The sequence below is a fragment of the Podarcis pityusensis genome (genome assembly GCF_964106645.2).
Source record: "Podarcis pityusensis genome assembly, chromosome: 15".
NCBI lineage: Eukaryota > Metazoa > Chordata > Lepidosauria > Squamata > Lacertidae > Podarcis > Podarcis pityusensis.
Window position 1 is genome coordinate 10319689 of NC_138040.1, and position 1064334 is coordinate 11384022.

The following is a 1064334-nucleotide window of genomic DNA, read 5'->3' on the forward strand; positions in this document are numbered from 1 at the left end:
GGTGGTAGGGCTGGGCTAACATGCAATGGGCTCCTTTCACCTTCTGCCCTGCACACACACACACACCCCACACACAGGTGAGCCCCGGGCACCATTAAAGCATGCTCTGCCACTCCATGGGAGTTGGATGCTCACCAGTGGTAGGTACTGCCAAGGCACAAAGAGGTTGGAGCAAAAACCAAAGTTGAGTGGAGCCATAAGAAGATCCTGCTGGCCAGTGGCCCATTTAGTCCACCATCTTCTCACAGTGCCCACAAGTGGGACAGGAGGGTAGCCATGTCCTCCCCACTTACGTTCCTCAGCAACTTATATTGTAGGCATCTTGACTCCGATCTTGGGGGTAATTTACAGAAGAAGAGCCTGCTGGATCAGGCCAATGTGGTGTAGTGGTTAAGAGTGGTAGACCCATAATCTGGGGAACCGGGATCACATCTCCGCTCCTCCACATGCAGCTGCTGGGTGACCTTGGGCCAGTCACACTTCTCTGAAGTCTCTCAGCCCCACTCACCTCACAGAGTGTTTGTTGTGGGGGAGGAAGGGAAAGGAGATTGTTAGCTGCTTTGAGACTCCTTAGGGCAGTGATAAAGTGGGATATCAAATCCAAACTCTTCTTCTTCATCATCATCTAGTCCAGCATCCTGTTATCACAGTGGTCAACCAGATCTAGGAAACCCGTAAGCAGGACCTGAGCACAACAGCTCTCTCTGCTCCCACAGTAACTGGAATGTAGAAGCGGGCTGCCTCCAACAGTGAAGACAGAGCATAGCTGGCAGGGATAGTAGACCTTGATAGTCATATCCACTGTGATAAACACTCATTCAGACATATTTACACATATTCACCCACACAAGCGCCACAAGTGAGCAGAGTAATGGGAGAAGAGAGACCTCTGCCATCATATTTAATCTTTTTCATGAAAAAAGAAAAAAAGTTTCTTTTTTTAAAAAAAGTTAAAACTACTTACATTATATATATTGCATATTACACACACACACTTCCCAAGTGGTGCAGAAATCCATATAATATATGGATATAACATTATAATTATTATATTATATTATATTATATTATATTATATTATATTATATTATAATTTGCCTTTGGTGGTGCTCTTTGCTGATTATATTCTAATACATTGTACACTATGTTGATACATTTTTATGACACTGTAGATATGCATAATAAAATAAAGACATGGCTGAAATACAAACCCATTTAAAAGTGGCCTTTCCCTAAAGTAGACAGTTTCCTCTAAAAAAAAAAGGCTGAATTCCAGAAGTGGGTGGGGCAGAAGAGCTGCTTTCCCTTCTGTTCTGAAAGCCTAAGTGGTATGAATTGGTTAACTAGCAGGGAGTCTAGGGACAGAGTTTATGGATTTAGTTTACGGCCTCTGCAAACTTTCTTCCAACAATCTGAGCACTGATGAACAACACATGTTTTAATGGGCTTCACCCAAGTCGGCATAATCGTCATGATTATTGGAGCACAATCAATGTTCACTAGCCTTTACACATTCGCTAGAAGAAAACAGTGCCTTTCACTGAACTTTCTGTTCACTTACCAAATTTGATGGTGGGGGAACCTCCAAGAGCTACATCTCCCCCATTGCTCAGCATTTGGGGGGGGGGGGTTGAAACTCCTGGCTCCTATAATCTGCTCCCCCTCCTGTCTCTCCTTGAACCAATCAGCAATGAATGGCAAGTCTGAATCTACATTCACTGTGCTTGTGCCCTTGAGTGCTCACCAAGGCAGCCAACCTGACCCATCCACTGACATGCCCATAATGGAGTCAGCATAAACTCAGTTAGGATGCATACCATACATTTGAACCAACCATCTCCCCCCTCCAAGAGAATCCTGGGAACTGTAGTCCCCCCCCCCAACAGAGCTAAAATCCCCAGCACACTCAACAACAAAAATTCCCAGGATTCTCTCCTGTGTGTGACTCTGCTCACCTGCTGACTACCAGATCAAAAAGCCCTTAGATTGTTAATAAAGAGATCACACCTTCCCCTAAAAAGACAAACAATTGTCACCTGTGGGAAGGAGGAATAGACAGTCAAATTCTATAATGTGCAAAATAAGATCCACTATTCGCTGTGGTGAGCCTTGGGCTTGCCGACTGAAAGGTTGGAGGCTCGAATCCCCACAACGAGGGGAGCTTCCATTGCTCAGTCCCTGCTCCTGCCAACCTAACAGTTCAAAAGCACATCAAAGTGCAAGTAGATAAATAGGTACCACTCTGGCGGGAAGGTAAACGGTGTTTCTGAGCACTGCTCTGGTTTCACCAGAAGCGGCTTAGTCATACTGGCCACATGACCCGGAAAAACTGTCTGAGGACAAATGTTGGTTCCCTCAGCCAGTAAAGCAAGATGAGTGCAGCAACCCCAGAGTCGTTTGCGACTAGACTTAGCTGTCAGGGGTCCTTTACTTTTACCCATGGGTAGACAAACTAGACCCAGGGGCCGGATCAGGCCCAATCACCTTTAAATCTGGCCTGTGGACAGTCCAGGAATCAGCATGTTTTTACATGAGTAGAATGTGTCCTTTTATTTAAAATGCATCTCTGGGTTATTTGTGGGGCATAGGAATTCATTCATTCACCCCCCAAAAAATATAGTCTAGCCCCTCACAAGGTCTGAGGGACAGTGGACTGGCACCCTGCTGAAAAAGTTTGCTGACCCTGCCTTTACTTTTAAGATCCACTACCAACCAACAACAAGCCCTTTCCAGAGCCCCATCTGTCATATCTCAGATCAGACAATTAAAAACTCTTGGCACCCAGGAAGATAGCTGCTCCAATGCCTTCTGAACTTTATGAGGCCCATCCCTTTGACCAAATCATTCTCATGAAAGTGGATCAATAACCCATTCAGGATAGCACCTCTGGCCAAAAGTTGACATGAAATCAAAAGCCACACACACACACACACACACACACACACCGTCATCCCTGAACATGCTGGCTGCAGCTGATGGAAACTGGAGTCCAACATTTGGAGAGTTACAGATTCTCCATCACTGCCCAACAGGGTTAAAAGAAAGGTAAGTGACCAAGAATCAAGTGAATTCTTTGGGATCTGAGCACTGATGCTTTTTTGGGGGGGGGGGCAGGGCGGTTAATGTTGGAGGAAGAATACCAAAGCTACTTTTAGAACAAAAATGCTTGAAATGTGGATATAAAAAAGACTTCGGCTTCCAGAACTGTCAGCCCCAACTCAATTCTGCTGCAGTAAAATGAGCTTAAAACTGTTCTAATCACATCCAGACTTGTTTATCTCACAAGAGCAGCCACGTGGCAGTCAAAGCACTGGGGACAATGCGAGTCTCTAACATATTTTTAACTGCATGGAATTTCTGGGGTGGGGAGAGGGGAGAACAGAAAAGAGCAAGCCTCTGAAACTTCCATATGGAAAGGGGAAAAAAAAACAACTGTTGAAGTTGGATGGCTTTGCCATATATGGCTCCAGCATTTCTGTTGCCACCTTTTTGATGGCGAAGTCGGACGGGGTGGTTCTCTCCACCTTGTGCACACATACTTTTCACGGTGAGTCTCCTCAAATATATCCTTTTAGCTGTACCAAAGTGACACAACACATTCTATAAATGGAATAAGTAATAACAAAAATTCTCATTCTTCCAGATGGCGTCCGCACTGGCCTAGATTTGCCAACTCCACACACACAAACCACAGCCAAGACTCCTGGCCTGTTTAGCAGATTGTGACACATAGAATCCACCAGGTAAAGCTCTACTTGCTAAATCTCGAGCTTCCTCAAGCAGTCATGCAGTCCGGTCTAATCAATATTGACTGCCTGTAGGCACGGGCCATTGCAAACGCAGTAAAATGCCTATTGGCACACACATAAAACACAGATAAATATACACACTGTTTTAAATGCAATCAGTTAAAAATTAAGCTTAAGACTTCTTGGAGCTACTCATAGATTTGGTTTGCTCAGCTTAGTGAGTCACTTATACAAACTGTGGACATTTGGTTCAAGATTCTCACCCATATTTTCTGTGTTGCAATTGCAAACAGTGCAGCTTGATAGAATTGACTCTCATATTCACTGGCGGGCAAGTAAACTAATATGGGTTGTATCCAGTGCAATTCTTACTCAGATTAGACTCAATGAAGATAATGGTCATGGCTAACTTGGGTACATTAATTTCAGTGGGTCTACTCTGAGTAACACTTATTTGATGAACCTCTGTTCTGTTTTGGCCATTGTGGCACAATTTCTTTCTAGGAAAGATATGCACCGGGCAATGTACAAAGTCCTCTATAAAACCTGCTTCTTTCAGGGATACAATGATACCTGTCACCCAAATACCTGTCACACAGTGGTACCTCGGTTTAAGAACTTAATTCGTTCTGGAGGTCCGTTCTTAACCTGAAACTGTTCTTAACCTGAGGTACCACTTTAGCTAATTGGGCCTCCCACTGCTGCTGCAACTGCCACCACCGCACAATTTCTGTTCTCATCCTGAAGCAAAGGTACTATTTCTGGGTTAGCGGAGTCTGTAACCTGAAGCACCTATAACCCGAGGAACCACTGTAGAGGAACCTTGCCAGGAGAAAGTTTGCCAGCTCCTTCTCTTCCCTAGAACCAAATCCCTCTCTGAATCCTAGAATGTTAAGAGTCGGCACAGAACTTGGAGGTCATCCAATCTGAGCTCCTGCTCAATGCAGGAGCTACAGTGCAGGATGCAACCACAGCAAGTTTCACCAACAGTGGGCACATTTAGAATATTGGGGGGGGGGAGAGAATACCATGGACGCCAACCACAAAAGAGCTGCTATCATTGTGCAACGTAACAGAATGGCTGCCACATCTGAAAGAGAGAAAGGCAAACGACCATCAATACCCCCTGACATAAATGAGAAATAAACCACACATAACAATCAGTTGGATATAGGTATATTCCACCCCAGTGGAGGATTGCATAACTTCCTCTCAAAGATGAAGAATTGGGTGACGGAGTTCGTCCAGGCTACTTTGACCTTTGTTTACTGCCCATTTCCCCTTCATGGATCACTGCCTTGTCGTGGCAAAGGGGCTTGAATAACTCAAATAAGCTATGAGCTATGCCATGCAGAGCCACCCAAGACAGACAGGTAATAGCCGAGAGTTTAGTCTAAATGTGATCCACCTAGAGAAGGAACTGGCAATCCACTCCAGTATTTCCATGGACATAAAAAAGGAGAAGCTTTGAGAAGAAAGTGAGAGCTTCCAAGGCATGCTATGGTTCATGGGGTCATGGAGAGTCGAAATGGACTAAGATGACTAAACAACAGCAATTGCCCATTTAGGATGCCTGCCAACATCTGTGTTTTGAGATGAGTGCAAGTTTTCCTTCTTACATTTTAATAAATACCAATCTTTTGACCAATACCTGTTGTTGAGCCTTCATTCTGGGTGGGTGTGGGGCAAAAGCCATAGCCATATTTGTTCCTGGAGAGAAGCTCTCAGAGAAGATGGCCAGTCCTGGCATCCAGTTTAATATGGCATGTTTCAGAGGACGTGTTCAACGGAGGAGGGACTGAACCAATAGGAGCTGAGCAGGAAGACAAAAACAGTCTCTCTTGCATGGTAGATTTTTGAGGAAGTATTTAGTAAGATCTTTTGTGGATGCCATCGGCACCTCACAAGTCTGTTTGCTCCACCGCTGAAAAGCTCTTACCAGCAGGAAGCTACCATCAGGACCTAATGATTAGCTGAAATCTTGCTTCCACAGTTTCAACCCATTGGTTCTAATCCTGCCCTCTAGTGTGTGTGTTTGGGAGGACAATAGACCTCAGGCCCATGGGAGAATCCTGTGCTGCCAAGCCATCCTAAGGCCATTTTCACCAAATGATGCCCACCTGCCCATCTGCTAACATCTCTCATTATGTCATCTAATGGGTGGGAGAGCGGGGTTAAACCCTGCATGGGATTGCACAATTTTGTTCTGAGCAGGAACTTGGACACACAGCCAAAGCAGCAGGATTTAACCCCCGCTTGCTAGATGACGAGACAGTGGGGGTTTAAGTCCTTCTCAGTTCAGCCAGATCCCATGCAAAGCCCTCTCTGATTCAGGAAGGGATTTGCATTGCAATCCCCTGCTAAAATGAAGGTTGTTCCTCCTGTCTTTAGCAAAGCTTCTGAGACAAACCCCATTGGATTCACATTGAAAGCCCTGCTAAAATAGAGGGGGGGGGGTACCTTTCGTTTTAGCAGCCCCTTTCGAGATGCTTTGAAATCCTTGCATTTGATGTTATTGTGATACCAGGAGATTGACAGGTGGGTGTCCCCTCCCACCTGTCGAATTTGGCCTGCAAGGCCGAAGGAGCCAAAGAGACAGAGAACAAGCCTTTGAATGACAGCTCTTCAGATATTTGAAGGCCGTTATCCTGCCTTCCCTCAACCTTCTGTTCTCTCAGCTAAACATAGCCAGCTCTTTCAACCATTCCTCATAGGACTTGATATTCAGAGGCACTTCAAAATCCTGGTTGTCTTCTACGCTCTTCCAAAGGTAGCTGTATTTTGCTTAATACTGAAGGCTCATATTTTGTCTGATTCGTTTTTGACTTTCCAAGGCACCCGTGCCTCCTAAAAATATCAGAGCTGACAAAAAGCAGACATCCCTTGGGCTTTAAAACCGTGCAGGGCCTTTGTAACAAATATCCCCTTAGCAAATCCCAACTGCTTGCAGATGTTCCCAGTCTCCTGTTTCTCTTTAAATCCTCCATTTCTTTGTTAGGAAGAGCAATGGCTGTGGAGAATCACAGCCCTTGCACAGTTAAGAGTCCACAGGAGAGAGATAGAGCTTATTGTTTTGTACCTGTCTCTCTGGTTATTGCTCTGATAAGTTTCTACATTTCCCTTAAATTTGGAATGGGGTGAGGAGGAGAAATGGCTTCCCATAGATATTATTGTTTCTATCCCACAGTGAACAGAATCAAAGAACTCACAAATAGGGGTGGGCAAATATCTCAATTTCACTTTCTCTTAGGGTTGCCATATTTTGAGGAGGAAAAAAAAAAGAGAACACTATGACTGTCATTCAAAGCAAATAAATGCAATTTGTCTCAATTTTTTACCCCTGAGAAAGAGGACACATGGCAACCCCAGTTTTATATTATTCCAATGTTTTTTTTTAAAAAAATGCTGGAACTGAATTTAAGTCATCATGAAATTTCATCAGCATTTCAGTGAGAATTTTTCCTAATTTGCACATATTTGCAAAGCAATTTCCTTTAAAATGATGTGGTTTTTTTGTTGGTTATTTTTCATTAATGTGTATAATTCTATGGAAACTTTACCCAAGTTGGCTTTCCAGTATTCTGCACTACCAGTTCTGCAAGAGGGGAGGGAGATCCTTTCTTTCCAGTAGGCCGGATTCTTCTCTCCCCAGTCTTGGAGGGCCAAATTTGACAGGTGAGCAAAGCCCCCAACCTGTCTATCACCTAACATCATAGAGACAACATGTCATGCTGCATTTTGAAGCCCTGGCTGTTGAAACTGCAAAGCACAGCACAGGGCTGTTTGAAAGCCTTTTTGCAAAGAGCTCCACACTGCTCTTTAAAACTCCAGTTTATTTAGGTTTAAAGATCAGTGCAGGGCTATTTGCAAAGGGGCTTTCAAAGAGCCCCACACTGCAGTTTGGCTCCACATGCCCATTCCCAGCAGGTGCACACAGCCAAACTAAGCAGGATTGAACCCTCTCCTCAGCAGAAGGCCAGGGGTTTCAATCCTGTTGTCTGCAGAGGTCTCTTTTGCCATTTCTTCCCTATAGGAAACACACTAGAAAAACGGAGTCCACTCAGCGGCATCAGGGGAAATGGTATTGTGGGCAAAAATTGACCAATAGGCTCGATGTTCCTCACCAGCCCTCACTGCTCCCACTCACTTTAACATTCTACACTCCAAGCAGTCGCCTCCCACTCCCCTCCAAACACAAGCCCCAAACGTGGTTCATTACACAAGAGAAGACAGGGGGAAAGTCAGCTGTTCATTACAGCATTTTACACACTGCCCATAAAATTAACCAGGGTGTGTGTGTCAATACCATTAAACCCAGATACAAGGTCATCACCCATGTTCTAAATTGCTCACCCTCATAGATGTTGGCATCAAAGAAAACAAAAGCAGGTGTTCTATAACTCTTCCATGCAGAATAAACACATTTCCTCCTGTTTCTTGACCTACTTATCTCTCTTCAAAATCTGCCTTGTTTTTTTTTCTTTGTTTGTTTTTTGCTGTGTTGCTGGCTTCTTTAATTTTTTATAACCATCTTTAAACCCTCTCTCTGAAATTTATTTGCAATTTCTTCGCAGACAAAAACAAACAGTATGCTGCTTGTAGTTAATATGCCGGCATCAGACAACCAGTTAGAATCATCAAATTGGAAGAGGCACAAGGATTATCTAGTTCAGCCCCCTGCAACAGGTGCGCCGACTTGGGCCCCAGCTTATGGGTGCCCAGCACATGCACCACGATGTCACATGTCATGTGACCTTGGAACCTGACTTCTGGTGGCACTGGAAGGCAGGTTCTGAGGTCTTGCAAGGCCTCAGACAGCATCTCCAAGGTCTCATGAGGCCTCGGACCTCCATTGCTTTGCAGATTTTTTTTCTGTTTGCAGCAATATTAAAAGCATGGGAATTAGACTATAAAACTTTGCTTTGAGCAAGTCCTGCTATCGAAGGAGGCTGGCTTCCCCCTGCTTCCCTCACTTAAGAAATAATCAAGCAACAACTTGTAAAGTAAGTTTAACAAGAATATTTACTTACTTTATAATCATGCATTGGTTCACTGAAATGGCAGCAGTAAAAGCTATGAAGGCAAAATACTTATATTTACAGTATAACCAGCTTCAGGCATGTACCTAAAGCTGGAGCAGGCAGAGGCATGTTTGCATCCAACACTGGTCAAAGTAAGAGAGAGAGGAACAGGAGAGGAGGGGAAATGACATCACACAGAGCCCTCTCTACCAATTGTATTTTCTATGCTTTGAGAACCTACCTATCAGCAATACAGTACATCTCTGTGGACTTAGCCCCTTCTCATGCTAACTAGCAAGAACATGCACTTTAAAGGTTTGGCTGCTAATCTTCCACAGAGCCCTGGCTTCAGAGTTCCAAAGGCTTCCTGTCAACCTCCGTATCCATTTATTCCTGACCCTCCATCCCTTGCTGAGGACCAAAAAAAACCTCCACAACCCCGCATGGTTTTATAATACATGCTGTTGCCTTGTGGTTTTTAAAATTACTATCACTGCTGCTATCAGAGCTTGTGTTAAATGCTGCTCTGTGCTGTGGAGATCATTTTCCTATAAGCTGACATGGAGTTCAATGAGATTCCTGTACTGTTTTACTGAGTTTTGTAACTGTAGTGGAATTAATTGTTAGATTCGTTTTTGACCTGCATCCTGCTGCAGCAAGTTCCTCTCTTGAGCACTAAATGGAGCCTTTGAATTATGACCGTAGGCTGTTCGCACATAACCCTTTTAAAAACACAGGGTTCACTTTTGGCAGACCCATGAAATACATTGAAAGCACACCCACTGCACATTTAAAGCAGATGGCTTCCTCAAAGAATCCAGGGACCTCACAGAGCTACAATTTCCAGACCCCTTTACAACCTACAGTACCCAGGATTCTTGGGGGAATCTTATTTTTCAGTGGCCCTGTTTTATCTCCACTTCTCCTGGCACTCACCACCTGTATTTGATCTTTTTTTAAAAAAAAATGGCGAATTTTATGTCCCACTTGGTTGTAATCAAACCTCAAAGTGGTTACAGGGAACATGCTGGCAAAGCAGCCCCAAATAAATAGGTATGACATCATCATGTAGCATAGCTCCCGGGGGCTGCCGGGAATGGGAACCAGCAGTAAACATGACACATTCTGGCTGCTGTTGGTGAGTTTTGTAGCCCATGCTGCAAACTTAGGGCTCGTCCAGACTTCTGCTTGTCTCCTGCCTAGAAAGCATGGGTCTGAGTGTTTTTGCCTTTGCCACTTTCCCCCATCCTTTAGCGCTAAATCAGAATAAACAGCAATCCATGGGAAACTCTTTTGCCATTTGTTCCAGTTCAGCACTAAAGATTGGGTTTCCCAGGGGAGAAGCGGCAGGGCAAATGGAGGTGTGGATCAAACCATAGACAACTCCCTCCCACACAAATTGAGAATCTACCCTGCTTTCATTGTCAAGGTAAAAACAGAACTGCAAATGAATGGTAAGTTGTGGTGAACTGCAGACACAGCATTTGCAGAATTAAACTTTAGAACAGGGTAGGGAACGTTTTTCAGCCCAAGGCCACATTCCTTTCTAGGCAACCTTCCAAGGGCTACATGCTGGCTGTAGTTAGGGGCAAAAAAGGGTGGTGCAAAAAAAGTGAATGTTGCCTTGCTACAGTAGCCTAATCGGTTCACACCCGCACTTCCTTCTCTGTTCTCCACCCAGGCAAGCGAGAAGAATCATCAGGATTCAAGGACAAATTTCAGCAAGCCAAAATCATTCAAGAAACTTACAAAGCGGGGCAAGTGAGGGTGTGTGGCTCAAAAGGATGCACGGACAGGGTAAGAGGCAGACAGAGATGGGTGGAGGGGTCTGAGCCTCCCCATGCCTGCTTTAGAAGTTCACCTTTGTGCCAACCTGACTGGAAGAGTCCGCGACCAGAAGGAGGAGGAGTACCAGGAAGAATGGAAGAAATTTAAAGACTATTTAGCTAAGTATGTTAAAATAACTTAATTGGAAAAGCTTGCAAATATTAGATAGGCTTAGGATTTAAGTATGTAAGGATAGGATTTAAGATGTTTAAACCTAAATTAGAAAGAATGAAAGATGTTAAGTGATCAAGTTAATTTTTTTTTTTTGAGAAAATTGATTTTGGAAAACTGTTAAAATGATATATAATGAAATTCAACCAAAGGGATTTGAGGAAGTCACTTAATAATGTTACCAAGATCTATTCAGGATGTATGTATGTATGTTTGTTTGTTTGTCTGTTTGTTTTAAATTTTTGGAAAATTAATTTTTAAAAATTGAAAAAAAAGGAGTTCACCTTTGTGAAACTCAAAAGGTGTGGAACACAAAGCAGAGGAAAACCAAGGAACAATCAGAGCAGTCCTTTGAGAACAGAAGATCCTGTCTGGTTGGATCGTGCCCCTGACCTATCTAGTCAAGCAACCTGTTCTCACGGTAGCCAACCAGATCTCAATAGGAAGCATGCATGCAGGACCCAAGTGCATTAAAAACATAGTTCTCCTGTCGAAGAGAACTGCTGTGTTGGAAATGAATTAAGAATTTTGTTTGCAAGGCAGCATTCTCTGGACCTGCTGTGAGATAAGTCTTCTGACTAGCCCTGGGACATAACAGAATGCTGGTGAACATGTACCTGTAAGCCCACAGACAACAGGTGCTTCTAATCCAACTCCTGGTCTTTGCTTCATCAGTTGCTAAGAGTACCTCAGTTGAAACAACTTAGCAACATCAGATGAAAAGATTGTGGAGCTGCATTCTGTCTAACTGCCTCCCCCAACAGCAACCCAAGGAAGAAAATGCTTAAGAAAGCTTGTAAAACTCCTCATAAATTTTATTGCACCACAGGACTGCAAAATGCTTGCTGCAGTGGTGGGTGAAAAACTAATACTGGACCAATCACCTTCAGAGAAGCTATTCTTGCTGAAATCAAAAGCAGCACAGAATTTGATTAGTGGTGGTAGAGTGTTTGAAAGCTCTAAAATGTTTGGAATTTATTTGCAAACCCACGTTAAGTGGGTGGAAAGATGTTGGAATGAGATTTGACATGTTTTTGTATTGGTATTTTGGTCTGCACTGCTTTCCTCTCACTTTCATTTATCCCTGAAATATGCACATAAAACTGTAACGGGCCTTGAACAGTAAATAAACCAGGGCCTTGTCACATGTTACATTGGCAGAGCCAAACTGGATGTGATGCTGGAAGAGCCATATTTTTAAACCAGGATCACATCAAATCAGATAAAAAAACTAAAGTTGGAGTATGTTTGTCCAACAGCAATTGGGAAGAAATTAAATTAGTAGTAGTAGTAGTAGTAGTAGTAGTAAAATTTCTATACTGTCATTCATCTGAAGATCACAGGATGGATTTGCAATATAAAAACACAAAAATACATACCATAATATGAAACAAAAACAATACCCTCACCTTCTGCAATCATAGGCCCAGAAATGCCCTCCTTGAGCCCTGTCTAAGAACTAGTGCTCCAATTGGTGATCCTACCTCAAGGGATGTTGTTGGGCCCTGTAAAGAAAGAAATAGGCTGAGCAGAGCAGATTCAAGTGGGATTAATTCTGGTCCAGTTAAGCAGATGTGGTAAAAGTTAGCCAAGCTTCAGTAAGTCTAGGTATAGGTAAGTCTAGGCATTACAAAGCTAAGTCAGTTCACTATTGCCTTAGTCTTGGCAGCAATCAGAACCACGGATAGCTCCAGCTGCAATCTTCTAGCTGAGCTGTGTAAAGATGTTGCTTCAGCAGAGGACCAGAATCATAAGAAGTCCTTAAAAGGTTTGCAGGTTCCAATCATCAGTGGTTCCACCCCCTGGAAGGTCCTTTAATGGGCCTATAACTGATTCTGTAATTACAAGTTTCTGCGTAGCTATGGAGGAGGAAAGACTACCAGGGAGTCACCCCCAGACTTGCAGGATGATGGGAGAACCACATTCTCAGGCTTGGGAGAATGTAAAATGGAGTGTCAAGGCTTTTCCCATGAGCGGAATGATCTTTAATTTGTCCAACTATGGATCCACCTCAGGGGCATTCTGGGATCCAGATGCAGGAGAAATGACAGTAGAAAATACTGAAAGGTAACCATTTTATCCTGCTGCCACCTGTCATCAAGGAGCCCACTAGAGTGGGGGCTTCCGGAGCGTACTTGACCAATTTGAATCTTTAACAAGAACACACAAACTGATGGTTTTTACAATCAGTGGAAGACTGGCAACCAAATTCATCCGTTCCTTTATTTATTTCAACTATAGGTCACTGTTCAAAATATATTATCTTCCCATGGCAACTTACACAACAAATAAGAAGTTTAAAACTGTATAAAAGCAACACACTGGTAATAATAGCAGCAACAAAACACTTCACTTCTTCTAATCCAATTCCACCAGCCAGCTGTCCTAATCAAAATAGAGAGGCTTACCTTTTAAACGCCCCCACTAAAAGCAATTGGGAAGGGAAACATTTAGAGCCCAGATGAATGCTAGCAAGGAAAGGAGTGAACAGCCACAAGTCAATCATGGAAAAGTTCCTAACCCTTGTGCCCACCATGCAGCAATGCGGAAAAATGGTGCTTACTGTAGCTTTCAACAACAAACAATAGCATGTTGAGAAAGTGTAATCATTGTGCAATTATCCAGTGGTGAAAACCAGGGGTTGGGAATCTTCTTCAGCTTAAGGGCCACATTTCTTTCTGGTCAAGCTTCTGAGGGCCAAATGCCAATCCAAATGCCCAGATTGGAATGATTGGAAGGGTGCATGCCTGTTGCGTCCTCCTGATGCCCTGCTAGCCCCACGTTGCTTTGCGAGGCTGGGGTGTGGGGATCACACAGGGTCCCTGGATGTTTGACGGTCTATTGATCCCTGTGCCACCACTGATTGCTTTCCCGCTGCCACCAACCCATTTCTCTCGGGTACACATGGAATCCAGACAGTTGTTAACATTAACAAATAATCAAGTTTATTTTATAGGCATGAACAAGCTTACGGTTTCAGTTAATTTTTCTTGGCAGTTTCTTAATCATAGTTCCTTTACTGACCTATACGTTCCTAACAACTTCAAACGGATTATCCCAGCTATATATCTGACTCCACCTAACAGTTCCTCTCACTCTCTCACAACTCGACCAACCCACAGACTTATCCTCCCTCTTCCTTCTCCAACTCCCAACCCTCAACTGACTTCCACACAACTCCAACTCTAACTCTAACTCCACCCCTTTGGTTCCCACTGGCCAATCACATCACACTCATTTAACCCTTTCCTTATGACCCACCTAGGAGGCAAACACCACAGTGGGATCAGACTCACAAAGCAGCACGGGGTTGGCAGGGACAGTGTGAGGAGGAAAATGTACCCTAAAAAAAAATATGCCTGGGGCAACTGCCCCTCTCGCCCCACCCATGCCATGCCTGTGTGGCCAAGTGGTGATTTCTTGTTTCCCAGTTCCTAGGTTTACCACTCTAACCACAGCATTACACTTGCTCTCACAAGCACGTCCCGTTTTCATTTTGGAAATGTCCCTTGAATAAGCAAAATGCTAATGATGTCATATCAGCTTCTGCTTCATAAGGCCTAGGGCGGGAAGCCATATTCTGAATTATTTCTTTACCCTAATTGAATGCAGAGAATGCTGGTATACGAAAACAGATCCACCAAACATTGCAAGGAAAACCTACTTTTTCAACAACAACAACAAAAATAGCTTGTAATCACACCAGGGGAGAAAACAAGCTGCTTACACCCTTGGCATTCCTTCTGTTCAGCAGGCACAAGAGGAACACAGAGCTGACTCACTCCAACACAGCTCTCACTGACTCGATAAATATTTAACGCCAAGGAGCTATCAGAGATCGGAGGGAGGCCGTTTCTGGGAAATGTGAGCATGATCCACATGTGCCAGGTAAACAAAGCCCTGGGAGGATGGCTCACTGCTGTGAGAAACTGAACAGAGGCTAGTCCTATCACTGTGTAAACTCATCAGTTGAGTATTGGTCCTATCCATCTGGCCAATTGTCAAGCGGAAAGTGAAGCTTCAGAAAGTAGCGAGTTTCTTACAGCTTGCACAAGTACATAAACATTAGCCGATAGGACGTGAGCATGGATCATTTGCCATGCAGATTGTGGGCGAAGCTCATTCCTACAAGGCACTGGGGTGGAGTTAGGAGGTTTCTGTATACACAATTTGCATCAGAGCCAATTAGCAGATTTCAGGGAGAAATCCAACACAGTCCACTTAGGGTACTGCAAATGTTGAGGTTCCTCCAAGCCTGTGAATACCTAAGAACATAAGAAGAGCCCTTTTGGATCAAGTCAAATGCCCATTTAGTCCAGCATTCTATTTTCAGATATCTGCTAGGAAGCCTCCAAGCAAGAAATGAGCCCCACTTGGGATTCCTAGCAACTGGTATTCTGAGCCATACTGTCTCCAGGAGTGGACCAAAGTTGGCCATGCTCATTAATTTCAGAGCATCTCTTTTGTGTTTGGATGGAGTTGTTCAGGCTGTATTTACCACCACTTGCATTTTGTATTCCATAGGAACGTACAAAGTTGCTTCATACTGAATCAGACCATTGGTCTATCTGCCACAATGGCTGGAAGAGGCTCTCTAGGGTTTCAGGCAGAGGTCCCCCCACCTCTGCCTGAGATCCTATGTTCAATCCCCCACCCAGGGATTGAACCCAAGACCTTCTGCATGCAAGGCAGATGCTCTGCTTCTGAGCTACTGGCCCTTCCAGTCTGCTTTGGGGTGATTTTATTCACTCAGTGCTGCTGCTGGCTTATTTTATTGTTTTAATGAGTTGCGATCTTGGGTTTCATTGGGTTGTGGCCAATGAGATTTTAATCAGGGCAGACCCACTGAAATTACTAGAAAGGAATTAATCATGCCAATTAACCAATAGGTATACTCTGAGTGTGGCAAACATTGGATCAAAACCCCATTGTTTGCTTTGTAAGCTATTTTGGGAAAGTACATTCCCCGAAATGGTGAGATTTATTTTATTTATTTTTTTGAAAAAAATCTGTTAAGTGGAAAAACAAACATATTTGCAGCTTTTACCGTCCCTGATGCCTTTCCATTAACATATTGTAGGGGAGCTGAGCAGAATCTGGGATCTCAGCAGCCCAGCAGTAAGTAGCGTACCATTTCCAGTTTCCTATTTTCGCTGTAACACTCTTCGTGGTTTTGTTTGCAGATTTTCAGCCTGGAAACAACAACAACCTATCATATTATGACAGCCTCTTTTGCACCATCACTCTCTGCTGTTTTTGTATCATCTGCACACTAGATTGGAATAATGAGAGTGTCTAAGCAGTCTCAGCCCACAGAGCTACGCACACATGCACACACAGCTACCTGCATGTATGTGACTGGGTGAGGTGTGGGGTTTTGGCGGTGCATTTGTCCTAGAGAGTTGCAAAATCCAGTCATGTTGCTTTGATTCCCCACGCCTTGTGTGGGCAAGTTTTAATAACAGGAGAGCACCGACAAAGGCTTTTGTGAAATGTTTCAAAAACTGGAGGAGGAGAGAGAGAGGAAAAGTCTCCACTTGAGCACTCCATTCAAGTTGTCTGACAGGGTCTTTTTGTGGTAGATAATACAGTCAGAGGAGAGCCTAATACCATCTACTTCCGCATCCTAAACACAAAGCAGGGACCTTCAATAAACTGACCCCTTGATCCCATCTCCCCCGCCCACCCCACAAAACATCACAGACCAACCTAAAGTATACGGCTCACTTAAGTATCATTGATTCAACAGGACACAAGTGCAACTTTTTTCAGGTTGGAATCAAATCTGTTGGATCTTCAAACCAATGGACCATGGGTAGCCATATTGGCCAAGCTATGCCCAACTGTCCCATACTTGAGGTCTTATATGGTGTCACCCAAACGGGTTGATGGATGGCCATCTGTCATGGATGCTTTAGCTGAGATTCCTGCGTTGCAGGGAGTTGGACTACATGAGCCTTGGGTCCCTTCCAACTCTATGATTGTCAGGTCTTTCAAAGCCCCTTGCAAAGTGTTCTGCAAGACCTGGCAATCAGCTGCCTATCAAGTCCTTCTGTATGTTCTGAAGGCTCAACAGCTGTGCGTTTGCCTGCACTGTTTGATTTCAACATGTGCAAGCAAATAAAAAGTGTCAGCTGACATTGTTGTGCTGTCAGGTGATTGAGAGGCATGTAACCCCACCACCGCCACCTGTCAAACTTGCCCCCACCCCTTGAAATAGATGTACTCAATTGTTCAGTTATGGCAACACTGTGATCCAAACTACCTGCCTGCTCTTATGGTCTTTAATTGTATTAGGGAGGAAAACTGTTCATCTCTCTGCCTCACCTAAAATTAAAGACATTCATCTACTTCATGTTTTTATCTTGAACTGGCTGACTATTTTTATGCTGTCTAAACTTTTCCTCTAAGCCAAGGATGGGGAACTTGTGCCCTACAAATGCTATGAGACTTCAATGCCCATCTGCTCTGACTGATTTAAAAATCATATAAAGGTTAAATCAGTTTCTAGGTTCAGATGAGAATATTAACTCTAATACTACATTAGTGTTAGGGAACCTCTGGACCAGGGGCTAATCTTGACCCACCAAACCACTCCAACCTGCCCATCAGCTGTTGTCACCAGCAATGTCAGTTGGTTGATGGATGGAAGGACATTGGCTGTGCACCCTATTCCCAGCATGAGTCAGGCATCCCAGGCAGCAGGATTTAATCCCTGCTCATCAACTGATGAGTGTAAAGAAAAACCGCTTGCACTTCTCCTTTATGATGGTGGCAGATGAGCAGGGTACTCCCTCACCCCACTCCTACCGCCTGCATAAAGGAGAAGCAGAGCTGCTTCAAAGAGTGCTTTTGCAAAGGGCTTTGAGACAACCTCCCTCCCCGCTCCCATTTCAGTCTGTTCCAGAGCCTTAGATGGGAGTGCGGGGGCTGCCTTAAAGTCTTTGCAAGTCTCCCCACAATCCCCTTTTAAATCTCAAAGATTGACAGTTCACAGGATAGGGGAGACTTGCCAAGATGTGCAAGGGATTTTCTTCCCCAGCCCTGCACTACATCATAGGAAGCTGCCTTATACTAGGTCAAACTATTTCCTCATTTAGTTCATTACTATCAACTCAGACTGTAATTGGCTGTCCAGACTCTCCAGCAGAGGTTCTTTAACATCACCTGCTTCCAGATCCATTTAACTGAAAATGCTTAAGATTGAAGCAAAACATGTGTTCTACACGTTGAGCTATGGCCCCACTCCTAAAATGTACAATGATCTTAGTCTGCAACAGGGCTTGTCAGGAATATGAAACCAAGGCTTCTCATATTCTAAGTGAGAATCATATGCCTAACCCAGCTTTCTCCTACCTGATGTCTTCCATTCATGTTGGACTCCAGCTCCCATCAGCCTCAGCCAGCATGGCCAATGGTCAGGTGTGATGGAAGTCATCATCCAAAAAGTTTAAAGCGCACCAGGTTGGGAAAAGCTGGATTAGGCCAATAGCCTACTAGACCATTATATGCTCTGTGGTCTTCATGTTTTTACACAGGAGATTAAAATATGAGGCGGTGAGAGATATTAGGGCTGGTTCAGAAGATAGTCACCCCAACTGACCCAACATGTGAGCACAAAGCTTATCTCCTCCCATTTCTGCTTGTGCGTGTGGGGGAAAATAATCCAAATGGCATCTCTGTGCAAGCACAACTGTGTGGTTGATTTAATCAGGGAATCAGCCCTACAATTTTGTGTTTTTTTAAAATCATTTTTATTAAATTTTGTTTTGCAATTTCAAATACTCATTTTACATCCTTAAGATATCAATGACTTCCCTTCTCTTTCCATGGTTCATTTTAAATATCTTAAATCCGTGCATATTTTACAAAAGCTATACCAATCAGTTTTCCATTATTGCATCCATCAAAACTTTTTTACACTGTTGAATTTATCTTAATGCTGTCAGTGTTTTCAGATGTACACAATTCTTTCCCATATATTCAACAAGCGTTTTCCAATCTTCTTTAAATGTACGTTCTACTTGTTCTCTTGTTCTATGTGTTAAGTCTGCAAGTTGTCCATATTCACCTTAAGTTGCCATTCTTCTTTCGTTGGGACCTTGCTCATTCTCCATTTGGGGGCTAACAAAACATGGGCTGCAGTTGTTGCATACAGAAATATGCCCCGCAATTTATACACTTGTAAACTCTAATTGGATAATCTACCCCTTCATGTACAGGTGGAGACAGCACACCGGGGAGATGTTGAGTTGTAAGAATGTTGTCTTCTTCTTTTTTATAATAATATTTATTGTGTTTTCCATTTTAACAATCCAATAAAAACCACATTAATAACATTCCAAATTATAAAAGAATCAAACGATCCAAATTTTATGCCAAATTATAAGTCTTTGGTTGGCTTCCCATGCTCTGAGGTTCAGGGGGTGGTGATGATCTCACATTTATGCTGCTTCTCTTAATTAGTCCAGGTAGTTCCAATAAAACAATCCGATTTAATCCTTCGTTTATTTTTACCAGCCTCTGAGTTCCTCTGGCAAGCAGGTTAGACCAATAAATAATGTTGTCTTCTCAGGACATCTTCATAGCTCCAGTTATGAGCTATGCCTTGGTCATGCATCCTGGATCAGCTTACAGCTGAGCCTATGCTGTTATGAGCCTAAATCATAGAATCATAGAGTTGGAAGAGACCACAAGGGCCATCGAGTCCAACCCCCTGCCAAGCAGGAAACACCATCAGAGCACTCCTGACATATGGTTGTCAAGCCTCTGCTTAAAGACCTCCAAAGAAGGAGACTCCACCACACTCCTTGGCAGCAAATTCCACTGTCGAACAGCTCTTACTGTCAGGAAGTTCTTCCTAATGTTTAGGTGGAATCTTCTTTCTTGTAGTTTAGATCCATTGCTCCGTGTCCGCTTCTCTGGAGCAGCAGAAAACAACCTTTCTCCCTCCTCTATGTGACATCCTTTTATATATTTGAAATCTTGTCCATACTCTCAAGTGAGAACCACTGTTGTTGTGTTTAGGGACAGAAACCTGATATTCAGTTCAAGTTATTTGAAGGACCATCTCAATCTATTCTGTCCATACGCCGAGATCTACTTCAGGGATCCTTCTGGGATCCGCACACCTTTATCCATTGGGTTGGTATGCCCAGGAGCCAGAGCCATCACAGTGGGCGGCTCCAGAACTACAAATTCCTCTCCAATAAAGTTACACTTCGCCCCTTCATCTCTGGCATGATTTAAGCAGGCCTTAGAGGCCTTCCTCTTCCCAGCTGCTTTTAATACCAAAATACTTGGTGTCTCCAAAGCAGCCTCTCAATTTAATCTGTACAATGTGTTCTGCTGTGTCTGATTTTTCTCATAAGGACACAGGAAAGTGCCTTATACTGTATCACCCGCTAGGTCTATGTAGCTCAGTATTTCCTACACTGACTGGCAGTGGCTCTCTAGGGTTCCAGGCAAAGAGGATGTAGATGCCATTGGGGATTGAACCTGGGGACCTTCTGCATCCAAGGCAGACACTCTGCCTCTGAGCTTCAGTCCTTCATTTTAATATAAAACCCTTCTCTCTCATGGTATACCACTTTGTGAAGTCATAGCTCTACAGGGTCGCTTAAAATACTAAACACAAATGCATACAGTGGTACCTCAGGTTAAATACTTAATTCGTTCTGGAGGTCCGTTCTTAACCTGAAACTGTTCTTAACCTGAAGCGCCACTTTAGCTAATGGGGCCTCCTGCTGCCACCGCGCGATTTCTGTTCTCATCCTGGTTTCTCTTCTCTGGTTTCTCTTCAGATCGTATAAATCTTTCGCCTTTTACTGAAGCAAAGTTTTTAACCCGAGGTACTATTTCTGGGTTAGCGGAGTCTGTAACCTGAAGCGTCTGTAACCTGAAGCGTCTGTAACCTGAAGCGTATGTAACCCAAGGTACCACTGTGTGTGTGTGTGTGTGTGTGTGTGTGTGTAATATATATATATATATATATATATATATATATATATATATATGAATGAAATAAGGAAGCCAATTTAAGGGATGAGACAAGAGGTAAAGAAAAAGGGCAACCATCTGATCCGGATCGTTATTTGTCTTTCCTCACACAACGCAGAACACATTTGCATGTAATAAAAGAAAATTACTTTCTTACAGCCTTCCGTGAATACCAGTTTGATTTATTATCTTTTACGTTGTGTGTGTGTGTGTGTGTGTGTGTGTGTGGAGGGGGGGGTCGAGAAACAGCTACATCCAAAGGCGCCTCTATCCTCATTCCATGATAAGGATCGAACTATTCAATATGCCTGCCCCAAGATTTATTTCACTGTTTATTTCAGCAACAAGTAGTAAGGAGCTCTGTCAACCCAATTACCTCAAGTAGTTAAGCACTTTGAGGCACCTGGAAGGAAGAAATGTGGGGTGGTTGCCTAGAGACGCCACAGAGCAAAAGTGTAAATAGGATTTCATCCTGGGGAGGGAGGAAGAAATAATAAGTTTGCATTAGAAGAGTGGACTCTGAAACCAATATGAGTGGGTGGGGAGCATAACTATGATGAATAGCATACCCATGAAAGCAAACAGGTACTAAATATGAACTCAGAAGGATGGCTGGGGAGAAATTCAATTCAGCTGGAATTTTAAGACAAACTGACCCCATTCACACTTCCTCAAGCAATCCTTGAGCTGACACAAAGCCATCCTTCAGTATTCACACATCTCTGAATTTCTCCAGTCAAGTAGTGTGTATAAAAATGCATATAATAGAATCAAATCTGAACTGAAACACATACAGTCATACCTCATGTTACGTCTGCTTCATGTTATGTTCTTTCAGGTTACGTCCCGCGGTGACCCGGAAGTACCAGAAAGGGTTACTTCCAGGTTTTGCCGCTCACGCATGCGCAGACGCGCAAAATGATGTCATGCTCATGCGCAGAAGAGGCAAATCACAACTCGTGCATGCGCAGACGCGCCACTGGGGGTTGCATTCTTTATATGTTGCGAACAGGCCTCCGGAACAGATTCCGTTTGCTACCAGAGGTACCACTTACATTAGTGGAAAGGAGCACACAAAAAGTTAAGGAAACCGCTTTCCAAAAACATGTTACATAAAGAAGAACTGCTTACTGAGGACCAGGATTTTTGAGAACTACACATTGACAAAAAAGAGGGTGGTGATCAGTTCCTCCTTGTTGGTGATAAGGTTGAAGATAGCTGACCTTGTTGCTTCTTCCACCTTCTGCAAAACAAAACTGTCGGTGAGGCAATTGAGGAATCTGTTGGATGTCACATTCCTGGCAGAGATTAAGTCCCAACAGGTATCAGGGTAGTTGAAGCCTCCCATGATTATTATATCTCTCCTTATTGTACGTTGGGGAATGTGCTCTAGAAAGGCATGGTCCAAGTCTTCATTCCAGCTCGGAAGTCCATAGCCAACTCCCACAGTAAGGTCACTGTTGTTTCCCTCTCCTACAATTTTTACCCATATACTCTCAATAAGGATTACTTGTTTCACCAACCAGTGTTCAGCATTAACCACAGTTTAATGCACGGAGGGAGGCACACTGGCCTTGTCATGAAGCATCGGGGTGAAGCCAAACTGCCGCCGCTATTGGTGCAAGCAGGAAGGAGGCAGCCGGAAAACGAAAGGTAATGCTGACTGGTTCAAAATTGGGAAAGGAGTACGGCAAGGCTGTATATTGTCTCCCTGCTTATTTAACTTATATGCAGAATTCATCATGTGAAAGGCTGGGCTGGATGAATCCCAAGCCAGAATTAAGATCGCTGGAAGAAATATCAACAACCTCAGATATGCAGATGACACAACCTTGATGGCAGAAAGTGAGGAGGAATTAAAGAACCTTTTATTGAGGGTGAAAGAGGAGAGCGCAAAATATGGTCTGAAGCTCAATATCAAAAAAACAAAGATCATGGCCACTGGTCCCATCACCTCCTGGCAAATAGAAGGGGAAGAAATGGAGGCAGTTGGAGATTTTACTTTCTTGGGCTCCATGATCACTGCAGATGGTGACAGCAGTCACAAAATTAAAAGACGCCTGCTCCTCGGGAGAAAGGCGATGGCAAACCTAGACAGCATCTTAAAAAGCAGAGACATCACCTTGCCAACAAAGGTCCGTATAGTTAAAGCCATGGTTTTCCCGGTAAGATGTATGGAAGTGAGAGCTGGACCATAAAGAAGGCTGATCGCCAAAGAATTGATGCTTTTGAATTATGGTGCTGGAGGAGACTCTTGAGAGTCCCATGGACTGCAAGAAGATCAAGCCTATCCATTCTTAAGGAAATCAGCCCTGAGTGCTCACTGGAAGGACAGATCCTGAAGCTGAGGCTCCAATACTTTGGCCACCTCATGAGAAGAGAAGACTCCCTGGAAAAGACCCTGATGTTGGGAAAGATGGAGGGCACAAGGAGAAGGGGACGACAGAGGACGAGATGGTTGGACAGTGTTCTCGAAGCTACAAACATGAGTCTGACCAAACTGCGGGAGGCAGTGGAAGACAGGAGTGCCTGGCGTGCTCTGGTCCATGGGGTCACGAAGAGTCGGACACGACTAAACGACTAAACAACAACAATGCTCCATTTGTGATATACCACCAGGTGAAGGCGCCATCATACACTGGCCCTCATACATCGCCCAGGCCTAACACACATGACAGCAGCCATTTTGTGACTGGAGACCACAGCACTTCCTCAATGTTCTGAATGAGCCCACCAGCTCACAAATAGGTCAATGAGCCTGCCTTAAATCCATTGAAGGAGAAAATTGGGTGGGGAGAGTCTCTGAAGCATCCCCTACTCTGGAGAACGCTTTCACAAATTCTGTCCAAAAATGCCTCAGATTTGTGGTTCAAACACTGATCAAAAAGCATTTTGGCACTACAGTTCTGTATCCATTAAATATGAAAGCTGGGATGGAGGCAGCATTGAATCCCAGCAGAGGCAACCTCAGAATGAGGTGTGTTTGCATAGCACTTGAAAGCTAAAGCATCAATCTTCAATACAAATTACATTAACTTGAAGCAGGGGTTTTGCCAACAATAGCAAATAGGGTCCCACCCCTTTCCCCCCTAAAAAAAGAAGCCTTAGGACAAATCCTCAAAGTATTTTAAATAAGAGATTTGATTATATGCCTGCTAATGTGTGTTAGAAGACAGGAGTGCCTGGCATGCTCTGGTCCATGGGGCCACAAAGATTCAGACACGACTGTCAGGGAACTCACATCAGAGCTAGAGGCGGAGGGGAGGCTCTCAAATAATGCTGGAGAAGGGCCCAGCAGGGAGAGAGGCAGCTCAGCAGATGGGGAAGCAAATCAGCGCAACACCAGAGATAAAGGGGGGCAGATGGGGGAATCGGTGAGAGGGCTCCAGGACTCTTCACCGGACACCAGCGGGGAGAGCACGGGTCCTCTGCTACCCACGCCCTCCCTGCGCAGAAGGCTTCCGCGCAGGGAGAGTAGGAGGAGACTTGGCGTCAAACAACTTTTATGTTGGAAAAGGTTTAAGAAACGCCCACTGACGGATTCTGCTAGCGATTGAGGCAGTCACGAAGTGAAGGGCTGTCCAGACAGAAAGGTTTAAACAAGGCAACATAGCCAGGAGAGACGGCAACTTACGCACGAGCAACCCATACTCATTACAACGACTAAACAACAAAATGGGTGTTCTAGCTAGGCAACCTTTTCTCCGTTCTCATACAAACCCAGAAATCTACCCAGTGTGTATAGTGCTTAGAGTGTTGGACTAGGACCCAGGAGCCAAAGGCTCAAAACTTTGCTTATTGGGTAGCCATGGGCGAGTCACAGTCTCTGAGTCTAACTTACTATTATTGTATTTTTATTTTTTTATTAAATTGGAATACCACCCTATACCCGCATGTCTCAGGGCAGTTCACAACATAAAATCATAATATAAAAACACAAAATACATAATAAAAAAACAAGAACAACTCAATAATCCATTAAAATTTGGCTATTTCTCAACCAAAACAGCAACACGAACAGTCAAGACGAGGAAGAGGAGTTACAGGGATCCAGCCAAGTTACAGGGAACCAGGCAGAGGGCCTTCTCGGTAGTGGCGCCCACCCTGTGGAACGCCCTCCCACCAGATGTCAAAGAGAACAACAACTACCAAACTTTTAGAAGACATCTGAAGGCAGCCCTGTTTAGGGAAGCTTTTAATGTTTGATGTATTACTGTATTTTAATATTTGGTTGGAAGCTGCCCAGAGTGGCTGGGGAAGCCAGTCAGATGGGTGGGTTATAAATAATAATAATAATAATAATAATAATAATAATAATAATTAACATATCAACCACCCCAGCTGCAGAGGACCTGAAGGCTGTGATACTACCCACGGGATTGTCGCAAGGATAAAATGCTTAGATGGTCTTTGACAACCTTTGCTTTCTATGCAGACTGGCCACTGTCATCTGTCTGCTTTTGTTGTGGTGCAATCCTAGGCCAGCCTACCCAGAAATGCACCTATCTGAGTTCAATGGGACTTACAGGGACGTGTGCATGGCAGGGACCTCTGGGCCATGAAAGTTCTCAATATCCATGATCCACCAGAGAATAGTGGTTGCTCTGCCTGCTCAGTGCCTGTTTGCACTGGCCAGTTTCTCCTACACTGAGCAATATAACGAATATATTCTGTAGACTGGTGGGCATCCATCCTGGCTGTCTTGCTTCCTGCCATAAGTAGTACAGGACAAATGCCTCCCATCCAGAAAAGGAGCATCATTTCCCCATTTTTAAGAAGGGGGACAGGAATGACCCTCATAACTATTAGCCGATTAGCTTCCTAGGTATTTCCTCCAAGCTTTAAGCTCAGAATCTTCTACAAAAATTATGAGACTGGTTGCAAACAAAGAACAGGCAAAAATTAGGAGAGGATATAACACCATGGATCAATGCTTTACTCTGAACCACATAAAAAAACCGACACTTAAGAATTTTAAGAATAATCTCTGTGCAGCCTTTCTTGATCTTTCTGCTGCTTTTGACTCTACAAATCGAAACAGTGGGAGAAATTATCAAGTTCCAACACAGACCACAGACTTTTGCTATCGATTCAAGAATTATATAGCAATAAGGAAATGGGGGCCAGAGTTGTTCTAAATGGAGGTATGACTGAAGGCTTTAAAACTTCAAGACTTCAAGAGGAGTGAAACAATGATATATATTGGCTCCCACCCTTTTAAACATTTATATTAATGAATCGGTACCACAGCTGGCTTCTGCAAACTCTCCTTTCCCTGTGATTAAGGATATTCATTTTCTTGTAGGTGGATGATCTGGTGCTTCTTTCCTTCTCCTGTCCGAGTCTCAAAAATTTCTTTAGTATGTCTTGCAAATAGGATAGTTTATCCATAAAACACTCTAAAACTCAGACTGTGGTTTCCCTAGGCATAAATGGTTTTCAGACCAGCAAGTTATAGAACAAACCCACTCATTTAGATATCTGGGTGTTCACTTTAGTGAAACCTTTTCGTGAAAATGGCATATGGAGGCATTGAAATCTAAAGTACAGAAAACAATAGGAGCTTTGATGAAATTTTATCATAATAAGGGAGGTCAACTGACCGAACCTGCCCTAAATATTTTTGATAGTAAGGTGATAACCCAAATGCTTTACGGTGTGGAAATTTGGGGCTCAGATTCTAATTCCATCAAAGCCTTAGAAATAGTGCAGAATACATTTCTTTAGAAACTTTATTCCCTTTGTTCAGGTATCTCTGGAGCTCTCTTACATACAGAATTGGGGTGGCCAAGAACTAAGGCAATGGCTGGCTGTGCCCAGCAAAATTATATCAAAATGAATTGCAAACTCAGCCAACTGAATGTTTTCTTGCTTTGTGTTATATGGAATGGGGTAATAACCAACAATGGAAGCCTATACGCCAAGACCTCATAAATAGTTATTACTCCTCAGAATTGAATTCTGCTCTGACCATGAATGAAAGAACTTCAGGATTGGCTCTTCTGGATAGAATCTAGAAGGGATTTCTGAAAATGGAGCATTTTAGAGCAAGTGTCAATCACTTCTTCTACCTAGGCAGCTATCTTTCCACAAGGGCCAACATTTATGCCGAAATCCAGCACCACTTGAGCTCTGTGAGTGCGGCTTTCTCCTGATTGAAGTGCAGAATGTTTGAGGACCGGGACATTCGCAGGGAAACCGAAATGCTTGTTTACAAAGCTATTGTACTACCAACCTTACTATATGCTTGTGAAACATGGACCACTTATAAATGCCATCTCCAACTCCTCAAAAGATTCCATCAGCGGTGTCTCCAAAAATTTTTACACATCATTTAGGAAGACAGGCAAACTAATATCAGTGTACTGGAAGAAGCAAAGATCACCAGTGTTGAAGCAATGATTCTTCAACATCAACTTCGTTGGACTGGTCGTGTTGAGCAGATGCCTGATTATTGTCTTCCAAAGCAACTACTCTATTCCAAACTTAAAAATGGAAAGCATAATGCTGATGGCCAACAAAAGAGGTTTAAAGACTGTCTCAAGGCAAATATAAAAAAAGTAGTATAAACACTGACAAGTGGGAAACACTTGCCTGCGAGTGCTCCAGTTGGAGAACAGCCTTTACCAAAGGTGTCATGGGCTTTGAAGACACTCGAACTCAGGACGCAAGGGAGAAAAGTGCTAAGAGGAAGGCAAGCTTTGCATATCCACACCGTGATCAGCTCCCACCTGGAAACCTATATCCCCATTGTGGAAGGACATGTGGATCCAGAATTGGCCTCCACAGTCACTTACAGACTCATTGTTAAAACCGTGTTTATGAAAGACAATCTTACACGGCTACGAGTGATTGCCAAAGATGACGATAAACTCTTTGAATGATTTCTGAACTGTTATAAAACTTTGCACACTATCTACCGGATATCTTTTCGCTATGTATGCAGAAGCAGATTGTGCCAACTGCACCCTCGATGTGGACCTCATATCAATTAGACCAGCCTTGAGCCAACAAAGCTTATAAGGCAAATAATTGCAAATGGTTCTTCCTGGTAGATATGCTGTGGGCAATAACCACCTTGAATAAAGACTTAGAGCCTGAAAGGAGGCTTCAAGATGACAGTAATGAAGGCCAAAAACACAGAAAATGATTGACGTCACTTTAAAATTCCTTTGGCCCTGCAGCAATGTTTTCTTTTGAAGCATCAGATTCTACCTTAGCCTTCTTTTGTTAAGCATTTCAGTCTCATTATATTGAACTTAAAGCAGTCATGGGCAGGTTTCCAAGACTAAACACCAAACGGATTTATTCTCTGAAGAAGTCACAGGGATAGGCGTGCCACCCACCTTGGTTTCTAACTCCCATAGTGAGGTTGAGCCCTATGGCGAGAGGCTGGGCTGGGCTGGGCTGAGGTCAGCACTGAGGTCCCCATCCTTCCACAATGACCAACTTAAAGCATTTGGTTTCAAAGCATTATTTGAAAGAGCCCCACTCTTTCATGGCTGCTGAGACCATATAACACCGGTCCTGAAAGAAATACATTGACTCCCAGTATGTTTACGAGCCCACTTCAAAATGTTGGTGCTGACCTTTAAAGCCCTAAGCGGCCTTGGCCCAGTATACCTGAAGGAGCATCTCCATCCCCATCGTTCAGACCGGACACTGAGGTCCAGTTCTGAGGGTCTTCTGGTGGTTCCCTCAGTGCAAGAAGTGAGGTTACAGGGAACCATGCAGAGGGCCTTCTCAGCAGTGGTGTCTGCCCTGTGGAACGCCCTCCCATCAGATGTCAAGGAAGTAAACAACTATCTGACTTTTAGAAGACATATGAAGGCAGCGCTGTTTAGGGAAGTTTTTAATTTTTGATGTTTTGTCATGTTTTTATTATTCTGTTGGGAGCCACCCAGAGTGGCTAGAGAAACCCAGCCAGATGGGTGGGGTATAAATAATAATAAATATATTATTATTATTATTATTATTATTATTATTATTATTATTATTATCCATCCCTACCAGAGAGGAATGACAAGCCAAGCTGATGGTCTATGCTGAAATGACAAAGCTGACTGGAAAACTCAGGAACCAAGAGGACTATAAAAAAGAATGTGAAAAATTTATAACTTATCTAGGAGACCACTGCAAGCAGATGGAAACATTAGCAGGGTTTTAATCCCACTTGTAATATAACAGATACCATGAATAACTTGGATTGATATAAAACATAGAGTAAGGAATAATATGCAGTTGTAAATGTTGATGTTAGGACCCGTGGAGGGGTTGGGGGGTAGTCGTGAGATTCAGAGTAATCTCTACATATGGATATGCATTTGGATTATTATAATTTTGTATCTGTAAAATCCAACAAAAATGATTTCAAAAAAAAAAAGAAAGAGCCCCACTCCAACTCTAAATGAGGGTCTGCTTCTTTGCAAAGCTGCATTTGGGATTTTGACAGGTGGGCAACACTGCTTGCCTGCCAGCCATGTGACATCACAATGATGCTGTGTGATTGACCCATGGGTTCCCATCTGCTGATAAAATTTGGCCTACAAGGCAGACCCTGAGAAGAATCTGGCCTGTGGAACCAAAAGGGTTCCTCACCCCTCAAATAATCAAATGCATAAGTGGTATGACTCATTTCAAGGCAGCTTCCATATGTTCTTGTGATATAGCAATGGTTTATTAACGGCATGGAAATAAAGGAAATCATTGTGGGATAACTAGCCTCATGTAAACAACATGCTTAAATCTATCCAATGCATAAAGGGATTCAAACCACAGAGTAAAGCTGTCCTGCCAGGCTTACTTCACCTTAGATGAACTAGGTAATCAGGTCTGTTGTCTATTGGAAGAGATACTTTCGTTCAAGATATCATGCAGTTGGAGGGGAAGAGAGGGGAGAGAGTTAGGAGGGTAACATTCTTTCATTCTTTTGCATAGCATTCGTGTACGGTACTGCATTAGCATCACATATGTAGGTCTTTTATTTGTATCTTAATTTAATTTTTATTGGTATAGTGAGACATTAGAAGGCCCAGTTGTTATGACCTCTGGTTGATACAATAAACTATCAATGATATCTGAACTGATATAAAACTTTGCACCCTATCTACCAGATATCTTTTCGCTATGTATGCAGAAGCAGATTGTGGCAACTGCACCCTCGAAGGGCACCTCATATCAATCAGATCAGCCTTGAGCCAACAAAGCTTATAAGGCAAATAATGGCAAATGGTTCTTCCTGGTAGATATGCCGTTGGCAATAACCACCTTGAGTAAAGACTTAGAGCCTGAAAGGAGGCTTCAAGATGACAGTAATGAAGGCCAAAAACACAGAAAATGATTGACGTCACTTTAAAATTCCTTTGGCCCTGCAGCAATGTTTTCTTTTGAAGCATCAGATTCTGCCTTAGCCTTCTTTTGTAAGCATGTCAGTCTCATTACATTTAACTTAAAGCAGTCATGGGCAGGTTTCCAAGACTAAACACCAAAGGGATTTATCCCTTGAAGTAGTCACAGCAATGAGGATACTCCCTACCTTCGTTTCTGACTCCCAGATCATCCTGTTCTCACAGTGGCCAAAGAGATGCCTATGAGAAGCCCACAAGCAAGACCTGAGCATAATGGCAGTCTCCCCTTCTGTAGTTTCCAGCAACTGGAATTCAGCCTCCAACTGTGGAGACAGAACCTATCCATCATGGCTGGTAAGCTTGGGTAGTCTTCTCCTCCATGAATATGTCCAATCCTCTTTTAAAACCATTCAAGTTGGTGACCATCCCTGCCTCCTGGGGAAGCAAATCCCATAGTTAAGCTATGCACTGTGTGGAAAAGTTGTTTCCTTTGTCCTGAATCTTCCAACATTTAACTTCATTGCAAGTTCTAATACAGAAAAGGAGGAAAGTCTTTTCCCTAACCACTTACTTGACACAACGCATGATTTTATACAGGTCTCTTGCTAGCTTTTTCTCTAAATTAAACAGCCCCAGATACTGTAACCTCTTCTCCTAGGCAAGTTGCTCCATCCATGCTGGGGAATAACTTGGTGATGGGTTCACCTCTGTTACAGAGGAGGAACTTCACAGCAACGTAGTTCACAGAATTAAGCTCACTGAGTGCTGATGGTAAGATTCTTAGGCTCTGCACACATTTCCATGCCTCTAGCACCACCTGGCGACCATTTCACTGTGCAAACCTTACAGTCAATAAAATAGATGTAAAAATCCATTTTAAAAAAGAAGTCGGAAAAAGCAGAGTTTGGGTTTCTTTCACAACTGGTTGTAGGCTGAGGTTGATAGGTCAATCTCCCATTCACCCTAATGGCTCATTCTCCACTAAGTCTGACCTGCATTGACTTGCAGCAACTCTTTTGGGACTCAGGCAGAGGTTGTTCCCAACACTACCTGACCTGAAGATGCCAGAGATTGAACCTGGGATCTTTGGGATGTCAATATTCTTGGAGCATCATGCAGCATAAAAAAAACTATATAAAAAAACAACATTGAAAACAATCAATATAAAACAGAGAAACATAAAACCACACCAACATCAGATCAATTGTGGCTCAAAACAGAAAATGGAAGAAAGCCTCTCATCGTTCAGTGGGCCTTAAGGACCGTATTTTTCGCTCTATAGGATGCACCCGACCATAGGATACACCTTGTTTTAGAGGGGGAGAACAAGAGGAAAAAAAATCTCCCCCTCTCTGCAAAGTGCCCCTTCAGCGAAGCGACAGGAGAAATGGAGCCCCTTCCATTTCTCCTCCCGCTTAGCTGAAGGGGCGCTGCGCCTTAGCTGAAGGGGCACCTACCCTTCAGCAAAAGGAACCTGAAGCCTCTGGAGCGCAGCAGGAGCTCCCGCTGCACTCCGGAGGCTTCAGGCGGCTATCTTTGAAGCCTGGAGAGCGAGAGGGGTCGGTGTGCACCGACCCCTCTTGCTCTCCAGGCTTCAGCAGAAGGCAACCCGAAGCCTCCAGAGCACGGCGGGAGTTCCCACTGTGCTCCGGAGGCTTCAGGCAGCTATCTGGAGAGTGAGTGGGTTCCTTTCACCTTCGGGTTCCTTTCGTAAGACTCTCCTGGCTTCAGCAAAAGGAACCCGAAGCCTCTGGAGCACGGCGGGAGCGCTCCTACTGTGCTTCGGAGGCTTCGTGTTGCTATCGCTGAAGCCAAGGAGCCTGCATTCGCTCCATAAGACGCACACACATTTCCCCTTAATTTTTGGAGGGGAAAATGTGTGTCTTATAGAGCGGAAAATACGGTAAGTACACATAGGATTTCAGTGATAATCCCAATACCACTGGAATTATAATGTAACGGTGGCATAGTGTAGGTCGCTGGCACCCGGGGTAGGACAAATGTTATGCCCCCCAGTGGATTGTGAAGCTGGAGTGGGGGCATGCATGGGGGGAGGGCACAGACCCCACATTGAGGGTGAATGGAGCCCGCCTCCAATAGGCTCCTTGCCAGCTGCCTCCATCCACCTGCCCATTAGACCAATATACCCACTGCCGTGTCTCAGCCACCAGGGCTGCATACCTGTCATGGGGGTGCCAGATTGTGCCCCTCAAAAATGTGTGCCTGGGGCCATGGCGCCCTGTCCCCCCCCCAACTATGCCTCTGTAAAGCAATATCCCTCCAAGCAAGAGTTCTCCTCTATTCCCCACCCCATCACCTCCCATCAAGGCTCAATTCCCCTTGTAAGGTAATCAGAAAGAAAGCACAAGGCCCCTGAACTTATACAGAGATCCTTAGAGTGGCCACAGAGCACTTCAGGCACTGAAAACAGCTCTCTGAACATGCATTGAAATCACCTTTTTTTATTGTCTGCATGGATACTGCAGTAGTTCAACAATTTTAGAATAAAATTAACAACATATTAACACAATACAAACAACTATGCCAACACATAAATCAGCATAAAAACCATCATGAAACGCCACTCCTTCCCCACTTAAGACACTCCCTCCCCATTTAAGACTCCCACACACAATGCTGACAGAGAGAGGAGGTGAAATATTGACATAAGTATTAAATCCTGCTCAGCTCTAATATCCAAAGTTCCCTGGAGAGACAGATTGGTTCATAAACAACTCTGAGAATTGTAACTCACTGAGAGGAAAAGGGGTCACCTAACAATTCTCGGCACCCTCAGCGAACGACAGTTCCCTGGATTCTTGGGAGGAAGCCATGACTATGACTGCCCTTCAAGCTTGCTCTGTGGGCATAGGGACAATAAATGTGTTTAAGATGCTGCCCCGGGATATTAAAAGTACAGTGGTACCTCGGCTGAAGAACAGTCCGGTTTAGGAACTATTCAGTTTACAAACTCCACAAAACTGGAAATAGTGTCTTGGTTTGAGAACTTTACCTCGGTCTACGAATGGAAGCCAAAAGGTGGAAGGGCACCAGTGGTGAGAGGCCTTGTTAGGGAAAGCGCGCCTTGGTTTAAGAATGGTTTCTGTTTAAGAACTGACTTCCGGAACAGATTAAGTTTGTAAACCGAGGTACCACTGTATACCACATTGAGTGTACATCAAAATGTTTCTATGTGCACCAGAATAACTGGACTGATGTCAATGCAATGAACCCCTTTTGAATTAATGAGATGGTGGAATGCACTTCGCCCACAAAGCACAGATCAACAGGAGAGAGAGCGCCTTTGCCTCAAAATCTGTACCATTAAAAGCACTGGAGAGAATTATTCCCTAAAGAGGAGATGCAGATATTTGTCCTTGCTCTTTTGCACCCATTAAAATAGAAAGGGTAGCAATTCTAGAATCCTCACCCCCCAACCGGGGTTTCCCTAACTGTTCCAATTAACTATCAGACTTGTATTGCAATTTAGCTTAAGTGAGCACTGCACTTGAACCCACTGCGGATAACTCCACTCTTTTCCCTTTCTCAAATTAAACACCTTGCATGCTAGGATTTGAAATCTTTGCACCACCACCATCTAGCGGCTTCACTAAAGCATAGCAGCTCATATCTGTAAAGAGAAATAAAACAGTTTGTGGCACTGGGTGCTTCCCCTTACCTTAGAAATTGTGGCTGAAAGAGACGTGTATTGTATTGCCATTAGCAACAGAGGCTGCTTCTTTAAGGCAATTGCCCCACCAACTGCAGCTTGCCCCCAAGCCAGCCCTGACCTGCCCACCTTCACCTTTGCAACTGGTCCAGACTGCCAACTTTCTCCTCCTTCGTCTGCCATGTTGCCCTTGCAGAACTCAACCATGGAGACGATGGGGACAAAACTAGAATTAACTGGCACAGATTCCACCTACCATTGGACTCCCTGCAGTCCGCTGTACAAGTCCTAACGGTCATGAGCCACCACTGGTTATGAAGGAATGGATGATGGGAAATGTTGCAGACATTCATCCTGGGGAGCTGCTGGAAGTGAGTGTAGCTTATGCTAAACCCAATGGACAAATAGTCTGAGATGATAGAAAGCAACTTTTTATTGAAACAGGAGGGTGCAGATGAGCAAGGGAGAGCTTAATGTTTGACTCACCTGAAACTCTTGTCCCTTAAGTGGTTGTCCCACCTTCAGGTGGTCTGTGGCTCGTGATGAATTAAGAGTCACCTGGCAATCTTTGGTGGGATATTAGAAGCCAACAGGCTGCACTCTTTTTTAATATTCTCCTCAGAAATCAGCTTGAGGTCATTATTCTTTAACACACCTATTTTATTTTAGGCATTTCTTTATGAACAGTTTAATTGTGTGTGTGTTTGCCTATGAGATGCTTTTCAATGCATAAGTATGTCAGAGGAAGCTGGGTTTTAATTTGATTTCATGGGTCCTAGTGCAGTTGTACACATTTAGACTGTTTTAAACAATTCGTTTAAATATAGGTAGTTAAGAGTTTATTGGTTATTGAGGGGATTTCTCTCTCACTCTCTCACACACGTCCCACCCTGGAATATTAAGGTTAAGGGTAGGTAATTAATAAACAGTAATAATGGTGGTGATAATTAATAATAAATCTGCATGCTGCACCTTTGGGGAAGGAGCTTGGAGTTCATAAAGGGACATTTAACCCCTTGCAATGGGTATTAAGGAGTGTTGCAAGGTGATCTCTCTATGTGCCTTCTCTCAGTCTAAACAAAGGAGGAGAGGAGAGGAGGGAGGCCAAGAGAAAGGGATGGGTCAGGCTTGTGAAGAGGCATAGGAGTCTAATCTATGAGGACATGACCTCCTGGGGGTGAGTTCCTGAGCTCATTAGGCCTAACACTCTGCCAAGTCTGTGCAGATCCTGTTCTTGCAAATACAGAGTTACCTTCGTCATGCATTGTGTGATTTACTGCTGGCTCGCTCCTGTCAATTGGACACAAACATAATGGTTTAGTCCAGGGATCACCAACATTTTGGGGCCTGTGGGCACATTATGAATTTGAGAAGGTGTCATAGGCTGCACTCACAAAATACATTGTTGTTCAACAGAACCAGTTGTTGTACAAGAAGTTTCTGCTAGCATAACGGTTGCATTATACTCTTTGTTGCACATCCTTTAAACCCTGCCATTTTCTAGTACAAGGGCTCTTGCACTAGTGAACAGAGAACATTGAATATGCCTGCTATTCTGCTAAGTGATTAGTCCAAGGTCACTAAGAGACCTTCATGACTGAGTTGAGATTTGAACTTCAGGAGTTACTGGGCTGTCCTTTGTTAAGCCAACCACCAGGTATTCCAGAGCAACGATGGGCTACCTGTATTGGACCTTTGAGGTCTCTTCCCATGCTAAATTTCTTTGATGCTGGGTCTCCCCAGTCCTTGTTCAACACTCTAACCACTGCACCACATTGTTTCTCTTTCAACCCACATATCGATGGGACTCTGTGAAAGCAGAATGTGGACAGAAGAATACTGAAGAAACACAAGAGAGATGGTACATTATCTGAACCCAATATGTCAAATCTGCATTCAAATGTACAGCTGCAGTAGCTTTTGGAAGTATGAAGCTCAATGCTGACAATTATGACAGTGGTTAGTAATACAGTCGTACCTCGGGTTAAGAACTTAATTTGTTCTGGAGGTCTGTTCTTAACCTGAAACTGTTCTTAACCTGAAGTACCACTTTAGCTAATGGGGCCTCCCGCTGCTGCTGCATCACCGCCATGCAATTTCTGTTCTCATCCTGAAGCAAAGTTCTTAATCCAAGGTACTATTTCTGGGTTAGTGGAGTCTGTAACCTGAAGCGTCTGTAACCTGAAGCGCCTGTAACTTGAGGTACCATTGTATCATGGATGTATCTCTGAGCACCAGCAATGGAGATTTCACTGTCCTCCCAAGCCATTTATTTATTTGCTTATTTTAGAAAAAGACCACTCCCTTTCAGAAAATGTCTTTAATTTATAAAGTCTGTTCCCTGGTGGCTACAGCATAGTTCACCATTTCTCCCTCTTCCTTCTCTTGCTCCCACAACAATTAAACCATCAGCATGAACTTCCCTGTCAATGGAGCTGTCTCCCCACTCCGAGCCAAATAACATCAACTTCTTTCCACATGACGATAGGCAATTTTAAGCACTACTAAGAGCACATGATTGTTTTATCTTTGGAGCGATAGCGGAATAAGTTAGCATTATTATCCTTGTAAAAGCAAAGATCTAAAAACCAAGGGAACAATCTGCTTGCAACCTGTGTTTGAGTCAGACGCCGTCCTTCCATTGTCTTGCAGTCCTCTTTCTAAATTCTTGCTTCTTTATTTCTCTTGAATAGCCAGCAGTTGAAGGAAAAAACCAGGCTGGCCAAAGCTCAGAATGAGCTCAGGCTTGAGTGAGAGAAAGATCATTCTTAAAGGTTTCTTCAGCTATGTTTGAAGCAAGAGGAAGAACAAATAGCAGGTTCTCTGCATGGAGAAGTTGCAGAAACTGTCCTAACAGCATCCACATTATAGAAGAAGAAGAAGAAGAAGAAGAAGAAGAAGAAGAAGAAGAAGAAGAAGAAGAAGAAGAGTTTGGATTTGATATCCCACTTTATCGCTACCTGAAGGAGTCTCAAGGCGGCTAACATTCTCCTTTCCCTTCCTCCCCCACAACAAACACTCTGTGAGGTGAATGAGGCTGAGAGACTTCAGAGAAGTGTGACTAGCCCAAGGTCACCCAGCAGCTGCATGTGGAGGAGCGGAGACGCAAACCCGGTTCACCAGATTATGAGACTACCGCTCTTAACCACTACACCACACTGGCTTTCTTCCCACTTTGATCAGTCTTGGCTTTCCTCAAAGAACCCTGTGAGCTGCAGTTCATTTACTATTTATTCATTAATTTAATTAAATTAATGAAATTTATATCCTGTCCTTCCTGCTGAGTGTTGTTAGGAGACCACTGTCTTCCCCTCACATGGCTCCAATTCCTCAGAGTGGTTTAACAAGCATTCCCTCTTCCCATGGAACTCTGTGAATTGGAGCTTTCTGAGGCGGCAGAGGGGGCTGCTAACAAGACAGCACCTTTCACATACTACAATTCTGAAGATTATTTGGAGGAAAGCCAGGGCTAGAGGCGCCACCTTCTCCAGAGGATTGAGGGAGCCCACTCAACATCCTGACATGGCATAGGGGGGCCCTATGAACACTGAGGAGCCGGCAACCTTGGTTAGGTCTGTTTAAAGTGGCTCAACACTGCTTAAAATGTCGGAGATCAAAGAGAGACAGCAGGGATGCATGAAGCAATCACTTACCAAACTGGCAGGTACTCTGATGAATGTGACGTTTCCTCAGCATCACCAAAGCTTGAGATGAAAACGGAGAACTGATTAAAAACCACTCATCCAGAATATAAGCAAGTACCGTATTTTCTGCTATGAAAACAAGAGTACAGCAGCCGTTTGTTCCATTTCCCTATTCTTCCACAGTGTGATGGCCTGGGATTCGGACTCAGAGGCTGAACCTGAGGAATCCCAGCCTGCACAGGAGTCCCCGCCTCCAGAACCAGCTGAGCTGGGGCTGGGGCCTGAGCCTGAAGGATTCTCATCTGTGCTGGGTCCTCAGGTGCAGGCACCAGCTGAGTCTGCTCTGGCCCCTGAGGTGATGGAGGACCCATTGCCTGCAGGTGCTCCATGCTCAGCCCCGTCAGGGGAAGAGGAGATTGCCTCTGGGTTTGGTAACCCTCCAGCCTCTCCTGAGCTGCAGAGGCTCAGGGCAGAGAGGCGGAGGGAACTAAGTTCCTGCAAGAGGAGTGCTCGCCTCCAGGGCCAGGAGAGGCGAGTCACCTGTGGACCGGGGCCGCCCTATGCCTCGGGGCAGATAAAAGCCAGTCAGCCCCAGTCCCAAGTTGCGGGAGCAACATTGTTGGTAGCCTGTTCCTGCCTGCACCCTGCCCTGCTCTTCTGCCAGAGTTCCTGACCTTACCCGACTCCCTGCCTTGGACCCCACCTCGCCTTTGACAGCCAGCCTCTATACCTGACCCTTGACCTCGGACTGGACTTGGACCTCGCCTCTTGGTTAGCGCCCGGGACCAGCACACACGGTTGGCTTTCACATTATATTTGGGGTGTCGCACCGTGTAGAAGCTACTTCCGGAAATCTAGCACGATATATTGGAAGTTTGGCGCTCGCTTCCGCATCAAGTTGATTCTGGAAAGAATTCGTTTGCAGCCCCATTCACTTGGGAAATCGTGGGAGTGGAGAGGAGTGCTCTGCCAGCATACAGTTCTTCCCTAACATTTTCATGGCTGAGTTATTGGGGAATGCCTGTGAGGAAGTGATGGGCAAGTAGCAAACGGTCTACTGAGGACTTTGTCATGCCACACTCACTGAAGTGAAAGACACTGAACTATGACATGCCAGATCTGAAATTCACTGCATGCTATGATTTTAAAAAGAATTTCATGAAAATGCTCTACAGGTGGTACCTAACAGCTGCAAAACTGGTCAAAATGTATAAATCTAGGGGAAACATTTGTTGGAGATACAGGGAGGCGGGAGGTACTATGATCCACATGTGGCAGAACTGCAAAAAAAATCAGGGAATTTTGGGAAACAATATATAATGAACCTAAATAATAATGTTTAAATGTTCTTTTCCTAAGAAGTCTTAAACCTTCTTGCTAGGCATACCAAGCAATGAAATTCCAGAGAAATATAGGGAAAAAATTATGTATACAATAGCAGCAGCTAGAATTCAAATCGCAAAGGGATGGAGACTCCACCCCATCCAAATTAGACTGGCAGAACAAAATGTGAGAATACGTAGAATTAGCAAGACTACCAGCAAGACTCTGAGATGACACTGACCAAATATTTAACAGAGAGTGGGACGTACACAGAGTTTATCTAAAAGAACATTGTAAAAATATAAATTCTCTGACAGGCCTGGATTGACTTTCTGCATGAAATAAGAGAACTTTATAAAATTATTATAACTGAAACAACTTAGGAGAGATAAAGATAAGTGTGTAGTTAATAAATGTAACTTATGAACCACAATGAGGGGACTGGCAGTCATGTGGAAATTAATCATAATTTTGTTACCTATAACAAGTATCAATTTTGGATTGATTTTCCCCTCTGTTGATTGTTTTGTGTGGTTTTGTTTTTAAAATCAATAAAGCATTTTTTAAAAAAGAAGACAGACATTGAAGCATGACATGTCAATATATTAGTCAAGAAGCCCGTTCCATAACACAACAGGTACTGCAGAGTGAAAGGAATGCTAGCAAACAACTATTCCCCATGTCTGAATACACCACTCTAGCAGAAGTGGGAGACTTCAGTTCTGTTGATGGTCACATTCTGGCAGGAGCTGCCTACTGGGAGTGGGCGGAGCCACAGCTGGGAATGGGCGGAGTCACTAGATCCTATGGGCTCCCACCAACCTTCCTAGGCCTCCTCTTGAGGGTCACTCCAAACAAAGAAGCGCCTACCAGTTTAGTTCACATTTTTTAATAACATGGCACAGATTTACATTACACAAGTCTTCGCTCATGAGGGAACATGCTGTGGATTGAATGTCGCTTTAGGGTTTTTTGTATTTTTTGTTTCCTTTTCACATAGGATCTAGAAAGGACTTTATTACATACAGGAGAAACAGCAAAAAGATTTGTATATAACAATTTCTTTACAATACTGAAAGCTATCACTACAGTGCCAGTGTACATCCCCCCCCATCCCAGGATTTTCTTACGTCTTTTTTTTTTGTCCGTTTTGTCTTGTTCTTTATAAAACACTGCACAACATCTGGAGTTCACAAAATCTGAAGTTTACAACTAAAACTTTTTTAGTTGACTACTAAAATAGAATTCTGATCATTAGAAACAGCTGTCTGTAATTAGACTTCTCTTTTTCTTTTTTGTCAAACAGGAAAACAACTTGAGATACCACTTTAATACACTAGAAGACCAATGGAACTATTTTTTTTTATTCCATACATATATATTTTTTTTACAGTCCAGTAGTAGACAAGATATTGTAAGCTTCCTGATAAAGTCATATTCTCTCCAAATTATTTCGAAACAGAACACAACGTAAAAAATAAAACTTATGAAAACAGAGGTTTTCAAAAAGGCTAAAACAATTTCCATTCTTTAAAATTAATATATATTTATCTTTTATCTTGTGATTCCATTGCCACTGTGGTTAGAACATGCTGAGCTAATAGCAGAAATTACAACCAAAAACAAAAAACAAAAAAATGAAATGAATAAACTAATCCAATAATTGATTGTGCAAGAAAGAAGTATCAACATACAGTGCAATTGTTTCTGAAAAGCCAGTGCAATCCATACAGGCCTACTCAGAAGTGAGTCCCATTGAATTCAATGGGGTGGACTCCCAGGTAAGCATATATACCATTGCAGCCTAAATGTCTTGTTTAATGAAGCAGATTTCTGCTGACCAGGGGAAATGGGAAGAGAGGAAATATGCATCCAACCCAAAACAAGAGGCATGAATGGCTGCCCCCCCCTCAGTCACCACAACACCAATGAAATCCAGAATAACCAGACATTTCCAAGAGGAGCTGTGTTAAAAATTATACTGTGCATATCCCTAGAAGTGCCGGGTTCATAACACCCTGCATTTAGAAATAAATTGGATCAATGTTACTGTGGTGCCTATTTATGGCCTGCCACTCTGCAGAATAAGCCCACAAGCTTCCAGAAGTAACAATATATAACAAAAGGAAACAAGAACACATTAGTTCCATTGTTTATTTTCTTTATAGCCTGTTCCTGGGACACTGTTAAAACCAGGGCTTTTTTTGGGGGGGGGGACTCACAGGAACTCAGTTCCGGCACCTCTCAAGTGGGTGCCATTGCCATTCTAAGAGAATGAGGGAGGTGTTCATGGTGAGTTACGGCACCTCTTTTTCTAGAAAAATAGCACTGGTTAAAACCATCACATTTTGGGGAGCAAGGTCCGATGTGGGTGTGCTTTGTCATCACTATAGTCTAGGTGCAGCTAATTTCAGAAAATGGATGGAGTCACCAGGACAAGGCCCAATATCTTGGGGCATCTGAGACATTTCTTTCCTATTCCCTCCATCTCAACGCTCCTTCAGTGCTTTGTCATCACTATAGTCTAGGTGCAGCTAATCTCAGAAAATTGATGGAGTCACCAGGACAAGGCCCAATATCTTGGGGCATCTGAGACATTTCTTTCCTATTCCCTCCATCTCAACGCTCCTTCAGTGCTTTGTCATCACTATAGTCTAGGTGCAGCTAATCTCAGAAAATTGATGGAGTCACCAGGACAAGGCCCAATATCTTGGGGCATCTGAGACATTTCTTTCCTATTCCCTCCATCTCAACGCTCCTTCAAGTTCAACTGGTGGTGGTGAAGAAGTACACCCCTCCCTTTTTCCAGCAACTCATGAGTTGCTTGGCAATTTAGCACCTTTGGGAAATGGCTTCATCCATCTGGGAGAGGCAGTGGCAGGCAGGGAAGATCAGGAGGTGATTAGAAACCAGCCAGTGGGATATACAGGTAGTGACTGCTCAGCGCCACTCTATGAAGTCAAATGCCTCATTTGCTGAATGGAGTTATGTTAGTCCAAGAGTTCTGGCAACCCTATAGTTGGACCAGAAATTTGAAGGTGACATCAGGGACTGAAGGAGTTGCCCACTGGCCTCAATTAAGAGATCAGCTGAGCCATGATGTAGCACCCTTACACAAGCAGGCACCATCATTTTTGAGACTTCCCGGGCAAGATACGGAGCTTTAGCAAAAGAAAGAAAATGTACAACCATGGACAGAAATTTGGTTTTGGCTCTTGGAGACACGAGTTCAGGCCTGGCCTGGCTAAGGATTCATTAAGTTGCTTTGAGCAAGTCCTTGCCTCAGACTCAAGTTCCTGATTTGCAAAATGTGAATCCTAGTAACCCCGGTAGGGCTACAACAAGGAGGACGGACATGATCAAATACTGTACAACACTTTGCAACTGAAAAGCACAAGACAAAAGTGGTAATAAGCAGCAGCAGCAGCTGATACTAAAGTTCTGTTTGCTGAAGTTTGGATGGCTTACTTTTTTCATCAAAAAAGGTGGCAAGCAGGTGAGAAAAGTATGTTCAGGGAAAGTATGACTTCTAAGTGGGTGGTTGAGTTTGTTGACAAGGCTCCTTTGAGTTTAAAAGAGGCTTTTGTGAAAAGCCCTAGAATTCATTGCATAGCTGAAGGGATTTAGCTGTCATATAACAAGAGAAATGCTGCAGGCAACTCAGCAGTGGCCTTGCACGCCATTAAAAGTCTGCAAAGAGCACAGTTTAAGAAGTATTAATGTATTATGTTACTTAGCTTTCTTTCTATTTACATATTTACAAAGTAAAGCTTTCATCTTACCCATTTTGCATAAATGACCCATTAACCCATGAAGTAATATGGGGGGCGGGGGGGGGGGAAGGAAACACCTTGCGGGGAAAAGAAAGATCTACAGTTTCCATCATTTTAGCATGGGGGGAGGGGGAGAAAAAAGAGGGAGAACTTTTTTTAGAGCCAAGATACTGACTTGCAGCATCTTACTCCTGCTGGGGGGTGGGGTGGGGGTTCAAAACAATTAGGGGGGCATAAAGAAAATGCATCAACTTTTTTGTCTAAAGTTTCTGAAAACATATAATATACAACCCAACATCATATCATCATCATTATTTTTTTTAAAAAAAACCAACAAATATATTTGCACAATTGAGTCTATACATTTTTTATACAGTTGGGTCATAACCAAAGTCTAAATTTGTTGAGTAAGAAGATCTGCACTGACATTCCATTTAACAAAATGTCCTCTCCTGGTCTGATTCTGTTTGCCTTATCGTGCTTCTATGTCCTTGAGTGTGTGTGAGGGTGGTCTGTCCCGCATTTCTGATGACAAAGGGGTAGTCCTGCGCGGGGAGCTAGGTCTAGGTCCCAGAGTCGAAATGAGAGGGGGAGGGGCACTTAGAGCCGCCGTCGGGGGGCTTTTATTGAGGATCCCATTCTGAAGTCCTGAGGAAGGGCTGACCCTGGGATAGTGCATGCTTGGAAGTCCTGGGGTGATTAAGCTAGGGTGAGGCAAATGGCCGTCCAGAGCTGCAGGGTGAACAGAGTGAAGCCGTACGTGCTCATAGTCCTCTCTGAGCATGTGCAACCTCTCTCTCTCGTCCAGGTGGGCCCCCCTCTCATGCTCACGGCGAGGGTCGACCGAAAGTGGGTGGTGATGGTGACTGTAGTCATGTGGCTCTCTGTCCCTGAACGACCTCTCTGCATCATATAACCTCGGTGCAGAAAGACGGTGCAATGGGTCATTCCTCAGGAGAAACTCTCTGCCCAAAGGGTCTCTCCGGTGGATATCCAAGTCTCGGTAAGGATCTCTCAACGGATCCCTCATTGGGTCCCAATGGAAGGAAGGATAAGGGAATCGTTCGCTGCCTGGAATTGGGCTGATCCCCATAAAAGGTGTCATCATGCGAGTCCTGTCTAGACCGCTGATATTGTTCATGGGATGGATGCCGGTGACACCCACAGACATGGGCATTGACACCAAAGGGCCTGGATGAACATTGGAGGTGGGCATTGGTGGTGGTGGTGGTTCAGACGGCCTGTGTGTCTGTGGAGCTTCAGGTGGGATGTCATGATCCTCCTTCCTTTCCTCCTTCACTTTAACTTCGCTGGATTTCTTCAGACTCTCATACGCAGGCTCATTCTTTTTCTCGGTATCTCGGCTAGAGGTGCTGTTAGGTCTGGTGTTCTCCACAACAGCAGGCCTGGTATAGGGTGACGGTACCCGAGATGATTGCTTAGACTCTTCCAGTGGCCTGTTCTCATGGGTTAGACCTTCTTTGTCTGAAATATAGTTGTCCTTTGCCTTGTGCTCATCAACGTTAACATCTTTCCGAGGTTCGGACTGATCCCTCTCGCGCTCTTTGGGTTTCTCTTTTTCCCGTATCTCTGGGTTCAGGTGGCTCCTTATCTGCTCAGCTGAGCTACGGCCATGTCCAAGGGAGCTCACAGAATGGACAGGTGCAGGAGAAGGATGGCTGGAGTGTCTTTTCTCTATACTCTCCCTAGATGAAGGAAAGCACAACAGTTATCTGTTGCAGGACACTACAGAAAGTAGAGGTCTATACCCAAAGCTTGCAACTCATTTCTCAATAGCATACACCAGGTGTGGAGAACCTTTGGCCCTCCAGGTACTGCTGAACTACAACTCCCATCATCATGGCCATCGGTCATGCTTGCTAGGGCTGATGGGAGCTGTAGTTCAGCAACATCTGAAGGATCAATTGTCATCACACCTACCATACACTGAAGTCTCTTTAATTTCAGTAGAGTTGACAACTCAGAAGTCCAAATGAGTTACAGTGAGTTAGGATGGCAACACACACTTTGTTGTGTCCCGGGACGACAACAATATTTTCTATAAGAAGAGTCCTACTGTGTAAGATAAAATTTCTATCTAGTCCAAGATCCTGTTTCCAAAAGTATCCAGCCAGATACTTTCTCACAAGTTCAACTGGCAGGTGTCAACCATCTGGCATGTCTCCCAGTAACTAGTTTTCAGTGGGACACTAACTGTGAACATAGAAAGCTGCCTTTCAACTGAGTCATATGGTGGGTCCATTTAGCCCAGAATTGTCTACACAGTGACTGCAAAAAGCTCTCCAGGCTTTCAGATAGGGTGTCTTTCTCAGTGGAGATGCTATCTATCATCTATCTATCTATCATCTATCTATCATCTATCATCTCCTACCTCTTCCCACCACCCCAGGAGATAATAGATAAAAGTAATTAAACTATAATGGAATTAAAACAATGCCAAAACAAATCTATTAAAAGCGGATAGTATAATTAAAAAAAGCAGTTGGTTCCCTAAAGCCTGAAGGAACAGTCTTCACCTACAACATAGGAGCATGCCTCTAGTAAGCCTAGCAGCAGCCACTGAGAAGGCCCTCTTCTGCATCCCTATCAAACATGCCCATGTGAGAGGTGATCATGAGAGAATGGCAGTATCACCACCTGGGCTGGTTATAAGTAGATGGGCAGGCAGGTTGGAGCTGGCTCAGAGCAGACTGAGCTTGTTGGGACAGTGCCTTATTTGCCCTCCTGGACCTGCCTCCACTGATCCAGAGTTTTCTCGCAGAGCCTGCCAATCAAGGGGGGGGGGGTACTATGGCTGCAGTTCCATTCTATGTCTGAAGAGGGCTCTGCAGCCAGTCAGCGTGACCGATGATTAGGGAACTTCTGGGAAGACCCGGTAGTTGCATAAGTAGGAATGACAAGCCTGTCGGCTCCTTGCCCCGGCGTTGCGGTCAACGATGCTCAGAAAAGTGTTCTTTCATACCTGTCTTTGTCATCTTTACTAAGAGAAGAGTCTCCTTTATCTACATCTCTATCTCGCTCATGAGCTGCAGCAGACGAACTGCGTTCCAGCTCACCTGGCTTGAGCCAGGGTGGAGGGGTCGGGAACGAAGGAGGAGTTCGGTGCAGGCGGTTCCAGGGCTCGTGTGGGTTGCTAAAGCTCTGCATACTGGGGCAATCCTTGTGGCCGAACATAGTGTTGGGCGCTGAAATGGTGAAGGGAGGAAAGAAAAAAAGAAGAAGCAATTTGCTCAGTCGATGGTACTTACCAATCAAACCCAACTTTTTTTTTTATTTTTACAGCACTCAGAGTTTAAAATGAATACATATATTGGGGAGCTGGAAAAAGGAAAGGAGATTAACAGATAAGCATTAGAATTGGGTAATCCTCACATTCGGAAGGCAACTTGCCATTCAATCTTATTTGTGCATTATGCATCTGTGAAAGAGACGGCCTTTTTGAGGGTGGCACATCAGCTTTGGAATACCCTAACCCGAAAGCAGGTAAGATGAGTACTGGCCCTGTATCCATTCTGGGTGCCTTATTTGCCCAGTATTTGAAATGATACTCCATCATTTTGGCTGGTTGGGTCATTTCAGTCTTCAGATTTCATATTGGGTTGTACCTAATCAGGTTCTACTCAGACCCACAGGACTTAATGGACTTGAAGCTAGTCATGTCCATTAATTCCACTGGGACTGGGCAAGTGAATACCAGAAATTTTTGCTTTTCTTGGAATTCTCTGATATCTTCACTTTCTAGTGGCACAAACACTGGAAACCAAAGATGGCCTCTGATAATTTGGTGCAGTTGGAATATTTGGGGTGTATTCAGAATCACAGAATTGAAGAGTTGGAAGGGACCATGAGGATCATATAGCCCAACCTCCTAAAGTGCAGGAATCTTTCATCCAACATGGGGCTTGAACCCATGGCCCTGAGTTTAAGAGTCTGATGCTCTACCAGCTGAGCTATCTCAACTAACTTCTGCTCCACTGAAATGAATGGAGCTAGGTTAGTCATTAATTTCAACGGTTCTGACTTGCAGTGGATACAGCCAAGTCAACTAAGCTTCATTCAGAGTAGATCCAAGTTCGCAATACCCAATATTTTCAATGGGTCTACTCTGAGTTGGATTAACATTGGCTAGAACCCTGCTTTATTTTCAACCACTTATACTGTGGCTTTTCTGTTCACAGCAAGCAGCTGACACAACTAGAGAAAACCAAAGGAATAGATACATTAAGAAATAAGCAAGTATAATGGTCATTCATCACAAAAACCTCTGCAGTGGCAGAAAAAGGGACACAAACACAGTAATACAAGGCAGAGGCTCACCAGGACAAAAACAAGAAGAAGAAGGAGATGACAGTGGAAAACTAGGAACAAGATTGGACCAGCCATGACTTCCCCCAAGGAAAACTGAGAATTGTAGTCTATTGCGGGTGCTGATAGTTGTTAGGAGACCTCTACCTCTACTCCCTTCATAGAGCTACAATTTTCAGAATGGTTGAAAATCAATCCCTTTTCCTAGGGAACTCTGGGAAACACAGCTCTGTGGGGGGAATAGGAGTCTCCTAACAACTCTCAGCATGCTTAACAGACTAAAGTTCCCATGATTTTTTTGTGGGGGGGGGGACTATGGTTGATTCAAGTGGTATGATGTATAGTGCAGATGGGGCCTTGTATAAACCCAAATCCAGAGTCTCTTCAGAGTCGAAGGTGAGCCAATTTAACAGCTGTTCCATGATTTTGGGTTCTCTCAGCTAGACCACACTGTATCCAAGACCAATGTAGTCAACCACTTGCTAGAATTTGTTTTCCAGCTCAAGGGAGTAGGCCCTGTCGATGGCCTATACTGGAAACAACCCTCTAGGCTCCACCTCATAATTTTCAGAAACATGAAAGCCCATTTTTCAAAAGTTGTGGATTTCTCTGTTGGTTAGCATGATTTGCAAGCAAATCCCATTGTATAAAAGCACTTTTAAATATGACCACTTTTTACTTTAGTAGCTTGAGAATGTACCAGAACTTTCCACAATTTACAAAACATTCATAAAAGCAGGAGTGCTATATATGCTATATTACTCGAACCTTTATATTTTGGGGACTGGGGATGTAGGTGAAATTAGACTGGATCAGGCCTGAAAACAAGATATAGCAGCTCACCAGAAATAATGCAAGAGCACCCAAAGTAGACAAATTCTTCTCCAGAATGGGATTACCCCTTCTTTGAAAAAATCACCCTTTGGTAGACTGCAGTTAACAGGCAAAACTGTGTGAGGTGTATATCCTAGATCAGAATAGCTTGGCTTCAGTTGTTTTCCTGGGCTACTTCAACACACTCTACTTGGGGCTGTCCTTGAAGTCAGTGAGTCTACTCTGAGTAGGCCTTGGTTGGACTCAACTGTGCATTTCAATGTCTGAAAAGAGCCTACACTGGGTAACGTCTTTTCTGAAAATTCTCTTTATGGTGAGTTTTCTTTAAATAAATAAACCCAGCCGACCCCTGTTAACATTTAGTACAACTCACCACGTGAATTGGAGACCACTGCTTGCCAGAACTATTGATGAAGGGATTTCATGGTGTGATGGCTCCCCCAATGCACATGGTGAGTTCTTTTACATTTTATGACTCTCATGTGTATACCCAGTTTCAGTTATTATTATTATTTTTATATAAGCGATACTACTTGAAATTTCACTACTTCAGACTGCAGGCAAGGCATCACGTCAATGAATGCTCCATGCATACAGAAGGCTAGTATATCAAGTGAAAGGACAACATGCTGCTTTTCTATGTGCAGCAGACTACTTGTGTATGTGTAGAGGAGCATGCATGCATGTTGAGCCCTCCACATATAGTCTGAAGTGCTGCAAAAGTGAGGAACCTGTGTCTATAACTCTATAACTTCTTGGACTCCCAACTCCTACCAGCTCACCCAGCATGGTCAAGAGGGTGGTCAAGGATGCTGGGAGTCCAGTGCTGCCTGCAGGGCCATTAAGATCCTCATACCTGCCCTAGACTCAGGTTCTCCATACCTGTGAGAACTAGGCCACAGAAGAGGGTTTCAGGAGGCCCAAGGGTTTGGGAAACAGAGGCAGTCCTTTCCTTTTGGGGGGACACCAATTAGCCATGGTTTAGCATCCTTGATGATAATGCAAACCAAACACAGCCACAGCTGGGAGAATTTACTCACTAACGGCAGGGTTCCCGAGTCCCCCGAAGGCATTGCCGCTCACGGCTGCAAGGCTGGTGAACGTCGTGGGCCGATTAAATGTCTCTGAAACCAAATGGAAAGAGACTAATGGGAAGGGCGTTACCTATGATGGAGCATTTATGGCTAGATGTGTGTTACAAAGAAAACACAATGATCTATCCCAGGCTTCCTCAACCTTGGCCCTCCAGATGTTTTGAGACTACAATTCCCATCATCCCTGACCACTGGTCCTGCTAGCTAGGGATCATGGGAGTTGTAGGCCAAAAACATCCGGAGGGCCAAGGTTGAGGAAGCCTGATCTATCCAATGCAAGCTCGACTCTAGACCCATTGACATTGATGGACATGGCTAATATAGGTCAATGGGTCTATTCCAAGTAAAATTTAGGTGGATACAGCATTCTTCCCAGGGTCACCCATGGAAAATTTGGGTAGGTGATTCCTTTAGGGTGGATGCCCTATTTTCATCCCAGTGTCCTGCCTCATAACCCCCAATATAAGAAAGAAGTGGCCTCTCCCCAGTTCTACCCAATATTGTCTCATAACGCTTATATCCCTTGAGTTCCACTCTGCTTGTTTTCCTAGGAGGAACAGCAGATTTTGAAATGTCAGAAGTGGAATATGTGTGTGCACTCCCACTAAATAGCAAAGGCCTCGTTCTCACATAACGATAAGCTGCAGTCAGGAATAAACCCTGGGCAGTTTCCAGTACACTCATTCCAGTAGCACAAGGATTTACTCTTGCACAACAGAACCTTCTTCCCTCTCCGCCTCCACATATATGCTCCCCAAAATCTCTTTCAGCCCTTATTACAGAACAGGGGGAGGAAGGGGGGAATTCCAGGGATCTTTTAAACCAGGCAAAGGTTCTCCTATTGATTCTACTGGCAAAACTCATAATTTTTTTCTTTCCCAAAGAGGGCAATTGTAATCCTACAGCAGCTGCACGCAACCTTTGGCCTTTCAGATATATATAATCCTCACACCTGCCTCTTTTCCCCTGCTGGGTATTTTTTCCTCTTTTGGCTCTTTTTTAAAAAGTGTATTTTGTTTCACTCCCTTCTTTAAGGTGCTGCCCAAATGACTGTGAATTGAAGAACGACGTGAAAATAATATAAATTTAATAGCACTCCTGAATATGTGAATGTCACGAGATGCCCCCGCCCCCATGAAGTGTATCTGCAGGGCTGAAATGCAAAAGATGAAGCAGAATTTCCAGGACTAGGATTGCAGGGAAATAGCTGGACACTCAGACAAATTTCCTAATTATAAGAGCTATTTGATGAGAACTGATGGCCTCTGGAGATGGTGCGATCTCCTTCACTGTCGGCATTTAAATGGGGCGGGGGGAGTGTCAGATTGATAAACCACTTTGGGAGTTGTAGCTCTGTGAAGGGAATAGGGGTCTCCTAATGACTCTCAGCACCCTTAAACTACAGTTCCTGGGGTTCTTTGGGGGGAAGGCATGCCTGTTTAAAGTGGTATGATACTGCTTAAAATATACAGTGGTACTTCAGGTTAATAACTTAATTCGTTCTGGAGGTCCGTTCTTAACCTGAAACTGTTCTTAACCTGAAGCACTACTTTAGCTAATGGGGCCTCCTGCCACCGCCGCTCCACCGCCGTGCAATTTCTGTTCTCATCCTGAAGCAAAGTTCTTAATCCAAGGTACTATTTCTGGGTTAGCAGAGTCTGTAACTGAAGCGTCTGTAACCTGAAGCGTCTGTAATCCGAGGTACCACTGTATGGTTTAGATGGGGTCTTAGAGGGAGCCCATGTTGTGGCGTCCTGATGCACTCTGGCTCCCTTCGGTCCCAGTCAGCATAGCTAATGTACAGCAACATCTGGAGGGCATTGTGTTGGCTCCTTCTGCACTAAATCATGTAAAAAATGCTCTCAAGGGTGATGTGCCCATTGCCACAGTTGCTTGGCAGCTTATTACAAGTTGGTAATGCCTACTTACCTAAATGAGCAGCAGGGTTGAGGAAGTTGCTGTGATGGGGGTGAGGGCCAAAAGGGGGTGCGGCTGGGTGGGCAGCACCTATCAGGACAAATTCAAAAGCAAAAATAAAACAACACTTGAATAGCAGGTTCAGAGAAGATACACAGTGCCAACATATCACAATGCTGAAAGCAGGTCCTGTCTTCTAGAACTGAGGGGTATACTGTATATCAAGACCTTCCCTTGTAGCCCAGTAAACAGTTTGATGAAAAATGGCTGACAAACGTGTTTATAGTCACTGGACGTCGTACACAGGTGTTTCTGGCAAAACTGGGATTGCATTCCAAATTTGGTTCACCTAGATGCTGTGTTGGTCTTGTCACCTGATCTCATGCAGATGTATCATTAGGACACTTCCAGCATGTCTCTCTACAGGAGGCTTTCGAGAGACTCCTTTGCTGGAAGTATTTAAGCAGAGGCCGGACTGCCCTCTGCCAGGGATGCTACACTCGCATTGCACATTGTAGATCCTGGGACAACCAGCTTTAAAGCCATGGTTATGCACGGTTCTGAAATTGCATGTGGAGTCTGCACAAGTTTGGAAGGCTCCTTGCGGCAGACATTCAGCTCCCCACACATAGAGGGTGGTGAGGCTTTGCAGAACGGGTGTGACTAAGGGTGTGGGCGCACTCTCACCCACACTTGATTCCAATTGGAAGTGGAGGGGAGCAGTGAATCATTGGAAAGATTTGCCTGTTCAGAGCTATCCAGGGTCCTGAAATTCCAGCCTGACCCTTCCTGGCTAAGACAGCTTCAGGCATCCCCAGGGACTCGTAGTCAGGACAGATTATTCCTATGCATGTTTTCGGTTTTCCTTCAGAATTGCTCTGAGAAGACTGGCCACATTCCTTACTTGCTTTTTCCACCTTTTATTTAGTCACACAGCACACATGGAGTTTGCTCCTGAAGGAGGCAGTGACAACTACCAACTTGGATGGCTTTAAAATAGGATTAGACAAATTTGTGGAGGACAAGACTAACAAAGGCTACTAGCCATGATAGCTATGTTCTGCCTCCACTGTTAGAGGCAGCAATGCTTCTGAATACCAGTTGCTGGAAACTGCATGAGGGCAGAGGGCTCTTGTGACTGGGTCCTGCTTGTGAGTTTCCTCACAGGCATCGGCTTGGCCACCACAAGATGCAGAACTAGGTGGGTCTTTGGCCTGATCCAGCAGGCTTGTACTATGTTCTTCAATAATGGATCAGTGATATGCATACTCACTGGCTGCAGAGAAGAGAGTGGAGGGCCGAGCTAAGTCATGGGGATGGTGGATGGCCCCAAAGAGACTAGGACCTGGTGGCCGACTCAGAAATTCAGGTTTCAGGCCAAAATCCAGTTTATGAGGATCTGATTGCATCTGTTTCTGTAATAGGAAAAATAAACAGGAAACAAACCACAATCATGAACAAGACATTGGCCCAGCCCAGTGGAATGCTCTGCCAACAGAGATTAAGCAGATAGCTTTGGTTTTAGTTTTGAAACATCTGCTGAAAAATTTTCTATGCCACCAAGTTTATGCGTGGAATTAAGAAAATATCTATGGGTAAGAGTTGATCTTTGATTTTAATTTTTTACATGGCTTTTATTGTATGTATGTTTGAGGTAAACTGCTTTGATTATTTTTTTTTAATAGTAGCATACAAATGTTTTTTATAAATAAATCAATAATGAGCAAAATACAGGGGAACATAATGAGCTACCTTAGACTAGGTCAGACTACCTAGCTCTGCTCTAACTAGCAGTGGCTGTTGGGAAGCAAAGGGTCTTCTCCATCATCTGCTATGTGATCTTTCTAAACTAAGATGCCAAGGACTGGACATTGCACCTTACTATACAAAACACATGCTCTGGCTGTGTAGCTTTGGCCCCTCCCCCTAAACATGCTCCTTTGTATTCCCTTAGGAAGGTTTCACTTGCCCAAAGGGACTCACCTTCACTTTCTGTTGATGATGGTATATTTGCCAAGCAATATGGACATGCATAGCGCACCATTTTCCTGGTTTCTGTAAAAGAAGCAAAAACACAAGAGGCTATGAAAATGACACCGCTTAGCCATAACAGTAAGATCTGAGCCTCTTCTCATTTAACAGCCATTACTTTTTACATTAAATGCCCTGCCTTTCTTCCATTATGAATCTTAAAATGGTAAAAATCTCGTGGTTGTAAAATCTCTCATGGTTGTAAAATCTCTCATTTCACTCTCATGGTTGTCATCCAATCCAAGCCCTGGCCAGACCATGACCTGCTTTGCTTCAGTTGCACTATGTCAAGCACTTTCAAAGCCATGCACTAAGAAAATAATGAAACAGACTGAGCTGGTGAAGGAGACAATTCAGACATTAGAAGTGAGCATAGAGTGGTACTCTGCAAACCAGGAATAAGAAATCTGTAGCCTCCAGCTGTTGTGGGATTCCAGCTCTCATTAGGTCCAGCTAGTAATGGTCAATGACGATGAGGATCAAAGTTCAACCACATCTGAAGTGCCACTGGTCTACAGTAGATCCCTGTTGTAAAGCTCTTACTGATTTATTGGTAAGTGGGAAAGTGGAATCTGGCTACTTAGTGAGGTTAATTATATTATGCCCCTACATGACACAGTAAATTCACTTTCCCATGGGTCCGAATGCTGCATATGATTGGTGCTTCTATGGCTGCATTCATCTCATGTTTGCTTTATAAGAGGGAACCCTATCCTAAATGGCGTTCCACATACACTCAAGTCAAAGTCCCAGTGACTTTACTGTATCAATGTGGCAAATGTTTGAATGCACACATCACGCTCCAATAATAATAATATTATTATTATTTGCCACTCTGGGCAGCTGCCACAGAGACCAAAAATACACAAAAATCCAAGTCTTCAGTAGTTAAACATTTTGTTGTGGGGATGCAATAAGCACACTTTTATAAGGACTTGGCAAATATGTGAATTTTGTGAATGGGGTGCATCTGCACATTTCTGCCTTTTCCAGAAAGGTGATACATTCATGTTCCATATCCTGACATTGCAATTCTACTCAGTGTACCCTTGAGAAAGGCAAGCTCAAGTTCTCCTAATCTTAGCTATGAGTCCTGGAAGACCTGCTCCCTGCCTTGCAGGCCTTTTCCCACCTGGGAGGGCAGGTTCCTGACTGACTCCATCTACAAAAGCTGAGGCTGCTGAACAGACCCTTAGGTTGGGGTATTGTTCGAAGGGGGTTGTTGCTGATATTGATATTAATTTTTTGCATCTTTAATCTTTAGATCTTACTGTGATTTATGTGGAAATGGTTCAATTTGATTGTGTATTTTTGGATGCTTTATTTATTATTTATTTATTACACTTGTTACGTTGTAACTATGCATTTTTTTCATGTTGTAAGCCACCTTGAGCATGGTTTTAACAATGGAAAGGTGGCGTACAGATAAAATTACGTATGCATATTTGTATGTATGTATGTCATCAGTTCTTTCCAACTGGATATACAACCTTCAAAATGGCCTAATAACCAAGCAGCTCTCCTTATTCCAAGTTTCACTCTCATCTTCCACATGCAACCTCTGTCCTTATGAGGCTGTTATAAGCTGGACATAATACGAGTCCTACCAGATTTGACCAAAAGCCTATCTAGCCCTACATATTGCTTTTCACAGTGGCCAACGGGATGCCTCTTGGAAGCCAAGAAGCAAGATATGAACAGTCACTCCCCAGCACCTAGGGCAGGGTTTTGGACTACAACTCCCATCACCCCAAGCTAGCAGGACCAGTGGTCAGGAATGATGAGAAAGACAGACAGACAGAGGTCAACCAAGACTTAGTGGCCTTCTTACCCTCAGCATAGGTCTGAAGGGATCTGTCAACTGCAAAGAGAAAGAAAGAGGCATAGTCAATAAAGGAAACCTTGCCACTCAAACAGTTGCTCATCTAATCTGCACTGCTTCACTTGGGAGAGTGGAAATTAAAACATTAGCATTTTCATTTCACTTGTAGTCTCTTTCAAAGTCTTAGCAGGCATGTTGCTTCATCTTGACCAGGTGTGGGGAGGTTTTTTTACTCTCCAGATGTTGCAGAATTGCCGCTCCCATCATCCCTGGTCATTGGGGTTGATGGGAGTTGTAGTTCTGCAACATCAGGAGGGCTGCAGGTCCCTACACCTGATCTTAAGGGTAAATTACTCCCACGTTCACTCTTTTCCATCTCTGCACCTCCCTGTTGTAAACAACAACTCCCACCACCCATGACCAGTGGTTCTCAACCTGTGGGTCCCCTGATGTTGTTGGACTACAACTCCAATCATCCCTGAGCTCTGGCCTTGCTAGCTAGGGAGTTGTAGTCCAACAACATCTGGGGACCCACAGGTTGAGAACTGCTGATCCATGACCATTAGGCCATGCTGGCTGGTACTGATGGGAGTTAGGAGTCTAACAAGATCTGGAAGGACACAGATTCCCCCTCTCTGCTCTGCAGGATTTATGCTTCCAAGTGTTGACAACCTACCAAACATGCCCCGCAAGAGGCATTCTGACCTGGAGTTTGCCTGCTAATTCACTCAATTTAGCACTGTAAAATGGGAAACAGTGCAGTAATTTTTTTTAAAGTGACCTTTTGATGGACCTTTTGAAGATACAGAGGAGGGCAGTATTTTGGAAGAGGCTTACTTTTCCATACACAATTGCTAACAGAAAAAATTCAGTAACTATTACAACAGGAGGAGCAACCCTCTCCCCCCCCCCCATTTTGTTGGACCATAACTTCCATCATTACTGAACATTATGAGGGGTGTGATAGGAATTTGAGTGAACCACAATTTTGTTGGACCTCAACTTCCATCATCTTTGAACATTATAGGAACCTTCACTCAGCAACACCTGGAGGACTCCACTTTGGTTAATGCTGGACTGCACATACCCCTCCTCTTTTAAAACCAGCTCCGAGTCACCCAATTATAAAAAAGCAAGTCAAATGATACAGACTGGTATAGACTGGTTGCTCTGTGGTGCAGATTTTCACACTGGAACAAATGTGGATAAAAAGGATTCATACAAAAATACTTTTTGACTCCCTTCCCACCCCCTCAAATCCATTCAAACCCATGCTGAATGGGAGGGCTCATCTTGGGTCACAAGAAGAGGCCTTTTCTAACCCTGCTACCTGAAACGTCATTTAATTAGAGGTGTCAATGAGTCTTCCCAAGACCATACATGATCAGGTGCTCCACATCGCAGATGGCTAACATCATCATCCTGACCCTGACTTGAAGACATCTGGAGGACAAAAAGTGTCATCTGTGGAAGTGCTGAACCTAAACCCAGACCTCAACACTGAACCTGAGCTGAAGTGTGTCAACCTTGACCCTCTCCCTAAAGCAGAAACCCCTGGAGGCAGAAACCCATAAGACAGAGTCTCCCAAGAGCATTATGCTGTTCAAAGCCTGCAAACCTTTGAAAGAAACGCAGAAGGCTGAGATGTAAGAACCTCTAGGTCACCTTTAAGCCTTTCTGCTATTCTCAATGTGGGTGGAGTCTTGGAGGTGAAGACTGATCCAAGAGCAATGAAACACCTCGGCTGATCTCTAGATGTAATCACAACACCCTGTCTGCTTGGAGCTATCTGTAGTCCTGATACAGTGGTACCTCGAGTTAAGTACTTAATTTGTTCCGGAGGTCCATTCTTAACCTGAAACTGTTCTTAACCTGAAGCACCACTTTAGCTAATGGGGCCTCCTGCTGCTGCCACACTGCCGGAGCACGATTTCTGTTCTCATCCTGAAGCAAAGTTCTTAACCTGAAGCACTATTTCTGGGTTAGCGCAGTCTGTAACCTGAAGCGTATGTAACCCGAGGTACCACTGTACTATAGTCTTATGCTCTCTGGCACCCTCAGGTTATCTATCACACCCTGTGCACTCCCACTCACAGCTAGCCCACTTAAGGTCCATGAAAGTTAGACCCTGTGCTTTATGTTTTCCAAATTCCACACTTTCTCAATTTAAGCTCAGATCAAATAGCAATAAAGGGCAGAGTTAGGATATCCACCTCAGCTTCATTCATCATTCAATGGTTGAATGGCCCTTGGTTTGAAGGGGCTGTAACATTTTAGAACTTACCCTGGGATCTTTCTGCAGTAGGGTGTGTGGAACAGCTCCAGGTCTCGCTGCAACATCAATAGGATTCGAAGTCTACAAATGTCACACACACAGAAACAATGGCAGTGTAAATTTATGTGCAAACTTTTAAACTTTTAGAAGACCCCAAAAGAATTAGTTAGGCAGTAAATGAGGGTCTCCATAAAAAAAAGAAAGGAACTGAAGATTATGTATCCATCTATTCATTCAGTTACAGAAGATGGAAACCTGGTGCCCTCCAGATTTAAGGACTGCAACTCCCATCAGCCTCTGCCAGTATGGACAATGGTCAGGAATGATGGGAATTGGAGTCCTGAAATATCTGGAGGGTCAAAGCTCCAAACCTTTGGACTACAGTTTCACATACTCTGAAATGTCATTTCCAGGGTGCCTTGCCTTGGTGCACACAGTCATAATTTCTGCCCTAGGTTAAAGACTGTCCTAGGTTAAAGACCTCTTAAAATGAGTCATAGATCTGTTTAGCTTTAGAAAATGAGATCTTGGCTTTTTACGTTTCATCATGTTTTCCTGTTATATTTGTAAGTATTCAAATCTGTTCTTTTTGTGTGTTACAAGATGCCATTGAACAGCCTTAACTGGTGAAAAACCCATCACTCTCTCACTGTTGCACAAAGCAAGCTAGTAAGATGCACACATGTCTTCTATCAGTTTCTTCTTTTCTAAACCGACAAACAAACTATGTTGTCTACACAGGTTTTCAATTCTCAGGTGTTGCTTCTGCAAAGGGCTCACAGTTGTTGTTGGAGACAAGCCTCCTCCCTCTGTTGAGGTGATAATGCATGCTGCGGAGTACCCACTCTAACACACACACACCTCAACACTATTCACACTGTGCCTTGCTTATTTATTTTCCAGGTCCGAAAGCAAATATACCCTTGAACCACTAGGAGTCCCCTGGAAGCACTTTGAGTGTATCTTCTGACAGCACCTCCTGGATCACAACTTCCAGCATTACCTACCACAGTACCGCCCATGCTAGGGTTTTTTGGCCAAAGTTGTGGAGCTTTCTTTTGCAAAATTGCAAAGAAATTGAACATTTCTTAGCTATTTCTGAGGAAAATTGGCAAAAAAAATGAAACAGCCAACATGGGCTGCCATACGTATGGATTTTCCTGGACATTTCACCAAATTCTGCTCTGACACTGCTTGCGGATGCAGTGTTCAGGGTATCCCATACAAATTTCCCAGACGTATGGCAGCCCTATAGCCATCCAGCAGGGTGGGAAGTGGATTCCAACCAGAGCTGATGGCCTTCCATTCACACAGAAGCAAGGAGCATAATAAAAAATACAGGCTCATTGATAGTGCAGGTGAGAAGGGAGGGAATGCCAAGCTGGAGGTGGGGGTTGGGAAAGGGGAGTCAAATGGAATATTGCTAGGATAAAAATCCAAGCTAGAGAGGGACAGTGTGAGGGACAGGAGCTGAACAGTGAACAATTTGGGTTTGCACCAATAAAGGGGGTCAGAGAGAAGGGGAAGCAGCTCGTATCCAGACAGCTGGATGTAGTTGTGGGTACTGAAATAATTTCAAGTGTTGGGAAACAGCAGAACATTGGGGCATATAGAGAGCCAATGAAAGGGGAACATAAGACCATGAGCCCTGCTGGATCAGACCAAAGGTCCATCTAGCCTGGCATCCTGTTATCACAGTGGCCAACAAGATGCCAACTGTCCTCTCCCAGAAAATGGCTGAAGGTCTTGGCAATCTGACTGAGAATGTGGATAAGGGTTTGAAACAGATGGAACACATAATCCATCAATCCCAAACTGTTGATTTTGACATCAGTAGAGGCAGATGTCTCCATTCACAAAGTAAGAATCACCAAAACCGTCTTTCCAGAACAGAGCTTTATAATGTAGTCATGAGAATGTTAAAACCTGACTTGCGAAGAACCCCACACAACATTTAAAAAACAACAGCCATACACGCAGCCAAATACTAGTAGATGGTTAAGCTCAAATGGATTCTTAATAGCCTAATTATCATACATATGAGGACCTTTACTAATGAAACACAATCTACATATTTAAGAAGCTTGAGTGGTGGAGTGGGGATAGTTTTCAGATTGGACAAACACAGCTCAACATCTAGCCTCAAAAGATTAAATTTAAAATACACTGGTGAACAATGAGGACTGCAGTTCTTTAAGCAGAATGCATAAGACTGACGTCAGTCTACCCCTAGGCTGAGAAATACAATACCTGGTATAAAAGAGCAGAAACAAATAGTTTAGAACATCCCTGAATACCTTGAGTTCCATGATAGAAGAAAGGGAAGATATAAAATGAAAGAATGGAAGATTGTATCACATGTTCATAAGTGAACATTTTCAGATGAAAAGATGCTTTTTCAGGGCTCCTAAAATGCCCCCAGTGAAGTTTTACTGCCTAATTTTGTTTGCTGCTAATTCTAGGCCGCTGCTTCAGCCCAAAGTATGCCCCCACTCAACCAGATTTTGGTTCTTCTGTGCAAACCTAGCTAGTCAATCAGCAATCACATTGAAAATGTAATGACAAAACAGCCCAAAAGTTTTTCTAACTGGGCCAGCATCACCAAGAAGTGTAGATTTTCCAAGGTATGTTTTGTTGAGACTTTGCCAATCGGTGGGGAACCTGTGATTATCCCGATGTTCTTGGAAACCAAGTCCCATCATCCCCAGCCAACATAGCTAATGGCTAGGGATTATGGTGACTGCAGTCCAGTAAAGCCCCAAGGTACTACACCACACCTCTGATATAGGCCTTTAAAAGCAAGAACCAGCACCTGGAAGCCTACCAGAAAGCAAGTATCAACATACCTCTCCACCCCGCTTCTGCCTCCCCTGCCGCCTCAGTAAATGAGAGTGAATCAAGGGAACACATGATGAAGGTTCATGCAGAGCTCTTTTCAACTGATTTGCCTATCATCCCCAAGAGAGTTTGAGTCCCAATCAAGCTCAAAGGAAACTCTGGTATTTTGTGCCCCACATTGACCTAGGGAGGAAATGCCTTCCTGTAGACTCATTCATCTCTCCCAGCAGAGCCATCTCCAAAACCAAAGATGGGGAACATTTGGACCTCCAGGCTACAGCTGGACTACAGCTCCCAGCAGCCTCAGCCTGCATAGCCAACAGTGAGGGGTAATGAGAGTTGAAGTCCAGAAGCATCTAGAGCAGCCTTTCTCAACCTGTGGGTCCCAGATGTTGTTGAACTACAACTCCCATCACCCCTAGCTAGCAAGGCCAGAGCTCAGGGATGATGGGAGTTGTAGTCCAACAACATCTGGGGACCCACAGGTTGAGAACCGCTGATTTAGAGGGTCACAGGTTCCCCATGCAGGCCCAACACAAATAAAAGTGCTGCTCCTCACGAATACACCTGGGACTGCAAGAGACCACAAAGCCACATGTCCAAAATAGGAAAGAGTCTACACAACACACACAAAACATATTTACAATTTACCTTGGGTTGAAACGCCCCTTGTAGTGAGCCAAAAGGACCAGTTGGAGGAATCATTGGAGGGATCCCTGATACAGCAGGAGGGTACGAGTGGAATAACTGTGACAAAGGGAGGATAACATCAGCAAAGGACCCCACACACATTTTCTAATTGCACATCATGCAATTTCAACTCAGAAGAAAGCAAAAGAGACACGGAGGCAGTTTATGAATTATGCAGTTCACATGATTGCTGCTGTTAATCAGTCAGTGATCCAACTGCATAAAAATCAATGCTGGACCACTGATGTTGGGTACTTGGTAAAAGAGGTGGCGATAAGCCTAGGAAAAAGACAAAGGCATCTGACAACAGCAATGAATAAGGGATATAAAGGACATTCACAAAATGTTAGACGACAAGATGAACAGATTTGTGTGGAAAGAACAGATTATTTGAAAGCGTAAGGGGTAGAGAGCTGTCTCAGAATGGATTTTTATAATGAGGGTTATTATTATACTGTATTATAATACTGCATTACAGAAAAAAGAGGATGCAATGGGAAGGTACTGGAGCAGAAACGTGATCTCATTGTCAATTGCATTAGTTGTAGCAGTTAAACAACAGGAACAAAGGAAGCTGCCTTAATATTGAGCCATGAGACTATAAGAAGAGCCTGCAGGATCAGGCCATTTCTCACAGTGGCTAATAAAATGCCTCTGGGATAAGCAAGAATGACCTGAGTGCAACAGCACTTTCCCCGTCTGTGGTTTCCAGCACTGGAATTCAGCCTTCAACAGTGGAGGTAGAACAGAGCCACAGATAGCATGGGCCTCCATGAATTGGTCTAATCCTCTTTCAAAACCATCAAAGTTGGGGGCCACCCCCGACTCTTGTGGGAGTAGATTCCACAGCTCAACTGTGTGAAGAAGTAATTTGTTATCTGGTTTGAGTCTTCCAACTTTATTTCATGGTCCATGAGTTCTAGGGTTCTGAGAGAGCATAATTTTATAAACTCCTATCATGTCTCCTCTTACTCCTCTTAGTACTTTCTGTAAATTCAGATGACCCTAATGTTGTAACCTTTCCTCAGAGGGCAGTTGCTCCATCCCCTTGATCATTTAGATTGCCCTTTTCTGGTCAAACCCTTGGCTCTATCGAGCTCCAGGGTCTCGCCCTGAAGTCTTTCCTAGTTCTGTCTGGAGATGCTAGAGATTCAGCCTGGGACCTTCTGCATGCACTGAGTGGTGGCCCTACCCAACATTCACCACAAGGCATGGGTAGGACGTTAACAGAATCCAATATGGGATGCATGCCAATAGTGGTGTGGTCAAAAGTGGGTGCAACCAGAGGGCACAACCTCCCGCCCACCCATACAAACATCACACACACAAAAAAAAATGACATACACACAGGTAGTTTGCATCTTATGCTTATTTTGCTTACCCAATTGCAGCTTTGCATGGGGGTGGGGTGGGATAAATAAATAAATAAATGGAAAGCAGAGCAAACTCATTTTCCATTTACTTATTCCCCCTCCCCTGAACTGTGCAAAGCTGCAGTCATGAGCTTACCCAGCTGTGAGAAGGCAGTGTGCGGGCTCTGGCAGCATCCCAGAGCCCTTGCACCCCTTCGTCAATTTACCTGAATTGCCCTAAAGCAGTTCGGCTTGGGAAAAGCCTTTGGCCAACAGATGAGGCCTTTTTCTACAAAATCTCAGTGCAATTCCTTTGCAAATGTACGTATTCCACTGGCTCATGATGCCTGCCTGAGCCAAAGATCTAAAAAAGCACAATAGTCTGTTTCATTGTATTGTTCCATGAGGTGCACCTAAGCACACTGAAGCATCTCTCTCTCTCTCTCTCTCTTTGCAATTAACATCATTAAGAAAATGCAATAATTTTAAGGCTTTCACTGGACCACCTGGCCCAGTTCCTCTCCCCACTCCTTTCATAGATCATTGCCGTCTTTTAATTCTATTTCGCTTCAAAGTGAGCTTCCAATGGTGCAGAAAACGTTTCCAAGATTAGATGATATTGAATAGCGGAGCTCTCAAGAACCCATTAGGCAGGCAAGCGTCTTGGGTTGCAATCACTTTTTAATACTGAAAACGAGCATGTTAAAGACTCTAGCATCCATAACGCTTACTGTTCTGTATTAACATGCCAGTTCACAAAAGCGAAGGGAAGTTAGAAATTTCATTGTATGCTGGTTGTTAAAATATAGACGGTGGGAAAGGATGGAGACCTTTCAGAGTGTCTTGGAACTGCCACTGCTGCTTGAAGGCTTGGATTCCCATCTTGTCAACAAAAGTAGAGAGCTATCAATGTCCCATCTTAGCTGGGCCCCAAGTTGCAGGACAACTTTTTAGTAACACAGCTTCTGTAGGTTCAGGAAGCACCAACAGCCAAAGCCAGACCAAGATCCCATCCCAGGCAAACTGGGGCTCAAGTGAGGGCTCAGACAAGAGAAAAGTTGAATGGCAGCCCAAGGTCCACTTGCAGGCACGCAGGCAGGCAGGAAGTTTGATGCAAGGGACATACAAATACATCCCAACAGCTTTTCCAGCCTGGTGCTGAGGCTCTTGAACTGGAGCTGCCAGAAGCACACCCAGGGTGCAGCTGAACTCCATCTTCTGTTGTCAAAAGAGAGGTGTCATCATGAAGAGGACCTTATTTGTGAGGAGACCTTGACTCCTGAGGAGTCTTCTCCTGAAAACTGGATGTCTCCTCATGGGAACATGTTTCCACCTGCTATTTAAGGTACTGATTCTTCTGGGCTGGTGGCCAGTTCAAGTCTCAGTTTCTGAGTCTGAATTGCTTCTCCTTGGCATTCTAGTAAAAAGGCTTCACCCTGTGATCTGGTGGATCAAGGATAGCAAGATCTGTCCCTCTGCAGCCTGCCTGAGTAGAACTCCTGATAGCAATTAGTTGAGTTGTTACCTGCAGAACTGCTTTACCTGTCAATAGCTAGATTAATCCTTTAAAATCCTCATCACCGCTCTCTCTCTCTCTCTCTCTGAAGGAATGGAGAAACTGTGGCCCTCCAGTTGTGGCCAGATTCCTTGCCCTGTGAAGCTTGGTCCCACCACTACAATTGCCTTCCACTGGCTGACAAAGGCTTTAATGGTTTAGCAGGTTTTTAGTTTTCCCGGTAGACGACCTTTTATTTGAGATTTGCTTTTAATTATTTATTAAAGTATTTTAAGCCACATTTCAGGGTACATTAGTAATACTTGAAAGAGCGTCTCCACCCCCAGCATTCAGCCTGGACAGGTCCAGCTCTGAGGCCCTTCTGGCATTTCCCTCACTGCAAGAAGTGAGGTTACAGGGAATGCCCTCCCATCAGATGTCAAGGAAATAAACAACTATCTGACTTTTAGAAGACATCTGAAGGCAGCCCTGTTTAGGAAAGTTTTAAATGTTTGATGTGCTTTTAATTCTGTTGGGAGCCGCCCAGAGTGGCCGGGGAAACCCAGCCAGATGGGCGTGATGATGATGATGATGATGATGATGATGATAATAATAATAACTGTTATTATTATTAACCAACCACATTTTTAAATGGCCTTGTTTTTGTAGATTGTTCCTAACTTTAAAAAAAAATGTTTTTAATTGTTCTCAACATGGTTTTTTAATATTGTTTAAATATTTTTACATTTGCCACCCTGGGCTCCTTTGGGAGGAAGGGCGGGCTGTAAATTTAATAAATTTAAATTATGCAGTTAAAGAGGGGGAATAGCATTCTTTAAATGAAATAACATAATAACCATAGTTAAAAATACAGATGCCGTATGGTTCCCTGAATCACACTTTCAGCATCTTGTGTTAAGAAAGCACATTCCAAACCGAAGGTAAAAACCCCGACAAATGTTTTAAGAAAGGAAGAAAAAGGAGCAATTCTACTTTGCCAACAAATTTAGAACATTATACCTTTTGATCTGGCCCATTAAGTGAAATCCACTGGTTAATGCATTTTTAATAATATGCCAGTTAAAAGTTTCAAGTGCTTTAATCTTGTAGCTTTTAACCTCTGTTAACCGTTGAAATGGAACAAGCCATCAGGTTAGATACATCTGAGGCAATGAAAGAGAAACACAAATGACCTAAAACTCATTTGGATTCTTTCTGTGATTTCTCACCTATTGGAGAAAGGGAGGGTGTATAACCATTTAGATCAACCATAAAGCTTGGCTTTCAGGGTGCTGTTAATTCCTTAAGGTTCATTTGGCACAAAGTCCCCAAGGTAGATATCTGTGCCTCTTCAGGCCTGCACAAGGATCTTGCATGTGCCTGGAGGTGCTCTACTCCTCTGAGTGAAGGGAGATCATATGGGCTGAATGAATCAATTCATTTGGGGCTTGGTGGTGTTGTGGTCTAAAGGGTGGCGGTTCAAATCCCCACAACAGGGTGAGCTCCCGTTGCTCTGTCCCAGCTCCTGCCAACCTAGCAGTTCAAAAGCACGTCAGCGCAAGTAGATAAATAGGTACCACTGTGGTGGGAAGGTTTCCGTGTGCTCTAGTGTCTGTCACAGTGGTCTGTTGCGCCAGAAGCAGTTTAGTCATGCTGGCCACATGACCCGGAAAGCTGTCTGTGGAAAAATGGTGGCTCCCTCAGGCTAAAAGCAAGATGAGTGCCACAACCTCATAGTCGCCTTTGACTGGACTTAACCATCCAGGGGTCCTTTACCTTTTTACCTTCATATCAGGGCAAAGACATTCCTACAGAAAATCAACCCTAGGTCTTTGCTGTTTTACTGTGGTGTTAAGGTAAGCTGCAAATATTTTTATGTGGTCTTTGTTAGAAGGAAAGTTTTGCTGTTGTTAACTTTATTTGGTTAGTTTTCATTATTGCATTTTGTATTTTTCTTTATGAGGTTTTGCATGATGCCCAGATAATTTTTCTAATGGGAGGCCATATAAATTTAACAAATCTTTCAAAGCACTTCACATTTTTTTAAAATACCAAAAATGCCATTTAAAACCAATATTTTAGTGTGTTTTTCTCCTAAGAAACATTTTTTTTGCATGCAGTTTTGACATTTTTACATGCAACTTACCCCAATAAAATGCATTTTGTATGCTATTTTCAGTAATACAGACCTTTTTATAATACTTTCCCCCATAGCTGTCAAGTGTCCCTTATTTGAAGGGACAGTCCCTTATTTCAGCGCCATGTCCCGCTGCTGTCCCTTATTGATAGATGTCCCTTAAATGTCCCTTAAATGATGTCCCTTAAATTTCAAAGGAAGCAGCTCCTCTCCCTCCCTCCCTGCTGGCCAGGGAGGAGGGAGGCTCCAATTGTGTTGCTTGGCTGTGTTGCTCACCCAATAAGAAGTCTAAGAATGACTGGGGGGGTGGAGCTTGCATGTCTTGTGTGTGGCTAGTTAATGCAAGCTGAGGGGGGTTTTGAATGCTGGATGCCATTTTGTTGCACGTGCTGCTGCAAACTTTGCAGTGCAAAGGCAGGCCAGGGAGCCATCTTAAGTTGAGGCTGCATAGGCCTTGTGGTGCATGTGATTCAGATTCTATTCAGTTGAACCTCTGGTTACAAAGTTGGTTGGACAGTGTTCTCAAAGCTACCAGCATGAGTTTGACCAGACTGCAGGAGGACAGGAAGACTGGAGTGCCTGGAACAGGTGAGGCTGCAGGTCCCTTATTTTGGCTGCTGGTTCCTTATTTTCAAATCTGTAAGTTGACAGCTATGCTTTCCCCATATTATATACATTCTTGTACATGTTGCTTTGTTGGAAAACTGCATTACAAAATTCAGAGAACTGCGAATTTCAAAGGTAAGATTGTTTCGGTTTGCATATAAGTTGAAGAAGTGTGAATTAGGTAGTTTCTCATTCAAATGCAAACAAATCCCTCATCAACCCAGGACTTCATATATCTTCATTACCACATTGGAAGCTAGAGAAATGGTCACAAAGATCTGCTTGTGCCATTGAAATGAGTAGAGAAGACAGCAATAGCAGAAAGAATTTGGGGACCTTTGTAGTCTCCAGTCCCTGATTAAAGAGCTAGATTTAGGCATAGCTTCAGAGTTTGCTTTTTCTTTTTAAGAGATATCACATCTTTCACAAGACGAAAAGCTAAAGCAAATGACAATATTGATGATGGACATTTTAGAGTGATGGACAGAAAGGGAGAGGGAGAGAAACAGAAAATGGGATGTTCTGCCACTGATCTGAGTGGTGATCTCAGCCCAGCAATGGGAAAAGAAGCAATTAATACATTTTAAGGCAGTAAGAAGAACTCACACTGTGTCGGTAGAAAGGGTCAACTTTTGTAGGGTATTTGTCAAACTGCAAAAAGGATCAAAACACAAACTCATTATGCTGTCTTTCTAATGGGGCATACATTTCTTTGATTCAGTCAATGGTTGGGAACTGGTGAAAAAACTGGAAATCGATGGAGATGTGGGGAAAGGGGAGGATATACTTAAAAATGGCAGGTGTTCAGAGTTGAAAGTATGGACAGCAGTGAGAGCAGGAAGAGATCAGGAGCAATTTGGATAACAAAAATTCCAGGTGCAAATTAAGTAGAATGTTGTTGGGACCAACAACATAATACTACAATATATTCCCTACATAACAGGACTGCTTCTGATCAGTGTTCCAGCCAGCCATTCTCTGCAAGGAGGACATTTTCCCTGGTCCCTCTCCCCACCCTGTTCCATTTTCCCATTTAATGTTTTTCTTTCCAATCTGTCACTCATTTGCCTGCATCTTTTTTTTTTTATGTGTGTGTATCTGCCTGTTCCCAAACTCTGCAGTTCCCTGAGCATACTGACAGCTCCTTCATGTTTCTCAGTGAGTCCATTTGTACTCCATGTCCTCCAACACTCACCACTTGAGCTTGCTATCAGAGGGGAAAGGCCATGGGTTCCTGAGGCCCATATACCTCTTTTCCACCTCTTTACTTAGGCAAACAAAGCAGTGATACCAGCAGACTGAGGTTCATTCCACACTAGTCCCTCCACCCTGTGAAATATCATCATTTCCTCACTCACCCTTTAGGAAGAATGCACCTGCCATTACCGAATGGCTGTATATCAGTCTTTTCTTCTCATCCTCCCCCTCCCCCAAGCCTGATTTCCGACCATTTATTTTGGCAGTAAAATGCAATCGCAATGTCCAGTGTGGAACAGCAGTGTGAAATAATCAAGACATGGCAGAGTTACTGTGCTTTTAACTGAAAGCTTCCTGTTCTGCAAGTTTGCTGCTTACTTTTTCACTGCAGCTAGAGCATGGCGTCTCCAACATGGTGTGGAGCTTGGCATGGTGGGAAGATGCCAAAGGAGTGGGGAACTGGAAGATGCCAGGGATTGAACCTGTGAAGTTTATTATGTTCTACCTCTGTTCCATGGCCCTTCCTCAAGAGTTTAAGCTTGGTCCAGAACGAAGGGATCTGTGTTCTGAAACATCTTCACAGCTCTAATAAATTCTATTAGTAGGCACCAACCAGTAAATGCGGGGGGGAGGGGGGCAGCCTGAGTTGCACCCACTAAGTGTTTCTGTTGCCTTTGAGTTTAGTGGAGGACACTGCCCCACTGCCAGTTTGAAGTAAGACTCGGATGCCAGTCAACCAGATGGCCATCAACCCTCTGGGCCGATGTCGCTCACACATTGTGCCACATTGTCAGTACTGCCTTCCATGCCAAAACATAGAAAGCAATTATATTAGAAAGGAGGGTTCAAGTTTAGCTTTAGGCCCTCACTTTCAATCTGCACCACATTTTTTGCAAACAAGGGGCGGGGGTGGGGAGCCACATGCATGGGAGCCTCTAGATTCTGACACAGAACTTTCCAGAAATATCAAACGTTTCTCACTTTCCGAATTCCCCAAGTCACAAGGCGGGAGGAGCATGCTTCCTTCCTCCCAGAATCTCTTCCTTCACCCGAACATCTTCCCCCATTGACACAATTTTATCACCCTTTTGCAATAGGAAAGAAAAAGATCCAAAGAGAGTTGTGCTCTACTTATCCTCACATTTCTGCCTGGGGTACGCACCATGGGAGGTGCCGGCGTTGGCATGATGGCGGTGGGTGGGATGGCGTGGGGGAAAGGCGTGAAAGTGTGCTGGTGCGTATGTTGGTGGGTGTGCTGGTGCTGGTGCTGATGCTGGTGGAACTCCGTCCTCAGGTAAGGCGGTGGGCCCAGCGAGGCGCCGCGGTCGGCACTCTGCGAAGCCAGAAATCGGGTGTTCAGCTCCTGGCGGAGAAGATCTTGCTCTGAAAACCAAGACAATGGAAACATGAGGTTTTATCCTTCTGGTTTAAATACCGCCCAGTCTTTCCTTTTTCCTTTTTTTTTTGGGGGGGGGAATCACACTTCCACAATGTGCAATTGATCTTTGTTAATAGATGGATGTTTCCCTTCATCTCTGTTCCTCCATTAGTGCCAGCATGAGGATGGGGAACCTATGGCCCTCTATGTACTGATAGACTCCCACATGAAACAGCAGCCACCGGCATGGACAATGGTCATGGAGTTTGTTGGACAGCAACATCCGGAGGGCCACAGATGCCTCAGCCTTGTGCCAGAGTAGAGTTTCCCAAACTTGCGTCTCCAGCTGTTTTTGGGCTACAACTCCCACCATCCCTAGCTAGCAGGACCAGTGGTCAGGGATGATGGGAACTGTAGTCCCCAAACAGCCTGAGACCCAAGTTTGGGAAACCCCGTGCTAGAGGAAGAACAGAATAGCTTGCTTTTCTGTTTTAAATTCTCCTACTGGAATTTGATACAACCTGCTTGCATTAAACATGTCCAAACCCAAATTTAAGAAGGATACGTATTGTGGGTGTGGACAGACTTCTGGCTTGTCAGATCGATTCTTGGTTTTTTTGCCCCTGTAGAACCCTAAGATCTCCCAGCCAGAATAAGCAGTGGTGGCTGGTGCCCATCTGGGCTGGTAGGATCATCAGTAACTGTAGCTGAAGCCAATGGCAGGCAGAACCAACTAATTCCAGGTTTCTCTCCATCTTCATCCTCTCTGCTGAGTTCTCCAAGGACAACACTGAGACTTAGGAGAAGGATGCAGACAGCCAGGACCACACACTGGGTTGTTTGTAAGTAAGAAAGCGGGCAGGTGGCAGCAGGCTGTGGGGAGACTAGTGATTTGGTCATGGAACTGCATTCATCCTTATGAATCAGCTCCCATTGATGAGATGGGTTCCTCCTTCCTTCCCCTCTTACTCCCCCCTCCCAACTCATCTCTCTAATTCCCTTCCACCCCCCCTCTCCATCCCTCTCTCCCAGAATGCACTATCCCTGTGTGTATTTATGTGTATGTATGTGTGTGTGTGTGTATGTGTGGGATGCGGGTGGCGCTGTGGGTTAAACCACAGAGCCTAGGACTTGCTGATCAGAAGGTCGCGGTTCGAATCCCTGCAATGGGGTGAGCTCCCATTGCTCGGTCCCAGCTCCTGCCAACCTAGCAGTTCGAAAGCACGTCAAAGTGCAAGTAGATAAATAGGTACCGCTCCAGTGGGAAGGTAAACGGCGTTTCCGTGCGCTGCTCTGGTTCGCCAGAAGTGGCTTAGTCATGCTGGCCACATGACCCGGAAGCTGTATGCCGGCTCCCTCGGCCAATAAAGCGAGATGAGCGCCGCAACCCCAGAGTTGGTCAGACTGGACCTAATGGTCAGGGGTCTCTTTACGTTTACCTTTTATGTATGTATGTATGTATGTATGTATGTATAGAATCGTAGAACTGCAGAGTTGGAAGACACCACAAATGCCATCTAGACCAAACCCTGCAATGAAGGAATATTTTGCCCAACCTGGGGCTCAAACTCACGACACTGAGATTTAAGAGTCTCATTCTTTACCAACTGAGCTATGTAGCCCCATTGCATAAAGTATCTAAGTATATGCACACTCTTACCTGAGTAAGCACTTCCAGCAGGATGACCTGGAACTTGCAATGTCCCTGACGTCAGAGGAGGAGGAGGGGGCAATGCCGTGGGAGGGGCAAACATATTGGGGTGATGGGCGTGTGCAGGAGGTTGTAGGGTGGGGTTAAAGGTATTGAGCGGGCTGTGGTTTGGCAAAGAAAGGGGGAAAGGGGATGCTGAGGGGTGGTGGCCTATATGCGGAGGGGGTTGAGTCTTGGCAGGAGTGCTGCTTCTGCTGCTGCTGTTGGTGGAAATAAAAAAGAGGTGGAGAGGAAATGTTAGGAAACAGAGCTCCCGGAAGGTGCGAGAATCACCAAGCAAGAAGAAAACAGAGAACCATCTAACCCAACATGGTACCATGAAATGCAACCAAGTCTTCCTCTTCCTTGTCCCACCTGCCCCTGGCCTGATCTTTTTCTCCGGGAATGGTGATGCAATGTGGCTCTATTATCTGGTCAGCTGCACCAGGATGGAGGAGTCTGAAAAAGATGCAGATCTTCCTTCTACCAGGCCAGCAGCCTATCTAACCTTGCATAGTCCACTCTGACTCACAGACTATTTCCAGGATCACAGATAGAAAAGAAGGTTTCTGGGCCTGAGCTAGGCTTTCTTCATTCACACATTTATATCCAGTGTTTCTTCTGACATGGAGCCCAAGCCAATGTGTGTGGGCCTCTTCCAGCAGAGAGCTGCCCAACCTCTGCTTGAAGTCCTCCAGTGTTGCAGTGCTCCCCTCGTGCCTCACCCCAGTAGCTGGCTCCACTGTCAGACTACTCTGGCTGTCAATCGATTCCTCCCAAATCTACTCTCCTGTAACTTGAACCCATTGGATCTCGTCCTCTCCTCTAGACCAGCAGGAGAGAACAAGGCTTTGCCCTCTCTGTGTGACAGTCCCTGAACAGTGCTATCACCCGCTCCACACCCTCAACCTTCTCCTCTCTAATAATGCCCAGCTCCTTCAGTATTCCTGACTGAATCTATTTCATTTTGTCTATATTCTTCTTAAAGCAAACCACACAAATCTGGACATCGTACTCCAGATCAATGGTAGTGGGTGTCAATTCAGTGTTAGAAGCTCAGGTGTATAAGCTAATCACCAAATGCCACCTTAAACCTGGTCACCACAATGGAATGTCTAGGCACACCCATCTCCAGTTAAATTTGTTGTTGCTGCTTTCATTACCATACCACTTTATAGTTTAAAGAAGACATCTCAAAGCTCATTGAAACATTTTTAAAAACCCAGAATAAAACAAATGCAACCTTCAAGGAGAATATGTCGAAGTGACATTTTGTTTTCCCCATATTAATTTACCTACTTAATTTATAGAACTGCCCCTGAGCAGAAGGGCTCTAGGAAGCCAGAGTGGTGCAGTGGTTAGAGTGTTGGACTAGGACCTGGGAGATCCGGGTTCAAATCTCCTTGAAGTCATGAGGCTCCCTTGGGTTGGTGGGGCAGTGCCCCATTTGCCCTAATGGACCACGCTCTGCTGCTCTAGGTAGCACCTTCAACAACAGCAGATGCTTGGAAAATGCACCCCAAGAGGACTCACCTCAGACTGTTGAGGCTTAAGCTGCTGCTGTTATATGCCGACAACTGCTGGGCGAGGCTGCGGGAGGGAGGGCGGAGCTGGGCAGATGGCAGGTTTTGACGGGCAGGCTGCCCGGGAGAGGGCGGCCTTGGCAGGCGCTGTGTGGGAGTCGGGGGGCCGGTGGAGTGCTGAACCTCTCCCGAGGCCTGCAGTCTCTGGGGGGCTTCAGGTTGTGATGGGTGGTGAGGCTCCTTTGGCTGGATGGCAGCAGGACTAGGTGAATGTGCCTCTGAAGCAGGTTCCAAATGAGGCAGGGTCCAAGCCTGAGAAACCTGAGGAGAAAGCTCTTTAGCTGCGACAGGGTCAAGCAGCGGATCTCTCCCGCCCTCCTGGCTCTTCTCTTGACTCCGTTCTAATCCCGATATTTTGGGGACTGCCAACGCCCTGGCATCTTGGTCCTCATTTTCCGTTAGTATGCCAGCTCCTATATCAGTATCTGGAAACAGGAAGAGATGACACAAAAAAGGGTTAAGGTTACACCATGCCAAATTACGTGATGAAAGAAATCATAAACTGAAGCCAGGGTTTCCAGCACATCTTGAATCCAGTCTTCCACTACCTGCATTCAACTAGTGGCACTGAGGTTATGTTCTCTCCCCCAAGGAAAATGAAGTTGGTAGCAATAGAACACTCACAAACAGTCCAATTCTGGTGTGAAAGAGAAGTGGAAGGAAAGAGAAGGGAAATGAAGGACTGTAAAGCTGAGTGGAAAGAGATCTGCTGTAGGGATGGGGAGAAAATTGATTTGGTTTGGATTTGAAAGCAAAGCTCCCTGATGTGCACTTCCTGAAGCAACACACTTCTCCGAGTTTTCCAAGGCAATTCTCAAACCAAGCAATGTGTACAAAATGTGCAAACTGTGGATAAGAATGCCTGTATTTGTGAAAATAACATACAAAATTCTTGTTATGTTAGGGAAAACTGCTTGCAAAAATGAACATATTAAGCAAAATCTGCACTAAAATGCTGATGGGTTTTCAGTAGGACTTCTCTAAATAAAGTAATTCTCAAAATGGTATGGAAATCTGTGAAACTGAACTGGGAAAACGAGTAACAGAGAGAAACCAAAATGGCCAGATTTGCCTAGTAACACTGTCTTCACCAAAGGGGGTTAGTGCAATTTGGTCTGTCCAGGTCACTTAGAGCCAAAAGGAAGGAGATGTCCACAATTGGCTCTCTGGATGTTTTGAGGATGATGTGGCCAGATCTGAATTTAATCAAAGAACTGGAGCTGAGAGGGGGCTGGCAACCACTTCCTCCCTCAGTGCAATTTCCGATTTACCATATTTTTTGCTCTAGAAGACTCACTTTTTCCCTCCTAAAAAGTAAGGGGAAATGTGCATGCATCTTATGGAGCGAATGCAGGCTGTGTGGCTATCCCAGAAGCCAGAACAGCAAGAGGGATTGCTGCTTTCACTGCGCAGCGATCCCTCTTGCTGTTCTGGCTTCTGAGATTCAGAATATTTTTTTTCTTGTTTTCCTCCTCCAAAAACTAGGTGCGTCTTGTGGTCTGGTGCGTCTTATAGAGCGAAAAATATGGTAATTCCCCCACCATCACCACCAAAAAAACAACACCTACTCTTAGACCCACGATGGAAAGCATGCAGCTAAAAATGAAAATGTCAGGATTCCTGGACTTCCCTGTTTATCTGTTTGCTTACTTTTGCCAATGTGAGTTTACTCAGAAATAAATTTGACTGTGTGTCCAATGAGCTTCATTCCCACGGAGGTGTGTAGGATTGCAGAGAAAGAAAAGAATAGGGGTCTGAGAGACAGAAGAAGGGGATGCTGCAGAGAAAGGTAGTTGGAGGGGAAAGAGAATGCAAGAAATATCTGATGGATCAGGCCAGTGTCCCATCTAGTCTCAGCATCTTGTTATCATAGTGGTCCACTGTGGGAAGCCCAGAAGCAGTGTTAGAAACTTGGATATATAAGCTAGGAGCCAAATGGCTCCTTAAACCAGGGTTACAGTCGCCAAAACAGAATGTCTCATTGCCATTTGGGGGTCAGTGGTATTTTTCAATTAAACTTTTGGGTTTCTGAAATTCGTCCTGATTGTGCAGATAAAATATCATGGATAGAATTCTAAAGGATGTTAGTGTGTGAAAACAGACAAGATCCATAAATCTCCTGGCATGCACCTCCAGATGGTGGAGATGTTAGGCACCATCCTGGTGCCCAGGAATCTTCTCTTGGCTGCATGTGGCCAACAGCCAGGTGCAAAATTCACCTAAAGGTAAAGGGTACAGGGACCCCTGACCATTAGGTCCAGTCATGACCGACTCTGGGGTTGCGGCACTCATCTCGCTTTATTGGCCGAGGGAGCCGGCGTACAGCTTCCGGGTAATGTGGCCAGCATGACTAAGCCGCTTCTGACAAACCAGAGCAGCGCACGGAAACGCCGTTTACCTTCCCGCCAAAGTGGTACCTACTTATCTACTTGCACTTTGACGTGCTTTCGAACAGCTAGGTGGGCAGGAGCTGGGACCGAACAACGGGAGCTCAACCCGTTGCAGAGATTCGAACCACTGACCTTCTGATCAGCAAGTCCTAGGCTCTGTGGTTTAACCCACAGCGCCACCCATGTCCCTTTAAAAATTCACCTGGCACCTGACTAATTTTGAATGCTGCCCAGAAGCAGGACCCAAACACAAGAGCACTCTTCCCTCCTGCAGTTTCCAGCAATCGTCATTCAGAAGCACCACTGCCTCCATCAGAGCAGGTAGAGCATTTTGATTTTGGCTAGCAGCCATGGATAACCATGACTTTGTCTTCATAACTTTGTCTAATCCTTTTTTACAGCCATCCACGTCGGTGGCCATTACTGACTCTTGTGGGACTGATTTCCATAGGTTATGTGCTGTGGGAAGAAGGACTTTATTTTGTCTGTCCTGAATCTTCCAACATTCCACTTCCCTGGATGCCATGCCAAGCACAGAGGGCAACAACCAGAACATAGTGCCATCAAGAACCACCTTTCCAGAAATAAAAATTGTAATGTTGAAAGAAAGGGAGGGGGAGAGATCACAATAATTAGAGAGCTATGCCTTCCTGTTAGAAATTCCCTGTGAAGAAACTTTCTCCCTCCACCCCCACAAAAAAAGGGATAAAGCATTTTCCAGTGGAACTCCCTGACACACAGAGTGTTCCACTATCACCTGGGTGTTAAGATGCCTGTTCTCTCTCAAATGCCAGATATTTGTCTGTTTCTTGAATGTGAAGCATAGACTCCAATCTTTCAAACATTTTCTTTAAAAAAAGTTTTCCTTCTTCGAGGTAATGATAAAACAACTTATAATTTAATATAAATCTATTTGCTCCAATAGGGCCTGGTGCAGGGGGATCTGTTAGAAGACACTGTTTTTCATTCTGCTCATCTTCGTTGCAAGCAGCACTGCTTCCATTCCACTGCACTTCACCTCCCAACAAAAACCACATTCTTCATTGCACGGTCTGCTGCAGCAAAATTACATAACTTACGCTGTTATGTACAAAAACCACATTGTCCTTGTGTTATTCCATCCCAATCATTTCAATGCAGAGCAAACACAATGCAAATAGCGAGCGAGGAGACATAATCTTTTTTTCCCCTTTGCAAACTGAAAGCAACAACTGCCGGAAAAGCCAGCTATATTTGCAGAATTGATTTCTGGTATGAATAAGTGAACATTGGCAATTTCCACTCCCGCTGTCATCAGAATTCTCAACTGCAGCCCCAAACTGCAACATTAAGGAGCAACTTAAGAGCATCACAGCATCAAACAGGACTTGACTGGGGGTGAGAATAGCAGCATTGGTTCTTTTTACCAGATTATATGGGTACTGAATGCTGGAGACAGGCTATTTCTCTGCCCATTTATTAAAGTTCTTTTAACAAAGGTTTTGCTTGTGTAGGCTTCCAAGCTCCTTTCCCAGAGGGCAAACTTGGAGCGTGGCCTTCCACCTGTCACCTTACCAGAGGCTCGTGACTTATCTTGGCTGCTGAAATTGGTGAAGACATGTTGAGGGAAAGCTCCGTATTGGTTTTGCTCAAATTAGCTCTGTAAAAATGGGGAGGTGTAGCAATGAGAAGGGGGTTGGCAGCCCGTACAAAGATTCCATTTTACGCTTGTCGTTTTGGGTAAACATTCATTACGGATCAGGAAAGTCTGCATTGACCTCAGCCCCTATCCGCACCCCCTTTCACCAGGCCTCAGCAGGATCGGAGGCCTTGTATTACGGAAAACCCTGGTAATTGGGAGCCTGGCTGGCAGCGCCAGGCATTGCTCAACGAGCAAATCAGACTTTATTAAAAACAGCTGAATTTTCTTCGGCCGCAGTCTCTAAATAATGGAAGAAAACCATGCAACGGAACATGGTAAATAAAACCCCATTGACTGCTCTCACGGGGAACACATTTTTCTGTTTCTAGAGACAGATAGCTGTGCCCATTGTTAGTCCTACTCAGAGTAGACCCACTGAAATGAAAGAGCACAACTAAATGCGATCCACTCACTTCAATGGGCCTAGTGTGAGTGGGGTTTAGTTGGCTTCATCCCCCACCTCAATATAAAGAGCACTGTTGGATCAGGCCCATCTGGTCCAGCTTCCTGTTTCAACAGAGATCAAGCAGATTACTACAGAAAGCCCACAGGTGGGATATGGGGGCAATAACTCTCTTCTACAGTGGTTCCCCCTCAACTGGTGTTCAGAGGCGTAATGGCTCTGGTCCTGGAAGCCAGCACATCTCGTCGTCATTGGTACGAATCTGCCTAATCTTCTTTTAAAGGCATTTAATTTGGGGGCCAAGACTACATCTTGTGGAAGCAAATTTGATAGATTAACAATGCACTGTGTATAGAAGTACTTTCTCTTGCCTGTGTTGACTCCTTCGACATTGAGCATACTGCCACAGACAGGGGAGGGAGAATGGAGCCGTTGTGGGCACAAGGTGCATTTCTCTCCCCGCCCCCTAAAATGCAGAATGATGCTCAAACCAGAAAGAATACACCTATGAATGAACCCACATGAAAATTGCATGGAGATTTTCTGCTTTGCTATGTTTTAAAGCCAATAAAGCATTTAAAAAAGAAAAAGAAAGAAAAAGTAAATTACATGGAGTAGAAAAAGACTGATCTATTCATCCCAACTTGTGTCTATTAGATAATGATGTTATTCTTTTGTATAAAGTAGCCCAAACTGAACTGTTTACTGCTCTCACAGAAAATTCAATTTGGCTCAAAAATCATCATCATCCTCATCATCATCACACCCTTTCCCCACAGCGGGACTCGAGGCAGCTTACCAGGGGTGCCCAAACTTTTTTCAAAGAGGGCCAGATTTGATGAAGTTAACATGCATGAGGGCCAACCTTTTTTTTACAATTTTACCCCCTAAGTTGTTGACCTTATTTCAGTATTGAACTTCTTGAGCTTTTTATAGGATTTGACCCCAATAAATAAACTGCCACAGGGGTCAGATAAAACTGGCTGGGGGGGGGGGCGGATTAGGCCCCAAAACGGACTTTGGACATGCCTGGCTTACACAAATTAAAAGACAGATAAAATACGAAAAGCAAAAACCATATAAAGGATAGCCAATAGGCCTAGGCAATATATCATCCAGGACTGGTATGAGGAGCAGAATGTAATGTCGGCTTCACTCAGCGGTATATCGCTGGTGAAACTGCCACTGCTCCTGAGTCCCTTTGCTAGTGACTTCCTCCAGCAAATGTTGCTAGCAGCTGTGGCAATTTCACCCAGCACCTCACAGGCATAGCCAACATAGCTTGTTTTTTTCAGCATCATAGCTGTTTGGCTGGCGATATACGGCAATGTTGAAAAACTGGTATCGCCCAGCCCTAGTAATCACGCAGAATTAATTAAACTCTAATAGAATTAAAACAATATAATAAACAGATCTATTAAAATATAGGTAGTAAAAGCAGCACAGCACTATTAAAAGCCTTTTCCTTTAAAAACAAAAAACAGTTCTGAAACAACTCTTGGAATAAACGATTGTAAGGGCAACAAGGAGGGAGCCAGTCTAATTTCTCTAGGGGGGAAGTTCCAAATTCTGGGAGCAGCCACTGAAAAGGCGCTCTCCTGCGTCCCCACCAGGTGTGCCCAGGGCTGGATTTAGGTTTGATAAGGCCCTAAGCTACTGAAGGTAATGGGGCCCTTTATATGTCCAGCTGTCCTTTGTCAACAACAAATTGCCGCTGTTTTTTGTGTTGAATATATGCTATATGGTAATTTATGGACCTAATAGGTATCTAAAGCCATATGCACGTAACAAAATATGTATTTTATCAAAGTAATTGTTGAACTGAAATACAATTAAGAAGAAGCATATTAATATTTTGGAAATGTACATCCAGATTTTTTTTCTTTAATTTTTTTTTGGGGGGGGGGGCAAGAGAGTGGGACCCTCAGTTATAGCTTGTTTAGCTTATACGTAAATCCGGCACTGAGTGTGCCTTTGAGGGTGGTGGAACTACAATCACTATACAAATTACAGTATAGAAGAACAGGATCAGCAGATTTTGTTGTTGTAACTGCACACAAATATAATCATTCATTACAAGAACTACCAACAGTGGAAGATTGGCAGATGAAGATGATGGACTTTTCGGAGCTAGCTGACCTGACTGGAAGAATCCGCAACCAGAAAGAAGAGGAGTTTCAAGAGGACTGGAGGAAATTTAAGGACTATTTGAATAAATATTGTAATATAAAAAAATAGAAATTACTTGAAAGAAACAAATAGGCCTAGGATTAAACTAAGTTATAATTAAATAAATGGGATTTAGAATGTTAAGAAAAGTGAATAAGATGGACTATAATTGAAAATTGTTTTAGTTTAATAATGATATTGGAAAGCTGTTACTTTTAATTACAAGGAAACTCAGAAGGGAGGGATTTGAGGAAGTCAACCAAGATGTTTAAAAGGTTGGATTTGTGAAGAATTAAGTTTGTTGTTATTGTTTATCTGTTTATTGTTCCCTTTTTGTTCCCTTTTTCTGTTTTTGTGTATCATTTTGCTTTGTGGTTTGTGTTATCATTGTGGAAAATCTAATAAAAAAATATTTTTTAAAAAATATATACTCATTCATTGTTTGGAACCTTCTTGAATTGTCCACTTAACAGTGCAAAAGGTGGTATTTGGGATTGTAGTTTAGAGGGGGGGCAAACAACAGCTCACGGTATTCTTGGGGGGACGATATGTGCTTTAAATGTGTGGTTTGGACGTGACTCAAGTCAGAGGACTGGTCCCACTAGCTCAGCATTGTCTACCCTGCCATATGGTTAGTCTTTCCCAACTACACTGGCTGAAATCCTTAAACGGCAAAAGCCTGAGGTCGATCTTGAGCCCCTTTTGCATGCAGAACATGTCGTCTACTGTTGAGCTTCCCAGACATCCCATTTTGCCATCTCTGGGAACTGCAATTTTTAAAAGGAGATTAATACCAAGTTATAATAAGCACCTCCAGCACAGCACTCAAAGACGCTTTGCTCCCCCAGCATGGGAAATGAGATTACAGGCTCCAAGTGTGCTGGAAATGCCACATGAAGGCAAAATCTACGAGCTTTGCTTGCCGACATTGCAGGAGCCTCTGCTGAAATGCAAACACGCAACCGCCTCCATCAATTATGGTAATAAAACAATGTGTTTTTCATCCTTCAGCCAAGTTCTGCTCTAAAAACTGGCTCCCTAGAGTGCAAATCCTTCCAAGAACATAATACCCCTCTGTTGTTTCCTTCTTGAATTTGTTCAGCTGTCATTTGGGATAGACAGTAAATGGGCAGTATGGGTTTAGCTTCCTAACTCTTTGTGACACTCTGTGGAGGGAGAAGATGGAAAGAGGGACATAAACCATCTCAGCCCTGGACAAATCTATATTTTAAACAGCTGGTTTCCTAACCACAAGGGGGCCATTTCTCCACATGCAGATAAACAGAGCACATTATTAAATCAAAAAGTGGTACTTTAAAAACAAAACAAAGCCCTAATTCTAGGAGCTACTAACTCAGGGCGGGAAAGCCACACATTAAAAGCAGAAAGTATTAAAGCAAGCATCCAATATTGGATATTGGTGTTTTCTGAAATAACCTCCTCTGAAAAGAAAGCTAAATGAAAACTTTTTTTATGGGGGAGAGTCTGCTATGGTTGAAAAGCTCAAAGTCAAGCTTGCCTTACAGATCTTTAGTGTGCAAAATCCTATATAGCACAGGTAGTCCACGGGGTCTCCTTCAAGGTTTTTGAAGTACAACTCCCATTGATATCCCCCCAATAGCTAGATAAAACCAAACATAGCCTCCCATCTCCAGACATGGGCTTCAGCTTCCATCAGCCCCCAATTCTCAGCCTGACCAGAGGTCAGGAATGGTGGGAGTTGTAGCCCACAACATTTGGCTATCATCGCATCAACTGTCCCTGATGCATAGCAAGTATTCATGATCATCCAAAAGGGAGAAAGGAAGGTGGACAACTTCACAGGCTAACAAGCAACTCTCAAAATATCTCATATTCAAAGTAAGAGACAGCATATGTCAAAGCGGAGATAGCCTGGCTGCAGTAACCTATGCTGTGATAACTTCTACAGTGTTTTGTATGTAGGTTTGCTTTAGAAGGCGGGACGTGGGTGGCGCTGTGGGTTAAACCATAGAGCCTAGGACTTGCCTATCAGAAGGTCGGCGGTTCGAATCCCTGCAACAGGGTGAGCTCCCGTTGCTCGGTCCCTGCTCCTGCCAACCTAGCAGTTCGAAAGCACGTCAAAGTGCAAGTAGATAAATAGGTACCGCTCTGGCAGGAAGGTAAACGGCATTTCCGTGCACTGCTCTGGTTCACCAGAAGCAGCTTAGTCATGCTGGCCACATGACCTGGAAGCTGTACGCCGGCTCCCTCAGCCAGTAAAGCGAGATGAGCGGCACAACCCCAGAGTCAGTCATGGCTGGACCTAATGGTCAGGGGTCCCTTTACCTTGCTTTAGAAGATCATTTGGAAACTGCAGGTGATCTAGAATGCAGCCTCAGATGCTGGAGGCACCCAGTTTTGCCTATCCTTACTCACAACAGGTCTCTGCAAGATCTTAGGTAAATGAGTTCTTTGCCCATTTCAGACGCTTTTAGCAGGAGGTACCAAGGACTGAATCAGAAACATTTGGGAAGCAAAGACTGTGTTTTGCTCCTGAGCTTTAGCCTAGGGGTACAGAGTCTTTGGCAGGGGGGATGAGAGTTGTAGTTCATCTGGAGAGCCCAAGGGTCTCCACACCAGTGGCATGCAGTGTAATTCTTTGTAGGGGAACATTTAGGGCCAGAGGTGCCAGCTTGTGAGGGCAATGGGGGGCCAACATTGCACATACAATGTTGTACATGTGAGCATTGTGCCACCCTCCCTAAGCAGTGCAGAAGCTTTCTGGGCTTTGGGGAAGGAGGTAACAGGCTTCTGATTGAATGCTGGAGCCCTGCTGCTTCCTTCCCAATTCTGCTTTGGGAAAGTGGCAGGAGGGCTCTTGGACCCCCGTCGGAGCATCACGCCTTCCTCCCTAAACCAGGCAGAAGCTTCCTGGGTTTTGGGAAGGTGGCACCAGACTTTAATGCTTTAATGCTCTAAATTACCGGGAACATTTAGGGGACTAGCCTAGTTGCCCTACCGACTACAGTGGTACCTCGGGTTACATACGCTTCAGGTTACATACGCTTCAGGTTACAGACTCCGCTAACCCAGAAATAGTGCATAAGGTTAAGAACTTTGCTACAGGATGAGAACAGAAATCGTGCTCCAGCGGCGCAGCAGCAGCAGGAGGCCCCATTAGCTAAAGTGGTGCCTCAGGTTAAGAATAGTTTCAGGTTAAGAACGGACCTCCGGAACGAATTAAGTACTTAACCCGAGGGACCACTGTACACGCCATTGCTTCACACCTGTGCTAGCCTGTTCACTAGCAGCAATTTGATGATTACACTCATGGTCTTTTCCCAGGTTTCCCTTCATACACACCCTTTACTCCTGTAATGATCAACACAGATATCCCATCTGATGTTGGAAGGCTGTTAACAACATCTACATGAAGTTCTACAGCTGCCACTAGCAACAATATTGTCTGAACAACTTATAGAACGAAAAGCAAAAGGTTATGCTAGAGGAAGCTTGCTGCACACCTGCTGATTCCTGTTGTGCAATCTGTTGCACTACAATCTTGCTCAACAACATTTCATCAGTGCAAGAGGCATACCATCAAGTGACTTTAACTTAATGTTTAATGGAACCCAATGGTCTTTTTAAAAACAACACCTAAAACAGTGAGAACCCAAGGTTTATTTGGAACACAAGGTTGTTTAAAAGTTTGCTTGATAGCAAGGCAGGCAGATAGAGACACCATCAGGGTCTGCATTAGTCAGATGGTTCCCCGCCCCCCTGCCATGGGTCAATGGATGCGATTCTGCCCCAGGAGAAGGAAGGAAGAAGGCTGGTAGTGGGGTTGCTTGTGTTTTATTTTTAACTGCTGGTGAGTGAGGTAGGAGAAGTGCAAAACTGTAAATTGTAAAAAATGCAAACTATTTAGTGCCTTGGCAAAAAGATGGGATATAAGTCCAAAAAACAAACCAGCAAACAAATTAATAAATAGCAAAAGGTCTGGAGGAATAAAAATCTATTCACCTGTTGTGAAAAATGACACAGAAAAAGTGCCAGGTGAGCCTCCCTGGGGTGACAATTCCATAAGTGAAGTGTCACCACAAAGAAGTTCTCTCCTTCATAGACAGCTGACTCGCATCATTTGGTAGTTGTCACCCAACAAGACCTCAAAAGAAGATCTTTAGACCTGGAAAGGTGTTTCTCGGAAGAGTCTTGCCGCATCCATTCACGACATCAATTTCTTCTTCATTGTAACTGAAGGCAAGAGTTTACTTGCTTCGGGGAAGCTAGATCAGCACGTCTGATGCCTTGACAGCAAACAAAACAATCAATGCCTTCACATTCATACTATTGACTCTCCTCCAGCAGCCCAAAGGCATGAAGTTTAAAATTTCATCTGAAGGAGCTTCAAACTGCACAATTTTCCAGAGTCTGCACATTTTACCCAGGCTTATATGGAAGTCCCCCTCCCCCAGACATCTAGAGAGAAGTCAAAGACAATAGGAATGCAATGGCTGATGGGGTAGAAGGCAGGGGCCATAGAACTGTAGAGTTGGAAGGGACCCGAAGGATCATCTAGTCCAACACCCTGCAATGCCACATGGAGGGAAGTGGGTAACCACTAGGGAGAGGTCCTTTTCAGTAGCGCCACCCTGGTTATAGGGCATCCTTCTCAGGGAGATTCAGCTGGCACCATCTTTGAAATAGTTTTGGTACTAGGTTGATAGGGATGGGGGAGAAATCTGATTCGGTTTGCATTTAAAAGGTGAACCTACCAAATTCACCCTTTCCTAAACAAGATGAGAACCAAGACACAGTCGCCCTTTGTAATCTGCACTTCTCCAAATTTTGCAATGCTGCTGTATGGCCACGTAAGGGGCACAAGAATGCATACAGTAGGGTGAAAGGTGCATATAAATGAATATATTAGTGAAAATAAAACAGAAAAAATGCACATTAGGGGAAAGTGCCTTGCAAAGATGTGTGTTAGGCAAACTTGCATCCAAACACGTGTATATTAGGAGAACTTCACACTAAAACGCTGATGAATTTCCATGAGTTTTATAAACTTTTAAAATAAATCAGACTGGTGTAGAAATGCAGAGAGATGAACTTACAACTGGAAAAATGGGTGAAATGGCTGGATTCTTCCATCCCTACCAAGCGAAAACCTTTTTGTTTACCCAGACCTTTAAATAAAATCTTGGTATGGACCTCTGTCTTGTTGGTTTTTAAAAAATAAAAATAAAAATCTGTTTTTAAACTGAGGGCATATTCTTTTTCCTTATATTTATGTAGCATTCATTTTTCTTTTTAAAAAATCTTACTTTGCATTTTAGCGCTCGCTCTCTCTGTGTGTGTGCTTACATATTTATTGTAGGCCACCTACAGAACACTATGCTAGTGGGTGGCATAAATAAATTAAATAAAGTGCATCTGAAACACTCAGGACTAGAAGCTTGGTCTCCACCATCAAAGCTTGCATGGCAACTACAGTGGTACCTCGGGTTACATACGCTCCAGGTTACAGACTCCGCTAACCCAGAAATAGTACCTCAGGTTAAGAACTTTGCTTCAGGGTGAGAACAGAAATTGTGCTCCGGCGGCGTGGCGGCAGCAGAAGGCCCCATTAGCTAAAGTGGTCCTTCAGGTTAAGAACAGTTTCAGGTTAAGAACGGACCTCCAGAAGGAATTAAGTACTTAACCCGAGGTACCACTGCACCTACTATAGTTGAGGCATTAATACAGCTAAGTTATGGCAAATGTATGTTTAAGGCATCCACCACATAGGTGCACACAGGCACACACACCCCAAATAGGATTAATGATTCGAAAACCACACGCTGCTAGAAGCCATGGGGAGCTACAGATAGCAAATACCTAATTATTCCCTCCTGGCTGTTCAGGTGTCAATCGACCTCCCGCTCATATTTCTCAGCTGCACATTTCGTTCGGCAAAAAGATCTCCTTGGCTTTGTATAAACTTACCAGCCTAATCCTCCTGCTTCATAAAGGCCACATTAGCTTTGCGTTTAGAATACATGCACACCTCCACACTTCCCTCCTTGTCAGGCTGGCAAGAGAAAGCTTTTAATCTTCTTGAAGAGACTGAGGGTGCGTAGGATGGCTCCGAGAAGATGTCAAGCCCCACACATGGAGATATGGCAAGGTGGCATTAAGTGCCACTGTTGATCTTGGCAGCTGCCACCAAGCTTAAACTTCATATCATCATCAAACATCTGCAACCTCAGCAGGGAGATTTTCTTAGTCCCCCACCGCTCCTTATTAATTTTATTTATTAGATTTATATCCCACCTTTGCTCCTAGAGGAGCCCAGAGTGCCAACTGCACAAGTGATAAAACAATCATAACATTAAAACTATTCCAACACCCATCAAACCCTCGTATTGAAGAAATGTAAACAGGGAGCAAATAATCCCAAAGTAGGATTGAGGGCAGAGGGAGAGAGAGCGAGGAGCTGCAAAAATAAATAATGGTTTTACATCCTCTCGATAAAGTTCTGTAGTGCCCATAAGAGAAGAGATGTAGTCCATGTATTTACATTATATGAGGAGATTTTTGCCTCCTCGCACATTTACCTAACGAAACACTCATATCATGATCTAAGTCCATCCTCTCTAAGTGCCCTTTGCCTGGAGAAGTACAGAAGGAGGATGATATGCATAAAAGTGCATTTTTGGCAATGTCCCCTCCCTGGTGCCTACGTTAATAACTTTTTCAGAGCCGGGATGGCGGGGAGATGAGGGAACTGTAAAAATAGGTTGCAGTCCTTTCAAATTATGTTATATAGTTTTAATTCGGTTTAGATTTCTAGATTTTCTTCCCCTCCGCTATTTTAAAGCTGTGGTTTTGTAACAGTGATGTGTTAATTGAATTTGGGTTCTTTCTTGTTTTGGTTTTGGGTTGTTTGCCTTTGTATCTGTAAGCTGCATGAAGAACTTCAGCTACACAGTGACCTATAAATTGCTATTTATCAGCCAGACACCATCTCCCTATAACAATAACAATAATAAATTTTTATTTATACCCTGCCCTCCCCGGCCAAGACCAGCCTCAGGGCAGCTAACACTGAATATAAATACAGTAAAAACATTAAAAAGAAGAAGAAGAAGAAGAAGAAGAGTTTGGATTTGATATCCCGCCTTTCACTCCCTTTAAGGAGTCTCAAAGCGGCTAACATTCTCCTTTCCCTTCCTCCCCCACAACAAAGACTCTGTGAGGTGAGTGGGGCTGAGAGACTTCAAAGAAGTGTGACTGGCCCAAGGTCACCCAGCAGCTGCATGTGGAGGAGCGGAGACGTGAACCCGGTTCCCCAGATTATGAGTCTACCGCTCTTAACCACTACACCACACTGGCTCTCCAAAAAACAAAAAAACACAGTTGATTAAAATATGTTAGAATCTAGTTTAAAATGCAGCTTAAAATGCATTTAAAATGCATTTAAAATATTGTCTTTTTGGCATCTTTTAAAGACATTCTACAAGCGCAGGGTTTGTTTGTTTTTAATCTCAGTTGGTACAGCTGTTGGATATGTTCCTACTGTATTATGAAGTCATTTTCAAATGTTCCATAGGAAGTGACCTGAAAGATCACCTCATCCTTTATATACCCAGTTGACTGCTGTGCTCTGCAAGTGAAGGCATCTTGCAGATCCAACAGTTAGGCACCTAAATTGTAACTCCATCCAGTTACACATCAGACAGCTCCATCTCTGTGCCTACTGAATAGCTTGGTTGGTAGAGCATGAGACTCTTAATCTCAGGGTTGTGGGTTCGAGCCCAAACTGGGCATAAGAGTCCTGCACTGCAGAGGGTTGAACTAGATGGCGATCGTGGTCCCTTCCAACTGATTCTATGAAGACCCAAGAAGTCCTTTAAGACGAGATCTTCCCCAGTATTGGAATTGTATTGGAATTGTTTTAAGATATTTTCATAGTTTTATGGAAGATGGAAACTTGTTTTCTCCTGCTCCGGAGGGTACAACCCAAACCAATGAATTCAAGTTACAAGAAATGAGATTACGACTAAACACCAGGAAGCACTTTCTGACTGCAAGAGCTGTTCAGCAATGGAATGGACTCCCACAAGAGGTGGTGGACCTTCCTCCTTGGAGGTTTTTCAGCAAAGGTTGGAAGGTCACCTGTCATGTATGATCTACTTAAGATCCCTGCATGGCAGCGGGGAGGGGGGGAGCAGTTGGACTAGATGACTCCTTGGTTCGTTCCAGCTCTACAATTCAATGATTCTATGTGTTTGCTTCCTTGGGTTCCACTGGAGGGAAGGATGGGTTATAAATCGTAAGCAACAACAGCAGCAGCAACAGCAACCTGTTTCCCTTGTCTTTTCCTTAAAGAAACAACAACCCAGGGAAATGAGAAGCTTTATGTTCTTAGCCTAACACATTTGTAAAAAGGAACAACTGCTCCCACTCTCCCAGCTCAACATCTGTTCTAGGAAATCAGCTGCACAGCTAGATGTCACCAGAGACACCTGCCTCTGCATGTACCGTAATGAGGATCCTGTTTTCTTGGGCTGTCATTCTGGGATGTCAGCACCAGCGACTCTTCAAACAATTCACCCTGATATGCACCAGGAGTGAGCTGACGGTTGCGATCGGCAAGCCCACAATCCTTGTCAGAAACTCCTCTGAGCCGAAGGTGTGATGCACCCAATTATTTGTTTGTCAAAGATCTAGAGGCTGAAGAGGGTTCAGCACACTTTGTCAAATGCTATTTTTGGCCCACACTGCGACAGCAATGTATAATGAGGTCCCCAGGTGGCTGCTGATCATGCCAGGTTGTGATGGGGATGAGCAAAGGGGTTGAAAAAATCCAGATGGCAAATTAGTGGGCTCGAGTCAGATAAGAGGAGTCAAAGTTGCTGGCAAGGAGAAGCCACCATGACAACTATGGTGCGTAGGAAGGATATTAATATATATTTTTTAAAGACAGTAAGAGGGGGGAGCAAAGACAAAGACTGTAATCCTTCCAATCCCATATCCACACGGTATAAAATAAAGGCTAATTTCGAAATAAACAGATAAACCAGATAGTGGGACAACATTTGTGGGGTTTGACAAACCAATTTGCAAATTCCTGAGTTATGCAGAACCCTTAGCAGGTGACAAATGTGTTCTTTGCTTACAACGAATGGACTCAAAGCCAAACTACCCAAGTTTCAGAAGATCTATATTCAGATCTGTTTTCACCAAAAAAAATGGCTCCAGTTTGGATGGGACCGTTAGGGTCCTTGGCCTTCTCCATCCTTACCCAGTGAAGTTTCTCTTATATGGAGGAGGCAACATAGCTGGGGCTTGAAGGAGTCTGAATACCTCCATTGAAGCTCAGAGGGAGAGAAAGGTCACATGGCAGCAACTATTGCTGACAAGGGTACTTCACCACTCCCCAGTGTCTCTAACCCCCCACATTTCAGTTGGAGGGTTGGTAGAGAGAGGGAAGAGGTGCCAAGTCACATGAATGCCTGGAATGGGATTAGTAGTAGAGCATCTGCTATTCATGCAGAGGGTCCCAGATTCAAGTGTTAGTGTCTCAGCATAGGACTGAGAAACCCTGGGGAGACAACAGTGAGCAAGATGGACCAATGGTTTGACCCAGTGTAAGGCAACTTGCAATGCTCCTATTGGGGTGAAAAATCTCACAGGCATTTTAATGATGCAATCCATACTTGACATTTTCAGTCACTCTGAATTGTCACCTTGCCAGGGTATGCATATGTGAGCCTGTTTGAGTAGTTTCATAGAATCATAGAATTGTAGAGGGAACATGGGATCAGCTAGTCCAAACCCCTTGCAATGCAGGAATATTTTGCCCAACGTGGGGCTTGAACCCACAACCCTGATATTAAGAGTGTCATGCTCTACCAGCTAAGCTATCCTAGAGCTGGCTTTGTCAGGTGGATGGTCACAGCTTAAGAAAAAGATTGTGACTGTCAAAGCTATTTTCAGTTTCTCTCATAAACGCAGGGAGCTTTTCCTGTCTGGGTGGGAGGTCATGCATTTCTTTTCCCCATGGAAATATATTTTCTGTACGGGTAGCACAGAGGTATGTTTATTTAACTAGGTCTTGGGTTTGTTTTGGAGTTGCTTTTCTAAAAACTTCTCCTCAATCTGGATTGCATTCAGTCAGCTATCACTCCAATTAACTAACAATTATTTAACATTAACAGTAATTACAGACACCAGTCAAGCGCCTGCAGATGTCAACTGTTAGCTTTTTGTACCTAATCACTCAATGAAATGGAGAAAGTTCAACAAACATCAATTAGGAAACCAATTAGTTTGAGTTAGAAGAGTGCACACTATCATGAGTGAGCTGATTCGATTTATTTTCTTTTGGCAGGAAAAGGCGCATTGGCCAACAAGCCTCTATACACTACCGAGATAAGGTAAAGCTGCATTACACAATGACAACCTTTTTTAAAAAAAAAAAAACCCAAAACATTTTCACTATAATGTAGGAATGACATGATCCATCATAGGTATTCTGGTACAAATCTCTATTCCAACCTAGTATAGCAACAACCTTCCTAACACACACAGTCCATTGTCCAGCCCATGCTCTGATAATATTAGATCTATTTTCCATATTATTATTATTATACCGCCTTATACCCGCAGGTCACATGCCATTAGGTTTGCAAACAGCCTCTCTTGCACTGCCTTCAGGGCCGAAAGTTAAACTAAATAGAATTAGTTTTAAAAAACACAAAAATATTATGTTTATCTTCTATTTCCATTTCTTTTCAAGATTTTCAATTAATGGATGCTGCCTGATGGAGGCAGATGGGCTGAAAGTGCAATGAACAAATTGATACTGAACTTGTCCATCCACAAAACATGAGGGCTTCCCCATGTCCGTGCTTGGAAAACACAGCCTTTTATGCTAGTTCAGGCTTGCAAATAGCCACTTGCCCAGTCAGCAGATTGCCTCCAAGCTAGTTGAAGAAGGCTTTGCAAAATGGAAGAATAGCTTCTGTTATTCTTGTAAAGGCCCACAAATGACGGACAGTGCGGTCTATTTACTCCCAAGGGGCTTACTCCTGGAGAAGTGGGCCACAATCCTATAAACACACCGACCTGGGAGTTAAGTGCCACTGAAAGCACACACTATTTACAGTGATACAGTTGATGTCTGATCTTTGTAACTGATACCCTGGACATTTCATCACCTGTCACTGTTATTAGAGAGCAAGGGTGGGGTTTTCCACACTAATAGTAGGTTGTGCCTACTATCTATGGGGAAAGATTCTGTGGATATGGTGTCACCCCTTACATACCCTTGTGTTCCTCCAGCCAGTAAATGTCAGAGTTATGAACATGCATAAGATAGCCTTTTTCCTGCATTTTTGAGGGGTGTATTTAATGCCTAGGGTTCCAGAATTCTACTCTGGAGATTAGAGGAGGAACTCAGTGTCTACCTGAGCCATGGTGAAACAGGTTGTTGTGATGGAATTTTGTCTGCAGCTCATGTTCGCTGCCATGGGCAGTGCTTTGACTCAGTATTATTGTCTCTACCAGCCACTTTTCTCCTCTTAACTGAGGTTGCCAACTGATAGCTCTCACCAATCCAGAGGATTTGGGGACAAAAGCAGGTGTCTTCCAAGCCACACCCGTCAGCCACCAATGCCTCCACACAGAAACCAAGAGGATGTTTGTACACATGTGTCACAAATGAAGATATTGAGGATCCATTCCTGATCTTTTGCAACAGTCCTTTCTTTCTTGCAGTAGAGCGGGGGGGGGGGGGAGCATGTCGCTCTCTAAATACATTATTCTGGAAGACTAGCTGAATGTTGTGCGACAGAATGTAAAAAAAAATCTCCCCAAACCCTGTCAACTGCTTTAAATGGTAAGGGCAGAAAGACCCTCTACAGTATGTACAGTGGTACCTCAGGTTAAGTACTTAATTCATTCCAGAGGTCCGTTCTTAACCTGAAACTGTTCTTAACCTGAAGCACCACTTTAGCTAATGGGGCCTCCTGCTGTCGCCATGCCGCCAGAGCACAATTTCTGTTCTCATCCTGAAGCAAAGTTCTTAACCCGAGGTACTATTGCTAGGTTAGTGGAGTCTGTAACCTGAAGCATATGTAACCTGAAGCGTATGTAACCTGAGGTACCACTGTACATATGCAAAGGATTGCAGTTAGATAACGAAAAAAAACAAAAAACAAAAAAAAGGCTAATGACTAAGAACATTTTTTTACTGGCAAGTAACAAATCAACACATTTCCAGCTGGTTAAATGTATCCCGCAAAATCAACATTTCAAAAAGTAAAAACAGATAACCTTAAAAGAAATGAATCCTGAAATTCTGCCAGGATTTCATGGCAGTTGTGCCGCTTTAAGTGCAAGTGATGTGTGTGTGCTTATGAACATAACAACCTCTGTGTTGAATGATACCAAATGTGCAGTGTTAGAAACTCAGATATATATCAGCTAATTACCAAATGGCACCTTAAACTTAGGTTACGGTCACCACAGCAGAATGTCTAGACATCCATTCCCCCCACCCCTAATGCGATTTGTTGCTGTTGTTAATTTCATTATTATACTGCTTTATATTTTAATGAAAAAGATCTCCAAGCAGTTTGCAACACATTAAAACAGGCATCCCCAAACTCGGCCCTCCAGCTATTTTGGGGACTACAACTCCCATCATCCCTGACCACTGGTCCTGTTAGCTAGGGATGATGGGAGTTGTAGTCCCAAAACAGCTGGAGGGCTGAGTTGGGGGATGCCTGCATTAAAACATCAAATAAAATAATCCAAAATGAAACAAATTCAGCTTTCAAGGAAAATATTTCAGATCCTTCTCTAAGTGAGATTTTGCTTTCCCCATATTTATTTACCTACTTAATTTATATAGCTGTCCCATGTTGTTGTTTAGGTTTAGATTTACATTTAAAAAAGTAAAAGGTAAAGGACCCCTGGATGGTTAAGTCCAGTCAAAGGCGACTATGGGGTTGCGGCGCTCATCTCACTCTCAGGCCGAGGGAGCCGGCGTTCGTCCACAGACAGCTTTCTGGATCATGTGGCCACCATGACTAAATCACTTCTAGTGCAACAAAACACTGTGATGGAAACTAGAGCACATAGAAATGCCATTTACCTTCCCGCCACAGTGGTACCTATTTATCTACTTGCACTGGCGTGCTTTTGAACTGCTAAGTTGGCAGAACCTGGGACAGAGCAACGGGAGCTCACCCCTTCACAGGGATTCGAACCACCGACCTTCCAACCAGCAAGCCCAAGAGGCTCAGTGGTTTAGCCACAGCGCCACCAGCATCCTTCATCACAACATCACGGGGCAGTTGACAGTTGCTTTTAAACAGCAGCCAGCCAGGAATTTCACTAGCAGGAAGGCAAATTAGGAGTCCATGAGGGCACGGCAACCTTTAGCCTGCTTTGCTCCATCCTGTCTCATAGGCTCTTCACTGGGACCTGGACAGGAAATCCTTGTGGGTTTATGAAGGGGAGGAGGTCTACTAGGCCCAAGAGCAAGATGTCCTCCGCTCTCCAAGATAATTCTCATCCTGTCAGTGCTACAGCTCTGAATTAGCCACTTGGGGAATTGCCATCTGGATGCACCCTGATAAATCAATCATGTTTCGAGCTAGGCTTTCAGAATGTTTATACTTTGTACAGACAGACACAAAATCTGGTGTTGATAAGTCTTTCCTGAGAAAGTTAAATAAAAGCTTAATCTCTTAAATAAACACTGCCGTCAGGACAGATAAAAAATTATGCATTAGTAAATATTACCAATTTTTTTTGAGCTGGCAGTAGATTAGACCGACTTGGCTAAAATCAACAGGCTCAAATTCTTAAGAAATCAGAACAGATATCACAACATCCATTTCTCACAAGATCTTCATGGTAGTATAGATACATAAACACACACACACACACACACACACACACACACACACAACTAAATGTTGTACTACTACCAAGGCAGAGAAGACCCAAATATCTTATTATTTTGACAGCAATTCACAGATAAGAGTTTTCTTACTTCTCTATCAAGGTCACAATTCTGTACAGCAGGGATGAGCAACCTGTAGCCTTCTTGGTGATGTTCAACTACAACTACCATCATCCCCGAACAGTGGCTATCATAGCAAGAATGGCCTATCAGGTATCCATCTACATCAGCCCTGATTGAATCAGTGTTTATTAGGGCCCAGGTAGCATCTCAAATCCCACGTCAGCTTAAGATGATTTACAATTGTGCAGGAAGTCTACTCGCAGAGAGCAGGTTCCTAGATACAGATGCTCAGGCACCCCAATACTCCCCTTGCTCCATGCTTGCCAAACTGTAAGGTCCATCCCTTGTTGATACTTCACAGTACGATCCCTCCACCAGTGGTGGATGCTGCCCATTGGAGTGATGGGGCAGAAAGCAGAAAGTCCACCCAATAGTGGAGCCAGAGCTGACATCAGGAAGAGCTGGCTAATTCTAGTTTTGTCCCCATCCTTCTCCCTGCTGACTTATACATTGAAACTGAAAGGGCAGCTGACATGTTCAGTTACCTCCTGAGTGGGTTTGCAAGTAAGATGGGAGACAAGTGAGGGCTGGTTGAGGGCAGGCCGAGGTTGGTAGAGAAGGACCCGCAATGGACTAGCCTCCACTGCCCGCTCCCCAGGAAGTAACTCTTTTTAGCAGTGCTGAGAAATTAAAGTCAAAACAAAATGATCTGTAATACAAGGAGCCCCTACAAGCGCATAATTCAGCACTGAGCACTAGGAATGGGAGGAGAAGTTCCATTTGGTTAGCATTTTAATGAGAATCAACCGAATTCTCGTTTCTTGTACCAATATGCAAAATGAAACACATCTCTCCTTTGAAATGTGCACTGATATGAATTGTATGCACAGCCAAACATTATTGGCAAAAATGAATATATTGGGCAGGGGGGAGAAGGCACAACAATGGATATATTGCTAGAAAAACCAAAACATAAAGAATTCATTGTATTAGGGGAAATTGATTGCAAGAAAGTGTATATTATTATTAGCCAAAATTTCATACTAAAACATGTGATCATTCGGGGGGGGGAGGGAAATCACACTAAAATCCTATTGAATTTTCACGAGGATTAAAAAAAAATCACAAATTGTTGCAGGGAACTGAACTGAACCTTAGAAAATTGAGAATCAGAGAGCTGAAAATGACAGATTTCCCCCTCCCTACTAAGCATAGAATCTAGCATTTGGAATCATTTGTTTTGAAGAAATGAAGTTTTTGGTTCTCGTAGCACAAATTTCAGGAACCAGGGAAAGCGGGGGGCAGCAGAGCAGAATTTTCAGTGGTCAGAACTTCTAGCACAAAAATAGTCCTCTTCTCCCAGGCCTTGGCTAATTAAACAACCTACAACCTTTTAAACTGGGGGGGGGGGTGTTTTCATTTGTTATTATGTTATGTATTTTTGTGTTTTTATATTGTAAACTGCCCTGTGGTCCTCGGACGAAGGGTGGTATAGAAATTTAATAAATAAAAAACCAAACTATCATCAATACAAAATTCCCATGATTTTCCAAGTTAAGGAAGTTGCAACCTTTTCTCTCACAATTAACCTAGAAATGAGCCCTAAACTTCCACTAGATTCCCAGAAGTGGCTTTAACACAGTGTTCAAAACTGGGACAGGAATGCTAGGGGCCGAATGGTGCCTGGAACCTGGGTTCAGGGCGCCAAAACAGAATATCCAATCGCATTTGTGCCCCATGGATCTCCTAGCTCACGCAGCAGCCAAAGGGGCATGTCCTGATGTATATTTTGCTCTAGGAGGCTTAGTTTGGTCAGAATCGAGTACAAGCTTCCAGAGTTAGCACTAAATGCTAAATGGTTTCTGGTAGCACCATAGCTGCTAGAGGACTGTGAAAAATTGTGTCCTGGGCTTTTAAGACTCATCTATCCATATATTATCTGAAACCCAAGGTCCATTGGTTGCCAGATGTGATTTTTTTTTTTTAAGCTCTCCTACCCCACTATATTGCCTTCTCTAACTTTTCCCAACTTGGTGCTCTTCAGATGTTGTTTGACTCCCATTGTCCCAGAGCACTGGCAGTGGTGCCTGGGGCTGATGAAAGCAATAGACACCAGTTTGGAGAAGGCTACCCTAACCTGATTGACAGTGAATGTATGAATACAGAAAGCTGCTTTATACAGAGTCAGACCATTGGTCCATCTAGCTTAGTAATGTCTGCACTGGCAGAGGCTCTCCAGGATTTTAGGCTTGGGTCTCTCCCAGCCATAGCTGAGGATGCTGGGGATTGAATCTGGGATCACCTGCATCCTAGGTAGATGTTCTACCACTGGGCCATGGCCCTTTCCCCATGACTCTCCAAGTCCTGGGACAGAGGTCTTTCATATCACCTGCTCCCTTTAACTGGCAACGTCGCTGGCGCTACTTCCATGCAAAGTCATTTGCCCTGCCACCGAAGGGCCAGTCATCTGTGTGACACAATTAAAGCCTCTCTGACCTTCGTTCATTCACAACCCTCAAGGCACAGAAGCAAATCAAAGGAAAAGCTTCTTAAGTTACATTGAGGAAATAATCGCACTCCACCTGAGCATTGCTAACCACCGGTTATCCTTGCAAGTCCTAACTAGCAATTTGTTTGGCTAAGGTCTTCTGGCTTTCCAGTTGACCTCTTTTTCCGACAGTGCCGTTGCCAAGGCATTTTGGACTTCAGCTACCATTCCAAGAGAATTTGGCGTTTGTGAAGCTGAGCCACAGAGCTCTCGAGTTTCTCTGGCTTCCAGGCCGCACAGTTCTCAAAAGCGCAACAATCCAGGATGGTCTCTTTGATGGCAAAAAGAAGATGTCAACAAGCAAGAAGGTGGGGGGGGGGAGTTTGCAACAAAAACCTGTTTGAGTCCATCTGGCAATTCCTGAGTGTGTTTGGCCAAGTGGCTAGCTTCCAAAGTTGAGGAATTCAGCATGGGAAGAGGACACAGTTTAAAACACAAAGAGAGAGAATGAGAGAGCTCACAATGGATGCCCAGTCATGAAACTAGATGAAATAAAACCTTTGTGAAATGGATAGAGAGGACAGCAATTTGCTAGGTTGAGAGATCCACTGCAGTCTTTTCAGGAGAAGGTCATGAATAAGGATTGTGGGTGCAGGGAGAGGTTCAATTAAGTTTGTAGTTAAAGGAAGTTTACCCTATTCACACATTCCAGGGTTGGAATACAGCCACCCGTCAAAATCCATACTTCTCCAAACAAGTAACGTGATGTTGTTGTTGTTGTTTACTCATTTAGTCATGTCCAACTCTTTGTGACCCCCATGGACCAGAGCACACCAGGCACTCCTGTCTTCCACTGCCTCCCACAGTTTGCTCAAACTCATGTTAGTAGCTTCAAGTAACATGTACAAAATTGCTAATACTAAAGTATGCATATATGAATATTCTATGTATCTATTTATAAAAACATATTTATAGACCATTGAAAACACATATCAATTAACCACTGTGGCATTTTAAATCTGAAACAGAAGGTGACTGTTGAATCTCTGTTGGCAGAGCATTTCACAATATTGGGTTAATGCCACTAAAGGCTCAGTTTTTTTATATATCAAATGAACCTTACTAGCTTGGAAAGTGATCAACAATCCTCCTGCAGATGATCTTGGTGATCCCTGGCATATCCTGACCCAAAATTGTTGAGGGTATTGTAAATCAATACAACAAGCTACTGTAGTATGAAAAGAATGTCAGAAACCAGGGCTGAAGCACTAGCACACTGAAACCCATGTGCGAATGCAGCCATAGTTGGAAGTAACATGGAAGCCAAGGCTTCCATCCCATAATGCCTGCCCTTTGCCATTAAGGCTACTCTGTTCCATCAGACTCTCTTCCTATTTGCCAGTACTTTGAAACCAGCGTTAGAAATTCAGATACTGTATATATCAGCTAAGCGCAACATGGCACCTTAAACCTGGGTTATGGTCGCCGCAATGGAATGTCTAGGCACCCTTTTCTAACAATGAAATTTATTGTTATTCGTTTCTATTATCACTTTATATTTTACAGAAAAAATCTCAAAGCTGTTTACAACACATTAAAACATCAAATAAAACAATCCAGAATCAAACAAGTTCAAAGGAATTCAAAAGAAAATATTTCACATCCTTGACATTTGGCTTTCCCATATTTATCTACCAATTTAATTTATAGAGTTGGCCAAAAGCAGAACTCTTGGAAGCCAGTATGGTATAATGGCTGGAGTGCCAGACTAGGACCTGGGAGATCAGGGTTCAAATCCCCCCTCAGTCATGAAGTTCACTGGGTGACCTTGGAGTGAGTCACAGCCTCTTAACCTCCCTGACAGGGTCATTCCAGGGGTCAACTGTGGCGGGGGTGTACCATACACTTCTTGGAGAAAAAGGTGTAATAGAAAGGCAACAAATAAGCTCTTCTGCTTGCCAGCTTAAGAAAGCTGGAGGAGTCAGCAAAACGAAGATGTCAGTCGTCAACCTGGCATCCAGAGATCTCTACATGGTCCCAACTGGATTCATGCAAAATGCACCTGGCGCCTGGCTAATTTCTAACACTGTTTGAAACCATAGCCAAAAGAGCTAGACTGTTCCCACAAGTTTGGCCTCAGCCCAAATAAGAGCCCTGCTGGATCAAACCAAACGTCCATCTAGCCCAGCATCCAATAGCGGTGAGACAGAGGTTTCTAGCAGGCCCCCAGTAGAACATGATGGCAACAATCCTCTTCTCCTATAGTCACCCCCTCCAGCAAGAAGTATTCAAACACATCCACACCCTACAAGATCCCCCCCTTTCAGCACAATGCTCTCTGTCTTTCAGCTGGGATATGCATCTTGCTAACAGATGGCTGATGTACCAGGGCAGAAGGATTCATAAAGTTTACATGAACCTCCTGTAAACATAAGCCGAACATTTAGAAAGCCCTAGCGCAACCAAAACACGCTCTCAATCAAAGGGAAACTGCACCCCAGCACACAGACCGAAAACCTCACCCAGTTGAGAGCAGAGCTGTCAGTTTAAGAGACTGCTCTCCAGTTATTTATTTAAAATGCATGAGCTTTGCACTTTAACTGTCTGAAACATCGAAGGGTGTTTATTTCAGCTTCGGAGACACTGCACTTGAACTCAATTACGCCAAAGAAAGTGACACCACATGATTTGGATCAAAACCTTGAAGGATGCCCCAAGTGTCACATTTCCATGCAAAGTCTCTGGTTCAGACTAGAGGAACAAGCTACATTTTACATATTGAATTGCAGGCCCCTGATGACAGACTTCCCAGTTGGCACCATAGCCGCTAAATGTACTGAGGATAATGTTATCTACGTATTACTATTACAATATACTATATATAATATTATTACAAGGTGACCCTTAATCCAGAAGAATAACAGCTTCAGCAAATCATATTAACAACAATATAACTAGGCAAGCCGTATAAAAGGCTGCAGACAATGTACAGAGATTATACACTGTAGGTGGGGATAAAAGGAAGAACTTCCCTTAAAAACAAAATCAGTGAACACACAGATCTCAAACACTTGATAGAAGACCTCTCTAGATTCTCACATGCATCTGGTTGGCCACTGTGAAGAAAAGGTTGGGTTTGTTTTCAACTTAGGAAGGGGGGACACCTTGGTAAGCAAAACCCCACACCTGATGAAATTCTAAAGACATTCTGAAGTGTACTGCAGTTTAGGCTGAACAAGGTAAGAAAACTTGCAGGTATTGGAAGGTATGTTTCAGCACAGCACAGAGACCCTTCTGCAATGTTGGAGAGATACTGCCAGTGAGTAGAGCTGGGCAACATCTGGTTTTCAACATCACAATGTACCACCAGCTAAACATCACAATACATCAAAGTATCACGATGTCTGAAATAAGGATGGAACTATATAGAGGCAAACACAGTGAGCAACCACCAGGAATGGCTAACTCATGGCTCCCCAGATGTTGCTGGATAGCTCTGACGCGCCCTAGTCAGCTTGGCCACTGGTCAGGGATGATGGGAGGTGATTTATGTTGACAATTTATATACCACTTAATTACGATGGTATTTAAGTGGCATACAAGAAACTTGGTACGATGCAAACAAAAACCAGCTAAAATTGTAAGATCAGACTTCAGTTAAAATGTCTGCTGGGATAATAATTTTGAAAAGGCATTCAGTAGGTGCTAGCAGTTCATCTGGAAGGAGATTCATAAAACTGGATGTACAATACTGAATGTAGCACTGCTCCTGGTGGAAATGAGCCATGGGGGACCACTAACAGTGACTCCCTCAAAGACCAAGCAGGGATATAAGCTTGTTCCCAAAGTATCCTGGAGCTAAGTTGCTAAGGGCCCTATAAATTAATATGAGAACCTTGAAGCTGGCCAGAAAGCATAGGGATAGCCAATTTAAGCTTTTGAGCACTGGACATATGTGATAGATTAGGTATGTTTCAGTCCAACACCACCTGAAAGTTAGCCACCACTCCTGGTGTAGGCAGTTCTGAGTTAGACGGACCACTGCATTTCTTATGTTACTATGATCTAAAGCAGAAAGAGACGCATACTTAAGCCATCAGTCAAGAAAAGAAGAAGAACAAAGACTTGTACTCTCATTAAACACCCATAGCAAATGTGATCTCTCCTGTGGCTGTTTTACTTACCTCTGGACATAAAAGCTAACTCAAAGAGGCCTTGAATTTCAAACACAAACTGCAAGCTTCTCCGTGCAATAGGGGATAGGAGAAGAGAGAGAAAGAGAGCTGAAAACTGCAAGACAAATATCTACCCCATTCCAAGCCCCTACACCTACCTGGAAGCAATTACCCATGGAAGGCAAGAAGAAGCACATCTCTCCCTGGGTTTGCTTCCTGACAGCTGGAATTCTAATCCTTTACAACAAAACTGTTCCCTTATGCTTTGAAAAAAAGGGGGGAGCCCCTCTCTCCCCTCTTAATCTCACTTGGTAGTAAAAATGGAGTCAGCCTGGTTTTGAAGCACCTGGATTTTCATGGATTCTTTCCTGGTCATTCATGTACCCAACAGGAATTAGCTAATGGCACAAAGATGGAAATTCTGGCGGCCGAGAAGAAAAGTCGCCATTTCGATGGAAATCAGGAGCAAAATCGTAATCTGCCATTGGCAAAGAAAGAGAGAAAGAAAGAAAGAAAGAAAGAAAGAAAGAAAGAAAGAAAGAAAGAAAGAAAGAAGAAGCTTATTTGTGTACAGCTTCCCAAGCAAAAGGCAAAGAAAGACCTCGTGTTGACTTTAGGCTGACACAAAGGAATCCTTAATCCTTTCATGGGAACTAAATCACCCCAGCACAAACCCCCAAAAGACCCAGGAGAAGCAAGTCTCCCCTGTCAATGTGAGGTTCATTCACAAACAAAGAGATGGCATGAATCAAACTAAGTAAGTAAACAAAATAAGAACCTGAGGTGGGGTGGGGGAGAGAATAAGGAGAAAGGGGGAAGAAAGGAGAAAGGGGGAAATGTGCCCCCTCTCTATCCATCACTGCCTGTTCCTCATCTGAAGGAGAGTAGCGCCTTCTTCCTAGTCACTGTCTCTTCCTCCGAAATGTGGCTTCCATTTCTGTTTGACTCCTTTCTCAAGATCAGGCATCCTTGCATTCCACACTCAAAAGAAGGCATTAGCAAAATAGAGATGCACTCACCATGTTTACTGGGGGGCATAGAGTGGGGAGATTTGACCTGTTTGAACAAATACAGCCTTCCCACCCACCCCACTTGCCATCCCCGATTTTGACCTCTTCTCAATGTAAGAAGAAGCTCATCTGTGTATGCCAAGACAAATAAATCTATTTAGCTTCCCCCCCCTCTATCTCCCCCATCCCTCTAAAAAGGGGTAGGGAGGGGAAAATCCCTTAGTTCAGAACTTCAAAGGGATGCTAATACATGAAACAGGACCAGTGCTCCATTATGCAATTAAAAATAGATATAATTCAATATACATCAAAGTCATTTCAGAAGGAGCAGCGTAATTGCCAAGAGGATCACAGACCTAATGAGTGGGCTTGAGCATTAAGCCTTGCATCTATTCCTAAGGCTAGAGAGAGACACTGGCCGGGGCGGGGGGCGGCGGGAGTGCACACAGAATAATCCATCACAAAACACAAGCTACACATTAAAAATAAGCCAGTAAGCAGTATGAATCACGTACGAGAACAAAAAATAAAATAAAATAAATCCATCACAACTTAGTCACTCTTTAAAAATATGCCGGTAAGAAATATGGATCACATATAATAGCACCAGAAGACCAGTATCTAAATAGTAGAAGGTGACAGTGTTAAAATAAAAAGCTTTCCCCCTTGCATACTCCTAACAACTAACTGATCTGTTTGCTAACCCACATTTCTTTTAGACGGGAAGCAAGACCCATCCATTCCATTGGAGTTTTACAGAGGTATGCATAGGGTTGCGATTGGAGACTTGAGAGGGATAATGACTTAAATCAAGAAATAATTAGGTTTCCGTGTCAATGAAGCATTCATCTTGCCACGCCCACATCCCGAAAGGTAAACTCAAAGGAACTTACGAAAACAAGATTAGGAAGAACTGTAAGGCTCTCAAAAATATGTATAAGAAAGAAGATCCAACACAACTCGACCCCACTAAAACATAAGGAGAAAATGAAGACCCAAAGGCCTGTGTAAATAAAAGTGTTGTTGCCTGGTGTCTAAAAACAGGTAGTGATGGCGCCAGGTGTGTCTTGCTGGGGAGAGCATTCCAAAAACAGGGAGCCCCCCATGGAGAAGGTGTCACACACACCTCCCTTGGAGAGGGAATATTTAGAAAGATCTCAGCCAAGCATCCATCCATGGTTCTCAAGCTATTCTGGAAACCAAAAGCCCTTTTTGTTTCTGTTCTGACCAAGCTTCCCCAACCAAGTCATCATGACCATCAGCAGTGCCAACCTACTCTTGTAGCACAATCCTGCATTCCTACACCATTTGTAGAGGCAGAGGACATTTCAAGTCCAAACTGGAGATGCCAGAGCTTGAACCATCCATGCGAGAGGGGTATCGTTCCTATTTATTATTATGGTATGTATGGGGGGGGAAGGTTATATCGTAAACCGCCCTCTGTGATCTTTGGATGAAGGGCAATATAGAAATTTAATAAATAATACTAATAGTGCCAGGCTGATGCTCTACCACTGAGCTTTGCCTCTTTCCCCAATCAGAGCATCGGCAAGAACATTAGGGCTAATAAGCTGAGCTAAATTTTGCAGACCCCTCTCCTATCTCCAAGTACCTATGACTGAATAGAGGGTTTGGCCTTTTGACTTGGGGGGGGGCATGTGAAAGCGGGAGGGAGAGAAAGGAACCGTAGTGCTGAAAAGGCTGACATATGAGCCATGAGATAAGAGCGACTGCAATTAAGACCATGTGCTCTGTTGCACAGAAATATTTACAAATCACCTCAGAAGCAAGTGGTGTATGTGTTGAAAAAGCCCAAATAGCTCATGGTCACAAATTACAGAATGTTATATATATATATATATATATATATATATATATATATATATATATGCAGTAAGACAATAAGACTCTACACCAGTCTGCACATGAACACCAGGATGTTTTTAACTGCAATCCCCATCACCCCCAATCCCCATCACCCCCAAATATAAAGATAAGAAATATCTGTGGTTGTGTTATGGTTTTCAAGGTCTGTGATAGCTGAAGGGTTATAATTACATTTTTCAACACTCACACACACCAATAACCCAAAGTACATTTTTGTACCATTTTGCAAAGAAACGACATTTTGCTTAAAATTTATGGACAAAGTCCTTCAACACAAGAGCAATGAAAGCCCAGTGTTTTGTTCAAGCAGATCTTGCAACTGCGCAAATTCCCCATCAGACACCCCACTAATAATAATAATAATAATAATAATAATAATAATAATAATGTCAAATGAGCACAACACATGCATTGCTCCTTGTTTACATCCTGTATCGGTGGCAGTTTCTCTGTAGGAGTGACTAGTTCTTATCTACTATACAATGATCATTCATTTATGCTTCTGCCCTAGTTCAGTAACTAACAGGTTCAAATCCAAGAGCAGTTTAGGGCTATCTGAGAGGATGATATGATGAAGCATGACCTGCCCAAAGTTAAAGGTGAAGAAGAGGAACTTCTGGCCAAAAAGAATAAGGTGTTTCCGCATGGCTTCGGCAGTTTTAAGTATATAAACTAAGCTTATTCTGCCCTTAAATAAATTGTGCATTTGCTGTTCCTGGCATTGCCTGTATAGGCATCTCAAGGTATGAATCCACTTTCTACTGAGACAGGTCACTGGTTCACCTAGAGTAGATTATGGGCATCTTGTCTGCTTCGACTGCCCACAGCTCTCCTGTGTTTTGTTTCATGTGGAAGGGCCCTTCCCATCACCTGAACCTTTTAAACTGGAGCTACTAGGGATCAAGCAAAGCATTCCACCATTAAGATGCAGCCCCACCTCTACAAAGGCTGCCAGACTTTTCCAGGATACAATACTCTGCGAAAGAATGCCCTCTCTACGCTACTTCGTTGGCTCAACAAAATCCACGAGAGATGAGAAAACCAGAGGTTAAAAGGCGTCTCACCACATGAATTAACCAACTTACCAGCCTCCATACTATCATAATCAAAAATCAGAACACTGCATGCAAAATTCCGACCCCACAAAGCACCACTGCAATGCTTGCTATGATCTCCATTATAAACACAAACATTTGGAAGGAATTAATGGAATTTGTTAAAACTATGTTTCTGTCTGCCTCTTATTGACTGATCCCACCAGACAAAGATGCAGGTAACAACTGCTGCCACGCACATTCCAGGTATCATGTAACAGTAACTGCCTGCCCTACAAACTGGCTATTCATAATTCTCTATCCATCACACAAGCTGATCAAGAGGCAAAGCATATTTAAACATTCCCCGAATCGACACGTTATTGAAATGAGCTCAAAACTGAAGCCTTTTTAATGCTGTTTTTGAATATATTATGAATTCATGCCTGGCCATCCAGATATAATTTATGAAAGGTTTTAAGCACACCATACATTAAAAGCACTATGATACCCACTTTAACAGTCACAGCTGGGAACTGTAGTTTCTTAAGGGTGCTGAGTTTCTAGGAGACCCCCAATTTCTCTCACAGAACTGCAATTCCCAGAGTGGTTTAGCAATCCCTCTTCCCAGGAAACTCTGGGAATTGCAGCTCTATGAGGGGAATTAGGTGCCTCCTAATAACACTACAGCTCCCATGATGCCTTTTTTTGGGCGGGAGCCATGACTGTTATAGTGGTACCATCATGTTTAAAATATATGTGTGGTGCTGGTGTGTTGTGTAGATTTCTAACATTTTTTAAAAAAATACTTTTTCGGCAGAATAGCTCAAAAATATCAAACAGCTGGGAGAGTCTCAGGAAATACTGGAGATTCTGAGCACAAAACCTTTGGTTTAATTTGTGACTGCACATACAAAGATGTGATGCAGCAGGCAGGCAGGCAGGCCTGGAGTCAGATCTGGGAAGATTATACTCTTACCTTTGTTTGCAACAGTGTTGAACAACTTTTCAGAACTGGAGTCGGAGACCTAAAAAACAATGGAAAAGAAATACACATTAGATCGTTAAGTCAAGTATATACCAACATGAAGGTAGTGTAGGGGGGAGATATTTATTGTTTTACACTTCAAGGGCACAAAAAGGAGATTTTAAGTCACAGACAGAAACATAGCTTTCAACGTTTCCCTTTTTTTAATGGAAATTCCCTTATTCCGAATAGGATTCCTCGCAAGAAAAGGGGGAAATTAACAGCTATGGACAGAAATAAATTTTGGTGGAGGAGAGTGAAATATGGATCTCAAACCCTAAATGCCCAGAAGATGGTGCTATTTGGCCATGTCTTAATTCCTACAGTAGATCTGGCAGTGTTTTCTGGGGTTTAGGGAGAGAACGCTGAATATTTCTGCAGGTCTGTTTTTAATTGTTGCATATTCAAATCAGCAGCAACATGCACGCACACACAAACATATATATTGTGTGTGTGTGTGTGTTTTCTCAATACAATACGAACTCTAAGCAATTACAAACCACATTGCAATCCGAGAGAGATATGGCAATAATCATTTGTATCCCGTTCCCTCCAAGCAGACCTGAGAAGGCATACAGGAAGCTATCCATCTGAAGGCACACCCTCTGAAGTAGGTTAGACAGAGGCATGTTTAGCCTGCTCACAACTGAGCGCAGATTTAAATTTCCACGCCGATGATAATCTGATCTCACAAACAACCACAACGGGTTCTCCATACAAACTCCTTGACTTCCTTTAAGACATCTTAGGCCAAGGATAGGAAAGCAATGGCTTTCCCATCTCTGCCTTAGTACCTGTTCATTAACCAAACTTGGAACATTTCAGAACGTCTGCACATCACATCACTGCCGTGGGATGTTTTATCAGACCAAACCGCAAACAGTTGCCACCATCTCAATGATGCATTAATCTTGGTCAAAATAAGCAGGATGAAAACCCACTTTTCTCAGTTGAATTGATAACTACTATTATAACAATAAAAATGCTATTGCGTGTGTTTCTTAGTCATGATGCCAAATTTGAAATAAAATACAAATGGTTTTAATCAGCCATTCCAGAGCTTTGTTTACAAGAGAGCTCATTTGCTGTTCGACATTATACAAGCAGACTAGAAGCCACCTGAACACTAATCTCACCTCTTAAATCTCTCTAAAGACTTCCTGAAAAGCAACCCCCCCCCCAATAATAAAAAGAGAAAAGCAGTCTCCATTGAGCAAATCTATGCAAATTGATAAGCAAACGCACACGTTTTAGGATATTTTGCCAAACAACAGGTATCCAGCTAATTTGTTAGCACAGTCTTCCCCAACCTGGTGCTCAGTAAATGTTTTGACTATAATTCCCAGCAGCTTCAGCCACAACCAGCATCGCTGACCATTAGCCATGTTGCTTGGGACTGGTGAGAGTTGGAATCCAGACAGCACATTGACTAGCCCTGTCATAGTGCAATCCTATGCATGTTTTCTGAAAGTGAGTCCCGCTCTCTTCAGTAGAATAAGCGTACACACCAAACGGCAGGCTCCCACTGTTGTAGCCACAGGAATATAGTCTCTCTTTCTAACCAGTCTTGTAATTCACAATTGCCTTCTCATTTGAACCCTCTTCTTTCACTCATGGAACACTTTTACTAATGCAAAATATGTCAGGTAGTAGTATATTGTGGGGCTCAGATTTAACGGCTTCTGTGGCCGCCAGATTACGTTCCAAAGCCTAAGAGATTCACAAGCATAGCTGCAGTCAAGATCCACCATCTATATGCTCACAGGAAATTGCTTTCATGAGTGGGAAAAGATGCCATTCCAGCCATTAAGATTTCCTGCTAGCAATTAGTGTGAGAGAAAGAGAAAGCTTTGTGCATGTGAAAAACAAATTAAGAACTCGACAAAAGCCAGCTATTTGTGCTCTATGCGTCTGCAAACAATGGATAAATGGTAAGTTAAATTGAACGTTAATATGTAGCGTATGAAGAAATTAAAGCCACACTCATACATTTGTGAACATCAGGGATACTAGCTACTTGCTTCTACAGCTGACCCTACACATGTTAACTTATAGGTAAGTTCTAACAGGGATTACACTGAAATAAATTTACACAAAACTGCATCCTTTATCATTGAAAAGCCGACCGAAAAGACCAAAAATGTTTTTATTTACTGGTAATTCTTGGTGTCTTGTTGTTTTTAAGGCTTTAGTCTCAGTATTCTGAAGTGATTTCAGCAGATTAAAACTCCTTGTGTTTAGGACACAGCAATACAAAATACATTCCAACCCCCATTACAAATGTTGGGTGTATTACCTGCAGACAGATTCATCCTGCAGAACAGCCAAGCAAATCAACCCGAGAGAAGTTTGCCTTCAAGAGCAGAGGAGTCACCCAGTTTCACCCAATTTGAGAGGTTCCTCATTGCTTTCCTAACCTTGCCATTCAACCGGATCTGCAACGCAGAAGAATAGCTTTCCACACTGGCTTCACCTGCTGCCATGCGTTCGAATCCAGCTCTCCCCCAGAGATCCAAAGCAATGCTTTGAGTGCATGTTGTGTGCTCATTCCTCCCCTATTTAATTTGCAACTTTCAATAGTTTAAAGGAAGGTTTATTATCATAACCGCTATGTTACAGTATTTTGATCCTTTGGATGCAGAAGGTAACTTGTCTTTAACACATCCACCCTACTTCGGCAGGTGGGGGGGGTAAAGAGTTCCCTCATGTTTGCGATGACAGCAAATAATTAAGAAAAACACCATTTATCTATGGAAGACTCCCGCAGTCTCTGGCAGAAACCCTTTCTCAATACCACTGCTGAGGTTGCTCGGGATGTTTGCAAATCACAACACAACACAAAACAGATATTCCGTCCAACATTGCGCTCAGAGTCATATTGACTTTTAGTAGCATGCTCCCCAACACCATTTAAGAAATAAATTATTGAGGGGAAAGAACACCTGAGAGGAAAGAGGACACATGCTATGAACTTTTGTTTGGACTATTTAGGGGGTGGGGGACAGGAGGCATTTGGGAACTCCTTTACAAAACCGATTTCCTCCTTTAGTCAAATTGCAGAGTGCAAACCTCTGTCCTTTTATTCTGAATGATTTCCTATTTTCTTCAGCAAAGAGAAGCTGGAGAAGCCAAGATAAGAAGGTGTCAAATGGGTCCCACTCTCAAATGAACTCAAGTTTTTTATATACAAAAATAAATAAATAAGTAAATAGGGAGAGGCATGGGGGATGATGGGCAGGAAATCAATTTATTAGCAGCAGGAGGAGGAAATTTACTCTCTCCGGGAGAGGAACAGGCAATGGGATCTGCAAAGTTCCATTTATCAAAGGCCATTTTTTTCCAGATGGGAAATTATAATTCTGACACGGGTAGGATTTCATGACCAATAAACGGGGCCTCTTTTGCAAGGTGGCAGGAGGGGGACGGGACCCTTTCATTTAATTTCTTCTCAAGGCCTTCTTTCAAAAGGCGATGGAAAACGCGTGCCCTGCTTGTTTGCCATTGGGGAGCCAAGTGTGTTCGGATGCGCTAACGCCAAGTTCAAGGTATATTTTGACAAGCAAGTCTCTCGACAGATAGAGATAAGGAACGTAAGACTCTGCCTCATCCTAAGTCAGAGCATTGGCTCCATCTGGCTCAGTGCTGCTTACACAGACTGGCAGCAGCTCTCCAGGATTTCAGAGAGGGAGTCTCTCTCCCAATCCTACCTGGGGATTGAACTGGGACCTCCTTCATGTGGGGCAGATGCTCTACCCCCAAGCTATGGCCCTTGCTCCCCCAGCAGTGCCTTCAATCCAATCCTGCTTTTGACAAAAGCCTCATCAGCTCTTCTGGCTACAGACACTGTGCGGACAAAGATGAGTTTGGGGAGGGAGCCACCATCTCCCTCCCTCCCTCCCTCTTTCATTTTCTCCTTGCCTTTAAGGTTAAACCTTTTAGCTCCCAAGCACCCCCCTCCTTCATTCCCCTTGGACTCCAAACGTTAAAAGTCAGCAAACCTCCAGGCTAAGGAAAATCAGTTCCTCCTCTCTTCCATCAAGGAATTTATTGCCATACAGGGGGATGTATTACTCAAAAAATATTTCCTGTCCAGACAGAAAAGGGGTTGGCGCTTTGCTTTCTTGGCATGAGCCAAGGCCAGGCACTTGCAAAAACATCAGCTCTGACATGAAAGGCTTTTTGAAAGCGGGATCCAGCCACCGCAAGCCACCTCCCGCCTAAAGGGGTGGGGGAGAAAGAGAGAATCCTCCAAGCCATAATTAGGGGCTGAGAGACTGCTTTGCATCAAGGAAAGCCTGCCCTCGCAGAACAGAGACTCTGCACGCTGCAACCTATTAGCTGAGTGCGCAGAGATCCTCTTCCCCTGCTCTCGGCCCATGAGCACAAAACTGGGAGGGGGGGGAGCAACACCCAGATGCTTTTCCATTCATCCTCCCAACCCAGGGATCTATTTTTTCACAATCCTAACCATCATCCCAGAGAGCAAGAAAGCAGCCTCTCCGTTCCTCAGACACCCCATTCTTCCGACACCACACAGATGGAGGCAAAGAAGACAATGGAAGTTCTGGTTGTTTTTAGAGACCTGAAAGCAGGCATACGACATGTTCTGTGGACATATATCTGGTCCAAGAGACCCACAGCAGGTCAGAAGATATATGTATATATATATCTCACTGCAAGACCGCTGCAAGGACACATATTGAGGGTGATGGTACTTTACCATACCATAATCCAGTCTCTGGCGAGAGAAAATGACCCATCCACACAGCCCAAGTGAATGTCAAAAAAGAAGGCCATTGTGGTGTATGGAAGAGAACTCTACATTTTGACCTTGGTTCAAATCACTGCTCAGTCACAAAGCCTACTGGGAGACCTTGGGTCAGCCGGTACCTCTTTTTCAACCTAACCTACCTCACAGGGGTATTGTGAGGACTAGGAAGGGAGCAACAGTAAGTGTGTGTTTTGTGTCTCCCCCTGGATTTCTTGGAGGTAAAGCAAGATAAAAGGAGTAAGTAGCAGCAGCAGCAGCAGCAGCAAGAAGAAGAACCCCTTTTTCGCTGTGCCAGAGGATAGCCGCTGTGTTTATCTACATCGGAAGACCCAGACAGCAGGGGGCTTGACCAGGCATGGTCTGAAAAACAGACAATAAGGCAACTTGGCTGAAATCAAAGCAGGTCTGAAGAATGGCAAGATAGAAAAGCCATGAACTAAATTTTGAAAAGAGGTGCCCACACCAGGCAGGAAAGCCTGCAGTGAGATCACCCCATAACAAAGTAGTGTGCGTGACAGGCTACGTGGAGATGCAAGAGAAATACTATTTTGGGTGGGAGTGCAACAGCACTTTATTTATTTATTGCTATGTACCTTCCATAGGCAAGCACCAGTGAAAAGGGGGACCACTTTGGAGTTAATTCCTTATGCACAACACCAGCCTAGCCTCAATCAGGATGTAACAGCAGCAATATGGTATCATAATGAGGATATGCATGCCATATACACTGAGGGTGGGGACAGTTCACCCAAAGGAAACCGCCACCAAGCCCATCAGGTAGAGAGAGAGAGATTTGCGGATGTCAAACTCATTCGGTCTCCGAAACCTTCCCAATCCAGGTTCCACGCTCATGCACAACAGGACAGAGAAAGAAATTAAGTTTCTCCCTTCAATTATTTTAAAAGCCAGTAAGCCAGGACATGGAAACTGTTCGCTCATCTATTCAACAAGAGCCCTCCAGATACTGGAACACTGTTCCCAAACAGACTTTGGGACGTTGTTGTTTTCCCAACGAAAGAGGACACCCTCTTCTGCACTGATGGATTGGATTGGCTTTGTTTTCTTTTAGATGAGGAAGGGACAGAGGTGATATGACAGGCTTGTGGCTGTGGGACAAACCTGCCCAGCCCTCCCCACCACCACGAATATTTTTCTTGAGGGTGGTGGGCAAAAAGGCACATCCCCCATCCTTTCAACTTGCGCCATTTCAGCGTGGACTGCAAGCTTGCCACAAGGAATTCTGATTCCAAGAAGAAAACAAGGGAGAGAAGCACAGCAACCACAGCCTCCGCAAGACCATGGTTTGTGGCAGGTCTGGGGGGCAACTTTCAATGCACGAAGCCGCTGCCCCCATACATACACACACACACACATTGTACTAAACCAAGTAAGCCTCCCTCTCACCAGACACAAACGGTGCGCTAAAGAAAGCAAAGGTACAATCCACACAGATACACAGAAACGCACCACACCTAGCGGGTCGTTCAAATTTTGCCCCGAGCGCAATTGCATGAGGCCATTTACCTGATCGCGCAAAGGGTTAACCCCAATTGACAGCCCCCAAGTTCATGGTGTTTTGTTTTGTTTTTTAGAGGGGCGTGGTGGAGATTGATTCTCCGACAAACTCGGATCCGTCTGCTCTGAAGAAACGCTTATTCCCAAAAGAAAAACCAAACTATTCCATCCAAGAGCGAGCCTTTCCTTGTTGTAGGTCTTCCAGAGTGCACGGCCATTCCGGGAGGAAGAGTTGTTGCGACGGAGTGGCTTTGCGGGGTGGGTGGGGGGCGTAATCGCCGGTCCTTCGGTGGTTAGGGAGGAAGAAGAAGCCGCCGAAGGGCTAAAGCGGCTAAGGAAGAGGAGGGGCTGGGGTGGAAATCAGGGGCCGTGCTGGGAGATTCCAGCCGGCAGGAGAAAGGGAAGCATGTGCGCCCAGGGCGCAAAGAACCCCTTTTGGCACCGCGCGCTTTGGAGAAGCTCCGGGCGCCCAAAGACGGCGGCGTCGGCGGCGTCGACTGTTCCCGTGTGGTTGCCTCTCCTCCTCCAGAAGGGAAGAGAAAAGGAGCTCGCAGATCCACCGCCTCTTGTTGGCGCACACAAAGCGCCTCTCCAAGCTGCCCCCCTCCCCGCTTCAAGTGAATTCCATGGGCACCGAGGCGCGCCGGCAGCGGAGCGATCCCATAATCCAGAAAGGCCAAAAGCGTGGCCCAAAGTGAAGGCGCCCCCCTCCCCGGACGGCCTGGGGCTCCGGAGCAGAAGCCGCCGAGGAAAAAGCAGCGCCTGTCCGCCGGCTGCCGCGCTCCCGCTCCCTCCGACGGCTCCGCAATCTGGCACGGCTGCTTTCCCACCGCCAGCCAGCAGCGCCGCCTCGCCCGCCCGCTCCGCTCCGCTCCGCCCCGGCGCAGGCTCCGCCTCCCGCTTCCCCGCCTCCGCCGCTTGGCTGCGCCGCGCGCCTCCCCAGTCCGGCTGCAGCCCGGAGTTTCGTTGGAAACAGCTCCCGGCGGGATAATTGTAAGGCAGCTGGCGCCCGCGTGGCAGAAAATCTCCCCGCGCGCGACGAATCCCTGAAAATAATTCAGCAGAAGGGCCCCCCAAGCCGGAGAAGTGGGTTGAGGAAGTGAAGTAATACACCCAAAGTGTCTTTGAGTCAAAAAGCACCTAAGGCCACGTAGATCATAGAACTGGAAGGGATCCTGAGGGTCATCTAGTCCAGCCCACTGCAAAGCAGGAAGATGCAGCTGTCACAAACGGGGGTCAAACCAGCATCCATGGCATTATCAGCACCATGCTCTGCCCAACTGAGCACTCCAGGCTGTCAGATATACACTTTACATTTAAAGCACTACAATACCATGTGAACACTCTGGGTTTCTCCGCCACCCAACACACCAATGAATCCTGGGAACTAGAGTTTTCTATGGGTGCCATAGGAGCCAATTCCTAGGGGCTGAGGTCCCTTTGCCCCCCCCCCCCATAAAATAGTTGAGGGGCTGCCCTCCCCCAAGTTGATGGGCATTGTCATTCAAATAGTGTGGGTATGCCCCAACATGTGATCAGTTATGTGGCGCATGGTTTACCTCTCCCCACTCCATATTTTATTCAAGTTGACGCTAACACTATTTTAGGATGCATCACCAGAAGTACGTATAGTGTCCAGATCAAAGGAAGTAATAGGATCACTCTATTCTGCCTTGGGCAGACCACACTTGGAATACTGTGTCCAATTCTGGGCACCACAATTTAAGAAGGATATTGACAAGCTGGAACATGTACAGAGGAGAGCGACCAAGATGATCAAGGGCCTAGAAGCCAAGCCTTGAAGGAGCTGGGCATGTTTAGCCTGGAAAAGGGGACTGAGAGGAGATACGATAGCCATCTTCAAATATCTTAAGGGCTGTCACATGGAAGAGGGAGCATGCTTGTTTTCTCCTGCTCTGGAGGGTAGGACTTCAACCAATGGCTTCAAGTTACAAGAAAGGAGATTCCAACTAAACATACGGAAAAACTTTTTGACAGTAAAAACTGTTTGACAGTGGAACAGACTCCCACGAGAGGTGTTGGACTCTCCTCCTTGGGAGATTTTTAAGCAGAGGTTGGATGCCCATCTGTCATGGATGCTTTGGCTGAGGTTCCTGCATTGCAGGGGGTTGGACTAGATGACCCTTGGGGTACCTTCCAGCTCTAAGATTCTATGATTCAATGGCACCCCTGATGGGTGCTGAGAGCCCTTAAAGGTAAAGGGACCCCTGCCCGTTAGGTCCAGTCGTGGACAACTCTGGGGTTGCGGTGCTCATCTCGCTTTACTGGCCAAGGGAGCCAGCATACAGGTAATGTGGCCAGCATGACTAAGCTGCTTCTGGCATACCAGAGCAGTGCACAGGAGTGCTGTTTACGTTCCCACTGGAGTGGTACCTATTTATCTACTTGCACTTTGTTCTTTTGAACTGCTAGGTTGGCAGGAGCAGGGACTGAGCAACGGGGCCGTCGTGGGGATTCGAACCGCCAACCTTCTGATCTGCAAGCCCTAGGCTCTGTGGTTTAACCCACAGCGCCACCCGCATCCCTTAGGAGAGAGAGCCCTATTCCCTTCACAGAGCTGCAATTCCCTGAGTTCCCTGGGAAGAGGGTTTTGTCATTAAACCACTCTGACAACTGTCACTCTGTGAGGCAAATGGAATCTCCTAAGAACTCTCAGTACCCTTAGCAAACTACAGTTCCCAAGATTCTTTGAGGGAAGCCATGACATGACTCTTTAGTGGTATGATACTGCTTTAAATGTATAGTGCAGTTATTTATTTAACACAATTTTTATACTGCTTGAGTGTAGTAAAACCTGGTTTACAATAAAAAATAACCAATAAAAATAGTTTAAAGCAATTAAATATATTTAAAGTTAAATTAAATTGCCAGTAAAATAACCAATAAAAATAGTTTAAAGCAATTAAACATATTTAAAGTTAAATTAAATTGCCGGTAAAAATGAATAAATAAATGCAGCCACATATACATCTGCGGATAGGCTTGCCTAAGCAAGTATGCTTCAAGCAGGCACTGAAAAGAATGCAGGGGAAGTGTTTGCCTGGTGTCAATAGGCAGGGAGTTCCAAAGTGTAAGGTAAAGGTAAAGGGGCCCCTGACCATTAGGTCCAGTCGTGGCTGACTCTGGGGTTGCGCCACTCATCTTGCTTTACTGGCCGAGGGAGCCAGCGTACAGCTTCCGGGTCATGTGGCCGGCATGGCTAAGCCGCTTTCTGGCGAACCAGAGCAGCGCACGGAAACGCCATTTACCTTCCCGCCGGAGCGGTACCTATTTATCTACTTGCACTTTGAAGTGCTTTCGAACTGCTAGGTTGGCAGGAGCAGGGACCGAGCAACGGGAGCTCACCCCGTTGCAGGGATTCAAACTGCCGACCTTCCAATCAGCAAGCCCTAGGCTCAGTGGTTTAACCCACTGCGCCACCCGCGTCCCTCCAAAGTGTAGGTGCTGCCAAAAAGAAATTCATTTCTTACAACTGAAATAGTCGAGTGGGCACATACAGGGTAAGGCAAACCTGTGAGTAAACGTTAATAAATTCTAAATTACTTTATTAAATTTCAGAGTCGTGGGCTCGCCTTGCTGGAGATCTGCCCCAGAATTCGGACAACCACATTCTACCACCACTGCTGGAGGCAATATGCCTCTGAGTACCAATTGCCGGCAACTTCAGGTGGGGAGGGTGCTGTTGCACCCATGTTCTGCTTGTGGTTTTCCCATTGACTTCTGGTTGGCCTCTGTGAAAACAGGGTGCTGCATTGGCAAGGCTTATCTGGCGCTCTTATAGGTTGGGGATGTTTTTGCTCTCAATATCCTGCCTTGAGCCCCCAACCTCCAACCACCAATGTCTCACAAGACTTGTTCCAATTGTACATTTAAAACTGTTTTAGTTTGGCTGGGGCGTGCGCCCTGCAAAGAATCAGATTGTTTTGACTCCTTAAGAAAACCGAACCCCGAACCCCCTAACAGGGTCTACATTATGTGGCCATGCAAACTTTAATTGTTCCCATCTTTCTCATGAAAGCATTGTTTTAGGAAATGTATCAGAGTGCAGATGGGAGACCTACTTTGTGTTTCACCACCGAACAAGAGCTTAATGTTTGCATTACAAGGGAAATGGAACTGCTTTGCAGCGGATAATAGATCCTCTTTGTGCTTCACATCTACACCACATATTTGAAACAGGTTTAAGAAACATGGCTTCCCCCAAACAATCATGGGAAATGTTATGTGCTGGGAATTTAAAATTGGTGAGGGATGATGAACTACAGCTCCCAGGGGGAGAGATCCTGTGTTTCCTGACAATGACAGGAAAAGGTATTCTAAGGTGTGGGGTGACCTAGGGCTGTACAACTGCTTCACCTGATTCCCAGGGTGAGGGGGGCATATTTGGAAAGAAGCAGAGGCCCTTTTGAGGAGAGGCAAAGTGAGGTGAAGCAATCTGAAGCTCTTCAAAGATTTTTTTTAAAAAAACCCAATTTCCATATGGATATCCATATCCCCAATCACAGCTTGCCACATAAATGTTGAGAACTGAATTTAAACCAATGACCCTTCAGTGAAACCCCCTGTAATGCAGAATATGCAGCTGTCCTACACAGGGATTGAACTTGCAACCTTGGCATTATCAGCACCTCGCTCTAACCAACTGAGCTATGTATTGAGGGCCCTCCTGCTTATTCTGCTAAATGGGACCCTGGGATATGGCTCCAGAAGCCTTCCTGCAGGTCACCACTGCCTAAACTAATGTAGTCCTGTACACAGCCTCCTCCCCAACAGGACCCAGGAAACACCCAACCCGTCCAGAATCTAGCCTGGATCTGGTCCCAAATCAGTTTTAGGGATAGGGCTTATGTTTAATTAGTTTTAAATCCAAGTTCAACAATTGGCCAGGAGGGGAAGGGGGACAGGCAATGTTGCAAACTCAAGCCCAACACAGAAGGGTTCAGGCCGGCTTCACACGCTTGCAAAGTGGCAGCCCTCTGGATTGAGTGCTCCGCTTAGCAGTTAGTGAGCAGCTGGCAAGACAACTTTCCCATGCAACACTCATTGCCTCATAGCCCTAGATTGCTCCAGGCAGCCCAACCTAGAGGTGTCTCAACCCAAATGGGCCCGATTGACCCAACTGGAAGTAATTGTTACTACCTGAAAGAGTGTTATGTGGCAAAGCAGAGAGTTTATTCATGTCTGGGGACCCCCAAACTCCAGTTCTATCATAAACCAGTGCTCTGAATGTCTGGAAGGAAAACTTATGGTCCTCAAGACCAGTAACTCCCTTATGGAATACCCATAAATGATGGCCGTCTTTGGTCCAGGATTTGATGTTTTGAATCTGTGTGCAGAATACACAGAGATCTGTCTATACTGGAGCTGGCTGTCTCCTTTTTGTGTGTGTGTGTGTCTCTCATTTTGACAAATACTCCTCTCTCTTTTTCTTTCTATCTCTCTCCCCCCCTCCCGCCTCCCCTACCCCCGTCTTTCCTAGGGGGCTGTGACTGACAGATTAATATATGTCTAGCTACGTGTCTTCAAAATCAAAAGGAAGGTGCTGTCAGAATTGCTTGTCAGAAAACGAGATTAGGTGCACTCGTCATTTCAGAGATAAGGTTGCATTTAATGAGCACAAAAAGGCTGCTTGTGGGGGGAAGAAAAGGCAGTGGGTAGGGGGTGGGGTGGGAAGAAGAGTGAGGCCCCCCCCCATGTCAGCTGAGTGCTTTTTTGTATGTGGCTTGATACTACAGCACCCTGTCAAGGCCGTGATAATGGCTTTGGGGCCTCTTGCACCTCTTCAGCATCAAAAGGGGCGGTGGAGTGGTACCCTGGCTTTTAAACTCTTCTCGGGTGTCTCCTTAAGGGGAGAAGGAAAGGTGAGGCGTGAGAAAGGGAGGCAAAACAGATGTATATATTTTAAAGGAAGGAGCCTGAAAACATCAACAACCGCGTGGTTAAATGGATCGCTGCTTTTCCCCACATAGATATATATCACAGTGGGGTTTCTGTGAAATATGGAACTTGTCTAACAAGTGAAGGGTAACTAATGAGAAACAGAGCACGATCCCATTGAAACCAATTGTGTTTTGTTGTGGAAAATATTTATCAAGTGCTCATTTCCTTCAAGCCCCCATGCTGCGATTTGCTGGTTATCTAACAGAGCCGTAATCAGAGCTCCATTTGATGTGGTGTTCTGCATCCCTTCCCTTGCCCAGCTCTGTTGCTGTTTTGCTGTTGGGATGTTACTCTTAAAACCCCTCCCCTGAATAGTTCCTCACCCTCACCCTCCCACCTTCCACAAGGTGAGGGTTCCTATTTAAAGAATGAGCATGTTTCTCCTGTCTGTTCCTTTGTAGGTCTGTGGGCTCACTCTGCTCCAAGTTGCACACCTTCCGAAAATGTTGTTTAGCTCAAGAGGATTTCTAAAATCCATTTAGGGATTTCTGGAGCATTTTTCAGCAGCTGACAGCTAAATTTATATATTTCATAAAATGTATATTCCGCTTGAGATTGTTAGAATGGAAAGCCTCAAAATGGTATACAAAACCAGCTTTCTGTTCTTTCTGTTTATTTCCATGGCAAATACACTTCTGCATATTGTTGAAATGCTGCAAAGTGGAATTTTATATGGCTCTGCACCCCCACCCCTAAATCTGATCCAGGGCCTGATCTGGTGGTAAGCAGAGGGTTCAGCCCTGCTGGGATCTGCTTCATCTGTGTACTCCCTCAGGGTCCCAAGACTGCACCCTCTGCTCAACACCTGATGAGTGAGATGCTAAATCCTGCTCAGTTTGGCTGTGTGCTCCTGTTCTCCTGCCAGGAACAGGTGCCCATAGTCAAAGTGTGGGGCTTTTTGAAATCCCCTTTGCAACCAGCCCCAGGCTGCCCTTTGAGAAGGCTGCCATGTGCCTCTTCTTGGTATGAAAACCAGGCCTTGGCTTCAGCGGGGCTTAGTTAGAAGTGAGGGTGTATAGGACTGTAGCCTGAACTCCAGGAAGGATAAATCTCTCCCTTTCTTTCTTTCTTTCTTTCTTTCTTTGTTATTTAATTCATTTTATTTATATTCTGCCCTTTCCCCAAACTGGGACTCAAGGCAGCTTCCAAAATTCAAACAACATGGATAAAATACAAAAAGCTAAAAATATATAAATGGTGGTGGTTAAGAAGTAGTTAAACTATTATAGAATTAAAGCTATATAAAAGCAAAAGCTATATAAAAGCAAATCTATGAACATACAGATAGTTAAAAACAGCACAACCATTTTAAAATGGTTTTTTTTGGGGGGGGTTATTGGGTTGTTGTTTTTATTTTGATGATGTATTTTGCGGTTTTATATTTTGATTTTATTCTGTGAACCACTCTGAGACCTCCGGGTATAGGGCGGTATATAAATTCAATGAATGAATGCATGAATGAATGAATGGTTGAGGGAGTTAAGTATGTTTAGCCTGGAAAAGAGGAGACCGAGAGGAGATATGATGACCATCTTCAAATATCTTAAGGCCTGTCACATGGAAGATGGAACAAGCTTGTTTCCTCCTGCTCCAGAGAGTAGGACCCAAACCAATGGCTTCAAGTTACAAGAAAGGAGATTCTGACTCAGGAAGAACTTTATGGCCGTAAGAGCTGTTCAACAGTGGAACAGACTCCCTTAGGAGGTTGTGGACTCTCCTCCCTGGGAGGTTTTTAAGCAGAGGTTGGATGCCCATCTATCATGGATGCGTTAGCTGAGATTCCTGCATTGCAGGGGGTTGGACTAGATCACCTTCAGAGTCCATTCCAACTCTACATTTTTATTATTCTATTTTCCTACTTGCTGCCTGAGGCCCTGCCTTCTAACAGCCCTGGGTCACTCTGGTGCATGGGTAGGCAAGCTAAGGCCTGGGGGCCGCATCCAGCCCAATCACCTTCTCAATCCGGCCTGCGGACAGTCCAGGAATCAGCGTGTTTTTACATGAGTAGAATGTGTCCTTTTATTTAAAACACATCTCTGGGTTATTTGTGGGGCATAGGAATTCGTTCATTTCCCCCCCAAAATATAGTCCGGCCCCCCCCCACAAGTTCTGAGGGGCGGTGGACCAATGTGACCCAGGGCTGTCTCAACCCAATCTGTCCAAATCTCAGATCCCCCTGAATCTGCCCAATTCACTTTGGGATCCTGGCCTCAGCCAGATCAGGGGCACAACCCTAGTGTGTGTGTGTGTGTGTGTGTGTGTGTGTGTGTGTTGTGTGTGTGTGGAGAGAGAGAGAGAGAGAGAGAGAGAGAGAGAGAGGATTCTACATGTGCAGGAGCACGTGTGCATCAAAACATGCTTGATTCAGTAATCAGCCACAGAAAGATGGTTGCCAGGTTCTTTGGGAATGGGGGTTGCAATTTTTATTTATGTGTGTAATAATGCTTTCCTGCATTATTACACACATAATAATGTTAAATTCTGTCCCCCAGCAAGTCCTTCCTCTGATCCTGGGGGGGGGGGGGGGCAGCACATAGTCTTCACAACTAGCAGTCCTTATTGTTGCCTTATGCTCTCCATGAATTTGTCTAATGCTCTTTTTAAAAGCCACCCAAGCCAGTGGCCACAAGAGCTTCTTGCAATAGCACAACCATTATTATCATTATTTTTATTCATCGACCAGCACCCACACATATCTCAAGGTGATGCGAAGTTTGGATTAATTAGCTAAACCACATCTGAAAGCCATGCACAATGTGAAGAAGCCCTTTCTTTTGCCTGTGCTGAATTTCCCACCATCCAGCATCACTGGAAGTTCCTAGGTTCTAATCGCATGAAATAACATGGGGAGCCTTTTCCCATACCATGCATGCTTTTATAAATTTTTGTTACATCTCCTCACTCCGGTAAGTATAGAAGCACCAAACATTGCAACCTTTTTTCACACAGGAGTTGCCCAGCACCTGGATCACATCGGGTGCCGTTTACTACACATTTTCTGACTCTGCAATGCCCCATACCCTCCAACATTTCTTTGATGAAAATAGGGATGTCCTGTTCCACAATAGTAGTAGTAATAATACTAATACTAATACTAACAACAACAACAACAACAACAATAATGTTATTATTTATACCCCACCCACCTGGCTGGGTTGTCCCAGTCACTCTGGGTGGCTTCCAACATATATAAAAAATATAATAAAATATTAAGCATTTTAAAACTTCCCAGTACAGGGCTGCCTTCAGGTGTCTTTTAAAGGTTGTAGAGTTACTTATCTCCTTGGCTTGGGGGTCGCATAACTCCATACCCTCTGATGAAAATAGGGACATCCTACCATACTCTCCCACATTTCTCCAATGGAAATAGGAACGTCCTAAAGAAGGCTGATCACTGAAGAATTGATGCTTTTGAATTATGGTGCTAGAGGAGACTTTTGAGATTCCCATGGACTGCAAGAAGATCAAACCTATCCATTCTTAAAGAAATCAGCCCTGAGTGCTCACTGGAAGGACAGATCCTGAAGCTGAGGCTCCAATACTTTGGCCACCTCATGAGAAGAGAAGACTCCCTGGAAAAGACCCTGATGTTGGGAAAGATGGAGGGCACAAGGAGAAGGGGACGACAGAGGCCGAGATGGTTGGACGCTGTTCTCGAGGCTACCAGCATGAGTTTGACCAAGCTGTGGGAGGCAGTGGAGGACAGGGGTGCCTGGCGTGCTCTGGTCCATGGGGTCACGAAGAGTCGGACACGACTAAATGACAACAAAAGGAAAAGTGGGACAATCTGGGATCAAATCAGAAACTGGGACGGCTTCTGTAAATCCGTGACTGTCCCTGGAAAATAGGGACACTTGGAGGGTCTGATGTCCTGAGAGGGTGTTTTACACAACCATCTGCACTTTTGTCTGATCGGGCTGCAGTGGAAGGGGCTTGAGCCTGAAAGTATAAGCCACACTGAGCTATCTAAGGATTCCCTAGTGGGAAACCGGGAAGCGGGGCATGATTGCTCAACTCTTTTCATCTTTGTTTCCATTTGAAAACTCCCCCACCCCTCAACCCAAAGAACCCTCATAAAATTGCTGGCAGAGCAACTGCCTTGCTGTTTGGCTAAATGAGAATTCCAGCGTTTTATGCTAATTCACTTTAGTTTTCTTTGAACCTGCAGTTTATGGCCCTCTGCTTAAAACTGCAATCTGTTCTGGATAAAAGGGAGGGATTACAAAGTGTTTTTTAGTTTTGCAAAGGCTGCAGAAAAAAAAATATAACCAATGTAATGTGGTAGGGGGGGCGGGAATCTAGGGTTGCCATTAATACTATGAAACAAAGGGTACTGTTTTTGCCAAGTTGCAAAGAAGAAGCAGGAGCCTTTTACCAAAGCGCCTATTGTTCTTGGTTATCGGTGCTTGCTGAAAACTGACTTCTAGTCCCAGGCTTTTGCTGGTTGTTAATGAGGTTAACCTGACTGGCCACATTCACACCATACATTTGAAGCACTAGATGCCACTTTGAACAGCCATGGCTTCCTTCACCCAAAGAATACAGGGAACTGCAGTTTGTAAGGAGGGTGACAGTTAGGAGAAGTTTATTGCCCTCACAGAGCAACAATTCCCAGTGTTCCAGTGACTGACTGCTGAAGCACTTCAGAACTGTAGCTTTGTGAGGGGAGTAGCATCTTAAGGAGACCCACCACCACCACCACATTCTCCTCCCAGAGCTACACTTCCAAGAGCGGTTCAACCATCAATCCCTCATCACAGGTATCTCAGGAGGGGAATAGGGGTCTCCTCTCAGCACCCATAGCAAACTACAGTTCCCAGAATTCTCTATTTTTCGGGGGGTGGCAGCCATGACTGTTTTCAGTGGTACCAAAGTGCTTTAAATCTATGGTGTGAATGGGGCCTCAGCTGCAGTTGAATTTATTGGGGTTCCTTGTTTTTATTAAAGATTTTTGTGGGTTACAAAAGCATTGTCTCTATTTTCAAGTCACAGAGTCTTTTCCCACATTGAATGCAACTGATCTGAATTTATTGTTCCTACTGAATTTTTTGTAGTGTTTCATTGTGAACCCCCTCAAGGTAATTGCAGGAAATACGGTAAAATGTATTTTTTAAAAAAATAGGACTTGCAAATTTGTATGCTTTTTCTTTTATCCTCTGCTCTCATCCCGTAACATGCTGAGCAGAAGCATCAACTGACAGGGATGAGTACAGTGGTACCTCGGGTTAAGAACTTAATTCGTTCCGGAGGTCTGTTCTTAACCTGAAACTGTTCTTAACCTGAAGCACCACTTTAGCTAATGGGGCCTCCTGCTGCTGCTGTGCCGCCAAAGCATGATTTCTGTTCTCATCCTGAAGCAAAGTTCTTAACCTGAGGTAATATTTCTGGGTTAGCGGAGTCTGTAACCTGAAGCATATATAACCTGAAGTGTATGTAACCTGAGGTACCCCTGTATATAGGGGTCAGATGCCTGATCGTGAGGGGCAAGGCAGGCCAGGAGCTACAGCACTATGGACAGCTCCAAGTGGCAAAGGTTGAGAGCAAACAGAGCCCTTGTGAGCCTCTTCCCCCAGACTACCTCTCCCAGGCCCAACCCTTTGTGGCTAACTTTCAGTTCCTAAAGAGTCAACTCTCTGCCCTGAAGACGGACACTACTCTTGTGTTCCCTAGCTTCCTGTCTGGTGCCTTCTCTGCCCTGCTGGACCAGTGAGGTCCTGTGGGAGGCATTTGGTTCCTCTGACTCAGGGGAAGCCACCAATGAGGGACTAGGCTCCGACTTTGCAGGCCACGGTAGTCCTGGCAGTTCTTATAGGGTCTCCCACCCACCAGCCTCAGGCTCAGTGGTCTTCTGATCTCTATCAGCAGGCTGAGAACCCTGAATGTGGTCTCGCTTCTTAGCTGGAGACCATGCAGCCTCTGACACAGAGTCTTGACTGATTGCTGGACTCTGGGGTCATATTGAGGCAAGGATGCCTTTCCAGTGGTGCAGGGACCTAGTTCCATTCATGGAGAGGTAAACTGCCTGCTATCTGCATCAATGCTCATCCACACCACCAGTGCCCAGGGTAAGTCTTGGGCCAAATTCCACCCCAAACCAGGATCATCTTTGCTACTATGTATCCACTCAATTGTTCAGCTTTTGAATACTCTGTTCTTTTTATTGCAATTGTACCCCATTTCATGACTTTTGCATCACTTTGATGCATGATTCACCCTTGTCAGGTAAGATCAAAATGATAATAATTGCAGCACAGGTCTGTTCACAAAGCTTTCTCTCACACATAGACACACCATTCATCAAATAGGCACCAATGTTGTATTTTTGCCTTTGAATCATAATTCTAGAGACAAATGGAAACCCTCCACTGGCCATATAGCAGTAGCACCATCTTGACCTGTCTCTCCTATGGTTGAACCTCAACAGCAGACTCCATTTGCCCCCAACCCAAAGTTCCAGTTGGCCTATTAGGGTGGTAAGTGTGGTTATTTTCAGAGGGGTGAAGTGGGGACCTCTGTTATTTCATCAATGGAGCACCAAAATCAATGGTCTAGGAACATAGGAAGCTCTCATATTCCAAGGCAGACTATTAGTTCAGCCCGGACACTGAGATCCAGCGCCGAGGGCCTTCTGGCGGTTCCCTCATTGCGAGAAGTGAGGTTACAGGGAACCAGACAGAGGGCCTTCTCGGTAGTAGCGCCCACCCTGTGGAACACCCTCCCTTCAGATGTGAAGGAAATAAGCAGCTATCCTATCTTTAAAAGACATCTGAAGGCAGCCCTGATCAGGGAAGTTTTTAATATTTAACGCTGTACTGTTTTTAACACTTGATTGGGAGCCGCCCAGAGTGGCTGGGGAAACTCAGCCAGATGGGTGGGGTATAAATAATAAATTATTATTATTATTATTATTATTATTATTCATAAAGCCAGGGCCGGCCCATTCATGAGGCAACCTGAGGAACTGCCTCAGGTGGCAGAATCCGCAGGGGCAGCAGATTCCAGTGTTTATCATGATTACCCCCTTGTTCCTGATTTAGATCTTCACTCACCACTTCTTCCTGGATAGGGAAGTGGGGTACTATTTTGGGGTCAGCCCTGCACATGTAGCTCAGTATTGTCTTTACTAGCAGGGAGCAGCTCTCCAGGATTTCAGGTACAGCAAATTCCAAGCCCTACGTGGAGACACCAGGGATTGAACATGGGACCTACTGCATGAAAATTAGAGGCCCTGCCACTGAGATGTGGCTAGCAGGGGAAGAGAGAAGAAGAAAAAGAGAAAAGAGGGGAAAGTGGAAGGGGTTTTGGAGAAACAATAGAATATACTGCACAGGAACACAGAAAACAGCATTAGACAGAGTCAGGCCCTTGCGCCTCATGTGGGAGTTCCAGGTGGTGCTAAATTCTGCAGCTAGACAGCTTGCTGGGAACAGTCTTACCACCAGTGACACTAATCCAAGCCCTCTTCCCTGATCTGAGAGTGAGGGAATCACTTGATATAGCTATCACTAGCAGAGGGTAAAAAGAGAGCTATATCCTCCCCCCCTCCTCAATGGAAGGGGTGGCTCTTGATGTGCTAGAGAACATTTGACCCATGGCTTAATGTTTAATTTGGTTGTGTCCCCTTCACGGAACACAGAACTACAGCAAATGCTGCAGGACCTTTTGCAAGCCTGAAGCACAGAGATTAGAACCCTGTAAGAAGCAAGCTGTCTTGACATTTTTCTCTCCCCCCAGAGCATTTAAGATGAAAGGCCTCATCTCTCACTTGAAATGGCGGGGAGGGGGCGAGTTGCCCAGAAGTCACACATGTCCAAAACCATTATATGTATATGTCCTCCATACTGAAAATCATCTTTTCCCCTTCTCTGTTTCCCCCCTCCTCCCTCCCTCCCTCTCTCTCCTTCTCTCTCTTGTCTCTCTGTCACACTCTCTCTGTCTCCTTGCTTTGCCCCATCCTTTACAGCTGAAACAATTGACTCAGCACCACACAAAAAGATGCAAAGTTGCAGAGGGCTGGCGGGAATCGCCAGCAAAAGGTTTTGTGTGCTTGTCCTTTGGGAATGCAGCGGCGGCACCTGTCCCAGGATTTCTTCCACTCCCCAATCCTTTGGGGAGAGTGGGGAAAGCAGAGATCTTGATAAAAAATCTCTTTAAATAGAAGGAAGGTGGGGTGGGGGGGTGGGAGGAAAAGAAGAGGTCTCCGGACTTCAAAGTCAAGCCAGATTGTTGGGCAGCTTGATTCCAGCTCTCCAGTGTCTTGATTCTATTTGCCTCGGTCAGAAAATATACATGGTTGGGCGTTTTGTGCAGAACAGTTGCGCCTTGGCCTATCGCTTTTCACAGGCCATCTGCATGATGTCATCATCAGCAACAACAAAACCTCTCACGTTTTCCCTGTTCAGCATTTTTTTTTTTAAGAGCTCAAAATGTGCAAGTTATTTGAACTCAGTGGTGTTTTCCTGGGTGCTAGATAGCCTGTTGCACTGCTAGGTTCCCTCTGCTATGGCACCTCTCTCCTTTCTAGTAATCATCTCTATTCCTTTAACCCTTCCATTCTCTTGGGTGAAGTGCAATTCTAGTGCAACGAGAGAGGCAGGGAACGGGTTGGAATCACATTACCCACACCAGGAGACCCACCCTCTATTCCCCTCAGAGAGCTACAGTTCCCATAATTCTCTGGGGGATTTTGATTTATTGTTAAACCACCCTGGGAATTGCCAAAATGGGAACTCAGTGCAATGAGAGGGACATGTTGCCATACTTGGAGGAACCACAAGAAATCAAACGACAACAGCAGCAGCAGCAGCAGCAGCAACAACAACAACAACAACAACAAGGCACCTAACCACCACTACCCCAAAAAGAAAATGCCCAACCCAATAAGAACTGAGCATGCTGAGTCATCGTGGAATATTTACAGAAAATAAAAATGGTGGTTGTGGTGGGGGAGTAGAATGCTCCTCTTGAGCTTCTTTCCACTCATAGTAACTTGGAGGACAGCAGTAACTCCGAACAAGAGCACTTCTGCTTGGAGAGCCAGATACATTGCAACATTTAGTCTCCCCCCACCTTTTTTGTTCATTGTAAACTAAAAATCTCCCAGCACTCAAGCCTTTCCTCATAAGGAAGGTGCTCCAACACTGATATTACATGTTCTTATAGCCAAGCTAATTTTTGCTTTCACTGCTCCACCCCATCAATTAGCCTTTAGCAGTTGAAGATTCATTTTGCTATTGTTTTCTTCACCCCCCCCCACTAAGAAAAAGACCTTCATCTCAATTTCTTTGTGTATCGCAAAGAGGCCCCTGCTCCAAATGCAAGTCTATTTTTCATTTGCTGATGCCTCCTCTTTGCATTCCCATTTTAATAAATGCATTATAAATGAGCAAGTAGGAAACAGTAAGGAAACGATGTTTTACTTTTAAATGCTAATTACAAGGCACGGCACAGTTAATGTGTGGGGTGTTCTGTCAATTTTTAATGTTTATGCCAAGTGTAGTCTTCAATTTAACATGAGCTTTTAATCCTTTGAGTACTGAATTGCCTTTTAATGCTTCCAGCACGACATTGTGTTTGCAGAAAGTCAGGCTGGAAAAATCGTATTTGGTGCGGCTGGTGTACGTGTGCGCGCATGAGTCTGTGTGATGGAGGGGAGGCGCATCAGCACAAATGCCTCTGTTTGGAACAACAACTGGGGCTGGTGATGCACTCCAGTCACGCTGGCTCAGAATTTGCCAAGCTCTTCCTCAGAATTCAGCAATAAGGGGTAGACTGCTGGTGGAAACAGGGGCTCTGTTTAACTGCTATAATCACAGAATTGTAGAGTTGGGAGGAACCCCAAGTCCAACCCCCTGCATTACAGGACACAGCTAAAGAAACCTTGACAGATGGCCATCTAACCTGTATTTCAAAATCTTCAACATCTACTTCATTCGACTGGTCATGTTGTGCAGATGCCCGATTATCGTCTTCCAAAGCAACTACTCTATTCCGAACTTAGAAATAGAAAGTGTAATGCTGGTGGTCAACAAAAGAGGTTTAAAGATGGTCTCAAGGCAAATCTAAACACCAACAACTGGGAAACACTGGCCTGTGAGAGCTCCAGTTGGAGAACAGCCTTTACCAAAGGTGTCATGGGCTTTGAAGACACTTGAACCCAGGACGCAAGGAAGAAATGTGCTAAGAGGAAGGCATGCTTGGCAAATCCACACCGTGATCAACTCCAGCCCGGAAACCAATGTCCCCACTATGGAAGGACATGTGGATCCAGAATTGGCCTCCACAGTCACTTACGGACTCATTGTTTAAACTATGTTTATGGGAGACAAGAAGACAATCTTACTCGGCTATGAAGAAGAAGAAGAAGAAGAAGAAGAAGAGCTCGCATCCATCCAATTCCACCACTGTCAAACAGCTCTTATCATCAGAAAGTTCTTCCCAATAGTTAGTCGGAATTGCCTGTGATTTGAACCCGTTCTGGTCCTCCCCTCTGGAGCAGCAGGAAAAAAATATTGCTCCATCTTCCATGTGACAGCCCTTCAGATATTTGAAGAGGGCTATCATACCACCCCCCAGTCTTCTCTTCTAACAGTACACAACTTCCTCAACTGTTGTTATGTTCCAGTGAGTGGCCCTCGGAGCAGGCGTCCCAGTTGCAGAAGGTCTAAACTCATGGTTGGAGTTTGTGGGTAAAACAAGCTGGGGTGAAACATAGAGCATCAGTTCAGATCTAATATGTGATCCAGAGACCAGGCCAAGCTACAGACCAAGATCAACAATACTGTAGGGAGTCTCGGCAAAGGGCAGCTCAGCAAAGCTGGGTATTGGAATCAGGATTAAGGAAACCAGCACATCTGCTGCTCCCAGCAAGTGGAAGTCTCCAATGGGAGTCTCAGGCCTCCTACACCACACCTGAACCACAACTTGGGATAGTGAAGGAGTTCCAGTGATTACTTGCACACAGGGAGACCCCTGACCCCTGGAGCTTTGCGTTCCAGCATTCTTGAGGACGGGAGGGGTGACTCCTCTTCTGCTGAAGACAATGTGAATGCAACAACTCTGGAAGCTTACAAGTTCCCCACCTCTGTTGTGCTACATTCACAGGTTTACAAGTTTATTAGGGCATCAGCTTTTGTGGACCCAAGTCCAGAACGCGTTAGCCTTTAATTTGGTACAAAACACTTTGTGGTTTTTTTACAATGGGGAGTGTGTGTAATCTCACTGCTGACAACATGTAATAAGTATTTGGGTCCATTACACAGTCCCAGTACTTAATATAATGATTCTTAGTAATTAGGAGCTGGAACAACAACTAGTTTTCAATCAGAGTGTTGTCAGGGAGTCAGGTTCCACCCAGCCCGTTGCCCATTATCCAGGATTTATCTCTAAATTACCACCCCAATGTTTCCTTTAAAGAAATGTTTCCAAATGCACAATCACTGCAGGCAGTTTTGCTGTTGTCATTGTTAAGGTTTCCAATTAATGTCAAGACAAGTACAGTCGTACCTTGGTTTTCGAACAGCTTAGTTCTTGAATATTTTGGTTCCCGAACGCTGCAAACCCAGAAGTGACTGTTCTGGTTTGCGAACTATTTTTGGAAGCTGAACGTCCAACAGGGCTTCCGTGGCTTCTGATTGGTTGCAGGAGTTTCCTGCAGCCAATCAAAAGCCGAGCTTTGGTTTCTGAACGTTTTGGAAGTTGAATGGACTTTGGAACAGATTGTATTCAACTTCTGAGGTACAACTGTACCAGAAGGCTACAAGGAAGGCAGGACAAGGTGAGGAAGGGATCCTAAATGCTTGACCAGTGACCATATCTCATGATCCATGGGTAGCAGCCTATTCATAACTGCCCCTAGATTTTAAAAATAATGATGCCCAAGCTCCATATTTTGCCATCAGATAAAGAGGGGTCAAAGCACTATAAAACACCAAGGTTCACATAATTCCCCTTTTAAATGAGCAGCAAAATAAGACAGCATGAAATTATAGGACTGTGGTGGTTTCTCGTGGAAGGAAAATGACCATCACATGCCAGAAAGTCAGGCAGGCTGAGGTTTTGCAAAATTACAGCAGTTGACTTCCTCATGGTGACAAGCGACACAAGAACTGGCAAGACCAGGTTGTTGTGTGGTTTGGGATGTTGGAAACAACGTCAGCACATTTTGAAACTGCAAGATCAGAACTTATCAAATCTGGATCGTTCCAGTGCAATTCAAGATGATTTGGAGGCGTATTTAACCACAAAATAGAATGTCCCACAACATGTTCCCCAGTTAGCTTGAAAAAGTTGCGGACATCTGGTCAGCTGAGTGGAATCCTCCTATCTTAAATGAATCTGAAATGTATTTATTTATAATCAAAAGTATTTATACGTCTCCTTTTATCAAAGCATCTCAAGGCAGTTTACAATAAAATCCATGAAAAATTAAGGGCTGTATCCAATACTGCTGTTCCACTATTGCAACAGACTTCTGCATCTGCAACAGAACTTTCCACTCTTCTCCCTTCCCCTCAAAATCTTCTCAAGAGAACTGAATGACCCTCTGGATCAGGAATCTGTTCCTGCAGTACTTTGAAACTATGCTTAAACTTAGTCTTCCTCTACTCTGAAGTAAGCCTCACTGGGTTTGCTGGATTGTTTATTAAAATATTTGTACACCTCCATTAGATTTTTTAAAAATTATCAAAGTGGCTTACAGCAACCACATAATGAAAACCATATCAAATTTTAAAGTCAGAGACTGTCAATTAACTATTATAGAAAGATATTTTCTTAATTGCTTGCACATGGTTGGCAGGATGGAAAATTTTTCAGCAGCCATTGAGGGGGCTACTTTCAAATAAATGTAGAGAGGATTTCCCCACCTCTACCCCAATACCACGGACCATTATAGCTACTATTCTGGAAAGCAAGTGAAATAAGTTCCTTTCTGACTTGAATGTTGCTGCTGTGTTTTGTGCAATGGCTTCAGTAGTTCAGAGGCAAAGATTCAATACTCTCCCTGTCTGCTCCATGCATGGCTCAGGCTGGAGACTCCAGGAATGTACAGAGGCAAGCAAGACTCCACTACTACCATGGACAGCTCCATGAGAGCAGGCGTGTTGCTCCAGCAGCAGTTGTGCTCAGGCTGAGCCATAAATAGGATCTGCAGCTCTGGTTTAGTTGCAAGATCCATATTCACTTAAAGTGGCCCTAACCACTTTATCAGCTGTCAGCTCAGATGGAGTGGGGAAGACTGTGGTTTAGCTGGGGTCCCTGAAATGGAGTCCTCTGAGAGAAGTACAATGTTCATAGGTGGCAGAACAGGCTCTGCTTGACCAAGCACCAGGGGTGCCAACTTGAATAAAATACTGGGGGACCCAGGTAAGCCCTGCCCATATAATCAATATCATGATACGGTGTGCACACACCATTTGAATTGCAATGCACATCAACTTTGGGGGCCCCGGCCCCCTCAAATATTTTATTAGGTGGGGGTTGAAGGGACCTCAGCCTCTAAGAGCTGCTCCTATATCATTCATATCACATCCATATCATTCCTAACTGAATCCAGCCCCAGACCAGGTTGGAGAGGACCTGGCACAGCCCTAGTGTTCAGAAGAAGAAAGCCTCTGGATATCACCTGCTAGGGAGGAGCTGGGACAAGTAAAAAATAATAAGTGTTTTGCCCCATTCTGTGTCCAGATTGTGTGCTTCTCAAAGATATGCCAGATGGCCACTGAGGGAATCAAGGCACTGTACTCAAGAAGATCTTTAGTCTGTCCCAACAGAGCTCTTGTTACATTATTCTCATATCACAAGAGTGGCCGACAGTGTCAAAGACAGGGCAAGTCATTTGGTTTCCCTTTGTCTGTCAAGGGCAGCAATGAAAGCCTTTGTCATCTCGCCCCAGTTTGGGGAAACCATTGGTTTTTACCCTCGTGAGACTAATTATACCAAGTCATCTCACACTGCACCCTGGGCAATGTTTTGTGAAGTTGGCTTTATGCTATTCAACATCCATCCCCACCACTGGTATCTTACTGTCATGACAGCTGAAGATGAATGATTCCCTGTTATAACTGCTGCAGGAACGAACCGGTCCACCTGCCAAACAATTATTAGCCTCCAGCCCCTTCCTCATCAAAGCAGAAAAGCAAAGGGCTGGGGTTTTTTTTCTGCTGGAAGGAGCCATCAAGGCATAACATAAAAGAGTCCTGCTGTATCAGACCAATTGTCCATCTTCTCCAGCTTCCATCAGTAGCCAACAAGATGCCCATTATAGAAAACATACAAGCACAACCTGAACACACCACTCTCCCCTCTTACAGTTTCCAGAAAACTGGAAACTGGGCGACTGAAGACAGTCCTCTATTTGGAGTACTGCCCTCAGTTTGGGGGTAATCATGAATACAACATTGTCACTTGAGGCCTCAGTGGCAAGGACTGCCTATTTTCAACTCCAGCTGGTTCTCTAGCTGCATCTCCTTTGGGACAGAGATGACTTGACCATGATATTTGATGCTCTCATAGAATTGGAGACTTGGGAGGGACTCCAGCAGTCATCTAGCACAGATAACTTCCAGACTGGATAACCACAATGCAATTTAGGTGGGGTTGCCCTTGAAGACTTGGAAATTGCAGCTGGTTCAGAAGGCGGCAGCCAGATTACTGGCTGGGGTTGCCTTTAGAACTCATATAAACCCTGTTCTGAAATAGCCACATTGGCTGCCAGTTAATTTATGGACCCAATCCAAGGTGCTTGTGCTTGTATTTAAAGCCCTAAACAGCTTAGGCCCCAAATACCTCAGACTTCCTCCTTCCCAATAGGCCCTCTTAGGTGTTCAGATCAGCTGAAGAAGTCCTTTTGATAGTTCTGTTCCCCTCAGAAGTTCAAGGTGGGGGTGGCCTGGCAGAGGGCATTCTCTGTAGCAGCCTCTAAGTTGTGGAAATCCTTCCTCAAACAGATGGAGCTGGAAAATGCTGAAGATGTACATAATGAGGCCCACTGGCTTAATGAAAGGTTAGACAAACTCATGGAGGCTTTGTCACAACTGAACATCCAGGTACAGGACAAGTGAACCACTGAATGAATACCAGCTGCTGATGGGCAAGCGATGAAGGAGGGTTCTTGTCTTGGTCTAAAAAGCCTTTAAGGCTTCTTAGAAGCATCTAGCTGGCAACTGAACTGAATCCTATGGGACTAGGGGTGGTTGAATCTGTCAAATTTGATTTCCCTGTTTCTCATTTTTCACATATTAAGTTCTCCACATTTCAACTGTGCCTAATATACACATTTGTGCAAAACAATTTTCCCTATTTTAATGCATTTTTGTATGTTATTTTCACTAATATGGACATTTTTTAAATGCACACATTATACTAGCATATGCATTTCTGTACACATTATTTGGCCGGATAACTGTATTGCAAAATTCAGAGAAGTGCAAATTCTGAAGAATGAATGTGTTTTGGTTCGTGCAATCTTTGAGAAAAAGGTAGGTTTGCCTTTAAATGGGAAGTGAGTCAGAATTCTCCTCCATCTCTATATTGGCCGCTTGGGCTGATCCTGGAGAGATCTTCTTAGGGATCTACTTCCTTCCAATTGGCCTTCTCATTGCCTGCCCTGCCATAGCTGCCTATGTTTATGTCTATGTTTCAGGGTTGGCCCATTAGCACACATATCTCCATTGGCCCTTTATGTCTTAGCCTCCCTGCAGAACTAGGTTGCAGAGGCATAGGGTGTCATCAGCTTGCAATCTTTCCCTGGGAGGTAATTAGTTTCCATTTAGAGGGATGACAAATTGATCAGGCAGGGATCTTGCCGAGCCTAAGAGTGAAGCTAAATGGGGCTGGCGGAAGCCCCTGGCAAGTCAGACTTGTAAGCCTGTCAATGCATTTTACAGTTTCAGAATTTAATCACCCAACAGCAGGAGAGGGGAGACATTGCTACTAGGTGGAAAGTGTGGCGGGGGGGGGGGGGTCAGAAAGAAATATGGGGAAGGAGGAGGAAAAGGAGGAGGAGGAGGAGGAGAGGAGCAGGAGGAACCAACACTTCTTCCTGCAAGTTCATTATCGCCTCTCTAAAGCATGACGACTTGTGAAATGGGTTAGATGCACGGATGCCTCCGTTAACGGCCAAAGGAGGAGGAGGAGGGATGGGGAGAGTGTGTGCGGGGCTGGGGCTGGGGGGGTTGCACATCATTAGGAACGGAATAAACGATACCAAGGCACAGAGCAGAAATGATTTGATTAGCAATTTCCAGTTTTGAAAAGACCTGGATGCAGACCAAATGACTATACAGAAGGTGCGACGGAGTTCTTAATTGCTGTAGCTGCACAGGGAGACGCAATGATTTGTGACACATAATACAGCACAGTACGCCGACGCTAATAACTGTTAATTAACTGTGGCAGTGATATACTCTCAAAATGCACATATGAGTTACCATAATTTCTCGATTAAAAGCTACACTGTTAGGAGCCAAGAGAAGGAGGCTTGATGGGTGTATGGGGGTTGTTTGTGGGGAGGGGGGAGAGAGAGATGGGAGTAGCGTCATCATTTTTTATTTTTTTTTAATGTAACCTTCCTTTGGAGCATGGTTCATCTCCTGTTTCGGAGCCAAAGCAGCTAGGAAACGCCAGGCATGAAAAGATCCTCCTGCCAAAATGCAAAACAGTTCCTGAATGAACCTTTCCCTCCAGAGAAGCAGTTATTAATTCCAAAAGGCTGTTCCTGCACCACGCCATCTGGCAGGCAGCAAAAGAGTTCAGGGGAGGCTGTTCCGCAAAAGGTTCCGCCTGGATCCCGCTCGCCCCAGTGACATCACTCACGTGCAAAGGCTAGCCAGAGGCCCAGCCCCACCTCCCCTTCATTTTCAAGTTTTGAAATGTTTTGAGTCATGGCATGGCAGTGAATGCACATAAGTGGATGGGCCCACGGAGCCTGTTAAAAGAAACGTACAACTTCCAGATGCAACAAGGAGAATAATGGTGGAGGCTGGTTCATTACGGAGAGTGGAGCATTGCTCCACCAACTTCTTCCAGCCCCCACCTGCTTGACTTCTTACATACAATCAGACCAGGAGGGCATAGGAGACAACTCCTAAGGGTCAAGGTCTCTTCAGCCCACACCCCCAATAAAATATTTGAGGGAGCCAGCGCCCCCCAAGTTGATGGCTATTGCCATTCAAATGGTTTGTGTGCACCACATCATATGATCAATTATGCAGGACAGGCCTTACCTGCCCCCCATATTTTATTCAAGTTGGCATCCCTGCAGGGGGGTAGCCCTAGATGCCAGCTTCCTCCTTGACCGCCTTAATCTCAGTTGTTGCCCCTGAGAATAGGGACAAACTAGAATTAATGGGTTCTGCCATAGACTCCACAGGAATTCCAGCTCTTTCTGAGAGTATCTAAACCCAGGAGAGCCCCATAGCTCAGTGGTCCACCATGAAGAAGGAATGATAAGAAGTAGCATGACTGGAAAAGACCTCCATCTAGGAACAGATGGTGAGCAAAACCTTTGCAGGACATCCTGGAGAGCTGCTGCCAGACAAAGGAGTATTGAGGTTGATGGACCCATTGGAGGCTGGTTCCCTGGGGCAAATGGGGCTCTGCCCCACCAGCTATGTCTGTCTTCTGCAAGCCCCCACCTGCCTGCCTTCTTACTTATATCAAGTCCAGCAGTTAACCACATAGCCAATCAGTTTCCACCTGCTCCTTTGTCTTAGTGTTGCCCTTGTAGAACTCAGCAGGGGGAGGCTGGGGACAAAACTAGAATTAATTGGCTCTGCCTGCCATTCGCTCTGGCGCCACCTACTGTTGGGCTCCCTGTCTTCCACCCAACCACCATTGGGAGGACTCGCATGCCATTCTCACAAATGCTTTACATGCATGCAGAAAGTCCAAGGTTTATTCTCTAGTGTCTCCAGATAAACGAACTTCAAGAAGTGCTCCCCTTGGGAAGGGCTTTTGCTACTTACAGCAGAAAAAAACCTTATTTATTATGGATCACTGTATCATAAGAATATATCAAAGTGGTTTAGTAATACTATATAGATAATAATTAATTAAAAAAAACAAGCACTTGACAGTTTAAAATCAGAGACCGTCAACTAAGCATTGTGGAAAGATGCGTTCCTACTTGCCCACCTAAGCCTGGAGAGTTTTCAAACAGGCATTTAAAGGTTGAAACAAAAGGCGTCTGCTGAATCTCTGTTGGCAGAGTATTCTACAGGACTGGACCGATGACATTAAAGTCTCTGTTTTGTGTTGATGTCAGATGAGCCTCGCCAACTCGGGGGACAACCAGTGACACTCCTGCAGATGATCTCAGTGATCAAGCTGTGACCTAAGGGCTCAGGCAGTCCCTAAGGTACCCTCGAGTTAATTGTCCAGGGCCTTGTAATTCATACAAGAGTCTCAAACTTGGCTCAGTAGTAGATGGGCAGCCAGTGCAGATGTTTTAACAGTGATGTCACAAGTTGTTGGCCATGTGCCCCATCAGAGCTCTGGCAGCCACCTTCAGGGATATAAGGCAACTGTCAGAGAAGCACCCATGCTAATTGCAGTGTGTTTATGGCACTTATATGCTGCTCAACCAGTAGCATTTGTAAGTGGTACACATCAAAATAAACCATACAGGGAATGAAACAGCACACATTCATTTATAACAAACTAGCGCAAACCTGAACGCTACTTCAAAATGCCTCCTGGAACAAGGAAGTCCCTGTCAGGCACCTGATGTTCAGCAGGGAGGGTTTCATTCATTCAAGCTCGGGCATGGAGCACTGAATTCGTGGAGGTGCATCTGAGTTGGGGGGGGGACCACCAACAGGACTGCCCCAAAGATCTCAGTGACCTGGAAGGGCTAAAAGGGACCAAGCAGTCCTTAAGATACCCTGGACCCAATTTGTTAAGGGCCTTGTAAATTATTACAAGAAATTTGAACGTGATCTAGTACCATTTATGAGTAGACTGTCCAAACATTTAAGGACCAGAGTTAAGTGCTGACCCCGTTAATAGTCTAGTGGCAGAATTTTGTACCAGCTGGAGCTTCTGCACCATGCACAAGGGATTCCCCGCATAGAGTGCATTGAAGCAATCTAGTCTTGAAGGTACTGGTGCATGATTCACAATGGCCAGGCTACCTTTGCCCAAGAATGGTTGTAATTGGCACATCAGCCATAGATGGCAAAAAAAAAACACTCCTAGCCACTGGGGTTACCTGACGCTCAAAGATGGACCGAGGAGCAGCTCCAAATGATGAACTTGTTCTTTCAGAGGGATAGTAACCCCAATCGGGACTGGGAAATGCCCAAAAGCAACTATTGCACTAGGACTCGTTTGGTGGACTGTTTTACTGGTGTACACATTCCCTTGAGTGCATTGATAAAACTCTGCAAAAAGGCATTGATTGCACCAGGGGTGCTTCAGTTGAGATTCCTGCATGTACCAGATGACCCTCAAGGTCCCTTCCAACTCTCCAACTCTATGGTTATATGATTCTAGGACTGTCTATGCAAGTAATTTATGTGATAGTGGGGATAGGGGAAGCAACCCAAATACTGCACTGAGGATCTTTCTGTGTGATGTTTAACAACACATTTGCACCATATACTGGAGTCAATGTGAGTATCGGAAGAACACTATTTACACATCACCAAAAAAGAGGACCAACAGATTTGCATAAAATATCCACATTCTAATTTATATGTATGACTATAATTTAAATAAGAAGATTGTATATCTTGCCAGAGGTGGATTTAGTGCAGCTACACTAGGCGCACAGCCAAGGGGGGTGCCCAGCAAGGCATTGGGAAGGAGGTGTGAGGGCTCTGACAGGGTCCAAGAGTCCTCCTTCCTCCTTCGCAAAACTGAACAAGTGCCTACTGGGCTTTGGGAAGAAGAAGAAGAAGAAGAAGAAGAAGAAGAAGAAGAAGAAGAAGAAGAGGAGGAGTTTGGATTTGATATCCCGCTTTATCACTACCCAAAGGAGTCTCGAAGCGGCTAACAATCTCCTTTCCCTTCCTCCCCCACAACCAACACTCTGTGAGGTGAGTGGGGCTGAGAGACTTCAGAGAAGTGTGACTGGCCCAAGGTCACCCAGCAGCTGCATGTGGAGGAGCGGGGAAGCGAACCTGGTTCACCAGATTACGAGTCCACTACTCTTAACCACTACACCACGAAAGGGACCCTGCCAGAGCCTCACACCTCCTTCCCAAAGCTCGGCTTAAGCCAGCACCACGAGGGCTGGAGGGAGGGTGTTAAATGTTGGCTTTGCACAGGGTGGCATATTACCAAGGTCTGCCCCAGATCTTGCCATTGTGCAGAAGACTGTGACTAGGTGACCTATGTGTGCCTGGCTAGTCTACTGTCCTGGTGCTATGTGTTGACGGGCAACTTCAAGGCCCCACTCTTCCCTTCTTAGGGTTTGTTATCTCTAGATTGGACTTGGACCTTCCTACCAACAGAGGACTCTAATTCTAATCAGACTGGAATATAGGAAGAAGAAGAAGAAGAGTTTGGATTTGATATCCCGCCTTTCACTCCCTTTAAGGAGTCTCAAAGCGGCTAACATTCTCCTTTCCCTTCCTCCCCCACAACAAACACTCTGTGAGGTGAGTGGGGCTGAGAGACTTCAAAGAAGTGTGACTGGCCCAAGGTCACCCAGCAGCTGCATGTGGAGGAGCGGAGACTCAAACCCGGTTCCCCAGATTACGAGACTATCGCTCTTAACCACTACACCACACTGGCTCTCCACACTTAACCACTACACCACACTGGAGGACCAGAATGCAGGGCAGAGTGAACAACAGGAATAATAATGGGGTGGAAATGCGACTATCCCCCCCCCCCCATTTTCATTACCTGTGAAATACCTCCATTTATTTATTGAAATATTGAAGCTCCCGAGATACCAAGGCTGTGGACACACACAGCACATTTAATTTTTGGCGGCAACTCTCTCTCTTTAATGATATTTCCAAGAGTTATGGGTTTTTAAAAAGTCACATCTAAGATTGCTTAATGAGCATTGGCCACAGAGCAGAGGAAGCCAGGCCTGGTATGGTTTAGTCAGCTGTTAGCTTTATCGCCTCTCCTCTGTAGTAAAAGTGACAAGTTGAACACATTACAGGGAGCTCAGATGTGTTATGTAGATGAAGCCTGCAGCAATAGCCGCCTCCTCTCGATTATTTATGACGTCTATATAATACAATGGACCGAGATTTAAACCATTGTGGTGCCGTTTGTTTTCCAGGCTTCCAAAAGTACGGCAGATTTTGTGCCGAGAATTGCGTCTCTGTTACATATTAATCAAAAGCCCCGTGCGCGCGGCTCTTACTCGGCAAACGAAAGGGAGAGAAAGATTAAAGTGCTTGGCTTTTTCCTCAGCTGTCAAGGACAGGCCATAAAATCATAATAAAGGCTTCTAAATAATGCGCAATCTGACAGGCCTCGGTTCAGCCGCACACTCCTTTATGGGGGTTAACTACAAAATAACTCCCAGTGAGTGATTGGGAACAGGCATGCGGGTAATACTGTAATGCCAATGGCTACATAACTCTTTGCAAAGTTCATTTGGCATCGCTTCTACCCAACTTGGCGGAGGCAGATGGTTCTTCACACCCAAGACAGCACGCACAAAAACAGGGTTTCTCAAAGAAATTATGAGCTGGAACAGGCCAGGCTTCCCTAATAGCCTCTGGCTGCAACTCCAGACACAGTCACCTGGTTGTAAATCCCACTGAACTCAATACGATTTACTTAAGCAGCGGTAGCTCTGAGCATTATGCCTCTGAACACCAGTTACTGGGAATCATAGTGGGCTCTTGTGCTCATGTCCAGTTTGTAGGCTTACCACCACAGGCGTCTGGTCAGCCATTGTGGGAACAGGTATGTGGGACTAGATGGGTCCAGTGGTGTAGTGACCATAGGGGCAGTTGCCTCGGGTGCAAAATTGTTAGGGGCGCAAACTTTCAACACCCAGAGCTCAATACAGCTCTGCACTTCAGTTTCTGGACTCCATTGAAAACAGCTTCTCCATGCAAACCAGGAAGTGACCTCTCCAGACAATGGAATGACTCTTCTTTTCTTAGCTCTGCAGCTGCGATCTCCTGGGTGATGCGGACACCGTTAGGCAGCTGACTGTGCATGTGTACTCCATCCATTCCCTCTGTGATTGGAATAAACGTCTCCTAACATCTCATAGCCCCCTTAAGAAACCACAGTTCCCAGGATTCTTTGGGGGAAGCCATGGTTGTTTAAAGTGGTACGACACTGCTTTCAATGTACAGTGCAGATGGGGTTCTTGTTTAAAGGGAGCTAGAATATCAAGATGTGGATTTCCCCCTCTGAACCATTAGTTTCTTAAAAAAATAATAGCGATGAGATGAATTGTGGAAGTTATTGGACTCATGGATTTTCATTTTTATTTCCCCCTTGAAGTAGAACTGGGCCTGCCAGGCAGAGTTTCAAAATTTCATAAGCCTGCCTTTGCTTTATTATCTTTGCAGCTGCTGGAACCAAAACGCAGCAGGACTGTGGGTGGTCTGCCTGCTTCTCATAGTGATATTTAGACATTATTCTGAAGGTATCGGGCACATGCCAGAGAAACACCCAATGTTGTCCATTTTCGTTGACAGAACAGCACAAACGTCTCACTGTTACCTTGAGCATTGGGGAGTTGTGGAGCCATAGGTGTCAGCTCCCAGGAGCTGAGGTCCCTTTGCCCCCCTCATGCCCCGCCCCAAGTTGATGGGCATTGCCATTCAAATGGGGGGGTGCCGCATCATGTGATCAGGGTGGGGCTTACCTCCAATATTTTATTCAAGTTGGCACCCCTGTGTGGAGCACAATCTTTTGAAGCTCACAGCACAATCCTTTACAAGCATACTCTGATGTAAGTCCCTCTGGAGCATACTCGCAGGAAGTGTTTCTGGAATTACAACCTTGGTAGCTTTAAAATAAGAAGATAAAGAGAGCCCTGCTGGATCAGGTACGTGGTCCATCTAGTCCAGCATCCTGTTCCTACAGTGGCCAACCAGATGAAGCCCAAAAGCAAGATCTGAATGCAGTAGCACTCCCCTCCTGTAATCTCCAGCAACTGGTATTCAGAAATATAGCGCCTCCAATGTTGGAGGTTAGAACATAACCATCAGGGTTAGTAGAAGCCATTGATAGCTCTTTCCTCCAAGAACTTGTCCAATCCTTGCCATCTAAGTTGCCAGCAAATTCCTTTAACTTTACACTGTGAGGAAAAGTACTTTCAATACTGGATGTAAACAACTGGCTGCACAGATGGTGTCACTGGGAGATACAGCTTCTAGGATCAGAGTCTCTGCTTCCTTGAGAAGATGGGTTCTGGAGTGGATTTAGGACTGCTTGACCAGTTCTGCCACACTAGGTGCCAAGCCTAGGGGGCATCACAGGGTGGCACAACTATGAAATAGTGAATTGAGCAGAATGGAAGGTGAGAGGCGGGGTGCTGAATTTTGGTCTCGCACAGGGTGCTGCTAAACCTTGATAGACCAAAGTCTACCCCGATGGGTTGTACCTCACAGCAGTTGCCTTGGGTTTGCTTATTTCCTCTCTTCCCCTCCATGTCATGTCTACTTACATTGTAGCATCTGAAGGGAAGGGATGGTGCTGTTTCATTGATAGGTAAACTGATCTAGGAGCCTTTCTGGCTGAAGCATAAGGTATAGATACTTTGAATAAATGCGTAAGTTATTGCCAGGACAGTTACAACAATCCTATAAGGTCACATGCACACCATGCTTTGATAACACTTTAATGGTCATGGCTCTGTAGTTTGTTAAGGATGCTGAGAGTTATTAGAAGACCCCTACTCCCCTCACAGAGCTACAATTCACAGGGTTCCTTGGGAAGAGGGATTGATTGTAAAACCACTCTGAGTATTCGAAGTCATCCATGGCTGGGCTTAGCCATCAATCCATCCATATTTTCATTAAACCATTAGGTTGCTTTTAGTGAATAGGTTATTTAAATGCCCCTTTTGAAGTTTCAGAGCACACACACACACACACACACACACACACACACACTATAGTTCTGTGCACAGTAACTCGAATTTAAATTCAAAGCATTCGGCATTTAAGTGTGTATAATGGTATGTAGGAGTGTGGCCAAAATACCCAGTTAAAATCAGACAAATGGGTAAATTATTCATGTTAAAATCCACAATCTCTTCTGGAGGGAAGCCCATTTTTTAAAAAAGTCTTTGAAAGATTACTGGAATAAGCATTAATGCCTCCCAATTCTAGCATGGCAAAGTTCTCTCTGGATTTTGGAGTTTTGAATTAATCTAGCCTCATTTCCAAGCACAACCACGGACCTCAGGGCTCTCTGTTTCTAAATTATGTACAAACTACTGGGCATGTGTACAGTGGTACCTCGGGTTGCATACGCTTGAGGTTACATACACTTCAGGTTACAGACTCCGCTAACCCAGAAATATTACCTTGGGTTAAGAACTTTGCTTCAGGATGAGAACAGAAATCGTGCTCTGGTGGCACAGCAGCAGCAGGAGGCCCCATTAGCTAAAGTGGTGCTTCAGGTTAAGAACAGTTTCAGGTTAAAAACGGACCTCCGGAACAAATTAAGTACTTAACCCGAGGTACCACTGTAGTTTGCTAAAGTTTGAGGAAGCCTGGATTATAGTTTTATGCATTTGTTAACTTGGAAAAGCACAATAAAAGTAACAACAACAACAAACTTTGTGAAGCTCTTCCCATTTCACACCACAATCCTTGGCTTTGAACTGCAGTTGGGCTTTAAAGCAAAGAGCTGTAAGTATTCAAAGCTATGTGCCCTTTTCTCCAGAGGGTTGCGTTGCCACATGCGCTGCCATGCCTCCTGCAAACCACTGACAGGCTCATGCTGATTATTCAGATCATCACCGAATGATTCTGATTGCCTTTCATTTCAAGGAGATAATATATAACATTGAAATTCAGATAAGCCTCTTCTCCCCCCCTCCCAACACCCTCGCTTTCTTCTGCCTGATAGCTGCAAAGTCTTAAAAGATCATCGAAAAAGGAGCAGGTCACATTCTGAGATGTAAGTGCCAACTGTATAATTTCCTGCTCTCTGAGGAGCTTTAAATCCTGGCACTGCTGACCTGCCAGCAGAAGATGGGACCTTACATTTGCCCTTCTTATCATTGGCTAATAACCATTAGGGACAATAGTGAGAGCTCACACCTGCTGCCCAATAGGAGCACAGTTGGAGCTCAACAGGCAGCTCTGAGATGAAATCTTGCCCCCCTTTCACTACAAAGGCTGCTCTCTGTCTCTTGGACACAGGTACACTTCCCTTCACCCAAGAGGGATCAAGGGGAGGGATGGGTGAATCTGTCCATTTCAGCTCGTCTCAGTTTCTTCAATTTAGCCACCCACATTTCCACATCAGTTTGCACTAAAAAAGAGAGAGGAAAAGTCCTCATGAACATTCATCAACACTTTAGTGCAAATTTCTCTAATATACATATTTCCTGTAACATATTGATATTTTTGTATGGAAGCAATTGAGATATTTGTGAAACTGGGGGACTTCAGGAGAGCCCTGTTGGCTCAGGCCAGTCCCATCTAGTCCAGTACCCTGTCCCCACACCATGACCAACCATATGCCTATGGAAAGCACCCAAGTAGGACATGAGTACAACACCCCTCTCCCCTCCTGAAGTTTCCAGCAATTAGTATTCAGAAGCACAGTGCCTCCAAATCATGGTGGTAGAACAGCCATCAAGGTTAGAAGCAACTTACAGCTTTTTTCCTCCATGCATTTGTTTAATTCTCTTTTAAAGTTGTCCAAGTTGGTGGCCATTGCTGCCATAGTTTACACAGTAAACTTGGTAAGACAATGCTCTGGACCCGCTACTTTTGAAAATGTGGATAGCCCTATGGTAGTTTTTGTTATGTGCTTGATGACACAGCCCACCAATTGGGAACCACTGTCCTAGAACATTCAGGAATCCATTGAATTTAATAAGTTTCTGAGGGCAGACCAACCTCAGGATGGATAACTTTGTGGCCCTCATGATGTTGCTAAACTAAAACTATCTTCATTCTTGACCACATTTACTGTTGTTGCATTTTACAGTGTTTATTCTTCTTCTTTTATTGCAATTCTGTGTTTTTTTAAAAAGTTATCGTAGCTTTTATTCTGAAGCTGCCCATAGATATGTTGCCATGAAACAAGCAAACGAATGAATACATATATGCACTTGACTGCTATGCAGTTATTTGACACCATATTTCTGCTTTGATTTATTATCTTATTATGCTTGTAAGTTGCCTTGAGGTTGTTTGACATGCCAGGAAATAGATTCCATAAATGCATTTGATCCCTCTGCAAATTCTAGCCCACCCAAAAACCTAACCCTTCCTCAGGAGATTTTGCTGTTGCCCCTAGAATTGGCTGATGTCAGGGACTGGGCTGAGGAGGGCTGCACTGAGGAGGAATGGTGGGAGCCACCCCCTCCCCCTGCTCCTGGTCATGAATCTTCCCAGTGGTTTGCAGAAGGGCATAGTTCGGAAGGCAGAAGCTGGGAAATACTGGATGGGGAATAGCTAGCATAACACTAGAAAAGAGAGAGCTAACAGATTCAGTCTCTGGACAGCATCCATCTCCCTTCTCCAAGGACACGGAGAGCTCAGAAAGTGTTAGAACAGAAAGCACAGAGGATACAAACTCAGATTACAAGATGTAGAAGTGACATAGATTAATAGGGATAGAGGGGAGGAGTAAACCTTAATTGGGAGCACCGCCATTTGTAGGAGATGTGTTCTTTGTTCTCGCACTGTGATTATTAAAGATTCTAACTGGTAAGAAGTTCCTTTCATTTGATCTTTTGTTTACTGCCACAGAGGAGGAAGCCGATTCTCCAAAGCTTGACAGCTAGTGCTAATGATGGCTGTCACCCCACCTTTCCTTGATGGAGCTCAAGATGGCTTACATAGGTTCTCAATTTTATCATCACAATAACCTTGTGAAGTAGATTCGGCTGAGCAACAGTGACTGGCTCAAAGTCTCCCAGGGAGCTTCACGGCTGAGTAGTGATTTGAACACTGGTCTCCCAGGTCCCAGTCCAACACACTAACCACTACACCACACTGGTTTTCCATTGGTAGCAGCCAGTAGCTATAGCCCCACACCTCCCATGACAAGATGATTTTGTGTGAAAGTTTTGAAAGGGGAAATAATATTCAGTGCCTGGAATCAGGGTTGCCACAAAATTCTGACAAAAACAGAAATGGGAGCAGAAATGGCGGGTGTTGCTTATCCATTCCGTGTCCAGAATGAAATCAATCCAGCTAATACAATAAATGCTGTATATTGCTGTTGCATTCAGGCTGCAAAAGATACATAATTGATTACTTCCCTCCCTCATTTTGCAATGTGCTTCTTTTGCATTGAAATAAATGGGGTCGAATAGCAAAATGGCAGTGCAATTTATGTAATTCATAATGTAGCTTACGTAAGGAAGCACAGCAAGATGAATAACATCATTTTTGGTAGAAGATGAACTGCAGCAGAATAGAAGCAGTGCTGCATGCAACAAGTATGATGTGAACCACCCAGAGATCTTTGGATGAAGTGTGGTATACAAATATAATATCTTAGGGCCTCATATTGTATGACAAAGCTGTACTAATTTTAAAATGTTATGTAACTGGTTTTAAAATAAAGGCAACAGGGGAAATAGAGTCTTAAAAAGACATTAGCTTTCTGATATGAAAAGATATACTTAATGGTGACACATCATTCTTCATAAATCTATGCAGAAGTAATGGTAATATAGCTTTCACATATGCTACATAAGAAATCATAAGGCATTTTCATTTAAAAGCATTTCATATGCAAATAGGTTTATTGCAAGATGTGTTTTAGTTAGATTGCTAGTTTTAAGTTGCATCCTTGCCTATGCACAGGTATATATGCAAATATAAATGTTTATTATTTCTATATTCATTGGATATCATCCAATTCAAGTCTTACTGAGAGTAGAACCATTGAAAATAATGGACACATAAAACGTATTTTGCTACTAGCATGAGTTTGACCAAACTGCGAGAGGCAGTGGAAGACAGGAGTGCCTGGCGTGCTCTGGTCCATGGGGTCACGAAGAATTGGACACAACTAAACAACTAAACAACAACATTACTATGATACAACTTTAAATTGCCATGGCTTCTCCTAGAGAATTCTGGGGATAGTCTGTTAAAGGAGCCAAGAGGTGCTAAGAACCACAGAATCATAGAACTGTGGAGTTGGAAGGGAATATGCAGTGTCCCATACGAGGATTGAACCTGCAACCTTAGTGTTATCAGTGCCACACTCTAACCAGCTGAGCTATCCAGGCCCCCAGTCCACCTCACAGAGCTCTTATTTCCTATTGTGGCTTAACAAGCAACCTGTCTCCCGAGGGAACTTTGAGAAAACGTAGCTCTGAGAGGGGAACAAGGGTCTCCTAACGACAGCCCATCATTTCCCATGACGGAGACTGCATTGCTGTCGGGAGACCTGGAAAGCCCTTGTGGATCAGCCAAGCCGTACACAGCTTTTACACCAACGAGCCTCCGTGCCCCCAGCTCCCCATATCCTTTTTTAAAAACAAGCTTATTTGTCCCTACTTTCTGTGCCTGCAAAGCAGCAGGAGTGGCCCAGCCCCAACGCCGCAGTGAAGTATTAACTCATACTGAACACAGTTTGTCTCCAAGGACCTTCCTGGCCCCTTCGTCATCCTATGCTGACATTTTAATCGTGCTTTTGTGGAAGCCGGCTGGCAGTATGTCATCAGGAATGGCGCGGCAAGGGGCCAGGGAGGGCTGCTCACTGTGGCGGCTGCCGAGGGACGCAGCCTATTCTGACAGACTGAGCAATAATCTGAACTTACTGCACTGAGCCAGTGGGACACCAGCAGGGCCGCTTTATCTTCTTCATTAAAGTGTGCTCAGGAAAAAAAAAATCCATTTTCCTTTAAAGTCTCAGGAACAGATGGAGTAAAATTAATTGCGCCATTAAGTCCCGATAGACAATACCAGAGTGGTTTTCTTTCAACGGTGCATGTGTGTTACAAAGTGCTCTTCGTAAAAGGCAATTACTGCAACATTTGCCATAAAATAAAGGTTGCTTTAATGGGCAATAAACACAGGCTTCAAATTTTGTATGAAATGGGTCTCCAAAGGGCGCTGTTATACGCTGCTCAAAGGCACAACTGACTTTAGCATTGCAGCTCTGGCTCCAGCTCAACTAACAGAGAACAATGATTTCTAAGACCCTTGGATGGATGGATGGTTATATATATATATACATGCGCGCGTGCACACACACACACACACACACACACACACACTGAAAGAATTATGCATGCAACGGTACCTCATTGCAAGCCCTTTCAATCTACTCCCACCCCCATCTCTTTTTATCCTGCTCAGGAAACTATGAAGAGGAGAGACTCTGGCAGCTGGTCTGCTGGCTTCATCGACTGCTTTAGAAAGAGTGTACAAGGTAGCAGAGGCATATGGAGAACAGACAGGAAGAACCGGTAGATTGGGGGGGAGCAGCCCACTGGAGAATCGGTTGGCTTCCAGATGGAGGAAATAACAAGGCTTGATTTCCTCACATCATTGTCCTGACAGCTAGACAGAGGACTCAATATTACGATTCCATTTGGGATGGTGGGGAGAAAAGAAATCCAGAGGCAACCCACGCCAGCCTCAATAGATTCCTCATAGCTGTAATCTAGTGCAGAGGCTCAGAGTTTTTTTGGTGTGTGCGAAAGCAAAACAGCAAATGAAAGCAACAATCCTGATCATTTGACAGGACAGTCAGGGTTGGAGGGCCATCAGCATGGCATTATTAACATGCAAGGTGATTGATGTAAACAGTATAGGGCTTGAAATTATAATTTAACAACTGGAACCTGTGACACATTGTTTGATTATTCATTCATTCAAAACATTAATATATAGCACTATTTCATAAAGAAAATAGCACAACTTTAAATAAAACAGATACAATGAAAACCATATAAAATGAGTTAAAATCAGAAATCAGCTAACTATTGTGGAAAGACATATCCTGAACTGCCTGCATACACCTGATGGAATGGAAAAGTTTTCGTCAGGAGTTTAAGAGTTGGAACAGAAAGTGCCTGCTGAATCTCTATTGGCAAAGCATTCCACCTTACTGTACTGGTGACAGTAAAAGGGTTGATTCCTTGTTGATGTTAAACAAGCCTCATTAACTTGAGGAATGACCAGAGATGCTCCAGCAGATGATTGTTGCAGGGGTGCTCCTTCTTTAGGGGTCAGGGTTGCACCAAGCAGGGCATTCCACCCTCTCCCACCTTCTTCCAGCTGTCTAGTTTTCAACTGGCACTTGACATTCCATGGCTACTGAGCATGCTCAGTCATCATTAGGCTGTTGGGTACTTCTGCAAACTCCTGGTGCCCTAGAGCAGGATGATAACACACTCCTGTCTCCCAGTGTCCCAATTTTGCTTCCACTCAGTTTCCTTTGACTGAGGGATTTATATATGGGGTAGGTGTGCATGCAGAAATTACATGCATGAGGACAGGGTCTACCTGAGATCCTGTAGATGTTGCTGCTCAGATCAGCCAAGATTGAGGCAGGTCATAGAACTATAGCATCCAGGAGAACATTCAACACGACTTGAAGCAGCTCAGGCAGGGAATCCTTGGTGCAGCAGAGAGGTCACTACACCAATAGGAGTCCTGTACTGCTCCTATTGCTCATCTTCCAGAACATGCTAACAGGACAACCTGGTGGAAACTAATGACTTTCTAAAAATCACTGCAACCCGCCCCCCTGCCCACAGAACCTGGGTTGCTGTGTGGAAGAGAAACCTGTTGGACAAGCAGCAGCAGCAAGAACAGGCCCATCTGCCATGTCCAACCAGGTCTCTGTTACGCATGTCAGGTCAATTCCTCCATCAGCGATCAAGTCATGAAGCCCGTACTGCCACTTCCCACTTAAGCAAAAATGCAGAGCTGCTTCAAAGAGCACTTTTGCAAAGAGCTTCCATACAGCCCTTGTGCTCCCATTTCAGTCTCCCGTCTCAATTATGTTGAGAGATTCAGGATAGACAAAAGAAAGTACTCCTTCATACAGCACATAATTAAACTATGGGATTAGCTCCTGCAAGAGACAGTGAAGGCCACCAACTTGGAGGGCTTTAAAAGAGGATTAGACAAATTCATGGAGGATAAAGCTCTCAGTGGCTGCTAGATGTAATGGTTATGTTCTACCTCCACTGTTGGAGCCAGCATGTCTTTGAATATCAGCTTTTGGGAACCATAGGGGAGAGAGTGCTATTGCTTTTGTGCTCCCTGCTGGCATTTGGTTGTTCACTGTGAAACTACATGGGCCAGTAGTCCGATCCAGCATGGCACTTTTTGTGTTCTTAAGATTCAGGTGTTCAGTTAGGGCCACAATTTTGTCAAGCTAAAGAATTTGCAACATGAGAGGCAATTGGGAAAGAAGTGCAAATTCCCCTCAGCATGAATTGTAACTCAGTTGACAATTGTGAGCATTGCATGCTTGGCGAGGGGGCATATTGCTGTCCCCCCCCCGTAAGTCTTGTAAATTGGCTTGCAATCTTTTGTCCATACACCTCTTGGGAATTTTGTCGTGGCGCTGCCGAGGCTGACCCCTCAAGTCAACACTGATTCAAGAGGCTGTTTCACAGCTTGGGATGGGGATAAATTAGATTCAGTTCACATTTAAAGGTGAACTTTAAGTTGAACTTCCTGAACTCTAGGTGAAATCTATGTGAATTGAAAAGAGCCATCCTTTGAAATTTGCACTTCTCCGAATTTTGCAATCCAGTTTGCCAGCCAAGTAGTATGTACACAAATACCCAGAATATGGTAAAGTATGTATAAAATACATAAATTAATGAAAGTAACAAACACAAACGCATTATATTTTGCAAAATTTGCTTGCAAAAATGTGTATACTGAGAAAAATGTGGAGAATGCTGATGAATTTCCATGAGGATTTTTTTAAAGTGCAAACTGATGTGGAAATGTGGAGATCTGAACTCAAGATTGGGGGGAAAATGAGTGACTAAAAGAAACTGAAATTGACAGATTCACTATTTCCCGGAAATAGCCAGGATTCGGCAGTCTAAAACTGTGCCTGGGCAGAAATTGCCACGATGTCTGGAAAACCCCGGATGTATGGCAACGCATGTAGATTTTGGCTAATTTCCTTAAAAAAAAAAAAAAAAAGCTCTCTTTTTTTGAGATTTTGCAAAAAAGAAAAAAAAAAAGCTCAATAACTTTGCTCAAAAAGGTTCAGCAACTTTTGTGCCTGGATATTCACCTTTTGAAATATGGCAACCCTAAGTTACACTCCATTAACCCGGTGGTCTTATGGAGGGTAGGGAAGAGGGAGGGAGCAGCAAGATATTTGCTTACTTCAAAATTTGGAACACCAACCCTACTGTTTTAAGGGACCCTCCTCCTGATTCTGCTGAGAAGCATCCCAGAATTCTGCCCCAAATTCCCATGCTGACAGTGCCATGTTACCCACATGCTGCCCTCTGATGCACACACAAACCAAGCAGACCAAGGAAAATGAGAATCTTCCCATAACTTCTAGCAAAACCTCCCAGTAGTAGATGGAGCAAATGACAACACAGATCCATCTGCCCTCAGCAAAATACAGCCAGTACATGCAATCCTTAAGCAACTGAGTTGCATTTCTCATTTTGAAGATTTCAAGCAAATTTCAGCCAACTATAAGGTTTAGGAGTTGAAGTAATCAACATCTTGAATGTTTCCTGTTAGTGGACACCAACTTAGGGTGCAGACCACGTAGGCACGATATTGGCATATATGTTCATAATCCAGCCTGGTTTTGCAGTGTACAAATTTAAGGGCAAGGGAGCTCGACTTGCAATACAACAGAGCATTGTTAGTTGTTAAAATGCATATTTCAAACCCTTTCTGCTCAGACCTTGGCAGCATCACTAGCATTCAATCCTTAGGGATGTCAATGTTTGGTCAAGCTTCCCAATCCCTTCCTAGTGCCAGGATACACTAAAAGATCTAGGGTAGGGTGATAATAGACATATCCTCTTCCTAGAGATTTATTCCAAGTGGCCCAATAATAGTTTGCTTAAAAATCACAAGAAATTAGATATGGGAAGGACCTGGAGTCAACAGAGCCCACACAGATTGGTTCTCAAATTTCAGCATTCATAGATTTTTCCTTCCCTCAAAAAAGGAACACCCATCTAAAGGTCAAATTACATTTGGCACCCATGAAAAAGGCAATTTGCTGCTGCTCCTCCTCCAGTGCCTTCATCATAATATCTTAATGTAGAGGCTTTCTTGCTCAAGAAAGAAACCCAAGCTTACCATCCAAGATGATAAGAGCACATAATTTTATGATTATGAATATGTACTAAAGGTGAAAAGATCTATGCAGAATGAAAGGTCAGAAGGATTCAAATCAGAACCTTCCACCACAGCAAAAGGGCATTTCTTAAGGGAGATTACACCATCGGGAAGAGATTGTGTGAGTCAGTGGCGAGGAAGCAACCAAAGGGTTAAGCGTTCATAGCCATTAAGGGCATCCTTCAGTTTGGTGTTTATTTTCCTTACAGAACATTAAGCTCAGTGGGACAGTCAGAGACCCCCACAGTGGGCTATTAAAAGAATCAAGCTGCAACACGCCAACATCACAGCTCCCTCCGTTCTGCAAGAGCTTTTGGTGGCAGTTTAACACTATCAGCACTGACCACTGAAAAGTCAGGAGAAGGGTAGACCTTCTAACATTTCACAGATGGGGGGGGGGACCACCAGGCTCCATGTTTGAGAAGTCATTTGACAACATTTTCTACTTTATCTAGCCACAGTATGCTAGAGTGAGTCGCCACTTTAATTTACCACCCTCCAGGGTGATGCTAAATCACTAACCAATCAGAAATCAGGTAGGGCAGGCATCTTCAACCTTTTCAGATCCACAGGATCCACTTTTAACCCAAGTATGCTCCTGTTACAACCACCCTGGTCCAGCCAACAATACACCAGTAGGTTCCAATCCACCAGTTGAAGACCAGTGATGTAGGGAACACAACAGTGTCCAACCCCAACTAGAGATGGGGGAGAAATTAGATTCAGTTCACATTTAAGGTCAAACCTAACCTAATTCACACCTTGCAAAACAATTTGCGATCCAAAACACAGCCGCCCTTTGAAATTCACAGTTCTGCTGCCAAGTAATGTATACGATAATGCAAATAATATGGTAAATTGTGTAGATAAAGGCATATATTGATGAAAATAACATACCAAAATGCCTTATATAGTAGGGACAACTGCTTTGTAAGTATGTATACATTAGGAAAAAATTCCATGAAAAGATGTACATATTGTAGGAGAAATTCATACTAAAATTCATAGTAAAACATTTCTTTTCATTAGGACTTTTAAAAAAATAAAAAAATTGTAAATTGATGTGGAAATGTGGAGAACTGAATTTAAGATTGGGGAAATGAAAAACTGAGAGAAAGCAAAATTTGAGATATTCACCAATTCATACCACCACATAATGATGTCGCACGGTCATGGGCTTCTTGGACAGGAAGCGCTGGATAAAAACTCAATAAACAAACAAACATAGGGCTCTCCTAACATTTCTCAGCACCCTCAGAAAACTACGTTTCCCAGTGATTGTCCCTGTTTTCGGGGAAGAAATGCATTATACCAAGGAGAATCACTTTAGGAAAATGTGTATATTAGAAGAAATGTGTACTATTATGCTGAAGAATTTTCACAAGGACTTCATTAATTCCCACTCCCCAATTGACATGGGGACTTGAGATTGGAAGACCTGAGAAATGGAAAGAAACTGAAAGCGACAGTGAAAGTCTGTGACTAAAACTGGTGCCACGAGAGAAGATCTCACCGCCACCACCAGGCCCCAGCCAGAACCATCAAACAAATATGGCAGATGAAGAAAGAGAAAACTTCCATTTCACTGTGGGGAGAAGTGTGTTGCACTCGAGGGAACACTCCCTTCCCATTTAACTGAACATTTTAATTCCTTTCAAAGCATCCTCAGCTTCAGTTGTTGCAGCGGATAGATTTACTGTTGGTCCCAAGTGGGAAGTCAAACCTTTTAAATGGAGATATTTCGCTAACGTTAACTGTCGATGCTGAGGTGTATGTGGGGGGAAATCAATCTGACTTTGTGGGAGGGTGAGGGCTCCCGCCTTCACTTCTTGAAGGAGAAATAATGCTTTTTAAGAAGAACATTACACCTGAAAGAACCTAGATTAGAAGAGTCTAAAAAGATCATGCGCAGCCCCCAAAACAAGGAAGGCAGAGTTAACTGGAGTCAAGGTGCTACAAAACCCTCCAAGAGCAATATTCAGTAGGTGGGGACTGGCTCAGGGCAGACTCAAGTTGGTGGAGCCCAAATGAACAAGTCTCCACTGGGTCACACCACCGATGGACATCTGCTGCAGCTTGCTACGGCCTATTCGGATTAGCAACCGCTCTTCAAGGGCTCAGGCAGCGATCTTTCCCATCCCCACTACTAGGAGTCCTTTGAATGAGAGATGCCAGGGACTGACTACCTCCATTGCTGGATCAGAGGAAATCCCTTGAGAAAACCTTTCCAAACATTTGTTTTGAAGGAGGAACTGATGGAGCTTAAGAACTGCTGCCTGATCCCACTAATTAGATTTCCACACAGCGGGAACCTTTGTCATCTGCTTCTTCCTCTAAGCTTCAGCTCATCAGGAGGATGGTCTGCTGACTGTTCATCCGACTCTGACAACCTGAGGGCCTTGCCTCCATCAATGGGAGCTTTGTCATGCTTTTCAGTGAAAACAAGGAAGGGCTCTTATGTAAGTAGCACACACATCTCTTTCTTTTCTTTCTTTTTTAAAAAATGCAACCTTATTTAAATGTAAACACAACAGCTTGATTCAAAATGTAAATGCAGTAAGCTGCAGAGGAGGGGGGGCAAGTTGCAGCCCTACATATTTTGTGGGACTCCATCAACCCCTGCCCAGCATGGCCAATGGTAAGGGAAGGTTGGTGTCATAGGGATTTAATCACTGCACATGTTCCATTAGCATAAGGATTTATACTTGTATATTGGAATTTACTGCCTCTCCTCCCCCTTGTGTGCATTCTGCATCATCTAACAATCTTCTCAAGAGAACTGGAAAAACACCTACAACAAATTTTCAGGGTGAACATGGAGAGGAGGGGAGAGTTCTGTTGCACAAGCGTAATGCCTTGCTCTAACATAATGAGTTACTTTGTACTACACTGGATTCAAGCCAAAAACCAGCCAACCCAGAGGGCCACAGGTCCCATCATCCTGCAACCCAGGTAGTGACTTGAGGTGAGCTACTGGATCCATGGGAAGAGCAGGAGTCAGAACCAAGGTGCAAGCCATACCCTGGAGCTGCAGGATGAGGCCAGAGGTCCATACAAGAATGTGCTTGACCTCATGAAGGCTTTGCCTCTCAGGCAATGGCAAAGCTCAGACAGGAAATTTAGGTAGTCCTTCCTGTCCAGGATGGTCCAACACCCATCTTGAGTAGCTGGGGTCAATCCAGAGCTTTGACTCACAAGTCCGATGTGCTCAAGCCTGCAGTCTTGTGGCTCACCACACAATTTTAGCCACATGGAGATCCAAAGATTCCCTAGCAACTGTAGATTTGCTGTAAGATGCTGTAGAAAGGGGCAATGTATTGGTGGCCAAAGACTGCCTTCTCTAGCCTGGAGGCCTCCAGATGTTTTGGGCTTCAATTCCCACCAGCCCCAGTTGCCCCAGCTGTGCTGGCTGGGTTAATGGGAGTCATAGTCCAAAATATCAAGAGAGCACCAGGTAGGTAAAAGTAGCCTAAGCCTTAATGTGATGAAGTAAGAGGAGGTAACAGGTGATGAGGGACTACCTTGGCACAAGAAAGGCCTCACAGGGCTCTCCTAAACTAAAAATGGTGCAGGGAACATCATTTCCTGATGGATATTGAGAGTCTAGCATTGGTCTTGCTGTGTGGGAATAAGCCTTCCCCACTGCCTGGCACTCTCCCATTCTCAAAGCCATACTTTTGAGAGTTGATATTTCATTCCCTTCCCAGCTGAAATCTTAAGTCATCCTCTGGGTACATATCAGCAACGTGTTCCAGACATGGGGAAAATAAGTCAACATTAGCAATTCCCATTCCATTTCCATCAGAATTCTCCAAAAGCCCTAGAAAGAACATCTATCATTGATGACCAAATACTAAGGCGTGATCCAACTGTTACTTTAGGGGGTGGGGACAGCCTACATAGTCATTATCTTGAGGGGTGGGGCTCAGAATTCAATGTTTTGCTTGTGTTAATAGAAAACAATAGTGGCCTAAGAGGGGGCACTTTCCATGGCAGCCCTCAAGCTGTGGAATTGCCACCCCACAGAGATGCCTCCACCATCCACATTATATTGTTTTTGTCATATGCTGAAGATAAGCCTCTTTACCCTGGCCTTTGACACCACACACACACACACACAAACACACTGAACTGTAATTTGTTTTACACTGGTTTTAATATTGTATTTTTAAATAGCTGCAACCTGCCCTGGGTCCTAACGGTAAGAAATCTAAGAAGAAGAAGAAATACTACTATTATCAACAACACTTTACCACTGGGCAACAACAACTCTTCTTCATAGTATGAACAATTGTGGTGAAGATCTTGAATTTTTAGAATGTATCATTCCAACTTCTTTAAATTGTCCCCCTCATTCAATGACAACATCACCGGCAATGTTTACCCACATCCTCAGTGTGGGGCAGTCATGGACCCCAGAGCTGGATTCTCCTTCCTCAGGGCATGGAGGTCAAGCATTCTGAACCAGAAGGGAAAGAGTACACAGGGCCTCCTCCCACCATCTCTGGGGATAGTGTTTCTCCAGCATGAGGATGTGGCACTGCTGTCCCCAGTCTGAGTACTCCATTGCAGAAGGTGAAGTGGGACCCCAAACTTTCCAACTCTATTGCAGTAGGAAAGTACTGGAGCATGATTGATGATGGCTGGTGCCTACTGGGATGTGGAAGTAAGGCCAAAGGTTGGAGGCAGCGACAGGCAGAGCCAACTAATTTCAATTTTGTCCCCCTCTTCTTCCCTGTTGAGTTGCACAAAGGCAAACTAAGATTAAGGAGGAGGATGCTGAAAAGCAGTGCCACACCCTGGGCTAGATGTGAATAAGAAGACGAGGAGGAGGAGGAGGATTCTCAAAGTGGCTAACAACAATCTCCTTTCCCTTCCTCCCCCACAAAGGTGAGCAGTGTGGGGGCACTGAAGTTGGTTAGGCAGTGCCCCACTTGCTCTAATGGACCAGTCTCCCTGGTCACTATCTCCACTGAAAACTGAGTGAAAAGTAAACAGAAACATGAGAAACTGCTTTATCCAGAAACTCCCAGGTTCAACCCCTAGCATCTGCTGCCTGAAACCCTGCAAACCAATTCCAGTCAGTGTGGACAAAACTTAGCTAGAGGAAACAAATAGAAGGCGACTTCCTATGCCCCCCACTGCACCTGACACTGATGCCAATGTGCTAAGGCAGTAGTTTTCAACCTGTGGGTCCCCAGATGTTGTTGGACTACAACTCCCATCATCCCTGAGCTCTGGCCTTGCTAGCTAGGGGTGATGGGAGTTGTATTCCAACAACACCTGGGGACCCCCAGGTTGAGAACCGCTGTGCTAAGGGAAGGTGCAGACCAGAGCCAGTGTACTGTTGTCTGTTTGTCCCACTCCAGTGCGAGTCGTTCCCTGCTCTGACTGACCGGCTGCTATTCTCCAGGATGTCAGGCTAAGAACCATCCTTTTCATCATTTACTTCCTGATCCATGGTACCTGATACCTGATACACGGGTGGCGCTGTGGGTTAAACCACAGAGCCTAGGACTTGCTGATCAGAAGATTGGCGGTTCGAATCCCCGCGACAGGGTGAGCTCCCGTTGCTCGGTCCCTGTTCCTGCCCAACCTAGCAGTTTGAAAGCACGTCAGAGTGCAAGTAGATAAATAGGTACCACTCCGGTGGGAAGGTAAACGGTGTTTCCATGCGCTGCTCTGGTTCGCCAGAAGTGGCTTAGTCATGCTGGCCACATGACCCGGAAGCTGTACGCCGGCTCCCTCGGCCAATAAAGTGAGATGAGCGCCGCAATCCCAGAGTCGGTCACGACTGGACCTAATGGTCAGGGGTCCCTTTACCTTTACTTTACCTGATCCTTTGAACTTGGGGGAACGTTCTGCATCCCAATCACCTGCTCTTTGGGGCTCCTGAAATGGAATTTGAGTGCTATTTGGAATGTACTTGTCCATCTCAATGATGCCAGTGCTGCCAATGGAAGATTAAACAGTTCCCTCCTTTCTGGTGGCATCATGCCAAAGAGACATAGAAAACTGGAATCTGGATTGTACTCTTTTTTTTTTTTTTGGTCTTCAAGGAAGGAAAGAAGGAAGGAAGGAAGGAGGGGATGATTCTCCAGCCCCCGCCTCCTCCCTCCCTGCTACCCCTGGCGCGCTACTCAGGCGCTTCTCTTTAACGAGCAGCTCCAAATGACAGCTTTAATCACTGCCTCTGGCCACTGAAAGAGGACGCTAATGATAGGAAAGAACAGAGAGCCATTTGCATCAATCAGCTAGGGTCTAAATCACTTTTTATGATAATGCGCCGAAGCGGAGAAGAGTGTCTCTGATGTCTCCTGCATGATGATGTACTGCAGGGCTGTCTCCTCTTCTCAGACCTCCACATAAATCTCTGAAAGATGCCCCCCACAGCCCCGCCCTGCGCCAGGCAAAGATGGGCCTATTTTCTACACCATTAATGATCTACCACAAGGGTAGAGTCAGAAGAGGTTAAGCAATCAGTTCGCTCGGCTCCTGCTTTCCGTGGGCAAAGCCCCACCTCTAAGAAAGCCCGATGGTGTGTGGCAGGGCAGGAGGGGGGTGCAGGGAGAGAGAGAGAGAGAGAGAGAGAGAGAGAGAAATCCCTTGAACTGAGCAGCAAGAAAAGCCAAATCTTGCAAGCCAGAAAATCCAAGGCAAATGTTGCAATTCTATTTCTGTGGTTTGGGGACTAATAGATGGGCAACAAAAGCAAGCTCTGCAAGCCCTTGTGGTCACAAAGAGACCTAAACTGCAAGCATAAAATACCCATCATCAGTGGTCTGATGCTTGCTTCTGTGCTTGAACACAGTATGTAGAACCGTCAGCCTCATTTAGAGATCTCTCTGGACATATGGACAGCTTACATTAATTTAAACATTTAAGTTAAGGTGGAGAGAATAGTTTCCTTGTTGATGTCAGCTGGCAAGATTGAGAATTTTTCTGTTATATTTGCAAAAGTTGCACACACACACACACACATGTTTATGAGTTATGCACAATCAAACTAAAATTCCTAGCTTGTATTACAGGCACAGACTGGCATGGCGGGCACAAATAAAACCACCACCATCACATAGAATTGTAGAGATGGAAGGGACCACAGAGATCCTCTAGTCCAACCCCCAGCAATGCAGGAATCCTTTTCCCAATGTGGGGCTCAAACCTATGGCCTGAGATTAAGAGTCTTATGCTCTAGTTATTGAGCTCCCCCCCCCCCAAGAGCATTCAGGGTTTTGTTACAGTGAGTTTCATGGCCCGAGTGGGCATTTGACCCTGGTCTCCAACATCCTCCTGGTTCATCACTCTAGCCACTACTCCATGCTGCCTCTCTTATTCTATATGGGGGGGGGTAGCAAGATCTATAGCTGATGCAAAAGTAATGGAACACAGAGAGTCAGAGTGGAGCAGTGGTTAGAGTACCAGCCTAGGACCTGGAACCCAGGGCTGAAATCCCCACACAACCATGGAGATAACCGGGTGGCCTTGGACCAGTCGCTGCCTATCAGCATAACCTACCTCACAGGGTTGTTGTGAGGATGAATGAAGGGGGGGGGATAAATGTGAATACAGTGGTACCTCAGATTACAGATGCTTCAGGTTACAGACTCCGCTAACCCAGAAATAGTACCTCGGGTTGAGAACTTTGCTTCAGGATGAGAACAGAAATTGTGCTCCGGTGGTACAGCAGCAGCAGGAGGCCCCATTAGCTAAAGTGGTGCTTCAGGTTAAGAACAGACCTCTGGAATGAATTAAGTACTTAACCTGAGGTACCACTGTACCACCTCGAGCTCCTCGGATAAAATGTGGGATATAAATGCAGTGATAAATAAATAAATTGCCTTACTAATACAACCACAGAGTTGAAAGAGACGCCAGGATTCATCTGATCCAACCTATGCCAATCAATGCAGGAAATCCATTACCACATCATCCCTGATTGGCCGCACTAACCACCTGCTGCTCAAAAACATCTAGCAAAGGAGATCCCAACATCATTTGGGACTGTCTGTTCCACTGTCAAACAACCACCAGAACATTCTTTTTAATGTTCAGTCTAAATCCATTTTCCTTTTCTTGGGGGGGGGGGGTAAACTTGAAGCTAAATCTCTTTTCTTGTGTTTTGAGTCCATACATAGAAACGCAGAGTTAGAAGGGTCCTCAATGGTCATCTAGTCCAATGCAATGCAGGAATCACAGCTAAATAATCCCCGGCAGACTAGATGACCCCCAGGTCCAAAGCTACAATTCTGTGATTCTAGGGGGATGGAGATACCAATGGCATCTAGGCCATCCAGAGCCCCAGCATGCTAGTTTTACAAATTAAGCCTTCGTCACAGGATCAAGCCGTTAATGCACTAGTCAAAGAAGAAAGATGATTTTGCCAGCTGTAGCCCTGGTAAGTTTTCTTTTTAATGACTCTCTCTTAACAGCTTCCCCCCTCCATTACATTGCTTTTTATTACCAAAAGGAGTTGGGGAGGGGAATAAAATCTTCAAAAGTCCATTTGATCCGCCAGCATGATGTTCTCTGTCCACCAGGAGTTCATTTAAAGCACTGCCGTGAAGACAACAGTGTCTGCGTGGCTCATTTTCATGTCAGCCGCATACGATTCCTTAATGTTGCTTTGCTTTGCTTAAGCGGAATGCCTGGCGCATAAAAGCTGGAAATATACAAGCAGATCAAATGCACCCTTTGAAGTGTATTACAATGAAATATCTCTTAAAATGCACACACGCTACAAACACACAAAAGAGGGGGGGCTGCCTATTAAACAGCTAACAATATCTACATTGCATTTCGTTTTATTCCTCTCCCCCTCTGGTGAGCCAAAAAGAATAAGCAGGGAGGTTGATCCCTTACAGCTCTAACCTGTGTGATAAATCCTATTTCAGCAATAACAACAAAAACAGCACTCCTTTTTGTGTGTGTGTGTGGGGAGATGCATCTAGCCTTCAACAATGCACTGGTGAAGAATGGAAACTGTGCCGACAGATCAAATGAAGTCTTTGAGGTTTATATCTTAAAGTAAGGGAACCAATACATCAAGATCGATCCCAACACTGAACTTGGTGGGGTATTGTGTGGGGAGCTGCAACACATTTTTAAAGGAAAACCTGATTTCCGTCCTTGGGTCTTATTATTCAAGCACCATGAGATCTTATTATTCAAGTTTCTTCTTGGGGAGCAAAGGTCCCAATCAAATAGAACGTTAAGACCAGTTTCTCATTTCCCCACTCCTAAGCTCCATTCTTCACATCAGTTTGCAATAATAACAGAAGAGGTTTGCATGGAAATTCATAGGTATTTTAGTGTGACTCTTTCCAAATATCCAGTTTACCATGCAATTTTTTGCTTCATTTGCACATTTCTGCAAACTAGTTTTCCCCCAACGTAATGCATGTTTTATGCACACTTTATGCACATTTTTGCACCCAATACTTGGCTGGGGAACTGCATTACAAAATTCAAAGCAGCGTGATGTCTGAAGGATGGTTGTGTTTTGGTTTGTGTATTGTTTTGGAAAGTGGAAATTGGGCAGGTTCACTTTTAAATGCAAATTGAATTATTTTTTCCTCCATTCTTCATTATGGTTGTCGCTTAATTAAAAGAAAACCTAGTTGGTTGAGGGACTCATCGTAGGCTTCCTGGGAGAGCTAAGGCCAGGCTATGGAGTGAGGTGGGAATGACCTGGCTATCAGGTTAAGTTCAAGGTGCTGGTTTTGGTGCATAAAGCCTTATACAGCTTGGGAGCCAAAATGGTTAATCATATAGAAGTTGTCATTGGAAAATAAAATCCCTAAATACTGGACCACCTTCTTCTTTAACCTGAAATGTAGTTTGTTTTCTTCCAAACTTTTGCATTGTTCTCCTGACAAACAAAGAGCCAGTAAGTCTGTTTCGCATACATTGCAGGGTTGTATTTTTTTCACTGTTTTATCTTTTTGTAAACCACGTTGAGGTTTGGTTTGGTTTTTAACAATCAAATGGTGTACAAAATTCATGAAATGCATACATACACTTCACAGCCTGCCACTTTGCCAAAGTTTCTGGCAAGATTCATAAACTCAGACAATGGATTACCTGGATCTAGGTCACCAACATCATTTTAATGGCACTCTTATTTTCTGAATTCTTAACTGGATTATAACATTACCTGCTCTGAGATCACCTATCGTGAAATGTGGAATATAAATATAGAATAAAACAAACAATGCCCTGTACTGGATAGTCCCTCCCCACATTTAGTAGCTGACCATTGTGTACTTAGTGTCTGAATGTGGCTTCTATCTGTGTTCAACTGAGTGAGCATAGGAACATGCAAAGAACAGGGGATGGACGGGGCATGCTGAAAAAACAGGGGGCGTAGGGGGCAGGGTGTGCATGTGCATCGCTAACCCCTCCTACAGATATTGAGCCCCTGTGTGATCAGGCAAAATGCTGAAATAGGGCTCAGGTGGAATCTTGAAACCTACCCAAGCCACCCACCTATCTTCAGAAACACATACAGTGGTACCTTGGTACAGTGGTACCTCTGGATGCGAATGAGATCCATTCCAGAGCCCTGTTTGCATCCTGAGAAGAACGCACCCCGCGTTTGCGCTTCTGCACATGACGTCATTTTGAGTGTCTGCGCATGCGCGAGTGGTGAAACCCAGAATCAACCCGTTCCGTTACTTGTGGGTTGCCGTGGAAGGCAACCTGAAAACGTTCAACCTGAAGCATCTTTAACCCAAGGTATGACTGTACTCAAACGGCTTGGCTCCCAAACAAATCAGTTCCCAAATGCCGCATACCCGGAAGTAAGTGTTCCGGTTTGCAAAAGTTTTTTGGAAGCTGAACGTCCGACATGGCTTCCACCTGAGTGCAGGAAGCTCCTACAGCCAATCAGAAGTTGTGCCTTGGTTTTTGAACGGTTTCGGGATTCGAACCAACTCCCGGAACGGATTAAGTTCGTGAACCAAGGTACCACTGTATTACAATTTTTTTTGGTGGAGTACCTCTTTGGGTGCAATCATTATTAGTTGTGTACAGCATGCAAACATTGACTCCCATTTGAGAGGGGAAGATACTATTCCCCGCTGACTCCATCGTGCCCCTCCTGCTACCCCATAGATTGCTTTGATCGCAATATTGCTGGTTTTCCGATGAATAGCACAGATCAAATCAACATACACTTGAACGCTTCTCACTCATCCATTTAATTTGCCACTAGTCACCTACGGTGAAGCTAATTGTACAGAAAAGTCAGAGTATTGAGAAAACATTACTCATGGCAAGCAACTACCCAAAGGGATTCTGGTGCAAGCCTACTTCTTAATGTAATCTGTAAAACTCAACAGCCCCAGAAATGTTATACATTTATTAAGCATTGCACTTTGTGAAGAAATATCTGAAAATGGGGAGGGGCCATGGATTGATGGTGAGATTCACGCTTGGGTCAATGGTCTGACTCAATGCGAGGAGCCTATATAGGCTCAAGCCACCCAGTTGTATGAAGCTGCCTGTATTCATACAGCAGTTCATTCAATTTCCCTGTTTGCCTAACTGTTAATTTCCATATTATAGTTTAGCTTTTATGTAATGTAAAAGCCACTTCCAGAAAGTGAATGGAATATAGAGCATGTTTTACACCTATTTCCATGTTATTTGATTCCATTTTTAAAAAATCCATTTGCAACCCCCTTAAGCCTTTACACTTGTGGGAGTAAAGTGACAAAATTTGGCGTGGTTTACTGGCATACAGTTCTTTCCTATTTTTTCCATAGTGGATGCGGAGGAATGGTGAGAGGAACCAGCTGGGGAACCCCTAAGGGAAGAAGGCAGTGGGACGACGGTGTGTGGTCAGAGAGAGGAGAGGGAGAAAATTGGGTGGAGGAGGTGCTGGAAGCTGAAGAGGTAACAGGGTTTTGTGAACAGGGAGAGTCTGTGGCAGACAGAAGTCTAGAAGCAGAAGCAGAAGCGGGGGAGGAGGGAGGCCAAGAGACAGAGATGAGTCGAGCTGGTGAAAAAGCCAAGATATATTCCCCTCCTGCTGTGACAATCTTCCCCCTGCCTCGGACTCCCAAGACCAGGAGAGGTATGAAGTGTGCGGAACAAAGACAGGCATGCTGGTGTGTAGTCTCAGATTGCTTGGGAAAGACCTGAGGGAGGAGGAGACTTATACAACTGTGGGAAGGTGGGGACCATGCATGCTATTTTGTGTAAACAATTCCCCCCCCCAAAAAAAATAATGTACATTTGCATGTATTTTCACCAATATTTGCATTTATATGCACACTTTATTTCCCTATATGCATTTTTTTGTTCACAATGTTTGCCTAGAGAATCACATTGCAAAATTCAGAGAAATGTAAATTTTGAAGACTTTCTGTGTTTCAGTTTGTGCATTGTTTTCGGAAATGCAATTTAAATAGTTTTGCCTTTAAATGGGAACTGAATCCAAGTCTCTCCCCCGCCTTCCCATTATTATACTGGGATGGCGGTTATACCAACCATTGGAGTCTGGTCCATTGGAGTGAAATTGGGCCAAACATTTTCCTCTCCTTGATTAAAATTTAGTCAGGAGCTGAGTAGTCAAATAAAAATACTTAGTGTGCTTCCCCATAAACAGCAGATTTTAGCCAAGAATGTATATTTTGGTCTGCCTCCTCCCTTTCTCAAATTATCCATCTGCACTATACATTTAAAATGGTATCATGCCACTTTAACCATCATGGCTCTTCCCCCCCCCAGACAATCATGGGAACTGTCATTTGTCAAGACTCTTCCCCTCACAGAACTCCAATTCCCAGAGTTCCCTGGGAGGAGGGATTGGTTGTTACACCACTCTGGAAATTGTAGCTCTGTGAGGGAAATATGGTTCTCCTCACAACTCTCAACACCCTTAACAAACTATGGCTTCAAGAATTATTTGGGGGAAGCCATGAGGGTTTGAGTGACATCATAGTGCTTTAAATATATGGTGTGGATATGTCCTTAAATAGGAATACTATCCATCCCACAATTAAGGCTTTTTCCAGCTAGAACTCACCAGAATTCAGTTCTGGCATCTCTCAGGTAGGTGCCATTGCCATTCTAAGAGAACAAGGGAGGCATTCATGGTGAGCTCCAACACCTATTTTTTCTAGAAAAATAGCACTTCCCACCATAGTGGAGAAGACTATGGCTATAACAAGCTGCAGCTCCCAAGATTCTTTGGGGGAACCATAATTGCTGAAAGTGTTATGGTGCTCCTTTGAATATACCATATTTTTTGCTTTATAAGACTCACTTTTTCCCTCCTAAAAAGTAAGGGGAAATGTGTGTGCGTCTTATGGAGCGAATGCAGGCTGCGCAGCTATCCCAGAAGCCAGAACAGCAAGAGGGATTGCTGCTTTCACTGCGCAGCGATCCCTCTTGCTGTTCTGGCTTCTGAGATTCAGAATTATTTTTTTCTTGTTTTCCTCCTCCAAAAACTAGGTCCGTCTTATAGAGCAAAAAATACGGTATATAGTGCAGATAAGGCCAGAGAGGAGAGTTCAATCTGCTTCTCGCACCTCTGAGAAGCCAACTGGTAGGAACCGGAGAAAAACCAGATAAGAGCTAATCTTGTTTGAACAAATTAAAAAGAGCCTTTAGAGGAAATGCCACCCCACTGGTTCAGCCATATATTACCTGTTGCTAAATCACTTGAAAGCAGATGGAGGCGACCCAGGTGACAACAATGGAACATGTAACCGCAGCGGGACACCCACCGCTCAGAAACAAAACACACATTGCATTGGAGAGTGTCTTGAGACTTGGACACCACAGGGGAATGGAAAGCAATTTTAGACTCCTAACCAAAACATTCCATGTTTGATCCCTAACAAAGCAGTTAAGATCAACACCTCCACCTCCCCCAGAGAGAAAAGCGAGAACCGGCGACAGGAGATTACTCTAGAGGAACAGAGTCTAAATTGAGGCACACTGGTGTTGCTTCTCCTGTCTACTGATTTTCCATATTACAGGGCAATTAACCCCTTGGGCTCCTCTTACTGGCTGCCAGCCAGCCACAGGCGCCTGTGTGCACGATCAGGGCCTCTCGCATCACCAGCAAAGGGAGAGGAAGCGCCCGTGTTGAGCGCCGGTCTCTCAGTTAAACAGTTGCTGCTTGTGTAGCATGCCACAATGCAGGCTTGATATAGTGCAGAGCTAAACCAAAACTGGATCCTATTAGAAAAAAGTGAGACTGAGAGAGCATTTTGACAATAAAATAAATTTGAGGGATGGGATAACTTTGTTGATTTCAGTTTCTCGTTTTTCCAGTTCTCCACATTTCCTCATCAATTTGCATTGTATATATATATATGAAAACTGATTAGCATTTCAATACAAATCAATTGTTTCAGTTCATGTATCATTTATGAAAGTGTGGATCTTTTAGCTTCACCTTTCATGGAAACTCAATCAAATTCCTGCCCCCACATCCTTAGATGGGAGACATAATTCTAGACCTGTGTGTGGGTTACTTATTGGAATGAGTGATGGAAGCACTTACAGTACTAAATTACAGTCGTACCTTGGTTTTTGAAGAGCTTAGTTCTCGAATGTTTTGGCTCCCAAACACCGCAAACCAGAAGTGAGTGTTCCAGTTTGTGAACTATTTGGGGAAGCTGAACATCCAACGTGGCTTCCATGGCTTCCGATTGGCTGGAGAAGCTTCCTGCAGCCAATCAGAAGCTGCATTTTGGTTTCCAAAAATTTTGGAAGTCGAACGGACTTCTGGAACGGATTCCATTTCACTTCTAAGGTACGACTGTATGGAAATTTAAACTTTTTTTAAAAAAGCCCTTCCTAGAGTCTAGGAGAAAGGGAAGAGTTGAAGGAAAAGCACCATCCCATGGCTCCTGCTAAATTGCCAGCAGGCAAAGTAAGCTGACTGGGGGAGGGTGGCACTGCCTCAGCTGCCATGTTAATAAAGAGGAGAGGAGACAGAAAAAAGGAGGTGTGGAGGCACTGTGGGGGTAGCCTGGGTGATATGATTCTTTTTTGTGCCAGCCCTGTTGTTATTTTTATATAGAGGTTTTATATAGAGCCTGTAGGGACGCGGGTGGCGCTGTGCGTTAAACCACAGAGCCTAGGACTTGCCAATCAGAAGGTCGGCGGTTCGAATCCCCGCGATGGGGTGAGCTCCCATTGCTCGGTCCCTGCTCCTGCCAACCTAGCAGTTCGAAAGCACATCAAAGTGCAAGTAGATAAATAGGTACTGCTCCGGCGGGAAACTAAACAGTGTTTCCGTGCACTGCTCTGGTTCTCCAGAAGTGGCTTAGTCATGCTGGCCACATGACCCGGAAGCTGTACACCGGCTCCCGCAGCCAATAAAGCGAGATGAGCACCGCAATCTCAGAGTCGGCCACGACTGGACCTAATGGTCAGGGGTCCCTTTACCTTTTCCTATAGAGCCTGTGGGTCAGTCTTGGCCTGCCAGTGTGTTCAGATTGGCCCGTGAGGTGACTTTCTCCCCAGACCACTCCCTCTTGCTCATCAGCTGCTATCCACAGGTGACATCATCAGCTGGCGAGCAGAGAACTTCAGTCATGCTGGGTGCTGCTTTGCCAGCATGATCTCCATAGTGAATCTTTCACAGTGTCAACCAGGGATAGCCAATGTGGTGCCACACAGGTGTTTTGGACTATATAACCCATCAGCCACAGCCCATGTGGGTAATGGTGAGGGACAGATGAGAGCTCTAGTCTAAAACAGCTCAAGTTTGCCCACATAGGCTACGCTTGATGTAAAAGGATGATTTATTGGGGGCGGGGAGTAAATTTTGGTATCGTGGGAGCAATTCATACTGAGCTTTTGTTCTTCCTTGTATAAGAGGGCCAGGAAGCAAAACAGCACAGCTTTTAGACTTATCACTGCAGATTGCATCCTTCATCCTAGAGCAATTCCACGCCCACCAGTTCTTTGTGACTCCAAAGCTTCTCCCTTGAAATTACTCATCTCGCTCAGTCATTAACAGAGATGGTTTAAGCACTCAAGAGAAATGTGTGTTTGTGTTTGAGGGGGGAGGGGTTGTGTATTTTCTTCCACAACATGCCCAAACGAAGATGGGGGGGGGGGAATCCCACCACTTTCGCCAAGCTTCATTCTATTTTCTGAGTCGAATGGTATATCCATCCACAGGGGAACAAAGGAGAAATTTTGTGATAAGAGTTCTTTGCTTAAGACACAAAGTGCTCAGCAACTGAATTATCCCTTGGGTTAACTTAAAATGTTCCATTCCATTCTATCCATTACTCAAAAGTAGGGATGGGTGAATATGCCAAGTTTGGTTTCTCTCAGTTTCTCATTGTTCCAGTCTGAAGTTCAGTTTTCCATACTGGCACATAAGTTTGCAATTTCTTAAATTAAAAAGAAGCCCTCATGAAACTTCCTCAGTGTTCCTGAGCTAATTTCTCCTGATGTACTCAGTTGTATGCAATTCTGCCAAAGGCATACATTTTTTGCAAAGCAATTTCCCTAATATAATGCATTTTTAAAAAATGTCGTTGTCACCAAAATGCACATTTCTATGCAGACTTTACCATGGCATTTGCACCTTTCGGACATGTTATGTAGCTGGAGAACTGCACTGCAAAATTCAGAAGAGTGAATTTTGCAGGGTGGCTGTCCTTAAGTGTTTGCATTGTTTCAAAAGGTGTGCATTTCTTCATTTCACCTTTTGGGGCAAACTGAATCAAATTTGTCTCCCATCCTTAAAGGTATATCACAAAAACCCTCCTGTCTGCCTTTGAAATTAATGCAGGTTAGACCCATGAGACAGAGTGAGGTAAGGCATTCTTTGCAACTAAGTGCACACTTTGAATTCGATACAGGTCTCCTCCATAAAATGGGTGTCCATCTCCACTTTGCAACACTGGCCCAGACTCCTCTAGATTGCTTTGTAGAGCCCTGCCTTAGATGCTGAAGCTTCATTTCAGACACTGCAGAGGGAAAAGGCCATTTGATACGTTGCTGCGCCAAGTGACAGTTTCTTACAAATGGCAAAAGAGGAACAGATGTCCAGCAACCTTTCCAACAGACCCTGCATGGTTCTGCCAAAGTTATCAACGGTTTGCCTTAAGGGGAGACACTTTGATGAAGATTTTCCCTCCATTAAGTGAACAATCTTACACCTGGGTAAATGGCCAACATTGTGCTCTCAAGCTTGACCTTGCTCCAAGGGCTAAACTGAATCCAAGTTGTGCCAATGGAGCTGCTTCACTGGAACTGGATGTTGGCTTGCGTTGAATTCCAGCTGCAAGCGACTTTGCTCAGATAATAGACCTAACATAACACTTCTCCCTGCTTTGCCGTAAAGCCCCATGAAACAAACACCATGCTCTTAATTAAAAGTGAAAAACTTAATGCATCTCCGATGTTTCTAGTGCCACCGCTAATTCCACTCAATTAGGACAATAGACTTCCCATTATTACTGAACTCTTAATTGCTGGAAAGTTATCCTGCCTCGTAATTGCTCACTACTAAGCATGGTCGTGCTTACGGATGTACAAAGCTATCATATGAGACTCAACTCCGCCCCCCCCACCTTGCCCCAACAAAGGCATGCACGATAATAGCAATAATAAATTTATTCTGACAGTGTATCACCTTTACCTTCTCCTCATCCACGCTTAGAGAGCAGATCTATTTTGTACAGTATCGACATCTTGGGATCAGTGCCACAGTTATTTGTACATGTCGTGTAATGGACTCGCCGCAACCAAAGTAATCACTGTAGCTGTCATGTCAGTTGAGGGAAGGAAATGCCAAAAAAAAGAAGATGATGATGAAACAAATAGGATCACATAAGAACACACTGGATCCACTGTTCTAAAGCCATCCGAAATGCCACATCAAGAGGCTAAGATTGAGCTGGAGCCACAGAAGTGAGCTCTATGAAACATGGGATTAAAAAAAAGCCCCACAAGCAAACCAAAACTCATTTCCCCTTGGACAAAGGACTCTTGTATGCCTCTTCTTTGCAGCAGATGGAGAGAGAGAATTCTTTCCAGCGGTGCCCCTCCGACACCCAGAGTGCAGATGTTTTGCTGGGAGTTTACAGGAATCAGGCAGTCCTCCCTCCGTCAATAATCCCCTGCCACTAAAGGTGGCAAGCAAAGATCTTGCCTTGTGAGCTGATCACGCTGATCACCGCCCCAAGTCATCAAAAGGACATCAAGCATTATTCTCACTCTCCACAAGGCAAGAGATGTCTAAATCCCCATGATAAGGCAGCATGAAACTTGAACTGCCTTGTCCCTTCTTTGCCAGCTGAGATCTGCTTCGCTCTAAGCCCCAACTAAGTCAGCTTTGTGCTAATTTGCTGAGGCGTGCACACACACACACACACGCTAAAGGATTATCTCCAGCGCCAGACCTAAGCAATCTACTCAAGCCCCACTGATTTGTCTCCCTTTACAAAGCATAAAAGGATGCACAAATCAGAACCTGCTATTTCAAAAAATTGTTAGAGAATCCTGTGAGGTCAACAGTCCCGCCACTGAAGGCAGCTGAAAAATTAGCTACCATGAAAGATCAAGTAGCACTGAGCTCTCTGCACATGTTCAGTTGCTGTGCTTTTGCCAACCTAGATTTAGAACAGGCATATGCCTACTTAACAGAGGATCATCCTCTATTTGAATGGGTGTCCATTACAAGGATCTCTCAAGAAAGTCACCATTTTGCAGGAGAGATTCAAGCGCATGCCTGAGTTTTTGTGCATTTAAAGTGAAATAAAGCACGTTGTCTCCCAAGTGCAACAAATCCACTTTAAAACAAACCTTTTGCAGTATGGAAACTGACGAAGAAAAGCACTGAAAAATGTGGGATGAGGAAATGATTAGCAAGATGACCTATAAACACCCCACAAGCATATCAGAATGAATGCTCACTGTCACATATATGCCCCATAAACAAATTAGAACAAATGCTCAGTGGATATGATGATGATGATGATGATGATTTATATACCGCCCTTAATCCGAAGATCTCAGGGCGGTTCACAAGATAAAAATACAGGTTAAAGCACAAATAAATATGCCTCCATATAAGCTTTGCCTGCATCCAAAGGCATTTCCTGCTTATTTTTGTATTATATTCATGTTTTCACATGAGATCAAAGCCACTTCTGGAAACACAGTGGTACCTCAGTTTTTGAACGTGATCCATTCTGGAAGACCGTTTGACTTCCGAAACGTTCGAAAACTGAAGCATGCATTTCCGAAAGCATTTACATCCGGAAAACTCAATATGGAAGCCACGAGGCACATTAGGCTTCTGAAAAGTGTTCAAAAACCGAAGCAGTTACTTCTGGGTTTTCGGCGTTTGAAAGCGAAATGTTCGACTTCCGAGACGTTCAAAAACCAAGGTAGCACTGCATTGTGGAATATAGTGCAAATTTAGTGACTTGATCAACATCACTGATTTTTTCCTATGGGATTCCCATTTGGGGTTTATGATATACCTATCGGCCAGCCATCTTCATAACGCAACATACTTGCACCAGCCATTTGAGTGACAGTAGATTCATTTGATGTATCTTTACTCTATTGTTAGAAAAGGTCGCACCTGGATCAGCAAAACTGACCATCTTCACCAAGCACATTGGGGGGAACTGAATTGGGGGAGGGACACAATAATCTTCCTGAGAACAACAGAAGATCATCACATACCATACTGGCCTGAATATAAGCCACACTTTTTTTTCCAAATTCTGGCTGTGAAAAGTTAAAGAGCAGTTTATATTCATGACCTTATGGTATCGCTATTGAAAGAGCTGCCCACGAGGGCTGTCGGGGGTGTGGGACAATGGTGCCCGTCCCGACTGCAGCTCCCAAGCCTCCCCCAAACCACCAGAAAGAAGGGGGAACGGGGGAAGGCTGCCAGCAAAGAGGAGCAGCTCCCCCCTGGAAGCAGCCCAGGAGTGTGAGGGAATGGTACCCGTAGGATTTTCTTCTACACTTGCCATTTACGGGTGTGAGTGCCTGCGGAATTTTAAGGGAACAGCTTATATTGTCTTTTCTCTCCCCCCCCCCCCGAATTTTAAAGGTGCTGCTTATTTGTGGGTGCAACTTATATTCATGCCAATACGGTAATGTTGTTCTCAAACAGACGGGTGGTGATGGCAGCCATTGGACAGAGCTCTACTTGCTGCCACTTAATTTCCCCTACATTTTGCCTTGCATCCAATACGTTACAAAAATCTCACCCACCCTGATTTCACGGTTCATGAATGGGAGTTGGGGTCAGACTATGGGCAGCAATCTGAGATGAGTCAAGAGCCAGAAGCCAGGAGCTTAAGACAAGCCAGAAGCTAATTGCAAAGAACAAGACAGGTTAGCAGAACAACCTAGAAGTCAGGACCAAAGGATGGACCAGTAGACTAGATTGAGAAGCAAGCCAGAAATTGGGGCTGACAGCCAGCCATGGATAAAAGAACACACAGATGTTCAGAGACCTTGTTCCTTGAGCTGGAAGCCCTTTTATACTCCATCCAGCTTAGGAGGTTCATTAAGCCAAGCTGAGTGGACAGAGGCTATGCAAAGCCAGAAGATTCTTCACTGAGACGGCTACCACCTGCAGTTCAGTGGTTTACCACATGGGGTAGTCACAGTCAGGTTCCAGATATTCCTGGCAATGGGGCAACAAAACCGATAGTGGGATTTTGGCTCAACCTTTATGGAAGTCTGTGGCTGAACCTCTGCATCTCATCACTGTCTGAGCTCTGGAACAGTATGAGCCATTGCTCATCAGAGTTTCTGTGGGTGCCAGTGTCTGGTCTATGGTGCCAGGTGTTCCCTTCATTTGCCAGCAGAGCTTCTGCTCTCTCAGATGTCAAAGCCCTCATAAGCTATATTGACAAACGTCTTTATCCTGCAGCTTTGGGTGACATCTGGGACCTTCGGCGTTGGCCTTCTCACCATCCTTTGGCCTGTGTCCCTCTTGTATGCTGTACTCTTGCCCAAGTGGATAGTGAAGAAGCTATCTCTTTGAGAAGAGCTAGGATGCTTGGCTGGTTGACCCAGACATGGACCTCAATGAGCTCTATCTTGTCAGGAAATAGATATTAACAACAAGTTTTATTACTTCTCTATGGGATTCTCTATCAATATGGTCAGAAGTAGTCACCTGAAACATAAAATTGAGCACCTTTGACCAAAGTGATAGATGAGGTGATAATCAGGTTAACAGAAGTGCACTGCCAGTATGACACACCTACCCACTTGTGTCTTGTGGGAGGACTCAATTCACACACAGTGCACTGAGCCCAGAAAATCCTTTGGGCCCCTCATAGACCAAAGTAAGCTCTAGCAGGAAGCTCCAGTGTTTTTCCTGTTGCATTTGAAAGTTGGCCTAAATTTGCACCCATACATATAAATCAGAACATGCAAATTTGTACTCCAAATCTTTTAAGCACCAGCAATAACCCTTGCCTCTTTCTCTCCTCTGGATTCCACCTCTAGATACCTTTGAAGTCTCAGGTAGCCTTACTCCTCTGATTGTGAATGAGGGTGGGAGATTCGTAGAAGTTTCTCAACCTCAGTTTCCCATGTGAAAAAATGGGAATGATGCAGAGGCACATCAACATGGAGCGAGGAAGTGCCCTCCTTGACTGGCTATGAGTGAGGAATAGCTGACCACTGTTCCATGTAGAGAAGCACACAACTGCTGCACCACAGTGAAGAACTTTCCATGCTCTGCACTGGCTCCATCCACTGGCCATTGGGTCATCTTCTTGAATAGATTGTTGTAATGCAATATATGTGGGGCTGCCCTGGAAGGCCATCCACAACTGCAGCATGCACAAAGTTAGGCCACCTGTTTGTTGATCCAATCAGCTTATCAGGACAACATAATACCAGTTCTGAAGGAGATGCACTGCCTGGCAGTATGCCACCCAGTCAAATTTAAGGTGCGAGGGATGACCTATTGAGCCCTTAGGGGACACAGGTGGGCTGTGGTCTAAACCACTGAGCCTCTTGGGCTTGCCAATCAGAAGGTCGGCAGTTTGAATCCCTGCGATGGGGTGAGCTCCTGTTGCTCTGTCCCTGCTCCTGCCAACCTAGCAGTTCGAAAGCACTTCAAAGTGCAAGTAGATAAATAGGTACCGCTGTGCCGGGAAGGTAAGCAGTGTTTCTATGCACTCTGGTTTCCATGCCAGAAGCAGTTTAGTCATGCTGGCCACATGCCTGGAAAGCTGTCTGCGGGCAAACACCGGCTCACTCAGCCTGAAAGCTAGATGAGTGCCACAACCCCATAGTTGCCTCTGACTGGACTTAACTGTCTAGGGGTCCATTACCTTTACCTTTTTACCTACTGAGACCTTAACAGTTTGTGACCTAAATACTTAAAGAACCACCACCTCCCATACCAAACTGCATGTGAGTCAACTGTAGCTGATGAGTATATAAATCGTTTTAAAGAATAAAATACCGTAAACAAGTGTAACCTTTCCATAGCATGAAAAGACTTCTAAACTACTTCTACACCCCCAAACTCTGTGTTCACATTGCACTGTCTTCCTTACCTCTTTCTCTTTGACTTCACATGTCTCTGTAGGAACTGCTACAAAATGTTCCGGAGACAACAGAAGCTGCCTGACAAATATTTCAAAGAGGTTCCATCCTTTCCCGTGAATACAAACTTCTCTCCCTGATAATACAAGGAAGGAGTCAAGGCGAAATAAACTCAGATCTCCAGACTGAAGGTTCTTTCCTCCCCTTTAAAGAAAAAAAACATACTCTAGAAATCTCTGCACGGAGAAGGAGGCTGAAGGTAGGTGGGTGTCGATGGAGGAGAACAAAAGCACACAAAGTGCTGGAAGGAAGTGACCTTTCATATCGAGCCATTTCTCCCACTGGACAAAGTCCTTGCCCATGTGTTACCTTTTGATGCAAATGCCTATCAGAAAAGGAACTGGTGGTAACAGATTAAAAAAAAAAAATAGTGATGTCAGAGGAAGGGGGGAATGAAAGCTTCAGAAAGGCTACGTCTTCCATTAATCTCCAACATGGAAGCCTCAATTTCTGAACACCCCCAACACACACACACACGAGAGAGAGAGAGAGAGAGAGAGAGAGAGAGAGAGATTTATTCAAACAGGATTGTTCAAGCTATAGTTGTGGCTAGTGATGTTGCTGAAAGGTTATAAGTTGAATGTCCCAGGATTTGTTCTTTTCTCTTTAATGGGTTCCTGTAGTTTCTTACCACTGTGTTACACTTCTATTCTGCTCTTCGAGGCAGTGAACGTATTTGCATATGTAACATTTCTAACCCTGGCTTGAAGACTGCAATAAGCAATCAGATTTACCATATGTGGAACACACATTTGCCCAGTGTGCAGTGCTCAGATCTAGGTTCGAACCAAAGCGCTGTTTCCTGACAAAGTTATTCTCATTCTCAGAACATTATAACTAGGGATGTAAGAAGATAGAGATTTCCCTTGTCTTCGTCAGCGTCAGCATGGCTTGGTTTCCACCAAACAATACAATATTCATCTCGCTGTCTACTAACATAGTTTAAATAATGTATTTTTCTGTGTATAAGACTATATTTTTTCCTAAATTTTTGAAGTTTAAAATAAGGGGTCATCTTATACATGGATAGTGCATAGTGCATTTTCTTAATTTTGGGTTAAAAAAAATAGGGGCCGTCTTATACATGGGGGCATCTTATACACGGAAAAATACGGTAATTATTTCTGTAGGTTATGAATAATAGCTACTGGGAATCACAGGTAGGGGGCAGGGTCTGGCCTGGAAGGGCTACTGGCCTGATCCATCAGGATCTTCTTATGTTCTTATAATTATGGGTCGAATTACACACCTAGCCTGCTGGTAATTCTTGGGCATATAAGGACAAGTTTTTGTGGACTGTGAAATAGAAGTTCAATAAATCAATGGGCAGGCAAATAACGAAATGAACAGAGAGCCCTCACTTGGATGTCCTGTTGGGTCCTGGCAGTGCTCATTTTCTTTTCACCACACCCCTTTGGGTTGAGAGGAAGGGAGACAGAGAGACAGAGAGACAGACAGACAGACAGACAGATGGACGGATGGAGGGAGGAGGCAATCTTCAGCCACTGAGAGGAGAATTGAATTTGGGTTTTCATTCTGCTAATTTGACACTCTAACTCAGCCCATGTGGAAATGGGGCCTTCCAGATGTTTTGGGCTACAACTCCCATCAGCTCCACCCCGCTGATGGGAGCTGAAATGCAGAATATTTCCAGGGTGACAGCAGCATTGGCCCACCCACGAGGAAAGGTGAAGCGACTGCCTCAAGTGGCAGTATTCACAGGGGCAGCAGATCCCGAGGCCAATCTTTCTTCCTGCCTTGTTCCTAGCACACCAATGTATGAGACTTTGTACATTGGGTTACATTCCAGCTACGCATCTGCATTATATGTTTAAAGAAGCATTGTACCACTTTAAACAGTCAGGACATCCCCCAAGGTATCCTGGGCTCTGTAGTCTGCTACGGGTGCTGAGAGTTGTTGGGAGACCCTGTCTCTCCTTACAGAACTACAGTTCCCAGAATGCTCTACCTCTCAATCCCTCTTCCCAGGGAATTGTAGCTCTGTGAGGGGAGTCGGGCTCTCCTAGCAACTCTATGACTATAATCACCACATTTTTGGAGGAAAGGCCTGTTTGAAGAGGTATCCGAGTGCTTTAAATGCAGTGTGAATGTGGCCTTAGTCAAAACAGACTATGTTCCTTAATCTTACATTTTTAGCTTTCTCTTGTTTTATATTCTGTCCTAAACTGTATATGTTTTGTCAGTTGTTTTCACCTTCTGATGAAGACGGTTAAGAAATATTTCAAATTAAATAGACTCAAAATGCATTGGGCTGAGAAACTGTCTTCTGCGCATTCTTTGGTTTTCTCGAATGTGTACCAACCGTGAGATGGGGACTCAAAAGCAGCTTTAAGTGATGTGTGAATTACATGCGAAATCTATCTGTATTTTTGATTTTTTTATATATATTATTTTTTCTAAGCGAAATGAAGGGCCTTTTGTCTGACACCAAGATACAGTGCTGTGGTTTTTATTCTGTCAGTCTGTGGTTTGAGTTTCAATGTTCAGCCGGGAGAGAAATGATAGCTTTGTATACCAGGAGATATTTGCTGGAAACATGAGGTTTATTGAGGGTTCTGTTTTATTTATTATTAATCCTTAACCAGCCTTATTAACTCTTAACTGTTTGTGAATTAGTCTGACAGGCTTTTTCCCCCTGACCTGCCTAAACAGAGATCCATTCTTCTCAATTGGGAGACGTTTTGACCCTTTGAGATAGTCTGATACGCCACCATGTATTTTTAAATGGGGCATTGTGTGGACAACCGAAGTAATTTCCTTGTGAAGTTAGTTTAAAACGATTCCCCCGTGAGTTTAAGAAAATGCTTGTCTAGACTTTTCCTCCCCTTTCCTCCCGCTCCTTACCACATTTCATTAATGCAAAGTATAGCGGGGGGGGGGGTTGTTATACTTCAGCTTTCTACGTCTCGACCGCTGAAGGGTGTGCTGGGGAGATGCTATGTCATCTGTAAGCATGATTGTGCTTAAGCAGCGCTAACACAACTGGGTGTGTGTGTGTCATTTTTTTTATATAAAAAAAACCAAACATAGCTGACCCACAAGGGGGAGAAAAATCCCCATTTATTAGGCCATCGGAAAAGTCACAAAATAGGGGGCAAGTTTTTGAGTTCTCCACAACTCTTCATCAGGCTGGGCTGAGGGAGGGAGAAAAAGTTGGTTTACTGCTAAAGCCACAAAGCCTGCATTGGTTTCAAGATGGAGTGTAGGTAGACGCAGCAGGCTTCAGAGCCAGTGTGGTGTAGTGGTTAGAGTGTTGGACAAGGGCATGGGGGACCAGGGTTTAAATCCCCACCCAGCTGTGGAGCTTGCTGGGTAACCTTGAGAGGGAGGAGAACCATATACGGTGGTACCTCGGGTTAAGAACTTAATTCGTTCTGGAGGTCCATTCTTAACCTGAAACTGTTCTTAACCTGAGGTACCACTTTAGCTAATGGGGCCTCCCACTGCCACCACACCACCAAAGCATGATTTCTGTTCTTATCCTGAAGCAAAGTTCTTAACCCAAGGTATTATTTCTGGGTTAGCAGAGTCTGTAACCTGAAGCATCTGTAACCTGTAGCGTCTGTAACCCAAGGTACCACTGTATTCATATTGAGCTCTTTAGAGAAGAGGTAGTATGTAAATATACACGTAATAATGAATAAATAGCAAAATAAAATAAAATCATAGAATTGTAGAGTTGGATGGGACCCTGAGGATAATCTAGTCCAACCTCCTGCAATGCAGGAATATGTAGCTGTCCCCTACGGGGATCGAACCTGAAACCTTGGCATTATCAGCAAATAAAACAGATTGTGCATATTTTAGTTTATAGCTATTTTAGCTCACAGCTAAGTAGGAATGAAGAAAATGCTATGCTTTCCATATGTTATCCTTTACAGAGGACAGTCCTCTATTTGGAAGGGCTGCCCAGTACAATGATGAAGAACCGTAAGGGCACAAGAATATCCCCTGCTTTTGGTTAGTTCAAAGGCCCATCTAGTCCAGCATCATCTTCTCATAGTGGCCAGTCAGATTCCACAAAGGGAAGCCAGAAATCACGAAGAGCTCACTTGTGGTTCCCAGCAAATGAGAAACACTGGCCTGCGAGTGCTCCAACTGGAGAACAGCCTTGACCAAAGGTGTCATGGGCTCTGAAGATGCTCAAACTCAGGACGGAATTGGAGAAACCTGCTAAGACGAAGGCACACTTGGCAAACCCTCACCACAATCAATTCCTGCCTGGAAACCTATGTCTCCACTGTGGAAGGGTGTGTGGAGCCAGAATTGGCCTCCAAAGTCACTTACAGACTCACTGTTACGATCGTGTTCATGGGAGACAATCTTATTCGGCTACGAGTGATCGCCAAAGAAGAAATCTGCCTTTGACGGAGGAGGTAGAACAGAGCCGTATATATACAGCTTTTAAACAACTATAATAATATATAAGTTGAATCCATTTTTTATATTCTTTTTCTTCCTCTCCCTGCCCCCTGTTTCATTGCAGCCACCATAGATGTAGCCATTGATAGTCTTATCCACCCTGATTTTCTCTCATCATCTTTTAAAGCCATCCAAATTGGTGACCATTCCTGAGTCTTGTGGGAGTGGATTTCTCAGTTTAACTGTGTGAAGAAGTGCTTCCTTTTATCTGACCTGAATCTCCTGCCCTTCAGCTGAGGATGACCTCAGTTTTTTCCAGTATAGTATTCCAGAATCATGAGGCAGGATGAGAAAGTTGCTACTCTCTATCTGCTTTCAACACATGATACCTAATCTTAATGGGATGAGATGTTCTGTATAAGATTGTGTAGGTCTTTAGTGCTGAACAAAAAACCCTGCACTTTAAATAACACAAGAAGAGCCTGCTGGATCAGCTCAGTGGCCCATCTGATCCACCATCCTTTTCTCACACTAGCCAAACAGATGCCTACGAGAAGTCCACAAGCAGGACCAGAGCATAACAGCACCATCCCCTCCTGTGGTTTCCAGCAACTAGTATTTACAAACCTACTGCCTCAAACTGTGACTGCAGAGTAAAGCCATCATGGCTAATAGCCTACTCCATGAACGTGCCTACTGTATTTTTTGCTCTATAAGACTCACTTTTTCCCTCCTAAAAAGTAAGGGGAAATGTGTGTGTGTCTTAGGGAGCGAATGCAGGCTGCACAGCTAACTCAGAAGCCAGAACAGCAAGAGGGATCGCTGCTTTCGCTGTGCAGCGATCCCTCTTGTTGTTCTGGCTTCTGAGATTCAGAATAGTTTTTTCTTGTTTTCCTCCTCCAAAAACTAGGTGCGTCTTATGGTCTGGTGCATTTTATAGAGCGAAAAATACGGTGTTTCTCTTCTAAAGCCATCCAGATTGGTGGCCATCGTGAACTTGTGTGGGAGCACATTATGAATCTTCATGGCTCATGATATACAAATTTTGAACTGCATCTTAAGAGTCTGTACTCTGAAGCCCTACCGGTCACATCTGGACACCATTCCTCCAGAGGAGGTGCAGACACACATTTGATTCCCTCCCCCAACTTTGCTGAAGAAATGAGAAGATATAGAAGGAAAAGGCCCCGGCAGAACATCAGCCGGGCAGAGGCTTCACATAGACTTTTCCGCATTAACATTCTACAAGCCTTTTCAAGTCTTTTTTGGCCTTGGCTAATTTGCATAGTGTAGGGTCAGGAAGGCTCCCTGATTTCACCACCATTCTACTGTTTCGATGGGGTCACAGCAGTGACATATGAAAATAACCCAACTTTAATTGATACCCGAGCTGCCAAGCGGCTGAATTTAAAACTCCCTTCAGCCCCCTTCCTTGTAAGTCTAATGTTAATGTATGGCCCCATTTGCTGAAAGGTGCCAGAGACCATAACGTTCTTTTTTGCAGTTGTAGCAATTGAGGCTTTGAAAAATTCATGCCATGCTCTCCGAGCCTGACAGTTTCTCTCCAGCACTGGTGCTAAATTTCTAAAATGAGAAGGACCAGGCCTCAGTCTCTGACCTGGATCCTACCCTCTAATCCCTGACGTGTGGGAGAGCTGACTGGAGTGGCTTAGCGAGGAAGGAAGCAGACTTTTGTTCTGGGGAGGGGGTTGCAGCAAAGTAGGAGAGGAGCTGCTTTGCATACACACCAAGCCAAAGTTCCATATTCTGCCACCTCCTTTTAAAGGTTAAACTATATCTGGTGACAGCTGCTACCAACCATTACGGGTCTAGATGGGCCAACGGTTTGACTTGCTTCCTATTTCTCCATGCAGATGACACTGACAAAAATAATAATAACAGAAAATAAAGTAGGAAAGTAAATGAATGTGGACTTTAGGTTCGCTATAGGAACACCAGCGGAGCCATGCTAGATCAGCCCAAAGATTTCCCTAATCTAGCACTGACCAGACTTATTGATAATATTTGTTACCCTCCTTTCATAATAAAGTCACAGGGTGGGTTGCAATAATGCAATCATACAGTTAAAAGACATGTAGAGCAGTTAAATAAGGTGTCAGTGACTGGACAGAGGAGGAATGGTGGAGACCGCCTCCCCCTCCTGAACATTCCAGAGAAGAGGAAGACAGTATAGATTTACAATAGTGGTTTGAGGAAGGTCACGGCTCAGAGGTAGATGAAGAGCAAAGTTGAGAAATAATGGGAGAAGAAGGGAGGGAAGCACAGCAGGAGCAGTTGGCTGACATATTATCACTAGAAAGCATTCCAGACCCTCCTTCTCCCAGAACCTGGTGAGCATTGGAAGTAGGAGAGCAAAGGGCTCGTAGGCAAATGGCCCTAAGCAGCCACCGTAAGGTGAGTGGTGCTGTTGATGATTGAGGAGAGAAGGGGGGTGGCATTTACTCAGAGCAACACCATTACTCCAAGAGGCTGCATTTCTAAGCCTCTCTCTGTGAATATTAAATAAAAGAACTTGGTAAGAGCTTTCCTTGTCTATCTGTTCCTAGCAGCCTACCATGCGGGGGTGGGGATCAGATTCCCTGACACCTGACGCAAGGAGATCATTCCAACCCAAGCAGAACAGTATGGAGTCAACCAAGGGGAGAGGGGGTCTCTCAAAACCTTAGCTGTCAAAAGGTGCATCTCCAGTGTATGGTGGAAGCTGTACAACAAAGGTACTAGGCCCACCTTTCTGGAAGGAAGTTCCACAATTTAGGTGTTCATTGCCACAGAGGAAGTCCTGTCCTGGGTCACCACTCCCCACACTCCAGAGGATGGCAGAACTACCCTCTGCCTTCTGGAAGCTGCTCTGTTAGATAAATTGGCCACAGTCCCACCAATTTCAGTCTGCCCTCAGCCAGCCCAGACCTGCCTGCCTTCTTACCTGCAACCAGTTCAGAGGGTGACCCTGGATGTCGGTTTTGCTCTCAAAGAACACAGCAAGGAAGAGGATGGGGAGAAAACCATAATTAGTTGGCTCCACCTTTCAGTGGCTCTGACTCCACCTCTTGTTGGGCTTCCAGCCATCCACCCTGCCAGTGTGAACCTGAACTTAACTATGGTTCAGAAGCTGTCACCACCAGAAAGCTACTGAAATGTGAGCAAAGAGTAGGAAAAGATGTCAATCTACTCTCGAGGCTTAGCTGCTTTTGCTGGTGCTTAAAAAAAATGTAATAAACCAAAGTTTAAGTTACTGACTGTCAGACACCTCAACTTTAATGGTGGTTTATTAACTCTAGATAACACCAGCTATGGTTAACATAGCATGATCTGGTGTTAACAGCAAGCCAGCTCTCTGCTTATTTGATTTCCGGACTTCTCTCAACATTAGGAGCAAGCAGTTAGTCTACACACCTCAACAATGGGTTTGCTCTTTTTTCACCTGATATGACACTGTTGGTTTCTGCTTTCCTTCACTGTGCAGCGAAAGGGTTAGGGCGCAGGGGAAGCGTGCTGGGCCCATAACCACGTGTTGATTTAAAGCAGAGTTTCTCACGGGAAAGGGAGACTGGATGTGACGTACACTGGTTTCCTGTTTTTCACTGTGTGATTCTCTCCGAGCTGTCGAGGAGAGAGGATGCATTTCTGCTCCGGCAGAGGCAAGATGTCTTTCTGTAATATACCAGCTTTGAACTGTAAATAAAGCAATATAGAGTATGCAGCACGTACTCCTCATCCTTCCGCTGGGCACGAGACTCTGCTTTAAATCAACACGTGGTTATGGGCTCCAGAAGTCGAATCGGAGTGCCGGCAAAGCATCGGAATGCAGAGGGACAGATCGGAACGGAATCTGCTCTGCGCGTAAAAGTGATTGATGAGGTATGTGCTACTGCTCCGGGCAGCCTGCCAGCTTCTAGTTAATGGCTTTATGGCTGGACTTTGAACTTTCAAAGCCGTTTTGCCGGGAATAGGCAAAAGGCTCCCAGGCACAAGTCACTATGCTGGGGAAATCGAAAGTAACTTTTAAGTGCGCTTTTGGAATAAAGCAGCTGCAGCAGTGACGCAGCAAGATTTAAAGCAGCATATATGACGCTGAAGGCTAATGCCAGAGTCATGATGGCCCTTCAGGATGCTTGTGGGATTCCTAAGCTCAACAAGAAAAATTACGCGGACTGGGTTCTGTATGCAGAGGCAATTCTGCGGAAAGAGGGTTTGTTTGAGGTGATTACAGAAACCCCCCCAGTTCCAGTTACAGATGCATGGGAAGCTAAGGATTCCAAAGCAAGGGGAACTCTTACATTGATAGTATCCCCAGAAGAGCTCTGTCTATTGCGTGATAAGACCTCAGCCAGAGAAATTTGGGACGCTTTGAGAGAAGCTCACTTAAGGACAGAAGCTGGGTCCACTATGTTTTACTTTAACAAGCTGCATAATATGGCTCTTGCTGAAGGTGGAGATGTGCGTTTACATCTGATGGAGATGCAAAATCTGAGACATGAGCTGCAACAGAGAGGACTCAACTTTCCAGAGGCTGTGTATTCTTTCATGATACTACAATCTTTGGGTTCAGGTTGGGAGTCTGTTGCAACCCAGATTGCTGTGCAACCAACCGCTCAGCTGACAGTGGACTTTGTAACTGCTGTGATTCAAAATGAAGCAGATCGCCGGGGTGCTAGCTGCATGGGCAAGGGGGAGTCTTCACAGACGTCATCCCATAGTGCAGTGGAACCACCAGATGGCGCCAAAGCTTTGAAGGCAGTGAAATGCTACTCGTGTGGACGTCTAGGCCATATGAAGAGGGAATGCAGATATCCCAGGGCCAAGACAGAGCAGCGCAGCGATAGCTCATCGCGCGGAAAAGGCCGAGGCAAAGGCAAAGGTCCGGTGTCTAGGACAACGCAGCACAAGGCTATGGTTTCACGCTTCACTCCAAAGGTTGCAGAGGTCCAGAAGACGTCTAGATCTTTCTTCGTTGTTGATTCAGCGGCGACCCACCACATGTGCAACGATAAGAGACTGTTTGTGTCTTTTACACCGCAGGAAGGTGCGATTCACCAGGCGGATGACCACACTATTCCCAGTAAAGGCTACGGAACTGTTGTTCTTCACAGTTTGGACTTATCGATACAGAATGTGCTTTACGTGCCAGACGCCAAACATAATCTGCTCAGCGTTGGACAGCTGAATGAGCGGAACATTGACGTATCCTTCAAGAACAAGAAGTGCATCATCACAAAGAAAAATGATTATGTATTGCATGCTGAATATGTTGATCGTTTGTTTGTTTTGTATTATGATGATGTTGAAAAGGATGACACTTGTTGCATTGCAGGTTCTAACAAAAGTTTGCATGCAGAATGTATTCACGATTTTCATAGAAAATTTGGTCATTTGCATTTTGAGGCAGTATCTAAAATGCCTGCCTTGGTTGAAGGTATGACTATTAAACCCTGCAGGTACCACATGAAGTGCAAAGCATGCGCAGCAAACAAGGTGAAAATGGCTGCGAAAGGTAAGGTGTCTAGTAGGCAAGCTACAGAACCATACCAGGTTGTTCATGCTGATTTGGTTGGACCACTAGCGCCCTCTTTGGGTGGAAATAGGTACTTCATGGTTCTCATTGATGCATTTTCTAGATATATTTTTGTGTACAATCTCAAGCAGAAATCAGAGGCTTTTCCTAGGTTCAAGGAATTCTGTGCTTGGTTGGAAAATGTGCATGGTAAGAAGATAAAGACTCTTTTCAGTGATCGCGGGGGAGAATTCACTTCTCAGCAGTTTGAAGCTTTTCTGACTGAGAAAGGAATTCAACACGATTTGTCTAGTCCTCGCTCGCCATGGCAGAATGGACTTGCGGAAAGGGCAAATCAGACATTGCTTCAAGGGTTAAAAACCTTGCTGCATGATGCCAATCTTCCAGAGAGTTATTGGGCCGAATCTCTCTCGTGTTTTGTTTACAGTTACAATCGCAGGTTATCTTCAGCGATTGGTTGTACCCCCTATGAGAAGATGTTTGGCAAGAAGCCATACATCAAACACATGAAGATTTTTGGTTCTGACATGTGGGTTCGCTCACCACAAAACTCCAAGTTAGACAAGCGTGGATTGCATGGTATCTTTCTAGGTTATCAGAAAGGGTCTTACAGAATAATGATGACTGACTCTAAGACAATTAAGCTCACGAGAAGTGTTGAGTACAATGCAAAGTGGGGGGAGAATGTGGGAATTTTCCAATGTTATCCTGATGACGGTGATGAGACTGAGGATAGTCAAAAGCAACCACAACAACCCACACCCACTGATGAAGGTTCTGAGTCTGAATCTGAAACTGAATCGGATGATTCAGAGGATTTCAAGAGTGCGAAAGCCTCTATGCGACCCTCTGAAAGCTCTGATCAAGAATTGGAGGAACCATTGTTCACAGTAGGTCGTTTTTCTCCTAAGAAGGAAGAGGAGAGTGTTGAAGACTTAAGGCTAATTCGCAGGTCACAAAGAGCCACAAAAGGCAGACCTCCAAAGAGATTTGCTGATGAGTTTGCTACGATAGCAGTAACAGCTGTTAAAAGCTCCAAGAAGGTATTTGAACCTTCAAGTTTCCAAGACATCCAGGGTTTGGATTCAAAGGAAGCTGAGCCATGGTTAAATGCCATGAAGGCTGAGCTTGATTCCTTAGAAAGGAACAAAACATGGGAGCTAGTTCCAGTAGTTCCAGGAATGAAACTGCTTGGAAGCAAATGGGTCTTCAAAGCGAAGACAGATCAAAATGGCAAGATAGTCAGACACAAAGCCAGATTGGTAGCCAGAGGTTTTGCACAGGTACCAGGTGAAGACTATCACGAGACCTACTCACCGACAGTGAGATATGAAAGCATTAGGCTTATGCTCAAGCTAGCTGCAGAGGAAAATCTACACATTAGTCACCATGATATTAACACAGCTTTTCTGTACGGATCTCTGGATGAATCACTTTATATGCTTCCACCTGATGGCGTACAGGTAAAACAGGGATTTGTTTGTGCTCTGAAGAAATCCCTTTATGGTCTCAAACAAAGTGCACGGTGTTGGCACACAAAACTCACTGAAGTATTGTTTTCTCTAGGTTTTCAGCAAGGGAAAGCTGATCCATGTGTATTTGTCAAAGAGGAGGGGCAAAAGAAACTGTACTGTTTGTTTTATGTTGATGATTTATTATTCTTTTGGAAAGATGTCGCAATGTACAATAATGCCCTAGCTCAACTGAAAGAGCACTTTGACATGAAAGATCTTGGTGAGGTAAACAACTACCTATCTCTGGAAATAGAGAGAGATCAAGATGGTAACATTCTAGTACACCAGTCACGGAAAATTGCTGATGTGTTAAGCAAACTAAATCTGATGGATGCTAACCCTGTAGACACACCGATGACAACAGGTTATCAGGTAGATGACACTGAAGAAGCATTTTCTGACACTACACTGTACAGAAGTGTGCTAGGCAAGCTAAACTTCATTGCCAGATGTTCAAGACCAGACATTGCTGTTAGCTGTAATTTGCTAAGCAGACAAGTCAACAATCCTAGTGTCAAGGATTGGAAAGCTCTGAAACGCATAGCGCGGTATTTGAAAGGCACTATGCATTACAGACTGAGATTTAACAATCAGAAGTCTGGTGGTCTTGAGATATTTGCAGATGCAAGTTTTGGAAGTGACACTACAGACAGGAAAAGTACGTCTGGAGTTTGCTACATGTACAATCAGGGTCTGTTTGATTGGTCATGCAAGAAGCAAACAACAGTTAGCTTAAGTACTTGTGAAGCCGAACTGAATGCACTGTCTTATTCACTTAAGGATTGTGAATGGTTAGTACAATTGTGCAAAGATATGAAAATTCCTGTCAAATGTCCAATCCAGGTTTACCAGGACAACAAAGCATGTTTGGCTTTGCTGAAGTCTGAAGGTTGTAAGCAAAGCACGAAGCACTTGCAATTAAAGTTGCAGCATGCTAGGGAATGTATTCAGAAGGGACTCGTAACGGTGTCCTATATGCCAGGTAATGAAATTCCTGCTGATGTATTGTCCAAGATTGTATCAAGGGATCAACACTGTACCTATGTGCAGAAGTTGGGTTTGTACTGATATTGTACGAACACGCTGCCCAGTGATGTTCACAGAAAGGGGGAGGATGTTGGTTTCTGCTTTCCTTCACTGTGCAGCGAAAGGGCTTGTCACGAGACAGGTGTTTACATTCCACAGTCTGTACTGTTGGAGTTTCTCACGGGAAAGGGAGACTGGATGTGACGTACACTGGTTTCCTGTTTTTCACTGTGTGATTCTCTCCGAGCTGTCGAGGAGAGAGGATGCATTTCTGCTCCGGCAGAGGCAAGATGTCTTTCTGTAATATACCAGCTTTGAACTGTAAATAAAGCAATATAGAGTATGCAGCACGTACTCCTCATCCTTCCGCTGGGCACGAGACTCTGCTTTAAATCAACAGACACACACATGGAGATGAGTCAAAACTCAGTGCTCGAACATGGCTTTGCATGATGAAGGTTCCAGGTTCAATTCCAGTTGACTCTTGAAATAAATTATATTCTTAAATATAATTTTAAAACTCCATTCCTATGATGAGGGAGCCAACACTGAAAGTGAATCCTGCAAGCTTTTAAGGCAGCAAAGAGACTTCTGCTTCAAGGTTGGGAGGATAAATAACATTCCATTTTCTACTCGGTGGTTTAAAAGAACTTACTGCCCATTCTATGCCTGAATGTACATTTTCTCATCAATCACATTTGGATATAAAATTTAGACATATAGGTTGGAAGTGCAGCAGTAGGGATCATTCAGTTTGCAATGTAAGGGTTAACTCTTTTATCAGTAAATCAACTAACCAAGATGCTAGGGGTGGAGGTGTTGCTTAGCAACCAGTGAAGGTGGCATAGACTTTGGCCAGGCAGGAGGTTCTCTGATTGGCTGTGAAGATGTTTCTGGTGAATGACAGTTTATATCTAATTCTGCTCTTAATGAGGTCTGCCCTAAAAGAAAAGGGGGAAAAAAGAAAAAAACACCTCTTTGTTTCTTTCTCCACAAGTTATATATTATTTTGTTCAGTTTTCTCAGTAAAGTGCTATTGTGATTTTCTCTCTCTCACTGAACTCCATCTGCATTATTTAAATGACTTTGCTAACAATATGGACTGCCTATATTAATAAATATGTTTGAATTAGAATTGTTGGGTTATTCTTATCCTTAATGTGAGCTGGCATTATTTCATTTTTCTTTCTGTTATGCAAGCAACTCCTTGTTTATGCTTGTTCAAGTGTACTGCTGCAAACTCGGAAGTGGCATGAAAAGGGGCAAAAACGGCCCCAAAAGAGCATGAAAATGGCAAAAAAAAGGTGCGAAAACAGCATCTGGCAATCCTACAAGTCTTTGCAAGTGCAATCCCAGGAGCCCTTGAACTGACCTTTGAGGCCTGTGAAGAGTTGGAAGTTTAAGCAAGGAGGTTTGGAGAGAGGGATTGTAGTAGAATTTGGTGGATCTGGTAAGTGCTGTTGTTTTTTTTTTAAAAAAAGGTTTTCAAGGGTTTCCAGAGGTTTAGAGGGTGTTGCAGGCTTTTGCTATGGTGTTTCCAATACAGTGGTACCTTGCTTCTCAAACACCTTGGTACTCAAACAACTTGGAACCCAAACCCGGCAAACCCGGAAGTGTTCCGGTTTGCGAACTTTCTTCAGAGGCTTAAACGTGCTCCGTTTTGAGTGTTACGCTTCCGATTTGAGTTACACACTTCCGATTTGAGCGTTACGCTGAGATCTGTCTGTTTTTGCTATTTAATTAGCATTTTTGTTTTTGCGGCTCTTTTTGTTTTGTTTTTGTGACTGTGCAAACCCAGTCCAGCTACTGATTGATTGATTGATTGTGTGACTGCAGTACATTGTTCATTGCTTTCATTTTATGCATCAATGGTCTCGTTAGATAGTAAAATTCATGTTAAATTGCTGTTTTAGGGGCTATTTTTAAAAGTCAGGAACAGATTAATCCAGTTTTCATTACTTTCAATGGGAAAGTGCACCTTGGTTTTGGAACGCTTTGGTTTTGGAACGGACCTCCAAAACGGATTAAGTTTGAAAACCAAGATACCGCTACATATACGTTTTCACTTCAACACACGGTGCCTTGGAACATAACCCTCACGAAAATGGGGGAACTGCCTTTATTTGCAATAATTGTGCAAATACGCAGAAACACATCCATTTAGAACACTGTGGAGCCACTTCCCTGTTCTCTTAGTCTAATGTCTTATAAGGCAGACCAATATGTTTGGACAGAGATAAACAGAGTTGTTTAGAGCCATTTAATAAATAATAATCAGATGCTACATCCATTTAGTCGAGGGGCTTTTGAGGACAGCTATCTCCCATCAGCCCGCAGGAAAGCCCTTGAGCACAAAGCGAGCGCAGGCCAAAGCCACATGAGAAAGGACATCCTTTCAGATGCTATCTTTGGATGTGAAAACAGACTCTGGGAAGAGTACATTATAGCTGGTTATTTGTGAAGTCGCAGCTAATGGATACGAGGATGTGCTGACATCTGACTCAAGACTGACAGGCCCGCAGTTAACTGTCACCCCTTACCAGACTTAATAGCATCGCCAGACACCCTCCGAGCAAATGAAGAGAAGAAAGATGCCTGTGTGTGACAGCATTCAGAAAGAATGCTCACGAATGCCACTGCAGTATTGGAAATGTCAGGTGCCAGCAAAAGAGCCCTGATCAGATAGACAAGCATCACGCCACACGCTTTTAAGGTTATTTGAAACCTGTCATTTCTGTTAACAAGCTAACTGCAAGTGGAATCAGTCTCGAGTTTGTTTTTGCATGCTACAGATGCGCAGAGAGGGGGGGGGATGATGATGAAGAACAAGGCCTGGACCACTTTGCTCTCCTGCTTATTATCAGCTGATGTTGGCTCAAGAGCAGAGTGGGCATTTAATTCCCCTTTGCGCCTGCTCATTAACGGCTGGCAATGCAGAGCCGAGCTGAGTGGACATTGGCACACACCGTCTGGCTTTCCAATTTCTCAGAGCAGACCAAAAAGCAAAGCGGGTGGGGAGGGGGACGACCCACATCTCAGTAGATTTAATTAAAACCACAGTGAGCAGATGGGGAAGAGAGAAAGCAAATGCAACCAGAGAGCTCTCATCTGTCTGGGTCTTGCCACTGTAATGAAGCCAGGGCAGCTGGAGCTTCTCTTCCTAACTCACATGGCCCCTATTTGTGAAGATTGACTTCTGGTTACGCAACACAGCAAAGTTATGTTCTTATATACATAGGAAGGACTGCATCCAAGCTTGCATAGCTTGGATAGCTCAGTTGGTTAGAGCGTGGTGCTGATAATGCCAAGGTTGCAGGTTTGATCCCCATATGGGACAGCTGCATATTCCTGCATTGCAGAAGGTTGAACTAGATGATCCTCAGGATCTTTTCCAACTCCACAATTCTATGATTCAATGATTCCATCTCAGTGGCAGAACATCTGTTTCACATTCAGGAGGTCCCAGAGTCAATCCCTGGCCTCTCTGGTTCAAGCTCAGAAAGTCTTGTGCTTGAAATCTTGGAGAACCATTGCCAATCAGTGTTGACCCAACTGAGTTCATGGACCAATGGGTTGACTTGATAAATGGCAGCTTCCTATGTTCCTATGAGGCAGCTTCCTTAAAGCAAGACCCCTGAAAAGGGGTCCAAAGTAGAAATAACATTTTCTACATCACATACTTCTCCATTGTGTCCCAAGACAGACGGATACCCACCGGCCTTCATGGGTCTTCTGCTTTTGCACCCTTTTAAAATTCATTTAAAAAAACAACAACAACTGGGAGATTTCCCAAAGTGAATTCCAGAAGTGCAGAATACGCAAGTGGTTGTAACTTTCATTCCTTTGTTTTCATCGTTAGTCTGGGCCTTGCTGGACACAAGTAAATGCCATCTTTGGCAAACACCTAAGCAGCCATGATTAATTAAAGTGGCGGACTGTTCAAGTGTCTCTATTTTCCAGGGACAGTCCTGGATTTACAGAAGCCATCCAGGCTTCTGATTTGATTTCAGATGTCCCTATTTTCATCGGAGAAATGTTGGAATGTATGGAGTTATGTGAACCTCTGAGCCAAGGAGATAAGTAACTATACAATATTTAGAAGACATCTGAAGGCAGCCCTGTATAGGGAAGTTTTTTAATGTTTAATGTTTTAATATATGTTGGAAGGCACCCAGAGTGGCTGGGGCAACCCAGCCAGATGGGCAGGGTATAAATAATAAAATTTGTTGTTGTTGTTGTTGTTGAATAGGGCATTCCTATTTTCATTGGAGAAATGTTGGAGGGTATGAAATGGATGGCAATTATGGAAACACTGAACTTGTTTCAAGTTTCAGACAAAAAAAAATTCTTCACATTGTGTACAGTTAAACTACAGAACTCGCTCCCACAGGAGGCAGTGATCACCAGGGCCAGATTTAGGTTTGATGAGGCCCTAAGCTACTGAAGGCAATGGGGCCCTTTATATGTCCAGCTGTCCTTTGTCAACAACAAATTGTTGCTATTTTTTGTGTTGAATATATGCGATATGGTAATTTATGGACCTAATAGGTATCTAAAGCCATTTGCACATAACAAATAGGAGCCTACATAACACAAAACACTGTTGCTGTATGTAGGTTTTATTTTATTGGTTTTTTATCTTATATTTTGGAAATGACATCCAGGTTCTTTTTCCTTTAAATTTTTTCGGGGCTCCGAAGAGAGTGGGGCCCTAAGCTATAGCTTGTTTAGCTTGTATGTAAATCCAGCACTGGTGATCACCACCAACTGGGATACCTTTTTTTTTAAAAAAAAAAAAGGATTCATGGAGGATAAGGATATCAATGGCTACTTTTCCCTTTCCATTTTCTCCGTGTCATGCAAAATTTTATAAGCTTCTATTATGTCACATCTTACTCACCTTTTAAACTCAAAAGCATCAAACACTGCAAACTTTTCTCATGGGAGGAGCTGCTTCATCCCCTTGAGGATTCTGGTTGCCCTCTTCTGAACTTTCCCCATCTCTACCATATCCTGACACCTGCCATCAGGTGCAGGGCCAGTGTGCCTGGCTTGGTGGAAACTGCCTCACGGGTCAAATGAGGAGGCTCTGTGGGCCGGAGAGTTCCCTCACCACTTGTTTATCTGAAAGCAGATGCTGCAAACCTCCTCCTCTGCTCTGTGAAAGAGGAAGATGGGGAGGCAGTAGGAAATAAGTCATGTGGCAGAAAACTATAGTTTTCTATTACGTGTGGACCAGGTCTAAAAATTCCTATATTAAAAATATAATCTGCTGTTTGAAAATTGGTAGTTAATAAAAAAGAAGAAGTTTAAACTGATTAAACTAGCAAATGAAGTTTACAGAACAGTAAACTTCCTAACTGCATAACACTCAGAAGTAAATGCCATTGTTGTCAGTGAAGCTTACTCCCAACTAAATGTATATCACGGGGATAACCAATATTGTGCTTTCCATATGTTGTTGGACTGCAGCTCCTTTCATCCCTGACCATTAGCCACACCAGTTATGATTGGCTGGTGTTGGAGTTCAACAAATCTGGATACCTTACCTTGTGGGGCAGGATTTGAGCCTATTTTATTTTATTTTTATTTAACAGATTTATAGCCCACTATTCAAGGAAATAAAAATCTCCCTAAAGTAGCTAAACATTGCATATCTCATTTATATCCATGTATTATGCTGTGTGTTAACCAGCCTTTAAAAACAATACATTTTTGTGTTGCTATCCATCAAAAAGGGAAGCGGGTGGCGCTGTGGTGTAAACCACTGAGCCTTGGGCTTCCCGATCGAAGGTCGGCGGTTCGAATCCCCACGACGGGGTGAGCTCCTGTTGTTCAGTCCCAGCTCCTGCCAACCTAGCAGTTCGAAAGCACATCAAAGTGCAAGTAGATAAATAGGTACCGCTCTGGCGGGAAGGTAAACGGCATTTCCATGTGCTGCTCTGGTTTTGCCAGAAGTGGCTTAGTCATGCTGGCCACATGACCTGGAAAAACTGTCTGTGGACAAACGTCGGCTTCCTCGGCCAGTAAAGCGAGATGAGCGCCGCAACCCCAGAGTCGTTCACAACTGGACTTAACTGTCAGGGGTCCTTTACCTTTTACCCATCAAAAGTTGGGGGGGACACCTTAAAGTAAAATGAAATAGCTCCTCTCTTTCCATGGGGGGGGGGGAGAGAGAAGAGGAATGATAGAGTTGCTCAGAAAGAATGAAATATATGCTAATTTTAACAATATTTTCTTGCAAGTCTAAAGAAAGCATTGGACTGAGGCTCCTTGTTTATGAAAAGAATTAAGTCAAGGAGCTTGCTGGCCTCAAGATGTAATGCACGGATCCTGAGTGGGGCTACCCACAACCCTCCGACCCTGCAAACACCATTGAATCAAGTTATGGACTGGTGTTAGTGGTTGGGGGCGGGAGAGAGAGAGAGAGAGAGAGAGAGAGAGAGAGAGAGAGAGGAGGGTATTTTGCTCAGCTAAGTTCCCTACTATATTAATCTCATTATTCTTTGAACCGTTTAACTGGCAATGCCAAATGCAATTTGTATTCTGCAGCAAAGCAAATGCTCTAAACTGATTATCGCAATATGAACCATGGCAATCCCCGATATTGAGGGCCCTGAAAAGCTGCCTTTTCTCCTGAATAGGGTTCCCATATGCCTTCCTGAGTTTCATGATACAATGTTGCGTCTCCTTTTGCGAGGGATAAATTAAGCGTGTGAAAGTCTTAGCAAAGCCCTCATTTTCCAGTTAATCAAATCTCCCCCTAATCAAATTAGCACACATAATTCCTCTGCATGCATGTCACAAGGGTGGGGGGGGGGAGAAGCATTATCCCCCACCTTTGGAGTTGAAAGAGAGGAAAGAGTGGGGTGCTATTCTCCTTTGCTTGAGTGGACCTAAATAGGGGGACTTCTCCAGAAAGAAAGGCCGGGACAAACTTTGGCAGCATTTGCGATTCCCAGCTCATTAAATCGGCTGCCTCTAAGGCCACCTCCAGGGACCGCTGAAGCGTTCTGTAATGAGATACTTGTTTAATTTCCTTTCAAAGGCTGGACATCTGCGACAAACCGCCCCGTTTCCAACCCCACACAGACAAACCTATCAATAGACTTTAGGCCTCTCTCCGTTTTGATGGAGTGTTTTCCATTGAATAAACCAGATAATAAATTTTGAAGAGAAAGGAACAATTGCCATTAACTCGGCACTCTCCGAAGAGTCGAAGTCCATCATGAAAATTCAATAGCAGCTGAGCTAAATGGATAAATGTTCACAGTCAACCTTTTTTAATTGATTTCCCTTCATGAAATGATCTAGTCTCTCTGAAGCTAGCCGTTCCCGGAGACCCTCTTTTAACCTCTCTTTTCATTCCGAATGCGTTTAGGAGCCCTGAACAAAACGGAATAGCTGAAATATTAATCTCCCTCAAGAGCAGAAGAAGGGGGGAGAGAGAGAGAGAGGGAGAAGAAGGAAAAGGAAAAGGAGAAGCCTAGAACTTCTCAGAAGCAGAATGGCCCAAGTACAACTGCTGCACAAATCCCAGCCAATTCAAAGGGAGCCCTTCAGCCCTGGTAGGCCTGCTTCCCCCCTCCCATACCCACGTCGAGGTTTTCAGATCAATTCCCAAGAGTGTCAGCAGGCCATAAAAGAAGGAGCAACACTTTTCAATGCCTTCAGCGCGGTGCCGATTCTGACCTTCGGTTGAAACCAGCCACCATGTCCTGACACTGTCAGAAAACTTCAAGGCCTTTCACAGCATAATAGAAATTCAGCGCTTATATAGTTATGTCTCTTTTGCTCAGTCACTTTTATTTAAGCCATTATGAGCCCTGAAACAAGCATAATGAAAGCTGTCTCAACAATATTTTCACTTTAATGCTTTATTATGTCTTTGAATATGTTTTAAGGGGTAATATTTCAGCACTTGGGTTTTTTTCTCCACCGCTCCCCCCCTCTTTCCTTTGCACTTGGGAGTTTGTGTGTGTGTGTTGTGCATGCACACACACACATAGATAATCAACTGTCTGCTAAGATCCTAACCATTTCAGCAACATGCAAGGGAATACATACAATGACATAATTTTTCTTTCGAACCAAGACCACAGAATATTTGAAGCAGTGCTTTGACAAAATGCTCCCTAGCAGGGGTACCAACTTGAATAAAATATTGGGGGAGGCAGGTAAGCCCTGCCCCTCATAATTGAACACAGGACACACAGAGAGACAGCATTCGAATGGCAATGCCCACCAGTTTTGGGAGCCCCCAGACCCCTGAAATATTTTATTGGTGGACTGAAGGGACCTCGGCCCCTAGGAATTTGGTCCTATGTCCCCTAGCTCTTCTATCCCCCTCTTCACAAGTTACAACATTTTTGGGGGCATTTCAATGATTTTGTGGTGATGAACGTGCTCTCAAGTGTTACAAGGTGCCATTTCCTTCCCTTGTTAGTCTCCCGGGTGAGGGCAGGAAGCACTCTCCCCATTCCTACTTCACTTAATACTGACATCATATTATGACATCATGAAGCCAAATCTTGCCAGTAGTTAGGACTCCTTGGAGTACAATTTCTACTGCCAGCTAGACCATGAACGGGCAAAGAGATAGAGAAAAGAGTAAGGAAGTATGTGAGGAGAAAGGACTTCCCCAGCAATAAACAAGGGCAGTTTGGAGAACACATCTCTTCTCCTGGCATACAGAAATAAAGCAGAAACAATGAGATGGAGGCATAGGCTTGATGAGGAATCAGAAAGCTGAGAGAATCAGGGGAGAAGGGGAGGAAATGTCAGGATGTGTTCCATCTTGTTTGCAGATTGTGCTATTTAGGGGAACAGAGATAAGAGGGTGGCGCCTTCTAAAGCAGCATCAAAAGAAAAATGAAAGAAGTAAATGGGATTTGGAGTCGGGAGCCCTCACATTTTGGGGGGGGGGAATGTAAGGGAAGAAAAACTAGGAGATTGTTTGAACATAAGGAAAGTAAGGACAGGAGGACAAGCTCAGAGGAGGTGTCCAGTGACGAAAAGGATATCTTAGCTCTTGTAGCAATGGCCTCACCCAGAATCCTCTGATGTAAAAGTATATTGGCACTCTCAGGACCAACTGGGAGGATAAGCACAGAAGGACTTGGACCAGGTAATAGCATAAATACAGACTCACAATATCTCATTCGAAGTCATCAGCCTGTTAGACATTTTTGTCTTCTGCTGGACTGCTTGACCATTGCCTACTTGTGACAGATTTGGATCTCAGAAGTTGTCTTAACCTGAGTCAGATGATTGATCCATCTAAATCAGGATTGCTTATGCCAACCTTTGGCAGCCTGGTGCTCTTGGATAAAAACTCCCACGATCCTTGACTGGTGGAACTTATGGAACTCGTGGTCCAAAACATTTGGAGAGAACAAGGTTGGGGAAGGCTGCTGGCTCCTTAAGGTTTTGGACAGTAGTCTTTTAGAGCCTTACCTATAGATGCTGGGGATGGAACTATGGCATGCTTGGATCTATGGCATGCCAATGATGTACTGTACCACTGAGCTATGGTCCCTCCCAAGCCTTATATTTGCCGTATGTATAAATAAAGGCAGAGGTGTGCCTTCAATATCAAACAAAACAAAAACCACTATCCAGGCTGACACCAACTTATTCTCCATTCTACTCAGAGAACAAGCAGAATTGTTATTCTACTTGGTAATCTGTATGGATGGACTCATCTAGTTATCAGAGTTCAAAGTTGTTCAGAGAAAGATTTACATTTCCAGGGATCTCAGTGTAGAGAATTTTGAACTCTGTTCAGCACAGGCCAAGCAAGACTGTCTAGTGGTGGTGGTGGGGGAGGGGGGTAGGGGATCAAAATGCCTGTGAGCTGAGCCATTGATTTTCATGAAAATGTAGAAACAATGTAGAAAGCTAGACGACCTTAAAAGCCAAGTAGCATGACATCAGTTTCCTAGGGAGATTTTCCCACCCCATTGTGGAGAAATCAAACACCCTATTTTACAGAGTCTTAAAACTGGAAGAGAATTGAATTGTCATGCCCAACATCCTCCTGGACATTCTAGACCATAGTAGAACATCAGTAACATGTGTGTGCATGGTGTAAATGTGCTTGATGGAGACAATCTGTGGGCAACATGCAGTCTGAAAGTTGCACAGGCAAATCAGTCTATTTCTGATCTAGACTAACCTTCACCTTTGTCTGCCCATAAGTCCTGTCTCCCATATCTGAATAAGTCAGTTATGTAAAGAAAAGCACACAGATTCACATTTGAATACTTTTTTTTACTTAATTATTTCCAACAATTTGTACACCAGCTTAAACATAATCATCTCCAAGTGGTGTGCAAGAGACCCAATGCAGTAAGATGATAACATTAGAGTTCAATTAAAAAAAAAAAAAAACTACTGGAAGAAAAAGGAGGAGGAGGAGGAGAAGAAGGAAAAGGAGAAGTCATTTTCAGCAAGCACTGGAAGTTCAACATGGAGAAGGCCTGTCTGACCTCAATTGGAAGGGAGTTTTGTAAAATTAGGCCCACAATACTAAATGCAGCATGACTCCAAGTGGATACGAGGAACAGGCAAACCACAGGGGACCTGCCAGTCCTACAAATACCTCAGTGATCTGGCAGGGACATAAGGATAAGGCAGTCCTTCAGGTATCCTGGAGCCAAGTTGTTCAAGACCTTGTATATTAATACACAAACCTTGAACTTGGCAAAGTAGAACTGGGAAGCCAGTGTGAGCTTTTGAGAACTACAGTTATGAGCTGGCAATAGCCTGTCCCCATGAGCAGTCTAGCCACAGTGTAAGAACATTTTATCCTTAAAAAATGCTTATATCTAAAGATGTTTTTCATGTATTTTTGAGCTGGGAACAGTATGAGAACAAAAGCCAGTGAATAAATAAGTTCCAGGAATCTGCACATTAGCTGAAGTGGGCAGTTAGGTCAATTCATATTGGAATTCATAAAGATTGTATTCCTCAAGTTTCCATAGCTCTCAACCTTCTAAAAGTCCTGATCAAATAGCTCAATTCCTGCAATCCATTGGAGCATAGGTGTGCCCTAAGTGCTGGTGCTCCAGGTGTTGCTGAACTGCAACGACCATCATTTCAGGCTGTTGGCCATTTTTGCTGGAGCTGCTGGGAGTTGTAGTTCAGCAGCATCTGAAAGGCCAAACGTTCCTCACTCCTGCGTTGAGAGTGCAACCACTTGCCATTTGACATAGTTCTCAAAAAGTACCTGTAATATCAGGGTTAGATTCCAATTATGTGATGTGGAAAGCTGGCCATGTGTATTAAATCCAACAGTGGCCAACAGGAACATAGGAAGCTGCCTTATATTGAGCCAGACCATTGGTCCATCCAGCTCAGTATTGTCTACACTGACTGGCAGAAGCTCTCAAGGATTTCAGAAGGGGACATGACCAGTACTAGCTGGAGATACCAAGGACTGAACCTGCGACCTTCTGCATGGAGAGCAAATGCTCCACACCACTGAGCTACAACCCTTCCTCCATCTTCAACTTTTTTCTTTGTGCCAAAGCAGAAACACCAGCACCTTCTACTGTAGCATACATCCTTTTAAAAGAAGAACCCATTTTCTTCCATGCAATGACACAGAGATATTATAACAGCTCCTGGGAAAGGGGGAGGAGAGAGGCAAGGAGAAGCAACATCCAAAGAAGCAGTTATTCCACAAGGCTATCTGATTTTTAAAAAATAAAAATAGTTGAGATGGATGAAGGCTTTAGCCTTTATCTCAGTGGCTGACCTTGCTAATACAGTATGTAGATCCTTTGGCAGCTAATCGGCAGTCTGTAAAAGCAAGGCTTCCAGCTGTGGGCAATGATCTGTGGCAGGAATGAATGAGTGGGTTTTAGCAGCCAGGATCTGTAGGCTACTATCTGTAGCTGACAGCTGTCACCCTCTCAACAGAGGCCAAAGCAGAGCCCTCCATTTAGAAAGCAGCATGGCTGATCAGATTACTCGGGCTGTAAGTTAGGACTGATTGCACAGCACTGGCGTGAGCGAGTGAGGACTGCGGCAGGGGAGAACAGGGGCTGGAAAGCAAATTCTACAAACAAATTCTGCATCGCCTCTGGAAGTTATTGAAGGGCAACTGATGTTCACAGATCAAAAGACTATCTGGTTTGACACCCGACGTCTGCCTATCCAACTACCGCTAGTGGATCAGCCCATGAAATTCCGTGTTGGGGGCATGCGTCTGTTTGGGGACAAATGAAAGATGGAACCAAATAGGGGTTTTCCATTTGGTTCAATTTCCACTCATTCCAAAATGAGTCAGAAATGGGTATACTAAGAATAGATTTGCTTCTCACAACTCACATTTGTCCTCACTTCCCAGTCCTTTTGGGTACAAAAGAGCACTGACTTTCTTTGGCAGCAGAGGCTATTCCGTTGCCGGCTCTTGATGGTTGCTATTTTATTTTCCCAGAATGCCCTGGAAAGTTGTGTTGTTCCAGGACATTCAGATACATTTTCTGCCACAAATGGGGGCTCCCATCTTTTTATGTGGCTGCTCTTTACCCAGCCCCCTAAGCAACCTAAAAGCCTTGGGAATGTACACCAAAACATTAAGGGGCAGTTTATCCCTATGCACTCATTGATTATTTACTTGTATTAATTCAGGTTATGTTTATGATGCTAATGATAATAATGATATTACTGCTCTATACTTGCCAAGTGTCCCACAAAAAAACCCAGAAACACACATACAACAGTTTTAAGTATAAAAGCGACAGTAAAGGTATCTGAACCAGCCATTGTGGGATTCTATTACTCTGAAGTTTAAAAGCAATTTTTAAAATGAATAAATGTGTATGTTTACAAAATACAATGCTGTTGTAATACTGTGGTTGTTGTTCTTAGTGTTGATGAACTTATTTTATATATAACAGGACGCGGGTGGCTCCTGCCAACCTAGCAGTTCAAAAGCATGCCAGTGCAAGTTGATAAATAGGTACCGCTGTGGTGGGAAGGTAAACGGCATTTCCATGCGCTCTGGTTTCTGTCACGGTGTTCTGTTGCACCAGAAGCGGTTTAATCATGCTGGCCACAGGACCCAGAAAGCTGTCTGTGGACAAAGGCCGGCTTCCTCAGCCCGAAAGTGAGATGAGCGCCGCAACCCCATAGCCACCTTTGACTGGACTTAACCGTCGAGGGGTTCTTTACCTTTTACCTTTATATATAACACCATCAATGTGTGCGGCCCTCTTAATATGACAAGAGAATGCATCTCTGCCCCCAAAGAACTAACAAATAATAATGATGATGATGATAAACCAAACCAACAATGACAGGAAAAGGAGCCATGGGTAAATAAGGGAAATTTTTCCATTCATTTGCTTAAGATAGTTAATCTTAGTTGGGTTTAGGAGAAGGACTAGAGAGCTGAGACTGGTAATCCCAGTAGGGCCTAAGACAATGCTTCCTCCAGCAGAATTAAATTTACATCCCATTTCAAAATAAATTAGGGGTGGGAAGCTCCTTTGAATGAATTTAAAGCATGGAATCAAAGCACTTGAAGGATGTCAAATGTTTACGAGGAGAATCCAGAGAGCATCACACAAGTCTTTCATGGGAACTAAGGTGCTCTAAAGAAAGCATCCCATTGGCTGGTGGGCACAAGTTTGAAACCTGCCAATATTTCGCTCCTGGCAATTGCACAGAAAACTCTGTGTGTGTGTGTGTGTGTGTGTGTGTGTGTGTGTGTGTGCGCGCGCACACACACACACACACACACACAGCCCCTCCTGTTAGGCAGGTGTTGCACCGGACCAGCCTTGGAAAGAAAGCTGCAGTGCTTTTTTAATACACAATCGACAGACGCGTCTGCGAGGATTTGAGGAAATCTGCGAGGAGCTGAGCGCTTTCCCCACCTATTGACATTTACAAAGCACATTAAATCATGCATGAGGAGCCTCAGGCGGATGCAGTTCACACAGCAAGGCTCTGCATTCCCAGGGAGTTTAAGCTGACCAGCACGCTTTATTAGAACTGACAGTGAAAGACAGTGGTTGCGAAATCAGGAGGAGGGATGTAATGCGGAGACGACAGCCAACATGTCAATGGGGGTATTATGCAAACCAGCCTTAGACCCACCAGATGCCTTGGCAGGGGAGGCTGGTCCATTTGGACAAATGGGGCACTGCCCCAGCAACCTCTGCCCACCCCCAGCCAGCCTCTGCTTACCTGCCTTCTTATTTGCAATCAGTTTATCCTTTCAGCTTTCATCTCAGAGCTCATCCACACTTCCTTTCCCCCCTGCTGCTCTCCCCCAGGGAAAACCACTCTTTAGCAATCAATTGGAGCAAATGGCAATTCAGCTATTCTCCAGATTGATGTTTGCTCCGATTTGGCACTAAAGAGCGTGTTTTCCCTGGGAAAGGAGAGGGGCAATGCTTAGGAAACCTAGATTGAGAGGGAAGCCACTCAGACCAGTGCTTTCTAGGCACAGGACAAGTGGAAGGGTGGATGAGCCATTGGTGTTGCCCTTGTAAAACACAGCAGGGGGGGGTGGATAAGGAGGACAAAACAGCTCTGGCCAGGGGCACCATCTCGCCCTCAGGATTGTGGGTGCCCATCGCCGTAACGCAGGCGTGCAATCCAGGTCCACGTTGCAGCACTCGCTGCCGCACTCCTCCTCCTCTCCACCGTCAACAAGGCACCCTTTTCTGCAGGGAGGGGCTTAGACTCCGCATCCGAGCTCTACCTCCCTCCAAAAAAAAAGGGTGCCTCGCTGGCTGGCTGGCTGGCTGTGGAAGGCAGAGCTGAACTGCTTTTCTCTCGGAGGCAGCACTGCAGAGGCTGGCTGCCTCTCTCCGGAGTTGCTCACTGACTTTGTTGGGTGCCTGCCCCCCACAATTATATTATTGTGGGTGCTGAAGCACCCACAGCCCCCTGGAGTTGGCTCCTATGGCTCTGGCTGTCTTTGGCTCTGGTGCCACCTACATTTGGGCTCCCCGCTTTCTGCCTTACCTCAAAGGACACCACCCACCAATGTTCTTTGGACTACAACTCCCATCAGTCCCAGCTGATCATGCTGGCCGGGGCTGATGGAAGCTGCAGCCCAAGAAATCTGGAAGGCACCAGGTAGGAGGAGACTGATGCAGATCATCCAAATTCTTATTAAATATGCTTTCCAATTCCTCTTCCTTATATCACAAGGGAGATTTTCCCTTGCTTTTTTTTTTCTTCCAGGGGAGCTGCTCCTCCAAATTCCTTCCACTATCATCTTCTGTTGTTGGTTTTTCTGGGGTGGTAGATATGCTGAGCTAGCTTCTGAAGATAAGGCAGAAAGGATTAAACACCAATGCAGCTCAACCTTCACCCCAGCAGGGCCATATGCTTAAGAGATAAATGCTTTCAAAACATTTTTCAAAAGGTTACTTTCCCCTGATAGCAGCACAAAAGTTTTTTTTTCTTTTTTCTTTTAAAAAGGTGATCGTTATCTACAGCTGGCCTGTTGGAAAGCCATCCAACTAGGAGTTGTAAGATTCGAGGCACGGGAAACAAAGTGGCGCCCACAATTCCCTATTTGTCTTTGCAAACACGTCTTAATGGCAGGGGAAAGTGGATTTCCCTGGCTCTGTCCCGCTGTTGTTTAACAGGTTCACTCAGCCTGCACTTTCAACTCTGCCAAGGTTCTGATTTAACATGGAAAACTTCTGAAACCACATCTGGAACTGGTTCCCCTGGAGTTGGCCTCAGCTATCCTAGATTCATAATATCCAAAGGGACATCAGAAAACCAAATGGAGGCATATCCACTCTGGTGGCCATCCAGAACCTGCTTAAAAACCACTATTGAAGGAGAGTCTACCACCTTCCAAGGCAGTGCAACCTGTTATGTCCATTGCCAAACAGCTTGTAAGATCAATGCATTCTTCCTAACATTCAGACAAAATTCCCTTTCTCATCATTTGAACTTGTTGTTTCCATTCATTCTGTCTGTCAGGCTTCGGGGGAAATCAGCTCCCTCCCACGGGGCAGCCCAGAATCAAGAGAAATTGTAAGAGTTCTTCCCAAGCTATTTATTCAATGATTCACAGAGAACGACGAAGGAATGCAGCCTTCCTAAAAATGGAGTTGCTCCAACTGAGCTCCTCCCCGCTCCCTTCCTAGCAACAGCACTTCCCCTTATGGTGGCCACCAAGGGCTAATTGTCTCTGTGTCCTTCGCTCTTCAACTTTCAATGCATGTTGAGTTCTGGGAGAAGTGGGGTCAGAAATGCTCTCCAGTGATAACATGTCAGCCGGCTGCTTTGTCTCTGTCTTTCCCTTCTCTCCTCCCAACACCTCCCAACTCTTCTGTTCACGTGTCTCTGAGCTGTGACCTTCCTCAAACCACCGCTGTAATTCAATACAGTCGTACCTTGGAAGTCAAATGGAATCCGTTCCGGAAGTCCATTTGACTTCCAAAACATTCAGGAACCAAAGCACGGCTTCTGATTGGCAGCAGAAAGTGCCTGCAGCCAATTGGAAGCTGCAGAAGCTGCGCCGGATGTTCGGCTTTCAAAAAGCGTTAAAAAACCAGAACACTCACTTCTAGTTTTTGATTGTTTGGGAGCCAAAACATACAAGTTACAAGGCGTTCGGCAACCAATGTATGACTGTACTGCCTTCCTCTTCTCTAGGAAGTTCAGGAGGAGGAGGGGCGGTCTCCACTATTCCTCCTCAGTCATCCCCCTCAGTCTAGTCCCTGGCACTGTCTGAGGTGGCAGAGGTGAGGGAGAGGGAATACTTCATCTTCTATATGTCAGGCTTTCATATATTTGGATATCACATTGCTGTTAAATATCTCTTCTCCATGTTCACCACATGCACCTCCTTCAAGGACTTGGTCTCCAGGTCCATCACCATCTTTGACACCCTGCTGTGGGCATGTTCCAGTTTGCCTACGCCCTTCTTAAACTGCTATGCCCTTGTCTCTCCTCATACCACCATCGCCATCCTACAAATGCTCAGAATTGATCACTTGGCAGGCCCAATAGTCAAGTAGGTGCTAAGACCTCAGTGCCTCCCACGGGAGCTGATAACTGCTCTGCCTCCCCATGTGGTTGCATGACTGATAGTGGGCAGCTATTTTAATTTCTTGCAATGCCCCAGAATCATACCACATCAGGGACTCTGGGGAATGCAAATGGCTATCCTTCAATGCCATATACATCCATGGTTAGAAGTCCTGTGATGTAGGAAGGGGCCCACCAGGGGGAGGAGCTTAAAACAATAGGTTTGATTATCCAGTTCCTCCCAAGTGACAGGAAGTGGACACAGCTAAACCTGGCAGGACAGCTTATTCTATGGTATTAACCCCTTCATGTATTAATCAGACTTAGGAATGTTGGTTATATAATAGTAATAATAATAATAATAATAATAATAATAATAATAATAATTTCATTTATATCCCGCCCTCCCTGGTCAGAACCAGGCTCAGGGCAGTGAACATCAAAATATATAACACATTATATGATTTCCTGAGTCTGGTTATCCCACAAAATCAAGAATTTTAAAGCCCCATCAACTGGTATTCAGAAGCATTGCTGCCTCCAACTATGGCGAAAGGGCATAGCCATCTTGGCTAGCAGCCATCATTAACCATCCCTTCCTGCACAGCCCCGGTTCGCTCCAGAATCAGCTCAGTTTGGTTTGAGACTCAGTCTTTGGATGAATCCTGTGCACAGATAGGGTTGGCATGCGTCCTCTTTTTCCAGGGTGCACCCACTTTTTCAGAAGTAAAATTTGAGACCAGTTGTGTTTATTTGTTTGAATGGCCGTCATAGCACCCTCTTTTTTGCTCTTCAAAACATGGCAACCCTACTACTGGACAGCCCATCAAACAGAGATCCCCACAACTCATTTAGCTATGTATTTATGCAAATACATAAATATTCATTGCGCGCAATTATACAACTAAATATTTAAATCTTCAGTCAAAAAGCAGGAAGAGAGGGGCTTACAAATAAGTAAAAAGGAGGCATCCCCTGCCCTCAGGCTTACAATGAAAGAAGACACAACACAGAAAGGGAAACTATAAAGGCAGCAAAATTCTTTTTGAAACTAGTGAAGTGTGATCTCTTCCCCTTCATTTGAACAGCGACTGGATCGCTAGGAACAAAGTGATCCCCTTTCCGTCAGTGTTCCAAACCGGCTCCTGGTTTTTCTTGCAAGGTGTGCATTCACAGCAGTGCCTTTGAGAAAAATGTCATGCAAGGGTTAGGGGAAAGGCAGCTTGTTTTTCTCTTTCTACATTCAGTCCTTGTGGGTGGCAATGGCCTCAAAAGCGGCCTTCTTTCCACCTGGCTTGGGAGGGTGGAGCCCTGACTGACTCCAGCTAAAAAAAAGCTGAGGCTGCTGAAGAGGCCAGAGATCATCTTGGCTGTGAGTCCTGGGAAGAGCTGCTTCCTGCCTTGCAGGCCTTTCCCCACTTGACCTGTGAGTGCAGGGTCTGGACTGACTCCAGCTACAAAAACTGAGGCTGCTGAACAGACTCTTGGGCTGGGGTATTTTTTTAGTGGGTTCTGTTGGGAGGGGTTGTTGCTGTTACCAATATTATTTCTTTGCATCTTTGTTTTAGACCTTCTTATTTATGAGGAAATTTTTCAGTGTGTACTTTTTGAAGTTTTATTAAAAGTTTATGACTACTTTTGTTATGTTTGGAAGTATTTAATATTTTGCATGTTGCAAACCACCTTGAGCATGGTTTTAACCAGGGGTAGGCAACTTAAGGCCCAGAGGCCAGATGCGGCCCAATCGCCTTCTCAATCCGGCCTGCAGACAGTCCCAGAATCAGCATGTTTTTACATGAGTAAAATGTGTCCTTTTATTTAAAATGCATCTCTGGGTTATTTGTGGGGCATAGGAATTCGTTCATATTTTTTTTCAAAATATAGTCCGGCCCACCACATGGTCTGAGGGACGGTGGACCGGCCTACGGCTGAAAAAGTTTGCTGACCCCTGGTTTTAACTTTGGAAAGCCAATGCACAAATATAATGGTTGATTGATTCATTGTTTTGTAGGCCAAAAGCTGCAAATGGTCCAGCAGGTTTTCAAACTCAGTCCCTCCTAACCAACATGCAGACATGACATCATTTGTGTGCGCTGGATGCAAGACATTACACATGCATGACACGTGTCACAAACATGATGTCACGTGCATACTCTGTGCCAACTCCCAATCTTGGGTGGAAGAGTTGTTGAGCACTTTATTTTATTTTTTAAGCTTTTTAAAAAACAAATAAATAAAATAAAAATAAAATAAAATAAATCACCCTACTTGTTATATGTCTGATTTTTTGCCAATTTCAACAAAAATCTGCCCAGATGCCATTTTGACCGGCTGATTTGACAGCCTGGGAAAACCTAGACGTGTGGCAGCCCTAGGTAAAGTGTGTATAAAAATCCATGAACTGGTGAAACCAACATTAAAAAATGTGCTTATTAGGCAAAACTGTTTGCAATCATATGTGTATCAGAATAATTTTGCACTAAAATGCTGATCTTTTTTAAAAAAGAGAGAAAAGAATTATCAGTGTGGAAATGTGGAGGCCTGAACTTAGGATTGGAAAAACAGGAAATGGAGATAAACCGAAATGGACAAATTTGCCCATTCCTACAAATCACACAGTCCACACAGATGGCGCTGTGGGTTAAACCGCAGAGGCTAGGGCTTGCTGATCAGAAGGTCGGTGGTTCGAATCCCCGTGATGGGGTGAGCTCCCATTGCTCGGTCCCTGCTCCTGCCAACCTAGCAGTTCGAAAGCACGTCAAAGTGCAAGTAGATAAATAGGTACCACTCCAGCGGGAAGGTAAACGGTGTTTCCGTGCGCTGCTCTGGTTCGCCAGAAGCGGCGTAGTCATGCTGGCCACATGACCCGGAAGCTGTACACCGGCTCCCTCTGCCAGTAAAGTGAGATGAGCACCGCAACCCCAGAGTCATCCGTGACTGGACCTAACAGTCAGGGGTCCCTTTACATTTACCTTTACAAATCACACCTGACATTCCCAAGCGGCCTTCCCAGAAGCCAAGGTAGTCCACTGCAAATGCGTCCTCATGTTAATATGTTGAGTCAATTCCATCCATCAAGGACAGTTTCATTTGAGAGAATTAAAAGCAATCAAGTAACCTAGTCCACATTTGTCTACTCTGAATAGCAGCCTGAAACTCCAAGAGGTCTTTTCCAGTCAAGTTACTGCAGAGTTGTTTTACATGAAGTTCTGGAAGCTGAACCTCTGACCTTCTGCCTGCCTCTTACTGTGGCTGAGCAGTAAGCCTCATATTGTCTATTCTAATTTGGATACTCAGCACCTGACTTGAAGCTGGGCAGACCCTGTGATCTTCTGCACACAAAGAATATGCTCACCCACTAAGCTGTTGCCTCTTCCCACCTGTGGAAAGGTAGATGTATCCCTGAGGAAGTGGCATAAAATTATGGATGAGCCTAAGAGGATGGAATCCCCGAAGAGGACATAAATTATCTGGGACAATTTATTATCCATAAATTATCATGCATAAAGGCAGGCTTGTGACATCTCTGTTATCTTTTGCATAAAGCAAAATCCAAACCAAATCCATAGTTTAGAACATAAGAAGAGCCTGCTGGATCAGGCCAATGACCCATTTATTGTCCAGCATCCTGTTTTCCCAATGGCCAACCAGAGGCATAGGTGTAGCCCACAAGCAGGAACTACTGTAACTGCAATAACACTCTCCCACTTGCCTGATGGATTGATAGAGTTTACTTATATGCCACTTTCCCACAATGAGCAAACATCCAAAACACAAACACAGTGGTACCTCGGGTTACACACGCTTCAGGTTACAGACGCTTCAGGTTACAGACTCTGCTAACCAAGAAATAATACCTTGGGTTAAGAACTTTGCTTCGGGATGAGAACAGAAATTGCGCAGCAGCCGCGTGGCGGCAGCGGGAGGCCCCATTAGCTAAAGTGGTACCTCAGGTTAAGAACAGTTTCAGGTTAAGAATGGACCTCCAGAACGAATTAAGTTCTTAACCCGAGGTACCACTGTACACAAAATACAGAGCAATTGGTCAGCCATTTGAAAAATGTCAAAAATCAAGAGTTTAACAAACACAGGATAAATTCAATTTTAAAAACCGCACCAACAGGGTTTAAGCATATAAATACAAAGCAAAACTAGAGCTAATTAACAATAAAGTTTTTGGTACTGGTCTTCCTGTACTCCAAGGAACCTGCCTTAAGGAGAGAAGTTGTTCTCACCAGGTTGGGGGACATGCAGCTGGCTCCCATATCGTTACTCCAGAAGAGGTTGACGGCAGCAAAAGACAAATCTTGGGGAGGGCACTGATGGTCAGTCTGTTCCTCAACTTCTTGGAAGCACCAGCTGCTGGCACAGGTCTTGCTGTGATTCCCAGCAGCTGGCATTGCTTACAACAAGATATGCATTGAAGGCCACTCTCCAGGATTTTAGAAATGGGGCATGCCCAGTCTTGCTTGGAGAACCTAGGGGTTGAACCAAGGACCTTCTGCATGCAAAGTAGATGCTATCCCACTCCATCCTTCCCTGCCTTAAAACAGTCGGGCCACTGCTTTATCTCAGAGCTTCTAGCAATTCAACATGTTCCCGGGTTGCATCCTCTCCGTATTACGCAGTCATCATTTCTCCTTTGGCTGGTACGTCTGGCAAAAGCAAAGGATAAAGATGCCCCCCTCCCCAGCACACACAAATGTTGATCGCTACCGTCAACATCAAATCTGACTGTTCCCGACAACTCCTGTGATACGGCAACCTCGGGGACTGGAAGCCACATCTGTGAGTCGATGTAGTAGCAGCCATCTGTATGAACTGCATTATTTAACGGCGTTGGCACAGATTAACATTTGCTGTAACCTATGGTAATGGGCTCAAGGGGCCTCCCATGTCTGCTGCGAGATGGCAGCTGATGTCTCCTGTTCTGTCCTCAAAACAGGATGCTTTAATTTTTAATGGAGCACATGTTCAATTGGCTGTACAAACAGGCTAATCTGCAAAGCATGTGCTCGGGAACAAGCCAAAATATGCAGCCAGAATAACAACGCCGCTTCGCCGCGGCGGGGAGGGAGGTGAGGAAGCGTCCCTGCGTTGTGGGCGCCTCCGGTGACTGAGGCCGGCAACCAAGAGGAGCAGGCGGCGTGTGTCGCCAGCAGAGGTCCTGCCAGCTAGGGAGGAAATCTTCGTAGCGGCATGAGCTTGCGGGGTAGAGTTGACAGGCTTCAGGTGCCGAGTGTGGCGGCATCTTTGTGGAAAGATGCAGCCAAAGCGCAACTGGAAATGGTGTGGGATGTTTAAAAACACAATCAAACCAACAATTCATGTTTCGCTAGATAGGCACATGACAGGAGCTGAAGCTCATAAAGTTGTCCTGTAAACTTGCTAGAGAGAACTTTGTGAGAGACACTCCCACTGTGCCCTGACAGCAGGAGGGCAGAGCTATATATTCTCCAACCTGCCTGAGTACACCCTCTTTTTTCATCACTTTATCGCCAAGACAACTACGTGAGAACATCTGCTCAGACACAATTTTAAGCTAAACTTACGTATGTCTTTGTAACCAAATTACCATTTTAAGCCCGTCTGAACAAAGCTGCTGTATCTGTTACTCTTCAGCAAGTATTCTGCATAAGTAAATGTTATTTTTTGCCATTTACAAGACTGTTGGTGTGATTGTTGTTTTATGGGGAGAAGGGGGAAATACCAGAAGAACCCAGTCTACTTTAATGTATCTTGGATTACTTGGTTTAAAAGGACTGAAACTAGCATATCTAGGCTTCCCTTTATGCTGCAAAGCTGTGGCACTCTGCTGAACTCACAAACTTGAGGAAGGATGGATAATATCTAATAAATATATCCTCTCCTACCATCTATTTGCATCCAGTTCAGGACTGTAATATTTGCAGGACTGACTCTCCCCATATAAACCATCCCAGATTCTGATAATCATCTGAGGTCCTTCTTTATGTGCCTCCTTCACATGAGGTCTAAAGGGTGGCAACATGAGAACTGGGCCTTTCCTATAGTGGCCCCCCATTTGTGGAACGCTCTCCCCAGGGAGGTTGGCCTGGCGCCACACACACACACACACACACACACACAGCACCAGGCAAAAACATTCCCCTTCAACCAGGCCTTGGGCTGATTAATATTCCACAGCCTTTTAAGTGTGTCTGTGGGAAGGGGGGTTACTCTTTTGCTGTTTTGTTTTGTTTTGTTTATTTTCATGTTTTACGCTGTATTCAGTCAACTGCCCTGAGATCTTATGATGAAGTCTATAAATCTAATAAATAAAACAAACAAATAAATCCCAACAAACGGAACTGAGCACACTAAGACTCCATCTGCACTGTACCTTTAAAACACTACCATGCCACTTTAACTAGGCATGGCTTCCCCCAAAGGATCCTGGGAGCTGTCACTTGTTAAGGGTGCTGATGGTTGCTAGGAGAACTCGATACCCTTCACAGAGCTACCATTCTCCAAGTTCCCTGGGAAGAGGGACTGACTGTTGAACCAATCTGCGAACTGTAGCTCTGTGAGGGGAATAGGGGGTCTCGCAATGACTCTCAGAATCTGTAACAAACTGCACTTCTCATGATTATATTGAGGGGGGGAGAGCCAAGACAGATTAAAGTGGTGTGATCCTGCTTTAAATGTATGGTGCCATCCACATAAACAGCTGGAGGGAGCTGGAAGCAGCCTAGTTAGTATCTTCTGGGTTCAATCAGGCAGAGGGGGGGGGGGAGAGAGAGAGAGAGAGAGAGAGAGAGAGAGAGAGAGAGAGAGAGAGAATAGAGAGAGATTTCACTTCATACAGTCTCCTGACAAACTCCCCAATCTTCAACAGTTGTGCATGCACAGCACTCTAGAAAACATTTGGAAAGAAGAAGAAGGAGAAGGAGAAGGAGAAGGAGAAGGAGAAGGAGAAGGAGAAGGAGAAGAAGAAGAAGAAGAAGAAGAAGAAGAAGAAGAAGAAGAAGAAGAAGAAACTGAGATTTCCTAACCCTTTGGTTCCATCCTGGAAACCAGACTGCATTTTAATGCAGAAGCTCCAAAATCCAGAATTTTGGAAGCCTCCCTCCCCTAGTAATCCTGCTGAGTTCAGTTGCAAACACATAAGGGGGCTTTTGCCTGCTTTTTCATTCTTTAATTAGCTTATCACAAGAGAAAAGAAGGGGGGGGGGAGGACTGATGACTAAACCCGCGCTGATCAAATCAAATATTAATCGCACATAAACTGCAGATCAAAATCAGCTGGGGGTTTCGACGCATGAAACAGGCAGATAAATCAGTGTGGCTCTTTTCCCCTCAGCATGCGGCTCCCCTTTTCTCCATCTACTGCCAAATTAGAAACTTCCTACGGAAAGCATAGCCTGTTTCTCCCCCCACACCATTATTCTACACTCCCCAAGTACAACATTAACAAGACACTAGAAGTCTTCCCTCCTCACTCCCACGACACGCACTTGCTCTTAAATACTGAAAGTGGGGGGCAGAAAAGAAGCTGGTCCTTTAAATCTTCCTAAATCCTCGTCTCCGATTGGGTTCATTAATAAACATTCTGGTTTTGTTACAGAGAGTGACATATGGCATAATCCTCTAACAGGAAGAAGTATTTTGCATTTTATTGTAGAAAACAAACATGCAGACAGGTTCCAACAGATGGCTTTTTTAGCTTCTGGGAGAAAGGAGGGGTGTGGGAGCTTAATAAGGCTTGAAAACAAGATTCTCTCCCCCTTTCGCTCTTCCTCAAGAATAAATTTTAAAGAATCTGGAGTTGTTCTGCTCCAAGCATTTTGGGCAAATAGGAACATAGGAACGACTGTTCCAACTAGCTCAGAATTTTCTACACTGGCAGGCTGAGGATCTCCAGGATTTCAGACAAGGAGTCTCTCTTAGTGCCACCTTGACGTGCCAGGGATTGAACCCAGCACCTTTTGTATGCAAGGCAGATGCTCTCCCCACTGAGCTACGGACCTTCAAATCAGTTTACATTGTCTAGAAATGGTAAATACCAACTTGCCTAGCTCCTCTTCTCCTCCATACACACATGTGGTGTTTCCCTCAGCTAGTGCTCAAACAATAGGACTTAACCAAGTTAAGGGGACTCAATGAAATCCAAATGTTTTACCCCAGCCCCAATTTTAGCCAAACCATGCCCTCTCTTGTACCTTAAAGGTAAAAGGTAAAGGGTAAAGGACCCTTGGACAGTTAAGTCCAGTCAAAGGTGACTATGGGGTTGTGGCGCTCATCTCCGTTTTCAGGCTGAGGGAGTTGGCGTTTGTCCGCAGACAGTTTTTCCGGGTCATGTGGCCAGCATGACTAAACTGCATCTGACACAACGAAACACCATGACGGAAAACAGAGCACACGGAAATGCCGTTTACCTTCCCGCCGCAGCGGTACCTATTTATCTACTTGCACTGGCGTGTTTTCGAACTGCTAGGTTGGCAGGAGCAGGGACAGAGCAATGGGAGCTCACCTCATCGCAGGGAATAGAACCGCAGACCTTCTGATGGGCAAGCCCAAGAGGCTCAGTGGTTTAGATGCGGGTGGCGCTGTACCTTAAAAACAGTGGCTAAGGCACCATTGTAAAATGTCAGCAGCACTCTGCCGTATTCCTGCACCCATTGCTCCTGCTAGAATTTTTCTGTCTCAAATCATGCCACCCTGCCTAGAAAGAGATGTTTTTCATGAGTCTTATACTGCATTGAGCCCTTGGGCCACCTCATTGCACCGATTCTCCAGGTTTATCTGACGTTGTTGTTGTTGTTAACATTTGTATACCACCCTTAATCCAAAGATTTGAGGGTGGTTCACAAGAGAAAAATACAAAATGACACAATGCTTAATAAACCAAAACAAACTTATAACTTCCTTCCCAACAAACATTTTAAAAGCCATAGAATGTTAATCAGCTGGTTGAAAATGAACATTTTCACCTGATGCCTAAAGATATGTCATGAAGGCACCAGGCGAGGCTCCCTGGGGAGAGCATTCCACAAATGGGGAGCCACTGCAGAAAAGGCCCATTCTCGTATTGCCACACTCTAGACCTCTTGTGGAGGAGCCACACAAAGAAGGGGCTCAGATGATGATCACAGCGTCTGGGTCAGTTTGTATGGGGAGAGGTGGTCCTAGAGGTATTGCAGTCCTGAGACATATAGGTAAAAACCAGCACTTTGATTTGGACTTGGAAACTAATTGGCAACCCATGCCATTGGGCTAGGGGTGGTATTCTACACTCAAGCTGTGTTGCCCCACTGAGAAACCTGGCCACCAAATTCTGCACCAGCCCAGTCCTGCCCAGTCACTGAGGCCAACTGCATAAATGGAGAACAGTTGCATCAGCCTCTCTTGACATATGGCTTGAGTTCAAGATGTGCTGCATGGGGGGAGGGGAGGGGTCACCTGATATTATGGTGTTGTCAGCCCCTGCCCACCTGCCAAAGTGGGCTGCTACGAGTTGATGACCTCAGGATCCAGCTGGCTGCATGGAATAGATTGTAATTTCAGTACAATTTTATATGTCGACTTAGAAGCAAGCTCTCCTGACTTCATTGGGACTTACTCATAGATGTGTAGGTAAAACCCACAGGAAAAGGACCAAGGCTGGTCAAATCTTGCTGGACCATGGACAGCTCCAGGTGAGAGACTTATCCTGACAAAGGTTGGGAGACAGAGGCCTTTTATACCTCTGCCTCCAGGCCACCTCCTCCAGGCTTGAAAGAACTTTGGAGCTGTAAAGTGTGGTGTAGTGGTTAAGAGCAGTGGACTCATAATCTGGTGAACCGGGTTTGTGCCTCCGCTCCTCCACATGCAGCTGCTGGGTGACCTTGGGCTAGTCACACTTCTCTGAAGTCTCTCAGCCTCACTCACCTCACAGAGTGTTTGTTGTGGGGGAGGAAGGGAAAGGAGATTGTTAGCCGCTTTGAGACTCAATTAGGGTAGTGATAAAGCAGGATATCAAATCCAAACTCTTCTTCTTCTTCTTCTTCTTGGACCAACCCTCTGGTCTGAAGACAAGCACTCCTCCTCCATTCTATAGCCATCCTCCTAGTGTGCTCCCTGTACTGCTGGACTGTTGATGTGTAGTGGGAGGCACCAGGTACTTCAGAATCAGTGGAAGCTGTCCATGAGACTCCAGCCCTACAGGTCTTGATGGTCTAGGACAGTGTTTCTCAACCTGTGGGTCCCCAGATGTTGTTGAACTACAACTCCCATCATTCCTAGCCAGCATGACCAGTGGTCAGGGATGATGGGAGTTGTAGTCCAACAACATCTGGGGACCCACAGGTTGAGAACCACTGGTCTAGGAGGTTCATCTGGGGGCTTCTGTCCAACCGCCTCAGGTGCAATAGTCTCCCTATCTTCTGCCGTCAGCTCTGAGCCCTGACTCACCTGGTTCCCCCGCACATCTGACCCTGTGACCAGATCACAGAGGTCATGACAGTAAGTAGATATTGTATTCCAGCCTTGGCATTCTGCAAGCGTAAACCAATTCCCACAATTGTGACACGTTGGAATGTATGCAATCTTGGCTTTGGTCCAACGTAAACCTTGTCCACTTCCTCAGTGTTGTATTTTTGTTGTTGTGTACCTCCCTCCCCCCCATGTTTCCTTCCTCCTCCTTGGGTGTTCCATTCATGCACAGTATGCACCTAAAGTGTAAGCTAATAAGTCCAGCTGTACTTTGAGAAAAATACACGGCCACTCTCATCCAAAAAAAAGTCCATTAAGTCTCAAAAGCCTGACGTTTTGAAGCATAAAAGCCTAATCAAAAGAAACCATGCCTCAGCTCAGCCAGAAATGGGGAAAATAATATTCCATTCAACTTTATGTGAAAAAAGAAAATAATTGGAGCAACATTTGTTTGAAATGGGAGCAGGGAAATGGCTGTTTGCCATCCACTTCCAAAGGAAATCATGATTTTTTTTTCAAGGAGGGGAACCAATTTTTAATATTTGAAGAGTGTTTTTATTTTGGAACATGTTTTTCTGTATTTTCACAAGCTGCAGGCTGAAAAGGGAGACGCAGGGAGAGTGGGTAATGGCGTACAATCATGGCTCAGGCAAGCCGCGGTTCTAATTGGCTCTGGGAAATAATGAGGTTTCAACATTTTTCTCTGATAGTTTTGCATTCGTTTGGCACCCCACAGGACTAAAAAGAACGAGGGTTGCCTTCAGAAGTTATAGGAAGCAGAAACAACATTCCATCCCCTACATTTTTACAGCAACGATTGCAACAAAATATTGTAAGCTGTGGGGATGCTTCAAAATGTCTCATCCTTCACAAGACTCTGGGTTTTGGAGCTCCACACAACAGGATCATGTTTTTAAAGGGAAATGATACATTAGCAACCCTCTATGGTTCAGCTATGGGACGTCGGTGGCGCTGTGGGTTAAACCACTGAGCCTTGGGCTTGTCGATCAGAAGGTCGGCGGTTCGAATCCCTGCAATGGGGTGAGCTCCCATTGCTCGGTCCCTGCTCCTGCCAACCTAGAAGTTCCAAAGCACGTAGAAGTGCAAGTAGATAAATAGGTACCGCCCCGGCGGGAAGGTAAACAGAGTTTCCGTGTGCTACTCTGGTTCGCCAGCTTAGTCATGCTGGCCACATGACCTGTACGCCGGCTCCCTCGGCCAAAAAAGTGAGATGAGCGCCGCAACCCCAGAGTCAGCCATGACTGGACCTCATGGTCAGGGGTGCCTTTACCCTTTACCTTTATGGTTCAGCTGGTAGCCCCCATCCCCAATTTTGGACAGAATGTTGAGCATGCCCCAAGCCGCATCCTTTAGAGCACAATCCTGTGAACATTTACTCAGAGTCCTACAGAGTTTAAGCGTGATGTGTTTGCTAAAAGAGCTAAAGTAATCTTATGCTGCATGAACCAGACTCTCCAAGTGTCCCTATTTTCTAGGGACAGCCCCGGATTTACAGAAGCCTCCCCAGTTTCTGATTTCATCCCACTTTTCCTTAGGATGACCCTATTTTCATTGGGGAAATGTTGGAGGGTATGGAGTTATGTGACCCCTGAGCCAAGGAGATACAGTGGTACCTCAGGTTAAGAACTTAATTCGTTCTGAAGGTCTGTTCTTAACCTGAAACTGTTCTTAACCTGAGATATCGCTTTAGCTAATAGGTGCCTCCCGCTGCCGCTGCGCTGCCGCCGCACGATTTCTGTTCTCATCCTGAAGCAAAGTTCTTAACCTGAGGTACTATTTCTGGGTTAGCGGAGTCTGTAACCTGAAGTGTCTGTAACCTGAAGCGTCTGTAACCCGAGGGACCACTGTACAACCTTTAGAAGGCATCTGAAGGCAGCCCTGTATAGGGAAGTTTTTTAAAATGTTTAATGTTTTAGTATATGTTGGCTGGGGCAACCCAGATAGAAGTGTGGGGTATAAATAATAAAATGGCTGTTGTTGTCATTGTTATCATCATTATCGCCATCGTCATCATGGAATAAGGATGTCCCTGTTTTTATTGGAGAAGTGTTGGAGGACGCAGTATCAAGATCACAAGACCTAGTTCCTGTCTATTCCATGCAGGCCAGAGTGAATCTGGGGAGCTGTGCCCAGTTCTGGTCACCACATTTTAAGAAGGATACTGACAAACTAGATCACATCCAGAAAAGAGCCTTTGTGGTAGGAGGAAGCGCAGCTAGGTGAGGACAGAGCAACTCAGAAGGCCCTCTGGCCGGTCCAACTCAGCTGTGCCAACTTAACATCCCTTTCATCAGGCTCCTGTGCAAAATTCCATAGACCTATGGACCACGGCACGGCATTTTACATAAGTAAAAATGGCCGGTGGCCACTGTACTGCCATTCACCCACTGCTAAAATGTAACCAGGGAGGTGCAAAGTGGTGGTGTTGGTGGAATGAGGTGAAATGGTGCAGTCACTTTGGGTCAGATGTTCTTTGTATGTTGGGGCACATTGGGGTCACCACTGAAGTCTGGTGCCATTGCTGGTTAGAAGTCCCCAATTTTCCCTCTCTAGGCTTCAGCGCTGTTTGCTTTTCATACTTCCATGTCAGAAAGGTGAAGCCCATACTGTGGCTCAGCAGCTTTTTCCACTTCCTTTCTTGCATTAATTCCTTCTTGATATTTAACCTTTAGATTTTTCAGAGCCAGGGAATGCATAATGGCTCCTTGGAAGCATATCATTCTAAGGCAACTCACAAGAGAAAGGTCTTTATGTGACTTTTCTCAGAAAATGTGCATGATTTATGGGCCTTTTCTCACTTAACGGGTTAAGTACGCTAACTTCTCTTCCAAATATCCTTTATTAGTAATGGGGCCGATTACAGCTGCCTGCATCAGTTCTTGAGACCCTTAAATTGTAAGCGGAGGAAAGGAGAAGTACTAGCTGGAAAACCTCATTTCATTGAAAAGCTTGGTTTAACTTTAATAGGGTTTGCATATATATCATAAATCAACTAAGCTGAGGGCACAAGGGAGGAGGAGGAAGAACTTCTGTCTTCCACTCCTTCTATTTTAGATGGTGTATCGTCTTTAGTTCACACTGTTATGCTGAGTATAAAAGCATGGCTGTGAGTTTGTTTTCTTGTTTTATACTCCTAGAATCAAAAATAAGGTAAGAGCCTTTCTGGGCTTTGATGGCATACCTGAAGGTGCATCTCCACCCCCATGTTTTAACCCGGACACTGAAATCCAGCTCCGAGGGCCTTCTGGCGGTTCCCACGCTGCGAGAAGTGAGGTTACATGAATACAGACAGGGGGCCTTCTTGGTGGTGGCGCCCACCCTGTGGAACACCCTCCCATCAGATGTAAAGGAAATAAATAACTGTTTCTTGTTTCGCAAACTAGGGTCTCCAGCTGTTTTCGGACTGCAGTTCCCATCATCCCTGAGCACTGATCCTGCTAGCTAGAGATGATGGGAGTGATAGTCCAAAAACAGATGGAACCCCAAATTTAGGAAACACTGGGCTAGATGATCAAGTACAAATAATAATAATATAATAGCATAAATTGCATCTATAAAGGCATATATTAGTGAGCATGGTGTGCAGAAACACATAATATTAGGGGAAATTGCTTTGTGAATATTGGGCAAAATTGCATCAAGAATGTATAAAAATGCTACAGAATTTTCATTGGCATTTTTCTTCTTTTTAAAAACTCCAACTGTTGTAGAAATGTGGAAAGCTTCACTTACGATTGAAAGAGAGAGAGAACCCAAGAGAACCTCACCCATCCCTACCCTCACTGGGAACCCAGTAAAATTCAAGAAAACTCCTAGCCTAAATTCAAATATATGGGCATGAAAGATTTACACTCAAAATGCAGTGTTCTTATCCATCCAGTAATGGAGATTACACTAATTTACTGACTGTTTCCTGTGGGTTGTTTCATATATTTCAGCAGTGCACAGAATACTTAGCCTGCTGCCATTAAGTTTAAACAAAAGGTATTGCATCCAAAAGTCTATGGCAGTGACCAGGCACAAAAGGAAACCAGCGGAGTCATTTGGGAGCAGATACTAGTCCCCTCAGATCACCTTAGCATTTTTTGCAAGGTTAAGGCTACATTCTCTTTTAGAAAAAGAATCTGGGGTGGTGGAATGCTGAATATTAGCAAACCTTAAATCCTATAATACGTCCTCATATGCTTTTCAATATTTTTTTGAAAGGTGTTAGGGATACAGTGTTGATGGTTCATCATCTATGTGGATCTAATGTGATTATACTCTCCTGTAACTCACTGTGTCTGGAATGATTCGAGTCTTCTGGGCCATTGTTAATAATTTTCTCTAGACATTAAGACTGAGCAGAAAGTTCTCAGGGGAAAAGAGAAAACCTGACAATATTTTTTGAAGATTTCCTTTTTAAAGCTCTGACTGAATTGTTGGGGGATTTCAGTCCTTGCTTGGGGGATATCCAGCAAAATGGTCTCTGTTGTCCAGTTTTAATATTGTCTCCTACTTAACAGTGAATGAAGCAATAGGTTTGGCCTCTCTTCTTTCCTCTTCTCTCAGCAGAGAGTTTTTGAGAGGCAAAAAAATGTTATCAAATGTCACTCCTCATGCCAAAGCACATTCAGGAAAGACATACAGTAATTATGAGGTTTTTTTGCTGGATTTTACTCAGAGCAGACCCATTGGAATGAATGGCATCTGGTTGGCCACCATAAAAAACAGGATGCTGTACTAAATGAGCCATTGCCCTGATCCAGTAGGCCAGATATAGGCAAACTTGGCCCTCCAGATGTTTTGGGACTACAATTCCCATCATCCCTGACCACTAGTCCTGTTAGCAATGGGTCATGGGAGTTGTAGTCCCAAAACATCTGGAGGGCCAAGTTTGCCTATGCCAGCAGTAGGCTCTTCTTACATCCTTAATAGACCCAAGTTACCCATGCCCAGTTTTGTTGTGGGGCAAGGCTAACACTCCCCACATGTGTTATCCCTTCCACACTCAGGGAGGCTTTCATGTGGTACGAGATAAACTCAGCTCCATTATCGCTGACCAAGTTTGTGGGTTTCCCTGAAACTTGTTGCTCACCATGGCAATGTACTTCCTGAATATATTTACTGTTTCATTTTTCTCCTTTAGAAAGTACACAACACAATACCTTCAGAAATCATCCGTCTTCAAAGGACAGGTTCATGTGTTTTTCTATACATCGGTCCGAAAAATTGCACAGGCAGCAGAATAGGTGAGCTAAGCCTAGCAGGACAGCTTGCTCTATGGTCTTAACCCCTTCATGCATTAATTAGACTTAAGTATGTTGCTTATATGAGGCTGGTTATCCCACACAATGTTCGTTTTGGTGGGAGCTAAGGGTGGAAATCTCTGCCTCCTTAAATCCCCATGAGTCAGAACCATAAATGGGCCACACCCTCATTTAAGGTTAGTTCCCTTACTGGCAGGAGGGGAGAGTGCTGTTTGGCTCAGGTCCTGTCTTTGTGCTTCTCACAGGCATCTGTTAAGCCACGGTTAGAAGAGGATGTTGGACTAGATGAGCCCACTGACCTGATACATCTCGTTCTTCTTATGTTTGATGCCTCCTTGTGCTACAGAAACACCCCTGGTTGCAATTTCCCATTACAGATTGCCAGTGCTTATTCACAAAGGGTGGGCGTTAGGAGGCACGGAAAGTAGCGCACATCTTTATTTCTGAGGGTGTTGAAAAGTGGCAGATGATGGGAAGGAGCAATGCAGCGGGGGCCAAATCTCCAAACTGGAATGGAAGAGGTACATCCTCACACTTTGTCCGCCCACAACCACCTCCAATTCTTCCACATCTAAAGAGTAAGCCGGCCTCCCACGCAAGGGGGGGGGAACCAAGGTGGGAGCATACGGTTTCTGTCTGCGTGGTGCAGAAACTGATTAAAAATGCTAACAGCCATGATCGTCCAACGACGAGACTCCCTGGAGACTCATCCAAACAGATGGTGATTAGTTTGGGATGGCCGGAACAATCACGCGTACCATGTTGCAGTAACACCCACAGACTATCTGTCATCGTCCCAGGAGTCCGTTAAAGCCTGTTTACTTCATACAGTTAACTTGAACCATAAGCTTTACAAGGCTCTTTGATACATTTTTAATCACTCTCCTCATAAACCTATAACATTTTTTTTCCCTCCTGCAAGGCTGCACATTTTGTTTCTCTTTTTTCGTGTGCATGTATATATCACAGATGCCATGCAGGAGACTGGGAGAAGGCAGAAAGAGATGCCCTTTGGCATGGCCAACCTGCTCTAAGAAACTACCAGGAGCTTGGCCAACTGGCTGAAACCCACCTGGGTAAGGGCCTTGGCCTGGCAGCCCAGATGGACCTAAGGGAATCATTTTGGCATCTGTTCGGGGAAAGCGCAAGGAAATGACTGCAAATGGCTGTGTAGGCCAGTGCTGGATTTAGAAATCCAAGGGAAGCAATTTGCTGCAGAGGGAAATAAAGAAGCCAGAGAGACTGGGAACCTCGAGTAGAAGATTCACATCCACTATATCCATGCAGGCCCAAGTGAGAAAGCAATAGGCTTGTTAGAAACACTATTACTATTACTATTACTATTACTATTACTATTACTATTACTATTACTATTACTATTACTATTACTATTATTATTACAGTGGTACCTCGGGTTACATACGCTTCAGGTTACAGATGCTTCAGGTTACAGACGCTTCAGGTTACAGACTCCGCTAACCCAGAAATAGTACCTCAGGTTAAGAACTCTGCTTCAGGATGAGAAAAGAAATCGTGCTCCAGCGGCACGGTGGCAGCAGGAGGCCCCATTAGCTAAAGTGGTGCTTCAGGTTAAGAACAGTTTCAGGTTAAGAACGGACCTCCGGAACGAATTAAGTACTTAACCCGAGGTACCACTGTACTATTATTACTTACACCCCATACTTCTTCAAAAAGGAACCAGGACAACAAAGAAACACACGATCAATAAATTAAAACATCTAAACATCGGTAGGTAGTGGACTCTCCTTCCTTGGAGATTTTTAAGCAGAGGTCGGATAGCCATCTGTCATAGATGCTTTAGCTGAGATTCCTACATTGCAGCGGGTTGGGCTATCTGACCATCAGGGTCCCTTCCCGCTCTATGATTCTATGATGCTGTGATTCTCAATATATTCCATTTTAAATGCACAATGCTACATTTGTTGAGCTAAGAACTGCACCGCAATGTTTCAGAAAGTTTACAATCTGATGGATAGTTATGTATATGCCGATCTGCACTTTCTCCTGGGAGATGTGCATTAGGCCTCACCGTTTCATAGTGTGCAAAGGCAGAATTCCTCGAGCATGCTGACCACTTAGCTGAGGCATCATGCTCTAGTCTAACACCAGCTCTCATGGGGCTGGGCATGCCAGCAGCTGCAGGACCATGGATAGCTCTGAGTGGGCAACATGCATCAAAAGAAGTTGAGAGCAGATCGAGACTTTGTAAGACAGACATATCTTTTCCAAAGCTCTACTGCTTGTGGCTTCAGCTTCGTAAAGGATCATCCCCCTGTCCTGAAGTCGGGCAATTCCTCTGTTTCAGAGCCTCTCAACAAGTGTGCTCCCTGATTCCCTGGACCAGCGAGATACCATGGGAGGCATTTTGTTCCTCAGAGAAAGACATTCATGAGGGCCCTGGCTCTGGCCCAGTGGCATGGGAGACTCTCCTGTCTGTCAGGCTCAGTGGTCTCCAACAACTGCCATGCTCTGTGATGCAGCAAAGCAAGGCCCAACCGGGATGTAAGACAAGGTTCAGGTGGGACACAAAGCAAGCCAGGCTATGCTCTGGCGGAACACAGAGCTCTGAGGTTGCTCCAGCAAGGAGCAAGCTGAAACTGAGGCCTTACTCAGTAGTAGTAGTAGCAGCAGCCTCATTGTGAGCACCACACATGCTGCAAGATGCTGTTCTACTTCAAGGGTCCTGCCTTCTCCACTAACCTACTGTGAAGGAGTGAGGAAGCCTCGGGTCTTCTTGGCTTTTTTTGCAGTGGAGTCATTTGAATCAGAAGGTGGCAGTGCCATGTCTTCAGGTGTGGGGACACACACACACACACACTGGCCCTGCAGGGTCACCAGAGATTGCTTCTGCATGTCCTTCCTCTTCTGTTTCAGAGTCCTCACCCTCATCCCTTGAAGCTGAGGAATCAGACTCCAGAGTCATGACACTACCAGGCTCAGAGTTTGGTCTGTTTTTTGGTCTGGCTCCTTACCCAGAGGCCCTGCAGCTATGACATGTGGTTTCTGTACATGGAAGGCACCCCTCAAAATGTGGCCCATGGTTAACCATAAAAACCACAATACCAGAGGTGCTGCTCCCCAAACTTTATGGGTAGAAATCAGCCACTCCACCCGCTTAGCTACTGCACTTGCGCAGTCATTAATTTTTCAGAGCCTTTGTTGGAGCGGATAGGAACCTTCTGGTCAAAGGTTTCCTTGCATTAGCAAACACTCTATCAAGCTCTACCACTATAGATGCTCATCAATCATTCATCCAAAAAGAAAAGGAAGCAATATATATATATATATATATATATATATATATATATATATATATACATATGGTGGCTGGGGGAGGGGGGCTGCAGGGAATTAATCTCCTCATATTGACAAACTATTAAACATTAAAGAGGTGGAATGGCCCCAAAGACAGCCCAACCACCAAACAAAAGACTTTAGGGAAGCTTTTAAAAGCAGGGGTGGCATTTCAAAATAATGCAAGCTGTATTGTCAGGTGCTCAGGTGAGGATAGGGGCAAGTATCTTGGGAAGGAGGAAGGCAAGCAGGAACAAGCAGCCAAGCTGGATCTCTATATTAGGAGGACTGGGCTGGGGTGACCCTGAGACCCAGGTTGCCTAGACGGCAGGAAGGTGGCAGCTCTTGGAAGTTCTGAATTACTGACCTTCCAAGTGTCCCTATTTTCCAGGGACATCCCTGATTTAGAAAAGTCATCCCGGTTTCTGATTTGATCCCAGAATGTCCCACTCTTCCTTAGGATGTCTCTGTTTTCATCGGGAAAATGTTGGAGGGTATAGAGTTATCCAACCCCGAAGGTGTCTGAAGACAATCCTGTATAGGAAAGTTTTTTTAAATGTTTAATGTTTTATTATGTTTTTATATATGTTGGAAGCTGCCCAGAGTGGCTGGGGCAACCCAGTAAGATGTGTGGGGTATAAAAATTACCATTATGGAACAAGATGTCCCTATTTTCATTGGAGGAATGTTGGAGGGTATGGAATCAGTTACTACACTTAAAGCATAGGGGTATGGTTATGTCTTGAGTAGGATTACAGTGGTACCTCGGTTTAAGAACAGTCCTGTTTAAGAATGATTTGGTTTACGAACTCTGCAAAACCAGAAATAGTGTGCCGGTTTGAGAACTTTACCTCGGTCTAAGAACGGAATCCAAACAGTGGAAGGGCACCGGTGGCGGGAGGCCTTGTTAGAGAAAGCGTGCCTCAATTTAAGAATGGTTTTGGTTTAAGAACAGACTTCCGGAAGGGATTAAGTTCGTAAACCAAGGTACCACTGTATAAACTTTTTTCCAAATGTCCCTTGTGGCAGTCTTTCTAGCCAGCAGATTTACTGAGCAACTGGTAGGCAATAGCTGTAATAAACCAGATTTGTACAGGACGCTTCAGCTTGTTATTTTCTTGGTCTTGTGTTTTATTTAAAAGGTGTAATGGGTAATGAACAGGTGGTGTAGAAGTAAATTCTTAGCACGCAACACAGTTTCTATTCCACTGAAGTTTGTCTTCTACCCAAAACTATGTTACAGGTATTCATCTCACTGTCCACTGTAGCAAAAATAACTTACATAATTTACATGATTAATTACATAAATTATGTTGTCGCTGTGTTATTCCTCCCTATTAATTTTGGTGCAAAGCAAACATAATGCAAATGGGGGGGGGAGCATAATCAATCACAGATTGCTTGCAAACTGAAAGTGATGACAACAGTGAATACCACTCATATTAGCTGTATTGATTTCCATTCCAGACATGAGACAAATAAGTAAGCATTGGCAATTTCTGCTCCCATTTTTATCAGAATTCCCTGACATCCCTAGCGCTGAGCTGGAGTTCCCAGTGGTCAAGGCTGAAGCATCTTACCTCTTATTCCACCAGAGTGCCATTCTGACCATAACTCTGGTTGAATGAGATCAGGACTTTAGAGCCCCTCTACCAGAGCACTGGGAAGGGGCCATGGCTAAATGACAAAGCTCATGCTTTCCATGCAGAAGGGTCTAGGTTCAAGCCCAGACACCTCAAGTTACAGGGCTGGCCCTAACATTAGACAGAGTGAGGCATACTCCTTTGGCAGCAGATTGTACTGGTGGAGCACAAAGGTGAGTTGCTGGAAGGCAGAACTTGACTGTACCTGCAAGAGGCCATCTTCACTGTGAGCTCTGCAAGGTCTTCTCCCTGATTTGCTGCTTAATCCTGCTGGGTCCAGGAGACTGGAGCCCTGGCTGATTCCAGCCTCAAAAACTGTGGATGTTGAAGGTAACAAGAGACCATCTTGCTGCTAGTCTGGAGAAAACATGCTGCTTTGGATGGTTAGAGACCATAGCAGCCAACTCCTAGGAGCCTGTCCCCCATAAAATATATGAGGTTTTTTAAAGAAGAGATCGGATGGCAATCTGTCATGGATGCTTTAGCTGAGATTCCTGCATTGCAAGGGGGTTGGACTAGATGGAAGTCCGTTCCCACTCTACGATTCTATGATTCTATGCAGTGGACTGTAGGTTCACTCTCCAACATCTCTACTGTAGGTAGGGTTGGGATATAACCATAGAGAGTGCCTCTCATTCAGTGTAGCCAAAAAGGAGGGTGAAATTCCTCATCTTTGATGTAGAAGAGTGAATTTTGGAATGTGCAAATTCTCATACCCCTGGCAACTCTCAAATTTCTACCTGTGATACAGCTATTATAGGTACAAGAGTTCTGTCCTAAAGGGAACATGGGCAAAAATACATACAGAAATGATAGGGAGATAATAGCAATACGTGATCTCCCTCTAAAGCTGCCTTGTAATTAATTCACCCCTCTCCATTCAATAATTCTTGGGGGGGGTGGGGGAAAGTTTTTTTAAACTTGGCAATCTGCTACCATTCAGTGTGGACAGTGTTGAGCCAGTGGTCTCGTAAGTCAGAAAGCAGGATCCTATGATCCTAGAGACATTGTCTTACATCCATAATATGAGAGAGGGAGGGAGGGAGAGGGAGCCCATTTTGTAGGTAAAAATTGTGTTGCTTAGCTAGGAGCTAACCCCTACGACATACATTACCGTCTTTCTGTTCAATCAGCGCTCTAGTACAAGAATCAGTTACATTCAATCATCTGAAAGAGCTATTAAAATGCTGATAAAAAATTCATAAAGTAACACACTGTAATGAATCAGGAGAATTCAGCAAAGTGAGACCTACCCTTAGAGCAGGGCAAGAATGAAGGTGAACGATCATTCGGGCCTAGCGGGCATGAAATACCCTTTTGGAAGATGAATAATTCTGTTTGGGGCTGATAAGTCGAACTAATTTATAATGCTGTTTTAGGTCCACTGCTGAAATATTTCAAATCCCTCAACTTTAAAATGCATTGCCTGTCAGAAGCTGGTCTCTTAACAGTTCCCTCTTAACATTTTTCAAAATGTAACCTAGACCAATTTGCATGATTTACTGCTTATTGTATTATAGCATGCATGATTTAAAATGGGAAATAAAATTAAAAAGAGGAGAGGAGAGCAGAGGCAGGTATGTGTGGAGAGGCAGAGAAGTGTGTGTGTGGAGGGGAACGGACTAGGAATTGCTGCATTGGGGGCGAGGGCCTACTAAAAAGCTCTTCCTTGGGTCCAAATTAAACACAAGGCAAAAAAAAATGTTTTTGTTTCCTTAATAATAATAGCAGCCAAAGGGGAAAGTGGGTCTGTATCTCAGTGGGACCATGGAGATGGAAGAGCAAAGGTTCATCAGTTTCACCTGCAGCATTTTCCCAATTAAAAAGATGCTCCTTTCAAAACAGCTTCCCTTTGAGAAAGAGAGCCTTCCCTATGGCTCAGAGGCATGGCTAGCATCTACCAAGAGCCAGGCTGCATTCTGTATTGTGGGTCCAGTTTTATGCATATCTCCCCCTCTGCCAGACTGCCACCTTTTTTCACAGCCCCAGATCACTCCAGGTGGACCCAATCCAACCTTGGGGGAGCCAGGGCTGCCTCAGTTTGAGCCAACTAAATCCCAGTGAACCCAATTCAGTTTGGGATCTGGGATTCAGACAAATCCAGGGCAGACCCCCTATTTCAAAGCAAACAGAAAGCACTGCTCTGTTTGATCTGCTCACATCTCCAGTGGTCCATGCAAGACCAGCCAGTTATGTTACTTTCAGCTTCTTTCAAATCATACTTCAGGAGACTCAAACTTTTTCTGTCTTGATTTAGTGGGGATGGCAAAAAAATATTGCCAATCTCTCAGTTTCCACCAATGCAAGGGAATTTTTTGAGGAAAAGGGAAGCCAAGCTCAGTCCCGCAGCCTGCCATCATGCAACAATCAAACACAATAACAGAACTATGATTATAAAGGTCTTTGTTTTTAGGTATTTTTTCACCTGTTTCCTATTAGGCAGATTACTTACACACACACACACACACACACACACACCCCACTTCATCTGTCAGCACTTGAGAGCTTAAAGCAGAGTGTGCCTCTTTTATAATTGCTGGCACTACTGGAAGCCAAGTTTTGAAACCTTGTTTAGAATGGGAAGGAGGCCAGTGAGCTGAAACGAAAATCCTGACAAGATGGAGGTTCTGTGGGCTGGTGGTCCCTGTTTCTAGGAATCAGGTTCTAGATGGGGTTGCACGCCTGTTGAACCTGCAGATACACAGTCTGGGGCTGCTCCTGGATCTAGCACTGTCACAGTTCCTTTATAGTGAGGAATGCCTTTTGCCAGGTCCATCCGGTTCACCTGTTACAGCCATTTCTGGACAGGGATAGTCTTACTAAATTGACCCAAGCTCTGGTAACCTCTCACTGGGATCCCTGTACTAGGCTCTAGGATGGTTTTGCTCTTGGGGATGTTTTGGAAATGACAGCTAGTGCAGAACGCGGCAGATAAGCTGGTAATTGTGTCAGCCTATTGGGTTCGTAATGGACTACTGACCATGCCAATTTGCCGCTGAGGCCAAATCAAAGTTCTCTTAATGACCTAAGCAAGATAGGACATAAATATTTGAAGGACTGTTGCTTCTTCTATCAGTCCACCCATGTGCTAAGATCAATTTTGCACACTGTGGTAAACAGGATGCAGGACTCGAAAGGACTTTGGTCTAATCCAGATGCCAGGCTCTTTTATGTTCTCAGAACCTCATTGACCTTCTGACTGAATGGGAATTGATTTGAAGCTCCTCAGTCCTGCAGGAACACTCCAACCACTGCATACTGCTGGCTCCTCATTAGGCATGAGAGTGAAATCCAGTTCACCTTGCATTTAAAGGCAAATCTACCTAATTTGGACTTTTGCAACATTATTGGAATCAAAACACAGCCATCCTTTGAAATTCACACTTCTCTGCTTTTTACAGTGCTGGTGATGTGTAAAAAAATGCAAACACTAGGCAAATTGTACCTGAAGATATATATGGGGTGCAGAATGTATTATTATTATTATTATTATTATTATTATTATTATTATTATTATTATTTTAGTGGCAATTGCTTAGCTAAAATGTGTGTATTCGGGAAAATTGCATAAATATGTGTATTTTACAAGGAAGTTGCACTATAATGCTGACAAATTTGCATGAGGCCCATTTTTTTAAACACAAATTGATATTCAAATGTGGAGAACTGAATTTAAGATTAGAAAAAATGAGAAACTACAACTCACAGTGTGAGGCCCATAACAAATCAATCATAAAATGCAAACTATACTGAATACGAAAAGGGGAGACTATTTGTTCTAAGTAAGGTCTCAGTGTTTTCAACCAAGATTTGTAATTCTTGCTTCCTTCATATCTTCACACATAAGAGGTTCGGTTTACCTCCTCATACAAATCTTACACCAACCTAATCAATAATAGCAACAGCAACATTACCAACAAGAATTTTGTGTTGGTGTGTGATGGTTCTCACTGGACTGGAATACCACTGTCTCTTTTTGCTGCCCATGGCAGCCATTTTGTGCTGTCACACACGGCACTTTTGTCAAGATATGAGTACTGCCACCTCATTCTCAACCCCCCCGAAACACTGACGGTACTAACAATGCCAGAAAGTGAGACCCATCTTAACTGAAGAATCAGAGCATTAGGGTCTGAATGGCCTAAAGCTGACATTACATTTATGTTTCATCAGCACAATGGGGAAACAGTTTCCCTGCAAGTCTTTGTGTGAATTTAAGCAAGTGGCAAGGTTGTTCACACCAGATAAAACCTGCTGATCCAAGAGAATGAATGAATGAATGAATGAATGAATGAATATGCCTCACACAGAAGTTTATGTGAGCAAGGGGGGGGGGAGAGAAACTTTGATGAAACTGCGCAAAATGTAGGTTGTGAAAAGTCACAGTTTAGGACTGAAATCACCAAACAGCTCCATGAAACTGAAGACTGGGTTTTGTAATAGATTTTTAGAAGCAGTGTGTGAGTGTGTATTTGTAGTGTATTCTTCCTCTTTACGAGGGTGCTGGTGTTCAGGGATCCAGCCAGTCACTCCCTCCAAGAGGGAGGCATCCCACACTTCTCCCTCTCCCTGATTCTCCCTGATTTTTTCTAGGGAGATCTCTTGGGTTCCAGGAAGATCCCCCTTCAATTTTTTCTCCATCAACCAAGCAGTATATAAATTTTGTAAATAAATCAATCTCACCGAGATCTCTCTTGTGAGATCTTGTGATATTTTAGTGAGAACTTGTGAGGTGTTGCCGCAAGAAGCTGCCACTGATGCTTCTCCGCTGGTGGAGGAAGGAGTAGGGCAGGCAGGGCACTGCCTCTTGGAGTACTGCCACCTAAGGCAGCTGCCTCAGCTTGCCTCATGAGTGAGCCAGCCAACCCTGGAAGGGGGCAAGGAGAAGTGTACAAGGAAGGGGAAGAATCTGCTTTTAAAAATGCTAAAACACCAGCAGATATGGTCATCGCCAACTACTGGAAATACCTTAAAGGGCCTACTTTGTAAAATCTTGGTATAGAGGCATGTGGTTTATAGCCTTGCAAGTCACAACTGACAAGAGGAAAACATTTTAATGACACTTTATTGCCTTTATTGTCTTTTTCAAGAAAATGGAAGACCAGTCCCAACAGTTTATACTTTATACTAATACAGGCATGTCCAAAGTCCATTCCAGGGGCCTAATTTGGCCCACTGGTCAGTTTAATCCATCTCCTGTGGCAAGCTATCTTTAAAAAAGCTCTACAACTTTTGGGTAAAATCGTAAAAAAAAAAAAAGGTCAACAATTTCAATCCTAAAAAACCCCCACAACTTTGGCCGGCCCTCACACATGTTAAAATCTGGCCCTCTGTGAAAAAGGTTTCGGCACCCCTGTAGTAATAGATGGATTTTATGATCACACACACAGAGAGAGAGACATATAATAAGTATCTATTTGTAGAAATGTCTGCCATTATCATGTGGAAATTGTTATTGTTAAAAGGGTGAAGATATCTCCAGAGTGGGAAGTTGTAGTTCTTTGGCTTTATTTAACCTTGGTTATGTAACACAGCTGAAAAATGACAATATTTTTGAAGAGCTAAAACAAGCACATATTGGTATAGGCAGACACTAGCATACCCACCACTTCATAAGGTGAAGCAATTTCACCAATATAGTGGGGTCTTCATACTTTTCAAACTGCCATAGGCGCAGGAGGGCAGCTGTAATTGACACCTGGGACCTCAACAGAAAACAAAGGCAGATTAATGAGACAAGCTGAAATCCGAAAGGATTTTCCACAGAAATCTCTGTGCCTTGGCCTGAAGATGTGGCTTTGGCATGAAACTCCTCATAGAGTTTTGTTCATCCCTAAGTAAAACTGGTCCCATCACCTCCTGGCAAATAGAAGGGGAATAAATGGAGGCAGTGAGAGATTTTACTTTCTTGGGATCCATGATTACTGCAGATGGTGACAGCAGTCATGAAATGAAAAGACACCTGCTTCTTGGGAGAAAAGCAATGACAAACCTAGACAGCATCTTAAAAAGCAGAGACTTCACCTTGCCAACGAAGGTCCGTATAGTTAAAGCGAGGTTTTTCCCAGTAGTGATGTATGGAAGTGAGAGCTGGACCATCAAGAAGGCTGATTGCCGAAGAATGGATGCTTTTGAATTATGGTGCTGGAGGAGACTCTTGAGAGTCCCCTGGACTGCAAGAAGATCAAACCTCTCCATTCTGAAGGAAATCAGCCCTGAGTGCTCACTGGAAGGACAGATCCTGAAGCCGCGGCTCCAATACTTTGGCCCCGTCCTGAGAAGAGAAGACTCCCTGGAAAAGACCCTGATGTTGGGAAAGATGGAGGGCACAAGGAAAAGGGGACGACAGAGGACGAGATGGTTGGACGCTGTTCTCGAGGCTACCAGCATGAGTTTGACCAAGCTGCGGGAGGCAGTGGAAGACAGGAGTGCCTGGCGTGCTCTGGTCCATGGGGTCACGAAGAGTCGGACACGACTAAACGACTAAACAACAACAACAAGTAAAACTCATCTTAAAGTAAGAGCACACATTCGTTTTTAAAATGTCTGAAGGAGTGTGTGTGTGTGTGTGTGTGTGTGTACCCCACTTTGTTTCACATTTGTCATAAAGTGAAGTAGGGAGGACAATGGGAACAACAACAACAACAACAACAACAACAACAACAACAATTCAGCCTTTGTTTTTGTTTACTTGCCTCTAAAATGGATGGAACTTTGTCCAATCCATCTGAAATTTGGCCTGTCTATTCTTTGGGGGTAAGGAGAGTCAGGAGAAGTTTGGTTCCTCTCCATTTCTCATTTTTCTAATCATAAATTAAGTTCCCCAGATTTCACATCAGTTTGTGAACCCTTAAAAAAATAGACCTTATGAAGATTCACCAACGTTTTCTCATGAATTTCTTCTCATGTATATAATTTCGTTTACAATTTTGTATATGGTACATTCTATTGTTTTGTGATTGATTTAGCTTGGTAAGTCTATGTTTGATGAAGAAGCACCTAAACTGCTTTTAAGAAACCCCAAATAATTTTAATTTTACCCTCTGAACATGTCAGGTAATGCTTAATAATAATAATAATAATAATAATAATAAATAACTCCAAGTACTTGGCAATCATTTTTAAAGATTTCTATGCAATTTTGGACACACTTTACCTACTAAGCAAAACTAAATCATATTAATGTAACCATTCTGAATCTCCAAGTCACATTACAACTTTTTAGCACTCCTCATTTTTGGAATTAGAAAGTTGAAAAATTCAATGTGCGCCCCCCATTCCAGGCTACAGCAGGTCCGGTGTGTTTCTCAAAAGGGTCTCAAAAATGGCAAAATTTTGATACCCCTATACTCACTGTTATTTCTCTGCCCTCTGTACACACCTCTTCTCTTCCAGCTGGCAGAACTGCTGGCAGAGACACCCAGTTTGCATTCTCCTTGCACACCATCGCAGCAGCCTTGCCTGCCTGCGTTGACCCTGCCCAATTAATCGTAAGGCCTTCTTCGTCAAAACAACCAGCAAAAGGCAGCTCCCACCCTCACCTAGAGCTTTACAGTTTAAAGACTAGAGAAGCAACTGATGTAAATAGGAATGACAACTAGATTGGAAGTCTAGCTATCACACATGTTTGTAAAGGAAGACAGGGGTGGGGTGGGGGAACCCAGAAGAACTCCTCCTTGCCATGCCATTCTCCTGGAATTGCTAGTTAAAAGATGACTTTTGCTGCTGAGAGTGTGGGAGAGGATGGATGAAAACAAAATTTAGGTAATTGAAAGAGTATTCAATTCAGGCAAGCATGCTGGCTGGTAAGCACTTAGATCATTAAAGCTGCCAGCTAACGAACATCAAATGCAGGCCAATATTAATGAAGCAGATGTATTAATTTCCAATTTCTAAGGAAGCGAAGCAACTGGATGGCTAGCCTTCTTTCCCTCCCTCTCCCTCTCTCTTCCTGACAGCAGTATTAATGAGCTTTAATGCCCCACAGGCACTAATAGGATGCTTTGGGAATCTAGAAATACTGCAATTTGTACTGAGGATTTAGACATAGCCCCACTCTACCAAAGGAAAAAAAGGAAAAGAAAAGTCCCTCTCTGCTCCAGGGAGCAAGCATTTGATCAGTCATTTCCCCTGGTGGAATAGCATAACAGAATAATAAATGGCAAGCCTGCGATTAAATCAAGCTGCCGGCTTGGAGTGTCAGGAAGTGTGTGATTGTCACTAACAATCTAGTGCTTGTTAACACCACCAGAGTATAAGCAAACAGCAGTCAACACCGCCCCCCCCCAAAAAAAATCTCCCGCACCCATCCAGCCTATCTTCTCGTTAATAAATACACATGCATACATGCAGAGAAAACAAATCCTGGCAGTATTTGGGTTGTTGTTGTTCTTGAATCATATTTTTGTCTGCTTTATTTCTTCTTTTTTTAGAGGGGAAAAAACGCACAGAAGAAAACCAAAAGGCGAAGAAACAAAACAATGAACCATCTGCCATTGCATGAAGCCAGCCAATTACACCCGAGAACATCTGATTGGAAAACGTGTTTGTGTTCAAATGCAATTTGATTTGATGCAACGGGAGCGGCAGAATCGGTTTGAGTCCCTTGCGGTTGCACACACAACTTTGCTTGAACCACTAGATGTGGCATTAATTAGAACGAGGTTCGATCCAGTAGAGAATTGTATGGAGTGGAATGATGGGGGAACAGAACTGCCAACATTGTGTAGGTCCCAAAGCTTGACTAGGGAACTTGTGTCAGAGGTATTTCACCTCTGCTTGGGAACTGGGCCAGAGAGGGGGAAATCCCCTGGAAGATACCATATTTTCCTGTGTATAGCACCCCCCCCAACAAAAATATTTGAGGGGGAAATTGCCCAAAGTTGATAATTTCATGGAGGTTATTTTTACACCAAATGCCTTCAGACTTTCCTGGGATTATTGGATGGGAAGATATCAATCAAGCAATTGAACATGTCCATTCTCTTTAAGTGAACGATGGATCTTTCTTTTCCAGCCTGTCTTAAGCTTCTTTGCTATGTAAGTCACATCTCCCAGCTGCCTATTCATACTTCATTCACCCTCTTCCTTACCTATAATCCCTGTTATTTTTGCTGTCGACTCCTCATGCCTCATTAGATATGTTTGACACCTGCGCTCAGAATACCTTTTCGCCAGCAATTGCTGGACAGGTTTTGACAAGAGCTAACGATAACTTTCCAAGAGGTCTTCAAAGCTCACATTGTGTTTTTGGTGGTTTAATACAATTTTCCCTTATCTGCTCAATATAATTCAGATGTTATCCCATCTCTCTTGTTAGCGGCGACCAAATTCCCTTTGTCTTACCTAAGCCCAGGTGGGTATGAAGAGGGGGTGGGAATCCCTACATAGCTTATCCAAAATATATGAATCAACAATGACACTTTTGTAAAGCTCAAAAGAGTTGCACATGTGCCGCCTACATGAACAAGCATAATTTGAGTTGACAGTTGCAGTTCTGAAGGGCTACTTCTGTCCTGCCTCCCACCTCCCAAACACTCCAACAGATGCCCTTACTTGTAAGCAAGGAAGTGGTTTTTCTTAAAGCAGAGTAAATGCAGAAACTCAGTAGCAGGACAGGATCCAATCCAGCCCCACAGCTTTGACAAGGCAAAAGGTTGGTGGGCTTGGACCAGCTCTAGAAGCAAGCGCCAAGATTCAGGAGTCCAGGATTAGTGACAATAAGTTCCAAGACTCATGGAAGCTGAGAAGCTTTCCCAACAAGTTTGCACACCCAACCGCCAAGCCTTAAAGCTGTGGTGGGGCACAGCCCTTATTTATGAGAATTATTATTCCAGAGTAAATGTCTAGCCTGCAGGTGGGCACTATGTCTAGGTGGGTGTGCCTCCTCCATTCTCTGGGAGTGTAGATTTGTCCTAGAAGACAAAGTCGGACCAGACTCCCTTTCTAAATGTTTTAGCCCTCACTGGTAAACACAGTACTCAGACTCCTGACTCTGTTTTTGCCAAAGGTTTGAATGCATTGATCAGTGTGATACATAAACTAGGTTAGAAGGCATTCAGGTTAACAGTGTCAGAGTAACCTAACTGCATGGCTAGGTATAAATGAAGGCATTGTCTCAATACTTGACACACACACCCGAGCTCTCCTCGCTTTCTGTTTTCTCCCTGAGTGGCAAAGTGCCACTGGGAGATGCCACCAAGGTCACATCAGTCTGCTGTGGCATGTCACTCAGGGTGTCTGGTGGCATCAATGCTGGCTTAGCCTGACAGTCTGCTCCATGACTCAGTTCCTCCATTTCTATAAGCTCATCCCATTCATCTGGCTAATCCTACAGAGATTATTTCAGTGGGGTTTATAAAACTGAATCATAAATCATGCTAGGGTGTGGCTCAGAGCCCTCTCCAGAGACTGACACTGCTCTCTCCTGCACAGGAGGTGAAAGACTCCTTTCTTAACATTGCGGCCTGACACATTCAGAGGGTGTCCATGTTTTCCAGCCTTGCCCTCTTATTTCTCCTTGTCTTCCTCCAGAGTGTGCAATCCCAGGTCTGAGCCTGAAGATGCTGAGGAGGTCATGACAACTTCCCACCCCATGGGTCAGGTTCACATTTGGTTGAAGTCACATAAATAGCACCCAAATTTGAATGGAAGGTTGAGCAGGGTGGAGTGAATATATACTTTATTCATTAGCAGATCCTGCCGATGTTGGGTATGCAATGGAAGGGGAACATTTTGCAACATGAGGGAGCTGAAAGGCAAACCTCATCCATTGCATGAGTTGCCACTTACGAGGCACAGCCTGGCAGCTTAAAATGGAATGAGCAAGATGTGAAAAGACAAAAGACGGCCTCTCAAAGATGAAGTCTCTTTCTGGTGACCTTTAACTGGCTTAACACTATATTATGCGTGCCTGCTTCCTTGACAACCACAGCAAAGGCCAATCCATGCCGAAGGTGTCCTCTGGTTGCTCCTCACCAAATGTTAATGTCCTGTGAGCGATGCATGGAGACATCAGAAGCACTTCAGCTTTCCACAAGCATCTCCTTCACACCTCCACCGAATCGTGAAGGTGGCAGGCTGTGGCATTAAAGGAACCCATCCAAGTTTCTCTCAGCTTACCTCAAAGGAGCTTGACACTTTGCAGAAAGTTGACCACGCGTCATCATGGTCTTTGCTATCACTCGTGGTCACCCTCTGCTGCAGAGGAGGGGAACCTGTGGCCCTCCAGATGTTGCTAGACTACAAGTTCCACCATCCCCGATCATTGCAAAGCCCCAGGCTAAACAGGAAACCTTTCTAGCCCTTCCAAATCAGGAGGTGCCAATGGCCAGTATTGAGGTGGGTAGACATGGTTAGGTAGGAGCCCTTTTCAGGACAGGGAACCAGGGTTGTCACCTTTGGTTGGCCAAAATATGGGACAGGTTTGGGGTGGAGATTTGGGGCCACACACACACTCATGACACCCAATCCTCAGCTCTTTGTGGAGGGAGGTTCCCCACATCCAGCCTCCTGCCTCCCACACCACCTTGGCTCCACTCTTCCCCTCAACTCACGTAGATGGGCAAGGGCCAGGGTTAGATGGCTGTCTCCCATGGGCCATTTGAGGCAAAGCTCCAGCTTCTTGTCCATACTGGTGTTGGAAGAGACTCGAGCATGGAGGAGGTGGAAGGAGGAAGGAGGAAGAGAGGTCAGGTCTGGGTGGTAGAGGGGGCCAAGCAGTGGCAGACCTGTACCATGCTAGACCAGTGGGCGGGGACTGAGGTGGAGCTCCAGAGAGAGGGAAGGAAGGAGGGGGTGAGGGAAGGAGAGGAGGTTGCTTCTTCCCCCTTTTCTCTATTGTCAGCCTCCTCATCAGCCACACCAACAGCGACAGAACCGCCATTTTGGGCCAGCTGAGCTCAAATACGTAAAAAAAAGGTGTCCTGCTGGAAGTCCAAACAAGACAGAGGACACTTTTGTCCCAAAAAGGGGGGCAATCCTGTTTTTCTAGGGACAGGTGGCAACCCAATAAGGAACACTCAAACCTCCTGTCACCAAGGTTTACCACACAGATCACAGATCTGCTGGGTCTCGCTTCATGCCCTTGCAGCCCCCAACACAAATGTGGAGTACTTTTAGTGGATCGCACTGGAGTCAATGTTCGCATTTATTGTTAGAAATGCAGCAGCAGAGAACATTCTGTGCACAACTAAAGGGTTAACATCAACTACCCAAGAGAGGGGTTAGTAGATGCTTGGCAACCAAGCATAGTGGCATAATGTTTGCTGAGGAACATGTGCTCTGATTGGCTATGTAGTTCTCAGGGAGTGTGTCCTCTGTATGTTTGGTTGCATGTCTCCCTGCTGGGTACAAGGCCTGAACTAGGAAAAATAAAACGTCTCTGTTCCTTTCTCCTCAAACTATACACTGTTTGTGTTGAGTTTACCTCTGTGAAATGTTATCTGGATTTATTTTCTCTCTCCAGACCCTGTCTGCATTATTTAAGAGAGCTTGCTAAAGTCTTTGAGCAGTTGCAGCCCTGGTGATCCAACATTCAGGATCCACCTTCAATTCAGCCATGGTAGGGTCACAAAAACGTCTACCTTCTTAGACAGTCCAGTTATGATTCCTATTGGAGCTTGTTGCCTTGACCTTGGAGGACAAAGCAGGAAATAAATTAAGCCCTCCATCCATCAGGCCATTCGGAAGATAAACACTGTCAGGCACATTCTAACACTTCTTTTAAAAAGTGTTATAGTTTGTTTTCAAGCACCTTATTCGTAAGAGAAAAGCCTCCTTCATACCAACTCCCTGTGCCTTGAGTTACGGCCTCCCAAGTACCTGAGGTAACTGTGATCCTTTTGTTCCTCAAATAGGCAGCCCACCAATCCAAACAAGGTTCCGATGGTGTCTATGTATACCGATCCGTCCCTCTGCTTATGAGGCTTTCTGTTTGTGGGTTAAATAGACCCTGCCAAATGGTGGGGTGGGGGGGTTTCCTGGTCTGTGGAATAAGGCAGTCGAGGTCAGCTTCTCAAAAGGGCTTTTCTTAGCTCTCAATGTGGATTCAGGCCAACTCAATTTCCATATTTCTAACTCCAGTGGGAACACTGGTCATTATGGTAAAAAAAGAGGGGGGGAAACAGAGAGGTAAATAAGAAGAGGGGGAAAGTTACCAGGTTTTAAAATGCTCAACTCTGCATTAACAGAAACCAGATGTTTCGGTGCAAAATTACACATCCAAAATTACAGAGACAGCTTCTGGTTTGAGCTGGAGATGAACGGAAGTCCACCATGTTCTCCTATTTCCTTATCGATCCTCTGCTTCACTTTGCTCCATGGACTCCAGAATTGGAGCATGACTTCTAGACCCCCGAAATTTGTGCCATGTTTGACTGACATGCATGTAGGCACCAGTGAAACACCGGCAAAAGTAAGATTCTCTGTACCGCTGTACATGCAAGCAGAACATCACTGATGCAATGTCACAGAAAGCCACTGATGCAATGTCACAGAAAGCCAATTCCCATCATCCCTGACCACTGGTCCTGTTAGCTAGGGATGATGGGAACTGTAGTCCCAAACATCTGGAAGGCTGGAGTTTGCCTATGCCTGCTTTATTACCTCCCGCAGCAGAGACAACACACCTGTGAGGACTGGTTGCTGAGATCATGAATGGGAGAGGGCTATTGGCTTCATACCCTGCTAGAGGGCTCCCCAGAGGCATCCAATTTGCCACTCAGATGAAGAGCAATCAACACTAAATGGACCTCTGCTTTGACCAACAGGGCCCTTCTGTTGTTTCCAAGCAAGCAGCCCTCTCAGGTCTTTCCCTGAGTCAGAGGGCGGCCTCTTCAGGAAGAATGCCTATGTATTTTTGTATTTTTTAATCCCCTCCTTCCTCCCAAAGGAGCCTACAGTAGCAAACACTAGAGTGATAAAAGGCTACAATTAAAACTGAATTAAAAACCAATTAAAAACTTTAAAATGAATAAAATAGAAGAATCTAAAACAACTGTAAAACTCGCATATCCGCACAACTAATAATTTCAAGGTTCTCAGGAGCAGTCTCTTCTGACTATCAAATGCCTGGGTAAACATGAATGTTTTCAAGTTCCTCTTGGTATTTAATAATCAAAAAGTGCCTCACCAAAGAGGACATTGCACGAAGATGAGCCACTACCAAGAAGGCCCTGCTACAGGTCTTTTTTTTTTTTTTATGTCTTTGAGTACTTTAGGTCCTTTGGCCCCAAGCAATTTAGATGGGTTCTACCAGAACTGGAATGGAATCAAATGATGAGCTTAACATAAAAAATGCGGCAGAAAGACCTGTAAACTGATCCCTGGGGAAAAGTCAACAGCCACAAAATTTCACAGGTTCCTTTCTACCTGAATGTTTGCATTGAAATCTGAACTGAATTTCCTCCCCGTGCCTAGTTATAGGACCTGGCTTCCAGACCCCTCACCATCCTGGTTGCCCTGTTCCAGATGTACTGTAGTTTGTCATTATGGTTCTTAAAACATCGTGTTCCAAATTGAATCAGAAATAAAATAAATCCCAGTGGCCAATTCTGCAGAAAATAACAACGAGCAACTTCCTTACATCTATACAAATTCATTTCTTTTGACCAGCCTTTGCAACCTGGTGCCCTCCAGACATTTTGGACTACAACTTCCATCAACTCCTGCTAGCACAGCCATTCTGGGCACACACACCCTCCACTCTCCTTTGCTTCTCTAGACTTTTTGGCATGCCTCCAGTTCCCCAGGAGAGATTGAGGGCCTTGTAAAACCCACTGCGCAAACAACCAATTCCTGTTCATTTATCACATTTAGCATGCACACTTCTTCCACACACTCGCGCACATCTCTCTCTCTCTCTCTCTCTCTCTCTCTCTCTCTCTCTCTCTCTCCCCCCCCCCGGTCTCTCCCCTTACGCCAGAGCCTGCTAAGCCATTTCCCTTCTCCCAATTACAAATTAGTCCATTAGTCTGTCTGCAGTAGGCCCTCTGTTGCCACTTGGTAATAGCTCCGGAGACTTCCATCATAATCGGAATGGCTCCCCATGCATTCGTGAGGGCAGATGGAGGCCGCTCGTGGGTAATGAGGTATCATGCTACCAAAGGGCACTGCTTGGGGGTTCATTAGTTAGCCACAGCTGAATCGTGTGTGTGCGTATGGGAGAGAGAAACAACAAGGTTTTTAAAAAACCCCGCCCGTGGATCCCTTCAGCATATTAAATTAATACTTCACAAAATCTCCATAACCACATTTTCTTTCTTCTTCCCTTGCCTTTGTAAACTTTATTTTTATTCTCTCTGCACAAATTGCGGAAAACAGAATGACAGCACAAAAACAGAACAGCAGGAACAGCAAAAGTGTTTCGCTGCATGATACATTTACTGTACCACAGCTTCCACCAAAGAATTCTGGGAACTGAAGTTCGTTAAGGGTGCTGCGAGACTTCTTTTCGCCACACAGAACTGCAACTCCCAGCATTCCATGGGAAGAGGAGAGGATAGTTGAACCACTCTGGAAATGGTAGCTCTCTGAGGGGAATAAGGGTTTCCCACCGGTGAAGCATGTCTTCATGGTGCCCGGCCCAGAGGTGCGGGGATGTGCTGGGGGGTGGGGCTTGCCAGCCCAGCCCTCGCTGCCACCATGATACCAGCCCCGATCCGCTTTGCAAGGCTGGGGTGACCCCACTAGGGTGAGAAGCATTGCCTTTCTGTGCAAATTGGACTTGTTATTTCGAAATATGCTTTCATACATAAAAGCCAGCATATGCAATTCTTATGCAAATCTGGGTCCTCTTTTTGACTTATTTCCAACGATCTGTCCCCCTCCCTCTTTTCTCTCTCTTTTTTTAAGCAGTTCACACAAAACTGCCTAACACAAAATTGACAGGCGCATCTACGGAGGTGATTGGAGTTCTTGAACCATGTTCTCCCACGCACGAAAATATGCATTTATGAGCTTTGATTCCTACACAGTGCTCCTGGTGAAATTTTGATATGGATTTTTTGAAGATGTAAAGGATGGATAAGACATTTAATCAATGTCATAAAAAATGTAAAATCCATTGGTCTTCTAAAATGAAATTAATAATCTGTGCAATAAGTATCATTAGGAGATAAGTGACGTTTTTTAGGCTTTGATTTGCACCGCGTAGCAAATCTTGCTTCCATGCATTTCAAACACCTTGAGCTCCATCCATCTTGATTAAAACATACCCAAACCTTGGTGACCCCATTGGAGTGGTCCATCAAATTCCATCCCCCCCCCCACTTATAATATCCTTAGGGATGGGGGTGGGATACATCATTGCCTGCATCCTTTGCTCATAATGAAGGGGAGAAAGGAGGCATGGCTCCATATCATATTCAAATTAAATCTGGGATTTCAATACTCCCTGATTATCAGGAAGCCTTGTCATTCACTAATAAATTTCTCCTTCATCTCACGCTGAATAGGCCAGACATCTCACTTAAATACCGAAAGGGGGAAAATGAAGAGGAGAAGATGATCTTGCTAAATGCAAAATGCAAAATATAAAGCCATCTCCTTGCAAACCAAGCCAGAATCCTCTTTCCTTTGTGAAGAATGGGAACACCTCAATGGCGTGCAGAGCACCTGCTTTGAACACCAAAAAGGTGCCCAGATATACCTCATCTCCAGGGAAAAACATCCTCAAGAAGCGGGGTGGGAAGGCTTCTTGCTTCAAGTTAACTAATTAGTTATATTTTACATATTTCTGGGCTGCTTTGAGGACTGAACCTTTCTGAAGGTGTCTCCCAAGCAAATAAATGCAATGCAGTGTGGTCAACATCAAAGCACAATTAATGAACACCAGCTAAACTTTACATTTATGTATTATTAAATTTATATTCCGCTTTTCCTCCCAAAGTAGCCTAGGGTGGGAAAGACTCCTGTCATTTATTTTATTTTATGGGGGGGGGGAATAAAATGAAATAATTCCCTATTCAAAAATGAAATAATTCCCTATTCAAAACATTTAAAAACTGTTTCAAAACACATGAAAACACCACACTTCATAAAACACCTAAAACAAATTTAAGAACAGCCCAGTGCAGTACATCTCCAATGGCTGATTCCTTCTCCTCTTCCTCCTACTGTGAAAAGGTAAGGTAAAAAAGGTAAAGGACCCCTGGGCAGTTAGGTCCAGTCAAATGCGACTATGGGGTTGTGGCACTCATCTCGCTTTCAGGCTGAGGGAGCTGGCGTTTGTCCACAGACAGCTTTCCGGGTCATGTGGCCAGCATGACTAAGATGCTTCTGGAGCATCAGGACACATTGCTGGAAGCCAGAGTGCACGGCAATGCCGTTTACCTTCCCACTGTAGCGGTACCTATTTATCAACTTGCACTGGCTTGCTTTCGAATTGCTAGGTTGGCAGGAGCTGGGACAGAGCAATGGGAGCTCACTCCGTCGTGGGGATTTGAACTGCCAACTTTCCGATCGGCAAGCCCAAGAAGCGCAGTAGTTTTTAGCACAGCGCCACCAGCATCCCTGAAGAGGAAGGAGGGTCAAAGCAGCCTCCTGCTGGGGCCAGCACCCACAACAGGAGGAGCAGGAGCCGTCAACCATTGAAGGTGGCTCCTCCCAATGTTCTGACATCACTTGCTAAATGTGAGGACATCACACGCATGTGATGTAACACCATGAGGTAGTCCCCTTCCCCAAATCACCCTCTCAAGTTGGCACCTCTGCATATGAATCAGCGTACGCAGTTTTAATACAAATTCCCACTGTACTTTTTTGGGACATTTCCTCTGTTTTTGGCCAACGTGTCCACACATAGGTTTGTTTTAACTGGCAGAAACATGCCAGCTTTCCAAATGTAACAAGTAACTCCATGTCTGGTTAGAAAAGTATATGAAGGACTGCTAGCTCCCATTTCCCTTCATTTAACAAATTAATTCCCTAATTTCTCCATTAAAATTGTTAAGTTGTGGGTGAACATATCAGACGATACAGCGATTCTTCAAACAGCTCTTCTTTATTCAGATGCCAGAACAGAACTGAACTGAAGGACTCAGTCAGCCTGCTTATATAGAGCTCCTGTACCTTGTTACTGTAACAACTTTCTAAAACTATCCAATCACTGAACGTCACTTTTGATCCTTCATTTGCATAACTATCTACAGTATCCCCCTGCTGGCCCAGGGTGAGAACTTCAGTACATAACAAAAATGCTGTTTTAATTAGCAACGATTTAAAGAAGAAAGGTGGAATAGAAAAGAGAGCAGGAAAAGAGAGAGCGAATGAAACAAAGCAAAGCCATTAAGAACACAAGAAAAAGCCAATGGCCCACTGAGCTCAGCATCCTGCTCTCACAGCGGCCAACAAATTGCCAATGGAAAACTGGAAGTAGGAGCTAAATGTAGCAGTGCTCTCCACACTCAAGTGTCCTAACAAATGGGGAACTGCCATGGAATCAATTTGGTGAAGGGTTCTACATCAATACTCCAAACAAATAAATACATTTGTGATGCAATCATTCTGTTACCATAAAATAATGTCCAAATTTTGCTCAATGAAGGAATGAAGGAATGGGCAAATAGAAGACCCTTGCTATATATAGGTTGGATCTATGCTTGAGTGCCCATAAGACTATAACTACATAAAAAATTTCCTGGCCATAAGATCTTATTAAGAAGGTACATCTCCCAAGAGCACAAAGCCATCATGCTGTAAATTTTATTTAATTTCCCATAGGGTTTTCCACCTTCATACATATAATTAGAGTGCAGCACAGAATTCGGTGTGTGTGTGTGTGTGTGTGTGTGTGTGTGTGTTTTCTCAATAAACCACACCAGGGAATGGTCAACATTTAAGATGACAAGCTTTAACAATTGTTTTCAGGCAACTCCCCCCACCCCCAAGCAATCCTAGTGAGCGCTCCAGGAAGCTAGTCTTTAACTTCCTCTAACTAGAATTCAGGACAATGAATGAATTGAATTTCTTACGGTCCCAGACCAGACTCACATACCGTACTAAACAAACCAGGAACACAATAAAATTAGGTTTAAATTAACAATCAATATCACGATAAACAACTCAGTTATGGCAGCAGTTAAAATATGGTTTAAGTCTTAATCTCTACAATATTATCTATAATTTGCTTCTAGGGCCTTAATCTTTATAACAGCACAGCTAGTTCCCTAAGTTTTGTGGCAACTGCGCAAAATTTGATCACCTTTAACATGATCTCTGGATCCTTGTCCTCTAATATCCAGCAAGGCACTGAAGACTTTCCTCTAGCATATTCCTGCATCTGTGGTGGACTTGATATCTGCCTTCAGGGATGTCTTTGATTTGACTGCAGGAAGTCGATATGAACTACTGTAGAACCAAGTAGGGTCAGGTGTCCACAAATTATCTAAAAATTTCAAAGGTTCCCATGATGGGTGTCACTCAGTTCTGTGCAGAGATGTGTTTAAATTCATCATTCACTGGAAGGCAACTCTTTTATAGGACGTAATTACATGCTACAACTTCTGTCTACTAACGCCATTCCTGATGTGCTGCCCCAGAACAACTACCTCCCACTTGCACCTGAATTCCTGCATATATATTGCCAGGAGACCCAAAGTGAATGAAGTACTTTCTGGAGGAGCTCACCTGTGGCTCCCAAAAGCTGACAGTGTGCCACAGCAGCTACATCCCAGGAATGCCTTTGATTGGCCAGCTAAACCAGGTGAGGGTAGTCAATGGGTCTCAAACCTTCAGTGAGTTAGGGACTTCCCCTGCATGGTCTCGAGGTCTGACCTGAAGTTTCTGGTATTTAGCACCCTTCTCAAGCCTTCTGGGAAAGGATTAAAATTTCAACCCAAAGGGACGGATTATGGGACAACAGGCTTTCCATATGAACCTGCTCATTTTCTGGTAGCATTACTGGAGCACTGAAGAGCCTAGGACAAGGGTACCCAAATGGAGTGCCTTCTCCCATGTTGCCTGTCAGAGAATATCTGGGGAAAATTCCAATAAATTGGGGTCCTATTCTGTTTCAAGAAGTGGAATTTTGTTAGCAAGACTTGAATCCTGACATATATAGGAACATAGGAAGCTGACTTACACCGAGTGAGACCCTTGGTCCACCTACTTCAATATTGTCTACACTGATTGGCAGTGGCTCTCCAGGGTTTCAGATGGGGGACACTCCCAGCCCTATGTGGAAAGTTCATGAATTTAAGCTGGGACCTTCTGCATACAAAGCAGATGCTCTAACCATTGGGCAATGGACCTTGCCTCTCCCAAGCGCACACTTCAATCTACAATTCATCAATATACCTTTCAAAATGTTGCACTAGAAGTGCAGACTGGAAGGACAGTCTGAAGCACTTCAGCACCTTGCCTTAATCTGAAAAGAGCCGGCCCTATCGTTGGGCACAGGGAGGTGGCCCCAGTGAGCAGCTGATTTGGGGTGTTGCAAAAGGGCAGGGAACGGCGAGTTAACTTGCTACTGTCACCAGGAAGGGGGACAAAATAACTTGGATCAGTCTTTGATTCCATGCATCTTTGACATCAGGGTGGGCTGGCCCTGATTCCAACTTACGCTTCAAAGAGGTTTTGCCCAGAGCACAGCAGGGAATATGGCAGAAAAAGAATTTATGATCCGATTCTGTGACTCAGTGCAAAAGACTGGTGAGCTGTTATGTGGCTGCTGCCCCAGCTAGCTGTGAACTTATGAAATGCATTTGGGGAATAATTAAACCGAGAAGGGGGGGGGGGATTGTTTTCAGCTAACTCTTGAAAACACCACATCGCCCTCACTTTCCCCCAAAATAAAGCTATCACCTTATTATCAGCATCCTCCTCTATATTGTTCCTGACCTTTAAGAATGGAGCTGAAATCTTTAAGTGTGCCCATGAAAGAAACATGTGGGAAAGTACTTTAGCGAACGAACGGTTCGAAAACAAAACAAAACCCACCTTGCAACCATTAAGCAGAAGAAGGGATTTGCTAACCAGGCAGCTTTGAGGTCCAAGTCATTACAGCTCATTCAAAGGAGCTGAATACCTTCTCCAGTTACTTGCTGGAATTCATAAAACATCTGAAGGTGTTTTATGGGCCCTGTAAATGTGGAATGTTTGTGCGTGCTCACCAAGAGTGTAAGATCCTAAATTCTCTTACTATATATTTTTTTGGCATCAGCGTTTATTCTTGCATGATGAAAAGCAGAGATGTGTGCGTCTAACAAAGTAACGTTGCAAGTTGACAGATGTCTGCTCGGAAGGCCCCATCTGCACGATGCTTTTGAAGCAGTATCAGACCATGTTAACAGTCATGGCTTCCACTCAAAGAATGCTGGGAAGTGTTGCTTGTTAAGAGGCCTCAGAGTTGTTAGGAGACCCCTATTTCCCTCCCAGAGCTACAATTTCTGAAGTGTTTTAACAATCAATCCTTAGGCCCAGGGAACTCTCACAACTGCAGTAGAAACAGACCCAGATTGCTGTGGGTTGTGTTGCGTGCACCAGAGCAATCAGTGAGGGGGGTGGGTCCAAGCAGGAGGGAGAGGCAGGCGTTGTGGGAGGGGACTACCACAAAACAGCAGAGAGTGACCTACCAGAATGGCCTTGCCTTCCAAACCCTCCAAGTGTCCCTGTTTTCCAGGGACAGTCCCAGTTTTAAAGACACCATCCCAGTTTCTGATTTGATCCCAGAATGTCCTGTTTTTTTCTTAGGATGTCCCTATTTTCATCAGAGAAATGTTGGAGGGTATGGAGTTATGCGACCCCAGAGCCAAGGAGACAAGTAACTTTACAACCTTTAGAAGACATCTGAAGGCAGCCCTGCATAGGGGGGCTTTTTGATCTTTAACGTTTCATTATGTTTTTATATATGTTGCAAGCTGCCCAGAGTGGCTGAGGAACCCAGTCAGATGGGTGGGGTATAAATAATAAAATTGCTGCTGCTGCTGTTGAATAGGACATCCCTCTTTTCATCATATAGGGACACGGGTGGCACTGTGGTCTAAATCACAGAGCCTAGGGCTTGCCGATCAGAAGGTCGGCAGTTCGAATCCTTGCGATGGGGTGAGCTTCCGTTGCTCGGTCCCTGCTCCTCCCAACCTAGCAGTTTGAAAGCACATCAAAGTGCAAGTAGATAAATAGGTACCGCTCTGGTGGGAAGGTAAACGGCATTTCTATGCACTGCTCTGGTTTGCCAGAAGCATCTTAGTCATGCTGGCCACATGACCCGGAAAGTGTACACTGACTCCCTCGGCCCATAAAGCGAGATGAGCGCCGCAACCCCAGAGTTGTCCGCGACTGGACCTAATGGTCTGGAGTCCCTTTATCTTTTACCTTTTCATCAGAGAAATGTTGGATGGCATGGTCTTCCTAGAGAAGGTAGGAGTTCCTACCTGAAGCTCCTTCTTTTCACTTGATGCCCTGCCTGCTGAAGCATCACCACCAAGGATAGAATCCATCCTATGGGATTCAATCCTGTGAGGTGCAGGATGTTGCTCCTTCATGTGGGTCCTCCCTATTGAGAAAGTGCTCATGACCAAGCAGCACCCTGCAGGATCGAACCCTCCAGCTCTCACAAGGGAGTAGGGAAGGAGATGCAGTATCTCCACGTCCCTTTCTCCTGTATGTTGTATTAGGATTTAAACACACTTAAATAAACATGAGCTCCACCTCCAAATTGATCAGGGGCTGCATATAGGGAAGGCGACCCATAGCCCTCGTTGCTGAGCCTGCAAGGAAGCATGAAATATAGGAAGAGTGTTTTTGTGGATGGGGAATTGAAGGAACCCAGTTGATTGTCATCTGTTTGGAAGCTGCAGCTGGAGACTGAAGCGGGGCTCAGACAGAAGAGCTCCTCCAGCCTCTTGAAGATTTTTACGAGGGTTGCTTTTTGCCAATTAACTGCCACTTTGAGGCTTATCAGTCATCAAGGTCTGAGCGTTGTTCTGGTTTATTGCAGCTCAGCAAAAAGTCTTTGATAAGATTCTGCAAATGTGACAGCAAGGTCGTTTCAATAAAAAGGCTGGAAGGAGCCCATTTGTAAGCGCATAATAACATCCCGTACAATAGCTGCAGTGAAATGCACAAGGTTGTGTGTGTTTTTTCTACATTAAAAAAAAAAATCACCTAAGCGTTTGGTAGAACTAATATATACAAAGCATGAACTTATAAGAGTTTTCTGTGGTGGTTTATGAATAGAGCTGTCATAGAATGACTATAAAAACACACACACACCAATTTTAAAAGACCTATTCAGTAGCAATAGAACATATTGGGTACAAAAGCTGGCGTTTTCATGGCTGCTCTATCAGCTGGGAGGTACAGAGGGTAGAAGGCTTACACTGAGGGTGGATTCAGATGTGGGGGTTATTGTGTTCGCTTTCCCGGTTTTAATACTGGCCCGGTTTTTAACGTTCATTCTGCAATGCATTACCTGTTGCATTATGGAACTCTGGCTGTTTGATTGATTAAATCGTAGGAAGGAACTGCATGGCTGTACATTGTAACCATCATCTGCCCTGGAAAGAAATGGGACATCTTCTCTTTCAAAAGAACAGCGTCCAAAATGGTCGTAGCGATTTTCCATGATTTTGGGCTGAATATTTGGGGGGGGGGGCATGGCACTGAAAAACATGTGTTTTGGGGCACCATGCAAGATCACTGCCCCTCCAAAAAAAGCATTTTTTTCAGGGTATTGATCTTGTGTGGCACCCCAAGACACACATTTTGGGGCACCATGCCTAGAAAAAGCGGGTTTTTTGGGGGGGGCACAATATCGCACAGGTGTGGACCCAGAAAATGGCATCCTGGATTTGGGCCATGTCGTGTTGGAAGGTATGGTATACCACCCTAAAGTTCATCCATTCCCACGAGTTTCTGAGTTAATGGGGTTGCCAATAGATTTGTTTTTTTCCTGAATACAATTAACATGGAACTGCACACAAAAATTCTGCAAGATTCCCTTGATTTCCAGAAGTGGTTTTGTATTGTGTGAAATTAAAAAAAAAAAAGGTCCTTCTAGTTCAATATCTTGTTCTCACAGTGGCCAACCAGATGCCTGTGGAAAACCAGGGAGGAGAACATGAGCTCAAGAGGCCTCTCCCCTCCCATGGCTTCCAGCAACTGGAATTCAGAACATTGTTGCCTCCAACTGTGGAAGTAAACCATAGTCATCATGGCTGGTAGCCATTGATAGCCCTATTCTCCATGAATTTGTCCAATCCTCCTCTAAAGCCATCCAAGTTGGTGGCTGTGGTGTTCGTACGGAGCCCCCAGTCGTCTCGTGGACTATTGACACGTACACCACTAATCCGCTGCCACCAACCAGGTCCCCCCGGTAAATCACTTAGTCTTAGTCAGGTTCTTAAGTTAACAAAGAAGAGTGTGCAATGGTACCTCGGGTTACATACGCTTCAGGTTACAGACTCCACTAACCCAGAAATAGTACCTCGGGTTAAGAACTTTGCTTCAGGTTGAAGACAGAAATCGTGCTCCGGCGGCATGGCGGCAGCTGGAGGCCCCATAAGCTAAAGTGGTGCTTCAGGTTAAGAACAGTTTCAGGTTAAGAACGGACCTCCGGAACGAATTAAGTACTTAACCCGAGGTACCACTGTAGTTTATTGCAAACACAAATAAACTTTAACTGCATTCAAACGTTGTTACTCTTCTTGGTCTTACTTTATTCTGTCTCTAACTCTTCTACCTCCCCTCACACAAGAACCAACTGCACTAACTGTCTCTCTATTTCCAACTGCCTGCCAACTGCTTTCCCAACTGCCTTTCCCAACCAACCAACCAACCAACTAAAACCAACCAAACCTTGGGCTAAGCCGTTTTATGAACAGGTAGGCTCCGCCTCTGGCTTTTCTATTGGTCTACCTATTAACTCTTTCTCTCCCTCTGTACAGACATTTTCAAAAGAATGGGCAAACGTCACAGTGGCCATCACTGCCTCCCTTTTTTTCTGCCCTGAATCTTCCAACGTTCAGCTTCATTGGTTGCCCACAAGTTGCAGTGTTATGACAGAGGGAGAAAAACCTGTCTCTATCCACTTTCTCTATGCCACACATAAATTTATGCACTTACATCACCTTGCCTCTTATGACATGTTGTGGTGCAATGTAACAGTGAATGTCATATGTGCTGTTCCCCCATGAAAACAGCAGGAAATATTTGTATGTCTGTCCCAAATTTCGTCTCATGATTTTCTGGGCTAACAGAGTTGCAAACGGATTTTTTCCTGAAAGCAATTAACACAGAGATGAGTGCAAAACTTCCATCAGATTCTGCTAGATTTCCAGAAATAGTTTTTGTGCCTTGTGAAAGATCACCTAAGATTACCAGGTAAGGAGACACTGGGAAATGAAATAAAGTCCTGTCTGAATTCAGCCCAAGGCAGGGCTTCTCAAATATTTTGAAACTTAAGCAATGTCCTGATAATCTTAAATTTGCAGAGGAAAATATCCTTTTGAATCATATATGCAATGTATTGAATCCAACAAAGGGACATTATGAATGGACTCTCTGCGCCTTTACTACAGGAAAAAGACTGGTATTGATGAACTGGAAAAAGCTGCCTTCCATGATTGGATTGAAAATATGTACAAACTTACTACATGTGAACAAGTTGCATACAAACATAGACTTGCAACAATATTTGGAATTCATTTTCTTTCTTTTTTTAATACCATATTAGGTTAAGGCCTGGTTAACTACAATAACAACTTTTTGTAATGTATACAAGTTGTGGTTGTTGTTCTGTTTTGTTATCTACATGGGTGCTATTTCTTTTTCTTCTTTTTTCACTTTTTCTTACTCTGTGCACTTGTAATTATGTACTTTTTATCTTTTAATAAAGAATATAAAATAATAATAATAGAAACCACTACAGGAGTAGGCAAGTAGTGAAGGCAAGACACAGTGATATTGACCTAATAGAATTGGACAGCAGGGTCAAAGCAACTGCTTATATACATTTCTGAAGGCCTGGGCTACTCCCACCATGATTGGCTGTCTAAACTTCCAAGCTGCGAATCATGACTTAGAGTTCAAGGGCCAATGGCAGAGGCCCAAATCCTGAAATGTTCTGTGATTGGATATCATATATTGAATCAGAACACAGGGGCTCAGAATCCTTAGTCCAGACTCAAGCTCAGGCAAACACAGACCACTGAATACATAGGAAGATGTTTTTTGAGATCCAAGTCCCCAGGTACTTCTAGTGTTGCCAGGAGAGGTATTCTTTTTTTACCCCTTCCTATTTGATCCTTTCACTCATAGCTGCTAGAAGAACCTTAGGCTCTGCAGTTTGTTAAGGGTGCTGAGAATTGTTAGGAGACCCCTATCCCTCTCACAGAGTTACAGCCACCACAGTGGTTTAACAGTCTATCCCAGGGAACTCTGGGAATTGTAGTTCTCAGAGAGGAATAACAACTCTCAGCACCCTTAACAAATTACAGTCCCCACGATTCTTTTGGGTAAGCCATGACAGTTTAAAGTGGTTTCATAATCCTTTAAGTCTATGGTGTGGACATGGCCTGACATAAAATAAGCAAACTTCCATGTCCTCCCTTTCACGTCAAGCAAACGAATTGTATATTTCCTGCTCCAATTTCATTTGAGGACATTTTTATCTTCCTCCTTCCTCACAAGCAAGCAACCCTGAGCCATCTCCAGCAGCAGAAAAAATCAAAATTTGCAGGGTTTCTTTTTCTCACACAGAAGTAGTTCAACTTAAATTCTTTTCCCCCCCCTTTTTTTTGGAAGAGCATCATTTTTGTGCTATAGAAGATGGAGTGACAGACACAGAGAGAACGGTAGGCCCCTCTCCCCAATACAAAGCCATACTTCCAGCTCTGCTCAGTTTGGCAGCAGGCTAGAAAGCCTTAATGAGAAACTTTGATTCCTGAAAGCATAATAGGCATGGGGACTCAGAGCACACAGAGAAAAGATTGTATTTCTCAGCTAACGAGAGACCGGGGTCATGAGTTAAGGTGTTTTTGGTTTGAGTTTGGGTTTCTTTCTCTTTTTTTAGAATTGAAGCTTGGAAGAGACCATCGTTTCTTTCTTCTTCTTTTTTAAAAAAGAAAAAGTCCTCAAAAACATACAATGAAGAATCTCTTCTTAGCACACTGCTTGGATTGACTCAATGATGAAGTTTCAAGAAGGTATATATTACATTACATTACATTACATGGTAATGTAGATCCTTTAGCAACACTGCTCTTAAAATTATTCTTGGGGTGCTAAGTGAAGGCAGAACCTGTTGCTAGGGGAAGGTCACACTCCACAGGGTGTCTTCCTAGCTTAGATCACATCTGTCCCTTATTTTTAAAGCAGTCATGGGTCTCCTTTAATAACTCCAGCATACTGTCCAACTTTTTCATTTCAAGAACCAGGACATTCTTGGGCAAGCGCTTTTTGCAGGGTGAGAGGGCAGTGAGTGTGTGTGTGTGTGTGTGAGAGAGAGAGAGAGAGAGAGAGAGAGAGAGAGAGAGAGAGATTGTGGCACCCAGAATGACTGCCATGATCTTGCAAGAAAAGAAAAAAACCAAGATGTCCCGTTTTTCTGGGGCACTTGGCAAAAATGCTCTGGGAGCTGCAGTTTGTTACAGGAGCTGAGAGTTGTTGGAAGACTCCTCTTCCCTCGCAGGGCTACAATTCCCAGAGTTCCCAGAAACTGATTGTTAAACCGCTCTTGAGAATGGTAGCTCCGTGAGGGGAATAGACGGTCTTCCTAATAAACTGTCCTTTTTCAGGAGTCTTCGAGGGAAGCCACAGCTATTTGAAGTAGCATAATATCGCTTTAAATGTGTAGTGCATGGAGCCATTTAAATGAATCAACACAATTAACACAGGTGCAGTGATTTCAGCGGGACTGCCTAGATTAGAACCTCGTTGGATACAGCCCCTGGTAGTTCAAGGCCAATCTAAACGGGATGTTAACTGATTGAAGGCAAATAACATGCACACTTTTGTCTGTGGTGGAAATAGTGGTAAAAGAGACCAGCCTTGGAACCCATGCAGGTGATGGGAGCAGGGCTGGGTTTAGGTTTGATGAGCCCCTAAGCTACTGAAGGTAATGGGGCCCTTTATATGTGCAGCTGTCCTTTGTCAACAACCAATTGTCACTGTTTTTTGTGTTGAATATATGTTATATGGTAATTTATGGACCTAATAGTTATCTAAAGCCATTTGCACATTTTCCATGCAGAATGTAGACACCCTATATATAGAAATGAGCAAACCAATGATATTTTAGGGAGCAGGCTAGCAGGCAGGGCCCATTACTTACATCTTAGAAGCCTACACAACACAAAACACTGTTGCTGTATGTAGGTTTTATTTTATTTGTTTTTTATCTTACATTTTGGAAATGGACATCCAGGTTTTTTTCCCTTTAAATTTTTTGGGGGCTCCCAAGAGAGTGGGGCCCTAATTTATAGCTTGTTTAGCTTATACCTTGGCCACCTCATGAGAAGACAAGACTCCCTGGAAAAGACCCTGATGTTGGGAAAGATGGAGGGCACAAGGAGAAGGGGAGGACAGATTATGAGATGGTTGGACAGTGTTGTCGAAGCTACCAGCATGAGTTTGACCAAGCTGTGGGAGGCAGTGGAAGACAGGAGTGCCTGGTGTGCTCTGGTCCATGGGGTCATGAAGAGCCGGTCATGACTAAATGACTAAACAACAACAAAGCTTATACGTAAATCCAGCACTGGATAGGAGACAGGAGTGCTCCCTTTTCTCCTGACACAGTCCTGACAATCTCCTTTCAGAGACTGCCCTTTGCATTCCAAAGGAAATTCCCAGTGCTGCCGGCAGAGATTGTCCTAACTGGAGGCTAATGTTCCTAATTGCCATCTGGAAGTGGGGAATTTTTGTTGGTACCGTAGCAGGGAGAGTAAGAACTAAAGTCTCTCCCCCCCCCCAATGTGAGAGTTGCAAGCTTGATCAAGTAAAGGTAAAGGTAAAGGTACCCCTGCCCGTACGGGCCAGTCGTGACCGACTCTAGGGTTGTGCGCTCATCTCACTTAAGAGGCCGGGGGCCAGCGCTGTCCGGAGACACTTCCGGGTCACGTGGCCAGCGTGACTAAGCGGCATCTGGCGAGCCAGCACCAGTGCCGCACACGGAAACGCCATTTACCTTCCCGCTATAAAGCAGTACCTATTTATCTACTTGCACTTAGGGGTGCTTTCAAACTGCTAGGTGGGCTGGATCTGGGACCGAACGATGGGAGCTCAGTCCGCCGCGGGGATTCGAACCGCCGACCTTACGATCAGCAAGTCCTAGGCACTGAGGTTTTACCCACAGCGCCACCCGCGTCCCATGATCAAGTATGCTATGGTAAATAGCAACCTCGTGCAAATGAACAATGAAAAATAAATAAATCAAGAATCATACAGCTGGAGTCATCTAGCCCAAATTGCTTCAATGCAGGAATCCTGCCCACAGATGTCTCTGGGTGGGTTCAAACCACCAACCTTCTGATTTACAGCCAGATGTGCTGACCCATTGCGCCAAGAAGGATAAGGCTTTAATGGCTACTAGTCGTGATGGCTATATTTCCTCCAGTATCAGAGGTAGTAAGCTTCTGAACACCAGTGCCTTCGTGTCTTGAGTGGCACAGGGTTGATGCACCCAGGTCCTGCTTGCAGACTTCCAGCTGTGAGAACAGGGGGCTGGTCTAAATGGCCAGCACACACACACACACACACACACACACACACACACACAGCAGGCATCATAACAAAGCTACTACTTCTGTGAATTTGTGGCTTTGAGTTCTTTTTCTCCATTAAAAAAATAAAACAGACTTTAGGGGGAGTCATTCTTATTTCCATTTGCTTTAAGAAAAGTGGCTGCTTGGTGCCATTTACAATAAGTGGACGTTAATTAATGCTAAATTACAATGGAATTTCTGTTGAATTGGATATGACATCTACATTAATAGCCAGCCAGTTCATTCTGATTAATGTTATCACAGCCGTTAAGTGCTGGGATTTATAATCATTTGCCAAAGCTGCTAACTGAAAGCTCTTTAGTCAGTTTTTCCTTGAACAGAAACACGCATAAAATGTAATGAAAGTCTACCATTAATTTAAATAAGCATTTTGTTACATATAAATTGTGTGCATGAACACACACAAACCCAGAGAGTTTTCTTTTAAAAAAAAGTCTAGGCTGACGTATTCCTGGAATGAAAATGGTGAATGGAAAGCTAAATAGGCCTGTGCTTGGGTTGCATATTGGAAAAGAGGTCGTTTGAAATATTAATGTTAAAAAGAAAGAAAGAAAACATTAGAAGGAATACAAGGCATTTTTTTCTACGCAGTTTTCACAAATGTGCGCATTTTCACACCCACTTTACCCTGGCATGAAAATTTTTGTACGCATTACTTGACTGGAGGACTGCATTGACAAAATTTCAGAGTAGTGCGGATTTTGAAGAATGGCCGCATTTCTGTTCCTTTTGAGAAGTATGAAATAGGTAGTATCAATGTGAACTTAACTGAGTTTCTTTCCTAGCCCTAGACACAAATGAAAGTTGAGGGCAATTTGTGTATGCTCTGTACAATATTTGGAATTGCAGGAAGGGAGACAGATACTATAGGGAACTCTTAATGTACTCCTATCCAAATCAGAAACAGGACTGGCTGATTTAGAGATCCAAACCGAGGACAGAGATTCAGATTTGCCCGTTGATGTGACCTGGCATTGACACCTCCTATTCCATCTGCCCTTCCCTTGGATTCTCTCTTCTATATGTTCCCATTATTCTGTTTTCTGGGACCTAGCTTCTCAGAAATCCCCTTTTGAAAAGGCCTCAAATTCTAGCTGGCAAGGTTAAGTGGTACCTACCGTGATGCTGCCCCAAATCCCCAGCTGATGATCGAACTGCTACATATGTCACGGATACACGATACCCTCCCAGCACCTGAAACTGGTTTGCAGCTACGAAACAGGGTCACAACTATGCATTAACCACAGAGCTATCCAGCTTCCCTGCCTGCAGGAGAACTGACAGAATGGATAAGTCGTGGGATAAAATCACTTATCAGTGAATCTAATGCAACTAGATTTTAAAAATGATACCTTAGAAAAAGAACACCATCTCTAGGTGGCCCAATTGCTCCAACTACTGTAATAAGCCAACCCAATTAGGCTGCTGCTGTTATGGAAGAGCAACTTCCTTGAATGTGGTCCATGAGGCCTAATTCACAAAGCCTCCTTGTTTTACGTGTATCCTCGTCAGCATCAAAAGATACAGGCCACAGCAGACATTGAGGCCTGGAAACCATGCACCTGGAACCATATAAACTAAGAAAAGATGTCATCAAAATCCATACCCTCCAAGTGTCTCTATTTTCCAGTGACGTCCCTAATTTAGAGAAGCCGTCCCAGTTTCTGATTTGATCCCAAAATGTCCCGCTTTTCTTACGTTGTCCCTATTTTCATTTGAGAAATGTTGGAAGGTTTGGAGTTATCTGATCTCCTGAGCCGCCTGAAGGCAATCCTGTATAGGGAAGTTTTTTCAATGGGTAATGTTTTATTATGTGTTTTATATATGTTGGAAGCTGCCCAGAGTGGCTGGGGCAACCCAGCAAGATGTGTGGGGTATAAATAGCAAAATTATCATTATGGAATGGGACGTCCCTCTTTTCATTGGAGAAAGGTTGAAGGGTATATAAATCTAGGGATGCAGCAAACCTTCTGTGATCTCCAGTTTCAAGAAATGGAATTGCAGTTGTAAATTGCAAGTATGGTGAAAGGTTTTTGGACAGGTAGCACGGCTCCAAAATAATGGAGAAAGATTGATGACTGGTCAGCCATGGCAGAGATACCATAGCTACATCCTGTCAGGGACTAGCAGGAGTTGGAGGATGAAGGGGTTGAGGAGAGACGGGATGAGGCAGAGAGTGCAGCTGGAGATCTGCTGGAATGGGAGGGTGAGGAGAATGACTCAGGGGAAAGGACCAGTGACTTGTGGGGTTCAGTACCACCAATGGAAGGAAACCTTCATCTGTCTGCAATTCCTTCACTGACACCAGCTGTATCTGAGAGGTTGCTCTCAGCAGAGACAGAAGTAGGGGATCAGGAGCTGGGTGCAGGTCACCAGGTTATTGTATTTTAGTGTTCTGTTGGAAGCCGCCCAGAGTGGCTGGGGAAACCCAGCCAGATGGGCGGGGAATGAATGAATGAATGAATGAATATAGCAAGAGCTAGGGGAAAGGGTGCAGGTTCAGGAGTTGAGGGAAGAGCCTGTATGGCTGCGGCAAGTTGAATTTTTCAACTTTCAACTTCCAAAAACGAGGGGCACTAAAAAACACATTGTAGCATGACCTGGGAATTCAAAAGGTATTTTGGTTAGAAATTATATTAAATTTAGTTTTGCTTGGTAAGTAAAATGTGTGTAAAATTGCTCAGAAATCATTAAAAATGATTGCCAAGTACTTGCAGTTATATATATTATCATTACTTAGCATTACCTGACATTTTCAGAAGGTAACATTAAAATTCATTGGTTTTCTAAAAGCAATTCATGTGCTTCTTCATCAAACATAGACCTACCAAGCTAAATGTTGCCCAGTCACAAAACATAATAGCAGGTTTGAATTCCTCACACCCCAAAACATATTTTTAAGACATTTCACTGAAGAAATGTGGAAGAATTAAGTCTCCCCCCCTAAAATGATGCACCCTACTCCAGGGGTCCCTGGATTCTTGGAACCTGTAGAGCTCTTGGAGTAGACTCTGCCTGAGACCTTGCCTCCTAGAGCCCCCTGAACTCTCCACAAACTATCTCCATGCTCGATGAGGAATTTGAGGAGGTACAGTTACAGCAGCCTCCTTTGAGGAGTCAACATCTACTTTAATGTGTCAGCAAAGTGGTTGGTTAGAGGGAATTCTCTGGTGCTCCAACTTTCCCTGCATGGCACAGATTATCAGCAGTGATAATCTTAGCAGTGATTTGCTTAGACAGCTAATTGGAGATGTGATTTGCCATTTATCACTTGTGCCGATTAATTCATCAATAAAGAACAATAAAAATCCTGCCATATGTCTTTCTATGTCTTGGTGCTAGCTGAGACATCCTACATTGAAGATCATGCACTGATCAGAGCGCTGGACCATGTGGCCTCCAATGTCTTCTCCAATTTTTCCAACCATTAGCTGCTTCTGATGTCTTGCAACTTTCTGCCCAGGTTTTCCCTGAGCCATAAGATTAGATTCTGCTTTTATTTGTTTGAATTCTTGTTTTCATGTGATTCCACACTACAGTTCTAGGGGTTTTATGCTGTATTTTTGTTTTCATCATTTAATCGTGTTTATGTTGCATACTGCTGAGAGACTTTCAAAATATTGAGTTGTTTATGAATGCTGTTGAACAAGAGCAAAGAATCTCAATAACCCGAACATTTGGGCCAGCTTCTTAAGACAATCTCTGCAGTCTCCCCAAACCCTCAATTCTTTCCCATGCTAAGAAAAACAAAGTCAAATTTCTGATAATCTTCAACCTTTTCTTCCTTCTGAATTGTTCTAAGTGCAAAGAACCGTGCTTAATCACAGAGTCAAATATTTCTGATCAGTAGTGAGGGAGAGAAAGCTTACTATGTTCCTCTGGTGACAATCCAGATAGTCACTGAAACTGTAGGAATCCTTATTTAACCAGGGCTAAGGATGTCCTTTTCAGCCTGAGCTTATAGAGGCAGCTGGAGGGTGGGATGGAAGCCATGGAATGACTTAAGCATGGTGAATAAATATGCCTGGGGACAGTGGCATAGCAGGAGTTGCCAGTGCCCAGGGCCACATGGAGGGGTGGGGTGGGTAGGGAAGGGAAATGGACAGAATACATATGCACATTTAACTGCCTAACAGTGCCCGCGTCACCCAGGAGATCACAGCTGCATAGATAAGAACAGAAAAGTCATTCCACTGTCTGTAGAGGTCACTTCCTGGTTCACACTCGTGAAGCCAATTTCAATGGAGCCCAGTGACAGAAGTGGCTGGGTGCTCTCTGCACTATGCCACTGCCTGGGAGAAATGTGTGCACATTCAGTAGAATATTTGCAGGGGGGGCTGTCATATATAGGACCCCTTAAGACTTTTAAGGATTAGTCACTCCAACTGTATAAGAAGGACAGGGAGGATGTCTTGAGGATAGCGTTGAAGAGAAGTAAAACAAGTTAGAAAACCAAAAGGGATCAGATTTCTGTACTGAAACAGAATCATTACTGGTAGTTGAAACAGGCCCCAAAATTAATTCAGTCCTGGAGATGTACTTTCACTGCCCATGCCCCAAAGGTCCAATATGACGTACCTCGGAAGTCGAATGGAATCCGTTCTGGAAATCCATTCGACTTCCGAAAAATTCGGAAACCAAGGCGCACCTTCCCGATTGCGCAGGCACACCGTAAACAATGGCAGAAGTCATGCCGGACATTCGGCTCCCCCCCAAAAAGTTCAAAAACCAGAACACTCACTTCTGGTTTTTGATCATTTGGGAGCTGGAACGTCCAACTCCCAAGGTGTTCTGGAGCCGAGGTAACTCTGTTGTCGTACATTTCGGTTCTCAAAAGTCGAAAACCTGGAAGTAACTGCTTCTGTTTTCAAACATTTTTTGGAACCCAAACATGGATTACATTCGAGAACTGAGGTACCACTGTACTGAGATGGAGAATGAAATGAAGGAGGTATCTAAAGCAGTATGTGTCTAGTGATTTGTGACTTCATTTACCATCAAGCGGACTGGATACATGTATGTTCCAGTCAATGTAAATGGAGGAAGTGTAGAACTAGGCAGTAGCAGTGCCTAGGATAACAATTCAGGATAACAATTCAGAGAGACCAGAGAACTGCATGCTGAAACAGAAGCAGAGGTTGGTGGCCATCTGTCAGCTATTATTTAGCAGGGGTTCCTGCATTGCAGGGGGTTGGACTAGGTGACCCTTCCAGTACCTTCGAACTCTACCATCCCATGACTGCCTGCGGAGGTGAATGGAGTGTGCATTCATTGCTTGCCATGATCAGCACCTTAAAAGAGAGACTTGAAAGCCGACAGGTGGAGAGATAGTCTGCCCATGCAATACTGGATGCCCCTTCTACCACATGCTACTCTCATAGCAAGGACTTGCTTCGATTTGCCTTGCCTTGTATTCAGTCTCTGCCCAATAACTTGCCTTTCCTCACTTGGGAAGAGATCAGTGCTTGCATCCGAATGGATACGAGACGCTCCTGCCACGGCCTGCCTTCCATAACAGTTTAGCCTAACATCAGAGGAGGGCCTTGCCACCGAAGGGGTAAAAATGACAAGGAGAGGGGGGAAAGGAGCAGAGCCTGTTTTTCCCACTGACATTGAGTCTCCTTGGTGTGGGCAGTTAGGCCCTCGGAGGTATCCGTCAGCATGCCTGCCTGAAGCGCCAGCAGGAGTCAGGGAACTTGCTGGAGAAGCTAGTAAAATTTTAATGCACTCTGTAGTGCGGTCATGTCACACTCACTCATGGCAAATAATCCCCGATGCCTGCAGAGGTAAAATGGAGCTGTAATGTGCTTTCCTCCTAACCCGAGCTGACAGCAATGATGTACGACTACCATTAGCGGAAAATATCACTTCAACTAACCCATGATCCAGCGCCGCTAAGGGTCATATTATCCATGAGGAACAAATTACATTCCCAAAGTAAATACAAATTTTCAACACAAAATGGGCACCAAAAAAGAAAGAAAGAAAGAAAGAAAGAAAGGGAGAGAAAAGGGGGGAGGGAGGGAACAGTGTGTGCCTGCATTGTGGGGAGGGAGGGGAGAGTGGGGCTCGTGTTACCGATACCTATGACAATGAGTTGCTAAGGGGAAAATATGTCAGGAAACGGAATGTACCACCACCTCTGGAGAGAATGTGATGCGTATAAAAGCTACTGAGCAGGCGTTCAAGCCCGTGAGCCCCACATATCCCCTCTGTCTCTTTACCCCACCTGGTATCAAGAGCGGAACCTTCTTAACACTGCTATGCTGGCCTTGAATTTTATCCCCATCCTTGCACCAGTAGTCCTCTCCATACAGTTCTCCCAAATAAAGGCAAGAAACACCAGACAAGAGGCTGGACCACAGGGAGCCCTGGTGATGACTACTCGGGAGATGAGGGACCAACAGCAGAAAGTAGCCACAACACTTTGGCAGAGCTGATGTTTTGCACGCAGGAGGTCCCAGGCTCCATCCCCAACATCCCCAGGTAGGGCTACGACAGACCCCCTCACCATAATCCTGGAGAGAGGCACTGCTAGTCAGTGTAGGCAAGGCTGAGCTAGATGAATCAATATAGTGTACGGTAACTTCCTGTGTGCCCCCCTCCCACCTGTCCTCACATTATTTCTCAACATGGTTGGACATTGCATCTTGGGCAATGACATGGCAATAGTTCCGTGCAGATAGCAAGTGGTACTCATGCCTGGGTGAGGAGTGAGAGGCAGTGAGCAACTGGTGGCAAAGAAGCCAGCCACAATGGCCAGGCTGGGCAGCATCTCTGATGGCAACACAGGTGGTCAGTATAGAGGTCAGGGGCCCAGGTGTACTGTTGGAAGGCTTGGCAATGCACCTTTCTGATCCCCTGGTCCCTCAGCCACAGTCTGCTCAGGCCAGCCTCTGGTACCTGCCCACGTCCTGTTTTGAAGGACCCCCCCATTGTTATTGCTAACAACTCCTGTCATTTTCTGATGCTACCCCAAACCCCCCACCCCGAAGAAGGAAGATCTGAGAGATCGCCGCCCGTCTGAATGAAAGGAAACTCCGACTTGTCAGTTAAACAAAGGAATAACACACAGCCTCTCTTTATGGCGTGTACTTTACCTGTCATCCAACAGACCATTATCATGTCACGCCAGAGTGCTCTTTTCTCCAGGTCACTTTGTTTAAAATGACATGGATAATGCACATGTCAGCGAGCTGACAGTCTCGACCGTCCTTCAGAGATTCTTTAAAAAAAGAAAGAAAGACAAATGCCTGTTCTTATCTGCAGGCCTTGCCTCGGTCTATCGTCTAAGTCAGGGAGAACATGATTTCTCCAGGGAGCACTTTTTTCATTTCCGATTTAAAGAAATCAAATAAGCGCCATTCGTCTTCATCTGAATATGCTTGACCCATTCAAATGATGATGTGTCACTTTGCTCTCGCTCTCAAAGGCAACGTACGCTGAATTCACAATGAATATACCAAGTCCTCATATCCCTGCAACGGGCAACCACAACAGACTATATCTGCCTATATACAACACTTCTGCACCCACAACCTCATTGGATAAGGGAGCTTGTTTTTTAAAAGACGTAGAACGACTTTGCAACCATTGAGTCAAAACCAGTATGCAGAACAAAATGAAATTATTTCCCCCCCACAAACATCTCATTGTCTTACCGTGAAAAATGTGTCAGCGATGTGGCTGTGTTCTAGATTGGGGAGGGTGCATTCGGAAAAATTAAGCCCCAATCCTGTTCAGAAACAACAAGCATTTTCTTATGGTCTGAGCCAAAACCCCTCTGAATTCTCTCTCGGCTTTAGAAATTATTTTTATTCATCGGATTTGTTAGTCGCTGTTTACCATTGAAACAAACCAACATTTTCATACAAACACCGGCAATTCATAAGCACGCCCTTTAAAAAAGGGGGAAAGCAGCAGAAAGCTTTGGCAACACACTAGCAACAGAACAAAATCAGTTCAGTCCAACGAAAGCCTAGGAGAAAAGGTAAATCTCAACAAATAATGAAATGACAACCAAAAATAGAAATCAATGAAGGTGCAAGGTGGGACTCACTGGAGAGAGCATTCCACAGACCCACACCTGAAAAAGTTCTTGTCATCAGGGACAGCAATCTCAAATGAACCAGGGGGCAAAAGTCAAACCGAAAGTCAGTCTGAAAGAGCAAGTCAGTCTAAAGACCAAGCTCGGGTGCTGAGACAAGGTCATAGCTTAGAACTAGTAAGCCTTGTACCTTTGTGTTCTGATATAATTCCTGATCTATGTCAGTGGCAGACCTTGAGGTCTCAAATTTTAGCTGTGCCCTGTGTGACACTAAAATTCAGCACACCTCCACCTCTCGCCTTCCATTCTACATCATAGTTGTGCTGCCCCCTGCAACACTCCCCAGGCTCCATGCCCAGTGCGACACAGTGCATGTGAAGACAGGCTCCAACAGTCTGAGTGGTTGAGACCAATAATGGGCCCAACGGTCAAGAAGGTGGTTTCAGCATGTGCTGTAGAGGGAAGTGGGGGCAGATGGGGCTCATCAACCTGGGAAGGGAGCTCATCTAGGAGAAGGAAAACTCTGATCCTAAACTTCTGCTGCCCTGCAGGATATCAACCCTACACAAATCCATAGTGGAGTCCCTAAGACGGTTGGATGATGCCTTGAATGCCTTCTTCAAGCAAGACCTGCAACCAAGCTGGTATCAAACATATTGCTCTGCTTTCCTTTGGACCACACCAATGAGACCAAGAGTGGGATTATTTCGTCTGGGCAGTCCAGGACCTTCATACACATTACCCAGGCTTGCACCCTGAAGGAGGTCACTTTGGTGCTAACACGGCAACTTGACTTCACCCCCAGGCACACAATCCATTGTTTCTTGAGACAAGATAGATGCCAAAAATACTGTATTTTTTAATCCCTGCAAGGTCCTTAGAGACCTCGATGGTGAAAAGTGGGAGATTTACATAATACTTTGTATTTTTCTCCACTATCTTCCCTCCCCAAATCCAATTGTCTTAAATTATTGCAGCTGGGATAATAGTCTACATGCAAGATCAGATCACCATGGTGGTTATAATAATGTTGCAATCTGGAAGGTCCTTAAAACAGACACAAAAACAAACAGTTTGGAGCAGTTATTAAACAAAAGCCATTGTGGTATAATTTGATCATGAGTAACTTAAAAGTTCAACGAACCAACAGCAGAATCCTGATGAGTAAAAAGTGGAATAACAAGAATTTATTGGTAAGAACGGTGGATACAAACCATAGATAACCTACCAAAAATGCATCACTTTCCATCCCAAGCTGATCAGATACAGTTGCTTTCATTGAAGAAATCATTGTACCAACAAATATTGCCATGGAAGTTATCATATGTGTGTCTTGTTAACTGACATTTCAATAATGCAACAGGTTTGAGAGAACATCTTCCATTCTTTACGACCGTTTACACCACCCCAAAACCAATAGGACTGGTAGAGGAGGTTGTTGTTGTACTCATATTTCACCTACCTAAATAGTTCATAGGTAGTCATTGATCAGCCCCTGATGACCAATGGTTTCACAAATGACATCTGATTATGAAATGTCCTCACACAGTGTATCATTCCTATTGCATGCAATCAATATATCTCAAGATGCAATATATTCCCATGTATTTTTAAAATTAAATATGCTAGTAGGAAGACTTCTTGTCCTTTTGTCCAGACATCAAAATTCAATAACTAGCTACAAAATGTTGTCGAAAGGACAGATGTCAATCTTTCAAACAACAGTAATAAAAATTAGTACAGTTGGAACTGTGGAGCACATTCAGTAGCTGACTATAGCTACTTTTTTCTTAGATGTTATTTTAGGATTAGGTAAAACAAAAAATATATGTCAGGATGGCATGAGTGTAAAGTGGAATTAAATTCATCTACTAGGAAATTATCTTAATTTCTCTTATGATATGATCATTTAAAGACAGACGGACAGACAGACATCTTCCGAATCATTGTAGAGATTAAAAGTTACAGCTTTTGCAAGAACAGCTATTATACTTGGATCTGAACTTGAATGATCTCCCCCCCCCCCAAAAAAAAAAAAACCACAACAAAACAAACCCACACATAATATTTTGCCATTAGTCCATAACTGCATGCACTTAGTGCCTTGGAATGAACTGGTTTGGTTCAACAAAGTTAACTGAATTAGTTCAAAAATTCCTGAATTACCCCTGAAAGTAGTTCCTGTCATGTAAACTAAAAGAAGTTCATTTTGGGGGCAGAATCTTGAATAATTTCTAGTTCACCTTGAAGTTCACTCTCTTACATGTGCCTTTTCCTCTTCAGACACTTTGGGAATTAAATTCAGCAATTTATTGTCCACTTGTGTGTGTGTGTGTGTGTGTGTGTGTGTGTGTGTGTCTTGCTGTTTTCTGAGTCTTCTTAAGTATATTTTATACTTCAGAACAGCAACAGGAATTTCAAATGCTGCAAGAATTTTCTGAGGATCATTTTGATGAACTTGGATTGAACTGTGAAGAACTAGTTTATTTTGTAAAGGGATGAACATGACCTGGAATTAGTTCCCTTTTGGACAGGCTGAACTTAAAGCAGAACTAGTTCCCTTTTAAAATGAACTTGTCAGGCTCTGTTATCATCACCTCCTAAGATGCACACAGGGATCTTTCTCAAATAATGGTTGAGAAATCTGTACAGACTCAGCAACGAAGAAAAGATGTCTGACTCCAAAATTGTCAGAGGCCCTCATAGGAAGAAGATTAAGGGTCCAGTAGGGTATGGCAGATGAGTGAATAATCTGCCTCTGTGCCTTGACCAACCACAGGACATGATCCTTGCGTGGAACATTTTTAAAAAGGCATGATGGAATCGAGCACATCAAATATAGGCTGCATTCAAACAATAATAATAATGTGGGGACAAGGGATTGATTGCATTTGTTTTCCTGCTTTTAATGTCAATGCTTCTGCCCTGGCTTTCTCAACACTATGCCACCACAGTGGGAAAGAACTGTATGCCAGGATACTGCCCCAATTTTTTGCCCTCTGAGTCATGGTGGTGTGATCCATGGGAGCCATAGGGAAAGTACAGAGCAAAACTCCAAGGACTGTCTGGGTTTTCTGGGTTCCAAATATTGTGTTTTCTGGAAATAATCAACATGGAAAATGAGTAAGGAAACACTGGGAAGGCAGGATGAAGGGACATCTGAATGCAGCCATAATGTGTAGACCACATCAAAATGTGCTTCCTCATTAGCTAGAGAGAATCATAGAATCATAGAATCATAGAAGATGGAAACAGATCCTGAAACACATCAGAAACAACACATCAGGAGCATGCACTGGAAGTCTGTCTTTACCTTTTCTTCTTGATCACTATCGCTGTCACACTGTAATAGAAAGGAAAAGGAAAACATTAGGGTTGTGGGCTTTTTTATAAAAAGAAGAAGAAGAATGCACAAAGAATTGTATGTTAATTCCAGGGTCTAGAGAGTTCCGAAAATACATATGAAGCTTTTCCACAGGGCTGAAAAAAGTATCTGGACCCACGCATTGTACAGACCATGAAAAGTGGGCTAGAAAATAACAACAATTCTAGGAAGTGGCTGCCATATTGCGGCAAGTATTAGACTCCAGCCATGTGGGTTCTTCAGGAAAGCAGGCTATAAATAATAGAGCATCTCCTTTGCATGTAAAAAGTATTTACATGGTGTTTTACCTCTTTGTTCCCAGCCTCCTAATGCAACATATGAAGGAGACTCCAATCTTTGCAAAAATATAACATATGTTGACTAGAACAACTTTAACACATTCATGGGAAAGGAACAAGAATGGTTCAAAGGAACTTTTCATGTAATATATATTAACAAACGCTCATCAGGGCTGCATCTACAGCCCACTGTGACTTCCGCCCACCATGCAGTGATATTCCCCCAATGGCTCAGCTCTCTCACTCTGTTTCCTAAAGCAAGCCTAGTCCTTGTACTTGTGGAGCTATAAAGAGAAATGTGGCGATTGCATGCTCCCCAACTGCTTGCGAATAGTAATTTGCTCCAGCTAAATGATAACTTGCTCTGTCCACTGCATCTGCAACAACAACCACTGCAAAGGCCAACACAGTCACACACACATTAAAGGGTGGCTAACTACGACCATCCAAACTTATTGGGACTTCAGCTCACATCTTCCCTGATTATTGACCATGCTGGCTGGGGCTGATAGCAGCTGGAATCCAACTGCATCTGGAGAGTGACAGTTCCCCCAGCCCTGTTTTAAAAGTGAAGGCTTCATTACCTGGCATAGTGCAATTACATGACATATAAGTCTAATTATTTGGTGGCTTTCTGGTTGATTCACTGTTCTCTTAGGCTCTCTGCACCACACAATTGCTGGTTACTGGCCTGATACTGCTAGACCAATGTGCAGTGTGATCCTCACATGTCCCACTGTGCTGAATGGGGCTTACTCCACATGAAATGTGTTTAGAATTACAACCAGAATCATGGATGGATACATTAGTATTTATGTTAAAGTGAAAGATAACACATAAGCTTGGGCCCAATGCAAAACTCAGCAGTCATAGGGACAAAGGAAGCTGTCTTATACCACACTGAACTCTTAATCCATCCAGACAAATATTGTTTACATCAGGGATAGGGAACCTGTAGCCACTGAGATGTTGTTGGATCCCATCTTCCACCAGCACTGACCACTGGCCATGCTGACTGTGGCTGGTGGGGGCTGGTGTTCAACAACATGGAGGGAGCACACATTCCCCACCCTTAGTCTACACTGACTGCGGTTCAGACTTCCCCAGCCCTACCTGCAGATGCCAGGGATTGAACCAGGAAACATCTGCTTGCACAGCACGTATTTTGCTACTGAGCTAGGGTCCGTCAAAGAGCTATACCAGTCACATCATGTTGGTGTATCATTTCATTCCCATTTACGTGTTTGTGCATTGAGCGTAGTAGGCTTACTTGGGGAAAGAGAGCATCTCTCGCTCTCTCTTCTGCCACCTGCCCATCCCACAACTCATTACATCTCACTGTGAAACTAATCAACACCATTTGAATTTTCCAGGACAATGTTTTCCTGCACTGCGGTGATGCTGCAGAGAGTGCGCTAGCAGCAATGCAATCCCCGGGAACCATCATTTCCATTGCCAATGTATTAAACTTCCCTGCCTCTTCTGACAGTCCAGTTCTAATTTCAAGGTCCACTTAATTCCTCCATCAAATCATTACCGCTATACCCAGCAGCACCTTGTCTCTAGAGCTAAGCATATGGTGAAAGACCGAGACCGACTGATATCCATTATGGAAGCAGTACAGGTGCCAAGCCGATTAAAAAAAAAAAAGGAAGAGAGCAAAAGAGGAGAGAATATCCAGCCTCTCGTCTTGCCTGTTGACTGACAGCTTCATGGCTTCACCAAGCCATAGGGGTTTGCCAAGGAAAGTCCAACCAGGCTACAGCTCACATGGCTCAGTGTGAAAACAAGTTCCATTTGTGGCAGTAAATTCCCACACTGACCCAAGGACTTTGCCGGTTCTCTCAGCGTGATCGGGCCATCCAATTTACAGCTCAGTCCTCCAGAGCCTGCCATGCCAGCGCCTGGCAGAGATGAACGATGGTCAGAAAAGACCCTCCAGCTCATAAATTATGCAGAGGCAATAAACACACTCGGCAAACAGCTCCGAATGTTCACCCGGCCAGGCTCCTGGAGGAAATGCTGGGAGCCCTGAACGCACAGCCAGGCATCTCTGAAAAAAAGTGTTGATGAGAATGAGGGGGCGCAATGAGAGAGAGAAAACCCACAGCTGTGAAGAGTCACTTCGCTCCAACAGCAAGGCGATATATGGGCACAGTTACATAAGGGATAAAAAGATCTGCCCATTTTGATTCTCTTCGTTTCTCATTTCCCCCAAGCATAAATTCACCTCTCCATATTTCTGCAGCAATTTGTGTGTTGCTTTTGTTTAAATCCTCCTAAGAATTCATCAGTGTTTTGATGCAAATTTCTCGAAATAAGCATTTCTTAGTAATGTGCACATTTCTTAGTAATGTGCTTTTTTGGGAGGGAAAGATGTTTACCTTAATATATGCCTTGTTGCAACATTGTTTTGTGGGAGAACTGCATCGCTCAATTCAGAGAAATCCAAATTTCAAAGGATGGTTGTGTTTTGCTTTGTTTGTTAATCCCGCATTCCAGGGAATGGGGAACAGGGGTCTCCTCAAATCTCTCAACGTCAGTGCTTTCTTTTTTCAGGGCGTACTCAAGGGTACACAGTACCGGCACCTTTGTTTTTTGTTTTCAAAATGTGTGACACTTACTGTAACAAACTTCATGATGAGTACCAGCACCTACTTTTCTAGGGGAAAAAAAGAACTGCTCAGCATCCTTAGCAGACCATAGTTCCCAGAATTCTTGGGGGGAAACTTTGACTTTTTAAAGAGGCCCACAACTCTGCAGCAACAGAAAACTAAGTTTGACTCATCATCTATAGGACAAGCCTTCAATTTTTTATAGATGGCTACAAAAATCTGTATAGTTAAAGCTATGGTTTTCCCAGTAGTGATGCATGGAAGTGAGAGCTGGACCATAAAGAAAGCTGATCGCCGAGGAACTGATGCTTTTGAATTATGGTGCTGGAGGAGACTCTTGGGAGTCCCATGGACTGCAAGAAGATCAAACCTATCCATTCTGAAGGAAATCAGCCCTGAGTGCTCACTGGAAGGACAGATCCTGAAGCTGAGGCTCCAATACTTTGGTCACTTCATGAGAAGAGAAGACTCCCTGGAAAAGCCCCTGATGTTGGGAAAGATTGAGGGCCCAAGGAGAAGGAAACGACAGAGAACGAGATGGTTGGACAATGTTCTCAAAACTACCAACATGAATTTGACGAAACTGCGGGAGGCAGTGGAAAACAGGAGTGCCTGGCGTGCTCTGGTCCATGGGGTCACGAAGAGTCAGACACAACTAAATGACTAAACAACAACAAAAATCATATGACCTCTTAAGCCCTCTTCAGGAAGAGTGTTGGGGTGCCTTTTTCCAGCCTAAGGGTCACAGTCCCTTGTGGTAAATTTTCTGAGGGCCACATGCTAATATTGGGTGGGGTGAAGGGCAAAAGTAGATGGACTAATGAATGGTACTCTCACAGCTTTCTGCAGTGGGCTCCATTCCAGCCATGTCCCCACCTGTATCTCTCCATCTTCCAACCAGGGAAGCAAGATACCTTATTACAGTCACCCCCGATGGACCAGCTCTTTGAACCAGTTTAAGGCACATTCAGGCATACCTTGAACAGATGCTGGCTTCCAACATTAAAGAGAAGTTAACATATAAGCCTACCCACAGTTTGGAGCAGAAGGTGACATTTGCAGCGCGTAGCATTGTTGTTTTACAATGACACCAGGTGGGTGCATCATTCAATGGCTATTGCAAGGGGAACAGAAAAAGAAAAAAGAAAACGCACTTTCATATTTCAAATCCATTTATCATTGACACCTAAAACCTTCCGCAGCTCAGATCGGGAATTGTAATGCACCTCTCTCTCCCGCTCTAAGAAATCTGAAGGAACTGGAGGGGGAAGCCCCCCACAGACCTCATCTAATGCTCTCCTTGCTACTAACAATATTCTCAGTCATCTATCTGGCAATGACGAGCTGACAGCTTAGGAAAAGGGCAAAGATTAGATTTTAGCTGCACAATTAGATCCTTGCTTCTAAAGGGGGAAGCAGGGAATTACCTTACAGATGAAAACAGACGCAGGCAAGGAACACACCAGCATGAGTGGTGGAATGAATGGTCCTCCTTTGAGAAAAAGTCCTTTACAGCTTTGAGGCTTGCTAGCATATCAGCCTGGCTAGCCCAGCTGACAAGGAGAACAGCCGAACCATTTCACCGGCATTTTAGACCCCATATGCACCATACATTTAAAGCAGTCAGTAACATACCACATTAAACAGTCATGACTTCCCCCAAAGAATCCTGGGAACTGTGATTTGTTAAGAGTGCTGAGACTCCCATGTCCCCTGAAGGGTTTACAATCCCCAGAGTGGATTAACAACAAATCACTCTTCTTAGGAAACTCTGGGAATTGTAGCACTGTGAAGGGAACAGGAGTCTCCTAACAGCTAACAGCAGCCTTAACCAAACTAAAGTTTCTAGAATGCTTTAGGGGGAAGCCATGGTGATTACAGTGGTATAATAGTGTTTCAAGTCTATGGTGCAAATGTAGCAAAGCTGTGACTATATTAGCCAGTTTTGCCAAATATATACAGTCATACCTTGGTTTTCGAACAGCCTAGTTCTCGAATGTTTCCTGAATGATGGAAACCCAGAAGTGACTGTTCTGGTTTTAGAACATTCTTTTGGAAGCCAAATGTCCAATGGGGCTTCTGCAGCTTTTGCAGGAGCTTCCTGCAGCCAATCAGAAGCCACACTTTGGTTTTAGAAGGTGAACGGACTTCTGGAACAGATTCCATTCAACTTCCACGGTACGACTGTACCTTTTCCCCCATATAACAATAGCATTTTTTGCATTCTATTTCTATATAAGCCCACAGAGGGTATTGGTTATTTATTGATTATCTTTTTGGTGTATTCTATACTTTGGTGAAACTCAGACCTAGAAACAGGGCTGAGAATGAGAGCAGGGAAACACCAAAACCCTTTGTGCTCAGACATGGTCCTTGGGGGCAGCCCTATCAAAGCATGCACTGGGATATATACTCCAAATTTCCCTATTGATCATGGCCAATCCCAGTCCAATGATCCTAGTGCCTGAAGATGGGGGATAAATTCAAAGCAGCTCACATTTAAAGGTTAACCTACTTAATTGGCACTTTCTGACACACTCTGAGAACCATAACATCCCTCCAAATTTGTACTTCTCTGAATTTTGCAACGCTCCAGCCCAGAAATGTGTACATGAAATGCATATACTAGGATGAAGTGTGCATTAAAATGCATAGATCAGTGAAAACAACATACAAACATGCTTTCTGTTTGTGAAACTGCATACAAAAATTTGCTTATTAGGTGAAATTTCACACGAAAATGCTGATAAATTTTAATGAGGACTTAGAATCATAGAATTGCAGGCTTGGAAGGGACCCTGAGGGTCATCTAGTCCAAACAGGAATCTCAACTGAAGCATCCATGACAGATGGACATCCAACCTCTGCTTAAAAAATCTCCAAGGAAAGAGAGTCCACCAACTTCCAAGGGAGTCCCTAAATTGCAACCTGATGTGGAAATCCATCTACAGTCTTACCTTGGATCTTGAACGCCTTGGCTCCCAAACTCATCAGGTCCCGAATAATCAAAACCCAGAAGTGAGTGTTCTGGTTTTCGAATGTTCTTTTGGAAGCCGAACATCCACGGCTCCCGATTGGCTGTGGGAGTTTCCTGCAACCAATCAGAAGCCGTGCTTTGTTTTCAGAATGTTTTGGAAGTCGAACAGACTTCTGGAATGGATTCAATTCGGCTTCCAAGGTACGACTGTAATTGAACTTAAGATGGGGGGAGGCAGGGAATGAGAAACTGAAAGAAACTAAAACTGACAGATTCACTCTTCCCTTGTCACTGTTACCCCTGTCTGCATCTGCCTTTGGAGGATGCCTTGTTAAGATGTTTCATATGAGATGCTAGAGTTGTCATACTTCAGGGTTCAGCTTCCTCCTCAGACTCTAGCAGTTAAATCTCTTAGGGGTAGTGGAAAGGGATGGATGCCTTTCGTCCCTATTGCACATGCATCTACACAAAGCTAAGGCATGGTGCAGTCTGTGGCCTGAAGTTTCACAAACACTGCAGCTACAGAGATGTATTTTTGAACTGTCAGCCCAATTCCTGGGACAATTTTGCAAGAGCAAATACACTTCTAGCTTTTAAACCACTGGGAGAAGAGCACTTGCAGGCTGAATGAACGCAGAAGGGAGAGGAGAGACCGCAATATGAGATGTTGGAGAATTTGGATGAAAAAAAGGCACAGGAGCAGAAATTGCAAAGTGTCAGGAGTCAAGGTTCCCAGCTTGATAACACAGTAAGCGTAGGTAATTAAAAAGGAGGATTTATTGCAAACACAAACAGATAGTTCCGGATGGCTCTAACAAAGCCTCAGGCATCATTACTCAAGATGACCCTTCTGAAAACTCTTTCTGGCGTCGACAGAAGATATTGAACTTACGACCCTTACGTTTCTTGTTTTGCTTCCTGTCTAGCAGCCCTCCCATTCACCGACTCTTTGGACTTATTGGATCAGCTCCAACCTCTTCCTGTTCCGAGAGGCTGTCTCTGAGTCTGTTCATGCCTTTTTGTGCTTCCTGCGAGCTTTGGCTGTGTTCTAGCCTCCTCTCAACTACTGCCTTATCAGTCTGCCCTTCAAGGTCAGGAAGAGCCGAAGTTTGCAGCTGCCAGCTCTCCCCTGCCTGACTAACATCTAAGCTTCTCTGTTCCTGGCTGCTTTCTGAAGTTGGCTGCAAACCTTTGCTGGGAGCTGGCTCATTCCTGACACAAAGGTTTATTTGCCCTGTGTTGGCATAGGGTAGACACATGCTGAGCCAGTCAGTGTAGTGTGCAGGCAGCCCTGGACATCTAAGGGCATCTCAGACCTGTTATTGCTCAATTTCGGGTGGCTGAATGCCACTTGTCCCTCTTTTACATAATGGGTGTTGGCTTATATTATGGATGTATGCTCTGTATTATTTTATTAGCACTATTGCTACAAGCCTGTCACGGCCTCTGGCTATAACAATAAACTTCTGAACTAGAACTATTTGTCCCATGTCTGGGATGGAAATAAATCCCAGAAATAAGATCAGTATTTGCTGCTGTTGTTGCCTTCAGTCCACAAATGAGAAGTAACTGATTACTCCCCCACTCCTCTGTGTTTCCTCTGTATTGAAATTAATGAGGTGAAATAATGTAAAGGCAACACAACTTACACGATTAATTATGTGAATTCCTTAATTTTACTGCAGTGGACAGTGAGGTGAAGAACACCATTTTGGGCAGAAGGGAAATTGCAGCAGACAAGAAACTGTGATGCATGCAATGAATGCATCATGAAATGGAAAATGATGCCTACCCACATCCTTGGCAGTGGGAGAGCCAGTGTGGTGTAGTGGTTAAGAGTGGTAGACTCGTAATCTGGGGAACCGGGTTTGCTTCCCCGCTCCTCCACATGCAGCTGCTGGGTGACCTTGGGCTAGTTACACTTCTCTGAAGTATCTCAGCTCCACTCACCTCACAGAGTGTTTGTTGTGGGGGAGGAAGGGAAAGGAGAATGTTAGCCGCTTTGAGACTCCTTTGGGTAGTGATAAAGCGGGATATCAAATCCAAACTCTTCTTCTTCTTCTTGGCAGCGGTTGAGCATGTGCCCGTGCTGCCCATGGTGGGTGCACTCCCGAGGGGGGCTGGGGACGGAGGGTTACCTCATAGTTGTGGGATAGCCACTCAGGTACACGGAGCAGCACGTGCACCCTGCAGCTGGGGCAGAGCGAGCCACCCATGGGGGCAGAGTGAGTTGCTGATGGCAGACACTCAGCGTGCCACCCACCCGCGACTCCCAAGCCTCCCCCAGCTGTCAAAACGAAGGGGGAAGGAGGGAATGCTTCCGGCAAAGTGGCGCAGCTCCCCTGTTCCCCCAATGGCTCGGGGTAGGCTTGGAAGTCACAGGCAGGCAGCACACCAAATGTCACCCCCCCTCAGCAAAGACACCAGGGGTGATCCACCCCCACTGCACCCCCCCTTCCTCTGCCCCGATCCTTGGTAATGTGTTCTTGTGTGTAAGCCTTGGTATGAGAGGTGCATAGTGTTACCACAAACAGACGCACACAAACAGATCAACAGTAGGTTTCAGAAGCAAATGGCATGTGTACCATATTGACCTGAATGCAGACTGTGGTTTCCTCCTCGAAACTGGCTTATAAGAAACCTATGTGTGGTCTTTATTTGGGGACGGCCTATATTTGGGTAGTACGGTATGTTAGCTTTCATTTCCTCCTCCCATTTAGGGGTTCACACAATCCCCAAACAACTGAAGTGCCATATGCGACTTGTAAAACAGGGTTCCATTTACTCAAACATGTTCACGCTCTCAAGTATTTTGTCTGCCTTTCATCCTTTGAGATATTTTGTCTCCTGCAAAAACCTCTCTGTTTTCTTTTTACAGGTAAATTAGAATAATATTCTTCTCATAATGTGTTTTCCGTATTATCTTTTTAGATGCAAAAATGAGACAATTATCTGCGCGTATTTCTTTCCTTTATAGGGAGAGAGAGAGAGAAGAAACACAGTCTCCAGGAGGCAGTAGTGGTTTAAACCAGGAAGGCTATATGTAAAAAGGAATCACATCTTCAGTGTCTCAGACAAAGACCAGAGCGGGGACAGAGTTACAGCAGGATCTACGCCATCCAGAATCAAACAACACAGAATAGTTATTCTTTGCGGTAGGAAAATATAACATGTCCCTGTTGTGCTCAGAGTGCCATTGAGATTATGTGAACAAAATGGCACACTACTCACTAAAGATAAGTGAATCTGTTGATTTCAGTTTCTTCTTGTTTAGTTCTCCACATTTCAACATCAATTTGCATTATATTAAAAAAATCCTTTTGAAATTTCATCAGCATTTGAGTGTGAATTTCTCTGAATATAAACATTTTAGTAGACTAGGGTCGCTATATTTCAAAAAGTGAAAATATGGGCAGTTGAGCTTTTTGTTTTGTTTTTGTTGCCCAAAATTGTTGAGCTTTCTTCCTGAAATCTCAAAGAAAAAAGAAAAAAGAGTTGTTGAGCTATTTTTCATGAAATTTGCTAAAATCTACACTACCGACGTGGGCTGCCATATGTCCGGATTTTCCTGGACATCTCAGGGATTTCTGCCTGGACACTGTTTACAAGGACTGAATACCAGCTATGTCGGGAAAATTCTGGTATACAATTTTGACTAATATGTTATTATTATTATTGAAAAATGTGATATAATGCATTTTTTAAAGGGGTGGGAGTCAAGGGAGGAGAAGGGATAGTGAATTACCCAAGTGCAGGAACTAAAACCAGGGTTTGCCCCTCTTAAGTCTTGAATCTTTGAGCGGAGGTGCAAGTGCAGTGGAGCCAAATAAGTGGGCAGGAGAGAAATGGTAATAGCCAAAGGCCCAACTGGTCCATCATCCTCTTTCTCACAACCCCAATGAGATGCCCACAAGCAGGACCTGTATGCAACAGTCCTCTCCTGCTGTTGTCTTCCAGTAATTGATATTCAAAGATGTGTTGCCTCTGATCCTGGAAGCATTTGATTGATTGATTGATTGATTGATTGATTGATTGATTGATTTTATATACCACCTCTATCTTCCAAGGAGCTCAAGGTGGTGTACATGGTTCTCCTCCTCCTCATTGCGTCTCCACCCAGACCCTGTGAGGTAGGTTAGGCTAAGAGATCGTGACTGGCCCAAAGTCACCCAGAGACCTTCGGAGCTGAGTGGGGATTCAAACCTTGGTCTCCCAGGTCAAAGTCCAACACTCTATATCTGTTACAAGCCACTGGTCATTTACTCCTCCATGACTATGCGTAATCCCCCTTTAAAGCCAATGGAGACCGTGTACCATCACCATAACTTATATTTCCTTCAGGGAGCTCAAGTTCTTAGCCTGACACTTTAACCATTACATGACACTGGTTTCCTTATGGAGCAGAATGCAATAATTTTTGCTGGGGCTTTGCACCACATCAGACCAAATCTGAGATCCCAAATAGAGCCAATTTGGATAGACTTGGGATTCGGCTGGATAAGGTTGAAGCAGCCCTGCATCAACCTCGCTCAGTTTGAGTCCATTTGGAGTGAACTGGGGCTGCCAAATAGGGGGTGGTCTCATGGTAGGTGAGGAGAATGAGATATATCTCCTTTCCTTCTCCCAACTGCATGTTTAACCAGGGTTTAAAACTCTGGTTAAACATACAGTCTGGAGGTGGGTGGAAGGGAAGGCATGTCTCCTTCTCCTTACCCCTTCCAACCCCATGACTTTGCGAGGCTTGGTTTGGGGCTTGGATCCATCTCAAGCTTGCCCCAGATTACCCCAGGTCAGATCAGGCCCTGAATATGATTTGAATTTGTGCATATGTGTGTTAGGTAAAGGTAAAGGGACCCCTGACCATTAGGTCCAGTCGCAGATGACTGGGGTTGCGGCACTCATCTCGTTTTATTGGCCGAGGAGGCTGGATTATAATTTCCAGGTCATGTGGCCAGCATGACTAAGCCGCTTCTGGCAAACCAGAGGAGCACACAGAAACGCCGTTTACCTTCCCGCCGGAAGGTACCTATTTATTTACTTGCACTTTGATGTGCTTTTGAACTGCTAGGTTGGCAGGAGAGGGACCGAGCAACGGGAGCTCACCCCGTCGCGGGGATTCGAACCGGCGACCTTCTAATTGGCAAGCCCTAGGATCTGTGGTTTAACCCACAGCGCCACCTGCGTCCCAATGCATGTGTATGTTATGCCCTTCCAAATGTCTGTTCTGAATTTAGTGGTACTGGATGACACACTGGGGTGATAGATAAAAATGGATGCACGTAACGGGTTAAAATAACACACAGGCCCTTCTGCTTTTTTCTCCCACCCCAACCGTGTTGTGATCCGTAAGAAATCACCCTGAACATTTGCTTCTTTCTTCTCTGCCTGTGAAGCCAATTGCTTTGATTGCAGCGATACGAGATTGCCGGGATGACTTGCCCTTGCTTGCGAAGCAAATGGAACATGCTAATAGAACTTATCACATTACCCGATGCAGAAGTGCCATAGCTCATTACTTTAAGATAAAGGGATATCATTGTGGACGGGAAGCAGGATTGACTTTCGGAGGCCCGACTTGATGATGATTTAATCAACTGCTCTCTTTCACTTCTCATCTCTGCGCCTGTCGGTTTCGCAGGTGCCGTTAAATGAGACACTCAGAAAGGGAGCGCAGGGAGAGAAATTGCTGTCATTACTTCTCAAGAAAGAAAGTATGCAAATCCTCGACAGACAGATTGCGTTCATAATGGGCCCAGTAAAATACAAGGAGCACGCTTGACAGGTGAGGGCAAGTTATTTGTACGTCCTTAAAGGGAAGCAACTGTCCTCATTTAGAAATTGTGCTTGAGAAGGTGGGGGGGAGAGGGAAATGGCAGGTGAAAACCAGGCATTGCAGATCAGAAGCTGGGAAGGGAGTCCTCTAATGCCAGGGTGGGGAAATCTCAGGCCCAGGGGCCAAATGCAGCCCTCCAGACCTCTTCATCTGGCCTCCATTGGCCCTGCTTCACCCCCAAGTGTTTTTGTCCAGCCATAACATGTCCAAGGTGGGCCTTGAGTGTGTGTAGAAACTAGCCCACCAAAGATAAAGTTAGCATCTGCTGATTTGTCCATTTTTGCCTCTGAACCTTGCTCAGACTCCTGGCATGTGGACCCCAGAAGCTTGTCACGAAGGGAATGCGGCCCTCAAGCTTAACATAAAACACTCCTCCTCCTCTAATACATTACTGAATGCTAATCACCCTTCTTTTATGCATTCCGGTCATCAATGAAAGTGGGAGATTTTTTGTCACAGCTCTTGCAAGGAGACTGTTGTCATATAGAATGCATCAACAGAGGTATAGTGTCCAGATCAAGGGTAGTAATAGGATCACTTGATTCTGCCTTGGTCAGACCACGCCTGGAATACTGTGTCCAATTCTGGGCACCACAATTTAAGAAAGATGTTGACAAGCTGGAATATGTACAGAGGAGAGCGACCAAGATGATCAAGGGCCTGGAAATCCAGCCTTTTGAGGAATGGCTGAAGGAGCTGGTGATGTTAGCCTGGGAAAGAGGAGGTGGAGAGGATATATGATTTTGTTGTTGTTTAGTCGTTTAGTCGTGTCCCACTCTTCGTGACCCCATGGACCAGAGCACTCCTGTCTTCCACTGCCTCCTGCAGTTTGGTCAAACTCATGTTGGTCGCTTCTATAACACTGTCCAACCATCGCGTCCTCTGTCGTCCCCTTCTCCTTGTGCCCTCAATCTTTCCCAACATCAGGATCTTTTCCAGGGAGACTTCTCTTCTCATGAGGTGGCCTAAGTTTTGGAGCCTCAGCTTCAGGATCTGTCCTTCCAGTGAGCACTCAGGGCTGATTTCCTTCAGAATGGAGAGGTCTGATCTTCTTGCAGTCCATGGGACTCTCAAGAGTCACCTCCAGCACCATAATTCAAAAGCATCAATTATTTGGCAATTAGCTTTCTTTATGGTCCAGCCATCTTCAAACATCTAAAGGTTTGTCACATGGAAGATGGAGCTCTGGAAAGTAGGACTCGAACCATTGGCTTCAAGTTACAAGAAAGGAGATTCTGACTAAACATACGGAAAAACTTTCTGACAGTAAGAGCTGTTCGACAGTGGAACAGTCTCCGACCATGGAGGTTTTAAAGCAGAGGTTTGATGGCCATCTATCATGGATGCTTTAGCTGAGATTCCTGCATTGCAGGGGTTGGACTAGATGACCCTTGGAACTCTTCCAGGATTCATTCTATCTATCTATCTATCTATCTATCTATCTATCTATCTATCTATCATCTATCTATATTTAAAGAAATCTTCATAAAATAAATTCATCCACATTTTAGTGTGAATCTTGTCTAATAAACATAGTTTATGGAGAACTGAACTTAGTATTGGGAAAATGAGAAATGGGGGGGGGGGCAAAATTGACAGATTCATCCATCCTTATTAAACAGAGACAAGTCCAAGGAAACTAGGGACCGTCTCTGGTCAATACAAATAGCTGGAACATATGCAAGAGACACATATATTTTGCCTTTAGGTATCAAAGGATGCATGAAGCCAGAACCTCTTTGAAATACAGCACACACACTTGCTCATTCGCTCTGTGGCAGCGGCAGCGGGTGGGAAGGGGGGGAGAAAGGGAGAGATGTCAACCTGGCAATTGGTTTGTATGCATACTGCCTGTTTACATCTGTTAGATTTACAGTAATCCTTGCTTTCCCCGAGGTCTTGCATGGACAATTTAAATTATAAATCATCCCAAGAAGATAAAAGCTGCCATAAATAATAAAGAGTAAAATAGATCACAACTATGCCAGTAATGAATTATAAACCAGTAAGAAAGGGTGGGGGGAGGGAGGGAGAAGGGGAAATACATTTTATAAGATAGGGCTAGATGGAAGAGTTGTTTCCCTGTGTTATTACAATGAGACTGAGACAAATTTAATGGAAATGTGAAACTTGTCGGATATGGATGCCTAACATTCCATCCATGCCTATTCATATATCACTTTAGCTCAGTTATATGCTGGATGTTGCTGGACTACAACTCCCACAATCCCTGGCCATTGGCTGTGCTGACTGCAGCTGATGGGATCTGGACTCTAACAACATTTGGAAAACCACAGATGGATTAAACCACATCCCTGGTTTAAAAATGCCCAAGCTGTAAAGTACTATAGTTTTTGAAGGAAACCCCCACCCCAAAGAAGAATGCACTCCCTCGGGTTTTTATTGGGTTGTGTCCAACCAAGATCTACTCAAGAAAGACCCATTGAAATTAATGAACCTATGTTGGTCGTGTCTATTAACTTCAATGCCACTACTCTGTATAGGACCAGCATTGGCTACAACCCACTGAGAAGGCCTAGCCCCTTGGTTCTTATCTGGAAGAAAAGTGCAGTTGGAAGGAACAAAGGAATCACAGAATCATAGAACTGTAGCGCTGAAAGGGACCCTGAGGATCTTCTAGTCAAGACCTTCATCATCTTGGTCACCCTCCTCTGCACCTGTTCCAGCTTGCGAGTAGCATTCTTAAATGGTGGTGCCCAGAACTGGACACAGGACCTCAGGTGTGACCATGTCTGAATAGAGTGGCACTATTACTTCCCTAGATTTGGACACTATACTTCTGTTGTTGCAGCCTAAAATAGCATTAGTGTTTTGTTTTTGATTTCAGGTTTTGTTTTGTTTTGTTTTGCTGCTGCTGCTTCACACTGTTGACTCCTGTTAAGCTTGTGGTCTACTAATATCCCTAGATCCTTTTCACATGTGCCACTGGCAAGCCATGTGTTCCCCATCCTATATTTGTGCATCTGCTTATTCCTGCCTAGGTGCAGAACCTTACACCTGTCTCTATTGAAATTTGTGTTGTTTGTTTAAGTCCAGTTCTCCAACCTGTTAAGGTCATTTTGAATCCTGACTGTCTTCTGAGGTATTAACTACCATATTTTTCGCCCTATAGGACGCACTTTTTCCCCTCCAAAAATGAAGGGGAAATGTGTGTGCATCCTATGGGGCAAATGCAGGCTTTTGCTGAAGCCTGGAGAGCAAGAGGGGTCAGTGCACACCGACCCCTCTCACTCTCCAGGCTTCAGGAAGCTATCCGCAAGGCATGGGAGAGCTGCACGACTTCGCCCAGCTCTCCCACGGCTTGTGGAGAGCTGCCTGCACCCCGAAGCCTGGGGGCGTGCTGAGCTCAGCACCCCCCAGGCTTTGGGCTTCGTGCACCTCTCCGCAAGCCGTGGGAGGGCTGCGTGAAGTCGTGCAGCTCTCCCACGGCTTGTGGAGAGCTGCCTGTTCTGGGGGCTGGGGTCGGGGGAAGCTCGGGCTTCCCCCGCCCCAGCCCCGTGCCTGGGGGGAAATTTTTTTTCTTTATTCCCCCCCCCCCAAAAAAACCCTAGGTGCACCCTATGGGCCGGTGCGCCCTATGGGCCGAAAAATACGGTACCTTTCCCAGTTTTGTGTCATCTGCAAATCTGATGGGCATCCCCACAATCCCTTCATCCAAGTCATTTATAAATCTGTTGAACAACACCAGGACCAGGATTGCTTGTCACTTTCTTCCAGGATGATGAAGAACCATTGATGAGCACTATTTGGTTTCAACCAGTCAACCAGTTACAAACCACCTATCTCAAATCACTGAAATGCACCACTCCTCCTGGTGGGGAAGGGAAAACACTCCAATTCCTGGATTTAAAACCTGAAACTCCCCTTGTCTTAATTTCTGGAGGACTGGATTTGAAGGTAAAACAGAAGAACAAGAAGACAACAGAATAGGGAAAATGAAGAAACCTGCCCTTTCTGAAATCTAACCCCCCTCCCCCAAATTCAAGCTATATGTGGGCCTGTTGCAGCATGCAGTAGCAACACACAATATTCTCTCCTTATGATCATCCACAGGCTTCAGCATGCCTATGATTAAATGGCAGAAGTCCCACATGAACTCCCCATCTACATGGGGTTTGCAGCCATTCCTGCTAGACACATCCTCTGGAAATGTAACCACATGTCACCAATGCAATAAGATTCAGAATCTGTACTGTACTGAATAAATCCTGCTGAAAGCCAAACACAATGACCCATTACTACTACTACTACTACTACTACTACTAATTTATTACTTATACCCTGCCCATCTGGCTGGGTTTCCCCAGCCATTCTGGGCAGCTTCCAACAGGAGATTAAAAATACATTAAGACATCAGTCATAAAAAACTTCCCTAAACAGGGCTGCCTTCAGATGTCTTCTAAACGTCAGATAGTTGTTTAATTTTTTGACATCTGATGGGAGGGTGTTCCACAGGGCAGGCGCCACTACCGAGAAGGCCCTCTGCCTGGTTCCCTGTAACTTGGCTTCTCGCAGCGAGGGAACCGCCAGAAGGCCCTCGGTGCTGGATCTCAGTGTCCGGGCTGAAGGAAGGGGGTGGAGACGCTCCTTAAGGTATACTGGGCCAAGGCCATTTAGGACTTTAAAGGTCAGCACCAACACTTCAAATTGTGCTCGGAAACATACTGGGAGCCAATGTAGGTCTTTCAAGACCGGTGTTATGTGGTCTTGGCGTCCGCATGCATAAATACATACATACAACTGACCATGAAATGAAGGAAAACCACCCCACTTGAGGTGGCAGCGTTTGCTTATCTACATTGGGAACAAGTGTTTGAGTGTAGATCTACATTGGGAATGGGTGTTGGGGGGAATCAAATCATGCCAGGCAAGTACAAACCTCAGGAGACTCCAGAGGGCTATTTCCTCCCTATGGGTGGGAGCAAAGGAGCCAATTCCTAGGGACCAAGTTCCCTTTGCCCCCTCCAATAAAATATTTCACACGGCGGCCCCATAAAAGTTATGGGCATTGCCATTAAAAATGGTGTGAATGTTCCACGTCTTGTGACCAATTATGCATGGCGGAGCTTACTTGACCCCCCCCCCATATTTTATTCAAGTTGGAACCCCAGGGTGGGAGGCAAGCAGCAGCAACTCCTCTTCGCCAGGAGTCCACCATACAGGTGGGGGCCTGCTGAGATGGAGGCAGATTCAGCCTTCAAGAAGCAGACCACAGCTGTTGTTGCCACCACATCTAAGGCAGCTTGTGATGCATTCCTTGGAGGCCAGATCTGCAGCCCTTGTGTATTCTGCTGCCTGAGGTGGGTCACCTCACCTTGCCTCATGGGTGGGCCGGCCCCAGGAGACACAGATTCTGCCCTTTATTCATGAGGTAGCAAATGTGCGCTTCGCAGTCTTTAACCCCAAACCCAGCTATTCTTCGAGATTTACAATTCTCCACATTTCACAATGCAGTTCTCCGGCTAAGTAATCTGTACAGAATAAGGCATACATGTGCGAAAATTTGTGCAGGGCTCAGCAGGGAAATGGTCCTTTGTTACCCTGTAAACAGCAACCAGTGGTGGCACAAGGGGTGGGGGAGAAATCAGATTCAGTTCACCTTTAAATGCAGATCTACCGAATTTGTGATTTCCAAAACAGGACACAAACTGAAACGCAGCCATCCTTTGAAATTCACACCCCTCCTCATTTTTATTTTTATTTTTGCAGTGCATATGAAAAGGGGACGTGTGCTTAAAAATGACGCATTAGTGAAAATAGCATATGAAAAATGCATTCTATTGGGGAAAATTGCATACAAAATGTGTGAATTAGTAGAAACTAACTCTAAAGTTCTGGTGGATTTTTCAGGAGGACCTTTAAAATAATAATAATTGCAAACGGATGTATTAATCATTGAAGCATAGAATTGCAAAGTTGGAAGGGGGCCCAAGGGACATCTAGTCCATTGATTGATTGATTGATTGATTGATTGATATATGTGCTTTTCTTTATGTAAATCTACCAAAAATAATAATAAAATGAAATAGGGATTAAGGGGCTTTCCTGGGATGGCGGAGGGCGTGTGTGCTGTGTCCTGTTGGTATAATGGTGGTCAACATGCTTTGAGCGGCAGTGGGGGACAAAAAATTGGGGGTCAAGGAGGGTCAGTTGGAGGGGGGAGTGGGAAATGTTTATATTTTCATCTGAGGGATTTTTTTTTTGGGGGGGGGGGTTCCAGATGGAATTTACCATAACTCAATTCCGGCACCTCTCAGATGGGCGCCATTGCCATTTTCAGAGAACAAGGGAGGCATTCATGGTGCGTTCTGGTGCCTATTTCTCTAGAAAAATATCACTGGGAATATTGGAGGGTATGTGACTCCCTCTGGGAGCCATTTTGACTTGAGAGTGTGGTACATACTGTTATGTATTCAGTGGTCTGTGTTTGCCTGAGCTTGAGTCCAGACTAAGGATTCTGAGCCCCTGTGTTCTGATTCGATACATGATATCCAATCACAGAACATTTCAGGATTTGGGCTTCTGCCATTGGCCCTTAAACTCTGAGTCATGATTCGCAGCTTGGAAGTTTAGACAGCCAATCACGTTGGGAGTGGGAGTGGCTCAGGCCTTCAGAAATGTAGTTGCTTTGCCCCTGTTGTCCAGGTCTCTTAGTTCACTAAAGGTTCTTGCTATTATCCCTGTGTCTTGCCTCATGGGAACCCACCTCACATATGTTCTAAACAAATAAAATAATAACAATAATCTAGATTGGTCCATGGGATCTTCCTCGTTTTCTAAGTTCTCCCTCCTTGAGAATTTTAATGCAGCCTGGCGATTGGAACCCTTTACGAGATGCATTTGTACACCTGCTACAAATTCCGACCACGGCGCTATCCGCATTTCTGGTCTGATACAGAAATGCAGTGCTGCTTTAAAAGAAGAAGCAGCAGCAGCACGAGAATCAGCACGCAGAGATGCTCAGAGACCTGAAGGAGTTAAAGCCTGCAAAACAACCGGCAGTCCCAGGACATCTTGAAGGATGGCTGCCACCGCCGCCACAGTCAGACATGACAGAGCCAATTTGACAGGCTGCCATCAAGGGCCTTCCTAAGAAGCCTCGCGCCCTGATGGTTTCCTGATGTGAACAGCCACATTGCAAAATGGCTTTCCTCTCCTGCTGCCTTTGCCTCCATCTGCTGCTGGGCCCCGGCACCGGCGGCCGCCTGCCTGTCACAGCATGCATTAAAATTAGCCGGGGAGGAGGCACTCCGTCGTGCTAATTACATTTTAATCATTGGAAATGTGTTGGCAAATCAAGCTTCGATTGCCATCTCGGAGCCTGCACTCCTCCAGCAGAGCACAGAGCCTGCCTGCATTAGCCGAGGCCTGCTGGGCCTAGTTCATTCGCACAAGATAGAAGAGGAGGCCTCGCGGCGCACCGCTGAGAATGCTTTGGCACATTATTAGAAAGCCACAAGGCATGTTTCAAATCATCGCTGTGTGAGATCTGCTCATTCTCACATCCCTGGGTAGCCCCGGCAACTGGCTGCATGCTTTCGCTGCAGCCTTCGAACGCCGGCGTTTACCTCCCAAAATGGTTGCCGTGTGAGTGGTAGCATAAAATAAAACAACAACAACAATGGCGTTCAGTGGGAGGAACAGTATGCTCCAGGTGTTCCCATCAACAATGGACAGTGCCTGTTTTCCAGTCCCTCCCCCTTTGCCCCAATTTTTGCATTTTACAGAGGATGCTTTATTAAGACAGATTTGTGGGAGACAAGGATCTCGGTGGGTTCTAGTTGTGATGGTTATATATCATTTCCGGGATCAGAGGTGGCCCGATTCTGAATTTCAGTCTCTGAGGATCAAAAGCAGGAGAGTCCCTGTAGTCCTGCTTGCAGGCTTTTCATCAGCAACTGCTTAGCCACTAGAGAAACAGAATGAAGAACTAGACAGGCCTTTAACCCGATGATAATAATAATGGTTTCCCCAGCTACTTACAGCATATATAAAAACATAATAAAATATCAGACATTGAAAACTTCCCACTACAGGGCTTACTTCAGATGTCTTCTGAAAGTTGTGCAGTTCTTTATCTCCTTGACATCTGAAGGGAGGGTGTTTCACAGGGCGGGTGCCACCACTGAGAAAGCCCTCTGCCTGGTTTCATGTAACTTTTCTTCTTGCAGTGAAGGAACCAAAAGAAGATCCTCAGATGAGGACCTCAAGTGTTTGGGATGAACGATGGGAGTGAAGACGCTCCTTCAGGTATACTGGGCCAAGACTGATCTAATTTGGCTCTTCTTATATGTGGTTAGAGTGCCAGAGTAGGCCCTGGGAGACCAGACAGGGCCTGCCTGCCCATGAGGCAAGGTGAGGCGACTGCCTCAAGTGGCGGAAGTCCACAAGGCGACAACTCCATAGGTTCCTCACCACCTCTGCCTCTGCTATCAGCAAAGTGCTGCCACCAGCAGCACATGGTTTGGGTGAAATCCCGCTGCAATCTCATGAAATGTCAAGTTCTTGTGATATTTCAGCAAGATCTTGGCACTGCCATTGGTGCTTTATGGGTGCCGCCATGCAATGTACGTAAGGGAGGCTTCAGTCGTGGTTAGGCAGTGTGGCATCTTCCCGTTTTGTCTCAAGCGGTGAAATGGAACATGCCGCCCCTGAGACCAGGGTTCGAATCCCTAGTCTGCTATGAAGAATACAGGACTACTTTGGGTCAGCCACTGCCTCTCAGGCTAGTCTACCTCACAGGGGTGATGTGGGGATTAAATGGGGAGGAGAACTGTCCGTGCCACCTTGAGAAAAAGGCGGGATATGAATGCAACAACAACAACAAAAAGAACAAAATGGGAGTTGCTAGAGTTGTCATTTAAAACAGGGTGATTAACAAGATGAGAAAATGTTATCCTAAGCACAGAACATCTCTGGTGCTGTTGCTGCTGATCCCACCAATGGTGGTTCATGGCAGGAAGTAGCTGTGAAAGCTCAGGCTCGATGACCTGGGTCTGCACTAAGAGGCAGCCAAAATGGTCTCTGGCCTCCTCAGCAGTCTCAGCTTCTGTAGCTGGAGTCTGCCAGGACCCCATCCTCCCAGGCCAGGAAGAAAAAGGCCTGCAAGGCAGGGAACAGGTCTTCTGGGTCTTTATCTGAGTCAGAGAAGAATTTTTTAGGTTTGCAAAGCCCACACCTTATTTGAGTCAGGGTTTTATGATCCCTTGATGTTTGCTTCCATGTTTGGCCTTGGTGAAAAGAGGGAAAGAAAGGAAGAAATAGGGAAGGGCTGTAGTTCTGCATCTGCTTTGCATGCAGAAGGTCACAAATTCCACTTCCAGTGCCTCCAGGTATGGCTGGGAAGATCTCCTTACTGAAACCCATGAGAGCCACTGCCAATCAGAGCAGACGATGCTGAGCTAGATAGACCAACAGTCCCTCTTGGTGTAAGTCAACTTCCTGTGTTCCTATGAATAGTCAGTTAGTCTGCCTGTCCTTCTCCTTCCTCCTCCTTCAGAACACCTGAATACACTGGCTTGGCTTCCACCAGCAAGCGGCCTTCATTGTTCATCATATCATTTTTAGCATTGTGCAGAGCAGTATAGGCAAAATATGAAGCCTGCTGAACCTTTCACTAGGCTTGAGATACTTTATCTGAAGCCTTTGCAAAGCTGCCGAGAAGTGCCATAAGGTGCCTGGAATACTAGCCAAGAGAAAACCTTCAGGGCCACACACACTACTGTTTCCAAAGCTGTTCTTTCATCTGACGTGCCAGTCGAAATTACTTCTGCAGGATGGTCAAACACAACCCGGGTGGGGTTTTGAATATATCTGATTGCTACTGGCATACTGTGTGTGTGTGTGTGTGTGTGTGTGTGTGTGTACACAAACATATACTAACCTAGACAAAAGCAGATTACACTTTATTGCAAGAACAGCCAGTTCTTATCTTATGCATACTGCACCATTTCCAAGCGGCATGTTTAAACAAGGTAATTACAGATAGCACCAATGACCATAGATGTGGGGTAAAGGATGCTTCTGAAATCCTTATTTTAATCTCTCCCAAGATTTTGGAATTCCAGATTACCCAGACTTCTTCCAAAGGGAAACTACAGCTTTTTAGAATATTTCAATGCTCCATTGTGGTTGTGGTTGTTGTTGTTGTTGTTGTCTAACAGTTGTCTATGACTCAGCTTTGAAAACAGCCCAGTTCAGGTGTTCAGAGAAATCATCACAGGAGGATCATAAGAGATAGGTGGGCTCTCCTTTTCCAGAGGTATCGAAGCAGAGGATGGGCAGACCTATGTCAGGGGTGTAGTTGATTCCTGCATTGCAGAAACTGCACTGAGTAGGGAGCTTGACTAGATCAGGGGCTCCCAAACTGTGGTCTTTGTCATGAAGTAGTGATCCTGTGAGCAAGTATCACTGGGTGGGACCCCCAGGCAGGTGGTAACAATGAGTCCCAAAAGTGGGAGCATGTGATGGAGTTGGCTGGTTGCCAGCATTCCCCAGCCCCCCTATAAATCTTCGAGTTACCCTGCCTGGGGAGGGAGAGAAGTCACCATGTATAAGACTTGCTGTTTGATGTTCTGTAGCTGGTGCCATTTACCTTCCCGCCGGAGTGGTACCTATTTATCTACTTGCACTTTTGATGTGCTTTCGTACTGCTAGGTTGGCAGGAGCAGGGACAGAGTTCACCCCATTGCGGGGATTTGAACTGCCGACCTTCTGATCAGCAAGCCCTAGGCTCTGTGGTTTAGACCACTGCGCCACCCGCATCCTTGGGATAATATATATCAAATAAAAGATGCAGTGAACAGATGCTTTATTTATTGGCCCAGATGAATGCAACCCTATAATATCCACTCAGTCCTAAGTCCTACTGATTTCAAGGGGGCTTACTCACAGTTAAGTGGGTATAAAATGGTAACACTGTATATTTTTAGCACATCATGCAGCTGTATCATTGCTTTCATATTTTCACTTCTGCACTAAGCAGCATGTTTCAAATTTGCCACCATATCCATTTGGAACTCGCTACATTTTTAATTGGTCTTTGTGTTCCTGGCTCAGATGGAAAATCACTTTTCCATTCCTCCACCTCTCCAAACTTCGATGTACGTGGCCAGTTTGCTTTCCGGTGGTATCATTCAGGGGTGAGTTGATTCGCAAGCACTCAGCTTTCTATTTTAATCTTGTGGACTCACTCCTTCGACTGTCTTGATGGCAGAGAAGAAGATGTTGGCAGCTTTTAAGTAAGGAAATATCTACCTATGATTCTATCTGCCTATCTGTCTACCTACCAACCTATCATACCCCCTTCGGTTAAGAAAAATGACAGCTAAGGGGACACATGGGGAAGGGTCAAAACTCAGTAGTGGAGTACGCACTTTGACTGCAGGAGGTCTCTCCCAGCCACACCTGGCGAAGCAGGGAATTGAAGCTGGGGTTCCCTGAATACAAAGCAGATGCACAACCAGTGAGCATCCCTGCCTCTCCGAACACGTCCCCCCTCTCTGAACAGAGGCAACTGCTGAGATTTAAAATGGGATTGGACAAATTCATGGAAGAGGAGGTCTAAATGTAATTTCCATGCTCAGAGGGAAGATGTTGTTAGCCACACTGAGTGCTGTTTTATAATGGAAGTGTGGGATATAAATTACTGTAGTAAATATGCCTCTTAGTTCCAGCTGCTGGGGAGCGACAGTGGAAGAGAGAAATTGAACTCATCCCCTGCTTGTGGGCTTCCCAGAGGCATTTAGTTGGCTACGAGTTGGAGCTGTAGTCTGAGCCAGCAGGACTCTTTATTATGTTCAGCAAAATCCAATCTAGTAGCAGTCCAATTCAGGATAGCAGCGATCCAAGACAATGGCATACCAGTGCCTAGTCTCATCAGAAACTGCATGAAATCCCAGCCAAGCAGGCCGAGAATTCAGACATGGGTGTTTTGACTCTGTAGTAGGCACATAAGAAGGCATCATTTTCCATTCCAACCCTTATTTGTCACATTGCAGCAGCGTTTCCATTCTACTGCAGTTCATTTTCTGCCAAAAAAATACATTATTCATCTCTGCGGTGTTGAAATTACATAATTTATGTTATTCATAAGAATAAAATTATCATTACATTATTCTACCTCATTGGTTTTGTTGCAAAGGAAACAGTGTTCAGGTAATCAATTGTGTATCATTTGCAGACAGAAAGTATCAACAGCAAATACCAATAACCTTCCCTCGATTGTGGACATATGGGATGAACAAGCGAACATCAACAATGTCCGTTTCCAATGGAATTCTCTGACATCCTTACTCTGAAGTGCTGCAAGAGTTAATGAATCTAACAGGGGGCTGTAGGGAGGGGGAGAGAGAGACCAAAGTTTTCTTCAAAACAAATCATCAAGCAAAGATTCCTCTTCTCAACAGATGTAAAGGCAGTGCCCAAAGTAGAAGCTGGCAGAAACAGATGGTGCCGAAGGGCAACTTTCTCTTCCAGCGCTCTTGGGGACCAGGCTAGGCGAGATGGGAGGTGTAGAGGGGGCTGTGTTTTCCATCAGCAGGTGGGGGGGGGGGAGAAAGAAAGATCTATTTGTCACACCAGCTCCAACTGGGTTCTCAGCACAAAAGTTAATATCTGAAACCAATGAGGCATTACTGCCCTGTGATTTCAGCCAAACAGTGGAAAAATACTCCGATGAGCAGTATGAATACCGGGTTCTTGTTTTCAGCAGGGATGGTGGAAGGAGAGCCACATGGCAAACGATTCTTTCTTTGTGAATGCACGAAGCTTTTGAATCCCCTTTTCAAACATGGGGAGCGGGGGAGAGGAAGGGAATATGAGCCACGCTGAAGAAACGTGTTTCATCGTCTTGAACCATCAGGGAGGAGTGCTTTTTTAAGAGAGAGAGCAAGGAGCCTGATTCTTTCTGCAGTTCTCCGCAGAATAACATCAGTAAGTAACCTTATAAAAGGAGCATCTCTGCTATGCTCTCGGAAACACAGACACACAAGTCAACACTGGCAATAAATCTCCCTGGCTACCATAGCTTTTCCAATTGCCAATCTGTGTGCCACATTAAGGATCATTTTTATGAGCACTTCTTCAGCTTCCAAGGTTCCACCTTCATAAATGGTTAAAAAATATATATCCCCATTTATCTTTTTGTGCCAAGGAATCAAGGTCAATAAACCATGCTGGCACTCCTCCCTTCCCCCCCCCTCTCTCTCTCGTTGTCATCCATGCTTTAGTGAATATCTGAATGAATTTTTAATATTCCACAAAATGCTATGCTGTTCTATTGTGTTGCTGGGAGTCTATAAATTCTGATAACACCCAGGAGTTCTCACAGCAATACCCAGCACTGAAGAAACACCGTTTTAAAGTTTAGTCATTCTGATGGAAAGTAAAAGCTTATATCGGTGACAGGTTGACAGAAAGAGATGGGGTTTCCCCCCCCATTTCACAGAGTTCTACATACAAACGCTATGAAACATGTCAGGACTTTTTCGGTGTCTGTGAAGACAGAGATGGCATCCGTTCCCAGTGGTGGGGCCCTTCTAACCAGTAACAGGGTAACATTTCAAGATCTGGAATCCTGATTGACAACCAAAAGAAAGGCAGTAAAGAGGTATTTGTTTACTCTGTTTCACAGGATGACAGTCAATGGCTTGCTTTGACACATAATGCATATTTTAGTGCTTTGAGGAAAATAAGCAAGCCCACATTTGCATTGTTTTTCTTAACAGGTTTATAAATTTGAATAGCTGGATATTGTTTCTAGTAATGGGGTATGGATGTTCTCACCACATGACTCCTGTGCTCCTTCCTGAACCAATCCTCTTTTTGGAAAGATGAGCCATTTCCCAAAGCTTGAATCTACTGCAACCACTGCTCCTGTACCAGTAGCCAGAGGTGTCTCTCCCCATCCCCAGTACACCATAATTGTTGCACCCTAGGAGCCAGGGAGCAACTCATTTCCCAGGGTGCCTAGTATAGAATCATAGAATCATAGAGTTGGAAGAGACCACAAGGGCCATCGAGTCCAACCCCCTGCCAAGCAGGAAACACCATCAGAGCACTCCTGACATATGGTTGTCAAGCCTCTGCTTAAAGACCTCCAAAGAAGGAGACTCCACCACACTCCTTGGCAGCAAATTCCACTGTCGAACAGCTCTTACTGTCAGGAAGTTCTTCCTAATGTTTAGGTGGAATCTTCTTTCTTGTAGTTTGGATCCATTGCTCCGTGTCCGCTTCTCTGGAGCAGCAGAAAACAACCTTTCTCCCTCCTCTATGTGACATCCTTTTATATATTTGAACATGGCTATCATATCACCCCTTAACCTCCTCTTCTCCAGGCTAAACATGCCCAGCTCCCTTAGCCGTTCCTCATAAGGCATTGTTTCCAGGCCTTTGACCATTTTGGTTGCCCTCCTCTGGACACGTTCCAGTTTGTCAGTGTCCTTATTGAACTGTGGTGCCCAGAACTGGACACAGTACTCCAGGTGAGGTCTGACCAGAGCAGAATACAGTGGCACTATTACTCCCCTTGATCTAGATGCTATACTCCTATTGATGCAGCCCAGAATTGCATTGGCTTTTTTAGCTGCCATGTCACACTGTTGGCTCATGTCAAGTTTGTGGTCAACCAGGACTCCTAGATCCTTTTCACATGTACTGCTCTCAAGCCAGGTGTCACCCATCTTGTATTTGTGCCTCTCATTTTTTTTGCCCAAGTGCAATACTTTACATTTCTCCCTGTTAAAATTCATCTTGTTTGTTTTGGCCCAGTTCTCTAATCTGTCAAGGTCGTTTTGAAGTGTGATCCTGTCCTCTGGGGTGTTAGCTACCCCTCCCAGTTTGGTGTCATCTGCAAATTTGATCAGGATTCCCTTGAGTCCATCATCCAAGTCATTGATAAAGATGTTGAATAAGACCGGGCCCAAGACAGAACCCTGTGGCACCCCACTAGTCACTCTTCTCCAGGATGAAGAGGAACCATTGATGAGCACCCTTTGGGTTCGGTCAGTCAGCCAGTTACAAATCCACTGAGTGGTAGCATAGTCAAGACCGCATTTTACCAGCTTCTTTACAAGAATATCATGGGGCACCTTGTCAAATGCCTTGCTGAAATCAAGGTAGGCTACATCCACTGCGTTCCCTTCATCTACCAGGCTTGTAATTCTGTCAAAAAACGAGATCAGGTTAGTCTCACATGACTTATTTTTCAGAAATCCATGCTGACTATTGGTGATCACAGCATTCCTTTCTAGGTGCTCACAGACTGTTTGCTTAATGATCTGCTCCAGAATCTTCCCTGGTATTGATGTCAGACTGACTGGGCGGTAATTATTTGGGTCCTCTCTTTTCCCCTTTTTGAAAATAGGGACAACATTTGCCCTCCTCTAGTCAGCCGGGACTTCGCCTGTTCTCCAGGAATTCTCAAAGATGACTGCCAGTGGTTCTGAGATCACATCTGCCAGTTCTTTTAATACTCTTGGATGCAGTTCATCTGGCCCTGGAGACTTGAATACATCTAAACTAGCCAAGTATTCTTGTACTGTCTCCTTAGTTATTCTGGGCTGTGTTTCCTCTGCTGAATCATTTGCTCCAGCCCTCATGACATATTATATGGTTCATTAAATTCTTGGCATTTGAGGTATTATATCAGTGCTCTGCATGACAGGGGACAGAGGTGTAAGTGTGTGAGAGTCTGACCTTCCTTCCCTTCCCAATACTGTATTTGCCACTGCAACAGTAAATGCAACAGCCAGCTAAGCGGGACTTAAGTGGAAGGGATGAGTTCTTCTCCAGTTGAGGTTGCAATCCAAGCCAGAGAAGAACGCTGAAGGGAATGGTCCATTATTTGGCTTACTCTCAGACATTACAAGCTAGGAAATTCAAGAATTATTCACACCCTTCTCCTCCTTAAGGGTTTTTAGGAGCAGGGTTGGGGATTGACACAGGATTCTCAGCCAGAAAGCCTTGCAGGCAAAACTTGGTGTGTCATGGGTACCACTGAGCCTGAAGTACCAACTCTGCCACCTGACTGAGCTAAGCTCTATCCACCAAGCCCTGAAAACTCCCAACCTTGGAGTTTATTTCTCAGTGTGAGGAACTTATCTCACCAGAGAAGACCTTGACTTGCTAAGTTCCTATTCCGGGGTAGGGTATTATTAATGATTATAATGTAAGTTCTTACCTGCCTTTCACCATAAGATCCCAGGCTTGGGTTAGAACAGCCATAGGCAAACTTGGCCCTCCAGCTGTTTTGGGACTACAGCTCCCATCATCCTTAACTAACAGGACCAGTGGTCAGGGATGATGGGTGCTGTAGTCCCAAAACATCTGGAAGGCCAAGTTTGCCTATGCCTCGGTTACAAGGAGCTAGCATCCTACCCCCTGGTTCATAAGTTGAGAAGAAAAGAGTCCATATCTAAAGTACTGGCTTTATAAGCCAAGAAAGGTAGATATTTAATGGCCTAGAATTTATTTCCTTACTATGGTTTGGTTCTCATCTAAAGAAACAATCCATGTAAATGTATGAATTCTTATGTACAGAAACTGAGACAATCCGCCTCACCAATTTAGCATGTAACAGCTTGAGAGAAAGTCACATCATCAATACTTCCGTCCAACTTTGAAATGAGTAGGGTTCTGCTGCTAAAGCAAGAATGGAGAACAAAACAAACACTTTAGCAAACAATTGACTGGCACAGCATTCACAGGCAAGCCTGACAACTCCTTCAAAGCAGTCAGGTTCCTACAGCCCATGTCAAATAAGGGCAGCCTTGGGATTTCCCACAGAGCCTTGCAGGTGAGAAATGTCAGCATATAAACCAGCAAGAGCTGTCGGCTGTCATCAAGCACGGTGCCAGAGCAGATGCCTGCTGCTCAGCCAAATGTACCAGGTGCGGTGTGGAAACATTTGCACAGTTTCTCCAGAATGCCAACAGGAATGGAACAGCATCTCCCACATTTCAGTGGGACAGGGGAAAAATGGGCTGAACCCCTGCAGTTTCACCACTCTGATGTCACTGCCTTTCCTACCATGAAACCTGGGGAAGTCTCAACTGTGTTACACTAGCGATAAAGAGCAGTCATCTTGGGAACAGCCGCAGAGCAGGTTGGAGATGAAAGATGCTGAACAAAAGATCTCCAGTCCTTAATGCATCTCATAAAACGCCCCCTATTGAGGCTATAGCTGCTGAAAATCTACACAGACAAGGCTGCTGGCAGAGATATTGACTGTGCCTCCAAGGGAGTAGATCTGGTATGGCCAGCAAACCTCCCTCCCAAGAGGTTAGGAACATTTTATCAGAGAGAGGAAGTCTGCAATAGAAATGCCAGCAAAGTTCTCTAGCAAGATCTGCAAAGACCTTGGGCCAATGATCCAAATACTTCACTGGTCCATTAGAGTGAATGGGGAACCGCCCCACCAATCTCAGTTGCTCCCACCTGACTGCCTTCTTACAACCAGTCAAGAAGATCAGCTATGGTCACTTAATTTCCTCCTCTTCAATTTCAGTGTAGCATTTGTAGAGTTCATCAATGGAAAGGAATTAGTCTTAGGCCCTGTCTTTGTCTTTGATTGGTTCTGAGTCCACTTACCCTTGACCTCTTTGCTTTCCACCCTACCACTCCCAGTGGGCACTAGCCACCACTGAGAGTGTTTGACCTGATGTTTCCCAACATCTCTGATTAAAAAAGAACCCTACAGATAGCCAGCAAGGTCAACTGCCTTTTCTATTCTCTTAGAAACACCGAAAAGGCCCCAAGGGATGGATGCAATAAGATACTTCCACCTAGATAAATGAGGAATGGGATTTCCCTTGCACTATAGCCTTCACTATCCATATCGTATAAGAGTGTTTCTGCAAGCTTTACCCTGCAGCTTGGGGTGAGCCAGGAGCTAAGAGCGACTGGACAAGCTAGATGTCAGCAACAAAGCACAAACCAGAATTAAAGGATAAACCAGGAGGGAGAGCCAAGAGCAAGTCAGAAGAACCAAGGGTGTAGGCAAACACACACCCAGGAAGCAGGAAAAAGAAGCCCTCTATATTTATTTCTACCCCAGAGATCCAAAGGTCAGTCTGTAGCTGAAAAGCCTGCAGTTCTGTGATTTTCATCGCAGAGAAGCTATAACACAGATCCCTGTAACTTCAAAAGTGGACGTGATCCTAGAGCAGGGATGGAGAACTTTTGAGTCCCCAAGATGTCTGTTGGACTCCCAACAATCTGGTAGGGCCACGTATGTTCTTCATCCTATCAATCAAAGGACCTCACGGCATCTGGACAGTTTTATCCTAAAGTATCTCCTACTATGTTTCGTTAACTGTGTTGTGTTCTGATCCATGTATTTGAGGCACTTTTTCTGTGCCAATAAAGGAGATTGGTTTATTGTTCTTCATCCCAGCCATACTTGTAACAACCATATCAGAAGTATAGCAGCTAGGTTTGAGAGCTTTTGTGTTGAGGTTCATTCATCTAGTACTTCAGGAACCATGGACACCTTCAGACCCATTCCCTTGCCCCTTCACCGGGTCTGCCAAAGAAGACCCCTGGAAGACTCCATCACATGCACTGATGCTTGTATCTTTGCAAATCCTTCTCAATAAATTAGTGTTTTGAGCTTAGCAAACAAATGGCTCATTGTTTTCCAGAAACCACTGGATGCTTTGTTCTCCTGGTTGTGACTCTCAATCTCTCTCTTAAAAAAAAATAAAAATCAAGTTTCTATGGAATATACTGCTGGCATTCCAAGCCCATATGATATATGTTTCCTGTCAGTGCTGAAATAACAGCAAATGCATCCGAACAGACTCCACCTGCCAACCAATATGTTCCGAATCCCTCCGGCAGAGCAGAGCCACCGTCAGCTAGGAAAACTTCCACCCAGCCAGCAAATGGCAATGCTGAGCAATATAGGCATGCATACACAATGGGTGTGGTGGGAGGGAAATGTGTGTGTTTGGTTTCATTGCACTGCACTTTCATACGCATTATCACAAAGATAGTAACACAGCCTGCTAATCATATACATCACTAGAATTTACTGAAAAGTTAGCTTGTTGGTGGTTGATTCATGGGCTCTTGCAAAGAGATGGAAGAAGAAGAAGAAGAAGAAGAAGAAGAAGAAGAAGAAGAAGAAGAAGAAGAAGAAGAAGGCCCCACTCATTTCTGATAAACAATCCTTTTTTTCTGCAGGAAGTCGCTAATGCGTGAGAGCTGCCTCTAGGTTGCCAGAAGTGTCATAAAAACTCACAGGCCAGCTCTTATCTGAACTGAATTGATCAATTTGATTCTTCTCTACCACCTATAGTTTTCTCATCATCCAGAGGAATTACCAGGGTAGGGAACTGGATTTCATTCTCTCTCTTCCCCCCCCCTCCTCGCAAGGTGATGGACTGGTTTTTATATTTATTTTCCCAGAAGGGAGAGAGTGACTTAAGAAAAGAAAGGAAACAAATGAAACAGAGTCGGTTTCTGAAGATGTCAAGGCAGAAGTTGAGCTGTGATACTGTTTCGTAGACTCATAGAATGGGAAGGGACCCCAATGGTCATCTAGTCCAACCCCCTGCAATGCATAGGTAGATGTCCCATACAGAGATCAAACCTGTAACCTTGGCTTTATCAGCACCACACCCTATCCAACTGAACAGTTTTTACTTCTGCTGAAGCAGGTCTGTAAGACTGATTAACACTCTTGGACACCAGGCTCTAAGAGACAAGGAGGCATCCTTAGTTGGCTACATAGGGACCCAACACCCCAGAATCACCAACTGCTAATGCTAGCCCTGGGTCCCCACAGTTAGTCCCAAGCACTGAGTGGACCTTTAGCCACTCTCTCACTCTCTCTCTTAGCTTAGCCTACATCACAGGTTTGTTGCCAGGATAAAATGAAGGAAGAGGAGAATCATGTTCATAACTCCATGGAATAAAGGTTCCCTTTCCTTATGAATAAATGCAAACATAAAATAAAATGCGATTAGCTCCACTGAGGAGCTATGAAGTCAAAATATTCACTAGAAATGCTGGAACACCTTTTCTACTGCCAGTGTGCATAGCAATTGGCACAGGACGAAGAGTCAAGCTTCTGTAGAGATGTTTTCCAAACAGAATTGCTGGTTCCAACTTCTCATCAAGCTCTTTTCTGTACCCTCTAGGGAAGTGGTGTGGAACCTCAGATGTTCTTGGACTTCAGTCTCCATCATCCCTGAAAATTCATAAGCTGCCATGCCATGAGCTGATGGAGATTGGAGTTCCCCACCCCTGCTCTACAGGTCAAATTTAAAAGCAGGGCTAATTGCTTCCTGTTAAATAAATGCAGCCCTTTTGATCCTCTGTAAAACAATAATAATTAAAAATCTTGTTTCAGCTTGGGTATTTTTACATGGTCACAGTTTCAAAGTGATGGCCACCAACCAGGATGGCTTTAAAAAGGGATTGGACAAATTAATGGAGGGAGATAAAGCTACTGGTGGCCACAAGCCACAATGGCTATGCTCTGCTTCCACAGCTGGAGGCAGTAATGCTTTTAAATGCCAATGGCTGCAAAGCACAGGAGCGGAGAGTCCTCTTGGGCTTGAATCCCGCTTGCAGGTTTCCCACAGGCATCTGGCTGGCTGCTGTGCAAACAGGATGCACAATAAGATGAGGCCCTAGCAGGTTTTTTTCTTATGCTCTGACTTCAAAATGTGGCGAGCCAGCCCAGCTACATTTGGACTCCCCCACGTTAGTGAGGCTCCAAGCTTATGCCCCATAGTCTTGTCCTAATAGCATGACTATCAACTCTCACTCTACCTCTCGGGGTCTATTTTTGTCTTGTTACAAACTCCAGATGCGGAGATAATGGCTGGAAAGGTGGGTCTCCATTTCCAGCAAAAGAAGATAAAAGGTTATACTCTTTGTGAAAACGAAGGATTTATCTATCATATTTATCTATCATAAGGCATAAGTGGGCCATATTCCTGGCTCTCAGCCTAATGCTGGTGATGAAGGGCCACCTGAACCTGAGGGTAGCACATCAGAGCCTGCCGAACAAAATCCAACTGCACGGCGGACCATAGAATCAGAGTTGGGGCTTTCATAGCCGCCTATATCTAGGCTTAGGAAACCAAGTGCCTCCTACACGAACTTGTCAGATCAGCAACATTGGGAATGCACCAGGCAGGGGGCCATGGAGTGAAGGAGGACCTCCCATCTACAAGCTAGAGGGTTGGCTTTTTAAGCATCCCTAGTGGTCCAGTAAAAGGTACACAGTATAAGAGAGGGGAAGTAGAGGCCGAGGCTTAAAAAGGCCCCAGTCCACCCCAATCCTTGTCAGAATTAGCTGCTGGCCAGGAGCTCTCCTTGGTCCTGAAAAATGCCTGCCTTGTGCTGCCATGCTCTGTGGGCTCTTTCTTGGGAGCAGAAAGGGAAAAGATCCCCCCCCCCAATTAAAAGGAACTATTGACTTTAAAAACAAAGCAAAAACAGAAACACTGCTGTTCTCAGTGTTCCCATGGGAGAACATTGTTATCAAGCATCCCATGAGGTGTGGGAGACTTTAGGGAATTGGAGAATAGTGAAAAGCTCCTCTTTTTTAAAAGTAAGAGGAAGAAGATGGCAAGGCTAGCACCAACCTTGATTATGGCATCTGGGCAGACAGTGAAAATGGCTTTCCATGATTTTTAATATGATTGAAGGTTTGACCTCTGTCCCTCTTGGTTTTATTTTATTCATGTTGTTATTTTTGTTTCATGTTATTATTATTGTTGTTACAGTAGTTATTGTTATTTTGCTTGGTAGTTTGTTTGGTTTGGGTATTGTTCCTCTATGTACTGTAAAATACTTTTAGTGACCCAGATTAGGGCATGCAAATCATTGTAACCATGCTTTTTTCATATATATATATATTTTATATATATACACACATATATATATACAGTATATATCTTAATGAGAGGACTAAGAAGAGCCTGCATGCCAAAGTAGAAATGGGGAAGATATTCAAGGGTTTTTTGGGGGGGGGGTTGTATTTTAATGAGAAACTATCTAATTCACACTTTTCAAAACATTACACAAATTAGAACACAGCTATCCTGCAAATCCACAGTCCTCTTAATTTTGCAACAGAGTGTACAGAAACAATGTGTACTTGTGTTCATAAAAATGCACATATTTGTGAAAATAGCATACAAGTGCATTGTATATGGGGAAATTGGTTGCAAAGCTGTGTACATTACTAAAGGTAAAGGGACCCCTGTCCATTAGGTCCAATCGTGACTGACTCTGGGGTTGCGGCACTCATCTCACTTTACTGGCCAAGGGAGCTGGCGTACAGCTTCCGGGTCATGTGGCCAGCATGACTAAGCCGCTTCTGGCGAACCAGAGTAGCGAACGGAAATGCTGTTTACCTTCCCGCCAGAGCGGTACCTATTTATCTACTTGCACTTTGATGTGCTTTTGAACTGCTAGGTTGGCAGGAGCAGGGACCGAGCAACAGGAGCTCACCCCGTCATGGGGATTTGAACTGCCGACCTTCTGATTGGCAAGTCCTAGGCTCTGTGGCTTAACCCACAACACCACCCACGTCCCATGTGTACATTAGTAAAAACTCATAAAAACTGTGTTTATTAGGAGCAACTCACACAAAAATGCTGGTGATTTTTATTAAGATTTTTTTTAATGCAAATTGCTGTGGGAATGTGGAGAACTGGATTGGAGAAATGGGAAAACGAGAAGCTGAAATAGACAGGTCTGTTCATTCTCTGGTCAAAGACCCATCTAGTGCAGCACTCTGTTCTGAATGGCCAACCAGATGCCCATGGGAAGCCCACAAACAGAAGCTGAGTGCAACAGCAGTACTTCCCCACCTACAATTCCCAGTTCATTGGCCTGTTGCAAGACATCTTATAGGCAAAGTCACATCCCTGATCTGTTAACATGGGGCTGCAGCTCACCCTATTGCTCGCTCATGGCTCTGAAGGAGCTGTGCGGCTTCATAATGAGGCCACATGCTTTTTCCTGCCAGGCAACCAGTGTTTTCTTGCTCCCATTGTCCAAGATGGCAGTAGGATTGGATGGGAAAGAGACATCTCAATTGGCTCCCCTTGGGAATTAAGTGGGCCATTCTGGACACCAAAACAGCGTTATAATAGCTGGTCTGAGCCTTTGTGACAAAGCTCTCTGGTCTACCAAATGCACAACGCGAAAATGGGGGGAGAGAAAAACACACGCAGAGGATGGGTTTCCAAAAGTTGCAAGAAACACAGGCAGCTTGGGTTGGAAATAACAGATTCAAGACATCTCCACAAATGTGTGCCTTCCTGCCAAAAGAGAGAGGGCAATCCCTCAGGTCTTAATTACCCAGCCTGCTTTACGTGCTGCTAAGAATAAAATTCCCCAAAGGGTCCGTTAAGGATCCAGCATGAAAACCTTGGCTTCTTGCGAGACACTGAAGAAGAAATTAAAGGGCAGCATAGCCGTTCCCGAATAAGAGCAGATATTATAGTATATGTGTTTGTGTCAAATGCCATGTTCCACATTTACAAGCTGGTGAGTCCTAAGTAGCAATGCAACAATCATTAAAAGAAACCATTAAAACACACACACACACACAACACAACCCTTGTTATCCAATACTCACACTGCAAAGGCTTTCTATCCACACATTTAAGGAAATCTAGAGGGAGCCATAAAACCCAATTCAATTTAATTGGGTGCTCTCCTGACAGAATAGTTATTAATAAGTCTGCATTGTACAAACCTTCTCCGAAATCCCAAATGCAGCCGAGATGTGTAAAGGAAGGGGAGAGAGAGCAAAAACAACAGCCCACATTTAACACTCAGCAAACAGCACACCAGCCAATCAGTTGGCTTCCTCCCTCTGCGGTGCCCTCTTCCCCTCATCTCTCGATGCCCTCTCCCCGTCTGCCATTTTATCTAATTCTCAAATTAGAAAAGGGGGGGGGGGAGAAATGCCATGAAAGGTTCCCATAAATTATTCACACGGTATTAGATTGTATGTCAGCAAGTCTTGCAGTGTTTAAAAAACTTAACTAGAAGCCAATTAAAACGTAAGCCGAGAAAGACGGATGGGGCACAGTTGATCTGGTGTGAACTTAAGCAGCTCCTAACAATGCACACTGCAGCGGCTGGATCTACTAATTTGACAGCTACTTCCACCAAGCACAGTGTGTGTGTGTGTGAAGTATTTCTCAGAGGACAAGACATTGCAGAGACAAACAAACAAGCCCCCCGCCCCGCCAAAGCTTCTGGATGTCAGGCTATATGTTTCAAACAGAACATCTTCTCTTTTTGGCAACTCAGCATTGGGAAGCCATGTGCCATGCTCTAAAAAGTCACTTGTTCTCTCAACACTATCCTAACCCTGGTCATCCCACCACTGTCAACCAGAGGCACCAACTTCTCATGATGATTGAGGGGCCCCACGCGCAACGTCGTGCAATGGTCACACACACAATGCAAGGAGCCAGGGATGGAGCCAAATGCCCTTTGGAAGGGGCCCAGCCCCCTCTGAAAAAAAATTGGGGGACCAAAACTACCTTGGCCCCTAGGAGCTGGTGCACGTGCTGGGTCTACTAGAGCAGAAGTTAGAACACAATGTGAGAGGCTAGTGATGGAGGAGAAATTTCTGCTTGAATTTACCTAATCTGTGATTCCCAAAAATTACATGTTGACTGAAACACAGTCTCCCTTAGAAATCCACACTGCTCCAAATTTAGCAAGGCAGATCTCCAGTAGAGTTGTGTGCATCTCTGCTAGAGCAACTGTTGCATGAGATTCCTGTGTTGCAGAAGAGTAAAACTCACCCATCTGCTAGTGCAAGAGCCCTTGTGCTAGTGGACACAGAATGTTGGGCATGGCCCATAGGTGGCAGCTGGAGCCTGGTGCCATGATGCCACATTCTTCCACTGTCAAATGGTCAATGGCTTAAAAGAAACGTGGCTTCTCCTAGTCCTAGGGAAGGGAGGGTGAGGGGAGTCTGGATTGCACTAAATGAGGTCAGGTTATTCTTTGTACCTGAACAGAGCACACTCAGCACATGATCAAAGTATCTCATTCATTCACATGGAATCCTGTTATAGAACACAGATGGCTTGGGTGTCTGAAATGAAGCTCTGAAATCTTTAACAGTAGTCGGCTCACTTTCTTTTGATTTAGAACCAATTATTGTATGTCCAGAATACCACACATCTCTTTCTAGTGTAGGAGTATTCTCAGGAGCCCTGACTCTGTCCCTTATCAAGACCGCAGTCTTTAAAGAAATCTATACGGCTGTGCTAAAACAGCCACAGTCCTGTCACAGAAGTATTCTCCGATAAATACCTTGGCTGGATGTTTCCTACTTGCTAGCGAAACATGCATTAATCTGAAATTGATCTTAGCTAAGAGTTAAACACTCCTCACTTCTTCACGAAGAATCAGGCGCTTAACTCTCCAATATTGTCAATTACCAGATAATGGCATCCATTTCCTCATGCCTTGCTGCTTAACCAGGAAGATCAATAATTAAGAGTACACAATACCATTAAACACCTGCTGATGTGAACCTGCTGGTGCATTGAAACACTCTTTTTTAAAAAGCAACACATACGTATTACAATTTCCTGTACCCACAAGAATCAAGAGCTTATACAAAACAACCAGGTGCTAACCAGCTTCTGGAGTCTTCCCTGATGTTGAGTAACTGGAAATGACAGTGGGAAAGAACTGCTGATGTGTCTCTTATTCCATTGGAGGGTGATTTGCCAATGAGAGCTAATGGCAGGAGAGGGACAGAAGCAGAGCCCGGCTGGATCAGGTCAGTGGTCCCTCTTATCCAGTATTCTGATTTCACAGTGGCCAACCTGCTACTCCAAAGGCAATCCTGCAAGAAGAGTGTAAGTACAGCAGTGCTCTCCTCTCTTGTGATTCCTAGAAACTCATATTCAGAAGCAAACTGTCTCCAACCGTGGAGATAGAACATAGCCACTGAGGTTACCAGCCATTGACTTCTGCTCCATGAATTTGTCTAATCCTCTTTTGAAGCCATCCAAGTTGATTGCCATCAATGCGCCTTGAATTACACAGTTTAACAATGCACTTTGCAGATAGCTAGAGAGCTCTCAAGTGTTACGACCCCTCATTAAGTAGTCATTACAGTTTGGTGGTCCCAGCTGAAAGGATTGTGTGTGTGTGTGTGTGTGTGTAAAACAAAAATGTGCCATGTGTGAGACTGAGAGGGCAGGGTAAGAGTTGGTTAAGAGCACATTGGAGTGCAGAACCTCTTTATGAGGAATCTGGGATCTATCCTTTGGAGGAGTCCCTATTTGCTGCAACTTCTGTTATTCTTGTATACTTATAAACAAAAAATGGATGGGGATGTTGTTGGACTCCAGTTCTAGCCTGTCCCAGCCAGCATGGCCAATGGTCAGGAAAGCTGCAGACAGGGGTCTGGATGAAGCTTGGCCTTCTTGTTACCAACCCCACCATCTCACTGGACTTGTAAGGCACGCCTCTCAACACCCCCACCCCCCCAGCCTGATGTCTCATGAAAAATCCAGGGCTTCTCAAACTGAGCACCATACCTTTGTCATAAGCATGGGTTTATAAAAAATAAGTCATACCAGAAGAATCTAATTTCTTTTCTCTTTTTTTTATAGAGTTACAAGCTTGGTGGATCAAGGGAATGCTGTGGACATAGTATATATTGATTTCAGTAAGGCTTTTAACAAAGTCCCCCATGATATTCTTGTGGGGAAGCTGGGAAAATGTGGGCTGGATGTAAGTGGATTTGTAGCTGGTTGACTAACCAAATGTGCTCTTTAATCGTCCCTCAACATCCTGGGAAAAAGTGACAAGTGGGGTCACTTATAATAATAGATGAGAAAGCAATGGGCTTGTTAGAAACATCATCATCATCATTATTATTTTATTTATATCCCACCCATCTGGCTGGGTTCTCCCCAGCCACTCTGGGCAGCTTCCAGCAGAAAATAAAAACATAATAAAACATCAAACATTAAAAACTTCCCAATACAGGACTGCCTTCAGGTGTCTTTTAAAAATTGTGCAGTTCATTATCTTCTTGACATCTGGTGGGAAGGCATTCCATAGGGAGAGTGCTACCATAGAGAAGACCCTCTGTCTGGATCCCTGTAACTTCTCTTCTTGCAGTGAGGATACCGCCAGAAGGCCCTTGGAGCTGGACCTCAGTATCTAGGCTGAATGATGGTGGTGAAGATGCTCCTTCGGATATACTGGGCCAAGAATGTGCAAGCACTGTCTCCTTACACATTGGTTCCGAACAGAATGTGTACAGGGTTGGAGTGGAGTCCTCTGCAGATCTCCTGCCAATCACCTAAAAAAGTTTCTCCTGTTTATTAAAGGATGGTGTGTAGGGGGCTGTTGATAAACAAAATCTGCCACAATATTATTTATTGTTTTGACCTTTCCATACAAGCTCCAGAAAGGACCTCCTGACTTATTTTCTTCGTAGGCTTGCCCATAGGGATCGTTTTAATAAATTTGATTTTCTGTCGGGTAGTAAATAGAAGGCAATAACTCATTTCAGGGTTTTTTTGTTTGCTCAGTTTCGTCAATCTGAATGTCATGTTGTCATGGTGATATGTGTGTGTGCATGTGCACACTTTTCTATGTTTCTTAAATAAGTAACCGTGATTTGAACTTCAGTGTTTTGCATGATCATTTTTAGTCTGAAATGCTCATTTCGCGATATACACATGCTGCATACCAGAGGGCGGCAAACAGGATGCCCTCCAGATGTTTTTGGACTACACCTTCCAACTGGACTGATGGCAACATCTGGAGCCACATCTGCTGGGATTCACAAGTGGGGATAGTACTATGGGACTTGGGTCTTGCTTGCAGAAGCTGGGTTCTGATAGGCTTTTAGCCTGATCTTGAAGGGCTCTTCTTAGGTACATATGATTGGATTTACTAACTTAATTACCCTATGCTGGACTATTATGGGCCTTTAGCCTGATCTTGCAGGGCTTGTCATGTTTTTATGACTGGACTTACTTATAATAATAAATTTATTATTTATATGCCACCCATCTGACTGGGTTTCCCCAGCCACTCTGGGCAGCTCCCAACAGAATATTAAAAGCACAATAAAACACCCAATGTTAAAAAGCTTCCTAATACAGGCCTGCCTTCAGAAGTCTTCTCAAAGTCAGACAGTTGTTTATTTCCATAGGGCAGATGCCAATACCAAGAGGGCCCTCTGTAACTTTATTTCTTGCAGTGAGGGAACCATCAGAAGGCCCTCAGAACTGGACCTCATTCTCCGGGCTGAACAATGGGGGTGGAGATGCTCATTCCTTACCCTACTCAGTCCTGGATTCATCACTCATGGAAGTTCAGGTCTATATATTTGTCCTATGGACAACTGGAAAGGACAGCACTTGTGCTCAGATCCTGCTTGCCTGCTTCTCATAGGCAACTGCTTGGCCTCTGTGAGAACAGGTCTCTGGACTAGATAGATCACTGGCTTACCCAGCAGGCTCCTATTATATTCATAAATCTTCTTATAACCCTAGCTATGTAGTTGTGGTGTATAACAGAAGAGGGAAAGGGTTTGCTCTCCACTGTCCCAGAAGGTGGGATTAGATCTTAAGTTACAGGTAAATTCTGAATGTATGTTAGGCTTATTTTGACAATAGAACCAATGATTGAGGGAGACCATGGGCTATCCCTCAACAGAGGTCTTCAAACAGAAACTGGACAGCTGTCTATAGGCTTTAGTTTTGGGTTGCCTGCATCCAGTTGGAGAACAGCCTTTACCAAAGGTGTTATGGGCTTTGAAGATGCTCAAACTCAGGAAGAAAGGGAGACACGTGCTAAGAGGAAGGTACGTTTGGCAAACCCTCACCATGATCAACTCCTTCCCGGAAACCTATGTCCCCACTGTGGAAGGACATGTGGATCCAGAATTGGCCTCCACAGTCACTTACAGACTCACTGTTAAAGCCATCTTTATGGAAGACAATATTACTCGGCTACGAGTGATCACCAAAGAAGCAGCAATTTGGACTAAATGGCTCGAAGCTCTATGGCTTTAGGGTTTTGCATTCATACCATTTCCCTCTTACGTCCAACAAGTGTATGTTAGGGCAGGAGTAAGTCAGAGCGCACCTGATAGGCAAGCCCCTAAACACAGATGTACCCACTAGAAACATGCTGAACATTCGGTATCAATGAAAAAAGGTCCATATAAACACTGATGGCTGGTGATCATTAGGACTGGCAGGCCAGAAGGTATGGAGGCCAACACTAGGTGGAGCCAGAGCAAACTAATTGTAGGCTTGCTCATATCATTTCCTCTGCAGAGTTCTACAACTGCCATATTGATATTAAGGAGGAATAAGATGACAACCCTTGGGTTAGTTGTGAGTAAGACGGTAGGCAGATGTGGCTCATTAACATCAAATAAATGGCTGCTATGGGGAATGACCAGTGTGCATATTCACATGTTCATTAAACTCTCCTAATATTTCGATATTGTATCAAGTATTTGGAGGGTGGGAGGGTTGTTTCTGGAAAATTCAGAACAGGAAAATCCTTAAAATGCCACATCAATTTTACATGCCATTCAAATACATTCCCTCTTTCCCTCAGTCACCAGATGTCACTGAACGGAAATGTTTTATGAGGAGAAGAGGTGGATTCAAAGAAAGTGTGCTAAATTGGGTTTAAAGGTTACATTAAATTGAGAGAGAAAAATAATCAAAACATGGCATTGACATGCATTTTATTGAGATATCAGTAATTTAAAGCCAAGGGGGTAATCCTAAATTTGCAAGAGGGGTCCTGAGATCCTTATTTGATTAAAAGAGTTGTAAACGCTGGATGGACTTGGCTTTGCCACGTCAATGTCTTCTTAAAGGTTCCCCTATTTTTCACGGAGGGGGAGCTTCCTTTGCTTCTCTGACTCCACAGAATAATTAGTCTAACTGTGGGTAACTTTATCCTTTGTAGTGCCCATAAGTCTGTTAAAAAGATTATGCATTTCTGGAAGGGCTGCTTTAAGAAGGAAATGAAGTTGGCTTTGGGGAGGGGGTGTTTTGTCAAAGGAAAGTATGAGCATTTGAAGCTCTCTGCTTTCAGCAACTTCTGTTCTATTTAATAGCTTCCCGAGTCAAGGAGGTCTCAGGTAGACCTGAGTTATCCAGACACAAGAGCAATTAGCTGCTCCAGACAGTATGCCTGGTGTAATGTAGTTCACTTTACTTCACATGGTGGAACAGCTTCCTTTAATGTGCCACTTTCCCCTTTCCTATTATTTCATTCCCCTGTCTCTTGGCAACTGCCAGCCGTGACACCTGACCTCCGGTTGCTCCTCTTATTCACAGTCTCAGGTGCTATTAGAGAATTAAATTCCTTAGCCATTCTCCAGAGAACCAGCTTGGGGTTCTCCAAATGCAAAGATGAATTCAGCATTAAAAGTCCTCATGGAGTCTGGGGTATGCTGTGTTGAAGGATCCGGGCGCTCTTCCTGAGACAAATCTGCAAAATCAATCCATGTAGGTGGTCTTGAGAACTGAATACCTGCTATCAAATTAAAATCTGATGAGTCAGAGAGCAATTCCCTACATTAAGTGCCCCCCTCCAATGGGTCTACTTAATAGAGTTTTCTGTAAGGTAAATCCATTCGCTGCAACAGTGATGGGAGGGGGGTGACACTCAAGAGACCCATTAGGGCCGATCAGAAGGGTGAGCTCCCATTGCTCGCTCCCTGCTCCTGCCAAGCAAGCAGTTCGAAAGCACATCAAAGTGCAAGTAGATAAATAGGTACCACTCCGGCGGGAAGGTAAACGGCGTTTCCGTGCGCTTCTCTGGTTCGCCAGAAGCGGCTTAGTCATGCTGGCCACATGACCTGGAAGCTGTACGCTGGCTCCCTTGGCCAATAAAGCGAGATGAGTGCCACAACCCTAGAGTCGGTCACAACTGGACCTAATGGTCAGGGGTCCCTTTACCTTTTTACCATTTTGAGTGGCATTTTGGGGAAAAAATAGCAACCACCTTTTTTTGTGGGAGATGCTGCCCCCCTCCCCAAAATGTTCCTCCCAGCTTTGCAAAGCAGTCTACCAGTCCCAATGAACACTAGCCATCACCGGGAGAGAAGGAAGGAAGGAAGGAAGGAAGGAAGGAAGGATCAGGTACAAACCATTTTGGTTGCATTATAGCTAGACACAAATTATTTTGCTATTTTATCTTATCCCTATAGAGAAAGAAAGAAAGAGAGAGAGAGAGAGAGAGAGAGAGAGAGAGAGAGAGAGAGAGAGAAAGAAAGAAAGAAAGAAAGAAAGAAAGAAAGAAAGAAAGAAAGAAAGAAAGAAACTATAGTTAACTAAACAGGAAACTGTAAATAATGGCCTGCCTGATAAGGATAACCATGACTAATAGAATGATTTGCTTAAGATTTTATCAGTGTATTCCAAGAAAGTAGTTTCTGCCAGTTTATTTATCTGTCCTTCATTACATACTGCCACTCAACCACTTAAATCCCGTTGCACTAAATATCACCACAGTCATTTTACCAGTTATTCAGTACAAACAACAATAAAGCATGACAACGTATGTCAAAAGGCATATTTTAAGGTAAAACATGTTTAGAAATGAGTATGTTGAGATAAAATGCATACATATTCTGTGATAAAATATGCATTTAATGCGGTTATACACATTTTGGCATGCAATTTCCTCTAATACAGTGGTACCTTGGTATAAGTACTTAATTTGTTCCGGAGGTCCGTTCTTAACCTGAAACTGTTCTTAACCTGGATAGATTGAAATTGCAGAGTTTTGAGAAACTAAAAAACAAAGTGCGAGATTGGCTTCATTATTATCAGATAATGGAGGCAAATAATTCGGACAAGAAAATTGGCTTCCAGGTGGAAAAATCAAAATTAGAAACAGAACTGTTAGAACCCAAAACTAAGATTTTGTCAAAGATGTATAACTTGCTGTTGAAATTGAATACTCAGGATGAAACGGTGAAATCTGCTATGATTAAATGGGCACAAGATGTTGGACATAATATAATGATGGCTGACTGGGAACAGTTATGGACCACAGGTATGAAGTTTACGGCATGTAATGCCTTAAGAGAATATTATGAAAATGGTATACAGGTGGTACATGACTCCAGTCAAGCTTGCAAAAATCTATCATTTGCCCGATAATAAATGTTGGAAATGTAAAGAAACTGAAGGTACATTCTTTCACCTTTGGTGGACGTGCCCAAGGATTAAGACTTTCTGGGAGATGATCTATAATAAATTGAAAAAAGTATTTAAATATACCTTCTTGAAGAAACCAGAGGCCTTTCTCCTGGGCATAGTCGGCCAATTGGTGCCAAAGAAGGATAGAACTTTTTTTTATGTATGCCACAACAGCAGCAAGAATACTCATTGCAAAGTATTGCAAGACACAAGATCTACCCACTCTGGAAGAATGGCAGATGAAGGTGATGGACTATATGGAACTGGCGGAAATGACTGGCAGAATCCGGGACCAGGGAGAAGAGTCGGTGGAAGAAGATTGGAAGAAATTCAAAGACTATTTACAGAAATATTGTAAAATTAATGAATGTTAGAATGATGTTGGATAGAAATTAAGTGGTTTTTAGCTGCAATACTATAAGGGAATATGAAAAATGGATTACTAACAGGTAAAAATTTAATGTTACAATATTTTAAGATTAATGATTAGGATAAACAAAGAGGGGAAGGATTTGCTGAACCAACAAACCGACCTGGAATACAAAAAAGGGAGGCGTGAGGAGGTCCGGGAAACAAGCTAATGAAAAATAAGTAATGGAAAGATTGAGTTGTTTTTAACTATTTTTATTTTGTATTTTTCTTTTTTCTATTTTTCTTTTGTAATATCTTGAAAATCTTAATAAATATCTTACAAAAAAAAAGAAACTGTTCTTAACCTGAAGCACCACTTTCGCTAATGGGGCCTCCTGCTGTTGCGCCGCCGGAGCACGATTTCTGTTCTCATCCTGAAGCAAAGTTCTTAACCTGAGGTACTATTTCTGGGTTAGCGGAGTCTGTAACCTGAAGCGTATGTAACCTGAAGCGTATGTAACCCAAGGTACCACTGTATACACATTTTTGCAAAGCACTTTCCCTAAATATAATACAATTTTGCATGTTCTTTTCACCAATGAATGCATTTTTATGCACACTTTTCCCTGATATATGCATTTATGTACGCATTATTGACTAGAGAACTGAATCACAAAATTCAGGAAAGTGTGAATTTTGAAGAATGGCTGTATTTTGGTCAGCATATTGTTTCAGAAAATGTTAATTTGGTAGCGTTATTCGGTTAACTTCTGAGTGCCTGTCTGTCTCATATGGACTTATGAAGCAGTATTAAACAACTGATTACAACCCTTTTCTTAAAGCCACATATTATTATTATTATTATTATTATTATTATTATTATTATTATTAACAACAACTTGTATACTGCCCTTCATCAGTAAATATCAGGGTGGTTCACAACATAAAATCACAATACAAAACCCACAAAATACATAATATAAATAAGAACAAAAACAAACCAATAACCCCCCCTTCCGCAACATATTTAAAAGGTCATTGGGTGTTATTCAATCAACAAATGCTTCAAAGCAGGTTTAACCCTCACATAAGAGGAACTTAAAAACACAGAAAGCTGCCTTAGGCCATTGGTCCATCTATCTCAGTATTGTCTACACTGACTGTCAGTGGCTCTTCAGAGTTTCAGGCCAGGAAACTTTCCCAACCCTACCTGGAAACAGAGCATGGAACCTTTTGCACGCAAAGCAGATGTTCTTCTTGAATGGATCTGCTTGGAATTATTATAAAATAGATGGGGCCTGCAACAAACAGTTGAAGAAGAAGAAGAAGAAGAAGAAGAAGAAGAAGAAGAAGAAGAAGAAGAGGAGGAGGAGGAGGAGGAATTTGGATTTGATATCCCACTTTATCACTACCTGAAGGAGTCTCAAAGCGGCTAACATTCTCCTTTCCCTTCCTCCCTCACAACAAACACTCTGTGAGGTGAGTGGGGCTGAGAGACTTCAGAGAAGTGTGACTAGCCCAAGGTCACCCAGCAGCTGCATGTGGAGGAGCGGAGACGCGAACCCGGTTCACCAGAATACGAGCCTACCGCTCTTAACCACTACACCACACTGGCACACTGGTTGTACTCATTGCCTCCATGTCATCCTTTCATCTTCCATTCCCTCTCCCCAACAGTGCAGTACAAGGCACATCAATGCATGCCTAGCTCAAAGTTAATTATTAAGACAGTAATTCCGGGAGTGAACCCCACTGATTGCCATCCTGAAGCATCCCTATCCTGATTTACCACCTCCAAATGGAACACAAGCACATCATGATTGAGAGAGCGCAGGCACATGATCCATTGCTGACATTTCAAAATCTACAGTTCCTACTGGACATATAAGAGAGCAGATTTTGGGGGTAGTGGGAAGTTGGAATTATCATGGAATATATTCAAGAGAGACCTGTGGCTCACCAGATGCACCATAAAAGGAACATATATATAAATACACACACACAGCCAAATCTATCAATCCTTGAGGAAGTGCTTTAAGAAGAGTAAATTGAGAAGTAGACCCATGTCCACCATGACACCTGTTTGTGGATGGGTAGGAGAGGAAGAGAGTTTACTCATCCTTATTCCCTTAACAGCTGGGACAGAGCCAAAGGCAAAGCTGTTGGGAAGCTAACAATGAATGCCATTTACCAGCAAGCTTTGGGGGCCTGATCTTGCCAAGGTTTGATGCACAGAAAACCATCACCTGCTTCATTAGGCTGATTCATGCTTTTGGTTCCTGCCGTCTTAATTATCTGAAGAAAGGTCAGGGAGGCCATATCTTTTATTGACACAGGTGCAAAGATATTTTGAGGAAAGGAGTCAAACAGCCCCTCCCCGACACACCTCTACTGGTCCTAAACATCATAGAGGAAGCCTTAGGCTATGATCCCATACAGCCACTTACCTAGGGGTAATCCGTAGTTCTATGGGACTTGCTTCAGAGAAGACAAGTATACAATTGCAATGTTTGTCTAGAAAAAGTCAGAAGACAGGTACAAAAGGCCATAGACCTTACAACAGGGATGTCCAAAGTCCATTTTGGGGGGGCCCATGGCAGTTTATTTCCTGGGGTAAAATCCGAAAAAACCTCAACAACTTCAATCCTTAAAAAAAAAAAAAGGTCAACAACTGGTTGGCCCTTTGGTTGGCCCTCATGGCCCTTCACTTCATCAAATCTGGCCCTCTTTGAAAAAAAGTTTGGATACCACTGCCTTGTTGTTGTTTAGTCGTTTAGTCGTGTCCGACTCTTCGTGACCCCATGGACCAGAGCACGCCAGGCACTCCTGTCTTCCACTGCCTCCCACAGTTTGGTCAAACTCATGCTGGTAGCTTCGAGAACACTATCCAACCATCTCGTCCTCTGTCGTCCCCTTCTCCTTGTGCCCTCCATCTTTCCCAACATCAGGGTCTTTCCCAGGGAGTCTTCTCTTCTCATGAGGAGGCCAAAGTATTTGAGCCTCAGCTTCACGATCTGTCCTTCCAGTGAGCACTCAGGGCTGATTTCCTTAAGAATGGATAGGTTGGATCTTCTTGCAGTCCATGGGACTCTCAAGAGTCTCCTCCAGCACCATAATTCAAAAGCATCAATTCTTCAGTGATCAGCCTTCTTTATGGTCCAGCTCTCACTTCCATACATCACTACTGGGAAAACCATAGCTTTAACTATATGGACCTTTGTTGGCAAGGTGAAGTCTCTGCTTTTTAAGATGCTGCCTTACAAGGTGATTATTCAGTATTCTAAAACCCTGTGATAAGATGCTAAATCTTGTTGCAAAATTTCCATAATTCCAAAACATAAAAAGAGGTTGCTGGTTCAGGCCACTGATGCATCTTGTTTTCACAGTGGCCAACCGGATTGCCTTTGGAAAACTCACAAGGAGGACTTGAGGGCAAGAGCAGTCTCTTCCTGCTGTGGTTTCCAGCAACTGGTATTCAGTTTTCACATACAGAACCAAGTCAGCCCAAGATGCCCTTCATACTGGTGTTAGCAAACTTATCACACGGACTTCCTGACTGGCCTGCAAACTTTCTGCAGGTCAAAGATTCAGAGCCTCTGTGCTGCATCATTTAGGGGAAGGCTTGCCATGCACTGATTCACAGCCACCCGTGACAGTCCCATCAAAACAGCAAAAGGATAACCTGTGAAGCCCCTGTATCCAAGCTCCCTATACCAGATTTCTGCAAGGAAAGCCAATTATCTCTCTCCACAGTTTTTATCTATCGCCATCCGGTTTTGCTGACAAGTAAGAAGTGGTGCTTTTTAAACGAAGCAATAAATTGCATTATTCAGTCATTAGTGGCTAAGAAACAGAAATTAGAGGACATTTCCCTTCCCCTCAATCCCTTCCCTTGTTCTCCTCCTCCTCCTCTCTACCTGGTACTGCCAACTATTGATTTGAGGCAACATAATCCTCTGAAAGGGGTGGAATAGCAACCTGAGACAGCACTTTGAAGGATTGTTTTGTGGGGAAATTAGGCCCAGGGCTCCTCAAAGAAAAAGAAAAAAAAGAATTATTAAAAAAATCCCACCTTCCCTCTGTTTGATCTTCACGTCTAAGTGACTCACCCCTGACGGCTTAACGCCGTGTTAAATCTGCTCCTTGTTCTTAAAAGATCATTAATTACAGTGTTAAGAGGTAAAAGAAGAAGTATTGATGGCATTCTCTTGCCCCAGCTCAGGTAATGTTGACTTTCCCAACATTTTCAGCCCTGAAGGTACATAGAGGGGGGCGGAGGAGGCCCCACCAAGACCAATTAAGGCCTTCACAAAGAGTCTGAAAGAAGACAAATGGAGGCTAAAACGACCTCTCACAAGGAACCTTTGTACAGTTGTAAAGCAATTAGAATGGTCTCAGGGGCAAGCTGGGATGGAACCTTAAAAGGAAAGGTTGTATAACATGTCTAAACTTGGAACAATCCCTCTCTGGTTCGTTCTCTCTCTCTCTCTCTCTCTCTCTCTCGTTTTGGTTAAGTGTATAAGTGAATGCTTTATTAGCATCAAATATCAGCTGATAGCTCTGTATCCATTTCCTCCTCCTCCTCCCCCCCTCATGCTAAAAAGGGGTGAAAGAACATAGAAGAGAATAAGGATCCCAGGTGGATGACAAATGTACTAAAGAGCTTTTTGTTATTTAAAAGTGGAAGGTATACCTTGATGCTGATTCCTGCTCCCCAGAAAAAGAAAATGCACACGAATCTTGTTTTCTTGTTTTCTTCTGCCTTGCATGCAGAAGGCCCCAGGTTTATTCCCCAACATAGAGCTAGGTGAGATCTCTGTTTGCACCCTCGGAGAAGCCTTGCTGGTCAGTGCAGAGATAATACACAGGACAGGTATGTCTCCCAGTGCTTCCCACAAAATGGACATATGAAGAGAAGGTGCAGGGTCTGCCCCCCATAGCCCTTGTTTTCTTTTAGGAGAAGAAGAAGAGTAGTTTTGGATTTGATATCCCAATTTATCACTACCCGAAGGAGTCTCAAAGCGGCTAACATTCTCCTTTCCCTTCCTCCCCCACAACAAACACTCTGTGAGGTGAGTGGGGTTGAGAGACTTCAAGAAGTGTGACTAGCCCAAGGTCACCCAGCAGCTGCATGTGGATGAGCGGAGATGCGAACCCGGTTCCCCAGATTACGAGTCTACTGCTCTTAACCACTACACCACACTGGCTCTCAGAGGAGACTTGGACTGAAAAGGAAACACTTTCCTGCATTTTAAATTGCTGATAAGATTTCAAGTGGGGCGAAATCAAGAGGGTGTCAGAATCTCATCACCAGGGTGCCAACTTGAATCAAATATTTGGGGGGGGGCAGGTAAGCCCCACCCTGCATAATTGATCACAAGACATGCACACACACACACACACACACACACACACACCATTGGAATGGCAAAGCCCATCAACTTTGGGGGGTCCTGGCCCCCACAAATATTTTATTGAAGGGACTGATGCGGGCTCCTATGCTCATCAGTATTATGAGATAAAACAGAGGACATCCATTCATCTGGAATTTTACCCCCCAGTACAGTCCTATATATAACAAAAAAAGAGAGCTGCACTTCAGTGGGACTTACTCGTGGGAAAACATATACACAATTGCAGCTTTATAAAGTTATTTATTTGTCTGTTTGTTTCAGATGGGAATCTCTCCCAGTCCTACCTGAGGATGTCAGGGATCGGAAATGGGTCCTTTCGTTTCCAAACATGTGCTCTGCCATTGAGTCATGGTCTAAACCAGTGTTTCCCAAACTTGGGCCTCCAGCTGTTCTTGGACTACCATTCCCATAAACCCTGACCACTGATCCTGCTAGCTAGGGATGACGGGAGATGTAGTGTGTCAGGGAACTGCCACCAGCTCAGAGGCGAGAGGTGGAAGGGCAGTTGTGTTATAGGGAACGTCTGAAAATCTTGCGAAGCAGTTCCTCCTCTGGCGAGGAGGGAACCTCCAGTGAAGAGGAAGCGGTGGGAGCAGGGGATGCTAGGGAGAGCCTCAACACCAAGCCTGAGCAAACCGGAGGGGAGGGAAGTACGCCTTTGCCAGTGCCCATTCTGTGCAGTAGGTTTAGGTTCAGGGAAGGGAGGAGAAGGTTGGGGGTCACGCGACTGTTATGCTGGGGGAGGTATAAGGACCACCCACTCCCAGATTCTGCTAATGAGTGAGCCAGACATTAACTTGCAATGCTCTTCACTGTAAATAGTTTGCACTAATAATAAAACCTGGAAAAGACAGGTCGGAGTCTTGCCTGTTTGCTCTCGAGCAACCACACCAGCACCTGACATAGTCCAACAACAGCTGGAGACCCAAGTTTGGGAAACACTGGTCTAAACAATCAGGCTTGCACATGGAATTTATCTAATGCATTTTGCACCAGTTGGCTTTTCTGGGCACCATGCTAAGGGCACTATTGGTGGACAAAGTGGAGCATAAATATAGCAAGCAGATAGCCAGCTGAATGTTCCTTCTTCCAAAATTGAGCTTAACTGCTGCAGTTAAGATGGAGGAGTGTCTTTGTGACATACGAACAGCACAAACATCCACACACACCCCATCCTAGATTACCTGTATTGGAGAAGCTGATGCAGAGCTCATTATATAACAGCACTAAAATATATATTCAAAATTTATCTGAGCGCCGCATACACACATTAATTAAAAGGAAAAGGACAAAGGGCAGAATGTCCATCATTAATAATGAGGGCAGTCATTTAAACACTGCTTGCGAATGTTACACTGATTATGATGACCTTTACACCGAAAAAAGCGGGAGAGAGAGAACTTGGGGGGGGGGAGAATGAGGTGCAAAAGCTGGTGAAATTACACAAAGGTTGCTAGAGATCCTCTCACCTATGATTGCAAGCTCCCTTCAAGCCAGAAGACATGAGCTCACACAGTCACTTTCACTCAGACTTAATGACTCCCCAATAAAGTATTCTGGGGTTTCAAACAGTGGAGACATAGAAAGCTCATGTCAGTTGTATTTACTAATTACATGGCTATCATAACCCTCCCCTCCAAGGAAATAAAAGTACACCCTCCCTCTGTATACTGCCGAGCGTTAGTCACTACTTAATTAGAAGCTGACTCATGCTAAAGGTGTGCAAAGAATCTCCCTTACATGTTCAATGAATGTTTGACAGGGCAGGAGGAGTGTACACAATGCCACACCCCTCCCACACCCATGTTCCCGCTAGCCACATCCCACAGCCCTCTTGCACTCAGTGTTAGCTCTTTGGAACCTGGTTTGTCTCACCACAGCCTGATGATAATTAGCTCGTGTTGATGCAGAGGTGGGCTTTTTCACTAATGCCACTGGTGTTGTGGAATGCACTCCCTGCTGAAATACAAGAAGCCCCATCTGTATTGGCATTCTGCCGGCTTTTGAAGACGCCCCTGTTTGCAAAGGCATTCCTTTGACCACTTGACCCAAGTCTCCTGTTTTAATTGTAACAAGGTAATTAATGGGATTGTATCTATTGGTATATTTTAATCATGGACATTTATATTTTAGCATTTTAACGGGGTGGTTTTATGCAAGGGCGAAGGAAGGTGTCGTGACGCCCAGGGTGGGAGTCACTATGTAGGGCGCATGTGCGGCATCACTACGTATAGTGCATGTGTGCAACGCTGCACATGCACTGTACTTAGCAGATTGCTGCCGGCGCCGGGATCCTCTGCTCGCAGCTACAGCCGCGAATGGCAGATCCTCCAAAGGTGGCTGCAGTGGCGCGAGCACCCATCGCGCCGCTGCAAACCCCCCACAGGGTGACTTCTTGTCACTCCCGCAGACATGGAACCCGGGGCGTACCGCCCCCCCACACCCTATTGCGACGCCACTGGTTTTATGGTGTGCTTGAACTATTATTCTGTATTTTTAACTATGCTGTGCTTTTATATTTTGCAAGTTGCTTAGAAGCCATTTGGGAATGAAGTGGTATATTAGAATATCATACCTGTATGTCAGGGCTGTATGACCTCTCAGCATTCCTAATCAGGTGGAGGAGACTGAAATGCATACAGCTTTATGCACATGAAAGCCCCTTTCTCATAAATGCCAAATGTGTGGGCAATGGGTGGTTGTAGTCAGCTGACATATCAGGGTTGAAGAGGGTTGGCCAATGGGCACAAGCCTACCATCTCCTCTTGTTGTCATTGCACAGCACAGGAAGCCAACCCTACTGGAACTATGTAGTCTGTTTATTGTATTCTTTTGGAAGGAAGGGTAGGATATGAATTTCATAAATAAACACGTGTCCCCTGCTGGTGTGGAGAACCTTTGCCCCTCCAGATCTTGCTGAGCTCCCACCATTCCTGGCCACTGGCCATGCTTGCTAGGACTGATGCGAGTTGTAGTTCAGCAACATTTGGGTGGTGGTGGTGGCAAAGTTTCTCCACGTCTGGTCTACCTGGCAGCACATCTCCAAGCTCTCAAATGAAAGTCAGGCCACATTCACATATTTAAAGAAGCACAATGCCACTTTAAACAGTCAAGGCTTCCTCCAAAGGATTCTGGGAGCTGTAGTTTGGTAAGGGTGCTGAGAGCTGTTAGGAGACGCCACCCCATTCCCCTCACAGAGTTATAGTTCCTGTTTCCAGGAAACTCTGGGAAATACAGCTCTTTGGGGACAATTGTTGTTGTTGTTTAGTCGTTTAGTCGTGTCCGGCTCTTTGTGACCCCATGGACCAGAGTACGCCAGGCACTCCTGTCTTCCACTGCCTCCCGCAGTTTGGTCAAACTCATGCTGGCAGCTTCCAGAACACTGTCCAGCCATCATAATTCAAAAGCATCAATTCTTCAGCGATCAGCCTTCTTTACGGTCCAGCTCTCACTTCCATACATCACTACTGGGAAAACCATAGCTTTAACTTGGGGACAATAGGGACTCCCTAACAACTCTCAGCATCCTTAACAAACTACAGCTCCCAGAATTCCAGGGAAGGAATTCTTAGTCGTGCCAGCGAGATTCTGCAACCCAGAGATACTAGAAATTGAAGCTAGGACCTTTGGCATAGAATGTTTCCACTCTTCCACCAAGCTCTGGACTCTTAAAGGAACCTTCCTGAGCCATTTCCTTAAGAAGTCTTTCGGCCTCAATTCAACAGCCCTCAGGTGTCTCTCTTGAGGAGGAGCTCCCAGATTCAAATTTAGTTTTTGCTTTCATCCATGTTCTCAGCATTTGCAGTTTGTTGTGGTCAGGCTCACAACGCAATGATGGGCTTTGCCACTTCTGTGCGGCCTGCTTTCACAAGGAAGAGCTTTCCAGCACTCCTCACATGGAGAGGGTACAGCTAAGGTCAATCTGCCAAGTTCCACCCAACCAAAACCCCGGCACATTATCATCAGATATAGAGCTGGTAATTAGCCAGAATCATAGTAGGCCTATTAAATGTATATTAAGAAGGCAGATACGGCATGCAGAGCCTCGAACGTTCAGCAGGGAAATGATTGAGAGCTTCAGAGCTAGCTGTAGAAAGATAACGCTGATGCTGGCATGAAACTGCAGAGCTGATAAAGAAAGCGGGGAATACAACTGAGCATTAATTAGGTACAAGCAAACATCTTTGCTAATAGCTCATATTCTCATTCCCTGAAAAATGTCAACAATAGATATTAGTTCCAGATGCTGATATTACATTTCCCATGACTGAGTTGGCGGTGGGAGGGGTGGGTGGAGAAATGCCAGGTAAGAACCAATCGGGTGCTAAGGTTGGATTCTTACGTCTAACTGAGAGAGATACAATGAGAGTGTTCCACTGTGAATCATCCCCAGATATCCTTCTCCTCAATCGCCCAACCTGAACATCCTGTTTTCAATTCTGTTTTCCCTGTTTTAATTGCTGTGCGGTTTAAATGGACTTGCTTTGTTACACACTTAAACCATGGGTGCTTATTTTAAGCAGCTTTCCTTTTTAAGATTTTCGCTGTCCCACGCTGTGTACCCTGTGCAGCCTTGTGTCTAGAGGGAGGTCAACACAAGGTAGAGACTGTTGCCTGGATGAGATTTCTTCTATGCTGGTTAAACATCTGCCTTACAACAGAAAAAGATCCCCTCCTCAGCGAAGTTTTGTTAGATCCCTTTCTTTCCCCAGGGCTACAACAGTTGAACAAGAAGGTACAGCACCTTGGGCTGTCAATGGAACTTCTGTGTTCAGTGTCCCTACCATCTGCCAAGGCTGTAATAAAAACTAAGTTGTGGGACATTGAACGCCAGAAACTAACAGTAGCAGCAGAAAAAACATGCTCCCCTCTTTACTCACAAATTTCTTGGGCACATGAAACTAACCACAACTATCTCAAATTTTTGTTTAACCCTCTAGAAAGAAGGGCATTTCCGCTGGCCAGGTTCAACTCAAACCCATCAAACCTCCTTTGGGGAAGGTTCTCAGGCATGGTGGAGGGAGGTAGAATCTGCCCATGTGATGACCACCTGGTAGAAACTCTTATTAATATGGTTCTTAAATGTAAACTATATGCTGATCTCCGCCAGAATCCTTGCAAAAAAAAAGGGGAGGGGGTCATCTGGCCAGGGCTTACCACACATAACCATCAAAAGGCATTTCTTCAGCATTTGAGGACAACTGTATAGGGAAGAGGCTGCTATTACATTAAAGGTAAAGGTAAAGGGACCCCTGACCATTAGGTTCAGTTGTGACCGACTCTGGGGTTGCGGCGCTCATCTCGCTTTATTGGCTGAAGAAGCCGACGTACAGCTTCTGGGTCATGTGGCCGGCATGACTAAGCCGCTTCTGGTGAACCAGAGCATTGTCTCTATTGGCTTTTAGTGGATATTCTTATCCCATTCTATGCCAGTCAGATTCAAACTTGTTTTTATTGTTGATGTTTTAAGTGGTGTTTTTATTGGGAATCATTTTGGGACATCTCATGGGAAATGATTCACAGAGCAAAAATGCTATTCTTATTCCAATGTTTCAACACGGCCTTCACCATAAGGTCTGGGCTACAGCAATTTAAAGTTAACTATCAAAACAGTTTAAAACAAATTATAGCCCATGGTGTAGGGTGGGTTCTGAAAATACCTATCTCAGGGGACAAAGACATGTGTCTTCAGCAACAAAAAAGAAAGTATAATGAACATTTCAGATGTGCCTCTAGAGCAGGGGTCAGCAACCTTTTTCAGCCGTGGGCCGGCCCACCGTCCCTCAGACCATGTGGTGGGCTGGACTATATTTTGAAAAAAAATATGAACGAATTCCTATGCCCCACAAATAACCCAGAAATGTGTTTTAAATAAAAGGACACATTCTACTCATGTAAAAACATGCTGATTCCTGGACCGTCCGCGGGCCGGATTGAGAAGGCGATTGGGCCGCATCCAGCCCCCGGGCTTTAGGTTGCCTACCCTTGCTCTAGAGCAACATTTGTTTTGGGGACTCCAGTTCCTATCTTCCCTGACCACTGGTTCTGCTAGCTTGGGATGATGGGAATTGTAGTCCAAAGACAGCTAGAACCCAAGTTTGGGAAACCCTGCTCTAGAGGAAGGAACTTGCACAGAGAATGCTCTCTCCCTGGCCACCTCAACACTTCTGAGGGAGCTGGAACTACTGAGAGAGCCCCTCTGCTTATTTGAACACCCAGGAAGTTTGTGGGGAAAGAGATGGACTTTCATATATGTTTGTGCCTGTCTATTCTTGTAATTGGCTTTACACTTGTAAACCACTTAGAAGCCACACCTCACCCACGTGTGTGTGTGTGTGTGTGTGTGAAAATTCTTCTTCTTGTTGTTACTGTATTATTATTATTATTATTGTTGTTGTTGTTGTTGTTGTTATATTGCAGTACCTTATCTTAGCCTCCAGGTAGTGGTGGGGAGAAATTCATTTTGGTTCACATTTTAATGCAAAAACACCTAATTTACACAATCTGAAACAATATGAAAGCTGAGAGCTATCCATCAAAACCCACATTTCTAGATGCAGTTCTCCAACTGAATAATGTGGGCATCATGAGGAAGTGTGCACAAATATACATACATTAGCAAAAACAGCTTTTACAAATGTGTTTTATTAGGAAAAATGGCATATAAAAGAGCGCGTCTTAGGATAAATGCACACTAAGATGTTGATGAGGAATTCTCACGAGGACTTAAGAATAATAATGACAGAAGTGTGGAGAACCTAACATTTAAGACTGCAAAAATGAGAAAAGGATGCCAACAGATTTACCTGTCCCAGCCTCAAGGTGGCTAGGAGTATGAAATGGGATCCTAAATAATGTTGAAACGTAAGGTGTGCTATGGAAATGTCAAAGAAAAACTGTCATCCTTGAAGAGTATGTGGACTATTTTGTATGTATAGCTTGTGTGGGTATCGCATCCATTATACCTGAAGGAGTGTCTCCACCCCCATCGTTCTGCCCACACACTGAGGTCCAATGCCGAGGGCCTTCTGGCCGTTCTCTCACTGCGAGAAGTCAAGTTACAGGGAACCAGGCAGTAGTGGCACCCACCCTGTGAAACACACTCCCATCAGATGTCAAATAGAAAAAACAAGTTTAAGAAAAAGCAGACTTTAAGAAGGCATCTGAAGGCAGCCCTGTTTAGGGAAACTTTTAATGTTTGACGGACTATTGTATTTTAATATTTTGTTGGAAGCCACCCAGAGTGGCTGGGGAAACCCAGCCAGATGGGCGGGTTATAAATAATAAATTTTATTTATATATATATATATATATATATATATATATATAGATGATGATGATGATGGCAAAGGGAGCACTGTCCCACCAGTCTCAGTCTGCCCTCATGACCCCTCACCTGTCTCTCATATTACTTACTATCGGACCAGAGGATGTGATTGGCTGTGAGGTTCCTTCTCCTCTGCCTCTGTATTGCCCTTGTAGAATGCTGCACCATCAACACCATCAAAAAAGGGAGGGAGTGCAGTCTAGCATGTATTTTGAATGTGCTGATTAATACACATCCATGTCACCTTAAAAATAATTACTAGAATTTAAATTCCACAAAAGGCAAGCCAATTTTATTCCCACCTAAATCGCATTTACAAAAAAAAAATCTCGAATTAATTTGAACACTACCCCAGATCACTCAAATCCATTTTATGCAGCTCATTTACTGCCCAGATAATATAGATTCTGCTCCAAAATCAATTTCCTTTCAATTAATTGTCCCATTCAATTCAATAATCAGATCATTACTGCTCAAATAAAATTAAATTCAAAATAAGTAGGGATCCCTCTGCAATTCCCTTCATGTGGGGGGTGGGGGACTCTTACTCTGAGACAACATGACTGGTTTTTCTTTATTTTTTTAAGAACTAAAGGCGAGCCAGAAGCTGAGCAGCTGCTGGTGTGCTAGAGCTGAGCAAACTGAAATATTAGTGCCTGGCTTGGGAAGGGAAAGCACATCACTACTTCTTTTCAAAGGACAGCATATAGAAAAAAGAAATCATCCAGCTTACATACAGACTTACGTAGGATCAGCCATCTCTTTCCCCCAATCAATGTCTCTCGAAAGGAAACAGAAGTGATGTCATATCCCTTTCCAGAGCTGTAAAGGCATCTCTCCTTTGCAGCCTTTTCAGCTCTGTGCTTTCAGCCTATGCACTCTGCCATAATTGAAGGGTGCGGACAGGAGTGAGCCAGCAATAAATTACACTGAGCATGTTGAAGTTAACTCCTTGCTAGCAAAAAGGACAGGAGTGTCAGACCTAATGAGCACAGCAACTCATCTCCACCAGGTCTTTTTCCCATGAAGCAGTTGCTGAGACTGAAGGTCCCCACCTCCCTACAGCTGCCTAAGTTGCCTCCTCTCCAGGGATTTTCCCAAGCAATCTGAGACTGTGCCTGTGTGAAGCTAACTTAGCCTCCGCCCTCTTCATGCCTCTCCTGGTTCTGAGAGACCAAGGGGAAGGGGAACTTATCACAGCAGGAGGGGAGACACCCCTGCCTCTTGACCAGCCAGACTCATCTCTGCTTCTTTGCCTCCTTCCTCTCCTGCTTCAACTTCTGCCATGGACTCCCCCCGCTCACTAAGACCTCTTATCTCTTCAGTTTCTGACACCTCCTCTTAGTTGTCTCCCTTTTCTGCCTCTGACCACCCATCAGCATCGTCCCACCACCAATCCCTTGACTCTGAGCCTTCTTCCCTTGGGAGTTCCCCGGCTATTTCCTCCCACCATTCCTCTGCATCCAACCGGTCTGTGACAAACACTCTCCCCAAATTCCTTATGATGAGAGAGAGATTACCCATGCGGAGGTAATCTGCCTGAGGATATACCCCACTGCTTAATGATTTGCCCAAGCTGCAAGGATTTAAGAGCAGCCTTGTCCAAAGATTTAACTTCTCTCAGTTGAGATATTGATTGGGTATCTGATTAACTTTTTATTAGAGAACAGGTCCCCTTGCCCTTATGAAAACGTGGCCTGTTTTGCCATTATCGCAGCAATTTTAAGGAGAAAGGTTTGTGGAGATGGTAAATTAAATTCTGCAGGGGAGCAAACTGCTATCTGACAGAACGCCTGATTTTAACACTTCTTTTAACTGTGTAATGTATTTTATTTTGGCTTGTGTATCTTATTTTTGGTAATGGCTTTGGCTACACAAATAAATAATCTTTGCATTTGTATTCCCTTTCCAGGGTCAGACACTGAAATTTCAATTTGTGAACATAGCTGGCTTAGGGCAGTCCCAATCTCCAGAAGGCTCAGAGCCCTGGACTTCTGGCTCCTTAGCTGGAGACTCTGCAGGATCTGACTCTGAGTTGATACACTGGGGAACATATTTTTTCCCCATTTTCTGTTGCATGAGATTTTTCAGTTGTTCTTATATGTTCTTTCAATGCTGATTTCAAATCTGAAATCGAGTTTCATGTACATGCTATAGTTATCTTTCAATTTCCAACTTTTGCCGGTATGTCATATTTACACTGGGGATAAGTGGACAGTGACATGGTAATTATTGTTTTACAAACTTATTTTTTCTTTATTTTTATAGTTTTGTAACCAGCATCGAAAGAACATATAAGAGCAGTTGAAAAATCTCATGCAACAGAAAATGGGGGAAAAAAATTGTTCCCCAGTATACTGTGAATCCCAAGGGAATACATTATTTTACATACCTCCACCCGTACATAGATATACATGTCATTTTCAATGTTATACATGTCGTGTTCAATGCTATATAAGTCACTTACATTTATACTCATATTGTACTACTTTGGCAATGTGTTTAATAAAATATTGAATTCTTGCATTGTGAAAAACAAAAATTATGGTGAAAAGTGAAAAACATGAATTGCAAAAAAACCCCTAGAGCTTACAGAACAAAACCAACTTCAGATATGAAATCAGCACGTCGAAATTAGGTTAGAACAACTGCAGGTGTCAATGCAACCAAAATTTGGTTTCCTAGCGAGGGGTGGCCCATCCCGTTTCGCCACCTAAGTCGAAACGAGAATGTGCCACTCCCTGCCCCTCATCTTACCATTGCTTGAATGCCCCCCCCCTCACGAAACAGAGTGAGAGCCAGAGCACTCAGCAAAGTGTTGCTGGCTATCTTCTGAGCCCCAGGGACAGAGAAGACAAGCAACAAAGCCATGAACCAGAATGTCACCTCTCGCTGGTGAGAGGGTGACATTCTGGCAGTTGTAGAAGCAGTGGCACAGGTGGAGCACTGCCTCTTGTGCTTCCATTGTCTGAGGCAGGTGCTTCACCCTGCCTCATTTGTGGGTCGGACTCTGGGGTCATAACACACCCTGACTGCTTTTTGCCTGCAGAGCAAAACATCCATACCCATGCTCAACCAGTGCTTGAGTGAGAGATGAGTGCTGGTCCCAGGGTGTGTGAAAGAGTGTGCCTGGCTTTTATTGGGCGAAGGGACTTTGGGCAGTGTACCCATATCTCCTCCTTTCTCTGAAAGGGCCCTCCTCTTACTGTCACCATTGGCCATTTCCTTGCCCTCTCTCCTATATGCTCAGTCTGTGGAACTGCTAAGATGGAGAGCATAAGACAAATGGAGGATTGTGCTCTTTCTCCTCAATCGTTTCATTCTGGGCATGCTCAGATAGGACACCTGGGTAGGCAGCAACACAAGGAATTACGACAAGCATGGTCAGTGGGCAGTACATGGCAGCAGACCATGTGCCCAACAATGCCATCTTTTGACACCAGCCCTACTATAAAGACTTCAAAGGAAGTATGGGAAACCAATGCAACAACAACAAAAAAGATTTATATTGAGAGAGAGAGAGTATCAAAAGTCTGTCATAATAAACCCAAATGGGATCTTTTAAGCATAACACGGGCTTTTAAAAATCATCTTTGGCTTCAAATCTCTAAAATCCTGGATTATCTTTTGATCTCACATTGAAATTGAATTACACAAATACTGTCCACATAGCTCTCTGTCTGTCTGTTTCTGTCTCAATCTCAGTTCCTCTCTCTCTAACCTGACCCAAGCTTTCATTACATCTCATTCAAACATTCACAATAAATAAGAATAAATTACAATCATAAAGCTAAAGGATATAGTATATGCTGATTAATATGTGCCTTAAAAGATAGTCTGTGGTCAATCTTATTTTGGGTGTCAGAACAGATGTACTTGAAATTGGGTATTGAGATGGCTGTTTTTGGAGACATCCATGTGAGAGATATAACAGTGGAATTTGAAAATATGTATAAGGATCATTAGGTATGCAGCTTAGAGAGTGATCCCTGTGATCTAATCAGCAGTGTTCAAGCCTATCCCAATTTTTATCTACAAAATGTTGGAGGCTTTGCATGGACAACGTATTTTTATGCTGGATAAGAAATTGCTTTCAGCTCACAAAACAATCACTTTAAAATAATAATAATCACAACGTACATGAATGCTTTACTTATGACTTATTCAGACAGTTTTTTTGCACTCCTGTGATTTGGGTAGAGGGGCCACCAACAAATAATCCAAAACAGAGGAATTGTGTCTCAAAAGAAAGAAAAGATAAATTTGCATAAAAGCTGTGAATTCTGATTTACATGCATAGAAGCAGATTTAGGAAATTATATTAATTAAATAGAAATACAATGCATCTCACAATCCTGGAGAAAACTATGGTCAAGTCAGTGGTCTGCCTGCATAGTCTTCTGCTCAGGTGCTAAACACGTATTGTTTCAGAAAGCGTGAATTAGGCAGAGTCACCTTTAAATGAGAACGGAGTCAAAATCCCAACTCCTATCCTTACCTGTGGAAAGGTAAGTAGCAGAGTCAAAGCCAGCCAATATGGCACCTGCTCTAGACGAGCATGAAAGCTGAGAATGTATACTGTTCCTTTAAAGGAAAAAAAAAAATCTAACAAAGCAAACATTCAAAAAATCATTGGAATTCCTCTGAAAGACAGGCCAAGGACATCCCATCTCAAGCATTAAGATTTGGTTGCACACAAGATGATTAGACTCATCCATGCTAATTACACTAGAAAGAACTAATTAGAAAAATCCACCATTCAGCTAATGAGGGCTGGGCCCTTCCAGAGCTGCATGCTTCATTTCTCCGGTTTAAAATATTACTCTCCTTGCACCCTGCACATCCCTCTCTGTAGACGTTGGCCGCCATACTAATTCTACTAATAAATGGGGGATATTAAGGATCAGCTAAATTCTTGCAAGAGGCAGCGGTTCATCAAAGGCTGCAGGGCACATTGTTGTGGTCACACCCTTTCTGATTCTATAATCTATATATTCTGCATATACAGGAAGCCTCGCCTATATTATTAGCCTTGGCACATAAACAGCAGGATCCTGTGCCTGCCTACTTAGAAGGAAGCCCCCTCAGGTTGTTATTATTACATCTATTTAATTTAATAAACTTAATTTCAAAATAAGGTCTTGTCTCACGGTAGCGTACGACATCTAATAAAATTAACTAACAGCATGTGCAATATTACATACAACTATATACTATAGATAACAATGTGGTATTATAGTAAAACACCATCTTAATAAGCAGAAAGGTGGCTTGTGTCCAAAGGAGTACAACATATTTCACCAGTGCGAGGATTTTTGATTGCAGAAAACGCAATGCCCCCCCCCCAACACACATACACTCACTCACCCTGACATCCTTGAAATCTGTCCTAGGGTTTTTCTCCCAATCCTATCAAGATTGTGTGGGGCGCATGTGGGAGGAGCAGGGGATGTTCCATTGCAGAAACCGAAATCTTTCTTCTAATGGATCAAATGCATTGGATACCACTCAATAAAATCAGAAGAGCCACTCACCAGAGAGACTAAAACAGGCCACTTAGAACAAAACATGTACTCTACCTCTAAAATATTTTTTTTTATTAAATTGATGTCCTCGAGGCCTGTCTAAAAGACAAGAGGGAGGATTATCAATCCTATTTCCAAAATAGTTCAGTAATTTTGAAGTCACCACTGAAAAAAGCCCTGTCTCTAATACCTAAAAATTTAACCTCCCTGGTTGGAGGGTTTTTGTAACTGATAGTGATAAAAGGGATTTTCCGATGGGCACAGTCAGTCCTTTATGTAACTTGGTTATGAACCACCATGGCTTTAAGGGTCATCACTTCCACATTGAATTGGGCTCAGCAGGGACTCAGTAGCCCAGTACAACTGGTGCAGAATAGCTGTGAAACAAGATCTACCATAATATCATTTCCCACTGGCAAATCAGCTTAAGCCAGGGGTCGCCAAACTTTGAGGACCAGTAGGTACATTTGGGATTTTGAGGAAGTGCTGTGGTCTCCAGTCACAAAATGACTGACATGGAATGTGTGGCATAACACAAAATGGCTGCTGTGGGGGCCAGTAGGAGAACAAACGCTCTGATTTTTTTTTTTTTTAATCAGTCAAGCAGTGTACATTCCCTCCAACATTTTTCCGATGAAAATAGGGATGCCCTATTCAATTTGTCTATTATTATTATTATTATTATTATTATTATTACTAATAATACCTCACCTATCTGACTGCGTTGCCCCAGCCACTCTAGGCGGCTTCCAACATAAAAACATAATAAAACATTAAACATTTAAAAAAACTTCTCTATGCAAGGTTGGTTTCAGGTGGTTTGGGGATCAGATAGCTCCATACCCTCCAACATTTCTCAGATGAAAATAAGGAGAAGTGGGACCTTCTAGGATCAAATCAGAAACTGGGACGGCATCTGTAAATCCGGAACTATCCCTGGAAAATAGGGACACTTGGGAGGGTCCGAGTGTATGAATTTTATTAAATAAATACGTAAATGAAATCAACTTTGCAAGACCAGGGTTATCCCATCAAACCAAGTGTCTTTGCTGAACCCTGCTCCCATGCAACAGAACGGAGTGGGAATGATGGAGTTGCTATGTTCTGGGATGCTGACCCCAAGACACCAAAGGGTTGGGCATGGCTCATACGTGAGGGTTTGGAATAACTCAGCTATTTGCCAGGTTTTAGAGGAAACCGTTGTTAGCCAATCCAGTGGTGAATTGAAGGGGGGGGATGAGGGGATGGCCATGACTTGCCTTAAACTAGTGTTCCACTAAGCCTTTGAAGCTAAGCAGACAAGGAGGGGATAGGCAGGAAAACCCACACAGGAAGAATAATATCGTGCACAGAAAGCTTCTCAGAGATCTGAAGACGAACATCATCATCAAGGCTTACCAAGGATTCATTGAGGAAGTGAAGTGATGTAGTAGGAATAATGAAACACTGCTAAATCAGCACCTTTCATTATGCAATAAATTCATTAATGTAACCACAAGGAAAAAAGCAAGCTTGCCTTGGCGTATATTTTTAGGCGAGCCACGATGAAAGCTTCCTTCTGTATAAATAACTGAAATGATCAGTGTTTTAATTCTGTGGTAACTACATATTTAGATGCTGGTTTTAAAGTTTAATTATCATAAAATAAATCTGTGAGATTTGCATAATTTTTTAGAGAATTGTTTCCTGATAAACTCCAACGCCCTATCGATGGCTAAGAAGCTAGATTTTCAGAACAAACTCAGTCTATGGCCCCATCTGCACTGTGTTCAAAGCAGTATTACACCACTTTAATAGCCAAGGCTCCCCCGCCAATATTTCTGGAAAGTGTAGTTAGTCAAGGGCTCTGAGTATTGTTAGGAGACCTCTATTCCCCCCAGGGAACTCTGAGAACTGTAGCTCTGTAAGGTGAAGAGGTGTGTCCTAACTACTCTAAAAGATCATTAACAAACTACAATTCCCATAATTCTTTGAGGTTTTAAATGTATACTCCAGATGTAACCTAGAATAGTCACCCGTCTCAGTAAATGTCAAGAGTGCATTTAAAATATGGCAAGGATCTGTCTGTGTACTTAAACGTGTACTCTCCTGTGCTTTTCATTTTCTTTGTCCATAGGAGGAATGTTGGATGAATTTGATTCAGTTCACTTTTAAACGTGAATTTACTTAAACAACAAGAGAACTGGAAACCAGCCAGCCTTTGAAATTTGCACAACTTTGAACTTTGCAGTGCAGTTCTCCTGCTGAATAATGCATACAAAAATGCATATGAGGGTAAAGTGAGCATTAAAATGCATATATTAGTGAAAATAACATACAAATATGCATTTTATTAGGGAAAATTGCTTTGCAAAAAATGTGTTTATTGTGTGTGCAAAATTGCACACAGAAATGATACATTCAGAGGGAATTAACTCTGGTGATATTTCCATAAGGATTTTTTTGAAAAGTAAACAAATTGTGAACAGATGTGAAAATATGGAACTTAAGACTGAGAAAGTGAGAGAAATGAAAACTTATGGATTCACCCATCTCTAGCCCAAGGTACATTTTTTCTCATACATTGAGAGGTCTGTCTGTCTCCAAGCTGAATGGTGCTGAGCTATATGTAAGCCAATATATGAGAAAAGCCCTAAGACACATCTGGCCAACTATAGTCCAGTAGCAGCACCATCCTATAAACATCGGCTCAAAGTAAGACCTCACTGAGTGCAGTGTGGCTTACTCCCAGACAAGTAGGTACAGGAATAGAGCTTATGTCTTTTGTATATCATAGGGAGATTGTTTATCTGTTTTCTGTGGAACTAAACTAGAACAAAAGTAGATCAGGGCATCCAGCCTTACATCACCACTGTATCTTGGATTCCACTCAAATAGGGTCATTTGAAGAAGGTGTTTTCTCTCCCCCTTCCCTCAAGAGCAGCTGTACCACAGCCAAAACCTGCGCTCATGAGGATGATTGACACAAAATTCATACCAATGGGAATGATCAGGAAAACAAGTCCCTGCTTTCAGATGGCTTGTTCCACCGTTTTAAGTCCTTTCCTCCATACACATTGAATCAATATTGAAGCAAAATGCATTTTAAATATTCATATCCAAAACAAACTGCAACAATATATAAAGGAATCTGTTAGATTATGTATAATAGGGTTGCGTGCCAGGCATCAGATGCCCATGCGCTGATATCTTGAGAAGTAACCAAATGCACAGAGAACAAGTAGATTTTGCTACTTAAAGTCCTTCCCACATTGTTCCAGAGTCCATGGGATTATAACGAACCATCTTTTTCCTGAAATTTACTTTTTTCATGTCTCTTTTTTTCACTTAAAAAAAAATCCTGCTATTTTGGTTCATTATGTGACTACTCTCCATTCCCCATGTTGTTTTCTTCCTGTAAAAAATTCCGAATGTTAGCTTCACTTTATGGTGGAAAGTAGGGGAAAGAGAGGATTTCTCTTTCTTCTCCAGCAGGGCTGTTATAAATTAAAGAAAAAGGGAAAGTACTCACAGTTAGTGTCGCGCGTCCCAGAGGGTGTCACCCATGGTGAGCATCCTGGGGGGGGGGCTGCCGATGACAAGCGTCCCAGGGGGTGGCGCATCAATGTCACCCCCCCAGGGATGACACCCAGGTTGAACCGCCCCCTTCCTCCGCCACTGCTCACAGTGGTGCTGAAACAATTGTGTCATGGGACTCCAGATCCCACCTCTAACCTGCCCCTGCTTTTTTTCTGTTTGAGAAGGGTAGAGCATTCAACTGGAGGACATCACAAGTAGGGTTTAATTACAAAAAGCCCACAGACAAGGCACAAATGTGGCAGGGCGTGAGCACAACAGCCTTGTCCTGCTTGTGGTCCTCAGAAACTGGTGTTCAGAAGCAGACTTTACACAAGTCATCCCTCCCCTCAGTTCACCACTTTCTTATTGGGTACGTTGTTGTTTTTTTACAACAACGGTACATCAATGTATTACAAAATATTCCTCAGACAAAGTGTGCAGGAACAAAAGAGCTTCAAAGATTAAGGGGGAAAGGTAGAGCTGTGAAGCAGAATGGGCTCGATGATTTGTGAAAAAATTAACAAAGCAAGACGACATCGCGAATTACATCCCTCATGACCACTGTGAGTTGGGAAGGGCCATAGCTCAGTGGCGGCACACCTGCTTTGCATGCAGAAGGTCTGAGGATGAATCCCCAATGCCATCTCCATGTGGAGCTAGGAAAACGAGTCCTGCCTGAAAGTCACTGCCAGTCAATGTAGACATCCGAGTGACTCCTAGAAGATCTACTCCCTGCCTTGCACACCTTTTCCTCCTGGTCTGGGAGGGCAGGGCCTGGACTGACTCCAGCTACAAAAGCTGAGGCTGCTGAGCAGACTCGTGAACTGGTGTATTGGGTTTTTTTGGGGGGGGGGGGTTGTTGCTGTTATTGACATGAATTTTTTTTGTTATCTTTATTTTACATCTTTTGATTTATGTGGAAATGGTTCAATTTGGTTGTGTCTTTTCTGACGTTTTATCTCTTGTTTGTGACTACTTTTGTTACATTTGTCATTAACTATTTTTTCACGTTGTAAGATGCCTCAAGCATTGTTCCAGTGATGGAAAGGTGACATAGAAATAAAATTATGTATGTCTATATGCCTAGGACTTGCTGATCAGAAGCTCAGCAGTTCGAATCCCCGCGACGGGGTGAGCTCCCATTGCTCGGTCCCTGCTCCTGCCAACCTAGTACGTCAAAGTGCAAGTAGATAAATAGGTACCGCTCCAGTGGGAAGGTAAACGGTGTTTCCGTGCACTGCTCTGGTTTGCCAGAAGCAGCTTAGTCATGCTGGCCACATGCTGTACGCCGGCTCCCTTGGCCAATAAAGCGAGATGAGCGCCGCAACCCCAGAGTCGGCCACGACTGGACCTAATGGTCAGGGGTCCCCTTTACATTTATATGTCTATATTGCCAAATGAGATGGACTGGTGATCAGACTCAGTATAAGACCAAGGTTCTTATACCTGTAGTCCTAATATAACTGGCGGTGGCATTAAAAACAGCTGTGTGTGTTTAATCTATTTTTAGTCTATTGCTGATTTTATTTTCTCAATGATTTAAATTGTCGCCGGTAAATGCATTTATTTATAACATTATTGTTTTATTCTTTTTTGTAAACTGCTTTGAGCTTTTTCTTTTTTCTTACAATCAAGTGGTGTATACATTTTGTGAAGTAAATAAATAAACTGTGTTGGGAGGTCTGGCCACTATTTTGCATCCTCTTCAATGCTCTGGACCTAGTGTTACTCCAAGGCATTCTTGGTGGCAGGAGGAGAAAGATGGATCTACCACTTTCGGACAGTGCAGAAAAAAATAGAGTTCTCGATTGTAATGCTGCAACTTCTTCCTGGACTATATCCTCAAATCCTGGGCTTGTGGGGGGCGTAGCTCAGCGGTAGAGCTCATGGTCTTGCATGGAGAAGACCCCTGGTTCAATTCCTAGCATCCCCAGGTAGGGCTGGGAATGGACCATGTCTGAGAGCCATCACCAGTCAGTGTACACAACACTGAGCTAGTTAGATCATTGGCTTGACTTGCTCTACACTAGTTACCAAGGTTCTTAAGTAGGTTATTGCATGATTGAATGGTCTCCCTTTTTTAAAAAAAAAATCAAAATCTTGTGTATCTCCTTGTACATGAAAAGCTGATGTATTACAGACAAGGGCCCCCAGTTTATCTGGAAGGCGTCTACTAATGGTGGCTATGTAGCCGTCACTGAAGAACACAAGGAGAGCACTATTGCGCTCATCTCTTGCTTGTGGATTCCCCATAAGCATTTGGTTAGCCAACATGCAAAACAGGATACTGGATGAGATAGGTATTTTGTCTGATCAGGGCTTGTTCTAATTCTTTGCCCTTAAGGGATTCCCTTTCTTACAAGCTACATTATACTTCAGGGGCGGCCCATCCTGTTTTGCCACCTGAGGCAAAATGGAAAGGTGTTGCTTCCCACCACCAAGTCAATGCCACCCAAGCTTTGTTTACCAGGGTCGTGTGGCTGCGGCTTCCAGTGAGAGGTCTGAGGCATCTCTCCAGAACCCCAAAGCCACAGCTGCTTCTCCTTGCTTCTCCATCAGTGGAGGGGTGAGTGGGGCACCACTCCCACCATGGGAGAAACAAAGAGAAGTGGCAGCAGTGGCGAGATCCCCTGCAAGCTCTGTGAGATGTTACAAGATTTCCCCCAAAGCTGCCACCACTTCTCCTCACCTCTCCACACCACTTCTCCCCTGCAGTGATGGCTGGGGCAGGGCAGAAACCTGTAGGGACACCACCCAATGCCATTCCACCACCTGAGGCAATTGCATCCATCTGCCTCATGGGTGGGTCAGCTCTGCTCCTCCTACTCCAAGACTGAAGGGGTTTAGTCTTGAAAGGACACCATCATGGGCATTTTCTTGGTGGTTTGTTTGGTGTTTTTTTTGAATCTGTGTGGATGGGTAAGATGGGAAGGAAATGCTTTTCAAAATGTGTGTTTTTTTTGGGGGGGGGAGAAACATGATATCAATCAGGATAATTAGAAATATTCTTTCTTTCTTTCCTTTTCTCCCCGCAGAACAATGGATTCTGCTTATGGTGCCCCAGTTCACCTACAGATTTTATGTTTCCACTGTGGTGGTTTTTTTAAAGATGCCTAATGCAAAAATTGTGTGTATTTCGTCAGGCAGTCCCCAAATAGATATCTTCCATTATCTGTTATGTCAGCTGTGCCTGAAAGAAAGATCAAGTGAGAAACGGTTTGCAACCCTAATAGTAAATCCTCAACATGCAATTAGGTGTTCACGTGGCAATCAAACCATGCCTATATTTCATGTTTGCCTTCCTTTTCAAAGCCTCGACTAGAGGGGTACTTACTCTGTCAAATCTGCTATAGTAATCAAAACACTGAAATTACTTCTTTCCACACTAAATATACTGGAACTGGTTGTTTGATTAAATGGAGAGCAGAGTGCGCAATTTGCTAAATTACAAGTATTCTGAACATGTAAATATAGTTTAATTACTGCAATTAAAGAAGATTACTGGAGATTGGCAGATGGGAATGTAATACTGTTTTAATTAGAGTTTTTAATGCACTGTAACATAAGCATAATATTAACCCTTTATCCTAGAGAGGGATGGTTGCTCTTTGAGGAAGGAGGGGCACACACAGACAAATACAAGAGAATGCTTTGAAAATATATTGATGGGGGAGCAAGGGTCAAGACACCAAGCAATTTGCCCATGCTCAGAAGGCCCGGCATTGTATTCCCTGTGCGTGCGCAAAGGGGTGTGTGTGTGTGCATGTGGTTTAAACATTTCAGACTTCATTCATTGTATACAAAAAAACCAAAACAAAATACAAGACAGATTGTTCTTAACAAACACACAATCCTGCAAACAGCTAATTGGCCGTAATATGTGCCACAGAGGGAAGAGTATTGTTATTGCTGTTAGCTTATAGTTTCCTCTTCCTGAAAGCAGAGCCAAGACTAACAGCAAATACAAAATACAAAAATCAAAACAGGAGGGTAAGCTCTATTGTGCAACTAAGTTACCAGCAACCTGTTTGTGCATTCTCTTGTGCAACAATTTCCCACTGGCACAAAACATTCCCCCCGCCTTCAGAGGAACAAGTATACTGCTAAGTGACTTTAATTTATTACCACTTATTATTTTTAATTTCTCATAATCTGCCTTTCCTCTTATGAGTGTGCAAGCTAGATAACAATAAAGAGGCAGAATTAAAAGCAAAGGCAGGAGCACAACATTGCACACAAAATCCAAGTCGCAATAATAATCAACATTACATTGTGAAGAACTAATTGTGTTGATGCTAATGGATGTGTGAAGCGTAATAACCCCAAACTGGAGCGCTGCATAACTTTGGTTCAGTGAATTGTGCAACAAATATCCAACAAATAGCCACTCTGAATTATACATTTAAAGCAACATCAAACCACAGGCAGACTCCAGTTTATGCACATTCAATATATGCACAACCGTGTATGTGCACATTCAGTATGTGCACAATATGCGCACTATTGTGCTGAACCCAGAAGTCATAAAGATGTCACTGAAATATAACTAAACATAACTAAACATGACTAAAAGGAGGAACCAGGGTGGGGTGTGGGTGTGCTTGAAGACTTTTCCAAAGGATTTCAATTATACGTGATTTCACCAACTTGTGAAGTGTCTCAGAACATAACCCCCACTACCTGTACTTGAAAATATACTGAGGACTGTAGTTTGTTAAGGGTGCTGGGAGGAAACCTCTATTCCCCTTACAGAGCTGCGTTTCTGTGAAAAGGCATAGATTTTTCAAAGTGTGGTGGCTAGAGCGCCTCAATTTTTTTTAAAAAGGTTAGGTTCATTTGTTTATTTTAACTTCCCTTTTCCTTTCAAAAGCGCTGAACACCAGAATAGGGAAGCCGGGTTTTGTTTTTGTAAACTATCATAACAACAGTGGCCTACTTTGCAGATTTATTAAATGCATTTCTCATTGGTTATGAGTGAATACACATATCTTCCTCCAGACTCACTCCCAACTAATGACTCTGTCAGACTGGCATTCCACAGAAACAGAGAACCACGTTTCACCCCACAAGGCATCAATTACTCTCAAAAGTGACCAGATGTTCATCCAAGAAGGAAAGGAAGAACAGTGGAAGTGGTGAGCTGGAGAGAGGGAAGTTTTCATCAGCCATCCATGCCCTCGTAATGTCCCATTTGAATTTCTAGTGTGATGATTTGTATCATTATCATTTATTAAATGTATATAATTGCCATCATCTGAGGATCATGGGGCAGTTTACAGTACAAAAACACAAAAAGACATAATGTAGTAACAAAAATAATAATAACCCACCCATCCCCATTTAAAAGGCCATAGATGGTGCAAGTAGCCAAAGGCCTGGGAGAGTAACATTTTCACCTGGTACCTAAAGATATGCAATGAAGGCACCAGGCAAGTCTCCCTAGGGAAAGCATTCTGCAAAGCGGGGGCCACCACTCCTCACGCCTTTCAAAAATAAAAATAATTACACTTTACTTGGCTAAGTTCCAGGTGATGTCTAAAGCCCTATGCAGTTTTGGATATTATGTCACCCATTATATTCCCAGCCAATCACTGACTAAGCTTTGCTCAGTATCTTATCAGGAGGTTCCTTCCACACGGCATAGGAATCAGCCCTTTAGTGATTTGGAATTCCACCCCGTTAAATATTAGACAGGCTCCATCTCTGCTGTCTTTTCAGGGACCAGTGGAGGTTTTCATCTTTCAACACCATTTTTTAAAATTGGTATTATCCCTAAGGTTCCCACTCCCTGCTCTTCCCCCTCCCTCAAACATGGCTCAGTTTGAAAAAGGAAGCCCTTTATCTTCTTTCCTGCCCAGAGAGATCCACTGGTCAGCCTAGATGGGCTGGAAGATTCTTTACTGAGGAGACTTTCAACTGCAGTTGAGCTCTTCAGCACATGGGGCAGATTCCAGAAGAGCCCAACGCCAAGAATTTCCAAGGAGGCTGAAATATTGCAAATCATAAAGTTGTATGTGACATCAGAAGAGTGCTGGACTTCAATTTCTTAGGGAGGATGAAGAAGTAGGGGGATACGTGGTAGAGAGGGGGCAACAGATAATATTGTCACGGTCTCCACTTATTGTTCTTCAACCTGAAGAGCCCTATTTCCTTCATAAAGCAATATCCCTTGAATGCAAGACACAATTTTTTGCCAACTCAAAAGCGATGGCTTGCAACATTTTATCCATTTAAGTCAATAGCCTATTAGAAATTCTAATTGAAAGTTCAATATTCTGCGTCAGGTCTTACAATAAAGGTGCTTTTGGAAAGCCATTTCAGGTCTAAATCTCTTTATCATTTGGTATTTTGAAGCCTAACTTTGTTCTTGTTAGGCGGATCAATGGCATTAATTTACAAAATGGGGGGGAAATGTCACCCTTCATCCTTTAAATCTCAGCACAGCAAAGAGACACGTAAGCGAATCCAACCATTGCTCTCCCATATTAGCAGAAAACAGTGCCATGGGAGGCTTGACCTACAAATTTTAATTACTGCATGAAAAATTCAGTTCCTGGAAGATGAATAGAGACCTGAGGGAAGGAAGAAGAAAAAAGCAGAGGTCCAGCTCCTGACTGACTGCTGAGATTAACTCTTTCAAAGCTGGCTAGCCTAAGGTAGGTCTGTTTTCATTATTTGGTCAGAGCCGATCCATCTGCCATGACTCTTGTGGCTTTCTTTTCCTTTCACAGGCTGTAATTGTTTGAAATGACCCTTGCAATGTTCTCACCATACATTTAAGGCACTATGATACCACTTTAGACAGCCATTGCTTCCCCCATGGAAACCTGCATTCCCCTGCAACAATACTGTTTAACCAACAGTTCCTCTTCCCAGGGAACTCTGGGAATTGTAGCTCTCTGAGAGGTATAGGGGTCTCCTAATAGCTCTCAGCTCCCTTGGCAAACTCCAGCTCCCAGGATTATTTGGGGAAGGTCATGGCTGTTTAAAATGGTATGATACTGCTTTAAATGCATGGTTTGAATGAAACCCTCTTTGGGGTCCCTGCCTCAAAAAGTCCCAAGGCACCCCCGGAAAGGCATCTGCAGAGCTGTTGAATAAACGAAGGTACAAACTTGGATGTAAGAGCTTTAAATGGCTTGATCCCTACTATTATTCATTTTATTTAGATGATTTAAATATTTCCCTTTGCATAAGCCACAGGACAGTTTCCAACACAGGAGATAAAAATTACTTGAGCTTTTAAAAACACATAACAGCAAATTACTGAATGGCAATTATTAACTGCAGCAGGAACAAAAATAAATGAATAAGTAAAGTGCCTCAATCAACCACCTAAAACTACAGAGGGATGGAGCTGGACACACCTGTGAAGGGATGGAGTACCACATATGAGCAGCTGTCACTAAAAAGCCTTTCCCTGGAGTCTCCCACCAGGTACCTAGTATTGCAGAGGGAACACCCCCAGGTGGGTCTCCTTTGTTGATCTTAATCTTGGAATATGTGTGTAGGATGAACATGCAGCTTGGAAGCTGAACTGAGTTCTAAATCTCTGGTGGAGTAACAGACTTTGCCCTTGGTTATAATCACACTGGGGCTCTTGAGTTTAAGAAAATAAGAAAGCTAAGTTTATTAAAGGAAATGCTCCATCGAACGTTCTAAATGGTAGACTTAGAGGCATCCTCTATCAGAATAGGCTTTGTTTATGTTCTGAGGACGTCGATTGTATGAAGCATATCCTACTGCATTGTGGGCAGTATGAGCAAGTAAGGGATCAACTGATCAAACCCTTACTAGCAAATTTGCCAGGAAAATCTGAAGCCTCCCATATTAAATACCTTTTGGAGGATAGGTCAAATGATAGTACACTGACTGTGGCAAAGTTTCTTTCGGAGGTCGCAAGAAACAAAGACCATCATGCTGTAGACATAACAAAATGTCTACCTCAGTCTCTTTCGCCTGTTGTTTGGTTGTCTTAACTGTATCTTGTTTTGAAATTGTTTTGTGGGTCACACAGTGGACGCTCAGGTTGCAAACGTGATCCGTGTGGGATGCACATTCGCAACCCGCAGTGTTCGTAACCTGCGTCTGCGCACCCGTGGGTTGCAATTTAGTGCTTCTGTGCATGCGCAACTGCCAAAACCTGGAAGTAAACCATTCCGGTACTTCTGAGTTTCGGCGGTCCACAACCCGAAAAGACGCAACCTGAAGCGGCTGTAACCCGAGGTATGACTGTGTGTGTGTGTGTATGGAAATGCAGACTTGATACAAAAGAGCCTAGTTCTATCTAACTAGAGTGGAGATACAAAGACCCATGCTTGCTCTTTGTTCTCAGCAGGAAAGATATGTCACATCTCCCAACGTGAGGATGAAAGAGGAGAAGAAGGAAATGTGGAAAGCAATTCTGAGAGCATCAGTCTAGCAGCTGAGGGAAGGTCAGCAGAAGTTAAAGGACAGTCTAGGAAGCTTGGAGGTTCTGCTCCATCTCCACTTTCTCCCCATGCAGACCCACCAGTCTTCAATACAAGCCAAGTTGCATCCCAACACTTCCTACACAAAAGAGAACAGGCAGGGCAAGATGGAAGAAGGCGTTCTTGCACCTATTTGGATCCCAAGCCATTTGGGGCTTTAACCACCAATTGCAGCCTAGACAGAGCCCCATTTGCCTGGCTTGCTGGGGAAATCAGAGCACTGATGAAGCTGGAGGCAGGGCACCCTAGACCAGCTTATAAAATCCACCTGTGGGGCACAGTGTGCCAGAGCGGTAGCCCCACAGTCTGGCTCACAGTGGCAATGATCACATTCTGAGACTGCAAGCTCACGGCGAACCTTGGGAGATCGAGAAACCTCATCAGGACGGGAAGGGTTAAAGCAACCTGAATCGCCAACCCCCTGCAGCTGTGATACAAGCCAGCTGCTTTTAGACAAATTGAGGGGAAATAGTCCTTTCAGCTCAGCAGGCACATGACCAGCAGCACAAAGGGACCCTTCTAGAAATGCCTTGAATACCCCCATTATCCCGAGGATCACTCACGAAGCTCCACTTTTCATGCCCACCGCCACCTGTGATTAACTTTTTTTTTTTTTTGCTAGCGTCATTAGGGAGGACTTTGATGGCAGATGATTGTTTAAAGGCCTGGCTGTGCAGGCCTAATGGGGGTGGAGAACATGGCTCCATCGTTCTCCAGTTGCTCCATCTATCTCACTAATTTATGAGAAGCAAAGAGGGGGTGGAGGGTGGGGTACGGGGGGAGCCACAACAATAGGAGGCCAATAAAAAGAAAACACTTAGCATAAAATGGATTCAGTGTTCCTCAAACGCAGGAGTATCATGTTGAGGGGAACTTTGATACGCGATCAGACAAAAAGGCCGCAGTCATTTGAGCCCGGGACAATGTCTTTTATACGGGTTTCTTTTTCTTTTTCCTTTTATGCATTTAGCAGAGTCAAAGAAACAGGGGAGGGGGGAAGAGGAGCCAGAAGCAGGTGGGGAGGGGACGAAAAAGCCCAAAGCCAGCTAATGGGAGCCTCTGCTTCTTTGTTCTTGGTGCAAGTACTTTGGAGCGAGAAAAAGAAAGGAAGGTGGAGAATTTGTGGAGAAACGGAATCAAAGCAAGGTAGCCTCTCTCTGCTGCAAGAATGGAATAACTGCAGCATCATGCAACTGTTCTGATTGGTCCCAGCCCCACCCTACCCTACCATGGCCACACACACACAGGGGCATGTGAAATGCGACAATTAGCCAGTAGCTAGAACAGGGCTTCTGAAACATTTTCACGGTAGAAATACCTAATGAATACCAAAGGAAGCTGCCTTGTACTGTGTCACTCCATTGGTCCAGATAGCTAAGTACAGTCTGCACTGACAGGCAGCAGCTGCCTGGATTTCATCCCTACCTGGAGATGCCATTATTGAACCTGGGCCCTTGAAGATGCTCTACCACTGACCTATGGCCCTTCCCTATAAGGGCATCTCCAATGAATAAAACCGACTAACCATCCCCCAAATTAAGAAGTAATGTAAAGCTTGCTTATGCCATGGCTTAAGCTTAGCAGATGCTAGGAAGGAGAAATTCATTTCCGGATGCATTTAAAGCCAAGTCTATCAAATCAGCACTTTCTGAAACAATATTCACACTTATCTGGGATTTTGCAATGCAGTTCTCCAACCGCACAAAAATGTGTACATTAGGGGAAAGTTTGCATAAAAATGAATACTTTGGTGAAAATGACTTGCAAAATGCATTCCCTTAGGGGACGTTGTTTGCCAAACTGTGTACATTAATCACACCTGCATATGAAATGTGTTTATTAGGAGAAATTTGAACAGAAATGCCAATGAATTTGCACCAGGATTTTCTTCTTTAAAATTCGTGAACGGCTGCAAAATGAGGGGAGAATTGAATTTAAGATTTTAAGAAAAATGAGCAGCACAGACAACCAAAATTTATGGATCTTTCCATGCCCAGGGGAGGCTGCTCTATAAAGGCAAATGGGGCACAGCCACACCAATTGCAGCCTGCCCTCACCTCTTCCTTCCTTCCTACTTACACCAATCGTGGCGGTGCTCCTTGCACTCAGCTTCCTTTCCCTTAGTCTCAGTGTCACCCTTGCAGAATTCAGCAGGGAGGACGATGTTGGATGCAAAACTAGGGTTCGCTGACTCCTCCTCTCATTGACTCTGGCTCCACCTATTGCTGGGATCCCTCCCTTTTGCCCCAGCAGTCCCAATGGGCACAAGCCACCACTATTTAAACTCCACTTGTCTTCTGCTCAGCCAGCCAGCCAGCCACCATTCACCCTTGTTCCTTTCACTTAGCTTCCTCCTGCTGCCATCTTTAATAGAAGGTATGGGACTTTGTCTGCATACACACCATACATTTAAAGCACATCTTCCGCCCCAAACAATTCTGCCAACTGTTGTTTACCCTGCTGTTTACCAACTACAGTTCCCAGGATTGTTTTTTTTAGGGGTAGGGATGGGAATGGTCTTTAAACGTGCTTTAAATGTTCTGTGTGTACACAGCCACCCTCTTCAAATAAAGATTCAGCATACACAAATGGAAGGAGAAACAACAACACATTAGGGAAAGGAGGAAGGAATGTAAACAGTGATCAAAGAAATGCCCAGAGGCTCCTGCTTTTGGTATGTTCTCATGAGCTTTCCACTTCAAACTAGTCAGATAAAGTGCCCCCACCCCTGCATGACATCACCTGGGGATCTATCATTTGCACCTTGAGACCGCTTCATTCTGTTTCAGCTTCCAGATACATTTCCAGCTCCTTTAAAAATCTGGCTTGGAAGAAGGTGTCTCTGTGTGTGTGTCTCTCTCTCTCTCTCACACACACACACACACAAAGAAGTGAGACTTTGACTCTCTGTCTCAAGGACCAGCGCATTCATTATCTAATCCAAGCAGCCCAGGCTAAAGGGATTCCTCCTAACCCAGGCACAGGCAAACTTGGCCCTCCAGATATTTTTGGGACTACAACTCCCATCATCCCTGACCACTGGTCCTGTTAGCTAGGGATGATGGAAGTTGTAGTTCCAAAACATCTGGAGGGCCGAGTTTGCCTATACCTGTCCTAACCTCTCTATCTGGGCCTCAGGACTCTCCCTAAGCCACACCCTCTCTCTGCAGGCCACACCCCTCACTGGCCATGCTCTATGCTCTCCTTGAGCGATTTTGCATGTTTGGAATGTGTCCTTAACCTGTTATAGCACAGAGGTGGGTTCCCTAGATGGATAATGGAGAGACGTGTGTTTGTGTGTAGAAACTTCTGAGTGGAATGCAGCTTTCTTTGCAAAGATGAATCAGACCTGTTTCTACGCCAATTTATGTCTCTGGCCTCATCCATTCATCCACGAATGTTGCCCATGTGGATGAAAAGATTCTCAATCTGTGGCCTCTCTGGATATACGAATGTATCAGTGTAAATATGTGGCATTTGTGATCTGAAATACACCACCTGCCTCGGAAACAAGAATGGATGGGTTTTTCTCTTTGCTTTCCCCTAGTTTCATGGGAGCAGTAGAACATCCCATCAACTGAGACTACTGCTGAGAAAAGGACATTAAAGCTACCAATTCCATGAATATATTACTAATAACCCCGGATAGCAAAGCAGATGCCTACATTACTCAATGGATTATTGAGTTTGACACCTTCCAAGCACACTCAATAGTAATACAGTTTCAGTAACATTTTGATGTGATCAAACACTCATTTTACAAGCCATGTGTGTAGTGGACATTCTTAGAACTTGATAGATTCCAGGGTTTATCCTTTCCTCCACCATGGTTTAGTTTGGGAAGAACGACACCAGACTCCTCAATTGTTCATAACCAAAGTCTTGCCAAACAGTAGTGAGATATTAAAGGGCTGTTCACAGTCCTGCTGACTCAAGCCAGAGCCCCAACCTTGAATTATCAAATCAACAAGAGAACAAAACTAAAGCTATACTTCAAAATGTGCAAGTCTCCGAATTTTGTGATGGAGTCTCTAGCCAAAGGAATGTGTACAAAAATGCATCAATTAGTGGGAAATGGCCCCCCATACATACACCCTATTAGGGAAATTTGCTCGCAAAAATGTGCATATTAATCCCAACAGCATACAGCATGCATTTATTAGGAGAAATTCACATCAAAATTCGATGCATTTTCATAAGGATCTCGTCAAATAGCAAATTGCTGCACAAATGTGTGTGGCTGAATTTCAGAAATATGGAAAAGTGAAGCTTGAAAAAAGTGACAATACGATAATCTTTATTGTCATTGTCCCATACAGAACAACAAAACTGAAAATCTACATTAGACATTCAGAAACCAACAAGCCTGCTATCCCTGCTATCCCAGCCTGGTTAGCCCCCTAAAAACTCTGATACCCCATAATTAAATATAATATACTCCCATAGACACTACCTTACGCTGCGTTTAAAACCAAAATCGCATTTGAATAGAAACTGTTTCTCAGGCGGCTAGTCCTAGTCTTTATAACCCTATACCTTCTTCCAGAAGGCAGAAGCTGAAAGGGATCATTTCCGGGGTGCGCACTATCCTGCACTATCTCTGCAGCTTTCTTATGGCACCTGGAAGCATAGATTTGATTCAAGGTGGGAAGAGTGCACCCAATTATTCTCTCCATAGTCTTTACAACCCTGGACAGCATTGTTTTCCCCTTGACCATGCAGCTCCCAAACCACACACACAGACCATAACAAGGTAAGAGAACCTAGAACTGTCCATCTCTGTCAGCTTTTGAAAATGAGGTGCGTGTCCAAGGCATGGGGGGACGGGACGGGACCCTAACAATGATTGCTCTAAAGATCTCAGTAATATAATCACTCAAAGCGTTATAAGGAATCAGATCTGGAGTCAGTGACTCAGTTCTCCCAGCAGCTTGGATGAGGTGTGGCTTGTCTTGCATCAGAACATGTTGTTGTTGTTTAGTCATTTAGTCGTGTCCGACTCTTCGTGACCCCATGGACTAGAGCACGCCAGGCACTTCTGTCTTCCACTGCCTCCCACAGTTTGGTCAAACTCATGCTGGTAGCTTCGAGAACACTATCCAACCATCTCGTCCTCTGTCGTCCCCTTCTCCTTGTGCCTTCCATCTTTCCCAACATCAGGGTCTTTTCCAGGGAGTCTTCTCTTCTCATGAGGTGGCCAAAGTATTGGAGCCTCAGCTTCACGATCTGTCCTTCCAGTGAGCACTCAGGGCTGATTTCCTTAAGAATGGATAGGTTTGATCTTCTTGCAGTCCATGGGACTCTCAAGAGTCTCCTCCAGCACCAGAATTCAAAAGCATCAGTTCAAAAGCATCAGAACATGGTAGAGAGCTAAAGCCTTGGGATATCAGCATGAAGGACATGGGACGTCACAAAAGAAATGTGGGGATTCAAAAGAGATTTAAGGGTCTCTTGATTTTTACCCATCAAGTGACATGGTCTCCATTTTCTATATATATTATTTCTAATTTGTTAACAGCCCCGCATTCTGCACTTCTCAGCCCTCTGGGGACCCATTTTTAAGAGGCAGCAGGTATTTAACATACAACCACCCAGTTATTAAATATAAATGAAATACCTACTCGAGGCAGCCAAGGCGACACACATCTAGCTTGGTACACAGGGGGGAATCCACTTCTGAAGCTTCCATTAACTTTAATAGGAACTAGAAGACTTCGTGTTAAATTATATAATTCCCATTACCCCATTACCCGGTCACAAATGCATCACCCTATTTTTGCTGGGAACACGCGAAGCAATTTTGTAATGGTCCTTTAGCAACTGCAAATGAATTAAGTAAAAGAAAAAAAACATGAATGACATGAATGAACTCCAAGCAGAGTATAATGTAAGGTACATTTAATATAGAACTGTATCTTAATAGGAGAGTTAAAGCATTCCTTCCACTCAAGAGACACTGGGTTCTATCCAACATGAGATAGAATAGGCAACTTGAAACGAACAGGCATGACTACCACTGGTTCATTAATTTCAAGGGGTCTACGCTGAGAAGAGCTTACTTGGGTTCAACTCCTAAAGGCTGTGTAGAGTCAGTTGGGAACTTTAAACAATATATTTCATTTTCATCCTACAAATTGCTCAGAGCAGTGCAGGGATGAGCATTATTTCCTGCTTGCATCAATTTCACATGTGTCTATTTATGTCCGTTCCATCCCGTTTCTGCCTTGTTCTGCATTATTGTTGTTTTTACAAATCTACTCCAAAATGTGTATGTAAAGATATGCTTTTGAGCATACCTTTCCATCAGAATATATATATATATAATCTTGAAATACACATTTTTAACCTGTTTTGGTATTTTATTTTTATTTTTTAAGCCGGGAACGGAATTGGGAAAAAATTGGAGAAGTGTCCCACCCAAAGGGTAATTATGTTCCCGTTTGCCCATTAGTCTGGGGGAGGTGGATCAGGTCCTACTACTCAGAGTTCACCCATTGAAATTAATGAATCTAAGTTAGTCATGTGTATTCATTTCAATAGATCTACTTTGTGTAGGACTTACTTGTCCTATATTCATTAAGCATTTCTAGTGTGTGTGTCAGGCTTCAGGGAATTGGCTCTCCACCCCACCCCACCCGTGGCAGTAGATAAGCAGAACAAAGGAAAAGGAGTCTTCTTACCAGTTAAAAACTTTAATAAAAAACAGCAAGAGAACAAAGAACCCATCTCCTAGAAATGACGGTGCTCCCAATTAAGAATCCCACTCCCTTACGTCCCTATTAATCCACGCCACGTCTATGTCTTGTAATCTGAGTCTGTCCCCTCTGTGTTTTGTGTGCTTTCTGTTCTGCCATTTTCTTAGCTCTTCTTGACCTTGGGGAGAGTGGATGAATGCTTTCCAGAGCCAGTGAGTCTGTTAACCCTCTCTCTCCCAGTGTTTTTTCTCGTAGCTGTTTCCCATCCAATATTTCCCAACTTCTGCCTTCTAAACCATGCCCCTCTGCAAACCACTGTTCCAAATCCATACTGTCCCCCTGCTCCTGGAAGATTCAGGAGCAGGGGGAGGGGGAGGCTCCCACCATTCCTCCTCAGTGCAGCCTTCCTGAGCACAGTCCTAACATTGTGTGACATCAGAAACTTTATCTAAGAAACCCGTACACAGCCTAGGCATGAGCACAGATTAGGTAAAAAAAGGTAAAGGACTCCTGGATGGTTAAGTCCAGTCAAAGGCGACTATGGGGTTGTGGAGCTCATTTCACTTTCAGGCCGAGGGAGTTGGTGTTTGTCCACAGACAGCTTTCTGGGTCATGAGGCCAGCATGACTAAACCACTACTGGAGCACAGAGGACTGTGACAAGTGCCAGAGCGCATAGAAACACTGTTTACCTTCCCGTCACGGCGATACCTATTTATCTACTTGCACTGGCATGTTTTTGAACTGCTAGGTTGGCAGGAGCTGCGACAGAGCAATGGGAGCTCACCCCATCACAGAGATTTGAACTGACGACTTTCCGATCAGCAAGCCCAAGAGGTTCAGTGTTTTAGACCACAGCGCCACCCACATCCTGGTAGCACAGATTACAGGGTACAAGGCTCTCGAGTCCATAAGCGGAATTCCAGGATACAGGACTGGACACAAACTAAGATGCTGTCTTACATGTTCTCTTGCTCTTCTTTTGAGCAGCCAGGCAGTGCCTGTCACTCACATGGATCACGCCCATGACACAAAGATTGCACCTGGAAGTGCCACCTTCTTTGGAGGATTGAGGGAGCCACTGGGTTCCCTGCCCTGGTCCACACTGGCAGCAGATCTTCAGGGTTTGATGCTGGGGACACTCTCAGTCCTACCTGAAGATGCCAAGAGTTGAACCTGGGACCTTGTGCATTGAAAGCAGATGCTCCACCACTGAGCTGTGGCCCCTTCCCCATTTGTGATTAATTTTGCTATTAATTCTATTGCTAAAGACAATGAAGGCTGTGTGTGCTCAATCTTTGGTTACCCTTTCCTCAGCCTGATCTTGGCCAAGTTGTGGACAATTGTGTGGCTGGGTCTCCTGTTTGAATCTGTCTAAATCTTGGCTCTGCGGAAAGCGTTTCCTAGCCTGTTTAAATGAAAATGCCTTTTTTTATTGGTCTGCCTGGCCAGCTTCCAGCCATTCCACCTTTAATTATGGGATGCCACAAAACCAGCTTGTGAACACAGCTCCCATCCCTGGCCCTGTTCCTGTTTCCACAACACCACCATCCATTTTATTTAATCTGATTGGAAGGAAAAGGCAAGGGGAGGGAGAGGGAGGGACAGAGATGAAGGAAGGACAAAGGGCGATTCTCTGTCAGTCTGGAAATTCTTAATTGGTTTGTAAGCTGGCAAAACAGGCTGTAGCATTCTTCTCTGCTCACATTTAAATTCAGCCTCAGGTTATATATCCCTGGTTTGAGCAGAGTGAGGGAACGGAAAGACGAGAGCCAGATAATAAACACAGAAGACATCCTTTAACACACCTTCCAAGTGCAGATACATAGCCAATTAGCTCACATGAACTATTCTCCCCCCCTCGTGGTGCTCCACAATGGTGTGCGCATCGCCCATTTGCATTATCATAGAAATTTGTTGGCTGTTGCCTTGGTAACAATGACTGTTCCCTGGTGCATGCTGGGGGAGTTTTGCACAAGGCATGCTAAGGATTCGGACACCATGTATCGGATTCATAAATTATAAAGCTACAGGCCAGGGAGGGGCCTGTGAAGATTCTGTCTTGGTTGTTTTATTCAAAGAAGAGCCTGTCATTCCAATCCTTTGTGCATTTAGTCAGAGGGTAAGTCCTGCCATGTTCAAAGGGGGTCAGTAGCAGATGAGCATGCATAGGGGTGTCATCTGATGTCCAAGGAGCATTATGGTCTTTAACTGTGTGTTGTAACAACAAGCATTCCTCCAACCAAAGAAGAATGGGTAAGTAAGATAATGGACTATGCAGAACTGGCAAAATTAACAGCAAAATTAAGGGAATCTTATGATGAGTGTTTTATGGGAGAATGGATGCCCTTTTCAGACTATTTAAAGAAACAGTATAGTTTGCCCAACTCACAAGCAGGATTTGGGCTATGAGCAACAGAAGTGATTAGACTGGTTATGATTTAATAGATATGGTGCAGCAGAAGGGACAAAACAACAACTCCATGGAAAACAGGGCGGGAAGTTGATAAAAAATAAGAGAAAAGATGAAATTGTATTTTGATTGTATATGCTGAAAATGTTGGAACCTAATAAGATACAGTTTTTAAAAACCTAACAACAAGCATTCAACTTAGGAAAAGGCAAGCATAATTGCCTCTTCTTCATCTTGTAGCCTCTGCCACAGGCTCTTAAACCAGTTTTCCACAACCTGATGCTCTCCACACATTCTTGGACTACAGTTCCCTGCTTCTGGGCCCAAGGCACTAAAAGGGATTATCGTAATGCAGCTGCAAGCATTCTGGGAGGAAATAGGTTCTCTAGACCAACCTTTCTCAACTTTGGGTCCCTAAATCTTGCTAGACTACAACTCCCATCATCCCTGACCAGGGCTGGATTAACCATTAAGCAAAATAAGCACATGCTTAGCTTAGGACATCAAGGGAAGAGGGGCACCACTGAAATTTTCCATTTAACATTAATGGCCACAGATTGCTCAGCTGTGCATTCATTTTCTCAGTTGAAGTATATTTTAAAAAATCCCAGCAGAATAACTATGCAACAGGGCAGGCTGAATTCTTTATCTTCACCATGTATAGAAGCAGGTGTGTTACATAAAATTACTTTTGAGGATCTGATCAAAGACTTTGCAATTAGAAAAAATAGGAGGATTTCCTCACAAAATATAAATAAAATGGAAGTATACTAAAATAAACATTATTTTTCCATCTTAATGTAGGTTTCAGTATATATATATATATATATATATATATATATATATGTTTATATTTTGAAATATGGGGGCACCATACAGTGCTTAGGGCCTCTAAAGGTCTTAATCAGCCCCAAGGTTGAGAAAGGCTGTTCAAATTCCAGACTGCATTGAGACCCAGGTTCAGGACTAAAACTGCCTCCGTTGCCCTGATGGATAAACTATATCAGAAGAAGGATGTGTGTGGGGTGCAACCCTGTTGCTCTTTTGCATCAACTTTTGACACCACACCATTGACCAAGATATTCTCCTGGACCATCTATGGGAGGTAGGTATCAGAGGTAGGTATATTGGCTCCAGTCTCAACTCCAGGGACACTTCCAGAAGTAGCATTGGATTAATGTTTCTCAGCCTCCTGACTGTTGAGCCAAGGGGTGCCACGAGGCACTGTATTGTCTCTAAATTTATAATTGGCATGAAGCTGCTGGGAACAGAGATTGGAAATTTGGGAGTATTGGTCCATCTAGCTCAGTGTTGTCTCCAGAATTTCATAATGGGTTCTCTCCCAACCTGGAAAAGTCAGGGATTGAACCAGGGGGCGGGGTTGCATGCAAAGCAGATGCTCTGCCACTCAACTGCCCCAAAAATTTGATTCTAACTTGACATGGGTGGAAGGCAGAGTTTTGGCAGAATCAATGAATATGGCATGTGAAGAGCCTTGAGCAATGTATAATTTGGGAAGGGGGAAAACCTTGGACAGTAGTCCTTGGAATCTAACTGTGAATGTTTCAGTTTCATCAGTGAAATGCTGTAAGGCAGCCTTCCCTAACCTGTGGTCTTCCAGATGCCAGGGATGATGGGAGATGCAGTTCAATGACAGTTTGAAGATAGGGAAAGCTGCTGCTAAGTTACAGAATGTATTCCTGCCGCCTCAGGGTATGCTGCTACCCACACACTAAGTAGCTTTGCCAATCTCCATCCATGCTGGCACTCGGCTTTGTGATTTATACCTAGAAATAGGTAGCTCTGCACACACTGAAAAGCACTTCATGCAAGTAATTTCAAATGATGTGTCACCCGAAAGAACTCTTCCACTTCTTTAAACACTTCAGATCTGTTCTAGCTGCTGTCATGTCATCGCTTGCCCATGCCATCCCAAACAACACACAATCATGATGAAAGCTGTTTTAGATGAAACACATTCGCTCTTCTGAAGACTGTCCCCTGTCAAAAGAAAAACACAAAACCAGTCCCAACCCACTCCATTTCCAGAAATAGCAGCTTTCCACATTTAGGCATCATTTGTAACTTGGAACAAGGATATGCTTGTAGAACTGTAGAATGGAGATAAACTAAGAACTCCAAGAGGATGGAGTAACTCACTGGTGAGGACGCATTGCAGCATTCGGGGCATTTAAGTTTAGAAGGGAGAGTAAGAGTCAAAGTGTATACAGGTATGCATGGCATAGAAGCATAGATTCATAGAGTTGGAAATTGCTCCAAGAGTCATGTAGTCCAACACTCTGCAATGCAGGAATCACAGCCAGTGCTGGATTTACTTATAAGCTTAGGGCCCCACTCTCTTGGGCCCCCCCAAAAAAATTTAAAGGAAAGAAAAACTGGATGTACATTTCCAAAATATAAGATAAAAAACAAATAAAATAAAACCTACATACAGCAACAGGGATGCGGGTGGCACTGTGGTCTTGCTCTAATGGACCAGTCTCCCTGGTCACTATCTCCACTGAAAACTGAGTGAAAAGTAAACAGAAACATGAGAAACTGCTTTATCCAGAAACTCCCAGGTTCAACCCCTAGCATCTGCTGCCTGAAACCCTGCAAACCAATTCCAGTCAGTGTGGACAAAACTGAGCTAGAGGAAACAAATAGAAGGTGACTTCCTATGCCCCCCACTGCACCTGACACTGATGCCAATGTGCTAAGGCAGTAGTTTTCAACCTGTGGGTCCCCAGATGTTGTTGGACTACAACTCCCATCATCCCTGAGCTCTTGCCTTGCTAGCTAGGGATGATGGGAGTTGTATTCCAACAACACCTGGGGACCCCCGAGGTTGAGAACCGCTGTGCTAAGGGAAGGTGCAGACCAGAGCCAGTGTACTGTTGTCTGTTTGTCCCACTCCAGTGCGAGTCGTTCCCTGCTCTGACTGACCGGCTGCTATTCTCCAGGATCTCAGGCTAAGAACCATCTTTTTCATCACTTACTTCCTGATCCATGGTACCTGATACACGGGTGGCGCTGTGGGTTAAACCACAGAGCCTAGGGTTTGCCGATCAGAAGGTTGGCGGTTCGAATCCCTGCAACAGGGTGAGCTCCTGTTGCTCAGTCCCAGCTCCTGCCAACCTACCAGTTCGAAAGCATATCAAAGTGCAAGGAGATAAATAGGTACCACTCTTGCAGGAAGGTAAATGGCGTTTCCATGCACTGTTCTGGTTCACCAGAAGCAGCTTAGTCATGCTGGCCACATGACCCGGAAGCTGTATGCCGGCTCCCTCAGCCAGTAAAGCGAGATGAGCGCCGCAACCCCAGAGTCAGCCACGACTGGACCTAACGGTCAGGGGTCCCTTTACCTTTACCTTTTACATACAGCAACAGTGTTTTGTGTTGTGTATGGACCTATTAGGTCCATAAATTACCATATAGCATATATTCAACACAAAAACCAGCAGCAATTTGTTGTTGACAAAGGACAGCTGGACATATAAAGGGTCCCATTACCTGCAGTAGCTTAGGGCCTCATCAAACCTAAATCCGGCCCTGATCCCAGCTAAAGAATCCCTGACAGGTGGGCACCCAACCTCTGTTAAAAAACTTCCAGTGAAGAAGAGTCCCACACTTCCAAGTCTCCCTAATATTTAGTCAGCATCTCCTATCTTGTAATTTGAATCCATCTGTTCAGGTCCTACCCTCTGGAGCAGCTGAAAACAACCTTGCTCCAACTTCCATGTGACTGCCCTTCAGGTATCTGAATGTGGCTATCACAGTTCCTCTCCGTCTCCTCTTCACAGTCCTGCTCTTCCCCCTGACACAAGTGAGCTGAATTGCTGAATAAGGCTAGTGGTTTATTAGCGCCAAGTCTCAGCATGGCTTACTTTTTCAAGCTTTTCAGTGAGTAGAGCTCTGACCGCAGAACTGAAGGGTTTGCTGAATTGGTTGAAGATGTCAAAATACACCTCAAAACAATTAGCTCGCATTGATGCCATGACACAAAATAAAATGGTTGCCTGAGAATAACGCTCAACTGGGCAGCTAACAGGGAGGAGTCATTTTCTTTGTTTTAATGAGGAATATGTCCTCCTTTAATTAGAGCCCTACTGTTTTGTTTCTTTATTATTATTATTATGATCAATAGGCATCATCTGTAACTTGAAACAAGGATACACTTGTTAGTAATAGTAATAATAATTTTTATTAAAATAGATTCAGTTGTAGAAAATAAAGCGATGAAAGAAAAAGAAAGAAAAGAAAGAAAAAAGAGCAAGAAATATGATAATATACTACTGTTTTGTTCCTTACTATATCTGTAGCATCATCATCACCATCTCCCCAAATGGAGAAATTCACAAGATGCTAATGGAAGGTGGTGGTGATGTTGCTGTTATTCCTAAAGGAGAAAATACATGTCTTTCAGATCTTTTTCTTTCTCTGTTTTGTCTTCTACTTAATGATTCCTTGCAATGCTTGAGTTGTAAGTGGTTGGAAATCTAATCAGCAAATAAAGGTCTTCCTTCACTCGCCAAAGGAAATGAAACTGGACTTTATAAATCTTATGGATTATGTTGTGTCTCTGTGGGGTATCTTCGGTCTAAATGACAACAGCCCCCAAGAGGATTAGAATATATCACCCTGCTCCCCGGCCCCAGCCCCAGTGCCAGCAAACAGGCTCACAGGGCAGGAATCTGCTCAAGACGGCACATTGATTATTGCACATGCTGCCTGGCGAGATGAATTGACCTGGCGTGTTTGCATGTGTGCGCCAGGGAGATCCGTCTTTTCAGTGACCAGGACAGCTGTGTTCACGAGGGGATCACCAATCATCCTGCGAGGAACTGCTTCTGTCCTTCAACAGGCAATTAACGTGAGTCCATTACTGCTCCCCGGAGGCCCCCGGGGGGCTGCAAAAAAGGCATTGACTGAAAGGTCACAAACCTCGTGAGGGCAAGAAAGAAGCTGTGCCTGGCGAAATGGAGTGGAAAGCTGTAGCTATTTATCACCTGCTAGTAATTCCAGAGTGGGGGAGGAGAGGGAGGTTAGAAGCAGGGGTGGGGTGGCGGGGGGACGGGGAGAAGAGAGGGTTGTGCACTCAGTGTTCATAACTGTGAGCATGAGGCAGTGATAAGCGCATAAATAAGAACTGTAGGAGCATGTCTTATTTGGGCGATGTGGGGAGAGAGCATTAAGCCCGCTTTACTTGAACGCTGAGGTGGGGAAGGAAGTGACAAGCACCAACTAAAGTCATATTTCAGCAGTGATGGCCGAGTAGGAGAGCATCGGTTGATTAATTCCCAGCCACTGTGCGTCAGAGAAGCCAAGGCAGGGAAAAGACATTCCCTCTGCATGAGGTCTGCTGCTCTGAGCCAAAGATGTAGCCAAGAACTAGCAGAAGTAATTTAGCACTAAAAACAAAAACCAAAAAAAAGAGAAGTAGAATTATACATGCATGGAAACATTCTCTCTTGGGGTTGTGTAGGAGCCAAACAACATGAAAGGTGGGGCTCCACAAGAGAAATGACAGGCTCTTTTGTTTTCATAGGAGACCTTGAGACAAACAAACAATACAAAAAAAAAAAACTCCACGCCCTGGCCACTAGCGATTTGGAAGCTTCCAATACCATGTGTCTAAATAAACCACTAACTTAAATTGGCAGTTTTATGACTAAAACACAACATGGTCAAATGACACACGGGTGGCCAAGGGAAGGCTGGTTTGGGCTATGCAGAAGACCTCATTTGCTGTGGTTTGGAAGTCAAAGGGATCTTTAATTGGTTCACGATGTGCATTTGGACAGACCTTCGCTTTGGCAAAGGAGGAGGCTTCGCACTCACAAAAGTTATGTGGTATTTTTTTGGGGGGGAGGGAGACAAGGACTCTAGTAGAACTGTTTGGTCTATGCCACATTTCTTGGAGAACTTTCAAGAGAAATAACCTTTCTCTTTTTTTAAGGAGAAAGGTTCAATTTGCCAAGGCAATTAGCCATTCTACAGCATGTTTGTTCATCTTGCAGTGTATTTGTGTCCAAGATAATTTCTGTTTATGCTACTTCGTCTTACTTTTATGCTGTTCCACATTGTTTCACAATGATCTAAGAACCAGCGACAGATAGGGGAATCTAAATGTTGAGAAGCTGTTGATTCACAATTTGGTGTGCAAAGAGCTTTGGTAGCAAACAGCTATGGGGAATGGCAGGACAAGAGCTGGAAGGAAAAGTGTCAACTGGATTGTATAACTAGGGTGCAAATCTGGCCAAAGGAGGGCTAAGAACAGCACAAAACATTCAATCCATATAAAATGGGGTGTTTTATACATTCATTCTGCTTATGTTTTTTGGGTTGGGGGAATCCATGACAACCTTGTGGACTAAAAATTCCACAGGAGGTTTATTCAAGATTCCAGGCAGGAGGTGTCCGATTTGGTCACAGTGACACATGCCATAGTTACATTGTGCTTGGATTACTGTAACACACCATACATGTGTCACCATACATTCTCAAAAACTTCAACTGGCTCAAACAGCTGCAGCCGGATTGTTGACTGGGATTAGTTATAGAAAACATACAACGCATTTGCTATAACTGCTCCACTGACTACAACCGGTCTGTTTCCAGGTACAATTCCAAGTGCTAGTTATCACCTATAAAGCACTATATGGCTTAGGTCCAGGCTATTGGAAAGACTGTATTCCCTCATATGAACCTGACTGTATTCTGGGAAGGCCTGTTCTTGCGGTCCCATTACCCTCATAGGAATGCTTGGTGAGGACACAGGAGAGGACCTTCTTTGTGGCGGCTCCCAGATTTTGGCACCCCTTCCCTAGAAACGTTAAAAGTGGTGCCCTCCTTGTGGTCCTTCTACTGGCAAGTAAAGGCCTTCTTGTTGTTCCAACAGGCTTTCAGGAACGGAATACTTTTAAGAAGAAGGCTGGTGCCATGCTGTTTTAGTTGTGATTGTCTGCATGTTTTTAATAGATCTTCTATCAATATTTAAATGCTTTTTAATTGCTGTCCCCCCGCACTGTGTCTTTAGCTGTTCTTATTTTACCTGTAAGCCACCTTGAGTTCCTGTCAGGGAAAAAGGCAGAGTATAAATAAATAAATACATAATAGAAGCTATTTTGGTCCAGGACTAACTCAGAAGCAGGCCATTGATGAATATTGGGTGTTAGGTGTCAACAGCAAGAGAGAACTGTTTTCTACAAGCCCTGTTTGTGGACGTCTTGGAGGTATCTGTTTGGCTGCTATTGAACAGTGTGTGGTGGACTTGATTAACCCAATGCACTTTATGTGTGGCTACCCTTTGCTCCAGCCTGGAAGTTCCTGCTGGTGTAAAATGCAGTGGCTGGATGGCTGGTGGGGCCATACTACCACCAGCACATAGCTCACATGCTGAAGTTGCACAGGCTCCCAAATTGGCTACTGGACCAGTTGCAAGATTTTTGTATTGAGTTATGAGGCCCTTAACAGCTTGGGTCCAGAATGCCTTAAACAGACCCCACCTGATTCCTGATTCTACCTTTCCATTTCATCAGGCATTTTAAGTCAGTTTCCATATGCTTATTTACCGTACTTGGCCTTTTACCTGCAGTTAGTTTCTTTTAAGGGTCATATTACTTTCACTGATGAAATGTCCTATTGACTGGTGTCCAACTGATATGGTAGGAAGTGGTCTTGAAATATTGGAAATAACTAGCTTTAATAATAGGGAAGGACTGCTGATACTAGGGAGGTTCAGACAACTACACAATGTTCATGGGGGGGTGCATGGTATATGTGTGTATATGTGTCAGTTAACATCTGGAAAGGGCTTTAGTAAACCAGTCACACAAAAGTCCGGCTTTGCCCCCAAGACTTCTTCAGGCATGGAAAACAACAACAACATGGTGTTTCCTTGTGATGACTGGTTCAGATGGCTAGCTTATTTTGGTGTGAGGACATTTTGATTGAGGATTCTGTTTCAAATGGATGAATGCCATTATGATTGCATTAAGATACTAAGAGTGTTTTATCCAGTGCTCTCTCTCTGACACACATGTCACACCACACACACAGAGAGAGAAAAGTCAAAGACCTTTCCATCAACTCTAGGTCTCAAGTTAAATTAAAACAACAACAACCAAAGTGCAAAGGAATGAATAATATAAAGAGAAATGAGAAAGCAGGCTTACATAAATTAAATCAAAAGGTAGCAATAAAAACAGAGCATTGGAAACCTCCATTGTCCATTTAGCATAGTACTGTGAACTCTGACTGGTGTTGGCTTTTAAGAGTCTCAGACAAGAACCTTTCCCATCACCTGCTAACATATTTCACTCCCAGCTCTAAATTGGACAGCTTTAGAAACCATATTTCAAACACCTCTGTGGTTTTTCTCAAACCCCTTTGTAGTTATAGCAGCTGACCTGTTAGAACTTCAATAGCTGGTCCAGTTGCTACATCAGGAACCTGTCTATTCTATTTCATACTTCCCAGAATAATGTGAATTCAAACTCAGACTTTCTTTAAAAATTCACACTCATATGAATTTTGCAATGCAGTTCTCCAGTCAAGTTGTTGTCTCTGTTGTGTTTTTAAATCACATGCAATGGTAAAGTGTGCATTAAAAATGACTATATTAGCGAAAAGAAATTGTTAAAGGGATTGTAGTACAGAAGTTGTTTACAAAATTATGTATGTTAGGCACAATTGCATAAAAAATACGAATTTTTGGACAGTTTTGTAAAAAAAAACAACCCAAAAAACTTTCCATCATTCTTTAGAATGCAGATGTAGCAGCAAGCTCAAAGCTTGATGGTTTTTTTCTCCAGCCTCAAGAGCGAACATTCTTAAAACCCTGATCCCCATGCCTGCAAAGCATGGTTGTAATTTCATAACCCTGGAAAAGACACACTGTTGTCCGTAACACAATCAGCATAAATATATCTACTTGTTTTGTGTTTGAAAGCCCACACAGACATTTCTTTCTCTCATTCCCCCCTCCCTTTCCTCCCTGATAGCTGCAGAGATTAAGCTGGTATTAACCTTAATGGGATGAAATGTCTAAACCTTGCAGATTACCAGTCAATGATTGATTGGAAAGTCTGGAAGATTATCCAGTGTGGATTTAAAGTATTTGTTTCCATGCCACCTGCTGACCATGGTATACTTCTTTATGAGGATTTGTCCAAAAGGTGACAAGTCAATGTTTAGTTCCAGTATTCTGCAGGTTGTCTGTGAGAGACATGCAGATGTAGATACTGGGAGGAGAGCAGCAGAGACCATTTGGTCTATGACATAAGGAGTTAATTCTGTTACGACAACACACTCTGATTGGCTGGAGGTTCTAGTCAGTTGGGAGTTAGCTGTCAGTGAGGAAGACTGCTGAGATTTGGCAGATAGAACAGTTTGAGGGAAAAGTAGTTCTGAAGGCATCCCACGCCACTTGTGTAGGCCTGACCTGGGAAAGACGGACATCTCTGATTATTATTCTTATTATGTAACTTTTGTTCAGTTTACCTATCAGCTTCTGTTCTCTCTAGATTCCACCTGGTTTATTCCAGTCACTCTGTCAGCAGTATATAGGATGCAGATATACAGATGTATTGTGTGCAATTCTGGGCACCACAATTTAGGAAGGATGTTGACAATCTGGAACATGTGCAGAGGAGGGCAGCTGTGATGGTCAAGGGCATGGGTAGGCAAACTAAGGCCCAGGGGCCGGATCTGGCCCAATCGCCTTCTAAATCCAGCCTGCGGCCGGTCCGGGAATCAGCCTGTTTTTACATGAGTAGAATGTGCCCTTTTATTTAAAATGCATCTCTGGGTTATATATGGGGCATAGGAATTCATTCATTCCCCCCCCCCCAAAAAAAAATAGTCCGGCCCCCTACAACGTCTGAGGGACAGTGGACTGGATCCTGCTGAAAAAGTTTGCTGATCCCTGATCTGGGGTCTAGAAGACAAGCCTTATGAGGAATGGTTGAAGGAACTCGATATGTTTAGCCTGGAAAAGAGGAGACTTAGAGGACATATGTATGATAGCCATCTTCAAATATCTCAAGGGCAGTCACATGGAAGATGGAGCGTGCTTGTTTTCTCCAGCTTGGGGGTGGGGTAGGACTTGAAGCAATGGCTTCAAATTACAAGAAAGGAGATTCCTTCCTTGGATGTTTTTAAGTGAAGGTTGGATGGCTATCTGTCATGGATGCTTTAGCTGAGATTCCTGCATTGCAGGGGGTTGGACTAGATGAACCTTGGAGTCCCTTCCCTTCCCTTCCCACCAACTTCCATATGGTTGCAAAACTCTCTAGTGCATTAAACATGGTGCACTTCAGTGGAATGCAAAGATTGGTGATCTCCATTGATGCCAAGGAATTCCACCTGATACCCATATTAAATCACTCATCCCTTCTACAGTGTGGTCAAAGAGACACAGTTTAAGGCTTGGGAAGGGGGTGCCATACAGGCTTAAGAACTTCTATATCAATACCTGTCCACTCACAGAAGACCAATTAGGAGATAGATTAGCCAGAGTTCTTGTTAACTGGATTAATAGCTAACAAGGAGATTCAAGAGCAAACGACAGGAGTTCTCATGCTCTAGAGGCTTTGGGTACAGTGGGATGAATTGAGGGGGGTTCATTTCAAAGATATACCGTGCATGAACAGAAGATCCCATGGAAAATATGGTTAACCTTTGGGAAAGAAGATATTCCACCCAGTCAATGGGACAACATTTGGAGGACAAAATGCTGCAATTTTGTTTCTGTATATATCAGAGAAAATGCATTAAAAACAATCTGCATATGACATTATATCCCAGCAAGATTAAGAGATATTAGGGCTGTCCACAATGCCCCACTGATCTGATTCAGGGTCCAATCTGGCACTTCAGAGTATCCTCAGTCTAACCCAGGTTGATTCGGGGCTGATTCGTGATCTTGCATATGTTTAATGAAGATGAAAAAGACTCATTAAACATGTGATGGGGGGGGGAGAGGAAGAGGCCGTCCGGGTGTTAAGCAAGGGTTTTGAATCCCGACATAGGATGTGGTTTGTCAGGGGAAGAGATGTGTATTTCTTTCTACATTCAAAAGCTGATCGCAAGTGCCTTCCGAACCCCAGATGTTCCTTATCTTGCCTGGTGAGCCTCTCACTCTTTCCATAGGAAACACAAGAGGAAGGAGCAATAGTTGCAGTCTGCATGTTTAACCATGGTCAAAAAATACCTTTTAAATATTTCCTTTACATAGAAATGATTGTAAGTCACATAAATTATGTAATTTGCATTAAACACCAGACAGTGTGATGGAAAACATAGTGTTTAGCAGAAACTGACATGCAGCGGAGTGGAAACAGCGTGGATTGTGACAAAAACAAGTCAGAACAGAAGATGCCTTGTTCCAAGTCAGTGTAGCGTCTACTGTGAATTGTCGCAGTACTGCAGGGTTTCATGTCACCTTTCCCAGTTCTTCCTGGAGATACCAGAGATTAAACCTGAGATGTTCTGCATGCACAGTGTTCTGCCACCAATCTTTCAGCACGCCCACTATAAAGCACATATAATTGATTAATGCCTAAATCATTGTTTACTCTTTTGCCAACAAGGCTGGGTTTTATTTTGTTTTTTCAAATGAAAATATTGGTCCATCACAGTGACCTTTGTCCTGGCTCCTCCTTGCCAATTCAGACTCACTCCTTGGGTGTTGTGATTGTAAGCTTTATTGCATATTTCAGTACACTGCCCCAACGTAGCTTGAGTTACATGGCCAGGTGTAAGCTAAGACATTGTTCCACACCCTAGGCCCCGCTCCAGAAGAGTGGGGCTGGCACAGTCATTTGTGCAATGATTTTCCTGAGTCTCAGGACTGGCCAACACAGAGGAAACTCCTATAAGTTTGGGAGTTCTGTTCATGCTGGTGGAACCACCTCAGTGTCCTCAGAGAAGGAGGCAAAGACAACGAGGCTAGCTAAATGTCAGGTCTAGCATTAGGTTCATCCACCGAGAAGAATGGTTCCTTGTTGCTGAGGGCAGAAGGGCCTAGTTCATGTCTAATGGCAGTGATATTCCAATCAGAGTATCCAGCGACACTGAGGTAGGTCACTCTTCTGACAGCCCATTCAGTCCTTCCCCTGAATCCAGATCTCCACCTCCCATGCTGCTTGGGCCTCCTAGAGGGTCAGATTCCTCCCAAGGTTCCTGGTCCCTGTACCCCAACACACTAATCTTCCCTTGGTTTGGACTCCCCCAACCTCCTCCCACTTCGCCTCCTTGTCTGATCATCCAATCCTCTGAGCTCCTTAGGACTCGTAACAAGATTGGAATTTTTTCACACAACCTTAGGCAAGAAGCCACGTGTCTGGGCCTGTCAAATATCTGATCTCTTAACCTTGGGGAAGTCTTCACTAATTAAGGAGGAAGAAGAAGAGGAAAGAGGAGGAAGAAGAGGAAAAGGTGGTGGAGGAGAGGCAGATTGTTATGTTTGTTTTGGCATTATATTTTTGAAACATCATAGCCAAGGTCTTCAAATGGAGTATGTACAAGGTTATTAGGAACTTTGCCAGTAAGTAGGCATTGAGCCAGGCATATATCTGAACGGAGGGCAGCTCTGGGAGGTCTCTTCCAACACCAGTTCTTAAGAGTGAGCAATAACTAGGGTCAGGAAGGCAAGGAGAGGGCAGCTGTATATTTGTCCTGGGAGGCTGTCTACAGAGAGCAAGGCTAGATCACAAGGTAAGACTGATATGAATGACTATTAAAAGGAACGTGCTGCAGTGAGTGCATTTCACTGGACTGCAAGATCTGTGCCAGCTCCCACTACATTTCTGAGCAAAATTCTAAAGGCTGGCTAACATTTTTTCCCTGCCTTGATTTTCCTCCAGTACTGGAGCCCAGGAAACTTAACAACAGGAAATTGAGATGCAACTAAACCGTTAATAAATGTTGATATAACAGTGGCATAAAAGCTTTCAACATCAGCATCACAGAAAGATCTCGCCTTATCTCAAAGGTCTGCTGGAGGAGCCAGGTTTCACCAATGACTCCTGAAAGCTCCATCTGCATGGCACTGTGCTCTCATTCACCTGGCTAGAGGGAGAGTAGGAGCCTCAGTCTGAAGGACAGGAAGGAATAGCCAGACTCCCTGCCCCCAGTGATGTTCTTCTTCACAAAAAAGGGAGTTTTTGCCCCTACTCTTGCGAGAGACCATCTTCAGGCTCTCCCTTAAGCCCAAAAAATCTTTTGTTTACCCAGCCCTCTTCCTTCAAAGGGAGGCATGAGAGTCCTGGACATCAGCCTGCCAAAGTCAAGTGCCTGAAAGCCAATAGAGAATATTTTAAAATACAGCAGGCCACTGAGAATGGCATTTTAACTTTAGATGGGAGAGAAACACACACTAAGTTTTTCAACTCTGAAAAGACAGATCTTTGCCTTATTGTTTCTGATCAATATCAAGGCTAAATGCAAATAGGAGAAGGCAGAGGTGATATAAGCCCAGGGCATCTGGAAGGAGAAATAAGGAGGTCCAGTGGGCGAAAAGGACATGTATCTACACTTGGGAGAGGGGTGTCATGTGAAATGTAGCCTTATACAAGCTTTTCCACAGAAAACTTTGTTCAGCAGATAAAAGCGCTAAGGACTGAAACCTTCAACCACTTATTCATGCTAGACTGTGGTCCTAACTCATTAACTTGGAATAGGATCCTAGGAAGCTATCTTCCACCTGTTGTTTGTTTTTTTTTTTTTAATAATCTTTATTGCTTTTAAAACTTACAAGAAAAGAAAAAAGAAGAAAAGAGGCGAGAGAGAAAGACAAAATAGAGCAGAGAAGGAAAAAAAAGAGAGAAAAGAAAAAACAATACAATAAACAATACAAAACACAACCTTAACACACTAAACTAAACAAAGCAAAACAACAATTTAAAAACATATACCATACCATTTCATTACTCTATCTTTCATTCCCTTATTTCATCGACCTCCTCTCACCTCCCTTTTTGTATTCCACTTCTATTACTTGTTTCAGCAATTCCTTTCCATCTTTCTCTGTTTTTATCATTATGAATATCTTAACATATTTTTTACCTTATTTTCCATTAATACTGAAATACTTATTTATACCTAACTCCTTATAACATTTCTGCTAAAGCCATAAAGTTTCATTCCAACAATTTTCTAACACTCATTAAATTTACAATATTTCTATATATAAACTTTAAACTTTCCCAATCTTCTACCACCATCTCTTCTCCCTGGTCTCGGATTCTGCTAGTCATTTCCGTCCATTCCATATAGTTCATCAACCTGGAGATCTTCTGTCCGAGGCTCTTAAATCTTTTCCAAGTCCCTTCTGCAGTTTTTCTTCATATTCTTTGATGCTGAAGATGCTGAAGCGCAGGTCTTGGGGGGGCCCCGACCCAACCATGCCCCCATTCCCTCTCGACAGGCCAACCAACTCTCCACAGCTAAAACCAATGTCCATACAATATCTCAAATTGTGTTTCAAGGCTCCTCCAGATCCAAAGGCCCCCACACCTCCAATCACCTCCTGACCCAGATTCAGGACCCAAAGGTCAGTAAATCTCTGCATGAAAGAGTCTATCCAGCCTTCCTTCTCCAATCCAAGCAGGGCTCCAATCTTCAAATTCTGACTTTTTCTATATTCATTCATATAAGGCCTCCACTTATAGTCCTCAATTTGCCTCTGTAAGACTGGGGCTTCCACTTGAATTATTTTAGGTTCAACAACACCAACATTCTCCTTCGTCTTCTCCCCAGTTTGTCCTGTCAAAGTAGGTTCCTGTGTCAAATCCTGAACAATTTCTGTATTAATGATCACTTTTTGTCCCAAATTAATCACTTTTTGTCCCAAGTTCTCAAGTTTGGTATTCATAGCATCCGTCTTCTTGTGGAGCTGTTCCAACGAATAGCTTATCTTACATAATACAGTCACTAAGGCTCCTTCTGTCAACATTCTTAAAATCCAAGGTCAGTCTCTATTTCACACAGTTCTTATCTTACAGCTGGAAAAACCCCAGCTCCACTCTCGTAACAGTTTCAAAAGCTCCCTCTAGAGGGAAACAGTCTCCACTTGTATCAATCCTTTCAAACACAATTTAAACTATAAAGTCAGTTTCAGTTTTCAGTTACTTTTCCTACTTTTTAAATGCAGATAAGGACAATGGAAACAATATATTTCTCTTATTTAGTTAGCTGTCAAAAAACGTCACTCTTTCTGGCAGCCCGTTTCCAGGTTCGGAGCAGTGGTAATTTGGTTTTTTCACTCTCTCCTGCAGGCTCACTAGGTCTAAAAATTCCCCCCTCTTCTCCTGCTTCCAAGGGGGGTTTAATAGTTTTAATCGATGGAGATTTAATCCTTTACAAAAATAAACTTTCCAAGGCTTTAACTTGCAACTTCTTTGCTTCAATCTGTTTACAAAAAAGGAAGGCGGACTTCCTGTTTAAAACCTTCCCATTTCGATGCCAAATTAATGAATTTAAGGATCTAATTTTCCATTCTACTCACGGGTAGTTGTTTAAAATCCAATTGTCCACAGGAAAAAGTCAGCGCTCTCCGGCAACAGCGATGCGGCTGCACTCTGTGAAAGAAGCAGTCAATTTGAAGCACCGTGCCGCTCACCGCACTTCGCTCCGGATCCCCAAATCAGGGTTTCCCCGCGAGTAGGGGAGGCGCAAAGGGTGCCAGCCAAATCCCAAGTTCACAGGCTTCTCCCACCTGTGATTTCAGTGGGTCTCCGCCTTCGCCGTGGCGGTCAGACCCTAATTTCCACGGAGCAAATTCCTCCCGATCGGAGGAACTCCGCCATTACCTGGAGGCGCCAACCCGGAAGTCGCTATCTTCCACCTGTTGTCCATATAGATCTCTATAGTCTACACCAGATATCTTCAACCTTTTTCAGACCTAGCACACACTTTTAACCTGAAAATACATTTTGGGAACCCATTTCTTAATCCTTAAAGCCAAGTATTTGCAAGGTGGTAGCGCTGTTGATGTGACCCACCTTTGACCAGACCATGAACCCACTAGTGGGTCACTCAAGACCCACCAATGGAAGCCCAATGGTGTACATTGACTGGCAGGGGCCTCTCCAAGAGATCTCAGAGACTGAACTTCTGCACACAGCGCAGAGGATCTACCACTAAGTCCCATTGAGCATAGAGAGACATACTTCTTAGCAGAAGAGTATAGGATTGAACCAAACACCTGTTTTTTTCACGAGATGTTGTTGTCAGCGGATGTTGGTGCCCATTAGGACTAGTTGGGCAGACAACAAGGAGATGAACAGTAGGGGGAAGCAAAGCCAATCACAGGTTAAGCCAACTAATACTAGTTTTGCCCCCATCCTCCTCCCTGCTGAGTTCTCCAAGGACAACACTGAAATTAAGGAGGAAGAAGATGACAAGCAGTACCATCCCCTGTGCTGGTTGTACGTAAGAAGGCAGGCAGACTGAAGATGGATGATGGGGCAGTGCCCCGTTCGTCCTAATGGTCTTGTCGTAAGCCAGCAGTCCAGATCTGATGCTCTCCAGGTCTTGTTGGACCAGAACTCCCATCACCCCCAGACCATTTGCTATGATGGCTGAGGCTGATGGGAGTTGTAGTTCAAAACATCTGGAGAATACCAGGTTGGTAGTAGACCGTTACAATATTTGTATGCTGTTTTGATTTTTCATTGCAATGGAAAGATGGGGCATAAATGCATTAATTTAAATCAATCAGGCAACTGGGGTCTGCTAAAGAGATCAGTGCTATAAACATCCTTTCCCCCTTTTCTTTTCTTTTTTAAAAAAGGTCAATTTAAATGAACAACATTTTTAAAGAGAGATAATTTTGCACTGGGACTTTAAAAGCTCCCTGTAAATAGGATTTATGGTTTCCGATAATTGCATTTCCTTTCCGTTTGTTTGCAAAGTCACCGAGTCGCCAAGCAAAATGGAAAAAAGGGGGATGGCAATTATAATTTATTATGCAGTAATTGTTACCTAAATGTTTTTGAATAAGCAAAAATCACATCTGTTTAGGAGTAAGTTGCGAGCCAAGAGAATTCCCTTTGAAATGGGAGGCAGTGTTCTCAAATTCTGTAACTGTACACATAAAACAACGTATTTATTTCCCCACTGAGTCCATTACATTCCCAAGTCAAACGGCATCTTCTTTTCCCTTCCCATATTAAAGCCTTTGATTTAATGGAGGTTTTAACTACTAGTTCTTTGGGGAATTTTCACTAGGCTCTGCACAGATTAGGTTATTGGAAAGTATAGTTATTTGCTTGTAAAGTGGCAGTTCCGTGTCAAAATTGATTTTCTCCGGTGCTGCAACAGTAAGACAGATAAGCCTCTGCTTTGCATCCAAAATAACATGATCTCCCAGCCTGGATAGTTTTTCTTTTCTCTCTCTCTCTCTCTCTCTCTCTCTCTCTCTCTCTCTCTCCCTCCCCCCCCCCCTTTCTACTTTTCTTCTCAACGTAAGCACTTCATTTAAAGTGCTGCTTTGCACAGGGGGCACAACTGCATTGCAAAAACACAAACACAGAGGCATTGCTGGGACCTCCGCAGGCTTGCTCGCCTCCAACCAAGTCTTACCATATGGGGAAGGCCATAGCTCTAAGCACTGAGTACATGTTTTGCAAGCAGAGAATCCCAGTGTTCGGTGGAGGGCATTTTCTGCTAAAGAATCTCACGGTCAGAGCATTGGGTCATCCAGCTCCATGTAGGCTGCACTGATTGGCCCAGGAGCTCTCAAGCATTTCAGGCAAGAGTCCTTCGCAACCCTAACTGGAGATGCTGAGGATTGAACATGCATTTACATGCACAGTTTACCCTGATATGTGTGGGGTTTTGCTTGTTTGTTTGTTTTATGCATTAAAACTTCATTGCTAAATTCATGGAAAGGCAAATACTGAAGGGTGACTGACCTTCAGTCCTCATACTGCTTCAGAAAGGGCAAATTATGTAGCTTCGCCTTAAATTGTGGCCTGAACTGCATTTTCCCTCACCCCCATCCCTAGCCTGGATACAGCCTTGTTGGTACTGCAAAGATTTCAGCAGGCACCTAAAATGAGACAGTGCGGCGCCTCCTCTTGGATGCAGAACTGCATTGCAAAATTCAGAAATGCGCAAATGTCAAAGGATGGCTTTGTTTTCCCTTGCCGTATTATTTTGGTGAGCGCCAAAAATGTGAAATGAACTGAAAATCTCCCCCACCTCTAATGATGGCTGTCGTAAAGCCTAAAAACTATCTGCTTTCCAAATGTAGGGCATTCTGCATGCTTCCCCTTCTATCTGTTTAGCTGGGCTGTCCTTGCAGCTCTCTCTCTCTCCCCCCACAGCTTACAGAATTGTTGTCCCAAGTTCCCGAGAGATTAATGTATTTACTGACTTCTTTAAGACGTTGTACCAATCAATGTTAACCGTCTCTGACAGAGACATAAAGGATCTATTAAATTAGATCCAAGGCCCTATTAAATTACCCGGCGAGAAGCAGCGCGGCTCACCTTATCTAGGACAGAAATTAATGCATGTTATTAGAGGCTTGTATTTAAGGGAAATTCTCAGAAGGAACTGAGAGCCTTGCAAAATGGGGTGGGGGGAAAAACGAGTGTTGGGAGAAAAAGAAAAGGTGCTGCTGCCATTAAACTGCCTCTGCAATTTCTATGATGCCATCCTTTTTGTAGAAAAAAAAGGAGAAACCTCCAACAGCCTCCCACCCACGAGTTCCCCTTTGCTAATCAGATTAGTGACAAATAAAATTAAACCATTAAGGCAATTAAGTAATTCTTAGTTAACATTGGATCAGTTGCTTGCATGCAAATGTTCTCGTTTCCTTTCTATTAAAGGGGCTGATCAAATGTAATTTCCAAGTTCCCTAGGAGTCATTTGTTTCTCAAGAATTCACGGGTTTCCATTTGCTGCCTTGCTGGACCTCGTCTGCTCAGCGGAACATTACTTAGCTGAAAATTCATGACGGGTTTGGGGAGAAGAGATCCCCTTTTTAATTAACTCTTTATCCAGGGTTGTTAATGCAGGGGGTTGTACAAGGAATGGTTGAGTAGTCTCTCTGAGTTATGATACAAGCTGACCACTTTTTCACCTCCTGGATGAATGCACAGAGCATCCATCAGATTTCACACTTCTCTGAGTGCTTATTTATTTATAAAAGTATCTACATCTCACCCTCTCACAAAACATCAGGGTGGTATAGAGCAACATTTAAAAAATGTTAAGAACAGGACAGAACAACCATTGAAAAGACTGGCCACTCAAGAAAACTGTAAACAGTTGCAAGGACCTGTCAGCATAAAAAAAAAAGTTTTTAAGAGATGCCTGTAACTTCAAAGTGAAAATGCATACCAAATCTCTGCTGGAAGAGTGCTCCACATTAGAGGACTGGCTATTCAAAGTACCTCACTTCTGGTTGAGGCTAGATGGACCTCAGTAACACAGGAGACAACTAACAGCACTCCTCTGGATGAACTCAAGGCTCAGGCACCAAGCTGTGCAGGGCTTTGTATATCAACCCAAGATACTTGAACCTAGAATATAGATGGCCATTGTAAATATTCTAGCAGAGGTGTCACATGCTGTCTGCCACCCCCACCCCCAGTATTACTCTGTCCCAAAATTTTCTATTCCATATTTCAGATATGATTTCTGGATTGGGACTTGGCAGGCTGGAATCCATTTTGGAGTCTGATTCCCAAGATGTATTTGTAGCAGAAGTTTCCCCCAGTTTCAGTCACCGCACAGAGGCAGCTTAAGGTCCAAAATGGCTTGCTGCTGTACAAGATAAGGCTTCAGTAATACAGTTCCAGGCACTGATATATACATATAGCTTGTAGTCTTTGCAGATACAGATATATGCTACAAGTGCAAAGTATCTCTGTTGCTCCAGAACTTCAAGATGTAACACAGACTCTGACTTACTTCTCAAGACTGACTCCAACACACAGCTGCACAAGACCCCAGACCCAATGAGCTGACATGCCTTAATCACTTAAATAGACTGTACTGGGCCACCGCCATAGCAACTGGCTTGGCCAACCATGCACCTGTTGGCTTATCTCATACATGGGGTAATTTGGACTCATGAAGGAAATTAACCCTTTCTTCCACGTCTAGTTCCTCCAAAAGTACCGTATTTTTGCTCTATAAGACTCACTTTTTCCCTCCTAAAAAGTAAGGGGAAATGTGTGTGCATCTTATGGAGTGAATGCAGGCTGTGCAGCTATCCCAGAAGCCAGAACAGCAAGAGGGATTGCTGCTTTCACTGCGCAGCAATCCCTTTTGCTGTTCTGGCTTCTGAGATTCAGAATATTTTTTTTCTTGTTTTCCTCCTCCAAAAACTAGGTGCATCTTGTGGTCTGGTGTGTCTTATAGAGCGAAAAATAGGGTATTTTGTGGCCTTTATCTGTGACTTCATTAGTGTAGAAGGGTGCTTGTTGAAGGTCAACACCAGCACTTTTAGTTGGGTCTGGAAATGGCCAGGAGCCAGTGAAATATTAGCATAATAATGGTGCAGTTAGCAATCATGCAGCCGTTTCTTGTACCAATTGAAGTTTCTGGACCATTTTGAGAGATAGCCCCATGTGCAAAGTATTTCAGGGATCCAAAGGGTGTGGGAGTGGAGCTGAAAGCAATAGGGAGATTCAAAGGGGAAACACATCATTAAAATCATTTCTCCCTCTGCAAGTCTCCAATTGTGAAAATGTCCCCACTGAAACCAAGAAAGGGATCAGAAGGTGCTGCGACCAAACAATGTTTCTTGATAAGCAAAATGCATCTCACCGCTGAAGCCATTGAAGCCCCAACACCTGGGGACAGTGCTGCGAGCCTTTCTGCCACCATGATCTTGATTTGATATTCCATTTCCCCAACAATCAAAGCTCAGAACAACAACAAAGCATTAACAGACAAACGGTACACATCCTAATCCAAAAGAAATATACAATTTGAAAAGTACAGCAGGTGCAAAAAGAGAATCAAAACAACATAAAACAGAATCACAAAATACCAATCAATCACACTGGGTTGGCAATTAATGTCAATAAACCCTGAGGCTAGAAACAGAAAAAAACCATCCATCAGGATCCCCTATCTCTCCCCAGGGTTGTACAACTCCTCTGTCATCTCTCACCTACGGGGGGCAGGTTCCACCAGCAGGGTCTCACCCTTGGACAAAAGCCACTCTTCTCCCCCACTGCAGCCAACCAGTCAGCAGACAAAATATTCATTACCCCCATATTATAACAACCAGAGCCTGGCGTGTGGAAGACTCTACAAACCTGGCATTGTCACAATTGCACAATTGTTGGGGAAAGCTAGGAAACCTAAGGCAATAAACCCAGCGGCGTAGCGTGAGTTGTCAGCACCCGGGGCAAGGCAAGTAATTTGCGCCCCCTAACCCGGGGCAAGGCAAGTAATTTGCGCCCCCCCCAACCCCTAACCTGCCGATCTGAGTCGAGGAGGAGGGGGGCAGAGAGGCGAGGAAAATGCAACATGGCCCAGCAGCTGCAGCAGCAGCAGCGGAGGCGGGGCTGTGAGGAGGGGCTGCCTGGCACGTCCTCCGCGGCCCTGACGCGCGGGGCTGAGAGCCGCTGCCTGCCGGACGCCTTCAGCCCGGGCGCGCGCACAGCTCGTCGGTTCCACGAGACATGGGGCTCTGCTACAGCCTGCGCCCGAGGCTCTTCGGCGACTCCGGAGGCAGCGAGCGCGCCCCCCAGATGTTGCGCCCGGTGCGGCCGGCCCCCCTGGCACCCCCCACGCTACGCCACTGAATAAACCCCACGTCTGAATACAACTTTCGTTGGCTCAGACTGTCATTGGCTGTAGCTCCACCTGCTGCTAGGCTCCCTCTTTCTGCACATGTTCAACATTTTCTGTTTATTATTTTCTCCATAGTCTCTCTCTCTCTTTTAAAGCAGCAAGCTTTCTCTTTGTTCTTTCACCCCATTTCCTGACGCGTCAGCGTCCTTCCTTCCTTCAGTGAACTGCAAGGTGTGCCCTATGGGCGTCTCTCTCTCTAAATCATCCATGATGTATTGTGCGTGCCTTAAATGAGTCTGCTCCATTTACACAATTGCCCTATTAATTTCCTCCTCATTGATTTACACCACTTTCTGCAGAAAACCATCCCCCCAGGCCCCACTTCCCCACGTGCTTGCAAGAAACTCTGGTCTGTGTTTCCTACCTCCCTGTCACATCTCCTCACCATTTGTCTTCATTCATCCATCCCTTATCTTCTGTCTCCCTTCCCCTCCCACCGTTCCGTCTAACTTCTGTTCATTTTGCATCCCCTCCTCTCCTCTCCCTCCCTCTTTGCTTTAGTGTGGCTAATAAATCTACGGCAAGAAGGTTAGAATCTCAGAAGATACAGGTTTAAAGGCAAAGTATAGCGCCGCTTACCAAGGGACCGCTTACCAGCGGGAAGGTAAACGGCGTTCCGTGTGCTGCGCTGGCTCGCCAGATGCAGCTTGTCACGCTGGCCACGTGACCCAGAAGTGTCTGCGGACAGCGCTGGCTCCCGGCCTATAGAGTGAGATGAGCGCACAACCCTAGAGTCTGGCAAGACTGGCCCGTACGGGCAGGGGTACCTTTACCTTTACCTATAACGCCGCCAGTAAAATTCAAGAGTCTCCAGCATAGGGGGAGCAGGCAACAGAGAGGCTCCCAAAGAATTTACTACAATCCTGAGCAATGTGAGCATAAGTTAGGGATGCGAAGGGTTGGGTGAGTTGGGGCAAAGACTATAGCTCAGTGGTGCAGCATCTATTTTACATCACAATTAAAGAATGGCATCTCCAGGTAGGGATGGGGGAGGCTCAGTGCAGTGGTACCTTGGTTGTTGAACAGCTTGGCTCCCGAACAAATCAGCTCCCAAACGCCGCAAACCTGGAAGTAAGTGTTCCGGTTTGTGAACGTCTTTTGGAAGCCAAACGTCTGACACGGCTTCCATGGTTTCCGATTGAGTACAGGAAGCTCCTGCAGCCAATCAGAAGTTGTGCTTTGGTTTTCAAATGGTTCCGGGAGCCGAACAGACTCCTGGAACGAGTTAAGTTCAACAACCAAGGTACCACTCTATGGACAATGTGTTTCCTAGAAGTCCGAAATAGATTATGGATTGAAATTATTCCCCATCCCAACCCACCAGAAACTGGAACTCATAGATTAGCAATTGTTGAGGTTGCCCAGACCATGAAAGAAGTTGTCACAGAATCATAGAGTCATAAAGGGACTCCATAGAGTTGGAAGGGACCTTAGGGTCATTTAGTGCACCCTCTGGAATGCAGGAATCTCAGCTAAAGCATCCATGACAGATGGCCATCCAACCTCTGCTTAAAAACTTCCAAGGATGGGGAGTCAACCACCTCTCGTGGGAGGCAATGTATTCCACTGCCAAACAGCTCCAACTGTCAGAAAGTTTTTCTGAATGTTTAGAAACATTCGGAACATCTTTGAAAAGAAGGAAGGAAGGAAGGAAGGAAGGAAGGAAGGAAGGAAGGAAGGGGAATGCCCTGAATGAGAATCAGTTTCACAAAACACACACACACACACACACACACACACACACACACACTCCACTGCAAAGTGTGAAGTGCAGTCTGAATTCACTTTAGCATTACATTTTTGTTGCAACGCTTTTTCACACCTATGAGGAAGCATGTAGTGCATGGCATGGCATTTACTTCTGAGTTAAACCACAGAGCCTAGGACTTGCCGATCAGAAGGTCGGAGGTTCGAATCCCCATGACGGGGTGAGCTCCCATTGCTCGGCCCCAGCTCCTGCCCACCTAGCAGTTCAAAAGCACATCAAAGTGCAAGTAGATAAATAGGTACCGCTCCGGTGGGAAAGTAAATGGCATTTCCGTGCGCTGCTCTGGTTCGCCAGAAGCAACTTAGTCATGCTTGTTGGAATTCTGCCTGGGTCAGAGGAATGTGCCACAAGCAGGCACCGGCAGATATTCCTGTCGACCTCCCCGCGTCTCCCAACCTCTGCTGATAAGCAGGCGAGGTCCGGCGATTCTTCTCAGATGTATGAGAGGAACACACCGTTCTTCCTCTCTCCCCTTTGGTGTCCCCAGGGAGGGGAAAGAAGCAGACAGAAAACTATTTACATCATTTATTTCTGCCTCTTACATCAGTACAGAGAATCATGTCTGCACTCAACAACAGCAAGAAGAAAAACTCCTCCCAAGTACATCCAGTACGGGTCATAAGACACACACACACTGAGCTAACATCCGGTGCTCAGTACAGAATGGACTGCCCCTTTGTTCCCATGGCAACAGTCACAAACATCCTGTCTGGCTTTCCAGCCACAAGCAGCTGGCTGAGCTGCTAAAGCCTTTGCTTGCTGCAGCATTGGTGCTTTATGGTAACATACTCCCCCTAAAGTATCAATGCGTGCCGCGAGCAAAGCGTCATCCAGAGAAGAAAACAAACAGTTGTTATATTTATAACATTCCCCTGTTGTTTCAGTTCCACCCTTGGAACTACCCGCCACTGGTTTAACCAATGTACCTCTCTGGTTGTGTGACTTCGCATTACCTCGGTTAACAACTCTCTGTTGTGCCTTTGTCTCTGACTCAGACACAGCTTCAATCTGTCCTTGGTCGTTTACAATAGCAACATATGCAAGGTTAGCAAACTCCTTTGAATACCTCTTGGGTGGTACACCCTTCGTTGCTCTCTCAGACCTGCGTATGAGGTTCTTATCCTCTGTGCTCACTGGTTCAACCTTTGGACTCTGTCGAGAACCAGTAGCAATCAGTGGTTCTTCCTCCTCTTCTGAGGGTCTAGTCATTATGTGAGATTTCCTCTCAATGACTGTGACAACTGAGCTGTCTGAGCTATCGCTGTCATCATCAGTACTACTGAACTCAATAAGATCAAACTCATCATCATCATCATCAGAATCGTTTCCTGTGGGAAATGTCTGTTCTACCACCCGCTCTTGCTCTGGAGCACTCTCTAGGAACTTTGTGAGAATCACCTGACCAGATTCAGACAAAATTACTCTGTAGATACCCTTTTCATAACCTACAAAAATGCCTCTGGCATTCTTTACTCCACCTGGAGCTTCTGTTCTCACATGAGACCCGAAAACCTTAAAATAGGCAACAGAAGGTTTTCTATTGAACAGCTTCTCAAAAGGAGAACATCCCAACTCTGTTGAGACTTTTCTCAACCACACATGAAGATAGGACGCTAGCGATTCGGCCCAATATTCATGTGGCAAATGTGAACTCAGCAATTGCGCATGCATTCCCTTTTGCAATTCTTTGTTCACTTTTACACAGACCCCCCTGTTCCACGCTTCTTGTGAAACTGCCACTTTGTGGTCTATCCCTTTTCCATCCAGGAACTTCTGAAACTTCTGTAACAGAAAAATTTGCTTCTCATCTGTGAAATGACAATCAATGTTAGCATCATGCATACTTTTAACCTTGTCACAAAACTCCTGAAACTTTTCTAAAGTTTCATGCGGTTTCTCCATCATATAAACCCAAGAATAATTAGTGAAACAATCCACACACAAAAGGTAAAATCGTGCACCGCCTCTAGATGGTTCTAGAGGACCAATCACATCAGCATACACCCGCTGAAATGCTCTGTCGACCTTCTTGGTCTTAGTCACCTTCCTGGTGCTCACACTGGTCACACCTGCGAGAGAGATTTCGTTAGAATCAGAAGAATTACATTTCATGTAATCACTTTGATCAAAAGTCAACAAATACAGTCCATCTTTCTCTTTGGCAGTAAGAAACAGTTCTCCATCTTTGTAGATCTTGCAGCTTTTAGCATCATAGGACAGTTTCAGTCCTTTCTTTGCAATCTGCGACACGCTCAGCAGATTATATCTCAGTTCTGGAATCAGGTAAACATCACTTATAGTCAAGTTCAGACTCTCAAGATACACAGTCCCAATTCCGGTTGCTTCCAACTCCTGACCGTTGGCCTGTTTCACAGTGAAGCTTTGCTTCTTCAACGTCGAAAATAGTCCTCTGTGCGGGCACATATGAACCGTGGCGCCCGTGTCAATTATGAACGAGTTCCCAACATCTGGCGTGGTTCCTTTCGCCATCATAGCCTTTGCAGGTTTCACCTGGCACTTGGTACGGCTTTTGCCTGACGCCTGAGGCTTCGTAGAGCTGCTCTTTGCTCCTCTTGACTGGCGCGGCTTCTTACAGTTTCGCTGTAGATGCCCAGTCTGTCAATTGTAGCATCGGACAGCACTCAATGCTACACCATGCTTCCCAGTAGCATCAGCAGTGGGGAGATTTGAACTCTGTTCTTCCCTCCCCCTGTCATTTTCTTCCAGTGCAGCAAGTCTGTCGTGTTCATTCAGGACCACAGCACAAACTCTCTCCGCGGTCAGCTGCGCGGCCGGTAGGGAACCAAGCTGACTGGCAACAACCTTGTAGGTGCGGCTAAGGCTGTTTATCATCATGAAGCAAAACACTTCCTCCTGAAGACGAAAATTGCGTTCTACCATCTGTTGATGCAGAAACTTCATTTCTGTCAGGTGCGCTTGAACTTCTCCATCAGGCGCAAGTCTCAGATTGGTCAATTTCTCAAAATACAGCAACGCTGAAGAACCAGCATCTCTCTGATGCGTTGTACGCAGCGTGTCCCAAACCTCTTTCGCATTTTCTAAATGCTGAACATGCACCAACTGATCATCTGAGACACACAGAATTATAGCAGTCCTGGCCCTCACGTTCTGTGACTCCCAACCTCTGGTTGGTGCTGCAGGGATTGGGTTTTCAATTACATCAAAAAGCCTCTGATTCTGCAGCAGGGCCTTCATCTTTACAGACCAAGATGAATAATTGTCATTGGATAAGGGAGGTGGGCAAGGGAAACCTCCCCCTTTCTTGGCATCCATCTTGAAGCCAAGCCTCCAGCTCACTGTCAAACAAACTGTAAAATCCAACAGTTGTTTTTTTCTTTCTCACGCAGCAAAACTGCAAGTTGTTTGTGCTTTTTGCACCTGGCAGCTAAACTCAGGCTGCTATTGAAAAGTCCCTTCGAAGAGCTCGTAAACTTGTAGCCAAAACATTCTCTGGTTTTGTTTCGCTTTCCCAGGCTCACACTCAGAGTCCAGCCCTTCTGCCAGTAACTTTCCGTTACCTAGCAACAATGCATTTCAATAAGACATCTTATCTACCACAAAAATTTGTGGAATGCAGGCTTCAGCCTTCAAGCTGCAGGCCTCTTCCTCCGGAGCTTTTGTTTTCTTTGAAACGCAGCTCCGTGAACCAGGGAATTAATCTTCCTGCGTTCACACTTTTAGCCCGAAATGCAGCATACCTTGAACTTTGTTGCTCTGGAAAACACCTCTTCTTTGCACCAGCTGTCTGTGGAGCCTCCGGCTTTTCTTCCTCCTTGGAGCAGAGGAGGACAATCCACCAGCCTCTCATGCAGATGTCCGATGAATCGCCGGCCACATGACCCGGAAGATGTACTCCGGCTCCCTTGGCCAATAAAGCGAGATGAGCGCCACAACCCCAGAGTCGGCCATGACTGGACCTAATGGTCAGGGGTCCCTTTACCTTTACCTTTAAGCATTCAGAAGCTCAGACAGCATGCCTAATGAATGGCTGGGGCAACCCAACCAGATGGCCGGGGAAGAAGAAGAAGAAGAAGAAGAAGAAGAAGAAGAAGAAGAAGAACGCACTAGCTTCTATTTTGGGTGCTGGAGGTTAGCTGCCAAAAAGCAGGCCCATATTCAAGAGAGCATAAGAGCTGCAGTTACAAATCAGGGCAAGCGAGAGATCTGTGTTCCACATGAGAAATGCGATGTAACTACAAAGCAATTGCAGGCTTAGGGAGCAATAATTCAACCGTTGATCAGCTGAGTTCCAAGCTACAGTTTCCATGTGTATAAACTGCATTTTTAAAAGGGCCATATAATGCAGTTCGGAAATCACTCATTTTTGCCCTCCCACAAACGAAAAGTGTATGCAGTTCATATTGCATACAATTATTGACTTGTCGTGGTTTGTTCATGGGAAAGCCATTCGAGTGAGCACAGTGAGGGGAGCTGGAAAAGAAGGAAAACAGGGAGGAGGATACTTTGAGCCCCTTTGGCTTATTGGCTGGCATCTTGGATGAAGGCATGACAGATCAGTTAGAGCCCTGAGCATAGAATAATAGAATTGTAGAGTGGCAAGGGACCACGAGGGTCATCTAGTCCAACCCCCTGCAATGCAGGAATCTTTTGCCCAACGTGGGACTCAAACCCACAACCCTGAGATTAAAAGTCTCATGCTTTACTGATTGAGCCGATTCCAGCAGCAGCACTTTTGTTAGGAATAAGTATATATATAATGTAGCAGACAGGGTGTCAGACTAGGACAGGGCAGACCAGGGTTCAAATCTCCAGTCAGCCATGAAACTTGCCTTGGGTTGGCCACCACCTCTCAGCCTAACTACCTCACAGGGCTGTTGTGAGCATAGTAAAGAGAGGGGGGAGTCATGTATGCCACTGTGAGCTCGACAGAATAAAGGTGGGATATAAATACAAGAAAACTTCAATTTAAACTGTTGTACTGCTGGGGAAAGCAAGGCTGGCTCTTCATTGGCACTCCTGAGAAAATAGCTCCCCCACACATAACTTTAATAACTGGTGCCCGAATTACTCACCCTCACTTCTCTTCTTACTCTGTTTACTTTTAGTGCTGGGTCTTTTATATTGTAACTCTGAGACCAGGGGCTTCTCACCTATATATTTTTGATCATGTAAAACACTCTGGGATATTTTCCAGTCGAACGGCAGGATAAAAACAGGTGCTTTAAAATAAACAAGGCATTGTAACAATTTATTGATGGTCTCACTAATGCACACACATGAAAATCAGCAATATCTGTGCACAGAATATAGGTGAATTTTAGGAGTCAGATTTGCAGAACCAACAATACTGGTTTGGGGGGGAGGGGGGAAGAGAGAGAATATTATTTACAAAGCTTTGATTACATGGTTCATGGTTACATGTTTAGGGAAGCTTTTAATGTTTAATAGACTGTTGTATTTTAATATTCTGTTGGAAGCTGCCCAGAGTGGCTGGGGAAACCCAGCCAGACGGGTGAGATATAAATAATAAATTATTATTATTATTATTATTATTATTATTATTATTATTATTATTACACTGAGGGGAACACATAGCCACCCACAGCGAGGGGCAGATAATCCCAACAATTTTCATTTTCCCAATCTTAAATTGGGTTCTCCATATTCTCCAGCAATTTGCAAATAAATAAATAAATAAATAAATACGAATCCCTCAGTGTTTCTGTGCAATTTTATCCTAATAAACACATTTTTTTTGTATGCAGTTTCGACTAATATATGCATTTTGCAAGAAATTTTCCCTGATAGGATGCATTTATTTTGCATGAACTCTTCATTTCTTTAGTAAAGGTAAAGGGACCCCTGACCATTAGGTCCAGTCGTGACCGACTCTGGGGTTGGGGCGCTCATCTCGATTTATTGGCCAAGGGAGCTGGCGTACAGCTTCTGCGTCATGTGGCCAGCATGACTAAGCCGCTTCAGGCGAACCAGAGCAGCGCACGGAAACGCCATTTACCTTCCCACCGGAGCGGTGCCTATTTATCTACTTGCACTTTGACATGCTTTCAAACTGCTAGGCTGGCAGGAGCAGGGACCGAGCAATGGGAGCTCACCCCGTCACGGGATTCGAACCGCCAACCTTCTGATCGGCAAGTCCTAGGCTCTGTGGTTTAACCCACAGCACCACCTGCGTCCCTTTCTTTTCTTTACTAATGTATAAATTTATATGCAAACTTTCCCCTTATATACACACACTGGTTGGAGAACTGCCTAGCCCGATTCAGAGCGGGATGAACCTCTGGGGATAACTGTGTTCTGGTCCACATACAGGTTTGACAAGAGTGTGTATTAGGCAGCTGCTAATTAAAATGCTAACGCCGTCCAAGTCTTTCCCCATCTCTGCCCAGAACCCCCATCCTGCCTCTGTAGCCAGAGGCAGACGGCAAGAACGAGCCTCCTCCAAGCAGAGATGTAGAAGGAGCGTGGCACCATTTTAACAAGCTAAATTTCCTGTCGCACACATGGCTGCTCCCTGCTGGCGCAGCCCTCGTTTTAGCCTGATGAAGTCAGTGTGATGAACTCCCGAGTTTTAGCCTGCCCTTGAGCCTCACATCTATCTGATCTTTCATTCTGCTAGCCGCACATTTCTCGCTAAGCACACACAACTCCCCGGGCCCCAGCGGAGACGGCTTCGCTTCGGCTCGGCATCAATATGTTCGGCGCTGAATTCATTTCTGCAGGGAGCCCGGTAAATCTGAACTTTCCAAAATCATTTGGCCCCTATTACTGGTAAGCACTGCTCTTAAATAGGTTGTAACTCCGACTAATAGGCTCTGTAATCGGAGCTGAATTGAACAAAAGACTCTGCTATGGGCGACTATCAGTCATTTTTATTGCCAATCAAATGCCTGGGTATAGGAAGGAAAAGAACCTCTCCTCTTTTTTTCCACTTTACACACTCCTAGTTTGCTGGAAAACCTTACACAACTTAAACCAAGCAACTCCCCCCCTCATCCCCCCACACCTACACATTTGCAGAGATTTCAAATAAGGACATTTGCCACGGAAGGGCTTTCCTCATAGTTTAAAACAGACACTTTCACTCTCCTTATTTGTCAAGGACATTCTCTATTGCCATCACACTGGCAAATATGACTTGAGACACAAATAACTGAGCTGGGGGAAAGGTTACATTCAGTGCTGTTTTTCTAGGTAAAAAAAGGTGCTCGAACTCACCATGAATACTTCCCTTGTTCTCTTATAACTGCAATGAAGAAGAAGCCAAGTTACAGGGAAGCCAAGTTACAGGGAACCAGGCAGAGGGCCTTCTTGGTAGTGGCACCCGTCCTGTGGAACGCCTTCCCACCAGATGTCAAAGAGAAACATAACTACCAAACTTTTAGAAGACATCTGAAGGCAGCCCTGTTTAGGGAAGCTTTTTAATAGGTTATTGTATTTTAGTGTTCTGTTGGACGCCACCCAGAGTGGCTGGGGAAACCCAGCCAGATGGGCAGGGTTTAATAAAAAATTATTATTATTACAATGGCGCCCAGCTGAACTGAGTTCCAGTGAGTTCCAGCTGTAAAAGAAAACCCAGTTACATTTATAAAAAAGATACAACAGTGCTGAGGATCTGCAGGAAACCAATTAAACAAGATTAAACCAAATTAGCCCAATCAGCACAGTCGGAGCAGGCAAGTTCCCTACTGACGAAAGGAACATCTCCCTCCCCTCCTTCTGCGCATGTTTTCAGGTGCCACCTGTGGCCCCACCACCAAAGATGGAAAGGGATTCTTCCTCCTTACTATGAGAGCCTTGGGCATATGACTTGTCAAGTGCACTGTGGGGCTGCCAAGTTGTTGTTCACCCTGGGGCGCACGCCAAGCCTAGCAGGCACCCCCTATTACCCCGCAAAGGAATGGAGTGTAGGGTAACCAAGGAGTGCCTGAACTCCTTAGTGGCTGGGGCAACCCAGTTGGATGGGTGGGGTATAAATATATTATTATTATTATTATTATTATTATTATTATTATTATTATTATTAATTTCAGGATTTCTCCCTGCAAAATTTTTAATTTTTCTTTGCTACCCAAACTAGAATCATTGAATCATCTAGACCAGGCATGTCCACTGTGTCGATCGCGAACCACTGGTCAATCGCGGGGTGTCCCTGGTCGATCCTGGTCAATATTAGAACCCTTAGTTATACACCTGATCCTGGCTCCCTAAAGAAAGCCCAACAACTTCAGCTTCCCAAACAAAGCTCAACAACTTTGACAATGGGTAGATCACTCCCCAGGGACGTGGGTGGCGCTGTGGGTTAAACCACAGAGCCTAGGTCTTGCTGATCAGAAGGCTGGCGGTTCAAATTCCCACGACGGGGTGAACTTCCGTTGTTCGGTCCCTGCTCCTGCCAACCTAGCAGTTCAAAAGCACGTCAAGTGCAAGTAGATAAATAGGTACTGCTCTGGCGGGAAGGTAAACGGCGTTTCTGTGTGCTGCTCTGGTTCGCCAGAAGCGGCTTAGTCATGCTGTGCGCCGGCTCCCTCGGCCAATAAAGCAAGATGAGCACCGCAACCCCAGAGTCGGCCACGACTGGACCTAACTGTCAGGGGTCCCTTTACCTTTTAGATCACTCCCCATTTATCTCTACTGGCAGTCTCTTGGGAGTTGGACGTGCCTGATCTAGTCCAACTCCCTGACACGCAGAAATATGCAGCTGTCCCATATGGGGATTGAACCTGCAACCCTGGCATTATCAGCACTGCGCTCTAACCAGCTGAGTGAAACTGTATAATCTGAAGCCAAACTGAGCAAATCTAAACACCACTCCAGAAGCATGACTCCCAACAGTGTGGAGTAGGTGAAAAAGAGGAGTCCTAAGGCCAATCCGGGGCTCCCCCATCCCCAACCCAAATCAAATCCTACTTAGTCCCTTAAACAGGTAACTACCAAAGCCCACGTTGCGGAGGGAGGGAGGGGACTACAAAGAGGAAAAGTGGCATCACCCCACATCGTGGGTTACCTGCACCAGGCAACTTACTATTCCACTTTTGTTCTTGTTTGTGGACACTTTGGGGGCTGTAACTAATGTGTGTAGGGCATGGGTCAGGGCTAGCTTTTATGGGCTTAAATTATAAGAGGGCAGGTTTCAGTCGAAAATTTAGAAGGAATTTCTTGATGGCAAGAGCAGCTTGACAATGCAACCACTTAGCAATAGGAGTGAGAGGTCTCTCCTTTGTTGGAGGCAAAGGTGTACCCAGGGGTTGGCGAAACTGGTCCCCAGTGGGGGCACAGGCCAGTGGGGGCCACAAAAATCACCTATCAGACTAGGTAAAGGTAAAGGTAAAGGACCCCTGGGCAGTTAAGTCCATTCAAAGGTAACTATGGGGTTGCGGCACTCATCTCACTTTCAGGGCGAGGGAGCCGGTGTTTGCCATTGACAGCTTTCCGGGTCTCGAGGCCAGCATGACTAAACCGCTACTGGCACAACGAAACACCGTGACGGAAACCAGAGCACAGGGAAACACTGTTTACCTTCTCACCACAGCTGTACCTATTTATCTACTTGCACTGGTGTGCTTTTGAACTGCTAGGTTGGCAGGAGTTGAGACAGAGCAACAGGAGCTCACTCCATCACAGGGATTTGAACCGTTGACCTTCAGATTGGTTTAGACCACAGCGCCACCCACATCCCTACCTATCAGACTATGGAGGGTATGACATACATGTGTGTGGCCTGCGCAAAGTCTCAAGGGATGGCTGGAGGGCCACATCTGGTCTCTGGGCCTGAAGGTTCCTACTTCTGCTGTATTTTGTGTTTTTCTCTGCTGTGGTTGTAATATACTGTATCTGACATTTATGGCCTACAACACACAAAACATGAACATCTCTTCTTCTTTTTCTTAACAAGGCATCCGCCACCAAAGGCAAAAGTAGAAAAGGGGGGACAGCAATTTACCAGGAAATAGGACTAGAACATAGCAACAGCTGGAGGTCATGCGTTTTGAACAAAAGGATGAACCAAATCACTTAATTACATCTTTCCTCATCTTGGTCAGATTTCCATGAAGAAAATAACTTCTGTTGTATCATTTTGCCTTGTGTTTTTTTTTTTTTTTTTTAAAAACAAAACCCAGAAAAAATGTGTGGGGGGGAGGAAATCGCTATCAAAACCTTATCATCAAAATTGATAGTGTTTACTTAAAGCTTTTTCCAGCTTTGCTGACTTCAACAGATATTGAAGACACTAATAAATCTAGCCCGAAGATTCTTTGCAAGGTCCATCTCTTCTTGATGCAAAATGTGTCCTCTATGATCTATATCAAGCTAAAGAAAACAGGATCCTTATATGTAATTTTATAGGCATTTTTCTCGTGTGTCTTGGTTGGTGTTTTTTGTAAGCAGTACAAAAATTATTAGGTAGTAAGCAGAAGAGAAAGTAATGCGCCACACGGTTTATAGTGTCTTATTCCTTTTTCAGCTAGGCTTAACGTTATGTTAACTGGATCCCAATCAACTTCTGATAGTGTAGACGTGGTTCCTAATCCATGTAGGGGAACATGGAGCTGACAGATTTAGTGAGGTGCTATAATTCTATAGTACAGAACAGACTTTAACCCAAGGTTTAACCCCTGGCATCTCCAGGTAGGGCTTGGAAAAATCTAAGGGTATGAAGAGATCACAAATCTTGCACAAACTTTTTATCATCCACAGTACTATAGAGCAGGGGTCAGCAAACTTTTTCAGCCGTGGGCTGGTCCACTGTCCCTCAGACCTTATGGGGGGCTGGACGATATTTTGGAGGGGGGGAATGAACGAATTCCTATGCCCCACAAATAACCCACAGATGCATTTTAAATAAAAGCACACATTCTACTCATGTAAAAGCACACTGGATTGGGCCGGATCCGGCCCCCAACCCTTAGTTTGCCTACCCATGCTATAGACGTTGCCATGACAGGAAAACTAAATCTGTCCTTCTGAAACTTGATAGAATTTATCCCTGCAAAAAGACTATCATTCCTATAAAAATATATATTTAAAATGTCAAACTTTGAACGTGCTCAGCACACACACACCAAAACCCTAGAACTACTTGCTTGTAATTTGGCAGGCTTATTCTATTTTTTATTTTTTTATTTTGTAATAAATGATTATTGGTTTTCAATTACAGTCCAATAAGAGCCTCATTATAACAATATCAATTTATAATACAGTTATTAATACCAATAATTCAAATATCAAATTATATAATTTAAAGTGCTCCCCCCCCCCCGCATGCTAGATTTGATGGTTTAACAATTTTCTTTATTTCTGTCTTCCAAAATCGTATTAGTTTCAATCACATTCTGGTCATAATAATAATCCCTTATACAACAACTGCAATATTAATAACTTCTATTCATGTTGACATATTAAATGATTTATAAAATTGCAAGTGAGGAACACAAACTATATCCTTGTTCTTCCTTTGTGTGGCAGTTATTCAGTCTGTGGTATTTCTTCCTCTCCTTGTATGATGTTATATCTTTCTTTTCCCCAATTGTTGCTGTTATCCATCATGCCTTGGGTGGAGCTGATATCCCATTGTTGTTCCAGAAATTTCTCTATTACTCCATCCCATGCTTCATTGTTTTGCACCAAGAAGTTTAACAACAGCTGCAAAAGTCGCTCTGCCCCAGTAAATAAACTGTTGTCACCATTTTTCCTCTCACTCTGGGAAGAAGAGAGGTCTGTCAAATGGCAGATGACTCAGTAAAGAACCTTATCAGTTCCTTGGCAGCTCACAGAATCCTTTCATCCTTCCTTCCAGCTGAAGATATATGAGCAATTATACTTCCAATTAAATTCAATTCCAAGGCCTCTTAGCATTATTCAGTTCACTTCATAAATAATAAAGGATGGGGAAGAGTCAGCTCTAAGTTCTGTTTGATGTTATATTCCATATTTATAATCCAATTTCTTCCATCTTTGCTTGTACAAATATAATTTGAACTAACACTCAGAGGGTTGCCAAATCATAAATGTACAGAAGAAAACTTTAAATAAAGAAAACATAGGCTCCCCTCCCTGCCACCGTCTTTTGCACTGAATGAAGTCTTATCTCAAGTTCAAACCTTAAAGTCCTTGCAGGTGGTTTGTTCCACAGTTTGTGATCTCATCTCTTCTAGTACATGCCTGTGCTTTAGTCCAATTAAGCTCTAATTAACAGGAGAAGCTCTGCTTCTTAATGGCGGCTTTGGAGGGTTTCCGCCAGGCAAAGTGCTTTTGCACTCAGCGCCTCCCTGCCCCCCACATTCCATGCCGGAGTGAGAGCCAGGTACCAAGATGAACTGCGAGTGAAGCCTGTCCCCCCCATCCCTGGGGAGGAATTACCCTCAATCATCCTTGTTTTTCCTTCACCAACGATACCCCACTGTCGTGGGGGCTGCCTCCATTAAGGCAGAGCAGTACCAGAAGCTTAGACTTATTCTCACCTGGAGGGGCTACTGTGACAACAAATTCAACCCACTTTGTCACAAAAGTTACTGGGCTTTTAAAAATCCAATAGTTGTGGTAGTGGGGAGAGAAAAAGAGAAAACAAAGCTTTACTTTTCCCAAAGTGAACTTGACCTCAGATACTGAGCTGAATCAGGCAGTTTCTGAAGTGTTTTAGGACAAGGCAAGATGCTGGGGTTTTTTTTTAAGCACTGAACTGGGGTGTGAGCCAAATCTTTTGGCTGGTGCCCAAATGTAGGAAAAATCTTGTTCTGATGTCCTAGGCACCTGCTGCAATCAGTATATACAATACTAAGTTAAATGGGCTGATTACTTGACTTAACATGGTGGTTTCCTAGGTGCCTAAGTTGTGTTCTGCAAGCATAGATATGTTTTGCAGTTCCACTGCAACTGAAATCAATGGGAAGTGAGAGTAGGTTATGGTGAAGGACGTCTCCACCAGATTTTAGATACTAGTAGGGGTTTAACAATGACATCCTTCTGGCAGTTTTTTAGAAAAAGAAATTAGTTGAAAGCCAACAATTGTAGAGTAAAAGGAAGATAGCACCAAGAGAGCAGAGGAGAAGCTTCAGCAACATGAAATGATGCGAGAGACAGTGGGGAAAGGATTTGAGCTGTCACCCTTGGTGGGATTTTACAAGGATGCCCCTGTTTAAATATGTGAACTGATGTAGGATACAGAAAACGCACCACACCACCCTGAGGACATGGCAGACCCAATAAAAAGGAGTATCTATGTTCTATGCAGGCAATCCTTTTTCATCTGCATCCTTTTCATCTCTTCCCTCCCCGAATGGGGGCAAGGAATAAAAGAGGGAGGTTTTAGGCCTAGTGGTGGTGGAGGAGACACAAGGCGTTGGTCTATCCTAATAGGGACTGGAAGCATGCCTCCGATGTACAGTGGTGGATTTCACAACTAACATGCTTGCTACATTAAAAAAGCAAAAAAACAAAACCTGAGACACGTTTCCTTTAGCCAGTTAGCGGTTTTGAAGTAATGATGTAAAATTCATTTCATCTCTCCTTCTCTCTGTCTTTTATCCAAAGCCTCGCTCTTTCATACACAACATCGAGGTTGTCATATCTGAGGAATTATTAAAATAAGACGGAGGCGGCTTGAGCTGAGCAGAAACGCTGCTTTGAGCCAGCATCCTCGGGAGACTTGCGAGCTCAATCTCATTAGCTGTTGCCGGGAATCGTCCTCGCCACCAGGTTCAAGGTGATGAAAGATTAGGCCGTTTGGCCTCCGCTCATTCCGTATGCGCCGCACGCCGCTCTCTACCCGTGAACACGAAATTACATTGAACCTGGGGAGTCTAACTCCATTAATTTTAAATGGAAGATTAATTTAACAATATGCGGCAGATATTTGTTACAAACCTATCATGTAAAAGTGACGGTTGGCAATAAATTGTAGTGACTCACGACTGGCCGGTGGCTCAGGCTCAAATAAATCAGACACCATTTGCACATAATTGCTGTTTTTTAAAGACAGGGAGAAGAAAGAGATATGTTGCTTTGATGAAAGATCGGGCAACTTCATTCAAGGAACCAGCGGCAGATATTAAAAAGCGCTGCCACCTGCTTTGGGGAAGCATTTTGCTTAAGGATGCCACCATTAGAATTCAATTCAAAGCACAGGAAGGCAACGTTTGAAAAGAAGACAATATATATATATATATATATATATATATATATATATGGGAAAGTACAACCTTATTTATCTAAATACCCAAGGGATATCTGAAGCATACAAATGCCCAGGTCCAGAAGGCAGCAGCAAGGATATTACATACCCTCCAACATTTCTATGATGAAAATCATCAACATCGTCATGATTTTATTATTTTTACCTTGCCCACCTGACTGGGTTGTCCCAGACACTGTGGGCAGCTTTCGGCATACAGTGGTACCTCGGGTTAAGTACTTAATTCATTCCGGAGGTCCGTTCTTAACCTGAAACTGTTCTTAACCTGAAGCACCACTTTAGCTAATGGGGCCTCCCGCTGCTGCCGCGCCACCAGAGCATGATTTCTGTTCTCATCCTGAAGCAAAGTTCTTAACCCGAGATAATATTTCTGGGTTAGCAGAGTCTGTAACTTACAGCGTATGTAACCTGAAGCGTATGTAACCCGAGGTACCACTGTATATAGAAACATAATAAAACATTAAACATTAAAAAACTTCCATATATATATATATAGTTATTTTAAAGGTATTCTTCACCCAACACTGAAAAGGACCACAAAGATGGTGCCAGGTAAACTTTCCACGGAAAGCTATTCCACAACCAAGGTGCCACTACTCAAAAGGCCCTCTTGCTGGTGCCATCCTGTCTCACATTGTTATGTGGAGTCAACTGGAACAGGTAAGTCCACAAGAGCGAAGTGGGTTTTTATATTGTATCTAACAGCACAATCCTAGCCACATCTGCTCAGAAGTAACTTCTGTTAAATGCAAATGAGCTTACTACTAAGTAAGTGGGGTTAGGAGTATTGCAGAACTGTCTACCCTGTAAATTAGTTTTTGGGAAATGCAGTATGCAAAAATGGAGAGAGATATATATATACATGCTGCATAAACAATACGAAGACTACTCAAGGACGGTTGATGCTCTGAGCAGTAGGAGGAGCAGGAAGAGCTTGAGCTGTCTCAAGGAAACCAGAAGGTTAAGTGTCTGAGCACACTTGCAGTCCCTGGAAAGCATGTTATTTGAATCGCATTCCTTTGGAAACTCTTGAGCCTGCCGCTTCTGATGCACATCACTGAGGCAGCCTGAGGCGCGAGAGCAGCAAACAAGCGCAACATGGAATCCTTGCTAAATGCAACCGTTTAAATAATAGAACCACTTTTGAAATCCATTTGAAAGAAAGGAAGCTGGCATCACTGGCCCACACAAGCATCACTTGCAGGGTGGTTTTATTTTGTTCCGATCCCATTTTTCTGCATTGTTTTTTCTAGCACACATCGCAGAATCAAAGAACCAGATGCTCTCAGAGTTGTATTGGACAGACTCCCTCTCTGCTCACTTTCTTGCTCCGCACTGCACAATTATCATCGTTACGAGATGAAGTGTGGGGAAAAAACTCTTTGAACCCAGCCCTTCGTGCATGTCCCCATTGCTTTTTCCTGCAGCCTCTTGGGAGGGGCCTACTCCATGGAAGATCAGGACCCTGAACTGCACAGAGAGCTTCCTTGAGTATAGTATGCCACTCACAGAAGCCACTCATTCGTGAGTCTTTAACCCCAGACAACTCCTTTTCCCCAGGCCTCGCCTTTTCACCGCCACTACTAGGCCTCTCTTTCCTCCCTGTTCCTTCCCACCCCGTGAAGGATCTGATCCGGTGAGGTGCTTGCCAATGACTTCCTTTGCATTCAGGGAAACTCTGGTGAAGGAGCAGAACCATGCAGAATCAGATCCTCTTAACAGCTGTTAAGTGGGAGAAGGCCACTTCCGCCTTAAGGAGGAGGTGGGGTTGTGGGCTTCACGGCCCCTCTACGTGCGCAGGGGGTGAGAGGCCAGCCCTGTGCGACTGGGAGATTCCCAGCTGCAGCACCCCCTGGCCGGCCAATCGGGTTGGTCAGGGGTGTGTGGCCTGCCCCATAAAGGCAGGACTCAGCCGGGGATCTCCCTCTTTTGCCATCTTCCAGCTGCTTCGGTTTTCCCACCCTCCCGCCCTTTAAAGTTTTCTTTCATTGACCTTGCTATGGACTTCGGTTGGTCACTGTTGAGGGGCCTGGTAGGAATTTTTCCGCTTGGCAAATTGGCACCAGCCACTTGGTTTTCGCCTACCTCGTAGCAAATAGTCACAACTTCCTGGGTATTGGTGGTTAGGCATTGGAATTGATCTGTAGATGGAAAGAGGGGAGGCAGCGCCATCACCTGCCCCAAATATTGAAGGGTAGTCCATTAAAGGATTCCAGGGTATGTGGCCCTGTCCGAAGCCTAGGGAGGTGAGGGCCTAAGGCACGCCCCCTATTGGTGACCCCGGGGGACCTCCTAGTTGATGTGCATCAACAGGACTACCCTACTGGTGGATAACCCTTCCCGGATTTCCAACAGACAAGCTGGAGTCAGATATAGTCAGTTAGGTCCAATGCCTAAGCCAATACTGCTCATCACCTGTAACCAATAAAGTTGTGGCCTTTTTTAACCTTAGTAATTGTGTCATGTGTCATTATTTCTACCTGGAGGGGTCGGGAACTCGCTGCACAATCAAATGCTTTGCGATTGGAGTGCTCCCCTTCCAGAGGCAACAGCTTCCGGAGAAGAATAGGGGGCTGGCAGCATGCGGTGTGTGACGTCTGTGTGATATCAGGGCGTTGGAGGATCTGAGGTGGAGCTGAACATGGTAGCAATGTGGCAGGAGGGCAGCTTCAATGGCCCTGGCTCCTCCTTCTGCCACCACCACTGGCCTGGGCCTGCTTCCCGCATCCTTCCTCTCCATAGCAGCAGGGCGAGAAGGAGCTGGCCTGGGGCTGCGCTCAGCTCTGCACTTGGCCTCACCTGCCACTTTTGGACAGGGGGGGACCTGGCCCTCTCCTAAAAAAATATTTGGGGGGGGTTCCTAGGAGATGGTGCTCCTACTTTTTCTAAATCCCATTTTGACTGTAAAATAGCATTCAAACCCCTTTGAAAAAAAGAAAGGGGGGAAAAAATCTAGCCCCACCCTCAAATTATTTTAGGGATGGATCTAGTTTGGGGGTGGCCATGACAGTGAATCATTGTGAGCTAAAAGCCACAGAGCATGGCCACAGGGTGGATTTGGTGGAAGGGGGTATCCATGCACAGCCCTAGTATAAACATGTTACAAGCAAATCAGAATGAATGTTCATTGTCACCCTACAAACAAAACAGGATGGACACTCAATAAAGCCTAGATCAGAGGTCAGCAAACTTTTTCAGCAGGGGGCTGGTCCACTGTCTCTCAGACCTATTGGGGGACCGCACTATATTTTGGGGAAAAAATGAATGAATTTGTATGCCCCACCGATAACCCAGAGATGCATTTTAAATAAAAGCACACATTCTACTCATGTAAAAACACGCTGATTCCCAGACCACCCGCAGGCCGGATTTAGAAGGTGATTGGGCCGGATCCAGCCCCCGGGCCTTAGTTTGCCTACCCATGGCCTAGATTGACCCTTGCTGGGGCTCTTGCGTAAACAGTGGTTGAAAGCTTGTATTCCTTTAGTCAGAGGATGGGACCAGAGTGTCCAGCAGTACAGTGGTACCTCGGGTTACAGACGCTTCAGGTTCCAGACTCTGCTAACCCAGAAATATTACCTCGGGTTAAGAACTTTGCTTCAGGATGAGAACAGAAATTGCGGTGTGGCAGCAGCAGGAGGCCCCATTAGCTAAAGTGGTGCTTCAGGTTAAGAACAGTTTCAGGTTAAGAACGGACCTCCAGAACGAATTAAATTCTTAACCCGAGGTACCACTGTATAATGTAAAGTATTGATTTTTGCTATCCCTTCATTGCAAAATGCTTTGAGTTTAGCGCTTATGGGGAAGTGGTATATTTTTGGGGCAGGGCAACCTGCTGTCAGTTGTCCTGTGCCATTGAGATGAAATGGGACGTAAATGAAATAAATGCAAATAGTTCAAATGCAAGCAAACCCATGCATCAACAACTCATGAAACCAGAACAACAATCTAGAAAGATTGTGTACATTGAATGGGCTGCTGTGCTGCTTGTCGCCTAACACAATTAATCACCTCCAAAGAGGAGGGGAAGAGAAGAGAGAGGATTCACTGTAGCTTTAAATCCAGTGTGACACCCCTGTTGCCAGCAACAGATGCCTCCAACTCTTTTATTTTATTTTATTGGTGCTTTAATGCAGAATTTCTTATGGGACCATATCACCTAATTAGAGGGATTGATAACTGCTCCATAATGAGGCCAATACATTTCAAAGTCATTAAATATAACTAAGGCAATAAGTCTGTGTTTAAGCAACGCTTCCTTGGAATTTGTGAGTCCGGGGTGGGGGGAGAGGAAGTGAGAAAGAAAAAGCAATCTTTACCTATTCAACTGTAAATGCTAGGCTATTGGAATCTTTAAAACAGGCAGCATGTAGAAAATTGCATGGCCAAATCTCCTTTTTCCCAGTTAATGAAGAATTAAGACTCCCATTTACCATATTAGAAGGTTCATCAGAGGCCTCTCCTTTCCGTAGCGGCTGTTTGACAGCAGTGTCAATTTAGCTGAGCCCAAATGCAGAAGTGCATGACAGTACATCATTCATAACTGTCACATCTATTTAGCGCTCTCATTGTCACAGCATTAACGAAATTCAAGCCCTGTTTGGTGGGGGTGGGGTTGCAAGTTTCCTACGAAGTTTACACACTCGAGTGCCAAGTGATATGAGCTAGATCAGCCACAGGCAAACTCCAGCCCTCCAGATGTTTTGGAATTACAATTCCCATCATCCCTAGCTAACAGGACCAGTGGTCAGGGATGATGGGAATTGTAGTCTCAAAACATCTGGAGGGCTGGACTTTGCCTGTGCCTGAGCTACATCTAAGGTTTTCAAACTGGATTCTGATGGACCTTCAATATCTTCAGAGATATTTATGTATGTTCCAGCTAGAAATGAGAGAGCTCAAAAAATGCTCTCCCCGTTTTAACTCAGAATTGATCTGAGCGTTTTACCACCCAAACTGGAAAACGCCAGATCAATTTTCTGACCCCCAAACCCATCCCTGCACCTGGTCCACAGGGTCCCAAGGAAGGATGGAGCCATGGTCAGGTTGGGAGAGCTGGGGAACAACTGTGGCAGAAGCATGTGGGCACATCCTGCAAGGAGGGAGCATAAAAGGGCTGTTTTAAGTCTCTTCTGCTCCTTGTTCTGCCTCTTTGCAGCTTGCCAGCACCCACCCAACCTCTTTCTGTTGCAGGACAGAAGATAGTATAGCAAAATATTGAGCTTCTGTATTTGAAACTCTCTAATGGAGGATGGATCACTGCCTTGCCGTGGCGAAGGGGCTTGAATAACTCAGAGAAGCTATGAGCTATGAACTATGCCGAGCAGGGCACCCAAGATGGACAGGTCATAGTGGAGATTTTTGACCAAACGTGATCCACCTGGAGCAGGAACTGGCAAGCCACTCCAGTATCCCTGCCAAGAAAACTTCATGGACAAAGTGGAAGACAGGAGTGCCTGGCGTGCTCTGGTCCATGGGGTCACGAAGAGTCAGACATGACTAAACGACTAAACAACAACAACAACAACAATGGAGGATGTGAGGAGTCTGAAATGCAATGCACATGAAACATTTTCACCTGCCCCTTTGTTTCTTGCTCCCCCTGCCCACAAATCTGCTGGGGTTTCCTTTTTCTGAAAATATCAGATAAGGACAATCTAGATGAGAGCATGGAGGAACCTTTAAAGGTTGACTGCACCCCTCCATCACTGCACAATGTCCTAGAAATCTACATTGGAGACAGTGGGGGAAATTAAAATGGTAGCTAGACTCAGTTGCCCTGACTTTGTGTCATTCCCACTCCTCTGATGGATGAAGAGGCTTTTGTTTGTGGGAAGGGGAAAGGAAGCATTGTCCAATGGGGTCAAATTACCGACAGAAACAATCCCAGAGGGGTGTGTGTGTGTGTGTGTATGTGTGTAAACCACCATTAACTTCTGCACACTTCAGAAAACTTCAAGAACTCAAATAGATTGCCTGACCCCCTGGTAAGTTCCACTACAACTTACGAGCACAAATTGTTTGCCTCAAGCTGGGTGAAATATACATTCAAATTCAGACTCTTGAAGGAAATTATTAAGTAGAGCTATATTAGCTTTCTCTGAAGCTTTCTCGTTTTCTGTATTGCCACTATATAGACCAATTATGTTACCTTTCCATGCTGAGAAGTGATTGTTCTGCTAACACAGATCTGGTAAAAAACACACCAAAAAACATATAAAGCACCACTGCTTGAACCTTAGGGGATTTTTCTTGTGTTATTTTTTAGTGTGTGTCTGTGTGCATGTGTAAAAGCTGCTCCCTTGCTACTTCCATCAAATGGAAAACATCTTCCATTAATCTAAATGCAAAATTTGTTTCAGCCATCAGAAAAATAAATATAAAAAAGCAACTTGAAAAATGTTAAGCAAAAAGCAATAAACTTTTTTTTATGCTCCTTAGACCACTAATGCTTTGGAGTTCTCATATTCATTTTGGAGAAATGAACATTTTATGGTTCACAGAGGAATCGCTACATGAATAATATCTGAGATTATAATGCATCGAGCAAGAGGGGTAGATTAAGTTTATGTAAACTATTTAATCAGACGTGAAATTCTCTCTAGAGAATAAAAGTGTAGGGGGTGTCTCTGGCCTTATTTAAGTTTCAGAAAATGCATTGATGTACTTTGTGAACATAAGATGCTGCTTTAATCTGAGTCAGACCATTTGTCCATGTAGCCCAAGCCCCAGAAACCCTGACCACCAACCATGCTGAGTGCAATAGTGATGACCACCACTTCAGATGGAAAGGGCTGTAGCTCACTGGTACAGCATCTGTTTTGCATGCAATAGCTCCAGGTAAGAACTGGGAAAGATTTCTGCCTGAAACCCTGGAGAACAGCTGCCAGTCACTGCTAACAATACTGAGTTTGATGGACCAATGGTCTTCCAGTGTTCCAGGAATGGCTTTAAAAGAGGATTAGCCAAAGTCATGGAGGATGAGGCTATCAGTGACTTCTAGCCATGGGAGCTAGCTACGTTCTCCCTCCACTGCTGAAAGCAGCACGCCTCTAATAATTACAGGTGAGAAGAGTGTTGTTGCACTCAAGCTTCTGGTTGCAGACTTCTCATGGGCTTCTGGTTGGTTGTTCTGGTTGAAGAGGATGCTGGGCTAGATGGACCTTGGCTTGATCCAGCAGGGCTCTGATCTCAGGGAGATGAGAACTGGACACCAGCTTCATCTGGAAACCCCCAAGTTACCCATCCCTGAGCTGGCAGCAGCTCTACAAGGACTCAGGTAGAGGCCATTCCTTGCCCTGCTACCTGATTAACTGCTTAGATGGACTATTCATTGACTTGCATGGGGATACAAAAATGGTTGCAGTCCAGGAATGTGATGTGTGCTGGAAAAGGGTCCTTGCTCTGTGAGCAGGGGTACAGTTGGTGGGGGAGAAGGGTTCTTCTCTGTATATTTTTCCTCCCTGGAACTCAAGAAGCCCAGATCCCTTCTTTGGTTTCAGAGACTGGCAGGATGCTGATGAGTGTGCACTGGTGGCAGGAGGCCTGGAGTCTGACTCAGGAGAGGGGGGCAGTGGTTTGGGGGGCCCTGTACCAGCCAGGTGGCAAGAATCAGAGGCAGGAGAAGCTTCAGAGCTGGAGGGTGGAGCACAGGATGGGTCAGAAGAGGAGGAGGAAGAGGCAGGTCAAGCAAGTGAAGGGCCAGGTGCTTCCCCATCTTTTCCTTCACCACTATACCCCAGAACCAGGAGGGGATTGAAAAGGGATGAGCAGAGGAAGTTTCCATGCAGGCACAGTCTCCAGCTACATGTATGCAGCCAGCCCATAAGGTATATAAGCTGGTGGAGGGGAGTGGCCCCCTGTTGCTGCAACTGCTCCACAGAGTGCAAACCTGGGAATGGCTGCCTAGCTGAAAGGATTGGTACAGTAGGTGTAGATATTCAGAGCTGTAGAAGAGACTGGAAGTGTTGTATTTGACAATAAATACTTAACTATCTGCTGTGTGCATTTCTTTGGCTGAGAAGTGCCATGACAATTGGTGGCACCCCATTGCTGTATAGAAACACAAATACCATTTCATTGGGCTCTGGGGCCTATCCTACTGATTCTTTACTCCCGGTTTTGTTACATCTTACTGTTCTGTTTAATGACATATCTTTGTTATAATGTTTTGCTTCCTTTTGTTCTGTTTTGCTCCTTATACATTATACATGGTAGCTGCCCTGAATGTTCTTTAGAATGGAAAGTGTGAGAGAGAAACATGATGACACTTCATCGCATGATAAGTGTCCTGAAAACCCACTCCACAATGAGTGATGGCTGGTACCTATTGGGACTGGTAGAGAGGAAGACAAGGAGGCCAACAGCAGAGGGAGCTAGAGGCAGCAGCAAGCAGAGCCAACTAATTCCAGGTCTGCCCCCATCATCTTCCCTGCTGAGTTTTACCAAGGCAACACTGAGACTAAGGAGGAGACAGCCAGGGTCATTTCCTGAGCTGGTTGTTAATAAGAATGTAGTAGTAGTAGTAGTAGTAGAAGAAGAAGAAGAAGAGTTTGGATTTGATATCCCACTTTATCACTACCCGAAGGAGTCTCAAAGCAGCTAACGTTCTCCTTTCCCTTCCTCCCCCACAACAAACACTCTGTGAGGTGAGTGGGGCTGAGAGACTTCAGAGAAGTATGACTGGCCCAAGGTCACCCAGCAGCTGCATGTGGTGGAGCGGGGAATTGAACCCAGTTCACAATATTATGAGTCCACTGCTCTTACCCACTACACCACACAGGCAGGTAGAGGATGGCTGGGGCAAAATGAGGTTGCTGGGGCAGTGCCCATTTACCTAAGGGCTACTCTGCATTTCTGAGGTTCCAGTTAGCCAGTCAAAACCGACATTTTTTTTTAATCAAACTCTAGATGGGCTTATGGGCATGGATATGACTAATATGCAGATCATAGAATCACTGAACTGTAGAGTTGGAAAGGATGCCAAGGGTCCTATAGCCCAAAACTCTGCAATGCAGGAATCTCCACTAAAGCATCCATGACAGCTGGCCAACCAGCCTCTGCTTGAAAAACCTCCAAGGAAGGAGAGCCCACCACCTCCTGAGGGAGTCTGTTCCACTTTTTTTGAATAGCTAGCTAAGCCTGTGTGCAAGGACTCCTTTGCCATAGTGAGCAAGCATGTGTATTAAAAATGTGTGAGCCGAAACGAAAATGGAGAAAAGCTCCTTCAGTTAAAAGGAATCAAGCAAGCCCATGCTACTTCTTGTGAAGCTGTATCATCTCACAACCACCACCTTTTTTTGGAGGCATCATCTACTTGGCACTTAGGTAAAGGACCGCTGGACGGTTAAGTCCAGTCAAATGTGACTATGGGGTTGTGGCGCTCATCTCACTTTCAGGCCGAGGGAGTTGCCATTTGTCCACAGACAGCTTTCCGGGTCATGTGGCCAGCATGACTAAACCACTTCTGGCACAATAGAACACCGTGATGGAAACCAGAGTGCACAGAAATGCCATTTACCTTCCCGCTGCAGCGGTACTTATTTATCTACTTGCACTGGTGTGCTTTCAAACTGCTAGGTCAGCAACCTTTTTCAGCCGTGGGCCAGTCCACCATCCCTCAGACCTTGTGGGGGGGCGGACTATATTTTTTTTGGGGGGGGAATGAATGAATTGTTATGCCCCACAAATAACCCAGAGATGCATTTTAAATAAAAACACACATTCTACTCATGTAAAAACATGCTGATTCCTGGACTGCTCACAGGCTGGGTTGAGAAGGCGATTGGGCCTGATCCAGCCCCCAGGCCTTAGGTTGCCAGGAACTGGGACAGAGCAATGGGAGCTCACCCCGTTGTGGAGATGCGAACTTGGCACTTATCCACCATTTGAATGGGTAGAATAAAGGCCCTGGGGAGGCTCGGCAGAGTAATGGGCATAGGCTTCAAGCAAGATCCCTGGGAACCAAGACCATCTTCAGAAAGCTTAGCCTACGTAACATTTGAGAGCATCTAGGAACAGAGGAAATTGCCTTATTTTGAGTCAGACCATTGATCCATCTTGTTCAGTATTATCTGCTCTGAATGGCATCAGGTCCCCACAGGTTCAGGCAGGAAACGTTTCTGAAATATACTCGGAGTCCTGTAGTGATTTCATGCTCTTTATTGCAGCTTGTAAAACAGTGATTGGATTGCCCCCCAAACCTCAGGCTTTTATATACATTATTTACACAATGAGTCCCGTCTGATTGGCTGATTCTGCTTCCCTCCTGGAGCCTGATTGGTCTTTTCCTGCAGGCCAATCAGCTGTAGCATTCTACAATCCTACCAGGCTAATAGGCTGATCAACTTCCTCCTGGAGCCTGATTGGTCTTTTCCTGCAAGCCAATCAGTTGTTGCATTCTAGGATCCTACTTGCCTATTGTTCTAGGATCCAAGCTTAGTACATAACAGTTTCCTAGCCCTACTTGGAAATGCCGAGGATTGAACCTGCGACCTTTTGCACAAAAAGGAGATGCTCTGCCACTGAGCTATGGTCCTTCAGCACTCCTTCCCCCACCCGCAGTTCCTAAATATTCAAAAACAGGCCACCCAAGACGACATCTGCCACAGCACAATCTGAATAAACCGTAACTCATTATTCTGACAAGTTCCTGGCTTGGCGCAGAGCAAGGGGAGACCTGGCATGAAGGATGATGAGACAAAGATTGGGTGTAACAGACAATGGGAAATGAAAGGGAGGCATCGATGTCAAAGGAGCACACATGGCTTCTCCTCAGTGGACTTGCCAGATCCTTGATGCAGTAATGAGTTATACAAGGATGCCAATAACTGGCTGTCAGTTCAATTGCACATCACTAGAATATGAGATCAATTGGCAGAAGGATCTGATGAGCACTGTGCTTAGGTGTAGGCAAAGGAGTCTGCAGTGATAGTAGTTGCACGCAAGCTCGGCTCATTGGCTCAGATGACGGGGCTGTGTTTTAAGTTGCTCTGCAAGCTCCAACAGAATGCAACAGTGAGTTGCTAACAGGTATTCACCCATGGAGGGACGTGGGTGGTGCTGTGGGTTAAACCACAGAGCCTAGGACTTGCCAAGCAGAAGGTCGGCAGTTTGAATCCCCGCAACGGGGTGGGCTCCCGTTGCTCGGTCCCTGCTCCTGCCAACCTAGCAGTTTGAAAGCACGTCAAAGTGCAAGTAGATAAATAGGTACTTCTCCAGCAGGAAGGTAAACGGCGTTTCTGTGCACTGTTCTGGTTTGCCAGAAGCGGCTTAGTCATGCTGGCCACATGACCTGGAAGCTGTACGCCGGCTCCCTCGGCCAATAAAGCGAGATGAGCGCCCCAACCCCAGAGTCGGTCACGACTGGACCTAATGGTCAAGGGTCCCTTTACCTTACCTTTATTCACCCATGGAAGCATGCAACACCTATATTTCATTTTTTTTTATATAAGATATTTATTGAGATTTTCCAAATGTTACAATATAAAAATGAAAAAGGAAGAAAAAAAGGAAAAAAAAGAAAAAATACAAAATACAAAATAAAAATGATTAAAAACCACTCAATTTTTCCATTACTTATTTTTCCTTAGCTTGTTTCCCGGACCTCCTCATACCTCCCTTTTTTGTATTCCAGTTCAATTTGTTGGTTCAGCAAATCCTTACCCTCTTTGTTTATCCTAATCTTTGGTCTTAAAATAGTAACGTTAGATTTTTACCTATTAACAACCCATTTTTCATATTCCCTTAAAGCATTACAGCTGGAAACCACTTAATTTCTATCCAACATCATTCAAACATTCATTAATTTTACAATATTTCTGTAGATAGTCTTTGAATTTCTTCCAATCTTCTTCCACCGACTCTTCTCCCTGGTCTCGGATTCTGCCAGTCATTTCTGCCAGTTCCATATAGTCCATCAGCTTCATCTGCCATTCTTCCAAGGTGGGTAGATCTTGTGTCTTCCAATACTTTGCAATGAGTATTCTTGCTGCTGTTGTGGCATACATAAAAAAAGTTCTATCCTTCTTTGGCACCAATTGGCCGACTATGCCTAGGAGAAAGGCCTCTGGTTTCTTCAAGAAGGTATATTTAAATACCTTTTTCAATTCATTATATATCATCTCCCAGAAAGCCTTAATCCTTGGGCACGTCCACCAAAGGTGGAAGAATGTACCTTCAGTTTCTTTACATTTCCAGCATTTATTATCGGGCAAATGATAAATTTTTGCAAGCTTGACTGGGGTCATGTACCACCTGTATATCATTTTCATAATATTCTCTCTTAAGGCATTACATGCCGTAAACTTCATACCTGTGGTCCATAACTGTTCCCAGTCAGCCATCATTATGTTATGTCCAACATCTTGTGCCCATTTAATCATAGCAGATTTCACCGTTTCATCCTGAGTATTCCATTTCAACAGCAAGTTATACATTTTTGACAGAATCTTAGTTTTGGGTTCTAACAGTTCTGTTTCTAATTTTGATTTTTCCACCTGAAAGCCAATTTTCTTGTCCAAATTATATGCCTCCATTATCTGATAATAATGAAGCCAATCTCACACTTTGTTTTTTAATTTCTCAAAACTCTGCAATTTCAGTCTATCTCCATCTTGTTCCAGAATTTCCCAATATTTCGGCCATTTGGCCTCCATATTGAGCTTTTTCAGAGCTTTCATGCAGCACCTATATTTCAACAGCTGCACTGGCTTCTGGTTCACAGAATCACAGAATCATAGAGTTGGAAAGGAGTCATTGAGTTCAGCCCCCTGCAATGCAGGAATCACAGCTAGAGAATCCCTGGCAGATGGCCATCTAGCCTCTGTTTCAAAATATCAAAGGAAGGAAAGTCCACCAGCTTCTGATGTAGCCCATTCCACTGTCTGATAGCTCTTACCATTGGAAAGTTTTTCATAATGGTTAGCCAGAATCTGCTTTCCGGACATTTGAATTGATTGGTTGTGTTGTGGCCTCTGAAATTGCAGAAAACAAGCTTGCCATGTCTTCCATGTAAAGCCTTTCATATATTTGAAGATGGCTCTCAAGTCACCTCTCAGTCGTCTCTTCTTCAGGCCAAACATACCCAACCCCTCAACCATTGCTCATAAGCAACTCCTTTATAATGATTATTGCTTGGTTTCTAGATCCTTGATCATCTTGGTTGCCCTCTTCTGCACACATTCTAGCTTGTCAATATCCTTCTTAAGTTTCCCCTCAGCTCCAGCCACTGTAACAAATGGTCAGGGAAAATGGGAGTTGTAAAGCAACAACATTTGCTGAGCTACAGGGTTCCAATCCCTCTTTCAAATGACCCCATTCATCTCTGCTTTTGGGGCCTGCTATCTACCTTTGGTTTAAGAGTATTGTGCCCTATTTTCTATTGCCCTGGGACTGTCAAGTGAAGGGTTAGTAAGAAATCTCATAAATCAATAAATAAAACGAGGACATAAATATGGACCCAACCTCTGTTGTGTCATGTGACAGTCTGTAAAAGTATTTATTTATTTTCAAGTTTGTATAAGGGCTCTCTACCCAAAATAGAGCTATTTGCAAAAGTAAACATTCTGATTTTTTACATATGCAATTTTGTATATGGAAGCTCTTTTGGATAAATTTTTGGAATAATCCTAGTAGGGTTTGACAAATATGCCAGTTTTAGTTTCTCTTTTTTTACAATCTTCCATTCAGTTCTCCATATTTAGGAAGCAATTTGAATTAAAGAAGAAGAAAACCCCTCATTAAAATTTGTGATAATTTTAGAGTGGATTTTCAAAGTAAACACACATGTTTTATATGGTGTTTTGACTAACAGCCACATTTTTGAAAGCTCTTTCCCTTAACATAATTTATTTTTGTATCTTATTTTCAAAGCTTTCCCTTAAATTATGCATTATTATTATTTTTTACGCTTTGGTTGATTGAAGAACTGCACTGCAAAATTTGGACAAGTGTGAATTTTGAAGGCTAGCTGCATTTTGGTTGGTGCAATGGTTCTTAATGTATGAATCAGATAGTCTCACGTTAAAATGTGGACAAAATCAAATTATTTCCCCCCATCTCTAATTGCTAGCATCACTGCAACTCCATGGAAGCCACACAGCTTGCAGTTAAGCTGGAGGTGCTGTGAGCTTTCAGTGGAACTACAATTTGAAATCGTTAGTATGCAAACATACATTTTTTAAAAAAAAAACCCCACCGTAAAATACATTATTTTCAGTGACGTTCACAGCTTGCTCAGATTTACTTTCCATCTCCATCCCTTTTGTCCGCCTGAAGCTCTACATCTCTCGTTCTGCCCTCTCCCAACCCTGGCCCTTGTTAGCGCTCACCGTTAACCACGGCATCAATGTTGTCAAACAATTTTGCGGTGACACCCTGTCTCAGGCAATGTTAGGCCACCGTCAACAAGCGCCGGGTAACCAGGGCTGACAACGTATTACAGTCCTGCCATAACCAATCACTGTCTCACCCAAGGAAAAATGGCAGCTAAATTATAGGAGCGAATGCAACAGCGTATGGATTCAATTGCCAGAGCAACTTGCTAAACAAAAATGGGGCAATAAACAGAGAGGAGATTTCTGAAGGAAAAACAGCATCTCAGCATCTTAAAATGGGGTAGGTTATTAAGGGCTTCTTTCAAATCCATCCACACCCCCACTTGGATGCTGTGTTGTGAAATAATATTGTAAGAATATGGTTTAGTTAGGGATACAACATCTGATCTGCTGCTCACCTTCACATGATCCTTTAAAAAATGCAAACATCTTGAAATAATGCATGCAGTGCTTTCCCCCCCTAAAAAAATGTTTAGAGGTACTCTCATTTTGACTCAAGAAAAATCACCATTTTATACTTCAAATCGAGGGAAATAAATACAGTAAATGGATGAGAGTACAAAGATTCACAAAATGTTTAGGGGTATGCATACTCCTGCATCACCCCAGAAAAAAATCACTAAATGCATGCAGTTATACTGCTAAGATCATGCTAGCACCAATGCCTCGTCTTCCTCCTCCTCCTCCTTCCTCCTCCCCCCTCTTCCTCACTATTATTTATTTTCATTTATGAATCACCTCCTATGAAACATCTCAAATCAATTTATCAGTACAATAAAAAACATATACAAAACGAATGCATATATCACACACACACACACACACACACACACACACACACACACACCTAAAAGCAATTGCAGAAAGAAAACCAATTCAGATAAATTCAGATACTGACTGGGTACAGGGGTAACTAGAGATAACTAGAGGTACCACTGTACAGTGGTACCTCAGGTTAAGTACTTAATTCATTCCAGAGGTCCGTTCTTAACCTGAAACTGTTCTTAACCTGAAGCACCACTTTAGCTAATGCGGCCTCCTGCTGCTGCCGCGCCGCCGGAGCACTATTTCTGTTCCCATCCTGAAGCAAATTTCTTAACCCGAGGTAACCTGAAGTGTATGTAACCTGAGGTACCACTGTATTAGGATTCTTCTTCTTCCTTCTCCTCCTCCTCCTCCTCCACCACCACCACCACCACCACCATTGTGGGTAAATCAATTTATTTTATATCCATTTAACTTGCACATGTGTTGTCTCATAAGACCATCCTGTTTCTTTATTTAAATCTGTGTTCACAGGTAAATGCATATCAAAATGCATATCAAATCCCTCAAGCATCCCTATCCATCCACATGCACGCCACTAATTTAGGGACCAAGAGATTGACACACGCTCCCTTGCCCACATCTTGCCTTTACATATTTCAAAGAAGCCCAAAACAAGCATTTCAGAAGCTGGTCAGCGTGGAGTCTACCCTTTTTTAAAAGATCTATGACTCCGCCTAGCGACTAGCCAAAATTGGTCAAGCTACAAGGCAGGGTCAATTCGTATTTCCTTTTCTTCATTCTGTCTTTTGTGTAGTGGCGGCGGTTTTTAAGCTTTCCAACCAGGCCTCTACCATTGCACACAAGGACCCTTTTGAGCTGCCCTAGCCACCTGCCAGAATCTAAGAGAATGAGGGAGGCAGAATGCATTTATTTGACCTGCACCGGAACTAGGGGTGACCCCCCAAACCAGCTAGGGAGACAGCTTGCCGCAGTTTTTAGCACCTCCACTGGCGGGGAACGCAGCTGTTGCGTGGCGAGTTCCCGCCTCCCCCCAGGAAAATAAAGACACAAGACACAAGAATTCAGGTTAATGGGTCAAATTAGGCCACAACTTTATTGATTACAGGAATTGAGCGGTATTGGCTTAGGCATTGGTCCTAACTACTAACCGGCTCGAATGCTGGTAAGGGTTAATCACCAGTGGGAGGAGTCCTGCTGAGGCACGTCAACTAGGACCTACCCCCGGTGTCACCGCGTGGGGGCGTGCTGTGGGCCCACACCTCCTTAGGCTTAGGACAAGGCCACGCCCCCCGGAATCCTTTACCGGACTACCCTTGTTTGGGGGAAGGTAATGGCGCTCCTTCCCCCCGCTTCATCTGCATAACAATTGAACAGTACCCCCACCAATGCCTAACCGCCAATACCGAAGAGTTGTGACGGTTTGCTACGAGGTAGGCAAAAACCAAATGGCTGGTGCCAATCTGCCATTTGGGAAAATTCCTACCAGGCCCCTTGACGGCGACCAACCGTAGTTCATAGCAACGTCAGAGAACCTACCTAAAGAGGGTGGGATGGGAGAGGAAAAAACGGGTCAGATGTAGCGAGGGAAAGAGAGGGAGCCTCGGCTGCCGCAGATCTAAATAGCCGAGGCCCCGCCTCCGGAGACAGCCGATTGGCTGCCCCGGGGTATGATGCGACTGAGGATTCCCTTTGCTATCGCGGGGGCTGGAGCCAGCCCCCGCGAGTGTGGGGGAGGGGTGTGAAGCCCACAACCCCACCTCCTCGCTATCGCGGAAGTGGCTTTGTCAAACTGGTATCTGTTTAGGGCTGCCCCGAGTCGCCCTGTGACTTACTGTAACAACTCCATGGTGAGTTCCAGCACCTTAAAAAAAATATTTAAAAAGCACAGCTTGTCTATAAAATCTGTGTATCCAAGGAGAATCAGAATGGATTCCATATCTAAGAACTTAAGACAAGGCTGCTGGATCCGGCCAATGACCCATCTAGTCCAGCATCCATTTCTCACTGTGGCCAATCAGATGCCTGTGTCCAGTTCCATTAGCTTCTGCCCAGTTTAAGTAATATTTATTGGCTAAATGTGAGGCAACCCTTACCCTCTTGGATGTCAATAAAAAAGAGTATTGTAATTAGAAGACGGGGAGGGGGGGTAGGAAAAGGCGCCTGCTACTCCTGGCCGTAGACGATTCAGTGCGGCTGTGGTTTATTAACCTAACATACTGCAAATCTAATTAAAAGTCAAATACACAAAACCCTCATCAAAATCCAAATGTTCTTTACAGAAACATCAAGGAGGAAAGGAGCGTACAGGGGACAATACCTCCAAGGTAATCAGAATTCATCTTTAGGGACTCGTACCTTATTACTCTCAGCTCATTATCAGTACTCTGCATAGTAAAGCAACGCCGAGAGATTGCATCATTAGCTTTTTCCAACACCATCCGTTACCACACAACGTGAGATGCTGAAACAAAGAAGCCAGCCCATACATATAGAAAAAGCTGGGAGGGGGGAGATTGGATTTCTCTTCTTTATTTATTGCAGGCATGTCCAAAGTCCAGTTCGGGGGCCTAATCCAGCCTGCCGGTCAGTTTCATCTGGCCCCTGTGGCAGTTTATTTACTGGGGTAAAATTCTAAAAATACCTCAACAACATTAATCCAAAAAAAAAGGTTAACAACTTTGGTCGGCCCACACGGCCCTTCCTTCCCTTCATCAAATCTGGCCCTCTTTGAAAAAAGTTTGGACACCACTGAGTTATTGGAAGAGGAGGAAAATATTTCTTTACTAGTATACATGAATACACCTGCCAGCCTGGATAGCAATGCTGAAACTGGCCTTTGAAGTTTGGGCTTGCAGGAATCTAGCTACACAATAAGGTCCTACTCTGGTCAATCTACCTCAGAAAAAAAAATTATAGTATAGATCAGGGACGTCCAACTCCCAATAGACTGCAGTCTACTCACAGTATTAAAAAAAAAAATGGCAGTGATCTACCCATTGTTGTTGGATGGACCAAAGTTGTTGAGCTTTTTTAGGATGCCAGAGTTATGGAACTTTTTGGGGAAAGATGAAGTTGTTGAGCTTCTTTTTTTTTGGGGGGGAGGAGATCAGGATCTACCAAGAACACCCCACAATCTACCAGTAGTTCATGATCTACCTGTTGGACATGCCTGGTATAGACCTAGGGAAATTTTCAAAACTAGATCTAGGAGCACTCCTAAACTGCAAGCCAGATCCTTCAGTGATATGTGCTGCCCCCTCCCCATACTGAATAGATAAATCATCTACAGAACTTCCATTTTGGTGGGCTTGAGCTTCAGTTTCTTGTCCCTTATCCAGCCCATTACTGAATCTGAGCACTTTCAGCTCCTCTGCCACCTCAGTTGTCTCCTTGTGGTGCTGCCACTGGGTCCTGCCCTGTTGACTGCAGAGTGCTGCTAATTCTTATTTCTTCTGTGTATATCCAGCCCTTCCAAATTAATTCAGGGTGAACACATCAACAGCAATATATTTTTCAAAAAATATTATAGGAATAGTTATAAACAGTCTCCTTCTCTTAGTGATTTACGGGTAGTTGGGAATAGCATCTTTCAGCCATGTAAAAGGGTATGCTTTTATTTTGCAAATGAAACTCAATAATGAGCGTGACAGGGAGGGCATTCTGCAAACATGGAGCCACCACTCAAAAGGTGGTGGCTCCATGTTCAGTGGTGGCTCCATGTTTGCAGAATGTAACAGTATGTACATACAGAGGTGGATTGAGAATGGAGATGCTACAAGGGGAACCACAACAATGATGCAGAATGAAAGACAAGGCACCAAATGTTGGTGTTGCACAGGGTGCCATTGAAGTTTGAGGTCCCAAGGTCTGCCACTGGTACACGTGCATGTTTATGTGTACATGTATGTACATGTGAGTAGCCATGGTGCATAGCCATGGTGTTCTGGAAGGCGCCACTGCATATCTAACCATTCGACTCCAGAACTTTCTGCAAAGAAAGGACTGCCCCTCTGCATGCATTCCAGTTGTTTTGTTACCAAATCGTTGCTACGGGTGCACTTTGGGGGCCTCTTGCTTTAATTTATGCAATTGCTTAAAATATTTTGTTAGGGCTGAGTGAGACCATCTGTGCGAGGAGGAAAAGATGCCTAAGGGTATCATCAGCAGAAACAGTAATGCTGAATGCATGGAAGGGAAATTGTCTACTTAAGAGTTTGCATCCACCGCTGTGACCTTTCAAACACACAGTCATTTCCATATATTGCCCACCTCAGAAAGAAAGAAAGAAAGAAAGAAAGAAAGAAAGAAAGAAAGAAAGGATAAAGAGAAATGCAGGATGTTTCCCCTAATCCAAACACAGTAGCACCATGTTTTAAATTGTTTCTGTACAAAAGGACCAAAATGCTTCATGCTCAGCTTGTCAAGGATCATAATCCTATAGGCCATATGCAAGCCAACCCTTTTACCTCTTTGCTCAGAATCAGCTGACCTTTCATGGAGGTCAAGAAGACAACCTGAAGCTGCTAGCTGAAGTCTGGAAATGGGAGGAAGAGGAGTAAGTTGGGACAAGGTAGAGGCCTATTAAATTAGTGTAGAGAAAAATGAGAGCTTGCGTGCGTTTCCATCAACCCTCAGACTAAAAAGTTTGAGAAATGGATTGGCATAATACTCGCAGGGACAGGGAGATCCATTTATTTTTGTAGCACGTTAATTCTGCATGTGCAATTTTCCGGGGAGGGGGAATCTGAGATTTGTTTTTCTCCCCCACCTCTGAAAAAGAAGTCCACTTTGCAGAACTTTCTCTGAGTATTCTATATGCCTCACATATGCACAATGTCTGGACAACCCTAGATGCAAAATGGTAGCCAGGCTGCCATTGACAGTGGCAGAAATGACAGAACGAAAAATAAGGAAGGCATCTTCTTCCTGCTGCTACTAATGGTGATCCCCACACTTGATAAACTATCAGAGAATTCGTCCTGCAGACATTTGGCGAAATATGCTTCCTCCCCCTGGCAGTGGAAATGGAGTAATAAAGCATCTAACCATTTGTTGACTTTCCATGCTATCCAAACTCAGTTGCTTGTGACAACTGTCTCACTCTGTCTAATGGTAGGGCTAGCACAAAGTGACAGATCAGGTGGGGGGATCCTTACCATGGAAAAATTCACCCTGTAACTGCAGAAGAGGCCAACCAGGATCTGTGATCAGGCAGCCCACACCCGACATTATTGCACAGGTGAGCACTTGCTAGACAGAGGAATTTGTGAGCATGAAATACAGGTGATCTATTGGCTTCTGTTTTCTTTAGAGACTGAAGTTGTTTCAGAAACATAAACTTGTCATCAGGGATGGCAACCTTGCTCTTTAAGAATGACGGATTGCTTCCTACAAGTCTTAAATTAACATTACAAAGGCTTGACCTTGTGTACATTAAGTATTCCCTGGGGACATAGTGGAATATTTCATGAGTTGTTTCATTTTGCTGTCTTTCGTTTTGATTACCTTGGGGATTTATTAAGACACACATTCCACACACCCATACAACTCAGTTCCCATATTCTGTTTCTTGGAGGGGCGCAGCTCATGGATGAATTGAGAATGCAAATTGATGTTGAAACTGCATTTAAAGTTCAAAGATGAAAGACTTTTACTTAAAGGAAACACTTTGATATAAAGTAGCAATCCCTTTTATCTGGGAGCATTTTCCTCTCCTAAAAAAAGAGAGAGAAGGGTGGGGGAAGCAATTAGATATACCCAAGGTACATAGTTTAGGAAAATGTTCGTGCAGGGCTTTCTGGGGGGGGGGGGGGAGAAGGGTGGTGGCAATAAAGGTCGACAATCTATACCAATATGAGATTTCGTATTATGCAAATTGCAGAGACAGGCCCTCTGATCTAGATCAGGACCACAGTGGGAGATAATGGGTTAAAATATCTCTACACCTCCCCCAATGTCGGGGTCCATCCTCCTTTCTGAATGAAACAAGTGTGTCCTCCAGGACAATCTATGCTGTTAATAGATTAGCATCTGGTTTAGGGTGTATGGGGGAGGGTAGTATCTCTGGTGGGGGACACATCATGCTCCTGCTAGGGTAGTTTGTCCACCTTGGGTCCCCACCCTGCACTCAGCTCCTTCTGTGGCTCCCAGAAGCTGTCAGCCACCCTCCAGGAAATGGCTTTTGACTGGTTGACTAAACCAGGTGAGGGTAGCCAATGGGTCTCCAACCCTCAGCAAGGTAGGGACTTCCTCTGCATGTGAAGACAGGCTTCAGCAGATTGAGTGGACGAGACCAATGTGGGCACAATGGTCAAGAAGGTGGTTTCTGCATGTGTTGTAGAGAGAAGTGAGGGGCAGGTGGGGCTCCTCATCCTGGGAAGGTAGGAAGGAAAACTCAGATCTTAAACCTCTGCTGCCTTGCAGGATATCTTCAGGAGAAGAAAAGACTAAGGGGTAAACCCTACACAAATCCAGAGTGGAGTCACTAAGATAGTTGGGTGCCTTGTACGCCTCTTTCTGACAACTCCTGCAACCAAGCTGGTGCCAAACATGTTGTCTGGGTAGCCCAGGATCTCCATACACATTGCCCAGGCTTGCACCCCAGGGAGGTCATTTCGGTGCTTCTAATGCAACAGATTGACTTCATCCCCAGAGGGACACTCCATCATCTATTGAGACAGAGGGATGCCCAAAACCTAGTTTATTGTTTCCTTCCCCCAAGTTTAGAGGAGCTAAGTGAGGGCTGGGAAACCTGTTTCTCTCCAGATGTTGTTGGACCACAGCTCCCACCATCCTAGATCACTAGCCATGCAGTCTGGGCCTGATGGGAGTTAGATCCCAAGAACACCTGGAAGGATGCAGGTTTCCCTAGCCCTGAGCTAAATGTTCTCAGCAGCTTCTGCCTTGCCTAGCCCTGACTTGGCACCAGGTACTGTGAACAGGCTGAAGGGCTTGAGGAGCAGGCAGGACCCCTTGCATCCAATCTTGAATATTTCCTAGAAGGTCTTCTGGGTTGAGAGATGATGAAGATCCCTTGGAGCAGCCAGAGGAGAATGTGCAGCGCTCCTTCCCCAGTCCTTGAGAGTGCAGATGTCAAGACTTTGGGTCCAGACCAAAAAGCGATGACCAAGTGCATGCCTATGTACCCCAAAACAGCAGTCTATTTGTGAATAAGGGGTCTGCATGTGAGTAAGCAATCCCTCAGGCCTGTGCAGAGCTTGTCTGAGGCCTGGGGCAGGAATCTCCAGTCAGCTTGGAGGCCTTGGCATAACAACGTACGTCTGGCAGGCCCCCGGTGGGGCCTGCTGGCCTGTTCAGCCCTCTGGGACAAGTGTACCTGGCTGCACCTCCTGACAGCATGGGCCAGCTGCTACTCTTTCGCTGGTAGCAAGTGTGGTTAGAGTGTCATTTAGGAAGCCAGAGTCCATAAGACCTTCTATTTTGGAGCCCAAACTTCATTTGACATTGACCTTGGACTGCTGCACCACTTTGCCTCTGTATCACACCATGACCTAGACTGATACTCTGCACTTGACCTTGGTTTGTTTGCACTATGCTGCCTCTGCAGCCCTGTTCTTTGGGTGAAAGGCTTAAATCTTTGTACTAAATACAGGGCTTAAATCTCCTGTTACTGGGACCTACCTTAGGCCCTGAGAGGACCCCCCTAGAGTGTGACAGTGGTGTTTGCTGAAAGCGTAAACCTCTGAACAGATTGGTGGCATTTTATAGACGTGAGCCAATAATTTTTGTTCGCCTTAAGTAAAGGGATATGGATCGTGCTCCCTTTAAAAAGACTAGCCAAGTTCACTCTATGTCTAGGAGGATCAATGTAGTTTGTAGCAGTTGCTATGAAGTCTAGAAGCAGCCACACTCTTTTACCTTTGAGATGTTTGCAGACACACTGCTGGACTTCTTAGCAGTAACTTAAGACCAAAATACGGCTGGCCGGGGCATTTATGATTATTAACCAGCTGTAAACACACCTCATTGGGCAGCAAAGGAAGTGATATCCTTCGAACCCGCTCTGCAGAAGCAAGACTTGACAAGGGAGGTGGGGGGAAACCGCCCCAAATTCATCGCAGCTCGCCAAGTCTGTTGGAGGCCCGTAATGAAATACAGTTCTGTCAATCTCAGCCCCTGGGTAACATTTTCACTTTTGCATTCCATTTTCAGTTTAGGTCGAGATTTCGTAAAGACGACAGCAAGCAGCATTCCACGTCCCAGGTGACCCGATCGGCTCCGATTTAGTCTTTGAATGTTGCAAATTAAATTCCCTCATCAGTCTTCTAATCACTCTTACCAGATGGGGCTTGTGCTCAATTTTGGATCCACAGGAAATTTAATGGTTATTGTTTCTGTTTAAATAGGAGATTATTGCATTTTAATAAGTTCTCTTTGGGACTCCGAGCAACAATGGAGCGCTATGAATTACTGTAGATAGCTGTTACGGCATGCTGGGGAAAAATCAAGTTACTAAGTGTGACAAGTTGCTTTTTCTTTTCCTTCCAGCAATCGCTCGGAGTGTATTTACCACCAAATTAAGTATGTGCCGTGGGGATAATATTTTTATCCTGCCGAGGGGGGAAGGAGCTTGTCTGTGGATTTTCATTAAAATGACACATCTGTTCAGCAATTTCATAAAGTAATTCTGCTGAAAGTTTTATCAGCTAATTTTAATTATTCACTCCAGTGGGTTGAATACAGGATTCATCATGTTGAATTAATACATTTGACGGGAATTTCACAAAAGGGGGGGGGAGCAATTCGGAGGAAGGGGTGGAAAGAGAAGACTGAAGGGGGGGAGAAGCAATCAACAAATTGAATTGTCATGCAATATGGATTAAATTGAGATTCTTTAATTAGGATAAGCCTAAGATTCAGTATTTTAAAGGTATTAGAAAGCTTAGCAATACAGTGGCGAAGATTAAGAAAATGCAATTAAATATTACACTTTAGATACATTCGGTGTATCATATGGGCAGGGAAGACAAGAGGCCTATTCAAATCAGGATTTTTAAGAGAATGACTTTCCTAGGTTTTCAAATGGCGAGGAATATCAGAGTCGGCATGCGGCGTAGCTCCAGAAACCATCTCCCGCACAAGAAATCGTAAAAAGGGAGGGGGAGAGAAAAACCAAGATAAATAACAAACGCTAGATATAAAGGAAGCTACCTCATACCATGCGGGACGCGGGTGGCGCTGTGGGTTAAACCACAGAGCCTAGGAGTTGCCGATCAGAAGGTCGGCGGTTCAAATCCCCATAATGGGGTGAGCTCTCGTTGCTCGGTCCCTGCTCCTGCCAACCTAGCAGTTCGAAAGCACATCAAAGTGCAAGTAGATAAATAGGTACCACTCCGGTGGGAAGGTAAACGGCCTTTCCGTGCACTGCTCTGGTTTGCCAGAAGTAACTTAGTCATGCTGGCCACATGACCCAGAAGCTGTACGCCGGCTCCCTCAGCCAGTAAACCAAGATGAGCACCGCAACCCCAGAGTCAGCCACGACTGGACCTAATGGTCAGGGGTCCCTTTACCTTTACCTCATACCAAGTCAAACTAATGGTCCATCTTGCTCAATACTGTCTACTCTGTCCAGCTCTCCAGGGTTTCAGTCCTACCTAGAGATTTTAGAGATGCCAAGCAGATGCTTTACTACCACTGAGCTGCAACATGAAATCCATTACAGTTGCACCTTGGATCCCAAACGCCTTGCGAGTCGAACGTTTTGGCTCACCAACGCCACAAACCGGGAAGTGAGTGCTCCAGTTTGCGAACCTTCTTTGGAACCTGAACATCTGACGTGGCTTCCGATTGGCCACAGGAGCTTTCTGCAGCCAATCGGAAGCCACGCCTTGGTTTCCAAATGTTTTGGAAGCCGAACAGACTTCTGGAACGGATTCCTTTCGACTTCCGAGGTACCACTGTAGTTGAAAAAACCCTTTTGATGAAAGAAAAAGTGCTTCTCTATTTAGCATGAGATGTAAGATGATGATGAAGAAGATGACATTTAAAACTGCAGGTGGCAAACCTGTTTAAAATGCCCCCCCTCACACACAGGTGGGAATGCTTCATTGAGAGATACCTGCTGCATCTCATTTTCATCCAGTCCAACTGTTCCGGAGCCAAAACCGGGATGTGCATCTTCAGGGATGCAGGTCTTCTGGGGTGTACTCCCAGGTGAGCCAAGTGAACTGTGCCACACTCTTAACCTCTCCCCCCAGTCCCATCCGATTATTATTATTATTATTATTATTATTATTATTATTTATTGCAATGCAATTTTACTCAAGCAATCCACCAAGGATTTGATCAACGGGAAACGATGTCATGTCAAGGGGCTGGGATGAGATTTAACCCTTTGGATCCAAGCTTTGATTGGCTCTCCTTGGCATGCCCCGTCGGCATACCTCAATCCACATCAGTTTGTAGCTATTATTGGCATTTTTTAAAATATAAAGTCTTCTCCTAATTGACACATTTTCATACGCAACTTTGCCGCAAGACATTTTTCTACATCATTTCTCGCCAACGTGCCCGTTTTTGTGCCTTCTTTGTTTGTTTGTTTGTTTAAAGGTCCACACTGCAGAATTTAGAGAAGTGCAATTTATCAAATTATAACTTTGAATATTTGTTTGGAAACTGCATAAAAATGTGGAGCAAACCAATTCTTACCCCCATCCCTACTGGTGGCTGCAATATTTCAGTGCCCTCCTCCCAGTGCTATTTTTTCTTTTAAAAAAGAGGACCACCTCCCTTGTTCTCTTATAATGGCAATGACGTCCACCTGAGAGATGCCAGAACTGGGTTCTGGTGAATTCCGGCTGAGAAAAAGCCCTGCCTGCCCCAAATCCCCTGAAACAATGCTACATCCCAGTCACTGGAGCTAAGAGAACAGTGATCACGCCACTGAGGTCAGAACCCAAGCATAGAAAAGGAGTGTAAATTCCACATAAAAATTATTGATGAAAGTACTGTTCAGCTATGTATGGGTCACATCCACACCATTCAGGTTGCCATATTTCAAAACATGAAAATCCAGACACAAAAGTTTTTTTAGTTTTTTTTCAAAATCTCTGAATAAAATGGTGTCTTGTAGCTATTATTTTTACGAAATTTGCAAAATAAATAAATAAATCAACACCTCCGATATGGACTGCCCTATGCCTGGGTTTCCCCAGATCTTTCAAGCGCTTTTCGAAAATTCTGCCCAGACACCATTTTTGAAGGGGAAATTCCAGACAAATGGTAGCCCTCCACACCATACATTGAAAGCACCTTTAGCATGTATAGCTTCCTCCCAAGAATCCTAGGATATGTAGTTCATAGGGCTACAGTTCCCAGGATTTTTTGGAGGGGTGTGTGGCCAGGTGTGTAAACCTCACGGAAAATTCCCCATGCAGGTAGTGTCCAAGCACATTTAATGCACATGATTTCCTCCAAAAGGGATCCATAGTTTACCCACCACAGGGCTACAGTTCACAGCACCCTTAACAAACCACTGTTCCGTTGTTGTTGCTGCTGTTGTTGTTTTGGGGAACCAGGTGCTTTAAATACATGGTGTGGATACAACCACATATAAAGAAGAGACATGGGGAGGGTGAGGGAGGAGAAATATGTCAAAAGTGCAACCACTTCTGGGCATAATCAACAATTTACCATCACACACCAGCATTTTCTACAAACTCAATTTCCCTGTTTTGTTGTGGATTTAAGCCACACACAACCCACAATGAAGTAAATTTTGGCCATCCGATTTCCTCTGCACATTATGGCAAGGAGCGCCTTTCTGTAGGAGAAGCAGAATTGCAGAGGCAAACAGGAGCTCTGACGGATGGCAGGAAAGCCTTTTTCAATACAGGCTGAGCAAGTGAGAGGAGGGGAAAGTTACCCAGGAAAATGAATATTCTTTTTACAAAAATACATACATACACACAAACACACACATACACACACACACCTGTTGGAGGCACTTTATCCCGCTGCTTAAATAAGTATTTTGTATAATTTCAAAAGCTGTCATTTCCTGAAGTGTAACCCATTAAGGCAGTATGAGGGAGTTTTACTTGCAAGTGAAAATATTGTGAAAAGTCATTCTGAACCATTAGCTGGCCTGTTGATAGCTTTCTCAAAGGTATGCCTGGATTTCACTGTAATTACAGCAGAGTTCCATTATGCAACTTTTTCTCTGGCAATTGGGGAGCGGGTGCTAAAAGGGGAAAATAACGGAATTTTTTCATCTCGAGTGAGTGTGGAAATGTTGCTTTTTTGGGGGGGGGAGGGGGTTGGTGGCCGGGCAAGCAGCTTACCATGAGAAACAGTCATGACATCAGACTTATTTCTTAAAACACGGGGTGGTATCCACTAAGCTTCATGCAAAGCAGACCTGCTGAACCTAATGAACCTAAGTTAGGTCCATTAACTTCATTGGGTCCACAACAAGTAAAGCTTTACTGAATGCTACCCATAAGACTGTATCCAACGTTATCACTAGCCAGAGTTCCCCTATTTAAATCAATGAGCATGACTTAGGTTTAACAATTTCCGGAGGTCTAATCTGAGCAGGTCTAACATTAGATGGAATCCATAGTTCAGCCATGGGCATAAATGACAGCGATGGCTGGCATGTTCCCATAATGACTTGCTGCAAATGATGCCACGGGATGCCAAAGCACTATTCAAGAAGCACTGACTTGAGGGCAAAAGATGGTGGTGCCCAGTACCACCTCTGGAATACCACCAGGTAACTTCCTGCCTCCTGAAGACCACATATGTACAATTATACCATTTTTAACAGTCATGGCTTCTCTTACTTATATTCCTGCCTGATCACATGGAGATCTTTGTAGGTGGTCCCCCATGGTTCAGGTGCACAGTTTGTAACAATTAGGTACCATGAGTTCAGTGTTGTGGGTCCAAGCCAGTGAAACAGAACACCAAACGGGGAGGGGTAGCCACTACCGCAGAAGATAGAATGAGTATTCAAGATGACCTTAACAAACTGTAGAACTTGACCCAAATTGACAAAATGAATTTCAGTTGGGAAAAAATTAGGTTCTACAATTAGTTAGGAATAATCAGATTCTGTTATCCTAAGTAAAAAACAGATTTAACAGAATCCATAAACTGTGATAATATGCCACGTGCAAGTCAATTAATTGATTACCATTTTTTTAATTAAAAAAAAAAAATGTCATAAAATCCCACAGTTGTATACTGCATCCTATCAAGTATATTGTGTGCAGAATTTATGGTATTTTCAATAAAAAGCATGCTTCTCTTTTAAGGACATCAAATTTATATCAGTTTTTTTAAATCCACCGTTTGGTACAATTATTCCTGACCATTTACACATCAAACTGGGTGACTCCTTTTCCCCCCTGCTCAGATAGTGAACCTCCCCTCCCCTGGCACGACATTCTGGACATATTGTAATCATAGATGTAGTTGAGTGGGAAACAGTTAAAAAGAGTGAGAAACTGCTATCATGCTCCGCTAAGGTATAACTCGATGAGCAAAATTGACAGGAAAATTGTGTACAAACAGCCCACCAACCCATAATGGGTTTCCTCTCCTTTGAACTTCATGCCTGCTCTTCAAAGAAATCTCTTAAGCGGTTGTCATGTTCACATCAACGGTGATGGCAGACATGAATTTTGCTGTGACACACTGTATTCTTTCTTACGGTGGCTTCAAAGATAACATCAGCATTATTTTCAAGGTGTAACAAGGGAATCAGGAGGTCAACATGATGGGTAGCAGTCAACGTCAGTCCTGATTTAGCATGAAGGCACCTCTCTTTGCGGCATTCAGCAGCCATGCAAAGCCAGATGCAGGCCGTGCAAATTCAACTGACAGAGGAAGTTAGACTCTGTGGTGTCAATTAAGTGATAACCTAAATCAGCACAAGTTAATAAGCCCTTTAAAGAAACGCTGTTTGAAAACTTGCCAGATAATTCTGATTTGTTTAAAGATGGGCTCCCTTATGAATACATAATTTTTTACCACCCAAATATTCAATCACAGACAACAGCATCCAACATTTTTATACCTGGAAATGCCCCTAGATCTATTACTGTTGTTGCTTATCTGGATAAAATATAGTGATCCAACTCACCCAGGTTCTTGAGAGACCCAGTGGTCTTGGTCATCTGCCCTAAAGTCCTGCCCTGAAGGTACCACTGGCAGTAGCTTTTGGGCTATGCTTTCTGTCAAGTCTCACATCTTAAGTCTATGTTTCTGTGCCAATGTGGAATTATAAGAATTACAAAATACAAAGTGATGGTAGGTGGTGGACAAATAAAATTGGGTGTTAATAAATACCGATTTATGACAAGATGCACAGATCTCAAACCACAAGAAAGAAAGAAGGACCCTCACACACAGGGGTGTGTGTTTATGTTTCTTTTTGTTAATTTAAAACAATTACATGGAAGACACACTTGCAAATCACTGGTGTCTCTGTGCATCCGAATGGCTTTGTTGAGGAGCATGTTTTGTGCGCTACACTGTTTATTAACAGGAAATGAAGCCAAAAGCTAAGAAGAAAATGAATGCTAAATTTAAGATTATGTGAAAACAGAGTGAATTGGTGAACTGATTTAATTGGAGCATGAAAAGGGACTCTTAAATTAGCTTCCTCTGGGACTGGAAGGGAAGACGATAGGAACACACACCAACTCACAGGCATAGTGGAACATTTTCTCTGTTAATTTGACATTTCAGAAGTATTTACATCTAGTTGAACCACAAGGCCAGCAACGTAAACTTCTGGTGTCAATTTCCCATCATCTGCCTCCGAATCCCAGCTGAAGCTAATGCTAACATGTATTTCATGAAGACAGACAATTTCAAATAATGAAATGTTTTAAACTATGGATATGTCAAGGCCCTGGGCTCAGAAGAGAGATGGGTGAGTCTCTCAAGTCTGCCTCAGTTCCTCATTTCTGTAGCATTAAACTCAGTTCTCTACATTTTCTGAAATAATTTTTTATTCTTATCAAGTTCACGTGAAAATTTGCCAGCATTTAAGTGCGAATTTCCCCTAATGTACAAATACGTGAATGCAATTTTGGCAGATGTACATGTTTCTACAAGCATTTTGCCTTGACAGAATGACATCTTTATGTTGCTTTGACTCACATGTGCTATTTAAAAGCACACTTTCTCCTAATCAATGCATTTTTGTAGTAGTAGTAGTAGTAGTAGTAGTAGTAGTAGTAGTAATACTTTATTATTTCTACCCCACCCATCTGGCTGGGTTTCCCCAGCCACTCTGGGTGGCTTCCAACAAAAGGTTAAAAATACATTGTACACATTGTTTGGTTAGAGAACTGCATCACAAACTTTGGAAAACTTTGAATCTGAAAGGATGTAAACATGAAAACAGCCTGCTGAATCAGGGTGGTGTCCCAGCTAGCCAAGAATCCTGTTGCCAAAGTAATGCAATTGGAGTCCAGCGAGAAAATAAATCCTAGTAATATTTTGCTTATGCGCTGCTCTTGTTTAGTTTGCCACCTTGAGAAAAAAAATAAACAGAGAGGCTTTCCCTTTCTTAGCCGTTCTGCTCTAGTCCATAGCGTGGAGACATAAGACCTAACACTCGCTGGAAAACTCCCTCAAAGCTACACAGCCAATCAGAGCACATCCTGCCTCACAAAGGGTCATGCCACCTCCCTGGTTACTAAGCAACACCTCTACCCTTTCCCCTTTGCCATTGGTTAACAGAATTAACCGTTTAGTTGCACATGGAATGATCTTGACTGTTGCACTTCCAACATGGTGCATGTGGCTGGACAACAGTCCAACGTGAGCCAGAAACCAGGGGACAAATCACTAATCAGGCTCAAGTGGCCATTTAGAAGGCAGGACCAAAGGAGAACCAAGAATGCATGAGGAGACCAGAGCACAAGAAGACCTGGTTGACTTCAGAAAGCTCAGCTAGAACAGGAAGCCTTTTTTTTGAGTTAGGGTTTAAAAACGCCTTTGGTAGACCCTCTACAACGTGATGCGATGAAATAAAGAAGGAAAGAGAATGGAGACAAAGTAAAAGACAGCAGAGTCTTTGTTCCAGCCCAGTGGAAGTAGCGAGCAGATAAGTGTGTTCAGCCCGGCTGCCATACGGCACGCTCTGCATTTACACATACAAGACAAAACATGCCGAACAAAAACTGTTGAAAACAACAGAAGGAGCAATAACAAGGATAATATATTAACATGTGTGGGGTCCCCCCCCGTTTTTGATTCTTCTTTTTTTAAATAGTACTCAACAGCTTTTGAAGACACACATTCATGTTTGGTGGCTCAGGCATAGGAACAGATGTTGCCTCTAAAGGGTGAGGGACGTTTGCTTTATTCGCTCCTTATCCATTCAAAAAAAACCTTGCCTAGGTGCTATGAGGTAAGACATGAGACTGCCTCACACTCTGGTGGCAGCCCTTATTTCTGGGGCGTGCCCATGTTAAATCACAGCCCGTTTTTGCCTTTTGCAGATGCCCAGTTTGAAAGAAATGAGGATCTTGTGTGTTGCTAGAATTGCCCTTTCATAGAGGCTGCAATCCTACCCTCACTTAACTAGGAATAAGCCCTGTTGGACTCAGTGGGACTTCTGGATCAGCATATACAGACCAGTACAGCCCAATTGTTTGTTCAAGCATCAGTATTATATCTTAAAGTCCACAAACTGATGCAACTGTACTTATGGCAGAAAACGGAAAGAAATCATAATAGCTCAGGTGGTACAGCATGAGAATTTGAATCGCAGGGTCATGGGTTCAAGCCTCATGTTGGGTGAAAGATTCCTGCACTGCAGGAGGTTGAACTAGATGATCCTTGTGGTCCCTTCCAACGGCCTCGGTCTAGTATACCTGAAGGAGCGTCTCCACCCCCATCGTTCAGCCCAGACACTGAGGTCCAGCGCAAAGGGCCTTCTGGTGGTTCCCTCATTGCGAGAAGTGAGGTTACAGGGAACCAGGCAGAAGGCCTTCTCGGTGGTGGCGCCTGCCCTGTGGAACGCCCTCCCACCAGATGTCAAAGAAATAATCAAGTATCCTACTTTTAAAAGACATCTGAAGGCAGCCATGTTTAGGGAAGTTTTTATTATTTAATGCTGTATTGATTTTAATATTTGATTGGGAGCCACCCAGAGTAGCTGGGGAAACTCAGCCAGATGGGCTGTGTATAAATAATATATTATTATTATTATTATTATTATTATTATTATTATTAGTATTAGTATTAGTATTAGTATTATATTATTATTATTATTATTATTATTATTATTATTATTATTATTATTATTATTCCAACTCTACAATTCTGTGATTCTCTAACATATTTATCCCACCCTGGTAGGGATGTTGGAAACATCCAATGGAAATGGGAGCCAAAATGGCCAACATTCACTTATTTCTTCCATGGCAAGAATGAAAATCAATCCAGTGATTATGATTGGCATTTTCTGTTGTCACTTTCAGCCGGCAAACAACATGATAGCGTTTCCACCTAATTTGCAGTGTGCTTCCTTGGCACCGAAATAGATGGAGTGGAATTACACAATGACCATGTAATTTGTGCATTAATGTAAATTCCATAAGTGATGCAATTATGCCGCAGCAGGCTACAATGCAATTAATATGGTTTTAGGCTGAAGACAAACTGCAGCAGAATGGAAGCAGCGCTGCAGGCCTTGCCTTCTTACTAAAGGTAGGTAAATACAATAAATCCGAAATTGCTGATGAAAAACTTAATTTCTTAAAGTATATTGTCATTCCCTTTAATAAAACAAACAAATCTGCAGATGCATGTCTGATGTTGTATGCTACCAAAAAAGAACAAATGGGTATTTTTAAACATTGGCTATGGAAAGCAATTGAAATTCAAGTGTTCTCTCATTCCTCAAAAGAATACCAGGTCAGGACCTGGTGCTTTTTTTCTTTCTCTCTTCCAAAGAGCAGTCGGGGTGTGTGTGTAAATAAGAGTAAAAGGCCACTTGAACCCTCGAAGATCGGATCTAAGCAACTGTCCTGGAGCCCATTTAACACAAGGCTGTAACATTTTAAGCATCTCCTGGCCACTGTCTCTAAAGGGAAAGCTCATGTCATCCCTTCCATTTTCCCATTGTACACATCATTTCCTGGCGAATTCAGGATTTATTCCCCAGCTAAACCTTTCTTGACAGGTTTGTTATCTGCTCACCCAGTCGGTGAGCCCCAGAGAGTCAGGGCCTAGCTGTTAGAGAGCGGGAAAGAGGAGGAGGGGAAAGAAAAGGGACTGGGAAATAGGGCGAGTAAATGTCAAGTGAACTGCCAAAGATGGATATTATAGCTGCTGGGGGCCTTGGAGAATATCATGCATCTTTTGTGTCTATTTTACAGTCTGTGCTTCATGTAAGACGGCAGGGCTGAGCAGAGTATTGATTTACTCCTGGGCATCTACACACCACTTTAGGATTACAGGGTCGACCAAGAAAATATCCACTGGCTTAAACCAACAGATGCTCCTGTATACAAAACAAACTCAAAATGATGATTTCCAATCTACTTTCTTTTTTACTTTTCAGCCATTCCGTTTAATTAAAACATCTTATTATGCAGTGGTCCAGTAGGTTAAGACATTTGACTTCATGTTCAATAATATTACAAGGCTTTGAGAAGCAAAAACAGGGCCCTGGGACCAAGTGAAGGCCAACCTCAACCTTTCTGGTTGTTATGTGGAAGCAGTTTGCAACAGAACTTGTATCATGGGTGGGATAATTATGTACACATAGTTGATCAAGGCAGATACCGGCTTCCTATATTGGCCTCATCTAGATTTCAGAGTCCAAAATTACATAGAGCTGTTTCAATAGAGCTGGGGTGTGGAATCGATTTCTGGCAGGTGGGCTATATCATCATCTCTCCACCTCAGGTATGCAGTGCACCAGACTGATGTCTGGTGATGTGGTACTGTCAGGATGCTGTCAGTGGCTCCCAGCTGGTTGCCCAGGAAAGTATAAAGACAGAGAAACAGAGAAAAGTTTCTGACATTTCTTTTTTATTCCAATCTTTACAGAGAAAGAGGCCATAGAACCAAGCTTCTTGGATCTTTGTGTTGACCCAAGTGAATCTGCACCCCCATCTCTCCCACTTCCTTATTCGTCATTCTCATCGTCTCCTCTATGTGTACTGCCACATGCCCTCTGTCTTTGAGCTCTTTGCTCTCCTACTTTTAAGGCTCGCAGGGTTCTGGGAGATGGAGGGTCTGGGATGCTTTCTAAGGACAACGTGTCAGCAAGGTGTTGCTCTGGCTCTCCCAGGATTTCCTAACCTCCCCCCCTCATCAGCCTCTGAGCTGTTACCTCCCTCAAACCCCTGTTGTAAATCTATACTGTCTTCCTCTTCCTCCCCCCTGGAAGGGTCAGGATGGGGAGGTGGCCTCCACCATTCCTCCTCTGCCCAGTCCCTGACAGGTGCCCGCTTGTCAAGGCTTCAAAGCACAGCACAGGACCGTTTGGAAGCCATTAGGAAGCTGCTCCTTTGGAAGCCATTAGGAAGCTGTTCCTTTAAACCTTGGCCAATTAGCAGTTTAAGGAGCAGCGCAGGGCTGCTTCAAAAAGCAGCACTGTGAGGGAGAAATGGTTTTACAGTGATTTGGAAACTACTTCCCCCTCCTTGAGCAAGGTGTGCTCCCATCACCCATCAGCTGATGGATGAATAGGAATGCACCTTGCTCCAGCAAAGGAACAACTGGAAGCCTATTTTAAGCTCCTGCTGATGCCTTTGAAGCCCTGACCTTATACACCCCACACCAGGCATCATCATTGACATTAAGTGAAGGGGGAGTGTGGGCGGATTTCTCAAAGTGGCCTCTCGGGCCAAATAGGAAGGCCTAGCAAGATTTTGCCTTCAAGTCAGAGGTTGTCCACGTCCCAGCAATAGAGAAACTGATGTATTACTGTGTCTCCATAGTTGAACAGAACCTTAAGGGGAAATGGTATAGGGTGGGAGGAAGAGCTGGGCCTAATGCCAGCTTGACTCCCTGCAGGCTTAGGATCCTGAGAGATAACATTGGCATATTTCCCTGCACATGGGGCAAATCTACATTCATTGCTTATAATTTTAAGGAAGGATTGAGGAATGGCTTTGATAACCATATGGACACATGACATCCAGCTTCTAACATTCATAACACATTGCATGACCAGGCGCGACAGCCCCAGCCCCCAGGGATCACAAGAAAGGAATAAAGACTCTGACACGTGTTATGGAATTAAAATTAGGCCACAACTTTGTTTAAACTTCCAAATGTAGGAAGACCTTGGCTTAGGCCTTGGGTGTGTATCCCTCCCAGCCCCCAAGCCGGGGGGAACTGGGGAATAATAGGGTAAATAGGATATGGGGGTGCTCTGCGAAACATAGGTGCACGCAGGCAGCCCACCCCATATCCCTGTACGCAGGGTAGTTCACTGATCACCTTTCAGTGTATGGCCAGTGACACCCATATATATAACCCCTTTAAGAGGGGACCCTGGAATCGCCACCACAGGGGGGTGAATCACCACTTCACACCCCACCCCCAATAGGGAAGAAAAGACTAAAGGATTCCACCCAAGGCCATAACCACCAAAGTTGTGACAAAATAGGGAAAACAAAACCTGCCAATGCAGGAAAATTTCTTCCCAGTCCTTCAACAGCAACCAGTCAAAGACTGCAGCAACCCCGCTAAACAGGAAGAAAAAGTTAATCTGCAAACAAGAGAACATTAAACAAAGGGAGGGGAGGGAGGGAGGGTGAATCTCCAGAGCCAACTGCCTGGCTGTTGTCGGCTGCACCCCCTATTTATACTGGGGCTGGCCCCACCTCCCAGCAATGAATCATGACTACTGAAGGCTGGGTGTGAACCTCCAAATAATAACACTGAGAATGCAAGCCAGCCCCCTATTTCTAGTAAGTTCCCTGGGAACTGTAGCCCCTTGCACAATCCTGCAAAGGGCACCCACATATAAAGTGTGAGTGCTCATTATTAAAATGTGACACCGGAGGGCGCTGCAGAGCAACCAGCAACTGGCAGTAGTGAAACAGCATTTTCACGAAAAAGAAACAGAGGTAAGAAACTCTTCATTTTACAGGCATGCCCTGTGACATTTTAGAATGCCATGTCTAGTATTGTTTTAGTAATCTTAAACAGGTTAGTGGAGATCCAGCCATGGTCTCAGTTGCCCCATGTAGTTTTTAGGTTCTTAATTTTGAATGCTCTTAAGCTGCAGTTAATAAAGTAGCACTAGTTATACTCCATATCTTGTGTCTTGCCTCTTTATTTCTGATCTCCTAATTAAAATAGGTCCAGTTGGTGTGGATTCAACAAGTCTGCTTCAAAACATGAGTCGAATGAAACCCCTAGCTTCCCTAGTAACTTGGAGAGCTCCCACCTCATTTCTCAGTGTAGACATCATTGGGTTGTAGCGTAGACGTTACTGACTCAGGCCACACCTGAACAAAACATTTAAAGTACTATTATATCACTTTAAACGACATGTCTTTCTCCAAAGTGTCCTGGGACTTGTAGTTTGTTAAGGAGTGTTCCCTGGGAAGAGGGATTGAATGATTCTCAAAGCGGTTTGTTTCTTATGAGCCAGATCAAACCTCAAACTTCTATCTGCCAGGTCATGTGGACACTTCTTCATAGGTGCTTTATCTGACCATATCAAAAAGAACTTATATTACAGCCTCCTCCTTACAATACTGGTGATTCGAAGCACATAGGCAACCATGCCCTACCATTAAACTCTTACAACATCTGGCTACTGGTAAACCATAATGATATCAACACAATGCAATAAACCTTCATTTGGAACATCTTGAAAGAAGAAAACCTTCACTAATGATATTTTAATGAGGAAATACATGCACTAATTACTCGATGTCTACTGCCTGGTCTGTAAGATCCAGAACCAAGGAAATGTAAACATCATTTGATTCGTGCTTTGTGGGGAACAAGAGAAATGACGCTCTCTCCCTCTCTGCCATTTGTGTATGAATTTGTCGGAGTTGAAAGACTCTGAAATAAACCAAAGTGCCCATCATTAAAGAAATTTGAAACGTATTGTTCTTTAATGTAAAGGGGGGGAGAGACGATTATTGTAGAATGAGATAATTTTCCTGCTTTCATGCCTCACACAAGTGTGTTCTTTAAGAGGCTGATGTTAAAACACTGAAGCGATTATTACTAGAAAAGTATTAAAATGTAATATACTCCAGTCTACTAAGCAGTGCTATCTGGGAGCATGTATACTCACAAGCAAAGCATTCACCCTCCAACATATCAAAAGTGATAAGAGAGGCAGACTTAAAGCTCTCTGATGGCAGGAGGCTGGAATGACATCTACACTGAGAGAGCTGTCCATGGTCCTTTCACTAGGGTTAAGTGCCACCCTGGCAATGAGAATACTTCTCCATTGATGGATTGACAAATGCACCTTAATGCAGGCTTTGAACTGCACCCTAATATTTCTTTGATCAAGTAAAATCTCTGTTTGGAAGCAAGTGGTCCTTTTTGAAACCCAGGTCATAAGCTGCATATGGCTTTATATAGGTCAAATGCTTGGATGCTTGCTCTGTGTCTAAAAATGTATAGGGCATATTGCAACATGGATTCTCCTAGTTAACAGTATTAAACTCTTCCTCTGTTCCCTACCAAAAGAATATGAAGGTGAGAGATCAACAGCCATTGTGCAGGCTGCGACCTGTGCACCAATAAGAGCCTTCCCAAAATTAAGTGTCAACACCAATTTAATCTCATTATTGCCCTGGGTACAAGTCTTCATTCAGCTTGTGTCTGCAATTTCTAATTTATATTCTCACACTCCCCACTATTTCACCTTGCTCTCCTGAATGAATTCATGAATGAATGGATAAATAAACAAATAAAGTCAGATAATGTTTTATTTAAGAATCTGATCCCAGGCATATTAGTGCATTAAACATGCACTCCCGACAGAGTCAGTTTGTTGCTTTTACACTGATTGAATTGTCAATCATTTCTATTCAGTGAAGACCTTAGTTGCAAAGACCCGTGTCTCGAGAGAATAGAATGAGATGGGCTAGCAAAATGACATCCCCTGAACGCAATCTTTGTCAGCCCAAAAAGTAATTCTTACATCATTGCTGTCATTATTCCTAACACCAACAGCAGAGAACATGTCTTAGCAGACCATTTCCTGACTCATAATATTAGTACTTTTTTAAAAAGTTGACATTGTAATATGTACATTTCCCACAACCTGGCACAATATGAGCACAACCAGGCACCAGAAGCCATTTTGATTTCCCAAGTCCAATTATTCCGTACTGTACAAACCTGTGGAATAGGTCTTCCCACCTGGGGACAACAGATGCCTTAAACACATCACGTTTAATAGATCCCCAAAGGTTCTCTTCACTTCGTTGCTTCTAACTAATAGGTTGTGATCGCTCCCAAACCACGGCCACCTCACTGCCCCCTTCGTACGCATCACTGTGGACACACACTTCTAAAAGACCTCAATTCTTCTCAGAGTCGGGTTGTTGAAATGAGAGGTGCTAAGCGGAGGGGAAGAGTGTCGTAGCAGTTATCTCCCAGCTAAGAATAGAATAATCTGCCAAGAACTATAATGTATTACTAGCAGATGAAGAAAAATACCTCTGCCCCAAGACCTGGTTCCCCCCAAACCAGGTTTTAAAGCTTTTTAAATAAATAAATAAGTAAAAATTGATGTAATGCTGCTTTGTGACTTGCTTATGTTGGCTTTACGTTGACTTTTGCATTCTAATGAGTTTTTTAGACTGATGGTTTTAAAGTTTTGATTTGTAACGAACTGTATCGATTTTAAATTTAGGAAACATCCGGAGGATGTTGTCTATTGAGTGGGTGGTACATAAATGCAAAAATAAAAACGAACAATTTGAATAAATATGAAAATCCATTTGATTGCTGTAAAATCAAACTGTTCTAAAGGTTAACAAAATTCAGAGGGAGAGAGGGGGAGAAAGAGATGGCTTCATAATTCCTGTGAACCAGCTGGTCCTGAATTTCAGAAGAGGTTTTCTGGAGGAAAAAGAACCATTTTAAAAGGGGAGAGAACTTAACTGTGGGGGGTTTGTCACAACTTTTGTCCAGGTACATCAGCTACTGATTATATACAAATCAAAAAATGTCAACAGTACCAAAAAGGGTTTCTTCCACCCTATTAGAAATGGATGATTAATCCTAGGTAATTGCTAACATGATAATCTCTGTGCTTTGTTTTGTTTTGTTTAAAAAAATGGAGCAAAGCAAGAATCTTCTCAACTCTTTAATTAAAATCCAAATAAGAAACAGCACGGTATTTCAACCTTCTAATTAAAATGCACAGATTAAAAAAACAAACAAACATATGGCCATCAAAAGGTAGAAAAATACAAACATAATCAGTTGCGGAGAAATGGAAAAGCTAGCATTCAAATCAACAACAACCAAAAAGCTGGATTGCTAGAGTGGGAATGATTTATCTCCCCAACTTTCCCCCTGGAAATTAGGTGTCTGTGGCTCACTGGCAAGATTGGTTTCTAAGGCCAGAGCTTGGGTGTCTAACATCTCTTTGGATGGGAAAGATTGGTGTTGGCTGTAATAGTATACCCTGCAAATTGGAGCTGCAGGAGCTCAGTAGCACCTTCTGGAAATGCATACCCCTAAGACCATTGCAGTCCAGTCCCATGGACTGCCAGAAGATCAGACCTATCCATTCTTAAGGAAATCAGCCCTGAGTGCTCACTGGAAGGACAGATCCTGAAGCTGAGGCTCCAGTACTTTGGCCACCTCATGAGAAGAGAAGACTCCCTGGGAAAGACCCTGACGTTGGGAAAGATGGAGGGCACAAGGAGAAGGGGACGACAGAGGACGAGATGGTTGGACAGTGTTCTCGAAGCTACCAGCATGAGTTTGACCAAACTGCGGGAGGCAGTGAAAGACAGGAGTGCTCTGGTCCATGGGGTCACGAAGAGTCAGACACGAATAAACAACTAAACAACAACAAGAAGACAATTGCAGGTAAACCTCTCACATGTTTACCAAGCAGGCATCTCCTTGCTGTTGATTGTACACACCAAGCCCCTTTCACATGTTCAACTGAAAGAACAAGTAATGGAAGTTGATGGGACTAGGGAAGGAGCAATTTGTCAGTCCCGGTTTCTCTGCATTTTTTATTTTCCTTAGCCTTAAATTCAGTACTCTGTGTTTCCGCAGCAATTTGCAATTTATTTATGTTTTTAAAACCCTCAGGGAAATTCAACAGCATTTTAGTGCCAATTTCTCCTAACATACACAGTTTTGCATGCGGATGTGGACCAATGTACACCTTTCTCCAACTGTTTCCCCTCATATAATGCATTGCTCCCACTAACATATGCATTTTAAGGCACATTTCCCCCCAATATATGGATTTTTGTATGAATTCATTGGTTGAGAACCAACTGCAAAATTCGGACAAATGCATTATTTCAAAGGAGAATTGTGTTTCAGTTTGTATATTGTTCAAGAAGTGCAATACAGGTAAAGGTAAAGGTACCCCTGCCCGTACGGGCCAGTCGTGTCCGACTCTAGGGTTGTGCACTCATCTCACTTAAGAGGCCGGGGGCCAGCACTGTCCGGAGACACTTCCGGGTCACGTGGCCAGCATGACGAAGCTGCTCTGGCGAGCCAGCACCAGCGCAGCACACGGAAACGCCGTTTACCTTCCAGCTATAAAGCGGTACCTATTTATCTACTTGCACTTAGGGGTGCTTTCGAACTGCCAGGTGGGCAGGAGCTGGAACCGAAAGACGGGAGCTCACCCCGCCGCGGGGATTCGAACCGCTGACCTTGCAATCGGCAAGCCCTAGGCACTGAGGTTTTACCCACAGCGCCACCCGCGTCCCTATGCAATACAGGTAGTTTCTCATTAAAGTGCAAAAAAAAAAAAAATTGCTCAAATTTCTTCCCTATCGCTATTTGGAGCTAACCAGCACACACACACACACACACACACACACACTTCAAGGAGCCTCCCACCAGGTGTAAAATTAAAAGCCTTCAGCACTGCATTCAGCTGCTATCTGCAATGATTTACTAGAATTAGAAATTAGTACAGATTTCTGAAGATTGAGTGTTCTCCTAGCCCTATTCACACAAGCCAGTTACTGAGCCTCCTCAACTGGGAGAGTTGTTCTGTTTGGAGCTGGGACTTTGCTGAAGTAACAACAACCTTCCTGGATCTGGTGTGTGTTTAGTTTGTTTGGCTCCAATGACAATCCTTCTGGCACAGTTACTGACTTCCTCTCCTGTCTGACACCTTCCACCTATGGAACAGCTTTGATACCCCATCATGCATCCATGGAACTGAATTTATAGAAGTGTGCATGAGCATCTATGGGATGGTGAGGTGTAATGCAAACAGAAGGAACTAACCAGGATAAAAAGCTGCACTCCAGGGACTTCCGGGGTGGCACCATCGGCAATGGCGGACTCCCTCTGATCTGGAGGGACCAGCTCCATGGGAAACGGGTCTTTCCCGCTACGGCGAAGCGGGGACCCTTTCAAAAATCACAGGTGGATGAAGCCTGTGACCATGGGACTCGGCGGGCACCTTTAGCGCCCTCCCCAACCCGCAAAGGAACCCACTAACGGGCTCCAGAGCGAAGAGGGGGAAGTGGCGCGGTGCTGAGAGTCAACTGCTTCTTCCGTGGAGTGAAGCCGCACAGCCGTTGCCGGAGAGCGCTGCCTTTTTCCTGGGACAATTTGGCTTCTAAAACAATCACCCGTGAGTACTTAAATTTCGGACAACTGGACTCTAAATAAGGACTTGCGTGCAGAAAGGAAAACTGGACTTAAAAGTTTACTTCAATTTGGCACTGAAATGGGAAGGTCTAAACAGGAAGTCAGCCTTCCGTTTCTTTGTAGATAGATTAAAGCAAAGACATGGCAAACTAGAGCTCAGAAAATCGCTTGTAAAGGACTAACTTTCATCATTTAAGATTGTTGAACCCCCTTCGGAAGCAGGAGAAGAGGGGGGATTTTTTCTGAACTGTTGAAACCTGCAGAGGTGAGTGTAAAGTAACTTTCCACCATCTTGATCCTGGAGCGGGGTGTCAGGACTGATGTTTTTTGAAGCTCATTGACCAGAGACAAACGTTTTTGACAGATAGCTAAAAGAAGAGAAACATAGTGATTCCATTGTTCCCCTTCGCATTTTAAAGGAACAAATATTGACAAAATATCTGAAAAAGGAAACTTTGTTGTTAGATTTGTCTTTAAAAGAAAAGAACAAATAGAAGTTTTTCCCCTAGAGGGAGCCTGTGAAACTGTAACTAATTCTGAATTGGGGAGCTTGCAGCTGTTACAGATTACGATCGTGGGAATAGACTTCTGACCTTGCAGGACAATGTATTCAGAAGCTCTGCTGTGTGCTCTCTGTAAAACAAGTGCCCTACTGGAACAGCTACATGAGAAGACGGACTTGATGACTGATGCCATCAAGAATTTTGAACAGGCAGTGGGAAATTATATGGAGCCCACTCAGGAATTAAATCAGGAGTGTGCCCTGACAGAACAGATGAGGGAAGAGGATGTTGCTGAATCTTGGGCGCCAGAGATGGAGGGAGCTGTGGCCCAGCAGGAACATGAGCTTTTGGATTTGACAAATGAACTTGGAAAAAGCCTGATTTGGAAAGATAAAGTTTGGTTTGGTTTGGAAATGGGGGGTTGGATAGACCCCCCTATGCAGGGATGTTTGGACTTTTCAAGTCTGGCAATGGGCCGTGAGATGTTTGGGGTTGTGGGGGCTCTTAATTTTGGAGAGACTTTGAAACATGTTCTTAAATACCACATGGAGTTTAGTGTGGACTATGGAAAAGGGGCTTATTTGTCGAGAAGGGTCAAAAGCATTGCTAAGCTGGAGTCCCCACGAGTAAAAGGAGCAGGAGACAAAGGAAAATACAGTTATAAATATGAAGAAGAGCCGCGGAAGGGACATGGAAGGGACTTAAGGGCCTCGGATATAAGATTACCAGGTTAATGCGCTAGATTGATGAGATAAAAAGGACTGACAAAACCCGGGACCAGGAGGAAGAGACGCTGGATGAAGATTGGATTTTTTTTTAATTTCTTTTTTATTATTAGGATTGTTTTATAAAACTGATGAATGTTAGAAAAATGTTGGAACGAAATTATTTGGCTTTAGCAAAAATGTTTAAAGAATTATGTAAGAATATTATGGTTATGAGAAGTTGGTAAAAATAAGATTTAAGTTTTAGGTTTTAAGGTTTTTTATAGTAAGATAAGATTAAAATAGATGAAGGTAATGTAATGACAGAATATTATGAAATATGGAAAGGATTTGCCGCGACAATTAACAACTAGGATACAAAAAAAGGGAGGAGGAGGAGGTCAAAGAAAGAAGGTAATGACAGTTAAGGATTTGAGAACAATGGATTTGTTTTTAAATGTTTGTGGTATATTTTTTGTCTTTTGATTAATTTGTATTGTTTGATGTGGTTTGTTTTTCTTTGTTTTTTCTTTTTCTTTTTCTACCTTGTTTTCTTTTGTAATTCTAAAAAATTTTCAGTAAATATCATTTAAAAAAAAAAAAAAAGCTGCACTTCTTCAGAATGACATTGATGCCCCTCAACAAGCCAGAATTCAGGAGTATAAGAAAGGCGATATGAGGAGCACTGCTGGATCAGGCAAGTGTCCCATCTCATCCAGTATCCTGTTTTCACAATGGCCAATCAGATGCCCAAACAGAAACAGTGGCGGACTTTGCAGTCTCAAATTTCAGTGGCACCCTGTGCGACACCAAAATTCAGTGCCCACCCTGTCTCTCACTTTCCATTCTACATGATAGTTGTGGAGCCCTTTGTGGCACCCCAGAGACTCCCTGCCCAGTGTGACCAAACCAGTTGTGCTCCCCTAAATCCACTTCTGATGGGAAGTCTGCAAAGAGATGACTATGGGAAGCTCGCAACAAGATACCTATGGGAAACCCACCTGAGCACAACAGCACAGAAGTGGGATACTGGACAGAACATTGAAGAAACAAGGACTCAAATGGGGAGACTCTTCATTCTTTGCCTCTAACTCACACAATTACATTTGCACAACACATGGCTTTTTATATTCAAGTTTGTGGGTGGGGAAAATAGATGGAATTCAAATAGATCATTTGAAAGAGCTTTCAGAGATTGCTCTGCACTTGTCTGTTATATAAAAGGCATGATAGTATCATTTAATTACATCTGGCAGTTAGCTGCAGGTACCATGTGTAAGCCCAAATTAACCCTGCAACTTCCTTCTTTGGCCAAAATAGATTTTGATGTTCTTAGCGGAGACTTATTTTTGTCTTCAAAAATCAAATCTATGCCTAACTCTGGAAAATAAAATGGCAGGTGCTTAGTGATGGGAAGTGGGATGGGGCGGGGGTGGGGGAAATGATTCAAAAGTTTATCCTTCTGGGAATACCCAAGTATTTGTTCCACCCAATGCACTAAGGCTGTTATATGCGACTTCCAGATACAGTTTGCATTTGAAATAAGATTTCCGAGGGAAGTCAGAACATCCTATATTTCACGGATATCAATGTTACAGACTTTTGCAGAGCCCCTATTAAAATGCATTAAAGACTCAACTCAGGTTGTCTTCATGTTCTGTCACTATTCTTAAGCTGTTCAGCAGCTACTAAGCCAATCTGGCGGGAGTTTTGCCCCCCTTCCCAACGTTCCTTTGATGTTCCCACCATTATCTTTTTATAGCATAATCACACATTTTGGTACATTGTAGATCAAAGGGAAGCTGCAGCTTTTAAGGGTAAGCCTGGACATGGTGCCCATAACTAAGTGAATTCTTTATATTTAATAATACTCTCCGAGGAATGGAAAGGGGAAGAAAATCATATGAAATAATAAACAGTAAGGTAAATAGGGGGAGATCATTAAAATAAGCTAAATGTGGAGCAGGTTGGTGCAGCAAGAGCCTCAAATGAATTTTTCTGCTTGCCTTTCCTCTGACTCGAACCTCTCTCACGGAAAGGTAGATAATTGGCCGTATCAGACATAAATTTGACAATGTTCATGGGATGTTTATGGAAGCAACTGTCAAGCTGCTCTTGCTGGAGTTAAGGAAATGCTTTCAATTTATATTGTGCTTTTCTGATGTGCTCAGAAATTAAGACATTTCATTCAGAACAGCCGCATAAGAAGCACCTTCGGTTCCACTGGCTCTCTAGTCAGGATAAGAAGAATTTCCTCGTCCTGTTCCTTTTTTGTTCCGCTGGTTCTGTCAGGAGCTACTGGGGATCTGCGGACAGCTGATCCGGCATGATGAGTTCAGTTTCTCAAAGACCTGGGCTAACTCCACCCATCCAGGCTGGCCAATGGATCCTCCTGAACTGGCAGTTGTGTAAGAGGGCTTCTTGTTTCATGTCCTGCTCCAAGGGATGCTCTCAGGGGCTAAGGACCCAGCTACAGAAGATATGTGCCTTAACCAAAGTAAACATCAACAAGGGTAGGTTTGCAGATGAACACAGTTCATCAAGAAACAGCTAAAATGTAAATTTCAGCCAGAAGAAGGACCTAGAAGCTGCTCCAAGGAGCCAGAGACCGGTGTTGTTTCCAGCAACTGGAAGGCTCAAGGGGGAGGCTAAACACAGCTCCTGGCAGTGGAGGAGTATCATGGATTGCTTACACATGCATAGACCAACCACTCATGGACCATAGATGCATACTGTTGTTATTGCTCTTCGGCCCGTATCTGAAGATTTTGGTGGTGGTACTCTTGACGACTGGGAGTGGGTGCCTTTATCTCCTTCTCTGACACTTCCAGGGGTTCTTCACCAGGTCACAACCCAGAGGGCTTTACCAGTGAATCATCAGCATTGGATTCAGGGGGCCCTGCCTGGTCCTTGATCTGTGGGGTTGTTTGGTTCATTCCCTGAGGGCTCCATGGCTCATACTCCATGATGCCCTATTTCAGTCCTGCTTGAGCAGCAATAGCTTCCTGAGCTCTAGCTGTTTCAGACCGCTGTATTCTGGCTATGTCCAGGGAATTCCAGGTGCATGGCAACATTACTCTAGCTCAGGCATCCCCAAAATCGGACCTCCAGATATTTCGGGACTACAATTCCCATCATCCCTGACCACTGGTCCTGTTAGCTAGGGATGATGGGAGTTGTAGTCCCAAACATAATTACCAAAGTTTAACCATGCTACTTTCTTTTATCTGTCCTGACTCTTCCAGCATTCAGTTTCATTCAATGTGCAGATGTTAGAAGCCTCCCTAGTCTGGACTCTTCAAGGCTGATGCATCCCTAATTTCCCTGCCTTCCCCCACAGCAACTAGCAGCCTCTCCTCTTATTAGGCCACTTATGAGATCAACCATTGCCTTTTAGAATGTTCTGTGACATCACAGCAGTTAAGCCAATGCCTGAGGAGCACAGGACTGCAACTGTATAGCATTCTCTCACTCTCACTCTCATACCAAAACTGGCTGCTAAAAGAGAACATCAGGGGTGTCAAATGATCCATTAAAAATCCAGCCAATAATGTGGTTCTAATAGTTTTCCTTGTGTGTTTTTCAGCAAATCTTATAGGGCTGGTTCTGCTTTCTTCCAAACACTGTGTTCATCTCCCTCCCTCTCCCTCTCTCTCTCTCCCTGCATCTAGATGAGAGAGACATGTTGAGCTTGCAACATGTCTCATACATTTCAAGCAATGTTTCAAATCCTATAGCTTTTCATTTCAAATTACTCACACCCTGCCGTCAGGCTTGGCAGCCAAAGCTGTTACTGGCTTGCTTTCTCTCCACGGGCTTTGCAAAGTTTTCCCAGTTACATATTGTTCTGATGAACTTCTCTCCTGTGGGTTTGGACTCATGAAAATAATATGCCACACACGCACCATTAATGTTATCGTGGCACAAGAGAATTCCCAAACATCCATTGGAAAAGCACCAGTTTGGAAAAGAAAATGCAACTGTGTCAGATGTAAAAGTGTTGTGGTAAGCCAAAGAGAATGAGTAAAGGAGTTAAGTGCCTTTCAAAGGTGGCTTAGACCAATTCATGAATGATGTCTCATCAGTATTAGTCGCCATGTCAACACCACTGAAGAGAAACTGATGTGGAGAAACAACAGGAAACAGAGAAACATCAGAAACTACCTTATACTGAGTCAGACCATTGGTCCACCGAATTCAGTATTGTCTACATGACTGGCAGTGGCTAGCCAGGATTTCAGACAGGGATGCTCCTCCAGTCCTGTGTGGAGAAGTTGGGGATTGAACCTGGATACTAGGGGTGCAAAGCAGATGCTCAGACACTGAGCTTTGGCCCTTCCCTACCGCATATTGTTGCATCCATCTCAAGAAGGAGCAGAAAGGGGCAGTATAGGAAGCTCCTTAGACATAATCAGATAAGTGGTCCGTCAACTCAGTACTGTTTACACCAGGAGTAGCCAATGTGTTTCTTTCCAGATTTTGTTGGATCCTACTTCCACCAGTCCCAGTCAGTATGGCTAGTTAGGAGGGGTGTCTGTTGATGGGTGGGTGGGTGTGATTTTTGGAAAATAGCATCACAGGTAACTTGGATTCCCCTGGTGGGCCAAGACTGGCCCGAAGGGCTGGAAGTTCTACACACCAGCTGCATGAGAAAGCTTGCAATACTCCTATTACCAAGCAAAGAATTAAGCCCAATGCCAGATTAGCATTATTAATGTGAGGTGTTTGTGTTTTATAGATATTTTTTCATAAATTACTGATAATCTTCTCGACACTTGCAGCTGGCTTAGAAGAGGGAGGAACTCTGAAGTTGGGTCTTTAGAAAAAAGCTACACCCCTGAGCAGCATACGTACTTATTGGGGGAAAGCCACTTCCGAACTGGAGAGGAGGTGGAGTTGCGGGCTTTGCACCCTCTCCACGTGCGCGGGGGCTGGCTCTCAGCCTCCGCGCGATTGAGGGAATCCCCAGCCATGTCATCCCCTGGCCAGCCAATCGGCTTGCTCTATTTAACACTGGTGCAGCCGGGGATCTCCCTCTTTTGCCGCCTTAGCTGCTCTGGTTTTCCCACCCTCCCATTGGTTACAGGGACTGAGGGTATTGGCGGCGAGCGTCTGCTCGAGTGGCGGTTAAGCATTGGTGTGGGTATTGTTATGTAGATGAAGGGGGGGGAGGAAGCGCCATCACCTCCCCCGCATATCGAAGGGTAGTCCGGTAAAGGATTCTGGGGGACATGGCCCTGTCCGAAGCCTATGGAGGTGAGGGCCTAAAGCACCCCCCCGAGCGGTGACCCCAGGGGAGTTCCTAGTTGATGTGCATCAGCAGGTCTCCCCCTACTGGTGGTTAACCCTTCCCGGACTTCAAGCAAACAGGCTGAAGCCGGATAGTCGGTTAGGACCAATGCCTAGGCCAATACCTAATTAATTGTGTCATGTGTCTTTATTTCCACCGGGGGGAGGCGGGAACTCGCCACGGAAAGAGGGATGACTCATGAATCATGGCCGCCAAGAAATTAAGCCAAACAACATGGTATCCCCTTATCTCCCATATGAACGGTGATCTTCATGACGCATCTCAGGTGTCAATTGTGGGCAGACACTCAAGCATAAAAAGCTCTTAGAGATTGCGGTGTTTAAATTTTTAAGTGGAATGTATTATTTCCACACTGCAATACCTTGTTTTGTTTTGTCATTTTGAATTGACAAATCACACAACGCTCTAGTAAATATATTGTAATATATTGTTATAATTAGAAGATCACCTTTCCTGGGGGAAAGGTGACATTTTAAATCCTGCTGATCTCATTTAACATTCTGATCTGGAGCAGAAATTCCCTGGGAAATGAAGCAAAATTTGCAACACACCTCCTCCGTTTTGTGTACTGGAAATTGAAAGACTTGGCACTGCACAGCATCTTCTTGCATTTAGGGGAGAGGCACTGGGGATTTTCTTTTTGAGAGAGAGAAAGAGAGAAGCATCTCTTTGGACTGCATAATGCCATTCTTCATGATCTTCTGATCTCCTTGATAAATGCTACATAGAGGTTAATCTTCACAAATCCATGGTGTTATGACCTTGTCAAACCAAGCTATACATCAGTTAGTTTTGAGAGTGCTAGAGGAGAATATACAAATGAACCAGTACCAGCCTGGATAAGCAGGGATGTTTTGAAGTTTCTCCTAAAAGTTAATAGTGAGGGAGACAACCAGACTTTACTAGGCAGGGCATTTCACAAATGACCACTGAGAAGGCCCTCCAAGGTCCCTTCTGCCATTAAATAATCTATGGCCATTTATTTATTTATTTATTTATTTATTTATTTATTTATTTATTTTTATACAGTGGAACCTTGGTACCCGAACGGCTTTGTGGACGAACAAAATCGGCTCCCGGAAGCTGGGAACCAGGAAGTAAGCATTCCAGTTTTCGAACGTTTTTCAGAAGCCAAAAGTCCGATGCAGCTGTCGGCTATTGTTTCCAGGGTTCCTTCACCAATTGGAAGCCAAGCCTTGGTTTTTTGAACGTTTCAGGAATCAAACAGACTTCCAGAATAGATTAAGTTCAAGAAACAAGGTTCCACTGTATATATATATTATTTGAGGTGGAGGGGACTGCTATTATTATTATGTTGTCAATTATTATTATGCTTTATATGTCCCCTCACCAGCAGAAGCAGCCTATTGTACGCCCAGTTGCCGCAGCAACACACAATCAACACCACCCTTTGCCGCAGACACCAATAATACCCTGCAGACCATCTCCAGCTAGCGGCATCAAGCAATCCCATGTCTCCCCCAGGCACTACCCATGTATAAGTGACCCCCTATTTTAAATATAATTTTGGAGTAAAAAAAAACCCCTAGTCTTATACACAGAAAAGTACGGTAAATCAAATAAATAAAGTAATAATAACTCTATGACCCCCCCCCCCCCAAATTTCAGCCAAACCAGAAAAGCCTAGAGAGGTGCCCACAGTCGAGCTTGCAGCTTTCCACCTGAGATAGCCTCTCCTGTCCCCTGCCCCCTAACCACTACCACAAGGGTATGTAAGAAGCATTTTGAGTTACCTAAGGGACCGCTTCACCCATATACCTCTGTTCGGCAACTGCATCCTCAGATGGGACAGTGCTAAGTGTACCACATGCCCCAGTAATGCAGTTAATTATGTTCCAGAAACCAAGCTTTTAGTGTTGGGGCTCCAGCCCTCTGGGATCAGTGACCAACTGAAATTAGACAAGCAGCTAGTGTTTAGATATTCAGCTCAGCTATTGAAGTGTGACCCAGTCTTTCTATTGAATGACTACAGAAATGGTTTTTATTGCCTTTAGTTTACAAAGTCCGTGATCTTTTATATTTCACCTGATTTGATTTTATTGCACACCGCTTTTGTATCTTTTGGTTGTAGAGTAGTTTATACATCTGCAAATAAATTAACTGAATGATAATAATTTTTTTAAAAAAACTTGCCCCAAGGAAAGGGAAGGTCTATTATTATAAATAATAATCAGACAAAAAAAAAATTAAAACAAAAAATTGAAATAAATAAAATAAAAATTGATATAAAATACCGGTAATCAAAACATTCCAAAGATGTTCACACCAAGAGATAGAGAGAAAAAACATAAGCGAATTGTGAGTTCTCTAATTCTATTTTTTCCACATACACCCAGTTAGTTGCTATATTATATCATTTTCATATTTCTATGCAAGCTACTTTGAGTTTGGCCTAAATAGTGGCAGATGCATACTTTAAATAATAGGAGCTTTTTTTCTTATATTCTTTTAAAGGATAATCAGCCATGCCAGGAAGTGTCAGAATATTCCAAGGGAAATGGGAGCAGAAATGGTCAGTGTTCCCTTATTTGTCCCACATCCAGAACACAAATCAAGTGATTGGCATTTGCTGTTGTGTTGTTGCTTTCATACCACAAATGATATGTAATTGATTGCCCACCCCACCCCATTTGTACTGCCTTCCCTTTGCACAGAAATGAACAGGGTGGTATAGCATAATGGCAATGTTATGGCGCATATTACTCAAGTGGCATAATTTCGCTGCAGCAGGCAGCAATGTGAATAACACCGCTTTGGCAGAAGACAAAATGCAGCAGAACAGAAACAAGGCTGTGTGTGATGAATGCAGGGTGGAGTGGGAAATGATGCCTTCTTGCATTCCTAATCGTGTCTCCGGGTTTATTTTCTCACACATCAAAATTTTGCATTGTCTGCAGTTTCATTCTAGATGCCCTCTTCTTGCGGCTTCCTCCCAATTCCTCCCTTTGCTCTAAAACAGTGTGGCCAGTTCTACCAAATCCCAGAATCCAAGTCTCTTGATGCCTGAAAGAAAATTATCTCTCCTCCTTTTCATATTGAATTCACAGACCATCATGTTTCTCTACCCCCGCTCCAACTTTTCTCAGATAAATATGTACATTTTTCCCCTCAGTGTAGCTTCTTTACACCCCATTACCGCAGTTACTTCCTCGCTGATATAATCTTGCAAACTACTGGCCTAATTTCCCATATCACAACAACAAAACAAAATCTAGGAGACTTATCCATACCATTTTCATATTGAATATTTGCAAAATACATACTGTGTGTCTCCTGCATCCGCTGCCTCCCCCCACCCCAGCCCACCCTGCTGTAAGGGCATTTCATCAAAGTAGATAGACTGATAAGTAGTCATGTTGCAAACAAAGGAAGAGCCCTGCTGGACCTGGTCCAGCATCCTGTTCTCACAGCAGCCAACCAGATGCCTTTGGGAAGCCTGGAAGTAAGGCCTGAGTGTAACAGCACTCTCCTCTCCTGCAGTATTCAGCAACTGGCATTCAGAAATATTGGTACCTCTGAGTGTGAAGGCAGAGCATAGCCATCATGCATAGGAACCACTGACAGTATTCTCCTCCATGAATTTGCCTTATCCTCTTTCAGAGCCACCCAAGTTGCTTCCCATCACTGTCCCTCGTGGGAGCAAATTCCAATGGTTATCTATGCCCCGTGTGAACGAATTCTTTCTTTTTATCTATTCTGACTCCTAGATTCACGGAACCACCTTTACCACCGGGGCCTTGTAAAGACCCCAAGATCTCCTGCAACGATTTTGCAAAGTTTTTTGCAGATAAAATCACTCATATTCGGAAGGAGCTAGACACCATCGTGGGAGCAGGGCTGGGGTGGGAGAGTGCCAGAGCCCTGTCTGGTCAAGTTGCATGGAATCAATTTCAATCCGTTACCCCCGAGGATGTGGACAGACTGCTTGGACATGTGAAACCAACCACCTGTCTCCTTGATCCTTGCCCATCCTGGCTAATAAAAGCAAGCCGGGAAGGGCTGGGCGATGGGCTCTGCGGGGTGGTGAATGCTTCCCTCTGTGAGGGAACATTCCCAGATCCGCTGAAAGAGGCGGTCATTAAACCGCTTCTTAAAAAACCATCTTTAGACCCGGCCAGTATGGCCAACTATCGCCCAGTCTCAAATCTTCCATTCTTGAGCAAGGTGATTGAGCGCGTGGTTGCTGAACAACTCCAGGCACGCCTGGAGGATGCGGACCATTTGGATCCCTTCCAATCGGGATTCAGGCCTCATCATGGGACTGAAACTGCCTTGGTCGCACTGGTTGATGATCTCCAGCGAGCTAGGGACAAAGGTGAGAGTTGTTTCCTAGTTCTGCTGGATCTCTCAGCGGCCTTTGATACAATCGACCATAACATCATTCTGGACCGTCTAGAGGGGCTGGGAGCTGGGGGCACTGTTATACAGTGGTTTTGCTCCTTCCTCCTGGGCCGTGTTCAGAAAGCGGTGGGGGGGATGAGTGTTCAGACCCCTGGGCCCTCACTTGTGGGGTGCCTCAGGGTTCCGTCCTCTCCCCCATGCTTTTTAACATCTATATGAAGCCGCTGGGAGAGATCATCAGCGGGTTTGGACTGGGTGTCCATCAATATGCAGATGATACCCAGCTCTACCTCTCTTTCAAATCAGAACCAGTGAAGGCAGTGAAGGTCCTGTGTGAGTGCCTGGAGGCGGTTGGAGGATGGATGGAGGCTAATGGATTGAAGTTGAATCCTGACAAGACAGAAGTACTGTTTCTGGGGGACAGGGGGCGGGCTGGTGTGGAGGACTCCCTGGTCTTGAATAGGGTAACTGTGCCCCTGAAGCACCAGGTGCGCAGTCTGGGAGTCATTTTGGACTCACAGCTGTCCATGGAGGCGCAGGTCAATTCTGTATCCAGGGCAGCTGTCTACCAACTCCACCTGGTACGCAGGCTGAGACCCTACCTGCCCATGGACTGTCTCACCAGAGTGGTGCATGCTCTGGTTATCTCCCGCTTGGATTACTGCAATGCGCTCTACGTGGGGCTACCTTTGAAGGTGACTCGGAAACTACAACTAATCCAGAATGCGGCAGCTAGACTGGTGACTGGGGGCAGCCGCCGAGACCACATAACACCGGTCTTGAAAGACCTACATTGGCTCCCACTACGTTTCTGAGCACAATTCAAAGTGCTGGTGTTGACCTTTAAAGCCCTAAACAGCCTCGGCCCAGTATACCTGAAGGAGCGTCTCCACCCCCATCGTTCTGCCCGGATGCTGAGGTTCAGCGCCGAGGGCCTTCTGGCGGTTCCCTCATTGCGAGAAATAAAGCTACAGGGAACCAGGCAGAGGGCCTTCTCAGTAGTGGCGCCCGCCCTGTGGAACGCCCTCCCATCAGATGTCAAAGCGATAAACAACTACCTGACATTCAGAAGACATCTTAAGGCAGCCCTGTTCAGGGAAGTTTTTAACGTGTGATATTTTAATGTATTTTTGGTTTCTATGGAAGCCGCCCAGGGTGGCTGGGGGGGCCCAGCCAGATGGGCAGGGTACAAATAATAAATTATTATTATTATTATTATTATTATTATTATTATTATTATTAAGATTCAGCTTCATTGAGTGTCCATGAGTTGCAGTGTCCTGTGGGAGGAAGCTTTCCTTCTTCCACTTTCGCCATGCCATGCCAGATTTTATAAACTTGTATCATGTCACCTCTTACCTTTTCTAAATGCTCAAAAGTCCCAAATGATGCAACCTTGCATAGAATCGTAGAGTTGGAAGGGACCCCATCTAGTCCAACCTGCAATGCAGGAATCTAAATTAAGCACCCATGGCAGATGACTATCCAACCTCTGCTTAAAAACCTCCAAGGAAAGAGAGTCCACCACCTCCTAAGGGAGTCTGCTCCACAGTCAGTTTTTTTCCTGATGTTTAGTTGGAATCTCCTTTTTTTGTAATTTCCTCATAGGCAAGTTGTGTCAGAGCCTCCGTATGACCGAGCTGTAATGGCTACTCCTCCGGCCGTACCTTCGGAACCCCATCTAGGCTCTCCTCCGACGGTGATTAACGACCTAAGCCTTTAAATGAGACTTCAGGCACGCTCTCCATTGCACAGAGTACTCAGATAGCAGCAGAAGGAGCCAGAAATATGTGCTACATTGCTACTTTATTTCCAACTACGCAAGACAGAAAAGAATATGTGTCTGCTCTCTGTGAGAGACAGAAAACAACAGAACAAAGAAACAGGAAACCAGTAACGTCAACATCCGCCTCCCGTGAGACTTCCAACAGTCTGGAATGTCAACAGAGTCTTGTGACTCCAAGAACACAGTGGCATAACAGAAACCTAACAAGTTGCTCCATGTGCCTGATCATTTTGGCTGCTCCTTTCTGAACATTGTCCAACTCTACAATACCCATTTTGAAGGGAGGAGAGCAGAACTACACAACATTCCAAATGCAGTGGCCCCAGAGCTTAGTGAAACACTGTGATGGTGTTGACATAATACTATTTTCGATTCTTTCCCTAATGACCCCCTAGCATGGAATTTGCTTCTTTCATAAAATGGAAGTAGTCACACTAAATCTCCAATTTCCAGTTGAGGCCAGTTGGACCTCAATGCAGTCAAGACCAGCTGGTCATGCAGTGAAGTATTAACCATGCTCTGGACCCAACCAATCAGCCCCGCTATGCTAGATTTAATAAGCCAGGAGGGATAGAGTCAAGAGGGCACATGGTCAGATACAATACCACCAGCTGCCCCGGCTGCCAGTTTGCATACAGCCCAATTTGAGGTACTCATGTGTGCTTAAGGCCCTAAATGACATAGGACCCAAATATCCAAGACACTGTCTTCTTCCCTTCAGGCCCTCTCAGGTGTTAAGATAATTGTAGGGGGGACTCTTAGTAGCTCCTCCACCTTCTGAATTTTAGGGAGATGGCCTGGAAGACTTCTGGAATAATCTCCCCACAGAGGTGTGCTGGGCACCTTTACTATACAGTTTTTAGTAAATGTTTTTTACCTCGGCCTTTGACACCTGAGATGTGTGTTTTCAGAACACCCGATTCTGGTGGCTGTAATCTGCTTTAACTGTTTGAAATACAGTCTTACTTCAGCTTCTGAACGCCTTGGGAGTCGAACGTTCCGGCTCCCGAATGATTGAAAAACAAAAGTGAGGGTTCCGGTTTTCGAACTTTTTGGGGGAAGCCGAACAGCCAGCATGGCTTCCACTATTGCTTCCGGCACACCTGTGCAATCTGAAACCAATCGGAAGCCGCGCCTTGGTTTCCAAACATTTTGGAAGCCAAATGGACTTCCAGAACAGATCCGTTCGACTTCCGAGGTACGACTGTACAATGATTTTAAAATGGTTGCAATCCGCCCTGGGACTTGCTGGTGAAGAGCAGGTAATAAATAAAGGTAAAAAAATAATGCTAATGATACTAATAATAGTGGCCAGGTAGCTAGTGACTAGGCACATTGGGTAATTGTCTTTTCCATTTGCATGCTGATAGATTTACTTTTGTTAATATCCTTATCTCGCGCTGCTTGTGGCACACTGTGGTCCAGGTCGTGGAGAGCACTGGAACCATGTTTCAATTACTTATGAGAAAGAGAGGAACTGTTGCATTCATCTTCCAGGTTAGGGCATGTAAATCTACACATCCCCAGAGCCTCACTCGGTGGGCCAAGCTGCTGAGATCTGTTCCCATTTGCTAATCACCCAGACTCACGAGCTTTCACAATCATTATAACTCAGATATACTCGTAATGAATCTCACCCAAGTAATGCAGTTTGCTGAGGAAGTAAGGTCTTGGCAGGTAATAAAATTCCTTGATAATAATGCAAAGCAAATAGGTTTATTGCACTGAGAGAGATATTAAACTGGGCAAAAATGCACCAGGGGAAGTGATCTTTTAGATGTACATATTTTCAGGTTATTAAATTTTTAAGAACCAAATACACACGCAAGTCATAAAGCTGATATTAACAATACAGAAACCATTTTGAATGAAGGCTTTAGGACCCCAACCACCTTGCATAATGCAATTGGGATGCAGTTGGTTGAAATGATGGTATAAAAAACAGCAATTCACTTACCCATCCATTATTTTCCATGGAAGCTATTCTCAACATTGAATCACATTTGGGCAAATCACATTTGGGCAAACTCCCCACCCCCACCCCCGAGAAGGTTGTCATTCAGTTTCCACAATAAATCCATTTCAACCTCCCAGGACATTCTGTGAGTCACTTTAGAGTATACATCCTGGAGCAGAGGACTTGCAAAGGGAGGCTACCGTTTGGAACCAGCAAAGTACAATATAACCAAAGGTTCAGTGCTATCACTTTAGGATTGAACAAAGACAAATAGCACATTGTGTTAACTGGCTGACCAACCAACACCAGGAATTGTCATCAACAACAGTTTTGAAAAGTGCTGTACTTAATCACATAATTATTACTATCCATTCTCTTCTGCATTGCATTTCCTTCCAACCCTCCTGTTTACAATCCCACCCTCTCACCCCCCACTCATGTACCTGATGAAGTGGACCACACTCCAAGGAAGCTTTATGCCACCATAAATTGATTAGCCTTTAAGGTGTCCTCTGCTTTTTTGTTTTTTTAAAAGCATCCATGAAAACTCATCAGCATTTTAATACGAGCTTTCTCCTAACATGCACGTTTTCCATACGCCGTTTTGATTAATATAACCATTGTTTGCAAAGCAATTTTGATTTTGTTTTTTTACATTGTTTTCATGACAATATACATATGGATGCAGACTTCCCCCTCCATGCATGCAGTTTTCTGCACATTACAGGGCTGGAGAACTACACCAAAAATTCAGGGAACTGCAAATTTCATAGAATCATAGAGTTGTACAGCTTGAATGTACAAGGGTCATCTAGTCAAACCCCCTGCAATAGCAGGAATTGCAGCTAAGGAATCCCTGACAATGGATCCCAAAAAAACCTCCATGGAAGAAGGTTCCACCACTTTCCAAGGGAGTGCATTCCACTGCCAAACAGTTCTTACCACCAGCAAGTTCTTCCCCATGTTCCTTTCTTGTATTTTTTGAAAGATGAACCTGAAATTGTTTGGGGGAAATGCTTACTCCTAGTATTATCTGGGCAGCCATCTTTCAGATATGTTGTAGATTCCTTCACTGAGCAGGAGTAGGCTGAATCAGATGCCCCTCCAAGTCCCTCCTAACTCTAAAATTCTGTGATTAGTTTCTGTGTCTTTTCTTTACAAAATGGGCACCCGCTATAATTCCCTGGCTCACTTCATGCCAGATCTGGAAGCAATTAAGATGTGTAGGTCAGTGTCCATAACTGTCAGGGAACTGCCATCGGAAGGAAGGGAGGTGAAAGGGCTCACACAGGTTGGGAGAGACTCAGCAGCTGAAGAGGGAACCAGTAGGGGGAGAGGAGGTGAGCTGAGGGAAAGTGAGCTGGAGGGATGGCTCAGAGACACTTCCAGCGAAAACAGTGGGGAGGTTTCAGGACCTCCTGTAGGGACACCCACTCCTCGCCGGAAACTGTCACGCAGAGAGTCCAGAAGACGTGTTTCCGTTAAGGAGCTTTTATGTTGGAAGCGATTCCGAAAGCAACCACTGTCGGAATCTGCCAGCGACTGACGGAGCCATGTTTAAGGGGCTCTGTTACAGACAGAGGTTTGCAAACTTGACCAAACTCTGAGGGACTTGGATTTTACACACAAGCAGCTCATCGTCCCATCACAGCATTCCGACAGTCTCCGTGAGCAGCTTGTGCAGGAGAAGGCATCATGAGCAACCCAGCCGGAACCGGAGAAGCAGGAGCTGGAGCGGGTCCAAGCCTGGAAGAAAGGTACCGGGCGTTGGAGGTCCAGCTAGCGCTGCAGACGGCGAGGCTCGAGGAGAGGAGGGCTCAAGATGCAGAGAAGGGGAAAACCACCCCGCTCGCCAGAAAGTTGCCAGGATTGGTACAGAAGTTTGGGGGGGAGCCCAAGGACTATCATACCTTTAGGACAGAGATGCAATATGCCCTTAATCTGCAGTTTGATGACTTTCCCGACGAGGAATCGCGGGTGGCTTTTGTGATTGGGCATCTCGAAAAGGGGGCGAAAGACTGGGTGAGGCCCCTGATGGCAACGAATAATGACATCCTGAAGGACACGAGGAAGTTTTTTCATGCCATGGATCTGATGTTTTCCAGCGATATTGAGCAGGGAGTGGTACGCAGACAGTTAATGGCGTGCAAACAGGGGAGCCGATCTGTTCGTGAGTACTGGACTGAGTTTACCATGTTGATCCATAAATTGGGGTGGGATCTATCGGCGGAACCCATTCAAATGCTCTTTGAAGAAGGGCTTTCTTCGGCTGTGAAAGACGAACTTTCCCGGGCGCCCAGGGCGGAGTCTATGGACCAGTTGACCAAATCAGCGCTGACCATAGGAGCGCGCCAAGAGGCGAGAGCCTTGGAGAGGCGGGAAGGGAAGGGGGAACGTTGGAAGGAGCTTCGCATTCCAGAGATTCCAGAGCCACCGTTCCCGCCGGGAGAGCCGATGGAAATTGGAACAGCGCGCGCGCGCGCAGTTTCAAAGCCCAGTGAAGAGCGGAAGAAGGAGGGGAAGGGCGCCAAGAAATGTTATCTCTGCCAACAGCCAGGTCATTTTGCCAGAGTCTGCCCCCAAAGAAAGGAATGGCAAGGAATGGCGGGAGCTGTTGGGGAGAGGGAGGAAAAGGTACCGGAGCAAGTAAAAGCCAACGCCTGGCTGCCACCGTCAGGGCACAGCAGCCAGGCCAAAGAGCAGTGAAAGTGCCCACGCCGGAACCTCCTAAACCCGCCCTAGTGATAGAGGTGTTACTAGAGCTGCCTAACGGACACCCACTAAAGATAAAGGCGCTATTGGACTCAGGCAGCTCCTGCAATTTCATGAGTAAGGAGTTTGCTGCTGAGCACCAGATACAGACTATCCCTTTAAGTAACCCTTTGCAGGTGACCACGATCGATGGAAGGGAGCTGCTGGGAGGAGAAGTCAGCCAGCAGACCGTCCCAATGATAATGAGGGTAGCAAGACACACTGAGCTAATAGCGTTTAATGTGGCTACCTTGGGAGGAGCTCCCATTATTTTGGGGATGAGCTGGCTAGCGTTACATGATCCGCTAGTGGGCTGGCATCAGAGAGTGGTCTCCTTTGGGTCAGCACATTGTCTAGAACACTGCAAAGAGCGGGAGGCTCAAGGAGGGGCCAGAGCCACTCTAGCAGGGACGGAAGTAACGGAGAAGGGGAAGGTTCCCCAACAATACGCCGACCTGAGCAACGTCTTCAGCGAGAGGGAGGCAGACAAACTACCCCCACATAGACCCTTTGACTGTCAAATCAATTTACTCCCTGGGGCACAGCTCCCTGTAGGCAAGCTGTACGCCATGTCAGACAGAGAGATGCAGGAGCTAAGGGAGTTCATTGACAAGAACCTGAAGAGAGGGTTCATCAGAGAGTCCAGGGCGGTGGGGGGCAGCCCAGTGTTTTTTGTGGATAAAAAAAACACGGACAAACCTAGACTTGTAGTGGACTTCAGGGCCTTAAATGCAGTGTCAGAACCAGTGACTTTCCCGATGCCCAGAATTGATGACATTTTGACAAGGGTCAGGAAGGGAAAGATTTTTACTAAACTGGACCTGAGGGGGGCGTACAACCTGATACGAATAAGGAAGGGGGATGAATGGAAAACCACCATGTTCACCCCTTTGGGGGCATTTGAATATTTAGTTATGCCCTTCGGCTTACAAGCAGGCTCCACGTGCTTTCAATCGTTTATGAACCACGTCCTGGGGCCTTTGCTTTACAAGAATTGTGTGGCCTTCTTAGATGACGTGTTAGTATATTCAGAGAATGAGGAGCAGCATGTAAAAGACGTCAGGGAAGTGTTGGGCAGACTGCAAGCCAATCAGCTGTGGGTGAAGCTAGAGAAGTGTCAGTTTCATGCCAAGGAGGTGGAATTCCTGGGGTACCGCTTGTCGGACAAGGGATTGGCCATGGATCCTGGCAAGGTCCAAGCGGTACTGGAATGGAAAACACCGAAAACAAGGAAGGATGTGCAAAGATTCCTTGGATTTGGAAACTTCTATCGGAAGTTCATCAGAAATTTTGCCCACTTGACGGCGCCCATTACGGACTGTCTCAGCAGTAAGAGGAAATTCGTTTGGACGGCGGAGGCGGAGCGAGCTTTTGAGGAGCTGAAAAGGGCGTTCGCTTCGGAAGAACAGCTCCTGCATGTGGATTTACAAAAACCGATGCGAGTGGAAACGGACGCATCAGACCGGGCTGTGGGGGCGGTGCTTCTGCAGCCTGGCAAGGAGGAGTCCGAGTGGAGACCGTGTGCCTTTTTTTCGCGAAAGCTGAACAAATCTGAGAGGAACTACACGGTGTATGACCGAGAACTACTAGCCATTCATGAAGCGTTCAGGAGATGGAGGCATTTATTAATTGGGGCACAACATAAGGTGCAAGTGTGCACGGACCACAAGAATTTAGAGTATTGGAGAACGGCACGAGTGCTCAACCAACGGCAAGTGAGATGGGCCCAGGAGTTCTCCAAATTCCACTTTGAAATTTGTTATGTGCCAGGTCCAGAAAATGTTAGGGCGGACGCTCTCTCACGCAAACCTGAATATTTGGAAGGGGAGGGGGCACCCGAAGAGAGACATGTCATCCCAGAGGACCGCTGGGTGTGTGGAGCGGCATTGGTGGGGCAAAGAGAACTGGTAGAGGAAACAGAGAATGATGAATACGCCCAGAATAAGCTCAGAGGTCTTAGGGGTGAGGGAGAGGAACCAGGGGGTTTCGAGGAAAGAAATGGAGCTTTGTATTACAAAGGGGCACTGTATATCCCTGAAGGAGACTTAAGGGGGAGGGTACTCAAGCAGTTGCACGACAGCCCCACGGCGGTGCATTTTGGACAACACAAAACCATGTGGTTGGTCACCAGGGAATTTTGGTGGCCTAAGGTGAGGGAAGATGTACGGGAGTATGTAAGAGGGTGCGAGCAATGCCAGCAAGCCAAAGGGGAGAGGCGGGCGCCGGCGGGGCTATTAGAACCCTTACCAACCCCAGAACGACCTTGGGAGGCAGTGTCGATAGATTTTATGACTGATCTGCCGAAGTCCAAGGGGAAAACAGCCATCATGGTGGTGGTAGACCTACTAACAAAGATGTGCCACTTTGTAGCCTGCTCGCATGCAGTCACGGCGGAAGAGACAGCGAAGTTATTTGTAGAACACATTTTTAGGTTGCACGGGGTGCCATTGAGGGTGGTCTCAGACCGAGGAAAACAATTTACTTCCAGGTTCTGGAGGAAGCTCATGAGCTTACTGCAGGTGGAGGTCAACTTTTCGACTGCCCGGCACCCTGAAACCAACGGGCAGGCGGAAAGAGCAAACGGTGTCCTCCAGCAATACCTGAGGTGTTATGTCAATGACAGAGAGAATGACTGGGTAGAAAAGTTGGCACTGGCGGAATTTGCCTACAACAATGCCGAGAATGTGTCCACAGGGATGAGCCCCTTCTTGGCTAATTATGGGTGTCATCCCAGGGCTTTCCCAGGGGGAGAAGGGGAGAGATGGAGCGTCCCGGCAGCCGAGCATTTTGTAGAAGAAATGGAAGCAATCCATCGTCAGCTCCAACTCAACTTAGAAAGGGCGAAGGAAGAATACAAGAGGCAGGCAGACAAGAACCGAAGGGAAGGTGAAACCATAAGGGTGGGAAATAGGGTGTGGCTGTCAACCCAAGGGTTGCCGTTCAAAGGAGGTTGTAAGAAATTAAGACCCAGGAGATTGGGTCCCTTTGAGGTCACTCAACAGGTCAACCCAGTGGCTTTCAGGCTCCGGTTACCCAACCACATGAAACTGCACCCAGTATTTCACAGGTCGTTACTGTCACCGTATGAGGGGGGACGAGAAGGGATGGCCACTCGGGGACCGGTCATAGAAGAAAGAGAATGCAGCAGCCATGTGGCAGAAATCCTCGACGCCAGGTGGAAGGGGGATCAGGTGGAGTATTTGGTAGCGTGGGAAGGAGAACCGGAGTCAGAAAACACTTGGGTAATGGCAGAAGATATCAATGACGAGGTATTGATAGAAACGTTCCATCAAAGGTTCCCAAGGAAACCTCAGCCTGTGGAGAGGTTCCGGAGGGAATACTTTGGGACCACCGATGAGGAGGAGGAGTTGGAAGGATTCCCGGACTCGGAAGGGGAAGGGGAGATGGACTCTGAGGAGGAGGAGTACTTCGAGACCAGGAACCGCAACAGGTGGAGAGAAGTGTTCGAGACATTGGAAGATGAAGGAAGTTCATTCCGGGGTTTTGCCTCCTCACCGCCCGTAGAGGAGGGGGCGGGAGGGGGTGAAGGGGGCCCTGGAGGGGAGGTGGATGTCAGGGAACTGCCATCGGAAGGAAGGGAGGTGAAAGGGCTCACACAGGTTGGGAGAGACTCAGCAGCTGAAGAGGGAACCAGTAGGGGGAGAGGAGGTGAGCTGAGGGAAAGTGAGCTGGAGGGATGGCTCAGAGACACTTCCAGCGAAAACAGTGGGAAGGTTTCAGGACCTCCTGTAGGGACACCCACTCCTCGCCAGAAACTGTCACGCAGAGAGTCCAGAAGACGTGTTTCCGTTAAGGAGCTTTTATGTTGGAAGCGATTCCGAAAGCAACCACTGTCGGAATCTGCAAGCGACTGACAGAGCCATGTTTAAGGGGCTCCGTTACAGACAGAGGTTTGCAAACTTGACCAAACTCTGAGGGACTTGGATTTTACACACAAGCAGCTCATCGTCCCATCACAATAACCGTTGTACAAACCAGAGGCTTTAGCATCCCCCCCAGCCCACTTAGATAAAGAAAACACAAAGATAAATAAAGGGTCAATGGAGTAGAGTCTTGCAAAGGTAGAAACTTGGAAGGACAAATGCAGGTGGTACTTGCCTTTCCCAGGCACTACCTTGTTGGGAAGACCAAAGCAGCTCTGGAACAGAAGAGTTACTCTGCAATACCCCAGATCAATTCAAAGAGATGCTTTGAATGCCGTATTGTGTAATCCCAGAGTGGTCTGGACCTCTGGTCTCCCCCTCCTCCCCAAGACGTGTGCTGAAATGTAGGTCTCCAAACCAAAAAAGAGTGAAGGGGGGAAAAAACATTGTTTATAATAAAGACTACATTCTGTAGCAATTTCCTAGATTCCTGGGGTTAGAAATCTAGATTGCCAATGGATAAGTGAGCCTTAAAATCACTTCCCCGCTGACAAAAATTCATTTCTTATAACCGTCTCCATTTACCAGAATGTTGAATCTTTCCCATGGGGAAGGAACAAATGAAAATGTTATTTCGCTGCTCATGAACTCATACCTTTCCGTCTGCTTTTTTCACTGCTGGCAATTCCATTCTCTTCCAAATTTGACTAAAGCTTGTGACCTGAGGGAAATAATGTCTATATAATAATCTTCTGAAAACTCTAATTCTGTGTCATGTTTCCCCCCCTTCTTCTTCTTTTTCTTCTTCTTCTCCCCTCCCCTTCTTACAGATGGACGTTTCTTTTGCAGTTTATGAAAATTGTACCAAGCTATGAAAGGTAAGCAATGCGATGTGCCAGCATTAATGCAATCATTTTGTCTGGAGAACGTGCTGCTGCTAATAATTATGATGAGAATAATAATATAGCAACATAGGAAGCTGCCTTGTACCAAGTCAGACTATTGGTCTACCTAGCTGAGTATTGTCTGCACTGACCAGAGGCAACATCTCGCCAGGGTTTGTGGTCAGGCAATCTTCCCTCAACTCCATCTGGAAATGCCAGGGACTGAAACCAGAATCTTCTCTGTGAAAAGCAGGAACCACACCCTTTTCTTTAGATCCAAGACTTCTCAGATCTAGCAAGACTTCAGATGATAACCCCAGGACCTACTCCTGCACTTCTTTTATTTACTTAAAAGAAGCATTCCACAAACAAGGAGCCACTGCAGAAAAGGCCCATTCTCGTATAGCCACACACCCCAGATTTCTCATGGAGGAGACACACTAAGGAGGTCCTCAGATGATGAATGCAGAGCCTGGGTTGGTTTCTGTTGGGAGAAGGGGTCCTTCAGGTATTGTGGTCTTGAGTTGGTATAATGGGGCACCTGTAGTAGCGCCAATACTGCTGATGGGCACATGTGGGATTAAGTGATCTCGATGACTCTTCCAACATGACTTTTCCTTCATTGGGTGTCCATGAGTTATTTGCAGAAGCTGCTCTGCATTTTGCCCTCCAGTCAGGGAAGCAAGAAGCACTTTCAGAGTTTAAATACACACCCTATAAGGCAAAGCACACTTGAGGAGGACTTGAAATAGGGCTGGGGAGATTCCCAGGGGGCAGTTAGAGAGGTCTGGAGGCCCTCAGCCTGAGCTTCTCCAGCCTTGCTTTACACAATTTATGCTTTTATAACTCTGCCTGCCCATAATCTGACCTCACCCACATGCCCAGTTCAACATGTGCAAATTGGGCCAAGTACTGTGGCTTCGATGCAGGAGGGAAACAAGACAAAACCATGGTCCACATAGACAACCACAGGCAACCTAAGTGATTTCCCCAAGGTCACACATATCAAACTACCGACAGTGCAGAGGAAAGAACCTTTATCTTCCTGAGCCCCAAATCTCCAGCCTGGCTAAAGCAGAACAGATTTGCTCTGTCGAATTTTTAATACAATATATACCAATTCATATTCCAATATATCCCTAAAGCCGGCGCTTCAGAGTCTGATTTTTCATTAAGTTTCAACTTTGTTGTAATGCCAGGATTGTCAGTCATAAGAGGGAATTTTCTTGATAATATTATCCATTCTCTCTCCCTCTTTCTCTTTATGACATTGACTCAGAAGCCAGAGGAGAGAAGAGAGAGATGGGATGTTTAGCCCTTCCTATGCCACTGCCTGGACCTCAAAGATACATGAGATCACCTTACTGGAGATAAGCAGATCAGGTCTCTTATCAGTGCCTGAGTGGCATAGACTATAAGGGAACCTCATGCATGAGGGCCATGGGATAAAAGTTACATATGAGTGCAGTAAAATAAAAATAAAAAATCCAACTAAGTATATCCAGCCAAGTTCTACTTAGAGTAGACCCATAAGAACTAATTGACATTTTAGCCATGTCCGTTAACTTAAAATGATAGAATCAAAATTGTCAAGTTGGAAGGGCACCTAAGGGTCATCTAGTCCAACACTGCAAGTTGGTAGAGCATGAGACTCTTAATTGCAGGGTAATGGGCCTGAGCCCCACATTGGGCAAAGAATTCTTGTATTGCAGGGGGTTAGACTAGATGACCCTCGGGTCCAAACTCTACAATTCTATGACTTTATGCAGGAACCTCAAGTACTGTAGATCATACAAGACAGATGGCCATCCAATCTCTGCTTAAAAGCTCACCAATGAAGGGTGTCCACCACTTCTCATGGGAGTCTGTTCCACTGTTGAACAGCTTTTACAATCAGAAAGTTCCTCCTGGTGTTAGCTGGAATCTCCTTTCTTGTAACTTGAATCCATTAGTTCAGGTCCTTCTGTCCAGAGCAGGAGAAAACAAGCTTGCTCCATCTTCCCTATGACAGCCCTTTAGATATTTGAAGATGGCTATCTTTTCCAGGCTAAACATACCCAGCTCCCTCAACCATTCCTCATAAGGCTTCATTTCCAGACCCATGATCAACGTGGTCGCCCTCCTCTAAACAAGTCGCAGCTTGTCAATATCCTTCTTAAATTGTGGCACCCAGAACTGAACACAGTATTCCAGGTGTGGTCTGACCAAGGCAGAATAGAGCGATACTGTAACTTCAAGGGCTCTACTGTGAGTGTGATTAGCACTGGATTCAAGCTCATGATTCCAAATAAATAATGTTTGTTTTTTTAAAGCAACTGAGAGATTGGCAAGATTAGGAACAGCAATCCTGCTAGAGGAAAGCACATCCTGCTTTTGATTTATTCCAGCAACTGCTTTCATCTGCATGTAATTTGAAAGCACTTCTTTCAATAAATGTTTCCATCTAGTAGTATTATGTGGCACTAGGTATGGGGAGGGGCACCATCTCTCCCCACCGCCCTGTCAAGTAGAATAAACAAAGCTAGAAGCAACAGTCAGCAGAATGGCCCAATAATATCTCAGAGCAGCCTTTCCCAACCTGATGCCCTTTAGATGTTTTGGATGGCAACTGCTATCATCCTCAGTCAGGACATTGGTAAGGGAAGACTGTCCCAGAGGATGCAGCTGTTGGACTCTTGGTTGGCCATACATAACTATTTTGTTCTTTTTGCTTCTTGGTGGGTAAAATTGCCAGTTGGTGGTATTCAGCTAAGTTTTATTCCGTGTAGACTTACTGAAATTAATAGACATAACTTAGTCATGCCCATCAAGTTCAACTCAGAGTAAAAGTTGGTTGAATAGCAACCAACATATTTAGAGATGGGGGAATCTGTCAGTTTTTGGTTTCTCTCTGTTTCTTGCTTTTCCCCAGTTGTAAATTTGGTTCTCCACTTTTCTGCAGGCATTTGCAAATAAAATAAACTTCCTTATGGAAACTTGACAGGATATTAATGTGAATTTCTTCTAATTATTGTACTGTACATCTTTCGTATGCACTTTTGACTAACGTGCACATTTTTGCAAGAAATTCCTCAATGTAATGCATGTTATTTTCACCAATGCATGCATTTTTAAACACGCTTTCTTCTAATGCATGCATATTTTTGTACATGTTTCTTTGCTGAAAAACTGCATCACAAAATTTGGGGAAGTGCAAATTTTGAAAGATAGCAGTGCTTGGTTGGTGACTTGGGTGGTTTCTCATTTAAGTGCAAACAAAACAGAATTTCTCCCACGTCTCTGTTTGTATTCATCCAATAGTGTGAGTAGACTATTGGCCTTCTCATGAGAATACTCACAACCTCTCAGGGATTCTGGGCAGAAGCATCCCTAGCCCAACCTTGTAAGTGAACACTCCTCAAAATGAGCTCTCTCTTCATTTAGCAGAACTGTCTTTTTCCCTGATGGCCTTAGCAAAGAAAACTTCCTGGGAAAAGTACACGTTGCCAGATGGTTAACTATTGAAAATCTATACTAAAAAGATTAATGTTACCCCCATTGCAAGGATCAGTCAGTTGTAGAGATTTGCTACTATACACTGTGACATTTGTTAATGGCTGGATGGCTCTGACTCAGAGGGGGGAATAATTTGGCACTGAGAGATTTTCAAAACATCAGGACACCAGATGCTCAGCTATCTGGGATAATTCAATATGTGTGTGTGCACGTGTACATGTACAACCCAATAAAATGATTTTAATTGATTAATCATATGAGTTTGGGTCAATTGACCTATCAATTAAATGTTCACAAATGTTCCAGCTTACTAGGAAAGGCAAAAGCACTTCCTCTTAGTTTAGAAAAAAAAGGGGGGGAGGAAGAAGTATACAAAATTATACATAGTGTGCAGAATCCCCCCAACTCCTAATACTAGAGCCCAGTTCTATCCTCTGGAGCAGCAGAAAACAAGCTTGCCACCATCTCACAGCCCTTCAGATATCTGATGGCTCTCATCACCTCCAAGTCTTCTGTCCTCCAGACTAAACAGACCCAACTCCCTCAAATGTTCCTCCTAAAGCTTGGCTTCCAGACCCTTGGTCATCTTGGCCACCCTCCTCTGAACACATTCCAGCTTGTCAAAATCCTTCTTAAATGTGTGTGGTGACCAGAACTGGACACACAACTCCAGGTGAGGGTCTGAGCAAGGCAGAACAAAATAGTACTACTATTCCCTTGGCCTGGACACTTTAATTCTGTTGATGCAGCCTCCAATTGCATCTTCATCATCATCATCATCACCACCACCACCATTACTTTATTTACTTATTTATATTTTTGCTGCTGCATCACACTGTTGGCTCATGTTAAGTTTATGGTCTGCTAAGACCCCTAGATCCATTTTACATGGATTGCTGTCAACCCCATCCTATATGTGTGCATCTGATTATTCCTGCCTGAGTGCAGAACCTTACATTTGTCCCTATTGAAAGTCTTGGAAAGAATTTGTGAGTGGTGCCTAGCATCCTTCCTGTCCCTGCACTTTGCTTTAATTTTAAATGTTGTAAGCCAGCCTGAGTGGTACTTTCCTACCAGATGGGCAGGACATAAATGCTTAAATAAATACCCGCATAAAAATATCCACTGGGTAGCACTTACGTGATATGTGACAAGCACATAATGCATTGTCATTTTCAATGGAGGAAAAAGAATCGTGGACCTATCACATATGCTGCCCAATGCTCAGCGTGGCAGAAATAAAGAAGTCAAGAAATCCAGTACAGTTGTGTTCACCAACACGCATAATGCGGCTTCTTTTCCAACAAATCTCCACAGCTCAGTGTTTCATAACTAACCTATGTAGAATAAATCAGGGAAGTACTTGGGAGAGACTGATTAAACCTGTTGGCAGTTTGGGACTTCCACACACACACAAAAAGCAATCAAAAATCTGCAATGGAAAAAGTTATTTATCCAAAACTGGCTACAAAGGGAATTTTGTCATTCATCAGTGAAATATTTAACACACATAAAATTAATCCATGCTGTTACCAGACACAAAGCCCTTCTCTTCTGGGTGGCTGTTGATGTCAGCCAAGCAGAAGATCCACAGGAGAGGGTCTGGGTAGAGGGCTCACATCCAAGGCATGAAGTAGAGCCAGAGACAGTATGATTGCATCAGGAATCTCCAGAGAGAGCTACTGGCCTGACACATTAATGCAGGGTGAGGGAGATGGATGTTTCATTGCTCACATTTCAGAATCTCTCCATCATAATTTTGCAACACTGCTGGCCCTATCAGAAGATGGACTGACATGCAGGAATCCTGCTGACAGCGGAATTGGGCCTCTTGAGATCTGAGATAAGCTCCATGGCCAGATGGATGGAGAGAGGCCTTGCTGGTTCTGAAGCTGGAGGAGATGCAACTAAAAGAAGATGGGGAAGGCAGACCGGACAAAACTGGGTCAAGCAGTCTCAGTGCAGTGGCCACAGGTTACTACCAGAATGAGTGGGCTGACCCAGCTAGCTTCAGTTGCAGAGGTCAGTACAGTTAGGCAGCTTTGGAAACTCAAGAACAGCTGGGAGCTGTGTGGGGCTGCTCCATATGGTGAACCTTTGACCTGTAGGTGGCAGCTTCTCAACGAACTGCTCTCCAACCCTGGATTGACTCCACCCACCCATGTTGGCCAACGGATCCTTCTGGTGTATAAGAGAAGTTCCTGTTCAAGTTGAACCTAGGTCAGGAAACATGAGCCACTTTGTTATTATTTAGTTCCAGTTCCTTGACCTTCCTTTTGGTTTCCCCCTGGTTCTGACTTGCTCCTCACTTCACCTCTTGGCTTGCTCCTGCTTCATGGTCTTCAGTCCTAACATCTAGGTTGCTCCTCAGTTTCTGGTGCCTGACTGCTGCTCAGGGCCCAGTCCTGGGACCTTGGGAGGGCCATGAGCAGCACTGACCCCTGACCAGCTGCTGCCTCATAATATTGTAGCAGCTCATTAACATAGCAGCAATGCACAGTTATACCATGGAACTTACTTCCACCAACTTAGGTAAAGGGTAAAGGGACCCCTGACCATTAGGTCCAGTCGTGGCCGACTCTGGGGTTGCGCGCTCATCTCACTTTATTTGCCAAGGGAGCTAGCATACAGCTTCCGGGTCATGTGGCCAGCATGACTAAGCCTCTTCTGGAGAACCAGAGCAGAGCACGGAAATGCCGTTTACCTTCCCGCCAAAGCGGTACTTATTTATCTACTTGCACTTTGACATGCTTTCGAACTGCTAGGTTGGCAGGAGCAGGGACCGAGCAACGGGAGCTCACCCCGTCGTGGGGATTTGAACCGCCGACTTTCTGATAAGCAAGTCCTAGGCTCTGTGGTTTAACCCACAGCACCACCCGTGTCCCTCCACCAACTTCAATGGCGTTAAAAGAGGATTAGAGAAATCAATGGAGGAGAAGGCTATCAGTGTCTACTAACCATTATGGCTATGCTTTGCCCACACAGCTGAAGGCAGCAATTGCTTCTCAATACCAGTTGCTGGAAACCACCTGCTTGCAGGTTTCCCACAGGCATCTGGTTGGTCACTGTAACAACAGAATGCAGGAGGAGATGGGTCATTGGCCAGATCCAGCAGGCTTTTCTCATGTTCTTAAGTCTTGATTTCTGCCATAGGAGACTTCCACCAAGATGTCCCAAGTGCTCATCTTGAATTACTTTCTCTGAAAGCTACATACAAAATCTTTGACATTTGTTCCTTCTCTTGTCCATGGACCTGCAGAACACCAAGCTCTTAGAAACCTGATGGGCATTTACTTCCCTTCCTCTCTCTCCCCCCCTTCCATGAGGAAATGACACGGTGACATGGGTAAAAGGTGATTTAGATAGACTGCTGTGTCACAAATTGCCAGGAACTGATTTAGAGACCTTGCCTTTGTCAAGGAAGACAGTTGGGTGTCTGCTTTAAAGAAGTACTGGGAATATTTTCATCAAAGGCTTGAATTGAAAAACAGTGGGAGGTAAATATCTGAGAAGGCGCCAAGAAAAACCGCTAGATCCACGCAATTACCATTAGCAGGGGACAGCGCTGGTTCAATGAAGTAATTCAATCTTGTGTCCTACATTTTATCAGACAGCAATTGTGTGCTCTGACACAAATTGTTGAGGAAGAGGATTGGGGACTTTTGCTTTTTCCCCCTCCCACAATGCAGTTCACCTTCCTTTCTTACTTCGTATTTCCCACCTTACCTCACACCCCCAATCTGAATCATGCAAACCAGTGGGGATTTGGGGGGGGGGGGAGATTGGGTGGGCGATCAAAATAAAATGAGGTGCTGCTACACCTGTGTTGATAAAACTGCCATGGGTGCCGGCACAAAACGGCCGCCATGGGCAGCAAAAAAAGACAACAGGGTGTGTACTGTCACATATATTTAAAAAGTACTTGTGCAAACCTACCATCCTCTGGTAGATATTTCCACCTTTGATATGACCTTTCTTTTCTCAGCAGCTTGTCTTCCTATCTGCTGCCCAGAACGTCCCCATACAGCCATCAGTTAGGAAAACAGACTTAGGAAGCGACCTTACACTGAGGCAAACAAGTTGTCCAAGAAGCTAGGTTCCTGGCTCCCCCCACCTCTTATGAGCAAAAGAACCAGTGGTCCATCTTCTTCAGCATCCACTTCTCTCAGTGGTCAGCCAGAAACCTACAGTAAAGCCACAAGCAGAACCTCAGGGCTACAGGCCTCTCTCCATTTGTGATTCCCAGCAATTTCCTGCAATCCAGAAGCATCACTGCCACCGACAGTGGAGGCACCCAGCACAGCCATCAGGGCTGGTAGCTGCTGGTTGCCTTGTCCTCCATGACTTCCATTGCTATGGCTGTTTCGGCACCCAGTTCTGTTACTGTCCAAAAATATGGCTTTTGTTCTAGACACAACAAAGGGAGCTAGTGCTTCGGAACAGGACATTTCAATTTTCTGAAGCCAAGACCATCAGAAAAAGAAGGCTTCATCTCCGACAGCCTAACTGCTTTGCAATCACCCTAATTTGGCCCAAAGTGAGTTTCCAAGTGCCATAATGCATGTCTGCTAATCAACGAAGCAAATCTGGTTTAATTCATAGGTTCACATTCGTGCTTGGTGTCACATGGGAAAAGGAAGGTGTGGGGGGGTGAGAGGGAAGTGGCTTGGAGTGGGGGGAGGTGAGCAAAGAATATATTCATTCCATCCCAGTGAATAATAATAATAATAATAATAATAATAGCCTCGTTGTAATAAAGCTAGCTTGACAGACTGAATCTGGAGTGACAGCTAATCTCAGGCTGCTTCCTGCTTGAATAAACCTTGTAATCTTTCCAAGAGGGAGCTGACAAAAAAAAATCAAGTTTGATTATGCTAAAAAACTGCACTTGGGCTCTTTGAAAAGTGTGTTTAAACAAAGATTGGCTGAGAGGTTGGCAAGAGGTTGTGTGGGGTGAGGGGCTTGCTGGGAATGTGACTTTGGCACTGCTAAGATTTTGACATTTGCTAACAGGGACTTCTCCCACCATTTGTGGCACTGCTAGGACAAGCCTGGAAGAAGCGAAACTAGCTCACAGGCAGTGAACTGTGATAAAAGATGGCAGGGATTTTGCAAAGAAGCTTCTTAAAGCTTGTGAAGGGGAGGAGCTGTGGCTATCCCAAGGCATCTTTGGATCACCTATTCTGCCTATAAAGCTCCTGTTGTTGTGGGACAAGCACTGAAGCTTCATGATCATAGGTGCAAAACAACTGTCTGGATCCTGCTCAACCATGACAGAGTAAAGACCACCCCAGAGGACATCACAGAAAACTCCACCATAGCCTGGGGTCCAGGAAGAACCCAATGAAGTCCTAAAGCAGCCAGAAGTACCATGCTTCATGAGCATCTCAACTGGGACCCTCTGACAAGGTCGCTCTCACCACAACCAGAAGACAATTCTCCTGTGCTCCATGGCTTCTTACTTTGTGTGCTCCATGCACTGCTGGAAGACTCAAGTCCTGTGCAAGGCATTTGGTTCCTCAGCAGTAGACATCCTTGCATAAATGAGAATGGATAGCTCAGTTGGTTAGAGTGTGGTGCTGATAACGCCAAGGTTGCAGGTTCGATCCCTGTATGGGACAGCTGAATATTCCTACATTAGAGGGGATTGGACTAGGTGATCCCTTCCAACTCTACAGTTCTAGGATTCTATGTCCAGACTCTGGTTCTGTGGACCATGGTGGCATGGAAAATTCTTCTGGGGACTGCTGTCCCTCAGTCTCAGACGCAGCGGCCCTCTGATCTCCACCAACAGGATCAGAGGCCTGAACCTGGTCTGGCTCCTTACCTAGAGATTCTGCAGCTAGAACATATGGTTGTTATTCATCATATACTGAATACTTCGTTTATTTTATATATATATATTCTTGTTGCTTTTCATTGTAAACCACTTCTGAGTATTTTAACAGAAAAAACAGGTCCAAATCTAATCACAAGAGTTTGCTGAACGTCCTTTACTTGGCCATTTCTTCATCTGGACTATTTAAATAGACCCTCTCAACTCTTTTTTAATATATATATATATATATATACACACACACACCAGGGGCACTGCTACTGCTGACAAACATTAAAATTAATTGACCCGGAGATAGGTTTTATTGTGCGAAGTGTATTTACGGGATAATGGTGGCCCATTATATATGCAGTTAACAGGGCACTGAATTTTCAAAGGCTCCTGGAGTATAAAAAATGAACATGTACAACATTTCAGATGAGCAAAGTTCACCATCATTACTTGAAGTGCCAGCCTGATTACCTCGTTTCCCAGCTCCATTTATGATGAGCTGCACTAAGGTTTACAAATCCTTAAAAAGAGCAAAAATCAATCAGAGTTGTCTCTCCAGGAAATCATGCCGAACACTCTTGCGGGCATGTATGATGCTGAGGTTACCATCCCATGTGTGCTTAAGTGGGATCATGTCATAGGACTGTAGAGTTGGAAGGGATCACAAATGTCATCTACTCCAACCCCCTGAAATGCAGGGTTCAGAGCTAAAGAATCCCTGACGGATGGCAATTCAACCTTTCTGTAAAAACCTCAAAAGAAGGAGAGTCCACCATGTTCTGAGGGAGTCTGTTCCACTGTCAAACAGCTCTGACCATCAGAAAGGTCTAATGTTTAGTCAGAAACTGCTTTCTCAACATTGGTTTGGGTCCTCCCCTCTGGAGCAGCAAAAAACAAGATGAAAACATGATAGCTAATTTCCCTTCAGAAACCAGACAGGCAGACCTATTGAAATCAAAGAGGCTAACTTCTGAGTAGGCCCAGGCTGCACCTCTTTTTCAGTAAACAACACACCAACACACATTTTGGGTTTAGGGAAGCCAAATATGAATGAAAATTCAACAAACCTTGATGCCAATGTGTTAAACTGAATGAACACCCACACCCCACAACATAAATTTCTTCTGCATGTTACGAAACTGCTAGAGTCTTAAAACAACTACAAAGAGAAGAGAAGAAAAGATCTGCAGATCAGGCCAATGGTTCATCTTTCTATATCCCATAATGGCCAACCAGATGTCCTAATCTTTATTCCCCCAACAGTGGTGTAATGCTAAATTTTGAAGTGATTGTCATGGCGCTTCCATGGCCACAACCCTCTCCGTGTTTGCAAGAAGAGTCTAGAAATACAAGCATCTCTCTCTATATATACATACACTAGTGGCCAAAATTGTGGAAACCTTTTGGAAAAAGTGTATTTCCGAGGTTTGATGGCTTATAACACCTGATTGGCTCTTCAAACACTCATGCTCATTGGCTACATTCAAATGGAGGAAAGCTACTGCATGTCAACCTAAGCAAGTTGTGCTTCCTTTTTCTGGTTATTTGACTATAATTTTTGATAGAATACAGATAATTGAATAAACTTTGTTGCATTATATTCTTCATTAAATTATATTCCCATTGATATATAATTTTATGGTATTACTAACCAAAAAGTGGTGTTATGAGTCATCAAACCTCAAAAATATACTTTTTTCCCAAAAAGTTTCCACAATTTTTGCCACTAGTGTAGTTTCCTGGGAGAAGGCTCCATTGAACTTGGCATTGCTTATTTCTGAGTGCCTAGATTCACCTTGTGAAGCTCAAACTAAAACTCTCCAGCCAACTGAAATGCAACTTTTAGCTTTTAATTCTAAATGCAAACTAGCTTGTAAGGAAGTGCTACCATCAAAAGTCCCAGCATGACATAGGAATCCCATCAAAGAAGAGATGTATCCACCCCCTCTGTTATTTTCCTCATGCTGCTGTACTACAACTCCCATGGTTCCTGACCATTGACCATGTTGGCCAGGCCTTATGGGAGTTGGGCATCTGGCAGGTACCACATGGTCTATGCCAGGCATAGGCAAACTCGGCCCTCCAGATGTTTTGGGACTACAACTCCCATCATCCCTAGCTAACAGAACCAGTGGTCAGGGATGATGGGAACTGTAGCCCCAAAACACCTGGAGGGCTGAGTTTGCCTATGCCTGGTCTATGCTAACCAGTCAGAGACAGACTTAAAACCCTCATTATGACCTCATTCAAAGGAGGTCTGCCAATTTTTCTGATGCTCTGACAAATGATGTCATCAATCCTGCTCTGGTCCATGCCAAAGGTCAATGCAGTCCAGCATCATCTTTCATATGAGGGCCAATCAAATGCTTCAAGGAAGCCCATGATGTGAGCTTGAAGACAGTAGACCACCCCTACTTTTGTTCCCCCCAAACTGGGATTCTGTTGAACACTGGCATTACAACTGCTGTGATTTTAGGGTGGGGAAATTTTCTAAAGTCAAGAGCAGAAAGCTATCCCTGAACACTGAGGGTTTTCTCTTCTCTTCTTCCTAAGCTCAAACCTTGGAAGATCTGAAGTCAGTTGACTGGCCTTCAGATTTCAGTTTGATGTTTTCAGTCATTTGAATTTCGCTGAATTCAAAATCAGTGCAACCATTTCCTACTGCAGCAATTTAACACGGGATGACATGAGCTTACAAGATGTTCTTGTGCAATACTGTTCACCAAAGGTAATTACTGTGTAACAAAAAAACAAAACAAAAAAAAGGCATTCCATCATTAGCTGAGCTAAGGAAATTAAGGTCTGTTAACAATGATTTATGGTGCCAAGTGGTAGCTAACAAGAACCAGCCTTTGCAAAAGATATGCACAGACACAAGTTGAAAAGACACGACAGTGTATTAACTGCAACACTTCCAAACAGCAAGTCACCAGGGTGCCTTTGTGCAAGCTCACTCACTTCAGAATGGATAAGCATTTTCACATGAGCAAAATGCATTGAAGTGTTCAGCTTCTGGAGATAAGTGAAGTGTCTGCAACACCCATGTGTCTTGTTTATTGTTATCGCTGATAGTAGGAAAATGCCTTGCGAAGCTAAAACAGCACCACTCTCTCCTTCTGCAGCAACCCCCCATGCCTAGATGTCTTGTTTCTACAGTCATATATATTCATATATGGATATACTTACTTGTCCAAAGACATACCAAAAAATGATACATTACAAAGTACCTTTTTTAATATAATATACCTAAATACTTACTCTAAAAAAAGAACAGAGGCAAAAAGAATATTGTAAAAAAGGAAGGAAGGAAGATAAATCAAAGGAAGGTGAAAGAGAGAATAGAGAAAAATATAATGATTTCTGGTTCTCTGTCCTGCAGCTAAATATAGTATTCACTCATTGACATCCAACCATTCTATCCTCTGTAAACCATTTCCCCCCCAACTTCAAATCCAGATAATACAAGTTCATTTTATTTTTCATGAAAAAAGTCCCAGTCCTGAATAAATGTCAATAATGATATTTCTCTAATTAAACACATTGACTTTGCCATCTCAGCCAAGTCCAACAGTTTTATCAGAGAGCCAGTGTGGTGTAGTGGTTAAGAGTGGTGGACTCGTAATCTGGTGAACCGGGTTCGCGTCTCCGTTCCTCCACATGCAGCTGCTGGGTGACCTAGGGCCGGTCACAGTTCTTTGAAGTCTCTCAGCCCCACTCACCTCACAGAGTGTTTGTTGTGGGGGAGGAAGGGAAAGGAGAATGTTAGCCGCTTTGAGACTCCTTAAAGAGAGTGAAAGGTGGGATATCAAATCCAAACTCTTCTTCTTCTTATCAGCCATTCCTCTATACTGGGTAAGGCTGAATCTTTGTGCATATAGCAATGTCTCCACTGTATTCATATATTGGAGCAATCTTCCATAGCCCTTGTTTCTTCAGACTTAAAGCAACATGTCATAAGCTCTGTTCCAGCAAGGAATTCAGACCTGCAATAAAATGTTGCAGCATGGAGTGCTCCTGTTCAGGTTCCCAGCCAGTCTGTTCCATTCCCTCTCCTCTCACAAGTTTTCCATCCCTCCACCCTCAACAGTCAGACTGTTGCTTGCCTACTGAGTGTGCTCAGTCTTCACTGGACTGTTTCAGGTCCCAACCCTCTGCTCGGATAGCCATGCCAAGAACTGAGATCTCAGCTATACATGATAGCAATTTGATTATGTAGAAGCAAAAATAAAAATAAAATAAAATAAAATATGGTTTTGGACGTTGTTCAGAATAAATAGAAGAGACTATATATTGAAATGAAGAAAATGTTTAATGGCCTATTCTCAAAAGACCAGAAGCTTTTCTTATACATACAATGGGGAAGGAAGTTCCAAAGAGGATGATCAAACTATTTATGTGGCTAGAATATTATATGCACAGAAATGGAAAGAAGAGAAGATTTCAACGAGGGAGTAGCGGTTCTCGAAAGTAACCGACTATGCAGATTTGGCAAAGCTGCCAGCGAAATTAAGAGATCAAAATGATGAACTTTTATAGAAGAATGGAGGCCTTTCGTGGACTATTTTTTTAAAAAAGAAATATTACAGTCAAATGAAATTGTGGGCAGGATTTGAGATAAAAGCAGTGGAAGAAAAATGACAAAACAGAGAAACTTTTTTGCAATAGATAAATACATAATGCAGTAGAAAAGGTTTGAATAAAAACACTGTGGGTGGGAAGTCAACGTATGAAACAATGTATTTGTTTTGAAGGTTGTTGTGAAAATTTTATACAAACACAGAGAGAGAGAGAGAGAGAGAGAGAGAGAGAGAGAGAGAATAAAAGAATAAGAGGAAAGGATGACTTAAGGACCTTTCTGTTTCATTTTTCTCATTTTTCCTGTTATTGCCAAGAGTAAAGCAACAACGGCTGCTGTGAGTTACCACAAAGGTAAAATTGACAGTGCATTGCTCTGCCTACTTTTGACACACCCACTGGTGCCATGTGAACCCTGAATGTGGCCACCAGGATGAAAATGTTACCTCATACCTGCCTTCCTGGCTATCAGATTGTCCACACTGACCAATGGTCTGACTCAGCAGAAGGCAGCTTTCGAGGCTGTTGCATGGTGAGGGGAAAGATGCAAATATGCTGCAGGAAAAGAAACAGGCGCAGAACACAGCAAAAAGTGTGGGAATCAAAACCAAAGAGGGAAGGTTAAAGCTGAAGCAATATTCACCCTGGAGGTGGCGCAATTTCCCTTTCAAAAGGGGGCATGGGAAATGTTGTGCTTTGGGGAGGAAGGATGTGAGAGAGATTCCCATGGGCACTCCAGCCTGGGAGGTGTATTTATGTATTTATTTGCAGTATTTAAAGTCCACTCTTCATTGAACCTTTTCAATCCTGGAGCAGGGAATAAAAGGAAGTGAGGTAAATGAGCAAAATTGCAACATTAAATAGTATTTCCAATTTAACAAAATATCGGGCCTCGAGGTCAGCAGGGCTGTCAGGTCGTGATGTGCAGATGGATTTGCGGGCCTCCTCAATTTCGCTTCTCCTTACCAGCTGGCACAGTGTTCAAGTTCCTCCAGGGTCTTGGGAGGTGGGTTTGTGGAACCACTCCTTATATAGGGGTCTCTAGGCCAAAAGTCAGTCAATAAACCACAGCTGGTGTTTCTTCCCCCCCCTTTCCCTTCCAAGTTTGAAGAACAGGTGGGGAGTCAGAAGCGGAAAGCATTGACACCTTGCAGTAGTGTAAGCCAAACCTTCCCCCCCCACCACCACCAGAAAACTTTATGGAATTTCTCCTAATATCTCTCCATTTTCAGGCTGATTTCTTGTCACCTCAACCTCCAAACTGTTGAAAAAAGCATAATACCCTCCAACATTTCTCCAATGAAAACAGGGATGTCCTATTCAATTATTAGGGACGCGGGTGGCGCTGTGGGTTAAACTACAGAGCCTAGGACTTGCCGATCAGAAGGTCAGCGGTTCGAATCCCCGTGACAGGGTGAGCTCCCGTTGCTCGGTCCCTGCTCCTGCCAACCTAGCAGTTCGAAAGCACGTCAAAGTGCAAGTAAATAGGTACCGCTCCGGCAGGAAAGTAAACGGCATTTCCGTGCGCTGCTCTGGTTCGCCAGAAGCGGCTTAGTCATGCTGGCCACATGACTTGGAAGCTGCACCCCAGCTCCCTCGGCCAATAAAGCGAGATGAGCGCCACAACCCCAGAGTCGGCCACAACTGGACCTAATGGTCAGGGGTCCCTTTACCTTTATTCAATTATTATTAGTATTGTATTGTATTGTACTGTATTGTATTGTATTGTATTCCCCGCCCATCTGACTGAGTTGCCCCACATACATTAAAACATAATAAAACATTAAATCTATTTAAAAAAACACAATTCCCTATATAAGGCTGCACTGAGATGTCTTCTAACGTTTGGAGAGTTACTTTGGCTCAGGAGTCATAGAACTCTGTACCCTCCAACATTTCCCCAATGAAAATAGGGACATCCTAACTGAAAGCAGGACATTCTGGGATCAAATCAGAAACTGGGGCTGCTTCTGTAAATCCAGGACTGTCCCTGGAAAATAGGGACATGTGGAAGGGCAGAGAGAGAGAGAGAGAGAGAGAGAGAGAGAGAGAGAGATCTAATTGAAAATCCCCAATGTGGAGAGAGAGAGCGCTATAATTGAATATCCCCAATTTGGTTCTTCCACTTTGGAAGCAAGAACAAGTAATTCAGAATTCTGAGACCCAGGGAAAACTAAGAGGTGATTTCTAGAAGCATGCCTGGCTTACTTCAACACAACACACACACACAGTGTTGTGTCAATGTGTGAGAATGTGAAATGGTCCGTGCTTGGCCTGTTGTGTCTGAGAGTGCAAGCACAGCTTCCCCGCAGTTCCTGCTCTGAAAAGACGGCGGCTCTTCCTCGGGGTCCCTGCCTTAACACAGCTGTCTCCTTGCTCCGCTCTCCAGGGAAGGGCTTCTGGAATGTCATGCAACAACGCACCATGCGGAGTCCCAGTGGCATCTGCAGCAACAGCGCAAACAGCTGTTGAACTCGCAGCCTTTTAGGTCCGTCTTTAGGAAGGCAACAGAGAAAGCTGCGTCCTAAGGGAGCGTTTCTGCAACGTATGCTTCCCAGCTCTCGCCAGATTGGGTGCAGATTAAAGGCCTCCCCAGCCGAGAACTGGAGAGACAGATTGTTTGGTAGCTGATGAGCAAATGTCAAAACATCTCAACCACTCTCCTTCTCCGTAATAATAACAACAATCATAAAAATCATCATCATCATCTCGCACCAACCTCACCTTCCAGAATTCACAACTAAACAGCAATCCAATATGGGAATCCGCCAATATTAAAAATGAATGTTGAGGTATAATGAAACTACCTGAACTGTTTATTTAAAGCTGAATTATGCCACTTTAAACTGCTGTAGCTTCCCCTGAAAGAATCCTGTGAACTGTAGCTTGTTAAGCACGTTAAGAGTTATATGCACCTCACATTTCTAGCAAATCCCCCAACCTTCCTCTGATGAAAACAGGGATGTCCTATTCTATTATTTAGTAGTAGTAGTAGTAGTAGTAGTAGTCAGGCATGGCCAAACTTGGCCCTCCAGATGTTTTGGGACTACAACTCCCATCATCCCTAGCTAACAGGATCAGTGGCCAGGAATGATGGGAACTGTAGTCCCAAAACATCTGGAGGGCCAAGTTTGGCCATGCCTGGTAGTAGTAGTATTTATACCCCACCCATCTGACTGGGTCGCCCCAGCCACTCTGGGTGGCTAACCAACATATATAAAAACACAAGACACTATTAAACGTTAAACAACTTTCCTCCACAGGGCTGCCTTCAGATGTCTTCTAAAGGTTGTATAGTTACTCATCTCCTTGGTTTGGGGGTGCAAAACTCCATACCCTCAACATTTCTCCAATGAAAATAGGGACATCTAGGGAAAGCAGGACATTCTGTGATCAAATCAGAAACTGGGGCAGTTTGTTTTTATCTATGTTGGAAGCCGCCCAGGTGGCTGGGGCAACCCAATCAGATGGGTGAGGTATAAATAATAAAATTATTATTATTAAGGAACAGGATGTCCCCATTTTCATCAGAGGCTATGCACTTCATCTTGACAGAAAAAAAATGAAACAAAAAACGATGCATTTGGCTGATTCATTTCTATATCATGCAGTTATAGTAGCAGTAAGCAGCAGCAGCAACATGCTAAAGATAAAATGGCTCTTTACCAGATTCACTGTGTTTACTCAGCAGCAAATATTCCAGTCAGAAATATATGTTTCCTTCTTGACAGTAATGACTGCTTTCCCCCAAAAAAATTCGTGTTTGAATGCTAATGATACATGGGTGCAAATAATTCGAGTTTGCCTGCAATTGGATTACTGTAGTCAGATAACAGATATTGTGAGAGTTTCTGTGCAACTTATAAGTACTCACTCATTCTTCCAGATATTTGCTTCGCCCTCCTCCCCTCCATTTTCTTCTTATTTTGTCTAGCGCAGGCCTAAGTTCCACCTGGCTGATGCAAAAGCCACCATTCATAGAGTGATAATCTTACCTTCTCCAAAGTATTTTCTTCTACAAAGAAAATTAAATGGCAAGAGCCCGGATAGGTTATTTATTCATACACTTACATCCTGATTGAGACACTCAAGTAGCAGAGCCACAGAAACTATAGCAGGAGCTAAAATTATGTAAAATCGTCACAAATAACTCCCCTAGCCCCATAACAAAATACACATTGAAACACTGGTGTCTTGGCCTGACACAATGGCTGCATTCGCATAGCAGTTCATTCTGTTTCCCTGACGTTTCCCTAACTGTCAATATCTGCATTATATTTGAACTCTCAGCTCTCACCTGTGTCTCCTAGAAGCTGTCAGCAAGTGACAGGGGCCAAACCCCAGGAAATGGCTTTGATTGGCTGGCTAAACCAGGCGAGGGTAGACAATGGGTCTCAAACCCTCAGTGTGTTAGGGACTTCCCCTGCGTGCGAAGACAGGCTCCGGCAGATTGAGCGGAGGAGACCAATTGTGGGTCCAATGGTCAAGAAGGCGGTTACAGCATGTGCTATAGAGAGAAGTGAGGGACAGATGGGGCTTGTCAACCTGGGAAGGTAGGGGAAGGAAAACTCGGACCCTAAACTTCTGCTGGCTTGCATGATATCTTCAGGAGAAGAGAGTGGAGTCCCTGAGACCATTGCATGGCCCCATGTATGCCTCCTTCCAGCAACTCCTGCAGCTAAGCTGGTACCAAATGTATTGGTCTCCTTTTCTTTGGACCATGTCAGCAAGGCAAAGAGTAGGGTCTTGTTGCCTGGGCAGTCCAGGACCTCTCTACATACTGCTGAGAGATCACTTGGGTGCTTCTAATGCGGGAGGCAGCAATTACGAGTTACCAGTCTCTGCAGCCGCAGCAGGCACTGTGATTCTCTAGAAGTTTGGCTTCACCCCTGGAGGCACACTCCATTGTCTCTCGAGACAGACAGGTGATGACAACAGCATAAATTAAAAGCCACTTCCTGAATATGGCACAAATTTAGTGCTCCTTTCTGTGTTGTTTTGCTTCCAGAAAAATAGACGTTTGCAGATAACCTGCAAATGAGTACTAGACTTGCATTATATTCCACTCTGTTTCTGGAAATGGCTTTTATATAATGTGAAAAGCAATGACAAACCTAGACAGCATCTTAAAAAGCAGAGACATCACCTTGCCAACAAAGGTCAGTGTAGTTAAAGCTATGGTTTTCCCAGTAGTGACGTATGGAAGTGAGAGCTGGACCATAAAGAAGGCTGATCACCAAAAAATGGATGCTTTTGAATTATGGTGCTGGAGGAGACTCTTGAGAGTCCCATGGACTGCAAGAAGATCAAACCTTTCCATTCTGAAGGAAATCAGCCCTGAGTGCTCACTGGAAGGACAGATCCTGAAGCTGAGGCTCCAATACTTTGGCCACCTCATAAGAAGAGAAGACTCCCTGGAAAAGACCTTGGTGTTGGGAAAGATGGAGGGCACTAGGAGAAGGGGACGACAGAGGACGAGATGGTTGGGCAGTGTTCTCAAAGCTACCAGCATGAGTTTGACCAAACTGCGGGAGGCAGTGGAAGACAGGAGTGCCTGGCGTGCTCTGGTCCATGGGGTCAAGAAGAGTCAGATAAGACTAAACGACTGAACAACAACAACAACAATAATATGAAAGTTCAGATATCTGAAAGTTCAGATATAATGCAGAAAGTAAGTCATAGAAATGTCAGGAAAACAGAATAAACTCCCGTGTGAATGCAGCCTAAGCTATAAACACATATCGCCTTTGAAATGCACAAGGGGCTGTTTCTTCGCTGTGCACTTTAGCACATAATGATTTACACTTTGTACATATCTTTGCGTAATCACAACATCAAAAGCAGCAGCTACTATCCAGGTTGTCTAAACACACACGAGGGCATGTTTCCAAACTAATACACAATAGTGATTGTCATTCTCCTCCCCTCAATTGGTATTACCACAGACTTTCTTTTTCTTTTTAAAATTCCTATCCACACTTGTATATCACAGCCTTTCAAAAGAGAGAGGCTGGAAAATGTTGTGTTGATATCCTGACACCAGCTTAGGTTCCATGGTGGAAGAAAGCCGAGGGAGAAATGCAAAATAAATAAAATAAAATAAATGAAGGCATTATCATCACACCTATAAAGAAGACTCGAGAAGCAAAGTCAATGGTAAAAGAGTTATATTTATTAAATATAACAAATTAGGGGATCCGCGTAGCCCAAGTAAACAGGTTAGCCAAATCACTAGAGTCCAGGCAGGTGAGTTATCCAATAAGAAATGATGGAATCCTTTTTTTAATCTCCCGGGCATGTTTACAGCTGCAAGATGTGGCCACACAGCAAGGAGTGAGAAAGAAATTCTCCCTCCTTGCTATGTGATCCTTGGATATGTGAACCTGACATGCACACTGTGGCCCCACTGTCAAGCGTTCACGGATTCCCCACACCGAATTCCCACTCGGCCCCCAAATCTGGGACTAGCAAAGCCCACAGTGTAAAGTGGGGGGAGGTGGGTGCTACAAAGAAGAAGGATGAGTGGGGGCACAGCCAGCTTAAGGAGGCTGGCAAGCACCTCTTCCTTACTAGGGGTCAGGGACTGGGCAGAGGAGGAATGGTGAAGACTGCCTCCCCATCCGGACCCTTCCAGGGAGGAGGAAGAATAAGACAGTAGAGATTTACAATAGTGGTTTGAGGGAGGTTGCAGCTCAGAGGCAGTTGAGGGGGAACGTTGGGAAATTATGGGAGAGCCAGAAGAACACCCAGCTGACACATTGTCATTAGAAAGCATTCCAGACCCTCCATCTCCCAGAACCTGGCGAGCCTTAAAAGTAGGAGAGCAAAGAGCTCAGAGGACATGTAGCAGCACCCGTAGAAGAGATGATGAGAATGAGGAATAAGGAAGTGGGAGAGAAGGGGATGGAGATTCACTCAGGGTGCCATTATCCAAGAGGCTGGGTCCTATAGCCTCTCTCTGTAAAGATTGAAATAAAAAAGGACTGTCAGAAACCTTTCCTTGTCTTTATACTTTCTTGGACAACTAGCCGGGAGCTGCTGACAGCGTCCCGACATTTGGTTTATAAGTCCATGTGCCCTGAAACAGGACCTTCGTTGGAAGAATCTACTCCAGGCTTCTTCTCAGAAGAAGAGGGGTGTGGCAGCTGACCCCCATTTGATGGTGGAAGCAGATAGTGTAGATAGCTTTAAGCATGTGTGTAATGGTTTCTAAGGGGTTGCTCGTGCGTAAGCAGGCACCTATCTCCCTGGCTGGGTGCAAACACCTGGCTGGGCTGCCAAAGTGAACCTTATCTGTCCGGACCACCACTCACCCGTGGCTGACTCAGTCGCTGGCAGAATCCGTGAGTGGGCGTTTCTTAAACTTCTTCCAGCAAAGAAGCTCTTTGACGCCTAGTCTCCGCCTACCCTCTCTGCGCGAAAGCCTTCTGCGCAGGGAGGGCGTGGGCAACGGAGGACGCCTACTCTCCCCGCTGGTCCCAGGCAAGGAGTCATGGGACCGCTTCGCCACTTCCCCCACCTGCCCCCCTTCTCCACTGGTGCTACACTGATTCTCTTCCCCAGAAGATGGGCTGCTTCTCCCGATCCCTGGACGCTCTCTGGAATCTCTCTGGCTTTTGCGCTCTCCCTCCAGTACTGATGGCAGTTCCCTGACAATGTGCAAAGCTCTCCTAGTAAAATCAACAGGACTTCTAAGTCTTAAAATTGTGACTGGGTTATGTTGGGTGTGCATATATTCAGATGTGCACAGGGAAGCCAGTGCGGTGGAGCCCAGTGCAAACAGTGATGGGCAGACGTTTTTCACCCTGCATTTGGAATTGGATGATTATACGTGGCAATGCTCTGCAAACTACACATACTAAATGCAAGATTTAAAAATGAGGGAGAAATTTGATTTGGGTTGCATTTGAAGCCCAAACTACCAAATCCACCCCTTCTGAAACCATGTGGGAACCAAAACGCAGCTATCCTTCAAAATTTGCACTTATCCAAATTTTGCAATGCAGTTTGCCAACCAAGCGATGGCTAGATTAGGGTGAAATGTGCATAAAAATGAAAATAACATTCTAGGAAATGTTTTTATTATGAGAAATTCACACTAAAATGATGGGGTTTTTAAAATGTATATATAGATGACAAAATGTAGAGAACTGAATTTAAGATTCAAAGCATGAGAAACTAAGAGTACTGAAACTGACAGTTCCGTTTATCTCTAGCTGAACCTGGAAAACAAACTGGGAGGGGAAAGGAGGCTCACTTCATAATACACTTGAATATTTGGAACCCAAAATGGCACTGTGAATTTTGGTGATGCTGCACCACCCATTTCAAGGCACCATGATCTCCCAAGAGTGAAGATGTGAATTCCTATGGGGGAAGGGAAGGAAGGAGTAGGGAGGAGAGATGGATAGATAGAAAGAACCAGCCTGCTTGCGCTCACACAAAGTGGCCCATGCTTTGGGAACGGCAGCAGGGGTGGGAAAAGAAAAGACAGTGCCACGTTGTTAGCACACAGCCTGTCTGTTATTGACAGCTTGAGCGGTCTGCAGATTTCGTGACAGCTGCAGCTATTGACACCTCATCTTGTTTTCAGGAGGTGTGCACCATGCCCAGGATGCTAAAAAAAGTTTATTTTCCTCAGTAACTGATGACAGACGGATGGATGGCTGTTGGTGGAAGAGGTGTTGTTGTGAAGGAGACGAACTGTACAGAGGGAGTCGGTCTAAACGAGGCTGTTGACATTTTGGCAAAAACTAAGGCGGGATGACTAGGAAGCCAGTTAAGAGTCTATAGGTAGGTCCCATTGCTGTAGATGGGAATGATGTAAAGGTGAAAAAGAAGAGCACTCAAGGTGGTTGAAGTGAATGAGTAAAAGAGTGGATAGCTAAGCCCATGGGTAGAAAACCTGTGGTCCTCAAGATGTAATTGGTTGCAGGAGTTGGGCATGTTTAGCCCGAAGAAGAGAAGACTGAGAGGAGATATAATAGCCATTTCCAAATATCTAAAGGGCTGTCACATGGAAGTTTGAGCAAGCTTGTTTTCTCCTGCTCTAGAGGGTAGGACCTAAACCAATTGATTCAAATTACAAGAAAGGAGATTCCAACTAAACTTTCTGACAGTAAGAGATGTTTGATAGTGGAACAGACTCCCTTGGGAGGGAGTTTTTTAAAGCAGAGGTTGGGTAGCCATCTGTCAGGGATTATTTAGCTGTGACTCCTGCATTACGGGTGGTGCTGTTAGACTAGACGACTTTTGGGATCCCTTCCATCTTTACAGTTTATGATTTTATGATTCTGTCTCCATTCAGTCCCAGCAAACATGGCAGATGCCCATGGTTGATGGGAGCTGTAATCTTGCAACATTTGGAGTGCCACAGGTTCCTCACCCCTGGCTTAGCCAGTGGATGGTAAGGAAGGGGTGTAGCTCAGTAGTGGGACATCTACCTGGCATGACAAGGTCCCAGGCATATTCAGGTATGGCTGGAAGGGACTCCTAGAGTCAAAACCTTGGAAGCCCACCACCAATCAGCATAGATGGTACTGAGCTAAATGGACTAATGGCCTAGGTCTGAGGCTGATCATTGCAGAGGAAGAAATAAAAACAAGTTCCCAGTACATGATATCTTGATACCTCCTTTGTTCCTAACACTGCTTGTCTCCCACCTGGTTCTCTTAGAAGATTGAAGGTTAGAAGCTAGTGTTGTCCAATGAACATAAACTGGGCAGGTGGACTCTACATGGACAAAAGGCTTCAGAAAGAGTTTCAATAGAGTTTTACTAACATACCACAGAAACCTGAAGCTATGCCTGGTTTCCTGGCTTTGACTTCCTCTACAGCAGGCATGTCCAGCTTCAAGTAGGCTGTGATCTACTATACAGTATCAAAACCTGGCAGTGATCTACCACACTCTCCCATCATCATTCTTCACTTTAGGGGTGAGGGGTAAGGCATTGGTGGTGGCCAGGAAAAACCCCTTTCTTTCCTTAGCATGGATTCACAGTTGATTCCATCGCCTTCTTCTACGTATCACCGAAATGGAGGTGACAGCTGATTAAGCCACAGGCTGCTCTGTATGGAGGAGGAAGGAAAGGCACGCTCCTTTTATCCAGTCTCATCCCAAATGCGGAACATCGGCACCCCTGCCCCCCACTTTCCTTTCCTCTCACATTGGACATGCCTGCTCTATAGTACTGTTGCAACAGTACCGAAAGGCAGAGGAGTGCAGTGGTTATAGTGCTGAAGATCAGGGCCTACCCCTCAGCCATGAAGCTCACTGCTTAACTTTGGGTCACTTTCCCTTCTAAAACAAAGTTTTAAAAAAGAGAAAACACTGACAACGTCCAATGAACAACAGGAAGCATGCTCCCAAAATCTTTTTACTCTTCTCCCACTTTCAACATCTGCAAATGGAGGGTGGGGGTGGAAAAAAATGGAGGGGAAGCATTTCACAAGAACCCTAGAAATGGGCTCAGACCGAGTGCTTGTTTCCTTGGTTTTATATGGATAGGGAGCAAAACTCTTGCTTTCTGCTACATAGGAGATGAGGTGGGTGCTGCTGAGATCACCCAATCCAGTTCCAACGGTTTGCATACCCCACCCCAAAAATGTGCACATGTATAAATGGCAGCAAGGAAAAAAGCTGTTCTAAATATTCCCGTTTGAGAAGACACTGCCAACAACCGATAAAGGTTTCACTGATATACCCACGCCGCTGACATTTTTGAGGAGCGAGACTTCATAATAATATCATTTCAGATTTATATTTTTCAGGACTCCAAGAATACAATAGCCACGTTCTCCAGAACTGAATGCCCAGTGTACCATTTTGGTATATTGTCCCAACACAGAGACACACACACACGCAGCCTGCTGTTGCATTCCACATCTGGTATACATTGCACACCAAGGCAAAATCACACATTTTTAAGAATACATACATTTTAAAAAAAATAAATAGTGAGTTTGGGGAAAGCTGGTGGGGGTGGGGGGAAACTGACTTAAACCAAAATTCTGTTAAGCATAATAAAAAAAACCCAAAATTACTGCCATCCACACACTTGACAATTATAACCAAAGCATCTTATTTGAGCTATGGCAGCTTAGGCTAGTACAAAAATAGCAGAGTCAAAACATTATAAAGACTAATGCAGTTAAACGAAACAAGACCATAAAAAAGCCGTCCTTGTGCCCTCAGGAAAGTTTGGAGGGAAGTGAGATGAGTGTCTCGGGTTCCAGCTGGGTCAGGAAGAGCAAGTTGTTTAGAGGGGTGAGCTAGACAATATGCAAGAGATACTCTTGGCAGTAAAACAGGAATCAAAACAACAACAACAACAACAACAACAAACAGATAAGTAGGGGCAGAGCTGGAGACAAAATGATGCAGAGACACTGGCTGAAAAGTATAGACATTTGGGTAGAGGTATAAGAAAGGTGATGTGTGGTTCTGAGGGAAAACAGCAAGGAACCTGGGCAGTGGTGGGCCAGGCAATAGAGGGGGCACAGACCCCCCAAAAAGAGTTTGGGAGACTGAATTCACAAGTGTTAGGAAGGTTGCAGCCCTGCTGTTCTACCACCATGTATCTGCAGGTACTTAAACAGTTGACCAAAATCCATCAGCTTCACATTCCATTCCATTAATTTTATTTCAGTTCTGTCAAAGATCGGAGAGGTAAACAAGATCAATCACAGATACGTAAACACCCCACCCCCACCCCCAGGGTCTCACAGAAGGCTCAATGAAAGAATATGTGGCTATGTTTATGGCATTGATGATTTGACTCAGAATTTGTGTATAGACATCTCCTATGCCTTTCCAAAACATCCATCTAAAAAGTCGAAATCCACTTACGAAGTAGCCTGTTCCCAAGCTGGATGGGGCTGAGCTCTGGAAGAGAAAACAAAATAGATACATCAGAGACCTCTCTCTCCCTCTCTCCCTCTCTTCTTCTTCTTCTTCTTCTTCTTCTTCTTCTTCTTCTTCTTCTTCAACCTGCATCTTTCATCACCAGCTCTTTTTAAATAAATAAATCAAGTTTCTCATCAACACAACATTGTTTGCCCCTTGTCATCCACTAGTGAAACAAGCACACTTCCGTTCCCTTACTTTTTCCTCCACCCCCTTTTTTTTACATTTCTCAACAGCTCGCCGACAGTAACGTGCTATTTACTGAAAATCCAGACTCCAGCGGTGGGTGTAATTGCCAATTTATTTGACAGGCAGCTGGGTAATGAATTAATGATGGCATTTCGGCCTATGCTGAGACTAAATAGACACACATCAACCAACCTCCATGACATGCTGGCATCCGATGCCCTGGACTCCAGCTACTTAGCTTTGTGGCAGGGAAGGGGCGGGCAGGAGAGGAGAGCAAGTGGGAGATGGGGGTGGCTGAGAATCCCTAGACGAACAGCATTCAAAGGAAAATGACCCTGTGGGTTTGGATGAATGGATGTCACTTTTTTCTTTACTTTCCCTTGTAACATATGAGTTTGCTTCTCAACTTATTCCCCAGTGTTAGCTCAGTTGGTTTTCCTAGGCTCCATCTGAACATTTTAAGCACCACCACACTACTTAAACCATCACAGCAGGCCCCCCCTAAGAATCCTGGGAGTTGTAGTTCATTAAGGGTGCTGAGAGTTGATAGGAGACAATTTGAATCTACCGTGTGAAATCTGGATGCACAACTTTGACATCTGGGGGGGAGAGCTTGAAAATTTAAAAAGAGCATGAGTTGGCACGAGTTCTTTCCCTTATTAGAGAAAGACCATCAATGTGAACTCACAAAATAGACTTCTGCATACAGTGGTACCTCAGGTTACATATGCTTCAGGTTACATACACTTCAGGTTACAGACTCCGCTAACCCAGAAATAGTGCTTCAGGTTAAGAACTTTGCTTCAGGATGAGAACAGAAATCGTGCTCTGGCGGTGCAGTGGCAGCAGGAGGCCCCATTAGCTAAAGTGGTGCTTCAGGTTAAGAACAGTTTCAGGTTAAGTACGGACCTCCGGAACAAATTAAGTACTTAACCCGAGGTACCACTGTATTTGGTTGGGGCTGCACTGGCAATTCCAAGGAGAACAGCAAGAATCGAAAGCTGTTTTTCTCACTTAAGGTCAGTTTTGTTTTGTTTTATTAATGTATTTGTTAAAGTTTCAGTGGTACCTCGGTTCTCGGACATAATCCGTTCCGGAAGACTGTTTGACTTCCGAAATGTTTGGAAACCAAGGCGCAAAGGGCTGGCTGCCAGTTGGAAAAATTGGAAAACACACAGCGGAAGCCATTTGACCTTCGAGGCACATTCAAAAATGGAAGCACTACTTCTGGGTTTTTAGTATTCGAAAACCGAAATGTTCGGCTTCTGAGATGCTCGAAAACTGAGGTACCACTGTATATCCTACTTTTCCTCCAAGGGGCTCAAATGGTTCTCCTCCCTCTCCATTTTGCCCTTTCAACAACTCTGTGAGGTAGGGTAGACTGAGAGACAATGACTGGTTCAAGGTCACCCAGTGAGCTTCAAGGCTGAGTGCGGATCAGAACCCCAGTTTCAGAGGTCTTAGTGCAACACTCTAACCACTACATCATGCTGGTGGTTTTAGGTCCACAACTATGGTCAATAAACAATATGAACATAAAGCCAATCTTATTGCTTTAAGTCATTTCCCCCCAAACTTGGGTCTCCAGCTGTTTTGGACTACAGTTCCCATAATCCCTGATCACTGGTCCTGCTAGCTAGGGATGATAGGAGTTGTAGTCCAAAAACAGCTGAAGACTCAAGTTTGGGAAACACTGCTGTAAGTTATCATAAATACCGTACTAGAATTTAGATGAACTTGTATTACATTTTGTGGCACCAAACACAAGAAAACATTTGTTACAAACTATAATAATACTGTTGCAGCTTATTCTTAATTTTCAACTAGTGAGTTATCCTTGATTTCTTCCCATTGATGAAGAATTGGTGGCAAGAAAAGTCAACAATTGTTACAGCAGTTCTGTGAACATTTTTGGATGTACTGAGGTTGTGGTACACCTGCAAAAATAAGAGTTAAATGAAAACAGTTGATAATTTTGTCTTAAAAGGCCTGCAGACTACAGTTGTACTTCAGAATTGAACAGAATCCGTTCCAGAAGTCCGTTCAATTTCTAAAACGTTTGACTTCCAAAGTGCCACTTCTGATTGGCTGCAGGAAGCTCCTGCAGCCAATCGGAAGCCGCGGGAATCTCATCAGACGTTCGGCTTTCGAAAGAACTTTCAAAAACCGGAACACTCATTTCTGGTTTTCAGTCGTTTGGGAGCTGAAACACTTGACTCCCAATGTGTTCGGGAGCCGAGGTATGACTGTATTATTATTATTATTATTATTATTATTATTATTATTATTATACCCCACCCATCTGGCTGGCTTTCACAAGCCACTCTGGGCAGCTTACAGTACATATAAAAACACAGTAAACCCACCAAAAACATTAAAAATGTCCCAATGCAGATGTTTTCTAAAAGTCAGATAGTTTTGACATCTGATGGAAGGGCATTCCACAGGGAGGGTACCACTGCCAAGAAGGCCCTATGCCTTGTTCCCTGTAACTTCATTTCTTGCAGTGAGGGAACTGCCAGAAGACTAGATAAAATGCCTCCTACATATCTTTGCAGGGGGGTGAACTTTAAGGCTGTGGGTTCGGAATACTCTTCCCAAGTGTTTGGGGATATGGTGTTCTTTAAAGCATTTTCCAATCGCAGCAGGAGAGAGGGAGAGAGAGAGAGAGAGAGAGAGAGAGAGAGAGAGAGAGAGGCAATAGTGGCGGCTTGGTTGCAATGGTTCACAATAAGGTTTCTCCACATGAATCCCCAGAGATGGCACGAAAAGGCAAGTGGTCCCTCACTAGCATGAATCAGACTTAAGGGGACAGAACATTAGAAGTGGATCATTTCACTGCAAGTTGAGATCCCAATTAGCTGCCCTAAGGTGTTAAGAGGATCAGAAAACATTTTACTATGTGGCGCGTAGCGCTTCATCAGAGCAAATATGATTCTGTTTGCATTTTAATGAGCAAGTACCTAATTCACGCTTCCCAAACCAACACATGAAGTGAAACATAGCTGTGCACCTATCCAAATTATGGTACGCCATTTCCCAACCCACAAGGTATGCAAAAATGCACAGATTAGTGAAATTAGCATACACAAAGTGTATTCTATCAGGGGAAACAATATTATTATGTTTATATCCCATCTTTCAAGGTGGTATACACAGTTCTCCCCCTTTCCTGTTTTATCTTCACAACAAACCAGTAAGGTTGGTTAGGCTGACAGAGCGTAACTGGCCTAAGGTCGCTCAATGAGTATCCTGGCTCAGTGAGAATTTGAGCCTGGGTCTCCCTGGTCCTAGCCTGATGCTATAACCCCCACATTACACTGGCTCCCAGTTACTTGAAAAGGTGTGTCTATTAGTCACACCAGAAAAAATGTATATTGAGAGAAATTCACTCTAACATGCTCGCAAATTTTCATGACAGTTGTTTTCAGCTGTTTAGTGTGAACTTCTCTTAACATGCACATTTTTTGTATGTAGCCTTTGACTAATATGTTGCATCTTTCTATGTTCCCCCCCCCCAATGTATCTTAACGTGTCTTTCATCTTAACGTGTGCCTCTTTTTTACACATCATTTGCCTGGAAAACGGCGTTGCAAAAATTCAGAGAAGCTTCAGTTTTGTATGATAATTGTGCTTTGGTTTGTGGGCAAATTGGGGCATTTCTCGTCCGACCACTAACAAAACAACTCCCCCCCCCCCCCACAATGGTTGATTCAGGCACCCACAAGCAGAAGAGGAAACACAGATCTTAGAAAGGCTTTGAGTCCGCAAATAACATCCAATCCAGACGAATTTCAATAGGCTTTCGGCTATTGTGCTGTTTTAAAGTGAGGAGTGTTTTGGCCCTGGGATGCAAAAGAAGCAGCTCTCCTGTATTCAGCAGCTCATCAAGAACCCATAGAAATTATACCCTTCAGGTCTTAGTGGGCCTGCTGTACCGCTTTTGCATATATATTGTGAATTACGAGAGGGATCAGGGTGGGGAAGCAACTTGCGCTGCTCCTGTTTGTTCTGGCCATTGTTTATGCAGGTCTGACAGAATGAAGGAACAGTGGGTATCATTTCAATTTCTGATGTCAACATCAAATTACTTATTTAATTTCATGCCTGGCGAAGCATTGTATAGCTACATGCAGAAGCCTTTCACTTCATTTGTTATGCTGTGTTTTCGCAGCCATTGGTTTGCCTTCCAACTGACAGCTTTAATTACGACATGAATTTGATTGCACTGCCGAGGAATTAACATAATGCAACAAAGCATTTGAGCGCCCGGCCTCGGATACGCACATACCCAAACACAAAACAAGCACATCGGAAGCAAACAGGGGCGACATGCGGAGCTTCCCCCTCGCAGCCCCGCATGTGCATTGTGAGCTGTCTGTCATTCGGCAGACTGGGTGGACTTGGTGGTAGAAGAATTTGGTGGAGCTCCGAGACACACTACTTTTATTACACTTGCGGCCAGTGCAATTTTGCAAGGAAAATAGGTGCCGGTACTCACCACGAGGTTGTTATAGTAAGTCACTGGGCGACTCGGGGCAGCCCTGAACAGATGCCAGTTTGACAACAACCACATTCATCGCCCGTGGAGGTGCAAAAAAAACTATGGCAAGGTGTCTCCCTGGCTGGTTTGGGGGTCTCCCCTGGTTCTGGTGCAGGTCAAATACATGCGTCCTGACCTCCCTTGCTCTCTTAGATCAGGCGGATGGCTAAGGCAGCTCAGAAGGGTCCTCATGCAAACGTGTGTGCGTGCAATGGTAGAGGCCTGTCTGGAAAGCTTAAAGCCTGCTGCTGATACATGGGAGACGGATTGAAGAAAAGGAAATAAGAATTGTCCCCACCCCGTAAGCTTGACCAATTGCAGCTCAGAGAGGCTAAAAGCTAGGTGGAGTCATAGATTTTTTATTAAAAAAGTGCAGACTTCCACAAGCTGGCCAGCTTCCATTTTGACTTGAAATTTGGGGCCTATGGAAGAAGCAGCCAATATGGCACCCTCAAAATGTTCCTGGGCCACAATTCCCATCATCTCTCACCATTGGCCATGCTGGCTAAGACTGATGAAAGGTAGAATCCACAACATCTGGAGGAGCACAGCGTCCCCCATCACCTGCTACCTGCTACACTTACCTGAAGGTGTCAGGGGCGGATCCTGGGGTCTCCTGCATATAAGGCATGTGCTGTGTCGCTGAGCTATGTCTCCTCCCCTAGAGGCAGTCATAGAGAGTTAGGAAAGAAATAGGAATTTCCCCAGGTGTTGCCGGACTACAACTCCCATCATCCCTCACCATCTCTGTGCTGGCTGGGGCTGACAGGAGTTGGATACCAACAACATCTGGAGAGTACCATGTTTGCTACCCTAGTGCTATGTGTCAAGTGCATGTTTTACATGGAGTAGGTCATCAGTCCCTTGCATCTCTAGTTTGAAGGGCCTACTCTGTGTAGAGAAGGGATGGAGGAGAGCCTCCAGCCTGCAGACCCAATTAGACCTGGGCCAAGGCTCCCTATTTGGCCTGTGAGGCCATTTCCCCACCCATGCTGCCATGTATTTGACTTTAAGTATTTGGGTGGGTGGCGCTGTGGGTTAAACCACAGAGCCTAGGACTTGCTGATCAGAAGGTCGGTGGTTCAAATCCCCATGACAGGGTGAGCTCCCGTTGCTCAATTCCTGCCCACCTAGCAGTTCGAAAGAACATCGAAGTGCAAGTATATAAATAGGTACCGCTCCAGCGGGAAGGTAAACGGCGTTTCCGTGTGCTGTTCTGGTTCGCCAGAATCGGCTTAGTCATGCTGGCCACATGACCCGGAAGCCGTACGCCGGCTCCCTCGGTCAGTAAAGCGAGATGAGTGCCACAACCCCAGAGTCGGTCACGACTGGACCTAATGGTCAGGGGTCCCTTTACCTTTACCTTATTGGGCAGGTAGAGATAGAGATGGATCGACTGTGAAATCATGTTCCCAAGGGGAACGGGACACATGGTCAATCCCTGCAGGCAGTAGGCATGGAGTTACAGCTCAACAACTGATCAGTGGAGGCTTCAAGCAACATATGAATGTACACATCCAGCAGATAATAAATGCAACCCAGCAGTGCTATTGTGGACTCAACATAGCCCTAGTGAGCTATGTAGAGGCAGAAAAGATCTGGGGATCACATGTCCTGGCACCACCCTTTATGTCCAGCCACACCCCTCCACTCTTGGCTTCCATTCATTCAGTGGGGAGGTCAGTTCTTCAGCCAGTTGTGCCTTGAAGCTTCTCCATGTTCAGGAGTGTTAGGCTCACATTGGCAAGACAGCTTCAAATGACATTTGGCTGACCTCCCTTCTGACATTCATGTGAAAATGATGGCCGTTGGGATTGGAGGAGTTGGAGCCAGTGCATGTGGGGATATTGGGGGAGAGCCAGCGCACATAGGGGCACACACACAACCTCACACACACCAAATAATTGATGCCCTCACACATTTGCTTGAACACCAGGCTAAAATGGCACAATCAGCAGGTTCACCTATTGTTTTTTTGTTTTGCTTCTATAGAGCAAGCACAGCCACTACTATGCTCCAAGTGTAGACTAGATGGTTCTGAAATGAAATCAACAAGCCACATCTGCTCAGCCTCCACCCAATTTCAGGCAAATCATACTGCTAAAACCAGTCACTAAGAGGCTGACATGCACGGTTAAGGGCCAGGACCCCTCTGCCTCCTCTGTAGTTCAGGAGACACTTTTCCCCCTTTGCAGCTAATTTTAATTTTTTGCCTGCTCTTCTATGGAACATGTGTATTTGTGTGTGCTTGTGCTACCTATTCCACTCTTTTTGTGGTGGAATGTCATAAACTATGAATAATCACCAAAATGGAAGCACACTGCCAATATAGGCCAATAGTCCAATTTTTGACAACACTCCTGCCCCCTTTCACCACATAATCCCTAACATTGTTTGCTTTTCTGACAGTGGCTGTACATTAAGCTAATGTTTCCAGGGAGCGATTTCTACTAATTCACAGATCTCTTCCACGATTGGTAACAAGAGCCAAACACAGAGCCCTTGGTGTTGCCATCATTTAATTGTTTACTTTCTTCTCTCTCTGTCTCCCAATGCCCAATTTGCTGTGGCATCTTCTATATTTCATTAGCTCTAAACACAATTTCCAATGCTCCATTAGCAAATTCCCTTAATGCCCTAGAATATTCTAGAACCGATGTGTGGAGATGAGAGTCTATAAATAAATAAAAAAAAGGAGGGGGAGGGAGGAAGGGAGAGAGAGGGAGAGGGAGAGAGACTCGAAAATGTGCTAAATGCGTGAAAATACGAGCAAGTGACAGTGGGAGAGGAAGAGAACGTTGGGCTGACTCAAATTCCAGGTTGAGGAAAAACAGAAGGAGCAGCCATCTTGCCTTAGAGCAAAATCTCAGCTGAGCGAATTCTACTGCAGGCGAGATTTTGATGAGATGAAATTGGCGACAGCGCTCTGCTTTACATAAGGAAGGGGAGGGCTGACAGCTCCGGCGTCTCTGAAGCCCTGAGGGCAGCCTTATCCAGAGAGCAGAAAACAAGTTGTCATCCTCCCCGCCACCCAAAGCCAACAGAAGCAGAGATACAGCAAGAGGGGAGGGGGCAGGAAGGTTTAGGGGATTCAACATGGATTCATCACCATGGTGTCAAGTGCTGTTGGCTAATTAATTGCCCTTAATCTACCAGAGGGCAAGTTTTCTGTTCATTAATTTATTTCAGAGATGTGCTCTCTCTCTCTCTCTCTCTCTCTCTCTCTCTCTCTCTCTGAATTACAGGCGAGGGGACGGGGGGGAGATAAAATTTATATTTGATCAGAACCATGACCCATCTAAGGCTTGCTCTGAGAGACGTCTCGGAGAATGCAGTCGGAGTTCCTCCACTGTGTTTGTGCCTTTTTCGCAGCCTGTGCCTCCCTTAACACAAGGATGCTTATTTGGAAGCCATTATTCCGCCGATCCTCATCTTCACCCACTTAGGAAGATTGACTTTGCCTCCACAGCTGTCGCCAATCAATGGTGGAAACACAGCCACAATCTTTGCCAGCTCGTGAGATTTTCAGCCAACTGGGTATTTACTGTTAGAATTGCTTCTTCTTACTCTACCTGGGTTTCTTATTGCAACCTAAGTTTCTTAGTCTGGGTGTCATGGGCCAGGAGTTAGCTTCACCCGATGAACAGCAACCTGAAGGGGGAGAAGTGACTCCATCAGTCTTCGCAGAGGAGAAGGCACTGATGAGAACCAGATGGCTCTGGCTGTCTTAAAATAGGGCTCTCAGCAGCAGTCAGATGCTGGAAACAACACCTGCAGTTCTTGGCCCTACCTTGCTGCTTCCTGGTCTCCATCTGGATTCCCTGACTTCTGGACTGGATCCCTGGCTCTGTGACCATCTGGAATCCCTGACCTCTGGACTGTCTGACTTTTTATGTGGATTCTGCTCTCAGGCAAGCGTTCCTCGGGGACTTAGCTAGTCCCTGCTTGCTCGGCAACGGGAGTCGGATGGGGCTATGTCACTGGGTCATCAACAACAAGAACAAAGGTTGCAACCTGACTCTCCCAGGAAGAATGTCAGGGCAATGTGACCTCAGCTATTGACTAGAGAGTGGCTGTAGAGAGCTTGGAAGACTACCTGACTCAAACTGACTTTTGCTCTCAGACTGCAGGTGTGCGGGGAAGCCAACGCTGACCTCTGCCACTAGTGAGAGGAACAAGATCGCCTGGGTTGGCTGAAGCTCCTCTCTTCAAACAAGGCCACCCACAATGGAAGACAGCTGTGGGGAACTTTAGCCCACCAGAGGTTGCTGAACCAACAGCCAAGGCTTCCTCCAAGAACCCTGGGAAGCATAGTTTGTTTACAATACTGAGAGTTGCTAGGAGCCTCCCCATTCCCTTCACAGAGCTACAATTCACCGAATTGTTTAACCATCAATCAACTGATGGTTTAACCATCAATCCTCATCGCTTAGATTTCTGGGAACTCTAGTTCTGTGAGGGCAGTAGGGGCCTCCAAATAATTCTCAGTACCCTAAACAAACTACACTTCTCATGATTCTATGGGGAAGCAATGGTCATTTAAAGTGTTATAATAGTGATTTAAATGTATGGTATGAATGTGGCCCAAATCTGGCAGTCATATAAAGGATCATAAGTGCTCCTTCATCCCACACATCCCTCCAAGGCAGACAATCCCTCTCCCTAATAACTCTCAATGAACAAACACTGCTATTTGCGTATTCTTTAGCAAAATTCCCATCTCCCCTTTTTATTAGGAGTCAACCAGTGGGCCATCTCTCATCCCAGGAAGGCTCACCAAACAGAAACAATTTCCGAATCCTGGCTGAAGACGGGATTTTTGTTGTTGCTACAACAAGTTGGAAACCTCACAAAACGTTGCTAAGAAATGCAGACAATATTTCTTCATTTGATTGAGCTGGAGGAAAATGTAGAAGACTATTTACTTTTCATAACGAAAAGAATCTGACAAAAAGGCTGGAGGCCACCACAAGTTTGGCTAGCAAGATATTTATCTCCTCGCATGCTTGTTATGTCTCTCAGTCAAAGTCACCAGCAAGCTGGAGATTGTGAAGCTTCGGAGGAAAAGCATGCTTAAATTACTGCTATGTTAGCAAAGTGTGTGAAGGATTGTTATTAGCGGAGATGGTGCCAAGCTTTTTTGACAGATCAGGTTTTTCCTTGGTGGGGATGGATTACAATTACCCACACCCCATTTATCCCAGGGCTGTCAGTTCTTGTGATTTTAACAAAAGTCTCCAGAACTTAGGTATTTCCAAAGCTCCGGCTGCTGAGATGAACGCCGAGCCAAAACCACTCAAGTCCCAAACTTTTGTTTTCACTTTTGTTTGAAAAATGATCCACTTTCTCAGCTTATCTTTGGTACCTCTTGTGAAATATTTCTTTATTTAGAAAAAATATATGGTTTGGTCCGCATGGCTGTTTCCATGTCCTCATACATAGGAATGCCAGTTGGCTGCAATCTTATTGGCTCAAAATGGAATTACAACCTCTTGGCCAATGACTAGGATTAGGTGACCCCAAACCAAGGGAAAGAAAAGTCCAACTGAGCTGTTATTTTTTGCTGTTAAGTGTTCATCTGTGTGGTATCATAGCCTACACATGTGAGCTAAAGCATCATGAGGAAGAACTTCCTGGAAGTAAGAGCTGTTCACCATCAGAAGAGAGCCAGTGTGGTGTAGTGGTTAAGAGCGGTAGACTCGTAATCTGGTGAACCGGGTTCACTTCCCCGCTCCTCCACATGTAGCTGCTGGGTGACATTGGGCTAGTCACACTTCTCTGAAGTATCTCAACCTCACTCACCTCACAGAGTGTTTGTTGTGGGGGAGGAAGGGAAAAGGAGATTGTTAGTCGCTTTGAGACTCCTTAAGGGGAGTGAAAGGCGGGATATCAAATCCAAACTCCTCCTCCACCACCACCACTTCTTCTTCTTCTTCTTCTTCTTCTTCTTCGGTTTTCAAGCAGAGGTTGGATGGCCATCTGTCAGGGTTTCTTTAGCTGTGATTCCTGTATTCTAAACTCTGCAATTCTATGATTTATGTGAAATGTGCCAGTTTTATTCTGTTCAGTAGTGGCTGGTGCCCATTGGGTCTGGTAGGGAGAAGGGCAAGGAGGCTACTGAGGAAATGGCAGGCAGAGTCAGCTGATTCTAGTTTTGTCCCATCCTCCTCCAGCCAGGGCCACCCTCTAGACTAGAAGTAAGGAAGAAGGCAGGGCAGGTGGTAGCCAGCTAAGAGCAGGCTGAGGCTGTTAAGGCAATGCCCTCATGGACCAGCCTTCACTGTTTGCAGTGCCTAAACCAGTGAAGAAAAGCCTTATAGAACAGAACCAAGGTTCATCTAGTTGAGGGCCTCATTTGCTGCTGGGCAATTTCTTGGGGGCCACATGCTATTGTGGAGGCCAGCAACAAATGCTATTATACAGTCACAAACCTGGTAAAATACATCAAAATAATAGAATTTCAAACATATGGAGAGTTAAAATATGTGGAAGCTGGCTTATATAAAAGGCAGAAACAATCCAATTTTAGGGTGTGTTGAATTTTTCACCTTTCAAATTCCAAAAATGAGGGGTTGCTAAAAAGTTTTAACATGACTTAGGGATTCAAAAGATATTTTGACTACATTGATACAATTTAGTTTTGATTGGAAAGTAATGTGTGTGTGTGTGAAATTGCATAGAAACAGTTAATAATGATTGCAAAGTATTTACAGTTGTATTATACATTAATATTTTCAGAGTGCTGTGATTAAATGGGTATAAAAGGGGTGAAACAATATTTCAGGTATTCTGGTCTCAAGCTGTATATTAGGGCTGTATACACCCAAGCCAACACCTTGGGGCTCAGCTCAGTAGGAAGTTTTCAAAGGAAAAAATTCAAGAGTCATGTGCAAAAGGTCTGGTTTGCATGTTTGAAAGAGGAACAATGAGAATTTAAGCCATTGTACACGTGTAAAGCAATGATTCAAAATGGAGAAAACTTGAAATGGCAAACAATGTAAACATAAGAAAGTCACACATCTGCTCACAGCATCAAGCGGTCAATACCTATCTTCAGAAGCAAGCGCCAACGACTGCAGCTTTAGGTCTGAAGCCCCCAGAATTCTGAAGCCAGTGCTGCTTCAGCTGCTCATTTGTGTAAATGTTCAGAGGATGAATCAGAGGCCAAGTCAACAATCTTTAGTAAAAACAGATGCTCTTAGCTCGTCTACTTTCCATAAGAGAAGTAGTAGTCATAAAAACGAAACAGGGGTAGCTGGTGCCCATCAGAGCTGGCAGGGTGGAAGGCAGGGAGCCCAACAGTAGGTGGCGCTAAGGCCAATGAGAGGCAGAGACAACTAATGCTAGTTTTGACCTCATCTACCCTCTACAAGAGTGACACTGAGGTAAGCATTAGGAAGCTGAAAGGCAGTTTTACCACCTGGCTGTAAGTAAGGAGGCAGGAGAGGGTGCTGGCTGAAGGCAGACATTGGTTGGTGGGGCAGTGCCCCATAATATCGCAACCTCCACTGAAATGGCCTAGGCCCAGAATACCTGAAGGAGTGTCTCCACCCCCATTGTTCAGCCCAAACACTGAGATCCAGCTCCGAGAGCCTTCTGGCGGTTACCTCACTGCGAGAAGTGAAGCTACAGGGAACCAGGCAGAGGGCCTTTTCAGTAGTGGCACCCACCCTGTGGAACGCCCTCCCATCAGATGTCAAGGAAATGAACAACTATCTGACTTTTAGAAAACATCTGAAGGCAGCCCCGTGTAGGGAATTTTTTAATGTTTGATGTTTTATAGCTTTTAAAATAATAATAATAATAATAATAATAATAATAATAATAATAATAAACAAGGTGGTACCCGAAAATAAGCTGCACTTACGTCGCTGAGTCTCTCTCGGGAGCTGCTCCGATGGAACCCTTTCGACTCTCCACTCGCACTTTCACTGTCACTGTCCCGGCAGCTGTTCTGGCCTGGCTTGAGCTGTAGAACAAGAGAGAAATCAAAGTTTGCATCTCGTCTCAGGATCTCTCTTTGAAGGCATCGAGCCAGGTGTGGAAAACGTACAAAGTCAAATGTGCAAAGGGAGCCATCCAGGCTTGTGTGATTGAGCACACAAAGCTGCCTTTCCACCTACAGCCTGGTTCCTTCCTCCTTCCACACATGCGCAACATGCTGGAATTGTGGTCCATGTCCTGGCACCAGCATCACCAAGTGATGGGCACCACCTTGGGTGTCTCTAAAAGAGGACTAGGCATGATTCATGGAGGATAACGCTATACAATCAGGACAGACAAAAGGAAGCACTACTTCACACAGCATATAGTGAAACTATGGCATTTGCTGCCACAAGATGTCGTAGTGGCCAGCAAACTGAATGGCTCTAAAAGAGGATTAGATAAATTCACAGAGGTTAAGACTCACAGTGGCTACATTCCCCCTCCACTGTCGGAAGCAGTATGCTACTGAACACCAGCTGCTGAAAATCACAAGTGAGGAGAGTGTTGTTGAACTTGGGTCCTTCTTGCAGACTCCCCGTAGGGGCATCTGTTGGGCCACTGTGCAAGCAGTTTGAGCCTGGCTGAGAAAGGCCCTTTTAATGTTTGTGTAGCTGATGATGGTCAGTACCTGGCTCCTGTTCCACGTTTAACTATTGGCTAAGTGCTGACGCAAATAAGGGAATCCTGCCTATGCCAGCTCTTGCACATCTTAACCAAGTCACTACATGGCGTATGTCATTATGGAACTGCAGTCTCTTCACAACTACCAACCCCTAGATAACAGTCTTACAATGTAAACAGGAGCATTTATGAGAGAGCAAATAAATGCAAAATAGTTTGAACAGAACCAACCCAAGATGGCACCCTTTTCCTTCTCCCCCTTCAACAACAACAATGGAAGTGGCCCAGGGAAGCCCTGGAATGCTGAAGGCAGTGGGGGGGGGGGAGAAAGGAGCAAGTGGTGGCAGCAACAACCTGGATCTTTCCAGGCAATGGCGAACGGTGTGCTCCTCAGGGTCTTCAGAGCTATGCAGAGAAGCAGAGGAGGAGGAGGTGAGCCTTTGCAGGTGGGCAGCTGTTGAGGTTCCTCAGATATGGCATCCTCCACAACTGTCCCCAGCCTGACACCTGAGGCAACTGTCTCAGTAACAGCGGTGGATGGGATGGCCCTAAGTTTGAAACTTTATTTTAAAAAAAAGAATGGAAAGGAACCCTCAGTAGCCAGGCACTGGGAAAAGAAAACAGAGATAGACATCCATTGTAGCAGGTCTCCTTTCTGGGTTTGTTTTGCTCTCTGCACCATTCAGTTTGCTCCTCCAAAGTCCTGGGCTTAGATGCCTCAGTCCTCCAGCTTCCATGAAAATTGCATTGAGAAAAAATGGACACCTGCTGAGATTCACTTGTTTCCCTCTAACCAGCTGGAACTACCACCCAGGGGAAGGAAATAAAAAAAGAGCCTGGCTGAGCACTGACTAATAGCTGAAAGTTGTGCGGAGAATATCCCCAGCCTCTGCTGAGCCTCAGGGTGATGGGAGTTTTGTTAGGTCTTTGGCAGAAAGCAACACAAACAATGATCAAACGTTTCCTCGCTCGGTGTTAAAGCCGGTTGACAATCTAACGAGATCAGATCCCCAATGGCAGATGGACCCATTGACCAAGCAGCCAAGTGAAAAACAAACAAAGCACCAGGGGAAACAAACAAGCCACTAGCCTGGATACTATTGATTTGATTAGCATTGGTCTGGTCCTGTCAGGCTCCCATCACTAAAACCCAATGACAGCATCTCTTACTTGTAAGAAATAAGAGCTCTTTATTGAGGCTGATCATTGTACAGGCTCAGCAGCAAGTGGGAAGCGAAGAAGTCCAGATTCCAAGGTACCCAGGTAAGGCAGAAAGTTCGTAACCAAGTGGAAGGTACGGAGATGTCATAAAATCATAAGATTGTAGAACTGGAAGGGACCTCAAAGGCCATCTATTTTGACCCCCTGCAGTGTAATAATCATAGCTAAAGAATACCTGGCAGATGTCCATTTAAACTCTCTATAAAAACCTCCAGTGAGTCCCTTCAACAGTTGAATAGCTCTTACTGTCAGAAGGTTCCCAACAGTTGGTATGCCCCTCTTGCCAAGCATTTAAAAACAAGGTAGGATGAGCTCACTCATGGGACTCTTGCCACCCTATGGTTGGATCAAATCAATCCAAGGGTTAAGGATCTTTTAGTATCCAGCGAACACACCAGCCTATAGTTGCCTCCAAGTAAGGTAAAGGTATCCCTGACCATTAGGTCCAGTCGCAGACGACTCTGGGGTTGCAGTGCTCATCTCGCTCTATAGGCCAAAGGAGCTGGTGTTTGTCTGCAGACAGCTTCCGGGTCATGTGGCCAGCATGACTAAGCTGCTTCTGGCGAAACCAGAGCAGCACACGAAAACGCCATTTACATTCCCGCCAGAGTGGTACCTATTTATCTATTTGCACTTTAATGTGCTTTCAAACTGCTAGGTGAGCAGGAGCTGGGACTGAACAACGGAAGCTCACTCCATCGTGGGGATTCAAACCGCCGACCTTCTGATCGGCAAGCCCTAGGCTCAGTGGTTTAGACCACAGTGCCACCCGCGTCTCAATTGCCTCCAGACAGCAGGGCAAATCTATGTGTTCCTACTTTCTTGTCCAGCAGTGTCATGAGCCCCACAGTATGGTCAGGATTTGCTTGTGATGGCAGGAACTGATGCAGGATGAGGCAGAAAGAGAGGAGGGGGCTGAATGGTGGGAACCTGGGTTGAAGGGGATCTCCCCTTTCCACTCCTTTGGACGGGGGAGCAGGTTATGTTGGCTCTCCTTTCTGACCTTCCTGTAGACCAAAAAGCCTGAGTGAAGGCTGGTGGGTTAGGGCTTTGATAAGCAAAAGGGGGACCCTGAGCAGGAGGCAGCAGCCTTTGCAGGTAGTAGAAAACCCACCCACCCTGATGGATAACTTGCTCACCAGCCAGACATACTGATAAGGCAAGAGAGTCCCCTGAGGAAACGTGCCATGCCTAATCTTTAAAAGCTGGCGGGATGGGATGGTAAACTTGTTGGGACATTTTCATCTCCCCCTTAAAGTCCTGAACCTCTTGGCCTGCTCCTGCATTGTGACACCTGAGCACTGTGTCTGCTGCTAAACCTATACCATTATTTGTCTGAATGAAGTTCTCCTCCTTACTTACAAGTAATAGCCTTTGCATGCATTGGCTGGGAGCCAGGACAAGGAGCCCCTGATTGCATGAGACTGGAAAATCACAACCTCCAGCACGATTTGTAAGCTAACCTGATATATCCTTTGAATGCATAAACAAGTAAGTGCTTGTCATCCCACAGTAATGGATCATGTCCACAACCCATAATTGATTTTTTTTCTGCTCAGGATGTTCACGTTCTTGCCGCAGAAGACGCATATGCAAACAAACACATGCACAAATTACACATGAAATTGAGACGCCTTCCCTGCCCTTCAGTGCATTCAAATATACAGGAAATATTCTCCCCTTAGCCTCCTGCAACTGTGAGCAGAGGAGCTGGAGCCCCTGACAAACTGCAAAAAGCTCTCCACGCTTTGGCACTCCATGTTAAAAGGGCACCGGCGATCAGCGCAATTGCTCTTGATAGCTGCTTAATTGCTCCTTGTTGGTATTAGACATCTCCAGGTCTGATTGATCCTGCCCTGTTTTTGCCATTACAGTTGCAACTTCCCAATTATCTCCTTGCAAGCCAACTGCAAGCTGGCTTCTGAAACTTGAATAATTTATGTGGCCAGACACCTAAATGGCTTAAAATAGTATTATGTTTTCAAGTTAATAGCTCAGCCCACAAAGCCTCATTTAGTTCTTCCATGTCTTCTTTAAATATATATATGTATAGGGGGACCATGAATCAATACCCACCATTCCTTCTTTCCCTGCATTGCTTGTTTGTTTGTTTTTTTTGGGGGGGAGTACCCAGCACCATCTTTCTTCCCTGAGGAAATAGTTTTCAACTGAGTCAGACCATGACCCATCTAGATTGGGTATGGATGTGCCATCTGATTCAGGGAAAGGGGGGGCAGGACCTGGAGTCCTCTAGATTTTTGTTGGGGTCCAAGTCCCATCTCCTCTGGCTATTGGCCATGCTGGCTGGGGTTGATAGGATCCGGAGACCAACAGGATTTGGAGGGTCACAGGGCCCCATTTTATTTTTTATGTTGTTGTTTTTTTGATTAAAGGTAAAGGTAAAGGGACCCCTGACCATTAGGTCCAGTCGTGGCCGACTCTGGGGTTGTGGCGCTCATCTCGCTTTATTGGCCGAGGGAGCCGGCGTACAGCTTCCGGGTCATGTGGCCAGCATGACTAAGCTGCTTCTGGCGAACCAGAGCAGCGCACAGAAATGGCGTTTACATTCCCACCGGAGTGGTAACTATTTATCTACTTGCACTGGCATGCTTTTGAACTGCTAGGTTGGCAGGAGCAGGGACCGAGCAATGGGAGCTTACCCCACTGCGGGAATTCGAACTGCCGACCTTCTGATCAGCAAGTCTTAACCCACAGCGCCACCCGTATTCACCTTCTCACAAAGCATCAGGGCACTGTGCAACAACATGAATAAATGAAAAACCATGCAAAGCAAACATTAAGCAACTAGCTACTCAAAGGGCACTTTAGAGAACTTCATCACCCTGTAGGCATTTTTAAAAAATAGTCATTGTGTGATGCCTGGAAGTAAAATCACACACACACACACACACACACACACACACACACTGCATACTGAATCTCTGCTTAAATAGTGTTCCACAGCATTGGAATTCCATTTGTATCCTTGCCCACTGCTGCCTTGAATGGGAGGTATGCCTGGCAAAAGGGTGGATTGACAGAAAGGATTGGTTGCCGTTAGGAATGGGCAGGAAATCCAATTCACTTCATATTTATAGGTGAACCTCCCTAACTCTCACTTTCCAAAAGAACGCATTGGCCAAAAGACAATTATCCTTTGAAATCCACACTTATCCTAATTTTGCAATGTGGTTCTCCCACCAATCTTCTTTTAAAGCCTCCCAAGTTGGCTGCCATCATTGCTTCCCGTGAAAGCGAGTTCCACAATTTAACAGTGCATTGCAGAAAGAAGAATTTTCTTTCTGCCCCAAATCTTCCAACATTCCGCTTCATTTGATGTCTAAAAATTCACAGAATTAAGAAAATGGAGAATTGGAGAAGCACTTCAAGGGTACTGCGTGCTATATAAATTCAATTCATCATCATCATCTAGTCCACCCTCTGCAATGCAGGAATAGACAGGTGGCTCGTACACTGATTGAACCCATGACATTGGCGTTATCGGCAACACAATCCACTTTCTCCATGCCATGCATAATTTTATAAACTAGTATCATGTCACCTCTTACTCACCTTTTCTTTAAACTCAAAAGTCCTGAACACTTCCAGCTTTCCTCACAGGATACAGTGGTACCTCCGGTTGTTGATGGGATCCGTTCCAGAGGTCTGGTCGGATCCCAAGGTTTCCGAAACCTGAGGTCCACTTCTAAGTATGCGCAGACCGCTTCTGCACATGTGTGCCTAGCGAAACCCGGTAAAATACTTCTGGGTTTGCCGCACGCACATCCCGAAGTTTACATAGCCAGAGGGTTACATAAACGGAGGTTTGATCGTACTTGCTTCATCCCCTCAATCGTTTCAGACTCTCCCCCTGAAATAATTCTGGCACTGGGATGTGCCCTATGTCCTCCATTGTGAAAACCGATGCAGATAATTCATCTAGCTTCTCTGCATCCTCGTTCTCCTCATTCAGCATGCCTTTGACTCCCTTGCCATCCAAGAGCTTAACTGCCTCCCTGGATGGTCTCTTGCTACTAATATATCAACAGACCTGTGCAGCCTATGGGATGTGTGTGTACAGTGGTACCTCGGGTTACAGACGCTCCAGGTTACAGACACTTCAGGTTACAGACTCCGCTAACCCAGAAATAGTACCTCGGGTTAAGAACTTTGCTTCAGGATGAGAACAGAAATCGCGCGGCGGCGGCAGGAGGCCTCATTAGCTAAATTGGTACCTAGGTTAAGAACAGTTTCAGGTTAAGAAAGGACCTCCAGAACGAATTAAGTTCTTAACCCGAGGTACCACTGTATATACAACACACAGAGAGAGAAGCAGAGGAGGAAACTGCTGAAACTCTAGCACTGGAAAACCGAGGTTTCTATTTATTCTATTTCACGCAGAAAAGTTGAAAGGCAGGAGAATCAGGCAGGAGCCAAACTTTGCTCATCTCCGTAGCTTTGATGGCTTGTGGTGCTCTTTGCTTATGATTCTGCAGTACTGAAACAGCAAGGGGAGACTGATTGATACAATGACGTGCTTGGCAAGGTGTAATTTTAACAGTGATATTTCTCACTGTGCAGCCATTAGAATGCAAAGGGTCAGGAGAAGCCTATACTTTGTTGCAATTCAGCCCTTTAAAGTACACCAAAATACTCTTCATTTGTTGCAATTGCAGAAAGCACTCAGTTCCATACCTCTCTTAGCGGGTTGCCTTAAAGCCTTTTTCCTTTCAGTTGTTGCAGCAAAACTATGCAATTTCCAACAGCCATGCTTACATTACTTTGTGCCTGCTTTTTGGCAATATTCTTTAAAAAAACAAACAAAAATATCGGGAATAAAGCAACAATGTTGCAACAAGCTACCTGAAGCTGAAAGGCAACCTCTTTTTCCCTCTCTTATCTCTTCTTGAGTAGATCATTTTCTCTCAGGCTTCACTTCCTTTCGCCTTCTCTTCCAGGTAGTGTTGCAAGTGCATCTCCCGACTACATGAAGACAACCTGTAAGCTCAGAATGGTCTTGTTTGCCACAAGCAACAAACCTAAAGTTTCCCTATTCTTCCAACAAGCTCTCTTACCAGGCTATTTATTTCTGCACCCCACTGCAGTACACACAAACACACACAATATACACCAAACTCCAACAAGACCAAAACCCTACAGCAAGGATGGAGTCCACTCCGTGTGCCAAATATTTTTGGCCCAGGCTTCATATGCTCTACATGGGGCTACCTTTGAAAGTGATGCGGGAACTATAATTAATCCAGAATGGAGCTGCTAGACTGGTGACTGGGAGCAGCTACTGGGACCACATAACAGTGGTCCTAAAAGATCTACATTGACCCCCAGTATGTTTCTGAACAGAATTCAACGTGTTGGTGCTGACCTTTAAAGTCTTAAATGACTTGTATACATGAAGGAGCGTCTCCACCCCCATCGTTCAGCCCAGACACTGAGAGGTCCAGCGCTGAGGGCCTTCTGGGGGTTCTCTCATTGTGAGAAGTGAACTTACAGGGAACCAGGCAGTGGGCCTTCTCGGTAGTGGCGCCCGCCCTGTGGAACACCCTCCCATTAGATGTCAAGGAAATAAAGACTGATCTGACTTTTAGAAGACATCTGAAGTCTCCCCTATTTCAGGAAGCTTTTAATGTTAGATTTTGTTGTGGCTTCTGTTGGAGACCATGCAGAGTGGCTGGGGCAACCCAGTCAGATGTGTGGGTATAAGAAATAAATAATAATAATAATAATAATAATTAGCCTATTCTAGGGCAGGAGATTAACTGCTGTGCAGCTGCCTGCATGCCTGCCCTCAAACGACACGTCCCAACAGGCACTGCTTTAGAATAACCATACACTAAAAGATAGCGAGCCAATTTTGAAAGCCAACAAATAAATAGTAGAGGAAGTTCATAATGAAAAGGAGAGGCAGGTTACATTGCCATAACAAACAATCATTGATAGAATACCTATCCAGCACTAAAGATGCATAATATTCTTCACTGGAAGATAAACAATGAACATTTCCCAAGCAGTGGATAGATTTGATCTTTAAATTAGCCCACCAGGACCCCCAAATAGAACATCAGCATGTGAAAATGTCCCATATTACACCTTAAATCAACCATTATACAAGCTCAGCAAGCTCCAGCGCTTTCCCAACATGCATTAAAAAATGTCAGCTCCTCCTTGGTGACCAATAATTTACAAAAGAAAGCAGCCATGGAAAATATGGGTGGTACACATCTAGGGAAGATATTTTGGGTATCAAGGAGGGTGGGTAGGTGTGTGTGTGTGTGTATTCCTTCTTCTGCTGCCAACATTCCCCAAAATCTCAACAGATCAAAGTTTTGTAGACAGGGAGAGGGGTGGGGGGGGGAAACAAGCCCCACAAAATTAATAACTATTTAAGTATTCTGTTTCATCATGATAACAAACAGATGGTTTTAATATTCTAGAGGCTAATTTCTGAACAATTAAAAACACAGCAAGACATTAGCATCTAATGAAACATTTTAACTATCAGCCTAGGCATCTGCCATTAATTTCCACACAGTAAGGACTTGGGTCTCGCCAATCTGTTCTTTGTTAAGGAAAGTTTTTTTTTCCCCACTTGGAATTTAGTGGAGTAGAGAATTAACAACTGTTTTCAATCAGCAATCAGCAGGGCACTTCACGAGCATTCACAGAGACCATCCATACCATGGGGCATAAATATACCCCTCGGATGGCTTTGATGTATATGTATAACTGGGATTTCAGAAGGGAACTCGGTTCCTAATTACGCCTTCCTTTTGAAATGCATGGATTAACCCCTTGTAATGGTGCCATGTCTCTTTTTATTAGGTTCTTGGGTGGGGATTGGGGTGGCGGGCAGGGGAGAGAGACGTGAATATATCAGAAATGGCCCTTAAATTCAGTTTAGCTGAAGCCAAAAGTTGTATTGGTTGGAGGGGGTGGAACGAAAGTCAGCAAAGACTTTGTTATGAATACCATGTGCACCAAACGTTCTTCAAAGGCAACTGAAAATCCTATATTTATGACCTGATTTATGATCTTTCTGCTCATGCGAGACATGAGCATTGGGTGGTGTTCCTCATCAAAGATAACAGGACTTGGAACTAGCTGTTATATCAAAAGTGCTTCCTTGAGCTGCCAGAAACAAGCCACATAATCCCACCATATTTAAATGAGGAACGGCGACCAGAATGAAAGAAGAATCCGTCTGAGGGGTTGCCTGAAATCAGACAGTCCAAGTTTGGGCAGCAGGTCTCAAAGGTATTGCATACGCCCTCTGTGACATTTCATGGAAAATAAAGACACCAGGCAGCCCCGTTTGCTGCCTGAGAAACCACATGACCATTGTGGTACCATCAGGTAAGACTCTGGGTCTAGGAATCCAGGATACCTGTCAGGCTTCCGCTCCCCATGGCAGTAGATAAGGAGATCAAATGAAGGAACAAAGAACACACCTCCTTGAAACGGTGGTGCCCCCAATTAAGGATCACACACCCCTCTGTCCCTATTAATCTATGTCACTCCTATGTCTTGTAATCCTTTGAGCTCCCATCATTCCTTCTCAGTGCAGCCCTCCTCAGCACGGTCCCTGACACCACCACTCAGTAGAATGAGAACTGGGGTAAGAAGTAAAGAGTGGGGGGCACACAGCCATTGTCCAGAGTCTAGAATTACCCTTCGTCCATGTACATTAGGGTGATTCATAAAAAACTTTTTTTTGAAAATGCCTGCTCCAAAGGTCTTATCTTACTACACTTGAGATTATATAGCTATATCTGAAATTTCATGCATATCAGTTAATTTCTTAACCCTGGTCCACTGAATTGAAATTTCAGCCTTCACGATAGGAAAACGGCCAAGTAAACAGCTATTTTCATGGAGGAGGGTCAAGATATTAACTGATATGAATGAAATTTCAGATATAGCTATATAATCCCTAGTGTAGTAAGAGAAGACCTTTGGAGCAGGCGGGTTTGTTTGTTTGTTTGTTTGTTTTTTAAAAGTTTTTTATGAACTGCCCTAATGTATATTATAGTGGCACCTTGGGTTAAGAACTTAATTTGTTCTGGAGGTCTGTTCTTAACCTGAAAATGTTATTAACCTGAGGTACCACTTTAGCTAATGGGGCCTCCCGCTGTTCTCATCCTGAAGTAAAGTTCTTAACCTGAGGTACTATTTCTGAGTTACCAGAGTCTGTAACCTGAAGCGTCTGTAACCTGAAGCATCTGTAGCCCAAGGTACCACTGTATTCCAAATTCTTCTCTCTTGGTTTGCGAGTTGGATTAATTTCCTATACAGTTGATTTCCTGAACTCAGTTGATTTTAAAGTAGACCAGAATGTTTTCTCTTTGGGGTAAAGAAAACAAAGCAATCGGCCACCAATATTGTCTTGTAATATGTTAAAATGACCATGACCTGGCATGCGCCCGCGTGCACCGATATGCAGGTCCACATCTACATCACCACTTTGGGAATTGCAGTTCTGTGAGGGCACAAGGAGGCTCTCCTGACCACTCTCAGAACTCTTAACAAGCTACGGTTCCTAGGACTATTGGGGTGGGTGGGGAAGCCATGACTGTTTGAAGTGCTATCATAGGGCTTTCGACTTACGGCGTGAGCATGGCTTCTGGTGGAAGCAAGATGGCGCATCTCAAAGCGTTGATGCCAGAGAAGAGGGACGTAACTCCCTAAAAAGCAGAGCACTGCAACCCCCCTCCTGCCCCCAAGTACCTCGTAGCAAGCCATGGCAACAGCTGTGTTTCTCCATAGCAATAAAAGGGAACAATTTAATAGCTTTTATTGTTCTGCTGTGATGTTTGAGCATCACCATTTCCTTCCCTCTGAGGGCTCCCGAAACCCCGCAAGGGCCGCAATGAGAGAAGATCTCATTTACCTAAAAGCGCTGATAAATTTTTAATTTGCTTTAACAAGTAAATTAACAAGTCCCTCATTCAGGCAAGTTTTATGGCCCCTCGCCACTTGGGGGAGGGCCATAAAACTTTTATAGATAATCCAGAGCTACCAGGGCTGCTCGTAATAAATTGTCTGTTTCCTGTTATTTTTTCAAGCCATTGGGTTTCTTAATGGCTTAAAGTCACAGCTTCCTTATTTCTAGGGCTTTTTTTATGGGCCTATATTTACAAACTGTAAAGAATATCTAAAATTATACCAGGCCCTTGCTAAATCACTGCAAAGAAAGCTTCTTGAAAATATTTATTGGCACCTCCTCCCCCAACCCGTAAAGGCTCCAGCAATTACTTGCTTGCAGGGAACAGTGGACAGTAGCCCTATTCAAGCGGTGTTATCCTCACACGATGAGGGAGAGAGGGGGACATGATAGCTAACTTCACCCCGTCCATCCCCCCATAGCTGCTGGTCCTGCCACTCTCCAGGTGATGGAGGGCAAAGGTCTACAGCAGGGAGCCTGCTGAAACTGCGTGAAGGTTCCTCAGCTGATCTGGAACCCTGCACAATCAGGAAGTTAACATTTATTAAAGGGAGGCATTAATCTTAGGCCATATTTGCACCACACATTTAAAGAACTTTCACAGACATGGCTTCTCCACAAAGAATCCTGGGATCCTAGTTGGTTAAGGGTGCTGAGAATTGTTAGGAGACCACCACCCTTATTCTCCTCACAGAGCTACAATTCTCAGAATTCCCTGGGAAGAGTAACAGTTTGTTAAAACACTCTGGGGTTTGTAGCTCTGTTCAGATAAATCCTCAGCAGGCAATTCCGTCAGAAGCAGTCTTCTTCTGAATACCAGTTCCTGCAAACTGCAAGTGAGGAAAGTGTTGTTGTACTTAATTCCTGCTTGTAAACTTCCCACAGGCATCTGGTTGCTCACAAGGAGAAGAGGATGCTGGACTAGGAATGGGAGAATCTGTCAATTTTGGTTTCTGTCACTTTCAGATTTTTCCAATTTTACGTTTGGTTCCCCACATTTCCAAATCAGTTTGCAATATTATCACCATTATTTTAAATCCTCGTGGAAATTCACCAGCATTTTAGGGTAAATTTCTCCTAATACCTGAATTTTTGCAAAGCAAATTTCTCAAATACAACGCCTGCCTATATTTTACTTTCGTGAATATCTGCATTTTTATGCACACTTTACTCCATTGTATCTATTCTTGTACACATTCCTTGGTCAGAGAATTGCATTGCAAAATTCAGAAAAGTGCAGATTTTGGAGGCCTGGCTATGTTTCAGTTCACAGATTCTTTCGGGAAGTGTGAATTGGGCAGGTTTGTCTTTTGATGTCAACTGTATCAAATTCCTCCTCTATCCCTACTTCAGCCTAATACAGTGTATGCCATCAACATACATGTGCCAACTTTCCAGAACTCTCCATAACCAGATTATTGTGGGCTGTACCCAACATTCTCGGTTGGCTAGCCAAGAGTCCTTGCATTAGCAGATAGCAGAGTCTAAACGTTGTGCAACAAGGGAATTCAATGCATGAGTTGTGCTAGCAGAAGCCTTTTGCGCAACAGTTGGTTTTTGTTGTGTGATCTGCTGCAGATCAATCCTGTCTCCAAATTTCCACTGTAGAAGTCTGAGAACTCCAAATTTGCTTGGCAGTACAAACCAAGGAACACTTATCTGCCATTGGGGAATGCCGTCAACAGACACTGACATAGGGCCCTGCCACACCATCCTTGCTTTTGAGTGGGATTCAATCACACACTGGCAAATCTGAGTTGAACAACCACAGCTGATTTGGTGCTCTTGCACAAAAACTTGCTTCCCCAAAAGCTTAGACCAGTAAGGAAAGTTCTAGGAAAATGACTTACCCTCCAACATTTCTCCAATGAAAATAGGTACATCCTATTCCATAGTAATAATAAATATTAATAACTTTATTATTTATACCCCGTCCAACGGACTGGGTTGCTCCAGCCACTCTGGGCAGCTTCCAACATATATAAAAACATAATTAAACATTAAATAACTTCCCCATACAGGTCTTCTAAAGGTTGTATAGTTACTTATCTCCTTGGCTCAAGAGTCACATAACTCCATACCCTCCAACATTTCTCTGATGAAAATAGGGACATCTTAAGGAAAAGCGGGACATTCTGAGATCATATCAGAAACAGGGACAGCTTCTGTAAATCTGGGGCTGTCCCTGGAAAAAAGGGACACTTGGAAGGTCTGTAAAGGATGGTGCAACACCATCTAACCTCCTCACAAATAAATAAGAATGAATGCTTGTTAAAGAGCCAAAGTTGTCTAACCCCCCTGGAAACAAATCAGGACAAAGGCTCAATAAGCAGGTCATCTAGAAGCACTCATCATGAACTAACAGAAACAGATTTATTATGGTCAGATAATGCATTGATGGGATAACTTGTGGCCAAAAGCAATGGTGAGTACAGATGTCACCCTTCTCCACTCTAAGCTCACGTGCCTGGCTCAAGTTCATATTTTCCTTTTAGAAAGAAGGATGGCATCATCCCCCCCCCCCCCGCCGATCTCCCCAAGGGCTAAAGGCATTTGCAACATCAAACAGAATAAACCATTGCAGGCCATTTTCTAGAAATGTATTACGCTGTCAGCTCGCTTCTTAAGTGCAACCAAGGGAGAGGACTTATATACTGACTCCAGAGCACTCGCTTAAGGGGAGCGTTGGAAAATAGCCATCATTTCTCTAAGCTACTGCTGCATTGCATTTCTCTACAGAACTCATAATAAGATGGGCAGAGATCCAAACAAAGAAGAAAGGGGCCTGGGCGACTCAAACTTGAACCATACATTTCCCCCGCCACGACCAGGTTACTTTCAATTTCTGGCAAAGGACAAAGCTGTGGTCTCACCAGTGGTGGACATCGTTTCCTCCACACCACACATGCAGCCTTATAAATTGGTTAATAAAATTCAGGCCCATATGAAAAAGAGGCTAAGGAGAGGTAAGGAAATGAGGCTTAAAAGGGGAGGAGAATAGCTCGGGGTGGGGGCTAATCCATGGGTAGGCAAACTAAGGCCCAGGGGCTGGATCCGGCCCAGTCGCCTTCTAAATCTGGCCCGCAGACGGTCCAGGAATCAGCTAGTTTTTACATGAGTAGAATGTATCCTTTTATTGAAAATGCATCTCTGGGTTATTTGTGGGTCCTGCCTGGTGTTTTTACATGAGCAGAATTTGTGCTTTTGTTTAAAATGCATCTCTGGGTTATTTGTGGGGCATATGAATTCAATATTTCCCCCAAAAAAATATAGTCCGGCCCCCCACAAGGTCTGAGGGACAGTGGACCAGCCCCCTGTTGAAAAAGTTTGCTGACCCCTGATGTATGCATCTCCATATCTGATGCCTAAAGAGATATATAGATTTTTCTTCCTTTTCTCATATTAGATCTTGGGCAGAGGGTGTCACCCAATGAAATTGCCAGGAGTTTCAAGAGATATATATAAAGAGGGCTTCTCTGTAAAGTGAATACTTAACTTATGGAATCATAGAATTGTAGCCTTGGAAGCGACCCTGAGGATCATCTAAGTACAACCCCTTGCAATGCAGGAATATGCAGTTGTCCATATGGGAATTGAACCTGCAACCTTGGCGTCATCAGCCCCATAGTCTATCCATCTGAGCTATCCTCTGGTGCTCACTACCACAAGATATGGGCCTGGCCACCAATGTTTTAAAAGGGAACTAGGCAGATTCATGGAGGAGAGATGAACCATCAGCCGTTACTTGTAATAATTATATGCCACCAGCATATTCAATGGAAGCAGGGCACCTGAACACCAGCTGTGTGGCACAGCTTAACCTTCCAGGCTCTGAAATATAAGCCTTGGGGGATTTATAGCACTCATCCAAAATCCGAGCTGAAGAAGAGTCTCTCTCCAACATCTGCCCCACCGATCCACCCAAAAACCCCCAAAATGGCATCCCTCCTCATTTATACCTCATTGGCCCTGCTGGCCCTCATCTTGAATCTAGGGCCACATTTGTACTATAAAGCAGTATCATAGCACTTCCCAGAGTGAACAATCACTCCTCCTACCAAGGGAATTCTGGGAACTGTAGCTCTGCGAGGGGAACAGCTGTCTCCTAAGGACTATTGGCACCATTATTAAACTACATATCCCATGATTCATTGGGGGAGCTATGACTGCGCAAAGTGCTTTAAATATATGGTACAGAGGCTTTGGCTTTGCTGCCGCTGTAAATAACTATGACCGCTTTGACAGCTTGAGCACCATTTTGTACCCTCCACTATGAGAGTATTCATCAAATGCTCATGCTATTATTATTGTTATTTTTTAAGGGCAGTAACTCAGAGCACTTCCTTTGCATGCAGACTTGTAAGCCACTACATCTGTGGGTATACAGCAGCGAGCTACACAGGCAACTTTGGTTCCTACAGACAAAACTGCCCCTGGCAACCCTTAGATCACTAGGGTTTGGGTTGTGTGTGTTTTTAGGTTTTTAAAACAATGTTTTATTATTGACATTTGCTGCCGTGGGCTCCTTGGGGAGGATATAAATTGAAGAAGTGAATAGATGGAATGAAGGAACAAGACAGCTTGCCTTGCAAAGCCCTGCCTCATATATATATATATATATATATATATATATATATATATATATATAAATATTTATTATTTTTAGCATACAAAAATTTTTAAGACATACCACACAAATTATTATACATATGTCCTTGTTTGGACTTCCTTCAGCATCTCTGATAGCCTTCCATCTTGATTATTTCTCCTGCAATTCTTAACTTAATATTGCCTTTACCTTTTCTAACAAATCAAGCCCTGCCTCACTCTTAAGAGAACCAGGGATGGTGGTGCTGGAAAGCAGGCGAGACTCTTCTGTGGGCAGAAATCCACAGCATATGGATAGAAACTGACACCCGGCAGTGCTGAAAATGAAGCGGGAAAAGCACACGGAGGGGTGGGTGGTGGTGGTGGTGGTAGTGATGGTGGAAGAAATGCTGAGCGGGAACCCTTCCAAAACTGCAGCTGTGCCGGCCCATTAAAAAGCTGAAACTCATTTTGCTGCTCGACCCCATGCTTATTACCACATAACTATTCATCAAAGAAATTTCAGTGCAATTAATTAAATTATTCCCATGCTTGTGCCACGGAATCATTATCCCTGTATCAGCTTTCACTCACCCACTCTACAGCCTGGGCTCCTATGCCAAGAGGCATCTCTGGGGCTGTCCAGCCGCCATAAAGCCATATTTGTTGCCACTCACACCACCTCTCATCCCTCTCTCTCTCTCTCTCTCTCTCTCCACTTATTTTCCATGTGGATTTTGCTGCCGGCATGTTGGCAGGGATTCCAGGCAAGAGGGATACAATGAAATCTACCAGCAGACACTTAACATCGGGGTCAAGCGTCGACGCGGCTCACGTGAAGCTGTAATGCAATAAACAAATGCTTACAGGAGGGTGATTTATTTTTTTTTAATCAACTGGCAGGGGATACTCCAGCACCAAGGCCTTGGATTAAGTTGGGAAAGCCTCGTGTTTGTGGCTGAATTGTACTTAGGAAGAGAAAACTGAATTATGAGATAGAACGCCTTTTCATCACCCACAAATTGCTGCAAGGAATTACATGGGAACATAGGAAGCTGCCTTAGACTGAGTCAGACAATTGGCCCATCCAGCTAAGTCTTGTATACACTGTCTGGCAGTGGCCTCCCAGGGTTTCAGGCAGGGGTCTCTTCCAGTCTTCCTGAAGATACCAGGAAATTGAACCTGGAACATGCAAGCAAAGGAGAACATTTCCGAGCACAATTCAAAGTGTTGGTGCTGACCTTTAAAGCCCTAAATGGCCTCGGCCCTGCATACCTGAAGAAGCGTCTCCACCCCCAGCATTCAAGCCAGACACTGAGGTCCAGTGCCGAGGGCCTTCTGGCAGTTCCCTCACTGCGAGAAATGAGGCTACAGGGAACCAGGCAGAGAGCCTTCTTGGTAGTGGTGCCTGCCTTGTGGAGCGCCCTCCCACCAGATGTCAAACAGATAAACAACTATCTGACTTTTAGAAAACATTGGAAGGAAGCCCTGTTTAGGGAAGTTTTTAATGTTTGATGTTTTATCGTGTTTTTAATATTCTGTTGGAAGCCACCCAGAGTGGCTAGGGAGGCCAGGTCAGATGGGCAGGTATAAATAAAAAAATATTATTATTATTACTCCAGAAGGGACTCCCATCATTCTGCCCGGACACTGAGGTCCAGCTCTGAGGGGCTTCTGGCGGTTCCCTCACTGTGAGAAGTGAAGTTACAGAGAACCAGGCAGAGGGCCTTCTCGGTAGTGGCGCCCGCCCTGTGGAACGCCCTCCTGTCAGATGTTGAAGATAAAGAACTACCCAACTTTTAGAAGACACTGGAAGACAGTCCTGTAAAAGGAAGCTTTTGATGTTTGATGTTATACAGTCGTACCTTGGATGTCAAATGCCTTGTGACTCAGACGTTTTGGCCCCTGAACGCCGCAAATCCGAAAGTTAGTGTTCCGGTTTGTGAACGTTCTTTGGAACATGACATGACTTTCGCGGCTTCCGATTGAGACTGCACCATTCCAGGATGTAGGTGGGGATAATATTTTTCAATGCTTTTACACAAGAGAGAGAGAAAGAGAGATACCTGCACATGGAAATGTAAGCAAAACAAAACCCTGTCCTTGATGCTTCTAGCTTCCCATGCTATGGGAAGTTTGAAAGATCTTTAGCGGATGAACTGCATCATATCCCTCATCTGAGCATTTGAATCGGATATTAGTCTAAGGTAGATCAGATCCATCCTTAAAGATGCTTCCTGCTTTCTACATCCTACTCATCTACCATCTTTCAGGCTCATCTTTTACACACTCTCTAGAATTTGAATGGATTTGTCTTTTTATTTTTTTTGGGGGGGGGGACCCTTCTGAAAACTGGCATCCCTATTTTATACACCAGATTATGATTCCGCTTGGAGTCTCAAAAAGCCATCTGTGTAGGCAGACACCCGACACCCACTATTTTGGCTAGTTTCTTCTTTATTTCTTTCTTTTTCTCTCCCTCAACAGCTCAGCTCCCAAAATGAAGGCCAGATTTTCCAAAGTGTTCAGCACTTGGCCTGCTTTGATTGCAACATTTAACAGCCAGATTTCCAGAAGAGTGGGGGGGGGGGAGGGGCTGGATCAAAGCTGTTCTTTTTAGAACATATTGTACACATGTGGATTCATTTGTCATGCTAAAGCAGACCACCATGTTTTAATTTCCCCCACTCTCTCTACAAATACAGATGGAACCCACAGCTCTTGTTCTGATGATGTAGAGCATTATGCTCCCCGTTTTCTTTTGTTTTTTCTTCTCTTTTTTTTAATAGATCTCTCTCTACCATCAACTCAGCAGGAATCTTCCCATCGCTTTTGTTATGGCTTGCACCAACACTCTCCTCTGTGGTGAGTGGACTCATTTTGCACCCCTGGTCTTCCAAGAGTTCACTCTGCCCTCCTGAATCTTGGCTCCTAGTAGCAATGGAGAGAGAAATTTGGTTTCATGAGAAACCACCTAATACACGCTTACTGAACCCAAACACATTTATCCTTGGGAAACTGCACTTCTCCGCATTTTGCAATGAAATTGTCCAAGCAATCTTTACCAAAATGCATACCACACGGGGGGGGGGGGTAAATGCTTTCAAAAACATGCTTGCATTGGTCAAAACTGCATACAAATACACATGCGTATTAGGACAAATCTGCACTAAAATGCTGGTGAATTTTCAAGAGGATTTTTAATTGCTGTGGAAACATGAAGAACCAAATTTAAGATTGGGAAAACAAGAAAGTGAAATTGACAGATTTGTCCGTTTCTAGGTCCTAGAAGGTCAGGAACTGCCTTCTGCTAAGTCTGACCACTGGACCATCTAGATCGGAATGGTCTTAACTGGGGAATGACTTTGGTCATGCCTGCAAGGACTTTAGGACTGATGAGAGCCACAAATTCCCCATCTCTGTTCAGCGATGCTGATTGGCAGTGGCTACCCAGGATTTCGAAAGAGACGTGGGTGGCGCTGTGGGTTAAACCACTGAGCCTAGGGCTTGCCGATCAGAAGGTTGGCGGTTTGAATCCCCGCGACAGGGTGAGCTCCCGTTGCTCGGTCCCTGCTCCTGCCAACCTAGCAGTTCGAAAGCACGTCAAAGTGCAAGTAGATAAATAGGTACCGCTCTGGCGGGAAGGTAAACAGCGTTTCCGTGCGCTGCTCTGGTTCGCCAGAAGCAGCTTAGTCATGCTGGCCACATGACCCGGAAGCTGTACACCGGCTCCCTCGGCCAATAAAGCGAGATGAGCACCGCAACCCCAGCGTCGGCCATGACTGGACCTAATGGTCGGGGTCCCTTTACCTTTACCTTTGCCTTTACCCAGGATTTCAAGCAGGAGATGACAGGGATTGGACCAGATCCCGTATGCATGCAAAGCAGGTCATCTGTCACTGTCTTATAGCCCCTCTTGGTATTTTACTATGAGAATTTCTAATTTTTATCCCATAATTAAAGAATGTGCCATTTTCAGTTCCTGAATTGGCCTCTTCTCCTCCCCTCCCCATTACAGCAGTGACAAAATCATGTAGAAAAGAATTGATGATGTGACTATATTTATGATGGCAGTTAGATGCTGTTGTTACTGCTATTAACTGATATTAACGTTTGTATCTTTATTTTTATGTGGAAATTATTCAGTTTGGTTATGTAGTTTTTAACGAGTTTTATTTATTTTTATGACATTGCCATGTTTGTATTGATGACTTATTGTATTTTATTATTTGCTGGAAGCTGCCCAGAGTGGCTGGGGAAACCCAGCTAGATGGGCGGGGTATGTATGTATGTATGTATGTATGAATGAATGAATGAATAGATAAAATAATAATTCAGTTCATGCTGGGTTTCCCCAATGCACACACACCCCTAGATCAGTAAAGCACCATAACAAATCACAGCAAGTGTGATGGCCTGGGATTCGGACTCAGAGGCTGAACCTGAGGAATCCCAGCCTGCACAGGAGTCCCCGCCTCCAGAACCAGCTGAGCCGGGGCTGGGGCCTGAGCCTGAAGGGTCCTCACCTGTGCTGGATCTTCAGGTGCAGGCACCAGCTGAGTCTGCTCTGGCCCCTGCGGTGATGGAGGACCCATTGCCTGCAGGTGCTCCACTCTCAGCCCCGTCAGGGGAAGAAGAGGTTGCCCCTGGGTCCAGTAACCCTCCAGCTGAGTTGCAGAGGCTCAGGGCAGAGAGGCGGAGGGAACTAAGTTCCTGCAGGAGGAGTGCTCGCCTCTAGGCCAGGAGAGGCGACTCACCTGTGGACCGGGGCCGCCCTATGCCTCAGGGCAGATAAAAGCCAGTCAGCCCCAGTCCCAGGTTGCGGGAGCAACATTGTTGGTAACCTGTTCCTGCCAGCACCCTGTCCTGCTCTTCTGCCATAGTTCCTGACCTCGCCTGACTCATTGCCTTGGACCCCACTTCTGCCTTGACGGACAGCCTACACACCACACCCTCGACCCCGGACTGGACATGGACTTTGCTGCATGGTAACCCCCCAGGACCAGCACAGCAAAGCTGATTCTTTGCAGGTTTTTATCAGCACACGTGGCCCACTGGCAGCCACTAGAGTGGCTGTGACCCAGAGGCCACTGGCTGGCTTCCAGCCTTCCTCTCTTAGCCTCAGACAGCCTCCAGGGTGGCAGTATATTTTGGGATGGGTTCAAGCACAAACTGGAGATTCAGGTTTGCACATTTAAACTGTATTAATGAGTTTTGTTTTGTTTTGTTTTGTTTTTAATAGTTTTTTGGCGCTGATGGTTTTATTGTGCTACTCTTTTTGTAAGCTGCTTTGAAGTTTCATTGCAATCGAGTGGAATATAAATGTTGTGAGATAAATAAAAATAAATAAATTATGGCTTGTGTCCAATGTTAGGTTTACTCAGAGGAGACCCGTGGGATTTAATGAGCAGGTCCATTTATTTCACCTTATGCCCTTTATGTTTTATATCAGAGTCAGCCAGTGTGATGCTGCCCAGAGGTTTTTGACTACTGCTCCCATCGTCCCTCACCATAATGTCTGGAGCTGATGGGAACTGTATTTTAAAACATCTGGAGGGTACCATATTGTCTAACCTTGTATAATATGTTTTCAAATTGTTTTAAATGTTGTAAATCACCACAGGAAAGTTCTGCCATTTGAACAATGGGTAAAAACCAAATGAAAATAATGGTGTTATCTTTTATTAACACATTCCATTTCTTCAGCCATTTTGAGCTGTCTAGTGATCGGTTAACCTTCACAGGGTACAGAGGTGGGCATGGACTAATAAGTCAATTTCTATTTCCCTCAGTTTCTCATTTTTAAAATATTAATATTAGTTCACCACATTTCCACATCAGTTTGCTTCTTTGAAAAAGTTCTCATGACCATTCACCATCATTTTAATGTCTCTTTCTCCTTATACAGCCTTTCTCAACCTGTGGGTCCTCAGTTGTTGAACTACAACTCCCATCACACCTAGCTAGCAAGGCCAGAGCTCAGGGATGATGGGAGTTGTAGTCCAACAACATCTGGGAACCCACAGTTTGAGAACCACTCTCCTAATACAATTTCTGTACATAATTGTGCCCAATATATACTACTTCTTTTTTGCAGATCAATTTCCCCCAATAATAATCTTTTTGCAGGAAATTTTCAGTAACATATCCACTGTTATGAGCACTTTGCTCTAATACATTAATTTTTTTGCACACATTACGTGACTGAAGAACCTTATTGCAAAATTCAGAGAACTGCGAATTTAGGAGGCTGTCTGTCTTTTGGTTCATGCTACGGCTTCAGGGAATGTTGATTAAGTGAATTCACTTCTAAATGAGAACTGAATCAAATTTCACCCCCGTTCCAAATGAAGGAGCTACCAGGTAAGAATCTGGATGCTCAGCCTTACAGCCTCGGAGACATTCTCATTTCCTGAAACCTCTCTTGCATCAGTGCCAATTGTAACACACTCAGTTAACAAATTACCTTGCCAAGTGACTTTCCCAGACATTGCTGGTGTCAACAAAATTAATGTGACATTTACAGCTATTTTGAGAGTAAAGACGAGACCGCTTACATTATACCATGGAACACAACACAAGACAGAATTATTTAGTTGACAAAATCTAATTAGGTGTAAATTATTGCCAGTTATGTGAATTATACAAGCTTTCACAGACATACTCAAACTCAAACTCAGAGCTCTCCGTGCTGAAATAACGTGTTGTTTGACTATTGGGTTTTCCCCCTCCCCCAAGCTAAGATTCATAAAGACATAACGGTTGAGGGACCCATGGTAATGAAATAATTTAGACAGCCAGCATGGTGTAGTGGTTAAAAGACTCAGACGAGGACCTGGGAGACCAGGGTTCAAATCCCCACTTGGCCATAAAGCTCACTGGGACTAGCCACTGCCAGGACCAGTCACTGTCTCTCAGTCTAACCTACCTCACAAGGTTGTTGAGGGGATGAACCATATACACCAAGTTGAGTGCCTTGAGAGGAAAACTCTTCCATGGTGTGGACGATCCCTCCTCAGCTTCATCTAAAGATCTGGGCTCCTTTCCCCCAGACTGAACCTAACCCAGGACTTGGTGCAATGGTGGGGCCTCTAGGTCATCCTCTGATGAGGAATTCCTCACACCAAGACATGACATCTGTGTACAATCTGGTTGCCACTCACCAGCTGAAGTCACCTCCAAACCAATATCACAGGTCATTCATGAGTTGCATTCCAAACCACTTAATTCAAGACTTATCCGTTCAATGAATTCTCACTTGATGTGGGAACGTGTCCTAAACGTGCTTGCCAAATTCGCCTCCCTGCCGCCGCTAACCAGAGCAAAGTTTATCTCTCGACAAACGGTTCAGCAGCCCATTTGTAAGTGTAGCCATTTATTTCCGGTGCTGTAATTCATTGTTAAAAACCAAGCAGCCTATTTAAAAAGCATTCAAAGGGCCCTTTTCAATCAATTAAACCACTGTACTTTGACAAGCATTGAAAAAGGAGCATCAAGAGAAAAGCGCCAACATTGGCAAGATCGAATAAGCAAGCAGAAAGATTGGCCGGGGCCACGGAGGGAGGGAAGATTGTCAATATGGATTATTATTTTTAAATAGTTTTGCTTTGCAACACAGATCCTAACAAGGCATATTCAGGCAAAATAGCTCCAGATGACAGCATATGGATAGCACCAACAAGTGGAACCAGCACAATAAAACAGAAAAACCGTGGTCATCAATACTCCCCCCCCCCCCATCACTATATACTGGTGACATCCCCACTTTTAAAAAATTCCTGTTCCTGGTAAATCCCTATCCTAATTTTGGCATGCTGGGTGTGCTTAATGTTTAGGGTGCAATCCAAACCCAAGATCTGCCAGGATGAGTGAAAGTCTGGACTAGGTGATTCTCCAGCTGAGCTGGCTAAGGCAACCCTGGCTGAAGTTGCTCATACCAGCTTAGCCAGAGATATGACAGCGTGAGTCCTCTATCCTGGCTCAGCTAGGATTCAGCCAGCTCAGTAAGTGCTGAGCTGGTACTGAGCCACAGCCAGGGTAGGTTCTGGAAAAAAGGGGCATTCTGGGGGCAGGGGCAAATGAAGGCTAACCGACACCCGGGGCAGGGAAACCGTTGGCTGTGCATGCGTTGCACCACTACGTACATTGCATGTGTGGTGTCACTATGTACAACGCATGTGCGTGTTGCTACGTAGGGCGCATGTGCAACATCGCTACATACAGCACATGCATGTGACACTGCGTATGAATTGTAAGTAGTGGGTTGCCACCGGCCGTACGGACAGCGGTGCGATCCTCTGCCCGTGGCTGCAGCTGTGAATGGAGGATCCTCCACATGCGGCTGTGCGATGGCTGCTTGTGCCGCCGCACCCGGGGCAGTGAGGCGAGCATCCCGTGGGGTGCCTTCTTGTCACCCCCCCAGACACGGCACCTGGGGCAAATAGCCCCCTACCTCCCTTGTGACACCACTGTCTGGGGGCATGGCAACGCAAATGCAGACCCACCCATATGCCAAACTCTGTTCCTAGCTTGGTCATGTAACCAACAGCACAGCTGAAGTTACACTGGTCAGATAAAGCCCTCTGCCTGGTTCTATGTAACCTCGCTTCTCGCAGTGAGGGAACCACCAGAAGGCCCTCGGCGCTGGACCTCAGTGTCTGAACTGAATGATAGGGGTGAAGATGCTCCTTCAGGTATACAGGGCCGAGGCCGGTTAGGGCTTGAAAGGTCAGCACCAACACTTTGAATTGTTCTCGGAAGCATACTCGTAAGTTACAAGAAAGGAGATTCCAACTAAACATCTTTCATGAACAAAGAAAGCTTTCAAGAAATTGGAGGACATGTTTCAGAATAATAAGAGTCTGAATTATGGCTAGATATACAAGTGCAGAGTACACATATTTTATTTCTCTATTATTAAGCTCATATCGCACCCATCTTCGCAAGGGAACCCAGGGCAACAAACCATAAATTAAGGAAACATTAAACAATCTAAAAAGAAATCTAGTACAAACACAGACTGGGGAAGATCTCCACTTAAAAGGCTTGTTGGAAGAGGAAGATCTTCGGTAAGCATCAAAAAGACAGTAGAAAAAGCAGCGCCTGTCCAATATGGAGCAGGGGGGATTTCCCAAGGGTCAATGCTATGATACTAAAGGCCTGATTCCTATATTGATAAGGAACCTCATGATCAGATGGTTTCTGCAGGAGGCCCTCATCTGCAGATGCAGTGATTAGCTGGGTATATAAGGGGCAAGGCAATCTTTCAAGTATCTTGACTCCAAACTCTATAGGGCTTTATACACCCAAACCAACGCCTTGAACTTAGCCTGGTGTATATAACACACAACATAATCTGTAACAGTGGTGGCAACGGCTGCCTTAGGTAATGAGCCTGGGTATGGGTAAAAATCACCCTTGCAAAGGATATAAGATTGCCCCTATTTTCATCTCTGAAATGTTGGGGAGGATACATCGGGGTTGACTAGATTATGCTTGGAGACTCTTCCAAACGGGGGGGGGGGGGGGTGTCAACTCGAATAAAATATTGTGGGGGCCCATGCAATCAATCACATGATACTCAGTAGTGGCACCAGCCCTGTGGAACGCCCTCCCACCAGATGTCAAAGAGAAAAACAACTACCAAACTTTTAGAAGACATCTGAAGGCAGCCCTGTTTAGGGAAGCTTTTAATGTTTAATGTTTAATAGGTTTTTGTATTTTAGTGTTCTGTTGGAAGCCGCCCAGAGTAGCTGGGGAAACCCAGCCAGATGGGCAGGGTATAAATAATAAATTATTATTATTATTATACGGTGCACACACACCATTTGAATGGCAACGCCCATCAACTTGGGGTGGGGCTGGCCCCCTCAAATATTTTATTGGTGGGGCAAAGACCCCTCAGCCCTAGGAGTTGGCTCCTATGCTTCAGATGTTGCTGAACACTCATAAGTCTCAGCCAGCACGGCCGATAGTCAGGGCTGATGGGAGTTGTAGTGCAGCAACATCTGAAATGCCATATGGTAGACCTCCTTGTTCTAGAGACACCCTTAGCTTGGCCTTCCCAGTCTTCAAAGAGTAAAATGTTCAATTGGGCCTTGGGAAGAGATGGTCTTAATTTAACACCAATTAGATCCCAAGCGATAATGTACTTGCGATGGCATCCAAGGAATGTGTCCTACCAGTGCAAGAATTTACATTTGCACAATGGATATTACAGCCCCTAGGTGCTGGCTCCTATGCTTCCAGCGCTACAATTCTATGAAACGGAGGTTTTCTGAAACTGAATTTGGAGTTTGGGGGGGGGGAGGAGAGAGAGAGAGAGAATGGAAAGCCCCCCCCCTCCACATCTTCTGCAGCCTGCCAGTGCTCACCCCCAATTCTGCAGGCATCTGAGGCTGCCAAGTAATGGGTATGGTCAGAGCCGTCCCTTAAGCTCCTGCCAACGTTACTAACCCGGCTATTATCAGAGGCTTGACAAGCTGTGTCAAAGCAATCTGCTGAATGCCTTTGAGTGACAAGCGATCAATACCCTCCACTCTCGTGGGTCATCACAGGTGGCAGAGGCCTAAGTAATAAAACAGCCTTGGCTGCCTCCACTAACTTAAATGCTTCCCTGGCTGCAATATTTCTTTTCCTTTCCCTTCTCTGCACCCTGCACTGCGCCCGCTCCACTCCTGCCTAAATGCCTCCAGCTAAATTTCTCACAGATCGAAACTTGTGATTGGGAGACATGGTTCTGAGGAGTCGCAGTGTGCCGCCATTGAGGCTGGCTGGTGAAAACAGTGATGTCCATCAGAGGACAGGAAGGGGGGAAGAGTTCGTAAAAAAAAAAGCAAAAGGCAAGAGGCAAAGTTGTAATCTGCCAGCGCTGAGAATGGGAGCAGCGTGGTGCCACAAAGGAAAGCACATGGACAAATGAGGAGCAACAGAAAAACTGCCCATTGATTGGAAAAGCCAGCATCCTGGGTTTTATACCTTTTCCAAGAACAGACCTCCAAGTGTCCCTATTTTCCAGAGACAGTCCCAGATTTACAGAAGCTGTCCCGTGTTTCTGAACTGAGCCTGGAATACCCCACTTTTACTTAGGACACCCCTATTTTCAGCAGAGAAATGTTGGAGGGTATGGAGTTATGTGACACCCCCGAGCCAAGGAGATAAGTAGCTATACAACCTTTAAAAGACATCTGAAGGCAGCCATGTATAAGGAAGTTTTAAGAACAATAATATTATAATGTTTTATTATGTTTTGATATATGTTGGAAGCTGCCCAACATTGCTGGGGCAGCCCTGTCAAATGGGAAGGGCAATAATAATAATAATAATAATAATAATAATAATAATAATACAGTGGACACTTGGGTTGCGAACGTGATCCATGCAGGAAGCACATTCGCAACCCACAGTGTCCGCAACTCACTGCGACACGTCTGTGCACACGCGGGTTGCGATTTGGTGCTTCTGGGCATGCACACATGCCAAAATGCAGAAGTAACCCATTCTGGTACTTCCAGGTTTGGTGTGGTGTGCAACCTGAAATCGTGCAACCCGAAGCATCTGTAACCCAAGGTATGACTGTAATAGATAAAGGTAAAGGGACCCCTGACAGTTAAGTCCAGTCGCGAATGACTCTGGGGTTGTGGCGCTGATCTCGCTTTAGAGGCTGAGGGAGCCGGCGTTTGTCCGCTCCACAGACAGTTTTTCTGGGTCATGTGGCCAGCATGACTAAGCCGCTTCTGGCGCAACAGAACACCAACACCAGACCAGTGCACGGAAACACCATTTACCTTCCTGCCGGAGCGGTACTTATTTATTTACTTGCACTTTTTTCGCGCGCTTTTGAACTGCTAGATTGGCAGGAGCTGGGACCGAGCAATGGGAGCTCGCCCCGTCACGGGGATTCAAACCGCCAACCTTTTGATCTGCAAGCCCAAGGCTCAGTGGTTTAGACCACAGCGCCACCCACATCAATAATAATAATAATAATAATAATAATAATAATGTCCTATTCCATTCATCCAGTGAAAATAGGGATGTCCTAAGGAAAAGCGGTACATTCTAGGATTAAATCAAAAACTGGGACGGTTTCTGTAAATCTCCCTGTCTCTGCAAAATAGGGACACTTGGAGGGTCTGGACTATATGTGATTTTGGCTTTAGGTGTGATCCCTGGAATGTAACCCCTGAGAAAGTTGTGGGTTTATTGCATCTTTTCATAGCCAAGGCGAGGCTCTGGTCCACATCCACACTCCAGCAGTCTTTGCTGGTCCCTGGTGGCTGCAGAATGCAGGACTACATGGTGGTTGTTGTTGTTGTTGTTTTCAAATCACTTCCAGCAAGGCAAGGACTTTGTAGTCAATCTGGAAGCAATCCGACAGTTTGCATATCTGTCTCAGAAACAGCTTAGCCCCACTTTCAGGTCAGCCCTGACCTGGTAGGTAATATTAAGGGTTTCAAGCCCCCGTCTCCTCCTCCCACCCCAGCTGTCTTGGCCTAAAGCAAGATGTGCTCAGCCTAAATAGTAATCATACCCGGTCGTAATCCAAGGCTTCCCTGCACTACAGAGAATTTGCAATAAGTGGGGATATATATATATATATATATATATATATGGGCACAAGAATTGCATGCAGTAGAGAAAGGCTTCCATTAGCGCTATTAAATCGTCCTTTCAGCATAATTCTTCATCTGGGACTTATTCCAAAACACAAGAGTTAATGACACTAATATAAACCATCCCAACATACCATGTATTTCGTTAGCTCTTATTCCCATGACTAAATGGCTTTTTAATGCACTTTTATTTGCTGTGGTGGGACTGGGCTTTCCTGCTTTGCTGTAGTACAAAGCTGCAGTCACTCTGATTAACCCCCTCAGAGTCAAAGCAGCCATGATACTGTTTCTCAGAGGGACCTCCAAAACCCATGGTGCAGGCGTTCAGGGGCCGAGGAAGACCTTCTTAAATTGGGAAGTGGCAAATTAAGCGGCAAGGGTCATGTGGTCAACCTGTAATGAACGAAAGGAATAGAACATGGCAGGGTCAAAAAAATGATGGGGTCAAGAAATGATAAAGGCATCTCTGCTGAATGAGATCAAAGGTCCATCTAACATAAGAATATAAGGACATAGGAATAGTTGGATCAAACTGATGGGCTGTCTAGTCCAGTATCCTGTTCTCACAGTGGCCAACCAGATGTCCATGTATCTGGGTAGGAGAGCTGAAAATAATGCCAATATATTTCACATCTGGCAACTAATGCACCCCTTGGGTTTCAGATAGTACATGGGTAGACGAATAAAAAAAGCCCGGGAGACAAATTTTCATGGCCCTCTACAGCTAGGGCAGCTCATTTCCCAGAAGCAATGTATTTAGAGTTAACTTTGGAAGTGTGTACTCAATCCTGAGCAAACTAAGCCTCCTAGTGCAAACTATACATCAGCTCCAGCCAGCATGGCCAGTGGCCAAGGTTGATGGGAGTTGGAGTCCAATGACATAGGACCTGCCCTATTCCTGCGAATAGAATTCATTTTAACTGTTTTCAATTCTGAATTTAAATTGTTGTAACCAGCCCTGTGATCCACTGGTGAAGGACAGTTAATAATTAATTAATTATCATCATGGCACCACATTGGCCACCCCTGGCTTAACAAGTCTCAGCAATAATTACAATGACATCCTCTTAAGCCAGGGGGTGGGGATTTTTTTAATTTTTATTTTTAACCCAAGGACCTCATTCCTTATGTGTAATATTTTTGGGGGAGGGCGCATTCCAGTACTAAGCCAGGGCATCCATCATGGTGCCTTCAGACCTTCCAAGTGTCCCTATTTTCCAGCGTCAGTCCCAGATATACAGAAGCCGTCCTGGTTTCTCATTTCATGCCATAATGTCCCTGCTTTCATGGGAGAAATGTTGGAAGGTATGGAGTTGTGTGACCCCCCGAGCTAAGGAGATAAGTAACTATGCAACCTTTAGAAGACATCTGAAGGCAGCCCTGTATAGGGAATTTTTTTAAAAAATGTTTAATTATATTTTTTGTATATGTTTGAAAGCCGCCCAATGTGGCTGGGGCAACCCAGACAGATGGCTGGGGTATAAATAATAAAATCATTGTAGTAATTATGAAAAGACGTCCCTATTTTAATCAGAGAAATGTTGGAGGGTATGTGCCTTCCAGATATTCTGGGATATCAACTCCCAACAGCCCCAGCCAAAATGGCACCTGATAGTAGACGATGGGTGGAAGAGTCCAACAGCCCTTGGAGAGTCCAACAGATGTTCCTCACGCCAGCATAAGATGTTAAGATGTTTCCATGGGAGGAAATGTGCAATTCCCCCCCCCCCCTTTGTGTAAGAATTCCGTAGGCTGTTTTCAAAATGAGGAAAGGCAGACAGGAGTGGGATGGGTGGGTGGGATGGGCATGGAGAAAAGATTTAGCTCAAAGGAGGGAAAAAATCTTTTAATTTAAATGGAATAAAAGCTTTGACTCTTAACTGGCAACAGCAAAGTTCAGTGAGGATTGCCTGAGGCTAGGAGTTTGTTCTCCAGAATGGATGCCCCCTCAGGAAAGAAGGAGGAGGTGGGAGCTCAGAGGGAGGGCAGGAATCCAACCCTCTAAGCACAACAGATTTCACATAACAGCAGCGAGGAGGAAACAGGTTTTCTTTGTGAGGGATTGGCACAGAAGTGTTGCGGTAAAACTAAGCGCACAGCCAAGAAAGAGAAGCTGTAAAGGGGGGGGGGGAGAGAGAGAGAGAGAGGAGGGGAGGAAAATTGCTGCTGGATGTGGAGCAGGGGAAGAGACTCAGGGATTTGGCACTGAGTTTCGGCGACTGTAGACTGGAGGGAGGGAGGACCTCACCAAATGCTACAGCAGGAAGTCTCCTACCTTCCCCTACCCCATCCTCTGAGCACCCTGCCAGCAATGGAAGCCCATTGATGAATGGGGCCCAGAATGTTGCCTACAGCATTGCCACCATTATGACAAGGTCTGCTGGGCCAAGGTGGAAGGAGACTGGTGAAGAGCCAAATGGAAGCAAAATGCCTCTTGCAAAACACTCACTGCCTAGAGGAGCAAGATCAAAGATGCCTGGAACCAGACCCTGAAAATAAAGGGCACCAGACTCGTCTTGACTAAATCCTCTAGGGCATGATGGGAAGGAAGGCCACATCCCAGTCCATCTTCTGGCCCAAAGTGGCAAATTCTTCTACCATTGCTTCCTTTTTCTCTGGAGGTGTCAGGGACTGAACCTGAGACTTGCTCCATGTAAAACATTACCATCAAACTGAGATCACTCTGTATAAAAAGGTAAAGGGACCCCTGACCATTAGATCCAGTTGTGATCGACTCTGGGGTTGCGGCACTCATCTCGCTTTATTGGCCGAGGGAACCGGCATACAGCTTCCGGGTCATGTGGCCAGCATGACTAAGCTGCTTCTGGCGAACCAGAGCAGCACACGGAAATGCCGTTTACCTTCCCGCCAGAGCAGTACCTATTTAGCTACTTGCACTTTGATGTGCTTTCGAACTGCTAGGTTGGCAGGAACCAACCTGAGACTTGCTCCATGTAAAACATTACTCTACCATCAAGCTGAGATCACTCTGTATAGGCAGGTGCAAAAAGCTCAGGTTTTTCTAGGACAAGGAGATTATTGCAATATTTATCCAAGTTACGATGCTAGCACTTCTGTTCCTGTTGTGTGTTATGGGACTCTGTGGCTTTTTGACCGATAAGCTGAAAATTTCATTCACTTTGGTGGGATGTGGGACACAGGAGTGGATAGTATGGGAAATGTTATGTCAGCGCCATCCTACCGTTTATGCGCATGTATGCTTCTGCTATCCCATTAAAAAATTGAGAAGGAACTGCATGCCATAAAATAGCCCCCAATTGCACCCTGTGATTTTCAGAGTTAACAGTGTTAAAAACAATGTGTTTTTTTCTGGAAGCAATTAACACAGATATGAGCGCTGAATTTCTGCTAGATTCAGCTACATTTCCAGAAGTAGCTTTTATGTTGTGTGAAAGATCACATAAAACATGAAAATCATCAGGTAAGGGAACGTCAGGAAAATGGAATAAAGTGCTGTCTTAATGCAGCCTAAGTGTCAGGCTTGGAGGAGATATTCATCTCATGTTGTGCATGAGTGCTTTGCAGAAGCAAAGCTTTATTTTAGTAGATAAATATACCCTTTAAATACACACATGAGCAAAAAGAAATCAGAAGTTTAATGACAAGAAGCCCAAACATTTGTCATCTGGCTATTGAATCTACAGGGCAAGTTCTTGCCCTTCCTTCCTTTCTGACACTAAATAAACAAAAATGGAGAGCTTTGTTAGAATGATCTGTGCTCTGTTGCCAACAGCAAGATTCATTGCAAAAGAAGTGGGAGTAGGCTCATATGTATGTGTGTGTTGTGTATTAAATGACAACTTTAATTTAATGTACTTGGCAGGCCAGTTCTCAGCTAGGGCTGAGCCAAAAATGTGCAAGGAAGGTTTTTCTATTGGCTCAAAAGGAAGCTTTTCACATTTTCCATCACCTGCCCATGGTGAGTGAGGACAGGGGAGTATCTCCCTTGCCCCTCACTCTGTTTTGGCTTCAGACCTCATCGCTCAGTGAAATCTCATTCGCTGCATGCAAATATCAGAAAGCCAAATCAGAGTGAGGGAGGACATTTGCTTTTTGCTAATGTATGTGGAAACGACTTTGAGACTGCACCCACACTATGCATTTCTAGCCTTATGATGCCACTTTAAACAGCCGTGGCATCTGCCAAAGAATTCTGGGAAGTGTAGTTTGTTACGAGAGTTGTTAGGGACCCTTCACGGAAGAGTCGTTCGGAGACCCTTTGTGATGCTGTGAGGGTAGCAAGAGCCGCCTAACAACCCTCAGCACTCCCAGGATTCTCTAAAGTGATAAAATAGTGCTTTAAATGTGTGGTGCTTATATGGCCTCTGTGTGTGCCTGTGTCCATAGCACGTGTGCTCTGCCTATTGCCACCCCCTGGCACTGTGGTTTAAACCACAGAGCCTAGGACTTGCCAATCAGAAGGTCGCGGTTCGAATCCCCGTGACGGGGTGAGCTCCCATTGCTCGGTCTCTGCTCCTGCCAACCTAGCAGTTAAAAAGCACGTCAAAGTGCAAGTAAGTAAGTGCAAGGTACCGCTCCAGCGGGAAGGTAAACGGCGTTTCCATGCGCTGCTCTGGTTCGCCAGAAGCGGCTTAGTCATGCTGACCACATGACCTGGAAGCTGTACGCCGGCTCCCTCGGCCAAAGCCAGATGAGCGCCACAACCCCAGAGTCTGTCACGACTGGACCTAATGGTCAGAGGTCCCCTTTACTTTTACCCCTAAGGTCCACCAGCTATCAGCCATCCTGCCTCCTGTCCTTTCCTTTGCCCCACCAGTCCCATTTTTCATTAGGCACCACTGCTTTTAACCACTGCTTGGTACCAGCTATGTCCAAAATGCATCCAGATGCAACGAATTCCACATACAATGACATGAACGACTGCCAAGAGAGTCCATTGTCAGTTTCAATTGAGGTGAGGGGTGGAACCTGCTGACTTGCCAGAATCTAATGAATTAGCACATGGGTCGGCAAACTAAGGCCCGGGGGCCAAATCCGGCCCAACTGCCTTCTGGATCCGGCCTGCGGATGGTCCGGGAATTGCCACGTGGATCGGCATGGGGATTCTGATGGTTTGGGCTGCGCCATTTCCCCCCTCTCCCTCCCTCACACACACCGCGTCGGCGCCTCCTCCCTCCCTCCTCCTGGCTTCTCCCTGCCCTGCCTAGAGGAGGAAGGGGGCTGGGCTTTGTTGAGCTGCAGTTGGCCGAGCGCCATTTTAAGCTTCCCCTCTCTGGAGCCAGCCCTTTCGCGCCGCTCATCGTCCCTCCACTGCCGCCAGTCCCTGCCGCTTGCAAGGCACAGGAGCTGCGGTTGTCTGGGCGCCATTTAAAGCAGAGCAGCCCCTCTCCGGAGCCAGCCCTTTCACGCCACTCATCGTCCCTCCACGGCCGCCAGCCCCTGCCGCTCACAAGGCACAGGTAAGCAGCCATGGGGGCTCGTCCGGTGCTGTGGACAAGGGAGGGGAGAGTTGCTGGGTTTGTTTTTTTTTTCAAAATATAGTCTGGACCCTCACAAGGTCTGAGGGACAGTGGACCAGCCCCCTGTGGAAAAAGTTTGCTGACCCCTGATATTAGCATCATTCAAGAAGTATAGGAACCAGAGAAGGGGTGCATTTGTTATCTAAAGTAACAGCACTGGCTTTGAATAACTGTAATCAGATACAACCGGCACCCTACTCGGCCCTGAGCAGCATAATCACAGTCATATAGAAGTGAAAGCATATTGCTTACAGCTGCGGTCCTATAGATAGAAGGGCACATTGTTTACTGTCTTCATGCATGCCTACGCACGTGTATTTCTTCACCCAGACCTTCCCATCAAACCTTCTCCCACCCGTGGAGGAATGACTGATTTGGTTTATCACACTCCTAGCTGGTAGGGTGATAGTTTAACATACATTCAGTTCTGTCCATCTGGTAATAGCTGAAGTGGCGGTGAGAGCCAGCCACAAGGACTTTTCCCTCACACAATCTTCCCTCCACATACTCTCTCGGCATTCAACCATCTGTGGGCTGGAAACTAATCCTAGAAGAAATTAAAATGCATGTGCGTGTTCTCTCTCTCTCTTAAAAAAAAAAATACCCTCCAAAATTAAAAACTCATTTTCAGAAAGAAAAAGTAGCCTTAAACGGTTTTATAAACATAATAAACCGCAGCAAGCCTTGGTCACAATAAATATCCAGTTCTTGCCTACAGCTATGAAAACCCACCAGTGTGTTCTTAAAAAGTTTGCCAGCGCAACAGAATATTTATTCCAACCATGATTTGTCTTTTGTGGGTTTTATGTGCGCTCGCTCTCATGTTTCTTTCATATGTTTACAAGGAAACGGAGAGAGAGAGAAAGCTTTCCAAAAATATGTTCCTCATCTCGACGAGCAAAGATGGTTCCTCTGAAATGCTGCCACTTCATAACTGTGAGGTCCGTCTGGGCCCCAAGCGAGGTGGGAAAAGAACGAGGAAGGAAAGGGCAGTGATCTGCCTCCTCTCCCCCCGACTTCCCCTTGTTTTGTTTGTAATTAATTAAAGCTGAGCAAATTGGCCCCAAAATAAGCTAATTAGAGGATAGCACAAAGTGAAGGAGAGAATCTGGGCTGCCTACAGGCAAGGCTATCCAGATCGACAGAGGAGAGAGATGCCAGCTCTGCTTCTTACGGCGGGTGCTGCTAGAATGCTGATGTTGGCTGAACCACGGGGAAGTCAATCGCTGTCTCTCTCAGTCACCACTAGTGAAGCCGTTCCTGTTCCAGCACTAATTTCACCAGCTTGATTGATGTAAGAAGCATATGCTCCATTTAATAACATTTAGCCAAGAGACTCACAACCTTCTAGTAAATCCTGGCCCTACTCTGTCTCGCTTTATTTATTTTTTAAAGCCATTTGGGGATGCTTTCCTAAAATGCGGTGACTGTGAAATGCAAGAGCTGCTGGTCTGTAGTATAGGCTAGGCGTGGGGAACCAGTGGCCCTCCAGATGTCGCTGTACTACAACTCCCAACATCCCCAGAAAAGCATGGCCAATGGTCCTCCCCATATATGGAATGGCACACACACATGGAAACACACCAGTTTTGCTGTTGTTTTAGCACCAGACAAGGGCGCTTTTGTTTCCCCGGGCATTTGGACAACAACAAAGATATAGGGTATTTTTACTCTATATATTCTGTTGTGGTGTACAGTGGTACCTCGGGTTAAGTACTTAATTCGTTCCAAAGGTCCGTACCTAACCTAAAACTGTTCTTAACCTGAAGCACCACTTTAGCTAATGGGGCCTTCTGCTGCCGCCGCGCCGCCAGAGCACGATTTCTGTTCTTATTCTGAAGCAAAGTTCTTAACCTGAAACACTATTTCTGGGTTAGCGGAGTCTGTAACCTGAAGCGTATGTAACCTGAAGCGTATGTAACCTGAAGCGTATGTAACCTGAGGTACCACTGTATTTTATTCTTGCTAATCGCTTCAGGACTATCTGTTGTGAGAAGTGATTCAGAAATCCAATATCGTAAGTAGCTAACTTCCCTGAGAAGAGTTCACTTTTTGAGTGCATTCCTCCAAGGCCACATGCACACCATAAATTTAAAGCACTACAATAGCACTCCAGACAGACATGGTTCCCCCCCAAAGAATTCTGGGAGCTGCTAAGAGGCCCCTATTCCCCTTCTAGGGCTACAATGCTTAGACTGGCTTAACAATCAATCCCTCTTCCCAGGGAACTCTGGGAAGTGTAGGTCTGGGAGCGGAAAATGAGCCTCAGCATCTTTATCATACTACAGCTCCCAGGATTCCTTGGGGGAAACCATGGTATCATAGTGCTTTCAATATACGGTGTAAATGTGGTCCAATCTGGTGTAACAACCAAGAACCATAAGAAGGGAGAGGAAGAAAGGGCTGGAACTAATTTCCAGCCAACAGTTCTCAACTAGACAGAGGACTGAGCAGGCACATGGGTCACCTGCTCATGGTTTGCTCCACTACAGTGAGATGCATTGGGTTTCCATTTAAAATATAGCCCCTTGTTTCCAAATATGCATCTAGACCAAGGTTTCCCAGACTTGGGTCTCTAGCTGTTGTTGGACTACAGCTCCCATCACCCCTAGCTAACAGAACCCATGGTCAGGGATGATGGGAACTGTAGTCCCAAAACAGCCAGAGACCCAAGTTTGGGAAACCCTGATCTAGACATACACTTTCTGGCAGAGGTGGGAAACTTCTTTGTGGTGCCAGCAGTGGGTGGGGCCAGAGGCAAAGGTGGGCGGAGCAACACATGCAGATTTTACATTTGTACAGTAGACTAGCTTTAACATACACTCACATCCACCTCTCTATTCTCCCTCTAGACATCCAAGAGGCATTATCAGAAAACCCTTTAAAAGGTATATTTGTAGTGACAGCTATTGTTTATTCAATAGGAGCTGATTGAGTTATCTCCTTCTTCACTTCCCAACCACCTGCTGTTTTGACTTTTTTCTTCTTTTCTAAATTTGATATTAATGACGATGATGATAGGGCATGATCAAAGTCTGAGGACATATTCATGCCAGGCAAAAACCCTCAGGGTGTGATGTAGGGGCTAGATGCCATATGTCCAGAATTTCCTGGAAATAGCGGTCGGAAGCAGCTCAACAACTTTGCCCCCCCCCCCCAAGCTATTTTGTCCAGATTTTCACTTTTTGAAATATGGCAACCCTAGTGTCAGGCTTCAGGGAATCAGCTTCCTCCCCCCGTGGCAGTAGATAAGAGATAAAATGAAAGCAACACCTTACCTGTTAGAATTTTTAATAATCACAGTGAGAGAACAAAGAACACATCTCCTAGAAATGGCAGTGCTCCCAATTAAGGGAAACTCCCCTCTCCGCCCCTATTAATCTACGTCACTCCTACGTCTTGTAATTGAGCTTGTGCCCTCTGTGCTTTCTGTTCTGACACTTTCTGAGCTCTTTGTGACTTTGGAGAAGGGGGGTGGATGCTATCCAGAGACTGAATATGTTAACCCTCTCCCTCCCAGTGCTTCTCCTCCTAGCTGTTCCCCATCCAGTATTTCCCAGCTTCTGCCTTCTGAACTATGTCCCTCTGCAAACCACTGTTCCAAATCTATGCTGTCCTCTTGCTCCTGGGAAAATTCGGGATCAGGGGGAGGGGGTGGCTCCCACCAATCAGCCTCAGTGCAGCCCTTCTTAGAATGGTCCCTGACACCTAACTACGAGTGGTGTCGCCCCTCCCAGCCTGCTCTCAACCAAACCCCACCTGCCTGCCTTCTTACTTGCAGCTTCACTTCTTAGTAAAAGAAGTGCTGGAATTCACAATGAACAACTCCCTCATTCTCTTGTAATGGCAATGGGCCCACCTGAGAGGTACTGGAACTGAGTCAGATCTTGCAAGTTCTGGTTGGGGGGGGAGCCCCGCTTGCAACCAATTCTAGAGGCGGCCCTGGGGGAATCCGTGGCTTTAAATGCATGGTGCGGATGTGACCAGCATCTCAGGACATAGAAGCTAAATTTACCTGTCCTGGTTAATTGTAACTGATACCACTAACCACTATCGCAAACGTTACACGTGTGTGAGCCTCACTGGGCTCAAGTTCGGGACTGGGCTTGGCAAACTGATCATCAACAACAGAGCTCCTGATTGCCCCCGGCAACAATGTCTCTGCCACCCGCTTCCTCCTTCACAATGGACAATGAACCGTAAACACCACAAAGTAAGGAACTGTAGGTGTGTGGGAGGGTGGACTACAGTTCCTCAGATTCTTCTTTTGTGGGGAGCCATATGTTTTAAATGTGCATAGGCTGTGATATACATACATGGCATGGATTCAGCCCCAATGTTGTGCTTTGAGAACTACTGTAAGCCAATCTCCTTACCTTCCACCAAGGCAATCCCAGTGAGCTTCAGCCACTGCTTCCTGCTGGGCTGCATAATGGGTGCTAAGTATGGGAGATTAGACCCTCCAAGTGTCCCTATTTCCCAGGGACACTCCTGGATTTATGAGAAACCATCCCAGTTTCTGATTAAATCCAGGAATGTCCCGTTTTTCTTAGGATGTCCCTATTTTCATTTGGAGACATGTTGAAGCTGCCCAGAGTGGCTGGGGAAACCCAGCCAGATGTGCAGGGTATAAATAATAAATTATTATTATTATTATTATTATTATTATTATTATTATTATTATTATTATTGTTATTATTATTATCATTATTATTAATTATTATTATTATTATTATTATTATTATTATTATTATTATTAAAGTGTATGGAGTTATGCAATCCCTGAGCCATCTCAAGGCAGCCCTGTATACGGAAGTTTTATGGGAATATTTTATTGTTTTTATATATGTTGGTGGCTGCCCAAAGTGACTGAGGCAATCTAGTGAGATGAGTGGAGTATAAATAGTAAATTATTATTATTATTATTATTATTATTATTATTATTATTATTTAGGGTGTTCCAATTTTCATCCATGTTGAATGGTATGGGAGATCCTATTCACAAACCCACATCCAGTTGGGCCCTTCATTTTTCTCTTGGTGGGAACATAACACAGAGTGCCTATGTTCATTTAAAAATAGACGCACCAGACAATACGCTGCCATATCAACCTCAGTACATAGTCTCTGCTTTGTGCTGCAGGAAAGGATTCACATATGTTTAAATCAAATGCAGCCCCCATGAAACTGTAGCTCAGAAGGGCCGTGTGTGTGTGTGTGTGTGTGTGTGTGTGTGTGTGTGTTTGAGGTATATGAAGGGGGTGAAACCTCTCTCTCCCTCTCCCCCCACTCTCTTTCTGCAAAGGTATTCTCAGCCCCCTTTTCCTGGGGTTCACCAGGCCCTTTCAAATCGCCTGGCTAACTACCGCTGAGTCCAAATACTTTTGTCAGCCTCGTTTCAGAGTCAATGGACTTTTACAAGCTTTCATGAAGCTTCACGGGGGGGAAATACAGACATATAATTGGCAAGAGTCTGTGGAAATAAGACTCTTTTCCTTCCCTCCTTCTCCTCCTCCCGGAGAAACTTCCAGAAGGAAAGGAGGTAGATTTTCACTTTTCTATTTTTTTTGAAATGGAACTAAAGAGTGCCATCTGGTGCAAAAGAAAAAGGCAAACACCCTCAACAGTGGAACAGAACCACAGCATGGCTATAAGACATGATGTTAAAAATGTCAGACGGGCGTTGAGTTGGGATGGCATCTCCAATGATGTTATGACTTCAGAAATCAGGAAACCCAGAAGCGACCCACACAGGAATCTGGCCCGACATCTTGTATATGAAATGGGTATATCTACAGACTGGGATATAGGGACGCAGGTGGCGCTGTGGGTTATACCACAGAGCCTAGGACTTGCCGATCAGAAGGTCAGCGGTTTGAATCCCCGCGACGGGGTGAGCTCCTGTTACTTGGTCCCTGCTCCTGCCAACCTAGCAGTTCGAAAGCACATCACCTTTGGCGGGAAGGTAAACGGCATTTCCATGCACTGCTCTGGTTTGCCAGAAGCTGCTTAGTTGTGCTGGCCACATGACTCAGAAGCTGTACACCGGCTCCCTCGGCCAATAAAGCGAGATGAGCGCCGCAATCCCAGAGTCGGTCACGACTGGACCTGATGGCCAGGGGTCCCTTTACCTTTTACAGACTGGGATAGCTCCATTGGTAGAGTATGAGACTCTTAATCTCAGGGTTGTGGGTTTGAGCCCCACGTTGGGTAAAAGATTCCTGCATTGCAGGGGGTTGGACTAGATTACCCTCATGCTCCCTTCCAACTCTACCATTCTATGATTCTACCCCTATCATGGTTCTAAGATGACATGGTGGCCTTCTGACCATGTTGGACACCAGACCCTCTCAGTTCCAGAAGGCAAGGCTTCCCCACACCTGGCGTGGTATTGCAGCTCAATCTCTCAAGCCTTCAACAATGTGTGATGTGGGTGTGGGAGGGAAGGGGTTGAGATGGGTTCATTACAGCATGGATAGCCAACCTGGTGTCCTCCAGATGTTGATGAGGTAGAACTCCCATCATCCCTTGACCACTGGCTTGCTGGGGCTGATGGGAGTTATAGTTCAGCAACAACTGGATCACATATGTGCATGTGAGTGAACTTCACTGGACCCTGCCTCTAGTTTAAAATCATGGCAGAAGGGGCATGTCAAGAGATGAAATCATGGACCTTGGAATCTTGACTTCGGGGCATTGTGCTTGCTGCTGAGTCTGTACTGCTGTTAGTTGGGATAAAGATTGCTTTCAAGTAAGAGCCACCATTGGTGTTTTGGGTATAGAAACCTGACACTCTACATCAATCACACAAACACACGGAGGGTGGGGAACCTCCGGCTTGTGGGGCAAACTTAGATAGCCCATGGAGGCATATCTCCCCCACACCTGACACCCATGTTTCCATGGGGAACCTGGTCACACAGACGATCCCGACAGAAATCAGGCCTGCAGTCAGCTGATAAGTGGTTACCTCGAGCCTGCTGATCACTGGTACTTTGAAGTCCCAGCAATCATCACCTGTCATTATTGTATTGTCTTCACCTGACATCATTGTGATGTCAGGTGGCTGACAGGTGGGCGACCTTACCAGTATGACATTCTCATGATTTCCAAGTTAACAGCATCACAACCTTTTTTTTTCCCCCTTCCTAGCAGCAGTTAACACAGAAATGAGTGCCAGGTTTCTGCTAGATTTCCAGAAGATTTACATTGTGTGAAAGATCACATAAAATGCAAACCTTATCTGGTAAGGAAATGCTGGAAAAAGTGTAAAGTTCTGTGAAATGCAGCCTGTAATTATTGAGAGGTTGACGCCATTGCTGATCTAAAGATCTAAAGCCTAAAGATCTACCAGGAGGTACTGAACGACCTTCTGCCCATCTCTATTCTACCTTGCAGCCCTAACTTTCTCAGGATTGCACCTAGTAAGTAGCAGGAGACACCTCACACATTGCATAACCGGGTAAGATATCAAGGAGATCAGGGCATCTACCCAAATCTTTCAGCACCAACTTCAAACACCTAAATCTCCATGGCACTTTTCCTGCCACCTTAGCTAGCTATGGAAATGTCAGTCTGTCAAGCCTCCCATCTCTTCTCTTCCTCTAGCTCATTTATGCCTAAAAAACACAGAAGACAAGGTACTCCCTTACAACCTGCAGATGGTGCTACTGGACAGCTTTTCTGCTCTGCAAAATTGTTCCAGTTCCCTAAACAATAGATAATCTGCTGCAGCCACACACAGGCTTGTTTTCACTGCCGCCTTTCAAAACAGTTTTGAGCTTTTCAAAGGACTGTAATTTGAACGCAAAAGGTGACCGCAGAAGTACACATAGCATTAATCCTCTTCCATGTTCTTTCTTGCATTGGAAGTGTGCACAGTGTCCCAAAGGCTCAAAAGTGATTTCTTAAAATAAAATTTAAAAACCCACCCAGGTGTACACCAGCAACCTTAAACCTTCAAGCTCCCAACACCCTACGAAGACTCCAACCTTTACAAATTCTAACCTCGCCTGAACTTCACTTTCTGGCTTAGTGCGTAGATCAATACATAGTTATCAACTCGCTCCTGCGCTTTCTGAATGTTACACATCGTTCTCAGCTCAAAACAAATATGTGAAATGGTATTTAAAAGGTGTACTTTGATTAAAAAATACGTTTAGAAATGTGAACACTGGCATTCAACAAGGTACTCCAAGGACTGTTGTGGAGAATAGGACAAACACTTGCCCTCTGCTGTCCTAGTGATCAGGGCTAGATCTAACAGACCAATTAGAATAGGGTAATTTTTGGCTGAACATTTTATCTTCATCTGCGTAGAACATTTGAAACGCTCGTACTACACTTTGGCAGTCATGTCTTTCCACAAAGATTCCTGGGAACTGTAGTTAGTTAAGGGTGCTGCGAGTTGTTAGGAGACCTCTACTTCCTCACACGGAGCTACATTTCCCAGAATTCCTTGGGAAGAGAGACTGGTTGTTAAACTACTCTGCAAATTGTAGTCCCTATGAAGGGAACGGGGTCACCAGCACCATTTACAAACTACAGTTTTTGGAACTCCTTGGGGGAAGCCATGACTGTTTAGAGGGTATCAGAGTGCTTTAAATATGGATGAGGCCTAGAGAAATTGTATTGATGGTAAACACAATTTGACAGTGCAGCCAGCATGTTGGAGGTCTTCGTGTAGAGACTTGCCAACCATCTTTTCTGGGATCCTCTTGTTTTGGATTAGATGACCTACAACACAGCCCCACACACCCCACACAACTTAAAATGCTGCTATTTAAACGAAGAGCCAGTTCAACAGGTCCTCTGCAAACCAAGTGTTTCTAAATATTAATTAATCTCGTGTCAAAGGCTAGAGCAAAAGGCTGTGTCTTTAGCATACAAAACAACAACAAAAAAAACGGCATAATGAAGGTGCCAGATGTACCTCTATGGCATACGGAATTTTACAGCTTAGGGGCTGCCCCAAAGCATGCCCTCTCCCAGGCTGCCACCCCTGAGTCACTGAAGATGGAAGAACTTCCAAGAGGTCCCCTCTGGAGAGCTTAGCACTCAAGAGGATACTAAAGTCATTTAGAGCTTGAAACACTAATCAATTGTGCCCAGAAATACTCTGGCAATCAGCAGAGCTTTTCTAAACCGCGGGTTCTATGAAGTCTAAATGGAACTCCATACAGTAACCTGGCTGCTGCATTTTGGACCAGCCAACATTTCTAAGTCATCTTCAAGGGTAGCCCCATGTGGAATGCATCGCAGTAATCCAGTCGGGAAGTTACCAGAGCATGGAGTACAGTAGCCAAATAATTTCTCACCAAAGGAGTCTGCAGTTGGAGAACCAACTGGAGCTAAAAACAGGTATTCCCAACCACAAGCTTGGCTCCAGACCTGATCCTTCCAGAGGAGTGCAATCCCATTACTTCTGGGAACCATATATTGGAATGACCTGCATACGAATCTACAGTGGTACCTCTGATTACATACTTAATTCGTTCCGGAGATCCATTCTTAACATGAAACTGTTCTTAACCTGAAGCACCACTTTAGCTAATGGGGCCTCCTGCTGCTGCCGTGCCACCGCCACGCGATTTCTGTTCTCATCCTGAAGCAAAGTTCTTAACCAGAGGTACTATTTCTGGGTTAGCGGAGTCTGTAACCTGGAGCATATGTAACCTGAAGCGTATGTAACCTGAGGAACCACTGTACCTATAATTTACTGCAGATCAGGAATTGGGATTAATCTGGAAGTGTGGGGAGCCCTTTTTTGTTTCTTATTACTGCTGTTGTTTAACTCTTGTGAGAGCCAGAAATCCTGGCCAGTCTACTGTCCTGTAGAGGCTGCTTCTCTAAGGCAAGTGGGGCACTGCCCCACCAACCTATGCTTGCCCTCACCCAGCCCCAATCTGCCTATCTTCTTACTTACAACCAGTTCAAGGGGCGGTGCCACTTGTCATTGGCTCCACCTACTGTTGTCCTCCCCTCTTCCTTTTCCGCCTCTTCCCAGCTCTCCCCTATCACCAGCCAAACCTTGATATTTTGAAAAGTTGAAAACCTCACGGACACCAGGCTCTCCCTTCCCTCTGACCTCCCTCCTTGCCGCTGCGGTCACGACTGCTATATTTAAAGGTTACAGTGATTAAGCGCTGTGATTAATTTAGTCTCAACAGAATCAATTCCACTCAACTACAAATCAAATTTACATACTGGAAAAGGATTCTTCCACCCGCCTTGAACAGCAGGCCTCAGATTTCCAGCTCAATCTCCCAGCCTCACCCAAGAAAAGAACTACCTCTTTTCCCCTCCCACAATGAGGGGATCAGAGGTTAATTAACAAACGTTTTGACAAAGCTAATAGGGCAGATCTATTTACGTGCCGCTGTTTACTCAGCTTAATTTTAATCCATCGTCTCTCGTCAGATTTGCCTGGGATGAGTATCCAACTTCAAAAAACCCATTAGTGTGAAATCCAGAGGACAGCAAAACATCTATTTATATCAATCACAGAGGACATTAACATGGCATGATGTAAGGTTAGGAAGAGATGGGTGCACAGACAGACAAAGTGCACTGATTTAGCTTTAGCTTTTGAATGAAGGGCACCTGTTGTTGAGCAGAGGAGTGAAAAACGTGAAGGGAACAGTCCTCCAGTCTACAACCCAACATGGTGCATTCAAGAGGCAGAATGGCCACATCTAGGTAAAGGTAAAGGGACCCCTGAACATTAGGTCCAGTCGTGACCGACTCTGGGGTTGCGGCGCTCATCTCGCTTTATTGGCCGAGGGAGCTGGCCTACAGCTTCTGGGTCATGTGGCCAGCATGACTAAGCCGCTTCTGGCGAACCAGAGCAGCACACAGAAACACCGTTTACCTTCCCGCCTATTTATCTACTTGCACTTTGACGTACTTTCGAACTGCTAGGTTGGCAGGAGCAGGGACCGAGCAACAGGAGCTCACCCCGTCGCAGGGATTCGAACCACCGACCTTCTGATCAGCAAGTCCTAGGCTCTGTGGTTTAACCCACAGTGCCACCCGCGTTCCAAATCTACACCACACATTTAAAGCGTGTATCTTTCCCCCAGAGGATCATGGGAACTGCAATTTGCTAAGGGTTCTGGGAATTGCAGCTCTGGGAGCAGTAAACTATAGCACCTATGATTCTCTAGCGGAAGCTTTAAATTTGTGGTGTGGGTGTCACAGGGGTCTTGGGACTTAGAAGCTAAATTCACCTGTCCTGGTCCATTGTCACTGATACACCTGTCCACTATCATGAACTTTATCAATGAGTGAGCCTCACTAGGCAGGTTCAAGATTGGACTTGATCATCATCAGCACAATAGAATTTCTGAACGCCCCCCGCCAAACATTTTCTGTGAAATCCTCTTCCTCCATCACAATAAACATAAGAATCACAACGTTCTTGTGGCTCTTTGCCCAAATCTGCAAACGGCATATTTCAAATATTTCATTTAAACTTGATCTCCGCCACCCACCATTCCTAAATTCTCCACATTCCTGCAGCAATTTGCAAATCTCGCCCCTTTGCTTTTGCAAAACCATCATGGAAAATTGTTGTCCTCTTGGTGCAAATTTCTCCAGATGGACACATTTTTTGTATGCAGTTTTGATCAAAAACACACATTTCTGCAAGCCATTTCCCCCAATATAATGCATTTTTGTTAGCCCCCCCCCCAGTAATATATACATTTCTATCCACATTTCCCCCTAATATATGGCATTTGTTGGGCACATTGCGTGGTTGGAAATCAGCACTGCCAAATCTGGAGAACTGCTGTATTTCGGTTTGCATCTTGGTTGGAGAAATGTGAAGTTGACGACTTCTCGCTAAGATGCAAGCAATATTGAATTTCTGCCACCCACCCTCCCATCTCTATCTCAAACCATTCAACCGAGCCCCGAAGATGGCAGTCAGGTTCCACCCTGCCCAGCATTGCCCCATTGGCAGTCTCCCCCCGCCCTGCCCGGCACTCCATCACAGACTGATGCTCATGGCGCAGTACGAAGGGAGAGGGCCTTGACAGATGCCCGAAGTGACAGCTTTGCTTTGTCAAGGTAGCACACTGCCGTTGTGCCAGGGCCTCCCGTCAGCTGGGGAAGCTCAGCGAGGGCCGAGATGACAGCTTCTCCGGTTCTTTCATCAACCAATGTGACTGGGTGACCTTTCCTAGCTCAGGCAGCTGCCTGCCTTCTTCATCCGATCATGGCAGAAAATAAGTCCCTTGGGGTAAACTGTGCCCTTTCCCTAATTAAAATAAAATCATAAAGAGAGGAGGAGATGGCAGTCGCAAATTGCCACCGCGGCTCTCCTCTCGAAGCCAGACGCGGAAGCGAGAGGAGGATTGTGGTGGGCAGAGAAAGAAAAGTGTTGGGGGCAGGGGGTGAGGAAGGATGCCCGTTACAAGCAAATTTAATGAGCATGAAATATCGCCTTGCTCCATATATGCCGAGTTGACCCCCTTCGATCTGCAGATGTGGAACTGTTGTAGGTGCCACATAACATGCATTCCACGTTTCTAAGAAATTGATTTTTTGTGTGTGTGTGGCACCTATACACCTTGGAACTCCCTGCCTATTGACATCAAACAGGTGCCTCTCCTGAACTTTTTCCACCACCTGCTAAAACATGTTTGTTAATGTATAAGGTTTTATGTTTGCTGAGGGGGAAAAGGACAAGAAAGGGTTAATTTTGGTGTGCTGTTTAATGTGGGTGTGATGATGACTCAGCAAGCGTGTGAGAACGACTCAGCACAATGTGCTCTTGGCCCCTGCTCATGGCCAGAGCATAACCTGTATGCTGTAAGGCATCTACAACTGTATGCAACTGACTCGTCCTAGAGCTGTTTAACGTTTCTCTGTTCTTTTGGCATCAGGATGGGCACTCTGCACATGCCCCAACACCTACCCAGACATGTACATAGAATGTTGACATGTACTTCAATTTGGCTTTGAACATATCATTGATTTTAATCAGTGCTTTTTTTTTTTCTTAAAAAAAATGTTTAGGGGTACTCTCACTTTGACTCAAGAAAATCACCTTTTTATAGTTCAAATCGGGGAAAATAAATAAAGTAAATAGATGAAAGTACAAAGATTCACAAAATGTTTAGGGGTATGCGTACCCCCAGAAAAAATGCATGTTATGAACATTTTAACCAGCTGTTCTTTAGCTTTTCAAATGATAGGTTTATTGTTTTATTCTTTTCATAAGCCACTTTGAGGTGGTCTGGGCAGAAATCGCTGTAATGTCCAGGAAAATCCAGAGGTATGGCAGCCCTTATCGGAAGTCTTGATTTTGGCAAATTTCATTAAAAATCATTTTGATTTTGCAAAAAAAAGGGGGGGGAAAGCAGCTCTGGATTTTGAAATATGGCAACCCTATTACAGACATACACATACAAGATTGGGGGTGATATAAGCAACGATTGCTGCAGCTCCGCCTGCTACTTGCATGAAACTGTTTCCTACAGATCCAGAGTTCATCCAGCTCAATCCTCTAACTGGCAGCAGCTCTCAGGGACTCAGGATGAGATATGTTCCAACACTTGCCATCTGATCATTTACACTGGAGATGTCAGGGAGGGACACTTAGTCCTTCTTAATGGAAGGCAGGGACTCTATGGTTGTCCTACGGCCCATCCCCTGAACGATGACCACCATAAACATTTCTCTGGCACAATTTATACAGCACATCTCACATTATTGCCAATTCTGGAATAGAATTCATTGAGTTTGATTCTACTAATGTGGGACACGATCAAGACCAAAGTATTATTCTATCGGGACCAGCTAAACTGTGACGATCTCATTGGAGATTTGTACTGAACTGTCAGTTTTACCACTTGCACGTCAAAGCATTTTTACCCTATAGATAGAAAGCATACACACAAACCAAATATACACACATGTGCACATATAAGTAATTTGAAGTGCATCAGTTCCATTGAAATTCCATTGTACATAACTGAACTTGCACATCACTCTCCTGAAACTGGAGCGCCTTGCATTTTCAGTGTGCCCAAATGCTTAGCTTTGGAGCATAGAAAACAACTCTTCCTCAGTGTACTTCCTGCATGCCTTCTCCAGAATGACCTTGGGAGCCAATCCTCAAGAGATGGCTCATCTCCTTTCACTCTGATTGACTCCAATCTTCACTAATGGCGAGAAGACTTATTCTCAGTGCCTAAAAGGCTCGCCCTCATTCTGATTGGGCACCTCTATGATGCTGGAGACAGGGACCCTGCTGCCGAAATAGTAGCAGAACTTCTACCTCCCACAACCCCGGGCTAAGAGTAGAACTTAGTTGGACAGCACACACTGTGTCCAGTTCTAGGTGCCACTTTTCAAGACCTATGCTCTCTCACTTAAATCAGGGGCAGCTCCAGCTTTCTTGGCCATGACAGTGGTGCCAGAGCAAAGTTCAGGATCCTTCCTAGGAGCACCCACCTTCAGCCAGTCCAGGATGCAATCAACTACCATCATTTTGGCTTGGGTGTGTGTGTTGCTGTTGACCCACAGCTCTTCCTATGGCTCTCTGACCCAAGTATCACACCAAGTCCTCAAGTAGCTATGGTCCATAAGTAGTTCACCTACTGTCCTGGAGAGGACCATCATGAGCTGTTTTGGAAGGAAGGGTAAGATAGAAATTTCAAATACTTTATCCCGTATGTTCAACCTCGAACACCAAGACCCTCTGATGGGGCACTTCTTGTGGTTCCCCTCCCTACACCCCTGAGGTTCAGACAGACTTTACTAGGGGCTGACTTTTTGGTGAGGCAGGCCAAGCCCTGCCAGTAGAGGTTCAGCTCCTACCTTCTTTTAGACATCTCCCACAGAGCCTAGGACTTGCCGATCAGAAGGTCGGTGGTTCGAATCCCCGCGACGGGGTGAGCTACCGTTGCTTGGTCCCTGCTCATGCCAACCTAGCAGTTCGAAAACACGTCAAAGTGCAAGTAGATAAATAGGCACCGCTCCGGTGGGAAGGTTAAGGCGTTTCCGTGCACTGCTCTGGTTCGCCAGAAGTGGCTTAGTCATGCTGGCCACATGACCCGGAAGCTGTACGCCGACTCCCTCGGCCAATAAAGAGAGATGAGCGCCGCAATCCCAGAGTCAGTCATGACTGGACCTAATGGTTCCCTTTACCTTTACTTTACAGGTGGTATTAGAAAGGCCTTTGCAATGTGAGTTTCTTCATAGTAGCCGGTAATGTGTGTTTATATGATGTACGCCATCTTCTTTCTCTCCCCCCCCAATCCAATTGCTCTCCTAACAGGATAACAGGCACAACAGAGTTATGTGATTGCTACATAAAAGATAGAAACAGATGCAAGATATTTAGAACATGGGGGGAGGGGGGGAATATCAAAGAGCTCCCACCATCTGTCTATAGAGCTCAGAAAACAGAAACAGCTAGGGGAAGATACTGCAAGATGCCAAGCCTACCAGTGACAAGATGGGAAATGACAGCGAACAGATTTTCACTCTTCTAAGAGCAAAAGAAACACGCAGGCTGTGGTCTCAAGTTTGAAAACCTCCAGATGCTGTCCTCTTCTCACATTTCCATATCTTTGTTCATACAACATCTGATATGTTTTTCTTTTCTTCCTTTTTTTTTTCAGAGAGGAAAACCGGGGAGGTGGGAGGGAGACAGACACCACGCACCCAACCAAGTGCATATGTTTTTATTGCTCAAGAGGAGAGAGTGAATTCATTGTAAGCACCCTCAGATCTAAAAGGAAAAAAATAAGGAAATAAGGAAAAGCAGTGCGTATATTTTTTCTTGAAAGGAAGGATAATCCAGACCTTCCAAGAGTTCTTGTTTTCCAGGGACAGTCCCGGATTTATGGAAGTTGTCCTGGTTTCTCATTTGATCCAGGAATGTCCTGCTTTCCCTTAGGACATCACCTCTATTTCCAGTTCTAGATGCTGTTAGTGTAAGTTGTTAAGATGTTCTAGGTGTCTCTAATGGATGAGGACCAAGCGATTCCTCTGTGGGGAAAGGTTACAGGTGGAGCTTTTTAGTTTAGAGAAAAGTCAAGTAGGAAGCAACATGACAGACGTATATGAAATTATTACGGTGTGGAGAATGTGGATAAAGAAGAACTTTTCTTCCTTTCTCATAACACTAGAATTCACGGACATCCAATGAATGTTGGGAGTTTCAGTGAAACTATGGAATTTGCTCCAACAAGGGGCAGTGATGGTTACGGACTTGGATAGCTTTAAAAGATGATAAGCTAAAAAGTAGAGACATCACCTTGCCAACAAAGATCCGTATAGTAAAAGCTATGGTTTTCCCAGTAGTGATGTATGGAAGTGAAAGCTGGACCATAAAGAAGGCTGATCGCCGAAGAATTGATGCTTTTGAATTATGGTGCTGGAGGAGACTCTTGAGAGTCCCATGGACTGCAAGAAGATCAAACCTCTCCATTCTTAAGGAAATCAGCCCTGAGTGCTCACTGGAAGGACAGATCGTAAAGCTGAGGCTCCAATACTTTGGTCACCTCATGAGAAGAGAAGACTCCCTGGAAAAGACCCTGATGGCATTCAGGTCATGTTTGTGAGCATCTGGTTGGTCAATATGATAACAGGATGTTGGACTAGATGGGCCATTGGCCTGATCCAACAGGTTGTTCTTATATTCTTAAGACTGTGACCAGGTGACCTACATGCCTATTCGGTTTCCTGTCCATAACAGAATATGGTCCCTGCTCTCAATTCTAATGGTGTCCCTCAAATCAGACTTGGGCCAGTAAGTCCTCCAGACAGAGAACTGTCTTCTGATGGTTTTTCAAAGGCCTCTGTAAAGTCGGACAGTTGGTCAAGCTGCTGACTTATACCCATAGCTCCTCCTTGACAAATAACCTATTTTATGGGACTTGCTAGCTAGTCCACAACTGGACAATTTTTCTGTGTGCAGATGTACAGATGTGAGACCAGCAAACCAGTTCCTTCTATCTACAAGTATTCTATCCTGTAATGTAAGCCCAAACATGGCAGATGGACATGTCCAAGACCTAGGAAACCCTTACAAAACATCCTGCAAGCAAACTAGACTCCACTGCAGATGCCGAGTGCCTGGAGGTGAGAGACTTTAACAAAAGTTAATTGAATATGACATTGTTTCAAATGGCAAACCACAACAGATTAACCAGAATAGACAACAGCTGTGAATCATAGCGGTGCTAAGGAGGGAGGCCTCCCCACCCCCACCCCAGGGGAAAACATGAAGTAGAAGGGTAGAATATCTCCTACTACTTGGAGGCAGTTGAGAACAATTAGGGCTCAAGAGTTCATGTTGAACCCCCAAAATTTTACTGTTCCTAACACTTAAGGGGGGGGGAGACGAACTCTTCGGATTAAATTGGAAAGAGCAGAGAGCTATAAAGGTGGTGCTTGGTTTCACTAGTATACATGATCATTTATTAAGATGAGATACTACTTTTCAGTTATACAACTTGAACATGAGTGAATCTCCCTATGCTTGATTTGGAATTGAGGTCAAAGTTATTTTCCTTGAGGATTTGGCAGCTGTGTGTGGCTCAGTTTTTCCAAGACCAATTCTGAATTCAGAAACTTACTGAAATGGGGTTTCTGAATGCCTCCTGTAAACCCCCTAACTCCCCACAGGTACTGAAACACCCCCACAGGAACAGAGGGTGCTGTGATCTGCGCAGCATTATCTACACTGACTGGAAGCAGCTCTTCGGGCTTTCGGGCACCTGTCCCTCCCAGTCATACCTTGGAGAAAGGGGGGATTGAATTTAGGACCTACTCCATGCAAGGGTCATGCTGTCTCACTGATCTATGACCCTTCCTTAGAAGTCCTCTGTGACGGGCAGCTGAGCTAGACCAGAATCTGGTGGTGCAGTGCCTCAGAATTCCACCAGAGGGCTGGATCCTCTTTCTGTTTGGCTATTAGTCCAGTATACCTCGGTCCAGTATACCTGAAGGAGTGTCTCCACCCCCATCATTCAGTCCAGGCACTGAGGGCCAGCTCTGAGGGCCTTCTGGCGGTTCCCTCACTGCGAGAAGCCAAGTTACAGGAAACCAGGCAGAGGGCCTTCCCGGTAGTGGCACCCGCCCTGTGGAACACCCTCCCATCAGATGTCAAAGGAAAAACAACTACCAGACTTTTAGGAGACATCTGAAGGCAGCCCTGTTTAGGGAAGCTTTTAATATCTGAAGGACTATTGCATTTTAATATTTTGTTGGAAGCTACCCAGAGTGGCTGGGAAACCCAGCCAGATGGGGGGTATAAATAATAAATTTTATTATTATTATTATTATTATTATTATTATTATTATTATTATTATATCAAGACAGCTAGCCAGAGCGGGGTGGAGCAGCACTTTGGGAGGGATTATAAAAGGAGCTGTTTCTGAGAGCACGTTCAGATAGTTTGAGGTGATAATTTAAGGGAAAGAGCTGCAGGAAGAGTTGGAGGGTTGGTTCTGAGCTGTGTGTAACATCCACTCTGAATAGAATATTTACAGCCATAATCATAGAGTTGAAACAGAACCCCCCCCCAAAAAAAGTCATCTGGTCCAACCCCCTGCATTGCAGGAATCTCAGTTAAAGCATCCGTGACAGATGGCCATCTGACCTCTGCTTAAAAACTTCCAATGAAGGAGAGTGCACAGCTTCTCAAGGGAGACCATGCTACTGTCAAACAGCTCTTCCCGTCCCTCCTTAAAAGAAAGGAGATTCCCTGCCTTGCACGTCTATCTCAGGCTCTTCCTCTCCTGGATGATATCCAAGCACCTCTGACTAATAATAATAATAATAAAATAATAATAATGAATTTTATTTATACCCCGCCCTCAGGGCAGCTAACACCAATAAAATTTCAGTAAAAACATAATGGGGGGGAACCAATTTAAAATACAGGTTAAAATGCAATTTAAAATGCAGCCTCATTTTAAAAGTCAAAACCCTAAGGGGAGGGAAGCATAAGGATCAGACTGAGTCCAAACCAAAGGCCAGGCGGAACAGCTCTGTCTTGCAGGCCCTGCGGAAAGATGTCAAGTCCTGCAGGGCCCTAGTCTCTTGTGACAGAGCGTTCCACCAAGTTGGGGCCAGTACTGAAAAGGCCCTGGCCCTAGTTGAGGCCAGCCTAACCACCTTGTGACTTGGGACCTCCAAAATGTTGTCATTTGTGGACCTTAAGGTCCTCCGCAGGGCTTCTGCTCTTCTCATTACTCTGCAAGTTCTTGGAGACCAGGGACGATGGGAGTTTGTCGCAGCAGGAGAGGGACAAACCCTGAATTTTTCAGCAGTCCCTTGACCCCACTCCTCAGCTTCAGCCTTGGATTCTGAACTGCTGCCTGTCACCGACTCTTCCTGCCCACTTAACCCTGCTGCCCCTTCAGCATCAGGCACCTCTTCTAACTCTTCCCCCTGTGACCTCTCCTTGGTGTCCCACCACCAATCCCCTGGCTCTGAGCCTTCCTCCTCTGGGGTTTCCCTTGGGGGTTCCTTGGCCGCTGCCTCCCACCACTCCTCTTTGTCCAGCCAGTTCCCGGCATCAAAGTTAATAGGAGGCTAGAATTCAGAAGTTTAATCTTGATTCAATTAAAAATCAAGACAGCGTCTAGCACAATGCATTCAAACTGCTATAATTGGCAGAAAAGTCATTAAACAGTCTGCCAAGCCCCTCGGCAATTTTCAAGTGGTCCATGGGAAAAAAACCAGGGTTTGGGAACCACTGTTCTACGGTGTTGCGCTTGCCCCAAACAAACCTAATTACGGCATAAAATGAAGGGAAATTATTGCTCATTCCTGTCGTTTATTTCAGCTCTCAGAACTTGGTTGCCTTCATAAATCTGTGGGGGTGAAGATGAAGGCAGCAAAACCAAAGGAGTCAGGGAGTGTAATTACAGCCATATTTCTCTGCCAAACATTGCAGAGCCTCAATACAAAGAGGCTTGTTTGACTCCCAAGAGCATGTGATGTATCAGTGATGGATCTGAAAGACGACCGGATACAATGCCAGTGTCTGAGAGGCGCACCAACATTTGGAGTGCTGACTACAGAGGACTTATTGAAGTGAACAGGCCTTGTAGGAGTCAGAGGTCGCCAAAGGTGTGGGAGCCGTTCCAAGATTTAAGCCAATGAGGAGTGAAACACAAGGCAGGAAAGGATTTGCCAAACGATGCTATCAGTTGTGTTCAAAGAATGAAGCTTTCTAATAGATAGAAGAGGAAGGAAAGAGCGTAGGTGGAAGAGAGGGCTTTGTTTTAAAAATGCAGTCACCTAGAGTTAACTCACAGATGTAGGAATGAAAGACAAAGGTCTAAGTCTTGCTTCTCCCTGGTTCTGGATACTGGCTCAACTGGAAGAGCAGAGAATTCCTTACAGGAATAACAACGAATACCATGTAGTCCTTTTGAGCATTTTTTAAAAACATCACATGGATTTTAGTATTTACTAATTTATTTAGTTTTTTATTACATGTATGCCCTGTTTAATCTCCAGTCATGTTAAGCAGGCAAGAGTAAAAGCAGCAGAACTGGAAAGAGGAGGAAGCTACTAATTAACATTGCAGGAAGACAGAACCAAGAAGAAGTAAGTTGCTAATCATTGCACAACCGTCTATGTGTGAGTAAACTTTACAGTGGTACCTCGGGTTACATATGCTTCAGGTTACATACGCTTCAGGTTACAGACTCTGCTAACCCAGAAATAGTGCTTCAGGTTAAGAACTTTGCTTCAGGATGAGAACAGAAATTGTGCTCCGGCGGCGCAGCAGCAGCAGGAGGCCCCATTAGCTAAAGTGGTGCTTCAGGTTAAGAACAGTTTCAGGTTAAGTATGGACCTCCGGAACGAATTAAGTACTTAACCTGAGGTACCACTGTATTTACTTACTTAATTCTATTACATTTATATCCCAGCTTTCCTCCGGGGAGCTCAAGGTGGTGAACATAGCTCTCCTCCCCATTTTATCATCATAACAGCCCTGTCAGGTAGGTTAGGCTAAGAATGAACTATAGGCCCAAGGTCACCCAGCCAGTTTCATAGTTGAGTGGTGATTCGAACCCTGGTCTCCGAGGTCCTAGTCTAACACTCTGACCACCACACCACACTGGCTGAGCTACAATTCTCAAGAGTGGCTTAACCATCGAGCCATCTTCTCAGAGAACTCTGGGAGTTGCAACTCTGAGGAAACGACGGGTCTCCTTAACAACTCCCAGCACCCTTACCAAACTACAGTTCCAATCATTCTTTGGGGAAGCCATGCCTGTTTAAAGTGGCACGCGACTACTTTAAATGTACGTATATAACAAGATATATATATAACTCTCTCATAATCTACCAGGAAAAAAGTGAACTTGCGCTGATCTTAAGAGAGTCCCTTGAATATGCTGAGACAGACCACAATGAGACATACACAGGGAAATGTAGCATGAAAAAAAGGGGTCAGTCATCTGTTTCATATTATCTTTTACTTTGACCCCCCAAGGAAAACATGCAGTCATTACCTGTTCTTGTTCAAATTAAATACTCTAATTTTCCAACAAATGTTGTAAACAACTCATTTCAGCTAATCAAAACGCATCCTGAACTGATACTTTTTGGAATGGGCCTATTCCCATACTTTCCAAACTCCTCAAACAAATGACATTTAATTACAGCATTATAGGGAAGATTAAGACCTGGCAGAAACCACCCCGGTTTATTTTCATAGATCCTGTGGACCACACAAGTTATATACAAAGAAATGACAGCTGATGCCTTCTGGAGAGGTGGAAGGGGAAGGAATCGTACAAAAAAGGTCAGAAGGAACAAAAGCAGGCTTGGCCATGTGCTGAGGTGAACCAAAAACATATCCTTTTAAAGAGATGTGACCATGAATACATAGGAAGTTGCCTTAAACTGAGTCAGGCCATTGGCCCATCTAGCTCAATATTGTCTCTGCTGACTGGACGCAGCTCTCCGGGGTCTTAGGCGGGAGTGTCCAGGAATGAGAAGCCAAGGAAGAAGTCCAAGTCAGGGCCAAAAAAAGTCTGTAAGAACTAGAGGAGCAAACCAGAAATCAGAACCTAAAGGATAGAGTACACACCAGAGTCCGGGAAGACTCTGGAACAGGAAGTCCATTCTAGGACTTCCTGCCCAGGGAGATCCAATTGGCCAGCTGATGGTGTGGTGCTTCACTGATAATGAAGCCACTTGCCACTCAAAGAATCATCATATGGACCTAGAAGCTTCAGATAGCTTTTGGTTGCCTTCTTCTGTGTATGTATATACACACCGCCAACGCATACAGTCAAACCTCATCTCCTGAACGCCTCCATTTTGGAACATTTCAGCTCCCAAACGCAGAAAACCCGGTAGTAAATGTTCTGTTCTTTAAATGTTTTTCAGAAAACCAAATGTCCGACACGGCTTCCACTTGAGTGCAGGAAGCTCCTGCAACCAATCGGAAGCTGTGCCTCGGTTGTCAAACATTTCAGAAGCCAAATGGGCTTCCGGAACGGATTACGTTCGACAACCGAGGTTTGACTGTATAAGATATCAAGGTGGTAAAATAATAGAAAATAATAGAAATGAGCTGTTCAGGCCTGTTGGCAAAAGAAAGAAAGAAAGAAAGAAAGAAAGAAAGAAAGAAAGAAAGAAAGGTCTTCTAAAAGATGCTTGGAAGTGAACAGTCAGGGATGAGAATTTCTGCCAGAATAAGTTTCCACAATATGAAACGGGACACTAAAGGCACTGTTATGGAATCCTTTAAAATGCTTCATTGGAAGCAACTAATAAATGAATGAATGAATGAATGACCACTTCCACCATTTTAAATCTGGCAAAATCTTAAGAGCTCGTGTAGATGGTTCTTTCAAATGTTGAGTGTTAGCTGAAATTCAGCAGCAGACTTTAGAAACTTCATTCTAAACTCGCTACTGATCTTTTGTTTTGTGGAAACAATGTTATGATCCAGCCATTTTTAACCTAGATCCAAAGACTGACCTGCTGAACTGTTCCAGCTTTGGCTGAAGCAAGAATTCTTTATTGGGCAAAGATCACTAGGGATGAGGGAAAAACCTAAGAAGGTTCACCTTTGAAGGTGAATGGAATCAATTCACACTTTCTAAAACAATCTGACATCCAAAACACAGTCGCTCTTCAAAATTTGCACTTCTCTAAATTTTGTAGGGCTATTTTCCAGGCAAGTTATGTGTACCAACATGCATATACCAGGTTGTGGGGTCTATAAAGACACATACAGTGGTACCTCGGGTTACAGACGCTTCAGGTTACAGACTCCGCTAACCCAGAAATAGTACCTCGGGTTAAGAACTTTGCTTCAGGATGAGAACAGAAATCGTGCAGCAGCAGCGGGAGGCCCATTAGCTAAAGTGGTGCTTCAGGTTAAGAACAGTTTCAGGTTAAGAACGGACCTCCAGAACAAATTAAGTTCTTAGCCCAAGGTACCACTGTATACTTGTGAAGTGCCCATAAAAATGCTTGCATCTGTATACTGCGCAACATACAAAAATGCAGCTTGTTAGGGAAAATTGCTTTGCGGAAATTGCTATATTAGGCAAAATTGCATACAGACGTGTATTTCAGGCTAAAATGCAGGTGAATTTTCATGAGGGGTTTTTTTAAAAAAAGAGTGCAAACTGATATGGAAATGTGGAGAACTTAAGGTAAGAGTGCAAAAATGGGAAACTAAGAGAAACAAAAAAAAGTGACAGATTCTCCTACCCATGGCAAATGGGAAGAGAGTATGATCACTGAAAGTGCATCCTACTCTTCAATATCAAAATGAACTGCTTCCAGTAGGCAAAACTCAGAATATAGAAGGTCACTTGCTATTTACATTGTGCTAGAAGCAACACCATCAATCAGAGCTTGCACTGGTAGTTTCTGTATACAGACAGAGAAGAAAATAAAGGCTATAAATACTCCCAGAGTAGCATTTATCCTCCAGGACAGAGGAAGCAAGAGGGGGAGTAGAGAAAGTACAAAAACATGACAGTCCAGCTCCCCCCTCCCATGTCAACTGAATGGTAATGGCCCTCTGGGAAAAGAAGAGGCCTTTGGGTTTAGCGGAGTTGACATTCAGTTCTCAGGCGATTAGGCAAGGCTCTATTTAATAACTTTTTGTCTAATACTGATCATCAGTGGCTTCGTAACAGGAGCATCTGGGTGACACTAATACCATTTGTGACTAGAGCTGAAACAGAATTTAACACAAATTGAGAATTTTGACAAAAATAAGAATGCAGATGTTGTTGTTTTCTGTGTTTCTCAAACTGGAGACCCAGCTGTTGTTGGATCGCAACTACCATCACCCCGACCACTGGACCTGCTAGCTAGGGATGATGGGCGTTGTAGTCCAACAACAGTTGGGGACCCAAGTTTGAGAAAAACTGGGTCAGAGTGGGCCATCACAGTCTGAGAAGCCTTGTTATATTATTTGAACATAGGGCATTTAATCTATTGGGCCAAAGTCCTGAGAATGAAAAGGATATGAGCTGACATACTGAGCCATAAGTGAACAACAAGTGGTATAGAATAATCGCCGAGTGGTTGGTGTCCACCAGGAGGAGGAGAATATGGCTGGTGGCCTTGGAGACTATGGAAGCCCTATTCCCAGGAGAACCTAGTATCAGAAGGAGAATCCTCTTGGGTTCAAATGCATGTCTGTGAATTACACCTAGAGACTTGTGTTGAAAAGTCATAAATTAAAAAGCCAAGCTTGTCAAAGATGCCAGACGCCAAAACCAAATCTCTATGCACTCATGTCTGGAAAGGCCAACAGCTCTAACAAAAGGAACACTGAACTGCTAATCATCCATGAATCTAGCAAAACACAAATTCAGGTAAGTCCAAAATGTATGGCTCCGTAAAAGCATATCTAAACTAAACAATTTGGGACTGGGTTATTGGGAGAATTGGTTGTGCCGACATGGACCTCCCTCTCTCTTGAGAGTGGCATTCAAGGTTCTTTTCTCACATTCCTACTGGATGGACAACTTTGCCCATCTGAGTTGCTTTTCAGCTCACCTTACCAATGGTATATTCTGCATGCACAATAATAGGGACAGGCAGGTTACCGGATCTGAGTTTTAGACAGAGCCAGAGAAATAATATCCCAAACCACTTAAACGGATTAACGGATAACATGCACACCTTTGAACCTGCTTTGCTACCAAGTGAGCTTTCACAGCTCTTGCTCAAGGACATAAAACATTTCAGCTTAATGAGTTAAGACTCGGCTCTCACCATCTCCTAAGCCAATCTGTTAGAAACCACCACTGGAGTTGCAAACACAAGCAAAGCTTGATCATCACTGTGACATATTCATCAGCATTTCACAAAAGAAAAATAGGGATGCACTCAAGATTCCTGCACAAGTCACCCACCACCCACTATTTCAAACTGGCTTCTATATGCTGCACTCATTGACTCCGAAATGGCCTGTTTTCCATCAACCAAATAGCCAGAAGGATTCATGTTAGCTTCTGTTACAGGTACAGAAGGAAAAGAGAAGTGCCCTTAACTTCCAAAACAATTGACTAGCCGCTGGAAGCTGCAACAAAATGTTGCAGCATGGAGAGCATCTGTTCAGGGTTGCAGCCAGCCATGCCCCCTTTCCAGGATATTCATTTTCCCTCCCTGCATCCCAACTAGTTCTCCTCCCCCCCCCCCAGCAAAACAAAAAACCCTGTCAACCAGCACTGTGTGTCCACTGAGCATGCTCAACCATCACTGTGCCTGATTATTCCTCCCCTCTTCTGCTTGGGTGACACCATTTTGGATACATCAGCAACGACACTCACAGCCTAATCATTGGGAATAACCATTCCAAATTTATTCAAGTAGCTGCCACAGAGCTGTCAGGTCAGGAACATCCAGAGTAAGGAATTAACTCTTTGTTGTTAAAAGCACACTTAAGAATTAGGGAAAGGCACGTCCATCAGTCCTATGTCTCTCAGCTACTCCTAGATGAGCACCCAATGAGGCAGTTGCTGCAACAGAGAGGCCCCGCCCCTGACCTCAAGTAATGTATCTCCTCCATCCAAGCTGTGTGCAAGCAGATAAAGACTCCACCTGCATGTCACCTTCTGCTCCTCCCTCTTCAATCCTCTCCTGGCCCTGGGGCAGCAGGAAGAGATATGGAAGCCCTTGACTCTCCACCAGCCTGACCTCTCTCTCCTGCCTACTGCACTTGTTCTTCACTCTCCAATCCTGCAGCTTCTCCTGCCTCTGACTTTCATCTCCCGGCTGTTACAGGCTCCCCTAGATCCCTGATCCATTCTTCCAAGCCAAGTCTCCAACTCCACTTCTACTGCTGCCCAGTCCTCAGTGTCTAGCCAGTCCCTGGCAGTAGTTGAAGGTATATCACCATCCATGCACATCCATTTATGGTTAACAGTTTTGGTTCATCTCCATCTCTCTCTCTCTCTTTTCACTCTTACATTCAGTTCTCCACATCAACATGCATTAAAAACAACAACAACCCAATGGCAACAAGTCATCGTGAAAATTCACATTGATCTATGTTTATACCAAATAAAGCCTCTGAGAATTCTTAAGCCAAGAGTTGAAGCTGAGTGGAAGCCAAAACAATGAGCATTGGTCACACTGGCTGAGGCTGATGGGAGTTGGAGTCCAGGAACATATGAATGCAACCAGAATGGGAAATGCTGTCCTAGTGTGTTTCCTGGGAACACCCTGTCCTAGGCAAAACACAGAGTATCTGGATATCAATGAGCTAAATAGCTGTTCTGTAAAACCATTCCCATTTTTTAAATCCCAACTCAAGTTCAGCATCAATCTGAAAACAGCTTCATTTCAGAGTTAGGGTGAAAACAGCCAACTTTCTGGGCCCGATGGGTTCAGCTATACTGGGTCAAAATGGGCACATATACCCAGAATATATCCCAAGTTCAATGATGAACAAGTAAGGATTTCAGGAAACAAGATCTCAGCTTGCGGTACAATTGAATCCTGCAAGCGAGGGGGTGGGGGTGAGATTCATATGCTTTTCCAGTTATCTGTCAGCATCACTGTTGTTAAACATGGTAGCGGTCTAGTATTCCTCTTCTCTTTTAAAGGAAAAGCATTACATAGGAATGACCCCGCGTGTGACACCCAATCTCCCCCGAGCCCACCTTTTGACATTGAATGCATCCTGAATATTCAACCATCTGGTAGTTACTCGTTGTACCTTCTAAAATGTACTTTGGGGTTACAAGTCAAAAGCTGCCATCCACAACATATTTGACAGAATCCCACTGAGCCTTTCTCTGTGTAGTCTTCTTGTTCCTTCTCTTCGTCACAAGCCTGTTTTCCCTTCCAGGCAGGCACGTGCGGGGGGGGGGAACCACCCTCTCATCTTTGTTCAATGCCCCCAAGGATACAGACAGTGAACATCCCTTCTAACACTCTGCAGCATCCGTTCACATCCACATAGGCTTGTGTTTTTTCCCCACAGACAGCAAAAAGGGAAGGCATGGAGATGGGGGAGAAATCAGGTCCACTTTGCATTTAAAGACAAACCAACCTAATTCACATTTTAGATACAGCAGGAGAACAGAAGACCCTGAATTTATAATAATAACAATAATGATAATGATAATAATAATGATAATAATAATAATAATAATAATAATAATAATAATAATAATTTATTTATACCCCACCCATCTGGCTGGGCTTCCCCAGCCACTCTGGGCAGCTTCCAAAAAAATATTAAAATACTGTACTACATCAAACATTAAAAGCCTCCCTAAACAGGGCTGCCTTCAGATGTCTTCTAAAAGTCTGGTAGTTGTTGTTCTCTTTGACATCTGGTGGGAGGGCATTCCACAGGGACGGCGCCACTATTTGTGTTTCCCTGATTTCTGCAAGGTCGTTCTACAGCCAGATGATGTGTACAAACATGCATATACTGGGGTAAAATGTGCATTAAAAAGTAGCACAGGGAGGGAAGGACTGGGATCTTTTCATAGTGTTGGGCAACCCCAACGAGCCACTAATGAGAGCCAGAACAGAGTACAGAGTACACATCAGATACTGTTTTAATCTTGGTGATACGCCCTGACCTCATGACAACCATTCAATCCAGATTCCATATAATAACTCCAGAATTTCCCAACTTTTGCTGGTCTCTTTATTCCAAGATGGAGAATCCATAGCCTCCAGACACTGTTTGATTGCAACTCCTGTAGTCCCAGGCTACTGGTCAGCTGGGACTGGTGGGAGCTGGAACCCAGCAACAACTGAGGATTCACAGATTTGGTTATTCTGAGGGATGGGTTGAATGAGTCTGTTTCCATTCCATATCACTTTTGAATGTGTTCACCCAGAAGCCCATTCCATCCCATTTCTGCATTAAGCTGCTATGATCCATGCATAGCTGAACTACACGCCCTGCCCTGCAGCTACTTAAAAGTCTCAAACTTCAAAAGGCAATTGTGTCCCCAAAATTACAGGCATGCAATTGCAAACATTCCTGGGCACTTCTTGCGTATTTGCAAAGAATACCAATCTCCCTATCTGTGGAGAGGCTTTCCCCCTCTGCTTTGATCTTCTTGCAGAGCGAAACACACTGGAGAACATCAGAGCCCTCCCCACTCCTCGCCAAACAGCTGACGATCAGGAGGAGACCCTGAAAGCCACACAAGATCTCACCATGGAGCATATCTCAGTCTCTGCTTTAAATGGAGAGGGAGAATGAGCTCGGGACCATTTTCATGCAAGGCATGAGATTGACCCCTGAGCTATGGGGGAGCTTTGGGTCCTGTCCTCCACCTTCCTCCACCAATCTGCTTGCCCCATTTCAATGAGACCTTGGCAAACTGCATCCTGATAGGCATTATCTTACATCATTGGGCTAGCCTGAGCAAGGAGGAGGAAGAGATGGTGGTAGTGGTAATAAGGGGCAACAAGTCCTTGGATCAATGGTGACACAGTGAGTTGGGGACTATCAGTTATTTTTCCCAAATGCCCCACTATTTCAGGAAATAAAATTTAAATGCTCCCAGACTTGCCCACCTGGCACTGATTGACACGGTGGAGAGCGAATGCCTCGTGAGTCCGGCATCTGCCTAAAAATGCTACACGGTGACACCAGGCTTGTTCCTAGCCCATGACACACACCCCATTGTGCAAAGTTTATTTGTTTCCATGCATCTTTGTTGTGCAGTGAGCTGTAAAAGTTTTCTGATAGTCAATAAAAAATTTACGCCTTGACAATGGAAATGTTTCTCTCCTCCCCATCCCCTGTCCTTTCTGGGTTGCTGCGAATCTGCTCGACGTGCATTTCTCCCCCAACATGAAGAACACAATGGAGCGAAGATGGTGGTGGCTCATGCCCATTGGGCCTAGGAGGGCGAAAGGCAGAGGAGGCCAACAGTAGGTGACAACGAGAGGCAATGACAGGCAGAGACAACTCACTCTAGTTCTCCTCCCTGCTGAGTTCTATTAGGGCAACATTGAGACCAAGGAAGAAGGTGGTGACAGCCAAAGCCATTCAAGTAAGAAGGCAAGCAGACTGAAGTTGATGGGGCAGTGCCCAATCCTAATGGGCCAGCCTCCACTGGTGAACCAGCACTTGGGAAGAATTAAGCCTGAAGTTAAGAACCTAGGAAGGAGCCTTATCCTCAGCCAGGTACTTCATCTAGCTCAGTATTGCCTACAATGGTTGGTAGCAGCTCTCATGGATTTCAGGCAGAGATCTCCCCCAGCTCTACCTGGAGAAGCCAAGGATTGAACTTGGAACCTTCTGTGTACAGGGCAATGTACTCCACCACTGAGTTACAGCGCTTCAGAGTTGGTGGGGCAGTGCCCCCATGTGCCGGAATGGACCAGACTCCACTGGAGAAAGACTTCCTTTTCCAATTCAAACTATGTCTTCCCTGGATGGAGGGTGACAGACAAACACCTCGGCAATCATTATTCCTGTACAACGCTTGAAGCCAAGGGACTACAGTGGTACCTCGGGTTACAGATACTTCAGGTTACAGACTCCGCTAACCCAGAAATAGTGCCTCGGGTTAAGAACTTTGCTTCAGAATGAGAACAGAAATCGTGCTCTGGCGGTGCGGTGGCAGGGGAGGCCCCATTAGCTAAAGTGGTGCTTCAGGTTAAGAACAGTTTCAGGTTTTAGAACGGACCTCCAGAACGAATTAAGTATGTAACCAGAGGTACCACTGTATTCTCAAGACTACCCTCAGCTTCCAGATCCCAAAACTAATCCCGCAATTTGTCAATCAAGATGCCCCACAGAAGGTGACTGATGAACAAAATGACTCCAAATGATCCGTACCAGCCACCCAAGTAGTAAACATGGTACCAGGGGAGCAACCTCCCTCCCCCAAAACTACCTGGTCTTTTGCAAGAGTAAAATCTGTCCCAGCCCTCCAAAGATGGCAAAACAGATGAAAGCAAGAACAAGTCCCCAGTCAACCAATTTGATTGGGCCACTACACAATCAAAGGCTCTAGCTTGAATTGTTCCGGTCTCTGATGTTCCTAATAATAGGATATCCCCAACTTGGAAGGGAAGCAGCCCCAAGCCATATGGAGGAGGGCATCCAATGGGTCACAGGACCACAGTTCAGTGGTTAGATTATCTGCTTTGCAAGCAGGGGACCCCAGGTTCAAACCTTGGCATCTCCAGGTAAGGCTGGAAAGATCTCCTGTCTGAAACCTGGACAGCGGCTGCCAGTCAGTGTAGACAATACTGAGCTATTTGGACCAACGATCTAACTTGCTATAAGCTAGCTACCAGTGTTCACAGTCATGCAGAGCCATGGAGTGCAGCAAGAGAACAAAACAAGACGACGACAACAACAACCTTGGCATGTAACATTTCTAGATAAGTTGTCCAGCTGGAAAGAATCAAAATGATGGCCATGGCAAGGGAGCGGGTGAAATTTTGGTCTCTGCATTTGACCCATAGAATATGGTTCTTCCCCCAAAGGAACTCTAGATAGATAGATAGGTGGAGATCCCCCGCTCAGCTATTCGACAAAATAAAATGAAAACCAGCATTTTTGTTTCACTCCTGCCACCTCACTGCCCTGCTACAGAACTTTTACTTCTCCAACAACTGCACAGAATAAAATATTCCTTTCTCCTCTTGCAGGAAATATACACACACTTCTCTCCTGTGGCTATTTCAAAGAAACCGGGTCACAAACCAGACCTAACGTTTTCCTGTGTTACTTGCAAGCAAGTCAGATTGCTAGAGTTCCAAGCCTTTGTACAGATTTCAGCCCAAGAATGACCACAGCCAAGGAAAACACATGCGGATTTGAAACTTCATGGCAGCACTGAGGACAACGAGTGACCAGGAATACCTGTCTAAAAGTGGGATCTGTGCAGGAAAGATGCCCACATGCGCCTCTCCTCCCAGGAAGGAAATATATCAGCTTCACTTACCTTTTCTGCATACTTGAATTTTACATAGAACCAGCTTGACTTGATCATCGTCTCTGACTTTCAGGTAAGCTTTTTTTCCCCTCCAAAAAAAGATGCCAGCAATGTTTGTTCCTCCTTTAAAAAAGGATCCCAAGGGCTCTCTCAAACAGCAGAATGTTTTTTTAAAAAAAGAAGAGGAGGAGGAAGGGAGAAAAAAGGAAGGAAGAAAAGGGAATGGGAAATAAATTCTCGCTTTCAGCTTGATAGCTCTGAACCCTCGCTGAAGGAATGCTGGATTTTGCCTCCCTGTAGCTGCTGTCCAAAATGCCTCCGTCTGTGCTCCTCTGTCGACTTGGCCGCCTGACAAGACACTTCCACAAACGGACCGCAAGCTGCATTCATCACAAGTGGCACATGTCAGTAAATCCAAGAGGCTGGCTTCAGAGCTGGCAGCCACCCAGGACCGTGACCTCCCCTGGCGGAATGAATAATGAATTCCATCGCTTCCCCCTCCAGACACAGATTAACACCTGGCTAAACATTATTCTGACAACCAAAGGCTGAGCGGCTTTTGGCTGGCCTGCTTGGAGAGCCCACGGTGGCGGGTTTAACCCTTTGCACTCGCCGCGTCCGGATCCCTACCACCTTTCCTATAAACAACAACAAAGCGTGGGGAGCAGGGAAGGAGGTTCCTGCCCAGCGAAAAACCTCTTCCTCCACTTCAAAAGGAGAGGAGAGGAGGAAAAAAAAAAGATTACAGGCCTAAATATAGCAGAGAAACTATAAAGCCTCTTAAGCAGAAAGCCACCGTCTCTTTCCCAATTCTGCGGTCAAATCTTTTGTATTCCAAATGCCATCACAGGAATGGTGTGAGGTCCATCTCCCGCCCTCCCTGCCGTGCTTCTGGCATCCTTCAATATGCCTCCCGTTTTGAGAAAACGTCTTTTATATCCCAGTACATTGCAGCCCAAGGGTAAATAATGAACATCACCCTAGCCTGGGTTTAATGGCAATAAAAGAGGTGGAGAGCCTACCTCTCTCTGCCTCTCTCTAAGCCACTCCCTCTAAGCCTGGAGCTCCTCCCTCTTAAGTCCAGATGAGTCACGATTGGCTGGGGATCTTCTGGGCAGGATCATTAAGTCAGGGGCTCATAGCAGCATGCCTTGGGGAGTCAGATCTGTTCTGGACGTGGGCATGGGATTAACCCCTGGTTGTCAGTGGAAGAAGTCCCCTTAGATCAAACATAATTGCAACCCTTGAAGTCCTCTTCTCTATGGAACCAAAGGGAACTAAAATGCTAGCAGAATAGGGAAATATGAATCAACGTGCCTGTAGAGTGGCTCCCTAAATTCTCTTTATTATTATTATTTATTTATTTAGCAAAAATTTTATACCGCTTAACCATCAAAAGCTCTAATGAAATCAATACAGTATTAAAATTACTGATAAAAGCCAAACCACACCCCCGGCCTTCCACACTACAGTGGAATAGTAAACAATAGCACACTGCCAACAGAGTGGAAGGCAACATATATTTATAGTATTTTATTTAATAGTAATTTAACTTGAAGCTTTAACCCAAAGTTAGCAACCACATGTTATCTGGCTCCCCCACCCCAACTTTCATTTTTTTTCTGAATCATGCTGACAGTCAACCAAAAAAGGCTCATTTCATGCCTTTTCAATAGATAGGACTGCAACTAGGAAGCTAGCAGGACCAAATACAGTCCTGTGGAATTTAATTTCATTTAAAACATTTGGGGGGAGGGAGAACTTTTTTCTGGGAGGTTTAAAGCAACTAAATGCATTTAACAAACTACCGGGGTTGTATTCACCATAGTGCAAAGGAGATTTTTCCCTCAGGCAAGCAAAAAAATATATGTTTTTTTGATGGAGCAATCTCCCCTTTCCATGTGCTGTTCTGGGGGTCTTCCCAACCCCCGAGAGCTGATATTTGGAGGCCACAGAGGGAGGAGAGGCAGGGAGGTAGAGTTGCACTCAGGGCCGGATTTAGGTTTGATGAGGCCCTAAGCTACTGAAGGTAATGGGGCCCTTTATATGTCCAGCTGTCCTTTGTCAACAACAAATTGTTGCTTTTTTGTGTGTTGAATATATGCTATATGGTAATTTATGGACCTAACAGCTATCTAAAGCCATTTGCACATAATATGTATTATCAAAGTAATTGTTGAACTGAAATACAATTAAGAAGAAGTATACTAACAGTGAAATTTGGGGGGCAGGCCAAGAGAGTGGGGCCCTAAGCTATAGCTTGTTTAGCTTACACTTAAATCCGGCACTGGTTGCACTAGCAGAAAACATTGCACTGGCTTCTGCTAGCACAACAGTTTCATTGAATACGGCCCACAGTGTCAAAAAGAAAACACAGAAAAGCAAAACAGAAGCTTAATACCATAAAAAGGTAAGAGGTCGTCCTTGATACCTGTAGGTTTTAGGACTCTAAAGCATCCTGCTTTAGCCAAGAAGCAAAATACATATCTTATGTGAACAATGCAAAAAAACCAAACACCTAGAATAAAGGTTGGGCGTATATTATATGTTGCCTGCAAAATACCAGTGAAAAGAATGCTTTAGGTTGGTTGTGTTCTAGAACCAACCTAGGCTCTAGAATTGTAGGCTTAGAAGGGGCTTCAGAAGTCTTCTGGTCCAGTTCTCTGCTCCATGCAAGAACCTATCAATTGCACAGTACCCCGGATAGGTTGGCTGTCCAATTCCTGCTTAAAATACTTTCAGTCAAGAGAGCCCATCACCTCCCAAGGCAGACCGTTACACGGTTGAACAGCACAGCAAGATGTTCTTAATGTTTAGTCAAAACCCACCTTATTGTAATTTGAACCCACTGCTTCAAGCTCAACAATTGTGCTCCATCACCTTCAAATGTCCAAAGAGAGCTATGCTTTATCTTTTAAGGATTTCTTCTCTGGGATAAACATTCAGCCTTTCCTCATAGCACTTAGTCTCTAGGTTTCTTTCTGGGTGGAGGCTGGTCCATTAGGGTATAAAGCCTTCCCTCACCTGCCTGCCTTCTTACTAGCACCCAGTCCTGGGGGCTGCAATGCCTGGCAGCTTCCCCCTTCTTGGTTGTGTTGCTCTTGTAGAAGAGGAGAACAAAACTGGAGTTAGCTGGTTCTACCTAGAATTGGCTCTCACTTGTAGATGCATGCCACTCAGGGTGAAAGCCTAGATGGGTTGGAGAGTTGGGAAGTGAAAGCGGCTCAGTTGCTCAAACATCAGACAGTATAAATAATAAAACCTTGATGGCAGGGCTGCAGGGAGCCAGTGGGTGTCCACAGAGTGGAGCCCTCTTCATGGGAGAGACAGAGGAGAAGTGAGTGGGCAGCCGTAATGGGAAAAACAGGATGGGATCTGTGACTTAGGAGCCCATTGCTTGTTTAATCTGTTTAAACATCTTGGGTTTGGTTATTTTACCTAGGTCTTTGGCTAAATTGGAAATTATTATTTTTTTGTCATAGTAATTTTGCTTCTTTCCCTTTTGACAGTGTTGCAAGAACACACACACACCCATCATTCAGTTTGTACAAACACAACACACACACACTCACACATGACATACGTGACGTTTCTGTTATAAATTCATAGTAAATCAACCATACATCGGATCTACACCGTTCCACTTTTATTTTGCTCCATGAAGGAAGGTCTATCAAAGGGGGATGGTTTGATACAGGATGGCCATAATCCCTTAAGCGTACCAACACATACTCAGGAGCCCTACCCAGTTGGCATGACAACCTTGATGGTCCCAAACATAAGACCATGAAAGTCACAAAGGACTTGCATATGGGAGTGGATTCAACACGGACTGGAACAAAGGACAATGATCAAATCTTCCCTCTGGGGGCAGGAAACTGCCAACTCCCCTTTGTCCTCTGGAAATGATTCATGGGGAGGGGGAAAGGAGGAACCAGCCAGGTGACAAGATACTCAGGTTACCGCCACAACTCCTCCCTCAACCTCCCTGTTTGTGATGTCTCAATGATGTAGTCATGATGTAGTTGTGATGTAGTTCTAGGGGTGTAGCTTGGGGGATTAGTAGCTAATAAAAGTTGGGGTCTTCTTTTGTTCTGGGCTTCCATTTTGTTTCACCTGGTGGCAGGTGGGAGTCCTGTCGCAACAGTCTTCAATAAAGACCAAGCCTACTGGCTGCTGTTTTGCTCTGGTATTCCTGGCTGGTGTCCTTGGTTTTTTTGTCCAAGGGAGCCCTCGGATTTCTCCGTTAACAACAGAATTGTTCATTTGCTATTTATTGGAGCTGCTTATATGACTTTGTAATCATTGCAAATATTCAATGAAGAGTGGGCTATGAACATTGTAAATTTGTTGGTTTGTTTTAAATCCCCAATATCTCCAGCTAGGGCAGGGAAAGAACTTTGCCTGAGAGCCACTGCCAGTCATTTTAGGAACTCTAAAATTCTTTGGTTCTGTTATTTACTGAGATAGATGGACAAATGGTCTGGCTTGGTATAGGGAAATGTTCCTTGCATCTTCCCCCCAAGTATTTATGTTCAGGAAACTGCAACATAACACACTTACAGCAAGTCTAATAGGAATACTCAGGATTAAATGGATTGTGAATAGCAGCCATTCTGTCTGCGCATGGGGAAATATCACAGCTCAATTCTCAGTGGGGTGTTTTATCTTCACGGCTTTGAGAATAACACCCTTGTTTGTTTCAAAGCTTCCCATGTCAGCATTTCCCCCTGAAAACTTGTTTGTTTTCTCTTCTTACAGCGGCTATTGTCTATGCCAAAATGCGACCATCGCACAATAGGCCGGCTTCAGCTAGATCAATCACCCTAGCTTGTTAACAGGCCTGTCCATGTGCATACCAAACGACCACACAAATCAAGAAGCCATCCATCCGCTCCGCTAGACTGTCACGTCCCAAATGGTTGTGCCTTCTAGCTTGTCTCACAGAGAGCCTTGGAGACAATTAAAGCTGTGTGGGGTGTTTCAAGTTCTCTTTTCTACCACAATCAGAAATCTTTCTGTTCAGCTGGAGAGAAGTGCCCTTGAACTGCGAAACAGAGCCATGGGCCAGTCACTGCCTCTCAGTCTAGCCTATTGTAAGGATGAAATGGGGAGGAAGAGAACCATGTATACCTTGCAGGAATGGCGGGATATAAGTGTAACCAATAATCAAATAAATAAGCAAACACATAAAAGAACGGCAGGTAGGTAGAGTGGGGGCTGCAGGGGGATCAAATCAGGTGGGGCAGTACCCCGCTTGCCCTAATGCATTTCCCCCCAAAATGTGGGCTTCAACCCACAAGTAGGTCATAAACCCATAATAATTACTGCTTTTAATCCTTAACAGGTCTGATGAATGCCTCTTGCATTTTGTTTCGTTTTGTTGGCTTTATAATAATGTTTTTTTGGAATCCGTAACTGAATGTCAGAAATGTTTCAACACTTGGGATCCATTCTCTGGAGGCTGGTGGCAGATCTGGTGACAGTTTGCCACAAAGTGCTTGTACCAGGAGTTGTGAGTGACCGTGACAGCTCTCCTCTAGTGTACAGGTACCAAAGGCAGCAAATATGCATCAGAGGCAAGCCGCAAGAGACACTCAAGGCAACCCCCTGTACAAGTACCTTGTGGAGAACCGTCACCAGATCTGCTGTCAGGATTCATTCATAGAATTGTAGAGTTGGAAGGGACCATGGCGGTTATCTATTTCAACCCCTTGCAATGCAGGAATCTGCCGAGGGTGAGTTGACATGTGCTTAGTTGAAACAAGAAATAATATTATTGTCCTATGTATCAATTAGGGCAGGGGTCAGCAACCTTTTTCAGCCATGGGCTGGTCCACCATCCCTCAGACCATGTGGTAGCCGGACTATATTTTGAAAAAAAATATGAATGAATTCCTATGCCCCACAAATAACCAAGAGATGCATTTTAAATAAAAGGACACATTCTACTCATGTAAAAACACACTGATTTGTGTGGGCCAGACTGAGAAAGCAATTGGGCCACATCCGGCCCCCGGGCTTTAGATTGCCTACCCCTGAATTAGGGCATGTACAGATCCCCAACCACATGGCTGTATTGTACAATTTGCTCTGGGCCTCCCTAGTGGCAACCCACCCCACTCCACACCCACCCCCCACCCCCAGCTTTTGAAATCAGGGTTTAGAAGCCATGTTAAATATGGAATCAAGAAGGGGGCAAGGAGAGGCTGGCATTGTGTCACCCCCAGCCCCATGCGGCTAACTGCTGATGATAGCCATCTCATGCTCAGTCAGTAGAGCATGCGACTCTTAGAGTCATGGGTTTGAACTCCACATTGGACAAAAGATTCCTGCATTGTAGAGGGTTGAACTAAGTAACCACTGTGGTCCCTTTCAGGTCTATGATTCTATGAATCTGTCTAATCCCCTCTTGAAATGTTTCAGGCTAATGGCCATCACAGATTTTTGCTTTAAAGAATGCTGTACATGTACTTTTAAGAAGGACAAATTTTTGGTCTTTAAGGTTATGTGAAAAGGCTAAGAGAAGAAAAAGAAAAGGGAGGGAGGGTGTGTGTGGGGGGGTGACAGATAAATCAAGGACTGCGCTCTAGCCCTAAGAAAACCAAACCCAATGTTTCAATCACAATTGTTTTTTGTAGCATTTTCCTAATTGCTGAATCATTTCAGGAACACAAGAGCAACGCAGATCCATTTGCCTTCTTGCTAAATAGAAGGTGGAAGTGGAATTATACCATAATTAGAGAGAATAAAACCATATGCCTTCCCTAAATCCCCTGTAAACATCTACAGTGTTTTCCCGAAGAATGATGAGGTTTATTAAGAGAACCGTGCACTACTTAACGTTATGGATTAAATCCACTAGGATCGATTCTTAGAAGAAGGTTCAGCAACTACAAGGAGCTCTGGCTTTCGTCCCAGATTCAGTGCTACCTTCATGTGTGTTCTTCAACTTGGTAAGTTGATTGGATTTCAAGGCTGCCCCATTCCAGAAGACTCATACTGACTACCTCGTGAGATAAGTTCTCACATGTGCACAGTTTACGGATGGGTGAATCATCATTTTCAGTTTCTCTCTGTTTAAAATGTTGCCATTCTCAAGCTCAGCTCTCCACATTTCTGGATCAGTTTGCAATTTATCTATCTGTTTTAAAAAGACCTCATTAAAAACCACCAGCATTTTAGTGCAATTTTCTCCTAATATAGATGTTTTCGTGTGCAATTTTGGCTAAGGTACATCATCTTGCAAAGCAATTTCTCCTAACGTAATGTTATTTTCACCAATATAAGCTTTTTGATAGACACTCTGGCCCCAGTATGTGCATATATGTATTTTGTACTCATTAGTCTGCTTGAGAACTGCATTGCAAAATTCATGAAAATGTGATATCTTAAATATCAAATATCCTAAAGATGGAGCAAGCTTGTTTTCTCCTGCTCCGGAAGACAGGACTTGAACCAATGGCTTCAAGTTAGAACAAAAGAGATTCTGACCAAACATCAGGAAGAAAGTTCTAACAGCAAGAGCTGTTCAACAGTGGAATAGACTCCCTCAGAAGGTGGTGGACTCTCCTTCCTTGGAGGTTTTTAAGCAGAGGTTGGATGTCCATCTTCCAGGGGTGCTTTAGCTGAGATTCCTGCATTGCAGCAAGAATTATGCTGGCCCAGAATTGGAAAACAGAAGTAATACCCACCATTGCGGAATGGCAGGTCAAGATGATGAGTCACGCAGAACTGGCCAGATTGACGGGAAGAATTCGAGACCAGGATGAACAGAAGTTTCAAGAAAGCTGGAGTAAATTTATGGTGTACATAAGAGATAACTGTAAAACCTTTAGAACACTGGCAGGACTGGAATAACTCTCACAACGTATGGCAGATATAAAGTTGAATTACAGTGGTACCTCTGGTTACGTACTTAATTCGTTCTGGAGGTCCGTTCTTAACCTGAAACTGTTCTTAACCTGAAGCACCACTTTAGCTAAGGGGGCCTCCCACTCACTGCTGCCACACGATTTCTGTTCTCATCCTGAAGCAAAGTTCTTAACCTGAGGTACTATTTCTGGGTTAGTGGAGTCTGTAACCTAAAGCATATGTAACCTGAAGCGTATGTAACCCGAGTTACCACTGTAATAGAATACACGATGTAAGGAAACATAAGATACTTGCCGAAGGGGTGGAGGGAGGTCGGAAGCTCGGCAGAGCTAAAGGTAATTATGTGACATGTGTATTATAAGTGTATGTTTAAAGAAAATAATAAAAAATTATTGGGGGGAAAAAGAGATTCCTGCATTGCAGGAGGTTGGACTAGATGATCCTCAGGATCCCTTCCAACGTTACAATTCTATGATGCGCAATTCTACCCTACAATTCTGTGAGTCTGGGATCACTGGATCCTTCCACACTGCATTTTATGCAGCCATACTCTTATTCCTGCTCAGTTCCTGAACCAAACTATGATCCTATGCATATGAAGGAAGCCAGGGAACAAAGCCAGAATGAGTAGGAAGGAGAAATGAATTTAGCTGTCTCTGAAACAATGAACAAAAGCACTCTGGGATTTCTGTCCTCAGGGGACCCAGAAACATAAATCACATAGAAATCTACCAGTGAGGCTGTGTAATGGTTGTCCATGTAAAATCAAAGAGGTGAGTGTATCCTGCTGACACTGTCAATGTTTACACCAGGGAAAGAGAAACTTATGGCCCTCTAGATATTACTGGAGTTCAGCTCCCCATCATGCTTGAAAACTGACCAGACTGACTGCAGCGGATAGGAGTTGAAATCCAAAAATATATGGAAGGGTCACGGGTTCCCAGCCCTGATTTAGACAGTCATTCAAAGGGTACTGTCAATGACTGAGATATAAGGTAAAAGAAAAAGAAAGAAACCAGAGCACACGGAAACGCCATTTACCTTCCTGCCACAGTGGTACCTATTTATCTACTTGCACTGGTATGCCTTCTAACTGCTAGGTAGGCAGGAGCTGGGACAGAGCAACAGGAGCTCCCTCCGTCATAGGGATTCAAACTGCCGACCTTCTGATCGGCAAGCCCAAGAGGCTCAGCGCCACCCACGTCCCTACTGAGATAGAGAAACAACATGAATGGCTCTTCCACTTTTCTTTATTCTGTCACCTCTTTGTTTGCTCTTCGTTTCACACTCTGCTTTTCTTATTTCTTGTTTCTGTTTTCTATTGCATGTTGAAAAGTCTCAATAAAATTGTAATAATAAAAAAGGGAAAAAACCATGGATGGCCTGAAGAGGAGATGAGACACGTTAAAGCTACCGATGGCTGCTCATCACAATGGCTGTGAGCTCCCTCCAGAATCGCAGGCAGTGTGAATCTCTTCGCCAGTTGCTGAGAATCGGGGGGGGGGGGGCAGTGCTATTGCACATATGTCCTGTGTTCAGATGGCTGGTATCTCGCTGGCACTGCATAGGAAAGGGCAGTAGTGCAGTAGGAGAGCATCTGCTTTGCATGCAGAAGGTCCCAGGTTCAAACCATGGCATCTCCAGGCAGGTTTGGGAGAGACCCTTTGTCTGAAACCTTAGTCACTGTCAGTCAGTGTAGACATTAAGGAGCTACATGGATGAAAGGTCTAACCAGAAGCATTTCTACTTAGCATTGTAAGGGAGGATATTAACAGACAGGATAATAAACTGTTTTTATATGCAATAACGGCAGCAAGAGTACTATTGGCACAGAAATGGAAACAAGAAGAACTACAGTGGTACCTTGGGTTAAGTACTTAATTTGTTCCGGAGGTCCGTACTTAACCTGAAACTGTTCTTAACCTGAAGCACCACTTTAACTAATGGGGCCTCCTGCTGCTGCTGTGCCACCGGAGCACGATTTCAGTTCTCATCCTGAAGCAAAGTTCTTAACCTGAAGCACTTTTTCTGGGTTAGCGGAGCCTGTAACCTGAAGCATATGTAACCTGAAGCGTATGTAACCTGAGGTACCACTGTACCAATGAAAGAAGAATGGCAGACGAAATTAATGGACTATGCAGAATTAGATAAAATGACAGGAAGGATTCGAAACCTGCGGGATCAGAGATTCTCAGAGGACTGGAGTAAATATGTGAATTATTTGAAAAGCAATTGTAATCAACAGATTACACTAGCAGGACTGCGAGAAGTTTTGTAAGGAGGACTATGCGAAATATTGCAGAGAAAAGCATGAAGAGAATTATTAGTGAAGGACTATTAAAAGTAATAGTGAAACTAATGAAATGCAGATTAAGTGATAAAGATTGAAAAATCTTCAGATGTGATTGATGGAAGTCCAAAACACTGTATAAGATAAGAAAATATGATGTATGTTTTTTGGAAACTTTATGTAAAAATTAATAAATATATATATATATATTTTAAAAAAGAAAGGTCTGGCACATTTCCATGAGTTGACTGACTTTTTGTTTAAAGATGAGCCTGACTAATCTGCCATTCTCAGAACAGAGCACAAACCCAAATATACCCACCCTTTGAAGATTGCACTTTACTGGATCTTTTTCAGTGCTAATCTCCAGCCAAGGAAACTGTGCAAAAAGTGCATATGCTAAAATGTGCATAATAATTCATTCATTGATGAAAACAATAAAGGCTTTTTTATTACGGGAAAGTGCTTTGCAAAATTGTGTATATTCGGCAAAACTGCATAGAAGAAATGTGTATTTAAGGAGAAAACTGCACAAAAAATACTCGTTTTTAATTTGCATATATGTAAATCACCTTGAGATGGTAGTTTAGAAGTTGGTCAATAAATCAAGTATGATGGTGGCAGTGACGGAAATGACATAATTATGATGTACGTTCATGAGGGTGCCTTTTTTACGAAAGGTAAATTACTCCAGAAATGTGAAGAAACGACTCTACCATTGGAAAAAATGGATGAGAGAAACTGAAATGGTCATATTTGTCCTTTGCTCTAAGAGATGGAAGGAGATTGAACTCAGAATGAGGGAGAAATACTCCCCCTACCAAAAATAAAAATGAGGAGCTATGTTTTTCATGCCTCGAACATAGGCAGAAAATGGAGCGCTCCTTCCCATCATCCCTCATAATACCGCCTTAATTATTGATGCAGACAGTCTAAGCAATCTGTAAGCCATATACATAATGCATTTACTTGGAAAATCCACACAAATCCACATAGTATTACAGAGTAAACTACAAGCAGATCTGAGAGCCCTGCTTTAAGAAGCAAGTAAGCTGTATCCATGTACTCAAAAAAATCTGTTTGACGAACGGAAAGATTAGATTACTCTTCATAATCCAGAGTCTTGCTGCACCACGTTCTCTCTCTCCCCCCTCCCCAACTTATATATTTTCTCCTTCCTTCTTAAAACCCTCATAGCATGAAGAGCTGTGATAGTCACAGTCTAGTGGAACTAGATCTGTCATGCGCTGCAAGGCGATTATTATAAGGAAGAGAATGATCCTTGCTAAAACGTCACACACAGATGTGTCTATGGAAGCCCCCCCACCGCGGCCCTGACTTCTAAAGAAAAGTATTTTTCAGGTGGGGAAAATTTAGAGCAAAGAAATATTTGGCAGGGGAACTGCTGGCTTCTGGAACTGGCTGGGTGGAGGCCAACAGGCACATGAGCCAGAGCAAATATCAAGCAGAGAAAACTAATTCTAGTTTTGTCCTCTTCCTCCTCCCTGCTGACGTCCACAAAGAAACACGAAGGCAAAGGGTTCATCCACACTTCCACTCACCCAGCCACTTCCAGACCCTCCAAGTATCCCTATTTTCCAGGGACAGTCCTGGATTTACAGAAGTCATCCCAGTTTCTGATTTGATCCCGAACACCCTGGTTTTCCTTAGGACAGTCTCTATTTCACCAGAGAAATGTTGGAGGGTATGGAGTTATGTGAGCCCCACCCAAACCAAGGAGATAAGTAACTATGCCACCTTTAGAAGACATCTGAAGGCAGCCCTGTATAGTGAAGCTTGTTTTAATGTTTAATGTTTTATTATGTTTATATATATATGTTGGAAACTGCTCAGAGTGGCTGGGGCAACCCAGTCAGATGGGTGGGGAAGAAGAAGAAGAAGAAGAAGAAGAAGAAGAAGAAGAAGAAGAAGAAGAAGAAGAAGAAAGAAGAAACCCACATTTTCATCAGAGAAAGGTTGGAGAGTATGCACTTACCCCAGGGAAACCCTTTGTGTACTGCTGAATCCGAGCAAATTGCAGTTCTGTGTCAGGTGTGCATGCAGGAGCCAGGCCCTGTGACCAATAGGACTCTGCAGGACTGGGGCTTTCCTAAGTTTGTTCTGGAGAGGCAAGGCACGGCCTCACAGGTGAGGCCGCTTGGTAACTCACTGCACCTGGTGGCAAGAGCCAGGAAGGGATATAAGGTCAGCATTTCTCGTTTCCTGCCTTGCTGCGTTTGGCTTCTTGCTTCCTGATCCTCAGACCTCGGCTTCTTGACTCCTTGCTTCTTGACCTTTGGACCCTTGACTTCATGACTCCCTGCTTCCTGACCCTCAGACCCCTGGCTTCTGGACTCTCGTTCCTGCTCCCACCCCGCCATCTTGCCCCCGGTCCCGACGTCCTCAGCCAGGACTTCAATCGCCCATAGACCGGACCGTGAGAGTCTGTTTTCTCCAAATTGACTTTTACTCTGCTTTAGTGCTAAGGAGTGAGTTTCCCAAGCGAATGTGGCAAGGAAGAGGCAAAAGAGCTCAGGACCTGTGTTTTCTAGGCACGGAATACATTTCAAGCACCTGAATTCTGTAAAAGAATCTTGGGAGCTGTAGTTTAATCTTCACAGAGATATAATTCCCAATACCTTTAACAAGCCAAGCCATAGCTTCAGACTGGATGATGGGCAAAACCACGTGACTTTTTCCTGTGATTCCCTGCACTCACCCCTTCTTAAAAAGGTAAAGGTAAAGGGACCCCTGACCATTAGGTCCAGTCGTGACCGACTCTGGGGTTGCGGCGCTCATCTCGCTTTATTGGCTGAGGGAGCCGGCGTACAGCTTCCAGGTCATGTGGCCAGTATGACTAAGCCGCTTCTGGTGAAAGAGCAGCACACGGAAACGCTGTTTACCTTCCCGCCGGAGCGGTACCTATTTATCTACTTGCACCTTGAAGTGCTTTCGAACTGCTAGGTTGGCAGGAGCAGGGACCGAGCGACAGGAGCTCACCCCGTTGCGGGGATTCGAACCGCCGACCTTCTGATCGGCAAGTCCTAGGCTCTGTGGTTTAACCCACAGCGCCACCCGCGTCCCTCCTTATCTTTAGTCTGGTATAATAAACTTCTGGCGAACCAGAGCAGCGCACGGAAATGCCATTTACCTTCCCACCAGAGCGGTACCTATTTATCTACTTGCACTTTGACATGCTTTTGCACTGCTAGGTTGGCAGGAGCAGGGACCGAGCAACAGGAACTCACCCCATTGTGGGGATTCGAACCACCGACCTTCTGATCGGCAAGTCCTAGGCTCTGTGGTTTAACCCACAGTGCCACCCGCGTCCCCTCGACCCCACCCATTCTTACATAGCCCTAATTTATGTGTCAACCAGGCCCAAGGGTATCTGCATAACCCCATCATCGCAACCATTACGCGTTGTGATTCCCAACAGACATCAGATTCGTATCATTTTGATTGTTACATGCATTTAGCCACATTATCCGCCAGGCCTAGGAGATAAAGGCCAGCTGCCCTCCAAGAGCAGAGCTGGAACCGACGGCTACTTTTCTGCAGTGCCCCGTCGAATGCGATCGCTCTGTTGTAGGTCACGGTCTGTTTCTAATCTTCTGATCAGTCACCAGCATGCAAGCAGAAACCTTCAGACAAACACATGCTTCACTTCCTTCAAACTGTGTTTAGTGGTTTCTTTTAATCTTTTAAGCTCCCGAGTTTAATCTAGCAGCCGCCATCAGAACTACTTAAGTAAAATGGAGAATAAGAGATAGGAGTTCCCAACTGAAGGACCGCAAATGGGTGCGTGGAGGCTGAATGGTAAGGGAAGAGCAATCTGTGAGCTTGCTTAACATGTTTCCTTCTTACATGGCATGGAAATTACACCCAGATGCCTTAACTTGCCATTTCTGTGAGCTCTCTCTCTCGTTTTAAAGAAGCTCTGTGTGGTTTAACCTCTCCCTCACCTATCATCTAAATCAGTGCTCTTCAGCCTTGGGTCCCCAGAGGTGGGTGGACTACAATTCCCATCATGCACAGCCAATGTAGCCCAATATTCAAGGGTGAGGGGTTTTTTTAAGTGAATAAATTAATAAGTTATAAATTGCTTCACAGCATAAAGCTAGCAGAGTGGTGAAACATAGAAACACAAACTCGACGAACAATAAAATCAATTCAATGAATTATATTTATATATTTAATTCAATTTATATACCACACCATTTGATGTTGAGAACCACTCTTAAATCTATGGGTATAGGGCTGTATACATTGTTGTTGTTGTTGTTGTTAATGATGATTATAATAGTTGTTTGGGGGATTATACAGTGGTACCTCGGGTTACATATGCTTCAGGTTACAAAAGCTTCAGGTTACAGACTCCGCTAACCTAGAAATAGTACCTCGGGTTAAGAACTTTGCTTCAGGATGAGAACAGAAATCGTGCTCCAGCGGCATGACGACAGCGAGAGGCCCCATTAGCTAATGTGGTGCTTCAGGTTAAGAACAGTTTCAGGTTAAGAACGGACCTCCAGAACGAATTAAGTTCTTAACCCAAGGTACCACTGTACTGTCATTGCACCAGCTGAATTTCTCTGGAGCCTCCTGTCTCTTTTTATTATTATTGTGATAAGGCACTTTGGGAGAAAGCAACTGTCTGGAAAGTGGGATCGAGCCACTTTATACAAAGAAACAAAGGAGCCGTCGAAGTAGCCTTGTCATCATGTAGACAATAGGCCTGGTAAACAAATGCTGCCTGCCACCCTATTTCACAAATATGAAATGCCACCTTGTCTAACTATTGTAATTCAGGATGTTACCGTTCACTCCAGGGGGTTTCTCTCGAGATGTCATCGGGTGACATGTGAGAAACAGGATACGTGCTGAAAGCTAGACATCGAGATGCACCATGTCACATTACAAGGTCAGGAAGCGATGGCAGGCTTTGGAGAAGAGACCTTAGCATGCCTTTTTGGAAGCACCATGTAGGGGCAGCCAATGACAGCCAGCAAAGTATTCAGAATCTTCCCCTTTATCTTCAACCCAAGCATAACCGTGACTTAACATTAATAATTTCTTGCCCTTGCCTAGCAAAATATATTGCTCATTTTCTGGCTTCCTGCATGCATATTGTTCAGTTTTATACCTGTGAAAACTATTCACTGCAATGCTCTCTGCTGCATCACTCCAGAAAGCCTTGTCTTAGTCTCTGCATTTGGAATTAGTGTCTTTCAGGCCAGAATGAGGCACCCTTTTTGACTGCAAATGGCTGCATTCTATTGAAGCTATTGACTGAGAATGGATAGCTCAGTTCATTAGAGCGTGGTGCTGATAACTCCAAAGTTGCAGGTTCAATCCCCACAAGGGACAGCTGCATATTCCTGCACTGCAGGGGGTTGGACTAGATGATCCCCAAGGTCCCGTCCGACTCTATGATTCTATTTGGAGGGCTGCATGCATGCAGCGGGTGGAGCCAGAGTGTGAATGATTGGTCATAAGGGGGAAAGTGTTCTGGATGACCTAATCCAGAATAAAAGTTGGCTGTTATGAACTGGCTGGATGCAGAGGAGTGGGGAGGGGAAAACCCTAAGGGAAGAAAGCCCAGAGACAGGGGAGCGGCGGTGAGATGATGAGGAGCGATCAGAAAGAGAAAAAGGAGCAGACTGAGAGGTGGTGGTGTCAGAAGCTGAAGAGGCAACAGGGTTTGGTGAGCAGGAAGAGTCTGAGGCAGAGAGCAGTTCAGACTCAGAGGCAGAAGCGGAGACTGGAGAGGGAGGGGGTGAAGAGGCAGAAATGAGTCAGGCTGCTGAAGAAGCCAAGGTATCTCCCCTTCCTACAGTGACCGGCTCCCCTCCCTCCTGGTCTCCCACAACCAGATGAGGTATGAGGAGCAAAGACCAAAGAAGGGCATGGCAACAGGATCTCAAACTGCTGGGGAAGGACCCAGGGGAGGAGGAGATTTAGGCAACTATGGGAAGGCGGGTACCTACAGTCCCTACAACTGTCTCATAGGAGCTAGATCTACCAGGACAAGTTGCTGGGCTCACTAGGCTTAGCCTCCTGAGTCAACCTTGCTTCCTTGAATAAATTGTTAACTTCACCGACATCGTGTGATTTATTGCTGACCTGCTCCTGACAATGACCCTGCTTCAATTTTCACCATGACTGCCTCAGTTTAGGAAAAATGAGGAAATGAAAAGGGAGGGATTCTAATGGAATTGAAGAACAAGGCAGAGACAGAAGGTGTTGGGAGGTTACATAAAATGAGATTGGATGAGGCTGCACATTGCACACCTGTGTTCAGAAGTGGGGAGCGCGCTCTTCATGGAGGGTGGGGCAGCTTGACCTTTGCTGGATGAGGCCAATAGCCCATCTCACACAGCATCCTTTCCTTATTGTGGCCAACCAGATGCCTATGAGAAGCAGGCTCTGAAAGCAACAACACTCTATCCTAGTGTTTCCCAAACTTGGGTCTCCAACTGTTTTTGGACTACAACTCCCACCATCCCTAAGTAGCAAGAGCAGTTGTCAGGGATGATGGGAACTGTACAATGGTTCCTTGGTTCTCAAATGCCTTGGTACTCAAACAACCTGGAACCCAAACACTGCAAATCTGGAAGTAAGTGCTCTGGTTTGCGAACTTTTTTCGGAAGCCGAACGTGCTCCGTTTTGAGTGTTATGCTTCCGATTTGAGTGCCACATCTCTGTTTTGAGTGTTACACTGAGGTCTGTTTTTGCTATTTATTATGCAGTTTTGTTTTTGCGGCTCCTTTTGTTTTGTTTCTGTGACTGTGTGGAACCCAGTTCAGCTACTGATTGATTGACTGTGTGACTGCAGTACAACAATAATAATAATAATTTATTATTTCTACCCCGCCCATCTGGCTGGGTTTCCCCAGCCACTCTGGGGCAGCTTCCAACAAAGATTAAAAATACATTAAAATGTCACACATTAAAAACTTCCCTAAACAGGGCTGCCTTCAGATGTCTTCTAAATGTCAGGTAGTTGTTTATCTCTTTGACATCTGATAGGAGGGTGTTCCACAGGGCGGGCGCCACTACCGAGAAAGCCCTCTGCCTGGTTCCCTGTAACCTCACGTCTTTGCTTCTCGCAGTGAGGGAACCGCCAGAAGGCCCTCGGAGCTGGACTTCAGTGTCCAGGCAGAACAATGGAGGTGAAAACGCTCCTTCAGGTATACTGGACCAAGGCCGTTTAGGGCTTTAAAGGTCAGCACCAATACTTTGAATTGTGTTCAGAAACGTACTGTGAGCCAATGTAGGTCTTTCAGGACTGGTGTTATATGGTTTTGGCGGCCGCTCCCAGTCACCAGTCTAGCTGCTGCATTCTGGATTAGTTGTAGTTTCCGGGTCACCTTCAAAGGTAGCCCCACGTAGAGCGCATTGCAGTAGTCCAAGCAGGAGATAACCAGAGCATGCACCAGTCTGGCGAGACAGTCTATAGGCAGGTAGGGTATCAGCCTGCGTACCAGATGGAGCTGGTAGACAGCTGATCAGGATACAGAATTGACCTGCACCTCCATGGACAGCTGTGAGTCCAAAATGACTCCCAGGCTGCGCACCTGGTCCTTCAGGACCAGGGAGTCCTCCGCACCAGCCCGCCCCCTGCCCGCCAAGAACAGTACTTCTGTCTTGTTAGGATTCAACCTCAATCCATTAGCCCCCATCCATCCTCCAACCGCCTCCAGGCACTCACACAGGACCTTCACTGCCTTCACTGGTTCCGATTTAAAAGAGAGGTAGAGCTGGGTATCATCCGCTTATTGATGGGCACCCAGTACATTGTTCATTGCTTTCATTTTATGGGTCAGTGGTCTCATTAGATAGTAAAATTCATGTTAAACTGCTGTTTTAGGGGTTGTTTTTAAAAGTCTGGAACAGATCAATCCATTTTGCATTACTTTCTATTGGAAAGCGAGCCTTGGTTTTGGAATGCTTTGGTTTTGGAAAGGACTTCCGGAACGGGTTAAGTTTGAGAACCAAGGTAACACTGTAGTCCAAAACAGAGCTGGAGGCCCAAGTTTTGCTCTATCCACTTGTGATTCCCAGCAACTGGCCTTCAGGAGCATTCTGCCTGCAACGGCAGAGGTAGGACATCTGCAAATGATCGTCATGCACATAGGGACCTCTCCGTGAAAATCGATCATGTGAAGATGAAAAAGAATGGAAACTATGAAAATGAGTGGAAAACAAAAACAAACGAAACCTTATGCGTTTCCATTTTTCCATTTGCTTTCGTTCATTTTGATTGCTTTGCATTACAGGGCTTGGGAAAACAATTACCTAGAACTCTGTGTAGTTAGCAGAAAAGTCCCAGTGAGGAGTGGGGAGAGACAGCAGTGCAAATGACATAGAGAACATTAATACTAGAATTGCTCAGGGGTCACCAACATGGCACTTGTGAACACCAGAGCACCCACCAGTATGTCCTGTGACACCCGTGAAAGGTCTCAGTAACATATAATAATAATTTATTATTTATACCCTGCCCATCTGGCTGGGTTTCCCCAGCCACTCTGGGCGGCTTCCAACAAAGTATTAAAATTACAATAAAACATCAAACATTAAAAACTTCCCTAAACAGGGCTGCCTTCAGATGTCTTCTAAAAGTCAGATAGTTGTTTATTTCCTTGACATCTGATGGGAGGCCGTTCCACAGGGTGGGCGCCACTACCAAGAAGGCCCTCTGCCTGGTTCCCTGTAACCTCACGTCTTGCAGCGAGGGAACCACCAGAAGGCCCTCAGAGCTGGATCTGTGTCTGGGCTGAACGATGGGGGTGGAGACGCTCCTTCAGGTATACTGGCCCACGGCCATTTAGGGCTTTAAAGGTCAGCACCAACACTTTGAACTGCGCTCAGAAACGTACTGGGAGCCAATGTAGGTCTTTCAGGACTGAAGTCATGTGGTCTCAGGGCCACTCCCCTCAAAAATCCACAATGCACAAGAAACTGTTCACACTTTCTGCTCAGTTCCTGTTCACCTTGCTCAGCTGCTGTTACATTTCAGCCGTTACAGCAAGCCCACAGAGCAGCTATTTCTATGACGCGCCACACCTCCACAGCAGCTACTGTGTGAAGGGCGCCCCCAGCCATTTCTCAAAATGCCAGGTGTGCCCACTGGCCCCAAAAGGTTACCACAAAGCTGGAATGTGCCTCTGCAGATTTCAGAAAGTTTACATGGAACTAATAGGAGCAGAACAGTGAAACTATCAGATCAAAAAGAAAATAATTTTGGAAGCATTTCTGGAGTCGATATTGTTCACACCTTTGCTAGTTGCATTTGTGTTAAGTGTGAGAATCACTAACCACTAACTGCATGTAGTAGCACAACTATAGATGGTAAAGTAGATGACGTATTGCAATTCAGACCATATGTTCAAGATATCTGGAGCCTGTATTGTTTTCAATAATAGACCATGTATGGCAGTGCAATGTCTTCACTAGGGATCAGCCAGATCTGATCAAACAGTGAAGTTACTTTTAAACTGTATGTGTGTGCCCCTGTGTGTATGTGTGTGTGCATGTGTAAAAAACACAGCTCATCTTGAAAACAATTCTACCTATGCAGAACCTCAATAACTGCCTTAGGTGGAGTTCAAACCCAAATCTAATTATAAGTATTTATCTTGAACTTGAAAAGTGATATTCTGTTGGTGGGATGCACTTCATTTCCATGACTCGTCTTAGAAGCATGTCTTATGCACAACACTTGACTTTCTCAAGGATCTTCCAGAGACAAATTCGCAACTCCTTGAGAGGGAGAGAGTGTTCTTGACACAGCTTTTGCATGCATTCTTGGAACAGTTGAGGTCAAATAACTCCCGGCTCCAGCCTTGTATTGTCATATGCAACAGAACTGTTTATATTTCACATCTGCACACTGTGCCAACAAAGCCAAGAGCACGGCCATCTGTCCTTTGCACTCATGTCTCTTGTTTGGGCTTTGGGTGTCCTCTGCCACTTGGGGGGGGGGCAGTCTGCCTCATGCCCTGCAAGGTCCAAGCCCAGATTTTACATTCAACTAGGTAAGAGCTGTTGGAGATCTCTCAAACAGGTGACTCAATGGGGTTGCCATACAGTGGTACCTCGGGTTAAGTACTTAATTCGTTCCGGAGGTCCGTACTTAACCTGAAACTGTTCTTAACCTGAAGCACCACTTTAGCTAAAGGGGCCTCCCGCTGCCACCACGCCGCTGGAGCACGATTTCTGTTCTCAACCTGAAGCAAAGTTCTTAAACTGAAGCACTATTTCTGGGTTAGCGGAGTCTGTAACCTGAAGCGTATGTAACCTGAGGTACCACTGTATTTTGAAAAGTGAAAATCCGGACACAAAAGTTATTGAGCTTTCTTTAGGTTTGCCCTAAGTTGTTGAGCATATTTTGCAAAATGTTTTTGAGCTATTTCTAAGGAAATTCACCAAAATCTACACTTCTGACATGGGTTGCAATACGTCCAGATTTTTACGGACATTTAAGCAATTTGCGTTCGGGCGCTGTTACAGACAGCTGAATCCTAGCTGTGCCCAGGACATTCTGGGCGTATGGCAACCCTACACTTGCAAATCTAGCCACCTTCTCTTCCACCATCATCAAAACAAATGTCCAGCATCTTCCACACAGTCAGAAAAAACTAACATGTTTTCTTCTTCTTAAGTGAAGGTTGTGGTCTCCCCACTCTGAACCTGACTCTATATGCTCTTTCTCCTAAGCCATGGGCTCCTATACTTGACAGTATATGCCAGTAGTTTATAATTCTGAATTCCTCATCCAGTTGTGAAGAATTCTGGGAGCTTTGTCTCTCATGAAGGAACCCTGTACTTCTGAACTTGCCGCTATGGCTAAGGTTACCAGATTTTTTTCAAAGAATCCGGGGACACTTTTTTTTTTTTGAAAAGAGAAAAAAAGCTATTTTTGAAAAAGTTTATAAAAAAGAAGTAATAGCTTCTCTTCTGTAGTCTCCTCTGTCATGCGGTCTTCCTCTGGGCCTCGGCCTGCTCTCTTGGAGTGCTAGCCACCATGGGTTGGACTCAGTGGCCCTTGTGGTCTCTTCCAACTCTATGATTCTATGATTCTATGAGTAGGCTCGGGTTGGGCCTGGGCTCGGCCACGTGTCCTTGCCCTCCCAGTGCTCTCCTACCTCTCCTCCTCAGCGGCGGTGGCAAAGTCAGGGTCCCCTCTTTTTTCTCCTTCCTCTTTCTCTCTCTTCCTTCTCCTCTCTTCCTTCTCCCTGTGTTGGCTCCAGGGTTTTCCTGGCCCCGGAGCGTCACTGGTCAGTCAGCCGGGTGGCTGGGCACTCTTGCTCCCAGCTTGATTTGGGTTGCGGGGGGGATCAGCGGTTCCCCCAGCTGACGTGCCGGGTGTCCCCGATTCCCCCTTGGCAATGGCAGCAGCAGTCTCAGCAGCCCAGAGTCAGTCTGGTAGTGCAGTTGGCTCTGGCTGGCATCAGGAGCTGCTCACTGCCATGGCGCCCACCATTTTGCCTCACAGGAAGTCCCCATATGATGTGTCTTGTGCTGTTGAACCAATCACGCAACATTCATTCCCTACTAATAAATCTACAACACTTAAAATATAAATCCGGGGACATTAAATTAAATCTGGGGACATTCCAGGGATGGATTTTGTCCGGGGACAGATTTGTAAATCCGGGGACTGTCCCCAGGAAATGGGGACATCTGGTAACCATGCGCTTCACTGCTGGTTGGGGGATCCAGTCAGGGGTCTCCGATGCCACATACAATATGGTCCTTAAGGGAACCAAGCTGTTAAATGATTTACACCTACCCACCCAAGAACGTTCAGCAGAAATGGGCAAGTGTGTTGCTTTCAGTTTCTCTTATGTTCCCATTTTTTTCCAAGATTAAGTTCAAGTTCTCCACATTTCGTGGTGTACTTTAAAAATTCCTCCCAACACACACATGTCGTTTAAATATTGTATTTCTTTATTTAATGAATGAACATATAACCAAAAATAATACAGATGCCTCCTGCAAAATATGCTACAATTCAGAATTCCTATGCCCTTTTAAATTGTGGGTTTTTTGGGGGGGTTTATTGGGTTGTTGTTTTTATTTTGATTATATATTTTGTGGTTTAATATTCTGATTTTGTTCTGTAAACTGCCCTGAGACCTCCAGGTACAGGGTGGTATATAAATTCAATAATAAATAAATTATTACTAAGTTTTCAGCTTTCAAGACCTGGAAGACAATATCCTGATATTCATACATTAAGTAAATGTTTTCAGAAAGCGGGAATAAGATAGGTTTGCCTTTAACAGTGGACCAAATCAAATATCTCCCTCACTCCTAATGATCTGTGTAGCTAATAGTTGTTCTACAGTATTTATTCAGCAGGTTAACCCAGCATAGCCCATGATCCACAAGAGGGGAAACAAAGAAGGGCACCAACAGCTGTTGCGGCGACTCCAAATTAAAGGATGCCAATCTAATGAAATTACACTCCAGAAGGGCTGTATTTAAAAATAAACCACAGATTTGCTTTGATTTATGGAAGGCTCCAAGGCCAAAGATGGTGGAAGGGGTAGGAGGTTCCTGTCGGCGTTTGGCAGACAGACAAAAGGATTCTTGCAGAGTGAGTGGAGAAACCAAAAGCGTTTTGAAGTGCTCTTCAGAGGGAAAAATAAACAGACAGTCCTATCGAAATAGTAGAGAAGATAAGTGTGCTCTTCAAGGCGTATGGCTGGGGCTAGTTGAATTAGGCAATGAACTCTCGACTGTTCTCCTCCGGCTGCCATGATAAAGTCAAAAGCATCTGCACACCAGTCCCTCACCAACAACAACCACCCATTAAGTAACTTTAGAATGAATCAGGCAAGTGAGCTTAATCACTGGCTATTTCTAATATATGGAAGCAGAGCAGGGAATTTCCCACCAAATTCAAATGTAGTAATTGGACAGAAGGGTACATCTGAATCTCTCCACCAAACTTTATCCCAGGTTTTGAAGTCTTGGAACAACTTCAAATATGGGGATGGTGATGATGATGGTGATGGTCAAGAATAGCTTAGATCTAAGGTGGGTTTTTAATATGCACCTTCTGGCTGTATGTTTGCAGGGACGGGTGATGGTCATAGAATGAAATGCTCTCCAACGAAAAAATCAAAACCTGCATATAGGAAACTGGCACATCCAAATAAATTTCTTTCAGGGGAATTATTATGCTAGTTCTCTAGCAAGACAGTGATCTTTATAGTTATGCATCCATATTTCCCCAAGGGTAACCTGTCAGGGCGAAAACCACCAGTAGGTGGGATTTGAGCAAAAAATGGGTAGGACATATTTTGTATCTCTCTGTCCTTCTTCCTTCCCCCCATGTTTCCCTTTCTTTGCTACATGCAGGTAATTAGGGTTGAGGGCCACATAAAATAGGCCCTCAGGTTACAAGTTACCCTCCCCTTCGGGAAGCCCCAAGAAAAGGGCATTTCTAACCAATCACAGATTTCCCCTGCAAAGTCTACTTGGTCCTTTCGTTAGCAGACTTCTAGTCTCCTATTGTTAAACCACTAAGGGGAACTATATCTCCGTGAGTTGAATAGGGATCTTATAAGAACTCTCAGTACCCTTAACAAACTACAGGTCCCAGGATTCTATAAGGGAAGGTGCAGAAATGATCTTGCTTGGCCCTTGGCCTGATCCAGCCAAGACATTTCCTATAAACTTATTGGGAGTTAAATCTCAATGCAGACTGCCAATGTGAGGAAGTGAATTCTAGGAAAGGAGTGCATTTGGAAAGAGGTCCTGCTCCTGCCTTCTTCCCCACCACCTCCACTTCTTGAAATATACAACTGGCCCATTTAGGATCCCACAGGACGGCCCTTGGCTCCCAAGCATTCCTCTTGAAGCTGCAAATCATTGCCAGAAATGGAATTCCACAAAAAGCCGCATCTAACCAAGGCAATATGCTGTACCCAAACTTCATGTTGGTTGAAAACTTCAGCGCAGGCCCGCAGGGCATGGTCTGCTGCAGACACCCGTCAACTGCAATAATGGTCAAACAGCAGAACGAAGGAGGCAGGCACGTTGCAGCTGGCAGAGCTCAATCAATTAAATTAATAAAAGATGTGCCGGCCAAAAGGTGAAGAAGACAACCTTGCTCGAAGCCGACAGCAGTGTACATAGTTCTGCAGAGAAGCAGCTGTAGCATCAAACTAGAACTCTGCCATATTTTTAGCTCCAATTCCTTGTAGATCCCTGCATGAACTGGGTCTCTCCCCCTTCCATTGCAGCTTTGGGGGATGTTTTCTTATAATTTAAAAATGGCATTTCAGGAGACCTTCCCAAATCTAGTCTAGGAGGCTTCTGCTCCTTCAGTGTGGCCCAAGTGCCGCGAGAAATGGCAGCAGTAGCAAGCGGTGCTTACTGAGACTGGAAGGGCAGAAAGCAGGGATCCCACATGCCAGGTAGAGTCAGAGCCAACTGCTTCTAGTTGTGCCCTGAACATTGCAGTCTGCAAATAACATTCGGTGGAGCAAGCTAATTCTGGTTTTCTACCCATCCTTCACCCTGCTGAGTTCTACAAAGACAGAGCTGGGGCTAAGAAGGAGGAAGCTTACAGGCAGTCCCACCTCATGGACAGGCTGTAAGAAAGAAGGCAGGCAGATTGGGGCTTGCTGAGTTTGGTGGGACAGTGCCCCCACTTGCCCTATAGCAGCGTTTCCCAAACTTGGGTCTCCAGCTGTTTTTGGACTACAACTCCCATCTTCCCTAGCTAGCAAGACCCATAGGCAGGGATGATAGGAACTGTAGTCCAAAACAGCTGGAGACCCAAGTCTGAGATCAGCCTTCACTGGGGTTTAGTACAGACAAAAGATCGCTGAGGGATCTGTGGCCCTGAAGATGTTGTTGGACTCCCAACAACCAACAACCCCAGCCAGCATGTCCAGTGGTCAGTGGTGGCAGCTGTAGACCAGCAACATCTGCAGTGCCAGAGGTTCCCCATCTGTGGTACAGACAGTGCTAAGCAGAGTGGACCAATTGTCTCACTTGGTATAAGGCAACGTCTTATATGTTCTATCTGTTTCCCACAGACATTAACTATACTGACTGGAAGGAGCTTCCCAGTGTTATCAAAGACTCTTCCAGTCCTACCTAGGGAGAGAAGAGAATTCCTCACCATCTGCATTTTAAAGTGAATTAACCTAATTTGTGCCTTCCAGATCGGAACATTATTATCCTTGGGGTTCTGCATATCTCTGAATTTCATTGTATGGTTCTTGGCTCAAAAATTGTTCCAAAATGCACACCCAAAAAATATGATAAAATTTTTTAAAAAATAAATAAAAATGTACGCTATGATAAAATACAAATATTTTGCAATAAAAGCCTTCTGTTTAATAAATACAAATTTAAGTGAGGGTTTTAAAAATGCCACAGATGAAAAAGGATGGAGCATAAGATAAAAAAGGTAAAGGTAAAGGACCCGTGGACAGTTAAGTCTAGTCAAACGTGACTAAGGGGTGCGGCACTCATCTTGCTTTCAGGCCAAGGGAGCCAGTGTTTGTCCACAGCTTTCCAGATCATGTGGCCAGCATGACTAAACCGCTTCTGGCAGAACGGAACACCGTGACGGAAACCAGAGTGCACGAAAACGCCGTTTACCTTCCCGCCACAGCGGTACCTATTTATCTACTTGCACTGGTGTGCTTTTGAACTGCTAGGTTGGCAGAATCTGGGACAGAGCAACACAAGCTCACTGCATTGCAGGGATTCAAACCGCCAGCCTTCTGATCGGCAAGCCCAAGAGGCTCAGTGAATGGAGTATAGGTATGAAAGAACAGGTGTGAAACTGATGTGAGTTTGATGTGTCTATCTTGAGCATGACCTGAAGAAGCTGGAGATTCACCAAGGGACATTTTCCATGAAAGTATCTGCTGCTCTACCACTCGAGAAGGGTTATTCTTCTCAAACTAAAGTAAAATTCCAGTCTTCATGGTTCTGAATCAAGGGCTGTTTTAAGTAGGAGCATAGGAATCAGGCTTAAAGCGGGTCAAACGCTGGGGTCTATCTAGCTCAGTATAGTTTTCTCCCAAATGGCAGAAGTTCTCTCTACATGGATATGTCCTGGACTGAATCTGGAACCCTCTGAATGCAGAGAAAATGCTCTAGCACTGGCGTACACCCTCAAAGTGGGGACGCTTAGTGGGTATGGATATAAAGCACAGTAAAATCCACAGGGCATGCTGTTAAAGAGCAACAGCTCCACTAGTAACAAAGTTTATCAACTTAACCAGGATGTAAAAGGAGTGGACGTGGAAAGCAAACTTTTCTAGTTTGCATTTCCTACATCCACTTGTTCAGAAATTACTATCAACATCATCATCAATTTATTAATTTCCTTCTATGCAATCGTCTCAGGGCAATGTACAATAAAACAGCAAAAACAGTTAAAACACACACACACAAAAACCAGCCACTGCATTTAAACAAAGCTTAAACAATACTCATGGCAAAGATCCATTCATCCAGCTTGGACAGCTGGTGGGGGTGGGGGATGTATTCAATTGTTCCTGGAAGATGCAGGCAGTGGGTCATATCTCAACTGGAATGCTATTCCACAGAACAGGGGCAACCAAATTAAAAACCCTGCTTTGAGTTACTGTAGAATAGGTTTCTGAGATCTTTGGAACTTGCAAGAGAAACTTTCCTGCAAACCACAGGGATCTACTGGATGCATAAGGGAGATCATTAAAAGTCAACTCACCATGAATTCTTTTTTAAAAAATCCTTCACTCCTTTCTATATGTTCAAGTTGATAATTTACTCATCAAGGAATTCCAAGGCACGAACCGAGGTTGCTATCAAAAACCATTCTTTAATATGGCACATTATAAAATGAAGTCCAACACTCCTGTAAATTTTCCATTAGGTGAGTTTTTGTGTCATTCCCAACACAAAACACCCTAAAACACCTTGCTGCTGTTTTATAGCAGAAAATAATGGTACAAGCAATACCAGAGCAAAAGAATAACATTTGGTTCCTTCGAAGTCCCGCAGAAACAATTGTGTTCCTTACAGTGACACACTAAGCAAATTGAGAGGGTGGCCAATGGCTTCTTTTTAAAAGCACTCAATCTTAAGTGATTCAAACAGTGTCCCAGCATTAATGGGTGGAAGCTTTGCAAGCTACAAAAACCCAACACTTTCTGTTGCCAATGATCAAATCCTGACAATTAGCAGCAGTTTGAGGCAGAAAGAGGCTGGGAAAAGGTTTATGACCTTGTGGAAAGCAGGAAAACAAAACAAAAACAAAAGAAGGTACTTTAAAGACAAGGGCCCATTACCAGTGCTTGGAATGAACTCATTCAATTTAACAAAGTTCACTGAATTAGTTCAAGCTTCTCTGAACTACAGCCGAAAGTAGTTCTTCAGATATCTAAAGGGCTGCCACATGGAGCAAGCTTGTTTTCTCCTGCTCCGGAGGGTAGGACCCGAACCCATGGCTTCAAGCTCCAAGAAAGGAGATTCCAGCCAAACACCAGAGAGAACTTTCTGACAGTAAGAGCAGATTCCCACAAGTCCATCACAGTGGAAAAGATTTCCTCGGAAGGTGGTGGACTCTCCATCCTTGGAGGCTTTTTAGCAGAGGCTGTATGGTCATCTGTCTTGTATGATCTAGTTGAGATTCCAGCATTGCAGGGGGTTGGACTAGATAGCCTTTGGGGGTCCCTTCCAATGCTACAATTCAATGAGTTAGGTCTGCTTGTGGCTGTTTGCATTTCCAGCAGTCTTCCATGGGTGTGGTGCCCTTCTGTTGTTAGGTCTTGGAAGACTTCCAGTAGTGAATCCCATCAGCATGCATACATAAAGAGCCTCGGGGAGGGGGGGGTAAACTGTACTTTGTAAGAGGAAGAGTGGAATTTCCTAAATGACTGCAGCAAAAGGGAGAAAAGCTGATTCCTCGCTTCTGCTGGTTGGAATCAGCAAAAATGTTTTAGAAAGAAAAAAGGAGCCTTTTCACATCTTAGTCTGCAGGGGGGGCTAGAACCTAAGAACATCATTCTCCTGTGAGATGCTCTTTGCTGGAAAAGCCAGAAATGCTTTCAGAGAATCAACGTTCAAAACAGCCCTTATAATAATCTTGAGCAGATAGAATTGGAGAGGGGTGTCTCAAGGGAAACAGAAGAATTAAATAACTAAAAAAGAGGGGGTGAACCATCTAGACTAGACTAGATAGATAGATAGATGATAGATAGATAGATGATAGATAGATAGATAGATAGATAGATAGATAGATAGATAGATATAGATAAATAGATAGATGATAGATAGATCGATAGATAGATGATAGATAGATGATAGACAGATGATAGACAGACAGACGATAGATAGATAGATAGATAGATAGATAGATAGATAGATAGATGATAGATAGATAGATAGATAGATATAGATAGATAGATATAGATATAGATATAGATATAGATATAGATATAGATATAGATATAGATATAGATATAGATATAGATAGATGATAGATAGATATAGATTCAGCATTAAAATCTTAACTCATAGCTCCTTAAAACTGAACACTCTCCATCATAGGTGGAGATTATGTTTCACATAATTTGCAATACAGCAACCCCAGGCTTGTGTTGTGCAAGTTCTGTCCAGTTCCCCTATAGAGATGAGTTGCCCATGCTCTAGCTAACTTTTAAGTTAGATGACTGCAATGCACTCTGTTTGGGTCTTGCCTTTGAAGACCACCCGGAAAACCACAAGACACTGTGGCTGTGATGCTAACAGGGACCAGATCAGGAGATCATACCTTGCCTATCTTGAAAGAACTCCTGCCTCCCAGTAAGTTTCCAAGCTCTGTCCAAAGTGCTGATATTAGCCTTTGAAAACCCTGTACCGCTAGTACCCAGATATTTGCTGGATCACCTTCCGCAGGAGAGGGAGAAAGAGAGAGAGAGAGACTCTTCAGTGGTGGCTCCTCATCTCTGGAGTCCCTAAATACCAATTTACCACTAGAGGCTGACCAATTAGGGTGAATAAGACATTGTGCCACCAACTTCAGCCTGCCCTCAACTTATTTAAAGTTGTTTCCATGTGACTTTTCTGTATTCCTTGAAACAGACTTGGAGAGTCTACTCACAGGGTAGCAAGAAGAAGGGGCAAGAAATCCCATTCAGTTTGCATTTGAAGGCAAACGTACCCAATTCACACTTTACAAAATTATATAAGAGACAAAACATAGCCATCAGTCATGTTTTGTTTTGTTGTTTTAATGCATATGCTAGGCTAAATCATGCATAAACATGCATATTACTTGTGAAAACAAAAAAAAAATGCATTACATTAGAGAGAAAAACAATGCTTGTAAAAGTGCGCATATTTAGCAAAATTGCCTACAAAAATGTGTGTGCTGTGTGAAATCCACATTAAAATGCTGGTGAATTTTCATGAAGGCTTATTTGTTTAAGGAAGTTGCAAACTGATGTGGAACTGTAGGGAACTGAACTTGTGGCTGGGAAAAATGAGAAAGTGTGACAAACTGAAATTGACAGATTTGCCCATCCCTATATGTAGGTGCTCCTTCATGGATCACTGCCTTGCCGTGGCGAAGGGGCTTGAATAACTCAGAGAAGCTATGAGCTATGCCGTACAGGGCCACCCAAGATGGACAGGTTATAGTGGAGAGCTTTGACTAAACGTGATCCACCTGGAGCAGGAACCGGCAAGCCACTCCAGTATCCCTGCCAAGAAAACTCCATGGACAAAAACAAAAAGCATATGACAATCGCCTGGCGTGCTCTGGTCCATGGGGTCACGAAGAGTCAGGCATGACTAAACAACTAAACAACAACAACAATTGTGTAGGTGAGATCAGTGTCCAGGCTCCCACTCAGGCCACGATGGCAGAGGCTCCCAGGTGAGAGTAAATCCACTCCACTTCCCCGTGGGGAAGAGTTGCGGTGGACCGCGGGGCCACCCATTCTCCTCCAGGGGTCCCCCATTGTCCAGGGGATCCTAGCCATGTCAGGGACCAGCCAGCCAATCCGCTGGCTGGGGGGGGGGGGGCATGGTCCGGACCATTTAAGCAGAGGCGTGAGCCGGAGGACTTCCTCTTGGAGCTCACGTTGGTATGCATCGATGGGGCTCCCCTTTCTGGTGGTTTACCCTTACTGGACTCCCTGCACATCAGGCAGGAGTCAGATATAGTCGGGTCCATTTAATGCCTAAGCCAATACCGCTCACATTCTGTATTTGGATTTGGGCAAGATGTCTGGATGGTGAGAGCAACTGGAGAAAGTGACTGGGAAATGTCACATTTATTGTGCTGTTCTCACTATTTGGCATTGGAATACAATGAAAAATGCAGAAAAGGAATGAGGAAATTATGAGACAGGTCTATGCTTATATAGCCATCCATAAATAAGGAAGAAAACCCATCCATCAAATGCAAGGAACACTACATATTATTCCATTGCAAGCCACAAATATCTGTCAATCATTCTAATACGATTCTTGACCTTGAACCAAGAAAGATTCTATATTGAAAGAAGGAAGAGCCAGCAAGGAAAGGAAGAGGAGATAAAAGATTTTCAACTACAGAGGGAATCTATTTATGCCTTAGGACTCGGTAATGCATACTCTTAAGGCCACACTGTTTTGGATTTTCTATTACCCCTTTGCTATAAGGGCAGACATAAAATGAAGATGTAAGACCTCTTGGCTTCTGCAGTGTATAGTGAGTAAACAGAAAATCCCAACCAACAAACTGAGAATTTAACAATGTTGGGGGAAGATTCCTCACCCTCCAAACTAGTTTACTGAAGAAACTTCTGAAGTGATAGACACTGTTAAGTATAATTGTTCAATTCCACACTGAAATGGAGAGTGCCTGTATGTATATTGCTGAAGGGCTTAACACTGGAAAATTCCACTGGCGTATACTAAGCTAGAAGAGAGCTCTCTGAGATGCTAGCTAGGTTAATGATTAACTGTTGCTGTTCTCTGCTCTTTCACATGAGTGTTTAACCTTAGGTCACATGATTAAGGTCGAAATTAAAACTGTAGCACCATGGTTTGGAAGACTATACCTGAGCCACCTGTGTGCTTGCTTAGACCACTGTCCAGGTGCTTAAACTGCTCTGGGAACTGTAGTTCTGTGAGGGGAACTGTAGTTCTTTGGGGGAAGCCATGGCTGTTCAAAGCAGTCTCGTGGTGTTTTAAATTCACGCTGTGGATATGGGTCGAGCTTTTTGTTGTGGGGTGCTTTGCCAATAAATCAGCAGGAGCCACACAGTGAGGATCTTGACACAACCACGGGTTTAACTGGAGTAAAAGGAAAGCTAAATCACTAGTCAAAATGCAGCCAAGGCTTTCTGAAAAATACATACGCTGTATGGTAAGAACAGAGCAGGAAGATTTTCTAAGAAGCAAGAAAGAGATCAGACAACTGGCTGCTTTTAAGATCTTGACTTTTCCCCTCTCCAGTCGCTCGGATTCTTTTTGTTGCTCTAAGTGTCTCTGAAAGGTCATAAGCTAAATATACAGTATTTAGTGAATAAGTAACTAGATAACATCAGGAAGCAAGAAAACATTGCAATTTTCTTAATGGCCAGCAGCACAAGGTTTATGGTTTAGAAATTGAATTGTAGGAACCTACTGTACTATCCGTTCCCTCCCCCCCACTTCCCTGTAACAACCCCATTGAAGTCAACAAATTGTCAGGATAAATAGTCCTGGATGCTCAGCCTATGTTTTGGCTGAGCTAATTTAGAGTGCTTTGCAGCAGGTACTGGAAGATGATGGAAGGCCACAGAACAGAGTCACTGAATGTCAGGGACTGGCTGAACCCTGAGGAGTGGTGGCTGGATACTGAGGAGTGGGCGCCGGGAGAAGGAGGGGTGGAGACTGACTTAGGAGAAGGGATCAGTGATCTGGGGGAGCCTGAAACAGCCGGGAGATGAGAGGTAGAGGCAGCAGAAGCTGCAGGATTGGAGAGTGAAGAACAAGTGCAGTAGACGGGAGAGAGAGGTCAGGCTAGTGGAGAGTCAAGGGCTTCCATATCTCCTCCTGCTGCCCCAGGACCAGGAGAGGATTGAAGAGGGAGGAGCAGAAGGTGACATGCAGGTGGAGTCTTTGTCTGCTTTCACACAGCTTGGATGGAGGAGATGCATTAGCTGAGGCCAGAGGCGGGGCCTCTCTCTTGTGGCAACTGCCTCATTGGATGCACACCTAGAAGTAACTGAGAAACGTAGGCAGGGCCGGATTTAGGTTTGATGAGGCCCTAAGCTACTGAAAGTAATAGGGCCCTTTATATGTCCAGCTGCCCTTTGTCAACAACAAATTGTTGCTGTTCTTTGTGTTGAATATATGCTATATGGTAATTTATGGACCTAATGGGTATCTATGGGGACGCGGGTGGCACTGTGGGTTAAACCACAGAGCCTAGAGCTTGCCGATCAGAAGGTCGGCGGTTCGAATCCCTGTGACGGGGTGAGCTCCCATTCCTCGGTCCCTGCTCCTGCCAACCTAGCAGTTTGAAAGCACGTCAAAGTGCAAGTAGATAAATAGGTACCGCTCTGGCGGGAAGATAAACAGTGTTTCCGTGCGCTGCTCTGGTTCGCCAGAAGCAGCTTAGTCATGCTGGCCACATGACCCGGAAGCTGTACACCGGCTCCCTCAGCCTACAGAGCGAGATGAGCGCCACAACCCCAGAGTCAGTCACGACTAGACCTAATGGTCAAGGGTCCCTTTACCTTTAATGGGTAACTAAAGCCATTTGCACATAACAAATAGGAGCCTATGCAACACAAAACACTGTTGCTGTATGTAGGTTTTATTTTATTTGTTTTTTTCTTATATTTTGGAAATGTACATCCAGGGTTGTTGTTTTCCCTTTAATTTTTTTTTTTGGGGGGGGGGCCCTAAGCTATAGCTTGTTTAGCTTATACGTAAATCCGGCACTGGACGTAGGACTGATGGGCATGCCTTTCCCTAACTTGCAAGTGCCCTTTTGCCACTGTGCCACATGCTTATAGCATTGGTGAGCAAGAGTTTATTCTAACGCTCTCATCTTCCAGTCTTGGATGATTATGATGATTATTCCGTTCCCCAGGAAATGTTTTACGAGGAGCTTTAAAACAGTGTGCAACACAACGTCATTTCTTTTACGGCTTGTGGAAATAGCAGGCCCATCGGTACCTCCAGTACAAACGTACTTCCAATCATTACACCCGAGGGTATTGTTATTTGAAAGCTAAATGTAGGCCAGGACCATTTGCAATATTTATTGAATACTAATGCAAAAAGTTAATTTCCAACCCTGCCGGTGCCAAATTTTAAAAGTGGAAAATAATCATCTTTTAATCAAAAAACAAAATAATACACTGTCATCATAAGCTCAAGATGGGTTGTAACTTTAAACGGCCACTCCTCTGGGGGAAGCTTTTCTCAGCAGCATCCATCTTTTGCTTATAGAAATTAATATGGTTTTATTAACTCCCTGCCTCTATTTGCATTAACAAATATATTTCACATGATACCACATGGACCCTCTCTTTCCCCAGGCTCCAAGTATCAGGGAACATTCGACTAAAGTATAAGGATGTAGGAACATAGGAAGAACCTGCCGGGTCAGGCCAAACCCCCATTTAGACCAGCTTTCTGGTTCTCACTATAGCCAACCAGAAGCTTAGGGGAAGCCTGCAAGCGGGAGCCGAGCACAATGGCATTCTCCCCTCCTGTGGTTTCCAGAAACTGGTATTCAGAAGCATATTGCCTCCAAAAGCAGAGACAGAACAGAGCCATCATAGCTAGTAGCCACTGGTGATGAGCCACTCCATGAGATTGTCTAACTCTCTTTGAAAGACAACCACATTCTTGGCCATCACTGCCTCTTTTAGCAGACCCTCCAAGTGTCCCTATTTTCCAAGGACAGTCCCAGATTTACAGAAGCTGTCCCAGTTTCTGATTTGATCCCAGAACATCCTGCTTTTCTGTAGGATGTCCCTATTTTCAACAAAGAGATGCTGGAGGGTATGGATTTATGTGGCCCCCGAGCCAAGGAAATAGGTAACTATGCAACCTTTAGAAGACACCTGTATAGGGAAGCTTTTTTAATGCTTAATGTTTTTATATATGTTAGAAGCCGCCCAGAGTGCTGGGGCAACCCAGTCAGGTGGGTGAGGTATAATTATTATTATTATTATTATTATTGAAAAGGACACCCCTATTTTCATCGGGGAAATGCTGAAGGGTATGTTTTAGGAGTGAGTTCCATAACTACATGCTGTGTGAAGTAGTAAGCCCCTTTTCTTAACTCCCTTCCCTCATTTTCTTGTATACACATTTATTTTACTGTACGTGCGCATGTCGGATGAAGGAAAGAAGTACAACAGTGAGTCAGGCAAAGAGGAGACAAGCTCTGGTGCTCCCACTACAGGTGTGCGGGTTGCATTTGTGTTTCAGACTTCAAAACTCTTTCAGATTCATTGCAGAGTTGCAAAAAGAAAGTTACCTCACAACTTGCTTAAAGCTAGATTTTGAATTCAGTTTTACAGAACAACAGGAGGTTTTTTGGGGGAAGGGGTGTTCCAATAAATTTATAGCTCCTGAAGAAGGAGTTTTGAACTCCAAAACATGAAGAGTAACCACAATGAATATCTTTTCTGTTTTTGTGTATCATTTTGCTTTGTGGTTTGTGTTATCACTGTGGAAAATCTAATAAAAATTTATTAAAAACACAATGAATATCTTTCTTCAGTAAAAGCACTGGAGTTTGACTCTTCATTGTCTGACGCCTTTGTGGGCATTATAGATTTATCTGATGTGGGTACCAAACAGCCAATACTCTGTTGAGTAAATTAGTCCCAATGGAAGACGGAGATTATCTGATTCACACCCACCCATACAGAATGCTTACAAAAAGGGGGTTTAGCATGTGCGCACACTGAAAGAAAATGCGATGGAACTCAGATTCATCAGTCAAGCGATTCAGCTGCAAAACTCTAAAGGTGTGTCTGTGTGTTCACTTTATGTTTTTATATGTGTGTGTTTAATGTAAGCTATCATGGGCCAGATGGTAAGATACGAAACAGAATTAATTTAACACATTTTCTTCAAGATGTTACAATATTCAACAGCGTCTGCAATAAAGTCTCCCCCGCCTCCATCCAAGAAAAAATTGGCTCTGGTTCCTCCCACCAGCCCATATTTTATGTGAGGTATTTTGTTTCCATTTCTGATCAGAGCAGACAACTGCGAACTCTAATACAGTGGTACCTCGGGTTACATACACTTCAGGTTACAGACTCCACTAACCCAGAAATAGTACCTCGGGTTAAGAACTTTGCTTCAGGATGAGAACAGAAATCGTGCTCCGGCGGTGCAGCGGCAGCAGGAGGCCCCATTAGCTAAAGTGGTGCTTCAGGTTAAAAACAGTTTCAGGTTAAGAATGGACCTCCGGAACGAATTAAGTACTTAACCCGAGGTACCACTGTAATGGTCAATGGAAGAAAGGAAGAAAAAAACTCTGCACCATCATTACCAAATAGGAGCAGGGGAGGGAGGAAGAGATTTCAGTTTTGGGGAGAAATGAGGAACTCAGCGACATCAAAGCCCCATCCGTACTATGCATTTACAGCAATATCATGCCACTTAAAGCAATCAAGGCTCCTCCCTCTTCCTGGGAAACTTGTGGAATTGTAGCTCTTCAAGGGGAATAAGGTGTCTCCTAACAACTCTCAACCTTAACAGGCTACAATCCCCAGGATTCTTTGGGGGAAGCCATGACTGTTTGAAGTGGAATGATACTGCTTTAAATGCACAATGCAGACGAGGCCCCCAAACTGATACAGTCACCCATTCCTAGCAGCAGAACTATACTTTGCGTCTGCAACCTGCCCCAGGTTCAGCCCTTAACATCGCCAGGTAGTGCTGAGAAGACCCCATCTCCAAAACCTCAGAGAGCCCCTGCCAGCCAGTGTAGTCAATAATGAGTTTGACAGACCAATAGTCTGTCTCAGCTGCTTCCTGTGTCCATGTATGAATATCCAACAATTCTTACACTATAGCTGTTTGCTTTAGTAGAACAAAGAGTCGCACATGGCAGCAGTGGACAGCTTCCACCCCTTCTCCGAATTGTTTAGCACCCCCCTGCCCCGGCCAAAGTTCAAAAGCCACCTGCAAGCAATCAGTTTAAACCTCTGGCAAAAGTGATTCTTCCAGCTGTAACCTACTGGGCAAGGGAGATAGATAACAAAGAGAAGTGACTCCTCCAATTACATTTGACTCTGGTCCCACCTGCAGTTAGTAGGCGGCCCCTGATATATTAACCGAGTGACAATGTGGCATTCATTGGGGGAAAAGTTGGCCACACCTGTTATAGGAGAGACACAAGCGTCATCGAGCATGTTACTGAGCAGCACCCACATACAAACCTGTGATGGCCTGGGAATCGGATTCGGAGGCCGAACCTGAGGAATCCCAGCCTGCACAGGATTCCCCACCTCCAGAAGCAGCTGAGCAGGGCTGGGGCATGAGCCTGAAGGGTCCTCACCTGTGCTGGATCCTCAGGTGCAGGCACTAGCTGAGTCTGCTCTGGCTCCTGAGGGGATGGAGGACCCATTGCCTGCAGGTGCTCCACCCTCAGCCCCATCAGAGGAAGCTGAGGTTGCCTCTGGGTCTGGTAGCCCTCCAGCCTCTCCTGAGCTGCAGAGGCTCAGGGCAGAGAGGCGGAGGGAACTAAGTTCCTGCAGGAGGAGTGCTTGCCTCCAGGCCAGGAGAGGCGAGTCACCTGAGGATCGGGTTTGCCCTATGCCTCGGGGGAGATAAAAGCCAGCCAGCCCCAGTCCCAAGTTGCGGGAGCAACATTGTTGGTTGTCGGTTCCAGCCTGTTCCCTGACCTGCTTCCCTGCCCTGCACCCAGCTTCGACTTCTATGGACTGCCTTCATATTGCACCATCAACCTCAGACTGGACTCGGACCTCGCCTCTCAGTTAGCCCCCAGTACCAGCACAAAACCTCTGGTACTGCTTTACCCAGAGTCAGTCTGCTGTTCCATCTCGACTAGAATTTCCCAAACTTGGGCCTCCAGCATTTTTTGGGGGGACTACATTTCCCATCATCCCTGACCACTGGTCCTGCTAGCTAGGAATGATGGGAGTTGTAGCCCCAAAACAGCTGGAGAGCCAAGTCTGGGAAACACTGATCTACACCACTACTCCTTATTCTAGTTGGTGGTGGATCTCCCAAGTTCTTAAACACTTGAGATCCTTATTAGGAACATAACTGGAACCTGCTGCATCAAACCAGTGGCCCATCTTGTCTACCCATCTGCTCTAACCATGGCTGGCCGGCTGGCCCTATGGGAAGCCTGTAAACAGAACCCGAGCCAGTGGCGTAGCGTGGGTTGTCAGCACCCGGGGCAAGGCAAGTAATTTGCGCCCCCTAACCCGTGGATTTTAGCACTCGAGTGCGAGCGCGCCCTCGGATTTTTCCGGTAACACTTGACTTTATAGAATCATAGAATCGTAGAGTCGGAAGGGACCCGATGGTCATCTAGTCCAACCCCCTGTAGTGGTGATGATGATGATGATACATTTTATTTATACCCCGCCCTCCCCAGCCAGAGCCGGGCTCAGGGCGGCTAACACCGGTAAAATTACAATAGAAACATAATGGGGGGAGGAACCAATTTAAAATACAGGTTAAAATGCAATTTGAAAAGCAGCCTCATTTTAAAAGTAGCCCACAAATCAAAACTGTAAGGGGAGGGAAGACATAAGGGTCCCACTGAGTCCAAACCAAAGGCCAGGTGGAACAGCTCTGTCTTGCAGGCCCTGAGGAAAGATGCAGGACCACGCAGCTGTCCCGTGCGGGGATCGAACCTGCAACCTTGACATCCCTATTTCCATAGGGTTCGGGTTTCCGAGTGGCTAGGGAAACCAAGCTGCATGGGGAGGGGAAGCCACAAACATGAGTCTGACCAAACTGCGGGAAGCAGTGGAAGACAGGAGTGCCTGGCGTGCTCTGGTCCAGGGGGTCACGAAGAGTCAGACACGACTAAATGACTAAACAACAACAACAACAACAACAACAATAATAATGTATGAAGTTACATTGAAAGACCTACATTGGTTCCCTGTATGTTTCTGAGCACAATTCAAAGTGTTGGTGTTGACCTTTAAAGCCCTAAACGGCCTCAAAGGCCCAGTAGACCTGAAGGAGCGTCTCCACCCCCATCATTCTGCCCGGACACTGAGGTCCAGCGCCGAGGGCCTTCTGGCGGTTCCCTCCCTGCAAGAAGTGAGGTTACAGGGAAGCAGGCAGAGGGCCTTCTCAGTAGTGGCACCTGCCCTGTGGAACGCCCTCCCACCAGATGTCAAAGAGAAGAACAACTACCAGACTTTTAGAAGACATCCGAAGGCAGCCCTGTTTAGGGAAGCTTTTAATGTTTGACGTATTAATATTTTTTTGGAAGCTGCCCAGAGTGGCTGGGGAAGCCCAGCCAGATGGGCAGGGTATAAATAATTTATTTTTATTTTTATTAGACACCCCCCCAAGCCAAGGAGATAAGTAACTCTACAACTTCAGTTTTTAAATGTTTCATGTTTTATTATATTTTTATCCAAGGTGACTGGGGCAGCCCAGTCAGATGGGAAGGGTATAAATAATAAAATTATTACTATTATTATTATTATGGAATAGGGCGTCTCAATTTTCTTTGATGAAATGTTGCAAGGTATTCCGATTAATGCTTTTTATAGGATATTGGACACGGTGCGAGTTTATGGCTGCCAAGTATTGGCCTGAAAGGAAGCGCAGCTGGCGTCAGGGAACTGCTGGAGGATGGAGCTTGCAAGTGTTAGAATGCAAAACGCGGACAGGTTCAGGCACGCAAGAAGGTGGGGGAAAGGGGAGCCCGGATGGCTCAGTTTAAGAGCACGGCGCTGATAAGGCTAAGGTTGCAGGTTCGATCCCTTGTAGGGGGGCAGCGGCGTATTACTGCATTGCAGCGGGTGGGACTAGATGACCCTCGGCTCCCTTCCAGCTCGACAGAATCTATGAAAGCGCATGGAGCGCGGAAGTTGCATTGCAAGTAGTACGCGGGGGGGGGGGCGCAAGGGTTGCAGAGAGAGGGAGGGAGGGGGGAACTGGCCCTCCGCTGGACAACTGACCCGGCCGGGCTCTGTTTCCCAAGGAAGCAGGAAGTTGCAATCCAAAGTTGCAGAAGCGCCCTGCTCCTTCTTCCGGCGACGAGGTGAGGCTTTTGTGAGGTAGGGAGAGGAAAGACGGGGGAGGGAACCCAAGGAGGATTTGCACGAGAGGGAATGAAGGGGAAACGCGCCTCCCACGCGGAGCACTTTTCCCCGGGAAATGCACGGGATGGGGTCGTGGCTGATCCGTGCTGCGCGCTCGCGTCGTACGGCCCAAAGTGCTGCAGGATCGCCAATGCAAGACCCCCTTTTAAAACCTCCCCCTCCCCCAGCTCTGGGAAAAAAGGGGGAAGGGGATGGCGTCGGCGTCGGGGTGCGGAGGCTGCCCGTGCCCAGCCAGGCGTCGGTGGCGGCGTCAGCGCTGCTGCAGCGGCTGCTCCTCCTGCGAGCAGTGAGTGGAGCGCAGCCGCAGCGGCGGCGGGGGGCGCGCGCGCGCTAGGGCGCAAGGCTGGCGGTGGCGGCGGGGAGCCCGGCGGAGGAAGGAACTTGTCCCTTCCCTCTGGACTCGCGCCCCCCGCAGATGTTGCGCCCGGTGCGGCTGGCACCCCTGGCACCCCCCACGCTACGCCACTGACCCGAGCACAACAGCAGTGCTCTGGAGCACCCCAAAACTGCAATGTCTGCATGCATGCCAAACATTCCTACCCCACCCTTGACCTTCCAACATTGAGTACGACTAGGGCTTCCAAGCATGCTTAAGACATCTTGGATTATATTCCAGGGAGCTCTATATGCCTTTGACTGATAAATCCCTAGAAGGCAGGCATATACATTTGTTTCAGAGGGATTGGCAGGCAGCATAAATTCTGGTGGAGTCCAATCTTAAGTTAATAAGATTGTCAAAATAAAGCCAGGATAGAAGCCTGTGTATTTGATACAGTCACGTCAATCCGTTCTTCCCTCCTTCTCTGAAACCCACCCACTGCTTTCTTTTCAATTAGCAGTTCTTGGATGGGGAGTAATGAAAGCAGTTGCTAAAGAGCACTCACACGTCAACGTTGAGGCTGCAAATCCAAAACTTTAAATAGCATGTTGTAAATCGCTTGTCACTGCTGTCAACTTGCCTTGGAACAGCACAGCAAGACGCAATCCAAACTCATCGGCTTCGCTCCCCCCCCCCCAACTGTTGGCACAACCAATCAGACACTTCTCCCCTTCCCAGTTTCAATTTCTACTGTCTCGCTAACACTCTACCAAGACAGGTGTGCCCCACCATTGACAAAAAAAAAGTGGGGGAGGAAGTAAAATGGTTTAATCCTCTCCCACACCTGGACCCAGTTTTGGCAGCTGGGTCCTTGTCACACAACCCAGGCTGCATTCACACAACAGTTTATTCCATTTGGTGGGTGTTTCCCTAACGATCAATTTCCACCTTATCTTTGAGCTTTCACACAGTCTAAAAACCGCTTCTGGAAATATAGCAGAATGTAGCACAGGATGAGGCAGGATGCACATCAGGCAGGGCTCTTTTGAGCATGGATCAAGCAACAAGGAAGATCTCCAGGTAGACTCTACACATGAGTAGCATCACTACCCCTCGTGGGGGGGAAATCCCATTGCTGAACCCTGTGTGAATAAGTACTTTCTTTTAACAGTCCTGAATCTCCCAACATTCAGCTTCATCAGAGGTCCCAGAGTTCCAGTATGATGTGAGAGGGAGATTATGCTCCTTCTCCAAACCATTCAATGTTTTATACACCTCTCCAACCTGTCTCCCTTTTCTCTAAATTTCTAAGCCTTGCAGATGTTCCTCTTTGTGTGTGTTGTGATGCACAAGCGCAATGTCCAGCTTTATATTATGGGGTACTTCTTGGCCAGATGGCTATCTTCAACACTTCCAAGGAAGCATTTCCTGAACAGTGGAAAGACCACTGCAGTCAGCACCGGGTTCATGGACATGCCTGGAGTCTGGCGTTACAGTTCATTAAAAGTGACACAATCCGACAAGAAACAAGATGAATTTATCATTCTGACTGTGCGCCAAGTGATATTTCCTTCCTACTTGGAACTGCTCAAAACCTCCCGTCTTCTTTTCACAGGATTCTCAGATTTGGAACACCAGAACTCAAATATTGTGTTGGAAATATGGAACGTCACATACTGAATATTTACTGGGCTCTAACCAGATGCTACTATGTAGAGCTAAGAAGTACAGAAATAAAACAATTAATAATCATAATAATAAATGTGTTCTTATAATAAACTGTTCAGAACAGTTTCAGTCTTTGCAGAAGTCTTTTTTTTCTTTTTCATTTCAACCAATCCTTGCTTGTGCCTTCTGCCAGATATTCAGAGGGTGCTTTATGTTGTTGTGAGCAAGCTTGCAAGACAAGAGGTTTGCTCATGTCCAATTTGTTGGATCTACCTTTACATTAGACGAGGCTTCCTCAACCTCGGCCCTCCAGATGTTTTGAGACTACAATTCCCATCATCCCTGACCGCTGGTCCTGTTAGCTAGGGATCATGGGAGTTGTAGGCCAAAAACCTCTGGAGGGCCGAGGAAGCCTACATTAGACCCTCCCTTAAGCAATATCAGAGAAACCCTTGCATGCTTTGGGGACTCCCAAGAAGCAAACTGTGCCAGAAAGCTTTTCTACAAAGATTCATAAGGCAGCTCATTTTGTTTCACATAAGGCAGGGCATTCAGCACCACTGAGAGGTTGCATGTTGTGTCCAAATGAGAATAAGCAGGCATGCAATGTCTCTTCCTCTGTGAGGAAAGACAGCTTTGAGGGGAGAATATGGGAGAAATGGTTGGGATCAGATGCCTGGCCACCATCTCTCCACTTCTGAGTAGTTTCACCTTTCCACCCAAGTTCAAAATGCAGGTAAACTTGCATTTTGAAGAGTTTGGATTTGATATCCCGCTTTATCACTACCCAAAGGAGTCTCAAAGCGGCTAACATTCTCCTTTCCCTTCCTCCCTCACAACAAACACTCTGTGAGGTGAGTGGGGCTGAGAGACTTCAAAGAAGTGTGACTAGCCCAAGGTCACCCAGCAGCTGCATGTGGAGGAGCGGAGACGCGAACCCGATTCACCAGATTACAAGTCCACCACTCTTAACCACTACACCACACTGGCATTCTGGATCTGATTTGGGCACGGACAACAACTTGTGGGGCCATTTGATGTCAAGGAGTGGCAAGTATACAAAGTATACAAAAGGTTAAGCAACCATCTCCTACTTGTTCATTTAAAATTTTCTCCAAAAATTTCCTTTGAATGGTGTTGCAATTCCATGGTGAATGTTTGCGTCGATGCATGTACTTCCTAAGTGCGCTGGCGCACGCATGCACGCGCACGCACACACACACAGAGGAAGCCACTTTATACTACAAACGATGACTATTATTTCAGAAACCATATGGTCACCCCCCAAAAAAAAATTCCTACTTAATTATGAACACTCCATTAAGGGTTTGCCTGTAAGAAAAGGCGAAGGAAGATCATGGCTGTTCTCGCCATCATACAGCATGGCAGGGTAGCCAAGGGCTCCTGTGCTACAAACCAGCAAGTTCAACTCCCTGCACAAGCCAAGAGTGCATCCTCAGTACATAGAGATGTCATGCCAGCGTAGCATCTAGGCAACGTTTGTACTATGCACTCAACAACAGGTTAGGCACCTTCCTAAGATGCCATTCGTATTGTGCCTGTCAGCATCTGTTATGAGCCCTGCATCCAGCTCTGAACTGGACATAGAGGCTGTGGGGGCACCAGATATGGAGCAGGATCTTGATCAGGGCTCAGGGCAGATTGCAGAAGATCACTGGAGGCAACTGAACCTGAGGCACTTGGACAATAACTCCCAGAGGAGCCTCCCAGACCACCAGGGCCTATAGGGTCACAGCCCAGGCTCTCAGAGGCACCTTTCCTTGATCTTGAAGGACTAGATGCCTTCCACCACACATCACCAGTACAGCAGTACCAGGAGCACATCAGGAGAAAACTATGGAATGAAGGCGGAGTGTCCATCTTCAGGTCAGAAGGTTGGCCAGTTAAGGCCCTGAATTTCTCTCAAGGGGGTGGAGCCTGGAGGAGGTTGAGGACAGAGGCACCAAAGGCCTCAGGCTCCTCCCAAACTTCATAAGAGCAAGTTGCTCACTTGGAGCCATCTGTGGTCGTAATGAACAAAGCCAAACGGTGACCCGTTTCCTTAAAAAGAAAGAAACTTTACAAAACCCTTCTGGAGGAAATGAAATTCTGATCCTACCAGGTGGGGAGGGGAAATGAAAATATAATATAATAAATAAATCCTTGACATTTGAAATAGGGTGCTATTTGTCCATCTAAAATCACCATTGGAAACAGCCATTTCTGTCCCTGAAATCTCCAGCTCATCTGTCCTTCTATGTTCAGTAGTTAGTTTTCCATTTTTTTCTCCTTTAATTGCCAACCCCTGGGATTTTAGTAAAAAATATTTAAAACAACAACAACAACCCTGCTGTTGTACAGGTGCAATGAACGTATCTCGTAAAGCAGAAATGCAAGTTGTGGGGAGGAATCCAGCAGACACAGATCCCAGAAGCAATCCTGCTTACAAACTCATTTCCACGCACCACCTTCTGGTGTGGCGCTCAACGCCATTCCCCTAGAGCTGTGCCACCTTTGTTGCCCCCCTAGGCCACCTGTAATACTGAGACAACCCTAGTCCCATCAGTTCCATTGACTGGAGTAGCAACTCATTTATATCTAGGAATCATTAAGCCAGAGAAACACCCAAGACAACATCAGCCCAACTTTGACTCAACGTTCCATTCCCATCTTGCCAAGAGGCAACCTCAAGGGCCCAACCCCAAGAGGAGAAAGACGTTGCAGCAGAAACCAGGAGGGAAAGCAATGCCAGAGATAGCAAACAGATATGTCTAAAGTGGAGAAATAAGGCCATTCCACTCCAATACATTTTTCAACGCTTCCTACCTGACTGAGTCCTTTCAGGAACTTCTTCCTTTTCCTGAGATGTTGGCAGAGGTTGCGGTCATTCTCCCGGTCTGAGCTGTAGTGGCGATGGTGCAGTCTGTTCTTTTTCAGGTGGTACGGCAGTCCATTAGTGAGCACATCCCGTTTCTTCTTCACAAAGGGGTCCAGGCGCTTCTCCATGAGGTCATGAGGCTTCACCACAACCTCCTTCTGTATGGTTGGGAGGGGAGAAAGAGAAAGGAATCCTGTTGTTGTTTTGGAAGACTATCAACTACAAGTGCAAGGTTTTAGTGAATCCAGCTAAGTTTTCAAGTTCAGTAACACGGTGGCCAACTTTTAAACTAGATCCTGCAGCTGCCGTAGCTTAGTGGAGAGCACATGCACACAGGAAAGTCACTTTTGCCATTCCAAGAGTGGTTTATCAATCAACACCATTTCTCGGGTAACTCTAGTTCTGCGAGGGGAATAGGGACCTTCTTACAACTCACAGCACTCTTAACAAACAGCAGTCCCGTCCCCCCGGATTCTTTGGAAAAAGCCCTGACAGTTGAAAGGGTTAACTTGGGACCCATTAGCACTATACAATCTGGAACAGTGGTGGGAGACCCCATTTTGCCCAAGTCATGCCTCTCTGCTCCACACCTGATGCCATCAGGTGTGGAGCAGATTGGGCATGGCTGAACTGCAAAGCTGTTGATTCTGGTGAGGTCAGACTCCTATGTATAGTTTGCTCTAGGGAGCTTAGTTTGGTCAGAAGCAAATACAGTGGTACCTCTGGTTATGAACTTAATTCGTTCTGTAGGTCCATTCTTAACCTGAAACCGTTCTTAACCTGAGGTAGCTAATGGGGCCTCCTGCTGCCGCCATGCCGCCAGCATGCGATTTCTGTTCTCATCCTGAGGTAAAGTTCTTAACCCAAGGTACTACTTCCGGGTTAGCGGAGTCTGTAACCTGAAGCGTTTGCAACCCGAGGTGTTTGTAACCTGAGGTACCCCTATATACACTTACAGAGTTAACGCTAAATTACTTCTGGTTAATGAGTCACCATAGCCGCTCCAAGGGCTGTTAAAATTTGTGTCCTGGGCTTTTTAGACTTGTCGCAGTGGAAGACAGGAGTGCCTGGCGTGCTCTGGTCCATGGGGTCACGAAGAGTCAGACATGACTAAACAACAACAACCCATATGTTATCTGAAACCACAGGGCCACCTTGGTTGCCAGAGGATATTTATTTTTCCCCTAGCACTACTGGAGTGGCTCCAGTTGTGTGGCTCCAAACTGGCACTGTTGCCCCCTCTGTCACTGAGGACACGGAGACACCAATGCCATTGTGAAGAGACGTTTCATGGCCAGCCCACCAGGCAGAGTTCTTTTTTGCTCCCTCAGGCGAAATATGCCTCTTGCTTGCCATGCTGAGGCCGTGCCCGCTCCACTTCCTCCTAACAGGAGCCCAGGGAGGATGTCAACTGCTGGATCAATGTGTTCGCTTGCGCAGCTATGTCTTTGCACCTGCTTATGTATCACACTGATCTCAGCATGAAAGGTTTTGACAGAAAACGTAATCCGAGTCCAAGCCCTTCATCCAGTGGGAGCCAGGACAAAGGCTGGACTTAACGCTTATCTAAGATCTCAAATATCACAAGTGTTACTCCCAATGGCAAGCAAGGAAGGAACAAGTTCTGCCGTTAAAGGTCACCTACTGATAAGACAAAAAGAATGGCTAATCTGGCAAAAAGTAAACATGAACCACGGGGGGAGGGGAGACTTATAACCACTTTGTAATACAACAAAAAAAGTAACCCAAACAGGAAAATATATAGACACATAATCCAAAAAGACAGGATGAGACATCCATGCCCAAATCAGAAGATAGTTTAATGGGCATGCTGCTATCTAGCCCCTTTATTCATATAGGCCACCAGAGACATGGTCCTTAATCAAAGTATAAATCCAGTCCAAGGCAGAGGTTTACAGAGGTGCCCTGGCATTAACCTTTTCCATGCAGTGAAACTTCAACTCTATCTGGCTGTGCTGGGAGATCATAAAAGTGGGGAACAAAAACGAATTGCATCCTGTGAGGCCCTATGCTCTCAAGCTCTGACTCTTGTTTGTCTGGGGCCCACTAGACCTACAGAACCAGCCACTATGATGAGTACAAAGCACACTATAGGTCAGCCATGATGAATTAAACTGGATGACCCCATGTCATCTCGGTATCATGTCTGTTATAAGCTGCCTTGGTGCTGTTTGCTAAGACCTTGGCATCCTCAGCTGAAAAACAGGATTGAAGCCAGAGCAAATGGCACAGCAAGAGAGTGGTGAGGTGTGTCAAGGTGCCTCAGGTGGAGAACCGTTGGTGAAGCAAGGATCCCAGTTTCCCCGCCCCCAGGTATATTAGGGTAATTGGTTACCCACCTCAATCATAGAATTGTAACATTGGGAGGGACCCTAAGGATCATCTAATCCAACCCCTTGCAATGCAGGAATATGCAACTGTCCCATACGGGGATCAAACCTGCAACCTTGGAGTTACCAGCACCAGGCTCTAACCAACTAAGCTAACAAAACCAATACAAAAGGAAAGAAAAGTCCCCCCCCCTGGGGTGTACAGAGAACCCTCCCCTTCCTCAGTGTGTCTGGACACCCACCCACCTAATAAACAACTGTGATTGATCCAGTTGCCTTCCTCACCACATACACCATCTTACCTGGGCACTGAACGAGGCAAATATATTATGGGTTGCATATATTATGTTGCTCCTCACTAGGGGCTACTTCCTCATGAACTGGAAGAACTTGCAATGGATGTGTGGATGTGTGTGTGATAGAATCACAGAATCGTAGAGTTGGAAGGGACCCTGTCCCATACGGGAATCGAACCTGCAACCTTGGCATCATCAGCACCACATTCTAACCAACTGAGCTATCCAGGTTGTAAGGCTTCATGGGCCAGCCCTGCTGTCAGACCAAGGGCCCATCATCCACACATTCAGCCAGCAGATGAAGAGGGTCTGCAGCCATTCCCCTCACAGGGCTTTCTTTCACACGTCAACCAGATGTGATCAGTTCCTATAAGCAGAACCAGCTTAATGTGGAAGGAAAATGTTCTCTATTTAAATATGGCTATGCACTTATTGAACCCATCAGGGTGAATAGTAAAGTTTATAAAACACTGTGCAGACATGGCAGGGGGAGAGATCAATAGAGAGATGATTGCAGAGTAACTGGAGAATTAGATGTCAGATTTATCCCGAAACAGATTGAACGAAATGCTCTGTGATAACCCGGTAAGATGCACCATCAATACCTTTAATTCATAATCTATGATTTCTAAATTTACTTAACTTGCAGGAAAGACGTCTTGATTTGTTAAACAGAATAGTCTGAAATGGCTAAAAGGGAAGGGGTCCCAGCCTACCAGTGCCTGAAAGGAAGACTGTTTGGCAGGACTTAAGAGTTTCTGGCCGGAAATTCAAGCTATCAGATACTAAGGCCAGATACACACCTTATATTTAAAGCATCATTATACCCCCAAGAATTCTTAGGAAACCCAAATTCCACTCACAGAGCTACAATTCCCTAGGAAGAGAGGTTGATTGCATAGCCGCCAAGTGTCCTGGAAAAAAATGGGACGTCCCATTTTTTTCTGGGCTAGATTGCAGCAGATATTTGGAGTGTCATGCTTTCACCTCTAAAAAGCACTTTTTCCAGGGCTGCACAAGATCACGCCCCCAAAAAGTGCAGCGTCTGTTTTTTTAGCAAGATCATGGTGCAGGTCACGTGACTTGCTGTGGCACGTGTCCCGACAGACGCACATCCCAATTTTTGATCTGAAAAAGTTGGAGCAGTATGTGGTTGTTAAATCACTCTGGGAATGAGGGGTCTATGAAGGGCATGGGGGTGTCCTATCACATCTGAGTACCCTTAAACTACAGCTCCCAGGTTCCATCCCCAACAGCTTCAATTAAACGACTCAGAGAGCAGGTGATGAGAAATAAATTTCTCTCCTTAAGACTGCTGGACCATTAAGAGGAGGGGGGAGACAAAACCTCAGCAGTACAGCATCTGCTTTGCATGCAAAAGGTCCCCAACATTTCCAATTAGGACTGGGGGAGAACCCTGCCTGAAACCCGGAGGGTTGCTGAAAGTCATTGGTAGGAACTTCAGAAGCTGCCTATCCAGCTCAGCATTATTTACACTGACTAGAAGCAGCTCTCCATGAAATCAGGCATGGTTCTCTCTCAGAGCCCTGCCTGGAGATCAAATCTGGGACCTTCTACATGTAAAGCAGATGTTCCACAGGGAACAGAGCAGACTATGCTGAGCTAAACAGATAAATAGCCTGGCCTGGTGTAAGGCAGCTCCCTCTGTTTCTATGTGGCTGCAGGGAGGAGAGTGTTCACAACACTGGGTTATGTGAGCGGACTTCATCATTACGGAACCCACAAGCTAATCAATGTGTGCAAATGCCACTTGAAAATGATCTACCGCTTTGCCACTTCTTTGCCGCCTACCCAAAGAAATGAGCTCATCACAAAGACTGGATGGCTCTATCTAGTAATCCTACCCCAGAGGCATTGGGTGAATTCTTTCTGAGAGTGATCTAGAAATTACAAGAAGCCCAACTGAAGTCTCTGAAAATGCCACTTCACCAATTAACCCACTTTCATTTCTGAGAAATAGCTAGCATAAAGGAATGTCTGGTGTGTGGGTGTGGGTCTCCCCCCCCACACACACTTTTATGTATTAAAATTTTAACTATTAAAGTCTAGGGTTGCCATATTTCTAGAAGACAAATTCAGGACACAAAAGTTGGTGAGCTTTTGGGGGGAAATGAAACTCAAAGATGGTGAGCTTGGTTCTGTGCCCCCCCTCCCCATTATGCCAGTCCCCTTAAATCCTGCCTCCACCCATGACCCTTTCCCCTGATAATTACCTTTCAGTTACAGTGGTACCTCGGGTTACAGACACTTCAGCTTACAGACGCTTCAGGTGACAGACTCCGCTAACACAGAAATAGTACCTCAGGTTAAGAACTTTACCTCAGGATGAGAACAGAAATTGCGTGGCGGCAGCAGCGGGAGGCCCCGTTAGCTAAAGTGGTGCCTCAGGTTAAGAACAGTTTCAGGTTAAGAACAGACCTCCAGAACGAATTAAGTTCTTAACCTGAGGTACCGCTGTATTTTAAGCCTCCACACCCCCAACTGCTCCCTGCCTTGACCTGCCCTTCTTTGGCTGGCCTGATTGCAGCTGGAACAGCCCTGGTTCCTGTTATAAGTGGATTGGGTCCTCCTTAAAGGGCCAGTCATATCAGAAGCCATTCTGCCCGCAGATCTTCGCAGGGGAGTTTTCAACTAGGCTCTCGCTCACAACCCTCTACTCTTTTCACAACCCAGGAATCTTATCCTCAGAAGGGAACCTCCCCACACACCGGTGAGCTGAAAGAGGCATGAGCTCCCACCTAGATCTAAAATTCTGCAATGAAAACAAATCACCATTATTTTAAAAGTCATAAGGAGGGTGGAAGAAAGGGAAAGAGCTGTTGTTGTTGTTGTCCCCCCCTCCCCGCGCTTTGCTCCCAGCTGATCAACCCGAGAGCAAACGGAACACAAGCACTATTTGGAAGGCAATATTATGGTCCTAGTAGTAGTAGATTAATGAATGTAATTATCTCCCATTGTGAAAGAGCAAGCTGCAAGGCCTATAATTTATAGGGTGCTATAAAGTTCTAATGTGTTTTTACGTCCATAAGCTGCTTAACCATAATCTAATGCATTTGCGCCCAACCCTCTTCCTAAGTGGTTTTCAGCCATGCAATGAGAATAAATCCCTCCAACCCGGCCACTTTCGCCTGGTGTTACTCCACTGGATAAACCAACCTTTCAGCTGGGCATTGGAAAAGCAAAATACACGGGAGCACAAGAACTGCTTTCACTGATTTGGCTGAAGGCCAGAAGGCCAGGATTTATATATATATAAAAGCAACAAAGCACGCACAGTTAGATACATGGAAATGCATGACAAATCAAGCAGCCCTTCCAGGGAAAAGGTTCCTCTGCTGCTCAGATTGTCAAATGAGATTTCCAGTGGTTCCCTTTTTAAAAAAGCTTGGGGTGTCCTGGTTTTTACTTTTTGAAATATGGCAACCCTAGAAAAGCAGATTTTTATATTAAAAAAAAATGGTTATAAGCATCTTTGATTTCTATCACAAACCTGCATTACGTAGAACATCAGAATATCTCACACCTGTGTTATATAGAACATCAGTGCAACCCAAAATATGTACTTGCATATTTTATTAAATGTGTTCACCCCGTAAATGGAGTCCATTTGCATCTCTCCACAGTACTAACCACTCCCCTGACTCTGATTATCTGAGACTTGACCTCCAATTCTCAGATAATCAGATGGTTAAGAATATTGATGTACAACAACAAAAAAGATGTCAATTAGAGATTACCGGTAATTTGTAATATATGCATCAATGGGAAAACATCATGGACTTCTCTAAGAACGGAAGTAGGAAATCAGTCTTTGGGGGGAAATGTATAAAATTAATTCCAATCTGGCAATGATCTGTAACAAATTTGGAAAACCAATAGAAATTACTTGTGGGGGTGTCCTGTTACCATTCAGATATTCCTGCCCCTCTTTTAAAGGTAAAGGGTAAAGGGACCCCTGACCATTAGGTCCAGTCGTGACCAACTCTGGGGTTGCGGCACTCATCTCACTTTATTGGCTGAGGGAACCGGCGTACAGCTTCCAGGTCATGTGGCCAGCATGACTAAGCACACAGAAATGCCGTTTACCTTCCCGCCAGAGCGGTACCTATTTATCTACTTGCACTTTGAGGTGCTTTCGAACTGCTAGGTTGGCAGGAGCAGGGACCGAGCAACAGGAGCTCACCCCATTGCGGGGATTTGAACCGCCGACCTTCTGATCGGCAAGTCCTAGGCTCTGTGATTTAACCCACAGCGCCACCTGCATCCCTTGCCCCTCTTTTAGAGAATACTTAATTATTATTTTTCCCCCCACCTTGATTTTGCCAGCAGTCAATAGGATGGAGAATTTGAGGGAGGTCATTTTTGCACAACCCGACCCCACCACACCCCACACCACAAATATTTTAAAAAACTGACTTGCATTCAAATTACTTTGCAAGACCCTCATCTTATCCCTCCCCCCAATTAATAATCTGACGTACATGCATTTGAAACCCTAGCTTCAAATAAAACATCCATTAAAGATAATTTGAACAAGGGAACAAACAATCTTAAAAGCAAATCTTCTCAATGCTGAAGCACAAGCCATTACATGGGCAGACTGCATGCGAGGGAAGAGCAGGCCAGGCTATAAAGCTTACTGAGGATAAATTAGAAACATAGTCAATAAATAATGGATGCATATATATTTTTTCCCAACTGAAAATGGATGGCTTTGAATCTTCCATGGGAACAAGAGGGTACGCTTCGGATTTGGTTAGGGACTAGAACAACTTGCTTGAAAGAGGTGTCCCTTCATAAGGTCAGGAGGTTTTCATTCCCTTATGTAGCCTCAGGCTGGATCTACTGTATACTGACATGTTTAACAATATTTCCCCCGATTAGAACAATATTCTACCTCCAACAACAGAGGTAGAATGTAGCTATCATGCTGCCTTTTAAAGACATCACTGAGGCCACTAAGAGACAGGTACAGGTGTTGGCTAACAGGGCCCTGCTGATTGGTGAACCAGCTCTTTGGCTGCCGTGAAAATATCAGGCAAAGGAAGTGATGTCAGGGCTGGCTCAAGTGGCTACCCCTCCACTTCTGGGTTGTCCAGTGCCACCAGCGCATGGCTCGAGTCCTGCCCCCCACATCTCTCTTGTTGGACTCTTCCTTCCTCTCCAACAGAGGTTGCCCGTCTCTAAACTCTTGGATTGCTGCTACAGGACTCATGGCACAGAACATGCTTTGCATGCAGGTCTCAGATTCAAACTCTGGCATCTCAAGTTGGAAAGATCTGAAACCTGTCCTGTCTGAAACCATGGAAGAGTCGCTGTTGGTCAGCGTAGCTCAGCCTCTCTCAACTTGGAGCCCTCTAGATGTGGCTAAAACTCCCATCATCCTTCAGCCATTGGACCTATTGGCTGGGGCTGACAGGAACTGTTGCCCAGCAACATCTTGGGGGCAGCAGGTTGAAGAAAGTTGACAGTCAATACCAAGCTAAGGATGTAACAGTTTCCTATGGTTTGCAAGGTAATTCTGAGACCTAGAGTGTCTTCCTTTGTACCTCAAAAAGTTTTGATACTCTTTACCCTCCAGATTAGTTTTGGTAAGCAGTAGGGAATGGAAGGATCTGTCAATTTCAGTTCTGTTTTTCCTTTTTCCAGTTTTAAATTCAGCTTGTCTTTCTGTAGCAATTTGCATTAAAAAAATTATCATGAAAATTCATCAGCATACAATATTTCTGATAAGCAATTATGAGAAACAGATATGAATAGTGAAATAGATAAATATGTAATCAAAGCTATATGGAATTGGCGGGAAGTCAATGGAATTAAAAGACTGTGAAAGAGTGTAACAGATACTGATAATACTTTTGTTTTGTTCTTTTTTATTGTTCTTTTGTTCTTTTTATGGATAACTGTGATTTTGTGTTATGTTTTTCTAAGTTTAATATAGCATTTTAAAAAAGAAAAAAAAAGAAAATTCACCAGCATTTTAGTGCAAACCTCTCCTAAAAAACGCAGTTTATCACTAATGCCCATGCTTTTGCAAGCCGATTCCCCTAATACCATACATTATATATACTATTTTCACTAATATCTTCATTTTTACACACTCTTTTCCCTAACGTATGTGTCTTTGTTCACACTTTAGCTGAAGAACTACAAAATTCATAGAAATGCAAATTTCAAAGGACAGCTGCATTCTGGTTCACATATTGTTTCAGGAAGTGCGAATTTGACAAATTTGGCTTTAAATGCAAACTGCATAATAATAAAAAATAATTCCTTCACCCCACCAAGCAGTATCATTTTGCCCAATCTGAGCAGGGATGTTTCTGAATAAACATTACAGTAAGGGGCTAGGGAAGTGGGGAAACTTCAGTAGTATAAAGGAAATGATCATTTATCTAAATTAACATTCCACTCCAGATGAAGCAATTAATTAGGGGAAAGAAAACAAATCTTAGCACTTTGCTCTGATAATTAACCATGCTAAGTCTTCCATTGAAAATACTACTGTACACTGGGAAAATGAATGTTCAGTCGTTTGATGCTACTCTTAACACGAACACCCATCACACTGTGCAATAATTCCACCAGGAACTAAAACCAAGACAGCCTGCTAGCAAGAGAGACTGCTCAGCCTCTGCTAAACTGTTGGCGGTCACAGAGGAAGCCACTTTAAAGTGATGAATTATTGTTTGGATGCTCTAAGCCCTTTTATTCGTTCAGTTTGGGGAAACTGAAGGTGCTGTAGTCTACATGCTTGCCTTTCCATTGTCTGTAGAAAGCTGCTGTGCATTCATTTGCAAAGCTGTAGCCCGGGGAGAGAACTGAAAGTATCCAAGCTCTCTCTCTCTTCAGGCACTGCAATGAGCATATAGTTCCAGGTGGAGCCTGCCATCAACACCGCTGGCCCATGTGTACATGGCTGCTGTTGTTGTTGCAACGCGCTCTGTGTGGGGCTACCTTTGAAGCTGACCCGGAAACTACAATTAATCCAGAATGCGGCAGCTAGACTGGTGACTGGGAGCAGCCGCCCAGACCATATAACACTGGTCCTGAAAGACCTACATTGGCTCCCAGTATGTTTCAGAGCACAATTCCAAGTGTTGGTGCTGACCTTTCAAGCCCTAAACAACCTCGGCCCTGTATACCTGAAGGAGCGTCTCCACCCCCATCATTCAGCCCAGACACTGAGGTCCGGCTCTGAGGGCCTTCTGGCGATTCCCTCGCTGTGAGAAGTGAGGTTACAGGGAACGAGGCAGAGAGCCTTCTCGGTAGTGCTTTTGAAGCTCCCGACCTATGGAACGTCCTCCCATCAGATATCAAGGAAATAATCTGGCTTTTAGAAGACATCTGAAGGCAGCCCTGTTTAAGGAAGTTTTTAATGTTTGATGTTTTATCGTGTTTTTAATATTCTGTTGGAAGCTGCCCAGAGTGGCTGGGGAAACCCAGCCAGATGGGCGGGGTATAGATAATAATTTGTTGTTGTTGTTGCATTTATATCCCTGCTTTTCTCCAAAGAGCTCAAGGTGGTGTACAGACAACTCCCTCTCTCCATTTTTTTCTCACAACAATTCTTCTGATCTAGGTTAGGGTGGAAGATCATGACTAGCCCAACATCACCCAAAGGGCTTCATAGCTTAGTGGAGAACTGAACCCTGGTCTCCCAGGTTCTAGCCCAGCCATCTAACCACTGCTCCACCCAGGCTTTCAGTTCACCTTACATCAAGTTCATATTAATTTACATGGCCCTTAACATCTTGGGTCTAGGATACCTTAAGAGGCACCTCATTCCTTAAGTCACTGTCTCATTGCTGAGATTTTCAGGAGAGCCTCTCTTAGTGGGTTTCCCATAATATTTCATTTCATTTCACTTTTAATTTGTATATCACCTTTCCATACACAAGGCAGTTTACAAGCTGAAGAAACAGCAAAGATTGCACACCTTATAACAATCTGACAATCCAATACAAAAAATGTCATAATAAAAACATAACTTTAAAATAAACAACTTATATCAAATAAAGTAATATTAAATAATCCATTGGAATATAATAGTCCACCATGAAATTAAAGACCAGCAACAAACAATTAAACAGAAATCCACTCTAAACAATTGCAATAAATAATTTCTAAACTATAATCAATAAAAACAACAGAAAATCACAGTGCATAAATAACCCAATACAAACTGAGACGCAAAGACACAGGACTGATGAAATTATTTTAAAAATATATCCCTGAACTCCTCTCTTCCCAGCTGCTTCTGTGTTCCTAAAGTCATGATCTGGAAAGGCTCCTAGGGCTGGAGGGTAGGGCGAGGCAGTTGGGAAAAGTCAATGCCTGGTGGACAGCAGAAAATCTCTTTCCCCTCACAGTCTCTCCCTCATAATATGACCTGAACCATGAGGCATTCAGTTTCTGCTGCGTTCTGTACCCATCATAGCAGCCCATCACAGAGACCCCTGAGAGTGAAGTTAGTGTTGCCATATGTCCAGAATATGGCAGTTGGAAACAGTGTCCGGGTGGAAATTGCTGAAATGTCCAGACATATGGCAACCCATGTCGGAAGTCTAGATTCTGGTGAATTTTGCAATATGAATTTTGCAGTATGGCAATCCTTGGTTAAGTGGAACCTTCTGTACTGCACAGCGTGTGTGTGTGTGTGTGCGCGCATCAGGTGTGTGTGAGAGATTCTGACAGTGATACTTAGCCCATGAGGCTCAGTGAGGCCCAGTCTCACCAGGCTGGGGAAAACTGAGAGGAGCGGCAGATCCAAGAGGCCAGGAACATGCCACTTGCCACCTCCTGTGCTTGTCACCCTGCCTTCTCCTCTGCCACTACTGCCATCTGCTCCTCTCCAGCCTCTGCCCACTGCCTTCAGTGAATTGGCAAGGGCAGAAATGGAGCGGGCACCATTTCCTGTTTTGCCTCCTCCTCTGCCACCACCACCACTGCGCTGATGGTGGCAAGCGAGACAAAAGAAGGCTGGATAGGAGCAAGCAGTGAGGATGCAACAGAGGAGGAAGCAATACACAAAATGGTACCTGCTACCACCTGCTTCTTTCCTGTATTCTTTTTTTCTCCCTCTGCCATCCTGGGAGAAGGGGGGGGGGAGAGAGACACCTGTTTCTGTCTTGTCTCAAGTGGAAAATGTCCTGGGCCAGCCCTGAATAGGGGTCTCACAAACAGCCCCTGCCCTGTGTTCATCTCTGAAAACATAAAAGAATGTGGTAGTTCTCTGGGTGGAAAAAAGAAAACCTTCTCACATGGCCACTGGCTTTCCTTCAGCAAGATTGCAGGTTCTTTTAACATCTTCTCCACTGCAAATGATGTAGGAAGTCTCTCTCCCCTCTTGTAATTTTACGAGCCTTCTCTCTCCCCTCCCCCGTTATGAGCCCATCAAATCTCCCATTTCAGACATGTTGCCCTTCTTATGTAACCCCATTAAAGTGCTGTAAACAGCAATATAACTGATGTCTCAGCCATTTGTTTTGATGCGTCTTAGCCTTTAATAAATCAGTGGCTGCTCGGTTAATAGGAATATGAGAGTGAGGGGTATGTTGTTGCCAGCAGCTGCTAGTAAATGAAAAAGCGATCATTTGTCGGCTTGATCTGATATATTTATCTTAGCTAGAGGGTGGACAAAATGTTTGTTTCCTACCTTCAAAGAGCTGAAAGAAAAAAGAAAAAGAAAACGCACGCAACAACAAAAGTTCAACTGTGAATCGTTTTTGCTCTGTTGGCCCTGTGGTTCCCATCCTTCCACCACCTTGTTCGCTCCCCCGGCCTCATTGGGGAGATAAACTCCCTTCTCAAATGTTGCTGCTGCATCATCGGATTTTAGAGTTGCTGGGCAGTTTGTGGGGCACCAAGTCCTGATCAATGCAAAGTCTACGGTACAGAATGCTATGCAGCAGGGGCCTCTCCTGCCCTCCAGAAGTTGCTGGTTTCCTGCCCTCATAAGCCCCTGCTTTTGGGGTGATTGGTGTTGTAGCGCATGCCAAAAATATTAGGAGATCCACAGGTTTCTGGTTTCTCACTTCTTGTTTTGTTTGGACAGCAGCATAAGGGGGCTACACTGCTCACATGACACACACCCTCCTTCTGACTGAGTCACTGCTGCAAACCAGGAACGAGATGGGGAGGGACAAGTTGGTGCCAAAGTTGGTGTGGTGCAAATGTGCCGGTGGAGGCAAGTTGATGTGCCTGCCAGTGTGGTGTAAACTGTCAGGAGTTCGGTCTACACTTGAGTAGGACCCTGGCAGAGACACATGCCCAACTGGCATGTTCTCTCCCTCCTGGTCTTTCATTTGGGAGCTTCAAAAGCTTTCTTCAGCCCAAACATCACAGCGACCGATGCCAACAGACACCGGCACACTTAGAGATCCGCAGAGTTTGCACACCTTGTGTGACAGACCTCAGCAACTCAGCATTTTGGCTAATATACTTTATAAACACACACGGAGAACTGAAACATGGCTCCCTCTCTCTCTAGCATCAGACAGCAAAAAGAAAAATAACAAAGGACAATAGTCCCACTTCACGGAACACAGTAACACAAACATCCTGTCTCCGTCACTTCCCACTCTGTGGAGACAAAACATATACCATCATGTGAAAGACAACAATCCTATGACTGCAATCATGGAGCAGGAATTCTAACACCCTCTTGTCCCTTTCTCCCACCTCAGAGGGAAGGAGATCAGGTGAGTAGAGCAGACCCACATCATCTGCTGGTGGAGTGGATGCATCTAGTCTCCAGTGCACACATCTGTAAATCAGAGTTTCCCAAGCTTGGGTCTCCAACTGTTTTCAGACTACAATGCCCATCATCCTTAGCAAGCAGGACCAGTAGTCAGGGATGATGGGGACCATAGTCCAAAAACAGGTGGAGACGCAAGCTTGGGAAACACTGCTGCAAAGTCTTGTGCATGAACACTATGGCAGCATGTAACACCCAGTTGCTTTTTTTATGAATATTTTTTTATTAACCGACCAATCACATCAAATCAAACCAAATTACATAAATTCCAAATTACACAGCCGAATTTTAAATTTTTGTTGGGGGTACCCATATTTCAAGTTCCGAAGGGGATCCAATCAACTTCTTGCTTCTTACTGCTGTTTTAACGTCCACAAATCTAACCTTATGATGTTCACAGTACTATCCAGTCTTTTCTTCTTGTTTTTCCACATCTCTTGTTGTTATTTTCACATATTTTTCCTTTCTCTTTGTGACCTCTGATAGTCTCCACAAGCTGGTTAGAACATTTTGTAATCCTGCGTGGATATTATTTTTTTTATCCAGTAGCCATATCCAGACGTTTTCCATATAACATCACTTCCATACATCAAAACAGTCTTAGCGTCATTAATCTTCACCAATCTGCCTCCTTTCTCAAACCCTCTGAGGAGATTCACCAGGAATGCAGTCTGAAAACAAGTCCATTCTTCCTCCCGGCTATAAATCCTTTGGCAAGATGGCGACTCCAAATTAATTACTGCGCCATTCCAAAAGCTCTTATTGCTTCTCGATCTCCACAAAGCATACTTTTGGTTAAAGTTTATCTCCACACAGACCTTAATCATCTTGCTTGGGTCAGTTCAACCGACAGTTCTAATGAGGAGGGGTTCTTGTAAATCACATAGAAGGAAAGTAAAAAAGGTCCCGTCCCCCCATTCAGTCCCGTTGTCAACATACCCAGCCTTTGGTGTATCTTCATCGTAAAATATTCCTGTTTCTCCAACCCGTCGTCTTCTTTCCCAGAGGTCACTTAAATTAGCAGACTTCACTCCCCTTCTTCACTTGAAATATGTGCATTTGCTTCTTTTGTAATTAATTATTCCAAATTGCTGCAGCTAGTGCGCGATCAGAGACAGTGTCCAGGAGAGCCGAGGTCCAAACGGGGGCATTCTGCCTAGGGCCCTCACCCCCTTCTTTCGAATTAGGGGGTGATTTATGGGCACAGCAGGCAAGGGCAGTGTTCCCCATTTCCTTGGGGCAACAAGGGAGGCTGCCTACTCCCATAACAGCCTCTACAGCAACTACCCCGTGTGGGTCGGAGAGATGGTATTGTCGGCCATCTTCCAATGCGCCCCCTAGTGGCCCCCTGTAACACCCAGTTGCATGCCATTTTATGTACGCAATCTGTTGAGGTGCATGTTTTGGTCACGTTGGACTCCCAGTGCAGTGCATCTTTCTGCCTTCTGAAGCTCATCGGGACACTTGCTCTGGATCCTTCTCATTAAGGTAAAGGTAAAGGGACCCCTGACCATTAGGTCCAGTCGTGGCCGACTCTGGGGTTGTGGCGCTCATCTCGCTTTATTGGCCGAGGGAGCTGGCATACAGCTTCCGAGTCATGTGGCCAGCATGACTAAGCCGCTTCTGGCGAACCAGAGCAGCACACGGAAACGCTGTTTACCTCCCCGCCTATTTATCTACTTGCACCTTGATGTGCTTTCGAACTGCTAGGTTGGCAGGAGCAGGGACCGAGCGACAGGAGCTCACCCCGTTGCGGGGATTCGAATCGCCGACTTTCTGATCGACAAGTCCTAGGCTCTGTGGTTTAACCCACAGTGCCACCCGCGTCCCTCCTTATCATTAGTCTGGTATAATAAACCAGTCTGGACTGGTTGTAAGTAAGAAGGTGGACAGGTGAGGGCAAGCTGAGGTTGGGGGGCAGTGCCCCATATGCCCTCATGGGCCAGGATCCCCTGGAAGCCTCTGTAACATCCAGGGAGCATCTCAGCTGATTTGGGCAAGGACGCTTCCTTGGGCAAGTTGAGTGGGTATGGCCTGAGCTTAAATCCACCCCAGAGGACATCAGTTCAAAGCCCACGGTGGATTCAATTCCTTGCAGAATTTCTTTGAAGAGCAAATTGCTACGCCATTGCCTTAACTTACCTGCTTTCCCCGCGATTCATCTCTGCTCCCACCCTGCCCCCTGGCACCCACCCCACCCCACCCCTGACCTATACTTCACAAGACCAAGATAGCATTTCTATGTGATGTCTGAGTTCCTCTTTCACCCAAGTATACCCTCGCTCTGTGAAAAGATATGCCTGAAAGGGGGCTTTGAAATTAAAAGCAGCTCAAAAGCGCATGCCCCTGTATCAGCGGCGCTGATGGAGGCTAATGGCTGATTCCTTTCATCTTCCCTGACAATTCCCTTTATGCCCAATCATTTTGCAGCCCAGTTGCTCCCAGCCTTTGGTTCTCCAGAGCTATCAAAGGCCCAATGACTCCAAATATTAGGTTTCTCCCTTTTAAAAATATTTTCATTTAAATGTAGATTTTGACCTTCTTGCCAATGAAATATTAATAAGTGAATTACAGATTGCACCTCTTCTGAATGAGTGCTCTCCTTCTCTTCCTCTCCTTTTCTTCCCTCCTCTCTCTCTCTCACACACACACACATTTTGTTTGACTTGGAAAGATTCTTTATTCCGTCGCTCCCTCTTCCTCATTTCCCCCGTACTTTTGAAACAGGATACAAGGTACCGAAGAACATCTCCCTTCAATTTACCAACAGAAATAAAGAAAGGAGAAATGGAGGGGGAGAGCAGAACCTCTTATATCTTTTCAAAGAAGTCACAAAGGCAAACTAATTTGGTTTGAAATAGCTCTCTGTCTTCCCAAATAAAGAGACAGTCTGAAGATTAACTCAGGCCTACATTTCTTGATAATAACCGCAGACCATTAAGCAGAAGGGGGGGGGATGAGCCTCACAAATTGCCCTGCTTATCTTTCTTTATCTCTATCGTTATTCGATCAGCTGAGAGTAGCCTTCCCTCCCCCAGTTATTTATTCTCCAGTTATGCTTCCCCTCCCTGTGCTGTTTAAGGAAATAAAATGAAGACACTTCAGGGACTGGGGTGGGGGGCTTTGGGGGAAATGGTTCGGTGCTCTGACACTGTCTCCATTTCCAAACTAGCAAGAGAATATAGGCAGGATCCATCCATCTCACGCACACAAGAACCAAGCACTCCCACACTTACACAGCATTTGCATGAATGAACTCATATATTCTATAGGCTGCCATGCCGGCAGACCTTCCAAACTCATTTGCATATGGGGGTGTTTCTGGAAAGGGGAACAAAAGCACCCCCCACACGTGAGCAGAATGCCATGCCTGAGTTTTCATTTAGGCCACATTCATGCCATACATTTACAGTGGTACCTCTGGATGCGAACGGGATCCGTTCCAGAGCCCTGTTCGCATCCTGAAGCGAATGAAACCCACGTCTGCGCGTGCGCGGGTCGTGATACATGACTTCCGCGCATGCACGTGATGTCATTTTGAATGTCTGCGCATGCACGAGCAGTGAAACCCTGATGTAACGTGTTCCGTTACTTCCGGGTCGCTGCGGAGCATAACCTGTAAACGCTCAACCTGAAGCACATTTAACCTGAAATATGGCTGTAAAGTGATTTAAACCGTCATGGCTTTCCCACACACACACACACACACCCCAGTGGATGCTGGGAGCTGTAGTTCATTTTGGATGCTGAGAGTTGCTTGGAGGCCCATCACAGAGCTACAATTCTTGGAGCTCGCTGTGAAGGAAGGTACACCATTTTGTGAGAGGAATGTGGGTTGCTAGCAATACTCACAGCACCCTTAACAAACTACAACTCTTAGAATTCTTTAGGGGAAGTCCTGACTGCTGAACATGGCAACATAGTGCTTTACCTGCTTCCTTGCGGGACATTTTCCGGGTCATGTGGCCAGCAGGACTAAGCTTTTTCTGGCGAACCAGAGCAGTGCACGGAAACGCCGTTTACCTTCCCACCGGAGTGGTACCTATTTTATCTACTTGCACTTTGATGAACTGCTAGGTTGGCAGGAGCAGGGACCGAGCAACGGGAGCTCACCCTGTCGCAGGGATTCGAACTGCCGACCTTCTGATCAGCAAGTCCTAGGCTCTGTGGTTTAACCCACAGCACCACCTGCGTTCCATAAGAGACAGGGTAGGGTTGCCATATTTCAAACAGTGAAAATCCGGACACACAGAAAATGAAGTTTTTAAGCTTTCTTTCTTTCTTTCTTTCTTTTCGTAAATTCACCAAAAAAATTTAACACTTCTGATATGTGATGCCCTACGTTCGGGTTTTCACAGACATTTAAACCAATTTGTGAAAATCCCACCCAGACGCTATTTTTGATGGACCAATACCGGCTATGTCCAGGAAATTCTGGACGTACAGCAGCCCCTATGACAGGGGTAAGAAACTCACCTAAGCAAGAATAAGGGGAAAGAGCATCACCGGCTGTAGCGAATTAAGAGAGGACAGTTTACTGCTGAGTGAAAGGGGATGGCAAGCATTATAGTGATGGGACACCAGGCATCTCTGAAGATAAGAGACACACTGGAGCTCTGAAGACACTTGGGAACCAGAAGTAAGAAAGACTGGAATCAGCAGAGGAATAAATATATGGCAGAAAGTCTATGAGGAAGCTGGGTGTTGCTTTTTGGGGGGCGGCCAGAACAATGGCCTTTCATCCCCAAAGTGTGCTACTCTGACATTTCTTTCAAATACTGTTATTTAAAGCCCTCAGATTGCAGAGCTGCAAAAATGGACTAACAGCAGCTTGCAGTGCACCTCTTCCCCTGCCAGCTCAATAAATTGTGTCGAGGCTGTGATTTGTGTTTCGGGAGCGAACTTTTCAGCAGCTGAGCTATTGCTTTACACTGTCAACAAACTCGCTATCAAGACACACACACGCCCCGACCAAATCAAAGTGAATGATGCTCTGGGAGCTTAAAACGTACAGACATTTAATGACAGGGTGTCTGGCAACCAATTGGTTTCGAATACGGAAAGCAAAGCTGTGCTTTTGGGACCATTTGTTGAGTGGGTGGGGCAAAACAAAATCCTCCTGGAATATCATAGGGCAGGGAGAAATGTATTCAAAAAATCAGGGGAGGGGTGGCATTTACTTTACTTAACCCTACTAGGCGGCCAAGGGTTTTAGTGTTGTTTTTAATTGTTTTTTAAAATAGAAAAAAACCTCTGAGATGCGGCATTTCCTGGAATGCATTGAAAGCAACATTTATGTCATATCTTGTCACTTCTGAGGCATTCAGGGAAACATGGCTTCTCTGTGGGACACACGGGCTCTTACCACAGTTCCCACCAGACACGCTTCCTGGCAAACGCCGCTAAAGTAAGCAGCAACCGCCTCCAAAAAAATGAATCCAGAGGAATTTCTTATCCTTCTTAAGAAAGCAGCAGAAAACCACCATCATCATCAATCATCATCATATTGCAGGAGGAGATAATAAGGTGTGTGGGGAAGATTTCAGCCTAGCCTTTATTGAAAGTGGAGAATGCTTGCAAGCTCTCAATATGAATATTCAGTGCTCATAGATATACTCACCGGTGATACATTAGTTTGTTTTAAAGCTGTGGGTTAAACCACAGAGCCTAGGACTTGCCGATCAGAAGGTCGACAGTTTGAATCCCTGTGACGGGGTGAGCTCCCGTTGCTCGGTCCCAGCTCCTGCCAACCTAGCATTTCGAAAGCACGTCAAAGTGCAAGTAGATAAATAGGTACCACTCTGGTGGGAAGGGAAACGGTGTTTCCGTGTGCTGCTCTGGTTGACCTGATGACCCTGAGATCATCTTCTGAGGTCCACCTTTGTGTGCCTCCTCCATGAGAGGTCTGGAATGTGGCAAAATGAGAACAGCCCTTCTCTGCAGTGGCTCCCCGTATGTGGAATGCTCTCCCCAGAGAAGTTCGCCTGGCACCTTCATTATTCACCTTTAGGAGCCACGAAAACGTTCCTTTTTGTTGTTTTGTTTTGTTATTTTTATTTTTTATTAGGTATTTTGTGGTTTTATATCTTGATTTTATTCTGTGAACTGTCCTGCGACCCCCAGGTATTGGGCGGTATATAAATTCAATAAATACTAAATAATAATAAAAACATTTATGTTCCAAAAACACCCACAATCCCGGCTACATGTCCATGATATTTTATTGGATGCCTCACAGTTTTCCTCGTTGACACATGTGCTATGCCTTTATGTGATTCCCCCCCCCCCCCTTTGGGGTCTTTGATGGTTTCATAATGTATTGGAGCTAGGCTAACTTAACTTTGTTATTTTGTCTTGATTTGCAATTCCCAAAGGCACCCTTGCCACTCTTAACAGCATTTTCCAATGCTCTTTTCTCATTGGTACGTATTTTTATGCTGCTATTTCTAATTATAGTCTTAATCAGTGCTAGTTTTCTAGAAAAAGAGGTGCCAGAACTCACCATGAACACCTCCCTCGCTCTCTTAGAATGGCAATGGCACCTACCTGAGAGGTGCCAGAACTGAGTTCTAGTGAGTTCCGGCTAAAAAAAACACCCCTGGTCCTAATAAATCTACCTCCTCAATCCTGGTGTGGTTTCTTTGGACAAGCATTGGAACTGACTCCAGTTAATTGCTTGGTCAACCTGTTACTAATTTATAGAGGCTTTAGGCTTGCAATGAAAGAGAGTCAGGTTTTCCGTTCTTGTTCCTCAAAACTCAAGTGACATCCAGTAAGGTCCTGGGAGTCTCCTGGCCTAGAATGGTGGTAGCAGCAGTATGTATAATCAAATCAATGTTTATTACGGTCCGGAGACCCAACAAATTGTTACAAAGCAATACACAATTCATACAGCCTACCTCCAGGTTAAACAAGCATTTTGTTCAAAAGATAGGGATCATTGGTTCTTGCAACCACCGATAAAAACTTTGCCACTGCTAATGTTCTAGCATTTGCCCGGTCTTCCAGTAGGAACCTGACATAGTGAGCCTCTGATTTTCCCAGGAAAGGTACCAGCAAGGTTAATATCAGTTCAGCCCTGGCTTGCTCGTATTTTGCACAGTGCAACAAAATATGTTTTATGGCAGCGATGTCTTGAGCACACGAGCAAAGTCCATCCTGGTAGGGAACTCCTCTCAACCTGCCATCCAACACTGCAGAAGGAAAGATGTTTAGTCTGGCTTTGGTGAAAAGCCTTCAATAATTTGGTACTGTCAGGTTTTTAATGTAAGATGTTAAGCTAAAGACATGCCCATATTGTACTCCTACTGCCAGCGGACTACAGACTGCGTGTGATCGAGATCGCAGTCACTGTGTGCATTATCCCATAATCTTGGGAGTTGGGAAACAGGTTTTTAGTATGTATATAGTAAACCTGTAAGCAGCAATTGAGAAGAGGGGAGTACCCCAACTGGTGATGAAGGTCTGGGGTAGAGCACATGCTCTGAATGCAGAAGGGTCCCAGGTTCATTCCCTGTTAAATGGGTCTCTGGTAACAGAGCCACAAAATGATATCTACCTGAGACTGTACAGAGCTTATTCTATGCTTAAAAGGGCAATATTGTGAAGGGAAACTTTTCCATTTGCCCATCAATGTAGCTTCATCCTTGATGTGACATTCCTGCACTTTGTTACCCAGGTATACATAACCCCAGCAGAAAACATCTTGGAAGAAGCATCTTGCAGGCCTTCCAAACCATTTGGGGAATGTTGACGTGCTGAAAAAAACAACACCTCTGGCAGACCAGCTGAAATGACAGTACATGAGGCAGGATACCTCTGCTCCATTCTTTGCCACCCACTATAGCTGCCCTTAGGAGGTGTCCAGTCACCAAGGGAAAGCTCAGCGGAGCATTTGCTGTTTGCCAGATAGATGACATGAGAACTGCATGTCTACTCGAAGCAGCAGAGTGCTTTTTACAGTGAAACCTTGGCTCCCCAGAGGGACAAAGGCTGAGGTTTTGAAACAAATCCTTACCTGAGTGGTAAAAGGTACTGCTGTCTTTGCAAAAAGAACTCCTGGCGAAATAAGTGAACACACTCTGCAGAGTGACACATGAGCAAGCAAAGCTGTCGCTTTGGGTTTCCCTGCTCTCTCTCTTCAATTCTTAAGTTCGCTTTGCCACAGTGTTGCACCAGTGGTTGCAAAGAACAGAATCATAGAGTTGGAAGGGACCCCACGGGGTCATCTGGTTCAACCCCCTGCAATGCAGGAATGATGATGATGATGATAATTTGACTCCACATAAACTAAACCAAATATATGGATCAACACAGGATAAAAGTAAAAGAGATGAAAGCACATCAACATCTCCATGTCTGGAAAGGCTTGCCTAAACAAAAATGTTTTAGGTAAAGGTAAAGGGACCCCTGACCATTAGGTCCAGTAGTGGCCGACTCTGGGGTTGCGGCGCTCATCTCGCTTTATTGGCTGAGGGAGCCGGCGTACAGCTTCCAGGTCATGTGGCCAGCATGACTAAGCCGCTTCTGGTGAACCAGAGCAGCACACAGAAACACCGTTTACCTTCCCTCCAGAGCGGTACATATTTTTCTACTTGTACTTTGACGTGCTTTCGAACTGCTAGATTGGCAGGAGCAGGGACCGAGCGACAGGAGCTCACCCCGTTGCGGGGATTTGAACCGCCGACCTTCTGATCGGCAAGTCCTAGGCTCTGTGGTTTAACCCACAGCGCCACCCACATCCCCTAAAATGTTTTAAGCAGGTACCAAAAAAAGAGGAAAGCAAAGATGCCTGTCTGATGTCAATAGGCAGGGAGTTCCAAAGTTCAGCTGCTGCTGCCATGCTAAAGGATCAGTTTCTTACAAGAGCAGAGCAAGCGTTGTTATGTGGCATCTGTAGCAATGCCAGTCCTGCAGATCAAGGCAGCTGAGTGGGCACATATGGGGAAAGCGATCTTGGAAGCAATCTGGTCCCAGGCCATTAAAGGCTTTTTTATTACAATAAAAAAGGTAAAAAGGTAAAGGACCCCTGGATGGTTAAGTCCAGTCAAAGGCGACTATGGGGTTGCGGCGCTCATCTCGCTTTCAGGCCAAGGGAGCCGGCGTTTGTCTGCAGACAGCTTTCCGGGTCACGTGGCCAGCAGGACTAAACCGCTTCTGGCACATGGAGGACCGTGACGGAAACCAGAGCACACAGAAATGCCTTTTACCTTCCTGCCACAGCAATACCTATTTCTCTACTAGCACTGGCATGCTTTCGAACTGGCTTTTAGAAGACATCTGAAGGCAGCCCTATTTAGGGAAGTTTTTAATGTTTAATGTTTTACTGTGTTTTTAGTATTCTGTTGGGAGCCACCCAGAGTGGTTGGGAAAATCCAGCCAGATGGGTGGGGTATAAATAATAAATTTATTATTATTATTATTATTATTATTATTATTATTATTACTCTCCAACACATCAGTTCTAAAAGCATTCACTACTTTTTATATGGCTTGCTCCGGAAATGAAATCCCAATAACACTGTTTCAAAAGGCTAATGAAATAACAAAAGCATTAGCTCTTTACATAACATGAAACAGATGGATTATCCTATCCTTGATATCGTAATGAGAATAAGAAATAATAATAATAAATGCTTGTTGGTTGCTTCTGACACACGGGTGATAAAATGTTAGTGTAGTCCACCCGGTTTTCCTAATTTCAAAGGCCTGGTTATACTAGGCGTACGCCGCAAAACATTTTGCGATCTTTACCATGTTCGCCACCACGGTTGGCCACAAGCACTGCCGTTTTGTAATAAAGCTGGAGCTAACATTTGGCTCTGGACTACCCAAGCAGACAGGGGTAATCTGCAGACTCTGCTTCCTCGGGATCTCTTGATGGTAAATGTAAAAATAGAAAGTAGGGCATTGGCAGGGATTTGACCTACATCATCACAAGCTGCTGGGAACAGCAGTATAAAGGCATGGGTTGGCAATATTTCACGCAGGCACAACGGCCTGGCCCTGTGTCGCACCCTAAACACTGATTTGCTGACAATGCATTCATTTTAAAGCCTGCTCGTGAAGAGTCCCCAGATGAAAAGGGTGTTGCGGTGAACATAGCCAAGGCCAGCCAATTACAGAGTGTGTACGTGGAGATATTCATACTGACACATTCTCTCTCTCTGTCTCTCCTCTCCGAAGCCAAACTAATAAAAATGGCACCAAGAGGCCCTTAATTGCAACTTTGATAGCAGACACTTTGGACTAATTACACACGTGGCTGAAAACCAATTTCATGTAACGTTTTTTAATAGGCTTTTAAAAATACAGTTGATTAGGGTACCTTAACCTCAGGCTCAGAAAGAGGCAGCTGGAAAGATAGTCAGTCGCCCCTCAGCCTGTTCACTGCTCTTCATAGCAAAGATGGAACCTAAAGCCAGATTAATCCACACTGCAACATTTCACAGATGAAAACAGGGGTGTCCTTCTACTCCTCTGGCCAAGAACCAAGGTCCCAGAGCTCTACATCCACCACCACACACCACCACACACTGCTGAAGGCTCTCCTTTGGTCTCAGTATGTGGTATATGGCCATTCGCCTTCCACTGAATAAAAAGGCAAAAGAGTGTCTTGTTCTTTGTGCATTCTCTCTCTCTTTCTCTTTTAAACTGGAGCTTCTAGATCCTGGACCAATACTTTCATGGCTAGTACAGAAACACAGGAAGCTGCCTTATACTGAGTCAAGCCATTGGTCAATCTAGCTCAGTGGTTCTCCAGGATTTCACACAGCAAATATTCCCAGTCCTACTTGGAACCACCATTAGCAACTGACCCTGGGACCTTCTGCACACAAAGCACATGCCCTACCACTGAGCTATGGTCCTTCCCACGCCTGGCAGGCAGAGTTCTGGATTCCAAGGGTGCCATCAAGGCTCCAGGGAGGACTCCATTGCCCTAGTGCAACAAAACCACTAAAAAAACAACCCTGCACCCTTAATTTTTTGCAGTTTGGAAAGTGATGGGGAAATGCATTGAAAAGTATGGAATGAGCAAATGCATCACGGGAAGACTCATGAACACCAGCAAGAAGAAGAAGAGTTTGGATTTGATATCCCACTTTATCACTACCCTAAGGAGTCTCAAAGCGGCTAACAATCTCCTTTCCCTTCCTCCCCTACAACAAACACTCTGTGAGGTGAGTGGGGCTGAGAGACTTCAGAGAAGTGTGACTGGCCCAAGGTCACCCAGCAGCTGCATGTGGAGGAGTGGAGACGCGAACCCGGTTCACCAGATTACGAGACTACCGCTCTTAACCACCACATCACACTGGCTCTCACTGGCAAGCATAAGAACATGAAGACGGATCTACTGGATTAGGACAATGGCCCACCTAGGTCAGCATCCTATTCTTACAGCGGTCAGCTAGATGCCTGTGGGAAGCCTGTAAGCTGGGCATGGGTGAAGCAGCACTCTCCCCTGCAACTGGTATTCAGGACAGAAGAGGTAGAACACAGACATTGTGACAAACCAGGGTGAGATTGGGATCAGTGGCATAGCATGGGTGCAGGGGACCATGGCCCGGGGTGCAACCAGGAGCCCCCATGGGGATCCCAGCCCCACCCTAGTGAAGGTGGTAGAGCAGCTCAGGCCCATGGTAAAAGGGCACAGATGGAGGGAGGTGGGCAAGGGAAGATCCCAGCCCGGCCCGGCCCAGTGTTCCTCTCTGCAGGCAGGCAGGCAGGCAGGTGGCACAGCTCGGCCCTGCTTGGCTCCAGTTTGGGGTTGGGGGTGCTCCAGTGGCGGCTTGCCTACTCTGGGCAACTGGAGCCGGCAACCCATGCTACGCTGCTGATTGGGATGAATGCTGATTGCCATATAACCATCCTGTAAACAAATCAGAAGAAATGCTCAATGAAGGCTGGACATGGCCTAACCCAGGCTTCCTCAAACTCGGCCCTCCAGATGTTTTTTTGGCCTACAACTCCCATGATCCCTCACTAGCAGGACCAGTGGTCAGGGATGATGGGAATTGTAGTCTCAAAACATCTGTAGGGGCGAGTTTGAGGAAGCCTGGCCTAACCACTCTGTAAGCTCTGTGCAAGTGAATCAGGAAGAATGCTGAATATAAGATCATCTGGAGGAGACATGCAAGTCAGGGAGTTGTGATGAATGGTGGGAATTGGGAGTCCAGCACCATCTAGAAGCCTGCAGGTTCCCTGTTTCCCCAACCTAGAACAAGCCTTGATTCCTTTAAACTGGCAGTGCCAGGGCCCCACATTTTAATAGATGCTCATCCGGCATGCAAAGATGGCTCACTTTAGAATTGACATAGCACCTAATTTGCAGCTGCTAAACTCAAATTATCACCACTTGGCAAGCAGTTGCTTTTGATTTAACAAACTCCTCTGGTTGTGTGTGTGTGTGTGTGTGTGTGTGTGTAATGCAGATCAGACCCTCAAATGTGGTTTCACTGGCACCCTGCTCCCCAAGAGAGAAATAAAACCCCTCGATTGTAACACCTGCAGGAAGCTTCCATGTAAAGAGGTCAAATGCAATTTTAATGGGTGCTAACAATGCTTTCTTCGTTTTATTACCCTTATGGCCCTATCAAACTTATTGCAATTATGATTTTTAATTATAAGAAATTAAGCATGGAGTTCCACAATGTATTGCTCATTACTACATAATCAATTAAAGGGGAATAAAGATGGCCATAAAAATGAATGGCTATTCATGCCTAATACTAGGATTGCCCAAAGTTCTACACAGGGGCCACAACTAAATTGAGAAATTTCTGCACGGTTGGAAGCCACATTTCCTCCTCTCTGGACCTTTTGCACAACAGTATCGTCGTCTTTCTTTGAGAGTCCCATGGACTGCAAGAAGATCAAACCTATCCATTCTTAAGGAAATCAGCCCTGAGCGCTCACTGGAAGGACAGATCCTGAAGCTGAGGCTCCAATACTTTGGCCACCTCATGAAAAGAGAAGACTCCCTGGAAAAGACCCTGATGTTGGGAAAGATGGAGGGCACAAGGAGAAGGGGACGACAGAGGACGAGATGGTTAGATAGTGTTCTCTAAGCTACCAGCATGAGTTTGACCAAACTGCAGGAGGCAGTGGAAGACCGGAGTGCCTGGTGTGCTCTGGTCCATGGGGTCACGAAGAGTCGGACACGACTAAACGACTAAACAACAACAACAAATCATCGTCTTTCAATCAGCATCGCCACGCAAAAAGCATAGCAGCAGTATATCTATGTATTTATACCCCTATTTTATATAAAAATATACCCAAAGTGGCTAACAATAAAATCAAGAAAATAAATAAATAAATAAATAAATAAATGGAGAGCACTTCCAGACTGTCAAAATTTGGGAGGTGTGATTCAATCACACACACCCAGAATCAGGTTGCACAATTACAGCTGATGGAGCAGGGGGTGGGTCTTGCACAACAAGCCCACTTACCCAAAAGACTGGGCTTTTCATTACAAGGAGAGGGATGGGAAAGTGCATTGGGTTAACTCCTTTTGAAGCAATGCTATCTAAGGTAAAGGTAAAGGGACCCCTGACCATTAGGTCCAGTCGTGGCTGACTCTGGGGTTGCGGCGCTCATCTCGCTTTATTGGCCGAGGGAGCCGGCGTACAGCTTCCGGGTCATGTGGCCAGCATGACTGAGCCGCTTCTGGCGAACCAGAGCAGCGCACAGAAATGCCGTTTACCTTCCTGCTGGAGCGGTACCTATTTATCTACTTGCACTTTGACGTGCTTTCGAACTGCTAGGGTGGCAGGAGAATGCTATCTAACTTCTGCACAAATAAGAATGAATGCTCAAGAAGCAGGTCACCAGGAAGCACCTTAATTCACACACACAAAGTCAGCAATACGGCAATAAAATCAAAGGAGAGCGGCTAAAAATGGCAGCTAGTTAAAGCGTAAATAAGTTACAGGTACAAATTAAAAGACAGAGTAAAAAGAAAGAAAAAGCCAAATGCCTATTTAAATGAAAAAGAAGCTTTTTACTGATCCATAGAAGGCCATCAATAAAAGGGCCAGATGAGCCTCCCTTTTATCTGAACAGATAAAAGAAAGTACTTTCTCACGCAGTACACAGCTAAACTGTGGAAATCAAACCACCTGGATGGCTTTAAAAAAGGATTGGACAGATTCGTGGAGGATAAGCTACCAGTGGTCACTAGCAAGAAAGGTTAGAGGCAACAATGCTTCTGAATACCAGTTGCAGGTAACCACAGGAGGGGAAGAGGGGTCTTGTGTTTGAATCCTGATTTCAGGTTTCCCACAGGCATCGGGCTGACCACGGTGAGAACAGGATGCTGGACTAGGTGGGCCACCAGCCTGATCCAGCAGCTTCTACTTCGGTTCTTGTGTAAGGTAAAGGTAAAGGGACCCCTGACCATTGGGTCCAGTCATGGCCGACTCTGGGGTTGCGGTGCTCATCTCGCTTTATTGGCCGAGGGAGCCGGCGTACAGCTTCCAGGTCATGTGGCCAGCATGACTAAGCCGCTTCTGGTGAACCAGAGCAGAGCACAGAAATGCCGTTTACCTTCCCTCCAGAGCGGTACATATTTATCTACTTGTACTTTGACGTGCTTTCGAACTGCTAGATTGGCAGGAGCAGGGACCGAGCGACAGGAGCTCACCCCGTTGCGGGGATTCGAACCGCCAACCTTCTGATCGGCAAGTCCTAGGCTCTGTGGTTTAACCCACAGCGCCACCCACATCCCCTAAAATGTTTTAAGCAGGTACCAAAAAAAGAGGAAAGCAAAGATGCCTTTCTGATGTCAATAGGCAGGGAGTTCCAAAGTTCAGCTGCTGCTGCCATGCTAAAGGATCAGTTTCTTACAAGAGCAGTTTAACCCACAGCGCCGCCTGCGTCCCATTGCAACAGTTTATTTTCCTTTTATGAAGATCAGGCTTACTAGCCACTTTGCTTCTCAAATATACTCTGCTTGGCCTCCGTTAGTTCCTCCTACCGATAGGCAACCCTCAAGGATTCTATACGGGCTCCGGAATACCCCATAAGGGAAAGGGAGCAGTAGTTTTTCTTACAACATGCCCTTCCTGCAAATCCAGTCTGGCAAGTTTCTGTTAAGTTGGATCGGGTGAATGGCCCATCTAATGCAATGCCCCCCCTGTCCCCCCAGTTGTGATCCAGCAGGCTCTCCTGAAGTTCTTCTCCACTCCGCATTCATGTGCAGCATTCATGTGCATGCACAGAAGTGGAGCCTATTCTACACACCAAGATTGAAGTTCTAAAGCAGCGATGGCTAAACTCAGCCTTCCAGCTGTTTTGGGACTACAACTCCCATCCTCCCTAGCTAACAGGACCAGTGGTCAGGGATGATGGGAATTGTAGTCCCAAAACAGCTGGAGGGCCGAGTTTGGCCATCACTGTTCTAAAGCAAGGAGAGGAAACTTATGGTCCTTCCGTTGCTGCTGACCGCTGGCCACAAGAGCTGAGGCTGATTGGACTGTTAGTCCAGAACATCTAGAGGGCACCAGGTTGGGAAAGCTTGAGATGCAGGCTTTCGTTCCCTTACAGATGTGGAAATTGGTTGAGAATGCCAAGGAGTGCATTGGGTCACTGCATCAATTGCAGCATTATACAAAGACCTCATACCCTCCAACATTTCTCTGATGAAAATAGGGATGTCCTAAGGAAAAGCAGGGCATTCCGGGATCAAATCAGAAACCAGGACAGCTTCTGTAAATCTGGGACTGTCCCCAGAATATAGGGATACTTGGAGGGACTGGAGCATCCTTTCAAAGCTGTAGATGTTTTCAGGCCATCAGGCACTGCTTGTCCCAGAAATCCACTCTCCTCTCTAATCTTAGAGAGATGCCTGACTTGCTCACCCTTGTAAAAATCAATAAGACTGCATCTTACAGAATCTGAGCGCAAGTCACTTCTGCCTGGGGGTGGACCGCACCAGGTGCCCTGCTGGTTGTTTTGCATCCGTGGTAAACGGAGCCATCCCACTACTTAAGACTCCTAGTTTTACACAGCTTGTTGTTGCTGGCTGTTGATTTTCAGCTCCCTTTTGGGAATAAAGCAGCAACAGAATTCTCAAACAGCCCCAAACAGTCACACACACCCCACGGCGGATGGAAGCAGCGGGGGAGGAGGGGAGAACAGGTGATCTGCTTACTCAGAGAAAGCATTTTATTTTTAGAAATAAACAACGGCTGTGTATGTTCAAGGCAGGGTGGCAAATCTGTTCCATATGGCATTAAGATGATTTAAACACACAGGCTTCCAAGCAGCTGCCCTTACCATCAACATGGTAAAACAGATTCTCCATAGCAAGCCCCCAACTTGCTCACCACAACTTGCATACGACACAATGAATAATTTCTCTCCACCAAGAAGAAGAAGAAGAAGAGTTTGGATTTGATATCCCGCCTTTCACTCCCTTTAAGGAGTCTCAAAGCGGCTAACATTCTCCTTTCCCTTCCTCCCCCACAACAGACACTCTCTGAGGGGAGTGGGGCTGAGAGACTTCAAGGAAGTGTGTCTGGCCCAAGGTCACCCAGCAGCTGCATGTGGAGGAGCGGAGACGCGAACCCGGTTCCCCAGATTACAAGACTACCGCTCTCAACCACTACACCACACTGGCTCTCCAAGCAATTGAGATGCTCACACCTTCCCAAGGATGTGTTGGGGGTCTGTGGTCTGCTGCCATCACACTTTATTATCCTTGGTGTTGTTCTTTTTTATAATTATAATTAAAAAAAACATCAGAACACTAAGAAGGTGCTAACATTGATGCAAATGGGTATCCTGCTACATAGTCTGAGAGCAGAACTTTGCTATTACAATCGTACTTTGGAAGTCAAACGGAATCCGTTCCAGAAGTCCATTCGACTTCCAAAACATTCGGAAACCAAAGCACGGCTTCTGATTGGCTGTAGGAGGCTCCTGCAGCCAATTGGAAGCCGTAGAAGCCCCGTCAGACTTTCAACTTCCAAAAATAGTTTGCAGACCGGAACAGCCACTTCTGGGTTTGCGGCGTTCAGGAGCCAAAACATTCGGGAATGAAGCTGTTCCAAAACCAAGGTACAAATCTATTATTTAATCAAAACGATCGCATCTATGTAAACAGCTTAAGAGGCCTGATGAAAGCATGCACAAACACAGAACCCAAATGCCCATGGAATCTATTATTCCAGCTCAACATGAGCTCGGAAATCATTGATTATTTTACAGAACATATTGATGGTATACCATTTCAGTCTGTACACATCTGCTTAAGCAACAGGAAGCATACACAGCTGTGCAGAGGAGGGTGACCAAGACCATACTCCTCAAGTGTCCCAATTCAATTGGGACATCCCATTTTGGGGGGCTGCGCTCTCACACAAGATGCCTAGCTCCTGCAAAATCACAGCCCTGAAAGATGCAAATTTGGGGGGTGCTGTGCTCTTGCACGGGTCACATTACTCATGTGGGAGCTTGGCCCTGAAAGATGCACATCCCAGTTTTCCTCTGGGATATGTTGGAGGGTATGCAAGATGATCTAGGGTCCAGAAACCAAGCCTTATGAGTTACCACTAAGCTACCACCCTGGCCATTGAAGGCGGGGGAGTAAATTGGCTGTCATTAGGTCTCGTGCATCTTGCTTTGAGGCACTGGAACCAAGCAAAAAGTTTCAGGCTGGTCAGGATGGAAGGAGGGAGGGCTGTGATTGCCAACAATTGTCCCCTCGGCGACATCTCCTCCGAACCCTCATAGGCCTTTTCTTCTTCTTCTTCATTTTTAAAAAGGACAGTCATTATTTCAAAAAGTGGTCTGAATGAAGATGTTTATCTACAAAAACACAATTAGGCAAGCTTTTAAGCTGTAAAACAGCTGAAGTACATTTCCCATTAAACGAATGACCATCCATCACGGTGGCCATTCAGACAAGGAAGGCTGCAGCTAATTTCATTGGAGATACAAAAGTCTACTCTGTGCATATTGCAGAAATCATCACTCAGCTTCTGCTCTCTCTCTCTCTCTCTCTCTCTCTCACACACACACACACACACGCTCCCTGCCCCCCGCTTTCCCCTGGGTTTCATCCCATGCTTGGCATGTTTCCCGTTCCCCCTTCTTCCTCCCCTCATGTCTGCAATGTTCCGCTCTAATCCAGGTGTCTCTGGACACTATCAGGAAAATGCTCACCAAACATGTCTGTTTATGATCTTATCACTCGTCTAATTACTGCCAAAACAATGTAATAAGAAGCATGCTTCCGGGTTTGAGGCTGGTATGTTTAATAGATTACTCAATATTGGTTTATCTGGCGCTGTCAAAATGACAGACCCACTTACGGTTAATCAGGGGTTATGCGTGTAAAGAAACAGGGGTAAACCGGGCTCGACTCGGCGGAATTATTGAAGTGGTGAGGTGCCATCAATATGTTTTGATCTCTGTGTCAAATACATTTGGTTCCTTGTTAAATCCCTCGCTTTGTGTCCCATTGTTGCTAAATTGTGTTGTCATCTGTGCGGACGCAGCCCTTCCTAATTGTAATGCTCAGATCGTTTAGGCAAATCAACAAGGCCAGGCCTGCTTTTCATCCCCACGCTGGAGATCAGATGCTCTCATGTTTATCGGCTTATAAGATAAGCGGATAATGCACGTCTCAAAATTGCAAGAGGCAGAAAAGCAAAGCAGAGTCGAAACCACTTTGAGGTTGTTTCGCAGGCCTTTTCATGGCGCAGAAAAATGCTTCCCTATAGTGTGAGAAAGGTTTATTGAGTTGCTTACATTGTCTTCATTTGCATATCCTCTAACATCTCTCTGATGAAAATAGGGACGTCCTATTCAATTATTATTATTATTATTATTATTATTATTATACCCTGCCCATCTGACTGGGTTGCCCCAGCCACTCTGGGTGGCTTCCTATATATATATATATATATAAACATAATAAAACATTAAATATTTAAAAAACATCCCTATACAGGGCTGCCTTCAGATGTCTTCTAAAGGTTGTAGAGTTACTTAGCTCCTTGGCTCAGGGGTCGTATAACCCCATACCCTCCAACATTTCTCCCATGAAAATAGGAGCACCCTAAGGAATAGCAGGGATGCGGGTGGCACTGTGGTCTAAAGCACTGAGCCTCTTGGGCTTGCCGATCAGAAGGTCAAATCCCCGCGATGGGGTGCGCTCGGTCCCTGCTTCTGCCAACCTAGCAGTTCGAAAGCACACCAAAAGTGCAAGTAGATAAATAAGTACCGCTCCAGCGGGAAGCTAAACGGCATTTCCACGCGCTGCCCTGGTTTTGGTGTTCCGTTGCACCAGAAGTGGCTTAGTGATGCTGGCCACATGACCTGGAAAAACTGTCTGTGGACAAACGCTGGCTCTCTCAGCCTGTAAAGCGAGATGAACGCCGCAACCCCAGATTCGTCTGCGACTGGACTTAACTGTCAGGGGTCCTTTACCTTTTACCTTTTAAGGAATAGCGGGACATTCTGGGATCAAATCAGAAACCGGGACAGCTTCTGTAAATCTGGGTCTGTCCTTGGAAAAGAGGGACACTGAGAGGGGCTGCATTCGGCATCAATTGATATCATTAAATAGCCAGATATGGTGATGGTGTGCATGAAACACAGTCACATCCTCCGTGACTGTGACTGGATAAAATCACTCATGTGACTAAATCTGCAAAGAAGGGGAGGGAGAGGAGAATAGCACAGAATAAGAAGCAGTCACCAGGGCAATGGCACCAAACAGGTTCATAAAAAAATGATAAACCTTCACTGCATCTAAATTTTCACCAGATAATAATAATAATATTGATAATTGTAATTGAGGACTATAGGTGCATTCAGGTGTGGGAAATGAATTAACATGCATTAGTTTTTTTCTGATTCTAATGCTGGCGTTTCTGCCTCATGTTCTAATGTTCCTTTCACATTGCAGTACCTGTTGCATTATGGAACAGAGTCTTTTTGACTGAGACACCATCACATTACGCTGGTGTTCATTCATACCAGAAGGTGGGGTGTGGCAGAACAACAGTTAATGTAACTGGGCAACATTGCCACTTCTCCACCCTTTTCCGCAGCTGTGTGCTTCTGTTTCCCCACGATTCACCCACAAAAACGGCAATAAAAGAACTACTGCATATGCCGGACCACCACCCCAATTTTGGTCACGTTGCTCCCGCCCTTTCCTAGGTTAATGCAGTTGCAAATGGATTTCCTGGAAGCAATGAATATGGAAATGAGTGTTAAACTTCCGCTATATTCCACCAGATTTCCAATAGTGGCTTTTACATCGTGTGAAAGCTCAAATATAAGGGAAATGCTAGGGAAAGGGAATGACGTGAATGCAGTGTTACATTTTGGTATTAAAAACACAGGTCGGAATCCAATGTTTCATGTGTGCAAAAGGACACCCCTGGCCTGGCTGTTTCTCAATCAGCAGGGACGTGCGATTTTGAAAAGCGATGGGTGATTCCAAAACAGTTTGTGATAAAGCATGAAGTGTCTTTCCTTGTTCAAGGGGGGGGGGGAGGTTTCTTTTTAAAATGAAAAGAAAAAAGAAGATTCCCATTGGGCCTGCATAAGCTGCCTTTATCAAAGACCGGAGAACAAAGGCACAATATGTGATCAAGGAAGGGGAACCACGTTTTACTACGCAGAATCTTACAGGAGACAGATGTTGTTGCACTAACCCGTTTGAAACCACGTTGCTGTTACACATCTTCAGGGATACGCTGGATCAATAAAGTCGGTGGTGTGCTCTGCTTAATGCAAGTCCGTCAGAGAATGCAAAGGCATGCCACAAAGGGGTAGAGAAACACACTGAGAGAGATACATATGCTAACATATCCAAGTCACTTGGGTCTGTCCCTATATTCTGTCTCCTCTTCTGCCCCACCAACCAAAACAGTCTCTAATTGTTATAGCTGGCACCTGTCTGTCTTGAGAGACAATGGAGTGTGCCTCCAGGGGTGAAGTCAAACTGCTGTTTAGCAGCACCAAAGTGACCTCCCCAGGGCACAATCCTGGACAGTGGCTATGGAGGTCCCGGGCTACCCAGACAAGACCAGCCTTGCTGATGTGGTTCAAAGGAAAGCTGAGCAATACGTTTGGCAGCAGGAGTTGTCGGAAGGAGGCATACAAGACACCAGCCGACCATCTTAGGGACTGCACTCCGGATTTGTGTAGGGTTTACTCCTTAGCCTTTTCTTCTCTTGAATATATCCCACGAGGGTGTGGAGGTTTAGGATCAGTGTTTTCCTTCTCCTAGATGGGCCGCCTTCCCAAGATGATGAGCCCCACCTCTTCCCTCTATAGCACATGCAGGAACTGCTTTTTTGACCACTTGGCCCACTGTTGGTCTCGTTCACTCAACCTGCTTAAGTCTGTCTTCCCATGCAGAGTCCCTTTGAAAGTTTGACACCCAGTGGCTACCTATACCAGGTATGGCTGCTGTCACCTGTTATATACACAAAGTATCAAATGTGGTGACAGTAATGATAATACAGTGGTACCTCGGGTTACATACGCTTCAGGTTACAGACTCCACTAACCCAGAAATAGTGCTTCAGGTTAAGAACTTTGCTTCAGGATGAGAACAGAAATTGTGCTCCGGCGGTGCAGCGGCAGCAGGAGGCCCCATTAGCTAAAGTGGTGCTTCAGGTTAAGAACAGTTTCAGGTTAAGAACGGACCTCCGGAACGAATTAAGTACTTAACCCGAGGTACCACTGTACAACAAAACAACACCACAAACTGGCTTATAAGTATAAAACCAAATTTACTAGAATAATAGCTAGAATAGAGATAGACTTGTAACCGTTCAAACAACAAACATACTAAGGTGCCATGTGCAAGACAAAACCAGGAAATACTGTAAACATGGAGTGGATAAATGTACAACTCTATCTTAACAAGTTACATGTGCAGTAAACATTATACAGACTGGATAAATGAACCGTTCAACAAGTAGCCAATCACAGAACGGCAACCCCGCTCAGGGGTCACATAACTAGTTAGCATGCCAGAGTCTCTAACAATGTCCCAGGGCAGTTTACAGCAATTAAAAAACAATGTTCAAAACACTTTAAAACAACTTACAACTACAGATATAAGGTGGTTCTTAAAAACTGACGTCTCAGGTGTCAAAAACCAGGACAAAGAACCACCACATTGGGGCAGCAGTACACAGGTCGGTGGACTCTTGGTTCCAGCCCTGGTTATTCATGGCAGAATCAATTTGGAAGGGACCTCAAAGGACATCTAGCTCTTCCAATGCATCCCTGGAAATTGGCTACTCAGTCTCTCCTTTAAAATACCTTACAAAAAGGAAGTCAACCATGTTTTGAGGCACAGCTGCACCACTGAACAGCCTGCATCATCTGAAACCTCTGCCTCAGTGTTTAATCAAAATCCTCTCCCTTGTCACTTGACTCGAGCAGCAGAAAGCAAATTTGTTCTGTCATCTGTGACAGCTCTTCGAACAGTTCCACTGAGATCCAGAAGGTGGCTAAATAGCCCCATAAAACAAGTAATTTAAACCAAAGCTGATCTTCAGAACTTTCTTGGTTCGCAAGTGGGGATGTCAGGAGATGAGAACTGCCCTTTCCCCAACTCGTCTTTTTCATCATCATCGTGTGTTCCACTGTTCTTTCACCATCAACAATCATGTTTGCGGCTAGCTCCTGGAAACCATTGTTTAAAAAACAAAAAACCCTCAGCTTTGACCTCCCTCTCATTTGGCCTTAGACTCGTGCAGCATCATTACGGAGCCGAATCAGAGTGAGGGCACTATTTATGCCCTCACTCTGGAATCTTGTTCATAAAAAAACCAAAAGTGCACTTGCAGACTCAGGTGACATTGTCACCACCAGTAAGATCTCTTCCCTACTTTGTTCCTGAAATCTTTGCCCCAACTTTGCAGTCTGCAAACAATATTCAACGGAGCCAGCTAATTCTGGTTTGGTTTCCATCCTTCTTCTCCCTGCTGATTTCTACAAGAACAGAGCTGGGGATAAGGAGACAGGCAGTGTTACCTGTTTCTAAATAACGTAGGCAGGCAGGTGTGGAATGGCTGAGGGCAGACTGAGCATGGTGGGGCACAAAGGCCTCTACTACCTTCCCCTTTGTGAGCAGGATTCCAGCAGTCTGTGTGTGTGTACCTAACACTTTAAAAAATAAAACAGACACACGTGAACCTGTGGTTATTTTAACGCTGTCTCTCCAGACGTAAAGCCAGCTTAAACCAGAAAAGTGCCGCGTCTCAATTGCTTCTGAGGCAGAGGTGATGAAGTGCCCCCCCCATGGTAACCTATTTGTCAATCGCTTCCTCCCCTTCAATCCCGCCGTTGCCATGGGAACGCCTTCCGCTGCACAAGGATCCGCTCTCAGCAGCAGCTATGAGGCCGTGATTGGCATTTTGGCTACCCCGCATCACTGCTGGGAGATTCCAGGCACTCATGTTGGATACTCCAGGCTCTTATTACATTGTTACACAAATCAACTGTCTTGCCACTTCACGGCACTTCAGGAGAAATTGCCGTCCAGCATTTTGAAAGGGGGCCGAGGGATCTTCGCAGCTTCCAGAAGAATTGCCTGGGCGGTGTAGGCATTGTAGCCCAAAGTGGCAAAAAAAGAAAGAAAGATGCAGCTTAAAGGTGTCTCTTTGTGCAGTCAGCTCCCTTGGGAGAACGACTCCATTTAGGCCTGTGGTGTGTTTACACATGCGAGATGTGAATTGGAATTAAATTGAGAGACACTCCTGAAAACAATCGTCTCTCTTTCATCGCAGAGTTAAGTGCCCACAGAAATAATAGTGGGATCGTCACTTGTGATGATGGGTATATCTCACAGAACGTGAAACCACGACTGCAATTTATTATTACTTAGGGTTGCCATATCTCAAAAAGAAACCCACCATTTGGGAGCAAACCCAAATTGCTGAGCGCTTTTTTTTTAGCTGTTTCCACTGTTTTTTCCATCGCACTGCCATACATCTGTGTTTTCCCTGACACCATTTTTACACCCGAAAACTAGGACATGTCAGGAATTTTCCTGACCTGTGGCAAGCCTACTATTACTACTACAAGCAACAAGACCCTTGTAGGAAGCCCCTCTAGACTTGGCGCTTTTTTTGCAAATTCATTCTGCAATATGTCATTGATGCAATTATTATTATTATTATTATTATTATTATTATTATTATTATTTGTGTACTGCCCTATACCCGCAGGTCTCAGGGCAGTTCACAACATAAAAGCACAAGATACATAATAAAAATAAAAACAAGAACAACCCAAAAATTCTCACCTCCCCAACACATTTTAAAAGGGCATCAGATGTCAACCAGCCAAGGCCTGGTTAAAGAGGAATGTTTTTGCCTGGCATCTAAAGGTTTAGAATGAAGACACCAGGCGAACCTCCCTGGGGAGAGCATTCCACAAACAGGGAGCCACTGCGGAAAAGGCCTTGTTCTCATGTTGCCACCCTCTGGACCTCTTTTGGTGGACTCACACTAAGAAGGTCCTGAGAAGATGATCCCAGGGTCCAGGTAGGTTCATATGGAAAGTGGTGGTCTTTGAGGTGGGACATTAGGACGTTAGGTTGGCTTTATATTGGACTGTCTACACATCGTTAATTGGTCTGTGACGCATCACCTACTTTACTGCATTATTACTGCCTGGAGGAATACTCTTGCATTCTAGCCAACCAAAACGAGACAAAAACAAAAGAACTTATGTAGCTTGAAAAGTGACAAAGTTACAGGATTTCAGCAGGAAGCTATGTACCAACTGGAAACGAAGCTTTACGTCTATCAGCAAAACAGTGTCAAAAGTAGAATTGTGTATAACCACCCCAATATTTGCCCCCCCAAAAAAAAACATTGAAAGCTGGGTCACCTATAACCACCCCAATGAGCTCAATAGGTCTTACTTCTGAGTAGGCATGTATAGGACTGTACTGCATTGAATCCAGTTGATCTGACTGCCAGGTAAGTGTGTACAGTGGTACCTCAGATTAAGAACTTAATTCGTTCTGGAGGTCCGTTCTTAACCTGAAACTGTTCTTAACCTGAAGCACCACTTTAGCTAATGGGGCCTCCTGCTGCCGCCGTGCCACCGCCACACAATTTCTGTTCTCATCCTGAAGCAAAGTTCTTAACCCATGGTACTATTTCTGGGTTAGCACAGTCTGTAACTTGAAGCTTCTGTAACCTGAAGTGTCTGTAACCTGAGGTACCACTGTATAGGATTGCTGCCTGAAATAATCACATGCTCTATCCTTGTTTATCTCTGCCTCATCCTCTCCTCTTCCATCTTCTATATCAGAGTTTGTAAGCTGGGGCAACTCTTTTTGTGCTCTGTGCTGTGGGTTAGACCACAGAGCCTAGGACTTACCAATCAGAAGGTCGGCGGTTCAAATCCCGGCGACAGGGTGAGCTCCCATTGCTCAGTCCCTGCTCCTGCCAACCTAGCAGTTCGAAAGCACGTCAAAGTTCAAGTAGATAAATAGGTACCACTCCAGCGGGAAGGTAAACGGCATTTCCGTGAGCTGCTCTGGTTCGCCAGAAGCGGCTTAGTCATGCTGGCCACATGACCCGGAAGCTGGACGCCGGCTCCCTCGGCCAATAAAGCGAGATGAGCGCCGCAACCCCAGAGTCAGTCACGACTGGACCTAATGGTCAGGGGTCCCTTTACCTTTTTAAAGTATCAAGCATATTGATGGCACTTTGGGATGATTACACATACAGCATTTTTGTACCTTCAAGAGAGATGGGGAACCTCAGGCTAAATGCAGCCCTCCAGTCCTTTCCATCTGGTCCTCAGACTCTCCTCAGGCCACCACCCCTTTCCCAGGCCACCACCCCTCACCTGCTTTGCAACTTTCACAAGTGTCTGTGCCTGGCTGGAATGTGTCCTCATGCATCTTGCTTGTCTGGCTGGAGGTTTTATAAAACCAGCCTACTGTACGACGGTAAAATTTGCATTCATTGCTCCTCATGCTTTTCTCCCTTGCCCTGCCCACTGTTGCCATGCAGCTCACAGAAAGTTCCCCAGAAAGGAATACTGCCCTCAGTATGAAAAAGCTTTCCCACCCCAGGTCTGGATTATATGCTATTGTGATTGAGTAACCCACACACACGTTCCTGCAAAGCTAAGTCTGCCCCCACCCCCAATGCTAGTGGATATGAAACTTCCTCCTGCTGTGTCAGAGCCAAAAAAGAGAAAATAACACAGGCCAGGGGTACAAAGAACCCACTTCATCAACCTTCCTTTAAAAGCTGACGCATTTTTAAAAGTATGCATTATTCTTCCGCTTAAACAAGTCAATCTTTATACTTCATTTGCTAGCACGGGAGGGGGGTCTTTCTCAAGTTATCTTGTGTCATAAACAAACTCCCGCAGAGATCACCGAACACTTGCATTCCATTTCGTGGCTCTGTTTGTCTGCCGACAAGCATGGGGAGTGGGGCGTCTGCCTGAGATTATTATCATAATAAGATTACGCGAGAGACCTTTTCTTTTTCATCACGGTTAGCACACAAATCGGGTGGCAAAGCGGAATATCTTAAGAGCAGAGGCAGTATGCTGTTGAACATCAGTCTAGGACAATTCCAAGCACAATTCAAAGTGTTGGTGCTGACCTTTAAAGCCTTAAACGGCCTCGGCCCAGTATACCTGAAGGAGCGTCTCCACCCCCATCGTTCAGCCCAGACACTGAGGTCCAGCGCCGAGGGCCTTCTGGCGGCTCCCTCACTGCGAGAAGCCAAGTTACAGGAAACCAGGCAGAGGGCCTTCTCGGTAGTGGCACCCGCCCTGTGGAAGGCCCTCCCACCAGATGTCAAAGACAACAACAACTACCAGACTTTTAGAAGACATCTGAAGGCAGCCCTGTTTAGGGAAACTTTTAATGTTTGATGCATTACTGTATTTTAATATTTTGTTGGAAGCTGCCCAGAGTGGCTAGGGAAGCCCAACCAGATAGGCGGGGTATAAATAATAAATTATTATCATCATTATTATCATTATTATTGGAAGCTACTTTATAATGAGTCAGACTGTTGGCCGACCCTGTCTGACAGCAACTTTCCAGAGTTTCGGACGGGAGTCTTTCCAGCCCTACTGGGAGATGCTGACCATTGAACTTCTTGGGGTTTTTGGTGCAAAGTATATACTGTTGCTTCTCCCAAATCCAACCATTGGTCCATCGACCTCAGTGTTGCTTGCACTGGGTGTCTCCTGGATGCCAGAGATTCTCTTTCCTCAGCCACCTGCTATGTTTGCAGAGGGGCCAACTCCATCCAACACCTCTTGCCCCTGAAATGTTTCTACACTAGCTGCTCATTATAAGAACTACATATATACAGCTTTATTGCGGTCCATAAACCCAAAATGCAACAACTATTATATATCAACAACTATTAAGGCGGAGGAGCGGCCTTGCTAGCCAACCAAGGAGCTTTAGCCCATAGATACTGATTTCTGATTCTTACTGCCTCCGAGAGACATTTAGCTACAGCCAGTGTAATAGTTATCAGTCTTATCCTCAAGGAGAACCTACACGTAAAATGAGTCGGCAACTCCAGGTTGTGTTGTTAATATTGGTTTGGATTAGACGCTGTCTAACCCGTTTATACAAACCACACAGTGTAATAAAATGTGTTCCGTACATTCAACATCCTGGGAACATGGGCACTGCCTAGCTTGATATGGGATGCCAGCCAATCTTCCACTCAACACTTCAGATGGGAAGACATTTAATCTGACTTTAGAAAAGCAGATGACGATAGTTTGGTACGGTCGGATTCTTAAGGTAGGGAGATAACAGAAAACCCTGAGGATATTGTATTCCCAACACAGATGGGCCACAAGTCACACAGAACTACTATGGAACAATTTAATGTGCGTGTTTGCTTCCCCACCTCTACCCTCCTTGTCGCTTTCTCCTTATGTGTCATGATATTTTTGATTGTAAACCTGCAGGCAAGGACTGTTGTTTTAATTGACAGTATGTAAGCTGCGCTGGGAGCCCTTTTGGTTGAAGAGTGAGGCAGCAGCATAACGTGGGTTGCCAAAGCCCAGGGCAAGGCAAGTGCTGCGTCCCTCTGGTGGACTGGGCAGCTGGGATGGGGGCATGAACCGGGGGTGGGGCGCCTCCAACAGGCTCCTTGCATGCTGCCTCCATCCACCTGCCTACTAGACCAGCCCACCTTCCACCCTGCCTCAGCTGCCAGGGCTCCATACCCGTTGTGGGGGTGCCTGATTGTGCCCCTGAAAAAAATATATGCCTGGGGCTTCCCCCCATCCCCCCCCCCCGTACGCCCCTGGAGTGGGGAACAAATGCTCTAAATTAAATTAATACGATTTTTAAAAACCATCAATCCTTTTTACTGACAACAACAGGGGGTTGAACCTGGAATATTTTGGATGCAAATCTAGAGCTCCACCGCTCTCCAAAGTGCATCTAATTCAATATTATATTAAACAGGGGTAGGGGAAATACGTGTGGCCTTTCAGATTTTGATGGATTCCAGATCCTATCAACCCCATGGCCAGTTGTCAGGGGTGACAGAAGCCAGAGTCCAGCAATATCAGAAAGTTCACAGGTTGCTGAACCCTTGCCTATACTGGCAGATAGTGACTCTTCTGGGTTTCAGATAGAAGTCCTTCTCAACCCTACTTGGAGAACCTGGGGGTTGAACCCAGGATATCTGACATGCAGAACAGCTGCTCTGCCACTGGTGTATGGTCCTTCCCTGTTGCTACCAGGGGCTGGGGAGCAACAGTGATGAAAAGTTATTGCCTTGATGCTCTCCTTGTGGTGTTGCTGGCTGAGCACTTTGGGAAGCAGGACGCTGAGCTACACGGACTCTTGTCTTTGATCCAGAAAGGCTCTTCTTATATCTTGCTTAACCAAATATCCCTAAGGAAGAAGAACATAGGCTGAAAATGTTTTCAGGGAGATTAACGCCATGAGTGGCTGCTAACCCTGAGGCAGTGTTCTGAATACCTGTTGCTGGAAGCCACAGGAGGAAAGAGCGTTGTAGCGCTCAGGACCTGCTTGAAGGCTTCCCACAGGCATCTAGTTGGACACTATGAGAACAGAATGTGAGACTAGATAGGCCACTAGGCTGATCCAGAAGGCCATTTTTATGTTCTTACATATGGCATGCGTATCTGATTGAGACTCATCCCTGGCCAAAGGTCAGGGTGTTAGGATTCTTTTCCCATGTTGCAGTCATGGGATTGGTTTTACCACATGACGGTGTATGTTTTTATTCCACATTGTGGGAAGTGACAGAGACAGGATGTTTTTATTACTGTGTTTCCGTGATGTAGGACTTTTGTCCTTTGTTTTCTTTTTGCTGTCTGATGCTGAAGAGGAAGGAGCTAAGTTACGATGCTCTAAGTGTATATGTGTAAATAAACGTAGTTTAGCCAAAAAGCTGTGCTACTGAGTCTGTACGCTGTACGCTGACTGCCTATACTCTGCTGATCCTGATGATGCCTCTGAGGTATCAGTTGCTGTGATGTTTGGGCTGGAGAAAGATTTTGAATCTCCCAAACAAACGATCAGGAGGGAGAGAACATGCCAGTTGGGCATGTGTCTCTGCCGGACTCCTACTCACATTATGCATACCCTCCGACATTCCTCAGATGTACATAGGGACATTTCTGACTCACCACCACCATGACCAAACTGACCCTCCTCGACCCGTTTTCATCCTCCTCCACCCCGCAGAGCATTTCCACTACCCTGCTCCCTGCCTGCACCTTGGAGCCAGTGCATCACGTGAGGCTGGGCCTTGGTGATAGTGGCAGCCTCTCCTACTCCTCGCCTGCTCTCCAGCAGCTGCAACGAGCTGCCCAAGAGGGGAGGCCAGCAGCAGCAGCCATGGTGAGGCAACACAGTGCTCCCTTGCAGTTGCCACTGCTGCTGCTGCTGCCACCGTTGCTCAAGACAAGCACTGACTCATGCTCACCCACACAACCCCAGCTCAATGGCAGTGGCACTGATGGGGGAAATAGGGACATTCCTGGATCAAACCAGAAGCCAGGTTGGCTTTCGGAATTCCAGATCCCCTTAGGACACTTGGACAGTATGCATTATGGCTTATGTGAGAAGAAATATCATAATTGTGGAATTTGTTCCTAGGGAGATAAGGGCACATCTCATGTTGGACTGTGATGCTTCTAGAGCAGGGGTAGGCAACCTAAGGCCTGGGGGCTGGATGCGGCCCAATCGCCTTCTCAATCCGGCCTGCGGACAGTCCGGGAATCAGGGTGTTTTTACATGAGTAGAATGTGTCCTTTTATTTAAAATGCATCTCTGGGTTATTTGTGGGGCATAGGAATTTGTTCATTCCCCCCCCCCCAAAAAAAAAATAGTCCAGCCCACCACATGGTCTGAGGGGTGGTGGACCAGCCCACGGCTTAAAAAGGTTGCTGACCACTGTTCTAGAGGCAGCCTTTAATCATGAAAGCTTCAGTTCATCAGAGTCGGAAGTGTTTGGGGAGCTGTTCTAGAGAACATTGTGCAATTGGGGCATACCCATCTTGAAGGCCTTTTCCCTGGTAGCCAGTTGCCATACTTCAGATGGCAAAAGGACCTCTGATGATTAACTTGGTACAGACACAGACATTTATAGAGCCCTTGGTTGACTGCAGCCCCTATCAGGCCCAGCCTGGCCAGGAGTAATGGGAGTCATTGCAGTACAAATATCTGGGGGAGACCAGGTTAGAGAAGGCTGCTTTAGACAAATGTTGGCAACACAACCTTTCTTTCTTTCTTTCTTTTTTAAACCAACTGTGTGTGTAGTTATTAAGTGCTCTCGGCTTTCAGGGATGGGAATAGTTAAAACCAACCAAACAACCACTGAAACAATATGCCCCTACAAAACATTCTCTAATAAGATTGTGGACCCGGAAAGAAGGAGAAAATATTCATTTTCTACTGAACGTATAGGCTCACTAGAGTCTAACCACTTTTTAATTAAATTTTCACACATGACAAATTCTTTGTTAACCAGGAAGGACCCCAGAAACATTCTTTATCGTGTCCAAATTTACCCACAGAAACCAATTTCCTCTTTTCAGCACTATATATATATTGCTGCCCTGCTGCACCGCATGGTTTCTATTGAAGAAATGGAGAGCCTGCCTGCAGCAATGTTTATACCCGTTCTTTTGAATGTGGTTAGCCGTCTGTGCACCATAGGGCTTGCCCACACTTCTTATTGTCCCACTTCCTTCCCCCGCTGGGGAAAAACCACTCTTCAGCACTCAACCAGGACAAGTGGTACAAAGGGAAAACTACTCAGACCTGTGTTTTCTAGATATGGGACAAGTGAGAGTGTGGACAAGCCCATCGTCACCATGTTGTTGTTGTTGCAACGAAGGAGGCATTCACTGGGGCATCTGTTAAATCTGTCCAGCAGTAAAATCCTTTTGGGGGCAAGTGGTCACAAATATTTATGCGGGAGAAGCCTGTGGACGTGGATTCGGCCGGCACCTTTGCGCCCCCCCTACTCGCGGGGAAACCCGATTTCGGGGTTCCGGAGCGACGTGGGGTGAGTGGCGCGGTGCCTTGAATTGACTGCTTCTTTCACGGAGTGAAGCCGCATTGCTGTTGCCGGAGAGCGCTGACCTTTTCCTGTGGACAATTGGAGCTTAAATAACTGCCCGTGAGTAGAACGGAAAATTGGAATAAGAAATTTCTTTTAATTTGGCACTGAAGCGGGAAGGTCTAAACAGGAAGTCTGCCTTCTGCTTTTTGTAAATAGATTGAAGCAAAGACACGGCAAGCTAGAGCTTAGAAAATCGTTGTAAAGGATCAATTCTCATCATTTAAAATTACTGAACCCCCCTTGGAAGCAGGAGAAGAGGGGGGAACTTTTTCTGGACTGATTAAACTTGCAGAAGATAAGTAAAGAAAAGCAATTCTCCACCGTCCTGAACCTGGGAGCGGGGTGTCAGGACAGACGTCTTCGGGAAGTTCATTGACTATAGACAAACGTTTTTGACAGATAGTTAAAAGAAGAGAAACATATTGATTCCATTGTTCCCCTTCGCATCTAAAGGAACAAAATATTGACAAAATATCTGAAAAAGGAAACTTTGTTGTTAGATTTGCTTAAAAAAAAAAAAAAAGGAGAGATATGGATACAAATAGAAGTTTTTTCCCCTAGAGGGAGCTTGTGAAACTGTTATTAAATTCGAACTGGGGAGCTTTGCAGCTGCAATAGATTAAGATCGTGGGAACAGACTCTGACCTTCAACAACAATGTATTCGGAGGCTCTGGTGTTGGCCTTTTGTAAGACAAGTGCTTTATTGGAACAATTACATGAGAAGATGGATTTGATGACTGTTGGGATCGGAAAGTTTGGACAGGCAGTGGGTACTTATATAGAACCCACTCAGGAGTTAACTCAGGAGTGTGCTTTGACAGATCAGATGAGGGAGGAGGCTGTTGCTGGACCTAGTGAGGCAGAGATGGAGGGAACTGTGGCCCAGCAGGAACATGAGTTGTTGGACTTGATGAATGAACCTGGAGAAAGCCAGATTTGGAGAGGCAGAGTTCTGTTTGGTTTGGAGATGGGGGGCTGGATAGACCCCCCCTATGCAGGGATGTTTTGACCTTTCAAGTCTGGCTTTGGGCTGGGAGGCATCCGGGGTTGTGCGGGCCCTTAACTTTGGAGGGACTTTGAAACATGTTTTTAAATACCATATGGAGTTCAGTGTTGACTTTGGAAAAGGGGCTGATCTGTCGAGAAGGGACAAAAACATTGTCAAGCTGGAGTCTCCCCGAGTGAAAGGAGCAGAAGACAAAGTAAAGCATATGAAGAAGATCTGCGGATGGGACATGGAAGAGATCTAAGGGCCTCGGATATAAGGTTACCAGGTTGATGGACTAGATGGATGGGATAGAAAGGACTGACAAAACCCGAGACCAGGAGAAAGAAACGTTGGATTGGAAGAAAGTTTTAAACAATTTATTTAGGAAAATTTTGTAAAAGTAAAGAGTATTAGAAAAATGTTGGAATGAAATTATTTGGCTTTAGCAGAAATGTTAAAAAGAATTATGTAAGAATATGTCATGGTTAAGAGAATTTCGTATAAATAAGATCTAAGTTTTAAGTTTTAGGGCCGTTTATGGTAAGATAAGGTTAAAATAGATTAAGGTAATTTAATGACAGAATATTATGAAAGATGGAAAGGATTTGCTGAGATAATTAACAACTAGAATACAAAAAAGGGAGGTATGAGGAGGTCGATGAAACAAGGTAATGACAGTTAATGATTTGGGAATATTGGATTTGTTTTTAAATTTTTTGTCTATTTTTGTTTTTTGATTTTGATGTATTATGTGTTTTGGTTTTTTTCTCTTTTTGATCTTGTTTTTTTTATTGATTTGTATTGTTTAAATGTTACTTGTTTTTTCCTTCTTTTTTTTCTTTGTTTCTTTGTAATCTTAAAATTTTCAATAAATATTATTTTTTAAAAAAAACAAATATTTATGTCCCCATAAGAGACAGAGCAAGGGACGCGGGTGGCGCTGTGGGTTAAACCACAGAGCCTAGGACTTGCCGATCAGAAGGTCGGCGGTTCAAATCCCCACGACGGGGTGAGCTCCCGTTGCTCGGTCCCTGCTCCTGCCAACCTAGCAGTTCAAAAGCACCTCAAAGTGCAAGTAGATAAATAGGTACCGCTCCGGTGGGAACAGCATTTCCGTGCGCTGCTTTGGCACGCCAGAAGCAACTTAGTTATGCTGGCCACATGACCCAGAAGCTGTACGCCCGGCTCCCTCAGCCAATAAAGCGAGATGAGTGCCGCAACCTCAGAGTCGGTCACGACTGGACCTAATGGTCAGGGGTCCCTTTACCTTTACCTTTAAGAGACAGAGCTTACTTTTATTATCTTTATTGGATGGAGAAAGTGCTGTTGCTCTTTGTAAACCCGTAATGATTTATTTGATGGCAGCACACTGAGCTATTGCGCAGGCATGGAACGATGCATTAGCATTTATTTTAGAGAGCTGGGACAAAAGTGTTATTCGCAGCAATTTCTGAGTAAATTAGGCCTCACTAACACAAACCATTCTAAGCAGTATCCTGCCACTTTAAACAGTCAAGGCTTCCTTCGAAGGATGATGGGAACTGTAGTTTGTTGAAGGTTCTGAGACCGGCTGTAATATCACTATTTCCCTCACAGAGCTGCAATTCCCAGGGACTGATTGATTAACCACTCTGGGAATAAATGTATGGTGCAGTGGTGGCCTCTCTCATTATTTGTGCACTTTAGGAGTACAAACCAAACTGGAAGACTACGCAGCAGTGTGAAAGAATTTTACATTGCACACGAATAGTTAACCTTTCCAGTCTCTTATACATATTCTAAATATGAATTTGTGTGGAGAAATTTGTAATCATATGTGCATGTTTATATATTTGCGTATTTGATATTGTTCTTTGTTCATTCTGATCTTACGTTCTTGTCATTTGAATTCATGTGGAATGCATTTGCCTTTTCCCATTGTTTTTTTAAAAAAGAATATCAAGATATTATCCCCTCATGTTCAAAAATTAGCTGGCTACTCCATGCTCTAATTACGTCATTACACATGAATCCCTTTCAGACTTTCACTGTGGACAGAGCAAACGTGGGGAATGAGGTTGTGTTGACAAGCTCCAGACATGATGTATGTTCAGATCATTTGAAGGGCAGACGAGAGACTACATCTCTTTCTATGGACCTCCTTCCACAGCTGGGAACACTGCAAAAATACACCCCCTCATCTGCAAAAGGAAAGAGCCTTTTTGGAATGCTGCTTCCACCTTCAAAGGGGACTTCCTTTGCCACCCCCAGCTCCCCTTTGAAGAAGACCTGGGATGGTTTATCTCATGGTAGAAGTTGAGGACGACCACATGGTCGTGGGTAGCCAATCAGACTGGAGGAGAGAGAGGAGAGAGAGACCGAGTTTATTAGCTGGCTCCTCCCCAAACTCTCCACCTTCCCTATTGTCAGGCTTCAGGGAACTGGCTTCCTCCCCCCCTTTGGCAGTAGATAAGCAGAACAAAGAGAAAGGAGTCTTCTTACCACTTTGAAACTCTAACGATCACAGGAAGAGAAGAAATAATCCATTTCCTAGGAATGAAGGTGCTCCCAAATAAGGGTTCCACCCACTTCCTCCCTGGTCACCCACATCACTACCGTGTCTTGTAACTTGATCTCGTAACCACTGTGCTTTCTGTGCTGCCACCTTATCTGCTCTTCTTGACCTTGGGTTGAGCAGATGAACGCTTTCCAGAGAAAGTGAGTCTGTTAACTCTCTTCCAGTGCTTCTCCTCCTAGCTGTTTCCCACCCAGTACTTCCCAGCTCCTGCCTTCTGAACTATGTCCCTTTGCAAACCACTGTTCCAAATCTATACTGTCCTCCTGCTCCTGGGAAGATTCAGGATCCTGATCAGGAGCAGGGAGAGGGAAAGGGGAAAACTCCCCGCATTCCTCCTCAGTGCAGCCCTCCTCAGCACGGTCCCTGACACCTATGCAGTATGAGCTTCTTAACCAGGGATGCCAGAATTTCCCGGACCTAGCCGCTATTCAGCTCCCTTAAGCATTGCCCAGGCATAAATCACTGAAATATCCTGGGAAATCCGAACATGCTCAACAACTTTGGCAAAAAGAAGAAAGAAACCCAACACAAATAAGCTCAACAACTTTCGTGTCTGGATTTTCACTTTTTAAAATATGGCAACCCTATCTTAACGCTTAGAATAGGAATTTTTTGAGGGGAGTCCCTGACTGGCCTTGGGCTTCCTTTTTCACCTACTTCATAATGATGGAAGTTTTTCTGCTTTTGGCCTAGGCAGGAAATATAGTTTGTGCATCTGGTGGAGTAGATATCAGTGGCATTGCTGGGTTAAGGGCACTCCTGGGTTGCCCAATGCTGGCTTGGCTTTGGAGGACCTTGGGGTGCCATTTAGACTTGGTGTGCACATCTGGGTCAACGATGGTAGGGCTTTGGTGTGCACTTCAGGTTCGCATCCCCTTAGCTCTCATTGCAAACAGGAAGGCTTCCTTCCAACGTTTTGCTGCAGGGCCACAAGTGGAGTCTGTAAAAGTGCCCAGTGAATTTCTCCTAGAACACATTTTTGTATGCAGTTGTGCCTAATGCGCACATTTTTGCAAAGCGATTTCTCTAATAGAATGCATTTTTATGTTACTTTCATGAATAGATGCATTTTTTGCACTTTGCCATAGCATATGCATTTTTGTACACATTACAGTGTTACCTCAGTTCTCAAACGTAATCCGTTCCAGAAGACCGTTCAACTTCTGAAACTTTAAAAAACTGAGGCGCAAAGGGTGGTCTGCAAATTTAATTGAGAAAATTGAGAAACACTCAGCAGAAGCCGTTCAACTTCCGAGGTGCGTTCAAAAATGGAAGCATTTACTTTCGGGTTTTCGGCGTTCGAAAACCAAAACGTTTGACTCCCGAGACTTGTTTGAAGTTTTATTTTGTTTTTAATGTTCTGTTGAAAGCCACCTAGAGTGACTGGGGAAATTCAGCCAGATGGGCGAGGTAGAAATAACAAGTTGTTGTTGTTGTTGTTGTTGTTGTTATATTCAAAAACTGAGGTACTACTGTACTTGGCTAGACAACTGCATTGCAAAATTCGGAGAAGTGCAAATTTTGAAGAGCAGCTGTTATGGTTTAGAATGGCGGCTTTACAAATAAGTCAATCTCACCCTCCAGAGCAAAGTACTGGGAACCGTGCACAGGGCACTAGCAGTCCTTTTGCCAAGCAGATTTTGCTTCTCTATAACCCAACTCAATGTGCTTTTAAATCGTTGGCTTTCTGCTAGTTTAGGGAAACTAGGCAAGGCATTCTCATAGGCATTTGCAACAATCCTTGTTTCTTCTTTTGGCACCAAGCATGATCTGCTATAAATGGTGTTTGCTATTCAAGCCCTTTCTTCTCTGTGTTTTGTTCAAATGATTTTAAACAAAAAAAAAACCTTGTTTCCCCCCCCCATGCACAACCCATATAACCTGCTGTAGTTTCTAATTTACAACAGCAAAATATAATCTCCTCCATGAATTTGCATAAAAATGAACAGACCTTGCAGCACGATATTAAATTTGAAATTTGCATGCAAGGGTAGCCAAGTAATAAGTTTGCATTTTGAGATGTTTGTGCCTGCAAATTCACAAACTAGCAGATGTAATGAGGAGATTTGTACACCTCCCTGAAAGCAAATCAGCGATGAAAACACTTGGAGGCTGTTGTTACAGATCAAAGAGCATGGGATGTACAGGGTGGTATCAGAACTGGCATACAAACCAAGTCAGCCAGCCATTTCACTTGGCAACAAGCCCTGCTCAAAATGGAAGACAAAAAGCAGAAAATGCAGCTGTTCCTTCATGCAAGACTCCAGAACAATGCAGACACAATGCCAATAGGCACAGGAGTGGCTGGTGCATTAGGGCAAAGTGGGCAGTGCCCCACCAACCTCAGTCTACTCTCAGCCAGCCAGCCTCCACCTGCCTGCCTGCCTACTTACATCCAGTCCAGGCAGTGGCACTGGGGGTCAACTTTCTGTTCCTTAATCTCAGTGACGCCCTTATAAGACTCAGCAGGGAGGATGATAAAGACAGAACTGGAATTCGGCAACATTCACACTATGATACCACTTTAAGCAATCTTGGCTTCTGCCGAAGAATTCTGAGAACTGCAATTTTGTAAGGGTATTGAGCGTTCTATTCCCGTGCCCCCAAGCTTCAATTCCCAGAGTTCCCCTGGGAAAAGGGACTGATTGTTAAGCTGACCATTTAGTGGTAGGGAGTGTGGATTGTGGGCAGGAGATTCAATGCCTGACATCTTTTTTTTGTGGTGGTGATGGCGGTTATGCAATATTACAGGAGGGGGTTATGTTTTCGTTTTGTATTTTTATGTTGCAAACTGCCCTGTGATCTTCAAATGAAGGGCGGCATATACATTTAATAAATAATAAATCATTATCACCATTGCCGTTGCCAAATGCAATTGGAAAATACTCATTTCTAGAGTCGCTACCCATCCATGCATATGGTTCTGAGCTACATAGAGCAATGTTCTCATACCGTGTCAGCCAGTTTTGTGTGTTCATATAAGATGCCACCCTCTCAGCAACTGGTATTCCCAGATAGTTTACTTCTGGACACTGGAGTTCATAAGAACATAAGACAACCCTGCTGGACCACGCCAATGGCTCATTTAATCCAACATCCTCTTCTCACAGTGGCCAACCAGATACCTGTGGGAAGCCTTCAACCTGGACAGGAGTCCTCTCCGCTCCTCTGATTCCTAGCAACATGTATTCAGAGGCATAATTTAAGCATCATGATAGACATGTCATCTAGTGGCTCTCATCAACATGGCAGGAACAGCTACAAAGAGCGGACATTCTTTTGTGCAACTCTTTTAAGAATTCAGGAGACTTCCCAAAGTCTGGTTTTCTCAACCTTGTTAACCAAAGACAAGACACTGATGAGTTTTCTTGCAGCCTGGATCATGTCAAGACATTCTCAGTGGTCCAGACAGACTTCCAGTCTGTCTTGTCAAGACAACGTCATCTGTTAGCTACATATATTTTTTTTTCTGAATGCTAGTGTAGCTCACTTCAGGTTTGCTTGGTTTTTTGTTTGGTTTTTTAAGAATCTTGTGAGCTCCCTAGCACAATCAAGACCTTTCTTATTAAGTCTTCTTTTACCACCAGAACTGGGAGTGTAACAACCCGCTTATTCATAAGCTAATTTTACCTAAGAGGTTTCTCAGCAAAGCTGATTGTTCGTGCTGGATCCTTTATACAATTAAAACGGCAAAAGGGAAGGAAGAAAGAAATCACTTTAACATCATTAAAGCCCTGTGTTGCACAAGCCTCTGTGAGAGTCAGCAATTTAATGACTGAAACATGAGCAGCAATGCCTCCAAGTCAAATGACTCATTTACAGATCCCCTCCTCTCTCCTTCCCTGCCTTTTCCTGTTCTTCTGAGGTCTCTGACCCAACTAAACTGAGATGAATCAACAAAGGCACTTCACAGGTGAAAACAGCTACCTGGCTAAGATCAAGCCACTGGTTTGGGTGTACAAAGTCCTATACAGCTTAGAATTGGGGTACCTGAAAGATTGCCTGACCCCTTATATACCCAGCCACTTTCCAGATGAGGGCCTCCTGCAGATGCCGTCTCATCAGGAGGTACGTACAGTGGTACCTCAGGTTAAGAACTTAATTCGTTCTGGAGGTCCGTTCTTAACCTGAAACTGTTCTTAACCTGAGGTACCACTTTAGCTAATGGGGCCTCCTGCTGCTGCTGCGCTGCTGCCGCCCGATTTCTGTTCTCATCCTGAAACAAAGTTCTTAATCAATTTGATTTGAATTAATTTTTATAATCAAATGTTTTTAGAATGTTGTACTATTTTACTGTTGTTAGCCGCCCTGAGCCCGGCTTCGGCTGGGGAGGGCGGGATATAAATAAAATTTACTATTATTATGATTATTAACCCGACGTACTATTTCTGGGTTAGCGAAGTCTGTAACCTGAAGCATCTGTAACCTGAAGCGTCTGTAAGCCGAGGTACCACTGTACTGTAGAATATAGACATCAGGATTTTGGTATCAGGATACCTGCTCTATGGAGAGACCTCAACTTGAATATCAGCCAGGTGTCATATCTACTGTCCAGGAGCACCATCTATGGGGAGGCCAGAAGGGAGGCCTCCCCCCCAAAAAAATTGATGAGGTGGCCGGGCCCCCTCAATATTCAGCAGCCAAGGGGTCCCCGTCGGGCCCACCCATGGCTGCAATGGGCTGCATCGGGCCCTCCCATTAGTGCCAGGACTGCAAGTTCATAGGAAGCTCAGAGTCCCATTTTGCAGCCTTCCTCCAGAGAACCTGTGTTTTCTTGGGTGTGCAGCTTTCTACAACCTGGGGGCTAGCACTGTGATGCTCTTGAGGGGCCAAATGCGACTGACAACAAGCTAACTGTTAAGAGATTAAAATATAGTCATACCTCTGGTTGCGAACGTGATCTGTGCAGGAGGCACGTTTGCAACCTGCAGAGTTCACAGCCTGAAGCACCATGTCTGCGCATGCGCATGATGTGATTTGGTGCTTTTGTGCATGCGCGAGCGCCAAAACCCGGAAGTAACCCCTTCCGGGACTTCCGGGTTCGGTACAGTCCACAACCCGAAAACGCGCTTCGCAACCTGAGGTATGACTGTATAAACAAAAAACAGCATTTGCTAAAATTATAATTTTCTCTCCATTTTGCAGGAGCACCACTCTTTTTCTTCCTGCGAGGGACTGAAACTGACCTCTGCTCCTGATCATTTTATCTGATGAGTGAGGCTGCAGTAATGTTTATCCTGGAATAACAAATCACCTTGACTTCCCCCCCTTCTAAATACAGTGCATACCTCCCAATACTTTGGGAGGGCATTTCGGAACACCCCACCACCACCCCACTGACCCTGTCCATCCCCCCTGACGCTGACACTTCCTCTCTCACCCCTCCCCTCCCTCCCCTCCACCTAACTTTCTCCAGCCACCCTCCTCCACAGCCTGTGGGAGTGTTGGCTGCCGCTCCTTCTGGAAGGCTAAGCCAGCCTTCCATAGGCCAGCGTCAGCCTCCACAGCCTCAGGAGATACAACGCAGGTCAGGCCGACCTTCTGGCAGGCACGCCGGGTCTGTGCCCCTTTGGGAGAAGTAAAACACCCCAACATCACTGATGAGCTGCATTTAATATTGCAGGAAATCAGAGGTTGCTGCCATTTTTGGTAGTAGTTAGGTGTATACCATAATGTGATGTCGCAGAAGACCAGGGCAGGGTGGCACTCGTCTTCTGTGACATCACATTATGGTGTACACCTAACTACTACCAAAAATGGTGGCAACCTCTGATTTCCTTCGGGAGAAGTGGCATGGTCTGGTGCGGCTTGCCAGAAGGCCGGCCCAGTATGCACTGCATCTCCTGACCCAAGGTTACTCCGGCCTGCATGTCTCCTGATGTGGCACAGACTGGACCTGCCTCTGCCACCGCCTTCCGGCACCACAGACAAACTTCCGGAAGAGGAGGTCAAGGTAAGTTTTTATTCCGTTTTTTGGTCCTGTTTCTGGACTCACACCACAGCAGAAGTAAAAAAAATGCCCGTCTTTTGCTCCCTCGGTCTGGTGCGACCAGTGCGGGGGAGCAAAATTGGGACATTTGGGATTGGGAGGAAAAGCAGGGGCATCTTCTGCCAATTCGGGATGTCCCAAATAATTCGGGACACTTGAGGGGTCTGACAGCGAAACCTTCATTTTTGGCTCAAATACCAACCAGGATCTTCATTTCCTGTCTCTGGAGAAGTGTGTGTGCCTTTTCAAACAGTTAATCTCCATGGTCATCCCTCCACCCCCTGGGCTCACAAACGTGTCAGGATGGTCCCCCTAAGTCACTTGCTAATGAAAGTGTAATATACAACAATGGGCTGTATGATCAGCCTAAGAAAGAAGCCTCCTGGGGGATTCTCAAAATGAATACTGAATCAGCGTCAAGTCAGATTTTAATCTTCCTTCAGACTTCTCATAAATTAACTAGAGACACTCCGTGCCACTGATTCAAATTCCATTCTGGTACTTTACACAGCAGCTCCCCCTCCCCAGGAAGAGTTCTCCTTTTAACCGACATGTGAATCACAGTCCTTTTGCCTTTGGCTAATGAAACAATCTATGGCCTTTGAAACTGGGGCGGGGGAGGGAGTTACTGTTTTTCGCTTGTTATTATGTTATGCATTCTTTTGTGGTCTTATACTGTAACTTAACCTGTGATCCTCGGAGGATGGGTGGTATATAAATTTCAGAAATAATAATATTAATAAATAAGAAGGATTTTAGAAGTTCCAGATGGTCATGAGGCAATCGGATTCTCCCCTAGCCTCAATACTAGGTATTTGTTTTTCCAATACTAGTTATTTGTTTCTCTCTCTCTCTCTCTCTCTCTCTCTCTCTCACACACACACACACACACACATTTATTTCATGGAGAATAGGGCTACCTACTGGTCACAATGACCAGTAATGCTACTGAATGCTAGCTGCTGGAAACCGCCCATGTGCAGAGCATTGTTGCGCTCATGCGCAGGGTCCCCATCGGGGCATCTGATTGGCCACTGGGACAGAAGGCGTGGATGAACCATTGGCCTTACCCAGCAGGCTCATCTTATGTTTTTATGTTCTTTAAGGGGGGAAATCCTAAGCTGGGAATCGCACCAAAATGAGTCCTGAGCATGTTCAATGGCCATGGAATACTGACAGAGTGGGCAGGAGGCAGAGCCGGCCCTTGAGGCTGTTGGAATTCTGCCTGGGTCAGAGGAATGTGCCACAAGCGTAGGCACCGGCAGATATTCCTGTCGACCTCCCCGCGTCTCCCAACCTCTGCTGATAAGCAGGCGAGGTCCGGCGATTCTTCTCAGATGTTTGAGAGGAACACACCGTTCTTCCTCTCTCCCCTTTGGTGTCCCCAGGGAGGGGAAAGAAGCAGACAGAAAACTATTTACATCATTTATTTCTGCCTCTTACATCAGTACAGAGAATCATGTCTGCACTCAACAACAGCAAGAAGAAAAACTCCTCCCAAGTACATCCAGTACGGGTCATATGACACACACACACTGAGCTAACATCCGGTGCTCAGTACAGAATGGACTGCCCCTTTGTTCCCATGGCAACAGTCACAAACATCCTGTCTGGCTTTCCAGCCACAAGCAGCTGGCTGAGCTGCTAGAGCCTTTGCTTGCTGCAGCATTGGTGCTTTATGGTAACATACTCCCCCTAAAGTATCAATGTGTGCTGCGAGCAAAGCGTCATCCAGAGAAGAAAACAAACAGTTGTTATATTTATAACATTCCCCTGTTGTTTCAGTTCCACCCTTGGAACTACCCGCCACTGGTTTAACCAATGTACCTCTCTGGTTGTGTGACTTCGCATTACCTTGGTTAACAACTCTCTGTTGTGCCTTTGTCTCTGACTCAGACACAGCTTCAATCTGTCCTTGGTCGTTTACAATAGCAACATATGCAAGGTTAGCAAACTCCTTTGAATACCTCTTGGGTGGTACACCCTTCGTTGCTCTCTCAGACCTACGTATGAGGTTCTGATCCTCTGTGCTCACTGGTTCAACCTTTGGACTCTCTGGAGAACCAGTACTAAGCTTAATCAATGGTTCATCCTCCTCTTCTGAGGGTCTAGTCATTATGTGAGATTTCCTCTCAATGACTGTGACAACTGAGCTGTCTGAGCTATCGCTGTCATCATCAGTACTACTGAACTCAATAAGATCAAACTCATCATCATCATCATCATCAGAATCGTTTCCTGTGGGAAATGTCTGTACTACCCGCTCTTGCTTTGGAGCACTCTCTAGGAACTTTGTGAGAATCACCTGACCAGATTCAGACAAAATTACTCTGTAGAGACCTTTTTCATAACCCACGAAAATGCCTCTGGCATTCTTTACACCACCTGGAGCTTCTGTTCTCACATGAGACCCGAAAACCTTAAAATAGGCAACAGAAGGTTTTCTATTGAACAGCTTCTCAAAAGGAGAACATCCCAACTCTGTTGAAACCTTTCTCAACCACACATGAAGATAGGACATTAACGACTCCGCCCAATATTCATGTGGCAATTGTGAACTCAGCAATTGTGCATTCATTCCCTTTTGCAATTCTTTGTTCACTTTTACACAGACCCCCCTATTCCACGCTTCGGTCGAGACAGCCACTTTGTGGTCTATCCCTTTTCCATCCAGGAACTTCTGAAACTTCTGTAACAGAAAAATTTGCTTCTCATCTGTGAAAAGACAATCAATGTTAGCATCATGCATATTTTTAACCTTGTCACAAAATTCCTGAAACTTTTCTAAAGTTTCTTGCGGTTTCTCCATCATATAAACCCAAGAATAATTAGTGAAACAATCCACACACACAAGGTAAAATCGTGCACCGCCTCTAGATGGTTCTAGAGGACCAATCACATCAGCATACACCCGCTGAAATGCTCTGTCGACCTTGTTCGTCACCTTCCTGGTGCTCACACTGGTCTTGGTCACCCCTGCAAGAGAGATTTCGTTAGAAACAGAAGAATTACATTTCATGTAATCACTTTGATCAAAAGTCAACAAATACAGTCCATCTTTCTCTTTGGCAGTAAGAAACAGTTCTCCATCTTTGTAGATCTTGCAGCTTTTAGCATCATAGGACAGTTTCAGTCCTTTCTTTGCAATCTGCGACACGCTCAGCAGATTAAATCTCAGTTCTGGAACCAGGTAAACATTGCTTATAGTCAAGTTCAGACTCTCAAGATACACAGTCCCAATTCCAGTTGCTTCCAACTCCTGACCGTTGGCCTGTTTCACAGTGAAGCTTTGCTTCCTCAACGTCGAAAACAGTCCTCTGTGCGGGCACATGTGAACCGTGGCGCCCGTGTCAATTATGAACGAGTTCCCAACATCTGGCGTGGTTCCTTTCGCCATCATAGCCTTTGCAGGTTTCACCTGGCACTTGGTACGGCTTTTGCCTGACGCCTGAGGCTTCGTAGAGCTGCTCTTTGCTCCTCTTGACTGGCGCGGCTTCTTACAGTTTCGCTGTAGATGCCCAGTCTGTCCACAATTGTAGCATCGGACAGCACTCAATGCTACACCATGCTCTCCAGTAGCATCAGCAGTGGGGGAATTAGAACTCTGTTCTTCCCTCCCCCTGTCTTTTTCTTCCAGTGCAGCAAGTCTGTCGTGTTCATTCAGGACCACAGCACAAACTCTCTCCGCGGTCAGCTGCGCGGCCGGTAGGGAACCAAGCTGACTGGCAACAACCTTGTAGGTGCGGCTAAGGCTGTTTATCATCATGAAGCAAAACACTTCCTCCTGAAGACGGAAATTGCGTTCCACCATCTGTTGACGCAGAAACTTCATTTCTGTCAGGTGCGCTTGAACATCTCCATCAGGCGCAAGTCTCAGATTGGTCAATTTCTCAAAATACAGCAACGCTGAAGAACCAGCATCTCTCTGATGCGTTGTACGCAGCGTGTCCCATACCTCTTTCGCATTTTCTAAATGCTGAACATGCACCAACTGATCATCTGAGACACACAGGATTATAGCAGTCCTGGCCCTTACATTCTGTGATTCCCAACCTCTGGTTGGTGCTGCAGGGATGGGGTTTTCAATTACATCAAAAAGCCTCTGATTCTGCAGCAGGGCCTTCATCTTTACAGACCAAGATGAATAATTGTCATTGGTCAAGGAAGGAGGGCAAGGCAAACCTCCCCCTTTCTTGGCATCCATCTTGAAGCCAAGCCTCCGGCTCACAATGTCAAACAAACTGTAAAATCCAACAGTTGTTTTTTCCTTTCTCACGCAGGCAGGCAAACTGCATGTTGTTTACGCCCTTTTGCACCTGGCAGCTAAACTCTGGCTGCCATGGAAAGTCCCTTCCAAGGGCACTCAAATTTGTAGCCAAAACATTCTCTGATTTTGTTTCGCTTTCCCAGGCTTACACGCAGAGTCCAGCCCCTTTGCCAGTAACTTCCCAGGACCGTTACCTAGCAACAATGCATTTCAATAAGACATCTTATCTACCACAAAAATTTGTGGAATGCAGGCTTCAGCCTTCAAGCTGCAGGCCTCTTCCTCCGGAGCTTTTGTTTTCTTTGAAACGCAGCTCCGTGAACCAGGGAATTAATCTTCCTGCGTTCACACTTTTAGCCCGAAATGCAGCATACCTTGAACTTTGTTGCTCTGGAAAACACCTCTTCTTTCCATCAGCTGTCTGTGGAGCCTCTGGCTGTTCTCAGACGCTTTCCTCCCTCCTTGGAGCAGAGGAGGACAATCCACCAGCCTCTCATGCAGATGTCCGATGAATCGCAACCATCCGAAGGCTGCCACTGTTGGAATTCTGCCTGGGTCAGAGGAATGTGCCACAAGCGTAGGCACCGGCAGATATTCCTGTCGACCTCCCCGCGTCTCCCAACCTCTGCTGATAAGCAGGCGAGGTCCGGCGATTCTTCTCAGATGTTTGAGAGGAACACACCGTTCTTCCTCTCTCCCCTTTGGTGTCCCCAGGGAGGGGAAAGAAGCAGACAGAAAACTATTTACATCATTTATTTCTGCCTCTTACATCAGTACAGAGAATCATGTCTGCACTCAACAACAGCAAGAAGAAAAACTCCTCCCAAGTACATCCAGTACGGGTCATATGACACACACACACTGAGCTAACATCCGGTGCTCAGTACAGAATGGACTGCCCCTTTGTTCCCATGGCAACAGTCACAAACATCCTGTCTGGCTTTCCAGCCACAAGCAGCTGGCTGAGCTGCTAGAGCCTTTGCTTGCTGCAGCATTGGTGCTTTATGGTAACAGAGGCATGGTGAGGCAGTTGCCCCAGGTGGCGGACTGGGGACTGCTAGGAGAGGTGGCAGATCCATGCCCCCGAGGTATGTACCTGCCACAGAGTGAGCTGGCCAGTAAATATCTCAATTGATGGAGTTAACTTTTTATTAGCAAAAACACACGTCTTCACAGACTTGGCTGAGTATCAGGCCTAAAGAGCACAGAAGCTTGTTCCCTGTAGGTCTTACTCCATGAAATCAGTTGCTGAGACTACATCTCCTCACTTCCCCACAGCCATCTATGTCTCCTTCTCTCCTGGTTCTGGGAGTCAGGAGGCAAAAGGAGCATCTTTCAGCAGGAGGGGAAGGCACCCTTGTCTCTTCACCTCCCTCCTCTTGACCTCCTGCTTCAGCTTCAGCCTCTGCTTCTAGACTGCTCTCTGCCACAGCCTCTTCCTGCTCACTAAACCCTGTAATCTCTTCAGCTTCTGACACCCCCTCCTCTCAGTCTTCTCTCTCTTTTCCCTCTGGCCACTCATCGTCATCCCACCACCATTCTCTGGGCTCTGAGCCTTCCTCCTTTGGTGGTTCCCCAGCTGGTTCCTTCCACCATTCCTCTGCATCCAGCCAGTCCATGACAGTACCACTCACCATCTCCTGCCCTTACTGCTGACCCTGCCCCCCTTCCTCTTCCACAGCTTCCCATTCCTCTCCGGCCTCCTTCAGGGCACCAGGCTGCCTCCAGCTGTCTCAGGTAGTGGCAGGAGGGACAAAGGAGGAGGAATGGGTGCCATTTTCTCATTTGCCTCAAGAGGCAGCCCAACTTGGGTGGGCCCTGGCAGAGGGCGAGGTGTAAAACGGAGAATCCTGGAGGACAACACTGAGCAGGAACTTTCCAAACCACAATATTTTATTGCAGCTCCCACTTGCAAGAGGATGCTATTTAAGATCTCCCCAATTATAAGTTTGCATAGAGAAGCAGCACATTATCTGCTGCTAATTCAATTTTTAATAAGCCTTTCCAAGGACAAATCGTAGTGGCTCACAGAAGAGACTTTATAATTAATATAATGTTCAGGGGTCCCCCCCCCCCGCTCTCTCTCCATGGCAATTAGCTATTATACAGGTCAGCGTTTTAAAAAGTGTTCGTCGCAGGAACCAGTTCACACTCATTAAGTGGCAGAAAGAGCTTAATCACATCCAGTGCACAAGCCAAAACACACAGGCCAAAATATTCAGCGTAAATTGTTGCACAGAAAATATTGCTTTAAGTGAAATCTGGGTTCTCATCTTCTATGAAAATATTTAGGAACACAAAAGAGAAAGAGAATGGCTGGTGAACCAGAGATGTTTGTGGGTGCAGTAGAGATACATCCCAGTGAAATTCTAGCAATCTGAAACAGACAAAAAAGCTCAAATGGTTGTATCCAATTAAGGTGAGTAGATCCACCAAAATTTGCACCAGTCAAACCTATTGCCTGCAATGGATCTACACTGAGTAGGGCTACCCTTGGCTATAACACCTTATATGTAGGCCACATTCACAACATACATTTAAAGCACTATGATATCTGATTTGATCCCAGAATGCCCTGGTTTTCCTTAGGATGTCCCTATCTTCATCTGAGAAGTGTTGGACGGTATGGAGTTATGCAATCCCCCGAGCCAGGGAGAGAAGTAACTATACCACCTTTAGAAGACATCTGAAGGCAGCCCTGTATAGGGAAGGTTTTTTTAATGTTCTATTATGTTTTTATATATGTTGGAAGCCACCCAGAGTGGCTGGGGCAACTCAGATGAGCAGGGTATAAAGAATAGAATAGAATATCCCTATTTTCATTGGAGAAATAAATGTTGGAGGGTATGGGAATTTGCATTGAATTCTGCAGAACCGACATCCTGGTAAGCATGTAGGAGATAGGATTGCAATGGACAAGATAGGAGTACATGCACACTGGATTTTGCATGCTTAAGGTATAAAGGAATATGTGCCCTGGTGTCAGCATTCAGGGACATCGGAGGTAGGGTAGAAATATGAGGGGGGAGGTGTGTGCGCCTCGCTGCCTGTGGCACAGGCTGGATCAGACATATCATCTATTCCAGCTCAGTGTCATTCTAATCTAAGACAGTTTTATATCAAACCCGCTTGTCAGTTGAAAAACAGCAAGGGCTCCTGCTATGAAAAGGCAAGGGGAGGAATGTGAATGACACTGTACTGAGAGCAGACGGCGATAGCAGCTGCATGCAGCATTATAATGGCTGAGCAAAAGCACAAAGGCATTAAACCTCTTGAGCGACAATTCAACTATATAGACTCTGCACATCCCTTAATGGAGAATCCGGAATGAGCAGGGAGCTATTGTTAGAAGTGCAGCAGAAGAGATCATTCAGTTTGCAACTTAGGGGTTAATTCTCTTACCAAGGGAGGAGGGAGGTGCAGCTTAGCAACCAGGCTGAGTGGCATGATCTCTGGTGATGTAGCATCTTGGCTGTTTAGTTTGGAGGCAGTATTTCCTCTGGGTGTTTGGCTGAATGTCTCCCCACGCTGTGCATGGCCCGAACAAAAAAGGGCAAAAGCTCTCTGCTTTCTTTCTCCTCACATTATACAGTGGTACCTTGGTTCTCAAACTAAAACCGTTCCAGAAGTCCATTCCAAAACCAAAGCATTCCAAAACCAATGTGTGCTTTCCCATCGAAAGTAATACGAAGCAGATTAATCCATTCCAGGCTTTTAAAAACAACCCCTAAAATAGCAATTTAACATGAATTTTACTATCTAACAAGACCATTGACCCATAAAATGAAAGCAATAAACAATGTACTGCAGTCACACAATCAATCAATCAGTAGCTGAACTGGGTTCCACACAGTCACAAAAACAAAACAAAAACGCCACAAAAACAAAAACGCAAAATAAATAGCAAAAATAGACAGACCTCAGCATAACACTCAAAACGGAATTGTGGCACTCAAATCAGAAGCATAACACTCAAAACAGAGCACTTTTGGCTGCCAAAAATAGTTCGCAAACTGGAACACTTACTTCCAGGTTTGCAGTGTTTGGGTTCCAAGTCATTTGAGTACCAAGGCGTTTGAGAACCAAGGTACCACTGTATACTATTTTTGTTGAAATTGTGCAGTAGAGTGATTGGGATTCTTCTCTCTTGACTGGTATTTAAGAGACGTTACTAACAGCTATAGTTACAAGGTTACCCAAAGGATCATCTAGGTCAACCCCACTGCAAAGCAGAAATCACAGCTAAAGAACCCCTGGCAGATGGCCACCCAACCTCTGCTTGAAAACCTCCAAAGAAGAAGAGTTCATGGACAGTCCATTCCACTATCAAACAGCTCTTATTGTCAGGAAGTTCATCCTAATGTTTAATTGAAATCTCCTTTCTTGTAACTTGAATCCATTGATTCAGGTCCTCCTCTCTAGAGCAGGAGAGAACAAGCTTGCTCCATCTTCTGTGTGATAGCCCTTTAGATATTTGAAGTTGGCCATCATATCTCCTTCTCAATCTCCTTTTTTCCATACCCAAACTCCCTCCCAAACATACCCAACTCCCTCAACCATTCCTCATCAGGCTTGGTGTCCAGACCCTTGGTCATCTTGGTCACTGTCCTCTGCACACCTTCCAGCTTGTCAACACCCTTCTTCAACCCTGGTGGCCCAGAACTGGACACAGCATTACATATGGGGTCTGACCAAGGCAGAACACAATGGGACTATTACTTTCCTTGATCTGGACACTATATTTCTGTTGATATGATGTGTCTTCTGCCCAGGTCTTCTTCAGAAGGAGGAGTTGGGGTATATATAAATTGAATGGATGGCTGAATAACAATTGCTTCATTACAAAGTAAACTATGAGACTGTATATTTTTGTAAACCGTTTTGAGCTCTCCCCCCCCCCCAAAAAATGTATATATTTTATGAAAAAAAATACAATAAAAAGGTCACCCAGTGAGATTCGTGGCTGAGTGTAGATTTGAACTCTGGTCTCCCGGGTCCAAGTCCAACACTCTAAATCACGGCACCACACTGGCTATCAAACTGGTGTATGTTTACCACCAAGTTTAAAACGTCAGGGATTAAAGCTTCTTATTATTTGCCGTGGTCCAACATATTCTCTCTCTCTCTCTCTCTCTCTCTCTCTCTCTCACACACACACACACACACAGCCTGTCCCTTTCCATCCCACCCAGAGGCATCTGCTATGCAAGCTGCTTAGCTCTCATTCAGTGTGTGCCCTGCGGACCACAGGAGGGCAAACAGCTGAAATCCAATCAAGCAACTCTCTTTGGGACGAAGCACATGATGTGCCTGCCTGCCAGACTCCGGTTTTAATGGACATGGCAAAAGAAAGAAAATAAGCTTATGCACAGATTCAGCAAATAATGCTTTGTTAGCAAAACGTGAAGCTGTCAGGTCTGTTTTGCATTAGCCAGCCTTTGGGGGAAATGAAACAGGGAGGTGGTGAGAGGGGGAAAGAGAAGGTGGGGGGAAGGAATTATTTTTGATAAGCCCTTGCCCTGCCCTTCATCAAATGCTCAATATTTGCTGCTAATTGTTATACAGAAACCACCTGCAATTTAAGAGCACCGGGGACTTTCTGCATCACCATCTCCCTGTGTGGCAGGGCTCTGTTTTGCCTCAATTGTTGTAAAGACAGGCAGAAATCCCACAGGCACAGGTTGGAAGTCACAGAACGCAGATGCCACAGGGAGCTTTTCCTGATGAATTTCCATCCATTTCTTACATTCAAATGCCCCAACCGTCCTTACTGATCTGGAGGTAGTCCTGGATTTCCAGTTTCTTGTCCCCATCAGTTTAATCTTCTGGGTGCCTGTTGCAGTGGGTGACATTGAGCGTGAATGGACCTGGCACCAAAATTTGTGGGTGCCTGGCCTCTTCATTGGGAATTTTGTGGGTGCTCGGGCACCCAGGGCCCTGGGAGTTGGCACCTATGCACATCATTTGTCAATATTTATTTTTCTAGCCAGGCTGAAGCTGGCTTAAGCAGAAACCACATCAAACAGCAGTATTTGTCAAGAAACAAAGGTTCCGTATTAGGAAAGACAGATCATATCTGTTTCCATTCCATATTACCTTCATATGTGCTCACTTGCAGGCCCATCCTATCCCCCTCTTTTTTGCAGATTAAAACACACACACACACACACACACACCCAAAATTCTGTTTAAGTCGCCTTCTTGGCCCAATCTTCCCCCTAAATATGCATTTTCATATGCTTTCCATTATATTCCCCCCTAAAATACACATTTTTAAAAAATGCATTACTGGGTATATTTTAATAGCAAACCTTGAAACTGCATCATGGAATTTGGAGAAATAAGTAATTTGATCAATTAGATTGCAATCCTTATGTGAACCTAGGACAATCAAATTTGTGCTGCTCATTTTAAAATGCAGACCAAACACGTTTGTCCTCCTTCCCTAATACTGCTTTCATAAACAGAGATATGTGACTCTGTTTCAAGAAAATTCCCAGGAACTGGTGTTCAGAGGGATAGCTCAGTCAGCAGAGCTTGGGACTCTCAGTCTCAGCATGGGACTTTTAATCACTGGCTGGTTTCACTGCCCCTGTTTCACCCTGCCCCAACCCGCATCCCTGTCTCCTGCCCAGCCCTGATGGGTCCATTTCCTCTGATGCAATAGAGAATCAGGGCTGCTTGTCCCAGTTTTGTATGGCACTCTATCCTTTTTGCATGGTTCTTATCTATTTGCAGCTAGAGAGGCCTACAATGCTCAGAGATATTCCACTTTGGTGCAGCAAGACATTGAAAGTTCATGAAGCTTATTTGCAAAAGCAGACAATGTGATGATAATGATGATTTTGCACCTGTGTAAGATTTTCTGAACAGTTATTTCACACACTTGCACAGGTGTCAATCAACTCCACTAAAAGATTTGCTAATTCAGAGCCTGCTGGGCCAAACTTAATTCTTATTCCGTGCTGAAACGCTGACTGGCTTGCCGTTTTCACATGTTGTTGCTCGGTGACTCATCCATCCGCTTGTGCTTTACAGATTCGCATAAATCCATTTGTGCGTCAATAAAACACCACGTGGAAAATAAGTCTTGATGAAATTATATAAATGATGAGTCAGCTGTGTGATGCATTTGCAGCTTGCATCAACAGAAGTACGGTGGGCAGATCATGAGTAAGAATGGCCACAAGAGGCGACGATGTCCACCAACTTGGATGTATTGAAGAGAGGATTAGACAAACTCATGGAGGGTAAGGTTATCAATGGCCACTAACCCTGATGGCTACTCTCTACCTCCACTGTGACAATACGCTTCTGAATACCATGAATAACAAATAGGGAAATGGCATAACCTCCAACATTTCTCTGATGAAAATAGGGACATCCTATTCCATAATAATAAATAATAATAATAATAATAATAATAATAATAAATAATAATAATAATAATTTTATCATTGTTCATACCTTGCCCATCTGAGAGAGTTGCCCCAACCACCCTGGCCAGCTTCCAACATATATAAAAACATAATAAAACATTAAACATTAAAACTATACAGGACTGCCTTCAGATGTCTTCTAAAGGTTGTATAGTTATTTACCTCCTTGGCTCGGGGGAGGGGGGAGTCAGATAACTCCATACCCTCCAACATTTCTTGAATGAAAATAAGGACATCCTAAGGAAAAGCAGGACATTCTAGAATCAAATCAGAAACCAGGACGGCTTCTGTAAATCCGGGGTTTCTTTGGAAAATAGAGACACTTGGAGAGTTTGAAATGGCTGTTGCACTCAGGTGACACTTGCATGATTCCCATAAGTTGGCCACAGTGAGAACAGGATGCTGAACTAGATCCAGAATGAAAAGATGATTATCCCCCCCACCTTCTCCCTCCCTCCCTCCCTCCCTCCATCTCTTTCACTGAGGACAATAGTGTCTCATACCGAATGTAACTAAACTGTGACAAAGACTCTATGAATTGAAAGTGGAGGTGCTATACTTACCTTTCCTTGTTAATTTGTTTGTTTTGTATCACAAGAAAACTGCAATAAAAACTTTTTTTTTTAAAGGAGATTTCCTCCCCTTGAACTTGAAACAATTCCCCTCCAGGAATTGGAAGGTGAAGAGAACCACAGGGCACACAAAGCAAGCATCCTGGGAAAAGGCTGGTAGTGTAACAGTAGAGCATCTGCCTCACAAGCAGAAATCCCAGGCTCAAGCCCACGTAGGGCTGGGAGAGACTTCCTGTAGAAAACCCTGCAGAGCAGCTGCCGGTCAGTGGAGCCCCTAATCCAGCTTTTGTAGGAGAAGGACTGTAGCTCGGGAGCAGACAGGGCCAGCCCACCAGTGAGGCAAAGTGAGGCAATTGCCTCAGGTGGCAAGATCCACAGGAGCAGCAGATCTGGCCTCCAAGGAATGCATCGCCTGTGGCTGCAGCTGCAGCAACAGTGACAGCCGCAGGGCACTTATTGGAGAATGGATTTGCCGCTCCCTTGGCAACACTACCCCCCTCCCAGTGCCACCTCCACAGTGGTCTTTAGGGGAATAGGAGGTGCTGCTGGTCACCTCCAAGCCTTGTTCCCTACATAGATCTTTATCCTGCCCTCCTTGATCCTGATGTAGATCTTCACTCAGCCATTCTTCCCTGGTAGGGGTGGAGCCATCTTGCGGCTTGCCAAAATGCTTTGGGCTGGGAGCAGAGCATCTATTTTGCATGAAAAGGGCCTCAGGTCCAATCCTTGGCTTCTCCAGGGAGGGCCGACAATGTCCCTTGCCTGAAACTCTGGAAAGCCTCTATGAATCAGTGTTGAGCTACAATGATTGGACTCCAATCATAAATTTAATAATAATAATAATAATAACACATTTATACCCCACCCATCTGCCTAGGTTACCCCATCCACTCTGGGCAGCTCCCAACAGAATATTAAAAACACAGTAAAACATCAAACATTAAAAACTTCCCGAAACAGGGCTGCCTACAAATGTCTTCTAAAAGTCAGGGAGTTGTTTATTTCTTTGACATCTGGTGGGAGGGTGTTCCACAGGGCAGGCACCACTACGGAGAAGGCCCTCTGCCTGGTTCCCTGTATCTTCACTTCTTGCAGAAAGGGAACAACCAGAAGGCCCTCGGTGCTGGACCTCAGTGTCCGGGTAGAACGATGGGGGTGGAGACAGGTATGCTGGGCCGAGGCCATTTAGGGCTTGAAAGGTCAGCACCAACACTTTGAATTGTGCTCGGAAACGTACTGGGAGCCAATGTAGGTCTTTCAAGACCAGTGTTATATGGTCCCGGCAGCACTCCCAGTCACCAGTCTAGCTGCCGCATTCTGGATTAGTTGTAGTTTCTGGGTCACCTTTAAGGGTAGCCCCACATAGAGCGCATTGAAGTCCAAGCAGGAGATAACTAGAGCACATCCCCTTGTGTGTTTAGCTTACACTCAATGTGCACACCTGAAAAGGACTTACGGTATATTTGTGGGGTCTCTCGGGAAACTGCCAACTGGTCCCCACCTACTTCGGTGTCCCCAGCTCACTGGTAAGGCTTAACGGGAGACAGTTGCAGCACTGGGGAGTTTGGGTGCGCCAATCAGCTAAAGAGGCTCCCACTTTTCCCCAGAGCTGGCTCTGGCTGAAGCTGGCTTAAGCCCCAGCCTGCAATAAGCTGTATGTTCCCTCAAGACATTTTGAGCTGCTCTGCTTGAGTTCTGCAGAGCCCAGCCAGGAGCGGTGGAAGCTACTGTTTGGGTGTATCCTTCGAAAGATAACGATCGTTAAATTGCTTTGACATCCCACTGATGAAATAGCGCTGCATAAGGGCTTAGCGTCGTTATTCATAGGGATAATGGCGTTTTATCATCTCAAAGAAAGTGGTTTAAATTCCTGAAGGGAATCAGAAAGCTCCAGCTGTAGCCTGGAAGTATTTATTAAGAGACTAGACTCTCTTTTTTCCTCCGTTCTGAAATATATCTGTATATACATTCCTATACAGTGTATATAAAGTTGTCGTCTCACAGCCCTCATTGGAAGATCCTACTTCACAATCCTGTAGACTTGCAGGAAGTCAGAACACAGCCCCCAGGGGAGGGTTTGCCGTGCCTCATCTGAATCCTGAATCAACATGAAGAAATGGAGTTGGGAAGCTGAAAAGCGAGCTTGGTAGTTTAATGGGGTGGGAAGGGAAAGTTCTAGGGCAGTGGGTGATACCGCCCCCTAGGGGCACTGGACTGATCCAGGGGGCGGTAATAGCCTCGGGTGCAATGGGGGGGCACTGAATAAAAATAAGGAAGCAGTGGAACCATAAAGAAAGAAGAGAAGAAAAATTCAAAAAACCATTTGGACATGCTTCATCGGTTGTGTAATGATGCTTACCGCTAGGTAAGGAGCTATTTTGGGATGGCGACAACACCTCCCTTGGACCCGGCAGTCATGCTGGAGGCAAGGGGTATTCTTGAGATTGGGTGAACCCTTTTCTGGCTTCACCCACCCAGGCCCAGGAAATAGATTGCAGCTTGCCTGCCTATTTGGCCAACGCCAGCCCTGTCCCTGGGGCGGATCGGACTGAGCTGGCAGGTTTTAATAAATAATTTTATAATTTCAAGCTTCCCGATGTCTTATTTACAACAACCTCTTTCTTTACTATGTTGTAGGACATAGGTGGGAATATAGATACATAAAAAAGAACACAAATTTATCACTGCATCTTTGTTCGCTTAAAGAAGGTCGATTTCCATGGGGGCGGTGGGCTTTTTTTCCCCTGAAAGGGGGGAGGTAGGTCAAATAAGTTGGGAAAACTCTGCTCTAGGGGTTGATCTGGAGAGAGAAAAGCAAGGAGGCTGGCATGCAAGACAAGCAGAGGCACAGTCCCCAGGAGATAGATAGATTAGATAGATTAGATAGATTAGATAGATTAGATAGATTAGATAGATTAGATAGATTAGATAGATTAGATAGATTAGATAGATTAGATAGATAGATATAGATAGATGATAGATGATAGATAGATAGATAGATAGATAGATAGATAGATGATAGATGATAGATAGATGATAGATGATAGATGATAGATGATGATAGATGATAGATGATAGATGATAGATAGATCCAGAAACTATAAGCATATGTCCCACAAGATCAAACATCAACCTGCATTGAGTTTTACCACAATCCAGGCTGACAGTTATGGGCTCCAGCTGGACCCAAGCCGTTTTGTTGCCTGAGGCAAAGACCACACGACATGTCCTTCCAGGTACAGTAGCCAGCTAGCTTTTCACTACAACCCCAGTGATGGGACAACATCATCCACCCCAAACTTGAGACTAGTGGAGCAATGACCCATCAGTCTCAGCCTTTCCTCAGCCAGTAAGCACCTGCCTGCCTTCTGAAGAATGACCAGTCCAGCAGGTGGCGCTGGCTGTCAGCATCTCACTAGGGAGGAGGATGGGGTCAAAACTAGGATGAGTTGACTCTGCCTGTCATAGGCTCTGGCGCCACCTACTGGTGGGCTCCCCGCCTTCTGCCCCATCAGTACTCAGTGGGCGCCAACCGCCACTGCCATCAGGAAACCTCAGAATAAAGAGCTGCAATATTCAAAAGCGGCATATTAGCCAAACAGACACACGCTGCAACAGCAAGCAGGTCATGATCTCAATGTGCAATTAAGGCCAGGGAACATTCATCTTCCATGTACAGTTAAAAGAAATATAGCAGCTCTTTGTTGCATCCTTCTTTGCATAAACTTGCAGTGCTCTAGAGAGAGACACCCCCCCCCCAGTACAAACTAGGTTAATTATTTCCAAAGAGCACGTCTAAAGGGTCAAAGTAGACACTGTGCTTGTGGTGTATTCTTCCCTGGAGTGCTTCGTTTATTTTTAAACAAATAGCTGGCATGTGGTGGACGCAGCTGGGTTAGGACCATAGCAGAGTGGGGTGAAAGTGGGGGACTTCTAACTTTTCGCTCCTGCTTTGGTGCTGATCGGAATTACTCCCTCCTCCACTCCTGCTATTCTTAACAGGAGAAGAGCTCTCTCTCCTCAACAGATACTTAACGTGCATACCATTAACCTCCAAGGGGGCAAGAGTTTCCCACCTGCCTTGCCTGGGACACTTGGAACGAGGACCTGATCCCTGTCATGTATTGCTTCAGGGGAGAAACCGTGGGAGCCAACAAAGGCAGGCTGCAGAAAACTGGAAGAGAAACTCTTGTGGAAGAGTTGAGCTTGCATGCAATACACCTTGTCTCTGTGGAGCATCAACGGCTTGAGCATAAGGAAGGAGGCTATTCCAATCTGCCCAGTTCACCTGCCGTTTCTGAACTGTGATGGAGCTTGAAGAAGGACTGAGCATCTTTAACTCCCTGGATGAGTGATGGGGAAATGGCTGATACGAGAGCCAGGCGAGAGCTGGGAGACAAGCTTACCATACAATGTATGCAAGCTAATTGTAGTGCGCTCCTTGGCACATTGTTTAGGTAGAATGTCCCCCTTCCCCCCACCCGTATAACTGAGTGCTACCATTTTGTTTCCTTCTTGGACTTCATTGCCTCTCTTATGTAGTTTTAAGTTGTTAAATTAGGTTGGCTTACTTCTATTCAGTCTGTAACATTGAGGCCAAAGGGGTCCCAAACAGGGGTGCCAACTCTAGGGGGCTGAGGTATCTTCACCCCCTGAATATTTATTAGAGAGGGCCTTGTGTGCATCATGCATGTGTCATGCTCGTGACACGACAGCAGCATCAGTGGCCGGCTCCTCCAGAGTTCTCAGTCTCCTCTAGATGCCCCCTCAATCTTGAGGGCAACCTGGTGTCTCTGGTCCCAACCAATGGAAAAGGTAGAACCTTTATTTATTTAATTTAATGTAATGTAATGTAATGTAATGTAATGTAATGTAATGTAATGTAATGTGATTGTTTAATTTATATCCCACCTTTCCTCCAAGGAGCTCAAGGTGGTGTACATACTTCTTCTTCTTCTACCCATTAAAGTCAATTAAAGATCCAATTAAATGGAGAACCTCTGCGTAGGAGTGTTTTCGCCAGGCAAAGTGCTTTTGCATTCAGCGCCTCCCTGCCTCCCACATTTCATGCCGGAGCAAGAGCCAGGTACTGAGACAAACTACAAGTAAATCCCATTCACCCAGTCCCTGGGGGGAATTTGCAAGGATGATTTACCCTCTGTCATCCTTGTTTTTCGTTCGCCGACAATCCCCTGCTGTCGTGGGGGCTGCCTCCATTAAGGCAGGTGGGACCGGAAGCCTAACCACGAACTGCTGTGACCTGACCCTGCCTCTCACCTGACCCTTGCTATGACTTCTGCTAGCTCGAACCCTAATTTTGGACTGCTTTGACTTTCCTCTCACAGCTTCGGTTGTTGCCCCATTGAAGTCAGTGCTGGCAAGCAGTGGCGTAGCAAGGTCAGGTGGTACCCGGTGTGAAAAGTTTCTTGTCACACACCCCACATTGAAATCTAGTTGGACTTCCAAGAGACTGTGATCTACTCACAGTATAAAAAGACTGGCTGTTATCTACCCATTGTCATTGCCAGGAGTTGTTGATCTTTTTGGGGGTTGCAAGATTTGGGTCCTGAGCTGAGAGAGCTTCTGCTTCTCTCCTTCCCTCCATCCTCTGCTTGTTTGCTCACCTGCCTCCTTCCTGTCCTCTCCCTGCCTGCCTGCCTAAATGCCTCCTCCAGCAGCCTGGGACCACAGGGCTGTCAAAACAAAGCAGCAAAAAGAGACGCAACTACTGGTAGGCGGGAGTCACGGGTGGGCTGCAGGCCGAATGTCACCCCTCCTTGGGGCGGACCACCCCCACCTTGCTCCGCCCCTGCTGGCAAGTCCTCTGTGAGAGGCCCAGTAAGACCAGGACAGTCTACAGCCAAGGCCTTCCCCATCACTTGCTTCCTGGTCTTCTTAACCGGAGGTGCCCTCTGCTTTGTCACTGAGCTGTGGGCCATCCCCTCTGATGGCACCTGGAACTGCTTACTTGCCTCGTTCCATCCTTTTGTCGGCAATCTCTGATCTATCTGAAGAGCCATGGGATGTTGCGGGTTAGGTTTTCACATCGCTGCGCTGTGCCTGGAGCTTTCAATAAAAAGAATGGAAGCCTTCCAAGCTCCAAGGGAGCGTTCCATCTGCAGAACATTTTTATTACTCCAGCAGCCACAGAAGAAATTAGATCCATTAAAGATTGCTGGTTCGCTCAGGAACTGGAGGGCCAGCCTTGTGTTAGGTTGGGGAAGGGTTATCTGAACGGCCATAAATCACGTAGTGGGGGAATTGGCACAGCGGTGATTGGAGCTCAGCTGCGAGGGGGAGGGCAGGAAGTCCCCGTTCATTTGCAAAATGAGTAAGAGTGGGTGTCTTTCCATTTGAAGGACTGTAAGAGGGCAGCTGCCCCATTTCAACGAGTGCTGAGGATGCATCTCTTTAGCCTAGAGTATGATACAAGAGTCGTATATTTTTCAGGGCCTCCCCTGTTTCCTTTGACTGTAATGAGTTTTGAGCCATTTTTAATATTGAATTGTAAAACTCTATAAAACCCACCCTGGGACCTTATGGCAAAGAAATCAAATAAATGGTAAGAAATCAAATAAGGATAACGACGACAACTTCCTTACTGCATACCCTCCAACATTTCTCCAATGAAATAGGGACATTTTATTGTACATCAGGAAGCTTCTCACACATTTGATCTCGCTGTACACATAGACGTCTGATACACATAGACATCTGTCACCTTAAGCCAATTGCAATGTCACCGCCAAACCTACCACACAGGATTGTTGTGAAGGAAAAATGTGCGAGGGGATATTGTACAACACCTTCCACAGATAAATGGAATGAAATAAAATTCTAGCTGTAAGCTGCCTTGAGTACCTGTCAGGGAAAAAGTTGGGGTAAAACAACAACAACGGAAACTATGAGAATAATCAAGAACATTGTTGTTGTTTAGTCGTGTCCGACTCTTTGTGACCCCATGGACCAGAGCACACCAGGCACTCCTGTCTTCCACTGCCTCCCGCAGTGTGGTCAAACTCATGCTGGTAGCTTCGAGAACACTGTCCAACCATCTCGTCCTTTGTCGTCCCCTTCTCCTTGTGCCCTCAATCTTCTCATGAGGTGGCCAAAGTACTGGAGCCTCAGCTTCACGATCTGTCATTCCAGTGAGCACTCAGGGCTGATTTCCTTCAGAATGGATAGGTTTGATCTTCTTGCAGTCTATGGGAGTCTCAAGAGTCTCCTCCAGCAGCATAATTCAAAAGCATCAATTTTTCAGCGATCAGCCTTCTTTATGGTCCAGCTCTCACTTCCATACACCACTACTGGGAATCAGGAACATACAAGAGAGTATATCCTATTGAACTCAGTGGGACTTAGTTCAGAGTAGAAATGCTTCGAAGTCCAGTGTAAGGCTGCACAGTCTTCGGCCAGTTATCTGAGAGTAAGCTCCATTGAATACAGTGGGACTTACTTCTCAGTAGACGGTGTAAGGCTCCATTTACAATAATGGAATAAACACTCCCTGCATTTCCCTTAGATAGATATAATATATAGAGAGGGGGGGGGCTGGCTGCTGAAGCATTGCAATTAAAGAATTTAAAGTGGATCTGTGACCTTTTCCTTCAAACGTATAGGAAGGGCTTTGTATGCCATCATCACCATTTCCTTCATTTGGTGCAGGAATTTTATTTTCAGTATAAACAGAACTAGCTCCCCCCCTCCCCCATCTACACACACCACTTTTAATGTTTCTCCCAAGATGTGGAGGGGAGGAAAAAGGAAAACCAGGACATTCTGGGATCAAAACAGACACTGAGATAGCTTCTGTTATTCCAGGACTGTCCCTGGAAGACAGGGATACTTGGAGGGTAAATTGCTGTCTTGTCTCAACAGCAAATTCCATCGCGTTCATTCCAACCTCCTCTTTCCTGCTGAATGTAGCAAGAAACCCACACAAAGGACATCGTCTGTAACAATCGGATGCGTTCGCAACAATTTCCTTCTTACCGCGTACACTTGACTGCTACAATTAATGAATATCTGCTCAGAGTTTCCAGAATGGCAACATGCCATACGGAGAAAGAAAACAGTGTTACTGCTTGTATATATGTGTGTAACGGTGGGAGATTGTGGGGCTGAAAGAAACAACTTATAAAAATCAATAAAAGCTTTTATGGGGTAATTTCAGTGATCACATTACACAAAGCTGGAGACAGACATCAAGTAAAAAAAAAAAAAAGTTTTATGGATTCCTCCCCATTATGGATTGATTACTAGTGCATTTCATCACCATGATTTCCTTCTAAAATCAATACTCTTTTGAGTTTCCCATGGCACGATAACCTAGAAAAAGTGTTCGGGTTCAGGGCCTGCTTTGGGGGGTTTTTCCAGCCCCCTCCCCCCAAATATTCCTTCTCACTGTAGGGTGCAAGCAGACAAGCCTAGCTGAGATTACAATACATCCACTCATTCCTCGCAAAACGAGGGCTATGAAACAAAGGCTCCGACTACAAAGACAAAGCCTTATCTTCCTCCATGAATTTGCCCGATCCTCTTTCAAAGCCATCCATGTTGGGGGCCATCAATGCTTCTTGGGGGAGTCCCTGAATTAACTATGGGCTGTGTGAGGAAATGCTTTCTTTTATGTGCCCTGAATCTTCCAAAAGGATAAGTCATGCTGAAGGCAGGATGCAAACCTTCAGTAATAGGTATAGTTGAGGGGAAAGAAGCAGACTTGGATCCTTGGTGTGAGGATCACTGGGAGATCCAGTTAAAAGGATTGAGTAAAACAGGGACTAGATCTTTACCAGGATTGACTTGCGGGCCAACTTTGGCCCAACACAACAATCCCTTGACATCAATAGGATGGGAGTGGAAGCCTTTTTTATTATTATTTGAGAAAAATATAACCAAATGAAATCGAGGGCAGGATTTGAAATCTGAGCAACAGGAAGAAAATGCTAATACAGTCGTACCTTAGTTGCCGAACACTTCAGCTCCCTAACAATTGAAAACCAGAAGTGAGTGTTCCGGTTTTTGAATGATTTTCGGAAGCTGAATGTCAGGTGCAGCTTCCGCGGCTTCTGAATGGCTGCAGGAAGCTCCTGCAGCCAATCGGAAGCTGTGCCTTGGTTTTTAAACGGTTCCGGGAGTTGAATGTGTCAGATGAAATGTGTGATATTATGCAGTATATGAAGTGGATGAGTGTAAAAGCAGGTGGGAAGTCAAATTATAAGAGAAGTATCTAATAAATTTGAAATTTGAAATTAATTGGTTAAAGTTATGAAAATTTAATAAAAATCTTAAATAGATAATAATAATAAAACAATCACTTCATTTTAACAGGATGTCCCATGCAAACCCCATCCTGAATTGGGAAAAGGGTTACATGGAATCCAAACTGAGCAGGATTATTGCTGCTTTGGCTGCATGTGTCTGTTCTCTCCAGGAAACTGGGAGACACAGCCAACACAGGATGTAACCCCATCAGGTGACATTCCAAACGATGTCAGCTGATGATTGGGACATCAGGAGTGGCTTGGGAAACGAGCTCATGGGCTAAAAACTGGATCCGCTGGAGGGTCAGGATTAGTCCGTGGGCTGGAAGTTCCTCATCCATGAAGTAGAAGGTACGGAAGGTCTTTCTCTTCTGGAGAGCTGCTGTTGGTCAGATTATACAATGCCGGGCTAGATAGACAAATACTCTGACCTTGCATAAGGCAGGTTACTGTGTGCCTTACCCAGGAATGCAGAATCTGAGGATTTCCTGTTGTTGTTGTTGTTGTTGTTGTTGTCTTACATCTCCCACCATCCCTGATCACTGCCTATGCTGAATGGGTCTGATGGGAGCTAGGAGTCTCCAACAACCTCGGGAAGTGGAAGCACAGGATCCTATCCCTGTGGAATATGTTGACTTCCTATGTTTCTGAAAACTGACATTTCCTAAGAGTGATTCTAATTTTTGCAAGTAAAAATAACGGGCGGCATATGTCCCTGCTCTGTCAGCTAAAGGGACCTCTTGATGAAGAGGTCACAACTGCCTCTGGATTCTGCTGCTTTAAAATAAATATAAATCTAGCAATGCTATAGTGAACAGTTATCTACCAGCCCTTTCTACATGATGAAGAGTACCACATACTCCTAGGCCAACACTACAACTACAACAACAAAAATTTCCCCTACCTATTTTGGTATTCTCCCTTGCTACTCACAGAGCTGCACACACCACTTCTCTTTTGATTAGGCAGATCAAACCATTTATTTCCTAAAAATGAATACGTACAAGACTGAAAAGCCATTTCAGTATACCGTGGTAGAAGCTGCAAGATTCCTCCCGCCCTGCACCCCGCTGCTGAACCCAGTCGAGGCTGAAATATTGTTTACTGTAGTTGAAAATTAAGTTCCTAACTTGCGAGGCGTAAGTGGGGTGCTGAGCAGAAAATGGGGATAAGATCACAAACCTTGCTGAAACAAATGGCATGCCCACCATCCTTTCCTCATGCAGAAAGGTACAGCAGTAAGAATGGAAGTTTTTCGAGCCGGGAAAGCACAGGTTTCTAAACTAGGATGTGGTGTTACAGGAATGCCAAGGCTGCAGGCTCCAAAATGGCGGTGGGGTGGAAGGCTATAGCACCCTGGTTTTCACAGTGGTCCACCAGATGCTTATGGGAAGAGCACAAGCAGGATGTGCACTCAATAAGCAGTCTCCAGCCCATGAGTCACAGAAACTGATACTGGAGATTGCTTCTGGCACTGGAGGCAAAAACCAGGGAACATAAGAACAACTTGTGGGATCAGGCCAGAGAACCATCAGGTCCAACATCAGGTTCTTACAGTAGTCAGTCAGGTGACCATGGGAAGCCCACAAGCAACAGTACTCTCCCTTCCTGCATTTTCAGGTATTCAGAAACGTACTTCCTGCAACACATGGAGATGGACCATAGCCACCAGGTTAGTAGCCATTGATAGCCATAGCTGCTGTGAATTTGTCCAATCTTCTTTTAAAGCTATTCAAGTCGGTGGCCATCCCTGCCTCCTGTGGAAGTGAGTTCCCCACAGTTTATCTTTGCACTACACGAAGAAGGGCTTTCTCTCTTTTTTCCTTTCCAGAATCTTCCAGCATTCAGTTCAATTCAATGTGCAGATGTGAGAAGCATCCCAAGTCTGGACTCCTCAAGGCTGCCACATCCTAATACCCCCCCCCCACTTCCCCACAGCAGCTAGCAGCCCCTCCTGTTATTAGGCAACTTATGGCATCAACCATTCCCTTTTGGAATGCTCTGTGACATCACAGCAGTTAAGCCAATGCCTGAGGAGCTCAGGACTGTCGCTTTATAGCGTTTTCTCCTTCTCAAAAGTGGCTGCTCAAGGAGAAAAACAGCAACTTTAGGGCTGTCAAATGATCCACACAGAAGGCCAGCCAAGAACACAGTTCTAATAGTTCTCCTTGCATGACTTAAAAACCAAAACCCTTACAGGGCTGAATCTTTTTGCTTCCAAACATTGTGTGTCTCCACCTCTCTCCTGCATCTTGATGAGTAACCAGACCTTTAATTCAAAGTAGTGCAACCCACTCCCTGATCAACCATGACAGTTACAACTGGGTCCCATTAGGCCAGAAAGGAGGAGACTATAACTCCTTGCTTGTTAATTGCCTTTTTGCAAAGTCTATCCTGCTTCTGCAACTGGACTTCCTTAAACTGACTCCTCTAGCTCCTATAATCTTTGGAGTCATCTCTGTACTGATGAACACAGAAGCAGACATCTGAAGCACCACATCATAGTTGACCTTCCCAAGTAATAATCCCACTATCTTTCCCTTTCCTACAGTGAGCTTTTATATATATATATTTTACAGAAACATTAAATATTTACTTTGATTGTTATTCTCTTTCATTAGTGACTGAGCCATAGCGGGCTCCAAAATGCTGAAAGGGAGCGGCATGTGAATGCATCACTGTCTTGGGAATATGGCTGCGTTTGCAAAAGGCAAAAAGGAAACTACACAAGCTCTGCTCCCTGTAGGGCTCAGCCAAACGTCTGGTTCGCTCGCAGTTTACAAATGGTTTCCCTGATTAATCATTCACAGAAAACGATAGCGGTAAACAGCAACTGAGTCCAAGGCAATGCTAGCAAAACCACAAGTGTCAGCCACAATCGGCATAGCCCGGCCCTACCGTTAGGCGAAGGGAGGCAACCAGGTGGCTGAGCATGGAAGATTCGTCTTCATTTGCTTTTGCTTTTGCTTTTGCTTTTGCTTTTTAAAATGCATTGGTGTTCTCGTTTTGTATTTTCCTGTTGCGGATCGCCCTGCAGTCTTCAGGTGCAAATTTAATAAGTGAATAAATGTAATAATAAATGAATAAATAACTAAATAAGCAAACAAAAATAACAGTGGAAGCTCCCAAATAGGGCCAGCCCGCTCATGAGGCAAGGTCAGGAGGTTGCCTTAAGGCAGCCTTTCTCAACCTGTGGGTCCCCAGATGTTGTTGAACTACAACTCCCATCACCCCTAGCTAACAAGGCCAGAGCTCAGGGATGATGGGAGTTGTAGTCCAACAACATCTGGGGACCCACAGGTTGAGAACCACTGCCTTAAGGTAATAGATTCCGGATAGGTGGAAAAGGCTGCAGATCTGCCTCCTGCTCCTGCCAGCTTCTTTGCTGTGTGCTCACCGCTTCCGCTGGGTAGTGGCTGTTAGTATTTCATGCAGCCGATGCTGCAAATGTGACTGGTGTGAATCACATGCCTGTCTGAGAAGACTGTGGGAATGGAAGACAGCCTTATCTCTCTTCCGCTGTATGTAGTGGTACCTCGGGTTAAGTACTTAATTCGTTCCGGAGGTCCGTTCTTAACCTGAAACTGTTCTTAACCTGAGGTACCACTTTAGCTAATGGGGCCTCCGTGCGATTTCTGTTCTCATCCTGAAGCAAAGTTCTTAACTCGAGGTATTATTTTTGGGTTAGCGGAGTCTGTAACCTGAAGTGTATGTAACCCGAGGTACCACTGTACTTTGTAACGTACTTTCACTTTTGGCTGTTCTCTCGGAGGGAAAGAGAATGGTTGCCATTATGCTGTACCTAGCAGGGAGAAAGTCAACCAAACATATAGAGGAGAAATTCTGTCATATAGTTACACAGCCAGTCACAGCATGTGCAGCCTCAATGAGGACCATGCCACTCTGACACACGCAATGATCTCGGCTGCTACACTTCCAACACCAACAACATCTGGAAGCCCACAGGTCCCCCCACGCTAGAGTTAGTGGATCCATCTTTGAGCATTAGCAGCAGAGGTTGTTTATATATCCAAGTTGTCAGTGGTTTAAGCTGAAAGCCTGTTTTTTATTTTTAGGATTGACTGCTAGTCATGTTGAATCTCCCTCCTGACAATCCAGAACTGTCCACCATGCTGAGAAGAGGGAGGGAGAAACCGACTATAGGGTGAGTTCACAGGGGTAGGAGGACACTTTCTGCCCCCTCAATATGCTCACAAGCCTACACACAACATGAGCGCCATCTTTTCCTGCTGAGGAACGTGGGTTTTGTAGCTTCTCCCGCCTACCAGCTGACAAGTATTTCTCCTCAATGTGAGATGGAAGCTTCCAGTTAATGGGAAGAAGGAACAGTCTCTCTTGTCCCTAGTGAAAATTAGGAGAACATTGGGTGGGAATGGTGGTTTTTGTCCATTGGGACTGGTAGGACAGAAGCCAGGGAGACAGACAGTAGGGGGAGCCAGAGTCAATGTTAGACTGTTAGATGGAGTCAACTAATTCTACAGCAGCAATAAATTCATCTTAATAAACAAACTTCAATTGTTGGGAGTTTCTCCCATTTGCTTCCTTGCCTCTTTCTTTCCTTCCCAAAAATCAATATCAGGTAGGTGTGTATATATATATATATATATATATATATATATATATATATAAAACACTTGAAAAGCTCAAGGGAAGCAAAAACAACAACACAACCCAGCTTATGAAATCTCCCCAGAAAAGTCCTTTAGGGTTTGTCCCCTAAATTGTGATACTTTAGTGCAGGCATAGGCAAAATCCGGCCCTCCAGATGTTTGGGACTACAATGCCCATCATCCCTAGCTAACAGGATCAGTGGTCAGGGATGATGGGAACTGTAGTCCCAAACATCTGGAGGGCCGGAGTTTGCCTATGCCTGCTTTAGTGGTCAGCTTCTCAGAAAGCCACTCCTTTAGTGGTCAGCTTCTCAGAAACCCACTCCATGCTTCTGAAGAGAGACTCCCGCCAAACCTTTCCAGAATCTAGGGAGCAAAATCATTTTTGTGTGTGAATTTTACAATATTTGGTTTGACTTCGATGATCACATAGCAAAGCTGCCAACAGAAAAGCAGTGCAGTGCACATTTATATAATGAATAAATTCACCTTCTTGTGACACATCGTGAGTCAAGATTTTTTTGGTGAAGTTACAGATAATAATCCCAATTATTTGCTTATTTTACTATTTGTTGTTATGATAAATGCATGTATTAGGGCAAATGGCATTGGAAATTTTGTCATCACATTTGTTTTAACTCAGTAAAGTTTGCCTGGGGGGGGTGCAACAGCAAATCTCTCAGGAAAAGTGAACACCCCTGTGATAAATTTTAAGGAGCCCCTCCCCCAAAATAAATGTTTACGTACTTTCTTTCGTCTCATCTGTCAGCTGACATCTTCAATGACAAGTCGGTGTCAAAAGAGAGAGACAGAGAGAGCATGTGACAGATAGCTAGTTCAGCCTTGCCATTGACTCCTGGCAGCTCTTGTATTTTGCAGTTCTTCATTTGGAGACATATCGCTGCATTTCAAAGAATGCTGTTGACTGTCGGATTCATCCCTGACCACGGAGCAGGTGCCCTCAGAATAAACCCCACAGAGAAAAATAGAAGGCTGCGTGTGGAGAATGCTTCAGTTGCGTGTTTCCCCCGTCATATGAGAGGCTTTCAACAACAGAAAAAAAACACCAAAACAAAAAGCAAAGGACCCACTCAGGCAAAGGGAAGCAGAGATAAGAGGGAGCTTTTGTAAGGCTGGCTGTGCAGATAGCATGAACCAGACAACAGATCTAAGCGACTTCCGTGACAATGCCCAACGTTATTAAACGCAGAGAACAGCTCTCGCTCAGTTTTGCTGTCCTTTCACAATGAATTTGAATCAAAGGAGGGAACTTCCCAGGGCTCGGGGGAAACCTCAGGTGCAGAGAGGGGGCTCTCTCTCTTACCCTCAGTGCTCTCCCCAGGACACACCCTTCCAGGAGGGTCTACTGCAGTGGTCCTCAAACTTTCAGGATGATGATGATGATGATGATGATTATTATTATTATTATTAGTACCCCGCCCATCTGGCTGGGTTTCCCCAGCCACTCTGGGTGGCTTCCACAAAGGCCAAAAATACACTAAGATGTCACACATTAAAAACTTCCCTGAACAGGGCTGCCTTAAGCTGTCTTCTGAATGTCAGGTAGTTGTTTATCTCTTTGACATCTGATGGGAGGGTGTTCCACAGGGCGGGCGGGCGCTTTGCTTCTCACAGTGAGGGAACCACCAGAGGCCCTCGGAGCTGGACCTCAGTGTCCGGGCAGAACAATGGGGGTGGAGACGCTCCTTCAGGTATACTGGGCCGAGGCCGTTTAGGGCTTTAAAGGTCAACACCAACACTTTGAATTGTGCTTGGAAACATACTGGGAGCCAAAATTTGCTCGTGCCACACCAATGTTTTTATTGGTAAGAAACACGTTGGAAAACAAAAATACACTGGAAAACAGAAGAGCACAACTCCTTTACACATACCCTCCAACATTTCTCTGATGAAAATAGGGATGTCCCATTCCATAATGATAATTTTGCTATTTATACCCCACACGTCTTACTGGGTTGCCCCAGCCACTCTGGGCAGCTTCCAACATATATTAAAACATAATAAAACATTTTTTAAAAAAAACTTCCCTGCACAGGATTGCCTTCAGACAGATCAGGGGGTAGATAACTTTATACCCTCCAACATTTCTCCAATAAAAATAGGGACATCCTAAGGAAAAGTGAGAGATTCCGGGATCAAATCAGAAACCGGGATGGCTTCTCTAAATCAGGGAGGTCCTTGGAAAATAGGGACACTTGGAGGGTCTGCTTTACAATGTGACACTGGGACATCCAAAAAGTATAAAACAAAGCAGCTACAGAAGAACACGAATCATTCCCAAAATATCATTATAAACAAGCCTCTTATGTACCTTAAATATGGCTACAAGCTCTATGAGAAGTGTGAGCTTGCTTTTCCCAGGTAATCTCATTTATATTAGGTCTAACTGGAGGCAAATGACCTCTCATCTCCTAATCAACACAAAAAAGCCTTTGACTTTTCTGAACTTTCATATTTTCATATTGAAAACCCCTGTTCAAAACACTGTCGTGGGTGCTGAAGCAGAGAATCTCCAGCCAAGATGACCAAGATGAAGTACCTTCCAACTCCATGATACTAGGAGCCAGGAGGAAAAACACCTTTCTACCCCACTTAGCATTCACACTTTGAGACATGCAAACATGGGTTTTCAGGTTTACTCTGCAATTGACAGAATCACCATCTCAATCCAAAAGGACAAAACCAACCAGAAGCTAAATGTTTCCTTCAGTTTCTCTCTCGTCCCTCCATCAAGACATTACTTGTATATCTCCCCCAATCATTTTGAGCCTCTCCAGACCATCTGTTGTTAATTTTCTAGCTCTATTCAGTTACATTCCTGGCTACATTTTTAAGCAATGAGGCCAATTACACACAAGGCAGGTTTTGGCTGTAAAACTTTAATGCGTTTAAAGTATACAGATAAAAAAAAAAACCCCACCACCAATAGCTATTTTGTGCAGTTGACCTGTTTAAGATGCACAATTCAACAATGCTAAACAAAGGTATCAAGGCTTTCCCCAACCTTAGTCTCACTGCAAGGAGCAGGAAGAGGACAAAAGAGGACTTCGTTGACTCTACCCATCATTGACTCCAGCTACATGTACTATTGGACCCCTGCCTTCTGCCCTACCATTTCTAACAGACTCCAAAACCCAGTGGAATAGTGTGGAGGGGCCACAGGGCCGGTTGCCCTGGATGCAAAATTGTTAGGGACACAAAATTTTGCTGCCTCAATATAGCTGTGTGCTTCTGTTGTTGGACTCTATTGAAAACAGCTTCCCTATGTGAACCAGGAAGTGACCTCTCCCTCCCTTCCACATGACCCTGGGTGCTGGCAATCCACGCTATGCCACTGCCCAAACCACTGCTGAGTATTACCAATAATACAACAGTGGATGCCAAAGAATCAAGACTCTCTACTTTTCCACATCACTTTGTGATTGATTGATTGATTTTAAAATACTCAGTTCATCTGTGAAACTATCCTAATATGCAAAGCATATTATTTTCACCAATATCTATCTGCATTTATGTGCACACTTTACCCTAGTATATGCACTGTTGTACACTGTTACTTGGCTGGAGAACTACATTGCAAAATTCAGAGAAGTGTGACTTTTGAAGGGTAGTTGTGTTTCAGTTTGTGCGTTGCTTCTGAAAGTGCAGATTAGATAGACTCCACTTTAAATGCAAACTGAATCAATTTTCTCCCTGATGCCTAATGCCCACATTCATTCATCACTGTGCTGTTTTGGGTTCTCCTGTTTACATTTTCCCCCTTTGCACTACAAGCTTGGAGATTTCCCTCACTAGTCTGCTGATAACCCCCCCCCCTTTCTGTGTGAGTCACACTGTTTTAGTTGCATAAAGATCAGTGGTGCTCAGAGCAGCACAGCAGAAAAAGTGCACCAAAGGAGAGGGGGAAACATCAGCTCTTTGGGACCCCGGGGCTTCGTATTGCCTGGTGTCCCAACAACTCACTTATCACACTCTGACTTCACTTATTGGCTAAAAGCATTGACAGGCAGGAGCAGCAAAACTGGCTCACTTTACAGAAATTGATAAGAATTCTATCGGCACATCCTTTCTAGGAGGGCTAGAGACTTCCTTATTTTTCAGAAAATGAAAGCTCAGAGCCTAAGGTCTTTCCCTGGTGGTGGCATGGTGCCCACGAGTGCTGGGTGGCAACCCCTGTTGTACAGGATTCTGTACATGCGTCCTAAGCAGTCAGGTTAATAAGATTGCTCTGTGGATATATCCACCCAGATTCTTTAATATTAACCTCTCCTGAAACACAACTCTCACTTGTTTGTATGAATTATGTGCCCATCCAACTAACCGGTGTATTCATTTCCCCCATCTCTTGCCACTTCAGCTTATAGGGTTGTTTTTTTCTTGGGTCAAGGGACCAGCATGTCTCATTTGGTCACTTGAACTCATCACCTTTGTGGTACACGAGATTTACAAGCACCTGCCCAAGGGGATGACCAGCCAACTGGAAAAATACATACTTGAAAGGTGACGGCATAGGCTGATGTTTTAATGCAGAATTTGCCAACAGCTGGGTTCTCCAAAGACCACTAAGGTGACTCCCCTAGAGGGAAACAGGAGAGTGTGTCCCACCTGAGCACATCTGAGAAAGCAGCAAGAAAAATCATAGAATCATAGAATCATAGAGTTGGAAGAGACCACAAGGGCCATCGAGTCCAACCCCCTGCCAAGCAGGAAACACCATCAGAGCACTCCTGACATATGGTTGTCAAGCCTCTGCTTAAAGACCTCCAAAGAAGGAGACTCCACCACACTCCTTGGCAGCAAATTCCACTGTCGAACAGCTCTTACTGTCAGGAAGTTCTTCCTAATGTTTAGGTGGAATCTTCTTTCTTGTAGTTTGGATCCATTGCTCCGTGTCTGCTGTCCAGATTTTGACACTCACCATCCCTTACAGATCTCCCTTCTTTTTTAACCACATTGAATTCCAAACAATGTATGTGCTGATCTGCTAAAAGTTCTCTTTTTCAAACTCAGCACTGTCATTTTCATTCAAAGCCTGTCACTTTTCTCCGTACAGAAGTCTCAGACCTCTGAGGCAACATCTAGATGGAAAGGGTAAAGGTAAAGGTAAAGGTAAAGGACTATTAGGTCCAGTCGTGGCCGACTCCGGGGTTGCGGCGCTCATCTTGCTTTATTGGCCGAGGGAGCCGGCGTCCAGCTTCCGGGTCATGTGGCCAGCATGACTAAGCCGCTTCTGGTGAACCAGAGCAGTGCACGGAAACGCCGTTTACCTTCCCGCTGGAGTGGTACCTATTTATCTACTTGCATTTTGACATGCTTTCGAACTGCTAGGTTGGCAGGAGCAGGGACTGAGCAATGGGAGCTCACCCCGTCACGGGGATTCGAACCGCCAACCTTCTGATCGGCAAGTCCTACGCTCTGTGGTTTAACCCACAGCACCACCCGTGTCCCAACATCTAGATGTAGCAACACCTTATTCTTCCAGAGAGTGAGGGGTGCTGCTTCTGGAACCTCAAAGCACTCATATTGGGAGCCACAGATAGAGAACTCAACATTAACCAAAAGTGTGTGGGTTAAAACTTCAGTGTAAACTCATTGTTTTAAGAACTGCTTGCTTGGCATCCCACTTTTTCAGAATTTCACAAGCATTATGGTGCTACAGTTGAGATCCATTTGCTCTCTGACATTTGCCCTTATTTTATCCTCTGTCAGTTTTGACAGTCAATATTTACCAGAGAGCTTTGGAACACCTGCCAAATACTTGATATTTGTGTTTGAGTATGGGTTCTATGATATCTAGCTGTCTGAGCATTAGCTCAAAGTCAATGGACTTTAACACTTGACAGCATTTGAAACTAGGCTGAGCTTTTCTTATTCTTATCATCAGGGAGGCTGAGCTGATGTTTGGCCGTTGTGGATGGGATTTGGAAAATTCATACCCAACACTTCAGCTTTACATGGATGGAAATAGGTGCCCATGGGCAACCTTGTTCTAATACCAAAGCACACTGTCTGAGCTCCCCCTGCCCCCAATTATTACACAGAAAACTTGAGCTTCAGTGTGCAAAAGGGTAGGCTCTGTGCCACATGCTATCATACTGTGCATGTTCATTCTTTAATGAACATGCATGTGTAAAGGACAAAATCAATCCACTCCCCATCAGAGATTTAAGTTCTAGAAACCTTGGGAGGGACCTAGTTATAGAGGAACAACAATTCTAGAAATTCATCCTGGGGGATGTCGAACTGTTGTTTTTTTTAAAAAAGATTCAAACTGGAACATTAGAATCAGGAAACAGAAAGTGGGACTATCTAAAAATGGATGACTCTCTCACATTCAGGTTCTCATATTCCTTAAATTCAAATTCTGTTCCCTAGAACCTCAAATTTAGTACTCTGCATTTAGGCACAAATTTGAATAATAAATAAAATACCTTCCCCAACTTTCTCAGTGCTTCAGTGTGAATATCCCCCTATAAACATATATTTGACTAATATATACATTTTTAAAAGCTAGTTCCCTTAAGACAATGCTCATTTGTACGCATTAAAATAATGCATGTTTTCATGGTTTCCCTAAGCATTTACACACCAGTTGTTTGAAGAACTGCATTGCAAAATTCAGAGAGGTGCAAATTCTGAAGGAATTTGGTTCATGGACTAGCTTGAGAAGTGTGGATTCATTTCTTTGCAGGATGCAACCAAAATCTGCTCCCTCTCCAGAGCTCTCCTTGCTAAACAAAAGCAGCTAGAACCCACGAAAGAGCAGTACAGTAGCCCCAAAATCCACTGAGGGGAAAAATTAAGGCTTGTTGCATTTTGCTCGCAAATGGGGACATGAAAGTCTGTCCCTGAAAGAGCGATTTAGCAATCCATTAGTGTCTGCTTACAGTAAACACAGCCCAAGCTGTTCAGAACGCTGAAGCAACAGCACTACCGTTAATGTAAAATATTAATGTCTCATTTGTTCAACAATTTGGTGGAAAATGAAAAACTTTTAGGTTAATCATACACTGAACAGTTTTAATTAAAGCAGTTATAAAACAATTAATCCACAAGAACTGCCTTGGCTCCATGCCAGGGTTATTGGTTTAATGTTGCTAGAAAAAAAATGCCTATTCTCCAACACCCCCCCCCCGCCTTTGACTTAATGAATGCTAATAAGAGACACAATATATGCACAAAGAGCTCCAAAAATAGTTGGCCCATCTGGTTTCCATTACAGTTTGGATTTGTCCTTTCACATTGATAGGGGGTTTTTCTTTTCTTTTTCAAGAACGCTTTCCTTCTCGAAAAGCATTCAGAACTCTGTGGCACATTTTGCTAAACATAGGGGTGGCCCATGAGTGGTGCTGTGGTCTAAAACACTGAGCCTCTTGGGCTTGCCGATCGGAAGGTTGGCAGTTGGAATCCCTGCAATGGAGGGAGCTCCCACTGCTCTGTCCCAACTTCTGTCAACCTAGCAGTCTGAAAGCACACCAGTGCAAGTAGATAAACAGGTACTACTGTGGTGGGAAGGTAAACGGTTTTTCTGTGTGCTCTGGTTTCTGTCACAGTGTTCCATTGTGCCAGAAGCTGTTTAGTCATCCTGGCCACATGACCCGAAAAGCTGTCTGTGGACAAACGCCAGCTCCCTCAACCTTAAAGCAAGATAAGCACTGCAACCCCATAGTCACCTTTGACCGGACTTAACCGTCCAGGGGTCCTTTACCTTTACCTTTTACCTTAGAAGAGGAGGAGGAGGAGTTTGGATTTGATATCCCACTTTATCACTACCCGAAGGAGTCTCAAAGCGACTAACAATCTCCTTTCCCTTCTTCCCCCACAACAAACACTCTGTGAGGTGAGTGGGGCTGAGAGACTTCAAAGAAGTGTGACTAGCCCAAGGTCACCCAGCAGCTGCATGTGGAAGAGCGGGGAATTGAACCTGGTTCACCATATTACAAGTCCACTGCTCTAAACCACTACACCACCCTGGCTCCTTACAGATCAAACAGCTACCCAAGGCAGTCATGGGGGTAGGAAGAAACACCATGAAAGCTCACAGAGAATGAAAAACTCTCAAATGACACAATGCGCAGAATTTGCCTGGATGCACTGGTGGAAGAAGAGGGGGGCTGGGGGAACGCAACGCCCCTGGCACCACAACCCCAGTGGGGTGCCATCGTGGCTGCCCCCCCCCCCGTGCTGGGTGCCAGCAGGCCCCCGGGATGTGCGCCAGCCATGCCACGCCTGCTCTCTGCCCCTGGTGCCGGAGAGTGAACCTCGGCTATTGCCGGGACGTAACCCATCAGGAGAAACCCCTTAACTGCAGTTAGAGCTGGTCATGTAAGAGCTTGGTATCTCTTAGGATCATAGGATCATAAGTTGGAAGGGACCCGAGGGTCATCTATCCTGACCCCCAAAATGCAGGAAATGCAACTAAAGCATCCATGACGGATGACCATCCAACCTCTGCTTAAAAACCTCCCACGAAGGAGAGACCACAACCTCCCGAGAGAGGCCATTCCACTGTTGAATATATATATATATATATATATATATATATATATATATACACACACACACACACACACACACACACACACACCCACCCCACCCTTCCTGGTTCAGAAAACAGCTCTTACTGTCAGAAAGGTATTCCTGATGTTTAGTCAGAATCTCCCTTCTTGTCAATTGAAGCCATTGGTTCAAGTCCTACCGTCTAGAACAGGAGAAAACAAGCTTGCTCCATTTTCCATGTGGCATGTGCCCTTAAGATATTTGAAGATGGCTATCGTATCTCCTCTCAGTCTCCTCTTTAAGATTTGGAAACTATGAAAGGAGCAACAAAAGCTCGATGACATTTTCATGGGTGGGGTGCCGAGTTTTTGCTCTGCATATCTAGCTTCTGTGTTGACCGATGAACTCTTATGAGTCTCCTTTCCTTCATTCTGCAAATCCCTCTCACCAGCGATCTGCACTCTGCAACCTTCTCAGATGATCGTGCTTTGTGATGGGGGAGAAAATTGATTTCATTTGCATTTTAATAAGAAACAACCCAATTTACACCTCTCCAACCAATACATTAAAATGGTAATGAATTTTCATAAGGATTATTCAAAACAAAAAACAAATTGCTACAGAAATGTGAATTTAAGGTTCGGAAATAAGAAACTAAAATTGAGTGATTGGCCCATTAGGGCATGTCATTTTAGGGGGTAAAACTTAATTTTTGCAAATTTATTCAGTGAGGGGGGTCATAAAAATGTTTTTTTGTGTGTGTGAGGAATTCAAATCTGCTATTATTTTTGTGATTGGGCAACATTTAGCTTGGTAAGTCCATGTTTGATTTAGAAGCAAATAAAGTGCTCTCAGAAAAACAGAGAATTTAAACTTTACCTTCAGAAAGCGTCAGGTAATATAAAATTTTGTGTGTGTGTGTGTGTACATGCATGCATACATATACAAACACACACACACACTGCAAGTACTTGGCAAACATTTCTAAGGATTTCTATGCAATTTTATAGACATTTCATTTTCCAAGCAAAACTAATTCATCTAACCAAAATACCTTTTGAATTCCCAAGTCAGGTTGCAACTTTTTGCAGCCTTCATTTTTGGAATTTGAACATTGAAAAATTCAACACGCCCTGCTGGCCCATTTCTTCTGGAGATCTCTTTACTCTTAGTTTTGAAATGAGCTGGGATTTTGGGGTGAACAGGTGGAGTTTACCCTCTCACCTCTCCTCGTGACCCCAGTAGAAATCACTGTTCTATTTTACAGAAGTAGCTCCCTTGCCAATGCAAATATAAGAGGTGGGGGGGGCACATGTGTGTTTCAGAATTTTATTTGCACCTGTCTTCTTCCACTCTGATGCTGTATTCCAATGGAGAATGTGATGAAGTGAAAGCTGGTTATAAGTTGCAATGCCACAGGCAGCTCCAAGTGAGCAACTTGTTCTAACAAAGGCTGGGAGCAGACTGTAGCCTCTTAATTCACTGTCTCCAGAGAAGAGATCTTGTAGAGATCTTCAGAGCTTTAAAGAACCAATATGAACACTCCCCTGCCATTCTATAGCCTCTCACCTAATGCACTGGTTTGAAGAGTGGTGTGATACATCTGGTTCCTCCAGCACTGGTGGCCCAGGAATATCTCTGGGGGCTCCTGTCCACCAGTCTTGGTGCAGTGGTCCCCTGATCTCCTGCAGCTGGCTCAGAGCCCTGAACTTGATCTGCCACCTTACCTGGTGCCACAGCAGCCTTCAAATCTATGTCTCCCCCCCTACTGTGGTCTTGATGCTGCTCAGGCTCCCCCATGGCTGCTATTTACATAACAAAAATGTGCAATTACAAAATGCCCCCTTCTGCCTTCAAATTCCCCCTTCAAAGGGGATTTCCACAAAACTAGATGCCCCCTCTAGGCTGGTGACAAGGCTGCTGCAAAATGTTTCGACAGTTCTGCTTTTCTGGGAGAGAACCTGCTGAATAGGTTAAGTGGAGGCCCTGAGATCTTTTTTTGAGCATTGTGAACCATTTAATTATCCAGAAGTTCCTTTGCCACATGCCTGTTTCTGAGCTTGTTAGTGGGCTGACCTTTTGCCTGTGGGAACCTCTGCCTGAGCGCTCCCAGAAGAATGGATGGCTCAGAAAAGCTATCATGAATGACAAGGAAGAGAGCGCCATGAAGTACACAGCTGAGACCTAATGGCTTGCCCTTGTCAAAGATGCTCAGGCATCACCCAGAAAGAGAGACAAATCAATGTTGTGCCTCATTGCGCTCTGTGATCCTCTGCAAATATCCTTGTTTGGGAAGGACTTTCTGAAACTAAAATGCTTTAGAATACCAGCACAAAAAGCAGGCCCACATGTATGTGTATGTGTGTGTGTATTCAAGTATGCATTTAATCCACACTGTGTTACAAAGCTGCCTGATATGGTGACATAAAGGCTGGCAAACATCAACCTTGCCATGTAAAAGGTAAAGGACCCCTGGACAGTTAAGTCCAGTCAAAGGCGACTATGGGGTGTGGCGCTCATCTCGCTTTTCAGGCCAAGGGAGCCAGCGTTTGTCCACAGACAGCTTTCTGGGTCATGTGGCCAGCATGACTAAACCGCTTCTGGAGCAAAGGGACACCATGACGGAAACCAGAGTGCAGGGAAATGCCGTTTATCTTCCTGCCACAGCAGTACCTATTTATCTACTTGCACTGGTGTGCTTTTGAACTGCTAGGTTGACAGGAGCTGGGACAGAGCAGCAGGGGCTCACCCCATCAAGGAGATTTGAACCGCCAACCTTCTGATCGGTAAGCCCAAGAGGCACAGTGGTTTAGACCACAGTGCATCCCTGCCATGTAGGATTCCCTTACGGATGACCACAGTGTGTGGCATAGGGTGACATTCCCTGTTTGGCCTCTAGCAGCAAAAGGTCCTGGACTGCCTCTGCCCAGAACGCTGTCTTATCCAGACAGAATAATGCTTCCCTTGCACAATCTAGCTCCAATCAGGCTGAGCATGCGTCTGCTAGCAAGGCTACACCTTGAGCAACACTTAAGGATATGCAGAATAGAAGATGTCTCTGCTGTCAAAATCCTATTACTCTGCAGCAGGTCCCTCCTTGCCAGATAACACAATGCCAGCAGGCCTGCAGGGTATCCTCCAAAGCCAATAAAATAAAAACACATCCAGTTATGCCAGAGTTAATCTACGCAAGTTCTCTTTCAGAGCATCAGCTGCAGGGGCAGGGCACAGGGAACCCAAACAGAATCATTCAAATGGGCTTAACAAATGCATTGTAGCATCCTCCCAGCAGGCATTGCTCAAGGTGCAGGAAGTTTGACGCATACGTACACTCCGAAAAGAAGATTTCAAGAGAAGTGCAATTTTTTTTTTAAAAAAAGGAAAAGAATAGAGCTGTTCTGCCTGACACAATTCCAGTGCTGGGTGCACAAATATTAAGAGCTTATGCAGAGGTACAGAGAGGAACCATTGCTGGCTGGCTATTTCAATGCCAAGTTCTAGTAGCATCAGAAAAAAAACCTCTAGCCTAATGGGAGAGAAATTCGATTCACATTGCATTTTAAAGGGGAACCTTCCTGACTTGCCCAGCCATACTTCAACAGTCTCACTTACCTGAATTTCGCCATTCACTTCTCTAGCCAAGTCCAGTGGTACCTCAGGTTAAGTACTTAATTCGTTTCAGAGGTCCATACTTAACCTGAAACTGTTCTTAACCTGAGGCACCACTTTAGCTAATGGGGCCCCCTGCTGCTGCCGCACCACCGGAGCACGATTTCTGTTCTCATCCTGAAGCAAAGTTCTTAACCGGAAGCACTATTTCTGGGTTAGCGGAGTCTGTAACCTGAAGCGTATGTAATCTGAAGCATATGTAACCCGAGGTACCACTGTAATGTGTATTTTTTAAAAAATAAATAAAAAATTCATATATCTGGGCTAAGTGTGCATAAAAGTGCATTTAATGGTGAAAACATACAAAAATGTGAAAAATGTGAATTTTAGGCAAAATTACATAGAAAAGGATGCATGTTAGGCGAGATTTGCACTAAAAAACAGGTGAATTCCCATGAAGATTCTTTTTTAAAAAAATCATAAACTGATGTAGGAATGTTGAGAACTGAAGAATGAAGAAACGAGAACAAGAGAAGCCACCGTTGACAGATTCATCCATCCCTGCACTAACCACTTTCTCTGCACCATTATTTATTGTTGATTTGTCATATTTATATCTGCCTTTCCTCCCAGGGGCTCAAGGTGGCAAACATGTTTCTCTTCCACCCCATTGTATCCCCACAAAATAGCCCCGTGAGCTAGGTTAGACTGCGAGACTGTGACTCGCCCAAGGTCACCCAGTGAGTTTCATGGCTGAGCGGGGATTTGAATCCTGATCTCTCAGATTCTAGTCCAACACTCTAATCTAAAGGTCAGCAACCTTTTTCAGCAGGGGGCTGGTCCACCGTCCCTCAGACCATGTGGTGGGCCGGACTATATTTTGAAGGAAAAAAGGAATGAATTCCTATGCCCCACAAATAACCCAGAGATGCATTTTAAACAAAAGCACACATTCTGCTCATGTAAAAACACCAGGCAGGCCCCACAAATAACCCAGAGATGCATTTTAAATAAAAGGACACATTCTACACATGTAAAAACACACTGATTCCCGGACTGTCCGTGGGCAGGATTTAGAAGGCGATTGGGCCGGATCTGGCCCCCGGGCCTTAGGTTGCCTACCCCTGCTCTAACCACTACACCACACTGGCACCATGCATCTTTTTGTACTAGAGCTGGGTCAAAAAATCTCTCTCCAACTTCCCTGTGCCATTGGTGCTGTGCAAAAATGTGGTTATGCTACTTCCATTGGAGGGGGTTCTACACAGCAGGGAATGGAATGATAAATGGAAGCATCCGTCTCTTTCTCTCCCCTTCCCACCCTCTTTTACCAACAACATCTCTGGGAATGGCATGACCTTAGTAGATTTCATTGTTTATTTCTGTGTTAAACAGCCTTCCCCAATCTGATGCTTTGTTTGGGACTATAACTCCCATCTTCCTTGACCACTGGCTGCGATGGCTGAGCTGATGGGAGTTGTGAAACAAAACACTCATAGAGGGCACCAGGATGGGAAAGTCAGATTTCAATGGAAGAGCTCTAAGGAAAGCCTTTTCCCACATTGTAGCATAGTGTGCTGGTCCCAGGGGCTAACCTAGAGGTGAGGTCCGAGTCCAGTCCGAGGTCAGTGGTGCGGTATGGAGGCTGTCCATCAAAGCTGTAGCTGGGTCCAAGGCGGGGAGTCGGGTAGGGTCAGGAACTCTGGCAGAAGAGCAGGACAGGGTGCAGGCAGGAACAGGCTAGCAACAACGTTGCTCCCACAACCTGGGACTGGGGCTGACTGGCTTTTATCTGCCCCGAGGCATAGGGCGGCCCCGGTCCACAGGTGACTCACCTCTCCTGGCCTGGAGGCGAGCACTCCTCCTGCAGGAACTTAGTTCCCTCCACCTCTCTGCCCTGAGCCTCTGCAGCTCAGGAGAGGCTGGAGGGTTACTGGACCCAGAGGCAACCTCCTCTTCCCCTGACGGGGCTGAGAGTGGCGCACCTGCAGGCAATGGGTCCTCCCTCACCTCAGGGGCCAGAGCAGACTCAGCTGGTGCCTGCACCTGAGAATCCAGCACAGGTGAGGACCCTTCAGGCTCAGGCCCCAGCCCCGGCTCAGCTGGTTCTGGAGGCGGGGACTCCTATGCAGTCTGGGATTCCTCAGGTTCAGCCTCTGAGTCCGAATCCCAGGCCATCACACATAGAGTTGAATCCCCCACCCACTAAAAAACGATACTAAATTCATCTTCCCATCCAGGGTGCCCATTGTTTCCCCAGCCCCCAAAATAAGCTGGTCTGCAGATCTATTTCATTATCTCTTAATAACTTTATCTGCTTTCCACTTAGCGAACACCTGTCATAAGCAGGTAGCTTCCAGGGGAATCAGTAGGAAGCACGGGCAGAAACAGGTGTTTCCCCATCACACCGAGAGTTTATCAAGGGTTTTGTATTATGATTCCCTGCTTGAAGCAGGTAAATTACTGAATCAATATAATGCTTCTGCCTTTAGGCATCCAACCATCCCCACCCCAAATGTCTGAGGTGTGTGTTTTAATTTCACAGGGTTTTTCCTCGCTACCTCACATCGCCATATGGGAAATGAATCCAATGCATCAAAGGAAGGCCACGCCAGCGATCAGTTTTGTTCACTTAAAACAAATATATAATTCACCAACACAGCAAATTAGCACACAGTGGCAGCTGCTTTTTCGTTGATTTAAAACATCTGTCATCAAAAGGTTAGAGACTCTTGCCATAAATAAATAAAAAAACATAGCCGAGCAATGGGATATAAAAGAGTTGCATTCACACTGCGCATCAAAAGTGCACCACTTTCCCCCTCCCAAAGAATCATGGGAACCGCAGTTTGTCAAGAATGTTGGGAGTTGTAGTTTTGTCGGGGGTGAACCCTAGTTCCCAGGATTCTTGGGTGTGGGTGGGGAGCCGTGTACGTTAAATTATGGTTGTGTATACAGCCCCTGTTCTCTGCTGAAATACTAAAATTCCCAGGATTTTAAAAAAATGTGGAAAGCAGGAATATGAAAAGAAAGAAGGGAAGGCTCTGAGGCTTGTTCTGGGTTTGGGGGGGGGCATTAAACATTACAAAGTGATGTTCAAGCACTTTGAGGGAATTTCTCTTAAAGGATTAAATCACCACAGAAAGTTATTAAGGCAATGAAGTTCATATAGGACTTGAATGCATTGTCCAATCAGATTAACTGGTCTAATAGGATTCGGGGAAGCTCTCAGAGGGGCAGGCATGCTGGACCCTCCAGATGCCATGGCCATTGGATTTAATCTAATCGAATCAAGCCTGACTAGGCATACTTTGTTAACGGGTCTATCTGTGCACTGGGCAACTGCAAGCCAGCTTCCGCCCTGAGCAAACACATAGCTGCCAGCACTGGGAAGATGCACACAGAGAAGTCAGTTGCAGCTGACGCCCATTGGAACTGATAGGGCAGAACGTAGGGAGCCCAACTGTAGGTGGCGCCAGAGCCAATGACAGGCAGAGCCAATTCATTCTAGTTTTGTCCCCATCCACCTCCCTACTGAATTCTACAAGGGCCAGCACTGAGACTAAGGAGGAGGAAGCCGACAGGCAGTGGAGACCCCTGGACTGGTTGTAAGTAAGAAGGCAGGCATGTGGGAGTTGGCTGAGGTTTGGTGGGGCACATAGGTGCCAACTCCCTGGGGCCCTGGGTGCCCAAGCACCCACAAAATTCCCCATGAAGGGGCCAGGCACTCACAAATTTTGGTGCCAGGTCCTTGCACACTGCATGGCACCCCCAGCCGTGGGAACCCACAGTTGTGGGGCCGAGAAGAAGAAGAAGAAGAGTTTGGACTTGATATCCTGCCTTTCACTCCCCCTTAAGGAGTCTCAAAGCAGCTAACAATCTCCTTTCCCTTCCTCCCCCACAACAAACACTCTGTGAGGTGAGTGAGGTTGAGAGTTCAGAGAAGTGTGACTGGCCCAAGGTCACCCAGCAGCTGCATGTGGAGGAGCGGGGAAGCGAACCCGGTTCACCAGATTACAAGTCCACTGTTCTTAACCACAACACCACGTTGGCACTCCTGGTGGGGCAGCATCCCATTTGCCCTAATATACCAGCCTCCACTGAGAAAATGTCACAGATACAACAAGGACACAATGACTTCACCTACTTGGACAGCAGGCATGCCTAATTTGCTGCCTGTTTCCATGAGGACTGGTAGCCGCGGTCTGCCCCAGTTTGTGAAATGTTCCCTTTAAAAGCAGCTGCAGCCCAGAGAGTGAGTTTTCACACTGGAGGTGTCACCCAAACACCCACACAGTTCTATCAGCTACATTCTCACTACTCGGAAGATAAGAAACACAGAAAGTGCTCACATAATAATTGCTGTGCTGGGTACCAAAAGCTTACATCACCTCACATCCTTTCCCCAGCCAGATGCTCCCAGGAAGCCCCTAAGGAAGGCATGGAGGCAAAAGCTGCTCCACTTCCCTTTATAAAGACCCACTTTGCTTGGAATAGTTGTCAAAAGGTGCAGCCATTTGTAGAAGTCCTTGCTTCTCTGTGCAGTGAGGGAGGGAGGGAGGAAGGCAGGAACTGCTAACCCCCAAAATTCATTAAAGCAGGAGTGGGGGGGGAATTTCTGGGGGGTTACCTTGGTGGAAAGTTACCGTGGCCAACTTCCAGGACAGACCCATAAAATCACATATTTTAAACATAGACATATGCAATGAGAGAGGGGGTATTCCCCATGGGAAGAGAGGCATATATTTAATTCTTAGTAACTCTATTAGACGAGGGACGTGGGTGGCGCTGTGGGTTAAACCACAGAGCCTAGGACTTGTCGATCAGAAGGTCGGCGGTTTGAATCCCCGCGACAGGGTGAGCTCCCGTTGCTCGGTCCCTGCTCCTGCCAACCTAGCAGTTCGAAAGCACGTCAAAGTGCAAGTAGATAAATAGGTACCGCTCCGGTGGGAAGGTAAACGGTGTTTCCGTGTGCTGCTCTGGTTCACCAGAAGTGGCTTAGTCATGCTGGCCACATGACCCGGAAGCTGTACACCGGCTCCCTCGGCCAATAAAGCGAGATGAGTGCCGCAACCCCAGAGTCGGTCACGATTGGACCTAATGGTCAGGGGTCCCTTTACCTTTACCTTTTAACTCTACAGACATTTCATCTTCCATTTTCTCCAGATTTTTTAAAACAAATTTTGTAGGGGAGAAACACCTCTCAAAGCCCTTCATCAGTCCTGATAAGCAAGAAAAAAACCTCTCCAATTCCAGCTATACAATGTAATCATATACAGACAAGTTGAACTGCAACGCCTACTTCGCAGTGTAGTGAAAACTGCATGCACAGTTGCAAAAACTATGTAACCCTGGATAGCTCAATTGGTTAGAACGTGGTGCAGATAACGCCAAGGTTGCAGGTTCAATCCTGGTATAGGACAGCTTCATATTCCTGCATTGCAAGGGGTTGGACTAGATGATCCTCAGGATCCCTTCTAACTCTACAATTCTATGATAGGGTTACCATATGTCTGGAATTTCCTGGGCATAGCTGATATTCAGTCCTCACAAACAGTGTCTGGGTGGAAATCACAAAAAAATGTCCAGGAAATCCAGACAGATAGCAGCCCATGTTGGTAGTGTAGATGACGAATTTCATTTAAAATAGCTCAAAAACCAATTTTGGCCAAAAAAAACAACAACCCCAAACCCTCTTTCCATATTTGCAAGGAAGACCAATCTACAGTGGTACCTCGGGTTAAGAACTTAATTCCTTCTGGAGGTCCATTCTTAACCTGAAACTGTTCTTAACCTAAGGTACCACTTTAGCTAATGGGGCCTCCCGCTGCCGCTGCGCCACCGCCACGCAATTTCTGTTCTCATCCTGAAGCAAAGTTCTTGACCCGAGGTATTATTTCTGGGTTAGTGGAATCTGTAACCTGAAGCATCCGTAACCTGAAGCATCTGTAACCCGAGGTAGCACTGTACTGCTCAGACCTTTCCTTCTTCTTTTTCAATCTTCTTGCAGTAGGCCCCCTTTTGCAGGAATTGTTCATTTCACACAACGCCAACGCCCTTCTCCCTCTCAGCTTTACCCCTGCTGAACAGCCAAGGAGCTGGAGGAGACCCAGACAGCTGGTTCTGGCTAGGAGTTGTATTTGGCCCATGGGTTGGGGACCCCTGGCATTAGATAGACCCACACTCCAAAGAACACTTAGTCCTGAGAAAGAACACCTGATTATTTCAGAGAGCAGGACAGAAGTTGGTTTTGAAGATACCTGAACAGTATTGGACTTTCACTTGCATTCAAAACTATGTTATTATTTAACGAAGGCTAGCATTTCAAAAAGGGGTGGAGGGGACCCCATCTCTCAACTCATCATCCATCTTGCCTGTAAAGCGCTGCACTACAATCCACAGCTGACATACTTAGAAAACTTTAAAATACAGCCTCTCTCCGCTGTTACAATTAAGTCACTCTAAAATGTCATGGAAAGCAATCTAACCCCATTAAATCTTCACACTCTCATTAAAAAAGCACTTACAGACTTGACAATGTTCCTAATACATTATTTAAAGACACAAGATGTACAGTGACTTAAAAACCCAGCACAAGGGGTGGGGGTGGGGGGAGAGAACAGAGAGAGAGAAATAGAGCACACAACCAAGCCTGCCTTAAGAAATCTTACTAAATGCAAAATTGTAATTAGAGTCAGGTCGTTTCTACAACAGCAGGTAGCAATAGCTCTGCAGTTGGCCTCATTGATATATGCTGCAATACAAGCCTGACTTGTGGACAGAGTTATGCAGTCGGATGTATTAAACCAAAACACAGAACATCTGGTTTCTTCGTCTCATGAAATGGGGCCCTAAAATTTTTCATGGTAGGCAAGTTCCCTCCCCTTTCCTGTGGCCAACTCAAGACTAGATTGGTTCAGAAACAAGCCAAGCTATCGGCAAAAAGATCAGAGCATTTCGGAGCCGATCTAAATTTGGCCCAGCCCTGTTATTAGGCATGGTGAAGCGGTTGCCCTCAGGCAGCTAATTGTGGGTGTCAAGAAAAGGTTATCCAGTTCCTTATTACTGTATTTTTATTTTTACCATCAGTGAGGGTGGTGGGATTTGTCAGTTGTGGGACTTTCTGCTTTGAGTCCTAAAGTACATTTGCCAGACTCCATTAGCAATAGGTAGCCAAATGGGTTCTATCCAATGTAACACATAGGAGTACAGGCGTGCTGAGTTGTGCCCAACATTTGGGGAGAGGTGTCGTGCATGCATAATATCACATGTGTGACACACACACCTGTCCGGCCAGGCTGACTTAGCCCACCATCACCAATCCAGTCACCACCAGCTGCCTCACCTTGTGAAAGGGACGCACGGGGCGAAGATGTTTTGTGCCGTCCAACTGCATCAAAGCAATTGGGAACTGCGAACACCCAAGCTCCCATCTGCACATTAGTCTGATTATAATCAGAATTGAATTGGAATTGAATCCCTCAGACATTTGACAGTGGAGAGTTATCAAAAGAAGATTCTGCTAGATCAGGCCTGTGGCCCATCGAGTCCAGCATCCTGTTCTCAAAGTGGCCGACCAGATGCTTGTGGAAAGCCTTAAACGGCCTCGGCCCAGTATACCTGAAAGGGCATCTCCACCCCCATCATTCAGCCTAGACACTGAGGTTCAGCTCTGAGGGCCTTCTGGAAGTTCCCTCACTGTGAGAAGTGAGGTTACAGGGAACCAGGCAGAGGGCCCTCTCGGTAGTGGCTCCCGCCCTGTGGAACGCCCTCCCATCAGATGTCAAGGAAATAAACAACTATCTGACTTTTAGACATCTGAAGGCAGTCCTGTTTAGAGAAGTTTTTAATGTTTGATGTTTTATCATGTTTTTAATATTCTGCTGGGAGCTGCCCAGAGTGGCTGGGGAAACCCAGCCAGATGGGCGGGGTAAAAAAGGTAAAGGTACCCCTGCCCGTACGGGCCAGTCGTGTCCGACTCTAGGGTTGTGCGCTCATCTCACTTGAGAGGCCGGGAGCCAGCGCTGTCCAAAGACACTTCCAGGTCACGTGGCCAGCGTGACGAAGCTGCTCTGGCGAGCCAGCACCAGCGCAGCACACGGAAACGCTGTTTACCTTCCCGCTATAAAGCGGTATCTATTTATCTACTTGCACCTAAGGGTGCTTTCGAACTGCTAGGTGGGCAGGAGCTGGGACCGAAAGACAGGAGCTCACCCCACCACGGGGATTCGAACCGCTGACCATACGATCGGCAAGTCCTAGGCACTGAGGTTTTACCCACAGCGCCACCGGCGTCCCTAGATGGGCGGGGTATACATTTATTATTATTATTATTATTATTATTATTATTATTATTGTCCAAGTCTCTTTTTTCTTCGCTTTCTCCGTTTCCATGAAAATGTGGCAGATAGCCTGCCTTCCTGAAGCACGGGGAAATGATGAAGGGCCAAAAAAACAAAAAAAAAAACACCCCACCACGTTTGATTGCCAGCCACTGGATCTTTCAACCAACTCCCTTTGGCAGCAAACAGAAGGAGCAATGACAGGTGTAGTTAGAAGGTCTTGGCATCATTCCACTTACAGCAATTAGCTCCTCTTTGCAGATGAATAAAAGAAGCCATAAAGTAAAAAGCAAATGTAGCTCAGGACAGCTTTGATGCTGACCTTTGTCTGGCCAGCGTGATGAGTGCTGCGGCCATTATTTCGTAACACATTTCCCCTTGCCTGGCCAAATGTGCTTGGAGTCTCTCTTGTGCCTCTACTCGAGTGATGGAGTGGCTCTTGGGGCTGCAAAAGGTTGAGCGCCACTTAGGTACTTGAAGCACTGATGATGATCAAACTCTCTGCGCTTCTGGTGCAAAAGCAGTCCTCTTATCTCCCAGCCGCACACATCATCTGCGGTTTCACAGATGAAATGGGGGCACGTTTTCAACACCCCTGTTGTCATGCCAAGGCACTGAAGGCTAAGGCCTCCACTCATGCCTGAAGCAGACAGTCATGTTGATGAAGTCTGGACTTTGTATTCTTTGCATGGGGTGGGGGATTAATGCTTTGTTGCTGTTGCTATTTTTACTATACAGTGGTACCTCAGGTTACATACACTTCAGGTTACATATGTTTCAGGTTACAGATTCCACTAACCCAGAAACAGTGCTTCAGGTTAAGAACAGAAATTGTGCTCTGGCAGCGCGGTGGCAGCGGGAGGCCCCATTAGCTAAAGTGGTGCTTCAGGTTAAGAACAGTTTCAGGGTAAGTACGGACCTCCGGAATGAATTAAATACTTAACCCGAGGTACCGCTGTATATTTTGCTGGTTTTATGTTGTGGACTGGCCTGAGTGAAGGGTGGTATACAGGGTGGTATACAGAGGAAGAGGAAGAGGAAGAGGAAGAGGAAGAGGAAGAGGAAGAGGAAGAGGAAGAGGAAGAGGAAGAAGAAGAAGAAGAAGAAGAAGAAGAAGAAGAAGAAGAATTTAAAAGCCATTCTTTGGGTTAAAGCAATGCTAGGAGCAAAAAAATAATAACAGCATTGTCCTGCTGCCTCTATCAAAATGAGCCTCATCAGCTTGTGAAATGATAGAATCGTAGAATTGTAGAGTTGGAATCATCATCTGGGGATCATCTAGTCCAATCATCTAGTCCAGGGGATCAAACCTGCAAGCTTGGCATCATCAGCACCACATTCTAAGCAATTGAGCTATGAACTGAGCTAGGAATAAAATTTAGCTATTAATTTAATGTATATCCCACTTTTCCTCCTGAATGAACCCAGGGTGGCAAAACATCCACAGTTTAATAATACCTGCCATCTCTAGGTTGGTGTGAGAAAGCCTGAAGACCTGCTGCTGGTCAGCAAAAACAGAAGTGAGCGAGATGGACCAATGGCCAAAATCAGTGTAAGGCAACTCCCTGTGTCAACTGCTGTAAAGACTGAATGCATCCACTCAGGTGTTTAACTCCTAGCAGACACTATGCAAAGGGAATTGAACCTGGAGATGCGGTAGAAGTTCTCCTCAGTCAGGCTCAGATATGAACTTCAGTGGCTTGTAGAATACGGCCGAAAATGAAGAAGTGAGCTTCTGCCATCGACAAATTCTTCTGCTGCTGCATTAGATCCTGCATGCAAGCTTCCCAGAATGGGAATATACTTGGCCCCAGTGTGAAAAGGATGCTGGACTGGAAGGGCCACTGGCCTGATTCAGCAGACTCTTGTTACGTCTAAGATCTGTCTGCCTCCACTAGGGTGCTTGGACAAGTCAAGCCAATAAATCTCGTACTTGGTGTAACAGTATATTGATTACACACTCTCACACAAACAGACACACACCCCAGCTCATACACATGAGAGTTCTATGGAACTATCCATTTATTTGCTGTTTTAAGAGTTGCACTCTCCACCCTCTCCCCATCAACAAAGTTTTTAATTTGAAAAAAGGGTTCCTAGACGGTTGCACTGTAAGATGGGGTATCTATATAACTCTATCCACTGAGGCATTTTGGGAATGGTGAAAATGGAACCAGCAAAGACACACCACAGCTGGGGGGCAGAATTCCTGCATTGCAGGGAGTTGGACAAGGTGAGGCTCAAGGTTCCTTCCGACTCTACAATTCTATGATTCGATGATTTCTATCCTCAGATTACACCCAAATTATTTCAAGGGCAACAAGCGCATCAAAATTCACCAGAAGCACATATACACGCAGGCCTTTGTGGATTCAGACACATGTGCTGGGAAAACAACTATCAACTACACCACTCAATTGTACATCATAATCGAATTAGAGTTAAACCTTGCTCATTATCTCCCGGTTCAGAACCTGTTGAGCAGCAGGCTGGCCGCATGTTGTACTTAATGACAGATGCTTTGCCGCATTAACCTTTATCCAGTTTCAGCAGTATTACTGCCTTCTGTGCCTTCCAGCTTTCATCCTAAATGCCATTTTGGTCAACACCTAACATTTGCTAGAAAACTAGAAATCCTGACAACAGCCACTGAAGCATTTATCTCCCTCCACTCCCCCGCCAAATGTGTGTGTGTACACACACAGTCGTACCCTGGTTCTCAAACGTGATCCATTCCGAAAGTCTGTTCGACTTCTGAGTGTAACACATTTTGAACAGAGTTCTTCTGCAGGGGTACTCATGGAAAAAACCAATCTCAGTCCTTTCCCCAAGAAAATAAATTTGCTCAGTCTGTTTTTCATGTATACCTGAAGGAGTGTCTCCACCCCATCATTCTTCCCAGACACTGAGTTCCAGCGCCGAGGGCCTTCTGGCTGTTCCCTTACTGCGAGAAGCAAAGCTACAGGGAACCAGGCAGAGGGCCTTCTCGGTAGTGGCACCCGCCCTGTGGAACGCCCTCTAATCAGATGCTGAAGAAATACACAACTATCTGACTTTTAGCAGACATCTGAAGGCAGCCCTGTTTAAGGAAGCTTTTAATATTTGATGAATTATTGCATTTTAATATTTTGCTGGAAGCTGCCGAGAATGGCTGGGGAAACCCAGCCAGATGGGCAGGGTATAAATAAATTATTATTATTATTATTATTATTATTATTATTATTATTATTATGGCTCACCAACTGACTTTGATGCTTCCAAATCTGCTGGGATGTAACTACTGATCAGGCTGTGCACTTCTCCAAATTTTGTGAAGCATGTTGGTCCCAGGAGCGCCAAGTGGAGGTAGCGCCGCTCTGCCCGCAGTGGCCGTGGCAACCCCAGCTTCCCCTCCTCTTCCTCTGCAAGAGCAGGCCCCTCATCTCTGACCTGGCTCTCGGCCACCACTCCCACTGGTGCCCAGTGCTCCCCAGGCCCCACTGCCTCCATTCTCACTGCCTCACAGGCTGGGAGATCCCAGGGGTGGAGAGGGCATGGGTGTCCGAGGAGAAGGAGGCATCATGGCAGCCCCACAAGGCAAAGGACCAGCCTGGGCATGACTTGCTTCTCTGAGACTCTTGAAGGTAGCAGGAGCTCAGCAAGGAGCCTGTCATAGGGAGCCTGTCACGGTTGCACCCCTCTCAGGATTTTGCGCCCGGGGCCACAGCCCCCTGACTCCCCACAACCCTACGCCTCTCTTTCTTTCCATGCTCACCGAAGATCAGTTTCTCCTTAGTTTCCAACTGTTGAACTGCACACTTGTGGTTTTTGCCTGGTGGGGACCTGGAGTTTCCCCATGGTGTAGTTGTTAACAGCTGTATACTCGTAATCTGGTGAACCGGGTTCGTGGCTCCACTCTTCCACATGCAGCTGCTGGGTGACCTTGGGCTAGTCACACTTCTTTGAAGTCTCTCAGCCTCACTCACCTCACAGAGTGTTTGTTGTGGGGGAGGAAGGGAAAGGAGAATGTTAGCCGCTTTGAGACTCTTTCGGGTAGTGATAAAGCGGGATATCAAATCCAAGCTCTTCTTAAATGCTACGTAGAATAACACTCCTGCTTCTGTTCAGATTGTATCACACCTTTACATAATCGCAAAAAAAATCTAAAAAAATAAAACGAGCCAGTATCTCCAGATAATGGAGAGAGTCAACGGAGAAGGAGAAGGAAGGATGATCATGCCCAGAAAACTGTTGGCAGTCCCTCTTAGCAACAGCCACTCTGAGTCCCAACAAGCACAGACAGAGGAGCAAGGCAGATTTACGCAGAAGAAAATAGACTAAGTAGTGCCAAAGAGTGGGCAGAGAAACAGGTTTTCTGGAGAGGGTACCAGGGCAAAAGTATGGCACCACCAAATAACGAAAGTCAGGATTTTGCCAGCAAGTGTGGATCAGCCCTAAGCCAAATTAATTTGTAACCAAAGAGATCCAAGACACTGGTTTAGGAGCACAGCTTTACCCAAATAAATACACCAGCTTCTATTAACACAAAAATAAAAAATAACCAAATCTTGCCTTGACACTCCTACTAAGACAAGATGCTGTTTTAAGTGTTTGCAGAGTTTAAGCTTTAAACCGCCTTTCCTCTTTTTATTAGTTTTACGCTGCAAGGATGTGTAGCCGCAGTTACAAGGGGGCAGGAGCATTAAAAGGGGTGATAAACATTTAACAGCCCAATAATTAGTTATAATCAGAATAACCAGTGTTGGGTAATTAACTCCCATTCCTCCTTGCTCACTTGATAGATGTCGCAGCCTTGCAAGGGTTCTTACGACGACGGGCACTCCTTGGAATCTCATAAACCAAAAATCTTTCGATGAAGGTAAAATGCAACAACGTCATTAACCACAGGGCAGTAGATCCACATTCTGCTTGGTGGTGATACACCAGCATCCATTCACTTCTCTAATCGAGTCCCCCCAGAAGGAATTCCTCACGTAACACCACACTGGCTACATTTCAGGTAGCGTGCTGGATATAGTCATTAACAAAGCAAACACAGAAATTGTGGCAGAATTAAAGCAGAATGGCATTCGTCAAAAACAAGAAATTAATCTCACTTCCCCACCCCCTGCCCGCAATGCTGAGAAAAGTAAATAGTTCCAAATTTTACAGCTGGATCAAGATAAACGACTTAACGATGTGTGTTATTTTATGTAATGTTAACTACTGGACCTCTCAATTAGTCACTTGTGCAATAATTAAATATCTGAAAGCTTGCAGAGAACTTTTTATTCCTTGTTTTCCTAGGAAGCAGAGCACTTTATCACTGTGATTGTAAGAATGAAATTGTTATTTCAAAAACGTGCTAAGAAAGGTCCATCATATCATCTAGAGGAGGGATGTGGAACAGGTAAAATACAGTGGTACCTCTGGTTACGTATTTAATTTGTTCTGGAGGTCCGTTCTTAACCTGAAACTGTTCTTAACCTGAAGCACCACTTTAACTAATGGGGCCTTCCACTGCCGCCACGTGATTTCTGTTCTCATCCTGAAGCAAAGTTCTTAACCTGAGGTACTATTTCTGGGTTAGTGGAGTCTGTAACCTGAAGCATCTGTAACTTGAAGTGTCTGTAACCCAAGGTACCACCGTACTCCAGATGTTACTGGACTCTGAATCCCTATCAGTCCCAGCCAGCAGGACCAATGGTTAGGTATGATATGGGCCAACATCCTCCAGAGGTCTTTGACAGTCTTGTGCAGCAAATCAGTACAGCTTGACGTGGCGCCATTGGTCAGTGCGCCTGGCTGTTAGCCAGAAGGCTGGTGGTTTGAATCCCACCCAGGGACGGCTGTGGACAGGATTCCTGCATTACAGGGGGTTGGACTAGATGACACTCAGGAGCCCTTCTGCATTTCTATGATTCTAATTTCCAAAGCAGCCAACTCCAAAAAATCTTTAAAACAGGGTGGATTTGGTTTAAATCAAATCAATTTAAATCACGATCAATAAGACTTGGTTTAAATCATATTTTTTTACAGAAAGACTCATTCTTGCTGGTATCTTAATATTTACAACCAGAGGAAGCTTTCATTTTTGGAATAATAAATTTTCAGAGTAGTTTTTATAGTTATATCAAAAATTACTGGTTTGGTTATACTATTAGAAATACATAGACAGATACTTATGCAATTATTGTGAGGTTTAATAAGTTAACTGTTTATATTTGGACAACTTTTCTGCTATGCTTTATTGGAAGGAGAAAAATAATCATTTCCTTAATAACAATTCAAACAATTTATTTAACTAAAGCAATAACATATAGCATATGTATCCATGTTTGTTAACTGATGTTGTTAAACGTGTGTTGTTGTTTTTAGCACACATGAAAAACTTAAAACAAATCCTTATTTCCTGATGAATAGCCTTTGGACTATAATGTAACTTAAATAGAAAACCATCTTTAGAAAGATTTTTCCTCCAAAAGCATTTTATTTTAAAAAATCTAATTTAAATAAAAAAAATTTGATTTAACTTTTTAAAAATCTGATTTTTTATATATACTTTTAAAAAATCATTAATTTTTATCCACCCTGCTTTAAAAAGCGCAAAGGTCAGGCCGACCATTTGTATTATGGCCAAAATCTCTCTCTCTATCTCTCTCTCTCTCTCTCTCTCTCTCTCTCACACACACACACACACACACTTTTACAACACAAAATGAAGAACTCTTTAAGATGCAGGTGATGGGTACTTTTCTGAACACCCTGGCAAAAGAACTGGGCCTCTTCTACTTAGATGCTAAGCCTTCTTGACACAGAATTAGGGTTAGGGACCTATGGGCATCATCCAGAATGACACCCCCCCCCCAAAAGCCTATAACAGTATATTTACATATGAACATTTTAAGCTGCATATTTCCTAAGGAAAACATTTTTGCCTTGGAACTTACAAACACGTACACCCACTTGCCTTGCTTTCACACAGCTGAGTTGCCACCGTGTTTTCACCTGAACACACAAGGAGTGAAAGCAGGGACAGGGGTAATGTCTCACTCCAGTGGATGCTCTCAGGGGCTAGATCCTCAGTCCCCAGGAGATAGAAGCTTACATGCCATTTCAGGCAGGGTTTCTGGTGCAGCGCAGTTGAAACAAATCAAGTTCGAACGTAGGAAATCGGGCTATGTTCAAACATGGCCCGGAAGCAAGGCCAGGAAGCATCCCAAATTCAATATTGCAGGGCATTCCACAAAGGGCAACACAGAAAGGAGAAGGAACGACAATTGGGAGCAAGGCTGAGGGGACCAAGGAGCCAAAGACCTTTCCAACAACTGAGAGAGGCCTCACATACTCTGATCTCCTGGACCACACCCTGACCACAGGGGCTGAATAGGTTTCAGGGATTGCTTACTCACAAGCAGCACTGCAGTTCTGGGTCTATAGACGCAGGCCACAAAGCCAATCTGGACTCAAACCTCTTGGCACAAGCATTCTTCAGGAACGAAGGTGGTTCAACCTCCCTGTCAGGTGTGCATGCAGGAGCCAAGCCCTGTGACCAATAGGACTTTGCAGGACTGGGGCCTTCCTAAGTTTGCTCTGAAGAGGCAAGGCATGGCCTCACAGGTGAGGCTGATTGGTAACTCACAGCACCTGGTGACAAGAGCTGGGAAAGGATATAAGGTCAGCATTTCCCTTTGGCTCTTTGCCACAGCAACACGCTTCCTGCCTTGGGCTTCTTGCTTCCTGATCCTTGAACCACGGCTTCTTGACTCCCTGTATCTTGATCCTCGGACCCTTGACTTCTTGACTCCTTGCTTCTTGATCCTCGGATCCCTGACTTCGTGACTCCTTGCTTCCTGACCCTTGGACCCTTGGCTTCTTGACTCCCAGCTCTCTGACCCTCGAACTCTTGGCTTCCTGACTGCTGGCTTCTGGACCCCCTTTCCTGCTCCCATCCCACCATCTTGCCCCCAGTCCTGACATCCCCTGCCGGGACTTTGATCGCCCATGAACCGGACTGTGACACTCCCCCTCTGACACCTCCAGAGGTTCTCTGGCAGGTCCCAACCCAGAAGTTTCCAGAAGGGGAGCTTCCGCACAGGTTTCAGGGTACCCTGCCTGCCACTGAAAGGCCTTGATTTTGGGGTGTCTGGTTCATCCTCGGAGGACTCCATGTTTGGTGCCAGTTCAGGCTAAGCATAATGGGTGTGCCTCCAATGCCCCTGGGCATGTGGACTTCTCTTGAGACCTTTCCCCTAAACGGGCAAAGTTCTGAAGAGCATCTTGCATGCCCAAAACCACTGAGGGCAGCGGTTGCATGTGAATCCCTTGCCCATTTTTACACCTCACATGTTCAGTAAGCAATGTCATTCATAAGATATTTTAAAAAAATATTTATATATACAGTGGTACCTCGGGTTACATATGCTTCAGGTTACATACGCTTCAGGTTACAGACTCCGCTAACCCAGAAATAGTGCTTCAGGTTAAGAACTTTGCTTCAGGATGAGAACAGAAATCGTGCTCCGGCAGCACAGCTGCAGCAGGAGGCCCCATTAGCTAAAGTGGTGCTTCAGTTTAAGAACAGTTTCAGGTTAAGAACAGACCTCCGGAATGAATTAAGTACTTAACCCGAGGTACCACTGAACTCTGGTTGCTTTTGGATGCTGCTCCTCCTAACAACAAACACAGCTCTATGATACAAGGTGGCAGAGAGGCTCTGTTTGAGTTCTTCCTTTTAATCTAGCTTTCCCCCATCATGGTGCCCTCCAAATGTAGTTTGACTCCAATTCAGTCCAGCAGGTAAAAGCTAAAAGGTGCCAGGTTCCCTGCCAAAGCTCTGATTAGGGGTGTTGTGTCAACTAAAGAATTGTCACCAGTTTTTGCAGAATTCTAATTTCCAAAGAAAGACAGATCATTCTCACTGTAGTGAGGACAGAGGGAGTAGGGCAAAGCAGTTGAATGTGCACAACTGTGTTGTGTTGTTGTTTTTAAAGAAAAGCTAATATCGCAGCTTTTTGGACTAATTAGAGGAAGCTGCAAAATAAGCATCTCTAATTTCATTTAAAAATTAATCAAGTTTTCAAACTAAAATGAAGATTGAAGATGGCACACTAATGATTCTTTTGAAGCTCGAGGAAGAAAGATAATGTCACTTCTGTAGCTGGTCTGAACACAGGGCTTTTAAAGTCACGTTGAAATTACACCTCTTAGTCCCTGGGCTAGGCACCTTCCCCAGCGAGCTGTGTCATGAAAGGGGCAACCACAATGGGCAGTTATTTAGTTTGCTAGCATTGCACTTTACATCTAGGGTAGGAAGAGATGTCTGTGGGACGTTGATGGTGGCCATAACTTTACCTGGTTTCAGTACTATGCCTACTTACTGTATTTGTTGGTTTGTTTGTTTGTGCACAATTTGCTCTTCTGTTTCGAAAAGCCAGATGTGTTGGGCAAAGCCTATTTTCTCCACTGATTCAGCCCCAAATACATTAAATATTATATGAAAGAGACTCGGTTTCCCCCATTTTCACAGCCCTTTGCAATTCAAACAGGTGCCTCCTCTCGCTGATTTGTCAGTGGTCTCAAACAGAGCTTACTTATCTTTCCTACTGGAGAGCCAGTGTGGTGTAGTGGTTAAGAGCGATAGACTTGTAATCTGGTGAACCGGGTTCGATTCCCCGCTCCTCCACAGGCAGCTGCTGGGTGACCTAGGGCTATTCACATTTCTCTGAAGTCTCTCAGCCTCACTCACCTCACAGAGTGTTTGTTGTGGGGGAGGAAGGGAAAGGAGAATGTTAGCCACTTTGAGACTCCTTAGGGATAAAGCGGGATATCAAATCCAAACTCTTCTTCTTCTCTACACGGCAGGAATAACAGCCATGTTTCCCCTCCCCTTCCCCATTCAACATGGTTTCCCCCCCCCCCATCCATTCAGAGTGAGAGACGTGTGATCCAGGAAGCATTGCCCTTGCTCTGAATTGGCTGCATCTGGGTTCCAAATGTCAGAATGCAGAAACAGAATATCAGAATTGACTGACACTGTGGCATCACATTCAGAGGGATCCATTTTGAGATCCATGCTCAGTCATGCAGCTCATGTACCCTACAGTATTCCTCAGGTGAAAATAGGGACATTTCTCAGTCCCCCGCCAACTGATACTCCACGACTGCCCCTTTTTTCCTCATTCCCACAGAGCATTTCCTATCAGAAGAAGGGCAAGTGCCACCACCATGTCACCAACAGGACAAGGAAGGAGGCCAGCAATGGCAGCCTTGGAGAGACCATGGAAGGGAAGCAGGGTGTTCCCTCACAGCTGCCACTGCCATCGCCGTTGCTCAGGACAAGTGCCACCTCATTCTCCTTCCCTAGCTTGGCAGCGGTGCTGGCAGAGGAAATAGGGACATTCTGGGATCAAATCAGAAGCTGGGGTGGCTTTTGTAATTCCGGGGCTGTCCCTGGAAAATAGGAGGGATGTACAAACATTGTCTGCAGCTCACCCAGGGAACATAAGATTAGTTTAGGGAGACTATGACTCGCCCATGTCACAGTAGCAAAAAAAAAAATGGGATAAAGTTTCTTAGCCAAAAGGCAGGACAAAGAAAGAAGTCAAGTCAAGTATCTTTATTGGCATCACAGTATAAAACATTTCAAGTCACTGGGATAATTTAAAAGGGCAAGGGTGAAGCTGTTGATGGTAGTAAGGTCACACTGTGATCGTGTGCACTTAGATATTCTGCTTCGCCCTGTCTATTCCCAAAAAGGTTGGTTCATTTCTGATAAAATTGCGGCTAAAAAGGAAGCTACTAAGGCAGCGATATCTTTGTCCCAATTTGCCAGGGGAAACTTCATTTGGCTACTTCTTGGATTTGTAGGCCAGAGGTCCAACATTGTGCTCAGCATCAGTTGGCGAGGTCTGCTGTGTAAAGAGCAATCTAAGAGAATGTGGTCCATTGAATCAGGTACACCTTGGTGGCAGGTACACAAACGGGCTTGATATGGAGTATGTGAGAATCTGCATGTGGTCACTGCAGAAGGGAAGGCATTTAATCTTGTGAGCATAAAGGCTTTTCAGTGGGAAGGGAGTAGTAGATCCTAATACCTACATATGAAAAAAAAAACACCTTTCAGAGCTCTTTCATAAGAAAAAGAAATCTTTCCATGAAGGCCGCTGGCATCATCTGCTCAGGGTAATCCAAGCAAAGGACAGAAAAGAAAGAAATCATTAAGCAATGCTCCTTCTGTTTCCACAATTCAAAGAGCTGTTTTTGACCTATAAAGCCTTTTACGGCTCAGGACACCAATAATGCCACTCTGCACATGAACTGGCCCAGACTCTGTGGTCACCAACTGACAGCCTTCTTCATAGGCCCTCTTCATGGCAGGTTTGCAGGCTAGTAACACGAGAACAAGATTTTTCTGTGAAACGCTCTCCCCAAGGAGGCAACGCCTGGAACCATTTATATCTAGCTTTAGGCACCAGGCAAAGATTACAGTGGTACCTCAGGTTAAGAACTTAATTCGTTCTGGAGGTCCGTTCTTAACCTGAAACTGTTCTTAACCTGAGATACCACTTCAGCTAATGGGGCCTCCCGCTACCGCTGCACGATTTCTGTTCTCATCCTGAAGCAAAGTTCTTAACCTGAGGTACTACTTCCAGGTTAACGGACTCTGTAACCTGAAGCGTCTGTAACCTGAGGTACCACTGTATTCTCCTTATCCACACTTTAGCCACTTAATTTGAAGGGTGGCACCATAGCCTCTTCTAGTAAGCTGGGGTCTGTTAATCATGTGTGTGTTTTAGGTTGCCCTTAATTGTTTCAATGCAATTCACTTTGGGTCAACTATGTGAGAAAAGCAACCAACAAATGCTAGTAACAACAACATAATTTCCCGAATGCTCTTTGTTTCAGTCTCTAATTAACCCGTGGGTCATGCAAATGTATGTCAAATAGTGGAAACTAATTAGCCAGGAGTTCACACACAGCATGTCCAGCGATGCATCATCAACGGGCAATTTCTGTATGTCAAACAGCTGTCACCAAACAAAGCATATGATTTTACTATAAAGGCCATCAATGCATGTCTCTTGCTACAAAACCTCACAGAGCGAGGTACAGCGAGCTATCAAGCGATGATCACAGCCAATGTGCGAAGCTATCACTCTGCAAAGATTTAAAGCATCCTAGCTTCCGACTCCTCCCAAATATTAGTTGCACACTTCTAGCCCTGATCTGGCAAAGGCACAGCATACAATAAGAGCTCTATTGTTGTCAAAAAGCCCAGACAAATGCCAGGTTAATAAGAGAGTTCGGTTTCCCAAAACCACACATGCAAGGAAATTTGTCAATGTCTTTTTTTATTTGCATATCTGGCAGCCTGCCCTAGACAGCCAATACATAAAGGAGAACATACAGGTGTTTTCATTTGCGGCTTGTCTTTAATCTAGAAGTGCCAATTTGCTTCTGTTTTAATTACATCCTTCTCGGCATACTGTTACTGTCTTATGAAATCTCTTCATTACTGGCAGCGCACAACCAAAGGCGTTGGCAGGAGATTTGGAACCAGCGGGGAAATGTGGATCTCCTTCGCCTCCCAGGCCCCCCAGTCCCTTCAGGCTTTCCTGCCCAAGCCCCCGCACGAGGTTTTCCACCCAGCCAAGCCAACACGCAACATGCCTTCATATAACAGTAGCGCCAATTGGAATGTCAACATTCCATGACTAATCCTTCTCCCCCCGACCCCCAAATCCCTGCATGGGTGCCAGATTGTTCGAGTCAGAATTCAGAAGCTACAGAAGTGATGTACGCAACATTTAATTTTTAGGTTTTTGAAATAAATAAATCTGGCTAGATTAACAGAGGCAATTAGAGACAAGCGTTTCAAAAAGCATGGGGGAAATGCAGAGAATACTTCACAAAACAGTGCCCTAAAATACATACCTGGACTTGTTTCGATTAATGTCTGCAGGAGACTTTGTGGATATTTAAGTCATAATTAGAAAAAAAATCTTAATAATTATTCATAAAGGAAACAGTTTATAAGAAGTAAATAAGGAGGCCAGGTACAGGATAAAGGAAGTCTTTTATTTGGTTGTTTGTATTGTTGTATGTTATGCTCATTGTATGTTATGTTCACGTTTATTGAGGGTGGATTTCTGTATTGGGGGGGTGGGGGTGTATGTTATGTTGTAAATAAAATTTCCAATAAAAATTTAATTAAAAAATAAATAAACAAATCATGTTCTCTTTGCTCTCCTGGCATGTCAAGAGGAGTCACGGTATTGGAAGGTACATTTGGGGGTCAAGGCAGCCTAGTCCACCAACCCACTCAGGGAAGGATTAGCAGTGGAAGTTGCAATGACAGCATCCACAAAAGCCTCTGCATGGGGGGGGGGACCACCTCCAGCAGGGGAGATGTCATCAACTCCTGAGGCAGCCGTTTCCCCTGTTGAACAACTCTTCCAGTTACAGAGTTTCTCCTAATGTCCAGATGAATTTGGTTTTCCTGACACTCTTTCCACCTGGTTATAGACCTGTCTGTTAGAGCTAAGATGTCAAAGTGGTCAACCGCGATCGATGGGAGGATCCCCGGGTGATCCAGGTTGATCGTGGGATCCTGATCGATCGTGGGAATGTCTCTGCGCCCCCCCCTTGCTCCCGCCGTCGCGTCTAGTGGGCGGTCGTCAGGCGGCTTCCGCTGTCGATTGGGGATAGGCTATTTGGCTTTAGTGCTGTGTTATTTTCTTAGTGGCGGGTTATATTTTGAGGGACTTCTGGAATTTCCCGTTAAAAAAAAGCTCAACAGCTCTGGTCATTCCTCCCCACAAAAAAGCTTGGGTAGATCACTGCCATTTTTGTTATACTGGGAGTAGATCGCAGTCTCTTGGGAGTTGGGCGTGCCTGTGTTAGAGCAATGGAGATCCTGCACCAACTTCATTTCCTCAGTTTCAAAAGTCTCCCTGCATACCCTCCAACACTTAGCCAATGAAAATAGGGATGCCGTACTACTACTACTACGATTATTACCCCCACCTATCTGGCTCGCTTGCCGAACCACTCCGGACAGCTTCTAACATATATAAAAACATAAGGACAGATCCTGAAGCTGAGGCTCCAATACTTTGGCCACCTCATGAGAAGAGAAGACTCCCTGGAAAAGACCCTGATGTTGGGAAAGATGGAGGGCACAAGGAGAAGGGGACGACAGAGGACAAGATGGTTGGACAGTGTTCTCGAAGCTACGAACATGAGTTTGAGCAAACTGCAGGAGGCAGTGGAAGACAGGAGTGCCTGGCGTGCTCTGGTCCATGGGGTCACGAATAGTCGGACACGACTAAACAACAACAATAAAACATTAAACATTAAAAAACTTTCCTATACAGGGCTGCCCTCAGATGTTGTCTGAAGGTTGCATTTCACACAACTGGTGCTGAGAATGCTAAGGTTGCAGGTTTGACCCCCATAAGGGACAGCTGCACATTCCTGCATTTGAGGAAGTTGAACTAGATGATCTTCAGGGTTCCTTTCCAGCTCTATGATTCTATGAATAGCTTCTATGACAATACAGCCATTCACTTGAGCCTTGCTAGAGGTCTTCTTCAACAAGAGGAGAAGGCACAGACTATATCTCCTATAAGAGCTTTTCCAGCTCTTAAGATTCTGCTTGTGGTCTTCCCAGGAGCATCTGTCTGGCTCCTATCTGAAACACAATACTGGGAAGAGTTTTGGTTTGATCCTTAAGGGCTGTTCCTGAGTTCTTAACAGTGGGGTGTGCATCTTCCCTCCCCCCCAAAAAAATCTTTATTTCACACCATACACCCATTACTGCAAGTTCTACAGAGCAGGAACTCTCTTGGTGGTGAGCTCCAGGCTCCTATGCCAATTGAAAGCCTCCTTCTCCTGAATACATGGAGGTCTCAACAGACAATATCAAGCTTCTCAGCAGAGAGAGAAGGGAGGGAAGAAACCGCAAGTCCTTCATAAATGCATTACTTTATAAGTAAGCGGGAGCAACAAGAGCCCACCTAGAGACATGGCACTGCTGCAGCCCATGATGGCATTAGGGGCAAACAAAGCTCCAACCTGCATTAGTCATTTTCCTGCTACTTATGGAATGGATTTTGCTCGTATCCATTTTAAAGCACATGAGGTTTTCCCTAAGACGATAATGTTCTAAAGCCACTCACACTGTGGCCTGCTGCCAAGAAGCTAAAGGCAGGAAGCCTGAAGATAGACAATGCATTTTAAAAGAAAAGACCGAAAAAGGAAATTAGCAGCAGTATTTTACCGCAGACAACTTTGCATGCTGCACAATTTTTAAGAATCTATCACAGTGCACAGCAATTGCGAAACAATAGGCGGGAAAGGAAACCACTGAGGGGTCCCATCAAGACCTTCAAGCATTTGTCAAGCAGTCCAGCAGCAGGGGGACGCGGGTGGCGCTGTGGGTTAAACCACAGAGCCTAGGACTTGCTGATCAGAAGGTCAGCGGTTCGAATCCCCGCGATGGGGTGAGCTCCCGTTGCTCAGTCCCTGCTCCTGCCAACCTAGCAGTTCGAAAGCACGTCAAAGTGCAAGTAGATCTACCGGCAGGAAGATAAACGGCATTTCCGTGCACTGCTCTGGTTCGCCAGAAGCGGCTTAGTCATGCTGGCCACATGACCTGGAAGCTGTACGCCGGCTCCCTCGGCCAATAAAGCGAGATGAGCACCGCAACCTCAGAGTCGGTCACGACTGGACCTAATGGTCAGGGGTCCCTTTACCTTTACCTTTTACCAGGAGCAGGGAGTTTTGGTAATCAGTGATACAGAAGCTCACAAAATACTTGGAAGTCACAATATGCCATGATAAAGCAAGCTTCCTCAACCTGGTGCCCTCCAGAGGTTTTGGATTCCAGATCCCATCAGTCCCCAGAAGCAGGGCCTATGGTCAGGGATGATGGAGGATGTAGTCCAAAAATATTTGTGGGTCCAAGACTGAGGGAGCCTGGTTTATAATTAGGAGGGTGAAATGCAGTGGCCTTTTCACCCCACTCCCTGCATGGCTGCGAGGAGATCAGAAGCCTCTTCTTCCAGCTGAGATTAACAACAACTAAGCATCATATCTGAACACTGGAGTTTGGCTCCTCTTAACAATGGCTGGTTGAAGCAAGCCAGTTCCATCAAACCATGATCTGCTCTTTTCCACTTCTTTAAACTACGGTTTGAAACAGTGTTGTTTCAAAACAAATCTTAGTTAAGATTAACAGAGTGTGTTGGGTTTGGACAATATGACAAGCCACAGCTTCCGAGCACAATTCAAAGTGTTGGTGCTGACCTTTAAAGCCCTAAATGGCCTCGATCCAGTATACCTGAAGGAGCGTCTCCACCCCCATCGTTCTGCCCAGACACTGAGGTCCAGCTCCGAGGGCCTTCTGGCAGTTCCCTCGCTGCGAGAAGCCAAATTACAGGGAACCAGGCAGAGGGCCTTCTCGGTAGTGGCGCCAGCCCTGTGGAACACCCTCCCACCAGATGTCAAAGAGAACAACAACTACCAGACTTTTAGAAGACATCTGAAGGCAGCCCTGTTTAGGGAAGCTTTTAATGTTTAATAGATTATTATATTTTAATATTCTGTTGGAAGCCGCCCAGAGTGGCTGGGGAAACCAGCCAGATGGGTGGGGTATAAATAATAAATTATTATTATTATTATTATTATTATTATTATTATTATTATATTGAAACCAAAATGGAAGCATCCAAACTTCTTTATGCAGTCGTGATGGAGAAGGAAGCTCCACCGCCTCACCCGGAGGCCCTAAGGTTGTCACCCATGTCTTTGTAAACGAATGTCTGCACAGGTTGGGCATTACTGACTCTCTCATCCAGGCACTGTGAATGACACTTAGGGGCACCCCCGACAAATACAGCACCATCTCTTAGCCCATTTTATCCTCACAAAGTATTAAGATGAAATGTGAGAAGTGGCTCTTATAAAAACAGGTTAAGCCGCTATCTCCAAATCCATTTGCTGTGATTTTTATAGTGCAATATGTTCAGCCTGGAGAAGGGGAGACTGAGAGGTGATACGATAGCCTTCTTCAAATATTTGAAAGGCTGTCAGGTGGGAGATGGAGCAAGCTTGTTTCTGCTGTTCCAGAGGGCAGGACCTGAACCAATTGATTCAAATGACAAGAAAGGAGATTCCAACTAAATCTTAGGAAAAACTTTCTGACAGCAAGAATGTTTGACAGTGGAACAGACTACCTCATAAAGTGGTGGGCTCTGCTTCTACAGAGGTTTTTAAACAGAGGTCGGGTGGCCTCCTGTCAGGGATTCTTTAGCTAGATGTGATTCCTGCATGTCAGTGGGCTAGACTAGATGACCCCTGGTGCCCTTCCAACTCTACAATCCTATGATTCTATTATTATTAAAAACAGTTTGAAACAACAACCCACCACACTAGTGGTGTGGAAAAAGTGCAGTCTTAACCAGAAGCATTGGGGCATGCACTGGTCAGAAATAAAGCAGCACGTTTCCCTCAACATTTTTGCAGGCAAACAGAGGCAGTGTGGTGTAGTGGTTAGAGTGTTTGACTTTAAAGAAGAATGGGAACCTTCTACAAAGTATTTAAAGAAACAACAAACTGAATTGGACTCCTTGGCGGGCTTTGAATAAACATTCACAAATCTTGTATTGGCAATATATAGATAGAAAAACTAAGGATATTTACAATCTTATAACATGCAGAGAATAACACGTGCTGAAAAACCAGGGAGAGGAGCTGAGGGAAGTCTGGGGGGGCTGGGGGGTTGTCTTTTGGGGAGGGGAAGGAGAAAAATGGGGGGGATGAGGTTGATGCATCTTTGATAAATTGTTATGTTGAAACTTTTAATAAAAAACTTTTTTTCAAAAGAGTGTTTGACTGAGACCTGGGAAACACCAGGGTTCAAATCCCCACTTAGCCATAAGGCTCCCTGGGCTGACCTTGGGCTCACAGCCACTCATTCTAACCTACCTCACAGGGTTGTTGTGGAAAGTAAAGGTAGAGGGGCCATACCATGCGTGCCAGCTTGAGCTCCTCAGAGGAAAGAGTTTGGGCATAAATGCAACAACGTAAATAAACAGTATTGAAAGCAGGATCACTTATAGTAGCATCATGAACACAGATCAGCATGAATGTACAATGCAAAGCCCCATCTACCACACTGAACTGGATTTCTTGTAGGAGAAAAGGCACAAAGGTTTGTAGCAGTTAGCAAGTTGGACCCCGAGCAAAGTTCGTGGATTACGGAATGGAGAATTCCTGCAAAATTGTGAAACTTTAAATATATGGACTGATAGAAATAGGTAGGAGGTAGATTTCACACATCTATCTGAAGTACAACTCGAAAAAAGGAAGGGAGAGTTCATATTTCCACCCTCCCAACTTCCAAACTCCATTTTTATTAATTACATCGGAGACTTCGGCAGGAACTCGAGCACTTGGGCTATTTTTAATAAGGTTCATCCGGCTCAAATGTATTGTTCCGCTTCAAATGAAGATCAAACTACTAATTTAGCTGGAGATAATTGCACGCCTTTCAGGTCAGCTCCCAAGCGGGATACAGCGGGGTCTCATCGCCAAACCAAAATGATCAGGCCTAGAAATAAAAAATTGAAAAGAAGCCACCCAATGCAATACAGAGGGCCAGCCCAAGACGTTTTGGCACCTGAGGCAAACCACAAAATGCCACGTCCCCCTCCCTGCCAGGGAAGAAGGGGTGAGCGAAGGTCACCTCAGGAACAAGGGGGTAATAAAGATCTACATCAGGGTCTGATGCCCCTGTGGATCCTGCTGCCTGAGGTGGTCACCTCATGTTGTCTCATGAGTGGGCCAGCCCTGGCAGTACTGAATCATCAGGTATCGGTACATCAGCTCAATACATTTAAAGCAGTATTATACCACTTTAAACAGTCATGGCTTCCCCCAAAGAGTTCTGGGAACTGTAGTTTGTTAAGGGTGCTGAGACATAGCTGTCAAGTGTCCCTTATTTGAAGGGACAGTCCCTTATTCCAGCGCCATGTCCCGCTGCTGTCCCTTATGGATGGATGTCCCTTAAATGTCCCTTAAATGATGTCCCTTAAATTTCAAAGGAAGCAGCTCCTCTCCCTCCCTCCCTGCCGGCCAGGGAGGAGGGAGGCTCCAACTGTGTTGCTTGGCTGTGTTGCTCACCCAATAAGAAGTCTAAGAACGACAGGGGGGGGTGGAGCTTGCATGTCTTGTGTGTGGCTAATTAATGCAAGCTGAGGGGTTTTTTGAATGCTGGACGCCATTTTGTTGCACGTGCTGCTGCAAACTTTGCAGTGCAAAGACAAGGCCGGGGAGCCATCTTAAGTTGAGGCTGCATAGGCCTTGTGGTGCATGTGATTCAGATACTATTCAGTTGAACCTCTGGTTACAAAGTTGGTTGGACAGTGTTCTCGAAGCTACCCAGCATGAGTTTGACCAGACTGCAGGAAGACAGGAAGACTGGAGTGCCTGGAACAGGTGAGGCTGCAGGTCCCTTATTTTGGCTGCTGGTCCCTTATTTTCAAGGCTGCTGGTCCCTTATTTTCAAATCTGTAAGTTGACAGCTATGTGCTGAGAGCTGATGGCAGACACCTCTATTCCCCTCAGAACTACAGTTCCCTGAAAGGTTTTACAATCCACCCTTCTTCCCAGGGACTTTGGAAGTCCAACCCAATGCTCAATGTGCACTCGACAACACTGAACAAATACGGAATACATTTTTATGAGGGTGCATCCAAGATCACAGGGGAAGGTAGTTCTCGCCTGGTGACTATTCAATGTCTAGTCAGGTTCCATTGTGGTGGGAGGAATTTTCTGGTTCACCTCAGACAGCAAAATGTCTTAGGCCAGCCCTGAACATCCCTCTCATTTGTGTTTTTGTTGGAGCTGTCTGACAGTCCTGCTGACAGGAATCTGGTTACCAGCTGTATGCAATAAGTGATAGCAAAACCATAACCAGCCTACTTTCCCAAGCTTTTAGCTGGGCTTTTAAAATGGCATCTTGGTTTTAGAACATAAGAACATAGAGCACTAAATGGCCTCGGCCCAGTAACCTGAAGGAGCGTCTCCGCCCCCATCGTTCTGCCTGGACACGGAGGTCCAGCTCCGAGGGCCTTCTGGCGGTTCCCTCACTGCAAGAAGCAAAGCTACAGGGAACCAGGCAGAGGGCCTTCTTGGTAGTGGCACCCACCCTGTGGAACGCCCTCCCACCAGATGTCAGAGAGATAAACAACTACCTGACACTTAGAAGACATCTGAAGGCAGCCCTGTTCAGAGAAGCTTTAATGTGTGACATTTTAACGTATTTTTAATCTTTGTTGGAAGCAGCCCAGAGTGGCTGGGGAAACCCAGCCAGATGGGCGGGGTACAAATAATAAATTATTATTATTATTATTATTATTATTATTATTATGGCCTGCTGGATCAGGCCAATGGCCCATCTAGTCCAGCATCCTTTTCTCACAGTGGCCAAACAGATGCCCATGGGAAACCCAAAAGCAGGGCCCAAGCACAAGAGCAACACTCTCCCCCCCAGTGCTGTTTCCAGCAACTGGTATTCAGAAGCATTACTGCCTCGGACCATGGAAGCAGATTACAGTCATCATGGCTAGTAGCCATTGATAGCCCTCTCCTCCATGAATTTGTCTTAATCCTCTTTTAAAGTCATCCATGTTGATGACCATCACTGCTTCCAGTGGGAGTGAGTTCCAAAGGTTCAAACCTTTCTGAATGCTTTCCCAAGTCCTTTCTAAGAAAGGTTCAGGTCCTTTCTGGGCTGTTGGCTTTTTGTCGCCGTTTCAGTTTTGTCTCTGTACCGGGATGACGTTATTATGATGCATTGTTTTAGCAAGCTGCTATAAGCTGCCTCGTGGAGAGGAATAGACATCCTTTGGATAAGTGAAAGAAAGTGACATTTCTGGCGTTACATTTAAATCAATTCCCTTTTAGTACTGTAAGCTCTGCAGAGCTCTGAAATCCGGAAGAAAGCTACTTCCTGAGAACTGTCTTGTAAGCATGATGCTGTGATTCAGTGTGTCTTACAACAGGGGTGGGGACCAGATCCCAAGGATCAGATGCCTTGACACCCACCCTTGGATTAAAGACAACCTCTTGCACACAACCTCTGCATCAGCTCAGAGTATAGCTCACAAGACCAAACAGGTACATTAATAAAGCCTAGGATACATGGCTAGGCGTAAGCAAAGACATTGCTCCAACATTCGACACACTCCTCCCATTCTTCTTTTAAAGCAGCCTTTCTCAACCTGTGGGTCCCTGAATATTGTTGAACTACAACTCCCATCTCCCCTAGCTAGCAAGGCCAGAGCTCAGGGATGATGGGAGTTGTAGCCCAACAGCATCTGGGGTCCCACAGGTTGAGAACCACTGTTTTAAAGGAACAGGGTGGGATCTGTAATTTGTGCAGGTCCCATCCCAAGCGAGAAGATGGATCTTGCAGGCATGCACTCCTACAGGGGGCTAGCACCCTTCGCACCTGCACTGACCGCAGAGAATCCTTGGCAAGAAGACTTCAATCCAACCCTCTGAACCAACCAGCTGTGAGAGCCTCACTCTCAGAAGGCTGTGTATCTGAAGAAGTGTGCTTGCACACGAAAGCTCATACCAAGAACTAACTTAGTTGGTCTTAAAGGTGCTACTGGAAGGATTTTTTTTATTTTGACTATGGCAGACCAACACGGCTACCTATCTGTAACTGTCTCAGAAGGCAGGGTGAGAATTGGCTCATCTGGCTCTCTCCCTTCCCGTTCTGGGACATCCAGCAGCCCTGAAAGAGGACCTTCCTCTCGGTCACTGTTTTGAGTTGTCTCCACTTAGAATCATAGACGGGATCAGAGATTCTTAGAAGACTGGAGTAAATATTTTAACTATTTGAAAAGCAACTGTAATAAACAGTTTACGCTAGTAGGATTGCAAGAAGTTCTGTAAGGAGGACTATTTGAAACATTGCAAGAAAGACTATGATGAGAATTATTAGTTAAGGACAATTAAAAGTAATAGAGAAGTTAAGAAATTCAGAACAAATGATAGAGAATGGAAAATCTTCAGAAGTTGTTGACAGAAGTCTAAAATATTGTATAAGATAAGAAGTTATGTTAAATGATTGTTGGAAATGATATGTTAAAAAAAACACAATAAAAATGTGTATATATTAAAAAAAGGGATCATAGAAGGTACCCCCAAGACAACTTAAGCCCAACCTCCTGCAATGCAGGAATCTCAGCTAAAGCATCCATGACAGATGGCCATCCAACCTCTGCTTAAAAACATCCACGGAAGGAGAGTCCACAACCTCCCCAGGGAGGCCGTTCCACTGTCAAACAGCTCTTGCCATCAGAAGGTTCTTCCTGATGTTTAGTCAGAATCTCCTTTGGTTCTACCCTTCAGACCAGGATAAAGCAATCTAGCTCCACCTTCCAAGAGACAGCCCTTCATGTATTTGAAGGGGGCTATCCTATCTCCTCTCAGTCTCCTGTTTCCCAGGCTAAGCATACGCAACTCCCTCAACCATTCCTCATAAGGCTCGGTTTCCAGATCCTTGGTCATCTTGGTCGACCTCCTCTGCACATGTAAATAAATGTGTGTGTGTCTTTTAAGGAAGCAGTTTAACCCAGACTCCTCTGGGAATTAGGAACATTGGAGTGACCCACTGAAACAAAATTGAATCAAACAGCTTTCTGGTTTGGGGGGGTAAGTGCATTATGAGTAACTGTATGTTCAAAACTACATGTTAGTGACCAAAGAAAATGTTGCTGACCTTCAGGGTGCTATGCAGCTTCCAAAATAAACCTCAACATAAGACCATAACAGAGGAAGAAAGAACTCAATTAAATAAACCTATAAAAGCAGAAGAGATCCAGGATGCGATAAGGAAGATGAAACCAGGGAAAGCCCCGGGACTGGACGGACTGTCAGCTAAATATTATAAAGTATTAGAAAACCAACTAATGCCAGTGCTATGTGGCATCATGAACAATATATTAAGAGGAGGTAGGATACCAGAGACATGGAAAGAGGCCCACATTACGATGATCCCTAAACCGGACACGGATAAATTAAATATCAAAAACTATAGACCTATATCACTATTAAACAACGATTATAAAATTTTCGCAGAGGTGATGGCAAACAGACTCAAAAAATGCCTAGTAAATTTAATACATAAAGATCAAGCAGGATTCCTCCCAAATAGGTTACTCAAAGACAATGTAAGGCATATCATAAACATCATTGAATATCTGGAGTGTAAGAATGAGGTACCTGCGGCACTGATTTTCATCGATGCAGAGAAGGCATTCGACAATGTCTCATGGCTGTTCTTATTAAAAAGTTTGGAGAAAGCAGGGCTAGAGGGCGAATTTATGGAAGGAATAAAATCGATTTATTCAAACCAATCTGCTAAACTGATTATGAACAACAATCTAACAAATTCATTCAAAATTGAAAAAGGAACAAGACAGGGATGCCCTCTATCCCCACTTTTATTCATTATGGCATTAGAGGTAATAACGAACAAGATAAGAGCAACACCAGAGATTCAAGGGATCAAAGTTGGAACGAAGGAATACAAACTAAAAGGATACGCAGATGATCTGATGCTATCCCTAGAAGAACCGCAGAAAAGCGTTAGTAAGGCCTTGGAGTTATTAGAAGAATATGTCAAACTATCCGGTTTTAAATTAAACAAATTAATGACAAAAATGTTGACTAAAAATTTGGGAAAAGATGAAAGAGAAAAACTGGAGATACAGAATGGAATCAAGGTGGCTAAAAAAATAAAATATTTGGGAATTTGGCTAACCACAAAAAACATAAATCTAATTCAGGATAATTATTCCACAACATGGAAGGAGATTAAAAAAGACCTAGATACGTGGAACAGAGTAAAACTTTCGTGGGCGGGAAGGATGGCGGCAATAAAAATGAACATACTCCCAAGAATGATATTTTTGTTCCAAAACATCCCAGTGATTAGAGGTTCCTCAATGTTTAAAGATTGGCAAAAAACTCTTTCAAAATTTATATGGCAAGGGAAAAGACCGAGAATTAGATTCAAATTACTTACAGATCGGAAAGAAAGAGGGGGATTCTCGGTACCTAATCTGAAGTTATACTTTGAGGCCTCCTGCCTCTGCTGGATTAGAGATTGGATAAATTTGGAAGACACCGATCTGTTAGACTTAGAAGGCTTCAACAACAGGTTCGGTTGGCATGCCTATTTGTGGCTAAATAAAGAAAAGGTACATAAAGGTTTTTCAAACCACATTATTAGAGGGCCACTATACGAAGTTTGGGAGAAAAATAAAAAACTTTTGGAATGGAAAACACCCTGGTGGTTATCCCCAATTGATATTTTAACAACCAAAAAAGCAAATATGGAAGGAGATAGACTGACATATGAAGACCTACTGATAAGATCAGAGAGTGGATGGAAATTGAGAACATATGAGGAGTTGAAAGACAAACTAACAGGCTGGCTGCAGTTTCATCAAATAAACGCAGTATGGAAGGAAGACAAAAAAGTAGGGATAAACGAGAAAAAATCTAAATTCCAGATAGAAATAATTGAAGGTAAATCCAAGTTATTATCTAAAATGTATAACATATTATTAGATTGGGACACTAAAGATGAAGAAATAAAGGAGGTCATGAGAAAATGGGCAATGGACTTGGGATACAATATAGAATATGATAAGTGGTTGAAATTATGGACTAGTGGAATGAAATTCACAGCATGTGTCTTACTCAGAGAAAATTTGGGGAAAATGATGTATAGGTGGTACATCACACCAGCAAAACTAGGGAAAATGTACAGAACAGGAAATAAGGCTTGCTGGAAGTGTAAAATCAAAGAAGGCAATTTCTACCATATGTGGTGGACCTGCGAAATAATGAAGAAGTTCTGGGAACTTATTTATAATGAGTTAAAAAAATATTTAAATATACCTTCCCTAAAAGACCAGAGGCCTTCTTACTAGGAATAATTGGGGATGAAATCAAAAAAGAAGATAAGACATTATTCCAATATGCCACAGCCGCCGCTAGAATATTAATTGCACAAAATTGGAAAAGCCCAAATACCCCAACGATCAGAGATTGGCAAACAAAATTATATGAATATATTGATTTAGCAAAAATGACACAAAAAATCAGAAACCAAAAAAATACAAAGTTTATTAGTGACTGGAATAAATTTATGGTATACATTGAAGGAAACTACAGAGACTTAAAAACTGTAGCAGTTTTGATATAAGTCTTACGACGCGTAAACCATTAACAATTAATAGCTGCAGAAAAAAGAAAGAATTTTTATTAAGAAGCCTGAAATCGGGAGGGAAGGAGGTCAATGGGTGTGTAGAGAAAAGGTTTAAATATCTAAAGATATAAAGATTCAAGGAAGAAGACAAAGAACTGTAATGGATGTTATCTTTGTGCTATGTATGGATATTTCTTTTGGATTTGTTGATTTGTTTTTTTTTCTTTTGGTTGTTTTTTTTAAGAGAAACTCAATAAAAAGAAATTAAAAAAACAAAAACAAAATAAACCTCAACATATCTCTGGTCGGGGACAGAGGGTGGCGCTTGGGGGGGAATTGTCATCGCGCCACTCCTTGGTGTGTGGAGTGCCTCAGGGTGCGATTCTCTCTCCGATGCTTTTTAACATCTTTATGCGCCCCCTCGCCCAGCTTGTCCGGAGTTTTGGGCTGGGTTGCCATCAGTATGCTGATGACACCCAACTCTATCTGTTGATGGATGGCCATCCTGACTCGGCCCCAGACACACTGACCAGATGTCTGGAAGCTGTGGCTGGATGGTTACGTGGGAGCCGGTTGAAGTTAAATCCTTCGAAGACAGAGGTCCTCTGGCTGGGTCGGGACGATATGGGATTGAGGGGGCAACTCCCATCTCTTGCGGGGGTGCAATTAGTGCCAGCACCGTCCGTTAAGAGTTTGGGTGTAATCTTCGATACCTCCCTTTCTATGGAGGCGCAGATTACAGCTATAACAAAGGCGGCATTTTTTCATCTCCGCCAAGCTAAGCAGTTGGCCCCTTATCTCTCTCGCCCTGACCTAGCCACTGTGATCCATGCGACGGTCACCTCCAGACTGGATTATTGTAACTCGCTCTACGTGGGGCTGCCCTTGAGACTGACCCAGAAACTCCAGCGGGTGCAGAATGCCGCGGCGAGACTCCTTATGGGGTCTTCGCTGCGAGATCACATTCATCCGGTACTATACCAGCTGCACTGGCTCCCGGTGGAGTACAGGATCAGGTTTAAGGTGCTGGTTTTAACCTTTAAAGCCCTATACGGCCTAGGACCCTCGTACCTACGGGACCGCCTCTCCTGGTATGCCCCACAGAGAAACCTACGGTCTGCAAATAATAACATCCTCAAGGTCCCAGGCCTCAGAGAGGTTAGGCTGGCCTCAACTAGAGCCAGGGCCTTCTCGGCTGCGGCTCCAATCTGGTGGAATGCTCTGTCACAAGAGACTAGGGCCCTGCGGGACTTGACATCTTTCCGCAGGGCCTGCAAGACAGAGTTGTTCCGCCAGGCCTTTGATCAGGGCGCAGCCTGACTCCCTCCTCTGGCAACCTGCACAGAACTTTGCTTAATTGGTTGCCATCAATTTGATTTAATTAATTTTTATAATGAAATATTTTTAGATTGTGTGATTATTTGATTTTTTGATTATTTGATTGTTGTTAGCCGCCCTGAGCCCGGCTTCGGCTGGGGAGGGCGGGATATAAATAAAATTTATTATTTATTATTATTATTATTATATAAACAATCCCAAAAATGTAAATTCCATTTACACTCAGAACAAAGAATGTCCTAACAATGTTAGAAGAAATAATGGCGCGCATTATACGGTAAGTTCTTTTAATACCAAAGTAGGCCAGCTGTAGTAAACACATAATGACCTATACATCTGTCCATCAGCACCATGCTTAAGATGTTTCGAAAAGGAACTAGGTTTCTTATTCTGCAACATCCTTGCATCACTCTTCTTCCTCCTCTGTTCAGAACGCAAAAAAACTGCAAGCAACATCTGGCTGGATCGCATGAAACGTAATTGAGCAACTGCTTACAATTATGCTCACTCAGTGGATGGAATGATATGATGCAGATTTGGAGAGCAAGCAAGATAATGTCTTGCTGAACATTTGTTCCCTGCGCCTGGAGATTCTGTTGCACTTTCTCTGGAGGTCATTTAGCCAACGGGCATAATAGTTCAAGTTCGGCAACGCAAAACTGATGAACCCTATATCCTGGAGGGTCAGACAAACTCAAAACTTATACACACATATTAATCATTATAATGAGAGTGGTTTGATTTCTTATCCACCCTTCACTGCAAGGTCCCAGGGTGGGTTACAGCTATTTGATGCACAATATTATGCGCAAACTTGTTTTCTCCTGCTCTGGAGAGTAGGACTTGAACCAATGGCTTCAGGTTACAAGAAAGGAGATTCCAACTGAACATCAGTAAGAACTTTCTGACTATAAGAGGTGTTTGACAATGCAACTGATGCCCACAAGAGTTGTGGGCTCTCCCTCCCTGGGGGTTTTAAGCTGAAGTGAGATGGCCATCTGTCGTGGATGCTTTAGTTGAGATTTCTGCATTGAAGGCTGATGATGATTCTTGCCATCCCTTCCAACTCTACCGTTCTATGATTCTATTAGGAACAGCAACAACTGATTGCAATGAAGAGACTAGGGTCCCGTAAGGGGGGGGGGGGAGAGAAAGAGAAAGAGAGAGAGAGGAGTTAGTTGCCAGGATAAAGATGTGTGTCTTCAGAATATGATGAAAACTACATACAGAAAGTGCCAGGCATACCTCTGTGGCAAAGTAATTCAACAGCTATGGGGCTGCCACAGAAATTGCCCTCTTGCTGCCACCCCCTCAGCTTCTGAGGACAAGGGAGTTACTAGGAGGGCCACCTCTACTGACCTTAGACCTCAAGAGGGTCTGTAAGGAAGGAAGCCTCTCATACACCACTGACAGGTGCTACACACCTTTAGCTACCTAATCCTTACTCAGATACGTACTCTCCGATATGCTAATGCATAGGCAAACTCGGCCCTCCAGATGTTTGGGGACTATAACTCCCATCACCCCTAGCTAACAGGACCAGTGGTCAGGGATGATGGAGGTTGTAGTCTCAAAACATCTGGAGGGCTGAGTTTGCCTATGCCTGTGCTAATGTGTTGAGGATGGAGGAAGACCACATCTCTTGGCCTTGCCCCCTGTGGGGAACAGCAGTCTCCTAGAAACTCTCAGCACCCTCAACAAATGACAGTTCCCAGGATTATTTGGGGTAGCCATGACTATGACTGCCTAACGTGGTACGATACTGTACAGCAAGGTTGCCCTATTTCAAAAAGTTAACATCCAGACTCAATCTGCAAAATCTCCAAAAAAAAAACCCACCCCTGAGTTTTTGAGCTATTTGTAATGAAATTCACCAAAATCTGCACTTCTAACACGGACTGCCGTACTTCCGGATTTTCCCAGACATTTCAGTGCTTTCTGCTTCTTGCAAACGCCGGTTATGTCTGAGAAATTCTGGACACGTGGCAACCCTACATATAGTGCAGATGGGGCATGTGTTTAAATGCATTTAATGGCGTTGCTTTTTTTAGTGAGCAGTTGGATAGACTTAGACACTTATATATCCACCATTGACAAAGGGACAAGGATTGTCATTCTTAAAAGTAGAATCCACAAAAAGGTTGGGGAGAGATCTCCTTGAAGGGGCTTAGAACCCTGAGCCACTGCACCACACAGGAGTTATGCCTGCCCTACCCCATAATTCTCAAATCACAAGTGCATATTTATTTATTCCAGCCGTGAATGATCCACTGTGGGTGTTCACTTGATTTAACCAATTTTATGAGGATCATTTAAGCTTCTCCTTGTTGTGAGCAGCTTTGTGTTAAGGAAAGCAATATTTTGAAACCTATTTACAGACAACAGGGACAAACTCTGAAGTCTATATTCTATTCTGCAGAAACACAACCTGCCTCCTTGGTGCAACATTGACACCCACACTTAATAGCAAATCCAAGAAATATCAGAATCCAGGGTCATCGTTTTAATAAGACTAAATATGTGCTGTGCTGCAGCAGTACAAAAAGAACTGCCAGCCCAACCACACAGAGCAGTTGTGTGCACTTAACAACAACAACAACAACAACAACAACAACTTATTTATATGCCGCTCATCTGACTGGATTGCCCCAACCACTCTGCGCGGTTTCCAACAAACTAAAACACTGTAAGACATCAAGCATTAAAAACTTCCCTATACAGGGCTGCCTTTAGATGTCTTATAAAAGTCAGAAAGTTGTTTAGTTGCTTGACATCTGATGGGAGGGCATTCCACAGGGACTACTGAGAAGGCCCTCTGCCTGGTTCCCTGTAACTGAAAGAGAAATGGGGAGATTTGCTCATTCCTACACTGCACCAATTTTATATACTGAATGGCAAAGTTTTTCCTGGAGTGTCCCATTTCAGGCTGCGGGTATCTGGGGAATAGGAGGGAGGGAGGTCAGTGGTTCAAATCCCTGCGACGTGGTGAGTTCCCGTTGCTCAGTCCCTGCTCCTGCCAACCTAGCAGCTTGAAAGCAAGCCAAAAGTGCAAGTAGATCAATAGGTACCACTCTGGTGGGAAGGTAAACGGCGTTTCTGTACGCTGCTCTGGTTTCGGTGTTCCGTTGTGCCAGAAGCGGCTTAGTCATGCTGGCCACATGACCCGGGAAAACTGTCTGCAGAGCAGACAAACGCCAGCTCCCTCAGCAAGTAAAGCGAGATGAGCGCCTCAACCCCAGAGTCGTTCACGACTGGACTTAACTGTCAGGGGTCCTTTACCTTTATTGCTTTCTTCTGGGGGGAAGCAGGGGTATGCATTCGCCTAAACATTTTGTGGATCTAAGTTTGGCCTCATTGAGAGGCGGTATTTCAATATGACTAGGAAAATGAGAGTACCCCCTAAATATTTTTTTTAGAAAAAAAACACTGAATATTCCCGTATGGCAAACAATCTCATGGTCTATAGAGAATTAGCATGTCAGGGCAAAAGGCTTCACCCAGACTTCTGGCATACAATCTTTTCACTTGCATATAATTTATTTGTCATGGCAATAAGCGTTCAGAGATGCAGCACTTACACTTGCAGTCTGAACTGGAGCAGCCCAGAAAGTGCCCCAATGAACCCCCTGGATTCTGAAAATGCATTCGCTTAAGTGGACTTAGAATCATAGAATTGTAGAATTGAGGATCATATATTTCAACCCCCTGCAATGCAGGAACATGCAATGGTCCCATACGGGGATCGAACCTGCAACCTTGGCATTATCAGCACCACACTCCAGCCAACAGCGCTATTAAAACAGATCCTTCATTGTGCAGTCACACAAAACAGAACCAACAAGAAGACGAGTAAAATATCACAATATGCAAAATATATCCAAATAGCTTTGTAATACATAAATGATATCTGGAGTGATTAAAATACATCTTATTATAAAATATGGAAGTTAAGAGTGAGTCAAATAAATAAATAACAGCATGACAAGATTATAAATAAAAACAGCACCCAGACAGCATAGGTTTAATAATTTGGGGGCAGTGTCCTTTTCATATTTTCGCAGCCAGAAAGAGAAATAATAATAATAATTTTATTATTTGTACTTTTGCCGTATTTCTATCTTGCCTGTCTTCCAAGGAACTCAAGGTACAGCACATGGTTCTCTGCACTCCTCCCCCAATATTATCTTCCTAAAAACCCTGTGAGAAAGGCTTAGTGTCATACAGTGAGCCCAGGAGTGCCAACTTGCCCCCGCGTCCGTGGGTGCCCAGGGTCATGGGTGCCATACAGCATGCATGGCTCTGACACTGCCTTTGTGGGTGCCCAGCCCCTTCATGGGGAATTTTTTGGGTGCTCAGGCACCCAAGGCCCCAGGGAGCTGTCACCTATGCAAGAGTCAGAATTTGAACCTGGGTCCCTCTGGTCCAATTCTGAAATGCTAACCATTGTGTCATGCCAGCTTACCATGCCAGTCAATGCTCCCCACTCCCCGTGTATACATCCCTTAGACATAACAGTTGTTGCCAATTGTGCTGGCACACTTTCCTAACAGCCGCTCTTCTGCATCTAGTTACACAGAGCATGGGACTCCAGCAAATGTGAGTTTTGCAGATCCACTGTGATGTGACAAGTTTCACCCACCCAAACTCCCCCTTTCTGCACACCTATGCTGTCTATTGTCAGCCCATTGCTGAAAGGTTGTTGCTCATCGACAATTATTTTCAAAATAGCATTTGAGAGAGTATGCTTGTCTTGGCACCATAAGACAACTGAGGCTGTCACCCTAAGCATCTTTTCAAAGGAATAAGGTCCACTAAAATCAATGGAATATTTATTGATTTCTGTGGAGGCAGATCTCTGCCTAAACTTCTTTCAAGTGTGTTTATTTTAATAACTTCTGACCTGCCCTTCATCCAGATGGATCCAAGGATGGTGTGGGGGGGGGTGTGGGTGTGGGTGGGTGTGGGTGTGTGTAGCAATAAAAGCAAGACATCAACCATCATCAAAAAATTAAATGCCCTAGAAGACAACAGAAAAGCAGCCTGAATAGGAACAGAACACTTTCAAAATGCTTGGGCAAACGAGGAAGTCTTAACCTGGCACCAAGAAGATTGCACTGTGTCAAATACAAGTCCAGCCTCTCCAGGAAGACTATTCCAAAGTCAAGGGGCCACCACAAAAAAGCCCATGCAAGTGTTACACACTTCAGAAAGTGACAACACTCAAGAGAAAGGCCTCAGCTAAAGATCTTACTGTATAGGCAGGAAAATATGGGAGGAGATGTTCATACCGGTATACGGACCCCCAAGCTGCATACAGAATGCAAACTGTGGGGCCATAGAGCCAAGATATATATACAGTAAGCAGAGCTCCAAAACTACTCAAACGACAACAGCAACTGGCAACACTGTGCCTAGAAAGAATGTATACACTTGCCAAACCTCAAACCAACACATAAAGATGTCCAAGCCTTCCTCTCCACCCCCACCATAAAAGCATGCAGCTCAATATTTCTTGATCCCATACCTCATGCATTTCAGCGATTATTGTCCTTGTTTGTGTTTTAATCTAATGAATGCCAGAAAATTCAGAAAAGGAAAATGCTTTGCAAGTACGGAGAGTTTATAAGGTGGGCTTGGCCTACTCGGCAGTTCATACGCATGTCAGTAGCTTTTGAGGGAGAAGCCCCAAACCTTGAATCCCTCTAGTTTTCAAATCAAGGAAGGAAGGGATTTTTGACTGGTGGGGATGTGGGGGTGAGAGAGAGACTGAAGGAATTGAATGCAAGGAAGTTTACAACCAGGTGGGTATTGTAAGTGGAAATCACTGGTACACAAATGTTTCTGTACAACCAGGGACACCATAACAGCTGTTTTGAATTCACAAGAACATCAGAACTGGAGGCATTTTTGTCACATATTCTGAAGGGGGGTTGGAACAGAGTAGTGTGCTTGCTCCCCCCCCCCTCTCTTTCTCTTTCTCTCTCTCTCTCTCCAAGTTAAAGGGCCAGCAACCGTTGTCCAAATCAGTCTTTAACTGATTTGATATACCAAAAGGCAAGGACATGTTGGATTAACACATACTCACTCTAGGAAGACACCTAAGCTTGAAAGGTCTAACCTTGAATGGCATGCAATGTAAACACAATGAAAAAGAACAGGAAACCCAAGGCCAAAAAGTTGTGTGAAACTGATTTGGGGAAAGGGAGTGAATGAAATTGACAAAACCAAGAAATTAGCCCTAAGATATGGGGGTCAAGGGGGAGGGGGAAGAGATGGAAGGAAGCTGGGAAATAATGGTATTATGTTAACCCTCAACTGTCAGATTTGGAGAGGGGGGTGCCACATGCTTCTTCCACAACTCCTGTTTCTCTTGCACACCACAATTGTGATAATGTGCATAGTACTGGCATTGTCTTTCAGCGATACCAGTCTGATTTCCTCTCCACAAGAAATCATGTCAAGGTAAGATCTCACCCTGCCCATCATCTTCCAACTAGCCCTTTCTCCCCAGGAGAAATCAAACACTGAAGGAGAAAAGTGCATTGTGGGGAGGGAGGGGGAAGAAAGCAGCACACGGCAAGTGTTGCGTGGAATAAAGAGAAGTCTCCACTTGTCCACACCAGACACACAAAAGCACTTTTTTTTTTTGCAACGAGAAAGAAGGGGAGAAAGGGGATTAAGGCGGCATTGACAACCGGGTTCCACTTGCAAGCAGCCCTTCAGATGACAGCCAGGGGATGTTCTTTTGCACATCTATTCAGACACACACCCCTTTTTCATTCCATCCATGCTTTAAAGGGCCAGCAAATAAATAAACCAACCCTTCTGGAGCATAAAGGAGATGCAAGTCCAATGCCGTTGCCCGTCTCTCATTCTGCCCCCCCCCCGCCACCTCCAAGTTCCTCCAAGCCCCTCCTCTTCCCACCCCCCTCTCGCTCGCAATGAATACACCCCGATTCCCTCCCCACCTCCGAACACATAAAGCACCACCACCACTCCCCAACAGCTGGAGAGAGCGAGGGGAAGGGGGGGGGAGAGACACCCAGCCAACTCGCTCCTCAAAGCAGCACATCCATCAAACTGCAGCCCAAACAAAAATAAATATACTCAGCGCACAGCAAGGCAGGGGAAGAAGCCACCTCGACCTATAAATATTTGGAGTAGCCAAGGGATTCGGGGGCGGGCGCAAAGAGAGAGATGGGGATTCCTGGTCTGCATTGTTATCCCAGCAGTAGGGACCAGAGGAAAGGAAAGAGGACCCCCCCCTCCCTCAAAGTGCACACCCTCCTTCCTCGACGCACACACCCCTCTCTGCTGCCATTACCCCCCACCCACCCACAGTCAGCAAACAATGAGCGAGAGGGCAAGCCCGGCCGCCCCCTCCCCTTCCGGGATTCCCTAGAATATAGCCCCGCCGCCGCCACCCCCGACGGGGAGCCCGGGCGCCCTCACCTCCAAGGCTTCCAGCGTGACGAAGCTGGCCAGGGCAAAGCCATCGATGATGTCCTCCTCGGGCGAGGAAGACTCCCTCCGCTTCCTCCTGGGGGGCTTGGGCCGGCACGTCGGCGGCAGCGGCGGCTTGCCATTGTTGTCGAGCTCGGAGCCCGAGGAAGAAAGGACGGACGGGGCGGGGGGCGTCCGCCTCGGCTCCGCCGCCACCACCACCAGAGCCGCCCCGCCGGGAGAAGCAGCAGCAGCAGCACCTTGTAATAATCCGCGTTTGGAGCGCCTCGCCCGGTCGCGCTGCGAGCGGGAGCGCCGCTTCTTGCGAAAGCCGTTGCAGAGTGTGGGGCCGTCCATGGCTCGCTCGCTCTCGTCGCAACAACAGGGCCCCCCCACCCCCGGACAACTCCACACTGCCTTCGCCCTCCCTCCCTCCTGCTCTTCCCCCCACCTACCCACCCCCTCCAACTTCGTCTCCCCCCACCCCCCGGTGGAATACAGGGAGGGAGGGAGCGAGGGAAGGGGGGGGAGGAAGAAGGAGAAGGAGGGGGGCAAGAAAGGGAGACTCCCAAGGAATGTCAGCACCCGGGGGGGCGGGCGAGAGAGATGTCGAGAGATTCCTCCGAGCAAACCCAGGAAAGTAATGGCTGGTCACTGGTCTTCCTTGGGAAAAGAGATATGTGTAATTCCTTCCAACCTCGGCAGCAGAAAATAAATTAGAGGAACAGAATGCCTTGATCCAAAGGCAAAGACAGGCAAGCGTGAGGAGGGGTGTGTGTGGCGGGGTTGTCTCCTGATTCCGCACCCCCCCTTTTTGATTTTTTTTAATCCATTGAGAGGGGGGGAAGGGGGGGAGACAAACTATTCCTCCACCCGAGAGGTTGGCTCCTTTCTTCTTTTCATGCTTGCAGAATTGAAGGCAGCGACCACGTAAATATATATGGATATATTCACACACGTATAAGTAAATGGAACTCTTTCCCCGCCCCGTTAGATGCTTTGGATTAAACAGGGAGAAGTTGCTTCCGATTTGGTGGTGTGTGTGTGTGGTTTTTTTCCCCCGTCCCCTCCGCCTTGTCTTGTTTCACGCCGGAAAATCTCCTCGTCGTGGTTCAATCCGGTGGGGCGAGCGAGAGAAGAAAACCCTCCAGCTGGAATAGACCGACGCACCTGGAATAGGTCGAGTGGGTGCCCTGCCAGCGCAGAGACACCCACCTGCTTCAAGTTTCCCCCTCCAACCCGCACCCTTGGGCCCTTCTTTCTCCAGGTTAGCGCTGCCTGCCCCCCCCCAAAAAAAACCCCACCCCTCAACCCCCCAGAGATGGATCCCCAGCAGCCTCCTCAAAGTCGCACAGCCCGAGGTGGGGAAGAGTTCAGCGCCACGGAATCCACGCCGAGCATCCAAGAATCCAAACACAAAGGAAATTGACAAGCTCCTTCTTTCTCTCTCTTTTCCCCCCCTTCTCTCTCTCTTCCCTTTCTCCTCCCAGGAGGAGCCACACAGCCGAAAGGAGGAGAGCGGAGAGGTGCTGCTGGAGGAGATGGAGAGGCAGGGGGGTACACGCCAAACAGCCACCACCACCCCAAATAAATGTCTCTGGTGGTGGGAGAGGGGGGCAGGAGGAAAGGGGCTGCTGGCTCTCCGGGAAGCTGCCTCTCCTCCAGACTGGGGAGGGGGCGACAACGTAACGGCACGAGAAGGGGCCAAGAGATACAGGATCCTTCCCTGGGGGGCTGCTGCTGAAGATAAGAGAAGATGTAATCTCGGTTTGGCTCTCCCCGCACGCCTCCGGCAGCGGCAGCAGCAGCTGGGATCCAGCCCCTTTCACATCTTCCCTACCTTTCTGTGTGTGTCTGCCTCTCTCTCTCTCTCTCCCTCCCCCTCGGTCACATGACTAACTTTCCTCTCTCTTCCCCCACCCCACCCCCCGTCCATCCCCACCGCGCAGGGTGAAAGAAAGCTCCCCTAGCCGCGCGAAATAAGTTGCAGGCATGCGCGCCGAGTTTGCGCGCTGCCTCTGCGCTCTGCTCCATTCCAGCCCAGAAGGAATGAATGGGGAAGGGAATTCTCGCGGGAGCCTCTGGCCCTTTAACGCGGCGGGGGAGGGAGAGAAGGGGGCGGGGTCGTGGTAAGGAAGGTTGATTGCTGCAGAGAGGGCTGCTTGATGCCTTGCAAGAGCTGGGAGGGGGCAAGGACTTATGTGCCTTGAGCCACTATATGAAAAATGCAGCAATTCAGCCAGTGAAGTGAATGGGGGGGGGGGGGGATGAATATCCACTAGTGAGTGAATGAAAGAAAGAAATCCAATGTCATCCACTGGATAGCAAGCAAAGTTGTACCTGAGATATTTTAATAATACAGTGGTACCTCAGGTTAAGAACTTAATTTGTCTGTTCTTTTAACCTGAAACTGTTCTTAACCTTAAGTACCATGTTAGCTAATGGAGCCTCCCACCGCCACCGCGCGCTTTCTGTTCTCATCCTGAAGCAAAGTTCTTAACCCGAGGTACTATTTCTGGGTTAGTGGCGTCTGTAACCTGAAGTGTCTGTAACCCGAGGTACCACTGTAATGATGATAATAATAATAATAATTGTTGTTGTTGTTTAGTCATTTAGTCGTGTCCGACTCTCCGTGACCCCATGGACCAGAGCACGCCAGGCACTCCTGTCTTCCACTGCCTCCCGCAGTTTGGTCAAACTCATGCTGGTAGCTTCGAGAACACTGTCCAACCATCTCGTCCTCTGTCGTCCCCTTCTCCTTGTGCCCTCCATCTTTCCCAACATCAGGGTCTTTCCCAGGGAGTCTTCTCTTCTCATGAGGTGGCCAAAGTATTGGAGCCTCAGCTTCACGACCTGTCCTTCCAGTGAGCACTCAGGGCTGATTTCCTTAAGAATGTATAGGTTTGAACTTCTTGCAGTCCATGAGACTCTCAAGAGTCTCCTCCAGCACCATAATTCAAAAGCATAATAATAATAATCCTATTAATAATAAACCCATCAAGTGGGTTGCCCCGGCGACTCTGGGTGGCTTCCAACAAATTTAAAATTTAAAAGCATCCTAAAACATCAGACATTAAACCTTCCCTATACAGGGCTACCTTCAGCTGTCTTCTAAAAGTTGTGTAGTTATTTATCTCCTTGACATCTGGCAGGAGGGTGTTCCACAGGGCGGGTGCCACTACCGAGAAGGCCCTCTGCCTGGTTGCCTGTGACCTCACTTCTTGCAAGGAGGAAACTGCCAGAAGGCCCTTGGAGCTGGATCTCAGTGTCTGGGCTGAACGATTAGGATGGAGATGCTAAAGCTATTTAAAGGTCAGCACCAATACTTTCAATTGTGCTTGGAAAGGTACTGGGAGCCAATGTTTGTTACATGGTCCTGTCCAGTGCTGTTTTTCTAGAAAAAGAGGTGCCGGAACTCACCGTGAACACCTCCCTTGTTCTCTTATCATGGCAGTGGCAACCAGAGTTCCAGGCAGGAGACATTCCCAGCCCATCAATAACAAATGAACAATAACAAACAGGAGGATCCAATAGAAAAGATGTGACACGAACGTGGCGAGGAGTGAAGAGCAGGGAAAGCAAAACTCAGGCACTGATTCATAGAATCAAAGAATTGATTGGAAGCGACCCCTGAGGATCAACTAGTCCAGGGTTTCCCAAACCTGGGTCTCCAGCTGTTTTTGGACCACAGTTCCCATCATCCCTGACCACTGGTCCTGCTAGCTAAGGATGATGGGAGTTGTAGTCCAACAACAGGTGGAGACCAAGTTTGGGAAACCCTGATCTAGTGCAACCCCTTGCAATGCAGGAATATGCATTTGCCCCATCGAACCTGCAACCTTGGCGTTATCAGAACCACGCTCTAACCAACTGAGATTTCCAAGTGGTTATGTAGCAACTGCACAGATATAAAATGAATCTGCTATAGTAAACATAAATATTGTAGCTTTATAAATATATATATATAAGGCTCTGTTTATTCTTGGCCCTGGCATACCCATGATTTTGTTGCCTTACTAGGGGCTATCTGTAATTAATGTGGCCTCTTCATCAGTGTCTGAATTAATTATGAAGTGGAACCTGTAATTAATTCGAAGGACAAATTAATTACAGAGTAGGACCCAGCAGTTCCGCCCATCCCTGTATTCAGCTGGTCAGTTCCGGTCATTAATGCAGGATTTATTTATGTTTTGCTTGGATGGAACGCTAAGGATTTGTTCTATAGGCATTTGGAAGAGCCTACCATAGCAAAAGTGCTCCTCCTTTTTATTTGGAGCTGATAAATTGATGGCACCTATGCAAACATGTAATGGCAGAGTCTTTTTTTCTGCTGAACAGCCCTACAATGGCTAATTATCAACAGAGTGTTACTTTAAAAAGAAATGCAAATATGAGAAAGACAGACAGAAGAAAGAAAGAAAGCTCATGTTAACAAGCAGAGTAATCAATCCTAAGTTAATCATATATATTAATATAGGCACTCTGTATGTCGAAACAGATATGCAAAGAAGAAATGTTTTGGGTTTTTTGTAGAAATATTAGTAATAAGCTGGTGGTACTTGTATCTTGAGTACCTTGTCAAATGCCATTGCTACCCCTCCCATCTCCCTCAACCCACCTCTACTGAATTTGTGATTAAATGGTAATTAAATGTCGATTATAAAAATAAAAAATGACAATTTAAAACATTTAGCATTTTCTAGATACTACTCATTACATTGGGTTTTAAAGAATTAAATAAAATGAAAACATATCAGAATTAGGGTTTCAATGTGGTACCAATCACAAAATGGCCAGTGTGTGTGTGTGTTAACACAAAATGGCTGCTGTGGAGTATGGCTTAACACAAAATTAGATGCTTAAGAATTTTTTTTGCTGTGACATGCATCACTTTACATTAGTTTACACCGAATTGCATTTTATTGCACATTCATTCAATTAGAAGAGGTCCTTTTGAAATATTGTCACCAACGGCTGCTACTGGGCCTATCTGTGGCTGATTCGCTCTCTTTTTCCATGCACAAGAGTTTGGAAGGATGGCCGGCAGACTTACCCGGGGCAGCCATTTTGTGCTGGCACCAAGAGCAATTTCCTCAAGATAGGAATACCATTGATCTGACCATGGCCTTGTCCTCAAAGCAGGGATGAGAGTGGGGTGGTGGACATGCTAGCACATGGGCAGGAGAACAGCCCGGGGGCCGGATGCAGCCCAAATGCCTTCTAAATCTGGCCCGCGAATGGTCTGGGAATCAGCCTGTTTTTACATGAGTAGAATGTGTGCTTTTATTTAAAATGCATCTCTGGGTTATTTGTGGGGCACAGGAATTCGTTCATTTTTTTTTCCAAAATATAGTCTCGCCCCCCACAAGGTCTGAGGGACAATGGACCGGCCCCCTGATGAAGAAGTTTGCTGACCCCTGTGCTAGCTAGTTCCACTGTCTTTGCGATTTCCCAGCCAATCACCGGAGACAAATGTCTTCATCTCCATCTGTGTGGTCTTGGGGGCTCCCTCTGAAGTGTAGCATTTTGCACCTTGCAGGGTACAGGGAGTGAAGAGTCCGCCAGCATGTCCCTTCCCTCTCCTCCAATGCTTTTACAGTGGTACCTTGGTTCTCAAACTTAATCCGTTCTGGAAGTCTGCTCCAAAACCAAAGTGTTCCAAACCAAGGCATGCTTTCCCATAGAAAGTAATGCAAAATGGATTAATCCATTCCAGACTTTTAAAAACAACAATTTAACATGAATTTTGCTATCTGAAGAGACCATTGAGCCATAAAATGAAAGCAATAAGCAATGTACTGCAGCCACACAGTCAATCAATCAGTAGCTGAACTGGGTACCACACAGTCACAAAAACAAAACAAAAAAGAGCTGTGAAAACAAAAACACAAAATAAATAGCAAAAACAGACAGAACTCAGCGTTGCACTCAAAACGGAGCATGTTCGGCTTCCAAAAAAAGTGTTTGGGTTCCAAGTTGTTTGAGTACCAAGGCATTTGAGAACAAAAGGTACCACTGTAATTTTGTGGGGAAATTGAATGTCTGAGAAGGTCTCCAATTCAGGAGATATGCAACGCAGAACAAATCCACAAACTAGAAAGGGAACATAACAAGGGCAACCCACTCACCTCTGTGCTTAACAAGAGGAAGGCTGAATACAGAACCATTCGCAATACAGTATTCTGCATGTCCATTTAGAAGTGTTCAGGAAATTTGCTTCACTTTGGGTTGTGCAAACAGTGGCGGACTTGGGTACTATGGCGCCCTGTGCAAGGCCAAAATCTGCTCCCCCCATGCCCTCACACTGCCTTCCCAAAGGTGGGAAAGGAGGTTGAAGGGCTCTGGCAAGGTTCTAGAGCCCTCCCTTCTCCTTCCCAAAGCTGGAAGGTGCTAACTAGGCTTCCCAAAGCCCAGTACCTCGCTTACCCAGCAATTTCTCAGCTCAGCACCTGCTGATACAGCCCTAAATCTAGCCCTGGTGCAAATGACTCCATGTCTCATTGGAAGAAAATGAAGTTTCAGATGTAATCAGGGTATCACACAAAGATCTTGTAGTACCAAATTTGCAGAGTAGCCTCTGGCATGTGTGAAGAATTTTGTTCCATAGCTGGAAACAGAGAAGGTAACTCATTGCTTGGGGAAATTGCAAGAACCTTGCCCCAAGCAAGAATAATTTGTAACGGCATATCAGAATAAATGTTGAAAAGGCCTTTTATCTGTGTGCAGTACTCTCTGGAGTCAGGAGCGGTTTCTGGGGAGAGAAGGCAGCGGGCGAGAAGGGACCATGAGAGGATGAAGTTGATACATCTGAAAACATGTCCTTAAAGCCTATCCAACTTAGATCTAAGATTGTGTCTGCAATCCTATGTATTTGGAGGGAATAAATCCCCTTGATACCAATTCTGAATACCTATAGGTTGCAAACTTACTTTGTGAGATATCCCCGTATCTGTGTGATCTGCCAGAGCTTCTGAAAGGAAAGTGCATTATGAATAGCACTTTGGCTGGCGATGATCAGAGAGTCGAAGCATGTTTGGGCACATCACAGCCAGCCAATAATTTCATCAAAGCGTGTTTTGGAGAAAATATAGGACTGTCACTCAGCAAGCACACTCTGAACAGAAGATTGAGGGAAGCTTTCAAAAACCAGTCAGGGAAGGTCCAGTCCAATCCTACCGTACTTCTGTAAGTTGAGAGATGAGCAAGAAGTGTTTACTGTTTCTCGGATCTCCCAGTGGAGATGGAAAAGGAAAGCCCTTCTCACTTTCAAGGGCCTTCATCTAGACACATTCAAGCGGAAATGTCCTTTGACCCCCACACCTCTGAGTACCATTTGTTGGAGAACTACACCAGCAGAGGGCTATTGCACTCCCGTCCTGCTTGCGGGGGAAACGTGCTTTAAATGTATGATGTTTACACAGGCGAGGAGCCACTATAAACAGGCAGCCCTGTTTAGGGAAGTTTTTAATGTTCAATTCTATTTTTTATATTCTGTTGGGAGCCGCCCAGAGTGGCTAAGGAAACTCAGCCGGATGGGTAGGGTATAAATAATAAATTGTTGTTGTTGTAATATTATTAAACTAATGAAGTTTAATGTGCCAGGAACCACCAAGGCAGCAGCCCCATGGGCACCCCATAGCCCCAAAACCACTATCAGCTGAAATCGTGTGAGATCTTGCAAGCGCCCAAGGGACACTGTCATGCAATGGATCAGTTTGTCTGGCTGTTAACCAGAAGGTCAGTGGTTCGAGCCCAGCCAGGAATGGCTTCCTGTATTGCAGGGGGTTGGACTAGAGAACCGTCGGGATCCCTTCCAACTCTATCATTCTAGGATTCTAAGATCTCATGAAATTTCAGCAAAATCAGCACCGATGCCAGCGCTGCTTCTCTGCCAGTGGTGGAGGTGGCAGGGCAGGCAGAGATGTGGTGCCGGCAGCAACAGATATGCCAGCGGCTGGAGCGGCAAAGCAGGGTAAAGTGGCACTTCTCGTTTTGCTTCAAGCAGCGAAATGGGATGTGCCACCCCTGCAATGGGCACTAGCCGCCACTGGGCAGGATTGTCCCGTGATCTTCAGTTCAGCATTGCATGGCAGCCTATAAATAACAGGTACAAAAAGCCTGGCCTGGATTTTCTGTTGCACCTCCTGCTAGCAGTCTGCGTTGCCACGCTGTTGACTCTACCTGCCATTGCACAGTACAGCAGCAGAGATAGTTTCAGTGCCGTTAAAAGATGGCAACTTCATTTGAAAAGGCAAACAGCACCAGCGCTTTTGTTGTTAATACCAGGAGAGAAGATGTTGCTTTTGCAAGACAAGGCTTTGATTTCCCCCATCCCCTTCGCTTTTTATTTATTTATTTTCCTCACAAAGGAACATGTTTCCGTGCTCTCCCTTAAAAGATTCAAAGCCCCTTTTGCTATACAACAACACACACACACACACCGTGGGCTCATTATGTTACAACTATTTTGAATCAAGCTCAGAAGGGGGGCTGTTGTCTCTGACACCCGCAGGAAACACATCTGAGCTGGCTCTACTAGTCCGGCGCCTCAGGAATCTGAAGCAGAGGCACTCATGCCATTGAGCACCTCTGTTCAGATCCTGACGAGCAGCGGCAGCTACTTCCCATTGAGACCGGTAGGGCAGTAGGCAGGGAGCCAGACAGTAGGTGGCGCCAGACCCAATGACAGCAGTGGTGACTGGTGCCCATTGGTACAGGTGGAGTGAACAGCCAGGAGACCACCAATAGGTGACACCAGAGCCAATCACAGGCAGAGCTCCTCTCTGACTGATTGTGAGCAAGAAGGCAGACAAGTGAGGCTGGTGGCGTTGTGCCCCATTTGCCCGCTTAGGTCATTATCCCCTGCTTATGAGCCAAACTGAAGTAGAGACTGTCAGGAGCTCATCCTACACTCAAGTAGGACCCTGGCAGAGACACATGCCCGACTGGCATGTTCTCTCCCTCCTGGTCATTTGTTTGGGAGCTTCAAAAGCTTTCTTCAGCCTGAACATCACAGTGACTGATGCCAACAAACACTGGCACACCTAGGGATCCACAGAGTCTTCGCAGCTTGCATAACAGACCTCAGCAACTCAGCGTTTTGGCTAATCTACTTTATTTACATATAAACACATAGAGAGCACTGCAACATGGCTCCCTCTCTCTCTAGCATCAGACAGCAAAGAGAAAAAAGAACAAAGGACAATAGTCCCACTTCACAGAACACAGTAACACAAACATCCTGTCTCCGTCACTTCCCACTCTGTGGAGTCAAAACACACACCATCATGTGATAGACAAAAATCCCTTGACTGCAACCATGGAGCAGGAATTCTAACAGAGACTGGCTGTTATGAGCTCTCCCTGCCATTATTTTGCTTGCCTCCTGACAGCACCAGCACCTCCCTCCATGGTACACCTTCTTACCCCGACTTTAATCAGTTATTTAGGGAAGGCGAAGGAGTCGGTGCGCTCACATAGACATACAGAGTGCATTTTTCGACTGAGCCTAAAAGTCCCAGTAACAGTGTTGGACTAGGACCTGGGAGACTAGGGTTCGAATCTCCACATGGCCATGAAGCTCACTGGTTGACCTTGGGCCAGTCACTATCTCTTAGCCTAACCTACCACATGGTTGTTGTGAAGGTGGAATGGAGAGACGGAAAACCATGTAACACCACCTTGAGATCCTTAGAAGATAAAGATGGTATATAAATACAATGAACAAACAAACATGTGTCTGTGGGAGTGACACTCTGCACTATCAGCTTCCCTTCATCCTTCCCTCAAATAGATGTCCCGAAACTTTTAAACCCTGATTAAATGTGTAGTTTGGGGGTTGGCAGAGACGCATGCAAGCCCTTGTGTATATGTTTTTCGTACACATCACTTGACTGCAGAATTGCATTGTGAAGATGTGTGGATTTCAAAGACTCGTGTATTATTTTGGAAAGTACAAATCTGACAGGTTCGCCTTTAAATGTGAATTTCATTCAATTTCTTCGCCATCCCTAATTCAGACTGAGGATCAAAACCAGGATTTGGGACTCGGAACATTGTTTTCACTCGTGCCGTTCCCCAACGCAAGCTTCCAGGATGGATCAGGCAGCAGACTCGCCTAAAATAAAACAGAATAGTCTGTGTACTTAGCACTCTTGCCTCTATCAACACATCTTGTTTCCCGTGTATGTTGAGTTTCCTCCTGGGTGTTTGCATAAATGAATTTGGATTCTCTTTGCATATTTATTTATTAATAATGTAGCAATCACGTCTTACCTGTAGCTTCCTAGAGGGTATTCAACACAGAGGCTTTTTAAACACCTCCCCTGTATTAGTTCCAGAAAAGGGAATTTACTCCAAACACACAGTAACTGGGCTAATTATGGGCGTCTCAAGATCAGATTAGCTACTGCATGTAGAGAAGAAGAAGAAAGGAAGGGTTGGCAGAAAGAAAACAAAGGGAGAGGAGAGGAATTGTTGCTAGAACACATTTTGCTGGCATCCATCTGTCTCGAAAGACAATGGAGTGTGCCTCCAGGAGTGAAGTCAAACCGATGGAAAATCACCACTCCTGCTGCGGCTGCAGAGACTGGTAACTCATAACTGCTGCCTCCTGCATTGTTTTTGATACATTAGCAGCCCCAAAGTGACCTCTCCAGGGTACAAGCTTGGGCAGTGCATGTGGAAGTCCTGGGCTCCACAGACAACAAGACCATCCCTCAGCCTTGCTGAGCAATATGTTTGGCACCCGCTAGACTGCAGGAGTTGCCAGAAGGAGGCAGACAAGGCACCATCCAACCGTCTTATGGATTCCACTCCAGATTTCCATAGGGTTTACTCTTCTGGCATTTTCGTCTGCCAGTGTGTTGTCCCACAAGGCAGCAGGTATAGATTTTTCCTTGGGCTTTACTCCTGAATCCACTCTGGATTTGTGTCAGGTTTACTTTGGGTTGCCATATTTCAAAAGTGAAAACCCAGACACAAAAGTTGTTGAGCCTTTTTTTTTGGCGAAGTGGTTGAGCTTTTCCTTTGAAAAAAGAAAAAGTTGTCGAGCTGTTTTTAAGGAACCTCACCAAAATCAACACTTCTGACATGAGTTGACATACGTCCAGATTTTCCCGGACATTAAAGCAATTTCAGCTCAGCTGGAAGTCTTGTAGCTTTTTAAAAAAAACAAACCAGGAAGTTTGGTTTGGTCAAAGAGACTTTTATTATTATTCATTCTGTACCTCCGTATTTCTTTAGACAAAGATGAAGAGGGTAAACTCTAGGTCTTGATAGCATCTCTAGGCATGGGCCGCTGAGTTTCATTAACTCTCTGAAATGATGCTCTGGCATTTAGCTTTAAGTATTTCCCATTTCCCCCAGCTCCCGACCTTTCCCTTGCTCATATAGCTCTTGCTCAACACAGCTAGCAAAGGCAACAAGAGGCCATTCCCCATGGCATCCAGCTAGTGCTGACCATTAGCATTCATCATGCGGCTTTCTTCCAGCTTCTTCCTCCTCCTCCTCGCTGTTCCCCCCTTAACCCCCTCCCACTCCACTGGCTCCATCTGGAGGGCTGCTCACTTTGCTGGTGATCCAAGCAATCGCTCAGCAACAGGAGCAAAGCAATGAAGGAAGGTGCACTGAGCCAGGGAACGAAGAGACGAAAGTGGGAGGCTCTTGGGGGATTCAATTTCTGTGACTCCTTGGAGGAAACGGACCTGATCCACACCTCATGCATGGATCAGAACATAAAAATGACCCTTTGGATTCCGCAACTTCTGCAAAAGTTGTGATTCAGTTCCAGGCTCAAAGGGGAGCAGAGTAAGCATCAGAATGGTTTAAAATGTGTCTCTTAGGTTCAAATAGGTTTAGAAATGTGTACAAAATTTTCATGCAGCTGGTTATTTATTTTGGATGGCAGAAATAGATCTGGAAGTGATGTATGGATGAGCAGATGTCAAAATGGACATGGATCGGAAACGGGGTTGTATCCAGCTAAGGTCAGAGCTTTGTTTCTGCCAGAACTCACCAGAACTCAATTCTGGCATCTCTCAGGTGGGCACCATTGCCATTCTAAGAGAACAAGGGTGAGTTCCAGCCCCTCTTTTTCTAGAAAAATAACACTGGCTAAGATCATATCCCCACCATATATTCAAAGCACCATTCTACCACTTTAAATAGTGCTGGCTTCCCCTCAAAGAATCCTGGGAAGTATCATTTGTTAAGGGCGCTGAGAGATTTTGAGATACCCTTATTCCCCTCACAGAGCTTCAGTTCCCAGAGTGGTGTAACAATCAGTGCCTCTTCAAAGGAAACTCTGGGAATGGCAGCTTTGTGAGGGCAACAGAGGTCTCCTAAAAAAAACTCTCAGCACCCATAACCAGCTACTGTTCCCACAGTTTCTCTGTGGGAAGCCATGACAGTTAAAGAGGTCTGTGCTCAAAACCTATGGTGGCCTAAGGCCTACTCAGAACAGGCCCATTGAAATTAACAGGCCCAAGTTAAGAGCCCAAAATGAGCCTGTTGGATCAGGCCAATGGTCCACCAAGTCGCAACATCCTGTTTTCACTGTGGTCACCCAGATACATGTTGAAAACCTGCACGCAGGACCTCAGCGCAAGAGTACTCGCCCCTTCTGTGGTTTCTATCAACCGGTGTTCAGAAGCCAAATGCCTCTGACTGTGTGGGTAGAACATAGGCATTGTGGCTGGTAACCACTGGAAGAAGAAGAGGAGGAGGAGGAGGAGGAGTTTGGATTTGATATCCTGCTTTATCACTACCCGAAGGAGTCTCAAAGCGGCTAACATTCTCCTTTCCCTTCCTCCCCCACAACAAACACTCTGTGAGGTGAGTGGGGCTGAGAGACTTCAAAGAAGTGTGACTGGCCCAAGGTCACCCAGCAGCTGCATGTGGAGGAGCAGGGACGCGAACCCAGTTCACCAGATTACGAGTCTACCGCTCTTAACCGCTACACCATACTGGCACACTAGGCATGTCCATTAATTGCAATGAGTCTACTCTGCATAGGACTAGCATTGGATGCAAAACAGATAGCTCCATCCATCTGTAGTTGAAGAACGATGGGTTCCCAACAGTTAATATAGACCATACTTCTCTCCAGCAGTAAACAAAAGAGAGAGAGAGATAGAAATACAACGATAAGGAATGGGCTGGCAGATCATTTTCCCATAATCTCCCCACTTCCCTGCTCTAAGGCAGTTGTGATGGCTATAGTTAGATGTGCTGCCAGTGGCCCATTAATGTCGCCAAAGGCGTCCATCTAGCAGAATGTTCTAATGCTGGCCATTTATCTGTTGATGCACCCTAGCAGAATTGCAGAGTCGGTTTTTTCCCTCTCTCTCCTTTTCTTTTTTGGGGGAGGCGGAGGGGGGAGGATGCATTGTTACAACCAAAGGCAGGCTCGTGATGGACTGGGCTCACTGGAGCATGAAAAGTTCACTTAGGGGTGGGGGTGGGAAAAGAGATCAGGAAATGCCAAGGGGAGAGAAAGCTGGAGAGAAAGAGGATATACAGCCACACAGTGAGCTTACCCTGCTCCTGAAAGGGTGGTGGCAGAGTCACAGATATATCCACCCCACAAATCATAGAAACTTAGAGTTGGAAGGGATCCCAAGGGTCATCTAGTCCAACCCCCGAAGAAACTGAAAAGGTGGTCTGAGAGACAGAGATAGCTGGATGGCCAGCAAGTTTTCAGGTCATCCAAGCAGTGGCGCAGATTACTCAAATCTGATGCTCACCTCTTTTGGCCAAATAACATTGTGAAAATTAAAGTGCACATTAGATTCAATGGCACATTTACATTCGCCAGCAAATACTTTTTTGGGGTTCTGAAAACTGAGGTGCGCATTAGATTCGATGGTGCATCAGACTCGAGTAAATACGGTAATTTGGGGTTCCATCTGCACTATAAATTTTAATCACTTTGATCCCCACCCCCTGCAAAGAATCCTGGGAACTGTAGTTTGCCAAGGGTGCTGAAAGTTTGCTTATTTTATAGATTGCTATGTTTTGTTTTGTTTTGTTTTGTTTTGTTTTGTTTTGTTTTGTTTAGTACCATTTCTCTTTCGAATGACATGGAGGGGGGGGCACCATAATCCTTTCCGTGCTTAGGGGGCCTGTTTTTGTGCTGCTTTATTGCTTCCCATGAACATCTGGATTGATGACTGAGAAACAGTATGCTAGGCTAGAGAAGTTTGAATGGCTTTGAAATAGGATTCAGAAAATTCCGGGAGGATAAGGCTATCCCTGGCTACTAGCCACATGACTATGTTCTACTTCCACTGTCAGAAGAATTATGCCTCTGAATACCAGTCACAGGTGGGCAGAGTGCTGCTGGGCTCGGTTCGTGCTTGCAGGCTTTCCAAAAAGGCATCTGGTTGGCCACAGTGAGAACAGGATGATGGACTAAATGGCAGGCCCTCCAACATTTCTCTGATGAAAATAGGGACGTCCTAAGGAGAAGCGGTACATTTCCGGGATCACATCAGAAACCAGAATGGCTTCTGTAAACCCGGGTTTGTCCCTAGAAAATAGGGACACATGGAGGGTCTGAAATGGGCCATTGGCCTGATCCAGCAGCCCCTCTTACGTTCTTATATTCCTGGTCTGACCTTCTTGTGTTCATCCGCCAGGACCATATAACATTGGTCCTAAAAGATAGGCTCCCAATATGTTTCTGAGCACAATTCAAAGTTTTGATGCTGACCATTAAAGCCCTAAATGGTTTAGGCCTAATAATATTTGTATTTGTATTTGTATTTGTATTTGTATTTGTATTATTTGTATTATTTGTATTATTTGTATTATTTGTATTTGTATTTATACCCTGCCCATCTGGCTGGGTTGCCCCAGCCACCCTGGGCGGCTTCCAACGCATATAAAAACATAATAAAACATCAAACAGTAACACTCTGATCCAATGTAAAAAGTCACAATAACTTTAAAATAGACAACTTGTATCAAACCAAGGAACATTCAAGAACCCATCAGAATCTAATCATAAACAGTAAAATTAAACATCAGCAAATAATAATTAAACAGTTGTATACCTGAAGGAGTATCTCCACCCTCATCATTAAGCCCAGACACTGAGGTCCACTTCTGAGGGTCTTCTGGTGGTTCCCTCACTGCATGAAGTGAAGTTACAGGGAACCAGGCAGAGGGCCTTCTTGGTAGTGGCCCCCACCCTGTAGAACACCCTCCCATCAGATGTGAAGGAAATAAACAACTGTCTGACTTTTAGAAGACCTCTGAAGGCAACCCTGTTTCAGGAAGTTTTTAATGTTTGATTTTTTTTAATGTTTGATGTTTTTAATTTGTTGGAAGCTGCCCAGAGTGGCTGTGACAACCCAGTCAGATGGGCGGCATATAAATAATAATTGTTGTTGTTGTTGTTGTTATTGTTATCAAAAGCACTTGTTCTCTGATACCAAGGCAGGACCTTGCAGCATCCCTCAAATAGCGAACCTGGTCCTTAAGTGTGTGAGCAGGAAAGCTCTCCCATCCAGAACACTGCTACCTGCCAATGGCTTTTGTTGTGTTATCCTGCAACAGTCACGAAGTACACTTGGCATGGGGATGTGTTGCATGTTGATATAAAAATAATGGGATTACACTATCATAAACATTATTTCTGATTCAGTTCATTTCCCCAACAGCAGGAACAAAGAGATTAGGAGGAGGCTGAACAGAACCTGAGCAGAAACGACAGGGCTAATGAGCTTCAAAATAGCATCAGAAACTGTATGATTTCTAATTATAATGACTAGGAAGGGAAAGGGAAAGAAAGATGAGGGGAAAGTAAACATCTCTCAATAGGCAGAACAATTGGACCAGGGTGAAGATGTGTGGGGATTCGCACCTGGTGTGGAATTCAGCTTCCTGGGAATCTCAAATTGTGTTTGTGTGTGTTTGCGTTGTTCTTGTTTTGTTTGTTTGTTTTAAACCCACACTACTCATCCGTAAGATTAAAACGAAAAGAGGCTACATGGCATGTACAGATAACACACGGTGAAATCTGAGAAGCAGGATAGTGTGATAGTCAATGAATGGTCTTTCTGGGGGTGTGGTGAGAGCAAAGGGCTTCAGTGCTAGGCATGACTGTTTATCTTCTCTTCAGATAAGCAAAAGAAGAGGAAATACACAAATGTGGATTTCCAGAAGCCTTGCAGATTGCAGAATTCTGCTTTCTTGACATGGAACCTGGATATAGAATTTTCACGGCGGGTATTGTTTAAGTGTGGGGGTTGCTTGCCACACCTATCACTGTCAGAACTTGTCAGGATGCTGTCAGCGGCTCCAGGCTGGTTGCCCAGGAAAGTAGAAAGACAAGGAAAAGTTTCTTACCATCCTTTTCTTATTTCAGTCTTTACAGAGAGAGGCTATAGAACCCAGCCTCTTGGATAACGGCGTTGCCCCAAGTGAATCTCCACCAGTCCTGTCTCTCCCACTTCCTCATTCGACATTCTCATCATCTCCTCTAGGGGTGCTGCTATGTGTCCTCTGTCTTTGAGCTCTTTGCTCTCCTACTTTTAAGGCTCGCTGGGTTCTGGGAGATGGAGGATCTGGGATGCTTTCTAATGACAGTGTGTCAGCAAGGTGTTGCTCTGGCTCTCCCACAATTTCCCAGATTTTCCCCTCATCTGCCTCTGAGCTGCGACCTCCCTCAAACCCTTGTTGTAAATCTATACTGTCTTCCTCTTCCTCCTGCCATGGAGGGTCATTCCTCCTCTTGCTCAGTCCCTGACATCTCTATAGAAGAAGAAGAGTTTGGATTTGACATCCCGCTTTATCACTACCCTAAGGAGTCTCAAAGAGGCTAACAATCTCCTTTTCCCTTCCTCCCCCACAACAAACACTCTGTGAGGTGAGTGGGGCTGAGAGACTTCAGAGAAGTGTGACTAGCCCAAGGTCACCCAGCAGCTGCATGTGGAGGAGCAGAAAAGCAAACCCGGTTCACCAGATTACGAGTCCACCACTCTTAACCACTACACCACAGAGTTTTGTTAAGGGTGCTGAGACACATTGGAGACCCCTGTTCCCCTCGCAGAGCTATAATTCCAGGAGTGGTTTAAATATCAATCCCTCTTCACAGGGAAATCTGGGAACTGTAGCTCTGTAGGGGGGAACAGGGGTCTCTAAACAACTCTCAGCACTCACAACAAGTTACAGCTCCCACGTTTCTATGAAGCGCTTATAGTGGTATGATACTGCTGTAAATGTATAATGCACATGGAGCCTTGAATTCAGTTCTCCACATTGCCACTGCTATTTGCATTTTTATAAAAAAATCTCATGCATATTAATCTGCATTTTAGAGTAAGTTTCTTCAAATTTATGCATTTGTGCATGCAGTTTTGTATGCAGTTTTGCCTAAAATGCACATATTTGTGAAGCATATTGGTTGGTTGGTTGGAGAACTGTACCACAGAATCTGGAGTATGAATTTTGAGTGATAAATATATTTCACTTCTCATAATTTAGGACTGCCATATGTCCAGAATTTTTGGCAGTCCCTTGAAACGTCCAGGAAAACCCAGGCATATGGAAACCCATACCAGAAGTGTTGTGGTGTTTTTTTGTGGGGGTTTTTGTGAATTTCAAAGAAACAGCTATAAAACTTTATTCATTCATTCATTTACTTATTTTAAAAAAGCTACAACAATTTTGGCAAGAAGAGCTCAGCAACTTTTGTGTCCAGATTTTCACTTTTTGAAATATGTCAACCCTATGGTAGTTGTTCAAGAAATGTGAATGAAGTAGGCATGCATTGAAATCCAAACCAAATCAAACATATTCCCCCACCCCTAGAACAGTTCCTGACATGAAGATGCACACTGATTGGTCCAGGTTGCTTAAGGAAGGCACGGAAGATACGTTTTGGATGCAGTTAGTTACATGAAATCTGCAGTCCTTTTGAGGTTGCAGCAGAATTCCTGATGGGAATATCCTTTTAAGTGAACAACCATGCCAATGCAGTTGAACATCATTCTTACTGGTTCCTCCTCTTATCAGTTTCTTAACCCCTCCCTCCCTTAAGGTTGAAGTTGGGGCTTTTCCTCTCCTAATTAGACAACATTACGATGCACTAATTTGTTAACCTATGTTCACAAATCATTTTAATTACAGCAGATGCCTTGGATGTACTGTCTTTGCTCAGTGACGGCAATTAAACAGTTCAATAGCTAATGGAGGGTGGGGGAGGAGGAAGGGAGGAAGACTTCTTTGTTCTTTCCCAGAGGCATATTCTTCAGTAACCCTGCTCTATCCTAAACATTTGGGGAAGAAACAAGAAATGTTTTGAGACCACCAACACCTGGGCGGCTGCTACCAAGTGATTTGTCAGAGACCAGGCTGAAGAGTATAGTTCTGATGAGGAATGGTGGGAGCCTCCCCCCTCCCCCTGCTCATGGCCAGGATCCTGAAGCTGCCCAGGAGCAGTGGAGCAGTATAGATTTGGAACAGTGGTTTGCAGAGGGGCATAGTTCTGAAGGCAAAAGTTGGAAAGAACTGGGGGGTGAATAGCAAAGTGAAGAAGAACAGGAAGAGACAGAGAGCTAACAGACTCTCTCTCTCTCTCTCTAGAAAGTGTCCAGCCTATCAGTCCGAGGTCACATAGAGCAGAGAAGGTGGCTACTCAAAAGGCACAGTGGTTGTGAGATCAGGTTGCAAGGAACAGAAGTGACTAGGGGGGAAGTGGGTGGAAACCTTAATGGGGAACACCGTCATTCCGAGAATGGCTGCTTTGTTCTTTTTTTTTTATCATTAAAGACTCTTTAAATCAGGCATGTCGGCCCTTTGGTCGGCCCTCGTGGCTCTTCACTTCATCAAATCTGGCCCTCTTTGAAAAAAGTTTGGACACCTCTGCTTTAAATGGTAAGCAGCTCTTTTCACTTTGTACTGCTTATCTACCGAAGCCTGACATGATTGGAGCAAGGAGGTGGAACTGGCTGTGGCCAGTGGGACAAATCAGTATCCCTCCATCCCCATGGGCTAAATTTGAAATCACAATGACACCAGTTCCCCTTAAATAAATATTATATGAAAATGATGTATCGATGGTACCTCACACCGAGTAAAATAGTAAAAATGTATAAATCCAAATCAAATAAGTGTTGGAAATATAAAGAGAAAGAAGGTTCTTTTTATCATATGTGATAGTCTTGTTAAGCTTACTGGGAAATGATATATAATGAATTGAAAAGGATGTTCAAAATAATGCTTGTTTTAAAAAACCAAAAAAACCAGAAGCCTTCCTTTTGGGAATGATAGGGCTAGAACTACCCAAACTGTATAGAAATTTACCCATGTATGCAACTACAGTGGTCCCAGGGAAAGAAGAACAGATACAAAAACTTGTGGAATATGCAGAAATGGTGAAATTTACCAGAAAAATAAGAAATCAAGATAAACTTTTTTAAAATAAAAGAATGGAAATCGTTTATTGAATATTTACAAATAAACGGTAAACAGATAAGAACATTGGCAGGAGTATTGTAATAACCTTCGGTTTTATAAGAGTATATGTTTAAAGTAATGAATAAATGAGTAAATTAAGTTAATTTGGAATATGCAGAAAATATAAAAAATAAACTTAAGGAACCGAAGAAAAAGGGGGAAAGGAAGTCGAGTTTTGAAATGTTAAAATAATTGTAAAATTACTGAAATGTATAAAACTGAAAATCATAAATAAAATAAAATAATGATAAAGAAAGAAAGAAAGAAAGCCCTGAGCCAAATTTACCCTCCAAGACTTTGATGTTGCCATTCTGTTTGCAGACTGAGAAGCTAGGGCAGGGGGGGAACCAGGGTCATGAAGAGGGCCAAATAGGAGCAGCAATCATGTTTCCAGATGAGAGGGGGTGTCCCTTTTCCTTAATGGAAGCTCTGCATCCTGCAGTAGCAGGAGAATAAAACCTTCCTGAACTCAAGAGCAAACCTTATACCACTATACTGAAGCGGAACTTGTACCACTATATAAAAGCATCTCTTCATTTGAAATGCCAGCCCCAGAATCCAGGAATGACGGGACCTTTTGCCAGAGGATCAATAGGACGCTTGGAAAGAAGCATTTTCAGCTTTGCGTTCCTCATTTATCATGGGCTCAGTTTTGCTCGCACCTAGTCAGTGGAAGCCAAGAAGAAGATGAGACATAGCTCTTCTTCTAATCTATTAACAGAAGTGTCTTTGGATTCACTCGGATCCAGACTGGGCAAGAAACAGAAGGCTAATGATGTATACAGCGAGTAGGAATGGATGAGAAATCTGATTCCATTTGCATTTTAAAAAGGGAACCTACAAAATCTGCACTTCGAAAAGAGGATGAGAACTGAAACACGGCCACCCTTCAAAATTCACACTTCCCTGAATTTTGCAATGCAGATTTCCAGCCAATTATTTTATATACAAAAATGCATATCGTGTTGTGAAGTGTGCATTAAGAAATGCAAACATTAGGAAAATAACACACACAAAATGTATTGCATACGGCAAATTGTTTTTCAAAGATGCGTACATTCAACCAAAAAACCACACGTGCTTATTAGGATAAATTTGTATTAAAATATTGAGGAATTTTCATGAGAATAAAAAAATGGAATTGAGATCCCAGACCTTTCCTCTTAAAACTTAAGCTCTGTGACTTTCATCCAGCAGTTTCTGAGTCTCCCTGCCTCTCTCTTCCTGGAAGTGTCTTATTTGTGAGTCTTCTGTAGTGCGTGAGAAAAGGAAGACAGTCCTTTTCAATATTATCCTTCTGTGTAAGTGCTTCCAGAAAGGGTGAAATCGTAGCCGAGATGGGTTATAATCGCAATCAATGCAGTAAATGGAACTATCAAACTAGGGAGGAAAAGAGATCACGTGGCATTTAAGATAAAGGTATGACTTGTTCCAGCAATGGGCTTATCAGGCTTCAGCAGTGAGAGAGTTTTTCTGTTGCGTCGACTTCCTTTAAAAAGCTCATTGATTCGCAGCTAATACTGAGTTGTCATAGTTTCATGAGTAACAGCTCCACGGCTCACAGAATCAAAGCCCTTTTCCTTCAATCAATAAGAACAGATTCAGAGAGATTGCCCGAGCCCACAGTGAGAGAAGCAGTAAATTTATGTTTAGGCTGCAAAGGCTGGGGAGGACTTTGAGCGGCAAGGACAGGAGTGTGTATATGTGTGTGGGAAGTGGGGGTTAAGGATGGGCAATGGTGGGAAAACTAAAGGAGAATATAGCCCTCCCCATCTGTTGCCCATTCAATGAAGCTTTAATAGATGGCTTTCAAAGGAATAATAATAATAATAATAATTTATTATTTATACCCCGCCCATCTGGCTGGGCTTCCCCGGCCACTCTGGGCGGCTTCCAAAAGAACATTAAAATACTATAATACATCAAACATTAAAAGCTTCCTGAAACAGGGCTGCCTTCAGATGTCTTCTAAAAGCCTGGTAGTTGTTGTTCTCTTTGACATCTGGTGGGAGGGTGTTCCACAGGGAAGGCGCCACTTCCGAGAAGGCCCTCTGCCTGGTTCCCTGTAACTTGGCTTCTCGCAGTGAGGGAACCGCCAGAAGGCCCTCAGTGCTGGACCTCAGTGTCCGGGTAGAACGATGGGGTGGAGACGCTCCTTCAGATATACTGGACCAAGGCCGTTTAGGGCTTTAAAGGTCAGCACCAACACTTTGAATTGTGCTCGGAAACGTACTGGGAGCCAATGTAGGTCTTTCAAGACCAGTGTTATGTGGTCTCTGCGGCCGCTCCCAGTCACCAGTCTAGCTGCCGCGTTCTGGATTAGTTGTAGTTTCCGGGTCACCTTCAAAGGTAGCCCCACGTAGAGCGCATTGCAGTAATCCAAGCGGGAGATAACCAGAGCATGCACTACTCTGGCGAGGCAGTCCGCAGGCAGATAGGGTCTCAGCCTGCGTACCAGATGGAGCTGGTAAACAGCTGCCCTGGACACAGATTTGACCTGTGCCTCCATGGACAGCTGTGAGTCCAAAATGACTCCCAGGCTGCGCACCTGGTCCTTCAGGGGCACAGTTACCCCACTCAGGACCAGGGAATCCTCCACACCTGCCCGCCTCCTGTCCCCCAAAAACAGTACTTCTGTCTTGTCAGGATTCAACCTCAATCTGTTAGCCGCCATCCAACCTCCAACCGCCTCCAGGCACTCACACAGGACCTTCACTGCCTTCACTGGTTCTGATTTGAAAGAGAGGTAGAGCTGGGTATCATCTGCATACTGATGAACACCCAGCCCAAATCCCCTGATGATCTCTCCCAGCGGCTTCATGTAGATGTTGAAAAGCATGGGGGAGAGGACAGAACCCTGAGGCACCCCACAAGTGAGGGCCCAGGGGTCTGAACACTCATCCCCCACCACCACTTTCTGAACACGGCCTAGGAGGAAGGAGCGGAACCACTGTATAACAGTGCCCCCAGCTCCCAGCCCCTCAAGACGGTCCAGAAGGATGTTATGGTCGATGGTATCAAACGCCGCTGAGAGATCCAGCAGAACTAGGAAACAGCTCTCACCTTTGTCCCTAGCCCGCCGGAGATCATCAACCAGTGCGACCAAGGCAGTTTCAGTCCCATGATGAGGCCTGAATCCCGACTGGAAGGGATCCAAATGGTCCGCTTCTTCCAGGCGTGCCTGGAGTTGTTCAGCAACCACTCGCTCAATCACCTTGCCCAAGAATGGAAGATTTGAGACTGGGCGATAGTTGGCTATTGTGGCCGCATCTAAAGGTGGTTTTTTAAGAAGCGGTTTAATAACCGCCTCTTTCAGCGGGTCTGGGAAGGCTCCCTCACGGAGGGAAGCATTCACCACCCCACGAAGCCCATCGCCCAGTCCTTCCCGGCTAGCTTTTATAAGCCAGGATGGGCAAGGATCAAGGAGGCAAGTGGTTGGTTTCACTCGTCCAAGCAGCCTGTCCACATCCTCGGGGATAACAGATTGGAATTGATCCCACACAACTTGACTAGACAGGACTCTAGCACTCTCCCGCCCCAGCCCTGCTCCCACGGTGGAGTCTACCTCTTCTCGAATCTGAGCGACTTTATCTGCAAAAATCTTTGCAAAGTCATTGCAGGAGATCATGTGGCCGCTACTGGGCCCTGATGGAGCAGGTGGTTCCGCTAAATTGCGAACCACCTGAAAGAGTCTCCTGCTGCTGTTTTCCGCAGATGCAATAGAGGCGGTGAAGAAAGTCTTCTTTGCCGTCGCTATCGCCACTTGGTAGGCTCGACATTGAGCTCTAACCCGTGTCCGGTCAGATTCAGAATGGGTTATCCGCCACCGGCGCTCTAGCCGTCTCAACGATTGTTTCATTGCCCTCAGATCCGTGGAAAACCACGGGGCTGTCCGGACTCCATGCAATCGGAGAGGGCGCTTTGGAGCCAAACAGTCAATAGCCCTGGTTAACTCCACATTCCAGCGGGCCACCAGGGAATCAGCTGAAAGGCCATCAACATGGGATAAAACATCCCCTACCACTCTCTGGAAACCATTTGGATCCATTAAGTGGCGGGGGCGGACCATCTGAATCGGTCCCGCCTCCCTGCAGAGGGGAAGGGTCACGGAGAAGTCCAGTTGCACCAGGAAGTGATCTGACCATGGCACTTCTTTGGTTTCGCTTTTACTTAATGTCAGATCACCAACATCCATAGAGGTGAACACCAGGTCTAAGGCATGCCCGTGGCTATGAGTTGGGCCAGACTTATTCAGGGACAGCCCCATGGAGGCCATGCTTTCCACGAAGTCCCGAGCGGCCCCTTGTAAGGTCGTGTCGGCATGGATGTTAAAGTCCCCTAGGACAACCAAACTAGGTGTCTCCAGGAGGACATCCGCCACGACCTGAAGCAGCTCGGGCAGGGAATCCTTGGTGCAGCGGGGAGGTCGGTACACCAATAGGAATCCTGTACTGCCCCTATTGCCCAACTTCCAGAACATGCACTCAGAGAACTGGGTCTTTCCAATAGGACGCCCGGTGCAAACTAATGACTTCCTAAAAATCACTGCAACCCCCCCTCCCCGCCCACAAGGCCTGGGTTGCTGTGCGTAAGAGAAACCTGGTGGACAAGCAGCGGCAAGGACGGGCCCATCTGCTTCATCCAACCAGGTCTCTGTCACACATGCCAGGTCAAATCCTCCATCCACAATCAGGTCGTGGATGGCAGAGGTTTTATTCATCATTGACCTGGCATTGCACAGCAACACTTTCAGGTCATGTGGGTTTCCCTTGTTGATTCCAGTATCCTTCCGGTCAGGACCAGACCTGGAGGCAGGGATAGTCCTCAAACAACGACTAAGCCTGCTTCCTCGGTAATGACATGGTCTGGTCTTAGCGTAACTCCTCCTCCTACCCGTGATCACTGAGATCGGTTGTCCGAGACAAATTCATGGAGGAGGAGACTATCAATGGCTGCTGGCCATGATGGTCTATGGCAGCCATTCTCAACCTGTGGGTCCCCAGATGTTGTTGAATTACAACTCCCATCACCCCTAGCTAGCAAGGCCAGAGCTCAGGGATGATGGGAGTTGTAGTCCAACAACATCTGGGGACCCACAGGCTGAGAACCGCTGGTCTATGGTCTTATCTCCTCAGTTAGAGACACTAAGCTTCTGAATCCCAGTTTCTGGAAACCACAGGAGGTGAGAGTGCTGTTGCTCTTGGGTTCCGCTTAGAATAATATAACTGTAGAGTTGGAAGTGACCAAAAGTTTATTTAATCCAACCTGCTGCAATTCAGGAATCACAGCTAAAGAATCCCTGACAAAAGGCCATCCAACTTCTGTTTATAAACCTCCAGTGAAGGGGAACCCACCACCAGACTCTGAGGGAGTCTGTTCCACTGACAAACAGCTGTTACTGTCAGAAAGCACTTGAGGATTTCCCACAGGCATCTGAATAGGCCCTGTGAGAGGAGGATGCTGGACTAGATGGGTCTTTGGCCTGATCCAGCAGGGCTCTGAATGTGGGGTGATTCAGGACAGGAAAAAGGAAGAACTTCTTCACACTGCATAGTTAAACTGTGAAATTTGCTCCCATGAGGAGGAAAGATGGCCACCCACTTGGCTGGCTTCAAATGTGGGTTAGACCAATTCACGGAGGATCAGTGGCCATCAATATCTACTAGTCATGATGTCTATGTACTCCCTCTGTACCATCGGAGTTCATATGGCTGTGAACACCAGTTAGTCCAGATCACACATGTTACTGCCCTCCTATCCTGCTTCTGGGCTTCACTGTAAGGAAGGCCTTGTATGAGTCAACAGGTCTCTTCTTCAGTTCTGATGCTAAGGCTGTGATTAACATCTTGCCTAGCTTGGCCCTTAGTTATGTGTTCGGTGAAGAAGTACAGTGGTACCTCAGTTTACAAACTTAATCCGTTCCGGAAGTCGGTTCTTAAACCGAAACCGTTCTTAAACTGAGGTGCGCTTTCCCTAATGAGGCCTCCCACCACCGGTGACCTTCCACCATTTGGATTCCGTTCTTCGACCGAGGTACAGTTCACAAACTGGGACACTACTTCCGGTTTTGCGGAGTTTGTAAACCAAATAGTTCGTAAACAGGGCTGTTCTTAAACCGAGGTACCACTGTACTTTGGAGAAGATCCTGCCAGCTCCACTCCTTGCTTCTCTCCCCATGCTCACCTACCAGGTGGTTTTGGAACCAAGTGCCCTGTGAGGAGAAGGAGCAGCAACACCAAGAAGATTGGATAACCAAGTGATTTCTCAGGAGTTGCCAAGATCCGTCCTTGCTTGCTTCTTGCTTTAAATTGCTAGCTGTTCATTTTAATCCAAGCCAGCCATTATAGAACATTGTAAACATCAAGAATTTGGTCCCTGAGTTTGTTTGCTTTCTTCTTCCCTTCCCACTCCCTCTGTGTCATGTCTTTTAAGATTGTAAGCCTGAGGGGTTGTAAGTCAAAGGGCCGGGATGTTATTGTGAGGCACTTTGGGATTCTTCCTGGTTAATGAGGTTCTGGATACATCCATGGATATGTTTTATTTCATCCATCCTGAATAGTGACAAACCCTGCATTGCAGGGGCTTGGATTAGATGACCCCCAGGGTCCCTTCCAGCTCAGCAATTCTGTGATTCTACTGCTATTCCATTTCAGTTCTGCACCTAAGATTGCAAAGAGGCTCCAAAGTCACTTTGTACTTACTGAACTGTAGCTCTCAGCGGTGAGGCCTCTGGTGTCTTACTTCCTGTACCACTAGGGAAGTGTCCCTACCAGCAGCTGTGCAGAGGGAGCTCTTCTCAACAACACCACAGAGGCTGGAGTATCAGCTCCATCCCTTGGCCAGCTGACACCAAGGACCAATTTCTGTTCACTGAGCCTTATAAAGCATGCATCAGGGAGCCTCAGGTCACATGCAGCCATCCAGTCACCTCTACCTGGACCCCAGAACTCACTTCATTCCACATCCTTCAGTGGCTCTGTTCTGCACTCCCAAGTATTTTTATCTAGTTGGGATGTGCCATTGAACTGTAATTGTGCCTCTTGCTTGGCAGGGAGGGGAAAAGAAATGTATGTGTGCAGAAACTAAGTAACTGTACAAAACATAAAATGCAGTTGTTGTTCTTTCCGCTTTTGCCACTAGCCTTACTTCCTGCTGGCAAGTGTTCTTACATCACCCAAAAGAGAGCTGGAATTGTTTTCCCACCCCTGTTATAAAGGAAGACCCTGAGACTGGGGACTTTGGTCTAAGCCAGTGGTTCCCAATCTTTCTGGTAAGGGTGATGTGCTAGTCCGAATTTATTTGGTCTGGGGGCACATCAATTTATTGTTACACGAATTTTGGACCTTAGGTCTTTGGCAGCCATTGAGTGAGTGTGTGTGTGTGTGTGTGTGTGTGTTAGCAATAAGTTTGCCAGTTTTATAACCATTGCTTAAGGCATCCAAGTGAAAATGTACTTAACATCCCTATTAATGTGGAACTTGTTGAAATATTTATAGGACTTACAAGGTTATTCACAGTTTTGTTCATGGGACTGTGAGCACACCATCTGATTGAAGGATATTTTGGGCTTACTTATAAAGGCTTCATGACCCATTGACGAGTCGGGAAACACTGGTCTAAGCAACCCATCTTGCTGCAAGAGGGTCCTATTTAGCTATAGGATTTGAGAGCCAACTCACACTCAGACATAGAAACCCAATGTTTTTTTGCCCCAACATCAAATAGATCTTGGACACTTTTGTGACAACCCTCATTAGATGGCAGTGGTCTGTTTTCTCCAGGGATTCATTTTTAGTTTGCTGGGCTGCCCAGGTCTACATACTTACCAAAGGATGGAAGAGTGAGAAGAGAAGTTGTATGTCTGCCTTCCTTCTGTGTCTTCAGCATTATGAACCAATTTAACAAGGAGATTTGCCAAAGCAAGAGCTTTTCACAGCCCACCAGCCTTGAAACTTGTCATGTTTTCCAGGTACAAAATCCAACAAAAACAATTAAGAAAGCTGGATAATGGTGTGGTTTTTAGGAATATTTCACATACCTCTGTGAGTGTAATGTGATGGCTGGACTGAATATTTTGATTAACAGGCCCCTGAGCACAGAAAATGCAGCTCGCCTTTAAAAACACAAACACAGAATTCATTCCACAGTAAACCCAGAGAATATTGCAAATATGTATTCCCCAATGGCAATTGTCAAAGGACCCAGAAACAATAATACTAATAACTCTACAACAGCCATTCTGGCAAGCGATGTTCTTTTTGTAATATATACCATCATTACAAGCTAGGTGAACTTGAATAACAGCATGCAAGAATATGTGTGTATACATTGTGTGATATATATAAGGGCACATCCTAAAGTACCGTAAGCACACAACTTATGTGCGGTTACATTTTGGGGATAGCACCTAAAGCCAAAATTGTGTAGAGTCAAAACACATTGAGTGCAATAGCGGGTGGATTTGCCAAAGTCTTTCCCCCCAGTTACCTTCCCACCCCCTATTAATTTTTATTTTGCCAAGCACTTAAAGCTGAATGTATGTAAATTGTACAAGGTTGTATCAGTTTACTGTCAAAACTTCACCCAAAGAAACCTAAGGAGTATAGCTTGGTCAGAGCATAGAGTTCTGTTAAAGATGCCAAAAACTGCCCCACGTGCATAACAAACCATGAGTGGGGTCTATGCCACAGCCAATGGACAAGTCTGGTGAGAGTTATAGCCCATCAACAGCTGCAGAGCTGCAGGTTCCCCATCTCTGCTTCAGATCCTGAGTGCAAAGCAACCCCCCTCTCCATCATGATACCCCGCAGAAAATGAGGTTCACCCAGTAGAGAACCTTTGGTACCCTCTTCCATCTCCTTGCCGGTTGATGTGGCCCTGCCCTCATCCTCCATCCAAGTGAGCACTCCAAGAGCACTCCAACCTCCCTGACCTTTCTGAAGCCAATGGACAGAACAGGTCTTAACTCAGAAAACTGAACAGTCCAAGGATACCTCCAACTCCCTGGCCTTGTTGAAGCCATTGGATACAAAATCAGACAAGGATCCTTTAATAAATACAGCCAGCTCCTCCAAGCAGGTGGCGGTCAACAATAAGTCAGGTCTTGACATCCTTCATAGGCTTCAGCTCTTTGCGGAGATAACATCCATCTACGGTTATAATAGAAGGTAGAGTTCCAGCCAACAGGGCCAGGTGGGAGCTGTCCATGGTGCTGGCCTGTGCTGAAAAATATATAAATTGACTTGATCCAATTCAGTTTAAGCTGTCTGGGGATAATTGGAATTGTAGTCCAAGAACATCTGGGGACCCAAGGTTGAAGAACAGATATAGATGGTTTGCAAACAGATCTGAGCCCAGAAAAATGCTTGGGGAACTGATTTCCACTCCTATTGAGAGTGTTCAAGACCATGGAGATGTCAAGAAGCACCTTTCCCCCCTTCCCTTACTGCTCCTCCCTACCCATATTTGTTATATTTGACCCATGCATAGCCCTGATCTCCTCTCTTTTTCTTTTTTGCAGGAAACCAACTGCCACATGTCAATGGGGATATATGAAATAATTGCATTCTTGCCGCAATCCAATTTCCACTCAGCTGGTTCGCAACAGAAAATGATGACTAATGTGAGACTAAACAATATTATGAGTTGAGTGACTTTATGAGGGGCTGTAAAGAAGATTGCATTTAATTCGAGTTGACTTATCCAGGTACGCCAGTCCTCTCCCCCTTCCCCCCCTTTCTTTTCTCCCCAAGCAGAGCGAAATAAGTGGTGGCAGGAATGTCGGGAAACAGCTTTGCAACTGAACTGGAATAGGCAATTTAAAAATAAGAAAAGATTACTTCTAGGTAGTTTATGGCTTTAACTCCATCAAGACATAATCCCCACAGCAAACTGCATAATGATGCTCCTTCGCTTCTATATATATATATATATATTTATTAAAAAACCCAACCCTTGATGTCAAATGTCTTCAGTCAGTCATGCTTTATATGAACACTATACAGTCTATTGAAAGTGATTGAAATGTAACTAGAGTTTTGGTTTCATCTTCTACTAGTAATATTTATAGGTCTGGTTCAAGCTACATTTCATGAAAGCCACAGAAATCATGCAGCCTGAAACTGCAGCAAATCCATAAGGTTGAGAGGAATTATATATGCCCTTTCCTGCGTGTATCGGATCCAGATGAATCCCAAGGAAATGTGGGGCTCCTTCAAGGTATTTTCTGTTTGTCAGAGGTGAAGAGGGATGTCCGCAAGTCAAGTCAAAGATGAGATCTCTGAAGCACATCATGTCACCTTTGTAGGGATGGGGAGATTCAATTTTGGCTGCATTTTAATGAGAAAGTACGCAATTTACACAAGCCAACATGCGAACTGAAACATAGCTGTCATTTGAAATTCGCACTTCCCTGAATGTTGCAATGCAGTTCCCCAACCAAACAATACGCATAAAAATGCATATGTCAGAGGAATGTGTGGAAAAAAGAAATATATCAGTGAAAACAACGTACAAAAATGCATTATATTAGGAGAAACCGCTTGTCATAACTCCATTAAAAAATGTGTTTATTTGGATAGAATTAGACTAAAATGCTTGTTGTTGTTGTTGTTGTTGTTGTTGTTGTTGTTGTTGTTGTTTAGTCATGTCCAACTCTTCGTGACCCCATGGACCAGAGCACACCAGGCACTCCTGTCTTCCACTGCCTCCCACAGTTTGGTCAAACTCATGCTGGTAGCTTCGAGAACACTATCCAACCACCTCGTCCTCTGTCGTCCCCTTCTCCTTGTGCCCTCCATCTTTCCCAACATCAGGGTCTTTTCCAGGGAGTCTTCTCTTCTCATGAGGTGGCCAAAGTATTGGAGCCTCAGCTCACGAGTAGACTAAAAATGCTAAAGAATGCTAAAGAAGGTTCCCCTCCCAAATTCACAAATTACTGCAGAAATGTGAAGAACATAGGGCTGTGTCCAATGCTAGTCCCACTCAGAGTAGGCCTATTGAAATTAACAGTTATTGCTAACTTTGGTCCATTAATTGCTACAGAAATGTGGAGAGCTGCATTTAATATTGGGGAAAATGAGAAACTGGACCTGAGACATTTGCCCACCCCTAGATGGTAGTCTTCTGCTCCGGACTTAGCATGACATGCTCCCTGGTGTAGATCAGAAGTTCTTGTGAAGGGGGCACCTGACTCCTATGGACCACAGAAATAAGACCCGAATAAAGAGCTGCTGCTCTCTGCTTTGCCAAAGGGCTCGATTTGCTGCCCAGAGGGGCTGCTGCAATAGCTGCACGGCAGATGAAGCATAATTCAATCTTCATGCTTGCTTCACTCGTGGATTTTCTGTGAGTTAGCCATGCTGAAACTGTGCCTACAGCTGAGGGTGTGTGGCTCTCTCTCTCTCTCTCTCTCTCTCTCTCTCTCTCCCTCTCCCACTCTCTCCCTGATGCATTGCTTGAGCCGAAGTGCTACTGATTTTAATTCCACTTTTGACCTCAAGCTGAGCTTGATTCACAGCCTCAGATGTAAATAGAATTATTTACCCACACACAGTATAAATAAAGCCATGCATGCTGTCACGGTGCCCAGGAGAAGTGACCAATATTTCCTTGCATGAAAGCAGATCGTTCCCCCGTTCAGCAAGGCTGGGTCTCTGCAAATGGAGAAAAGGCGGCTCATTTGTATGGCTCAAAGCTGGTCCCAGCTTTGACCTAATTTCCCCTCAGTCGTCAATTAACAGCAGCTGTTTTGTAAATGTTGGGATGCCCCACTTCCTCCGGATCAAAGGGTGAGACCCCCCTCCCCCAATTCCAGTGTGCCTCCAAATACCAATGGATGTGCCCCATAATGCTCTGCAGCTACTGACAGAGGATAAGAAACTTTATTTTATTTATGGCATTTATATCCTACCTGTACCTACAATGAGCCCCAGGTGGTGTACATGGTTTCCCCCCTCATCCTTTAATCCCCACAACTCTCTTTTCCTGGACTCTCCTTCCTTGGAGGTTTTTAAGCAGAGGTTGAATGGCCATCTGTCATGGTTCCTTTACCCAGGATTCCTGCATTGCAGGGGGTTGGACTAGATGACCCTTGGGGTCCATTCCAGCTCTACAATTCTGTGATTCTAACCCTGTGTGGTAGGTTAGGCTGAGAGGCAGTGAGTGGCCCAATGAGCTTCATGGCTGAATGGGGATTTGAACCCTGCATGTCCCAAGTTCTAGTCCTCTAATCACTCATGGAAAGGTTGTCATTTTGATTTCCTACAAGGCTCTGGAAATTTTAAATGGGGTGGGAAAAGGAGATGCAGTGTCTCCTTTCCCCCTCCTGGCTGAGAGCTGGGGGGTTCGATCCTGTGGGGTGCTGCTTCACAAAAGCATTGCCTGCAGAAAGAGCACCGTGTAACCTGTGGAGAATTCAACCCTGCAGGGTGCTGTTCTCAAGAGCCTTCCCTGTGGGAAGCACCCTGCAGGATCGAGCCTCCCTGCTCTTGCTCAAGAGTAATAATAGTAATAATAATTTATTATTTGTACCCCGCCCATCTGGCTGGGTTTCCCCAGCCAATCTGGGCGGCTTCCAACAAAGATTAAAAATACATTAAAATACCACACATTAAAACTTCCCTGAACAGGGCTGCCTTCAGATGTCTTCTAAATGTCAGGTAGTTGTTTATCTCTTTGACATCTGATGGGAGCGGGTTCCTGTTAGGATATAGTTCCGTTCCACCTTAAAAGAGTCAGGCATGATTGTTGTGTGTCACATGCCTGTTTACTTCCTGCTCACTGGGAGTTTCCGTTTAGTATATGGCTTTTGCTCTGGCTGTTTTCCTGGACACGGATGCAAGCAGTCATGCTTTTCCTTTGTTCTGATCAATGTTGAATAAAGCTGTAAATATGCTCTCCTGGCTGAATCTTCCATTGTGGAAACTCTGCAGAAAGGGTGTGCACGAGTCTCGGAATGTGTCTGAGGCTCGTGTCACTAATTGACTGATGCTGTTCTATGGGAGACCGGGAGATCGTCCAGAGATGATGTGGAGGCTGTCTGATGCCTCTGTCTCCCTGGCAGTATCCCAACAGTTCCACAGGGCAGGCGCCACTACCGAGAAGGCCCTCTGTCTGGTTCCCTGTAGCTTCTCACAGTGAGGGAAGGAAGGAACAGTGCCCTGCAGCCAACAGGATTGAATCCTGTGCTCAACAGGGAACATTCTCGAAAATCAGCACTTCCTGTCAGGTGCCCCGCCCCCTGACAGCCCCCGGACTGTTTTGGGTAGGCTGATCTGATGAAGACCAATCCAAGACTGACTTGACCTCGCTTGGTGCAAGCCTTGATTCCACACCAAAAAATCAGCCTGAGCTAGATGGTCAACGTCTTGACTTGGCATAAGCACCCTTCCCTTTGTTCTTATGTTAACTTTGACCACATCCCCACCATGCATTTAAAGCACTAGGATGTCACTTTAAAGAGCCATGACTTACCACAAAGAATTCTGGAGGCTGTTGTTTGCTGAGAGTGCCTGGAGCTGTGAGGAGACCCTTATTGCCATCAAAGAGCTACAATTCCCTGAGTGGTGTAACATTCAATCCATAAGGAAGTCTGGGAATTGTAGCTGTGGGAGAGGAACAGAGGCCTCCTAGCAGCTCTCAGCACCCTGAACAAACTGCATCTCCCAGAATTCCTTGGGGGGGAATCTGTGACTGCTTGCAGTGGAATCATAGCATGTGAAATGTATGGTATGACACCAGAGGAACAATGGTTTTTTGTACCCTAGCCCACAGTTCACGATGAAGCTGGATTTGGGAGAGGAGGAGGCCCATGCATGGACATAAGGAGCTGCTTGCTTGCAGAAATTTGATCAAGCAGCTCTTTTATTGCCTGCCATAAAGACTTCCCTTCTGGAGAGAGCGCTCGAGCCATATTTCCTTCTTAATGGCATGTAGAGAAGCACAAATGTGCCGAATGGATGCGTAACTCTCTTGGATTGGTCTGAATTGGCTTGTCAAACGGCATTCAAGAGGCCATTTTTCCCCCAACTCCTGGAGTGGGAGGAAGTGCGAACCAATAAACATGACTGGTGTGCGTGTATGTGTGTGTGAGAGAGAGAGAGACAGAGAGACAGAGATTGGGGAGGGGGTCTGCTGCCTGGCTCCTCATTCAGTGCATCCCATAGACTGAAGAAATGAGGGAAGTTGTGGGGGTGACTGCATGTGTATCAGAAAAAATATATTAAAAGGCTGCCCAATCTTTCTCTGCAGCTCTGCCTGATCTATTAGATTTCTACCTGTGACACACTATTACCCTAAAATTTGAATGCAAGCAAGGAATATGAACAGGGAGTGGGGTAGAGGCCAGCAAAATGAGCATTGCAAGAATAAACACAGGAACCACACACGAAGCTGCCTTGCTTTGTCCCTTGGTCCATCTACCTCGGTGTTGTTTACAATGATTGGCAGTGGCTCAGCAGGGTTTCAGACAGGAGTATCTCCCAGCCCTGCCTGGAGATGCTGGGAATTGGACTTGGGACGATCTGCATGCAAAGCAGATGTTCTACCGCTGAATGATGCAGGGGTGCCAACATGAATAAAATAAGGGGGGGGAGCAGGTAAGCCACATCCTGCATAATCAATCACAAGACACACCATTTGAATGGTGATGCCCATCAGCTTTGCAGGAGGCTGGCCACCTCAAATCTTTTATTGCAAGAGTGGAGGGATGTCAGCCCCTAGGAGTTGGTTCATATGGAGTGGTGTCTATTTGCCCTAAGTTGTCTTTGTCCCACAACATGGGAAAGCTGGTGTGCATGACAACAATACTTTAATATGAATATACTGCTGTACACCAGGAGTCACGTAAGGGGTCTGGAGAAAAGATGGATCCCTCTTGAAGTACCCTCTTGAATCTTACAGTAATAGACCACACAGTACACATTACAGATCAGGTGCTTGTGGCATTGATCATAAGTGAATCTGTAACATAGCTAAAGGAATCCAGCCAAGTGTGAATTCCAAAGTGGACCTCTGATCAAAGACATACATTGGCCTGGATGGTACAAATCTGTTGGATCAAAGTTTTCCAGATTCCACTCTGGCCATTTAGTGTTAACCCATTTTCTAGGGCTGTGCAGCAGATCGAGCCAACTTCTTGATCCTGAAATCCAGGCTTTCAGCTGGATTGGGTTGAGACAGCCTCGGAGATGGCTGTGGGCAGGAGTCCTGCATTGCAGTGGGTTGGACTAGATGACCCTCAGGGTCCCTTCAAACTCTACAGTGGCTGGCTGCCACACTTTCTCCCTCCTGCTTTGGCAGCCTTGGATCCCTACAGGTGGGTAATCTGACCTGGGTTGACCTGCGGCTGACTTAACCCAATCCAGGTGAAAGCCAGATTGGCCTGATTCATTTCAGGATCAAGAAGTTGGCCGGATCTGCTGCACAACCCTAGAAAATGAGTTAAGGCTAAGTGAGAGTGGGGTGGGAGATGGGTGGAGCTTGGGGTTTAGTAGGAAATCACAAAGTGTATTCTTTTCAAGGAGGTTGAGGAGAAAATCAGAACAGACTGGCCCTGTCTCCAGGGACCACCTTGGCTGTCCCACTGGCTCCAGTGGGTATTCTGAGAACAGTATGATCCCTTAAGTTACAATTGGAAATATCCCTGCTGTGGCACTTCCAACAGCTATTAGGTACTTTGCAATGGTGGTTAGCGGTTACTTTTGTGAGTGCTGCATTGATGACATCAAAGGGAAGGGTGGGGCCTCCACTTCTGTGTCTTTAGAGGCTGGGGAAGGGGAAACTGTTAGAATTCCTGCTCCATGGTTGCAGTCATGGGATTGTTGTCTATCACATGACAGTGTATGTTTTGACTCCACAGAGTGGGAAGTGACAGAGACAGGATGTTTGAGTTACTGTGTTCCATGAAGTGGGACTATTGTCCTTTGTTCTTTCTCTTTGCTGCCTGATGCTAGAGAAAGAGGGAACCATGTTGCAGTGCTCCATGTATGTTTATATGTAAATAAAGTAGATTAGCCAAAATGCTGAGTTGCTGAGGTCTGTTATGCAAGTAGTGCAAACTCTGCGGATCCCTAAGCGTGTCGATGTCTGTTGGCATTGGTCGCTGTGATGTTCGGGCTGAAGAAAGCTTTTGAAGCTCCCGAACGATCAACCTGGAGGGAAAGAACATGCCAATCAGGCATGTGTCTCTGCCAGGGTCCTACTCGAGTGTAGGACGAGCTCCTGACAGAAACAGCCCCACTGGCTCTCTGTGCTGCTCCAGCTATGGAGCAGAGAGATTTCTCTAGCAATGGGAGAGGCCCACAGCCAGCCAAGAGGGGAAGATGAACAGCTGGAGGAGGAGGACCGAGATGGGCTGACCCCCATTCCATTCCTGGGAACTCAGCACCACCACCTCTGTTGGAAACAGACCCATGCCATGCCCCATTCACAGGAATACACATCTCCAATACACCAGGCTTTGTAGGGAGAAGCAGTCTTGCAGGTGAGCATGCCACAATGGCACACCTCACCTTTCAAAGCTGGCAGGAAAGGTGTGGCCATTTGTGGAGACTCCTTTGCAGGTTTCATCTGGCCTCGGACCCCCGATGCTGTTCTCGAACTCCCCAGATGTGCCTTGGAAATCTGTAGCCTTACTTGTACTGCTGAAAGTCTTGAATGAAGCTTTCTTCGTGTAAGAGCCTCTGTTGGTTGTAGCATTTGGGATGGGAGCCAGGAGAGCTCCCAGCAGCAGAGAAGCCGTCAAGGTTTATTGAAGCCAAAGACTTCTGAAAGCGTAGGGAAGTCATACGAGCCGCCTCCAACTCCTGCTTGCAACAGCCCATTTTTCACATCTCCCTGCAACACCTGTCACTCTAACACTGCACTGAGATGGAAAGGAACACTTCAGGAAAGCACACTTTTGTCTGACATGAAAGCTCTCCGGCTGTCTCTGACCCCACCCTTCCCCCAAAGCTGAGCAACCCCACCCCAACCCCCCAAATATGACCAGTCATGCAATCTAAATGGGCCATTATATTTTATGGTGCTTTTATGGGAGAGTTGGGGGCATGAATTACGATGTTTGTTTCACCTCCTTGCTACAGAAGGGAAATTCTGCTAAAGGTCTGAAAAACAGGCCTTCCGAGCCCATCGCTGTGCAAGGCAAAAAAATAATATATTATGTAAGGTTTGTGGAAAACAAGACATATTATTCCTCGGCCAGTCCTGTCTTGAGGCAGCAGAGAATGCAGGTGACTCCAGAGGCAGGGTGTCCAGCCAAACATTTGGGGAATATTGCTCCCCCATCCAGCTCCAAAAGGGGTATGGGTGGGAGTGTGTTTGCAGAGGGACCAGAAGACTGGCAATTCCCAGAGCACATTCCAGCACAGGGGAGGAACAGGCAGAAGATATTTAAAGCTTTCCCACCTGCCTCCTCCTCTTCCTCCTCCTTCCAAGTGAAGCATCTTTGGGGTTGAGTAGGGTTTTGGTTTTTTGTTTGCTTCTTTCCCCCTCAACTAATAAAATGAGTCTGGTCTTTGTAGGATTTCTGTTGTACCTCTTGTCAAAAGACCTCAGGGCAGGTAACAACATTTAAAATGCATAAGCCAAAGTGTTTCACACTCAAAACTTTCAACAGGGGAAAAAAGATGTCTGTATAACTCACTACATTGCTCAGAAGCTCTCACAAATGGGACTCCAAAGTTAAGATAAGGCAAAATTTCATTCAGTTTGCCTAGAGGATGGGGGCGGCGAAATGGGAAATGCTATGGGGAAAGGTCTGTGCTTGTTCTGCAGTAGACTCTAATTCATTCGTCCCATCTGAAAGAAGCACCTGCTGACTCCTCGCCACTGCAGAAAAACACCAACATTTTGCAAAGAGTCCACCTATGATAGTTGTTGATAGAGTCTTTACCTCTCAGTCACACACCCCATCCACTCCGTGGCCCAGTTCTAGATCTGAAATCATTTTCGTCATTGCCTGATGAAATCTGAGGCTCAGAGGTGTTTTTTTAAAAGGTATTAAATATTTAGCAGTTGCATAAAGGCACCTTGGGATAAAAGCAATGATGTGACAGAGCTGTCATTGTAACCTTTCTTAATCACATTTCTGCTCGGAGAACAACATGCCTCGTGTTGGCAAGGCGACTCCCACAAACTTCATACAATCTTTTCATCATAATTCCTTTTTTCAACTTGGAAGGCGTCAGAAATCTGAAAATAAAATGAAGGGAGGTGAAGTCCTATCAGGAGAGGCTGGTCTGCAGGAAGGAGTACAGAAGAAGAGCTGGCTGGATCAGGTCAGTGGCCCGTTTAGCCCAGGATCCTGTCCTCACAGTGACCAGCCAGATGTGCCTATGGGAAGCCCACAAAACCTTCACTGGATGTTGGATGGTCATCTGTCATGGATGCTTTAGTTGAGATCCCTGCATTGCAAAGGTTAGAACCATAGATGTCAATTGTCCCTTATTTGGTGGGAAAGTCCCTTATCCCAGCGCCGTGTCCCACTGCTGTCCCTTATTGATGATGTCCTTTAAATTTCCCGGGTTTCAAAGGAAGCAGCTCCTCTCCCTCCCTCCCTACCGGCCAGGGAGGAGGGAGGCTCCAACTGTGTTGCTTGGCTGCATTGCTCACCCAATAAGGAATCTAAGAACGACTGGGGGGTGGAGCTTGCATGCCTTGTGCTGATCAAATCGGCCGCGTTGCCTGGGGACTCGCCTTTGCCCACTGCTTCCCGGGGGAGAGGTGACGGTGGTTTTCCTTGCTGCATCACCTTTGCCAAGTTGCTGCACTGTGGGAACCACCGCTTGAGGCTTCGTTTGGCTGCTGGCTGAGCTTTCTGCCTTTGGCTCGGAGGGGCTCAGAAGTTGAACATACCTGTGTTAGGAAAATCCCTTATTTTGGCTGCTGATCCCTTATTTTCGAGGCTGCTGGTCCCTTATTTTCAAATCTGTAAGTTAACAGCTATGGTGAGAACAGATGATCCTCAGGGTCCCTTCCAACTCTACAACTCTATGATTCTGTGTTTCTATGTAGCAGTGGGAAGCAACCTGATCAATTTCAGAGCCGCTCTGTTCCCACCCATCCCCACCCCATTTTGACTTGTTATTTGGGTCTGTTAAATCCAAAGCTTTGGTGCCCTCCTACCAACACCCAGTTAACTGCAATGGCTTCATCGAAGTGGATGAAATGTTATGCCAATGAAACCCACCCACCCAAGTAGATTAAACCTGCCAAGGTCATCTAGGCTGGAGTGAAACCATTCTGTAGAGAACCATTCAATTTGCCTTTTTAAAAAGGAAAACAAACAAAGTCCCCCAAGTTCTTATTTTCTGCCTCAATTTGATACAATTCGCAGGCATGGTCACTCCTTCTGAGAGAACGGACCCTTCCAACTTTCAGAAAAATCAATGCCACAAACACACAGACTTTATCATATCTGGGTGGGTAAAATATAAATTGCTTAACCTCCCCTATTATTTCGTGATAAATAGTTCTGAAAATGGGTGACAAGAGGGAGGGAGGAAAGTGAGAAATGGGTTGATATGCTCATCTGATTTGCTCATCTGATATGCTCCATCTGATCAGAAGATCGTGCAACTTTACGATCTCTTAGGGGCAGGGGGTTGGCCTCCACTGAAGTGGTTTCTCCACATTTTTCCTCCCAAGACTATCCATGAAAACACACCTGTCCAGCCTATGAGTCCCTCTTCTGATAGAAAGAAGGAATATATGGCATTTGGGGGTAGAGGATTGAACAAGTAAAAAAACCAGGAAATGGGAAAATGTTATGGCGCTTTGCAAAGGGATTTTGTTTTATTCCCCCCCCCCTTAGAGTTGTTTTGTTACAAAGGGTATCTATCCTGTTCTAAAACACATCCTGGCTTCATTGATTAAGCTCTAACAGCCCAGATGGAGGCCATTTTGTTTTCTTGGCAGCTAAATAAATGGCTGGAAGATTGGACGGCCTGAGACTAAGCCAAGGGTATTTAATCCAGCAGGATATTAACTGCCAGCAAATATCCTCAACAAGAAGTCATTAGTGCAATGAAAGACCCAATAAACCACTTCTCACCTCCTGGCATGGCCCCCACAAGTAGAGCAGAGCAGGAAAAGGCTATTCTCTGGCATTGTCCCAGTACCACCAATAATGGAGCAAGGAGGTTTAGATTCCTTGTTTATTAGCAATGTAGTACAGTGGTTGAGCGGGATGCGGGTGGCGCTGTGGATTAAACCACAGAGCCTAGGACTTGCTGATCAGAAGGTTGGCGGTTCGAATCCCCGTGATGGGGTGAGCTCCTGTTGCTCAGTCCCAGCTCCTGCCAACCTAGCAGTTTGAAAGCATGTCAAAGTGCAAGTAGATAAATAGGTACCGCTCCGGCGGGAAGGTAAACGGCGTTTCCGTGCGCTGCTCTGGTTTGCCAGAAACGGCTTAGTCATGCTGGCCACATGACCCGGAAGCTGTACGCCGGCTCCCTCGGCCAATAAAGCGAGATGAGCGCCACAACCCCAGAGTCGGCCACAACTGGACCTATTGGTCAGGGGTCCCTTTACCTTTACCTAGAGTGGTTGAAAGTGAAAGGAGAAGGTCCAGGAGAGGGAAAGTGAATGATCCAAACTATCGTACATTTCCTATCATCCTTGGCCATTGGCCATGTTTGACCAGGGCTGGTGGGATCTCTAGTCCAATGACAACTTGGAGGGCCACCCGTTAAGCCAGCTCTGCTCTAGATCCAGAGATCTAGAGCTGATGCTAGATCCCAACTATGGAATTCAAGCTTCCTTGTTGTAAGCCATGACTCATTTAGGATGTTGTTGTTGTTCCCCTGCCAGGTGTTCTTTTAAAAATTCACCAATCAGCCTCAAAATAGATGCCTGATCTTGACTTGTTGCTGCAAAGTAATTTTTATTTTATTTTTTGGTCCTCCAACCAGCCTTTCATCCTCAGCTATCAAGCGCATCATATTTATATTACAAGAGGTAATCACGGTGCTAATATAAGCTGCATAATGGGATGCTTTTACGCCAGACACAGTAGTGGTGCAAAGCTGGCTGATTTGTACAAGGTAGATAACACAAACAAGCTTTTTGCACCGTTAAGCCCCAATATTCACAGAATTCTTAATACAATAACAGATCTATCAGTAAAACACCTTTTGAACTGCCGACCACTTCATCCTGGAAAACGTCAAAACACTGTGATCTAGTGATGTTGCCAGATCTCATATTAGAACCCTCCCTCCCTCCCTTCTTTTTTCTCCTCCTCCTCCTCCTCCTCCTTCTATATTTATTTAAACCCTGCCTTTTTCCCTGGCAGGGACACAAGGCAGCTTACAGATCAAATAAGAACATCTAAAAGCATAGGGGGGGAAACTATTAAAATCAATTAAACATTAACAGAATTTATAGATAGATAGATGAACATTAAGACATCACAACAAAAACAACATAGACTAGCCCCTTTATTAAAAGCAGTTGGTTCCCCAAAGCCTGGAACAAGAAGGGAGCCAATTTAACCTCTCTGTGGAGGGTGTTCCAAAGTCTGGGAGCAGCCAATGAGAAGGCCCTCTGAACTGGAGAGGCTCTCCTCAAATGCCCCTTCCACTCACCAACTCCCACTTTTTTACACCCACATATTGATCCCCCTAAAGAGGAAGACCTCCCTCTCTTCCTGTTTGCCTCTACCTTCTACTGTGGAAGCAGCAATGGAAGTCAGGCAAGTGAAATGAGTGGGAAGGGGGGGTTGGGTGATCAATGGGGGGAGGACAATGGGGCTAATGGGATTGTTCTGTTCCAGGCTAGGGGACAGGGTTCTAGCTCAAATGTTTGTTCATGTGCAAGGTACAGATTCCAGAGACATGAAGTTTCATGTCACTAATATCACTTCTGGATTCAGGAAGCAAAGTAAGGTCAACAGAGGTCAGGTTCCAGTAAGGCCAAATCAGTTAAGGAAGTTCAGGCAAAGCAGAATTCAAACTCCAAAAGCCAAACCAGCAAGACGAATAGCACCCTGGATAGCTCCAGGTAACATCACAGCCAGACAAGGCAGGCTTCAAAGATGCTCCAAAAACCAGCAAAACCAGGCTAAGCCTTCAATAGAACTGCAGCTTTCTCTGAGTACCTAGCTCCACTCCCAGTGAGTGGAGCGACTGCTCTTAGGGGTCCAGTCTCTGTGTGGGTCCTACTATGGCCTCTGAGCTGGAGCCATCAGCATCCTTGGCAGGGAAATTAGGATTTTTTTTTTTTAAATAATATTTATTGATAATTTCAAAATTGCAAGAAAAATAAAAAATAACAAACAACACTACAATACAAAAAAAGAAAAAAGAAAAAGAAGACAATAAAAAAGCACAAAATGTAAAAACCCAGTATAACAATACAGCAATAAAAAAGTAAAAAAGAAGAAAAAAGAGGAAAAAAAACACAAATCCCAAATTGCATATCCATAATTTCCATTTGCTTGTTTCATTGACCTCCTCACACCTCCGTTTTTGTATTCTAGTTTAGTAATTATTTCAGCAAATTCTTTCCATCTTTCTCAAATTTTGTTATAAAATTTGTCTTAACAATTTATCCTAATAATTAGCTCAACAAATCCTTGCCATCTTTCCCCATATTCTATTATTCAGATTACCTTAATTTATTTATCCTTATCTTACCCCTAAGTGCCTTAAAACTTAAATCTTAAATTTCAAATATACATAACTCCTAATATCATTTCTGCTAGAGTCGTATAGTTTCATTCCCACATTTTCCCTAATATTCATTAGCTGATTCTAAAATAAAAAAGTTTCCATTATAAATTCTCTTCCAATCATCATCCAGTGTCTCTTCTTCCTGGTCTCGGGTCATGTCAGTCCTTATTGTCCTTATTGTCCATTCCGTCTAGTCCATCAACCTGGAAGCCTTATGTCCGAGGCCCTTAAATCTCTTCCATGTCCCTTCTGCAATTCTTCTTCATCTTGTTTGTGCTTGCCCTTTTCCTTGTCTCGTGTTGGTCTCTGTCTTAGTTTCTTTCCTTTCTCACTGGGGAGTAGGTCCCTGGGGGATTCCAACCCAGAATTGTCTCCATCACCCTTCATCCAGCTCACCCATTCCCCACAGTCCCACTCCCCACAGTCCTCGATGTAATCCGGAAGTCGGAAATTAGGATTTAAATGCAGCAGCAACTGAAGGTACAGGATTGCTGTCTGAGCTATGCCTGGCTTGAATTCGAGCTCCACCATGCATTTGCTAGGTGTTCTTAGCAGTTCCTGAACCTGGTAAGAATTTCTGCTTGAAACATATCCTCAAAGGATTACTCTGAAACATGTCGGTATTAAGTGGCTTCTTCAGCACCTGGACTTCCCTACATTTCCCCCCCTTGCTGGTATTACTTTTCTGGGTTCTTTCTGGTCATCTCTCCCAGCACCAAATCACCACCACTTCAATGCAATATGTGGATAAAAAATATTCACTGTAAACCACTCTGTGATTCTTGAATGAAGGGTGGTATATAAATTCAATTAACAATAATTAAAAAAATAAAATAATTTAATTTAATTATAAGTTTTGATCGTAGTGTTAGGAATTTTTGGATCTGAATGCATGTGTCCCAAATGGTGAACCACTGGACTGCAGGAGGCAGCTACTCTCAGTGAAGTAGCTTCAGGCCCTGGGGCAATTACCTTCCAGATTGGTTACCCATCTGCCAAGACTTCAGGAAGCAGAGCCATGGCTGCCTCCAGGACTGTGAAAGACAGAAAGAAGACGAAAACTTCCCATCACCATCCCAAAGCTCCTGAAGAACTCTGTTCAGTCCTACTTTAGAATGGAATGTAACTGGATGTGTTTGTGGAGCCACTGGAAGGTGGTGTGACAATACTGAACAGTTCTTTGGGGAGGGGGGTGAAGTCAGATGTCACATAGAAGCAGAACTCCCACCTTCCACAACAGGACCAGCAAGAGTAGGGACCTGGATTTCACCAACCCCTGTGGGTCATGTTTGACACATCGGCACACACATCCAATTAATCAATCGATCGATCGATCGATCAATCAATCAATCACAACCAATCTTTTTTTTAATAGTTTAATATCAAGACACTCAGGCAAAGGCACATCACTTTGCAAACACTGCACCAAATGCACAGTGGTCGAGGCAGTGATGGCCAACAACTTGGACGGCTTTAAAAGAACATTAGACAAATTCATAAAGGACATCAGTGGCTATGCTCTACCTCCACAGTCAGAGGCAATATCGTACCAGAGGCAGATTTCGGTGAGTGCAACTGGTTCTGCCACACTGGGCACCGACACTAGAGGGTGCAGCAGGGCTTCGCAAATGGAGCATAGTTAATGGAGCAGAACAGAAGGCGAGAGGTGGGGGGACGTTGGATTACAGCTTTGCACAGGGCTCCGCTGAAGACCAAAGTCCGCCACTGATTATACCTCAGATATTTCAGGGACTTCCTGGTTCCTTGTATCCCAGGCCAATCACTGAGGTCTTTAGAGAGTTGCTGTGAGCAGCCCTCCATGACTCAGACGCATTGCTTGCCTCCTCCAAGTGTCATGTGGTCAGTACTGTGGGCAAAGTTTTATGGAACACCCTTCTAGTTAAGGTCACACAGGTCCCTCTCCCTGTTGAAATTCTGGCACTTACTGAATACTTTTTTAAAATTCCAGCAGGATCTTAATTGAATTTTATTGTTTTAACTCATTTTTAGTTTCATTATATTGAATAAACAAAAGCCAAGGCTAATGTGACAGAAGTCAGCCAAGGAATATGGACATCAGGCTTCCTTAACCTGGTGATCTGCTGATGGTTTCTGCTACAGCTCCTATCAGCTCCAGCCAGCAGGGCCATGTTGGTTGGGGGTTCATGAAAGTTAGGACCATAAGAAGCTGCCCCATACAGAATCATACCATTGGCCCATCAACTAGTAGTGTTATAATCAAATAATTAATTAAATACATTTGTATACTGCCCTTCATCCATAGATCTCAGGGCAGTTCACAACATAAAATTGCAATATAAAAAAACACAAAATGCATAGTAAAAATAAGAACACAGACAACCCAATAATCCCGTCTCCCACAGCACATCAGATGTCAGTCAGGGCATCAGATGTCAGTCAGCCAATTGTTTGTTTTTTTTATAAGATATTTATTAAGATTTTCAAAATGTTACAAAACAAAAACAAAAAAAGAAAAAAGTACAAAATAAAAATGGCTAAAAAAACTCAATCTTTCCATTACTTATTTTTCATTAGCTTGTTTCCCGGACCTCCTCACGCCTCCCTTTTTTGTATTCCAGTTCAGTTTGTTGGTTCAGCAAATACTTACCCTCTTTGTTTATCCTAGTCTTTAATCTTAAAATATTGTAACTGTCAGGGCTGCCTCAAGTCTCAGCTCACAAAAGACCAACGCCAATTTCTTCTTATATACAAAAGTGCTTATTGGAGTTCATTGTTTGCTTCACATCCGAGGCGCGCAGCCCCACGTCTGTTACCCTTAGACCGTTGAAGTCCCCTCTGAGTCAGTCCCTCCCCTGCACCAGTTTAAGAGGCTTGCGCTGCTCCACCTCTTCCTCTCTTTCCTTTTCCGCAGGGTCTTCCTGCCCGCTGGGGTTTCGCCCCTCCTGGATTCCCCTGATGCGGAATCCCCAGATTGCTCTTGCCCCCTCCTGCGGGCTTTGGGACCTGGCTCCTCCTCCGGGCTCCCTGTACTTCCGCGCGCCTCCACATTTGAACTTGGCGCGCACGCCCAACCTCTAACCTTCCTTTTGACAGTTACACTACTCCCTTCACTACTCCCCTCCCCTTCCGGGAGGGTGGCTTGCTCCGACCTCCCTCCCTTCTCTGCTGCCGGAGCTGCTTCCCCTGATACACTGGAACCTCCACCCCCTTCGCTGCACTCTGGCGGGGAGGCTGGTCCTGACGCCCAGCTGCCACTTTGGGATCCCCCGCTGGCCCCCTGCTCCTGACACGTCCCCCCTGGGGCTCCCCTGGCCTTGACCACCGGCGCCCCCTTCTGGGAATCCTCTGATTCGCTGGAAAGACTCATGGAATCTCTTGAGTCATTGTCATCCTCTTCCTCGCTGTCCTGGGATTCATCCCCATCGCTCTCCATCTCCTGCCTACCCTGTGCCTCTGTCCCTGAACCCCTGACAGTAACATTAAATTTTTACCTATTAATAATCCATTTTTCATATTCCCTTATAGTATTACAGCTGAAAACCACTTAATTTCTATCCAACATCATTCTAACATTCATTAATTTTACAATATTTCTGTAGATAGTCCTTAAATTTCTTCCAATCTTCTTCCACCGACTCTTCTCCCTGGTCTCGGATTCTGCCAGTCATTTCCGCCAGTTCCATATAGTCCATCACCTTCATCTGCCATTCTTCCAGAGTGGGTAGATCTTGTGTCTTCCAATACTTTGCAATGAGTATTCTTGCTGCTGTTGTGGCATACATAAAAAAAGTTCTGTCCTTCTTTGGCACCAATTGGCCGACTATGCCTAGGAGAAAGGCCTCTGGTTTCTTCAGAAAGGTATATTTAAATACCTTTTTCAATTCATTATATATCATCTCCCAGAAAGCCTTAATCCTTGGGCACGTCCACCAAAGGTGAAAGAATGTACCTTCAGTTTCTTTACATTTCCAACATTTGTTATCGGGCAAATCATAAATTTTTGCAAGCTTGACTGGGGTCATGTACCACCTGTATATCATTTTCATAATATTCTCTCTTAAGGCATTGCATGCCGTAAACTTCATACCTGTGGTCCATAACTGTTCCCAGTCAGCCATCATTATGTTATGTCCAATATCTTGTGCCCATTTAATCATAGCAGATTTCACCGTTTCATCCTGAGTATTCCATTTCAACAGCAAGTTATACATCTTTGACAAAATCTTAGTTTTGGGTTCTAACAGTTCTGTTTCTAATTTTGATTTTTCCACCTGGAAACCAATTTTCTTGTCCAAATTATATGCCTCCATTATCTGATAATAATGAAGCCAGTCTCGCACTTTGTTTTTTAATTTCTCAAAACTCTGCAATTTCAGTCTCAGATGTCAGTCAGCCAATTGGCCTGGTTGAAGAGGAACATTTTTGCCTGGCGCCAAAAGGTGCATAAGGAAGGCGCAAGGCAAGTCTTCCTGGGGAGAGCATTCCACAAACAGGGAGCCACTGCAGAAAAGGCCCTGTTCTCATGTTGTCACCCTCTGGACCTCTTACGGAGGAGGCACATGAAGAAGGCACGTCCTCAGAGGACGACTGCAGAGTCCAGGTACGTTAATATGGGGCGAGGCACTTCTTGAGGTATTGTGGTCCTCAGTATTATCCACACTGAATGACAGCAGTTCTCCAGTGCTTCAGATGGAAGCCTTTCCTACTTCTACCTGGTGGTAGTGACGACGATGATTCAAAAGCTACCATCAACATCCTCGTATATGAAATTTCCCCTCACACTCGGAGCTTTAAAATGCACGCAAAATATTTGGTTTATCCTTGAAAAATCTTCTCAGAGCACAAGTGGCAAAAGTGATTTTTTTCCCCCAGTTGTGCCATATTATTATCTAGTCAATTTGCTTTGGAGGTTTCCCTGTCTCACCCTGCACAGATCCCTGAAGGCTGGGACCAAAGAGAGCGAAGTAAATCTAATTAGCTCCTCTCAAGGGTATTGAGTGCCTGCAAAAGAAAAGCAATGTGGCATATGTTGCGAACGCCTGGTATTTTGTGGCATTCCCCCTCCCCACTTCCTCAAACTCTATTATCAGCAGTAGAAAAGCTTCCCTTGCTGATGCCGTGTTCATATCTACAATGAATTCCCATTTATTTCATATACACCACCTAAGGAGAGCTGCTTATATCGGACCGATGTTGTGCTCTCCGTTTGCCTGAAACTAACAAAGTTGCCGTCTGGTTAAGAAAGGTGAATGTTTTGCTGAGTTGATATAATGCAGATGCCATTAAAGCAGGAAAGAGGAGCCTGTGGCCTTTCAGATATTGCTGGACAAACCTCCCATCACCCTTGGTGTGATGGCCTGGGAATCTGATTCAGAGGCTGAATCGGAGGAATCCCAGCCTGCACAGGAGTCTCCGCCTCCAGGGCCAGCTGAGCCGGGGCAGGGGCTTGAATCTGAAGGGGCCCCACCTGTGCTGGATCCTCAGGAGCATCTGCTCTGGCTCCAGAAGTGATCAAGGACCCATTGCCTGCAGGTGCTCCTCTCCCAGCCCTGTCAGGGGAAGGTGAAGTTGCCTCTGGGTCCAGTAACCCTCCAGCCTCTCCTGAGCTGCAGAGGCTCAGGGCAGAGAGGCAGAGGGAACTAAGTTCTCTCAGGAGGAGTGCTCGCCTTAAGGCCAGGAGAGGCGAGTCACCTGTGGGCCGGGACCGCCCCAGGCCTCAGAGGAGATAAAGGCCAGTCAGCCCAGTCCAAGGTTGTGGGAGCAACATCGCTGGAAACCTGTTCCTGCCAGCACCCTGACCTGCTCTTCTGGAGTTCCTGACCACGCCCGGCTCCTTACCTTGGACCCCGCTTCGCCCTTGACGGATAGCTTCCAGACCCTTGACCCAGGACAGTACTCAGACCATGCCGCACGGTAACCCCCCCCCCCCGGGACCAGCACACTTGGCCATGCTGGCTGAGGCTGGTGAGATCTGGTGTAGTGGTTTGGGTGTTGAATTAGGACCTGGGGGACCAGGATTCAAATCCCTGCTCGGCCATGAAACTCACTGGGTGACCTTGGTTCAGCCAAAGCCTGTCAGCCTAATCTATATTGCAGGGCTGTCATGAGGCTAAAATGGGGAGGAAGAAGGCCATGTGCACCACCTTGGAAGAAAGATGGGATAGAAATGCAACAAATACAGTGGTACCTCGGGTTAAGAACTTAATTTGTTCCAGAGGTCCGTTCTTAACCTGAAATGGTTCTTAACCCGAGGGACCAGTTAGCTAATGGGGCCTCCCACTGCCCCACTGTCTTATCCTGAAGCAAAGTTCTTAACCCGAGGTACTATTTCTGGGTTAGCAGAGTCTGTAACCTGAAGCGTCTGTAACCTGAGGTACCACTGTACATAATAAAAAAACCACCTGGAGGGACGCAGTTTCCTGAGCCTTGCATTAGAGCATCAACTGAACCCTTGTACTGTCTGAAATAGAAAAGTAGCTGCCCTTATTTCTTTGAGCCTCCATTCCATCAGAGCAGGGAATGAAGATAGATGATGTTTTGACATTCATACAACCTCTTTCTTTCTACTTGTAATAAAAATAATAGAATTCAACTGAAATATATCACAACAACATACATGAGCTGCCTCAGCAGACTTTGTGCTGGGCTGAGATCAGGACCTTGGACAGCTCCATTCCTGAAACGTGGAAAGGCTTAAAGAGGCAGTCCTCAGTTACTCAGTTTCTGCCTCCCCTGGTGAGCGATCACTGAAGATTTTGAGGCCTTGCTTTAAAGGAGTCAGGGGATGTAGTCTTTGGGGATCCGATGTTTTCTTTTTCTTCTTATTGTTGGGGTGGAGAGACTCAGGTTCAAGAGCTCACTGCCAGGCAGGCTTGGTATTGAGGCCTGGAAGGCTATTAACATAAGAAGAGACTGCTGGAGCAATCAGATGCTCATTATGGGAAGCTCACAAGCAGAACCTGAGTGCAACAGCACTCTCTTTCGGAAGCATTACCAGCTCCAACTGTGGAGGCAGAGCATAGCCTTATCCTCCGCAAATTGAGCTAATCCTCTTCTAAAGGAATTCAAGCGGGATGTCATCACTGCCACTCAGGGGAACGAATTCCATAGTTTAACTGTGCATGCTGTGTTGAAGTACTTCTTCTTTTCAGCCTTTCCTGGATCTTCCATAATTCAGCTTCACTCAGTGTCCCTGAGTTCTGAGAGAGGAAGAAAAACCTTTCACTGCATCTGTGGCTTGTCGCCCTGACTGATGCTCAGTTCATGGTAGCTCACTTCATTAGCCTGGAAGACAAAGAATGGGGCAGGATGGTAATTTTGACCTTCAAACCCCTAACTGTACTGGGTCCAAGATATCTGATAGACTGCTTTCTCCATATGAACCTTTGGGCCCATTGGGGTCAGCAAAGATTGACACTGTAAATGACACAGCCCTCTCAGCTCTTTGCAACCCTTTGGGCTGCAGGTGGGAAAGGACAATGCCACTGTTTTTTATTCTTTTTTTCTGCAATCTTAAATTTGGGACTGTTGCCAACTAAATTCTTCACATTATTGCAGCAGTGGTTTTTTGTTTAGTTTTGTTTTAAAATCCTTACCAATGTTATTCAGCGTTTTAGTCCAGAGTTCTTCTCAGTGCTTTTTTGGGGGCGGGTACATGGGGGTACGCATAGCCCTAAACATTTTGTGAATCCAAGTTTGACCTCATTGGGGGGTAGTACTTCAATATGAGTAGGAAAATGAGAGTACCCCTAAACATATTTTTTTTGATAGAAAGAAAGCGCTGGTTCTTCTAATAGGCCCAAGCTGGTATGCAGTTTTGACATATACGCCTTTCTTTTGCAAGCAATCACATAATGCAACTTGAATGTTCTTTTCACTAATGCATGCATGTAAATGCACACTTTGCACACGAATGTGCATGTGTTTGTAAGCTTGGCTGGAGAGCCGCACTGAAAAATTCAGAAAAGGGATATTGACCTGTTTCAGTTTGCATATATATTTGGGAAGTGCAAATCTGGGAACTTGAAGCACAAACTCAATTGAATTCCTCCCCCATCTCCTGCTACAGGGTATGCAAAGTGAGCATGAGGTTTGCATTAGCTGAGCATGTGTCCATAGAAATCCACTGGCACCTCTCCAAAAACATCAGAGGAGAAAATGCCCTTTCATTCATATGGCTGACAAACTGTCAATTCCATTCCCATCTCATTATTCACCACAAATGCACCCCCTTCGAATTTGCCTGCTTACTCCCTCCTCTCAGAATCACGGGGTGCTCCTCTGTGTTTGGCCTTCTCAGTATTCTGCATTTTGATTGGCTGGCTTGCCTTCCCCTTTATTCTTTCGCTGTTACTAGTCTCTCCAAAGGCAGGGGGGAAGGGAGGATAAACAGCTTCCTCCATGAATGCAAAAATGCTGAAAAGGGCACAACATGCTATTACAATAAATTACCATCATTCAGAACCTGAAGTGGGCATTAAACTGATGATGTATTGGCAGAACAGAGATTGGCAGGCGACGGGAGCAATTGGTCGAAGGTCAAACAGCCAGATGGGAAATGGGATAAACATTTTCAGCTACACTCTTATTATAATCTTGTGACTCAACTCGGCTGTCAAATCATTGCAATGATAAAAGCCACCCTGTGTGAACTACAATTTATCACCATTTCCAAACACTTCCAAACGAATCAGGGGGTGGGGGGGGGCCTAGGAAAATAAATAAATAAATAAAGGAGACAGAATTGTGCCAAGATCAAGGAGATGAAACCTCCCACTGGTTATTTAAATATAAAGGGCGAAACTTGAGCAGCTCCAATTCGTCTTCATACGCCTGGAAGTCAGACCAGGGGGACGGTTAACTGAAAAATAATGATGTACGAGAGTTGCAGCGACCAAAGGTGAATGTAGGGATGGGATTATACAATCATCTTCTCCCCAGAGGTGGGATTTGGGTTTAATTGTCAATGAAAGCCTGAAAGCACTGGGGGTAGAGAGCTACCCATGTAAGAGATTAAGAAGTCAGCATGCTGAATATACAGGGGTGGTGTAAGACACTTTCCTGGCTTATGCAATGGACAATATGATGTGCCTTCTTACCTTAAAAATAACACAAGATTCCAGTCCTTGTGGTTCTGAAATAAATGCTGATTTGATAGGAACATAGGAAGCTGCCTATAACCAAGTCAGACCATTGCTCTATCTAGTCTAGTATGGTCCGTGCTAACTGGTAGAGGCTGTCCAGGATTTCAGACTAGGGTTCTCTCCTAGCCCTGCCAGGAGATTTCAAGGATCGAACCCAGGACTAGGGCAAGACTAAGTTAGGTTAAATACTCTCAATGGGCCTACTCTAAGTATAACTTAGTGAGGTGCAAACCAAAACTTAACTGCCACACAGAGGTGTGGTTTTTTTGTAATCAGCATGCCTGTGCAACACAGTCCAGATAACTCCCACTCCAAACTTAAAAAAAAAAAAAAAAAAAAACAGGAATAAGGTTGTATCCAATGCTAATTCTACTCACAGGAGACCTATTGAAAATAATAGACAAGACTAGATAGATGCATTAATTTAATGAGTCTACTGTGAGTAAAACTTCTGGTTTGCCCCTAAGGTAGCCTTTCTCAACCTGTGGGTCCCCAGATGTTGTTGGACTACAACTCCCATCATCCCTGAGCTCTGGCGTTGCTAGCTAGGGGTGATGGGAGTTGTAGTCCAACAACTTCTAGGGACCCACAGGTTGAGAAAGGCTGCCCTAAGGCAATGACAATAGGTAGGAACAAATGAAACCCAACTTCCTAACCCCTTACTCAATTTCTCCTGTTCGGTTCTCATCAGTAATGCTCAGTGTCCATTGAGACTGGCAGGGTGGGAAGCAGCAGGCGCAACAGTAGGTGGAGCCAGAGCCAATGAGAGGCAGAGCCAACTAATTCTAATTCCCTCCCCCATCCCTCCTCTCTTCTGAGTTATACAAGGACAACAGTGAGACAGAAGAGGAGGCAGCTGACAGACAGGGCCACTCGCTGGGCTGGTGGCCGGTCAGAAGACAGGCTGCCTGAGAGCAGACTGAGATTGGTGGGGTAACAGCACCGTATTCACCCCAATGGAGCAGCCCCCACTGCTTCTCACATTTCCTCAGGCACTAGTTACATTGGTTTTTTTCACGTTCCTCCCCACAGTAATATTATTTGGGCCAGAAAACCTGTACAGTGGTACTTCAGGTTACATATGCTTCAGGTTACATACACTTCAGGTTACAGACTCCGCTAACCCAGAAATAGTGCTTCAGGTTAAGAACTTTGCTTCAGGATGAGAACAATAATCATGCTCTGGTGGCGCGGCGGCAGCAGGAGGCCCCATTAGCTAAAGTGCTGCTTCAGGTTAAGAACAGTTTCAGGTTAAGTACGGACCTCCGGAACGAATTAAGTACTTAACCCGAGGTACCACTGTATTTCAAAATATAATAAAAACCCAGAGATGCTGGAGATGCTGAATGCCCTGCCAGTCGTTGATTTTGTCTGCTTTCCCTGTGGTATCGTGGAGGCAGAGAGCAGCCATGCTGACATCACCACCATACCCATTCACTGTTTTCTTTGTGGTATCACTGAGGCACAGAGCACACACCTGGCCATGTTGACGTTACCATCAAGGGTGGTGGTAACCAAGGGTGAGCTCTGAGGCCCTTCATACAGCAGCATAGAACTACCATTCAGGTAAAGGACCCCTGACAGTTAAGTCCAGTCTCGAACAACTCTGGGGTTGTGGCACTCATCTCGCTTTACTGGCCAAGGGAGCCGATGTTTGTCTGCAGAAAGTTTTTCCAGGCCATGTGGCCAGCATGACTAAGCCGCTTCTGGCGAAACCAGAGCAGTGCACGGAAACGCCATTTACCTTCCTGCCAGAGCGGTACCTATTTATCTACTTGCACTTTGACATGCTTTCGAACTGCTAGGTTGGCAGGAGCTGGGACTGAGCAACAGGAGCTCACTCTGTCGTGGGGATTCAAACCGCCGACCTTCCGATTGACAAGCTTTAGGCTCAGTGGTTTAGACCATAGCGCCACCACATCCCATTCAGGTAGGGACCAACTATTCTTTCTCATAATTGTAATTTTATTACTTGTACCCTGCCCACCTTGACTGGGTTGCCCCAGCCACTCTGGGCGGCTTCCAACAAATATTGCCATTGAAGGACAACAGTGAGGGGCATACTAACATGCTTGGGGTGGGCTTAAGACTGCTCAACATGAAGGAAGGACTTGCTGCAGGAGTCTTGGATCAAATGTCCATTGGTCCCAAAATTTCAGTTAGGGGGAAAATGGGGGGACCTTAATAGGCAGCAGAAGATCTATTCAGTCTCGGCTGCTTTTGCTGCCGGCCTGTAATGCCTCTACAATGGTATAAACAGACCTTAACAGGTAGCCCAGGGAGAAGGGGCTGCGTTAATCTTATGAGCTGCAATCCATCAAAACAGCACGAAATGGAGTATTGGCCAGATATTAATCAGCAAAGCAGTGTGGGAGATGTCGCCTTTTGTTCCAATACGGGTTTTGTGTTGCCAGCAGAAAACCATAGTTGACATGTAATTCAAATCCCATGATGCTGGTCTTCTCTCCCCCCACTACTCACAAAAAAAAAAAAAAACACGCAGGAAGAATGCATGCATGCATTTGTGTACAGAGAGAGAGATTGTGTGTTTTATGTAATTCTTTTTAGCAAAGGCACGTGAATATATAGGGCTGTCATGCGTCTTGAATTTCCTGGAAATAATCAGGATTCGTCCTGCAAAAGCGGCATCCGGAGTGTTTGCAAAACATCAAAAATATCAGGGGAAATCCCAGGCTTATGGCAGCCCATATCAGAAGTGTTGATTCTTCCGCAGTTTTCCTAATAAATAAGGGGTAAAGCTCAACAACGTTTGTGTCTGAATTTTCACTTTTTGCATTATGGCAACCCTGATATACAAATTCCTTTCTTTCCTTAATCACACTTTTAGATTAGGGACACCTGCACTGATAACACCTGTTTCTTACACTAAGGATTAACACTTAAATATCCAAAGCACACCCAGTGTGCAATAAGGATACTGGAAGCTTTCTTATACTGAGTCAATACTCAGAATTGTCTGCAGTGGCTTTCCAGGGTTTCAAACAGACCTCTTCCTCAGTTCAAGCTGGAGGTGTTGGGGATAGAACCCGGGATCTTCTGCAAGCAAAGCATGTGTCCTACCTCTGACTTGCTCTTCAACTAACGACTGCATTTTGTAAGCACTTATTCTGTAGTAGCTGTCCTGCACTGGCTTCTTGAAGCTGCTGCGGGGCATGATAATAAATTGACCACATTAAATTTATTTATTCTTTCTTTAGTTGAAGAACGACTCACATCATGGAGCTACTGACAGTTGTCGGTTTTTTAACAGAAATGCTGCAACTCAAAACACGCTCACCACAACTTTTACAAAAGGCAAACAAAATTGAAGATCTCCCCTCTCCCTAACAGGCATGCTCTCTGGAGCCAAGATGCTGTCCACCCCAGCTCAGGTATTTGAACCTTGAACCTGGGCCTTGGCAATGGAAGCCAACACCAGGCAAGGCCATGTCCCCTGTCAGCATCTGTCTAGCTGATGAAAGTGGGCTGTTGGCCTTTAATGTAGCTACATAATTGTTATGTACTAAACTTGGATCCTAGAACAAAAGGCAAGTAGGATCCTGGAATGCAACAACTGACTGGCTTGCAGGAAAAGACCAATCATGCTCCAGAACGAAGTTAATCAGCCTATTAGGCTGGTAGGATGTTGTTCTTGTTGTTTAGTTGTTTAGTCGTGTCCGACTCTTCGTGACTCCATGGACCAGAGCACGCCAGGCACTCCTGTCTTCCACTGCCTCCCACAATTTGGTCAAACTTATGTTGGTAGCTTCGAGAACACTGTCCAACCATCTCGTCCTCTGTCGTCCCCTTCTCCTTGTGCCCTCCATCTTTCCCAACATCAGGGTCTTTTCCAGGAAGTCTTCTCTTCTCATGAGGTGGCCAAAGTATTGGAGCCTCAGCTTCAGGATCTGTCCTTCCAGGGAGCACTCAGGGCTGATTTCCTTCAGAATGGATAGGTTTGATCTTCTTGTAGTCCATGGGACTCTCAAGAGTCTCCTCCAGCACCATAATTCAAAAGCATCAATTCTTCGGCGATCAGCCTTCTTTATGGTCCAGCTCTCACTTCCATACATCCCTACTGGGAAAACCATAGCTTTAACTATACAGACCTAATGCAACAACTGATTGGCCTGCAGGAAAAGACCAATCAGGCTCCAGGAGGGAAGCAGAATCAGCCAATCAGACGGGACTCATTGTGTAAATAATGTATATAAAAGCCTGAGGTTTGAGGGGCAAAAAAACCCACTGTTTTACAAGCTGCAATAAAGAGCATGAAATCACTACAGGACTCTGAGTATATTTCAATAATCAAGGCAGCCCACTAGATGCAAAGCTTCTTTACACATTCTTCTCATCAAAAAGGTGCAGACTGCAGGCAAAAGGTGATTGTGCTTGGAAAGATTACTAATAAATTAGACCAGAATCTTCAGGATTTTCTCAAAATGGGCTATCTCCCCATTCAAACTCCTTCAAGTCACACAGACTACAAGAGTTAATTCAGATCAAATAAGGATTAAGTAGTTTGTTTTCACCCAGAACAAGATGCTAATAATAATGGATTTGAGGGTTTTCCTTTCCTTTCAAAAGAAGAAAGAAAAAGGTGGGAGGGGAAGCCAGAAGACCTTATGGTACGCCTGAACTTCTTGACAGCGAGACCTCTTAGAGTATTATGCATTTGCAGTTAGGTACTCCGTGAGAGCAAGGAAAATATGTCTTAATAGTATTTAAATCCCTCCTGCTGATGAAACGCTGCCTTTTTTCCAATTAGGTTATCTCGGCAAAATCAGATAAAGAGATGGGAATAAATGGTGTGAAGAAAGGGCATCCAAGAGTATCATTTAAATTGTTATTGACTGTGAGCAGGGGGGGAAATGGATGTGCAACAGCATGAAAACATACTTAATAAGGAAAGATAATGAGACGGTGATGTTAGTTTTTGCAATTTGGAATACAAATCTAATTTTTTAAAGAAACGTTTAAATATTTCAAGGCTAGTTTTCGGAGTATCGGAGAACTATAGTCACACATTGAAAAGATTTTGTCTTTATAGATTTGCATGTAGCTAATATTGGGGGTCTAGTTTCTGTTGCTGGTTGGCTTCTAGCAATCACCTGTAAATGCACGCATGGACCACAGGAGTTGTAGGTGCATCCAGGGACACAGCATGGTAGGAATTGCATAAGAATACAGTTTATTGTTGTTGCTTTGGCCATCATGTTCATATCAGCCACAGAAAAAAGTAACAACAACAGCAGCAGCATCTACTAGAATATCAAGGAACAGCATCAACCAAATATGTTTGTACAACAAAACATAAGTAAAGGTAAAGGACCCCTGGATGGTTAAGCCCCATCAAAGGCGACTATGGGGTTGTGGGGCTCATCTCACTTTCAGGCCGAGGGAGCTGGCGTTTGTCCACAGACAGTTTTCCTGGTCATGTGGCCAGCATGGCTAAACCGCTTCTGGCACAATGGGACACTGGGATGGAAACCAGAGTGACGGAAATACCGTTTACCTTCCCGCCACAGCGGGATCTGTTTATCTACTTGCAGTGGCATGCTTTTGAACTGCTAGGTTGGCAGGAGCTGACACAGAGCAATGAGAGCTCACCCTGTTGTGGGAATTCGAACCGCTAACCCAAGAGGCTCAGTGGTTTAGACCACAGCGCCATCCTCATCCCTTACAAGAAAACATACAGTGGAACCTCGGTTTTCAAACTTAATGAATTCCGGAAGACTGTTCAACTTCCGAAAAGTTCAAAAACTGAGGATCAATGAGCTGGTTGCAAAGTCAATGGCTTCCAAAAATCGTTCAAAAACCGGAACAGTTACTTCTGGGTTTTCAGTGTCTGGGAGCCAAAACATTCCAAAATGGAGGTGTTCGGGAACTGACGTTTGACTGTATCAAGATAATGATGATATGCAATATTACAAAAGGTTAAATAACAATAAAACAATATATATATATTCTCTCTCTCTCTCTCTCTCTCTCTCTCTCTCTGTGTGTGTGTGTGTGTGTGAAAAACACAAATGGTTAAGAGAATTAATACATTTTAAAGCATCATTATTTTTATTTCAAAAATTAAGTCATTTGATTAAATTTGCAATTTATGATACTAACCTCAATCCTGTGTGGTAGAAAGTGATCCTGTGCAAGCGGCTTCCCTAATTGACTGTATGCCAGGGGTGGGGAAATGTTCTCAGATTAAGTGTCAAATACCCTCCCAGGTAACTTTCCATTGGCCACATGCCATAGACAAAAAAAGTGAGCAAGACAATGAATGCATCTTTTGCCTCTGTACAATAGGCTCCTTTCTACGTGCATAGACCTCTCTATCCCCCATCCAGGAAAGCAAGAGGCATCATCAGAGTTGAATGGCACATTCCTGTCAGGCAAAAACACCTGAGGAAATTGTGAAACAGGGGCAGCAAAGGGGAAACTCCTGGGAATTGTCCTAAGGCAGGCATAGGCAAACTCGGCCCTCCAGATGTTTTGGGACTACAACTCCCAGCATCCCTAGCTACCAGGACCAGTGGTCAGGGATGATGGGAACTGTAGTCCCAAAACATCTGGAGGCTGAGTTTGCCTATGCCTGTCCTAAGGGCTAGACAAAGAGGCCTGGAAAGGTACATTCTTTTCCCCCCAAGACCTGAGGTTCTACACCGCTAGTATATGAAAACACATGGGATGGGGGAGAGACTAAGCCATCCATCCCTGTTTGCAGAATATTAACATCTCTGAGCAAAACAGCACAAACTTCAGAAGAACAGCAGCATCTGTCCGCCATCAGAATTTACACTTTGGTGACAGGACAAATCTGGCAGCAATTACTTATATCTTGACAGCCTCTCTGCACAGCTCTTGAAACAGAGCAGAGTAGGAAAAGAGAGCTCCCAGACAGCAGGAGAAGTCACCATCCCAGCTGTGAGAACATAGCCAGTGCTGTTGCTGGTATTCCTCAGAGACCTTCTTAAGGAAGAGCTGGAAGTGGATGATCAGCACATGGGTCATCTAAGTGGGCCCATGATTGCCCTGAAGACTGTTAATGTGCTCAGTTGGTTCTTGAGTCTGTTAATCACCTGTTCCCATTATTTATATCCAGTGCTGTTTTTCTGGAAAAGGAGGTGCCTGAACTCACCTCATTCTCTTAGAAGGGCAATGGTGCCCACCTGAGAGGTGTCAGCACTCAGTTTCAGTGGGTTCCCACTGGGGGGGAAAGCCCTGTTTTTATCGTGCCACATGCCACCACCATAACTTGTAGTGGCACCAGTCGTGGGTCTAACTCTAGCTTCGCAAACCGACATGAATCCCGAGACTTGCTTTGTAAAGATTAGTGTCACTCACACTTCTGAAGATGCTTAATGAGTGTTGGTTCCCCAGAATAGTGGACAGTATGGTGGGAAAGCCATGGTCACTTGACTTCCTCTTGGTCACCCTGCTGCTGTTTACCAGGAGTTTGTGGGGTGTTGTAGCAGTGAATTGGATTCCACCAGTGGGGCTAGTCCGTTGCCCCTGTTGGTGTATTTGCACCGACTTAAGAATGGAAGCATCTTAAAAAGCAGAGACAGAGAATGGCAGCATCTTAAAAAGCAGAGACATCACCTTGCCAACAAAGGTCCGTATAGTTAAAACTATGGTTTTCCCAGCAGTGATGTATGGAAGTGAGAGCTGGGCCATAAAGAAGGCTGATCACTGAAGAATTGATGCTTTTGAATTATGGTGCTGGAGGAGACTCTTGAGAGTCCCATGTACTGCAAGAAGATCAAACCTATCCATTCTTAAGGAAATCAGCCCTGAGTGCTCACTGGAAGCACAGATCCTGAAGCTGAGACTCCAATACTTTGGCCACCTCATGAGAAGAGAAGACTCCCTGGAAAAGACCCTGATGTTGGGAAAGATGGAGGACACAAGGAGAAGGGGACAACAGAGGACGAGATGGTTAGACAGTGTTCTTGAAGCTACCAGCATGAGTCTGACCAAACTGCGGGAGGCAGTGGAAGACAGGAGTGCCTGGCGTGCTCTGGTCCATGGAGTCACGAAGAGTCGGACACGACTAAACAACAACAACAACAACAAGAATGGAAATACCAGTGGACAACAAAAAGAGATTTAAAGATGCTCTCGAGGCAAATCTATTAAAAATGCTGTATAAGCAGGGGGAAATTGTGGAATGTGAAACACATAGCAGTCAAGAACAACATTCCTAGAATGGACATGCTAGGGGACACTTTGTACCAGCCAGAAGAAAACTTCCTGTTTCCTCCTGAGCTGGAACAAACTTCCTCTGCATGTGACTAGATGTGGGTGTGGCCTAATCTGGGCAGGGGAGCACACCTCCTTCTTTTGCTCTCTTCTCCATTTTGCTTTTCTCTGTGTTAGCAGAAGTGACTGCCTGTCTGAAGTCACTTGGGACTAACTCCCTTATGGGATATTTCCACATGTATATATACTTTTGTAACCTAAGTCTGCCTTCCAGGATCCAACTGTGAATTAAATGAATGTGAATAAACTACTTTTATATTGACTTTAATAAGATTGTCATGTCTATTCTTTTTAAGAGGGACAAGAGGGGATATTACCAGGAATCTTATAGAGAGAGGCTCAGACGAGCCTGCAACAAGCAAAGGGGAATCTTTAAACTCTGCTAAGATATAGAACTTGCTAATGCAAGTTAAGAAGGATATCATTAAACAATATATCCTCTCCTGCCTCCCTGAACTTTCCCACAAAATAGGGAAACACTGGCCTGCAAGCGCTCCAGTTGGAGAACATCCTTTACCAAAAGTGCCATGGACTCTGAAGAAGCACAAACTCAGGACGAAAGGGAGAAACGAGCTAAGAGGAAGGCATGTTTGGAAAACCCTCACCGTGATCAACTCCTGCCCGGAAACCTATGTCCCCACTATGGAAGGATGCATGAATCCAGAATTGGCCTCCACAGTCACTGACACACCATTAAGACCATATTCATGGAAGGCAATCTTACTTGGCCACAGGTGATCGCCAAAGACGCAACAGCACCATATTAACATTGTCACAGCCTTGCCCCTCAACCTCTGCCTCCTGGTAAACAGCAACAGCTGACTGGGGGTCAGGTGAATACTGCCATCACACCACACTGCCCAATTCTTATCCCCTCCCCCAAATCTCTTCTGAAATAGAGCCACCAGGTGTTGCACACCTATTGTGGACAAGGGGCCTTATTCTTGTCGAAGGAACTGTCGAAGACCAGCACCTACTGATGCAGCCACTGTGGCTAGTAACCACTGATAGCCTTTTCCTTCAGCAATTCATCCAATTGTCTCTTAAAGCCATCCAACTTGGTGGCCATTACTATGTCTTGTAGTAACACAGTCCATAGTTTCTTTTAATCGGAGATGATGGGAGTTGAATGTGGGGTTTCGTCTATGCAAATCACGTCCTCTATCACTGAGTCATGGTCCTCCTCATTGTCTCTGCTTGTATTAACTGAGACACTGGGAAACTTTCAACACTCAGATCAAACCTCCTCCCGCTCCCACTATGCAGTCTGTTCAACAGCTCTTTTCATTTTAAAGGTGGTGGTGGCTTTTAATACCCACCCCCTTCACTTTCCTCCGGGTTCTCCCCCCCCCAGCCCCCTGTAATCTCATTTTTTACAGCTCATTTGGATGTTTTTATTCAGCTTAACTTTTCTTTCTTCTCTTCTTTGCCTTGCACATGTGGATCTGCTTCCCCCCCACCCCCCACGTCTGGCACCTGTGATTATACCCTTCAATTTCACCGCACAGACTTGCCTCACAGTAAGTAATAACAGGGGGTGAGTTGCCTGACTGCAGCTTTGATAAAAGAGGTGGGGAAGACATAGTCTGGGCCACCATTAAATTCATGCCTGGCAACACAGAGCACTCTGTGGTGTTCAGAAGCTGATCAAAACTTCAGATTTCCACCTGTAATTATTCTCTTCTCCCCCCCCCCTCAACTCCCACCACTAACAACCTTTCTTCAACATTTTCATTTGACGGCACTGTTCTCAGTGGTGCAGCCTTTGAGCGTTGGAATGTTCATGTGGAGAACATTCTGTTTCCAAAATCTCTTTGTTTTAAAACAGAGGCAAGGAACCTCAGGCATGGGAATGAAATGTAGCCTTTTGGAATCATAGAAATGTAGAGTTGGAAGAGACCCTCAGGAGTCTGGTTTTTGAACTGGGAAGGGCAGGGTATAAATAAATAAATTATTATTATTATTATTATTATTATTATTATTATTATTATTATCATCAGGCCTAAGCCCTGCAAGGCAGGAGTATGCAGCCACCCCACACGGGGACTGAACCTTCACCCTTGGTGTTATCAACATCAAGCTCTTTTAGCTTCACCTCCAGCTCTTGGGATTCTCACTAAACCACACACCACTGGCTGGCCTGCTCTCTACCTCTCCTCGGGTGCTTTTGCTCAGCTGAGACACATCCCTGTTCTCTGATATTGCCTTTACTTTGCCCAGAGGTGCATCCATTAGAGGCATCCATTAGGAGTGATGAGGAATCCATTTCAAATTGATATATGCACAGTATTTTGAAGTTCTGACCTGACTGAGCTTAATGTAAGAACTTAAGGAGAATGCTGCTCTCAAAGTGGCCAACCACGTGTCTATGGGAAACCTGTAAGCAGGACCCAAGCACCCCTCCTGAAATTTCCAGCAACTGGTACAGTGGTACCTCGGGTTACATATGCTTCAGGTTACATACGCTTCAGGTTACAGACTCTGCTAGCCCAGAAATAGTACCTTGGGTTAAGAACTTTGCTTCAGGATGAGAACAGAAATCATGCTCCGGTGGCACAGCAGCAGCAGGAGGCCCCATTAGCTAAAGTGGTGCTTCAGGTTAAGAACGGTTTCAGGTTAAGAACAGACCTCCGGAACGAATTAAGTTCTTAACCTGAGGTACCACTGTATTCAGAAACATTCTGCTGTGTAGGCAGAACATAGCCATCATGGATAATAGCCAGTGATAGCTTTATCCTCCATGAATTTATCAAGTCCCCTTTTAAAGGTGATACTATACTATCAACGGAAGGATAGTGTACAGATCAAATAAAGTAATAGTACCACTCTATTCTGCCTTGGTCAGACCACATCTGGAATACTGTGTGCAATTCTGGGCACCACAATTTAAGAAGGGTGTTGACAATCTGGAAGGTGTGCAGAGGAGGGCAACCAAGATGATCAAGGGTTAGAAAACCAAGCCTTATGAGGAACGGTTGAAGGAGCTGTTTAGCTTGGGAAAGAGGAGACTGAGAGGAGATACGATCACCATCTTCAAATATCTCAAGGGCCGTCACATGGAAGACAGAACAAGCTCTGGAGGGTAGGACTTGAACCAATGGCTTCAAGTCACAAGAAAGGAGATTCTGACTAAACATCAGTAAGAACTTTCTAAGGGTAAGAGCTGTTTGACTCCCTTGGGAGGTAGTGGACTTCCTTGGAGGTTTTTAAACAGAGGTTGGATGGCCATCTGTCATGGATGCTGTAGCTGAGATTCCTGCATTGCAGAGGGTTTGGCTAAATGACCCTTGTGGTCCCTTCCAAATCTACAATTCTATGATTCTATGACTAGATCAGCGGACCATTGGCCAGATCCATTAGCCATTTTTATGTTCTCATGTTCCGAACACTACCCCACGATTTGCCGAAAGTGCATGAGCTGCTTTGGAGATTTGCCAAAAGGTTCAGGTTTTGTTTCCAATAGCTTGAACCCCCAGAACTACATTGATTTTATATATCTGAGCATCCTGTTGTCCCCCTGGTCGCTAGGCAACCTAGTTCTCATCTGTGTCGCTCCTGGGAGTCAGCCTGTGAGTGATACTGTTGTGTGTATATGATGCTAAATGGACCATGGGCACCATTTGTAAGCAGGGAAATGTATGTTTTGAGTAAGTAGAAGAATATCTGTTTACTCAGGGCTGTCAGCATGGTGATTTCCTTTCCTCCCCTGTAATTTCCATGTGACTAACAGAACAATGAATATTTACTTTAGGCTACACAATGGGGGCAGAGGGGTCTTTCATACTGTTCGAAGAAATCTCATAGACCACTAAAGCTGGACTCACACCAGAAATAAGACTAGTTACTGGGAAGAAATTTGAGTCTGTTTACATTGAAGCTTACCTGATTTGCACTTTGTGAAATAATATGCAAAGTGCTGTATAACCATTCTTTGAAATTCAATTTTATCTGAATTTTGCACTGTAGCACTCCCGCCATGAAGGTAAACAAAAATACATAGATCAGGGGAAAGTATGCATAAATATGCACAATTTAATGAAAATAATATACACAAATGCATTATATTAGGGGGAACGGCTTTGCAAATATGTATACATTCAGGAAAATTGCGTGCAAAAATGTGACCATCAGGAAAAATTAATGCTAAAATGCTATGCAATCTGCATGATAACTATTTTTTTTTAAAAGCAAACTGATGTGGAAATATGGAGAGCTGCACATAAAAAAGTCCATAGCTCAAGTGCCACAGCATCTGCTTTGCATGAAGAAGGTCCCGGGTTCGATCCTTGGGATCTCTGGCCAGGGCTTGGAATTGCCCCTTGCCTGATACTATGGAGAGTTGCTGCCAGTCAGTGTAGACAGTACTGAGCTAGTCAGATTCAGTCTAAGTCAGCTTCCTGTGTTCCTAGATTGGAAAAGCCTAAATCAAGATATTAGGGACGCGGGTGGTGCTGTGGGTTAAACCACAGAGCCTAGGACTTGCCGATCAGGTCAGCAGTTCGAATCCCATGACGGGGTGAGCTCCCATTGCTCAGTCCCTGCTCCTGCCAACCTAGCAGTTCAAAAGCACGTCAAAGTGCAAGTAGATAAATAGGTACCACTCCGGCGGGAAGGTAAATGGCGTTTCCGTGCGCTGCTCTGGTTCACCAGAAGCGGCTTAGTCATGCTGGCCACATGACCCGGAAGCTGTACGCCGGCTCCCTCGGCCAATAAAGCGAGATGAGCACAGCAACCCCAGAGTCGTCCATGACTGGACCTAATGGTCAGGGGTCCCTTTACCTTTTAAATCAAGATATTGGCCCATCCCTAAGCAAGACTTTCACCTTGGAATGAAGTCAAGAGTGAGTCAAAGGATTTTGAGGGATTGCAGGAAAGTGGGGAGAAGAAGGGGAAGAGAAATTTGCAATTCTGGAACTGTGTCGAAAGTTCATGTGGTCAAACACCCCAATTCACAATACCCAGGTCAATGAACCAGGTAAGCAGTCCTTCCATACATGTGGGTGACTCATTGCTTTTTGTAGTTTTGACAAACCATATGCATATCTATCTACCAAGAATTCTTTAATGCATTAGTTCCCCTTTGGAAACCAAACAAAGCAATTTGGAACTCCAAACCGGAGGAGAATTTTGTATGAAAATTTCAGAAGCATCCCTAATTCAAACTAAATCTGCTCTGCCTTTGATTTTTAAAACCTGGCAAATGAAAATCCATGTGCCTGTTAGCATTGTTTTTAATCAATATAAATTGTCTCACTAGTTAAGTAGCGGGAATGAAAGGCTCCATACAGATTTCAACAACCTGGTGCCCTTCGGAGGAAGTCCTCAGTTCCCTTCTGGGTCAAACTATAAACTGGAGCTGTGCCACAGTTTAAATGAATCGTTTGAGCTGCTTTGGAATTTTCATCTCTTGTGATTTATGATGCCATCAACACTTCTCAATGGATTCACAGTTTGGTAATCTGTCTTCCAGTCCAGGAAATCACTAAGTGTAAGACCGTATTCAGACCTTTCATTCTAGAATGGAGTTTTCCAGTGTTACCCATTGGGTCTCGGTGACTCCTTTGATCCTCAAACTCCCCAGGGCTCTTCCACCAGCCTCTTCCCAAGATGGTACCCAGGTTAGGTCTATTCAGAAGAGGCCCATTGAAATAAATGGACTCAAGTTAGCCCAAGTTAATTTCCATGGATCTACTGTTCGCAGGACTGATATTGGACACACAACCCAAAGTCACATCCCAAAATGTGTTCGAGCAGCAAGGTTTTAATGAAATCTTCATGAGAAAGACTGAAGAAGCAGCTTTTCTGGCTCATAAACTGATTAGTTTGCTATGTCATGATGAGCTACAGACTTTCCTAAAGTGGTGGTTTCATGGAAGATAAGACTATTCGTCCTGATGGCTGTGCTCTGCCTCTATGAATACCAGTTTCTGGAAACCACAGGACAGTGTGTGGGTTCTGCTTGTGGGCTTTTTGTATGCATCCGGTTGACCACCATAACAACAGCAGGCTCTTCCAGTGTACTTATGCGGTGGTGATTGTGGTGGGGGCACTGTGCAAAATGTACCACTCAGCTCACAAACAAGATTACCAAACCCCAAGATTGCAACAAAGGGGCCTTTCAAGTTCCTTTATGGATGCTTTCCAGGGTGGGGATGGTATCCAAAATATCAAATTCTACTTTCCGCTCACTTGGAAGATGGATTGAAATATTTGTGTGTCACTGTAAAGCATTTTTCACAGGGGAAAGGGCTCTGGGAGCAGTGCCTAGCATCACGGTGATATGTAAATGATGTCAGCCTGGCCTGCTGCACCTCATCCATCACTGGTGCTGATTCCTCTTTGTTTTCCTCCGTGGGAAGAAAAGGCACCTTGGTGCCTGGCCTCCTCTCTTTTAGCACTTCCTTTCCTTTCCTTAACATTTAGAACCCACCCCAAGTTAAACATCTGGGCACAATATGCATTCACTACTTTAAATGATGCCATTATTTCTATCCACCAAAGGTAAGGTGGCTGGAGGTGGCTGTGTTTTCATTCCTCACCTTGTTTAATCTGACCATAAATCGAAAGGAGCATACAAAGGGGAAACTGTTAAAAAAAAAAAAATTAAAAAATCAGGCAACTGAACATTATCCATTTCTTTCTTTATTGCCAATTTATTTCCAGAATGTTGGATTCACACATGAATGTTTGCTTTCTTTAAAGGTAAAAGGTAAAGGTAAAGGGACCCCTGACCATTAGGTCCAGTCGTGGCCGACTCTGGGGTTGCGGTGCTCATCTCGCTTTACTGGCCAAGGGGGCCGACGTTTGTCTGCAGACGGTTTTTCCAGGTCATGTGGCCAGCATGACTAAGCCGCTTCTGGCGAACCAGAGCAGTGCACGGAAATGCCGTTTACCTTCCCGCCAGAGTGGTACCTATTTATCTACTTGCACTTTGACGTGCTTTCGAACTGCTAGGTTGGCAGGAGCAGGGATCCAGCAACGGGAGCTCACCCCGTCGCAGGGATTCGAACCGCCGACCTTCCGATCGGCAAGTCCTAGGCTCAGTGGTTTAACCCACAGCGCCACCCGCGTCCCTTTCTTTAAAGGTAGTTTTTCTCAAAGATGCCCATAAGAGCTGGCATGGAAGAGGAATCTCTCTGCATCATACCATGACCATTTCTTTCTTCCTAAGCAGAAAGAGTGGGGAAGCATGCTCTTTCCAAAGCCAGCAACTTCCATATTGCCTTGCTCAATGGAAAAGGGTGAGGGAAAGCCATTGTTTCTCCACTCGTTGGCAAAGCACAGGATGGTAGGTCTCCCAGCCCCACTGAAGGATGCAACTGCAGGCTACAAATGGAAACTGGTTTCTATCGGAGCAGAATCACTTATTTATGGTTTTTAAGAAAATAAGAGTCTGCTCGATCAGGTCAGTGGCCCATCTAGTTCAGCTTACTATTCTCACAGATGCCCCAAATGGAAGCACAATAGCAGGACCTAGGTGTAACAGCACTCTCCTCCTACCTCTGACAGTGGAGATAGAACATTGCCACCATGGCTCTACAAAATTGTCTAATCCCCTTAAGAACATAAGAATTGCCCTGCTGGATCAGACTTAAGGCTTATCTATTCTAGCATACTGTTCCAACCAGATACCTATGGGAAGCCCACTTGCATGACCTGAATGCAAAAGGACTCCCCGGTATTCAGAATAATAATAATAATAATAATAATAATAATAATAATAATAATAATAATTTATTATTTATACCCCGCCCATCTGGCTGGGCTTCCCCAGCCACTCTGGGCAGCTTCCAAAAAAAAATTTAAAATACTGTAATACATCAAACATTAAAAGCTTCCCTAATCAGGGCTGCCTTTAGATGTCTTCTAAAAGTCTGGTAGTTGTTGTTCTCTCTGACATCTGGTGGGAGGGTGTTCCACAGGGAGGGCGCCACTACCGAGAAGGCCCTCTGCCTGGAAGCATACAACCTCCAACTGTTTGTAACCATGGATAGCTATCTCCTCCATGGATTGGTCTAATCCAGGCATAGGCAAACTCGGGCCCTCCAGATGTTTGGGACTACAATTCCCATCATCCCTGACCACTGGTCCTGTTAGCTAGGGATGATGGGAATTGTAGTCCCAAACATCTGGCGGGCTGGAGTTTGCCTATGCCTGGTCTAATCCTCTTTAAAAGCCATCCAGGTTGCTCACCATCACTGCCTCATGGAGGAGAGGATTCCATAGTTTAGCTCCGCACTGTGCAAAGAAGGATTTGAGCCACCCACCTTTTTTGCCTATCGAAAGAATGTGCAAGAGAAATTGACTTTGGGGGGGAGGCTTTTGTGATTAAAGAGGCCAGAAAAACCAGGCTTGAACGTGAATCGGCCTTTCTATAGTTAGGAAAGTGGCAGGAGAATGCATTGAAAAGCATGAGGTGCACACCCTCCAAGATTCCACCAATTAAAATCAGGGCACAAATCTTTCGGTACCACACTCCCGTCGCAGCAGCTCTATTAGAGGTTACCAACCTTAACCGCTTTCCAAAGTGTCTAGCAGAGCTTCCCTGGTGGCAGACGACAAGAACTGTAGTCACACTCGAATGCACTTTCAAGAATTACTTTATGCAAGCATTTGGTTATACAAGCATTTTCAGTTACTACTATCTACAAACTATTTAGAGTCATTCTTCCTCTCTTCGGCACGGTCTAGTAATAAACAATCCTGATACCGCAAACTCATAGTATCAGCAGCAGACTTTTACCATGCATCCAAACTAATAGTAAGCATGCGCACTGACAGCATATGTGTGCTTTCCTCGTGCCTCAAATTGCAAGCTCAATTTCCTCCTTTTAATTGCATCTCCAGCTGACACCAATTAAGCCTGCAGTGCCACTCCCACACACTGAAGAAACTTCTGGAATGCTTTTTAAAGTTTCCAGGAACTGTTACTCTGTTTCGTGAAGAATGTATTCCTAACAAGCTCTCTCAGCAAGTGCCAGAAGAACATCCTCCAGTGTGCTGGTCCAGGGGGGAGGTTACCGTGGGGCGAGGTCCAGGACCTGAGTCGAGGGTCGGCAGACAGTCCTCCACGGGCGAAGCGGGGTCCACAGCGAGGAGCCGGGCAAGGACAGAAACTCTGGGGGAACCGGACTGGGTGCTGGCCGAAACAGCTCTTCAACGACATTGCTCCCGCAACCTGGGACCGGGCTGACTGGCCTTTATCTTCTCTGAGGCCAGGGGCGGTCCCGGCCCCCAGGAGACCCGCCTCTCCTGGCCTTAAAGCGAGCACTCCTCCTGGGAGAAACCAGTTCCCTCCGCCTCTCTGCCTTGAGCCTCTGCAGTTCAGGAGAGGCTGAAGGGTTACTGGACCCAGGGGGAGACTCACCTGTAGGCACTGAGTCCTCAACCACCTCCGGAGCCAGAGTGGATTCACCTGGTGCCTGCTCCTGAGGATCCGGCACAGGTGCAGGTGCTTCAGAATCAAGGCCCTGCCCCAGTTCAGCCGGCCCTGGAGGCGGGGACTCCTGTGCAGGCTGGGATTCCTCCAGTTCAGCCTCTGAATCGGATTCCCAGGCCATCACATCCAGCTTCTCCTCCTCTTCCCCATCATCATCATCATCATCATCAGTGTCATCTTCTCCTCCTCCTCCAGCAGGATGGACCTGGCAGGACAGTCTGTCCTGCACCACCAGCAGCTAGCTCCCCCTCCATGGACTCCAGCTCAGCCACCTTCTTTTGCGTGAAATATATGCATCTTTCAGTGCTGAGCTCTCGCTGACTCGCCAGAGAGACCAGGACTGAAAATGAGACATTCAGGCATCCAATCAGAAGCTGGGATGGCTTCCAGGCTTCCGGTCAAATCGGGATGGCTGACAGGTATGGAGATGAATGAATGACTAACAGGAAGATGTGCGATACCCTGCACACAAAATCAAGACGAATGCTCATTATCATACAACTGCCCTGTAAACAAATCAGAATGAATGCAACAACATCTGGATGAATGTGTAATAAGGGCTTGATATAGTCTAACCTCTGTGTAAGTTTTATGCAAGCAAATAGGGATAAATGCTCCTGGTTGTCTGGAGGAGTACACACATGTGCTTTCACACTGGTGAAACACCACACATGCACACACACACACACACACACACACATCTCATATGTGCAAATACAAAAAGAGTGGAACTGCTTGTACAATCACATCATGTTTGTGTTTCTGATGTTTATCAATGCACACAAACCCACTGGTAATGTAGAGTTGTAAAAGACATGAAGGAACCCAAGATTACAGCAATCTGCACATGCATGGTACAACTTTTTCAACACTCTGATTTTTATATTTATTTTTTGAAAAAGCACAGAATAGTTGAGAACTCATAATGGAACTGTTATTTGGAGTTCGAGAAACCTGCTGAAAAATTCAGATGAGAATTTTGGGTGCGTTCCTAAATCACCCTCCCATTAATATAAATTTCTCTCTAAATGGAGAAATGCTCAAGGTGCTTTAGCTGACCTCAGATCTGGTGCGCAAGGTATGTATTGTGATGGGTATGCATGTGTGAAAGAGAGAGAGTGAAACACTGTATAATATGAAAAATTCTCCAGACAAACTCATAAATCATCAAGCAAATGAAAATAAATACCGCTAACAATGCTTCCATGCTGGTTTTTTATTATGATTATTTATAACAGCATTGAAGAATTTTGGAAAATTAAGTAAATGTCAAGTGAAACGTAATAATTTTTCCCCAGGGTTTGGCACATTTGGGAGTCTGACAGCTTCCCATTTTTCTTGATATCCAGCAAAGACAGGCGGCCAACAGGGCTGGATTTTTGTTCCTCACTTTGTTTAATTTGATCATAAATCGAAAAGAGAGCTGAAAATATGGACCACAAAAATCAATCGGGCAAGTCAATGCTTCTAAAAACATCGTTGATGCAAACATATTAGGAGTCGCTGGTAATTTAAATATCTTTTCCAACCTAAGCCCAGTTGCAGGATACAAACATTTTGTGCATTACATTGTGAAAATGATGGACCAAAGGTGACCCTCTTGGTCTGATCCAGCAGTTGTTTCAGTTATTAAAAATAAAGCAATAAATGTAAATAATTACAACAGTAATATCCACAGTAACAGTGATCACCTTTACATATTTGCGCATACCTTTGCTGGAGGCCATAGGTTTTATACTTCTTCTTCAACTATCCAGACATTTACTCCTCTAATAGAGTAGTTTGAGCAATTGTAATTTGTGCCAACAGCTGAGATCTCTCCTGCTGATTCCACCCATCTGCCATGACAATCTGCACTTCACCTTGCTCAGATGTAGAGAAATTATGGCCTATAAATAAAACAATCGCCAGCTTGGCATGAATGTATGTGCAGGTGCCATACTGTGGCACCTCAGGGTTCATTTATTTATCATTTGGATTCCCCCTGCCTCTTCCTTTACTATCCACACAGAGCTCAAGATGTGGGTTACAGAAATATATGGCAAGTTCTGAGTTAGAAAGGAAAAGGCGCCAGCCAGATGGGTGGGTTATCTCAGCAGGTTAGGGCTATGACAAAAGAAAATAGAATTTCTTTCTGGGGAGTAGCTAAGACAAACCTTTCTACCTCCTCCACCCTGAAGCTCACTCCTCGCTTTCGCCTTGGACACATGAGAGGATGGAGATAAACAAGGCAATGCAAACCTGAGAGTGGGATGAGCGAGTTTGGAATCTTGAGCTGTCACAACAGAGTCAGGGCAATGCCAACTGGGGGACATAGCAACATAACACCCTCAATGCAGCTGAACCAGAGTATTGCCAGTTCAGCAATGCTGGCTCTGAGATTTCAGTATAATAATACTGTGGGGGCATTGTTTTCGTTTGTTACTGTGGTGTATATTTTTGTGTTTTTGTATTGTAAACCATCCTGTAATCTTTGGATGAAGTGCAGTACAGTGGTACCTCAGGTTACATACACTTCAGGTTACTTATGCTTCAGGTTACAGACTCTGCTAACCCAGAAATAGTACCTCAGGTTAAGAACTTTGCTTCAGGATGAGAACAAAAATCGTGCTCCGGCAGTGCGACAGAAGCAGGAGGCCCCTTAGCTAAAGTGGTGCTTCAGGTTAAGAACAGTTTCAGGTTAAGAACGGACCTCTGGAATGAATTAAGTACTTAACCCGAGGTACCACTGTATAGAATATAGCATCATCATCCCTGAACTGCGGATGGTACCTCATTCAGTGCCATACCTTCATGTCCTGGTTTGACTTCGCCCACCCAGGCTGGCCATTGGATCCTACTAGACAGGAAGGTATCTAAAAGAACTTCCTGTTCCACTCAAGCTATGTTCAAGCAACAAGAACATAGTGAGCTCTGGTGTGGCCCCAGCAGGTTCCTAAGAGTTTCATCAACCAACTGAAGTGGTAAGGAAGGACAATATGAGAGTCATGTGGGGTTCAAGTCACACATTGTATTAGAGGGCCAATAGCAGCTTAGTTTTACCCTATTAGGAATGTCGTCACCCCTGATTCTAGCATTAATCTGGATACAGAGTTGCAGGTTGTGGGGCACCATATTGGGAAATGAGTCATTCAGGGCTCAGAGCTGTTGTAGACAGGGAGACCATTGCACCTAAGGCTGTTGGACAGGAGCCCCCCCCCCAGAGGAACCTCCAGGACCACCATGGCCTGTAGGGCCAGAACCCAGACTCTCATAGGCACCTTCCCATGAAGTATCAGATGTCTCCCTCTACATATCACCAGTGTAGCAGCACCAGAAGTGAGGCTATGAAATGAAGGAGTGCTCATCTTCAGGTGAGGGGCTTGGTCCTTTAAGCCCCTGAAGTTCTCTCAAAGAGGTGGAGCATTGAAGAGGTGGTCTGGAGATAAAAGGCTTAAAAGGCTCCATTTTGCTCACTCGGAGCTGTCTGTGGTACTGCAACCTTTGGCCAGCCTTGCTGTTTTCTCTATGGGATCCAGCATTGTGCTAGAACAGGACAAGGAAGCTGTCTTATGTGAGGGAATGATATTTGTTTATCTAACCCACTATTGAATGGACAGCCATTCTCTGGTGTGTCTTGCAGGTGTTTTTCATATCACTAGTTACCTTATAATTTTAAGTAAATAAGCTGGGGATTGAAGCTGTATGGGGAGGAGGGGCTCTGCCAGTAACAAAAATGGCAGCTTGGGACACTCTGGAGTGGATTTTACCCATGTGAGTTAGCCTGTCTCCAGAGTGTCAAGCTGCCATTTTTGTTAGTGGCAACACAGAGAGTTGATTAGGCTGGCTAATCAAGAGCTCCAGTTTCCATGAGGATGACAATGAGAACATCCAAATAAAGCAACAGGCCTCCTACTACAGCCACATCGTTGTTTTTCTTTTCTTCTTTGCCTGAGCAAATTTAATTTGAATTCCTTGCAAGCCACCAGCTCAGCAGTGCACCAGCAATATTGGAAAGGTCACCAAAGGTAATGTCAGACATATCGTCAAACATTCAGACAGTGATGGTGAGTCACGAGTGGCCTCTGTGCTTATCTAAGTGATAATACATCACATAGGGTCTGGACAGATCCAAATATTTGCTACCTTTATTTCATTTACCATCCAGAACCCCTGTGGTGAGGAAGAGCATTGACACAGCCTAGAGAAGCTGTTGAAACTCACTAGTAGGTCCATGACTCAGAGCATCATATCTGCATGCAGAAAGTCCCAGGTTCAATCTTCAGATAGGACTGTAAATGTTTCCTGTCTGAAACACTGGAGATCAGCTGCCAGTCAGTGTAAGCAATACTGAGCTAGATGGACCAATAGTCTGATGTAATATAAGGCTGCTTCCCATGTTCCTAAAATGTGGAAGGTCTTGCTGCAGAAGAGGCAGTGGTGGTGGAGGAGAAGATCACTTTATTTTGGTTCAAAGGTCCATGTCTGCAAGCCAGTTGTTAAACAGGTTAGGCTGGGAGTTGCCTCGGCATGGTAGGCACCTGGGCACTGGCTCTCTGGCTCCTCACCTTTCCACAATGGACATAAATAAAGTCAGGTTGTAGAGAGAAGAAAATGAGAGAGGACAGGGGGCACCATCCTGATAGGTGTCAGTTAAGGAAAAACTGGAGAAAGGGAGCTAATCTTCCCAAAACTTTGCAGACTACCCGACACAAAGGAGATATGGCAACTAGACCAGAGAATAAAGCAGTCCGTCAAGGGTGAGGTACACTAGATAACAAGAAACTATCTAGCAAGGAAGGAGAATGATTTGCTTCAAAACTGAATAGGCCTCAACTGACTCTGCTGCTCACTTCTTTCCTGGCATGCCACTGGGGCCCTGGTCCAGGGTACATGAGGAGTACATGAGCATGACTTCATCCCCATGGGTACAGCTTCGAGGTCCCAGATGAGTACTGTGGCTTTAGTCCTGAGCTTCTACACAGGCACACCACAACCTCTGTCACTGGGGGAGATCTTGGAAGAACTGGAGGGTGGTGGAACAAGTTGTGCCAAACGTCTTTGCCTGAGCCTACTAGCCACAATGACTATGTTCTACCTCCACCGTCGAAGGTAGTTTGTTTCTGAATGCCAGTTGGTGGGGATTTCAGACAGAGAGAACATTGTTGTGCTCTAGGTTCTGTTTGTGGGCTTCCCTTTGAGACATATGGTTGGGCACTGTGAGAATAGAGTGCTGAACTAGATGAGCTCTTCTAATGTTCTTCTTCTTAGGTCTGCAGGATCAAGTCTTCCCTGTTTTGTGTGTGAGTGAGGGAGGAGGGGAGTGTTTCTGCTTACTCTCTTTTGAACTCTGAAAGTATAGGACCTTTCTCCAAGTTCTCATGTGGTTCTCGGATAGATGATGAAAGTGATGGGGTTTGACAATATCACAAGCCACAATAGTACAAAAGAAAAAAAAATCAAAATAAGCTCTGAGTGTTGAGCAAGAAGAAGGGCTTGCATTCAGAAGGAATAAGGTTCAATCCTCAACATCTCCAGGTGAGCTATCTACCAGTCAGTGTAGAGAATACTGAACTAGATGGACCAGGGGTCTCATTCGGTATAAGGCAGTGTTCGATGTTCCTAAGTGATCATAGAAAATATCACCCATATTAAATTATCAACAACCAATTAATTCCAAACCCTTTTAACAAATACAGTTTGTAACCTGTAACCTCACCTTCTTCCAGTAGACACTGATGAAACAGAGAAGTTCAAACCAACACAATAAATAACACATCATCTCAAAATGGTGAATAATAGCAACCCATTATAGACATTCCATCAAATATAGCTGCTGAACATTAGACTGAGACACAGATGTTCCTTTCAAAACCAATGAAATACATGTGAATCATGAGTACTAAATGTTTCCAGAGAAGCAGGCCTGACAGATCTGCGGAAAGTATAATATAGGGACCATGTCCTTGTTAATCCTTTCCTACCTATCTCCCATTATCGTACCTTATTAGGACATCCCATAGACTCACTGTTTCTGCGCCAGTGGAGAGAGGCAAATGATGTCTTAATGAGAGATGTGCCCTAGTGCCGATAAAGAGCTATTCTCTCCTTTGGAAAGAAGAGATAATGTCAGGCATGGGATGTTGAAGTACATTTAACATAATTGGATGGAACATGGAAGGGTCTCCTCCCTCTGGGCTACTACAGAAGTCACAGCGAAATATATCAAAGTGGCAAAAATATATTATGTGTCATATTTCACTCATGAGCAGATCCACAAGGGTTCTGCCTCAACTGGAAAGCAAGAGGAGACATCAGTCTGGCCAAGCTTCTTTGACCAGACCAGAGAAATGGAAATGATTTCCCATTATGACAAAAAAAAGTTATGTGCTTTTCCATGTGTACAAGTAATGATTGGCAGCCGTCTGTCTCAGAAGACAATGGAAGAGTGCACCTTTGGGAGTGAAGTCAAACCACTGGAGAGTTACAGTGCCTGCTGTGGCTATAGAGACAGATACTGACCAATTTTCATTGCAGCTGAGGCAGATGAAGGTGTCCAGTGGTGTTGATACAGGTGTACCATGCTGTTTCTTTTTCTGTGTTCTTCAGCAATCATTTCTCCTCTGGTCACTGCTGTGAATACATGACTGATTGTCTCTGGGACCAGAGCTGGTTGAGAGGTGGACAGAAAGCAAACATTCTGAGACCTCGGTCAGTGGTTCTATCACAGACAGAAGAGAGGTCCTCACTGTGAAGCCTGCACCATCACGACATCATTCTGGATGCCCTCCTTGCCAGAAAATAGTTCATCTCTCAGAGGCTGCCATTTGAAGCGAGTCTGGTCTCCTGCAGCTTGGCAACATCTGTGTTGAGCATTTTCAGTTCACCATCAATTATAGTCATCTTCTGTGAGTTGTTGACCTGCAGCAAATCAGTGGACAAGCCAGGACACATGGCCCTGACATTCCAGATTGCTACACCCAAAGAGGTTTCTTTCTTTTCTTTGTTTGCCTCATGCAATAGTTTGGTCTACTTGTTGAGTGATACTCTTAGCTCCCAGCTCCCATTGAAGCAGGTGGACGGTGGTGGGTCAGCACTTTATTGACTGGGGGCTGCCTGGTTAAGGCAGGTGGTAGCTGACCAGTGAGACGTGGTGATCTCTCCCACCGTCAAGGGCAACCTGTAGCAATTACACCTCATGCCAATCAGGTTGAGCTTAAAACTCATAACTGCTGCCTCCCAAATGTCTTTGCTGTGTTGGCAGCACTGAAGTGACCTATCCGGGGCACAAGCCAGGGTAGTCCTGGGCTGCCCAGATGACACAATGCCTCTCTTGGCCTTACCGATGTGCTCCAAGGTAAAACAATATATTTGGCAACAGGAGTTGCCAGAAGGAGGCATACAAGATGCCATCCAACTGCCTTAGGGACTCCACTCCTTTTCTTCTCCTAGAGATTTCCCACAGGGCAGCGGTGGTTTCGTATCAGAGTTTTTCTTTTCTTAGATGGGGTACTTTCCCAAGCTGATGAAACCCACCCAACCCTCACTTCCCTCTATAGCAGTGATGGCCAAACTTGGCCCTCCAGCTATTTTGGAACTACAACTCCCACCATCCTTAGCTAACAGGACCAGTGGTCAGGGATGATGGGAAATGTAGTCCCAAAACAGCTGGAAACCAAGTTTAGCCATCACTGCTCTACAGCATGTGCAAAAAAAACTGCCTTCTTGACTGTTGGACCCACTATTCGTCTCATCCTCTCAATCCACCAGAGCCTGTCTAGCAAGCTGGAATGTCAGGGACATGTGTCCACTGATTTGCTGCAGGTCAACAACTCATGAAAGATGGCTATAAGTCACAAGGGTTTGAGACCCATTGTCTACCCTCGCCTGGTTAACCAGCCAGTCAAAGCCATTCCCGGGGTGTGGCCACTATCACATGCTGGCAGCTTCTAGGAACCACAGGTAAGAGCTGAGCGCAGGGTGGGGACCAAAGGTGGACAAACTTGTCAGTGTGCATTTCTTAGTGCAGAAATTATTGATCTGACGTGTAGATATCTTTCCTGTTCTGATTAATTCAAGAGGATTCTGGAAGCTACTAGAAGCTTCTCTGTGTGAGAGAAGCAGGCAGAAGGGTTAATGATTGTTTGGGTTATACCTTCTGGGAAGCTGGTTTGAACTAGTTCTCTTATCTCTTCCAATTAAGGTCGTGCTGACTATAAATATAGGCCAGAAGGAGCCTGGATTTTATTTTCTTTCTATCTCTCTTCCTTCTGGTGTGGTGTTTTGTACATAGCATGTTTAGTGTTAAAGCTTAGTCTTGTTATAAGTTTATAAGTTTTGTAAGTTCTGCAACTAGATTTTTATGGACTGTGCCAATCCTGAATGTACCAGATTTGTGACCATTAAGCTACATTTGCCTTCAGCACAAGTAAAGCTCTGCTGGATAAAATATTGCCTCTGGTCTATTTTTGGAAACTCTGCTACTACATGTTTAAGTTTTTCCTCCACACGACAAAACTACCATGACGTGTCTCCCACCAAACATACTACCTCTCCCCAACACCGCCCCTCTGAAGTGGTTGTCAGCAGGTGGGAGCTGGCTGAGGGCAGCCTGAGGTTGGTGGGGCACTGCCTCACTTGCCCTAATGTGATAGCCTTCCTTTTGTCTCGCCCCTACCTCTACTTCATCCAAGTAAGCTGCAGCAATGCTGGAGTCAGGAAGGCAGTTCTGCCGCACTATAACAACCACTACTGGAAGCAAGGCACTAGAGCCTTGCTGTGTTAGTCCCTGTTTCACTTTTACCATGCCTGTCTCCAGTCTCTTGGCATGATCTGGATCTATCCCATTTTAGCTGGAGAAAGACAACGCAGACAACGGCAGCCCCAATATTTTGGAGTAAGGTCATTTTGTCAGAACTACAATATCCAAGCTGAATTCCACTTTGGGTAAGTTTCCGCTTTAGCCTGTACTCAATGGTGCCTGTAACCCAGTTTGAAGGATATTGCGTGGCCAGTTTCAAGCGCACACACAAATATATCACTCTGTTTTTGAAATATACAGGAATCTGTCACATGGTGCGCTTTCAGGTTGAGCAGGCCAACAATGCATAAGCTATTAATGGAGGTAAATCCACACATATTGCCACTGATTTCTAGAAATAGCAGGAAAGGGATTTCCAAATCCTTTAAAGATTTGCAAAATGCTTCCTCTCTCTATTCCCTTAATCTCCTAATACGGAAAGTAAACTCTTTTTGTTCCCTGCCTGAAAGGGCTTTGACTGTATGGCAGCCCAACCATGAAGCAGAATAAAAGAATTATTATTATTATTATTATTATTATTATTATTAAAAGCTTGATGAACTGATATTTACAGTACAATCCTACGCATGCATTCTCAGAAATAACTTCCGTTAAGTTCAATCAGATATATACTGCCATGCAATTCATTCATAAAATTATTTATTTTAAAATGTATAACCTGCTCTTTCATCAAATATAACAAGGTGGCTTACAACATATAAAATGCAATAAAACCCATCTATAAATATCTATTATCTGTAAAATATATATAAAAATGTTAATAAAAACTCAGTAGATACTGGTTGGTTTTAAGAAAAAAAACATAATGTGAAGCCCTGTCTAAACTGTGCAGTTTTCAGACAACAAATGCTGGAAATGTAAGGAGGCTGAAGGGACATTCTTTCACCTCTGGTGGACTTGCCCGAAAGTGAAGGCCTTCTGGGAAATGATTTACAATGAGCTAAAAAGGGTATTTAAGTATACCTTTCCTAAGAAACCAGAGGCCTTCCTCTTGGGCATAGTTGGCCAGAAAGTGTTAAAGAAGGATAGAACATTTTTTATGTATGCAACTACAGCAGCAAGAATTCTTATTGCCAAACATTGGAAGACACAAGATTTACCCACGCTGGAAGAGTGGCAGAAGCAATTGATGGACTATATGGAACTGGCCGAAATGACTGGCAGAATCCGAGATCTGGGAGAAGAAACAACGGAGGAGGACTGGAAAAAGTTTAAGGATTATCTACAAAAACATCATAAGCTATATGAATGTTAAGAATTTGCATGGTGGGGGAAATTCAGCTTCAGCAACAAAATTTGATGATTTGGGAAATTAAGTTATAACTATGAAAGGACCAAACTTAAAATACGCTTATTTTAGGATAAAAGAAATTTGATAATAAGTATTTTAAATTTAAAGTATAATTATTTGAAACTACAAAAAATGCATGAAACAAGGTAATAATTTGCTGACATATTTATTGTAAAGAATGCAGGGTGGGGGAGATGTGGGGAAGTCCGGTCGGTTATGAAAAGATGTTCTGGAAAGATGAATTTTATCTATTTTCTTTTTCTTTTTTGTTCGGTTGCTTTTGTTATTTACCTGAATTTATATTTGTATCTGGAAAAAAGTAATAAAAAATATTAATAAAAATAAAAATAAAAAAATAAACTGTGCAGTTTTCAGAAGACATCTGAAAATGGGCAGGAATAGTTTCTGCCAAACATTTGCAGGTAGGGTGTTTCCTACCTGTTTGACAGTGGAATGGTCTCCCTCCGGAGGTTGTGGCCTCTCCTTACTTGGAGGTTTTTAAGCAGAGGTTGGATGGCCATCTGCCATGGATGCTTTGGCTGAGATTCCTGCATTGCAGGGGGTTGGACTGTTGGGTCCCTTCCAGCTTTACAATTCTATGATTTGCCCTCAGAAAGCATAGTTGCACCCAAACTTCCAAAACAGTGCAGAGTCAAGACTAAATCTTGACCTCCACAAAATTCCTACACAATACCCCTGACCTCTCTGTGTCAGGCAGTGTGGCTTTGCAGGATCCCAGACAGGGATCTTTCCCAGTCCTGCTACCTGGAATCCTTTTTACACAGAGGTGCCATGAACTTCCAATGAAAACAGAAACTGGAGTGGGAATTGCAGGTGTCCACTTATTTGTCCCATGCTGCTGCAATTGATATGTATGCAATTGACGACATTCTTTTCCCCCAGCTCTCAGTGCCTTCCGTTTGCATTGAAATGAACGGGGTAGGATATCATAATGACGATGTACTTAATTACGTTACATTAATTCTGCTATAATGGACAGCGAAGTGGATAACATCGCCTTGAAGCTGTCCCAGAAACTCCAGCGGGTGCAGAATGCTGCAGCAAGGCTCCTCACGGGGTCTCTGCCATGGGAGCATATTCACCCAGTGCTTTTCCAGCTGCACTGGCTCCCAGTGGAGTACAGGGTCAGATTTAAGGTGCTGGTTTTGACGTTTAAAGCCCTTCACAGCCTAGGACCCTCATACCTACGGGACCGCCTCTCCTGGTATGTCCCACGGATGACCTTAAGGTCCATATATAGCAACACCCTAGAGGTCCCGGTCCCTAAGGAAGTTAGATTAGCCTCAACCAGAGTCAGGGCCTTCTCAACACTGGTGGAACACTCTGTCTCATGAGACCAGGGCCCTGAAGGATCTGATTTCTTTCCGCAGGGCCTGTAAGACAGAGTTGTTCCACCTTGCCTTTTGCTTGGAGCCAATTTGATTCCCTCCCCCTCTCTCTTTTTCCTTTCTCCTCCTGTGAACAGGCTGCATCCCAATGTTTTAATGTTGTATCTTAATATTTTAAGTTGTATTTTAATTAACTTGTTTTTATTATTGGTTGTTAGCCGCCCTGAGTCCGGTCTTGGCTGAGGAGGGCGGGGTATAAATAAAATATTATTATTATTATTATTATTATTATTATTATTATTATTATTATTATCAGAAGCCAAACTACAGTGGTGTGGGAACAGGATTGCATGCGAACAACATGGGGTGCAGCAGGAATCAATGCCTTCTTACATCCCTGTTTCTCACTAACCTATGACCACTCCCTCCAAATACATGACGATTACTTTGTGTTATCATTTTGCTACCACTTCATAGATTTAGGGCAGGGAGGTTTTAGTGTCACAGTACTGAATGGATGTAATCATTCCTTCCTGGGGTGAGCACATTGCTGCCACTATGCTTTGTTTATCCCACATTTACACCATTGCATCAAAATGCCTCTGACTTTTGCCTCGCCCTTCTGTCTGTAGGGAAGATCTTTGATTGACGTATTTCCCCCTGCTAGGCACTGTGCACCAGTTCCTGTGCCTAGAGCCCGAGCAGGTCACACGTATATTTCAATGTGCCATTGCTCCCGTGATATATTTCGAAGGAAGCCCATTTCCATGCCACACTTCATCACCGGGGTGACAACTCTTTGCAGAGTACATCATGGGGAAAGATTACAGACGGCATTTGTATTTCAAAGTCTCGGTAATAGATCACAGGACATGCCATCTTCTTCCCAAGACCTCAAGGGTGGGTTGTCTTCAGAGAGAGCCAAAAAAATAAATAAGGAGCTATGTAAAGACTGTCAACAGAATATATTGGTCTGTCTGGAGACAGTTCTACATGCACACAAACAAACTCTCCTCTTTTCCTTTACAACGGATGCAGCTTCACACATAAAGGTAAACGTACCCCTGACCATTAGGTCCAGTCGTGGCCGACTCTGGGGTTGTGGCGCTCATCTTGCTTTATTGGCCGAGAGAGCCGGCGTACAGCTTCCGGGTCATGTGGCCAGCATGACTAAGCCACTTCTGGTGAACCAGAGCAGCGCAGGGAAATGCCGTTTACCTTCCCGCTGGAGTGGTACCTATTTATCTACTTGCACTTTGACGTGCTTTTGAACAGCTAGGTTGGCTTCACATATTCACAGGTATAATTTCAATGGGATGCTACTTCAATGGGAAGGGTAAACATAGGACATCTAAGGGTGTGCTTGCACCAGAACGCATCACATTTAATTTCGCTTTTCATCTTCAATGCCCCAGAACTGGTGATCCCCTCAACTTATCCTGTACAGTGGTGCCTCGCAAGACGAAATTAATTCGTTCCGCGAGTTTTGTCATCTTGCGATTTTTTTCGTCTTGCGAAGCACGGTGTCGGGAAAGTTTTGGAAAAGCTTCAAAAATCACCAAAGTCTTTAAAAACCTCAAAAAAGGCTACCACACCGCATTCTATGAGTTGCTCCTCAAAGTCAAGTCGCAACTGTATTAACGGTGTTAAGAAAAAGGAAACAAACTTGCAAGACGTTTCCGTCTTGCGAAGCAAGCCCATAGGGAAAATCAACTTGCAAAGCAGCTCAAAAAACCCTTTCGTCTAGCGAGTTTTTTGTCTTGCGAGGCATTCGTCTTGCGAGGTACCACTGTAAATGTGTGCAGACTTCTGAGCTACTTGGAGGAATTCTCAGGGAAGAGTATGATTCTTTATTTACTTTCATTTTCATTACAAAAGTAATACTGTGCCAATTCACACCATTTAACATGACAGTGTAGAGCAATATATACAATCAAATATGAAATACCATAAAAACAGTACAAAATGGTTTAAATGACTGGCTCATCCAAAAAAAAATTAGAAGGTGCATAGGCCTGTTTGCTTAAAAGTCTTCCAGCGATGCCAGCAAATCAAAAGCAAGTGTGCCTGCTGAACCTCAGCTGGAAGAGTAGTCCATAGCATGGGTCTGGCGACACTAGATGCTCAACTTCTAGTGGAGACCAGCCGGGCCTCTGTAACATAGGTGGAAGCTAGCAGTTTTGCTCTGGGTGATCGTGGTAATGAAGATGAGTTATAAGAGCTCAGAGGGGTTTTAAAGTATCCTGGTCCCAAGTTTTTCAGGGCTTTGTATACAATATGGGCTGCTGGGGAGATGTTTTAGTAAAACATGTTGTATCATGTCAATTATGAATTGAGCGATGAAGGTCTGCCCATCACTAACTGGGATGTAAAATATAAGTACATGGCGCAACAAACTGTTTTATTTATGTATTTTTAAAAAATTATAAATTGTGTGTCCTTGTTTCTCAATCTGATCCTTTTACATGGTTTTAGTATTTTATACGTTATGACTTGCAGTTATTTTTATTGATGATAGTTTAGTAATTATTTATTGCAATTGTTAAGAGTGAATTGCTGTTTATTTTTTGCTGATGTTTTGAGAGTTGATTGTATTGTGTGCTATTATATTCTAATAGATAGTTGAACATTAAGTCAAAATTATGTTTTATTATGTCTTTCTATATTGGATCAGATTATTATAAGGTGTGTGTTCTTTGTTGTATATTTTGTTCCTGTAAACTGCTTTGTGTATGGTTATATAGAAAGGTGGTATACAAATTAAAAGTGAAATGAAATAGTAAATTTATATCCCACCCTTCTTCCCAAGGAACCCAGGGCAGCAAACAGATGAATGATAAAACAATTAAAACAGTTTTAAAACAATTCCAGTTCAGATGCAATCTTTTAATGGCTCATTAACTTTCCTATCTTCACTTAATGGTCCATCTCCCAGGCGATCACCTCATGAGGAAGCTAGACTGGCTTATATTTTAACACTTCAGCACCTAACAAGCTCATAACAATATATTTCTCAAGCTCTAAAGGTAAAGGTAAAGGGACCCCTGACTATTAGGTCCTGTCGTGGCCGACTCTGGGGTTGCGGCGCTCATCTTGCTTTATTGGCCGAGGGAGCCGGTGTACAGCTTGCGGGTCATGTGGCCAGCATGACTAAGCCGCTTCTGGAGAACCAGAGCAGCGCACGGAAACGCCGTTTACCTGACCGCCAGAGCGGTACCTATTTATCTACTTGTACTTTGACGTACTTTCAAACTGCTAGGTTGGCAGGAGCAGGGACCGAGCAACGGGAGCTCACCCCGTCACGGGGATTCGAACCACCGACCTTCTGATCAGCAAGTCCTAGGCTCTGTGGTTTAAGCCACAGAGCCACCCGCGTCCCTCTTCTCAAGCTCTATAGGGGCTTTATACACCAAAATAACACCTTGAACTTACTGTGGTCTGACAACTCCTTATTCAAACCCTATTACAGATCCATGCTACAAAATTTAAAGGAGGTATGGGAAATGATATATCCTTTAAAGCAGGGATAGGCAAACTCGGCCCTCCAGATGTTTTGGGACTACAACTCCCATCATCCCACGCTAACAGGACCAGTGGTCAGGGATGATGGGAGTTGTAGTCCCAAAACATCTGGAGGTCCATGTTTGCCTATGCCTGCTTTAAAGTAGAAATGCAAATCACTATTATTATTACTAGTGTTAACTTTTTTATATCTGTGTATTGGATGTTTGCTAAAACACAGTAAACTGACTGACCCTGTTACAAGTAGTCAAATTTGCTCATGAAGTGCAGGGCAGAGCAGACTTTTAAATATCAAATAATGCTTGATTGGGGTGCCAGATGTTGATATATACCCTGCCTCAACCTTATGATTGTAATATCCCAGCCAAATGATTAAAAGATGAAGCTGATTTCACTTTAATATCTCCCATTGCAGAGGGGAGAATCTTCCCTTCAAATACACCAGAGTCATTGAGCGTAACTAGATTTAATTTCATGCTGAAGGGTCTGTGAATATTCATTTTAAAAATAGTCACCAACAGCCTAAATTCAATTTGTGCAATATACTTCTGCTTAAAGCAGCCGTTCCTTAAAAATATTAATGAATCCTTATAGCAATACAGTGGGGGGTTTTTTATTTTTAAAAAATTATATGTTTCAAATAACCATTACGGGCTTTTAGTTTTAAACTCATGTTAAACAGATTTCACCATTAACAAAAATATGTATGAATTGAAAGTTAAGCACTGCTCCATTATTATTCAAATCTAACATTTATCCTGAAAAATACGGTTGTGCACACCCACACCCACAATACAAGTTGCCACCCACAATTTATGAATCTGGGTTAGCTCCACATCCAGGTTGCTACCTGATAAATACAACTCTTTGAAAATCTCATTGACTTGAATTGAAAAACCAACATGACCATAGCTTACCTGGTTTTTATTCCCACAGAGGGGCTTTGGAGATGTGGGGATTAACCCTGCCAAATTTCAGATGGGTATTTCATACCTTTTTAAAAAAATCTATTAAAAATAGTTCTCAGTCATGCCAGTTCTCATGCTCCTGTGTTTGATGTGTTCCTTCCATCAAGATTTTGAAAACATCTGAGATTTTTTCCCCTTGAGATACTAGGCATGGGCAGGCAGCATCAGGCAGACACAGGCAGGCAGCAGCATATAGATGTGCACAAAGGGGGATGAGACAGGTACAGGACAGGGCATCAGCAATCAATCAACTGTGCATCAGCAGTGAGATAAAGTGATGGCTATGCTCTGCCTCAGAGGGAATAACACTTCTGAATACCAGTTGCTGAAATTAATAATAATAATAATAATAATAATAATAATAATAATAAATTTATACCCTATCCAACTTGCTGGGTTTCCCCAGCCACTCTGGGTTGCTCCCAAACATCATCATTGTCATAATAATAATAATAATAATAATAATAATAATAATACAGCGGTACCTCGGGTTAAGTACTTAATTCGTTCCGGAGGTCCGTTCTTTTTTTTTTATTATTATTAATATTTATTAAAGTTTCAGAAAGAATAAAGTCACATTAGTAAACAAGAAAATTTTCACAAAAACAGAGAAAAATACATCATACAAAATACAAAATAGAAAAAAGGAAAAAAAGGAAAAAGAAAGAGAAAAAAAAGAGAGAAAACAGTTAAAAATAGTTCCGTCTTTTTGTAACCTCTTTTACATTCACTTGTTTCCCGGACTTCCTCATACCTCCCTCTTTTGTATTCCAATTCAATTTGTAAGCTCAGCAATTTCTTTCCCTCCTTTTTAATTCCAATCCTAAATCTTAATATATTATAATAATACAGTGGTACCTCGGGTTAAGTACTTAATTCATTCCGGAGGTCCGTTCTTAACCTGAAACTGTTCTTAACCTGAAACTGTTCTTAACCTGAAGCACCACTTTAGCTAATGGGGCCTCCCACTGCCGCCGCGCCGCCGGAGCACGATTTCTGTTCTCATCCTGAAGCAAAGTTCTTAACCCAAGGTAATATTTCTGGGTTAGCGGAGTCTGTAACCTGAAGTGTATGTAACCTGAAGCGTATGTAACCCGAGGTACCACTGTAATGTGATAAAACATCGAACATTAAAAATTTCCCTAAACAGGACTGCCTTCAGATGTCTTCTAAAAGTCAGATAGTTGTTTATTTCCTTGACATCTGATGGGAGGGTGTTCCACAGGGCGGGCGCCACCACCAAGAAGGCCCTCTGCCTGGTTCCCTGTAACCTCACTTCTCACAGGGAGGGAACCACCAGAAGGCCCTCAGAGCTGGACCACAGGAGGGGGGAGTGCTTTTGTGCTCAGGTCCTGCTTGCAGGCTCCCCATATCCAGTGCTATTTTTCAAGAAAAAGAGGGGCCGGAACTCCCCCTTGTTCTCTTAGAATGACAATGGCGCCCACCTGAGAGTTGCCGGAACTGAATTCCGGTGAGTTCTGGCTGGAAAAAAAGCCCTGCCCATAGACATCTGCTTGGCCACTGTGAGATCAGGATGTTGAACTAGGATGGGTCTTTGGCCTGATCCTACAGGCTCATGTTACATTCTTATATCTCTGATGAACATTTAGCTGAACACACTCTTGGATTTAAACAGGCAGTTCCTATCGGGAGAGGAGCAGGAAGCTGTGGTCTCCACACACTTTCGGGTCATGAGAACTGGTCTCAAATTGGGGTCCCGTCCCAGACTAGCGGACAAGCTGGCTCATTAGGCTGTATGGATTCAATTGTCAGAAATGATCCCAGGCCTCAGAACAAGCTCCAGCCTTTTTCAAATGGCTTCATCTAAATGCAAATGGGTGCCTGTTATGCTTGCCCAAGAGCCGAAAGCTTTTTCCCATTAAAAAGGCATGAGGAGGGGGGAATTAATTTAATGCTAAAACATTCCCCTGGATAAGAGGAATCTCCAGTCCGTGCTTTGCATCATTTCCTACCCGTGATGTCCACAGCACCAGCAATATGATATATATATTTTTAAACCTCTTCTTCTCTCCCCCCTCCCCTCCCGCACCCACCACACTTCCTTACTGAAGGGAACAGCAACATAATCTGTTTCTCGAAATGACTTTACTGCTGGCACTCTATCAACTGAAATGCAGATATTTGTATTTCTTTCTGCAAGAAATGCCCCAGGGAAATGAAAAAGTGGAAGATGGCAGCAAAAAAATGAGATTGTTCACACATGTACAATTTGCAAGCGATAGCGGCTCCACTGCAGCATGGACTACCTTTGATAAGTTGTACAATGGCTTAGGATTCATTGGGATCCAATAAACACCTCCCAATCCTGGTGAAGGCTGGTCCATTTGGGTGAATGTGGCACCCTTCTTACTTTCACCTGTTTATCATGCACATTTTGCAACCAAGCACAGAATTCCTTGAACCTAGGAAACGCTTCTGATTTCTGCTTGAGATTGAACACATGAATATACCTGGAAAATGAATCAATGGGAACCATGAAGTACCTGGCTCCACCCATAGAGGGTGTAGGTGGGCCAACGAGATCAGCATGCACTACCTGGTATGGTTCTGTAGCTTATCTACTGGACACCTTGACCTTGGCCCATAACCAAAAATGTCGGAATCTCCGCTCGGCCAAGCCGATAAGGCCTCATCTTCCTCCAAGCTGAGCCTTTGAAATCGCCTCCGACGTGTTTAATGACCTGAGCCTTTGATAAGGCCTCCAGCACATTCTATCCAGCAGGTTTCCCAGCACAGGGAAGAGATGAGAGGTTTGAATACATTGTAAAGAGTTTTATTTCTAAACTACGCAGAACAGAAAAGACATCCTCTCTCTATGAAAGCAGAGAGCAACGAAATATACATCCTCTCCCTGTGAGAGCAGAGAGCAACTGAACAAAGGAACAAAGGAAACAGGAAACCACTAATGTCACATCCCGTCTCCCTTTCCCGTGAGTCTTGAAGGTCTTTGGAATGTAAACAGAGTCCTGTGACTCCACGCAGCTGCACAGTGATAACAGAAACTAACACTTACTTACTTGCCACCCTCCTCCTCCTTAGCCTCAGTGCTGTCCTTGTAGAACTCAGCAGAGAGGAGGATGGGGAGAAAACTAGAAAGAGTTGACTCTGCCTGTCATTGGCTCTGGCGCCACCTACTGTTGGGCTCCCTGACTTCTGCCCAACCACTGCCATAGGGCGCTAGCCGTCACTGCTCAGACCCTGATTCCATTGCTCAATCCCTGATTCAGGGTTTGGCAGTCAGGAGTGGGCAGCGGAAGCTGGTCTATTAAGGCAAATTGAACAGCAGAAATCAGAGAAGTGCAAATTTCAAATGATAGCAATGGTCTGGGTTGTTTATTGGTTTACGAAGTGTTTGTTCACCAGCCCAACCTGACCCAGATCCAGCCCCAACTCAGTGTGTTTGTGGGTGTGGGGCTAATGTTTCATTAACGTTCAAGAATCCCTAAATAAATGTATGGTTGCGAGGATGTAAGGGAAGGGAAGGGAAAGAAAGGGAAGGTAAGGGTAGAAGAAGAAGGTGTCGTCTCCCCCCCCCCCCGACTGCCCTGCAGAGAGTAGAACTGAACCCTCCTTCATGTCAGGCTTCCAGGAATCAGATCTCTCCCACAGTGGCAGTAGATAAGCAAGAGTTCTTACCAGTCTTTCATTCAATGTTCACAGAGAGATGTAAAAATGGCGTTGCTCCAAGTAAAGTCCCACCCCCTTTATCCCTCCTATTCTGCGTCACCCCTGTGCCAGCTGATCTGGGCTTTCTGCCTCTGAGCTTTTTGTTCTCCTACTGTCAATGCCCACCAGGTCCTGGGAGAGGGAGGGTCAGGGATGCTTTCAAGAGACACTGAGTCTGTCAGCTGTCTCTCTCCTGGTGCTTCTTCTTCCTCCTGTTCTTCTCCCAATATTTCCCAGCTTCTCCGCTCTGCAGACTCTGAACTGTGACCTTCTGCAAACCACTGTTCTAAGTCTATACTGTCTCCCATTTCTCTGGGAAGTGCAGGAGGAAGAAGGGCAGACTCCACCATTCCTCCTCAGACCAGTCCCTGACACTTCACCAGGTGGCGAGCGGAGGGTTGAATCCTGCTTGCTTTGACTGCATGGGCATGTTACCCTGCTGGCCACAGCACACACAGCACTAAAGCACAATGTGGGGCTGTTTAAAAGCCCTCTTGCAGTGGTTGCCTTCTTTCCTCTCCACCTGGCTCCCCCACCCCTTGACAGCCCCAGAACACTCCAGGTGGCCCAACTTGACCCAGGTGAAATAGCACACACACACACACTGAAAAGGCCCACTCTCGTGTTGCCACCCTCCAGACTTCCCATGGAAGGAGCACACACAAAAAGGGTCTCAGATTATTCATATCAGGGGAGGTAATCCTTGAAGTTTGTGGTTATGAGCGACATAAGGCTTTATATGTCAAAACCAGCCTTACCTTTCATGAATTTGTCAAATCGTTTTTCAAAATCCATCGAAGTTAGACAACCATTTGCCATCTGAGCCTTTGAGGCTGAAGGTTTGGTGTAGTGAGTGACACTTTCTCCATAACTGATCACTTGAATTGGGACATAGCTGTAGCAGAGGAGGAGGTTGCCCCACGTAGATTTTTAAGAGATCAGTTTGCCTCCCCACCTTCTTCCTTCTGCCATATCTCCGTCTCAGTTTTCATAGCGCCCTTTTCCAAACCTCTTTCCTCTTGTTCCTGATGCACACGCACATCACACTTCTGTGGAGATAAAGAGCCACATGATTACATTTTAATTGAGGCCAGATTAGTCCAGGAAATGGGCTTTTTCACTCAGGAGGCCTCCCTTCCACTGAACTGTAATGAACTAATAATGAAGGCTCTTAAGTTATTAAATCAAAATTCATAAAGGGGGCAAATATTGCTTTATATTTTCTAATAAAGCAATTAAAAAAAAAAACCACACCATTGAGGAAGGAGAGATACTGGTTCTTCACCAGCAGCTCCGGTAAAGAGGTCAACATTTTAATGTCGCATCATATGATTTTCAGGGACGGCTGGAAAATGGGGCAATTTGACAACTGGGATGCTGTTCGTGTCTGCTTCAATCCGGAGTCGTTGCCTCTTTGGAAACAAATTTCACTTTATCACCAGGATCACAAGCTGTGTTTCTTTTAATGAATCTTGACACGTGCTACCAACATGTATGTTTCAAACCAGCTAAATGGAAATGTGTTGCCAGCTTCATTGCCATCTCGCCGTCTGTATTCATCTGCCTCACAGAAAGGAGTCACGGTTGTGGATATGTGGGCACTGGAAGCCAGTTTTTGAATGAGGGTGGATCAAATGAAGCCAGAGGGATGCATATTGGTGGCTGTGGCTCATTTTATGTATTCGTCACTTTTATATACCGTTTCCCCCCATACCCCTCAAGTGCCCTGATTTTCTTGTGACATCCCAGAATCACAGAAGCCATCACGGCTTCTGATTTGATCCCGGAATGCCCCATTTTCCTCCTTCAGAGAGCCAGTGTGCTGTAGTGGTTAAGAGCAGTAGACTCATAATCTGGTGAACCGGGTTCGCGTCTCTGTTCCGCCACATGCAGCTGCTGGGTGACCTTGGGCTAGTCACACTTCTTTGAAGTCTCTCAGCCCCACTCACCTCGCAGAGTGTTTGTTGTGGGGGGGGGAGGGAAAGGAGAATGTTAGCCGCTTTGAGACTCCTTCGGGTAGTGATAAAGCGGGATACCAAATCCAAACCCTCCTTCTTCTTCTTCTTCTTCTTCTTCTTCTTCTTCTTCTTCTTCTTCAGTGCTGCCACCACACTGGGGATGGAGGATGAGCTGGCACCTGCAGCTGGCACCAGCACTTGGTTCCGCAGTCTCACGCAAGTCAGCTGGCTCCCGCAAGAGCGCCACACCAAAGACGCAGGCCTTTTGGTGATGCACATCCCAATTTTTGTCAGAGTAATGTTGGAGGGTATGCTTTCCCCCCCAAGGAGCTCAAGGTAGAGCATATGGTTCTATAATAATAGTAGTACCCTGCCCATCTGACTGGGTTGCACCAGCCACTCTGGACAGCTTCCAGCATATATAAAAACATAATAAAACACTAAACATTAAAAACGTCCCTCGTTGCAGGCTCACAACATCCCTGTGAGGTAGGCTCATCTGAGAGTCAGGGCCTGGCCCAAGGTTACCTAGTGAGCTTCATGGCTGAAAGGGGAATCATCTCTCGTCTCTTGCTCCCAGCACAGTAGCCATTTATACCACACAACCATTACACCATAATGTGGGGCATAAGCGGTGGGAACCTCTGGCCTGTAGGCCTACTAGGCCTCCCCATTTGGCCCATGAGGCCATTTCCCTCAAACCACACCTACTTGCTCCACCGCTGCTTTATACTAATAGTGAGCATCAGTCCTTGCATAGCAAAAAGGGTAGCGTCCTTTCTACAAACAAGAGGCCGGTATCAGCAGGCTCGGGAGGAACCAAAGGTTGGAGGAAATACTTCTCTCTTTTTTAAAAAGAAAGGAAATCCAAAAGGGTAGGAAATGGCACAAGAGACTTGAGCAAGTTCAGTAGGCATGCTTGGTTGGTTAGTTGGTTTGTGGGATGGGGAAAAACAGCAAATTAGGAGGAGATGATGAAATGGAGCGTAGTTGGCTGGAACACGAACAGTCTACTCTACATAGGAACATTTTGTTGCATCTCCCTCTGGTTTCCCCTAAAGCAAAGAATGGAGAACAGAAGGTTTTCTAGTGCTTCAGTAGTGACTGAAGTTTGTACTTAAAGATATACATACCTGACTGCACTTTCTGAAATAATACGCAAACCAACACAGAACAATCTTTCAAAATCCACATTTCTCTCCAGCTCTCCAGGTACACAGTGTCTATAAAAATGCATAGACATGATAAAATTTGCAAGCACGTGCATATATTAGTGAAAGTAACATACAGAAATGCATTGTATGCTGGAGTTAAATGTGGGGGAAAGCAAAGACGAAGGAAGACTAAAAGCCCTGGAAGGATTCAACTTGCAGCCCGGCAACTTTCTGCTTTCTTCAGAGACTGAGAAAAAGAAGGTGAGCAGAATACGAATAGGTTGCTGTTATTAAGCAATGTGCCTGAGAAATATCAAGCAGTGGTCTGAGACAATAAAGAAATCCCCGGAGGAACAGAGGTTATGGTGAAAGACACAGAGCATCAAAGACAATAAGCAGACTGTGGAACGGATGTGTGTTTACAGAGGGACAAGGAACAACCTGGCTGTGAATCAATTAAGATCAAGGTAAGTCCCATTAAGCAAAGGTGTTTTGAAAATCAGTCTTCCAGTAAGGAAGGAGAGCACAGTGGTAGAGCACCTTCTATACATAGCAGATCGTCCCAGGTTCAATCTCTGGTTCGTCCAGTTAAAAGGGTGTTAAATAGCAGCATAGCTAGGAAAGGTCTCCAGGAAATCTCTTTTTGTTGTTCCTGTTGGGAAACTGACAAAGAGCTGAACCACTGATCCACCTAGTCAATGGACAAAGAATTTAATCACGCAACACAGTTAAACCATGGAACTCTCTGTTGCCTCAGCCCCTTCTGGGGAAGAAAAAAACTTAAACATGATGCGTCAGAGTTTCCAAAAATAGACCAGAGGCAACTGTACTTCATTCAGCAGAGCTTTACTGAAGGCAAATGAGCCTAATGGTCACTAATCCAATACATTCAGGATTGGCACACCTTGCCAACAAAGGTCCGTATAGTTAAAGCTATGGTTTTCCCAGTAGTGATGTATGGAAGTGAGAGCTGGACCATAAAGAAGGCTGATTGCCAAAGAATTGATGCTTTTGAATTATGGTGCTGGAGGAGACGCTTGAGAGTCCCATGGACTGCAAGAAGATCAAACCTATCCATTCTTAAGGAAATCAGCCCTGAGTGCTCACTGGAAGGACAGATCCTGAAGCTAAGACTCCAATACTTTGGCCACCACGTGAGAAGAGAAGACTCCCTGGAAAAGACCCTGATGTTGGGAAAGATGGAGGGCACAAGGAGAAGGGGACGACAGAGGATGAGATGGTTGGATAGTGTTCTCGAAGCTACCAGCATGAGTTTGACCAAGCTGTGGGAGGCAGGGGAAGACAGGAGTGCCTGGCGTGCTCTGGTCCATGGGATCACAAAGAGTCGGACACGACTAAACGACTAAACAACAACAACAGCAACATTAAAAATCCAGTTGCAAGCACTTACAATAAAACTTACAATGACTAAACCTTAACACTATAGCATACAGAACACCACAAAGAGAAAGTAAGTAACCCAGGCTGTTCCTGGCCTCACTATTATAGTTAGTATGACCTTGACAGAAAGATAACAGAACCAGTTTAAACCAGCTGCACTCAGCTTCCCAGAAGAAATAATCCAAACAAGAACCTTCTGCCTGTTTCTTTCACATAGAAAGAAAGACTTTCTAGAACCCTCTTGAATTAAGCAGAACAGGAAAGATCTCTACACATCAGATCAATACTTTCTGTACTGAGAAATGCCAGCTGACAATCTCTCCCACAAGAGGAGGTGGTGCCCCCCCCCCCAACTCGGACAAATCCATTGAGATAAAAGGTACCAGTGGATTCTAGCTGTGATGGCTATTTTCTGGTTTCATGATCAGAGGCAGTAATGTTTCTGAATACCAGTTGCTGGAAACTGCAAGAGGGGAGAAGGCTGTTGTGCTCAGGTCCTGCTTCTGAGCTGGCCACTATGAGAACAACTAGCAGCACTAGATGGGTCAGCACTTCTAATACAGTGGTACCTTGGTTCCCAAACTTAATCCATTCCAGAAGTCTGTTCCAAAACCAAAGCGTTCTAAAACCAAGGAGCATTACTTTAGAAAGTAATGCAAAATGGATTAATCCATTCCAGACTTTCAAAAACATCCCCTAAAACAGCAGTTTAACATGAATTTTACTATCTAACGAGACCATTGATCCATAAAATGAAAGCAATAATCAATGTACTGTACTATAAAATAAATAAGACAGTATTGTAGATGATAAAAATAAAATAAAATAAATTCCCTTACGTGCACTGATGATAGTCATTGGTTGGATGGGGGGCTTTTATCCATTTCTGCAGTCACACAATCAATCGATCAGTAGCTGAACTGGGTTCCACACAGTCACAAAAACAAGTCACAAAAACGAAGTCACAAGCCACAGTCATAAGTCAGTCCCATAAAACGAAGAACAAGTCACAGTCAAAAAAATGAAACAGCCACACAAACAAAAACACGAAAAAAAATTTTTAGCAAAAACAAAAGCTCCAAATATCACCTCTGTGTTGCGTGGGACCCAACAGCCGACAGACTCAACAGGGAGCCTCTGATTAGCAGCAGAAGACTCCATTTACAATTGGAACACACTCAGCAGGAAGCAGAAGACATTCAGCTTCCAAGGCAAAATTCAGAAACCGGAACACCTACTTCCGGGTTTGCAGTGTTCTATTTCCAAGTTGTTCTTAAACTAAGCTGTTCTAAAACCAAGGTACTGCTGGATTGCCTACAAAGACTCTCCAAGGATTCCCACAGCTCTGCTGCCTCAGATCTGTATGTCACTGGAGAGACCAAGACCTGAATTTACTTTTTAAAAATTATATAATTTTTGAATTTATTTTTTTGACAAAGATAAAGTAATACAGAGTACAGGCTTGAAATTTCTGAAACAATGCCAAACCAAAGCACAGCTATCTTTCAAAATTTGCTCTCCTCTGAATTCTGCAATGCAGTTCTACAGCCGAGTAAGATCTACAAAACTGTGTTTACTCTGGTGAAGTGTCCGTAAAAAGTCATGTATATAAAAGGGGAAATTGCTTTGGAAACATGTGTAGGGTAGGCAATATTGCATACAGATGTGTTTATTGAGAGAAATTCACATTAAAATGCTGATCAATTTTCATGCAGACTTTTTTTTAAATACAAACTAATTTGGAGATGTGGAAAACTGAAAGACTGGAAAACTGGAAAACCGAAAGAAACCCAAATGGACATGTTTGTCCTTTCCTAGTTGGTAGGGAAGAACTCCCGCCTCCATTGCCCACCACCACCACAAATGGAGTCTAGCTCACTTGGGTGTAGCCAGTGATAGTTCAGCAGTCTTCAAAGATTAAATGACTGTGTTGGTAAAGGACCATCTTGGAAAGACTCCAGGTTTTCTGATCAGAAAATACATGGGAAATAGCCGTCCAGAATGTGGTCTCAAGATGTGCACAGAGTGAGTACAATCATTGTAATAGATGACACACAGAGGTACATAGCCTGGGTCTTGGTGGTATAAAATTATGCAATTAAAACAAGGTCTTTGGCAAAAACAAACAAATGCCATACCCTCCAACATTTATCTGATGAAAATAGGGATAATGATAATTTTACTATTTATATACCCCACACATCTTACTGGGTTGCCCCAGCCACTCTGGGCAGCTTCCAGCATATATAAAAACATAACAAAACATTGAACATTAAAAAGCTTCCTTATACAGGATTGCCTTCAAACGGCTCAGGAGTCAGATAACTCCATACTCTCCAACATTTCTCCAATGAAAATAGGGACATCCTAAGGAAAAGCAGGACATTCTGGGATCAAATCAGAAACCGAGACGGCTTCTCTAAATCAGGGCTGTCCCTGGAAAATAGGGACACTTGGAGGGTCTGATAATGCTCAGGTTGCTTCTAAAGTGTCAGATTCTGCAGCCACAGCTTTAGCATTCAGCTGGGGCATTGTGTATTATTTGTTACAATCTCTTTTTAAAACTTTAAAAAACAAAAACCAGCTAGCTTGGGCAGAAGTGACTTGGCATCAAAAATCCACATAGTGAAATGAGAGTGAATTGCAGAAATGACTCAAAGTGCTTGTTGCTTGCTTATCAATTAATGAGGCATTGCTAACAAGGAAAGGCCAAGGGCAAAGAAATGTGAGTAATGCCACAGGAAGTCTGTAATAGTCTCAAGAGACTCAGTGGGCCCTATTCTGCTTTAGAAATTTACCGGATCTTGCTGTAAATTAGATTACTGCAATGCATTATACATGGGGCTGCCTCTGAAGACAGTTTGGAAACTTCAGCTGGTGCAGAATTCAGCGGCCATGTTGCTCACTGGGGCAAGATGGTTTGATCACATACAGTTACATCAATCCTAGCCCAACTGCACTGGCTGCCCATTAGTTTCCAGGACCAATTCAAAGTGCTAATTCCGACCTAATAAAGCCTTAAATGGCTCAGGACCGCAATCAGTGATAGATTTGGGGTCTCAAACTTCAGTGATGCCCCGTAATGATCATTCTGTTCCTTCCACTAGCACGAAAACATCCACAATAACGGTACAAAAGGCTTACCAGAAAACAGGCAGAAACTCTGAAGCTATCTAATTACAAATGGGGACTTGCTGCAGCTGATTTCACATCCTGCCTCCCCCCTCCAAACAAACAAACAAATAAACAAACCCCATCACTCCTCCCTGAAGGAGCTATGTTGCAGGAGAATGTTAATGATAGCTAGAGTTCATTAGCAAGACGGAGTCGCCAGGCCTTCACGGCTTGTTTCTCGTTAAACTCACACACCAATGCAAGGAGATGTTGATGCTTCATCACCTATCTGTTTGGCAGAGTTCTTGAAGAACATAATCTCCTAGCCGACCAGCTGCACAAGCTATTCATTTGCTGTGTTTCCTTTCCATTATAATAAAACACGGTGAGGCAAAGGCCAAGCCCATCGATCATTAGCCATTTCTGTTAGGAAACATAACAGGGAAAAAGCTCACTTATGTTATGCCTTTGGATTTTCCTTCCTATTAGAAAACGGAGAAACAGAAAGGGAAGTGGGAGCACCTTTAAAGTCACTGCCAAAAATGCATATCTGCACTAGGAAGCATTGATTGGTGGAATGTGGGTTGCCTTCCATTCATAGGATACTTGAATACCCAGGTCCACCCACTTACTTGGGGGCTAGGTTCTGGGCCCCTGCGCACATAATGGAAATCGCGTAAAGTGGGGAGCACCCTCTAAACGCCTGTTTTTTCCTGCTCTCCAGCTCTCTCTCCCTTCACCCAGGGGCGGAGCTACCTGCCCTGGCACCTGGAGCGGGGGCAGGGCTAACCACCTGCATGGCGAGCGTCCCTAGCCGCCTGCCATCCATGTGGCAAGCATGAGGGGGTGCCGCAAGCTTACCTAGCTGCCTGCCACCCACAAGGCGAGCATCGGGAGGGGTGCCACTAGCTGCCCGCGCAACAGGTGTCAGGGGTGCCGTTAGCTGCCGGTGGCAGCATCGTCCCTAGTGGCCCGTCACCTGCACAGCAAGTGGGGCGTGTGGCGATGTCAACCGCCCTTATGGCTGACACCCCGGTGCACACCGCACCCTCCGCACTCACCTCCCTCCGCCAGTGCCTCCACCCAACTCTCTCTTCACCAGCTGGTCTTTTGGAGGCTTCCTCCACCCTCTTCAGGCTCTAGGGAGAGTCTCCTCATGAGTCACAAGGACTCTCTAGCTCTCTCCAGCCATTTCCTAGTATGATTCTGTTTAATTATTTCCTGGTGCTACATGTATATGCAGTTACATTTAAGTAGAACGTGCATAAGTAGGGGAGGGGTGCAAATCTTTTGCCTCACAATTCCAAGCACAATTCAATATGTTGGTGCTGACCTTTAAAGTCCTAAATGGCCTCGGTCCTGTATACCTGAAGGAGCATCTCCACCCCTATTGATTAGACACTGAGGTCCAGCGCTGAGGGCCTTCTGGAGGTTCCCTCATTGCAAGAAGTGAGGTTACAGGGAACCAGGCAGAGGGCCTTCTCGGTAGTGGTGCCTACCCTGTGGAACACCCTCCCATTAGATGTCAAGACAATAAACAACTATCTGTCTTTTAGAAGACATATGAAGGCAGCCCTGTTTAGGGAAGTTTTTTAATGTTTGGTGTTTTATCGTGTTTTTAATATTCTGTTGGGAGCCACCCAGAGTGGCTGTGAAAACCCAGCCAAATGGGCAGGGTTTAAATAATAAATTGTTGTTGTTGTTATAAAATGTGGTTTCCGATTGTAGTTTGTAGGGTAAGGACAAACCATGGGTTTTGGTGGGGTGCAAATGTAGCACCATCCTATAGTCCTGTTCATAGGACAGCCACCAACTTGCACCCTCAGGAATTTGTTGAAAGACCATTGGATTCCTTGTTGAGGCTGTTTCGTCTCCTGGTTATTTAAGTCCAGCATCTTTGGGAGAGCCTGTGATGTGGGCCACAGGGCAAGTACCATTTCTGGCCTTTAGCATCCATGAGCAAAAGGAGAATGAAGGAGTTATCTTGTGTTTCAACATGGGAAAGAGGCACCATCAGTGATCCACTTATTCCAAGGAATACACAGACTCACCTCCAAGAAAACAGGAGTTTTTGAGGGTGGGGAAACTGCAGGTACAACGTGAAAGAATGGCAGACTCTTATGTCTAGATGTGGCTCAGGTGCACATAGGGGATTATTGCCCGAGCCAGGAAATACCGCATTTTTTGCTCTATAAGACTCACTTTTTCCCTCCTAAAAAATAAGGGGAAATGTGTGTGCGTCTTATGGCGCGAATGCAGGCTGCGCAGCTATCCTAGAAGCCAGAACAGCAAGACGGATTGCTGCTTTCGCTGCACAGTGATCCCTCTTGCTGTTCTGGCTTCTGAGATTCAGAATATTTTTTTCCTTGTTTTCCTCCTCCAAAAACTAGGTGCGTCTTGTGGTCTGGTGCGTCTTATAGAGTGAAAAATACGGCAATTAGTGGAAACTGTGTTTGCAAGGGGAGAAGGAAGGAAGGAGGGTATGAGTATCCACTGTGCTGTGTTTTGGAAGATCAGAAATATGATGCATAATCTGACTCATTGTAATAATCCTTAATACCACACGCAACATAAATATGCACACTTGATGGCTATTGCTCCCTGCTCTCATAGCAACAACTCTGGTCTTTCCAAGTTTCCAAGCTATTGAAATATAGCATTTAATGTTGCAGCCGTGAAATACATCTTAATACAAGGGATTTCTAGTGGGCTCCTCCCACCCCAGACACTCCAAGAGCCCAGATGATGATTAATAGTTATCCTATATATTTGCAGAATGCTCAGTTTCTCCCGCTGTCCCTGGGGATTACTCCTCCCTTCTAAATTTTGTAAATGGCTGCTAAAGTGGAGACGAACACTATAAAACACATTTCAGTCATTCTCACTTAACTCGTTGGCAGCCACACAAAACGCTATTTATAAGGTGCTCCCATCAGCTGGTCGCCGGCATTAGGCATTTCAAATCAATCTCCCATCAATTTTCATTCCTTTTTATTTTTCATAGAGGAGAAAGTTATCGATCCAAAGTGTTTCCAGTCTCATTTAATATACTGGAATGGCCTTTAAATTTCCCAGTGTAAACCTTGGTGGAGATTAGCAGCTCTGCTTTACTTATGGCAAATCACACCGGCTACCAAGCTTCATTCCGGGCCCAACTTGCAAGTAGGGCTGGGCAATATATTGATATATTGTCCACAATCGGTTTGTTGTCATGATATCGGTTTCATAATTTTTGACCTGCCAATATATCGCGAGTTGTGATGTGTGTTGGTGTGCTATGCAAAAATCACAATGTAGGAAAAACTGTGAAGGCAGACAATGTTTCTCTTGATTCCTGCAGCCCCTGTTATCTCTGCCAGCTCAGCTTCTCTCTGCCCACTGCCGGGGCAGCGAATCACAACAGCAGGCGCCGGCAAAAATCACAGTGTGGGAAACACTTTGATTGATAATTTTCCTGTCCCTTCTACTCTGAAGTGATGGACATGAGGCAGGAGTTGATAATGCAGGTGAGCTGTGCACATGTGAGCTGAAGCGAGCTGCTGGCCAGCCCTGTGGAGCCTCCTTTTATTGAGACAAATATGCAAACCAGGCAGATACATTTTGGGCTGTGACCTTTATACATCTTCCGGTCCCGAGATTGTGGGGTGGTACAAAGTTATTTTGGCACCTGTTTCCACAGCGTCATTTTCCCCTTGCACAGTGTATGACAAAGGAGACAAAAGGTCTCAGAGACAAAGGTTACAGACAGGACTCCGCAGACTACTGAGACCGCAAAAGGTTAGACAGAGGCAACGATGTTCAGACAGCCGTGGCTTTGACTGTGAGGGATCTGTGTGCTCCGCACCCCAAGGTCACGCGTGCAGGCAGACTGAGGCTGCCTGCGGGTGGGGAGTGTGCTCCCTCTGGACCCCACTCCCCACTCCGCGATCATCCCTACACTACTCCTTACTCTATCTTTTAATTTAATCTCACATGTTATAACACCACTGGTGTGCTAGTTGAAGTCCGATGGGCTAAAGAGTCTTTTTCTTCCAACGTATTTGTTTTTGGGAATCCTATTGGAGTTGCCACCATGATTGCTTGCACTAAAAGAACAGTTTAAAGGTCTTCTGAAGGTTGTGTGAGAGAGGCAAGGACACAATTCTATGCAATTTCTTTACATGCAGAACTCATTTGCGGATGACACACTATGGAAGTTGCTTCCCATGTTGAACTTCCATGGCATCTCAAGCAATTTTTTTTTTTTAGGGGCTTTGGCAGCCAAACTGAAAGAAAACCCTCCACTGATGAAAGCCTTCTCTGTAAAACGTACCAGATGAACTCAGCGAAATGAAGCCTTCAAGAAATAAAACAAAGATGTTACTAAAAGCCAGACTTGTAAATTTTCAAACAATGAGAATTATGGAGAGGAAAGAGCTTTTCTGGGGTAAGGAAAAAAAGTCTTGGACATCTGCCGGGGGGGAAAGAGAGAAAGAAAGCAGACTTCTTTTAAAACGTTCTCTCCTCTCCCCACCCTCCTTTCCCTACATCTTCTTGTACTGAGATAATTTAAACTTGCAGCTGATAGTCTTGCTTTTAATAGTGTGCCTTAGATCCTCTAATTGGCTGCAAGATTAACTAAACAAAGGATTACAAATTGGAGAATGCAAGGCATGGACAAAACGGGGGAGGAATTCCATGACTCAGGTCAATGTCCAACTCCTAGCCCTCAAGTGTCGAATATATGCATGGTTAAGTGGGAGTGCAGCTGTGCTTTGGATCACATCAGCAATGACCCTGAATTTGCCCTGACCCTCTGCAAAGAGATACTTCTACGTGGCCAAATAAACACACACAGGCACTCTGCACAATTATGGAAGGGTCCTGATTGGATGGAACACCTATGTGTGTTCAACTGCTCATAAGAACACCAGAAGAGCCCACTGGAAAGGAAGAGATCTGAGGTATATCTGTTAGGAGGCTGTATGTGTTAATGTGCATAACAACCAGCCATTGTGCACATTCGCTAGACTTCATAGAGAAAGTGCAAATCATCCATCCATGAAGGGGGAATTGTGAACATCTATTGGTCTGTATGCATAATCTCCAGCAGGCCCTGGAGAAAATCCAAGTGTACTGTATATATCGACTGGGAAACGTGCACTTTGGACCTCTAAAGCAGTGGTTTTCAACCAGTATGCCGTGGTACCCTGAACAATGGTCAGGGGTGCCAAAGGCAACACTGGCCTCTGTCCTTATTTCCTTCCCTCCCTTCTTCTGATGCCTCTTGCATCTTTGCCTCCCAAAGGCTTGCACGGCTGTTTGTTGCAGCAGCCCTAGCTACAAGCCCCCCAGGTGAATGGTGCCTCTGGGGTTGGCCAGGGGGTTCTGGTTGCCAGGAGCTAAGGCAGCCTCAGAGTAAGCAAGCAAGTGGTGAGGAAGCCCAGCCAACCAGTCCACCCAAGCCCCTGTGGGGCAGTGTGAGGAGGCAGCTCAGAGACCAGGGGCAGCAGCAGCGGTTGCCCAGAGGACTCCGAAGGAGAGGTGAAAGGAGAGGCGGCTGAGGGAACACTCCACAAGGAAGGGTGTTCGAAAAAGGGTGAGAGGCCACCAGCTCTGCAGGCAGGGGGTGCTATAACTGGGCTCCTGTGCCCCACAGGGGTGCCACAGAAAGAATGTAGTTGGTCAAGGGAGTCATGGACTCAAAAAGGTTGAATACTTTAAAGGACCATCTTCACCCAGCTCTGCCTACCCGCTTGCTTATGCACCTGTCTGTGAAATCAGTTAAGTTGGTGGCTATGAAGAACTGGCCTTTTCCCCAGCTGTACATGGTACTTTTTCTTTCCAAATTTCCCCCAGGCACTACCTGATCTTGGATCCATAAATCCTGAACTTGATACAGTGGTACCTCGGGTTACATACGCTTCAGGTTACATACGCTTCAGGTTACAGACTCCGCTAACCCAGAAATAGTACCTCGGGTTAAGAACTTTGCTTCAGGATGAGAACAGAAATCGTGCTCCGGCGGCACAGCAGCAGCGGGAGGCCCCATTAGCTATAGTGGTGCTTCAGGTTAAGAACAGTTTCAGGTTAAGAATGGACCTCCGGAACGAATTAAGTTCTTAACCTGAGGTACCACTGTATTGTGTGTTTGATATTGTTACAAAAGCCTGGCACCTGTCCCTCTCTCTGCCAAGCCGTGGCAAGAGCGCATGGGATCTCAGGCACCCACACAGGGTCTGTGACCCTTTGGAGAATGGAAGACACGGCGGAGACTGTCATGCTTTAAGAAATATGCCTTTATTCACATATTTACACCTTCAGTCTGCATTGAGGGGTCCAGATCTTGCAGCATGGCACAGAGCATTGCAGGCAGTCCTTTCATCACCCTTGCCAAGAGGGATCTCCCTCTCTCTTCTTCCCAGAAACCCCATGCCCTCCCCCAGAGCAGTTACCCTGGCAACCTTCCAAATCTCCAGTCTCTGGTCACACCTGAGACAAGTTGTTGTTGATGACCCTCAGTGGCTCTCTATTGCAATGCTAACAGCTCTGGTCTTCCCTCAGCCGGTCAGACTGGTTTGCGTAAGGCAGCCCAGGAACCTCATTGCAGCTTATATTCTCCCTGCATATCACAAAGAACCCCAAATCCTAGCATTTATTAATTTCTAGAGTTTACCTCAAATCTCTAGCATGTTTCATTTGGGTGTTCATCAACACCACTGCTTGAAACCCCAATGCCAGCCCCGCCCCTTGGTGAAAAGAAGCCAATCAAAGCTGAAAGGCTCATATTAGTGGAAAGGAATTTTGATTAAAACCTCATTGCAACAGGCAACTAATCAGCCGGTCATTATCTCAGGGTGCTTGACTATCAAGTTGGAACATTCCCGTATTTAAAAAAAAAGAAAACCCTGAGAGATCCGTTCTTTAGTTTAATCATTTTTGTAGGATATTTCATCAGGAAAGTTTAATCAGAGCAACAGAGGGCAATAACGCAGCTCAGACAGCTGCCATAATCATATAATTGACCTCACTGATATGTTAAGTGCCCAGGACTTCACCTTGCTGGAGTTGATGGCATTACATAGTCAATTATCTTACCATGATAACAGCTTCTTAAGGTCTATGTACTTAAATACTGGAAAACATCCAGGTTACTCAACCCATTTGTATTTTACATTCTGGAGGGTGTTAAATCTGTTCTTACACTGAATTGGTGGAATTGGCACTACTACAAGCTCCACATTTGTGAGAACCGAATTGTTGAGAGTGGCAGTGTCTGAACTTTGAAACTCCCTACCTACTGAGATCCAACAGGCTCCTTCACACTGTGCTCTTTTTGATGCCTGCTAAAAACATTCTTGGGACGCGGGTGGTGCTGTGGGTTAAACCACAGAACCTAGGACTTGCCAATCAGAAGGTTGGCGGTTCGAATCCCTGCGACGGCGTGAGCTCCTGTTGCTCGGTCCCTGCTCCTGCCAACCTAGCAGTTTGAAAGCACGTCAAAGTGCAAGTAGATAAATAGGTACCGCTCCAGCGGGAAGGTAAACGGTGTTTCCGTGCGCTGCTCTGGTTCGCCAGAAGCGGCTTAGTCATGCTGGCCACATGACTCCTGTACATGACTCCTGCACATGACTCCTTAGTCATGCTGGCCACATGACACAACTGTACACTGGCTCTCTCGACCAGTACATCGAGATGAGCGCCACAACCCCAGAGTCGGTCACGACTGGACCAGATGGTCATGGGTCCCTTTACCTTTACCTTTAAAAACATTCTTGCTTAGACAAACCTACGCAGATGCTTAGAAGATTGAGGTAATTTTAATCTGTTTTAGTATTTTCACTTTTGTATACCTGAAGGGATGGTTGGACAGTGTTCTCAAAGCTACAAACATGAGTCTGACCAAATTGCGGGAGGCAGTGGAAGACAGGAGTGCCTGGCGTGCTCTGGTCCATGGGGTCACGAAGAGTCGGACACAACTAAACGACTAAACAACAACAACATACCTGAAGGAGCTTCTGCACCCCCATCGTTTAGCCCGGACGCTGAGATTCAGCACCGAGGGCTTTGTGGTTGTTCCCTCACTGCAAGAAGCGAAGTTACAGGAAACCAAGCAGAGGGCCTTTTCGGTAGTGGCACCCACCCTGTGGAATGCGATCCCATCAGATGTCAAGGATGCCTTTTAGAAGACACCTGAAGACCAGCCCTGTATAGGGAAGTTTTTAATGTGCAATGTTTTATTGTGTTTTTATATATGTTGGAAGCTGCCCAGAGTGGCTGGGGCAACCCAGTCAGATGGGCAGGGGTACAAATAAAAGTAAATAAATAAATAATACTACGAAGGGTTGTGAATTTTTAGCTCACAAAATTGTAGGTAAAGTTAGTTCCTCAGAAGATCTCCAAAAGCGAACTATGCAGAGCTGGCTAAACTAACATATAAATTGCAAGATAAGGGCAACTGTGACTTCAAAGAAGATTGGGAACTTTTTAAAAATTACTTAAAAAGACAACAAAATGAATTGGACTCCTTGGCAGGTTTTAAATAAACATGCACAAATTTATTGATTGTTAACATAGCAGATAGATAATATAAGGATTTATACAATTTTACAGTATACAGAGAATAATATGTGTTGAAAAATCAGAGAGAGGAGCTGAGGGAAGTCTTGGGGGGAGGGCTTGATGGGGAGGTGGGGAGGTGGGGGGAAAGGGGGGAAATAATAAATATGAGATGTTTTGATATGTTAATATGTTGAAATTGTTAATAAAAAATTTTTTTTAAAAAAAGAAGATCTCCAAAAGCCACAGTATGGCTATACTTTTATTGATACCAAAACTGTCACAGGCAGGGGGAGGGAGGGACTGCCCCCTCTCACAGGGAAGTATCAATCACCTCTCTGACCCAGGCAGATATCCCCTCCCTGTTAGCTCTTATCAGCCAAGAGGGACAAGGGTCCAGAGCACAAGTGTTCACCCTGAATGATCCCAGGACCGGGCCCATATCCTCAAGCCTTATTGACTGAAACTCATCCAGTGCAACAGGAGATTGACAATGCAGAGATTCCTCTGCTGTAACGGAAGAGTCAATATCCTGATGGACGCAAGCAACTTTTATCCTCATAATGCTTTGCAAACAAGTCCCTGTGAGCTACTGCCAGCTCTGACACCACCTTCTGGCCAGACTTTAAGAGACCCTGCACAACATGGAAAAGCTCTGCCAGACTGCACAATGAGGATGCAACAAAGGCGGCCAAAGTATGCCTTTGTTGCTGCCTTCATTGCCACTAGGTAGGTTTGATGATGAACCCTCAGCACTGTTGTGTTGCAGAGGTATTTTTAGAGTGTCCCCTAATAGTAATAATAAATTTTATTTATATCCCGCCCTCCCCAGGAGGGGAGAGCCAGTGTGGTGTAGTGGTTAAGAGCGGTAGTCTCCTAATCTGGGGAACCGGGTTCGCGTCTCCGCTCCTCCACCTGCAGCTGCTGGGTGACCTTGGGCCAGTCACACTTCCTTGAAGTCTCTCAGCCCCACTCACCTCACAGAGTGTTTGTTGTGGGGGAGGAAGGGAAAGGAGAATGTTAGCCGCTTTGAGACTCCTTAAAGGGAGTGAAAGGCGGGATATCAAATCCAAACTCTTCTTCTTCTTCTTCTTCCCCAGCCGAAGCCGGGCTCAGGGCGGCTAACAACAATAAAATAGTGCAACATTCTAAAAGCATTTCATTATAAAAATTAATTAAAATCAAATTGATGGCAACCATTAAGCTAAAGTTCTGTGAAGATTGCCAAAGGAGGGAGTCAGGCTGTGCCCTGGCCAAAGGCTTGGCGGAACAGCTCTGTCTTGCAGGCCCTGCGGAAAGATGTCAAGTCCTGCAGGGCCTTAGTCTCTTGTGACAGAGCGTTCCACCAGATTGGAGCCACAACCGAAAAAGCCCTGCCTCTAGTTGAGGCCAGCCTAACCTCTCTGTGGCCCGGGACCTTCAGGATGTTTTTATTTGAAGACCGTAAGTTCCTCTGTGGGACATACCAGGAGAGGCGGTCCCGTAGGTCCCCCTACCCAAGGACTTTACTGTGGTCTGATAGGTTTAAGTGGCAGGCTGCTCTACTGCCAACCTGAGTCTTAACAATGGTGATAGACCTCCACAAACAGCGGCAGGCGATCAGCTCCATCGCCCCTTTTCACGCTGGCGTCAGGGACCACCACAAACTTAATCGGAAATAACATACTATTCTGTGGTGTTGATTATTCACACATTTACCAGATGGATTATTTGTTTCCCATTCTAATTAGGTTTCATCCAAATATTAGTCAGAGGGAATCGGCAAGTTCCCATTGCTTCATATCTTAATGGACGCTTTACTTGCCAAAGGAAAAGGTGGAAGGAAGAGATGAGAGCCACACACTGTAAAACAGAGAGCGAGTCTGCAAATTTTGGAAAACAAGTGATTAATGAGATATGAGACGCACACCAGCACGTCATAAAACCTTCAGCACTTGCATTACTGTATCTGTATGTAAATGAGAATCAGGACTTGGTGGATAAACTACTAATTGGAGTTCTCTTAGTGGCTGCATGTATGGGTGTAGCCATATTCTGGAAAGACTTAAAAGGTGCAGATTTGAATGCTTGGTAAAAGAGAGGGTGATGTATTACCCTTATGGGAAATTGACTCACAAATTAAGCCTGACAAGAGGAGCAAAGCACAAATATATCTTTGTGGGAGAATGTTAAGAGTTTCATTTCATTTACACATTATCTAGACAACCAAAGACTGGTTCTAAAGGTTTATACTAACTTGTGGGTCACAAAATTGCATATGCATCTATTAGTGAAAATAATATACAAAAGTAGAGAAATTACTTTGCAAAAATGTATACTTGAAATTGCATACAAAAATGTGTATACTCAGAGCTAATTTTCTAGAAAAAGAGGTGCCAGAACTCACCAGGAACACCTTCTTAGAATGGCAATGGTGCACACCTGAGAAGTGCCAGAACTGAATTTCAGCGAGTTCCGGCTAATCGGGGGGAAAGCCCTGTGTATATTAGGAGAAATATAGTAAAAGGCTGCTGGTTTTTCACAAGGACTTGAAAAAAAATCACACATTGATGTGAACTGAATTTAAGATTGCCTTTTTGAAAAAATGGGAAACTGGAATTAATGGCTTTGTCCATTCCTATTCATAACCTACTTGTTACAATCTAGGAACCATTTCATCACAAAAGCTTGCTTGTCTTAATTGTGCCTTAGTCAATTGTAGATTCCTTTTGAAGAAAGTCTCCAATCCAACACAGAAGCTGTATTTGCATTTTTAAACTCCATAATAATAATTTCTTGGGAGTCACAAAGCAAGCAGTGGAATCCTACGGCTCTGCCAACAGTCAGGCGAGACGGCTTCCATTTATTCACAGATGAATCGGTAGCTGGAAATAAAGAATTGTGGCCGGCAGTCAGTCAAGTAACTCCTGGAGTGCTCTGCGTGGCCACTTCAGATCCTTCAAGAGGCTGTTGAGCACCTATCAATAAATAGAGGGGAGGGAAGATAAAAGATATTAAGGGCAATATGGAAAAGATGACAATAGCCCCTCGAGTGAAGCATACATCTCAAGGCAGCTACGTATAATACAGCGCTTGAGGGCTTACCCTCGCATGGTTTTCGGGGGAAGACTGCCAGCTCCTAACTCTGCATTCCCCCCCCCCCCCGTTCTTTGCTCAGACCTGTTCATTGCGATAGGTAAACAGTTACTTTGAAAGCTTCCAGGAATGTCATTAAATGATCAGTCTGACTGTGCTGTCAGACGGAAGACAGGGGATGGTGTACCATGCAACTTAAATGATGGTGTCGCTGTAGTATCTATCATGTTTCCGCAGCATCTTTTGATGTATACATGCACACACAATAATACCAGATCATAGACACCCTGCCCCCCCTAAGGACCCCCTGTGCTTGATAGTAATGATCAAAAGAGGGATCTAAAACAAAGCTCCCAAGATCATTTTACTGAATTCAATGAATAAAGGAACGTTTAGAAGCTGCCACTACTACCACCACCACAAAATGCCAACCCTCCTCCCCGATTTTTTTTCAACCACTATTCATATGCCTCCTGAGTGTTAAGACCCCTTTTCCTTTCAGCCTCTTATCTTGGTGCCCAAAAGTGTCAGCGAGGAATATTTAACTCACCCCTAATATCAGACAGCAGTTCAGCATACGATGTGTATATTTAGCCAAGCAAACTACCAGGTCCAAGCCAGTCTAATTATCACGGACAACCTGACTGTCTGCTTGGCAGGTGGAGGTGATTTAGATAGCCGGTAAGCTCTTACAAGAATTCTTCGGAAACACTTAAGAATGTTAAGTTCTACACATGTAGGTCTAATTTCAAATCTTCTTTCTTTGGGGTCCTGGGTTCAAGCCCCACATTGTGTGAAAGAGACCTGCATTGCAGGGAGTTAGACTAGATGACCCTTGTGGTCCATTCCTATAATTCTATAATTCTGCATATTTAGCCAGGTATATACACTATACACATACACACACACACACACACACACACACATATATATATATATATATATATATATACACACCATTTCTATAATTCTGTATATTTAGCCAGGTATATACACACCATACACACACACTATATCTATATCTATATCTATATCTATATCTATATCTATATCTATATCTATATCTATATCTATATCTATATCTACATCTACATCTACATCTACATCTACATCTACATCTACATCTACATCTACATCTACATCTACATCTACATCTACATCTACATCTACATCTACATCTACATCTACATCTACATCTACATCTACATCTACATCTACATCTACATCTATGGTATATATACACCATTCCTATAATTCTATACTTCTGTATATTTAGCCAGCATATGTGTGCCAAAATCTGTCATTCTGTTTCTTCTTCTGCAAAAGAGGCTTCCTTTTTTGCCTGCCTCATTCTGGGGCACTTCAGAATTTCTTTAGGAATATGGAGGTGTCAGGTTTTGAGCTTACCTTCTTATTGTGAGGAGGCCGAAGGGTGGTGCATATTTTCCTGTAAACATTTCTCCAGCACTCTGTCTCCGTGGCCTCCCAAGTAGTGCAAAATTCTTGACCTGAAAAAGGTGTTGGGAGGGCAACAGCAAAGATCATTCCATGTGCCACTGAAGGGTTAACCCTATTAGTGTGAAAGTGGTGGTGCTTAGGAACCCGTCAGAGTAGCAGGGTGTTTGCTGAGGGAGCACAACAACCCCTGCACCTGGCCATGTTACAAACATTCTATCTGGCATCAGAAATAGACAGTGAACAACCTATCTGAGGAAAATACTGAAAAATTGTGTCTTCATTCAAAACGGCCTTTTTATCATTTTCTCGGGGAAATCAATTAGTGACAGAGCCGTGTGCAGGTAGACTTTAAATTAGCTACACTCTACTCCTCCACAGATAATTAACCTCACTGTCTAAATTAGCTGCCAAAAAAAGAGAGAGAGAGAAGAAGAAGAAGAAGCACCCATTATTAGATTTTGTCTAATGACTAGAACTCAATATTTTGGACAGCTAAGCACCCTGGAGTTTAATTTAAAATAGACATACGACAGCAATCCCTAAAGTGTTCTTCAGATCATTAATATGCTTTACACTCCACAGTAGACTGAACTGACGATGTTCCTTTCGGAGCACTCGTGAAGGCCAAGCACTCCCTCGAATCAGCGTATAGTTTGATCTCCAAAATCATCTCTCCTTGATACCTAAAAGCCCCGAGCCTGACAGCAGAGTTAGTCTTCGATTCGCTCCCTGCCAAAAACAAAACTAAAGGAGGGGGGGAATACCCTCCTAGGACCTGGAGAAGAGGAGGTTAAGGGGTGATATGATAGCCATGTTCAAATGGTATATAAAAGGATGTCACATAGAGGAGGGAGAAAGGTTGTTTTCTGCTGCTCCAGAGAAGCGGACACGGAGCAATGGATCCAAACTACAAGAAAGAAGATTCCACCTAAACATTAGGAAGAACTTCCTGACAGTAAGAGCTGTTCGACAGTGGAATTTGCTGCCAAGGAGTGTGGTGGAGTCTCCTTCTTTGGAGGTCTTTAAGCAGAGGCTTGACAACCATATGTCAGGAGTGCTCTGATGGTGTTTCCTGCTTGGCAGGGGGTTGGACTCGATGGCCCTTGTGGTCTCTTCCAGCTCTATGATTCTATGATTCTATGACCTGATCACAAAATTTCCGAGCTCAGCAAGAGAACCCATCTCAGTGTCAAAAGGATTTGCTATGATACAGCAGCATCAGCAAGGATAATCTGTTAGTCAGCAGTGAGGCAAGGGTGGGGGGGAAATTTCAGCCTTAGGGCCATGTTCCCTTCTGGGCAACTTTCCAGGGGCCACATGCCACTGGTGGGCATGCCCAGAGTCAAAAGTGGGCGCAGCCATTCATGTTGGTTTTGTGCAGGAGGCTAGTTTTTGCACAGACTCATGCGCCCCTCTCTGTCTTCCATCTAGGAAAGCCAGAGGCATTATTGGTGTTCAAGGAGAGACCATCCAGGCAGGCAAAAAGCCAAAAGGCCGAAAGAAGGGGTGTAGCCTCAGGAGAGTCCCCAAGGCAAGGTAGAGAGGGTTAAAGGTAAAGGGACCCCTGACCATTAGGTCCAGTCGCGGACGACTCTGGGATTGCAGCGCTCATCTCGCTTTATTGGCCAAGGGAGCCGGCGTACAGCTTCCGGGTCATGTGGCCAGCATGACCAAGCTGCTTCTGGCAAACCAGAGCAGCGCACGGAAACGCCGTTTACCTTCCCACCGGAGCGGTACCTATTTATCTACTTGCACTTTGACGTGCTTTCAAACTGCTAGGTTGGCAGGAGCTGGGACCGAGCAACAGAAGCTCACCCCATCATGGGGATTCGAACCGCCGACCTTCCGATTGGCAAGTCCTAGGCTCTGTGGTTTAACCCACAGCGTCACCCATGTATTAAGTATAGTAATTTAATTCACTGCAATGGTAAATGCTTGCATGCATTGCTATGTGTTTAAATTTGGTTGGTGACTGAATTCTAGAGAGTTCTCTGGTAGTTCTCATGTGACTTGCTAACATCGGCCACATGGGTGAAGATGGCCACATCTAGTGAAGGAGACTCTATTTTATGTGAATCAAGACAGTTGTGTCTTAGAATCCACTGTGAACACTGCTAAGTCAAATGAAGTGTTGGAGTGCATCGTCTCTGCTTGAAAGAACTAGAGCAAAGCTGCAGGAGAAGGTAAAGGTGGAAATCTCTCATAGTATCTGCAAGGCATGGCCTGATTGAGATACAGAAGGCTAAGTGCTGAGCTTTGGAAAGGGAGGCAAATAGAGTTGTTTGTAAGTAAGACGAAGAGACTGTAGACCCATATGTGTCTGTAAATATTATGTTTTAATTGTTTTATAAAGTTTCTGCAAGTAAAGTCTTTGAATGTTAAAGCCTGGACGTTGGTTTAATTTCCAAAGAAGGGTGTCAGTCATATATGATTTAAGCTTCTTAACTGCATTTTCTCTATTCCTACTTCAACAGAGAGGCCGGGGTGTGTGTGTCCCTGCAGCCATGGGTAAAAAAATGGTCCTAATTCAGAAACCGGATGGAATGGGCTTACCTGAAAATGGCACAGGACTGAACTGTTACTGATTTGTACACCCTGTAGTAGAAAATGCGAAAGAAAAACTGAGGAGGTGTAGGTTTGGCCTTGCATAGGCAACCCTTCCTGTGAGTCCTTGCAGGAGCAGTCTTGCCCTTGAGGGTGGCCCAGCTGGGGCTTGACTGCCCAGATTAGGAGCACGAATTGACACAGGTGGCAGCCATGAAGACATTCAGCCATGCCTGGTTGAGGCAGGTACAAATAGTTCAGAGCAATGTGGTTGAGTTGGGAGGGAATTATTATTATTATTATTATTATTATTATTATTATTATTATTTATATCCCACCCTCCCCAGCCAAAGCCGGGCTCAGAGTGGCTAACAACAGTAAAAATAGAGTTTGGATTTGATATCCCGCCTTTCACTCCCCTTCAGGAGTCTCAAAGCGGCTAACATTCTCCTTTCCCTTCCTCCCTCACAACACTCTGTGAGGTGAGTAGGGCTGAGAGACTTCAAAGAAATATGACTGGCCCAAGGTCACCCAGCAGCTGCATGTGGAGGAGCGGAGACGCGAACCCGGTTCCCCAGATTACGAGACTACCGCTCTTAACCACTACACCACACTAGCTTTCAAAAGGACACTTAGCAGCGCTGGGATTCGAACCCACGCCTCCGGAGAGACTGGAGCCTAAATCCAGCGCCTTAGACCGCTCGGCCACATAATAAACATAACAAAATAACACAGTTTACATAAAATCACAATCAATTAATTGAAATACATTGTAAAATCAATTCAGAGTCAAATTAATGGCAGCCATTGGGCTAGAGTTCTATGAGGATTACAGAAGGAGAGAGGGGGTCAGGCTGTGCCTTGGCCAAAGGCCTGGTGGAACAGCTCTGTCTTGCAGGCCCTGCAGAAAGATGTCAAGTCCTGCAGGGCCCTAGTCTCTTGTGACAGAGCGTTCCACCAGATCGGGGCCACGACCGAAAAAGCCCTGCCTCTGGTCGAGGCCAGCCTAACCTCCCTCTGTGCCTTTGGGAAACCAGCAAGCAGGATTTGAGCACAAGAGCATACTCCCAAGCTTTGGTTTCCAGCACCTGGTATGATGAACCAAACGCTGCTGAGAGTGTTCCCACAGTTGGGTCTGGTGTTGTATGTGGGTGAAGGTCTGGTGGGGGAAATTGTTTCTTTGGCATTGTTCCTTTGGGGTTATTTCTTGTTGTAAGAAGGTTTACTGTTGGGGGGGTGGTTGCCGTTTGAGGAGGTCTTCCTACTCTGTTCAAATAAAATATATTTTCCCTTGTATACTGACTACCAAAGATCCTTTGAAGAACCTGCAGAGTTAACTGGCAAAGCACATCCCTAATCTGCCAAAGATCTGCCTGGCTTTGATCACCTAGGGTCCTGGGAAACTGCTTTATACTGAGTTGCTCCATCTCAGTATTGTCTACACCAGGCATGGCCAAACTTGGCCCTCCAGCTTTTTTGGGACTACAACTCCCATCATCCCTAGCTAACAGGACCAGTGGTCAAGGATGATGGGAATTGTAGTCCCAAAACAGCTGAAGGGCCAAGTTTGGCTATGCCTGGTCTACACTGACCAGCAGTAGCTCCCTGGGATTTGGGGCAGGGTCTCTCCCAGGCCTACCTAGAGATGCCAGGGATTTAACCTGAAACCTTTAGATGCTCTGCTGCTGAGCCACAGGCTGACACATTATTCATCAGATTCACTGGGGCTGCCTCAAATTCTTATCCCTCACTCAATCCAAGTCAGTCACCTACAAGCAAGAGTGATGAGTCTCTCTCTCTCTCTCTCTCTCTCTCTCTCTCTCTCTCTCTCTCTCTTTCTTTCTTCCAGGCTATCAATACTCCAAGTTTTCAGGAAAGACCAATAGTGATAACAAAGCAATGAAGCTGAGTGTAAGAGGATAAGAACAATGGGCAAGTGATAAAACACCCACTACAGACAGGATGCGAGAGGTGGTGCAATAAATAAGAGAAAGGAAAGAGCAAATGCACTAGAGGTGAAAAACAAATTTAAGTAAGCCATGGACAGAGCTTTTAGAACACATGAACCTTCATAAGAAAAGTTTAGTAAGTATGATATACAACTCTGGGGTGAAAAAATGGAGGATAATTTATTGACACAAGGAGCAGCTGGTGGACTGGATAAACATGTCTGTCATATATATATATATATATATATATATATATATATATATATATATTGCAAAGGGTTGAAAGAGAGATGGACCCCCTGCACATATAATAGTGAATCTATCAAGTTTGAAATTTCCAAAACAATAGGAAAACTGAAGCTCGGTCATCCTTCAAAATTTGCACTTACCTGAATGTTGCGATGCCATTCTCCAACGAACCATTGTTTACAAAAATGCATATTTAAGGAGAAAGTATGCCTAAAAATTAACAGGTCACAGAGAAATGAATACAGGAAAAAGGCTTGTAAAATCTGTACATTCGTCAAAACTGTGTACAAAAACGTGTTGTTTAGAAGGAATTTGTATTAAAAATGCTGCTGAATTTTCAAGAAGGTTTTTTAAAAAAATAGAATTTGCAAATTGCTGTGCTACTGTGGGGAACTGAATTTCAGACTGGAAATCTGAGAAACAGATCCTTCCATCCTAAAGTAGAACGAAGGAAAGGGACAATGAACTGAACCAACAGAAAGTTTTCTAAAGGAGGAGGAATAGAATGGAGGGACAAGGTGAGCCATTTCATGACAGAAATGCAAAGAGATGAGATGAACACTGTTGGCTGGCAGGGGAAAATACAGGTATATAAAAGGAAAATTCCCTGGATGCCAAGATCCAGGTTTAGGGCAAGTACTTTTTGGTGAGAGAACATCAGCAGAGATTTAAAATCACAAAATATTCAGCAAAGAAAAGTGTGGAAATATAGGCTGTTTGACCTTTAAAATATGCCTTTGTCAGTTCCAAAAATACTCCCCTCTTTCCCCATCATAGAAAAAGAACATACATTTAGTAAGTTAAAATTGGTTTACTTACAAGCTCTCCAAAGATCAGGTTCATGTGCTTTTCCACACAGCATTCAGGAAACACAGGCAGTACAACTTGTCTTAGTCACATTGGTGAAAGGTCCTGAATTAATGGTACAGGAATTCAGGAATGGCTTTTTTTAAACCACGCTGTCTGAGCTTGGAGCAACCAGCTGAGAACCCTTTACACAGAGAGCTTTTCAGGTAGGCTGAGCGGAACAATAGGTTTGATTACCTGCATCCTAAAAGTGAGGACTAAGCCTTCTAGGACTGCTTACTCTATGACATTAACCTCTTTAATCCTCATATAACTAACAAATTGTCCTACAAATACAAGTTTTCTGGGCAACCAGAAAAAGTGTCGGAACAATGCACAGCCTCATTGGTCTCATTCAGCTGAAATAACATTCAAAATGTATTACATTAGGAGAACTCCTTGCAAATTTGTACATTAGACAAAAGTGCATATAAAAAATGTCATCATTAGAAGACATTTGCACTAAAATGCTGAGGTTTCTCTTAAGTTTTTTTTTTTTAATATACAGTGGGCGCTCGGGTTGTGAACGTGATCAGTGCGGGATGCCGGTTCGCAACCTGCAGTGTTCGCAACCCTCAGCAGCGCATCTGCGCACACGTGGGTTGCAATTTGGGGCTTCTGCGCATGTGCAAAGCGCGATTGAGTGCTTCTGTGCATGTGCTACCTCCAAAACCCAGTAGTAACCCGTTCTGGTACTTCCGGGTTTCGGAGCGTCCGTAACCTGAAAAAACACAACCTGAAGCATCTGTAAACTGAGGTATGACTGTACTATGCATTTTACTGCAAAATGTGCAGAACCAAATTTAACTTGGCAAAAGGAGAAACAGAGAGAACTGAAATTGACAGATCCTTCCATCCCGAGGTGCATGTAGAAGGTTTCAAATCCTCCCTTAAAAAGGCAAAGGGACCCCTGACCATTAGGTCCAGTCATGACCGACTCTGGGGTTGTGGCGCTCATCTCGCTTTATTAGCCGAGGGAGCCGGCGTACAGCTTCCAGGTCATGTGGCCAGCATGACTAAGCCGCTTCTGGAGAACCAGAGCAGCGCATGGAAACGCCGTTTACCTTCCCATCGGAACGGTACCTATTTATCTACTTGCACTTTGATGTGCTTTCAAACTGCTAGGTTGGCAGGAGCAGGGACCGAACAATGGGAGCTCACACTGTCGCGGGGATTCGAACCGCCGACCTCCCTTAGCCATGGACTAATTATGTAACCTAGCTCATTCAAAGAAAAATGCAGATGAAAAGAAGATGGAGGCTGCCCCTCCCCCTACACACACACACACACACACACACACACACACACACACACACCTGGTTGTTAGAAAGTTCCTTGTGAGACATACTTAAGGTATAGGATTCACTCCAGAATATAAGCAGCAGCCTTGGATAACCAGCCTCCATCTGGGGACAAGAAAAAAGATTTCTACTGTCAGTTGCTAATATAGAAACAACCCACAGAAAATTGGTTGCAGCTAGCCAGCAGCAGCTGTTAATTAATAGGCTGAACTCAAGCCAAGATGGTCTATAACCCATGAATGTGCTGTCTCTCGGGTGCACGAGAAACAAACACTGCACTCCAAAGACACTGGAACCGGGCACTAGATAAGAAGTCTTATTCTGAGTGTGACCATTGGTCCACCCAGTTCAGTATTTTCTACACTGACTGGCAGCAGCCCTCTGGGATTTCAGGCAGGGCACACTTCCAGCCCTACTTGCAGGTGGGTGCCACTGGGCATTGAAGCTGGAAACTTTTGTATGAAGAGCATGTGAATTGAGTTAACAGCCTTTCCCTAAAAGAAGTAACCAAACAATTAAACCCCTGTGTTGCAAACAATTACCAGTGATATCCAAGGCAACATGATGTCCAAGTACAACAATGCAATATCAATATAAACTCTTTATATAATCAATACGCAATGTATAACAACAATAGCTATGGAGCAGCGGTCATAAGGTTATGTAACCACTGCTACTGACTGCATGTTGCAAGGAACCTAAAAAGCCGACCCCAGGTGGTGCTCATAACTAGGAGATTGAGCTTAAAGATACAGTACAGTTTAACAGTCAGAATATTAAAAAATCAAATAAAACAATTGAGATCCAATTCAGAATTGAGTCCTCCTGGATGAATGGTTTTGAACATAAAGCTAAACCGAGGTTCTTGCTGTCGTAACCGTCTTTCATAATCTTGTCTCATAGTTTTCTGATTTACCCACAATACCGGCTTGTTTTCCTCGGATAAGAATCTGACCTATTGCTTCTTTCAGAGACTTGCATAGTCTACAAAGACTTTCAGAGATTTATAAGAGATTTTATTTGGTTCTATGTTTATTTCATTTATTTCATATTGTTCAATGTTTCGTATAGATTATATACAGTGGTACCTCTGGTTACATACTTAATTCGTTCCGGAGGTCCATTCTTAACCTGAAACTGTTCTTAACCTGAAGCACCACTTTAGCTAACGGGGCCTCCTGCTGCTGCCGCTGTGCCACCGGAGCACAATTTCTGTTCTCATCCTGAAGCAAAATTCTTAACCTGAAGCACTATTTCTGGGTTAGCAGAGTTTGTAACCTGAAGCGTCTGTAACCTGAAGCGTCTGTAACCTGAGGTATCACTGTAAAGAGTTTCCCTAAAAGAAGGCTTCAAATACATGAGTGGCTGAGTTTGCCCATCCCCTTTTCCCTACTGCATTTCAGCACACATCACTCCATTGGGGGCAGGATTTGAATCACTTCCCATATAAAGGCAAGGCTGCTGAACTCACACTTTCCAAGACAGTACAAGAACCCAAACTCAGCAGCTTGAAATTTGCACTTCTCTGCCGAATTTTGCTATGCAGTTCTGTAGCCAAGTAATGTGTACTGGGGGGGAAATGCCTATACTCAGGTAAACTGGGCATCAAAAGGCATATATTGATGAAAGTAAATATACAAAGAGCATTATATTAGGAGATATTGCTCTGCAAAAATGTATGCTTGTGTGTGAACTTTTCGTGCGAACTTAAAAAGGAAAAAAAAATGGCAAACCAATGTGGAAATGTGGTGAACATCCAATTTTGTGAGAAAAGAAACTTTTCTTTGTGCAATTTATGCATAAGTAAGCCTACAAGGTTGTTATTCGGGACAATATTTCACACTGATTTACAAAGGACTAACCCTCTTGTCTAAAAAAACTCAGAGGCTGTTAAAAATAAATGAAGGATCAACATTGGAAATGTTTATTAGGACTATCTGACTAATTAAGGAATGCAGTAACAATATTAGATCTTCACTCCCTGAACTTCAGAGCATGGGAAGTCACCCAAAGATTTATAATTTGGCATGATTATTTGGCTGTTTTGTTGTCTTATAATTTGGAATGATTTAATGCGGTTTTTACTGGATTGTTAAATTGGAAAACTTAATAAATATTATTTATTTAGAAAAGGTTGTTATTCGAGAACATTGTCACAAATAGTCACCTAAGGAATGTCGCTCAATTTCAGTCAGGTACCACTTAGCATTTTTGTTCTAGAAACAAAAAAAACTCACTTCAGCATAACATTCCCTGGAAATGCATTGAATTTTGCCATTGAGATGTGTTTATTACCTCAGTCGATGTTAGTGGGTTAGGGTAGTAAAACACCCTGTCAATTTTTTTTTCATAAACGTATTGTCAAGGCAAGGTCAGAAAAGTGTCGGCACAACAGGTTGGCACAAACCATATAACCATTTCTCTGAGGGACGGTTTTCCGGCAGCATTAGAAAAGCACCGCCCATAAATGTTCACATTAGATTGAAAATATGAGAAATGGAGAGAGACCAAAACAGACAACTCTTCTAAAAGCTGCTCCACAGTAGCTTCCTAGGCTAGGATGTCCCAGTCTCAGATTCCTGTTTTGGCACCTTTTGCGTGGAATTTGTACGACATGCACACCTCGCCATCGCGGCCGAGTTGAAAGTCTGTTTTGCTCTCTTGGCACTGTTTGATCTTGAATAAAATCATCCTTGGAGTATTTTAAGGATCCCCCATTCGGTCATGGCTTGCTGCGTTTTGCCTGGCTCACTTTGCCTCGCGGAATCGTCACAGCTGGGAAGCGTTTGAGCTGCTCCAAGGATAACTCGGCTGGATGGAGTTACATGAGGAGCAGGCCCTCAGGGCTTCTGAGCTAGTCTCTGCTGATTTCTGATCTCCGTCTCCCATGTGCTCCAGCAATTCCCTCTCCCTTGAAGTATCAGCAGTTCAGAAGCCCCCGAGCGTGACTGCAAGTGTAATTATACCTAAGCAAGTTACTCGAACAAACAACTTAGGGGCTGCAGCAGAATCTACAGCTGTTCTGCTCCTTGTCTTCTTTCTTTTGCCCATGCTCTGCTATTAGCCCTTTCTATAGCTCCTCCTTCTTTAAGATGCTACCTATGGCTAATAATAATAATAATAATAATAATAATAATAATTTATTATTTATACCCCACCCATTTGGCTGGGTTTCCCCAGCCACTCTGAGCAGCTTTCAACAGAATATTAAAATACAATAGTCTATTAAACATTAAAAGCTTCCCTAAAGAGGGCTGCCTTCAGATGTCTTCTAAAAGTCTGGTAGTTGTTTTTCTCTTTGACATCTGGTGGGAGGACGTTCCACAGGGCAGGTGCCACTACCGAGAAGGCCCTCTGCCTGGTTCCCTGTAACTTGGCTTCTCACAGTGAGGTAACCACCAGAAGGCCCTTGGCTAAAACATGTGAGAGTGTTTTTTGGCAATCTGGGTGAGGGATGCCTTAAGGACCGTCCGTGATGAGGAAAGCTGTCAATTTTTTGCATTTCTCAGCCTTTCATTTTTCTAATCTTAAATTCAATTCATGTTCGCGTTGGTTCCTGTCCCCCCTTTCTTTCAAAAGTGTTGTAACTTTTGAACAAATGTTTTTTGATTTTTTCTAAAAAGGTCATCATGAAAATGCATCAGCTTATCCTAATGTGCACATAATTGTATGCAAGTTGGCCTACTAGATCATTTCCCCTAATTATTATTACTACTATTATTTACGAAATTTGTTAGTCGCTGTTTCTTACTGAGGCAGCTCAAAGAGACTTACACCTAATAATCCATTTTTGTATGTTATTTTCACTTCGATGCATTTATATGCACACTTTACAATATGCATTTTTTGATACATTAATTGGCAGCTGAACGGCACTTCAGAATTCAGAGAAATGTGGCTTATAAAGGATGGCTGTGTCTCAGTTCATAGAATGCTTCGGAAAACATGAATTAGATAGGCTTATCTTCAGAAGTGAACTTAATTGAATTCCTCCCTTGTGGGTCACTGAGATCAACCCCAAAAAGTGATGTTTGTTGCCCCCCGCCATGTTGTTGTTGTTAATTAAATCTCTATACTGCCCTCCATCCAAGGATCGCAGGGCAGTTTACAGTATAAAGGGACCCCTGACCATTAGGTCCAGTCGTGGATGACTCTGGGGTTGCAGCGCTCATCTCACTTTATTGGCCGAGGGAGCCGGCATACAGCTCATGTGGCCAGAATGACTAAACTGCTTCTGGCGAACCAGAGCAGCACATGGAAACGCTGTTTACCTTCCCGCTGGAGCGGTACCTATTTATCTACTTGCACTTTGACATGCTTTCGAACTGCTAGGTTGGCAGGAGCAGGGACGGAGCAATGGAAGCTCACCCCATCGCAGGGATTCGAACTGCCGACCTTCTGATTGGCAAGTCCTAGGCTCTGTGGTTTAACCCACAGCGCCACCCACGTCCCTTAGTTTACAATATAAAAACACAAAAATACATAACATAATAACAAACAAAAACAATACTCCCCACATAGAGTTTAAAAGGCCATAGATTCTCTAACTAGCCAAAGGACTAGAAGAAGTGGAAAGTTTTTGCCTGGTGCCTAAAGATATGTGATGAAGGTCCCAAGCCAGCCTCCTTAGAGAGAGCATTCCTCAAGCAGAGAGCCACCACAGAAAAGACCCATTCTCGCTGCCCTCTGGACTTCTGGCGGAGGAGGCACATGAAGAAGAACCTCAGATTGGGGGGGGGGTCAACAATTTTGTCTGGATTTTGGCAACCCTGGGTATTATATGTTTCATGATACCTGCATATTATGTTGTACATCATCCTGATATGTTATACGATGCAAGGTCTATGAATTTATATCTCTATTTTGGAAAGATGTTTGCCCATCTGTTCTCTATGGACGCCTCTTAAAGATAACATCATCAAATTTGGCACAATGGTCCCTGAGATCGAGGAGCAGGGTTTGGTCTGTTGTCGCCTACAATTGGGCACCATTTTGAATCAAGATGATAGAATCATTGACTTGTAGAGTTAAAAGGGATTCCAAGGGTCCAACCCTCAACAAGACAGGAATCACAGCTAGAGGATCCCTGATGGATAAGCACCCAACCTCTGCTCAAAAACCTCCAGTGAAGAAGAGTCCAGCAGCTTCCAAGGTGGCCCATTGCATAGTCCAACAGCTCTTACCACTAGAAAGTTCTTCCTAATGCTTGGTTGGACTCTCCTTTCTTGCAATTTGAATCTATTGCTTCAGGTCCTACCATCTGGAGAAGCGCGGGGGGGGGAGTATTCTATTCTCCAGGATAAAGAGACCAAACTCAATTCATATGGCCTGCAATTGGTGGGTCTCTGGAGGCTCATGGTTATAAGCCTCCAGTTCATTCCACCAGCTCCCTAACTTGCTTTGTGACCTAGCGTGTCCAGCTGGACTTCCATGATTTTTGACCTTGGGTTGCTTCTGGACCTTGCCCACTGTGTTTTGAGTTTGGATCTTGACCAGCCCTCGTTTTTTGATGACTCCCGTAAGTGGACTTGGGACAGCTAGGTGTAATTTCATCTGAAGCAGGACAGTAACCAGATTTGTCCTGATGGTTCCTGAGATGAAAGAAGAGGTTTTAGTCTACGTTTGGGTACAATCAGATGCCATCTTGAATCAAGATGCTGAACTGGACCTTTTAAAACCTCACCAATCTTTTCAGCTTCTTAGAACTCCTGAGCAGCACTGGGTATGAGGCTGCTAATATTTTTAGAAAAATTAATAAGTAACTAAGCAGAGTATCCATAATCTAAAACGAATCACCATTACAATGGCAATATAATACAAAACCAGTGTAAGTCTAATTAAAATAGTTGCAGTAAAACTACATTTCTGATAAGCAGGAATGTAAGAGAATACTAATAAAAACAGAAATGGAAGTTGAAATTGTGAATTATTGCTTATTTCCATCCATGTCTGCAGTGAAAATCAAAACCACCAGCAAATATGGTAGTTGTTTGCTGTTATTGTTGATATCAGTCTGCAAATGATAATTAATTATGTAAATTGCATAAGTTTAATTATTTTGCCACAGTGGACAGGGAGACATAGGACATCAGTTCTGATACAAACTGCAACGGAACCCAAAATAGCTCAGTAGGTAAAGCAAGAGACTCTTAATCTCGGGGTTGTGGGTTCAAGCCCCACATTGGGGTTGGACTAGATGACCCTCATGGTCCCTTCTGATTCTATGATTCTATCTTAGATTGGGGACCCCCTGCCTGTGCAAAAGGTGTTTCATGTGATTAATACAGGGCAGAACAGAAAATTATGCCTTCTTACATCCTACTGAGAGCCTGTCTGCATCTCTGCAACCCCTGAGAAAGCTAAATGTTTCCCAGTGCCGACCATGACTTAGGTGAGCTGACTCATCACAGAGGCCAGAGCTTTCACTCTGCCCATCTACCAGTTCAATAATTCATCTTTCTCCATCCAGAAAAGGAAAGTTGTCCTTTATAAGCCTATTGTACAGTTCTGCATCACAACATCTCTCTAAAGCAAAACTTTGTAGCCAAATCTCTATTTCTGATTCCTACCCACCCACCCAAAAACAAAACAAAAAACCCAACAAAACAAAGCCAAGATTGCCATCATTCTAATCACAGTTTTTGGCATTGAAAAGCCTCTAAAACTGGGATGTTGGCAGGAACAATATGAAAATCACAGCAGAAGAGAGATAATGCATTATTCTGCTGATTTTTAATAGGTCCAAAAGGCAAGTGGAGGGAATTACTGGCACTTGCAAAACCCCAGATGGCAAAACACAAGCATTTCTCTCTCTCCCTCGCCAAAGTAGCAACGTGCTTCATAAACTGTAAACTCCTCTCTTTATTAGCCATTTATAAGCCACTCTTCACAATCCAGCTTCAATATTAAAAAACTTAAAAGCTCACAGAAGACCTGTATAGCAAGAGAGTCCATCATTTACTGTCAACGCAGAAGCATGTCATTTCTTAATCCATGGGGAATCAACACTAATCATCCAGATCCCATTTGTGAATGTATCTTGCTCTGGCATGGTAAGCTGTGGGGGTTTCATTAAATGGAGGAAGCCACAGCCCAGATGCAGGTGCTTCTAAAATTCTCCTCAGTTGTTTTTTTTTCCACCCTGGATTTTGGATTTCCAAAATACCCTGCTTTGTTTTTGAAGCAGAACTAGTGTGTTAGGAATTCTCCATGTTTGTTTGTTTGTTTGTTTGTAATAGAATTGTAATAGTGAAAATGTTTGTAATAGTTTGTAATAGTGAGAATAGTGAGAATGTTTGTTTGTTTGTAATAGTGCCGTGCCTGGCGTGCTCTGGTCCATGGGGTCACGAAGAGTCGGACACGACTAAACGACTAAACAACAACAACAACAACAATGAGAAATTGTGCCATTCATAAAATGGCCACCACGTCAATAAGGAGCAGGAAAAGAGGCCGAAACACAAAACTGTGGAAACATGCCTCCTCATCCGTGTTTAACACAGATAGCATTTGCTGTGGAGACAAATTGTTTAAGTAATCTGTACAGGTGGATTGATTAGATCAGGGCAATTCAAGCTTTTCGTTTTATAACAGGAGACATAAGCATATTGTTTCAAGGCAGGGAATGGGGAATGGCAATGCACTAATCTGGTATTCAGGCATAGCTGTCAAGTGTCCCTTATTTGGCAGGACAGTCCCTTATCCCAGCGCCATGTCCCGCTGCTGTCCCTTATTGATGATGTCCCTTAAATTTCCCGGGTTTCAAAGGAAGCAACTCCTCTCCCTCCCTCCCTGCCTGCTGGCCAGGGATGAGGGAGGCTCCAACTGTGTTGCTTGGCTGCGTTGCTCACCCAATAAGGAGTCTAAGAACGACTGGGGGGGTGGAGCTTGCATGCCTTGTGCCAATAAAATCGGCCGCATTGCCTGGGGACTCGCCTTTGCTCAGCGCTTCCCAGCGGAGAGGTGACGGTGGTTTTCCTTAAGGCTTGAGGCTTCGTTTGGCTGCTGGCTGGGCTTTCTGCCTTTGGCTTGGAGGGGCTTAGAAGTTGAACATACCTGTGCCCAGAAAATCCCTTATTTTGGCTGCTGATCCCTTATTTTTGAGGCTGCTGGTCCCTTATTTTCAAATCTGTAAGTTGACAGCTATGTATTCAGGTCTCACCTGTCTCCAAAGGATATTACGCAGATAGGAAGATGCCTTTAATTTCCATTTTAACAGATTTAATTGGTGCATTTTCTGTCACCAAAGATCCCATCTAGTAAAGAGCACTGGCTGTTTTTAATACAAAAACAAAAACAAAGGGAAGGGAAGAACAGCAAAGGAGTTTTCTTTTGCCATCTTGGAAGTTTCACAGATAACAATAAAGGATGTTATCCAACTAATCCAACATTAGAAGAAATTCACATAAAACGGGATTTTTTTTTTTAACTTTTAAAGAAGTACAAGTGGCAAACCACTTTGGAAATATGGGGAATTGAGTTTTTAAGACAAGGGGGGGAATGCGAAACTAAGAGAAAGTGAAATGGACAGATCTGCCCATCCCTAGGGTATCATGATCTAAGCCAGCTATCATTGACAACAGGCAGAACATAATCTGTTTTATGAGCCCATATCTAGGAAATGTACATGAACTGCCAAAGTCTGTCATTGTTACCGTCACCTCCACATGACATCAACTTGGCAGCCTCTGTGCTGAGTGTGCTGGATTTGCTCCCCCGCGTGCCTTGATTTACAGATTTTTCTTTTCTAACTCCTTTTTGGATTTGCCACATTTCCACATCCATATAGTTGATGTATTGTTGAGTAAGGCATTTGTTATCTCCTCCAAATACATGCTTGTAGCTCAGTAAATCTATTTCCAGCCTGTCTTCCCAGACGGCTACTACAAGAGCTTCATCTGAGGCATCAATTTATCTGATGCAAAGAACAGAAATGTGACAAATGCAAAGGGAAGTCTCTAGAGCTCTGGTGCCCAGCTCCATTCTCCTGGTCTCAGGCTACTGTTTTGTTTGTTTTTTCAACGTTAAGGCACTTTGCTAAAATCAGTTTGTTGAAAGTTTTCACATTTGAAAATGATGTATTTGACTCCATCACCTTGCCAACAAAGGTCCGTATAGTTAAAGCTATGGTTTTCCCAGTAGTGATGTATGGAAGTGAGAGCTGGACCATAAAGAAGGCTGATCGCTGAAGAATTGATGCTTTTGAATTATGGTGCTGGAGGAGACTCTTGAGAGTCCCACAGACTGCAAGAAGATCAAACCTATCCATTCTGAAGGAAATCAGCCCTGAGTGCCCCCTGGAAGGACAGATCCTGAAGCTGAGGCTCCAATACTTTGGCCACCTCGTGAGAAGAGAAGACTCCCTGGAAAAGACCCTGATATTGGGAAAGATGGAGGGCACAAAGAGAAGGGGATGACAGAGGACGAGATGGTTGGATAGTGTTCTCAAAGCTACCAGCATGAGTTTGACCAAACTGCGGGAGGCAGTGGAAGACAGGAGTGCCTGGCGTGCTCTGGTCCATGGAGTCATGAAGAGTCGGACACGACTAAACAACTGTGTGGTGTTTGCCCGCTCTTTTAAAAATGTCTGTACAAGGGGAGAGAAAGAGTTAATAGGTAGACCAATAGAAAAGTCAGAGGCGGAGCCTACCTGTTTATAAAAGGGCTTAGCCTGAGGTTTGGTAGGTTGGGAAAGGCAGGTGGGAAAGCAGCTGGCAGACAGATGGAAATAGAGAGACAGTTAGTGCATTTGGTTCTTGTGTGAGGGGATGTAGAAGAGTTAGAGACAGAATAAAATAAGACTAAGGGGGTAAAGGGTAACAGCGTTTCGAATGCATTTATAGTTTATTTGTGTTTGCAATAAACTACAATCTTCATTGTTAACTTAAGAACCTGACTGAGACTAAGTGATTTACTGGGGAGGACCTGGTTGGTGGCAGCGGATTAGTGGTGTACGGGTCAATGACACGACCAGGGGCTCCTGGTCACAGCCTGTTTTCATTTCCAGCAAACTCTGCAGTATTCCTGCCGACATGTGCTTCCTGATTTGAAAAGGCCCATGGCAGGAGTTTCCTCATGACGTCTTTCCTGGGGATTTAATCGAAGCACAGACATACAAGGAGGCTGCCCAATGCAGACCATTGGTGAGATGATATGTAGAATGGAAGAGAGCGCACAAAGACGCCTTGGCCACCTCCAATGTATGGTAAGCACAAGAGAAACCTTGAGCCCCAACCATGAGAAGAATAATATTAATAATAATAATTTATTTATACCCCTCCCATCTGGCTGGGTTTCGCCAGCCACTCTGGGCGGCTTCCAACAAAACACTAAAATACAATAACCTATTAAACATTAAAAGCTTCCCTAAACAGCGCTCTCTCTCACACACACACACATACCCAAAAAACTACCCTTGGATAATTTTTGAATTAAATGTATTATCTCCATCTACCTTGGGAGTGGATTCTTCTTTGTTGGAGATTTTTAAAGAGCAATTGGATGGCTATCTGTCCAGAATTCTTTTTGATTCCTGAATTGCATGGGGTTGGACTAGATGGCCCTGGGTGTCCCTTCCAACTCTACTATTCTATGATTCTGTGGTGGAGAAAGGCTGGGGTGGGGTGGGGTGAGAAAACAGGAGGAATTTTCTGCATGACACTAGTTTCTTTCTTTTTTTTCCTTCTCTTTTTTTACTTCATGCTCCCTTTTCTTTTCTTTTGAATTTTTTTTAATCCTTTATTATTTTATTCACATTCTTTACAACAAACAACTCCAAAATAAACAGACAACTCCAAAATAAAATCACATGTAACAAAACCATAAGTCTCATATTTTCATTTACAAGATCTCCTCTTCAATACCTTTACTTGATATTTCTTGCTGCTTTCTGCTTTCCTTATAGAATCTTTATAACAATTTAAATCTCTTAAATCCTATACCAGTCATTAACAATTTCAATTAATCCCTTCATCTCCCTCCCCCACAGCCCAGTACTTCCCTCCACCCGGGTGCGATCTTCTTTACCTACTATTATTTTTGTTATTGTTGCGTTATTCACTTTATTTGTTGTTCCATCCTTAGTATATTATTATCTTATCTCCTTGCGCCTTTTAAACTTTTCCATATTAATTTTTAAGCTCCAGCAACGACTTTTTTCATGTAGGGCAGAAAGCACGGCACAAGTTTCTGTGTCAAAATAATTCGCTGCTTGGCCTGGACATATAGAATTCTGGACCGGAGCTAGTTAACCATGAGAAACATCTGGGGCTTTTTAGTACAGAGGAAGGATAATTAGGAAGAGACCAGGAGAGAGGATTATGCAACTATGTACAATGTTGGAGAGAGAGGGAGAAGGAGGGAGTGTAGTATGCCTCTGAATACCAGTTTGGGGTGGAGAGAACAATAGCATGGGAAAGCTGGCTTCCCAGAGGCAACTAAATGATCACTGCTGGAAACAGGAAGGATGCTCCACTAGATGGATGATTTGCTTGATTCGGCAAAGTTCTATATCTGTTCATAGAATGGTAGAGTCAGAAGGGACCCCAGGGTCATCAAGTCCAACCCCGTGCAATGCAGGGACCTCAACTTGAGGTCCCCCATCCAACCCGGAACCACACCAGACCCTGCTTAGCTTTGCAAATGTGCTAGCAGTTTCATTGCTGTAGTCAGAGCTTCTGGAAAAACCCCATGGTGGTGGAGAGGAGACAATTATCTAGCAGAGTTGGAAATATATGTTTTTGGGACACCAAAACCAGGTGTGGGGAAAACTTAGGCTCTCCAGTTGTTGCTGGACCACAACTCCCATCATCCCTGGCAATTGGCCTCAGGGAGGTTGTGGATTTTCCCTCCTTGGAGGTTTTTAAGCAGAGGTTGGGTGGCCATCTGTCATGGATGCTTAAGCTGAGATTCCTGCACTGCAGGGGGTTGGACTAGATGTCCCTTGGATCCCTTCCAACTCTATGATTCCATGATCTGAAGGACCAAAGGTTCCCCACTTCTGCTCTAGAAAATTTCTGATACTGAAGAGCCACATGAGCTCTTCTACTAGGCATTGGCCCCTGCCTTGGAAGCAGACCAGCTGCAAAATTTGACCCACTGGACTTACACATCCCTTTTGGCTTCAAGACAGATACACAGAGAGGGATGAGAGTCACCTTTTAGTTCTCTATTGCTCCACAGAGAGGCATTTCACAGTCATCTTCTCCGAAGGACTCGACTTCTTTACAGCACAGACCCCAGCAAACCACACAAGTGCTCTGAAGCCCCTCCTGTCCTTGCAAGATGTCTCCATCCTCATCAATTTATGGGAACATCTTGGTTGTCCTGGCAACCAAGATGTGGGTGGCCTCTTTGCAGTCATTGCTGGGTGGCATCCTTCTCTTCCAGTTGCCCTGGCAACTGGGATTGCTGCATTTCCAGCCCAATTTCCAGCTGAACATCAACCAGCTCACATGCACATTGGCACCAAGTAGACCATTGTGTGGCTCAAAGTCCCAAATGGTTGCCATTGTTTTCAAAAGAAAACACTCTTGAGACACAAAATCCAAGCTGGGAAAAGGGGTACAGGAAACACAAAGCAACATAGAACAAAGGTAGACGGCAATGGAGGATGCAGATACTCCCCACTCAGCCTGGTCCTTTGCTGAGACAACATCCCCCAAAGTTCAGCCAGCTGCAGCCCACTCGAAGAACTGTTGCATTCTGAAAGCTTCAAGGAGGCCTTCAGAAGGCAACCTTCTTAGGATACCAGTTTCCAGTGGTGGGTGAGGTGACAGGCAAAAAGTGAGTTGGGCAATGGATCCAAGACTTTTTTTTCAGCCAGACAGAACTCACTGGAACTCAGTTCTAGCACCTCTCAGGTGGGCACCCATTGCCATTATAAAATAACAAGGGAGGTGTTCGTGGGGAGTTCCAGCACCCCTTTTTCTAGAAAAATAATAATAAGAAGAAGAAGAGTTTGGATTTGATATCCCGCCTTTCACTCCCCTTCAGGAGTCTCAAAGCGGCTCACATTCTCCTTTCCCTTCCTCCCCCACAACAAACACTCTGTGAGGTGAGTGGGGCTGAGAGACTTCAAAGAAGTGTGACTGGCCCAAGGTCACCCAGCAGCTGCATGTGGAGGGACGGAGACGCGAACCCGGTTCCCCAGATTACGAGACTACTGCTCTTAACCACTACACCACACTGTGGTGTACATAACACTGAGTGTGACTCTATAAGAGATGTCAAAGCCACACATGTCATTGGTTTCTGCGTAAACACACACCCCTTTATCCAAGCAAGCAAAAGGGATTATTGTATCCCCCTCCAACATCCCACTGATCAAAATTGGAACACCTGAATTTTTTGGTCCTGAGCTCTCTCGGGAACTAGCTAACTTGCACCAGAGTGCCAGAGCGGAAAACAGGACATTCCAGGATCCAATCAGAAGCCAAGATGGTGTCTGTAATTCTGGGATGCCCCACTCATATCAGGAGGGTTGAGGGTTATGTTACTGAGGTAATTTTAATCTTGTTTTAGCATTTTAACTTTTGTATGTTTTAAAGGAGGGCTGTACATTTTATCATCTTACCTTTTTTGTAAACCGCTTTGAGGGGTTTTTTTTAACAATCAAATGGTGTGTAATTTTTATGAAATAATAATAATAAATATCACACTTCAAGGACATATTCCGGCCACGTGAAGATACTTGTGGAAGATGTAAAGCAAGACAGGTGAGGGGGCGGGTTTCCTAGGGAGAGTTCTGGGAGCCAGAGAGGGAAGCCTAGAGGGCTCCTTTCAGATCCTGGGCCTGAAGTTCCTCACTCCCGTTTTACGTCAGCTAATGCATTGAGTAATGAATCAGTGGACTGGAACTACTGTCTTGTATGGCAACCCTGAGAAAGCACCATTCCAAGGCTTCTGACAGAAATACCGGAAGGAGGGTCTCCACCCCCATTGTTCTTCCCAGACACTGAGATCCACCTCCGAGGGCCTTCTGGTGGTTCCGTCACTGTGAGAAGTAAGGTTACAGGCAACCAGGCAGAGGGCCTTCTCAGTGGTGGCACCCGCCCTGTGGAACGCCCTCCCATCAGATGTCAAGGAAATATACAACTATCTGACTTTTAGAAGACATCTGAAGGCAGTTTTTCCATGTTTGATGTTTTATCACTTTTTTCTTTTTATTACTATTAATATTCTGTTGGGAGCAGCCCTGAGTGGGGTATATTATTATTATTATTATTATTATTATTATTATTATTATTACCTTATATATCCTATGCCCTTTTAAAATGTGGCTCTTGGGGGAGGGTATTGGGTTGTTGTCGTTGTTATTTCGATTATAAACATTATGGTTTTTATGTTGATCTTGTTCTGTGAACCGCCCTCAGACGTCCAGGTATAGGGTGGTATATAAATTCTAACAACAACAGTAACAACCACCTTAGTGGTGCCATAAAGTAGAGATAAACCCAGGCTGCTGGGAGTCTACTTTGAGACCACCCACACTCCCACCACCAAGCAGCCAGTTTCCAACAGGCAAATTGTTAAGGAAGCATTGAGGAGGGGGAGTCAGTTGTAATGGAAAACAAAGTTTGGATTTGTTAAGATTTAAGATTTGTTAAGATTTCATGGTTAGGTGCGCAGATATTCTCTGGTTGTTTTGCAGTGTCAGTGTAATAGCTGGTTTTCCCAGAGGATAGACAGAGTAATGAATGGGTTGTGGAACATGCTGATAAAAACAAAGACATCCATTCACTGCCTTGGGTTTCCTGGGACCTTTTCCCCCTCCTCTTTTTCCCCCTGATCAGTTTATATCTTTTTCTATTATGTCAGAAATTAAGCATTCAGCACGCATGCTTTCTTAAACACACATACACACACAAAACTACCTTCACCTTCATTGCAGGGTGATAAAACTTTTGCAATGGCATAAGCATTGTGATAATGCAGTCAGAAGGTTCCTTATGCCTTAATTCATATATGCTGAAGCCCTGTGTATAAATACTATGCTGCAGGGGCTGTAAGGATACACTTATAGCAAAGGCAGTTTTAAGCATAGTACCCAAAGTTTGCCATTGTGTATATAAGATATCTGGCAGTGCTTCTTAAAGAAAACACAACATTTACAATGCATGTCTCTTAAAAAGCTGACATTTTGAAATGGATGTCCTTTAAAAATCAAAATATGGAGTGTCGGATAGGATTTTTGCATGGCAGGAAGAGATGTTCCCCAAGCAATCATGGGGATTATACCACAAGTTGTGGAGTTGCATACAATGTTAAGTCATACTCAGAGGAGATCCACTGAAATCAATGGGCATTACTGTTTGTTTGTAAGATTTCTGACCCGCATTTCATTGTAAGGTCACAGCGTGGCTTACAACCAGGGATATTGGAGAATCCAATGAAAGCAGAAACACTGGTGTTTGCAGTTGGTCCCGTGTTTGGAATGAAAATCAATCCAGTAAATGCAACCAATATTTACTGCTGCTGCTGTTGCTTTCATGGGTTACATTTTCCCCGTTTACACAGCACATCCTTCGCATTGAAATGAATGGGGTCAAGTAACATAATGACAATGTTACATGTCCTATGTAATTTCGCAGACAATGCTGTTTTGGGCAGAAGGCAAATTGCAGTCGAAGGGAAACAGTGCTGCGTGCAGTGAATCCAGCAAAGCCTTCTTATGTCCCCAATTCTCAACAGCCCTGGAGAGCTGGAAGCCCTAGGGAGATGCCTGCTGCCAGTCAGTGTAGCCTGTACTCAGCTAAATGGACCAAGGAGGTGAAGAGTCAATGGACTTGCCTCCTATTTGTTTCATTTTTCCTCTCGTAGCCTTAATTTCAGAGAATTCTTCTTCTTTTTAACTTTTAGAGAATTTGCTCCATACCATTGAGAAATGCCCCTCCAATTTGGGCACCTGCTAATAGGAAGCCAACCCCTTCGAGACAAAACCACATGCTTTCTTCTGCTTTCTGTGGTTGAACCGCCTTCAGGAATGCACATTATTAATTTTATTAAATCTGTTTGTCGCTTTATCTTGCCCAGGGCAACCCAAAGCAACCTACGTAAAAATAAAGCAAACACAGAAACCCACAAAGGTACATTAAAACAGAAGGGGGGTGCGTACATTAAAAACATCCCAGCTGCAAACTGTACAATCTGTTACTGGAATGGAAAATGAAGGATGAAGAGGTCAAATCAGTCACAATTAAATGGGCACAAGATGTGGGACATAATATTCAGATGGCGGAATGGGGAAAATGATGAAAGAATCATATAAAATTTACAGCATGTGTAGTGATCAAAGGAAATTATATGGTATCTAACGCCAGAAAAAAATTAGCAAAAATGTATAAAACTAAGGAAAGCAAATGTTGGAAATCTAAAGTAACAGAGGGGACCTTTTTCCATATGTGGTGGGATTGCAAAATTATTAAGAAATATTGGGAAATGATTTATAATGAAATGAAGAAAATGTTTAAAACAACCTTTGTTTAAAAAAAAAACACAGAAGCTTTCTTATTAGGTATTATAGATGAAGATCTACCAAAAGTACAAAATAATTTGTTTATGCATGCAACAACAGCCGCACGGACTTTATTAGGCCAATATTGGAAAGAAGAAGGTGTCCCATCTAAAGAAGATTGGTAAATTAAACTAACGGAATATGCTCAAATGGCAAAATTGACGATGAAATTAAGAGGAAGAGACAATAATGAATTTAAGGAAGAATGGAAGATGCTCATTGCATATATACAGAAGCAATGTACACAGGTTAATACATTAGCAGCATTTTAAGATTACTTGTAATTTTACTTGTAATTTTATTATGAATGGATAATAGATGATTTAAATATGTTATAAACTTAACAATGGACATGCAGTATCTTGATAAATAATAGAACCAAGGAAGGGATTAGAGGGAAGTCAATTTCTTTTCTTTTCTTTTCTTTTCTTTTCTTTTCTTTTCTTTTCTTTTCTTTTCTTTTCTTTTTGTATTGTTGTTGTTTTTCTATTTTTGTTATTTTTGGAAAATTAATAAAATACTATTTAAAAACACAACAACATCCCACCTGATTCTAAAAAGACCACAGATAGTTGGAGGCCAAAGGCTTGGTTATAGGGAAAAATTTTGTCTGGAGCCTAAAGGTATATAGTGAAGGTGCTGGGAAAGCCTCCATGGGGAGAGCATTCAACAAATGGGAAACCACTGCAGAAAAAAGCCCATTTTTGTGTTGCTACCCTCCGGGCCTCTCATAGAGGAAGCCCACAAAGAAGGGCCTCAGAAGATGGTCGCAGGGTCTGGGTTGGCTCATATGGGGATAGGCGTTCCTTGAGACATTGCAGGTGTTATAGGTCAAAACCAGCACTTTGAGGAGCACAAGCACCAAAGGGTGAATTATTGGTTCCTCCTGACTCCAGGGTCGCGGGTGGTGCTGTGGGTTAAACCACAGAGCCTAGGACTTGCCCATCAGAAGGTTGGCGGTTAGAATCCCCACGACGGGGTGAGCTCCTGTTGCTCAGTCCCAGCTCCTGCCAACCTAGCAGTTCGAAAGCATGTCAAAGTGCAAGTAGATAAATAGGTACCGCTCCGGCGAGAAGGTAAATGGCGTTTCTGTGCACTGCTCTGGTTCGCCAGAAGCGGCTTAGTCATGCTGGCCACATGACCCAGAAGCTGTACGCCAGCTCCCTCGGCCAATAAAGCGAGATGAGCGCCGCAACCCCAGAGTCAGCCACGACTGGACCTAATAGTCAGGGGTCCCTTTACCTTTACCTGACTCCAGCTAATAAAATGTTGCAAGTCCAACAGGTTTTTAATTCATGTAAGATCCAGCCAGTCTGCCAGGTACCTTTGAGGAAGGATATTTTCGCTGGCATTCCATGTCAGTTAAAAGTGTTGCTTCCTGAGGTAGCATCAAGAGCCAGCTGTCGACCATTGCGCTTGTTAATTCATTACAATCAGTTCTTTATCCTCTCAGGAAATCAGGGAGCTCACACTTACTGGCAGACAATAACATTCAAGGGCTGTGCTGCTGAACTTGCTGACAATATCCATTATTCAGTTTTCTGCCAATTCCTATTAGACTTCTCAGGCTGGAGAATTTACACTGTGTTATTGAATTAAACACACACACACACACACACACACACACACATACAGAGCTAAAAGCTTTAGGGAGCTCAAACTAATTAGACAGCATTTGTAAACCCCTTTGTTCATGGTAATTTGTTTACAAGAGTAGTTCAACCTTTTAATTATCGCGTGTTCACAGGCTGCTTACAGTACCTTTGTCTTGTGTGTGTGTGCACTGGGTGCGAAGGGTACAAATGTGTGCGGGAAGTAATTTTTGACTTAATGAGCAGTGACGACCTAGTCCTGTAGTGCTTGACCTAAAATGAAAGTGTGTTTTTAATTATAGCGGAAGAAAATTAAATGTCGCATGGGAGGCCCCGAGCACAGGCTCTGTTCTGCATCACAAAAGGTAGTGTGACATTTTCCTCTCTCCTTAGGAGTCCCTATTATGAGGTAGCATGAGGTGAGCGGGGTTGCCTCAGGTGACACATTACTTTTTTTTTTGAACAGCATCCTTGGAAATAGGAAACCCTGGCTCGTGAGGCACAAAAAGGAACAGGAGGGAAATCTGAAATTTGCTGCAATTTACTGAGAAGCTACCTGATTCACAGTTCCCACGTCAACGCATGAACCGAAACAAAGCTATCCAAGACACGTGCTCCTCAGAATTTTGTTTGCCAACCAATGTGTACAAAGATTTTTGTATATTAGGGGAAAGTGTGCATAAAAATTTGTGTATTTGCTAAAAAATGGCATACAAAATTAATTACCGTATTTTTCCGTCTATAAGACGGGGGGACTTAAATCGAAGAAAATGGGGGGGAGATGGACCCCATGTATAAGATGCCCCCAAATTCTGGTCATTATTTTTTAAGGGGGAAACACTGAAAAATACGGTATATTAGGGGAAATTGCTTGCAAAAATGTGTAGCTAAGTAAAAAAACAACAACTGCATACAAAATACGCTTAGAAATACACACTAAAATGTTGACAAATTTTCGTGAGCGCTTCCCTCTCCCCCGCCCCCTCAGTTGCTGTGGAAATATGGAGAGGTAACTGGAAAAATGGGAAACATAGGGAACTGAAATGGAATGGCTCATTTATGCCTAAGCCTCCCTTGAACTCTGCAGGATTGCCCCAACTCTTCAGAACAGCTGTTGAGGGGAGAGGGCAAGTCTGGGGAGTGTGAGGCAACACAAGCAGCAGCAAAGCCACTTTATGTCGAAACTTTGCAGGGCCTTGACCAGTTCACAGGCCTACACAAAACCTTTTTCACCCTAGAAGCAGATGACATGGGAATGAGTACAGTGGTACCTTGGGTTACATACGCTTCAGGTTACATACGCTTCAGGTTACAGACTCCGCTAACCCAGAAATATTACCTCAGGTTAAGAACTTTGCTTCAGGATGAGAGCAGAAATCGTGCTCCAGCAGCGCAGTGGCAGCGGGAGGCCCCATTAGCTAAAGTGGTGCTTCAGGTTAAGAACAGTTTCAAGTTAAGTACAGACCTCTGGAACGAATTAAGTACTTAACCTGAGGTACCACTGTACTAAAGTTGTGCTTCATTCCACCAGATTTCTAGAAGTGATTTTTCCATCATGTGAAAGCTCCATTATAATGTGGAAATAGTTACGGAAACAACAGTTACGGAAACAGAATAAACTGCTGTGTGAATGCAGCCTCGGTCCTTCTGCTTCTTCATAGCTCCGAACATAAATTTTATTACAGAATATTTTGCCACAAATAAGCAGCAGCAACATTTAGCTGGAATTCTCACCATGATTTTACTACTTTTTAAACAAAACGTATTATCAAAAATCTGCATATTTTGGGGGGTCTTCCTAAAATAAGATCAACATCCAGCAACTTTCAGGGTGTCCTGGTTTTTACCTTCTTGTCGCTGTAGACCCCTGGCTCCCCACTTGCAGGCAGCAACACACAAAATGGAAGCATCCCACCCCTAGTTTAAGTGGTTCGTCTCACCATTGCATTGCATCCACGACACACTATGTTAAAGATATAAAAATTTAATGTGCATAACATGTGTGTTTGAATGCATTGCATTTAAAATGCTTTTAAATAGAGGTTTGCGTCAGAGAAGGAGCTTTTACTATAGCTAATATGGTATATCCAAGCAGCAATTGTCAGCAGGAAGTTGAAACCTGAGAAGTCTGAAGCCTCTATGTTATGGGAAGCCAGCAGAGAGATCATCAGCTCAGCGTGTTGGGAAAAGGAGCTTCCAGCATAATGGAGTCTCTCTCTGGGATCAGAGAGAGAAGTTCTTGGAGAGTGTTAAAGGACCAAAAGGACTGAACCATGTTGCTACTTGAGTGCGATGTGCTACTTTGTATTTTGTTCCTTTGTAAAGTGGTTTTGAGACTGCTCTGCAGCAAAGCTTTGAAACTCGTTCTTGGGGGTGGAAAGCTCATTCGTTTCCACACAAGATCCAGATCAGGGATTCCTCTGAACAATTCTAGCACACTGTTGGCTCGGGTGCTTGGGGAGTAATTTTGGGACCCACATGGGTTGGAGTAAAACTATTTGTAATGTCTGCAGGACGTAGGAGCCCATGAGCCAGACTGAAGCAGGCAGATCTGTATGGAAGGCACCCTGATTATTGTTTGTATGAAAGAGTAGCTAAAAACATGTCTAGGGTTAACTAATCCACATTAAGTGATCTCAAGAAGCGTCTTGGAGACGCCTCAAAGCTCCGACAGAAAATCAATCTCTTGCTGAGCCCTGTTGCTTAGAAAGCGTTCCTTATTTCTTTCCCTTTTTTTATTCCCACATGCCTGTCTTTCAATCAAGTTGAGATGCAGGGAGAGGCTTTACTCATGTCTAGCTCAGGGTTACAAATGAAAGGCACGGGAAGAGAGGGGGGGAGAGAGAGAGAAACTCTATCTGAAGCTGCAGCTGTCGGTTTCCTTGTAACCAGGCTTGAGATCTATAATTTCTCATAGGCCCAAATGTGCTAATCCAACCTGTCATGTTGCTGCTGTGTTTGTAGATCAAATGGGATTAAAAGATTTAGGCAGAGCTCTCTGAATACATTTTAAATAACATGGCAAAGCATCTAATATGCAGGATATGAACATTGGAAGAAGTGCTGCTGGAAACATGAAGAGGAGACTGTGAAGCCAGGGGCTAGGGACATGTTTGGATGGACAGAAATGTAATGTTCAGAGTGGGGAGATCCCTCACTCACTTGGGCTGCATTCACACAGCAGTTTATTCCACTCTCCTGCCATTCCCCTAACTGTTCATTTACGCATTATGTTTGAGCTTTCATATGACATAAAAACCACTTCTGGAAACCTAGCAGAATGTAGTGGAAATTTAGTGCTCATTTCCATGTTAATTTGTTCCAGAAATAATCAGCTTGAAAATGGGATCATCCTAATAATTGATCCTGGTTGCGGGCAGGCTCTCAACCTTGTTCCCCCCACCCTGGTGTGGGTGGAGCTATCACCCTCATGGCACCATAATCACCCAGCGCTATTGCCCAATCATGTCAAATGGTGATAGTGGGGAAAGGTATAAAAGTGGCAGCGCAACGTGTGCCAGGCTCCTGCTTTGCGCTGCCGAACACCCGCCCACCCTCCCTTTAATTTAGGTGTCCTTTGGCCTTGCTTTGGACTTTGGTTGGTTGCCCATCTTGAGTCGGGGGCTGGGTAGGAATTTTTTCCGTTTGGCAAATTGGCACGGGCCACTTGGTTTTTGCCTACCTCTTAGCAGTCATCACAACTTTGTAGGGTCTGGCAGTTAGGCATTGGCTTATGGTTGAATGAGGGAGTGGAGGTCAGCCATCACCTGCCCCTCCATTTTCAAGGGTAATCCGTTAAACGAAGCCGGGGCCTGGTTCTTGTCTGAAGTCCGCTTGAGGGGCTAGGGCCTCTGGGAACACCAGGGGAAATGCAGGCGGGTTCCCCTGAAGCAGTTTCCCTTTGGGTAGTTTACCTTTACAGACTTCCTGCAAAGGGGGCAGGTGTCAGATATAGTCTTGCCAGTGCCTAAGCCAATACCACTTTCATTCCTGCAATCAATAAGGTTGTGGCCAAATTTTGCCCAAAAACCTTAAACAAAATATCTGTGTCTGTGTGAATTTATTTACCCTAATGGGGGGTCGGCTTGAGGGTCTTGCCACGCAACCCCATTAACCCAGAAAATCATAGGAGTAAATAGAAGAGATTTGGGGTGGTATATCAGCATACAGTTCTTTCCCTCATACAAGGCACTGGACTAGATGACTCGGTCTCATGGTCCCATGTCTAGAACAGAGAATAATCCAGCAAATACAGTCAGAATTCACTGTTGTTGTTGTTGTTGCTGCTGCTGCTGTTGCTGCCTTCAGTCCACAAACAGTACTTGATTATAGGTCCCTTCCCCCCAATTTGCACTGCATCTCCTTTGCATTGAAATGGATGGCATGCAATAACATAAAGGCAATTTGATTACATAACTTACGTAATTTCACCACAGCCAGTCGATAGCAGGATGAATAACCTAGTCTTGGGCAGAAGGCAAACTGCAATTGAACAGGAATAGAATTGCACATGACATGAAGCGGGATGGAAAACGATGTTGTCTTACAACACTACTTACTATCAAGTGGTGGTACCACCACAAAGACCTCCCTTGCTGGCTGTAGGGCTTGGGACATTTGTTATTGGAGTCTAAAAGGTAAAGGTAAAGGGACCCCTGACCATTAGGTCCAGTGATGACTGACTCTGGGGTTGCGGCGCTCATCTCGCTTTATCGGCCAAGGGAGCCAGCGTACAGCTTCTGGGTCATGACTAAGCTGCCTCTGGCGAAACCAGAGCAGCTCACGGAAATGCCGTTTACCTTCCCGCCAGAGCGGTACCTATTTATCTACTTGGACTTTGACGTGTTTTTGAACTGCTAGGTTGGCAGGAGCAGGGACCGAGCAACGGGAGCTCACCCCGTCGCAGGGATTCGAACCACCGACCTTCTGATCGGCAAGTCCTAGGCTCTGTGGTTTAATATTTAACTTTCTGTATATTGTTTTACCAGTAATTACACTAAATGGCACTAATTAAAATGAAGCTCATAAAAAAAAGCAACTGGGTTAATCAGCAATAAAAAAGAGAGAGGTTTTGGTGTGTGTGTTTTTATCTCCTGGTCTTCTTTCCCCCGATATTGTTTTTAATGAACAAACAGTGGCTTTTAAATTCCTTATTTATCTCCATCTGACTGTTAATTAATCAGTCCCAGTGCTCATTAACAAAGCTCTGTATTTATGGAAAACTAGTACTTCATAAATATAAAATTCCTCCGCGGTTAGTTGAGAAAATCCAGCAATTACGACTCAAACCATTCATTAGAATTCTAAGGTCGTTAAATTATAAACTGAAGTTTTCAACCTTATTTAAGCAAAGGAAACACTTTTATGTCATATTAGGTAGCTCTTTCTTCTGTTGTTTTATCCATTTTTTGTATAAAGGAGTCTCTCCCACCTGATCTCATTATTGTAAAGTCTTCTGAAAGCTCTCTTCTTCTGATGTGCTCCATCTATTTTCTGCTGTGGTGGCAACATGCCTTCATCTGATGGTTCGGAAGTCAGTGCCAGAGCACAAATTCCAAGCTACAAGCATCTACTCTTAAAAGTCGTAAACTAGAAGAGAAGGTCATGTTGGACACCAAAGGTCTGGGATTGTCCTCTTTAGAGCAATTCACATAAGTGATTCCACCACTCACCCCCAATTCCTATGGTTATAAATTTATTTTATAATAACAATAATTTATTATATACAGTGGTACCTCGGGTTAACTACTTAATTCATTCCGAAGGTCCGTACTTAACCTGAAACTGTTCTTAACCTGAAGCACCACTTTAGCTAATGGGGCCTCCTGCGGCTGCTGCGCCGCCAGAGCACGATTTCTGTTCTCATCCTGAAGCAGAGTTCTTAACCTGAAGCACTATTTCTGGGTTAGCGGAGTCTGTAACCTGAAGCGTATGTAACCCGAGGTACCACTGTATACCCCACCTATCCGGCTAGGTTTCCCCAGCCACTCTGGGTGGCTCCCAATAGAATATTAAAAACACGACAAAACATTAAACATTAAAAACTTCCCTAAACAGGGTTGCCTTCAGATGTCTTCTAAAAGTCAGATAGTTGTTTATTTCCTTGACATCTGATGAGAGGGTGTTCCACAGGGCAGGTGCCACTACCAAGAAGGCCCTCTGCCTGGTTCCCTGTAACTTCACTTCTCACAGTGAGGAAATCACCAGAAGGCCCTCGGAGCTGGACCTCAGTGTCCAGGCTGAACAATGGGGGTGGATATTCTTTGTATGTCATCCTTTGATTTATGAACTCTCAGGCAGTGGTGGCTGCTGCCCATTGGGACTGGTAGGGCAGAAGTCAGGGAGAGAATCAAGAGATGGAGCCAGAACCGCTGAGAGGCACAGCCGATGGAAAGCCCAGAAGCAGGACTCATGCACATAAATCTATATGAACATCCCTGGGTAAGCAAAACAATGTGTATCTGGAAACTGGACTTCTCTCCTCAGCCAAGCACACAGCCATAATAAGATATGGTGGAGAGATCCAGGATGTAGGGGGACCCGTGATGGGAGTGAGATTATTCCTTCTTGGCTTTCTAAAGCAATAGTTAAGAGAACCCATCCCAAAAGACAACCCCCTTGGCGCAGCTCAGATAATGAAATCCAAACAATGTATGTTTACAGAAGAGCAGCCATTGTGGTATATCACCTTGTAGATGTCAGCCTTCAGGGAATCGGCTTCCTCCCCGCCCCCCTTTGGCAGAACAAAGAGAAAGGAGGCTTCTTAGCAGTTATAACCTTTAATGGTCACAGCGAGAGAACAAAGAATCCATTTCCTAGGAATGAAGGTGCTCCCAATTAAGGGTTCCACCCACTTCCTCCCTAGTCACCCACATCACTACCGTGTCTTGTAACTTGATCTTGTAACCACTGTGCTTTCTGTGCTGCCACCTTATCTGCTATTCTTGACCCTGGGCTGAGCGGATGGATGCTTTCCAGAGACAGTGAGTCTGTTAACTCCCTCCCTCCCAGTGCTTCTCTTCCTAGCTGTTCCCCATCCAGTATTTCCCAGCTTCTGCCTTCTGAACTATGCCCCTCTGCAAACCACTGTTCCAAATCTATACTGTCCTCCTGCTCCTGGGAAGATTCAGGATCCTGGTCAGGAGCAGGGAGAGGGAGAGGGGGAAACTCCCAGCATTCCTCCTCAGTGCAGCCCTCCTCAGCACGGTCCCTGACAGTAGATAATATTCAAGTCGAATCAAAGACAATGACAATTCAGAGGTAGATGAGTTGGACAGGGCTAAGAAAGGAAGAATAGATCTTTGTGCGCACATATATATATATATATATATATATATATATATACACACACACACACACCCAAGATTTCTATATTTTCTCCTAATTGTCATCTCCTCCCATGTTGCCCCAAATCCCATGCCAGGCAAAAGCACCTCAGTGGGTGGCAGAGAAAGAGAGGGGGGTTTTTATAGCTAAGGTCAGAATCTGAGCCAAAGAAAGACAGGAGCCCAATAATGACCACCTTACATTGAAGACAAACATTAAAGGTAAAGGGACCACTGACCATTAGATCCAGTCATGACCAACTCTGGGGTTGCGGTGCTCATCACACTTTATTGGCTGAGGGAGCCAGCGTACAGCTTCTGGGTCATGTGGCCAGCATGACTAAGCTGCTTCTGGCGAACCAGAGCAGCGCACAGAAACACCATTTACCTTCCTGCCGGAGGGGTACCTATTTATCTACTTGCACTTTGAGGTGCTTTTGAACTGCTAGGTTGGCAGGAGCAGGGACTGAGCAACGGGAGCTCACCCCGTCGCGGGGATTCGAACCGCCAACCTTCTGATCAACAAGTCCTAGCCTCTGTGGTTTAACCCACAGCGCCACCCATGTCCCAAAGACGAGCATTACAACCAGCCAAATTTTGCAACTAGGAGACTGGGCACATGAACCCTGGTAGTATCTCTAACCTGGTTAAACATGGCCACAGGGGGCGTCGCTTATGCTGAAGACTGACATTGGCCTGGCTCCATCCTGACACGCCCATGTTTCCAGGCCAGCCCCTGGCTCAGCTTGAAGCCTCGGCTGCACAGAGTAGCTCCTCTCATCTAATTAAATTGCCTTTGTGCTTTGCAGAATGAAAATGCATGGTGGAGAAACAGCATCTGTTGATTACATAAAGCTAAGCAATTTCTTCAGCAATCATGGCAGGAGTTAGCTAATCGCAGGGTTGGAGAGTCTCCTGCTGTGTTTTCCATTACCTTGTAATTTTTGCCTTGTTCACTGTTGCTACGAAGTCCCCTCTGCTTTGAATTCCTCCAGCATCCCTGGCTCATCTTTGGCACCACTTGTGTTGTGTGTCAGATGCTTTCTGCTGCAGGATTTATTGAGCTAAGTTATTCGAGTTTAGCAGTGAGGCAAGCCTCTGATATTATGCTATTAATCTCCCAAATTTATGTCCTCACTTCCTTTTGAAGGTCTAAATGTAATCAGAAACAATTTGTTTGGGGGTGGCATTTAAAAATTCATAATTTTCCCTTACAATGCATGTGTGGCGGGAGGGGAGCCGGGAAAGTGCAGCACTTGCGGCTCATTAGCGGTGAGATTCACAAAAACATCTGGCTCCCCCACTTTCTGATGGAGTTGCCGGCTGCCGAAAGTTTTGCATTCATTCCACGCATCTCGACGAGGATGTACAATTGCTTCTCCAGGAACTCATTAAACGTGCCCACAAGTCAAACAGTATAATCATCCAAATGTGTTTGCCGAGACTTCGAATCCCCACCCCAACTCTTTCCTTACCATTACTCACTCAAATAGATGCATAGGACCTTCCCCATTCATTTCACTGAATTCCTCTCCCCGGGCATAGAAAACAATTCTTATGAGGAAAGGCTGAAGGAGCTGGGTATTCTGAACCTGTTGGGGAGACAAGATAGCCCTCTTCAAATAACAGAAGGCCTGCCATTAGAGCCAGTGTGGTGTAGTGGTTAAGAGCAATGGTTAAGAGCAGTGAACTCGTAATCTGGTGAACTGGGTTCGATTCCCCGCTCCTCCACATGCAACTGCTGGGTAACCTTGGGCTAGTCACACTTCTCTCTGAAGTCTCTCAGCCCCACTCACCTCATAGAGTGTTTGTTGTGGGGGAGTAAGGGAAAATGAGATTGTTAGCCGCTTTGCACTATTTTAGTGTTGTTAGCCGCCCTGAGCCCGGCTTCGGCTGGGGAGGGCGGGATATAAATAAAATTTATTATTATTATTATTAGGGTAGTGAGAAAGCAGGATATCAAATCCAAACTCCTCCTCTTCTTCTTCTTCTTCTTCTTCTCTGGTGACTTGGAGCAAAGAAGCCCTAGAAACTGTGGCCCTCCAGATTTTATCAGGCTAGGACAGTGGTTTCCAAACTTCCCACCCTCATGGAACACTTGGAAATTGCCGAGGTTCTTGGGGAGCCACTTAATTATATTCCCGTCTGTTGTAGCAACTGTAATAATAATAATAATAATAATAATAATAATAATAATTTATTCTTTATACCCCGCCCATCTGGCTGGGTTTCCCCAGCCACTCTGGGCAGCTTCCAAAGACTCTCCTCCTGCAAGAGAGGGGAGTGGTTGTGGTCGGCAGCCGGACTCCGCCTCAAGCAGGGGGTGTTAGCCCCCTGCCTCCCACTCACCTGGCTGGCGCCCACGCCCACGGGCAGGCACCAGCCTTCCGGCCTCACTTTTCGTCGTCCCGTCGCAACGAAGGGCTAGGTGTGGCCATCGCCTGCGCCTTCAATTTTGGGTATTCCGTTAAAGGAATCCAGCGGTCGTGTATTCTGTCCGATGCCTGCGTGGCGGGAGGCCATGGCACGACCCTCGGTGACATCAGGGGAGAGCTTATAGTTGGATTAGCATCAACAGGCTCCACCTACTGGTGAATAAACCCCCCTGTTTTAGACTCAGCCCTCTCTGAGGGGGTGGAGTCAGCTGACGTAATCCAATGCCTAAGCCAATACCTTTTCACTTGCTGTAATCAATAAAGTTGTGGCCTTTTCTTGCCCATTAACCTTATATCACGTGTCCTTGTGTTTTCATTCCACTACGCGGGGATCGGGTCCTCGAACCACAACAGAATATTAAAATACAATAATCTATTAAACGTTAAAAGCTTCCCTAAATATCTTCTAAAACTTTGGCAGTTGTTTTTCTCTTTGACATCTGGTGGGAGGGCATTCCGCAGGGCAGGTGCCACTACCAAGAAGGCCCTCTGCCTGGTTCCCTGTAACTTGGCTTCTCGTAGTGAGGGAACCGCCAGAAGGCCCTTGGCGCTGGACCCCAGTGTCCGGGCAGTACGGTGGAGGTGGAGACGCTCCTTCAGGTATACTGGACCGAGGCCGTTTAGGGCTTTAAAGGTCAGCACCAACACTTTGAATTGTGCTCGGAAACAATACTGGGAGCCACTGTAGGTTTTTCAAGACCGGTGTTACGCACTTTTCCATAGAATTTGTATTGCAATACAACAAAATGCAATGTAATGAATAAAAGAAGCAATTAAACAATGGCTATTGAATGTGGTGGGTGTGCCTCTTGCAGGGCCAGACTGAAGCAGCCACTTCGGGCAATAGGGGCAGAGCCCTTGTAGGTGCCCTCCCACACTGCCACCACTGCTGGGGTTGCACAGTGAGATCTCACCAAAAGCCACCTCAGCCTAAGCAGCCATGCAGATGGGACACAGGGGTGGGGGCCTGTTGTGTCTATCCATCCCACCTTCCAGGTGGAACACCAGCCTCTATGAATGATGGAGCGCCCACTGTTCACAGCTGCTGCTCCTGCCGTCCTTCAGGCTCTCCGCAGACCACCTGAATGAAGCGCCTGGACTAGCAGAATGCCAATCACCTTTGGGGAATATTGGCTAGGACTTATGGGAATTGTCACCCAAGAACAGGCGCGCACATGCGCATAAAGGATAGGGGAGTGCCGACAAGTCTGGTGATGTTTGCTGCTGATCTATTTCCATTATTGAACAGGTAACGCAGTTTAAAAGTCTGAAGCCAGGATGGAACTGCTAGCAAGGTAGGCAGGGAAACAAGTACAATAAGCCCTATTTCTGAATGTACCATTAGCCACTTCTGGAGGAGAGATGATGGAGACAGCTGCAAATCATCTAGACCAGCAAGGCCCACCGCTGCCATGGCAAGGCCCGGCAAGGCCTGCCACCACCACAAGGCCCAGCCCCTCAAGATTGGGGGGGGGGCCTCAGCCACATCCCAACAAGCTTTGGAGGGAGGGTGAAGACACCTCAACCCTATGGAGTCTACACAATTACTGTACTGAAAAAATACAGCCATACAAACTATAATGTCAGGGTTGTGTTTGTTTGTTTGTTTGTTTGTTTGTTTGTTTGTTTGTTTGTTGTAGTGTGTTGTTAACCTGGACTGGAAGCTGGCCTTTGTGGCAGATTATAGGGAGGAGAGCCAACAGCCAGTCTGCATTGGAAGACACATTCCAATAACTAGGGATGGGGAACCTGTGTTTTTCCAGCTGTTATTGGACAACAACGCCCATCATCCCTTTACTGTTAGGCATGCTGGCTGGAGCCATTGTGACCTTGAGTCCAGCAACATCTGGAGGCCTCCATCCCTGCTTTACTGCCAATGGAGATGCTTCAAATAAGGCAGTTGTGTACAGACTTATTGTTATGGATGGGGGAGAAATTCAACTCAGTTGACATTTAAAGACAAGTCCACATTTTTCCAAAATATGCAAGGTGAAACACAGCTGTCCTCTGAAATTTGCACTTCTCTTCTCCAAATTCTGCAAGTAAGGAATACAAAGATGCAGATACAAGGATCACGTGTGCATATAGAGGCATACATTTGTGAAAGTAAAATACAGAAATGCATTATATATGGGGAAATGGCTTTGCAAAGATGTGTATATTAGGGGAAATTACATATTAAAGTGTGTATAGCAGGGAAAATTCACACAAAAATGCTGATGAATGACTTAAAAAAACAAATGGCAAACTGATCCAGAAATGTTCGGATCAGAACTTCAGATTCCAAAAAAATAAGAAACTGAAATTGACAAACTTGTCTGTTCCTATTTATAGGTTCCCCAGTTATAGTTGTGACAACATTCTAAAGCTTAATCCATGTCCCTTCTCAATATGTGCATCCATTCCTAACATGTTTGTTTGTTCATTTCTGTGGGCCAGACCCCCAAGAAGACATATACCATAGTGATTTCCTGCCCCCGGAAGGGTTAAATGACATTTTCTGCCTTTTACAACTCTATGATTCCATGACATGACACTGACCCAGCATTAAATCTGCTCCAAATGTCTTTGCGCCTGTGCAAGGAAAGCTTAGAAGGCAATAGTCATATCTGCAATGATTTGCATAAAAAGCCAAAGAATGCTGATGGATCTTTGTAGTAATTTTTTTTAAATCAGAAATTAGCATTTTTAAAGCAACCAGTAGGGTTAAAACAAGCCCTGCCAATCCCACTTTGTCAAGCAGTTCCAGATCTAATTAAAAAGCACTAGACTATTGATTTAATTGGTAATCAGTGCCTGTAATTAAGGGCTGGTGTAAAGCAGGTACATTTTGTGCGTGTTCCAAATTTCAGGGACTCCCCCAAGCACAAAGACACAGAGCCCAGTAATCAGTCTATACCTTTATGCTCTAGGGCTATGCATACTGCATATTGTAATTGGTTGCACTTTGGAGCCATGTTGATTAACTTCATTCATTTCATTGCCATGGCGTATGCCAATATTATGGTACAGTATGATCAAGGTGAGAGGATTTTTCATTCATTCTCCCTTTTTCAGTTCAGCCTTAGGCCTTTTTGTTTCCAAAGGCTCCTTGCCCACCCATTGCATTTAAGAAAATGCTGCTGAGACATAGAATAAGTAAGGCATCAGTCCAGTGCAATAAATTGGCTGATATTCTGAAGCTGTTTATTAGGACACCCAAAAATTGGTGGTGGAAGGCATGACACAGTAGGATGTGTAAGACCCTCCAAATGTCCCTATTTTCCAGGAACAGTCCTGGATTTACATAAGCCATCCCAGTTTCTGATTTGATCCTGGAATGTCCCGTTTTTCCTTAGGACCTCCCTATTTTCATCGGAGAAATGTTGAAGGGTATGGAGTTATCCAGCCCCCGAGCCATGTGAAGACAGCCCTGCAAAGGGAAGTTTTTAAATACTTAATGTTTTATTATGTTTTCATATATGTTGGAAGCTGCCTAGAGTGGCTGGAGCAACTCAGATGGGTGGAGTATATAGAGTAAAATTATTATTATGGAACAAGACATCCCTATTTTCATTGGAGAAATGTTGAAGGGTATGGTGTGTCGTTTGAGGGGGGGTAAAATATTTTTGCAAATTTCTTCAGTGAAAGGTCATTCAAGTCACCTTGGCCTGTGTTGCATTTTGAGGAACTAACACTGTGGCCTCCTCTCGCACCTGACCTTATCCAGTTCCTCTACAGTTGCAGCTGTCTGCAAATAAGCCATTTGTCATTTGCTCTGTCTGGCAGCAGCCAACTAGAGAGCAGCCTTCTGCCAAAGAAAATTATTGCTACTTTGCAAAGGGGGGGGGGGGAGGGAGAGAGCTACAACTGCCAAGGACAGAATGGATGATACACTGGTACCTTGGGTTAAGTACTTAGTTCGTTCCGGAGGTCTGTTCTTAACCTGAAACTGTTCTTAACCTGAAGCACCACTTTAGCTAATGGGGCCTTCTGCTGCCGCCGTGCGATTTCTGTTCTCATCCCGAAGCAAAGTTCTTAACCTGAAGCACTATTTCTGGGTTAGCAGAGTCTGTAACCTGAAGCGTATGTAACCCGAGGTACCACTGTATAGGAAGAGGGGGAACGGATGAAGTCTCCTACATCCCTGGCGATTGACCTGATCTGGATGAGGTTGCATTCCGTCTGAAACAACCAGTTTGGAGTTTGGGGTGCTGCCCCTTTCGGGTGGCGCTGTGGTCTAAACCACTGAGCCTCTTGGGCTTGCGCATTGGAAGGTTGGCGGTTCAAATCCCCACGACGGGGTGAGCTCCCGTTGCTCTGTCCCAGCTCCTGCCAACCTAGCAGTTCAAAAGCATGCTAGTGCAAGTAGATAAATAGGTACCACTACGGTGGGAAGGTAAGTGGTGATTCTATGCACTCTGCTTTCTGTCATGGTGTCCTGTTGCACCAGAAGCGGTTTAGTCATGACCTGGAAAGGTGTCTGTGGACAAACGCCAGCTCCCTCAGCCTGAAAGCAAAATGAGCACCACAACCTCATAGTCACCTTTGACTGGACTTAGCCATCCAGGGGTCCTTTACCTTTTTCTTTTTCTTTTTAACCTTACCTATCTTTGCCCTGGAAGCTCAGATGAACTCAGTAGCTAGGAGTGCCTTTTACCTTGGAATGAATTCTGGAGGGTCTCCTGATTCAGAAAGCATGGGGCATAGGCAAGATCTGAACAATAAATGGGGGGAAAGGCAAAATTCACTCATCCCTTAACCCTTTACAAACAAAAAAAAGCCAACACAATATTGCAATCTGATTATTTTGGACCCCCGATCTCCTTTCAGTCTCTTACACCGGGTGTTTATACCTCTTGGGTGGAAATTACCTCCTGTCCAACACCAGCAAAGTGAAGGAAAGAGGTGTAAGATTCTTCTTCTTCTACTGGAGGCATTGAGAGTACTTAACACTGTCCCTTTTAATTAGGAGCTCATTAATAAATCCATCTTGTTCTCAAATCCCCACACACCATTGTACAGTAGTTCATTAGCTGAAGAAGAGGCAATTTAGATTTCCTCAGATAATAGCATCTGTCACTAATCACATTAAGAAACTATGCAGCAAGGTATCTGAAGCCAAACCAAGTGGTTGGCTCAAGGGGTCGGGGAACAGAAGTGCAACCAGGGAGGAGACAGCCCCACTCTGACGAAGGTGGGGTGGGGGAAAGATACTTCTGAAAATGTCTGAATGTCTCCCCAGATTTTAGAGCTCCAAATTAATTGGCTTTGCTTCCAGCATGGAATACATGCCTTGAAACTCATTCACTGTTCCATATTTTTATTTCTGACTGTCTACAGAACACTGTTCATGTGCAGATTGATGAAGCATTCCTTGGCTTCATTTGCATCTTTCTCCCCTCCTCCACCAAATTAACCATAAGCATTGATAAAAACGCAGCACAAATTGTGGGCCAGTATAGGGGTCCAAGTGTTCAGCTACAACCCCAGAGCCCATGGTTCAAATCTCCACTCAGCCATTATGCTCACTAAGTAACTTTGAGCCAGTCACCTTCTCTCAGCCTAACCTATCTCACAAGGGTGTAACACATCGTTATATACAGTTTTGACTACCATATACATTTGTGCAAACAAGTTCCCCAGATGCATATTATTTTCACAAGTTTTGTGTACACTTCCCCCTAAAAATGCAGACACTGTTTTTGTGCAAATTGGTTGGAAAACTGCATCACAAAATTCGGATATGTATATATTCTGAAGTTGGCTGTGTTTTGGTTCTCATAGCAACTCAGAAAGTGGGTTTAATAAACGCAGCTATTATTATTATTATTATTATTATTATTATTATTATACCACGCCCATCTGACTGGGTTTCCCCATCCACTCTGGGCACCTTCCAGCAAAATATAAAAACATAATAAAACATCAAACATAAAAAAATTCCCAATACAGGGCTGCCTTCAGATGTCTTCTAAAAGTTGTGTAGTTATTTATTTCCTTGACATCTGAAGGGAGGCTGTTCCACAGGGAGGGTACCACTACTGAGAAGGCCCTCTTCCTAGTTACATGTAACTTCACTTCTTACAGTGAAGGAACCACCAGAAAACCCTCAGAGGTGGACCTCAGTATCTGGGCTGAGCAATGGGGGTGGAGACGCTCCTTCAGGTATACTGGACTGAAGCCATTTAGGGCTTTAAAGGTCAGCACCAACACTTTGAATTGTGCTTGGAAACATACTGGGAGCCAGTGGATGAAAACAGAATTGGAATTCTCCCTCTTACCTAGTGGTTAACCTTGATCAGGCTTCCTCAACCTCGGCCCTCCAGATGTTTTGAGACTACAATTCCCATCATCCCTGACCACTGGTCCTCCTAGCTAGGGATCATGGGAGTTGTAGGCCAAAAACATCTGGAGGGCTGAGGCTGAGGAAGCCTGACCTAACTCCAGCCACTTCAGAGTGCTCAGAGTGGTGGGTCAGGAGCAATAAATAATAATAAGGTGAGGACAGGGCAGATATCAGCAGTGGACCCTTCCAAGCAACTGGGGCACTGGTGGGTGCTCAAGCATGCCAGGTGGTGACAGCAGCCCTGATCCCAATGCCTGAACCTGTAACCTTCTGTATGTAAAGTACATGCTCCACTAGAGCTTTGGGCATTCATGCCAACATGGTATTTCTCACGCCTCAGACAAGGTAGATTTTCATACCTTTTTTCACATTCTGGAGACTTGCCGTTAAAAGTCTCCATTCCAGATTGTGAAGGAGAAGCTGAAGGACACTCGAAAGCTACTGACTTGTCCCACAAAGTGCTTCTTCACTACTGCAAAATGAGCTAAATTAGGACAAGTACTTATCCATTTTTGTGAAGTCCTGGATTAAATACACACACACACACACACACACACACGGGTCATCTAGCAAATTTAGGTATTAATACCTATTTGGAAGCTACTAATTACATTTAAATTGCAAAATGAAAACCAAGCACTTCATCTCCAAGTCATGCAGAACCATTAGAGCAAATGTGCATTTTTAATGGTCCGTGTGCATTATTTCTTTAAAGAAGAAGAAGAAAAAAGAGATTAATGGACATTGAGGAACAAGAAGAGTTCATTGCCTTGACATCATCCCATTGTCTGACTCAAGCTCCTGGTCCATAAGACTAAGTTTTCACAAGCTTCAATTAAGTTCAGTTCCCTGCCCATTACAGTATATGAGTTCTCTTCTCCATCCAGCCAAGTGGGAAGTTACGATGCAAGGCTTTTTGTTGCATAATGAAAGTTTAGCCATAATAATGAGTATTGAACTAGTGCAATACCATCTGACATTCCACAAGTGAGCATGCTTGCAAAACCATATTCTCGTGCCAAACGTTGCAGTCTGAGCTCCACTCCAAAGAGTTGATTCCATCTGCTGCATTTGTTTGATCTGCAATAGCCTGTCCTCTGCCATTTTAAAAGTCCAATATGGTGTTTGTTCTTGAGCTTGAAAAACATCCCATTGCCCTACAAGCTGTTACCGACATTTCAAACAGAGCCTCGCTAGTTGTAGGCTGTGCACTACATCAATTCATTTGTTTCCGGAGTTTCAAGTGTGAATACTCGGCAGAACTTCAAAATTTGCAAACTACAAAAAAGGGGGTGGCTAAAAAAACAGCCCGTTGAAGACTGAGTGGGCATGGGAAGCTGGAGATTTGTTTGGGAGGAGAGGGAAATGAAGGAAAAGAAATCCTGAAGGAGCACTCTGCGTTGAATGAAAATCTTAGTCAAGCTTTACTGCACGGGTTCTATTCTAATTCCTGTCTTGCTCATTATCTTGATGAGAAGAGAGGAGTTTTTTTTACCGTTTCCATTAAAAATACAATTCTCACATATTATATGCATTATTCTATAAGCATACTATACATTCATACAAGTTTCCTGAAGAAACCAGCTCTAGGGGAAGGGGAGATCTTCCAAGATGCACCATGCTGTTCCAAAGTGACTCACTGTGGGGGCAGAGATCATCAGAAGCCTAATTAAAACAGCACATCACATATTACGTGCATGTGGCATCTGTGCTGAATCAGCTCACTTTTAAGGCTAGACGCATCCGTCCTTTCTCTTCCCATCACTAACATGACTGATTTGCCTAATGGAATTTGACAAGGAAGCTCTGTCTTGGTTATCAGGCTGGAGAAGGAATCTCAAGGGGGATGTGGCAGCTGTGGGTGTGTGTGTGCGTGGGTGTGTGGGTGTGTTTGCACACATAGTCATTTGATGCACCAAAATATTTTGGTTGTTGTTGTTGTTTGTTGTTTAGTCGTTTAGTCATGTTCGACTCTTCGTGACCCCATGGACCAGAGCACGCCAGGCACTCCTGTCTTCCCCTGCCTCCCGCAGTTTGGTCAAACTCATGTTTGTAGCTTCGAGAACACTGTTCAACCATCTCGTCCTCTGTTGTCCCCTTCTCCTTGTGCCCTCCATCTTTCCCAACATCAGGGTCTTTCCCAGGGAGTCTTCTCTTCTCATGAGGTGGCCAAAGTATTGGAGCCTCAGCTTCAGGATCTGCCCTTCCAGTGAGCACTGAGGGCTGATTTCCTTAAGAATGGATAGGTTTGATCTTCTTGCAGTCCATGGGACTCTCAAGAGTCTCTTCCAGCACCATAATTCAAAAGCATCAATTCTTTGGCGATCAGCCTTCTTTATGGTCCAGCTCTCCCTTCCATACATCACTACTGGGAAAACCATAACTTTTACCATCCAGACCTTTGTTGGCAAAAGACCAGATAAGAACATAAGAAGTGCCCTGCTGGATCAGCAATGGCACATCGAGTCCAGCACCCTCTTCTCACAGTGGCCACCCAGATGCCTGTAGGAAACCCTCAAGCAGAGCTCAAGCACAAGAGCACTGTCCACTCCTCTCATTGGCTCTAGCTGCACCTATTGTTGGGCTCCCTGCCTTTCTCCCCAGCAGTCCCAATGGGCACCAGTCACTACTGACTGGTGCTAGTGAAGATGTTTCAGTGATTTCTTGCTCTCAAGGAGATGCCTGACTCTTGTGGAGTCCTCCACTCCTGTTACATAATAGCTCTGGATCGATAAACATGCCTGCGTTGCAGCTTTTTGAAGAAAGCATTCTGGTCGGAATGGTGGGGACTCCACCTCTGTTAGGTATAATGGTTTAATTGTACATTGAAATGGGAAATGGCTCTGTATGTGTATTGCTAGAGGGAACATTGGCAAATTCCACTGAAGCTACTTAAGAGCTCTCTGAGTGCCTAATAGGTTGATAATTAACTGAAGATGCATCTCTGCTGCTCTCTCATATGGTGTTTAACTTAGATCACATGGGAGCTGTATTCAGTTGCAAATCTCCATTTTGTGGGAGTTCTTTTGGTTCTCAAGCCACTGAAGTCAAAGTGTGTGCTTTGATTGAGAACAGCCTCAGGCTAGAATGGAGAAAAGGTTTTGATTTCAGGTCCGTTTGAAGTAATTTTATATTTTTAAGATGCTGAACCTGTGCTTGGACAAGCACATGATTTTATGCAGCTATTTGAATGTATCATTATTGCTTTCAGTCTGTTTTGGAACAAGTTCTGTTAGTAAAGCTTTGGAACCATATTATTTGCCTGGGCAATTTTTATTCCAAGAAGAGTCAGTTCTTATTCATCCTATTGCTTCCATATGTGCAATATTAATAACTGCAATAACCTCCACCTGGCAGCACTGGAGTTTCTCCAATAGGCCTCCGCCCCCACACCCCACCCACTGCAGCCTGTTCCCCAAGGTCCTTGATCTGTAGGGTGTCTGGTTTCTCCTTCAAGGACTCATCTGTCAAATTCTGGGTCAGTGGCAGGCATAACAATAATCAGCCACTCAGGTTGTTATCAGGCCAAAAAAAGTGGGTGTTTCTACAAAAACAAATAACTATTCATAGATGGATGGATGATATGAAAACTAAATAGCCACTTTTGCCCATTTATAAACACATTAGGTGCTGTGCCCCTTCTTGCTCTGCTCGCCAACCCCCTGCCCTTTCCCCCACCCACATTGACACCCTAGAACTTCCACTTCCCACTCCAGACAACTATTAAACTTGCTTTTCACTTTCTCAACCCCATTTCTTCACGCAAATTCAGGACTGTGATGCAACCCTACAAATCTTCCAATGGGGGCTGTGTGATGACAGCCTTGCGTTTTTATGTAGGAAGACATAGGGCAAGCATTTGAGACTAGCTTCAAGGAATCAATATCCAGATTAGTTGTTCCGCTTTGCACTAAAAGAACCAAAACCCTCCAAATGAGTAAACTCTATTTCTGATCAGGAATGACTAGAATCCTTACACACACACACATATATCCATACACTGCATTTTTTCCCCAGTCTTAGAGGAAGGTGAAATGTGAAAGGAAAGGCATTCTCGCTGAAGCTCTCTCTGGTTTTGATTTATGGATTTGTTCCAGTCAGAGAGGCTCAGAGCTTCTTTTTGATAAGGGCTCTAAGTGATTAGAAAGTAATGAACTATGGAAAAGGATCAGAAGATGCTGAGATTAGATCTTCTCTGCCGGAAAGGAGCTGGAAATGGAACAATCTACATGAGATGTCGTTTGGGTGTCAGCTTTTCAAAAGCATTGATTTATTTCTGTTATCTTTACATTTTCTCTCCAAAGAACAAGATATGTGGAATTAAGTCGGCAATGATAGGGACGTAGTCACCTCAGCTGGTTCCATTTGCCTCCACTTGAAGTTTCTTTTTTAAAAAAAAGCCATTCCCCAACTGACTCTCGAACTCGCAGGATTTAGCAGTAGGGTATCTCCTAGTCATGTGTGGGGCTGTGTGCCATTGTGCATTCTCTTAACCTATATACTAACAAAACCTCATCCTTCAAGACCAGAACAGTACCAGTCATGGGAGATGAAATCAACAGGCATGGAAGAACTGCAAGGCTTGAAGAATTTGTGTGTTTATTTATTTTAAATATTTAAAGCAGGGGGACCCAGACTAAGCATGCTTGCTGCGCAAAAGTGCGCAGACCCAGTTGTACAGACCCTCCAGTTTCTCTAGTAAACAGGTCTTGATCTGCCTGTGGTGGTTTCTCCCCAGCAAACATTTCACATTTTGACAAGGTGAGGGAACTGTGCCTTGGTGAATAAGGTAAAGAAGATCTTCTGGAACCTGCGGGATAATCTAGCTACCTGAATTAGCTGAAGTAGACTTTTTTTTTTCCCAGGGAAGAAAGGTTTTCCTGGACAATGCCCTCATTGATGACAATGTCAAAGTTTGCTGAGCTCAGGCTTGGCTCTAAGTTCCAGGAGCTGCTTAAAAGCTGACCTCAAAGAAGAAGCAAGTTTTAAGAACATCAAATTCTTCTCCGGCTCAGATTAAACTTGGGGAAGGAGAAGAATCCCTGCCTAACCACAACAGCCCATGATGAGCCAGGAGCTGTGACAAACAGAACAACCAAAGATAATGAGTTGTATCCAGTGGAAATCCTACTCAGAGCAGACCTACTAATGGTAATAGACATGACTAAGTTGGGTTCAGTATTCTGAGGATAATGTAGCTGGATACAACCCATAGGAACATGGCAGAGCTCAACAAACTCAGTCTCTAGGAGGAGGAAGAATTGGTTAATCAAATGCCTAACTGAGCCATACCCACTAATTCAGAAGCCTAGGAACAACACTGCATTACTTCTCTTCCATAAAGAGTTCCAACATTTGGGGCTTTTTAGTTTAGTGGAAAGGGGAAAGAGAGGTGACAGGCTAGAAGTTTAGAAATTTATGCATGGCATGGAGAAAGTCAATAGAGGGAACCTTCTTCTCCTCTCATAGCACTAGAGGAGTCTGTCTGAGGCGCTTTCTCGTGCATTTTTGAGGCCCCTTCTGGGCTGGTTCCTCCTCACAAGCGGCGCAGGCACACGCTGTCCTGCTGCTGCCGCTATTCCTGCTCCTGCCTCGGCTTTCCTATCAGCTCAAGGTGTCCAGGCACCACTGGAGAGAAAGATGGAGGGAGGCGAAAATGGAGGAGCCCGCCACCGACGGAAGCAGGAGCGCTCCCTGAAGAGGAGAGCAAACTTGGGCTGCTCATGCGGGGAGGTTTCTCTTTCTCCCCTCACGTTGAATGCCCGCCTTGCCCCGCTCACTTGTGGCCCCACTTCTCAGCTGTTTCCCCGCCGCCCTCTACCCTAAGGGCTGCTGTGGTTTTACCGCAGCAATTTTTGTAAGGTTGCAAATTTAAGCCACCCCAGTCTCCAAATGAATCTGAACTTCAACAACTAAAATCCCTGATAGAGGACAAGCATCCTGAGATCACGTTAAGGGTGGCCAAATTCTGTGCGATTGCCATAAAACTTAGGGAACAAGCTGTGCTATCATAATGATTAAGGTTTTAAATGATAATTTTGGGTTATATGTTAGTGACTAAGTTTTAATTTGTATATTTTTTTAACTGTTGCCATATCTGTATTGTCCCTGTTATACCTAACTGCAAATCCAAATGTATCCCTATCGTGTTTTATGACTTCCTTGATGTTGTATGTGGGCTGGAACTGGTCTGTGACCGAAATAATAAAATTCATTCAAACCAAATTTAAGCTGCACTTTAACTTTTCACGGTCAAAATTTGGAAGGGGAAAAAGGTGTGGCTTATATTCGGGCCAATACAGTACCACCCCCACACACCCAAGTACCATAATCTCTGAACTATTACCTCCTTTGGGCTATTCTCCTGGTAGTGGCTATTGCCTGCAGCCACAGAGATACAAAGCATTGACCAGAGCATTCTGCTGCATGCATTAAAAAAAAAAAATTAAAGACTTGCCGATACGAATAAATCACGGGGCACATAATTTAAAACAAATGATGCATAAGGACTTGTAAAATAACAATACACAGCTGCCTTAAATTTCCCCAGGTGTCAGTTTGCCTGGCACAACTCCAGCTTGAAGGAGTGTGGCAGGGAAAGCAAAGAGAAAGGCTTGTCTTGTTGCAAAGTGGGAGCTGCACACCATGCAAGGAGGTCCAGCTGTAAGGGCCCCTGTTTCAGAGCTGAAGCTGCTGTATAAAACTGCTTTGATGCAAAAACATGGGCTTTTGGCGGAGAGCGTTCAGATGATTGGTGGCCACGGCGATGCGTGCGATTTTCAGTGGTGGGCAGGGCTGTAGAGCAATCGGTGTGGTGACACCCCCCCAAAAAAAAAAAAGAATGCTCATCAACTCTGGGCAATCTCCCCCCAAAAAAACTTTTGTTCCAGTCCCCCAAAACAGGGGTTGTCTTATACATGGGGGCATGTTATACACAGAAAAATACAGTACATCATCCCTGTTCATTGGCCATGCTGGCTGGGACTGAAAGGCTTTGGAGTTTGACAACATCTGGAGAGAGCCACATCTTCATCAGTCCTACTCCAAGCTTTGGCTTGGTGGGTCAACACATGAGGCAGTAGTCTCCAGCTCTATGTCCCTATAGCTATAGTCCCTATATGCACACAGCTGCCAATGTATCCTTGTCTCAGATTGATATTAGGGCAACCTCAGATTTGGGAGAAGGTGGTGTCTGAGGCTGGCATCACTGAGCATCTGCAGAGGCCCACACTGGAATAGGAGCTCCATTGTTAATCTCTGAAGATCCTTCGCCCTCCTCCTCCTTGCTGTGCCTACTTGGCTCTGAGCTAGCAAGCACTGAGAGGAGCAACATACACTCACATTGCCTCCTCTTCTCTCCCTTAGACAGGGATGTGGAAGACACTGGGATGTGGAAGCACGGCTGCTCAGCGCTAGAACATGTGCTTTGTTTGTCTCTACAGTGGTGTCCAAACTTTTTTCAAAGAGGGCCAGATTTGATGAAGTGAAGGGCCGTGAGGGCCAACCATAGTTGTTAACCTTTTTTTAGGTTTGAAGTTGTTGAGCTTTTTAAGGGTTGAAGAAGCTTTTTTTAGGACTGAAGTTGTTAAAGCTATTTTAGGATTTTACCCCGGGACAAAATAAACTGACCACAGGATCTGGATTAATCTGGCCGGCGGGCTGGATTAGGCCCCCAAAACAGACTTTGGACATGCCTGTTTGTCTCAGGTTCAATCCTGGGCATCTCCAAGTAGAACTCCAAATGTCCCAAGTCTGAAACCCTGGGGAACTGCTGCCAGTCAATGTAGATAGGACTGAGCTAAGTGGACCAATGGTCTGGCTTAGTTTGAGGCAGCTCTCTATGTTCCTGATCTCTCGCTGTTGTTGACCCATAACTTCCATCAACCCTGGCCATTGGCCATGCCGGCTGGGGCTGATGGTAGATGAAGTCCAATAACAGCTAGAGGACCACAGATTCCCCATCTGTTCTCTGGACCCCAGAAGGAGAGGCAAAAAAAGCAGAAAGGAGGAGGAAGCGCTGGTCTCATACGTGCCTGAGAATGCCTTTCCCTACAGCCCTTGGGGAAATGAGACCAGCCATGTTTCAGAGACCTGCATTTCCCTGAATCATGGTGGTGATATTTTCTTGGAACAACGGAATAGGGAAATGGAAGAAAATCAAGTAGGTAATGAGGTGTGCACTCAGGTAGTGGTGTGAGGCGAAGCTGCGAGCACTTCTAAAATCCCTGCCTTTGCTTTGTATGCCAAGTTACCCAACCCTGGAGGAGCAGAGGAAAGATGCAGCATGCGTCATCTAAATTTAGTTCTGGCTCAATCCCCTGATTCAGCCCTTTGACGCCCACCAGCAAAAAGCTTGTTCTGTTCTGTTCTGCTCCAGGTGGCAGTGTCTGCCCCAGCACTGAGCCAAAAAGCTTTCATTCTGCATTTCACTGATTTATGCTTTTTTAAAGAACACAAATACTTGCTTAGCGCGAGAAATATGAGTGCATGAGTCAGTGTTGCTGACCCCCACAACAAACACTGTCCAATTTCCACAAGCCAACTGCTGTAGCCTTCATTATCATTGTACGTGAGGGGAATTTGAGAATTAAGGGGCTGTCAGGTTTTGATCATATTTGAGGTTGTTGGGCTTTTGTCTGTTTGTTTTTAGCTCTCTTCAGCAAAGAATTGAAAGGCATTGATGGAAATGTGTGCAGTTAAGAATCCTCTGCAAGGAGGATATTACAAGGGGCGGTTTTTTTATTAAAAAAAACAACCACTTTCCCCCCTTTCTTATCCAAAGTTAGGGCTGAGTCACCCATGTGCCTACATCCCTCAGTGACTCACAGTTGAGTGCATGAGAAGTCTGCATTGAAATGTGCTGAGTTTGACCTGATCTGAAAGCTTTGAGGCATCCAATCTGGAATGGCTATGGGTTCATGAAATTACGGATGAGAGACTTGCTATAATTTTGCTTCAGTGCATTTTTAGGACGTCTACATCAAAGCGTTTTTCAGCACCATGGCAAGCTCCCTACACTGATGTGGGGTGATGTCAGGAACCCTATGTGCAGCTTGCAAACAAGGGAGGACTTTAGTGTCTAGAATTCGCTAGATGTGCCTTTTAACAATCACAACTGGTTCAACAGCTATGGCTATTCCTGGACCAGGAAAGCCTAGTCATAGCAGTTCATACATTGGTTACTTCAAGACGGCGTTACTGTGATGCATCCTATGTGCAGCTGCAGCTAGGTCAGAACATTGCAGCAAGAGTGAAGCCGTGTTAGCATATAACACCTGTGTGCAAACATTTTCACTGGTTGTCAATTTGCCTACCAGGCCAAGTTCTAGTTGTTAGTATATAAAGCCCTTAACAACTTAGAATCCTAGAGCCATAGAGTTGGAAGGGACCCTGGGAGTCATCTTGTCCAACCCCCTGCAATGTAGGAATCACAGCTAAAGCATCCATGGCAGATGGCCATCCAACCTCCGCTTAAAAACCTCCAAGGAAGGGAGTGCGTTCCACTGTCGCACAGCTCCTACTGTCAGAAAGTTTTTTCGTATGTTCAGTCGGATAGCCCTTATATCCCAGTCTGATCACCGAGATCATTTGGAGCACTGTTAAGAACATAAGAATTGCCTTCTGGATCAGACCAATGGCACAATCCAGCATCCTGTTATCACAGTTGGCCAAGCAGATGCAGCAGCACTGCTTCTGGTCATGGCCATGCCCCTGCCACCACTGCCGCCCCATCTTTTTCCGCCACACTGCCTCTTCTTTTCTTGCATCTGCAGCAACCCCCAGCAACTAACGGAAAGTAGCAGTGGAAATTGGGAGGGGCCACTATCTTGCTCTCCTGCATGTCCCTACTGAGCCTGCAAGTCTGCTCCACCTGCTGATGAAGTGAAGGCTTGAGTCAGGAGTTGGTAATGCAGGTGAGCTGTGCATAAGCAAGCTGCCAGCTAGCTCTGCCAAGGCTCTTTTTATTAGCACAATATGTAAAACCAGTCAGATACATTTTGGACTGTGACCTTTACACATCTTCCAATCCTGAGATCGAGGGGTGGTACAAAGTTATTTTGGCACCAGTTTCTACTGCGTCACTTTCCCGTTGCACAATGTATGACAAAGGTCACAGACAGGGCACGGCAGACTACTGAGAAAGCCAAAGGTTAGATAGAGGGCATGATGTTCGGACAGCTGTGGTTTGTCTGTGGGTGGAAGTGTGCTCCACACCCGAAGGTCACGCGGTCAGACAACTAAGGCTTGTCTGCGGGTGGAAGTGTGCTCCTCACCCGATGGTCATTCCTTCAGATGGTGGCAGTGGCTGTTGCAGTCTCAGGTGCAGCCTCCCTGCCTTGGCTCATCACCATGTCATTCATACAACATCACATGTGCGCAACGCCAGCCACCCAATCTGCAGTGCATGGTGATGCCTCTTCTGAAGGAGAAAGTCTTTAATCAGAGCAGTTCAAAGCACTACCAGAAGTAGTGAGTAGTCATCAAAAGAGAGCACAGACAAAAAATGTTGGTGAAGAACTGTGAGCAGCTCTAGACGTAAATAGCAAAGAATGTAGTTTGCACAAACATGGGTTTTTGTTTTGTTTTTTATCAATGTGGGGTGAACATTACCTTGTGTTACTGCTGACAGTCATTTCCTCCGAATATTGTAACATAAAGATGAAGTCATCCTCTCTGGCTTCTGATAGATGCTCCCATGACAATGTCATTAAAGGGCAAGTGTCAGTCATTTAGACTGAAAAGATACTGGTAAAAGATTGATCTGAAATGTGTAGTCACAGGAAGAATATATTAACAAAAACACTATGCATAGCAGAGTAAAAGTCATAATTCTTGACATTTGGGGTGGGGATTAGAAACCAGAATCTACCCAGCTCCATCTTCCCATGTTGCTAATACAGGAGTCTAAACCATTGTAATCACAGGGTCATGGTGGGTGTGGCCAAAAGGTAGGTGGAACAACACAGAGAGAGAGACATGTGCTCATATACACATGCAGGTACGCATTTTCTCCTGTTCTGCCATGTATTGATTGCATACAACACTGTTTCCATTCCCTTGCAGTTCATATACCACCCAAAACAATGTAATTTGCCTTGTGGTCTGCTGCAGCAAATTATGTTACTAATTGCATAGATTACATAATTGCTCTGTCATTATGTAATTCCACCTCAGTCATTTCAATGAAAAGGAAACACAATGCAAATGCAGGAGAAACATAATCAATTACATATCCTTAGCAGACTCAAAGCAACAAGAGTACCGATCATATTCACTTAATTGATTTTCACTCCAGACGTAGAACAAATAAGCGAACACTGGCAAATTCTACTCCCTTTTCTGTTTTCATCAGAATTATCCAACAACGTGGACCACTTAATCTGAACATGTTTTATAGATGTGTACTGTCATAATCTCAAAAGCAGAAACACTACCTTGTCGACAAAGATTCATATAGTTAAAGCTATGGTTTTCCCAGTAGTGATGAATGGAAGTGAGAGCTGGACCACAAAGAAGGCTGATCGCCAGAGAATTGATGCTTTTGAATTGTGGTGCTGGAGGAGACTCTTGAGAGTCCCATGGACTGCAAAAAGTTCAAACCTATCCATTCTGAAGGAAATCAGCCCTGAGTGCTCACTGGAAGGACAGATCCTGAAGCTGAGGCTCCAATACTTTGGCCACCTCATGAGAAGAGGAAAAAACCTCTGATGTTGGGAAAGATTGAGGGCACAAGGAGAAGGGGACGACAGAGGACCAGATGGTTGGACAGTGTTACAGAAGCGACCGACATGAATTTGATGAAACTTCGGGAGGCAGTGGAAGACAGGAGTGCCTGGCATGCTCTGGTCCATAGGGTCACAAAGAGTCAGACATGACTAATCAACTAAACAACAACAACTGTTATAATGGGAATACAGATTTTCAACTTGTATTTTGGAGATCTCTGGGGAATATGTTTTTTTTAATGTGGAGGGAAATCGCCAACTTTCCTAAATCTGAAGGACTCTGTGATTACTTCATGAGCTACCGGGGTGCCAAGTGAGAGTCCCCAACTCAGGATCTTCTGAGGTGTGAGCCACCAGGGCAGATCTTTCCAAACTGTGTGTCATGACACATTAGTGTGTCAGCTACAGTGTGTAGGTGTGTCACAGAAACGCTCCCTAAGCTCCTCCTGGGGCTGGAAAGTTTAACCTCTGGCTTGCTAGTAAAACTGAATGACTATGTTGCAAAATGATGCATGTCTAAAACGTGAATCACCAACACAAAAAGTTTGGAAACTAGGGCACCTGCCTTGATAGCAATGGGCTCACAGGTACTTGGAGTTACTCCATCTGTCTAGGCAGGCTATTGGCTTCCTTCCATAGGAAGAGCTATGAAGGCTTCCTGTTCAGGCTGGGTGTTTATTTCCTGATTGTCTTTCCTGGCCTTTGGCATCCCACACAGTGCCTCAACTCTGACAGCCTAATCAATCGTAGACTGGGAGGTTTCCCACACACAGACCAAGATGGCAGTTTGGCCCCACAAGAAAAGATGGACCTCTCCTTTGTCAAATGGCCTAGACTTCCACTTTAGTGCAGTGACGGCAAATTGAGAGGATGGGGAAATGCTGTGGGAATCAGGGCTGGGCTCCCCCTCCACTGCCATTTATATAGCATGGAGTCTTTTACGGCAGGTAAAATTGGTTTTTGTGGTTGGATCAGGAGAAACAAATCTTAGCTGGAGGAAAGAAACCCCCGTGGGGATCAGCGGAGAAGCTTTCCAAACTACGCTCAGACCAATAGTGAAGATTTACACACCCTAGTGAGAACAACTTGGGATAAAATGAGAGAGGGAGAGGGAGGCAGAGTGATATCTGTTAGTGCCTGAGGATGGCTTGAGCCAACAAGGCTTTAAGGAGGAGATAAAATACAGCAATTCAGGGAGGGGAGGAAACACCTCTGCTTAATTCAATCATTACTGCTCTCTTGCAGCTCAAAGGCAGGCGGCAGTGCTATCAAAGGAAGATTTACCCAGGAACCACAAAAGAGAAGCAGTAAAGTGAGGGAGGATCTCCAAGGACCACAAATTTGCAGAGTACATTCCATGCAAGTTGCTAATTAAAGCAGCTTTGAAGGCGGGAGCTTAAATCTGTACAACACAAACACTTCAGGCCACTTTGTAAAAATGAAAACCCTGTTTGTACAATGGATGAGAACACAGGAATGTGATACCGTTGTCCTTTGAGCTGATTGTTTCCTGCAAACTCACGTATGTAATTTTAAATGTTAATACATAACCTGACAACTGACTTGCTCCCTGCAGACCAGCATCTAAACAGGTGCCAGGAACATGGGGGATTCTATGTGAAATTGCTGCAAAATGAGCAACACAACCAGAGAGAAAAGCAGTGACTTAATGGGAGCTTAAGATTTCCCTTTACTGGGAATTGCTTGTTATAGGGATAGGGAAGATTTTTTATTTTATTTTTTTTGCTTGCATTTTTATGAGGAACTACCTAATCCACACTTCTTGAACCAATATGTGAAACGAAACACAATGCGAATTTCTCAGAATTTTGCAATGAAGTTGTCCAACCAAAAATACGTAAAGTAAGGGAAAGAACACACAAGAATGCATGCAACAGCATAAAAACATACCAAAATGCAGTAATTGGATGAAATTGCTTGTCAAACTTGTATATTATAAAACTGCACACAATTAGGATAACTTTGCCTTAAAACATTGATGGGTTTTCATGAGGGTTGTCTTAAGTTACTGTGGAAACATGGAGAACTGAATTTAATATTGTGACAAATGGACCTGCTGACAAGATGGTATCTGCAAAAAGTCCTCATCTGCAGAGCACAGTGTTTGATTGGGCATATAAGGGGTGAAAAGGTATTTCAGGTATCCTAGTCCCAAACTGTATAGGGCTTTAGAAATGAGAACCCTGAACTTAACCCAGCAGCTAATCAGCAGCTTTAAATAAGTGCAGCTTTAACATATTATTGCATGCAATTTTCTTTAATATAATGCATTTCAGTATTCTATTTTCTTTAATATGTGCATTTTATGCACACTTCTCATTAATATATGCATTTTGTACACACTTATTGGAGTGTTGCTTTGAATAATTAGAAGAAGTGTGAATTTCAATGGCTTGCTTTATTTGGGTTTGTGAACTGGCTCAGGAAGTGTGAATTCTTAACTTTTCACTAAAAGGCAAATAAAATGTCCCTATGTAGGAAATCCCATCTTAATTCCAAATTAGATTCATTTGCCTTTGAATATGCCAGTATACAGCCAATTCCTACATAATGTAGTGATGTCCTCGCCCACATTGCATGTTCCCTGATTGACTTGGATCCCTTGAGAAAACTGCAACTGGGAGAGGATAGTAACAACAGTGCAAAGGGAGAATTCGGTATTTCCATGAGTGTTTCATTGTTGGCAGAGTGACAAGCACACCCAGAGAGCGTTTGACTCGTTGTTACATATGACTTCAAAAAAGAAGACAAGAGAAAATAATACTTCATGGAGGTGGAAGAACCAGTAAGACAGACACAAAGACAATGCAATTGCTGTGTGCACTGGGGCTCCCTCTGCTGGCTCAGCAGTGACCATATGCGTAGCTCTGATAGAATCACAGAGTGCAAAAATAATCTGGTCCAAATGCCTATACAATAAACCCACTGTTAAAGCATCCCTTACAGGTGGCCATCTGGTCTCGTCTTCAAGTAAGAAGAGAGAGACCCAGAGAAATAAGGTTGGAAGGACAGAGGCTTCTTTCCACTGGCCCCAACTTTTCTGTGACAGCTTCCACAGCTCTTGTCCTACCACTGTTGGGATCTTATGTTAGTACGACCAAAAAAGGGAAGTGCTGAGGTGGCGAGGGATATTTTGGGAACAGTTTGGGAGTTGCCACTAATACAGAGAGAGAGAGAGAGAGAGAGAGAGAGAGAGAGAGAAGTACACTAGCCTTGTTTGCAAAAGTGGGAGGAGGAGGAGGAGAAGAGGAAGAAGAAGAAGAAGAAGAAGAAGAAGAAGAAGAAGAAGAAGAAGAAGAAGAAGAAGAATTTATTATTTATACCCCTGCCCCTCTGGCTGGGTTTCCCCAGCCACTCTGGGCGGCTTCCAACGAAAAATTAAAAATACATTAAAACATCAGTCATTAAAAACTTCCCTGCATGGAGTTTGGCAGGGCCCTGAATAAGGCTGATGAACATCCTCCATTCTCCCCTGCCCCCTACCCAGCTACTAGCCTGCAAGCTTTAGAACTGCAAGGGGAACAAGAACACACAACATGATTTCACACATTCATTCAGGATTCATTCATTCATTCACCCAGAGGGAATTGCTTCCTGTTAAGTTCCATAAATGAATTGAGCAGTATTGAATGAAATAACTGCATGAGTACAAGGATTACCAATAGCACATCAGAACTCCTCACTCCTCCACCAATGCACCCCCGTGCCACCCCCATATCGCCTTCAAAAGGTTGAGGGGCAAACCATAACAGATTGGGACGTGTGGGGAGGAGAGCAGGAGAATATTTCATTGTGCAAGGAGAAATCCATGTGCTGATGGGACCATAGTCTCAGTTGAATACAACCCATTTTGTATAACAAGGACCAAAGAACTTATTAACAGAAATGACTGGTATATTTTTAAGCAATAGAGTGAAACTTGGTCAAGAGTGTCCTACTTTGGCCTCAATGTGGCATTCAGGGGTAAAGACTGCAAGGCAGGAAGGCAGTTTGGTTGTATCAGCACCATGGAGAGCTCCTAGTGGCCAACGTGCTCCAACTATGGTTGAATACGAACTGTGGCCTTTTACTCTTCTGCTTCCTGCCTGCTAGCCTTTGGTTCAGTGATTTCCTGATCACCAGCATGACTGTTGTTCTCTGCGGCAAGAGAAGGTCCAGTTGGGGTGTAGGCTCACAAGACAAGAAGGCAAGGCTCGCAAGACGAGGTGTGACAAGGTTCAGGAAGAATACAAGGCAAGGCACAAGCTAGATGCAAGGCTCAGGCTGTGCTCTGGGAGACACAGAGCTCTGAAGCTGCTCCAGTAAAGGACAAGTAGAAACTGAGTCCTATACAGTAATAGTAGCAGCAGCAGCAGCAGGTGCAGTCTCATTGTTAGCATCATCTGAGCTCCAAGATGCTGTTCTACGGAAAGGGCCAAGCCTTCTCCAGCAATCTCCTACTGCAGCAGAGAAGGGCAGCCTTGGTTTTTCTGGGTCTTCTGCAGTCGAGTCCTCTGAATCAGAGGATAGCAGTGCCACATCATCAGGTCAAGGAGCACTGGAACTGCAGGTTCAACTGAGAGCACTTCTGGGGCTGGCCCTCCATGCCCTCCCCCTCTGCTATAGAATCCATGCCCTCACTCCCCAAGGAATCTCACTGCAGGGCCATGACAACAAGACAAAGTCAGGAACCTGGACTTTAACATGATGTTCCTGGTGGCCTGGTGGACATCAGGAGTTACATGACATCAGGAGTTAAAAGGCCAAAACAATGTATAGATTGAGCTGTTGCTTGCCTGGATTGGTCTAGCGTTTGCCTGATAGGACCGTGATGTGATTAAATATTACCTACCAATATTTCTTGCCTGATTGGATTACTATTTAATCAGCCACTACCTAATGAAGTGGATTACTGCTTGCCTGATTGGACTACTTATTGGCCACCAGACTGGACTATCACTTGTGTGACTGATTGACTACTGGATTGGACTACTGCCTGCTCTTGACTGATCTGTTGCCTGCTTTATGAGCTTTAAATAAATTGTTGTAAGTGTGCTATGTCTCATATTTTGTTCTACTTAGATAACATTTAATTTAACGAACTGATCGCTCTAACCACCACTTCTTGATTAGAAGGCTGAATAACTTCAGATTATTAAATATATGCCTATGAATCCACTGCTGATTAATTTTGTATACCATACTGATTTATCATTTAAATGACCTAATAAACGGAATATGCAGTTTAAGAAGAAGGAAAAACAACTTCTACAGTCCACTGGGAAGGCCCAGGAAGCACTGGGTCCCCAAGGATGGAGACAGAGAGCCAATGCTAGCATTCTGCAACCACCAGGGCAGGGTTCAATAAGTGTACTGAGACTGCTATCCATTTGCTCAGTTTTATTAGCAGGAAAACAGCAAAGAATCACAAAGCAGATCTTATGTCCCTTCATTTGCTTGGAACCCCCTCTGCAGCAATGGACTGGGCTGAGTTCCCTAGCATGCTCCACAGTCCTGACCCATTGTTGAGGTTCTTTTTTGAGGCTCACACAGGCTGTTTTTATACTACAAGCTGCATGAGCTTCTGGAGCCCTCACTCACTAGGTGAAATAAGCATGAGCTGTGCATCTCGAAACAAAATATACACACCTGTGTGAGCAAGCTCCATCCCGGGTGTCATGGCATTCAATTAATGAGTGTATACATTCCATATTAGCTGGGATAATGGAGCTTGTGAACTGGTTGCTGGTGGTACCACATAACCTCCTCGCAATTACGATTTCTTCCTCATATCCGCGGCTGCTGGATTCTCCCTCCTCACTGTAGCAGAAACTTTGTAGTCCTTACCCTACCAGTGTTAGATATCCAATAGAATCCTTTAAAATCTGCATGCTTTTTAAGTGTTTGTACAAGCCTGAGAGCTAGCATAGTTTATTTCCCTCCCACTGGGAAAAATGAGATGAAAAGTATGGAGGGGGAGTTCCTCCAGGAAAGGACAGAGGACCATATAAAACATGAAGAAAATTTGCCAATCAATTTTTCACTGTTGTCTGATTGACTTCTCCTCCTGTGGATGACTGGGAAAAGGAAGGTTAAACACTTCAGCACAGAGCACAAGGACATAAGCACAGCCCTGCTGGATCAAGCCAAAGGCTCGTCTAGTCCAGCACATTGAATTCATAGCAGCCAACCAGATGTCTATGAGAAGCCCACAAGCAGGACCTGAGTGAAACAGCACTCTCCTCACCTGCTTGTTCCTGATCAGCCACAGTACAAAGCCACTGAACCTCTTGGGCTTGCTGATCAGTAGGTTGGTGGTTCAAGTCCCCACAACGGGGTGAGCACCCATTGTTCTGTCCCAGCTCCTGCCAACCTAGCAGTTTGAAAGCACGCCAGTGCAAGTAGATAAATAGGTACCGCGTGGCGGGAAGGTAAATGGCTCTTCCATGCGCTGCAGTGTTCCGTTGTGCCAGAGGCGATTTAGTCATGCTGGCCACATGACTGTGGACAGACACCGGCTGCCTCAGCCTGAAAGCGAGATGAATGCTGAAACCCCATAGTCGCCTTTGACTGGTCTTAACCCTCCAGGGGTCCTTTACCTTTATCCTACAAAGCTGGAACATTTCCTTTGTAGGGCACCTGCGTTTTTTTAAAAAAAGATTGAAAAGCTATTATAACTGGCAGAGGATCTTCCTACCAAGCTTGTTCTTCACAACCATGGCGAGGTGTTTGGAAGACCACCCGTTCAACTTCCAGATGATTTATGCATCTAGTTAATCAATAACAATAGGTCCATGTAGGTCTCACGTCTAATTTAAACTTGGGCACCTCAATGTACTCATTAAATAATAATGCATTTACATATTTTAATTATACTTTATGGACTTCAAACACAATGCAGTTAATGGGGAAGGGTGGATTTGGCAGAAGTGATTAATGAACGCGGGTAGCAAGATATACTGCATGAGCCGCAGTATGGAATTGGCTTCAACAACGCACACAGATCTGTTCGTTCTGATACTAGCAGCAAAGCTTGGATGCCTCTATCAGAAGCGATGATGGTATCATTGCCAAAGTATCCTGAAGCACATATATTACTCCTCCTAACATAGATAGCTCACGATCCGGCATTTGCAATGAAGGAAAAGGTTGGATCCTGCAAGCCAATGGTTCCTGGGAAGGTGCATTTACTAGGGATGTGCAGAGGTACCAATATTCACCTAGTAGCAGTAACTGTGCATTTTAAAAAATCCTATCTGTTTCTGAGTCACTCTGTGTTCTCCCTGCTTCAATCTGTGCTCTGGATGCCAGGCCAATTTTTTCTTTCCCATTTTCCAATTCTGTGTTTCCCATTCACTATAATGGTGGATTTAAAAAAAACAAAAACCAGGTATAACTCTCACTCCATTAAAACCAAAGATCTGCCACAACCCTTATCTTCCAATGGAAGCTGGGAAAATAGACAGTACTCAAGAAGGGAGGAGATAGAGGAGGTGGATGAGATAGCAGCGGTGCCTGGTGTCCATTGTCATCATAGGACTGAAGGCATGAAGCCCAACCAGTAGGTTGAGCCAAAGCCAATGACAAGCAGAGCCCGTTAAGTCTAATTTTGTCCCCATATTCCTAGCAGCAGCTGGGTTCTACAAGAGCAACATTGAGACTACAGAGTAGGAAGCTGACAGGCAGTTTCATACCCTTGGCCTGGTGCTGTGGGTTAAACCACAGAGCCTAAGACTTGCCGATCAGAAGGTTGGCGGTTCGAATCCCCGCGATGGGGTGAGCTCCCGTTGCTCAGTCTCAACTCCTGCCAACCTAGCAGTTCGAAAGCACGCCAAAGTGCACGTAGATAAATAGGTACCTCTCTAGCGGGAAGGTAAACGGCGTTTCTGTGTGCTGCTCTGGTATGCCAGAAGTGGCTTAGTCATGCTGGCCACATGACCCGGAAGCTGTATGCCGGCTCCTTCGGCCAATAAAGCGAGATGAGCGCCGCAACCGCAGATTCGGCCACTACTGGACCTAATGGTCCAGGGTTCCTCCAAAAAGGGTGCAATACTTCTCTTTCCCCACACTTTCCTTTGGATGCTTTGGGACATAGGTGTGTGCATCTAGTAAGTAAACAAGCTCATTTTGTGTCATGTATGACAAGCACCTCTCACCCGTGCCTAACAGTGTCTCTGCGCTTACATAACCTCTTTTAATTCCATTTGACCATTGATTTGGAAATTAAATAATAAACATGGGAATGGGCCCAGCTACCAAAGGCTTCCCTCCCTCCTTCCCCCAATCTCTCCCTCTTCTTCTCTCTTTCATGCTTGATTTATGTGTTTGTTTATTTACTGATAAGTCTAAGTGTCCCCTGTTGCATTTCACGCATAATCCAGCAAATCCAAAGGATTTATTTCTGTTCCCCGTGCAATTGATTAGAAAAGTCAATGTTTTACACAAAGGATTAAAAAGAGAAATATCTTCAAGCCTTTGCAAAATCTCCTTATAAAAAGCTATTATCTCCAACACGCTCTGGGGCGCAGAGAAACCTATGTTGTGTTTTGTCAAGCATACGGAAATTCATGAATGCTTAATATGTTTCATGTTACCAACACGGTGGCAATTATGGGAAGCTACTCTCTAATTTGCACAGTGATTTTTTTTTCCTCACACGAGATCGCTGTAAGTTGTTGCAAGTTCTTATGTTCCAAACACATTTATTCCCCTCTAAGCACTTTACTTCTTCTGGAATCCCTTTAAAGAAGATGCACCCATGCAGGTTTGGATCTAATTATTTTCTGGGACACTCCGCTGAACAGCTGTTTTATTAATAGCAAAAAGGAAAGAGTGAACATATTCTGGAACAAGAGTTCTGCAAAAGCAAAAGCACAATGGCTTTTCAGGGATGAAAGGACACACACACCTGCCACCGTCCTGCTCCTATATTCCGGTCCTCTGTTGCGCTAAGGATGCTCCCAAAATTCATTATCCCTAGATTTTGGAATTCTCAGTCTTGCTCTGAAAGGCGACTTAGACTAAACTAAAGGCAACTAAAGAACATGGGAAACTGTATTTAGCAAGCCATCCCTCTACAAATGAACACAGGTGGCCCAGTATACCTGAAGGAGCTTCTCCACCCCATCGTTCCCGGAGCGGCAAACATGACGTGCACCCAGGGGTTGGGCGATCCACCCACAGATTCACCCATGGGGGGCCCTCCTGGGGGTGCCATCAGTGGCAACCGATCCTCCCAGGAGGTGCCATCAGCAGCGCATTGATCCTCCCAGGGATGCCAGCATTGCCCACTGATCGCGCAGATACGCCCGGGGATACCTCTGGTTACAGCCACTTCAGGTTGCCTTTTTTTTGGTTACGGACCGCCGAAACCCGGAAGTACCAGAACGGGTTACAGTGGTACCTCTGGATATGAACGGGATCCGTTCCGGAGCCCCGTTCGCATCCAGAAGCAAACACAACCCGCGTCTGTGCATGCACGGGTCGCAATTCACCGCTTCTGCACATGCGCGTGACGTCATTTTGACCGTCTGCACATGCGTGAGTGACGAAACCCAGAAGTAACATGTTCCGTTACTTCTGGGTCACCGCGGAGCGCAACCCAAAAGTGCTCAACCTGAAGCACATTTAACCTGAGGTATGACTGTACTTCCGGGTTTCAGTGGTCGCACATGCGCAGAAGCACTAAACTGCACTTTGTGCATGCGCAGAAATGCCAAATCGCAACGCACATGTGTGCAGACGTGGGTTGCGAACGCGCATCCTGCATGGATCACATTCGCAACCCGAGCGTCCACTGTATTCAAATGTCCACAGAGAGATTTGCAAACGATCCTTTAAAAAAAAAACACCTAAGGGGGCAAAAACAAACAGCCCAATGAGTCCTGCACATTTGTATATGTAAGCAGGTCTGTGATGGCCTGGGAATCCGATTCAGAGGCTGAACCGGAGGAATCCCAGCCTGCACAGGAGTCCCCGCCTCCAGGGCCGGCTGAACTGGGGCAGGGCCTTGATTCTGAAGCGCCTGCACCTGTTCCGGATCCTCAGGAGCAGGCACCAGGTGAATCCACTCTAGCTCCGGAGGTGGTTGAGGACTCAGTGCCTACAGGTGAGTCTCCCCCTGGGTCCAGTAACCCTTCACCCTCTCCTGAACTGCAAAGGCTCAGGGCAGAGAGGCGGAGGGAACTGGTTTCTCCCAGGAGGAGTGCTCGCTTTAAGGCCAGGAGAGGCAGGTCTCCTGGGGGCCGGGAACGCCCCTGGCCTCAGAGAAGATAAAGGCCAGTCAGCCCGGTCCCAGGTTGCGGGAGCAATGTCGTTGAAGAGCTGTTTCGGCCAGCACCCAGTCCGGTTCCCCCAGAGTTCTTGTCCTTGCCCGGCTCCTCGCTGTGGACCCTGCTTCGCCCGTGGAGGACTGTCTGCCAACCCTCGACTCAGGTCCTGGACCTCGCCCCACGGTAACCTCCCCCCTGGACCAGCACAAGGTCCTTGGTGACAGCCAGGAGGCATTTTCTTGATTGAGGGAGCAATCCAAACCCAGGGGTGTGTGTTTGGAATAGGCAGCTCTCTGGCTGAGCCATCCAAGCCCGGGTTCAGCCAGGGCTACACAAGCTTCACAATACCTTTCTCCCGGCTCAGCTGGAGATATGCCATCAGGAGTCCTCTATCCAGACTCAGCCAGATCAGCCAGATCAAATCGCGTTCCAGCGGTGTGGCCAGGGGCAGGGGAGACTTATCTCTGTTAGCTCACATGACCTAGCAACCCCATGGAGGTCACACATGCAATAAAGGTGGTGTAAGTCTAACTCTCTTCTAATGGCTTGTTTCCCCTCTGCCAGGATCAGGCTGCCAGTAGCCGTGCTTCTGAACGGAGTTTGAAACAGGGGTAAGTTGCGCCGGCATAATTCACCCAGGCACAAAGTATACAGGCTTCCTATCGTTTGGACTGCTCCGCCCAGTTTTAAGAGCTAATTCTATGTAGACTGCAAATTGCCTCCCCTTTCCATAAGGCTGGGTTGGTTTTTGTGCTGTGCACCAGTAAAAGAGCAGGTGGTTTGGCAGTTATATTACTTCTTCTGCAAAAAAAACCGTTCCAAATAATATGGACTCCCCATCTACTATTTGTGTCAGTCCAATTTTGACACAGAGAAGTGCCAGTAAATAACCTCCATTCCCTTCCTTGTTTTGTCATAAAGCTTTTATTTGGTGCATTTTTTAATGAAAATCCTAAATTCGAAAATGCTTGCTTTCTTTAGGCCAAAGTGGCTCAGATTCCAACAGAACATGAACCTCTTATTTTTAAACCCAATTAGAAGATGGTAATTACCTGTGGGACATGGATACACACACACACACCAGACTATCAAGGTGAAAATATTCTATATTAGGAGCACCTCCCTGTTGTCAGAGCACTCAGACAAAGAGGGAGCTGGCATTCTCAGGAGAGCATTTGATAAAGAGAGCAATTTCATTTTTCAGGATGGGAATGAGCAGATGCTGGCTTTTGGTTCTGCTTCCATCTCCGCCGCTGTGTGCCTTGGCTTCCCCATCTTACCAGTGAAATCCATTCGTTTTACAATTTAATTCAGAATGGTAAAATAAAGTCGGGACTAAACAGGTCTTCAAGGCCAGGGTGGTATTACTCAAATGGCAGAGCAGGAGCATTTGGTGGGTCAGTTGCTATGCGGTTATTAGCTGGTAATATACAAGATTTCCAAAAATCTCTACTATGTGATAGCTCACATGTCTCTAGCTCCTTCAAGGACATGTGCATTTAGAGAGATGCAGTCTTTTCCCTGCAGAGTTCTAGAGATGGACCAAGGTCTTTTCTTGAGACCTTCCTGTATAAATGAGGGCAGAACTTTTACAAAGTAGTTGCCAGGCTTTCCTGACAACTTATTGTACAATCTTCAGAAACTGAGAGCCACATGTGAATGTGGACTTGCCTAGTCCTCAGACTATTACCCTCACAGGTATGCTTGGTGGGGACACAGAAGAGGGCCTTCTCGGTGGCTGCTCCCAGCCCTGGAATGCCCTCCCTGGAGAAGCAAGACTGGCTCCCTCCTTGTCCTTCTTGTTCTGACAGGCTTTGGGGAAATGACTGCTTTTGATGAGAGGGCTGGTGCTGTGCTGTTTTGTTGTGATTGTATGTTTTTCATAGATCACACACGCACACACACACGCACACATACACATATAATTTTAATTCTGTTAATGTTTAATTGTTTCTAATGATCCCCCCCAAAAAAATGTTTTAGCTGGTCTTGTTTTATCTATAAGCCGCTTTGAGCCCTTATCAGGGGAAAATGCGGGGGGGGGGGGAGGAGAAGAAGAAGAAGAAGAAGAAGAAGAAGAAGAAGAAGAAGAAGAAGAAGAGGCATTCAACTAAGTTTTACTCAGAGTATACCTATTTAAATTAATGGACCAAAGGCCACACCCACACCTTATATTTAAAACATTATAATACCCCTTTAAAAAGTCACAACTTCCCCCAGAGAATTCTGGGACTTGTAGTTTGTTAAGGGTGCTGGGCGTTGTTGGGAGGCCCCTATTCCCCTCCCAGAACTACAATCCCCAGAGTTCCTTGTGAAGAGGAACTGACTGTTAAACCACTCTGGGAATGGCAGTATTTCTCTGCCCTAGGAGGAGCCAAGGTGTCAAGCCAAAGGAAAATGTACACCGTGCAACTGGTTTGGCTCAGAACAGAGTGATGTGGTGGCGGTCCGTGTTGAGTTCCCGTAACTTGTATAGCTGAAGTGAAAAGAGAAAGCACATTGTTTTGTGTGAATTGCTGGAGGAACACAGTATAAATCAAAAGAGAAACAATGCCTGTGATATTAGACAGAATATTAATACTCGCTTGTCATGCTGTATCAGAAGGAAATAATAGGCCTTGAGAGGAGCTGGCACAGAGCATACAGAATTGCATAAAAGCCCCGGAGAGAGGCAAGAATGGAAGGTGCTCAATATCTGAGTGTGGGAATTTCTGAAGTGACAAAAAGGCATTTGCTCAGCCATCGTGGTTTCCTTACTGAGATTGCTCTGTTATCAGGATTTCTGTCAGTCTCCGCCAAACAGCTTTGCTCAGCTTATTCCCCCATGAGCTGCTCTGGGGAATGTTTTATTCATGGGAACGGTTTATTTATTGGTTTGATTTCCAGAAGGATCCCTAAGGCATTTTCCAAAAAAAATTTAAAAAAAAATCATCCATTCATATGGCTACTTGTAATTTTATTTATCACTCATTCACAAAATTTATTCCCTGCTCTTTAGCTGGAAAAACTTCGAGAGCTGCCTAATGTTAACAGCAGAAAAGGAAAAGGGGAAGGGGAGGGAAGATGAAAACTCAAGCGCTTAATTTTTAATATTATAGGGGCCTTATCATGGACAGCTTGGATGGAAACAGGGTACTCACGGTTATAACTAACTAACTAACTAACTAACAGCATGTTGGTGGCCCCGGAGAAATAGCCTGGCAACCCAATTGTTCTGAAAGTGACTGGAAGTTGTGAGGCCTTGGCTTTCTCTGTTAGAATCTGCCACCTTATTTTGTTTCCTGCTGCCTTATAGGCAGCTGGAACTAAAGAGGGGCCCAGCGCAGCTTGTGACCGTGTTAGCAAAGCCACTTAAGTAATGCAGAAAAGATCATGCCACTCTGCTTGGTTGCCAAGTAATATCTCCACCCATCTCCCTCTTGGCTAGTTGACTTTAAAGGTAAGAGAGTTAACCCTGAAGTTACAAACTGAATGATCCCTGCTGTTACACTTGGTATCTGCTTCTTCTTCTCCTGGCTGTGTGTATACTATCTCTAGGCACTTATCTTACGTTCTTATAAGGGCAAGCCCTCCCTGTGGAACACCCTCCTTTCAGATGTCAAGGAAATAAAGAACTACACAACTTTTAGAAGACATCAGAAGGCAGCTCTGTATTGGGAAGTTTTTTAAGCCTTTTGTTTTACTATGTTTTTATTTATGTTGTAAGCTGCCCAGAGTGACTGGGGAAACCCAGCCAGATGGGTGGGGTATAAATAATAAAATCGCTGTTGTGGTTGTTGTGGTGGTTGCTGTTGTTGTTTCAGTTCTCTGTAGTTTTACGCAGATTGCTTCCAAAAGGGATAAACTCCTAGTAAATCGGGCAGAGACATCACCTTGCCAACAAAGGTCCGTATAGTTAAAGCTATGGTTTTCCCAGTAGTGATGTATGAAAGTGAGAGCTGGACCATAAAGAAGGCTGATCGCTGAAGAATTGAGACTTTTGAATTATGGTGCTGGAGGAGACTCTTGAGAGTCCCATGGACTGCAAGAAGATCCAACCTATCCATTCTTAAGGAAATCAGCCCTGAGTGCTCACTGGAAGGACAGATCCTGAAGCTGAGGCTCCAATGGTCACCTCATGAGAAGAGAAGACTCCCTGGAAAAGACCCTGATGTTGGGAAAGATAGAGGGCATAAGGAGAAGGGGACGGCAGAAGACGAGATGGCTGGATAGTGTTCTTGAAGCTACCAGCGTGAGTTTGACCAAACTGTGGGAGGCAGTGGAAGACAGGAGTGCCTGGCGTGCTCTGGTCCATGGGGTCACGAAGATTCGGACACGACTAAATGACTAAACAACAACAACAAATGGGGCAGTAGAGAAGGAGTTCAGAGGCTTCTCAGGTGCTGAGGCTGTTTTCCAGTGATGCTTTTATGCTCACAGGGACCACACTGGGGAGCCCAGAGGTAGGCCTTTGGTCTGATCCACGAACACTCATCCTATGTCAGTGTTGGTGAACCTATGGCATGCGTGCCACAGTGTGCACTCAGAGCCCTCTCTGTGGGCATGCGTTCCATCGCCCCAGCAGGGCCATTGCTGGGGTTGTCAAAGTGGGCTTCCCACACGCACACACCACTGTGAGCAGGAAATGCTCCCTAAAGCGCACGCCACCCACAGCGGCATCGGGGGGAGTTGCTCGCCATGCTGGTGGGGTTGGGAGTCCAGCAACATCTGAAGGGCACCATAATGGCTGCTCCTGCATACACCAATAGCCTGCCTTTCCTTCATCACGGAACTCAAGGTTAGCATTCATGGGGTTCTTAGGCAAACTCTCATCAAATGGCAAAATATAATAATAATTATTAATAATAATAATACCCCGGCCATCTGGCTGGGTTTATTTATTTATATTTATTTGTATGTGCACATGCAGACAATCATTATTATCCCATAGTAAATTGCCGTGTTGGCACTTTGCGATAAATAAGTGGGTTTTGGGTTGCATTTTGGGCACTCGGTCTCTAAAAGGTTCGCCACCACTGAGCTATGTTCTTCTTTGAAAAATATTTTCCCATTCCTTTTGTCATCATATCAGTTTTCAGGGCAGCATACATCATACACAAAAATACAGAAAATAGAAATGATGCATTCTTGCAACAACAAAAAAAGCAAACTAAAAGTTACTTCAAATGAGTAAACCTATTAAAAGGTATGTGCAAACATGTTATTTGCTCTGGAGCCAAATCTATGGCAGAGAATGAAAGGTGTTTAATAGAAGTCCATGGCTTGTGTGAATTATAAACGGTATCTTTTTAAGTGAAGGATTCGCCCTCAGTTCATAGAGCGTCCCGTGAAAGGCTGCCCATCCTAAAGTGGAACTTCCCTCCTTAATTTTTAAAGCTTGTAGAAATAATGGTGATTTGCAGGATTGGGGAGCGTCGCCTAGGAATTGACAATCACACCGCTGGGAGATATTACACTTCATCAGCATGCTGATATACGATTCCCTCGAGGTCTTGCTGTTGCTAACCAGCAAAAGGCAAGAACGGGGGGGGGGGATTCACCAACCCATGCACACACAGAGAGAGGGGGGGGTCATGGAGAAAAGCCACTGAGATGTGGCAATGCTTTGCCTCTAGACAGAGAGAAAAGGCTCCTGGCAAGTAAACGGACTGCTTACCTATGCTAGTGTTATGTGCAAAGACAATGTAGCTTTAAACATGGCACATGATGTTGTGTCTTCTCCTCCCCCAGCATGAAAAGTAATTCTGCTCCTCTGAAATAGAACCTTGCTGTGCACAGCACTGATTGGCATCACCATGTGGCAGCCTTGAGAATCTGCTGGGGGAGTGGAGAAGAAGAGGAGTTTGGATTTGATATCCCGCTTTATCACTATCCGAAGGAGTCTCAAAGCGGCTAACATTCTCCTTTCCCTTCCTCCCCCACAACAAACACTCTGTGAGGTGAGTCAGGCTGAGAGACTTCAGAGAAGTGTGACTAGCCCAAGGTCACCCAGCAGCTGCATGTGGAGGAGCGGGGAAGCGAACCCGGTTCACCAGATTACAAGTCTTAACCACTACACCACACTGGCCACTGCCATTTTATCCTTTGTGGCCAGGGAGAGCTTGCACTTTAATTTCCCACAATTCCCCAGAGCTGTGTTACATCGGGAGCTTTGTGGGTAATTTAAATGGCAGCTATTTGACATGGCCTTGGAGTCCGACTTTCTGGTGACAAGAATATGGACCCAGAGTAACAGAGATTTTTAGTGGGGGGGTGATCAAAATGTTTCTCAGGGACCATAAGTTTTGAGGAGGGGCTTAAAGCAAATAAGAGATGAGGAGGTGTTCTGGGAGGCAGCTCCCTACATAAGGGGCAACAATGGAGAATAGGTGGATCATTTCAGGAATCAGAACACCACAAGACGACTGAAGGTGAAAGAGCTGTCCTCTCATTTCTTCCCCACCCCAATTCTTTAGAGAGGGCATCTGCCTTTTAAAATTGTTTTAAGCCTAATTTACACAAGTGTTTATTCACTGCTTTAGAAAGAAAGAACAAAGGAAGAGCAAAGCTGTAAATCGGCTGTAGACATTAGGAAAGGTTTATGACATCACATGCTCCAGCCAATCCGTGCTTTGCACAGCAAACAGCTTCCGTTACAGCAAGTTTTCCCCCAGTATGCATTTTCCCTTGTAATACATATTTTATTGAACAATATGGTGAGCATGCTTCCTCATATTAATGTACCACTCAGATTAACGTGCATTTGGCTAAATCTCTCTCACGTCCATTTGTCTCCCATGAAAGGGAGGGTATATTTGGGTGTGGGCATGAATTGCTGAAAAGGCTGATGGGACTTTGGCCCAGCTTTAATCAGGACATGTTCTATAAAGCAAAATAATGAAAGCTAAAGAAAGGGGGGAGTGACCAAATATTTCTTCAATGAGGTATCATAGCTCAAAGAAAGAGCCTGTCGTTTGTTTGAAGAAGGTTCCAAGTTGATTGCCTGAGATCTCCATGAGAAGGTCTCAGTTGGCAGGGGTGGAAATAATCTCCAAGACCCAGGAGAACCCAACCAGTCAGAGCCAACGAAACTTAGCAGGAAGTACCAACAGCCTGACTCTGTATGAGACAGCTTTATTGGAGGACGTGCCTGTGCCTCCTGCAACCTTAATAAGCCATTGCTCTGCTTACCATCAGACACAAAAAAAGGTCAAAACTGTTGTTCTGTCTGACATGGTATTTTGTGGGGTGCTTGCATCACTGCACAGAATCTGCTACAGCATTATGAACCATCAGAGGAATTTTGCAGCTACAGAAACCTGATTTCCTCTTGGCCACAGAGCAATAACTCCCATTAACCTTAACATTGAGTCCTGTGCGTGATGTGAGCGCCCGTTTCCGATTCTGCTGCTTACATGTGCCTCTGCTGTGAACTTGTGGAAGATGAGCTTTCTGCTTCTCTTGGGAAATTGTTTCCAGTGTTTAGAAGTAAGTGTTGTTGCTTTTTGTAGCCAAAGCCACAGCTTCAATGGGCAGGAGGGAAGTATCAGAACACTTTGAGGGGGGGCAGTAGCAGAAGAACTAAGAAAGGAGGACTGAGCATTAGGGATGGGGTAGAAATTGCATTCAGTTTGCATTCAAAACTGAATGCGCAGTTTTGAAATAATGCATGAACCAAAACACAGCCGTCCTTCAAAATCCACACCTCTCTGAATTTTGCAGTGCCAAGGAATGTGCAGGGGGAAAGCATATACTAGGGGAAAGTGTGCGTGTAAATCCACACATTGCAGTACACAGACACTCAAGTGTGAATTGGCTATCACAAATTGCATCTATTTATTAAATAACACTTATGACTAACCAACTTATTTATCTATAACACTTTATGAGCTGCTTCTCTATAAATAAACCTGAAGCAACACACAAAGGTGTTAAATCGTTAGCAGTGCTTTTTTCTGGGGGTATTCAAGGGTAAAAGTGTGACACTTACTGTAACAACATTGTAGTGAGTACCGTTAAGAGCAGATTCAACACAACAAAGGTGTTAAGTCATTCTCAGCCATCAAGCCCAACAACTTCCATCTTTAAAAAGGTCACCAACTTCACCAACTTCAATCCTTAAAAAAGGTCAACAACTTTGGTTGGCCCTCACATATGTTCACTTCATCAAATCTGGCCCTCTTTGATCTAGAAAGATCCATCTCTTGCCACCCACCCCCTTGCACTGGTCAGAATGGGTAGTCCGTCCTATATAATGCCAGCAGGCACAGATATGACATCAACAGTGCAGTGATGTGAACACTCACTTGGAAATAAGCTTGACTGCGTTCAGAGTCAATCTGCAAAGCATTTGCAGCCTCAAACTGAGGAACTCTGGCAATTCCTTCATGGCAGAGTCTCCATTTCTGGCCTGGCACCCATACTGTTCCTAAAGTGAAGAGTGCTAACTGGCAATTGCAGTGATTAGAATGCATTGACCTATTTATTGGTACTTCCCACGTTTGCCAATTGCTTCTGGGCAATTGTCTCAAAACACAAACTTAGGCCCCACCTGCAGCATCCTACCCACTTAGGCAGTCAAATAACCCTGGGAATGGTAGTTTGTCAAGGGTGCTAAGAATTGTTCGGAGAGAGCTATGAGGGTTTTTAAGGAGGAGGAATTGGCTTCTAAACCACTCTGAGCTTTGTAGCTCTGTGACTACACCTAGCAATGTCCAGCACCCTTAGCAAACTACAGTTCCCATGATTATTGGGGGAGGGGAGGGGGCGTCATTACTATTTAAAATTGCATGATACTATTTTAGAGTGAAGATGGAACCCAAGCTCAAGGCATTACTGTTAGTATATAAAGCTGTCTTGACTGTTATACAACCCCCAGATCACTGCAATTGTCTGGAAAAGCCCTCCTGACTGTCCCAGCTATAATATATATAGATTCGGTTTCTACACCAACGATGAGTTTCAACATTACAGCACCCATACCCCAGAGCATTGCTCCCATTCAAGTCAGATGGGCGCTTCCAATCCTGCTATTCCATCACATTTTTATTTGGCCAAGCATTTTTAAAGAATTACAGTGAGCAACCATTTTGCATGGGTTCCGTTCCTGGTTCCTGCAAGCATCAGCCAAGTGTATATAAACTCACCCCTCTCCATTACATCCCCATTATACCTCACCCCTATTACTTCCCACCCCCACCAACCCTGGTTATACTCCTATTCTGTCCTCTTTCGGACCCCAAAGGACCTGCGCATCTGCCAACATACGTCAATTGGACACATGCAAAATGGCCACCACCTGCAGTTTGACCGCAGGACTACCTGTCCTGTATTTTATGATGAGATTTGAATGGTTTTTGTTGTATACTGCCATGCTACTCTTTTTGAATGAGTTGGCAGTTTATACAAATCATTAATAAGGACAACAATAAAATGCTCATGCCCTTCCAGCCACCACAATAGCAGAGGGAGAACAAAACCTTTCCCAATTTATTGTTTAGTTTTCCCAAACTAAACCCCACCTGTGTGTCCAAGGTGGAACATCCATTAACTTCTGCCACAGAAGCCTCTTTCCTCCACACACTTCCGGCTTGCAACAGAAAGCTGGGTTTTATTTTCAACTCTTCCCTAGTTACTTAGTCATGGTTTATTAACTGCTATCACTGAATGGTTCTTACTTCAATTTCCTTGATTTAATTCGGGGGAACGCTTTCCAGCTAGTGGCCAGAATGTAGGCTTTGGCTTAACTAATGAAATATATAATTAATCTACATTAATGGTGGTTAACAGTGCCACAAACTCAATTGGCTGAACTCTTTATGAGCTCCTCTTCTCTTTACCCCCCCTATCGCCCACCCCCACCCCTAGCAGAAACGTCCGGCGCTGCCTCAAGGAATGGAAGCCGGCAAACGGAGGGGAAACCAGTTGGGTTTCTCCTCAAGGAGTATGTGAGCCATCTAGTGGCGCCGGCTTGCGGCTGCAGCCAGAGGCTCAGACAAAATGGCTGCCTTAACAGAACGTGCCTGACTGAACGGTGCTTGATTTATACAGACAGCTCCTATTAATCCATGGGGATCTCTAACCCACCGCATGCTCCAGTTTGGAGTGAAATTGTGTTTGAAAAAAATCACCAAAGGGGACGGGAATGTGCAAGGGCACGGGGAAGGCAGCAGAACCCAAACCTGTCCACAAAATGCCAGCTGAGCCACATGTTATATTTGCTCTGAGGAGGCTGCCATTGTCAAGAATAACACACCATCCTAGGTGAAGTTCAGAAGGGGGAGGTTCAAGGGTTTCGCCCTTCCAAGTCTATTAGAAGTAGGAATGGTGGAAAACTTGGCTCAGTTCACATAGAAAAGCTAACCTGTTAATTTTGAAAGAATACACGGACTGAAAAAGCAGCCATCCTTTAAAAGCTTCTCTGTTTTCTGCAATGCAGTTCTCAAGCCAAGTAGCATATACAGAAATAATAGACTGGGGTAAGATGTGCATAGGACCGCATATACATGGGGAAACTGCTTGCAAAAAAACAGGGGGAAGATTGCATACAAACATGTCTATTAGGAAAAATCAGCATTAAAATGCCGATGAAATTTCATTAGTGCTTAAAAATAAATAAACCACAAACTGATGTGAAAATGCAAAGCCTCCAAGCGGTCCCTAAGATTGGATACAACACAAGATTTTCCGGCACGGAACACCTTTGAAGTCTCCCTCAGCACATTCTAATCGAGCAGATCCTTGGGCCTTATTTATTTATTAAATTTATACACTGCCTTTCGTCCAAAGCTCACTGGGCGGGTTACAACGTAACAACACAAAATGAGTAATGTATTTAAAAACAACAATCCCACACATACATGCATTTTAAATGCCAAAGATCAGTGATTCCCAATTGGTGGTCCATGAACACATAACCCACGCCATGCCACCATTCACATAACAAAAACTACCATAGAGGCAGTACTATTTTTCTAGAAAAAGAGGTGCCGGAACTCATCATAAACGCCTCCATCATTCTCTCAGAATGGCAATGGCGCCTACCTGAGAGGTGCCGTAACTGAGTTCCGGTGAGTTCCAGCTGAAAAAAGCCCCACATAGAGGTAGCAAAATTTTCAGAAGTATGGGGTCCATAGCTTGGCTTTTGAAAAACAGGCGGTCCTCAGCACTTAGCTAACTGGGAACCACTGACATAGTTTGTTTAACAGCCAAAGGCCTGAGTAAAGAGGAATGTTTTCGCCTGGCGCCTAAATATGTGTAATGAGGGCACCAGGCAAGCCTCCCTGGGCTACTGGCCACAACTGGTGACAAATCTCTGCAACGTAATGCAACAAAGGCCAATCTTCTTCTTTTTAATTTATTTTTCCACAGCATAGAATGCTGCCATCTCTTCTGGAAAGAAAATCCTATTATGGAAGCAGCTGGCCTCCTAACGGGGAAAGCGGTAATCATCATTTTTGAACGAAACCGAGCTGCCCATTGAAAAAGGTGTGTGTGTGTGTGTGTGTGTGTGTGTGTGTGTGTGATTGTGTGAAATAGGATCTCAGTTCTTGGAGCTGTGCCTGGACCAAGAAACTCAGAGGCCTTTCCATATTGTATGAGGAATTAAACCATAAGATAAACCACTGCCTGGCATGACACTCTGCCGAGTCTTAAATCAAAGCAGAGGAATATCTAAATAGGTTGCCGGGGCAGCTGTGATTTGGCCTGTTGGGCATAATTTGGCTCCTCTTCATTTCTCTCTCTCTCTTTCTCTCTCTCTCCAGTTAGTTTGGTGCTCACTCTGTCACATGCGTCAATCAAAAGCCTGCTGGTTTAATTCGGAACAGCCAAATCAACAGGAGGGTGAACAATTGTTGTTGATTTCTGGCCATGTAACTAGATTGGTGTTTTATTTTAGGGGACAAGCAGCTGGGAGTATACAACTGCATTTTAATGTCCAAAAGCTCACTTTCCGACTCATTAAATTTCCACTCGCATCTACCGATATCCAGGGCCATTGGTAACAGGCAGAAGAAGGCCAAATGGACCCCCCACTTACATAAATGAATTTCATTTGTCTGGCAAGACTTTTCCTTCTTCTTTTATGGCTCTGTTTTCTTTCCAAAGAACAGCTGTTTGCTTTGTTTCCAGACAAGACAGATCTCATGACTGTCTGTCATGTTAAGCAAAACTGGAATGCTAAATCACCGGGGGGGAGAGGTGCAAATTATATGGCCCTGGACCACAGTAATGGCTGCCCCTCTCCCACCAAGGATGTGCTAAGACATCATCAGAGGCCCTTTTCCATCCCCTCCTCTGAGAGGAGCTGGGAGAGGGGCCACAACACACGGGGCCTTTTTGGTTGTGACCTCCCCATCTCTTGTGGGATGCCCTCTCGAGTGAGGCCCACCTGGCACCAACAGTGTTTCAGCAACAGATTTTTTAAAATCCCCATTTCTTTGGCATTTGATAGAATTTCAAAAGCTTTTAAACTTGGTTGTAAGATGCCTAGGGACTTCTCTGTGGTTAGATGACTAACAAATGAATTAAACTAATTAATTAACTGGCACATTTGTCCTTCATGTATGAGCCAGAGGAAGAAAAGGGGCTTAGAAAACAAAGCTGATGATATTTGGTAGTCATTTCCTTTGCCCTCCTTCTGAAGTGTTAGTCCTCTTCCAATTGACTTGGACCCAGCTTGCCCAACAGATGTCGCCTTCCCTACTTGATCGCCCATGCCTTAAGATCACCCTTTATTTCCATCCCTTCTTTGCCAGTGCAGGCTGGTCTATTAGAGCAAATGGGGCACTGCCCAACCCACCTCAGTTTGCCCTGAGCCAGCCCCCACCAGCCTCCTTTCTCACACAAAACCTCCTCCTTAGTCTCAGTGTTGAATGAATTGGCTCTGGCACCTAGGCTTTGGACTCCTCGCCTTCCACCCCACCAGCCCCTCTGGGCACCAGCCACCACTGAGTGAAGCATGGGTGTGGGAGTGCAGACTTATTGGGTCACAGCTGCACTGCATCATGGGTTATGTAGTGTTAAGGCTGTGTGTACAGTAGAGCAGAAGGGTGCGGTACAGATGTGAAGAACACAAAATGTCTTTCTTAGCAATACCTTACAGTTCATCCTTTCATAGATTGTTACACAACCAGCATTTGGACTTACAGGTCTTATCCCTAATGCTCCTGAGAGCCCTCTTAAGGCTTACAGTGCAAGATTTTGACCTACAGCTCTCTGTAAAGCAAGATGGCAACCATCTTCCTATGCCCTCCTGCGCCTCTGCTTCTTGTTTGAACAGCAGCAGCAGCAGGGATCATTCAATTTGTTACAAGGATTGATTGGGTTCATGTTAAAGTCAACTAACCAAGGAAGGGTTGGGTGGAGGTGTTGCTTAGCAACCAAACAGAGTGACAGGATCTTCACTCAGGTAACCAATGCTCTGTGTAGTTCTGATGGAGTCATTCCTCTGTATGTGTTGTATAGGTTAATAGGTAAAGGTATAGGACCCCTGGACGGTTAAGTCCAGCCAAAGGTGACTATGGGGTGCAGCGCTTATCTTACTTTTCAGGCTGAGGGAGCTTGTATTTGTCCACAAACAGCTTTCCAAGTCATGTGGCCAGCATGACTAAACTGCTTCCGGAGCAACAGGACACCGTGATGAGAGCCAGAGCGCACAGAAACGCTGTTTACCTTCTCACCACAGTGGTACCTATTTATCTACTTGCTTTTGAACTTCTAGGTTGGCAGAAGCTGGGACAGGGCAACGGGAGCTCACCCTGTCACGTGGATTCGAACTGCCAACCTTCCAATCGGCAAGCCCAAGAGGCTCAGTGGTTTAGACCGCAGCGCCACCCGCATCCCGACTTGTGTTGTATACCTCCTTGCTATAAACAAGGCCCGAAGTAAGCTCTCTGTTCCTTTCTCCTCGAATTATATACTGATTTTGTTCTGTGTTCCTTGGTGAAGTGTTATCAGGATTTATTTTCTCTCTGGCATCCATCTGCGATATTTAATTGACTTTGCTAACAGCCCTCTGTTTCAGTTCTGATCCAGACCATGGCTAGGACATCAAACTCTCATAGCCCAGCCAAAACACACCAAGTTGGGCAGCAATCCCTTTTGCAGTCACTGAAAGACACCAACCTGGCTGCCAATTCAGATATGCTTTGTTAAACTCAAGCTGTAAAATATATTTGATCTATGTGCAGTCTACTTGAAAGATGCAACATCTAAGTTATCTAGAAAATTGCCATAATTAACTTTCATGACAGTTAAAGCTGAGAAAGGGAGCCCTAGACAAAAAATGTTGAAGGCAAGCAGAATGATAATTAATGCAGCTTCTATTTATTCAGGCATTTGTGCACAGGGATAAAGAGGGGATTAGTATAGGTCTGACATAACATTTTGCCCTAAGGAGATTCTGGGATGGATTGCAGGGTGCCTCTAAGACAGAAAGTGCCCTCAGGTTGGACATGGAATTCCCTGGTTGTATTCATCACATCTGCACTGAACCATTCCTTAAAGTGCTGTAATGTTCACACAACCGTAAGACTACAAAACCCACAATGCATCTCAAGACTACAAAACCCATGATGCAGCAACCTGTACTTGCTGCAATGCCAGGCATAATTTTAGAATTCCTTCTACTTTAACTAGAGCTTAGGAATAGTGGAGCCTGTGGGTCAAGTGAAACCAAATTAGAAGAATTTCATTTATAAGAAGAGTGACAAAGAGAGAAAGGGGGCGTAGTGAGAGAGAGAGGGGGGGGAAATATAGGAAATACATTATAATACAATAAGTATGATCAGTTACATTTGTATACATTACTATATAAATATGTGTATATTGAGAAACATATTTGTATTAGGACTGCTAGTCAGTATAGACAATATGTACTCTGCCACTAAGCTACACCACCCCCCAGCAAGAGATTACAGACCTTGGGATCTCTTGGACTGACTAATTGCTTGTGTTTTAATGATGAATCTACCCCATTTGTCACTCCTTTGAACATTTAATTAACCAGTATTGCAAGACAATTAGGTACCGAATTAGGATAAATTAAGCTAGCTAGCATGCTGGCTTTCACGGGCATACAGAAACGATCCCAACCACTGTGAACACAAATGTTCAAAAAGGATTATTTATTTAAACAAATGTAACTGGAGAAGAAGAAAGTAATTTGCAGTAAGTTACATGTTCTCAGCATACTGAATGTTTAAAGGACTGGTTGGGCAGACTGTAACTCGGTGGGTAAAGCACGTGTTCTGCATGTGAAAGGTCCTCGTTTCAACTCCCAGGATCTCCACATTAGTGTATCTAGAGAACTGTGCTAGATGGTCCAGCTTGGTCCATGGAAGCTTCCTATGAGCATCAATATATAAGATAATGTTAGAACAGGCTGGTAGTGTTTCCATCAGTATTCAAGATTAAGCAGTCTACAATGGAAACAGAAGAGATCTAAGGAGGTGTAAGAAATAGAAGAAGCAACCTATTTGGAGAACAGGAGGCATCAGCTGCAGGGGCTTTCACGAAGTCTACATTTTTAAAGCAACCAGTTTCATGCTTCCCAAATGAACATATGGATCAGAACAGATTTAGCCTTGGGTTTACACACACACAGTTCTCCAGTAGCATCCAGAGGACCATCATTTCCTCATCTCTGGTCTTAGGGCACTAAAAAATAGCTAGGTGCAATTCAGTGACTCACCATGAGAAGGTGGTGCACAAGAATCTCTGCAGCTTCTGAGAGGGGCACAGTAGCACTCACGTATAGTCCTCCCCCATTTCCACAACACTTGGTGGAAAAATTTTTCTCAAGTACTCGTGGAAATTTATCAGTACAAATTTCTCCTAAAATGCATGTGTTTGTATACAATCTTCCTTCATATACACATTTTTGCAAAGCACTTTCCCTCCATCTAACAAACTTTTTCTGTTTTATTTCCACTGATATATGCATATTTATGCAGTACCCCAGTAGATGCATCTTTATATGCATTGAGTAGCTTTCATACACATTACTTACAAAATTCAGAGAAGTGTTCCTTTCGAAGGACTGCTGTGTTTCTGTTTGTGTATCATTGCAGAAAGTCTGCATTTCATACACCTGACTTGAAATGGGAACTCTGTCTAATGTCCCCGCTGCTTCCTTAGGCACTGCCAATGGAGTTGTTCTGCTAAATCTGGGACCCCCATGGAGTTTCAGAAGGAAACAGAAGACCACAATCCCGGCTGCATTGTGTCGAACGAGATCTTCTACTTCGGGAGACACGATTATTATTAATCTCGCTCGTGTTACTATGAATCCTGCAGTTATAAGCCTACATTTTAACATCCTGTCATTTTAGAATCACTGGGCCTGGTATTGTAACATCGCAGACTCAGTGGAGATTACACTGTACAAATTGCCACTCCGAAGAAAGCGCGCTGCTTCGGGGATGACAAGTATTGATTTCCTATCTCGTCCCGAAATGACTCTATCATTTGGAGTGAAGTCAAACAATTTGCTTCCCTTTCGCATTGCGGAACGGCCAGCCCCCCAATCTCCCTGGCAGGTAGGCTGGAGCCCTTCGGGAGCTATTTAATTAGAAACGAAATGGAAAGGGCCGGTTGTAACTCAACACCCACTTAGCAAGGCCTTGGCTCTGCTGATGCTGCCCTGATGATGTTCCTGCTCTCATTTGCCAAGCTTACTTTCCCTCCCGGCGGCATCAGGATCTGACCTCCTGATTTACCTGCTCATTTTCAGCTATTTTGCATTGCAAGCCTAGACTCAAAAGTAAGTCTCGACCAAGTTCAGTGGGACTTACTCCCAGGAAACAAGCTGTAAGACTGTGACCGCATAAATCCTATGCACTCTTACCTGGAGGTAAGGCCAATGGGACTCCCTGCTGGATAAGCATGCGTAGGAAGGAGTACATTGTATAAGTGCCTTTCCAACAAGGTAAGAAATGATTTGTGGCCAATGTTAGTCCTGCTCAGAGTAGGCTCATTGAAATGAACATGCCTTAATTAGTCATGACCATGCCTGTCAATGGTCTATACTAGAACCAAGTTGGATGCAGCCCAAGGAATAGCCACCCCCCATTCCATTCCTACATTGGTCAGTACAGTGGTACCTCGGGTTAAGTACTTAATTCGTTCCGGAGGTCCGTTCTTAACCTGAAACTGTTCTTAACCTGAAGCACCACTTTAGCTAATGGGGCCTCCAGCTGCCGCTGCATCGCCACTGCATGATTTCTGTTCTCATCCTGAAGCAAAGTTCTTAAACTGAGGTAATATTTCTGGGTTAGCGGGGTCTGTAACCTGAAGCGTATGTAACCTGAGGTACCACTGTATTCTTATGCCCTTAAAGTTCACTCCAGTACTGGTGTCTGCAATTTGCTCCCTTCATTTCAGGGGTGAGGAAGCTCAGACCTTAACAGCCACTCTATCCAGCCTTTGGAAATCTCCTCAGGCCTCAGGCCTCACCAGCCTTGCTCTGAATCTTCCTTGAGTGCTGTTGTCTGGCTGGATTGACTCCTTGAACTGTGATACCACTTCTTCCCTAGATGGGGCTAAGAAAGGGTGCATGGAGAAAGCTATAGCTTTTGTGCAGCTGAAATGCAGTATACTGGACAAAGCCCTGTCTTCTTACCCCCTGACCCCACCCTCCACTGGATTGCTGCCCCTGAAACATAGCCCACAAGGAAATCTCTGCTACCTCTGGCACTTGGCAATTCTTGGCTTCAGAGCTCCCTTGAAAGCCGTGTCTTGGTACACACACTTCCCCACAGACCTCGTCCGCTCCAGCCAAAGATTTCAGCTCTTGGCTTAAAGCAGTCTTCCCAAGCCAGATGTCTGTCCTCTGCCTGGCTCCAGTTTCCCCTTCAGTTGACTTCTGGCTACTGCTGTTGTCCTCTTCTGTCTCAAGCCGCAGTCAGGGTCTGTCAGTAGAAGGGAGTCAGAAGAAGCAAAAGGGTAGGAGAGCTGAAAATAACGGCAATATATTTCACCTCTGGCAACCAATGCCCTCCTTTTGGTTTCAGATGGTACATGGGTAGACGAGTCTGCAAAGACTGAGACACAAATGTTCACAGCCCTCTAGCGGCTATGGTGGCTCAATGACCAGAAGTAATGTATTAACTCTGGAAGTGTACGGTCAGTTCTGACCAACTAAGCCTCCTGATGTTTGCTCTAGTATGGTAAAGGTACCCCTGACAGTTAGTTCCAGTCGCAGACGACTCTGGGGTTGCGTGCTCATCTCGCTTTACTGGCCGAGGGAACCGGTGTACAGCTTCCGGGTCATGTGGCCAGCATGACTAAGCTGCTATTGGCGAACCAGAGCAGCGCATGGAAAAGCCGTTTACCTTCCCTTTGGAGCAGTACCTATTTATCTACTTGCACTTTGACATGCTTTTGAACTGCTAGATGGGCAGGAGCTGGGACCGAACAATGGGAGCTCACCCGTCGTGGGGATCTGAACCGCCGACCTACTGATCCGCAAGCCCTAGGCTCTGTGGTTTAGACCACAGCACCACCCATGTCCCTTCTGGAAATGTAATTTTATTTACTGATTTATACATACTCCGCCTACCTGCTGGGTTTCCCCAGCCACTCTGGGCAGCTTCCAACAAAAGATTAAAAATACATTAAAACATCAGTCATTAAAAACTTCCCTAATGTAGCAGTATTTCCCGCCCCCACTTTTTTTCATTCACACTCTCCTTCCTTTCCCTTACTCTTTTTATAAATGAAATTCTTCTAATAAAATGTTAATAAAAATATAAATAAATAAATAAATAGGACTTATACTCAACAGATTTGCAAGGCATACACCAGCACTGTGGCTGGGCCTGATGCTTCTCACGAGGCCAAGTACTCATGTGCACTGAGTCCGAAGTCGTCCACCGAGTTGCTCAAAGGCATTTGTTGACTCATCAGATGCGACGCCACACTAAAAGAAAGAGCAGAATGGAGGGCAGTAGTGGGCTGTGAGAGAACATGGAACCTTTCTGACAAGAGCAGCAAGTGAACTGAGCTTGCAGTGCAGGCATGGCCAGGGAATCGCTGTAGGAAAAAATGACCTCCTTTGACCCAGTGTTGTTACATGCTGGTCCCTCTGAGGCTGTTTCACAAAGCAGACAACAAGAAAAGAGAACAAATCACAGAATTTCTATTGTAACACTTTGTGTTGCTCCAAGCTACTGGTTGGTACGCACACGGACGCACGCACATTTAAATGGAGAGAGCTTTGTGACGGATACAAAGCAAGCATTTTCACGGCTAGGGCACCTCTTAGCGGGAATACAAGGGGTTGTATCCAAAGTTAGCTCTACTCTAAGTACAGTGGTACCTCGCAAGACGAATGCCTCGCAAGACGAAAAACTCGCAAGACGAAAGAGTTTTTCGTTTTTTGAGTTGCTTCGCAAGACGAATTTCCCTATGGGCTTGCTTTGCAAGACGAAAAACGAAAACGTCTTGCAAGTTTGTTTCCTTTTTCTTAAAACCGTTAATACCCAGGGTGTGGTAGCCTTTTTTGAGGTTTTTGAAGACTTTGGGAAACCGCAAGACAAAAAAACTCGCAGAACGAATTAATTTCGTCTTGCGAGGCACCACTGTAGACCCATTGAAACTTATGGACGTGGCTAATTTAGGGTTCATGAATTTCAGTGGGTCTACTGTAAATAGAATTTGGTTGGATGCGACCCATACATCGTTTGCCTCCTAGAAGCTGTCAGGATGCGACAGCAGCCACACTCTGGGAAATGGCTTTGACCAGCTGGCTAAACCAGGTGAGGGTAGCTGATTGGTCTCAAAGCCTCAGTGTGTTAGAGGCTCCCCCTGCAATCAAAGACAGGATCTGGCAGATTGTATGGTTGAGAAAAATAGTGGGTCCAGTGGTCAAGAAGGTAGTTTCTGCATGTGCTGTGGAGGGAAATGAGGAGAAAATGGGTGGCCCATCTAGGAAAACTGATCAGTGCCGGATTTACGTATAGCTTAGGGCCCCACTCCCTTGGGGGCCTCCCCCAAAAATTAAAGGAAAGAAAATTGGATGTACGTTTCCAAAATATTAGATAAAAAAATAAAACCTACATACAGCAACAGTGTTTTGTGTTGTGTATGGACCTATTAGGTCCACAAATTACCATATAGCATATATTCAACACATAAAACAGCAACAATGTGTTGTTGACAAAAAACAGCTGGACATATAAAGGACCCTGTTACCTTCAGGAGCTTAGGGCCTCATCAAACCTAAATCTGGCACTGACTCTGATCCTTAACTTCTGCTGCCTTGGGCTATACTCACTTGTGAGAAAGGAGTAAACACCAAGGGGAAAACTGTACCCGCTAGCTTGCGGGACGTATTCGGGAGAAGAAAAGGCTAAAGAGTAAACCCTACACAAATCCGTGGTGGAGTCCCTAAGATGGTTGGGTGGTATCTTGTACGCCTCCTTCTGGGAACTCCTGCAGCACGTAAAAGGAAAAAAAATGGGTGCCACGCTGCACAGGAGAATTTAGGGCAGCACAAATAGGTCCACTGCACAGCATAGACATCAGGTCCACTGAGCATAGACATCACAACTCTGACGTAGTGAACTGAGCCGAATGGAAGACAAGAGGTGGGGGTGCCGAATTTTGGCCTCGCACAGGGTGCCGCTGAAATTTGAAAGGCCAAAGTCCACCTCTGATCAAGGGTTTGATTTGGCTCAGAGTCCTTTTAATGACAAGTTAACATTTCAGCCAGGACAACACACCCAACTTGTGCATACACAAGAGTGCAGCAGAGTGCCAATGTTTGGCAACTTACAAAGGGTAAAATTATATTAGCTGCTCTGCTCTCTTTTGCTTCTGGCCACTACTGGAAGGTGGCCGCCTCTCTAGAAGGTTGCCTAGAATGGGACCCTGACCCAAGAAAGTTGCCCACACCTAGTTAGGTATCCTGTTTCAGGCACCAGTGTTTCCCTATTTTTGCCACTCACAAATAAATATCATGGGATTTTTTTGAGAGGCCATTTTCACTCATTCCAAAATTGCTTTCTTCTTCTTCTTCTTTGTTCTATTGTGGCTCTTCACGTTCTTTGCTCCTCAACTCCTATTTCACTTGCCTGGGAGTAAGCCCCAGCGAATTCAATGGGACTTACTTCTGGGTAGACACAATTAGAATCAGGGCCCTAATTCCTTAACTATTTTTTTTAATATCATTATTTGTTAAATTTGTATGCCACCCTATACTCGCAGGCCTCATGGTGGCTCACGAGATAAAAATCAAAATATAAAAACACAGAATGCATAATATTAATAAAAACAACACCCCTCCCTCCTTAAGATAAATGTGTGTAAACATGAGCTTTATCATAATCAGTCTTCAGCCTTGCCTACTGCGGCAGAGGTCAGGATGATTACTTTAAATATTTCTAAAGTAAGGTGCTTTAAAAAAGAAAAAAACATGCCAGGGACAATTTATGGCACTATTAGGAGGAAACAGTTATCTTTTATCGGTCTCAGTTTGACTCAGTCTCTAATCTAAAAGAGAACACTAGCAGCAGCAACATCTGGTAAACAGATTTGCAGGGAAGATGGGATGCATCATGGCAAAGCATTAATTTTCATTTTCTTTCCCTTTGTAATAACCCCTCATTCCTGATTTATAGGAAAAGGGCCAATGCATTATCATTCAGAAAGCCTGAAATTCAATTATCAGCCAGCTGCGCCCTCCATTCGTGATCTTGTTTCCCTTTTTAAATAACTGCACACTTTACTTCCAGCAGAAGGTCTCTGCAGCAGCCTCCTCCAGCCTAGTCCCCTCCAGATGTTTTGGACCACAAGACCCATCAGCCCAGCTGATCTGCAGGGACCAGTGTAGAGAAGGATGCTCTAGGGCAGCCTTTCTCAACCTGTGGGTCCCCAGATGTTGTTGGACTACAACTCCCATCACCTCTAGCTAGCAAGGCCAGAGCTCAGGGATGATGGGAGTTGTAGTCCAACAACATCTGGGGACCCACAGGTTGAGAACCGCTGCTCTAGGGAGACTATCTACTTGTCGACTATCTCAAGGGCTGTCACATGGAAGAGGGAACAAACTTGTTTTCTCCTGCTCTGGAGAAATGGCTTCAAGTTAGAAGATTCCAACTAAACATCAGGAAAAACCTTCTGACAGTGAGAGCCATTTGACTGTGGAACTGTCTCTCTCAGGAGGTGGTAGACTCTCCTTCCTTGGAAGTTTTTATGCAGAGGTTGGATGGCCATCAGTCATAGACGCTTGAGCTGAGATTCCTGCATTGGAAGGGGATGGACTAGATGGTCCTTCCAACTCTATGACCGTGCAAGATATGATCCATGATTCTCTAGATGGCTTGTTTCATCTGAGCAGGTAACTATGTCCTCTGTTTTACAGAAAAAACGTCCTCTGTTGAAAGGAGTCCTCTATTTGAAGGTCCAAGTCCAGTTTAAAGTTAGAAATCTATAAGAAGGGAGAGTATTGGAGTTAAAATCATAGAATTGTATAGTTGGAAGGGACCCCAGGGGTCATCCAGCTCAACTCCCTGCTATGGAGGAACCACCGTGAAAGGCTCTGACCATGTTTAAAAACCTCCAGTGAAGGAGAGTCCACCACCTTCTGAAGGAGTCCACTCCACTGTTAAAGAGCTCTTACCGTCAGAATGTTCTTCCTAATGTTGAGTCAGAATCTCCTTTCTGGTCAGTTGAAGCCATCGGTTCCAGTCCTACCATCTGGAGCTGCAGAACACAAGCTTGCTCCATCTCCCATGTGACAGCCCTTCAGTTGCTTGAAGATAGCCATCTTATCACCTCTCAGTTGTCTCTTCTCCAGGCTGAACATAAGCAACTCCTTCAATCGTTCCTCGTAAAGTTTGGCTTCCAGACTACTGATCATCTTGGTCACCCTCCCAGCTTGTTTGTGTCCTTCAGGTTTCTGGACTGTGGAAACAGGATGCTGGGCCAGATGGGAGCATTGGTCTGATCCAGAATTGCTCTTCTTATGGCCTTAGCTCACAGGGCCAGCCCGATCTCACAGAAGATTTTCTACTGAATGTAAGGAGATTCCCATGTGAGAACTTCCAGTTCAATGCATGGAGGTTAGGGGGTTTGGCCCCTATCCTTGCATTCTTTGAACCAGTGGAGGTATAACTTCATGGCTTCTTCTGCATAAATGTGGACAAATCACATCCTGCATATGGTTCTGATCTGTCCGCCTCTGGCATCAGCTTTAAAATGCTTGAAGCCATAAACATTTTATGCTCTATGAGAAAGATTTCTGGGAATTCCTGGGGAGGCAATAAAAGAGATATGCAGCAGCCACAAAAATCAGCGTTGTATCTCTTTCTGCAGTGTTTGGAAGTGGCTTGATCAGTTTTGGATATACAGTGGACGCTCGGGTTGCGAACGTGATCCGTGCAGGATGCACGTCGCAACCCGCAGTGTTCGCAACCCACGTCTGCGCATGCGCAAAGCGCAATTTGGCATTTCTGCGCATGCATGACCTCCCGTTCCAGTACTTCTGGGTTTCGGCAGTCTGCAACCCAAAAAAATGCAACCTGAAGCAGCTGTAACCCAAGGTATGACTTTTCCTTAGGATGTCCCTATTTTCATTAGTGAAATGTTGGAGGGTATGGAGTTATCAGACCGTCTGAAGCCATCTGAAGGCAATTCTGTATAGGGAAGGTGTTTTGTTTGTTTTTAAACGTTACATGTTTTGGAAGCTGCCCAGAGTGGCTGGGGCAACCCAGTAAGACATGTGGGGTATAAATAGTAAAATTATCGTTATGGAATGGGATGTCCCTATTTTCACCGGAGAAATGTTGGAGGGTATGAGATAGCCATCAGAATGAAAGGGGGAGATCAGAATGAAAGAGGAGAGTGGAGCTCAACATCGGGGAAATGGAGGAGTGAAGAGGAATGAAAGGGCAAAGTGAAGATTAACATCATCTGAACCTGAGGACAATAGCATGGCAGCCGCTGGCTGAAATTCAAGCAGCCGATGAGGCAGAGGCATCTGTGACTCATCTTCATCTGCTGCCATCACCTCAGAGTCTACCAGTGGCTACTATGGTTTGTGCTATAGAGCTTGCCACCCGAGGCAATAGCCTCATTCTGCCTCATGGGTGCACCAGCCCTGTCTTCAAGGCCTCTCCTGTTTCTAACAAGTCCTCCCTACAACCAGCCACCCCAACCCACCCCTTCTCTTTTTTTTTCATTTTTATTAATTTTTTAACATATCAGTTCCAACAGTCATACAACATAACTTCTCATCTTATACAATATTTTTGGACTTCCATCAACACCTCTGATGATTTCCTGTTCTTTATCACTTATTATGCATTTCTTAATTTCTATATTAAATTTAATTATCCTTGACTAATAATTCTCTTCATAGTCTTTCTTGCAATATTTCAAATAATCCACCTCACAAAACTTATTGCAGTCCTACTAGCGTCATGTGTTCATCACAATTACTTTTCAAATAGTTCATTTATTTACTCCAGTCTTCTAAGAATCTCTGATCCTGCAGGTTTCAAATCTTTCCTGTTAATTTATCCACCCCACCCGCTTCTCAAAAGTTAAAGACTAAACCAGTTTGGCATTGGTGTTGCCAAAAATATATGGCTCTTCCCATCGCAGACAAATAATTTTGTTTTACTGCGCTATTTCCCTCAACTGTGCAGGAATCCTTGTAAGTCTCGTCCCCCCAACTAGGGGAATGAGACCTATTTTTAAAAATTGTTCAGTTAAGCAATGATCTGAAATATAAAAATATTTACAGTTGTTTGACAGTTATTACTTTAAAAGAAAAAGAAAAAGAAAACCCTGATGTTTTCACAAAAGGATGATTGATGCGCTAACTTCACCCTGTTTGCTGGGAGACATTCCACCGTGTGTCTCGACGTCACTTCTGAAGGGTCCCATCTGTCTTCCTGCGATCCTTCTGCTACCCCTTGGCTAAGAGATGTGTGCATATGGACTGGTGCAATGATGTCGTTAGAATGATAGATGATGCCCACTAAATCTATGCAAGCAGGAGAGTGGGAAAATACGGAGATGTTTTTTTCCCTTCTCCAGAAAAGAGCTCTAATTAGGAGAGTAACAGAGGGAACCAGATGGAGGGGTTGCCTCATTGTGTGGTTTCAGGGTTGCCTCACTCTGTGACCTCACAGGTTGGGAGACCCCTGCAGGATCAAGGACTGGCCCATTTAGTCCAGCATCCTGTTTCTCAGAAATGGATGAGGCAGGTATGAGTCTGGCACAAAGGCAGTTTGTTGTTGCTGTTCTCCTCTTCAGACATGGGGTTTCATAGAATCGTAGAGTTAGAAGGGATCTTGAGAATCATCTAGCCCAACCTCCTGCAATGCAGGAATCTCCACTAAAGCATTCATGACAGATGGCCATCCAACCTCTGTAGGGAGGAGCCAGTGTGGTGTAGTGGTTAAGAGTGGTAGACTCGTAATCTGGTGAACCAGGTTCGCTTCCCTGCTCCTCCACATGCAGCTGCTGGGTGACCTTGGGCTAGTCACACTTCTCTGAAGTCTCTCAGCCCCACTCACCTCACAGAGTGTTTGTTGTGGGGGAGGAAGGGAAAGGAGATTGTTAGCCGCTTTGAGACTCCTTCGGGTAGTGATAAAGCGGGATATCAAAGCCAAACTCTTCTTCTTCTTCTTCTTCTTAAAACTTCTAAGGGAGGGAAGTCCATTCCACTATCGAACAGCTCATACTGTCAGAAAGTACTTCCAGATGTTTAGTCAGAATTTATTGCATTCATTTTCCTGGTTATAATGCTAGTGCTTCTCTCCCAATTTCTTATGCTCCTTTTGCACTGCAGTCCCCACTGGAAGGACAGATCATGAAGCTGAGACTCCAATACTTTGGCCACCTCATGAGAAGAGGAGACTCCGTAGAAAAGACCCTGAGGCTGGGAAAGATGGAGGGCACAAGGAGAAGGGGACAACAGAGGACGAGATGGTCGGACAGTGTTCTCGAAGCTACCAGCATGAGTTTGACCAAACTGCGGGAGGCAGTGGAAGACAGGAGGGCCTGGCGTGCTCTGGTCCATGGGGTCACAAAGAGTCGGACACGACTAAACGACTAAACAAAAACCCCATTGCATTGTGCAACTGTCGCTTTTTGATCAATATACTGCCAACATTTTTAATGGCAGGATTCCACCCCTGTATGCCAGGATTCCACCCCAAATTTGTCACGTGAGCAGTGAGATCATGAAAACGATTACAGAAGTCTCACCATTTCCCAAGCTAATTGGTGTGTTTTTTCCCCCCTAGAAACGATTAACATGCAAATGAGAGCTATATGTCTGTTAGATTCACTCTCTTTCCAGAAGCGTCTTTTATGTCATGTAAAGGCTTTATATTGGAGGATATTACAGCGGTATACATGTATTGTTGTTGTTGTTGTTTAGTCGTTTAGTCATGTCCGACTCTTCGTGACCCCATGGACCAGAGCACGCCAGGCACTTCTGTCTTCCACTATCTCCCGCAGTTTGGTCAGACTCATGTTTGTAGCTTCGAGAACACTGTCCAACCATCTCATCCTCTGTCGTCCCCTTCTTCTTGTGCCCTCCATCTTTCCCAACATCAGGGTCTTTTCCAGGGAGTCTTCTCTTCTCATGAGGTGGCCAAAGTATTGGAGCCTCAGCTTCAGGATCTGTCCTTCCAGTGAGCACTCAGGGCTGATTTCCTTAAGAATGGATGCGTTTGATCTTCTTGCAGTCCATGGGACTCTCAAGAGTCTCCTCCAGCACCATAATTCAAAAGCATCAATTCTTCGGCGATCAGCCTTCTTTATGGTCCAGCTCTCACTTCCATACATCACTACTGGGAAAACCATGGCTTTAACTATACGGACCTTTGTTGGCAAGGTGATGTCTCTGCTTTTTAAGATGCTGTCTAGGTTTGCCATCGCCTTTCTCCCAAGGAGCAGGCGTCTTTTAATTTCGTGACTGCTGTCACCATCTGCAGTGATCATGGAGCCCAAAAAAGTAAAATCTCTCACTGCCTCCATTTCTTCCCCTTCTATTTGCCAGGAGTTGATGGGACCAGTGGCCATGATCTTCATTTTTTTGATGTTGAGCTTCAGACCATATTTATACATGTATAGCATTCAAAAATAAGTATTTTGAAATGTTCATGTCCTGGGTTGCAATAAAAATTATTTTGAAAAATAAAATACCACATAAAATGCAACAATTAACAGGTAAGGAAATATTGGGAAGGCAAAATAAAGTATTGTCTGAATGCAGCCGTTATGTTCTTTATACCCAAATGTTTCAAGGTAACTTACACAGGTGTTGCTAGCATTTGTTTGTTTCAGGAGACAATGGAAGAGGGTGCCTTCAGTCAAACCGTTGGAGAATTACGGCGCCTGCTGTGGCTGTGGAGACCCAAATGGGAGAGACATGTTTTGCTGCATCTGGGGCAGATGAAGGCATCCAGTTGTGCTGATGCAGGCAGATCATGGTGCTTCTTCTCTCTGCGTTCCTCCCAGCAGTCATTCCTCCTCTGATCACTGCTATGGATACATGACTTGACTGTCTCCAGGCACTGCGGTCATTTGCAAGGAATTTCCACACGGCCGGGTTGATGCTTCCAGCCTTCGTGTCTCATTTGCAGACATCGTTGTAATACAGAGTTGGTCTGCCAATGGGCCTGGTGGTGCCAACCCCAAATTAAGGGTTGGATCCAAGCCATGTTGGATGTTCCCTGGGTCGACCTGATTTGGGTCAGGGGGGGCCTTTGCCCAGCTCTCTTCCTTATTTCCTGGGCAGCGTTTGCAGACATTTTGGGAGGGAGCAGTAAGTTAAAAGGAGGCGCAGTTTCAAAACATCCCTATCAGCCACACTCCCCAGGCACCCCTTTTGTTCAGAAAATTCGGAGCCACGTACAATTTCGTACCAAGGAGAATCCTTTTCCACAGGAATGGTTCACTTAGCATGTCATCCATGTTGCTAATTCAAACAGCCTGATGCAGAATTAGACATCCTGGGATCTGGAGTTTACCATTCCAGCCGACTTGAACGAGCATGAAAAAACGCAATATAATAATTCGTGCTGACAAGTTTAGAGAGAGGCATTCCCGACAGACAGGAATCTGGCTTCCAGTCACATAACGCTTACGTTTTGTCAATAACACACTGAAGGAAGGCGCAAATGAATCTTATTTTATTGGACAAGCAGCTCGGAATACAGATAAGGCCATGGGAGCATATAAACCTTTAAATAAATGTTTTAGCGCTATCTTAGAAAGAGAGGAATGTCATTGATCCCAATCGTTTCTGACAGAAAATCAGTTCCTCTAAAACTCTCAGGGCAACAAACAGTAAGTTGCATCTGTTCCTAATATAAAAAAAGATCTGTAAGTTCACCAAAATAAATATGTTTTCATTGGCGGCTTAATGGTGCCAGTGACTGCACCAGTTAGCTTGCAGTTTCATTTAGGACTGTGCCAAAAAAAAATTCATTCTATTTATTTATTTTGATCATTAGTTCGATGACTGGGGTCAAAACCAAGGCCTCCTGAAAAATCTGGGGTAATGGGTCAATAGGTTTGTTGTTGTTGTTGTTGTTGCTGCAAGAGGGGAGGTTTAAGTTACCATACTTAACCTTAAAAAGTTCCAAGGTATTCTCTCACACACACCCCTTGGCTAGAGCACAATATACATCATGAGGCTTAGTTTGGTCAGAATTGAGCATAGACTTCCAGAGTTAATGCTAAATACATTGCTACTGGTGAATGAGCCACCATAGCTGCTAGAGGGCCATGAAAATTTGTGTCCAGGGCTTTTTTAAAGGGCCAAACCTCTGACCTGAACATGGGCACTCCTCCTCCATTCCATAGCCTCCTGGTTCTTCAGGAGAAGGTGTCCTTCAGGATCCAGGTTCTGGTCCTACAGGTCCTGGTGGTTTGGGTAGTTCCTCTGGGGACTCCTGTCCAACAACCTCAGGTGCAATGGTCTCCCTATCTTCAGCAATCACCTTTGAGCCCTGGGTGTGTTCGTTTATATTCTGTCAAAAGCTGCCCAGAGTGGCTCAGGCAACCCAATCAGATGGGCAGGGTACAAATAATTTGTTGTTGTTATTATTCTTGTTGTTTGCCCCTGCAGCCGCCGGCTGTGGGTCCAGATCCCTACATTGGCTCCAAGTACATTTCCAAGCACAATTCAAACTGTTGGGACTGACCTTTAAAGTTCTAAATGGCCTCGGCTCTGTATACCTGAAAGAGCGTCTCCACTCCATCATTCAACCCGGACATTGAGGTCCACCTACAAGGGCCTTCTGGCGCTTCCCTCCCTGCGAGAAGTGAGGTTACACAGAACCAGGCAGAGGGCTTTCTCTGACCAGTGTAACTTCAGCTGTGCTGTTGGTCACATGAACAAGCTAGGAACAAAGTTTGGCATCTGGGTGGGTCTGCACCTGCCCTGCCATGCCCTCAGAATGCCCCTTTTTTTCAGGACCTACCCCGGCTGTGGCTCAGTACCAGTTCAACACTTACATAGCTGGCTGAATCTTCATCTACTTTCCATACCAGAAGCAGTAGTCATAGAAACAAAACAGGGGTAGCTGGTGCCCATCAGAGCTGGTAGGGTGAAAGGCAGGGAGCCCAACAGTAGGTGGCGCTAAGGCCAATGAGAGGCAGAGACAACGAATGCTAGTTTTGACCCCATCTAGTCTCTACAAGAGTGACACTGAGGTAAGCATTAGGAAGCTGAGAGGCAGTTTTACCACCTGGTTGTAAGTAAGGAGGCAGGAGAGGGCACTGGCTGAAGGCAGACATCGGTTGGTGGGGCAGTGTCCCATAATATCGCAACCTCCACTGAAATGGCCTCGGCCCAGTATTCCTGAAGGAGCATTTCCATCCCGATCATTCAGCCCAAACACTGAGGTCCAGCTCCGAGGGCCTTATGTCAGTTCCCTCACTGCGAGAAGTGAGGTTACAGGGAACAAGGCAGAGGGCCTTCTCAGTAGTGGCACCCGCCTTGTGGAACGCCCTCCCATCAGATGTCAAGGAGATAAGTAACTATACAACCTTTAGAATACATCTGAAGGCAGCCCTGTAGAGGGAAGTTTTAAATATTTTCTGTTTCGTTTGTATATGTATATATATATGTATATGTATATGTATATGTATATGTATATGTATATGTATATGTGGAAGCCACTCAGAGTTATTAGTATTAACATTAGTATTAGTATTAGTATTAGTATTAGTATTAGTATTAGTATTAGTATTAGTATTAGTATTATTACCATCATCAACTAGATTCAGGGGTCATGACAACCACTTGGTGCTACAGAGATGAAAAGGCATATTTTTACAAACTCTCTGTTACACAGCTGATATCTGCCCCATTCATCTTCCAGGTGCTCCATTTCCTATTTCCTGTAATAACTGTTTGACCACGGCCATTTCTGTTGTTATTTTTATAATTACCTTTATTCTGGTGTTCTGTTTCCGTGCCCGTGCTACAACCGAGGCCCCCACCGTTCTTTAATGAGACATACATTTAAAAGCATGATCTAATATCGCCTTGATTGCTGCTGCATTGTGTTCGAGGTAATTACCATTCATTTGACTTTTGAGGCCGCAGAGTGAATTTTCCACATGAGATTCTTTAATTTGTACACATTTTATTGCTATGAAATATACATATTGGCAAGCTGCCTGAGCTGCAAATGCCTTTAAAAAAGAAAGAAAGAAAATTTCCATCCTTGCACTGAAAACAGCAAATTAAGTATGAGTGCAAAGGCTTAAGCAACGATGTCCCTTGCAAAGCATTTTCCTGGCTGTCCTCTTCGTTGGCCTAACATGCAATTAATCAACAAACAGGTGAGAGATTTGAAGCATCCACTTCTAGTTGGAAGATCTGCAGTCATAAGTATGTCCTTTTCTTTCTTTCTCTTTTTACAATTTCTTTTATTAGTTTGGGAGGATGCATTAATTGCAAAAGGGTGAATTGCAGTGTGAATTGCAGTCCAGAGGCTCACAATGTCTACACACACACACACACCATTAAAGATGGGGAGCAATTCAATTCAATTTATATTTAAAGGATCTAATTTGCACTTTCCAAAACAGTCCAGGAACCAAAACACAGGTAGTCTATGCAATCTGCACTTGTCCACATTTTCTAATGCAAAGTTACAAAATGGAACACTCTCCCATGGGAGGCGGTGGATTCTCCTTCCTTGGAGGTTTTTAAGCAGAGGTTGGATGGCCATCAGTCATGGATGCTTGAGCTGAAATTCCTGCATTGCAGGGGGGCTGGACTAGATGACCCTCCCAACTCTAGAATTCTATGACTCTATCATTCTCTTGCCAAATGATGAGGCAAGGTTTGAAATCTGAGTAATTTTTTAATATAGAACATCTTTCACTCCCCTCCTCCTGGTTTTTCATTCCAAACAAACTGTGGAATTGATTCTGCCCACTTCATGTTTAATATGCAAAAGCGTGACTGACAGAATCACCTAGAAGGTAATAAATCTCTCAAATGTTTTGTTAAAACAAGCATTCGCCATAAACCAAGCCTCGTGGAAACCTCAACTAACAATAGCCCCTGGTAATGTATTCTGCTTTAATTACAGAGCTGACAAGAAAATTGCCCTTCAAATCAACATCATGTATATATATTTTTATTTTTCTAAAAAAGAACAATGTCGCACACACAATCACTGGGCTATTAGCATTTAACTGTTTTGTTCGATTTAGCTTCATGGATGTTTATTTTTGCAAACCTCCCTCCGCCGTGTTGAACTATCAAGGCAAGTAAATGTTTCAGAAGAAGCTGATGGAATTGAATGCAAACTAGATTATGTTATTAATGGTTACATTTGTTCTGCGCTGTGCAGAATATAAACACGATAGAGTTTACTAAGTGCAGCATTGGGGTGAATTGATTTACTCATTCATTCCCCTTATTGTTCCTCTGATTTGTTCTGGCTTAGGTTCCACTTGTCCTGAATTGCAGTTTTATTGCAATCAATTCTAAAATTAATTCAAAGATCGGAGGACAGATGTGCAGTCCAGTCTCAGCTTTCTGTCCCTTCAGTTAATTGTTCCTTTTCCTCATTTTGGCCATTGTCGTCCATGCATCAATAAAATCTTGAGACTTGGATTACTGCAAAGCTCTCAGCATGGGGCTGTCCTTGAGTCTGGTCCGTAAACTCCAGCTAGTACACAATGCAACAGCTGACGGAGCCACATGGCTGAGAGCATGTGACTTCTCTCCTAAGACATCTGCACTGGCTGCCCATCTGCTGCTGGGCCAGGCTCAAAACCCTTGTGTTGATATGCAAAGCCCTGAACAACTTGAGTCCAGGAGACCTCAAGGACTGCTAGGCCAGTACTTTCCAAACTGTGCGTCGTGACACGTTAGTGTGTCGACTGCATTGTGTAGGCATGTCACATGAGTGCTCCCTGTACTCATCCCGGGGCTGGAAAGGAGTTAGTTTTAACCTCTGGTTTGCTAGTAAAACTGAATTACAGTCATTCCTTTAATCCGTTCCGGGAGTCCGTTCAACTCCTGAAATGGTTCGAGAACCAAGGCACGGCTTCCGATTGGCTGCAGGAGCTTCCTGAAGCCAATCGGAAGCCACGGAAGCCACGCTGGATGTTCAGCTTCCGAAAAACGTTCAAAAACTGGATCACTTCCGGTTTTCAGTCGTTCGGGAGCCAAAACGTTCGAGTTTAAAGGCATTCAGCTTCCGAGGTTCCACTGTACTGTGTCACAAAATGATGCATGTCTAAAAAGTGTGTCACCAACATGAAAAGTTTGGAAAGCTCTGGCCTAAGCCTTTATATCCCAAGTGTGATCACCAAGATCATCTGCAAGTGCACTGTTAGTTCTCCCCCATCTTACAGAGGCCTGACTGCTTTCAAGGAAAAGTCAGACAGATGGGAGCAGACCCACAAAAAACGTGCTTGCAATCTCAATATCTTCGCAGGTGACATGCAATGCCTCATCTCTAAAGGGGTGGGGAAACATGTCAGGACATTTTTGTCACTTCTGTTCAGTTATGAACTTCTTGCTGTACTCCTGAGCTTTGTGTCCACTTCTGAGACCAGACAGTCACTATAAAGAAATGTATCTTTCTTGCTTCCAGATAACAGCTTCTGTCTGCATGTGCTGGGCAGGAGCCAGGACACTAAGACTGGTGAGCAGCGTGGCCTGGCGAGAGCAAGGCTGTCTGAGGAAGGTGCGTGACCTGGAGAAGAGTCCCATGGGCCAGATAGACCTGGAGGGCTCCAGGATTGAAATATCTTGAACTGGCCAAATTTACAGGTTTACTAAGAAATTATTCTAATGAGAAAATGAGGAGAGAGTGGGAAGTCTTTATAAATTATATGAAGAGAGCTGATTCCCAGATCCATACTTGGTTTAGCTTAGAATAAAAATCTCACAGGTAATTTGAATATTTCTCCAAAATTTAATCATTACAGACAACCACTGATATGAGGAATAAAGATCCACACGGAGTTAGTTGGAAGTCACTTTTTTCTTTATTTCGATTGTAGTTTATGTTATTATGTTTATATCCTTGTCATTTTGTTTTTGTATTTTCTTCTGTTTTTGTATTATCAGTTCATCTTATTCAATGTTTGTATGATGTATATAAATTTTAAAAAGAAAAAAAAGGATTGAAATAATCTCCTGTCACCTTGGTAGGGAATAGTCTTCCTCTAGTGCAGGCTTCTTCAAACTTGGCCCTCCATATGTTTTGGGACTACAGTTCCCATCATCCCTGACCACTGGTCCTGCTAGCTAGGGATCATGGGAGCTGTAGGCCAAAAACATCTGGAGGGCCGAGTTTGAGGAAGCCTGCTCTAGTGCCTTGGATTCAGAGGTGACATGAAATAAGTTTATAAAATTATAGATGGCACGAAGAGAGTGGATAGAGAAGTTCTTCTCCTTGTCTCTTAACACCAGAACTCATCCAGTAAAGCTGAATGTCAGAGCAGATGCCAGGAAAGATAAAAGAATGACTTCCTCACACAAGACATAGTTAAACTATGGAACTCGCGGCCACAGGAGGCAGGGATGTCCATCAATTTGGATGGCTTTAAAAGAGGATTGGACAAATTTATGCAGAACAAGTCTGTTATGTATTCAGTGGTCTGTGTTTGCCTGAGCTTGAGTCTGGGCTAAGGATTATGAGCCCCTGTGTTCTGATTTGATACATGATATCCAATCACAGAACATTTCAGGATTTGGGCCTCTGCCATTGGCCCTTTCAGCTTTGATTCGCAGCTTGGAAGTTTAGACAGCCAATCACGTTGGGAGTGGAGTGGCCCCGGCCTTCAGAAATATATAGAAGCAACTGCTTTGCCCCTGTTGTCCAGGTCTCTTAGCTCAGTAAAGGTTCTCGCTGTTATCACTGTGTCTTGCCTCGTGGGAAGCCACCTACACTTCAGGTCTATCAGTGGTCACTAGTCATGACGCTCTGTTCTACCTCAATAGTCAGAGGCAGTATGTGTCTGATTGCCAGTTGCTGGGAATCGCAAATAGGCAGAGTGCTGCTGTGCTCATGTCCTGCTTGTAAACTTCCCATGCGTTGACCACTGTGAACAGGATGCTGGATGCTGGATGAACCACTGTCTTGATTCAGCAGACCCTTCTTTTGTTCTCATAAAGCAGGGGTCAGCAAACTTTTTCAGCAGGGGGCTGATCCACTGTCCCTCAGACCTTGTGGGGGGCCGGACAATATTTTGGGGGGCAAAATGAACGAATTCCTATGCCCCACAAATAACCCAGAGATGCATTTTAAATAAAAGGGCACATTCTACTCATGTAAAATCACCAGGCAGGCCCCACAAATAAGCCACAGATGCATTTTGAAGAAAAGGACACATTCTACTCATGTAAAAACACGCTGATTCCCGGACCGTCTGTGGGCCGGATTGAGAAGACGATTGAGCCGGATCTGGCCCCGGGCCTTAGTTTGCCTACCCATGTCATAAAGGATTGCTGCTTCTGGTCACACTGCTCACCAACCTCACCTGCCCACCAAACTATCTATTCCCCCACACCTGGCCAATGCCTCCATCATTTACACCTGACCAAATCCCCCTCCTTTTACACCTCGCCCACCCACCCACAGCTTGCTCCAAGCTCCAAGGCCTTTAAAAAAGAGAAGGGCGCTTCAGAGAGCCCCCGTTTGCCAAACTGCTACCCCCCCCGGAAGCACCTCTTCCCTTGTTAAACAACTCGGCTGGGCTGCCTGCCCCCTCATACTTCCTGCTTTTGTGCCTTGCTGCCTGCCATTCTTTTGTCATGTCACCTGCTGGCGGCAATGTAAACTGCAGCATGACGACAGCCTTGCGTTTTTATGTATACAGGAAGAGATGCTCTTAGATCACCATCACCATTTGGCTTCCTTCCACCCGGCTCCAGGTAAGTTTCAATTTAGCTCTTAAGTATTGAGTCTCTCATAGATTTATGTTAATCATCTCTAAATTTGTGTGTGCAAATGATTTGAATGGCAGGGAGGTTTCCTAAGTGTCTTCAATTAAGCTGTCTGGATGGGCTCCAGATGTCCTGATCCCTTCCTTAAACCAGGAGGGAGCAATGATGAATGATTGCTAATAGAGCTATAAAACTTGCTGTATTTGTCTAAGTAATACAGGGCTAATGCCTGGGTAAAATTAAATTCCGAATGAAAATATTATTAAAACAGGGCTATTAATGAATCCGGACAAATTATGGAGCAGGCATATTTGGCAGCTGTCTAGAGCAGATACTTCTAAGTGGAAGTCTTAGTTCAATGGGAAATCAATAAGGAGAATCCCACAGCAGCGTGGAGACATTTTGATGACACCTCTGCTTTGCAGCTGTGCTAGATGGATTTGTCTTCTGAAGAATGTCAGGCAGCAACATTTCCCACCAGATTTCTGCAGTTATTTGCAACCATTTCTACCCCCGTTTTCTGCCGCTTAGAAAGGGAACACATACCCCACTGCTGAGGCAATTGAACTGCTACAACCTTGCATCCAAGGGTGCAATATTTAAAAAAAGCATTACACACACACACACACACACACACACACACACAAATATATTCTAGAAATGTATATTTTGAAATATGCTGCATCTGAAAATATTAAATGCTATTTTCCATGCCTTTAAGAAAATCAGATTAATGCAGAAACAGGGTGAAAGATTCCAGATTCAGGTAGGTAGCCGTGTTGGTCTGATGCAGTTGAAATAATTTTATTATTTTTTTTAAATGTCCAGTAGCACTTTAGAGACCAACTAAGATTGCAGTTGGTCTCTAAGGTGCTACTGGACATTTTATAATTTTTATTTATTTATTTCGACAGGGTGAATGAGTGAGCATTTGTGAAAGTGATCCCTACCAAAAATCATAGCTGTCAACGTTTCCCTTTTTTTAAGGGACGTTCCCTTATTCCAAATAGGATTCCTCGAAAGAAAAGGGAAAAGTTGACACCTATGCCAAAAATAGAACTGATTCTTCCCTCCCGAAAGCAAGCACTTTGAATTGAGAGTTTAGTCGAACCTTGGATCTCGAACGCCTTGGCTCCCAAACAAATCAGCTCCCGAACGATTGAAACAGGATTGTTCCTGTTTTCAAACGTTCTTTTGGAAGCCAAATGTCTGACGATGCTTCTGTGGCCTCTGATTGTCTGCAGGACCTTCCTGCAGACAATCAGATGCCGTGCTTTGGTTTCTGAATGTTTTGGAAGTCAAACGGACTTCCGGAACGGATTCCGTTCAACTTCCAAGGTATGACTGTATGTGAACCCCTCCATAATTGCATATCCATACAAAAAAACATTTAACCTATTGAATTTCTGCCTGCCACACAGCCTTTAAAGGCAGAAGAATGCCGCTTTGCCCCAGTGCCAACCCTAAACCAATGTCTAGGCTGTATCCCTGAACACCTGGGAGCAACAAAGCCCCATGAAACACAAAATAATTCTAGGTAATTTTTTTTATCTCAGTCAAACTCACCACAGAAAAGATGCATCCTGGTTGTTAGGGGGGAAATGAAGGACAAAATACAGAATTCCAAGGATCACGGCATAAGCCAGAAACAGAAAAGTTGCACTGAAGGGGAGGAGAAACAGCCGATCACTAGGACCCCAGAGATTCCTGCCCCAAACTCACTTGTCTATTACAGCCCTGATTTCCCTCCATGGCTAGAGACACTGAAAGGTGGAGCAGCCAGGCTGGCGCACATCATAGAAATTGCTTAGACCTTTGAGATTCCTTCCAATTCCACAATTCTAATCTGGGTAATTGGGCCCATTGAATTTTCCTGTCTATCTTCAAGCACAGAGAGCATCACAGTAGTTGGGTCTCATTTGAGAAATGGGTGACAACCAACCTAATCAAAAGCTGCCCTCCTCTTTTGCGGCTTGATACTCAACATCTCTATGGCTGTGTAAATGCTTCTTAGGCGGCCGATAATCATCAACCCCGAGCCGTCACCTGAGACTATTGGAAAAGCAATGGGGATTTGTCTGGAAAAGACATTTATCCTTCAAAGGGCAGGGTGTGGGAACACCTTGAGTGCAAAAACCGAGCAGATCGATTCTACTTAACCCCTGAACTTTCAAGCCTTATTATATCTTCACAGGTTTCCAAACATATAAAGCCACCCTAAGCAAAATAGAAAGAACAAATCCACAGATTAAAATGGAATAAGTTGGGGCAGGGGTGGAAAATATATATTAATCACTACTGAGTTGTTTTGTTTTGTTGAACGAAGGAAGGAAGGAACAAACAAATGCATTGTACATAAAGATTTTTAAGAGAGAATACTCAAGAGAGACAGTGTGCTGTGGTTGGACTCGGACTGGGGAAACCTGAGTTCAAAACCATATTAAGCGATGGAGGCTATTGGGTGTTCAGGAGATGAGGTCACAGCAGCCAAGTATGCAGTCCCATGGAGTGGGAGAAGATGGCATCACTACCAGTATTGGTGGTGGGAATGGTTAACATGAGAACTTGTGGACAGGAAGAAGCAAAGATCACCAGTGTCGAAGCAATGATTCTTCAACATCAACTTCGTTGGAGGGGTCATGTTGTGTGGAAGCCTCATGATCATCTTCCAAAGTAACTACTCTATTCCAAACTTAAAAATGGTAAGCGTAATGCCGGTGGTCAACAAAAGAAGTTTAAAGAATCTCTCAAAAAGCTAAAAAAAAAGTAGTATAAACACTGACAACTGGGAAACACTGGCCTGTGAGCGTTCCAGTTAGAGAACAACCTTTACCAAATGTGTCATGGGCTTTGAAGACACTCAAATTTAGGATGTGTCAGGAGTGTATGCAAGAGCAGGCCCTGTGACCAGTAGGGTTTCGCAGGACTGGGGCCTTCCTAAGTTTGTTCTGGAGAGGCAAGGTGCGACCACACAGGTGAGGCCGCTTGGTAACTCACTGCACCTGGCGGCAAGAGCCGGGAAGGGATATAAGGTCAGCATTTCCCTTTGGCTCTTTGCCACAGCAACACGTTTCCTGCCTTGCTGCATTTGACTCCTTGCTTCTCGACCCTTGGACTTTTGACTTTGTGACTCCCTGCTTCCTGACCCTTGGACTCCTGGCTTCTGGACTCTTGTTCCTGCTCCCACCCTGCCATCTTGCCCCCGATCCCGACATGCTCAGCCAGGACTTCGATCGCCTGTAGACCGGACCATGACAGGATGAAAGGGAGAAATAAGAGGAAGGTGCGCTTGGCAAACCCTCACCATGATCAACTCCCACCCAGAAACCTATTTCCCCACTGTGGAAGGATCTGTGGAGCCAGAATTGGCCTCCACAGTCACTTATGGACTCACTGTGAAGACCATGTTCAATGAAGGCAATCTTACTCGGCTATGAGGGACCGCCAAAGAAGAAGAGACCAATTCATGGAAGACAAGGCTAGCGAGGGCTCCAATGGCTCCATTGTACCATCACTGTCAGAGGCATTATCGATCTGAATGCCAGTTGCAAGTGGGCAGAGTGCTGTTGTGCTTAGGAGTAGCTTGTGGTTTCCCCATGGGCATCATCTGGCTGGCCACTGTGAAAGCAGAATGCTGGACTACATAGGCCATTGGCTTGATCCAGCAGGACTTATCTTATGTTGTTATGTCCTTATGGCCTGAGACACACTGGAGGCAACAACGCAGAACAGGGGAGTTCAGAGGAGGGAGGACAAGCAAGCAGTTGCGCACAGACAGCAGGAGGGCCAGAGTGTAATCCTGCCAGCTGCAGGGCACCACTTCACAAGCACATTCCCTGCAGGGACAGCAATTGCAAAGTTGCACCTCCTAGCAGGATGGCACTCTCTGCTCGCTCAGTCCTGCTGGCTGCAGGGGGCCTGTTTTGCCAGCATGTTCTCCATTGGGAGCACACTGGCAAAGCAGCAGCCGACAGGATTAAATACTCCTGCTCTCCGCAGGGTGGGTGGGGAAGACGCCGCATTTTAAAACCCCAGTTAAACATTTGCCCTGGCCCCAAATTGATTCTGGGACAAATCTGGATTGCATTGGGTGTTCCCCAAGGCCATGCACAGCCCTACTGGTTATGCAGAGACCCAAATTAGGCATGATGCCGGCATGTGGGTTAAAACCAAAAACCGATGCAGGTGTTCGTGCTGTTGACATTTCTTATATAAACTGCAGGTGCAGGCAGAGCTCAGAAACTCCTTATTGCTCATGCAAGGTTGAGCTGCAAGATATATTCCCTTCCTGCCTAGAAGAACCTAATGAGCAGGCTGGGGGAGCAAGAGTCATCAAGGAGCTTGAGGGTACTTCACAGAGATGCAGCCACCTGTAGTTCTGTGACTCGTGTAGTTCCTCACAGGGGGAAGCTGCACACCAGTAGCCCCCAAGACCCTTTTTCATTGAAACATGGGGAATGATACAAATGGAGCTCCTCTGTGGTGTAGTGGTTAAGAGCGGTGGACTCGTAATCTGGTGAACCAGGTTTGCTTCCCCACTCCTCCACATGCAGCTGCTGGGTGACCTTGGGCTAGTCACACTTCTCTCTCAGCCCCACTCACCTCAAGAGTGTTTGTTGTTGGGGGGGAAGGGAAAGGAGAATGTTAGCCGCTTTGAGACTCCTTCAGGTAGTGATAAAGCAGGATATCAAATCCAAACTCCTCCTCCTCTTCTACTTCTTTGACTTTAATGGAAGTGAAGTACCTGGTCAGAAATGGCTTCCATGCTACAGAGGGCAAGAGTTCATTTCAGCTCTAGCAGGTCAAGACCAGGAGCTGGAATTAGAATTGCATCCCATTTGAGGTCCCATGAAAATCAACTAGTTCCATGCAACTGAGAATCTAACTGATGATGAATGAGATGCAAATGGTTGGATTGTCTGTCTTTCTTGCTAAGCCAATTATTTCGGGACTCTTCAACAATGCACCACACACACACACACACACACACACACACACACACCGTAAAAGCTGAATTGTTTGGTATTTTCCCTCTTTTAGATAAGGCTCTGGTGTTCCCTCCCCTCCAAAGAAAGCAAATAAATTACAAGCAACAAGTTAGTGGGAGGGGAAGAGAGAGACACAAGCTATATTCACACAATGCATACAAAGTACTATGGTGCCATTTTAAACCATCATGGCTTCCCACAAAGAATCCTGGGAACTGTAGTTTGTTAAGGGTGCTGAGAGGCGTTAAGAAACTCAGATTTCCCTCAGGGAGCTACAATCCCCAGAGTTTCTTAGGAAATAAGGATTGATCATTAAGAATTGTAGCTGTGAGAGAAGAGTAAGGGCATCCTTGCATTTTAAAGGTATGGTGTGGATGTGAACAGAGAGACTGAAACTGGATGTCATATGAGAAGAGGGCAGAAATCTCAAAAAGAACAAGCAGGTTGGCAACCCACGAATGTCACCAGAGGCTAGACAAAATGCTGCTGCTGGCCCTCATCAATTACAAACACTCAAAAGCCCATCCTGTGACAAACTGCTGGGCCATCATTATCCACAGTCTTGACATTTGGAACCACAGCATCCTGCCTAATTTATCGCAAGTGCCCTTGATAGGAGCAGGCACGCTTGGGTGAAAATGGCTATTCATCAAACGGCCCCTTTGTCCAGAATTGTGTGTTTTTGTGGCAAAATCAATCCAGCTCTTTCCTTCTCACCTCCCTCAGTCTGCCAAAGGCCTTCAGTGACACTGGAAAGATGGTCCAAATATTATAACTGAAAATTGGCTTTGAAAAGCAGTGCACATTGCACTCAATGAAAAACTCACTCACCATCTAAAGAGTTTTGCAGGGTGCTGTAAAACCAGAGGGTTATTCAGCTGCCTGGTGGACTCCCATGACACATGTAAAGAATTGCCCGCACCTTAATATGGTCCCTGTTAAGTATGAGTTGATCTGGAAATACCTCTGATTTTTTTACCTTTCCTCTATGTACCTTGAGAAATGCTTTCATTCTCTGCCAGGATTTTAATACAAAACAAACATGTATTATGCTAATATCCATTATACCCTCTACATATTGGTCTGTCATTTTTATGTATACTTCCCTCTTCTCACTGCCTGGTGCTGGTGATAAAAAATCTCCCAAAAGAAATTCTAATACCCTGACTTTCTTCCCTCTTCTGCCCTCAGTAGCATGAAAGCCATTTCTGTCCAGGTACTTCACTTCCATTAAAGTCAAAGAAGTAGAAGAGGAGGAGGAGTTTGGATTTGATATCCTGCTTTATCACTACCTGAAGGAGTCTCAAAGCGGCTAACATTCTCCTTTCTCTTCCTCCCCTTCCTTCCCTCTTCTGTGAAGTGCCTAATTCACAATTCTCAAACCGGCACACAAACCTAAAACAGTTTTCCTTCAGAATTTTCACCTCTCCAAATTTTGGCACGCTGTTCTCCAACAAAACCATGTATGCAAAAATGCGTGTGCATATATAAAACTGTGCATATTGGAATGGCATGTGAAAATTGTGTTCACAAGAAGAAATTTCCGCTGAAATGCTGGAGAGTTTTTGTGGTGATATTTTTTATTGGGGGGCAGGGAATGGCTGATGGTTGTGGAGATGTAGAGAACTGACTTTAAGATTTAGGGGGGGGGTATGAGAAACTGAGAGAACTGTAGCTGACAGATTCATCCATCCCTGTGAGAACCCAACAGAGCTTTTATTGGGAAATTACCTTTGGGTTCCATCATCATCGAGATTCCACAGTAGGCAGCAGCAAGGATGGGCATAGGAGGGCATTCTGGCATGGAAATGAGATGCTATTTTGGTTTCCTTGGAATATTTATGCAGGCAATCATACTTAAAATTGCACTAAGGTTGTATATTTAGATGTCTTTATTTTAGGGGGGTTAACCTCACTCTTAGCTGGAAAAGCCTCCAAGAATAATTCACAAAGAGCAATAATAAGATGGTCCCTGTCTTCAGGCTTCTAATCTAAAGGCATGGCACAAAAGGAAAAGGAATGAGGAGGGAAGAAGAAGAAGAAGAAGAAGAAGAAGAAGAAGAAGAAGAAGAAGAAGAAGAGGAAAATTTTATTTATACCCCGCCCTTCCCGGTTCAAAAATCGGGTTCAGGGTGGCTAACAACAAATTTAAAACACTTTAAAACACTTAATTATAAAAGCAGCATAAAATACAGTATAAAAAACATGAATAACAATAAAATTCAAAAATAAAAAAGCATGCTCAAGCACCATTTCTTAATTACAAAGGTCCTTCTAAGAGTTCTTTCTTCCAGAGAGGGAAAAAGCAAGCTCCTTGACGCTGAGGACAGTTTGATTTCCCCCTTGCCACAATGTCCTTTCTTGGAGGCATGGGGTGTAAGCTCCAGCGGCCTCTTGGCTGAGAAGCCGTTCCAAATAAGTAAGCCAACAAATAAATAAAAGCAATCTTCACAGGTAATGTGGAGCAGAGAGGGGTGAGAACCGTAAAAGAGGAAAACAGAAATGAAAATGGCAGCAAAAACCTGAAACTAGAGAAAGGAACAATGGAGAATTCCTCAGGCATCCTGTCCGCTTTGGAAGCAAGACCAGATCATTTGGAATCCAGGGTGAAAATCAGATACACAGCTTCTGAAATGCTCCTTATGCGCAGCCTCTGTTTGTTGGCTAGCCAAGCTCTTTGCTCAATAATGTCTTCGAAAGAGACTTGATATAAGATCGTCCATCAAAGTCTTCCCACCCTTTTTTATAGCAATTGCGCTGCAAAGTGAGCAAACAGTTGATCTTTCCTTTACTTCTTTTTCAACCCTTCCCTTCGTTTGTTATAGTCTCGTTCTGCCATGGGAAATGTCAACCATTGTAGGAGAAATATCCTTCAAAAGGCAACGTGCATTTGAAGTCCTGAGTTTAAATTCTACATGGTGTTGCCTAAGCGAAAACAGATGAACAGTTTGCCTACCGCAGAGACCAAAAGAACAGCTTCGCAAATGAACCTCGTTTCGGTTCGCATCTAGAGCTGTGTGGGTTTTTAACCAGATGGCCAGTTACCTACTACTTTTTTTAAAAAAAAAAAGAAGCTGTTTTCAAATATCTCAAGGGCTGCCTCTTTGAAGATGGAGCAAGCTTGTGTTCTGCAGCTCCAGAGGGGAGGAACCGAACCCATGGCTTCAAGTTACAAGAAAGGAGATTCCGACTAAACAGCAGGAAGAACTTTCTGGCAGTAAGAGATGTTTGGCAGTGGAACGGTCTCCCTCTGAAGGTGGTGGACTCTCCTTCCTTGGAGGTTTTTAAGCAGAGGTTGGATGGCCATCTATCATAGATACTTTAGCTGGAGTTACTGCATTGCAGGGGTTGGACTAGATGACCCTTGGATCCCTTCCAAATCTATGATTCTATGGTTCTAGCTCAGGGGTAGGCAACTTAAGGCCCAGGGGCTGGATGCGGCCCAATCGCCTTCTAAATCCAGCCCACGGATGGTCCGGGAATCAGCATGTTTTTACATGAGTATAATGTGTCCTTTTATTTAAAATGCATCTCTGGCTTATTTGTGGGGCCTGCCTGGTGTTTTTACATGAGTAGAATGTGTGCTTTTGTTTAAAATGCATCTCTGGGTTATTTGTGGGGCATAGGAATTCATTCATTTTTTTCTTCAAAATATAGTGTGGCCCACCACATTGTCTGAGGGACGGTGGACCGGCCCACCTCTGAAAAAGGTTCCTGACCCCGGTCTAGCTATTAAGAAGGGAGGATACTGCCTAATATTGAAACAGACTGTTGTGGTATTTTACTCTGGTAAAATTAGCACTAATATATGCTGAAAATGTAAAGAAAAAGAATGCATGTTTTATCATATGTGGTGGACCTGTAAAATAACTAAAAAAAAATGGGAAATGATATATAATGAATTGGGAAAAAATTCATAATAACCTTTGTTTTAAAAAAACCAAAACCAAGAAGCTTTCTTATTAGGAATTATAGGTACTGAGATCCCAAAGGGCCAAAGGAAACTGTTTATGTATGCTACAATGGCCGCTTGGATGTTAGTAGCCCACAGATAGAAGGTAGAGGTAACCCTGACCAGAGAAGAATGGCAAATCAAGTTGATGGACAGTGCCGAAGTGGCAAAACTAGCTGGGAAGCTCAGGAATGAAGAAGACAAGAAATTTTAAAAGGAATGGGAAATGTTTATAATGTATATACAAAATCACTGTGAACAGGTCAGAACATTAGCAGGATTCTAAACACACTTGTAATGTAACAGAACGTACAGATAATCTAGGAAGATGAAAAACTGGAGAAGTACTGATATGCAGTTGAAATAGAATCAATAGGACCCGTGGAAGGGATAGGGGGAAGACAGGAGATTTGGAGCAATCTCAATAATTTGGAAATGGTTTTGTTGTATGTTTATATTTTGGAAAATCAAAAAAAAAATTATTTCACACAAAAAAGAAACAGGCTGTTGGTCCATCTAGCCTAGCATTGTCTGCATTAACTACCAATGGTATTGGTGGTTTTAGGCAGGAGCGTCTTCCGGTCCTACCTTGAGGACTGAACCTGGGACCTTCTGCGTGCAATAGCTCAGTTGATTGGAGCCTGGTGGAGATAACGCCAGGGTCAATCCCCCTCTGGAGCAGCTGCATATTCCTCCATTCCCACAGAGGGTTGGACTAGATCAGTGTTTCCCAAGCTTGGGTCTCCAGCTGTGTTTGAACTACAATTCCCATCATCCCTGACCACTGGTCCTGCAAGCTAGGGGTGATGGGAGTTGTAGTCCCAAAACAGCTGGAGACCCAAGTTTGGGAAACACTGGACTCAATGATCCCCAGGGTTGCTTCCAATTCTATGATTCTATGAGATAGCTAAGGCACTGATGCCTTTCCCCAATATTGTTGGAGGCTGGATGCTTCTGAATACCAGTTGCTGGAAGCCACAGAAGGGGAGAGTGCTTTTGTTCTTGGATCCTGTTTGCATGCTTCCAAGAGAAATCTGGTTGACCACCATCAGAAGAGGATGTTGGACCAGATGGGCAACTGGCCTGATCCAGCAGGCTCTTCATAGGTTCTTCTTTCAGTACGTTGTTTACTGAAATCAGGGCAAAATTCTCTGTTCACATTCCACTCACCGATGACTGTTTTGGATGCTTGGAAACAAAGCAAAGATTCGTTTAAAAAGGCAGGTTCCTATCAACCCTTAGCAAAGACATAATACCACGGTGCCTGAGACATTTGCAATTATAATTAAGTGCCTGCATTTTAAAAAGCCAAAATAGAAACCTCTTGATGCAGGTTGTCTTATTGCTCGAGACAAGACTCGGACAGGAATAAATACTCCTTGCCTGTGCCTGTCAGATGTGTGGTTCATTAATGAATGCTAAGAGCATCATTTAAAACCCTGTTTCCTTGGTTAAGTCAATCCACTCAGCGATAACACCCACACCACCTGCATCTAAATGGTGCAATACCACCACCGTGTGCAGTAGACTTGTCTAGCAGGAGGGATGGTGGAAACAAAAGAAATGTTTCTTTTCGCTTGCAGTTATTGCCAAACAGGGGACCTAAAGAAGAGAATTACCTGCATGGATCAGACCAGACCTGGCTACAGGACCTGGCAAACCTAGGCACCTGCCAAGGTCCCCCAAAATTAGCAAAGGACTCAACACCCTAACAAGCCTACAATTTTCCGCTTTACATGTAATATCAGAGCAAGTCAGATGCATCCTAAGAGCATTTCCTATGTACATGGCTCTCCTCTTCCAGGTTCTTGGGCATGGGGGGAACTGACACTGTGACTCCCAAAGCCACACACACACACACAGTCTTTAGGCAGCACGCAATCAGACCAAAGACTTTTTATAGAAATTTTCCTAACAGTTATTAGAAGCCCAAAAGCATATTGCGCCTCAAGTCTGGGAGGGTAGCTAAATATTGCATGCCAGGGCTTGCCAATGTGCAACTATAGAGGGAACACTCTAAGAGACAGAGCCCCCAAAACATCCCAGTGAGGACTGACCAATGCTGACTGATGATTCTGGAGGTAAAGAAGGTAAAGGAGCCCTGGACGGTTAAGTCCAGTCAAAGGTGACTATGGGGTGAGGCGCTCATCTCGCTTTTCAGGCTGAGGGAGCCAGCATTTGTCCACAGACAGCTTTCCGGGTCATGTGGCCAGCATAACTAGACCATTTCTGGCGCAACAGAACACCGTGACAGAAACCAGAGCGCACGGAAACACCGTTTACCCCCCCCCCTGCAGCAGTACCTGTTTATCTACTTGCACTGGCATGCTTTCAAACTGCTAGGTTGGCAGGAGCTGGGACAGAGCAGTGGGAACTCAGTCCATCACGGGGATTCGAACCGCCGACCTTCCAATTGGCAAGTGCAAGAGGCTCAGTGGTTTAGACCACAGCGCCACTCGCTTCCTCTTGTGGAGTAAGTGTGGGTGGAAACTTGGGGGTTAGGAAAGAGCAGAATGGCTTAGTCCAAAACAGAGAATTCCTGCTCACCTTCAGTCCTCTGCTGTAGCAGGGATGGGGAACCTGTGGCTCCCAGGTTTTGTTGAACTACAACTCCCACCATCCCTAACTATTGATCATGCTGGCTGGGACTGCTGGGAGTTGGAGTTTAACAGTATTTGTTGGGCCACAGGTTCCCTGCCTTTGTTCTAGAAGTAATCTAAAGCCTCCAGCTTGCTGAAGAACAGCTGGAAAGTGTATGCCCCGGGACCCTGATTTTAAAGAGCAGCTATTCTCTGGACAGATATCTAGGGAGAGTAATTTGCCAAGGGTTCAAGAAACTGAGATTGCTTGTGATATATGAGGACAAGAGGGCAGTGGAAAGAGAGATGGGATGGGTGGGGGAAATGTTGTATTATGTTCTCCGCTAAAGTTGCAGGGTTTTCCCCCCCTCCTCTTCCACAACACACAAGCCTGCTGCCATTTGCCAGGTTTTCAAAGCCATCTGCTTTCAGAACTTACCTTCCTTGCTGTTTACCACAGGCTGTCTATCTGTTTTAACAACCTCCAGAGGGATTTTGCACACCTCATTATGCTAAAATTGCTACTTATGCATTCACTCCGGTGCTTGTCTAAGTAATCTGCGCGCACAATGCCTTTTCCGCCAAAGATGCAACATCCCTCTTCAGAGGCTGCCGATCAAAAACAAAAGTCGGCTGTGTCATAGCAAGACAAAACACAGCCTCCTGTGTATTGCTGATGTGATACAGGGCTGATCTGAGCTGCTGCTCGGAGCGAGCTTTTTAAAAAATAGTAATTAGAAAGACACATTTCCCCTCTCTCTGGTGCATACACAGGCGCATAATAGCGTGTGTTCTGTTTCAAATACCTCTCCTTTAGCCATGCTGTGGAGACGGCTATCTAAAACCCCAAACCGCTAGCCCTTGTATTTTAAGCACATATTAAGAAAAGCCCGGCGGGATCAGACTAAAGGTGCTGTTATTCACACCAAGCAAGCAGATGCTTCCAGGAAGCCCAAGAGAGGGCAAAAAGGAAACAAAACTCCACTGTTGTTTCCTTTGCACAACCACACACCCCACAACCATCCTGATTTTCACAGGACATCCCAGCATTCCAGAAGCCACCTTGGCTTCATATTGGATCCCAGAATATCCCATTTCCTCCCTCCTCCAGTGCCACCACTGCCAAGCTCAGGGAGGAGGATGAGCTTGTCAAGAGTTCAGCCTACACTTGAGTAGGACCCTGGCAAAGACACATGCCCGACTGGCATGTTCTCTCCCTCCTGGTCGATCGTTTGGGAGCTTCATAAGCTTTCTTCAGCCCAAACATCACAGCGACCAGTGCCAACAGACACTGGGATCTGCAGAATCTTTGCAGCTTGCGTGACAGACCTCAGCAGCTCAGCATTTTGGCTAATCTACTTTATTTACATATAAACACACACGGAGCAATGCAACATGGCTCCCTCTCTCTCTCTAGCATCAGACAGCAAAGAGAGAAAGAACAAAGGACAATAGTCCCACTTCACGGAACACAGTAACACAAACTTCCTGTCCCCGTCACATCCCACTCTGTGGAGTCAAAACATACACTGTCATGTGAAAGACAACAATCCCGTGAATGCAATCACGGAGCAGGAATTCGAACAGAGCTTGCAGGTGGCGACGGTACTTGCAGCGGTGCCATGCTCTCGCCCAAGTCAGCTGCCTCCCACAAGAGCATGGCACCAAAAGATGCACGTCCCAATTTTGTTCAACCGAACATTGGAAGGTATGCAACCAGTGGTGGGTGGCATCCATTGAGACTGGTGGGGCAGAAGACAGGGATCCCAAAGCATTGGTGCCAAATCCAGCAACAACAGTGGAAATTAAGGCTGCCTTGATAGGCCTTTCCCTTGGTGAGGGACATCAGCTGATTGCTCTCTGCAACCAGCCATAACAATGACCAGGAAAATAGCCTGGGAAGTGAGAGCCATTTTTGGAAAGGGGGCCTCCTTCTTTTCTCCTCCCATCCCCCTCCTGGTGCATTTAGATGTATGTGTGTAAAATAAAAGAACAAATTTACAGCTTAAGAGTTGTGTCCGATAAAGGCCACTGTTAGCCACCAGCTAGATGAGGAAGCGTGGTGGGAGTCATCCACCCAAGAGCCCCCCAAGGAGGGCACAAAAGACAATGACATGGATCCCGGATCCTGGTGGTGGGATACTGAAGAGCAGTCTGGGGAAGGGATGAGCTGAGGGGAGAGAGACTTTCTGCAGCCAATGGCTTCTCCACCTGCCTTGCCACACCCTCCAGCCGCAGGAGCCTTTCCCAGACCATGACTTTGGGAAGCAGCTAGGAAGTGAGGAGTTCAGGGATATTTTTTAAAAAAAATAATTTTATAAGTTGTGTGTCCTTTTTTCTCAATTTGATCCTCTTACGTGGTTTTTTTATGCATTTGATTTGCTGTTATTTTTATTGATTATAGATTAGTAATTCTTTATTGTAATTGATAAGTGCAAACTGTTTAGTTATTATTTGCTGGTGTTTAATTTTACTTTTCACTATTGGATTCTAATGGATTTTTGAATATTGCTTTATTTGATATAAGTTTATTTAAAAGTTATTGACTTAAGTTTATTTTAAAGTTATTGTGACTTTCTATATTGGATCGGATTGTTACTATTAATGTTTGATGTTTATTATTATTATTATTATTATTATTATTATTATGTGTGTTGGAAGCCAACCAGGGTGGCTGGGGCAACCCAGCCAGATGGGCGGGGTATAAATTATTATTATTATTGTTGTTGTTGTTGTTGTTGTTGTTGTTGTTATTCTGGGAGGTGCTAGAAACAGGGGGTTGGCTGATCAAGAGGAGTCAGGAGACAGAGGGCCTTCCAGGACAGGATTAGAGGCTGAGAGTCACAGTGTGAGCGCAAACTCAGACAGAGAGGAATCAGAGGTTGCCCATACTTTAACTTAGGTAAAGGTAAAGGGACCCCTGACCATTAGGTCCAGTCGTGGCCGACTCTGGGGTTGCAGCGCTCATCTCACTTTATTGGCTGAGGGAGCTGGCATACAGCTTCCAGGTCATGTGGCCAGCATGACTAAGCCGCTTCTGACGAACCAGAGCAGCGCACGGAAATGCCGTTTACCTTCCCGCTGGAGCGGTACCTATTTATCTACTTGCACTTTGACGTGCTTTCAAACTGCTAGGTTGGCAGGAGCAGGGACCGAGCAACGGGAGCTCACCCCATCGCGGGGATTCGAACCGCCGACCTTCTGATTGGCAAGTCCTAGGCTCTGTGGTTTAACCCACAGCGCCACCTGCGTCACTAACTTTAACTTACCACTGGGGTAAATCTCCTGTAGGAGCTGTGTATTCTTGCTCTGTTGGGATGTTTATGCTGCACCTCCTGTATATTTGCAAATAAATCAAAATACAGTTGTACCTTGGAAGTCAAACAGCTTAGTTCCCAAACGTTTTGGCTCCCAAACATCACAAACCCAGAAGTGATTGGTTTGTGAACTATTTTCGGAAGCCAAACATCCAACACAGCTTTCGCTTGAGTGCAGGAAGCTCCTGCAGCCAATCAGAAGCTGTGCTTCAGTTTTCCAACATTTTGGAAGTCAAATGGACTTCCAGAACAGATTCCGTTCGACTTCTAAGGTACGACTGTATTACAAAATGCCAATCGGTCTCCAGCAATGGTGAAGCCCAGCTAAGTTTGGTGCTCCTGCAAGTCCTCCTCAATGCTTGTAGAAGTGGGTCACCCATAACACTACCTTTATTTCTCCAGCATTGTTTACCCCACCTTCTCATTATCTATACATTTGGCGAGAGACATTTCCTCTGAGCGAAGACGGCACCCATCTAGCACTCGGCTAATGAACACAACATAATTCACATCAGGCTTTGATTACCCTTATAAAAAAATACTGGCATTTGCTGTGCTTTCACAATTACTGCTTCTCTAACTTCCAATTATCTCCCCTGTATTAACAATCAGCATTAAATGCATTAAATAATGTTTCCATAGCAATGCCATCCTGCTCTCTTGTGGCGTTCATTTAGGGAATCCTCTCCTAAATCGTGATCTGCAGCTGAAGCTATAAGCTTCAGAAGGAAGGACCTCTATCCCCTTCCTTATGGTTTTACATCTGCAGTTAGCCGGAAGCAGATATCCTTGTATGAGCGTTTTGAGCAATGAAAGATCATTGCAAACCCTTGCCCATCAAAATGCAAAGGGCCTTACAGACTTTGGATATTAGGGATGGGAGAAAAGTACAGCTGAGTTCACATTTACAGTAGTACCTTGCTTCTCGAGCTTAATCCATTCCAACAGTCCGTTCGACTCCCAAAACCGTTCAAAAACCAAGGCACAGCTTCCAATTGGCTGCAGAGCTCCCTGCACTCAATTGGAAGCTGCGTCGGATGTTTGGCTTCTGAAAAACATTCGCAAACCAGAACACTTACCTCTGAGTTTGCAGCATTCGGGAGCCGATTTCTTCAGCAACTAAGCCATTCAGGAACCAAGGTTTGACTGTATAGGTAAACCTATGTAATTTACACTTTCTGCTACAATCTGGGAACTGAAATATAGCCAGCCTTTGAAATATGCACTGCTCCCGCCCTGAGACCTGTGGATAAAGGGCTGTATATGAATTCAAATAACAATGGTGGTGGTGGTGATGGAGCTGGGTATCTTTAGCCTGGAAAAGAGGAGAATGAGAGGAGATATGGTAGCCATCTTCAAATATCTGAAGGGCTGTCACATGGAAGAGGGAACAAGCTTGCTTTCTCCTGCTCTGAAGGTAGGACTTGAACCAGTGGCTTCAAGTTACAAGAAAGGAGATTCAACTAAACATAAGGAAAAACTTTCTGACAGTAAGAGGTGTTTGACAGTGGAACAGTCTCCCTTGGGAGGTTGTGGACTTTCCTTCCTTGGAGGTTTTCAAGCAGAGGTTGGGTGGCCATCTGTCATGGATGCTCTAGCTGAGATTCCTGCATTGCAGGGGGTTGGACTAGATGACCATTGGGGTCCCTTCCCATTCTATGATTCTAAGTTGTTAAGGATTTTATATAACAACATCTAGAAGAAGTTTGTGGATTTCAGCTTGGAGTTTATAAACTCTCCCTGAATTTAGAGTTCCAAATTATCTGGTTCCTGACTCCAAAGTGGCCCTTCCTTCCTTCCTTCCTTCCTTCCTTCCTTCCTTTATAGCCCACATTTTCTCCCAGGAGCTCAATGTGACACGCATAGTTCCCCCTCACCCTGTTTCACAAGAACCCTCAAAGGTAGGTCAGTAGTGACTGGGCCCTGGCAGCTCAGCTTGTCTCTTGGCCAAGTGGTGGCTTGGAACTCTGGTCTCCCCAGTCCATGTCCAACACTCTAACCACTAGACTGCAGCAGTTCACATCAAGAATCCAAGACCAGGGTCGTCATCAGTGGTTGGCAACGCTGGGCTTCGCCAGAGGCCCATGCCCCTGTCATGGGTCCACAACCAGCCCCTGGAACCTGCTGGCCTTGGTACTGCTCATTCTTCCTGCTGCCACCTGTTCACCTACCCAGTGGTGGCTGCTGCCCATTGGGGCTGGTGGGGTGCAAGATAGGGAGACCAACAGTGGGTGGAGCCAGAGGCAATGGAAGGCAGAGCCACCCTCTGATTGGCTGCAAGTAAGTGGGGATTGGCTGAGTCAGGGTCAGCCCAGGACGTTTTGCCACTTGAGGCGACATCTTGCTGCCTCTGCTGCTCCTGCCTCCTCTACCCTGCCCCCCTACTTCAGGCCATGTACAGAGCAGGGTGGCATTCAGTTAAACATACAGTGGAAAAATTCCCTCAGAACAACACAGCCAATCAGAGAACCCTGTCCCTTCCAACTCTTTATATACTAGCACCTAGAACTTGGCCTGGTAGCAATTTCTATGATTCTATCTTCTTCTTCTTCATCATCATCATCATCTGAGCTAGATGAATAGGGCAGCTTTCTGTCCATTCACCTCTAGGACTCCCCTGATCCTGCCTTCTGCCCAAAGGAGCACATCTCCTGTCTTGTTTCTGTTTGGGAAAGGAGAGCAGGAAAGCAAACCTCTGACATATTGCCGGTGCAGATAAGATTATGAACAGTGAAATGATTATAGCTTTTCCCCACTGCCTGCATATCTGAATATAACCAGTAATTAAGAGCAAACCAAAATAGCTGGTTTGGTCTGGGCAATCTGATTAGCATGTCCTTCAGCTGATAAACATACTATATTTGGGGAGTGGAGAGAAATTAAGAAGCTATTAAACTAGGGAGATAATCTGTTCTGAACAATGATTCCCTGTTACACTGTGTTTTTTTAAAGCATAAATAAGCAAGAGTCACCTGGCTTAAGTGTGTGAGGAGTAACTGAAACCGTCTGGGAATCTGATAGCAGGAAATGATTGCTATTTTTTATTTTGTCTCTTTTGCAATATTTCTCCAATTAGAGAACCTTACTGGAGCAGAAATCCTCTTTACTCATAAGCCTCCATTTATTGTAATGATATTTTCAAATGGCTCACATGATTGATATATTCTAATGTCACATAACTGTGTGCACCGCATAGAATGATAGACTTGTACTAATGAATGCAGGTAAGCTAAGATGTTTAAAGCTTTTTCACTGCAATGCGTCTTGCAGGATATTGCATGCTTGCATATATATGTAAAAGGGTTAGATGCTTCCTTAATAGGAATTGGGCGACCAATATTATCAAGCGTCTGGAAACCAAGCCTTATGAAGAGTGGTTGAGAGAGATGTGTTTGTTTAGCCTGAAAAAGAGGTGACTGGGAGGAGATCTTCAAGTATCTCAAGTCCCATGGAAGATGGAGCAAGTTTGTTTTTCACTGCTCCAGAGGATAGGACTTGAACCAATGGCTTCAAGTTACAAGGAAGAAGATTTCGACTAAACAGGAAGAACTTTCTGATCTTCTTCTTCTTCTCCTCCTTCTCCTCCTCCTTCTCCTTCTTCTTCTTCTTCGGCAATCACTTGTAGCCAAGTTAGATTGTCTTCCATAAACACAGTTTTAAGAATGAGTCCATAAGTGACTGTAGAGGCCAGTTCTGGAACCACACGTCCTTCCACAGTGGGGACATAGGTTTCCAGGTGGGAGTTGATCATGGTGTGGATTTGCCAAGTGTGTCTTCCTCTTAGCACGTTTCTCCCTTGCATCCTGAGTTCAAGTGTCTTCAAAGCCCATGACACCTTTGGTAAAGGCTGTTCTCCAACTGGAGCGCTCGCAGGCCAGTGTTTCCCAGTTGTCGGTGTTTATACTACATTTTTTTTTAGCTTTGCCTTGAGAAAGTCTTTAAACCTCTTTTGTTGACCACCAGCATCACGCTTTCCATTTTTAAGTTTGGAATAGAGTAGTTGCTGGGAGTACGAGATTCCCGACGGCTTCGCTCACAAGGGTCATAGGAACATGCAAGCCACAACAAGGTGATGATCCAACGAGGGAGTTTCTGATCATAAGAGCTGTTTGACAGTGGAACACATCCCCTCAGAAGGTGGTGGGCTCTCCTTCCATGGAGGTTTTTAAGCAGAGGTTGGATGGCCACCTGTCATGAAAGCTTTAGTTGAGAATTCTGCATTGCAGAGGGTTGGAATAGATAGTCCTTGGGTCCCTTCCAACTCTACAATTCTACAATTCTGAGAGAAAAAGAGCACTGTACCTTGTGAGGTGCAGATCCCAACTTCCCTACACTGAGTACAGCTCTGCTTCAGTGTGTTTCCAAAGCGTGACATGAAATGAGATGTTCATGCAGTCCCTTTCCCCAAGGCACCCAGAATTGGAGTTTATTATGTTCGTTTTCCTGCTTATAATGCTAGCAATTCGATTCCATTCTCTAACAATCCTGTTGTGTTATAGGACTGTGGTTTTTTAATCTGACGTACCCGGCACATAGCACTAAAATTTCATTCCCGACAGTGGCCGTGATGTGATACAACAGAAGACATTGTCATGCTCAGCGCCACCCTTGTGCTTCTGTTTTCCCATGATCCCCCTGTGAAAAAGGCAGGGAAGTACCGTATTTTTCGCCCTATAGGACGCACTTTTTCCCCTTCAAAAATGAAGGGGAAATGTGTGTGTGTCCTATGGGGTGAATGCAGGCTTTCGCAAGCTCGGGGGACAGCGGGGAGGTGCAGCGCGCCATCCCGCTGTCTCCCAACGTGGTTTGGAGGCTGGCGGCGGGCTTCCCCCGCCCCCAGCCCCGCAAGCTCCCTGAGCGAAGCTGCGCGCAGCTTTGGCATCGCTCTGGGACCCGTTCTGGGGGCTGGGGTCAGGAGAAGCTCGGGCTTCCCCCTCCCCCAGCCCCACATACTCCCAGAGCAGGCTTCGTGCAGCTCTCCGCAAGCTGTGGAAGCCCGGCGCGACTTCAAGCTGGGCTCCCACGGCTTGCGGAGAGCTGCCTGTTCTGGGGGCTGGGGTCGGGGGAAGCTCGGGCTTCCCCCGCCCCAGCCCCGTGCCTGGGGGAGGGAAATAATTTCCCCCCTTTATTTCCCCCCCCAAAAAAAATCTAGGTGCGTCCTATGGGCCGGTGCGTCCTATAGGGCGAAAAATACGGTATTTATGCCGGAATCCTACCCCCAAATTTCTCTGCACAACGTGATCCATGCAAACCACAGGGAAATCACAGTACAAAACAGTCGTTTTCCAGGTTTGGGGGTTGCAAACATATTTGGGTAGTGGAGGGAGCAATTAACATGGAAATGAGTGGTAAAATGAGTCCAAGAATTATCAGGTAAGCAAATGCTGGGAAAAGGGTGGCGCTGTGGGTTAAACCACAGAGCCCAGGACTTGCCGATCAGAAGGTTGGCGGTTCGAATCCCCGCAACGGGGTGAGCTCCTATTGCTCGGTCCCTGCTCCTGCCAACCTAGCAGTTCGAAAGCACGTCAAAGTGCAAGTAGATAAATAGGTACCTCTACGGCGGGAAGGTAAATGGCGTTTCCATGCGCTCCTCTGGTTCGCCAAAAGCGGCTTAGTCATGCTGGCCACATGACCTGGAAGCTGTATGCTGGCTCCCGCGGCCAATAAAGCGAGATGAGCGCCGCAACCCCAGAGTCGTCCGTGACTGGACCTAATGGTCAGGGGTCCCTTTACCTTTTAAATGCTGGGGGAAGGGATAAATGCTGTCTTTAAAGGGTTCCTGTAACAGATGGAGGCCCCATGTTGAACCCGAGCCTTTAACTTGGCTTGTCCAATGAATGTTTAGAGAGGGCAACAGCAGCACATGGAGTTGTTCCATTTCCTGCAACTAGCCAGCCAGCTGCTGGGTGAACGCATCACTCTTAAAACGACCTTTTTTTCTCAAAAGCCTGCTTGCAGGCAGAAGCAGGGGTAAGCGGAGCTTGTGAGCATCTCATCTCATCAACATTCGATCTCCATTCTTCCCATTGGCCCACAGAATAGCTGGGTGAGTGTGTGCTTCATGCACACATTAAAATTTAAAGAGATTTCTCTTAACTAATCGCATCAAGTGGCATTTGAGCAACGCAAATATTTGCTTTGTTCCTTCAGCACTCTTCCAATTACGCGGAACATTTCAGAGAAATCAAATTATGGCAGATTTAATATTAAAGGGGGTGTTGTGCGTGTGCTGGGACAAATGTGAGCTGGGGGGAAGAGAGAGACGGTAAGCTTCAAAAGGGAAAGGTGGTTTAATTTAGTTTGCACATTCCAAATTCATCCCTGTTTTCTTTTTCCAGTAGCACAGTTGTCAAAACCAAAGGTGATAAAACAGTTTCCGGTGGGCTGCACAAAATACATACGCTTAAGCCTGAACAGACCTTGTTGCTGTTGCATTACAAGGATCAGCTGTTGTACAAAAGAAAGCTGTCATGCAAGGGGGGAAACAAATATATTATGAAAGATAACAGATTGCACCCCAAGAATCAGCTGTTGTGCAGCAAGCTTCCACTAGCGCAGCTGTGTTGTTGGGTTCCATTGTTGTGCTGCCTTTGAAATCTGCCAGCTTTTTCTAATCCTAAACGAAGCCCCAGCTCTTTCTCTTACTCTTTGTTATGTTGTGGGTGAACATATCAGGCGACACAGCGATTCTTCAAACAGCTCTCGTTTATTCACAGGCCAGAACAGAACTGAACTGAAGGGTTCAGTCAGCCTGCTTATATAGAGCTCCAGTACAACGTAACTGTAACAATTTTCTAAAACTATCCAATCACTGAACGTCACTTTCGATCCCTTATTTGCATAACTATCTACAGTATCCCCCTGCTGGCCCAGGGTGAGAACTTGAGTACATAACACTCTTAACCCTAATTCTCAGACTAAACCTACCAGACAAAGATAGGTAGCCGTGTTGGTCTGCCATAGTCAAAATAAAAAAAATCCTTCCAGTAGCACCTTTAAGACCAACTAAGTTAGTTCTTGGTATGAGCTTTCGTGTGCAAGCACACGTGTATCTGAAGAAGTGTGCTTGCACACGAAAGCTCATACCAAGAACTAACTTAGTTGGTCTTAAAGGTGCTACTGGAAGGATTTTTTTTATTTTGACTACCAGACAAAGTTTGGGAACCACTGGTTTAGACTGAGAGTTGGGCTTGGGGTTTGGCTTAGGGTTAGGGATAGGTTCATACTTAGAGTTAGATCAGGGGTCAGCAAACTTTTTCAGCAGGGGGCCAGTCCACTGTCCCTCAGACCTTGTGGGGGGCGGGACTATATTTGGGGGGGTGGGGAAGAAGGAATTCCGATGCCCCACAAATAACTCAGAGATGCATTTTAAATAAAAGGACACGTTCTACTCATGTAAAAACACACTGATTCCCAAACAGTCCGCGGACTGGATTGAGAAGGCAATTGGGCCGGATCCAGCCCCCGGGCCTTAGTTTGCCTACCCATGAATTAGATTTAGGGTTAGGGTTAAGTTTACATTTAGGGTTGGGTTTAGGTTTAGACTGAGAGTTAGGGTTAGGGTTCAGCTTAGAGTAAGGTTAGGGTTAAGGTTGTGTTTAGGGTAATTTATTATTAATTAATTAATTGGCTTTGTTAGTCTCTTTACCTTGCCCAGGGCAACCCAATGCATCTTACAAACAGACAATGAATCCCTATAGATCTATTAAAACCAACAAGAAAGAGAAATACATTAAAAACATTCATACTTTTGGTTAGAGTTAGTGAGTGCTTTTTTTCTGGGGGTACTGGCACCTTTCTTTTTTCAAATGTTAAAACTGTAGCATTTAACTGTTAACAACTTCATGGTGAGTACTGGCGCCTTTTTTTCTTTTTCTTTTTTAGAAAAGCACTGGGTTAGATATAGGTTGAGGCTTAGGGTTAGACATTGGTCATGGCACAGTCTGTCAGCTTCCTGATTCTTAGTCTCAGTGAAACAAAACCTGCACCAGCAGGAGGCTGGAGAGGAGACTTCCCACCATTGCCCTTCCTGACATTTGCCTTCTGGTGCTCTCAGCCTCCTCTGGAGGAGACAGGCAGGAGCCAACAGGAGGTCATCTACTCCACCAGGCGCCTTGGAATGCAACCAGACCGGTCCCAGAAACCTTATTGTGGAAAAGCTGCATATAAGTACATAAAATCAAATAAGTCAGTCAATCAGTGTGGTTTTCTTTTGTTGCTGTGTTTCAGGCTGAGGGAGCTGGTGTTTGTCCACAAACAGTTTTCCAGGTCATGTGGCCAGCATGACTAAACCACTTCTGGCATAATGGAACACCATGACGGAAACCAGAGCGCACGTAAACACCCTTTACCTTCCCGCCGCAGCAGTACTATTTATCTACTTGCACTGGCGTGCTTTTGAACTGCTAGATTGGCAGAAGCTGGGGCGGAGCAGTAGGAGCTCACCCCACTGCAAGGATTCAAACCTCTGACCTTCTGATCTGCAAGCCAAAAGAGGCTCAGTGGTTTAGACCACAACGCCACCCACGTGCAGTGCCAAGTGTAGCTACCAACTCGCAAACAAACTCACAATGATCCTGCTCTTACTTAGGGAGAGAAGGCATCCAACACACACAGCATTCCCCCTGAGCACAGCTAATTTTGCTACCAGAGGTTCAGCTAAAGTCCTCTACCGGCCACGCATCTCCCCACCAAAAGGAGATGTCCCCACCATGGCGTTCCCACCAGGGCATGTCAAGCACTGCTCTTCAGTGGTTTTGACTCCGGGCTGGTGGCTGCCTGTCTTGTTCCATCACAATTAGCCAAGCGGGGAGTGTATTTAGAAAGCTGACAGCAAGTATTTGGGGAATTAATGATCACTGATTTATGAATATTGAGTGGCATCCCAGTAACATAAGCTGAGCAGTCACTCACAGATGGATCGCGTTCTCCCTCCCATTATCATCCCTTGCAGTCACTCAAAGGCGGTTAAATGATTTTGATTTATGACCTTAACCGACAGAGCTTGGTACATTTGCTTTATCGGTGTGTAAATTCCTCCGATGTAATTCCCTGCCCCTCCAAAGAGCTCATTTAACGTCAACATTATGCATGAGCCGAGCAGTCTGGAATTCTCAGATCTCTTACTTCATCTCATTAAATTTGCACCAAACAATCTTGCAATTAAAATTTCATATAGATTCCCTACTTATGATTGGCATTTGGCCTTGGTTAAAAACACACTTGAACGGTGTCCCCCCACCCAGAAGACTCTAAAGTGGCTAGATTGATCTTGACATTGTTTGGTTGCCCAATGATGACGGGGAGTCTAATGTTCCAATTAGCATTTGTGGCCACTTTGGAGAGGGGGGGTCTGCTGCATGAAAATCTACACCTAGGGACCCTCAGTATCAGTGCCCCTCCCTCCCTCCCCCCCAAAGATCTATGCTTTACCATAGTGCAAGAAAGACAAGAAGCTTCTGCATTTGATCTTGTTGTGACAGCTGTGTCACATCACCTCACACATACCTGCCAACATTTATCCGATAAAAATAGGGACGCCCTAAATAATAATAATAATAATAATAATAATAATAATAATACAGTGGTACCTCGGGTTAAGTACTTAATTCGTTCCAGAGGTCCGTTCTTAACCTGAAACTGTTCTTAACCTGAAGCACCACTTTAGCTAACCTAACCTGAGGTACTATTTCTGGGTTAGCGGAGTCTGTAGCCTGAAGCGTCTGTAACCTGAGGTACCACTGTAATAATAATAGTATCGTTTATTCCCCACCCATCTAACGGTCGCACCAGGCACTCTGAGTGCCTTCCAACATATATAAAAACATAATAAAACATTAAACATTTTTTAAAAACTTCCCTATACAGTGGTACCTCACGTTACAGACGCTTCAGGCTACAGACTCTGCTAACCTGGAAATAGTACCTTGGGTTAAGAACTTTGCTTCAGGATGAGAACAGAAATCGAGCAGTGGCAGCGGGAGGCCCCATTAGCTAACATGGTGCTTCAGGTTAAGAACAGTTTCAGGTTAAGAACAGACCTCCAGAACGAATTAAGTTCTTAACCCGAGGTACCTCTGTACAGGGCTGCCTTCAGGTATCTTCTAAAGGTTGCATCGTTACTTATCTCCTCAGCTTAATGGTCACATAACTCCATACCCTCCAACAATCTCTGATGAAAATAGGGATGTCCAAAGGAAAAGCAGGACATTCCGGGATCAAATGAGAAACTGGTACAGCTTCTGTAAATCTGGGATTGTCCCTGGAAAATAGGGACAATTAAAGGGTCTGCACACACATATATGGCATACACTCCATCATCTGATTTTTGTGCTCCCAATGAGGGCTGGTTTTGCAGATTTCTGTATTGAGAAGTTTTTAATGTTTGGTGTTTTATTATGCTCTTATATGTGCTGGAAGCTGCCCAGAGTGGCAGCCAGATGGGTGGGATGTAAAGAATAAAATGATGATGATGATGATGATTCCCTAGGACTCGAACCCACAACCCCAAGAACAAGAGTCTCATGCTCTACCAACTCTCCCCATCCAGGAACGGCCAATGCTGCTATATCAGTTGCAGCTGGTTGAAGGACCTCCCATGACAGATTTGGATCCAGGAGCAGCCCCCAACTTGCTTCCTTTTAGTTCTTACGATTTATTGTTGTTTACACCTGCTTTGTTGTTTTTTATTTGAGTCATTTTCTGTGTTTTCTTTTATTTCGCCACCCCTGCGGATTCTTACGGAAGGGCAATAGTTGTGGAAAGATTGTGCAAAATAAAGAAATCAGTCTCCCTCTCTTGACTCCTACAGCAGCAACCTAGAGTGCAAGAAAGTTAGAGGAGGATACCCTTCCCCCTTTAAAAGGTGAATGAATATAAAGCCTGCTTTTGTGAAGAGCAGAGCCTTTTTTTAAAACACAAGCCCATTTACAATTAAGATCTAACTGCTTCCAGACTGTGACGCCAGTTGCCAAATTGCAGCATGGTTCACTTTCGTTATTAGCCCTGGGGGATCTTTAGAGAGAGAAATTCTTTGGGATACAGGCATTTGGCAGGATTTCTGCCTTCCCTTTCTGCAAAGAGGTCAGAGCATATGCTTTTATCATGAGTTTGAAGCAAATCCTTGATGGACTAGCCTTTGTTCTTCTGACATTTATTACTGATAGGCCAATGCTGGCACATAAAGGGGAGAGGGATGCGTCTGCAAAAGGAGGCTGTATATCAACACCTGACACGTTAAAATTAGCAGGGCTGCACCAAACCCTATTTTACTTTTAGAAAATCAGAGGCATCACTCCCTTTCTTTCTCATGTTCCTCCCCAAAGAATATGTGAGAGGTGTTACAGGAATTCTAAGGTCTCAAATGTAGAATAAAGGTTGATAATTGCATGAGGTAAACGCACATACATAAGTAAATAAACCACAGGTCTAAAATAGTATAGGACAGCAATCCAAGAGCCATCTTGGCTTTCCTAAAGTCTCTAAATATTTCCTCTGCCTCCTTAATCCTCCTTGCCTGAGAACACAGAGGCAGATAGCAATCGGGGAAGTTCCTGAAGGGATTCCTCTCCTAAATCTATGAACCTTCTTTGTATTAATTGTCATTGTTTGCCCAGATGCTCTGCATTGAGGGATGTCTGACGGGCATCCAGATTGTCTTATCAAATGCTAATGTTTTGTGTAAACTGTGTCTGGAACTATGTAAAACTTGCTAAACCCTCAGGAATATCACACCTTGGCCTGCCTGAGCCACAGTAACCCCACTTTATGTGTGATGTAATTTCTGATGGTTTGTAGAGGCGGTGTCCTCCTCCTCCACACCAAAATGCAAACTTTAAAAGAGATGTTGCTTCTTGGTTTGGGGTCTCTCTTGCCTTCCTGCCTCTGTTGCAACAGAAAAATAAGGATCTGCCTTGCTTTCACTGCATCCTGCCTCCATCCATTCATCTCTGACCAATCATGGACTTACGGGACTCAGTCCCTTGGAAAGTCGGGCAGCAAAAGTCAACCACCCCTATTTTTTCTGTATCAGAGGGGAACCCAAAACTAGTCCAATGTGAGGCTAATGAAGAATGGGCATGCTCAGTTTCATGGAATGTTCGCAAAGTGTGGCGAGGAGAACATGGGAAATGATGGTGGGAAGACGAATGGAACAGGATAGCTCATTCAGTAAAGCATGAGACTCTTAATCTCAGGGTTGTGGGTTTGAGCCCCACGTTGGGCAAAAGATTCCTACAGAAACAGAAGCAGAAGAGGAAGCAGGAGAGGAGGGAGGCCAAGAGGGAGAGATGAACCAGGCTGCTGAAGAGTCATAGATACCTCCTCCTCCTGCTGTAACAAGTTCCCCTCCCCCCATGTCTCTCAGAACCAGGAGAGGCATGAAAAGGGCAGAGAAGAAGTTAGCCCCATGTAGGCACAGTCTCAGATTACTTCAGGGAAATCATGGAGAGGAGGGGACTTATGCAGTTGTGGGGAGGTGGGGACCTTCAGTCTCAGCAACTGCTTCATGGGGACAAAACCTGCTGGAGATGAGCTGCGTGCTCAGTAGGCCGGACACTTCTGTGCAGAACCTGCTTTTGCTAATCAAGAGTTAACTCCACTCGCTCGGTGTGATTTACTGCAGCCTCCTGGCATCACACGACTCCTTTGCCAAACGTCCACTCAGGGAAGGTGTGTCAACAAGGACACCCAGCCTCCTCACACCTTAAGTAGCCCTCCGATTACCAGGTACTGCTACAGGTGTGGGAGTCATAGAATCATAGAATCATAGAGTTGGAAGAGACCACAAGGGCCATCGAGTCCAACCCCCTGCCAAGCAGGAAACACCATCAGAGCACAGAGTCACATGCCCCTTTCCACCTTTTGCCCTCCGACCTCTGAACAGCCATACAGGGCTAAGTCCTCCTGCTTGTCACGAGGTGCCCCATCTTGCAAGCCTTCTCCCACTTGCCTCCATGTCTGTCTTTCCCTGACTGCTGGGACCCTCCCCAGCTTCCTCCTCCTCAGACCAGGCATGGAATGTGAGGGCATTCCATGACCCTTCTTAATTTGCACAATAACTATATGAGAGGGTGGGGCAGATGACATAGAGTGGGGTGGAATTTTCCAGCTCAACCATGTTACAAAATCTATTTTAATAAGGGGTGCAGAAGATGACCCCCCCAAACCTATTAAACATTTAGTCAGCCTCCATTTCAAGCTGTAATAATGTGAGAGGGAATAATAAATTCAACAGACCTTGATCTCTGAGTGCTTTTCTTCATTCGTATCACTATTAATCGTCATTTATTCATGCGCCTCACCCCTCAGAGGGGTTTAAATGTTTCACTGCCTCCGTGTAAACGGACATGACTCTATTAAAGCTATCTGGATTGTAGAGAGATGCATAAGGGGCAAAAAGATACACTGCTTAGGTGAAGCCTTTTTGTGTGTGTGTTCTGGTGCTCTAGTAACCTCTAAGCTGGACTGATGCAATGTGTTATATGTAGGGCTGCCTCTGAAGACGGTTCGGAAACTTCAGCTGGTGCAGAATTTGGCAGCCAGGTTGCTCGCTGGTGAAAGATGGTTTGAGCATGTTACACCAATCCTGGTCCTGACTGCATCAACTGCCAATTAGCTTCCAGGCCCAATTCAAAGTGCTGGTTTTGACCTATAAAGCCTTAAACGACTCAGGGCCGTCTCTCCCCATATAAGTCATCCTGAACTCTGTGTTCATCATCTGAGGCCATTCTTCATGTGCCTCCTCCACAAGAGGCCTGGAGAACGGCAACACGAGAATCTTTCCCCACTGATAATGCTGTTACAAGCATTACTATTTGTTAATTGTTTGCCTTTTTCTGAAACTCAATCAAGCACAATTCACAGACACACAAAACCTGCCAGTTGGCACCTACTTCAATTGCGTCATGTTTTCTGGATTTGATTTTCCATAACTAAAATAAGCATTCTGACCCCACTCCACAATGAACAAGTTTAGATGGAAGCTTTGCCGTGAGCGTGGCAGAAACTGAGTAAGCCCTGGATCTGTTAACAGTCTTAATTCTATTTTTTTCCTCGGATGCAACATCTGGCGGCTTTCTGTCACCTTCACTTGATGTTTCCTTCCAGCTTTGCATTGTTATGCGTGCCACGCTGACACAAGCAACTGACAACACATCTGCCTCAGTGACCCCAAAGTGCTGTGTTGTTGCCTCCCTTCAAAGCGCCATCGTGTGGTTTCAGCTGTGATCTTAAACTCATTTATCAGCACAACCTACCTGGCGGTTTCAGTGGGACTTGCCTGTAGAATTTGAAACGGCCACATTCAGACATCTTTGTTATTCTGAAGAGTGTAGGGAAGACCCCAGCCGTAATTGGCTTCTGTCTAAATCAACACAGCCAAAAGACTTAAAAACCAGGGATGGAAACGCCGCCTTGTTGAATCTCATATCACACAGCATAACCGCTGGCCTCCGTCCTCTCCCAGCCGTCCATGCCCTCATATCACAAACCCACAAATGGGCATGCCAGACCATGAGACTGGGGAGCAGGTGCCTCATATAAATGATGCGAGTGGAGCAAACAGACCTAGATGACTCAAGGAGGAAAAGCCAAATGATGCATTTGAAAGGGAATAAAAAGCAAAAAAATCAACTTCAGAACAGCAAAGGCTGATCCATGAGGGTGAATGGAGCATTGCCCCCAACCAAGCTCAGCCTTCCCTCAGCCACACCCCGCCAGCCTGCTTGCCCACCTGTCTACTTACAAACCAGCCCAGAAGATGGCCCTGCCTGCCAGCTTCTTCTTCCTCGATGTTGTTCTTGTAAAACTCATCCAGGAGGAGAATGAGGCCAAAATGTTGGTCTCCCTGTCGTTGGCTTGACCAGCCCCAATGGGCACCAGCCACCACTGCTTTCAGATCAGAGCTCTGCTGCCTGATTCAATTTCTAGACTGTAATCCCACCGGAGCAGAGACTTGTCCTCTCCTCCTTTAGTAGAGCACCCTATACTTTATGATTATCAGCTTGTGGCAACACGGAGGTGGGCTTTTCCACTGACGGCGCAAGTGTTGTGGAAAGCTCTCCCTGCAGAAATGCAAGAGGCTGTTCAAGACACTCGTTCTGGCAAGCATCCCCCTGATTCCCTGACTCGAACCTCTTGTATTAATTGTTTATAATTGCTGCTGTAACTGTTTCGATGGTGTTGTTTTTAATGGGCTCGTTTTTATTGCGGATGTTTGTTTTAGTGATTCAGTGGAATTCTTTTATTGTGCATTTTAATTGTGCATTTTTGCAGTTGGTTTTATACCTGTAAACAGTGCTTTTTTCTGGGGGGACACAGGGGTACGCATACCCATAAACATTTTGTGACTCTAACAGGAGAAGAAACTTTTAAAAATTAAAAAAAATAGTTTCTTCTCTAGCATGGTGAATCGTCCATTCCGTTGCGACCCCCAATGGTGGCCTCATTTCCTGTCACGGTGTTTCCTGATTCTCAGATGGAAGCGGGCGTTTAATGTGTGAAGTAGGAGTTGGAATCTAGGATGGTGATTGGTCACTTTCGTTGTTACCACCTCCAATGGCGGCTTCATTTCCTTCCCCAGTGCAATGCATGTTCTTTGTACTTTTGTCCATTTACTGTATTTATTTTTCGCGATTTGAACTATAAAATGGTGATTTTTTTATTAATCGAAAGGAGAGTACCCCTAAACATTTTTTTAGGAGGAAAAAGCACTGCTTGTAAACACCACTTAGAAGCTGCATTGGCAACTGAGTGGCATATAAACAAATCGCTAATCATTGTGATCCATGGATGGCGGAATAAAAGAAATGTAATTTTAACAAGGGCAGGTTTTAACCTCCGAATTATCCTCCCTGTATTTCCATCTCCACCCATCTCCAGGTCCTCCACTCAATCTTAATTGCAGCAAATCTTCTTTTCCTCCTGCTCTGGAGCACATGAGTGCCGCTGTATCTCTCTGCCACTCTTCCTGGAATTGATGAGCCGCTAGGCCAACCCCGCACTCTCCTGGCTTCGAAAGCAATTTGTCCCGAGCCTGAAATTTAAACAATAGAGATTCATTTAAAGCTAGATAATATACCACCTCTCTTACCGATTTAACATGCTCTCGTGGCAGACAAAGATGGAAATTGAGAGTGACACGCCGTGAATAAACTATCCCCAAACGTACAGTTGGCAGCTGTAATTTTATCAAAAGGCTTTGCGGTGAATATAAACAGTGTTTCTAAAAAATGCGAGCTCTAATAACTGTTGTCCTTTATGCCTACAACAGGCTGTGTTTTACTAGCAGTTATCATACTATCGGCTCAGCAGCACCGATGCAGGACAATTGCTTTAACCACGTGGGGACTTATTGACTGATACTTCTCCCCCAGCCAGGCTCATTTGCATGGAGGAGAGCAAGAAATTGCCTGCCCATCTTCAACACCTCGAGATGCCCACAGGGGGTCATGACCAGTAGAGACTGGTGCATTAGGGCAAAGGGGGCACCGCTCCACCAAAATCAGACTGCCCTCAGCCAGCCTCCGCCTGCCTGCCTGCCTTCTTGTTTATATCCAGTCCAGGGGAGCTGACCTGGTTGTCAGCTTCTTCTTCCTCCTCCTCCTCTTCCTCCTCCTCCTAAGCCTCAGTGTTGCCCTTGTAGACTCAGCAATGAGGAGGAGGATGGGTCCAAAAATATAATTAGTTGACTCTGTCCAGGCACGCAAGCTACAGGGGACCAAAGGGTCTTCGGCCCCCTGAATATCTGGGGGCAAGGGGCTGGGGGCCCTGAATATTGAGGGGGTGCAGAAGGGCAAGTGCAGAGGCTCCTGTCAACAGTTGGCCTTCCCAATGTGCCAAGATCCAAGGGTCACACTGGATGGCTGGATCTTTGGCATCCTGGCACAACCCTGCTGACGAGAGCACCGGTGCTGCATGTTGTGTGTGTGTGACATCATGTCACAGGCCCGCTCAATGTTGGGCACAACTTGGTGCCTTGGACTGAAGCGATGATCCCCCTTTCACACAGTCCCTTCAGACATTATTTAATTTTATGCACATTCAAGACTTTCAAAGTGTCCGCCTAAAGTGCAAACATAATAAATCTTCTTCTTCTTCCTCCTCCTCCTCCTCCTCCTCCTCCTCCTCCTCCTACTTCTTCTTCTTCTTCTTCTTCTTCTTCTTCTTCTTCTTCTTTGGCGATCACTCATAGCCGAGTAAGATTGTCTTCCATGAACATGATCTTAATGGTGAGTCCGAAGTGACTGTGGAGGCCAATTCTGAATCCACATGTCCTTCCACAGTGGGGACATAGGTTTCCAAGCGGGAGTTAATCACTGTGAGGGTTTGCCAAGCGTGCCTTCCTCTTAGCACGTTTCTCCTTTTTGTCCTGCGTTTGAGCATTTTCAAAGCCCATGACACCTTTAGTAAAGGCTGCTCTCCAATTGGAGTGCTCTCAGGCCAATGTTTCCCAGTTGTTTATACTAAAAATTTTTAGCTTTGCCTTGAGACAGTCTTTAAACCTCTTTTGTTGACCACCAGCATTACACTTTCCATTTTTAAGTACAGAATAGAGTAGTTGCTTTGGAAGACAATAATCAGGCATTCGCACAACATGACCAGTCCAACGAAGCTGATGTTGAAGAATCTTAACAGTTTGCAAGCACATGTAACCCTACAGATGCAGACATCAGAGTTTCAGGACTGGCAAAATTCTCTGGGTCATAATAAAGATCACTGCCTGGGCCTTGGTCCTTTGGAAAGGCTGCAGTTCCATGGTATTGATCTTGCATTGCATGAGGAAAGCCCCAGGTTCCATCCCTGGTGTTGCCAGGTATGTAAGGCTGAGAAAGACTGTTTGCTGGGACACTGGAGCAGAGGCGCCATCTTCCAAAGTGCATTGAGGGAGCCCAATGCAACGTCCGAACATCACACATGCAATGTCTCATGATGCCCTGACGTTGCTTCACGCCTAGCTCCATGTTCAGCCTCAACAATGGGGGGGGGACCCCTAAAAAAATAAAAGATTGAGAGTGCCCAAAGAGCTTTAGCCCCCTGGAGCTGGCTTCAATTTAGGGAGTTAAGAAGGCATTGTTTTCCACTCCACCCTGTGCTCATCACCTGCATAGCTGTTTCCATTCTGCTGCAGTTCATCGTCTGCGCGATCCTACATTATTTCTCACACTGTCCACTGTAGCAAAATGATGTGACCATGGAATCAGTTACGTAAAATTAGATAAGTTAGGTTGTCATTACAAACATTAATCCACCCCATTTGGGAAACACCTTGCAAGTGGGGCCATGTAATCAATTGTGTCTCCTATGTGCACTATGTGCACAGCAGTGCAAGCAAATACCTATTGGAATGATTTCCATTCTAGACACTGAAGGAATAAGAGAACATCAACTATTTCTGCTCCCGCTTCTGTTTTCATTGGAATTTTTCAGCATCGCAACTTCTCTTGCAATCTAATGTATACATACCAAGGCAGAACTATTGACTTACTTCTGAGTAAATGTGCTTACATTGCATTTTAATCCTGCTCTTCCTCCAAGAGCTCAGAGCAGTTTGCAAGGCAGAGCAAGGGAACTGGCCTAAAAGATGCCAATTTCTCCAGGGCAAGAATCCCATTTGCATTGTCTATAGGGATGGATTACGTTTTTTCTCTCTCCCTTTCTCCAGAGGTGTACTGTGACACCTGGATTTATCCTCGCAAGAACTCTATAAAGTATTTTGGAGAGACTGCCCCAGTGAATTTGAATTTGAACTCTAACCTGGATGTCCCGGGTTTTAATCCAGCGCTCTAACCACTACAGCACACTGCCTTAGGACAAAGCTGTTAATCAGCAGTCAGGCAGATCTTTGATTTACAAAAGCACACAAGGAAGAAGAAAGAAAGGGAACAGCAGCTCACTGAATATGCATACAAATAATATGTGACATGAATATAGAATACCTGGTTAAGTCATTTCTCCGACAATTAAATGAGGCCCATGGGTTACATCTATTTCAATAGCTTTGATCAGAAACTTAAGGAGAAGAAGAAAAAAGCCCTCCAAAGCAGCATTTAATGCAGTTTGTACCTGACAGCTCTGATGTGAACGAACCAAAACAGCCGCATTTAATCCTGCTCAGCCACTGATGCAACACACTGAGGCGGGATGTGTCAGGTGGGCTGCAGTCCATGGGGAAATGGCCAGGGGGGAGGAGATGGTTTTGGCCAACTAGACCAGTTCCTGCGGATCCCAAGGGGAAAAGGACTGTGGTGCTCATGCTGTGCTTCCAGGTTTCTGAGAAGCATCTATTTCAGGCATAGGCAAACTTGGCCCTCCAGATGTTTGGGGACTACAACTCCCATCATCTCTAGCTAACAGGACCAGTGGTCGGGGATGATGGGAGTTGTGGTCCCAAAGCATCTGGAGGGCTGAGGTTGCCTATGCCTGATCTATTTGGCCATGAGAAACAGGACACTGGACTAGATGAGACTTTGTTCTGATCCAGCAGAGGTCGCTTTATATCAGGGGCCAGCAAACAACCCAGAGATGCATTTTAAATAAAAGGACACATTCTACTCATGTAAAAACACGCTGATTCCCGGACTGTCCACAGCCAGATTTAGAAGGTGAGTGGGCTGGATCCGGCCCCCGAGCCTTAGTTTGCCTACCCATGCTTTATATGTTTACGAAGGGGAGGCATGGAAGAAAGGTAGTGTGGCACAGTCACTGGCGGAGGAAGGGGATGCGGTGGGTCCGGTCCGCCCTGGGTGTCATCCCTGAGGGGGGTGACATCACCACGCTGCCTCCCTGGGACGCTCGCCATGGACAGCACCCCCCAGGATGCTTGATGCGGGCAGCACCCCCATGGGCACAGCATGTGCGCCGCTCCAGGTGCCAGAGCAGCTAGCTCCGCCTCTGGGCACAGTCACTTCAGGGATCTGAACAAGAAACAAATGGCCCCATCTGCATTATACATTTAAAGCAGTATCATGCCACTATAAGCAGTCGTGCCTTTCTCCCAAAGAACCTTGGGTAGTGTAGTTTGTTTGGTTTCCCCCAAAAAAATTGTTTATTTGATTTTCCATATTAGAATTTACACTCATACCACAACATATTATATAAAAACAAGATTCCCACGAATCTCCTAGACTTCCCTCCTCCCTTTTGTAGGTCTTATTGTTAAACCTTTCCTGCTGCATCTTTTATCATTATCCAATTTTTTATATCTCCAATGTATCCATAGTCCTCGATACATTACAAGTGTATCATTGCAATCCCGCTAATGTTTTTAACTGTTTACAGTGGTTTTTAAGCTAAATTCTAAATCCCCCTCATTCCTTATTAAAGTTATTAAAGTGTTGGTGCTGACCTTTCAAGCCCTAAACGGCCTCGGTCCAGTATACCTGAAGGAGCGTCTCCACCTCCATCGTTCTGCCGGACACTGAGGTCCAGCGCCGAGGGCCTTCTGGCAGTTCCCTCGCTGCGAGAAGCCAAGTTACAGGGAACCAGGCAGAGGGCCTTCTCAGTAGTGGCACCCGCCCTGTGGAACGCTCTCCCACCAGATGTCAAAGAGAAAAATAACTACCAAACTTTTAGAAGACATCTGAAGGCAGCCCTGTTTAGGGAAGCTTTTAATGTTTGATGTATTACAGTATTTTAATATTTTGTTGGAAGCTGCCCAGAGTGGCTGGGGAAACCCAGCCAGATGGGTGGGGTATAATAATAAATTATCATTATTATTATTATTATTATTATTATTATTATTATTCCTGATTTCTGAGTTTTCCAGTCATTTTTGCCATTTCAGCATAGTCCATCAAGTGTAGTTTGTTGAGGGTGCTCAGAGTTCTTAGAAGACCCCAATATTCCCCTCCCAGAGCTACATTTCCAAGAGTTCCCAGTGAAGAGGGATTGGCTGTTAAGTAGCTCTGGGAATAAGGGTCTCCTGGCAACACTCTAGACAAACTACATTTCCCAGGATTCTTGTAGGGGAAGCCATGGCTTTTTAAAGTAGTAAGATACTGCTTTACATTCATTGGTTATATCAAGAACTGTGCACATAGGCAGATACCTCACACTGAACTGCTGCAAAGGAGAGGAATTGTAGGAGCTGGATTTTTTTCCAGGGGGAGGGGGCAGCGAGGAAGAACAGTAAAGTTTTATATATTAAAAACTCTCCTTCAATATCTTGTCAACAATTCAGTGTTGCTAGGCCTGTCACAATGATCTATAGCCCTTGGCTAGCACTGTAATATAGGCTAAATTGCCCAAGTCAGAGGCAGCGACAGAGTCGTTCCACAGGAAATTGGAAATCAATTCCTGTCATCAATGTACATTAACTTCTTTATCAGTTTCCAGAACATCCATGTAACACAAGAGACTGAAGCTGTGGGCTGGCAAATCATGATGAGGGCAATTCACGGTGGTGAAGAAATAGGCACGAAACACACAAAGGAGTTGTCCTGGTGTTATAGTATCTGAGTGGATCGCAGGCTAGGGAAGTTATCTCACACCTCATTGTCACTGAAGGGTGCCAATTCCCTGTGCCAATTCAGACTTCAGGTAAGAGCTCAAGATCAAGGGAAGTCACAGACCCCACCTGAAGTCCTGTGTCCAGTTCTGAGCACCACAGTTGAAGAGGGATATTGACAAGCTGGAAGGTGCACAGAGGAGGGTGACCAAGGTGATCCAGAAACCAAGCCTTATGAGGAATGGTTGAAGGAGCTGGGTATGTTTAGCTTGGGAAAGAGGAGATATGATCACAACCTTCCAATATTCTCAAGGGTTGTCCCACGAAACATGAAGCAAGATTGTTTTCTCCTGCTCCAGAGGGGAGGACTTGAAACAAAGGATTCAAATGACAAGAAAGTTCAATCCGACGAGACATAAGGGAGAACGTTCGGACGGTGATTTCTGTTCAACATGGAACTGACTACCTCGGAAGGTGGTGGTTTCTCCTTCAATGTAGGTTTCTAAACAGAGGTAGGATGGCTGTCTGTTGTGGGGGTTCACTGTGATTCCTTTTTTGCAGAGAGTTGAACCAGATGACATTTTGGGTCCCTTCTAAATCTACTATTCCTGGTCCTATGATCCTATGCGTCCAGGGCTTTACAGTGGTACTTCGGGTTATGTACTCCCCACGAAGCATATCTCCACATCTCAGTCCTGCCTCTCCTTGTTGTTTCCGTATTTTCCACATCTCGATTTTGACGCTTTATAATTCTCCATCCCTGAGTCCACGATTCTCAATCATGTCAAACATCATATACTTTCATCCGTCGAATACAGTTTTATTAGTATATATTTTTCCAACTGCCTTTTTATCAGCTCAGCTTCCTCTGACTCCATTCAAATCTGGGATGTTGTCCAAGTCTGTTATCTGAAGTTTAATGGTGCAGCAACTCCCAATCATTAATTGTCCAAACCTTCCTTTTCAGCTTTATTAAACCAGTACAGTGGTACCTCGAGTTAAGTACTTAATTCGTTCCGGAGGTCCGTTCTTAACCTGAAACTGTTCTTAACCTGAAGCACCACTTTAGCTAATGGGGCCTCCTGCTGCCGCCACACTGCCAGAGCATGATTTCTGTTCTCATCCTGAAGCAAAGTTCTTAACCTGGGGTACGATTTCTGGATTAGCGGAGTCTGTAACCTGAAGCGTCTGTAACCTGAAGCGTCTGTAACCCGAGGTACCACTGTATTTGGTAGGCTGCTGCTTTGACACTTGGGTGGGTGATTGGCTGCTGGGACATGGACGGGGCTTATTTGAGCAGGAGATTGTCTGCAGTAGTGCTGTTAGTGTGGGTGATTGGTGGCGTCCATGGCTTTATCCAGCTGCTGTTGTGGCAATTGGACCTTAGTTTGGTGGCTGCCCCCTCCCCCAAAAAATCTCAGTAAGTGAGGAGGCTATCCTCCGCAATAAAAAATAGCTGAACAACTCTTGGGGTGGCGTTGGAACAGTATTTTGGCATGTGTGCAGTAGCGGAGGTCAGATGGGTGAGCGTATTTGGCAACATTTCCCCTAAAAAAGTCTCAACAACTCAGGTCCACCCCCCCCCACCAAAAAAAGCTCAACAGCTCTGGGCAATCTTCCCCCTTTTTCTTAAGTTGGAGTCCCCAAAAATAGGGGGCATCTTATACATGGGAGCGTGTTATACATGGAAAAATACGGTAAATTAAAACAGGCCACAGAAATCCATGGAAGAGGCTACCATGCTTCTAAAGAAAAGATGCCCCCCTCCCCAAGGCATCACCTGGTGCTCTCCATCGCCACAAAGCAAATTTCCTTTCCACATCTCTGCAAGCCACAGCTGGGAGTTCCCCCAGGTGATGAAACCAAGGCTGGACTCACATTTGCCGACCACGTTTCTGTCTAACTCAAATGAAGGTTCAGCGGCAATTGAATGCCAGGGAGAGAGTGTCAGTAGAATTGTACATTTCAGTTAGCAATGAGGATTTATGTAAAGCAACGGCGCCATCACCTGGTGGAAAACAGGTTGCGACAGTGGCGGTTTAACAGCATTTTATTGCCATAATGAGGTGCAAGGGAGTGTGGTGTCTTTTTTGTTATCTATTTTTACAAGTGTAGAAGCATTTGTTAAATAATGGGGGCAACGTTTCACTACCTGCGATATTTTTAAAAGAAATAAACAATCAAGCTTTTATATTCATTCATTTCATTTCATTGATGCAATGTACAATAAAATGATTGAAATACAATAGCACCCGGCTGAGGGAGAGGATTAAAATATTCTAGGGACAGTCCTGAATTTACAGAAGCCATCCCGGTTTCTGATTTGATCCCAGAATCCCTATTTTCATTCAAGAAATGTTGGAGAGTATGGAGTTATGCACACCAGACAAAGCATTGCCAACTGATGACCAGCTGTGTAAGAAGCAGCCAAAGACACGGGAGCCTGGCCAAACCAAAAAGCTGGCCGACTCTAATGAACTCCTGATGCACTCCCTTTTCTCCAGGACATTGTCAGGCTTCAGGGAATCCCTCCCACGGTGGCAGCCAAGAAGTAGATAAACAAGAAGAGTTCTTACCAATTCTTTTATTCAATATTCACAGAGAGAGAATGTAGAAATACCGTCTCTCTTAGATAATGGTGTTGCTCCGAGTAAAGTCCCACCCCCTCAGCCCCTCCTATTCTATGTCACCCTTGAGCCGGCTGATCTGTGTTTTCTGCCTCTGAGCTTTCTGTTCTTCCACTCTCAATCAGTGGCGTCACAATGGGGGAGGCAGTGCGCCCCGGGTGCCATGTCTGGGGGGGTGACAAGAAGGCACCCTGTGGGGGCACAAGCAGCCATCGCGCCGCCGCAGCCGCATGTGGAGGAACCTCTGTTGCGGCTGCAGCCACAAGCAGAGGATCCCGGCCCTGGCGGAAAACCGCTACGTACAGTGCATGTGCGACGTCGCACACATGCGCTGTACATAACGATGCTGCACATGCGTTGTACATAGCAGTTTGCCGCCAGCACCTCTCAAGCGATGTACGGATGGCGGTGGGATCCCTCCATCGCCGCTACAGCCGCCTGTAGAGGATCCTCCATTCACAGTTGTAGCGGCGACTGAGGGATCCCAGCACCGCCCGTATGGTGCTGGAGCAGCGTCACCGGCAAACCGGTGTGTGCAGCGCATGTGCGGCGTCACTACATACTGCACATGCGTCATACTTAGCGACGCTGCACATGCACTCTATGTAGCAATGCCCAGCCCTGGGTGTCATAACACCTTTGTTCGCTCCTGCTCTCAATGCCCGCCTGGTCCTGGGAGAGGGGGGTCAGGAATGCTTTCTAAAGGCACCGAGTCTGTCAGTTGTCTCTCCCCTAGTGCTTCTTCTTCTTCCTGCTCCTCTTCCAATATTTCCCAGCTTCTACCCTCTGCAGCCTCTGAACTATGACCTTCCGCAAACCACTATTCTAAATCTATACTGTCCCCTTCTCGGGAGGAGGGGGCCGGTCCCCACCATTCCTCCTCAGTCCAGTCCCTGACAGACATTTCCTCTCGCACCTTTCGCTTGAAATATGAAGGAAGGATTATTCTCTTTCTCCTGGGGTCATTAAACCTCTTGCTATGATATACAGGCCATGCCCTGAATTTGCAGAGGCCATCGAACCTTCGCGTAGCTGGAGTTTAATATGTATCAATCATCTGCTTTTAGAGGTACTTAAATTTTAGTGATCCCAAGCCAGCACTGCCGTTTTGCTGTCTCCATTCGTTCCCACCTGGGCTGTTAATACAAATTTAAACAGGTAGCTCAGAGATCAATACTGCCCGACAGATCGGGGATTGAACTAAGCTATAGATCAATACTGTAGAGCCTAGTCGGCCGGCAGGAGAACCTGCGTTCCCCAACAGGCTGTGGATTTATACACAACAACCTTGTCCCATTTGTAATGCACAGAAACATTCGCGGCTTCTATTACGGCCCAGGGTCCCCTCCCCAGCCCCCCAGCCTGCAAAAGCAATGACAGATAGACATAATAACACAAGGCCAATTAGTCATTGTGACGAACAGCCCCTACTTGCAGCTCGGCGCAAACTTAAGTCAGGTGGGGAGCTCGATGACTAATGGGCCACTGGGAAGAAGATGGCAGGTCCTGGTAGGCTTGCAAAAATAGTCGTGCCGGCGAATAATTCTCTCTCCTACCTAGGACAAAGAAGGACAGAGAATCTAAAAACGCCTCCTCAAGGACTCAGGAAGAGGGGACAAGCTTGTTTTCTCCTGCTCCTGGGGGGTAGGGCTCGAACCCAAGGCTTCAAGTTACAAGAAAGGAGATTCCGACTAAACATACGGAAAAACTTTCTGACAGTAAGAGCTGTTTGACAGTGAAATAGTCTCCCTTGGGGACTCTCCTTCCTTGAAGGTTTTTAAGCAGAGGTTGGAGGGCCATCTGTCATGGATGCTCTAGCTGAGATTCCTGCATTGCAGGGGGTCAGACTAGATGATACTCGGGGTCCCTTCCAACTCTACGATTCTATGATTCAAAGGTGTTAAGGGCTTTAAATACTAACACCTAGAAGAGGTTTGTGGATTCCAGCTTGGAGTTCCAAAACTCTCCCTGAATTTAGAGTTCCAAATTATCTGGTTCCTGACTCCAAAGTGGACCTTCCTTCCTTCCTTCCTTCCTTCCTTCCTTTATAGCCCACATTTTCTCCAAGGAGCTCAATGTGACACGCATAGTTCCCCCTCACCCTGTTTCATCCTCACAAGAACCCTCAAAGGTAGGTCAGTAGTGACTGGGCCCTGGCAGCTCAGCTTGTCTCTTGGCCAAGTGGTGGCTTGGAACTCTGGTCTCCCCAGTCCATGTCCAACGCTCTAACCACTAGGCTGCAGCAGTTCACATCAAGAATCCAAGACCAGGGTCGTCATCAGTGGTTGGCAACGCTGAGCTTCGCCAGAGGCCCATGCCCCTGTCATGGGTCCACAACCAGTCCCTGGAACCTGCTGGCCTTGGTACTGCTCATTCTTCCTGCTACCACCTGTTCACCTACCCAGTGGTGGCTGCTGCCCACTGGAGCTGGTGGGGTGCAAGATAGGGAGACCAACAGTGGGTGGAGCTAGAGACAATGGAAGGCAGAGCCACCCTCTGATTGGCTGCAAGTAAGTGGAGATTGGTTGAGTCAGGGTCAGCCCAGGACGTTTTGCCACTTGAGGCGACATCTTGCTGCCTCTGCTGCTCCTGCCTCCTCTACCCTGCCCCCCTACTTCAGGCCATGTACAGAGCAGGGTGGCATTCAGTTAAACATACAGTGGGAAAATTCCCTCAGAACTACACAGCCAATCAGAGCACTCTGCCTGGTTCCTAAGGAACGCCTCCACACACACACACCCTCCTAGCCAGTGGTTTCAACGCCAGCAGAAGTAACTCCAAAGTTACAAACGGAACGAGCTCTTCTGTTGCACTTTGAACCTGCACTCACAGCTACAAGACAGAGAAACACACACACTCACAAAGAATTCAGGCAAAGATACCTGACTTCTTTCTGATTTAAAAAAACAAAAACATGCAGAGATTTGATTACAGGTTAAATCTGAAGCCACATCTAGTTTTACCCAAAGCAAATAGGCTAGTTTAGAATGTGGGCAGGAGTTGCTGGCATAGTAACCTAAACTGGGGTGAAGACCACATTTCCCTCAAATTTTGGCCACCCCCTTGAAACAACAGAGGCTCCTTTTTCTGCCAAGGCCCTGTTAGATGAGCTTCCAAGTTGGCACCCGCCTCAATCATCCACACTGCTGCAACAGACCAATCTGGATCAGCAACCTTTTCCAAAATTATGCTGTCCATGCCTGGTGTTGTTTTCTGTGGAGAAGCCCATTGAAGAAGTGGAGTTTTCAGACATACTCCCTTCCCTTTGGGAGCAGGTTTGAGAGCTCCGACCAAACACACACACACACACACGTCGTGACACTACTCTGGCCCACTTTCATGCTCCTGACAAATGCATTTAATGCTCTACATAGCCACCTGGCTGCTGTTCACTTCCGCCGCCAGCTGTTGGGGTGGCACCATGCCAGCTCTGTCCACGGGCACTGCCTTGTGTACCTCATGCCCGGAACTGCAAAAGCAACATTTCTTGGGTAGCAAAATGGCATATGGATTGCAATCTTGCAAGCAAGCGGCATACAAAGAACGCAAGGTGAAGACAGACAAGACCTGCTCAGAGGACACATATGGGGCCAAAGGGAGACAGAAGAGCAAGGCAACTAAACCAACACTGCCACCACCCTGGAAGATCCCCACCCAATGTGTTTGCAGAACCAAGGGGCCTCTTGTACCCTGACCCAGCCAGAACCCTCCAGGACCAGGGATGGAAGTGGTTTTTTCTTTTGGTTTGTGTCTGGCAGTGAAAACGTTCCATCTTGGGTGTCAGGCTTCAGGGAATCCGATCCCCCTCCCTCGCGGCAGTAATGGAAAGACAAGAAGCTCTTACCAAAGTATTTTATTCAATATTCACAGAGTGAGAGGTAGAATGCCATCTCTTGGATAATGGCGTTACTCCGAGTTATCTCCTCCCCCCCCCTTCCCTTCTCAGTCATCAACAACCCCACCTCCCTTACGGTGTCTGCTTAGGGACAATTGCCTCTGGGCTCTTGGCTCTCCTACTTTCATTGCTCGCCATGTTCTGGGAGAATGGGGGTCTGGAATACTGTCTAGTGATAATGTGTCAGCCAGCTGTTCCTGCTCTGCTTCTCCCATTATCTCCCAGCTTTGCCCCTCTTCTATCTCTGAGCTGTGACCCTCTGCAAACCACCGTTGTTAATCTATACAGTGGTACCTCAGGTACGAACTTAATTCGTTCGGGAGGTCCGTTGTTAACCCAAAACCGTTCTTAACCTGAGGCGCGCTCTTGCTAACGGGGGCTCCCACAGCCGCCGCGCCGCCGCTGCACAATTTCCGTTCTCATCCTGGGGCAAAGTTCTCAACCCGAGGTACTACTTCCAGGTTAGCGGAGTTTGTAACCCAAAGTGTTTGTAACCCTAGGTGTTTGTAACCTGAGGTACCACTGTACTGTCCTCCTCTTCTCAGGAAGGTTCAGGAGAAGGGGGAGGCCATCTCCACCATTCCTCCTCTGATGTCCAGTCCCTGGCACTGGGAGGAGGCGCCCTAAACCAAAGAGTTCTATCTACATGACCCTTTCTTGTTTCTGCAGCAACATCTTGTCCTGCTCAGCATCTAGGTCTGCAGGAATCCTCAGCTGGAGACCTGAGATTGGCTCCTTGCCATGTTAACAGCTCCACATATTCATTATGAGCAAGAAATAAGGCTAAGTGGTGTCTAGCAACCCCCCCTCTAGGGCCCGGAGGGGGGGAGAGTGCAATCTCCAAAGGCTGATCAATCGCCAAATGACTGATATTTGTGGAATACAGTTTATCTACATTGCAATATTGCAAACAGTTTTGCCTAACAATTTAATAATAATAATAATAATAGTAATAGTAATAGTAATAATAAATTTTATTTATATCCCGCCCTCCCCAGCCAAAGCCGGGCTCAGGGCGGCTAACAACAATAAAACAGTACAAAAGTACAGCACAAACAACACTCTAAAATCATTCATTATAAAATTAATTCATATCAAGCCACTGGCAACCACTGGGCCAGAGCTCCGCGAAGATTGCCAAGGGAGGGAGTCAGGCTGTGCCCTGGCCAAAGGCCTGGTGGAACAGCTCTGTCTTGCAGGCCCTGCAGAAAGATGTCAAGTCCTGCAGGGCCCTAGTCTCTTGTGACAGAGTGTTCCACCAGATCGGAGCCACAGCCGAAAAAGCCCTGGCTCTAGTTGAGGCCAGCCTAACTTCTCTGTGGCCTGGGACCTTCAAGATGTTTTTATTTGAAGACCGTAAGTTTCTCTGTGGGGCATACCAGGAGAGGCAGTCCCGTAGGTACGAGGGTCCTAGGCCGTATAGGGCTTTAAAGGTTAAAACCAGCACCTTAAACCTGATCCTGTACTCCACCGGGAGCCAGTGCAGCTGGTATAGCACCGGGTGAATGTGATCTCGCAGCGAAGACCCCATAAGGAGTCTCGCTGCAGCATTCTGCACCCGCTGGAGTTTCTGGGTCAGTCTCAAGGGCAGCCCCACGTAGAGCGAGTTACAATAATCCAGTCTGGAGGTGACCGTCGTGTGGATCACAGTGGCTAGGTCAGGGCGAGAGAGGTAAGGAGCCAACTGCTTAGCTTGGCGGAGATGGAAAAATGCCGCCTTTGTTATAGCTGCAATCTGCGCCTCCATGGAAAGGGAGGTGTCAAAGATTACACCCAAACTCTTAACGGATGGTGCTGGCACTAATTGCGCCCCCGCAAGAGATGGGAGTTGCCCCCCCAATCCCATATTGTCCCGTCCCAGCCACAGGACCTCTGTCTTCGAAGGATTTAGCTTCAACCGGCTCCCACGTAACCATCCAGCCACAGCTTCCAAACATCTGGTCAGTGTGTCTGGGGCCGAGTCAGGATGGCCACCCATCAACAGATAGAGTTGGGTGTCATCGGCATACTGATGGCAACCCAGCCCAAAACTCCGGACAAGCTGGGCGAGGGGGCGCATAAAGTTGTTGAACCTTAACTTGGAAGGTACAGTGGTACCTCGGGTTACATACTCTTCAGGTTACATACGCTTCAGGTTACAGACTTCGCTAACCCAGAAATAGTACCTCGGGTTAAGAACTTTGCTTCAGGATGAGAACAGAAATCGCAGGATGGCAGAGCAGCGGCAGTGGGAGGCCCCATTAGCTAAAGTGGTGCTTCAGGTTAAGAACAGTTTCAGGTTAAGAACGGACCTCCGGAACAAATTAAGAACTTAACTCAAGGTACCACTGTACTGGTTTAATAAAGCTGAAAAGGAAGGTTTGGACAATTAATGATTGGGAGTTGCTGCACCATTAAACTTCAGATAACAGACTTGGACAGCATCCCAGATTTGAATGGAGTCAGAGGAAGCTGAGCTGATAAAAAGGCAGTTGGAAAAATATATACTAATAAAACTGTATTCGACGGATGAAAGTACATGATGTTTGACATGACTGAGAATCGTGGACTCAGGGATGGAGAATTATAAAGCGTCAAAATCGAGATGTGGAAAATACGGAAACAACAAGGAGAGGCAGGACTGAGATGTGGAGATATGCTTTGTGGGGAGCTCTGAAAAATTAATAATTATAATTTGGACTATAATTTGGTCTTTTTTATTTTAGTTTTTTATGTTAATTGGAGTATTATGATTTGATATATTAATTGGATGTTTTTGATTGGAAAATCAATAAAAATGATTTTTTTAAAAACAGCTCCACAACCATGCCAATAAGATGGTGAATCCAAGCCAGCAGGCACAAGATACCACCAGAGGTTCTTTAAAATAAAATAACCTGAGTTGGCAGACAAGGATGTAACCTGGGGATGATGGAGATTTCCTTTTCCCGTCTGTATTTTGAAATGGACGGACCTTATTTGCATTTCCTGTACTGATGCAAATCACAACACAATTTTCCTCCCCCAGTTTGCATGATCTACACCTTGAATCAAACCTGGCGTTCAAGAAATGCATAAACATTAAATACAATTTTTGTGCTTTAAAAGAAAAAAATTGCAGCAAATGGGATAGAACAGACTTGCAACCAGACACATGTGGCTAAGCTCTGCTTCCCTGGTCAGAGGAAGCAATACTTCTCAATACCACTTGCCAGAAACCACAAAGGTGACAGGGCTCTGGGGCTCATGTCCTGCTTAGGAGCTTCCCACAGGAATCTGCTTGGCCACTGTGAGAAAAGGATGCTGGACTGGATTGCCTTATGTTCTTGAAATATACTCGGAGTCCTGTAGTGATTTCATGCTCTTTATTGCAGCTCTTAGAAACAGTGATTGAATTGCCCCCCAAACCTCAGGCTTTTATATACACTATTTACACAATAAATCCCGTCTGATTGGCTGATTCTGCTTCCCTCCTGGAGCCTGATTGGTCTTTTCCTGCAGGCCAATCAGCTGTTGCATTCTACGACCCTACCAGCCTAATAGGCTGATTAACTTCCTCCTGGAGTCTGATTAGTCTTTTCCTGCAAGCCAATCAGCTGTTGCATTCTAGGATCCTACTTGCCTATTGTTCTAGGATCCAAGCTTAGTACATAACAGTTCTTGAGCTAACAAGAACCAGAAATCAATGAATCCATCCATCCTTTACTGCAGCCAGGAGTTTTGTGGCACTTCCAGGCATCTTTCTTTTAAAATACTTCAGAGCCAACGCACAAAGAAGGGGAAGACTTTGGCAAGAAACTCCTGCGACCCAATTAGTTCAGCTGGCAAACTTGCCACCACCGCCAACGCCCCAACCCCCTTGGAAGCATGGGAGTGACTTTTAAAAAAAGAAAAAAGAACGAACGAACTTTACAGCCATTCCCTTCCCAAAGGCACATTATGGCCAGATCAATGGACACAAACTGAGATCATTATGTGTGACTTACCTTGACCGTTTCTTCCTCGTTTCTGCCTCAGAGGTTCTTTTGAATGCATTCATTGGCTTCCCGGGGAATTTCATTTAATATCTTGGCAGCATACTCAATTCTTCCTGTCATATCCTTGAGGCAATCCTATAAATAAAGGCCAGCGCATCTCATTACGCGACTCAGCAAAAGAGCTCTGTGAACAAGCTGCCTGGGCGCTCTGGCCCCATCGAGGACGCAAAGTATGGTCTGGGGTGTATCGCTGAAAGTTGCAGTGGGGAAAACTCAATGTGGGTGAAGTCTCTTCCTTGGACAACACTCCCCGCGCCTAGAAAAGCAGCACATCAAGAAGAGTTTGAGTCTAGCTTTCTCTCGGGAACATTTGTTGCCCCCTCTGCGCAAAACCGTTCCCTGCACTTAGAAAACTAGTGAGGCAAAAAAAGAAGCGTTTGGATCTAGCTTTCTCATAAACTTGGCCAGTTGCTCCTACATAGGGAATCACTCCCTAACCATAGAAAACTAGCAGGTCAAGGCAAAAGATTGAAGCCCGGCCTTCTCCCTTGGCCTCCTAGATTGAGCTTTAATATGCTAAGGTTATAACTGCACATTGTCTGAAAATGCCGCCCAGGGGAGGAGGTGTTTGTTAATTGAGCAGTAACAATTATCGTTCCCCACAGGGAATGCAGAAAATAAATAAATAAATCCTAGTGAAATGAGTTTTTTTTTTAGTGGGGGTGGATAGTATTAGGAAAATGGGCATTTTGGCCCTCTGTAATGCAGATGGGGAAATTGTCCTTTGGGAACAGTATACCCTCCAACATTTCTCCGATGGAAATACAGACATCCTATCAATAATAATAATAATAGAAATAGGAATAATAATAATTATACCTTGCCCGTCTGACTGGGTTGCCCCAGTCACTGTGAGCGGCTTCCAACATATACAAAAACATAAGAAAACATTAAACATTTTTTTAAAAAAACCTTCCCTATACAGGGCTGCCTTCAGATGGCGGGGGGGCAGTCTGAAAACTCCATACCCTCCAACATTTCTCCAATGAAAATAGGGACATCCTAAGGAAAAGCTAAGGGACGCGGGTGGCGCTGTGGGTTAAACCACAGAGCCTAGGACTTGCCGATCAGAAAGTCGGTGGTTCGAATCCCCGCAATGGGGTGAGCTCCCATTGCTCGGTCCCTGCTCCTGCCAACCTAGCAGTTCGAAAGCATGTCAAAGTGCAAGTAAACAAATAGGTACCACTCCGGCGGGAAGGTAAACGGCATTTCCGTGTGCTGCTTTGGTTTGCCAAAAGCGATTTAGTCATGCTGGCCACATGACCCGGAAGCTGTATGCCGACTCCCTTGGCCAATAAAGCGAGATGAGCGCCACAACCCCAGAGTCGGCCACAACTGGACCTAATGGTCAGGGGTCCCTTTACCTTTACCTTTACCTTTACCTTTAAGGAAAAGCTGGACATTCCAGGATCAACTCAGAAACAGCTTCAATGGTGTTTTATGGAAGGTGATTGTTTGACTGATTATTTGCATTTATTCATTTATTTTACTGATGGTTTGTTAATTATTTTGTATGATTTATGTTGTAATTGTGTGATGCTGTACTATGTTATTATTTATTGTATGTGAGCCACTTTGTGACACCTGTGAGTAAAAAGAGACTTAGAACTATACAGTGGTACCTCGGGTTAAGAACTTAATTTGTTCTGGAGGTCCTTGTTGGGTGTAGTGAAGGGTTAACCTTCTGTGTCTCGAGGCTGAGAGGAGGCGCTTACAAGGGAAGTAAGCCAGGACGTGACGAAAGCAGCTTGGAATGCTGTGAGCTGAGTGAAAAGTGAAAGCAGCTTTGCTACGCAGCTGCTGAGAGAGACAGGTCGCAAAATGCAACTTGAATCAGATGGACTGTAAATATGCTATTTCTGAGCAAATAAAGTGCTACTAGAAAAGAAGAAACGTGTGGGACCTATTTACTGACTGCCCTTTCTACACGGACGCTGTGCAAATTCTGCTAATTGCTTTACGACCTGCAGAGGTGCAGGGGAGCGTGCCGGACCACAAGAGTAAAGCAATAAATCTCTTACCTAACATGGTTATGGATCAACGTGAAGCATGTGAGGAAGGGCTTTGAAGTTTTATCTGCTGATCGTCAGCTTGATCGACTGCCGGAGACTTCAAAGAGGCAGATCGGAGGAGGCTGACGGAGGCTGGGAGCCAAGAGCCATAACGTCCGGAGTTCCCAGTTTGGCTGAGTGAGTACCTTTGGGAAAAGCCAACAGAAGGGAGGCAATGGCTCAGCCCCAGGGACAAGTCTTTGAGAGTTTCAATATCCCCTTTGAGAGACTCAATGGGAGTAATTGGGAGGATTGGCAGAGGAGAATGTACTTTTGGCTGGGAGGGAAGCAGCTTTGGGAGTGCACGCAGCAGGACCCCTTTGTGGCTGCCGAAGGGGCAGGGGCTGCTGATCAAGAGCGTGCAGCTGCTGCAGCCAAGAAAGATCAGAAGGCCATGTCCCACGTAGTCATGGCACTTGAGGCCAATCAGTTGCCTCACATTGACGGTTTGAGGACCTGCCACCAGATTTGGACTGCGTTGCAAAGAATCCACCAACGCACAACAGCGGGGGCCAAGGTGCATGTGTTGCGTGCCTTGTTTGAGAAAAGGCTGGCCCCAGGGGAACCGATACGTGAGCATATTGCACAGGTGCTGTCTATCTTCAGCAAGCTGCGTTTGCTCAACGTCCCTTTTCCTGAGGAATTAAAAGCTTATGCTTTGCTGAGCTCTTTGGACAAGAGCTATGAGAACCTGGTTCTCACGATGGAGACTATGCCGATCCAGGATCTTACGTTGGATTATATCTCTGGACGCTTGATTGATGAAGAGATAAGACGTAAAGGGGGTGCTAGAGAGCCTACAGGCTGTACCCCTAGAAGAAGTGGGGGGGCAGCAGGGCACAGTGAGCATACTGTGAAAGCTTTTGCCTCTAGCAAGAGATGTTTTCGCTGTGGCAGTCACACACATCTTATCCGTAACTGCCCAATGGAAGCGCAGGAGCCCAAGGACAGTCGGAGAGGAATGCAGCAGCTGCCAGGAAGGCAGATAAGCTCCGCTTCTCAGCAGCAAAGGTGTGGGAAAGCTTCCAAAGGCACCGGACGTGGAGACAACAAAGACAAAGCATCATATTTCCACCTGGCAGCGTCAATGGCAAACGTGAAGGACGCCTGCGCAGGCCCCTGTCGGGGGGGCAGTGAGAGGGGGAATGTTGCCGTGACAACCAGAGAGGACATCTGCAGAAGCCCCAAGGAGGGGGGTAGTGAGGAGATTGTTGCCCTGGCGACCCAGGAATGTCAACAACAAGACTTTCTCACTATAATCATCGACTCTGGTGCCTCAAACTCGTTAGTGCCATCTGCTGATCTTTTGAGGAATTGCAGGACAGTAAAAACTGAGAAGTATGTTAAGTTTGCAGATGGGAGCAGAAAAAGACTCACAGAAACAGGACTGTTCTTCTGTCCTTTCCTTAAGCATGAAGTCAAAGCTTATGCAGTGCCCGGTTTAACTAACTGTTTGTTAAGTGTGCATGATCTATTGATTGATAATTTTCAAGTTTCTTTTGCAGGTGACAAATGTGAATTTTCCAAGGATGGGAAACACGTGTACACAGTGCAGTCTAAAGATAATTTGTTTGCTGTAAATGTGCCTTTTTCCACAGGAGAGGATGACACCGAAGATGCGAAGGGCCAATGTGTGAATGTAGCTCCCCACAATGGTTGTTTACATATTTGGCACAGACGCTTCGCTCATTTAAATTGGAGATTTCTCCAGAAAGCACCAGAGCTGACACAAGGGTGCAAATTTAATGTTTGTGACAAATTTCTAGATTGCAATGCATGTAAGCAGGCAAGTGGCACAGGGCAATGGACAAAGAGATGAAGTCCATGAAAGATCTAGGTGTGTTCTCACTCACAGAGTTGCCACCGGGGAAGCAGGCTGTGAGTTCCAGATGGGTTTACCGCTTGAAACCCACTGATGCTGGAGAGCCGCAGTATAAAGCCAGGTTAGTTGCTCGAGGATTTACGCAGAGAAAGGGAATACACTTCACGGAGGTGTATTCGCCAACGTCACGAGCGGAGACTCTGAGAACGCTTTTAGCTTGTGCAGCACAGAGAGGCTGGAAGGTAAACCACTTTGATGTGGATGTTGCCTACCTTAACTCAGATCTCCAGGAGGAGCTGAACATGATTCCTCCTCCGGGGTTTGAGAACTCAAGGCAGGATGTTGTGTGGAGATTGCACAAATCCATCTATGGATTACGTCAATCTGCTAGAAACTGGAACATGTGCCTGAATGAAGCTTTGGAGAAGCTAGGTTTCAGGAAGAGTCTTGCTGATAGTTGCCTGTTCCTTAGAGGATCAGGAGACTCACAGGAACTGGTGCTGATTTGGGTTGATGACGTGCTTTTCGTCTCAGAAACAGATGAACAGGCGGAGAAGTTTGCCAAAGAGCTAGGTAAACGATTCAAGCTTAAACAGCTTGGTGCTGTCAAAACCTATCTAGGTGTCAATGTTGAGCGTGCACAGGATGGAAGTTTTTTGCTCAGCCAGAGAGGTAAAATTGAGCAACTGCTTCAGAAAATGAGGATGAGTGATTGTGCAGGAGTGAGAAGTCCTATGGAGACTAGTTTTGTGAAGGACAGCCAGCAAGCAGAACGCGCTGCGTTCGAAAATACTGAAGTGTTTCAGTCAGCTCTAGGGAGTTTGTTGTACTTGTCCCAGTGGAGCAGACCTGATATAGCGTTTGCTGTCAATCTGCTCAGCAGGGAAGCATCAAACCCTAGTGTGCAAGCCTGGAATGGCATCAAGAGAGTTCTGAGATATTTGCAGGAGACCAAAGACTTTTGTCTTAGGTTGCCAGCACAAGAAGTCAAACTGACTTGCTTTGTGGACTCGGATTGGGCTAATCTTGAGGATCGCAAATCTGTGTCTGGCCTAGTGGTGAAGTTTGGGAACTCAGTAGTTGGATGGAGGTCCAAGAAGCAAAGTCTGATAGCGCTCTCATCCACTGAGGCTGAGTTCAGTGCTCTTTCAGAGGTGTGCAGAGAAGTAGAGTTCTATGCTTGTTTGGTGCAGGAACTCTGCGAAGTGGATTGTCTGCCAATACGTGTTTTCGAGGACAATCAACCATGCCTGCGTTTGGCAGAGTCAGGTCAGTTCAAGGCCAGAACTAAACACCTAGACATTCGCTTTCGGAATGTGTGCCAAAGTGTTCAGGAGGGATTAGTTGCACTGAAGTATTGTCCCTCTGCCAAGAGCCTAGCTGATGGGTTCACGAAACCACTCACCTTCCAAAGACATGGGGAGTTTTGTGAAGGTCTGGGTTTGGGACGACCAAGGGTCGATTCTCCCCTCAGGCGCGAGACAAGAGGGGGTGTTGGGTGTAGTGAAGGGTTAACCTTCTGTGTCTCGAGGCTGAGAGGAGGCGCTTACAAGGGAAGTAAGCCAGGACGTGACGAAAGCAGCTTGGAATGCTGTGAGCTGAGTGAAAAGTGAAAGCAGCTTTGCTACGCAGCTGCTGAGAGAGACAGGTCGCAAAATGCAACTTGAATCAGATGGACTGTAAATATGCTATTTCTGAGCAAATAAAGTGCTACTAGAAAAGAAGAAACGTGTGGGACCTATTTACTGACTGCCCTTTCTACACGGACGCTGTGCAAATTCTGCTAATTGCTTTACGACCTGCAGAGGTGCAGGGGAGCGTGCCGGACCACAAGAGTAAAGCAATAAATCTCTTACCTAACAGTCCTTTCTTAACCTGAAACTGTTCTTAACCTGAGGTACCACTTTAGCTAATGGGGCCTCCTGCTGCCACTGCACCACCGGAGCACAATTTCTGTTCTCATCCTGAAGCAAAGTTCTTAACCCAAGGTACTATTTCTGGGTTAGTGGAGTCTGTAACCTGAAGCGTCTGTAACCCGAGGTACCACTGTAATAAATGACATGAGATGAAATGTTGAAGAGGCAGCCAGGAGGAACAGAGAGGAGTCCCCTCCACCCTCAAAATTCACCCCATGACCACAAAGACACAAAATGCGACCCTTTTGTGACCTGCTAATGGAGCTGCAAAAGCGTAAGTGTGTGTAGGATTCGCACTTGACCCTGTGTCTTGCTCTGTGCAGCTGCTTCCTCTCCAACCTGGCGGGGGACTTTCGTTAGCGTTCGGACCAGTGAAACGCCTTGGGCACCCGTCAGTTAAAGAGGTGCCTTCCGAGAGTTGCAACATTTTTAAAAAATGCAGACAATCAAAACTCCATTATATGCATTAAAAATTGATCAGCTGTGTTCTTTGCCCTCCTTTATGGCGCACTAGGGGGCAGGAACTGAGATGTGGGCTGAGGGGCCATCCATCGGTGGGAATGAATCATACCCCACCTCTCTTGGAGTGGTTAGGGGTTTCATTATGGACGTAGGTTGTTGTCCAAATCAGCATTGTCTCGTGCATAGTTATTTGTGCACACGCTCTCATTTTGCAAAGAGCGCTAATGGCCGAGCCCAGATAATGGGCTGTAGAAACAGGCAGCCGATTTCTGCTCAATAACCTTCCTAGGATCTTGGAAATAATTGGAAAGGGCATTGGTTCCCAAAGGGCGAGGTCTGCCTCACAGCCAGGTCTTAGGGGTTTGTAAGAGGTCTTAGAGGTGGATCTCCATCTCTGTATTTTTTCAAAAAAGTCAAAAAATCTATTTTCTCCCTCCGACTTGATTTACCAGGTTCTGTTCTCAGAGCCAGGAGCCTGGGGTCTCGGAGACTGTCAGAGTCACATCATGTTCCTACCTCGACGACGGCTGGAGATTTCCAGTGCAGGAAGCAATTACAAAGAGCCTAGCTGATGTGTCATTCTCCCCAAGTCAAATGTTGAACTCTGTGTTACAGGGCTTGTCAAGCGAGCTCAGACTCAGACTTAGCCAGAAAGCAAGTTGTCACAGGAGAGGGATTTAAAAAATATAAAATATAAAAGTCGAGTTCACCTGCTGCTAGGCAGGCGAAGTTTTTGACAACATTGACGGATGCCGCACTTGGATAATGACACATCCTGCAGTTACCACCATGGCATACTCTCTTGCCGGCTCCGAAACCAACAAGTAGAAAGTTGCCTGAGAGAGAATGGGGCCTTTGGATTGAAAAGGGTTCCCCCTCCTTGCTCCGTTCTAAAGAGAAGGACCCCATAAAACAATTAAGTCCCAAGTCAAAACATACTTCAGTGCCAGTGGCGTAGCTTGGGTTGCCAGAGCCCAGGGCGAGGCAAGTATTGCACTCCCTGATCTAACACTGTCCGAAGCCTAGGGAGGTTAGGGCCTAAGGCACAACCCGTATCAGTGACCCCCGGGGGAGCTCCTAGTTGATGTGCATCAGCAGGACTCCCTCTCCTGGTGGTTAACTCTTCCCGGACCCCCAGCAGAAGGGCTGGAGTCAGATACAGTGGTGCCTCGCAAGACGAAATTAATCCGTTCCGCGAGTCTCTTCGTCTTGCGGTTTTTTCATCTTGCGAAGCACGGCTATTAGCGGCTTAGCGGCTATTAACAGCTTAGCGGCTTTAAGAAAAGGAAACAAACTCGCAAGAACTCGCAAGACGTTTCGTCTTGCGAAGCAAGCCCATTGGGAAATTCGTCTTGCGGAACGACTCAAAAAACGGGAAACTCTTTCGTCTAGCGAGTTTTTCGTCTTGCGAGGCATTCGTCTTGCGGGGCACCACTGTATAGTCAGTTAGATCCAATGCCTAAGCCAATACCGCTCATCATCTATAACCAATAAAGTTGTGGCCTTTTTTAGCCCATTAACCTTAAATATTTGAGTCATGTGTCTTTATTCAACCAAGGGGGGAGGGGTCAGGACCTTGCCACGCAACGTGGTAGTCTCATTTTGAAAGCTGTCCCAAGGAGACTGATTAATATATATGCCCACAGGCAAGCTACCAGCTACTTAGCATGGCCTTCTGAGGCAGCATTTTGTGGACATACTGCATTACCTGAAATTAAAGCCGTGGACTTAATTGAAATTTACAGTCTTCATAGAGTTTTGGATCATTCCTTATTTAAAAACGACCTGTGCGAAAATCAATTTAAATAACTTGAATTCCAGGTTCTGGTATTTAGTAGCTGTTAATTCAAATGTCTTGCCTATCCAGAGGAACATTTAATTTAACAGCTAATCATTAGAAGCTCCTATTGTCCTCAGCTCTTCTTTAAATAATAGCACCCAAATGTAATGAGGGACAGTCAGAGCTGGCCTGGTTCGCAGACAAAAAGAAGTCGCCTTGTTGTGATGAAGTTGTGTTCTGGTGAAGCTACAGAGACATCTGGTGGCCATAGAATAGCAAAACACAAGAAAACTTTGCACTAGAAAACTGTGGATGCAGGCAGAGGTGCATGGATGGATGCAAACACAGGCATATATTTCCCAAACAGTACACATACAGAAAGATAGCGATAAATCAAAAATTTTCTCTTCTCTGAATTTTGCAACACAGTTTAAAATTGCATATGCTAGGGCAACTTTTGCATTAAAATCCCTATATCAGGAGTCAGCAACGTGCAGCCCATGGGCAGGATGCGGCCCACTAAGACCGTTTTACTGGCCCATGAGCTGCCCTGGAGGAGACTCTTGAGAGTCCCACGGACTGCAAGAAGATCAAACCAATCCATTCTTAAAGAAATGAGCCCTGAGTGCTCACTGGAAGGACAGATCCTGAAGCTGAGGCTCCAATACTTTGGCCACCTCATGAGAAGAGAAGACTTCCTGGAAAAGACCCTGATGTTGGGAAAGATGGAGGGCACAAGGAGAAGGGGACGACAGAGGACGAGATGGTTGGATAGTGTTCGCGAAGCTACCAGCATGAGTTTGACCAAACTGCGGGAGGCAGTGGAAGACAGGAGTGCCTGGCGTGCTCTGGTCCACGGGGTTACAAAGAGTCGGACACGACTAAATGACTAAACAACAACAACAACAAGAGCCGCCCCCAAACCGAGCAGCCCGCTCGGCGAGTTCCCCGCGCACTGCGCTAAACCAGCACAGAGCATAGCTGTCAACTTTCAGATTTGAAAATAAGGGATCAGCAGCCTCGAAAATAAGGGATCAGCAGCCTCACCTGTCCCGGGGACAGTCCACGGGATATCTAACAATCCAGGATAGCAGCGTGAAGCAGCGGGAAACGGTGCTGAAATAAGGGAATTTCCCACAAAAAAAGGGAAGGTTGATAGCTTTGGCACAGAGCGGCACAGGGACTCGCCAAGCAGCACCGGAAATCATGTCTACGCATGCACAGATACCAGAAATCAGGTCTGCGCATGTCCAGATGCCGAAAATCGCTTCTGCGCAGGCGCAATTTTCGGCGTCTAGGCATGCGCAGATGCGATTTCTGGCATTGCACTGCACCAGTCCGGCCCACGGACGATCTCTGTGGGAGTGATCCGGCCCATGGCCGGTACACCTTGCCGACCCCTGGCCCATATGAGTGAAACTAGCATAAACTGCTTTGCATATATATATATATATATATATATATATATATATATATATATAGTAGTGTTGGGATACTGCCAGGGAGACAAAGTCCATCATGGCCCCCAAGCCGTCTGCCGGACGATCCATCGATCTCCCGTAGGCACGCAGTATCAGCAATTAGCGACATGAGTTTCTAGAAAATATCTTGCCACATTCCAGAGCTCATGCACACTCTAGCAGCAGATAATGCACAGCCAAAGTCGCACTCAGGAGAGCATTATTTACAAGTTTATTCAGCGTTGATCAGAACACAGAAAAACATGACTGCCTGCTTTAGTGTCTATGACACAGAGAGAGAAAACGAAAGCAACAGAAAACATAAACATCCTGTGAACAGGAAATACGCAGACTCTGTGACTCACAGCCTGCTCCCTTTTAAGGTGGAATGGAAATATCCTAACAAGTAGATGGCAGAATTGCATGCAAAAATGTATATACTGAGAGAAATTTGCACTAAAATGCTTGCGAATCTTCACAAAGACTTTTTAAAAGGCATTTGAAAACTGATATGACGATGTAGAGAACTGAATGTAAGATTGGGAAAACGAGAAACAGAGTGAAACCAAAATAGACAGATTTGCCATTTTCAGATGGAGAAGAGTGTGTACAGCAGGTTCACCCCAGTTTTAGAGGGGAGCCTCCAGCATTAGGACCTGGAGACCTGTGTGTGCTCACCTTCTGCACAACTGAAAAGATGACACCTTGAAACCCAGACGACATAATTGGCTGCTCTGCAAACACACCATCAAGAGCGTTATCATCTTATCAGCCGTAACCTAAGAGCAGTCAAATGGCTGGCTTTGTCCTTCTGAAAATCCCCTTCCATATCTAGAGGCAAGCAATGTAGCAGCAGATACCAATTAGTCTGAGTCAGGAAGTCCTCCTGACTATGGGCAGGTGGTATTGCAAGCATGTTGTGTTTGCAGTACATTAGTGTTGCACCTATGCTCAAAATGCCCGGCTTCAGTCAACTTTACAGGTGGTGATAGAAGTTGTCTCTGGGTGTCTCAATGTTTGTCCCATAAGTAACAGGACTTCCAACAGCCAAATGCTCAAATTTAAAGCTTCTAATGGCTCTGGACGAATGTTGGGAACCGTCACACGAAAGGATGGACCATGTCTAACTTTTATAGCTGTAATTCGGAATGGTTTTGAGTTTTTAAGCAGTCTGGGAGGTGAGTATCTTAGAAATGTAAAGCTTCTTGCTTTACAAACCATACAAGGTAAAAGTAAAGGACCCCTGGACAGTTAAGTCCAGTCAAAGGTGACAATGGGGTGCGGTGCTCATCTCACTTTTCAAACCAAGGGAGCTGGCATTTGTCCACAGACAGCTTTCCGGCTCATGTGGCCAGCATGACTAAACAGCTACTGGCGCACAGAGGTTCGTGACTAATGCCAGAGCACATGGAGATACCCGTTTACCTTCCCATCACAGCGGTGCCTATTTATCTACTTGCACTGGTGTGCCTTCAAACTGCTAGACAGAGCAATGGGAGCTCACTCCATCATGGGGATTCGAACCACCGACCTTCCGATCGGCAAGCCCAAGAGGCTCAGTGGTTTAGACCACAGTGCCACCCTATTCAAACTATGTTGTTGTTGTTTAGTCGTTTAGTCGTGTCCGACTCTTCGTGACCCCATGGACCAGAGCACGCCAGGCACTCCTGTCTTCCACTGCCTCCCACAGTTTGGTCAAACTCATGCTGGTAGCTTCGAGAACACTGTCCAACCATCTCATCCTCTGGCGTCCCCTTCTCCTTGTGCCCTCCATCTTTCCCAACATCAGGGTCTTTTCCAGGGAGTCTTCTCTTCTCATGAGGTGGCCAAAGTATTGGAGCCTCAGCTTCACGATCTGTCCTTCCAGCGAGCACTCAGGGCTGATTTCCTTAAGAATGGATAGGTTTGATGTTCTTGCAGTCCATGGGACTCTCAAGAGTCTCCTCCAGCACCGTAATTCAAAAACATCAATTCTTCGGTGATCAGCCTTCTTTATGGTCCAGCTCTCACTTCCATACATCACTTCCATTCAAACCATACACCTGTTAGTATCGCTTGCCTCCAATGCTGCAGATGAGATTGTAGTAAATCACATGCCTGTCTGAGAAGAGTGTGAGAAATGGAAGACAGTCTTATTTCTTCTGCTGTAATGTACTTTCGCTTTCGTTTGTTTTGTTTTGTTCTCTTGGAGCTGGAGAGAACGGATGCCATTATGCCTTTGTCTGTACATAGTGTGTAAATAAATAGTAGATCGTAGTAGACCTATGATGTCTCACTCTTCTTGCTGTGTTGTGCCAGGAGATTAGTGTGCATATATCAGCTGGTATATGTCGCTGAGCACACTGGAGAGGAGGGAAAATGCCTTTCCAGAGCTGTTCATACCGGAGAACGCTCAGAGGTTCGGGGGCTTGCAGGCACCCCCAGGGCGTTTTTCCAACACCCACCGCTAGGACTACAGGTCAGTTGTAGCAGCAAATATATTGGGTTTTGCAACTTCCTCTGAGTAAGCAAGAGTATACTATCCTTGGTAAAATGGAAGTGATAAAATGCCATCATCCCTGTTGTGCAACTGTCTCCCAATTAAAGATCCCCTCCCCCAACCGTGCTTCTGTCAACACACATGTAACATTCAAGTTCATGAAAACACATATATAACAACATGGGCAAGCCTTGTAATGCCTTGCCACTTATTTGTCATTCTTTATTTTGATCATTCATATAAACCACTTAATTGCAATCTTCGCTAAGCAGAATAGAGCGAGCTTAACAAATAAAGATAAAATTAGTGGAAAAACTAACAATACAGAGGCTGAATCAGTAAAAAGCAAACTATAAAAATCGGAAACAGCCTTATAACGCCTGCCGAATGTGAGGATCAGAGGTCTCCTAATAACTCTCAGCACCCCTAACGAAGTACACACAGGTCCCACAATCCACTTGCTTGCTATGCGAAAATTCACTTATCCGAATGTGAAGAATTCTGCCCAAGCCTTGATGTACACTCCAAAAATTCAGATATCCAAATAGCTAGAGTTTGCCCACTTCCTTACTTCCTTGCTTGTTTCTGCCTGGCTGGCCAGCTGCCACCATTTTCAGTAAGAAACCATGCAGGCAGAGAGAGATGGAAACTGGACAAAACAGAGCACAGGAGAGATCAGACAAACCTGCTTTTCCTTTGTCTCTCTTTTGCTGGTTGGCTGCAGCCATTTCAGGAAGAAATCATTGAAAACAGGGAGGCAGCGATCGGACAAATCCCAGATTATAAATGTTTCCATGGGAATCAATGGGAATCGTGGACTCGTTATGCAAACGCTTGCCCAATGAACACTTTCCAGGGAACCCATTGCATTGGTAAGGGGGACTTGCATGTACAGCTCCCAGGATTCTTTGGGGGAAGTCATGGCTGTTTAAAGTGGCATGATACTGCTTCAAATGTGCAGTGCAGATGGGGCACTGCACTGTTTTACTCACAGTAGACCCATTGAAATTATTGGGCCCAAATTAAGTCTACAGCTGGTGCCCATTGGAAAGGGTAGGATGAAAGGCAGTGAGCCAAAGCCAATGGCAGGTAGAACCAAATTCAGTTATCTCCGACTTGGACTACTGCAATGCACTCTGCGTGGGTCTATGTTTGAAGGTGACCTGGAAACTACAACTAATCCAGAATGTGGCAGCTAGACCACATAACATCGGTCCTAAAGGATCTTCATTGGCTCCAAGTATGTTTCTGGGAACAATTCAAAGAGTTGGTGCTGACCTTTAAAGCCCTAAACGGCCTTGGCCCAGTATACCTGAAGGAGCGTCTCCACCCCCATCATTCAGCCCAGAAACTGAGGTCCAGCTCCGAGAGCCTTTGGGAGGTTCCCTCCCTGCAAGAAGTGAGGTTACAGGGAACCAGACAGAGGGCCTTCTCGGTAGTGGCGCCCTCCCTGTGGAATGCCCTCCCACCAGATGTCAAGGAAATAAACAACTACCTGACTGTTAGAAGAAATCTGAAGGCTGCCCTGTTTAGGGAAGTTTTTAATGGTTGATGCTTTATCATGTTTCTAATATTCTATTGGGAGCCACCAAGAGTGGCTGGGGAAACCCAGCCAGATGGGCAGGGTATAAATAAATTGTTGTTGTTGTTGTTGTTCTTATTGTCATTGTTATTGTAAGAAAAGCAACACTGAGGAGGAAAGTGAGACCACAGTAAGTAAAAAGGAAGCAGCAGAGTGGGGGGCTGGCTGAGGGTAGAGGTTGAGGGGGTAATGCCCCATTCGTCCTATTAGACTAGCCTGCACTGCTTGCCCATTATTTTCAATGGACCAACTCTGAGAAAAAGAGCACTGTAGAATTAGCTTCCTATCCCCAGTTACCTGGGAGTGAGCCTCCTTGAATTTAATGGGACTTGTTTCCTAGTCGACTTGGATTACATTGTAAATATTTCCCATCAATTAATCCAACCCAGCCATCTATTACTTGTTGCAGAGCAGGACAGAGCATATGTCAGTATTATACGAAGCCACAAATCTGAGAGTCTGTGGAGTGTGGGGAAAAAACCAACAAGCAATCTCTTTCTATAAACAGACTTGCAAGGTTGCCAAGGACGAAAATGGAAGTGGTGGTGATGGAGTACAACAGGATTATTAATATCCCGGAACTCCATCTTTTTCACCAACCACAAGACCAAACTGCAGCTTTGCAGGAAGCTCCGAAGTATTTAGATTTAATCTGCAGACTAATGGGAAATTAAACTGGCACAGAAGGCTTAGCACTGATGCTAGCAAAAGGAGGGCAGGGGAGAGAATTTCCAAAAACAGATTGGCTTAGCAAAAAAAAAAAAAAAAACACAGAGAGAGAGAGCGCATACAGCATCTGTGGGTTTGTTGAAACAAAATGCAGAAAGGGGCCTCTTCATGCTCCATTCTATTCTTCCTTGGTCAGATCACATTTTTGCTTTCCTTTGATTTTTTAAAGCATTTTTTTAATTTAAAAAAATTGCCCTACTTGACATACGTCCAGGTTTTCCTAGACATTTTGCCAATTCAGCAAAAATCCCCCCAGATGCCATTTTTGCAGCGCAGTTCCCAGATGTGTCCAGGAAAACCTGGACGTATAGCAGCCCTAGGCATGTTGTGTCCAGTTCTGGGTGCCACAATTTAAGAAGGATGTTGACAAGCTGGAATATGCGCAGAGGAGGGTAATCAAGATGATCAAGGGTCTGGAAGCCAAGTCTGATGAGGAACCGTTGAAGGAGCTGGGTATGTTTGACCTGGAAAAGAGGAGACGGAGAGGAGATAGGCTAGCCATCTTCATATATCTAAAAAGGCTGTCACATAGAAGACGGAGCAAGCTTGTTTTCTCCTGCTCTGGAAGCTAGGATCTGAACCAATGGATTCAAGTTACAAGAAAGGAGATTCCAACTAAACATTAGGAAATACTTTCTGACAGTAAGAGCTGTTCAGCAGTGGAACAGACTCCCTCAAAAGGTGGTGGACTCTCCTTCCTTGGAGGTTTTTAAGCAGATGTTGGACAGCCATTTGTCATGGATGCTTCAGTTGAGATTCCTGCATTGCAGGGGGTTGGACTAGATGGCCCTTGGGTCCCTTCCAATTCTATGATTCATGCAAACAGAGCCATTGTGTGGGGGATGGAGGGAGCTAGAAGCAAAACCCTGTGTGATTTCTTGTCCCATTCTGGCTGAGTGGAGATGAGTGTGTAGGACACGAGAAAAGGGACACCAAGTAGTCATTGTAAATTTTGAAGTGGAGCAGCTCCTCCTGGCAGCCCCAATATCTGAAACACGGCCTCTTTCCCTGGTGTTAAGAACAGAAAAGGAGCCCTCTTGGTAGTTGCTGGTCTTCTCCCACCCCTAGGGAAGAAATGGCAATGACTGTCTCCTGGCAGAGGTGGTTTGAGGGTAGCATGAACAGAGCGCGAGAGGCAGAGACATGCTGAATCTTAAAGTTGCACAGGGTGCTGCTGAAATTTGAGAGTCCAAAGTCCACCACTGCTCCTGGGCTCCTGCCTGATTCAGAAAAGGCCGTTTTCCCCACCCCAACTCACTTTGATTCCCACTTCAATCATTTAGTAAGGTTGATTTGATTTCCACCGTTGTTGTGGACTGGCTGGACGCAGAGGGATGGTGGGAGGCAGGAGCCGGGGAATAAAGCTTTAAGCCCAGGGATTGTTGGTGGGACGACAATGAGTGGTCAGAGAGAGTAGAGGGAGGAGGAGGAGGCGTCAGAAGCAGAAGTGGCGGCAGGATTTAGCGGGCGGGAAGAGGCTGAGGCAGAGAGCAGTTCAGACTCCAAGGCAGAAGCAGGGGCTGGAGATGGGTGGAGCAAGGAAACAGAGAGGCAGGCTGCTGAAGAATCCAGGGAGTCTTCCCCTTCTGCTGCGACCAGCTGCCCCACTCCTTGGTCTCCTCACACAGAAATGAAATGGGCAGAACAGAGGGTGGTTGCTGAGATCACTAGGCCAGAGCTGTGGTTGGCTCCCTTGAAAAAAGAGTTGAGTTCACTGGCCTCGGGTGATTTATTGTGTTATTGATGAACTGAGCCTAATTCCAGCTCTTGACACTCCTTCTTCCCGATACAAACCTTTATCCGCTCCCCTTCCCTTGTTCCCGATGTAGATATTGACTTACCCCTTCTTCCCTGGCGGGGGGACACCATTTTGCGATTCGCCTCAGGTGTAAAAACGTCTTGAGCTGGCCCTGCACATAGTTTTCCAACCTTCAGCCGTGACCGAGTCTGATACAGTTTTCCAGCCTCTGACTTCTGTTCTTTATCCAGGGAAAGGTTTTTGGGAAACCGTTTTGCTTTGCACCATTCCAAGTATGTTATCCTAGAGGAACAATAGTAACAGTAACCCTGCCCTGGAGTTAGACTTGGCCTCTGTTCTGGCAGTCAAAAACCGGAGTCCTGTTCCATTATTCTTAGATGGCCTTCTTTGGCACCAGGCCTGCTTTTAAACTGGCTTTTAATTCGTTCGTTTTCTAGGCAACATACATTAAGCTCAGTTGTCAGGAACGTTTGTTTGGCATCAGGGGTTTTAGCCAGAGGCATTTCCTTTCTAAATACTGTATTTGTACAGTGGTACCTCAGGTTAAGAACTTAGTTCGTTCCGGAGGTCCATTCTTAACCTGAAACCATTCTTAACCTGAGGTACCACTTTAGCTAATGGTACCTCCCGTTGCTGCCACGCGATTTCTGTTCTCATCCTGAGGTAAAGTTCTTAACCCAAGGTACTATTTCTGGGTTAGCAGAGTCTGTAACCTGAAGCGTCTGTAACCTGAAGCATCTGTAACCTGAGGTACCACTGTACTAGGGTTTTTAAAAAAAAAAAAAAAAACAACGAAAACCACAAATCTCACTTTTCAGCTTCCTAAACATGATTATATATTATTAGTCCATCCTCCATTGCAAACGATCAGTACACAATTCTTCCAAAATGCACAGGCTGCGATCGTTCCAAAGGACTCCCAAGGCGTGACTGAAGTGACAAGAGCCAAACAGAGATCATTGAAAGGAATTACAGCATCGGACTTCCGGGGTGGCGCCATTGGCAATGGCGGACTCCCTCTGAACTGGAGGGACTAGCTCCGCGCGAAACGGGTCTTTTCTGCTACGGCGAAGCGGGGACCCTGCTAAAAATGACAGGCAGATGAAGCCTGTGACCATGGGACTCGGCGGGCACCCTTAGCGCCCCCCCAACCCGCAAAGGAACCCACTAATGGGCTCCGAAGTGAAGAGGGGGAAGTGGCGCGGTGCTGTGAGTCAACTGCTATTTCCGTGGAGCGAAGCCACATAGCCGTTGCCGGAGAGCGCTGCCTTTTTCCTGGGTCAATTTGGCTTCTAAAATAAGCACCCGTGAGTACTTAAAATTTGAACAATCAGACTTTAAATAAGGACTTGCGAGCAGAAAGGAATTGGACTTAAAAATTTATTTCAATTTGGTACTGAAACGGGAAGGTCTAAACAGGAAGTCAGCCTTCCGTTTCTTTGTAGACAGAATAAAGCAAAGACAACGTAAACTAGAGCTCAGAAAATCGCTTCTAAAGGATTGGCTTTCATCATTTAAAATTGTTGAACCCCCCTTCGGCAGCAGGAGAAGAAGGGGGATCTTTTTCGGACTGTTTAAACCTGCAGAAGTGAGTTTAAAGTAAAGTAACTTTCTACCATCCTGATCCTGGAGCGGGGTGTCAGGACTGACGTTTGAAGCTCATTGACCAGAGACAAACGTTTTTGACAGATAGTTAAAGGAAGAGAAACATAGTGATTCCACTGTTTCCTTTCACATTTTAAAGGAACAAATATTGACAAAATATCTCAAAAAGGATACTTTGTTGCAAGAACAAATAGAAGTTCTCCCCCTAGAGGGAGACTGTGAAACTGTAACCAATTCCAGGGAGCTTGCAGCTGTCACAGATTACAATCGTGGGAATGGACTTGTGACCTTGTAGGACAATGTATTCAGAGGCTCTGTTGTGTGCTCTCTGGAAAACAAGTGCCCTACTGGAACAGTTAAATGAGAAGATGGATTTGATGACTAATGCGGCCAGAATTTTTGAACAGGCAGTGGGAAACTATGTGGAGCCCACCCAGGAATTGGATCAGGAGTGTGTCCTGACAGAGCAGATGAGAGAAGAGGATGTTGCTGAATCTTGGGCGCCAGAGATGGAGGGAGCTGCGGCCTTGCAGGAACATGAGCTTTTGGATTTGACAAATGAACTTGGAAAAAGCCAGATTTGGAAAGATAAAGTTTGGATTGGTTTGGAAATGGGGGGTTGGATAGACCCCCCTATGCAGGGATGTTTGGACTTTCTGAGTCTGGCAATGGGCCGTGAGATGTTTGGAGCTGTGGGGGCTCTCAATTTTGGAGGGATTCTGAAACATGTTTTTAAATACCACATGGAGTTGAGTCTGGACTATGGAAAAGGAGCTGATTTGTTGAAAAGGGTCAAAAACATCACCAAGCTGGAGTTCCCACGAGTGAAAGGAGAATATGAAGAAGAGCTGTGGAAGGGACATGGAAGAGATTTAAGGGCCTCGGATATAAGGTTACCAGGTTAATGCGCTAGATCGATGGGATAAAAAGGACTGACAAAACCCGGGACCAGGAGGAAGGGACGCTGGATGAAGACTGGATTATTTTTATTTCTTTTTTTTATTACCAGGATTGTTTTATAAAATTGATGAATGTTAGAAAAATGCTGGAACGAAATTACTTGGCTCTAGCAAAAATGTTTAAAGAATTAGGTAAGAATATTATGGTTGTGAGAAGTCGGTAAAAATAAGATTTAAGTTTTAAGTTTTTAAGATTTTCTATAAGATAAGATGAAAATAGATTAAGGTAATGTAATGACAGAATATTATGAAATATGGAAAGGATTTGCTGCGATAATTATTAACTAGGATACAAAAAAAGGGAGGAGGAGGAGGTCAAAGAAAGAAGGTAATGAGAGTTGAGGATTTGAGAATGATGGATTTATTTTTGTCTGTTTGCGGTGTATTTTTGTTTTTTGAATTTGTATTGTTTGATGTGGTTTGTTTTTTCTTTGTTTCTTCTTTTTTCTTTTTCTGCTTTGTTTTTTCTTTGTAATTTAAAAAATTTTCAATAAAAAAAAAGAAAGGAATTACAGCATCGCATGAAAGGTGAAAAGACACAGCCATGGAAATTGAACCCACAATGCATTTGGCTTCCAGTTTGAAGGTTGGCTGCTGCTAGGTGCAACCACAGAACAGCAGCTTTTGGCTCTGTCTAGAAAGTCGGAAGCAATGGGACGATAGTTGTGTTTCGTGCAGTTAGTTACACCGCCTCTAAGTGGTGTACGGAAAACTCAATACAGTGAAAATAAAATTATGACATCAGAATTCAGTTAAAATGACTGCTGGGTTGTTTTTTTTTACAAAGTTTTCAGTAGGCGCTGGATATACAACAGAGAGGAGGCTTGTCCGATTTCACCTAGGAGGGAGCTGCATAAAACCAGTGCCCGATTTATGTATAACCTAAACAAGCTATAGCTTAGGGCCCCACTCTCCTGGGGGCCCCAAAAAAAATTTAAAGGGGAAAAAAAACCTGGATGTACATTTCCAAAATATAAGATAAAAAACAAATAAAATAAAACCTACATAGAGCAACAGGGTTTTGTGTTGTGTAGGCTCCTATGATGTAAGTAATGGGCCTCGCCTGCTAGCCTGCTCCCTAAAATATCACTGGTTTGCTCATTTCTATATCAATTACTTTGATAAAATACATATTTTGTTATGCACAAATGGCTTTAGATAACTATTAGGTCCATAAATTACCATATAGCATATATTCAACACACACAAAAGTGACAATTTTTTGTTGAGAACGGATAGGTGGACATATAAAGAGCCCCATTACCTTCAGTAGCTTAGGGCCTCATCAAACCTAAATCCAGCCCTGCATAAAACCGGTCCCACAATACTTAACGCAACACGCCTCCAAAGTTGCACACACACCACATATATAAGGCACACTCCTCCTCAAGGAATCCTGGGAACTGTAGTTTGGTAAGGGTGCTGGGAATTGTAGCTCTGTGGCGGGTAAGCTTCAGTTCTCGGGGGGGAAATGTGCTTTAAATATACCGTGTGGGAGTCTGCTGTCACCCCCCTCCTACAGTACAGGAGCTCAAGTGATGTTGACCATAGAGAAGTAGTTTTCTTTCCAGAAACACACCTAACTCAGCACGGCTGAAATTTCCAGAGCAGGTGAGAGAAGCTGGCACAGACCCGAGGAGAAAATAAATAAATAAAATGCTTTCTCCATATTCCTCTCCACCCACCTCCCAACTTCATTGCCAGTGGAATTCGAACAAAGCGTCGTGTTTCGTCTTCCACTCGGCCAGCTGAAAGATCTCTCCACAAAAGTCCTTTACAAAAAGGCAGAGGAGGGGGTGTAAACATTGCAATGGCAGCCATTTGTGTCTAAAAGGCACGTCCTCTGTCTGCTGTCACACACACACCCTCCCCTATCCTGAGCCCCAAACCAAAATGTCAGATGTGGGTGTTTGTGTGTTATGTTGTTGTGGGACTGACCCACAGGAAGTGACAATCTACTACTCAGTAAGTTCTTTGGGACCAACTGCCAGAAAAATGTGCATAGGACCGTAGCCGAACTTTAGGTTTGCAAAATTAGGCTGTGTGCACACTAGAAAGCACATTGTTTCACTCGTCACAGAGTTACAATTCCAAGCCACCCACAGTGCCCAGAATTCTTTGAGGGAAAGAATGTGTTTCAAATCTGCTTTAAAGGTATAGTATGTTCCAAACTTTTCATGTTGGGTGGCACACAATTTCATGACACTGTAATTCAGTTTTGCTAGCAAACTGGAGGTTAAACTAAACCCTTTCCAGTCCTTAGCGGAGCGTGGGGAGCATTTGCGCAACACACTTACACACTGCAGCCGACACACTAATGTGTCTCAACACACATTTTAGAAAGCTCCGCTCTAGTGCAATGAATCTACTTTTTTATTTTATTTTTTAAAAGGGACTTATTGCTGTTTGGAAAGCGACAGGAAAATACACTGGAAAGTGTTAGGTGAACAAATGAGTAACAGGAAAGGTGTATAAACACCAAACAAGCAAATCAGGATGAGGTCAGTGTGAACAATTGTGGCTATATAACCATCCCACAAACAAATCAGAACAAAACTTGGTCCAGCATCACCTGATGCCTTATATCTCTGTCTGTTTACCAAGGTCTTTGGGGAAGTCACTGTTAGTGGTTCCCCATGGCTTGGACCAGAGGTCAGCAAACTTTTTCAGCAGGGGGCCGGTCCACTGTCCCTCAGACCTTGTGGGGGGCTGGTCTATATTTTGGGGGGAAACACACGAATGAATTCCTATGCCCCACAAATAACCCAGAGATGCATTTTAAATAATGTTGTTGTTGTTTAGTCGTTTAGTCGTGTCCGACTCTTCATGACCCCATGGACCAGAGCACGCCAGGCACTCCTGTCTTCCACTGCCTCCCACAGTTTCATCAAACTCATGCTGGTAGCTTCGAGAACACTGTCCAACCATCTTGTCCTCTGTCGTCCCCTTCTCCTTGTGCCCTCCATCTTTCCCAACATCAGGGTCTTTTCCAGGGAGTCTTCTCTTCTCATGAGGTGGCCAAAGTATTGGAGCCTCAGCTTCACGATCTGTCCTTCCAGTGAGCACTCAGGGCTGATCTCCTTAAGAATGGAGAGGTTTGATCTTCTTGCAGTCCATGGGACTCTCAAGAGTCTCCTCCAGCACCATAATTCAAAAGCATCAATTCTTCGGCAATCAGCCTCCTTTATGGTCCAGCTCTCACTTCCATACATCACTACTGGGAAAACCATAGCTTTTACTATACGGACCTTTGTTGGCAAGGTGACGTCTCTGTTTTTTAAGATGCTGTCTAGGTTTGTCATTGCTTTATTTTAAATAATAGCACACATTCTACTCATGTAAAAACACGCTGATTCCCGGACCGTCCACGGGCCGGATTTAGAAGGTAACTGGACCGGATCCAGGCCCCAGGCCTTAGTTTACCTACCCATGGCTTGGACTGAGGCATAAGTCAGGGGCATGGTGGAGCTTCATTCCGTTCACAAAAATTCTCCCAAAAACAACAGCAACCAAAGACCCATTCCAAAGCTTTATACTAACTTAAAAACATAAGAAGAACCTTCTGGATCAGGCCAATGACCCATGTAGCCCAGCATCTTGTTCTCACAGTGGTCAAACAGATGCTTGCGGGAAACCAGAGAGCAGGATTCGAGCATATGAGCACACACCCCTCTTGTGGTTTTTCACAACTGGTATTCAGAAGCACTGCTGCCCCCAGCTGTGGTGGCAGAGCCTAGGCATTGTGGTTCGTAGTTATCAGTAGCCCTCTCCTCCATGTTGCTGGCATCCATCTGTCTCTTTTTTTCTTTTCTTTTTTGATAACATTTTATTAATTTTCCAAAAATAACAAAAATAAAAACAACAACAAAAACAAAACAAATTGACTTCCCTCTAGTTGTCCCTTCCTTGGTTCTATTATTTATCAACATACTGCATGTCCATCATTAAATTTAGAACCTATTTAAATTACCTATTATCCATTAATAACAAAATTACAAGTAATCTTAAAACCCTGCTAATGTATTAACAAAGATAACAAAGACAAAGACAACAGGCATATAAAATGAAGACAGGAGTGCCTGGCGTGCTCTGGTCCATGGGGCCACGAAGAGTCGGACATGACTAAACGACTAAACAACAACAATGTATTAACCTGTGTACAATGCTTCTGTAAATATGAAATAAACATCTTCCATTCTTCCTTAAATTTGTTGTCGTCTCTTCCTCATTGTCAATTTTGCCATTTCAGCATATTCCATTAATTTAACTTGCCAATCTTCTTTAGCTGGGACACCTTCTTCCTTCCAATGTTGTGCTAATAAAGTCCGTGCAGCCATAGTTGCATACATAAACAAATTATTTTGTGATTTTGGTAAGTCCACTCCTGTAATGCCTGGTAGGAAAGCTTCTGGGTGACAAAGGTTATTTTAAACATCTTCTTCATTTCATTATAGATCATTTCCCAATATTTCTTTATAATTTTACAATCCCACCACATATGAAAAAATGTCCCTTCTATTATGGCACTCATCTGTCTTGAAAGACAATGGAGTGCACCACCGAAGGTCAAATCGCTAGAGGAGCTTTCCCAACTTTTCATGTTGCTGACATGCTTTTTTAGACATGCATCATTTCGTGACAGTAATTCAGTTTTACTAGTAAACCAGAGGTTAAACTAACCCCTTTCCTGCCCCAGGATGAGCACGGCAAGCATTTGTGCAACACACCCACACACTGCAGCCGACACACTAACGGTGTCAGGACACAGTTTAGAAAGCTCTGCACTAGGAAATCACAGCGGCAGCTGTGGCTGCAAAGACTGGTAGCTCGTAACCGCTGCCTCCCACATTGTTTTTGGTGTGTTAGAAGCTCACAAAGTGACTTCTCCAGAACGCAAACCTGGGCAGTGTATATGGAGGTCCTGGGCTGCCCAGATGACAAGACCCTTCTCTCAACCTTGCTGATGTGGTTCAAAGGAAAGCAGAGCAATACATTTGGCACCAGCTTGGCTGCAGGAGTTGCCGGAAGGAGGCGCACAAGGCACCATCCAACCATCTTAGGGACTCTGTTATGTACCAAAGTTCTCACCCTGGGCCAGCAGGGGGGATACTGTAGATAGGTCAGTATCTCACTCAGGTCCACATATGCAAATAAGGAATTGAAAGTGATGTTCAGTGATTGGATAGTTACAGAAAGTTGTTACTGTTGCTTTGTAGTTGAGATCTATATAAGCAGGTTGGCTGAACCCTTCAGCCTAGTTCTGTTCTGGCCTGTGAATAAACAAGAGCTGTCTGAAGAATCGCTGTGTCGTCTGATATGTTCACCCACAACTTAACAGGCTCCACTCCAGATTTGTGTAGGGTCTACTCCTTAGCCTTTTCTTCTCCTGAAGATGTCCCGCAAGGCATCCGATTGCTCCTCAGGGTTTGCTCCGGAAGCCTTTCTCACCAATGAATAGAGCTGCAAGGCAGAGGAGGATCAGTTAGGATCAGAGTTTTCCTTCTCCTAGAAGACGGGCTACATTCCTAGACGGACAAGCCCCACCTGCCCCTCTCCTTCACGGCCATCACTTCATAAAAACGTGTTTTGCAGATCATATTCCATTCTGTATTGTCTCCCTGCTTATTTAACTTATATGCAGAATTCATCATGCGAAAGGCTGGGCTGGATGAATCCCATGCCGGAATTAAGATTGCCGGAAGAAATATCAACAACCTCAGATATGCAGATGACACAACCTTGATGGCAGAAAGTGAGGAGGAATTAAAGAACCTTTTATTGAGGGTGAAAGAGGAGAGCGCAAAATATGGTCTGAAGCTCAACATCAAAAAAACGAAGCTCATGGCCACTGGGCTCATCACCTCCTGGCAAAGGGGAAGAAATGGAGGCATTGAGAGATTTTACTTTCTTGGGCTCCATGATCACTGCAGATGGTGACAGCAGTCATGAAATTAAAAGACGCCTACTTCTTGGGAGAAAAGCAATGACAAACCTAGACAGCATCTTAAAAAGCAGAGACATCACCTTGCCAACAAAGGTCCGTATAGTTAAAGCCATGGTTTTCCCAGTAGTGATGTATAGAAGTGAGAGCTGGACCATAAAGAAGGCTGATCGCCAAAGAATTGATGCTTTTGAATTATGGTGCTGGAGGAGACTCTTGAGAGTCCCATGGACTGCAAGAAGATCCAACCTCTCCATTCTGAAGGAAATCAGCCCTGAGTGCTCCCTGGAAGGACAGATCCTGAAGCTGAGGCTCCAATACTTTGGCCACCTCATGAGAAGAGAAGACTTCCTGGAAAAGACCCTGATGTTGGGAAAGATGGAGGGCACAAGGAGAAGGGGATGACAGAGGACAAGAGGGTTGGACACTGTTCTCGAAGCTACCAACATGAGCTTGACCAAACTGTGGGAGGCAGCGGAAGACAGGAGTGCCTGGTGTGCTCTGGTCCATGGGGTCACGAAGAGTCGGACACGACTAAACAACTAAACAACAACAACAACATTCCATTCTAAATCGTGGTATCATTTGAAAAGCTTCGTACCCATAAAAGGCAATAAGATCAGCTGAAAGAATAGTCTCTGTTTGCAAGGCACCCGGACGACTCGCCAAGGACTCTTTTATTTTGGAAGCACCTCGCGGGGGGGGGGGGGAGTCCTTAAAAAATAAACAAGGCAAAACCCCCAACTCCTGACCCGTGCTCCGCCCTCTGGACTACACCTCCCAGAATGCTCCGCGCTCCTGCGCATGCCCACTTGAGGGCCCGTTTGACTGGCAAGTTGTTTGTTACATTGAAACAGCAGCCGCTTTTTCTGCGCTCTGAATCTCTCCCCTCTCCTTCCAGCTTCAGCTGTTCTTTTCTCCCCTCCTCTTTTTTCTTTCTTTCTTTCTTTTTTTTTTGTTGGCTTTGCTTCTTTCTTTTCTCTCCCTCCATCAGCGCCACTTCTTTAGTTAGCAAAAATCTTCCCTCTCCCCCCCTGCAACCAACCGCCTTGTTAATTCCATGACAAATAATATCTTCTTCTTCCATCCCTTTTTCAAAGTCATTATTTTCCTCCTCCTCCTCCTCCTCCTCCACTCTCTGCCTGCGTTGGAGACGTAAAAGGAAGAGGGTGGGAAAATACCCCTTTCGGACAAAGAGGAAGACACCCCCCATCCTCCTCCTCCTCCTCCTGCTCCTCCCCACCCCCCGAAACCTCCCAGGCAACAAACAAGAGGCTCCCAAAACTGATGAACTACAAATGAAAAAGAGGAAAAGATGGAATTGCACATTTTAGAGCACCGACTAAAAGTAGCTAGTGTCGCCAAGGAGAGAATCCAGTTGTTTACCTACGGGCTGATCAAGCTAGCTTTTCTCTCCTCCAAGACCAGGTAACGGGGGACCCCCTTTTTCACCGGGGGGGGGTGTTGCTCAGCAGCCTTGCCAGCTTTAACAAGAGGCCAACGAGACGAAGCACTGCTGTAAAGGGGGGGGCGGCAGGGGCTTGACTAATTCCCATACAGGAATCAAGGTTGTGGGGAGGGTTAGGGTTAATGGGTCAACCCCCCCCCGACCACCCCCACTTCTTTTCCTATTGCTATCCTTAAATGGTTTCGCCGGTCCAGTGAGAGCTTTTCGTTTTATTTTTGTTTTATTTTTTTTTGCGAGTTTCTGCACAAACACGCCCCCTTCTTCCCCTCCCCCCATATAGTCTTTTTTTTAAGAAAAACCCCCAAATCTGCTTTAAAAGATGCTGATGGATTTAAACAGCTGCCGGCAGGGGTTTTCTTTGCGTGCATTGCTAAGTTTAGGCGGCGGTGTGTGTTTTATAAAAAGTGAATAAACCGAGGGTTAAGTGGCGGGGGGGGGGTCCCCGCCCCCCAAAAAGAAAAACTAAGGACTCGGTCAGAACAACAAAGAGCAGCCGTGAAGAGGGGAGGAGGGGACAGAGGAGGGCTGTATTGGTGTGTATGTGTGTTTTTATTTTCTGTGCACAGAATTGTGCTAGCAGTTAAGACCATGTAGCGTTTAGTCAAAAAGGTACGTTTATTGCTAAGTATGCAAGAGGCGACTTTCGTGGGTTTCCTGCAACATCATGTTGTTCATATTTTTCTTTCTTCCTGTCTTTTTGGAAAATGAAGGCGGGGGAGAAATGAAGTCAAAGGTTCCCGATCCGTGAATATATCGAGTTGCTGTTGTTGTTTTTAAGACTGTATTATTATGTTTACCGAGAAGTAAAGTGAATAGCCACCCGCCCACCTTCCTCACCACACACACTCAATACCAGTGCTTCTTGGATGGAGACAATTTGAATTGCAAATATATTGTAAATAGAGGGTTGAGTGCTGCCTCCGCCCGCCCCCCCCCCTCTCTATTGCAGATAGAGCAGAGATGGGGGTTAAGAGAAATAATTCCTAAACTCCACTCTTGGTTTGGAATTAAGTGTTTTTGCATTGCTGCTTGGAATCCACTTCAGAAACCAGTTCTAATAACCAAGCACTCCTGGGGCCCAGGGGAAACCGCTAATAAATTGTGTGTGTGTGTATTTGTTTTAAAATTGAATTGCAGATTGAAAATGAAGGGGAAGGACATGTTTCTCTACCCCCACCCCGCCCATCCCACCTTAATAATGTGGCTGAATGAATGGGCATGTTTGCCATTTAATTTGATTACTATCCCTTATCTCAAGTTTAAACTTCATTGCTTTGAAATTTCCCCGATTTGCGGCTTGGCAGTTGACATTGTTTGCTGTGTAACGTTATCTGTCTTTGCCTTGTTTACAGCTTGTTTACATTTCAACTTGTTTGCAGTTAAAATGCAACACAATTATTTTTAAACATTTAGTTCCGTTCTTTCTCTCCCCCCACCCGCCCTCTCCCCAATGGATGGTGACGATTCCCTTTTGTTGCATTGTTAATTGTGGCACTTTTGGGAGGAATCCCAAAGGCTTTTCAGATGTCACCGATAACCTTTAATTCCTTCTTGTCTTAAAATGTGGGGTTTACACCGGAGCACAAAGTTCTATTGTATCTGTGATTAACACATTGCAGAAATCCTGGAAAAGCTTCCATTAAAAAAAAAGAGTTGGATTCATATGGCATGACCAGCCTCTTTGTGAAGAATTGTTACCACCTGCCACAAAATCATCATCATCATCATCATCCTTTTTATTCGACCGTCAGTCAGAAAAAAGTACATTTTATCAATACACAGTTAAAACAGCCTGCCACAAAATGGCCAGTTATTTACACGACAGGAGTCATGTACCAGTCTCCCCACTGCCAGTGATGCTCTCAGTAGCGTTGGACCTATTGCCGAAAGTTCAGTGAGCAAAAACAAGTGTTTAAACACTTCCTGGGCTACACCACTTCCATGGAGGTTTGCCTGTTCCATATATATATATGCCTTCATTTTTCATAAAAGGCAAAGCTGAAAGCTTTTTCCTGACATGCTACTTCTCTCTGTGCAGGGAGATTCCCTCCCCCTCCAAAATGGAAAACACAAAACAAACCCACCTGCAGTCTGATGTGGTACAGCCAGGAACTGCTGCTTTGCCACTTGGATTCTGCTGGATGCATAAATTGGCCAGTAGTATTTTGGGACGTACCATTTCAGTTTGTTGGCGGGTGGGTGTGTTTCATCCTTTTTGAATGCTCTCCTTTGTTTTCTTGTTTTTAAAGAAGCATACATATGAAGTATTATTACTGTTTAAGGATAAATAGTACAGAGTTCACAACTCGTTTGCAAGCTCCTAGGAAATTTTTATACCATGATAACCCTGATTGTTGGAAGGCGCTAATCCTTAACGATTTCATATTTTGACATTGGGGGACAAATTCCACTCTTCATTTAGACTGACTAGCAATCTTTTGAGTTGTTTGGTTTTAGGGGAGGTATTCCCTTACATTTCTTCAATCCAGACTCTTTCATCCTTGCCACAATCCTTTTGAGTTAAGGCAGGCAAGCAGAACCCTTGGCTCTCCAAATGCTGCTGAACTACAACTCCCATCATCCCTGGCCATTGGCCATCCTTGCTAGGCCTGATGGGAGATGTGGTTCAGCAACATCTGGAGGGTGAAGGGTTCCCCACATCTGGAAGTGCATGCTCCCTTGTTTGAACATAATTCTGGATTGGGGCACATGTTAACTTTCAACAGAGAAGTATGGAAACAGATACATACATGCATACATAATTTTATTTGTGTGCCGCCTTTCCACAGTTCAAAGCAGCTTACAGCATGAAAGAAAAGACATAACTGCAATGTAAAAGTAGTCATAAACAATAAACAAAACATTTTTAAATAAAAATACACAACCTAGTTAGACAGTTTCCATACAAATCACAGCTATAGATGCAAAAAAAACAACAACAGCAACAACAGTGAAACAAACAACAACAACAACTGACAAACAACACCTCAGCCCAAGAGTCCGTTCAGCAACCTCAGCTTCTGTAGTTGGAGTCAGTCCGGGTCCTACCCTCCCAGGCCAGGTGGGAAAAGAAAGGCCTGCAAGGCAGGGAGCAGGTCTTCCAGGACTGACAGCCAAGATGGTTGCAAATCTTGCCCCTCAATTCCTACCTTGTCTCACCAACACTCCTGACTACTTTAAGGTGCTTTTTGTCTGACTATTCACTCCTGGTATCAGATGCTGCCATTTGCTCCCCTCCTCACCCCCCAATATACTACCCCCAATTTATTGCTGAATTGGCAAGTGTGTGTGTTGAATAAACATGTGCATGTGTGGTTTGGCCTTAAGAAATGGTCCAAGTCCCACGGTGAGACTTTGTGGCTGAGTAAGACATTAATAGGCAGAGTCATACCATACATTTGAAGCATCCCCAAAGAATCATGGGAACTGCCGTTTCCCCTCGCAAAGATGTAATTCCTCAAACAAGCAGCAGCTCCCAGGGTACTTTGGGGAGAAACCATGTCCTTCAATTGTGTACTGAGTGTGCTTTGAACGTTGGACAATGTGGATGCTATTATGGAAGAGAGTTGCAGGATCCGCTTGTGTCTGCCCCATGTGACGAGCCACTGAATTGCAGGCAGCGGCTTCTCGCCCTAGATTGACTCCGCCTGCCCAGACTGGCCATTGGATTCTCTTGGAGAGGAAGGAGTGCAGAAGGGGACTTCCTGTTTCACTTGAGCACTGCTTGAGCATCAAGATCTTCCTAAGTGTGTTTCTGGATCCTTTGTTATTCTTTGATCTTCGTTTGTTCTGTCTTGATCACGTGGATTCCAGTCCTGACTAGTGACTTGTTTCACGGTTCCTGCTTCCTAGATTCTGCCCCACCTTGGGCTTCTCAGTTGGTAGAGCGTAAGACTCTTAATCCTGGGGGCCGTGCAAGCCCCACATTGGGCCAAACATGCCTGCATTGCAGGGGGTTGGAGTAGATGACCCTTGTGCAGGATTAGAAACTGAGATATAAAATCTAGGAGCCAAGTGGCACCTTAAAGCAAGGATATGGTCATCACAATGATATGTCTACCTGCATTTTTTTAAAAAAACAACCAAATTATGAAGCAGATGGTTTGTGGGGCAGCGCAGCAGCAAAAGGTATGCATGTGTGCGAATCACCTGGCTCGCACAGCACCAGAAGGTGTGCCTCAGGGGATCCGCAGGGCACTGTGGCAACAAAAGATGTGTGTGTCTCTTGCTGCTGCACTGCTCCACAGGCCAGCTGACTGGAACAGCATCACAGCCACGCCAGCCAGCCAGATGGAGATGTTAGGTGCCAAACCTGGCAACCAAACACCTCCACTTCCTTGCAAAAAAGGCCAGTTGCCCTTCTCAAAACGTGCCCTGTGCTCAGCTAATTCCAAATGCTGCCCTCATGGTCCCTTCCAACTCTACAATTCTGTGACTCTGCCATAGCCCAGCCTTGGCAATGCCATGCTGACTCTCAACCACTTGCGCTACAATTGCCTTCTATGGTAACATCCAAACAGAGCACACCTGTGTCCTACTTGCGCGATCACACACTGAGATCGCATGGGTTAATTTCTGGAAGCTGCTGAGTGAATGGCCTTCTCCTGCCCTCCACTTTGACACTTGAGATGTATATTTTTAGGAGCCACCCAATTCTTGTGATTGTAATTTGTTTTAAACTGTTTTTAATGTTATATTTTAAATTGTTGTGACCCGCCCTGTTGCCTTAGGGTAAAGGACGGGTAATAAATTATTATTATTATTATTATTATTATTATTATTATTTTATTATAGCTGGCATTTTTTGCCTACAGTGAGATTTGTTGAGTTTATTCCCCCCCCCCCCAGTGGAAAACACAAATTTTTATTTTTTTATTTTTTTTTTAAATTTACTTATTTTCTGGACCTCCTCGTACCTCCCTCTTTTGTATTCCAGTTCAAATTGTTTGTCCAGCAATTTCTTTCCCTCTTTTTTAATCCCAATCTTTACTCTTGATATAATATAATATTAAAATTTTACCTTTTAAAAACCAAATTTCCATTTCCTTAAACTTTTTTAATCCTAATCCTTAATTTTAATCTATCCATAAGTCCTGTACAGCTGGAAGCCACTTATTTTCAATCCAACATCACTCTAACATTCTTTAATTTTACAATGTTTCAGCAAATAGTCTTTGAATTTCTTCCAAACTTCCTCCACCGACTCTTCTCCCTGGTCACGGATTCTACCAGTCATTTCCGCCAGTTCCATATAGTCCATCAGTTTTATCTGCCATTCCTCCAGTGTGGGAAGCTCTTGTGTCTTCCAATACTTTGCAATGAGTATTCTTGCTGCTGTTGTTGCATACATAAAGAAAGTTCTATCTTTTTTTATCACCATTTGGCCGACTATGTCCAGGAGAAAGGCCTCTGGTTTCTTGGGGAAGGTATATTTGAATACCTTTTTTAATTCATTATATATCATTTCCCAGAAAGCCTTAATCTTTGGGCATGTCCACCAAAGGTGAAAAAATGTACCTTCAGGAGATTTGTTGAGTTTAAACACACCAGAAGCACAAATTGGCTCCTGTTAGGTAAAGATGCATCCTTGTTGAACGAGAGGGACTTTGCACATGCTTAGGAACACTCTGTTAACCTGAACCCCAGATCCTGATCTCTTCCTAGAGCTCCTCCCCTATAAATAGGTCACCACCTTCATCCCGCTTAGTGTGCATACTTGCAAATAAGTAGGATTAAGATGTGCAAATTCATTTTTGCAGAATGGAGATCGGCAACTATGTCGCCTGAGCAGTAAGGCCTGCCCACGCCAAGCTATAAAAGCTGCTTTCTCTCCTTCCCATTTGCCATTCCAGAGGCAGAGAAAGTGGTGACTGTTGTGGCACACTTTGGGGCAAACCAAAGAAAGGATCCTTTTTACTTAATTTTTTTAAAAAAATATCTCCTAAACCCTGTCTCCATTTTTAAATGTTTCTCACTCGAAGCCACACTTGCCCCATTGTTTGTTGAGAAGTTGTGTTGAAGTAAGTCAGTAGGTACAGTGGTACCTCAGGTTAAGTACTTAATTCGTTCCGGAGGTCCGTTCTTAACCTGAAACTGTTCTTAACCTGAAGCACCACTTTAGCTAATGGGGCCTCCCGCTGCTGCCGTGCCGCCAGAGCATGATTTCTGTTCTCATCCTGAAGCAAAGTTCTTAACCTGAAGCACTATTTCTGGGTTAGCGGAGTCTGTAACCTGAAGCGTATGTAACCTGAGGTACCGCTGTAATAGCAAAACTCTTAACTATAATGCGTTTTTTTAAAGTTACAGGCAAGTTACACTACTCCGCAGCACCTTTGCAGCTTATTACCTTCTGCACTATGAATTTAAAGCACTATGATACTGCTTACCCCCCAAAAGAGTCCTGGGAACTGTAGTTTGTAAAGGGTGTTGTTAGGGGACCACCATTCCCCTCACAAAGCTCCAGTTCTCAGGATTCCCTGGGAAGAGGAATTGATTGTTAAACCACTCTGGGAATTGTAACTCTTTGAGGGGTCAACTCACAACTCTCACCACCTTAAACAAACTGCAGTTCCCATGATTATTTGTGGGAATCCATGACTGCTAATGCTGTTCTTGGTTAATGCTATTCTAGGCTGAATCAACAGAAGTACAGTGTCTAGAATCTAGATCAAGAGAAGTAATAATCCCACTCTATTCTGCCTTGGTCAGAACACACCTGGAGTACTGAGTCCATTTCTGGGCATCACAGTTTTAAGAACGATGTTGACAAGGTGAAACATGTGCAGAGGAGGGCGACCAAGATGATCAAGGGTCTGGAAACTAAGCCATATGAGGAATGGTTGAAGAAGCCACCCTGGGTATGTTTAGCCTGGAAAAGATAGATAGGATCACCATCTTCAAATATCTGAAGGGCCATCACATGGAAGATGGAGTAAGCTTGTTTTCTCCTAATCTGGAGGGCAGGACTCGAACCAGTGGCTTTAAGTTCCAAGAAAGGAGATTTTGACTAAACATCAATAAGAATTTTCTGAGCGTAAGAGCCGTTTGACAGTGGAACAGACTCCCACGAGAGGTGTTGGACTCTTCCTTCCTTGGAAGTTTATAAGCAGAAGGATGCACTAGCTGCAATTCCTGCATTGCTGGGGGTTGGACTAGATGACCCTCGGGGTCCCTTCTTCCAACTCTACAATTCTATAGTAGCTTTCTGTCTTTTGCTAGCCCCTTTCGCTGTGGGGAAAATGCTGGAGACCATGAGGACACAGCTTCCAGCGGAGCAAAGGCTTGAGTATTCTGAGAGTTTTTTCTCAACCCCCCCCCCCCCCCAACTAGCAGAAGCAAAACCCAGCAAGTGCATTTCCTTAATCTGTATAATCCAGGCTGTCGACTTTGGTTTATCCTGGCTTGGAATTTGGAGAATTTGCACAATAAAAAGTGAAGTGGCAGATGAGGAGATATTGCAGCGATTACATTTTGAACCCCCCCTCCCGTCAGTATTCTTCCTCTCCCTGTTGTCCTTTATTGTGCCTTTTCATCTCCATTTTTACTTATCTGGTACATCCACACCATGCAAATAAACATGTGGTGTCTGGGTGCAGCCTTCGTTACTGAAGCTCTCTTGCTTTGGGGTTCAGCTTTCCCCCACGGGGCTTGCGTACCCTTCCACATTTCTCCGATGAAAATAGGGACGATGGCCCATCTGCACTATATATTTAAAACACTCGTATTCCACTTTAAACGGTCAGGGCTCCCTCCAAAGAATTCTGGGAGGTGTAGTTTGTTGAGGGTGCTGACAGGTGTCAGGAGCCCCGTGTTCCCTTCCCAAAGCTGCAACTCCCAAAAGACGGATTGATGGTTGAGAATTGTAGGACTCTGAGAGAAACAAGGGTATCCTAATAAATCTCAGCCCCCGTAACAAGCAAAAGTCCCCAGGGTGCTTGTTTAAAGCGGTATCATAATGTTTTAAATGAATGGTGCGGATGTTGCCTCGAGAGTAGACCCATTGAAATTAATGGACCTACATTCGCCATGTTCATTAAGTTCAGTGGGTTTCCTCTGGACCCAAGGAAAACGTAGTTGTAAAATGTTAGCCACTCAACGCGTCTGTCTGATGTGCAGAGATGTCATAATATTCTGACAGCCTCATTGCACTTGCCTGCCACAAATGCATCTCTCCGAAACAAGTGACTCATTAGCTACCAAGATCTGAAATTCCAAAGAGTTTATATCACCTAATGTTTTAGCTTCTACTGTTGCTCTTCTCCGGGAGGAACTATTGCGTGCGGTGAAATCTGCCTGAATCCTCGGACGGCCCTTTGTGAGCCACGAGGTGGGGCGGAAATGCTTCTTTAAATTACAACGGCCATAACAAATCTGTTAGTCATCGGGTTGTCAGAAGCAGCCTTCCACTGCGTCAGACCATTGGGTCCATCTAGCTCAATATTGTCTTCTGTCAAGGTGGGAGTTGGGAGCAGGTCAGCAATAAATCACAATGTGTCTGTGAAGTTAACTGTTTATTCAAAGCAACTGAACAGCTCAGGCCTAGTGAGCACAGCAACTCTTCCCAGTAGGACTTGCCCCAATGAAACACTTGTGAGGACTGAAGGTGCCTGCCTTCCCACTGCTCCCTAAGTCTCCTCCTCCCCTGGATCCTTCCCTTGAAATCTGAGACTTATTCGACTTGCCTGTCTTTGCTCCTCCATCTTCATACCTCTCCTGGTCTTGGGAGACCATGGGAGAGGGTAGCAGGAGGGGGGAACTCCCTGGCTTCTTCAGCAGCCTAACTCATCTCTGCTTCTTGCCCTCTTCTTCTCCAGCCTCTGCTTCTGCCTCTGACTCTGGACCTCTCTCTCTCACAGACTCTCCCTGCTCACTAAGCCCTGTTACCTCTCCATCTCCCAACACCTCCTCTTCCCAGACTTCTCCCTCTGACTACCTGTCATTGTCCCGCCACCATTCCCCAGGCTCTGAGACTTCTTCTCTTGGGGGTTACCCAGCTGGTTCCTCCCACCAATCCTCTGCGTCCAGCCTGTCCATGACATTCAACTTATCATACCTCTTACTCTTACTTTAAGAGTGTGCGTAGGTCTTTCAGCCAAAATACTCGAGGAAGCATTAGGCTGGGTTGTTTACTGGCCTCTTTTCCATTCAAATTTTATTCATGCTTCTCAGTCAGAAAATCATTGACGCAGCAAGCCCTTGGGCTTTGCCAAGCAAGATGGAGCTTCCACCTCAAAAGTGGCTTAGATGGGAAGTCACTGGTTGGTCACTGCCTTTGGTCGCATCCATAAAGGTAAAGGGACTCCTGACCATTAGGTCCATTCGTGGCCAACTCTGGGGTTGCGGAGCTCATCTCGCTTTATTGGCCGAGGGAGCCGGCTTACAGCTTCCGGGTCATGTGGCCAGCATGACTAACCCGCTTCTGGCGAACCAGAGCAGCACACGGAAACGCCGTTTACCTTCCCGCTGCAGCGGTACCTATTTATCTACTTGCACTTTGGTGTGCTTTCGAACTGCTATGTTGGCAGGAGCAGGGACCGAGCAACGGGAGCTCACCCCGTCACAGGCATTCGAACCGCCGACCTTCTGATCGGCAAGTCCTAGGCTCTGTGGTTTAACCCACAGCACCACCCGCGTCCCATGGTCGCATCCATACCTTACATTTCAGCACTGTTATAGCACTAGCAGTCATGATTTCCCCGAAGGAATCCTGAGCTCTGTGGTACAATAAGCATGCTGTGAGTTGTTAGGAGTTGCCTATTCCCCTCACAGAACTAGAGTTCCCAGAATTCCCTGGACTTGAATGTTGAAACCACTTTGGAAACTGTAGCTCTTTGCGGGAAACAGGGCTTAAAAACCTAGAGTTGCCCATCTGCACGGTACATTTAAAGCACTATTACGCCACTTTAAACAGTCAGGGCCTCCTGCAAAAAATCCTGGGAACTGTAGTTTGCTAAGGGTGCTGAAAGTTGTTTGGAAACTCCTCTATTCCCCTCACAGAACTTCAGTTCCCAGAGTTCCTTTGGAAGGCAGAGTGACATTTGACCACTCTGGAAATTGTAGCTCTTAGAGGAGAACGGGTCTTAAAAAAACAAAACCCAACCCTGTCAGCACCCTTAACAGACTGCAGTTCCCAAGATTCTTCGTGAGAGACCATGACTTTTAAACGCATGGCCTGTGTGATATTCTTTTTGCGACAACTGTCTATCACCACTTTAATATGTTATCATTTTTAGTATTGAAAGCTGCTCCGTACGTCTCCTGAAAGGAAAGCAGGTCAAAAATAACAAATCGAGTCGGTTTTTATCTCCAACCTATGCTAGGATTTCAACATCACATTTAAAATGGGAAAACAAGGCGGCTGATTGGGGGATGGGGGGTGGCAGTAAACTGCCTCAAGTGTCCAGCAGGACTGCTGACAACGCTCAAGTGTGTCTCCTGCCAAAGGTTGTGGCTTTCTGCCTTGAAATGTCTTTTTGTGGGGTTCTTCTGCGCATAAAGCAAAGTACATATTTGACCAGCTTTTGCGATGACCTCCTCCCACCTTTCCTGCCTCTGCTCTCTAACCCACACTTAACCTGCGCCGAATACTCCTTTTACACAAGACTTTGCACATATTGACCCGAGAAGCTGTGCCACAAATAAGTTTACTCTGGACTCTCGAGCTAAGAACGAGAGAGACACAAACATCATTTTGCACAGCCTGTTCTTGCTTCCCCTTGAAAAACAGGGCCATTAAGAGAGAGTCAAAGGGCCAAGACATACTGGGATTGGGGGGGTGAGGGGGGTCACATAGAGGTAATATCTGAAGAGCTTCCAAAGTCCCAGATTGCCAGCAGGCTGTGGAAGGAGACTGGAACTGGGTTCTCAGAACCAAACTCAGCCATAATCATGGAACCATAGAGTTGGAAGGGACACCCCCAGGGTCATCTAGTCCAACCCTCTGCATTGCAGGAAGCTCAGCTAAATCATCTGTGATCATTTTAACATTATTATTATTATTATTATTATTATTAAAATTTGTGTTTTCTTGATCTTCGGTTACAAATGAATTAAATATATAAAAGGAGTCCAGAAAAAAAATTGACAACAACAGGTGGGAGTGCAGTGTATATTATTATTATTATTATTATTATTATTATTATTGCTATTAATGGTGATGCACTCAGAAACTACAGTGGTACCTCGGGTTACAGACGCTTCAGGTTACAGACTCCGCTAACCCAGAAATAGTACCTCAGGTTAAGAACTTTACCTCAGGATGAGAACAGAAATTGCACAGTGTCAGCGGGAGGCCCCATTAGCTAAAGTGGTGCTTCAGGTTAAGAACAGTTTCAGGTTAAGAACGGACCTCCAGAATGAGGTACCACTTAACCTGAGGTACCACTTTAGCTAATGGGCCTCCCACTGCTGCCGCGCCGCCACCATGCAATTTCTGTTCTCATCCTGAAGCAAAGTTCTCAACCTGAGGTACTATTTCTCGGTTAGCGGAGTCTGTATCCTAAAACGTCTGTAACCTGAGGTACCACTGTAATTTGATTGATACAATAATATTTAATATAATATTGCTGGCTGTGCCATTGTGTTAAGGGTGGGAAGCTTCCCCCCCCCCGAGTTTTGCTGCTGGAGGGACTGTGTTTATGGGATTGGCAAAACTGCCCATTGCTTCCAGCCAACTTCTTCTTCTTCTTCTTCTTATTATTATTAATGGCTTTAGAGGTCAAAACCGGTTCTTTGAATTGGGCCCAGAATGGCAGTCAGGTCAGGATTGGCTTTAAATGCTCAAACAGTATTTCCTCAGTGAGCAACCTGGCCGCTGAATTCTGCACCAGCTGAAGTATCCAGACAGTCTTCAGAGGCAGCCCCACGTATAACAGAGTGCGGTAATCTATCCTAGATCTCCTTGTCTTCTGCCCTACCAGTCACTTCCCCTCCTCCTCTCCCTGCTTCTTCCTCTGCCTTCCTCCCCCTTCCCACCCACCCAGCAACCAGAAGGGGAAATGACAGGTCATTCTTGCCAGAGCTTCCAGAGCATTTTTTAAATTAGCCTACAGGCCATCGGACTTTCCAGCCTCCCACACGGCTGCGCACCATTTTCATGTAGTCCATAATACATACTTGCATGCCCTGCTTAACTTCCTGTGAACCGTGTGGTGGTTTGGACGTTGCTTAGAGCCTGGAACCTTCTCAAATACAAATAGCGAGGTTTGGAATGGTGGTTGATTTTGTTCATTCCTTGGTTTTGAGCTGCCTCTGAGTTATGTGAAACATGCGCAGAACTGTGCTCCTTTTTAGTTTTACTCTGTAGGACCTGTGTCTCTTCCAAGCCCTGGGGCTTAATTAAGTAAGTTTCTACTGCATATGGAAGCAGCCACTTCTTGGCCACCTTCACTTGTAGCGATAAACCAAGAACACTGACTTAAGAAAACTCAAGCTGTGTGCTGGTGTGCACAGCTCTGGCACTCTGGCTGACCCAAGCCAGAGTTGGGAAGCATCTACCCAGGAAGCAAACCAGCTTCTTAGGAGATCCAGATGTCTTGATTTGTTCCTCCCTATCAAGCCAGGATGGCTAGCCAGATTTAAACCAAATTCTGTTGCTTTAGGACAGGCTTAGCCGGAGAGATGCTTTCCAGTTGGACTACAAGTCCCATTAGCTCCAGCCAACACGGCCAGTGATCAGGAATGATGGGAGTTGTAGTCCAGTAACTCCTGGAAGGCACCCCATTGACTACTCTGAGAGACTCAGTCAACATGCTGCAGGCAGCTGGATGAAGGAGCTGCTCAATCTTGATTGGTTGAGTCACATCGTAAAGCAATGCAGTAAGAAGTACAGAGAAGGCCTAATATTCTTACCCAAAAACCTTTTTTTTCCTTTTTTGCAAGACTACCTTCACTCATGCCAACCTTCCTGCCTTAGAAATCCTCCAAGAATTTGCCCAGTCCTCTTTTAAAGCCACCCAAGTTGTTGGCCATCACTGCCTCCCACTGTGGGAGGGAGTTCCACAGTTTAACTAGGCACTGCATGAAGAAGTCCTTTCTTTTACCTGTCTTGAATCTTCCAACATCCAGCTTCATTGTCCCTTGTGGTCCCTTCCTACTCTACAACGCTAAGCCATTTCGGGCTTTATGCTGTAGTTTGTAACACCTTGCATCCATACCTTATATCCAAAGCACTGTTATAGCACTAGCAGTCATGATTTCCCCGAAGGAATCCTGAGCTCTGTGGTACAATAAGTGTGCTAAGAGTTGCTAGGAGTTGCCTGTTTCCCCTCACAGAACTAGAGTTCCCAGTATTCCCTGGGCTTGATTGTTTAAACCACTTTGGAAACTGTAGCTCTTGGTGGGGAACAGGGCTTAAAAATCTACAGTGGCCCATCTGCACAGTACATTTAAAGCACTATTACGCCACTTCAAACAGTCAGGGCCTCCCGCAAAGAATCCTGGGAACTGTAGTTTGTTAAGGGTGCTGACAGTTGTTTGGAAACCCTTCTATTCCCCTCACTGGACTTCAGTTCCCAGAGTTCCTTTGGAAGGCAGAGCGATAGTTGACCACTCTGGAAATTGTAACTCACTGGCAGCCGGCGCAGGGCCTTCAGGACTGGTGGTGCATGATGGTCCCATCGAACTGCCCCATTTACCACCCTGGGAGCTGCATTTTATATATATATATATATATATATATATATATATATATATATATACATTCCCCAGCCACTCTGGGCGGCTTCCAACAAAGTATTAAAATACAGTAGTCTGTTAAACATTAAAAGCTTCCCTAAAGAGGGCTGCCTTCAGATGTCTTCTAAAAGTCTGGTAGTTGTTTTTCTCTTTGACATCTGGTGGGAGGGCGTTCCACAGGGCGGGGGCCACTACCGAGAAGGCCCTCTGCCTGGTTCCCAGTAACTTGGCTTCTCGCAGTGAGGGAATCACCAGAAGGCCCTCGGCGCTGGACCTCAGTGTCCGGGCAGAACGATGGGGGTGGAGACGCTCCTTCAGGTGTTATGCACCAGGTGCAGCCTCCAAGGGCAGCCCCTCATGCATCTCAGTCCAGACGGCAGGTTGCTGTGGAGGACTGTCGAGGGAGGACACCCGATCACCCATACCAGGAGACCTCACACTGTGCATGAGGATCTCCACACACTCGTCCACCACATGGCTGACTTGCGTGCAAAATTCCAGAAGGGAAGAGTAATTTAGAAGGGGAGATGTGCGTTCAGGAGAATTCACAGCCTACTGGGTTACAGGCTCCTCTGCGGAGGGCATTGGGGGGCGGGGGCTTCTCTCTTTTATTGCTAAGTCAGTTGGCTGCCTCGCTTCCCCCTCAATGTGCCAAGTTTGCAAAAAGCGAGCCGCCCAGCTGTTCCAAGATACAGATCTGTTTCCTCTGCCACGGTATTAATTACATGCCTTCTCTTCCACGCCAGCCAGTCCAAACATCTCCCGCGTCCAGTAACTTCTAAGGAAATTTGGAATTTGCTTGGAAACACTTGTCAGGGTGATCATCTAGCCCAGGGTGGGTTGTTCCTGGACAGATTTCTTGTTGACACAGGAATATTCATTTGATTCGAAGAATGGTTTGTGTGCCATTTTCCTTGGCCCGCCCGCCATAAAATGGCTTTCCAAAGTGGATGGCTGTTTTGATACAGTCGTACCTTGGAAGTCGAATGGAATCTGTTCCGGGAGTCCATTCGACTTCCAAAACCAAGCCACAGCTTCCAATTGGCTGCAGGAAGCTCCTGCAGCCAATCAAAACCTGCGGAACCTGCATCGGACGTTCAGGTTCCAAAGAACATTTGCAAACCGAAACACTCACTTTGCGGTGTTCAGGAGCCAAAACATTTGACTCGCAAGGCATTTGACTTCCGAGGTACAACTGTATATAAAAACAAAGCCAAACAATACCCCAAATATGTGTCTCAATTGCACCTGCAACAGCAACACAAAATAAGCAAGCTGTTGGAAGAGTGGCAGGTGCAGGTGTCTTTTTCTGTGGCCGCCCCTAAGTTGTGGAAATCCCTGCCAAGCGAGGCTTGTCTCACCCCTCTCTTGATGGCCTTCAGTACTACTGCAAAGGTCTGTTGTTCTTCAGGTGGTAGCCTGGATTTTTGGGGTGCAGTTAACTTAGGTCAGTGGCTAAGGATACAAAAGTAAGACCAGCAACAACCTGTTCCTGTGTGGAGTGTTCTCAGTCAAGGCTCTGGCCAGCCCCTTTTTCCAAGATACGTCCAGTGGTATAGCAGGAGGGGCGCAGAGGGGCATCGTGGCTTCTCACTATGTCATGCAGAGTTCCAAATTCTACAAATGGGGAAAAGGAGCGGACCTTTGATATTCCACCCCTCAAGCAGTAAATTCTTTTCCTATCACCTTCCACATACCAATAACCTTCCTGTAAAGGGAAAGTTTTTTTAAAGTTTAATTCTTTTATATATGTTGGAAGCTGCCCAGAGTGGCTGGGGCAACCCGGTAAGACGTGTGGGGTAGAAACAGTGCAATTATGATTGTGGAATGGGACATCCCTATTTTCATCGGAGAAATGTTGGAGGGTATGTTATGTGCCACCCATCTGACTGGGTTGCCCCAGCCACTCTGGGCAGCTTCTAACAAATTAAAAGATCAAACACAGTAAAACATCAAACATTAAAAACTTCCCGTTACAGGGCTGCCTTCAGATGTCTTCTAAAAGCCAGGTAGTGGTTTATTTCCTTGACATCTGACGGGAGGGTGTTCCACAGTGCGGGCGCCACTATTGAGAAGGCCCTCTGCCTGGTTCCCTGTAACTTCACTTCTCGCAAGGAGGGGACCGCAAGCTGGACTTCAGTGTCCAGGCTGGACGATGCGGGTGGAAGGGGATCTCTTCCAAACCTACAGTGCTGTGGTTCTGTGACGCCATGACAGTTTTAAAGTGGCATTATAGGGCTTTAAATGTGCTACATGAGCCCAGCCACTTTTTCTGCAGTTGGCAACAGCATGACCACATTGAGGTGGCATGACCACATTGAGGTGACCACTTCAGACCTTCCTACTAAATGCAGGGAGGCTAAGCATGGCCTGGTCAGGGCTGGCTCATGTGGGGACATTGGGGTGGGAGTGAGGCACACCCCACTGCACCATCTCTGCTCTCCACTTGTGTTGGGAAATCCCCTTTCAGACAGAACGCCTGAACAGCATCTATGTGGTTCATCAGCAGATTCCCTAACCCTGCTAACTCTGAGCTGAGCTTCTCTGAGCTAATATTTATCCATGCTCTGGTAAACTCCAGATTAGACTGTTCCAAATGTGTTGTGTGCAAAGCCCTAAAAAATAAAAAATAAAAATAAAAGCCACTCACTGAGTACAGCAAGTTCAAAATGTAGCAGGGGACTTGCTGTTTGGGACAAGGAGGTTGGAACCATATCTTGCCAATGCTTAAGCGACTGCACCAGCTTCAGTCTGGTTCTGGGCTCTGTCCAATGTCATCTGTTGTTGTATCTCACCATGCCCACTGGTGCGACTGCCATTTAGCGCGACATGCCAGAGTATCGGTCAAAACGCCTCCGTTCCACAATGCAACAAATGGACAAAAGCATTAGCAGTATAATCTGGAAAAGGGAACACATGATTCCTCGTATCTGGATGCATGCAACGTCATCTGTGTTGGTTCCTTGCCTGTTCCTGGCTGGATTTGACATTTTTAATGCCTATTGGAGATTGGGTTCCCTGAAGAATGGCCTCTTCCCATTCTTGACCTTGAAGATCATCTTCAAAGGCCTCTTTTCTGGGTGCCCAGGTCATGTAAAAAATAAAAAAGGTTAAAACTCTGTGTTACATGCCACCCCAATCCCCGAGTGGTGGGAGAGTCCAGGGGTTCCAAACCCTCTTCCAGAGTTTGATTTCCTTAGAATGAAGGCCAATGGAGAGTATGGTATCTTTAGGAGTTATTTACATATACAATATGATAATCTTTATTATCATTGTCCCGTACAGAGCAGCGAAATTGAAAAAATATACATCAGACATTCAAAAACCAACAAGCCTGCTATCCCAGCCTGGTTAGCCCCCTAAAAACTCTGATACCCCATAATTAAATACAATATACTCCCATAGAGACTACCTTACACTGAGTTTAAAACCAAAATCGCATTTGGATAGAAATTGTTTCTCAGGCGGCTAGTCCTAGTCTTTATAACCCTGTACCTTCTTCCAGAAGGTATATATACAACCTGAGCATAGGTAAGAGCAGGGGTCAGCAACTTTTTTCAGCCGTGGGACAGTCCACCGTCCCTCAGGCCATGTGGTGGGCCAGACTATATATTTGTGGGGGGGGGGAGAACGCATTCCTGTGCCCCACAAATAACCCAGAGATGCATTGTAAATAAAAGGACACATTCTACTTATGTAAAAACACACTAATTCCCGGACCGTCCAGAGGGACGGATTGAGAAGGCAATTGGGCCCCACCCGGCCCCCAGGCCTTAGGTTGCCTACCCCTGAGCTAGAGGGTGTCACACCAGAAGCACCTCGACAGATCTTGCTTCTGCGTTTGTTTCCAGAGAAGCCCCAAAGTCTAGCTTAGGTTTGGCACAGAGCAAGGCATGTCTCTCTCTGCAGCTTCCAGCTTTATCACTCAAAGAGATGTTCTTGTGTTGTTGCTGTTGTGTTGGCCTCTGAAATGTGTTCCATAAGCATGCTTAGGGTTTCATGGTTCAGCCAGATGCTTAAAGCAGTTTCCCCCCCCCCCTCCTCTATTTCAGGTGCAAGTTCTTCAGTTTAACAGAGACGCCAGAGGACTATACCATTATAGTGGATGAAGAAGGCTTTCTAGGTGAGCACAACGATGGTCACCTCATGTTCCTTCCTTTATCAGTTCAGTTCAGTGTTATTGGACCCCACCTGTGCAATACATTTAAAGAAGGATCCTGCCACCTTACAAATGTGTCTTCCCTCTACACCACAAAACCTGCGCGCTGGCTGATGTTGTCCCTGTTGTGCTATTTTTGTATAGATTGCACAAATATTTTTTCTTTAAAAATGGGGTGGGGACCAATGCAGCAAACCTTTTTTGAGTCTCCCCAACCACTACACAAACACATAAAACCACCCCAGCCCAGTGAGGAGCAAACATGCTCAATGGGCCCCGAATGCTCATTGATGGGGAATGGAATGGAGTAGTTGAAAGATCGGACGGCTGGCTGGTGCACTGATTTGAATCACTGCACGCAGCAACATTTTGTTACAGTCCCAAATTATTGTATGACAGTGGTGGGGAGACTGGCAGACCAGATTGCTACCTCCCCCTCCCATTGTGGGCCACGTTTGTCAGGCGGACATGGCTGAACTCTCCTGTGGGATGTTTAGCTTTTCAACAAGCTCCAGTTCCATATGCTCCAACATTTCTCCGATGAAAATAGGGATTCCTATTCAATAATTATTATTATAAACCTGGATAGCTCAGTTGGTTAGGGTGTGGTGCTTATAATGCCAAGGTTGCAGGTTCGATCCCCATGTGGGACAGCTGCATATTCCTGCACTGCAGGGGGTTGGACTAGATGATCCTTAGGGTCCCTTCCAACTCTTCAATTCTATGATTCTATTGTTGTAGTTGTTGTTTTATTTATACCCCACCCATCTGACTGGCTTGCCCCAGCCACTCTGGGTAGCTTCCAAGATATATAGAAACACAATTAAACATTTAAAAAATTCCCTATACAGGGCTGCCTTCAGACAGCTTGGGGGTTGGACAACTCCATACCCTCCAACATTTATCCGATGAAAGGAAAAGCAGGGCATTCTAAGATCAAATCAGCTTCTGTAAATCAGGGAATGTCACTGGAAAACAGGGACACTTGGAGGGCCTGCAGTTCTCTTGGAAGACATGCCAGAACAGGCATAGGCAAACTCAGCCCTCCAGATGTTTTGGGACTACAACTCCCATCATCCCTGACCACTGGTCTTGTTAGCTAGGGATGATGGGAGTTGTAGTCCCAAAACATCTGGAGGGCCGAGTTTGCCTATGCCTGTGCCAGAACTTCAACTAATGGGGGGGGGAGGAAAAGATGAGGAATGTTTGGTCTTTAACTGCTCCAGCCTGGAAAGTTAGGAGACCTTCCTCAATGAGAGCTAGCATCTTGAAATTCTGCATGTGCAGAATAATGCAAGACAAACTCCTCTACTAATGGGGTGATTTGCACTGATTGGGCACAGTCAGGTTTTGAACAAGACCATCAACCGATGGAGCATATTAAATTGCTGGCCGCGGCTGCTCCTGGTTTGACATACACTGCATTTATCAAAACGGCAAAGGTCCCTCACGTGGATTTCTTTCCCCCCCTTAGCCCTCCTACTTTTAAATGTCAGGGATAAATTGTGTGGAAAATCCTTCAAACTAATGGCCTGCGAAATATTCGGCAAAAGCTATTTTCTACCCTCTGTTCTAATTGCATCTTAAACTTTAATAGCACCAGCAACTGGAGAATCACGCACATGCTAATGTCACACTTCACTTGAAGCAATTTGTTTCATAAGATAATGAACTGTATCAGCATTAAGTTGGGAGGAAGAGGAGGAGATGGTGGCGATCGACGGGTTGCCTTGTAGGAGGAAGGAACTCAGTGGGTTTCCACGGTGGCGGTGCAGAGGCTAGGGGTTGTAACCAGTGGTACTCAGAGCACTGCCATTGAATGCACAGGCCAGGAAAATGTAGCAAAACGTCCTGGACTAGCCCTGTCTGATAGGGTGCCTCCAGTGGTCCCACAAGGGACACGGGTGGTGCTGTGGGTTAAACCACAGAGCCTAGGACTTGCTGATCAGAAGGTCGGCGGTTCGAATCCCCGCGACGGGGTGAGTGCCCATTTGCTCTGCCAACCTAGCAGTTCGAAAGCACATCAAAGTGCAAGTAGATAAATAGGTACCGCTCCGGCGGGAAGGTAAACGGCATTTCCGTGCGCTGCTCTGGTTCGCCAGAAGCGGCTTACTCATGCTGGCCACATGACCTGGAAGCTGTATGCCGGCTCCCTCGGCCAATAAAGCGAGATGAGCACCGCAACCCCAAAGTCAGCCACGACTGGACCTAATGGTCAGGGGTCCCTTTACCTTTAGTGGTCCCACACAACCCTGAGTTTCAGCTGTCCCATACCATGGGCCGAGCCCTGTAGTGTGGTAGACCCTGTCCTGCGGAACTCCTTGCCCGTAAAGGTTCAACAGGAGTTGTCACTGCTGGTTTTCAGACACCTTCTAAAAAACATTATTCAGGTCGGCCTTTCAACCTTGAGATTCTTTGCTAACCAGCTTTTTCCCCACCCAAGTTACATAGGTACACCTTTATTATTATTTATTTTTTGAAAACATTTTTATTTGATTTTACAAATATAACATCATAACAACCAAAATGCATATCCCTATGTAGAGATTACTCTGAATCTCGAGACTTCCCTACCCCTACCCCCGCCATGGGTCCTGTTGCCAACATTTAGAACTGCATATTATTTCATAGTCTATATTTTGTATCACTCCATATTGTCCATAATGTTTGTTACATTACAAGTGAGATTAAAACCCTGGTAATGTTTTCATCTGCTTGCATTGGTCTCCTAAATAAATTATAATTTTTCCCCCATTCTTTTTTGAACTTTTTGTCCTCTTGGTTCCTGATCTTTCCAGTCAGCTTTGCCATTTTGTCATAATCCATCAACTTAGTTTGCTAACCAACTTCGACTGACATTTTAAAATTGTTGTTGGTTGGAGTTTTGTTTTGTTTTCCTTTATGAAAGTGCATTTTGTAAGTATATACATAGATAAAAGGCATTTCTCTCCTGCCATGGGGCTTCCGAGCAGTCGCCCATGTAGTCAAAACTGACCTGACTCAGAGCTTGTTAGCTTCAGCAAGAATTGCTGCATCAAATGCCCTAAAGGCCACGCTAAGAACTGTATTCATGGTTGCTTTCCACATATGCTACTGAAATGTAAAATCGTCCTTCCCTCTAGGGTTTGAAAAATGTGCACACCGGTGAAAATCTACTTCTGCACGCCAAGGGGATAATTAGAGGGAACTTTGATAGCTAGGGCCACCTTAAAAAGATACATTTTCCCTCACCTTAGCTGGGAGCCAGTAGTTAATCATTCAGAAATTTCATGGCTTGGCTAGTGTCTGGTTGACTAATAGCATGCTTTTGTAGATTGTGGAGGGCAGTCCTTGTGGGGGTGTTAAAAAAAAAAAGAAGTTGTTGAGGGGGTTGTAAATTGCATATATTAACCGCCACAAAAGTAGTGAATTTGCTCAGGGCAATGAGCACATAGGTGTACAAGGTTAGTAGCTGACGTTTAATTGTGGAGAGAGTGTAATGCTCCCTCCTGGAATGCAGGGTCACCTAATGAAGGCGAAAAGGAGGGAGAGACAAACAGGCAAAAGTGTTCTGTTTCTGAAGCACCTGCCATTAAAACATCCCGAAACATACAGTAAAAAAAAAAAGGAAAAACATCAGCAACATGAACATTTCCTTACAAAAAAACACAATTCCATATGTACGATCAATGAAATACAGTTCCATGGAATGGAAATGGTTTATTATTTACAGATAAATTGTAAACAGATAAGAACATTGGCAGGGTTGTTGTAATAGCCTGCAGTTTCAATAAGAGTATATATTTAAAGTAGATGAATAAATGAACAATTTAAGTTAATTTGGATATACAGAAGATATTGAAAATAATTTTAAGGAACCGCAGAAAGAGGGGGAAGGAAGCCAAGTTTTGAAATGTTAAAATGACTGTAAAATTACTGAAATGCTATAATCTGAAAATCTTAAATAAAAATTGGGAGGGGGAATACAGTTCTGTGTATATATATAAAAAAAATAAAAAACATTTTCTACGTGAAAAAGTATTTCAGAGACAACCAAAAACCACAGACTGGGGGGGAAAGATCTGCTTTTAAAGGAAGGTCTTCATTTGATGGCGAAAAGGCAAAATAAATTGCAGCTGTGCATTGGAAAGGTGTTCCAGAGAGAGCTCTGTTAATGGAGAAATCTGAGGGGTCCCTTGGACAAAAACAAGGACACCAGCCAGGCATACCAGAGCAAAACAGCAGCCAGTAGGTTTGGTCTTTATTGAAGACTGTTGCGACAGGACTCCTACCTACCACAAGGTGGAACAAGATGGAAGCCCCGAACAAAAGAGCCCCCAAACTTTTATTAGCTGCTAATCCCCATGTTACAACCCCCCCCCAACTACATCACTAATGCATCATGGTTACATCATGAAAGGGGAGGTCTGGTGGCAGTAATCTGAGCATCCTGGACCCTGCCCTATGGTTCTTGTCCTCCAACAAACACCCATCAAGTGTAACAAAAGAGATATTTACATTTCCCTGTTTCCCAGCCAAGTTAATCACACCCTTTTGTCTTCATCTGGGTTTGTTATTTCTGGAATGGCTACCTGTCTGGCACTCAGGTATCAGGATGCCAGGAATTATCACTCAGCTGAGTAGCTGAGCTCACATGTCTATATGAATTTCTGAAGTTTTCCCTGTGAGCCAGTGCATAGATACATTTATCAGTGAATTGTTACATTTGGTATCATGCAGAAAAGGCCCTTTGAATAGATAGGAAGAAACTGTGATGAAGTGTTTTGTGGGGACAAGTCACAAAAGTCACAAAAGTGATTGTGCTGATTTTGGTAGTGGGCTGCATGTGCAGGATATCTGCTGGAGGTGCAACCACCCCCCCAACCTATACATAAATTCCTACAACAGCTCCCACCACTAACAGCCCAGTTCCTTTCTTGCATAAAGGGGGCCTCTTCTGGTTACACAGCTTGTTTATATTTTGTTCAGTTACATAACAGTTACAGCAAAGAGCAATGATGTATACTTATCTTTGCACACGTTGCAAATTAGTGGCACAGCATCCACGGTGTACGATAACAATACTTTTCGTTGCGTAATACAATGGAGTGGACCGCTTGGTGAAGTGCTATGGGGAAGTGGCCAGTCTCCTGCAAGGTGGCTTCAGAGAGCAATTCTGAGAGGAGTGGCTGAAATATACTCTGAGTCAAGAGTAGATTTCATGCTCTTTATTCAGCTCATAGTGGTGAGGAGGAATGGAAGTTCCCACAGAATGTCTGCTTTATATACATTATTTACACAATGGGCCGCACGTGATTGGCTAATTCCGGGATTCTCTTGTAGGCCAATCAGGTTGCGGATTCACTTCCACCTGGAGCTGGATTGGGTGGCTCCTGTGGACCAATCGGACTGCTGCATTCTGAATCCTATTGTTCTAGGACCAATCAGACTGCTGCATTCTGGATCCTATTGTTCTAGGGCCAATCAGAGTGCTGCATTTTGGATCCTATTCAACTCAGTACACAACAGTGGCTTTGAATGGAAACCACGTCCCCCTCCTTGAGCACCCATCAGCTGGTGGGCAGGTGGGGACACGCCTTGCTCCAGCAAAGGGACCATTGGGGAACCACTCTTGGCTCCTCCTTGTTCCTTTGAAGTGCCAACCTTACCCACTTCATACCTGATGTGTATTGCGTATGGCATGGGTAGGCAAACTAAGGCCTGGGGGCCGGATCCTGCCCAATCGCCTTCTAAATCCAGCCTGTGGATGGTCCAGGAATCGGCGTGTTTTTTTTAATCGGCCCTTTTATTTAAAATAATAATAATAATAATTTATTATTTATACCCCGCCCATTCATTGCTTTAAATAATTCTGGTTTCAATTTGCTTTTGTGTTTCTTCTTGCTCTGGGACCTTCCTTCCCCCATGCAAAGTGACTAGCGAATGTAATAATAATAATAATAATAATAATAATAATAATAATTTATCTATACCCCACCCATCTGGCTGGGTTTCCCCAGCCACTCTGGGCGGCTTCCAACAAAATATTAAAATACAATAGTCTGTTAAACGTTAAAAGCTTCCCGAAACAGGGCTGCCTTCAGGTGTCTTCTAAAAGTCTGGTAGTTGTTTTTCTCTTTGACATCTGGTGGGAGGGCATCTCTGGGTTATTTGTGGGGCCTGCCTGGTGTTTTTACATGAGTAGAATGTGTGCTTTTATTTTAAACACATCTTTAGGTTAATTGTGGGGCATAGGAATTTGTTAATTCCCCCCCCCAATATAGATAGATAGAGATGGATAGATAGATAGATAGATAGATAGATAGATAGATAGATAGATAGATAGTCCGGCCTCCCACAAGGTCTGAGGGACAGTGAACTGGCCCCCTGCAGAAAACATTTGCTGATCCCTGGCATATGAGCATGACTTCCCCCATATAGCCTGGTGGTCCAAGTGTGGCCTGTGAGGTTCCCCACCTTCATTTAAATACTAGGCTGGTAGGAAGGCAGGCAGGGTGGGTGAGTCTAAGGTACCTTACACCCAGTCAAAGCACTGGTCCATCTTCCTCCGTGTTGTCTAAACAGACTGGCAGCACCTCTCGGTGGTTTCAGGCACAGGATAGTCCCACCATCCCTACCTGGAGAAGCTGGGGGTTGAACCCGAGACCTTCTTCATTCCACTGAGCTATGGCCCTTCCAGCCTTTGCCCGCCTGGCTGCAGTCTCTCTTGTAGTTCTCTTCATTTCTGCAGACGGGGGAGGAAGAAAGGAGGCTTTAGAGAAAGGCATTTATTAGGCAGTCATCAGTAGCAGCTCAGGAACTCAGCCATGGCACAATAGCAGCTTGTTTGCCACTGGGGCATGTGGTTGGTCCGGGGAGCTCAGGGAGGCCTGCAGAGACCACGGCAATCCAGATTTTGAGATCTGGCAATCCAAACGTGGACCATTGGTCTGGAATTTCCTCCCACCCCGTGTTAAGGGATGCCCAGAGAACCTGGAGAAAATGTTCTACAGTAAGTGGAGAATTATAGTGCAAGAAGGAAGCTCTCTTCCTCCTTCCCCCCCAACTCCCCCTATTTTTATCGTGGTGAGGAATATTTTCCAGCCCTTTCCTTTGCTCGCATCCACAATGACTGTTATTCAGGGCTGGTGACCTTCACGTTGCCCTTGATGTTAAGAAATTGCATTTAGCAAGGATTCTATTTATTTCTGTCTCTCAGTCTTCTGCCCCCCAAGTAGCCGGCCTGAAGTGGGGAGAGTGATGGGGGGGCACGCACACACACACACACATAAACTAAACCACCTCCCTCGATTACAGCCTGTTTGTTTGCCAGTTGACTTTGTTTGCTGTGAATGCAAATGGAGATCTTGCTGTTCCAACTGCTGTATCTTGTTTTATAAACAGCAGCCAAGCAGCATGTTAAGCTGTTGGTATCTGAAGAGGACTTGCCTTATAATTTATTTGGGGTGCATTAATAAAGGGGACGGCGAGGCAGGATATTGCAGGATATTTGTCTGCTTAAAGCATAGATCCCTGGACTCTCTTCCTGCAATTAGGGCTTATTTATTAATTTTGCTAATTAAGGACGCCCACAAAGCATTGGCCAGAGCATATCGCTGAGCCCTGAAGCAGATGAAACATCAAAGTATAGCAATCAAGAAGTCAAACCGGTTCCAGTTCAAGCTTCCAATGGAGGAAGAAAAGTTTAGCTTGTTCCATTTTCAAGCTCAGCCCCCGTTTGACTCCCATGTCAAACCAAACGTGGAGAGAAACCCAGAAAAACCTGAACTGTTCTTTGAATTCTCTCTCTCTCTCTCTTTTTAAATCTCCAAAGCTGCTTACCGTGAAAGCTACCCAAATAAAGCAATAGAAAGTGAAAAGAAATAGAACAAGCATGAAACTGCAGAAGGAGCAGTTTATGGTCAATAAGTGGATCTTCCCCAATCTGGTGCCAGGTGTTGTTGGACTACAATTCCCATCAGCCCCAGCCAACATGCCTTAATGGTTGGGGAGGATGAGAGTTGGGAGCCCAGCAACTTCCAAGGGGCACCATATTGGCGTGGGCCTCTGTAAATAATTTCAGAGGACAAATTAAGAGAGCAGATGCACCTTTTGAGCAATTTAAAAGTCTTGGTGAGGAAAAAGCCTTCTCTAAACAAGCCTGTGCAGATGTGCTTAGGAGTGCATCCCGCTTGTTCAATATCCCAGATAAGCCTTGTGGCGATCACACAGGGTCCCCGGACGTTTGACGGTCTATTGATCCCTGTGCCACCACTGTGATTGCTTCTCCGCTGCCACCAACCCGTTTCTCTTGGGTACACACAGAGTCCAGACAGTTGTTAACATTAAACCAAATAAACGAGTTTATTTTATAGGCATTAACAAGTTTATGGTTTCAGATAATTTTTCTTGTCAGTTTCTTAACCTTAGTTTCTTTACCGGCCTATACCTTCCTAATACCTTCTAACTGATTATCCCAAATGTTTAACTGACTCCTCTCAACAGATTCTCTCACTCCCTCACATCAAACTATCCCAACCCACAGACGTATCCTCACTGTCTCTTCTCTAACACCCGACTCCATTCTTCACAACTCTAACTCTAACTCCTCCCCTTGGGTTCCCACTGGCCAATCACTTCACACTCATTTAACCCTTTCCTTATGACCCAGCATGATGTCACCTAGGAGGGCAAACGCCACAAGCCTGCCTAAAATCTAAACGCAATTTTGACCTTCTAGCATTGGTTTGGGAAGCATGCTTCATAAATAAGGAGCCACCACTGAAAAGGCAATGTCTCTCAAGCTGCCACCCACTTAACCTGGATTAATCCCTGGGAAAGGAACCTTGGAAGTGGATCTTAAATATATTACATGGAACCATGTGATCCTTCTGTTTTAATGTTTGTACAGGCAGGGAAGGAGGGAGATCCCTTTATTTAGACCTAATGATTGGCATCCCGTCTGTCCCGGGAGGCAAAGGAGAGCGAAATGGAGAGAACCAAACTTCTGTGCAAAATGCTGGTTTGCCAGTTTCGTGCTCTTGTTGAAAAATGGCCTGTGTCCTGGGGAGACCGATATTCTCCTCCTGTTTGTTTCCGGAGACTAGGTAAAAAGTAAAGGGCCCCCTGACCATTAGGTCCAGTCGTGACCGACTCTGGGGTTGCGGCGCTCATCTCGCTTTATTGGCCAAGGGAGCCGGCGTACAGCTTCCGGGTCATGTGGCCAGCATGACTAAGCCACTTCTGGCGAACCAGAGCAGCGCACAGAAACGCCATTTACCTTCCCGCCAGAGCAGTACCTATTTATCTACTTGCACTTTGACGTGCTTTCAAACTGCTAGGTTGGCAGGAGCAGGAACCGAGCAACGGGAGCTCACCCCATCACGGGGATTCGAACTGCCGACCTTCTGATCGGCAAGTCCTAGGCTCTGTGGTTTAACCCACAGTGCCACCCGCGTGTTCATCTATTTTTTGCACCAGGCTCACACCTGACTCCTGTGCCAGAATTCTATGGATCTGCTTTCCCTGTTCTCCCTGACAAATAGCCCTCTGTTACTAGCAAGCTTGCACTCCCTTTTCTCTGTGGTCACTGGCCTGCTGGGCGCATCTATCCCAACAGGGCACAAAGTTGCAGGCAGGGTAGGGCAGGATTGTACATGTAAAAGGAAGTCTGCCTATTTTATTTTTTTTGCTCCCTGACAAAGGGAGGGAAAGTCTGCTGCTTCTCATATGATACTTCCCCCCCCCTTTCCTAGCGCCTCTGCCACTGCCTTTTTTCTGCCTCCCCCCGCCCCACCGTGGAACTGGCACCTATGTCAGAAATAGAACTGACCCTCTTGTTAAGAAGAGTTATAAAAGTCATGCTTAGTCACAATGCCATTCTTGAGCTGTGAAGCCGGTGTAGCCAAACCGTTATCAACAACATCCATGGTGGTGTGATCTCATCAGTGCGGTAATAAAGTTTTGCGTTTTTTTATTAAAAAAATATATCCAAGGCTACATTGGCAGTGATGTTCCAGTTTGAGGAAGGGATGGAGCTCGGTGGAAAAGGTTCCGGGTTCCGTTCCCAGCGCTTCCGGGTCGGATAGGGGGAAACTCCCAGACAGCAGCTGCCAGTCAGCGCAAACAACAATAGGCTGGAAGAACCAGTCATATCACCCAGTCTAAGACAACTTCCTGTGATCCTTTTTAAATTAGCCCCTTATTCAAAACCATGAGGACCAGAGTCCTTATTTGTAGCAAAGGGACCTTCGTGAGTTTTGCTCATCAGTGGTTCTTTAGATATACCCTGTATTTTACCTGCAAACTACTCTGTGATCTTGAATGAAAAGGAACATATAACTGGATTTATATAGATGATAGATAGATAGATAGATGATAGATAGATAGATAGATAGATAGATAGATAGATAGATAGATAGATAATAAGGCCTTCAAGAAGGGAGCTGGGGTGGCAGAGCTTCAAAGCCCCCATCCCATCTTAATGTGGGATAAAGAGCAAGGAACTCTGGCACAGCTAGATGCCTTGAGCCCCTGGCCAGCTGCTTCGCCAGTGGTGGCAAGCAGCCATTTTAATTTCCCACAGTGCCCTGGGTCACACTTATACACCTGACACTCTGGTGCAAGGAGGGGGATTACGTTCTTGATGCAGCAACTAGAGAAGTCTGTGGATGAGGCTCCACCAAAACATGAGGGGGACACACACACACACACACACACACACACACACACACACACCCCTTGCTTGAAGGCTTGTTTCCAAGACCCCCACCCTGCCAATCATGGAGCTATACCAGAACAATCTGTCATTATTTTGTTACACTCATGAATTTCCAGTATGGTGTGGTGGGCAGAGAAGAGGGGCTTTAAATGACACCCCTTCCCCTTTGTGTGTTCTTTTGCTGAGTGTCTGAACTCCCCTGATGTCAGACTTTGACTGGAAGAGCCCTCAGGTCCCCCGTTCAGCCGCTTGTAAGCCGTTCGCTGCCTCTCTGCCAAAGCCTACCTCACAGGGCTGTTGTAAGGATGAGATGTTGCGCTAGACGACACATAGGAGCTCCCTCTTCTAGCTCGGCGCTAGATTCACCACACTGTGCAGAATCACAGATTCGGCCCTGGCATTTTTAGCGAAACCAGCTTGCTCAACAAAGTCATACCCCAGACTCTAGGGAATGGGGCTGCCAGTCAGAGCCTGGGAGCCCTGGGTTAGATCAGCCCAACAGTCTGACTAACTATCAAGCCACTTCATGTGTCCATGTGAGAGATAAGTTGTTTTGTAGAAGATATGCAACAACAACACCATCACCCCGGAAAAAAGAGAATGATCTCAGCCCGTCCTTCAAAAAAATAAAAATAAAGCCTTGCCAGGAATTCAATGTATGGCCCGTTTAATTTATTTTTCTTGGCTAAAGCAAAGGAAAGCAGTTTGGACATAACGTTGCTATGCTTTAAGCGAGCCAAACAGAATGCCCATAACTAGAGTTTGTTATATAATGGAGCTTACATAATCAAGTGGCAACTAAAAATATACTCCGGTTTAACTTCTAATGCAGTGAAGCATGAATAGATGATTCCACTTCTAGGAGGAAATGAATCTCTCTCTTTGTGTCTGTTTATGTCATGCAGAGGGCCAATATATTATATATCAATTTTGTGCAGCCCAGATTTTTTGGTCTAAAAATTCCTGTCATCCTCAGCCTGATGGAACTTGTTTGAAACACCTGGAGAAGACAAATATACAGTGGTACTTAGGGTTACAAACTTAATTCGTTCCGGAAGGCCGTTCTTAACCCGAAACTGTTCTTAACCTGAGGCGTGCTTTCGCTAATGGGGTCTCCCACTGCTGCTGCGCGGCCGGCGCGCAATTTCCATTCTCATCCTGGGGCAAAGTTCTCAACCCGAGGTACTACTTCCGGGTTAGCGGAGTCTGTAACCCGAAGCATTTGTAACCTGAAGTGTTTGCAACCCGAGGTACCACTGTATATACCATAGTTGCTATGGGTAGATTTGTATGTTACAATTCCCCCCTGTTGGAATTCTGATGCGCCATTTCAAAGTTTTTTATTCCTTCCTCGGGGTCTCTGGGGCTAAGGAGCCACAATGCTTTTCAGAGATGTGAGCAATGCTTAACAAGCTGGATCAGGCCAGTGGCCAACTGAGTCCAGTATCCTATTCTCACAGTAGCCAACCAAATGTCTGTGGGCAACGCAGAAACAGGAGTGAAGCTCAGGAGCCTTCTCCCTTCCCCCAGTTTCCAGCAGCTTGGAAGGGCAAGGAACAGTAGTGACAGTGACCTGTTAATTTTGGTAGGTCTACAGTGGTACCTCAGGTTATATACGCTTCAGGTTACAGATTCCGCTAACCCAGAAATAGTGCTTCAGGTTAAGAACTTTGCTTCAGGATGAGAACAGAAATCGTGCTCTGGCGGCGCGGCGGCAGCAGGAGGCCCCATTAGCTAAAGTGGTGCTTCAGGTTAAGAACAGTTTCAGGTTAAGAATGGACCTCCGGAACGAATTAAGTACTTAACATGAGGTACCACTGTACTTCGAATGGGATTTTTAGCCGGAAGCAACTCTTGGTTCCGATCCGGCTCCTCAGTTTTCTCTCTGGCCCCCATCCTTGCGCCTCTCTCTACCGCTGCTTGTCCCTCAGTTTTGACATTTCCTCATGTGCCAATGTGGCTGCGACTCAACAGCAGCGGCAGACCTTGGAGCCTCGGAGTTCAGTGGCACGCTGCGCAAGGCCGAAATCCAGCCTCCTCTGCCTCTTGCGCTCCGTCCTAAATCATAGCTGCAGCGCCCTCTAGGCTCCGCACCGAGGGCAACTGAACAGGCTGTGCTCCCCCAAATCCACCTCTGCCCACAGTGGTCTGTAGCCGATTTCCAGCGGTTCTGGTTGAAAGTATGTATCTGGCACAAGGCAACAGCGTACACCCTGATAGTTTTCTCCCTCCCTGAGAGCCAGCTGTGTTCCACCTTTTCTTTTCTTTTAATAATTTTTTATTCAAAATTAAAACAAAACATATTATCCAGAAACATATCATCCTTATTTCCCCCCCCCCATTTTTCCTCCCTCCCCCTCCCTCCCTTCCCTCAGTTCCAGTCTTTGGTTTCTCTGAGAATGCTGTTTTCTGCATGTTACACAGTTGTATAGCTCCTCAAACTATTTAGTTGATTATTATCAATAAAAAGTTTGTGAATGTTTATTCAAAACCAGCCAAGGAGTCCAGTTCGCTTTGTTGCGTCTTCAAATATTTTGTAAAGGGTTCCCATTCATCCTTAAAGTCACAGTTATCCTTGTCCCGTAGCTTGTATGTCAGTTTTGCCAGTTCTGTGTAGTCCATCAATTTTTCTTGTCATGATTCTTTAATTGGGGTTTCTTCAGTCTTCCATCCTTGTGCTATTAAAACGCTCGCGGCCGTTGTCGCATACATGAAGATGTTTTTCAGCTTTTTTGGCAGATTTTTCCCTACAATCCCTAATAAAAATGCTTCCGGTTTTTTAACAAATGTTAAATGGAACGTTTTCTTCAATTCGTATCTCATGTTGTTCCACCTTTTCTTGCTCTCTCCCTACCAGCCCATTTTGGCATTGTTTACCCACATAATTCCCCGGGCACCTTATCAGATTAGCAGGACTTCGAAATGCGGAGCGGCATCTGTGCTTGGAAAGAATCCTTCACCTGGCTGCCATCCAGCTGCCCTGTTGGCTTCTGCGGGCTCAGATTTTGATGTAAACACATTCTTGATACGCGGAAGCCAAACGTGAGACCTGCCTCGTGGCCTAAATATAGAGACACGAGGACCTGTTTGGCGGGTTTTGTGGCTACTTTGGCAAATCTTAGTGCATCCTGTCCCCGGGCCAGGCATTCAGGAGGGCTGGGGGGGGGGAGGCAAGGAGTTGTTCACACCCAGGATCTGGACCTCCTGTGGCCTCGAGGATGCCAAGAGTTGGAAGTGCAGCAGCAGAGATCATCCTGTGTGTACCTTAAGGGTTAATTCTCTTCTGGTCAGCTAGCCAAGGGGAGGATGGCTAGAGACAGGCCTGTGTGGAAGAGGAGCCTGCAATGGAAAACAGATTAGTCAAAATAAAAATGAAAAGGGGAAATAACAAAAAGAAGGAGGAAAGAAAAAGAAAAGGAATTACTATAAACTCATGGAAAGTAATTTTGTATCTTTGACCTTACTTCCATGGAAGGAGGAAGAGAGGGGGAAACTGATGCTGTTTATTTACACCCAGTTTTTTTGCAAACCCCATTTTCCAAGAAACTTAGGTTTGTTCTAGCTATGCAGGCATAACTGGTGCTGAGGGGAGCACGTGTGTTTATGCATGTAAATGTACAGTGGTACCTCGGGTTACATACGCTTCAGGTTACAGACTCTGCTACCCAGAAATAGTACCTCAGGTTAAGAACTTTGCTTCAGGATGAGAACAGAAATCGTGCTCCAGCAGCGCGGCAGCAGCGGGAGGCCCCATTAGCTAAAGTGGTGCTTCAGGTTAAAAACAGTTTCAGGTTAAGAACGGACCTCCGGAACGAATTAAGTACTTAACCCGAGGTACCACTGTATATTGTTTTGTGTTTCTCTGAAGAGAATCATGGTAGTTTTCTCCTTCCCAGTTCATTTGTACAACAGCCCTGCCAGGTTGGCATGGCTGAGAGAGATGTTGGCTCGAGGGTCAACTAGGGAGCTTGGTGGGGGTTGGAACTTTAAATCACCCTTGGACCCCCTCTGCTCTGTACATTTAAATCAGTATCGTGCCACTTTAGACAGCCCATGGCTTTCCTCCAAAGAATTCTGGGAACTGAATTTTGTTAAAGGCAATGCTTTTTTCTATAAAAAATGTTTAGGGGTACTCTCATTTCGACTCAAGAAAATCACCATTTTATCGTTCAAATCGGGGGAAATAAATACAGTAAACGGACAAAAGTACAAAGATTCACAAAATGTTTAGGGGTATGCATACCCCTGTGTCCCCCCAGAAAAAAAGCACTGGTTAGAGGTGCTGAGAGGTTTTAAAAAGGTAAAGGGACTCCTGACCATTAGGTCCAGTCACGGATGACTCTGGGGTTGCAGTGCTCATCTCGCTTTATTGGCCGAGGGAGCTGGCATACAGCTTCCGGGTCATGTGGCCAGTATGACTAAGCCGCTTCTGGCGAACCAGAGCAGCGCACGGAAACGCCATTTACCTTCCTGCCGGAGCAGTATCTATTTATCCACTTGCACTTTGAGGTGCTTTCGAACTGCTAGGTTGGCAGGAGCAGGGACCGAGCAACGGGAGCTCACCCCGTTGCGGGGATTTGAACCACCGACCTTCCGATCGGCAAGCCCTAGGCTCTGTGGTTTAACCCACAGTGCCACCCGCATCCCATCTGAGAAGTGTTAGGAGAGCTTTAATTCCCTTCATGGAACTACAATTCCCAGAGTTTAAATGAAAGGTGCAGATGAGGATCATAGATAGATGATAGATGTTGTTGTTGTTTAGCCGTTTAGTCGTGTCCGACTCTTCGTGACCCCATGGACCAGAGCACGCCAGGCACTTCTGTCCTCCACTGCCTCCCGCAGTTTGATCAAACTCATGCTGGTAGCTTCAAGAACACCATCCAACCATCTCATCCTCTGTCGTCCCCTTCTCCTTGTGCCCTCAATCTTTCCCAACATCGGGGTCTTTTCCAGGGAGTCTTCTCTTCTCATGAGGTGGCCAAAGTATTGGAGCCTCAGCTTCACGATCTGTCCTTCCTGTGAGCACTCAGGGCTGATTTCCTTAAGAATGGATACGTTTTATCTTCTTGCAGTCCATGGGACTCTCAAGAGTCTCCTCCAGCACCATAATTCAAAAGCATCAATTCTTCGGCGATCAGCCTTCTTTATGGTCCAGCTCTCACTTCCATACATCACTACTGGGAAAACCGTAGCTTTTACTATACGGACCTTTGTTGGCAAGGTGATGTCTCTACTTTTTAAGATGCTGTCTAGGTTTGTCATTGCTTTTCTCCCAAGAAGCAGGCATCTTTTAATTTCGTGACTGCTGTCACCATCTGCAGTGATCATGGAGCCCAAGAAAGTAAAATCTCTCACTGCCTCCATTTCTTCCCCTTCTATTTGCCAGGAGGTGATGGGACCAGTGGCCATGATCTTCGTGTTTTTTTTATGTTGAGCTTCAGACCATATTTTGCGCTCTCCTCTTTCACCCTCAATAAAAGGTTCTTTAATTCCTCCTCACTTTCTGCCATCAAGGTTGTGTCATCTGCATATCTGAGGTTGTTGATATTTCTTCTGGCAATCTTAATTCCGGTTTCAGATTCATCCAGCCCAGCCTTTCGCATGATGAATTCTGCATATAAGTTAAATAAGCAGGGAGACAATATACAGCCTTGTCGTACTCCTTTCCCAATTTTGAACCAATCAGTTGTTCCATATCCAGTTCTAACTGTAGCTTCTTGTCCCACATAGAGATTTCTCAGGAGACAGATGAGGTGATCAGGCACTCCCATTTCTTTAAGAACTTGCCATAGTTTGCTGTGGTCGACACAGTCAAAGGCTTTTGCATAGTCAATGAAGCAGAAGTAGATGTCTTTCTGGAACTCTCTAGCTTTCTCCATAATCCAGCGCATGTTTGCAATTTGGTCTCTGGTTCCTCTGCCTCTTCTAAATCCAGCTTGCACTTCTGGGAGTTCTCGGTCCACATACTGCTTGAGTCTTCCTTGTAGAATTTTAAGCATAACCTTGCTAGCGTGTGAAATGAGTGCAATTGTGCGGTAGTTGGAGCATTCTTTGGCACTGCCCTTCTTTGGGATTGGGATGTAAACTGATCTTCTCCAATCCTCTGGCCACTGCTGAGTTTTCCAAACTTGCTGGCATATTGAGTGTAGCACCTTAACAGCATCATCTTTTAAAATTTTAAATAGTTCAGACGGAATACCATCACTTCCACTGGCCTTGTTATTTGCAGTGCTTTCTAAGGCCCATTTGACTTCACTCTCCAGGATGTCTGGCTCAAGGTCAGCAACCACACTACCTGGGGTGTACGAGACATCCATATCTTTCTGGTATAATTCCTCTGTGTATTCTTGCCACCTCTTCTTGATGTCTTCTGTTTCTGTTAGGTCCTTACCACTTTTGTCCTTTATTATGGTAATCTTTGTACGAAATGTTCCTTTCATATTTCCGATTTTCTTGAACAGATCTCTGGTTCTTCCCATTCTGTTGTTTTCCTCTATTTCTTTGCATTGCTCGTTTAAGAAGGCCTTCTTGTCTCTCCTTGCTATTCTTTGGAAATCTGCATTCAATTTCCTGTATCTTTCACTATCTCCCTCGCATTTTGCTTGCCTTCTCTCTCCCGCTATTTGTAAGGCCTCGTTGGACAGCCACTTTGCTTTCTTGCATTTCTTTTTCATTGGGATGGTTTTAGTTGCTGCCTCCTGTATAATGTTGCGAGCCTCCACCCATAGTTCTTCAGGCACTCTGTCCAGCAAATCTAAATCTTAAACCTGTTCCTCACTTCCACTGTGTATTCATAAGGGATTTGATTTAGATTGTATCTTACCAGCCCAGTGGTTTTTCCTACTTTCTTCAGTTTAAGCTTGAATTTTGCTATAAGAAGCTGATGATCTGAGCCACAGTCAGCTCCGGGTCTTGTTTTTGCTGACTGTATAGAGCTTCTCCATCTTTGGCTGCAGAGAATATAATCAATCTGATTTCGATGTTGCCCATCTGGTGATGTCCATGTGTAGAGTCGTCTCTTGTGTTGTTGGAAAAGCGTGTTTGTGATGACCAGCTTGTTCTCTTGGCAGAACTCTATTAGCCTTTGCCCTGCTTCATTTTGATCTCCAAGGCCAAACTTGCCAGTTGTTCCTTTTATCTCTTGATTCCCTACTTTAGCATTCCAATCCCCTATAATGAGAAGAACATCCTTCTTTGGTGTCACTTCTATAAGGTCTTGTAAGTCTTCATAGAATTGGTCAATTTCAGTTTCTTCAGCACCAGTAGTTGGTGCATAAACTTGGATTACTGTGATGTTAAAAGGTCTGCCTTGGATTTGTATCGAGATCATTCTATCATTTTTGAGATTGCATCCCAGTACAGCTTTTGCCACTCTTTTGTTGACTATGAGGGCCACTCCATTTCTTTTGCGGGTTTCTTGCCCACAGTAGTAGATATGATAGTCATCCGAACTGAATTCGCCCATTCCCGTCCATTTTAGTTCACTCATGCCCAGGATGTCAATATTTATTCTTGCCATCTCATTTTTGACCACATCCAACTTACCCAGGTTCATGGTTCTTACATTCCAGGTTCATATGCAATATTTTTCTTTACAGCATTGGACTTTCCTTTCACTTCCATGCATATCCGCAACTGAGCGTCCTTTCGGCTTTAGCCCAGCCACTTCATCAGCTCTGGATCTACTTGTACTTGTCCTCCGCTTTTCCCCAGTAGCATGTTGGACACCTTCCGACCTGAGGGGCTCATCTTCCAGCGTCATAACTTTTATATGCCTGTTGTCTTTGTCCATGGAGTTTTCTTGGCAGGGATACTGGAGTGGCTTGCCGGTTCCTCCTCCAGGTGGATCACGTTTGGTCAAAACTCTCCACTATGACCTGTTCATCTTGGGTGCCCTGCTTGGCATAGTTCATAGCTTCTCTGAGTTATTCAAGCCCCTTCGCCATGGCAAGGCGGTGATCCATGAAGGGGTGATGATAGATAGATAGATAGATAGATAGATGATAGATAGATAGATAGATAGATGATAGATAGATAGATAGATGATAGATAGATAGATAGATAGATAGATAGATAGATAGATAGATGATAGGTGATGCATGTGTACAGAATGCAGTTTTTCCATGTCTGAGTTACCACATACTTATTTTACAAACCGCTGCCATCAGCCACATCCTCATGTGGCTGTTTGTGAAACCAGAGCTGCTGGAACTATTGCAGATATGTGTTATTAAAGGTGTTTCTATTGCTGCGTTTCGGGAAGGGTGGCCACTGGTGTCAACCTTCACAGCATCAGGTGTGATCTCTCTTTCCAACGCACCACCTCTCTCCCAATCACTTAGGGAGAAGAAGCCAGAGTTGACAGAGCAAACCGAGCGGCCCAAAATAATTGGAGACTGCTTCTCTCTGTTTTCATTTCTGTTCCGGCATCTTGCTTAGATTGTAAGTGTCAGGATTCTGGGACAGAACAGCAGGAGTCACAGGCAAACTGCAAAATCAGGCGACAATTCTGTCTCTCTTGTGGGAGGCAACACCTAGTTATCCATGTCAATGTAGAATGCAGGCAGTCCAGCGAATGACCAAGGCTGTGTTGTCAATACAAGGGTTGCTTTGATAGGTTAGCATCTTTACCACCAGCCAGACCCTCCGTTCACCTTCATATTTTTTTAGCCTCTCCCTCTGGTGAGGAGAGCATGAACCCCAACCTCTAAGGTCCAGTTTACATCTGGACTATCCTCACTCCCTGCCCTGGGGGGGGGGAATGGTAATATTTAATTCACTGCATCTTTTCTCATCCCCACCCCTACGATAACAGCATCCAATTGTGCTCCAGGGCAAGAAATATCAGTCATCAGTAGTTATAATAATACTAAAATAAAAAAATCCTTCCAGTAGCACCTTTAAGACCAACTAAGTTAGTTGGTCTTAAAGGTGCTACTGGAAGGATTTTTTTATTTTGACTATGGCAGACCAACACGGCTACCTATCTGTAACTATAATAATACTGTTATAATAATACTGTAATACTGAATTTATTATTTATACCCCGCCCATCTGGCTGAGTTTCCCCAGCCACTCTGGGCGGCTCCCAATCGAGTGTTAAAAACAATACAGCATTAAATATTAAAAACTTCCCTAAACAGGGCTGCCTTCAGATGTCTTCTAAACATCAGATAGTTGTTTATTTCCTTGACATCTGACGGGAGGGCGTTCCACAGGGCAGGTGCCACTACCAAGAAGGCCCTCTGCCTGGTTCCCTGTAACTTGGCTTCTCGCAGGGAGGGAACCGGCAGAAGGCCCTCAGCACTGGGCCTCAGTGTTCAGGCAGAATGATGAGGATGGAGACTCTCCTTCAGGTATACTGGGCCGAGGCCGTTTAGGGCTTTAAAGTTCAGCACCAACACTTTGAATTGTGCTAGGAAACATACCTGTCATTTTGAGTACTCTGTGCAGCCCATTGGGACTGTGGGGTGGAAGGCAGTGGGGATCAAGGGTAAGTGGAACCAGAGAGAGAGAGAGAGAGAGATGCATTTTGCAATTGCATGCATGCAATTTTGAGGGTGCAATTGCATTTTGAAGTTTAAGGCTGTAAGGTGAGGTTGACATTATCTGCATTCTTCTGGGTTTTGTTTTGCCTTTTGTATGCTCAGGATAGATGAAGCATACAGGAGAGTTTGGAATTTGTTTTGGCATTTTACAAACTTGGGTGGAGAGTATCATGGGGGCAAAGAAAGCATCTCATGTGCCTCTGTCTGTTTCACTATCTATCCTTGAGTGCTGCGGCTCAAAACCATTTTGTTTGCCTGAGAAAAGGAGCTATGAGCCCTCGCAATCTTTGGGTGAAAGCAAAAATGCTACTCAGAAATCCGTATGTGTTGCAAGATGTTTTCCACCAGTGGTTGGCAGAAGGTAGACTGGGGTATTTATTGGATGAATTCTGAGAAACAAGCTTCGCTGTGTTGGCTTTGGCATCAATTAGCAGGAACGTGAAAGCAAATATTTTTGGAGTTACAATTGTTCCAGCTAGAAAATGTGCAAGCGAGAATATTGGGAGTGGAGGCGAAAGCATTTGAATTTCCAAAAAGGTCAGGATTCCTTCTTTAAACAACGTAAGGACTCTACCACTATGCAAAAGCACATAACCTGTTTTCTTAGAGTAACAAAGAAACACAGGGTCATCCCACAGTGCCTTGTTGAACCCCTCGAGTCAGCCCTCTGTGGGGTCTTCTGCATCGAGGGAAGAGCAAAAAAAATCAGATCATTCTCATTCACAGGTGATAGTTGGGTGGGGGGCGTGTGAGGAAGAATGAGCTGAAGAAAGCATGCTGGTTGGTTTATTTATTTAATAGTCTTAGAGTCGCAAAATGTTTAGGGGTATGCAGACCCCTGCGTACCACCCCCTCCCCTCCCCTCCCCGGAAAAAAGCACTGTGCACATGGGTATGTATGTTGTTAATTGCTGTAAGAAAAACAAATGGACCGACCTGCATCATCTGAGGCCCTTCTTTGCGTGCCTCCTCCACAAGAGATCTGGAGGGAGCAACATGAGGATGGGCCTTTTCCGTGGTGGCTCCCAATTTGTGGAATGTTCTCCCTGGGAAGGCTTGCCTGGAGCCTTTGTTAGGTTGGCACCCTTGGGAGGTTGTGGGCTCTCCTTCCTTGAAGGTCTTTAAGCTGAGGTTGGATGGCCATCTGTCATGGATGCTTTAGCTGAGATTCCTGCATTGCAGCGGGGTCAGACTAGATGACCCTTGGGGTCCCTAACAACTCTACGATTCTATATCTTTAGGCAGCAGGCAAAAGCATCCCTCTTCTCCCCAGCTATTGGCTAACTAAACAATCTATGGCTTTTTAAACTGTGGGTATTGTTTCGTTTCTTATTGTTGTTATAGGAATTCTAAGGTCTTATATTTATAAAATAAATGTTCATAAATGTACAAGGCAAACACATACATAAGTATATAAACCACGTGTCTGAAATAGTACAGGAGAACAACCCTGGAGCCACTTTGACTCTCCTACGGGAAAAGGAGCAGTATTTTTCTTATACATTTTTGTGTTTTTATATTGAAAACCACTCCGCAATCCTCAGATGATGGACAGTATAGAAGTATAATGTATATAATAAAATAAATAAATGCCAGAGGAACACAGCTACTGCCCTCGAAATAGTTTCACAGTAAACTGCTTTCATGTCATTCATATTTGTCTGAATTTGCCAGAATAAACAGACTCTCAGAACATTATCAAGAAGTGCTCGCTGTGCAAGGGACAAATAGGCACCATGTTCTTTGACAGGTATGGAACGTTCCAGAACAAATGTAAGATCAATCACACTTCAGAACTCCCTTCTTAGCTCTCAGCTGAATTAATATTCACCGATGAACCTATGAAGGTAATCGTTGTGGGGTTTTTTCCCTCCCAACACTCAGAGCTCCCTTCCTCAGAACACCTGAGTGTAGCAGATGCGACGTGGTTGGCGCTCAACGTGGTTTCCGGAGGAGGCAGTTTCTCCAGCTCCCAGCCCATCGGCGTGACCAAGATTGCCAAATCAGTGATAGCTCCGTTGGCTGATCAGAACATCTCAGTATTCATGCTCTCCACTTATCAGACAGACTTCATCCTGGTAAGGAAACACAGTGTGAGCAGATAAATGACAGAAGTCATGCTCTGTCTACAGAAGACCTGATAGGAACCAGATGGGTGGCCTCCCCTGAGACTATGACTTGATCCCCAATTATTTCCTATTTACCTTCTGCATGACTTCTGAATTTTTAAAATTTTGATAACCGGTAACCGACATGCAACATGGTGTCAGAAGTGGCACTGACTGCAGTTTCTAGCAAGTATTGGGTGGCAGTGGGAAGCCTCTAGATTTGACTGTGACACAGCATCAGTCCTGCACACCCAATTACTCTAGCTTGCACTTTACTCAGAAAATGGGGCACTCCCTCTGCCCCTAATAAGTGATAGCCCTCATCCCGTGGTCCCTGTGTTTTGCCTTTGGGGATACCTTGTTAAAATGTTTAGTGCAAGCTCTCTCCCTTGTCCTTCCTGCCGCACTCAGCGCCCCAGAGTTTTTTGAACTTCTGTCTGTCCTTAGTAGGCGGCTGGACCCCTCTTGGCCGTAGTGCACATGCCTGTAAAATCATGTGTGTGAGTGCTGAGGCGTCAGAAATGTTGCAGCTTTACACTTCAGCTGCTTTTGAACCACTGATAACCAGTTGTTTTGCAAAACAAAAATGGGGGAAAGGAAAGGAAGCTCTTTTGGTCCTTAAGGAGTATTCCACAACCAGGCAATACCTTCTTTTTTCTTTTTTAGGACAAACACAAATGCACAATGCTCTGAGGAAGCTTTTGTGCTCTGGATGTTAAGAAAAGCGTAGTGGGGGTGTGAGGGTTCCCAGGAGCAGAGTAGACAATGAACCAGGGAAGTATCCTGCTAACTGTGCATGAGTGGGGAAGCTCATGGAAGCAGCTGCCTGGATCAGGGCCTGTCTAGGAGCCAGGAAGATTGGAGCTCCAGTGTCTTCCCAGACAGGGGACACAAAGACACATGCAGACATACATGGCTGGCACACCCATAAGGCAAGGGGAGGCAACTGCCTCGGGCAGCAAGATCCGCAGAGCAGCAGATTCCAGTGTAGATCTTTATTCCCCTTGTTCCTGATCTCTACCCCCTGAGAGGCAAGGCGCACCATTCTGTGGTTCACCTCAGGTATCAAAATGTATTGGGTCAGGCCTGCATAAACACACACGTCCTTACTCCCATCCAACCAATCTCTGTCCGTGGTCCTGTTTGATATGGGGCATAGGTGCTGACTCCCTGGGGCCCTGGGGCCCCGAGAACCCACAAAATCCCCCATCAAGGGGCTGGGCATCCACAGATTTCGATGCCAGGGTCATGCGTGCTGCATGGCACCCACAGCCCTGGGCACCCACAGTCGCGAGGCCAAGCTGGCACTCCTGTTGAGGGGCTTCATGCATGAATTAGAGTTAAGCATGTTGGTTATATGAGGCTGATTGCCCCACAGTAACCCCAGCCTGGGAGCTTAGAGTGAAGGGCAGGTCCATTCTTAACCTGAAACTGTTCTTAACCTGAAGCACCACTTTAGCTAATGGGGCCTCCTGCTGCCGCCGCACCGCCGGAGCACGATTTCTGTTCTCATCCTGAAGCAAAGTTCTTAACCTGAAGCACTATTTCTGGGTTAGCGGAGTCTGTAACCTGAAGCGTATGTAACCTGAGGTACCACTGTAATAGCAACAGGGTCTTTGTTTTTCTCATGAGCTTATTATTATCTCTTCTTCTTCTTCTTCTTCTTCTTCTTCTTCTCAGATACGTGAGCGAGACCTGCCCTTCGTGACGCACACGCTGGCTTCTGAATTCACCATCCTCAGGGTCGTGAACGGGGAGGCGGTGGCAGCCGACAGCCTCGGGATAACAAACGGATTTATGAAACCGAAACTGGGTATGGTTCCCCTCCAGTTTGCCACCTGCCTCCAGTTTTACAGGGCTCAGTGTTCTTTTTCTGGTCCAGCCCATTGCAAACCAAGACCTCTTTTAATGGTGTGTGTCAATTTCCTGGGGGGGGGGGGGCGCCATCCAACATCGTGCTACGATGAAGAGAGCCAGTGTGGTGTAGTGGTTAAGAGCGGTGGACTCGTAATCTGGGGAACCGGGTTCACTTCCCCACTCCTCCACATGCAGCTGCTGGGTGACCTTGGGCTAGTCACACTTCTCTGAAGTCTCTCAGCCTCACTCACCTCACAGAGTGTTTGTTGTGGAGGAGGAAGGGAAGAGGAAAATGTTAGCCGCTTTGAGACTCCTTCGGGTAGTGATAAAGCGGGATATCAAATCCAAACTCTTCTTCTACTCTTCTTCAGTACCCTTGTTCCCAGTGTTTTGCTGCAGCAGAACGTGGTTGCGGAAGAGAATGCCTCAGCAGGTTGCTGGTAACTCTGTTGTGTGAAGAACGGCGCCATCTATTGCATGATGAGTTTCTACTGATGTGCTAGGCCCCCTGCCTCCAGCCTACCAGTCCCAACAAGTGCAAGCTGCCACAGCAGAAATAACTTCTTATCATTCCTTTACATCTGTGTGTCTCTTCCTCTCTTTCAGTTCAGAGGCCTGTCATCCACCCACTTTCCAGCCCAAGTAACATGTTCTGTGTCACCAGCCTGGACCCAGATACCCTCCCCTCGGTTGCTACACTCCTTATGGATGTCATGTTTTACTCCAATGGGTAAGTTCAAACCAGGGAATTGGTTTTGGGGGCACAAGGGAGAAGGAAGCTTCCTTAAATCTCACAAGAAATGCCTTTGGACTTAACCCGCTTGAGACAGTTTCCCTTCATGACGCCCTGGGATTGCCAGGAATACTGACACAACCTTCTTGAAAAAAGGGGTGCCACATGATACCTGTTCCACAGCTATTGATCTTTTAGGAACTCCCTGCCTCTGTATTCTTCCTGCCACCAGCAAAAAAATATTTTTGTTTAGGCAAGGTATGTAGAATGATGGCATGCTTTTTAATCTTGCTTTTAGCTTGTCATTGATTTCAGTTTTGTTTATAGTTGTTTTTAACTGTATTAAATTTGACGCTTTCTTCTTTTTGTAAACTGCTTTGGGCACAATCGAGCAGCATATAAATTGTTCCCAAATTTGGTTCCTCCGCAGAGTAAAAGATTTTATGGTGGGCAATGAAGATTCTGGACACATTCGCTTTTTCTCATTCTCCCTCATTGAGGGTTACATTTCTTTGGTGATGGATGTACAGACGCAGAAAAGGTGAGAACCGGCTTCCTAAATCCTATTCACTGGGCCTCAGGTGTTTATTAGGAGACCTCGCATGTGCCCCCATGCAAACACGCAGCGCCCACATGAATGCCAAAAATCCAGCTGGCTCCTGAAGTAACTTAAAAGGGGCCCGGAATACATATGGGCTTCATACACCCATCCCAGAACATGGAAGCCATCATCAAAAAGCGAGCCAGAATGATGCAAGGGAGTTACGCCAAGGGAGACGGTAGACGTGAGGGATAGGTACCTGGGAGAGGAGCTGCCTTCAGGAACATTCCAGGGAAACCAGCACTTTGGGGTGGTCTTTTGTGGGATCTGGGTTCGAATTCTTCTGAGGGACAGAAGAAAGAGCAGCAGGTGGGATCTTTTACCCGAAATATAAGTGGCTTTTTAGGGACGCGGGTGGTGCTGTGGGTTAAACCACAGAGCCTAGGACTTGCCAATCAGAAGGTCAGCGGTTCGAATCCCCACAACGGGGTAAGCTCCTGTTGCTCAGTCCCTGCTCCTGCCAACCTAGCAGTTCAAAAATCGTCAAAGTGCACGTAGATAAATAGGTGCCACTCCAGTGGGAAGGTAAACGGCGTTTCTGTGCGTTGCTCTGGTTCGCCAGAAGCGGCTTAGTCTTGCTGGCTACATGACCCAGAAGCTGTACGCCGGCTCCCTTGGCCAATAAAGCGAGATGAGCGCCACAATCCCAGAGTCGGCCACGACTGGACCTAATGGTCAGGGGTCCCTTTACCTTTACAAGTGGCTTTAGAATTTTGTATTGGCTATGTCTTGCAAGCCACTTTGAGTGTGGTGGAGTCTCCTTCTTTGGAGGTCTTTAAGCAGAGGCTTGACAACCATATGTCAGGAGTGCTCTGATGGTGTTTTCTGCTTGGCAGGGGGTTGGACTCGATGGCCCTTGTGGTCTCTTCCAACTCTATGATTCTATGATTCTATGAGTGTCATTGCATTAGTTATATGTTTATTTATTAAATTTATATCCCGCCCTTCCTCTTAAAGGAGGCAGGGGTGGCAAAACAGTTCATTGGTTGTTTTAGTTGGTAGATAGATAGATTGCATTCATAGGCCACCTTTTTCTTTAAGGAGTTCAAGGTGGTGCACATAGTAAACTTTAGCTGGCGACAACCCTAAATCTAAAAATCTTGCCAAAGATGCCATAGGCCTCCCCGGGGGCCTAAATGGGTGTTGGGTTTCTCGAGTTCTTTTTAATACAGCAGGATGGATTGAAATCTTATTTTCCTGTTCTCTCTCTTTTTAAAAGGTTTCCTAATAATTTGTTGTTTACAAGTGCATCGGGAGAACTCTGGAAGATGGTCCGGATTGGAGGGCAGCCTCTTGGATTCGGTAGGTTGTTTCTTAGAGGCTGGCTGATGACTTGCTGAGGTTGGATTTACTGAGAAGCTAATGGATTTGCCCGTTTCCCTGTCCCTATATCCATCAGGGAACATGGGGTATACAGGGTGAGGCAGGAGTAGGGCTGCAATTCTTCTCTTCTGCTCATTGGGATATGGGGCACCACTCCCTCAACATGGGAAGTCCCATTCATCCAAGCGGCACGGATCATTACCAGGGGGACGGGCAACACAATGCCCTTTCCCACGATACTCCATTGTTTCTAGCCCAGCCATGGTACTCCATTCCGTTTCCCCCTCCTTCCCACCTCAGCAAGTCAGCAGGCTGTATACCCCTGGCCTCCCCTCTCATGATCCTCGCCATAAGGATTATGCACTTCACGGTTTCGCAGATGGCTCTGCGCAACAGGAAATGCCAAGAGCAGAGAGCAAACAAATCCCTGCAGTAAACAGAGGATCTTCTCAAAGCCTCTGTTTCTCAGATAAACTCATTCCTGACGCTCCCTTCACCGCCAGTTGAAGGACCTGTGACTGCAGGAGCCAACAGGGCGCCCTCTTCGGCGTAGGCGCCAACTCCTAGGGGCCAAGGGAGTGCCTGATTTATGTATAAGCTGAACAAGCTATAGCTTAGGGTCCCACTCTCTCAGGGCCCCCAAAAAAATTTAAAGGGAAAAAAACCTGGATGTACATTTTCAAAATACAGTGGTACCTCAGGTTATAGACGCTTCAGGTTACAGACTCCGCTAACCCAGAAATAGTACCTCGAGTTAAGAACTTTGCTTCAAGATGAGAACAAAAATTGCACGGCAGCGGGAGGCCCCTTTAGCTAAAGTGGTGCTTCAGGTTAAGAACAGTTTCAGGTTAAGAATGGACCTCCAGAACAAATTAAGTTCTTAACCCGAGTTACCACTGCATAAGATAAAAAACAAATAAAATAAAACCTACATACAGCAACAGTGTTTTGTTTTGTGTTGCGTAGGTTCCTGCAATGTAAGTAATGGGCCTCCAATCATTTTAAGTTAGAGCTTAATAATTATTTCATCATTAATATACTTAATTGTATTTCAGTTCAACCATTACTTTGAAAAATACATATTTTGTTAGGTGCAAATGGCTTTAGATACCTATTAGGTCCATAAATTACCATATAGCATATATTCAACACAAAACAGTGACAATTTGTTGTTGACAAAGGACAACTGGACATATAAAGGGCCCCATTACCTTCAGTAGCTTAGGGCCTCAGCAAACCTAAATCTGGCCCTGGGGCAAGGCAGTTTTGTCACACACCCCCATGTGTGTTTTTAGGGAGCCAGACACCCTCAATGTTCAGAGGGTGTCTGGCTCCTCACAACGTCACACACGTGACGTCAGGACATTGCACAACTCCACTCCGAGCCCCCTCAATTCCTCTGTAGAGAAGCTGGCACCTCTGCTCCTCTGTGTTGAAGCTTTCCAGACTAGTCACCCTGGGTAGCCCTGCGGAAAGAAGATTATAGTAATCTAATCCTGGTTCCCAAAGCAGGAATGTCTGTGGCCCCATTGCATCTTTCCTCGGCTAACACTGGCGTTTGTAATCAGCTGTTGTTTCCTCCTCCTCTCTCCCCCAGATGAATGTGGAATTGTGGCACAGATTTCTGAACCGTTGGCGGCAGCTGACATCCCAGCCTATTACATCAGTACGTTTAAGTTTGATCATGCACTGGTAAGTCCCAGGATGCTACTTTTAAACCAAGACCATTGGTCCTTCGAGAGGAATTAGCAGAGGCTGCTCAGGCAAGCTTTACCAGGGCATTGTATTATTATTATTATTATTATCATCATCATCATCATTAAAATTTCTATACAGTGGTACCTCAGGTTACATACACTTCAGGTTACATACGCTTCAGGTTACAGACTCTGCTAACGCAGAAATAGTACCTCGGGTTAAGAACTTTGCTTCAGGATGAGAACAGAAATCGTGGTCCAGCGACGCAGCGGCAGCAGGAGGCCCCATTAGCTAAAGTTGTGCTTCAGGTTAAGAACAGTTTCAGGTTAAGAACAGACCTCCAGAACGAATTAAGTACTTAACCCGAGGTACCACTGTACTGCCCTTCATCCAAGAATGTTTTTATCACGCTCCTTAAATTTGTTCATAATGATCTACACCACCCTGGGGTCTTTTGATAAAGGGTGGTATGTAAATTTAATAATAATACCCTGGCTGGCAGTGGCTCTCCAGGGTTTCAGGTAGGGAATTTCTTTCCCAGCTTCACCTGCAGACACCAGATGTAATAAAGAAAAATCTGCCCTTATACAGTGGTACCTCAGGTTAAGTACTTAATTCGTTCCGGTGGTCCGTACTTAATCTGAAACTGTTCTTAACCTGAAGCACCACTTTAGCTAATGGGGCCTCCTGCTGCCGCCGCGCTGCCACAGCACGATTTCTGTTCTCATCCTGAAGCAAAGTTCTTAACCTGAAGCACTATTTCTGGGTTAGCGGAGTCTGTAACCTGAAGCATATGTAACCTGAAGCGTATGTAACCCGAGGTACCACTGTACAGGGATTGAACTTGGCTCCTTATTTCCGCATGCAAAGCAGACCTTCTGCTGCTGAGCTGAGGCTCTTCCCCGTGGAGAAAGAGAAGGTCCATTTTGGACATCCCACCCACCAGCGATAAAATATCTTAGGCCGGCTTTGGCAGCAGACTGAACCTAGTGACGCTGTTAGGGTCTTTTGTTTTAATGTGTTTTAATGCGTGTGCCAAGTCGCATGCTGTGTTTGAGAGTCTCTCCCCTCACTGCCCCCCCCCCAATAACAATCCCCATGATGCCGCCCATTACCTTTCCTACATTAAGCCTCTTTCGGAGAGAGCCCTGACCTTCTAACCCATTAAAAGCTCAGGCAGCAAATCCCAGCTTTTCTCCTCCTCTGGTCAGATTTTGTTTATATTTTTTTGGCACTGGCCTCTTTTCTAGCCTGGAAACTCCAATGTGTACTCTGTTTTTTAAAAAAGAGAAAAAGTCAACACCATCTCAGATAGCGAAGGTCAAATGGTTAGATCCACTTGATTTCCTTAAACATTAACCACGCTGATAAGATAAGCCCATAAGAGCCTTCCTAAAGCTAACACACATGGGCTTATTTCACACTGGGGTGATAAGCCTGTGTCTGGGCTGTGCCACTTCGGAGGTGGTGGGGAGGGGGTGTGCCTGACGTCAGGGTCCAAAAAGTATTTCTTGCACCTAGAAAACTAGCTGCTCAGGGAGAAAAATAGAGTAACATCCAGCCATAGATCTCAGTGGCAAAGTGCTTGCTTTGAATGTATAGTCCCAAGCTGAGTCCCTGGGATTTATAGAGAGGACTGGGGAGGTTCTCTGAAACCCTACATAGATGCTGCCAGTCTGTGCAGGCAATACTAAGGTGGATGGAGAAAAGTCGGCTTCCTTTTGTCCTTGGCACTCTGTATGTCTGCATGCAGGGCCTTATTAGAGTGCTGTTATTGTTGTTTTGGGGGGGGCGTTGTTTGTTTTTATATGGAGGAGTATTCGTTTATTTAACACCCCCATAGTTGAAAGTGGTTCATCCCTACAATTCTGCAATATGCCCAACACCTTTCTACTTGCAGAACACCACCAGTTGGGCAGCCGCCTTGGCGGGGCTTTCTGGCAGTAGCCAAGGGAAAGTCTTTAAAAAGGTGCTTCTCTGCCATGTCCTAAGGCCCTTAAGATGTCCTCCCAGGGACCTACAGGACTGTACCCATTATCGATTAAAAATTATGGGTGATAATGCAAAGAAGCCATTGAAGTGGCTGGACTGATTTGGATGGGTCTACTCTTGATTGTGATTTGAGAGAGCAATATCTGGGACACGGTTTTAGGGTGGATGGGGATACGTATGAGAACTGCACATTCTCTTTCGGCAGTGATTGACAAAAGAAGAAAGTTCTTAAGAGAGATTGCTGTGTTTCCCCAGGGAGAATCAGAATGTTAGGTTTATTTTAATTCAGATGTGTGTAACTTGCATTTTCTTTCTTTTTAGTCCAAGGGGGCAAGGTGTGCTTTCCCAAGCAAACTTGAGTGTTCTGTGTTTGTTCATGTTGTCATTCGTGTTCAGCTTTACTTTAATACAGTGGTACCTTGGTTCTCAAACTTAATCCGTTCTGGAAGTCCGTTCCAAAACCAAAGCGTTCCAAAACCAAGGCACGCTTTCCCATAGAAAGTAATGCAAAATGGATTAATCCGTTCCAGACTTTTAAAAACAACAGCAATTTAACATGAATTTTACTAACTAATGAGACCATTGATCCATAAAATGAAAGCAGCAAACAATGTACTGCAGTCACACAATCAATCAATCAGTAGCTGAACTGGGTTCCACACAGTCACAAAAACAAAAGAGCCGCAAAAACAAAACCACAAAATAAATAGCAAAAACAGACAGACCTCAGCATAACCCTCAAAACGGAGCATGTTCTGTTTCCAAAAAGATTTCACAAACCAGAACACTTGCTTCCAGGTTTGCAGTGTTTGGGTTCCAAGTTGTTTGAGTACCAAAGCATTTGAGAACCAAGGTACCACTGTATTGTTAAACTTTGTTTTGTCATGTTCCAAGGACTAGAAACAAATAAGTGAACCTGACTCAGTAAAGCTAATGCTAGATATCATCTTAACATTCTGTCCAATCTATTCTGGGCACCCTGCAATGTTGCATTTATGACAGTTGGCCTATAATTTATCATACCTAGAAGCCTGAATTTCTATCAAAATGTAGCGTCCTGGTTTTCAGGGGTGGTTGTCGTTTCTTCCCTCCACTACAGGTACCAGAAGAAAATATCAACGGTGTTATCAATGCACTTCAAGTGAGTCAAGCTGAAAAGCACTAGGAATCCTTTGGAGCGGGACTAAGGGTGCATTTTCTGTCAAAAAATTCTTCTCAGTATTTTCTTGGAGCAAGGAGAGAGAGAGAAAAATGTGGTTTGTTGGTTTTTTACTCCAAAGAGAGCCTGGGAAAAGAAGCCGTTGCCACGTGTGAAGAAAATAAGAAACAAAAGACTGCTTGAGAGGCATAAATAACTCCTGATAGCTTTTTTAAAAAATAGCAATTTTGAAAATAAAATATTCAAAGGGGCAGAGCACGGTGAGGAGCAAGAAGGAAAAATGTTTGGGATTTAAAAACTGTGGAGGGTTTCTGAAGTTCAAAATGTACCAATTCTGCTGTTTTCTCTTTCAACCCACCCACCCTCTCCCCCTTTTTCATTTTTATTTGCCGGTGTGACAGAAATACACTGTTATCCGAGGTTTGAAATAAAAGAGACTGTGTACTTCAATTGAGGGAGGAACTGGGATGGAGCACATTTGTGAGGATGGGAAGAGCAAAAGTGTAGTACGCATTTGCGGAAGAACAGTGAGAAGGGGAAATAAAATACAATTTTGGACTCTTGTCGCCTTTTCTGTGAACAACAGGCCGGTCATTAAGTGCGTCAGGCCAAGAGGGTCAATTGTTACAAGGAAGCGTCACCGTGCTATGAGGACAAAAAGGGAGCCGTCCTGTCTCAGACCATCTATTCCAGCATTTTGTTTAGAAACAGAAAGCAGATGAAGGCTCCATTTTAGCTCTGTATCATCAGCACCATCCTCTCTCAACCTTGGGTTGCTGTTGGACTACAACTCCCATCATCCCCAGCTACCAGGACCAGTGGTCATGGATGATGGGGGTTGTAGTACAGCAACACCCGGGCTCTGCGTGATTTCAGGCACAGAGCCATTCCCAGCCCTACCCAGAGATGCCATTGGGGATTGCACCCAGTTGCTTGAACCACTACAGCTACAGCCCTGCTTCCCCATAGTGGCCAAGCAGATGCTTCTAGAAACCAGCAGTGAGCATTAAGACGATAGGCCTTCTCTGCTTGGTTGCAATACAGTGGTACCTCGGGTTAAGTACTTAATTCGTTGCGGAGGTCCGTTCTTAACTTGAAGCCTCCCCTCAAAAACACAACCCTGAAAGCATGTCCTGCAGATGAAAATGCAGCCCTCACTCTAGAACAGCCTTTCTCAACCTGTGGGTCCCCAGATGTTGTTGGACTACAACTCCCATCACCCCTTGCTAACAAGGCCAGAGCTCTGGGATGATGGGACTTGTAGTCCAACAACATCTGGGACCCACAGGTTGAGAACCACTGCTCTAGAAAGATCTTGGCCACAGAGGTAATACAGTGTTGTCTTATTAACCAATGGCCAAGAGGCACAGGGAAGCACATTTTAGAATTCTATCTCCGGCTAATGATGGAACCAGCAGTACCGCAGCTCAGCTCAAGAGCTCCCAAGACAGAAGCAACCGCTGCCAGATTTGATAAGTCGCCTCGCCTAGCAGCCAAATGCTGCCAGGCACTCTGTGCAGTGCCGCCATGTGGCCATTTATCAGAAGGCAATGATGGGTTTTCATTGCCCATGGCTTATTCCTGCAATGCCTGAACAACAGTTCTGATCGCTTCTTTCTCTCCGATAGTCAAAAGTATTGTTCAAGAAATACTCAGACCAGGGTGGGGGGGCGCTTTGAGGGCTGAACGTGTGAGGCAGGGGAGAAGGAAGGAAGTAGCCAGGTACACTTTACAACAACGACCGGTAAAGGTAAAGGGACCCCTGACCATTAGGTCCAGTCGTGACCGACTCTGGGGTTACGGTGCTCATCTTGCTTTACTGGCCAGCATGACTAAGCTGCTTCTGGAGAACCAGAGCAGTGCACGGAAACCGCCAGAGCGGTTCCTATTTATCTACTTGCACTCTGATGTACTTTCGAACTGCTACGTTGGCAGGAGCAGGGACCAAACAATGGGAGCTCACCCCGGTGCGGGGATTTGAACCGCCGACCTTCTGATTGGCAAGCCCTAGGCTCAGTGGTTTAACCCACAGCGCCACCCGCCACT

At 44.8% G+C, this 1064334-nt stretch overlaps 2 protein-coding genes and 5 long non-coding RNA genes across 12 annotated transcripts; 5 read left to right on the forward strand and 2 right to left on the reverse strand.

The window, feature by feature from the left end:
* Window positions 1–42850: 42850 nt before the first annotated feature.
* On the reverse strand, window positions 42851–732605 carry AUTS2 (activator of transcription and developmental regulator AUTS2). Of its 5 annotated transcripts, none has more exons than XM_080982807.1 (19): window positions 732182–732605; window positions 596846–597055; window positions 487542–487643; window positions 474886–474921; window positions 263526–263555; window positions 103993–104041; window positions 71740–72214; window positions 70177–70427; window positions 68301–68521; window positions 66548–66592; window positions 60313–60408; window positions 56833–56904; window positions 54558–54587; window positions 52679–52750; window positions 51969–52110; window positions 50708–50785; window positions 48725–48808; window positions 45508–45730; window positions 42851–44230 (listed from the first exon to the last, which is right to left on the reverse strand). In XM_080982807.1, the coding sequence occupies exons 1-19, from the start codon at window positions 732527–732529 to the stop codon at window positions 42997–42999; spliced, it is 3798 nt and encodes a 1265-aa protein (XP_080838933.1). In that variant the 5' UTR covers window positions 732530–732605; the 3' UTR covers window positions 42851–42996. The 5 variants fall into 5 exon arrangements, with proteins under 5 accessions (XP_080838933.1, XP_080838932.1, XP_080838931.1 ...); XM_080982806.1 differs by having other exon boundaries at window positions 68280–68521; XM_080982805.1 differs by having other exon boundaries at window positions 50708–50800; window positions 68280–68521.
* On the forward strand, window positions 86131–90089 carry LOC308464194. Its single transcript, XR_013979940.1, has 3 exons — window positions 86131–86503; window positions 88772–88817; window positions 89950–90089. It is a non-coding gene; the product is annotated as an uncharacterized lncRNA (long non-coding RNA).
* LOC308464148 lies at window positions 247005–279549 on the forward strand. The gene is made up of 4 exons (XR_013979888.1): window positions 247005–247266; window positions 272445–272622; window positions 275106–275249; window positions 279039–279549. It is a non-coding gene; the product is annotated as an uncharacterized lncRNA (long non-coding RNA).
* LOC308464659 lies at window positions 651276–678892 on the forward strand. Of its 2 annotated transcripts, none has more exons than XR_013980118.1 (4): window positions 651276–651433; window positions 674631–674682; window positions 677087–677175; window positions 678521–678892. It is a non-coding gene; the product is annotated as an uncharacterized lncRNA (long non-coding RNA). The 2 variants fall into 2 exon arrangements; XR_013980119.1 differs by lacking the exon at window positions 651276–651433 and adding an exon at window positions 668698–668833.
* Window positions 658046–661143, forward strand: LOC308464660. The gene is made up of 2 exons (XR_013980120.1): window positions 658046–658155; window positions 660905–661143. It is a non-coding gene; the product is annotated as an uncharacterized lncRNA (long non-coding RNA).
* LOC308464177 lies at window positions 716535–719693 on the reverse strand. Its single transcript, XR_013979922.1, has 2 exons — window positions 719612–719693; window positions 716535–716707 (listed from the first exon to the last, which is right to left on the reverse strand). It is a non-coding gene; the product is annotated as an uncharacterized lncRNA (long non-coding RNA).
* A 279504-nt stretch (window positions 732606–1012109) lies between the features above and the next one.
* Window positions 1012110–1062846, forward strand: CASTOR2 (cytosolic arginine sensor for mTORC1 subunit 2). The gene is made up of 9 exons (XM_080983194.1): window positions 1012110–1012698; window positions 1030465–1030535; window positions 1052702–1052895; window positions 1054606–1054738; window positions 1055389–1055512; window positions 1055946–1056056; window positions 1057336–1057418; window positions 1059037–1059131; window positions 1062229–1062846. Exons 1-9 carry the CDS (start codon window positions 1012586–1012588, stop codon window positions 1062292–1062294), a joined length of 990 nt encoding a protein of 329 aa, XP_080839320.1. The 5' UTR covers window positions 1012110–1012585; the 3' UTR covers window positions 1062295–1062846.
* The last annotated feature ends 1488 nt before the right edge of the window (window positions 1062847–1064334 follow it).

What these genes read in the sequence shown, in the direction of transcription:
- AUTS2 (XM_080982805.1), bottom strand. Translation starts at nt 732,529, where the DNA reads ATGGACGGCCCCACACTCTGCAACGGCTTTCGCAAGAAGCGGCGCTCC. An exon ending in ATAGTGATCAAGAAGAAAAG is followed by an intron (nt 104,042 to 263,525) that starts GTAAAGACAGAC and finishes ATTGTTTTTTAG; the next exon opens with GTCTCCGACTCCAGTTCTGA. An exon ending in AAGGGGCGTTTCAACCCAAG is followed by an intron (nt 56,905 to 60,312) that starts GTAAATTGTAAA and finishes TGACATTTGTAG; the next exon opens with ACTTCGAATCCTATTGATGT.
- CASTOR2 (XM_080983194.1), top strand. Translation starts at nt 1,012,586, where the DNA reads ATGGAATTGCACATTTTAGAGCACCGACTAAAAGTAGCTAGTGTCGCC. An exon ending in TTTCTCTCCTCCAAGACCAG is followed by an intron (nt 1,012,699 to 1,030,464) that starts GTAACGGGGGAC and finishes CCTCTATTTCAG; the next exon opens with GTGCAAGTTCTTCAGTTTAA. An exon ending in GTCATGTTTTACTCCAATGG is followed by an intron (nt 1,055,513 to 1,055,945) that starts GTAAGTTCAAAC and finishes GTTCCTCCGCAG; the next exon opens with AGTAAAAGATTTTATGGTGG.